Below are 1,153,433 nucleotides of genomic sequence, written 5' to 3'. Positions count from 1 at the left end.
CACAATTTCTTAAGGAAATATTAACAAATAGAACTTAAAAATAATTATACAGGGTGGAGCAAAAGTAATTTTACAGTTCTGTGTATGTGAAACACAGAGTTAGTTGTTGTATTATTTATTAATATATTTTTTCCAAATGAATAACTATAAACTTATTTTTCCTCAATCCTATATGTCATGACCAAGTAGGCTTTATTTCAGAATGCAAGGCTGCTTCAATATTTGAAAATAAATCAATATATGCCATCATATTAACAGACTAAAGGAAAAACCACATCATCATATAATTCAGATAAGATCGGGCATGTTCAGGGTGGTATGGCCGTAGACTCATCATCATCATATAATTCAATTCAGAAAAAAAATTGATGAAATTTAGCATTCACTTATGCTAAAATCTCTCAAAAAGTAATTAAAAGGGAGAACTCCCTCAACTTGATAAAAGAATATCTATAAAACTCCTATAGCTAAAATTATACTTAATGAATACTTCCTTCTTAGTTTAAGAACAAAACAAGAATATCTGTTCTTTCCACTTCTATAGCATGTATAGGAATTTTAGCCAATGTGATAAAAAAATTAAAAGAATAGAGATTTTTTTCTTAAAGAAAACTGTCCCAAGTTACAGGTGCCATGATAGTCTACATAGATAATTAAGAGAACTTTTAAACAAACCAAAAACAATTCTGGCAATATCACAGGATGTAAGGTAAATCTACAACAATCAATTTTATTTCTAAATATTAGCAATTAACACATGGATAACATTACTAAGAAAGAGTGACAGGTGTAAATCTAACAAAATATGTAGAGGACTTGTGTGATGAAAATGACACATGCTGATAAAAAATCATATAATTTAAATATAGGAATCTACATAAATAGAGAAATATATTGTCTTAATGGATTGGAAGTTTCACATAGTAAGGATGTCAATTCTCTATAAAATGATATATAGATTTAATGTAATATTTATTGAAATCCCATCAGAATATTTTGTAGAAATAGACATGATTATTCTAAATTTATATAAAGAGGGAAAGGAACTAAAACAGGTGAGTCAATTTTATGAAAGGTGAATAAAGAGGAAAAAATCCACCTACCAGACTTTAAGAATTATTATATAGTCCCAGTAAAAAAGGTCAACATGAGGATCTTTATAGTGATGGACATTTTTTGTATCTTCATGGTATCAATGTCAATATCTTAGTTGAGATATGATGCTATTGTTTTGCAAAAATACTTCCATTTGGGAAAGTTGAACAGTACAGAGTACCTCTCTATTGTGTTTCATACAACTGCATGGGAATCCACCATTATCTCAAAATCGAAAGTTTGATTTAAAAATTTCCATGTATTCTGTCACATTTTCTGTGGGCTAGACATCCAGGCTAGCTTAACTGGGTCCTCTACATGACTGCAATCAAGGTGCCAGGCAGGATTGGGCTCTCACCTAAAACCCTGCCTTGGGATGAATCTGCTTTCAAACTCAGGGATCTACTGGCAGCATTCATTTTTTGTGGATTGTTGGACTGAAAGCTTCAATTTCTTGCTGGAAGTTAGTCAAAGGGCACCTTCAATTTCTTGCTATGTGGCTTTCTCAACATGACCACTTGCTTCATCAAAGTCAGTAAGGGAGAGACACTCTTAGCTAGACAGCTGTCATAATCTTATGTAAGATAATCATAAAAGTGACATCTTGCCTTGGCTGGTGTGGCTCAGTGGATTGAGCAGTGGCCTGTGAACCAGAGGATCACTGGTTTGGTTCCCAGTCAGGGCAAATACCTACGTTGCAGGCCAGGCCCCCAGTGGGGGGCACATGAAAGGCAACTACACATTGATGTTTCTCTCCCTCTCTTTCTCCTTCTCTTCCCCTCTTTCTAAAAGTGAATAAATAAAATCTTTTAGAAAACTGACATCCCATCATATTGCCATTTCTATTGGTTAGAAACAAGTCAATGGCTCATCACATGCAAGGGGAGGGAATTTTATAAGGTCATGAGTACTACGAGACAGGGATGATTGGGGCTATCTTAGAGTTTCTTTCTCCTGCACATACATTTATACACATTCCTTTCAAAAATCATTAGTTTTGATTTAATTGGGAAAGTGTTCACTACTTTCTTAAATACTTGGCAGCTGTACAATATGATTTGAAGTATTGCCAGCTGTGTCCTACATTTATAGATCTTAGAACTTGAAGGAGTCTAGAACATTTTTATCATAGGAAATAAGATGTATTCAAGCACGTTGGGAAACATCATATCATATTTACATTAGATATTTTTAGACCATGTGTTAAATCTATTAGACTTCTAAAGAACTTGTTATATTGCTATGATTGTAATTTAGTAATCTAAAGAGGTAAATGCACTATTCCAAAAAACAACATTATTATTTGGGAAAAGTTTATCCTTTGAAAGAAACTATTGCTACTACATCTTACCTCTGGAAAAATTCTTTTCAGAAAACTTCTCAATTGCTTTAAAAAGCTTAGAAATATTTTCAAAATAGAAAAAATATCCCATATGACATTTTTTTGTAGACTGAATTCATTCAAGTTTCTAGTGACCTACTAAATATATTCAAAGAAAAATTCATCAATTAAGTAATATATCTTAGATTCTTGTGAAGATTTATATCACTCACCTGTCTTTACTAGAAACTAAAATATTCCCTTTTTAGACAGTTACAATGTGACACTTTCATTCTTCTTGTAGTTCCTTTGTGTGCCAAAACTTCTTAAATATGCCTTATGGTACCTCTGAGAATAATTTTCAAATATTTTATAATGCTCAAATAATGTAGATCGTTTGGAAATAATAATGATAAAACCACCATCATCATTATCATAACATGAATACTTCACAAAAAATGATACGTACTGTCAGAGTAGCTCTCATCTCTGTAACAGTTTATGTGAGATCAGAAATAAACACCTCCCTTTGCTCTCTCCTTCCTATAAAAAGAAAAGAAAAGAAAGAAAAACAAGATTCCTCTTCTTTTTCTGGAAAGAGATCTGCCTCACCCATGATGAGTCACTCCCCATATGTCCCTTCCTTCTGTGTGTTGCCTGAGGTAACTCTGCACTGCATGCTCAGGTCTCTTTTATACCCTGCCCCACGGAACCACTAAAAGAAGACCACTGATGGGAAACACCTTCCACTAAAATTTTAGGAGGTAATAAAGGGGTTATGGCACAGTACTGAACAAAGAACAATGCATATTTATTGTTATCATCAGGATCCTTGAAAGTCTCTTAGCTTTCTCTAAGCTGGAGAATATACCATATATCATTGACCAGTACTGTTATCTGGCCTCTGCCCTTTGTCATGATGCTGGGCCTCTACTCCCAAAGCCTTGTCCTTGTTCACAAAATCTGCTACTGTTTCCAGATGTGTTTCTTTATTATGCAGAGCACTCTACTGTCCTCCTAGATCACATAAATCAGGCCTTAGCTTTCAGAATTCTGAAAGCATCTAGCTTGATATTTTCTACATATTTTTCTATGTATAAGTATCATTCTTTGCCTAAAAAATAATTCTGATATATTCCCAAGAATCTAACACAAACTCTTGGTAGCTATAAAAGGAACAACTTTTCTTACACCTTTATAATAATCACCACTACCATTCACTGAGCATAAAATACTCATACTTATCATTTACTGAGCTCTTCCATCATGCTGTGGACCATTCTGTGTGTTTGGCACATTACATATTTTTAGTCATTTAATTCTTAAAATAACTTCATTATTATTCCATTTTATAATATAGTAATTATGAGAAAAAGCTATATGCTTTTAAAGTCTATTCCAACAATACTACTAGATAAAAACTCTAATTTTCCCCAGGTTTCAAGATTAGGGAGCTTGAATGATTTTCCTAGTAAGTGGGAGAGCCAGAGGCTTCTGAGTCCAGAATCTTCCAAATTAATCATAAGACCTCATTATATACAAACCTGGATTGCTTTGAAGAATGATGTATACTGTTATAATATTATCTTTTTTGGTACCTAGAATAATGCCCCTCCTCAGATGTTCATATCCTGATTTCAGGAATCTATGAATATATTGGATTATGTAACAAAGGGAAATTAAGATCATAGACAGAATTAAGGTTGATAATCAACTGATCTTAAAATAGGGAGATTATTCCTGATTCTTCAGTGGGCCCAGTGTAATTACAAGGGTGTTTTAGAATGGGGTAGAGGGAGAGAAGGGAGACCATGTCAGAGCGATTCTGCATAAACAAGACTTGACTGGCCATTGTCAGCTTTAAAGCTGAAGGGAGAACAGGAGCCAAAGAATGCAGGTGGCCTCACGCAGGTGAAAAAGTCAAGAAAATAGTTTTCCCTGGCCTCCAGAAAGAAACACAGCCGGCCCTGCTGACATCTTGATTTAGCCCAGTGGGACCCATTTTTGGACTTTGGACCTCCATAGAACTGTAAGATGATACATTTGCATTGCTTGAAGCCACTAAATTTAAGGTAATTTGTTACAGCAATGGTAGGAAACTAATATGCCCTTTCCTTCAGTTGGAAAATTGTGATGCTTGATTGATGTGTCAGTTGACACATGGCATTGGCACTATCTCTTTTCACAATTTTCCCTTCCTTTGACACTTCCAAGTAGTGGAACTTGTATTTTTGTTTCTTCTTTATTTGTCATTAAAAACAGCAGTCTTTTCTGGAACACAGGCTTCCAAAGTTTATTTTAGCCAAAGGAAATAGAAGGTATGGCAACAAAGAATTCTTTTTGTGGCATAAACCTTGGAGGAGGTGAAACGTAAAAATTGAGTGTTTTAGGTGGCAGTTGTCTAGGTAAGAGGGGGGAGTGACAGGCAGCCTCAATGACAAGGCCCAGTGCACAGAGCGCTCCAAGTCAAAGAGCGCTGGAACAGACAGTGTAAATGCAGTGTGTATGAGAGGTGGACTTGGAAAGGGCCATAAGCCAGTTTGTAAAGGGTGTGATTGCCCTTCTACAAAATTTGAATTTTTACCTTGGAGGATGTGGGGAATCTAGGGAAGATTCCCAAGAAAATTCTCAAGAAGAACTTGATCATAGTTGAGTTTGGAAAGTAAATGGTGGAGACAACACAGTGAACGGAAATGTGTAGCAAGCCTAGAGGCTGGGAAATAAGTTAAGAAGCTCTTTAGTCCAATAGGGAAAAGATGACAGTAGTTACAACAAATATATAGCTGTGGTCCTGGGAGTGGAGAGAAATGGAGAAATTCAAAAGCTATCAAGGAGACAGAATTGGTAATACCCATGGACTAAATATGGACTGTGAGAAAGCAAAGGAAGTCATGTTGCTGGCGTGCACAGGGGGATGTATAGTATGTCCACCCATCTGGGAAATATAGCAGATCAGAGATAGAAGATGTGGTGTATGGTTTTGGTTAACTTTGAGTTACTCTGAGTCATTCTGTTGGAAATGTGAATCAGTACTCACTTTCTCCGGGATTTTTGCTTTATGTTCCTATTGCAGCCTGATAAACATTCTAAGTCTTTCTTTGGTGTGTCTTGTGCCAGCCTCTGCCCAGTAATCTGTGATCTTTTGCAGACCTCTTTTATTAATTCAGTCCACTCTTGTGATGTGTTAGAAAATGAACAAAATAATTCAACATTGAAGCATCATGAAGACATAGTGGGGAATCACATGGAGATCTGATATTTAATAAAGAAGTAGTGGTGAGAGAGACGGGTGGGGTGGGGAGAGAGAAGACAAAGAAGAAACAAAAGCAGTGGTACAAATGAAAGCTTAGGAAATGATATGGCTGAAACAAATACAACAGACAATGGCATCACAAAGCCTGTAAGAGGTCAATATGACATTTGGGACAATTGGTGAAAAGGTTTTATTGACTGCTTCAATATTGTAGTTTGGCTCTAATAAAAATCTGTGAATGATTTAATAATGTCAGATCAATGAAAATAGAACCTGTTAATATAATCTAGTATTCTGTTTATTGAACTGACTGAGGCTATTATTTGCACCTCACAGAGTAAGAATAAATTGTAATCGGACTTGTTCTAGTATTAAAGGCTATTGTTAGCTATTAAAGGCTAAAGTATTTGTTGAGGATTACCTCCTAACATAATACTTTGTGCTAAATGTGGTGGGGGCATTAAGGAAATACAAGATAGGATCTCTGTCACCCGGAAGCTTACATATCTTTTAGGACATGCAAGGTTAACAAGAGCAGGAAACCATTAAAATTAAAAAATAACAACAACAACAAAAAAACACAAAAACCAAAACCCCACCACACCCCAAATCAATTATCTATGTATCTTATACATGAGGAACTCAATAAATGTTAGTTAAATTCACCTAGAATATTTTTATTTATTTTGAAAATTCTAGAGAGCAAAATATTATTTACATTATGGAAATGGTACAACTATTTGTAAAAAATATGGAAGTTTCCAAATGGTAAAGGCTATTGGCTGTTCAGCTAATCAACCAAAGTATCAACAAGACACATCTACTAATTACTGATTGTTAGAATTCTAGCATGTAACTTTTGTGTAATTCAAAAATACCATGTAATAAATGAGAGTATGTACTTAAGCCAGCATGATCTTAATTGAGTCTTTGGGGCCTTTAAACATTTGCTTCTATCAACAGTCCTTGAAACAGTGACTTCTTGCAAGTGGAAAAAAACAGTTAAAGATTTTGGGGAGCCTGTCTAGTACATTATTCCCTACTTTGCAGAGCAAATCCTTTGCATGCCTTAGAAAAGATTGAGTTTTGATGTTAAGGCACATTTAATCATAGCTTTGGAAATCTGAAAAGTGTAAGGCTTTGCTTCTCAGTGGATTGGAAATCTATCAATATGTAGCCAAGAGGTCACTGAATAGCAGAAATGAGGCTTTTCAAGTGTTCTGATGCAAAATTTGATGGAACATACCAAAGAACTGTGTTTCTAAAAGTGTAGTACTGAAGCTCTTCTAACAGAAATAAGACTAACAAAATATATTCTCTTTCGCATATTGCTGTGGTCATTGTTCCTCCATGTTGTAGTAAGTTAATTAGCCTTGCAGACATTTTAAAAAATATGTGAACTTATAAAAACATTACCATGTAGAAAATTTTCATGGCATTGGCCATCATATTCACTGATTCTGTGTTCTTTCTAACCCATCATAAAACAAAGCATGTGCTTAATTGTCTATCATTTAGTTAAGCTTTATTCTGCACTTTATAGTGTATTGATAAGCAGTCTTCATAATGACAGGGTAATTCTTTTTCTATCTTCTCTCATTTGGTTTGATACTGCTAATCCCTAATGTGTTCTTCCTACTTTTTAATCCCATTTCCCTCCATTTCCCACTCAGCCACACAGTGAATGCTTTAAAATGCAAACCATAAAATCCATCAACCATCACTATCACCAAAACGTTGTTACCAACACCAGAGCAGTAAACGAGCTAGGGCAAACCAGTTGGAAAGGCCGGAAGTGTGCATACACCAGCTGCCCTGCTGGTCTCCACACTGGCCTGCCCCTCTCCCCAAGGAGATGTGGTGCAACCAACAAATTGGAATGCTGATTTGAGGATGACCATCTCTAAAGTGAATTTTTTAAAACTATGAGTCCAGATTATGCTGATTAGTTTTATAAACATGCCCTCTATTCAAACTTTTGCTCTATTTGTTAGTTTTATATCTCATATAATTAGACTATATTGATAATTGCTACTCTAACTCAAGAAGAGTTAAGTTTGCTTATGATATATTTTACAAAGAACTGTTAAAACGAAGACAAAAAGAAAGATTAGAAACCTTGCATAAGAGAGAGTATATTATTTCAGTTACTTGTTTGTCGTGTACCCTGATTCTTCCCTGTTTCTCCAATCCTGGAGATTAACATGAATGTTACGAATGGCATTTTTTTTCTTTTCATTTCCCCTCATTTTTATGTCCAGAATGGGTATCCTTTTGTACTAAATTATTTCTTTTTATTTCTAATGTCCTCAATGCTAACTCCTTCCTTTCAAAACTTGGGGTCCACATTCTTCTATGAATGCGTAAATAAGTCTCATTAATCTCCACAGATACCATGTCACTTGAGTTTCCTTCTTCTCAAAGTCACTAAAACTCACACTATCAAAAAAAGAGTTCAGTATTTTCAAGGAAGAACTGAGGGACTTTAATAAAATTTATGCACTCAATAGCACTTTCTTCACTCCCTTGAAGACACCACCTACCTTCTCAGGAAGATTTAAATCCTTTCCTCACTGATTTCAACATTTGTTTCACAGTCCTTATTTCTATCCTATATTTTGAATTTGTATCAGAGACTGCCAATTATCTCACAATTATGCAGGATCCCAATATGCAATCTTTATCTCTTCTTTTTAATAAAGAGCCCTGTTACATTGATCAGAATATAGTCAACCAGCAAGAGACTGTCTATCTCAACCTCCCTTGAAACTATTCCTTTCTTTCATCTTTCTTACATGTGCTATTTGACTAAGCTGTGGCCAGTGGGCTGTGAGCCTAAGAGCAGCACCACTTCCAGAGCAGCTGCTTGCCTTAGACTTCCCCTTTGCTCTTCATGTAGATCACTTTGTATATGCGGTGCTGGAATGAGTTGGGACTACTTAGATGTGAAGAACACTCGAGGAGATGGAGGAGGTACAGTGTAAAGATGACCTTGATTCCTGGATTACTAGATGGATCTGAACAGTCACAATGCCTGCCTACATTTAGGCAGTAACATAAGAGAGAAATAGAGGTATTTAAATGAGTATATTTTGGGGTGTGTTGTAGCTTGCACACAGCCTAAGAAAGCCTCCTGGTGATACTTCTAAAATCTCTGAGAGCATATTCCCTCTGTACTCCAAGAAATCAAATACCAAAATCCTCTCTCTGTGTTATAATTTTCTAAGCACATTAATCTTTGTATACTTTAACCATCTTCTAAGCATAATAATTCTAGGCCTGAAAAGTAAACACTTGACTGCTCATGAGGAACTTTCAGTTGCATGAAGAAGTTTGAGCTTTATCAGAAGGACAAAGAGAAACAAATCATGAATTATAGGATTTATTCAAAGGAGTGAAATGATTTAAAAAATGGCACTTTAGAAAAGATTATTCTAGTTGCAATTTGGAGAATGACTTGGAGGAATAAGAGATTGGATGCTTGGAACATTAAAGAAGGCTATTCCAGTAATCTAGAAGGGAAGTAATTATGCCCAAAGCTATGTGGTAGCTCTGGGGATAGAGAGAATTGAAGCATCCAAGAGATGTCATGGAGGAAGAATTTCATCTAAATGGAGATTCTGTCAGCAGTTAAGTATATGAGTCTGGAGCTCAGAAAGGATATCTAAGAAGTAGATCAAAATTTGACAGTCATAAGCATGTGTGATAAATATTAACTGCAGCCATGGGGCTGCATGGATAAGCTACCCAAGGAGATTGTGGAGAATAGAAGCTCTAAGATAAAATCCCCAGGAGTGTCAACACTTACAGATTTAAGACAGTGATTCGCAAGGCACAGGGAAGAGTGGAGGTGGTGAGGTCAGGGATTCCCAGGATAAGAGAATGCCCAGAGAAGGACTAGTAAATGTATAGCTTTAAACAAATAACATAATTCCTTTGATTTGGTTTCTTTCTATTCACATTTCATTTCTTAAATATTTTTGAAATTGAAATAACATTAGTATTAAAAATAATAACAAGGAAAAAAAAAGCCCTGGCTGGTGTAGCTCAGTGGATTGAGCATGGGCTGCGAACCAAAACATTGCAGGTTCGATTCCCAGTCAGGGTACATACCTGGGTTGTAGGCCACAGCCCCCAGCAACCACACACTGATGTTTCTCTCTCTCTTTCTCTGTCTCCCTCCCTTCCCTCTCTAAAAACAAATAAATAAAATCTTTAAAAAATTAAAACAAAATAATAATAACAAGGAGTGAAAGATTTAGGCTAATTTTAGGAGCTAGGTAGGTTTTTAAGAGTTGAATAGTGGCAATTTTTTATTGGATATATCTCCCCAGGCAAGGGAAACAAAGGAAAAAATAAACAAATGGGACTACTAAAAAGTTTTTGCACAGCAAAGGAAATCATCAACAAAATAAAAAGACAACCCACAGAATGTGAGAACATATTTGCAGGTATATCTGATAAGGGTTAATATCCAAAATTCCTAAAGTACTTATAAAACTCAACACCAAAAAAACAACTGAATTAAGAGGACAAAGGATTTGGATAGACACTTCTCCAAGGAGGACATACAGATAGCCAATAGACATGAAAAGATGCTCAATGTCACTAATCATCAGAGAAATGCAAATTAAAACCACAATGAAATACCATCTCACACCTGTTTAAATGGATATTATCAATAAATCAACAAACAACAAGTGCAGGTAAGGATGTGGAGAAAGGGGAATTCTTTCGCACTGTTGATGGAAATGCAGATTGGTGCAGCCACTGTGGAAAACAGTATGAAGATATCTCAAAAAATTAAATATGGATCTGTCTTTTGACCCAGCGATCCCACTTCTGGGATTATATTCAAAGGAACCCAAAACACCAATTTGAAAGAACATAAGCACCCCTATGTTCACTGCAGCATTATTTAAAGTAACCAAAATATGGAAGCATCCTAAGTGTCCATCAATAGATGAGTGGATAAAACAACTATGGGACATATATACAATGGAATACTACTTGTCAGTAAAATAGAAAAAGCTTTTACCCTTTGTGACAGTAGGGATGGACCTGTAGAACATTATGCTAAGTAAAATAAGCCAGTCAAAGAAAGACGAATATCATATGATCTCACACATATATGAAACCTAAAGAACAAACTAACAAGTAAAATGGGGAATGACAGATAGATGGAGAGCAGGATGACAGCTATTGGTTGTGGGGAGATGAGGGGATGGCTGGATTGAGCAACAAGAAAAAGGATTCATGGACATGGACAACAGTATGTCAATTGCTTGGGGGGAGGGGTTATGAAGGGAATAAATGGTAATGGGAAAAAATACAATAAAGATTAAATTTTAAAAACTTGAATAGTTTTTTTCAAGAGAAGCCAGAGAAGTTTACACCAGAGAATAGTAGGATTGACTAGTCAGTGGGAGATAAAAAAATGTTTGAGGGCAGAGTTTGGCTGTGAAAAGAAGGAAGTGATTATGAGGTAGCTGAAAGGAGAGAGCATTACATAGGAGAGTTCATTCTTAAGTTATACATTCCCAAGAATTCAGTAGGTGAAGAGAAGAGAAGAATTCAGTAGATGGAAGTAAGTTACAACCCATTAAAGAAGTCACTAGAAAGAATAATAGGGGTGTCCCAGCACACATAAGCATTGTCCTTAGACAAAAATTGTGCCACTTCATCAATTGTAACAGGAGGGAAGAAAGAATCATTAAGTTATATGTGGGTTTTAGGTTTGGGACACGTTTAGAATTATATTTTGCTCTTCCATTTTATCTTAGATATTCTGCCTCTTATAGAGAAATTTAAATAATTTTTATTATTTCCAAATGTTCTCAACTTTATTAGAGTATGTATGTGTATATACAGGGGTCTATCCAGAAAGTATCCAGCCATGTGATATGAAAAATAAAGACATTAATTGAAGAAGATACAAGGTACAAGAAACATTGTTCATAGGACAATGGCACCTCAGTCCCCTTTAAAGTAGGCACCTTGGGACCTCACACAGTTCTCCCAGCTTCAGCATGATGTTCCTTCTGCTCTGGTAGAAGAAGCTGCCATGGAGAGAATTTTGCCACTAACATGTTTCATGCCAATGTCTGTGTCAAAATCTCAGACATAGTAGTTTTTGGAATCCACAGATCAGCTCCTAGTTCTCACACTGTCAGTTGCCAATCTTTGTTGATTGACGCTATACATGTTGCAGGACTTCCAGAACATGGATCACTTTCAACAGATTATTGACCATCTTTGAAGCATTTGTGCCATACTTTATTTGCACTGCACTCATTGCATCATCCCCAAAAGCTTTCTGAATCATCCAGATAGTTTCAAGGGAGAAATGTGCAAGTTTAACACAAAATTTGATGCAGATTTGTTGTTCTGCTTGCTCAGTCGTTTTGAATGCAATGGCAACAATGTACCCATGCTCACTCAGCAGTGTCTACTGCCTCCACTGACTAGTACAGTGAAGTCATCATTTTCATGCATGTATATTCCAGTCCACTGTCCTTGGCTGCCAGTTTACATCAATGTCATGAAAACCGTTCTCATTATATTAACAATGGTTGGACTTTTTCCAAATAGATATATTTTTATGTTTATATATGCATGAATATGTGTCTGTGTGAACATAGGTATTTATGAATGTGTGCATGAATATACATACATATATATAAATAATAGCACATACATGTATGCAAGTGGTAAAAATATATATTTTGTTTGCATTTGTGAATGTGTGCAGGTTCCAAGCAGCATAGTTTAGAAATTAGGAGTAAAGACTCTGACTGAGACCATGTGTTTCTCATCCTGGCCTCACTATTTATTAGTTGTGTGACCTTAGGCAAGTTACTTTTCTTTCTCAAACTTTACTTTTCCATCTGTGATGATAAAAATAATAGTATATATTTCTTAAGGAAATTTTGAGGATTAAATGAGGTAAACCACACACAGAAGGCAAGACATGTAATAATATAATCAGTATATTATAGGTGTTAATATTTTTAATTTTTACCCTTTCTGTATTCTTCATTTTGATGCTTGCACTTATTTATTTTTGTTTCTTTTTAATATTTTATTTGCTTTATGAAGACATTTGTTTTCTATATTGTGCATTATTTTGATAACAGTATCTTATTTCTAATCCAGATTTTAAAAATAATCTTAATTCTATCTATCTATCTATCTATCTATAGATCTATCTATCATCTATCTATCATCTTATTTTCCACATTGAATAAATATTCTTTGGTGCTTTGGGATATAAGAAATTTAAAGCTTCTGTTTTCTTCTCCACCAGCTCCTGCCTGGTTTCAGGTGATGTGCCCACCTTTAAAAAGTGCTACAAGTCTCTTTCAGCCCTGACTAATGTGGCTCAGTTGGTTGGGCATAATCCTGCAAAGCAAAAGGTCATCAGTTCAATTCCCAGTTAGGGCAACCACCTGCGTTCAGTCCCCAGTCAGTGTGTGTGAAAGAGGCAACTAGATGTTTCTCACTTCAATATTTCTCTCTCTTTCTTTCTCCCCCCCTTCATTGCTCTCTAAAATAAATAAAATCTTTAAAAATATCTCTTTGAATAAAAATCATGCATGTGTAATATTTTGCAAAAACATTTCCCACACTTTTAATTATTTCTACATATTTTCTGTCTGTTTAGCTCTTCAATGCCCATCACTAGCTTTTCCTCTCTCCATTTACCATTCTTGCTCTTGTTTATTTCATATGTTATATGAATCTTAGAGAAACTTTTTCAAAAATAATGTTTTATTTTATGAGACCTTGTCCAGCTGTTGCTTCACATTTGAACAGCAGCTCAGCAGAATACAGAAATTCTGGGTCATAATCTTTCCCTCCGACACCTAGGGTTATCGTTTCCTCGTGCGCTGACATTTGGTGTTTGAAAAGAGTGTTGAGCCATTTTTTGCATCTGCTTCTTCTGTATTTAAAATGTTCTCTATGCTTAGAATTTTCCAGCATCACCAAGGTATTTTTTGTTGTGTGGATTTTATTAATTTTCTTGGAACATGAGTAGTCTCTCAATGTCCAAATACAGATTATTTTTAAAAACTGTATGATTTTTTCTAATTCCTTTTTGATGATTATTTATGCTCTACATATTCTGATTTCTTTTTGAAAATCACTCTTATATAAGCTGTATTTTCTGTTGGTTTGCCTTTTTCCCCTCATTTTCTGTGATGGTACACTCTCTTTGCCCTTTTACTCTGAATCCCTCAGTTTCTTCTCAGTGTTGTCCTGTAAATCACTAATTAAATTTTCTGTGATGTCAAGTCTGCTAATTATTGATTCAGGCTAAAGTGTTTTTGTTTTTCATTTAATACGTGGGCTGCTTATCAACAGGTTTCCCTCACCTTTGTCGGCTGTTTCTGTTACATAGGGGCAGTGTTTCACTGATTTGCTTTTCTGGCTTCTGTTCCTTAAGGAGAATGTGAATCTATCGAGTCAGGCACCATTCTCCTTTTCTTGTACTGAAATCCCTTCTTATATACTCTTTGGGGTTCTTTTTTTGTTAATTATCTTTCTTACAAAATAAATATATATTTCATATATTTTACAAAGATAAACTGCTCTGTATTTTGTCACAAAATGTCACAATTCTCTATCTAAATCTTTCATTGAGGTTCTCACCAAGTTGTCCGTGCTTTATTTACTCTTCCTCCTGAAAATCTTAATAGAGCATCCCACTTTTCACATGCAATTAACATGTCCAAATTAGACTACAAATAGTCTTCTTCCCCTTCTGAACACCCACAGCAGCCACACTATCATTCTGCCAGTCATCCAGAATTAGAGTATCATTTACTCATCTTCATTTTGACCCATCCTTAAAGACAGAGTTCCTAGTTTCACAATGATTCATTGGTGTTCCCTTCACATTTGTGCTCTTCCTTCTCGTGTTACATATGTGTTACTTTAATTACTTGGTCTTATTCTATTTCAAAAGAACACTGTGTAACGTTGTCAGATTATTTCTTTTAAAGCTTAACTACAATAATGCATTTCTTCAGAAGCTTTCAGTAACTTTCACTTACTGAATTAAGTACACATTCCTGCCTATGGCATTCAAGATTTCCCCGAATATTATCCAATATTGATCCAGTATACACTAAAGCCTTATCTTCTACCACTCGATGCATACTACAGTTTAGATGGACCCACTGGTCTGCAGGAATGTGCAGCCCACCTATATTCTTCTCTAAAGTGTTCCCTTATTAGTTCATTTTAATTATGCAAATATATATTGAACTTCTATTACAATGTAAGAACAGATTTCAGATTTTAAAATATAAATATAAGGTATCTTCTTAACTAACAGATAACTCTAACATCTACAGCTCATAATACAAGGTGATAATGTGCTGCCCCAAATCAATAAAGTGCAATGGGAACACAAAATAGAAAGCAGTAGATTCTATCCAAGGGATTCAGGGTAGGTTCTACATAGAAGGTGATTTTAGACTAGTAATAGCAAAGATAAATTTGAGTTTATTATCCAGACAAGAGTGAAATGGTATTCCATAAAGCAGGAACACCATGAGAAGAGACAGGGAAAAAGATATAACAATCTGTGATATATTTGGGAAAAGAAAAATACTCTGGCATATATTTGTCTCTATACTTTGAAAGTATAGAACACAGCCTGGGATGTAGTATGTGCTTAATAGGTATATTTTTTGATAAATGAATGAAAGACTCTGAGACCTAGAAGTATTAAAGGTGCATAATGGAAGACAAGATTGGAAAGCAAGCATGAAGCTGTATAGTAAATGTGCAGATGTTAACTCAGAAGGTTAGATTTTATCTTATGAGCAATTGGGAAACATATAAAATTTTGCTTATAGAACTGGATATTTAAATGGAGGTTTCAGCCAATGTTTTTAAAGGTGCTTTTCCTTCACTTCAAGTCAAAAAGGGGGCTAAGACTATGCCAATGATTTAATAGATACCTTTTGAGATTTGGGGAGGACAGAGTAGGCAGATAGTTGACTCCTACATTTAAGATTCTAAAAGCAGAAAAATGACTAAAAAGCTATTTTAATAGCTAGAACAAAGGAGAAGCTGTTTTTGTTGTAGCAAAGAATGATTATTCTTTCAGGGTTTCCTTGGGCCACAGATAGGTCAGGAATGAAAGGAAGTCTATGGGTATGATGTAGGTCCTGTGTAAAGGGCTGCCTGCAGGAGCAGACAGATATCAGTTTCTGAGATCTGGATGATGTGGACTGTGGAAGGAGTAATTGAGCACTCAGAACAGAGATGCTTTTGTTTAGATTTATGAAACCACAGACAAGAGATCATCAGTGATTGAGCAGTCTTCTGAGACCACTGATGAGGGAAGAGTGTGCCCTACACAGCTGCCAGGACCACTGAATGCATCTCAGTGAGGTGTGTCCTGCCCTCCATTCTACTCTGCCACTCCTGGGCTCTGCTCTGCAGTGGTCAGAAGCTGGTGTTTTCAAGCTGCAAAGAGGAAAAAAGCATGTATTATACTTTAAGTATTAATCCGATGCTTGGAATGCATCAAGGGATAAAGCATAAAAATCTCTATTTACGTGGGATTTGCATTCTAACTGGCAGAGATGAACAATAAACAACACCGTGACACCTGAGAAACTGTCACAATATGCTAGCAGATAGCAGAGTTTGCAATCCCCAAAACACAAGGTATGCCTTTTGGGATATCAGTTATTTTAAACTGGTTATTTTTAAGAAACAAAAGACTTAGGAGGAAACTTTGACTTCCCCTGTAACCGCCGAAAGAATGTAGATGGAGGGTCTGTCCCAGGGTGGGAGACTGCACACAGACAACTGTAGTGTATTATGGACCAGTGTGCCAGACAGGGAGGGACCTCGCCAGGCTCCTTTGATCAAAGTCCTCTGTGTGTCCCTTTGTTAGAGATAGCCCAGCAAACATTTATTTATCAAACATTAGCTTTTCTGTCTCCATATGAATTGGCTTGGCTTCCTTACCTTTGAAGTCCCTAACCACTATGCCCTTCTCCTTAGCTCAACATGGCAGATAAGCCTCAACTCAGGTCTCATATTTTTATGGAACTCCGTATATATGTAATAAATTTGGTTATTTTCTCCTGTTAATCTGCCTTATGTTAATTTCATTATTAGGTAGTCCAGCCAGAGGAACTTAAAAGGGTGGCAGAAAGATTATTTTTCAGCCCCCACAACAGTAAGTACAACAAAATTTTTTTAAAAAACAGTAGAGTAGGGTAAAGAAATTTGAAAAAAAAAATGAATTGGTCATAGTACCTCAGTTTTTATGAAGGGAGTCATGGGGCCGCTTATAGAAGGTAAGTTTTGAGCCAAGTCTTGAGGGAGGTGAAAGAGGTAGCCGGTAGCTGTCGGGAGGAAAAGAGCAGTTTCTGAGCCTAAGGGCAGATGGTGCACAGCGATTTCTGAAACTGCAAGCAGTCCTGTGTGGCTGAACACAGTGAGCTAGCCAGAATAGTAATAGGAGATGAGGTCAAAGATGTAATAGCAGCCAAATTGTGTATGGCCTTGAAGCTCATTGCAAGGACTTTGACATTTATATTGAGTGAGGCAGGAAGCCATTAGAAGAACTGAGCAGAAGAGTGACATAATTTGACTTCATGTTGTAAAAGAATTATTCTTTGATCTTCTGTAGCTGTTTTTCTTTTAATGTTCCTATGACATTTACCATAGCTGATTTTTTGTAATGTAGTTATTTGTGGGTAAGTCTCCTCTTCTGAATTATGAATTCACGAATGAAACATTCCAGGTCTTATTCAGCTTTGTATCCCTTACAATGAGTAACCAGGACTTTGTATATAAATGATAATCAACCCTCATTTGTCAGAAGATTGTTTTATATCCCTGTCGATGTAAGAATATCCAACCCTGTAGAGAATTTTTATAGTAATTTATTTGAGCAGAGGATATGCCTGGAAGAAGGATCGCAACAGACTGAAAAAAATGCTTATATGAAATGAATTTGCAGCTTCTTTTATGCATTTAGAATGAAGGGAGGGGATTTAGGAAGATTACACAAAGGTGGGAGAAAGCAAGGTGGGGATCAGATTACAGGATAGTTAACAAGATGATGTGCTCTTAAGGGTGGTTATTCTTTAGGAGGAGTGGTCTGAAACGGTGGTTAAGCTTTGAGAAGGAAAGGTCTGAAAAGAGGCATTTCCGAGTTGTATTGACCTAATGAACAGGGTTAAACAATTAACCTAAACAATGCTTTCTTAAGGCAAAGATTGATTAAGGCAAACAATGCTTTCTTACTAAGGGCTTATCTAAAATTAAGCAAATGAAGTTTCTGTGTGGTTCCAAAAGGAAGAGAAGCAAGAAAGAAGGAAGAAAGTAAACAAAGGAGAAAGAGAGGGAGGTGAAGGGAAGTAGAATATGCTACTTGAAAACATTCCTCTTCGACATGAAGATTATTATGACCTGGTTATTTTTTAAAAACAGCAGACTTGGGAGAATCTCTGAAAACCAAATATGCTTTTATAAGAGATGTTTATATTTATATGGGAAACCTTTATGTGTGAAATTTTTATATGGGAAATTTTACTTATTAGATAAATAAACATTTATCTTTATTTGTAAAATCTTTATTTTACATGTAAAATCTTCATTTGTAAAGGGTATCTCCTTCTCTATACCAGGAAAAAAAGGGTAGTTAAAATGGTAGAAACTTATCAGTGGGGCAGCCCACAGCCTAGATCTGCATAACAATCATACCCTCTTTTACAGTGCTTTGCCCAGATAACCTTCCATAACTGGATCCCTCCACCCCATCATTGTTTTGAATATTTTGTCTTTAGTTAAAGATGGGGTTTAAGGTGATGGCTTGGGCTGTTTTGGGGAATTATTCAGTTTTTTTTAGGTATATCCCATGAATACATAAAATTAACTTTTCCATTTGCTTTTCTCCCCTTAATCTGTCTTTGGTTAGATGATTGTCTCAGTGAAGAACCTAGAAAAGTAGATAAAAAGTTCTTTTTTCTTCCCTTACAGAGAAAAGAAGGGAGAAAAGAAGGAATAGAAATTGCTCATTGCTGCTTGTTAGGGTGATCAGTGACGCCAGCTGTGAAAGAATTCACAGAAGAAAGTGTAGAGAGTAAAGTTTTTATTCATTCTCCAAAGAAAGGAGAGGGGCATGGTGGGAAGAGATACATCAGTGTTGAGGGGTGGGGGCTTGAGCTTTTACTGGATTGTAATTGGGTTAAAAAGGTGTGGGGGTGCTGTTGTGAGGCTTTTGGGCTGTTGTGGCATTTTAACAGGGGGCTGCAGTTTGCTCCAATATTATCTTCTGCCTGTGGCTATAGGGAATGGTTAGTCACACTCGGTTTTTGCTTCCAGTAATTTCCAGTCCTGGGACATAAGCGCAGAGGAGTAAAATGGCAGTCATGTTCAACAAGGTCATAGAGCTGCTCAGCAAACAGTACCAGGATAGACAATGGCTCTGATTTTATCCTTTCACTGCTGGGGCCTCTTTTCTTCCCACATCATTTTAAGTTGCCTGCCTTATCCTTTGCAGACAATTTGTTCCATATTTCTTTGCACCTCACCATTTTTAATTTTTAAGCAATGAAAGGTACATTATGAAATAATGCTTTCTGTCTTGCTTGACATTGACTGATCAAAAAAATTCATTTCTCAGTGGAATTTTTATTTCATAATAAAGAATAAAAATCTATAGCTGCTTGTGAAGGAACTAGTAAGATTTACTTCACCTCTTTCACGTATTAGGCAGCAGTCTTGCAGCACACAGCAGCCAGGAATCTAGTGATCAATGTAGCTGACTGGAAATCAACTCCAGTGATCTCACTTCATTGTAGAATGATTCTAGGCCAGAACTTAATAGGCCCTTCCTGTGCTTTCATCCAGTCAGCCTGCTGTGTGCGAGATAAATGCAGGTTCAGATAGATTCATTTTATCATCTGGAATGTTCTGATCCAGAGAAGTCCAACTTTAAGATTTGACAATTCAGGTTCATATGAATGTAGTAGAGATAGTCAGAGATGGTAAGGCACTATTTCTAGGGAGATTAAAAAAAAAGCAGACTTCATGAAATCAGGTATTCTAGGTTTCTGACCATTAAAACTTCTTACGTAAAGGAAGGCACCATGACCATTATTTCAGTGACAATGGAAAATGAACAGTTTCCAAAAAACACAGAACTGAAATCTTACCCTACGAACAGCTCACACCATCTTGTAAGGTGTCAAAAACATGTTATCTGTGGTTCTTTTCAAAATCTTGCAGGATAAATATAGCATCAGCTTTGTCTAGGAGGTAAGGAAGGAAACCTGCAACAAAGCATAAGAGACATGGGCAGAAACAGAGAGGTCAACACAACTGCTTTTCCTTCGCAAAACGTGTAATTCAGACTTCACGAACTGAGTTATCATGCACTGATGATTTGCTCTGTTATGTATGCATTAAAATTAAAAAGAAAAAATAATAATGAGCATTTTACTGAGATCTCATCAACAAAATGTTGACATGAATCCATTTCTTTTCATGATGTAGGGGAGGAAAAATAATTTTCCTTCTATCCTTCTAAATTCTTTGGCTGGTCTAATCATCAAATTGACATGAGACAGGGTAACAGGAGGAAATAACCAAGTTTATTATGTATTGGATGTGGGAAGAATACGGGACCCAAGAACAAACTGGGCAGTTACAGTGGAGCTAAGGAGAAAAACTGGGTGGGTAGTGATCTGGGACTTCAAAGGGGAGGAAGACAATTCACGTGGGGATAGAAAAGCAAATGTTTTGTAAATAAATGTTGGCTGAGCCATCCTTAACAATAGGATACAGAGTGGACTTTGATCATATGGGCCTGGCAAAGTTCCTCCCTATCACATTTAGTTCATATTAAACTATAATTATCTATGATAATAGCTCCCTTCCTAGAGCAGGTCCTCTATCTAAATTCTTTTAGGTAGTTAGGGGGAAGGTTAAAGTTTTCATCAATAACCAGCTTAAACTAGTCAGTTACTCAAAAGGCATATTTGGGGTAACAACATCTGCACCCCCCCTCAGTACTGTCCAGTTACTGCAAAAAAATTTTTTTTAATGTTTTCTGTCTGTGTTGCATAAACTCTATTATGGATGTCACTTATCCAACCTTATTGTATTTATTAAGACACCAACTTTTAAAAATGTCATGTCTTTGTATCATATGCTGCAGAGAAAATTTCTCTTAGGTTAGAGCAGCAACATTCAACCTTTATATCTCATGGCATACATAAACTAATTACTAAAATTCTGTGGCACACTAAAAAAATATATTTGCTGATCTGACCCCCTCCCCAAAAAGATATAGTTTGGATTCATTCACACCAGATGGCTATTGTTATGTTGGCTGTTGTCTTTTTTTTTGTATTTGGCAATCTAAGGAAAAAGAGGTCAGTGCCCTGACTAAATAGTCAGGTGTTGCATGTTTTAAAAGTTATTGCAGCACACTGGTAGAGAATTGCTGGGTGAGAGCACTTGTCTGGGAATCAGGCAACCTGGGTTCCAAGGATGAGTTAATGTCCTAACATCTTCCCTTGGTTTGATTTTATTAAGCCATTAATTGCTCTTCAGCTGTGTGGTCTGTAAATTGACAATAAGGGTAACACTATTTTTAATAGATGTTATAAATATTGAAGAGAAAATTGATGTGAACCTTTTTAAAACTATTTAAATAACTACATATAGCTATGTGGCCAAACCTTAAGCTAATATTATTTGTGATTTCGTTACATAGCTTGCCAAAACTAAGTGAGCAGACTGGGGCCCGCCCAGGTAGCACCTTGGTGAAAGACCTGACAATGCTGGAAGGAGCAGATCTTTATTTACAACATTCCAACCTTTGGGGGTGTTCAGAGCACCTCAGCTGAAAGCCTACCTTTCCCATGACACCCAGCACTTCCCATGCTCCCCACCAGGCTACTGGCCAAAAGTTCCCCATTTTCTTATTTGTGTAGGATCTGGAATACGTTGCTGTCAGCCTTCATATAATAGTCCAAAAAAGCATGTTCTGTGTTATTCTGGATAATGGTAAAACTCAGGAAAGGCACAAGTCTTAATAGTCTAGGTAAAATCCTGGTGTAGCAGGACAGGATCTTGCAAGGAAGTCGTTTGCAGCTCCCCAGGCCACATGGCCTCCTTCCTCACTATAAACTATATCCTCCTTTCCTTCTCCTTTCTAAGCTTCGTGGCAGAGAGAGAGAGAGAGAGAGACTCTCATCGCTCTCCTACTCTCCTTCCAAGCCACATGGCCAGAGGCCCCACATGGCTGCTGTGCTTGAGTTTAAATCCTCACCCTGCTCTTCCTCCATAACCCCATTTCTGACTCCTCCCACAATTGGCTATCTCTGCCAGCTCTCATGTATCTTCTTCCTTTCATGGCAGCCATTGTTAGTCTAGGCAGGGATGACCCAGTAACATAGGGGAACCACCTCCTAGCTTCATCACCAGTTAAAGTCATGCCCATTTCCCTGGCCCTGAACTTTGCAAGCAAACTATTTAGTATGACTATAAAGCTAGCCCACTGTTACTGTTATGCAAAGTAACTCTCAGTGGTTGTTCTCTGTTTCTCCCTCCCCCAGGCTAGGTTAGTGGGGGGATTTCCCTGCTTTGGGGACCTACATATTCCCTGTTACAATTGTATGGAAGTTACCACTTTTTTTTTCTTTCTTTTAAAACAGATCATTGCTATGATGGGTTGACTAAGGCCCCTAAAACATACATGGCCAAATCCTAATCCCTGGAATTTGTGAATGTGACCTAATTTGGAAAGGGGTCTTTTTAAATGTGTAATTACAGATCTTGAGGTAAAATCATCTTGGATTTGGGTTGGGCTGTACATCCAATGACAAGTGTTCTAATAAGAGAAGGATAGAGTGGGATCGGAGATACAGAGATACGCAAGGTGAAATGTGTAGGCCAATATTGAAGTTCTGTAGATCCGAACCCAGAAACACCAAGGATTATAGACAGCCACCATGCACTGGAAGAGAAAGATGGTACGGATTTTTCTTCAGAGCCTCAGAAGGAACTAACTCTGTATTCACCGTGATTTTAAACTGGCACCCAGAATTGTGAGACAATAAGTTTCTGTTGTTTTTTGTTTGTTTGTTTTTAAATATTTTATTTATTTATCTTTAGAGAGGGGAAGGGAGGGAGAAAGAGAGGGAAGGAAACATCAGTGTGTGGTTGCCTCTCATGCACCACCCACTGGGGACCCAGGCATGTGCCCTGACCGGGAATTGAACCAGTGACCCATTGGTTCACAGTCTGGTGCTCAATCCACTGAACCACAGCAGCCAGGGCAAGTTTCTATTGTTTTAAGCTATCCATTCACTCATCCAGAGTAGATAATTCATATGTTTATACTTTCATTTTTGCATGCATAGATATTTTAAACATTGTAATGGTTTTATTTACTTGAAAATATATTATTTGCAAAAATAATTTTGAAAAATACATTCTTCAGATCTCATCTTCATATAGGCTTAACTACTAAATATAATTTATTATAGATTTAACATTTAATTTTTTAAATATCTGATACATATGAATGAGTAAAATATATGACCTACTAATATTTATATTAAAATATTCATACTTTATATTGTCTCATAAAATGAAAGAGAAAAGTACTTTTTATATTTTCATAATAATCCATGCTCCTGATTCTTTTTTTACTATGGGTAAAAACTAATAAATTAGGTAGAAAAAATAAAAGGGAATTCGCTCTTTCACAAATTATAGTTTCTTTCCTTCCTTCCTTCCTTTTCCTTTTCTTTCTTTTTATATTAAAGTATTTTTATTGATTATGCTATTATAGTATTCCCAATTTTCCCCCTGTATCCCTCCTCTGCCCTACCCCCACAACTCTCCAGCATTCCCCCCTTCTTAGTCATGTCCATGGGTTACACATATAACTTCTTTGAGTTCTCTGTTTCCTATACCATTTTTATCTCTCTCCATCTATTTTATGCCTACTAATTATGCTTCTTCTTCCCTGTACCTCTTCCCCCCTATTCCTCCCTTCTCCCTCCCCACTGAAATCCCTCCATGTAATGTCCATTTCTCTGATTCAGCTCCTGTACTAGTTCTTTGCTTAGTTTTTGGTTTTGTTGTTTTTCTTTTCTTTTAGGCTCATTTGTTGATAGTTGTGAGTTCATTGTCATTTTATTGTTCATATTTATTTATTTATTTGTTTGTTTGTTTAAAGTTTTCTGGCTTTCCCCCTCCCCCTCCCTACCACCCCAGCCCTTCCCACCTCCCTCCCCTGTTTCCACCCCGCCCCTTGTTATTGTCCATGTGTCCTTTATAATTGTTCCTGCAAACCCTTCACCCTTTTACCTTATAATCCCCTCTCTTCTTCCCTCTGGTCATTGTCAGCCTATTTTCAATTTCAGTGTCTTTGGTTATATTTTGCTTGCTTGTTCATTTTGTTGATTAGGTTCCTGTTAAGGGTGAGATCATATGGTATTTGTCCCTCACCACCTGGCTTATTTCACTTAGCATGATGCTCTCCAGTTCTCTCCACACTGTTGCAAAGGGTAGGAGCTCCTTCTTTCTCTCTGCTGCATAGTATTCCACTGTATAAATGTACCATAGTTTTTTGATCCACTCATTTACTGTTGGGCACTTAGGTTGCTTCCAGAACTTGGGTATTGTAAATTGTGGTGCTATGAACATTGGGGTGCATATGTTCTTTTGGATTGGTGTTTCAGGGTTCTTAGGATATAATCCTAGCAGTAGAATTGCTGGGTCAAAAGGCAGTTCTATTTTTAGTTTTTTCAGGAAATCCCATACTGTTTTCCATAGTGATTGTACCAGTCTGCATTCCCACCAACAGTGCACTAGGGTGCCCTTTTCTTGGTGCCCTCTCTAACACTTGTTTGTTTCTTTGTTTATGATGGTCATTCTCAATGGTGTGAGCATATTTTTTATCTTCTTTTTCTTAGATAAGTCCCTTTAACATTTCATATAATAATGACTTGGTAATGATGAACTCCTTTAATTTTACTTTGTCTGGGAAGCTCTTTATCTGCCCTTCCATTCTAAATGATAGCTTTGCTGGATAGAATAATCTTGGATGTAGGTCCTTGCCTTTCATGACTTCAAATACTTCTTTACATCCCCTTCTTGCCTGCAAGGTTTCTTTTGAGAAATCAGCTGACAGTCTAATGGGAACTCCTTTGTAGATAACTGTCTCCTTTCCTCTTGCTTCTTTTAGGATTCTCTCTTTATCTTTAATCTTGGGTAACTTAATGATGATATGCCTTGGTGTGTTCCTCTTTGGGTCCAACTGCTTTGTGCCTCTCTGGGCTTCCTGAACATCCTAGAAGTCTATTTCCTTTGCCAGAATGGGAAAGTTTTTCTTCATTATTTGTTCAAATAAGTTTTCAATTTCTTGCTTTTGTTCTTCTCCTTCTGGCACCCCTATAATTTGGATATTGCAACATTTCAGGTTGTCCCAGAGGTTCCTAAGTCTCTCTTCACTTTTTTGAATTCTTGTTTCTTCATTCTGTTCCAGTTGAATGTTTATTTTTTCCTTTTGTTCCAAATCATTGCTTGAGTCCTGGTTTCCTTCCCTCATTGTTGGTTCCCTGAATATTTTGCTTTATTTCATTTTGGGTACCTTTCATTTTTTTTTTTTTTTCATTTCTCCACTAAGCTCAAGCAGTTCCATGAGCATTTTGATTACCAGGGCTTTAAATTCTCCATCAGATAGGTTGGCTATCTCGTCATCACTTAGCTCTCTTTCTGTAGTTTTGCTCTGTTCCTTTATTTGGGCTATATTTCTTTGTTGTGGTACATAGGTCTGTTTGTTCTAGTTAATTTTTTCTTTAACTCCTTGGTTGTCAGAGTTCCATGAAGTTTGATTTTCTGGTGCTTCTTGTTGTTTATGGACTTTAGATTAGTTGTTATCCTCATTTTGGTTGTGTGAGGAAATGAGAGGTTTCTATCTATGCCTCCATCTTGTCTAGAACTCTTTCTTTCTTCCTTCTTTTTTTCCTCCCTCCCTCCCTCCTTCCCTCTCTTTCTCTCTTTCCTTCTCTCTTTCTTTTTTTTCTTCTTTCTTTCATAGAAAGCTTTTGCCAACTGACCTGTATTTTTAGCTCCTTACTAAATAGGGAGGGTAGGGATAGGAGAGGTCCATAAAGATAGTACAAAGACATTCCACAAAATCACTACAAAAGTTCTCTTGCTATTTTTCTGGATAAGAAGAGGAATTATGAGTAAAACTAAAGTAAGAAAGATTCTCAAAGTTTCCTGAAAATGGACCTGTTTGAATCTTACCTACTCAGAGGAGCTCTATAGATGGTGCCCAGGCCTGTCCTGGGGCCTGTCCTTTTTCTGTGGTTACCGACAAGGATTAGGGCAGGTTTTTAACCTTTTTGTGCCATTTTCCCCTTTAGCACCCTGAAGAGACATATGGATTGCTACTCTGAATTATGCTCTTTTTTTGTTTATTTGTCCGTTTTTACTTTTCCATTTGAAAATTATTATAGACGCACAAGAAGTTGCAAAAATACTTCATAGTCTGTTAATTTTTCATCCAGTTTTCTTCAATGGTGACAACATATATATCTGTACTACAACATCAAACTCAGGAAACTGGTATGTGCGCAAAAATGTTGATGAGGTTACAGAACAATTATTCAGCTATTATAGGGTTTTACATACAGTAATTTGTATATGTGTATCTAGTGTATATCACTATTTTTCAGCATTGTTGAGATTGTTGACTTTGAATGTATTATCTCACACTACATTTCTCAGACCAGATTGATATTTTTCATGCTGCTATGTCTTACACCTTTTTATCCTAATATCTTTTAATATAATTTCTATACTTGTTTGCTAAAACACTCATAAAATTTACTGATGATAAAATAATAGGAAAAAGTAAAATGTGGATTAAATCTTTAGCCCACCAATCGTTGTGGAATGGTTGGTAGTTAAGAAAGGTTTTGTTTGTTTGTTTGTTTGTTTGCTAGGACCTGGGAGATTTTTTCCAAAGAAGCAAAATTCAGCTTTTATGGCAAAAACCATTCAATATAATCCACCAAAAAGAAAAGGAGAGTATCATAAGTTTACTGTAAGAATCATTCATTTTTTAAACAATGCTTAGAAGTATAGAAGTCAAAGAATATTGTTCTGATTGAAGACTTAAATTCAAGACCCCATTTGGCTCTCTCTCCTGAGGTAAATCATTTCACCTCTTAGAGTCTTGGCTTATATAGCTGCCAGAGGGGAAACCAGATGATCTAAAAATACTATGAATACCAAATAGTTCTTTTCACAGGTTGTGACAGGTGTGTATTAAGCAAAACTATAAAATAAGATACTTTCTCTTTCTGGTTCCGTGTCCCTTTGCATTGTACCACTTTGAATTAGGTTTCTCACTGGGTTCCTTGCTGTTCCTACATCCCTCCTTCTAAATGGCCCACATTCTACTCTATTGTCTAGGTTGCCTTTTCTTAGCATGATATGCTCTTGACAGATATTTGCCCATCTATTTGACTATAGACCTTTGTACCCTTTTCACCAAAAACTGTTAATGATCCACTTTGGAACACTTTTCTCAGCCTTTAGCATCAGAATATTCCTATTTTATGTATCTATCCTACTAGACCTCTTTTTAGAAGATATTGATAATCCTATTTATTTTATTCTGATATAGGGGTTTGGGGACTAATGTTTATACATACAGTTAATATATTAGAATTTTTTAATATCATAAATTAAAAAATTTTAAATCTCTAAATAATAGAGAAAACTTGTTTTCGATGATTGATATTCTATGGAATACCAGCCTACAGGATTTTGATTAAATGGGCATTAACTTCTCTTACATTATGCAAGACAGTCTAAATATTACTGTCTACATATTGATCTATTTTTTATATGTAGTTACTGGTATAATCTTACAAAACATTTCACTCTCATTTTTGAGATTAAAAATATTTATTTTCAGTCAATTATTTCAGCTAACAAAAACCTATTTTCTAGCCTGAGCAGGGACAGAAAAAGTCAAATCAGACATCTCCATAATAGCAAATATTCTCTTTCTTAGCTTTCCTAGGAGTTAGCACGGTCCCTTAACATTGGTGACATGCTTGACTTGGGATTGAGCTTCTCCTCCCACAATGTGCATGCCACTTCTGAGTTTTCCATCTTAGAGGTTCATCTGACATCTACCATGGTGGCTTCCAGTCAACATCTCTACTACATTATTATTGTATAACTCTTGCATACACTTTATATCCTATTATTTTCACAGCTATAATGATCTGGAATTTTGACTTTTTAGCCTTAGCATAGACTCTCTGGCTCCTGATAAAAAGGACTAACTGTTGTGACAACCAGAGTGTACACAAGATCGTCATCAACTCTTTAGTGATAAGACGCCCAATATTGATCTGACACTTATTCCTTCTTTCATTATTTCCCCAGTTTCTCACACCATTCTGAGAGTTACACATGGCAGGTAACATTATTCTTTACAAACTCTTGGAGGCACAGAGAGATTAAATGACTCTCCCATAACTCAGGTACTCGTTGGTTCTCCTGTGTTTATAGTACTCCGTCTCATATGAGACAAGTCATGCTTCATATAGGAAAATAAATTTCAACTTCTAAAACACTCACGCCTTCTCAAAGCAATATGCTCCACAGCTCCAACACCACTATACACTATATGCATCTATTCAAAACCTGTCAGTGGGTCCACATTGTTTTCTCAAATTATTTCTCTAAATCCTTACATGATCTGTTCCCTTCTCCCTTAATTCATGCATTGCCTGCTACTGTTACCCACACTGAATCTGTGCCTACCCCCAATTATCATGGCCTCCATGATAGTTTCCAAATATGCCAGGCATGTTCCAACCTCAGGGCTACTGAACTCACTGTTCCCTCTGCCTGAAACATTCATCTTCAGGATATTAACCCCTCACATAATCTAATGTTTTCTTCTCAGTGAGGCCTAATTTTTGGCAATTTCTTTTAAAATTATAACCCCCACTTTAATCCTTCTTACCTTGCTTAATTTTGTCCATTGCACTGATAATCTCTAATATGCTGTGTTATTTACTTATTTGATATTCTCACTGTCTGTTATCTGCCTCCCTCAACTATAAGGTACTCTTCAATAGTAGGAATTTTTGTCTGTTCTGTTTACCAATGTATACACAGCACTTAGTAGGGCTCAGTAAATATTGGTTGAATTAATGAACACACACTCTGCCAGGTTCTCTCTGTTTGCAGTGCTAACTCCCCTTAGACTTGGCCTTGGGGTATTGTCAGTGTTTCCTAAGGTAGAGGGTTAATAACCTTGGGGCGGCCTCAGAGGAGATTGTGGCAGAACAACAAGCTCCCTTTTGCAGCTTGAGGGAAATCCAATTTAAAAAGCTGCCATGTTCTATAATAGAATATAGTTTGATAAAAGGTTTTGAAAATAATGTAAAAGCTTCCTGGTCAGCATTACTTTTATCAGCTGATATATCTCTATACTGTAGCTCTTCTTTTCAGCTTTGGTATTGTAAAATTCTTTTATTCCTGAATACGGGTCTGAGAGAAACAGTACCTCAGTGCTATTTCTCAAGATAGAGTGAGTAAGCTACAGAGAAACTTACCTGCAGCATTCTAATTTTTACATTTATCACTAACTGATTGCATTAACTCTGGGAACTGTCTTGCAAATATTGAGCTTTTTCTAGTTAAACATACTGTATGTGTGTAAATGCCTTTGGTTTGTGTGGGTTCACGTATAGGTATGTATGAGGGGTGACTCCCCAAAACAGAATTATCTTCTGGAGAGCAGGCCCCTTGTAGTACAGGCTTCCCCTGCTGGGTCAGTGTTCTAGGAGCCATCTCTATCAGTGTACCAAGTGGCATTGTTGTGAGAGACTACGTTTAGCTTCAGTGGAGTTTTTTGGAGACTCTCTCAGTGCTGATATACAAGCATACCAGCCCACAGTGTGCTGAGTATTTAGCAGTTTTTAACCAAAAAATGGCATGACCCCCATGTCTCACCTGACCTATTCACCTGATCTCACCCCAAGCCACTTTTTTTTGTTTCTCCAGATCAAAAAAGTCCTCAAAGGGATATGTTTGCTGATGTGGAAGAGGTGATACAGAAAAATGGCAGAAGCACTAAAAGGCATCAAAATTGATGAGTTCAAAAACTGTTTTGAGCAGTAGAGAAAATACCTCGATAAGTGTACTACATCAAATGAAGAGTACTTTGAAGGTGACTGAAGCTTAAACATGTTAGAATAAGTAAACACTTTTTATAAATAAATTTCATTTTTTTAGGGATCCCCCTCGTATATATTTGATTAAATTGTCACTGAGGACTTCAGTACTTGTTTCAGTGCCTGGGGGAATGTTTTAGTTGTTTTCATCCTGAAGGGGTACAAGTTCTGTTTAGAGAGGTGTTCCTTACTTCTCACACAGGGGGCAGTCTTCAAGGTCTAACATCACAGAGTGGCATTTTCTATCTATCTGGGCAGTGATCACTTAAAAAAAAATTGGAAATATTTTAGACTTTGTTTTTAAGAGTTAGATGGGAGAAAAGAGAAGGGCATTTAGTTATTATCCTAATAATTCCAATTCAAAAGATTTCTCTCCCTTTCATCAATTGACACCTTGCTTTCCTTAAGATGTCACCTGGAGACAAAGTGAATTTCTTTTTAGCAATTGCCTGGAGGAGATGTTAATTGAGGGCAATGGTGTTTGTTGTGTAGCAATTCACTGGCTCTGTCACCGATTCAAATTTGTTGATTTACTTGGAAAATGAGAAATGTAAAAAGGTGTGTTTGTGGATAAGCACTTACACTTTTCTGAATTTGTGCTGGGACTGAAAATGGAGGTGAGAAAGTCAGAGAATAATAATAAGAAAAAAATACAAAAAGCACAGGCACATCTCAGGAGGACTATCTGGTATAATAAGTAACATGCTAATTGTCTGAGTGTTACATTTTTATTCTCTGAAGTTTATCATTAAGTAAATGAAACAGCACCTTATTCCAGTGTTTCATGGAGCCTAAGAACAAATATGTCTCCCTCTCTCTCTCTCTGTTTTAGCAAAGCTAAAAAGATTATTGACTTTATTTCACAATGTGTATCAAGTGGAGTACACTGTCTGGGACAAGCATTAGGTGCTCTTTAAAGCTATTTCACAGCATAGCCCATTTTCATGAAGTCAGGTTAAATTAATTAAATAATGATAAGGAGAATGCCTTCAGTTTTAACTTCAGTTACAGTGATTCCGAAGCAGTCTTACAAGTATAGTAAATTAGGAGAGTGTTGGATTTAGCCCCCTAATGTAACACATGACATTATTTTGGAGAATAAGGCTGACATAGTAAGCTAACAAAGTCACCTTCCCATGTGAGCATCTGAATAAGTGATGAGTGACCTTACACTCATGAGGTTGGGGTGTGGGTTGAGGCAGCTGGAGGAGTTTTGGGGACAGCAATCCTCTCTCATAGTGCATGAGTGTAAAGATAATCCTTTGCTTTTGAGTAAGAGTTGACATACCTTTTCCACAGAGGGTTGGAGAATAGAGATTTTAGGCTTTGCTGGCCATAGGGTCTCTTACAATTACTCAACTCTATCAAAGCTATATGGCAGAGGTTGTGTTCCAATAGAACACTATTTATGGGCATCAGAGCTTGTATTTTATATAATTCTTATGTGTCATGAAATATTCTCCCTTTTTTATTTTCTTCAGCCATGCAAAATGTACAAACCATTTTTTAACTCATGGGTTGTATAAAACCTAGGATTTAGACCATGAGCTAGGGCATCAACATATTTTTAAACTTACCTGGGCATCTGTCAAGGTTTGCTCTTTTTGTTTTTATTTTTGAGTTTTTTAAATAGTCAGTTCAGCGTGGGCAGTCTATGTCACTGCTAGTCAATCAGGCAAAGGTTAAAACTTTCAGTGGCCCAATAAAAATAACAGCAAAAACCAAAATTCTTTCCTTTTATGGATAAAGTAGTCCATGAAAGGCAAGATGTCCATGAAATTATCTCTTAATATACAGAGGAATGCTCCTCCTCAACACAAGTCAGAACTTTCAGCTCCACTTTCTTCTTACAGGAAATAATTACATTCAGTCTCTTGTATTCAATGCCATTCATTTAAGATACACACATAAGTTCCTTCTCCACCTCTGTAATTACAGTTGTCATTGTGATTTAGTGCTTACGATGTGCTGGGTACTGTGGTAAACACTTCAGAGCTGGAATCTTGCTCAATCCTCACAGCAATCCTTTAGGGATGGTTTTACATTTTCACTCTAGAGATGATGGAGCTGAGTCTCACATGGGTTACTTATGATCGGCTCAAAGCCACACTGCTGTCGAGGGGTGAATCTGGTTCAGAAAAAAAGGCCTTTCCACTTCTCCAACCCAAATGTATGCTATATTTCTCCCTCCAGACATCAGCTCAATATTAACATATCTATAGATCTCTAGGGCCTCTGAATGTCCTCAGACTGTGAAAGTCTAAAGACACATCTCATTTTAAAGAATGATTGACTATATGTTTTAATTAAAATGTTTGATTTCTACCATGTAATAGGGCTAGGGCTAGACAGATCAATGAATATGAGTCCTGTCTCAAAGGGTTTATCCATCTAGTACGAAAGACAGATACCTAAACAGTTAATTATAATTTGCCACTCGAGCAAAGACAGGTATAGAAAGTAGATGTAGAAACTTAGATTCTAGTGATCAATTTAACTGAGAGGAACAGAGGGCTCTGGGGATGCTTCACAGAGTTAATGAGATTGAGCAGGACCTTGTACGACTGGAGCATGAGAGGGCGATTTCTACCCACTAGATTGATTTGTTTATAGCTGTAGTTTCTAAAATTCCATAGTTAAGGCAGTACTTGGAGCTGTAATATTTGTTTCAGTTCTTCTGTGAAAATTGAATTGTTTTCTGGGTATGCGTTTTAGAAGATAACCTAATTTTTTTCCTGCCCCCAAAAGATAAAATACCAAAAGCTTTCCAAACCAGATCAGATATTAACTCCCTTTGACAGAAATCAATTAGAACATCAAATGAGTAATAACTTACACTTCTGAAAAGCACCATAAACTATAATGGAAAGAACAAGAAGGCTAAAAAAATAAAATTTTAGAGAGAGTTTCTCCATCCATTTGACCATTTATTCAGCCAAGTACTTACCATGGTAAGTTCCTGTTGGGCGCCAGTGACAGCTTTGGGTGGTGGAGATACAGTGGGGATGAACACAGCCCCTGATTAATAGAGCTTACCATCGAGGGTATGGCAGATAATAAATGTAAGCACAAAATAAGAATTTAAAGAATAAAAAGTACCCTGAAAATTTTTTGAATTAGCTAATGTTATGGGTTAGAGAGTGAACTGGAAGGAGAGCAGCACATTTGATTGGACAGCCAGAGAAGGCTGTTCTGAGAACAGGATATTTCAGTTGACATTCCAATGGATAGAAATCAGCTATGGGAATGGCTGGAGCCAAAGAATTCTGAGCCAAGGGTATAACAAATACAGGGGCAGGAGCTTGGCCATGTCTTCCAGAACCAGGAAGAAGACCTGCTTAGTGGAATATACATACTCAAAAAGAGGGAGATGGTGATAAACTGAGGGAGATTGGTAGTATAATACTGATCTTTAAAATTATGTTAAGTAGTTTTGATTTTATTCTAAATCCATTAGAAAGTTATTGACAGGTTTCATGCAGTGAAGCGACATCCGATTTATAATTTATAAACTCTGCTCTTGTGCAGAATATGAAATATAGTTGAGCAAGGTAGAAGTCGAATGCATATGACTATTAATTCCCATTATGTAAGAAATACTGTGTACCCATGTCTGAAGTAAGAGTGGCAATAAGTTCTGTGTTTCTAAATCAGTCTATATGTTTTCTTGAATTTGGGGGTTGAGAAAAGGGGCCAATTGGCAAACAAATTTTCCAATTGTCAAGTGAACCAATTTGCACACAAGTGCTCTTAACATTATAAGAAGAGGGACCTACATGTGTATCATATCTGAAACTTCACTGAAATGTTTATTTGAAGCCTATCACCAGTCAAAATCTTATTTTAAAATGTCCATTGGATGTCTTCTTTATGCCAGTCACTTTGTTTAGGTCAGAAAGAACGTGAAACTGCTTGAGACATGACAATCTCATCATTAAAAGTGGTGTGCTGTTCAGGGGGCCAGCGTTAAAGAAGCACATTGTCACAGAACTTATGCAGCCCATCTGAAGTGCTGCTTTTGTCCCCGTTGTTGCCACATCCCCCGGTTCCTTTCTTGGTAAAGGAAACATTTAGCTGGCCAGTTCTGAGTAATGGTCCATTTCCAATAACATCTTTTGCTGTGTTAAGTGCCACTTTAATGTACTTTCTTAACCCTTCTCTTGCGTTAAAATTGTTTTGACAGCTCATTATTGCCACAATTTAGGTTTCTTTATAAGTCCTGGTCTTACAGTCTTAGCTGAGTGCCTGGTGCATAGTTGGTCATCAGTAAGAATGAATCAATTCCAGAGGTCAAGAAAAAACAGCTAATGTGTATTGTATGCTTATTAAAAGTCTGACACTGTCCTAAATGCTTTTGCAGGTCTTATATTTTTTACAGACAAAGAAACTGAGGCATAGATCACATAAATAACTTTCCCAAGGTCTCACAAGTAATGAACTAATGGAGCAGATATGGAACCCTGGCAGACTGACCCAACAGTCTGCACAGACCTGGCTCCTCTGTCTGTTGTCTCTACAGACCTGAATTGGGAAGATTTTTTAAAAAATTATTTTGTTGTTCTATTACAATTGTCTGCATTTCCCCCCATCACTCTCCCCACCCCTTCCAAACCCACCTCCCTCCCTGCCTTCCACCCTCCCCCTTGGTTTTGTCCACCTGTACTTTATAGTAGTTCTTGAAAACCCTTTTCCCCACTGTCCCCTCCCCCCTCCCCTCTGGCTATTGTTAGATTGTTCTTAATTTCAATGTCTCTGGTTATATTTTGTTTGCTTTTTTCTTTTGTTGATTATGTTCCAGTTAGAGGTGAGATCATATGGTCTAGGAAGATTTTCTTTCCTCTGAATTACTAAGACAAAGGGAAACTGCCCTTGGCTACCTCTCAGGCCACACTGTGTTCCAGGCTCCCTCATAGTTCCCAGAACACAACTCTTACTCATGCTTTTGTGCATTAGATGCAGGGCATGCTGCATGAGCATGCAGTCTGTGCAGTCACGAGGTCACACACAAACTAGGTCCCCATGCTTGATTGAATACTGCTATAGTCTGAAAAGTTGTGATAATATTATCTTTGAACATGAGTTTCATTGATGAAGTTCAAAGGTGCAAAGGAGTGTGAACATGAGCAGAGTGAATGTATGTCCAACTTTGATTGTTGCTGTGTTTGCCCATGGGTTCAACATGCCCCATAAATATAGGATTCTGGTAGACCCACAATGTGCTAAAGTTCAGTGCAACTTGAAGGAAAGTACAATACATGTATTGTCTACAATTGAGTCAGCAGGGGCACAGACAGCCACTTTTCCTATTAAATCTGAACTTGCTTCAAATGCAAAACAAAAACAACAAACAAACAAAAAAAGACAACAGCATCGTAATAAACTTGGAATATCAAGAAATATTATCATGTCATCTGTTACTTGTGCTAATTCCCCCTAACAGACAACTGCTTATGCTGAAAATGATGATACAGAAGGAAAGGGAGAGACAACCCACAGTTTCTTTCTCTTCATTCTTTCCTGTCTCTTCAGTAAGCCTGAGAGCAGAGAGTGTAAGAACAAAATGCGTATACACACATGAGCTACAAAATACAGATTTTGTGATTGATTCCACACACAAGTTAAATGCACTTGTGTTTTCATTTAAAACTGATATTGCAAAAAACAAAGATGAAAGGCACAATAAATGCTCATAATTTAAAAGTTTATTTTTTTTACTTCAAATGACATTGAATAATACATATTAAACAATGATGACGAGGGGAAGAAAGATCATGGAAGAAAGGAAATGCTTCATATGTTAGTACCTTTAGCAACACTTCCCCCACACTTTTGAACAATGTACCTGACCCCACATATCGTTGTCCATGGGGCCCCACAAGTTGTGTAGCTCTGCTTAGCCCATATTGTTCCTATAGACAGTAAGCCAGCCTTCCGTGCTCCACCTGGCACATAGCGAGACAACTTCAGATCTGTCTTAGAGGACACCTGCTTAGTGATTCTCCCCCTCTCTTTGGAAAGATTGTTTCATTTACTGTGAATTCTAAATATTAGTGTCTCCTTACCCATTCATAGGCATTGATTCCACAAATATTTGTTAAATACTACATGCCTGGCACTGTTCTGGGAGCCTTTTATACCTTCTTAAATGGTACTGTCTTCTTAGTGGGTTTGCCTTCCTATATTTCCTGCTAAATATAATGTCCTTGGAGAGAAATACTGTGTTTTCCATCACTGATCTGTTTATTCATTTGAAAACACTGGTGAGTGCCTGCTCCGTGTCAGCTACTGTACTTCATTTATATTTTTCTAATCCCCTGGCACAAGCGGTGTGTTAAGATAAATTGATAATAGATTTTTCATAGACAACCCAATGGATGAAATAAATAGGAGCCATAAATGTAACTGAGTAGAACCCAGTCATCATTGTGGGCTTGAGTGCAAAGAATAAACCTAAAGTAATGAAATACATTTATCCATAATAGTTTTATCAGTTATCTTTCATCTACATTTCTTAGTTCACTGTCAGGGACTTCAGATAGGCTTCTGAATGAGTTATATGAGTTACCTCCAGCATGTCATCAAGCAGCAAACCTGGAACAGTAATGGCAGGGTCCCAGATGACAGTGCCTACCAGCTGAGAGGCCAGCCTTGCCGGCCTTTAACTTCACTGACCTAGATATGTCACCAGCAAGATACCCAAAAGTAAATACATAGGGAGGGAAAGTCATTTTAAATTAAAAAAAAAATCTCCTGAGGACATTCTGGACCACAACTTAAGGCAGTAAAGCATAGCTGTGCTGTTTGGCGAGGAGAACAGCAGTGTGCACAGTAAGCCAATATATGTGATCAGAACGAGAGCAAGTTTTTGTTGATTAGAGTGTCCAGCGATGGATGAAAAATGGCACAACCACAGGCATGGAGTTGCTTTGAATTTAGGCCCTGTAATTAAACCCAAAAGGATTTCTTGCAGTCCTGGAAAAAACTATCATAGAAAGAAGAAAAGCAAAGTGAAGTGAAATATAGAGGGGATGGATAATGGAAGGGAGTCTGAACAGTTATATGGATGTCGGACTGTAGACCCTCTTATATGGTATACCACATAAGATTTATTATGACTATCATAATATTTATTATGAATAATAAAATATCCATGTGCATTCTGAAATCAGGGAAGGGATTAGCAAGCTTTAAATAGCAACATTAAGTGTTTATGTTAGTGAAAGGACAGAGCGATGGAGTTCTGTTTTAGAGCTGAATGAGCTGGAGTGAGCCACATAGATATTTTGGGAATGGCATTTTAAGCAGGGGGAACAGTAAGTAGAGTTTAGAAACTGCATGGGGGTGGGGTGAAGTGATTAAAGTGGAGTAACTGAAGGGGGTGTTTGTAAGAGATAAAGATCATGGGGGTCATTCAGAGGGACCAGACCATAAAAGAGCTCATAAATTTCTGTTGGGACTTTGGTTTTTATTCTAACTGCAAGGGGAAACCATAGGTGTGCTTTGAGTGGGAGAACGATGTATCTGGGCACATTGGCTGTTCTGCATAGACTCAAAAGTGGATGGAACAGGGTGGTGAGATGGTGAGACACAATAATGGCTGGTGTCAAGGTTTGTATCACAGAAAGTGGTGATAAGTAGTAACATTCTAGATCTATTTTGAAAGTAAACCTAACAGTGTATATTGATAATTAAAATTGGAAAAAGAAAAAGTGGGGGTAGGTACAACTCTGAAGCTGTGAGCAGCTGGGTGAGTGTTGGAGCTGGAAACACTGGAGCAGCGGGGTGGGCCGCCGCATGGAGGGGCCAATGCTGCTTTTCCCACGTTGTGTCTGCAACGCTCATTAGGCCACCCAGAAGAGATGTCAGCTGGGCAGTTGTATGTGATTCAAATTGAAAATGAAACTATAGGCAAAGCAGATCAATTAGAGAATGTTATGGGAGAAGACCACACACACACACACACACACACCAGAAAGATCGTGTGTCTTAAGTATTAGGTATACTTAGGTATACCTAATTAGGTATATTACGTATGAGAATAGACTCCGTATAAATTACAAGACTTAATTCCATTATAGCCCTCTAGGGGAAAGCAGTATCCCCCTGTTACAGACAGGGAAACTGAGATGCAGGGTGACTCCCTACTATGAAGTGGTAGATTGTTATTCTAAAATCTGTGTTTCTGTCATGGCACAAACTGACCTTAACAATGAAGGAAAGCAGCCATTGTGCCGTAGCTGGGAGTAAAGTGAAACGTGTCCACCAAAAAGAACAAACGTTTTAAGTTTTGGGAAATCTCGCCCATTCTCATGGGTATGTACTCAGAGTATGAGTCTTTCAGGGGTATGTCGAATACAGGTGGCTCATTCCTGGATTTTTCCTCTAAATAGTCTCCCTGACTAAAGTCAATACTTTTCAACTTCTTAATGGCCCTTTACGTTCCAGAAAAGAACAACAATCATTGTAGAAAAAACAAAATTGAAAGGCATAGCATGGATTATGTGGCTACAAATTAGGCTCTTTATCTCTTCACAGAGGTCTCTCTGTTTTATAATGAGATATTTGTGATATTATTTGATTAATTCCTGCTTCTTTCACCAGAACTTAAGTTGCCTGAGGGTAGGGTCTTTTTCTACTTTAATCACAATAATAGCCCCAGCCTGCAACATAGCATCCGATCTATTGTAATCATTTATGTGATGTTCATTGAATGAACTAGTGAGAAAACAAAAGACTGTGGCAAAATTCAGTTAGGTTTCATGGGGCAACATGACTCTGCCTCTCTCATCTTGTCCTTCTTTTGAAGGAGCTCCATACAGCACACACTTTCCAGTATCCTATTAGGTTTAAGTCAGTGACCAGAAGGAAACTGAGAGTAAATTTTCATTTGGGGACTATGAATGATGGTCTTTCTAGAAACAAATTTAATAATCTCTTTATGCATATTCTTTTATTTTTTCTTTAAATAAACGTTCAACTAGCACCATGAGCTTGACTTCTTCCTTTCTTTTGACCCTTCTCTAAAAGAGGGATTGGTCTGAGTCTCATAGGATAGTCATTTGTTAAATGAGGGAGTAAATCCTGGTAGGATTATGTACTGCTTTAAAGCTCTGAAAAGCACAAAAGCTGCAAAAGAATAACAGGTTAAATAACACAGCTTCTATCATAGGGCATATGTTAGCTTTTATATAGTTCTTTGCCTTAGCACTTCGATATTCAGGTGCTTTTTTAGACCTGTCTGAACCTTCTTTTTTGATGTGTGAAATTCTTCTAGCCATTAAGTAAATCAAAAGTTTGAATGTAAGTTATTCAAAGAAAAAATGTAACTGTGATAGGACAGCATGGGCCTTGCAGATTTTTTTTTTGGTAAAGTGAAAAAAGGCATTTCAAAGCTCATCAGTTGCTACTATGTATTTGACCCCTGGTTTCAGTCTGCAATTTCAGATGTTGTGCAAACTCTGATAGAATATAACATCACCAAAAGAACGGTGTTCTCTTCCTGAACCTTGCCTCTTGCTGATAGAATGTAAAGTGTAATAGCAAAGAAAATTTTAGGGTAAGCCTTTAGCTTCAAAAGACAAAACATGTGGGTTGTTTCTTAGCAGGAGTGAAACATACATTTCAATGGGAAAATGGAAAGTCAGAGGTCACAGTTGCTGTGAAACGCATCTTAAGGTAGAATCAATACCAAAATGATCACTAAAGGTACCATGGAGGGCACAGGGGCCAGAGCAATAATGCTCCAGGAGGCTGAAAGGAAAGTGGGAGGAAAAGCTTTTTGTCTGTCACATAAATGTGTTCTTATTTTTTAAAATTTTCTATCCTCAAAATATAAAGCAGTGTACTCTTAACAGCCGTAAAAACATTTTTAAGTTAAAAATTGCTAAAAGGGGTATATAAATACACATATTGTCTTATCAAGTAATATTGCCCCAACAAGTATTCATTAGGGAGTAGTCTGTTTTGGAAAAACAACTTTCATGAGTGATGAAGTTGATTTTATGTGGGGTATTGGAGGGTAAGGAAGAGGAGTTAATTATGTCAGGCCAGATTCTGACTTGGGTAACTGGTTGATTAGTGAGGCCATTCCCTGAATTAGGAAAGATAGGAAAATGAATTGATTCTGGTAAAAGATGATGCCTTTTTTTAACATGTTCAGATCGGTGTATCTATTTTTCTTTCACTACGAAATAACCAATGCTTAGCAGAGATCTGGCATCTAGCAGTTGACAAATGAATATTTGTTGAATGAATGGCATAAATGAAACTGTTAAAAATTAAGCTGGAAAGATTTGAGTTGGTGAAGGTTTGGTAATCATCAGTACCTGGGTGGTAATTCACGGGAATTTAAAAAGAAGGTGCTTAGAGAGAGGTTAAAGGAATGAATGACAGGCTTTTGAACTAACCTATGATTCTTACGGGCTATAATTATTTATCTATGATAAGTTATTTAACTATGAATATATTATCTGTAATTTATCTGCCCTGGAGCTTGCCCTCATCCAAGTATAGGACTTCCTGGAAGTGGTGCTAGTGAGATCAAGAGGACGTGCTTGGAGGCAGTTGTGTGCATTGAGGGAAGGCCCAGCAATAGGAAGAAGCAGGAGAACAAGATATGTATCTTGAGCTCCTGTTGATATTATGCTGTTATAGTTTCCACAGACATCTCATTTAATCCCCATCTCAACTTTGTGGGGGGAAGAAGGTAAGATACTAATCAGGCATTCTCCATCTATGCCTGATCTAAGTGTCACGGTTCATTGCTGAGTGGTTAGAACTTGTGCCTTAGTAATTGCTATATTGAATATCATCTTGGGAGGTTGGCATTATACTCATGCCCCGCTTAACAAAGCGGATATGTTCTGAGAAGTGCGTTGTTAGGTGAATTTATTATTGTGCATCATGGAGTACACTTACACAAACCTGCGTGGTATAGCTTAGTACACACATAGGCTCTGTGGTGTAGCCTATGACTCCTGGAATATAAGCCTGTATAGGATGCTACTGTACAAACCAACACAAGGGTAAATAAAGCACAAGAGAAATGAAGCAACCAAGGAATAGGGTAAACACAAGATATATGAATCTGCTGCCTGCATAACACAATATACTGTTTTACAAAAAAACCTGATTTTTGTAAGTAGAAAGAAGACACTCTAAGATAACAATGAAAAGTATAGTATGGTAAATACAGAAACTGGTAACATAGTTGTTTATTATCATTATCAAGTATTATGCATTGTGCATAATTGTACATGCTGTATTTTATACATCTGGCAACCAGCACCACAGACATGAGTAGTGAGTTGTGCTATGGTGTCCCTAGGTGATAGGAGTTTTTCAGTTCCATTACAATCCCATATGACATAAATTCTTGTTAACCTGAACATGTTACATGCCATGTGACTGTGTTGGCCCCATTTAACAAATAAGGAAAATGAGGCTCAGAGACAGAAAGGTTAAGTCAGCCAAGATGTGAACCTGCCATCAAAACTGGAGCTTCCACCTTCCCATTTATTCCAACCCCAAAGGCAGGGAGAGAAGACACCTGAGCACCAAGGGCCAGGAACTCTGTGTGTATACAGACTGTGGCCTCATCATGCTGACCTCCTGGACGAATGGCGACCCAATAGGACAGTGGTTGTTTCTAGTTGGAAGTCCCAAGAAAACCCCAGGGGCATCGCCTGTTTCCATGCAGGTTTGTGGAGTTTTTGTGCATCCTGGCAAGTCTGCCTTCTTACTTTAGCTTTTAATTCAGTGAATCTGAAGAATGTGACTGAAACCCATCTCCTGTCTTAGGGCTTGTTTTGCCTCCTTATAGTTGCCCTCAAACCAACATAAAACACATTTTAAACAAGTTTCCTCATGAGAGGAATATATTTTATGTAACAAATAATAAAAAGCAGATGTGTTTTCTCTGCTCTTTGAATGAAGTCTAGAAGTGGTAAGTTTTAAGTGTGTAAACAGTCCTACAGTGGTGTGTCAGTAAAATACTGAATCGAGTAGTTAAATGGGATCTGAAATTGCTCTGACAGGGCATGTTTGGGTACAGATGATGGCTACTTAAAAGGGTTCATTTAGGTGATTTAAATTGCTTGCATATTATACATAAAACATTCTATCTTTTTAAATAATGAGCAACAAGTTGAAGGACTAATGGAGTAGGTAAGATTGAAAAAATTCCATTTCTGATGAATCCTTTGATAAACTGCATCTAAAATTCATATTTTTTTTAGTATTCTCAAGAGCATACAAGCAGGTAGAGTTTTTGAATTAGTTTTGTTCTAACAATTCCAATTTGCTTAAAATATCTTTGCTGAAACTTCTTTCCGATTGTAATTAAGGATATTTTTTAACGGTGAAAATCAAATAATAGAAACACCTTAGATTTAGAGTCATTTTTTCTTTTAAGGGACCTGTAGAACTATCTTTTTAAAAAGGCTCTGCTGAAAAATCAGCTATCAGGCAATAACAGTATCACAAACTCACCATTTTAATTAACATTGCATTAATTAGCAGCACATACATTAAAATCCAAGAAAATGTGTGCCTATGTGTTTCTGTGAGGGTGTATGAGTGCAAGATTCTTGATGTTTTCATAGTTTTAATTACTTCACAGAGATTTAGCATTTACTCATTTGGGTCTTATGAGCAAAGAGACTCTGGAGAAAGTGTGAGTTATATCCTGAAAATATCTCTAACATCAGGCCCAGTTGTGCATATAAATGATGGTTTTAACTGCAGTGAAAGAAAAACACCAGAGCTAGCGTCAACTCTCTGTCTCTCCTCCCTTCCACACCCAATCACACAGAGGCCCAACAGATTCCACTAAATAAATGATTTCATATTTTATATCTCCTCTTGAACTCTATCAGTTTAATTCAGGCTATCTTGTATTTTAACTCTGCTATCAGTCTCCCCTCAGCCCCATTCAGTCTAAAACTTCTGTTGTATTAATATATGTGTTTGTTTCTGACTCTCAGCCTTCAATTGTCCATGCTTTGGCCTTTCAGTGAAGGCACCAAATTCCTCTAACTATAGGATTGTTTTAGATTGGTGTTCTTCCAGCCCTGACCAGTCGGCCTCTCCATGCCACCCCCAGCCAGTCCCAGCACACTGCTTTGTTCAGGGATGGGACTCTAGACCAAGTTGGTACAATCGGATTGAATCTTGGAATGTGTAGTATAGCTAGTAAGAAGAGAAACTCTTGTTTAGAGTAGTGCCTGGGAGAATGTGGTGCTGAAGTGGTTTGTAGCTGTCTGGCCACTTGAAAGAAACTTGAGTTTCAAGAGAGCTATGGAAAATTGACACTGTTTTCTTTTGGATTAGTTCTTGGAAAGAAATACAGTTCTAAGGCTCTGACAACGTTCTTGCCACCAGGTGGAGCCTGAAATAAAAGCAGCAAAGAGGAAAGCAGAGCCAGTGGGCGTCAGTCCTGGGGGAACAGTTGGAACTCCTGGTTCCACCAGCTACTACAGCTACCCCCATGAAAGATGCATTTGACGTTTTGGCCCCTGGCTGCCCAGCAGACCCTAACTGGTCCCCTTTTACACTTAAGGTATAAACGGCTTAGCAGGGCATTCAAGTCCCTTCACAGCAAGGCTTCACTCCTGACTTGTTAGAGTCATTTCTCTGTTCTCTCTGATCTATAGCTCTGCTGTCCACTGCCCAGATAGGCTGTACTTTTCATCATTTTCCGCCTGTTAGTAGTATTTGTTTCTGTGTATTTGGTAAACTGCTCATCCTTTGACCACTTCAAATATCACCTTTTCCCACTAACATTTCCCTAGTTCCCCAAGGAGGAATTAGCTCTTCTCTCTCTCTTTCTCTCCCTCTCTCCTCCCTCTCTCTCCTCTCTCTCTCTCTCTCTCTCTCATTCCTACAGGTCTTTGCTCATGATAATTTCATTGTGGTGATTAAAATTCATCTATTCCTTATTATTTTTCCCTATTTACAGTCCCATTATTCCAAAAGCAACACCTTATTCATTTTCATATCTCCACTGACTAGTATAAAAACTAGGAAAGCTCAATATGGTACTCCATAGGTGTCTGATGAATAAATAAATAAGATGTCCAAAATATCCAAAATAATCATCTTACTTTTGAAATTTTGCCATTGAATGCCCTGTTAAAATGTAAATGAGCCCTGTCTGGTGTGGGTCAGTGGATTGAGTGCTGGCCTGTGATCTGGAAGGTCACTGGTTCAGTTCCCAGTCAGGGCACATGCCTGGTTGTGGGTCAGATCCCTGATTGGGGGCATGCAGGAGGCAGCCCGTCATTTCTCTCACATGATGTTTCTCTCCAATTCTCCTTGCCTTCCCCTCTTTCTAAAGATAAATAAATAAAATCTTTAAAAGAAGATGTAAATGAGATCTGGAAAAATACAAATTGAGCAATTAATAGCCCTGTGGATTTATTGTTTAAAATTTGTCAACTATCTCAACTGGTTGACTATAACTTTGGTCTTCCCCAAATTTGGTTATTAGAATAACTGGGGAAAATTATTCAAACACTGGTCTTTATTCTTAGCCATTTGGGTTCAGTTCATCTAGGGTTGTACCCACATATGTGTATATTTATTTATCTTTATTTCATATTGTTAACACTATTATACATGGCTCCTGCTCACTCCCCCACCCCTTTGACCCCTTCACCAAGCCCCACCCCCAGCCCGCCTTTCACCACATTGGTGCCTGTGTCCAAGGGCTTTGCATATGTGCATATATGTTCCTAATCTCTTCCAGTTCTCCCCGCCCACCTCCTCTCTGAGATCTATCAGTCTGTTCCATGTATACATGCTTCTGATTTTATTTTGTTTTCCAGATATGTGTAAATTTAAAAAAGATGCCTAGATGATTCTGATTCTCAGACATGTTTGGGGAAATACCATACCAACATATTTAGAAAGTGGCACTTCAAATTGGGAAGCTTAGGTGGTTGAGCAGAGGGGGTTGAGAAAATCTTGAGACAGATTGATTTGGAGGAGTGGGGGAGGTTTGCAGAGAATCATCACTTGGAGGAAAAGAAGAAGCAGTGAGGAACAAGGGGGAAGCAAAATGGAATTGGTGTCAAAGACAGAGTTACGTCTCATTTTCCCCTATGAAATTGCTTTTGATTTTGCCAAGAATAATAATATTTCATAAAATTAGCAAAACATGACATAATTATCCTGTGTTTGGGGTTAGAGAAGTACCTTATAATACCTTATAGTACCTTATTTTACTTGCTTACCAATGTTTTCTATATAAATATTATAAAGTAAGCTGATCACATATTTGATCAATAGAGTGTGTGATGTTTTTTTTGTTTTTGCTGTGTACTGTATTTGTAAACTGGAATCTGTGTTATAAAAGATACTGGTGGTTTCAATAATACTATCAGAGTAGCGGGAAGAAAAGTCACTGAGTCTCTAATTATGTATTGATAGCTTCAAACTTGAGAACTCTTCGTGAATTACGTTAAATGTGCTAACATTTGGAAGAAACTGGAGGATTAACTTTTAAGCTCATTAGCTCTGCAGAGCTAAGAAATAATGCCCAGCTGCTAAAAATAGATCAATTTCTTTTTTCCTAAAGTCTTCAAATGGCTTTATGTCTGCACTTAGAATTTTTCTTCCTTTGATTTTCATTTATGTTTATCTGGTTTTCTTTTGCCTTTTTAAAGGATTTCTGAAACTGAACACAACTTTGATATAGAAATATTCGCAAAAGCAAATATGAACTCTTACATCTGCAATTCCTCGCCTTTGAAAGCAACATTAAAATAGTACTTATGGTTGACTTAGTTACCTTTGGGGGGAAAAAGAAGTATTCTTCCCAAATTCATAAAATTTTTCTGTGACTAAGAGTTTGGATGAATTAAAAGACAAAATTCTAAACAATCAATTTGTACTGTTCATTATGAATGGCAATAGAGTGGTGTGTTAAGACTTAAGAAGTTCACAATTGATAATAAAGGGTCGTGTTAAATAAACATACTGAGAAAAATATAGGCCATTAATGGAAATAGATGCCATACACAAGCCTTTTCCATTTATACTAATACCCACTTAAATAATTTTTAATCAGTAATTGATTATAAAAGTGTTAGAATATTTAAAAACTACTTATCTCACAAGATTGTTGCATAATACTTTCTGAAGCTAGAATTATTGATTTATGACATATATTTCAGTAGTAAGAAAACCTCTACGCTTCAGGTTAAGCCAGTTTTACCTCTTGTCCCAAATCATAGTTGTTTGCTAGAACTCCCCCCTTTTACTGAGATATAGTTGACATATAAACATTGTGCAGGTTTAAGGTATACAACATGATGATGTGAGATGCATGTACATGTATTGTGAAATAATTACCACAATGATTTTAGCTACACCTATCATTTCACATAATTTTGTGTGTATGATGAGAATAGTTTAGATTTACTGTTAGCAGATTCCAAGTATGCAAGGCAGGTTGTTAGCTACAGTCACCAGGCTATACGTTAGCCCCTCAGGACTCATTTGTCTGCAACTGAAAGTTTATACTCTTTGACTAACATTTCTCCATTTTCCCTACTCCTTAGCTCCTGGAAACCACCAATCTGTCTTTGTTTCCATGAGTTGGCCTTATTAGATTATACACATTAGGCAAGATCATACAGTTTTTGTCTTTTTCTGTCTCACTTATTGCACTTAGCATAATGCCCTTAAGGTCCATCCATGTTTGTTGCAAATGGCAAAATTTTCTTCCTTGTTAAAACAAACTAAATATATATACATTTATGTATATATTTAAATATATGGGTATATCTGTACACCACATTTTATTTATCCATTCATCTACTCAACATTTAGTTTTTGTGTCTCGGCTGTTGTGAGGAATGCTGCAGTGAACGTGGGGGTGCAGGTATTTCTTCAGTACAGTGATTTCATTTCCCTTGGATATATACCCAGCAGTGGAGTTGATATATGGTAGTTCTGTTTATAATTTTATGAGAAACGTCTATGCCTTTTTCCATTATAGCTGTATCAATTTACATTCCCATCTGTAGTACACAAGTGTTTCCTTTTCTCCAGATCCTTGCCAACATTTGTTATATCTTGTGTCCTTAATAGCCATTCCAACAGGTGTGACATATAGGTCACTGTGGTTTTGATATGCATTTCTCTGATGATTAGTGACATTCAACCCCTTTTCATGTACCTGTTGGCCATTTGTATGTCTTCTTAGGAAAACTGTCTATTGAGAGCCTTTGCCCATTTTCTAATTAGATTATTTAAGTTTTTTCCCTATTGAGTTTTAGGATGTCTTTATATATTTTGAATATTAACCCCTTATCAGATATTTGTTTAGCAAAGAATCTTTGTAGTATCATTGTAATGTCTCTTCTTTCATTTTTCATTTTGTTTATTTGAGTCCTCTTTTTATTGTTAGTCTTGGTTCTTCTAGCTAATGTTTTGTCAATTTTGTTTAGCTTTTCAAAAAAACCATCTCTTGGTTTCATTGTTTTTTTCCTATTCCCTTTCTAGTCTCTATTTCATCTATTTTGCTCTGATGTTTATCATTTTTTTTCTTTTACTATCTTTGGGCTTAGTTTATTCTTTTTGTAGTTCCCTGCAGCATAAAGTTATGTTGTTTGAGATCTTTCATTGTTTTTTAATGTAGGCATTCATCACTATAACCTACATTTTAAACCTGCTTTCCTGCATTCCACAAATTTTGTTATGTTGTGTTTCCATTTTTTTATGTCTTACTATACTTTTAGATTTCTTTTTCTGACTCATTGATTGTTTAGGAATGTATTGTTTAGTTTCAATGTATTGTGAAATTTCCAACTTTCCTCCTAATCTTGGATCTAGTTTCGTTTAATTGTGTTCAGAAAAGATACTTGATATGAAGTCAATTTTAAACTTGTTAAGACTTTCTTTGTGGCCCAACAGATGCTCTGTCCCAGAGACAGTTCCACGTGTCTTGAGAAGAATGTGCATTCTGGGGCTGTTGAGTGGAATGTTTTGTATATGTCTGTTAGGTTGATTTGATCTATAGTGTTATTTGGGTTTACTGTTTCCTTATTGATTTTCTGTCTGGAGAATCTATCCAATGTTAAAAGTGAGATAATGAATTCCCCTATTATTATTGTATTGCTATTTATTTCATCCCTCAGTTCTCCCTTTAGTTAATATCTGCTTTAAACAAAGCTGTTGTTGAGTCTGCAGTGGGATCAGCAGTTGGCAGGCTTGTTACTGGGGGCTCAAGCTTTCATGTAGCATGTCTGGTCCTAGGTATAAGGGACAGCCTCCAGGACCTTATTCAGTAGGGTGGTTCAGGGACAAGGATCCACTGCAGGGTGTGTGGTTAGGTCTTCAGACATATGTGGCTCCTGTCAGGTCACTGCATGTGTCCCTGGATGGGCAGGACTGGATCCATACTATGGTGGAGAGGGGCAGAAACTGAGTCTCAGGGCTACTTTGGGTCCTCCGTCAGGGTTGAGGTCTGCAGACACTGCCCTCCAGGCATGGATGCACTTGTCTGTCTCCTGCCAGGCCCTTGGACGGGCAGGACTATTTCCTGGCCAAGGGGCCGGGAGGGGCAGGAGTTGAATTAGATGGCCCTTCCAGGATTTACAGTCAGACTGATGTTGGCAGGCTTACCTCTAGGGGCATAGGTGGGTATGTCTTCTGGTGGGCCTCTGGGTGGGCCAAACTGCTTGTGAACCCCAGTTGAGAGAGACTGAAGACAACGCAGGTCCATTTAGGATCACTTTTGGGCTGGGGTCGGCTGGCCTGCCACCTGGAGCATTGTCAGGCATGCCTCCCAGCGAGACCCTGGGTCAGCAAGACTGTTCAGAAACTGGGACTGGGAGAGACTGGAGCAGAGTACAGTGCCCTTTCAGTCTCGCTAGGGGCCCAGAGGCAATGTCTTCTGCCAGGTTTCTGTGAAAACAGGACTGCTCATGGACTGTGGATGTTTAGTATAACTTCCAACCATATTCTCTGTTTCCATAAAATAACATTTCACTAGACTAAATATGGCATTAATGAAATCATATTTGACTCTACTTGCTATAAGTTTGACTTGAGAGCCGGTAACAAAATGAGATTCCCTTCTCCTCCCTTGCTCCCTCCCTGTCTTTTCTCTACACATTCACTGTGCCATACCCAAGCCAGTATAATCCTGTTTAGTTTGAAGGATGAACATATATCTTTACTTTTAGTTCAATGGATGGCATTTCTGGTTGAGTGCATGGATAAATCAGCGCAGAAATGCACGAATGAGATGAATGTTACACAACAGTGGTGGATGTATTGCTGGATCCCATTTTTTGTCGGGCAATACAAGGACTGCAGTACTGATCAAGGAGATCTTGAATTGCTCTTTCAGTATGGGAGGATTTTAACCCAACTGCTGAAAGCCTGGCTGAAGATGCATCACTTGGACCCCACCCTGCCTTTGATATCAAGCTCACTTGACCCACATGATGAATTTACACTGATTGAATCTAAGATGGTATGTGTTAAATCATGGAAACTGGCTTTCAGAGAATATGAAATTATTTTAAGAATAGAAATCAGATTATTAGAGTGAGAGAGAGAATGTTTCACTTGAGGAAAGGCCTTTGGAAAATGTATATTAAGAAAAAAGTGTATCTAAGGTTTGTGGCCATAGTAGTAGCTATAGCTATATTTCAAATAAGTTTATTTTGTTTCTTTTGGTTTTGGATTTGATAGATTTTCTATGTTTTTCTTTTACAATTAGTGAAAAGTAAAGTTGAATAAAAGTACTTTGAATCAAAAATATCTGCTGTTTTGAAAATAGTTAATAAAGGCCTGATGGTTAACAAGTCTTGTTCCGTATTCAGAACACTTTCTCTTTTAACTTTAGCAACAAAAATGACAATAGACAGGCATAGCAAGGAAAAAATATTATCTGGGGCATTTTACCTGAAGAATGATTGAGTACCCTGTACTCATAATATACATTAAATATAAATAGCTAAGGTATTTCTCCCTTAGTTATGACTCTAGGAAATAAAAGTTTAGGGGGATATTTCCTAAACTATGTTGAATGCAACATTAATATCCTCAAAATATGCTAGTAGGCATTCCTTAGAAGGGTTTATAATCAAATGAGTTTGGGAAACTTGAAATTAAATGAAATTAAACATTTATTTTACAGCTGGTTTCCCAGAACTATTTCATGTAATAATGAGCCTTGTGATTCTACAGGATGAGATACAATGTGAAATGTTTCCTAAATGTTCACTGATAATTCCCACTAACACATGGCATAATACAGTTTGGGAAACATAATGGAAGATTTCTTCTGCTACTTTCAAGGACAAAATATTCTGCAGTGGTTGGTTTTTGCTGATTTTACTTTTACATTGTTTTGGTTCACCTTTTAAAATTTATGTCCTCAAACATAAAATTACCTTCTACTGTTTTGTTTTGTTTTTGTGGGGTTAAACCAGTATATCCTTTTTGCAAGAAAGATAAACTGTTACAAACTATATTCTTTCACAATAAGAAATACACAGAGCATTTACTTATTTATTAGTTTGTTTTTATTATAAAATTTCCAGGTATGTAAAGAGGCATAAAAATGACATCATGAATGCTTGTGGAAATAATAGCTTTAAGAAATAAAACAGCACAATAAAGCTGAATTTCCCTGGTGTCCTCTCACTCCTCGGCAACTGGATCTAAGAAGTAGCATCTCTTGAATTTCAGTGTTTCATATACTGGCCTTTCGCTGCGTAAGTCTCTTGTGTGAATAGTATGATGCTGCATATGTCCATCTGAACTCTTTTCTTCCCCCCTTGATATTGCATTTGTGAGTTACATGTTAATGCTTTCAAGGAAACCATAATTGAAAAAAAAAACTTGGGGTGAGTGGAAAACTCACACTTCCTGGGAGTCTTTTATTGTTAAGGCTTAATTTATGGCCTAATATGTGATCAGTTATCGTAAACATCTCATTTGTTCCTGAAACATGTCTGTTCTCCAATTTTTCAATGTTGTTCTTTATATGTGTATGATTTATGGGCATATATTTTTATCCTACTGGTTTTATCTTCTATAAATTCACACACTTGTTTTGTCTAATGATCTCTCAATTCCTAAAAAAGATGTTTTAATATTTTCTGCATCCAAGTCCATACAACTTTCTTAATTTAACTTAATTTTGTCAATTTCTTTTACTTTTTGCTTTATGTCTAGTTTGTTTTGTTGTTAGGTGCAAAGTAATTTAGAATTGTGTCTTCCTGGTGAATTAAACAGTTAAATTATTATACATATTCCATTTTAGCAATGTTTTTCTCTTTTTTTAACATTTAACGTCCATTTTGTTTGATAGTAATACAGCTAAATCTAATTTTAATAAACTGAGTTTTAAATATATTTCTGAGTTCTTATGTTTTAGACATGTCTCTTTAAACAATATAGGCAGAATGTTTTAACACAATCTGAAAATACCTTTAACTGACAAATTATTTATATTTTGAATGCACTTGTACTTTTTTCTAATAGATACTTTTAGCATTCAATTTATCATGCTTTTTCTTTTTTTAATGTTAGAGTGATTTCTTTTAGAATGATTGAGATATTTTTACATTATATGTTTTCTATACTGATTTGGAAGTTATACCTTGTTCTAATATTAACAGTAACTCTTAAACATTTAACATGCATATTTAACAAATTCTGAAGTTAATCAATATCTCTGTATTCCTTTTGAACAATTCAGTATGCTTTGATTTCCATTATTTGCTTCAAATTTCCAACTTACAGAGTGTTGTTTTCCAGTATTTTAGTTCCACAGAGCAATCTTAGTTTTTACTTCCCAAATTTATTACTATTACCATTGTATTATACAGTTACCATTTGCACATATTCACTCACATATTTATGACTTTCTTGGTCACTATTTTTTCCTTTTTGGTTTAGTTTCATTTCAGAACTTTCTTTATTAAAGGTCTATTAGTAGTAAATACTCAGCTTCCCCCCCCCCAAAAAAAAATGTCCTTATTTCATCTCCTTTCCAGATTAAAGTTTGTATTAGTACATAATTCTAGATTAAAAGGTATTCTCATTCAGACCCATGTAGCAGTATCCCACTGTCTTCTGGATTCTAGAGTCTGCCTTGGTCTGCTTGTTTTTATGACTCAACTGGATGGTGACAGAGAAAATTAACTGTCAGGTCCTCATTCACCTCTCTCTCGAGAAGCTGCAACTCAATGCCCAATTCTCTATCCATTACAGACAAGTCAATACTACCTCATTGCCCTGAAAACCCATGGACTTCAAAGTGACTTAATCCTTCCAGTACTGAAAAATTTAGTTAGTACCCTTCGCAGCTTTAGCTCCACTTCTTGCCTCCCACACCACCCCCCTTTATAGACACTGAGAAAATTGAAGGAACTTTAGATCAGAAAACTCAGAGCAGTCCAGGTGTCGTCTCTCCATTGGACATTAGAGTGGGAGTGAATGCCCCTCCAAAATGTGACAGTCAGGCCACAAAGATGCCTTGGCCCTTTGGCTACTAAAGAAGCCTGGAAAATAACCTGTCTTTTCATTTAGGACATGATTCACCAGCTGCATTAAGAGTATTAAGCTAGACTAGAAGGACCCTTCAGCTATTTAGAAGAGCTAGATAAGCAACCTGGAGGTTTGGGAATGAGATAAAGGAACTAACTGGGCTTCCCTAGATGTAGTATATAGACAACGTAAGCATTTACATTCTGAACCATTAGGGCATGTTAGGTTCTGTGTAGGTGGAAACTCACTAATGCTGCCATTTCTCATGACTGCTGATTCGGGGGAAGAATACATACTTAAATTAATAACAAGATTAGTTTGAATCTGGATTCCTTAAAATTCTTCCTTTTGTTTCCAAAACAATCTATATAAAGTGGTGGGGGGTGGAGTGAGATGGGGTGCATGGAGATTATTTGGAATGTCTCACAATTTTCATCTTCTTTCTGTCTGTTATGATCTTTGGCTCTCAAGTGGCTAAATTGATGCTTCCTGTCTTTTCTCAATAACTGATGTGCCATCCAGGGACTTCATGTTGCTTCTAAGAAATTCTTTGTTGAGTATCAGAATTCACTGCCTGAAATATATAGGTGCTATTTTTATTATTTCAACTACACACAGGTCCAAGCTAACACTGTGTCATAGAGAATCCTCTCCTCCTTGGAAGAGGATTTGGACATCAGAGTGAAGCTCAACTAACTGCAAACTTTATGTCAGTTGGAGGAGTCTCTTTCCTACTGCAGCAATTAACCTCATATGTCTCTTCCCTATGGAAGGGGTAGTTCTGGTCCAACTTGCTGCCCATCCATCATGCCATCCTAAAACCTTTCCTCAGCATCATCCATCCCTGGCCAACCACAGTCTCTTACATGTCTTTTCTCCTCCCCTCAGTGGCACAAAAGACCCCTGCTTTATCTTTCTGGACCCTTCACCTATCTCTTGGGTTCCAATGAGTGTTGCTTCTCTTGTATTTGAGCATTTGCCTTAACTGAGCCACCAATTTGTTCTCATTATCTGGATCAGATTTGATCATTTATTCACAGGTGTCTTCTTCACTTCCAGAACACCTGTCATATTCACCTGTCCAGTCAGGACTATTCAACTTCCTTGGCTTATTTTAAAAAATAATTTGGCTTTGTTTATTTGTTTATCTGTTGCTTAGGGAGAGGGAATAAGGAAGGGTTCAATAATTTCTATAATCAAAATTTTTGGTTATCCATGATGTTTATCATTTGTATTATTGTTACATGAAACACATGAGTTTTTACATTTTTCAGGCAACTTGAATAAACAACACCATTCTGAGTGAAAGACTTCTTTAACACTAAGCTGGAAGAAATGATATTGAAAAATGACCTGTCATGTCTCTGAGTAGGGCAAAATGCATGCAAGTTTTATTCTGAACATCAAGAAAGAATGAAATTCAGTTAAATCAGGGTCAAAGATAGTCAACCAAAGCAATCAACTAAATGGAGGCATTTTATAGGACCTGTAACAATAAATAAAGTAGATACTGGTATACATTTAAGAGATGTGAAATGGAATGCTTTAAAAATTAAAAATACCTCTTGAAGCATTTTTTTTCTCTCTGGCTAATGAGCACCCAACTGGAATTTTTGTGGCACATTTGCAAAGTAAAAATGGAATTCCATGAATTATGTACAATGTTCCTAATGGCATATAGTCTCTGCCACTGGAACAATTGTCACCCACCCCCACATCTCATCTCTCCATCCAAAAATGAGAATATCTGTGCTGTTAGACATGTCATATTGAATTACAGGGAAGAAATATGCAGAATATCCAACTCCCTACATCCAAAACTGAGGCACAAAAATTGCACATTGAATGTGTTCTTTAGATGAAAAACACTAAATTCCCTTTGATTTTTACAATAGTTTATGCTGTCTGGAAAGTATGGGCTGACATTTCAAAGTAGTATTTTAGAAGAGGAAAGTGGATGTTTTAGAAGAATATTTCTTTTGGCATATACTATGTCAGAATGGATTTGTTTTTCAAAGGGTGGAAATCCTTATATGGCTGCATTCTGTCTTTGAAGGCAGAAGAGAAAGGATGGAAAATATGATGTGACTTAAATGCATCTTTTGGTATCTTAAATCCCAATTGTTTCTTTAAGAATGGCCTCAGAAAGATTGATTTTACTGCTACTGAAAACTGTCTGAAGATGAGAAGCCACTTCAGAAAGAAAAGCAGAGGGTAAACAAAGCTAGGATACCAAAAGCGAATGCCACAAATTCTGAATAGAATCCAACATGCTCCACTTCATTAGTTTACACTGAAGTTGGAGACGTTTGTAGGACTCTGCTTTATGTGGAGGTCAAAGTTGTATGTGTTTTTATCAAAATAAATTCTAATTATTCAGAACTGTGAAAGTGAATAATGGCAATATAGCAGAGTGGATAGAAGAGTGGGAGCTTTGTGGTCAGACTGAACTGCCTTCAAATCCCAACTGTGCCATTCACTAGTTAAGTGCACGCAGGTTACTTAATCTAAGTGTTATTTCCCACCTCTGTCTATTTCACAGGGAAATTGTTTATTATTATATGAAGAATAAGAAGTAAATAAATTACCATAAAAATTAAGTAAAATGAAAGCACTCAGCACAATGCCTGGCATGCATATATTAAGTTCTTATTTTTATTTATCATTATTATAAGACAAAAAAGTTACCATATAAGAAACAGCCAAATTCTGATTTTATATCTTTCTAAATTTTTACTAAATAGTAAATTAATACTATTTACTAATAGTAATATTTCACAGGTGGAAGTTATAACTTTGGGCAACTATAGAAAAAATTATTTTAAAACTTTGTATTTATTTATTTATTTATTTTTAGAAAGGGAAGGGAGGGAGAAAGAGAGAGAGAGAGAAACATCAATGTGCAGTTGCTGGGGGTCATGGCCTGCAACCCAGGCATGTACCCTGACTGGGAATCGAACCTGTGACACTTTGGTTCACTGCCCACGCTCAATCCACTGAGCTATACCAGCCAGGGGCTAAACATTTTTATATTATACACTACCAACTCTGTTTTATCCACTTCCCTGATTATTCATAATCTTTGAACACTTCTTCCAAAAGTATTTGCCAGTCCTCCTAATGGCCTCCAAGGGGAGAGATATCAAGAAATTCATTTGGAGCCTATTTTGGTTTTAAGCCTGCTGAGCCTGTCCAATTTGACACTCAGTGGAAGCAATACATGGTGATCCAATCATCAAGAAATCAGATCCACCCCTCAAAAAATCCCAGTGAATAATTCCTCTTACATTTCTGTGTGAAGAGATTTATACTAAGAATGTGTGTGTGTGCGCGTGTGTGTACACTCAGGATGCCAAGCCTGGATCTTTTAGTGATCTGAAGAGGAATCTTCTCATGAAGTAGTCTTGGGCTAGTGCAATTGAATTAACCTTATCATTTGATCAAACATAATGTATTTAATCTATGTTCTACTACCTCAAACAAATCCAGCACTTTTCCTTGTTTGATTATGTATGAATATGGAGAGACTTATCTGAAGGGCATATCTTTAATTGCATATAAAGTTGTACCATACTAGATTTTCAGTTTCCCCTAAGTTGGTCATGACTCTTGACTATAAGTAAGTAAGTAAGTAAGAGAAATCAACTTCAACAACACTAAGAATAGAGGAAATTTCTTATATTAAAATATAAGACAGATACTTTATGCACTCAAAGATAGGAAAACACTTGTCTCAAAAATAAGGATTGCCATAAGAAATTGGCTGAACTTTAGAAATCTTGTAGCTTACCTCTATATACCTTTTATATTATTTTACCCTTAGAAGTTGATCACTTCTGTTTCTTGGCCTATATATTTTGTGGAAGATAGCTGGCTTACATCTGCTTGTTCATTGTTAGGGAATTTTTTTAAATTGGCTTAATTTAAACTAGAATTCTTTATTTGATTTTATAGTTAGAGGGGAGAGAAATTCAGGAGAGAGAAGCTTGGGTCAAGAATACAACAAATTGAATAAAATTTGGATATAGAGGTAATAGGTACTGTAAACATGATTGCCTAGTTATTTCCCTTTCAGGCTTTTGAAGGAGTTAATTTAAAGGGTCATAATGAGTTAGGCTGATGCCATAAAGGAAATTTACTACTCTTCCTCTCCATCCCAATGTCTAAACATGAGCTCTGCACCTCCAAATATCACAGGAGATGCAAATATGTTTCACATCCACTTCAAATCCTCCTTCAAGTTGTCTTTCCTATATTTGTGCCTTAATCTTTTGTCATAGTTATTCCTTCTGAAAAATAAGCTGATTTTTTTAATGCAACCCCTTCCAGAATTAACTGGAGTTATTTTAAATCTCATTTCTGCATTCTCTTGATAGTATATTTATACCTGAATGTGTGTGAGTCATAATTTCAGTAAGATATTCCTTCTGATATCTATGACATTCTTAAATAACATCCCTAGCTTAGCTTTTAGACTATTACTCAATATATTGTCCTGTATAGGTGTGCATATACATAGCTATAACTCACCAGGTGGTACATTTTAAACTTATTAAACAAAAGCCATGATATAATAAAATCAGTGGGGTATGTGTTTTTGTGTGTATGTTTGTTGGGAGATTAATGAGGCACAGTGTTTGGGGGAAGCTGTCAAACATTGAAGAAATATAGTCTCATTCTTCAAATATATGTACTTCTGATAGAAATAGGGAAAAATATTTCCCTTCCTTTTGTGCTTTCCCTCTTCTTTTCTCACACTTTTGCTCTTTGGTTCATTTCTTTTTCCCTTTATTCTCACTCTTGATTTCCAGTACCTCCTAGAATTATTGTTGACAAAAACCCAGCCCCCTTAATGATGAGAAGATCAATGTGTTTTCAAGCAGAATCGCTAAAGTTTAGATGTCCTAAAAATACTCTAAATATGTGTCATCTCATCAGTGGTACATCTGTGGTCTTTGAATATTTCCTATATGCTCCTGGATGTGATCCTATTAAATATTTGTAGGAGTCAAGTTGTAGAGTCATCAAGTTACAAATTTGCCACCATCAGGTTCCTGGGAATGGATGGGATGAATATTTCATGTTAATGTTAAGAGGCATGTGCCTGAGTAGCAGCATGACCCTGGATCCTGGGCAGAGGAACTGGGACACTCACACCTTGTCCCACGAGTCTCTGTTTGGGTTTCTCCTCTTTCAGACTGTTGGGAATGGGCTGATGAAGCACCTGGCCTTATGTTTTATTTTTTCTTGTATCTATGGCAAGGACACATAGGCTGGATGAGGTTGATGTTGACTTAGGTTTGGCCTGTGTGGCCTATCTGAGGACATCATATTGAAAAAAAATTTTTTTTTAATTTTATTTATTTTTTTTTTTACAGAGGGAAGGGAAAGAGAGAGAGAGGGAGAGAAACCTTAATGTGTGGTTGCTGGGGGCCGTGGCCTGCAACCTAGGCATGTGCCCTGACTGGGAATCAAACCTGCGATGCCTGGTTCGTAGCCCGTGCTCAATCCACTGAGCTACGCCAGCCAGGGTGAAAAAAATTTTTTAAAGAAAAAAAAGAAACAGGAAAAAATACAACCTGTGCCCACATTTCTTAGGATCTTGAGGATCTTGCATAGGTTTAAAACATAAGAATCAGCTGATATGAATATAATTGTGTATTGCAATGTCTATTTGAGCACAGTTTTACAAGTTTAATATTTCATTCCTAGACTTCTATTAATTTGCTTGGCACATTATTTCCCTAGACTATGAAAAGGTTCGTACTGTCTACTTCAATCAGCTCCCTATCTAACAAGAGTTGGCAGTCAACACACAGCTTGAGCTAGTGAGACTCCCAAGAGGACTCTAAACAACATCTGTTGCTAATCTCCACTTCCTCAATAACCCAGACTCAAACCCCTTCCCCACTTGTTTTACTCTTAGCAAATGATTTTACTTTCAGCTTCCTGAGATTAAGCTCATCTAACATGGATGGCATTATTTTGTATCTGTATTCTTGTTTTTATCATTTTCTACATATTCTGAGACAGTACTTTATCAAGTTGTCTATCCTTCAATCTTTTTCCTTTTGCCTAATAACATGAATAAAACCTTCTACTTTAAAAGAGATTCCCATTTAATCCCTGAACTTACTACCCTGTCTTTTTTCCTCCCCTCTCCATCAAACATTTTAACATAAATATCTATATTTCCCCTACTTCCTCATTACCAAAAAGCCTTTACAATCCAACTTCTACTTCTCTTAATTGTTTTTAGCAGGTGACTAACAACAGCCATAATTTTCCAATCTTCAGGAAATTTATAAGATGCATCCCATTTGACAAGAATTTCATTTTACAAGTAGTAACTGGTTTCCATGAAAGTGATTTTTAAATTTGCTTGGAATAAAATTATTATCTTATCAATTTAATTATATTTTAAAATTAAAATCAACAAGAAATCAAAACTTCTGCCTAAATTGTAATAGTCTATTGTAATGAACAACTAAAAATAAGTAAAAACAGATAATGGAAGCAATGACTATCCATCCTTAAGAGGGTTCTAATACACACACTGGAAGAGACCTGGAGGATCATGTCCCTTGCATGCCTTTGGTAACTGCTGTGGTTCCTCCAACATCCTCTTGAACTTGACCTTTGCCCCTAACTATTCCTTCCACCTTCTTGATAAATCAGATTGCCAAACCCATTACTATTCAACTGTAAGAACAATTCCTTCCTCTGTGAAAGCCAATTTTACCAGCTGTTTCTGAAACTAGCTGAACTTCAGACTACTCTCTGGATAAGGACTTATGAATTCTTTTCTTCCTAACAACAGCCCCTGGCCTTCTGAATAAAGAAAGGCTTATAGTTTAATGGGGATCTGTTTGATTTTTTCCCCACAAACTGTAATGATGTAATTATTTTATAATATGGCTTACAGCCAGGAGAGATCAGAGGAAGGCTGGGAACATCAATATTACAAAGTAATACAGAGGAAGACAAACCTGGACAGGAGAATCATGGGAGCAGGAGGGAAGTGGTATCCTGAAAGCTGCAGAGAAAGGAGTTTCAGAAAGGAGGAAGTGGTTGACTATTGTATGCTGTAGAAGAGTCAAGTAAAAGAGGAATAAAGAAGTATCATTTTGATACATACATGTATTAATGCATCCTAAATACACAATAACATTGTGAATGTCAAATTGGTGTTCATTAGAGTCTTGGAAGCATAAAATGCTAGGGAACCATAGGAATTATCTCTTTCCTTTTTTTTTTTTTTTTTTAAATCCTTACTCAAGGACATGCTTACTGATTTTAGAGAGAGGGGAAAGGAGGGAAAGAGAGGGGGAGAGAAATATGGATGTGAGAGAGAAACATTGATTGGTTGCCTATGTCATAAACATATCTATCTCCTCCAAAAGATTTCTCCTACCTCCTTTATTATCTTTTATTGGAACATGGTGTAGGGTATCCTCTTAGAAAATTTTTAAGTATATAATACAGTATTGTTAACTATGGGTTCTTCACTGATTAGGTAGATCTCTAGGATTTCTTCATGTTGTATAAGTGAAACTTTGTATTCTTTACTTGTATCTCTCCATTTCCACCCACCTCCAACATCTAGCAACCACCGTTCTACTCTGCTTCTATGAGTATGACTATTTTAGATTCCTCACATAAAGGGTATCATGTACTATTTGTCCTTGTATGTCTGGCTTATTTCACTCAGCATAATGGCCTTCAGGTTCATCTATGTTGTAACATATGACTAGATTTTCTTCTTTTTTAAGGCTGAGTAATATTTCACTGTATATTAATACCATATTTTCTTTATCCATTCACTTGTTGGTGGGCGTTTAGGCTGCTCCCATGTTTTGGCCATTGTTAATTATACTCAGCACACATGGGAGTGCAGGTATCTCTTTAAGTTCATCACTTCAATTCCCTTTGATATATACTTGGAAGTGGAGTTGCTAGATCACATGGTAGTTCTATTTTTAATGTTTTCAGGAACCTCCAAACTGCTTTCCATAATAGCTTCCTCAATTTACATTCCTGACCAGAGTGTATAAAACTTTCATTTTTCCCCATTCTTGATAATACTTACCTTACTTTTAAAATAATAGCTATCCTAACAGGTGTGAGGTGCTATCTCATGGTGGTTTTAATTTGCATTTCTCTGATCATTAATGGTGTTGAGCACCTTTTCGAATACCTGTTGGCTATTTAAATGTCTTTTAAAAAAGACAGGTATTTGATCAGTTTATTTCACCACTTTATAATGGGGTTATTATTATCATCATTATTTATTATTGAGTTATATGAATTCCTATATAGTTTGGATATTAATTGTCAGATATAGGGTTTGCAATTTTTTTTTCTATTCCATAGATTGCCTTTTCATTTTGTACATTGTTATCTTTGCTGTGCTAAAGACTTTTATTTTGAAATATTTCACTTGTTTATTTTTACTTTTGTTGCCTGTATTCTTGGTGTTATATCCAAGAAATCATTGCCCAAACTAATATTTAGAAGCTTTTCTCCTATGTTTTCTTTTTGGAGTTTTATGGTTACAAGTCTTACATTTAATTTTTTAATACATTTTGAGTTGATGCCTTTGTATGATTTACACAAAGGATCCGATTTCATTCTTTTGGTTGTGGATATCCAGATTTCCTAACACAATTTATTAGAGACTATTCTTTCTCATTTGTATCCTTGGTACCCTTGTTAAAGTTCCAGTGATTGTATTACATGGGTTTCTTTCTGGGATTTCTATTCCATTCTACTGGTCTATATATGTTTGAATGCCAGTACCATACTGTCTTGATTACTTTTGCTTTGGAATTTATTTTGAAATCAGGAACTGTAAGTATGATGCCTCCACTTTTGTTCTTCTTGCTCAAAAGTGGTTAAGCTATCTGGGATCTTTTGTGATTCCATATGAATTTTAGGATTTTGTTATTTTTATTTTTTATTAAATATTTTATTGTTATTTTATTACAGTTACCCAAATTTTACCCCCCTGGGGATTTTTTGTTTTTGTAAACAGGATACATTGGGATCTTGGTAACAATCACATTAAATCTTTACACTGCTTTGGGTAGTATGGATATTTAAAAAACATTATTTCTTCCAATTTATGAACATGGAATATCCTTCCATTTATTTGTGTCTGCTTTATTTTCTTTTATCCATTTTTTATAGTTCTTAGTGTACAAGTGTTTCATCTTGTTAGTTAATTTGTTCCTAAGTATTTTATTTTATTTATTGTTTAGGTCAAATATTATTACTTCTTAATTCTTTATGGTTATAATGCATGGGAGGTTATCATCCTGAACACAAGAGGACAGGGAAGCAGTGACTTATCCCATATTAACCTGGGCACTTTTATCACAGTAACTCAAGTTTCACTTATTTCTCTCAACCTTATTAAGGGCCACAGAATAAATGCCACTCTAAGTATTTTACTTTTTGATGTTTTTGGAAATGTAATTGTTTTCTTAAATTCCTTTTTGAATAGTTTATTGTTAGTATATAGAAAACATGACTGATTATTGTATTCTGATTTTGTATCCTGAAGCTTTTTTGAATTCAGTTATTAGTTTTCAACATGTAAAATAATGTCAGAGATAAATTAACGTCTTTCTTTCTGATATGGATGTCCATTATTTCTATTTCTGGACAGATTGCTCTAACTAGAACTTCTCGTGTTGATAAAGAAATAGTAAAAGTAGGTAGGCATACTTGCTTTGTTGTAGATTTCATAGGAAAAGCTCTGTTTTTGAACAATGAGAACTGTGGACTTATTGTATTTATTGTGTTGAAGTCAGTTTCTTCTATACATAATTTAAATTTTTATCACAAAAGGGTGTTGTATTGTGTCAAATGCTTTTTTGGCATCTGTTGGGATAGCAAGTGATTTTGCTGATGTGCCATAGGTCACTGATTGATTTGCATGTGTTGAACCATTCTTGCATTTCAGGATTAAATACCACTTGATCATGGTGTGTTCTCTTTTTAATTGCTGTTGAATTCAGTCTTCTAATGTTTTGTTGAAGATTTTTACATCCATGTTCACCAGTGATATTGATCTGTAGTTGTATTTTCTTGGATTGACATTGTCTAATTTTGGTGGTCAGTGTGATACTGGCCTCATAAAATGAGTTTGGATGTGATCCCTCTTCATTTTTTTTCTTTTTGGCAGAGTTTAATAAGAATTGGTATTACTTTTCTTTAAATGCTTAGTGGAATTTACCTGTGATGCTGCCTGGCCCTGGGATTTTCTTTTTGGGGAGTCTTTTGATTACTGATTCATTCTTCTGATTTGGTATTAGTCCATTCAAGTTTTTTTGTTTTGTTGATTTGGTTTTGATAGGTTTATGTTTCTTGAAATTTATTCATTTCTCCCAGGTTTTTGGTATATGATTATCAACAATAGTGCTTTATAATCTCTTAAAAAATTTCTGGGACATTGGTTGTATTGTATTTTCTTCCATCTCTGATATTGTTTATTTGAAACTTCTCTCCCTTTTTTAACATTATTCTACAGTTTGTTGGTTTTTTTATTTTTTAAGAAATAGCTCTTTTAATTTTTTTCATTTTTCTATTTTTCTTTTGATTTATTTATGCTCTAATGTATATTATTTCCTCCCTTGGCTAAGTTTGAGTTTATTTTGTTCTTTTCAATGTTCTTCGGGGTATAAAGATATTGTTTATTTGAGATCTTCTTTCTTTTAATGTAAGCATTTATCATTAAAAACTTCATTCTTAGTACTGCTTTTGTTATACTCCATAACATATAGTATATTTTGTTTTCGTTTTCATTTGTTTTGCAATATTTTCTAATTTCCCTTAGGGTTTTTCCTTTGACCTAGTTGTTGTCCGAGAATGTGCTGTTTAATTCCTATGTATTTGATTTTTTTTTCATTTTCTTTTTAGCTACTTATTTCTAATTTTATTCTATTTTGGTCAAAAAAGATACTTGAAATAATTTCAATCCTCTTAAATTTGGTGAGAGTATTCTATGACCTAGCATGTGGTCTACCCTGGAGAATGTTCTGTGTGTACTTGAAAAGACCTTTCAGTGGATATTTCTGTATATGTTGGTTAGGTCCAAATGGTCTGCAGTGTTGTTAAAGTCTGTTGTTTTCTTACTGATTTTTCTATTTGGATGATCAATCCATTATTAAAAGTGAAGTATTGGAGTCTCCTACTGTTACTGTGTTCCAATATATTTTCTTTTTAGATCTGTCAATATTTTACATATTTAGGTGCTCTGAGGTTGAGTGCACATCGATTTATAATTATATCTTTCTATTGAATTGACCCTTTTATTATTATATAATGACTGACTTTTTCTTTTTTCTTTTTCTTAAGATTTTATTTATTTATTTTTAGAGAGGGAGGGGAGGGAGAAAGAGAGAGAGAAACATCAATGTGCGGTTGCTGAGGGCCATGGCCTGCAACCCAGGCATGTGCCCTGACTGGGAATTGAACCTTCGATGCTTTGGTTTGCAGCCCGCGCTCAAGCCATTGAGCTATACCAGCCAGGGCTTGAATTTTTCTTTTGTGACAGTTTTGACTTAAAATTCTCTTTTGTTTGATACAAGTGTAGCCACCTGTACTCTCCTTTGGTTATTATTTACATTGACTATTTTTTTTTCATTTCTTTCCTTTCAGCCTATTAGTTGTCCTTAAATCTAAAGTGAGTCTTGTAATCTGTATATAGTTTGATCTGATTTTTTTAAACTCCATTCACCCATTCTAAATCTTTCAATTGGTGAGTCTAATACATTTATATTTAGAGTGGTCATTGATAGGTAAGGACCTACTGTTGCCATTTGGTTGTTTTCTGCTTTATAGTTCTTTGTTCTTTTCTTCCTCTCTTGCCATCTTCCTTTGTGATTTGATGATTGTTTGGTAGTGATATATATTTTCTTTCTCCCTGTCTTTTTGTGTCCACTATAGGGTTTGGTGTGTGTGTGTATGTGTTTACCATGAGGCTGCATTAGAACCTCATTACAATCTATTTTAAGCGGATAACTTCAACTGCATACAAAAACACCACACTTCTAATATTTTTCCACATTTTATGTTATTGATGTCAGAATATCGTTCTTTTTATATTGTGTATTCATAACCACAATATGAATTTTTGTGGGTATAGTTATTCCTAATACCTTTGTCTTTTAACTTTTATACCAGGGTTAAAACTGATTTATGCAATATCATTACAATATTACATTTTTGTTTGTTTAATATTTATCTTTACTAGTGAAACTTATCTTTTTATACTTTTGTGTTGCTTTTTAATATTGTTTTATTTCTAAAAAGCTTCTGCACAGCTAAAGAAAACAGTATCAAAATAAAAAGAGAACCAACTGTATGGGAAAACATATTTGCCAATGATACCTCAGACAAGGGTTGAATCTCCAAAATATATAAAGAACTTGATTCCACTCTAAGAAGACAAGCAACCGAGTTAAAAAATGGGCGAAGGATTTGAACAGACACTTCTCCAAGGAGGACATACAGAGGATCCAAAGACACATGAAATGATGTTCAATATTGCTAGCTATCAGAGAGATACAAATTAAAACCACAATGAGATACCACTTCACACCAGTCAGGATGGCCATCATAAACAAAGCAACAAACAACAAGTGTTGTAGAGGTTGTGGAGAAAAGGGGATCCTAGTGCACTGTTGGTGGGACTGCAGACTGGTACAACCACTATGGAAAACAGTATGGAACTTCCTCAGAAAACTGAAAATGGATCTGCCTTTTGACCCAGCAATTCCACTGCTGGGACTCTATCCTAAGAACCCTAAAACACCAATCCAAAAGAATCTTTGCACCCCAATGTTCATAGCAGCACAATTTACAATAGCTAAGTGCTGGAAGCAACCTAGATGCCCATCAGTAAATGAATGGATCAAAAACCTATGGTACATTTACACAATGGAATTCTATGAAGCCGAAAGAAAGAAGGAGCTCTTACCCTTTGCAACAGCATGGATGGAGCTGGAAAGCATTATGCTAAGTGAAATAAGCCAGGCAGTGAAAGACAAATACCATATGATCCCACCTTTAACAGGAACCTAAACAACAAAACAAAGAAACAAGCAAAATATAGTCAAAGACACTGAAATAGAGGACAGGCTGACAGTGACCAGAGGGGAGAGAAGAGGTAATTTCAGGGGAAAATGGGAAGGGTTTACAGGAACAAACTTAATGGACACATGGACAAGGGGAGGGTGGTAATGGGAGGGAAGTGGGGAGGGATGGGCGGGCGGGCTGGAATGGGAGTAAAAGGGAGAAAACTGTACTTGAACAATGATTAAAATAAAATTTGAAAAAAAATATTGTTTTATTTCTAACCAAAGAACTACCTTTAGCATATCTTGTAAGGTGCATTTGGTGGTAAAAAAAAATCCTTCAGTTGAAGGAATTCTTAGTCTGACTGAATTCATTTCATTTTTTTTTAATGCAACAACTCTGTCTATCAAAGCATTTGAACAACTCATTATTTCTCTTGGCATCCAGAAGGCTTCCTTCAAATTCGTGTTTCTAAAGTGTTCTGAAAAATAGTAACCTCGTGAGCCAGTGGCATAAAGTATGTATTGGAATAAGGTCTTGCCCCAACTTATTTTTAATGAAGTTTTTAAGAGATTTTCCTTGTATCCCCAAAGAACCCAGAGAAATGTTTTGGGGTATGTGTGTGTGTGGTGATAAAATGAAATGCTGTCCCCTGTACACTATAGGGAACAATAACATGTTTTTCACCAAATATAGTTTCTCTTCCTTCATTTTAATTTAACTTCTTTGTTGGTTTTCATTATACTTATGTTTGATTTTGGGGGGATTTCTTTCTGAGCCTATTTTCACACAATTATAGCTTTACAAGAAAATTAATTCCAATACAAGTAACTTTAAAATACATTTTTGTACTCTGTAAAATTATTTTTATTGCAGTTTCTCAAATCCAATTTGATAACATAAATATTTTATCCAGGTAACTGAAAAAAATGTCTTTAATAATGGTTGTCAGTCCACACTATGGGGAACAATATTGGTAATGTCTTTATTCCACTGTTAACCTTGGCTGTTTATCAGGTAGGGCAGTAATAACATTTGGGCAGATCCTGTAGCCCCAACAACTATTGAAGACGGAGGAAAGGAAATAAAAAAGCCATAAAATTTCTGACTTCCATTTTTCTCTTTTAACACTTTCTAACACTTAACTATAATTATCTCTTCCTAAAATTAAAGGTGAGAATAAAAAGGCCTTAACTACTATCAGGAAGTTCATCTATCCTCCAACTAATTGTTTTGCTTTGTTTTCTTTTAGATAGTATGTGCACTTTGCAGATACTAAGTAAATAAATGTCAATTTCATTTTGAGAGAGTTGAACTTATTTATTATATCCTCCATTTATTCTTAAAATTATATGAGAAAAGAGTTAGAGGCTTCCTTCTTTTGCTTCCTGAAATAGTCTATCTTCTTATCTTGAAGCATTGGGTCAACTGCCTGAAGTTCACTCTTGCTTTCTTATCTCTTGAGGCAGAACCATACATTTTTGTCATGGTTTCTTTGTAATTTCAAAAGAAGAAGCTCTCTTCCCAACCCACTTATACCATAATTAAAGAAACAACTCAAGAAGGTAAAATTAAGGTGACTTTTAAACATTGAATTCCATAGAGCCTCTATTCCAAGACTTGCTTCCAAATTTAAAAACTATGTGTTTCACTTGGATCTGCTGAGAATAATTATTTCATATGAATCATCCATATACTTCAGACAAGACATGGAACAGCTTGTTTTTCTTAGTAGAGAACTTCACAAAGTTTTTGTTTCTCCAACAGTAAAGAAAGAAGCCATTACAATTTTCATAATAAATTGGTTCAATTTAATTGATTAATATTGTTTACAAGTTAACTTCTATCCTAGTTGTATTAATCATAAAGCTCTTAATAAACTCCACAAAGGAACAATATAAATTTTAATATTTATATGAAACATGACCTTAATAAAAAAAGAATTCAGCTTTTCTGCACCCAAGTAATAATTTTCCTAATGTAAATAAATGACAATCAGGTCTATAGATGTTAAAGAGAAAAAGTCACTACAAAGTAATCCCTGATATGAAATTTTCTAAGCTGCTTCCCTAAAATATTTTCCACATAGGGATCTTTCTTTCTTTCACATCCTAGTTTCAGGTTAAAACCAACATAATTTCCTTTTGAAATAAAAGCAAGTATTTCTTAGAAATTTGGAGAATTATTAAGATGAATATACTATTGATGTAGGTGAAACTATGAGCAACTTTATATGATTATATAAAGAAAGTATTATATTAGACTTTAACATTATGCACAAATTAGTTGGCTTTTAACTATATATATATTGTTAAAAATTACATATATATATAAAGTAACAGGAGTTCGTTGAGTGAAAATTGTCAGCTTGACTGTGTGGTAGCGGTTGTAACTGAAGGGGAAATGAAACAAGGCATATGTACAAAGGTTTACATTTAATGTACGAGAAGGAGAAGATTCCTTCCTTTTCTTTTTTTTTTTAAAGATTTTATTTTTTTTTATTTATTTTTAGGGAGGGAAGGAAGGGAGAGAGAGAGAGAGAGAGAGGGAGAGAGAGAGAGAGAGAGAGAGAGAGAGACATCAATGTGCAGTTGCTGGGGGTTATGGCCTGCAACCCAGGAATGTACCCTGGCTGGGAATCGAACCTGGGACACTTTGGTTCCTAGCCCGCGTTCAATCCACTGAGCTACGCCAGCCAGGGCTGATTCCTTCCTTTTCAACACATAAATATGTGGCCCTTGTCAAGGCAAGAGAATGAAACACCTGGTCTTCTTCCTCATAAACAAAGGCCTTGCTCTTTCACCTTTATAGCAGTTTTCTGAGCTACACTATTACTGTTTTTGAAATAGAAAAAGAAGGGTTTCTGGTATATTCCTGAAAGCAAGTGTTTTTTTTTTTACTACAAGCATAGTATATTACCAATTTGGTGTGAGGCTTGGGGAAACTGAAGTATGTCACTTCTTCTTTGTGCAGAAGGGAGCAAGTTCCCCTAAGTCTGCACAAACAACTGTTGTTTTCATTATTTATAGAGCTACAAATAATTCATAAATCTGCAGGAAATGTTTGAATCAAGAATGCTTATTTTATCTTTCTTTATTTTGTTATACTAGATGGATATTTTTAGAACATTTCATGTTATTAACACTCTATAAAATGATTGTCCTTATGAAGACTTCCTCAAACAGAAACATCATTTTGTTTTTGTTTTTTATTCAGTCAATGAGGGTTTATCCCAGCTAATCAGCAAGCAAATTTGGGGTGTCTGTTCTGTACCAGTTTAACTCAAAGTGTGATTCTTAAACAATAAAAATTTTATATATATGGGAGACAATATAAAAGAGCCTGAAGAGATTGACACAAAAGTCAGGAGTATATGCAAATTATGCAATTTTTATTTATTTTCAAATGTTGTATTGTGCAATACAAATGTATGAGTATATGTTACAAAAGCAAAATCAGAATCTGTGTTCCAATAAATCATTTTTTGTTTCATTACTGGGTATGAGAAACTGGGAATGGTAATTTAAGTGCTTCAGTAATGGAATTTTCAGGAATTTTAATGGACATTTTAATAGTTTAATGGTGCAGCAAATGGATATTTGAAATTAGATTTGTCCCCCAAAACCTGAGATATAAATGTACTTTCAAAATTCAAATATAACAGATAATAATGAAATCCAGAACCCTCCTACTCAGGCCTTTATATTCATGGACAGACGTGTAAGATTTTTTCTCATTTGCCCTTAATATTAGTGAAAAATTTATGATGCATCTACATTTGAGAAACTGGTGTTGAAGTAATTCGGTATGACTTTACAGATACAAAAGCTGGATTTATGAAGCAAATTGGATTTTGATAAACAGAGGAAGGAGCAAAAGGTATTTTGGTTCAGGGAATAAAATCTTTGAGGAAACTGAATCCAGGAAGAATCTAGTATATTTGTAGAACTATGATGAAGGCATTTAAATAAAACATACATAATATTGATTAGTGGACATGAGGAATCATCAGCAAAATGAAGCCAGGATTATGGAAGTCTAGGAAAATCAGACAGTCTAGGCATAATGGATTATCTGAATTTTTTACACACTCCTATTGCTGTATGGAATGGAGTCAAATATAGGGCAATTATGATGACTTTCTTTAAAAATGACAGATTGGCATATTTCATAATGACTACTTTTTTCTAAAATTTGAGTTCCTTTTTTTCTAATCATTTAAAACACATAGAACCAACTTCTCCTCCTCTTCTTTCTTCTCCTCCTCATCATCCTCTTCTGTCTTTCTTTATCTAAACACACACATGTGTATACATACACATATATGCTCATCAGTTAATGAATGACTATAAGGAACTCAATTTATTACTTTTGTAATGCTTCTTTTATTTTCCCTATGATACTGTAATTTTCCCCCTTGCTCTTATGTTCAAAAAGGTTTTTGGAATAATAGAACAAAAACAAATCTGACCCTAATTATTTGAGGTGGTGAAACTTACTACATATTAAGTGAAAACTACTTGATAGTCAGTGATCTGGATTCCTTGCATGCACACATCCACTGAATCTTCTAAGAAACAATAGGAAGAAAAGATTATCTCCACATTACAGTTGGGAATATTGCAAATCAAAGACGTTAACCCTCTTGCCCAACAACACACTATAGGTAAAGAGCAGGGACTGCATTTGAACTGAGGTCTATCTGGCTCCAAAACCCTTTTCACTCCTCTGTACAACTGTTTACATAAATACTATGAACATAGAGTCAGTGGGCTAGAAGATTAAAATTGAATTGACCTTTTCAATACATTTGTTTGAGATTATTCAGTGAATTGTGTTTCTTTTTACCATTCAATTATGGACCATGAAACAGTCACTTGTTGATTATTGGATAATGGCTAAAAAAACCCCACAACTGATTAATGTCTTTATTTGTTCACAAGAAGCCATAAGCTATGTCAGGAAACATGGATCTTACAACTACTCTTTGTAGTCCACAGAGGAAATAAACTACAGACCATTTTCTTGATAATAAATGAAAGCAATGATTCTTGCAGAAAAAAGTTAGCCAAAAGGAACTGGCCCTTTTTTCCTTTGTCACTCTCAGCTATCCTCATTCTTACTTCTAATTCTGTCTTAGTATCTGAATAGTGAAAGGGATAAACAGAAATCACAACCTAATCACGTGCTAATCTTAAAACATGCTGCCCTTACCAGTGAATTTTCTGAATTAAAAATGCTTCCCTTGTCTACCTTGCCTCTACGTTATCAGCCATTCCTAACTACCTAATAGTTTATTGAGGAAAAGAGAAAGCTCAGCTTTTCAAAGCTCTTTTGTGCTATTCAGTAATTATCATTTTTGTCTTATTCACCTACCCCAGTTACTTCTATTGCTTTTGTTAGAGAAATAATATCAGCTAGCGTTTGTTCAGCCCTTACTACCTGTGAAGCCCTGCTTGAGCATATTATAAATGATGACTGACTTATTTCTCATACTTCACAGGGTGAGGCCTGTTCTCTTATCCCTGCCTTTCAGCTGTAGAACCTGAGGAATAAGCTGGTTGTATGGGGGGAATTTGAACGCAGGCAGTCTGACTACAGAGGCTAAGCACTTAAGCCCCACATTGTACCACTCAATGTCATAAGGAATTTAAAATGTACTAACTCTCATTTTCATTATTGGTAATATGTGGATAATATTTTCTAACTTTCAGAATTGTCAAGATTAAATTAGATAATTTATTGAAATGATTAGCATAGTGCCTGACACAAAGCATTTTCTCAATAGAGTAGTTGCTATTAATATGTGTTTTATTTAATTATATGTTAAGCTTTGTTATATATTTACCTATATGAAATATGAATTATATATTACCACTACCTTCATTTTTATTGTGACATAATAGTCTCCTTCTATGATAGGTGAAGGACAGGATTTGTTATTTACTTATGTACTCAAGGTGCATAGTATATAGTGTCTAAAAATTAGCAGCTAGTTAATGCATATTTATTGAACCAAATAGAAATGCACAAATTGCTTAAGTATTGTCATGTGTTTTGAGAACTCCATATTACAGCTAAACCATTGTAGAATGGAAGAATTTCATGCCCCCTAAAATTCCTTCAGATAAGGCCCTGGCTGGTGTGGCTCAGTGGATTGAGAGAGCAGGCCTGCAAACCAAAGAGTTGCCAGTTTAGTTCCCACTCAGGGTACATGCCTGGGTTGTGGGTCAGGTCCCTAGTTGGGGCAACAGGAGAGGCAACCTCACATTGATGCTTCTCTTCCTCTCTTTCTCCCTCATTTCCCCTCTTTCTGAAAATAAAAAAATCTTTTAAAAAATTCCTTAAGATAGGATATACCAACGATATTTTACAAAAGATATTTGGAATAATTTTAGTACTCTGAACAAAATAGCGTAAGGTATACACATCTTTCTTAAAAGTGTACTCCAAAAACCTACTGAAATCTGTGCCACATACCCAGAAATGCAATTTCATAGCTAATGAGTACATATTTATATTTAGTCACTTCTTTTAAGGAAGGGGATTCTTTGTAATGGGGGGATGAAGAACGGTAAATTTGGATTATTAAATTAATTGAGGAATGCTAAAAATTGATGAATATATTAAAATGTTCCTGGTGCTGTTTTCTACAACAGATCTACCGAACAGTACAGCATTCAAAAACTTACAGAAATAAAGCCTAGATATTTATTTTATGATGGTTGCAAGGAAAGATCTGTTTGTCCAATTATAGCATAAACATTAGTAATGAGATTCCTAAGAGTATTGTCTTTAAGGTCAAGTATTCCATACTGGAAATTGCATTTATTTATTTTTTTGTACAGTCATTTAACAAACATTTATTGACTGCCCACTAAGTGGATGGATTTTGGCATGAGACATTAATGGGTTCAATTCCTGTGACCACATAGCAGCTGTGTGATTTTTTTTCTAATTATCACTTCCTAGTCTGTATACTGGATATAGTGATACCAAATCCCCAAGGTTGTAAGAAATAAAATATTGTGAAGAAGGCCACTTGAAATCAGTCTTGGAGATAAGCAGAAAATACACAAATAAACAAATATAAAGGTAAGAATGCATTCTATAAACAGTACAACACAATACAGTATTTGCTGTAAAAGAAGTAGGGGTATCTATCTATTTTCCAGGGATGTATAACATTTGCTACTCCAAACTACTGTTGACAGTCTGGGTCAGAGATTGCTTTAAGTAAGGAAGTGAGAATTTTAAGAACTAGAATTAAGGAGCAAATTTGCTTGGGGGAAATTAAGGTATTTACAATAATCTGGTATGTAAAGCAGGATTTAGGTAAAGCGACATTGTGGAATATACAAACAAATCTCTTACACCAATGGAATTCAAGTGAAAATAGCATTCTAGTTCCTATAGAATGTGTTCCTATATTTCCATTTTACAGTCTCATGGTTCCTATTAATTTAATTCAACTAATTCAGTTCATATTAATGGGGACTAGTGTGAAAGTTGGACTCCAGCAGGATTACAATGAGGACATGAGGGAAATGGTAGTTTTGTTTGTTAAGTAGATGGGAACATCAAGGAATGGATGAACTCAACAAATTTAAGAGATGATTGTTGATTTACCTTAAAGTGTAAAACAATATCCAGTGTCCATTTCCAAATGGGCCTAACAGACGCCTCTTTTGTAAAAAACAAGGATAAATATGCCTCTCGCTCTTTCCTGTCTCACCTTTCTGCCTTTTTCCCTTCTCTTTCAGATACTCTGGCATGAACACAGGCATGTACAACAATATTTTACAAAAGATATTCGGAATAATTTTAGTACTCTGAACAAAATAGCATAAGGTATACTCATCTTTCTTAAAAGTGTACTCCAAAAACCTACTGAAATCCATGACACATACCCAGAGATGCAATTTCACAGCTAATGAGTACATATTTATGTTTAGTCACTTCTTTTAAGGCAAATTGTTTTATTTGCCTGAAGGCACCAGAACCTATCAAAAAGAGCCTACCAATATATCCTGATGCCCTGAAAAAATCTCATATTTTTCTTTTCTTCCAAAGTTGTATTCAGATTGACCATACAAATTTGATCATGAATCCTTAGCATGCCTTTTTACCAATAGGGATGGCATCTTTGGATATGGAGAAATATACTTTTTAAGAACATATCATGGAGTAGATACCACAAAAAATAGAGTCAGGAACAGGGGAGGAAATTATATCTCTGGAACATGACTGGATTTTATTGTTTCTAGTGCAAGGACTGATTTTCATGCACAATTTAGGCCAAGGTTGTCAAACTCATTTTCACTGGGGGCCACATCAGCCTTGAGGTTGCCTTCAAGGGGCTGAATTTAATTTTAGGACTGAATAAATGTAACTACTCCTTAACTAGCTGCAAGGAGCTTAGTGCTGCTGCCGGGTAGAAACAAGGTGCTGGGCAGATAAAACAAGGTGGAGGGCCGGATTCAGCCCATGGGCCTTGTGTTTGCCAGCTGTGATTGAGGCTTTTCAAAGAATGAAGTATAAAAATTCTAGATGACCCACAGATCAAATGGCTTAATATGAACATGGAAGACACTGCCTTCAGAGAGATAACAAGAACAGATCTTATTTAGAAAGATCTGGAAACATCAAGAAAGGGGTGAAGGAAGGAGTGGGAACAAACTGCCATATTTTAGCAGGCCTGACAGTAGTGTTACCTATTAGTCTTCCTGCCTTCTCTTGAGTTAAGAAAGCCCCCTTTGCACTTTATGCCACTTGCTGCATAGGGCTTACCTACACATCCTTGTGATCAGAGTCAACACAAATAAAATGGTTGACAGTAAAAGCCTGAAGAACAGCTAGAAAAGTTCCACTGACTTAAATAACCACTTACGGAATTCTGTCTTCAGAGATTCAGTTACAGAAGGAGAAGGAAAGGAGGAAGGGAAAGAAAATTTGAGTTTGATCAATTGTCAGGAAGAAAAGGAGATTTAGAGATGATAAAAAGATTTTCGACATAGTGGTTTTTGAAAAATATTCAGCATGCTCCGTCTTCTCTTTTTTTTGAAATTCAAGTCACAGTGATAGAAATCGCAGAAAAGTTTATGAAGTTCACAGAATTAAACAGACTACCTGGCTTCCCAACCTGTAAACTCAGGAGACAACAACTCTTGCAGTACAACACATGAAAAATAGGGGTATTCCTGAAAAATAGGAAAATCCAGGCTGATGGAAGACTGACACATTCCCATACTCCCATAGTGTGGAGTCTTTAAAAGTAGAGCAAAAATAGTGGAGGATCAAGACAAAAACAATGTGACCACAAGCCATACTGAAACAACATAATAACAGTAGTTATGTAATGATACTGAGCAGAAGAGGTGAATTGTACTTTGAATGGAAACCAGGAAATTCAGGTGCCAGAATCTGGATCAGATTTCCCCTGCAATTGTGGCCCCTACAAAGACGACCAAGTTGCCTTTACTTAGCACAATTAAATTTTCCATAGTAGTTTGTAAATAGAGGGATTCAGGAGTTATATTTAGCTCAATGAATTGAACCACTATATTAAAATTAATAAAAAGTATCAAATGGCTTATTCAATGCCAAAACACTAAAAACAGTTTTCAATACATTCAGCAAAAAGACAAGGATGTTTACCATCACTAAAATTACTCAGTATTGTTCTAGAAGTTCTGTATAATGCTATAAAAGATGATATAGAAGTTAGGCCTCCCATTATTATTAAGATCAAATGATTGTTTTCATAAGAAACCAAAATGATCAACTAAAAAGGTGTTGGAAATAGTAAAACAGACCCTAACCTGGCTGGTTTCAAAGTACACCTAGAAAAATCAATGTGTGTCACACTATTCAAAAGAACGTAATTAAAGACCTAAATATAAATAACAAAGCTAAAAATATTAGATAAAATAATTGGAGAAAATCTTTATGACTCTGAGTAGAGAATTCCTGATATAAAACTATATGTGTCTTTAAACATTTATTATGTTTTTATTTAATCATACATAGTATTTTAGCCATATATATATATATCAATCTATCTATTTATGTATGTCCATTTTAGACTAAACATAATTAAATAAAAGTAGACACATAATTAGTGGATTGATATAGGACAAAAACATAAATGATGTTCAAAGAAATATACTGGAAGAAAATATTTATGAGATACATAAAAGGTATTAATATACATAATACATAAAGGACTTTGCCTGTAATATAGTAATTAAATGCACAAACTCGGGAGCTCTCTCCCCACCCTCTGGTGGAACTTGAACCCCAGTTCAGATCTTTCCCAGCGAGCTGGTGGCCATGGGAAAGTGCTTCAGTCTCTCTACGCTGTCAGTGCTCTCAGTGATACCAGTGCATCAGTATGTGAAGAGCTCCCAAATACTTAATAATGTATTCAAATAGATTTTTGAAACTCACCTAGTATGGAGACAAACCAAGTTTCACCAGAATGAAGCTGGAGGTGGTAAAAGACATATTTATAGTTCACTAAGATGGTTAGGACTTCGGATCATATGAATAATAAAAATTAACCTTCAGGGAAAGTGATATCTTGTTTCCTAAGAGTTTCACTTTATTTTTTCTTTTATGTTTTCAGAAAACCCTGAACAGTAGTTGTTCATCTGTTTCATGGCTGATTTCTTTTGACCAAAAAGAATCATATTTATTTAGTTTGTTATTTAGTAATTTGTATTTTAGAAAAGAAGATGGTTAAATCCAGTTTCTTTTTTCTAATCAATTATCTATTAATTACCAGACAGGGTGTTGTAGTATTTAGTGTTGCTGGTAGAAATATAATTAAATTTCCTCACTTTGGGGCAATTTAATTGGAAACTTAACAAAACAAGTGCAGCTATTCATCACTGCTGTCTTGAGCTGTTTTGTGTGTGTGTGTGTGTGTGTGTGTGTGTGTGTGTGGTTAACAGGTAAACAATGCTACAAATATCACATTAAAACATGGCATTTTAATGCCTAATCTTCAAGAGCAGATGATTATGAAATTAATGTTATACATGGCCAAAAATTCATTACCAGACTGAGATCAAAGAAGACCATGTAATTGGAAAGGTTTGAAGTCCCCAAAGCAAAGGCCACTTCAGCTATTTCATGAACCAGTCTGTTCAAAGGGTAAAATGAAAAGGACAAGTCAGTAGATGCAACTGATTGTGTCCTCTGGGCATTTTCAAATGCTTCTGACTGCTGTGTCAGCTTCAAAAGACACAGAAGTCACTGCAGATATGCTTCCCTCTGCATGTTCTCCATTGCTTGACAAGGACAAAGTTATTTCCCCCCAAAGAAAGCAACTAAGGAAAAGACTCACTTTTTATTCATTAATAATTCAGCACACTTGGTTTAAATCCCTGCTAGCTGCTAGGTATTCTCTGGGATTTCTCCAGGTGCAGTACCCAGTAGGTCAGGGCCTTGTGTCCACTCCACCTTAGAATCTTTCACACTTGGCTGCTGAGACTGGTGACCAGGGCAGCCATGGGGAAAGTGCATCTGCCTCCGGGCCTCACAGAGAAGCTGGACATGTCCCCTGAGGACATGGGCCACATCCAGGAAGGATCTCGGTGGCTCCAGTACTGGCTTTGGGTAGGCTCTGGCCTCCTGGACTGCAGTGGGGCAGGTGTCAAAGCTCCCTCAGAGCCAGTGGCCAGGCAGGGTGAAGCCTGGCAGATGGAACCTCAGTGGTCTGAGTCAGACCCCTCATGGAGGTCCAGCAGGTGGCAAACACCTGCTACTCACAGCTGTAGGCCCCAGGTGCTAGGAAGTCATGAAGGGATTGACCAATCATTGAGGCCCTACCCCTTGCCCTTTGATCTCTCAACATCCATTGAAATTTGCATGTAGGCATCAGAATATCCTGGCTGAAGTCAGTTCAGTGTGTGCTAGAACTCCAGAGGAGTAGGGAGTCAAGGAGAAACTCTCCCTGTTTCCACTCTATTCTCAGTTCGTTTGGCACAGAACTGGCTCTACACAGGCAATTTCCTTTCTAAGTTTTGTCTATTATTCTGCCACTGTTGCTTGCATGGTGGCCGTATCCAGTAGTTTTCCCTATTCTCTATGATTATGCCCCACCAGGCTGGGACCACCCCAATGCTCCTGTACCTGCTGTGGGCCCTTTTTGCCCACTATTTCTTCTGGGTCATGCACCTGGAGCATCTGGCTTTCACATTGCACCAAGAAAGCGGTGTGCTCTCCCACAGACTATGTGCTTCCCTTTTGGGGCCCTCCCCTCAGTGAACTGGAATGAACCTCTGAAGATGCCCGTGCTGTCTGCTTGGACATCCAGGATGCTTGGACCCTCAAGAATGGTCTATATTCCTCCTCTGGGGCTCATATTTTCTCTCCTGGGTTCACCACCTGAGCAGGTAGGTGAGGCTGAGAAGCTGGGACCATCTAGTACCATCCCACTTCCTTGCCCAAAGGAGATGGTGGTGAAGGTCTGAGAAGAGTCTCCAGAAGGGGTGGCAGAGAGCAAAGACAGGTTCAGAACAATGGAAAGACTCATTGGGACAGCCTCCATAGCAGCAGAGATCTACCCAGGTTCACTGACTGTGAGGAGAAGGATGCTGAAAAGTCATCAAGGAGCAAATCTCCCCTGGCCTCTGCCAGCAGGAAGCCCCGTAAACGAAAACTTTCCATGTCACTTTTGCTGCTGCTGCCACCACTGCTGTGGGATCAAGGTGAGCTGCCCCCATCTCCTAAGTTGCCTTGCCTTACTGTGGACAAAAGCCTGGACACCTTGGAGAACACCGAGTGCCCGAGTAAAAAGACCATCGAGGACAAAACAGAGGTCACTCATCCTGCCCCTTCTTTCTCTCCACCTGTCTCAGTGACTGCAGACACCCTGCCACTGGCCACTCAGACTAAGCAAGTCCCTGCTACCAACACTGCCATCTACAGATTTGACCTCTTGGTTGACTTTAGATGATGATGACATCAAAATGCAGACCGTGCTCCCTTGCTGTGCTACCACAAGCATATCATCTCCAGACTGTGATGGAAGATTCATGCTAGTTACCCAAGTCCAGTACAGCATGGAACACAGGTGCCCTGCCATTGGCCCTTCTGGTGCTGATTCCTGAGTGGGTGGGCATGTGTATGTTCTAGGACCCCAAGGGTCTCTTCAACGAACTCTCCTATGAGGCTGGGATTTTCTCCTGCTGCTTCTACCCCCACACGATTTTTAAGTCAGAGGATTAGAGGCTTTATTTCCCTTCAATGAAACCCTGGGTTGTGTGGTCTCTTTCACTCCCCAGTTGTTCCTCCCAGTTTATCTGCACTAAAATGTAGGATGGCCCACTCTGCCAGCTGCTGCCTGGGTTGGTCAGCCAGCCACCACCTTGCCCTCCCCAGTCTTCTAGCCACTGCCTTGCCACGAGTCCCCTCTGCCCAGATGCTCATCTCTGCCCCCCCCACCAGTCTGAATGAATGTTTATTCTTTAATTCCTTGGTTGTTGGACTTCCATATAGTGCAATTTTCTGTCAGTTCTGCTTGTTTTTTTGTTTTTAAATTTGCCACTGTCCTTTTTTTTGGTTGTACTAGGAGGCACAGTGTATCTACCTATGCCTCCATCTTGGCTGGAAGTGCTGTTTGTTTAATTTTTAGACAAAAGCATCTTGAACTGATGCATAAAACATTTTTAAAACCTGTAAAATTGTATAAAGGAGTATATTACTCCTTTTGATGCTATATTTCTTTTAATATATAGTTTTTATGGAAAATGTCCTATGATGTGAGAATATTTTTAAGTAAAATCTTTAAATAACCTCTTTAAGTTTTAATGAAATGTACCATAATATGTGGTTTTATTGATAGTAATTACATTTGCAAATACACACTTATAAATTTTTCTCATGAAAGTCAAATTTTGAATGTTATAAATTGATACAGTTTGATTAGTCTCTTTGGGCCCTAGGCAGTATATTATGAAGCTTAGGCCATGCTGGGAAAGGAGGTCTTTCAGGGGAGAAAATTAGTTTGATTCATATAGGAAATTTCATAAAGAAGGACTTGTTACTCAAATGAAGATTTTGTTTAGAAGCAGTGCTTCATAAAACCAGGGGGAGTGTTATTTACCAAGAAATGAAATTTTAGGAGCTAGTTTAATATGTTTATGAGTAAACAAAGATGTACTTTTTTTCATTTTTCTTTCTCTTTTTACCATTTTATCATGTTATCTGATTTTCTGTTGGTTCTTTTTTGCCTTTAAAATTTTTTTATCATTATTCTGTTATAGTTGTCCCAATTTTTCCCCTTTTGCTCTCCTCTGCCCAGCGCATCTCCTGCTCCCACAGTCAGTCCCCACTCTGTTGCCCATGTCCATGGGTCACTCATACATGTTCTTTGACTAGTCCCTTCCCCTCCTTCCATCATTATCCTCCTCCCCACTCCCCTCTGTTCAGTGTCAGACTGTTCCATGTTTCCATGCCTCTGGTTCTATTGTGCTTGTTAGTTTGTTTTGTTCATTAGGTTCCCTTACATGTGAAATCATATGGTATTTGTCTTCCATGGACTGGCTTATTTCACTTTGTATAATAATCTCTAGTTCCATCCATGCTGTTGTGAATAGTAGGCGTTCCTTCTTTTATTCCTGCTGTGTAGTATTCCATTGTGTAAGTGTTTCAGAGTTTGTTAATCTACTCATTTACTGATGGGCACTTAGGCTGTTTCTAGCACTTGGCTGTTATAAATGGCACTGCTACGAGCATTGGGGTGTATAGGTTCTTTTGAATTGCTGTTTCAGGATTCTTAGTGTATAGTTCCAACAGTGGAATCACTGGATCAAAAGGCTGTTCCATTTTTAGTTTTTTGAGGAAAGTCCATACTGTTTTCCACATTGTCTGCACCAGTCTGCATTCCCACCAACACACAGCATCCTTGGCAGCACTTGTTGTTTGTTGATTTATTTATGATAGCCATTCTGACAATTGTGAGGTGATATCTCATTGTGGTTTTAATTTGCATTTCTCTGATGGCTAGTGATGCTGAGCATCTTTTCAAATGCCTATAGGTCATCTGTATGTCCTTGGAGAAGTATCTGTTGAGGTCCTTTGTCCATTTTTTAATTGGATTGTTTTTTCCCCAGTGTCGAGTTGTATGAGTTCTTTATATATTTTGGAGATCAAACCCTTGTTAAATTGTATCATTGGCAAATATGTTCCCCCAAACGGTTGGTTCCCTTTTCATTTTGATGATGGTTTCTTTAGCTATGCAGAAGCTTTTTAATTTGATGTATTTGATTTAATTTGATTTTCCCTTAGCTGTATCTTTAGTGTGTCAGTGCAGTGCAGGTCAAACAACAGCAGCTGTAAAGCCGGATTTTTTGTAAGTGTCCCATTTACTAGGTACATGGACTTAGGCAATTCTCAAAGACTGAGTTTTCTCAGTTAGCAATAATACCTGTCTCTCAGGGCTGTGATGAAGATGAGTCAAAATGGCATATGTAAAAGGACATGTATAAAGTACCTAACATAATTTGACTCATAGTGATATTCAATAAATGTACTTATATGCTTTTTTCCACTTCCTTTCCCTCCCTCAAATTTATGAAGTCCTTATTAAAATAAATTATATTAATTATCAGTATTCTGTACTAGGCTTAAAAGTTTGTTGATGTGTTCTCCATCTCCTTCAGATGCATATTTTCTTCTGTGTTGAAAGAGGAAAGAACCCTGGTCCAATCGTGAATCATGTTAAAAGAAAATGTTTCCTGTGTATGTGAGTGAGGAGAAATTCATAAACTTTCTCAAATTGCATGTTTCATTTTTGAGCATAATTTTAAATATTTATTAGCTTTCCAGTTTCAATTAATTTAATTTAGTAAAGGATTCCTAGTTGTTTTTATGTTGATGCACTTCAAATTTTTCCCTGCCATTTCTTTTGATATAACAGTGGACTTGTCTCAATATCTTTATCTGTAATACTTTATAGTGCTATTTTAATGATAAGACATTTTTATACAGACTATTGTTAGGTAAGTATGATGACATTCCTGAAAATGTCTGTATAAAAGCAAAGTATTTTGATAGAGTAAAAAAGGCTAATATTACAGATTTTCCTCCCACTAATGCAAATCAGAGAGGAAAGAGAAATCTCCTTATTTCTCATTTAAGACTCAGTTGTTCTCAGTTCCTGTGCTCACCTAAACTGAAGAATCTGGGAAGAAGAAGAAGAAGCAGAAAGAAGAAAGAAGAAAGAAGAAAGAAGAAGGAGAAGAAGAGACAAAATACATTCTCAGTTCCTGGGCTCACTTAAACTGAAGAATCTGGAGGAAAAAAAGAAAATGAGGAAACTAGGACACTTCTATTCAAACAGCAATAGAACCCATATCTCCACAGATCCTCTAGAAGCAAAAGATGAATTCATATATCCCTTGTTAACTCATTCGCTTAAAAATGCTTAATGAACCCCAACTATGTGCCTGATATTTTGGGGACACTTAAGATATATCAATGTCCTGAACAGACAATCTCTGGCCCTATAGAGCTTACATTTTACAAGAAGATTTCATTAGACTTCAATACGTATAAAACATAATAAATAAATAAAATATATACTTTGTTTAAAATTGATAAATGCTTTGAAAAAGAAAGAAAAACAGGTAAGAGGACACTCAAATATTATGAAAGAGGGTGGTTGTTTTTGACCCATGGATAATTATGTTAAGACTATACTAAACAATGGACTAAGGTCAGAACATAAGATCAGAAATAGGAGAACATTGTATTCAAATACAATGAGAAGATGGTTGCTTAGTGTTTTAGTCATGTTCTTAGGTGAAAACAGAGTGGAAATTTATTAAAGTTATTTAGGTGGTTCAAGGTATCTTCCAGGGAACCAAAGATTAGCCAGAAAAGAAATCCCCAACTATGCCATGTCAACTGTTGTAGAAAAGAGGTCACTGTCATCCCCAACCTACACAGGTAGTGTACTGTCTCAAGTCAATACACACACTCCCCTCATCGCCACCCTCAAAGGGCCTTACTCCTTTACCATGTTACTTACTGCAAGGTGGATTCTGCCCATGCCCACTTTTTGTTTTTCTACTTATCTCGTAAAGATTCCTCTTGTTCTTTCTAGCTCCATGACACAGATGTTGTCCACCCGGTAGAGTCTAAGTCACCTGTTTATGCCCTAGTTGGCACTCTGCATCCTTGGGATTGGCTTTGGAAGGATAGGATTCACAGTGTGGGAAATCCCCAAATACGCAAAAGGCATGATTTAGGAAAAACCAAACATGGCAGCTGTACATTACAGCAAAGAATCATTGATTAGTTTCTGAGCTGCATAACCTTATTTTTTATGTTATACATTACTCTTAATTATTGTTTTTTCTCAGATTTGTAAGAGTAAAGCTCTGTATCTTTCCTTTTTAAAAATTATATTGTATTGATTATGCTATTAGAGTTGTCCCAGTTTTCCCCCACTAGCTCCCCTCTACCCAGAATCCCCCACCCTCAGGCAATCCCCATATCTTTGTTCATGTCCATTGGTCATGCATATAAGTTCTTTGGTTACTTATTCCTCTATTGCACCTTACATCCCTATGGTTATTCTGTAGCTACCAATTTGTATATCTTAATCCTCTCCCCTCTTCACCCAGTCCCCCAAGGTCCCTTCCCACCTGGTGATCATTAAAACACTCTCATATCCACAATTCTGTCTCCATTCTTTTTGTTGGCTTAGTTTGTTTTTCAGGTTGAATTGTGATAGATAAGTATCTATTGCCATTTCATAGTTTTTATCTTTTTTTAAGTAAGTCCCTTTAACATTTCATATAATAATGGTTTGGTGATGATGAACTCCTTTAGTTTTTTTTCTTGTCTGGGAAGCTGTTTATCTGCCCTTCCATTCTAAATGGTAGCTTTGCAGGGTTAGAGCAATCTTGCCTGTAGGTCCCTGAATTTCATGACTTTGTATATTTCTTGCCAATCCCTTCTAGCCTGCAGACTTTCTTTTGAGAAATCCACTAATGGTCCTATCAGAACTCCTTTGTAGGTAATTGTCTGCTTTTTCTTGCTGCTTCTAAGGTTCTCTCTTTATCTTTAACCATTGGCATTTTAATGATGATGTGTCTTGGAGAGGGCCTCTTTGCATCCATCTTGTTTGGGACTTTCTGTGCTTCCTGAAATTGCATGTCTATTTCCTTCACCAAATTAGGAAGGTTTTCTTTTCATATTTTTTTCAAATAGATTTTCAATTTGCTCTTTCTCTTCTCCTTTTGGAAACCCTATGAAGTGAATGTTGGAATGTTTGAAGCTGTCCCAGAATCTCCTTATACTATCCTCATTTTTTAAATTCTTTTTTCTTATGTTCTGATTAGTTGTTTTTTGCTTCCTTATGTTCCAAATCATTGATTTGATTATTGACTTCATCCACTCTACTGTTGCTTCCCTGCAAATTGTTCTTTATTTCAATTAGTGTATTCTTTGTTTTTGACTGGATCTTTTTTATGCTGTTGAGGTTCTCACTGAGTTCCTTGAGCATCCTTACAACCAGTGTTTTGAACTCTGCATCCTTACAACCAGTGTTTTGAACTGCTTATCTCCATTTTGTTCAGTTCTTTTTCTGGAGTTTTGATCTATTCTTTCATTTGGGCCATGTTTCTTTGTCTGTTCTTTTGGACAGCCTCCCTGTCTTTGTTTCTATGTGTTAGGTAGAGCTTCTATGACTCTCTGTTTTGGTAGCATGGCCTAAAATGTAGTAGGTATCCTATAGGGTCCAGTGGCACAGCCTCCCCTATCCCCCAAGCTGAGTATTTGAGGTGTGCCTTTTGTGTGGGCTGAGTACACCCTCCTCTTGTAGTTGAGCCTTGATTGCTGTTGGCAAGTCAGTGTGAGGGATTTACCCAGGCCAGACAGTTGCAATGATGGCTGTGACCACTGACCACCAACATGCACCCTCTGTGGAGGATAAATGGTGCAGGGGCAGGGTGGTGGTGCTCTGACATGCTCTAAAACTGTCCACTGGGTGCACAGGCACTGGGCTTTCCTGGGTGGTGCAGGCCAAGGTCATCCCACCTCTGTTTTCTGACCCAGGGCCACACTGCATGAGCTATAAAGCAATCTGCAGATGGGTACTAATTTTGCTGGGCTTGGAGGTTCCCAGACAAACTTCAGCTGTGAATCTAAGGTGGCTGCTGCTAGTGCCAGTCCTGGGGCCACTTAGCTAGAGGTATGGGGACTGGGAGCTTACTGAGGTCAGCTGTTGCTTGTTTGAAAGGATTTAGGAAGTTGTAGGGTGTGAGCCAAGACCAGCCTTTCATATGGAAAAACCACTGTTAACAGCTTTGGTGGGCCTATACGCTGGGTGGGGTGGAGTCTCAGGGGGTGGACCCTCCAGGGAGGGGCCAACAGTGTTAGCCAAGGTAAAGGAGTCTCAGATACAGCTCCTGTCTGTGGGCTCTGTGGTTCTGTGGCTCTGTGGAGGGAGAGTTCAGAAAAGGAACAAATGCCTCTGCCTGCCTTTCTGTCTGGGAGGAAACTGTCCCCTAACTTTTGCCTTGATTCCAGGCACTCCCTGATTCCTGTTCCTTCCTGTGTATGCCACAGGTGCCTTTCAAGCTGCTACTCCAGTGCTGGAACTCAGAGGAAGTGAGTCTGAGTAAGTCTGTGTGTGGGTTCTTTAAGAGGAACTGCTCAGGACTCCAGAAATGTCTTCCATTGACTCAATCTGCACTGGTGTTTGGAGCCACAGGTTATGGGGACTTATCTTCCAAGTCCAGCACTGGAAACCTGGGCTGGGGGGCCTAGTGCAGAACTGGGATTCCTCACTTCCAAGATATCTCTCCTCGGTTTTTATCCACCACACATGGGTGTGGGACCAGCTTGTTAATATCTCTGCATCTTCACCCCTCCTACCAGTCTGGATGGATGGGGTTTCTTGAATTCCATGCTGTGGGACTCCCATTGAACTTGATTTCTGATTGTTCCGAGTAATGGCTGTTCTATAATTTATTTGTAATTTTGATGTAGTTGTGCAAGGAGGTGTTTACCTACATCTCCATCTTGACAAGAAACTAATGTATTCCTGGCTCTGTGTCTTTCAAGGGCAGGATTTTGGAACATTTTAGTATTTCAAGCACCATGGCTTTTTTTCACATATGGTGAAGACAGAATATTCATTATTTTTGACAATGATGGTTTTATGGTGGTTATGTTTGAATATCTAGTAAATAGAGTTTTCCTAAAGATTATAAACCAGTTATAGTTTTAAACACAAATTTTGATATACTATGGGAAGAAGTATACTCTAATTTAGCAATCTTTCTTTAAATATACTTATTCCTTACTAGAAAAAGATTAAAAATATACTTCTGTCTCTTTTATAACTGGTAAGATTAGTTGATGAGTGGATGAAATATTGTAAAAAGTATATGCAACCTTGTGAAAAATCACAATTATAGAGTTACATACTATAAACATCAATGTAGGCATTTTAGTTATGAGGTATGAACTGTATATTTTTATTTATGATAATATTTTTGATTAGCTTTTCTCTCTTAACTTGAAGCTAATTTTAATAGCTTTAATCTATAAAGTATCTACCAAGAAGTCTTAAATATATACATTATTCATTTAAATACTTACATATCTTTACAAAGAATTCAGTCCCATATAAATAATTGGTTGTTTTATAAAATTTTTTGCCTCATTTAAGTAAAATAGAACTGAGCAAAATGCTCTGAATAGAGTTTTCATTATTTAGGTCATCATTAAAGAAGGGAGGAAGTGAGGCTGCAATCCTGAGTCAGAATTAGAAGGGGTGGTATGTGTGAATATTGGAAGAACTGCAGGTAAATTGTACTGGAGGAAGGAAGATCATTAAAGAAAAGTCTTTAGCATAAAGTGAAGATGCTGAAGGAAGAGGTCCATGTTTATTGGAGACAAAGTCTTCCTTCATTATAATTTTCAGGCAATATAATAAGGGTCTGCTAATGTCAACCATAGAGTCAGCCCTTTACTCTCTGGGTTATTCAGTGCATACACCTGCCTGTGCAGGAAGGAAAAATCCTAACCAAGACCTTTGTGAGACTGTAAAGCAAATGTTACTTCCATGGGTATATTACTGGGTGTTTCTATGCAAGGCTGGCAGAAAATTGGGCCATGCATGGGTTCCTTTTGAATTAGTCAGCCAGGCTGTAACTTACCACGATTGAAAAGACTTTGTAACAGTTGCCAAGGATGTTTGGACAAGCTGGATTTCCACAGCTTCCCACAGGGGAATCTTGACACATTTGTCACTTCCTGAATCAATCAGTGGCCTTGTTGTTTTGCTAACTTTACCAATGGTAGGTCTACTTTCCCTAGAGATTGTGGGAGCCTGGCCGAGGGGGCTGGGCAGTCTGCAGGGATATGTACCACAGCCAGGAACGTCGAGTTGCACAGATTTCTCCCTTGAGCTAAGGAATTTCAAACTCTATCATCATGAAATTGTTTGGACTATAAGCTAAGTAATTTTTCTGAATAAAGCATCTTTTTATGCTTGGCAGTGTGATAGATACAACGTACAGAGAGATTAATCTGATCATTATGCAAACAATAGAACAGAAGGGAGAGCCAGGCCTGGCACACCTTTAACTATGTCAAACACAAAAACAAAATAAAACAACAGCAATCTATTTGCAACATACATCATCCTTTTCAGTGCTTTCTCACATGTATTAGCTCATTTGACTATAACAACCTTGCACGTCTTGGGACAATGGCCAATATGGCTGAGCACAGGATTGGGAAGCCTGAAATGTGCATCCAAGCTACAATTAAATCTGTGTCATTAGCATCTGAGTGGTATTGTGTGCAAGACAATGTGAGGATAAATGAGACAATGAATGAGCATGTGCTTTGTAAAAGGCTCTGTAGATATAAAGCAATGATATTATCACTGAAGAGGACAATATCAAGTAAGCAGGGTTATATACCCTTATTTATCTGCCCTAGGGCGTCTGTGAAAAGCCCCAGAAATGTATGAAATAGGAAACCCAGTGAAAAACCAGAGTCCTGTGGACAAGCAGGGTGAGAATTTTGACTATCTTTATTTGGGCTTTAAAGGAAAAGATCACCCCTGAAACCTAAGAAATCTGGGACATCTGGGTTATATAAGCAACTGTTTGAAATGCAGCTATTATTTTTGGTCAGATAACACCAGAGGGAAGTTTTCATGATTCTGTTGTATGTGGAACAAACAGTACCTGTTCAGGTACTGGAAATTGAATGATGCTGCTTATTTGTAGAAGCAGCAGCTATCAGGTAGCAGTTGTGACATGACTAAGAATCTATGGAAGAGAGAGGGAGAGAAAGAGAGAAAGAGAGATTATTATCCAACAGACAAGAGACAATAATTTTATTTTCTGACTCTGGAGCAGCTTAGTCTCAGTCCCCCATGAAAGATTAAATGTGTGTGCATATGCATCACACGTGCAAAGAAAATGCTTACTATAGGGCAAGGCTCAGGAATTTGGATGCAATTGTGAACAGCACTATTGAAGTTGCTCTAATTTTAAATTTCCTCTTGCAGCTGCAGCATTCTGCCCTATTCTCTATGAACACAACACATTGATTTAAATAAAAATAGTTATCTGCATCACGCTTCCCTTTACCAGCTGCAGAGCTATCATAAGCTTTTGATTTACTCTATGTTAGAGGTATAGAAATAAGTATTTAAGATTTAAAATAGTAATGTCCCTAGATCCTGTCAAGTTTGACCTAAAGTCAATTAATATGACTGGTTTTATATTTAACAAAGTAATAAATCTGGTCCTTTCTGTGAAGTAAGAAGGGAAACTTTTTGAACAATGGCCTTTTTCTCTGCTCACAGATTCTGTCCTACAGTCATTGTATAGTTGACGATCTTTATAACAGTTTCTGAGCACCCCCTGGGCTTTCTCTCATCCTTACAAAGCTTCTCCCTCTTTCTCCTATTCATCACGGAAAAGTCTTAACAATATTTTTTTCCTCTTACCTGCTCTTCACATAGATAGTGCACAGAGAAAGAAATCACTTTAATGCTCCTCCTTTGTGTTTCCAAAGCACGATAAGCCTCTCTCTAGCACTGTGTTTCATCGGAGCCTAAGCACAGACCGTATCTGTATTTCCCCATCATGGTATCTGTAGCACAGATCACATAGTAGATTCTTAATAAAAATTAATGGAACAGATGGAAGGCAGGAATGGGTTTCTTGCCTGTATTCTTACTTGTCTCTTCTAATGCCTAATACTCTGGTTAGCACAAAGGTGCATAATAAGAAATGTACGTTGAAGAAGTAAATCCTATATATTACAGTGATCTCTACTTGTCTGTGTTGACCATAAGAGGAAGAGAATAATAAAGGCAGGAGAGGAGTTATTTCCTTCATTGTTCTCATTGTTCCTAGAATAAATGTAACAGTACCCATGTGGTTAAAACCCATCTTGCTTCAAACCTTGCTGCTCACACATTCCACTTCATCTCTTGCCTCTTACCAAACTCGTCCTTTCTACCCAACACTGCAGTCCACTGCATAACTGCAGATCTAATGCAGCCAGCTCTGTCATTGCCAGACAGTCGCATGCTTTCCTTCCTAACACAAATATCCTTCATATTTCTTCACCTGGCTTCTTCAGCCTTCAGGGCTTGAGATTGACATCACTTTCTCAGAAGACCCTTTTCTGGTATGTCAGGTTGACACTGGGTGAGTTTTTAATGTGTTGTCTTGCATATTGAACATTCTCTGCTTTAACAGCCATATTTTGTTGTAAGTTATGAGGTTTCTGGTTCTTTTAAAGACCTCTCTGTAAGATTCAAAAGGTCATTTCATTTGAGATAAAGCCCTAGATTCTTAAATATGGAACACAAACAACCAGGCAATCAAACCACTATTTGCCATTCCAGCATCATCTCAGCCTTAGGATCTTTGGCCATAATGTTTATCTAGTTGACAAATTCTTCTACTTTCCCTGAAAATTCCTTCTCATCTTTCAATCCTCTCTAAGCACAGAGCCTTTTCTATAAACCCAATAACCAGTTAATCCCTGGTTGGGAATATTTGTTGCACAGATTAATGAACTATCACTGTGCAGCTATCACGTGCTGACCATAATGATGAACACAAAATGTAAGCACATTACAGTTTAGTTAAATCTGTAATGCTTTTACAAAGTATTCAGTAGTTATGTGCTTTAGAAAAAAAAGGTCTAAAACTCCAAAGATGCTTCATAAATTCATGTGCATGGTATATTACTTCTCTCTTCTTTTTCATTAGGCTGTAACATTTAAGACCTAGAGGTTTGTTGTGTTCTTGTCTCCTTGTGTCAATTAAATCGTTCAACAAGAATATAAAGGTAGTATTTAAAAGGGAAAATATTGCCTAGGCCACTACAGTTGAGAGTGCATAAGTTTAATGCTCACATCAATAAATAATCAATGTAAGGTTATATTATTCACCTGGACAAATTATATAAATAAGTAGTCATTGTTTTAGTTAAGCTCCAGAGCTATGCCAATTAAGATAGCTGTAGAAAGATATGAAGGAAGAGAAAATGAAAGTAGGGCATTTAAGTGTCTGAGCAAAAAAAAAAAAGATGGGGAAACTCAACAATCAATCCTGTATTATACAATGAAGTCAATTTGAGAAGTCAAATTGCAGGAACTGGTTTTCTCAATTTTCTATATAGCATCAGGCATACTGTTTGTCTTAATGAACTGAGTACTCCTTGTGCCCAGGGAACCTATATAACAAGAGCTAAGGCTGCCTGGTAAGCCTGCTATGCAGATACATGAAATGTTAGGGACAGAAATTAAAATGTTACACAGAAGGCACTGGTGAGTCAGTGAAGGGATTTAAAAGAAGAAATGAATAATGCGTGATTATTTCATTTGAGGTGTAAGCTGATTGAAGTTTGGGGTAATTAATGCCTCAAAAAAGATTTAGAAATATCATATTCTCTTTCTCCTATTGATGTAGAAAATTGATAATATTAAATGTTCAGATCAACTATTATATTAAAATCTTACTTTATGTTGATTGTTCAACTACAAGCTTTCTGAATTTTATCTCTAAGCTTCCCATAACTGTAGGAGATTTAGGTTGTTATTGTTATTGCTGTTTCAAAGGTGAGGAGGTCAGTAACTGCCCTTTGTCACATCCACATTAGGTGTCTGAGCTAGAATCCAAACCCAGGCCTGTTGTGCCCCAAACACAAGGCAATTTCCTAGCCACTTGGCACATATTTATTCTAAAGCTAATTCTGTTGAGACACTGTCATTACCCTTGTTTTATAGATGAGAAAATAAAAACCCAGAAAAATAACTAACATAAGGCCATAACCCAGTCAATAGTAGAGCTGGGATTAGAACCCTGGCCTTTTTTTCTACTAGATTTACTTTGATGTGTTAATACTATGTCATACTTGGGTAACTTTGTGAATGAGGAAGCAAAGCATCATTTCGTTTTATATAATTATGAGAGTTATTTTCAAATGGGTAAGTAAACAAGGTACTTGGAATTTGTGGCCACATATTATGGGGATTTCTTCAAACCAAGCTTAGAAAGGCTTACATTTCAATATGATTTTGCTGTTTGAAAATTATTTCCACTTAATATCTATACATTTAGAATAAGTTGTCACTGAGGACTATTTGATCAAGTTGCTGGAATTCTAAATTGATTTGTTAATTGATTAATTTATTTTAGCAAAACCTAGTCTATCCTGACTTTAAAAATCTGCCTTCTTCCCAGCTATGCCACTTTCTAGTTAGGTAACACTGGCAAGTTCTTCAATCTTTTCGAACTTCAGCATCCTTTTCTGCAAAAGGTGGGTAATGATAATGCCAATCTTATAGGAGGATTGTAGAATTAAACTAATTAATATATATTATTTATGAATCTTACACCATGTCAGTACAAAGTAAAAACTCTTCTTTAGCTTCAATCCCCCATTATCTTGGATGCTTGCAGGTGAAAAAAAAAAAAGACAAAACACTTTATATAGTATAAGAAGTTAGCCATGCTCTTCAAAGTAGTTATTTCAAAGCTTCTGTTGAATTTTTAGACTTGTAAAGGGGGGAGCCTGGACCTGAGTTGACAGAGGGGCCATGGAGAGCTGAACTGCTTTGCTTTAGGAAATAGAGACAGTGTTTAAGTGTCATTATTGGGTTCATGTTTGAATGGTCTTACTTTTATCAGGAAAGAAAGAAAAAGGAAGAATAAATTATATAGAATGACTAAATCTCATAGTTGACCAAGGATAAGAAATAATAATAATATTATTAATAATATTAATAATAAATTTTAAGATATTTTCCCCCTCTGAGAGAAAACCATATTCATCTCCCCCAAACTTTTAGTTACATAAAACCTTAATAAAGATTGTTTTCATTGCTTCTTTGTTTTTGTGTTTGCCTTTGGCATTTATTTTATGGGTACAGTTATTTCTTGGAAGTCAAAACATGGTGTTGAGGACAATGACATAGTGGAGATAAAGAAACATAAATGGTAGAGACAGAAATAGGAGCCAGAGAAAAATGTTGTGGAATATTGTCAGTGGCCTAACTACAATATATTCATAGTCAATTCTAATGTTAGCCACTAACACCCCAGCCTATCAGTATCAGAAACTAAGTTTGTTTGTTGGATGAGAGATGGAAGGAAGGAAGGAAGGAAGGAAGGAAGGAAGGAAGGAAGATAGGAAGGAAGGTTGGTTACCAGGGACTTCAAACCCATAGAATCTTTATTTCTCCATCCTTTGCCCCAGAGTGGAAGCCTCTCATAGGTCTGGCATGCTCCTGCTAGGGATAGATGGAGCTTCTAGGCCATACCTCAGTCTTAGAAGTTTCCATCTTTCTACTCTGGAGATAGCAGACTCTCAGTAAATCATAATTATGGAATGAATGTACGGTCAGCTCCCAAAGTTCCTGACTGTGATCACTCAGCGTTTTTATTGACCTCTACTTCCCACCTTCAACATAAACATCACCTCACTTTCCTTCTACCAGAAGATAATGCATTCTTCTTAGGCTGGTTTGTTTTTTTTTAAACAAAAGACTAATGTCTTACTGGTTTATGTGCTCCTCAGTTCTGACACAAGAGGGGGTATCTGACATCTATGGTTCAACATTTTTATTGTCTTATGTAAAGAAATAAGTTTGTTGAAATAAAATATTTATCTAGTTGGGCTGCTTGATTATAAATGGATTTTTTTAAATTCACAAAACATTTCACCCAAAGAGTGGTGCATATTAATATGCCAGTTACTTATTCTAAGAGGAGGAAAGTCATATGCAAAAGAAAATTTACATGCTCAGTGTTCAACATGCATTTCCCCTTTTAGAGGAATATTAGATAATAGAAAGTATAACTTCAGTAAATATCTTCTTTGATGATGTTCACATACCTTATCTTTTTTCCTCTCCCCCATTGGTCCAAATTTAGTACACATATTGGTATAAGTATGTGTACTAAAATTGGGGAATCACTAACAAAGGATGGATGAAGCCATGGGAACTGATAATCTTTCTTCAAGTAGTATACAAAATGAAAAGGTCATCCAGATGTTCACCAGGTAGTTCCAAATGATGGGAGCAAAACCATCAGTATTCAGTGTCACTGAAGCCAAGTGAAAATAAAGTTTAAAAAGGAAAAAGGATGGATAGCATTGTTTTAAATGAAGTCAAGAGAACAAGTATAATCTATGATAAAGTAGAATTATGCCCAAGGGAAAGTAAATTATTAACATATTTTAGAAAGGACTAGAAGAGTTACTTTATATGTAGATATGTTTTAATTTCCATATAAGATTGAAATTTTTGTCTAATGCACAAAAAATAATATCCATAAAACTAGATATGGTATAAGACAAGGCTGCTATACTGAAAACTTAAATCATCTTAATAGTTTACTATCTTTACCTAAGGCCAGATGTAAATAAGAAACCATTCCCAAAATGACACTTCAGTTGTTGGGTCATAAAACATTAAAAGAAATTTTCTATGTTCTGTCACTAATATTTTCATCAAATTTCTGAACCATCAAGTTATTTCAGCCAAACATCATGGTATTGCTATGGTGAAATACACTGTAAAGACAATGAAATATAAAAGAATTAAAAGTCATATAATATATCAAGGGATAATGAAGAAATTCTTGGCAATATATATCAGTACATTTGAATTCAAGAGTAAAATATAAATATGAAGGTGATAAGTAAAAAAGCAGATCTAGAGATGATATTAAGTAATGAGTAAGATTTGATTAAAATACATAATTTAACTATGGAAAATATCTCCAAAATGAGAGTAAATATTCTTAAATTACAACAGATGAGATTTTGATAATACAATTTATAAAAGTAACTTCTCAACCATTCCAATTTTAGCCATAAACTGAAATTGTCTCCCAAGAAATATTTAAAAGAGAACATGTTTCTGACTTAGGAATAGAAAGCATCCATTGTAAGCTCTAAAGTATTTTCCAATCATATTTATCAGCTATCTAATAGCATAATTTTAAAATAATTATATTCTTCCCCATTTCTAAATATTCTTATTTCCAGAGTACACAAATATAAATTTAAATCTAAGAAAAAAATTGTTTGTGTTCTTTCCCAAAGAAATTCATAGCTTACATTGTATTTAGTTTCTCTTAGATTTCTCCACTTGGATATTCTGCCTAACCCTCAGACTTAGTATATATCAAACTCAATTCTCTTTCCTCAACTCTTTTCATTTTTCTGGCCTCCTTAATTGTATTACTAATTCTGGGATGAAGTCATCTTTAACACTTTCCTCTCTTTACCTTCAATTTGTAATAGGTGACTTCTGGCCAAGATGGAGGCATAGGTAGACACACTGTGCCTCCTCGCACAACCAAAATAAGGACAACAACAATTTAGAAACAAAATAACAACCAGAACTGATAGAAAATTTAACTGTATGGAAGTCTGACAACCAAGGAGTTAAAATAGACACATTCATCCAGACCAGTAGGTGGGGTGAAGTTGGACAGCTGGGTAGAGAGGGGTCACAGCACAAAAAGCAGTGGCACCAGGTGTGCAAGATGGCAGTGGGTGGACCCTGAGCATGCAGGCAGAGGCTGGCAGACCCTGGGTGTGGGGTGGCAATTGTGAAGTGAGGCACTGTGCATGAGGTGGCTGGCTGACTGGGCACTCCACATTCACTCACAGATAAACCAGGCGAAACCGGGAAGTGAGACAGACTGAGCAGCCCAGGGTTCCAGCACCAGGAAATAAGGCCTCAAAACACTGATTGAAAATACCTGTGGGGGTTGAGGCGCAGGGAGAGACTCCCAGCCTTATGGGAGTGTTCGGTGGAGAGACCCATGGGGTCCTGGAATGTACCCAGGCTCACCCACATGGGAATTGGCACCAGAAGGGCCCAGCTTGCTTGCGGGAAGCAGTGGAAGGGACTGGGACCTGACAGAGAGCATAGTGGCCACCATTGTTCCCTCTTGGACCCCACCCCCACATACAGCATCACAACCCAGTGACTGGGTTGCCCTGCCCTGGCAAACACCTAAGGCTCCACCCCTCATATGTAACAGGCTCAACAAAACAAACAAACAAAAAATGACTCAAAAGAAAGAACAGATCAAAGCTCCACAGCAAATACAACTAAGTGACTAAGAGACAGCCAACCTATCAGATGCACAGTTCAAAGCACTGGTGATCAGGATGCTGACAGAATTGGTTGATTTTGGTTGCAAATTAGATGAACAAATGAAGGCTATTGCTAAATGAAATGAAGGAAAATACAGAGGGAACCAATAGTGATGGGAAGAAAACTGGGACTCAAATCAATGGAGCGGACCAGAAGGAAGAAAGAAACAAGCAAACAGCAAGAAATGAAGAAACAAGAATTCAAAAAAAATGAGGAGAGGCCTAGGAACCTCCAGGACATCTTTAAATGTTCCAGCAACTGAATTATAGGGGTACTTGAAGGGAAGAGGAAGAGCAACAAGTGGAAAAGTTATTTGAAGAAATAATGAGGGAAAACTTCCCCAATCTGGTGAAGGAAATAGCTTCCAGGAAGTTCAGGAAGCTCAAAGAGTCCCAAAGAAGTTGGACAAGGAAGCACACACCAAGGCACATCATAATTACATTAGCCAAGATAAAAATAAAGGAGAGAATCCTAGAAGCAGCAAGAGAAAAGGAGACAGTCACCTACAAAGGAGTTCCCATCAGACTGTCAGCTGATTTCTCAAAAGAGACCTTGCAGGCAAGAAGGGGCTAGAAAGAAGTATTCCAAGTCATGAAAAGCAAGGGCATACACCCAAGATTGCTCTATCCAGCAAAGCTTTCATTTAGAATGGAAGGGCAGATAAAGTGCTTCCCAGATAAGGTCAAGTTAAAGGAGTTCATCATCACCAAGCCCTTATTTTATGAAATGTTAAAGGGACTTATCTAAGAAAAAGAAGATAAAAAACATGTATAGTAAAATGACAGCAAACTCACAATTATTAACAACCATACCTAAAACAAAACCAAAAACAAACTAAGCAAACAACTAGAACAGGAACAGAACCACAGAAATGGAGATCACATGGAGGGTTATCAACAGAGGAGTGGGAAGAGGAGAGGGGCAGAAAAGGTACATAGAACAAGTAGCATAGATAGCAGGTAGAAAATAAAGGCAAGAATAGTATGGGAAATATAGAAGCTAAAGAACTTATGACACATGGACATGAACTAAAGGGGGGAATGTGGGTGGGAGAGGGTGTGCAGGGTGGAGGGGAATGAAGGGGGGAAAATGAGACAACTGTAATAGCATAATCAATAAAATATATTTAAAAAAAATTTGTAATAGGTGGCCAAGTCCTATTGACTCTCATTTTATTCCTCATTTTCTTCTCAAATCCTTATTCAGATTCTTTTTAGCTTTCCCTCAAAATGTTGTCCTAGTTTCCTAACTTGTCCTATTTGGACTCTCCCCATTCCATTCAACTCTAGACCTTATTTTAGATTAATATTATGGAAGTTCAATTCTCACTATGTAAGTACTTTGTTTAAAATCTTCAATGGCTCTCCATTGAATACTGAACAAATCCAAATGTCTTCACTTGGTAGTCAATATTTTTCCATTTTTTGTAGCTAAAGAGAAACTTTGGAAACCAAGAATTGTAGATGTCACTCATAGCTACATTATCTACTGGCTGTGGCTGTATGGCCTCAAGTCTCCTTAGCTGTAATGATCAAATAAGGTAAGTATTAATACTTAGTATACTAAAGTAAGAGAAATTACTACTACTCCAAAGGTTGTTCTGAAGGTCAAATGAGATAATTATCAAATAAAGTAAGGATTATATAATTGGGGCTTAATTAACAGGAAGTTACCACTGTAAGAGTTACTACAGCAGTAATATAGACATAGGTCTGGGTTAAGATCCTAGTTCTGTCCTCATTAGCTTGTGATTAAAAAAAAAAGAAAACCTAAACCCACCTTAATCTTCAGTTTCATCATCTATACAGGCTCCTTGTAAAGCTTAAATTAAATAATGCATACTTCATACACTTATCAATTTCCTCTTGAATGTTAAGTGAAATTTGCAAGAAATCCCATACTATGCCCTATGAACAATCTGTTGTATCATAGATCGTACTTGTTTTCTTGACATCATTTAAAACAATGCTGTCCATCCTTTTTCTTTTTTAAACTTTATTTTCACTTGACTTTAGTGGCATTGAATATCAATGAGATAACTGAGTTATCTTGACTTTTTTAGGGCAAATTCAACTCCTCTCCCCCTAGCATATGTACTCTTTATTTATGAGTGTACCTTCAGCTTCTTTTCTGTATTTCTTTTTCTCATCATCTTCCATGTTCCTAAAACATACTTCTACTCACACTCTACTTACAGATTCTTACCAATTATTAAAGGTTTGGCACAAGTATCACCTCCTATAGTTTTCCTTGATTCCTCTGTCAGATTCACTTTTTATCTTCATTTGAGTTTTCATGACCTACTACCTGTGTATATACCTCTCTTATAAAATTAATTTTGCTGTACTAGAAGGAATTGTTTTTGTACCTGGCTGCTTTTAAAAGACTGAGAGCTTCCCACAGGTAGATGTGTGTATTTCCCTATGTCCCCGATGCCAAACATCATACCAGAAATTAGCAGGCTCCCAATAATTGTTTGAATCACTATTTTATCACATTGAAAGGAAAAGGAAACTATTTCAAGGAGGAAATGGATGAACAGATCCAAAAGGATTAGAAACTATTGAACTTATTTTTTTCTTATAGAAGTATTACTATAGTCAAGACAAATGTCACTGGCAGGGGACAGAGAGTGAAAAGGCAGCCCTCCTGGAGTGCAAGCTGCACTTGGGGAGGTGGTTTCATTGCTACGTGGCTGGTAAAATGGGCTTGATGAACAGCTACCCAGACTGGACTGATGAGGGGAGGAGTGAAAGCAGTACATGAGTGTTAGCTACAGTAGTATTAACTACAGGTACCTAGGTTAAGAGTCTAGAAATAAAACAGCTTTACCTACAGGACATATAGACTTCCCCTGGGTACCTACTGAATAAGATAAAGCCTCTTTGTACTCACACATCTCCCTTCCCTATAATATGTCTAATTTTATTTCTTTGTTGTCCTTTCTTTTTTATTTACATTCTTCTTCCAGGTATACACAGACACGGAGTGAAGAGAGAGTAAGATTAAGGACAACAACTAATAAGAAATAATTTCTTGAGCTTTATATGTGTTGGTCTCAGATGCATGCATGTTCTATATTAGAGAAAGAACTGCTAACAATACAACCAGGTAAATTCCAAAGTCTCAGTGATTGAATACAATGAAGTCTCCTTTTGGCACACATAGATCGGCAGTTTGTGTGTTGGAGGTGAGGTTGAGACAAGTGTGTGATGGGTTTGGGGGAGGATAAGTGTGGACAGTATGTGCTATAGAGGGGATTTCTGCTCTAGGGGGTCACTCAGGATTCTATGCTGATAGAGACCTGACTCTGTTCTGCATAAATCTCAATCAAATGGACATTTCTAACGTGAGGTAGTCTGAAATACACCCTAGGCAGAGACCCAGGAGAAAATGGGCTTATTAAACAATAAGCCCATTTCTGCCACATAAAGTACAAGTGATGCTGCCTAGAGGTGGCAAGAAGACAGTTTTAGCTGTTATACTTATATTCATAGGTATATATACAAATGTGTGTGTGCACATACAAAGCTATGAAAGAAATTCTGGTATAATATTATTTTAAAGCATAACAATAGCTAATCACATACTTTTCAAATACTCCATATGACATCAATAGGCTCTGCTTTAGTAAATTCATTCTGTAGTTTGGAAGCATTGACATATATCATGACTAACTAACTATAATATTGCATATATATATATTGTTTTTGCTCATTTTTCTAAGTAAAGAACAGTGAGAACTTTAAATCACACTTGTCTAAGGTTCAAAAGTAAAGAGATTTGTGGGTGGAAGTGATTTACAGTCGTATAAATAACCTTATTTCTGTTTTGAGGCAACTGGCAGCAGCATAGAAAAGCAATGCATTCTGCTGAGTGACTGCTGTGGGCACATGCATTGCTGGAGAGCTGAAGAGGAAATAGCATAGCTTTGCTTGATGTTTGTACAGTTTGGGCTGTACTTCCTACCCTAATGAGATATGTTACAGGAAAATAAGTTAAATTTCAAAATAAAAAAAATATAGCTTTGTCTAAGTTGGATGAATAATATGTCAACTTAATTCATTTCTGTCTGTGTACAAAGCATTTGCAAATACAACATTTCACACCATCCTCGTAATTATTAATCTTGAAAACTCTGGGCAACAAACTCTAGTAAAAGGAGCCTGCATCCTTTGTAGTTGATCAAATTACAGGCTTGAAATTATTTTATGTTTCTTAGGGTTTTAATTAATGGCAAATAAGGCCTTACTTGCTTTTTAAGTATGGTCCTAGGATTAACAGTTAGTTTAAGCAATTAGTTAGTTAGTTAGTTTGAAGTGGCATATTTTCAATATTAGATATTGTCATAAACATGGTATACCTCTTTATTTAGGTCTTCAATTAAATTTTATAATTATATTTACAGAGATAGAGTATATATTTACAGATATATTCACAGATGTTTTGCATTTCTGATTATATTATAAATGGTATCTTTAAAAACTTCATATTCAGCCCTGGCTGGTGTGGCTCAGTGGACTGAGTGCTGACCTATGAACCAAAGGGTCACTATTTCGATTCCTAGTCAGGGCACGTGTCTGGGTTGGAGGCCAGATCTAGGGGGTGCACAAGAGGCAACCACACATTGATGTTTCTCTCCCTTTCTCCCTCCCTTCCCTCTCTCTAAAAATAAATAAATAAAGTCTTTAAAAAAACCCTTCATGTTCAAAGTAGTTGTTGATGACTTATACAAAAGCAATACATGTTTATATTTCTATTTTCCTGTAGTCAATCTGCTAACCTCTTATTAATTCTAATAACTTGCCCGTATGGTCTTTAGATAATACAAATCACAATCACAAAATCCAGATACCATCACCAAACAATACGAGTTCTGCATTTTTCACTTAATCTTTAGTCTATTTATTTATTATTTTTGCCCTAGTGTGCGGTGAGGAGCTCCAGGTAAATGTTGAATGGAAATGTTGCTGACAGAATTCATTCATCATATAAAGAGAAAGCTTTCAATATTTTACTGTTTAATATTTGCTTTAATTATAATGAAGATACTATTTAAAAAGTTAAGGGAGGTCTATTCTTTTCAATTTTGCTAATCATGAGTTAAAATTTATTCAATAAATTTTATTAACTTTTCTGTTTGTAAGTCCACAAAAGAATCTTGGTATCATCCTTTCTGCTCTTTTTCTCGGATTCTTACAACCAGTTTTTCTGATGGTTTTTACCTTCCAAAAAGAAATTTGACTACTTTTCACTATCCGTAGTACTACTACCCTGGCTGATATCATCAATATCTACCACCCAGTTATTCAAAAAATCTGCAACCTAATTGGACTTGCTACATCCACCTTTCTGCATTGAGGGCAAAATTTTTATCATATGAATTAATCAAAACCACACAGCTTTTCTTTATATGTATATAACTTATTTTTATTTTATATATTTATTATATTGATCTGAGAGAGATTGAGAGAGGGAATGACAGTCTAACTGACTAGGTTACCTGGGCAGGGCCACACAAGTTTTCAATTCAAATCCCTCTACTACTATCCCACTCAACTCAGGATAAAAGTCAGGGTCCTCACAAGGACAGTCAAGATGCTTCAAGACCTCTTTCCCCCTGCCCTGCCCCATACATAACACTCTTACAACCTTCTCTTATAGTCTTCTCTGGCTCTCTAGACTCCAGCACAGAAGTGTTTTTATCCTGTTCCATGGATATGCCAGCACTTTGTACTCATTAATCTACTACAAGACTTAGCATGTTCTTTTATCTATCTGCATGCCTGACATTCTCATTTCCTTGGAGTTGTAAAAGTCACACTTTTATTGCTCTCTTCTCTAAACACTATAACTAAAATTATATATGATACCCATTCATACCTTCATTCCTTATTTCATAGCACTTATCAACATGCATCATACCATAAATCTGATATATTTTTGAGTTTTCTACAAACTGGAATGGAAGCTCCACAAGGACAGAGCTTTCTGTTTGTTTTATTCTACTGTATTCTCAGAGCACAGCACAATGCCGGCACTGCCCCCACCACGGAATACATTAGTTAATTATTACCTTTTTAATTTCTGAAAGTCTACATTTTAAAAAATAAGCAATGTCATTTTGTATAGTTTCTCTTCCCTGTGCATACTTTCACACTTGTATTTTATTGATTCAATTCTATTAAGCATACTTACAGTATAATCTATGTCTGATAATTCTAACATCTATAGTCTTTTCTAGACTCTTTTAGCTCCTTCATTTTTATTGGTTTTCAAAGTCATTGTCACTTCCTCGTGTACTTAGTTTTGGTTGTAAGTTCCACCAGAAGACATTTGCATTCTCTTCTGACAAGCTCTTATGACGCAATTTCACTAAACTTTATTAAACTTAGTGTACAGTGTGAGAGTTTACTTGGAGTATATAGTGCTATGACCTTGTTATAGAGATCCATGGAGCACCATCTGAGGAACATTTCTCCCTTCTGCTCTGCTTGGAGGCCAGGTGATTTTTATGCAGTCTCCTGGGGAGTGACAGAGGAGAGGGGAGGTTTATTTATGGTTTGTTCTTTCACTGGACTGTAGACATTTAGAGTTTCAGGCTTCTCTTCATTGGACTCTCAAGGTTAGCCAGTGATTGTGTTTGATTTTGGTTCCCACGCTCTAACAGACCATCATCAGGAAAACTAGAACTAGATTTTGCTAGTCTGATGATTGCTCAAAGCAGGTGAGGCTTCACTGATATATTCATCTCACTGGGTTCCTACCTTCCCTTTCATTTACTATCTTGTCACATTTTTTACAGCATAAGAAAAGATTTTACAGACAATGTTAAAAGCATTTTAATCATTTTCCAAAGAAGGGATAGTCCAAAAAGCTTCACTCATTATATTAATAGAAGTAGGATTGAAACATTTTTTTCAATCATATTGTAAAAATTGCATAGAAAAGTAATGAAAAATTTAGAAATTTAAGTAAAGGAGAAAAATCACCTAATGATGTACCATACTAATATAAATCCTATTAGTCTTTCAATTTGTGTTATATAATTTTAAATTCACATTAATGACTGTAAAACTTTATGCATGATTTTGCATTGGTTTTTTTAAAGATTTTATTAATTTATTTTCAGAGGGGGAAGGGAGGGAGATAGATAGAGAGAGAGAAACATCAATGTGCGGTTGCTGGGGGTCATGGCCTGCAACCCGTGCATGCACCCTGACTGGGAATCGAACCTGCAACACTTTGGTTTGCAACCCACGTTCAATCCACTGAGCTATGCCAGCCAGGGCGATTTTGCATTGTTTTTATTATTCAGTGCCTTATCAGAAGTAGTGAACCTTGGTGCAGCTTTAATACGTAATTTTTATATTGTAAGGTTAATTAAGAACTCCATGCATGGACTACAGTAAGCCATTTAAATTCTCTTTCTTAGTTTTCTCATCTCTAACACTGGTCTTTCTCTCAGAGATGCCATGAGGAAATTACATGAAAGGAGTGATACATGTGAATAACTTAGAACAATACAGTCACAATAAATGTCTATTCTTATAATCATTTTTATATTTCAATGGTTATATTTAATCTACTATGCACTGTGATAACAACCAAGTTATTTATAATTATTTTTAGTACTAGTTTATTTTGGATCACTTTATATTGCTTTAACATAAATAATACTATGATGGATATCATTAAATATCACTTTTCTCCATATTTAGATTATTTTCTTAGAAAAATGTCAAAACAGATTTATTATCCTCCTACATGTTTATATTTTTTGTTTTGGTACATAATGCCAAATACAAATTCAAAAGGATTATACCACTGTACAATGAAGGCTCTTCCCAGTTTAAATTTTAAAATGTTTATTGCTACTAGACAAATATGATCTTTTGTGGTTATTTTAATTTGTGCCTAATTACTTATAAGAATGAATATTTTCTCATATGTTCATTATTATTTGTAATTGTGCTTTTTGAAATTACCTGGGATTTTTTCCCATGGTAATTTTCCCACTTCTTTTTTGATATAAACTTTATCTATTGATTTTACTAGCTCTTTTATATAATAAAGATATTAACATTCGGTCTATCATATTTTTGCCACTATTTTTCTTATTCTGGCTTTTAGTTCTAGTTTTTGTTATTGTATGCAGAAATTTACCTTTTTTATATCTTTGAATCTGTTGACATTTTTCCTTTGGGATTTCTCTACTCGCTTCTAGATTAGAAATTTCTTGGCCTAAAGATATTTAACAGACAATATTTTTTTCTTGTTTGTCTAAAGTTTAGTGTTTACGTTTGGCTACTTAGTTAAAATTTATTTGGTATGCGATGCTATATAAAGAACCAAATGGAATCTTTTCTAGATTGCTTACTATATATTGTAAATCCATTTATTAAATAACTGACCCTTCATTGATCTGAGATGCCTCTTTTATATTTATTAATTTATTAACTGTTAAAATTTTAAAAGTGATTTTTAAATTTTTCTCTTTGATATAAACAAATACATTTATGATACTGGACTATCTTTATAGCAAGATATATCATATTTTGAGATAGAAAAGGAGTTGCCTTTAAATAAATTTACAATGAACACATTCTGAGGTTTATCAGCACCTTTGTGCTGAAGGGTAGGTATCTTGATTCTTTAATAGCTGCCAAATGGAAAGGGGATCAAGTCACTTAGTTTGTCTCTAAAATTACAGTAAGTAGGATTGAAACATAATGAAGAGCTCTCACAATTAGAGGTTTTCAAGTGGAACCGACCATCTTAAGAAGCAATGACTTCCCCTTCACCAATTGCAGTTAAAGAAAGTAGTTAAATTAGAGCTCATTACCAACTAGAGGATTTTCATAAAGAGTTCTTATTGTTTTTACCTGATGATTCTGCTTTAAGATTTCATGTATTTTTTTAAATTGTGAATACATTATTTCCACACTGTAAGATTTAAGGGGTTAGAATATTTTTGTTAACTTTTAAGTTGTTCCTAAAGCACAAAGCAAATCAATTATTTCATTTAATTCTATTTGAAAAACCAAATTTGCATAGATTCTCATCAAGTTTAATGTCTACACTAACTCTACTCTTAACAGTAGATAACAGAGTCCTAAGGAATAGGTTCATTCCTAAGAGAAACACAAAGCTTATTTCAAAATTCTCCAGGTAATTTTAGGAGTTGAATAATACAATTAACTGGACTTACCCAACAGGAGCTTTGTGCCATTATTGAGAGAGTATATAGAAATTATCTCATTTTAAGGAGTATGATGAATTTATAAAATCATATGTAAATTACATTGAAGGCAAAGTTATGTCTCAACTGTTTAGATAACTGAGGAAAAAATTAATATTGAATTATAAGATATTTAAAATAAAAATATACAAAGCAATAAGTAAAAAATTTAATAAAATATAGCCCTGGTAGAAGAAAAATAAATAATTATATAATATAGGTATTACATTTAAGTGGATGTATTTAGGAGTAAAATGTTTTATTTCTCTCATAGTTAGAAAAGTATTGATGGAATTCTAATCTATTAATATGCCTATTAATCTCTATTCTGTGATAATCTACACATTTTTATCTGAACACTAATAAAAAATTAATAAATTTAATAAGTAGGTGAGTCTACTTAATCAAAATGTAATATACTAAGACATTTCCTGTAAAGCAAAGGGAATGCCATAGAAATCTACATCACAAAAGAGGTAAGAATCTAGGACTCTTCAGATAACTCTCAGGAGTTAATAAAATTTACACAGTGAATGACATTTCCACATTTCCTGACTCCAAGAAACTCTGCAGAGAGATTATGACATATCGCACACTTCGGCATTTCCTCTGTGGCTGTCTGTCTACCAACATGACCTGAATTGCTTGTATGGTACAGCTGATTTACAGCTCCTGGAACAATCACAGAGGAATTTGCAATGTATGACCATAATTTCAAAAATTTTGCATTTATTTTCTGTTGTGAATCATTTAGTATAATGTGCCTACTGAAGATTATTTTCATTGTAAAGCACACCAACGCATACACATACATACAGTGGTTTTATACATTTAAAAGAACACATTCTTGGTTTCATAAATAAATTGGTGTCAGAGTGTAGGTTAAAAATAAAAATAATAAATAGTGTTTTAACATGACTAAGTGCTTTACAAGGAACAAGATGAAGATTTTGCTGTGTTTCAGTTTATCAAACTATTCAATTAGAATGATAATAGTACCCACTTCATTTGGGTATAGAAAGATTAATTGTCATATTTTGCCATGTATGTTGCACACTTCTTGCCCAAATTTTTGAGGGAAAAATAAGGATGGGCATTATACATGGATAGTGCTAATTCCCTATCTATATAAATGTTTTTAATTATTTTATTTGTGCTTATGTATTAAAAATGTAACTCTAGAAAGCAATAATGATACCCATATGCAAAATAATACCGTAGAATACTATAATAGGTTTGGTTTCTAAAGATAAATAAATACAAAATTGAATTAAAAACTTAAAATGAAAGATTTTTTATGAAATTTTGAGCCAAACACATGGGTGCACATTATACATAGGAGCTCATTGTACATGGCAAAATATGGTAATAAATATAAACTGGAAGTGCTACATTACATAATACATGTTTATTATTTGTTTGGTTTAATTAAATAATATACACTTATGTTCAGCTTGATATAGTTTATAAACTTGTGCTAAGTATAACAGAGAGGACAGGGTGGATAAGATTGTGTACATCAAGAGAATGCTGTGGGTTCACCAGTTATGGGATTGACTGTGATGTTAGAAAAAATTTGACTGGGAGGATGGGGGGATGGTTGAGGAAGGCAAGCTGGGGGATAGCTTTAAGCAGTTATCTGTGTTTCAAAAACGCCAATCCCCTGACCAGGAATTTTCCTGATACACATAAACCAAACTTTCCCATTGTGTTTTTTCAAGTAGCCCCCTATTGTCTACCACTAGAGACACCCTTAGTTAATTAAGTTCAGAGGCTTTTAAAACGTACTTACTTTCCAACCATCTTCTGAATATGTTATGCCCTTTCATATCTCTAGGCCTCTGAAAATGCAGTCTTTGCCTGGAATGCATTTTCTCTCCCTCCCTGCCCTCAAAAAGGTTATCTGCCAAACTTGTTCTCACCCTCCAAAGCCCAGCTGAAAGTTACTTTTCCCTGTGGAGATTTCTTCCAACCCTCCCATAGGGTGAGTTCCCCTTCCCTTAGCATTTTTGGTGCTTTGCTTTGTGTCTTGTAATGCACTTATCATGTGTCATAATTTGTATATACTGCCTGGAACCAGTTTCTGAGGTGCTTAAAACAGAGTTGGGCTACTCGCAGACAAGAACTGTATCTGGCCCATATTGGACTTCCTAAAATCTAGCAGGTACTGTGTCTCTAACAGATATTTTTTCTTGAATTGGGATATAATAATATTCATATCATAACTTGCTAAAAAATAACATAGAGACAGAAATATGACTGAGAGAGTAAGAGAGGGCAGTCAGAGCTAATGAGAAATCTTTAGGAATGCTAGTTCTAGGAAGGCTCCAGTAACTTCCAGATGAGAGGAAAGGATTCCAGGTGACAGAAGTGGCTGCAAACTTTGAGACAAAATTAAAAAAAAAATGGCCCTCAAATTCAAATTGCTGTTCCTTTGGATTGTACCCCTTCCAAAAAACTATCAAAAACACATTGTAATAGACCTTATTAAATTGTACTATTTGTCTTTTTTACTCTTTTTCACTCTTCAGAAGTTTAATTAATGTGCTAAATTTAGTCTTAAGGTTTCCTGTTTTTTACAGTGCATTTTCCATTCCAGGGAAATTTTGTTTAAAAAAAAAACTTCTTTACAAATTTTAAAGCAAAAAACTTATATTTCTCACTGTTAGTTCAAAAAAAACCATGTATTTCCTCAAATCTGAACTTTGTGTTTTTTTTCACATTTTTTTTATTGTTCAACTACAGTTGTCTCCATTTTCCCCCTACCCCAGCCATCTCCACCTCCCACCCTTGATCCTACCCACTTTTGGTTTTGTCCATATGTACCAGATCAGTGCTAAGCTAAGTGTGCCTGTGAAGGGGGAAGAATCATTCAAAAATGTCAAAATATGGTGTCTGATCCCAAGGAGCTCACAGGATAGTAACCTACTTATAACATTTTATGGGTTAAAAGAATGTTTCATATGTTGAGCCTTATTTCACCTTCCTTCTAAAACTTACTTATTATCATTATCCTTTACTTTTTAACAGATGAGGAAACTGAAGTTAAGATATTAAATGACAGTCAAGGTCACAGACCTCTTAAGTGGGAGAGCATGGACTTGAAAATGGGTTATCTGACTACAGACCACATATCCTTTGAATGCACCCTACTTTGTTCTTTTGCAAGACTCATACCCCAGTTCAGTAGGCCTGATGTCAGGAAGCACAGTTTAACATTGGAGACACACACATTTCCAGTGTTTATACAAAATTGAATATAATACACACACACACACACACACACACACACACACACACACATATCCATCCCCCAAAGGGATGAGCTATAGCATTGGGGAGTAAATGAGAAGAAAACTTCCTGAAATAATTGATTCTTAGACTGAGTTTTGAGGAACAAGTCAGTGCTAGATTGAGAAAATTTGGAGAGATTGCCCTCATGTAGAGAAGACCAAGTACATACCTGTATGGAAGTAGGAAGAGACAGGATGCATTTGGGGAATTAGAAGGACAGCAGAGAATGAAACAGAGAATGAAGGAGTGCAAGGAGCTCAGCTAGAGAGCTCAGCTAACACAGATGTTAGCTCCTGAAGATGTTGACAGGCTCTGAAAATAAATCTAGTTTCTGTTTTTCAGGGAGTAAGGACCCCACCAAAGTGTGGCATGACCTAATTTGTAACATGAGAAGTTCCTTCAGTGAGCACAGCAGATGATTGTTTGGAAGGAGAACAAGATTGTTTGGGGGCACTGATACAGGGGAGCCCCCAAGTCACCCAGGGGAGAGGGAAAGAAAGTTTAAAACACAAGAAAAACAGTACAAATGGAAAGGCAGGGACTGAGAGATCAGGCAGGTTACTGTGAGAGCTTGACAAGTGGTTTTAGGTTGAGTGGAAAAGTTGCAGGATCAGTGGTAATTCTTGGGGTTGTGGCTCGGAAAACAAAAATGGGTGATATTGCTATTTAGGGAGAGAGACATTCTGGGCAGGTCTGAAGAAAGACCATGAGTTCAGGCTGGTATAGACTGGATGTGATGTATCTTTGGGGCGCTCAAGGGTAGGAGTCTAGGAACCATTTGTTGTGAAGAAAGCAGTAGAACCCAGGATTTAGGATCACAGTCTGTGAAGCTAAAGTGACTTACATTCCAAGCCTTGCTTACCACCTTTCAGCTACATGACCTTAGGCAAATTATTTATTTAATATCTTAAAATATTTAAAAATGGGCTTAAAATAACTAGCTTAAATTTTGTTTTGAAGATTAAACATAAGTGTTCATGTAATTATTCATGGTCTACCTTCCCAACTCAATTGTCTGCTCTTTGAAAATAGGGACTGTATCACTTTTGTTTGATTGTGTGTCTTAGTACCTAGGACTGTGCCTGGAACATAGTAGCTACTCAGTAAATACAGAGTCATTTGAACACATTGTGACCAAATGTGTAGTAGGTACTCAGAGTAAATAGCAGTGTGAGTGTCCTATATGGAGTTGGAGCTTAGCAAAGAGGGTTGGGAAAGAGAGCGCAGTGTGTTTGCCTCTAGGGATGAGTTCCAAGTAGGTTGGCCACACTGTGGAGTATGTACACAAAACATGTCCCTGAGGAAAGGACATTTTAAGGAGCAACTGAGGGAAAAGGAATCTATGCTGCCATTACACTCAACTATGCCCAACTGTTTTTTCCCCCTAAGGTCATTAAATCTTATATTCTTAACATTAGAGCTGCTTCCTGGAGACAAAATTTTATTTGTTAACACCAGGTTCAGCGTGGTGAATTCTCCCATGATATGCATTAGTTGATTGAGACGTGTAACTGGAGATCCTCCAGGTGGCCTATCGCCCACTGCCTTCAGAGTTGCAGAGTTCCGCTGGCAGCATTCAGGGCTGCCATGGGCTCTGGGGCCATTTAGAGCATGGGCACAAACAGCTGCTCCTTCCATGCACTCCTGTATATAGCAAGGTGTAGGTGTCCCTGCTGTCTGGACACATCTCACAACTCCTGTGCTGCTGCTGTTAAAACATGAGACAACTGTGGCGTCTTTGGATGGGAAATCAAATTTGTTTCATGCTATTCTGGATTTAAGTTCTAATTAGACTCGGGAAGGTGACAACATTGTGGGTGTCTGAAATTGCCTTCCTGCCAGCTGAGTGTTTCTCCTTTTTGCTTGTGTGCTTTGCTTTGTTAACACTGCACGACAGATGCTTTCTCAGGCTCTCTGTCAACAGCTGGCCGTTTGATGTACACTCAACTGTTCTTCAATCAGATGACAGAAATGTCTTAGGGTGATTCTCTGATCACAACCAAAACAACCAAAATAGTTTTTCTAAGTGATAGGCACAATAACAATCATTTACCCAATTTCTATTCCATTCCAGAACACAAGGAAGGCAAGGAGGGTGAGGATGAGTGTGTGTTAAGGGGCTGCTTGTTGTGATTGAAATACCAGGCGACAGTGGCTTGAACTAAAATGGGACAGTGGAATTAGAGGGACATGAAGGGATTTAAATGTAGAGGGAGCTATGAATTATGGGACTTGATGCTAGACTGTAGGGTAATGAGCAAGAGGGAGAATCAGTGATGACTCACTCCCGCCTCCAATAATTTTAAGCACCTATTTACATGCCTGATGCATCTTTCCTTTTGTAACAGTCCTAACATCCATTATTTCTAATTAAGTTTTATTCTTCACTATTGGGTAGAACCTGAAGGCAGAGGCACCCCTGTTTTTGTATCACAGTATCTTTAGCAGCTGCTAGAGTGAACAAATGCCATTCACCAAGATGTGGAGCACAGAAGCAGCGGCAGATTGGAGCTGGGTGAAGAAAGTGATAGTTATGAGCACATACAAAACATTCAGATGCAGCTGTGTCGTAACAAGTCTGAGACCGCCTTCTGGAATGAGGAGAGTCCTTTGCTGGGCATTTAGCTGAGGGAGCCATCAACATTGAGATAGTCACTGAAACTATTAGAGGCTTTGTAATCTATGGAGATTTTTAGGGTGAGAGAAGACATGTAAGAACCCCGGGAACACTGGAGATTAAGGATAGAGAAAAACCCACTTCTCTTTAAAGAAGTTAAGGAAACTGAAGAATTAAAAGCAGCCTTTGATTTTAGTACCAAACTTTTATTGATTACCTCATGAAGTGTAGATTTGATGGGGTGTTAGCAATGCAAACAAGTTTGTGACAAGTAATCTGGTCTCTGCCGCTGTCTGTTTTGGAATGGCTATTTCCTTTTGTGGGAATTTAGAATATTTGTCTTTCTTTCTCCACAATTCCTGTTTACTCTTTCAGTACAGAACTTGCATCATTTGTATTGCAAAGAGATAAACTTTACTCCAGGAGAAATATTTTCAACTGCTGACTAAATTTTTGCCTGTGACTTTTTTCTACTGCTCTGCGCCTTTCCTCTCTGTCAGTTCATTTTAACTTGTGTGAGTCACTATAATAGTGAGACAGGTTTTCTGTAAGTTTCTAATAAGTTTGGTAAAAGAGAGAAGCATTCAAGCCAAACTACAAATGACTTGCGTAGTTGTTATAAAAGTTTGGGTTACAATATCAGAGATAGCCTTGGTTTTAGAAGCTCAGCAATTTTCTATCTAAATTTTCATGCTCCCATAGATGAAGGCCATACAAATCCATCACAAATTGATTAGGCTAGAGGCAGAGAAATGGACAGAGGTAATAATGCACCACTGTGCCAGTCACACCTGAACTGAAACAAAACATGTCTTCAGTAATCCTGAACTGACCTTTCAGACATCTCCACAACCAAATTCAAAATAAACATATCACCGAGTGTTGTGTGCATGCAGCTGGAGGAACTGGTGCAGGCAGTAATGAGGTCCACATCAAAGGGCTAACTGAGCATGGCAGAGGAGGCCGGGCACAGTTCTGCAGGCAGCAATCTCTGAACAGCAATAATCTTTGCTTTGATACACAGCAGGTGTGCACATTGGACAGGAATTAAGTCATCATCTGATATGCCAGCAAAAGGCCTGGTCCCTCCACTCCTATAAGGGAGCGCTGACCTCCCTCAGCTCCCTGGAATATTGCTAAATTGAATCCTGACTGCCATTGTAGCAGATAAAGCCTGAATTATTTGTAGGACTTCAGTTATCATGGGCATACCGTTGGGGTTGAGGAATAGATTATTTGACTTCTAATGTTGTAAATTTAATTTGCTTCTGAACACCTGCTAAAGGACTGACTAAATCATTTACCAGTCTGAAATACATCACCGAAAGATGATAGTGGCTGTATTTATTCTCATGGAGCCATATTTCCCAAGAAGTCAGCCTTATTCTGTAGAACCAGAAATGAATTTCTTAAGGAAGGTTTTATAACAGTTGAATATTTCCAGGCTAAAATGATTTGTTGAGTATTTGCAGGTTATGCAGTAGTCAGAGTATTGATTAAAATGTAGAAATACTTTAGATTGTTTTTTTTATGGTATATTTATTTCACATTTTAAATCTCTTCATTGTTGTGAAACTCATGTGCATTTGCCATACATTTACCCAAAGAAGTTCTGATTGCATTCTTGCTGGCAGTCTCCACAGACACGTCTAGTAATTAATAAGTAAGAAACCAAGCTATCTTCCTACCACTAAAAGTGGGATTAGGGCATACATGGTTTTCTAAAGAAATCTAGGAACTTTATTTTGTTTTTGGAAAGAAAAATAAAATGTCTACCTTGCATCTCCTTGTTACTTTTCTAAAATAAAAAGAAAAGAGCTACTGAGGTGAGCATTGGAGATATAAATTAATAATATGTACATTAATTAATATTTGCATTAATTCTGTAAATATTCCTGCTAACAATAGGACATACCTATTATATTTCCAAAGTATCATATCCACTATGGCCCAAGTGGCTAACACAAAAAATCTCCCCCTTCCATCGCCATTTCTTAAAAAAAAAAAAAAAAAAAGATCCAAACTCCATATTACAAAGGGTAAGTCAAACCTAACTCAAGGTATATCTGAGTCATCATCACTTTTTGAGTATTCTGCCGTAACTCAATAGGACACCAGTATAGGACCTCTGCGTGGCAGTGGTTTGGAAATTACAGCAGTATAGCAGTGACTGTGGGAGATCTCCCTGCCATGACACCAGGGAAGCTGAGGGCAGGGGAAGTATTGGCAAGAGCATAATTCCAGTCAGTAGAGGGAAATGCGGCAGAGCTCTGATGATGCTCCTAGTTTGGGCTCTCAGTATTTACAAATGAAGAAGAGATACGATCGCTGTTGCCTACAGGTAGATGAGGCTGGTGCACAGAGAGACAGAGGCAGGGGATAAAAGTACCTCAAAAGATTTAAAAATAATGTGCTGTAGAACATAAAGATAACTTGGAAAGAAGTGTTTAAGGATAGCATTTGAATGGAATTATTTTTTAATTGGAATCATTTTCAGACTTGCACAAGTGCTTCACCATCCACCTGGAAGTGTAACTCTCAATATGTTATTTAAATAATGGTGCCCTTATCTTTTAAGATCAAAATGCTTATGTTTTTATGCTTATCGTGGCTGGATTCTAAATTCTCTGCATATTCAAGTTTGGAATTCTCTATAAGGTATCATAGAATACATGACTCCCAGGCCCAACAGAGTTTTTCACATTTGTTATGCCATTGGGATAAAATATGAGGGCATCCTCTGCATCTGGTGAGCTCTGTTTCCTTCACATCCTCAAAATTTAGGGTGTTTGAGATACCAAGGTTCTGCGTATTTTACTAAATACATACCCCGTACAATACTACAATAGGCCGAACTAAGAAGAATTAGTTCTACATTAGGTAACTTCTTTTTGACCTTTGTTCTCTTCCTTAATTAACTGTGTGTATGTCTGTCTTCACTACTAGATTTTAAGTGTTTGTACCATGTTTCATTGAAATTTATACCCACCATATAACTTAGGACAGTGTTTTGTATTTGATCATTTTTATTTTTAAAGTTATGTGGATATAAGGACAAAGCACAAAGAGGAAGAGAAATGTGGGAAGGTAGGGTCACAGCCTAGAGTTCAACACAGGCTCTTTTCTGAGGCAACCCAAAGAAGCATTGGGGATTGTTTTCCTGAAAGAGCTGTGCTATTTGTAGTTGCTCCTGTGAGTTTAAGAAGGGGAGGGAGCTCTTAGGAGATGCCCTAAAATTATTGCAGTGAAGTGACTGGAAACTACCTTATAAGGTGACTCTGCTATAGCGGAGGGTAAGACTGTAGTAAATGGAACAATGACCAAAATTAATTATTGTTAACATGAGGACCAGTAATCAATAGGGGCTGATGAGCTGAGAATGTACGTGCTAGAGGGAGAGGGCAATGAAACTGCTGGTGTACACAGAGTTGAACAAAACTGGGAGCTACTAGACAGGTGTGGAGTAGTCCCCCGCCGCCATCTGGTTAGAGTTTTTCATGCTGTGAAGGCTGTGCTAACAAACAGGTAGGACCATGAATTCTTTATGTTTTAAGTATCTTGAGGCAGAAAGCAGAGATGATTTAAAATATTCATGCAAAACAAGAATTAAAAACACTTACTAAAAGGGTCAAGTAGCATTGACATTGAAATATGACCAGTTCTTCAGTTTTCAGGTGGAGAAAGAAAAGGGAACTTCTACAGGAAAACATTTGGAGTTGCAGGGGTGTCAAGCTCATTTTCACCAGGGGCCACATTGGCCTTGCAGTTGCCTTCAAAGGACCGAATGTAGTTTTAGGACCATATAAATGTAACTACTCCTTAAGTAGGTGCATGAAGATCACTCTGGGTAAAAACAAGGTGCAGGGCCGGATTCAGCCTGAGGGCCTTGTGTTTGCCACCTGTGGAGTACAGAAACAAAAACACAACTCTTTTTTAGAAATGTTTGCTAATGAAGTGCTAGACTTTAGTCTTTGTAGTTTGTCCTCTGACTCCTTAATGAAATTAAAGTATTTAGTGGGTTTCAATATTTATTTTTAATTGCATTTCCTTTTATTTTATATTTTAAAAAATAGAAAATATTGTTATTTCCTTGCTCTGTTTTCAAAGCCACTAAACTTAGTTCTCTTTAAATAAGAAAAAATAATGTAGAAAATAGCTGAGCTTGTATTAGTTTTCTTATCTCTGCTAAAGCAGATTGAACACGAATTTTGAAGTTGTTCACAAGCAACTCAATATCCCATCCTTTGTGAAGTGCTAGCTTTGGTTATTTAATTTTGTTGCAGGCATTTACACTTATTCTGTAGGCAGAGCACCATGGCACAAGTAGTTCACATGTGCAGTTTCAAGAATACCCTACCCTCAATCCATGTTATAAGACCATTGAAAATATGAGCTTTTTCCCATTAATGATCATTTTCTTTGCTTTTCCTTTTGCTTACCTCTCTGGAATCTTTGCTAATGTAAACCTAAATAACTGGTAGTTCTCCCCATGAACACTGAATGAATAGTTATGTCTGCAAATGTCATTGTTTCTTAAGCTTTCAGTTTCCAATACATCCCTGAGTTCCTCACCCTCTACCCTTGAAACATTCTCTCGCTTTCCGTTTATGTCAACAGCTCACCCTGCCTAATCAATCTCTCTTGTCTGTTCGTTGCAGGAACTGCCGTGGCTGAATTTGAGCTTTAATTTCCAATTCCATATGCTCTTTGACCACGTCCTAAGGAAGCTGTGAGCTTTTGGTGTCCCATTTTTTAAGCAAGCATTTGTTGTAAATATGTCTGGCAGATGGCCACAACACCTGGGACAATTAAGCCCTAGGGATGGATGAATAGTTTCTAAGGTGAGCAGAATTTTTCCATCTGCTCAAATAGTGCATTGGGGATTTAGCAAGCCAGTGTTGGCTGCCGGGGTGTGTACCTGACATAAGATTACTTTTTGGCCCTCCAGATACTTTTTGGTCATTCCTCAAAAATATGGAAAAGCCAGAAAAGAAATATTTACTCTATTTTACAGCTATCTGGCTGCTGTAAATGGATAATTTAGCTCCTTTGGGTTTATCTTTAAGAAACAAAATCACTTTTCATAAAATTCCACTCACATTTTAAATGCATGACTTATTTTGGTTTATTCTGTTGTAGAATATTCCAAACCCAGAATTACATGCTAATGGGTAAATTAGCCCATTTAAAAGATATTGGTGTACCACGTAACAGATTGGGGCTACCAATATTCTGTCAGGCCCTCCTCTCCAAATGCCCCATCATCCCTACATCCATACAAGCTACTCATTAAATGCTGTATGATGAAATCTTACCAAATCACATCAGGAATATGTTGTTTGGAACCTAGCTTATTATTTTGAAGGTTTGTTTCTTTCCATAAAGCCACAGGAAATCTTTTGCAAATTGGGTGAGGTTTTAATTTGTTTATTTGTTTTCTGTTTGAGAATGTACAATAAATTGGCTAGTACAAGGATGCTCTTACATGCCTCCAAAATTTAGTCACATCACCATGTGAAGTCATTGCCAAGTTTTCAAAAACGAATCTGGACTGCTATTCCAATTTACCACTGTTCCTCTTCTGTGGCAGATGGCATTCGCTTATGCAGGCGACACAGCTGAAACTGCGCGGTGGAGGTGTCATCCCACTGCTAAGATTCGGATTTTGTTGCTCTGAAGAACTTGTATGCCAGAGTAATGGCTCTCAGTCCTCTTCACCAGCCATCACTGGTTGGTGATCCCCTTTCTACCCATTTCCTCTAGACCGTCCTCTCCCCAGCATCATTCCTAGAACACCACTGTTACCTTTTTGATTTTTTTTGTAAACATATTGACTTATATGCTTTGCTGCTAATTCCTGAATAGGCATTGTTAACTTTGAATCTTAGTACCTTTCTGGCTTAAATATGTGGGCAATCTATGGCACTACTTAGAGAATCCTCTAAATGTGAGACTCAACCTGTCAAAAAGTTGAAGTGCCACGAAGGACTAAAAGAGCATGGCTCTTAATTCAGACAGACCAAACTGGGACTTCCCTGTGCCACTTGTTTTCAGTGCCATATTAGGGTGTAGGGTGTGTACTTGGCCTATGCTACTTATAAAATGGAAATGATAATTACTTAGAAACCTCATAGAGTTTGGGAAATTAAATGAAATTGAATCTGTTTTAAAAATATATTTTATTGATTATACTATTAGAATTGTCCCATTTTTTTCTCCCTTCTATTCCCCTCCACCCTGTACCCACCCTCCCACCATCATTCCGCCACCTTAGTTCACGTCCCTGGGTCGTACATATAAGTTCTTTGGCTTCTCCATTTCCTATACTATTTTTAACCTCCCCCTGTGCATTTTGTACCTACCATTTATACTTCTTGTTCCCTGTACCTTTTCCCCCATTCTTCCCCTCCCCCACCCCACAAATAACCCTCCAAGTGATCTCTATTTCTGTGAATCTGTTCCTGTTCTGGTTATTTGCTTAGTTTGTTTTTGTTTTTGTTTTATTAGAATGGACTGTTAATAGTTGTTAAGTTTGTGTCATTTTACTGTTCATATTTTTTATCTTCTTTTTCTTAGGTAAGTCCCTTTAACATTTCATATAATAAGGGCTTGGTGATGATGAACTCCTTTAACTTGACCTTATCTGAAAAGCACTTTATCTTTCCTTCCATTCTAAATGAGAGCTTTGCTGGATAGAGTAATCTTAAATATAGGTCCTTGCCTTTCATGACTTGGAATACTTCTTTCCAGCCCCTCCTTCCCTGCAAGGTTTCTTTTGAGAAATCAGCTGATAGTCTTTTGGGAACTCCTTTGTAGATAACTATCTCCTTTCCTCTTTCTGCTTTTAAGAGTCTCTCCTTATCTTTCATCTTGGGTCATGTAATTAAGATGTGCCTTGGTGTGTGCTTCCTTGAATCCAAATTCTTTGGGACTCTCTGAGTTTCCTGGACTTCCTGGAAGTCTATTTTCTTTGCCAGATTGAGGAAGTTCTCCTTCATTATGTTTTCAAATATGTTTTCAATTTCTTGCTCTCCCTCTTCTCCTTCTGGCACCCCTATGATCCAGATGTTGGAACATTTAAAGTTATCCTGGGGGTTCCTAAGCCTTTCCTCATTTTTTTGAATTCTTTTTTCTTCATTTTTTTCTGGTTGAATGTTTATTTCTTCCTTCTGGTCCAAACTGTTGATTTGAGTCCTAGTTTCTGTCCCATTACTGTTTGTTCCCTGTACATTTTCCTTTATTTCACTTTTCATAGCCTTCATTTTTCCCTCTATTTTGCAACCATACTCAACCATTTCGGTGACCATTGTGATTACCAGTGTTTTGAACTAACTCTGCATCTGATAGGTTGGCTATCTCTTCATTGCTTAGTTGCATTTTTTCTGGAGCTTTGATTTGTTCTTTCATTTGAGCCATATTTTTTTGTCTCGGTGTGCCTGTTACATAGTAAGGGGTGAAGTCTTAGGTATTCATCAGGGCAGAGCAATCCAGGATGCTGCGTTGTGATGTGATATGTGAGGAAGGGGTCTGAGAGGGAACAGTGCCTCTTGCTCAGCTCTGGGCCAGCTTTCAGTCACTTCCCCCACTACCCAGAAGCAAATTGGACCCTTCTGTTGCTGATTCCCAGGTGGGTGGATTTGTGTACATTCTAGTTCCCTGTGGGTCTCTCCAAGGAACTCTCCTGGGAGGCTGGGAGTTTCTCCTGCCACCTCCACACCCATAGGTTTTTTCAGTCAGAGGTTTTGAGGCTTTATTTCCCTGGGTAACCCTAGGGTTGCATGGTCTGTCTCACTTCCCATTTGATCCTCTTGGTTTATCAGCATGCAAATGTGGAACCGCCTGTTCTGTCAGCCACCACCTTGTCTGGTCCACCAGCTGCTGCCTTGCTGCACATCCTGCCTGCCCTGGCTGCCTCTCCCTGCCCTTCCTACTGGTCTGGATCAATGTTTCTTCTTTAACTCCTTGGTTGTCAGACTTCCATACAGTTTGATTTTCTGGCAGTTCTGGTTATTTTTTATTTTAAATTTGTTGTTGTCCTTCTTTTGGCTGTGCAAGGAGGCACAGTGTGTCTACCTACACCTCCATCTTGGCTGGAAGTCCCCTGAAATTGAATCTTTTTGTTTAACGTAATACATAAAAAACTACTGTGTTTTTCTCACTGCCAACTTCCTAATAGTAGTAATCTTTCAACGTTGGAATTAGCTTTAATTTTTTTACTCCTTTACTTTCTGAATCAAATCTATTATCATGTTCTATAAATTAGACTACTCCTCTTTTTCTGTGTCCATAGCCACATTAAAGTTTTTTTCCTAAATTTCTCTTATAGTTGACAAATAGTATTACATTAATTTTAGGTGTGCAACATAGTGACTAGACATTTATATAACTTATCAAAGTGATCTCCCTGGTAAGTTTACTACCCATCTGACACCATGGTTTATTGCAATATTATTGTAATATATTGTATTTTGTAATACATCTGGCCTATGCTGTACATGGTTACATATTTTATTAATTCAGATCATGATTGCAAAACAGGAGTGCTGCTGTATTTTACATTCAAATTTCTTCACCTTTTTTGTTATTCGATTTCATATTATTAAATTTTCTTTCAATTTAGCAAATTTAGATTTGCTAAACTTAGATTCAAGTTTAGATTTGAACCTAATGCATATTGTAAAGATTGCTAGGCCATGTCATAAATGGGGATGCTACACTCCTTTGTAAGTCCCTGTGAGTCAAGGCTTGGTCTCTGGAGCCAGATGGTTGGGTTCAAATTTTAGCTGAACAATTTATTGGCTATGAAACTTTGGACAACTTACTTAATATCTCTTTATCTCAGCTTCCTCATCTCTGATAAGGATATAATAATAGTATCTTATGTCAGAATACTTTTTATAAGACATAAAGAAGATAATGCATCTAAATATGCCTAACATATAGAAGGTACTCATAATTGTTCATTTTTATTATTAATCACCTTCAAATATTTTTTAGCATTAGCCTCTATTTTTGAACACCTACAATGACCACCTCTTCATTTTATATAAAATTTAAGCTTCTTTATTTCAGTTCTCTATTAACTTCCTTTAAATAAATTCACAGCAAATTCTTGATACTTGCTAAATGCATGCATTCTGCCTGCATATACACTAATTTATTTTCTCTCCTGTGTCATTCCTAGACCTTCAATCACCAACATGATTTTTCTACAATATAAGCTCAGGCAAACTATTCCACTTATCCATATTTGTTCATTTTGATTTGAGGTACTGATCCGATGACTCATTAAACTTACCTATGTCATTCCTGTGTTCCCCCCCCCCCTTTTTTTTTTTTTGCTAATTGTAGACATTCTGCTTAGAACTCAACTTTGCAAGACTCTTTCCCTTACTAAGTGCTCCTAAACTAACTACTTTGTATATTGTGCCTTTAGAACAACTAGGTTCTGTTTGTGCTATGGTCACTCTATTACTCCATAAGCCTGCTTAAATCTTTCCGGTCCAGCCCCATTGGTTTCCTGCTACTCCTGAGGCATGCCATGCATTCATCCATTTTAGGACCATTGCATTAGCTTTTCCCTTTAACTGAAAATAATGTGTTTTTTTTGTAGACATCTGTATGGCTATGCTCTTACTTTCTTCAGGTCTCTGCTCCAATACCACCACCACAGAGAATCATCCCATCATCTTTACATGGTTTGATTTTTTCTTCGTAGCATTTTAAACAGATAGTTCTGATGCTTGCTTACTGTCTTCTTTTCCACACTGGGTGGCAGGGCCATTTTCTGTTTTGTTCCCTGTTCTGACCCCAGCTTCTAGCAGTGTCCTGTACGTAGTAGATTCTCAATTAATATTTATTGGATGGATGAATCAATAAGTTGTAACCTGGCATCCTCCACCAAAAATAATTCTAAGTACTTAAAATATTGGGACAATATCTTTGATGTTATAATGTATCAATCACTATGTATTGTGACATAGAGGAAAACATGCCTAAAACATTCCAGTACATGACAAAACTGGCCCAAATCCCCAAATTCTTAATTTTTGTCTGAGTGAATCCCAATAAATATCTCTCTGAGCTTCAACATCTTAATGTATAAAATATAGCAATATCCACTGTGATGATTAACTTTATGTCATCTTGCCTGAAGTAAAGAGCCTTGATGTTTGGGAAAATACCAGTTCAGACTCTGCTGCAAAGTCATTTTACAGATGTGGTTAACATTTAAGTAAGTATTTGAATAAAGCAGATTACCTCCCATAATGTGGGTGAACTTCATCCAATCAGTTGAATGCCTTATAGGGAATAACTGTGGTTTCCTAAAGGAGAAAGAATTCTGCCCCAAGACTGCAACACAGAAACCTTGCCTGGGTTTCTAGGGGGCAGAGTTTAGACTCGAGATTGCAACATCAACCCTTTCCTGGATTTCCAGCCTGCTGGCCTACTCTAAAGACTTCATATTTATCAGCCCCACAACTATGTGAGCCAGTTTGCTAAAATATCATATTCTTTTCCCTTTTCTCTCTGTCATATCCTCTTTCCATATGTGTATATATGTGTGTACCTATATACATACATACCATATCATCTTGTTTTTTTTTCTCTGGAGAACTGTGACTGATAAACCTATCTAGCCTGGCTATAGTTAGGGTTAAATGAAATAATATGTTTATGGTGTTCAATATGATGAATGAATGAATAAATGAATATAAGAAATTGGGTGCCCTCTGAATAACTATTATTCCAGATGGCTGTAAAAACACATATGATTTAGTCACCTATTAATAACCTCTGAATAATTTTTGAGGCTGAATGTACAGCACATTGCATTCCCAGTGAAGGCCTAAGGAAGCCTACTCATTGGCAACATCAGTCACTGGAAAGGAGTCAGTATTTCTTTTATGATGGCAAAAGTATTGTTTGAGTAAAAGGAAGTCATATGCCAAATCACTCCATGAATCTTGCAGCAGCTTTGAGATAAACCTTCTTTTCTACATGTGAAAACACTTTCTGAGAGTGTTTTGACTACTAGTTAGCTAACTGAGGCAATGTTCTTTGAAAAAAGTATGTACATATTATATAAATGTTAACTATTTTAGTTCAGATGGAATTCCAAGGTGGTAAAGCACTTTTAAAGCTTTTGAGCTTCTGGAAATTACACAAATTTTAAGAATATATAAATTCAGGTGGTGTTCTAGGAAAAATGTATTATGTTCCAAAGAGCTGAAAAGATTGAAATAGTCACTATAGAAATTTAACAGATTTACATGTGTTGAAAAGGTATTCTGCAATATATGGACTTGGAGGCTTATCAGATGCGCTCATATTGGGATGTCTTTGAAGGTATCACTTAGAAGAATAAAATGTAGACCCATGTATCATGGAAAGCAGAGCAAACACCAGGACAATGGTAGAAGAATTTAGTGACAAGCATGCTCACCAAAGCCTAGGCTTTAGGGAGAGATGAGAGGAGGATAAAACGATGAAGAGATCCAAAATGATATGCTAGAAATCAAGTTGTCTATCCCCAGTTTTGCTTAGCTTCCTGACCAGAGCCCTTGAACAGAAAATGATATTTTTAAGCTCCATTGACATTCTTACTGTATTGGATATATCCTGAAATTCAGCAGCAAGTCTCCAATGCTATGCTACTGCCACTTTCTTTTCAAAGCCTCCTGATTTGCTGGCTGAGGATAAATGCCCTAAGGAGAATGGTTTGCTAATTAGGGTAGGAATTTGTCTAAAATAGGAAAATATATCTACTACTTTAAATATGCCTGTGTGGTAAACCTACTGACTGGAATCAGCAGCTCCTCAGACATCATTAAATACTTATTTTTAAAATTAGTTATAGGGGAGAGAAGATGGCAGCCAAGTAGGTAGAAGCTGAGTCCACTTGCTCTTGTCCCCAACTCAGATACTTAGTGATCTTCCGAAAAATAAGCTGAACATTCAATGGAATCTTAGCTGATATAAAGTTTGGAAGCCAAGCAGTACAGAGACACTTCACAATGGGCAGTAGGGAGGTTTTAGAGGTCGAAGGGGAAATATGCATGGGGTCTGCAGCCATGGAGAGCCTAGTCAGAAATTGTAGCTTTGTGGCTCCTGCTTTCCCGAGGAAGAGAACCCCCAGATCCAGTCTGGGATTGGCTTGGATACACAAAGTAGGGGAGATCTGGACTACACACACACACACACACACACACACACACACACACACACACACACAATGAGCACCACTCCTATAGCTGCAACAGCAAATGCCAACTGAGAAGGTGCCAGGGAGAGAGGGATTCTATCTGTACTTGGTTTGGGCAGAGGAGACAGGTTGCAGCCATCTGAGACTGTGAGAGATTTTTGGCTTTTTGGTGAGGTGATGTGTATGGAAAGCCAGACAGTGACTCAGCGCTGCAGTAGCAGTGCCCGCAGAGACTTTTTAAAAGGGGAGCTGAGGCATGCAGGCCAGGGACCGATGTGCAGCTGCCCTTCCAGCCAGGGGAAGGGATTGAAGTTGTGGTTTGCTCCCACTGAGTGCAGCTGGGCAGAGATCAGAAAGGTGCACAACGAGGAGATTTCTAAGCCCCAGCCCTGCCCAGCTGGCAGGGCAGAGGCAGCACAGAGTGAAATGTTTGGGACTGTGTCTGCTGCCAGGGTAGTGGGCTGGGAACTGGATGGGTGGGAGGTGAGCACCTGAGATTATTTACAGCCAGGCAGAATTCTCTTCCCTGGCAGAGATGGAACCTCTGGGAAGGGAAGGACACACCCAGTCCCCGCCTCCTGCAGGAATGCAAGCATTGCCAATGAGGAAGCTCTGGAAAGCAGGCAGGACAGACTTAAGAACCCCTTGCAGGGTGTCTTTCCACAAGAGAAAGACAGAAAAGGCCTAAGGGAATGCCTAAGGGAACAATTTTTAATTTCTCCCAGGGAGACAAAATACACTGGTTCACAGGGCTCTATTCCACTGAGGCCAGCAAAACAGGGAGATCAGAGATTGGGCAGCAAGGGGGAACCAGGGCCTCACCCAGCCTCTCCTAGCACACAAAGCTGCCATCAGCACCAAGCAGGAAAGAGCAGATCCTCTTATACAGATTGGCCTCTCCCTTGAAATAGACAGCTAATTCATCAGAAACTACACATTATTGGAAATAAGCTGGAACAGAACAAGATGGGTGGTTCAGGGGCAGGGGGAACACACCCACAATTTTCCCAGGAGACTGCAGTGCTTCCCTGGGGAAACACAAGGGTCCCCTATTCCCGACTGCAACAGGAGCGCCTTCTAGAGGCAGGTGAAAGTGATACAGGTGGTGCTGCCAGAAGTTGGACAACCCAGCCCAGGGCCTTGAGCTAAAAAAAACCAGAGGTGGATGCAGAAAGAGAAGACAGAAGGCAAATCAAACTCTGTTGAGATGAATTCCACCTTGTTCTTCAAAATTTGCATTATTTTTTTCTTTCACATAGCCTTTTAATATTTCTTCTTTTGCTTCAATTGTATTTCAATTAATTTACTATTCTTTGTCTTTTATTTTTATTTAGATTTTTATATTATTTTAATTTTATTTTTATTTCAAATCTCCCATTGTATCTTTCCCTTAACTTACTCCATTTTGCCTTCATCTTGACCTTTCTTATTTTTGTTGTAAATTTTTTTGTCAAACTATTCCAAAAAATTCAAGAAGAGGGAAGATTTCCAAACTCTTTTAATGAGGCCAACATCATCCTAATTCCAAAACCAGGTAGATACAACAAAGAAAGAAAACTACAGGCCAATAACTCTGATGAACATAGATGCTAAAATCCTCAAGAAAATATTGGCAATCTGGATTCAGAAATACGTTTAAAAAAATCATACACCATGATCAAGTAGAATTCATCCCAAGGATGCAAGGATGGTACAATATTTGCATATCAATAAACATACCACACAAATAAACAAAGGACAAAAATTACATGATCATATCAATAGATGCGGAAAAAGCATTTGATAAAATCCAGCATCCATTTATGAAAAAAACACTCAGCAAACTGGGAATAGAGGGACTATACCTCAACATAATAAAAACGATATACAAGAAACGTACAGCCAACGTTATACTCAATGGGCAAAAAATAAAAGCTTTCCTCTTAAGATCAGGAACAAGACAAGGGTGTCCATTTTCACCACTCTTATTCAACATAGTTCTGGAAGCTCTAGCTGCAGCAATCAGACAAGAAAATTAAATAAAAAACATCCAAATTGGAAAGAAGGAAGTAAAACTGTCATTATTCAGACAACATGATAGTATACTTAGAAAACCCTATAGTCTCCACCAAAAAACTACTCAACCTAATAAATGAATTTGGCAAAATATAGAATACAAAGTCAATATTCATCAAAGGCATTTTTGTACACCAACAATGAAATGTCAGAAAGAGAAACTTGGAAAAAATTCCATTTACTATAACAATGAGAAAAGTAAAGTACCTAGGAATAAATTTAACCAAGGAGGTAAAAGACCTGTACTTGGAAAACTATAGGACACTGAAGAAAGAAATTAAAAAAGATACAAGAAAATGGAAACATATACTGTGTTCATGGATTGGAAGAATTATCATCATTAAAATGTCCCTACTACCCAAAGAAATGTATAGATTCAATGCAATTCCTATTAAAATACCAATGGCATTTTTCACAGATCTACAACAAATATTTCAAAATTTTATATGGAATCAAAAAAGATCACAAATAACCTCAGCAATCTTAAGAAAGAAGAAGTAGGAAGAATCACAATACCTGGTATCAAACTCTGCTACAAGGCCACTGTAATCAAAACAGTCTGGTACTGGCATAAAAACAGATCAATGGAACAGAACAGAGACCCAGATATAAACCCAAGTCTCTATGGTCAATTAATATTTGAAAAAGGGGGCACGAGTATACAGTGGAGTATAAAACCTCTTCAATAAATGGTGTTGGGAGAACTGGACTGGTACATGCAAAAAAAAAAAAATGAAAGTAGAGCACCATTTTACACCATATACCAAAATATTCTCAAAATGGATTAAAGACTTAAATATAAGTCATAACACAATAAAAGTCCTAGAGGAAAACATAGGCAGTAAAATTTCAGACATCCCATGTAGCAATATTTTTGCTGATATATCTCTTAGGTCAAGGGAAATAAAGGAAAAAATAAACAAATAGGACTACATCAAACTAAAAAGCTCCTGCATGGCTAAAGAAATCATCATCAAAATGAAAACAGAACCAACTGTATGGAAGAACATGTAACAGACTGCAAATGACCAGAGGAGACAAGGGAGGGGAATAACGGTGGAAAGAAGGGAAGAGACTAGACAAAGGACATGGATGAATGTCCCATGGACATGGACAACAGTGTGGGAATTGACTGTGGGAGTTGGGGTGTGGGATGGACAGAAGAGGACAAAGGGGGGGAAATTGGGACAGATTTAATAGAATAACAATTTAAAAAATGTTTTTAAAAGAGAGCTTTTTTATGGCCTTTCTGCATCTTTGCTTAGAGAACAACATGAAATGTTTTACTAGCCCATTACTTGGTTTGGACTACCTAAATATGACTTACAATTAAATATTTAAAACCATAAAAATAAAAGTCAGTTTCATACTTTTATATTTTATCAAATTCTGTTTATTTCAACAGATGCTGAAGTAATCCTACCAGTTCAATGGGAATTTAAACAAGATGAGGGAAAAAGATTTTAGTTTTTTCTCAGTATTTGAATTTAAAAAGTAAAAAATTTTTGAGTGAAAATTACACAGATATTGGAGATCTTTGAAGGAAAGAAAGAATGCATTAAAGGGATCAAAATGAGTTCATGGACTTTCCCACTGGAATCCTAGGGTGGGGGGGATTGTGGCTGTGTGTGGCTGCATGTTGCTAAGTAAATGACATTTTTGACATCAGTTGAATTCCTTGTTTTAAAGAGAGATTTGTCTTAGAGCATTGAGCTTGCAAAAATGAAGTACTATAAGCTGAACTGTATTCGAAATTTATACTAACTTTTGTGTCCCATACCATAAGCACTCAGGAGTTTTCTACCACATTGTCTCTTTGTCCCCAACATTGTCTTTGGTGTTGTCTTGCTCTTTTGATTTGTAGTGAGCAGATGGCTGGGAGGCACCAGTCAAGAGCACACCACTTGGGAAGCAAAGGGAGGTAGCAGTAGCAGGGTAATAACAAGAGTGGCCTTGATGGGGAAGGGCCTGAAAGGGGACTGAGAGAGCCACATGCTGACATATGCTACAATATGAGGAAGGGGTCAGGGTGACCTAGGAAGAGCCACTGAGGGTTCTGTTATAATCCAAGTGATCTGTAAAATTTGAAGGTTCCAGTCTCTGGATGTACTTGCCTAACTCATCGTTTTTCTCTAAGTAAAATGTAATTTGTCACAAATCACTGTTCTGTTGATATGCACAGTTCGGAATTGACTTCAATCTGATAACATTATTAATAACCTGTGAGACACTGCAAACCCTGTGCGTTTTGGAATAAAAATTAAAATAGTTGCCACCAAAGCTTTCAACAGCGGGAAAGAACCTTCTCCTCACCCCCATCTCTTCAGGTTTTGCAAGCTCCATTTTACCTTGTTCTGAGCACAGCTGTTTCATGGGCCTTTTCAGAAAGTCATGTCACCAAAGTTAAAAAATATCTGCCAGTTTGGATTTTAAGAACAATCCTTGTCTTTACTAATTTTTTGGGCTTGTTTTCATTTTTGCTAAATTGCAGATACATCATTCTCTGCACATTCTCTGCACACTGTCCTCTTTCAAATATATTCCCCCTCTCAGAAATTTAAAAAAATATATATATACACATATATTTGCCAAATTATCTTTCATCCAAACACACACAAAAAGTCATTTCATTGACTTACTATGCTTCAAGGTGACAGATCTAACTTACAGAAACCTATCACAAAAGGGCTAGATAAGACAGTATTGTTTCCGACAGGCAGCCAAGATTTTGACCACAGGTTTTATTGTCCAAATCTGCTCAGTGAAACCCCATATCAACAGTGGTCATTATGCAATAAGGCCACAGATATTGTCAAAGAATCTAGAGACCATAAAATCTGCATATTATATACATAAATTTGCATATGGAAATAAAGAGGTCTTAACTCCAAGTGGGAAAACTAAGTGATTTTCTGAACTTAATGCTTTTATGTTTCATCTCAGTGGTCATGTCTGGACATTTGAAATTTACAACTGGTTGTGTCATGATGCTTGGGAAGAGTAGAGTGGGAGTGCGCATGTTCCTAGCTAATAGCAGAGAATCAAGCACAAATGGATAGACAAGGTCTCTGGTCTTTTGTCTCCTTTTTCTATAGGGTAAGTGAGGTTAAAACTTTAATTTTACATTTTTATTCATCTGGTACCCACAGTTCACTAGCTAGTGACAGGGAAAGAACTGGACAAATCTTTTTGACTTGTATTATTTTAATACTTCTCTTCTATGATATTGTCTTGATATAATGAACCATAGCTACAATAAAGAATTTGGAGACAACTTACATCCTTTTACATGTACTTAGTAAATCTTTCCTTGTCTAACCCCACATGAGCTATCTGAGAGGTGTTCATGGAAGCTGAATATAGCCAGTGACTTGTTACTCATATAAGTCCACTTCTGAGAAAAATACATTAAGAAAAGGCTTGTTCTGGCTTTTGTAGCATGCAAACTCAATCATATCATTTCAACATACAAAAAAATTTAATAAAACTCTTAAAGATTCACAGGAATGTAAAGCACAGCATAAGGAGTATAGTCACTGCAGCCTTACTGTGTAATGGCCACTGTTGATACTGGCTCAAGGTTATATCTGTGTAGAATTGTTGCATTAAAGGTTTTTCCATCATATTACTGATTTTCAGTCATTTTTCACTTAACCAAACCAAGTAATATTGACTAAATATAACTCTTAATCATTAGGATTGTTATAAATAACATATTGACAACTTTTGTAAATAGAGATTTGCATTCCTTTTTATTTTATAATTATAAAAATTTTATTAATTTAACATACACTTACTGAAAATGAACTGTGCTTGAAGCATTGTGAAAATCTTTGAGAATGTAAAGATAAATAACTGACTCCTTTCCATAAGTAGTTTAAAAAGTCTCAGTGCTTAAAAGAGATCGCAGAGAGCTTTTAACCCAGTCTATTAACAATATTTTTTATGAAAAGGTTAGTGGCAAGAGCCCACGTAGGAAAATCAGGGGACCTGAGTTAGCATCCTGGCTCTGTCATCTGCTTGCTGAGTAGCCTTGGGTAAGTTAATAAAGAGTGAAACTCTTTTTAAAAAAATAAATAATTACAGTTGACATTCAATATTATTGTATATTTGTTTCAGGTGTACAGCATAATGTTTAGACATTCATATAATTTAAGAAGTGATACCCTAATAATCATAGTAACCACCTGGCACCACACATAGTTATTACAGCATTATTGACTATATTCCTTATGCTGTACTTTCTATCCCCGTGACTATTCTGTAATTACCAATTTGTACCTCTCAATCCCTTCCTCTTTTTTTTTTTACCAGCCCCCAAACCCCGTCCCATCTGGCAACCATCAGTTTGTTTCTTGGATCTGTGAGTCTGTTTCTGTTTTGTTTATTTATTTTGCTATTCAGATTCTACATGTAAACAAAATCATATGGTATTTGTCTTTTTCTCTGATTTATTTCACTTAGCATAATACCCTCTAGGTCCATCCATGATGTCCCAAATGGTAAGACTGTATTCTCTTTATATGGCCAAGTAGTATTACATTGCATATATGTATTACATTTTCTTTTTCCAATTGTCTACTGATGGGCATTTAGGCTGCTTCCGTATCTTGGCTGTGGTAAATAATGCTGCAGTGAACATAGGGGTACATATATATATCTTTTCAAACTAGTGTTTGGATTTCTTTGGATCAATACTCAGACTCTTAAGCTTGTGTCCTAATTTACAAAATAGGAATGTAATAATACCTATCACTTAGGGTTGTTATAAAAATGAAATAAATTGATACTCATGTCAAGTGCCTAATATAATGACTTGCATAGGTTCTGTATTATAAATAGTAGCTGTTTTCAAGGAATCAACATACAAATAAAGCAGCTCATTCTGTTTTTCAACAGCTCTGATTGTCACAAAATCCTGAAATCTGCCTCCCTGCAAATTCCAGCCACTGGAACTCATTGTGCTCACTGGAGCAGATAAGTGTGGTTCTTTCTTCCACATGAACACCCTTAAGATATCGGAACAGAGTTTCCACCCATCTTTATTTTTTCCAGTTGAGCAGTAAACATTTTTTGTTACCTATTTTTTCTTAAGTATAATATATATATATATAAACACTTTCAAAAAACATTTTTGCTAGAGTGGAGATCAGTATAGGATGTAACATTTTTTACTAACTTAAATCTGCTTAGTAATTTGAATTAGAAAATAATCTGTCCTCCAAGTTTTACTTATGAGATGAAACTCCGTGAACTTTCACCAAAGTGCTCATTTCCTAGCCTTTTTCAGCCTGCTTACTAAGTTGTGTTCCAGATGCAAATCTATTTTTATTCATTGCCATGAATAAAACCTCAGCTAACTTAGTATAGTGGTTTGCAAACTATTTGATCTCCTGACCCCTTTACACCCTTATAATTTATTAATGACCGCCAAAATCTTTTGTTTATGTAGGTTAAATCCACGAGTATTTACTGTTCTAGAAACTAAAGCTGGGAGAAGTATTTACTAATTCATTTAAGATAATGGCTCTATGGTATATTAATACAAATAATATATTTATATGAATAGTAATACATTTCTAAAACAAAAAGAAATGGTGGACAGTGACATTGTTTAAAATTCTTAGAAATAAATGTTCAATGTTTAGCTTTATAAAAAACAACCGATTTTTTATATCTGCTCCTGCATTCAATCTGTTGTTATATGTTGTTTTGATTGAAATATGTGACAAAAACATAAGTCACAGAGATGTACACTTGGAAAGTAGAATATTTTAATAGTATTTTTCAGGTCATTGTGAATATTCTTCTTTGATACTATACCAAATCTCTACAAATGGTAGTTCCGTACAAGGTAGTTGAAATATCTGTTCTGAAATGATATTAATGACCTTTGTTACCTGTTAAATTAAAGTCTAACTTGAACTTTAAAAGGAACTTTTACCCCTGAATGATTTTGTAATGTCTATCATGTTCTGGTTATATGGAAAATATTGGTTCACTGAGTTGTACAGTATTCCAAAGATTGATGCATTTTACTATATACTATCAAAAAATCATATTCATTGATACACCCCAAATCTCATAAAAAATATTAACTATGAGAAAGCTGTCAAGCTTATGGTGGCAGATACAAGTTTACCAAAATTTTAATTTTCTCTAAAACTTGAATTTTGTCATTGGCAATAAATAGTGTCAGTTGCTTACCTTATACTGACAAATTCACTTCATTCATTTTCAACAAAATGTCTGCCTTAGTAATAATAAAATTTGTTTGGACATTATGGAATACCTGATATCATCTCAAGGACCATGGGGTCCCCAGATCACACTTTGAGAATTACTCTCTTAGCCTTTAATAAGGTTCAGTAGTGTTGCACCCTGCCTTCCTCCCCAGGCATATCTACCATATAATCTGCTCTGACCTGCCCCTACCTGCTCTCTAAAAATCCTGAACTCTCCTTAGTTTCCTGAATATCCTGGGTTTCCCTCATACTTCTCCTCTACCTGTTACACCTTGCTAAAAACTCCTTTTTACCCAAGATTCATGAAAGCTTTCCTGAATTATTTCATTTATTATTGTGATATTAACTACTGCTTCCATGAGTCTTTACTGTATATACCTTATACTTCCTTTTAGCATTGACCTCACATAGTTTCATGTGTTTATATACCTATCTTTTACTTTTATACAGTTAACTCTAGTATTGTGACTCTACCTTAGTATTATCTATATCTGAATGGGTATCCTAACTCTAGCAATTATTAACTTGAACAAGTTATTTAACTACTCTGTCTCTGATTTCTCATCTGTGAAATGGAGTACTCTTACTTTTCCCAGAAAACTACTGTGAGGACTCAATGAGAAAATGCATATATTGGCTTAGAATATATGCCATTTTTGGAGCAATTACCCCATGGACGACATAATTATGTTTCAATTTCAAAATGATTAGTTAGAATTGAATCTATAAAACTGAGTTTATAAGGGTTTCTTGTCTTGTTTTTTGTTTTTTTTTTTTTATGTAGGGCCTAAATCCTAGACAATAATTTATTTGGGTAAGTTTTGTTCCTTTGTGAACCCCTTTTTGGTAAGCAAACATTTTCAGATATCATATTCCTGTCAGTGTTTATTCCATGAAGCTCCATTTTTTAAGCACATGCCTGTGTTTCAGGCTCTCACTGATGGAGTCAGTCTACATTCTGTCCTTTGTCCGATCAAGAAATCCATTACTTACATACTGCTGGCTCTCATGAAATTCTTCAGCTCTTATTCCTACGGCTCCCATTTCATTTTAGATCCTATCCCTTCTCACCTGGACTATTCTGAATAGTTTCCAGTCTCTCTTATTCACAATTTAATCTCCATTCTGATTCCAGAGAGATCTTCATAAAATGCAAATGTAACTAAAACCTCTATTTGCTACCTGTCAGTCACCAAATGAAGTCAGAAGTCTTTTGCAAGTCACACTAAGGTTCTGTATGCTCTCACCTCTTTGTTCCTTGCCAGGTGAACTTCCCTCTGCCCCACCCTCTCATGCACTTGATGTACTGAGCAATTGCAGTTTCTAGAATGTGAAATATCTATATTTTAGGACTCCATTTTTTTTCTATTCCTGGCTGCCTTTCTGAACACTACCACTAAGCTTTCCAGAGTAAGCTCTGACATCTGCTCTGATGTCATTCTGCCATGACTTTCTCCTCTCCAAATTGTTTATTTAAGCTCTGTGTCCTATAATGATTTATGTCATAGCTCAAGCACTTTATCTATTTGTGTTTATATCTGTCCTCCTTCATATACTAAGGCATATTTACAGAGCCCACCAGTCATAAACAGTTTCCAAAGGAAACTGTTCTCCCTCTATCCTTGCTGTGTGAAGATCCACAACTTGCACCACAGAATTCTATTCTCCTAGCAAGGTCTCCTGACCAGTAATGTTTAACTGACAAGAATGCAGATAAACCAAAGGAGGCTCAGTAACCTATGACCTTTGACCAGTGGCATACTTAGCATGAATATTTAAGTTAGGCTGATCAGATTCTGTTTGGAGAATGGAGTTGAAAAGAATTAAGTCGTAACCTGAATGTGAAAGAACTTCTAGGAGTACTGTCACTAGTCCCTACCTCTGTGTCTACTCACCTGCCTACACCTGTGCCTGTACCCTCTGCCTCCCCACCTTTACCACAGATATATTGTACTTCCTCACCATACTTACTTAAGGCCAACGCCTCCACTGTACACCCAATCCTCGCCTCTCTTATTTGTTCAAGAACTTCAGTCCAGCAATTTTCTTTTCTCTTTCTCCTAGATATCCTTTCCTTCTTCTAATAGACCATTCTTGTCAACAAGCAAATATTATGTAATTTCTTCTATTTAAGAAACAGTTCTCTTAACTCCACATTCACCTCTCGTTAATGTCTTTTTTTCTCTTGTTTTTTCCATGACAAAATTTCTGGAATAAAATTAACTATAATACATGTCATAATGAAGTCCTTTAATTCCCTGAATTTGTTTTCATTAAGCTTTAACTTCACCATGGCAGAGAGTTTTATCTTCCTCCTCCTTTGCAAATCAAAGGTTTTACCCTGGTTCTCAAGCCCTCGCCCTTAAATCACTTTCTCTACGCTAAGGAATTTCCTTTAGGAAATCCCACTCATCAGGGTTTCCCTCTACCTGATTGGCCTTCCTTTGGAAATTCCTTAGCTGTTTCCCCCTCATTTTCATACATTAAGGCACTTCTTTTTTTCTGTGTAGACTGGTCCTATTTGGATATTCATCTAGTTAGTTGGTTTTGTATAACACCTATATATCGAAGGGTCACGGATTTTAATACCAGTTCACACCACCCCCTCAACTTCATATTCCAAATGTGCCCCAGATATTTGCACCTGTATGTCTCCCAGCTTCTTCATTTACCCATCCCAACAACACTTCTAGTAATGCTGTAGCTAGAGTAATTTTTTAATAAGGTTAGTCAGGGGATATTACTCTTCTGCTGTAGCCTTATAATACAAAAAGAAGTCAGAGACCTTGCTGTGATGTGAAGACCCCTACCTGATCCGGTCCAACCCCTCCCTTTTCTCTCCTGGACTTATCTCTTGCCACCCTTCTCTTTGGTCTTGGGGCTCCCATTAAGCATCCTCCTGACTCAGAGGTTTTATACTTATTCTTATGTCTGCCTGGAATTCTCTTCCCTTAAATATTTCCTTGGCTTAATCTTATGCCTTTTAGAACTTTGCTCAGAAGTCCATGCCAGCATTCTACTTTTCTTTCTAACTGTAATACTCACTGAATCAGATATACTTTTCTGTTTGTTTACTTGAACTTTATTTGTTTATATTTTACTATTATAGGCCCATAGAATATAAGCTTCATGAGGGCAGGGATTTTTGTCTAATTGCTTTTTTTTTGCCTGCTGTATCTCTGACCAATAGAGCTTTAATAATGCCCCTTAGCTTGGTTCAACTGTAGACCAGTTTACTTAACTATAGGCCCCTGATCTCTGTTCTTTGAGAGCATTTAGTGTAGAAAACTTTGAATTCTTTCTCTGCCCCTTTGAGATGTAAATTATCTCCCAGCCTCTTACAAGGTTTATAACCCAGGGATGTCTTTCTCACAGATCTGGGAAGCATCCCTTTGAAATGTAAGCATCATGGAAAAAAAAAAAAGGATGATTTCCTAGTCTCAGTAGGAAGGTAGGAGTTTAACTTCAATAAGTACCAATTAGCAAACACAGATGGACTAATCACATTGACCAGCTTTCCCCATAACTTCCTCTAATACTTTTCCACTAGCTCACTCCAGTACTTAAAACTCTCCTGCTTTCTGTTTCAATGACATTGAATTCGGTTCTCTATTGAAGTCCTCTCCACTACTGCAGTAACTTGAATAATCTGTCTTGCCATTTTTAATGTCAGTGCAAATTGTCTTTATCATTCCTGTAATTTCTCTTTAACATCCCATACACTGTACCTGCACACAGTATGTACTGAAGAAATGTTTGTAGAGTGAATAAATGGATTCAAAGACTCATAAAAGCTATAACTTTGGGAGGGTAGGAAAGACATGGTAGAAGATGAAGACTCTAGTAGGCAGAGGGAGAATAAAAGAATATATGTTTAGAGAGTAGAGAGGCAGAAAGAAAGAGAGGAGGCAGAGGGCAAAGCAGAGTGCACCTCTGGGCTACCTCTGTTAGTTCCTCATATATAATTATATACATAATATATATATAGTTCCTAATAAATATATATAACTTTCATACATATGAAAGTATTAGAGTATATATGTATAAATATATATTACTGTTGTTATAAGAAAGCACTGAAGTTTATATAATACATAATAAGGATATAATAAGTATATCCTCACAACAAACCTGCTTTTTAAAAATTGAGTTGAGTGATTTTCCTGAATCATTGATCCTTGTTATTAGATGAGGCCAATTAGAACTCTCCATTAGACCATGATTTCTTATGTAAGATCTCATCCTTGACTCTGGGGTGCCTGCCATTGTACCTACTGTATCAGGCATTCACTGGAAAGATTTTGAACAAAAATATAAATATATCCATATCTTAGTGTTCCACCCTCCTCATAAGTACTAATAGTTTTTGAAGCAATTATGGGCAAAATATATTCTATGTGGTGAGGATTGAAAGGGAGTTATATAACTGTATTATTTTTGGGATAGAAATAATCACTTTGAATACCAGCAGAAGGATATCAAGTTCTTTAGGAGTTAGTAATTGTTTCTTGATGCCCTCACACATTTCTGGTTGTTAGAAATCAGACTTAAGGCAATTTGGTAAACCTTGAGACCTACTAAGAAAAAACATGTATTTAGATTTTAAGCTCTGATTTAATTATCACTTGTATACATTTTGCCAGCAGAGGGTGCCTGGTTTTACTGGAAAACCCAATTGAAACTCTCAGGAAAAACAGCAAATAAATGTGTAGTATAGAGCCACATTTGTATAATTTCATTTGTATAAATCACCTACCTTTTCAATTCTAATCTCTCAGTCAAACACATTCTTGGACAAACTGTCTTACCTTGCTATTTTCTTCATAAGGCAGCAGACCTTGTTCCCTTTTCATATATATTTTCAATCTAGGAGGCAGAGAGGTGTTCTGCCTAGCTTCCCAGAGTCATCTTTGCCAGTTGACTTTGATGAACTCTGTGTTGACCCACCACGAACACATATTCCTCAGAATATGATAGTTTTTCATATGCTTAGACCTCTTTCTTGACCTCTAAAGCAAAACAAAAAGTATCTGAAGGATTATTATATCCTCTGTGCTAATTATTTTAGCAATCTGGTTGAAGAGGAAGCATATTATGCCTCTATTTATCAATTTATTTCAACTGAACAAGCTTTTATGTGAAATAATTTTTTGAAGCAGTTAAGTGAGATGTGAGGAATGCATCTGTTTTTTATGTAATTCAGGGTGTTTCTTTAGGACCAGGTCTAAAAGAATGTGAATGATTCATGATTAGACTAAAGATACGGAATTTGGTTCTTTTTCTAAGGTCCAAATGTCAAAGCCAAATCGAAGTTCTTAAGGCAGTCTTCTGTCATAGGGCTCTTAAAAACAATACTCTCTATCCAATTCTCTACAGGTTAGACCTGCCCTTGCTAAATGTTAAATACAAGCCAAGCACAGACTATACATGAAGAGGAGCCTGAGGGGATATGTTGTTCTGTAAAGGGTCAAGTGCATAGTTCAAATCAGTCTCACAGCGTCCTGGTTTCTTAGAACAGGCAAGTATCTGTATTGAGTGCAATGGATAGTCCAGTGAGACTAAAATATGTTTTATTCTGCAGCTATTATGTAAAAGGATTCAAGGAAGGTTGGAAAGAAAATATGATATACACCACCCACATGGGTGCGTGTACACACATTCATTTAATCATTCAATGATCTTTCATTTGACAAAAGCAAAACTATTCAAATAACCTCACAGGAGACAAGCTTTGGAACATCATTTATTACCATCACAGCGAGATGCTCAAGTATCTCATGTTTTTCATGCTTTATGGGAATGTGATCAGATGGTAAAAATTAAAAAATGGGATTATCCGGATTCTCACTACAAACTCATAGTTTTGTTTTGCTTTAGTTTTTAATTATATTTAACACTTATTACATATTCACAGTTAGGTAGGACCTCCAACCTACTGAGACATATTACATCTGCCCTTTCTGAGGAGGATTTCATCGGATATTTCAAGTGAATTTAGAAGATTTTCACTTTTTAATCTGGGGATTAATTATGGAAAGTCTAATTCATTGTGGCTTGATTGAAGGTTTGGGTAAACAGAATGTCTCCTAGAAAATATGGCTTGCTTAGAAAGTTTAAAAGGTGTTATTTATTATTATTACTTTTAGAAGGAATTGAACTATAGTAACTACTGTTTAATAATTATTGTTATAAGCTATACTATCCTGGAAAATATGGTAATCAGGCTTAGAATATTTATTTGTGGTCCTGATTAGCACTCTGGAAATTACTAAGGAGTCTAAAAACCAACATGCCGAGAAGTTTTAGAACCATATGGCTGAGAAGTAAAAATATTACCAGTCATTTAAATATTTTTACATTAGACATTATACATGAAAGTATTGATTTCTTTGTTCTTCATGCTGATGGCATGTCACATTGGTGCAGAAAATATAAAGTCTGCTACATTCCCTATGGAAGTCATTTTCCTCAGTGATAACACTTGACATTTATCTGGTAGTTGATGCAATTATTTATTCATTCATTTAAAAAATGTTGTAATAGAGATCCTACTGTACACCAAGCAGCATATCAGACCTTAGGATTTAAAGATAGGTAAGACAGCTAAAAGGAGCTTAGGCTTGCTAAGGAAGGTGGAATATGTTTTTGAAATTATACAACTATGTTATTAGTACTGAGATAAGTAAACAGTGATCAGAGAAAGGAGAGCTCTCTCAAACAGATTTAAGGGTTTCCCATTGCATTTAGAATAGTCAAAACTCTTTAACATGGCCTTTCTCTCACAAATAGTTTCCTATACCTTTCTTTTTTGGCCACTTGACTGCAACTGCATGGGTCTTTCAGGTTTTTGATCATTTCAAGACTTGTCTTAACTTAAGGATTCTGATTAGTCTTGTCTGTCTGCCTGGGCCACTCCTGCCCAGCTCTCTGCAAAGCACTCTCACCCTTTAGCCCCAGAGGAAATAGCATGGCCACACTGTGGTTTTCCTTGACCACCTTACCTAAGCAGGATTTCCTTGTGTGATCCTATTTTTTTCTTCATGTATTAGTTTTATGAACATAATTAATGATCCTATGCTTGCTTATTTATTTACCTATTTATTCATTTTAATTTTTTTTATTCTAAATTATAAACTTGATGAAATCCACTATGTAATATATTAGAATAAAAGAAGGTACAAAAATGCATTTTTTACTCCCAATGAGTTCTTGTTGATCAATGCTTGATGAGTTGGCAGGTAAGAAAGTTCATTTCTCAGATTAGTAGGTCCGCAGATTAGACAGAAATAAACACCAAGTGTTCCAAATCACAATGTTTCCTGTTTTGGACCACAGGGAGTTTCCACGTCCAGAAACTCCATACCTGATGATAATTGGAAACTTCAGCTTGGCAGTATGCAGAAAAACATGTGGAATATTGATTTGAAAAAATATGTAGATATCTAGGCATTATTTAGCCTAAATCTCTATTTAAACTATATAGAAATAGTACTTTAATTCAATTTATTAATTAGATTCCACATGAGTGAAATCATATGGTATTTGTCTTTCTCTGATTGGCTTATCTCACTTAGCATGATACTCCCCAGGTCCATCCATACTGTTGCAAAGGGTAAAATTTTCTTCTTTTTTTATGGCTGAGTAGAATTCCATTGTGGAATCTAATGAACAAACTGAGCTAACAAGCACAACAGAGACAGACACATAGATGGAAAGCAGGATGACAGACAATTCGGAGGGATGGGGAGAAGGTTGAACAAAAAGGAACAAGGACTCATGGACATGGACAACAGTGTGGTGATTGTTGGGGGGATTGTTTAGTAATTTTCCATTACTAAATAGTAATGGAAAAAATACAATAAAGGTTAAATTAAAAAAGAGTACTTTAGAATGTTTTTCTCTGATGAAATATTTATAAATGTATAATATCTTCATACCTTTTAAAAGTGATCAGAAACTTCAGAAAACATTAAAGGTTGTGAAGATTGCATATCCTAGTTATATAGGGTATGGTTTTGGCATTTTTGTATACATTTAGTTTATTACTTCATTGTCCTGTATATTGCATTATATAAACGTAAATTACAATTTCTTTATGCTCCTATTTTTTCTCTTTTATGATAAATGACTTTATAGTTCTTTGTAAAAATCCAATCATCTCACGTGTCCATATAAACCATTTTCTCAAGAGAGGCTATTTTGCTTTGAGAGGTCCCATCATTCTTGAAAAATTCTGCTTGTTTCTTCCTTGAAGTTAAGACAAACTATTGTACCTCTTGGAAAACAAAACTACTGAAATCCTACCTTGCAGGTCAAATAGCAGGACACAATGACTCTCCAACCTGAATGATAATTTTAGCATAGCTGATTTCATTGCGTATATAGCATCTGGATAATTGAAATAAAGCCCTAAATAACAAAGCAGCCTGTTTTTACATTTATAACATAGAAGAATGGTGTTAACTGTAAACTAAAAATGAGTCATAATGCTAGTTTTAAAATCAGCATGTTATGGGATATGAAAACAATTATATAATTTCTAGAAGCCACAAAATATTTATCAGGACCTTTGATTCCTGAACTGGTTTTTTAGAATTAAGAAGTATGAGTGTTTAGGAATCTCTTTGCTTATGTTTGTTTTAAAATATGCTATTTATAAATAAATTTACAATTGCACAAAAGAGGTTAAAAATAGATTTTATGAGTTAGATTATACTATGATTTTCAGGGCTGCAATGGGGGAGGTGGTGGATACACAATGCAGATTATCTATGGAAAATGTGAAACCTGGTATCAAGGATTTTGCTAAAAGTGGTAGGTTGCCATGGTAGCAAGAAGTAAATGTAGATACTAATGAGGGCAAATGCTACGTAGTGATATCAGACAGGATCAGAATGGCAAGAGAGACTTTGATATTCTTCTAATTTGGAAGGAAAACAACAACAACAACAGGATGAAGACTGAGGTCGGCTAGGACAATTAAGTACCTCATCCAAGGCCAAGCCTCCAGTATGTGGAAAAAACAGGACTTCTGCTGAGGTCAATGCCAAGGCTCCAAATGCTTTGCTCTCCTGATGCTGCCACTGGGTTCTCTTGGTGGTCCTTCTATATATTAGTTTCCTATTTCTTCTATAACATATTACCACAAACTTAGTGGCTCAAAACATCCCAAATATATTGTCTTAGAGTTTTGGAGGTCAGAAGTCCAAACTGGATCTCACTGGGCAAAAATTCAAGGTGTCAACAAGGTTTTCTTCCTTTCTGGAAGCTCTGGGGTCATACACCCAGAAACATATGAAATGTTTTGCCATTTCAGAAAAGTCACATTGTCAAGGAATATACTTAGGCTTTCAAATTTTGTTTCTGTAATAATATAAATCAAAGACATAATTTCCCAAGTGTGTGTGTGTGTGTGTGTGTGTGTGTGTGTGTGCACGCGTTTGGTTGGGGGGTGGGAGTGCCATCCAAGAATATGTTACCAATCCTAATGATCACTCATCAGTGAAAATCAAATGAAACAGAAAATATGCTGTGAATATACTATCAGTTATATAGGGTAGACTTTATTTTAAGAACCTGAATGAAGAACAAAAAAATAAGAATTAAAGAACGTGAGTAATAATGTAAAAAAGGCTTGAGGGTCTTCCCTAACTCAGTTTTACTCTCTACCTAAATATAGCACTGGTTAGCAAAGAGTAGCAGGATTCTGAATAATTTTTGTTTATTAATTCAAATTTTGGAGGGTATGTTTTCCAAAGTTTAGACAATAAATGTGTATTATCTTTACATTTTTGCTATGGCCTAAATGATTATGTTCTCCCAAATTGATGTGCTGGAGCCCTCACATACAAGGTGATGGTGTTGGGAAGTGGGACCTTTGGAAAGGAATTAGGTTTAGATGAGGCCCCTGGTGTGCTGGAGTTGGGTGGCATCAGTGCATATGAGCTGGCTGTTGGGATGTATTCCTGACCTAACTCTGGGTTCAGTGGCATCATGTTGTCGGGTCTTGAAATCAACCATGTGGAAGTAAAAGTCAGCAAATCCATTCTAATCAGGATATTCCCTCTGACCAGAGAGCCAGTGATTAACCCATGATTTAAACCAATGATTTTAACAAAATTCAAGCTTGTAAAATGTTGCCATTCACATATTTATCTAACATTTGGGCTTGAATGAAATGTATGTCTTTTGCATATATAAAATAAAGTCTTTTCCTATGACCAGATTAAGACACTTTGAAGTGCTAAACCCTGAAAAGATTACAACACCCAACAATACTAAATCATGAAAATATGTGTGAGGAAATCCAGCTGAGGTCTGTCTCATCTCCATACATAAGAAAACACTTTGATACTTTTTCAAAGTAATCATTTTTTTAAAAAATGTGTCTTTGCCTTGTTAGTGACTAAAATATCTGGTTATGAAACTGGAAAAGTCAGCGTTCGTGATGCCTGTCACTACCAGAACAAATAAGTAGAGATAAGGATTGAATATTTATGGTTGCTTTATTCAGATGCTGGTGATCTGAATAAAAAACTGTCTTAAAATCTCATCTCAAGCTAACCTTTTTATAAGGGGAAGAAAGGTAGATAAGGGATTTGAAAAAATGATTAATTGGTTAAGAGTTTCGCTGATTTTGCTGGTACTTATTTATCTATTGATCAACAATTCTTTATCTGCCTCAGGGCGTTCCCTCCTTGGAACACAATGAATGCCCCCAGAGCACAAAGGGTGAATTGCTTTTAACCTCCTGGAGTCACTTGGTCCTGCATTCTAGTTCTTGGGAAACAGCTTTCCATATGCATTAAAATCATTTAAGCCTATCAACTATGATAGGCTTAAATCTTTACAGAATCTTTAGCTTGACAGAAGCTAAAATCTTTAACTCCTGAGTTCCTCTGTCAATTGGTTTGCATTTTGAATTATCCATCTAGGCCTTCTCTTTATGTGCTCACTTTATTGCATGCTATTCATTACTGTACACTAACAATTAAAGGTGTATTTAGAAAGGGAATACTGGCTCAGCATTTTTTTCCCACCATACATCATGGTTAGATAGGTATTGTGTCTTTCAATTTCATTTTAAAAATAACATTCTAGGAAGGGTGTTATGCTCTCCATTTTTATATTCAAAGACAGAGACTCAAAGAGCTTAAGTAAATTATCATTATGTGTTTGCAGCTTCAATTTTTATTCCATTTGATTGAATGCAACTCCTGTTATTTCTTGAACACATACTACATGGGGTGTAGTCCCTTATAATCTCTTATAACTGGAAGAATATGGTGACTGACTAGTACACAGAATAAGTTAAAGCTGAATTGGCAAACTGACATAGCATCATAATTAATTTTTATGACATTTTATATACACATGTGGCACAAAAAGCCTGGAATACAGGCACATTTCTTTATTCATTATTGTTTGGCCCATTCTCTGTTCTAGCTCTCACCCTATTTATGATATCTAGAAATATTCAGAGTGAATTTGTTAATATTCAGAGTGTAATGAATGGAAAATTAATAGTGTTCTATTTCCTTTCAATGATTACTTTATAATAACACTGTTTCTTATTTACTATCTGTAGATATATGAAGCAAATCCACATATACTACCTCATTTTACTCTCAGAACTGAGTAGAGTTGATTCAACTCACTGACGGAGGACAAATATTTTGTTTAAGTTCACTTAAGTAGGAGAAATATTCATTCAAATTGTTAATAGCAGGGACACAATTATAGAGCCAGATGACTTCTCTGTCATGTTCTACACATGCACTTTTAATTAGATAACCCATGAACAAATTCTTTTGAAATTTTATTAAAACTTGAATATATACTTTTACATCAAAAGTATTACTTTAGGTAATTAATAAAAGGAGTAGCATTTTATTAACGCTTCATTTTAATGAACTCAGATATGCCTATATGCTTAATTTCCTCAATTAATGCAATGATAGTTTAAAAGTTAAATGAAAATAAGCACAAATCTAAAAGTTGGAAAAGTATTCTTTTCTTCCCCCATTTTATATCAGTCTTATTTTGAATTGGGTCATAAAATTTTCAAGATGAAATTTGATTACACTCAATTCTAGATTATCTGCAAATGTTTTTATTTTTAAAATTACATACAGCCCCTTTCCTTTCACTCCCAAGCCTGGTGACAGGACCTGGGGTCCAGACCTGGTAACAGGAGATCTATTTTGGAAGATCAAGACAAGGCACAGAAGTGTTTAAAAATGAGCACCTGGGCAAATGCTCTATTAAATCAATGTCTCAAAAATCTATTAAAAATTAAAATATTATAATTCTATAAAATCAGAAGTATGCAAGTTTGGTTGAATAAATAATGGTGCATTTACAACAAAGAATATTATGTAGCGATTTAAAATAATGAAGCTGACTCAATGACCTGAAGTGATTTGCAATTCTTACATCCTACAAGATCTGTCCAGAAAGTATCCAGCCACAAAATGTGAAAAATAGAGGCATTTATTAAAAATGAAAGATACCTGAAACATTGTACATAGGACAATGACACCTCAATCTCCTATAAAGTAGGCACCTTGGGACCTCACACAGTTCTGATCACCATCAGCTACCTTGGCGTATTTTCTTGAATCTCATCAGTAGTCTGAAATCTCTTCCCTTTCAAAGGTGATTTTAGTTTTGGGAAAAGCCAGAAGTCACAGGGCAACAAATCTGGGCTGAAGGGCAGCTTGAGTCACCTGGGTGATTTGATGTTTTGCCAACAAACTCTGCAGGATATCTGATGCATGAGTGGGCACATTGTCCTCATGAGCCTGCCGGTCACCAGTTGCCCATAGCTGTGGCCTTCTGAATCATGTGAACAGTTTCCATGCAGGAATGTTCAAGCTTAATGCAAAATTTGATGTACATTTGTTGCTGCACTTGTTCAGTCATTTAGAATGCAATGGCCACACCATCTACTGCTCCCACCAACTACTACAGTGAAGTCACCATTGTTTACACATGGGCATTCCAGTCCTCTCTCCTTGGCTGCCAGGTTACATTGATGTTGTATAAACTTTTCTTGTTGTATTAACAATGGTTGGACTTTTTCTAGTCAGACCTTGTACTTCTGATTGAAAGTAACACACAGAGATGTGAGATAATTATTTTGAGTATATCCTTGTAAATAACAAAATATCTCACACAAGTTCATCTGTGTGTATAGGCCACTTAGAGTGTGAAAAATACATATTTTTATGCTCAGATGATTTAGATCCATTACTTAGGGCTCTGGTTACAATGGTGGTGAAGTGGAGATATAGTGGGGTATGGGTGGGGATGGAATGGAGAGAAACAGTAAGGAAGAGGCAACTACATAAAAGAAAATAGCACCAAAATTGTATATAGATCACATTTATGTAAAATTTTATGTGTTTGTGTATCAGTATGTATGTGCATTAAAGGTAATAGAGGTACAAAAAGAGTTAAATAAACAAGTTAGGTTTATATCTACTGACTAGTAAGTAAACAGATTGAGAATATTAGCATATGAGAATATTTAACAATGGTTGTCTCACAGTTCTATGAGAATGGAAATAAGGGATGTATGTGTGAGGTAATATTTAGCCTTGTCTTTGTATCATTTAATGTATATTATTTAAATGAAGATATTTAAATATGATAGAAGGTGAAGGCAGTCAAAAGATAAAAGGAAAAAAATTCTTATACATACATCATTTATACAATCACAAGAGAAGCTGGGTATAATTATTTTTTCTAAGCAATTTTTCATGCATAGGGTACATAAACTTAGGACTAATTACATCTTGATATACTCTTATTTTTGAAATCAAAGAAATTATATTTATATCATAAAATACCCATTAATACATGAATATTATCTGTATCACCTATAATCTTTATTAGGTTTTGATAGTTTCGGTTTGGTTGGATGTACTTTTTGAAGAAACTAATTGGTAACACATTCTTTACCAAGTTTTGAAATGATTATCTAAGGGAAGAACATGAATATTAGTCATAAAATATTAGTTTTATGTTATTGAATATACTCTAATTATCTCTATGTTCATTTCTTTGCTGGGAATCAGTACTTGTTTTTAGGGGAAGAGGCTCCATGGTGCAGTGAAATGAGTACAGGCTTAAAGATCAAAGTACCTTGTTAACACTCATTTAAGGGCAAGGCACTTGATCAAGTTTCATAATCTGATTCAGTAGCATTTATTTTTTTTTGCTTGCCTGCAAAATGGGAACAAATAATATCTACCTCACATGGTTGTTAGGACTATTAAACACTGTAATGTATCTGCACAAAAAACCTGTTATTTCTCCATCTTAACTAAGCTCTTTCTTTACTGTACTTCCACTTCTACAACATCCCCATTAGACAGCAGCTCCCAGAAAGAGATTTCTATAGTTGGAATGTCCAATTACTCTCCATTTTCTCTGAAATTCCTTCCATTAAGGCTTGCACCCCTCCACAGGACCTATTTCTGTCCTATCTGCAGCAATGGCCACATTGCTCAAATCTCCATGGTGTCACAGTCAGCATGTCCTTGTTCTGGAAATACTTTTATTTATGTTCCTTCCATGACACCAAGTTCTCATGACTTCCTTCCTTTATTACAGGCTTCTTCTTCTTAATATCTTTTGCTATTTCTTTTTATCTCCCCAAATTCTTAATTTTGAAATGCCTCCAGGCTCAGTTCTTGGATCTTTCCTTCATTCCCCTAACCACTTGATGACCACGCCCAAAGACATAGGTTTAAATATGGTTTGTAAGTTCACAATTTCCAAGTATTTTCATTCTAGTCTTTATACCCTCCTGAACACTCCAGACTTGTTCTGTATTTCCATTGCTGTTTGGACATCTCTAGTATGCATTTACTGCATAACTTAATCAGGCCAAAATGAACTCCCAATCTTCCCTTCCATGCCTTCTTATCTAGCATTTCCCCTTAGTTACTGGCCACAACAGCTGTCCAGCTCTTCAGGCCCCAAAGCTTGAAGTGATCACTGATATATTCAATCATTTGAACATCCATTCAACTTTAAAAATAGCCAAATTAGTCAAATCAGTACTTGCGCTGCTATCAGTCTAGTCCAAGTTACCAACTTTCCCTCTTGGATTATTGCTGTATCTGCCCAATTGGTTTTTCTGTTCCTACCTTATCCTCCTATATTTCTTCTCAATTCAGACATTCAGACAATTTAGTAGTATTAAAACAAACAAGCAAATGAAAAACTATGACAGATGATGTTTGATCTGCTCTGATCCCTCCAATGACTTCCATGTCACTCAGAGTAAAAAGTAGTTCTTGAAATGGTCTTCAGTCCTACATTATCTGGCACTAATTTTTGGACTTAATCTTTGCAGCCACTTTTCCCCTTTTCATTTGTCTCCAGTTACATTGGTTTTCTTGCTGTTTCAAGAATATCTCTAGCATGTTGCTACCTAAGACCTTTGTAATCTTGTTTTTATTCTCTGGAATGCTTTTCTTCCAGATGCCAGTGTAGCTTGCTTCTTTGTCTCCTTTACATATTTCCCCCTGACTTTCCTCTTTAAAATGCAAATCTCAACATGTCTTTTGTTTCTTTCCCTACTTGATTTATTTTGGTTGCACCCCTCACCTTGTTATACACTGCATTATTTACTTCCCCAAGGAGAATGAAACTCTAAACTCCATCAGGACAAGGATCCTAGTCTATTTTGTTCACTGCTGTATTCACAGAACAGTATCTGCCATATAATAAATGATCAATAAATATTAATCAATGAATGAATAAATGCATAAGAAAGCACTTTGTGAAATATAAAGCACTACACACACAGAGGTGACTATGTTTTTCCTGGTAATAGAGGAAATGATATTAAAATAACTAGGCATCCATCTAACTAAGTGGAGCAGTTAGCTCTAGAGGATACATAGGTGTCAGGGATGAAACTATTTTTGTCTACGACATTTATACTCGATTATTATGAATAATTATGTGTAGTATACATATTACATATTTTGTATACTATACTGGCACTCAGTTATTATCAGTCTGCCTGTTATTAAACTATAAGCATTTTGGATGCAAAGAAAGACTGAAAAACAGGCCAGGTCAGTGTTATGAGACTGTGTCATTAGGATCTAGCTGCTGCGCCCCACTGAATAGGATATATTAACAAAAATGCTCAGAAATTAAAAAATGATTAGAAGAATCAAACTAAAACTTGCAGTAGGTTTAGAGGAAGGCATGGGTGAATTTCCTTAAAAGTCTGACTTAAATTGTTTTTTTATGAAAACTAAACCCTTTGGAGAGAAACAGCACTTTTTACTACAGAGGGTTTGTGTAGCCATTGTACTCTGCATAAGAATGAAAGTCCCCAGGGTGAATGAAAAAAAGGGGGTTCTATGGAAAGTAACCTCACAGGGTGATCTGATCATAATTTCCTAACTGGGCAGGTTGTAGTGGGTAGTCACGTCCCAAGCATGTACAATTCAGTACAAGGTTTATCTTTGCCTGAAGAAAGCCTGTCCATTGTTTCTGTGCATCTAGGCTAAGATACCTTTGAAAAAATCCATAACTACCTTCAAGAAAGCACGTAATCTTGTTAACTCTCCTGTAATCCAATCCCTACCTTTTTCACACCTTCATGTAATCTCCTTTATGTTCCCTCCTTAATATCAAACACATAAAGAAGCTGCAAACTGTTATTCTCTGGAGCATTTGAAATCTTTCTCCCTGGCATATATCATCAGTTTGGCTCAAATAAACTCATAAAAATTCTCTACAGGCTTGGCTGTTACTGAATGATGACACCAGCAACCACATTCAGATTTTTGACTATTTCTTTTTTATTTAACATTTTTTAAGTTTTAAATTTATTGAGTGATATTTAAAGAGAGAGGAAGAGAGAGAGAGAAAACAAAAAACATCGATTTGTTGTTCCATTTATTTATGCATTCAGTGGTTGATTCTTGTATATGCCCTGACCAGGGATTGAACCTGCAACCTTGGCATATTAGAACAACACTAACCAACTGAGCTACCTGGCCAAGGATGACTATTTCTCATCTGCTGTTACATAGCTCCAAACTTGCCTATCAGACGTTATAAGGGGGGACACAAAGACATCTCAGACCTATCTTCTGGAGGACAAGCCCCTTAGAGTATAGTCCTGACCCACTATATAAGTATTCTAGGAACCCACCTCTATCAGTATACCAGCTGGTGTTGTTGTGAGAGGCTGCATTTGGTTCCAGTGAATTTTTTTTTAAGATTCTGTCAACACATTTGCCCATTTCATGATGAGTGATTTAGGAGCACACCTGCCCACACTGACTGTTCAGCAGGTTTTGGTCACGGCATGATCCCTATGCCCCCTCTCCAGTCACCCAATCTCACCCTGAGCAACTTTTTTTGTTTGTTTGTTTCCCTGTTGAAAAAACTCCTCAAAGGGAAATGTTTTGCTGTTGTAAAAAAGGTGAAACAAAGAAAAGGCAGACACATTAAAAGGCAATAGAATCGATGAGTTCAAAAGCTGTTTTGAACAGTGGAAAAAATGTTTTGATAGGTGTATTGCATCAAGTGGAGAGTACTTTGAAGGCGACTGGAGTTTAAACATGTAAGAATAAATACATACTTTTTTATAAATAAATCCTGGAGTTTTGGAGTCTCCCTCATATTTATGGAATCTTAAACATCTTGGATGAGAGCAGGGAGTAAGTTTCGACAACAGGCTTCCATTTATGTCTTAGATTTACTTTGACAATTTGAAAAGAAAACTTTCCTGGTGGAAGTTTGGCTGTAACACAATATTCTGAAATACAGTGTGATAAAATTACTGTTTTAAGAACGAGAGAGAAAAGATCCACAGTATATTCATTCTCCTTTTCCACTGTAACCACAGCAACTCAATAGTGACTTTGTATTTGAAGCCTTTCATAAACCACTTACCCTTTGCATGCGGAAAAGGGAAAGGGGAAAGCAGACATAGTAGCATTCTCTGTCTCCATCTCCACACTTAGTGTTTTTGTTCTGCACTCATATTTATGGAGATTTGTCACGATCTGCTGATTCCAGGCTCATTCTTCCCATCCTCCAGGATGCTGTCAGAGTATTGTTCTTAACACATGAATCTGAGTTTGTTTTCCTCTGCTTTAAATCTTTAAATATCTCCTATATAGAGAATCAGTATGGAACACGAGTCCTTCCAGGAGCCTACTTTCCCAGTAAGATGATGATAATAATGATGATGACAATGATGAGAATGAGGAGAATAGCTATCATTTATTGAGCATCTATTTACCTAGACAATATGAAGATATTTCAGATTCCTGTTGTATTTAACCTTCTAGAATCCTAACAAGGTAATTATTATTCTCTCCTTTTAATAAATGAGACTCAGATGAGTTATTTAATATGTTCAAAGTCACACATCTACTTAGGAGTGGCTCAGGGCTATGAGCTTGTCTGACTTCAAAGTTAACGTTCCTTCCTCTGTGATCATAACTTACATAACTTACAGCTTATCCAGATGAATCTACTTCGAGTTCCCAGATGATTCTCCAGGTTTGTATACTACTATGTCTTTGCGCAGTTTGCTCTCACTGTCTGAAATAATCTCTCCCCCTTGATCACTTGCAAAAGCATTATCCATTCATCAAACAACTAAGGCGCTCCTTTTTCTCTGAAGTCCTCCCTGCTTCCCTTCCTGCCTAGAGGCATTTAGGTAATCATCTCCCTCTTCTGCTTTCAGTGAATCCTGTGTGTAACTCTATTACAATGCCTAGGTTATCTCATTAATGATTAAGGTTTGCATATCAGACTCAGTTTTTGGACTGTAATTTCACTTAGGGAAAGTATCAAATTATTTATTGTGCATTTTATGAGTAATTTTAAGTAATTCTAAAATATTATAATCAATGTATAAGAAAAATACTTTGGAAACAATTGCATTTTGTATGTTTTGTGCATTGCACCACCTGCTGTTGAGAGATATTTATCTCTATTTAGTCATGCAAACACCTATTTATTTTTTGTAATTGACTCAATTGGTATCTATGAATTGAATTCTCTGAGGCTCCATTTCCCACCGTTTTAAGCTCACCACAGTGTTTCCTTTGCGTCATTACATGTTCCTACTTTGAGTCCTGTGGCTAATGACAGGCCCGAGATCCGAGGTCTCCTGGGGTACTGAGGATCATGGGTAAGTCTGGGTTTATGGAGGGGAGAAGCAGGATAAAGAGGATGGTACCAATTCAGTTAGCATAGACATTTCTATAAAAGTTGGGAGAATGAGTAGCCATTATTGGAGGTAGCAGTTGCCCATGTGAATATCTTTCAGATGGTCCAGGCAGAAATGAAATGTTGACTGTCTCTGCTCAGTTACGTTGTCATCTGCTGCTTGTCTAATAAAAGGATAGTGATTTTAGAAGGCATCGTACTGGTTCTTCTTTTTCTGACCTCCTTGACCTTCCTTGGTTTAGCTTACCCTAAATTTGTATTTCCATTGCTTCTATTTTGCCAAAAAGAATTTTCAGATCCCTAATATCTAAATTGTCTTGCCCCTGTGATTTGAAGCAGGAGGGAATAGATTGAGTTACTAGGGAGACCACCCCCTATGATTAGCAAATATAGCCTATGATCTCTCTCTTTTTTTGCCTCAAGTTTAAAAACTCACTGTACAGCTGCTGGGCAAAGATAATATATTTAATGCAGAAATGAGACTTGCATTTTAACCCCTACTTTACAAAAGTAAAAAGAAAACTCAACTTTGAACTTTAGTATCATTGGATACTACTTGAGGATTAAATAGACAGGCATTTGTAGTGTTAGATATGACGCATGTATTCAAGAAAAAATTATAATACTTTAGGAGTACTTATAAGCCTACTAAAATAAATAAGATTAATTTATTCCCTCAACAATGTTTGGATTCTAGTTGAGGAAGCAGACACTCACAGATAATTATAATACAATGTACAGACAATTGAAGTATACTACTTACTATAATACAGATTAGTGCTTCCAGAACAATCTTTAAAAAAAACCCAGCCATATTACATTCTAGTATTAAACCCTTGAATATATTCATCTAATGCATAATAGTCACACTCATCAGGAGATCTCCTGTGATCTAGCCCTTGAATACTTTTCTAAACTTATTCATAATATTTTAACAGTCCATGCTTTAGTCAAATCAAGATATTATGCTTGCAATAATATTCTTTTCTCTAAATGTAGTTTTGTACAAAATTATTTGATATAATCAGAATATATATATGTATATATAATGTGTATATGATTTTTGAATCCCCAACTAGATCTTAAATGCTCAGAAAAATAAAATCTATGACTTAGATTAATTCTTTGCCCTGACCCAAGAGATAATAATGCTAAATCAGTATGAACTTGCATGATGCACATATTAGACAGTGAAGAACAAAAGGAAGGAAAGAGAAAGGAAGGACAAGTTAGTAGAGAACAAAGGTGAGAGGGTGAGAGGATGGTGTTTGGCTCAAAAGACCAACATGAAACTGCTACAGCTGCATGTGCTGGACTCTCCAGTTGCCACTAGACACATGTGGCTACTTAAATACAGATTTAATTAAATAATTAAGTAATTCAGTTCCTCAGCCAACCTAGCCACACTCTATGCCCTTGCTCTCTATATGCGACTAGTGGCTGCAGTGCTGGAAAATACAGACCGTTACCATCATTGGAAATAATGCTATTGAACAGCACTGAGACGTGATATATAATGAATGCTGCTCTTAAGTTTAGATATATCCCCCAACTTTTAGAAATGTTCAGATATTTTAAAAGTATATAATATTAGAGTTTCAAGAGTGTCATAAAGGAATCATATACAGAAGAGAAGTTATTGTGTGCTGATTAACCCTATATTTGTGGTAATTACTGACCTTTCTTTAATATGGAAAGCCACATTTTATTAACACAGACCTACTATGTAGTCAGTTACATATCTCTTAAGCACATACCTACTTTGACTGGTTAAACAAGACCTTAGGGCCAAAGGAGGGTTGTTAGTCAATGTCAATCATCTCTAACCTTTCACTGTTTAACAGGTTATTGACTATATGGAATTTAATACCCCTGACATACAAAGTTAATGTTAAGGTAACAGATTTTTTATATATACAGCAAGTTTCATATTCATTCTATTAAAATGGATATTTAACCCATCAGATAATCTGTCTGTAAACAAATGAAAAGTAATAAGTTGAAAGTCTTATTAAGGTAACAAGATGATTGTGATTTCAAATAGAAAAGAGATAAAATATAAATCTTGTAAGAACTTTGTAAAAAGCATTTATATACATTTAGGTGGGTATTCACTAAACCAATATTTTTATTTCCTGATATATTTAAAACTGATACCATATTTAATAGTGGGCATGATTTATAGAAACCAAATCAGTTAACAGGAATTGTTTTGTTAAGAATGATTCCAATCTTGGATGATAGCAAATGTGCAAACATGTCCAAAGGATTCTCATCTTACTGAGAAAATGTGATTTGGACACACAAGGTCTGTCCAGAAGGTATCCAGCCATGTAATATGAAAAATAGAGACATTTATTGAAGAAGATACAAGATACAAGAAACATTGTACATAGGACAGTGATGCCCCAGTTCCCTTCAAAGTAGGCACTTTGGGACCTCACACAGTTCTCCCGGTCACCATGAGCTGCACCATTGCATTTTCCTGAATCTCATCAACGTTCTGAAATCTCTTCCCTTTCAAAGGTGATTTTAGTTTTGTGAAAAGCCAGAAGTCACAGGGCACCAAACCAGGGTTGTAGGGAGACGGAGTCACTTGGTTGATTTGACCAAAATACTCTGCATTAGACATGATGCATGAGCAGGTGTGTTGTGAGGAAGCTGCTAATCACCAGTTGCCCATAGCTGGCAGCCTTCTGAATGCAAATAGTTTCCTCAGAGAAATGTTCAAGCTTAACACAAAATTTGATGCAGATTTATTGCTGTACTCATTCAGTCATTCTGATGGGACGGCCACATAGTAGACATGCTCAGTCAACGGCATCTACGGCCTTCCACTGACTAGTATAGTGAAGTCATCATTGTTCATGCAGGTGCATTCCTGTCCACTCTCATTGACTGCCAGGTTGTATCAATGTCATGCAAACTGTTCTCGTTGTATCAACAATGGCTGGACTTTTTCTGGGTAGAACTCGTATATTAATAAAGTATTCATATTCAGCCCATTAGATGATTGAAGTGCTCATTCTTCTTTGCAGGGAGTTTTTGTAGAGCAAGTTAAAGCAATATTGATCCTATGTTATTTAGATGAATATCATTTTGAGGATCACTAGTAGACAAATGACAGATTTGGGGTTTTCATAAATATAGTTCTGCTTACTCTGATGGTTTTAAAATCTGCAGTAGCTATTAATGTGATCATCCTAAATCAGATACCATTTTTAATGTTGAATGCAGCTCTTATAATTTGTGTGTACTATATTACACATTAGAAAAACTAAAAGGCTAAATGTGCATATATTTTAAACATCTAGGATGAGTATCTAGAATTTTTAAGGTGTTTTTTATTTCATATTAAAATTTTATGAACCTTTTGTTTTTCTCTAGAAAAATGTATTCCAAGGTAAAATTAAAAAAAAAATAATTGTGGGTATTCTTCAGGCTATTGTACAATTTTTATAACATTTTAAAAGTATTCACTATAATCTAGTCTCCTGTACTAGATTCCCTGTCTCTGAATTAGAAGTAATGTTGGACCTATTTTTTTCCTTCCTTCCTCACTTTTTTCTTCCTTCTTTTTACTGAAGATTTAGTGGACACCTACTCTTTGCCACAAACTGTGGCATCACAGTAAACCAGAGTTGTTCTTTACCTTCTGGGAACTTACAGCATGGAAGAGACAAATTAAACTTTATGATGCAATTCAGGTATAATTCGCAAGTTATATTATATTATAGAGGCAAATTACTGTTGCAATTAATATAAGTTACAGCTGCCAGGATAATCCACCGATACTTTCTAAGTTGGATTCTCTATTTTTATCACTTAGTTTGCTACTATTTACAACTAAGAAAACATTTGAGTCAATCTGTTTTAAAAATACAGGGTTCCACTACCTTCACAATAAAATGTCCAAAAGGCAGGTGTGATCCTATCAAAGCTCTTAACTCCGCCTCTCCCCTCTCTGGCATCCTTCATGCTGCAGCTATGCTGGCTCAGAGCAACATGTCAGCCAGCAGAGAAGACGGCAGTGTTTTCAGACACCCAGAGCCATTTTTGTAATTCTCATCAGTCTGAATTATGTCAAATACTTGCCAAGTATTGTGTCAATTCCAATAAAATGAAGGGCACCACAGCAAAGAAAGGAAGTTCCTTGAAGTTAACAGGGGTACACTTGGCAGTAAGAGGAACCAATGAAAGCTGGGGAGGCAACCAAGACCCTTTCCCTTCAGCACCCCTTACACAACACTAAACATCAGGTCATACAGGCTGGGCTAACTCTGAGGGTGAGGAAATAAAAGGTAGTGCTTTTTATGACTTGGTTTTATAGTCCTTCTTTTACAGGAAAAAAAAGTATAAAATGTTATATGCTATTCAGAAAATTGTTTACCATTTTTATAACTCCCCTCCCCACCGAGTTCGCAGGCAGGTATTGTATGTACAGAAACTCTAATTTACCCAAATTCAAAACCAGCTGATCCTAGTATTTTTAATGAGTTCATATTTTGCAATATGTTTCAAAATCTCATGGCCACATTCAGACTGAAAATGAGGATATACAGCCAGTGCTTCACATATGGTAGGAAACGACATACATTGGCTGCTGCTGACAACAGTTGTTGTTCTTTTTTGGCCATTCAGTTGCTGCCTGACCTGACTAATTTACATAATAACTATGTGCCTCAATTTCTTAATCTCAAAAATGAGGCTTCTGAGGCTGTGTTATGTAACTGAAAACATTGCGATGGGCATAAATCAGGATAATGTATATCAAGTCACATGAACAAATATACAAGTATGAAGTAATAATATTATGTATTGATTAATAGTACAGAGCTGTCATTCTTGGTTAGCAAACATGGAGACATATGTTTTTCATATATGAAAGACTATATATTATAATGGAAGAGTTGACAAAAGTGGTTAACACATAGATGCCTTAACTTTCTCTCTTATCTGGAAACTTTTCCCATCAATCTGACTCTCAAAGTATTCACTTGGTAGCTTTAGATGTTTAAGCCTGAGTGATATTTAGTATTTTTTCAATGCAAAATATTCCATTCAAGGAGCACGAAGACACCCCTTTCCTACAGACCAGGAAGAGCAACAGGAGGTCAGTGCTCTGTGATGAAGTGGGCCAAGGGGTAATTCTAGCTGAAAGCTTGTTCCTAGGTCACATGCCATATGGGCCTTCTGACATGTGAAAATGTAGCTTCCCCCCTACCCCACACACACAGCTTGTTTTTATTTTTATTTTTCTGGCATGGAAGGGTTATATTCATTTCCCTAAAGAAGCAACAAGGAAATGAACTGTAACAAATACGGTTTATTTCTGGAATGAACCCCTCAGGTCCTAGAGAATGGTCTGGGATTAGACCATTCCTGTTTGATTTTTGATTTTAAGAGTACATTCATTAAAGCTGGGGACAGTGAAACAAGGAAGAGCTTAGGATAGAAGAGGCAACAAGAGAGAGACTAAGTGGGTATGCTTTGTCCTCTAAAATATTATAAGAAAGAAATGAGGCTAGGTGGGCCTTGTGTTGTCTCATTGAGAAGTCAGAAAAAGGGATCTTGGAGACAAGTTCAGGGGGTGAACCCAGGATGAGCTGCTGCTACCCATTATTGCCCTGGTTGCAAGTGTCATTGGGACCCTTAGAGTTTAGGAGATGTGTGCCTTTGGAGTAAAAGATGTGGAGGGGAAAGACCCAGGTGTGCTTCTGAGAGGGAAAGCACGCAGGAATCACCGATATTCTTAAAAGTCCTCATCATCTTCTGGTCAAGATGGCAGCATAGGTAAACATGGCTAACCTGCTTGCACAACCACATCAAAATTACAACTAAACTATAGAACAACCATCACTCAGAACCATCAGAAATCAAGTTGAATGGAAGTCTGATAACTATGAAATTAAAGAAACCTCATCCATCCAGGCTGGTAGGAGAGTTGGAGACACCGAACACACTGGTCCCACATCCACATGTGGTGGATAAAAATTTGGGAGAGATATATTGGGAGCAAGGAGATCCAGGCCCACACCAGTTGCCTCAGCCAATGGTTCCAATGCCTGGAAGATAAGTCCCCATAACTTCTGGCTGCAAAAACCAGTGGATATTAAGTCAGTGGAAGAAATCTCTGAAGTCCCAAGCCATTCCTCTTAAAGAACCCACACACAGACTTACTCAGATTTACTGCCTCTGAGCTCCAGCACCAGGGTAGCAACTTGAAAGGCACCAGTGATGTACAGGGAAGAACTAAAGTGTCTGACATCAAGGACGGTTTCTCCCAGACAGAAAGGCGGACAGAGGCCACTGTCCCTTTTCTGAACCCACCCCCTACAGAGCCAAAGAGCTGGCAGGTAGATCCGTATCTGAGACTCCAGAAACCTTGCTAACACTGTTTTCCCTCTCTGTCCCTGAGACTCCACCCCACCAATTTATGGGCCCACCCAAGCTTTTAACAATGGCTTTTCCATATGAATGGCTGGTCTTGGTTTATACTTTACAACTTCCTAACTCCTTTCAAATAAGCAACAGCTGGCCTCAGTGAGCCCCTAGCCCCCATATTTCTTACCAAGTGGCCCAAGGCCCAGCACTAGAAGCAGCCAGCCTAGATTCACAGCTGAGCTTGGCCTGGGAATCTCCAAACCCAGTACAAGTAGTAACCATCTTCAGATAGCTTTATAGCTCAGGCAGGGTGGCCCTGGGCAAAACACAGAGGGGGCTGACCAGGTATGTATCAGGAACCCCCAGAGCCTGCACACCCAGTGGACAGCTACAGATCACACTGGAGCACAACCACCCTGTCTCTGTACAGTTGATCATCCACGGAGGGCAGAGGTTGATGGTCACTGGTCACAGCCAGTTCCTGCAGCTGACTGGCCTGAGTAAATCCCTCCCATTGAGCTGCCAACAGCAGCCAAGACTCAAATACAAGAGGAGGGTGTACTCAGCCCACACAGAAGACACATCTCTAGTACCCAGCTTGGGTGATAGGGGAGGCCATGCCACTGGACCCATCAGGACTGTGTTACATTAGGCCATGCTACCAAAACAGGGAGTCATAGCAGCTCTACCTAATACATAGAAAGAAACACAGGGAGGCTGCCAAAATGAGCAGATAAAGCAACATGGCCCAAATGAAAGAACAGATCAAAACTCCAGGAAAAAAATCTAAACAAAATGGAGATAAGCAATCTGTCAGATCCATAATTCAAAACACTGGTTATAAGGATACTCAAGGAACTTAGTGAGGACCTCAGCCACATGAAAAAGATCCAGTCAGAAGCGAAGGATACACTAGTTGACATAAACAACTATCTACAAGGAAACAACAGTAGCTGAGATCAAATGAGTGATTTGGTTCATAGCGAAGCACAAAACAACCAATCAGAACAACAAGAAGGAAAAAAAATCCAAAAGAAGATAATATAAGCATCCTCTGGGACAACTTCAAACATTCTAGCATTGGCATAATAGGGATGCTGGGTAGAAAGCAGCAAAAGGAGAAAAATTGGGACAACAGTAATAGTATAATCAATAAAATAGAATTTAAAAAAAGATATTTCTCCACTGAACAAAAATTCAGGAAGTGTGACAGATACTGAAAACAATTATGATTTAATATATAATTGCCTTTTTTAATAGGCTTGAGTTCTTTACAGAAGTAACTCACAAGTTTTGACTAAATAAATCCATAGAGATAAATGTAGTTCTAAAAATACTAAATGAAAGATCTGAGAAAAGGCTAATTTCATTTTCCTCAGATGACAGCTTTTAGTCAGGTGCTTAATATTTTTAATTGATCTTTGATGAGAACTCCAAGGCATAAATCCAATTAAAATTTACATATGGATGTATGCATAGAAGTCAAATAAATTTACTCTATATTTTATCAGAATGAGAATCTTCTGGAATATAAATATACAGAAATTATTATCTTTACATTACCCAATTATGAATTGCTTAAAATAACTTAGTAATAACACTATTGCTTGCCACATGTACAGAATGCTAGCATATCTGGTTGTAAATAGTTCAATTATAATTTAAAAAGTATTCTACTAAAAATTCATTGTGAAGATGATATGCCCAAGATAGTCCCCATTTTCTTGCATATTTTTTGTTGATAGTTGAATTATTTTCCCCTTCTAGTATGAGTACAATATTATTCAATAATTCATTGTTAAGGAAGTAGCTTTTTTAATAGCAAGAGATAAAGGAAGTTAAGGCTCACAGCTGAAGTACCTGACCTAATTTAATCAGCTAGTAAATATCATAACCAGGACTAGTTATTTGTATGGTTGTTAAATACTCTTCTCAAGCACATGTTATAATACATAGAATGGGCCTAGAAATAATTTAGAACAACCTTTCACCCAATATATGAATCCAGAATATAGTAGCTTTGGCACACCATAACCCATTTCATTTTTAGGCAGTTGTAAGTTAAGTTCTTTTAATAGTAAGCTGTCCTTTTGCACAACTTTCCTTCATTGCTTCTGCATTTGTGATGCAGTATAAAAAAAACATACTTTTCTCAAAAGGTAACATTCAGCTCTTTTAACATCTCCACCCTCAACTGTACAATTCCATTAATCATTCTCTATGCATTGAATGCAGTAGGTGTTCAAAGAAAGTCAATTGAGATGAATTTATATGAACTGGTTTTTTTATGGAGTTTTCACCATGATTTCTTAAATATAATTCTTTAATGGCCCAATGAAATTTTGCATCTAAAACAACAACCAGAAATAGCCTGCAAAAAACACACATAAAAACAAACAAAATTCTAATACAGTTTGACCACTAAAAAGGATAGTGAGAGTTTAAATGAACTTATCATAGTTTTGTATTATTGTTTATAAATTGTTCTTGTCTCATATCTTTGGGGCCATTAATGTACATTTATCAGATGACTTGTGTTTACAGGGATGGTCTTTTGGCAAAGGACAGAGAAGGTTCGGCTGAGAAGTCTCTCTTAAATTCATCAGCTAAATTACATCTGATACCTTTCAATGTTTATTACAGTAAAAATCAACAGTTGAAGACCATTCTAAGAGGCATGAGCCACTGGGGTTTGTTTGTCTCTTTGTGCTTCTGTGAATTCTCTCTCCTATGAGCTAACATTAGAATGTGGACAGCTTGCTTGACTCAAGCTTCTTCCCCAATTCACCCTCCATATTGATAACAGGGTTAAGTTTAAAATATATACCATCTTATATTTTTGTTATAGGTAGAACTTTAGTTAGGCTTACATAAAAAATGAAATTTAGAAAACTGATATTATTATATAGGGCTTTGCATATATGGTCAAAATGTGAGAAAAGTCATATACATAATGGAAAGTCATTAAAAGTTCTAGAAGAGGAAATAAAACTAATAAAAATTTTGACCTAAAAAGATTATTCTAGCAGTGCCTGGCAGAAAAACAAAATTCATGAAATGTAAACTGGGAGTAAATCAAATGGAAAATTTTCACTTTGCTTTTTGCTCTGTTATGACAAGCTGGGGCAAATAATATAAAAGTTTAACCCTCTTCTTGCTAGCCTATGAATAGGTGATCCCACTATTTTATGAAAAACAAACATATGAATTTATGTGATATTTTAAAATGTTATACCTCTAAAGGAAAGATAAAATAACAAAAATTATGGTGAAAGGACATTATCTGTAATATTATATAAGTATACACAGGTAGTACTTTCAACATTATAGCTTCTCAAATACTCTTAAAGTTGAAAATAATAAAAACATAAAAATGATGTCCATATTAGTACATCAATTAAGATATGTGATGTTTAACAGGCCTAACCTATTGTTTTGTTGATGGTAATTGGAGTTGGGACGTTACAGGTTCTGTATGTGAGCATAATAGATAGAAAATAACCAAGATAATGAAACCTCAGCATGACAACTTTTATAGGCATTCAGTTATTAATCTCTGTTGAATTTAAATCAATACACAACACAGTAACCACACCAATTCATGGTTACCATTGTAAATTCAAACACATAGAGAAAGCCAGCTGTGAATCACTATGCCAAACATTCAATTATTAACTCAATCAGCTTTGGTTAAAGAACAAACTACTGTATTACACAGGCAGTTAATAGCTACCATAGAATAGCCAAGTGTTTTGCCTACTGTCTCATTACTCTGTGTCAGGAAATACTTTGAATAGTATTATCCATACAACATCACCCACCCCAGGGTCACCAGAACTGCAAGGAATTTCTTAGGCAAGAGTAGCGAAATATTTGAATTTATAATATAAAGTAAAAATTAAAAAAATAATAACCTATTATCTTTTAAGTATATTTTACATAAAGAATTATAGTAATTCACAAATAATTATAGTGATTTACAAAAATTACTATTCTCTTGTCTTAGTCACAGTGAGTACTAGTATGTATAAACAAATCCATCAGTAGTGCTGAATAACAGTAGTAATTCAAATTTTATGACTAATTAGTAAAAACTGCTTTTCTCAATCAATAGAAATGTATTGATTTTCTTTACTTAAGTGTGCCAATATCAACATGGCCGAGAGTTCAGTCCATACCCCACCCACTGTGTGCACACACGTGCCCACATGCATGTGTGTGTGTCTGTGGGTTCAGAGCAGAAGAGAGAAGGCAGACATTGAGCATCGTTAGAGAATAAATACTTTGAAGGTAGAGGATTCTGTTCACTTTGATCACTGTATTTATTCCCAATGAGACACAGAGGAGATTTATACAAAAATGAGCTCAGCAAATTAAAAAAAATGGTATCCTATCAAAGAAATGTATTTCTGGAAGAAGTAATAGTGTTGGTTCCTTTTGAGGTTTGAGGTTTTATCAACAAAAATAATTTTAAAAGGGGAATTCCATAGATGTTTTAAGCAAAATAATCTGGTTGCACACTTTGGAAAATCAATATCATTTGGATATGTAGGCTCTCACAAGTGCATTTTGTAAAATTCAGGTCTCAGTTATATTTGCACATTTAGTTTGTAAAGTCCAGAGTTTAAATAGGAATACAGTCATACTCGGTACTCGTTGGCTTCAGAACTCATCAAACCCTGTACTTGTTGCATTTTGGTGAGAAAAAAATGTTTCAGCACTCAGCACTTGCTTGGTAGTCATCAAACTTGTTAGAACTTGTGTGAGTCACGCTGCCTCCCCATAAGAGAAAATGCTTCATCACTGGTTGCCTGCTCGGTCCTTGTCAGTTTCAGCACTCACCATGAGTTCTGGAATGAATTAACAATGAATACCAAGGTACCACTGTATTTTAAATCCCTTACAAGGGAATAGAAGTGATCTGGCAACAAAAAATGAGATTACCTACTCAAAGTCCAGGTGTTCAAAACTATTCTTCTGGTTTCTTTGATTTATTTGTACATAAAGCATCAAGTAAGTAAACCAATATCTATTCTTAAAGTTACATGTCTGAATTGTAGTCAAGATTTTATTGTTCAGGAAAGGTAAAATCCCTTTCAGAATGCCTTTACAGCCAGAATTTTTGGGCTAGTTTCTCAATTTATTTCATCAGTGTATGAATACTTGTCAAAGTTTTCTTATTTATAAGAAAAATAAGTTGACTAACTATGGGTTTTGCCCTCATTTCTAATGATTTGGGAATTTGTTCATTCTTTGTTTATTTAATGAACAGGTATAGATCACCTCTTCTGTAGCATCACTCAGCTAGATGGTACATATTTAAGATGAGTGAGATCTCATGTTATATGGTTATATGGTTTGGTTATATTTTGCTTGTTTCTTTGTTTTGTTGTTTAGGTTCCTGTTAAAGGTGAGATCATATGGTACTTGTCTTTCACTGCCTGGCTTATTTCACTTAGCATAATGCTTTCCAGTTCCATCCATGCTGTTGCAAAGGGTAGGAGCTCCTTCTTTCTTTCTGCTGCATAGAATTCCATTGTGTAAATGTATCATAGTTTATTGATCCATTCATTTACTGATGGGCATCTAGCTTGCTTCCAGCACTTAGATATTGTAAATTGTGCTGCTATGAACATTGGGGTTCAAAGGTTCTTTTGTATTGGTGTTTTAGGGTTCTTAGGATATAGTCCCAGCAGTGGAATTGCTGGGTCAAAAGGCAGATCCATTTTTAGTTTTCTGAGGAAGTTCCATACGGTTTTCCATAGTGGTTGTACCAGTCTGCAGTCCCACCAACAGTGCACTAGGATCTCCTTTTGTCCACAACCTCTCCAACACTTGTTGTTTGTTGCTTTGTTTATGATAGCTATTCTGACTGGTGTGAAGTGGTATCTCATTGTGGTTTTAATTTGCATCTCTCTGATAACTAGTGATATTGAACCTCATTTCATGTGTCTTTGGATCCTCTGTATGTCCTCCTTGGAGAAGTGTCTGTTCAAGTTCTTTGCCCATTTTTTAATTGGGTTGCTTGTCTTCTTAGAGTGGAGTCGTGTAAGTTCTTTAGAGAATCTTTGGAGATTCAACCCTTGTCTGAGGTATCATTGGCAAATATCTTTTCCCATACAGTTGGTTCTCTTTTTATTTTGATACTGTTTTTTTTAGCTGTGCAGAAGTTTTTTATTTTGATGAGGTCCCATTTGTTTATTCTTTCTTTTATGTCACCTGCTTTAGGGGACATGTCAGTAAAAAAGTTTCTGCGTGAAATATCTGAGATTTTGCTACCTACATTCTCCTCTAGGACTTTAATGGTGTCACGTTTTATATTTAAGTCTTTTATCCACGTTGAATTTATTTTTGTATAAGGTGTAAATTGGTGCTCTAGTTTCATTTTTTTGCACATAGCTGTCTAGTTCTCCCAATGCCATTTGTTAAAGAGGCTACTCCATTTTATGTTGCTGCCCCCTATGTCAAATATTAATTGACTGTAGAGACTTGGGTTTATTTCTGGGCTCTCTGTTCTATTCCATTGGTCCATGTGCCTGTTTTTATGCCAGTACCAGGCTGTTTTGATTACAGTGGCCTTGTAGTATAATTTAGTGTCAGGTATTGTGATCCCTCCTACTTTACTCTTCTTTCTCAAAATTGCAGCAGCTATTCAGGGTTGTTTATGGTTCCATATAAATTTTTAAAGTGTTTGTTCTATGTCTGTGAAATAAGCCATTGGTACTTTAATAGGTATTGTATTGAATGTGTAAATTGCTTTGGGTAGTATGGACATTTTGATGATATTAATTCTTCCAATCCATGAACACGGTATATGTTTCCATTTGTTTGTGTCTCTAGAAGCATATTCTTATAGATAAGCCAAACAAGGATGAAAACCTGACTTATGTAGATGTAGTGGAAATGCAGAAAAAAAGATAACCAAGAGAACTGATAAACGGATACAATACACAGTAGTTGTTCATCATTGGAGATTGGTGACAAGGAAGAGTCAGAAAGGAATATGAAATAACTGGAAGACTGGATGAATAACAATAATTGTCACTAAAAAAGGGAAAACAGAAGAGAAATTAAGGTTTGGAGAAAAAATATCTACTTTGGACACTAGATTTAAGTTGCCAAATTGCAAGTAAAAAATTTCAGGATGCAGATAAATGTATAGCTTTGGAATTTAAGGAAAGTCTGGGCTACAGATAACATTTGAAAATGGTCATCATAAATATTAAGCAAAGCTATGGATATATGAAGTTATACTGGGAGAATAATGAAAAATCATTCATATCTTTGTTTTTGTGGAAAAAAGCCAGGGAAAATCATGTAGAAGTCACACTTTAAGAAAGTTGTGTGCCTCAAATGTTAGGAGTGCTCAAGCAAATGATTGAAAAAGTCTGTGTGAATCATAAGTGGTTTTGGTTTACAGAGAAATTGTTAAAAGATATTTGTGCACAAAATGGCATGCAGTTGACTTAGCCCATTCTTCAGGTTCCCTCCTTACTATCTTACTACAGTATCATGTTAAAGAGAAACTCTATATATGCACAAGCACTTTGGCTTCAAGTTGGAAATGGATTTATAAAGTTAAAATGTTTAAGACAATTATTTATGTTTTATATTTGCTTAAATTATAATCTTAATTCTCTGCACAAATTATGAGTTAGTACTCTTTTAGCTGCAATGAATAGAAAACTGAAGTCAAAGTAGTTTAAACAATACAAAAAAGTATTGACTTACATCACAGTACTAGTGGTGGGGAAGGCTTATTGATCCAATGATGTAGTGACATCACTGAGGACCATGTGTCTCCATTGTTGGGAACAAGGAAATTAAGAACTAAATTTAACCTTAAGAGACAAGAACCACATTGTAGCTAAAAAGAAATGATAAAAGAGACAAAGTGCAGTTAAGCAAACATCCTGTGTCTAGCAGATGCTCTCCCCTGGGTAGGCTAGATAAGCAATGCTTTGTAGTTTTAATGAGAAAATAAGAACCTAGCTAGCTAGAGCCAGGAGATTACTAGGTTAATGAACAAACATCCTGCCTTCCCGCCTTATGAAAGAATGCTTGGTTTGATATTCCCACGTGCCGTCTTTGTAAGCGAATTGCTAACTGCCACGTCTGCTTCTGTATAACGCTTGCTTGCCCGCCCATATATAAGAATATAGTTGTAAGTGCTCAGCGCGTCTCTCGTTTGCAGCTCCTTGTGGGCACTGTGTCGCTGGACACTTTGAGAGTTCGCCCTTGTGCAGGTTAAACTTGGCCAATAAAGTAACATCTTTGATACCCTGAAAGTCTCCGATATTGGTTCTCGCATGTGCTGGATGCTACATCCATCAGTAGACTTTGTGCTTGGCTTCATCCTGAGGTTGTTTCTGGAATGACGTATGTGGTAGAATGGCTTCTAGTAGCAAAGTTACATGTGTTCATGCTCACATCAGTGGTGTAAAGAGAGGCTTTCTATCTTTTTTTTTTTTTTTAATGAATGAGAAAGATCAGTCTCAGAAGCCTCCAGCTAACCTCTGAGTAGAGGTTACTATCAGTGGCCAGCATTGGACAATTTGATGGGAATTAATCCAACACAAATCAAATATACTCTTAAAGTTTACGGGTGAAGTCAGGTTTCCTCAGACATATAGATTTTTGTGGGAGAGGGTAGAAATGTATACAAAATTGAGTTCAGAAAGCATGAAGTTGTTGTCTAGGGGGGTCAGTGTCAGCAACGTGTGCTGCGAGGTGCTTTAGCTCTGTATTATTATATTCAGAATGCTAATAGTTTTAGAGAAATGTATCTAGAAAAGTGCTGGGCACTTTATATGAATTATCATATAAAATTGTCCTAGTACTACTTAGGTGACATGATCATTTACATTTTGCAACTGAAGAAATGGAAGTTTCTAGAGATTATGTAATTTATTTGTAGTCTAACAAATTTGTAGTGTAACAAAGTAGAGTTTTGTTGCCTCCCTAGGTATTTACAATAGCATTTCATTTAATCTCAAGGACAATTCTTTATCTTTCTGCCTCATTTCCCTTTTGCTGATGAAGATATTGTTTCTTTCCAAACAATTTACTGAGGGTGACTTGGTGACCTCAATCATCAGGTTTCTGAGAAATGTTGCTCATATAAGAAATCCCCCATTTCTTATTGTGACCCTCTTCCATCCTAGAGGTCCAGGAGAATATCATGAAGTCACATGCTCAAAAACCAATGTTATTCCTGAAGTCTCTTGTATAGTACAAGATATACACAGCAGTTATGCTAAGAAGCAGGCATGAAAATAATCCTCTCACAGCTCCTGCTTTATAGAGGTGCTCAGAAAGAGGAACAAAGCTAAAGCTTTCTGTTGGAAATCAATTCATTTTACAAATTAGAACCAGCAAACTGGATCAGAATTTAAACTTATGCTGTTTCATGAAAGAAAGTCTTCTAATTTAGCAAAGCTGCTTGGGGAGGCCAGTCTTGTAAATGTCATGAGATAGCAGCAAAATGTTATTTTTCTTCACTGGCTATAATACACTAGGTAACATGAAGAACATCCCTTTTATATCTGATCTGGATAATGTGGGTGTAGGTACAGAGTTTCTTTTGTGAAACATGTGTCTCCATTAATAATTTTCCCTACTAGATGCAAGACACCTAAGAAATAAAAAAAAATAATGCTGACTAGCAAAGCCTTCATTTTAAGATGCTTGTTATGTTCTAATTTAATTAAGGGTTCATTTTTTTCCTTGATATTATTTAATCAAAAGTCCATATATCAAGAATTTGGATTAAACAGTCTTGGTTTTGATTATAATTTTAATTGCATTTATTGGATAATATAGGAAGTCATAATTAGAAAGTTATAATTACTAAGCATATATATAATTCCTGATTAGGAAAAAAGTAAAATCCAACATAAACCAATGTTAGAGAGGAATATAATAAATTATTTTCTCTTTTGAGAAGCTATTTAAATATAAATGCTTTTTCTAATGGAAACTATGCTTATTCATTTATTTAAAATATATATTTAATGCACTCAAGAACTGTTCATAGAATAAGGTGTGAATCCTGCCATAAAGTAGCTAGCTGAGTTTGGAATAGGGAAATATGATTTGTATTTAAATAGATATAAAATGTAAGTACTATCAAAAGTGATGGTATTGCCAATGGAAAAAAAATACTACATTTAATTAAATAATCAGGGAAGATTTGGTTGTCAGATACTTCTTGAGCTGAATTTGAGGAGTTTGACTTGCTGGTAAGGAAATGAAGGAAAGTAGGAGCTCCTACAGAAAGTAGGAGCATCACAATGATCAAAATGAGAAAGCAGAAAATATGAATATCTATGAGCTTGTAGATTAATTTAAATGAAGGAGGATTCTGCAGGTCAGTGCCTGGGTCCTTGTTTCTTTTTGGAAAAGAAGCCTGACCCTACCCAAGAGTAAAATTTTTTTCATCTGGGGTTTAAGAACTGATGGATAGCTTTCCAGTCTTGAGAGTTCCCTCCCTCAGACACAGGAACAAAACCAACATAGCCTTTTTGTCTGAAGCATGAAAGGAATGCTGGGAGTGGCAGTGAGGCTGAGCCGTGTCCAGCTGAAAGTGAGACTGGGCCCAGTTATTTTATTGTGGGGGTAGGGGGGAAAGAGGGACAAAGAAGAGGAAGTGAGAGAGTGTGGTGGGAGTGGGGAAGAGACCTGGCATGGTGTTTCTGAAAGCCTGTATATCTGTCTTATAGAGGATTGTTTGTTCTATTTTACTAATATTTTCAAATGTTGAATTTGAAAATAAAGGTCATTTGAATAAAAAAAAAAAGGCTGCGTAGCTGCATGAAGGGACCTTAAATATCCTTAGAAAGAGTTGGTACTATTTAGGAAGAAATCAGTTAAGTGTTAAATGTTCTAGGATATTATACTGTGTGTTTACCATTTTTGATATGCTGTAGAATTGTATACCTGAAACCTACATAATTTTGTCAACCAATGTCCCACCAATAAATTGAATAAAAATAAAAAACTAAAAATAATAAAATATAAATATGAGTATATATTTGTGTATACATATGTATATATATATGTGTGTGTGTATATGTGTGTATATATATATATATTCATTCTGGGAAAAGGGATTGAACATGTTTGGATTTCTGAAAAGTTAGGATTTATGATTCATTTGCCTTTAATTCTTTAGTATTTAAGCATAGCCTTGCAAAAATTGAATGCTTACTAAAAGTTTTTATTTTTAATTGACAGGCATATCAATGGACAAGATGAAGTGAATGGGAAAAAACTAGTGACTGGAAAAAATGATTTAGATGGGTTTCAAGAGACCAGCAGTGAATCTAATTGGCCTTGGCTAAGGCAGTATTGTTGGCAATAGGGAGAGACTGTGAACAGGAAATATTTCAAAGATAGAACTGACCAGATTTGCAGATTGATAGGCTAATTAGAATCAAGGAAGAGATCAAAGTTGATTTTCTAGTTTTGAACCTGGTGGTTGTAAATTTGGTAGTGAAAAGAACCTACTTATAGAAGGAAAACAAAAGGAACATTTTGATATAAGATGCAAAGTTTAGTGTTGAACATATGTTTAAGGTGACAGATATGTTAGAAGCTCAATAATTAGTTAGCCAAGTCTGACTTTTGTGTGAGATAATGGCAAGAGTTAAATGCCATGGAAGCATTTGAATCTTGGTGATTGAGAAAGAAGAGACTCAATAGACGATGAGATCCAAGGGCATGTTATGAGGAAATCTTCATTTAAGGAAGTTCGAGGAAAACCTGGAGATGTTTTTATTGACATGATTTCAATAAGGTATTTTGTTTAATCATAGTATTAGAAATTAATGAGATAATAGGAAGCAGAAGTGCCAGGACTATACTTGAACTCCTTGCAGAGAAAGAAAAATCCAAATTCAAGCTTAAGCTCCAGTATGCAAGTCCACAACAGAGTCATGTTGGGTTGTTTACCACTCTTTATTCAGTATGGTGGACATAGTAGTTGTTCAACAAATATATAAAGATATTTGAATTAAATAGAATAAATAGGTCAAAGCTCAGTTAACTTATTGTGGGATAATTACTGTGGTTTTTTTTGGATTTTCCCTTTATAATTATAGGTAAATATATGCTTATTATTAAAAAATTAAACAAAAGTAAATATTAAAAAGTAAATTGTAAATTACTATGAATGTTTTATATGTATATTTTAGACATTTTGTATGAAACAAAAAATATACATATATATTTATTCATATTGGAATTTGCTTTTTACCTTTCACAATACTATATATTATGAGAAATTTATCATTTTAATACATGTACCTCTATCTTATTGTTATTATTTTTTATGTTTAACAAATCTTTTTTATTGAATTTATTGGGATGACATTGGCTCATAAAACTATACAGGTTTCAAGTACACAACTCAACACATCATAATCTGCTCACAGTATCATGTGCCCATTGTCCCAAGCAAAATCTCTTTCTGTCCCCATTTTCCCCTGCTTTGCTGACATCTACCTAGCCCACACCTTTCCCTCTGGCTATCACCATACTATTGTCTATGTGTATATGTTGTATGTGTGTGTGTGTTTAATGTATATATGATTTTTTGCTTAATCCCCTCACCTTCTTTCATCCAACTCCCCCTCCTCTGATAGCTGTCAGTCTGTTCCATTTGTCCATGTCTCTGTTTCTATTTTATTCATCAGTTCTTTTTTTTTTCATTGGATTCCACATATAAGTGAGATCATGTGGTATTTGTCTTTCTCTGACTGGCTCATTTCACTTAGCAAAATAATCTTTGGGTTTATCCATGCTGTTGGAAAAGGTAAGATTTTTTTCTTATTTATAGCTAAGTAGCATTCCATTGTGTAGATGTACCACAGCTTTTTATCTACTTATTTACTGATGGACATTAAAGTTGTTTCCAGATCTTGGGTTTTGTAAATAATGCTGCAATGGCCAAGGGGGTGCATATAGCCTTTCAAATTAGAATTTTGGGTCTCCTTGGATATATTTCCAGAAGTGGAATTGCTGGGTCAAAAAGCAGTCTCATTTATTTTTTAAAGGTTTTACTTATTTATTTTTAGAGAGAAGGGAAGGGAGGGAGTAAGAGAGGGAGAGAAACATCAGTGTGTGGTTGCCTCTCATGTGGCCCCCACTGGGGACCTGGCCTAAAACCCAGGCATGTGCCCTGACTGGGAATCGAACCGGTGACCCTTTGGTTTGTAGCCTGCGCTCAACCCACTGAGCTGCACCAGCCAGGGCTCATTTTTAATTTTCTGAGAAAACCACATACTGTTTTCCACAGTGGATACACCAATCTGTATTCCCACCAACAGTGCACTAGGGTTCCCTTTTCTCCACATCATCTCAAACACTTGTTTTTTGTTGATTTATTGATGATAGCAATTCTGACAGGAATAAGGTGATATCTCATTGTGGTATTAATTTGTGTCTCTCTGATGATTTATGTCATTACTTTTAACAGCTGTGTATAATGTTATATAATACAATATACAATGATTATTTTTACCATACAACTATTAATGGGCATTTAAGTTGTATATAATTGTTTTTTTCATATTTAATGATGATGATACATTGCACATTTTTATACAAATACATTTGTGCATAGGTGTGAGCAATTTTACAAGACAGATTATTTTAAATTTTGTTAGCTATTACCAAATTGTTGTTTAAACAGGCAGTATCAATATAACTCTACAAATATACAAACAAATATATAAAGCAAATATATAAACCACAGCTTCTTTGCTCATTGCTACTTGGACAATAAGAATTTAAATTCCAAACATAATTTTTATTTTAAATATTAAAAATATTTGCTTGGTGAAATCTGCAGCAATGAATAAGTATTTCCTGCAGTGAAAATATGCCAGACTATTCTCCTCCTGCAGTCCCCATCTCCCGATTCCACTGCAACATCCATGTTCACTGGAAGTGTTGGGCTGATTGCAGTTGAGTTGTAGAGTGTGGGTAGGGTAATGCTAACAGGAACAACAGCCGCTCTAAGTCCAGGGGACAGTCAGGTCATAAAAATATGTGAAGTTGTCCATGTTTGATACAATCGGTATTCTGAACAGGAAAGAGTTGTACCTAACAGAGCAGGGACATTTCAATTTTATTTTGTTTTGTTTTGTTTTATTTTATAGTAATTTTCATATTAATATTCCAAATTCAATGTTATTTAATATATGTTTTTAATTTATTCACACCCAACATAGCTCATCTGTGGGTTAGATTCTATCAGAATGATGCTAGTTTTGATTCAGTTCCTAATGGCGGTGCTGGGAGCCCCAGTTGGGCCTGAATGGATGATTCACACCCTGTTCCAATACCTGTGATCTGGAAGAGCCTTGGCTACTAGAGAGGAGGGAGGTTCTAGAGAACTTATTTCATGTCTGCAAAAGGGCAATGGATTCCTCTCTGAATACCTAATCCTTGTGCTACATATCTTCTATGTATAAAACAGTTTTATTGAAAAATATGTAAATCTATTACTTAAATTGCATAACCCCTCCATAAGTTATTGTCAATCTTTTATAGATTGATAATTGAAGAAGCCCAGGGAAGTAACTTGTTCCACATTTATATACAAGTAAATGGCATATTAAAACTCTAATTTAAATTTAACTGCAGATCTAGTGCTCTTTCAAAGATACCACAGTTATTCCTGTGAGTACCTGAACTGATTTCTAGAGTGAAATTCTTTGGAGAATCCAAGACCATATCTCCATCTGCTCTGAGTTGTAGATTTAGGCATTGGATGATTAAAAGGTCTAAGCGGTTCCGTCCTGTCGCATTAGGGGCACATAGGACTGACAAATAATCTTTCAGGGTAATTCATTGCCTCAGTGTGGGCACTGGAATGTTATGCAACATTACCAACTAGAAAGAACAAGCTATGAATAGTAAGGGCTCAACATTTAAACTGTGTATTCCTGTGGAAAGTGAGAAATAACAACCAAGTTAGTAAGAATACAAGTGACCATGTATATCTGAGAATGTCACAGTCCTTTGAAAGGGCAGTGGTAAAATTTTGTGGAAGTCACTAGAGACTAGTATTTTTATGGGTAATAAAAAGAACATAAATTCTAACTAGCTCAATAACGGCGACCAAATCTTAAATTGTAAACATTTAAATAACTTAAAACATATGTTGAAGCTCTTATTTATATCATCTCAACAAATGTGCTACATCTGTTTATTCTAGTTTTATAAGTAATTCTAAACTGTTGGTTACCCAACATCTACAAAATCAGCATCATTTCTTGCTGATGCACTCATGTCACCCTGTCTTCTTATTCATCCATGTGCTCCTCATATCTTCCCATATCATTGAAATAAGAAGCAGCAGCAAAAACTTGAAGTGAATTAGAAAAGTAGAATAAAAATTTATTTCATTTCTTAGTCTTGCTATGTAATTCTCTTTAATGACAAACTCATTTATTTTTAAATACACTCATTTACAATTAGGTACACATGACATAGGTAATTTAGTCACCATATGCTAACTGCTATTACAAACCATTCCAAAATCTCAATGACAGTACAATATGGTGGTGTTTCTTTCTTGTGTCACAGACTATTAGTTGGGAGAGGAGAGGCGATGCTCAATACAATCATTTAGCCTTCTGGGCTCTTTGCATCTATGGCCTCATGATCCTCTGAGGCATACAAGTCCTCCAGAAGTTGCATGAAATCCAGGCAGCAGAACGGGAAAGAGCACAGAGGGTCACAACAGGAGATGCTGGGGGACCAGGCATGAGGATGGTTTGTACTGCTTTAATTTGTGGCAATCCATTAGCCACCAAACCTAATCATGTGGCTTCACTTAAAACTTAGAGAATATTTAGAAATATAATTTTAAAGTATATCAAGGAGGAAACTAGAACCATTGACCTAAGTTTGTGCTAGCAATCTTCACCACACATATTACCTGGCAAATGTTTCTCAAATATCTGTCTCATGTATGCTTTACTTTTAACCAGCACTAACAAATATTCTACAGATTCACTGAGAAAGAATAAAGAACTCTACAAAAAAATATGTAGCTATTTTTCTATATCTGTTGTAAAACAACGGCTAGTTTCTCTAAATATGAAAAGCAATCTCCTTTGTATTATTTTGTTTTTTTTAAATTACATTAGTGAATAACATAAATTAAATATTAAGTAAAAGTTTTTAAATAAATAGGAGAGTGGTTATATAAATTATAATTTATTCATGTGGTAATATATTACACAAGATTTGGAAAATATTTAACAAGATGGAAAATTTTTCCTAGTATATTTTGAACAGTTGTATTGGGGTATAACTGGTATACAATATACCACATATATTTAAAAGGTACAGATTGATAAATGTTGACATATGTATGTATCTAAGAAGCCATCACTAAAATCAAGAAAATAGACAAATTGAAAACCCTGTAATATTTTTTCTTACTCATTTATAATCTTTGTCCTCTGCTGCCCATGTCCAAGCAATTGCTCATTAGCTTTTATCACTGTGGTTCTCACTTCATATGGTTTTATATAAATGAAATTATACAGTTGTGTGCTCTTTACTTCCTTTCACTCAATACACTTAACTTATTCTTAGATGAATCCATATCTTAGTAGGTATCAGTTCATTCTTTTTAAATGCTGAGTAGTATCCCATCATATGGATATACAGCAGTCAATTTTTCTGTTCATTGATTGATGGACATGTGGGTAGTTTCAAGTTTTGGACTATAACAAATGAAAATGCTAGCCCTGGCTGGTGTACCTCAGTGAATTGAGTGCTGGCCCATGAATCAAAAAGTCACTGGTTCGATTCCCAGTCAGGGCACATGCCTGGGTTGTGGGCCAGGTCCCCAGTAGGGGGTGTGCAAGAGGCAACCACATGATGATGTTTCTCTCCCTCCCTTCCCCTCTCTCTAAAAATACATTTTAAAAATCTTTTTAAAACTGCTATCAATATTTATGTACAAGTCCTTGTATGGACCTATGCTTTTTATTCTCTTGAGTAAATATATAGGAGTGGAAGAGCTGGATCGTATGATAGCTGTTATGTGTAACTCTTTAAATGAAACTTGACTAATGGCTTTTCAAAGTGGTTACAGCATTTTATATTCCCACTAGCAGTTTATGAATTTCTAGCATATTCGCATTCTCACCAACTTTTTGTGTGGTCAATCTTTTTCATTTCAGCCATGCTAGTAATTTCATAGTGGTACTTCATTTTGGACATATACTTGCATAGGCTGGTAATTTTCTAAATCATCCAGTTCTTGTTCTTTTTCAATGTATCTCTTTTCTCTCACTTTTACCATAAGCAGTAAGAAGCAACTGGGCTGCATCTTTAACACTTTGATGGGAAATCTCCTCAGCTAATTATCTAAGTTCATCACTTAAAAGTTCCACTTTTCACCCAACAACAGAAAATAATTCAGCCACAATTTTTGCCACTTTTCAAAAGAATATATATCTTTCTATGTCTTAAATATAGGTATTTGGTACATAAATGTAATCATAATGTACATAAATTTATCATACTTTTCCTTTGCCAGGGCATTTCAAATATTATTATGATACTTATATACATACATAAACATGCACACATATATTTTTTAATGTTTAGATGTTATTTTTATAATATTTAGTTTTATGTTCTCCATTTCTTAATAGTTGTATTAAGTCAAAATACTTAATTTTTTTTACTACTCTAGTATCCTTATAAAAAAACCTGATGCTGATAAAATTTTTACCTCTTAGACTGATTATAAGAATTGAGTTATAACCCATGTGAAGCTCTTAGAACAATATCTGGCAGATAGTGAGCACTAAATAATTGTTACCTGTTATTATTATTTTTTCTAAGATTTCATGCTAATTCTTATACATGTGACCAGAACTCCCAGACATAAACACTTCTTTTCAGCAATGTTAAGAGTGAGGTATTCCTTCTACAAATAGTCTCTCTGTTCTTGTTAAGTTCTCATTTAGCCAATATTTTAGCCAGTCACTCGGGTGATCATAAAGTTTACAACTGACAATGTGGAAAAGCAGTCACAGTCCGGATTACATGACTGTCAGTTTTCAATGTCCTAGTGGCTTCTCTTCATCCAGCGCCTGACAGGCCCCACTCCACAGGGAGAACACTCTGAAGCTGATGGCCTCTGACACATGGCCCAGAAGCATCTTGCTGTGACGTAGCTATGCCACTTCTCAGTGTCCCTAAGATTCAACCTTGTCCTATGATACCCCAGAAAGTGTACATCCTCAAGGCAGCAGTGTTTTTTTAAGTTCCAAAGAATTTTTAAATTCAGTTTATTATTATTAGTAGTAGTAGTAATAGTAGTAGTAGAGAAGGAGAAAAATATTGACATGAGATCAAAGAGTGCTAGGTTGGAACAATCCCAGAAGGCCACAGCATAGGATGAAATGTACTCTCATTTAAAATTTATTAGTAAGTATTTGATTAACCATTAAATTCATGAATGTGATGCATCAACTTTGAACAAAATAGATTGCCAGTCAAGTGGAACTATATGAATCACAATCTGATAACTTAATCTACAATCCAGGTGTGAATTTCTTAAAGTGTCCCCAGTCCAAATTCTCCAGTAAGATTAGAGCATGGACAGGTATGAGGAATAACTTGATATGGGTTAAACTTTAGTCTCCATCCGTAAAATCACGATGGTGTTTAAGTCTGTGACATACATTTCAGGAAAACTGAATTCTGGGAGTCTTCTCTTCATTGTATTTGTTATGCTTTTAAGAAAGAAGATGAGCTTTGGCTGTATTTTTGAAACTGGTACAAGCTGACTCAAGGTTAAAGATGCAGCATGCTCCTTGGGCTTTGGGACAGTTTTTTTAGAGAACTTTGTGTTTGAGAACGGGCTGTGTGAGAGTGTCTCCCCTTGCCCCGCGGCAGCAGTTAAAAATCCACCCGGAGGTTTTAAGCAAAGTTCACTTGATGATAGGTCAGTACTCAGTGGATAAATCTCAAAATTGCTTCAAATAATGTACGTGATTTGCTTTCTCCCTGCTGAGGAGAAGCTCTAGACTGAGAAAGCATGAAGTAAGAATGGTTTCCTCACCCCTAAGGTTAATGTCCCTGTCACAGCTCAAGTCACTGTCAAGGAAATACGGAGCAGTAGCTTAAAATGCAACTGTTTCCATCAATCTGCCACAGGCAGCAGAAAACAAATGGTTGTGCTTCCTGTTTAGCCAGTGGCAGGGCATTTGTTAAACCACAAGGATAAGACAAGAGAAAGGAAAAAGAAATCCTTTGGCAAAGGGTGGGAATGAAACATGCCACAAAAGTGCAGGGCCTTAAGAGTCTCTTGCAATTAGGGAGGCCTGTAGGGTAGCAAAGTGTAATGTTTTGGTGAGTATGGTAGATTTGGAAATGTTCCCCTTTATAGTATTAGGCTATTGACCCCCTGCTTCCAGCATAATCTTTTTCAAGCACCATTTTCATCATGTTCTTCCTACTCAAGGACGCTTAGGCAAGGACACCCTGGTGTCTACCTTGTGAAATCCAAACCCTTCAGCCTGGTGTCCCCAGTGGTCCTCTCCAGCTGATCCTTGCCTCTATTGTACCAGCACACGGGCTCTCTTCAGTCCATTTAAATAGACTGGCTTGCTTTTCTCTGTATAATTGTTTTTTTTCTAGAAACCAGATTTAAGATTTTGCTCCTCATTCCCCCCTAGTCTTGAATGTCTTTTTCATCCCCAGAGCTAGACCTTCTCACATCTACTTCTATCCCATGCCTGTTGGATTCTCTAAGAAGAGCTTTGAGACTTCCCTCAGGAAGTCTTCCCTGACTAACCATAATCCTACTGTATTAATTTTGATCCAGTTTCCCTATGTTCAATTTATATTTTGTACTACTTTTAAATATATATTCTTCACTGTGATTTCACTTCTATTAGTTTTTACTTCTATTAGTTTTGACCCAAACTAGGGTCAAAATATAACAATAATAGCATGGTTTATTTTGTTTGTTTTCCCACTGACTTGATTATGATTCATTATTTTTTTCAATAAATGTCTATTACTTAATTACTATATGTTGGGAACATTGCTAAATTCTGAGTCCACAAGTGGACAATAAAGTATTCCAGTTTGGGGAGTACCTAAATTCTAGTTGATTAAAGAACAAAGTGCTGTGTGAGTACAAAGTTCAGGTAAAGTTTTCCAAAAGAGGCAGCCTCATCTCAAGCAATTGTATGTGTGATTATAGTAGGGGTCAACTTGGAATTTCTGGGAAGGAGAAAACATGATTGAGAATCTCATTAAGATAAAGTAATAAAAGATTGTGGTAGTTAGAATATAAACATGGTTCTTAAAAACCTCAACTTTAACTTCATGCTAGCATGGTCATTTTTTTCTCCATCATGGGCAGTTATACTGAATGTAAGTTTATTTCATAAATTTGATTCCTTTAAATAAATGCCATGCTAAGTATTGCATATTACAGAATTATTTATAATTTACCCGGTGGTCTCCAAAACTAAATAATTATTGTGATCCTCCATAGGTCATAAAATTTAGACATATAATCACCCACAATGACCTTTATTTATTATCCTTAACCTTTCAATGCCATTTGTCATTATTAATCGCTTCGTCATTAAACTCTCTCTTGCTCCAATGCACAATGTTTCTTGTTCATCCCTTACCTCCCTGGGAAGATTATGTCTTTCCCGCCCTCCTCATCATTCCTTGTGAATATGGTAAATTTTCCTGTTTAGTACTTGCTCATTGCTTTCCTATGTATATTCTCACCCATGCATGTACCATAGAAGAGGGCACTCTTTCTTTTCCTAGCTCATCTTCAAGAGAGGAGAAACTGTTTCATGTAACTGATAAGAATTTGGGGTATTAACTGGGGTACCCTATGTGCTGCTTTCTCTTTTGCACTGCCAACTGCCAGCCTGAGTGGGATGGGAGCATGGAGAGGCCTGGACTTTGAGGGCAGATATCCATCCTTGCACATTGCTACCTCTACCTCTTCTGCGAATGGAAAAGGATGGATAAATTAATCCAACATCCACTGTTCAGATCTAGCCATCTTGCTTCCCCGTGCTTCTGTGACCTTTATCTTCATCATCACCTAGATTCCTGCCAATGCTATCATCAACTGCAGGAGGTCTTTGCCTCTCTTGTCTCTTGTTCTGCATGGCATACTGACAAGGCCAGATTAGTACCAGGTTCCTAGGCCAGGTAATACATCATTTAATACTGATGTGCAACTGCTATTAGTACCATATTATTGAAAAAATATTTCAGACAAGAAAAGTGTTATGTTGAAAAGTCAGAGTTTCAGTAGTCTTTATGGATGGATAGACTTATTTTAATTAAATAGTTTGATTCTTGTAATATTTTCCCCCTTAATTTGTTTTGTCATTGTCAGTCTAACTTTTAAAATAGTTAAGTCTCATATGAGCTACAGAGTATAAATATATGAAAACTTTGGCTTACAAGTTAGTTATAGATATTTAAGTTGATGGCCCCATCTTGGAAGCTATATCAATATTGGCCAGAGTTCTCCAGAGAACCAGAATCAGGAGATCCAGTAGACGTGTGTGTATGTGTGTGTCCAAAATCTACGTGGTGGTCTAGGAGGCTGGAGGCCCAGGGAATAACTAATATAAAGCTTAAATCCTAAGGTAGCCTGCTGGAAGAATACCTCACTTGGGGGGAGATCAGTCTTCATTCTGTTACAGTTTTCAACTGATTGGGTGGGTCCCATTTGTACAATAAAGGGCAATCTGCTTTATTCAGAGTCACCACTTTACATGTTAATCTCATTTTTAAAAAAAAACAGTCTCACAGAAACATCTAGAATAATTTTTGACCAAATATCTGGGCACTGTGGTCCTGTCAAGGGGACACAAATTAGTCATCACAGAAGCCAAAAGTTTCTATCTTTGTCTTACTTTAGACCTCATCAAAAGTTAAGGAGGGCCTTCACTGGTATGACTCAGTGGATTGAGTGTTGGCTTGAAAACCAAAGTGCCTGTGGTTTGATTCCCAGTCAGGGAACATGCTTGGGTTCCTGGCGAGGTCCCCAGTAGGAGGCGTGCAAGAGGCAACCACACAATGATGTTTCTCTCTCTCTCTCCCACCGTTCCCTTCTGTCTAAAAATAAATAAAGTCTTTAAAAAAAAGTTAAGGAGGGAACTGTCTAAGGCTCACCTTTTGAAATCACATGAGTTAACTATGAACTCATAAAAAACAATCTCCCTATCACTGCCACCCCATCACAACTACCATATACTCTACCATGGGCTATGTATTCATCACTGATGTTTTATTAATCAATAAGCAGAACAATTGATGGACAAGTGGATAAAGAAAATTTTGGGTGAAAAAGAATGAAATCTTGCCATTTGTGACAATGTAATGGACCTTGAAGGTATTATGCTAAGTAAAACAAGTCAGACAAAGAAAGTCAAATACCTTATGATCTCTCTCATATATGGAATCTTAAAAAAAGAAAAAAGATGAACTCAAAGATACAGAGAAGAGATTGGTGGTTGCTAGAGGAGAGGGGAGGTGAAATGGGTAAAGGTGGTCCAAGGTGCAAATTTTCAGTTATAAAAAATGGAACCTGAGAATATAATGTACAACATGATAACTATAGTAATAATAATTCATTGTACATTTGAAAGTGGCTGAAAGATCAGATCATAAAATTTTTGATTATAAGAAGAAAATTCTACCTGTGTGTTGTGATGGATGTTAACTAGACTTAATAGTGATAATTTTATAATATACACATGCATTGACTCATGTATACTTAAAACTAATGTGTTAAAAATCAGTTATATCTCAAGAAATGACAACAATAACTAATATATATTGAGTGCTTATTAGATTTTATGCACTATTCCACATACTGGCCATAGCCTATTTTTGTGGATCATACATCCTATTGAGGACCATAGACAACGATAAATAAATAAGAGGACATAATACAAAATAAACTAGTAACAGCTACTAAGAAGAAAATTACAGCAGGGTAGCCCTGGCTAGTGTGGCTCAGCTGGTTGGAGCATTGGTACATAACTGAAATGTCCTGGGTTTGACTCCCAGTTGGGGCACATACTTAGGTTGAGGGTTTGATTCCCAGTCCAGATGCTTATGATCCCCAGTCTGGGTGTGTCTGGGAGCCAAACAACAGATGTTTCTCTCTCACATTGATAGTTCTCTCTCTTTCCTTTCCTCCCTCTGTAAAAGCAATGAAAAAAATGTTCTTGGGTGAGGATTTTTAAAAAAGCAGGGTATTAGAATAGAGAATACTAAAGAGATTTATTTATTTGAAAATTTTTACTTTCCTTGCCTCAGATTTGCCTCAAGAAAAGTAATTCTATATTGTACTCTACTACTTATAAGTAGGTTTAACTGAGAAGTATTACTTTATGGTCTTTTGCCTATAAATATGAAAATAAAGACAACAATGTAATGGTCATGTTTCTCTTCAAGGCAACCCCTCTGACTGCATTTTTGGCAGTTGAGGAGTGGGCAAGCATCTCGTGCCTCCGTGGTGTTTCTCAAGCTCTAACAGAGATGTTTTCTGTAGCTGGTTTTTCACATTTACCAAGATTCTGTTTCCTCTTAACATTCAACACGTTTAACAGAAGTCTTGTAATAGTTCCAAAAATAATAAAATTGGTCCCAAGCATAAAAATGATACATATTCAGAACATTGGTTTTTCGTTGTGGCTTTGGCTTAATTATGTTCTTTTAAATAATTACTATTGTCGCCCTGGCTGGCGTAGCTCAGTGGATTGAGCGCGGGCTGGGAACCAAAGTGTCCCAGGTTCGATTCCCAGCCAGGGTACATTCCTGGGTTGTAGGCCATAACCCCCAGCAACCGCACATAGATGTCTCTGTCTCTGTCTGTCTGTCTCTCTCTCTCTCCCCCTTCCTTCCCTCCCTAAAAATAAATAAATAAAATCTTTAAAAAAAATAAAAAAAATAATTACTATTGTCAAATCCTGTGGTAGAAATAAAAAGTTTTTCTTTACGGTAAGAAAACCCACTGAAGAAATGCAGTTGATGACTGTGCAGTGGGTGGGAATTATCTTCATAGAGGTCAGCCCAGGAGAGTATGTCCATCTCCATGTCTTGTCCGTGCTAAATGGAAGGTTGGATTAAGGTCAGTGCTGTATCTGCAGAAGGTCCAAGGCTTATTCAAGTATATGCTCCCTATATAGTATCTGTAAGGTTGTTCTTAATCTGATGAAATGCACTTTTATTTTTTCAAACAAAAATAATCTTTATTCCTTGGAAACACATTTGTAAAATATATCAATGAGATTAAAAGCTTCAGAACACATGTGTTTGTAGACAGCAGATACAGTGAGTATCAGGACATATGCTAAAATGTGTTGTAACTGTAAACAAATCTCTTCTGGGAATTTATATGTGATGCAGATTCCACCGTGCAGGGTGGGCAGGTGACTCTTTCCTTCTGGATAGATTTTTGGGGTAACCAAAAAAAGATCAGATTTTAGCAATAAAATATCTCAAGAGATGTCAGTACACATTGCTAAATATTAACATGAAAAAGCAATGCTAGTTTATGTTTTATCCAACCATCACATTACTCCTGAGACAGGTTAAAATGTCCCAACTTCCCAACCATCAATTTCTCAGCTTTAATAATTAGATGTTTTACAAGTGAAAACACTTAGACTTCCTCTTTAGTTATTTAATGCAAATATTATTAATATTATTTTGCTATTATAATTATTATGATGATTAAAGCATATTTTATCTTTTTTATTTAAATAATTTTATATTTTTCAATTACAGTTAACATATAATATCAGTTTTAGCTGTACAGCCCAGTGATTAGAGATTGTATGATTTACTACTAAATGATCACCCTGATAAATCTAGTACCCATCTGACACTATATATAATTATTTCAATATCATTGACCAAATTTCCTATGCTGTACTCTACATCCCGATAACTTCCAATCTGTACTCCCTAATCCCTTCACCTTTTTCACCCATTCCGCCAACCCCACCCCATTTTCAAGAAGACCCTTTAACATTTTTTGTAATTATGGTTTGGTGGTGATGAACCCTAGCTTTTTCTTGTCTCAGAAACTCTTTATCTGCCCTTCAACCCTAAGTGATAGCTTTGCTGAGTGGAGTAACCTTGGTTGTAGGTCCTTGCTTTTCACCACTTTGAATATTTCTTGCCAGTCCCTTCTAGCCTGCAAAGTTCCTGTTGGAAAATCAACTGGATGTCTTATCAGAACTCCTTTGTAGATAAATAACTGCTTTTCTCTTGCTGCTTTTAATATTCTCTTTGTCTTTAACCTTTGGCATTTTAATTATGATGTGTTTTTGTGTGGGCCTTTTTGGGTTAATCTTGTTTGGGACTCTCTGTGCCTCCTGGTCTTGTATGTCCATTTTCTTCCCCAGATTAACTAAATTTTACATCATTATTTTTTTTCACATAATTTTTCAACTCCTTGCTCTCTCTTCACATTCTGGCATCCCCATGATGTGAATGGTGGTATGCTTGAAGTTGTCCCAGACGTTCCTTACACTGTCCTCATTTTTTTTGTTTCCTTTTTTCTTTTTGCTGTTCTGATTGGGTGTTTTCTGCTTCCTTATCTTCCAAATCTCTACTTTGATCCTCTGCTTCATCTACTCCACTGTTGATTCCCTTTAATTTATGTCAGTTGGTATATCCTTTATTTATTATTGGTTCTTTTTTATGTTTTCTTTCTCAGTGTTTATGTTTCCATTCTCTCTGTTGAAGTTTTCCCTAAGTTCTTTGACATACTTATAACCAGTGTTTTGAATTCTGCATCTAGTAGATTGCTTTCCATTTTGTTTAGTTCTTTTTATGGAGTTTTATTCTGTTCCTTCATTTGAGAAATATTCTCTGTCTCATTTGAGTTGCCTCCCTATATTTGTTTCTATGTAATTTGTACAGCTATTACATCTCCCAGTCTTGCTAAAGTGGCTTTATGTAGTAGATGTCCTGTAGAGGCCAGTGGCACAGCCTCCTGAGTCACCTAAACTGGGAACTCCAGGTATGCCACCCCCTTACTACCCCCTGTGAGCCATGTTCACCGTTCTGTTGTTGAGCTATGATTGCTGTTGACACGTCAGTGGGGAGAAGTTACCTCAGGCAAATCAGCTGTGAGGACTGGTTGCAACCACCTACTCTGGAGGATCAGCTACGCAGGGGCTGACTCCATGGAGTCAAGGTGGAGCTGCTTCTGTCTCACTGAGAAGTCATAAAATGGGGCCTTGGAGACATGTTCAGGGGGCTATTCCGGTAAGAGCTGCCACTGCCCATTGTTCCTCTGGCTGCAAGTTTCATGCAGGCCCTTAGACTAGGAGATGTATGCCTGTGGGTGAAGAAGAGAAGGAGGGGAACGACATGGGCATGCTTCTGAGAGGGAGAACATCTCAGAATCACATGATATTCTTTAAAAATCTCATCTCTCCACTGAACCAAAACCAAGAAAATATAATAGCTACTGAAAACAAATATGATTTTAATATAACATTGCCTTTTTGAACTAGTTTGAGTTCTTTATGGAGGTAACACATGAATTTTGACTAAATAAATCCAGAGGTAAATGTAGTTCTAAATATTAAATGAAGGACCTGAGAAGAAGACTAGTTTCATATTTGTTTCTATATATTCCATATATATCCTGGCCTTGGTAGAGTGGCCTTATATAGTAGGTGTCCTGTAGGGTCCAGTGACACATCAGAGCTGTGCATTCCAGGTGTCACCCGCATGTGGGCTGTGTCTACCATAATGATGTAGTTGAGCCTTGATTGCTATTGGTACTGAAATGAGAGTGATTTACCTTCAGACTGATTAAATACAAGGAATGACTATGACCACTGTGGAGGATCAGTGGTGCAGGGGCTGACTCCATGGAACAGGACTTACTTCACCGGGGCTCTGTTGCCTGCTGATTCCACCCCTTGAGTATATACTTTGTAGAGGAGGTTGGGTGGTGCTTCAGCAGTCTGAAGCTAACCAATGGGTGTACTTGCTCCTGTACCCAGGAGGTACAGACCAAGGTCAGCCACTATCAGTACCCTACCCAGGACCACCTGGCATGAGCTACAAAGTGATCTGCAGATGGCTGCTTACTTGTGCTGGGCTTGGAGGTGCCCAGGAGAGGACAACCTTGAACCAAGGCCAGCTGCCACTAGTGTCAGCCCTGGGAACTCTTGGTGAGTTTTGCAGAGCTTGCTGAGGCCAGATGCTGCTTTCTGAGGGATTTTAGGAATGTCCAAAACATGAATGAAGGCAGGCTATTTGTATGGAAGAGCCTCTGGAAACAGCTTGGCTGGGCCCATAATTTGGGTGCAGAATCACCAGGGTGGGGCAAAAAGTGTGAGCCAGGTTGATGGAGTCTCAGATATGGTGTGTGCCTGCCAGCTCTGTGGAGGGATGACCCAGAAAAGGAACAATGGCCTCTGCCAGCACTTCTGTCTGGGAATAACCTGTCCCTCCAGCTCTTGCTCTGATGACAGACAACTCAATTTTTCCCCATATATCCCTGGTGTCTTCTGAGCTGCTCCCCACCCTGTGGAACTCTGAGTGAGTCCAGGTAAGTCCATGTAAAGGCCCTTTAAGAAGAATTCTTCCTTCTTAAAGACACCCTATTTCTCACTCAGCCACATTCCAGGCTGGTTTTTAAACCCAGAAGTTATGGGGACTTCTCTTCCCAGCACTGGAACCCTGGGCTTGGTGGCCTGGAGTGGGGATGGGACCCCTTCCTCCTCAGGGGAAATCTCCTCAGCTGAGATGTCTCTCCTGATTTTTGTCTGCCATATGTGGGTATGGGACCAGACTGGTTAAAGTCTCTGTCCCTCCTACCAGTCTTGACATGGATTTTTGTTTTTATGTCCTTAGCTACAGGACTTCTATTTAATTAGACTTCAGGCAGTTCTTAATGATGGTGGTTCTGTAGTTTAGTTGTAATTTTGACGTGGTTGTAGGAGGACGTTGAGTACAGCCTTTACATATACTGCCATCTTGACTGGGTCCACTGAGAGAACTATATTAAACAGGGTGGTTAGAAGCTTCTCTGTGAAAGTGTTGCTTCTGTTTCAGCATGAACCTAAAGAGGTGTGGGGAAAAAAAAGAAGTGTTGGAGCAAACTAGGTATATGTTTGAGAGAAACATGTTCTATTCAAAGGGACTAGCATTTCAGAAGTCCTGAGATGGTTCTCACATTCTGTGTTCAAGGAACAGCAGAGGCCAATGTGGAAAGAGCTGTGTGAAAAACAGAAGAGAGCTAAGAAATAAGCCCAGGTGTAGCAGGAGCAGATTCTTGGCAGGGATTTCAGGAATCGACGCTATGTATTTATGTACATTGTGATGGTGACCTTATTAGTGAATAGAGAGAAAAGTACTTTTGGATCTTACTTTATAGGACCAAGTTTTCAAAATAAGTGCATAGCTGGGCTAGCCTCACAAGGAAAATGTGTGAGACGTGCTGGTGGAAACTCTGGTGACCTGGAAGGTAAAGGTCTTGTCAAAGGGGGTTACAGGTACCAGGCTCTGGCCAGTCATCATCATTAATGGAATTCAGCTTACAAATTATAAATTTGAGACTTCGGACAAAATGGTTTGGTATATTGATCATTATGTGCCTTAGGGAAAGGATCATGCATGTATTACCTCTCTTCTCTATGCTAGGGTTTTCAGAAATAGTTTTCACACATATTATGTCATAGGTACTTTTCCAAGAAGAATATAGCCACATTAGAAGGCAGTTTCTTTTTAAAAAATATTTTATTTATTTATTTTTAGAGAGAGGAGAAGGGAAGGAGAAAGAGGGAAAGAAACATCAATGTGTAGTTGCCTCTCATACACCCCTTTCTGGGGACTTGGCCTGCAACCCAGGCATGTGTCCTGACTGGGAATCAAACCAATGACTGTTTGGTTCATAGGCCAGCACTCAATCCACTGAGCTACACCAACCAGGGCCAGAAGGCAGTTTCTGACTTACAAGATCACCAGCAACCATGGCACTAACTCGGAGGTCCAAACTGATGCATGTCTTGCCACACAGGTAGGCAGTGAAACGCTGTGTATAAATGAGACTCACCCAGTTTTTCTCAGCCACCATAGTTTGATAGCTGTCATTTTCCAGAAACAGATCATTATATATAAGTTTAAAAATTGTTTCCCCAGAACTCATTAAATATGCCTCACTCCTCACATGTACCAAGGTTATAAAATAATTGAGAGTAAGAGTTCTTTTTTTGGCAGTGAGGGTGGTGGTAAGGGAATAAGGATTTCCTTCTTGTAAGCTATGCTATGAGTCCAATTCCTGGAAGGGTAAGGGGTAAGGCTATATTGGCCTGTCAACTGAAAGCCTAGGAGGAAAGAACAGCTTCTATAAGATTAAATCAGGAAACATTTGTCTCCTGAATCCCATTTTGAAAAATTCAAAAGCCAGAGGTGGCTGAGGTGATAGCAGAAGCTATGTAGAAGTTGCTGCTGCATTATTATCAGGTTGCTGAAAGTAAGACACAGACCAATTGTAGTTATATAAATGAGCACAGCATCATAGACTATATATGCATCTGGACAAAGAGGAAGAAACATAACTATACTAGATATCTACTGACTATAGAAGCACTAAAAAATGAGCTGACAGAATGTCACTTATATCAAGAGAAATTCAGAGAAGATGGCCCCAGCAAAGGGGCATTTCTGAATTACATATACAAATGTTTCATATGAAAAGTCATTTCACCCTGGCTGGTGTGGCTCAGTGGATTGAGTGCTGGCCTATGAACCAAAGGGTTGCTGGCTCGATTTCTAGTCAGGACACATGCCTGGGTTATGGGCCAGGTCCTCAGTAAGAGGTGCATGAGAGGCAACCACACATTGATGTTTATCTCTCTCTCCTTCCCTTCCCCTCTTGAAAAAAATTAATAAAAAATTTTTTTAAGTTGCTTAAAAAAAGAAAAGTCATTTTAAACACTGGTCCAGATCATAAAACTCCACACCAGCTATAATATTAGCAGTCAACTAAGAATTTCACTGACAGCTCTCCTTTCTATTTCCCAACGTGGAAAAGGGCAAACTTCCCTCATGACCGTAATGTTGATGGATAGAACACACAAAATTGATTTTTTGTTTTGTTTTTGTTTGTTTGTTTTTGTTGAGAGAAACTAAAACATCAGTTTGTTGTTCCACTTGTTTATTCATTTATTGGTGATTCTTGTATGTGTCCTGATTAGGAATAGAACTTGTGACCTTGGTGTATCAGGATGATGCTCTAACCAACTGAGCTACCTGGCCAGAACAAACTGTGTGTGTGTGTGTGTGTGTGTGTGTGTGTGTGTGTTTAAAATCAGTAACAACTTCAAAAAATTTTAATGGCTAACTAGTCACTCTGAAGGCAACCAGCACAATTTGAGTCCTTCATACATAACTTATTTTTGCCTGAAGGTAAAAATTCTCCCACGCTCTTCCATAGTCATTTTTTTTTTAAAGCTAGAAGTTGGCAAATGTTTTTCTGTAGAGGGTTAAATAATAACTATTTTACACTTTGCAAGCCAGATGGTCTCTGTCACATCTTTTCAACTTCGCCATTTTTAGTATGAATGCCTCAAGAGACAATACCTGAATGAGTGGGAGTGGCTATTTTCCAACAAACCTTTACTTACAAAAACAGGCAGCAATTTGAATTTGTCTCATGAGCCATAGTTTGTCAGTGCAAACTATGGAAACAACTTTATTCCTCAAGTTTATGAGTATTCTCATTATATTATACTTGAAACAGTGAGTAGTCCAATTGCTGAGACAACCAAAAGTCATTACTACTTACTTTAGTGATAACTAAAGCCTTAGTTCTACTTGTCTTAACTGCATTTTTTGACTCATTATTTCAAGATTTCAAACTTTCTGTAATTATGTTGCCTTTTAAATATTTTAAATATTTTGGTGGCTCATGCTGATTTCTATAGTTTTATTTACTTGACTTTACTAAATGATTGTGTTTCCTCCAATAAAATAAATTTCCATTTGAATCAATAATACACCTCTAGATCAATGGACCTTTAGATTTCCAACATAAACAATCCTAGTGGATCAGTTGATAAGTCAAATATCTCTATGCACGTTTAGGATCTGGTAAATAGATGGAAGGCTGGGATATATCACTGTGAATTTTACTGGAAAAAACCCTGGCTGGCGTAGCTCAGTGGAATGAGCACGGGCTGCAAACCAAAGTATCACAGGTTCGATTCCCAGTCAGGGAACATGGCTGGGTTGCAGGCCACGGCCCCCAGCAACGGCACATTGATGTTTCTCTCTTTCTCTCTCTCTTTCTCTCTGTCTGTCTTTCTCCCTCCCTTCCCTCTCTAAAAATAAATAAATAAAATCTTAAAAAATTAAAAAAAATTTTACTGGAAAAAATACTGTAAGTTTTACTATCCAGTAAAATCTTTTCATGCCTAGAGATTGGAAGTTTCACTTCAAGCACTTTGTCACATTGAATGAAGTGCCTGAAACCAAAGACAAAAACAGTAGTTGTACCAGTGGTCTTTAAAAATATTAGTATAAGAAATAAATTTAATGTGCATATCTGTAACATTGTTTGTCTTAGCTTATTAGATATTAGGTATAAAAATCTAATGAGGCATTCGATTAATTGATTTTCAAGGTGTGACTCAAATCTACATATCACATACCTTGGTGGATGCAAAATTATCTCAGAAATATGGCAAGCAGCTTAAAGCAATTGAAGAATCAATTGTTGATATGATGTGTAAGCAAACTATCAGAGAAGGTTATTTCCTTAGAAAGTAAATTTATAATGTGATAATAGTAACTTATCTTGATTCCAGAGAGCTAAAAATAGGTAATAAAGCAAATGTAAGGAATTGAAAAGTTATTTATGTCTTTGTTTAAAGAGCACAGAACTTGTCAGGCTGGAAGTTTTGTGGGTTTTGTTTTTACTGGTTTGTTATTACTAAGGTTTAAGTTAGAGTGAAAAAAATGCCTTTATTCTTATAAGTTGATGTTAGGTCTAAAGCTCACATTCTGATAACTTTAAAAGAGAGATTTTTTTCTATAGTGCTGTGGCAGTCTAAAAACAAATTCTTCCCTTCATAAAATATTATTTAGAAAGATACTCTAAAAGATAACAAACAATCTTTCGGATGCACAGCTGACTTAACATGAATGTAAAGGAAAATATCCAGGATTCAAAATGAGAGAAAAGTCAGGAAACCAGACTCAGCAGTGGGATGGAATCTGTGTCTGCCCCACGCGGGCCTTTATGTCATAAATCTCAGAATCCAAGAACCCTGTGCTGTGAAAGCAATTTAGAATTAAAAAAAAAAAAAGCCTCAAGATTATGCAAGGAGTTCAAAGAACTAAGGTCCCCAAACAAACCCAGGAGGCTTGTTAGACTACAGCTATAGTGAAAGGAAGATTGAAGAAGAATATATATGAAAAAACTACTTATTACCCTAAGGAGGTGGGAAGGAAACAAGTGTGTATTGATTTATAATATGGAAAAAAATTCCTGAATATTAATGTCTATAGTAATGGTCTTCTGGAAGTTTGAGTTATGCATTTGTGTTGCCTGAAAAGTACAGAAAATGAGAAAAAGTGAATATATTTCAGTGTTCACAGTTGCTAGCCTCCAGAGATATGCTGCAGTAGTTAAAGTGAATTCTTTCTCATGAGGCACCATTTATGAAAATCATCAGAAGCAACAGACAGGATAATTAAACTTAAAATAATCATATAATTAGAAAAATCAGAAAAATAATATAAAACATGGATTAAATATACACTGAAAGAAGAAACTGCAAATGTATGCAAAGTGGACAAAAGAGAATTTATACCAATGAAAATTGAAATTCTTAAAATGAAAACTCAAGGGATGAATTAAAATACATGAGACCCAACTGAATAAAATTAGTGAAATGTAAAAATTAATCTGAAAAAATTGCACAGAATATAACAAAATAAAATGAAACATATTTTACAATTAAAAAAATAAATTCTTTCCAGTACTCATGAAACGGTACAAAACTATTACTTATTCTCTGAACAGAATGTAGCAATTTAGATGCCAACAGCAAAAAATAAAAAGAGCAACTTGAGCATTATGCTAAGTGAAATGAGCCAGGTGGTGAAAGACAAATACCATATGATCTCACCTATAAGTGGAACCTAATCAACAAAACAAGCAAGGGAGCAAAATAGAACCAGACGCATGGAAATAAAGAACCAACTGACAATGACCAGAAGGGAGGGGGCAGGGGGATAATGGCAGGGGGGCAGGGAGAAGAAGGGGAAGGGTCATCAAGGAATACTATGGAGGACCCATGGGCAAAGAGGACTGGGAGCAGGGCGGGGACTGAATGTGGGAGTTGGAGTTAGGTAGGGCAGGGAGAGAATAATGGGGAAAAATGGAAACAACTGTGATTGAACAACAATAAAAAATAAAATAAAGAAAGCAGAAATAAATAAAGTAAAATACCACTATATTAAAAAAAAGCAACTTGGAATTTAAAAACACACTACCAAAAAAAGCGTATTATAAAAATTACAGAATAATTTGAATTCTACAGCATTATGTATCAAATCTATAAAAAATAGCTGAATTAGTGCATGGAAGAAAACAGACACCTAATCACTTGTGTTATATAAAACATCAAGCTAAGCATCCAAAGAAATAACTTAGAAATAAAACAACAAAATAAATCCAAATAAAATGGAAGAACTAGAAAAATAAAGATAAAAGAAAATATTAGAAAAAATCAATAAAGCCATAAGTTGATTTAAAAATAAAAAGTCTGGCCCTGGCCAGGTTGCTCAGTTGGTTGGAGCTTTGTCCCCTACATCAAAAGGTTGCAGGTTTGATCCCCTGTCTGGGTGCTTATGGGAGGCAACCAATTGATAGTTCTCTCTCACATGGATGTTTCTCTCCTTCTCCCTGTCTCTCTCTCTCTGACCCCCCTCTCTTGCCCTCTGCCTTCCTCCCTCCCCCTCTAAAATCAATAAACATATCCTTATGTGAGGATTAAAATTAATAATAATAATAATAGATAAATGTGGACAAGAATGATTAAGGAAAAGAGAGAAAAGATGTGAGTAAATGTTACTAAAAATAAAAAGGAAAATAGTCTAGAGATAGAATACAAAGTAAAAATACTAAAGCAAACATTAGGAAAGACTCTAAGCCATTAAATTTAAAAACATATGAAATGATGAATTTCCTAAAAAAAAATAGGAACTGCCCTGGCTGGTGTGGCTCAGTAGATTTGGGCACCAAACTACAAACCGCAAGGTCACTGGTTTTATTCTGGTCAGGGTACATGCCTGGGTTGTGGGCCAGGTCCCTAAATGAGGACATGTGAGAGGTAACCAATTGATGTTTCTCTCACTCATCAATGTTTCTCTCTTTCTCCCACCCTTCCCTTCTCTCTGAAAATAAATAAAATAAAAAGTAAAAGTTTTTTTTAACAAAAGGAACTTTTATAATAATGACTCCAAAATCCTTAATAAAATTTTTGGATTTTTTTATTAAGAAAATTTAATCAGATTAATCAGTAACTATAATCTTCACATCGAATACTATAATTATTAAACTACTTAGCCTGTATGGTTTTACAAATGAATTCTAAAAAATGTCCAAAATGCAGAGAGGCCTACTAGTACAGATTAAATAAAGAGAAGTAACATTCCTAAGTTCTTCTTAGGAAACCAGTGTGATTTTGATGACTTAAGCAGCCAAGAACATAAGAATAAAATGATAAGTAAATCTAATTTGTAAAAACATAAAAATCTGAAATCAGTTATATTAAATTTATTCTAACAATATAAAAAGTAGATTAATGTATCAAACAAAGCAAAAAGTGCTTTAACATTCAAAAATCTGTTAATATAATTTTCCACATTGATATTGACCAAATAACCATATGGCATGTTCAATGAACTGATGAAAGGCATTCGATAAAATTCACTAGTTAATACTTATCATTAATGATAAAAGTAATAAAATTCTTTAAAACTGGGAAGAGATGATAAATTTCTTACTGTGATAAAGGAAAACAACTTAAAATTAAAGTTCACTGGCAAACTTGATAAGCATTACCTCTAAAGTCCACAGCAGGGCAATGAGGTTTGTTGTTGCTACTTTAATTCTACCTGGGACTGAAAGCTCTAGTGAGCACAAAAATAAAGGTGCATTCAAGAGGGGGAATAATAATTATAAGTGAAAAAAAATGTAATCATCTACAAATTATTTGTTATTCACATGAAAGGTTCAAAGCAACCTAGAAAGAGTTTTGGAAAAATAGGAATACAGCATGGTAGCGGGATATAAGGCTGTTGATGAAGAATCAATGGCTTTTCTAGACAATTTTTTAGAAAATATATTTTTTAAGGATCACTTCAAAAATTAACAAAAATATAATTATTTACAAATGCAAATGATGCTTGAGATCTGTATGTAAAAAGTAATACTTGATTTAAAATCATTAATAATAACTTCAAAAAGTAGAGATATATCACATTAGTGATTAGCAGAACTCATTATCTTAGAGATGACAATTATTTCCTCACTGCATTACATATAATCTTGAGTTGGTTTTTCATGACCTTGGTAAGCTAAATTTTTAAAATATATTTTATTGATTATGCTATTACAGTTGTCCCAATTTTTCCCCTTTTGCCCCCCTCCACTCGGTAACCCCCATTCCCTCCGACAATTCCCCCATTAGTTCATGTTCATGGGTCATGCATATAAGTTCTTTGACTACTCCATTACCTATACCGTTCTTAACATGCCCCTGTCCATTCTGTAACTGCCAATTTGTACTTCTTAATTCCTGCACCTTTTCCCCCATGCTTCACCTTCCTCCTTCCAATTGATAACCCTCCAAATAATCTCAATATCTATGATTCTATTTCTATTCTGCTTGTTTACTTAGCTTGTATTTTAGATAGAGTTGTTGACAGTTGTGAATTTATTGCCATTTTAATTTTCATAGTCTTATTCTTTTTCTTAAATAAGACCTTTTAACATTTCATATAATAATGGGTTGGTAATAATGAACTCCTTCAGCTTTACTTTGGGAAGCACTTTATCTGCCGTTACATTCTAAATGATAACTTTGCTGGATAGAGTAATCTAAGTTGTGGGTCCTTGCTTTTCATCACTTTGAATACTTCTTGCCAGTCCCTTGTAGCCTGCAAAGTTTCTTTTTAGAAAACAATGGTCAGTCTTATGAGAACTCCTTTGTAGGTAACTCTCTGATTTTTTCTTGCTGCTTTTAAGATTCTCTCTTTATATATTACCTTCACATTTTAATTATGATGTGTCTTGGTGTTGTCCTCTTTGTGTCCATTTTGTTTGGGATTTTCTGTACTTCCTGGATTTGTATGTCTATTTCCTTCGCCAAATTAGGGAAGTTATCTTTCATTATTTTTTCAAACAAGTTTTAAATTTCTTGGTCTTTTTCTTCTCCTTTTGGCACCTATATGACTTGAATGTTGATACATTTGAAGTTGTCCCAGTGGCTCCTTAGCCTTGTCCTTTTTTTTTTTTCTTTTTTTGATTCTTTTTTCTCCTTGCTGTTCTGGTTGAATGTTTTTTTCTTCCTTATGTTCCAAATTATTGATTGGATTCTGAGCTTCATCCACTCCACTGTTAATTCCATGTACATTTTTCTTTATTTCACTTAGTATAAACTTCATTTCTGCCTGGGTCCTTTTTATGCTGTTGAAATACCCAGTGTGTTCCCTGAGTATCTTAATAACCAATGTTTTGAATTCTGTATCTGATAGATTGCTTAACTGCATTTTGTTTACTTCTTTTTCTGGAGTTCTGTTCTTTCATTTGTGCCACATTTCTTTGTCTACTCATTTTGGCAGCCTCCCTATGTTTGCTTCTATGTTTAAGGTAGAGCTTCTTTGACTCTCTGTCTTAGTAGCATGGCGTACTGTAGAAAAGTGCACTGGTAAGGTGGATTGAATGCAACCTTAGGTAATCAGCAGAGTGGAGCAACCCGTATAAACCAGGTTGATGACATCTCCAATGTGATGGTGTTGTTCTGTGGCTCTGTATGGGGGAGGGTTCAGAAAGGGGACAATGCTGCTGCATGGCCACTGGTTTTTTGTCTGGGAAGAAACTATTCCCTGGCACTTGTCTTGATGCCAGAACTTCAGTTTCTCCCTATATGCCATTGGTGCCCTTCCAGCTTCTGCCCTCGTGCTGAAGCCCAGAGAGAATGAGTCTGCATAAGTCCTAATTCCACTGTGGTCCCTTTAAGTGGAGATTCCTGAGAATCCTGAAGTTTCTTCCACCGCCCCAAACTCACCTTGGTTTTTACAGCCCCAAGTTATGGGGTCCTACCTTCCTGGCACTGCAACCCTGGACTGTGTGGTCTGGTGTGGGATGAGATCCCTTGCTCCCAAGGTATCCCTCCTGATTTTTATCTACCACATATGGGTATGGGACCACCTATTCCACATCTTGGCATCTCCTCTTGTCTCCATGTATCTCCATATCTCTTCACCCTTCCTACTCATCTGTATGAATATAACTTCTTTAATTCTTTGGTTGTTGTACTTCCAAACAGCTCAATTTTCTGACAATTCTGGGTGATCATGTGTTGTAGTTTAGTTGTAATTTTTGCTGTGGTTGTGCAAGGAGGTGAGCCGTGTTTACCTGTGCCTTCATTTTGACTGGAAGTCTGCTAAATTAAAAAAAAATTTTCTTTGGGATGAGTAGAAGGCCAAGAATACACAATTCAATCTTGGAAAGAATAAAACAAAATGAGTTTCCAGTTACCAAGTTTACTACTATATATTTATTATAAGATATGAAAATTTATTTTAAGTATAAATTATAGTTGCATCAGCCTTGACTAAACTAAAAGAATCCCAATGACAAAAATCTATAACATCTATTTACCTCCAGAGAAAATGAGAAAATAATTTTTGAGACGTCATTACTCAAATTTTTTAAATTATAAAATGATGTGATATTTTAAATGGTCATTGTAACTATCTTTTAAAATCTATTAAATGCTCACAAAATAAAAGGGTTTATTATAAGTAAATCATAGCCATGCATCTATGAAAGTTTGATAAATGACCGCAGACACACTACAAGTTAAGGAGAAAGGATGAACTCTCCAGGAAAAAGGGTGGTTAGTCCACTGCTTCATCAGATAGGAAATAAGAGCGAGTTGCTTCCTACCTGAAAAATGCTCACACGTATGCATGCACACGTGCACGCACGATGCAGATTGAGTAAATATATAAATAAGAAAACCAAAATTTGTAGAAGTATATCGCAATGACTTTTGTTAGGAAAAAGTTTTTTAGGAAACAAAAAGCAGTAACCAGAAAAGACAATTAAATTTTCTTGCATTAAAAGTAAAAACTTATGTTCATGAAATGTAACAAATGCAAGGTAAACAGGAAAAAAATGTCATAATGCCTATAACTGATAAAAGATTAGTGCATAAACTATATGAAAACCATTTTGAAATTAATATCAAAAAGACAAACTCTAGTGGAAATGTGGACAAAAGACCTACTTTGATGTAAGAGATGACCCCAAACCCCCCAAATAGTAGGGAAAGATTATTAATTGTACCAATAATAAAGGAATCCAACATGAAACCACAATTACATATAATTTCACACCAAACTGAACCCCCCAATACTAGTCTAATGATTCAAAAAGGGAGAAAAATGAACACTACGTGATGACAGGAATATATTTAGCATAGCTTTCTTTGAGAGACTATATATGTCCTGGTAAATAAAAAAATGAATATAGAATATGAAATGTCACTTCCAGGTATATAGTTTAGAGCAGCAATTTTCAACTTGGTGTGCCACATGAATTTTTAAAATAGGTAATACCTGACTAGGTATTGCATGATTACATTTTCTTCACTTAAGATCTTTATTCTCCTTCTTGAATCCACCTTTATTTTTGTTTTTATTAGAGCTTTCTTTCCCAGGTAGAACTATAGTGACAACAGACCTCACTGCCCTCTTTTCCCTTAGATTGTCAAAGAAAAAAAAATGACAACAGCTACCCCAACAATAGATGTCCAGTGTGAGTAAGTAAAAATTATACCTATTTTTTTGTCAGATAAGGAAAAAAAAATATTTTTTGGTGTGCCACAGAATTTTAGTAACTAGTATAAGTGAACCATGAGATGAAAACTGTTGAACATTGCTGGTTCAGAGAAACCCTTTGCACAAGGAGGCATGCATAGTAGCAATGTTATGATGACCAAAAATAAGTGTAGCATATAATATTATGTAGTAGTATATATCTGTGCCAATAAATGACCTACAGCCACATATATTAACATGGATGAATTTCACAAACTATTGAATAAAACCATTGTTACTTAAGAATCATGGGAGAATAAAGAGTGCCTGAGAATGACAAATAAAAAATTTAGGTCTGTTTTCCTTCTGAAGGAGAAAGGAGTATGCAGTATACTTAAACTAGCTGGAATGTTCAGTCTGTTGCTTACATCTTTTGTCCAAAAATGTTCAGAATAAAATGTATTAAAAAAAAAAAACAGGAAAAACTGCTTAAACATTTTAGTCTCCTGTTCTTTATTATGACATGGCCTCCAGTCTAAGACACCGTTTGTTTTTAATCCCCCCAAATCTCTGGTCACCGTTTCTGGGCAGTTGCTCCACGACATGGATATCTGTCTCTCTCTTTAGTTTCTAATTCTTATGTCATCGGAGAGTCACAATACGTCTTAAACAAATTAGTGTGGAGGAGAAAGTATAGCATTTGCTGTACAATAAAATAAACAGCACTATTAAAATATTTCAGTTATGTTACATCAGTTTCAAAAAGTGTTTGATATCAAGAAACGTCTGAGCCCGCAGCTGTGGAAGCAATTTGGCTGTTCTGAGGAATATTCCAAAGCCCAGTACTCCATGAACACAGAATGGGTGAAGGCCTGCCTAATCTTTCTCTGATTTTTAAGTAAACTAAAGCATGTGTGTACCACTGCCCTATTTAACTGAGGGCAATAAGTATTTCCAGTGCTGTAAGCAAGGAATGAAACTTGGTCAGTGCAGAGGTTTAGGAAATGTGATATTATTTCTTTATAAAATATGTATGTAAAAATTCAAGCAACCACAAACCATAAAAGTGGGAATAAGACATATATAGGCTAAACTCAGAAATTTGGCATTGGTATTTTTACTAGTAAAAAGGGCAGTAAATGTTGCCACATAAGAAAATTGATTTATTGTTACAAAAAAAAAACACTAGAAAGAAAAAATCTTAAACCAGTGTCTTGGACGAATAGGGCATCAAACTGAAGATGTAATGAGGATGAAATTATCTGTAGTGTGTGACTCTTAGGTGGTGTTGATGAAATTTTCCTTTGAAACCCAACATTCAAAGGAATTGTGAGTCTTGTGTGCAATAAAATAGTAAAATAGGACTCAACCTGGGGTTAGAGAGTGAGTGTGTAATCACTGCATTGGTACTTGGTACAACTCAACTATGCAGTGTGTGTATAGGAGCTAGATTGTCATAAAATTGTCAAACAGCTGTGACATATGAGATCTGTCTGGGGAAAGTCCAGCCATTGTTAATATAATGAGAAAGGTTTGCACAACATCAGTGTAGCCTGGTAGCCAATAAGAGATGGGAATGCGCATGCATGAACAATGTTAACTTCACTGTACTAGTCAGTGGGGTTGTAGATGCCATGGAATGAGCATGTGTACTGTGTGGCCATTGCATTCAAAATGACTGAGTGAGTAGAGCTATGAATCTGCATCAACTTTTAAGCTTGATGCAGAACATCAAGCTTGAACATTCCTCCACAGAAACTATTTGCATGATTCAGAAGACGGCCAGCTATGGGCAACTGGTGGTTGGCAACTTCATCAAAACAATGTGCCCATTCCTGCATCACGTCTCATACAGAGTTTTTCGGTGAAACATCAAATCACTCAGGTGACTTGCTCCCCTACAGCCCAGATTTGGTGCCCTGTGACTTCTGGCTTTTCCCCCAGAACTAAAATCACCTTTGAAAGGGAAGAGATTTCAGACCATTGGTGTGATTCAGGAAACTATGAAGGGGCAGCTGAGGGCGATTGAGAAAACTGTGTGAGGACCCAAGGTGCTTACTTGGAAAGGGACTGAGGCGTCATTGTCCTATGTACAATGATTCCTGTAACTTCTTCAATAAATGTCTCCATTTTTTTATATTACATGGCTGGATACCTTTCTGGACAGACCTCATATGAAGAAGTGATACATATTCTCACTTGGGAAGCAGAAGCAAAGAAAGGGTAAAGCAGGTTGTGGCACGTGGTAGCATGATGCGGCAGAGTCTCAGGGTAACTAAAAAGGGCAAACCTACCAGTTTGCTTCTAGTAATACAAAATGAAGTCTCCCCATTAGGGGACAAAGAGACAAAGATATAAGTACTGATAGGTTCCATAAACCAGAGGCAGCTGTGACCCATGTCCACTCTTAATAAATTGTTGCAAAGGAATATTTCTTAAGCATTTTAACTTGGGGACAAGAAATTGTGGGAGAGCTTTGCCCACAGAGCCCCCTGTCTACCATGGATGAGAATAAGTCTACCAAGACACGATCTGCTCAGGGAGGAAAGGTGGCCGATCTCTCAGAGGAGAAGGGCCAAGAGCCTTTTCCTCAATGGCTTTTATTGGGTTCATTTACACAGGAATTCAGGTAAAGCTCATTAATCATTACTAGGAAGTAAGGATCAAACAATAGATAACAAGGAACTCTGAGGGCCTATTTTGAGTCAGGCTTAGATAGCTAAAGAGCCGTAAAACTTTGCAGAACAAACTTACTTCTTGTTTGGACTCTTATCATTTAATTGAGAGCATTCTAAACAAAGCAGGTTTCACAGGGTTTTACATATTCTTTCTAAGGTCTGATCACCTGGGGAACCCGCCCTTTCCAGCACAGGGCTGCACCACCCTCCATCATTGTTTCAGGCTTAGGTGGAGCAAGGGAAGTAAGGCAGCCAAGAGATTAGGAGATTTTCTTGCAGACAATGAGGACTCAGGCTATGTCAAAGCCGAGGGGCAAGGGTCCATCACCCCCTTTTGCTGTAGCCCCCAAAGTCCTTCCTTGGGGGCCTCCCACGTGATTGTGCCTGTCTTAGATCGTTCCCCCCTTGGGGAATCTTACCCGTCATTGGTTAACCAACCAAACATTGCAGTCCAGGCAGGGTGAAATAAAAGGAGCAGAAGTGGTGACCCTGCCAGGGAGATAAGCTTTTGTCTCCTTGCTGGCTTGTGGTCCAAGGTCACTCCCTCAGCCTTAGCCTTGGTGGGGGTTACAGCTTCTGATACCAGGCAGGGCGGGTTCCCAAAAAGAAATCATGCAGTATCCTAATCCCAAGGGAGGCCTCCATGGAAGTTACTTGAGCTGGGTCCTGAATGAAGTGAGGGAACAATCTTGAGCAAAGAACATTCTGGGAAATGGTACAAAGGCCCTGAGCCAGATGCATTCCTGGTGTTGAGAGTCACTGCACACAACAGCGTATTAAAAGTCCTGACAAATGCTGTTTTAAAGAATCTTTTTTAAAAAGTTGGTAGTATTTCTCCATTTTTTTTTTAATTTCCAAATGTGTTTGTTATTGCTGGGGCTGTTTTCCTTAGTCACTTACTGATGTAGTATGTTAGAGATTTTACGTCAAAGTCCCAATCATTTTGCAGGTTTTATCTTGTTTTCTAAGATAATACATGTGAATGCAAGTACAAATGTCACTGCTTAGCATATTCCCTAGCTCATAATAGTAAGTTGGCGTTAAGTAATTGAAATGCCAGGTGTTATAGTTCCTTTAGACTAAGTCAGTGATGCATATTTTTCAGTACCGCTGGCATTGCCACCACACCATTTCAATCATTCTCAACGCATCTTGGAACCACCTTTCCAATCAGTCTTACTGTCTTTCTGCCACCTTCTGGGTTCACAACTTTATACAAACCCAGCTTGAATAATTACCTTGAAAAGCAGTTTCATCTAGTCACATCTCCAATCAATAACTGGTTACAGAATAAAGTTAAAGCTTTCTTATCTGATATTCAAGGCTCTTTCCAATTTCACCCCAGTCTACTTTTGAAATTCATATCTCCATCATTAGCCCAGCTTGAAATTTCCTACCCATTACCCATGCTCAGTGTTCTGTACTACTCAAAATAATATTCCCCTCCCCTGAATATAAATCTAATCTATGTTACTCATATTTCAAAGTTCATCTCGAACCCTATTTTTATGGGCTTTTTATCATCATCATACAGCTTGTCCTTCTTTCTCTTTCCTCCCAATTCAGTGACATTTGTTGTCTGTAGTACTAATGTAATGTATACATGCATTAAAATTATATCATGAGTTTCTGAAAGGCAAGAATGAATTTACTTTTTTTATTTTTATTAATACCAGAATGGTTGTCATCTCATAGCAAGTACTCAACGTATATGTTGATTGATTAAACACGTACATGTAAATTACTATAAACAAATGCAATTCACGAATTCTCTAATATAGTGGCTCTTATTCTGTCATTAGCTAGTTTGTCTTGTTTCATAATACTTTTCCATTTTCCCCTCTTATCCCACACATACTTTGTAAAATGTGGTCTCTATATGTTTGCTTTTTCTCCCTGTGTACATATACATATATACACATACACATCTGCACATATTTATAATACATATGTACATAGCACATATGCAGATTATTTCCCTATATAACATATCATATATGAAATACCTGTGACACAGTGTTGGTTTGACAACATAAAGTAACATTTACTACTGCGTAGGTTATCATTAACTTTTGTTTCTGAAAATTAAATAAACCAAGAGTTGGCAAATCTGCCATTACTTACTTCTGTAAATAAAGTTCATTGGACCATACCCACACCCCATTGTTTATGTGTCACCTATAGTTATTCTCCCCCTAAAAGGAAAGTTGAGTAGTTTCAACATGGAGCACATGGCCCAGGAAGCCTATTACATTTACAGCAGCCCTTTACAAAAAAATGTTTGCTGACACCTGATATGAGACAAAAAATGTAATGCTGTTTGTTTGCATAGTTCTTCAGACCTGACTGTCGTAGATGGACTGATCTTCTTCTTTTTGACTTCTCCCTTTATTTATTCACTTATCATAAATAGGAGTCTGATACCAGACCCATTCATCCAAAGGGACATTATTTGCAAATCATCCTGTTGTTGTTTGAGACATTCTGTTTCAGGTATACTGGTCTTGAAAAATGTGAAAAGTGTTATAAGGAGATCTCAGAAGGTATAGAAGTTGAGCTTAATCTAGGATTATTTTCTTCCAAAGTTCCTTTGATTATGCAAGGCCTAATTAACAACCTAAATCATAACATGAAGAATGTGTTTGGTTTGCAAAATCAAATCAATTGCACAATTTATGTTCCCTGCAGCTGCTACTGCTCATTTTTAAAGAAGCATGTTTATTCCAGCTGTGAAGATGTGTAGCTCTGCTTTATAGATAGTGGAGATGTTTCATATTGATCAATACAGATGCCAACAATCAAAGCTTTTAGGCAAATTTCTCTTTTTTTAAAGAGGCCAGTATTTTGGAACTGAAATTTGACTATAATTTAATATATTATACATGTTTAGCAAGCCTGTGGAAATAAAGTGATATGCACTATTTCATAGTAACATTAATTTCAAGGTTTATTTTATTAACAGGATTTGAATGATATTAATATATTTATATATCCCAACCTGACAGATTAAATTACTAATTTATAACAAATTCTAAAAATATAACATTGAAAAAAATATTTTTATTCCTGAATAACATAACCTTAAACAAATAAAAGAGAGGATATACTGCATTTTAAAGAGACAACCATGTCTTGTTAATGAGTTAATAAGTGAACTCATTTGATTCTAAACAAGGTTCACTGACCTTCTCACTTTCAAGCATACATCTGTGCAATCCCTAAGGTGTGGGCCTTGACTCAACCTTTTCTTATTATCAGCGTCTGTTTTGCATAATGAATCTATGGCAATTAGTTATATTCTTATTTTTTTTAGTTTTATCAACCATTTCATTGTATTAGTATGCCATTCACTATGGAATATAGCAGAAACAGTGATATTAAACAACCTCAGAATTATAAGATTATGACTTTTTTCCAAGCAAAATCATTATACAGAAACTACATGTAGTGAAGTGTAAGTGGAATCACACCATAGCTTGGATAATAAGTGTAATGCATCTCTGTTCACAGAGCAAGACTGTGAAATTGCTCTTATTCACATTTCCTGTATGTTGAGAAGTTAGATGAAAGCTGAGTTTTAGCCAAAATTATTTTTCATACACTGGCACAAAAACATTCTGCCTTTTTATTGTTATAAATTTACTAATTGGTACTTCACATTTTAAATTTCTACTTTTACTACGATATGGGTATACTTTAAGGATATCACAGATTGACTCTGAAAAGGAAAAAGGAATAAAAGAACATAAGTCACTATAACAACAAGTCATATTATTTGAAAGCCTAAGAGATTTGGAATTTGTACATAGTGTAACATTTTTATTTGTGCATGTGGCAATTACTTTTGAGCCCACACATTCATTTAAAATTTAATTTAAGAAAGAATATTCATGGGACACATCTTATAATACCATTAGCACCAGTTGAGAAGATGTTCCTGAGTGTCTCTCTGTATCAGAGTCATGCAGGAAGAGCTGTCCATATGAGTAAGAGAAATATTTAATAAAGATATCTCAGAGTATGGAAAATTCAATGGCATTGATTCATATTTTATACAGTGCATTTCTACAGAGGGCAGGGGGAGAATAAATTCTGTTGTGGAAGAAAGAGGTAGAAGGAGGCCACAGTTTTACAGAGTAGGTGATGTTTACTCTGAAATAATTTAACAATAAATAAAATAATTGAATAGAAATACTTCACTGCATTAACAATGGATTAGGAAAGCTATTGCCTATCTCAGAGCCAAATCATTCAGGCAGGTCAGCAACCACCGAGAAGAACCCTGTCGGATCACTGTACCATCTATGTCTAGCTTTGGGCATGAGTAGTAACAGCCGCTGGTTTGGTCATTCAGCAAAATTTTTGAAATATTACTATGTCCAAGGCATACTTGTTAAGTACTAGGCCTACAGTTGTGAATATGACAGAAGTGTCAGGTTCTTCATATTCTAACAGTATAATGCAAAATGCTTTCCAAGCATTTTACAAATGAATATAGACAAAATGCTATCTGATTTGATGAGTCACTTTATTGTTTGTGAAGAGTTACTATGCTTAGGGTGGTGAACAAGACATTCTCGTCACTGTCCTCAGGAATTTACAGTCACAGATAGACATAAAATTATTTTTTAGTTTTCATTCAGGACATTTTTCCATTGCTTTTAGAGAGAGAGGACGGGAGAGAGAGAATCATCGATGGGAGAGAGAGACATAGATTGGTTGCTGCCCATACTTGTCCAGACCAGGGATCATACACTCCCAGACCAGGGACTGAACCCACAACGCAGGTATGTGCCCTGATCAGGAATGGAACCACACAACCTTTCAGTTATGGGATGACACTCCAACCAATGGAGCCACACTGACCAGGGCGTGGATGGACTTTGGCGAAGCTCTGATTCTAGTTGTGTGTGTATACATGTATGTGTGTGTACATGTGCATGTTTACAAACACACACACACACACACACACACACACACACATATATATATATATATATATATATATATATATATATATGTTTGCCTCATTGTAAAATAATCTAACAGTGAGTCTAAGTTGCTTTACAGGAAATGCTTCAGCCCCCAGACTGAAAGATGGGTCACTGTAAATGTTCAATACATGTTATTCATGTGAACCCACACACTCATGCATTACAAGGTCTCTGGTTGATATCTCTAGTTTGCTCACTCTTGGAGAGTTTTTCTCAATGCACCTGAGGAAGTTCCATACTGCTTCCCATAGTGGTTGTACCAGTCTGCAGTCCCACCAATAGCGCACTAGGATCCCCTTTTCTCCACAACCTCTCTAACACTTGTTGTTTGTTGCTTTGTTTATGATGACCATTCTGACTGGTGTGAAGTGGTATCTCATTGTGGTTTTAATTTGCATCTCTCTGATAACTAGCGATATTGAACATCATTTCATATGTCTTTGGTTCCTCTGTATGTCCTCCTTGGAGAAGTATCTGTTCAAGTCCTTTGCTGATTTTTTAATTGGGTTGCTTGTCTTCTTAGAGTGGAGTCGTGTAAGTTCTTTATATATTTTGGAGATTCAACTCTTGTCTGAGGTATCATTGGCAAATATGTTTTCCCATACAGTTGGTTCTCTTTTTATTTTTATACTGTTTTCTTTAGCTGTGCAGAAGTTTCTTATTTTGATGAGGTCCCATTTGTTTATTCTTTCCTTTATGTCACTTGCTTTAGGGGACATGTCAGTAAAAAAGCTTCTGCGTGAAATATCTGAGATTTTCCTACCTACATTCTCCTCTAGGACTTTAATGGTGTCATGTTTTATATTTAAGTCTTTTATCCACATTGAATTTATTTTTGTATAAGGTGTAAGTTGGTGCTCTAGTTTCATTTTTTTGTACATAGCTGTCTAGTTCTCCCAACACCACTGGTTGAAGAGGCTATTTTTACTCCATTTTATGTTGCTGCCTCCTTTGTCAAATATTAATTGACTATAGAGACTTGGGTTTATTTCTGGGCTCTCTGTTCTGTTCCATTGGTCCATGTGCCTGTTTTTATGCCAGCACTAGGCTGTTTCAATTACAGTGGCCTTGTAGTATAGTTTAGTGTCAGGCATTGTGATCCCTCCTATTTTACTCTTCTTTCTCAAAATTGCAGCAGCTATTCAGGGTTGTTTATGGTTCCATATAAATCTTTGACATGTTTGTTCTATGTCTGTGAAATAAGCCATTGGTACTTTAATAGGAATTGTATTGAATGTGTAAATTGCTTTGGGTAGTATGGACATTTTGATGGTATTAATTCTTCCAATCCATGAACACAGTATGTGCTTCCATTTGTTTGTGTCTTCCTTGATTTCTTTCCTGAGTGTTATGTAGTTTTCTAAATACAGGTCTTTTACCTCTTTGGTTAGGTTTATTCCTAGGTATTTCGTTTTTTTTTTTGCTATTTCAAATGGGATTTTTTTCTTGATTTCTGCTTCTGCTGTTTCATTGTTGGTGTACAGAAATGCCTTTGATTTCTGGATATTGACTTTGTATCCCGCTGTTTTGCCAAATTCATTTATTAGGTCAAGCAGTTTTTTGGTGGAGTCTATAGGATTTTCTATGTACACTATCATGTCATCTGCAAACAGTGACAATTTTGTTTCCTCCTTTCCAATTTGGATGTCTTTTATTTCTTTTTCTTGTCTGATCCCTGTGGCTAAAACTTCCAGTACTATATTGAATAGAAGTGGTGAAAGTGGACAGGCTTATCTTGTTCCTGATCTTAGTGGAAAAGATTTTAATTTTTGCCCATTGAGTATGATGTTGGCTGTAGGTGTCTCATATATGGCCTTTATATTGTTGAGGAATACTCCCTCTATTCCCACTTTACTGAGTATTTTTATCATAAATGGGTGCTGTACCTTATCAAATGCTTTTTCTGCATCTATTGTTATGATCATGTGATTTTTGTCTTTGCTTTTGTTTATGTGATGTATTACATTTACTGATTTGTGAATATTGTACCATCCTTGCATCCCTGGAATGAATTCCATTTGGTCATGGTGTATGATCTTTTTAATGTATTGTTGGATGCGGTTTGCCAGTATTTTGTTGAGGATTTTAGCGTCAATGTTCATCAGTGATATTGTCCTCAAGTTTTCTTTCTTTGTCGTGTCTTTATCTGGTTTTGAAATTAGGATGATGTTGGCCTCATAAAAAGAGTTTGGGAGTCTCCCATCTTTTTGGATTTTTTGGAATAGTCTGTGAAGGATAGGGGTTAGTTCTTCCTTAAATGCTTTGTAGAATTCTCCTGTGAAACCATCTGGTCCAGGGCTTTTGTGTGTTGGGAGTTTTTTGATGACTGCCTCAATTTCTTTTGCTGTTATTGATTTGTTCAGGCTTTCTGCTTCTTTTTCATTGAGTTTTGGAAGATTATATTTTTCTAGAAATTTGTCCATTTCACCAAGGTTTTCAAATTTCTTGGCATGCAGTTCTTTGTAGTAATTTCTTACAATCCTTTGTACCTCTGTGGTGTCTGTTGTAATCTCTCCTCTTTCATTTGTGATTGTGTTTATTTGGGTTTTCTCTCTTTTTTTTCTTTAGGAGTCTGCTTAAAGGCTTGTCGATTTTGTTTATCTTTTCAAAGAATCAGCTCTTGGATTCATTGATCCTTAGAATTGTGCTTTTAGTCTCTATGTCATTTAATTCTGCTCTGATTTTTGTTATTTCCTTCCTTCTCCTTGCTCTGGGCTGTCTTTGTTGTTGTTCCTCGAGTTCTTGTAGATGTAGGGTTAGGTTGTTTGTTTGGAATGTTTCTAACCTTTTTAGGTGGGCCTGTATTGCTATGAGCTTCCCTCTCAGGACTGCCTTCACTGTGTCCCATAAGTTTTGGGTTGTTGTGAGTTCGTTTTCATTTGTTTCCAGAAACCTTTTGATTTCTTCCCTAATATCATTCTTGACCCATTCATTGTTTAATAGCATGCCAATAAATCCCCATGATCTTGAGTGTTTTTGGTTTTTTTCCTTCAGGTTGGTTTCTAGCTTCAGTCCCTTGTGGTCTGAGAAAATGCTTGGCATGATTTCAATTTTTTTGAAATTGTTGAGGCTTGTTTTGTGTCCTATCATGTGGCCAATCTTTGAAAATGTTCCATGTACATTTGAAAAGAATGTGTATTTAGCTTCTTTGGGATGGAGGGCTCTGTATATATCAGTAAAGTCCATTTCCAGTTCATTGTTGATATTTTGTTTGGAAGATCTATTTTTTGATAGTGGGGTGTTAAAATCCCCCACTATAATTGTGTTGCTGTCAATATCTTCCTTGAAGTCCTCTAAGATTTTCTTTATGTATTTGGGTGCTCCTCTGTTGGGTATATATATATTTACAATATTTATGTCTTCTTGGTGGATTCTTCCTTTGAATATTATGAAGTAACCTTCTGGGTCTCTCTTTATGGCCCTTTTTTGGAAGTCTATTTTGTCTGATATGAGTATTGCTACCCCGGCTTTTTTTTCCTGTCCATTTGCTTGGAAAATTTGTTTCTAGCCCTTCACTTTCAGCCTGTGCAGTTCTTTTATCCTGAGGTGGGTGTCTTGTAGGCAGCATATGAGTGGGTCATTTTGTCTTATCCATTCAGTTATTCTATGTCTTTTGATTAGAGCATTTAATCCATTTACGTTTAAAGTTATTATTGACAGGTATTCATTGTCTTTTATGTACGTATGTTCCTCTCTCTCTTTTCCTTCCTTTCTTTAAAGCAGTCCCTTTAGAATCTCTTACAGAGCTGGTTTGGTGGAGGTGTATTCTTTTAAACTTCTTTTTCTGGGAAGCTTCTTATTTGGCATTCTATCTTGATTGAGAGCCTTGCTGGGTAAAGTAGCCTTGGTTGCAGACCTCTGGTTCTCATTACTTGCCATTTCTTGCCATATTGGAATATTTCTTGCCATTCTCTTCTGGCTTGGAGTGTTTCCATTGAGAAGTCAGCCGTTAGCCTTATTGGGGTTCCCTTGTATGTCACTTCCTGTTTTTCCCTTGCTGACTTTAATATTCTCTCTTTGTCTTGAAATTTTGCCATTTTAATTATGATGTGTCTTGAGGTGGGTCTCTTTGGGTTCCTCTTGATTGGGACTCTCTGGGTTTCCTGGATTTGTGTGACTTTTTCTCTCATCAAATTAGGGAAGTTCTCCTTCATTACTTTTTCAACTAGGTTTTCGATCCCTTGCTCTTCTTCTTCTCCTTCTGGTATCCCTGTTATATAGATATTATTACCTTTCATATTGTGTTGCATTTCTCTTAATCCCTCTTTATTCTTTCTGAGCCTCTTTTCCTTTTCTTGCCCTTTCTTGGTGTTGTTTTCTACTTTGTCCTCTAGCTCGCTAATCTGATCTTCTGCTTCATCAATCCTGCTTTTCATTCCTTCTACTGTGTTCCTCAGTTCAGAAATGGCATTCTTCATTTCCTCTTGGCCCTTGTTGAGAGTTTCTATTTACTTTTTCATGTTTATATAGTTTGCAGTGAGATCATTGTAGCTTCCCTCTAGTTTCTTGTAGCTCATTGTGAGTTCATTGAGCTTCCTGATAATCATTTTTTTGAACTCAATATCTGATAGTTGAGTTGCTTCTATTTCATTTAGTATTTTTTTCTGAGGCTTCCTCTTTTCCCTTCATTTGGGGATTGTTTCTTTGTTTTCTCATTGTTCGTGGAATTCTTCTTGTTAGCCTCTGATTCTTAAATTGATCTCTTTTGGTTCCCTGTGATTATGCTGTGAACTTCTGTGGTAGAATACCTGTGAGATTCAGTGGTGCAGTCTCCTTCATGTATCCTGGTGTTCACAACTTCCCCCTACTCTTTTTTGTGATCAGTTGGAGGAGTAAGGCAAAATGGTTTAAAACAGCCAGACAGTATACTACGATATTTACATTAGCAGCCAGTAAAGAAGAGATGGGATATCCTTTGGTTACTTATAGTGCTAACTGTGATCCTCCACCCCACTAGCCACATTTTAGAAAGGACAGAAAGAAGGTAAGACTCTTACTGGGGATGAAAGGATTGTTAGTTGGATCTAGAAAGCTGTGAGGCTGTGGGAGGTCAGATTCTGAGGTAGGGTTGGAATAAAGAAGGTAAATAGGAATAATGTGTAAAAGAATAGAGACAACCCCCACAATAATAGTGTTCAGGAAATTGCGAAGTGGGCTGAGATCAGGGAGGGGTGTTGAGTAGTATTTACAATTGTATGAACTAGGTCTTATTTACAGTAATATTAAAGCAACAATCTTGTGGCAGAATCTATAAGATCTAGATAACAAGAATAAGGAGTATAGAACCTTGAGAGGTGTACTAATGGAACACAGATGAAGGATAGTAAATTATCAACACACTGTGACTGAGATAACAGGGGGAATGTATCAAATGACAGTATAATCAGCCAAGCAAAGAAGATTATACAGACGGAAAAAGAATACCAAAATACTATTAAAATTAAAAATGTCAGAAAAGTGAGAAAAAGATAATACAAATTTGCAGTAACTTGCAAGCTCAAAAAAAAGGGCGGGGAAGCAGAAGATGGAGTGCAGGAGAGATAAATTTGGAGTGGAAGGAATAATACTAGGATGAATGGAAGAGAAACATAAGAGATGAGAGATATAAAAATAAGAATTGAAAAATAAAAAGTCACTTAAAACACAAGATAAAATCAATCAACTAACAACAGCCAAAAAAACCAAACCAAACCAAACCAAACCAAAACAAAACAAAACAACCTCTTGTTGGTTTCTAACTAGCCAGACCAGTTTTTCTGGTCTTGCTGCCTTCAGCAGGCTGAGGGGTGTTTGAAATGCTTATCACTCTTCCCAGTCAAATCTCAGTAAGTCTCTCAGGTACTATCCCCAGGGCCAGCAGGGTGCTCTCCCCAGAACCAATCTGACTTTCCCCTACAGGACCCTGGGTGCTCCTGAGCACACTCTCCGGAGCTCACTGCCATGGTCTCCCAGGCTCCGGGGCCCCACAGGGCTTCTGTGTCTTTTCAGTTTCATGATGCAAGCTCTGGGGATCGCAAAGAGATGCACCCTTTCCCCAAATTTCACCGTGGCAGGCACTTTGTTCTTGGGAAGCACCTGTGACTTTTCTGGATTCATGGTGCAATCTCTGGGGATCGTAAAAGGGCATGCCCATCCACCAAATTTTTCAGTTTCAGGCTCTAGAAACGCTCTAAGCCCTGCGTCCCTTCTGGGTTCACAGTGTGAGAGTCAGGATTCCCGAGGGGGTGTACGTTTCTACAGTTCACCACCGCAGGCTCCAGAAACCTGAGAATGCCCACGCCCTTTCCTTGTTCTGGGTTGTGAGGTCTGGGTTTTCCACTGATCCACAATCCCACCGGAATGGGGGTGCAGGCGCACTTCCAGGCCGTCCCTGGTCGTGCTGGCTGGAGGCACCCACTTCTCCCAGGGCTATGGGTGGGTGCTTGCAGCTCCTGCGTGATTATCTCCCAGTCCAACTCCCCTCTCTGTGCCTTCAAGCCACAAGGTCTCCTCTGGTGTTGCTGAATCCCCGTAGTCCGGCGAGGGAGCAGTGACTCCACTCTCCCAGGTGCCCTGAGGAAGACCTGGGAGCACCAGGCCTGGGGACTGCAACCCCCCTGGTCCCCGAGCTGATCCCTGGGTCCTTACCATCTGGTTTTTCAATGTCCGCTATAATGTTTGATGTCCTGTTTTCAAAAATGTTTCAGTAACCTAGGCCACTTGCTCTGTTCCTCTGTGGATCCTCGAGTTTCCCTCCCCTGCACAGAAGCTGAGAATCACTCTCCCTGGAGCAAAGCCTCCATCTTTCCTCCTGGACTTGTGATATAATTTTTAATAACACATTTTACTCTCTGCTTCTTTCATAAGTAAAATCTGGATACATATGAGGTAAATGCAGCCTTTGCTGGTAAGCTGTGCATATTTAAATAAGGTAATATTTTAAATGAAGCACTTGTCTTTATCAGTACTATAGCATTTATCAGTACTATATATAATATCTATTTATCTATACTTGTTACATATCTCAGTAATATTCATATGGAAAAGCCTGGAAAAAATTAAATACAGAATAAACACACAGTCTTTCTTAGAATGAAACACTTTATTTCCCCTAGAAGTAGAGACAGTTCAAAATGAATCTGTAAGATTGATTACATTTTGTCAAAATTCATCTTATAAACTTTGACTCATTCATTTCTTGGTTCTTAACATGATGAAACTTCTCTGGGAGTTCCATTGCTGCTGCATAATTACATGCTCTCTAAGTTGTGGGGAATCTTACTCTTAAAGGTTACAGAAACATGTTGCCATATGGCACAATGCATGCTCTTGGATAGCAGAAGCATCCGGTGCAGGTGTTAACAAGTGTAGATCACACATCATCTCATGCCAAGTTCTTAGCAGCAAATAAGGCTGGCCAGTCGGCCCTTCCTTCTCCCACTTCCACTTCCACACTTCCGTGTAACCAGAAATCAGAAATCTTTTCTTACCTTTTTGATGAAAAGAGAATTTACTTTTATAATTTTAAAAAAATATATTATAGTTTACATCAATATTATTTTGTATTAGTTTCAGGTGTACATCATAATGGTTAGACAATCATATACTTTGCAAAGTTCCCCCTAATATTTCCAGCACCCACCTAGCACCACACATAGTTATTATAATTATTATTGAATATACATATATAAAAATATATTCTCTATGCTGTACCTTACATCCCCATGACTATTTTGTAACTACCAATCTGTACTTCTCAATCCCTTTCAAAGCCCAAGCTCATCCTCAAGTGTTTCATCCTCAGTTGGTTGGGCATCATCCTGCAAACCAAAGGGTTGCCAATTTGAATCCTGGTCAGGACACATGCCTGGCTTGTGGGTTCCAACCCCAGTTGGGGCACATGCAAGAGGCAACTGATTGGTAATTTCTCTCTCACATCGATATTTCTCTGCCTCTATTTTCCCCTCCCTTCCCCTTTCTCTAAAATCAATAAAAGAAAAACAATTACAAAATAAAACAGCTCAAAATAGCTGTTTTGGCATTCAAACATTACTGTTCCACTAGTAGGAGTGTATCTGATACATCTTGATTTACTTTACTTTACTTTATATTTTAGTGGAAACAATGAAGGCAACAGTCTACAATGAATAATCTAAGTGGGAATACTGGGATGAAGTAATTTACCACAAGATGGAGTCACTGAAAATAAAGGAAGGGAATGTGTTAAAAATTTGCATGACATTGTATACTTTCAAGCATTTACAGCTCTTGGTACTCTGTAAACATACACAACCCACATTGTATGCATGGGAAATGCAGAGCTTATTGTGCCTGAGCAGTTGGAGACAGTTTTGCCAGACTACAGACTTAATCTTCTCAAAAAATCTGCTTCCTCACCTTTGTGCTTTTTTTACATTAATTTACTTTTGTTACTTGTTTCACAAAGTAGTGACCATCCTCTCCAGCTCCTTTCATCACATCCTTCAGACAGTTTTCTTAGAGATGAAGGATTTGTCCTGAACACCTGAGACATAGCTCCAGAGCAGCTGTTTCTTGTTAGATCTCTTGTTTCCTGATGGTTAAATTTCAAAGTTAAAAATTGCCCATTGAACCTATAAGCAATATTTGGGTAAAACATTCACAAGCACATACGCAGAACTGTAGACTCCCGTTTCCGCCAGGCTTCTAACTCATCTGTTTTAGTGCTCACTGTGATCTCAACCCGGGCCACTGCAGAGAGGTTCATAACACTTAGCTGTATACTTCTGGGTCCCTCAGGGGAAGTGACTACATCATTTTGAAATTTATAGTAGCAAAAAGATAGCTAGAAATGTGCCTTAAACTTTAGCAATAAAATATCTTGACAACAGTTTTCATAATTCTTTTGCCTGGATAATTCTAAAAGAAATACAGTTCAAGAAGTATCAAATGATCAAAATATGAAATTTTGACTCTTATAATTACAAATATTTCCAATGAGTAAGAACTGGACAATTACCCCAACAAACTAAAATGAAATTCACATATAAATTAAGATTTTCAAATAGATGTGTACAAACAAGTTAGTATATATAGAATAGTGGTTCAGACCTGCAGTGGTCAAACGGTTTGAACATTCTCACCATCTCTGTAACATTGAGCAAGCTATGTAAGCAATCTAACATCTGTTTCCTCATCTGTAAATGGGAATAAGAATATTTACCTATCTCAAAGGGTTTTGAGATAGGTAAATCTCAAAATTTAGTAGTCAATATTTAGTTTTTAAAAATCTGCCTTATCTTTGTGACGTCACATGATTCATCAGAAAGAACTAGAACTGTTAACAAAAGAAGATAAATATAAAATTTAACATGAATAAAATTAGGAAAATTAAAGCATCCAAATGGTGAAGTTTAGAAAAATATCTTAAAGAAAATAAAAGGTCTGTAACCATACATCCTACAGGTAATTGTTCAAGTCTCACCTTCCCAGGAAGGCCTTTCCTTCCCACCGGATTTAAGATTTTGAGTTCCCACCCTTATCCCCACACTCCCTATTTCACTACCCTTCTTATTTTTTTTCTGTCAAGCAGTAAGACCAGTTCTTGCCCCATGGTAGGTGCTAGCATTTGTTGAATGAATGAATTATAGATTAAGTACAACAAAGATGAAATAAATGCATTGCTTAGGGAATGTGATATAAATTTAACTGATAACAGAATAAAAGCACGCTATTTATCTTTACATTCATCTTCTTCTATAATGGGAATCTTTCCCAAATAAAAGGGAACAAGCACATATTAAAAAGGAAATAATCTTTTCAAATCAGGACAGTCCAACCTATGCCGGAGTCAAAACAAAGCCCACAATTGTGTAGTCCACTGTGGGTCTGGTGCTCTCCTTGGAAGGAGACAGTTTTATAGAATCTTTCTGCCTTATGCTATGATATCTTAACTACTTGGTGCCTAAGTTCACTGCAGAAAGGAAAAGAGAATTATACAAGGGTTTTATGGCTAGAGTTGTAAGATACAGGTAGGTAGGTGGGTAGGTAGGTAAATAGATAGATAGATATCCCTCTACATCTTACTGGTCAAAACTCAGTCAATGGTTCAAACATAACTGCAAAGGAGGTTGGGAAATGTCCTCCAGTATGCAAGAGGAATTGGTTTGGGGAGAACATTAGATGGTCTTTGACATAACACTTGAAATAGACACTTTAAGTGAATTCAAGTCCCCAGCCCAAATTAATTGATTACCATATGTAAGGAATTTCATGTTTAATTGTAGAATAAGTAAAAGTAACTATAGTTAAGTTTTGAAAAAAATAAAAGTGATGCAAAAAATCAAGTTGGGAAATGTTTTTTTTTTAATTTTGTTTTCAACATGGTGAAAGGGACAAATTCTAAAAGAATCACACTGGCAAACATATAAATTATCTGTAAAACACTAGAAGAGATGATTAAACAGATGGTTTATGAAGCCCCAAAAGCAAGTAGTGATAGCTAGGAGCAAAATGAATTCATTAGTAAGTTAGTGTAGTTGGCATAACTATCAAATAAGTTCATGACCTAAGAAGGCTGAGGTAGACAGAAATGTAGTAGATAAAATTACTAAGCTTGAAGAATCTTTTAATAAGCTGGAACAAGGAGATAAAATCATTACCTGATATGCATATGAGGAGAAAATAGGGATGTTGGTAGACTCTAAACTCAATGTAAGTCAACAATGTAAAAAATATAATAAAGGACTTAATCTATTCTTAGACTATACAGTGATAGTAGATTAAATTCAAGAGTAATTAGTTGTGACCAAGGCCTGTCATATCAAAGTGTGATTCTACTTATTTTTTAACACTCAAGAAAATTCAAATGAACTGAATTTATTTTCTTCCCCTTATAGCCAATTGCTTCTATAATCTCTAGCCTGATTAATGATTCCACTATAGGAGTTGTTCTTGATTCATTCCTCTGTTTCATTTTCTGTATTTTATCAGAGATTTATATAAACCTATCTTGTATATTTTATCTTCCATATTTTATATTTTTATTTATTCTATATTTTATCATTGTGGGGTTTTTTTTGGTTATTATATTTCCTGTTTCCTGCTCCCCATGCTTTATTGCCCCTACAGTATTACAATAGTCCCTTAAGTAGGGTGTTACTGCCAGTGCCAGCTCTCTCCAATTTAATCTCCACACTGTTGGGACGAGGTTCCTAAAATATATAATCTGAGTAGGTTATTACCATAATAAAAGTCTTTTCTTTATTGCAATGCTTTCTTAGCACCATCTATGACTGGCAGTGTCCGGTAGTATTGGGGGCACTGTTTTCCTGTGTCACTCAGCTTTTACTGCACAACAAGCAATAATCTCAGTGGCATCCAAGCAAAGCATTTGTTTCTCACTCATGCATTACATGCTAACTGGGACTCATCTGGTCTGGGTCCCAGGCCATGTGTCATGTTTAGGTCTTTTCCACGTGGCTCACATTTTTCTGGGACAGTGGGATACCTGGTACATGCACATCCTACACACATTCCAAACCTCTGCTATATCATGCCCACTAACATCCCACTGGACACAGCAAGTCACATGGCTAAGCCCAAAGTGTATTTTAGGAAATATATTTTCTTTTTTAACCAAGAGGCCATGGCAAGTGTGTGAATGTACAATGTAATTATGAGGGAATAGAAGAGTGAGAGCATAATACAGTCTGCCACATGACCTAAGCACATTTTTTTAATTCATTAATTGCACTTTTTCCATTACCATTTAGTTCCCTTATACCCTCCCACCCTCACCCCCAGAATCACCACACTGAGCACACAGTTCTATGGCTGAGTCTTGGTTGAGCCTTAACTCGTTTTGTTTCTGGTGGAGAATGTTTCTCCAGTCTTCCTGTTGATTTGGTGGAGCTGCAGGAACACTTCAGCAGTGACACCTCCATTTACATGACATCATGTGGGCATTTAGGAGAGCATTTGGGTGCAAAGATGTCCTCACAGGACATCAGGAGGCGACCACCTACCCTAGGACTTCGTAAACCCAAATGCTGATTCATAAATCTTTTCCATGTTACACTCTCCTATCAAGTATTTTGTTATAGGAAACATTGGTCATTGTAAGGATATGACTTTTTGAGACATAATTTAAAAATAATACATATCATCTTTATTAGGATATGCTATTTCAGTTATTTTCATTACAAATTCCTGGTTTATAATATTCTTTAAATCAAGATTTTCACCAAAATATTCATGTTCAGAAATATCAGTTAGAAGTAATGACATCTATTATTTCTAATTGCTTTTTTTCCCTATCAGAAACCAAATTTTGCATGGGAGGGGCACTGGTATCTCCAAATATTTACATAAAAATGAAATAATTGAATTTCAGTCAGCCATAATTATTTTTTCTACAAATGTAATTTTTATCTGGATTACTAAATATTTAACTGGTACTTAATTAATATTACTATTAATCAGCATTAAAGCTTAATATTTAAGAGTATTTCTTTACTTGAGAGCAGACAACATATATTAGACATCGAAAGAATGCTAGTTAACAATGAAATATGAAAACTGAGGCTGGGAATGAAGAAAATTTCCATTATGTGAAAGAAAAACAAGTAAGCCTGATGATCAGTCAGTGTGAATTATTCTCAGGGCTCTCCCTTATGGTTGGAAATTTAAGCATGCAGAGTAATGCACCTGCACATCTGTGACTGCTTGAGGGAACTGAGTGAAAGCACTACTGTCTATCCAAAAAGAAAATAGCATTTTAAAATACCTGGTAATGCAAGATAATGAGCTGATATGATTACAAGCTAATACTCCATTATGTACATAATACCACTCTGGGGTCAGTTTGCTATTCCTCTTCTCTCACTCCAGATGCCACTCTGGTACTATTTTCTCTCCTCTTTACTGTTAGCATGCAGATTCACTACTACTTTGTATGTTTAATTTGTTCTAGAAGGAAGAAAACTTGGTGAATGCTGGTCTAAATTGGTATCAGGTATCTGAAAAGTAAGGAAAAAATCAATGCTTTGTAAACTCCAGCAAAGAGTATCGACTAAGTCATAAGGAAATGCATCACTGTGAGACACAGTCAGTGGACTACCCTCATGTCACCATTTGCAACAGAATGGGACAGCTTCTGCAAACTGTGATTCTTTTTCCTTAAAGGAGTAATTCCTTGTGGCAAGTTATATGTGCCATTGAAGCTGTGTCAGTTAGTTTATCTGTTGAATCTAGCTGACTGTAACAGAAAATCTAAATATAGCAGACTTTAAAAGGTGGATTTTTTTTTTTTGGTCAGGAAAGACAGGTTGGGGAATAGACCCTCTCGAGTTTCACTCTCATTATCAGAGTTCCCATTGTACAGAATTCGGCCACCTGGCCAGTGTTACTGCAAGCATTATTTTTTTTAACTGGAAATATGGCCACACCCAACTACATAGTAAAGAAGAAAGATAAAGGATACATATAGTAGGAAAGTAGCACACTTCATCACATATCTAATCCAGTAATAAGAATCCTGAAAACTAATGGTAAGAGAATACCTCATATTAAGAAAGACAAATACAACTAGGAACTAGAATATAAATTTCATTTAAGAACAGTGCAGTACTCCAGGTGACTATGGGAGTAGAGTATTTTGAACTTTCAAGGAATAATTATACCATACAAACAGGCAAGAAAGAATTTATTCAGGAGAATTGCAGTAGGAGGAAGAAATAGAACGAAACTTGGCTGAAACAAAAGGTGAAACAGGTTTTAAGCACTGCATGAACTAATGGGAAAGCACTGGAAGGCACTGATTTGAGAGGAGCTTGGTCAATGTGATTATGCCATCTGTGTTTGCCAATTGGCATTTAGTAAGTTTAGGCTCCTCCCTTCCTACAAGACTGGAAGATACGAGCCTGTCTTTCTTGACGATTGCATTTGAAAGTCATGACTCCTAAGTTCTCCAGAAAGACATTTCTGGGTTGTAAAAATGACAAGTGGCTAAGAGAAGATTTATACCTCAAAGAGGAGAAACTCCAAAAAAATAGAGTTCAGGGGCCTATAGCCAGGAGGAAACTTGTGTAAAGTTCAGTCAAGCTGAGGGGAACATTAAGGGCCTCTTGGTCATTCTCAGTGATGTTGTTTAGAAAGACTATTCTCTACAGTGATGATAAAAACAGTTACATTTAAGTTCATTTTGAAAAATGGATTTTAAAATAGAACCAGAGACATTGAAATAAAGAACAAACTGACGGGTGGGAAGGGAGAGGGATAATGGGGGAAAATAGGGGAAGGGCCATCAAGGAACATGTATAAAGGACACATGGACAAAGCCAAAGGGGTGTAGGTTTGAGAATGGGGGGTGGGGAGGGGGGAGAAATGGAGACAACTATACTTCAACAATAACAAAAAATAAACAAGTAAATTCTCTAGAGTCAATATACCCTCTATTGCAGGCACTTCAGGGCAGACTGCTCCCACAACCCACTCTATCCTACCGCAGGTGAGATTGAGTTCATGGACTAGTTAACAGCAGCTTCAAATGTGTGCTTAATATTCTGAAAGACACATATGAAGTCATAGTTGTCATTAAGATCAACAAGAAATTACAACACAAAAGTATATAGAAATGAAACAAGAATAAGTATATATGAAAAAGCAGTAAGATATTGAAAATGAAAATTGTATTCACTGAAATAAATATTCCATCAGACTCAGTACCAGAGAATTAGTGAAGAGTTGTAGTACCAAAGGGACAGAAAACTGAAGTGGTTTGAAAAGTAGCTTGAGATGCTAGTCCAAGATGGAGGAATAGGTGGACGTACCGTACCTCCTCGTACAACCAAGATTAGAAAACCAATAATTTACAACAATAATTTACTATCAGAATAACACCCAGATCCGGCAGAGGATTTATCTGAATGGAAGTCGGGCAGCCAAGAAATTGAAGTAGACGCGTTCATCCGGACTGGTAGGAGAAGACGAGCCAGCGGGCGCAGGGCTGGCTCGCAGCGCGCAGAGGTCGGGGGAAGGTTTGGCGCGAAATCAGCGCAAAAGCCATCGGGCGCGTAAGAAGGCAGCGGTGATCCCTGAGTACGCAAGATGCGGCTGGCAGACCCAGAGGGGCAGCGATTGTGGACCAGGGCAGAACTCGTGGCCCGGAAGCCCAGACAAGGGTCTGAGTCCAGGGGAATGGAACTACCGCCATTGTTTTCTCCCGCCCCGCTCCCGCTCCCACCCCGCCCCCACATATAACGTCACAATCTAGCGACCGGGGTGCCCAGCCCCGGTGAGCACCTAAGGCTCCGCCCCCCACCGTAACAAGAGCAACCAGACCGGAAAAAAAAAAAAAAAAGGAGAGACGGGGGAAAAAAAAAAACCATGTTTTCAACAGAGCAAATCAGTCCCCCAGGACTCATCCTTTTGAGCGACCAAGAATTAGCCAATCTATCAGATGCGCAGTTCAAAACACTGGTGATCAGAAGGCTCACGGAACTGGTGGATTTTGGACGAAATTTAGATGAAAGAATGCAGAGTACCATAAAACAGATGCAGGAAGACACACGGAGGAGAGCCAATAGTGAAAGGAAGGAATCTGAGTCTCAAAACAATACAGTGGACCAGAAGGAAGATAGAATCAACCAAGCAGGAAAGCATGATGAAATAAGAATTCAAAAAATTGAGGAAAAGATTAAGAGCATCCAAGACACCTTTAAACGTTCCAATATCCGAATTATAGGGGTACCAGAATCGGAAGGGGAAAAGCAACAGATTGAGCACGTATTTGAACAAATAATAAAGGAGAACTTCCCCAATCTGGCAAAGGGAACAGTCTTCCAAGAAATCCAAGAAGCTCAGAGAGCCCCAAAGAAGTTGGACCCAAGAAGAAACACACCAAGGCACATCATAATTACATTAGCCAAGGTCAAAATGAAGGAGAGAATCCTAGAAGCAGCAAGAGGTAAGGGGACAGTAACCTACAAAGGAGTTCCCATCAGACTGTCAGCTGATTTCTCCAAAGAGACCTTACAGGCAAGAAGGGGCTGGAAAGAAATATTCCAAGTCATAAAAGACAAGGACCTACATCCCAGATTGCTCTATCCAGCAAAGCTCTCATTTAGAATGGAAGGGCAGATAAAGTGCTTCTCAGATAAGGTCAAGTTAAAGGAGTTCATCATCACCAAGCCCTTATTTTATGAAATGCTAAAGGGACTTATCTAAGAAAAGAAGATAAAGAAAAGACATGTATAGTAAAAGGACAGCAAACTCACAAATATCAACAACCACACCTAAAGCAAAACCAAAAGAAATGAAGTAAACAATTAGAACAGGAACAGAACCACAGAAATGGAGGGCACATGGAGGGTTAGCAGCAGGGGGGTGGGAGGAGGAGAGAGGGGGAAAAGGTATAGAGAATAAGTAGCATAGAATGTAGGTTGAAAATAGATAGGGGGAGGGCAAAAATAGTACGGGAAATGTAGAAACTAAAGAACTCATAAGTATGACACATGGACATGAACTAAAGGGGGAAATGTGGGTGGGAGGGGGGTACAGGGGGAGGGGAGAGAAGGGGGGAAATGGGACAACTGTAATAGCATAATCAATAAAATATATTAAAAAAAAAAAAGTAGCTTGAAAAGCTCAGACAAATAGTTAATAGGAATTCCTGAATCAAAGAATGGAGGACAATAAAGAAGCAATATTTAAGTGGCTAAATACTGTAAATTTTTCCAAATGAGATACAGTTTCTCAGATATAAAGATTTGCTGTATGTAAGTACCAAGCAGGACAAGTAAAGATAGAGATAAAACCACATCTAGCCCTGCCATACTGAACCCTGAGAACGTCAGCAGTTCAGAGACAAAGCTTAGAAAGGTAACAGAGTAAGTTTAAATTACCAGCAAATAAGAAGTACTAGACAGTAAATAGGTATCTCATCAGAGGCAAAAATGAAACATTATATTAAAGGAGTGAAGGGCAATAATTGTGGAACAAAAATATTGTAGCATTAAACCTATTTGTTAGATTAAATTAAAATTCAGCTGTACTTAAATTGTGTTCATACAAAATCCAGAATTTATATAAATATTAAAAGTATATTAAAGCTTAGCAAGATATTTTTAGATGGAAAAATTATAACAGAACATAAAAATTAATGATTTTGTCCATATGTTAACAAAGGTCAAATTGGAAAATATAATTGAAAAATACTGTTCACAAAATATGTAGAAATAAATCTCATAATATTTGCAAGATCATAATGGTAAAATTTTTAAATTATAGAACTAAAAAACTACCTAGTAAGTAGAAATTATAAATAAAGTATTTATAAGTAAAAGACTCGGTACCTTGAATATGTCAAATTGCCCTCAATTAACTATACATTCATAGCAATTCTAATAAAAATTCTAAGGGTTTTCATGGAACAGGACAAGCTGACATAAAAAACGCATAGACATGTACAAAAAATAACTAAGGTTATTTTGAAAAATGACAAAATATTTGCTATTTCTGGAAAAGAGCAAATAATACTATCATCATGTCACAGTTGTTAGGACATTTTGGTTTACAGAAACATAATGAAGGAACACAAAATTGAGCCCTGAAACAGACTCCCAAATACTATATATGAAAATTCAAAGCATGAATAAAATACAGTTCAGTTTGGAAAGAATGGATCACTCAAAAACAGCACCACATTAATTGATTATCCAGATGGGAAAATCATTAAAATGGATTGAGAACTTGTAACACACACTTTCTAATTGAATTAAAAACTTTGAAAAACTTGAACATTTTAGGAAAAAAACACATTTATGATTTCAATGCAAAGCTTTCTATTTTTAGAAAATACTCCAATAGTACACATAATTTTTAAAGCTGTACACATTACTTCATTAAAATGACTTTTGTACCACATACGCACACAAACACAAACAGGAATAAAGAATTTAAAAAGCCATAAAAGTTAGAAGATATTTCAAATGCAAAAAGCTAGTAAAACAATAATATCCAGAATGAATATAGAACACAAATTATAACCACCTGAATATATTTTAAAAACATAGAACAAATGACAGATGGTACAATATGATTAGTATGATGTAACATCTATATGAAAATTAAGAATATGCCAAAGAAATAGATCTTGTTTATGGATCCATTCATATGTAAAATAATATAAAATGCTGGAGAAGATTTTAAAAAATTCAGGTAGAAGGGGAAAACATCATTCAAGAAAGATTAAAACTTTTCAAGGATATTTGTCATTGTTATGGATTTCATTTTGTTACCCCCAAATTTATATGTTGAAGTCCTAACCCCCTAGTACCCCCAAATGTGACTTTATTTGGAAATGGGCTTGCTGAAAAGGTAATTGGTTAAATTAAAATGAGGTCTTACTGGATGAGTAGTGCTTTATCCAATATAACTAGAGTCCTTGGCGAAAGGGAAGAATTGGACACAATGACAGACACACAACAAGAACACGCTGTAAAGACCACAGTTGTGCTGCCATGAGCCAAGGAAATAGCAGGAGGTAGGAGGCTGGGAGCAACTCCTCCCCTAGCACCTTCAGAAGGGAGTATGGCTCTGCTGACACATTCTGTCCTCCAGAACTGTGAGAAGACAAATTTCTATTGTTTAAGTCACTCAGTTTGTGCTGTTTGTGAGGCAGCCCTTGCAAACTAATTCAGTCATTTTTGTTTTTCCTTAAAATTATCTACAGTAATTACTGCAAAAATTTTAAAACTGATAAAACTGAATGATAATTATATGTAGGTTGTCATGTTCTTCCCTGTGTTACCTCCAAAGTTGAAAATGTCATGATTTAAAAAAAAAAATTCTGATCATCAAAGACATAATAAAATAGAAAAGGTATTCAACTAAGGAAGCTTGAGTGTGCATATTTAAAAAAAAATGAGCCTCATGAACAAGAAAAAGAAAGCCCCAAACAATAGTTAAACACTTATTAGTACACTAAAATTTAGAACAATTGAGATAATTATTCTTTAAACTTAAAACACAAAACTGAAAAATCCAATTAAGAATAAAGATTTATGAGTAGAACATATGTAAAGACATGTATTATTTCAACATATAGAGATCATTTTTAAAAGAATAATGATACAATTAACAAAGTTACATACTAATCTATTTAAATTTCTTGAGAAAAAGAATGATTTGTTTTAAGAACTATAAATCACCAGATACACATGTAGGAGAAAATTTTAATGTCTCACTCTATAAATGTGGAAAGTATATTTCAATTTATAAAGAGGAAATATATAACAAAAATAATCACAGTTATATATCACATCAATTAAAGGTAAATAATGAAATATATTGTCATCTACCAGTCTTTGCTTCAAAGGAACCCAAATCTGTCTAGACATGGAGAGTTTACGTATTGCAGTCAGATGCACCACTGTATGGAAATAAGAGATGACAGAGCATTCTGATGCTCAAAAAATAGAAACATCACTAAAAAAGTCCTCTGGACATTGCACTTTGTTTCATGTATATCTCTTTACTTGTCTCTCCTACTAATCTTGAAAGCAAGGATTTGGGGGTTTTATGCTTTTATATTCCTCAGCACTTAAGAAGAAAATAAACTCATATATATGAGAATGCATAATGCTTACAAAGTTGAAGGTAAAAAGTAAATTTGTTACCCATTTTGGAAAATGGGCATTGGAAAAACTCTGAGGAAAATGATCTTACAATATTTATCAAAAACCTTTACTTTCTTATTATTGCAATCAATCCACTTCTTGAAATCCAGTCTAAAGAAATAGAAATTCAAACAAAAGTTTTTGTCAAATATTGTCATTACCTATCATTGTAAAAACTTAGAAACCACCCACTGGAAATCCAACAACTGGAAAATTACTATGTAAATTATGGTACAGCATATTATATGATCTTTTAAATAAACTTATTTTAAAATAAATTTATGTACCCTGGCTGGCATAGCTCAGTGGGTTGAGCGTGGGCTGCGAACCAAAGTGTCGCAGGTTGGATTCCCAGTCAGGGCACATGCCTGGGTTGCAGGCCACAGCCCCCAGCAACTGCACATTGATGTTTCTCTCTGTCTCTCTCCCCCGCTTCCCTCTCTAAAAATAAATAAATACAATATTTTTTTAAAAATTAAAAAATAAATAAATAAATTTATGAATAATGCTGCTATGAACAGTCACATACACGTTTTGCTGTGCACATATGTATTTATTTCTCTTGTCTATGTACCTAAGAGTGGAATAACCATTTTACATTCCTATTGGCAATGTTTGAGGATTTCAATTTCTCCACCTTCTCACCAAACCTTTGCTTTTTGATTATAGCCATCCTGGAGGGCATCTCACTGGGATTTTGATTGGCATTTCCTTAAAGACTAGTGATATTGAACATCTTTTTCATGTGCTTACTGGCCATTTGCTTATCTATGAGGAAAAGTCTATTTCAAATACTTTGCCCATTTTAAAATTGAGTTTTTATTTTAATTGATGAATTGCAGTAGTTCTTTATATGGTCTTCATACTAGACCCTTTCTTCCACTCTGAGTTGTTCTCTCATATTCTTAAGTGTCTTTGTGAAGCCCAAAGTTTTTTTACTTAAGTACATTTTATCCATTTTTTCTTTGATTGCTGTGGAGTTGGTGTCATATTTAAGAAATTGTCTAATTCAAAGTTATGGATATTTACACCTAAGTTTCCCTCTAAGAGTGTTATATATTTAGTTTTTACACATAGACAGGTATACTTAAGTATTTGAAGTAGACTTGACATACTGGATGTAGGCACTCACTTAATTCACCTCTTGCCAGTACCGTACTCCTACCCTTAGCTGTGCCTGACTCTCCCTCACTGAAGAGTATCTGTTTTGCTCCCTTTAGAGAAATTTTGCTGCCTCTACCAGGATTGGAGAGGGAAAGTCATCAAGCTGCAGGAAGTAGGGGATGAGCTTGAGGCACTAACAGATCCTTGAGCAATTTTTAACAAATGATCCTCTTTGTAGCCTCACCTTCACTGCGACCTCACAGGTACCAGGTGCTACCAATACTTAATTACGAGCATCAGGTGTCCATGTCTATGAATTGGGCTGTTTCTGAGTTTTCCCTGCAGTTGCAACTGCTTTGTGATTCAGCGACTTAAGGTCTGGTAAGTTGGCTCTTTTCTATTTACGTTTCAGTTTTTAAATTGTGCTGCTGTTGTATTCTTGTCTTCCTTTTGGCCTTCAGTCTTAAATAAAACCCATCCTGTAGTTTCAGTAAGAATTCAGAAGGGAGCAAAAGTAAATGCCTGTTTGTATCCTTATCCAGAAGTTGGAAGAAGAGTCATTTATCAAGTTATCTGAATCTTATGTCAAAAATCCAGAAATAGAAACATTTAAGCCACCAAATTAATAAACAGTATTTATTTATTTTGCATTTTGGTTTATTGCATATAACAGCAGTTTGTGAACTGGGAATCTAGGAAAATAAAAACTGACATGACACCCAGGGGCATGAAGTTACAAAATGGATCGTAAAGTGAAAATGAGGACGCTGTTTAATATTGAAAATGGTTGGTTATTATAATGGCAATTTCATGACAGTAGGGGATTGGTTAAAAGTGATGGTTATGTTCATAGAATAAGCTTGATTTAGTTTTGCTTACATGGCTTAAATGGTTTTATCTGCTCAGAGAATTCTCAAGTGTGGTCTGCATTTTGTATTTAATTTTAAATCTTGAAGCAAAGTCAAGCCTGTGCTGTGAGTTTTTTCTACTTTAGTTCTATCTACTTAAAAATTAATGTTATTTCCTCTCACATACTGTAATGTTTTCTGACAGACTTGGTTTTCAAAGTTGTGAAATTTAAAAACAAATTCTCTTGATCCATATCTTACTAATAGATTGAGAGAAGTTGTATTAGGATCTTCTAGTTAGAGACCATTTTGAATTAGAAACCTAATGTTTTTAGAAAATGTGTGACATGACTCGATAAAAAACTAGAATTGGGGATGCTGACTTTTGATATTTTATTTCTTAAGAGAAAAAAAGAAGCCTTTTACCACATTTCAAAAATGGCTTTTCTCATCTCCTGAGGTCTATTTCGTTTGGCGAGTCATCACACATCGCAGGCCTTCAGTGAGTGTGGGGTTGGCTGCTACTCTTCTGCTAGCTTCTCTTACAGCAAAACTCCTTAGAAGAGCCGTCTGTACCCACTTTATCATGCTCGCTCGCTGGGTAACATCATCTAATTTCATGACTCTAAAATGCTATCAGTAAGATGATGGGTTCAAACTCACAACTGTCTCTGACCATCCATCATAAAGCCTGAACTCATTTAACTGACTACCACTTAGACGCCTAGTGGACATCTTAAACAAGTCTTAATTACAGCCTTCTGCCTATTTCTTCCCACGTTGTTTCTGTCTCAGCTAACGACTCTAACACTTACCCTGTTGCTCAAAACCAAATCCTAAGAAAAATGTATTTTTAAATTGAGGTATAATTGACATATTATATTCATTTCAGGTATATAACAGAATAATTGAATGTTTGTATATGTTGTGAAATGATCACCTCAGTAAATCTAGTTAACACCCATCACCATTCATAGAAAATGAGCCTCTTCATATGAAATCTGGGTACTTTTCAAATGGCTGCTTCTGCCCTGGGCCCTGGACTGAGTGAGTCTACCAGTAAGCATCTTAGAGCCTTTTCTCAGTTCCTCACAGCCCGCGGGTCTGTTGGGTGTGATCCCATTGGTTTCAACCTAGATACTTTAGGAGCTTATCTCTTAGGAGCAGGTCTTAAAAGTTGGAGTGCTTAATGTGGGTGGGATATAGACCCTTAGCTTCTCAGGGAGAAGTTGTGGGTGTTGACTTTTCTCTCAATCGTGGATCACTGTGCTGGCGATGGAGGGGGCTGTTAATGGCATGACTGTGTCTCAGCCTTTTCTAGCTGCTTGGATGTAGTTTCATTCTCATTTGTTCAATATAAATGAGCTGCTTTAATAGTGTTTGCCCTGCACACCCCCTCCCGCAATGAGGAAATTGTTCTTATGTAATGGTAGATTCAGTGTTTCCTTGGGAAGAGGTGAGTTTGGGATCTTTCTATGTCACCATCTTAAAGTGGAATCAAAGGCAATCATTTTAAAAAGAAAATCTGATGGTTTCCTATCATGTGTGTTTGCTGCTTGAGAATGGGACTCTCCTATGATTATATGTGATCTACTTTCAAAACTGCATACTAATTTTGTGTATTTGTATGGGTAAAAGTTAACAATGATGATCCTTAAATTCATCTCTTCCTATATAACTTTATTAATCATCGTCACCCCAATAAACTTAATTAAAAAATACATCTCCGGTAAAATGGTTTACAATTACATACAAATTTTACCAAATAATTTACAAATATTTGGTAAATTTAATTTCTATATAAATCAAATTAAATGGCAGCTATGTTATTTTAATCTGAAAAAAATTCTGATTATTTAAAAAGTATCATTTTCACCATTTTTCCATCTGTGCCTTTGTTCTAGATGAACTGATGAGTATTTTATCCTCACAAATTAATATCCAATTGAAAGCTGCTCCTGGGAATGTGCTGATAATTTTAATCAGGGACAATGAAATAGTTGATTTCACTTAGTATTTGAGCGTGGTAGAATTTCATAAACTCTCAAATATACCTTTTTAAAAAACTTAACAAAAAACAACTGCATATGTTACTTCCAAGATAACTCAAGCAGAAATATCTTCTCTATGCACATTTTCATGCCAACCCTGAAAATTAAATGCCTAGATCTTTTCTAATGGAATAGACATTCTGGTCTATTTCTTTCTTATATTTTACAGAAGACTGTATCATTTTAAAAAAAGAAATACACTGAAAAACTGTAAGATTAGAGTGTTTAAAAAACAAAAAAAAATACAGTGGAAAAGTCAATTCCATACCTAGAGACTGCACAACTCAGAATATGTGCCAAAGTTTTTAAAATAATAAATGTATAAAAAGACAAATGTAGAGAAAATTTTCTTTTGAACTGTGCCATATGTTCATCCCCAGTTGTATGGCAAATTGTCTTAGGCTGGAAGCTGCTTTCTACAGGCACAAAGACTCCTGCTTAAATGCCAAAAGGCTCTGCCTGTCTCCCCACAGTGGTGCCCTGAGCTGACAGACAGATGTTGAACAAAGCTCTCTCACCCTGTGACTTCCTGTTGATGTGCTTCATAAACACCTTTCTTCCTAAAACAAAATGCAGAGAATAACCTGGAAGACTGCAATTCAAATATGATAATGATGCCAGAACTACCCAGCTCCTTCAGTGTATTTGTCTTTCAACTATCAAACTATACAATACACTATTTAATTTCAGTTCTTTTGCTTCCACACATGCAAGTCACTGGTGATTCAGTAAATTAGATAATTCCCTATATTTTGAGAGAAATTATAGAAACATAAACTAAAAATTTCTATAGCAAGATCATATTTGAAAAATGTTTGAGAAATAAGGCAAAAATAATCCTCATCAATGATTTTAATTACACCTCTAACCATCTATTTGTTTTCTTTTATACTTAAAAAATTTAGATTTACATTATTTAAATTTATTGGGGTGGCATTGCTAAGTACAATTATATAGTTTTCTAGTGTACAATTCTATGATGCATAATCTGTATGTTACATTGTGTGCCCACCACCCAAAGTCAAACTCCTAACATCATCGTGTTTTTGAACCTCTTCATCCCTTATTACTCTCCAGGCCCCTTCCTTCGGCTAACCACCATACTGTTGTCTGTGTCTGGGTTTTGTTTGCAACAATGTGGCTAGATCCTAAGAATATCCTGCTAAGTGATATAAGTCAGAAAAAAGACAAGAACCATATGATTTCACTCATATGTGGAATATAAAATGAAAAGCAGCCAAAAGTACAAACAAGAGAAACAAAAACAAAAACCCATCTATTTATTCTCATTGTTAGGTGAAGTGACAGATGCCTGGAGGTAGAAACTCTTTAAGATTTTATTTATTTTTTAGAGAGAGGGTAAAGAAGGGAGAAAAAATGAGAGAAACATTGATGTGTGAGAGAAATATCAATTAGTTACCTCTCGTATGCCCCCAACCTGGGACCTGGCCTGCAACCTAGGCTTTTGTGGTGACCCAGAATCCAACCAGCAACCTCTCAGTTTGCAGGCCTCTGCTCAACCCACTGAGCCACACTAGCCAGGGCAAAAACTGTTTTTTTTTTTTAAATGAGGTATAATTTACATATAATATCATATTCTTTTCAGGGATGCAACATGGTAGATGTTTGTATACATCGAGAAATGATCACCATAATAAATCCAGTTAACATCCATAAGCAAACATAGTTAAAAGGCTTTTTTCTTGTGATAAGAACTTTTAAGATTTATTCATTTAGTGATTTTCAAATATGCAACACAGTATTATGAACCATTACATTGCCATGAGTTAATTTGTTTTATAACTAGAAGTTTGTACCTTTGATCTCCTTTATCCATTTTACCTGCCCCCTTCCCTATGCCTCTGGCAACCACCAATCTGCTCTCTGCATCCATGAGCTCAGATTGTTTGTTTGTGTTTTACATTTCACATGTAAGTGAGATCATGTGATATTTTGTCTTCCTGTCTGACTTACTATACTTAGCATAATGCCCTCAAGGTCCATCTATGGTGTCACAAATGGCAAAATTTTATACTTTTTGTCACTAAAGACCATCCCATTGTACATATATATACAAGATTTTCTTTATCTGTTCATCTGGATACCTAGGTTGTTTCCATATCTTGGCTATTGTAAACAGTGCTACAATAAACACACAGGTGCATGTATTTTTTTTTCATACAAACACATTTATTGTAACTAATTTTTCTTTTTTTACATTTTTAAAAATGTTTCCAATTACAGTTTACATTCAATATTACTTTGTATTAGTTTCAGGTGTACAGCATAATGCATATATATTTTTAAATGGTTTTATTTTCTTCAAATACCCAGAAATGGAATTACTGGATCATATGGTAATTCTATATTTAAGTTTTTGAGCAACTTCCATACTGTTTTTCATAATGGTTGCACCAATTTACATTCACACAGAGAGTGTATGAGGGTTCCCATTTGTTCATATCCTTACCAGAACCTGTTATTTCTTGTCTTTTTGATAAGTTGTTCTAAACAGGTATAACATCATATCTCATTATTATTTTGATTTGCATTTCCCTGATTATTAGTGCTATTGAGCATCTTTTCATGTATTTGTTGGCCATCTGGATATATTCTTATTTTTTCATATTTTTTAATTGTTCAAGTATAGTTATCTCCACTTTCCTCCCACCACTTCCCCTCACCAGCCATCCCTACTTCCCACCCTTGATCCTACCTGCCTTTGCCTTTGTCCATGTGTCATTTATAGCTGTTCCTGAAAACACTTCCCCTTTTTGCCCCCATTATCCCCAGCCGCCTCCCCTCTGGTTACTGTCAGTTTGTTCTTAATTTCAATGTCTCTGGTTATATTTTGCTTGCTTGTTTGTTTTGATGATTAGGTTCCACTTATAGGTGAGATCATATGGTATTTGTCTTTCACCACCTGGCCTATTTCACTGAGCATAATGCTTTCCAGTTCCATCCATGCTGTCACAAAAGGTAGAAGATCATTCTTTCTTTCTGCTGTGTAGTATTCCATCGTGTAAATGCACCATAGTGTTTTGATCCATTCATTTACTGATGGGCACTTAGGTTGCTTCCAGCACTTGGCTATTGTAAACTGTATGGCTGTGAATATTGAGGTGCTTAGGCTTTTTTGAATTGGTATTTCAGGGTTTTTAGGATATAGTCCCAGCAGTGTAATTGCTGGGTTAAAAGGGAGTTCCATTTTTAGTTTTCTGATGAAATCCCATACTGTTTTCCATAGTAACTGCACTAGTCTGCATTCCCACCAACAGTATACTAGGGTTCCCTTTTCTCCACAACCTCACCAGCATTTTGTTGTTTGTTGATTTGGTTATGATGGCCATTCTCACCGGTGTGAAGTGGTACCTCATTGTGGTTTTAATTTGCATCTCTCTGATGGCTAGTGATGCTGAGCAGCCTTTCATGTATCTCTGGGCCCTCTGTATGTCCTCCTTGGAGAAGTGCCTGTTCAAGTGAGTCCTTTGCCCATTTTTTAATTGGAATGTTTGTCTTCCTGGAGTGGAGTTATGTGAGTTCTTTATATATTTTGGAGATCAAACCCTTGTCATCTGGATATTTTCTTTGGAGAAATGTCTATTCAGATTCTCTGCCCATTATTTTAATTAGATTTTTCTCCCATAGTTGTATGAGTTCTTCATATGTCAAAAACTGTACTTGTAAGTACTGTGGCTACAAGATTTCTGAGACATCCCCATGAACTCTGCTCTGTGCTGGTAGCTTCAGCTTCCCAGCACAACTGGTCCTCTTAGGAATATTCAATTTACTCCATGTTCAGTGGGTCCCTGATGCAGACACTAGCCTGCAGTGTCTGCATAATTATGGATGAAATGAGACATTCTCATGGACTACTGAGTCTAGTGGAGGAAAAGGGACAGCATGGCTTTTCTCTCAAGGGGAGCAAAAGCCTTGGCCCTTGCCATGACCAGCTTTTATTGGGTTTCTCAGCATATTACATGATGGTCCTCATTTACTATGCACAGGTTCGCTTTAGGTGGTTACCTTTTATAGAAAACAAAGGAGCCAATGCTGCTAATCACATCACAGAAGAGGGATATTTGCAAATGGAAAGGCAAAAGTAGTTAAACCAGTTACACTCATCCTTGGAAGCTTTAGCATGGATTTTAGGAAGTTACTTTATATTAAATGTCCTCAATTCAGAGTGAGGGAGTTTTTTAGCAAGAGTAAGACTCAAAGTGGCCTGGGCACATTGCAGACCTGATTTCCCACAGGAGAATCTATCCATGGGTGTGTGTCCTGTGCATCTCTGAGTGGAAGCTGGGCCCACGTCATGCAGAATGGTCTCCTACAGGCCTCTGCTTTGAAAGTGATGTCACAGGAGAGCCAAGGAACTATCTCCATCACACCTTAACGTGGAGAGGTAATGTTCTCCATGTAGGTAATGTTCTCCAGTAGAGGTAATGTTCTATAACAAATTCTACTTTTAGTCAAGTGCAAAGGATAAGTTATTCCCCTCTACTTCACAAGGAAGCCAACCAGATTGTGGGAGGGAGGAGGGAATCTATGCTGGCTCCCTTATGGGGCTTGGAGCCCAGTGCATTGAGGCTTCTAAGAAGATTCCTGATGTTTCACACACCTCCCACACATTCCCAAATGTTTGCTTTATTTCTTTAATTTACATACCGACGTTTTTCATTTTTAATTTCCAAGAAATGAATTTTTAAAGGTCAACTATGTTGGAGAGAATATAAGGGTTCTTGGGTAGTTGCTTTTTGCTAGAAGAAAAGCAATCTAGTATTTTTCATCTAGTATTGAAAATATATTTCTTTGATTTCTCTTAAATCTTTTACTCATACCTCTCACAGCTGCTTGACTTCTCAGCAAACTTAAAGCTAATAGGAGTTAAGTTAGTTAATATTAGACCTTGTGAAATACTTTTCTTTCCTTTATTTTATATTACTGATTTTATTAGCAAATACCCTAAACTTCTAATAGAGGGAAAAAAAAAATCCTATAAAATTCCCTAAATGGTAAAAGATATGCTGGTATAATTTCTTTTTGAAAAATTGGGGTTGGGGAGCTAAGAACTTAAAAACCAATAAAATGTTTCAGTAAAGTCAGAGGCATTGCATTCCATAACTATGGGAAGAAGGATTTAGACGAATGGAGTTGCAGCACTGTATATAATAGCCAAGTGTTGGAAATAGCATAAGTGCCCATCAGTAGATGAATGAGTTAAAAAACTGTGGTATATTTACACAATGGAATACTATGCAGCAAAAAGAAACAAGGAATTCCTATCTTTTGCAACAGCATGGATGGAACTGGAGAGTATTATGCTAAGTGAAATAGGCTAGTGAGTGAAAGACAAATACCATATGATCTCACTTAACAGGAATTTGAGGAACAAAATAAACTAACAGGCAAGCAAAACAGAACACAGGCATGGAAACATGAAACAGATTCTGTGATGGGGGGACATTAGAGGGAGAATGGTGGAGAGAAGGGGAAGGGACTAGTCAAAGAACATGTATGAGTGACCCATGGACATGGACAGCAGTGTAGGGACTGACTTGGGGAGTAGGGGATGTGGTGGGCTGGGCAGAGGAGGTCAAAGACAGGGGGATTGGGACAACGTAGTAGAATAAACAAGAATAAAAAAACTGGAGTTGAGGTTGAAATAATTAATCTATATTTTTGAGTTATCACTACGAATATTTACCAAATATCTTAACATCCCAAAAGATACGTTGACTTTTTTCCTCAAGGAAACTTCAGATCATCTCATTACCAAGAAGACTGAAATGACAAGCTCACAGTAGTGCAAAGACCAGGCTATTCTCCTTTCATTAACTACCCCAAATCTTAAATGATTAACTGTGCTTACGGCAGTCACTATCTGCTTAGCCTCAAGTTCTCCTTATAACTTTATAACCTGGACTTCTCTGCTTCTATGAGAGCTACAAGGACCCTGCTTTATACAATTTAGCAATGCCTTCCTAAATTGTCCATTCAGAGCCTCACCCTAGAAAAAACAAAACTTCAAGGATCAAAGCAGATTTACAGTCCCCACAGAAGGTAAAGGGGAAGTGGAGAATCTAAGTCAGTTAAGGCAACTTGAGAGGAGCAGCCCATCCCATCCTTTTTGTACAGCCTCAAAAAAAAAAAAAAAAGCAGTCATCACTATGAACCAAGGTCTTGAAATTTTATTAGCAGTTATGCTAACTGGTTGAGCCGTGTGCACAATGGGGTTAAAAGTCTTGTGCATATGAGGGTGATCTCTCTTCTGTCTTCTCTAGTACAACTGCTAAACAGTTGGTGGAGAAATAAAATGAGGATAGGGGGTGTTGATTCACCTTTGATAAGTCTAGCTATTTTGTTGTTTATCTCTTTTTTCTCCTTTGACTCCCCTACTACCTCCAAAATAGAATGGTTCTTAGAAGTTTCCCCTAAGCCTTGGGAAGGACTGTTCTGTCTAATTAACAAGTTCACTTGGGCAAGTCTGTTTCATTAGGAATTGCTTTGAAATTTGAACATAGAGCCTCAGCTTGGAATAAACACCATGCTGTGCATGCTTTCTCATGAGTGTTTTCCCTTGGGAACCTCATGTAGATGTGTGGGTGACCTAAAACAAATATATATAGTATAACTTAATTTTAATTTTAGCTCTCACAGGATGATATTTGTACTTGACACTCATTTTGAGCTATCTTTAATGTGCTATTGTTCATAAGTCCTATTCCAATATATCAACATTGTTTGACTCATATGAGCAAAATACTGAAGTAGATTCTGAAAGACAATAAAATAGTCCTTCCTATAATGAAATTACAATCTACTTGGGCAGATTAAACATACAGATAAATAAATAAAAGTAAAATAGTATTAATAAATAGCTAAGCCTAGAAAACAAAACCTAAAAACTTACTATCTCTCTGAGGAGATATTTTTCCCTTTTCTAGTTATTAAGGAACTTTTCCTAGAAAACTCGAAACAGCATCTTGATAAATTATTAATGGTTATTCTTTGTGCTAAGAATGACTGAGGAAAGGCAGGAAGAATTGAAAATGATGAGCATACTAAAAAACTGGAATCTTAAGTTTGTCTGAGAATATTCAATACAATGGTAGGAATTATAACTCAAAGCTTGAAATGGGATCGGATCATGAAGGACATAATACTAACCTGAGGTCTCTGCAATTTAATATGAAGGAAATGAGGATCAACTAATGGTTTCAAAACAGGGAACCAGTTAAGGAAGGAGAATGGTTCATTTGATAATGGTAAGCTTGCTGCTTCTTCCCAGACCAAACCCACATCTTTTCTGTCCATTGAAAGAGCTATCTTGCTTGCCCTTAAATCTGCTTATTCAACTTCCAGAGTAATTGCAACCTGACACACAATGGACCTTGACTTGTCCTAACCCTTCAATAGCCCTTCAGTGCTGTGGGATAAAGGAGACATGATTTCATGTGACTTCCCAGACCCTCCATGCCTGAGAGTCTGCCTCCTCTTCAGTGTAAAGCTCTATCATTTGCCACAGGGAAAGTAAATGATATATATCCATGAGAATTTGAAAAGTATTTTAAAATGTGAAAATTGATTTAAGTTAATGTAATATAAGTAAGGGCTATTGCATTTGACTTTATCCTCATATCCTCAGTGACTCATAAAATGATGGTAATCATTTAAAAAACTAAATAAGAAGAAAGACAGGTGGATTAGTTAGAAAAGAGAGAGAATTGTTTTGCATTTCTTCTTGTTGAGTATGAGGAACTTTTACAATTATCTGGTAAAAACTTCCTACATGCAGTTGATAGATGGGACCCAGAACTGAGCTGCAAGTAAAAGTAGATCTAGAAATTCAACTCTCACACTTTTAGCCATAATCCTGATAGTGGAAGCCATAAACATTATTGAAACTGACAAGGAAATTATATGAAAAGAAAGATGGCAAAGATCCATTGAACTTTTATAGTGTGCACAGTTAGTAGGTGGGTGTAAAAGGCACCAAAGAAGAGAGACATCTTACCAGAGACCATCCCTCTAATGTGTATAATATGTCTCCCTCATGAGAGCAGAGATTTTATTTCATTTTTACTATGTTTCTGCTCCAAGAATAGTGTTTGGCACGCGGAAGGATTTTAATGGATCTTTGTTCAAATAGATGAATTCAAATGAAGGCATAAACCCACATGATAATGAGACATTTTCTAGCAAAACTGAGCATTTCAGCATTTGGGAATAGAGAAAACAAATAATTCACTTAGGGTCACTCAGGATTCTAGATAAAGGAAATCTTAGGAGCTATCGCAACCATTGTTGAAAAGAAAGGTCAAGAAACTCAGCTAAGAGGCAAGTAAGGCTAGAGTGGATTATAGGCTTAGGAAAAAAAGGAGAGTATACATCAATGTTTTGCAAGCATAAAGAAATAAAGAGGAGGCATTGTGGAAGTTGTAGTAAGAGACAAGAAATGTTAAATTCATAATCCTGCATTAGCTCATTTTTCTCTCTCCTTCAATAACTTATTTTTTATCCACTCTTATGACTTCAGTTGTTATCTGAGTGAAATATATTGAGAGGCTCTAAAGAATATAATGAAAGTTAGCTATCATATTTTTTGTATTATTATTTGCTTCCATACAAAGACCTCCTACACAAGTTTCTGACTTCCCTACATGGTCCTAGATTTATTATTCCAATGCTGACTTCAAGAATCTCAGATTTAACCCATTCAAAATAGAATTTATTAATTCTTTATCAGAAAAGGCCTTTTTCTTTTCCTATGCCACAGTAAATTACTTCATAGACTCAGTCTTGTAGGTTAAAACAGAATAATCAATTACCATTTCTTTTCGGTCACAGTCACATTCAGTCACTATATCCTGCCAATTTCCATTTACAAATGTCTCTAAAACATGATCTTCAATCATCCCAGTTGCAGCCTCTCTAGTTTAGACACCCACCATTACTCTCCTTACCTACCAATGCAGCCTTTGGTTCCACTTGTCAGCTGTTTAGTCATCTAGGCCATCCTCCACACTATTGTCACAGCTATTTTTCTAAAACTGTAATCATGTCACCAACATTCAAGATATCTGATGGCTCCTAATTAATCACAGGGTAAAACCATTCATTTATTCATTATGCACTACTCATTGTGCCAGATTCCCAGGGTACAATGCTGAACAAGGCAGTTGTGATTACCCTTCTTATCTTGGCTTCCTCTTATTTCTTCATACTCATCTACATGCATTTCCTTGCCAAGCACTCTCTTTCCTCCACTTGGGTTATTAGTATCCAAGAGTGTTCTGGCCCTTTCACAATGTATTCTCTTTGTACATGCTGACCCCACTATGTAGAACATACTACCTACCAACACCCACACCAGAAACTTCTCAATGCCATTCCTTCTATGAAATGTGTATCTGTCCATGGCCAGAATGTTTCCTCTTACCTGTCCTAGGACTCTATTTATGGTTCTATTATAATACATATCATGTTTATCTTTCTCTTTTCCCTTTCTTGTGACTTCCTGGAAAAATTTCTGTACCTAAAGCATAATACAGTGCCTGACATGTCATATACACTGAGTGAATGGGAAGGAGTACTGGAAACACTCGAGTACTCTGGAGACAGGGTACAGTCAAGAGAAGGGTACAAGCACACATTTTGTAGGGAAACACTTAATTTGAATTAAGTCATTAGTTTTTTGTTGCAGAACTTGAACAAGTCATTTAATATTCTTTATTATAAATTTTCAAGTATATACAAAATCAAAGAGAATAGAATCATGAACCCTCTCATACAGCTGTCACACATTGCCAGTTATTATCAATATATGTCTGATCTTGTTGAATCTTTATCCTGTGTACCTTTTTCCTCTCCTTCTGAACTGCTTTGAAGCAAATCCCAAACTTTGTCACTTAAATCCATAAATATGTTATCATTTATCTTTAAAAGACTTGGACTCTATTTTTCTAAGCCCTTATAACATCTCAAAAATTAATAACTCCTTAATATCAAATATCCCATTCAAATTTTCTCAGTTACCTGTAGCTGAATAACCATGTATATTGTCTGAACAGCTAGTTTGTACAAATCAGTATCCTAATAATTTCCACTTATCATGTGTTTATAAGTGTATTTTAATGTTTCCTCTTTCTCTTTTTTATTTCCTCCCTGCTTTTTGCTGTTGAAGAAACCAATTTTCTGTTGCTTGTAGAGTAGTGCTCCTGAAATATTAATGAACCTATGAATCACCTGAAAATCTTGTTTAAATTGCAGATTCTAGGTACAGTTAGTTAGTATTGGTTGAGGCCTGAAAGCCTGCATTTCTAATAAGTTCCCACCTAATGTCAAAGCTGCTGGTCTATGGGTCACACTTTAGAAACAAAAGTGGGACTTCCAGCAAGATGGAGGTGTAGGTGGATACACCGTACCTCCACACGCAACCAAGATTAGAACAACAACAACAATTTAGAGCCAGAATAACACCCAGAACTGATAGAATTTATCTGAATGGAAGTCGGACAGCCAAGAAATTGAAGTAGACCCGTTCATCCAGACTGGTAGGAGAGGCTGAGAGGAGGAGCGGGTGTGTTGTGGGTCTCAGCATGCAGAGATTGGGGAGAACTGGGCGTGTAAGGCAACCGAGCGTGTAAGCATTCCGGGATGCAGCGGTGGACCCTGAGTAAGCGGCAGCTGGCGGACCCAGTGAGGTGGCATTGTGGACCAGGGCAGAGTGAGCAACCCAGGATCCCAGAGAAGGGACTGAGATCCCAGGAGAATGGAGCTACCACCATTGTTCCCTCCCGCTCCCACCCCTACCCCCACATACGTCACAATCTAGTGACTGGGGTGCCCAGCCCAGGTGAACACCTAAGGTTCCACCCCTCACTGTAATAAGAGTGACCAGACTGGGAAAAAAAAGGGGGGGAGAGAGTGAGAGAGAGACAGACAGACAGACAGACAGACATGTCTCTAACAGAAGAACAGATCAGTCCCCCGGGACTCATCCTTTTGAGCAACCAAGAAATAGCCAATCTATCAGATGCACAGTTCAAAACACTGGTGATCAGGAAGCTCATGAAATTGGTTGATTTTGGGCACAAATTACATGAAAAAATGCAGGTTACCAGAAAAGAAATGAAGGAAGATGCATGGAAAACCATTAGTGAAAGGAAGGAAACTGGGACTCAAAACAATAGAGTGGACCAGAAGGAAGAAAAAAAACAACCAAGCAGGAAAGAATGAAGAAATAAGAATTTTAAAAAATGAGGAGAAGCTTAGGAACCTCCAGGACATTTTTAAACGTTCCAACATCCGAATTATAGGGGTACCAGAAGGGGAAGAGGTAGACCAACAGATTGAGCACGTATTTGAACAAATAATAAAGGAGAACTTCCCCACTCTAGCAAAGGAAATAGACTTCCAAGAAATCCAGGAAGCTCAGAGAGCCCCAAAGAAGTTGGACCCAAGAAGAAACACACCAAGGCACATCATAATTATATTAGCCAAGGTAAAAATGAAGGAGAGAATCCTAGAAGCAGCAAGAGATAAGGGAAGAGTCACCTACAAAGGAGTTCCCATCAGACTGTCACCTGATTTCTCCAAAGAGACCTTACAGGCAAGAAGGGGCTGGAAAGAAATATTCCAAGTCATGAAAGACAAGGACCTACATCCCAGTTTGCTCTATCCAGCAAAGCTCTCATTTAGAATGGAAGGGCAGATAAAGTCCTTCTCAGATAAGGTCGAGTTAAAGGAGTTCATCATCACTCAGCCCTTATTTTATGAAATGTTAAAGGGACTTATCTAAGAAAAGAAGATAGGCCCTGGCTGGCATAGCTCAGTGGACTGAGCGTGGGCTGCGAACCAAAGTGTCACAGGTTCCATTCCCAGTCAGGGTACATGCCTGGGTTGCAGGCCATGACCCCCAGCAACCACACATTGATGTTTCTCTATCTCCCTCCATTCCATCTCTAAAAAATAAATAAATAAAATCTTAAAAAAAAAGAAAAGATAAAGAAAAAACATGTATAGTAAAAGGACAGCAAACTCACAATTATTAACAACCACAACTAAAGCAAAACCAAAAGAAACTAAGCGAACAACTAGAACGGGAACAGAACCACAGAAATGGAGACCACATGGAGGGTTAGCAACAGTGGAGTGGGAGGAGGAGAGAGGGGGAAAAGGTACAGAGAATAAGTAGCATAGAATGTAGGTTGAAAATAGATAGGGGGAGGGTAAGAATAGTATGGGAAATGTAGAAGCTAAAGAACTTATAAGTATGACACATGGACATGACTAAAGAGGGGGATATGGGTGGAAGAGGGTGTACAGGGTGGAGGGGAGTGAAGAGGGGAAAATGGGACAACTGTAATAGCATAATCAATAAAATATATATTAAAAAAAAAACAAAAAACAAAAGTGGTGTACCTCACATTCCGGATTTGCTAAAATTTCATTTTCATAATGTCATCTGTCATGTTCCTCTGTATTTTGTGATATTCTGTAAACCAATTGTTACATTAATATCTAGAATTAATATCTACATCCTCATAATGTTATCTGCCATGTTCCTCTGTATTTCATGATATTCTGCAAACTGATAGTTACAGTAATATCTAGAATTAATAAGGTATAGGCAGCCTTGCCTATACCATAGCATCACCAAGTAACTTCATAAAATCCTCAGGTCTGATCCATACTCCAGACAAGATTTTCAGGATAAAGACCTCAATTCTTTCCTTTTATTTACCACTTTTTAAAATGAGTTATTTCTCTAGCATCTTCTGACAGATTTTATTTAAATGCACTTACCTAAATATATTAATATATTTTTATCTATTTACCTATCTAGCCACACATATAAAATAACCTGGATTATTAACAGAAAAGGAATTCTATATTTTGCAATGTATGTATTGATGAACCAGCTAAATGTCAAAAGAGGTTGCTCTATTTGGTGGTGGTAGTGGATTTTTTCTTCTTTCTCTTTGCCTTTCTTCCTGTTCCGTGTCATTTTAGGAGTTATGAAAGCACAAGAACCTCAGTGAAAATGTGCCATCATCAGCAGTAAGTACACCTTGACACTTGGCACTGCCATCTCAGCCAAGGCATGGCCTTCTGCCTTTCCAGCTGCAAGTGCCTGTCCCCTGTGCACCCTGGGAGCTCCAGGGCAGTGTCACAGCAGGAGTGAAGGATGAGGAAATTCTTTCTTATGTGCTTGTAGCTTCCCATGCTCCTCTCCCTAGGCTGAATATACACTTTTATCAGGGAAAGGGTGATTCTTTGTCTTCTGTAACAGTTGATCTCAGCTCTACAAAATCCCTCAAGGTAAGGAGATCTTGGGCCTTTGTCACTGATTGGAAATAGAGAGGAGGAAAAAATGTGGAGAACAAAAGCTAAAAAAAATCTTTCCTCTTGCTTATAGTTGTCATTGAGAGGACTCCCTAGTCTACTTTCTCACTTTCTTAATATAGCTTCAAAGAGAACCTTTACATTAAAAACCCAGGGTTAAACTTATAGGAACATAACTAGAAATTTTATGAGTGCAGATAGTTATATATATATAGGCCACTGAAAATTTATAGTTAATCTGAAAATTTTCAGAAAGTGTTTTCTTATATGTATTTGTCTATAAAGGGTTAAGAATTTTAATCTGCATTCTGTCTAGTAATCAGGTTATATTTAAGCAGTGAGCTTCCCTGCTTAAATAAAAATAAACCCCTTGAATATAATCAATTTCAAGTGTGTTTTCTTGTTTTGTGGTTTACAATGGGATTTTAAAAATAAAACATACAGTATCAGAGTATTTTTCAAACACTTGTGTAAACTAGCTCTAATTTTTCAAACCCAGAGGCTTAAAATATGATGAAAACTAAAAATATTGCCAGAAAGTAAACCAAACTATATAGTTGGGTAGAGGCTAATTTTTTTTCAAAGACTCCTGATGTTTTAATTCTGGTATTCTCTCACCATAATATCATACAATATTTTGAGCAGTGGGTGCTTTAAAAGTTTAAGTGGTAACATGGTTATTATGAATAGCATAATACTTCATAAATTATGAAATACAGTGAATGTATGTATGCTTATACACCAACTCAAAAGCCATTCAATCCTTCAGCACCCCCATGACACAGGCACCACTGCAATATTTTATTGAGGTGGGAATTGAGTCTCAGAAGAATGAAGGCCCATAGACAGAAATGAATCTATTGGAAACTAGAACTCAGTTTTTCTGATTACAGATCCTTGTGTGCTGTTTTTTAATGCATAGATTACGTCCAGATAAAATCTGGTATTAGAGGCATAATTATGTTTAGGACTAGTCATATCTGTAATTAAATAATCAAAGAAAATGATTTTCTAACATACTAAATAACTGCATTTGTATATCAACATTAAAAACTTAAAATAGCTTTACTGTTTTATTCTCACTTTAGCTTTCTAAGAAGATTATGAGTTAATATTTCAGCATTTAACTGACAAGTGAATAAACAGAAGTTTAGTAAAGTTACAGCACTCATCTAAAATTATTAATTGGTATTGTGACAAACCCAGAAAGTATTTTGTCCTTCTGATTCCCCAAAGTGACCCTTTCCACTAGAACCAATTCAGTTATAAATATGTACCTAGTCCTGACTGGTATAGCTCAGTGGATTGAGCATGGGCTGCAAACCAAAGGGTCGCTGGTTCAATTCCCAGTCTGGGCACGTGTCCAGGCTGCAGGCCAGGTCCCCAGTATGGGGTGTGCAAGAGGCAACCATACATTGATATTTCTCTCCCTCTCTTTCTCCTTCTCTTTCCCTCTTCCTGAAAATTAATAAATAAAATTTTTAAAAACAAATAATAAATAAATAAATATGTACCTAGCCTAAAACTTACCAACAAAATCAGATTTAGTGACCTGTACCCATTTTAGGACTACAAAGCTATTTAAACTTCTGTGTGGAGAAATATGCATATGAGAAAGTGATTTTTTTTAAGAAAAATCCCAGCTATGTTAGTGATTTGTAATTATACAAATGTTCTAGACTGTTTTATATGTCATGCTACTAACCTTTACCCTATTCATTGGTTTAATCCTTTAGCCCAATGTTTAGGCATAAAGCAAATTATAAAGTAAACATTTGGTACAAATGAGGACAGACATATTTTGTTTCCAAAGGTAAAGATATTGACCTGCTTACAAATTACCCTCAGAGAAGAATCCTACATCATTAAGATTTTGACTGTTATGAACATTATACTTTCAGAATTTTCTGTCTCTAAGATGAACTTTGTTACAGAGAAACTGAACATATTGTACAGTGGAGTCCCTGGGGCCTTGCAAGCCACACAGCGATGAAAAGCTCTTCTCTTGCCATGAGTCGGGCTGAAGCAGAAAGGTCTATTTAAGCTGGTATATGAGATGATTCAGGAGGGATGTTGTGTTCAGGCTGATTACCACCAGCTGACTTAGGAAATCTGTCTTGATACTTTTATCTGAAGAATATTTGGATATCTGATACTTTATGGAAATTGAAGAAGTGGCTCTGATAGTTAAAAAGCAAAATATTCACCTGTCTCACACTAAAATTTTAGGTTTTTCTGATGGAAGAAGAAAGTGACTCCAATGCTTATAGTGACACCGAAGATTCAGTGTGACTCAAATGTATTTTGATGATTCTGAAAGTCTGCTGGGAGTTTCAGACAGCGCATCAGCAAGCTAGGTGTGTGACTAACCAGAGGTGACTTCAGAACTCCCAGGTTCCCAAGCAAGGAAGCTTTCCAAAGAGCCATATGCCGTTAGAAATGTGTTGGCCACAGTTTAGCATCTGAACCTAATGGTTGCTTTCCAGAAGAAACAAATGGTTCAGCTTCCTAATGTAATTCTTTTTTGCATTCAGTTAAATGATGTTATTTAGTGGCCAGAGGGTACAATGACTAGTTACAAATATAAAAAATTGTGAGTCACTAGGAACCAGATCCTAAACTTCAGAAGCAAGAAACATTGTGAAAACATGACAGTGTTGTGGTACTCAACACTGCTCTAAACCTTCCCAGCCCCTTCAGGGTCTTGATCCTGAATGAGGAAAGCCAGGCAAAAGAAAGGTACTGAAAATATCGTGCATGCAGTTATGATATAAATACGTTTATGCTTCCAGGGCTTTTGCATGTTAATGGAGACCAAGAAACCTTAAGTAAAAATAATGACACTCTAGGGAATTACCTTCAGGCACCAGCGAGCAGGAGGGAGAAGTGTTTTTCAGGGCATTGGTCCTTGTTCAGCATCTTAAAAAAGTCATACAACATGAACAGATGATGTACTGCGGCTAAATGTAAGTTTGGTCCCAAAACTGAGACTGCATTGGGTTGGTTTCCCTATAAAGCAACAATTTCCTTCATCCCACTAGTAAAAAACAATAAAATATTATGAATATGCACATTAGTTACTAATATATTATTTTGTTCTTAACAACCTTGAATTATGCAAAGCACTTATTTTTCCACCCTTTTCAGAAAAGGAAAGGCAGACTCAGGGGATCCAGGTTACTGAATGGAAAATGAGAACAGCAGCCATAGGTACACTGGGCAATGCTAAGAGCCTGACATGCAGGGAAAAGCAAGTCCAGAGACTGTGGGGTGAATATCGAAATAAAAGGAATTAATAAAATTAAAGGAAGTAATGAAAGGGGTGAAAAATAAATGAAAGGAAACAATACAAATGTCCCCAGCAATTCTAATATGTCTCTATTGTTAGAAAAGTAGAGGAATTAAATGATTTTTATATTTAAAAATGTTTCCTGACCCAATATCAATGAGATACAAACTTTAAATTGTGAAAATTACTAGAGTCTTCAAAAAAAAACCCCTATATTCTTCACCAAAACACCTTTTAAGCTGTTGCCAAATGATGAGATGAGGCAGAGACACACAGAGACAGACAGACAGATAGAGTCATCCCCAAAGCAGTTTTCTCCTTGGGCGCAGTAAGTTTCTGCTTAAGGATCCAGCCTATTAATCCGATTACATTACCCCATTTTATAATATACTCTGATATTGTCCATCACTGAGACATCCACCTCTTCAAATGATACTGGGGGAAGAAAGGAATATTCCAGAGAGTGAGACAAAGCACTTGTAGCAAGAACTAGAAATAGAATATTGAGCAGGGTCAATTAAGGGGTATTCAAAGGTCTTTCTATATTTTTTGATATAGAAACTTCCTAACTAATAAGGTGCTATGTTCCTAAATTCATATTCAATATCTCCTCCATATTTAAATGTAAAATATTAAAATAAGTCATATTTTAAGTCTTGGTAATGATGTGATATTGCAGAGGAGAGATATTGAGACACTGGAGGCTCCCATTCTATTGTTCCAATGTGGTTTTAGAAGAGCTTGAGTATGCAAAATCACTGGGGTTTATAGCAATATGCTTCATGAAGATCGAACAAAATCTATCTAGACATGGGGAAAAAGATACATTTGGGAATTGTATCATATTAAGAAGAGATCCTTCAGTATTACCTCCACACATATGTAAGAGTTTGAGTAAACTTTAGGCCTCCATTAAATGATAACCAAATTGGTTAACACAATTATTGATATTGCTCATGTTCTGTTGCTCATGCTAGACTCTTAAGGGAGTAAGATTAGTTTAAGACAGAAAAATAAAAGGAGTTCTGAAGGTTAATGAAAGCAAGGATAGCAAAGAAGGAAGATGTTAGTTCTGGCACACCAGCTGTGTATTTCAAGTACAAGAGCATCTGTCTCCTGTCTGATAGCCTATTGCTATTAAATTTGTCAAAGCAGCAGCACCTACTGGAGCTTAATTTTTTTCTGCAGTGGAAGGGCATTTCTTTGACAAAGTTGAAAGAGGATTCTTTAGTTCACAGGAAACTTTTACTTTAAAAAAACCTAGTTCCCTTTATACATTCTGACTGTATACTTTATTGCCTTCATCATATCTGACCACACAATCAAAGATTGTGAGAAAAAAAACCTCAGTACAGATGTCCAAGGCAAACCCATTGAGAGCGCCGTCTGTAAGGAACTGCTCAGATAGAGAAGGGGTAGGAGCCCAACATGAACAAACTCTAAGGCTACCGAGGATTGATGAAACAGCATAGCCACAGGGAGAATCTCAATCACAGGCAGTGAGGAAACCAAATATTCTGGCCACAGAGGAAGAACTGAGCATCAGGAACCAGGTACCTGGGTAGCCTTCGCAACATGGAAACAAGCCTCCATTGACACTGGAACACAATTGGAGTAGAGTAGTTTCTGAGGAGCAACTCTCCAGGCAAGAGCTTTATTTTAAGCAACATGGAATTTAAACAGAAGGTATCTGACTGACTTCTGACCAATAGAATATTGGTAGAAGAAACTTATTACAGGACTGAGCCTATCCCTTAAAAAGCAAACAAACAATCTTCCTCACATGTGCAAAGTACCCTCCATCTTCCCTCCTCAACAGCTTGTCAAGGTCCAGGGGAAATGGAAACCATGTATGGTGGAAAACTTTTCTCAGCTGAATTTCTGATTAAGTGGAGTAGAAATCCCCACCTCAGCCACTCTTAGGATTTGAAATTTATGAAGTTGATAAACTGGCCAATTCCTGATGCACTGCTTTTGTCTAATGCTTGCTAAACTCTACCTATAGAAACTCCTAAGATTCTGTTTCCATTATCTTTTCTAAGAGCTACAGACAAGGGGTAGTCCTCCTCCCAAACTGTGTGTGACAATTTAACCCAACGAGTTGTCATTACCTAGCGTTCCAAATGCCAGTATCAGTTATCTTGTAACCCACAGCCCAACTGCAAAGCCAATGCATGTATTTTAGTTTAGTTCTTTTTAATGACACCACACTACTTCTGATGTCAACTTCTTTATCAGTATAAACAAACAGTAGCAGTGTAACAGATAAATCCTGGAGTCTTAAGGTTAAGACAATAATATGGTTTCTCACCCAAACAAAAGCCAGTGGCAGTAGAGAAGGAGAGAGTTATAAACAAAATAAATTAGCCTTCCTATATTGTTAGGAAAAAATGTCATTTCATTTTACTGATACAAATTTAAATAAAAATATTTTGGATAGTAATTCTTTTCACCTGGTCATTTTTAGGAAGTTTTTCTAAACCAGAAAATTTAAGCATAGAACAATCACTAAGTACATGATGTTTTCTAGCTTTATTTATATAAATGAAAGATAGAAGAAAACAAATGTTTAGAGATACCAAAAGGATAAACATCCTCTTACTGTAATATCATACACTATAAAAATTGATTTTCATATCCATTCAAAATACTGTAATATAATATAATAAAATTTAATTTGTCATGCTTATGTTGCTATGACAAATAAACATAGTACACTATATTTTATAGAATATAAACATAACTCTTTATATAACAAATTAATGCCAAAATATAATATAGAAAACCAGGCTATTCATCAAATATTAATTGTGGAAATTGATTGGAAATTGTTGCTTTGACTTTACTTCTTTAATTGGGTTGTTTCTTTTCCTCACAACCTCTTGCATGGATGAAGTTCATAATAAAATAAAAATATCTGACCTTTTATTTTAATGAGTGCAGCAGAGAATTATATTTGTAGAAGTAAGAGTGATTAATGCAATTATCATCTGCAATCAGCACTCTGGGTGTTACACTTTCCCTGACCTACTCAATAAATGCACAATCATGAATGTCTATGATATGCTAAATAGTTCCCTCAACCCCATCAAAATATGTAGTTCTATGTATTTCACTTACAACTAGTTCTGTTACTTGTTCCTATATAGAAAACTAGTGTTCTGAGCTTTTAAATGATTATAGAAAGACATCATCATTACCATCATCATCGCCCTTGTTGTCATGATCTCATTTTAGATATTTAACATGCTCAGAATATCTATGTATGCTGTTCCAGACTAGCCTCCTGATAAGTTCAAAGACTTCTGATATGTTTTTATATTTGATGAACTATTGATAATTTTTGCTTAGCAGTCTCATCCAAATCTTTGGCTAACTTATTTTAAAGGGAGGGCAGAATATTATGTTTTATAGCAAAGTATGTGCCTATTCAAAGGACTGCAGCACCATTACTCATTATAATAATTCTTACCCCATGAGCTACTGTGCATTTACATCTGTTTTTGTTACTGTATAGCTATTAACTACCAAGTCCATCCTGGAAAAGCCTTGATAAGAGAGGCTAATTTCAAAGTATGCTATAAGATCCTAACCATTTGGCCCCAATATTTTCCATTTCCACCATCTCTTAAATAAATTATTATAGATCATGTTTCTAATTCACATCTTGTTTTAGTCAAACCCTTTTTGTGCAGTCCTGTTGTCAACAGAAGAGCAAGACCGATTCTCTCTATTAATGGAATTATATTGTTATTTGGTATAACAAAAGTTGAACTATGACCTTTTCTACTGTTAACAGAGGTTTAATTCACTTATCTATTAAAAATGTACATATATTTAATTGTGTTTTTCCATAAACCAAATTTCTCAAGTGCTGCTTATGGAAGTCTTTTTTGACCCTGCAGGTGAGGTTAGCTGTCCCTTGTCTGTGTCCTTGTGACCCCCAACCACTCCTCCCAGTCAGGGAGAAACTCCACCAGAATGATAATTTAGCAAATGATTAAAATACTGTCCACCCAACATGGCTTCTGCCTAAACCATTGTTGACCAGACATAAGTCACATACAAAAGAAAGGGGCCATTACTTTAGATTCATGAAAGCCTCAGTATCTAAGATCATATCTAGCTATATGATCTGAAAAATGTTACTGTGGCTAAAACCACATAACTAATTTCTCATGCCTGTCCTCACTGAGAAAGCAATCAATCCCAGGGCCTTTAAGCTTTAAATGTCTGGTATGCAATGGCATATTTCCATTATTTCCTCATTAAGCTTGTCAAACATGACTAATCACTTCTATACATGGAAACCACATAGTCCTAATCTCAGGCCATATCAATATATATATAAAACATACAAACCATAGCATCGTGGAATGTGAGACAATTGCTGGAATGAAAAAGATTAAGACTCAAATTCAAGCTTGATTGGTTCCTTTGTCCTTTGTTGAACTTAACTATTATTGGGTCTCCAGTCCACTGCCTTCTCTGTTCCAAGGAGCTCTTCTAGGAGAGGAAGGTCCTTAGGCTAAATTCTAGCTTCAGTTCCATGAAAGAGAGGTCCTCAGGGGGATGCAGTGGCCAATGAGAAAAGGCTGGATAAACATCCACTCTTCAGACTTTTGCATTTCTATGAATTTTAACAATGTAATAACCACAATCAAGGGCTGCATTCTCTGGGCTTGTTTATCAGAATTATTAAGGAACTAACCCTGAAAATATTCCATCTGGCACCAAAGATAGTAAAATTCCTTTAACATGAAGTATATCACAGAGAAGACAGGCCCACTGAGTCATCCAGGCACTCGGAGGAGCCTTTCAGTGTTCCCTAATGCTTCTCCCAGGGAGCTAGCCAGAACATTGCATTTCTGTCAGCATCTCTAACCCACTTAGCGCTGTGTGTCCAGGCCTGGCCTTTTGTTTGTTTGCCTTAAGCCCGGACTGATTTAGTTAGACAAGCAGCCCCTGCCAGATTCTTGTCATTCAAAATAACTTCCTGACTCTTTATTTTATTAATATCACTAGTCTGCTCATGACACCCTGGAAAGACTGTCAATTATCATGTTCTTCATACATAAACATTTACATTTCAAAATAAGTTTAAATAAGCCACTTCTAATTGGATTTATAATATTCAAATACATTGAAAGCTCACATGACAAGCTTGCAATTTAAAAGAAATGCTTGGAGAGAGTCCTTTTGTAAGACAAAGAAGCCTGAAGGAAAAGAGGAAGGAGTGGGTGTTGGAATAAGCATTGGGCTGGGAGTTAAGGAGGCCAGGTCCCCACTCTCACGAAGGCCTGTTGTGAGATCTCAGGCAAGTAAATCATCTAGCCTTTCCATTTTGATTTCTTGTCCTTCCCAGCTGATCTCCGTGTTCTCATTAGCTTTAAAATTTCACTAAATTACATTTTAAACCACCACCAGCATTATGAGCACCCAGCCTCTACATAATTGTCAACACAAATGACCCATTACATACAGCAGTCTCCAATTCTACCGGTGAGCTATACCTCTCACCACACATGCCACCTACACAAAAGTCATAGGCTCTTGCTCTGAATGGAGACAATTGTAGCTCATGTCTAATTAAACATTGATTAGCTTTCCAGTCTTCTGTTTTACACACATTCCTCATCTTTAAAAGGTAGGATAATTGTGTCTTTTTTTTCTTCACAGAGTTTTTATAACTATTCAATAGTTAGATAATATATATTCTGGTGCTAGTATTTCTGGGGAGAAGAATATGAGTGTGATTTTGACATTTAGCTAAAATTGTCTATAAACCATTAGCTATTCTGGTCTAAGACATGAGAGACATTTAACTAGGTATCAAATTGTTGTTAGTCAAACAATTTCTGTCTTCTTCATTTCCCCCCTTCTTTCCACTATCCCCAGTGAGGCTGGAAGTTAATCTGCAGCAGAGCCCATGCTCGTAATTGATTTCATGTAATATCCATGTGCTTGGCATGGTGTTTAGCACATTGTAGGCCTTCATATTTACTGGAAGTCATGGGGTTTTGGGAATACCCAAGAAGGAATAGGTTCAGAAAAAATCAGAACAGCCAGTTAGAAGGCTATTATAGTAATACAGTAGAAGTGTTTATAACATAGAAAATATTAACAGGAATATAGGATGATGTGGATGCACTTACAAGGTAGAATCAGCAATACTAGGTGATTAAGTGTATGTGTGACTGGAAGGGAAAGAGAGGAATCTGCCAGATTTTTATCTTGAATTAGGCAGAAGATGGTGTCATTTACAGAGTGAATAGAGGTTTTGTACATATTAAATCTGCGATGACTGTGAGCTATCAAAATGTCAAACAGATGGTTGGATATAAGAATCTTAAAACCAGAAGCAATGTGAGAACTCTAGAAAGACAGCATTCAGATTATAAGGGAGGTGGTGGAACTGCATGCCATTTCCTAGATGAAAGAATACAGAATGAGAAGAGAATCTAGAAAAGGATCCTGGCATTTTCTAACATATAATGGGGTAGTTCAGAAAGGAGAACCAATAGCAAGGCCAATGAATAGATGACAGAGATACTGAAACAAAATCTGGAGAGATAGTCTCATGAGAGCTAAGGGCAGAAAGCATTTCTAGTAAAAAGGAGTGATCTGCTGTATCAAATGCAGCTCAGCCATGGAAAGGACAAGTCCTTAGAGATACCATTTGATTTAGTAACAGGGTGCTCATTGGTGTATTCAATAAGAACAGTTCCTGTGGAATGGGAGGGGAAACTGAATTAGCACCTAGAGAAAAGTAAGGATGCTGAGATGCCAAGCACTAACAAATTTTTTTGGATTATTGCCAAATTTGACTCTTCATGAAAATATAGAGCAGTGAGTGAAAAAGATCATGTGATAAATAAGGGTTATTTTTTGTCTGTTTATTTGTTTTCAAATATAAGCAAAATGTGATATAATTGGAAGTAGCTGGTAGAAAAATCAAGTTTAAAAATATAAGAAAAAGGTGAGTGAAACAGCAAAATTTTTGAGAGGACAAACCAATGGGATTCCGAATAAAGGGAGTTCTTATTTCTCCCATTTTAAGTAGAAAGAGGTAGAGAAATTATAACTATAGTTAAAAGGGAGAAATTATAACTATAGTTAAAAGGGGGTTTAATAAGCACAAGTTGTGGTGTAGTTCCCATTCAGTGGCAACAGCTGAGACAAAGGGTGAAGAGGGGAATTCAGAGATTTGAGGAGAACAGAGAAATACAGAATAATCATTGGGCAGAATAAGAATATTGCTGGAAAAAAGGGGGAAAAAAAAACAAAGCAAAAACAGAAACAACAAAAAATTAAGAGTGGAAAGCAAAGCAAAGCAGACAGACCAGGTCAGTGCATAGAAACAAAGCACAGATCACTCTGTGCATCTCCCCAAATGTCGCACCTTTAACAGGTCATGGAATTTCCGCAGGGGAGTTTTCCACAGGTACCCCTCCTCCATCTCTTCTAACTTCTCCAGTTTCGGCCAGAAAAATACTCTTTCTTTGTTCCATTGATGTGCTTTTTCTTTAGTTATGGTTTGTGAGCAGCACATCATGCTAGTAAAAGTTCCCACTTCAAGGAAGACTACAAGCACGTATTTTGAAATGAAATGGGCGCACTAAGTCACGAGTGTGCACCAGTTCCAAGTGGAGTACAGCCTCAGTCTCCCAGCGACCCTGCTACATTTTTACTTGAGTCTGCTTTATTATAGTGTCAGAATTTTAAAACTTTAAAAATATTTATAACATTTTCTTATATATTTTGAGATTAACCCCTTGTTAGATATCTGGTTTATATATTTTTTTTTCATTCTGTACATATTAGCACCCTCATGTTCACTGAGGTACTATTCACAATAGCCAAGATGTGGAAACAACCTGAATGTCCACTGTCAAGAGAGTGGATGAGAAATTCGGTACATGCATGCAATGGAATACTGTTCAACCTTTATAGATAATGAAAGGCTGCAATATGGGACAACAGGGGTGACCCTTGAGGACATTCTGTTAAGTGAAATAAGCCAGTCACAGAAAGACAAATACTGCATGTTTCCACTGACATGAGGTATCTAAAATAGTCAAATTCATAGAGCCAAGGAGTGGAATGGTGGTGGTTAGGGCTAGGGGGAAATGGAAAATTACTAATCAATGGGCAGGCATAAAGTTTCAGTTCAGGAAAATGAATAACCTCGTGAGATCTGCTGTTCAACATTGTATTAGAATTAACAATAATGTGTTGTATACATAAGAATTTAGCAGGGTAGTTCTCATGTTCAGTATTTTTAAGAAGAATAAATTCCAATAGTAAAGTAAAATTTTTTAATATTCTATTTTTATATTAACAATATAACTAATCTGCAAACTACTGAAAATAAAAAGGAAAATAAAAATCACTCATGGTCCCATCACTCTGAGATAATCCCAAATGACTTGCTACCTAGTGTTGCCTACTGGTGTTTGTTTGGGAGCACATCCTGATATTTTAAATACCACAGTGTGGTTTGTTTTGTTTGTTTTTTCCTTAAACATAATGTTACTACAGCTATATTTGCCATAAAATTACATCAATCATTATAAATTTGTTTTAGACACTGTCAATACAAAGGCATATATATAAAACAAATTGATAAGGTATGATGCGAAAAATAAGAGATATGAATAAAATAATGGGAAAACAAATGATTAATTCAGAAAAAGCATCACATTGGGAAAGTATCCTTCTGAGGTCTTCACAGGAACAACAATCCTGTGAAAGAAGCCTAATTATTTCCCTAATTTTATAGATAATTAAACTGAGACAGAGATGATTAATAACTTGTCTGAAGTCACACAGCTAATATGTGATGTGCCCAGGATTTAAAGCCCAGCAGCCTGATGGCAAAGCCTGTGCTCTTTTAATCATCAGGGGAAGCTACTTCCTTTCACCAGCAGGCTTTATTTAACAGAAGGCGTGAACAGAGGCAGGGCGATAAAAGTCCATGATACTCAAGGAAGAGTCAGATATTTTCTCTAGTTGGAGTAGAGGATTAATGCCCGGCAATGAAAGTGTAGTTTGCGTATAGATGATAAAAAGCATTTAATGTCATGCGAAGGAATTTACATCTTATTCTTTAGGCAATAGGGAGCCACCGAAGGATTTAAGCAGGAGGAAGACATGGTTTCTATGTAGACTTCCAATTGGCATCGCCAATTTTAAAGTTAGAAATAACTGGTTAATTTTTTTTTCACATCGTATTTTTAACTTGCTTTCAGAATGACAAAGATACCAAGAACAGTTGCAGTAATAATAACTTAGATGGAGCATGAAAATCTGATCTTAATTCCACGGGGAGTTAGGAAAATGTTAGAAAGCATCTTTGTCAAGATATAATGGCTTCAGAGATTTTGCCACCAGCTGGAAGGGCCATCTTCTTCCTGTCTCTTGTGTTTCCCAGGTAGCGTTGATCATATTGGAGAAACTGAAGAAGGCACACAAGGAGACACTGGCTTTAAAGATTTAAGTGGATATAGCTGATTAAGTGTAGGAATGTAAATTTACTATTGGAGATAATACCTCTGATGAAGGACTTTCTTTTCTGGTTACCGTGCCATAGTTATTTTTCTACTCCTTTGTGAGTATGAATAGAATGCATTCTTTGACTTCATCTTCACTTCTTAAGGAATACACAATGATTTTACTAGAAAATATAATAGAATTTCAAATCAAGAATATAATTGGTCATTTCTAAAACCTGAAAAATAGTGTTTATCTACCTGGAAATCTGTCTTTTGGTTTTTCCTCATATTAACTATCATCTATAACAAACATTTTTTGGAGATGTATCACAGTCTTACTTATTTTCAAGTGATATTGCACACCTACCTTAAAAAGAAAACAAAACAAAATCCTTTTCCTAGACCTATGAAGTGATAAAAAGACTTGGTTGAAACTTCAGACCTTGCTTTTCTTTTTCCTTTTTTCCCTCTTTCCAATTAAGAGTGCCAGAGAAAAACCAAAATGACTAAAAGATGTGAAGAAAAAAAGCATAAAGGATAGAGCTGAGTCATTTCAGAACACTGGTGCTAATAGGATTTGTTCGTGCTCTATTTTAGCAGATACACATTAAAGGGACAGATCCTGTTTTCTTATTTAGCAAATTAGACGATTTTCTTTCTTAGTTAACTATTAACAACCAGCCAAACTTTATGAGCTTCCTTTTATCTGCAGCTGAAATTTGTAGAGCTATGGACGCTGCTCTTGTGCTTCCTAGAGACCAAAGGGAATTAGTCACCGTTTGCCAAAATCCGGTCTCCAAAGCAGAATATTGAATTAAGGTGAATAAACATGTCCACCCCCTGCCCCCTAGTCAGGAAACCTAAGCAGCAGAACAAATCTTACAAAGGGAAAGAAGTTTTGCCCTCTTGGGTAGACTAGATTAAGAGCTAGAATTGAGGCCTGAATTCTGGGGCAGAGCTCTGCCACTCCCTTCTAATCTGTTTATGAGAAACTCTGTTTAGGCCATAAATGCCCTAGGCGAACATCTCACCTTATTTATCTCTTCATTTTATCCCTCTCCTGCATGTGTTTGTTCTACACATCACCAGCTGCCTCTTTTTAATCTAATTCCCATGAAGGTAAAGTGAGTTGATATTTCTGAGTGATGTCTGGAACAAACTAGCTTACCCTAAAGTAGCGGGTCTCCAATGATGAACTTCAGGCAGCGGTGTAACACCCTAATGAGAACACTTTTTTTTTACTTTTAAATTACAGTTGGCATACTATATTAGTTTCAGGTGTACAACATAGTGATTCAACATTTATGTACCTTAGATAAGTCTGTCACAGTACATAGTTATTATAGTATATTCCCCATACTGTTTTGAAACAAATGAGTATAGTTGGTTCTCTTTGGTCTCACTGAATCCTAATTCTGCAGAATGACTTTGCTCTTCAGAGTATAATCACTGGATCTAGACTGCCTGAACGTGAATCCCAGGTTCACTGCCTGTTGGGTTGGCCAGAAAGTTCTTTTGATTTTTTCCATACAATGGCTCTAGTAGTGCTTAGTTGCCTTGAACTTCATTCAGAATGAATTTTGTTAGACCATATCATGACAGCTGTCATATCAGTGTGCATTTTTTTAAAAGCATAAAAATTGGTGCATTTTTATGCAGCCATTTTAATAATGAAGATGGAAGAAGATATACAACACTTTTGGTGTATTATGTTTTCTTATTTCAAGAAAGGTAAAAACACAACTGAAACACAAAAAAAGATTTGTGCAGTGTATGCAGAAGCTGCTATGACTGATTGAATGTGTCAAAAGTGGTTTGTGAAGTTCCTTTCTGAATTTTAGGTACTGTTGGCATTTTGGCCAAATAATTCTTTGCTGTGGGTCTGTCTTAGGCATTGGAAGATGTTTAGCAGCACCTCTGGCCTCTATACACTAGAAGCCAATAGCAGGAGATAGCCAACATACTCAAAATATCCAAATCAATGAAGATATTGGTGAAAATGAAAAATGTGTCTTTTATTTTATGGAAAAAAAAACATAACCGACCTTTTGGTGCACCCATACTGGGGCACAGTACTTCATTTCTGGTTTTAGTTTCCTCATCTCAACAGCTGAAATGATAGTAATAATGCCTACCTGATAGCATCATTGGGGGATTAAAGAATTTACAGCCTGTGAAGTACTTAAAACTATTTTGACCACAGCAAGTATTCAGTAATTTTTAGCTGTTATTTATTTATATATTTTCTCTTTGTAAAGAAAAAAGAAAAATGTGTGGCATTAATTTTTGTATCAGTTTCCAAGGCTTATTATTAACATGAAGCAAGAATATATGTTGAAGTTTTTATTTATGATTTGTGGGTTTGGTTATTTGTGATTTCATCTGCTTTACTGTTGATAGAGGCAGGAGAGATGCTATGTCAGGATATAGTAGAAAAAGGCTTGGACTTGCAAGACTTACTTGAAATCCTTGTGCTGCCACTTAAATTTCTCTTAGTATAACTTAGTCATCTGTGAAATGGAGGTAAGAATTGCCAATTTTGCTGGATCATGGTTGGTTATAGAGGATAACACTTATCCATACTTAACAAAATGGAATATTAAAGAATGAGAAAGAAGAAGGTTTGTGGTGGGATATAAGTTCAGCCATGGTAAGAATTATGCATATCTCCATTTCTGCTTCCTACAAATAGCAGTTCCTAACAAGTGATCCATTAATGTCAGTCATTGCTTCCTAACGTCCCTTGCTAAAGCCAATCAGCCAGTGTGAAACGATTGACGAATGTTCCCTGCATGTTTTTCTCTTGGATTTGATAAAATTTCTGATTTTCTTCCTACTTTATTGGCTGTGCCTTTTAGGGTAGGCCTTGTGGACTTACCTCTTTTTAACTCCTCCATTTAAAAGTCCACCTTATTTAGTGTTCTTTCCATGTCCTTCTGCTGTTCATACACTATATTCCTCTTGGATGATCTTAGTAGCATCAGCTACCATTTTACAAGCTGGCTACCCTCAATGCACACCTATCTCCAGGTCAGCCCTCTCTGCTATACTTCAGTCTAAGTACTTGTGTCAACCTCCATGGAATATCCCACAAACATCTGAAACTCAATAGTCCAGTGCTGAACACTGACACCAGATAAGAAATGTTTTCATAGATTCTTAAAAAATATCAGTGGTATCCACCCAGTCTTTCAAACCAGAAACCTGAGAAACAATTTAGAAAATTGCTTTGTATATAACCTCCATTCTCACCTCTTGTATAAAATATATTCTTCTCCCTTAGTATTTCTCACTTCTCCATACTTCTCTCTTGTTTTAGCCTACGGCTTCTTGATTGAGCAGAATAGTCTTAAAGTGGTCTCCCTACATATAATGTCTTATTCTCAAGTCTTTCCTCAAATTGTGACCATAGTGATTTCTCTTAAGGCAAAACTGAACTTGTATTTGCTCTGCTTAAAAATGACAATTAATAATGGCCTTGGTCCCCCTCTCCACCATCCCAGTTATAATGGCCTCTCACCGCTTTTAGGATAAAATTTAAAATAGATAGGCTTGTACATGGGCATTTCATACTCTGCCTTTGTCTCTTTGTCTCATCATTGGAATGTGCATGGTGCATTCACATTTATCACCCTCAGGTTACAGCAACAGTTACAGTTTCTGGCAGAGATTTCAAGAACTGCAGTGGGATTCAGGCAGTACAAAGAATTGCCTTTGGGACACTTCTTCTATCACACAAAATTACTTTCAGAAACAAAGGAACAAAGTAGAACTGGCTTGCCATCATTTGGGAGTTTTTGATTATGGATCCAGGAGATTTGGTGACACACTGTTTAAATAATGTTAGGTGGAATCTGCAATCTGGTTTGAGCTGGGTGAGTAGAGGGTATCTCAGTTAACTAATGGTGTGTTTTTTAAACTTTATACTCTGGTGTAGGAATCATATGTTAATGGACTTTCTATACCTTGTGTTTAATATAATACCCAGCACATATTAAGTGCTAATTAAATGATCATATAGGGAATACAAAGAAAAGCATGGGGGAAGACGTTATGAGCATGTATTTGACCCTGCATTCATTTTATGTCCTTTATGATAGTGTTCAGTATGTTGGAAGATGAAAAGAAAAGGGAATATTAACCAGAAATTTAAAATAGTCTATTGAGGTAGAATTTACATACAGTCAATTCACTTTTCTTAACTGTATAGTGTGTGTTTTGATGAATATAGACACCAATAAACATTGTCCCAATCATGATACAGAAAATGTCCATCATCCTAGTTTTTCACACTCTTGCAGACAATCCCCCACTCCCATCTCAACAACCACTTGCTTATTATTTCCAACACCATGAATTAGTTTTCTTGTCTTTGAGCTTTTGTAAGTGGAATCACATAATGTATACATTTTTGAGTTTGGCTTCTTTTGCTCATCATGTTTTTAAGACTCATGGAATAGCATTCCATTGGATAAATATAAACATACCAACTTTTATTTATACATTTACTTGTCAATGGACATTTCTCCTCTCCCACTGCTACATTTTTGACTATTATAAATAAAGCTACTGTGAAAATTCTCTTACAAATCTTTCCGGGGGTATGTCTTTTATTTCTCTTGGGTAGAAACCCGAGTGGATGGCTTGCTCAAACAGTAAGTATATATTTGAGTTTATAAGAAGTTGCCAAAATGTTTTCTAAAATAGTCGTAAGATTTTATACTTCTAACAGCAGTATGTGAGAGTTATAGTTTCCATTTTCATAACACTTGGAATTGATGGTGTTATAATTTTGCCCTCTTTAGTGAGTTTTAATTAATGGTTTTAATTTGATTTTCCCTGGTTACTAGTGATGATGAGCACCTTTCTAGGTGCTTATTTCCATTATAAAACTTTTTTGTGAAGTGTCTGTTCAAATATTTTGCCCATTTCTTTGAGTTGTTTGTAACTTTAATGAGTTATGTCAGACAACTATTCTTATATAATTCTATAGTAAATATATATAGACATATATATTTTTTCTGAGTTTGTGGCTTATGTTTTTATTTCTTTCATATTATCTTTTGAAGAGTAGAAGTTTTTAAATTTTGATGAAATCTAATTTATTACTATTTTGTATTCTGTTTATTGCCTTTTTTGTTCTAAGAAATCTTTGCCTGGCCAAGATCATGAATGCATTTTTCTATTGATTTTGAGTTTTGCACATATATGAGATGTGAGTTAGGATTCATCAATTTCCATGTGGATATCCAGTTTTCCAGATAATTTGTTGAAAATTTCCTTTCCCCATTGAATTGATTTATCACTTTGTAAAACATCCATTAGCCAGCCCTGGCTGGTATGGCTTAGTGGTTGAGTGCTGGCCTGCAAACCAAAGAGTTGCTGGTTCAATTCCCAGTCTAGGACACATGCCTGGGTTGCAGGCCAGGTCCCCAGTAGAGGTCTCATGAGAGGCAACTGCATGTTGATATCTCTCTCCCTCTCTTTCTCCCTCCTTTCCCCCTCTAAAATTAAATGAATAAATAAATTTATTTTTAAAAAATCCACTAACCATACATTTGTCTATTTCTAATGCTTTGTTTCACTGATATATTATTCATCCTTATACATGTGATACCCTTTTGATTGCCATAGCTTAATAGTAATTTGTAAAATTAGTGTCTGTTCTTCAAAGACTATTTTAGTTATTCAATGTCCTTTACATTTAATAATTATATATGTATATATTTTAGAATCATCTTATTTTTACTAAAGAAAGAAAAGAGGGAAGGGGAAGGAGGAGGAAGAAGGAGATTTTTGGGATTTTGACTGGAATTGATTTATTTTGGTAGAGTTAACATCTTAATAAGGTTTAACCATCAAATAAATACACTGGCATATTTCTCAATTTAATTTTTCTTTAGTTTCTCTCAGCAGTATTTTATCATTTTCCAGTGTAGAAATCTTAAATAATTTTTACTAAATATATCCTCTTTTTTATGGTATTATAAATGATCTTGGTTTCTAATTTTTAAAATCCAACTGTTCCTAGTTTATAAAAATGTAATTGATTTTTATATATTGTCCTTGTGAACTGCAGCCTGGAGAAGTAGCTTAGTAATTCTACCATTTTGCTTCTTTTTGGAGGGAGGTAGATTTTTAAAATTTACTATGAAAAAAGTTATGTTGTCCATGAAAAAACATTTCACATTTCCTTTCAATCTTTACTATTTTTATTTATTTTACTTGTTTTATGGCATGGATAGAAACTCCATTACAGTATCATTAGAAGTGGTGAGAATTGATAAGCTTGCCTGACTGTCTTAGAAAGGAAAGTATTCGATCATTAAGTATGAAGCTAACTGTAGATATTTTCTCATAGATGACCCTTATCAGATTGAAGAATTTTCTTTATACCTCTGTTTTGTTGAGAATTTTTGTTCTTATTGTAAATGGGCCTGGAACCTGATCAGGTGCTATTTTTTTATCTACTGAAATCTCTATGCATATTCTTACATGTTTCATAGACTTCACCAGTGAAGTCATTTGGGCCAAATGTTTTATTTGTAGAAAAGTTTGAAATTATGAATTAAAGTTATTTAATTGGTTTACGGCTATTTAATATTTCTGTTTGTTATTGGATTCATTTTGATACCTTGTGTCTTTAAAGGAATTTGTCTATATTTTGAGTTGTCAAATTTATTGGCATAAAATTGTTGATACTATTTTCTTATAACTCACTGAATGCCTATAGTAATTCTCCCTTTTTATTTCTGATATTGACTATTGGCATTTTGTTTCTTTTGCTGTTGCTGCTCTTTATCATAGCTAGAGCTTTATCACTTTTTGTTTCTCTTTTCCAAAGACCAGTTTTTCATTTCCTTGATTTTTTTCTATTTTCTATTTTCTCCTTAATAATTTTACATTCTCATTTTTAAATTTTATAATTTTATCTCTTCTCACTTTAGGTTTGTTTGTTTGTTTTAGCTTCTAATGGTGGACACTAGGATTAAAGATTTTAGATATTTTCCTAAATCAATATATTTTCTCTAGGAATTGTGTAGAAGCTGTTACTACCCTCCTCACTTATGAAAGGTGATTTCTCCTTGGGATTTTGTTTTTTTTAAAAGATTTTATTTATTTATTTTTAGAGAGGGAAGGGAGGGAGAAAGAGAGAGAGAGAGAAAGAGAGAGAGAGAGAGAAACATCAATGTGCTGGGGGCCATGGCCTGCAACCCAGGCATATGCCCTGACTGGGAATCGAACTTGCAATGCTTTGGTTTGCAGCCCATGCTCAATCCACTGAACTATGCCAGCCAGGGCTGGGATTTCATTTTTTAAGGAAATGCTACTTTTTCCTAATCCAATAAAGAAGTATGATTTTCATTGCATTTTGATTTAATGGGAGAAAAAGTCTTTCAAACCCTCTGGACCTTATTTGGTAGTGGAAGCCTATTTAATGGCTTATTAGAATAAATATCCTGAACTTACTGAGGTTCTGCTAATGTTCAGTACAAAAAATATTCATATGTTTTTAGCATCTTTCTCCGTTTTCCTATATTACTCCTAAGGAAAGTCCTGGCATACTAATTCTGAAAAATTTCAAAAAAAATTACTTTAAAAAGCAAACTGGTAAATATGAGAGATTTAGCATTTACAAACAAGAAAACAACTATCTAACCATTTTAATTATTTTCTTTAAATGAGTTGCTAAATTGTTAAATTCCAAGGAAGGTTATACTATATCTCCTTCACATTTTTTAAATTTCTGCTTAAAAAAGTTTTTAAATTTTGCTTTAAAAGATTGAAGAATGAAGGAACATTTTATTCTATACTAAGATTTATTTATCAGCTATTACATCTTTTAGGTTAAAAAATCTTTTCATGGATATCAGCTATTACTTCTAGAATATGTATATTTCGATACTGAACAAATTGCTGTGGACTCCCAAAGGGCCACCTTTATTACTATAGATTAAGCATGTCAGGTTATCCTGCTACAAGAAGCTAAAGCCATGCCCACTTGACGATTTTATTTCAATAGATTTCATTTTCTCTTTCTGACTGCCACTTTACTCCCTAGCTGCATTAGAAAGGCATGGTAAGAGACTCCCACTGTGAAGAGAACCAGGTAAAAGCTTTGCTGCTAGGCAAGAACTAATTCACTGTTCTGTAGGGACTGATACTCATCTCTCCTTCAATAAAAGATAATGGCTCAATAGGCCCAGTGCACTCAGCTATTCAAGAAAGAAGTTGATGCTTAGGAACTAGGATTCAATCAAGGATCAATCATAGGTGTTATTACTGTGTAGAAAAATATACTTGTACTACTTGATATAAAATATTAAATTAAAAAAAACTAATCAATTGGCTTTGGGCTTGTCAATATCACATAGATATTTGAAAATGTGATAGTTTTTGGATGAGGTGTCACTGAATATCACTTCGGGCATTACAGCAGATGATGACATCTAATAAAAAGAAGAGAAATAAGTCTCTGACCTGGAAATCATCCTTGTATTCCCAAATTTCTATGGAGGATTAGAAATAGTTAAGTGGTGTCATTTAAGTAACTCAATGAGTACTCTTGACTGTTTCGTATTCAGACATCCTTATAAAAGGAAATACACTTTCCCATATAAGATGTTTTTGCCAAAAATTGCCTTTTTACACGAGTAGTGTGTTAGCTAAAGACACTGCCATGCTATGTACATCAAGTCGTGCAAGCAGAGGGAGTATCATGAGTAGAGAAAGAAAGAAAATGAGAGAAGTAGCAGCATAAAATTAGGGATAATTGAAGTTCTTGTTAGAGGTAAAGAGCATGGTGGCTCTGGTGAGATTCAATGTGTCAGTTGGGGGTAGCATGCTGTCGGTGTGAGTAATGAGTGATCAGTGCAAAAAAAAGCCCCTAAAACACCTCTCTTCACTTAATTACATACTATTTCTTTAGGTGATCCATTTTAGTTAGTTAAAACAGAAATCAGAATGTTAGATTGCTTGCAATTGCATGAAAATATAGAAGTTTGAAAATAATTTTGATTTGCCAAATACTCTTAATATAAAAATCATATGCTACTGTTTTTATCATTTCCACCCAACAGTATCCGCTTTCAGTGGGATGATGTTCTGAATCTAAATGAAAAAGTTAATTTGTCAAGCTGATGAACTGTCTTCATGATGTGTTAAATGTAACCACATTTATGTGTAAGCATGTGAGGTTTTAAGTAAACTCGTGAATTCAATAGATATGTATTCACTTAACATCCTATTCCTGATTATCTGAGTACTACCTAGCATTTGAGTTTTTTTATATATGTTGAATTTTTAACAGTCTACTTGTGCTGAATCAATTTTAGCTTTGGACTAAGCAAATAGAAAGTGCATCACTATGTTTTTCTTCTTTTAAATCATCTGAGTTGTATTACATATTAAACGCCCTTCATGAAAATTCTTTACCAGGGCTTCAGTTTGATCAAGAGAAAAATGAAGGGTATAACCTACATGGTCTCTTATACCTCTGATAGATTTAATATTCTGTGATTGTGTGATTGTAGTCATTGTTCATTACAAAATGTAGAAGTAGGCATAGTTTCTTTATCTAAAAAAGGTCTCTCCAGAAGTCCTCAGTTTTGCTGGTTTTGTCTCTAGGCAGTTGTAATCTCTGAGAGATTTTGGAGAATCAAGAACAATTTTATTTTTAAAGGCTAAAATGCATTACTCATTCCTTGCAAAGAATGAATTTTGACATTCTCTATAGGATTATTCATTTGAAAAGAGAATCTGAAACCAAGTGATTTGAAAATGGTTGCTATTAGGCTTAGAGACACATCTTTACTTATTTGTGAATCCAAGAATAAAGCTAAGCAATTTCAGAACTGATTAACAATATCTGATATTGATTGAGCACTAAATATGTGCCAGGAATTTTAAATGTATTAATATATGAGCTTTGAGGCAGGTATTATTATTTTACACCCATTTTATAGATGACTCACAAGAAATTAAGTAAGTTGTACAAGGAAATAGTAAGAGGTTAAGCTGAGGATTCAACCCATGTGTTATGGCTCCACAGCCTGCATTTATAAACACTATAGTGTTTTTATGGAATTGAACATGTTGAATTGAACACACGGTCAACAATAGTTCAAGGTCATTGGCTTTATTTTTTACCACCAAATTGAGTAACTTGGATTATTTTGGTGGTCTGTGGTAGCTGAGTTCTCCTGCTTAGAAGGTCCTTAGATATAATTATCAGGGTATTTCCTTTCTAGATCCTGATTTATTTATGTACGTATTCAGCTATTGACTTCCTGTAATGGGCCACTGGCTTAGTGGATTTGGGCTGCTATAACAAAATGCTGTAGACTTGATGGCTTAAACAACAGACATTTATTTTTCACAGTTCTGGAGGTTAGAAGTCTAAAATGAAAGTGCCGGAGTGGTTGTGTGTGGTGAGAGTCTTCTTCTGACTTGCAGATGGCTGCCTTCTAACTGTAGCTTCATGTGGCAAAGAGATGAAGTTTTGGTGCATCTTCCCTGCTTATAAGAGCACTAATCCCATCATGGGGGCTCCAACCTCCTGACCTCATCTAAACTTAATTAATTCCCAAAGGCCTCAACTCCTAATACCATCACATTGAGGTGAAGGACTTCAACATAATGAATTTGGAGGGACTCAAACAGTCCACCCATAACAGCCAGACAGTGCTCTAGTCCCTGGGGAAACAGCAGTGAACCAAGCAAATAAAAAGCCTTGTGCCCATGGAATTTATAGTCTCATGGAGAAGATTGATAATAAGCAATATAAAAAGAGTAAAATAAATCAATAGTAAGTACTAAGGGAGATAAAATACAGGGAAGAAAGCTAGAATGTATAGGGTGTTGACATTTTGGATAGGGTGGCTGAGAATGTCTTCTGAGAAGTTGATGCTTTATCTTAACATCCCAGCTTGGGCGAAGAGCCAGTGCAAAGGGATTGAGGTGGAGCATAGTTGGCTTGTGCAAAACAGCAAAGCAGGGAGCCTCAGCTTGAGTGAATCCAGGAGAAGATGTGAAAGATGAGGTTAGAGAAGTAAAGGGTGCCCAGTTCATGAACATCCTTATAACCTCAGATTTTATTTGGAATGAGATGAAAACTATTGGAGGGTTTTGAAGTGGAAAAGTGACATGATCTGACTTTCATTTTAACAGAATAATTCTGGCTGCTCTGCTGAAAATAAACTGAAGAGAGGAATAAGAGCTGAAGCAGAGAGACCAGTGAGGAGGTTATTACCTGTCAAATTATTAAAAGAGATTAGGCAAATGGGTGCTAATCAGGTCTCATCTGAATTGATCAAATGTTTTGTTTGCTGCACTGGGAAAAACTGAATGTGATTTTAATGCTAATTTTGGAAGACTTCCAAGAATGTTGGCAAATGCACAATGCATTAATCTCTTTCAAACTCTTTCAAAGAAGAAAAACAACCCAAATTGGATAAAATTATAAATATACCTAAACTAAACAGTGGCAACAAGGCCATACTTCAAATTTTAAAAGTTATTTATTCAATAATGTACAATTTATGTCCAAAGGAAGCACTCCTCAACTCAAATAATATTACCTATTATCCTAATATGATCGAGTTTAGAAGGTAGTTGGGAACAGTCTCGAGAACTAATAAATTCTCTAGCTTAGGGGTTAATAATGGGTGATGTCTGTGGACTCAGCATCATTGCATAGAACAGGAAGGGATCTTATCAACACAAAAAATAACCATGATCTGTAGTTTAACAAGAAAGAGGGCAGGTTGTAGCTATAGGTGGGTCAAAGAAGAAACAAGGGAACAATACTGTAGAAACATTTGAGGTCAACAAAGACATTCTATGTCTAGGTTTAATAGCAAAATCCTATGAGCCACAGAAAGTCACATGAGGTGAAACTTTTTAAGGTGGTGTTTGCTTCTGGAAGCCTAGAAATAGAGATCTCATTATGACCTTATATCTATTTACCTAGACATGTCAAGAGGAAAAGGAAATCAATGAATCTGCAGGAAAAGTTGACAAGAAATTGGCTGCCTAATGCCCTGTTTCCCTTTGTAACCACCCCTTCAAACAGCTGAATGAGCTGAACAATTGGACAAAGGATAAAGTCCTTAACAACATTGAGCCTTTCAATTTAACACATTGAAGCAAGGCCATGATAGGAGGTAACAAAGTCAAAGAGAATCTCTGCACAATATTTAGGGGAAAATATTGGCCTCAGTAAGACTATTTATATTGAAAGCAAAATTAAAAATAAATGCAGCACTAAACTGATGCACAAGCACTCCACCAAAATGGAAGATGATGATAAAGTTCTGCGCAAAGCCTACGTAAGTATGGGCTTTGGAATGTTCAGAAAGAATTGCTTAACACTCTCAGGTAAAGACATCAAAGGTAAGATGCAAAATATGAAATTATCATTTGAAAAAAGAGCTACCAGAATTAATAAAATAGATAATTTCCAAAACCTGTTAAAAAAGTGCAAAATTAAATTATTAGAATTCATTCCATGGCATGCCAGACAGACTTGAGGAGTGTGAGTAAGTACTGAGAAAAAGAGAGAAGAAATGAAGAATATTGTCAAAGCAAAAACTGTATTAGACAAACAGGACTTTATTAAAGGCTGTAACCATGGGGAAGAAAGAGCAAAATGAAGTCTGAACTCAACTCCACTGAAAAAAGGGGTCAGGAGAGTTTTTAAATGTTGGCGTGTGAGGGATCATAAAACTTCTTTCTCATATCTTTATGACAAGAGGTAGTTTTACGTCTAGGCGTGAGGCAAGTATGGCTCCTCCCCTCTCACGGAAGCTAAGAGATAGGGTATTCTCTCCCTTGATGATTAAGTTTGGAAGGGATGACTCCCGGGTCCTGGAGAAAAACAGTCCTAGCTTATAAACCAGCAAAAAGATTTAAATGCAAATGAAAAGAGAAACAATTTATGTTGACAAGTTTTCTAAAATAAGTGCTCTAGGGAAAAGGAGGGGAGGGACCTCTGTGGTGAGGCCGTTTGGATTTTGTAAGGCAGGTAAGAGGGAGGTCAGAGCAGCAAGAAGCCTGCCTGAAGTTTAGTCAGGCTGAGGAAAACATTAAGGTTGTCTTGGTCAATGTAGATGATAATATAGTTCAGGAGTGTCAAACTCATTTCCACTGGGGGCCACATCAGCCTCATGGTTGCCTGCAAAGGGCCCAATGTAATTTTAGGACTGTATAAATGCAACTACTCCTTAACTAGGAGCTCGGCACTGCCACCAGGTACAAACAAGGTGCCAGGCCAAATAAAACACAGTGGAGGGTTGGATTCGGCTCGTGGGCCTTGTGTTTGCCACCTGTGATATAGTTGATAGAGAAGGCCAGACAATGAAGATCCAATCCACAGGGTAGGGCAAAAGTCAGTTTACAGTTGTCTGTATGGAAAATAATACAATAAATAATAAGTAATAATTCAAGAATAAAATGTTTTTCATACTCACAACTGTAAACCTTCTTTTGCCCCACCAAATATAGAAATTACTTTCAAAGACATAATAAAAGAAAAAAACAAAGGATAACTTCTGAAATAAATCAACACCTGAATTGTTCAGATCATTTTCTAGGATAATTTAACACCTAGGCTTATCTTGATAAAATAAATGAATTTTGAAGACTAAAAAATAATATCATAAATTCCAGGGGAGTAAAACCTAATACAATTCCAAAGAGGAAGAGATATTTAGTCAAACCACCTTTAGACCTCAGAGATGAGCAGCAAATGTGATCCAATGTCATTTGAGTATTTTCAGAGACTGGTCAGATTGCAGAAAGCAATGCATTTTAAGCTAAGATAGTTTATCTTTATTTTAGTTATTCTTTTACAGCTTATTGAGATAAAACTGATATCCAAAAGGCTGTACATATTGATATGCGATAAACTTTTATCCACAAAACCATTACCACAGTTAAAATCACACACATTTCTGCAAAATCCTAAGGTTCCCTAGCGCTCTTCTGTAATCTGGCTCTTCCATCACCCCATATACAAACAACCACTGACCTGCCTTCTCTCATTATATGTTAATTTGCATTTTCTAGAATTTTATATACTTTATACACACTTGAATGGGGGACAAGAATGTGGGGTTTTTTCCACTTAATATATTTCCTTTGAAAACTTACATGAATCAATAGTTCTTTTTTTATGGAGAAATATCCCATTGTATTATGTCACAATTTGATTTATCTGTTCCTTGTCATTTGGGTTGTTTCTAGCTTTTTGTTAAAAAAAAGCCTTCTAGCCTTTAATAAAGAATCCAAAACAAAGAAGTCTCCTATGAACATTTGTGTACAAGCAAGTCTTTGTGTGGAAAGATTTTAATTTCTTTAGAGTAAATACTTAAAATGGAAATGCCCTGTCATAAGGTAGTTGTATGTTTAACTTTGTAAAACTGTCAGCACCAGCAGTCTCTGAGAGGTCCAGTTGCTCCACATCCACATGTACAGACTCTTATTACAGCTAGTCTTCTTAATTTTAGCAATTCAAGAGGATGTTTTATGGTATCACATTGTGTTGGAATTTGCACTTCACTGATGACTGATGATCTTGAACATTTTTTTTTTGTGCTTACTTGCCATTCATAAGATTTCTTTGGTGAAGTGTCTGTTCAAGTCTTCTGTTTATTTTTAAAATTGGGATGTATGTCTATTTATTGAGCTGTAGGAGTTCTTTTTATCTTCTGGATTCAAATTCTTCATCAGTTATGTGTTTGCCAATATTGCCCCATTGTCTGTAAATTACCTCTTACTTGCCTTAACAATGGGTGTGGAAGAGGTAGAAGTTTGTAATTTTTATCAAGTCCCATTTTTCAATTGCTTATGGCTTATTTTAGTGTTTTTTTCTAAGAAAACTTTTTGTAATATAAAACCACAAAATTTTCCTCCACCTTTTCCCAATAAAAGTGTTATAATGTTAACCTTTATATTTAGATCTATGTATGATCCATTTCAAGTAAGTTATTGCATGTGGTATAAAGTAAGGACCCAGATTTATTATTTTGTATATAGATAATCAGTTGTTCAATGTATAATTTTTGAAAAGATTATTCTTTCTCTATTGAAAATTGTCTTTGCACTTTTGTCAAAATCAATTGGCAAGATATATAGATGGATCTTTTTCTAAATTCTCCATTCTGTTTTGTTGCTTTCTTCATCTATTTTATGTACCAATACTATATTGTCTAGATTGCTGTAGTTTAATAGAAAGTCTTGAAAACTTGTAATATAACTCCTCCAACACTGTTCTTCTTTCTGAAAACTGTTTCATAAAACAGTCACATAATGTGCATTGTCACATAAATTTTAGAATCATCCTGTCAATTTCTATCCTTCTGAGATTCTGACAGGGATTGTGTTGAAATGTATGTGAAATGGTGGAGAATCAACCTTGCAAAAAATAATGAGTCTTTCTGGGATCATGGTATATGTCTGCATTTTTTTTAGTATTTTAAATTCTCTCAGCAATGTTTTATACTTTATTATAAAAGAAATGCAAAATGTTATCAAATTTATCACTATTTGATTTTAATGCTATTTTATATTTTAAATGCTAGTTATATTTTAACTGCATTAGTTTTAAAATTTGTCAAGTTACTAATATATAAAGAAAACAAACTTTTTATATTGAACTTATAACGTCATAATTTTTCTTTTTCATAAATTTCTTTTGCTTTCCTTTTTCTAGCTTTAGTGGAGTATAGTGGACAACTAAAAACTGTATACATTTAAGGAATATAACTTTATAATTTGATATATGTGTACATTTTGAAAGAGTCGCCACAATCTGCCTTTATTTTATGACAGCTTGTGCTAACTGGATATTCTAAACTCAATGCCACATTGTCTTTCACTCCTACTTTGAAGATTCATTTGATGTGTTAGCACCTTCAAATATTAAGAAGTTTCACACAAAGGTATAGCTTTTAAAACATTTTCCATATATGTTTGACTTCAAAAACTTATTTGAGGAACACTTTTCATGTTGCCCAAACTATAGTAACAGTCCCTAAAATTACTGGCTTAAGTCATTTGATCAAAAGTTTGGCATCGACAAATAGATGCTTGGGGGAGATTAACACAGCTGCGGTGAACAGAATGAATTGGAAGCCAGGAGAGCTTACCAACTAGAAGGCCATTGAGATAGCTATTGCAAGTGAGCCAGGCAGGAGGAGATGAGAGCCCAGAGAGTTGTAAAGAAAGGATTGATGAAATGCCTTGCTGACTTCCCTTGGCCTGAAATGCCTTCTTCTCTCCTTTCCAACATGGATTCTAAAGAATTGCTTTTGTTTAAATAACTACAATCGCAAGGAGAACATGGTGGTTGCATTTACCACTAGATAAACTATAATCACTATTTTCCCCTTTGTTTCTGCAATCTTCTCACCTTCCTTATTGGGGTTGACATGCAGCTTATTACCAGCAGATTAGTTAAAAATGGGTATATTAGTTTATTAATATTGAAAATCAGTGTTGTAGGCTTCACTTCCATATGACATCCCTAAAAATGATTAGTTTGTTTTATAACTTAAGTCTAATCCTACTCCTCACAAATAATTCATAAACCATGCTCTCATGTATTAACTCTCTCAGTTAATTTGGAATTGTTTTACTATATTCCTCTATATCTTATCTTAATTATAGAATGATTTACCTAAAATCATTAGCAATGGAATATATCTTAATTTGTCATATATGTATATATATTCATTTATTCTTCCCACTAGTCTATATTGTAACCATATCGCATAGAAGCAATCTTCTCTTAGGTGAGGGCTCAGCATGCCCTCAGCACCACCTATGGACCTATGGCACCAGGAACAATATAACTAGTAATTGATTACATTTTAGTGTTCTACTTTCCTTGATTTTCTATTCAATAAATAAGCTATAAACTTTTAATACAATGTTTTGTGTATATTGGAAATAAATGGAATGGAATAGAATACTTTCTCATGAAAAGGTAAATTTTTTAGTGTCTAAAAATGTAAACTTTAAAAGGAACATGTAAACTTTAAAGGGAATATAATTTCTCAGTAGGAAATTGTATTTGTGAACATCTTTTAAATTTATTGTATCTTATGTCAAATAAGATAACAGAAAATAGCCCTAGCTGGGTGGCTCAGTTGGTTGGAGCATCACCTCAAACACCAAAAGGCTATGGATTCATCAGAGCACATGCCTAGTTTGCAGGTTTGGTCCCCAGTCAGGGCATGTACAGGAGGCAACCGATCAATCTTTCTGTCTCACATCAGTAATGTTTTTCTCTCTCCCCCCTCCCTCCCTCTCTCCCTCTTTCTCTAAGCTCAATAAACATATCCTTGTGTGAAAATTAAAAAAAGATCTCTGAGAAAATAGCCAAAACTATTCAGCAATAGAGTATGTTTGGAGGTGAAAGGTTTATATACTTCATTTTTTTCAAGCAGGCAGAAGTCAATTCAAACCAAGCATTAAAGTTGCCTACCTACCCGTTAAAAAAATCAGTTTCTATGGGAAAAGTACAGGTCCTAATTGCATTTTATTGGATTTTTGCTTATGAAGAGTAGGAGGTTGAAATGAAAATATCGCAGGTGATTCAGGGATGGAGTATTAGGTCTGGAGTCGATGGAGTCAGTGAAACTTGGTTTGAATCACAGCTTTTGTTTTGCTAATCACTTTAGACAAATCATATCCATCATTTGTCCATCAATATCTTCATTTTCAAAAATAATAGCATTTTCTCAAGAGGATTGCCCTGAGGCCTATGAGAGAACAGTTGTAAGTCATTGTAAACACTGCAAATAGGTTCCATTTTTATTTTTGTATAATTCATTGTAAGGTATTGGGGGATAACTTAATCAAAAGTAGTTTAAGTAAAATTACTTTTGGTAAGCAGAAATAGAACATCTAAATTAATTTCAGGACCATTAGTTTGGGATATATTTAAGACAATAAAATTTCAACTTCCCTGAATTGTTTACTCCATGTTGAGAGCAAATATCACAGGCCCCATAACAATTTTAATTGAATTTTCGGGGGGGGGGGAAGTGTTTGCATAGTCCAAAGCCATGAAGTTTTCTTCCTATTTTTTTTCTAGAAATTTTATAGTTTTAGGTTTTACATTTAGGTCTATGTTCCATCCTGAGTTAATTTCTCCCTAGATACAAAGTGTGGATTGAAATTCATTCTTTTGTACATGAATAATCAGCTGTTTTGGTGTGATTTATTGAAACAACAATCTTGAGTCCACTGAATTGTTTTTGTATCTTTGTTAACAACCAATGGTCCATATATATGAGGGGCTATTTCTGACCTTCCATTTTGTTTCATGGATCTATTTGTCTATCTTTACACAAATATTACATTGTCTGTCTATTATAGTTTTATAAAAAGTTAGGTAGGGTTAGTACTCCAAATATTCCAAAATTGCCTACTATTCTATGTTCTTTGTGTTTGTATATAACTTTTGAAATTATATATAATTTTATAAATTTGAATCCAAAAGTTACCTCTTCAGTTTTGATTAGGATTGAGATCAATTTAGGGAGAACTAACATCTTTAAAGTACTGAATCTTTTCTTAAATTAAATGTATTAGTGTGACATTGGTTAATAAAATTATATAGGTTTCAAGTATATATTACTATGATACATGACCTGTATATTGCATTGTGTACCCACCGACTAAAGTTGAATCATCTTCCGTCACCATGTATTTGGCCCCCTTTACCATTTACTAACCCCTCCCCCCACCTTCCCTATGATAATCGCTATACTGTTGTCAGTGTCTATGAGTTTCAGTTTTCTATCCCACATATGGGTGAAATCAGATGGTTCTTAGCTTTTTCTCATTAACTTATTCCTGTTAGCATGATATTCTTAAGGCCCATCCATTTTATCACAATTGACACTATTTCATCTTTTCTTATGGCTGAGTAGTATTCCATAGTGTATGTGTACTATATATTCTTTATCCAACCCTTTAGCAAAGGACACTCGGTTGTTCCCATGTCTTGGCCACCATGAATGATGCTGATGAACACAGAAGTGCATATATCTTTGTGAATAAATGTTTTCAAGTTTTTCATGTAGATACTCAGTGGAGGTGTTTCTGGGTCACATGGTAAGTCCAGTCTGGATTTTTTGAGGAGCCTCCCTTCTGTTTTCCATAGTGGCTGTACCAGCCTACACTCCCACCAACAGTGACTGAGGATTCCTTTTTCTCCACAACCTCTCCAGCACTTCTTATTACTTGTCTTGTTGATAAAAACATACTAACAAGTATCAGGTGGTATGCCATTATAGTTTTGATTTGCATTTCCTTTATAGCTAGTGAAGTTGAACATCTTTTCATCTATCTGTTGGCCATTTATATGTCTTGGGAGAAGTGTCTGTCCAGGTCATATGCCCATATTTTAATTTGGTTGTTTGTTTGATGTTGAGTAATATGGGATCTTTATATATTATCAATAGTAACCTCTTGTCAGAGCTGTTGTTTGCAAATATTCTACCTCTTTTCCTGGGGTTCTGCTGAGATGGCAAATTAAATGAATAAGTAACATCCGTGATCTCATTATCAAATGATAAAGCCACATCCTAGGTTTCCACTTCAGAACATAGTTTCTCCTGGAAAATTTTTCAACCTTCAAGTTCCTATTCCTTTTTACTTAAAAATTTCTTCCATTTATCTCTCTTCTTTCACATTTTACTATGTGCAGGAGAGAAATCAGGCTGTACTTTAACACTGTACTTAGAAATATCCTCAGCTACATATCCAAGAAGTTAAAAGTATATCATGTGTATCACCTTTAACTCCTTTTCACAAAACACTGAACATAATTCAGCCCAGTACTTTGCTACTTTTAAACAAGAATTGGTTTTCCTCCAGTGTCTGATAACTTGTTCCTCATTTTCATCTGAGACATCACATATTCCTACCAATAATCTCTTTAACTCAATGTAGGATTTTTTTCAACATGTACTTCAAAACTCTCCCAACCTCTGCTGATTACCCAGTTCCAAAGTCCCATTCATATTTTTAGATATTTTTTCCAGCAGTGCCCCACTGTTTGTTACTCAAAGCTATATTAATCAGGGTTTTCATGTGTGTGAGTGTGTGTGTGAATGTGTGTGTGTGTGTAAGTGTATGAAGAGATTTAGTGTAAGGAATTAATTCATGTTGTTATAGAAACTAGAAAGTCAAAACTCTGCACTTAAGCTGATAGGCTCACTCAAGCTGCAAGAAAACAAATGGTGGAGATGAAGTCTGAAGGCAGCCTGCTGAATTCAGTCTTGCTCAGGGACCCTAGTCTTTTTGTTCTTTTGAAAGCTTTCAACTGATTGGACGAGACCCACCTACATTATAGAGAACAATCTGCTTTACCTAAATTTGACCAATTTAAACATTAATCTCATCCCAAACCTCCTCAGTTTGACACACAAAATTACCATCTCAAGGTTAGATTAGTTCAGTGTCTTGATTGTGGTGATAGTGTCATGGGTATATACAAATGTCATAACTTACCAAATGGTATGTGTTAAGTAGTTGCAGTTTATTTCATGTCAGATATACTAGATAAGGCTATTAAAATGTTACTGAGAAACAAATGGTAAGACTACTTTTCTATGCATATGTGACAACCATTATATAATGTATTGATCAAGACCTATTTCAGGTGATTTTTTTTTTAGGAAATCAATAAAATACACTGATGACAAGCAAAATTAATCAGAAACAGGTGTATAATAAGTTTCTACATCATGAGTCGCCTAATGAGTAGGAGCTGCCACAAGAGAAAGTCAGCAAGTTTGCACCTAGCTTTGCATTTACTTTTTGTCAAATGGCATGTGTTATCAAAAGAAACATCTGAAATCCAACCAACAAAATTAAGAAATGGCAAACTCTTAGCTGATAGCTATAGGTCTATTTTCATTAAATTTGTGTGTTCATTTACTATGCTAACCCAAAGCCCTGAAAAACTCTGTTTTGTGTCTAAAAGTTTATATTTAGTGAGCACAACTGTGATTGTACATACTCACTTTCTAACAAGGGCAGAAAAATCAAACTGGAGAGAAGCTAATGTCAAGTACCACAGGTCAAAATGCAGTGCAAAGTAGAGTCAGTGAATCTTTGAGAACATAGTTGTTAAATTCTGTAATATTTTAAAAATTCACAAAAAGTGTTTTTCCCAAACTGTTTACATAGGAGCTTGTCCTGTGGTTTATCACTCAAATTAACAATATACTTCCCGACTGTTAGTAAGCCTTTGATTTTACTCAGATGGTTGGTCAGAATTATAGTGCAGCAATTAATCAGTATGTACTGACATATTCTTAAGGATTCAATTAATAAATAAGTTTAGAAAATAATTCATAATTTGGGGAGCTCTTTGCATGACTCCAAACAATGAACATGATATCTTATACATACTCTAATTTTTTGTTGAATAGTCTATTTTTAGACCTAAGGTAGGACTGTAAACTTGTTAGTCACACACCTTCCTGGTTAGGGAAATAAGGGATTACACTGCTCTATATAAACAGAAGCTGTCATTCATATAGAAAAGCAAAAAATTATGTGAAAGAGATCCAAGACATTTTCTTAATAAATACAGCACAAAACACTTCTTCTCTTCTTCTCTTGTAGACTCTACCTACTTTGCTGTTAAAATGTCATCTGTATTTATCAGACCACATGGTTCTTGACATTTAAGGGTTGTTTTTTTTTTTAAGCAAATTGTAATTGAAGCTTTGACAACAGGAACTAATTCTCAAGGAACTGAACAGTAACTATTTTTTTTTCAAGCAGCAGGCCACAGTAAAAAGTGTGAATTATTGGTTATTTGTGATATTCTGTAGCTAAGAACTTTTATCATTATGTAGTTAAGTCCTTCTTAAAGCACTGATTAGTTCTTAGAAATTTCCAGGGAAAGTTTCAGGAATTAAGCTAAATTTATTAGACAAGTTATTCTGTTTTTCTCTTTCCAAGTCATCTTTGTACATTGTGTTGAGAAATCATTTAAAAAATCTTTTATAAAACAAAAAGCCCCTAGGGTGCCTGCATCTGGATGTTTCATCCCTGATAGTGGTGGCCGCCTTGCTTTCTGATGGAGGCTTGGGGTTGGCGGCTGAGCCCCTGGGCTGGGGTGAACCACGCTCTTGGTGGAGGCAGCGAAGCCTAGCGAGAGTCATGGCTGTTACATTTTGCAAGCCATGAGGCATATGGAGCCTCAAGACAAGCAAGTTTTTCAAAGTCCACCAAAATTTGCCTTCAGTGTTGGCTATGAAAAAGGTGGGTTTGAATCCAAAATGACAGAACAAGGAGCAGCATTAATACTAGGTCCCTACTGCCAACAAAGGAAAAATAAAGAGATTCTCATTGATGAATTACACTTCTAAATCACAAAGACAAGAAAGGATCTTCTTATAAAGCAGACAAAACCAATGAAGCTAAAGACTTAGTAGAAGGTCAAGTTAAAAAAATGAAGTAATTGTATGATGAATTTTAAGTTCTTATTATTTATATATGCAAGTACCATCTTTTTATAAAATGTCCCAAACCTCAAAGCCTTGGCATGTGTGTTTAAGTTTGTGAATTTAGGCCAGATTATAGACTATTTGGAGATAACTGCTCAGTAATTATGGATAAATGCATACCATTTGAATAGAAATATTATTTGTTGCTCATTTAGCAAATACTTTGGTACTTCAAAGCAAAGTGAACATGACAGTATCTATTCTCAAGGAACCCCAATCTAATGGGAGGCTGATAAACTGGTAATTAAAATACAACGTAATAGCCCTGACCGGTGTAGCTCAGCTGGTTGGGCATGGTCTCACAAACTGAAAGGTCACTGGTTGGATTCCAATTCAGGGCATGTGCCTGTGTTGTGGGCCAGACCCCTGGCTGGGGGCATGGGAGAGGCAACTGGCCGATGTTCTCTCGCACATTGAGGTTTCACTCCCTCTCTTTCTCCCTCCCCGTCTCTGAAAATAAATAAATAAATTTTTTTAAAAAATACCATGTGATAAATATTATGATGGAATTGGCATAGGTTGCTAGAGCAGACTCATCGCATCAGGAAGAAAGGCTGTCAAGGTTCAGAGCACTGACTCTGCTGCTTGGAACTATGAATGTAGGTGAGTTTAGCCACAACTTTGACCTAAAACATTGATGTAGGTGTATATATATATATATATTTGACAGAAGTCAGATTTCACATTTTAAAAACTTGATTAAAAAACTTGACAATAAGTACTTAATGGAGATAATTATTTCCTCATAAAAAGTACATTCAACAAAATGTTACATCTGTCTCTGATCCTTCAAATTAACCTTTTAGAGCCCCATTTTATAGTATATTAATAACTGCTCAACATTTTATAAACTTTAAAATTTCTAGTAATGTTTATAAATTAGTAGTTATTAATATATTTGTAAATTATCTAATAATTTAATATGATAATTACTTTCATGCCCTTAAACCAATCATGATAATATATATGTAATGCAATGTATGTTAAGAAAGCTCAGGGACCACTAGGGCTAAAGAATATTTACTAGAAAACTTTTAATAAAAATAGTGGATTTATCAAGAATTATGAAGAATCTGAGATTTTGCCCTCCTTCAAGATAACAAGTTAGCCGACCACAGTTTTATAAACACGTAGAAGCCACAAGACAGTTTACTTTCATAACAATAGCAGTAGACAGAGTATAACTCCCACTCTGGTCACCTAAGCCTTGGTGTTCACTGAGCAACATGAGGAGGGTTGACACCTGTGTGTATAATGGGTTGAGTGACAGGAGAGGAGCTGTGAGCCTAGGGGACTTGGATACTGTGTGATGGGCAGTAAGCGTGCCTGACCTTTGCTCTGCAAGGAGACCCTATCTTTATCTTTTAAGGTTGTTCATCACTCAAGAAAAGATAGTCCAAGAAAGGGTGGCAGTGCCTCTGATCTCAAGACGTGCAAAAACATGAAAACGTGGACAGTTGTCTTCCAGCAGTATTTCTTATGCATGTATCTTTAAATAGTAAACTCCTCTCATGGGTATTGATCATATGGCTTACATTAACACTTTTTAAAAGACTCAGTTTATAGAGGTCTATGAAATTAAACTAATTCATTTACCACGATTTAAGCATTTTATGTAAAAACCTTCTTATTTCTACATCAAGGGAAAGTCTATTGGTCTGAACAGTATATAAACCAGTGATATTTCTTTAATAATTCTGGTTTCTATTACAAAGTTTCCTTCTTAAGAAATCCAGTTAAATTTGTTCTTATTGAAGCTCTTATTAATGCACATTTTTGTGTTGGGATGCGGAGACTCTATGATTAAAAGTGGTTAGCTATAGTTAAAACAATGTACGGAAAAGCATCCATTCAGTAATCTATAACCATTTATCCCTCTGTTGGTGAACTACACTTCTTTTTTTTTAAAAAAAAAAAAAAAGAATTTATTTATTTTCAGAGAGAGGAGAATGGAGGGGTAAAGGGAGGGAGAGAAATATTGATGTGACAGAGAAACATCAGTTGCCTGCCTCTCATGTGACCCCAAGCAGGGACCTGGCCCACAGCCCAGGAATGTGCACTGACTGGGAATCGAACCAGTGACCTTTTGGTTCACAGGCCAGTGCTCAATCCACTGAGCCACATCAGCCAGGAAAATGAACTATACTTCTTAAAGGATCTTCTAAAATTCTTTAAGCAGATTAAGGTATCTTAAAAGTAGATCTTCAGTAGAATACTTTATTAATTTTATAATAAAGCTGAGCAGTGGCTATATACACTAAGAAAATATGTAAAGAAAAAAGGATGATAGTAAAATCAAGCATATTTTAATATACAGTAACCACTCCCACTTATCTGCAGGGTATATGTTCCAAGATCACGGGTGAATGCCTGAAGTTGTGGATAGTACAAACCCTGTATGTATTAAGTTGTCTCCTGTACATACATACCTATGATAAAATTTAACTTATAAGTTAGGAATGGTAAGAGATTAATGATAGAAACTAATAACAAAATAGAACAATTATGGTAGTATACTGTAATAAAAGTTATGTGAATGGCTTTGAGTCCAGGGGTGACGTGAACACAAGCATGGCAATGCCAGGACAGTCATTTGCTTAATGGAGACCGCTGCTGCCTGACTGACAGGCGGGTAGCCGAACAACGCAGAAATGCTGCACAAAGGGGTGAGCCACTTCCCTGGGTGGAAGACAGTGGGACAGCATGATATTTCATTACACCTCTCAGGAATGGCAAGCGATTTAAAACTTATCAATTGTTTATTTCTGCAACTTTTCACTTAATATTTTTGGACTGCTATTAACTGTGTATAACAGAAACCATGGAAAGTGAAACCGTGAATAAGGAGGGCTACTGTAAATACAAATAAAAATGGTGTGAATAAAAGCTAAAATAGACAAAAGGTGAAAACGACAGCCAATATTTAGTATTTGGGGGCATTCACAGAGTGTGCTTTAACGTTGTACTGAGGATGAGGCAGTTAGCCTTTGTTTTAGATAGCTACAGAATCTCTCCCTGGCTTCTAAACTATGAATAGATGTGGTTCTTTTCCTGAGTTTTATGTTCTACTATTCAGTGTCATCCTACTTTAGTCTTGCCCATGAAAAATGGGATGAGTCAGTAAGATTCATCTGGAATTTTAGCTCTAAGATGTAAAGGCATCATTAGGGAGTGGTATCCAAGGCAAGCACAGTGATGGGTATGTGGGCATCAGGGGAAACAACTTCCTATGGGATGCTTGTTCAAAGCCTCTGCCCAGTTAGCACAGTCTTCACTGGATGGGCTTGAGTGACTCAGTTGCATATGCTCTTGTGATTTTCAAATGAGATACACACAAATATTTAAAAATGGGATGCTTGGCTCTGAGGGGAATGAACATGATTTGGTCATTTGAGTTGTATTTAGCTTGAATCACAGTAAAGACATTTTATTTCTATTCTCCTGAGGCCAGGAGACATGCAAGTCATGGAAACTGCAGTGGCATCCTGTGACCATGCAGCTGCTAAAGTGGCTTTCCACACTGGCTTGCTTCTCTGTGCATCGATGCCATAAACACTCACTACCTAAAATAAAATGAGTGAAAATCTTCCTTCCAAGGAAAAAGTTTCCCCAATAAACAAAGCATTAATTACAACTGAAGTAAATAGTTTAATAGATGGTTAGTTTAATGACAATTATACACAAAATTGCACGTACTATACAATGTAAGTCTATTGCAATTTCCCATCCTTCCTTTGTAGGAGCTATATGAAATTGTTACTTATGTGTGGCAAAGATAAACTGTGTCCCTATTGGTCAAGTACTTTTAGCATCCAGGTTTTCTTGTGTATCTATGTCATTTCTCTAGAAAAACATTTAATATCAATTTGAGGGGATTTGTATCTTGATCTGAAGTTACTCAAAGTCTAATTTCAATGAGAGAACGAACCATTATAGATTCAGTTTATGTAAGCCTGGGTAAGTCTGACTCTAATTATGTTCTTAATTGCCCAAAAGGTAAGAATGGCTTTTCCCCTATTTATATTGTTTTCAAATGTCAGTATCAATTTGCCCTGCCCAACCCCCCACACCAAAAGTTTTGTTGGACATTTCACAGGACACTATACCCTTCTGCTCTTATTCTCTCTAGGAATACTTTGCTTATATTTACAAAATAATTGCAGCAGATCTCTTTTTTCATATTTGTGAATATATTTATAATAAAGCATTGTTTAAAAAAGTTAAACCACAAATAGATGTATCTGTGGGAGATGACATGGCACTGAGAGTGTTTTAGCATGCCACAAATGCGTAGTCATTTGATTCTGAAGCACAGCCTGCTTTCTAGCATGTTGAATTTTTTAAATAGTTCATTTTAATTGTATTTTTCTACTATTATTTATCCCCCTATACCCTCTTCCACCTCCAACCATACCCCTCTACCCAGTCACCACACTGTTGTCTGTGTCCATGAGTTTTTTTTCTTTTTGCTTGATCATTCCACCCTCCACCCCAGAGCTGTCATCTGCTTTCTATGAGTTTGTCCCTGTTTTGCTTGTTAGTTCAGTCTGTCCATTAGATTCCACATATGACTGAAATCATATGGTATTTGTCTTTCTATGATTAGCTTATTTCACTTAGCATAATGTTCTCCAGGTCTATCCATGCTGTTGCAAAAGGTAAAATTTTTCTTCTTTTTATGGCTAAGTAATATTCCATTGGGTAAGTGTACCATAGCTGTTTTATCCACTCATCTACTGATGGACACTTGGTTTGCTTCCATATCTTGGCAATTGTAAATAATACTGCAATGAACATAGGGTGCATATACCCTTTCAAATTAGTATTTCAGGTTTCTTTGGATAAATTCCCAGAAGTAATATCCAGATATCAGTTGCATTTTTACATGCCAATAGTGAACTATCAGAAAGTGAAATTAAGACAACAATCCTGTTCACAATTGCTTCAAAAAGAGTAAAATACTTAGGCACAAATATAACCAAGAATGTAAAAGACCTGTACTTGTAAAATTATAAGGCACTGAGGAAGATACAAATAAGGGAAAGCACATACTTAATGTTCATAGGTAGGAAGAATTAAATCATTAAAATATCCATACTACCCAAAGCAATCTATAGATTCAATGCAATCTCTATTAAGATACCAATGATACATTTCACAGAATTAGAATGAATACACCAAAAATTTGTAGGGAAACACAAAAGACCCTGAATAACCAGAGAAATCTTGAGAAAGAAGAATAAAGTTGGAGGAATTATGCTACCTAATATCAAATTATACTATAAAACCATAGTAATCAAAACAGCCTGGTACTGGCATAAAAACAGACACATGATCAATGGAACAGAAAAGAGAGCCCTGAAATAAACCCATGCCTTTATAGTCAATTAATATTTGACAGAGGAGGCAAAAACGTACCATGGGCTAAAGAAAGTTTATTCAATAAATGGTGTTGGGAAAATTGGACAGGTATTTGCAAAAAAAAAAAAGAAGAAGCGAAAGTAGACCACCTTCTTATACCACACACATGAATAAATTCAAAATGGTTTAAAGACTTAAATGTTGGGGATGGCTGGGATCAGGTGGGGGAAATGGTAGGAAAAAAATAACAAAATAAGGTAATAGATGTTTAACTAGATTTACTGTGATGATCCTTTTATAATATATACAAATACCAAATCATTATGTTGTATATCTGAAACTAATATAATATGTTAATTATACCTCAATAAAAATAATAAAATAAATTTTAAAGTTTAAATACAAGTAAATAAAACATCTATTTTCCCATAAAGACAGACAGAAAGAAAGAAAGAAAGACGGACTTAAATGTTGGACTTAAAACCATAAAAAATCCTAGAAAAACACATAGGCAGTAAAATCTCAGACATTTCTCTTAGCAATATTTTTTCTGATATATCTTCTCAAGCAAGGGAAACAAAACTATAAATAAATGGGACTATGTCAAACTGAAAAGATTTTGCACAGTAAAGGAGACCATGAACAAAATGAAAAGACAACCCAATGAATGGGAGAACACATTTGTTGATACATCTGATCAGGCTTAATATCCAAAATTGATATAGAACTTTTAAACTTCAATAGCGAAAGTCAAACAATGCAATTAAAAAATGGGCAAAGGACCTGAATAGACACTTCTCCAAAGAGAGCATACAGATGGCCATTGGATGTATATGATGCAGACAATGGCCTGCAGTGTCCACGTCATTATGGATGAAATGAGACATTCACAGGGACTACTGAGTCTAGTGGAGGAAAAGGGACAGCATGGCTTTTCTCTCAAAGGGATCAAGAGCCTTGGCACTTGCGGTGACCAGCCTTTATTGGGTTTCTTAGCACATTACATGATGGTCCTCATTTACTATGCACAGTTTCGCTTTAGGTGGTTACTTTTTACAGAAAACAAAGGAGCCAATGCTGCTAATCACATCACAGAAGAGGGATATTTGCAAATGGAAAGGCAAAAGTAGTTGAACCGGTTACACTCATCCTTGGAAGCTTTAGCATGGATTTTAGGAAGTTACTTTATAGTAAATGTCCTCAATTCAGGGTGAGGGAGTTTTTTAGCAAGAGCAAGACTCAAAGCAGCCTGGGCACATTGCAGACCTGATTCCCCACAGGAGAACCTATCCATAGGCGTGGGTCCCGTGCATTTCCGAGTAGGAGCTGGGCCCATGTAACACAGAATGGTCTCCTACATGTATAAAAAGATTTCAATGTCACTAATTATCAGAGAAATGCAAATAAAAACCAAAAGGAGATATCACCTCACACCTGTCAGAATGGCTACCATAAATAAATCAACAAACAAGTGCTGGGGAGAATGTAGAGAAAGGGGTACCTGTTTGCATTGTTTGTGGGAATGCAGTCTGGTGCAGCCACTGTGGAAAGCAGTATGAAGTTATCTAAAAGAATTACAAATGGAGCAGCAGATCTTGCCCTCTAAATTTGTAATCTACTTATGCTGCAGCAATCCACACCAGGTGGGGGAGGGGTGTAGAGGTGGGATGGTGGGGTTTTCTTCTCTAGATATTTTTAAGGAGGAGAGATAATCTCACTGAGTACCAACTTGAAAATTCTCACCATGTGCACAAAACTTTGATTTTCTGTGTATCACTTTTACATTTCTTCTGATTTTAGCAATGTCTCTTCACCTTCATAACACTGGTTGTATTGTTTAATTATTTCAAGGTGTCTGGTGTGTAGGCTATAAGGGGTTTTTTTTAGTTATTTTATTAAGGTAAAATTTTAGCCATAAAACTGCTCTGCAGATGTCTGGGAAAAAGGGAGAAATCAGAACAAATGTGCCAGTGGTAGGAATTACTTTGCTATATTTAAGATGAAAGTGAAGGTGTGATTTTAACATTAGCGCCCTATGTACTTGATACTTCTCAGCTGCAGATTACCTAATGCAAATTTCTTACCTGTGACCTGATTTGTTAGTTTTTAATCTTTTTCTAATCATTTCTTTTACAATTAGAAGAGAAATGATGTATTTTAATGGAAACTGTGTGGGTTCAGGAATTAGACAAATAGAAACTTAAACTATGGTTCTTTTACTTGTGTGTATAAACTTGAGAAAGTCGTCATGCACACTTCAGGGCTCAGTTTCATCATCAGTAATTTAGGACTAAAAATACCTCGTTTGTAGAGGCTTTTGAGATGTATGCTATTATGTGTGAAAAATACTAGGTCATTGTTTGCTCTCAATAAATACTTTAAACATTAACTTTGATAAAAGAATGGGATACTTGTCAATATCATGCATATTGTGCATTTTTTCTGTTGACATTTGCTGATCAGTCTCTTACTATCTCAAGTTAGCTTTGGTATAAATAATGGAATAATATCACTATTTGCACCCAGGGTTTTTTTCCCTCCAACATGTTAATATTATTCATGCTCCCTTTAAGTTTCCATAATAATAATTTGCTGGGTGAATCTGTCTGTGCACACACATACAATATCTGGATAAAAGACACAGCAGATGATAAAATTTGCTTTCTCTAGGAAATAGCACAGCAGCAGGGAGAAGGGATGCAGGTATTTAATTGTATTTATTTTGGACAGTATGTGTTTTCATCATATGGCATACTAAAAGAGTATATCATACTGTATTATTAAAATTATATTCAAGCTAACAAAAATACTAGTTTTACTTGTCTTTTACTTCTTGATTTTAAAACTAGTAAATTTCTCAATTCCAACTGTCTTTAAATTCATGCAATGATCTTTGCTGTCCTCCAAAACCTCTACACTGTTTATCTGTCTAACTCAGGGCACAAATCATGTGACATTATTTTAAGTTATTATGTTATGCCTCTTTACATTTCAACTGGAGTATTGATTTTACACCTCACACCAGGAAGATTGTTATTAAAAAAAAGAAAACATGATATTCAGTCTGTAGTGGATAATGAAGCTTATCACAGTAGTAACAAGTTTTATATAACAATGATTTTTTCTTTATTTAGATCGCATGTGGTCATAAACAAATAATTGATCCCACACTAACCTGCTTGTAATTCCTATGATAGCAAAGAAAGGGACATTGTAAACCAGCTACTATGAAAAAAAGGATTTAAGGTGCAATCTGTCTCTCATAACATTGCAGTTTTGTGATCTCTAAGAGCCTTTAAAAAATAGATTTTTTTCATGGCAAGCGTACCTATCTCAAGTAGGTCACATGCAATATTTTTTATTACTGTTTCCTTCTTCCTCCTTTTCAGTGCTTTCAAAAGCAGCAGAACTTGACTTCACAAAACAGTGTATTATTACTCTTTATTATGATGATTATTTTATAAATAAGCACATTTTGTGACTAAAGAATATGTGCTCAAAATAAGACTGCTATCAGCCCAGATGCACAATTTTCAAGCACTCAAACATACCAGAGTTCCAGATATTCAAATATAGGAATCTTTCTGATCTGTTTTTTTAAAAAAAGCAAAAAGAACACCTCTGCCTAAATAAAAGTTATCCTTCAATCTACTAAAATAAGTCATTCTGCAAAATACTGTATTCATTATCAAATGACCTTTTCTAAAAAAGTAAAATGTACTAATGGTATAGTATTGCAATAATGTTATTACAATTCAGTCTTCAACATTGCCCTCATTCTCTACTGCTCCTTAAAAGAAGTGAAAGTATTTTGTGAATTGTTTGCATTTCACAATCAAAATTACTACTTACATAATGCCATGTAAAACATATAATTCCTTGATTCCCTACAGCATTCTTTAACAGTAGCTATCATTATTTCCATTTTATAGATAAGGAAACAGATTATCACAAAGGCTAAGTAACTTTTCTGACATTACAGGACTAATAACTTACATAGATAGATCCCAAAATCCACACTCAGATTATTAAACCATTGGTAAACTTGTTCAGTGAATAAAATACCCAGTATGAGATTCGAGTGGGAAGATCTATGGTGGCTCTGCTTCATTATACTTTCATAATCTTAAGCTGCATTTTGTATGATTATTTTAAAACCTGAAGCTCCTTTTTTGCCCCCAAATGAACTCTTCTGTGCAACTATATATTTAAGTAGCTATAGAAGGTGTTTATTAATATAACCATATTTTGTATTTTGTACTTTTAGTAATATATTTACTAAATATATTAGTAAATATATAGTCTATAATTTTTAGACTCAATTAGCTGAGGGGTAATGGGAACCAGTTACATTCATCAGCCTTAACATCAAATCATTTTTCTTATGTTGTCTTGCATTCACAAGAAAAACCATGTTGCACCTTTTTAAGTTTTGAGTGTGAGAATAATTTAAAGTAGATTTTATAATCTCAGGATAGTCTTTCATTAAACTGATCCAAAACTTGGAAGGGGAGCAGAATATTTTAGTTTTAAAGTAAAAAAAAACAAACAAATAATCACATTTAAGATAGATAACATTCCTGTTTTGATAGGTTTCAAATAAGAAATACCCACAAATTACAAAAACAATTTTAAATTAACATTACTAATAAGTTAAATATATTCAATATCAAACAACTCCTTTGTAAAATTGCGACAATTCATCTGATCCTTACTTCGCATGTAACTGTCTCTACATCTATAGTTATTTATCTATCTTGCCTGGCTTTATTTTCCATACTCTCCTTAGTCATTTCCACAATTCTCATTTGCCTCCACATTTCTGAGTACCTAATGGTGATCTATTCTAGCTAATATGCTTTTCTGTCTTTGGAATAATCTTGACAACTGAGGGATTTCTGATGATGCTGAAAATAATTCATCTCTCTGTGATAAATATAAGATTTAATTAGAAGCCAGAGAATACATCTAAAGGGAAAAGATTTGACTGTCAAGATGAAAATTATTATTTTTTCTGATTCTCAGGCTTATGTATTTTTGTCTAGTTTTTAAAAATCCCAGAAACAATACAATGAGAGATGCAGTGTGTTATACAAATGAATCTACCATTTGATTTGATTTTGATTTCCAAACAGAAAAGAATTAAATCAAGTAATTAAATCAAACCTAAATCCACTGTTTGAGCTGATCCTCTAATGCTGCATATTCTCTACTAATACCCAGCATTGTACACCTATTTTTGTTATGGGAGGTAAAACTACATGATTTCTTCTCTAGCTTAATGCAAATATTTAGTACATCATTTATGAATGATAATTATTCATGGAAACAGACCACCTTGTGAAACAGAGCAGCTTCCCAAATTGAGACTATTAATTGTTATTTCAGAACAACTCATCTCCAACAAGTTTATCAGTTTGCAACTGTCTAATTTTCCCAATAAGTTTTGCTGGTACAATCACTGAAATTTCTGGAATATTTTGCTTTTTGAAGATAAAACATTATCTCAATTGTCACAGGTCAGCTTTATGCCAAGGCAGTAAAATGCTAAAATTAAAAACAATTCTCATATTAAACAATTGAAAAGAAATAGCCAGCTCTTACTGAGTAAATTAAACAAAAGGTTTTGACATCAGGGATCACTGGGAAAAATGCCTGAACAAAAGCATGTGCAATGGTAATCAGTAAATCCTTCTAAAGCCCTGACCGAAGACCAATCATCTTGTAGTATTTTAATACACAATGGGATTTTTTTCAATTTACATAAAATGGATTAAAAAGGGTTTGAAGTGTAGGTGTCTTTATTCAATACCTTATCTATAAAAACAACCAATAGAAGGCTTGTATATCTTTGTAAAACTTACCTTTTTACACACCTTCAAAATGGTACACATTCAGGCTACCTAAACAGATTATACAGCACAGATTTGGCTTGGCTGCACTACGGAGGAGTTATTGCTGTAGCTCATCAAACAATCCTTCTTGGCTTGGCTAGCAATGGTGTGCCCATGGCAATGCAATTAGCACAGAGCCCTTTGAGATTAGGGACTGAGAAACAGGCTATGTTGCTTTATTATTCTTTGCATTAGGCAGTCTCTCTATAATCTCATATTTGAGAATGGATGGGTAGAGTTAAGTGATCAAATAATTTATAATTACACTAGTTTCATTAATCAGTCCTGACAGGTGTTTAATCTCAAACTCAGTGGTACTACACTTTAGGTCAAAAGAATGGATTTGGGAGAAACAGACTAAGAAACATGCTATCATTTGTTCCCTAAATTCTCAACATTTATCCTCATAGTAAATGAAGTCTTTAGGAGTAATTTGTTTTATTTTGGTCTATGAAGGGTATAAAAATGGCCCATGATATAAAGTTTTCATTTCTGGCATTCTTTATAGATCATCCTTTTTATTTTTTGAGAGCATTGTCCAATAATTTGGTCACTGTTCTTAGAGACAGGACCGAATAGCAGAAATTTCAGTGAAATGCAAAATAAGAAAGTTTAGATTGTCTTGGCTTTGATACATACAAGTGTTATAATTTTGTACAAGGCACCTAATCCCCTTGGGACTCTGTTATCTCATTTGGAAAATACCGGGTTGGACCAGGTGGATTCTACCCCTTTTCCTAGCTCCAAATCTTTGTGGCTTTCTAATTACATTCTCTCAGATACAAGGTGATAGTGTATGTCTGTCATTTACCTATTGTCTCTCAGCTGCACACCCACCTCTCTATACCCTTGCTTTGTTTTGCTCAGCACTGGGGATCTGCAAACCACAGTTCTCTTTTGCCACCTGATTTCCTGTTAGATTCTGGCCATAGAAAGCATTCAGGTATGTCCAATCTGTGGCCTGCAGGTGGTTCAGGATGGCTAAGAATGTGGCCCAACACAAAATTGTAAATTTACTTAAAACATCATGAGATTTTTTGTGATTACTGTACATGTCACAATGTATTTAATGTGTGGCCCAAGACAACTCTTCTTCCAGTGTGGCCCAGAGATGCTAAAAAGTGGGACACCCCTGCGGGAGGACTGAAAAGCAGAAGGAGTGACATGGGACTGACCCAGTCTGGGTTTTTTCGTTATTGGTGTTCCATGAGCAATGGCAGCAATCATACTTTGACCAAGCAGTTGGTTCTGGATTCTTTCAAAACTCTCATTTTTTCAGCCCTCTATGTATAGCTCTTTCCCTCTATTAAATTCCTTACTGTAATTTCCAATGTTTTGACTGTACTTAGACTGGTATTTAGAGCACAGTATGACAGATAGAGCCATTAAGTATCAAGATGGCAGGAGCCTTCTCAATCTTTTTTGCATTATTCACTGCTGCATTCAAGAGTAAACTCTCAATATACATAGTGACTGAGTGAGTATGAGCTTTTAGAAACAGGTGATGTTGATTTGAGTTATAGCCTTACCACTTAAAGGTTCTGTGATCCTGGGAAAATATTCTAATATTTCTGATCCTCAATTAATTAGTTTAAGAAGAAAAAAGTAGAAATTGTTTTTAGTTTACTGTTTACTTGTACAAAAAGGCTCAAAGGACTAAGTTTTTCTTTTATACCTCAGTGTACCCAGTATCCAGCAGATTGTCTGGCTTAAAGAACGATGAGTAAAGTACACATGTAATAAAAAAAAAAGGAATTTTTATAATTAACCAGACCTGGTAGGTATTTGAAAATTTTGACTATACCATCTTACTACTTTTTTTAAGTCAGAATTACCCCATAGAATAGAAAGTATGTGGCTAGGCACCACATTTTTCATAGCTCTTTCCACATGTAGCATAGCACCGGGTATACTGATATTTTGAGTAGCTGAATGAAGCATGTTGCTAATAGTGTTCACTAGAGTAAGTGCCCCATCGCGCTCCTGGTTACAGTCATCTCCAGTACTTATTACCCTCCCTGCCCTGTGTATGGACAAGGTAAACTTGAATTTATGAGATTCGGCTGCTGGCGTTCAAAAACTATTTCAACAGATTACTGACAGTTAACCTCTCTGTTCCACAGCTTTCTCATATGTAAATTGAGATCATAAGAGTACTTATTTCATAGAGCTGTTTTGAGGATTAAATAATTTATTACATCAAAAGCTGTATGGTCCTTCAGAGTTCTCTCATTTAAAGATTTCTCCACCATGTTGCTGGGCGACTTCACCTAGACACAAAGCTCCCTATCTGATCACGATGTTCCCTGAGATTTTGCTTGTTTTTTCCCCCTAGATGGTGGCCCCCTGGTGTTCATGAGCTTCTGGGCGGTCTCTTGCAGCAAGGGACTTTCTGCCTCCTGCAACTCTGTCCAAGCACCATTCTGTAAACCTTGTCATGTTACTGTATCTCACAATTGTATTTTTCTTGATTAGCCCCTGAATCTTTTTTCTTGTCTTTTTTTTCTTTTTTTAACTTCTCTGAGATCCACCCTGCATTTTGCACCCTGGCCGCAATTGCTGTGGTTCAAGACTCATCAACTTTAGGCTCAACTTTTAAAATAGGCTTGTAGCTGGTCTCTCCACCTTCAGCTTTCCCTTCCACACAGTTGTCAGAATGACCTTCTCAAACATAAACATGATCGTATTATGTGCTGCTCAATATCTTTCATGAGTCCAAGTATAACACTGTGGCTTTCCTGAATTTAAGTGGGCAATGTGAATACCTGATTCTAAAATTTTAAAGTAAGTAACCTCTATGTATAGATATGAATAAAAAAATTAAAATATAGTAAATGGTAAATTATGTGAGAAAAGGACTATGCTAAATAGGGGTAAATTATTAATTACTAGACTGTGTCATGTAGAAAGACTTCCAAAGAAATCTTCAAAGATGTGTTTAAACATTTCATTAGATTTAAAATTGTTTAAAGTATATTACAGAGATTCCTAAATAGGCCTGTATTATTCTCATGTTCATAAGAAATCCTGTCACTCACACAAAAGGCACAGGATTTTAAAGGTAGTAGAAAAGAACAAAAACAGCAGTCGATCTTCCAATTGTGCAAATTTATATGCCCACTCTAGTGAAATTTGTTTGAGTTAGGTCAGATTCATTTGTCATTTAAGAATTCATAAGTCAATCCCAGAAAAAAAATCTAGAAAAGTTCTTTTATGAAATTCTTAATCTTTTTTTTTTTTTTACCATGCAGCTTTCTAATATCTGGAATGTTTCATGTTTTATGTTTTATAAAGGTCAAATGCCAAAGCTGCCCTCCAATATTTGTTGACTTATTTAACATTGAGCATTTGAGTCTTTGTTATCTATCAGAGTGTGTGCTTGGCACTCATACAAAAAGAAATAAAAAATATCCCTGACCTATTATATTGTTGTACTGGAAAAAATATAAATAATTCTATGATAAAACTGGCTACAAGAGTTTTGTTTATACAAGATACAGGTATGGTTTAAAGGAGTTGTAATTAGCCCCATTTAGGTGAGTTGAGCAAGTGTTTGCAAAAAATAAACCTTAGGTTGAAATCTTCAAAAAAAAGAGGAGTTTTATTTGATTTTTAATTGAATGTATTGGGGCAACATTGGTTAATAAAATTATGTAGGTTTCAGGTGTATAATTCTGTGATACATCATCTCTATGTTGTATTGTGTTTACCACCCTAAGTCTCCCTCCATCACCATTTATCTCTCATTTTTCTTCTTCTACCTTCCCCCACCCTCCTTTCCCTGTAATTCCCCCCTTTCTCCTGTAATCACCATATTATAGTGTTCCTCTACGAAGTTTTTTTTGATTATGTGTTTGTTTGCTTGCTTAATCCCTTTACCCCAACCCCCCTCTGCCAGCTGTCAGTCTGCTCAAAGATAAGTTCCTTAAAAGACAAAGAAGCTGATTGGCAGATCACTGCAAACTAGGGACTAGCCCTTTGCAGGACTCTAACTCTTAAATAACCTGATATATAGTATCAATGTTATTTTAAAGCAATACATTCCATGTAATAACATTTCTCTGGCATAAGCTTTCAAATTTAGCTAAGTCTATCACTAGAAGTTTAAAATTTTTTTAAAAAGAAGACAAATATATCTAGTCATTTTACCTATATATTAGTCTTTGGGAAAGTGTTCTTAAAGTTATCTCAAATAGGTTTTTGGTGCTGTAATTCACCATAAAATGGTATGTAAAATTTTCACAGTTTACAGTTTAAAGGAGAAAATTTATGCACTGTACAGATTAAATATCATAGAAAATGAGTCATTTGTGCCTCAGTTTCTTCATCTGTAGAATATGAATATAAAAACCACATACTGAATAGGGTTATGGAAAGGATAATTATCCATGTAAAGTACTTATAAGAGTACCTGTCACACAGTAAATCTAGAGAAATATTTGTCATCACAATATACTAAACGCTCATATATATTTTTTCAGTGACTCTTTAAATGAGAATAGACTGATAGTATTTTTCATGTTATGTTACTTTTATTACATTTCTTATATTATTAATATAGAAGTAATAGTTATTCACCATAGATAGTTGATAAGTTGATCTGTAACATATTACTTATGGGTTAATATAAGGTGACCTGAGATGCATTATAACTAACCTATTACATCTGTGTGAAGAGCCCAAGGCGTCAGATAAAAATGGTTCCTGTGACTTGGAGCCCAGGTGGTATGTGGAGAGTAGAGGAGAATATGGATTGAAAGGGACTAATCAGTGAAAAGTCCTAATTGTACAGTTTATGCATGAAAGAAAGATGAAAAATATTTCCCAAATTAGAAGGTGATTCTAAAAATCTATATGATATTGCCAGTTATGGATTATATATCTAAAATAATTGTTTCTGGACTATCAATAAAGAGATTCAATCTATTCTTGTAGAACTAATTTTTGCTTATTATCTCTATAGAAAATGATTTATGAAATTACTATTATAGGAAAATGCAATCAAGAAACTTGCAGCCAACATTTGTAGAAAAGCATTATAAAAAGAATATAAATATATAAATATTCATTTATAAATGAATATAAATATGCTTTATTTTCTCATTTTTGTGATATTTGTGGTCTCAATTGGCTTTTAATAAGTTACTCTTTATTTCAATTTCTTGTTCTCTATAAACAACCATTCTGCACCAATTTTTACTCTCAAGTTTGTATTATTTTTCAAACAGTGCCCCTGAAATCATTTTAGTTTAGGGCCTTTCCTTGCATACTGTTGTTATATCTGATTTATAGCAGAGAAAACTGAGCCACAAGGCCAGAAGTCACACAGCTAGTGTATGAGAGCAGGATCCCTGTGGTAGCGGTGATGAGAAAAGCAAGGGTTATAACTATGCATAAGGAATCCAGGGAAAACAGATCAAATGTCCAATCTGATCCAAGGAGAAAAGTAAAAGCAAAATAAATTATACATATATGCAACCCAGAGTCATGTCTTTGTGTATAGAGGAGGTTGAGGGGTAGGAGGAGGACATCAGAAGGGAAGAGATTAGTGAGGAGATGCTCTGGGAACAGCTTTCAGAGGAGTGGGTGGGAGTTAATCCAGGAAAGGGAGAAGAGACGAGGGAATAGAGAAGGATGAGGACAAAGGGAGAGAAAGAGTGAGGAAAAAAAAATAAAGCATTTGGTTTGACTGAATAAGCTGTTAGGGTTCTGCCTCCAAAGAAAAGACGCCCACTTGAAAGTTTGTTTTTGAGTAACATTGTGTGAAGAACATATGTCAAGTATCTAGTGAAAATTTATTACTTGGCTCCCATAATGTTAGCTTACAGTAAAAAAAAAAAAAGAAAAAAAGTGAATACAAAGAAGGATGAGAAGGATGAAATAAAAATAATGGTTGTTCCAGGTCTAAGTAAAAATCATGTATGATTATTCAAAACTTCATAATATGCAATGAAATAGCAGCATTATAGCCTAATGGAAGTTTAAATTAAAACTCACAAGTTTTATAGAAACTGTTTACATTAAGATAATTAAAAATAGGTTAAGTAGTGAAAAGTATTCTAATCAGTTATATTGCTACATGGCACCACCAAAACAAAGATAATCTGATGACATAAAATATATTATCTAGATTGTTTAAATATGTGTTCAATAGTTTCTGTTATTTTTTTCATGCTAAATGAGTTAATATAAAATATCTATCTTAGTCAAAGGCTGAGCCATGAGCCAGAAATTGAATATTATTGAATATTGAAAATTATTCCTTCATTTAATTACTCATTCATTAAAAAAATATTCAATACCAACTTCTGGTCATGATGGAGGTATAGGTAGACACACTTGTCCTCCTCATATAACCATAGAAGGAATTACAGCTAGATTTCAAAAATAAATAACACCCAGAACTATAAAAAAAAAATTGAGCTGCATGGAAATCCAACAGCCAAGGATTGAAAGAAGTCACATTCATCTAGACAGGTAGGAGCAGTGAAGTCATGGTGCTGGGTGGAGAGGACACAGTACAGCACAGAGAGGTGGTACCTTCAGCAGAGGCAGAATAGATGGTCCCACTTTCACATGTGGTGAATAAAATTTAGGAAGGACACCTTGGGAGCAAGCAATCCCAGCCCCAGGCCATACTGTATAGTCTGGAGTTCCAGCACCAGAAGATAAAGTCCCACTACTGCTGCCTGTAAAAAAAACAGTGGAGTTTGGAACTACAGAAGAAACTGCTGGATTTTCACTGCTTAAAGGGTCTGCATGTGCTTAGAATGTACACAAACCCCCAGTAGCTAGAAGAGTGCTAATCACATACAGGATATGGCTGAGGTGACTGGAGGTAGGGCAAGTAACTGACAGGACTCCAGAAACCAGGCAGCAGCATTGACCCCTCTCCAAGCCCAACACTGCCACAAAGCAGTAAAGCAAGTTGCCCCACACTGGTGATTACCAAAGACTTTGCTCCACACAATTTACAAGTGCCTTTCCTACCTTGGCCACACTACTAAGGTAGGGAGTCAAAGTGGCGCTACCTAATACACAGAAACAAACACAGGGAGGCTGCCAAATTGAGGAAGCAAAGAAATATGGCCCAAATGAAAGAACAGAGCAAAATCCCAGAAAAAGAACTAAACAAAATGGAGATAGCCAGCCTATCAGATTCAGAGTTCAAAACACTGGTGACCAGGGTGCTCAGAGAACTTATCGAGTATGGTAAAAAAAAAAAATAAAGGAAGAAGTAAAGTTTACATTAAGTGAAATAAAGAAAAATATACAGGAAACCAATAGTGAAGGGAAGGAAGCTGGGGTACAAATCACCAATTTGGAACAAAAGGGAGAAATAAACATTCAACTAGAACAGAAAGAAAAAACAATTCAAAAAAAAAAAAAAAGAGGAGAGGCTTAGGAACCTATGAAACAGCTTTAAATGTCCTAACATCCAAATCATTGGGGTGCCAGAAGGAGAAGACCAAGAAATTGAAAACTTACATGAAAAAAAAACAGTGAAAGAAAACATCCCCAATCTGGCAAAGGAAATAGACTTCGAGGAAGTCCAGAAAGCCCAGAGAGTCCCGGAGAAGTTGGACCCAAGAAAGAACACACCAAGGCACATCATCATTAAGTTACCCAAGATGAAAGGTAAGGAGAGAATCTTAGAAGCAGCAAGAGAAAAGGAGACAGTTAACGACAAAGGAGTGCTCTTAAGACTATCAGCTGATTTCTCAAAAGAAACCTTACAGGCAAGAAGGGCTGGAAAGTATTCCAAGTCATGAAAGGCAAGGACCTGTACCCAAGATTGCTCTATCCAGAAAAGCTATCATTTAGAATGGAAGTGCAGATAAAGTGTTTCCCAGACAAGATAAAGCTAAGGAATTCATCATCACCAAGCCCTTATTACATGAAATGTTAAAGAGATTTATTTAAGAAAAAAAAATCAAAGCTATGAACATTAAAATGACAATAAACTCACAACTATCAACAACTGAATGTAAATAACAAAAACAAAAACACATTTAAACAAGCAATAAGGACAGGAACAGAATCATAGATATGGAGATTATTTGGAGGGTTATCAACTGGGAAGGGGAAAGAGGAAGGGGAATCGGTACAGAGAATAAGAAGCATAAACGGTATGTACAAAATAGATGGGGATGTTAAGAATTGTATAAGAAATGGAGAAGCCAAAGAACTTACATGCATGACCCACAGACATGAACTCAGTGAGGAGAATGCTGGAGGGAAGGGGGTACTAGGCAGAGAGGGGCAAAGAGGGAGAAATTGGGACAACTAATAGCATAATCAATAAAATATACTAAAAAAAACTTAGTACGTGTTGCGTTCCAAGCACTGTGCTTTATGCTGGACAAACAATGGCTAGCAAAACCAGGCACGGTGACTGTTGGGAGAAATGGACATTTATCAAATATTATAATTACATAAATGAATATATGAATACATATAAGATAAATAGTATAAAGAGAAGTTATAGAATGGAAAGACATTCCTGGAAAGGTATCTATGTGGAGCACAAGTGATGGAAAGAATATTTTAGTAGAGGGAATCAGTCATTTAAGGTCACTGTACCTTAGCCTAAGAACAAAGAAAGTAATTGAAAGATAGAGAATGGTTTGAAGAGGGAAAAGTATCATTGAAGAAAAACGAGTTATAGGTGATGAGTAAAGCAGGGCAGAAGACACATAGTCAGTTTGGGTTAGGTGGTAGTGTTGGAGATTGGTAGAATTGGGAGTATTTAAGAAATATTTAAGAGATGAAATATAAAAGATTAGGTGTAAATTGGATATCGGAGGGAGGGTAAAAGGAAGAGCGGTGTCAGTAATCATTTAGATTTTCATTTACTTAGTAAATGTTTCCATTTACCAACATGCAAAACACCAGGAAGGTGGGGGAGAAGGATGGTGAAGATGAGGGACATTGTCTTATGAGGATTATACTGGACTGTTCCAAAGATTCACTGTTAATGCAACATTATTCTAGGACTTAAATCACTATGCTAAGCCACAAATACACCTAATGGTAAATGGGCCTATAACCATATCACTTAATAGTGAGCAATATTTCATCGTCTTCACAGATAATTCTATAATAAACTGAGGAAGTATGACAGAACAGATTACATTCTATTCTTTAATTAGATGGTTTCTTCTGGCTCATATAATTGTTAATTTGGTAGCAGAATGGAAACAGAATGTGTAAATATGTGTGCAAGAACAGAGATGGCCTTTTAAAAATCTATGCTAAATGTGTTTTTCTTTACATTCTTCCTAAGTAGCCTTCCTGGAAAATGTAGTCAGCTGACTATTATCAGTTTCTTGATATCATCTCCCAACATAATTTTAACCAGAGTAAGATATTTCCACTTAACAAAAAAACTAAAATCAGTCCTCATATTTTGCTACAAATTTCTTTCTTCCTACAGAGAACCATGATAGCTCTGGCCAGGTTGCTCAGTTGGTTGGAGCATCCTCTTGTACACCAAAAGGTTGCAGGTTCAACTGCTAGTCAGAGTACATACCTAGGTCGCCGGTTAGGTCCCCAGTCGGGGTGTGTACAGGAGGCAACTGATCCATGTTTCTCTCTCACATCAATGTCTCTCTCTCTCTCCCCCGCTCTCTTTCCACCTCTCTCCTTCTTTCCCCCATTTTTCCTCCTCCCTTCCTCTCCCTCTCTCTAAAATCTCTCTAAAATCAGTGAACATATCCTCAGGTGAGGACAAACAAACAAACAAAGAGGACCATGAAAAGAAAAATATCCTGCATATCCCAGACTGTGTTTCTGTACAATTCTCATTTTTCTTTGTTTTTGATGATTAATGATATATAACATAGATGAGAATTATTTTTTCATTCAATATTCGATAGATTTCAGCTTCTGTCAGAAGATAATGCATTTGTTAATATGTTCTTCTCAATATAATGCTATTATAGCCCCATATCTTTCCAAATTTATTTTAGTTCTTTAGGTGTGGATTCTAAGAACAGATGTTGAAAACATGCCAGATTTTGATTCAATCATCTTATCCCCCACAGTGTTAAAAATGCAATAGCTCATGAAATTTTAAAAATTAGAGCTAATTTAGATGAGAAAATCAATGCCCAGAGAGCTGAAGGCAGACTTGCCCGATCATGGAGGAAGTTCCTGAGCAGAGCAGAGAACAGGCCACCCCTACGAGGTCCTGGCCAGTGTTTCTGCTCCTGCTCTGCACACTGCTTTGCTTCTAATGCTGGCTCCTAAAGCCTCTGTATTTAGCACTTCCTAGATACTCCATAAATTCCTTGATAGTATTTGCAGTGTTCAGTCACCTCTTATCATCTCACTCTTCCAGACGAAGAACCTGAGGCATAGTTAATACTTCACCCCAGGAAAGGGTAGACCTGTATACCAACATATGAAGTTTGACTTCTGCTTCAGTGCAATTAACCAATACACTATGCAGCCTCTTTAGAGTCTCTCAAAACAGCTGAGCCTGATAATGCTGTCCTCTTTCTAATGATTTATATTTATTTTCATTAATTTTATTTCATATAAAATATTAAAATATGCATACTTTATTTCATTCATGAGATAATTTATGTCAAACATTTTCTAGGATATTTTTCTTGTTAAAGTATAAGAAATTATCAAGAAACTTTAGTCATAACATTCCCAAATGTAATATATTTACCTCTAAATAGGCTAACATTTTTGATGTTTTTCAGAGGAATTCTCATTGCTATGACTATAGAGCCAACAGTAAAGTCAGCAAAGAATTCCCTAAAAGCTTTTAGAAGTAAAATAATTTAATAACAGTCCCAGTCTGGTTATTTTCCTTTTTTTAATAGTGAGAAAGTGATAAAGTAATACAGTCCCAAATGGCTTTATTACAAGCTTATCATAATATACTTTTTTTTGAACCACAATCTGCCCTTTTTTTAGCCTTTCATTTAAACATCATTTTTATTGCTGCAGATGTGCATAGAAAAGAATATTGAATGAACTGAATTAAAAGTAGTTGATGTTTTATGATATTTCCTACCATGATATTCTCTACAGACATTGAAGCTTTTCTAGAGCTATGAAGGGGTGGGGTAAAGGAGGAGAAACATTGAGGTGCTAAGTATTTGCATATCAATTAACATTTATATCACAGCTCAAAGATATGTATATATATTTTTTTATTTTACAAATAAGGAAATTAAGGCACAAGGAGGCAAAACTTTATGCACAACACACTGGCAATGACAGGCAAATTCAAGACCCACATCTAGAATACCTGTTTGATGGCTGAAACTGTCCTTACTGCTTTGCACCAAGTAGTCTGCAAGTGTTGCATAGCATCTAATAATTTCAAAGGAGAGAGAAGCCAAGTGGGGATTTTTGTTTAAGAAATCAGCAGCATTTTACAGGGGTTCTGTAGAAGGGGAAGTGGTGATGTGGAGAATAGTATGAGTGGAAGAGAAGAGAAGAGGGGTATAGGCAGAGAGAGGAGACCTTACAGTGGGGAATGTGGAGAGTGTGAAGAGGATAGATTAGGGTACCAGAAGGAGAAGAGAGAAAAAACTGTTTTCTTGGGGTTACTGAATGGGATAGGTGAGAGCTACAAGTAAAGAGAGAATATCAAATGATGATGTGCTAAAAAAATGTCATCACAATTGACTTTTGAATCTTTTTAAAGCCTGAGCAAAGTTTTAATTTTTTTCTGATGGAATGTTATTGTTTAATGTAATTCTGCATAATCTCTGGACCATGTGGGACCTCAATTTTATTAGTGTACATTTTAATGATCTATACTGATAATAAATTTATTCATAGATATTCCTTCATATTACCTCCTCTGTTTTCCCTTTGTTTCTTTTTACTATGAGGGAAAGGCAGAGAAGAAAATGAAAGACTATCTTAGACTTGGAAATGTGTATATGAACTTTTTTACACTATAGGAATCAATGCAAATACAATGTATTATCATTTTGGCTGAATTAAAGAATGTTGAGTTTTAGACTATTTGAATTGTATAATTTAAGCAGTTATAACCAAAAGTATATTAGCTATTACTGTGCACCTAGATGGACATGGAAAATATGAGGCCTTTCAGGAAAAAGTCCAACCATTATTAATATAATCAGAATGGTTAGTGTGACATCGATGTAACCTGGCATCCAAGAAGAGTGGACAGGAATGTGCATACATGAACAATGATGACTTCACTGTACTAGTCAATGGGGTAGGTAGATGCCATTGAGTGAGCATGTGTACTCAATGTGGCCATCATATTCAAAATGACTGAATGAGCAGAGCAATGAATCTGCATCCAATTTTGCATTAAGCTTGACCATTCCTCTGTGGAAATTATTTGCATGATTCAAAGGCCACAGCCACGGGCAATTGGTGATCCCTCCTACTTTGTTCTTCTTTCTCAAGATTGTTGAGGCTATTTGGGGTCCTTTTCAGTTCCATATAAATTTTTGAAATATTTCTTCTAGATTTGTGAAATATGCTATTGGTATTTTAATAGGAATTGCACTGAATCTATGAATTGCTTTGGGTACTATGGACATTTTTATGATGTTAATTCTTCCAATTCATGAATATAGTATATGCTTCCACACCAGGAAGTCAAACAATCCAATTAAATGGACAAAGGACCTGAACAGACACTTCTCCAAGGAGGACATACAGAGGGCCCAGAGACATATGAAAGGATGCTCAACATCACTACCCATCAGAGAAATGCAAATTAAGACTGCAAATCATTATCACCTCACACCTGTCAGAATGGCCATCATTAATAAGTGCACAGACAACAAGAGCTGAAAAGGGAACCCCAGTGCACTATTGGTGGGAATGCAGGCTGGTGCAGCTGCTGTGGAAAACAGTATGGAATTTCCTCAAAAATCTTAAAATGAAACTGCCTTTGACCTGGTGATTCCACTACTGGTAATATACCCTAAAAATCCTGAAGCCCCAATTCAAAAAAACTTATACACCTCTATGTTTATAGCAGCACTATTTACAATAGCTGAGTGTTGAAAACAGCCTAAGTGCCCATCTGTAAATAAGTGGATCAAAAAACTGTGGTACATTTACACAATGGAATATTATGCAGCACAGAAAAATGAAACTCCTACCCTTCATGGCAGCATGGATGGAAGTGCAAAGTATCACACTAGGTGAAATAAGCCATTTGGTAAAAGACAAATACCATATGCTCTAACCTATAAGAGAAAATTAATGAACAAAATAAACTAATAAGCAAAGTAGAACTGGAGCCATGGAAACAAGGAACAGACTGACAGTAACCAGATGGGAGGGGGGAGGGTGATAAGGGTAGAATGAAGAAGAAGCAACTAGTCAAAGAACATGCATGAGTGATCCATGGACATGGATAATGGTGTAGGGATTCACTCTGGGAGAGGTGGTATGGGTTAGGTGGAAGAGAGCAAAGAAGAAAAAATTGGGACAACTCTAATAGGATAACAATAAAATATTTTGTAAAAAAGACATAGTATAATGAAAGAGGATACACTTTAGAGTTAGGTCAATTTGGATTCTAATTTTTTATGACACTTAGATTCATGATGATAATACTTTACCGCAATGGTATATCTGTTAAATAAAATATTGATCTAAAACACTGGCATTGAGCCTAACACATAGTCAGCACTTAATAAATGCAAATTATAGCATAGATACCATCTTTGCCTAACTAGCATCTCCCTATAGTTTTTGAAAAGTGGTTTATCCCATGTTCATACACTGTTTTGCATTACTGCCCCAGGACAATTCCTTTTTTACATGTACCCTGATTTCACTAGTAGCACATTGAAAACAACCGTGTGAATTATCATAGGAATATCATATTTGCTAACATATGTGTTTGTCTTTTCAATACCATAGAATCCTCTGTTACAGAAAGTTCTTCCTTTTCTTGCAGTTCCAGCCAATGAAAGTGGGAATGTTCCTTGCCATTCAAAGACAAGTTGTGGATAAACTACAAACAAAATCCCATTTAATTTGAACTTTTTCAGTCTGATCAGAGGAAGTCTTTCCATGTAACCCACATCTTCTGACCTTCCATGAAGTAAGGGAACTATATCCATTCCTAAGTGTTATTTAACAGCAAAGTTCTATTTACACTGAATCCTTTTGAAGAATTTCCGTTTTGACCTTGACTGACTCTTGTATGATTCCTACACTGTCCTTGGTTGATCACAGAGGAAAGTAGGTTGGGTATGGAAAAATGAAAGATGAAGTAGTACTAAGAGAACATTTCAGCCCAATTTTTACTTACACTTCTGTTTCAAAAATGGAGTGAAAAATGTGACATTCTAGTGATTCATTTTTTAATAGATTTTAATGGAATTAGGAAAGCATTGTGTGGTAATTTTTTATGAAGATGTAAAGGAAGTAAACTTGAATACTAAGAGTGATACAGAGTGGCCCCTTATAAGCTCTTTTAGTTGTCTCTCTCCCTATGAGGTTTGCAGGAGAGAAAAAAATAGGGTATTTTTTATATTTGATGTTGAGATGCTCTGTTTCATTTCATTCTAGACTCAGTTTTGCTTTACAATTGAAAATACAGCTTAGCTTCCTAGTGAGTGTATTTCTTCCAAAAGCAGTATACTGAAACAATATCACAGAATTGATTCATTCTACACAGTGGATAGTGTGGTTGTATAATTAGAAGAACTGTGGAGAAAGCTTTCACACCTCTGCCCTGGTTGAAGAAGTAAACAGCTCCATTCATGCAGCCCCTGATAATTTGGGTCACATTTATCATTTACTTATGTAGAATGATACTTGAGTGAACAGTCCCTTCCTTGGAGAAAGGTAGATTGACTTACTAAAGTCAATAGGTTAGATTGACTTACTATAGCTGATAGGAAAAGTTGATGAATTCTAAAAACAACAGTTCTTAAAATGTAGTATATATGTAAATCACCTGGAGATCTTTTTAAATTTATATTCCCAGGCCCATGCCCTGATGATGTTCAGTTTTAATAGGCAAGATTTGGGTCAAGGAATGTGTATTCCGAATAAATCTCCAGGTTATTTTGTTACGGTTGGTCTTATGACCACATTTTGAGAAACATTGGCTGGACTACAACAGTCTTCCTATTAATCCATTCAAGGAAAAGGTGTACATCAGTAACTGGCCTATAATGGGCATAAATCTTTGTCTTTACATTACCAAAGACAACGTGTAAATCCACCTAGATTTAAAAGACACTTACAATGAAATATAGTAAACAACCCCTCAAATAATGAGACATTTTGCTTATATATTTGTTTTTTGTTGTTCTTTTAAGTACTGGGAACAATCTGATGAGAGGCCATTGAGCACGTAAAATTATTTCATCAACACTGAGAATTGATGCCTTAATCAGAAACCCAGGGAACATGAAATAAGGAGCTAACAAGAGAAAAGAAAAGTTGACACAGCGTCTGCTATTTCTATGTCTAGAAATTTTCAAGGTGAATTAGACATATTTCTGTTTTTTTAAATAGGTCAGTCTAATGAGAAAGACAATAAAAATTTAAATATACTTTGACAGAATGTGTACAAAGCACTATGGAACCACAGGGTAAATCACCTAGGCTAAAGGCCAAAGAGTATTCTTGTTACATGCCTTTTCTGACCCTTAAGACAAAGTTTGAGCAGGCATTTAGGGTCCAGAAGCAGGCAGGAAGAATATAAGAGGTGAGGGCAAACACTGCAGAAGAATATGAATGAGAAAAGAATTCAAACAGAATGTGCAGGGAGGTATGTGCATTTACTTCGGGAGAAGGCAGGAATGTTAGGAGGCGAAACAGGATAGCAGTGTTGTGGAACTTTAATTTTTTTACTATGAGGATAGTACAGGGATTTTAAGATGGAAAAAGATGCAGTCAGATTTAGAAGTAAGAAATTTAGCCTTCTCATTGAGAATTGTGAGGCCTCAGAAGTCAAGATTTTTCTTCACCAGACATGCATTGATTTTAGTCCTTGGAGAAATCCAGAGTGTAGGGGTAAAGAAATAAATTCTTGACATCACAACAATGCCAAGAAGAAATACCAAGGGCTCAAGAAAAATTGAATACAGTAAGAGTTATTTAGTAATTTTTTCTTCCTTTTTTATAAAAAAGTTGGGACTGTGAATTCTGAATTCTGAGGCTGGTCTTTAGAAATATATATTTTAAATACTGGAACATTGAAGGAGCGAGAGAATCTTTCCAACAGGTTGTCATGTATAAGAGGAGCTATTTTGTATAGCCTGCCTAATCTGATCCTGATCACTTAAGCAGTCACAAGGAAAGGATAGTGATAATTGAAATTAACCTTTTGGTTTCTTCTCTTTAAAATGTGCCTTTTATTTGGCATTATAAAATAATGCATGAAATAATACAAGAAAGCACCTTCTTTTGATGTTGCTACTGTGATCACAGGAAAATATAACTTTCCTCTTCTCGAACTAAATGAAGCAAATTACAGTGAGGGCTGCAAAGAAGAAAATTACATGTTGTCATCAATTTAGGCAATAGAGTAATAATTTTAATAAAAAGTTTCCCCATTAATTTTGTCAGTCACTTACCTTCTGTGGGTTCCTATTGGATGACTAACCACCCCAAAGATCTTGACAGGCTCACATTAAAAGTTTTATCCTTGGGCAAAAGTTTTCTAAGAGCTCACATAGTATTTAATGTTCTGACTCATTTGCCAAAATGTATAATGAAAGTGACACATAATAAATTCAAAGTTGTTGGGAAGAGACATAATTTCACAAATCTGTCAGGGCCCTGGATCTCAGATTTGGTGTGTCACAGAATCTCCTATTAAGGTAGTTTAACATAAAACTGTTCCAGGCTCCAACGCTGTGGGTCTCAAGAGGGAAGGAAGTATCCACACTTTTAACAACCTCCCCAGACACTTCTGGTGCACCCAAAGGCTGAGAACCAGGGTTTGCAAATACCAGAAAACTTCCTGCACCATATGGAAAACTGACTTTAAAATTAGGTAGCAAGAACAAGAATGCCTCTTTGCTGCATGCTTAAACATATAAAGTTCTAAAATGTTAAATTCTCTGTTCAAGTACACAAGTCATCTAGAAGATGGGGTTTTACAAAGATGAACAGATAGCAAGTAAGATATTTAAAAGATACTTTTACAGTATCTTTTTAAAAGATATTTAAAAGATACTTACTACAGTAAGAGTGGAGCTAATGAAAAGTAAAAATGACCATTGTCTTATATGAGAATGCCAAGTGCACACCAAAGTATGCTTGTTGTGAGGGAAATGAGACAATAGCTGTGCAAATGCTCTGAATAGTTAAGTTTATATAAAAAAGAAGTATGTATATATTGAAGTAATATATTCAGCCAGTTTGCAAAAAGAAAAGGTATCAAAAATAATGTGAGCAGAAAAACAAAGAAAACCCTGAAAATTGCTTCTAAAAACCAGACTTCAATTTTTTGGAACCATCAGTATATTCTCTTTTTCTTTAAATATGTATAACATGAAAGAAACAAATCTGCCTAAAACAAGCACATACTTCAAGTTTTTGGATGTTGGTGAAAAAAAAAACCTCAGTGTCTGTACAATATAGACATTTCACATTGATTGCATATGTAATCCAGTGTTTATGGAAAGTGTTCTATCCCTTTATTTAAAATTTTCTTGAACATGCTGTGAAATTTTCACTTGTCTCCTCAGAAATCATCCACAAAATTAAATAACTACAAGGATTTATTTTGAGGAAAGTATGCATTAACTTATGACAGATGGTTTGCTTAAGGACCCCATAACTGCCATGAGCCTATCACTTTGAACTCATGAGCTTCATATCATCCTAGGTGAACCTTCAGGGCATTGCAGAATAGAAGGGGGCTAAGGACTAGAAGGCAAGAGTTCCACACTTAACTACTGCTCAGCTTCAGAAGTCAGTCTCTTGTTACACTTTTGTAGATCTGTACCTCCCTGGGGCTATCTCCTAGCCTCTGCTCTTTTGATTCAGTTGTGCAACTCTCAAACATATACAGTGGATAACTTTTTTGAGGGCACAGAAACAAAATATGGAGTCTGAAACTTTGCGAAAATCTAAAAATGTCAAACTGATTTCCCCAAGGCCTCCAAATTCTATCACTCTGTGTTTTAGGGAAATGCAGCCAGCCCTATTTCTACATTGGAGTGCCCAGTAGGAAAATTCACTGGATGGTGTCCTTGACACTGCTAAGAGAGGAAGCACAGTGGGTTAAGCACTAATTCAATGCTAGAAAGTGTTCAATTTCTGACTCTAATGGTCATTCTCTATGTGACCTTAGTTACTGTCTCCAAGCCTTTTTCCTCATCTGAAATGGCAATGATATGTATCCTGATGGATTCTTGTGATAATTATTGTAATTCACACAACATACCTGAAAACTGTAGAGGAACAGTGTCTATGAGTAAAACAATATGTAGCCAGCATCAGTCATTCCAGATATATTCACTGATCTTCTCCTTTGTGTAGTAGGGGTGGCAGATTATGTCAAAATTGTTCGTGGGCACCTGTAAACACTTGGGAAGCACTTTAGAGGGACCCAGAGAGCCTGTCATTTGTGTTAGATATAGTTGAGTATCAAAGGATGGGAAAGGGAGCCAAACTGTTTCCTGTGCCAAGATTTCCAAGTAATTTTGAGGGACTATAAATTTTACAGGAGCAAAAGATAACACAATTAAGTCACTTTCTCATTGTACTGAGAATCCCAAAGAAAACAGATATGATAGAATGTTAGAATTCTTCAGAATTAGAGTATTGTTTGATTTGTTTTTCCATGAAGGTATGAAATATCAAAATAAGCCAGGTCATCGGTGCTGTTGCAAGAGTATAGTTGAGGTCATACACACACATACACAAACTTTAGAGAGCAAAATATTAGAGTTTACAATTTGAAGGTAGAACTATTGAGGAAAGTGAACAATTTTCAATATTTGACCATGGGTGCAGATGACTTCAATAAAGAGAAGTTCCAAGGGAAATCAAGAAGCCTAGGCATTTATCCACATAGACATCCAAGTTACTTAGGATTGGGCTGAGGCTGGAGGTTGAGGGACACCCTCTGAGTCAGCCTACCGCAGCCATGAATGGCTGTAGATTTAACCAGGTTGGTAAATAATGGTATCAAACAGAGATAGCAAGGTTATAATGGATATATATTGTTAACAGTGAAGAAAAGATACTGTAATAAGTAAACTGAAACAGTTATGTAGGAAAGTTTGTTCACCATGAGAGGACTATTCCAGAAGGAAGAGTTAACAGGAAAGGGAACAGTAAAAAAAAATGGAATTAGAGAGAGGCTGCACAGAAGAGAAGGGGAGAAGGTCACAAGAGAAGATAGGCATCAGGAAAGGAGGCACTTGACATCCAGTGATGAAGTATGGCTATGGTTGGATGCATTGATCTCCAAAATCCCAAAAGAATTCTGGTTTAATTTTTATTTCAGTGTTTCTGAAGTTCTAGTGGTTCAAGTGGCTTACTTTTTGGAAAGAAGTACAGTGTATTAGATGCATGGATTATGGAGTCAAATCACTTAGTTACAGATCTTATTGCAGTGCTTACTAGCTGTTCAACTTTAATGACTCACTTAATCTTCCTAAGACTTGGTTTCATCATCTATGAGATGGTCAATGTGATATATCCATCAGGAAGTTGTAGGATTGAATGAGATAATGTATAAAGAATTGAGATTTGGACATGGTGCAAAATAAGCATTCATTAAATGTGTATTGCTCTTATTACTATTTAGTATGTATAAGAAGATGATGGCTTTTATTTAAAGTTTAAAACAGAGCATTTAGTAAAAAGTTCTAATTTCTCTAAATTGAGTTCTAATTTCTCACTATAATTTCTCATGGAAGAACTGGGGGATCGCACAGAGTGAGAGGTTGCAGGCCCTTTGCACAGCCCTTCTTAGTGCAGACTAGCCACATGTGCCTAGGAGAGCAACTTGGCGAGGGTCAGGGAATTGGTGCAAAGGAGAATTATGAGTTTCCAAGACTGTTCCTTTTATCTATTGTTGTGAAACAAACCACCCTAAATGTAGTGACATTAAAATCAATGCCTTTAAACATATTTTCACTCACAGTTCTCTCTCAGGCTTCTCTCCTGAGGGTCCCTCAAGTGACTGAAGTCAGACTGTGACTGGAACTGGTGTCATCTCAAAGGCTATTTTTTTAATTCATTTTTTGTTTCGTTAGTTTTTAGATGTACAAAATTTCTACAAAGATAGTAGAAAGTTTCTGTATACCTCATCCTTAGTTTCTACAATTATTAACATCTTACATTAGTATGGTACATTTGTCACAATAAATGAGCCAATATTGGTATAAATTATTAACTAAAATGCATAATTTATTCAAATGTTCTCATTTTTACCCTAATGTCCTTTTTTTACCTTTTGTTCCAGGATTTTATCCTGTATAACATTAGACTGTCGATATGGTCATGTCTCAAACTCTTCTTGGCTGCAAGTTTCTCAAACCTTCTTTGCTTTTGATGACCTGGTCGGCTTTAAAGATTGTTGGTCAGGTGTTTTGTGTAATGTGCCTCATCTGGGGTTTGTTTGATGTCTTTCTCATGATTAGATTGGGATAATGTATTTCTGGGGGAAGACCACAAACAAGATGTCACTCTTGTCACAAAATGTCAGATACATATTATCAATATGACTTATTATTGATGTCACCTGTATTCATTTTTACAATATTAGGGATGCAACAAATTTTCATAAACTTAGGAGTTTAAACAGCAAAAATTTATCTCACTTTCTGTAGGTTACAAATCCAACATGGGCCTCTCTAGGCTACAACTGAGCTATCAGAGGAACTGGGCTCTTTTCCAGGGCTCTACAGCAGCACCTGTTTTCTTGCCTTTCCAGCTTCTACAGGCTGCCCACATTCCTTGACTCCTGGTTCCTTTTCTCCAACTTCAAAGTCAGTAATGTTACATCTCTCTGTGCCTTTCTTCCATAGTCACATCTCCTGCTGACTTTTCTGTTTGCCTCTTTCATTATTAAGGACCCTTGTAATTACATTAGGCCCATCAGACTAATACAGGATAATCTGCCTATCTTAAGGTCAACAGGCTAGCAAACTTAATTTCATCTGCAACTTTAATTCCCCTTTGCTATGTAACATAATGTATTCACATGTTCCAGGGACTGGGACATGGGCATTTATTGAGGTGATTATTCTGCTTATCATATTAACCTTGATCACTGGCTTAAGTTACTAAATTTTATTTTTCTTTCCATAATATACTCTCTGGAAAGAGTATATTACTATGCACAGTCCACATTTAAGGAGTACAAAATAATATTATAACTTTATAGGGCATAGTATCTACATAGGTTATTTGGAAGTTTTTATTTTCTCCCATTTATTATTCATCATTATTTATCACTGTGGATTTATGATATTTATTTTATACTTTGAATTATAACCCTATACTACTTAGTTTGTTTCTCAAGTTTTCCAGCTTGGCTATTAGGAGCTTTTCCAGGTGATTCCTATTTCCCTTTGACATTTCCTCCTAAGTGTGTGCATTTATTTATTTGTTTGCTTATGTGTTTATGTGTGTATTTATTTATTTACAGCACTTTCTTACTTTCTGGCAATACATGATGCTTCAGGCTTGTTTTATACACAGATGGGCACAAGTAGTTCATCTGGATAATACAATAGTTAATAAATAACAATACAAGAATAAACTCACATACAACTATAAACCAACTTTTGCCCACCCCATATACTTCCTGCTCCATTCCAACAATCAGCCATTTCTCTAAGGAGCTCTTGTTTCTTTTGTTGAAGTTCAGAATCTGGGTGCTGGGTGTGCATGTTGTCATTAGGGTATCATTGCTTCTAGGACCCCCCCGGTGACAGAGCATGGAGATATATAAGTGTAAGCTAATCTGTGTATATACATGTGTTTACAAATATTTTTATATTTAACAACCTATATCTATATTAAGCTGAGTTGATACTGATGTCTCCTAGTCTAATCAGTTACAACATGGTTTGATCATTCTAGTTTCCCACTTCAACATTGAGAAACCTTACTCATACCAGCCCCTTCCATTTCCTTAGCTGTTTAATTCCAGTAGTCCATATAAAGTGGGTTCAGAATTGTTAATCCATGTGACATGGGAAATAACTTCATCAGCTATAGTATGGAGCTTGTGTACAGTTCTATTTCTTCTAGTCCACTCTGTTCATTTCCAAAGTTACTTGGGTCAGTAACTTGCTCTCCCACCCCATTCAGTGTGGTGGTTTTATTTATTTGTAATACAGTTAGACTTTTTGGTCAGATTTAACATTCTATCCTGTGATTATACTGAACCCCTGAATAATTTTATGAACATTTATATGTATGGAGGTTCACTGTCTGTGCTTTAAAGTTCTTTGTGTATTGACAAATGTTTACTGTCCTGTATTCACATCACAGAGTCACACACAATGCTTGCACACCATAAAAAAAGACCCCGTGCTTCACCTATTCTAACCCCTACCCTTGAACTCCTAACAACCAATGATATGTTTACTCTCTCTAGTTTTGCCTTTTCATAATGTTATATAATTGACTTATATGGTTTGACAGTTCATTTATTTTTATTGATAAATAATATTTTATTGTATAGAGGTACCACAGTTTATCTATTCACCTATTGTAGGACATCTTGGCTCCTTCCAGTTTTGGAAATTATGAATAAATCTACTATAAACATTAATCTTTAGGTTTTTTGTAGGCATAAGTCTTCAAATCAAGTGGGTCAATACACAGTGGTACAACTGCAGGATTGCATGCCATGACTGTGTGCACCTTTATGAGAAACTGTCAAACCATCTTCTAAATTCATTATACTGTTTTATATCCCCACCAATAATAAATGAGAGTTCCTGTTGTTCTATGTCTTTGCAAGTATTGGTGTTGTCAATGGTTTTAGATTGTGGCCATTCGAATAGACATTCTGTAGTATTATCTCACTACTATTCTAATTTGTGGCTCCCGATGGCAAATGATGTTAAGCCTGTTTTTAATATGTTTACATTTTAATATCTTCTTTGATGAAGTGTCTGTTCAGACTTTTGCCCAGTTTTTTAAAATTGAATCATCTGTTTTCCTATTTTTGAGTTTTTATAGCTCTTTGTATTAAAATATACAAGTCCTTTGCCAGATATATGTTTTGCAAATATTTTCTTCCAGTCTGTGGCTTGTCTTTTCATTCTGTTCAAAGTGTCATTAGCAGAGAAGTTTGTTTTTTTATTGTAATGAAGTACAATATTTTATTTCATGGTTCATGCTATTGGTATTATATTTAGAAATCTATTGCCAATGTAAATTTCAGTTCATGTTTCCATCAGAAATTTCATTGCTCATAATTTCACATTTAGGTCTGTGATCCACTTTGAATTTGTGTAAGGTGTAATGTCTGTGTTTAAGTAAAATATTTTGTATATGGATTTTCATTTGTTCAAGCACCATTTGTTGAGTAAGACCATTAAACTCCATTGAATTGTATTTGCACCTTTATCAAAGATCAATTGACTATATCTGTGTGTCATTTTCAGAGGCCTCCATCTGGTCCATTGATCTGTATGTCTTTGTTCTTATAAAACCATGCCATCTTGATTACCATAGCTTTATAATATGTCTTGAAACTGAATAGTGCTAATCCTTCAGCTTTGTTCTTCTTTAGTATTGCATCAGCTAATCTAGGTCCTTTTCCTTTTTCTATAAACTTTAGAATAAGTTTGTTGCTCTCTAAGATACTGCATGCTGGGAATTTAACTGGGATTGCATTGAATCTACACATAAAGTTGTGAATAAATGATGTCTTAACCATCTACATTACCTAGTAATTCTAGTAATCCAGGGGTGAAAGAAAACATCCTTGCATTGTTTCAGTCCTAGGGGGACAATGTTCAGTCTCTTACCAATAAATAAGATGTTAACTAGGGTTTTTATGTACATTCATTATGTAAGGAATATAAATAAGGGAGTTTTATTCTGTTGTATTTATAGTTTGTAACAGGCTTTTTTAAAATGTGTCTTCTGGTTGGTAATTGTTGGTTGAGATCTCATCTAGGGACTGTCAAAGGAGCCCATGCATCTGACCTCTCCATGTGGCTTTGGCTTTCTCACATTTCGGTAGCTAGTTTATAAGAACAATGTCCCTAAACCGGATAGCCTGGTGGAAGCTCTCTCAACCTTTAGACTTAGCCTGATAAGGCATGCAATGTTACCTCCCTGCATTCAGCTTATTAGAAGCAAGTGACTAAAATCAGTTTATAACCAAGAAAAAAAGGGATTAAACTCCATCTGTTGATATAAAAGCTTCAAAGAATTTGAGAAAATGTTTTAAAAATCTCCACAATGACCCACACCTACTCATACTCTACCCACTCATTTGTTTTCATTGCGGTAAAAACTTATATATGTGAAATGAGAAGTCTTAAAAGTGCAATCCTCTGCATTTTAACCAGTATAGAACCATGTGACAAGTACCACAATCAGTGTGTGCAATATTTCCATCATCTTGATTGGGTCACTGTTATTACCCTTCCAGTAAATGTCTCTGTATATTCTGAATTTTGCCAAAAGAGATAATATCACCTATTCTTATATTTGATATAAATGGTATATAGTGAGTATATTTTCACATCTGGTTTCTTTTACCCAAATATTGTTTTTGAGATACATATATGTTGCATGCAGTAGCTCAGATTTTTTATTGATGAAAAGCATTTTATTTCATGAATATCAATATTTTTATCTATTATTCTGATAAGGGATTTTTGAGTTATTTCCAAGTTGTGGCTATTAACAGTTATTTCTGTTATATAATTTTACCCTTTTATTTACAATATATAAGTGCTCCCTTGTTCCACATCCATGCCAACTTTTGATATTGGTAGTCATTTTATTTTAATGATGATATTAAACATATAACAAAATTTACCATGAGAGGCATTTAGTCCATTAACAGTGTCATGCAACCATCACTTCCAGAATATGGTTCCAGAATATTCTCATCATTCCTAAAGGAAGTCCTAATCCTATGGAGCAGTCACTTCCCCTTCTTTGCCTCCCCACAAAGTACCCTTTTTTTCTGGACTCCAAGTACATCATGATAGACTGCCTGATGTTTTCTTAAAAACCACTGAGGCTGTATATCTGTTTTCAGTCTTTATTTTTTGGATCTTCTGAGAGAATTATTTTTAATAATTTCTATAAGATCCTTTATTATTTAGTCTCTAATCTTCTGTTAAGCTAATTTGGTACTTAAAAATTTTTCATATATTATAATGATAAGTACTTGGATTTTCATGTGATTCTTATTTATATTATTCCTCAGCTGAGGTTTCCTATCTATTTACTGATTATATCTGTTTTTTGATACTTAAGTTCTTGAATATGTATATTAGTTATATTAGAGACTTCGCCTGCTAATTCCCATATATAGGTCATCTTGAAAATCTGTTTTCTGTAAATTGCTTTTATCTTTATTTTTGGTTCTTTACAATTATAATATTTTCAAATTATATTCAGGTCATTATGGTTGATGCTCTAGGGATTCTGAATGTTGTCTTCCTTGAAGCATATCAGATTTTGTTTAGTAAGGCAGATCAATTACTCCCAGATAATTAATTTTAACTCAACAGAATATGTGTGTGTGTGAGTTGTTTTTACATGTCTGTACATAGGTTCTACAGCTGTTAGCCAGGGATACTTGGGGAACCTCTATGGTGAGTTATGTGTCTGCCTCTCTGTCCTGCATGGTGCCCTGCAGCATCTCTGGGCTCTACCTATTCAGCTTAGCAAGATGTGGGTGCTCTTCTGGGACTCCATCTTTTTGTAGCATAGTCCAGAAAGAGACCAAGGCAGAAGACAAGGGTAAATGTGCAGTTCACTTGGCCTATCTCCCTTCTCTTGAGAATCAGTTAAGTACTGCCTGTGTCTGACACTATAACAGTTTCCTCAAATAGTCAGTTGAGTTTAATAGTTGTTTGCAGAGGAAGGACAAGTTTAGTATTAGTTACACATAATAAGTAAAAGAAGTCTTGATTAGGAGCCTTCTATCATTTAATAATTGCACTGTATTGTAAAATGGTAATTGATGTTTATAAAAATATTGTTTTCTTTATCCTTGCAATATTTTTGTTCAAGTGTGATACATATGCATTTTAAGCTTTGTTGTGTAATTTTCATATTTTTTTCTATTCAGCATGGTGCTGGTTAAAAATCAATTTAGAAACTAACATAGAAACCCCTTGAAGGGTAGTAATTATATTCGGTAGCAATGAAATCATAAAGATATTAAATATTGGAGCGATAAGTTAAGAAATGGATGATCACAGCAGAAGTAATATCAAGGGAAATGATACAAAGAAAACCCACTGAGGGAGTATTAAAGTGTGGAGGCTACTGCAAGGTCTAAATAGCATAATGACATGGGAATAGAGAGAGTTAGAGGGTAAGAGACACGAAGGCTCTGCTGGCTCAGTGCATTTATTTGTTTACTTACTACACTTCACTTCAGAAGCCTCTTTTACATAAGGGTTATAGACATGTGAACACTGGCATAGAATAAAAATAGACCACTAACTCAAGAATACAGAAAAATAAAGGGAGGTCAAAACAGTGAAAATCTAAGACTGTTAAAGGAGCGACAGATTTGACTGTGAGATTCCTAGTAAACAAGGGAAAGAAGAAAATTGAACATAGATTTGTTATGCTGAAAGAACAAACAGACTTTTAGGAAAACACTATTAGTTAACCAGTTAGTGAATATTTTGGTCCCAACAGTAAAAAGATGTCTCTGATGGATCCTCACAGAGACAGTGCATGTTCTCTGACAGCACCATGATGTTAAAAACGAGGGCACAGTTGCAAGTAACATCATTCCATCCCTTGGTGTTCAGGTATCATTTCCCGCCCTTTATACCACTCATTCATTATAACAAATATGTTGACAGATATGTTTAATTATAAAAAGAGTCAGTGTTTTGTCTTAAGATTACCTATTAATACCCTTCAGACTGTTTTGCATGTTCAGCCATATTCACGCTTGTCCCTGCGTTTGTATATCATGAAGCTATGTGACTGGTTGGCTGACTGACTGGAAGGGTGGATAGTTTAGGAGGAAGAAAAACACCCAAATCTTAAACATGAACTTCCTGTGTTGGGTAAAAATCTATTTCTGGCAATGACAAATATTCACTTACAAGTGTTCCAATTGGCCAAATGGGAGATTTAAGAGCAGTTACCTTCCAGAAAAATACTGTCTCAAGGCTTATAACTGACCTTTTTGATATTTATTATAGTTCAGTATTCTTGCTTCCTAGCTTTCTTTATACTCTGAAATGTTGGGACTATGCTAATCTCAACAGGAACTTTATAGGTTTAGCCTTCCTAGGTATGAGAGCATATTTGCATAGCATGAACTTTATAGTGGATCTTATAATTCCTCAGATGTCTTTGATACATTTAAAAGTGAATAAAATCCATCTCATAAAACTGAGATGGCAAATAAAAGAAAAATTTGATTTTCACTACTTCTAAGCTTAAAAAGGATCATATTGTTAGAGCAAGAAAAGTTTTAAAACTTCTTATTCACGTATTTCTTGATCATGCTCCCTAAGTGGGTAATCTTACATTGGGAAATAGTAATGAATATTGATTTTAATTATTTTATTTGTCCATGCATATCCTTATGTTTTCTACCATCTATCAAATGTGAGTAAAAGTTAGTATAGATTATGGGGGGAAATTAAATGACAAACTGAGTTAGACACACTATAAAGAAATCAGGTGGAAACGAAATGGAAAATTGTTTTTGTTTTTATCCTTATCCAAGGACATCTTTGTTGATTTTAAAGAGAGAGGGGAGAAGGGGAGAAAGAGAGGGAGAGAAACATCAGTGTGTGAGAGAAACATCAGTTGGTTGCCTTTTGTATGCACCCCAACTAGGAACCACAACTTAGGCACATGCCCTGACCAGGATTCAAACCTGTGACTTAGACCACGGGACAATGCCCAATCAACTGAGACAACTGACCAAAGTGAAAATGGAGGATTTTAGTAACTGAAGAAAAGTTTTAATCATGATTTTTATATACAACTTTCTATCTAAATGCACTTCAAATGATCTCATGCTTTTATTTCTAGAAAATAGATGTAACCTTTATCAAAACTATTGATGTGGCCAAAAAGTTCCTTTGCTTTTTATCATAAGATGGCTTTAGTAGTGCCTGGCTGTCTTTAACTTCATTTGAAACAATTTTGTTAGATTGTGTTGTGACAGCTGACATATCCACGTGCATTAAAGAAAAGCTTATCAGGGCTAAGATGGACACATAAGTAGATACACTGTTCCTCCTCGAACAACCAAAAGGACATAAATGAATTAAAAAAACAAAACACTACCACAACTGACAGAAAATCGATATATATGGAAGTCTGAACAAATAAGAAATTGAAGAAGAAACATTTATCCAGTCTAGGAAGAGGGGTGGACAGGAAGCCAGGCAGAGAGGATTCATGGCAAGGCAGTGGCTGGCAGACCAGGTGGACCAAAATTTGCATGCAGATAAACCAGGAGGAACAACTGGAGAGTAAGACAGACCATGTAAGCTAGGGTTCCAGAGTGGGGGAAAAAGCCTCAAAACCACTGACTAAAAAATCTGTGGGGGTTAAGGCAGCAGGAGATACTCTCAGCACCACAGCAGAGTTCCTTGGAGAGAACCTCAGGGTGCTAGAATGTACACAAACCCATCCATCCAGGAATCAGCACCAGAAGGGCCCAATTTGCTTGTGGGTAGCAGGGGAAGTAACTGAAAGGTGGCAGAGAGTGGAGCAAGTGGCATTGTCCCCTCTCTGACCCCTGCCCCACATACAGTGCCACAACAGAGGTTGCCCCACCCTTGTGAATACCTAAGACTCTGCCCCTTACTATATATCAGACATATCAAGACAAAGAAAAAATAATAACATGGCCCAAATGAAAGAACACATCAAAGCTCCAGAAAAAATAAAACTAAGCAATGAAGAGATAGCTAACCTATCAGATGCACAGTTCAAAACACTGGTGATCAGGGTGCTCCCAGAATTTGTTGAGTAAGGTCAGAAAATAGTGGAAAAACTGAAGGCTATGAAAAGTGAAATAAAGGAAATGTACAGGGAACCAACAGTGAAGGGAAGGAAACTGGGACTCATATCCACAGTTTGGAGCAGAAGGAAGAAATAAACAGTCAACCAGAACAGAATGAAGAAACAATTCAAAAATATGAGGAGAGTCTTAGGAACCTCTGGGACAACTTTAAACGTTCCAACATCCAAATCATAGGGGTACCAGAATGAGAAGAGGAAGAGCAAGAAATTGAAAACTTATTTGAAAACATAATGAAGGAGAACTTTCCCAATATAGAAAAGGAAATAGACTTCCAGAAAGTCCAGGAACCTCAGAAAGTCCCAAATAAATTGGACCCAAGGGAGCACAAACCAAGGCACATCATTAACTACATTACCCAAGATGAAAGATAAGGAGAGAATCTTAAAAGCAGCAACAGAAAAGGAGACAGTTACCTACAAAGCAGTGCCCATAAGACTATCAGCTGATTTCTGAAAAGAAAACTTACAGGCAGGAAGGAGCTGGAAATGAAATATTCAAAGTCATGAAAGACAAGGACCTACATCCAAGATTACTCTATCAGAAAAGCTATCATTTAAAATGGAAGAACAGATAAAGTGCTTCCCAGATAAAGTCAAGTTAAAGAAGTTCATCATTACTAAGATCTTATTATATGAAATGTTAAAGGAACTTATCTAAGAAAAAGAAGATAAAAATATTAACAGTAAAATGATAACAAACTCACAACTATCAACAACTGAACCTAAAACAACAACAATAAAAAATGAACTAAGCAAACAACCAGAACAGAAACAGAATCACAGAAATAGAGATCGCATGGAGGGTTATCAGTAGGGAAAGGGAGGAAGGGAATGGGGGAAAAGGTACAGGGAACAAGTAGCATAAATGGTAGGCAGAAAATAGACAGGGAAATTTTAAGAGTAGTATAGGAAATGGAAAAACCAAAGAACTTAGGTACAACCCATGGGCATGAACTAAGGTTAGGGAGAGTGTGGGTGTGAGGGGGTGTGCAGGGTGGAGGGGAATAAAGGGGGGGAATGGCACAACTGTAATGCCATAATCAATAAAAAATATTTTTAAAAAACTTACCAAAGTTGGTAAATTTTTGTATAGCCATATTAATATTTAAAATGGAAGAAAATATGCAACATTTTTGGTATATTGTGTTTTATTATTTCAAGAAAAGTAAAAACACAACTGAAATGCAAGAAGAAATTTATGCAGCACATGGAGAAGGTGCTGTGACTCATCAAATGTGTCAAAAGTGATTTGGGAAGTTTCATGCTGCAGATTTCTTGCCAGATGATGCTCCATGGTCAGGTAGACCAGTTGAAGTTGATAATGATCAAATCAAGACCTCAGTTAAGAACAATCAATGTTATCCCATGCAGGAGATAGCTGACACATTCAAAATATCCAAATCAATAGCTATTGGTGAAAATGAAAAATGTGTCTTGTATTTTACAGGAAAAAAACATATGGACATTTTGGCCAACCCAATACAAAGCAGTCATGGTAAAGTGACTACACAAGAAACCTGGGTGAGAAAGAGGAGTGATAATCTGACATCACAGTTGATATTGTTCCTGGTTGGATTAACTAAATGTGATTGTTGCACCATTTTTTCTCTGACTTATTGATGGTGATTTATATGATTACATTTCATCAGACATAAGCAATATTTGAGTGTATGATAAATAACCCTTGTCAATGATTATTTTTTTTACTGTACTCCTGGATATGTATTTACTATTGGATATCTCTAAAAAGACAAATAGACTTTAGACTCTTGATAGATTTTTATATCACTGGTAAGCAAGATTCCTAAAATTAACTGGGGAATAGCCTATATTTTCTATTTCCTGGAATATTTTATGTACTTTCATTTTAAAATCATTTTAAAAAGTTATTAAGTGATCAGTGGACATTGCCTACTTTGTAATTAACATACTGTTAATTTATTCCATTATTATTGGTTAATTTTGTTTTGTTTCTTATTTGTTTTATCATTTATGTTTTTTTCTAGAAAATTACCAATTCAATACATTTTTAAGTGTATATCAGCACAAATAGTATTCATAAAAATTAGTTTTTAAAGATACTGAATTCAGGAATTAACTGATAGGCTAAGAAATAAATGTCTTCCTTAATAAAGTCATTTAGCATATTATAACAAGTTAATTAAAAGTCAGCAATAGGTATTAATCTATCTTCTCTTCTGAAAAATTCTAGCATAAAAATATCTCCTTATTTTTGTGTAACCTTATATTTCCCCAAACCTACTCAAACAGTCACCCTTCTACCACCACACAAAAACTGGCCTCTAAGTATACCATTGAACACTGCTTTGTGGCACAATGGTTTGGAAACACTAGCATACAGATATGAAAAGTAATCACATTATTCATCTCTGTATTTCTTTACATACATATTGCTTTTGTAATTACAAAACAATGAATAGACATTGCAAAATATATATAAATATAAAAGTGAATAAATTTGTGAAAGTCTTCATTTCTCTCTCTGCATTTGTGCTTCCTTTTAATGGAAGAATTATTCAGTTTTTTTATCTTAATTATAAGTAATGCATTAATTCAAATATACCAATTAGCTCCTAATTGCAGAATTTACTGCATCATTTGTCATTTTTATTTACAATTTTTTCAAATTCTTTGTTGTGATTTCCTATTTGAAACAACAATAATTTGGTACTATTTCTTTTCTTAATTGAATAGTGAATGGAGATTTTTCAAATATTTTCATTAATATCCAGTTTGGTGCACTATAACTAAGGATGATACTTGTATAAATCTAACAGTTGAAGATTACTGAAGTATTCTATGTAACCAGGTTTGTAAATGTTTGCAAAAACATACCTTCTTTTCTTGTCAAGTAAAATATTCAATGTGAATCAGTTTATTATATTAATAGTTTGTTCACTGCACAATATTCATACAACATTCATCCAAAAAAGCATATAAAAATATCAAGATTATAGTTGTTCCAGGTTAGTATATTTAAAAAGAGAGTCATTCAAGAATTAAAGAATTTGCAGAAGAATATCATCATTGTTAACAATTACATTATTTTAAACTTTCTTTGACTTATATGTATTTTGCCTGATTGGTCTGCCTAAGTTTGAATGTTTATTTTAATCAATTTAACTGCAGTCACTTTTCCTTTAATTTTGGTTGAATTTATAATGATTTTTACTTTAGATTGAGTCGTTCACTCAACAAATGTTTAGTATTATATATCTTGCATTTTTATGCGCTCTGTGGATATATTAGTTAATTAAAAGAAAAACAAACACAGGCCTGACTGCTCTGGTTCAGTTGGTTGGGCATAGTCCCACAAAGCTAAAGGTGCCCAGTTCCATTCCCAGTCACAACACATGCCTGGGTTGCAGGTTCTGTCCCCAGTCCAGGTGCATATGAAAGACACAACTGATTGATGTTTCTTTCTCTCTTTTTCTCCTTCCCTGCTCCTTCTAAAAATAAGTAAAATATAACATACACAATCCAAAATTCCCTGCCCTTATTGAGTTCATTTTCTAGTATCTCGGTACTGTCTTTGAGGCTCTGATATTTGACACTCAAAGATAATGAAAGATATGCATGAATTGGTGGCTCATCCATTTATTAGTAACCTATTAAGGATAAGTTGTCAACTTTTAATTTTTGCACTTCTTCCCTAAGGTATACCGCTTAGCAAATTTTTACTTTGATTTTTTATGTCTTTCTCCCATTTCTCTTTTTGTTTATCTCATTTGTAGAGAATATGGCATTATTTTATACTCCCAGATGTTATTTGTTCTATTTTTATGTTTATTCTGTTCAGTAACTATTTATTGGTACAGAGCCTGGGGGAGGCAGTTTTCTAATTTGTGGGGATAGAGTCTTGTGGAACATATCCAAGGTTCCCACTTCCCTGGAATTTGCCTTCAAGTGCGGAGAGACAGATCCCATTTTACCTATTACTAAGTGCTAAGCAATACAGCAATCAAGTGAGATAAGGGGGTTTTGAGATATTCTAGATAAATAAGCAGGGAATGTTTGTCCTAGTAGGTGGTATTCACTAATTTCTAAACGAAGTCCAGTCATGGAAGGATTTAAGAAAACAGTGTTCTAGGGAGAAGAAAGAACATGTGCATGAAGTATAGGAATTGAAAAATAATACAGATGAACTGTATTTTTTGGACTATAAGACTCATTCCCCCCAAATTTGCATCTTATAGTCTGAATGTTGCTTACCTGGCTCACTGGGGTCAGGGAGGGCAGCAGTAGACTGGGGTCAGAGGTTATTAAATATTTTACTACATTTTTTGCCTCAAAATTTTTTTTCCTATTTTCCTCCTCTGAAACCTAGGTGCATCTTATAGTCCTAAAAATATGGTATTGCATGGAGCAAGTGAGAATCAGATTAGAGGGTATGCAGTACCCAGGCTTTTCATTTGTAGAGTGAGTACGTAACAGAATTTTAAAGTAAGACTGCTCCATTGTCAAGTCTGCTCCCATTGTCAAGTCTCCCCCAAAATCCAGGAATGACCAGTGTCATTCTAGGTAATAGAACTTTCATGCAGGATATGCAAAGTTAACCAAACTGGTTCTGCCATGGTTAACCCATCCCCCACCACAATATTATCTGAACAAAAGCTAAGAACTTCTGAGAGCAATTTGTATGAAGGGAATAAGGGAGTTTATGAAGAGAGTGCTGGGTTCCTCTTCCCTCCTCATAGGCATGGACTTGTCTCTCCCTCCCAGGCCTGAGAAAAAGCTTACAACCACATGTTCATGTTCAGAAAGATTGACAAGTATGCTGGGGTTGGAAAGGCACTGCAACTGGTGCTGGTATCCAGTCTGAAAAGTACCTGAAGGCCAGAGGCTGGCTGGAGGGACCTGGCATGGAAGAGGTGAGAGAAAGGCACTGGGAACACAAAAGGTTCAGACTTGGGCAGGTAAGGAAATGGGGGCGGTGGGGCAGGGCGGGGGGTTGCTGTGGAATACACCTGAGGAAGGTAGCTCTGTGAGTCAATCTGATGAGGAACTGCTCAGCTGATTAGGTCTGTGTGGCAAGGACCTCCTGAAGGCAGGACAGAGGGAGGGCCAACATGGTCACCAGAGGAATTACTACCAGTGCAGGGATATGCAGTGAGAGACTCCTGTGGCAGGGCACCCCCAATGAGCTATACAAGTACCTCACAGGTGGAAACAGCAAAGTGATAGTTAAATATCTGAAATGGAAATGGTTCTTGTTGCTGGACTACAATAGCACCTGCCATGTAAGGTTGAGCACTCTGGTAATTTGTTACTCCTGCTGTGGCTGCTGTGGTTTGAGGGAGGGGAGGGAGGGGGCAGAACTTGGAACCCATCCCCTTCCCACTTGGTGGGTGGTGCCAGGCAGCAATGAGGGAAGAAGCAAAGAAGCTTTGAAAGGAAAGACAAAGTCAGCTTGTATTTCAGATCAAAGTTTATAAATTTGGACTTGATAAATTAGAAAATTAGGATTTTAGTCAATATCTGAGGGTGACCAAAAATTATGAATTCTAGATTGTATGAAAAAAGTCTATTTTAGTAATGGCATTCCTATAAGTTTATTTTGTTCAATAAACTGACTGCCAGAACTTTAATATACATACATGTATTTTTAAATCTAGATCCATTTATTTTAATAAGTGCCAGATTTGAAGTTAATTTCTGCATATATTTAGTCTCTATTTTTGTTGATGTTATCTGAGAAGTACATCATGTTCTTACTTGTAAATTTACCTTCCTATTAAGAATAATGTTTAATGTTAAATTCCCTATAGCCACGGGAATTAATTTTTAAATTGAATGATTCTATGTCTCAAATTCTTTTAAAATCATGATCTCTTTGTTCTCCCTTTCTTCATGTCATATATCTCTTAGTTATCTCTGATTAGAGTATCCCTTTGGTTAATATTTTAAAGAAAGCATATTGGCCTCCAAGTTCGAGAATGACTTCATTGCTTTTGTTCAGGCTTACAACTTAGTTGGATAAATATTTTCTGATTGTTCAGTTGTTTTACCTTTAAATCTTTTTTTCCCCTCATACTCAGTATTGCACAGATGTCTGCTGCAAATCTAATTTTGGTTCTAGGGATATTTGTACAGTTTTGCTTTATTTTTCTTCATCATTTCTATCACCAGACTTTGTCTGGAATTAGGTCTCTTTTCCTTAGTTAAAATTGCTTTAGAACTTTTCTTTTTATGTCAAAATGTTTTCTGCTTCCATTTATTCGATCACTGCTTCTAATTCATCCATTCTGTTTCACTTTCCAAGAGCTGTATTATATTCAAGTTTAAACCCTTTATATCTTATATGAGCTGGTCCTGTGATGTTACCAGTATCTTTCCTACTTGCATTTCACTCTTGTGTAAGAGACTCGTTCTGCCTGCATGCTAACTAACAGATTCATCAAAGCTTTAACAGGCTGATGACTCCTTTTCTAGTGTTCAGCACTCATGCAGGTTTTCCCACCACTGTTTCTTCTTTTTGGCCATTTCTGTGAAAATCTGGGACAGAGTTATATCCATCTGTATTCTAATAACATGCTTATCCAGACATCCAAAACACTTACTGTAAGCAGTGTTATATGTTACACTCTTATGGAAATGTCTATATTCATGGTGCTGAATATAATGTCTAAGATAAATTCATATAAGTAGAATTATGGACCCCAAATTATGAACAGTGAAATCTTTTGATACATATTATTGATGTGTTTTCCAAAAATGTACTGTCAACTGATAAGTTCTATATTAATAGGTGACATCTCTCTTTCCTTTTCCATTGTGATAGGCCACAAAGCATATCTCAAGCAAATATTTGCATCAATTTGAGTTTTCTTCCAATGGGGTTGAACATGATTTGATAAAATATCTTGGTATTTTTTAATTCTCTTTCCGGTTCTTTGATTTTTTAAAAAAGTGATTTACAATAGGTCATTCATAATCTGAAATAGTTCTTTGTATATTAAGTATTCTAATGTGAGATTATATTACTTACAGTAACTAATGGAGTTACTGTATTAATAATACACATTAACTAATATTTGTGACAGGCTCACCTTTGTAATGAATAGACTCTTAAAAGAATACTCTCTTATTCCAATGCTGGTTTTTATTTTACAAAATTGAAATTATTTTATATATGACATTAACAACAGTCAATCCAGGAATATTTACAGATTTTATCTTTGTCAAGGATTCCCTTTTTGGAGAGGACAAATAATATGACTTTTGTTTAGCATTTTTTTCAGGACAATAATGTTAAGTAGTTTTACAGAATATGAAAGAAATTTCATATAATTTGTAGGATTAAGGATGTAGTTCAAAAATTACTTTTTCCCTTAGAAAGAATAAAAATTCAGGACCAAAGTTTATCCAATCCACATGAGGAAATCTTAACAAATCACATGGATTCCCAAAGTCATGAATGATACTCTGTTAAAACTTAAAAAAAATTAGAGTGCAATTTTTTTAAAAGTTTATTTTTTTAGTGTGCAAGTTATTTTTATTAGGTTATGATTTTTCTTGCAGTTTTTCCTCTATAAAGTTCCATGAAGACAGGGTATATTCTCTTTCAATCACCAATTTATCCCAATTTTTGTGGAATATCTGACTCATAATATTAAAATATTTCTTAAATATGTAACAAAACTTAAAGTTTTATGTGAGTATATGCTGTGTGTTTATATTTGTATAAATATAAAAATATAAATAATGTGGGAAGATAAAAATATTAGTGAAACATTACTTTAGTGAAAATCATGTCAGCTAACTTCATATAGTTATTTGTAGGTAAATTTAAAAGCATGAATGACACATATAACTTTATTAAAAGCTATAATTATCAAAATGATACCTGTGGGAGCAAAAATTGAAACAGAACAATATCATAGGAAACATTGAGAAAGTAATGAAAGAACTGCTTTGCAAACAACGAAACAACATTAGCAATTAAACAACAACAAAATAAGACTGGCAAATCATGTCCCAGGGTATGTCTGCTAGAACTTTAAAATATCTATTCATCTCAATGTTACTTACACATTATAGAGAACAGGGAAAGGAATATCATAAAATCTAAACCTCATATTGATTGCATAAGTTGAAAAGAAAAAAAAAAACAAATCTTATTTATAAAAACTGGTGGTAAAATCTTAAAATATCAATAAATAAAATCCATAGCACATCAATAAAATAATAAGTCCTGCTCTGGCTGGTGTGGCTCAGTGGACTGAGTGCTGGCCTGTGAACCAAATGGTCACAGGTTTGATTCCCAGTCAGGGCCATGCCTGGGTTGTGGGCCAGGTTCCCAGTTGGGGACACATGAGAGGCAACCACACATTGATGTTTCTCTCCCTCTCTTTCTCCCACTTGTCCCCTCTCTCTAAAATATAAATAAATAAAATCTTTAAAAAATAAAAAGTCCTGATGAAATGTGATTCAGTTCAAGAATGCATGAATTATTCTAGAACAGAGATGAATATAATTAATTATATTATTCATATATTATGTTAATATTTTAAAATTATGTTTTTTATGCATATGCCCAAATATGTATTATACAAAATTCAAAATTCAGTATGATTAATTTGTTTTCAATAAAACAGTTGATGGATACATTTTTAGGATAGTTATGGTACACTTTTTTTTAACAATTCTTTTTTCCCCCCCAGAGCAAGATTTGCCTATGAAATGTGTATACTCCTCTTTTCCATTGATTTGAGATTTGACCATACAACTTGGTTTGACCACTGAAATAAGGTTAGAAAACACAATTTTCCATTCTAAGCAGATGCTTCAAAAAAGACATTACATGTTTACACTCTTCCTCCTTGAGCTCCTAACCTGTATGATGAAAACACTGTGTTTCCAAATAGTGATTTTTTCTTTAGCCTGGATTCTCACATGAGAAGACACATGAACAGACCTGAACTCAACTTACTGCCTAGAGCTAAGCCAAGCTGAGACCAGAGGAGTCCAGCAAAGCGACAGTCAATCCATCAATCTGAGAGAGAAAAAATAATGTTTATGATGAAGGCCATTTAATTTTGTGGTTATTTGTAGAAAAAGTTGACTAATATATTGAAAAACTAATGCATTGTGAATGTATAAGGCATTTATTCGAAGTCTGAGACAAGTATGTCACTATTATTGTTATTTAACATAATATTGAGCTGTTAGACAATACAATCATATAAAAGAATGCAGTTTGAGTAAATAAAATTAAAAATTGAAAATACTTTTACAGATGAAGTGATTTTATACCTGGAAACCCAAAAGAATTAGTGGGAAAACTACTACACACAATAAAAGACTATGTACAGAAATAAACACACAGAAACCAATACAATGTGTAACCAGTTGAAAGATAAATCACAGGAAGTCCTGTTTCCCATAGTGACAATAATAACAACAGCAACAACAACAATAAAAAAGAAACAGGAAAAATACCTAGGCAAAACTTGTTAAAGTTGTGCAAAAACTATATGAGGAAAAATTTAAACTCACAAAAGGACCCATGAATAAATGAAAGACATATGTAAGCATATGAAAAACAAAAACATATACTGGTCTTGAATATGAAAACTCAATATCCTAAAAATGCAACAACTCCAAAAGTTAAATTTGCATGATTTTTATACAGATATCAACTCATTCATTGTAAATTCCTTACAGAAAAAAATAAATGAGAATTAACAAGAAACCCCACTAAATAACCCTACCAGGTACTTAAATATTTTTAAAGCTTTACAATTACAACCATTTATTATTGGCACAGAACTGCCAGTGGAACAGGTTCCAGAGTCCATGAGTGGATACAAATGCATGTGAAAATGCAGCCTATGAGGAAGGAGACATCTCAATAGTAAAGAGTTAACTTTTGCTAAAGATTGTTGTGACATCATTTGAAAGTGATAAAACTGGACCTATGTCTTGCACTATACTGACTAATAAATCTGCATAGTACTTAAAGAAAGCATGGGTAAATTGTTTTATAACAGGGAAAATAAAAAACTTAACTATAACTTGTTAAATATAAGCTCTTCTTAACTATAACTCAGAACATTACTAGATTGGAATACATTAAACATTGCGTTTATGAAACACTGTAAAAATAAAATTATAATTACATACTGACTGAGAAATAACATTTAGACATGTAATACAAAAGACTATTTGTTCTAAGAACAGACTGTTCAAGGACGAAGAAGTGAAAATGGCCCGTAAATATATGAAGAGAGTCAACCTACCTGATAATAATGAATATAGAAACAGATAATAAATATTTTAATATATAATAATTTGAATTTTTAATAATAAAATAGATACCTGTAAGATAGAGGGCTTGGTGAGAAAAAGTCATATAATATAGTTACTATTCAAAAAATTACTTTTGCTACAAATCTCACATTTCTGGACTAAGTATAAGGTCACTACAGAAAATAAGCAAAAAGCACCTATACTATCTTTAAGGTGAAAATGTTCACATCCTTTTTAGGTCATGGCACCAATTTGTAATCGAAATTTTATTGGCTTTGTCATTATTAGAAATTCTTCACACACTCTGATAGTAGATTGACTATGAGTCTTTTTTCATTGGTAATTATATTTTTAGCCCTTTAGGCATCTTAAAGAAAAAAAAATGGAGAAGCTGTATATTATACTGTGACAAAAATCTACACACTAATTAAATTATAAAATCTTAATTATTTTATCTTTCTGATATATTTCTGACTTCTCACAAGATATTCCTGTTCCCATTTTGTAATGGTTAGGCCAACCCTTTTTATCTGTTTCATTTAGTTAATATTTCAAGTCATGATACTAAATTAGAAACCTTTTCTCATTTGAAATTTTACTTATAGTTGCTTAAGCCCATAATTATTAGAGAATATGTTGGCAATTTACATTTTTTATTCCCATGTACAGTCTCATGGTACTCCACTTACTAAGGTTTCTCTCATATAGTTCAATATGTTTTCATAGTTTTAAAATAGTTTCTTCATATTTATGGTTAAACTCTTCTGAATATTTGTTTTTTTTTTACTAGTTGTTATATAGGATCGCTGTTTATTTTGCTATATTTATTTTATACCCAGGCACTCTGCTTCCTTGTTAGTTCTAATAGAAAAGCAGTTGTCTGCAGGTATTTACAACTATGATTTCAGGTTTCCAAAAGTTCTAATCAGTATATCTGATTTGTGGCTTACTGACTTACTATAGTATCAGACTGGTAATTCCCCTTTCTTAAACCAAGTTATGATGAGAATGTTTTCAGATTTACATTAAAACATAAACTGTTATTTAGAGTAGGTAGCCTATCTATCCTTAGTTTATCATAGGGGATTTTCTCTGATATCCTGTTATTAGTACACACTTTAAAGAGTGGGAATTCGTACATATCTCTTAAAACCCATTCCAATAATTAATAACCCTCTTTATCAGGAAAATATCTTTAGACCTCACTTGAATCCCTAGTGCTTCAGTTCATATCAACTACTTATATTATCCCCCATGGGTTGTGGTAGTTCATTATCAACATTTTCTTAAAGGTCTGTGTTCATTTTTCTTCTATAAAAAGTATTACTTCTGTTTCAATTATTCTCATATATGCTTCAAATATTCAATGACTTTTATGATCTGAACAAATATATCAGGAGATAAATTTCAATTACTGTTATTACTTCCAATTGCCTTTTATGACTATATTTATCAAGCCTGAAAAGGTTTCAAGTGGCCCTTGGCCTGATACTCTCAATTATTTAGTCATAACTGCTAACTTTATTATGCAGAAAAAAGCTAATCAACAGATTATTCTCATTCTATTCTAAACAATTACTAGGTAAAAAGAAGTTCTTAGGAAATTAGATTTTTGATAAAAGTAAATATCCTTAGAAAAGTGGTTTAAATATATAGAATCATTTTTTAAGCATTCTGCAGTGAAGATTTTCTTTCCCAACCATCAGTTTTTATGGAATTTAGATAACTATTAGGTGATTAGTGAAAGGTGAATATGAATACTGGAAAGTATATATGAATCAAAGGCACTGTGTCAAATATATAATGTCAGCAGTGAAATGCATAGCAAGGCAATGAAAACGCCAGTTTAAAATGTAAAAGACCTTTCAACTTACATTCAATGCTATATGGTTTGAATATTTGACTTCAGATAATAAAAGAAAAAGTTTTTGTTTAAATTGTAAAACATAATTTTTCTAGACAAAAATTAGGTAGCCCAAGGGATATTAAAAATGAGGACTATATTGATGTTATTATAGATACATACTTGGAACATTGCTTTTAGAAACCATTCTCGAGACTTGAGATAAATATGTACTTTGTTTTAATTGATTGCCAGGTTTACTGTGTTACAGTAGATTCTAAATAAAAGTTTGTTAAATTAAAGAATGAATGCATCGCGTTATTAAAATCAGCTGAGTATTTTTATGAGAAATTTCTGAAGCAAACAATGAAATGTTTAGTTTCAAATTAATTTATTATTTATTTCAAAATTGATTTGTTTTTTGAAGAACTACAGATCGTGAATGTCTGGATCATATAATCTAACTATAATTTTCAGTTACATTCAGTAGAAATGAAAATGACTTTTTCTTTTGATAGTCTTCCAGCTATGTCCATTTTGCTTCAAGAACTGTCTGTATTGGTGCACATATGAACTCTCATCCTGTACTGACACAGCTCTTCCCTGGGTGTTGGTCCGTGAAGGACAACTATTTCTTCACAGATTGCCAATTGCCTGAGGTTTTGAACTTCCAAATACTGAGTCTACTGTGATTACCCATCATGATTAAAATCAGAAGTCTTTCAAGTGTCACTAATTTAAATGGGGCTTTTGTTATTCTATAAAATCCAATGGGCTATTCAGAATGGCTGCGTTAACTTTTCCCCTTACCATTGTAGCAATGGTTATTATAAAAGGGTTCTCTCTATGTTCCTGTGGCCTAAGCAAAACTGAGTTGAAATATAAGCGGTAATATGGATATCGTTGGTAGAAAACAGAAAGAGATATTTTATTCATTATTTTTGCTTTTTATTCTTCTAATTAACTTGGCCTGTTCAACAAAAATGGATAGTAACACCGTTGTTAGTGAGTCTGGTATGCAGTGTTATTGGGAAATGCAGTTTGATTGACAGCTGACTGTGCTTTGAGATTCAAAAGCATGTCCACTAATACGGTGCCACTTCCTTTCTGGAACAAGCAAGTAAGGCAGTAAAGATATTTATGAGTAATGAAATTTGATAATCAGAGAAGAGAAATTTAACATGATTTTTCTGATTCTCAAAACAGAAGGCTTTATTCTCTAAGCCTTACCTACTTCTGGCAATAGAAGGAAAGAAAGAGGTGAATGACTTTTATCTGGTACACATAAATTCTATACAGGCTCTGTATATTCATTTGTTCAATACAAATGTATCGAGTTCCTATTATATAGTAACTCCTGATGATAGGCTCAGGATACAGAGATGACTGACAACAATAAACTCCTTGCTCACATTGGGACTTATCTCCTAGAGGAAGACAGAAAATTAGCAAACATTTAAACTAGGAAAAGTGCTATGGAGATAGACTTCTAAATTTGGCTTAAAATTTGACTTAAAAATGCCTGTAACAGAAAAATGATCTACCAGAAAATAAAAAGAGAAGCCTTTTTCAAAAGATGTTTAAATGATTATAGGCATTGGAGAACTACTGAGAACTTGGACATATCCATGAGAAAAAGTGGTTGTTAGGTGTAAGTATCCCAACACTTTAAAACTACCTTCCCCCCTGGGGATTCTAAACACAGGGAAGGAGACCGATGAACAGAACATGGACCCAGGGAAAAGGCCCCTATTTAGAGAAGAACAGGATAGCTTTAGGCAGCTATGGGGATAGAAAGACAAAATATAAAAACATAAGGGACCAGAATTATAGCTAAGATAGTACAGGGAACTGATATCAATATCATGTCAGTTTTACTGAAGATATTTGCTGCATTTTAAGTGTGCATAGTTAATAAACTAGGCACTAACTCTGGAAAAAAAATCAAAGAAACTTTATCAGTAGTCTTCACAGGTTGAGACCACGATCATGGTTCAGAACTCACTGGTGAACACCCCAGTTGTAGCTGGAGGGCCACAGCCAAATATGATGGGCAAACCAAAAGTAGACAAAGCATTAATAATCCTGACATCCAGACTTAAACAGAGCTCTGACCAAATTATCATAACAATCCACACTCCATGTATAGTCTAGCAGTGGAAAGATTAAATACTTTTCGGGGAACCTCCAAATTCTTCATAATTTTTCATTATGCATTAAAAAACAACTCCAGCCAATCCAAAGAGAAAAGTTAGGTAATAAAAACAGGCCAATGAAAGACATTGATTTTGGGGTTGGCCAACAGGACATAAAATAGAAGAAAATAGAGGAAATGTTTGAAAAATTTTTCTTGATTCCCTTCTGCCCTGCACCCCAAAGGGAAGGAAATGGGACAAACGTAATAGTGTAATCAATAAAATATACTTTAAAAACTTTTAATGAGATTTTTGGAATTTATAGAACTAAATTAAAGTGAAATTCCAGAACTGAAAAATAGGGCATGAATTGATGCTGCCAAAGTAGGCATTAATTGAATTGGTTGTTCTTTTTAAGAATGACCAGTAACTCCATTGTGAACTATTTAAGTTGGTGGGATTTTCTTGTTGCTATTGTTTCTATTTGCTTTTGCTAGACACACATGAAGTCAAAAAATCATGCTGTGTGACATTTTATTCTACATCAAGCAGATATACATATAGATGTACCTAGATTGATATCCAAGGAAGGAAAACACAGGAAGAAGACAAACAGAAGATGAAAGGAAATGAATCCCATACAGGCCCCTGCAACCAAAGAATAAGGGATCAAGATAATGAAGGCTACAAGGCACTGGGCTCCTCTTTTTGCATTTCAGAAATGTGAAGATCTTTTGCAAAATTTCTTCTGGTCATTTTATTATTAATTTTTGAAATATGACATATTAGTTTCAGGTATATAATGTACTTATAATATTTTTAAAAGATTTTATTTATTTTCAGAGAGAGGGGAAGGGAAGGAGAGAGGGAAAAGAACACCAATGTGTGGGTGCCTTTCATGCGCCCCCTACTGGGGACCTGGTCCACAACCCAGCCATGTGCCTTAACTGGTAATTGAACTGGCAACCCTTTGGTTCACAGGCCTGTGTTCAATCCACTGAACTTACAGTCAGGACTAATAATTGTATATATTGTGAAATGATTGCCATAAGTCTACTTAACATCCTTCACTATAGAGTTACAAAATTTTCTTCTGATATGAACTTTTAAGATTGACTCTCTTAGCAACTTTCAAATATACAATTGAGTATTTTTAACCGTAGTCACCATGCTATATACTACATCCCCATGACTTACTACTTTAATGGAGATTTCTCCATTATCTCTATTAAAAGACATCTCCATATCTTTTGACCCCCTTGACCCATTTTATCCTTCCATCTCCACCCCACTCACTGCTTCTGGTGGCCACTAATCTGTTGTGTGCCTCTATATGCTTGGGGGGTGTTTAGTTTTATTGTAGATTACATATGTAAATTAGATTATGCAGTATTTGTCTTTCTGACTAATTTTAGTTAGCATAACATCCTCAAGGTTACCCACATTGCTGTAAAAGTCAAGATTTTATTATTTTTTAATGACTAAATATTTCAGTGCATGTGTATGTAGGGTGTGTGGGGTGTGTGTCTGTGTGTCTCACATTTTCTTAATCTATTCATCCATCAGTGGACACTTAGGCTTTTTCCATGTTTTGGCTATGATAAATAATCCTGCATTGACCATGAGGGTGCACATATCTTTTTAAGATAATGTGTTTTTTTTTTTCTTTAAACAGATACACAGAAGTGGAATTGCTGGAATATATGGTAGTTTATTTTTAATATTTTGAGGAACCTCCATACTATTTTTCATAGTGGATACAACAATTAATTCCCACCAGTAATGCACAGTGGTTCCCTTTTCTGTCCATCCTTGCCAACACTTATTTCTTATCTTTTTTGAGAGTAGCCATATTAATAGGTATGAGGTGATATGTCTTTGCGGTTTTGATTCTTATTTCCCTGATGATTAGTGCTGTCAAGAACATTATTATGTAGTTATTGGCCACTTTTATGTTGTCTTTTTTTTTTAATCCTCACTAGAGGATATGTCCACTGATTTAGAGGGGGAAAAAGAGAGAGGCGGGGAGGGGGAGAGGGAGAGAGAGTGAGAGGAAGAGAGGGAAAGACAGACACAGAGAGAGACAGAGACATGGATATAAGAGAAACATCCTGCAGGAGGCGCCCAGATGAGGGGTTGAATGTACAACCTGGGTATGTGCCCTAACCAGGGATTGAACCCACAGCCTTTTTGTATATAGGATGATGCTCCAACCTACAGAGCCACCAAGCCAGGGCTTTTTGTTTTTTTGAAAAACTGTCTATTCAGATCCTCTGCCCTTTTTTAAAAATCGATTGTTTGGTTTTTCTCACTATTGAGTTATGGGTGTTCTTTTTAATTTAACCTTTTATAATCTTTATCATTTTTTTCCATTACCATTTAGTCCCCTTATACCCCTCTCCCCCCAGCAATCCTCATACTGTTTTCCATGTCCATGAATCCTTTTTCCTTTTTGCTCTATGCCTCCAGATTCTAAACTGTTCCCCCACCCCACTAGCTGTCATGTTCTCCATCTATGAGTCTGTGCGTTTTGCTTGTTGAGTTTGTTCATTAGATTCCACATACGAGTTAAATCATATGGTATTTGTCTTCCTCTGACTGGCTTATTTCTCTTACCATAATGGTCTCCAGGTGGATCCATGCTGTTGCAAAGGGTAAAATTTTCCTTTTACAACCAAGTAGTATTCCATTGTGTAAATGTCCCATAGTTGTTTTATCCACTCATCTACTGATGGACACTTGAGCGGCTTCCATTTCTTACTGATTGTAAATAATGCTGTAGTCATCATAGGGATACTTACGTTCTTTCAAATGAGTGTTTTGGGTTCCTTCAGATATATTCCCAGAAGTGGAATTGCTGGGTCAAAAGGCAGATCCATTTTAATTTTTTTTGAGATCCCCATACGGCTTTCCACAGTGGCTACACTACTATGCATTCCCACCAATAGTGCACTAGGGTTCCCCTTTCTCCACGTCCTCGCCAGCACTTGTTTTTTGTTGATTTATTGATAATAGCCACCCTGACAGGTGTGAGATGATATCTCATTGTGGTTTTAATTTGGATTTCTCTGATGATTAGTGACATTGAACATCTTTTCATATGTCTATTGGCCATTTTATGTCCTCGTTGGAGAAGTGCCTTTTTGTCTTTTGAAAAAAATGTCTATTCAGATCCTCCACCCTTTTATTTAATCAATTGTTTCCCACTATTGAGTTATTTGTGTTTTTATATATATTTTTGATGGATTTTTTAGTTTGATATAGTTTCACTTCTTTATTTTTGTTTTTTATTGCCTTTTATTCTGGTGCCAAATACAAAAAAATCATCACCAAGGCTGATGTCAAGGAGCCTACCATCTAAGACTTTCTTCTAGGAGTTTTATGGCTCCAGATCTTACATTCAAGCCTTTAATCAATTTTTATTTCATTTTTTTGTATGGTGTAAGGTAGTGGTCCAGTTTTGTTCTTTTAAACATGGCTGTCTATTTTTCCCAATACCATTTTTTAAAGAGAATCTGTCTCCCATTGTATATTCTTGGCTTCTTTGTCATAAATTAATTGACTCTATATGCATGACTTTATTTCTGGGCTCTCTGTTCCATTGTATTGATCTATGTGTCTGTTTTTTTTCTTTTTTCCAATACCATAAGGTTTAAATTACTATAGCTTTGTAATACAGTTTGAAATGAGGGAACATGATGCCTTCAGTTTTGTGTATTTTTCAAGATTGTTTTTTTTTTCCAGGCTTTTTGTAGTTCCATACAAATTTTAGGATTTTTTTGTTTATTTCTGTGAATAGTACCATTGGAATTTCAAAAGTAATTGTGTTGAATCTGTAGGCTGCCTTGAATTGGTTCTTAGAACCAGATCACATTGGTTTTAGACAAACAAAACAATGACATTCACTTTATTTGACTATTATAGAGCAAATTCATATTCATTAGAAAAACATTGAATTATTATATGTTCCAGAAAAACTACTATACATTTTTTACTTCAATTATGTCATTTAATCTTCTTGAAAATCTTCTAAGAGGCAGCAACAGGGTTGAAATTCAGGTCTGCTTAACTATGGAGCACAGAGAATTTTGTCAGATAAAATATTATGAAGGATTGCGTAGGTGGTTACCCCCATAGGACATGAGGTGGATCCCAAGAAAACATTAAGTTCTGTTTTGTTTATCTAAGGGAAAGGGTGGAAGAAACCTTGTTAAATGCCAAAATGTATTCATAAAAAGTTGCAAACATATTTCCATTTTGTGGAGGATAAATATAATAGTAAGTTAGCCGAAGTCACATGGTTTTTAAGAGGTAGATTCAAAATTCATACCCAGGTTTTTATTGCCCAGTGCAAATATTAGGTGTAGAAGATGAACTTGCCGTATTGTTTTTTTAAAATATATTTTATTGATTATGCTATTACAGTTGTCCCATTTGTTCCCCCCCTTTCCCCCCTCCACCCTGCAGCCCTCCTCCACCAGCATTCCCCTACCTTAGTTCATGTCCAGAGGACATACGTATAAATTTTTTGGCTTCTCCATTCCACATACTATTCTTAACCTCCCCCTGTCTATTTTGTATCTACCATTTATGCTACTTATTCCCTGTACCTTTTTCCCTTCATTCTTCCCCTCCCCCTCTGGTAACCCTCCATGTGATCTCTATTCCTAGGATTCTGTTCCTGTTCTTATTGTTTCCTGAATTTGTTTTTTGTTTGTTTGTTTTTTAGGTTCAGTTGTTGATAGTTGTGAGTTTGGTGTCATTTTATTCATATATTTGATCATCTTTTTCTTAGATAAATCCCTTTAATATTTCATATAATAAGGGCTTGGTGATGATGAACTCCTTTAACTTGACCTTATCTGGGAAGCACTTTATCTGTCCTCCCATTCTAAATGATAGCTTTGCTGGATAGAGTCATCTTGGATGTAGGTCCTTGCCTTTCATGACTGTGAATACTTCTTTCCAGCTCCTTCTTGCCTATAAGATTTTTTTGAGAAATCAGCCAATAGTCTTATGGGCACTGCTTTGTAGGTAACTGTCTCCTTTTCTCTTGCTGCTTTTAAGATTTTCTCCTTGTCTTTAATCTTGGTTAATATAATTATGATGTGTCTCAGTGTGTGCTCCCTTGGGTCTGACTTCTTTGAAACTCTCTGAACTTCCTGGAAGTTTATTTCCTTTTCCAGATTAGTGAAGTTCCCCTTCGTTATTTTTTTCAAATCAGCTTTCAATTTCTTGCTCTTTCTCTTCTCCTTCTGGCACTCCTATGATTTGGATGTTGGAATGTTTAATGTTGTCCTGGAGGTTCCTAAGCCTCTCCTCATATTTTTGAATTCTTGTTTCTTCATTCTGTTGTGGTTGAATGTTTATGTTCCTTCCAGTCCAAATCATTGATTTGAGTCCCAGTTTCTTTCCTGTCATTGTTGATTCCCTGTACATTTTCCTTTATTTCACCTTTCATAGCCTACACATTTCCCTCCATTTTGTGACCATATTCAACCATTTTTTGTGAGCATCCTGATCACCAGTGTTTTGAATTCTGAATCTGATAGGTTGTCTATCTCTTTGTGGCTTAGTTCTATTTTTGGAGCTTTGATCTGTTCTTTCATTTGGATCGTATTTTTTGTGTTGTTCACCTGATATGTAGTAAAGGGTGGAGCCTTAGGTATTCGCAGGGTGGGGCAACACACATTGCTGCATTACAGTGCTGTATGTGGGGGAGGGGTCCAAGGGGGAACAATGCTGCTTGGTTGGCTGTCCACTGGCTTTTGATTACTTCTGCCACTACCCACAAGCAAATTGGATCCTTCTGGTACTGATTCTCGGATGGGTGGGTTTATATATGTTCTAGGACCCTGTAGGTATCTCCAAGGAACTCTCCTGTGAAGCTGGGAGTTTTCTTCTGCTGCCTCAACTCTCACAGGTTTTTTCAGTCAGAGGTTTGAGACTTTATTTCTCTGAGGTGGAACCCTGGGTTGTGCACTTGTTCCTCCTGGTGTATCTGCATGAGAATGTGGGACCACCTGGTTCTCCAGCCACCTCCTTGCCCCCCTGTTCCTGCAGCCACGGCCTTGCTATGAGTCCTCTCCATCCCCCCCCCGCCCCCACCGCCTGTCTCCACTCCTACTACTGGCCTGAATGAATGTTTCTTCTTTAACTCCTTGGTTGTCAGACTTCCATACCATTTGGTATTCTGGCAGTTCTGGTTATATTTTGTTTTTAAAATTGTAGTTGTCCTTCTTTTGGTTGTGTGAGGAAGGAAGCAAAGTGTATGTACCTATGCCTCCATCTTGGCTGGAAATTCCCTGGACTTGCTATATTGTTAAAATTCAGGTTTTGAGCTCTGAGAGTAACTGAGATTCTTTGTTTCTAAAGTCCCAGGAGATACAGTTGTTACTAATTATGTTCCACAGTTTGAGTAGCAAGATCCAAAAATCTGAATATGAGATATTGAAAGAGTGATAAATGCAAGATTAGCCTGTTTAAAGACTTGAAATCATTAAAAAGAGATTATTAAGCTGTGATTTTTCTTTTCCACTATACCAAGTTTTATATGCATCAAATACCTTTATTACACATCTCCTAATGCAATCACTGGTGAAGAAAAGGGAAAATAAAAACAATCAACCATACCATATTGTATGCCAAGCGGGAAAGCTGTTCGGTTGCCACAGGCTTTTGCATGTGGGTACTGTAAGAATTCAAGTAGGTTTGGCTATGCCTTTTCCCCACCAAGATGCCATACTGGTTACTGATGAAAAAGGAATATAAATACCAAAGAAATGTAAATTTTCTTATTTCCTAAAAAAAAAAAAACTGACTACGATTCAGTAGATTCCCCTCAATCATGCTGAAGTTTGAATGCTTTCAATATTCAGCTAGATATTACTCCCTGAGCCATATATATCTGCCTGGTAAGTATCAACTGGGTGCTTATGAGGAAAGATAGATCATATATGAACAAAATAAATAATTTACTTTCCTCTATAGATCTGAGATATTCTGTGAGATAATTTTTGTAACTATAGTGTATAAACATCTGGAATATAACCCATTCATGACATACTACTTGTGCTTTAAAATTTTTGTCAAATTATTTTTGCTTAATTTGAAGGATATTCACTTGATAATAGCTAGTGATACAGTATTTTAGCATGTTCTTTAGAACAAGTCACTACTAATTTTATGAGAGCTTCTACATTAATATTGGCACTTTAGTAAACCTAGCTTCTAAACATTGTGTTCAGTTGCTTTCAGTGATTTGTTAACAATGAACATAATTAAGGGTTTTAAGAAGCATATATACATTTGAAAAATAATTTGTAAGGAAAGAAACTGAAAAATAGAGTTTGGATTTTTTTAAAAAAAATTAAAGACTTTATTTATAGCTGTTCTGATTGAGTTATTCACATACAATTGAAAAATCAAATTTTATTTCCTTTACTGGTTATTACAGTCAAAACCACAAAGACATTATTTTATTTTTAATCATAATCTCTTCAGTTTTCTGCATTCTATTTCTTATGAAATATATACAGTTCACTATGTCAGTTTTCACCCCAGGGTGACAGTCTCATTTTCTGAAACTTCTCAAAAGTCATGAACCATACTTCCTCATGAGTTTTTGAAACATAATTTCCTTTTGACCTGTCATGTGAAAATATTGGAAGTTAGTAATAATAATAAGCCCATTTCTATGGAAATGGTCTAGATATTATTTAATCAGTCTTGCTAGATGCTGAACAATTCATGGACTGCTTGTTGAATTTCAACAAGCAGTTCATGAATACTTGAATTGAGAGATTCTGGGGGTTTTTTTGAAAAAATCAAAAACTGTTAAGTTCCATCAGTAACAAATGCTATCCCATCAAATTCAAACTGGTTTTGAAAGATCTCAGTTTTGAAACTCACCCTGAATAGACAAGCTGTGACCACAAGGCAACACAATTCATTTCCTTGAGTGGTTTGTCATGCGTGCTCTCTGAACCCAGTTCCAGAGGAATTCCAAATGGAACTCCTGGGAGTTCCAGGAAATATGGAAATGTGTCAAGCCCTGGTAGCATCACCCAGTCTCCCGAGGTCTCCCAGGGCAATTCCTGGGAAGGTCAACACTCTTTTTGTGGGATTTGTTCCTTGCTGTTTTATTGTCATACCTTTTAAGTTGGCATAAGGTACATTACAACTGAAAGAACACCTTTCTTTTTAAAATTCTTATTGAACTTATTGGGGTCACGTTGGTTAATTAAATGATATAGGTTTCAGGTGTAGGATTGTATAATACATTGTTTGAAGGCCCTTGGAGAGGAAGCAAGGAGCTTTTTTCCTATCTGAAGAGTGTTGGGAAAGAAAAGAAATCACATCCCTTGTTCTCTCAGTGTACACTCTTATCCTACCACGAATACATTTTTAATTGCTCTCCTTGAAAGCTTTATCCAGAAGACTTGGATGTAAACAGCTCTTTACCATTATCCTGTTATAAGTGAACAGCATCTCAATCCTGTCCTGATTTTCAGAACGGGAAAAAAAAAGCATTTAGAAATCAATCTGTAATATAGTTTCTACCAACGTTTTCCTATGGGTGATCTCACTAACCTATTAAACATTTGTAATCACACAGAGCTTAAAATATGGAGCTGTAAGCATGTTAGCACAGTGTGTAGTCTCAGTGCTCAGAAGGTACCCAGCACTCACAGTGAGCTTATTTCCAGAACTGTGGCAGCACCAGCTCTCCAGGGAGCTGGAGCTGCCAGCCTGCCGCCCATCTCCCTTGGAGGAGAATAGGTGGCAGCAACAATCCTTGTGGGCGGAAACTGAGGAAAAAAGGAAAGGAGAGGAGGAGGGGAAGGTGGCACACAAGGTGGCGATGGGATAAATGACACAGCTTAAGTTCTATGGGGCTTCTGTTTCTGTCTCTACACTGATGATGTGTGCAGCTTCCCCCCTCCTTTTTTAAATTAGCAAACATAATCCTTAGTAAGCACCTGGCTGCCTTGCTCTTGGGCCACATCCGTGTCTGTCTCCTTTCATCTGTCATTTTAATGCAAAATATGAATGCAGTTTCACTGCTCTAAGAGATTCACTGGGAGCCTACTGATATTCTTCCAAGGACAAGAACACTTAAAAACACATCTTTTCATTAGAATTTCAAGCACTGGGATAAGAAAGGAGTGATGACAAGAATAAGCACAGGTTTTCAGGAAAATCAATCTACTTTCTCAAAATAATAGTATTAATAACTGTATTGCTAGCACAGGTCATGATTAAATTATTAAATAATTAAAAGGAAATGATAGATTATCGTAACTAAGTGTTATGCTTTCACTTTTTCTCTTTCTTTGTCCAAAGGTGGGGGAAGATATAGGTTGCAGCACGATTTTTTTTGAGGTCACATGAACAGCCCAATTACACATATATTTTTTCTGTTGGTTTGGGTCAGTATTGAAATTTTTGTTATGTCTATATGTCAGCATGCCCCCTTATTTCCCCCCAACGATACAGATGTTTAAATTTCCTGTGGCTTCTCATGTGAATTCAACCTACCCTCAGTTCTGTGCCTGGTTGCAATTAGCCATAAACACACAACTCCCAAGGTAGACTATATAAGGCTGAGTGGAAAGGCTGTCCTTAGTATTTCTAAGACACAGAGAGGTTATTGCTTATACCAAGGACTACATGCCCTCCCACACAGGAATGTACACAGCAGCACTAATTTCTGACTCTAGCTATGTTCCTTGTAGGGTAGTCTATTGTTCTTTGTCATTAAGTGGAGTCTATACATGAAGTGAGATGAGAAGATGCGAAACCTAAAAGGTTCTAGCTCTTCTGGGACCTGAAGACAGTGTCAGAGTGGTAGCTTGGCAAGGGCTGTCTATGGCCCATATCATGAGTCAGAACCAGGATTTCATGTGCCCACTTCCACTTTGGTGTATATGAAGGCATTAATGTATACATACACATACACATGTATATGTATGTACATGTGTATGTATATATGCATGTGTGTGTATATCTCCAGTTTTGTCATGTATAATGTACTCCCCCCAAAATTTTCGAGAGAAAATTAAGGATGCATGTTATACATTGTAATTAGTACTAAAACAGGGGTGCACATTATACATGGAAGAGTATTATACATGGCAAAATACAGTGTGTGTGTGTGTGTGTGTGTGTGTGTGTGTCTGTGTATGGGCAATACTCATGGGCAATAACTATATAGAAAAGAGGTCATAAAAATATAAATGTAAAAAATAGTTAAGTTGAATACCTACCTATCTTAGGCTTCCAGAATACTTTGCTATGGAAAAAAAATATTCAGAGTGTGAAATTGATGTAATTAAAACTAATTATTTATGGGAGAAAATGTCCAACTATGTGGACATTTCAAAATGCTTTTGGGGATTCTCCATTACACATGTGGGTATAGACAGCACTGTATTTCAGTTTTGCTAAATGTCTTTACAAGTTCCACATTTCAAGTGTGTTCCAAAGTCTTTGCTACAGACTTAGTGTGAAAATAGCCTAATTCTAAAATTATACTTCTGTTGCTATAACTGCATGTATCTACTTTTGAAAATAAATTAGACTACTTAATATCTTATGTTGAGAAATCTCATGAATAAAACATTCATCAGGACTTCCATTTGACAATATGTGAGTTAATGGATCACAGGACTATATTTATGTTATAAAATTGTAGTTTCACATTCGGCAAGGAATTTTCCAAGTACAACTAAAGAACTTTGGCATACCTCATTATTTTAACTGTGTTGGCTATCACAAAGTTATCATAGCTTCTGACAAAAGGTGACTGAGTTAAAGATCTGGCTCTTAGAATAAAGATTGTAGTTGATCTAAACTCTCAAAAACTCTTGATGGATTACCTCAGATTGACAAAGAAATATATTTTGGTTTTCAGAGAAATTTGGAATTTCAGAGGCAATCTAAGCATTTTCTCCAATTTTGTTAAGTAGAGATTTTGTGAAGTAAGCACACATACTGCTGGTTAATATCCTGGAGTATGGATGTCGGCTGACCTGAGTTGAATGCTGCTTTTTGCACCTGGAAATACCTTATAAAGTCCAAAAATCTTGGTTTTTGAAATTTATTATATGAAGATGACAAAAATTTATCATTGTGCTACATTGGGAAATAGCATATGCTTCTTTATGACCTGCACCCAAATTTTTAGAGTGGCCAAGAATCACCATTAGTAAACCTTGAAGGCACAGATTTAGCTGACAATTAAATGGCTTGAACTACCATATTTTGCCATGTATAATGCACTCCCATGTATAATGTACACCTAGGTTGTTGGCCCAAACTTTCATGAAAAAAAAATCTTTCATTTTCAGGAGTCGGAGGGTGGGGAAAAAAAAATCTTTCATTTTAATTCTTTAATTCAATTTTTTATTGTATTTAGAAACAGAAACCAATGATCATATTCTAGAGTATTATTTTGCATACAGATATTGTTATTGCTTTCTAGAGTTACACTTTTAATGCATAAGCATAAATTAAAGAATTAAAAACATTTAGATAGATATGGAATTATCCATACCCATAAATAATGGGTATGGCCCATTATTTTTCCCTAAAAAATTTGGGAAAATGTGCATCATACGTGGCAACACATATGGCAATTGTTCTCTAGTTCAACGGTGGTATTGACATAAAATCAGGAAGTTAGCCAGTTTATATTTAAAACAGAAATTAAGGCAATTTAAGATAAAAAAAAATGAGAAAAAATAATCTTATTTTCATGAATGAAAATAAAAATGTCACAGGTATTTGAACAGTCTTACCAATCAAAAAAGTAAAGAGATAAAGCAAAAAGGAGAGATGAGGTATTACATGATTCAGCAATTCATATTGAAAGTTTTCATTCTTCAGGTCAATAGGTCAACTATGATCTCAGGCAGTACAAAAGACTCTAAATATACTGGTTGTTTCTTCTGTGGGAAAGAGTGTAATTAAGCCCTCATCCCACCCAGGTTCACACCAGACTCAGACAGCTCACCCAGGAATGAATGAGTCACAGCTCTGATGCAATGATTGCCCTGGGCAGAGCTAAAGCAATGATTAAATAGCTCAAAGCTTTGGAGTTGGAGGGAACCTCTGCATTAATTCTCCTTCGTGCTTAAATTAAGGCTGATTCTGGAGGATATCCGGTGATTGCTGGGGATTTAGGAGGATGGTCTTCTACAAACCCCCCACAGGAACTGAAGCCAACAGGCTCTCCACTGAGCAGATGAAGTACAGGCAGGGGAGCTCTTGAGCTAATTTGTTTTTCGTATATGATGAATGTTTTCAAATATAAATTATTAATTGTACTTTAAAAGTTGACTCAATAAAATGAATTTTCAGTTAACTTACACTCTGAAAGGTCTGCAACAAATGAGCACCTAAGGATACAAAGACATTTCTTTTCTTAGATGACTAAGTTATTCCTTTGAATAAAACACTTTTTTTTCTGGAATCTATGTTTTGAGACATAACTCTTATTTTGTCACATGGGAAGACTTTATTATATGATCCCAAAGGACCATTTCTAACTGCTCAAGGCAATACATGTTAACTGTCCCAGAAGACATAGTGGATGCTGGTTAGTTTCACTGGTTGACCATGATGATGCTGCCAGAGTAACTAGCTGAAGTTTTGTGCATAAGGTTGTCTATAGATGATCCAAGCATTGTGTTTCCAGGTTATCCACACATGCCCATGCATTCCATCTGCAGCTGTACATGGAGAAGTATTCAGTATCATACTCACAGTTTTTATACAGTTTCACAACTGTTATTCATTTTGAAGTATCTACCATATGGTATATGTGTGAAGGATTTTAGGAAACCTCTCACCACTGTTCATTGCTCAAGAAAAATGTTTGGAGAAGTTATGAGGACAAAATGAATTTCTGTATGAAGTGACTCACATACATAGATTTGATTGTGCTTAAAGCTAAGCCATAGATCAAACTGACAGATATGCAGAGTATATATTACTATTATTCATGGGTAATGAGTTCATTAAAATGTGTTTGAAGAAGTTGAAATTTATTTTTAGTTATAAGGTAACTGGAAATGCTTTTCTAGTGGAAAGATGAGCACAGTAAGAAAAAACAGTTTATCATACTTGAAATCTCCCGCTCTGAGGCTCTCCTTCTCTCTTACATGCGTGGTGTCTCTTTCTCCATTCTGATTCAAGGGGCCTTGAACAGTGAACTCAATAGTGAAAGTTGTGGATTTGAATTCAGATTTCATTCATACTCTGAAATTTACATTTTAATAGTCTAATTTGGGACAAATGTTTAACTCCTCTGAGACTTGTTTTTTGTTTTTTTTTTTAATTTGGTAAATCAGCTTGTAAACCTAAGTTTAAAAGGTATTTCAAAAAAGAAATTAGAAGTATTCCCTGAATTCCCTAATTAAGCCTAGCTAAGTCCAAGATACCAAGTGAGTACTGTTCAGAAAGCCACATTATTATTTTTCTTTTTTATTGAGGTATAATTGGCCTATAATATTGTTAGTTTCAAGTGTACAAAATACTGACTCGGTGTTTGTATATGTTGCCAAATGATCACCATAATAAAAGTCTAGTTAACATCTTGTCATCTTGCATGGTTACAAAAAATATTCTTGAGATTTATTTTCTTGGCAATTTTCAAATATACAATACAGTCTTACCAGCTATATTCCTTGTGCTGCATATTACATTCCCATGACTGACTTATGTAATAACTAGAAATTTGTACCCTTTGACCTCCTTCAACCTTCTTGCCCATCCCACACACCCTGCCTCAGGCAGCCACTAATCTGCTCTCTATATCTATGAGTTTGGGTTTGTTTGTTTAGATTTCACATATAAGTGAGATCCTAAGATATCTGTCTTTCTATGTCTGACTTATTTCCCTTAGCATAATGCCTGCAGGGTTGATCCATATTGTCTAGGGGTATACGAATCTTTTCAAGTTGTGTTTTCAATTTCTTCAAATAAATAACAAGAAGTGGGATCACTAGACCATATGATAGACCTATTTTTAATATTTTTGAGGAACCTCCATACCTGTTTTTCATAGTCACTCTATTCACATCCCCACCAACAGTGTACAATGTTCCTCTTTTCTCCACATCCTTTGCCAGCCAGCACCTGTTATTTCTTGTCTTTTTGATAATAGCTATTCTAACATGTGTGAAGGGATATCTCATTGTGGTTTTGATTTATATTTCCTTTTTGATTAGTGATATTGAGATATTTTAGTATGGATCTGTTGGCCAAATGTATGTCTTTTTTTGAAAAGATGCCTATTCATACCTTCTGTTTATTTTTTAATTGGATTGATTGTTCTTTTGTTATTGAACTGTATGAGGTTCTTATCTATTTTTTGATATTAGCTCCCAGTCAGATATATGATTTGTAACTATTTTCTTCCATCTCCTTTGTTGTACAGAAGCTTTTTAGTTTGATGTAGTTTCACTTTTTTATTTTTGCTTTTTGTAGCCTTTGCTTTTGGTGTCAAATACAAAAAAAAAATTGAAAAATTGTTCCCAAGAATGATGTCAAGGAGCTTACCACCTATGATTTCTTCTAGGAGTTTTATGGTTTTAGTTTTTACATTCAAGTCTTTAACCCATTTTGATTTGACTTTTGTATATGGTGTAAGATAGTGGTCCAGTTTTATTTTTGGCATGTGGCTGTCCAATTTTCACAACACCATTTATTGAAGAGACTGTTTCCTAGTGTATATTCTTGGCTGCTTTGTCATAAACCAATTGCCCATAAATGCATGACTTTATTTCTGTCTTCTCTATTCTGCTGCATTGATCTATGAGGCCTGTCTGGAAAAAGTCCAGCCACTGTTAATATAATGAGAATGGATTGGGTGACATCATTGTAACCTGGCAGCCAAGGAGAGTGGACTAGAATGCACATGTGTGAACAATGGCCACTTCACTGTACTAGTCAGTGGGGGCAGTAGACACCACTGAGTGAACATGTGTACTATGTGGACATCACATTCAAAATGACTAAGCAACTAGAGCAACAAATCTGCAACAAATTTTTCATTAAGCTTGAACATTCCTCTGCAGAAACTATGCTGATGATTCAGAAGGACACAACTAAGGTCAGCTGGTGACTGGCAACTTCATCATCACAATGTGCCCACTCATGTGTCATGTCTCATGCAGAATTTTTGGGTGAAACATCACATCACCCAGGTGATTCATCCCCCCTACAGCCCAGGGTTGGCACCCTACAGCTTCTGGCTTTTCCCAAAACTAAAGTAACCTTTGAAAGGAAGGAGATTTCAGACTGTTGATAAGATTCAGGAAAATATGACAGGGCAGCTGATGGCGATCAGCAGAACTGTGTGAGGTCCCAGGGTGCCTACTTTGAAGGGCACTGAGGCATCCTTTTCCTATGTACAGTGTTTCTTGTATCTTGTATCTTCTTCAGTAAATGTCTCTATTTTTCATATTATATGGCTGGATATCTTCTGAGCAGACATTGTGTATATCTGTTTTTATGCCAGTGCCATACTATTTTGATTACTTGCTTTGTAACATAGTTGAAATCAGGGATCATGATTTCCAGCTTTGTTCTTTCTTTAGATTGCTTTGAGGTCTTTTGTGCTTCCTTACAAATTTTATGATTCTTTGTTCTATGAAAAGTGCCATTGAAATTTTTGTAGGGATTGCAGTGAACATTATTATTGCTTTAGATAGTATGGACATTTTAACAATATTAAACTTCCTACTCATTAGCACAAAATATCTTCATTTATTTTTATCTCATTGAATTTCTTTTTTTTATTTTTAAGTATATTTTATTGATTATGCTATTTCAGTTTTCCCACTTGTTTTCTCCCTTTTATCCCCCTCTGCCCTGTACACCCCCACTCCCCAGCATTCCCCACCCCCTTAGTTCATGTCCATGGGTTGTACATATAAGTTCTCTGGCTTTTCTGTTTCCTATACTATTCTTAATCTCTCCCCATCTATTTTATGCCTAACAATTATGCTTCTTATTCCCTCTACCTTATCCTTCCCATTCTTCCCCTCCCTTCCCCTGCTGAAAGCCCTCCATGTGATGTCCATTTCTCTGATTCTGTTCCTGTTCTGGTTGTTTGCTTAGTTTTTGTTTTTGTTGTTTTAGGCTCAGTTGTTGATAGTTGTGAGTTTGTTGTCATTTTGCTATTCATAGTTTTTTATCTTCTTCTATTTCTTAGATAAGTCTCTTTAACATTTCATATAATAAGACTTGGTAATGATGAACTCATTTAGCTTGACCTTATCTGGGAAGCACTTTATCTGCCCTTCCATTCTAAATGATAGTTTTGCTGGATACAGTCATCTTGCATGTAGGTCCTTTCCTTTCATGACTGTGAACACTTCTTTGCAGCTCCTTCTTGCCTGCAAGGTTTCTTTTGAGAAATCAGCTGATAGTTTTATGGGAACTGCTTTGTAGGTAACTGTCTCCTTTCCTCTTGCTGCTTTTAAGATTCTCTCTTTATCCTTAAACTTGGGTAACTTAATGATGGTGTGCATTGGTGCATTCCTCCTTGGGTCCAATTTCTTTGGGACTCTCTGGACTTCCTGAAAGTTTATTTCCTTCACCATATTGGGGAATTTTTCCTTCATAATTTGTTCAAAGAAGTTTCTAATGTCTTGCTCTTCCTCTTCTCCTTCTGGCACCCCTATGATTCTGATGTTAGAGTACTTAAAGTTGTCCCATAGATTTCCTAAGCCTCTCCCCACTTTTTCTGAATTCTTGTTTCTTCATTCTGTTCTGGTTGGATGTTTATTTCTTCCTTTTGTTCCAAACATTGATTTGAGTCCTGGTTTCCTTCCCTTCATGGTTCGTTCCCTATATACTTTGCTTTATTTCACTTCATGTAGCCTTCATTTCTGCCTTTATTTTGTGACTGAGCATGATCAGTTCTGTGAGCATCCTGATTACCATTGTTCTGAACTCTGCATCAGATAGGTTGTCTATCTCCTCATTACTTAGCTATTTTTCTGTAGTTTTGATCTCTTCTTTCATTTGGACCACATTTGTTTGTGTCGGTAAACCTGTTATGCTGTAAGGGGGTGGAGCCTTAGGTATTCACAGGGTGGGGAAACCCTCTTTGCTGCATTATTGCGGTGCTATCTGCAGGGGAGGTGTCCAAGAGGAAACAATGCTGCCTGCTTGCTGTGTTCTAGCCCCACTTTTTAGTGAACTGCCCTGTGAGACTGGGAGTTTCTTCCACTGTTGCAGCCCCCACAGTATATTACAGCTAGCTTTGAGTCTTTAGTTTCCCTATCAGCCAACCCTGCCTCTCTGCTAGGTCTGCAGCCTTGCCTTGCATCCTCTCTGCTCAGCTAGGCTGCCCATTACCCATGCTACCAGTCTGGGTGAATTTTTCTTTAACTCCATGGTTGTTGGAGTTCCATTCAGTTTGATTTTCTGGCACTTCGTGTTGTTTATATTTTTTAAATTGGTTATGATCCTTCTTTTGGTTGTTCAAGTAAGTGAAACATTTCTACCTATGCCTCCATCTTAGCCAGAGCTCTCTGTTTTTATCTTACTGAATTTCTTTCATTAATGTCTTACAATTTTCAATGTATAAGTCTTTCACCTTGATGATCAATTTTATTCCTGATGCAATTACAAATGGGATACTTTTCTTAACTCATGTTTTTGATTGTTATTAGTGTATAGAAATGCAAAGGATTTTTAAATTGATTTTGTATGCTGCAACTTTACTGAATTTGTTGATTACCAGGGATTTTTTTTGTGTATGTGTGTGAAGTCTTTAAGATTTTCTATATCTGGTATCAGGACATATGCATATATCTGGTATTGTTCCTTTTTAAGTAGTATGCCTGTTATTTCTTTTTCTTGCCTAATTGCTCTAGCAAGGACTTCCATGGTCTTCATTATGTTAAGACATGTTGAGGTATGTTCCTTCCATACTCACTTTGTCAAGAGTTTTTATCATAAATGAGTGTTAAATTTTGTCATGTGCTTTTTCTACATCTATTCAGGTGGTCATATTATTTTATTCTTCATTTTGTTAATGTGATATATCACATTGATTAATTTGGGAATCAGAGACCTTGGCCTATAGTTTTCCTTTTTGGTGATGTACTTGTCTGGTATTTGTATCAGGGTAATGATGGCCTTGTAAAATGAATTTTGAAGTGTTCCCTCCTCTTTTATTTTTTGGAAGACTTTGAAAAGTGCTGGTATTAAGTTTTTTTGGATTTTTTGGTAGAATTCACCAAGGAAATCATCTGGTCCAGTACTTTTATTTTTGGAGAGGTTTTCGATTACTAATTCAATCTCCTTACTAGTGTGCCTATTGAAATTTTCTATTACTTTATAATCAGTCTTGGTAGGTTTTATGTTTCTAGGAGTTTATCCATTTCTTCCAGGTTGTCCGATTTTTGTGGATACTTGTTCATAGTGCTCTCTTATGATCCTTTGTGTCTCTATGGTATCAGTTGAAATTTCTCCTCTTTCATTTCTGATTTTATCTATCTGAGCCCTCTCATTCCTTTATCTTGGTGAATCTAGATAATGGTTGCTAAATTTTGTTTATCTTTTCATCATCTGTTTCATGATCTTATCTATTGTCTTTTTATTTTATTTCTTTCTACTCTGATCTTTATAATTTTTTTTTCTTTTACTAACTTTGGCTTTCTTTGCTCTTCTTTCTTTAGTTATTGGAAGTATAAAGTTTGAGATTTTTCTTATCTCTTGAGGTAGGCATTTATGCTATGAACTTCCTTTTTAGACTTGCTTTGCTGCATCCATAAATTGTGTTATATTGTATTTTCATTTTCATTTGCCTTAAGATATAATTCTCTTTATTTTTCTTTAATTGTTCCTTTTTTGATGACCCATTGGTTGTTCACTAACACATAGTTTAATGATCTATTTGTGAATTTTCCACTTTTCTTCTTGTAATCTTCTTTCATTCTATTGTTTGGGAAAGGTACTTGACATGATTCCAGTCTTCTTAAATATATTCAGATCTGTTTGGTGGCCTTACATATGATCTATTCTGGAGAATGTTCTGTGTGCACTTGTGAATAATGTGTGCCATGCCACTTTCAGATAAAATGTTCCATATGTATCTGTTAAAGCTGTCAGATATGTGCCACTTAAAGCCGATGTTTCCTTTTTGACTTTCTGTTAGATTGTTAATCCATAGATGTAAGTGGGGTTATTTATTTTTGCTATATTCAGCTAACTATTTAAATGTTAAAAGTAGCTTGTCTGCCTGTGGTTTCCTTTAAAAAATCAAGTGTATGTTAAATAACTGGCTAATGTGAAGTGTACAGGATATAATAATATTGGTAAAAAGGCTTAAATGAGTGCAAAAGGGCTAGTGGAAATTATGGAATTTATTTCATCTGGTGTATTCATATGAGGCTTTTAAAATTTTATAAATACTAGTATCACATTTGTGATCAATGTATTTACAACAACAAAACCTAAAAATTAAGAATTAACATGCAAGGAAGTTGTCAATAAGATTCACTAACAGGTTTTCTTCTCTACTATTTATGTCATTCAGTATCAGGTTAATTTCTTCTCCATCGCATGCAGCTACATTGCAAATGAATTTTATGAGTGAATTTGAGTCCTTTAGATCTAATACTAGTTCTTTCTCCTTACATTATTTAACTGAGAAGGCAATGTTAATTGGTAGAAGTATATTTAATAAAAGAATTTAAAATTATTTTTCCTAAAATTTTTACCTTTTAATGACAGCTACAAATTAGGAAAGAGAATTTTTCTATTTATGTCTAACTAGATAGTAGAATGTATAAATAATGTTATTTTGCACACTACATCTGGAATGTAATGTAAATTGCATACCCAAATGTAAGATTTATCATTTAAATTAAAATATACTATTAACTAAAATACTATAGCTATGTGTCTGTGGCTTACACAGAAAATCATTTAGTTTGGGACACAAAAAGAATACAAAAAATGAACTTCAATTCAGTAAAATAACATGATATTGGTGCATTAATACCTTAAATTTGGGATTTTTTAATTTATTTTTGTATTCACTATTGATTTGTATTGTTTGTTTTTATATTATATTTCATCTTTATCTCTTCAGCAGTATGACTCTTCAACAAAATCCATGTCTTCCTCAACTGGTGTTTCCATTTAGCACATTATTCTGTGATTTACATAGTGCAAGAGAATCATGTTTATAAAAATAAATTGAATTTAAATAATACTATAGATATACCATAGACTATTATGTAAATATTAAATAACATAACAAAATATATTTTAAGTAATCCAAAAGACCAACATCAGGATACATAATTTATTTAATCATAATTTCAATTTTATAAGGAAATACATATACACACACATAGAAGGGTCCTGGGGGGTTAATAAAAAAAAATTTCAATATGCTGAAGGTATTGGGAGTTAGAATGTAAGGTTAGAAATAATATTATTTTACATCCTTTTGTATATTTATTTTTTAAAATTTCTACAGTGAATACATATTTTATAATTAATATGCATTTAATCAGTTTTAAATATATTTTTTGAATAATAGATTTTTTTAGAAAAAAACTAAGATTTAGTGTAAAAATTTGAAGGTCACTGTTTTTTACCATAATTCATATCCAGTCTGATTTTTTTTCCAGAGACAATAATGTCTTTCATTATTCTACCATGGAGGGAAAGTTCAGCTCAGTTCCTTGTTTACTATTACAAATTGAGGAACAATTAATTACTCTATCCTTTTTTATTAATCTCCAATTTAAAAATAATGTATACTGAATAGAAAAAATATATAGAAAAAAAAAAGACTAGCCTGTCAATTTCAGAGTATTGCAATATGATAAGAACATCAATAAAAGTTTATCTTAGAGTTACTGGTTTCCAGTTCTCCAGCCAGGAAAAAAAGTAGTGTTTTTGTTGTTGATTTATACAGGGCTGAGAGGGCACAAGATAAAACAGCATTTTGCTTTTGTTTTTTGAACTTTAGTGTGGGCTTTAATTCAGTGCAAGGAATGTTTTCAATTTTTATATATATTTCTTTCTTTGTGAAAGTTATAAATGTTGAAGGGTTCTGTAAAATACAAGTGTCGCTTGATACGTTGATAACACAAAGCCACAAAGAGCATATCACACAGACAAGACCCAATTGAGTGTGAGCTTAAACTGTAATCTTAGCTGACATTAATCTAAAATAGTCTCCTACTTTGTCATTACACTATTACAGGTACAAGTATGAGTGGCCCATAAATCAGAGGTTCTCTAATTCTGTCTCAAAAATCAAAACTGATTTATTCAAATTTATCTGAAATCCCAAGGCCATTAGAAAATGGATTATTAAAGAGAGATGTATGGCTTTGTGCAAGGCAGCCGACATTGCTCTATGGTCTATAAAAGCACTATACTTGCTCTAATCTTTTAACATATCATGGTTCTCTATTTCAAAACAGAAGTATAAAAATTATCTTCACTTTATTGAAAAGCTTCAACTATCCTGTTTCACTCCTGTAAAATTTCTCTTCAACTGGCCTCAAAGAGATTTCTTAGAGAATGATAACTATTTTTTTAATGAAATCTTTCATTCAAAATTTCTACTCTGGAGGTTTAGAGACAATTTTATCTTTGTAGTGTACATGGAATTTCTAAATATTTAGGGACAATCTGTAGTCCATTTTGTGAATTAGTGCCAGATTCCTGTTTTCCAGTTTACCACTATGATAGTGTTTACTCCTTCACTATGCATGGATGTAAGAATAAAATGACATATATTTACATATATTAAATTACTGCCATCCCTTATTATATTTATACCTCTAAGTGTTTAATTTTTGAAACAAAGAATTTAAATCCTTTAAATAGCATAAAAAATTATCACAGAATACTAATTTTTTTCTTAAGAATCCAAGAACAAATCTGATATTGAAGAACTATATGGTTTTATGCCAATTTTAAATTTTGATCCAAATTTAAAATTGTTTGTTACACAAACTTTTTTAATCCTCATCTGAGGATATGTTTACTGATTTTTGAGAGAGAGAGAGAGAGACATTGATTGGTTGCCTCCATACACATCTGCCAACCAAGGGTTGAACCGGAAACCTAGGTATATGTCCTGGCCAGAAATCCAACCCACAACCTTTTGGTGTAGGGGACAATATGCCAACCAATTGAGCCAAGGCTTGTTACACAAACTTTTATATGAGTAAATGCAGTTGCCATACAGTTGCCTTGCAGTTCATTTAGTGCCTTGGTAAAACAAAATTTGACTTTAAAGTCTCCAGAAAGCAGTGTTTTTTTTCTACCTTTAATTGTACTTTTAAAAATTCAGTGCATGAATTATTCTTTTGAGGGAAAATCAGTTTAAAACTTGTTTACCAAAATTCCCAATGAAAGTGCATATGTTGGTGAAATAAACATTTTTTTTTATTTGAAATCTCTGAAAGGAGATATTTTTAAAATTTATAAGATTTGCCTCTATAGTGAATTTCTTTTTTTTTAAGGAACAGGTTTTTTATTTTATTTTATTTTATTTATTTTTAGGGAGGGAGATAGAGAGAGAGAGAGAGAAATATCAGTGTGCGGTTGCTGGGGGTCATGGCCTGCAACCCAGGCATGTACCCTGGCTGGGAATCAAACCTGGGACACTTTGGTTCCCAGCCCGCACTCAATCCACTGAGCTACACCAGCCAGGGCAGTGAATTTCTTTTATTAAACTAAATCCTAATAAATTGTTCTTAAGCAAGATTCAAAATTATGTTAGTTGCTGGAATCCTTCATAAATGTTACAGGGACTTAATGTCTTCACTTTGTAAGAGCACTATTTTAGTGCTTACACTTTGGTTGGTTCTTTCCTGAAAGATTAATATGGGGTATTTAATAGAAAACAACCGTAAGTGTGAAAATCACACAAAGCCTCTGGGGTTCTGTTTTGAACTAGTTTGTTCATTTTGTGTCAGAGGGTTGGATGAGAGGACAGGAAATAGAATTTTTGTCTTGGGACAAGGTGATGCTGCAGAATGATAAAACTTAAAACAATAGCAACAAACCCTTGAGATTGTGTTCTTCTTTCTTCCTGCCATCATGGTGGGGCAAACAGCCCACAGGACCCTGGCAGTGATTTAGAGCACTGGTCAGGGATTTGTCAGGAATAAAATCTGAAGCCATATTCATTTAAGAATCTGATTAAAATAGGTAGAAATCACTTAAATTTTGGCAGTGATTCTCCTCCTATTTCTTTCCAAATTTACTGTGTTGACAAATTTTAATCTAAAGTGGGTCTCCTCCTAATGTTGTTTTATTGGAGAGAGGGTGAGGATAAAGCCTTTTCTGATTCTTTGTAATAAAGAGTAAACTGTCATGGCTTTCTGGTGATTCTGTGTCTTCATCCTAAGACTCATTTGCTCTCTGTTCCTTCAGGTCTTGGGTGCTGTCATGGTCTTTTCACATTGTCTGATAAGTAACTCATATACTAAGAGCAGATTAGTTTACTGGGTTATATAAAATAAAAAATAAATTTCCCTCAATACACCATTTATTAAATGAACTTTCCTTCATTCTGAAAAAGGTAATTTTGAACTAAACAAACTAAATAACCCAAACTCTTATATCTTCCATCCAGAGCATAATCTATTATTGCTGGTCCAGAAAACTATTATAACATTTATCAACAACAGTAAAAGGAGTTCATCATTCATAAAAAGCTACACTAAGAAGAAAAGGTAAAGTAAAATGTAACTTTTCAGCCAAAGAAATACTTTAAATCATGAAGCAAAGAAAAACTAGTATATAAAATCAGTATAAATTAAACTTAATTAAATAATTATTGCAAATAAAGTAGACCACATAATTTAGAAATTTAAAAGCTGAAAATAGTAATGGAAAACATCATGATTCAGAAAATATATTTAAAAATATAAAATCAACTCAGAAATAATTAAAATAAAAATGCCAAAGGTAGAACAAATATGACTGAAGGCACAATGATAAATACAGAGAATACAAATTAAAAAAGTAAAAGGAACAAAAATAAGTAGATTAAATATGATAAAAAATACAAAAGACAGGCACAGGAGATCCAACATGCATACAATTGGGATTGGAAGAACAAAACAAAACAACATAACTAAATATTTTAAATTTCTGAAATAAAAGCAGACCTGATTTTTCTGTTCAAAGTGTCTATCTTTGATTCTAGAAAAATTAACATGAATGGGTCAAGGCCAAAATATATCAAAGTAAAATTATTAGAAAATCAGCTCTTCCAGAACAAAAAAAAAAGAAAAAAGAAAGAAAACCTCCACTACCACCACCACCAACAAAAAATGCCTAAGTCATTTATATAAGGAAGACATGGGTATGAATCAGACATCTTCTATGAAGTATCTTCAGAACTTTTTCTATTGTTTAAAGTAGAGTGGTTCTCTTATTGAGTTATGAGTCCTTTGTATATTCTATGTTAAAGTGTTCTGTCAGATATGTTTTCAAATATTTTCTTCTATATTATAGCTTACATTTTCATATGTGACAATCACTTGAAATATTGCAGATACAACTAGGGAATTGAAATTTAAAATATTATTTAAGTTTAATTTAAGTTTAAATGCAAATAAATAAAAGAAGATATATAATTGACCAATCAGCACATAAAAAAGTGTTCAAAACCATTGATCATTCGAGAAATGCAAATTAATCTACATTTAGATACCACTATGAACACACTAGTATGGCTAAAATTAAAGAAACTGCAAATATTAAGTGTTTGTGAGAATGTAGAGTAATGAAATTTCATATATTGCTGGTATGAATTTCACATTAGAATATACTTCAGCAGTTTCTTATGACCCAGTGATTCCACTTCTGGGTACATATCTGAGAAACCCAAAACACTAATTTAAAAGAATGAATGCACCACTATGTTCATTACAGTGTTATTCACCATAGCCAAGATATGGAAGCAGCCCAAGTGCCTATCAACAGACAAATAGATAAAAAAAGTGTGGTGCACATATTCAAGGAAATATTACTTGGCTATAAAAACTATCAAAATCTAATCATTTACAATAGCATAGATAGACCTAAACTATATTATGCTAAATGAAATAAGTCAGTCAGAGAACAAGAAATACCATATGATTTCACAAATATGTGGAATTTAAAGAACAATGTAAATGAACAAACAAAAGAGAAACACACTCATAGATACAGAGGACAGACTGATGGTTGCCAGAGAGGACAGTTGAGGGACTCGGTGAAGTGGTAAAGAGATTGAGAAGTGCAGGTTGGTAGTTATAAAGTAGTCATGAGGCTGTAAATGAAGTGCAACATAGGAAATATAGTCAATAATATTGTAATAACTATGTACAGTGCCAGGTGTATACTAGAAATATCAGGAGGAACACTGATCGTATATAATTTCTAACCACTATGCTGTATACCTGAAACTAATACAAAGTATTAAATATAAACTGTACTTGAAGTAAATTTTAAAAATAAAATGTTTAAAAGTGGAATATATTTTGGCAGTTTCTTATGAAGGTAATTGCCACTTACCACATGACTCAGCTGTCTCACTTTCAGATGTTGACCCTGAAGAAGACTTGTGTCTACTCAATGACTTGTGCATGATTACTTACATTTTATTCATGTTGATAAACTGTAAGCAAGCCAAATCCATCAAATGGTGAATGGGTAAACAATGTGGCAAATCTATAACAAAGGAACAAATTGCTTATTCACATCAATAAGGATAAATGTTAATAGTATTATGTTAAGTAAAACATAAGAAGCCTAAAACTAAAATATTATACTACTTAATTTCATTTATATAAAATTCCACAAAGGGGATTTTAATAATAATCATCATTGTTGTACTGGCTGTGTTGCAGGGATTTATGGTAAAAGGACATGATATAACTTTTGGGAGTGATGGAAATGGTCTTTATTTTGATTGTGATGGTACATGATATGAATATATACATTTGTCTTAAAACATGTCTTGCAGTTTACTTAAAATTGATGAGTTTTACTGTATGCATAGTGTACCTTAATTAAGCTGATTATAATGTTCCTAGAAATGAGTGATTATGAAAATAGTATTTAGAAAACCTGTAGTATTCAGCAAAACCCATGCCTTATTTTTGTGGGTATCTTAAAGCCTTTAGTATTTATGTGAGAAAGGTAGGCAGTATCAAAATGAACAAGCTCAACATGCACCTAAAATTGTTAAAAATCACTATGCAAGGTACTCAAAAGAAGTGGAACACAGAGATAATAAAGGTAAAACAAAAATCAGATCCAAAAACAAATATAAGATATTAAAACAGTCAAAAACGTAACATAGACAAACTTGGTAATACAAATCAGGTTTTCAGAGGTGAATTTGTTGGTGCTTAGTACATTATCAAATTAATTAAAATTATCTAATAAGTAAACAAAAGTTTGCAAATACTGACAATGATGACTATGTCCAATGAACAGGATTTATTATTTGTGTAACTCTGTGCATCTGCCTTGATGCTTTTCCTTAACAAACTCAAATAATAATAATTATCTAATATTAATTTTTACATATGTATGTATTCAAGATGATATTACATATTTGAATTTTCTTTTTTAAACATTCCATCTTTTACATTTTCAAGAGAATAAATTTTAGGGAAATGTTAAAATTAATAATATTTAATTTAAACACTCATTGAATTTTTGAAATACGAATATGAAAAACATGATGTTTTGGTTTGGCCAACAAGTGCATTTATTTTTTTCCCATAAAATAAAACACACACTTTTCATTTTCACCAATAATTTTATTGATTTGGATATTTTGAACATGTCAGCTGTCTCCCATGTGGTATAATGTTTGGTTATTCTCAGTTAATATCTCAATTTGATTGCTATCAATTTTAACTGGTCTACCTGACCAGGGAGCATCATCCAGAGAGAAATCTTCAGCATGAAACTTGGGAAACCACTTTGACACCTTTGATCACTCACAGCACCTTTGCCATACACTGCACAAATCTTTTGTGTGTGTGTTTCAGTTGTGTTTTTACCTTTGTTGAAATAATAAAGCATATTCTGCCATAAATGTTGCTGATTTTCTTCCATCTTCAATATTACCATAGCTACACTGAAATCCACCAGTTTTTGTCAGTTATTTTTTTAATGCATGCTGATATGACAACTGTCACAACACAAATTGATCAAATTGTTTCAAATGAAATTAATGGCAACCAAGTACTATTAGAGCCACCTTACAAACAACAACAACAACAACAACAACAAACAAACAAGCTTTTTGGCCAACCCAATATATTTGTGTAGGATTACAAATAAGTACTGTGAAATATTTCTGCTCACAGAAGTGACTTGTAGCATATAAACATATTTACGTAGTTAAATATGTAAATATGTTTCTACATGTGTTATATTTTGTGCTATATGTACTATAATATATTGTATATAAATGTACATATTTATTTTTATAAATTCAATGCTCAGTGTAATAGAAAATAAATTTTACAAGTGACTGATATGAGTACTCATCTCTATAACTGTTGAAAAATGTGGCATATACAGACTTGATACAGTTTATGAAGAAACATAGACTAAAGTGTTAAGAAGTATTACTGGAGTATCACTGGAGAACATCAGTGTTAGCCCATTTGTTTTTCTTTTTCTCAACTCATGTGATTACAAAACCAGAAACATAATCTTATTGCCTCCTTTATTCTTTGAGAAATGTGATTAAAACTCTTCTTTTATTGGCACACATATATCGACAGTTTCATAAGAGTTGACAAGAGCCAAACAAAACAAAACAACAATAAAAAGTAAACTTCACAATCCTTTACTGGCTGGCACTTCTTACATAGAAATTATGCTTTAAGACTTCTTTGATATCAATTAGTCATGGAGTAGCAAATTTGACTGAACAGAACTATCTTCATACTTAAAGTTACATTTTTGTCCCCACTTTTTAAATGAAAATCAGTCTTTTCTCTCATCTAGCCTCTTTCTAAAAACACACCTGCATGAATTTCCATTGGAATAGTCACTTTGAGTGCTTAATTATTCAGATTCCAAGAATAAGAATACCAAATGAGATGTAATGCAAAGTAGCAGAAACAGATCCATCAAGAGTATTTTAGTGACTCAAAGTTAAGAGAAGTTCATTTCTTGTTTGCTTATCAAATCAAGAGGTAAATCCCAATCTTGGGGCTGCTCTTCCTGAAGTCCTAATTAGGAGACCCAAGATCATGTAAAATGGCCCTACTATACTGTAAATTCTGATTATCATTTGATTCAGCCATTGGAAAAGAAACAAAAAGGCTAGAAATGGTCCATCCATCTTTTTAACCCTTCTTCTGATATGGCACATAGCACTTCCGATATGGCTAAAACTCAACTATATATTCACGCCTAACTGCAAGAAAGGCTAAGGCACATGGCCAATTTGTGCACCCAGAAGAAGAGCAGATAGAGTTCACTAAATAACAGTCTCTGATATAGAAATTAATTCTATGTTGTATGTGTATTATCATCTGAATGCTGATATATAAAAAAGTGGCATTCCTATCATTGAAAATATATAGCATACTGTCATGGAGAGGAAATGAATTTAGAATCATTATACTTGGGCATTATGCTGTCTCACCTTTAACAACTGAGCAAATCAAATCACTAAGCCTCAGTGAAATTCCATTTTGAGGAGTTTTGTGACTGGATTATCTCTAAGATTAGCTACAGCTCCAAAATGCTATAATTATACTTTGACAGTTTCTTATGAGTTGAGTGAGACTTAAATGTATGAAATTCTAGGAGATTAAAAGAAGGTGAAGAATACTTTCTGAAATGAATATTAAGGTTCATATGGATTAGAGTTAAGCTATTTTTCTAAAAATTAATGTGAAACTCAGTAACTATATTCCATACCAATTGCTTTTAGTCATTTTTTTACAAATTGCATATTTTTTCACTATTGTGTGCTGATACCATTATTTCTGATACATTGGCGGATCTCACTTTGTGCTGAATTCATACATGTGTGAATAAATGAATGACATAAATTAAAATAAAATTTGACTCTTATAGCCTGAAATGGCATCAAAATATTTCTTACTCTATAGATCATTTCCATGGTTTGTTGAAATAAATAAAGTATACATGAGAAAAGACTTCTGTAACACTTCATATTATACTTAAATGCAATGTTCTGATTTTCTTCAGAGCATATTATAAATGAAATTTGGATTGGTCTAATATTTAAACTAGTAAGTGCATTGATACTATGTTTTTCAAATGGAAAAGATTCCATTTTCCATAACAAGTTATAAACCAGAATTGGTATTTTGGAAGGAGCTTCATAAGGGAAAGAACTAGAGAAGGGGTGTAATAAAGGAAGCATGAAAGGACTTAGATTTTTCTTTTTGACTTACATTCTGAAGCTGGCAGAAAGCTTCAAAACACTGGAATAATTGACATATTTGGTCCTTTCATATTGTTGAATACAATGATCATCCCACTGCCCCACCAATTTAGAGGAGAATTTTCCTTTTTCCAGTGCTTATGGGAGAGAAAATTTTCTTTATATTCAGATAAATGCTACATTTTCTTTATCCATTCATTTGTCAGTGAATGTAGGTCATTTCCATATCTTCCTTATTGCAAATAATGTTCCAGTGAATGTGAGAGTACAGATACTTTTTCAAGTTAGTATTTTTGTTTTCTTCAAATAAATATCCAGGAGTGGGATTGCTGGGTCATATGGTAGTTCTATTTTTAATTTTTAAAAATATTTTATTTATTTATTTTTAGAGGGGGGAAGGGAGGGAGAGAAACATCAATGTGTGGTTGCCTCTCACATGCCTACTGGGGACCTGGCCTACAACCCAGGAATATACCCTGACTGGGAATCAAACCAGCACCCTTTGGTTCACAGGGTGGTGCTCAGTCCACTGAGCTACACCCACCAGGGCTATTTTTAATTTTTGAGAAAACTTTATGTTGTTTCCCATAGTGGTTGCACAAACTTACATTCCCACCAACAGTGCTTAAGGGTTCCCCTTTCTCCACATTTTCTCCAGTACTTGCAATTTATATCTTTTTGGTGAGTTGGATGAGGTGTTTTTTTTTTTAATGGAAGCCTCTGATCATATATATGATTTGCATATTTCTTCTGTCATTCAGTAGGTTTCCTTTTTGTTTATTGAGTATTTTCTTTGCTGTGTAGAAGCTTTTTAGTTTGATGAAGTCTCACTTGTTTATTATTCTATTGCTTTTTGCTTTGTTGTCGAATACAAAAAAAAAAAAATCATTGCCAAGACCTATGTCAAGGAGATTACCATCTATGTGTTCTTCTAGAAACTTTATGGCTTTAGGTCTTATGGTCATCTTTTCAAATTATATTTTATTGGTTATGCTATCATAGTTGTCTCAGTTTTCAAATCTTAAATCTGTTTTGAGTTAGTTTTTGTGCATGGTATAAGACAGTGGTTCAGTTTCATTCTTTTGGATGTGGCTTTCCAGTTTTTCCAACACAATTGATTTAAGAAACTGTCTTTTCCCCATTGTATATTTTTGGCTGCTTTGTTGTAAGTTAACTGACCATATACATGGGTTTATTTCTGCACTCCCTCATCTGTTTCATTGATCTATGTATCTGTTTTTATGCCAGTGCCATACAGTTTTGATTATTATGGCTTTGTAATATATATAGTTTGAAACATGGGAGTGTGATGGCTCCAGCATTGTTCTTCTTTCTTTAGATTGCTCTGGCTATTTGAATTTTTCATCTTCAACAAATATTTATCAAGTATTCTCATGGGAAATCATAGCTGTAAGTCTCTGTATATACTAGTGAGATAAAAACACTGAAGGCCTGCCCTCATGCAATGTATAATCCCTCAAAATAAATCCCACATTTACAACATTGGATTGAGTAGGAGGAGTAAATACTTTGGTGTTCATTAATTATAGAAAGGCAAAACAGTAGAAAACTTAAATTGTTGTAAAGAGATTAGTTTCATGTAAAAAGTAAAAGAGGTAATAGAGATTTAAACCCCATTTTCTCTGCCTTTTAGTGTCCAAAATGCTGTGGATATACTAGAAAACACAATTACTGACACAAAAATAGGAAAAAAACCCTGGCTGATGTGGCTCAGTGGACTGAGTACCAGCCTGCAAACTGAAGGATTGCCAGATTGCTTCCAGGTCAGGGCACATGCCTGGGTTGTGGGCCTGGTCTCCAGTAGGGGGCATGTGAGAGGCAATTTATTCATGTTTCCTTCTCTCTCCCTCCCCCTCTCTAAAAATAAATAAATAAATACATCTTTTAAAAGTAAAAAATAATTGAAAAATAGAAAATAAAGCTAATTTGTTAGATCTTGTGAACTCCATTTATTTACTTTGCAAATATTTATTGAGTTCCTACTATGGGTACAACATACAAAGATAATAAGATATTCTCTAGATAAGAAATAAGTAATTACAATACATAGAACTATAAAAAGTATCACAATGCTATAAAGAATATATAAGGGCTCAGTGGATTGAGCGTGGGCTGGGAACTAAAGTGTCCCAGGTTCGATTCCCAGCCAGGGTACATTCCTGGGTTGCAGGCCATAACCCCCAGCAACCGCACATTGATGTTTCTCCCTCTCTCTCCCTCTCTCTCTCTCTCTCTCTCTCTCTCTCTCTCTCTCTCTCTCTCTCTCTCCCTTCCCTCTCTAAAAATAAATAAATAAAATCTTTAAAAAAAAGAATATATAAGGGCGAGTTAATACAGGTGAGCATATATCCTAATTGAAGAGAACCTACACATATAAGAGGAAATTTCCAGGAGTTCATTGTCTAAAACAGAATGGTATAGAAGAGGGTCATGTTTTAAAAGAAGACTCAAACCTGGCAGCTCACTGTGTGAATTTGGCCACATGACATCAACTCTCTTATCCTCAATTGCCTCATACATGTCAAAGATTATTGTAAAGATTTAAAATATGGGCAAAAGATCTGGTTCACAGAAACTCTTCTATAAATGAAACTAGTATTAGGATTATTTATGGAGTCTTAAATTCAATAAGAGTAGTCATGGATGTTCCAGAGAAATAAAAGCTCAAGTAGCATAGGCTAGTATAGAAGAATGACTTTGTATTAGGTCTCCAGGTAACACTTCAGGAGCTGGTAGGAAGTGAACTGAATAGTGAAAAGGTTAGCAGAGAATGACTCCAGAGAGGTAAAGTGATAGAAGTAAGGCAATGAAGTTGTATGATATAGTAAGAAATGATAATATAATCAGATCTTTGTTACAGGAGAATATTCTGGTGGCAACCAGAGGGCAAATTGGAGATGGAGTAATATTGCAGTTGGAGAGATCATATACAAAGCAGGTAGAGGCATGCCTCCATCCCTGCTATGTACCGAACACAGTGATAGGTAATAGTGATATGTAGATGAAGAGATACCTACTTTTAAATCCAGGACAGAATTATGAGGCTTGAAATAGTGGAAGCAGAGGGAGTGAGTGAACAGTAGTTTTGGGAAGATTCGGGAGTTATAACTGAAAAGAATATGTGACCAAATGGGTGTAGGTTATGAGAGACAGAGAAGAGTCTGGATGACTCGCAGGTTTCTGACTGAAGGCTAGAGGCAGAGGCAGGCTAGAGGCAGAGGCAGGCTAGAGGCAGAGGCAGGCTAGAGGCAGAGGCAGGCTAGAGGCAGGACAGCACTGGGTGGAGAGCCTGGTGTCTGGAGAAAGGGCTGCCTGGGTTCACATCCAAGCTTCATTGTGTAGCTGACATAACGAGTTAGTAGCAACTTCACTTACTAGCAGAATGCAAGCAGTAGAACAGCGGAGACCGGAAGCTCAATGAAGCGGAGAAATATTCCTAGAGTAAAACTTGGTATAATATATTAAAAGCTTGAGGTTGAGGTATAAACGGTGTATGTGATTAATTATGTGGCTGCTGTACTGCCAGTGTAGTAGCCACAAACTACTGTACATATGTCTATTTATGTATAAATTAAAGTTTAAAAACTAGGTCTTTAGTTATATTTCTTTTAAGTGCCCTGTAGTTCCATGTGTCCAGTGGCCACCATGTCAGAAAATAATTGTATATTTTCATTATCACAGAAAGATCAATTGGACAGTGCTGAACTCCTTCAAGGCTTTAGGAGAGGCTTGGGGGAAGAAAGATGTTTCTGGACCTTTTAGAGTAGGCCTAGAGTAAAGTAATACCTTTGTCCTATGTGAGTGATTAACAAAAGCCCCTCTTTGCTGAAGAGAAACTTAATCAAGGGCACCAGGTCACTTGGTATTTGTATGTTATTCAGGTTCATTCTAGTCACCTGTTTATCCTATGGCTCACTAAACAAAGTGGTCATTTGATAGGAACAATCTTCATCAGTTCAACACCCCAGTCCTCCACTCAGGCAGTGCTGACCTTGCTCTACCACACACAAGAAACAATTTTTCAGTGACAACAACCATCCCTGAGTCTCCAACTTAAGAAAACAGCACAGAGGGTGCAGCTCCCTAGATACCTGGTATTAGGCTGATGGCATTGGATACCGTTATGGAAGACATAAAATTGAGATTTAGATTTATTTTCTCCACTCTTAATTTTATAGCAGCACAAATATTCATGGACTTGTTAAAGGCCTTATCCACCTTCCTGGGATGATAATATCATTGCTTCAAAGAAAACGTGGAAAAAGTAAAATTCAAAATTGATTCATTGGCCTTATCAGTCAACTGATCATTAAAAAGGAGCTGGTATTATAGAATGATAATATTTCTGTTAAAATTAATATATCCAGCACAAGAAGTCAAGTAATTTTTAGGTTTGGATATTTTTTTATACCTAGAGGACATGGTAAATGGCCGCTATATGTAGTCTTTCTCGCACAGGCAGCACTTACATCAGGTCTCCTGGTGCAGAGTCCGACATGGTGCCTGCCCTTAGGAAACCAAATTATCCATTGAAAAAAAAATGTAACTGAACAACAGCTACACCAATTAAAAAGTGGTACAGCTACTTGGCCATTTATGGTTCTTCATGAATAAGAAGAGTTAGTGAACAATCCCAAACTGAAGACTACAGGGTGGCCGTGGGCCATGAACCTATTTTAAGGAATCCTGGGTTATAATGTCTCCACCCCAGGAATTCCAACCATCCTTATGCTACTCTACATATTCTCTCTTTCACACTCCCTGTGTTCTGTAACATACACTTCTTTATGTTTAATGTTTTTATTATATATTACTTCATGCTTGAATGTAAGTGACTCAAGGGCAAAGATATTTATTTTGTTCACCAATGTATCCCAGTGCATGGAAGAGTGCCTAGAACACAGGGTCCAGCACAAATAACACCCCCTTTTTTATTACAAGATCTTTTATTACAAAATCATAAGCATGTAATTCTGTAACATAACAATATCACATTCAAGTATACCATATGATATTTTAGGTGAAATGTTCAAGTTAAAACTATAAATTATTACACCCATATTATTATCATACCAACCACACTCAAGCAGGCTTTACTTCTGTCGGGCCCTGTAGATCATTTAATTAATGAATATATGTTGGGTGACTTGAAGCATGAATAGAACCAGAGACTTCCCCCAATATTGCCTGGTCAGTGATTGGAGATAATAGAAGACTATTACAAGTAGAATGACCATATGGCTCAGATCCCACAAGAATATTCTGAGACATCCTTCCAAGTTGGAACAAACAAAGCAAACATAGTCAAGGTTCTGGCTGAAAACCAAAGTAATAATAAGTTGGCAATAAAGTTCAAAGTCATAAATAGCAACTATGGCTTCAAGACAAAAGGGGACTATCCCTGAAGAAAAAGAGGACAATTGTTTGTGCTTATATTTTTACCCTTTTTTCCCTCTTTCTTCCACTGTCATTTATAGATCATTTATTTATATTAGACATAAGGAAATAAAAGGCGTCACCTCGAAGTCTTAGGCAGCCTCTTGCAGCCTCTTGCAGCTATCTGGATCAACTATGAAGATTTTGGATGTTTGCATTTGTTAAGGAAATTAGATATGTTTGCAGTTGTAAGGTTGATTATGCTATTATGGTAGAATATAACTTTTAGGAATGTGGTATAGATAAGTAGAATGATATGAGGAAATCATAGGCATCCAAAGGAGTAATTGTCTCAACATTTTATGGTTTGGGGTCCTATTAACCTTGAACCCTCCTTCCACTGGTAAGAGAGGAAACAACAGGTACAATATTTGTTCCATTTCTCACTATGGCAACTGAGAGAAATGGTACCTAATGGCAGCAAAGGTACATTCAAGCATCAAAAGCTCAGCCTTGAGTGTTGTATCTGAAATGAGTGATGTAAAGACAATAAGATTGTTGGTATATACTAAAGTTAGCTCTGACTGTGTCCAGACAAAGAAATACCCTGGCTATTTATTTTATTGTTTAAAAAGAACACATATAGGTCTTATTATGTGCCAACTCCATCCCTAAGTGTTTTACAAATATTAATTCATTCAGAAACTTCCATTAGTCATTGATGCTCTTTGCCAAATATTCTGGACTTATAGCAGGGTTGCACTCCCTGATGTCCTTCTGGTTGGTGTAATCAAGTGATGAGTTTTGGCCAGTGAGTCGTACGTAGAAGTCATTCATGTCACTTTTAGTCCTACTGAGTAGTTGCCGATACGATGCCCTTTGGCCCTTTTTCACCTTTGTAATAGCCATTGACGATACTCTGGAGAATGGGCCCCCCTTCAGCCTGGATGTATGGGTGAGCATGACAACAATGTAGAGCTGTTATTCAGCGAATCCACAGGGAACATGTACCATAAGCATAAGATGAACCTATATTTTAAAGGTAGCAAGATTTGGGGAATTGTTTGTTGCTAGACCATAGCTACCCCTAATCTATAATACAAACCCTTATGAAGTAGGTATGTTATTCCCATTTACAAAGGAATCTGAGCCACAGAGATGTTAAGTAACTTACACAAGGTTACATAGCAGAAGCAGCAAACCAAGGATTCAAAACCACTTAATTTGACTCCACAGTTCATACTCATAACTGATAGGCTATATGCCTCTATAGACTGTCACTAAAAAAGGATGATTTCTCCTGGCTGGTGTGGCTCAGTGGATTGAGCACCGGCTTGTGAACCAAAGGGTCGCCAGTTCGATTCCTGGTCAGGGCACATGCTTGGGTTGTGGGCCAGGTGCCCAGTGGGGGGTGCACAGAAGGCAAACCCCGATGTTTGATGTTTCTCTACCTCTGTTTCTCCCTCCACCCTGTCTAAAAATAAATAAAAATTTAAAATTAAAAAGATTTATTAAAAAAGGGCTATATCTGTCCTTTTTTTTTTTTTGTGCTTCCAGACTTGCCATTCCTATGTGTTTTCCAAGATTTTCCATTAACTACCCATTGTTAGTGTGGGCCATCCAATAAAATAGCCAGAATTGTTTTGGTACTTATAACTAAGAACCCCAAGGGAAACATATATAAATGCATATATAATTTTTTATCTTAAAAGCAATAGGTATTCACTAAAGTAGTTTAGGCAAAGGAATTATATGATCTAATTGTGTTAAAATGTCAACTAGCTTTTATTCTTTTGTACAAAATTGGAAGTATACTTTATAAATTATAAATATATTCAAACAAAATTATTAAAATAGGTATATTCATAGAATGTCTTTAAATGACTTGAGTCATAAATCTCAAAATTATAAATATTAGAAAATGCAATAAAATTATATTGTAATCTCATTATGATGCTAACCTCAAATAAATCCCAACTCAGCTACAATACACTCTTCTCAATCCTTAGAAATAACTTCCATAATGGTATGACAAAGGAAATATATTCTGAAAGTCTGACAGAATTACTTTTCTATTCAGTATTGATTTTAAAGTGTTTAAAAAATTCTGGTTAAATGTTTAGAACTATATATTTTTAAAATTTTTTAATATTGTATTTATTTTTATTTTTTTATTGTTGTTCAAGTACAGTTGTCTCCATTTTTACCCCACCATAGCTTCCCGCCCCACCCATCCCCACCTCCCACCCTCATACCACCTTTGGCTTTGTCCATGTGTCCTTATACATGTTCCTTGATGGCCCTTCCTCCTTTTCCCTCCATTATCCCTCTCTCCCCTCCCCTCTGGTTACTGTCAGTTTGTTCTTTATTTCAGTGTTTCTGGTTCTATTTTGCCTGCTTATTTGTTTTATTGATTAGATTCCAGTTATAGGTGAGATCATATGATATTTGTCTTAAAGGTAATATAAGAAGCTCTGAAAAACTAAGCTTGGATTTAATGTTTAATAAAATTTCCAATTGCTTTTCAATTTGCTAGTCAAAAAATATTTAGACAGTAAATTGAAAAATTTTATACCCATCATTGGAAAGTGATATTTGCCTCCAGAATATCTAAGATGATAATATGTGGTCACTCAGAGGCCTAACAACATTTTTATTTACAATGGCTAAAATTCAATACCCATTGCCTAGAAGCGAGATAATACATATTGCCAATTTTATCCTTCATTATTTCTATAGTTTCCATGCTCAACTAAAATTTAAAAAATCGGAAAAAATCAAAGAAAAATAACAATTTCACGCATTAAATTTGAAAATTGCAGAGGAATTTTCTCATTATTTATATACATTGTGCCCCCTTCCTGAAGAATATTGGACTACATGTTATCATACAAAACCAACTATAATTTTTAGGTTTTTAGGCTCAAAAGATAAAAAAGAAAGATTAATAGAATTCCAAAAAGGTAATTTTTAGACCATGTTAAAGACAGAGCTTATTTCATCTTTTCATCCCACTTTTTTATAGAAGAGTTGGGTATATTCACTTATATGTGTGTGCTTGTTGTGATTGGCCAATATAGATTTTTAAAAAATAATCCCAATTGCAATGATTTCTCCTTTCTAGATGAACACAAAATATTAATAAATGTAGGGCCATTGTTTTTAAGTAAGGGTTGCCAGAAGGTCAATGCGTTCATTTCTGTAAAAATACCTATGCAAATCCTATGACTTAAAAAAATTAGATCTTGCTGCATGACCTTATTGTCTTAATCTTCTTAAAGTGAAGTTTGTTCCTTTGCTTAAGGTCTAATAAGTTTTCTAAGCAAGGACCTTAGCCTCGCAAGTACTGTTGGGAATAAAATCCAGGGATGCTGTGAATAAATTTTTGTTCTTAACATGACCTAGCATCACCTAGTCATGCTCTAAACTTTTATCATAATCTCTCTCTAGTGATGACAAAGAATGTTCTGAAATTTGCCTGCTTAAGTAAAACCGTAGGCTAGAGACTACCTTAGTTTGTTCCAGCATGAAACTGGCCTGACAGCTTAGACGCCCAGGACCATGTAAACCTAATGAGTCAACTGCCAGACAGGGTCACAAAAGTCATCACGGAAGAGCTAAGTATTGACTGGATATTACTCTTAGTACAATATGAAGTGGGGTTGGTCTGACTCAAAGAACAGAATCCTGTCAGATTTGGAGGCCCCAAAACAATGAAATGAAAGTGTCCATTCAGAACCTGGGTAAAAGCACCTGAAATATGATAAGTTAGGATGATTCGAATAAATGTATATAATATTTTTCCAATAGTGAATATGAAAGACTAGGCTTTTCTTGTTTGTTTTCTGAATTTGATTCTTATTAATCTCATTATCTGTCTAAATATTTGGGATTGTTATCTGGCCAAGAATGTAACAATGAAAATAATACACATTAATTCTAAAGGAACTTCATCTTTGAAGTCAGTTGAACATTTTGTTAGTCCCTACATGAAGAGAGAGTATGACTTATAACCATACTACTTATTTACCTGAAAGAACAGGAAGATCTAAACATATGGTTCAAAATCAAAATCAGCTAGCTCCTTGCAGAGAGCTCAGTAACCCATGATAATTTGACACAAAATGACATTTGGCTAAGCCTGTGACAAGGAAAAAGCAAATGTCCTTTGGAAAATAAGTGAATAATCTCCTAGGATCCTGAAACTGAGAAAAATAGGAAGTGCAGGCTAAAATTTAAGACTTTCTGCCTGAATATGAGCCCTTTACTTTCTCCACATTTTCGTCAAGCCCATAATTCACACTGGCCCCTTAGATTCCGTTCTTTTTGCCCTGTGCACTTGTTTATTTTTTTTGAAAACTCCCCAGTGACTGCAGACATTTTTCTTAACAGGTAATTTTTCAATGAAATGTCATTTTGGCTTTGTGAGTAGCCTTAGTGGCATGTACCAAATGACTCATTCCATTTGTGACCAGTGCCAAATTCAAATCTAATTTTCCAGGGGAGACAAGTTAATGTTTAACCTATTGTGCCACCTGGCATCCTAAATTAAATTTCCTGAACTGTTTTCACTGAGGACAGGATCAGGTATATTGTTTTGTAAAGACATTTTCAACTGTCAGCTGTGACTTCAATCATTTTTATAGTTATATAATTAGCCCATTAGTTATAACTAATAACTAATAAATATCCAGGATTCTCAATTTTGAAAGTGGTGATTGGATTATTTGGTTCTATGGCACTGCAATAGTGTATACTCTGAACATTAAGGACTATTAAAACCTCTTACTTGAACATCCATTACACATCATATACTGGTTATCAGGTCCTGTGAATACTAGTATAGAGTGAAATGTTGATTTGCAATTCAAACCCACACCAATTCAATTTTGAAGTACATGTTTTTCCTACCACATGATGGTAGAGTTACAGATGTTTTATAAATTTTTATGGAAAGCATGAATATTATAAACTTAAATATAGAAAGAATTTTCAGTCCACTTCCAAATGGCATCTAGATACAAAGCTCTAACATTATTATATATATAAAAGTAAGACTTAATAAGGCTTCTGTATATACAGATTTCTGAGTTATTAAGGTCAATTTCTGTCCAAAGTATTCTATCATGTCACCAAAATGTTATAATTATAATATGTGTTCCTGTAACTCACCAATTTACATCCTAGCAGAAACTTGCCCATTTATGTTGAAATATTCAGGATTACTCTCTATATTTGAATAATCCCAAAGTGAGCCTCATTAAATAGTAAACAACACATTTTATACTATTTTGTTTAAAAAAATACGAATTTATGGATGGAATTGTATTTTCTCCCTTATTCTTAGTTCAGAAACAGTTTTTCTCTTTCTCATTTTAAATCAGAAGTTAAGAGTACAGACCTTGAATCAGACAAGGCTTCAGATTTCAGGTCCACTACGCCTTAGCTGGCTACTTTGGGAAGTAGTGTGACCTCTTTGAGCTATATCTACATGACGGGAATAATAATAATAATAATAATAATAATAATGGCCTCATTTAGGGATTTGGGAAGTTATATAATTTAATTTATATAAAGTACCTCAAACAATACCTGCACAGTTAAGTACTCAAAAACATCATGTACTATTATTTATTATTAAAGTCTTCATATTTATAGTATATATTCAGCATCATGATAGCTGACCTCTCTATAATAATCACTACTGTTTCATTTTTTCTTGCCTGTAGCATCATTTCTTCCGAACACAGATATTAAACAATAATTGTAAAATATTTAGGAACAAAGAAAATACATGTTTCCACCCAAGCACCACGTGGACTATAAATATTTGGGGGTATTTTTTCAGCCTTTTTTCCTTTAGACACACACACACACACATATACATACATACATACATATAGTGTGTATATGAGTACATATATACTATAGGTATATGTGTATAGATATAGGTATATGTACCTATAATATATATATACACACATACATATTCTATATATAGTATCTATTATTATATGCATATAATGCCATAATGACATATAGGTACATATCACACATACACACACACACACCCCTATATACTATAATGCTCATACTGCATATGTAATTCTAGGTCTTGCTTAATTCACATAATGTTACAACAAAAAATCTATTTACTACAAGATAGACATCATTTTAATAGTTTAAGTTACAAATATTTACTGTTATTCAACTACCTTTCTATTGTGAATCATTGAGTTTACTTTCATTTCTCTCTTTTTTTAATCATTATAGCTAGTGCTATGATTTATTAATTCACCAGGTAAGAGTCTGGCCAGAGGCTGCAGTAGGGAACAAGAGAGGCAGAATCCCTACCTTTGTGGAGCTAATGTACTAGCTGGGAAGGAGCAGCCAACAAATAATGTCTACATACATATAAGGAAATGATGTGCCATAAAGAACCCTAAGGCAAGATATGGGTATAAAAGGTGATAGGGAAGCTCTTTCAGACCAGCTAGATTTGGGGAGACTCTCTGAGGAGAAGAGTTTTGAACAAACACCCCAATAAAATGATTAAATTGTACAATTTTATTGGATAGAGCTTATTACAAATCTTTTTGAATATTTCTATGTCTAGAGATGGATGAAAATTAGTAAATGCAAAAAGCCTAAACAATTTTGTGTCATGTTATAAAGTGACTCCCCAGCAAGCATTTAGCATTTAAAACTAACATTATACCTTATTAACAATAGCAAAATAATCCTATTTGACTTGCTGGGTGATATTTGAGGATTTTACAATATGGCTTACATGATTACTCAGGCCAATTTTTCTGTCTGGTGGCTTGGAGGTCATGGTTCTGAAAACTAACTATGGTATGGTTTTACACGTACTAGAAAAATCCTTAACCTCTGTCTGTAAAATAAAATATAATCAACATCTATGGATATGATTTGAACAGGTTCATCTCTTTGGGTTCAAATTATTGACATCAGCATACCTATGTATTTTATACTTTTTTAAAACATTTCAAAATTTCCTGTGTAATCCCAGTAGACAGAGACCTGTTATATTTGGCAATCATAACCTGCAAAGGACTTTTGATAGTTACAGTGGATGACAGAGGTTGCCTTTGCCTAGAAGTTTACATAATCATTTACAGCCAGCCTTCCTGGAGAAATTCCCACATTCAGCATCACAGCCCTTTGATCATAATGCAGTAGGACAAACAGGAAACACTTTCCCATAAAGTGAAATAATTTTAAAGAATTTTTAACCCTGAAATGACTGTAAATATTGCCATCATGGAAATTTCACTCATGTGTATATTTTCAGCTTCTGTAAGAAGAACAGTGAGCAACAACTAGATAGTAGTGGTGCTTGTAATTGAGGACAAGAACAAATCCTACTTATTAGATTCTCACATAGAACAAGCTGATCAGTTTGGTCTGTTTGCCACAGTAAAATCATGACACAATGACCTTGAAGCATTTGAGGGTTGTTTAATTTTCTTTGACTAAAAGAAAAAATGAAATGGATTTCAGTCAGTTGTCTTGATGAGAAAAAAATTATACAATATTTATATACTTTTCCTTTATCATATATTTATATATTAAGAGATAAAAGAGAATTTTTCTTTTGTTTTCTTTTTTATGGTATAGTACTATAGGTTTCTGCCTCACATAGATTGGAAGTTGCAGAATTTTAAAAACCTAAACAAAGAATTAGGTGCATGTTCAAGAGCTAAATTAGAGATGCATTAAATTTAAGAATGAAAATAATGAATAAAAAAAGAGCAAAACAGATCTAGAAATTATAGGGGAGAATTCCATTAAGAATTGGTCAGGTCAAATGTACAGGTCAAACTTACCATGAGGAGGAAAAGGCAGATGGAGAAGTAGAAAAAGACACATAAAGCCTGGATAGAAATAAAGACACCAAAAAAGAAAGGAAAATAAAATGTCAGAGAGGATTATGTCAGGACTCAGAGACGGAGAGATGGAACAGAATGGCAGAAGAATAGTGAAGAAAATATAGAGAAAGAGTCAAAAGAAAGAAATTCCAAGTCAAGATTCTTATGACTAGAAGTTAAAGAATCCCACCACAACTAGGTTGCAATTAATTAATTAAGAAGAAAATATTTTATGAGGACACACTAGTATCTCAGAGACTCAGCCATGGAAGTTCAACTGTCTTTGCAAGGACTAGCACTAGGACCTGGAAAGCTGACAGTGTCTAAGGCTCTTTTTCTAGTCTTAATACATTTAGTCTTCTCCTTTTGTAGCCTGGCTTACCTGGTTGGAAGTTTGTTTGTTTTTTACCATTGCCAGTTTTTCATCTACTTAGCACAGTCCATATGAGAGACTGACCAGGATTTCTGAACTTTAATCACAAATTATCAAAGAGGTTCGTTTGATCCAGTTGGATAAAGGATTCACCCATGGTAATGGGTTTAATGAGCCTTCACCAGGGAGTGATAATTAAGATTAGTCTTTGACCTATGAATTGTTCTCAGGGACAGTTCTCAGGGAAGGAAGTCATGGAATAGGGAGAAAGTAAACAAGTAAAGATTCATTAATGAGAATAATGAAATAAGAATACCTGTAGGGGAGTAAAATGAAAAGATTGTGGAAGTAGGGAGGAAAAATAAAAGCAAGCACAGTAGAATAAATGGTATGTTAAAGAGGAATGTACCCACTTTCAACATCATGCTTCATGTTGATATCTGTGCTTATAAGAGTTCCATAGCACCACAGAAATTGGTTTCTAGCTCTACATTTTTAGGGAGAATGAGATATCTGCTCATGCACTTATATAAACTTAATCCTCTACAACTGACATCTCTTAGGCCAAAGATTGAGTGTGTGTGTATGTGTCTGAAGGACAATTAACATAAGATCTACCCTCTTAACAGATTTTTATAAGTACAGTACAGCTCTATTAACCATGGGCACATTGTTGTACAGTGTTCTCTAGAACTTATGTTTCTTGAATAACTGAAATTATATGCCTCTTGATTAGCAGCTGCCAATTCTTCTTCCCATCAGCCCCTGGAAGCCACAATTCTACTCTGTTTTTATAAGTTTGACTATTTTAGATACTCATACAAATGGAGCCATGCAGTATTTGTCCTGTGACTGGTTTATTTCATTTACCATGATGTCCTCAAGGATTACCTATGGTGTTACATATTGCAGGAATTAAGGCTGAATATTACATTGTATGTATTCACACCATATTTTCTTACCTATTCATACACAATGGGCATTTAGGTTGTTTCCGTATGTTGGCTTTTATAAATAGTGCTTCAATAAACATGGGATTGTTCACGTCTCTTCAAGATTCTGATTTCAATTATTTTAGAATAATACCCAAAGGTATAATTGCTGTATCATATGGTAGTTTTATTTTTAAGTTTCTGAGGAACTCCCATACTGTTTTCTATAGAGGCTACACCAACTGAATTCCTATCCACATTGTAGAAGGATTCTAATTTCTCTCCATCCTCATCAGCATTTGTTCATTTGTTGTCTTTTCATTTTTGATAGTAGCCATTCCAATGTGTGTGAGATAGTATCTCATCATGATTTTGATTTACATTTTCCTGATAATTAGTGATGATGAAAATCTTTTTTATATTCCTGTTGGCCATTTGTATGCCTTCTATGGAGAAGTGTCTATTTAAGTCCTGGCCTATTTTTTAAATCAGGTTATTAGGGGTTATTTTGCTATTGAGTTATAGGAGGCCATTACATTTTGGAAATGGACCCCTTATCAAATACATGGTTTGTATATATATTTTCTCCTATTCTATAGGTGGCCTTTATTTGTTGTTAATTATTTCATTTGCCCTGCAAGTGCTTTTTAGTTTGATATAGTCCCAATTGTTTATTTTGCTTTTGTTGCCTATACTTTTGGTGTCCTATCAAAGAAATCATTGCCAAAACCAATGTCATGAAGGTTTTCTTCTATGGCTTCTTCTAGGAATTTCATAGTTTCAGGTCTTATATACATGTTTGAGTTTATTTTTGTGTAGGGTGTAAGATATAAGTACAGTTTCATTCTTTTGCATGTAGCTATTCAGTTTTCCTAATAACATTTACTGAAGACTGTCCTTTTCCATTTTGTATTTTTGGTACCCTTGTCAAAGATCAGTTTACTGTATACATGTGGATTTATTTCTGGGATCTATATTTGCTTCTATTAATCTTTACACTTGTTTTTATGCCAGCACTGTACCAATTAGTTATGGTGGCTTTGAATTATAAATTAAAATCAGTAAGTGAGATGCTTTCAGATTTGTTCTGCATTCTCAAGGATGTTTTAGCCATTGGGTTTCCTAGTGATTGCATATGAGCATAATATGTTATTTTCTATTTCTATTTTTAAAAAGTCATTAGGATTTTGATAGGGGTTGCATTGAATCTGAATATCCCTTTGAGTAGTATGGACATTTTAAAAAGATTAAGTCTTCCAATCCATTAACACAAGAGGTCTTTCCATTTGTCTGTATCTTCTCTAATTTCTTTAATCAATGTTTTATAGTTTTCAGTATTTGTCTTTCACCTCCTTAGTTGATTTCTAAGTATTGTATTTTTGATACAATTGTAAATGATACTGTTTTTCTAATTTTCTTTTCAAATAGTTCCTCATTAGTGTGTGGAAACACAGCTTATCTTTTTATGTTGATTTTATATCCTGTAACTATACTAAATACATTTATTATTTCTAAGAAATTTTCTGTGATGTCTAGGATTTTAATATATAAGATCATATCATCTGCAAATAAAAACAATTTTACTTTTTCCTATCTATGTATGATGTCTTTTATTTCCTCTTCTTGCCTAATTGCTCTGGATAGGACTTCTAGTACTATGTTCAATAGAAGGGTTTAGAGTGGCACACTTGCCTTATGCCTGATTTTGGAGGAAAGTCTTTGTTTTCACCACTGAGTATAATATTCTATGTGAGCCATTTTTTTTTTTTAAGAGACAGGAGAAAGAAGGGGGAAAGATAGGTAGAGAAACATTGATGTGCTAGAGAAACATCCATCGATTGCCTCTTGCATGCCCCAAATGAGGGACCTGGCCCACAACACAAACATGTGCCCTGTCTGGGAATTGAACCAGTGACCCCTTTTGTTTGCAGAATGATGCCCAATGCTCTGAGCCACACCAATCAGGGCAGTGTAGGTTTTTTATATATGATCTTTATTATGTTGAGGTCATATCATACTATCCCCAGTTTGTTGAGCTTTTTATGATGAAAGAGTGTTGAATGATATCAAAGTTTTCTGCATCTATAGGTATGACCATGTAATTTTGTGCTTCTTTCCATTATTATGGTATGTAGTATTAATTAGTATTTATATGTAGAACCACCCATGGATTTTGCATATGGTGTGATTATATCTCTTGCTCCCTTGCATTTTGTGTATAGTCATGGTATTCCTCGGTCACGATGTATGGAACTTTTAAAGTTCTGTTCTTAAATTTCGATTGCTGCAATTTTGTTGAGGATTTTACTTGTATATTCATCAGGGAGATTACCCTGTAGTTCTGTTTTCTTGTGGTGTCTTTATCTGACTTTTGGTATCAAGTAATGCTTGCCTCAGAATATGGGTTTGGAAATGTTCTGGCTTTTTAAATTTTTTTTTGTAAAAGTTTGAGAAGTATTAGCATTAATTCTATTTTAATGATAGAATTCACCAAGGAAATTATCCAGACTTGGGCTTTTCTTGTTGGGAGGTTTCTAATAGCTGATTCAATCTCCTTGCTACTTATAGGTCTGTTTATACTTTCTATTTCTTCATGGTAAGTTTTCATACATTGTATTTTTCTAGAAATTTATGTGTTTCTTCTAAGTTATCCAATTTATTGGTGTTTTACTACTCATAGTAATCCATAACCCTTTTTATTTCTATAAATGTGTTCTGTTTCTCCTGTTTAATTTCTGATTTTATTTTTTATGTCTCCTTTCTTTTTCCTTGGATAGTACAGCTAAATTTTGTCAGTTTTATCTTTTTAAAAAATCAGTTCAATTTCATTGATTCTTTTCTACTTTTGTTTAGTCTGTATTTTTTTATTCCTGCTCTAATCTTTATTATTTCCTTCCTTCTGCTAATTTTGGGCTTAGTTTGTTTTTTTTCTTTGCTAGTTTCTTGAGGTATAAAGTTTGAATATTTATTTGAAATTTTTATTTTTTATTTTTGTTCTTTTTTAAATGTTTATTACTAAAACCTTCCCTCTAGTACTCTTTTGCTACATCCCATAAATTTTAATATATTATAATTTCACTTTCATTTCTTCAAGGTATTTTCTAATACACCTTTTATTTATTGTTTGACTTCTTGGTTGTTCAAAATGTGTTGTTTAATTTTTGCTTGTATTTTAACTTATTTTTTCTGGTATTAACTACTAGTTTTATTTCATTATGTTTGAAAAAATACTTGGTATGATTTTAATCTTCTTAAATTTGATGAGACTTGTGACATAATGTGTGATCTATCTTGCAGAATGTACCACGTGTGCCTGAGAAGATTGTTATTTGACTGCTTTCAGTGGAATGTCATGTATATATCTGTTAAGTTAATTTGATCCGTAATGTTGTTCAAGGCTGCTATTTCTGTTATTCAGGTCTGCTGTTTCTCTTATATATTTTATTTTCTTTTTTAATTGTATGTTTTCCATTACCATTTATTTTCCTTGTGCCCTCATCCCTTCCCTCTAGCAATCACCACACTGTTGTCCATGTCCATGAATCCTTTTTGCCTTATTGCTCAATCCCTCCACTTCCCTAACCCCAGTGCCAGAGCTATAATCCTGTTGTCTATGAGTCTGTCTCTGTTTTGCTTGTTAGTTCACAGTGTGTTCATTAGATTCCATGTATGAGTGAAATCATATGGTATTTGTCTTTCTCTGACTAGCTAATGTCACTTAGCATAATGTTCCCCAGGTCCATTCATACTGTCACAAAGGGTAAAATTTTCTCTTTTACAAATGAGAGGTATTCCATTTTGTAAATGCCCCATAGTTGTTTTATCCACTCATCTACTGATAGACACTTAGGTTGCTTCCATGTCTTGGTGATCATAAATAATGCTGCAATGAAAATAACAGTGTGTATGTTCCTTTGAATTAGTGTTTTGGGTTCCTTTGGATGTACTCCCAGAAGTGGAATTGCTGGGTCAAAAGGCAGATTCGTTATTAATTTCTTGAGGTATCTTCAAACTGCTTTCCACAGTGGCTACACCAATCTGCATTCCCAACAGTGCAAAAGCATTCCCCTATCCCCAAATTCTTATCAACACTTATTTGTTGCTTTATTGATAATAGCCATTCCTACTGATGTGAGGTGATATCTCGTCGTTTTAATTTGCATTTCTCTGATGATTAGTAACATTGAGCATCTTTTCATATGCCTATTGGCTATCTGTGTGTCTTCTTTGGAGAAGTGTCTATTCAGGTCATTTGCCCATGTTTTAATTTGATTGGTGGTTTTTTCTGGTGTTGAGTTTTCTAAGTTCTTCATAAATTTTTGATATTAACCCCTTATCAGATATATTAGTGAATACGTCCTCCCATTCCATGGGTTGTCTTTTTATTTTGTTAATGGTTTCCTCAAGTCTGCTACTTCTTTATTGATTTTCTTTATAGTTGTTCTATCCATTCTTGAAAGTACAATATTGAATTCTACTATTTCTGTATTGTACTGTATCTCTCCCTTTAATTCTGTCAGTGTTTGCTTTATATACAGGGTTAGCAAAAGTAGGTTTACAATTGTTCTATGGAAAATAACACAATAATTAATAAATAACAACACAAGAATAAACTCTTGTGTTTCACATACTCACAGCTATAAACCTACTTTTGCCCCACCCGTATTTAGGTGCTCTAATGTTAGGCATATTATATTTATACTCATTATATCATCCTGCTGAATTACCCCTTTTACCATTATTTAATATACTTCTTTGTCTCTTATGATGGTTTTGACTAAAGTCTGTTTTGTGTGTTATAAGTGTAGCCACTTCTGCTCTTTTAGGTACCCTTGCATGGAATATTTTTTTCTACCCTTTCACTTTTAGTTTATATGTGTTCATAAACCTAAAGTGAGTCTCTTGCAGCTAGCATGTTGTTGCATGCTTGACTACTTTATGTCTTTTGATGGGAGAGTGTAATTCATTTACATCTAAGTAATCTTTGATAAGAAAGTAAAGCAATTTAAAATTGCCATTTTAATTGTATTCTGTCTTATCGTTCTTTTGTCATTACTTTCTTCTCTTACTGTCTTTGTGTTTCATTGATACTTTTATATTAATATATTTTCTCTTGTTTAAATTCTATAGGTATTTTATTTGTGTTAGCCATGGGACTCACATAAAATATCCTATAACAATATGTATTACTGAGAACAACTTCAATCTTATACAAAAACTCTATACTTGTATTTTTCCCCATGTAAACTTTTTTAGTGATATTATAATTTATATCTTGATATTGTGTATCTGTTCATGTATTTTAGTTATAGCTACTTAATACTTTTAACTTTTATACTGGTATTTAAAATATTCTACTCATTTCCATTAAAATAGTATAGTATTCCACATTTGTCTACATAATTATCTTTACCAGTGAGTTCTATACTTTGTTATTGTGTTGCTGTTTAGCTTTTTTATTTCTTTCAACTTGAAGAATCCCTCATAGCATTTCATGTAAGGTAGACTAGGTAGAAATGAACTCCTTTAGCATTTGTTCATCTGATAAAGTCTTTATCTTTCCTTTATTTTTGATGGACAGTTTTGCCAGTATAGTATTTTGGGTTGGAAATCATATTTTTTCTAGCACTTTGAAAAAAGTCATTCCATACCCTTCTGCCCTACAAGATTTCTGCATAAAAATCTGTTGTTAATTTTATGGGAATGCCCTTGCATATGACAAGCCATTTTTCTCTTGCTGCTTTGAAAATTCTTTGTCTTTAGCTTTTGATAATTTGATTATAGAGATGCCCTCAGCTCATATTACAGGTTACATTTTGATAAACCCATCACTAGTTGAATATAAGTCAAATGTATTTAATATACATTATTAAATATACTTTATTAATACACTTTATTTAACATAGTATATTATAGAGCATCAGTTGTCTAGTCTTATGTTTGCATGTTTGGTTTGGAGCTGTGACTCACTGCTACCATCCAGCATCATGGAAGAGTATTATACAGCATTTTGCTAGCCCAGGGAAAGATAAAAATTCACAGTACAGGTTGTACAAAATACATATCACATTTGCACCATCGTAAAGTAGAAAAATATGAGTTATAGTTGAACCATTATAAATCAGGGACCATCTGTAATGTGTCTCTGTGGAATTCACTGGGTTCATCTTTTTTGGTATCCCTTGGGTTTCCTGGATCTAGATGTCCATTTCCTTTTCTAGATTTGGGAACTTTAACTCATCATTTCTTTGAATATTCTTTTGGTTCTTTCTCTGTTTATTCTTCTTCTAGGACTCCCATAATGTATATATTGGTATTTTTGTTGATATCCCATTAAGTCCCTTAAACATTTTGTAACTCCTTTTCATTCTATCAATATTTTCCTTTTGTCTTCTGACTGGATAATTTCAGATTTATTTGTCTTTGTGTCTTTGTGCCCCACCCTCACTTGCTGTAACCTTCTATTGAACTCCTTTTTAAATTATTTAGTTCAGTTATTTTATCCTGTAACTCCATATTAGTATTTATTTCTTTTTTAAGAATTTATATTTCTGTTGATATTCTCACTTTGTTCATGCATTACTCTCCTAAGCATACTCAGAACTTTTATGTTACTTTTAATTTTTCTATTCTTTTTTATTTTTGTTTTTTTAATTTTATTGGATTTTTTCCATTACCATTTATCGCCTTTCTACTCCCCTCCCCCCTGCAACTACCACACTGTTGTCCATGTCCGTGATAATTTTCTTTTAGGTAATTTATTTATCTCTATTTTATTAGGGTCAGTTTCTGGAGTTTTATTTCTTTCTTTAGATCATGTTTCCATGATTCTTCATTTTCTTGACTCCTTATGTTAATATCTATGCATTTTTTAAAATTCCACACCTCAGTCTTCAAAGATTAGCCTTAAAAAGGAGATGAAATTCATCAATCAAACTAGCCAAACTTCTTTAGTCCTTCCAAACATTATTGCTAGTCTAAACCACTATTTTTATTCTTAGTGTCCCCTAATCATGAGAGACAGATGCATATATTTTGGGTATCAACATTAATGTGCAGTCCATCTCTTTTCCTCCCCAGGGAAATGCTTGGAGCTGAAGTTTTTCACTTGCTTATTCTTTGCTAGACTGGAAGGAAGAGATATAGTGAGTGTGTGATAGCTCAAACTACTTTTTGCATTCTCAGTAGCCCCCAGTATCTAAAATATGCCAGGTCCTCTCAGTGCTCTGATTCAGGCAGGATAGACTAATCTGGAGCAATCCCCAGAATTTGAATGTACAGTTCAATTAATTCCAACCCTCAACAAAAGCTGTGAGCTGGGTTTTTTAGCTTGGTTGTTCCATGGTGAACCAAAGGGATGAGCTGTAGCAAGTAGCCACACACTAATCTGATCCATTGCCTTTGTTTTCTGTAATTCCCTGGGGTCTCGCATATGCTCAGTACTCTGAGACAAGATAAAAGCCAACCCCTCAGGTTGCTTTCAGAGAATTTATAGTAATTCCAATTTGTTGTATTCTTTCATTTCCCCTCAATTCTCCATAGTATATGATTTCATTTAGAAAATATGAAATTAATGCATATAAAAGTCTTAATATATTGGTAAACATGTACATAAATATGAGTGAAATCTGAGGGTACATAAATCTGAGGGAAAAGAAACACACCTATATAAATATATGTAAATGGTTATTAACTAAAATATTAACAGTGTTAATATTTAAGTGCTTGATTACAAGGACAATCTTCCTAAATTTCTTTTTATCTTTATATATATATATATTCAATTTTTAAAATAACAATTTATATAACAATGAAAATATAATGAAAATTGAAAAATGTGGTACAATTTGCTTTGCACTGAATTCTCAGTCTTTATGATCAATGGCGGCCACAGGGTGGAAATATAATGTAAGCCTTCCTATCACTACAACAATGGAAACTGTGTAAGTAGTGTCCAGTTAATCTAAAGATGAAATAGTCAGTTCTCCCAGAGTAAGCACTTTTTCGTTCTGTTACCACCAGTGCAAAAAGGACAACTCTCACAGACATTGTGTTACAATATGTCCTAGTAGAATCTCAGCATTCAGCATAGTAGATTTCTTTATAGACACAAATCAGGTTAAATTTGTGAGGTTTACCTGCACTCACTAGTTCAAGGAGTCTTGATGTGTATTTCCACAAACCAAATAGAAAAAGCAACCCACCAAAAATAAAGATTTAAAGAATTCAGAGAAAGTGCCATTTGGAAATTAAGTTAAACCCATTATTTACCTTTGTAGGTGATCTCAATACATGGCCCTTAGACATTAAGTCTATGATACAGATAGATGCCCCATCTATTACTCTTTTAATTCCACATCAAATCCCATGCCTTCAATCTATATTTTATTTTACTAAAAGAAATCAGAGAGGTGGAGAATCACAGGGAAATAAAATAAAATTTTAGATTAGCTAAATTAACAGTTAATTTTTAAAAAACTCATTAAATCCAGCCTAGAATATGTTCATTTGCCACTGTTCTTGCTAACAGTAGAGAATACAAAGTCCAGAAAGTATCTAGCCAATACTATGGAAAATAAGGACATTTATTGAATAATATACAAGAAACATTGTACATAGGACAATGATACCTCAGTCCCCTTCAAAGTAGGCACCTTGGGACCTCACACAGTCCTCCCAGTCTGTATCAGCTCCCCATCATATTTTTCTGAATCTTATCGATGATCTGAAATCTCTTTCTTTTCAAAAGTAATTTAGTTTTGGGAAAAGCCAAAAGTCACAGTGAGCCAAATCTGGGCTATAGTGGGACTGAGTCACCTAGGTGATTTGTTGTTTCACCAAAAAATTCTGCATGAGACATGAGGAGGCAGATTGTTGTGATCAGGTTGCCAGTCACCAGTTGCCTATAGCTGTGGCCTTCTGATACATCCGCATAGTTTCCATGGAGGAATGTTCAAGCTTAACACAAAATTGCATGCAGACTCTTTGCTCTGCTTGCTCAGTCATTTTGAATGTGATGGCCACACAGTACACATGCTCACTCAACGGCATCTACTACCCCCACTGACTGGTACAGTGAAGTCATCATTGTTCATGCATGCGAGTTCCAGTTCACTCTCCTTGGCTGCCAGGTTACATCAATGTCACGCAAACTATTCTCATCATACTAACAGTGGCTGGACTTTTTCCAGATAGACCTCATAGACATTTTTCTATTTAAAAACTTTTAAATGACATTTATTATGATTATAAAGAAAACTATAAACAAACAAAAAAGTGTCAGGACACCTTGATATCAACAGATGCTATTACTTAAACTTACAATGAAGGAAAAAAGACTTGTCCAATTTGTCACTTTTTTGTTTGCATTTTGTTATTCATTATAGTTTCTTCTAAGTCTTTGTATTTCTGTAGTAACAGTTATAAGGTGTTCTCTTTCATTTCTGATTTTATTTATTTCAGTACTTTTTCTTTTTTGTTGGTGCATGTGGTTAAAGATTTTCTTATTTTGTTTATCTTGTTAAAATAAAACAGTTCTTAGTTTCATTGATCTTTTCTATTTACAAGTTCAAGTCTTGTTATTCTGTTATATTTATTTCCACTGATATTTATGTCCTCCCTATTATTAGCTTTGGATTTTGTTCTTCTTATTCTAGTTCCTTGAGGTGTGAAGCTATATAGTTTACTTAAGATCTTTTCTAATTTTTTAATCTTTCTTACTTTTTAAGTTGTAAAGCTTCATAGTTTATTTGAGACATTTCTTAAGTTTTTTATGTAGGTATTTATTGCCCCTCTTAGAACTGCTTTAGCTGCCTCTAATAAGTTTTGGTATATTTTTATTTCAAGTTTCTTTACTCTCAAGGGACTTCTTTTGATGTCTTCATTGACCCACTAATTGTTTAGTAGTACGTTGTTCAATCTCCACATATTTGTACATTTTCCAGTTTTAATTTTGTGACATTTCTAGTTTCATACTGTTGTGTTCAGAAAAAATGTTTAACATAATTGTAGTCTTATATATTATGAACTAACATTTTATTTATCTTATTACTTATTTTAATTCCAGATCATTTTAGAAAATTATTATTTCTGCATTGTGACTTTTTTCTGTATTACCTCAAAAAATTATCAAACTTAATAAAAGGCACAATATTGAGTCCAGAACTATATTCCTGAAAATTAACATCTTATTATGTTAATATGGCCTGAAAGTTTTACTGACATTCAAGAGCCTTAATTTTAGCTCCTTTTAGGATTGCCCTTATGACCACAGGAATGGTTTTCATCATCTACAAGTGAATTCTTTATACAGTGAAACAAGTCTTGATTTCCGAGGAATTCTCTTGTTTGAAGATTTCTACAATTCCTAAATGATGAAGCAGTCTAAATAGCTTTTCTTAAATTGTTTCAAAAAAAAAAAACAACAAATGTTATATCAGAAAAATTAGTTATTCCAATCACTATATGGAGTTAGTAATTTTTTGTTTCCCCACATCATTGTGTTCATTTATCTTTTATTGAAATGCTAAGAGGCCTATATTAACCTTAAAACCTAAAATTTGACTAAAATAATTCTGCTAGTACTCTTTTTCTTGAAAAGGTTTTTAAAGGTTTTTTTCCCATTTCAATACCTCACTGCTTTGTCCATTTTGCTTACAATTTAACCAGTATCTCTTCTCTTAAACAGAATAGCATGTGTATCAATTGTTTTTTAAGCTGTCACACTGCAGATGTTTCCAATTAATACCAATTCCTTAAATTTACATATTTTTTCAAATATAAGGGAATAGTTTTCCAAATTCAGGTAAAAGCATGTATTCAAAGATCATGGCTTTATTACTCTATTTTTTATAATTACTAAGAAGTTATGTGTACCAATATATTCCATTTTAGGTCATACTGGTATTTAATTTTATAAGATATATAGAAATAAAAAGAAAGCATTTTATAATATTTTATTAAGTGAAATAAAGTATTAAATGTGCATAGTTTTATCACTTAAGATGCTCATTAAATCATAATTTGACTCTTGCTTCTAGATGATCAAATAGTGGAGTTTTTTTTTTTTAATTTGGGATCCTAAAATTAAAAATGCAGTTTCAAGTATTATAATCATGCATAATTTCATATTTTTTGAATGAGAAGGAAATATAAATTAATTATATCATTTATATCACTTTTAAACTCTGAAAAATATAGGAAAGGCTTTTTTATATGACATATACAGTAAAGAAATGAAATGAAAACTATTCATGTTTTTAACAACTGAAGGTTTTTTAATATATAAAACTAAACTTGTTAAAGAACATGCCTGAAGATCTTACAGTAGAAAATGCTTTCATATTCATTTTGAATCAATAAAAAAAAACACTTCCCATAATCCACTGGATTAAAAGCAAAAGAACTGAACTTCTGCAGTGTTTTATGTTTGAGAGCAATGAAATCTCTTCAGTACAGGCATTAATATGCATTTTGAAAGACTGTCTAAGAGCATGGTATTGGCATGCTTTAAAAAGGAGCTTGTTACACAGCAAAATCGGCATATGTGTGCTGCTCCATCTTTCCCTGCATCTCACCTAATATAAAATACCCCAAATGTATAATCCTGGAAAGCTGCAACATGTAAATCCAGACTGTGGTAATTGTTTGGGTTAAAAATAACATTTAAATTGCCCAGAAGTGAACGTTCTAAACTCTGACTTGGATTTAAGCTACTTAGTTATAGTCAGAGCTGGCACAGTTGATAGACATTACAATTTTTAAAGCACAGAAAGTTTAGAGGTCTCGTGATGATTAAAGGATTATAAGAGGAGGCTAAAGGAACAGCCTTAAAATGTTAGGAAGGAAAAGAAAGGGAAGGGAAGAGGAGGGGAGGGGAGGGGAGGGGAGGGGAGGGGAGGGGAGGGGAGGGGAGGGGAGGGGAGGGGAGGGGAGGGGAGGGGAGGGAAGGGGCAAAGAAAAGATGGTAAGTAAAAAGTAAAACCCCAGATTAAAAATGATCTTGTAGCTCTTCCTCAGACTTGATCTGTCCAATGTTGTGGAAACTGAGGGACTAGACAGATATGTTATCAAGCACGGGCATCTGTATTGTGTGTTCTGAAAACAATTCAGATTTAACTAGGGGGTCAGAGAAGTTAGATTCAGCATAAAAATGGTTCAGTAAATTTCACGTACAGATGCTGGACTGTAAACAGCTCCCTTAAAGAAGAAACTTCAATCTAGCTCCTCATCAACATTCTATCAGAGTACATATTCCAATAGTCTCAAAACTATTCCTTTGATCTCTTTTAGCCATACTACATATGGCCATCAAAATTGATATTCTTAACATGCAAAACATATAATGTCATTCCATTGTCCCACTCTTGCCTTTTGGGAACATAGTTTACTAAATTTCCTTTTGGGATTGTTAATTGATAATGTATAAACATACTAGTAATATTTGTGTCTTGATCTTGTAGCTATTTTGAAATTTTTTTCTCTAATAGTCATACTGTAAATGCTTCAGGACTTTACATATATAAAATCCTGTCATCTAAAAATAAATACTGTTTTACATTTTCTATTCCAATTAAGAGACCTTTTGTATCTTTCCCTTTTCTTTTCTTGAATATTTTTTACCATGACATGGTGTTGGATTTTGTGAAATGCTTCACTACAAATGTTCTAGTGAAATTATCATTTTTTGGTACCTTTATTCCTTAATGTGGAAAATTTTATTGATTTTTATATGTTTAACCACTCTTACATTTCTGCAATAAATCCCACTTGGTCACGGTGTGTACTTCTTTTATTTTTAATTGTTGTTCACTTACAGTTGTTGTCCCAATTCCCCTCTTTTTATTCTCCCCTCCCTTCCCACCCCCACTCCACAGTCAATTCCCACCCTGTTGTCCATGTCCATGATGTTCCTTGACTTGCCCCTTCTCCTTTGTTCCCCATTATCCTCCTCCCCGCCTCTTCACTGGGGAGGTCACTGTCAGTTTTTTCCTTATTTCTGTATCTCAGGTTCTATTTTGCTCGCTTGTTTGTTTTGTTGATTAGTTTTTACTTATAGATGAGATCATATGGTATTTCTCTTTCACCACCTGACTTACTTCACTTAGCATAATGCTTTTCAGTTCTATCCATGCTGTCCTGAAGGGTAGGAGCTTGTTCTTTCTCTCTGCTGTGTAGTATTCCATTGTGTAAATGTACCACAGTTTTTTGTTTAATTCTTTAAATACATCATGACATTTAGTTTGCATCTGTTTTTAAGGATATTGGTGCATAGTTTTTTTGTGATGTGTTTGGCTTATCAGGGGATCCTCATAGTGTGAAGAAAGTGATTCCTCCTCTTCTAGTTTTCTAAAGAGTTTGAGGAGGATTTGAGTTAATTATTTTGCAAAAGCTTGGCAGAATTAATCAGTAAAGGCATCTGCTCTTTCATTTTCTCTTTCTTGAGAGGTTTTGCAAGGGTATTTCGTGTGGTTTTGATTTGCAATTTTTAAACACTGATGGTTTAAGCACTTCTTCATGTATTTACTAGCCATTCCTACATTTTCTTACCTGAAGTGTCTCTTGGAACTCTCCCTAATTTTTAATTGTTTAGCTGTCTTTCTATTATTGGGTTGCAGGAATTGTTCATCTATCTTGGATATTGTTCTCGCTAGCCTTGAGCTAATTTCCAGACCTAAGTATCGCTTATCTGTCATCACCACGTCTCCTTTCCATAGGTGGCTTAAACTATAAACCCCACAGTAAACTCAAACACTTTTACAAGTATACTTTTTCTATATTTGCTCTCTTACTTAATGACTCTAATAATTATTCAATTAACCAACTGTAAAATCTCGTATTCTGCCTAGATTTCTCCTTCTCCATTACCCCTGACCTCAAACCTGGAAAAATTTTCAATATATCTTTTAAATATCTCCCACATGTGTTATCTCAAGCATTTTGTTGTTACTGACTTCATTCAGGCCCACATACTTGCCTAAACCAGGAGTCAGTAAACTTTCTTTGTAGAGACTCCCTAGCAAATATTTGAAGCTAAGTAGGTCACACAACCTGGATAAGTACCAACTGCTAATCTCTGCTATTGTAATGTGAAATCAGCATGTACAAAGGAAAAACAAGGGCGTGGCTGGGTTCCAATAACATTTATTTACAAAAACATGCAGTCAGACCTTAGGTTGTTGATAAAGATAAACCTTAAAAAGAACAAATTGGATCTAAAAGAATTGAATCTGCATGCCAAAATAAAATTCAGAACACTTTAAAAGAAGACAATATTCAGACATTTAGCAATGTAATATTGAGAATGTCCTGTTTCATTAAAAAGAAAACAATAGATAGAAGCAAGGGATTAAGCTAAAACAAACAAACAAAAAAATAAAACTTCATAGACAAAGACAACAGTATGGTGATTACCAGAGGGAAAGGAGGCTGAGGGAGGTAGAAAAGGGTAAAGGGGAGAATAAATGGTGATAGAAGGAGACTTGACTTGGGGTGGTGAACACAAAATACAGTGTACAGATGATGTGCTGTGGAATTGTACACCTGAAACCTACATGATTTTATTAATCAATGTCACTCCAATAAATTCAATAAAGAATGAAAAGGCAGGAAATTTTGGCACATAATTAGGAATAAAATCAATCAACTGAACAAAAAACAAATAAGAGATAATAGAATTAACAAACAGATTTCAAAAGAGATATTATAAATTCAAATGTTTAAAGGGAACTATAAACATAACAGAGGGAGAAACAGAAGATACAAAACAAATGAACATTCTGAAGGTGAAAGCACAATATTCAAAATGAAAATTGAGAGCATAAAGAACAGATGAGGCACAGAAGGAAAGAGCAGCGTATCAGTACAGGAGGAGACAGGAGTAAGGCAGAGGGGAACACCCTGTATTATGAATACCTGTGGAGCAACAGTAAGCAGTCTAACATCTGTAAAAGTGAAATCCTGGAAAAAAAGGAGAGAAATTAGAATAAGCAGAAGAAATGTTTTAAAGATTATTGGTCAGAATATTTCCAAATTTGATCAAAACTCTAAATCCACAGATTAATTAAGCATGAAATGACCCCAAGCATGAAAAACACAAAGAAAATTACCTCTAAACAAATCAATAAAAATGTTAAAAAACAAACAATAAATAGAAATCCTAAAAGCATCTAGAGAAAATGAACACATTTTATATAGGCTGAGAAAGAGAAGTTATCACTCAATTATCATCAAAACCAATCCAAACTACAAGATCCTAAGATGGAGTTTATAAGTCCTACAAAAAACACACATATTCTCAGCCTAGAATGCTATGTTCAATGAAAATAGCCTTCAAAACTTAAAGACATTTTTAAACAAACTAAAGCTCTGATAACTTGTGAATAGCGAATTTATACTATAGTAAATATGTTTTTTAGGCTAAAGGAAATAAAGAAAAAACTAGAACTGCAAGAAACAAGGAAGAACAGAAGTTTGTGGATAAAGATAGAAGAATATTGCACCAAACTCATAATGTAGATTTAAAATATTTGGGTAATTAAAATGAATTGCCAGAGTTATACTAATGATTAAGTTAAGTGTCCCTAACTTACAGCATTACTGACATAGTGGTGAAGATAATAATGTGAATTTGACTGTAGTAAGTAAAAGTTGTATGTTTTGTAAAGCAATCACCAAAAAATAGTGAAAATAATGCATTTAACTAACTAGATATCCATATGGAAAAAATGAATCTTGACCCCCAACCTAACATCATACATACAAATCAATTCCAGATAGATTACCTATTTAAATGTTAAAAGTAACAAGCAAAGCTTGTAGATTAAAACATAAGAAATTGTAATTATAACTTTGGAGTAAGCAAATATTTCTTTTATGGGACATCAACCTAGTTATCCCTATGGGAAAGATGTAAAAAGTTATGCTACACAGAGAAAAGAACAAAAGACCAATACATATTATTTGGTGGTACAGTAACCTTGATATCAAAACCAGTAAGTACAGCTCAAGAGGAAATTTATAGTAGTTAGTCAACAATAGGAATGCATTGAACTGAATCCAGCAATTTATTTTTAAAAGTACATTATGTTAGAGTTAATTTATATGAAAAGTACAAGGTTAATTTAATATTGAAAAATATATCATTATAAATCACCACATTAACAAATTAAGAGAAAATTTCCCTTAGTAGAAGCAGAAAAATAAATAAAAACCATAGAAAAATTTAATATCCATACCTGATTAAAAATTAAAATTAAAAAATTAAAAAAAAACAGAAATAAGAGCTCACTTCCTTGCGCTAATAAAGGTGTTTGTCCCAAACTCTACAATAAACAATATACTTATTGGTGACGTATTAAAGTGTTTTTTAAAGTAAAAATAGTAAGGATTTTTACTCTAAATAGATGTTCTATCCAAGGTAAAAATGAAGCAAAAAAAAAAAAATGGAGATGATAGCTGATGGGAAAAGTAAGTCATTATTCATACTTTATGTGTTTGTCTCCAGAGAAAATATAAATAGTCTGTAAGTTATCGTTATTAATCAAATAGTTTAGCAGGATTGCTGCAAAAGTTAATTTCATTTTTACGAGGAAATGTGAACTTTAAAGTGGTAGAAATTACCTCAACAATAAAAACTGGTACTTAAATCTAAAGAATAATCTACAATGGCTTTGTAGAGTCAAAATCATAGTAATGCCAATTTTGGAATCCCAAAATTAATTTAAAAAATATAATAAATATCAATAATATTAACAGAGATTTTGCTCAAAATATACAAGGAGATTCAAAATTCTACATGAGCATGTGAAAGATTAACAGATATTTGGGGAGTATCTTCTGGAGGAAGAAGCAGTGTAGGAGGAGTGTGGAATGCCTTTCCATATATTAAAATCTATTATAAAGTTGCATAATTAAGACAGTATACTGTTGAAGCAGAGATAGATAAAGAGGCCAGTGGAATACAATGGAGACTTCAGAAAAAGATGCCTGTATACATGAAAAGTGACCTGGACAGAGCTAGCATTGCAGGAAAAAGGACAGGCTCTCAGTAACTATGCTAGAACAACTGGTTATCTGTGCAGAAAAAAAAGGGAACTAAATTCTATCTCAAAGTATGCATAAACACAAAAATAATTTTAGATTAAGGGCTCAAATGTAATAGGATAAATTTTATTAATTTTATAAACATTTGGAATACAAAGTAAAAGATGATAGGTTTGAGCTACACTGAAATTGTGCATTTTTTCCATAAAAAAGAAAACAAAAAATTAAAACATGAGCCATAAGCTAAGAGAAAACATCTGTAATACATATAGCCAACAAAGAACTAAGATAATAAATAAAGAGAGAACTCCACTGAATCAAAAATAAATAACATATGGGCAAAAGATTTGTGAAAAGGCAGTTCACAGAAAAGGAAACATAAATAGCCAATAAACATATGGTGTTATTCTAAAATTTTTCAGTAATCAGAAAAATACAAATTAAAAACAAAAATACATAACTGATATCTAACAATCTAAGAAAAATTATTAAAATTTTATTATTAAAATTTGTTAGGAAGTCTTTCCTTACTCTAAAAATATATACACTTCCATCCCTAATCTGGGCTACTTTATAGAAATAAGATTCTTAAATCATAAAAACTTTCCATCTACAAAGCCCAGATATATTTCTTACCCTAGATGTATACTCAAGAGAAACTTATGCACATGCAGAAAAAACCATGTGTGAGAGTGATCATAGCAGTGCTGTATGTAATAGCCAACAATCAAAAGCAATGCAAATTACCTGCAGACAGAAGAATGGGTAAAATCAATGATATATTTATACAATTGAATATAAGTTTTAATGAATAAACTTCAGCCACATGGATAAATCACAGAGCTGCTTAAACTAAGGAAGTGAATTGGAAAATACATATTATAGCACAAGTATATTTATAAAAACTTCAAAAACAGGAAAAGCTGAAAATAATATTTTAAGAGACATATACATATGTCATAAAACTATAAAGAATAGCAAGATAATGGTAAACTCAAAAAAACAGAATAGTGGTTACCTTGGTGGTACAAGTAAGAAGGTATATCAGATTGGAGACAGCAAATGGGTGATGACAAAGATAATTTTTAATACTTAATTTTTAAGCTGGGTGATGGCTCTTTTTGTGGCTTTATTAGTGGCTTTTAAACCATTCGTACTATTTTATAATGAAAAGTTCTAAAAGCTCTAAAGTTGACAACTAAAATTCAGTAACCTCATTCATTAAGGAGAGTGTCTGGCAAAATAACCCTGTTCTGGTTTCATATATTTCCCTTGGTGATGATGAGACAATTATATGAAAATTAATATTGTCAACACTGGGAGTTCAGACAAGAAAGGTGAAGTATTTACCTGCTGTATGAACTTGAAGTTGTTTGACATTGCTGTCTGTTTCTCAGAAATGTTCGTTATTACTTACATACCATTTACTTCCTGGAGCCCAATCTAATCTATCTCTGCTTAAGATAGGTAACATGGGAACACACATAAAGGGCAATACTGGCCTAGAAGATGTCATCATTATATCCACAATCTGCTACAAATACCTGGAGCAGAAGCATGCTCACAGACCAAGAGACCAATCACTCAGGCCCCTGCCACGTATGTCAGAAATCTTGAATATACAAAAGGGAAGCATGAGATCCAAGAGAGACTTCTACACTGGGATTAGAAGTAGAGAACCTGATATCCTTGTCTTTCCTTTTGGTTCAGTATCCAATAACCAAACTTCTTTCTTTTAGAAGCCTAATGTCTGATGCTTGATTTAATATTAGGTGAGTCAGAGACAAGTGGACCAGGATGCACATACATTATTGCAGCAAACACGTGTAATCCATTCTGCAAAAAGCCTTCCAGGAATGCCCTAGTATGAATCAGACCTAGCTGTCTTTTTTCTTGCCCACAATCAGGACAATAAGGACCATTCCAGAATCAAATTTTGAAGTAGTAGTCTTGAGTGTCTGCCATGTCTTTTTCCAAACAGTATTATTAGAACATTTTAGCTCCTTGAAAACAGAAACTATTCTTCCTCCCCATCCCACTCTACCTTAACTATCTCTGCACCTTTCAGTAAGTGAACTAATCTCTCTGGAAACACTGTTTTTCACATGCATTGAATGAAGCAGTTGAACTATGGTTCTCTGTATGTTCAGTTAAATAGAAATCGCCCCTCTGATTTTAAAGGAAATTAACATAAAATTTAATGTTGTGCCTGCTTTATTAGGAGACATGTTTTACCATGGTATATTCCTTGTACAATAGGGTATTTGAAAGATATATCATTTGTTTTCTTTCTAAGACCTTTGGCCAACATTAGCTCAAACTACTTTTATTTTGCCCTTGAGATAGATTCACCTAAATAATATTTTCCTTGCTAACCTCAACTGCCTGGCACAGTATATTACTTTTTGAGTCACTGCCCTCCTTTTCATTTCCAATATTTTCTTAGCTATAACTTTAAGAAAAGGCTTTTTGTAAAGCCACACTGAATACTGCTAGCTCTTTATTTTCTTTTCTTTGAAAACAGTGAAGTATTATAGTTCAATTATGGGGCTCTTACTCTCTGCCCCAGAGACTTGACTCCCATATGTAGTCATTGTCTTTTTTCTTCCTCTCTCAATTCTACATTCTCTTTAGTTTCTAGTATGCGTATTCCGTTTAAAAGTTCATGTGGTTAGTTCTCTTTATCTGATACCGAGAGCCCTGATTTTTTTTTTCCTTATCAGTGGGCTATAAAATGATTAGCAGCACTGCCAGGCCAAATAATCTTGAGAGAAAGAAACGTAAGGGAAACCAAATGCATGGCCGCACTGTTTTTAAGTGTCTTTAAAGCAAGTGGAAGGCTCCACTTGTTAGCTAGAAAACAAAAATATCAGTGTTCATGACTTTTTAGCACCAGAATTAGATTTTTCTTAATGGTAAAAAGTAATAGAAACTAAATTTTAATGGAAAAATAATATTTAAGTGTAAATTCTCTAAAAAATCAAACTATTCATCTAGAAGATGACAGTCTAAGACCAACACATGCAAGATAGATGACTACTGGCCTTTTATGTATAAACAAGTTCTTATAACATGGATTAATTTCTCTTCTAATTTCACTGCTCATAGGTTAAGAATATGTTGTGATTATATCTCAATATTAGCTTAAATAGACTAGATGATAGGAAGAAATGCAATTCCCTAGAAATCTGAAAAAAATATTAGCTGTAGCAGCAGCAGTTATGAGGACAAAATAATAATGGTTAATATTCCTTGTTATGTACTTAGAAGTAGCACAGCTTAACCTAATCCTCACACACACACACACACACACACACATACACAAGAACAACAACAAAAAAAACTCCTAAGGATATATGTTGTGTCCCTATGTATTTAGTACAGACGGGAAAAACTGGAGGGGTACCACACACTTTTCAATATCACATAGACATTTAGTGGTGATGCTAGAGTTTTACCCAAATTTTTGCCCCAGAAAACAATCAATCCTCTGCCTGTTCAAAGGCTGTATCTTAAAAAGCAATGGCAGAAAATATATAGATATTTTTTTAAAAAGCCATGAATCTATACAAACAATAAGCAAAATTTAGAAAATATCATTATTGTTTTTATTTTTTATAGCCCTAGCAAGGACACTTAAGAATAGATTTTACTGGATAACTAGAGAGGTTATGAAAGACATAAAGTTTAGTGATGTATGAGAGTCTTGGTTAAATGGAACTGTCTAGTACCCTGATCAACTTGAACATGCAAGCTTTTTCACCAACACAGAGAATTTTCTTGGTGCCTCTCTCATGTATGCTTTCTGTGGTCTACAGAAAACCTTGGCTAAATTTGCACTTAATGAATTTCTTGTTTCTAAAGTCTCTAATTCCCACTCTTGCCATAGCACACACTTTTCTCCTCAGTGTCCCAATCCAATTTAGTTTCTATTCTGATCCTGTAGCCTAAAATAGATGGCAAAGGGAACATTAAAGTTGTAAATAGATGATTCCATTGAAAAAGGAATAAAGAAAACGATGACAATGGGGCCTCAATCAGCAAAAATGTGACTGAAAAAAATACCAAATGTGTTTTTGAAGCAAAAAATGAGGAAACAAAACATTAAACAAACAAAAAAAGATGAAAATAGTCTGGAAATACCAAGTAATCTTTTAAAAATACCACACAACCAAGGAATGAGTTAAATCTTTATAGGATGAGACATAGAGATTGTAGATTAAAAGTATTTGAGAAATGAGATAAAGGGAGACAAAAGACAGTTGACCTGATCTTTCTTTTAATGGAGGTGAGTCTGCTATCAAGGGCAGAGAGGTGATATATATTCTTTAAAACATAGAAGTATGATATATCAACCCAGTAGGACTAGGTGGAGATCTTCAGCCCATTCCTTGAACTTGGGGAGCACATAGCATAGAAGATAACGATGTTAGTTCTGTAAAAACTAGAGGGTATCTGCATCCAGTGTGTAAGTAGAATCTTCTTAATATCTGTGAAATGAAATGTAAAACACATTTCTTATGTTAGCCAGACATCTCACTTAAGTAACTTTGGGATATGAACATCTAACACCATTCATGTTGTCTAAGATTCTCACCACTGAGAGAGAATGATTGTTGGGTAGGAGGTAAAATAGACAGGAAAAGAAATTCGACAAAATATTGACTATAGGGTCATCATCTGAACAGAGATAACTATTCTGGATTCATATTCTATGTATTTCTTTTAAAATAAGTTACTTGTTTCTATATGCCGCCACTGGATGTAGTTGTTAAAAACATGCATTTTTTAATTATTGGAATTCAGAGAGTATACTAGAAGTATATTTAGAATAAATATATCTATTAGGTGGATATTACAATAATCTTCTCATACAAAAACACTTATTGGAAAACAACATTAGAGAGGTAATTGATTCTCCTGCTTCACCTCCTCTCTTCCTTTTTCTTCATCAAATACTTAAAACTGATTTTTAAACTAACATCTCTTATCTCCTTTCTCCAACCATGAAACCATTCTAAAATAACATTTGAAGAATATTTTAGGAAATGAAAGATATTTACAGAAAGTTACACTTTTGGTGAATACACAATTATTTGTCATTAAACGGATTAATTTATAGCCAGGTTGTCTTTTCCCCTATAGTTAGAATAAGGATCTTAATCTTAAACATTACATAAATAGGAGAGATTTAATTAAAACTTGAAGAAATGTGTTACTGTTAATTGAATTCTTGCCACAGTTACCTTTGCAAACCAGTGTTAATGAAACTCCAGTTCAAAGTGGATGGTTTGGGGAATTGAGATAGCTATTTATTTCCTTACCTGAGGTGCCATGATAATCTTCTCAATAAAATAAAGAACCCAATTAAGAGAGTTCTCATTTGTAGCTATTGGTCAAGTTTACACTAACTGCTAAGATTTCTAAGCAAAACCAAATCAGAGGTCCAAAAGCCGTTAAACAAGGCCAGTGAATGAGAAAGGGAAATACTTTGTTGCATTTCAAAAGCCTTTCACCTGTGGAGCGGAGAATGGACTTGCTGCTCCCGGAGCTACGTTCTGCTCAGGGAGCTAGGTTCCGCTCCGCCCCTGCCTAGCTCGCAGTCCCTGCCCCCACTGGTTGAACCTCGTAGTTTGGTATCTTTCCCTATTACCAAGCTATAAATTGCCCTAGAGCTTAGAGACAATCAGGTCAGCGCCGCTCTCAGAAGGGAAAAGCTTCTTACTTCCCAGCAGAATCGTTCAGGCGAAAGAGGGGAAGGAGGAGGGAACCCACGCTTTAGTCGTCACTGTGCAGGCAGTGCTTGGAGAGAGATGGGGCGGGGGACTGGGGTGGAGGAGGAGGGAGGCTGTCAGAAACTGCGTCCCCAACAATCTCGCACTTAACCCAAGTCTACAAAGTTATTGGTCGCTGCAGTGGAAACTCCCAGTGTACTCCCTGCTGCCTGGCAGCCTCCGCTACTGGGTGGAGTCGCGCTCCCCGGCCCCACCTATGGGACGCAGCATCCCCTGCATCTCTGGTCCACAGCACCCTTCACAAAAAGTCTCCAGGCATCTAGCAATTAATCTACCCTCGCCCCCAATCCCCGAACCCCGACAGAATTATATTATTAATCTCCAATAGCCCAGAGGGCCACTCCCTGTGGCTCAGTTTGTGGACACTCGTGTGGAATCCTGTCATATCCCCGCCCTGCTCTGCTTTCAGAACTCCGTTGGGTCAAACGGCCAAAGACAAACTTCTGCCTCTTCCCTGATCTCACCTTTTCAAAAACCCACAGCCGGAGAACCCACACACGTCGGAACTCCTAGGGCGCTGTTGCAGTCTGGGCATGCTCAGTATCAGGGCAGGTTTTGATTGAAAGTAAAGAGAAAAAGAAAAGAAAGAAAAATAGCTCTGTATTATGCTGTCTCCTCCTGTGCTTAGGGCTTGCTGAACAGGTTGCGGGGCATCCCTGCGTACCCAAAAGGTTTATCGGATGCCCTTGATTGCGTCTCCTTGGGATCTGTCCCCCTCCTAGTTACCGCCCTCCCCCAACCCTCCTCAACCCCCCTCTTCAGGTCCCTGTCCGCTATGGGGATGGAGAGACACTAACAGAACTGGGATGGGCGATGTTGGCTGAGCGGATCCACCTATTATTAGGGAGCTTGGATTGGCTCCCTGGCTCAGCGTACCCGAGGTGGAACCAATCAGGTGGCCGGGGCTGGGAGATGATGGGCGGCCGCCTCCTCACTGGAGGGATTCCTGGAGAAGCTGCAGTGTTGGGGATGCTCTAGACCGAGTACTGCCCCCAGTGTCTTTCCACCTCCTCCTTCTGCAGCGGCAGCGGCCAGCAGTACTTAGCAGTGGCAACTTGAGGCTGCAGCCGGGCAAGCCCCTACAGGGTGGTGCTCAGCTGAGAGGGGGGCTCAGCGCCCCAAAGGGGTGTGTGTAGGGTGGGGGCGGCCAGCTGGGACCAGCTGGTGGCCCTGGAAAACCTCCCACACACCCACACCCACACACCCCTTTTGTGTTGCAGGCTGCCCCTCCAAGAACAGAGGCGGCAAGAGGACGTGTGAGCCTTCGAGCGGGTCCACCCGGGGAGAGCACTGGGGACGGAAACCGGCACCACCTTCTGGTCTTCCCTGCAGGTAGGGCAGCGGGACTGGCGGTGCTGCCACCTCGGTGGTGCCTATTTGCTTGAATCCCTCTCCAAGATTTTGTTCTTGGTACCTTTGGGTGTTGATGGTGGGCGATGAGACTTGGGGAGGGAGCCCCGGGTGGCCTATTGTGAGAAATATAATGAAACCACATGTGCATCTCCTGGAAAAGCACTTTGCACAGCGTCCGTGATTTAGAGCCTGGAGTTGATGCTGGGCATCCCCCATCTTCTTGTTCTCTCTTTCCTTATCTCATTCTCTCTCCTCCATCCCCCACCTCAATCTCAATCTCTCACCTCCACCCGCCCCTTTCTCAGTTTCTTCTTCATCTTCACTCTCCTGCCATCCTAAGCACCAACAGGGTTTCTTTCTCCTCCTGGAGAGGACTGCCTGTTCTCAGAGGAAAGAAGGGGATACTGAAGGAAGGAAAGATTTCTTTTTGCAGGGGTAAAGGGGCGAGATGGAATACAACCTCTGTGAAAATTAAAGTACAGAAAGCAATTAAACTGAATAAAACGAGTAGACAAGCCGTGCAGCCCCGGCTGTCAGAGAGAGGAAGCATCAAGTTTGACTCGACCTCCTCTTTGCAAGAGGCTGTGTCTCTCACTTGATTCGTTCCAATGGAACAAAAATAGAGCACTGATCCAACCCACATTCAGTGCTTAATTGATGTTGTTTTTAAGTGCTAACCATCTGACTTTTCCTGTTTCCATCTGTCCCATAGGGCTATTTGGTATTTGCCCATCAGTGGTAATGTCTGAACTTTGAGGTGTTTCTTTTGCAAAGAAAAATAATCAAAAAAGATTATTATTACTTTCATGAGGTTCTCTGGTATGGCCTTTATGTTGGAGGGGGGCAAAATATGTAAAGTTTCAAATATTCATGACGCCAGTGTTATCAGGAGGCTTGGATTTCTGCTTTGAGAAAGCTAATCTAGTTCACTTTGCATAAATGCTGATTTTCACTTTTTTGAATAGTAACCTTTTGTGAAATAAAGCAACCGTTTAACTTTTCTGTTAAAGCTACATTTGTGTATGGATTGCCATTTCATTCTACCTTTCTATTATCTCCTTGCATTTCATTGCCTGAATATCAAATTCGTGCATTGCCTTATTTTCTTATAATAAGAGTATTTAATAGATGTAAACATGATGGTTATAAAATTTCAGTGCTCCAGTTAAAAGGCATATGGAAACTTGGTTGGCCAAGAATCCTCTTGTACTGGAACAAAGTTGAGAAAGTAATGGTAGGAAGATAGCTTCAAATGGTAAAAAAATTTAGAGAGGAAATGTTTTGTTCTTGAGAAAGAGAAAGATATCAAAACAACTCTGTGCCCTGGTTGCCTGCATAATGGGTCAAGTGAAAGGTACTTGTTGAACAGACGTTGACAGCAGCTTCGTCAATTTCTAATTCCATCATCAGTGATATAAGTTTCCTTTTCCTGTTACGGATCAGAGGCAGCTAAGTGACTTCTGTCAGATGGGAGGAGGTAGAAGTGCCTAGCTGCATGTAATAGGAAAGCGTTCCAAGTGGGTCCTCCATGAGTGCAGAGAAGCAAGCAGATGCTAGTGTCCAGATAAAGGCTTTCCTTTGATTTTTCAGGGGAAATGCTAAGTCTTAACATTTTTTTCTACATGTCCACTTGGGATAAGAAAAAGGAACCTTCTTTCTCAACTCTGCCTGATCTTTCACACTAATCTATGCACCCCAGAAAGTGTTTTTGTCACCACATATCTTAGTGTATAAGTTTACACACCAACTTAGTTCATTTACCGCCAATGCAATGAATAGTATTTTCTAAGCAATTTTTTTGTTTCAGACATTTATCTCTTTTGTCTAAGTAGAGTTACCACAGTCACAAAAACAAAATCTTCTTTCTAGGGCTTTGACACAAATGCCTTTTTTCCTTTTTAATGTAGTATTTCTGCTGAAAGCTAACTAAATTTTAGAGGTGCCACCTTTTGGTTACAAGGACAAAAGGACAATTGCTTAGTTGCCTCATGTGTATACAATTGAATTAACAAGTTTAGACATGAAAGGTATATAAAGCAGAAGCCAACTGTTTTCCATGTGAGCAAAGGAAGATTTTGTTTGCTTATTTCCCCACTAAAGAAAGGTAAAAGTTCAGGCTTCTTGGTTTGTGACATTTTTTAATGACTCTTTATAAATGTTAATTATGGCAATAACGTGTAAAGGAGATGCATCTGAATATTTAGTTTTTAACGTACTTCTGAAAAACTAAGTCTTTATAGATACTGGAAGTCAGAACTATTTCCAGTGTGTAGTGAGTGGATTGAGGAGAGACTTTAAATTATTAACCTGTCATTCCGTAAAATGTTCTAATATAACAATTTCATACAATCTTCATCTTTTTTGTTCAAAATAATATTTTTAAATCTTATTAATATTTCACAGCAAATATGGTAATTAGATTTTAAGACATTTTTATCAAAAAAATATTGCTAATATACAAGAGAAATCCTAAAATACTAATTCCAGAAAATACCATGCAGTAAAGAGTTGTTCCAGACTAGCTTGAAACTTCATTTCATAATGAAGAATATTTGTTATTCTCTCAAGTTAAACTATCAAATAGTGCTAATCAAGAAATATGAATATGGGTAACATGGTGTTCACCTTATAAGATATGCATATAAGATGGTGCTAGGTTAAAACAAAACTAGGATACAGTAGCTTGTCTTAATTATATTTGCAAAATAAACTGGAAGATTAATAGATGCAGAATGTGTTATAAATGTAATGTGAACTTCCCGTTAGCTGGATGACACCATGGACATGATATCACTCATTTCCTTTGAGGTCAGTATATTAAATCATTTAGAGTGAATCCTCCAAACAGGTTTTTGGAGCCATCTGATCTTAAAGAGTGCACACTTAAGACAGACATTTATGAGTCTGCAATACTTGTAGCTCTTATGATTTCCAGTTTGTGGAGCAGCAGGAAGAGATATCATTAATTCCAAACTGAAACACAGTATTTCTGTTCCTAATGGTAGTGATTAAATAATCTGGGGGCGGGAAAGTAAATATAAAACAGTTTGATTACATAACGGAGCAACTACAATCCAATGTTACAGAAAACCAAGACCAAAGTTCGACTTTCTGACATTGAGTAATGTTGGTGTGGGTCTTGCAAACATTTTGCTAAATAAATAATGATTTTAAAAACTAAATATCTAATCCACCTGTGATAGAAAAAAAAATGAATGATTTGCTTGTCATAAACTAATCGGCATCAAAAATTTAAAATGTTATGAGATGCTTTCTAGCTGAATTTGTTTTCCATAGAAATTCACCAAAGCTATTTAAACAGGGATTAAATATGTGGCAGTGTAAACACATAATTTTTCAACTAACATTTAAGGATATATACATATGTGGATATATATGTATATATAAGGATATATACATTAAAATTCTGAAAATTTTCTAAAAGGATTATAGACTAATAGACAGTAGTATATAATGTGCTGAAACTAAGGAGTACTCCTATTAAAAAATACTATTCAAAGAATGATGGTGGTATCTAGGGGTTACTTTTAGTAGTTTTTGGTTGAAAGGCTAGGAATACCCAGAAGCAAAATTGATGGGTATCTAGTTCTTTCCCTTTAAATAGCCCTTCTATGGCTTCAGGAAGAAGTAATTTTTATTTGAATCATGGATGAGAAAACCTCTCAGTCACAGAAAATGCACTTGTATATACTAGTAACAAATAAGATGAATATTATTTTGACATGTTTTGAACCTAAGGGAATGATAAATTTCCTGTCTTTCTAAAGCTTTTATCAGGTGTTTCTTTCAATGTTTGCATAAAGCTAAACTTGTTCTTAATTATGTACATAATTGAATGATATAATTTCCATTGCTTTTTGAGGTAAGAGGTTGTGGATTGGTGTCTTTAATAATTCCTCTAGGAATGGTTAATATTTTTACATAATATTTTGGTAAACTTTATTGAAACTTCTTCATTAAGTGTGGCTACTTTTTTCAGAGCAGGAATTTAATATTTCCTATTTGAAGAAGACAAGGTTCCGTTCAACGTCTCTGTCGTTTTGAGAGAGTCTGACGAGCTACGTTTCTAGTGACGATAAGATAAACTGCGGTAGCAGGGTGTGTGAACGTCATTCTAGTCATATGTGATAGTAACAGAAAAATAAACTTATTTTAAAATATATTATCAATACATTCATGCTATCTATTGCCAGTAAGACACAGGTTGTCCTTTCTCATATATGTGAATAAAAATTTAACATTTGCTGTTTTATTTAAAACAAAAACTTTTAAAGTATGCAGCAAAGAATATGGCTATGTTGTAGAAAGAGTAAACAACCAGAGATGCTGTTCCTGTTGTTTTAAATATAATTTTAGAAGTCCTATTGCAAAAGTAATCTTTTAAAATACCTGTTTCCTTAGTTCAAAAACAATATTTAAGAGAATTTTAAAATAAAACCTAACTTAGAATAAAAGAACACTTTTATGATAGTGTTAGAAATAATTTTCTGCCATGTTTTGATAAAGGCAAAGCAGATTTTTAAAATTTTCTGTAATTTTTATAATTTTAATATTTAGTTATACCACAAGTTCTAATTGTTTAGAACTAGTTCTAAGTCTCTTTGGGTTTGTTTCACCTCTACAACTGTACTCAATGCTTGGAAGATATGTGGCACATTGGTTTCCATTATTTGCCAGTAATGCAAATAACGGGAGGTCAAAGTTCATCTTTTTTTGGTTACTGCTATTGTGGAGATACAAAGAAAAAATCTGGTGATTTCTGTATCTGTCTCACATACAGTATGTTGAAATAGGGAGACATTTTGTTAAAGAGGAGCTCTGGAAAATTATAAAGCAGATGAAGATAATAAGCATTTCTGTTTCTTAGTTATTTGTATAAAATGGGAGCTGGAAAATTTTCATGTAGAATGAGAATGGATTTTTTCAGGTAGTATAAAAATCTGGTGAAACTATTTGGTTAAGAAATAATTTCCTAACAACCCTGTCAAATAACATTTAATCAAACATTCCAGAATGCATCCCTGCTACAGCAACCCCAAATACTGTGCCCAAGACGGCTAAGTGTCTCCATCAGGAATTAACTTTTGGTTGAAACAGCTAGTTAATCAAATTTAGGTATGGTACTAGAATTTGGTCTTACCTTATTCCAGTGAACCTGCTTCTCCATTTGTGCAATGTAGCTTTGCTTACAACTCTAATGTACTTGGAGTTTATATAATTATTTTTTTTTGCCAAAGGGTATTACATAGAGTAACAGGAGTTGTGTGTTGTTTTCTATAATAGATAAATGTATTTTTTCCTAAATAATTCAAAGATAAAGGATAAAATGTACATAGGCACTTAAACACAAATAGAATCAGAGGGTTATTTGCATGTGAAACTTTATTATACTGCAGTTTCTTAAATGAGACATATTATCTCTTATCCTCTTACATCCTCCCAGATTTCAACCATCTTTTTAGTCATGTAGGAACAGAGGGAAAATCAGGCAAACTCACCTCACATGTCAGTTGAGAGTTGCCTGGGTGTGTCCTCCAGGGAACCACAGTCTTCTGTTTTACCTGAGGCCTGTTGCTTTTTGGGTCAGCCTCCTTGCTTGTCACCCTAGGCCTCACTCCAGCTTGGAAGCAGATAATTAGGTTTACTAATTGCTACAGTTGAGACTTACTGGCATATTTGCATCACCAATAAGGCAAAAAGCACATGAAAATACTCAGACAAAATGTACGCACTATACCTAACTTAGTACTAATACAAAATGGGTCATTGAATCTTATGTAAGTTTTAGGATAATTGATAAAATGACTTTTCTTTCATGTAAAATTTTTTGATTACTCACAAGTGATCCAGGAAAACTGAAGGTTGTTCAGCCATGAATCAGTATAACTTTTTTTTTAAACTAATTTACACCAGTGGATAAAACTGAACTAAGTGTTAAAGAGAATCTCAAAGCTTTGGATTGTCTTTAGTGCCTTCCCAAAGCCACCTGTGTCTTGTTATGAAGATCTTACATATTCACATTCCACATCCTTGTCCTCACGGATCACTGAGAACTGGTTTGTTTTTGTGTGGAATCTCTGGATGTCATTGTGAAGCATCGCAAAAGGTTGCTCTTAGGGTGGATTATTAACAGTCTATTTTCAAACATAATTTTATGTGAGAATCACTGTATGTATAAAGAACAACATAGCATCACAGCAGCAGGCTACATTCACTAAAATGTTGATTTAGAATCATTTGCTTTTTCCTGAGAAGGAGAAATAGCCAGATGAGTGCATTTTTTCCTCATGATGTCCTGCACCTCGGTATTCTATGCAGTATAACCAGTGGGTAGGTCCTTGTTCACCACCTAGTAAATATGGAAATTGCTTACTTATGAGGAAAAAATCACCAACAAATTTTTCTAGACAGCTCAATAGCCTTTGAAACAAGGACAGTGTTATAATAGGTTATGAAGGCCTAGCTGAGCATCTATCTCTAGCAATCACGCTTTGAGTTAGCAAGATTATGAAGAAGAAAAGTTGACACAGTTCCTCAGGAAATAGACAAGGTAGCAGAGCATTGGCTCCGTTTCTAACTTGGAGTATGTGCCAGACTCTGGTTTACCAGCTGGCGTTCTGCCTAATCCGTGGCATTTTTATAAGATTTGAGGAATGAAGAAAGTGTGAACTGTTGAACACTTGAGACTTTTTCTAGAGTACCAGAATCTCTTCTATAAATACAATAACATCACCGTCCTATTGTCATCAATATCCAAAACCCAAGGCCATAGGTTTTATATTCAAATACATTAATATGTAAACCAGATCATCATGTGCCTAAAAGTGAGTGAGATTTTTCTGTCTGTGTTTAGGAAATTTTTGTGTTAAAAGCTTAGATAACAATGTGATGTTACAAGTAACACATCTATCTATTTTTAGTGTTTTTATTAAATTATAATATTAATTTAAAAAGCCAAGCAATCACCTTGAGAATCATCTGAGTTTTAATAATTCAAGGAAGTGACATTTCAACAAAAAGCTAACCTACTCCTAAAATAACCAAAACTGCTCTGCTTTTAAATTGTTGGGGGGCGGGGGGGACAAACAAACAAAAAAGTACTTAATGCACAAATTTTCAAGTATTTTTTTCCCAAGGGAATCATAGATACTTTCTGAAACATTCCTAGACACTGCAAAATGAATATTGATGATAGGAGAGAGCCAACTCATTCAGGAAAAAATGGAGGAGACAAGGTCTGTTACACCTTTGAGAACTGTTTCATCATTTATATATTGAATACAATGTAACAGTGCTATTTCTCGTGACTTCTGGACTTTCAGACCTGTATGCATTGAAGCATGTGACTACTCACTCCTAGAGCAGATTTGTTCAGCTCTCCTGCAATAGAGAATATAGTAATTTTCTTCCTTTCCAACCTTTTCCTATTCTTCCTTCTGTTCCTTTCCTATTTTTTTAATTAATAAATTATCTTCTTCTAATCACTAACTGGGTGCTTAGTACTCTAGGCCCTATACTAATCTCTACTGGCTGGATTATTATTTTTTTTGTCAACAACCAAGAAATTTCATTCTTAGTTTGTATATATTTTAGGTGTTTTACAAAACACATGTATAAATAAATAAGGAAGCAGCCTCCTAATATGTTTATGTAATTGGTACACTTAAAGGGAACGTGGCATGATTTAAATGTTTTTGAGTTTTTAATATAAAGACTGGCCCACTGGTCATTTCTAAAACAAAATTGATTGCAATGAATTAGTACATTAAGGTTTAAAAGTCCAAGTAAATGACATGTACTATTAGGTACCTTTTTTTTTCTTTCTATTTTGCTTTCCCAATGATATTTAAATCATTTTCATGGCAGTTATATAGTACTATATATTTTTATAAAAATAAATTTCTTATTTGATTTTGAAAATGAAGAGATTCTCTATTTTACAGGTGCAATAAAGGAGATAGCAGTTCAGTTATCTGCCTGCAATTATGCACTTAGGAAGCCTTTTATAATTTTCACCTGCAGAATCATAGTGCCTCAGCATTTAATAATTGGTAAAAAAAAGTATATCTTTTAATTTTTTTAATATATAAGAGCTAGCTTGCTATTTCTTACCAAAATAAAAAATAAAAATCTAACATCATCACAGAATATCGAATATATACCTTTATTCTTCTCATTGAAAAAAGAAAATTTAAAAATACTGTCATTACTTCTGTTACTCTTTGAAATAAATTATATTTTTATTTTAAAATTATTCAAGAAACTGTTTTCAAATCTATAAAAGAAGCCACTGAGCCTGACTCACGAGTTCAGTTGCCCTTCAATCATTGCTACATCACTGTAACATTAGATGCCATCTCCTTGGTTTCCTTATTTATCAGCTACGTGGTCCTAAGTCACTTCCTTGAGTATACAGAGCTCTGATTGGATTAATATATGTTGTAGCTTCACCACATTATTTTTCTCATTGGTGTTCACACACAAAATTTCTCACTGTTTTCCGAACCTAACAGTAATGGAAGTTGTTGAGTCTACTGATGCTTTTTCTCTTCTATTCCAAGGTAGAAAGTGTATGTAGGGAATATATCCAAGCTGCAAATATTCAGCCCTAATGTGTGAAGTCCATCAATTGACAATTCTTTGTGTTAAGATTCAAACACAGTTGGGAGTGATTGCCAACAGTCATACACATTGCAATGTGGATTAACTCAATTGACTTTCTAGCTGATCTTATATAAGGAAATAGGAGTTTTAATTGGGAAAGGCTTATAGAGAGAATGCAAGATTAATTAGAGCACAGGCTAGGTATTTATGGTGATTTTGGACAAACACAGCGCGCATCATATTCTTGTGTTCTCACTACATGTCAGGGACCATTCTGTGCACTTTCCATGCTCCCTTCCATTAGTACAGTCAACAACCTTATCCAACTGGTACTAATTTACCTATAATTTTTAAATGAGAAAATCAGAGAAAAGAAGTAACTTGCCAGGGTCACACAAGTATTATGTAGTTGGATGTGGTTTGAAACCCAAGCAGTCTGTATTTATAAAGCCAATACACAACTGTAAATAATAATGTTAAGCTAGTCACTGGCAGGAGAAGAGGTAGCACTGAAGAGGTAGGGATGACCTAAAGAGATTGTAGAGTCATAGGCAAACTTTATCTACTTCATAGTCTGAGTCAGTATGACTATCATGGCAATGTGAGCAAAACCTTAAACTTGGAATCTTATAGACCCGAGTATAAATTCCTACTGTTATGTTAAGCTTCAGTAAGATAGTTTGCTACTGAAAGTCTCATTTCACCAGGAACAGAAATGTAGTAATATTTGCAAATTGTCTGGTACTCGGTTATGAAACGGCAGGTCTTACCACTCTTGCCTCCCACTTTTTTATCAGTCAGAAACTCTTTCACTTGTAAAAATGTCACCTACTTCAAAATGGTTTAAGGAAAAAGAAGGGACGTTAGAGGCCAGGTTACCATGAAGTTCAGGAATATTTTGTATTTGGTCATAGCTGGAAATGGGAAATCAAACCATCCGATTAAAACCAGGCCTATTGTTTCCTATGTCATCCCCACCTCCTATTGGTTTCTATTCCTCTATCAGTGACGAGCTTAGTGGTTATAGGGTTACTTGTGGTTGAACATTGGCTTTGTAAATATAGACTGCTTGGGTTTGAATCCACATACTACCACAACTTAGTTCTGCTTTTCCATACCATTGCTTTATTTAGAGTCACGTTCTTTCTTTACGGTGGTGAGAATGTTTCCAGTGATGATAGGCTTATATAAGAAATCATGTAGAGTGAATATCTCCCCCGCCCCCAAATTTCCAGGATAAGTTTGACTGTAACAACTTGGATCACTTGCCCTGGACCCATCACTCTGGTGGGGGCTATGAAATGATATTTTTCTAAGCCAGGCCTTCTGTAGTCTCTGGATTTGAAAGTTGGGCATAGCATTAGTGAACTGTATGGAAAGAAAGTTCTACTGTTACAAGAAGGAAAACAATTAGATTTAGGATAGACAGAAATAGCGAATGCCTACAAGTTTGTAAGGAGTGAGCACTGACCCATCAGGAAGGATGCCAGAGCATTAACGCCAGAGCAGGATGACTCAGGGGAATTTCAGGGAATTCTACAGAAAGGTCCATATGCTTGGGGATGTGGAGAAAAGTATCACTCTGATGTCCTGAAGCAGTGGCTATTTACAAGCAGGTGTGGAAGCATTCAATAATTGAACAATTGATATGACTATACCAGTGTGAAAAGGCTGAATACCAGCATGAGGTTCAAGTTGAGTGTTATTTAATTCTAGTTGGGTCCTTGCCTTATTGCTTTGGCTTCTTTTTTTTTTTAATACAGAGGGAAGATACTTTGAGGGCTTGAGGACTTTCAGATTCTCAGCTCAGTAGAGCTGAGAGAAGCCAACTGAAGATATGTACAGGGACACCCATGTATGTGTCAGCACTTCAAATTCTTGTTAGTTTTGTGTAGGGAGTGTTATTTCAAGGAGTTTAGAAAGTTTTATTTTATAATTGCCCAAACTACATATACATTGCTATAGACACAACAGAATACATTTGTGCAAAAACACCATATATTTTCCCTTTGTTATACCCCAACCTGAAAAAGAATGTTTAGGAATAATGTATTTCTTCAGTAAGTGCCGTGATGTGCCTGTTATATGACAGGCACTGTTCCTAATGCTGGGAATACAGAAGCAAATGTAGCAGAAAAGTTCATTGCTTTTTATGGAGCTTGTTTTCTTGGAGAGGAGACAGATAATTAAAAACAACAACAAAACCTGACTAAGGCAATGTCAAACTCTGAGATATCCTATAAAATAACAAAACAGGGTAATAAATAAAACAAAGAAATACTAGAACTCTGGTCAACCAATAATATATAAGTCGAGACCTAAAAGGAAAAGAAGCCAGCCCTGTGTAAATATCAGGGGAAAGCATCAGAGACAAGGGAACCCTCCCTCATGGAAACTGCAGTGGGAGTAAGTTTGGTCAACAGTGGTTCCTCTCCCAATCCATGGTTTTGCTTTGCATGGTTTCAATTACTAAAGATCAGTTGCAGTCCTAAAACTCTAACTGTTAAAATTGCAGACATGAACAATTCATAAGTTTTAAGTTGCATGCCATTCTGTGTAGCATAGTGAAATCTCATGCTGTCCCACTTCCTCTCACCCAGGACGTGAATCAGCCCCTTGTCCAGCATATCCATACTGTGTACAATCTCTGCCTGTGAATGACTTAGTAGCCATCTAAGTTATCAGATCCATTGTTGAGGTATCGCAATGCTTGTATTCAAGTAACCATTATTTTACTTAATGATGGCCCCAAAGCACAAGAGTGGTGACGCTGGCAATTCAAACATGCCAAAGAGAAGCCATAAAGTGCTCCCTTTAAGTAAAAATGTGTGTATGTGTAGGAAAAATGTAGTATATATTGGATTTGGTGCTATCCATGGTTTTAGGCTTCCACTGGGTGGTGTGAAAATGTGTCCCCCGCATTGATGAGGGAGGACTACTGTACTTACAGAAGAGACAGGAAAAATATAGCTGAGTGTAAAGATACTGATTTTGTGAGTTTAACCCTGCTTTAATATATTAATTAAAAACATTCTACAAACATTATTAAAGAAAATTTCAAAACAATATGATCATATATAACCTCAGCATTATTTAAATATATATGGTGTCTCATTTCTGCATAATACATTTTCAGATTGTTCATATGCTTACATTTCCTTATGGTTGCAATTATGGAACACATACTATTTCTACCCTGACTTTCAAAATGTGTATCCTTGGGTACCTAGATGTGTATATTTTCATCTTCCATTTTCATCTTTAGAAGAGCAATTCCTTTTCTTTTACGGTACATATTCCATAGACATTTATTATATACCTTTTTTTAAACCTTAATAACCTTTCTCCTCTTATCCTCATTTCTAAGAGAGTGGACCACACCACCTACCCCCAATTTTATTATTTCTCTGAATTAAGTGAGCACCTTGGCTTTTTATCACAGTAATGATTTTTTCAGTGTAATTTCCTTTTGAGCATATATTTGATAATATCCTACAAAACTCTAATTTAGATTTTGAAACAAAAGTAAATAAACACTGAAAACATAATGAAACAAATCATTTTGTGTCGATTATCATTTAGACAACACAGGTCTTAGAGCATTAACCGGAAATTATTTTTCCTCTATCTAGTTTCATATCCTGGTTTCAAGAACTTAATAACCCAAGTCTACCGAGGTCGCTCTGTGATAGTAAACCAGGTGCTGACAGAGGCGTATGCACTTTTGTGAGACTGCAGGACCACTCGGTATGCTGCAGCAGTAATGAAGCAATAATTAAAGCGTCAATCTTGAATGGCCCTCTTTTTTTACCCCAAGAATTGTATAGACATTATAACCTGATGATAACATATTTTGAAAATGGAGTTTTCTTTGCTGAGTTTCACACAAAACCACCTACATGTGGACACAGCAAAAGTGTAATACTGGACTATTTTGGTCAATAGTGATATGCTCCATATTTTCCTTATCTGTGGAACCAAGACTCTTTTCTATCCTAAATAGCTTATGTTTTAGGACATATATACATATATCTGCATATATAGCATATTTGAATTTTTTAATGTATCTGATCACTTCAATAAATGAAAGTTTTCAGGATTTTGCAATGCTATTTTTTATCATCTCTGACTCGCCAGTGGTTGACAGGTAGTAGGAAGAGAGCATTCCATAGCATGTTTATTGAATGAGAGAATGAATACACTAAATCTATGTTTTCTAATGTTTTTCAATGACATCCAGATGCAATACACAGTCAAACACACATACACACAAGAACAAAAGTTCTATAAAATATTTCTTACTATTGTTGTATCTTGATATTAGTTTTTACAATTCTCCTGTTTTCTAATTCATTAAAACATACTGGTTATGACCAACCAAGTTAATATAACAACCTATTAATGGGTAACAATATGTTTTTTTTAAAATACCTCCTAAAAAGTATTATCAGTTTTCAAAGATTTGCAGTACATTTAAAATCCCATGTAAGTATAACTCAGTTCACATACAGGAACTTATAGTGGCTTATTTTAAATATGAGTTATTATCTATATATAAATGCATGAAATTAAATAGAATTTATATACCAAAATTATAATGTTCATGCTATATTTACATATAATTGATTTGGTGTGAATTTGCACTGGTTTTTTTCTTTAAAGCCCACAGTGAATCTGGGACCAATACTGTTATTGGTGATTCCCAACCAAGTGAAATCATGCTGGTCTGCTCCTGTCTGAGGAATCCAGCTGATAGCTATTAGTTATAATAGCTACCAGTTAAAAGATGTTACATTTTCTTTTTGTTGTGATGTCAATACATTGCACTTCTTTTTTGGTTATGAGTAAACTTTCTTCTGGAGTAGAGAAATATACACAGATATAATAGATTATTTGTCAACCTTTAAAGTAGTAAGTCTATGGAATCCACAGACAATGAAGACTGAGTATTTAGGGTTTTGTGTTCAAATTAAAAAACAAATAAAATGAAATCTCCCAACCTGTCACTAACTTCATGATGTGGAGATTTTATTAGATGACATCTCTGACACCATTCTGTATTAACATGTGAAGAACTGTAACTGACCGTGGCATTTTCCTGAAAGATAAATTGGACATACAAGTCCCAGCACAGAAACACTGTTGACTTCCCCACTGTCCATGTGGGTTTTCTCACAATGGTGGACAAGGTTGGAGATTATGTCTTCAATTTTTCAATCATTCATTAATCTGCTAAAAAATATTTAAAGTGTGAAACTCCTAGACATTATTAACCACCTATAAAAGAATAAAGTATAGTTCAGTTAAAAGAGACACTGTAAACAAATAATAGTATACCCACATGTGAGCGGTGAAATAGGATAAGACAGGATATGCTGTGGTAACAAACAGTACAAAAGACTCAGTGGATTCAACACCTAAGCCTTATCTCTTTCTCATACTAAATAATCATTGTGGATTATTGTGTGTGCATGTGGGGGTAGGGAGAGTTCTGATTTACAGAGCTATTCAGGGACCCAGACTGATGAGGGCTTCAAGGACTTATAACACTGTCATCTCAACATAATGTTTGAGGGTTCATTGCTGTAGGAAGGAAAACGCTGGAAGTTTTCTCACCAACAGTGAACTGCTTTGATCCTGATCACAGACCATTAATCAGACCCTGTGACTACAAGGGCATAGGAAGTTTAACACCCTTCTCCCCAAACACAGCCTTGGAAGGAGAGGATGTACCAGGTTCTTAAAGCCTCTGCTGTAAGTTGCGATAGGAAAGTGCAAAGGTTTTTGAAAACACGTGAGTGTGAATTATCAACAAGTCAAGACAGTGATGGCTTCACAGAGGAGGTGATTCAAGAGCGGCACTCTGAGAGACCGTTGTCTTAGTATAAGTAATGCTTAGTTCAGTTTCTGATGAAAGCCTCTCTTTTCCTTTACCTGAATCTTAAATAATGTGTATGTATTTGATTAGGAGTGCCAGCACTCCTGGCAAATTTAGAGGGTGAACTAAGTCATTTGTGTTTTACTAGGAATGCTAACATGCAATACAACTGCCAATGTAATGGATCTATTTAGATGTCTTAGAGATACTTCAAATTTGTTACATCCAAAACTGAACTCATTCTCTTTACCAACAAATGGAGTTATTCCCCAATATCTTTGATACTAATGAATGGTTCTACCATTCATCACATTGTGTAATTTAGAATCCTAGGAGTCATCTTTGTCTTCACATTTCTAATCCTTAACCACAAATTCAAAATATGTAATGTCATAATCATTTTTTGCTCTTAAATATCTTTTAAATGCCTGTTTTGCCTACCTCTATTACCATACCATAATTAAACCAACTTGCCTTGTTATTTCTTAATTTGACACTCAAGTCTATGCAATATTGGCTCCTCCTATTCAGCAGCCTAATTTCTCATTGGTCCTCTCATTCTTATATTCTGGCCACACTGCCCTTCTTTCGAGTTTTTGATATTCCAAACATCTTCCTGCCTCAGGGCTCTAGCACAATCTGCTCCCTATGCTTTGTGGGCCATGGACTATAATCACTATTGGCCGGCACTGACATTGTAAATTCAGTAATGTGATATGGCTGGCTGTTTAAAAAGAAATTTTTATTATTTATTTCCTTAGAGTAAATGCTCAATTTCTCCATGCAATAGGAGTATGAATATTCACTTTTGAATTTCTCCAGAACTGTCAAGAATTAGCAAACCATGTGTACTGGGGAGGGATTTGAAGAGTAATTGAAACATTTTTTTTTTATATTTTGGGAAACCCTAAGCAGAATTTAAGTTTGAAAATGTTGACTTAACTATTTTTAGAGAAGAAATTTATGCATAAATTCATAACTTACTGTTGAGAATAATGGTGAAGCTAAATTGAAGGAAATCTTAAGAGGGATATAGAGCAGTGCTTCAACTATATAGTGCTGGATTTCTTGACCTTAAGATTTTTTCCAATTATTTTCACAATGTGTTTTCTCAGAATCATGGTATCATAGATTTTAGTTGTTTCTTTTCCTTGTAATGGGAACACTCTGTGATCCTACATCCTCTGGGTGTAAAAACAACATTTTCAAAAAATGTCGGAAAAAAATGCCATGAAAAATACATCTAGCTAAAGTTAAAATAGTGAGACTGTAATAGAGATACAGATTGATATTTTTTAAAATCTCTGATGACTAGCTACTAACTTGAGAATAACTGCATCAAAAAACCTCTGAGATTGATATTTTTATGCTTCAAATAATATGCATTAAATTATAAAATTACAGCAATGAAGAATTAATGTTTATGTTGAAAAAAATCAAATTACACTTAAGTGCTCCATGAGTGCAGGAATCATTTCTGTATTGTTTCCAATTACATCCTCAGAGTGGACTGACCTGGTAATGCTGAGCACTTACTAAGCTAGCTCTTAAAAATCTTTAGTGGATATTGCTGGATGAATCATCCTTAGTTGTTTTTTTGTTTATTTCTCTCTCACTTCTGTTTTCCTTCAAACTAATGTAGTGACTTCATGTGTGGCCTTGGTAATGAGCCTTCATGAATTGGAATTAGTTATGGTTGACTTACATTTTTTACACAAGGTAAAATATGACTTGCTTTCTTTTATCACTCTTCACTTCCATAGAATAAATTGGTCAAGTAGCTCACTACTAATTTCCAAATGAATGTGTGCTAACTTAAATGTTCTTTTTGTGACAGATAATTAAAAGTAAAAACATGTTATGTACCAACATATTCCAACCACTTTGTAAGACCACTGTTTTGTATTATGTGGGTCAGTTCTCACTAGCTTTAAAATAGATAATCCTTCTTTTAAATTACCCTTGCTCTTTCACCTACTTTTCACCTTTTTTCTTTCTTCTCTGTTTTTAACTTTTTCCTCAATTATGTCATAAATCTCTATTGCATTCAAAGCACAGAAGTGTTTCATTACTAAAAAATAAAGATAATCCCTCTGTATAGATTTGATTTTCATATATGTTTAATATTCTACATTGGAAACTGATAGTTTTAAGAAAAATATGGTTTATTGCTATAAAGAGTGGTCTTTTTTTTAAGATTTTATTTATTTTTAGAGAGGGAAGGGAGGGAGAGGGGGAGAGAGAGAGAGAGAGAGAGAGAGAAACATCAATGTGCGGTTGCTGGGGGTTATGGCCTACAACCCAGGAATGTACCCTGGCTGGGAATCGAACCTGGGACACTTTGGTTCCCAGCCCGCGCTCAATCCACTGAGCTATGCCAGCCAGGGCAAGAGTGGTCTTTTTAAAGAAGTATTTTAACTATTTTTATGAAATACATTTGCATTAAAAAATATGTATTTTATGAAAATGTATTTCATAAAAATAGTTAAAATACTCAGATAATCCAAATATATGTGCATCTGGATATATATTTTGTGCATTGGATAATGCATGTATATATGTGTGCATTTGGATATAAGTCAAGTATCAGGCCCCTTGTTATATTCCCAGAGGCAACTACTCTTAACAGCCTCTAATACCCTCAAACAGAAATATTATAGGCATATGCAGAGATGTATCACATGTAAAGTTACTCCATTAGATGTATAATATCCTGCATGTTTTAAGGTATTAGATGATTTGATATATATTGAATAAGTTATTGTGTAAAAATATAATTATTTTGTAATGTATATATTTTTATTAGGAAGAATTATATCTATTTTAGTTAACATCATGAAATAATTTTATAAAACATATTAATTGCAAGCAATTCAGTTTACTTTAACTTTTAACTAATTTTAGTTTTATGATTTTTAGTATTTTTCATGTATAACTTGTGATTATGATAATATACATAAGATATACTTAATTACTTTATTGATTTGAGCATATATAAGGATTTTTTAATAAAGTTTCACTTTATATTGCATTCTCTTATTAACAGAGATTATTATAGTATCTTATTTAAAATATTTTCATCAACAATTATTATTAGAGATCATAATACTTTGTGGTATTTTTAATGTTTGAGTTCCTATGTAAGTTCAGACACAATTATAAATAAAAATTAATAATCATATTTAATATGTATTTGGGTTGGACTATAATATATTAATTTTAAGGATTTTAAAGTATTTCAAAATGTAAAATTGTTAAGAATAATCTTGCACATTTTAGCTACATAATTTTATTTTTATCACCATCCGAGGTTATGCTTATCGATTTTATAGAGGAGGAAAGGGGGAGAGAGAGAGAGAGAGAGAGAGAGAAGTAGAGAGGGAGGGAGAGAAACATTGATAAACGGTTACCTCCTGTGCATGCCCCAGCTGAGACAGAACCTGCAGCCCAGGGATGTGCCCTGGCTGGGAATCAAACTCTTGATTCTTCAGTTTACAGGGTGATACTCCAACCACTGAATCACACCAACCAGGGATACATTATAAATATTTTAAAACTAAAGTAAAGGATATGGAAGATGTGTGAAGAATATGAAGTTATAGGGTCTTTATGAAATTTATTAATAACAGCTTACATGTAGAGAGCTTTAATTACATGTCAGGTGGGATTCTAAGTATTTTTGTGCATTACTCATTTAATTACTTCAGGTTCTCTGGAAGGTTTGTATCGTGCTCATTTTTGGAAACAAAACTAACAGGGAAATGGTGCTATTTGCTCACAGTTGTATAGTTGTTCAGTGTTACAAATTATCTCAGTGCAGAGGCTGGGGAGGGTGAGTGGGGTTGACTGGTTTTAGAGCTAATAGGATCTAGAACACTTATTATTTCATAATTCAAAAACTGAGCATTAATCCAAAATGACTCATCATCAATAACTTCCAGACCTCAAAGAACTTTCCTTTTAGTGGGAATAATAGAGGAGTAGAAAAAAGGAGAAAAGGAAGGAGGGAGAGGGGGAGGTAGGGAGGAAGGGGAAGAGACTTTTCTGATAGTATGTTTTTATCTTGGCAAGTGCTATCAAAAAAAGTCAAAATTAAAAAAAAAAAAAAAAAAACAAGGAAAGGGAGTATAAAGTTCTAGGTTGGAGGGGGCCAGAATGAATGTAGAGGGCATTTTTAAATAAGGGGGTTCAGTGAAGATCACACCTGACTGAATACAGATTTGAAGGTGGTGAGAAGTTAAGCTTTGGCGAGAGTGATTTGAGGAAATCACTTTGGTGTGAGAGATTTGAGATTTGGTGCCTGGTGATTTCAGGGAAGTAAAGAAGCCCTTATGGACTGGTGAAGGGGCGGAGAAAACACCAAAAGCTTTTCCAGAGCAATATCACAAGAGCAAATGGTGTAGGGCACTGGGATGAATTTGGCTTTTATTCTGAATGAGATGGAAAACCATTGGAGTGTTTTGAGCAAGAGGGTAACATGTTCTACCTTAGAGTTTCTGAAGGGTCATTTTAAGTAGAATGTTCTTGTTGGAATAGACGGAGAGAGGCTAGGGTGGAAATAAGAAAAATGTTGCTCTTTGTAGGTTTAGATTAAACAAACCTCTCTCTGTGTTTCCTAGATTTTTGTGGCCTCTTTGTACATTAAGAGGGCAGTGGAAAGCTCAGGAATACGTTACCAAAGGATGTTTATTAAAAAAAAAAAGTTTAACTTCCACCATACAAGCTACAGCTTATCATAACACTGATTTTATTTTATATTTTCAGCATTTATTTCCCAGCCACCTTGCCAGGTAATGCATTGTCTTGGAGCAAGTAGATAAAAGTTGGGCTAACTTCAAGGCATCTGGGAAAGCGGCAGAGAAAATTTTCCTTTTTTCTTTCTATGCTTGAAAGACTTACTAATGCACTCCCAAATGTCAGAGGGAAAGAAGCATTAAGGTTCATGAATATAGAGTGAGTACAATTGGTTCTAAAAGACATCCTCCATAAAATGCCTGGATTGGCATTGTTTTTCAAGAAAATTGTTTTAAAACAAAATGCTTTTACTTTTCAGTATTTTACTCATAACTGCATTTTAAACAAAAATATATCAGTGTCAACATTCCAAATGATACCCCCCACTCCATTGAAGGTTGATTTTGAAAATTACAAAACGTGTTGCAATTCCTTAAAATTAACTATTACCTTCAATGGTCATAGCCAAATGCATAGTAACAATTTAAGAATTAAAAGATATTATAGCTCTTATAGCTATGATAATCAATATTTTAGTTCGTATATATGCCTGATGTTCTAAGGGCCCACTCAGCAAATATTTTTCTATTACTTACTCTGAGATGAGCACTCAGATAGCCTAGATTTTTTAAAAGGCATTGTTTTCCCAAAAAGGAATATACTATAGTTGAAGAGTTAAGAAAGGCCCACAAAATACTTTCAATGAAAAGTATAAGACAGTGTATTGTTTATTGCTAAAGTAAAGAAAATGGATATTTAAATAAAAGACTGGTTGGATACACAGATATAAGCTCTTTAAGGTTAAGTTTTTCAGTAAGTTTTATGTCCTATAACTGCTGTTGAGTCACGTGACCTGGGAGCCTCGCAAGTCTGGAGGGTGGAGTGCCAGTCAGTGGAACTGAGATGATTTCCTGTGACGCTTGCACTTTCTTCCTTAGAATACAGTTGTTTGTGTATATTGTTTACCTTCCCTATTACAATGTGAGCTCCTTGAGAGTCGGGAGGATGTCTCAGTTGTCTTCATAACCCATGTAGTTGATATTCAATAAATAGGTACTGATTGAATGGCATATGTGCTTTCTCCTATGATGGAAAAATATGATTTCATCATCTAGACCTTTCATTAGGAGAAATAGATTATTACTACTTGCTTGAGAGTACTGGTTGTCTTTCTTAAATGTGATATTCCTCTCTTTATTAAAAGAAAGATTAACTCATCAAAGTAGAAATATTTAAAACTAACTAAACTTTATTTCCAAAAAGGATTGCTCAAGTTTTGTACCTGAAACTATTATTAATGCCTTTAAACTAAGTTATATTGAGACTATAGTAAGCAAATTTATTACATAATAAAAATGATATGTTCATTAGTATCTTTAAAGATAATTATAAAAAAGTATAAATTAGCAGAACCTCAGATATAAAAGTATGTTTTCAGTCATTTTTAAAATATTTTTTGTTTTCAACTTTTGTGGGTTGGCAACATTAAATATTATCCTTGCATCTAAAAGACTGAATATTTGACTATGTAACAGGTGTAAGTAGATTGTTCATTTCCTGTTTAGTGTATCCCCTCCTGGATACACTGTGTACAATTCCTTGGGTAGATGGATGGACTCATCTCTGTTTTTTAAGCTTTACTGAAATATATTGAAACTGTTGAGATTAAAAAAGTATATTCAACCTACTGAGAGACAGTGCATGTAAAATGATTAGTATAGGCTTGACACAGAAAAGTTTAATACATAATAATTATGTCTGTTATTTTTTAAAAGATTTTACTTATTTATTTATTTATTTGTTTGTTTAAAGATTTTATTTATTTATTTTTAGAGAGGGAAGGGAGGGAGAAAGAGAGAGAGAGAGAGAAACATCAACGTGTGGTTGCTGGGGGCCATATCCTGCAACCCAGGCATGTGCCCTGCCTGGGAATCAAACCTGGGATGCTTTGGTTCACAGCCCGTGCTCAATCCACTGAGCTACGCCAGCCAGGGCATACTTATTTATTTTTAAACAGAGGGGAAGGGAGGGAGAAAGAGAGGGAGAGAAACATCAGTGTTGTGGTTGCCTCTCACACGGCCTGCACTGGGGACCCAGCCCACAACCCAGGCATGTTCTCTGACTGGGAATTGATCCAGCGACCACTTGGTTTACAGGTCAGTGCTTAATCCACTGAGCCATGCCAGCCAGGGCTAATTATGTCTGTTATTATTCTTGGCAATCTTGTTGGAGCTGTTGATTTTTTGAAATGCATCAGAGATTACTTTGCATCAGAGATTACTTCTTCCAGGTACCTTGTGAGCTCTACTTTATACGGTTCAGCACACCTCTGCCTGGGATTGGTTAGTATCTTTGGTGACTTCTGAGTCATACTTCATCAGGAAACCAAGGGTGTGATTTGCATTCCAGCATATCTTCCTCCTTCCTCCTGCTCACTGTCACCTTCTATTTTTATTTTGGAGCCCAAGGTTCTTTAAGGCATCTTGTATTTGGAGGCTTCCTGCATCCACAGATTTACTACCTGCTTTTCTATAAGAAATGTGTACTTGATAGCCAATCTTGACTAGAAAAAGGCAGCTATAGCTAGATTAATACCTAAGGCCAAAGCTTTTATTTTCTCCTAAATCCCCTACTCTTTGTCCTCCTTGGACTCTTATCAATTTTCTGTTCTAGTTCTCTCAGAGTGCTTGATCCAATTTAAACAGTTTAAAAATAATCTGAGTAACTATTATTAATTTATTGACAAGCATGTATTGAATTCCTACTTTATTCAAGGATATTTGTTAAACACTAATGGAGAACATTTTCCCCTGGTATCCATGTTGTTTCAAATGGTATGGGTATATTTTGTTGGAAATTATATGCCAAATGGGGTATGTATATTTGCATGTGCATTTTCTGGGGAATGAGCTCATAGTTTCCATTACATTGTCAAAAGGTGAACACTCCAAAGAGACTTGGGAGACAAAAAATGCATAAAATATATTCTTCTCATTGAGGATATTGGAATATCAGTGAGATTGACACAGTAAATGGTAGTATAAAAATAAGGGTGAAGTGATGTACTATACAATAGGTAAGAAGAACAAGATCACTTAGTAATAAACTGAAGGGAAGAACTGGGACTTGATCTGGGTTTAAAAATAAGTTACTTATTAAAGTTTCATGGGACTTCCATCCTTTGGGGAAAAGAGGATGAGCAAGGTCTTGGAACTAGAATTGATTGAAGTGTTTGGGAGGATAACAAAGAGGCTATGTCTTGAATGAATCTGGCTTATTAAAAAAGTTATTGAGTACATAAGATATTAATAAAGTTCATGGCTTATAATGTTGAATAGTAAAAAGGTGCATGGTAGATGATCTTTTAGCTGAACTTCCTTAGATGTAAAGGTATTTAGGTTCTGAAAAACTTAATAACTCTTTAAGAATTTTTTTGTAAAATAACTCATTAGCAATGATCAGTATGCTATTTCATTCATTAAGAAGGATACTGTGGTTCATTTCACAAAGACATGAAGTACAGTTCTTCAATAGTTGGTTACATCATAGCAGTTTATGCTGACCCAGACTGGATATTTACATTTGAATTTTCTTAGATATATCAGCACATTTTATTCCTGAGTTTCTGTTTGTTCAATTAGGCAGAAAAAATGTTCAAATTTCATGGCTTAAGAGAGCAGACATGAATACACTTGATATTATAGTATATTCATAAAATTAATGTATCTTAAACCGGACTGTTTATGACCCTCTTCTCTTTTCTACTATTTTACCTTCCTTTTCTTCTTTTCTGAGCTTCATAGTTTCTATCAGTTGCAATCATTCATTCTTTCTCCAATTTAATTTTTTTTAAATTGACCCCTTCTTCCCAGAAATATTTCATCTTCTCCTTATACCATAATTTTTAGTCTTTATTCATCACTTAACCTGCACTTCCATTACTCTGATCTCCTGTCCACAGTCAGACACACCTTCCTTTCCATCAATTTAAATACTGCCCTACCTTTAAGCTTAGCTGAAAAACCATCAGCTACAGCATTATCTAAATAGGAACAAAATAATAGTAATCATGCTGTAAACACGAATACTTCTAGGTTTTTAGGAATATACATAGTACCCTATATTGTACTATTTTTTTGTTATGGATTTCTTTAGAATTGATCCTACTGATTTTTTCATGTCCTACCTGCAGGATAAAGTCTCTTACTGTTGGTTTTCATTTGCTTTGTTATGTTCATATCCAGCAGATTAAGCACAAAATGGGCTCTTGGTATGTAGTTGTTTGTTAAAACACTGGCAAGCTGTTAGGAGGCAAATGACACAAAATCAATACTCACATACATTTTAATTTACAGTGTACAAAGCGTTTTAACATACCTCTTCTTAGTCACCATTCCTAACAATGCTATTTTCTATCTGTCCTTTTATTTTGCAGATAAGGTAAGAGTCAAGAATAGAAAAGTAGTAAATGGCTAAACTGAACATTGATCTCTTACTTTTCCCCCACACCCAGCTTTCCATGGTATCATCGCTGCCTTCTAAGGTTGCGTAAGAAAGCTAAAGACTACACGTATCTAACATCTGTTTGATCAAAGGGAAACGGATCTGGAACAAATTTGTCAAGATAGCTAACAAAAGTTCTAGATGTTACTGAATTTTAAAGTACCTACCGTGAAATGACAGTCAGTTGGTGCTTGTATTTGGAAAAAGGCCTTTTCAGCAGTTTTGTAAAGTGCAAAAAAAAGTCACAGTAGAGCTTTCTTATCTACAGTTTCACTTTCTGCAGTTACACGTGGTCAGCCATAGTCTGAAAATACTAAGTGGAAATTTCCAGAAATAAAAAGTTCAATAAACAATTCATAAGTTTTAAATTGCACACCCTTCTAAGGAGTATGACAAAATACACAATAGAATACAAAGATGATGTATTGTAGAGTGGTACATCTGATGCCTATATAATTTTATTAACAAATGCCACCCCAATAAATTCAATTAAAGTTAAATAAATAAATAAATAAATAAATAAGAAATCTCGCACTGTCTCATTCTGTCCCTGTACACTGTCCTCATCCATTAGTCACTTAATAGCTGTCTGGATTGTCAGATCCACTGTCACTGCACCACAGTGCTTATGTTCAAGTAATCTTTATTTTACTTATTGATCGCCCCAAAGCCCAAGAGCAATAATGCTGGCAGTTCAGATATGCCAAAGAGAAGCCTTAAAGTGCTTCCTTTAATTGAAAAGCTGACATTTCTAGACTTAATAAGGAAAGACAAAAATTGTATGCTGAGGTTGCTGAGATCTGTATAGTAAGAATGAATCTTCTATCCATGAAATTCTAAAGAAAAAAACATGTTAGTGTTGCTATCACACCTCAACCTGTGAAAATTATGGCCACCATGCCTGGAAAACACTTAGTTAAGATGAAAAGGACATTACATTTGTGGGTGGAAGACAGGAACAGAAAGTGAGTTCGAATTGTGGGCAACATGTTGTGCCAGAAAGTGTCGAGCCTGCAGGAACACTTCAGCAAGCGATCCCCTGAAATTTGCTTTAGTTACTATTCTTAACCTCTTATTGTACCTAATTTATAAATTAAACTTTATGTATATGTAGGAAAAAGACATAGTCTATGGAGGAGTCAGTACTATCGGTGGGTTCAGGCACCTGCTTGGGGTCTAGGAGCACATCCCACCCGGAAAGGGGGGAATTCTGTGCATCAAAACACGTAGAATGGAAGGAAACTTGGTCAGAAATATCCCTAAAAGCCTATGACAATTTAAGTTGTGCTCAGGAGGAAGGTTACAAATCACTGCTTTAGTGACATCCATTAAGCAAAGTTTCCTGTCTTTAAAGGCTAAGGATTATGTACCAAAATAAACGGACCTCAAAATGACATGCGTCTCCTGTCATGTGTGTCTCCTTAGAGCCACAAAGCCAGTGCTGTTAAGCTTATGTGCTAAGAATTATCCAAATCTACTATGTGTGACAAATTTTCAAGAGATGATAGATCTAACACAACTATGAATAAGTTATCACAATTTTATATATTAGTTTTTTATTCTGTTCCTCATGATGTATATTATTTTTGTCTTAGTGCTTATGAATGAAGGGTTGAGGTCTGTCAGGTACTTGTCCTTACCTTGTGTGATGGGCCTGAGCTCTAGAGCTTGTGAATCTTCACTGAGCTTGAACTATGCTAAGTGGGTTAAATGGGACAGTACTTTGCATGGTTTGATACAAACCAGGTGGGTTCCTTAACTTCTTGATTTAATTAATATAGAAAATACCACCTTTCAGGGTTTTTTAAAACAGGAAAACAACCTTCCTACTGCTTAAAACTAATTTTAAAAATAATAACTTTATAATTTCTCAAATTATATTACATTTTTGTGTTGCACACATATTTCTCAGAGGTTACTGACACACAAGGGATCAGTAACTGCCATTAAAAATGTTGAAAAAAGGTTTTAAACTGATCTTCAATAATATAAAAATAGGGAAAATATCTTAGTAATACAAAAAATCACCAGCATGAACCCCTCTCGCTACCTTCCTGCACACATACTTCAAGTGGCAAAAAACTTTTCAGATTTCAATAGAAGACATAGATCTGCCATAGAAAATAGCACTTATGTAGCTACTATAGTGTTGCTGACTGTATTCCCAGTGTTGTACTTTATATTCCCCCGATTGTCTTAATAATAGGCAAATGTTCATTACAGTATCATTTACAATAGCCAAAATATGGAAGCAACCTAAGTTTCTTTGATGTGGTAACATATACACGATGTAATACTACTCAGGAATCTAGAAAACAAAATAAATGTGCAGATATGTATTTGATTTAGCAATATATTTTATCTCCCCAAAATTTCTCTCCCCAAAGAGTTGGATGACAAATGTTAATAAGGGGAAGTTATTTTTGAGAATTTTACAATATTTTAGAGATCAGTAGATATAAATCCTAGTTTGAGAAGAGTTACCTTAGCAGGAGAAATAAAGGTAAACATAAGCCAGATTCTAAAACTGAAAAATTGCATGTGTAAGTTTTATTATAATGGTCTTATTATTTGTGTTCATTAATGACCAAATGTCCCAACTAAGTTGATCTGCTGATGACCTTTGTCATCAAAAGTGTTTCCCAAGCTCTGCTAGGATTGTGCAGACAAATAGACACCTGTCGCCATTGCAGTCAGTACAAATGCACTGAGCAAGAACATACAATGAAAAACGATTCCAGATTATTTGTGGGAAATTGCAACGTGAAAGCAAGAGTGATTAATGATAGTGACAAGTTACTTCTTCCAATCTCCTAACAATGATTCTTGCCTTAATTTCTTTTGAGGGAGTTTTCTACTGGCTTTTTTAAAATCAGAATATGTGTTGGGCAAAAGTAGGTTTGCAATTGTGAGCATGCAAAACACAGAATTTATTCTTGTTATTCCATACACCTGTAAACCCTACTTTTGCCATATGCTGCATATAGATTTTAACACTGTATTGTACATCTAGACCAATATTTTTTCTAAATGTAAAATACATATTTCTAAAGCAAACTTTTTTAGAGCCTGCAGTATTTGATTTCAATGCTAAGTACAGTTTTCAAATCAGCTCATCCATTTCTTTCCATCTTTATTGAAGGAGAAGAAATTCTAAGTAGCAACATTTATTGAGTACTCAAAAAATAAAATGTCCAAAAACTCACACTCATGAAATCTAAGCTATAAAGAGGTATTATGGAAAAGTTGAGTCAAAGATATTAAGCCTACTACTTGAATAAAATTTAACATACTATGAGCTCTGCCAAAACTAGGCCAGAGTATGATATGTTACTGAAAGCAAAACTTAAGTTAAAATAAAACCTAAGCTTAAAGGTACATTAAAGACAGATTTATCTCATGCTATAGAGATAACTAAATCAATAATGAAACCATGATGCATTAAGTTTATAAATTAGATATGAGTTTAATGCACACAGTTTATACATACATTCCTTACATCCCAAAAGCAAGTATATAAATCTTAATAAATTGTCTTCTATGTTTCTCCTGAGGACCTTAATGTTCATGGCTCTTTATGCATATTGGCCCTTTCGAGTTCCTGGAGGAACAGAGGGGCTAGTATGGATATGTTCTTTTTTTCTTTTTTTGGGGGGGAGGGGTAACTAAAGTCTTCAAAAATAAGATATCCTAATCATAATTAGTGAGATAACTGAATTCTTTCCATGAATACAGTGAGATAATTGTATTCATATTGCTTTTGTTATTTTTCTCTTCTAAAGGGCCCTCACAATTGCACAAGTGTCAGGATACTTAACACCTAGAACTGTTCTGATGTCCTCCCTCTGCCTAGATCTCTCTCCCCTCCATCCTTGAGTGTTAAAATGCTACCTGATGTTCAAGGCATATCCCACATAACACTTCTTCTACACAGGGGTTCTGATTTGTTTATAGCACTTTGATTGTATCTATGTTCAGTGTTAATCTTACTCAGTGATAATTTATGGTATATGGTTTTCCTTGTTCCTCGCCACCATCATGACCTACTAACAGTTGGCTCCAGCCTCCTTAGACTCACAGAGAATCCCTCCCAAGCTTCACAGCTCCCTGCTTGTGTGACATCAGGCAAGTCACTTACTCTCTCATCCCCTCTGAGCCTCATTCCCTCACTGTCGAATGGGCATCAGGATAATAGGACTTCCTGTACAGACTTGTTGTCAGGAATAAATGAGGTGATGTATTAGTATTAAGTGCTTATGAGAGTGTTTGGACAATAGTAAGAACTTGTGAGTTCTGAAAATTATGATGATTTAAGTCAGAATTTATGATGTACCTTCCTTTTAGGTTTCAATAATATGCTGTAAAATACCTTGAAAATAAATATGTACCAAAATGAATTATTCATGAGGGAATTGATTATTTCAAGACAGGATTATTTTGAAATGCAAAATGAGAAAAGAAAAAAAACTCACTTCCTTATAAAACTAATTCATGACATTTAGGATTATAGGATTAAGTAATCAACAGTTAAAAGAATGAAAAATACTTTAGCATAATATTCTCTTAAATGCTTAATGTAAAATAATATTTGTTTTCACAATTATGAAAGAGTTGGCATTTATGTACTTCCCACATAATAAATAGACTCTAAAAAAACACATTTGGTAGCTTGAACTATATGGCATTTTCATCTGAAGAACAAAATATGTTATCATAGAAATCTAATTTTTCTGTAACTAAGATTTATTTAAAAATATTTTTGAAGGCATTATATAAAAACATCCCTTTTGTTGCTGCTGGTCCATGTTTTTATTTTGTAAAGCCAAATATTTTAAGTAAGCATATATATTTAGGGTCAAAGGACACAATAATGAATGACTGTAATATGTGCAAAGTATTTGAATAATAAAAAATAATTCTAGTCTACTAAGGACAATAAAAGATGCAAGAGTAACAGTAACAGTAACAGTGACAAATGCTTTCTGAAGTTTGTTCAGTATGTGGATCTTTGGGTGACATTGCAGTTTATAGCCTCTTTAACTATTCAGAGTTGCAACCTAGAGAAATCTGGCCTCCCACTGTACCAGGGACCTCAGGAAAATTATAATGGTGTGGGAGAAAGAAAATGCACAAAGTAACAAGGACAGGAGGCAAGCTCAGCTGCTTAGTTACCATGCAGTAGGCAGTTACTTTACCTTTGAGCTTTTCCTCAAGTGTAAAATGGAAGTTATGCATATACCGATTTCAAAGGTAGGTGGTGCATAAGGCACCTAGATCCATTTCTGGCATGTAGTCTGTGATTAGCTATGCGAATAAATGAATAAAGCCATTTGTTTCTAGAAATCCAATTCTATGTATCATAAAATCCCTTTATTATTCTCTTTTTTTCCCTAAGCATTTAGTTTAAAGTTAGAACTGCATTTATTCTTTCCTACTAACTTAAATTGCTATGCCATATTTGAATAAAGAACTGGCTATTGCTATAGTCGTGCTAAACAATGAGTAGTGTCTTCACAGGAATTATAAGAAAATACATTGGAAAATATACTTGATATAAAGGAGGTATGGAAATGTATGATAAAGAAATAGGAAAATGCCTTAGGGTCAATTATGAAGGAAAACAATTTAGCTACCCTTTTCTGCTGAACAAACAAGAAAATTTTGTCAGTGGAACAAGTATAAATCTCTCAGAAAAAGAAATTTACTGAGAAACCCCAAATTTTATCTGAAACTGGTTCTTGATATGAGAGGGAAGAAACATTCTGAACATAGACAAAATGAACTAATTTGAAATGAACAGCAACCTCCCTGTAAACAGGAGCATCCTCATGTAAGCAGACTTTGCAGTAATTTAGGAGTCAGTGGTATTTCTATTAATTGCTTATAATATAAATATCAAAGCCATTTAATTCTGTTTAGTTAAACAATGAAGTATATAATATACACAAGATGCTAAAATTTTCTGAAAAGAAACCATGTTTGAACAAGCTTTATTTTTCTTGAGGAATACCAAAAGATAAAAATAAGTAATTGTATGTATTTTACAAAGGCATAAATTTTAAAGTTCAACTCCTAAAAAATGATTTTCTACAGAAAACTGGATCAGTTTCAACAAACAGATAAGAATAGCAGAAAATTTACCTTCAGTATCAGAACCCCACAATATCTCGTGTAGGTGCCTCTCACCTGTGTGAAGGGTCTAAGTGGACTCAAGACAGTGGCAGCAGCCAACTAAAGGACAGCATGTTCAAAATCTCCTCATATTTTTATGTACTTTTCTTATAGTTTTACATACATGCTGACTATATGGTAGTTAACTGCATTTAAATATATAATGCCTTCATATTGATTAAAATAAAATGAGCATTAGAGTAGCTTTTATACTTTGTTTTTCAAAATATCATTTGAAAAATATTCAAGCTAATTTTAAGATATATAAAATATACATAGTTATATGTTACATTAAATTATATAAGTAATCAGATGCCTAATATTAGTATATAATTTGTAATTTCTGAGTTTGACAGGAAAGCTACCTTTTTTTCTCTGTAGTTCAATGGTTTCAACACAGAAATATTACTCAATAATGTGTCCTTAGAGTGCTTTGGATAGGACTAAATATTTGCTGACCAGAAGTTAACTGTTTTGTTTTGTTTTGTTTTTTAGTTAGACCAGGGTTTGGACGCTGTCCAGATCCTGGAGGTGAAGAATCATTGCTGCATACAGTTCTGGGAGCCCGAACCATGGCGGTCCAAGACTGTTGTGATGGGATGTATGCAGCAGTTGTCCTGATCCTTCAAAAGGAGTGGACAGATGAGGCTTTGGCACGGATTCAAATTAGATCCATCTATTGACATGCTCTATGCAGCTACTAAGGATTTATATAATTTATTAAATGCCATGGGGCAGAGCCCTGTGCTAGGGCTCTCATGAAGGTCATACTTGACCTGTTGATACTAAAATATTTTTAATTTAGCAGAGGTGAGGGTAATTTTTCTTCCCAATGGTTTTGGACTGTTATCTTGATCAGGCACTGTCATGCCAAGGCTCTGGCATTCTCGATGGTTTTCATTTGATGGAGTGAGTCCACATACAATTTTGGCCTGTGCAGAGCTGAAATTCCCATTAGGAAATGAACCAAATATAAAGGCCTATTTGGAAATTGTGCTGAGGTAGCCTTCCTTAAGTTCCAAAAGGGATAGAACAGCCTAGACCAGCAATTTTCAAAGTTTTTCACCTCGCGGCACACAAAAACTAATTACCAAAATTCTGTGGCACACCCAAAATTATGTTTTTGCCAATCTGACTAAAACGTAGGTGTAATTTTGATTCATTCACACTGGATGTCTAGTGTTGTGTTGGCGTATTTGGTAATCTAAAGGAAATAAGGTCAGTGCCCCTGACTATTTATAGTCAGGTATTTCGTGTTTCAAAAATTTCACACACCTGTATGCATGGCACACAAGTTGAAAATTGCTGTCTTAGACCAAAAAAATCCTACTAACCCAAACTTCTAACCTTACTAACCAAAAATTTCTTAAGATATTCATGAATGCTTGAACATCAGTGATTATGGTTTCTAAGTCTTTCACCATTATCTTATGGCTGGATTATCTGGAATCAGATTCTTACACTGACACTGCACTTAATAACTGTACAACCCTGAGCAAATTATTTCACCTTGCTGTCTCATATTTACATATTTCTTTACATAAAATTGATATAAATATAGTACTACCTCATAGACTTGTTTGGATGATTTAAGTGACTTAATAAATGCCAATGATCTTGGAACAATGTCAGAGGAAAGCTAACAATGAATGGGTGTCGCCATTGTTATTGAGGGTTTTTTGGTATATTTTTCACATATAAGTTATTCTTATACCATGTCAACACAACTCAGTCAACTTGAGAAAGGAAATATTAGTCAAAATAATGAGCTGGTGCCAGAACATTTACTTACCTGTTAGGTTGTTTTATCATTGTGGTAAAGACCCACAAACAGCAGAACCTCTGTTCTCAAAATTTTCTCAGCCCTGTCATCTTCCCAGAGTCCGAGAGAGTGGGATTTCATTGGCTTTCATCTAGTTTGTCTTAGTAATACATCCACAGTCCATCAAGAAACAAATGCCATTCTATGGCCCTAGTTAAACAGAATTCATGATTGTTTTTCCCCCAGGACTGCATTGCAACCACAGATGACAGTGGCAGGCTGCCAGCAGGCCCTGCCAGCTGGCTCTCCACCGCACTCTGGGTTTCAGAAAACAGAAGCTCAGATATTTTTGATCCTGTAGGCCAATTCAAGCACAATTTACAATGAGGAAGAAAGCATTTAACAGTGATTTCACATATAGTGAAGTTATGTCTTTAAATAACATTTTAAAAAATGCAATTTTTTTAACATATACACACACAAAATGGATACTGGCAAATTGTCAGCTAAAATGGATGTTGATAAAAAAGCATATTTTATAATAGTTAATTACATGTCCACTAATGATAAAAATGATATAACTTTTCATAATATGTTTTGTTTATCTGTTCTTTTATTTGTCTCTTAGTAGACAGTGTCTTAGCACACAGTGTCTACTAATGTGCCCAGCACTTAGCACAAGATTTCATTCACTTCCCACCAATAAATGGCTATGAGCTGGCAAATTCTGCTGTGGTGTTGTTACTTATCCTAGGCAAATATTGAGAAATAATGCTCACTAAATATCACAGTTTTTAAATAAAATTTGGGATAAGTTCTCATTTAGCATTCTTTGAGGTTATTGATGAATTCTTCATGAGTATCTCTAGTGGAAGACTTTGCCTTCACCTCCAATGTATGTCTGGTGTTAGAACAGCCTGGCACAAGTTAGAAAGTACAATGCAATAAATAATTGAATGAATAAATATGGAAATCTAAATAATATAGAATGTCAATTAGGGAAATTAAGCAATGAAGAAAAGCAGCAAACCCTGGAAAAATGTTTTTATTTTAAAAGCTATGTGATATTCTCCAGATATATTTTTATATAATATAATATATATATTATATATATATTATATATAATATATTATATTATATATAATATAATATATTTTAAAATATATTTCATTCATTAAACATATATTAATGTATTATATGGTGAAAGATATGTCTGTAAGTGTGAATAGATATAATATACTATTTAAATTTTTAAAAGTACACTTGTGAAGTATTAACATTTTCCCCAAAGTGAGATTTTTTTATTTTGCTTCTTATTCAAGATTTTTCTCTTTGAAATTTAATTTAACTCCTAAAACTGTTCCGTTCTCTGTTTAATCTGCAAGCTTAAAATGATTGGTTGTTTTAGGTTGGCTCTTAAAATACTATGAATAGTTTTTTTCTAATATATTTAATTCAATATACTTCATAATTTTTATCAATGCTTTTTAATGAAACTCCAAAATAATTTTATAGCTAGATTTTTATAGGTAAGACAGAATATTTTTCCAATATGAAGACCTTTCTGAAGGAAGTCATTAATTTTGTTATATAATTGAATTTATCTCCCAGTTTTTATCTAAAGATATCTTAAGAAACACAAATTATGAAAATCATATGAATAGGTAAAATCCTTATCTAAATTAAAAATATTATCTTGTAATTGTAGTATAGTAAGACCAAACACAAATGTGACAAAACAAGTTAATCGAATAAATGGTCATTGCAAGTTGCTAAAAGACCCGTTGATGGTGATTAAGAGAGTCAGTGGACAAAGATAGCTACATTTCTGTAGTTTTCTGGTAAACTAACTGTTTTTGATGGGAAGACAGTTACTAAAAAGATGTTTATTTACTTTATTCTTTCATTTAACCAATATTAATTTGCACATTTTGTCAGGCACACTCCTATTTCTTGTTAGGGCTACATTGGTGAACAAGCTATACACCATACTGATCGCATGGAACTGACATTCAGAAGGAGAAGACCGATTAATAAGTATATAAGCAAATAAGTATGATGAAGTCAGATGGATGTAATTGTGAAAAGAAAAGAAAATAGCCTAGAGAGTAACTGTGGAGAGATATGACCAATTTTGATTGGAAGTCGAGTTTGAACTGAGACTTAAATGACAAAAATATACCAGCCATTGGGAGATCTGTATCTGATACTTGTCTAGACACAGAGCTAAAGGCCCCAAGGGAGACAGTTGAGCCTGTTGTGTTTGAGAGACAGCAAAAAGACACATTCGACTGGAGCTTGTAGAACTAGGGAAAGGAGGGGAGAGATAGTGTAAATAACACCTGTAGAATCTGGTTGTCCATGATAACAGTTGGACTGTATTCCAAGTGCAGTGAAGGATTGTAAAGATCACAGTGTCAGGCTCTTATTTATAATTTAAGAAGAAGTCTCTTATGTGACAGAATATTTTTTCTGTACATGGGTTAGGGTCCCTGTTGGTGATACACTCTTGTTTCTTAGTATAAATACTCAACAATGGCGAAATGCATGCAATTTTTTTAAAGATTTTATTTATTTTTAGAGAGAGAGGAAGGCAAGGAGAAAGAGAGGGAGAAGAACCTCAATGTGTGGTGCTCTTGCACGCACCCCTACTGGGAACCTGGCCTGCAACCTAGGCATATGCCATGACTGGGAATTGAACCGGTGACCCTTTGGTTCATAGGCTCACACTCAGTCCACTGAGCTACACCACCCAGGGCAAAATGCATACAATTTTTAACATAATGCCATTTGTCAGAACACTAGAAGGCAGTTAAAACCATTTAGCATATTTTCCTTTTCATGTATTCGCACAAGTGTGTTTTTCAGTTCTTTACAATGAGATATTTCAAGCAACCCATATTCAGTCCATTTGCTTAGTTACAGTATCTTTCCTACATGAAATCTTCACACATTATTTTTAAAGGTGTATGTATATTATCTGGCTGATTTTATACTAATCCATTGCTTCTCTAACTAGAAAGAATAGTGATGAAAATGTTTTTCAGTCCAATTACTTAACCACCAACATTTTTTTCATGAAGATAAAATTACATATTTTCCAGAAACATAAACTTTGAATTGACTTTGATAATTTTAAAATAATTTTTCTAAAAAGAGATGGACTTCTTCCTTGATTAATGAAGGTTAGAGTTGGTTATGTGTGTTTGCAATTTTATTTTCGAGTAGTGTTTCTCCTTTTTTCATATTTTCTAGACATGAATATCTGCCAAGCAATAAGTGCTATATTTAAACCCCTGAGAAGTTCAAAAGGTTTTGGAGACAACAAAAGGAATTCTTTTATATTTCAATATCCGCTATAATTAACATTTCTGTCTCAGTATTAAAGCTTTTGCCTGCTTTAGATTTTCATTTTAGTGGTTGAGGCCATTATTATTGTGCTAAAGGACAATCTAGCTGTTAAAAGTAACATAAGTGAAAATCATGGAGTAATTGGAAGAGATAATTTTCCATTATTAACCATGTCCAAATATTTGTTCTTGTAGTTGTCGACAAAGGTGATCGGCAGGCCAAACCAATGCTTCTTGCAGGCATCACTGGCTGCTGTAGAGTGTTTGGTCTCCACAACCATCATGTGATTGTACCCCTTCATACATGCTTGAGATGGCATCTTTAATAGGGAGGATATTTTTTTTTAATTTTATTTATTTATTTTTAGAGAGGGAAGAGAGGGAGATAGAGAGAGAGAAACATCAATGTGCAGTTGCTGGGGGTTATGGCCTGCAACCCAGGCATGTACCCTGGCTGGGAATCGAACCTGGGACACTTTGGTTCCCAACCTGCGCTCAATTCACTGAGCTACGCCAGCCAGGGCTGGGGGGATATTCTTAATGTAAGAAATGTGGATGCTGCTTCTTTACCTCTATGTCTTAAAGAGTATTCTAGCTATATGCTGTAACCGATTAACTCTAATCACATAAAGTTGCTTAATCTTAACATTAAGTGTGTAACTGTGCCCATTGTCTCTTGGAAAAAGAAATTTATTTTCTTATATAGCATTTTACAGCCCTAACTGAAGGCCCATTTGACCTTTAACAGTAATCACAACATAAGGGGTACGTTATGGACATCTCTGCACCCTCTATGTCAGGCAAATAGTTTATAAGACTTCATATAAAGCCATCTTCCAGAGTATTATTTATTTATATACTATGAAGCAAAATGGCATAAATAATATAAGCTGACAGACAAACTGAAGTTATGGAATATTATTAGTTATAATACTGTTACTTATTGAAGTTTAGGCATTTTATTAATGAATGTTGATATTTTTTCTAAGCAATTTTCTGGTCTTTTAGATGGCAGAAGATTGTGAGCTTATTAACAACCAAATAAACATCATTAGATATATATATTGAAAAATATAAAATTTAAATTCATTTCTCATTTATGTGGGTACATACGCCTCATCCATAAAGAAATGTCATAGTTGATTGTTTCATTTGTAATTATTTGTTTTGCTTGATCTTGACTCTTCAAGAAAGTGATATTCTTCCCTCTGATGGTCATGAATATCATAACCTGCTCTGAAAAACTCCTATCATAAGACTCTATTGACAATTTGAAGTCTCAAATAAACATTAGATGTGACCAGATATATAATATTTGGTGTATCCAATTTCCTAAAAGTAATTTGTGGGATTATGCCATAAAATAAGGAACTTGAAATTCAGATTTTACTATTCAAACCCTAGTAACATTTTCTGGGAGGCAAATGGGTATTAAAATAATCAGTCAACTGGATTTAGCCAGAACTGTACAGAAATCCATTTTAAACTCAGAGAACTGACAACAGTCATTTACATTATACCTACTATTAAAGTACTATGGGGGTCAGGGCAGGAAGTAATATGTAAAATTGTTAAGTCTTAAATTTATCTTTCAAGGCAAACATGGATATATCTTTTGATTTTATAAAAAAAAGAAGGAAACATTTCAAACATAGTATTATATATAAAATATAGTGTGTATAAAATATAGTAGATTTTTAATATAAAATATAAAAAGTAGATTTTTATTTGAATATATATATAAATTACAGCAGAATTTCAATTCTTTCTACACATGTTAAATGTTTATATTGGTTAAAGGCATACACATATACAACAATTTCAGAAATTGCTGAGTGAAAATGGTATTTTGTGATATTCTGAATACTTAGATTATAGGTATATGTTTATGTATATACATTTTTCATAATCTTGAATGATCATTCAATTAAAAATGCATAACATAAATAATACATAAATTTATATATAAGTATGTCAAAAATTTTTCTGAATCTCCTAACCATATTTTATAAACTAATTCTGTGCACGTTTCAAGGCAATAATGGCACCCTCTTTATCTTTTTTCCTGTAAAAGAATCACAAAATATGTTATATTTTTTGAATCTGTATGACATAAAACTTGATCTATCTGAATAATAGAATCAAGTACCTATTGTAGTCAGTAAAAAATAATTTAAATAGCTAAGTATGAGTATCAGAATTCCAATTAATTAAACTTTTGTTTTAAATCAAATTTATAAATATTTATTTTCATAATTACAGTTTGAAAAGGAAACTGTAAATACCCATGTATATTAAGTCTTAATCTGAGAGAAATTTTCCTATAAATATTGTTAAGATTTTAAATCAGTATGTGACTGAGTTCTTAAGGTAATTATGTATTCATTTGCATTGGTGATTCATCTTCTAGAAAGTGAATGCAAAACTGAAATGCACTGTAGCCCTGGACAGTGTGGCTCAATTAGCTGGAGCATCATCCAGTAGACCAAAAGGTCATAGGTTCGATTCCTGGTGAGGGCACATACCTCAGTTGTGGTTTAGGTACCTGTTTGGGTCACATGTGAGAGGTAACCTATCAGTGTTTCTCTCTCAGATTGATGTTTCTCTCCTTTTCTCTCTTCCTCCCTTCCCCTTCTCTCTAAAATCAATAGGCTTGCCCTTGGATGAGGATGTTTTAAAAAATGATTATAGAGAGCCACCATTAATTCCATAAAAATACAAAATTTTAATTGTTTAGTAAGTATTTAATGCACATCTGTTCAGGGCACATCAATATATTGCGTCTATGGTAAAGAGAATCAATGACTCTACTAACCATTGGCGTGCTATAGTTATTTAACCATATACATTATTCTACAGATATGTGATGGAAAGAGGTAGTAGATGTTTGTAATCTTATAAACAACTAAAAATATTCCATTTTAATTCTCATATTAAAAGCTTATAGATTTCTATAAATATTTTTGGGGTGATGACAGAAGAAAGAAGTTCTGACTGTAATAAAACTGTAGTTTAACTATTTTCTATTTGTTTTAACTTACACAATAAAAATAATGAGTATTTAAAAATTATTTACCGTTTTAAACTTGGAAGGATTAATAAATCATTTTTTCATCTTTCTGTAAGTTCTTTGGGTACTAATGAAATCTTGCAAAGTATGGTATATGAGGTCTATCTGGAAAAAGTCCAATCATTATTAATATAACAAGAATGGTTTGCGTGACATCAATGTAACCTGACAGCCAAGGAGCATGGACTAAAATGTGCAGGTGTGAACAATGATGACTTCACTGTACTAGTCAGTGGGGGCAGTAGATGCCAGTTGAGTGAGCATGTGCATTGTGTGGCTGTCACATTCAAAATGACTAAGCAAGTAGAGCAATGAAGCAGCATCCAATTTTGAGTTAAGATTGAGCATTCGTCCACAGAAACTATTCAGATGATTCAGAAGGCCACAGCTATGGGCAACTGGTGATTGGCAGCTTCATCAGAACACTGTGTCTCCTCAGATGTTATGTCTGATGCAGAGATTTTTGGTGAAACATCATCTCAGGTGACTCAGCCCAGATTTGGTACCCTGTGACTTTTGGCTTTTCCCAAAACGAAAATCACCTTTAAAAGGGAAGAGATTTCAGACGTTCTATGAAAAATTGAGAAAAATATGACAGGAAGCTAATGGAAATTGGGAGAACTGTGTGAGTTCCCAACATGCCTACTTTGAAAGAAACTGAGGTGTCATTGTCCTGTGTACAATATTCCTTGTATCTTGTATCTTCTTCAGTATAGGACTCTATTTTTCATATTACATGGCTGTATACCGTCTGTACAGACCTCACTTGTATAGTATATTGTTAAGAGGAGATGACAGTGACCACAGGGGAGAGGAAAGGGAATTTCAGGGGAAAAGGGGAAAGGTTTACAGGAACAAGTATGGAGGACATGTGGACAAAAACTAGGAGGGGGGTAGAAATGGGAGGGAAGTGGGGAGGGCTGGGGGGTGTGCTGGGATGGGAGTAAAAGGCAGAAAACTGTACTTGAACAACAATTAATATAAAAATAAAATAAAAAGAGATGACAAAGTTATTCAGATTTTATATTATTAAAATTAATAATTAATGGATCAATTTTTAAAATATATTTAATTGATTATGGTATTACAAGTGTCCCAATTTTCCCCCTTTGTCCCTTCTGTCCAGTACCTCCATTCCCTCCAGCAATACTCCCCCTTAGCTCATGTCCATGGATCATGCATATAAGTTCTTTGGCTATTCCCTTTTCTGTACTGTTCTTAACATCCCCCTGTCTATTTTAAACTCACCAATTTGTACTTCTTAAGTCCCTGCATCTTTCCCCTCATTTTCCCACTTCCCCCTCCCAGATGATAACTCTCCAAATGATCTCCATATCTATGATTCCTCCTGTGTTGCTTATATGCTTAGTTTGTTTTTTAGATTCCATTGTTGATAGCTGTGAGTTTGTTGCCATTTTAATGTTCATAGTTTTGGAATTCTTCTTCTTATTTCCCTTCATTATTTCATATAATAATAACTTGGTGTTGGTGAAGTCCTTTAGTTTTTCCTTGTCTGGGAAGCACTTTATCTGCTTCCATTCTAAATGATAGCTTTGCTGAATAGAGCAATCTAGGTTGTAGGTCCTTGCTTTTCATCACTTTGAATACTTCTTGCCAGTCCCTTCTAGCCTTTAAAGTTTCTTTTGAGAAATCAGCTAACAATCTTATGGGGACACCTTTGTAGGTAACTCTCTGCTTTTCTCTTGCTGCTTTAAGATTCTTTGTCTTTAACCTTTGATATTTTAATTATGTGTCTTGGTATGCTCCTCATTGGGTCCAATTTGTTTGTAACTCTCTGTGCTTCCTTGACTTATATGTCTATTTCCTTCACCAAATTAGGAAAGTTTTCTTTCATTATTTTTTCAAGTAACTTTTTCAAGTAAAAGTTTCAAGAAACTTTTCAATTTCTGACTCTTCCTTTTCTCTTTCTGGCACCCCTATGATTTGGATGTTAGTGTGTTTGGAGATACCCCAGAGGCTCCTTATTTTATCCTCATTTTTTAAAATTCTTTTTTCTTCTTGCTGTTCTTATTTGATGTTTTTTCTTCTTTATGTTCCAAATTGTTGATTTGATTTTAGGCTTCATCCCCTCCACTGTTGGTGGCTCTGTGTGGGGGAGGACTCAGAGATGGGTCAATGCCATTGCCTGGCCTCTGCAGATTTGCATGGGAGGAAGCTGTTTCCTGGCACTCCCCCTGTTGCCAGTCACATCACTTTCTCCCCATATGCCACTCGTGCCCTTCCAGCTGTTGCCCTGCTGCTGAATCCTACAGGGGTTGTGTCTGCATAAGTCCTAAGACCTTTGCTGGCTTTTAAGAGGAGTCTCCTATGAATCTTGCAATTTCTTCCATCACCCCAACCCCTACTGGTTTTTACAGCCAGAAGTTATGGGGACTTATCTTGCTGGTGCTGGAACCCTGTAGTGGGTGGTCTGGTCTGAGGCTGGGATCTCTCACTCCTGAGGTATCCCCCCAATTTTTATCCACCACAGGTAAATGTAGGACAACCCATTCTACTGCCTTTCTGCACCTCTCTGTGTCTCTGACCCTCCTAGTCTTTGGGTAAATGTCGCTTCTTGAAATCCTTGATTGTCAGAATTCCGTACAGCTTGAGTTTCTGATGAATCTGGGTGATATTTGTTTTGTAGTCTAGTTGTAAATTTTGCTGTAGTTGTGTGAGGAGACAAAGCATGTTTATTTACGTACACCTCCATTTTTGACCAGAAGTCTGGATCAATTTTTATTTTTCTAAAAACCCTTGAATCCTAATGAGATATCACATAATACAGTAAGCAACATAGTGAAATGAAGTTAAAAATCATAGAAAAGCAAGAGTAATTTTCTTATTTCTTTGCAAAGTGATTATTTTAAGAACTATAATACAGGGGAAAACTACTGTCTATTTTCAATTATAAAACAGACTAAATAAACAATGTTAATTATAGGAATAATAAAATTATTAAAACTGCTTTGAGTTCTTAAAGATATACCATAAGGGGCATTTTCAAAGAAATGTGATATCACTGACTTGTGATCTGGGATTAGCATGACCTTAAATCTATTAGCTAGATACAAAATTTTTTTCTGTCTTTTGAACTCCATGAGAACTTTAAGCTTTAGTGCATGTAAAACATGAACTATAGTTTTCTCAAAGACAATTACTCTTTAAGTATCCCAAATAGTTACTTAGTTTCTCTTTGGTAACTGGAGTCATCATTCAGGGTCCCCTGCTTCTCGTAATTAAAAAAAAAAAAAGTAAAATTTTAGCTGATGAAGTTAACAGTGTTAGGTGCATTGTGTTTTAACATAAAATATTGCACAAGCAATTTTTATGAGGTAATAAATTCTGTAACCATCATATGGCTTCTGAAAAACTGCTCAGCAGATCAGCTTTTAACTTCTTTTTTGAAAGTCAGCTTCCTTGAAATTAAAATTGACACAAAATAAATTATATCCATGTTATTAGTTTTATTACTTAAGAAAATGCATGCCTTGGCTGAGTGGCTCAGTTGGTTGGAGTGTCATTCTGTACACCAAAAGGTTGTGGCTTCAATTCCTGTCAGGTCACATACCTAGTTACAGGTTTGATCCTAGGTCAGGACGCTTGCTGGAGGCAACTGATTGATATCTCTCTCTTCCCGACTCTCTCTCTCTCCCTCCCTCCCTCTCTCCCTCCTTCTTTTCTTCTCTCCCTAAAATCAATAAACATATCCTCATGTGAGGAATTTAAAAAATGCAAGAAAATCTACCATGTTTGCTTAAAACCTGCTTTTTGAGTAGCACAGGATAAACTTCATATATAATTGCTTTGTTCTTTTTTTAATTTACTGGGTGACATTGGTTAATAAAATTATATAGGTTTCATGCATACAGTTCTATAATACGTCATCTGTATATTGTAAAGTGTTCACCACCCCAAGTCAAGTCTCCTTCCATCATCATTATCCCCTCCCCCTTTTCTAATCTCCCAACCCCTTTTCCCTCTGGTTATCACCATACTGCTGTCTCTCTCTATGAGTTTTTTGTTTTAGTTAGTTTGTTTGTTTGTTTGTTTGTTTGTTTTTTGCTTAATCCCTTCACCTTTGCCACCTAGCCCTGCAACACCCCTCCCCTCCAACAACTGTCAATCTGTTCTCTGTTTATGGGTTTTCTATGTTGTTTGTTTACTTCATTAGATTCCACGTATGAGTGAAATCATATGATACTTGTCTTTGACTGGCTTATTTCACTTAGCATAATGTTCTCCAGGGACATTCATGCTGTCATAAAGGGCAGATTTCCTTCTTTTTTACAAAGAAGTAGTATTCCATTGTGTAAATGTATCACAACTTTTTTATCCATTCATCCACTGATAGGCAATTGGGATGCTTCCAAATCTTGGCAACTGTAAAGAACACTGCAATGAATAAAGGGGTACTTACGTTCTTTTGAATTAGTGTTTCAAGTTTCTTCTGATAAATTCCCAGAAGTGGAGCCACTGGGACATAGGCAGTTCAATTTTTAATTTTTTTAACTATCTCCATACTGTTTTCCTCAGTAGCTGCACCAGTCTGCATTCACACCAACAGTACACTAGGGTCCCCCTTTCTCCACATCCTCCCGAACACTGTTTGTTGTTGATTTATTGATGACAGCTGTTCTGACATCTGTGAGATAGTATCTATCTCATTGTGGCTTTAATTTGGACTTCTCTAATGATTAGTGACGTTGAACATCTTTTCATATTGCTATTGGCCATCTATAGGTCCTTTTTGGAGAAGTGTCTATTCAGATCCTTTGCCCATTTTTAAAATTGGATTGTTTGGTTTTTTGGTGTTGAGTTTTGTAAGTTCTTCAGAAATTTTGGATATTAACCCATAATCAATAATCATATCATTGGCAAATATCTTCTCCCTTTTAGTAGGTTGACTTTTTGCTTTGTTGATGGTTTCCTTTGCTGTGCAAAAACTTTTTAGTTTAGTGTAGTCCTACTGGTGTTTTTTTTTTTTCTTTTGTTTTCCTTGCCTGAGGAGATATATCAGAAAAAATATTGCTATAAGAAATGTCTGAGATTTTACTGATTATGTTTTCCTCTAGAATTTTTATGGCTTTGGGACTAACACTTAAGTCTTTAAGCCATTTTCAGCTTATTTTTGTGTGTGGTATAAGAAGGTGATTGGTTTTCTTTTCTTTTTTCTTTTTTTGCACGTATCTCTGCAATTTTTCCAACATGATTTATTATATAGACTATCTTCATTTCATTGCATGTTTTTGCCTCCTTTGTCAAATATTGACTGTAAAGGTGTAGATTTATTTCTGACCTCTCTATTCTGTTCTATTTACCTATGTGTGTATTTTCATGTCAATACCATGCTGTTTTGATTACTAAGGCCTTGTAGTGTAGTTTGGTTTAGGTAGTGTGCTCCCTCCAACTTTGTTTCTCTTTCTCAAGATTGTTGTGGCTATTCAGGGTCTTTTGTAGTTCCATACCAATTTTTCTAATCTTTGTTCTAGTTCTGTGAAATACATCTTTGGTTTCTTATAGTTTTTATTATTTATACCTACTTCCACAGGTGACATTTTTGTCTGGAATGAAATCTAGTAAGTAAGTAATCTAGAAAGTAAGTTAACCTGTTTGTTAAGTTAACTTTTACAAAGCCTACAGTTTGTTTTCAGGAAGAATTTGTTTAATTCAAAACATAAAGCCTAAATTGCCATTGTCTTGGAGTAGATGCCTTTGCTCCAGAAGAACAGTCTTGGAAGCAATAGAGTAGGGTTAGGAGGTGGAATGTCTCTGATGGCAGATTAATTGTGGGGTCCCAAAGTGAACCTGCTGTGCCCACAGAAAAATGTGTTTCTAAGTGAACCTAAAATCCTTTAAAAGAACAACTTCTCCAGGGCAGGGAATTTAGTTAGACTGATGGCATCTGTAAAATATCAATCAAGAGCAACTACAAAATTAGGAATCTATCCTGGAGACATAAAAGTTGAAGAGATAATACATATTTAGAAAGTGATTTAAGATCATAAGGAGTGGCTAGACACACTATTCACTTCCATCCCAATTATTGAGGAGAGATCCAAAGAAAATAATTTTTGGACAAATGAAGAAATTATATTTTCGATAAGCAAGTGGTTAAGCTCTCATATTGTTCTAACACTCAAAAAGACTGAAAGTATACATTGGACTTCAAAGATTTGTATTTCAAATGGGCTATTAAACTATAGTCACTGTGCTATATATTCCATCTTCAGAACTTATTTATTTTATATCTGGAAATTTCTACCTTTTGGCCCCTTTACCCATTTCACCCACCCCCACCCTCTGGCAACAACCAAACTGTTCTCTGTATCCATGAGTTCAGTAATTGTAGATTGCACATAGAAGTGAGATTATATGCTATTTCTTTTTCTTCATATTTTTGGACCATAAGACGCACGTAAGTTTTAGAAGAGGAAAATAGGGAAAAAATTTAAATAAAAAATGTGGTAAAATATGTAGTAACATAAATAACATAATATTTCACCAATGTAAATGTAAACAGAACTCGACAGCAGCAGTAACAATCATTATTCCTCCCAAATTTGGGGGGAGGTGCATTTTATAATCTGAAAAATATGGTAATTTCCTTGACTATAATGCCCTCAAGGTCCATCTGTGCTGTCACAATAGCAGTATCTCTTTCATTTTTATGACTGAATAATATCCCATTGTGTATGTGTTTGAGTGTGTGTATATACATGTTTTTACCATTCACCCATCAATGGTCACTTAGGTTGTTTCCATGTCTTGGCAATTGTCAGTAGATCTGCAGTGATCATGGGGGTATAGATACCTTTTTTTTATTGAGGTACAATTGACATCAACATTATATAAGTTACAGATGAAAAACAGTGATTCAATATTTTCACATACTGTGAAATGATCCCCCACAGCAAATCTAATTAACATCCATCAACATACATAGCTACAATTTTTTACTTGTGATGAGGACTTTTAGTATCTACTCTCTTAGCCACTTTTAAATATGCAGCGCACTATTAGTCCCTGTAGTCACCATGCTGTGTATTATATTCCTGTCTTATTTACCTTGTAATTGAAGGTTTGTACCTTTTGACCCCCTTGACCCATTTCACCCATTCTCACTTCTTCCTAGCCTTTGGAAGCCACCCATCTACCAATCTGTTCTCTGTATCTTTGACCTTGTTTTTTAAAATTTAAAAACATTTTTCATATATTTTTTCAGATTTTACATATGTGAGATCATACAGTATTTGTCTTTTCCTGGTATCTTTTACCTAGAATAATGCCATCAAGATCCATGAATATTGTCTCAAATAACAACACTTTTGTGGCTTAATACAATTCATTTGTGTGTGCACAGAGGCGCATACCATTGACGAACACTTAGGTGGTTTTACATTTTGGCTATTGTAAATAATGCTGCAATGAACATGGGGTTGCATGTCTCTTTTTCTGCCAGTGTTTTGGGGGTTTTTTAGATAAATATCCAGAAGTGGAATTGCTAGATCATGTGGTAGTTCGATTTTTAATTTTTTTTGAGGAATCTCCATACTGTTTTTCATAGTGGCTACACTAATTTACATCTGACCAACAGTGCATGAGGGTTCCCTCTTCTCCACATTCTTGCTGACAATTATTATTCCTTGTCTTTTTAATAATAGCCATTCTAATAGATATGAGGTGATATCTCATCATGGTTTTCATTGGCATTCTTTGATGATTAATAAACTTCTCATCTTTTAATATATGTCTTCTACAATGCATTAGATTTTGCTTTGCTTACTACTACTTTAACTTTAAATTCAGTTTCAGTAAAATAAACAGAAATACCAGAACACTGGAGTACCATTCTTTTCATGAGAAATGACCTTGGAAAAGGAAAAATAGATTTCTTTACCTATTTAAACAACTTAAAAATCACAGCTATTAAAAATATTGTAAATAATATAAAACTTAGTTATATCTCTAGTAGTTTCAATTATATGTGATGTAACATCATGAAAGGTTTTCTTCAGAGAGGTTTCTCATTATTTTATAGACACTGATAGATTCATTTTTCTTGATGTAAGATAAAAATATTTGTAATTTAGGAGTGTTCTTCCTTGTTATATATTTCAAAAATTCTGAGGAAATCAAAAGACTATTTTTAGCATACTTCCAATCAAGCCAGTGAATAAAAATATGAACTAAAGGAATTTATATTTTTAGTAAGTGTAATTATAGATATTTATTTTAATAAAAGAAGAAGACTAAATTATTTTCAATAACATTAAGAAAATCATTTAAAATCTAGAAACAAACAAACAATTGTCATATCAAGTGCTAATGACTGATTTTATTCTATAGGCATTTAGGCATATATCCAAAAAATAGGAATAAGTTACAAAAATGTATTTCCTCATGATAAGTGAAGTTCATTCAAACATTCAACAAAGAGCTATGAGTACTTACCAAGGGCTGGACTGCTAGAAGTGCATACGATAAAGCAGTGAAAAGAAGAGATAAAAAGGTCTACCCTCTTAAAGTTTATATTTTAATGGGGGGGAGGCACATAGACGAAAAAGTAAAATATTTAGCTTTTCAGGTGGTAAAAGTGCAATAGAGAAAGAGGGGAATGGGCAGGCCAGAAGCAGGAGTGTGAGTTTCCCCAGGCCACTCATCAGTACAGTGATGAGCATCAAAGAAGAATGATTTAAAGAAAGAAAAGCGAGAGCAGCCTACACGATGCAGGTGCTGACCAGACTGGGAGTGCTCCAGCCCACGAACTGGCGAGAGCCCTGCCAGGACAGTGCAGTGCTCTGGGCTCCGTCTTCACCCTGCTGGAGCACGCAGTGTCCCCAGGTTACATTTTGTTTCATCTCCTCACTCAAACACCAGTTTTAGTGCTGACTGTGCCAGGCATTATGCTAGGTCCTCTGAATACAAAGATGATTACAACTTTATAACTGTACATGAAAAGTTTAAATTCTGGCATTTTAATAATACCTACTGGGATAATTCTTTGATGAAACTATTTAAAGATTAGATTTTCATGTTTTGATTCATTAAAGCATACGTTATGGTAAAGTGATAGCAGAAAGGGAATCTACATTTATTTAGGACCTTCTTTTATTTAGGTTCGGGGTAGGGCCTGCATATACATTACTTCATAAAATCAATAAAATATTCCTAGGACTTGGGTATTATGATCCTTATTTTATGATAAGAGAAAAAAGGTTTCCCAGTCCATGGAGTAGGTAAGTGACATGACAGACAATTAAATCCAATGTCTTTTTTTTTTTCAGACAAAACATGATGTATACAAAAAGTACCACATGAAAGAAATTCATTATGTAGCTTGATGACACAATCATTATTGCATAGACAATATGGAAAAATCAGTTAAATTATATGCAAATATGTTAATAAAAGATAATAAATATATACACATACAAGTATGTATGTAAACAAAGAGATGAGAAAAACAAAAAAATACAAATAAGACTATAATGTGGACTATATGTGTGTTCAGAAAAATTCTTCTCTGATGAAGGACTAAGGGCTCAGGCTCCTGCAAGCAAACTAATCAAGTTTAGGTGATGTGCTCAGAGATTTACATCCTCAAAGCAGTTCTTCCTTTCAAGAGTTTCATACTTACTAGAGCATTAACTAATAAATTCTCCTTTTATGTACTGACGCAAGTCTTGAAAGATGAGCTGTCTGAAGCCAAAATATAAAATGCAATGTGCAGTTAGGTCAAACAGTCTGATCTGCCTCCCAGTTATTACTGTCACAAAACTACTTTTTATTTTGTCAAATGAAATAAAAATGTGATTGTATGCCTCACAACTAGAAAAGCACCATCAAACCCACAAGTTCTTAGGACTGAACAGAAGCAAAATGATCAAGATGGCTGCTTATATGAAACATGGGTCCAAACTCTGCTTTATGGTTTAAAGGAGAGGGGTAATTTAAATTACATGTTAGGCATGGAGGGAAGAAAGTCTTTCCCCAGCCATTTTCTAGAGTCCATGCTATCTGCAGTTGCTTAGTCAACAGCCATGTTGCAGCATGGAAACCATGCAGATCACACTTGATATCCAAAAGGTATAAATAATTAGGTTTATTAGAAACAGAAAATTTCAGATAACACTGTAGTCTATTTGTTTTTTTGTTTTTCTCCTCTCCTTGCTCATTCAAACACATACTTTTGTACCTCACTCTCTCTCTCGTGCATATATGAAGTAACTATATGAAGTAACTGTGCCCCTGGCGAATGCTAGAAAGAAGGAATTTTCAGAAACTGATGGAAGAGAATCTGTCAAAGATTCTCTGAACTTAACAACTAAGCTGGAGTAAATCACTTCAACACAGCCTGTTTCCTCATATTTACAATCTCTAAAGTTCTATAAAAATTCTGTTTTACATTCAACTAATATTCATGGAATTTATAATTTCCAGGTCCATGAGATCTTTCTTATTTCATTATTCTAGCTGAAATACAATATTTAAATTTGTAGAGCCTGACACCTGATGAGGTAGGGTTTTTTTTCTAGTACAAGTAAATATAATTTCTAAATATAATACTACCTGAAGGGTACATGGTACAACTTCAGATACCACAAACTTGGACAGTTTTGATAATTATATAACTCAACAATATAAAACTGAACAGGACTCAACAATTCACTCTTGGACCAGAATCATTTCCAATTATTCTGCTCTATTGACCAGAAGCCACGGTATTTCCCCCTAATCACTAAGGCACAGTTGTAACATGTTCCTGTAGTTCTTTGATAATGTTTCTAGTTTACCTTGTGTTGTAATACTCCTTATTTCTATAAATAGGTTCAGGAAAATGTTGCAGTTAAAGTGGGTAAAGATGGACACATGGACAGGCTGAGGGCTGAGACCACTATCTTGGCCTTTTGAAGAATTTCTACTTTTCCCTGCTGAACCTCTTACCTGGCATTTCCAAAAAATCAGTATCATTACTTATGATGATCGGGTTCTGGGACACTTATCTGTAGTATACATTTTCACAAATAATTGATTTAAAAATGAGAACATAATTCATTAGTGTATAATTAAGGCCATTTCAGTCAACCAAAAGATTTATTATCTCTGCAGTACAATGAGGACCTTTCATGACACACCCCATGTTCCTTTGTGGACCTTGTGGACACAGAGTGATTGTTTCCGTCTACAAACATTATCTTATTGCTATAACACTCAATAAATACATATGCATTTCATTTTATTTATCTTCTATGCAGATTTCGTGATCTTATTCTCATTTTCATTAACTCGTAAATACTTCCAAAGTGAGTGATGATTTTATATAAACATGTGATTGGTTTAGTGACTTTCTAGGATTAGAATATATGCCATTATTTCTTATCAGCTACTCATTTATAAAGCATTTCTCAGCATGAGTTACTTCTAAATTGTTTTGCTTCATCTATTTGTTTCCTCATTTTTCAAGTAGAAAAGATTTTTTTCCCGATATTGTCTTTAAATTTTTCCAGGATATGTAATTGCTTTCTACTGTTAAGATTCTAATTAACCTCTGACTGAGACAAAAATCACAAATATAAGAGCTTAGGTTTTGTACATAGGAAAAAACATCAGGGATAAAAAAATTCAGGGATATCTATCTATCTATTATCTCTATCTCTATATATATCTCTATATATCTATATATCTACATATACCTATATAAAGATATATATAGAGAGAGATGATGATATGGATACAGACACAGATACAGATAGATAGGTTTAGATAGATTTGGTGTTCATTGTCCTCCATGAGGGAAAAATAGAGATAATAACTGTAATGAATATATTTGTTTTCTTAAATATTGTCATCAACAAATTGGCAATTAAGTAACTAACCCCTACTTCAATATAATTCATTTTACTTCTGATTCTTCTATAACCTGATATTATGTCATTCTAACTTAGTAGTATTCAAAGTGTCAAATACCACATACAATAGTTTGTTATTTTAGTTTTCAACAAATTTGTTCTCTCTTCAAACCATAGTCATTCCTAAAGTCACTAAGCACTACTGAAGCTAAGACTGTCTCTAGTGTCATTTGGTTGAGCCCCCCTTTTCTCTGCTGTTCACGTACTGCAGCCAGAGATCATCAGCCTCGACTCAGTCATTTTCTGCTTTTGTCATGTGGATCTCTGATCATTGCCATTCAGATCTAGAAATAGATGACAAGCTCCCTTTTCACCACTAGGTGGTCCTCAGAGCCATTTATCTACTAGATTGAAAGCTTCTTAAGGACAAGCTTCATATTATCTTTGTAGTCATAATGCTTAATATAGTCCACAGTGCATAGTAGGTACTTAATCCATGTCTTTTTTAAAGTAAATGGGTGAATAACTTATTGAATAAGCAAAGCATTGACCTCTCTCTCTAGTGCATGCTAGTTCCTTCAGAGTCTCAATTCCCAAACATCCACTCTCAGCATAAAGCCTTACATTAAGCCTGGATAAATTTTCTTAGACTCTAGATGTCAAATAGTAACTAACTCCCCAAGGATTTTTTTTTCTGTCCCTCTTATTCATTCCTAATCCCAATTTAAATCCCTGAATATTTACTCCCATGCAGTTTAGGCTACAAACATTCATTTGTTCATTCATTCAATTGGCGTTTATCGATTTCCTCCTATGTGCTGGGCATTTTAGATACAAAGAGGAGAAAAAAAGTACAACCTTTGCCTTCATGAAAACAAGAGTCTAGAAAAACAGAGAGGGGGTAATGATCATGATTACAAAAAGTGTAGTTATAATTCTGTAAACTGCTACAAAAGAGAGTAACATGTACAGTGTTCTGAGAGCTCCTAGTAAGGAAATTTTACCTCACTGGGTAAGCTAGGCTTTCCTCAATAAGATATGAGCTGATATCTGAAGGACAAACTAGAAATTACATGATGAGTATGGAGGAGAGATTCCAGGCAAATTCTTGAACAGACAAAAGACTGAAAAGATCACTATGCTAAAGTACAGGGAAGGCAGAAAAGTGTGCTATGAGGAAAAAATTTAAGAATAGGGACAGTCAGATCATGTACAGTTTTAGGTCATGTCAAGACTTGCCTAAGGGTGATGAGAGGTCACCAAACACTGTTGAACAAGGGAGGGAAGTGATCAGATTTTCACAAGTGATCATCAAAACTTCAGCATTATGAGTGAACTAAAGGGGCACTAAGGTGGATGTGGATAGATTAGTTTGCCATCAAGATGAGTTTTCTGGCTTGTACAACTAGATGGATGTGGGTGTTATTCATTGAGATAGAAAACATGCTGAGCGTGTGGGAAGATCATGAATTTGATTTTGGACATGAATGTGTGTTTGGAAATAAATCCTATGAGAGATGTCTTATAGGAAACTGAATATTTTAGCTTAGGGCTCAGAAGAAATCATTTGTGTTTAGATAATAATTCAAGCTGTGGATGTGGAAAAGAATACCGAATAAAAAGAGAGAAAGCCTAAGTATGAACTTTGAGGGACTCCACTGCTCATTGTTGGTGTACATAAGAATGAGCCTGCCAGTGACAAAGAGCTGGCACAGAGGAAGGAGAATATAATACAGCAAGTGTGCGACAGAAGACAGGGAAGAATATGTTTTGAGCAGAGAAGACATTGTGTTAAAAAAAGAAGTACAGGGATATCACCTGAAATCTGAAAAATATGTATTAGATTTAGTCACATGGAAATCATTAGGAATTGCAACAAGAGCTGTTTTAAATAGACTAATGAGACCAGAAACCAAAATAATGAGGAAAGAGTGAGTGGAAGTTAAAATGAAGATAAATGTAGACAACTCTAGCCTCTCTAAGGCTCTGTCATTATGATGTTGGTGACTCCCTGAGGAAGTGAAGTGACTTAATTCCTGGGAAATCCTTTGGCCATCACCTCATTTCTTGTTCTTTCTACATTCTGAACAACCTAGTAACAGAGTCCTAGAGTCTCTCTTCACTGGCACTGGGCACATTGTTAAATCACTAAACCTGATAAAATATTTGCTCACTATGCTGCCTACTTGTATTAATGGAATCATAAAGTCTTCAATAAGGCTCAAGGTACAAGGTAATTGATGATATCTGTCTGACTTCCTATTGCTATGACTTTCTGGGTGGGTTTCTATGGGTTTCTATAAGTTTCCTCTGTAGCATTTATGAAATAGAATTTAAAGTTGGGGTACATAAGAAAGGTAACATCAGGGAAGGAATATTAGGTATGAGGGAGTTGTGATAGCTCAGGAAATGAAAGTGGATTTATTATTATACCTTCAGTCCCTTTCTTTCCTCCCTTTCACCTTCCCTGCCTCCCTTCCTTCCTTCTTCCCTTTAAGAAATGAATACCTAATAATTATTCTGTACTATACAAGTTACTAGCTGATTAATAAAAAGGTAAGTGAAGAGATAATGATAAGTACAGTTAAATTGCTAAAACAAAGTCGATGTCAATATAAATGAAGATGAATAAAAAAGGTTGAAGAGAATGAGTGTGGTAGGCATTTTTGATGTAAAGCTACATGCAATGTGGTGGTGAATGGAGCACTATCAGGAAATAATTTAACAAAGACTGCCCTAGAAGTCTTGCACATGTCTGAAGACAGAGACATTGGTTATTGTAACAATCTAGAGTTCAGTTTGGGGGACTGAGTATAAATAAGAGGCATTAAGTAATAGAAGTATTCTCAAGACAGTAACTATTGGGAACATGTCAAAGTGAAAGAGTCAAAAGAAGATTTCTATGCAAGATACTTTTAAAAGGAGATAATTTAATAAGTTAAAGTAATATTTTTGGTTTTTAAGCCTCATGTGTTGGTAGAACATCTATGCCTACATGTACAGAGGCAATAGAAAATTCAAAAACGTTTAGATTACAGAGCAGTTCTCTGTACATTTTCTCAAATTCTTCCTGGGAAGGTGCCTTCAGTAACCAGCATTTTCTAACATATGCCCTAGATTGATAAAGACAAGTGAGGAAATGCGTTGATTGAAAATATGTTACAAATCTATTTATATTTACTTACATCAGACTAGAGAGTTAATTTTACTATTAATTGTAGGTAAAATCATTTTAAGTTTATGAATTTCTAGTATGTTATAGTGTCTTTTGTTTTTGTTTATAGTGTCATCTTTGTCTTAAGAAAATGTATACAATATTTTTTATTTCTCATATAAAGCTCTTCTGAAGAAGGCCAATTTATAAGGAACCACATTTTATTTTTTATCTTTTAAAGATGTTTTATATCTTTATTACTTGCCTTTTTAAAAGGTATTTTTAAGAGTATTTATTTTGGATCAATCTACACTTACTAAAAGATCTAACAATGACCAAAAATCATTACATAATTTTAAAGTAAGCCAAGTACATTCTTTTCATACACATTGAGTAAATACTTCTTGAGTAGAACCTTAAACTTTGAAGAATAATATTTCTTAAAAAATTATTAAATTTCTATTTAACATAATATTAGATACTTTACTGATATTTAAGGAACTTTACATATTTTTCTTTAGATCTCATAATGATTTAAAATTTATACATGCTTGAAAAATGTCTTATAATGATCATTTTCTGGATTGTTTATCTGAAAAATATCCTCAGATGATAGCAGTTATGATGTCTATAAAATGCAGAATTTCTTCTTCATTCCTCACTTTGAACAACTCTTTAAGTATATTTTCTTAAAATACAAGTTGTTAGGTTTCTTTTGTTGTTGTTTGGTTTAGTTCTTTTTTAATTTTATTTGATCTAGTAAAATGTATGATTCACTTGACTCATAATGATGTATACAGGAAATGATTAAACTCAAGAATTGAAGTGTAATTATTAACCAGTGATCTAGAAGATGAACAAATTAGCCTTATGCTTCACTAGTTGCATATATGAGGAGATTGAAAGGGTGTAATGGTATCTTCCTCTCTAAAATATTGATTGTGTCTGTCGGAGTCCCCCCACACAGTATCTTTGGGTAAATCATGTACTTTGGAAAGGGCACTGAATGGACCTGCCTTGGGAAAATCAATTAATCTTACTTAGTTTTTTCATTTGCAAAATCCATGTAGTTTTTACTTATCACACAGATACTCTTTTTTTAACCCCTCCTGCCTGCAATCACCACACTATTGTTCATGTCCATATCCATGAGTCCTTCTTCCTTTTTGCTCCATCCCTCCACTCCCTAACCTCCCCACTCTTTAGCTGCCAGCCTGGTCTCTATCTATGAGCTTGTCTCTATTTTCCTTGTTAGTTCAGTTTGATCATTAGATTCCATATATGGGTGAAATCATATGGTATTTGTCTTCCTCTGACTGGCATATTTTATTTAGCATGGTGTTCTCCAGGTCTATCTATATTGTCACAAATAATAAAATGTTCTTTTTTACTGTGGAGTAGTATTCCATTATGTAAATGTCCCATAGTTGTTTTATCCAATCATCTACTGATGGACACTTGGGCTGCGTCCATATGGCAATTGTAAATAATGCTGCAATGAACATAGGGGCACTTATGTACTTTTGAATTGGTGTTTTGGGTTTCTTCAGATATGTTCCAAAGAAGTAAGATAATATATGTGACTCTTTGAACTAGTAAGATGGCATTAATCTTTAGTTAATTATTCTTTTGATCACCTATCAAATTCATCCCTTATTAAAATTCAAAGGAAATAGCTATACAAAATTAAGTTTTCAAAGGGGCTTTGGGAAAATGATTGTGAGACTTTGACACTGGAGAAACTGGGACTATGATAAAGATGCCTGGAAAATATTTCTGTGGGTGGAAAGAAGAGGAAAATTGTGCTAACACTGAAGAGTGGGTTGTATAACTGGGATGCTCAAAAAACAATGAAAAGAAACTTCTGTTTCTTGGTTTTGCCCCTGGAATCTTTTCTGATAATAGCCTATGACCTTTGGCAGCAGATGTTTTCACATCTTAACCATTGAGCACTGTAATGAGTTACGCCTACTTTAACAGCAACAAATTATGGAGTAATTTGTTTTCTTTTATTGATGCACATGCTATATATACATTTCCACTTTAATGTTCTCATTTACATAAGTTTAAATAGGCATATGAATTACAGCTCTGAGGCTGATGTGCACTGGTTTATGGGTCCCTATACTTTGTGATGTCTGCTTAGAGACACACAGAGCTCAAATGCTGTATTAGAAGCATTTCCTATTTATCTCCTTATAAAAATCTCTGAATTTAACTATGAATTAAGAATGCTATTTTGTTCCTATGTCTTTTTGTATTAACTTATACAAATTAATACCTACTTTCATGAGATATGATATAGTATGCAGTTTGATTTGTACCTATCCTCAATTTGCATGCAAACAAATGCAAAAATGAAACATGCACACAAATTTATAATGCTCTTTGAAGGTTTTTAAGTACCACATGGTTAATACAAGAGCGTATGTGGTCCAACTTGAGGAGTGACAACTGTTGTCACAGGGAGTGAAATTTGGTGTCTTAGAAGGAGTGTCTTTTGAGCTCTACCCTAAAAGACAACTAGTAATCTCTATTTTAATTTTAAAAATATTTTTTAAAATTACAGTTTACATTTACATTTACATTAACATTATGTTGTGTTAGTTTTAGGTGTACAACATAGTAGTTAGCCACATACTTTACAAAGTGTTCCCCCTGGTATTTCCAGTACCCAACTACCACCATACATAGTTATTATAATATTATTGACTGGAGAAAAATTATGCACGATTGAAAATTTTAGAACCGAAAAGCAGTATCATTAGAGAGAAGCTTTTTTTTTATTTTTATTCATTGTTCAAGTACAGTTTTCTCCCCCCTACTCCCATTCCAGCCCACCCACCCAACCCTCCCCCCTTCCCCCCCATTACCCCCCACCCCTAGTTTTTGTCCATGTGTCCTCCAAATTTGTTCCTGTAAACCCTACCCATTCCCCCTTGAAATTCCCTCTTCTCTCCCCTCTGGCCACTGTCAGACTATCCCCTATTTCAGTGTCTTTGGTTATATTTTGCTAGTTTTTTTTTGTTTTGTTGTTTAGATTCCTGTTAAAGGTGATATCATGTGGTATTTGTCTTTCACTGCCTGGCTTGTTTCGCTTAGCATAATGCTTTCCAGCTCCATCCATGCTGTTGCAAAGGGTATGAGCTCCTTCTTTCTTTCTGCTGCATATAATTCCATTGTGTAAATGTACCATAGTTTTTTGATCCATTCATTTACTGATGGGCATCTAGGTTGCTTCCAGCACCTAGCTATTGTAAATTGTGCTGCTATGAACATCGGGGTGAAAATGTTCTTTTGTATTGGTGTTTTAGTATTCTTAGGATAGAGTCCCAGCAGTGGAATTGCTGGGTCAAAAGGCAGTTCCATTTTTAGTTTTCTGAGGAAGTTCCAAACTGCTTTCCATAGTGGTTGTACCAGTCTGCAGTCCCACCAACAGTGCACTAGGGACCCCCTTTCTCCACAGCCTCTCCAACACTTGTTGTTTGTTGCTTTGTTTATGATGGCCATTCTGACTGGTGTGAAGTGGTATCTCATTGTGGTTTTAATCTGCATCTTAGAGAGAAGCTTTAAAAAGACAGAAGTGGTGGCTTGAGCCAGATTGATTGGAAAGCAAGGGATGATTCTGCAGATAAAAATGCATTTAGGGTACTATCTTTATAATAGGTCAGTGGTTCCCAAGCACTAAGCCCCCTGCTACAGCAGCGCCTGCAGAGATATTTTTGAACAACAAATGTCCAGGTTCTTCCTGAGACTCTGAGTCAGTGGGTCTTAGGTAGGGACACAGGAATCCTATTGAAAACCCTCCAAGTGATTTTGATTTTTAGCCAAGGTTGTAATAATGAAACACAGGTTGCAATAATAGAGCTTCTGGCCTCATTAGTAGAAATTGGAATTAGGATAAGATAATGGGGTAATAAAGAAAAAACATAGGAATGACAGAAGGTTATTATAGTTGCTGTTAATTGCCCAAAGGCAAAATGACAATTTTTCCTATTTGCATTCAGCAAAATGCACTTATGAAAAGTTTTTTGTCTTGTTTTATTGCTATATTAATAGTGTGTTTAATCTCTGTTTTCCTGCCATTTTTATCATTTGTCATCATAACAAATTTTGTCAAAATAAGTTTCCAAAGTGTTTTTCTCTTCTGTTGAGTCTACTCTATCTACTAATACAGATTGCTGATTATAATTCTGAAGTTATTTTAAGATGCCAAGACCTTTCACAATTATATTGAATATTTAAAATTACTATCATAGTTTTCTTAAGGAAGAATAGTATCGACTGATTATGAAAGAAAGCCATTATGTGTGAAACAGGTTTTCAGCTTCATTACTAACTTTGCATCCCAAATTCTATGTATTTTTATTAAGATTCCCAAAGGCATAAGGATAAAAACTGTGGTATATTTCTGTTTATGTTTATTGTTGATACTACAATAGATGCTCCCATCCCCCCCTTTATCCCTCTCTCTCCACCCTGCCCCTTCCCTCTGGCCATCACCACACTGTTGTCTGTGTCTATTGGTTTTGCATGTATGCTTTTCAGTTAATCCCTACCCCTTCTTTGATCCAGCCTCCCACCCCCTCCACTCTGACAGCTGTCAGTCTGTTCCATGTATCCGTGCCTCTGTTTTAGGATAGAAACTATTATTTATTTTTAAATGTACCTTTAACATATTGGTATTTAATTATGCTATGTTTACAGGGATGCTGTATTCTAGAGTTTAATCAGATGTTTTGGGGTATAAATAAAATCCAGTATTATTTTAAATAAATGATAAACCATGCTAAAAATATTTAAAAAAGAGAGAAAAAAAGGAACCCTGGTAGAAGACTCAGGTCTCAGTTTTTTTATTTTGTAAATGTCAAGTAACTGAGCTTCCTGCCTGAGCTAGCCAGACCAGATGTGAAATCATGTATAGGACTCAGCTTTCAGCCAGGATTTTCTCTTAATTTTATTGAAATGTCTGAATGAGTCACTTAGCCAAAAGTACGTTTTTCTATTAAATATTATTAGAATTGTGGCAGAACCAAAATTCTTATATGATAGAAATGATAATAAAGGGAATATCAAATAAGGTTATTCAAACCTTCTTTTTTTAATAAAGAATATTTGAGAAGATCTCAGACTTGCTTGTTGAAATCAACATTCCTTTTATGACATTTTCTCTTTTTTTTTAATCTGAAGTTCAGCCTGGCCAAATCCATTCATTTCCCTTTTATTTAACTGTCTGTTTATTGGCAACTAACTATATTTAATTTATTGCTTACTATTGATCTGTTCTCTTGAACTATTAAGTTTTATTTTTCTATCGATGTACATAGAAAATGAGCATATTATTTTTTATAAGGACCTGGGTTAGTTGTACCAATAAAACTATGAAAACCCCTTTTTAATTACATTTAAAACTCTTTTCTCTGTCCAGGTCTCTGGGCTTAATATTTAGGAAACTATGGTTTTCAGTAACTGTTTTGCTACCCCATTTCTTTTCAAGAAATATAAACTTGAAAATCTTTCTTTTTACAGTCTCAGTATAAATTCTCAAAGTATTTACAACTGACCCTGAGCTTTATTAGAAAGTTCTTTCCTATATTGAGTTGAAATGCTATCTTATATTTCCACATATAGCTCAGTCCCTTGTGGCTATACAGAACAAATCTTATTCCACACAATGGCCTTTTAGGTATTTGAAGGTGGTTGTATTCATACTCCTGCATTATCTCTGCTCTGGGCAGTTTTCCATGAGTCATGGCTTTGATTTCTTTACCATCCTGTCTTCTGGGTATAATTCCAATTAGTCTACATACCCAGAATGTGCTGCAGAACCGTCTGAACAACACAGAATAAAACAGGACCCACACTCACCTTGTTTGTAAGCGTATATTTCCAATAACACTCCCTTGCTGCCCAGCCACACATAGCTACCCTGCTTAGACTAGCTTTTAAGATGATTGCTTCATAATGTTGGCTTATTTTAAATTCAGAGTTAGCTAGAATTTTAGCCTGAGATAGAACTCAAGCATCTGTAGTTGGATATAACAACAAAAAAAAGTTAAATCTTAAGAATGCATGTTTATATTGAACAAGTCTTTTAGGAATTTTAAAAGCTATGTATTGTTGAGAGTTTTAGGTCTTTTGTAAGGTTTTTAAGTACTCTCATCTCATATCCTATATAAAATAATCGAGCCCAGAAATGCACAAGTAATAGTAACACAAATTACTGTTTCTTAAATAGATAGTGTACCCATGCATGATCTGATTGGGCTTGATTCCTGCAAAGGAGAGACCAGGAAAGCATTGATGTGAGAAGAGCCTTTCCCTTGCTTTTTTCTCCATTCCAAGCAGGTTGTCTGCCAAAGCCTCATCCCTACCTTTAAAACTGCCAACATCATTTCGGCAGCATGCACATGTAATTTGCTTTGCTGGGAGCTATATTAGGCCAGGGTGACTGATTGAGAGAGTTGAAAGCTACAGACTCTGGGACAAAAGGGCTGCCCTGTGGGCATATGAGCTAGTTATATTCTGGTCCTTTTTCAAGCTAGGAAGGTAAAACTCTTGGTGAGTATAGAAAAAGCTGTACTGGCTACACTGCCAGTGCTGTCCGAGCAGCACAAATGACCCTCATCACAGGCTCACCATTCACTCAGCAGCTTTCATTCGAGCACCACCTTGACAAAACAGACAAATAAACAAAGAAAGAATATAGAGAGATCAATTGGATTCAAATTATATAGAAAGGATAATCCTCAAAAATTATTTATAAAGATAAGAAAAAAGCACATAATCTTAATGATCTGCAATTATAGCATTAATTGTAGTACAACCATATAAGAGAACATGTCCATGTATGATGATGCTAAAGATAAATCTTCAGTATTTCCATAAACTAGTGATGAGATACTCAATAAAAAATCAAATTTCAATGTAATATGACTAGTGGTATCTCATTGTTAAAACACATAAGTAATACATTTGGAGAAAGAGAGATAGTAATCGAGGCTGTGATGCAGAGACAGGAGAAATGAAAGATTACATACAAACAAAATTTTAAAAGATTTATTGCTAGATGGTACAGTTATTGATGACTTGTTATTTTAATTTCTGCATCTGTGCTTATATGTGTTATGTAAACATTATATAGACAATAAAGTTACTACTTCTGTAATGAAAGCATATATAATTAAAACTTTTAAAACAATGATGGTAAGTTCAAAAGTAGTGTTTCCAGGGTGTAAACAACAGAAACAGTAGTTGGAAACTGAGCAAAAAGAAGTCTGTGTTGGAAAGCTATTAAATAACTCCCCAAATCTGCCGGATCCAAGCTTGCGAAAGAGGTCAAGGGAAGCTGGATTTTAAGGAAGCCAGGATAGTGAAAGGGACTGGATCAGGCAGAAGGGATTGGGCTGCTTAAAATTTCCACTGGGACCTGTGTCACTGGACAGTTGATCTGTGCCCTTATCACTTGACATCTCTACTCTCATGCCCAGAATAATCACTTGCCCTCCTTAATCTTTGCTTCACTTTGAGATACAAAAGTCCAAGGTGGGGTGGTATGTATTATTGGCCCATAACCCATAGCATATGTCCACACCCATGCTTCCAGGGCTCTGCATGACTAGTCTCTGCTTCCCTTGGCTTCAGATGGAGGCACACCTATTTTGAGATTTCTATCATCTCTCTTCAGTGGGAAGGATGCAGAATGCTAAATCATGGCAAATGTCTGTACAGCAAAGGTTGGAATGGAATAGTAACATATCGTGTTAAAACTTCTCTAAAGATACTTATTCAGGAACCTTAAAATAATTTTTTTCTGTACAAGAAACCCTAATTGTGTATGCCACAATTTCTCAAACTCTGGAATATTTTAATGTTGTGTATTGTGTAGCTCAGACAATAGAAATTCACTCTCCTGGAGACCAGTACCTGAACTGATGTAGGCATGCATTCCAGCCTCACACCCATATTTAGTATCACTATATTCTAGAGCAGCAATTTTCAACCCTTTTCATCTCATGGCACACTTAAACTATTTACCTAAACTAATTACTAAAAAAGTACATATATATTTGGGTGGTCCACCCCAAAATATACATTTTTGGCATTCTAACAAAAAATAGGTATAGTTTTGATTTATTCACACCAGATGGCTACTGTTATATAAGCTGTTGTCCTTTTTTATTTTACACTCAAAGGCAAAAGAGGTCAGTGTCCCTGACTAAATAGTCCAATATTGCATGTTTTAAAAAATTCTTATGGCACACTGCTTGAAAATTGCTGTTCTAGAGTATTATGAGGATGAATTACCAAACTAGCTGCTGAAATTCAAATTTAAAAAATATTTTTATTTTTTGAATGATACGTAAGAACCTGTCTTCTTTTTAATAGATCTGAAAGAAAAAGGTAAGATAAATTAAAGTCATGGGGATCTATGATTAGGTGAATAACATAGTGGCAAATCCTTCCTAGCAAAACAATGACATTTAATGTGAGTGTCCTCTGCACTTCTGTAAGATGGTTTACAAGAGCATATAAAAGATTGTAGATGTAGTACTGCCACTGAGTTGTTTTAAGAGCTAATGGATGACATTCAACAAATGAAAATAAAAAGACATATTACACATTATAGATAAGTATGTATCTACATTATTTATGGATATGTGCTAAGGGATATCGGAAGGATTTTTAACACATTGAGGCTCATTTTATACATATTCACGGAGCAATTGAGTTTTCAGTTCACACGTTTTCATTTCTTGATTTTATCCAGTCAGATGCAAGTTTGTAACATTTTGCAACCAAAAGATCGCTAAATAAGCATTTTTTATTAAAAATCTCCCATGTCTACATTGAGAATATATTTTCATAAAGAAAGAGGGGAGAGAGCCCTTTAAATATTATTTCACTTTTTATAAATTAAGTCTCAACTGGTATTCCAAAGCCTTCTATAATTTGTTCTGTTGAAATTAATTCTCTTCCTTCCCCTCCATGTTGCCCTTGAATTTTACTTTTTCCCTGTATTACCTCACTCAAGTTCACATCATATAATGATATTAATGATGATAATAATGAACACTTACTAATTAGGATATCAAAGTTAAGACAGATTAGCTAATTTGTCCAAGGTCATGCAGCTTATAAATAAAGTACTAAGATTCCATCTTGAGCAATTTGACTCTAAAGCCCATATTTTTAATCCCTAAACTAGTAATAGATTATATCTTTTCTCCTCTGGATCATTAATTTTTAGAGGTAAAGACATCCATTTGATTCAGTAATATAACTCGCATAATACTTAAGACTACGATGACATCAAAATCAACAAAATTAAAAGGAAATAAACAAAAACGATCAGTATTGTTTTTCTATAGTGTGAAAATAGGTAATTAATTTCATAATTTTACTATTTTAATATGTTTTCTTAATGCTCATAATGAATAGAAGTCAGAATAGGGAATAGTTGAGAGTATGGTTAAACATACCTATTTTCAAATTAATTCTCCCTTACTTTTTGACTATAATAGGTTATCTATAGCTTCAGTTATCAAATCCATAAAATAGGAATATTATAAAGGAAATTATATTTAGGATTGTTACAACAATAAAAGATATACTTTTTAATGTATCTGGTAGAAGTTAATCAATAGATGTTAGCTAATATTTTTAATCTAATATTTAAGGAGAGGATGCTAGTAGCAAATAATTAATAAAAAGGAGCATCCTTTTGTAATTTCATAACTGTCCAGAGTCATAGCAGAATAGCTCAATAGATTTCCTGAGAGGAAGCAAGAAGTCCATGTCTGTCCTGTCCAATATGACAGTTAGTAGGCACATTTAGCTTTTGAGCACCTGATATGTGGCCAGTGTGACTGATAAACCAACTTTTTAATGTTAATGATTTAAATTTAAATAGGTACAAGTGGTTAGTGGCCACATAGTGTCCATTCTTTGAACAGTGCAGTTTTAGGGTCTAGATCAGTGCTTCTCAATTTTTCCCTAGGTGTATTGACAGTTGGCATTTATATGTGAGACTGCCTCCCATAGATGGAGACCAACAAGGCAGAACAAAACAACGACTGAGAGTGCAGGGGCTGAAATTAAACAGACTTAAGCTCAAATCTTGGCTGTGATACTTAGTGTATGACTGAGTATGAAGTTGACTTGCCCATAAATTAAGATAATAATTGAATTACGTTGCAGAGCTTTCATAATACTTTTTATTTGACATAATTTCAGAGTCGAAGAAAACATGCGAGAATAGAACATAGAATTCTTGTATACACTTCACTTGGAATCCCCAAAGGTTCTCTTTCCCTTGATCTCTCTGTATTTCTGTGTGTGCTGTGATCATTTTCTTGAACCATTGAGAATAGGTTATATGTATGATTTCCTTTCCCTTTACTAAGTACTTAAGTATATGCTTTTTAAAAATAATGACATTATTTGGTGGAAACAGGGGAAGAGGTAGGGAGGGGTGGGGGGAAAGGACAGAAAACTGCACTTGAACAACAATAAAAATGTTAAAAAATAAAATAAAGACGTCGTCTAACATAAGTCAGGTAATTCCCTGCTTTACATTTACTAGTCATAATACTATTATCTATTCTACAGACCTTTTACAGATGTCAGCATTTGTCCCAATAATGTCTTTTATATCCAAATGCTTTGCATTTGATTTTCATATCTCTTTAGTCTCCTTTATTCTGAAACAATTCCTCAATCTTGATTTTGTTTCATGACATAGATATTTTTTAAATGATATAGGCCAATTAGTTTGCAGACTAAGTTTCTCAATTGTTTCCTCATAATTATGTTTACTTGTACACTTCTAGTAGGAATAACAGAGTGATGATATGTCCTCTTTTCCTCATAATTAGATTTATTTTATATACTTTTAGTAGGACTCACAAGGTATTGATGTGTTCTTTGCAAAGTGTTATATCAAGAGGCACATGGTGTCTATTTGCCCCACTATGATGACATTATCTTTGATCACTTAAGAACTTTAAGATACTATCAGTAGTTGAGCTTCTATAATTAGTTATTGTGATGCCCAAAATGTCCCAAATCTGGGTAGAGGGAACCCCTTCAGACTGGCCACTCTATCTTTTTAACACGATTCCATCATTATTACAAGTATGTCCCTGATTTCTGGCACAAGAAGTGGTTTTAAATTCATTTTTTACTTTCCCTGACTAGCCCTGTACCAATAATTCCATCAGAATGCCTAGATTTCTTTTTGTGAAATGAAGGTATTTTGAAAGCAAGAACTTGGAGCCAGTTACACCTCTTACTATGACCGAAAGTCGGCACTTCTAAAGTAGGAATGTGGTTCCAGCATGTGGGATAAGCATAATTTTACTGCTGGAGTAGTACAGAAATCATACCAAAGTCGGATGTCATTTCAATGGCACTTTAAATGGGAAAAGTACCTGTGATTCTGTGTAAAGGTTATACTTGTTAGATTGGAGTGAAACACGTAAGAGTCCTGAGGAGTGTCTGGAGAACTGAGTGGATTACGTGCTTAAGTAATTCTGAGAGACAAGGTTTCTAGATTAAGTCATGTTCCACAAAGTGGGCGGGGAGGGGGGAAGGTTACACTGTTAGAATTGCTTTCATTTTAGTGTATTCTTTCACAAGAAAGCTTTGTTTCTGGAAACATCTAATATTGCTGCGTATTCCTCATGAATTTTCCTGTGCATACTTAACTAGTGACTAAAACGTGTATACTTTACTAGTGATAGTCAATGAATATGTCAGAGAACAGATTTCTTCTCATGGTTAAATGTTTGCAATAACGTTAATGGGCCACATTTAGGCATTTCTTTCATTGGGTGAAACATGTATATGTAATAGGATCCTTTTACTTCTTTTTGGTCATGTGTAAAAGTTATTGAATTCCATTAAAAAATTTGAAAACATTTAATTTTACAATAACATCAGAACTAAGCAGCGGAAGAAACAAAAAAGAAAAGTGTATTTAGAGATAACTCAAAATGACAAAATAGCTGTAAATCTTAATCTTAAACATTTATTAGATGCAAATAGAGGTGACATATTAGGATTAAAAATGTAATAACCATGTGGGTGTCAGCAACATAACAATCTGCCTGAGATGGTTATTCTTAAAAATACCTTCTATGTTCATGATAGTGTATAGAAATATATTTTCTTGTCCACACCTTAACAGCAGCATGAACTTAGATGTGAAAGTACAAGTTGCACACCTTCACAGTTAGTTATAATACAATTTTACTCAATTTACAATTGAGTAAATATTGTAGCTCAATTTGATGGAAAAATTTAAGACAGGATCCTATAGCACAGATATGTTAGAAAATGCTTACTCATATATAGAGAAACTTGAATGTATTGCCAGTTTCACCAGGAATTTTTAGTACTCATCTTCCAAACGAGATAAATACGATAGCCCTCCCCTCACAGCCCCCAGAGCCCACATCTTCTCCGTGCCATGGCGGGGTCTTCCAAAACCTACCATCCCTCCTGAAGATTTCTTTCCTTTTCAACCTCTGATGCATCCTTTATATGCCCACCTCCATCATTTCTGCTTGTGAGGTAAGCAGACTTTCCAACTCTCGCCAGCAGGATGCGCTGGGATTCTAGCTGCATATTGAATCCCAGAACTTCACTGGGATGCTTTGGGAGCACAATTTTTATTGTAAGGTTATTTTTATGAGAAATTGAGTTAAGTGTTCAAAGCAATACAACTAAAAATTTTACTGTAAGACTACTGTGGGTCATGATTTTTTAAAATTTGTTATCTCCCATCTATGGTGTAATATCTCTGATTTTATAATTCTGACTGCAGGATTATGCCTACATTTCCGTGGCACTTTTTTTTTTTTTACAAGTTTCTTTTTTTTTTTAAAGATTTTTAATTTATTATTTATTTATTTTTTAGGGAGGGAAGGGGGGGAGAGAGAGAGAGAGAGAGAGAGAGAGACATTAATGTGCGGTTGCTGGGGGTTATGGCCTGCAACCCAGGAATGTACCCTGGCTGGGAATCGAACCTGGGACACTTTGGTTCCCAGCCCGTGCTCAATCCACTGAGCTACGCCAGCCAGGGCTCCGTGGCACTTTTGAAATGGTTTTCCCAAATGTTTAGAACATGTTTCTAACTGGTTACTATTTTTCCCCTTGTTATTGGTCTGAATTAAGCATTTAAGTGAAATTATCCTAATAACTTTATTTTCTTTCTCCAGTGAACTTGTCAGCATGGCAAGGAATAATATTTGTTAGCCTTTCCACTTTTATTGCAATAAGATTTCTTATAGGTATCATAAAAAAATCAAAGCCACCACTGCTACAGAAGCTTACCTTTTTGTCACCTGATGCTGTTGTAATTATCATTAGGAGTAGAGCCTCGGTAACCTCCAACCAACCTGGCATCTGTAGCACAGCACATCCCCCTTAACAGGGTGCTCTGTGTGCATCTCTGTTTGTTCTGATGCTCTTCTTTATGAATCTATGGATTCCTCAATACCTTATTTTTCAGTATTTCACCCCATTTTTCTCCTGCTGGAATTTGAAAGCATGCATTTAAACTTGAATAAAATAATACTAATTGACACAAAGTTTTGCAAAATATTCTATTATAAGATGAGGGTAAAGTGATACCTTAAAAAGATGTTACTTACAATAGCAATAAAGAGTTTTTGGACATTTTCTTTTCTCAGATGATCTCATTAGTAAGTACTAGGGCCATCTGATACTCCATTTTAAAGGATAAATACTTGACTCATATTCAAATAGGAAAAATTTATGCAAGATATATCATGCAGTATTTTACTTGTGGGCATAAATCATTATCTCTACATTTAATCATTTGTAAAAGATGGTATAATGTAAGAATATAGATGATTTACATTTATTTCCAGGCCTATTTTACCCTTAAATCTATTAAATAATTTAATGTCCTTACCACTTAATACAGCTTTTTAAAAAGTAAAATAATGGTCAAAGAAAAACTATGACCTTAGAAGAGTTTGTGATTTCAAAAAAACACAAATGATGATAATAATAATATAAACATAAGTTTCAAAAAACTCTGAATTTGTGAGACAGCAATGATACAACAAATAGGGCAACCTCAGGAAATCTAAGCACGCCCTAAGAGATGTCATATTGTTGTCGATAGTGATGCTAGCGTACATAGTGAATTCTGACACATTCTGAGCCATGGCCCCAATCACACAGGGTTATCTAATAAGAATTATCTTAATCTAGCACACATTTCCATTTTGAGAACATTGAATATATAAAATCTAGTGTTTAATTTCTCTTGTGAGTATCTGGAAATATGGTGAATAGTTTTAATCTGAAATTTCCTATTTAAGAAGGGACTAAAATGCAAAGAATAATAATGAAGCTAAAGACCAAACACTATCAGCATAAGGCAGGAACCCAAAATGAAACAGAGGATGTCCATCAGAACCCCAGAGCTATTGATACCTGAACTTCAGGGAAAAGAACCTGAAATTGTTGTCATTTGAGCTTTGTCCAATAATCTGGTGTTATTTTAGCATAATAGTTCTAATTGAACTTTCCATGATCTGAACATTGTAGCTTCACTGTGACACTGCCTTTTATGCCCACATAAAAGGGGCCAACAGAAATTGACCATTTGGTATTTTATCCCAACCTAGCTCTAATTCAATTCTACACTGAACACGAGTTAAGTGAGTATCTGGTAGTTACAAGGTTGTTTTAAGGTGGAACTTAGATTGTTAACTAAAAAAATTGCAGAAATTATATATTTTATCCTATGTCTGAAACAATTATAATAAATCAGGGGATTCATTATTAGCAATTATAGGAAAGTTATTAACAATTATTCAGGGGGTGATAAGAATATTCAGTAATTTTAGTTTCTAATTTAACAACATTGTGGTGTTTGAGTGATTATTAAGCAGTTATTACCTATCTGATTAGGAAAAGATTATTTTTCAAAAGATAGATTTTATATGTAATGCTGTAAGGTAAAGTCATAGAACTTACTGTCAGCAAACATGGTGACTCTCTAGTCATGTGACTTGGAAGACATCATGTATTCTTTCTGAACCTCGGTATTATCTGTAAAAGATGATTGATAATAAAATTACCAAGCTAAGAGGTTGGTGAGAAGATCAATATGCAATAAATGAGAAATACTTTATAAGCTGAAAATAGCAAAATGCACTTGATAGTAATATACATACAATTTTATACTAACTTATAGGTATGCTTTGATAATTCAGAAAGAAAAAGAGAGATTGGATAGACCTATTTTTTTTAAAGAGTAAAGTCCTATACAGAAAGCTGACAAAGACAAACTAAAGGCAGAGGTGGAATGAAAAATAAACTGGAAATATATCAGAACACATTTTCAAATAAGACATAATAGCTATGCAACACTGGGAGTAGGGAGGAGAAAAACTAAAGAAAAATTAACATGGTAAACAACAAAGTCAGAAATTGGGGGGAAAGTAGGGCTAATGATGTAAGAGACTTGGAACAGCCAAGTTGTGAAGCCTAAAAATGGCCATTAGAGTTGTGAAGGGTGGTTGTGGTTACTTGCTGACAATGACTAAACAAGAAGAAAATGTTTTCTGAGATTGTCAATGTGTGTGCTCTGTAGCTAGAGGCTGGAGAGTGGTCAGACCTTAAACATAATTAAGTATTTAACCAAAATTTGAGCTACTGAACACAGTTTATCTCTTCAGTGACTGCAGGTTAAAATGAGCAACAGCTAAAGCCAGGGCATACATTTTAGAGTGACATAGACTGAAGCTTGGGTTTCTATTCTACCACTTCCATAGCTATAGAACCTTGTGCAAATTACTTAGCTTCTTTGATTCTCATTTTCTCATCTGTTAAATGAAGGTAAAAGTAACATCTATTTTATAAGGCTGTCGGGGAAAAATGTGTTGCAATACTTCATACTGCATAGAAGCTTATTAAATGGTCAAGAAGTTAAGTATTCAGAGACCTGCTTCTTCCCATAAAACTGAGACATCAATTCACATCCTGAGAATTCAAATTGGTTACTTAGAAATGAGTGAGCACGTGTGTGAGCGTGATGTAGGTCTGTTTTTCTCTTAGGGGTTACTTTCACAATTTTCTGTTAAGATGTCTAACAGACTTTCTGTACCTTTCCAACCAGCTTCAATTGTTCTGTGCCTCTTGCTGGCAACTACATTCTGTCAATAGAGATGGGACAATTATTTGATGTTGCCTCTGTAAGAGAGAGAGGCCCTTTGGGTGTAGTGTGCCTGTCATGCAGATGACTTCCCTCATCTAATGAGGGAGAGAACTGAGCAGTCAGGAGGAAGAGTAGTGTTGGTTAAATCAGGGTCTATTTTCCATCCACACCTCTCCCATCCCTGTAGGAATAGCTAGCGCCAGAGCCACGTTCTATGAGAATTCCTAATATTTGACCTGACTTGTGAAGGAGGCCTCTCACGCCCGTCATCATGTCTGAGTCTATGCATGGCTAAGGTGTCGGTGTGTTTGGACAGCCGCTTTCTCTCACTGTGAGGTATGTTTCCTTTTGTTTTCAGTGGTAGTTTGCCTTGTGAAATCTGCCTTTGTGAAATTATGAGAGGCTAAATTTGGTTCTTCCTTTAAATCTGTATCTTCAGAACACAATCTGAATATACAAATTTAGGTTTTGGTTTGGTCTTGTTTCCTCATTCACTCATTACCACAATGGGTTCCCTAAAGAGAAAGTATTGCTGCTTATCCACTACTGTCCTGCTAGTGGCAAGTAGGAGAATGTATGCCTGCCGCTTTAACGTGTCCTGTGCCTCCACTCCCTCATATATGTATATTAGTAAGAGTTATGTCAGTATTTTTTATGTGTCTCATAGGATTACACTGAATGTCAATTATGTTATCTTTAAAATGTGTACAAGGCTATTTGTTTCTCCAAAATTATCTCATTTTGTGAAAGTACTAATATTAAAAGAATCCCTATGGTAATAAGATTTAGTTAGATTTTAGTGAGTTTAAAATATTTTGATTTTAATTTTTTAGAAAAGCAAAATCCACTTCAGTTTAAGTTAATTTGTGAGTTTTTTAAAATTTGTGTAAATATTACCATCACATAGAAATCATATTTTGTTCCATTTTATGGCCAGCATTTATTTTTTATCTGACCTTGTAATTTTCATTTCAGTTGCCTTTAGGGAATAATATGAGAACTCTTCTAGAGCTAATTTAACTCCTATCAATTCTTACCAATAAAAGTCAAACATTATAAAAATTCATATAAACATTATATCTACTCAGATAAGAGGCAGTCCGTTCAATTGCTAAATCGGTTCTTATATTAAAACAATTATTCATTTTATTTCATCACTTTAATTATAGGCTAATAAACTCTTACTTCCTTCTGAAACACAAAAACTCAGAAAGTCTTATTCATCTAAGACTTACTTTCTCAGTATAAGAAACATTTTAAAAATCCTGCATAAAGCAAATCTCTTTTACATCAGGATGTCCCAAATTATAATGGTGTCAGGCATCACTTTTGGTATCCTCAGAAATTTTGTTTGATTTTGAGAAAAGCCTCTAAACAGTCAAGTTGAGTCATATTTTTAATTTCATTCCTCTGCTTTAAAGGAGTATACCTGTAAAGAAATATCTAGGTCACAGATAACATCTCTCCCATCTTGTTTTTTATTCTGTGGGTTGGGATGAATGTGGTGAGATGAATTTGTGTGACTAATATTAGAGCAATCTTGACCCCAGTATATCGACTTCTATGAGCCTAGCTATTCTCAAAAGAAATTTGTTGGCTAAGGTATTGAGTCTCCAAGAAACCCTAACTTGAAAGATTAAAGTGAACAGGTAAAAAAAAATAAATACCTGTAACTTGCTAAGGAAATATTTTGTCATGTATTATCAAGAGTAGTCCAAGAAAACCACTCTTGTGACTTCTAAGTTCTTAACCAGCAACATAAAAACTTTAAATTTTGATATTAATTTAAATGCCCTGTTTCTTACATTTCCTTCCAACCAAAACTACTTGTCGAGTTTAGACCCTGAGAAAGAATACTAGCATTTTTGTAATGTTTTGGGCTTCTGTGGAGACAATCCACTTTACGAATGGTTTAATATTTTCTGAATTATTGTAATAAACTTCTATAATGGATATTAACAAAAAAATCTGCAGGGAAAATGTTCTTCATATATCCTTGTTTTGCCTCTTCAAGAGAGGAAAGGAAAGAGAGAGAGAGAAGAGAAATGGAGTAGAATCCTGTAAGATTTAGATTTAATGAAACATGCCTGGTGTGTGTGTTTGGTTCTTTCCAGAAAGATAAGAAATGTATTAGATATTGAAGTGAAAATCTAAAGAGCTAAATATGTGGATTAAAATTAAATATGAGCTGTTTTAGAAAAAAGAAAACACTGAAACTTACTACAGAAAGAAGCTGATATACAACCCGAATCTTTAGAGAACAGCGTGAGCACAGGGGAGCAGCTGCAGGGCCCTCAGAGTCTCTGGCAGGAAATAGCTTCTTCAGTCTGGATTCAAACACGTCAGCCTCTTGCATGTGGGTAACTGCAGTGTGATAAACTGAAGGACCAGGCTCTGGCTTGTCCTCCAAGGAGAGCATGCCTTGCTTTGCCTAGGAAGTTTAGATTTGGTTGGATTCATTTCCAGTGAATGAAGGTCAGAAGCCTAAGAAAGACTAAAAGTGAATCTCAGATAATTTAAAAAATTTAAGTTCTAAAATGGTACTTTCTAGGCCTGGATAGTTTGGAGTCTGCCTTTGAACAGAAGGGCAACCACGGGGAACAATTAGGCCTCTTGTGATGACATCAAAGTTATTCCATCCCCTGGGGGCACTGGTTGCATTTCTCCGAAGCCGACTCTGCTAATAAGGTTGTGAAAGGCAAGTTTTGGGTCTCGATGATTTACTGAATTATTTATTCAATTAATAGATTTCTGAACTCTTGCCATGAGCCAGTCGGAATGTTAGGACATGCAGCTGCAGCAGAGGTGTGGCTCATGTTTCGTGCAACCTCAATTTTACTTGCTCTGGTAAAGGTAACATCACTCGAGAGGAATGCTAAATGTTACAGAAAACACAGTGCAGAAGTAGGACCTCTCCATAAAAGGAGGCAAATACACAAGAATGGAAACTGAAGTGTAGTTTCAGGTTGGATAAATTAAAATACATGATTAATTGCTCTTATGTGAAGAACTAAGATGGAAGGGAACCTCCATAGTGTGAATCCTTTCCAAGACCAACGTGCTTGGGTACTGTTTCCAGTTTGTCAGTTGCCAGTGAGTGCTTTTAGATAGCAGTTAAGAGAAATCTGTATAAGTCATAATAAAAAGAGGCAATCCTTCCCATTATACCAAATTATGAGAGCTAAGAACTAAGAAATTTACTCTAAAGTCATGTAAGGGGGTGTACTTATCTATAACCACTTTAGCTATATGTATCTCAGAGCAGAGTAAATCCATCTTGATTTTATCACCTGGCAAACACTATTTTGGTAGCTTCATAAAATATTTTGAAGTATAGAGACTCAAATTTTCTTTGAAGTGGTTAAAGAAAGATATAGGAAGTAGTCAAAAAAAGTTGGAAGAAAAATGTTATAAGAAAATAATTTCATTATATCAAAATCAATTATTGAGTTCAACTGTATCTATATCACTTCTTTTAGAGTGGTATAGTTAGAAAATTTCATCTTTGTCTTCAAAGAATCTACAAATTATAATAAAAGGAAAATTTCAACATAGAAAAATAATGAGTAAAACATGTCCTATCCTGAAATGCTTTTAGGTAAGGATATAGTATTTGAGTTTCCTTATGTGTAATGATAGTTGAATCAGCACTATCTCTAAGTTTGCTGGTAACTTGAACACTATGATTTGAACTTAAACCCTAAGGAATCAAGTTCAGATCATGACTTGTATGCCTATTGTTACATAATTGGAAAGTTAGACCTTGGCTATTTGTGATTTCTTAAATCATTACACATGTGTTACACCTTTTAAACAGCTGTCAGTATGCTTCTTATGAGTTGGCTTTGTATCTATGCCTGTTTTTTTACTTTTTCTCTCTATTTAAATAGAGTATTTATAGCTAGCTTTAGAAGATGTTTAATTATAATTTTTGTCTTATAAAGAAGCCAAACTTTCATGTTCATAGAGTATGTAGAAGAATAATTTTCTCTGACTGCAATTTTGCACAAACAAGCAAGGAGGTCTTGATTTAAGGTTTCCATAACAGGAGAGAGAGGCCAGAACTCAGTCTGTTAACGATGGACAGGAGACTTTTAATCTACTCTCCTGAAACGACGGACAGGAGAGTTTTAAGAGGTGGAGAGGACTGCTTTCATGCCATCTGTTTGCTAACTGGCTTTACTCAGAGGAAAAGGAAACTTCCTCATATCTTCAAGACTAGAAATAGTTTTACCATTTAAAACAAGTAACTTTGATGTACCCATCAAAGTTAGTCTCCTAGGCTTACACAGACATTGAAAGATAGGGGTGCAACCGTCCATGATGTTTGTATGTCAAAGGGGCAGCTCCCAGGTCCTTGAGAAGAAGACATTTTTGGGTTGTAAAACTGGCAAGAAGGTTTTTAAAAGATTTACATTTCAAAGGAACAAAGAAAGATTTTACAATTAACAAGTTTTCTAAAGTAAATGCTGTAAGAAAAGAGAGTAAGGGACTAGAGTTGGGAAGAAGACTGGGAGTTTAGTTGAGGAGTATGGTCTTCATAAATCTATTAGGTTGTAACTACTTTGTAATTTGTCAAGGTTCTTTGACTATGGACTTCTGGCATTGGGGGAAGTGATGACTCATTAGGACCTTTGAAAAGGAGGACAAATATTGCTGGCTGGTTTGGCTCAGTGGATTGACTGCCAGCCTATGAACCAAAGAGTCACTGGTTCAATTCTTAGTGAGGGTACATGCCTAGGTTGCAGGCCAGGTCTGCAGTAGAGGGAACCACATGTTGATGTTTCTCTCCTTCTCTTTCTCCCTCCTTTCCCCTCTCTCTAAAAATAAATAAATAATTTTAAAAAATAAAATAAAAAGGGAGACAAACAATAGGGATAATGTTTTTGGTGTTCTTTATTCTCTGTTGCCTACTATGTGTTTCTTGGGAAGCTGCCTTTGTGAACTTTAAATCCTATAAGTTGAAAAGAAATTAGATATTTATCCCAGTAACAAACAAAAAATGAAATTTTCTCTTAAGTTTTTAGAGTTTCACAGAAGAGGATTATCATAGAAATACAATTAGTACTAGTATTTTTAGTACTTTTATGGAATGCATTCATCATGATACATAAAAAGGGGTGTGGTTTTATGATAAAGATAAATTAAGTCATGCTGAACAATTATTTAAGTAGATGCTCATATTTTTATACTAGCAGCTTTCTACATTCAAACTTCAATTTTAAAAAGTGTCTATATGTCATCTTTTTAAGGAGACAGCAGTAATTAAAAATTCTCTTCCTCTTTAGGAATCTGTTGAACAAAAGACCCTTACTTTCTGGAAAATTGTGTAGCACTATAATGCTGAAACATTATTCAAAATGCAATAGCTAATAAAAATGTTGGTGAGACATACCCAGATAATTCTTTATCTCTGAAAGCCTCTATTATCTTTTTTGTTTTTAATGTTGTTTAGGGTAATTAAACATTGTTTTCCAGTTACTTGGGGAAGAACAGATATGACTGGGATTCCTGAGATCACAGTTTCATGTGCTAATATGATGCTGACTGTATGAGGGAATATATTAACAGTCGATTTAAAGATTTGGTACCAGGGATTTTTATATTTGAGAGATTTATAGCAAGGGCTAACATTAATTTTATTTTTACATTCCTCTTTTTCTTCTTTCTTTGTTTCTTTCCACCATATCTATACAGCTGAATTCTTGGGTTCGCTCCATCCCCTCTCTCTTTCCAACCTTTCCTTCTATTTTTTCTCCTTTAACACTGCTCTTCTCTAGGAAAATAGGACACTGAAAACATATATAATTTCAATCAGCCATTGGGGAGTAAGTCTTAATCATTCCCGTACTCAGTAAGCCATGTCTGAAGACTCAGCCTTTCCTCTGGGTTTAATAGGATAAAGCGAGTGGTGGAATAGGAACGGAGAAATGTGGCTGTACTGATAAGGACAGCTTCCCAGAAAGTCTGAATTAGCAGCAGTTCACCAGATTTACTTCTGGAGTGTTTCATTGCTATTATAGTGCCTGTTTTATCCTCTGGTTTCTATGGATGTATCACCTAGGATAATGACCCTCCATCTATTTGCACAGGTGCAAGAAAAGGCCCTAAAATGTACACACAGACTCACACATACACATAAGCATGCCAGGCATACTGAATTACAGAAAAGAATCATTCATCAATAAAGTAAATGTTATGAAGTCCTATGACTCATCATTCACAATTTACTCATTGCACAAATTAAAAGGTAATTTTGAAGCAAGTTGACAGATTGGACCGGAGGCATAAATCTGAACCATCCTGGAAGTGTAGCTCTGCACGATAACATTATGGGAACAGCTGCTCTCTGGGTGTCCCTCACACATAGGTTGCCTTTATAGACACTAATGATGACAAAACTAATTAGCAGGTTAGGAATTGCCAGAAATCAGGGGTACCTTGCTTAAGAATCACTAAAAATGAGTAGTATTGGGGATAATGATATTCTTTGTTCACCCAAGGATTTACAGAATAAGAGTGCTTTGCGTGTAAACATCTGCTGTTTTAGGAGAGTACCATCACTCAGTTGCCAAGTGACACAGGCAGTGGGGCACTTTGTGCCTCCGGGAAGACTTTTAAGATCTGTGGTACTGCTGAATTTCCAACTGCGGACTAAAACTGTTAATCAGGTTTTTCTTTTCTTTTAAGTAAAATAAACCTGGTTCATAAAATGAATTATAGAATAGTTTAACGTAAAAGAAAGCCTTTCAAATGATATTTTACTTAAATGTAAATGTGGACTATGAGTTATGAAAGAGAATGTGGCTTTCCACATTCTTGTTTTTCTAATACCGGGGATCAGAGTCACCTTTGAACTTGCAAAGTAAGCTTCTAAACTTCAATTTTACTTTTGGGATTTAAGTTCTTTATTTTCACTGCTAGAAGACAAATGCTACCTTAAGCTTTATCTGCAGCATAATTTTCCTGTAAAGACAGGTGCACTGAATTAAAAGAGGAAAGAGGTGGACTCTGGAACATTTATGTCATGGCTTTTGAATCAGAACTCTCAGCAGTTTCATGCTTTGTGGATAATTAAAATTGATACAAAATAATTATATAGTTAGAAGGATCTCCAGATACTTAATCCAGTCCCTTGCATCCAAGAGAAACTTGCTCTACTCTAAACTAACCTCTTCAAGAGCACCCAGGTTATATAAAAGAAATGGGAACCCTAGATTGGCTGTCTGCACTAAGAACTTTGCCTGCCAATGTGTTTTGGTAACTAACAGCTGTTCGGAAAAAGATGATTGTTTTTATAATCATGATGTAAACATCATGCAGTGGTCTTCCACTTTCCCAAAATTAGCAGTGAGAGGCAGTGATGGCCAAAATGGCATTCATTTTTCATATTACTTTGACAGGGCTTTTAGGATTTCTGACGATGTCCTATCTGCTAAGTGGTTTTGTCATCTTAAGATATGTCATATCTCAAAAGACCATATCAAGTGCAACTTCCTCTATGAAACCTTATTAATTTCAGTACACATTAATTATTTTATTTTTGGTTCCTTTATGTAGTAAGGCTTTAGGATATATACACAACTCTATACTAATAGATATAAACTACCATATAAAGTAGCATTTGCCTTCTTTCTACTTTGAGAAGTCCCTGGAGCCCATCCAACACTTTCTACTTAGTCATTAATCAGCAAGTGTTAGTTCACAATTTTTTTTCTAAATATGGTTGAAACTAATTTTCATTATTGTTCTGTCTGAAAGAGAGATGAGGACTATCATGAGAAGTATTGAGTTTCCTGGCTGATTTCTATTCCAACATTTTTTATATTTTTAAAGTATATTTTATTGATTATGCTATTACAATTTTCCCAATTTTTCCTCCTTTATCCCCTGTCTGCCCTGTTCCCCCAACCCTCTAGCATTCCCCTCCCCATGTCCATGGTTATACATATAAGTTCTTTGAGTCCTCTATTTCCCATACCATTTTTTTATCTCTCCCCAACTATTTTATGCCTACTAATTATGCTTCTTCTTCCTTGTACCTTTTCCCCCCTATTCCTCCCTCCCCCTCCCCCCCGAACTCCCTCCATGTGATGTCCATTTCTCTGATTCTGTTCCTATTCTGGTTGTTTGCTTAGTTTTTGTTTTCATTGTTTTTCTTTTCTTTTAGGTTCATTTGTTGATAGTTGTGAGTTTGTTGTCATTTACTGTTCATATTTTTATCTTCTTTTTCTTAGATAAGTCCTTTTAACATTTCATGTAATAAGGGCTTGATGATGATGAACTCCTTGAACTTGACCTTATCTGGGAAGTACTTTATCTGCCCTTCCATTCTAAATGATACCTTTGCTGGGTGGAGTAACCTTGGTTGCAGGCCCTTGCCTTTCCTGACTTGGAATACTTCTTTCCAGCCCCTTCTTGCCTGCAAGGTTTCTTTTGAGAAATCAGCTGCTAGTCTTATGGGCACTCCTTTGCAGGTAACTGTCTCCTTTTCTCTCACTGCTTTTAGGATTCTCCCTTTATCTTTAATCTTGGATAACTTGATTATGATGTGCCTTAGTATGTGCTTCCTTGGGTCCAACTTCTTTGGGACTCTCTGAGCTTCCTGGACTTCTGGAAGTCTATTTCCTTTGCCAGATTGGGGAAGTTCTCCTTTGTTATTTGTTCAAATAAATTTTCAACTTCTGCTGTTGTTCTTTTCCTTGTGGCACCCCTCTCATTCAGATATTGGAACATTTCAGATTGTCCCAGAGGTTTGTAAGACTCTTTACTTTTTTGAATTTTTGTTTCTTCATTTTGTTTTGCTTGGATGTTTATTTTTTCCTTTTGTTCCAAATCATTGCTTTGAGTCCTGGTTTCCTACTTGTCACTGTTGGTTCCCTGAACATTCTGCTTTATTTCACTTTGGGTATACTTCATTTGTTTTTTCATTTTTCAACCAAGCTCAATCAGTTCTGTGAGCATTTTGATTACCAGGGTTTTAAATTCTCCATCAGATAGGTTGTCTATTTCCTCATCACTTAGCTCTCTTTTTGAGGTTTTGCTCTGTTCTTTCATTTGGGCCCTATTTCTTTGTCTTGGCACAGCTGATAAGTTGTAAGTGGGTGGGGCCTTAGGTATTCACCCAGGCAGGGCAACCCTCCTTGCTGTACTGCCTGTGGGGGAGGGGCCAGGGAGAGAACAATGTAGTTTGCCTGCTGGGCTATAGAGTACTTTCCAGTGGATTCTGTGTGAGACTAGGAGTTTCTCCCACGGCAGCAACTGCAGTAGCCCACAGCCAGTTCTGAGTCTCAGTTTTGCCTTCAGCCAGCCCCACCCATGTGGTCTGCCAATTTGCCTCAGTTTTTCTGAGTCAGCCCATGCAGTCCACTGCCTTACCAATCTGGTTGTTCTGATTGACTTTTTCTTTAATTCCTTGGTTGTTGGAGTTCCATGCAGTTCGATTTTCTGGAACTTTTGGTTGTTTATTGATTTTAGATTGGTTGTTATTCTCCTTTTGGTTGTGTGAAGAAGTAAAGGGTTTTAATCTACACCTCCATCTTGGCTGGAACTCTGTATTTTTCTTGATGTATTCTATTTTAAGGCTCCTTTTTATTTTGTAGAGGTCAAATATTATAAGAAAAAGTAAAATATTTCTGAGATCCACTAATGTTCCACTTTCTTCAAGTACAATTTAATATGATAAAATAAGTATGCAACAAAAGATTTTGGGTGGTCCATTGGAATTCAATTTCACTTTTTAGGAACAATTTTTCTAAAGAAAATGGCAATGAGTTTTTTAAGCTTTTGTAAAGCAGTAGAATTCAAAAACCCTAAAGTAATGTGTTAAGTTACATTGGTGGATTAATCCAAGGATATTTGGAAGTTTTAGGCAAACTTTATTTGAAAAGAAGAGAGAACTCTTAATCAACATTCAACATTGGGCTACCACACGTAACTGCATTCTATTCAGACCCATAATGTTTTCTTTAATCCTATTGTCTGTGACTACTAGTTAAATGCCAGATTTCTATTAGAGGACACACTTTCAATTGAATATTATCTACAACTGACTGCCTTCACAATCTCTTTTCTACATTCTGTAATGTGCATCCTATGTTTCTTTCAAAACGATTCCTTCTTTCTCCCTGAGCTAATAAACACCTGGTTGCTTCACTTGACGAGAAACAGAGGCAACCCAAATGGATGATGTTCACTCCATTATACCTGTATGGGAGGGGCACTGGGGAAGGCATGGCTGCCAGCGGGGGTGACATGCTAAATTCCCATTGCCACTTGAAATCCATCACTTTCTTCTCATATAAAACTCTTCCTCTGCACACACATCTGATCACAGTCTTCTAATTATTGAAGACACTGGAATCTGGCTAATTATTCAAGCATCTATTTGTACAACTTCAGCCTCTTCATAGAGGACCCATCATTTATCCTGACACCCTTCACCGAACTTCCACTCAACAAACATCATCAAAGCTGAGGTCCAAAGGAAACAATCTCCATTTGAGTCCTTGTTAGAATCTCTGTCCTTTCAGTGTTCATGCTCTTCAATCCTATAATTATTAATTTGATCTTCCCCAAACATGGTATGACCTTGTATAGTCATGATTCCCATTGTTACATATCCAGTCTTCTGATCCTGGTTTTCAAAGACCTTCAATATTGGTTCTTAATCTATGTCTCTAGACATTTTGTATTACTTGTACAAGATTATAATGAATCTAACAGTTCTCCAAATAGGCCTAATTTTCCAGACACTCTCATGGCCTCCCTTCTCCCCTCTCCATCCCAAACACTCTCCTTTAGGAGTTAAGTTATTAGATATTCTGTGACCTCTAACTATGGAAGTGTCTGTGTTCATCTCAGAAGTTACACAGAATTACAACTATTTGAAACCATCTCTTTGTTTTGTGGTTAACTGTATATTTTATCAAAGTCCCCTTAACTAGTTAATAGATGGAACCAGCTTACTGGTAATAAATTAGGATATTATTAGTTCAGGGTCTGTCTCTAATTAGCTCTAGCTTTTTACTCTGCAGAACTGCAGTTATGTAATATGTAATATGAGAATGTCAGTTAAAGTGCTGCCTTAAATTTTGCATGCATTCTATAAAATTATCAGAAAATCTGACTGGGACTATCTACATTTATTTTTTCCACATTATTCTTTGTGTAGTGGCCTAAAAATAGTAGATATTCAGTAAGTATTCATTAATATTCATTGGCTAAGAAGGAGGTGAAAACTTACTAAATATTTCAGAAAGGATTTACTCTTTTGTACAGAGCGCAGTGATTTTTAAGGAGTTAATAATCCACGTAACTCATAGGTTGTAACTCATGTGACCTAACGTAAGGTCATAGTTCTCAGTCATCTTCCACTTTTTTTCATTGTATCTGTGATTGGCTTCCCCAATGAGCTCTATCTTCCAGGTCACATTTTTAGCCTGTGGCAAATATTGAAACTGGCATAAAAAGCATGACATGCCAGGTTTGGAAAAACAGTCTTTAAATTTTAGAGATAAGTTGTACAATGTTACAATGCAACAGTTTCTTTAAAAGGATTTTGCAAAACCCCTCAATTACATCATTATGGTTCTTACCTTCCTGGATATTCTTTAACATAACTGTGTAAAATTGACCTGGTATTTCACCAATAACAAAGCCCCATCACATGGTTCATCCTATTTGAACCTCATAGTAAAGCAGACATTATACTTCATCCTGTAGAATTGGTTGCCTATAGAATTGAATAAGTAAATAGATTTTTCTTCAAATGATGGTGTCTTATAAACATGGTAAGTTATGTCTTGTAGAAGCCTCTATCTTTTTGGGTTTATGCATTAATAAGAAACATTTAAAAACATAGTTTATTTTTATAGAGATGTAATAATTTTAAGAATTTCTGAAAAATAATATGTCATTATATGGATATTGGATATCCATATATCTATATATCTATAGATATATATCTCTACATATCTATCTAGATATATGGATATCCAATATCCATATAGTAATATACATATGTATTTATACATACCTAACATATATATTATATGTATGTTTTCCTTCTTCATAGGATTGCACAATTTCTGTTTATTCAGAGATGTACTTAGGCAAATGTTACCAAGCCAAACCTCTCCTCTGCTCAGGAAATGAGATCAGCAGTGCTTATGTGAAACACCCATGGAGTCATCTGTCTTTGGTGCTAATATAGTCACATTAGCGTTGTGCTTCACTAATAATGTGGGTTTGGGCAGTGTAAGTCGAATAACACAAATCTAACAATATTAATGGCAAATCACTTTGGTTTAGTATAGAGAGAGTAAAGGGTGGGTAATTGTGTTCCGCCTGCCCTTGTTTAGTCCTCTGCCCATTCTTTCACAGACAGCTGCCTCCCCAGTCCTACCTAACACTGAAAGCAGCACTCCTTGGGTTTATTATTGTACTTTTCTTAATATTCCTTAGCCCCATAGAAAAAAATCTGAGGAAGAATAAAAGAAGTTCTAAATATGCAGTTTCCTCTTTAGTGTCACTATCTCCTTAACACTGTTCAGAGAAAAAATTCATACCCTTTTTTCTGAATAGTAAGAGCCATTAAAAAGTTTAGGCTATAACTCAGGTAGATAATGTTACAGCAGATTTACATGTATATAGTAAAAGGATTCTATATATTTATATGTTAGAGAATGCTAACATTAAAATCCTTTCATTTTTACTTCAGTAAAAAGTTCTTTTAAAAATATTTAAAATCTGAAAAAAATTTTTTCCAAGATCATCTCTCTTACAAGGAGGGAACAAATTTATTCATTCTATAGGAACTCTCTGGGTATCTGGTATATGCCAAGGCATCTCCTAACTGGAGATACAACAGGAAACAAGAAAGGCACAGTTTCTGTCCTCAAGAGCTTATAATCCAGTAATACTTAATGGATAAAAGCATGTATTTATCAAACCAGGAACTACTCAAAACCACTAGACTCAGTAGCTCTGTAGTGCACATAACATCTTACATTGAACATGTATAAATACTTATTAGATGATACATTTTGTCACCAAATTGGAAGATCAGTGAAGATAACTTTACCTAAAATATCTCAGCTTTGGAGTGAACAAAAGCACGGGATTTAATCCTAATGCAGCATAGAAATATTTGTTATAAGTCTGTCTCTCAGTATAAAGGATGTAAGAATTATTTTACATCTATATAAAAAAACAACTTTACAAGTTTTGTTTTCGAAGATTTTTAATAACATTTCTTATTAAATAAGAATGATTTGTTCATGTATTGATGGAGTCCCTGCCTGAGGCCTTTTGGATTCCATTTTACTTCTTCCCAAAAGACTTGCAGCTACTCTCCTCCCCGAGCATCTTTGCCTGCCCTGGAGCCCCCGTGTCCTGGCAAACGGGCAGACTCTTGTGGATTTAGGAATTAACCTTCATGATGGTGCTGTAGTTGGTGGCATCCTTTTGTCCTGACGACTTCTTTAGCCTCTTGTTGGTCACAACTGGGCCAAGTGAAAATAGGCCAAAAGATAGAAAGAGGGAAGGTATATTTGCATTGGAAAATTTTCACTGGTGAAGCCCTTTTCTTGAAAGAGACATCACTCACATTTAGGCCAGGTCACACATCATCACCTGGAACTGGAAACCCAGTGGCTGGTGAATTGGGGCTTTTCTGAGAAAGAAGCCCAACAATTGAAGTTCAGAGTCATGGACTCTTCACACAGGCTATCAGATTCAACCAGACGAAGCAGTGCCTGATAGAAGTTTGCATCTAGGAAAGAAAAGTAGATTCCCTTAGGAGAAATGGTTGATGAGAGATCTTTAAAAATTAAATATGTACTAAAACCGCCATTTTCGTGTTCATATTCTCATGCTGACACACCACGAAAGGCTGGAAATAGCTAGTGTAGCTTTGGAGGATAACAGGCATTTTGTTTGTTTGGCTATGTTTCTATGGTTTATTCAAATTATTGCTGTTCTTTACAGAACTGCTTGGGTTGTTTTGTTGGTTTAGAAAAGCCTGAGTCTGTTATAAGGGGTACTCATCTAAAGGAATGATGGGATTTAAAGAAGTCGAGTCTCTGTAATAATGGAGGTGGGATGGGTCTTTTATATAAACACATCTCTTACAATTGTTAAGAAATACTTTATTTTATTCTAATAAAATGCCCCATAGTCCAGTAGTTTTAAAATATCAGCTCTAAATTTTCCAGTTTATTTTTTCCAGAGTTTTTAAAGAACCATAAAAATAGTATATGTAAAAATTGGATAAATTTAATTGTGGTGATAGAAAATGACACAAATAAAATACCTAAAATGTCCCATATATTGTTTTAACTATTTAATTAAAAATACAGAGAGTACCATTTCCCAGATGATATTTTAAAGTCAATATTAGTATAAATCACTATATTAAAAGCTCTCAAATGAGAGAATTAGTCATGGAATAACATTTTCTACAATTAATGACATTCAATTTTCTTATTTAGTCATATATCTATCTTTACTCCTAATCAAAATATAATTTAGAAAATGTATTACTTCATCTAAAAATTAACAGCTGGTTTGTAAGAAACACTTGTGTCAGGTTAATTACTGCTTTTTGAATTTGATAGTATACTGGAACAGAAAGTTAATGATGCTCATGGCATTTAGCATAGTTCATAACCTATATTTTAATGAGAATATACTGTTATGAATGATACATATTCTACAGAGATACACCAATTTCTGGCCATTTTATGTCTGTTTATATAATTCTAAAAAGTAAAGCCAGATTCATTCTATTTATTAATGTAGACATCAAGGAGTAAAATATGCAGTCACTATATTCATGTGTATATAGGATTATATATATGAATTTAATTAACCCAAGGTATGACAAGTGGCATTTGACTTACAGTTTCTCAAGATTCTAATCTGGTCAAGAATTCATTTTCCTTTCCTCTTATGACAGATACATGAACATCTTTAATTAGATTAAACATGTTTGCATTTTAAGCAGTATCCATGCCCTTCCTGTTCTCTGTGCCAGAAGTGAGATGAATACTTGCATGTTATCCTTGGAACGATACTAGCAGGGCATGCACTGATATTAATGTGTAATGCCTCCAGTTCTGCATCTCAAATATAAGTTTGTTACACAAACTACGTTAAAATCCCTTTCTACTGTAGTAAAAAGCATATTTGCTTACATTATATTATCTTTTATCTGGTATAAAATCCCAAATTCTCAAACAGGGCCACCTCTTCCTTTCCTCGGTCCCGTTGAATTCAGCACTTGGGCTTCAGTAGTGCAATTGGTTAGTGTGCGGTATGTACGGCAGTACATGCCAAACAATGCCGGGGTTGTGCATTCAGTGCTCATCTTTATGGCAGTGGCTAGTGATGGGCTACAGGACTTCTCCAAACCACAGACTGCATAATGGGAAAGACATGGTATATCCCTGGGGTAACACTGAAACGGATATTTTTGGAAACGTAGATATAAAATACTAAAAAGATTGTCATAATAGTTTTATTATAGAAGCTAGTTTTGGAAATATGAAATTGCTATAGAATAGTTTCAGGAATATTGATAAATGTTAGATAAATATTATTCATATAGCAATATGAATAGCCAAGGTGTCAGCATTAATAACATGAATAAAGTTTATTATTTTATAAAGTAATACCAAGTAATATCTATAGAACTATGATAATGAGTAAAATGTATCCACTGGTGTCAAGATGGTTCTGTGTTTAGGAGGTAAAAGGTATCACAAATTAATGTAGCTGAGTTCTAAAAACCTTAAAGAATATCCAGTTTGAGAAACTTCAATCACAACACCATTTCATTTCTAAAATTCTTTTAAGTGTCTGTGTTCTAGAGATTGATTGACAGCAGTGGGTGTTTCTGAGTCATTGCTAGAGAAAATATCTGAGATAGTATATAGCAGAAAGAGTTCCTCTGAAGGAAGAGAATTAATAGAAGCCAGCTTTGAAAATTCATTTCTGAGTGAGAAAATACAACAGACTTCCAAGTCTCACTTTTTGGCATATGCCTTACATTGAAAAGGAAGCACGTGAGAAAAACAGAAGAGCCAGAGAGAATAAAAGGGTATTTTCCTTTCACTGGCCCAAAGGACAAAGGTGAAACTGGGCAACCTACATTACATTGAATTATCCAAACTATAAAAACCCTTGGGATATGAATTTGCCTCTAATTGAACAGGAACACAGTAGATGTAAACTAATATTATAATCCATGCTTGTACATAGCAGCAAAATAATATTTTTCTTCAAAAGTTACAAATGTTTTAGCATTTTTCTGTTACATCATAATTCTTTAAAAACATTCAAAAATGAAGAAAGTAAGAGCCTCCCTGTAATTATACCCCCTAAAATGAACTGTAATATCAGTTTGTTGTGACTCCTTTCAGACTGTTGATAGTATTTAAATACATACTTTCACATTAATGGGTTTTCCTGTAATACCATTCTAAAGATTATGTTTTTATTCAATCATATAAAATGTAAAATAATATATCAGTATATATGAATCTACTTCATAGTTTTGTTACTATATTGTTTCATTAAATGGCTGTATTATAACTCTTTTAAGCAATTCCTTCCTGAAGTATAATCTTAATACGATAATATAAACAATCACAATGCACATGTAATACACATATTTCTAGTGGAATTTACATTTTGACGGTTTCTGATAAGCTCCAGTGATGAGAAGGGACTAATCTCACTGGCGTATACTCGTGTATTTACAAAGTGCCAGACACTTGTTAACAGAGTAGTCACAGTTACATTTGGAAGTAGAAATTGTGGACATCCTTTTACAGCATAGGCTAATGTGTTTCAGAGAGGTTAAAGTGTTCATTGTAAGCACATAGCTAGTAAATGACAAAGCTCATTCAAAACCAGTGATGTTTAAATGATTCCTTGTTCTTTTCCTGCCAACCAACTGTGAGAAAGGCACTTCAAGTGTTTGCATGGTTTAATTAGAACTGCCCTCTTAGTCTTATGGTTTGCCTCTCAAATGGTTTTCTTCTAAAAACTCCTGATTTCATTTTTAAGAGAATTATTATTTTTAAAAGATTTTATTTATTTATTTTTATAGAGAGGGAAAGGGACCTGGCCCACAGCCTGGACATGTGCCCCCGCCAGGAGTCAAACCAGTGACCGTTTGGTTCACAGTGGATTGGCCAGTGCTCAATCCACTCAGCCACACCAGCTAGGGCCATTTTTAAGAGAATTATTGAACAAACTTGTGCCATTCTATATTTCCTATAACTTCCATAACAGGAAACCTGGTTGTTCAGACCAGAATAGAGTAGCCATGGTACTATTACCAGAGTACCAACTTACAAATAGTTTCAGGAAGAATAATGGGTTTCCATATCTTTACATTTTAAATACAAACCAGTATCATACCCATGGATAGCAACAGATAACATTTTATGTCCAATACAATTTTATATTATTTTAGAGGTGTTAGGTTTATGTGGGGAAATGAGGTAATTCTCTGTGTAAAAGGACAATATGTTTCCTCCAGTATAAGAGTTAAGTCCAATCTCTTAGTATATGGATTCACTCCTTCCCCTAGTTCAGCATAATCCCATTGCTTTTATAATAAATCCTCATATCTGCCTTTGCACAAACCAGAGGTTTTTATTTTGGATAAAAAGTTTTCATTGTCTCCTAATTACCTGTGTGTCAATCTATTACAGGATCAGGAGCTTCATTCATTTATTTATTAAGCAAAAATTTATTAAAAATGATTATTTACTGGATTTATACTGAAGTCTAGTGATATAAAAACAAATTAGTTATAGGATCTATGTCCTCGAGTAGCTACCAATGTAGCAGTAGGAAAGGTACATGCGCAGGGAATTGATAGAAAATATGATACAAGGTTAAAATGACAGCCCAGTGATAATTTTGTGTTTTAACTGGAAAGACATGAGAAATGCTGTTGTTTAGATTTTCAGGACAACAATAATGTGGGATTTAATAATATACAATTTTTAAAGTAATTATGATACTCTAGAGGAGAGAAATGCTAGTTGAAAATGTATTGTTTAATAGGTGATAACAGTTTATAACTATTTAAACAAATAAAACATACAGTTAACATTAAAAAAAGACTCAGTCTGCCCAAATCAGTGCAGTGATTAAGTTAGTCAACCTACCATTCAGCATCATGTTTTAAAGGCCAGATGAATGAGCAGATTGTTGTTCACCTGAGTGGATACTCTGCTGTAGCCTAGTCACAACCACCATGCAGCTCCTAGAGAGTACTTTACTGAAGCTTATGTGTCATTCAGGATGTCTCTAGCCTCCACACTTCTGTCTGTTCTAATGACCACACTCAGCAAGCCCCAGCTTTCGAAGGAGACTCCACTAATTAGCTTAGTCGACACAGCATCTGGTAACTGGTTGGTGGGATAAACAAAAAAGACTCCTGAAGTGAAGGATGGAAAAATGAATTCTCTAGGCCACAGAGACCAAAATGAAATTACCAGCATATAACCCAAAGCCACGAGAAGCCTCATCATTTACATTAGCCGTGTCTTTAACATTGCCTGGCACCGAACCCTGGGCCCAAATGCAGATAATTGGAATTACATAATGCTCAGTGCTTCAGTTTGGCATGAGTTTCATAATATAATAAAATTTATGATTTGTAAGCCCGTCTGATTTTTTTTTTTAAAAGACCAAGAACAATTTGATCTGTCTCGCTACAGCAGGCTTGGATGCAGGTGGTTTAAAAACAAAGCATTTAATCAGGCAGGGTTTTACTTACACTACTTGATGATTCATCATCCAGCCTCTGCTCATTGTCACTTGCGCTTCTCTGAGCTATTCTTTATAGAATATTTAAAGAGCTTGGGCTACATGTGCCTCTGTCTTGGGTTCTATTGTACTATAAATTATTGCTGCAATTTGTTTTAAATTCAGCATGGATTGTCAGGGTGCCATGACTCATGCTCTGTTCAGATGAATACTGTGTAGTAATTATACCAAAAAGCACTGTTGTCACTACTAATTTATTGGTAATTCTGGAATATTCCTAGACTACAGTTTTGTCAGGTTTCAGTACCATAAATTCATACTCCTACATTTTCTTATGTTCTTTTTTAAACAGGGTAAATTCAGTGAATGGCTTAATAAACACTGTAGATTCTGGTCTCCTAAAACACCCCTTGCTGTCCAAGATTGCTCAGGATGACGCAACCCTTTCTCCATCATGAAAAAAGACCAACCTATGGTATTCCATAAGGAGAAACTACATGTATTCTTATATCACATTCTATATTCTGAGGTATTTTTTTAATCTGATTACTAAAAGCAAGGCAAATCATAATTGGATTAAAGAAGAAAAAGTTTACCTCAAATGACAAAACCATGAGGACAGAACTTTTTCACTTATCATGCTTAGCACTTATTAATTACAATTAAATATATATTTAATTTAATATATAGGCTTCCTGAAAGCAGAATAGTCTGTCCTCATCCCTGTACCATTAGCATTTCACTATGCAGTAGCAGGGAAACCAATCTTTAGACTGTAGCAGGAATTGATGTATATGCATGAATGAATGACTCTGGAAGACAGCTTATGTGGCTAGGTGGTCTGAAGGCTGGAAACAGTCAGAAAAACTAGTAAAGTATGAGCATTGGACTGACCAATACAGAGACAAGCTGAAAAGGTTATAGGTGTATTCAGCCTAAGATTCCACCTCTGTCTTAGTCTATTTGGGCTGCTACCACAAATCGATAACAAATCACCAGATGGACAGCCTTCTCGCTCTGTCCTCACATGCTGGATGGGCCAGGAAACTCTCTGGGGTCTTCTTCATAAGGGAACAGATCTCACTGGTATGGGTTCCACTTTCATGACCTAAGCCGCTATCCAAAGGCCCTACCTCCTAATATTACCACCTTGGTGGTTAGGTATTCAAAATATGAGTTTGGGGGGCACAAACATTCACTCTATAGCAACTTTAAAATGAGCATCTTCTCAAAGCACATATTGCTTATATGCTGCTATTGCACCCAGCACATTTATTTGTTACAGCTCCTAGGGGTGCTTAGATGGGATTTGTTCTTTTCATTTCCAGCACAGAGTGTGGTACATTAATAAGTATCCAGAGAGCATTTATAGATGGACTGAACCAGTGCATACGCATTATCATCATCATTAAATCCTAAAGTCTTGTCTGTTTTAAAAGACAGTTGAGGTGTTGTGTTGAGAATTTACACAAATTGTGTAATTCAACCAGAAGAAATGTCTCAAGGAATTTAGACATCCAGCAAACAAACTAATAAAGTTGAAAATTCAAACCACAGTATGAGGTTAAGAAAATACAAATGTACTTTGCCACAGGGAGAAGGTTTTGAATTGTTTTTTTAAAAAAAATTAGAATAGAATGGGACTTGGAGAGGGAGAGTAAGAAGTAGGAATATGGGGGAGGGACTGGAAAGAGTGAAGACAATGTATCAGATTTTATATTAGCTTAGCCTGGTTTGCTCTAGGCTCCTAGCCAGGAATGATTTTTAACTATTCAAATTTCAAAAACAATCCTTAAGACATTTTAATGCCCTCTAATATTTTAGACAGTTATATTTTAGGGTCAGTAATATGCAGGAGAATTATTCAGATGTGTACAGTGAAGTAAGGCATTTAAGAGAATTTTTCAACTCTGTAAAGAATCAGAGAGAGGCTTTCTCTAGCTACTTCATTTGTGGCTTTAGAGAAATAATGCATTAATCTGCAATTAGATCATGTCATCTTTCAGGCTGTTTAGCTAAGGTGAAACGTGTAATTAGACATTTTAAATTGCGTGTCACCTCCACCCACAGGGCTGACACATGTTGTTTTCTCTTTGGTACAGTTCTGTGTAAGGATTCACTCAGTAAATCTGGAAGTCACCTTGACCATGAAAATAAGGCTGTTGCAAATGACAGCTTCAGAATTAAATCAAACCCTGTCTTCCATCATTTGTGTACTCTAACATGAATGCATTTGATAGAGTTTTTTCTTTTCTTAACATAAACTTAACATATACTTAAAGATACCATCTTTTAATAATATTGAATTATTGAAATAACTAGCAGATAATGGATTCTATATGTAACCTGTGCACCCTTCATTATGGTAGGAATATAAATGGAAATAGATAATAGGCAGACAGACAGAGATAGTATATATAAAAAAATATTCTTAATATTGAACCCAATTTAGTTTCATCAGTTTGTTGTACATGTAAATTTTTGCCTAGAGCATTTTTTCAATGATGGCATGTTTGTTATTATAAGTAATTTTAAATATGTATTTTTCATTGGGGATTTTATTAAATATTAGTATGTGAGGGGAAAATAAAATATGTAACTTCCTATGTGTGTGTAGTAATAAGATTTATTTGCTAAAATGCACTTAAATTGATCCAATATTGCCTGAATTATATTTCTCCACTTTTCACTGCAGTGTTAATCAGGAATTTAAATTCTATTTTGGGCATGGTATCCTGAGTACTATATGAAAAAGAAGTGATGATGGAATTTTTATTTTAGCGTTAACAGTTTTCAAGGGAGCTAATTAAAATCTTTATCTGAACCTTGAAGATGGGAAAACTGTGTGAATGCATGTGCTGAGTTCATAGGCCTTTTGAGATTTTTCTTTTCAATTTTATAATTTTACATTTCTAGTTTTTTATCCATTTTCCTATAAAAGCTGTATTTCTTGATAACTTTAAATGGTACTTCAATTTAAAGTGACAGTTAAACAGTTTCTAAGATATTTTGAAATAGCTTAAGAAGGAAAAATATTTTTGAGGGTTTAACAATAATTTAAATGTTCTATTTAGTCTTGTCCAGCTGCTATATGGCATGTCATTTTAAGGTGGCATCTGATTATCAGCAGAATCAGAATTCAAAAGATGAGAAAAGTGTGTTTGATTAATTCCCAAACGCACTATTTTGTGTTTGTCAGTATATCTAGAGTGGGGTAATACTGGTTAGACAGCAGGGAGTAATAGTGTTTATTTGTCACACAGGTGTTTAGTTGGTCTCATTGGCAGCCTTAGTGTGCTTGAACTACACCTTTATAACGACCCAGAAGAAAATAATCTTTCCTTACCCTTTGCCTAACAATTTTATAGGACTATATATTTTATTTTCTGCCAAGATAGTATGATATTGTGTGTACATATATAGATAAAAATAGGGAGTGTGTGTGTGTCTGTGTGTGAGAGAGAGAGAGAGACTCACATATAGTGTCTATTTGCTATGGTCATCTATCAGATCAATGGCATTTTCTTGTTCAAGATTTCAAGGTCAAACATATTTTCTTTGAAAATAAATGAGTTTTTTAATGTAGAATGGGGTGATGAAAGGTAAAGGTGTGTGGATAAGGATGGAGACTTCCATAATATTAGAAATTACAATAAAATAAGGTTGCTTTTCTCTGTATTGAACTGAGGTATTATTTTTATAAATAAAAATGTGTATAGTGCCTTGGGAGGGAGTACCTTAGTAATTATAGATTACTAACATTGCTAGAATGAGAGGTATTGTATTTATTAAATATATCACTGATGTGAAATAACATTCTGAGAAACAAAAAATTTAACATAATATATTAATGCAAAGTCCACAGAGAAACTGGAGGCACACCACCTGAGTCTGAATTCTGATTCCTCTGCCTGTTATATCCATGACGGGAAATTTATTTAACCTCCTCGTGTCTCAGTTTCCCTGTCTATAGAATTTGAGATAATAATGGCATCTTCATCATTGAATCATTTTGAGGACGAAGTGAGTAAATATCCTTCTCCATTCCTCTGTTAGAAAAGAAACTTCAGAAAGTTTTTTTGTTGTTTTAAAGGATGTATCCTAAATCCCTAAAACAGTGGTGGCAATCAATGAAAACACTCATCTAAATTAAGAAAATTATTTCTTATCATAATTAACTACTGACAAGAATGTTATATGTGGGTTCTGTGTTTTGGTAGCAGTTTACTCCAAGATTACTCTGTTATTTATTGGGATTTAACCTTCTATATAGTTGAAAAATTAATCAGGAAAGAATAATTACAGATTATCATCCTAATTAAAGTTTGCCTATTATGGTGAATTCCCTTTTGCTTTCATAGAGAAAATGTTAATTTTTGAAAATGGAGTTGGAACACTATCTTAGCATCACAGTTTACTGGTTAAGAAAGTTGGAGAGTTTTTCTTTTTTTGTTTTTTTTTAATGATAGACAAAAGATTTTGTTGTTCAAGACCATGAAATCCATTATAGTACAAAGTTAATCATTTCTTGAATAATGTTTTGCTAAATTCTAATATCAATTTAAGTAAGCTTAATAGGCAACCCTATTCACCATTGACTGTGTAACATTTGAAGTCATTACTTTCCTGCGAATAGTAAATTATTTTGTTCTTTGTATCTCTTGTATTTCCTCAATCAAATTCTGTCTTTGCTCTCTTGTCATCTGCTTGTAGACAAGCAGGGGATCTTTCTTCATAGCTATACCTTCAAACTAGCACAGTGCCTGGCATGCAGTAGGCCCTCAATAAACAGTATCTGAATGAACATGATAATGAATTAAAATATTAGTGCATTTTAATTTGTGTATACTGTATTGTGCTTAGTTAATTTTAAGTAATAATGAAGTTAATACTAAGACTCTTTCATGGACGGATCAGTGGTGGGAAACCTGGGAGCTGCAGTGTGGTTGAAGGGTTGGGAGGTGATTGAGGACCGCCAGCACTTAGCCATGGCCCAGCTCTGTGGAAATGGGCCACTGTTGCAGAGAATTCATCATTTGTTTATGCATGGCAGGTATGATTTCAAATTAATCACCAATCCTGTTTTTATCCTGCTCAAATCACTGCTGACTGACTTCATTTATAGTTAAATTAGGAAACTGAAAGAGCAGGTGGAAAAACTTAGCTAAAGTTAGATAACTAAAAGTGTAATTGAAATAAGTGAAAAGTGAGAAAAAACTCACATTTTGCAGTAGACTATGTATGAGATAACTATATATTTGAAGATACATTGAATTTCTACTTAAGATTGTACCACATTTCATTGACAAATAAGAGTCTTCTGTTGATGACTTTGGGTGTTCAGATGTAAGAATCCCAGAATTATGGAGTTATTCGGAAATCCATTCTGCACATCAAATTTTACTCTTGACAACTGTGTCCCTTCTCCTATCTGCATGACCTGCCTCTATTCTCAGGATATCTGATGGCTTTTTAGTCAAGTATGTTAGCAGGCCTGCCTTCTCTGGAACACATTTAGCCCATTTTTTAAAACATGTCTGAAAACCCATCTGAGCCCCAAAGCCTTTCCTAGCTAGAAAGAGAAAAATCAAGTAAGAGACCCAGATCAGTGATTCTCAGTGAAAATGTTAGAGTCAACATGGATTCTGCCCTTGGGCCACTGTATCAGAGGACAGGAGAGAGAATGGTAATGCCAGAAAAGACTTGCTACTGAAGTTTGCCTACGCTCAGTTCCACCCAGTAGCCACTGATTGAGGGAAACCAATGAATAAACATTTACTTACTTTGTCTATCACTTGCTAATTTAATGGAGAATGTATTTGTGTACCTTGATTATTGGGAAGAATACCTAATAAGTATTGATGGGTTTTTCTTCTCTATTTTACTTTTTTTTTTAAAACCATCACCCAAGAACATTTTTTCAGTGTTTTTAGAGAGAGAGGAAGCAAAGGATGGGGGTGAGGGGAGAGAGAGAGAGAGAGAGAAATCAATATGAGAGAGAAACGTGGATTGGTACATCAGTTGGTTGCCTCTTGGGGGTTGAACTTCCAACCTAGGTATGTGGCTTGACCAGGGTTACCAGCAACCTTTTGGTTTAGGGAAGGATGGAATGCTCCAACCAATGGGGCCACGATGGCCAGGGCTCTTTTCTATTTAAATGAAAATGTCTTCTAACGATCCCAGAGCAAACTCTTACTTGCTGAAGAGCACTTACTATATTCAAGTATTGAGCTTTACTCTTATTTCAGTAAATGAGAAAACTCTCTGGGGATGATTTTATTGATTGTATTTTGCAACTAAAAGGGACTCACAAAGACTTTATTCATGGTCATATAGCCAGGAGATGGGTAGAACCAGAATTGGATGCTGTATAGTTCTAAATGAACGGCTTGTTTTTGTTTTTTTGCTTTTCTTTGGGAGTCAAAATACTAGACCTAAGGCACTACACATTTTCTTTGACTAAAATGAACTTGCAGGGTCATGTGTTCATTAAAAAAAAATAACAAAACGCCAAAGATCTTAATCTTATAAGCTATCATCAAATAGTACTCCCCAAATAAACAAATATAAGAACCCTGCAAAATGTGGAAAAGCAGTGACATTATAGCATATTATTTGGTTAAGAAATCATTTATGATTCTAAAATGAATTTACTAAACCTGAATTTTTATTTACATTCTAGCATCCAGGTAATTTTTAAACATCATTAGAAACAACTTAGACATTTTATTTTCCTCAATTTCCTCTCTTATCTCCTAAATCCTAAATCCTCACATAGCTTCATTTGAGATCATAGCCTCTTCCATTCTGTTTAAATTGTAATTTTTAAGGAAAATAAAGGCAATTTTAAGTGCACTTCTCATCTTTCCTTGTGAAGAAAGTTTTAGCTAGAGATGAAGTTTTATCTCCCTTCTTGAAGTGCCCTTTAATAAATGAGTTATGTATGCTTCAAGGCCCAGTTGGTTCCAAACTACAACAAAAATGCTGCACATCAGGTCTGTTACTTAGATGCCAAAGAATAAATAGATACTTCAAATTTCTCTTTTTAATTTATTTCACAAATCCAAACACGGAAGTTTCTTGATCACCTCCTGCCATGTTGTTCCCCCACCCTACCCCACCCTGATTATATATTCTGCTGGTAGAATTCTTACCTAGGCCCTACCAGGTAAGTTTAGGCACATACCAAAGATCATTCAGAAGAGTATGTATTATTCTTTCTAGTGATTGATTTTTAGTATTTGCAGCTACAGTTTAAACAAAGGAAAGTGCACTATGCTTTGAGCTCACTCTGTATTACTTGTGCAAGGGTTAAAAACATTCAAGATCCATTTAATATCAATTTAGAAGAACATTTATAGGGCTTAAGAGTCTGTTGTATATAATATACATGAAACAACTTTGTAAATACTGATTTTTATAGTGTGCCAATTTTAAACTGTATTCTCTCAACTTTTCCAGCAAATATTTATTCAGTTATCTTTTTAATAAACTGATAGAAAACCATATATATTAACTAGTATAAGCTCTATTTTGTGGGACTTAGGCAGTGTTCCAGAGTATTGAATCAGCTGTAAGAAAGATTTCTCGTTAAATACATTATAAATTTAGTTAGAATAAAATTATATATAACTTCAAATGCAATATTTTAAGATGTCTGCTTAGAGTTATTAGAATTATAATCTTATTTAAGAGTAATTATAATCAAGAAGCTTCATTTCATAAAATACTGGTTTTATTTTTTCTATTGTTTCAAATGACCTCTACCCAGTAACAGCTGGGTATGTCTGTACCCAGCTGTTACTACAAACACGTTCTTTATGAATTGATGCTGCTACCTTAAAATGGAAATGAAAATGAGGTGTATTCCACTAGAGAGACTTTTCTATGTAAACCCAAAAGCAATGCAATAATTCTGATGGATGATTCTTACAAGAGGCACCTAAGAAGAAACAGTCCGTCAAATATATACGTTTAATTCCTATTATGGAACAATAAATATCAGGGCTTCTTAAGAAAATATGTGCCCATCACAGAATGCTGCTGAGTTCTACCCTGTTTCAACTAATGAAAATGTGCTCGCACTGCCAGCTTTCCTAACTAGGGAGAAACTCAGTGGAAAAGTGAGATAACAGTTGGAAATGCTTTCATGTCCTTTGGAAGATTAACTGTATTTGAATACTGTGCCGTGATCAAGGAGGCCACATAAAGTGCTTTTATTTCTGAGGAATGTAGTTCTAAAGAGTTTGAACTATGAGATTTAAAAACAAAGAAACACCACTGGTGATGCTAAACAACAATCTAAAGCCCAAGTTAGTAAGAACGGCTTTCCAAATCAGTTGTAAAAGTCACATGATTTCAAAGTAATTTAATTAAAGTAACTATAAAACTCTTGTATATACTTTATTTTACAGTCTAATAGTCAATATATTAATAAAGAAACAATAAAAATAGCAACTTTACCACCTGCATGTTTTGTTGGGAGTTTTGCTTAGAAGGTAAAAAAGGAAATCTTAATGGATTTATGTTTTAACCCAGTTTTCAAATCCATTCCTTTAGATTTCTTTCTAACCATTAGCCTTTCCAGATTTTCTCTTTTAAGTAATGACATTGTAAGTAATGGCATGAATTTTAGGAATATAAAAAATATTTTCTGTTATATTTTAAATATATACAGAATCTGGAAGCATAATGTTTTGCAAAGTCAATGCTCATTTCTTAAATAAGCCAATATAATTAATAGCATGGAAAATATTATAGAAACATCTTTCCGAGTCAGTTTTTCTCACTTAGTTCTCCATCAGAAAAAGAAGAAGTGAGTTCCTATAGCAATAAATTCAATCATCTGATGAGCTGGGCACATAATAATAGACACATGCTCCCTGCCTCTGGGGCCTCACAGCCTATTGGAAAATAACAGAAGAGGCCTGTAGTGTTAGTGTCACTTTAATAGAGGAGCCTGGAATGCTCTGGGGTACAAAGCAATGATCCTCACTCAGATGAAGGGCTTGGGATGGCTTCTGGGAGATGTGAACTGCAATGAGGGACACTTTTAAAGAATTTCAATGTATAAGAAGCAGTCTAACTAAAATTTTTAAAGAAGGACCTGCCACAGAGCTAACAAAGTATTACTTTATAATTGAACTATGGAATACAAAATATAAAAAAACTCTGAGGGAAGTGTGCTACATTTTATTTAAGGTTTGTGAGTTTAATGTGCCAGCTGGTCATCTATAAGGAGATAGCCATCAGCAGGAAATTGGAGGCTAAAGTATAGTAAAGAGGCCAGTGTTAAAGATGCAGTGTTAGGAATAATCTGTATAGCAGTGATACTGACACTGTTCAAGTATATGGAAGAATATAGAAATGGGGAGCTGAGGATAAAATCTTGGGGTTCAAATTCAGATATGATAAAGGAAAAACCATCAGAAAAAGATACTAAAGTAAAATACAAAACTACAAAAACCGTGAAGTGTATGTATTGACACACAACCAAAGTTCTGAGACAGTGGAAGGTGCTTAACAAGCACACAAATGTAGAGAAGTTGAAAATTGTGTTTTAGGTGTTGGGTTTGACAGACCTGAGGTTCATGATAACTTTAATAGAAAGATTTAATGCCTGTATTGAAGTAAATGCAGAAAAGCTTGCTACGAAAGTTTCATAGTAAGAAGGAAAAAGATCAGTATAGGTTAAAAGGATAAGTGATGTGGAATGAATATTTTGGCCTAGTATGGAAAAAATCGAACTTGTTTGTAAACTGTTAGAGAACAGAAATAGAAAAGGAAAAGAGTAAGGATTCTTAATCAAGGTTCATAGTGTAGGAGTCTATTTTGAGTTTCAGGTTGTTTTTGATCTCTTAAAGGCATAAACGATATATTTATTGTATGTGAATTTTGATTGAGAGAGTCATGGGATTCTCATAAAGATCCATACTCTTCCCTGCAATTCCCAATAAAAGAAAGTTTAGAATCTCTGAAATATACAAAGGGAACATTTTATGGGCAATCACCCAGGAAACAGAATGAAATTAACTTGAGAGGCTATGTATTTTACAGCATTTCATTGAAAAGTTAATCTGTGGATCTTAACATGTTACATGGGTATTAATAAAAAAGTTGAAAAGAACAATTCATATCATCTCTTAGTTTACTCTTAATTCTGAGGATAAATAGACCTAAATGGATCTTCACTTCATGAATAATTCAATACATGATTACTGAATACTTGCCCAATCTGTGCCTGGCATGGTGCAAGGTCCTCAGACGATTAAGCGGAACACTTAGTGCAGACCTTAAAGGAATTACGTCAGTGTGATTCTAATAATGGAACTTGTTACATACTTAAGTATTTTAGGGAAATTAATCTGAGTCTAGTGTGTAGGATGGATTAGAGGTAGAAGATTTCTCCAGAGGTTGTTGCTTTAATTTAGGTATAAAGTGATAAAGACCTGAGTAGTAGTCTCAATGCATCAATGGTGGAAATAGAGAAAAAAGGACAAGTTGCTGCTAGATACATTAAAAAGAAATGATAGGATTGTTCCTGATTACACAAAGAGGCAAGGAAGCAAAGATGATTTCATATGACGTTCACAACTAAAGTAACTATTATTTGTATTTGTGTTTAGTCCATTGTAAACCTCCAATAAGCCTAATCACATGAGTAAATAAATGAACACCACAACCAAATGAGAAAGAGAGGGAACAACGTGGTGGTGGCAGCAGGAGGGTGAGGAGGTAGTTCTAGGCATTTCTGAGCTTAAAAAGAAAGTGCGCAGATCTTTGCGTAAATGAAAACAAATCATCAGCACACTCTGCCTACTTCACATCCTATACTATCTTAGCAGTATTACAGAAGCAGGTGAATTTTGTTAGGTTCACCGATCCTGTAGCCACACACTAAGAAATACAATGGAATGTTATGCAAATGAGTGTGAGTGAGACTGAAAGACTGGTAGTTGAGGTTCAAATCTCAGCTTAACTTTCACTACCAGTGTGACCTTGAGTTTGATGTAAACTGTAAAATGGAGATGATAGTATCATTCATTCTCCTCATAGGGGACTATGGATTTCATCAATGATCTACTGAACACTAGCCTTGGAAGAAACACTAGAAATATGAGGTTTGCAGATAGAAGACATCACTAGATAAGATCCAAAATTCTCTACTAGGAGACACTGATTATTTATCTCTTTGTACAAGACAGTTTGCTGAGTATGATGGGTTTAGTCTGAAATAAGTATATTCTAATATAGTAGGTTTAGAAAAACTTTCTTACCTTGAGGGGCCTAACATTCTAAGAGTGTTCAAAGTAAACATATTTTAATCATTTATATATACATTTTTTTAAATGTGAAAATGATTAAAGTAGCTTGATTTTTAAAAGATTTACATATTCTAAAATTCTTCTGTATATTCAGTCATTAATTTGGCTTGATTTTAAACTTCATAAAATTTCAAACTTCTTTTTTTAGTTTACAATGCTTTTAGAAATATAAAATAATCCTACGGACAAAAAATAAATATCCTAGTGTCCCTTTCTCCAATATAATTAATGGACTCAAAATGTTAGTAATTCTTCAGTAGCTTTAATCATTGTAAATTAAGTGCATTTATATCTAATGTAAGAAACAGGTAAATGTTTAATTACTCAATTGAGATCAATACAATTGTATTATACTTATATTCTTATTGCCCAAATAAATACATAGAAGATGTGTCATTTTAAAAAATAGGTAGTTTATGTAGTTTAAAAGTTCATGGTCACTATTACATGAACAAGCCATTTCAATAGAGGATTCCTTTTTATATTGGATTGTACCTGTTATTATCTGAGTTTTCTCATATCTGGGTTTTTCTGACATGGGCAGTGTGACATAAAAATGTAGGATGTGCTAAATATTTTGTTCAAGATAAGCTTATACCATAAAGTAAATGTTAAAAATGTTTATAACTTACTATATTTATTTCTTTATTGGTATGTTCCTTTCTTATCAAAGTGCATAATCCCTCCCTGTAAAGGATAAACATTTTTATTGTGGCTTAACTTTAATCTTGTTTATTATTTGTTTACATGAAAATGTAACTATATTTACTTGATAATAATACATTGCCATTCAACCAATGTCAGTATACTGACTTTATTATCATAGTTAATTTTTCATGACTTTATTGTCTTTTTATGAAAGTTGATATCTTTTATAATTTCTTGCATTTTAAATATACTTCAAAAATATTTATTATGCATATATCTGTTCATGTCTTTATTTTTGTATTTGTTACTTAATCATTGGCATAGGCATTGAATTTAGCAAACAGTAAGAGCATTTTCATTGAATTTTACAAAAACTTAAGCAACATGAAGACAATGGCTTTGTCTTGTTTGCCCCTGTAACTTCAGACCTATGAAAGTGCCTGCCATCTAGTTGCTCAATAAATATGTGTTGCTATAGAAGGAGAGAAGAAAGGAAAGGTAGAAGTAAAGAAAAAAGGCAAGACAAATTAGTATGGAATTTCTGGCCCTCAAATACATGGAGGAAAGATAAGGAAATATGACATGTGCATAAAAAACTATGAATAACAGTTCAGTGATGTGATGTACACTCCAATATACCATAAATATATGTGCTTTCAGCATTTAAGAATGGGAACCTCTACGCTATAGTGTTTTTTAATTTGAATTGGTGTTAACTTTATATTAAAAAATAATTATATCAACAATAGTAGCACTAACAATAGGCAACACAATAGGGCTTATTGTGTACTATCATTGTAATTGAATTAATTTATCCAGTATTCACCACAGCACTATTAGAGAATTATAACATTCAGGTTTGTTTGTTTTTGTTATAGATGAGGGAATTAAGGATTATAGCTAGGAAGTGCTGGAGTCTGGATTTGAACTTAGGCTGTCTGAAGACAGAACACAGTGACAACCAAAACATATATCTTTGAAAGATCAATTCAGTTCTTTACTATAAATTCACTCAAAAAAATTTGTATACTAGTTTCCATTCATTTTTTCTTAAATTGGGTCTGAAGTAAAAGTATAATAGTTATATATAATCATAATATAAATTTTAAACTATTTAAAAGTTTAAATATATTAAATAGCATGAATATTAATAGATTTCCTTATTAAAAAGTTATTAGAAGAGTATATTTAGAAACAAGCAACTAAAAAAAAATAATTCCATAAAATTACTTACTTTGGCTTTCGTGTCCCAAAATGCAATATATATGCTTATGTGATTTGCCTAAATCTATGCTCCCAATAATTTTCACTTGCACTTCAGGTCAGAATTCACATAAATTCTCACTGTGGTTAACTGTTGCTAGTACAGCTTTTATCTGTTATCTAGTAATTAATCTACCAGTAACGGTGGTCAATAGATACTGTACATAAAAATAGATCATATGCATTATAATGGTCAATAGGTTGTGTGTATGATAGCAAGGTTTAGCAAATATCTAGACCAGATGTCTTTCCTAACTATATTTATTTCATAAAGAAGTCTAACCCTCTTTTGAATAACTTAAAATTAAACTAAAAAATAAATTTACAAAAGAAAAAAAATATATTCATTTGTCCTAAAAAGGAATAGAGAAACTGAAGACAATCAGTTGAACAAAAACAGGCTGTTAAAATTCACAGTGTGTTCTATGCTGAGATTTTAGAAATAAAACAAAAATGATGAAAGTGGATGCTTTGTTTTGTGGATTAAATCAGACAAGGGAGTCAAGCTTTTCAAATTCACTTCTTCTACTCAATTCACAAAGAGAAATTATGTGCAATTCCCATGGCTCTTATTGCACATTGACTAACTGTAGTAAAGGATTTCTCCCTGACATGGTTTTAAAAATCCAAGCTAATTGTATTCAAATAATGAAATAAAAACTTGATTTTCTGAGTATTTTATGACATTTTAATATTGTATTCTTAGAAGTGAAGGGCTGTGTTGTTGTGACTTGGACCTTGCATTATAGCAAGGAGTTAGGAAGCCTGTGATGGAAATGGAACTTTTCACTCACTGGATAGAGAATCAAAAGATATGAATGTTAGAACTTGGGCAAGTGAGTTTTCATTTATGAATATTTTATCAAGGAAGGAATTATGGATTCCTTTTGAGGATCTGGTGAAGATGCATAAGTACATAAGTGCACATAATTCTATATAATATTTCAGGGACTATGCATACTTCTTGGAGCTACAGTTCCTACTAATAGGTAATGAAACCAAAAACTAGATAATTCCTAAAGGACTTTTTCATTCTATGCTTATAATACAATTTGGAAACACTGTCCTAAATTATTCTTTTAACTGTGAAAAACATTTTTGAATGTTGCAAGTAAAAGTCTAGCTCTACTACTTACTCCCCTACTTTTTGCCTTTACCCATTGCAAACATGATTCTCCTTATGCAAATGTCCTTCAGGGCTCTTTGGCACAAGAAATGTTCTAATGTAATTACTCTTTAAATATTCATGTCTTGGTTAATTTGCTGTTATATCATCTGATTTGCTTATACATAAGGTCAAAAACCTGAGGTAATTCATCATAAACTAATCATTTATATTTTCTTTAGCAAGGTTCACTGGATCTTTTAACCTACATTGATTACTATAAAGTTAGTTTTCCACATTTGAGCAATACTCAAATTAGCCTTTTAAAAATCACACAATAAAAAATGAAGATACATAAACAAAAATGCATACAGCATCATAAGCAAATAACCTTTGGCAGTATTTTCTTGGAAAACCATATCATAAGCACATCCCTCTAGATTACTTAAGCTGTTTGATATATCAAAATAATTTATATATAACCCAATAATATTATAGTATATATGTTCAATGGAAAAAAACAATTGATGAATTAGATACATCTCACTCTGAGGAAACAGTACAATAAAGATTCTTACATATTTTTTGTCTGTAAGCTTTTATGAATTTATGTATGTGCCACAAAAATCATCTTTTAATATTACAAAATTTGAAGTACATATGCTTGGTCTTGATATATTCCTGTAAGTTCCCCACCAAACAAAGGGTCCTAGAGAGTCCTGTGCCTGCATCCAACCCTAAATTGTAATAACAAAAGGACCTAGAATTTATGTAAAATATCAAGAGTATTTGCTGTCAAATGACTGTATTTTATTCTATAATGATTGAGCCCAAATTCTAAGAGAAGTACATTAGTTAGGACAAAATATATTTTGCATTCATCTTTTTATTTTTTATACATTTGCATTGCCCACATTGGTTTAGTTATGCCTTCTCCATAAGCTACAACTCTAAATACTATTTTTCATGACAAATCAGCAAGAACACATTTAATTAGTCTGGTATGCTATATTTTACCATGCAAAGTTAATCTCTCATGAGAGTAACTTAGGGGGCAGAATAACATTAAATGATTGCTACCATCCAGGAAACCACTTTTTAAATTATCCATTCATGTATATTCTTAAGATGCATTTGTTGAGCTACTACTGTTCTGTGCCAAATAATGTTATAGGCCCTCTATTTAAGCATCAGTGAATCAAATGGAAAAAACTTTAGCTCTTAGAGGTGTTTGAAGAGGTGTCACTAGGGAGAAGAAGAAACAAGCATAAATATAGAACAATGATGAGCTCTATGAAGAAAGGTGCAGTGTACTTGTAAGTCATATCAACTGTGACTAAACATCAGGGGCCAGAACATTGATTTATAAGTCAATACGATAATTTTTACTCCTAAGAAATAGGTAAGATAATTTTTTTTGGAATCATGGTAAATGTCCCCACCCACCTCAACCCCAATCCATCATTCAAAGAGTAAGCAAAGGGACTGGATCCTTCAGTGGCTTCTCATGGTTCTGTCACTTAGAACCCTCAGCAGCAACAAACTCGGGCCTGCCTCCAGCCTTAATATGCCCCGTGTTTCTGCATACTCACCATATCACAACCACATAGACCATTGCTGTTGCTGTTTCTCAAACATGTAAACCTCCTTTTGGCCTCAGGACTTCACACACATAGTGTCCCACCTCAAATCTATCCCTGTACCCACCCCAGCATCCAACACACCTCTAAACCCAGCTAATTTGTAAATGTGATTTCTACATGGAGGCCAGTTCTGGATGAGGGCCCCTGCTCTTGCTTTCCTAGCATCTTTACCTGTTGTTTTTGGAACTTTTACAATTTAAATTATATAATTACATGTGCTCTTTGTGTGTGTATTTATCTGTCTCTATCTGTCATTAGCCTACAGGCTCCTTGGGGTGAAGCGAGGGGGTGCTGAGGTAGCTGCTGCTTTCCTCTGCAAATGAACTTGCAGTGTCTCACACCCTGCCTGACACAAAATAAGCATTTAGAAAATTGTTTCTGAGAGAAACAATGAATTTGCATCAAAAAATGTCTTCAGTTTACAACATGTGCTTTTATGTAACTCATGGCAAAGAGGGTTCTGGTGGGAGCTGGTAATAGCCTTTAAACCACGTGACTGAGCAAATGGGTCTAGTTGAATCTTGTGTTTTTAAATCTGTGTTACACACTGTTCCTGCCCCAGACTCTGCTGGAAGTCTGCTGCCTGCTTGTGGGCTCATAGTCCCAATGACAGATGGTTTTTAATCTGCGCTGTTTGGCTTCCAGAATGGGAGAATATTTCTCATGTATTCTTTCCAACATGTAGAAAATGGCTCTGGTTGGCTGTGCTTTCTCAGTAATCAAAGACTTTTTGGGACCTGTAGCCATGGGAAAATGTTTTAAATGCTTTCTGGCGGGAAAAGCCACTTTATACATGGAATCCTTGAAAAAAAAGTCCAATTGTGAAAGACCACAATTGTGTAAACCACTCAGTAATTTCAGGACTTTACTGTTTAATCACCTCAGGCCCAGTACTCTGAAGGACATACACACGCATGCTTAAGCACACAGTGTCAGTGATGTCTTCTTCTTCTTTCCAAATGAGAAAATACAATTCTTCTTGTGGAGAGGAAGACTCTTTCTTCAGTGCATAGTATATCCTAAAACTCTACCGTGGTACTTATCAATTTTTAGTTTTCTAAATTCCATAATCAATATTCCATTTTATTTCTATATCTGACTCCCCTGCTTGTTTTTTCAGAAGCAAGAAACTACCTTTCTCTTTTTTGTTCCCAAGAGCTAGCCAAAAAAAAGGAAAAATAGGTCCATATAGACACTCAACTAATGTTCATTGACAGGATCACAGGTAGTAAATGTTTTTGAGTAAATGAGTACTTGTAATGGAGACAGCCTGTGCTGAAGCCAGCCACTCCATGTCTATATCAGCCAGGCCAAATGGACCTCAGGAGCCACTTGGGGAACAATGATCTCTTATGTAGCACCTATTTCTTTAAACCAAGTATGGGTTTTTTGAAAACTAGTAAACCCTCAGACTTTCCTACATGGATTTATGCTGTAATGATTCTGGTCCATTAGTTGGCAAATAGGACTCCTTAATAACTGCAGAAAACTGTAAAATTCTACTCGGAATATAATGAAAGCTGCAGGAGATTGTGTGTGCATTTATCTCATAGTAGGAAAGCTTGAATCCTCCGATCACAGGGTGTTGCTATGTCATACTTCTCAGGAGACTGGAAACTGAAACTGTAAAAGGGCAGAATGGTCTGATTAGTGTGAGAGCCACTAGAAGATGTAGGGCCTCCATTCTTAATTGGGACTACAAGGTTCAGCTGATAACATAAATCCCCCTACTTATGTTTCCACATTTGTGAATGAATCATGCCACTGTGCTTAGAGTTTTGGGATTTTATGTTCTAAAATCATTATTTAAAACTGCAAATATAAGAAAGCACATTGCTCTGTATCAAAGAGTAGATAAATGCAATAAGGAGTGCATTAAAGAAAATGAAATTAAAAGAAGAAGGAAAGAAAATAATGGATAAAAGAGGAGAGAGGAGGAAAGGACAGAGAAGCAAGCAAGGAAGGGAACTATCACAATATCTGATAGAGTCCCTCCACAACTTGGGCCTTTTGTATGGGCCATATTTCCAAGTCCTCCTCAGGTAAATGTTTGGCAATACCTTTCATTTTTATTGGCACTGCGCTGCCTGCTAAGGGATTCACAAGTCAAAATAGACTCAGTTAGCTTTTCAATAATTCTAAAAGGTGGGAGAACATTGGCAGAGGAGGATAGCATTTCAGTATCCTAACAAGGAGTCTTGTTAGCAAAACAAAGTGTGAATTGCTTAGAGATAATTCCCCATGGTGGGCAATTCCACTGGGTGCCTTCTGAGGCAGCACATGCTATTTCTTCTCTGTAGACCAACGCCATTGAGCAGGGTATGTCAGAAGAAACGTGAAAAACTCACTTTTTTGAAACATTTTTTTCTTCTAGATTTTTCCTTATGCCAGCATGATTTGCATGTATTGATTATTAGCCTGAAGCACCTTAGCACACCAGGAATTAAGGAGGCTAGAGCAGGATGTGAATAATGAATGGGCTGCATACACAGAACTCTCTATGCCCAGTTAGTAGTAAAGTCAAGTGCAGAGAGAATAGCAGACTAGCATTGTAATGGATTATTTCTTTTATTGTCTGTCAGAGGAAAACGAGAACTAACAAGAATTTGAGTGACAAACACCTGGATTCAGATCAGAAGACTCTTCATTTGCCTCTCACTGCATTCCTGGAAATTGTGTCACCGACCTTCTGATTAAGGTATTTGGAAAAAAAACAGAAACTTTGATAGGTTTTGTTGGTGATCATTCCCCCATCCTTAAACGTATTTTGTAATATGCGGAGTGGGGGAAGCATTTGTACAGAAGATTGTAGGTTTGTATCTCTTACTTTAAAAGTGGTTTTATGATATTAAAATAAGTATCTTTTGCAATTATCACTAGTATTAATGCCCTTGAAGTGCTCGTTTAGTTGATGGGGCACTGGTCATTTATATAGCATTTTTGCCTTCTCCTACTTTCATTTGGTACTTCATCACATCCAAAGTTGTCATGGCTCATTATCTGTAGATGGTCTTGAGCAGCCTTGCATTCTAAAAGAATATGCCATGACATCTGCCTCTGTGCTTTTGTGCCCTGTTGTACAGACAATATTAGGGTGAGGAGGTGGGAGTGCAGGCAGGATTTGTCTCAGGCCGATGTTTCTTTGCACCATACTATGTCTTACTCTCAAATATGCCTGATTCAACAATGAAGTACATATATCACATTGTGACTATTACATATGTTAGAGTCCATAATTGGGGTTGTAAAGTATCTGCTTGAGTGTCTTGACTAATGATTTCCATCAAGTTTAATTATCATTCTTAGACTCTTCATTAGCCAATCAAATTTCTTCTTCACTACAAGTCATTTCTAACATACTTTCACTAGACATAAACAATATTCTATCAAGTACATTGGAGGTTATTAAATTATCTCACTGATCATTATTTGGAGTCAAGTGGTATTAAAATCTTGGATTTCTAAAGAACTGCCTGTCACGTGATGTTCATTGTACAAGGAGAAATAAGTTACAGTGTCAGGCTGTGTCTGGAAGACTTTGTTTCACTATTTGAATCTTAGGGTTTTCTTTTTTTCCTGAGGAAGTTGGCTACAGTTGGTCTCCAATGCTAAAATCATTTAGAAATAAACCAACTATACAGCTATAAATTCACCAATTTATTAAATAAATCTGTCAAGTCAGCCTGTGTTATAGTGTAACTCTCCCCCTTTTGGGAGTGGGCTCTAGAAGCAGCATTTTACATTTGTGCATCAAGTGATTCCAATATATTTCAAGTTTAAGAGCCATTACTCTATGAAAGCAAGGGAGCACCTAAGAGGAAAACATTGTAAAATTATAGACGTATAGTTGATATTCAACATAAAAATATTAAAATTAAATTTGGCCCTGGCTGGCGTAGCTCAGTGGATTGAGCTCGGGCTGCGAACCAAAGTGTCGCAGGTTCGATTCCCAGTCAGGATACATGCCTGGGTTGCAGGCCATGACCCCCAGCAACTGCACATTAATGGTTCTCTCTCTCTTTCTCCCTCCCTTCCCTCTCTAAAAATAAATAAATAAAATCTTTAAAAAAAATTAAATTTGGATTTTTCCTACATAATTTCTCAGAACTGTACAAAGCATTTTAGACTGTTTATTTTATTTCTGCTTTGATGTTAAATATTTTGAAATTAAAAAGTCAATATAAGGATGTCAAGAATATGAATGTCTATTAAATTAAAAGTTTCCCAAAGTTGCCAAAAATATAAATGGTGCCTAGCATAGTAAAAGGCATTAAATTCATAGTTTGTACACTTAATTATTACTTTCACATTCGCATCTTTAGTTTTATGAAGGTTTCTAAGCAATAAGTCATTCTTTCCACATTAGATATACCTAAGAAGCACCACTTCTTTAAGAATTCCAGCTTGCACTTTGGTTATGGTTTTCATTGAGACAGCTCCTATGGGTATTGATTTTTCAAAAGATAGTTTCTTGATACAAATAAGTTCACCCTTTGGGGATCATGGTTTTCCATTTATTCATAAATGAATAATTTCATGCTATCTAATTAAGGATGAAATTATCTAATTTAAGGATGAATATTTTCTCATAGCTTTATTTTTAGTGCAAACAAGTTATACATTGTTTACCAACTTAATATGGAACATTCTAAATTAAGTATACATTTAAGTGAGAGTCAGGAAACAAAGAACTGTCTTCTGAACTGTGAAAAGAATGATGTGATTACCTTTGTCATCAGATGAGAGCAAAAAGCAACATTAGATCTAGTGGGAAAACTACAGAGAATGTAGAACTACGTGAGCCCATAAATTTAATTCTTGCTTCCTACAAGGTAGACTCCACTGAGACAGGAGCTAAAAAGGAAAAAAAAAACCCAAAAATATTTAGGTTTTCAGGTACTTACTTTATGAAATACCTATGTCCTGAAATGATTAGAGTAATTTAAATTGTTTTTCAAATCCATAAAAATTCTTTTATCAATTATAAAGTCCTTGATTTTCAGCTAGTTTTAAAGATCACATTTATAATATTATATTATAAGGAACAAATACATAATTAGTTATACCCATAAAAAATATTGACCATCCCATAACTCTAATCACATTCTCCTCTAACTTTTTTTCCTCCAAATCTTATTTAGTCAGTGATCCTACTCTTCATTTTTATCTCATTGATTATTACCGTTGTCAACCTTGTACTAAAATCAATCTGATCCACTTATTTTAACTTTTTTTTTAAGGCTTTCCATCTTCTTAAATGGAAAGGACAAGGCATGCATAAATTTACATATTAGATAAGGTTGAACTGCCTGTGAAATCTAATCCATATAGCTAGGCCTAAGTAATGGAGTGGTGGGGATGGGAGGGGGGATGGAGAGTACACTATGGCTATTACAGAATCAAATACCCACAGGCCAGGCCTCAAAAGACATCTTTTCTGCCCCTGAGTTTTTTTTCTTAATTTTTTTTTTCTTAATTACATTTTCCAGTGACTGAAGGTCCTATTCTGGGACATGTCAGAATAAATCTTGTTTTGTTGCTTTGCCTTTCTGGCAAAACAACTCTGGTATGAATTAGTTGGATTAGCACTCCTAAATTCAAAAAGGTTTGTATGTATCTAGTCAAGATAAAGAAAACAATCATTGTGGTAATAGGGAGGAAATTATGTCACTGAAGATACTGGCTATAAAGCACAAAATAGATGATAAGAAAAAAATATATAGCAACTAAAAGTTTATTTAGTGTTGATTGATTTTTTTTATTTAAATTTGTTTTTTGCAATTGTTAGGCACTTAAAAGATTCTTCATTTCCATGCATTTATCCCTTTAAGTTTTATGTAGCTAAATATATATTGAACATGTACCCAGGAGAATAATAAGGTTCACATGAACAAAGGAAGAGAACTTGATATAATCCTATAGAGAAACAGAGACAAAATAGAAAAATAGATAAAATAAATGAAAGAATGTTTAAGAAAAACAGTAAGAATGTGAGACAACAAAGGGATAGGTTGATGGACAGAACATTGTTTCCATTGCTGTAGTAATGAACTCGGAAAGCTATCCCTTTTCCTAATATTGTAAAGTTCACATTGAGCTACTTGAAATTTCATCTAAACTCACTGTCTGCATCTAAGTTAGTCACTAATTACTAATTGGTATCATATCAACAATTCTGGTGGACTAAGAAGAAGCACTCGAACACTTCCCATTTGTGTGTGTATTTGTGTATATATCTACATCTATCTCTATACCTATACCTATCTCTATTGTAGTAATGTTATTATAATTATTTCTAAATATATAGATCGGAAACAAATAAAAATGGAAAATACTCAAGGTTCAAAAAAGAACTCAAAAGCAGAAGAGAAAGACTCAGAGCTGATGTCATGACTGCACAGAAGAGGCCAATCTCTAATCAAGTCTCTCATGGCTGAAGGACTTGAGTCAAATCAGGTTAGAGATCTGGAACTGGAAATCTCACATAAATTCAAGACCCTGGAAAAGCTGCTTCCTCCTTGATGAAGCAGCAAGAAAATTGCACCCACTGATCCAGCGGAGTTACTAGAGCTTGTCTTTCTAGGAATCTAGGTGAAATGGGGAAAAAAATAGCTCTACTGTAATAATTCAAAATTCTAGACCTTGGCAAATAGCAGTATGGGCCTTGAATTTATATTACCCACAGTACATGAATATCCCAAAATGTAATTTATGTAAACCAATGGAAACCTACCATTCTTGCAGAAACATGTCTTAGCCAGGGCACACAGAACCCTTGAAGAAAAAAAGAAAAGTCTGAAAATGAATTTTCAGTTAAATAATGCTAAACTCCCACACAAGAATTAACTAACATAATAAAGAATAAGCAAGCAGGATGATTAAGATCCTAAAATTATGAGGTAGCTTAACAATATGGAAAAAGCATAAACTAACCACATTTAAGAAAAAAAGGAATGTAAACCAGCAATAGACACTATGAAAACAGATTAGCATATTAGATGAAAAAGAATCAAATAATCTCAGGAGAATGTAGTATACACACTTAAGAATTCAATAAAAACTTTTAGGATGAAAGGGGAAATGGCCTCAGAGAATATCAATGGAGTATGAGTTATACCTGTAGAAATTGTACAGAATGAGCACAGAGTGTCACAAGATGGAAAATGTAAGCGACGTGGAAGAATAAAATGAGAAATTACACCAAATGTCTACCAAGAATTCCAGATAGGTTGAGGTAAAAGATAATAGCTGGAAATTTTCCATATTTGAAGAAAGGTGTGAGTAGCATAGAGAAAATCATTCCCATCCACAAACCAGCCAAGTAAAACAAACTGGGATACATAGACATTGTAACAAAGCCACAGAACTCCAAAAGTGATGCAAAGATCTTAGTAATCAGAGACAACAGATAACACATTATATAAAAAAACAAGTAAAAAGATATTTTGTCACCTAAAATTGACAAGATAACAAATGGAAAAAAATAATTTCAGGTGTTGAAAGAAAATAACTAGCAAACTCAATTCCCATACTTACATAAACAACTTTTTTCAAGAATAAGAGTAAAATAAATGCATTTTTTTTTCAGAAATGACAAAAGAAGTTCAGTGTTCAAAAATAGTTTTGAGCAACAAAATATATATCCTCAGGGGTTCCATGAAACCCTCGCTGTAAATGTTTTTCAGCCTCAGAAACTTGGTTATTCTAGGATTCACTAAACTAAAAATGCATTATCATCAACAGAGTGTTGTTGAAGACCTATCTTTATATATCAAATGTTTGAAATTTTAAAGGCGTCAGAGAGGCACCCTTTGACAGCTAGAAGAGTGGCCTGAGGAGAAACTGCACTGTCCTGATCCTTGACTTACTCAATTCTGAGAGCGTTGTAACCTGTAACATTGCCATTCTTCTGAACAGCAGCTTTAAATATGAAATATTTATTTTCTTGTAAGATCATCCCCCCTGTTCTTGAGCCATCAGTGAGAAGATGTAGCCTATTGCATTTCAGAATGTACATCCAGATGCCTAGATGTGTGGAACATGTAAATGCCTATCATGCTCAAATACTCTGGAATAATGTGAAAATGCATAAATAATTTAGTGGCCAAACCTTTGTACTGTTTGAATACCATGCACACTTAGGAAATAGAGAATAGCTAAAGATACAGGAAAAGGAAGAGGTTGTTGGGGTGATTGGAGTAAGTTCTTGCCAGACAACTTAGGTTCATTAACAACTTCTCCATACTGAGAAGTGACTCTGGGCAGAGCAGAAGGGCACCAGTAAATGCTAATATAGGCACAGACCTACTGATGACTGAGTGGCTTAGCAAGCCTGTGCCTTTACATCAGACAGAAACTTAATAGCTGCTAGAGATAGACCAATTACTAAGAAAATGGTTCCCTGTCAAGATGTCAGTTAAGTACAGAGAATGACCAGATTAATCCTTTGGGTTTAGTTGTTGTTTGATATAGAAGGAGAATTAATATTGAAGGCATTCAAGAAAGCACTCATCTAGGGACAGAATAGAGTTCCTTGCTTCCTGTCTGTCACAAACTCCCTCCCTATGAACGGGCACATCCTAGGTAGACCACATGATGACAAACTCTATGTGTTTTGTAGGATTTATAATTATAAACATATTGAAGGGTTTTATCTATGTCATTTATTTCTGAGTATAAATGTAAGGGGATTCTGTTTCATAATTGAATCTCTTGAATAAGATTTTATAAACTGATTTAAGGTCAGCACGCTTCAAGTTTATTTTGGGTACAAAAACATCTTATACAATCTACTGAAATCAATAAAGGGGATAATTTCAAAAAGTATTCATCCAGTAAAAATTGTTAAGAGTTAGGAAATTTACATTTAACTGTATTTATTTACCAACATCCTTGTCCTTTTCTTTATAAAAGCACTTTGGAGGAGGGAGGAAAATTAAGAGAAAACAAAAGAGAGAAAAATTATATACAACTTTAAAATTATATTTAGTTTTGCCTGCTTTTCATGTAGCACGGTGTACAATACTTACCTGGTCTGCTCCGAGTCCATGTTGTAAACGGGCAGGGTGGGGTTTTCCCATTTGTTTTTTTCATATGGGCAAGAGTTTTCAAACCAAAATTCTACATTTTTTTTTAAGTGAAAGAAATATTCCTCTCTGGTGAATAGCAAAGATGATTTATCTACATATACCTACCTGATCTTATAAAAATCTCTGTTCATCATAAAGTTGAATTTACATTACTTTCAGTCATTACAGTTTTTTGTATATCTCTAACATACCACTTAGTTTTAGATCTCTAATACCTTACATATAACAGTTTAAATAAATAAATCTATTGTTTTCCAAAAACAGTTTTTAGTTGGTACTTTTACTTCTTCATTTAATGAAACAGAAACAATTTCTCCCATGTTTATAACAATTTATGCATAGTTTTAAGTAATATAATGCAATGACTGAAAATCACTGTATTATCTAGGAAATAAAAGCTATATATTAACAATTATATCTGTAGAGTAAAGGTTATTTGGTTTCTTATACTAACAATTCCTGTTTCTATGTAATAAAATACAGATTTCTTCTAGCAGGGAAATAATTATTCTTCCACATTATAAAAACCTTTTCACTCATACCTTGAAACTATATTTTTAGCTTCTGGAATATAAATTATCCATTCATTCCACATGGACAGTGAAATTTAGTTCATGAAACAGAATATATATCTGTTTATATGTCTCTCTATAATAGGAATTTGGACTGAGATGAGTAGTTTTCCATATACACATGGAAGATTAGATATATATTTTTTTCTTTCAAAAAATATCATCAGTATTGTCAGTCTCTGAATATAAGTAGAAAATTATCAGTGTTTCTGATATTTTTTGTTAAAACATAGTCACAATGCAGAACGGAGAAATACTAAAATTTTATGAAGCATGACCATGAAGTAACCAAACTCCCTTAAAAAAAAAAGCTCATATACTGAACTTATATCCAATCAGTGTTGCCCTTCACTGTGTTCACCTTGGATTTTCAGAAGTGCTGCCATTGCTCAAAATATTTTAACACGTTTTGGAATTGTCTTTAGAGCCATTTTATATACTAGAAAGCACTTCTCAACAAACACCAGGAAGACTCTGCACGGTTACAACAAGTGAAAATGTGCAGGTAGCCTTTTTGAGACTTTTTCTCTTAATGAATTTATATTTTCAAATGATGTAGGTGTCCATCAAGTATATTTTTATTCTGCATAGTACTGTTTTTCCTAGACAGAAAGGTATGTCTGTCACAAAAAAGGAGGGTTCCTAGGCTGATGGGCTCATGAGGTCACATGGTGAGTAAAGGACTTTACAGAGTATGCCCAGAATATTGCATTAGACTCTATCAAGATTGTTTAAAAGCAAAACAGGAAACACAAAGTTTCAGGCTGGATCAATGAGTGTTGGTATACTGTGTGAGTCACCTTACCAGACCCGTAAAACTATGCATGACCTGCCCTATGCGTGACCTGCCCCTGCTGTTTTTTACAGTCTCTTACAGAAGCTGGAGGAAGAGGAAATGCTCTCTGACTGATTTTATGAGGCCAAAATTATCCAAATACAAAAACTCAACAAAGGTTTTTCAAGAAATCTGCAGTTCAGTAGGTCTCAGTAACAGATGCAAAAATCCTCCACAAGAGGCAGACCAGAAGCTAGCAGGCCAAGTGAAAAAGGCAATGGTGCTGTGGAGGGATGTTCTGCCTTCTATCAACTGCTCATTTTTTTCGCTCAACATTCACCATTTTGAGCAGTATTCTATGTCAAAAGGTTAGATACTCATTTAGTCAGTCACTTATTAATTAAGCCATCCAACAAATATTTCTTGAATGTGTATAATGTTTCAGGCATTATACCTGGGACTGGGGAATAGAGCAGTGAACAAAGCAGGCCAAATACCTGCCCTTGTGGAAATTATATTTTAATGGGAAACAGACAATAAAGAATATATACATGTAAAATATATAACATCTTAGTGATATGCTGAGAAGGAAATAAAATTTAATGTGGACTTGGGGGTGAAAGTTACCTAGGTTCTTCAGAGGTGGCTTCCTTAAATAGCTACATTATGTAAAACCCTAAGACATATGGAAGATAGGGTATTTTTTTAATTTTTATTTTAATTGTTCTTTGAGTACAGTTTTCTGCCTTTTACCCCCATCCCAGCCCTCCCCACCTCCCTCCTGTTTTCACCCTCCCTGCTTTGTTACTGTCCATGTGTCCTTTATACTTGTTTCTTCAAATCCTTCACCCTTTTCCCCTGAAATTCCCTCCCCTCTCCCCTCTGGTCACTGTCAGCCTGTTCTCTATTTCAGTGTCTTTGGTTATATTTTGCTTGTTTGTTTTGTTGATTCGGTTCTTGTTAAAGGTGAGATCATATAGTATTTGTCTTTTACCGCCTGGCTTATTTCGCTTAGCATAATGCTCTCCAGTTCCATCCATGCTGTTGCAAAGGGTAGGAGCTCCTTCTTTCTTTCTGCTGCATAGAATTTCGTTGTGTAAATGTACTACAGTTTTTTTGATCCATTCATTTACTGATGGGCACCTAGGCTGCTTCCAACACTTGGCTATTGTAAATTGTGCTGCTATGAACATTGCAGTGCATAGGTTCTTTTGGATTGGTGTTTCAGGGTTCTTAGGATATAGTCCCAGCAGTGGAATTGCTGGGTCAAATTTTAGTTTTCTGAGGAAATTCCATACTGTTTTCCATAGTGGTTGCACCTGTTTGCATTCCTACCAACAGGGCACTAGGGTCCCCTTTTCTCCACAGTCTCTCCAACAATCTCTCTCTCTTGTTTGTTGCTTTGTTTATGATGGCCATTCTGACTGGTGTGAGGTGGAATCTCATTGTGGTTTTAATTTGCATCTGTCTGATAGCTAGTGATACTGAGCATCTTTTCATGTGTCTCTGGATCCTCTGTATGTCCTCGTTGGAGAAGTATCTGTTCAATTCCTTTGCCCATTTTTTTATTGGGTTGCTTTTCTTCTTAGAGTGGAGTCATGTGAGTTCTTTTTTTTAAGATTTTATTTATTTACTTTTAGAGAGGGAAGGGATGGAGAAGGAGAGAGAGAGAAACATCAATGTGCAGTTTCTGGGGGCCATGGCCTGCAACCCAGGCATGTGCCCTGACTGGGAATCGAACCTGTGGGCTTTGGTTCGCAGCCCACACTCAATCCACTGAGCTATGCCAGCCAGGGCCATGTGAATTCTTTATATGGAGATTAAACTCTTGTCTGAGGTATCATTGGCAAAAAAAATCTTCTGCACGGCTAAAGAAAACAGTATTAAAATAAAAAGGATGGGGTTTTAATGGTGCCTACTGAGAAAGAGGAGGGAGAAGGAACAAGCAGACACCATACCCAGAAGGCCAGTGACAAGTGAAAAGAGGGGAGTGCTTGGAGATAAAGCTGACTAGTGAGGTGGCAAGCAGATCATGCAGGGCCTTAAGGACAATGGTAATGAGTTTAGATTTTCTACTAGTATAATAGAAAGCCACTGGAGGATTTTCAACAGGGGAAGTGCCATAAAATGATTGGCATGAAAATTCATTCTAGTTTCTGTGGAGGAGATATATTTAAGTGTCAAAAGAACAGACAAAGAGATCAGGAGAGAGTACAGCAATGAGGGAAGGCTGGTAACTTTGATGAAGTTCAAGGTGGTATAATGGTGAGAAGTAAAGAGACGTGAGACTTGAAAATACAACCTGTATGACCTGTAAATGGATTAGTCATGGGAAATAAGCAAAAAAAAATCAAGAATTATCCTAGGTTTTGCCTTAAACGACTTGGTAAAGCCAGGTACTGTGTTATGGAAGACTCAAGCAGGAATAGGTAAAAGAGGAAAAAACAACTTTTGTTTCCTGCATAGTAGGTTTGAGATTTTGACTGGACTTCCAAGAGATGTGAAATGGGCAGTTAGATATAGGAGGCTGGACCCCACCTTACTAAGGTTCCTTAAATATTGGCGACATTTGTTATGTCACTTTATTATGTCTATATGTAATAAGTCTAACTTTACAGAGTACCAGGGTTCATTCCACAGATAATTGATATAGAGAACCCAAGCCAGCCTCTCTGGGAGTCTGTCGACCCGCCACACGGGTTGGTAGTGTTGCTGAGTTGTCCAAGTACCACGTCCTCATGTCCCAACATGGCACCCCAGAAAGCAAGGCAGCTGACAGGAGTGTGTGTAACAGAAAGGGGCTTCTTCTTTTTAAATTAGCTCTGTCTTCTGAGCAGAAAGCAAAATCTTTTCCAGAAAATTACTAACAGACTTCTCCAATGTGTTCTTGTCCAAAGCAGTATCAAATGCTCATCCTTATACCATCCTTTACAAAAGGAAAGAGTATTATCTAAATTTGAGAAGACAAGTATGAGTCATTTCTTATGGCAGAGGTCCCATCACTGGTGAAAAGGCTCAGGTGTATTGGGAAGCTGGCCATCCATGTCTGCTACAGGAGGCATTGGCTTTTGGATGGCATTTAAAATCAGGACAGGAGGGTGACCCCCCCAAATATATCCACTATACTCTCAAAACATCTTCACTGTCTCTCTATAGTGCCCATTTTATATGGCCACTGGAAGAACAAAGATTTATATTCACCTAGTCCAGAGTATCACTTACTAGTTGCTTGCTTCTAGAAGTAAAAGAAAACCGTAACCCAATATACTAAGCTGCCAATAAAAAGGATTGTCTCTCTCTTTCTCTCTCTCTGTTTCTCTCTTTCTCTCCTTGATTTCTGGTAACTTCATGTTTTTAAGGTGGCTGATGGAAGAACCCAGCCTAGAATATCATAATCTGAAATAAATTTATTGTGAACTTAAATTCAGCAGATCTGTATAATTGTCATTTTATCTTTAGAAGCCACAGTTTTTCCATCTTCAAAATGCCTCAGGGCTTTAACCCTTGCTGTGCATTCTGCCTGGAATTCCCTTCTCTTAGATCATCACAGGGTCACCCAGATCTTTTTGGTTGGGTCTTACCTTAAATATTATTTTCTTGGAGCTGCTTACCTTGACTACTTTACTTGCAGTAGCCATACCTGTATCAAGTCACTCTCTACTTTATACTTATTTAAATTACCACTTTTGTTGCATAGAAGTTATCACTGACTAAAAATTGTACGTATTTTTGCTTAGACCTACACATTGTGTCCTTCCCACTCTCACTTAGCACGTGGACTTCTGTGTTCTCCTCGTGGGCTCCCAGCACCCATGACAGCACGTGCTATGTAGTAGGTAGTCAATATTTATGCACTCTTCCATAAATAGATTCTGAAAGAACAGGACTGTGCCATTTGTCAGAATATTTCCAGCACTTAAATTATGTGATTACTGGTGTTTTTTTTAATGACATTTGTTGTTTTTTTCTGATTGGGAAAATAAATTACATGTGGAATCATTCCTACATCACTATTTCAGACTTAGCTGTGCTCCCTTACTTAAGAGAACTTTTTCCTTTAGAATCCACATTTTCTACTTCAAAACATAGAATGAATAATAAAACTACATGACTATGCTTTTCTAGCCAAAGTAATTGGTCTAAAGATGGGCACTGAATGCAAGCCAACCCTGTTATGAAACTTTTGTCGTGTGGTTATATGATTTCATGTGCACGTGTATTTTTATATTTGTGGGCTCTTAACCTGTGTCTTCCACTGCCTCTTAATTTAGAAATGGAGTGATAGGGCAATGGCCTGCAGTTTTATACTGTGTTTTTATAACTGAAATTAATCATTTGCCTGTGAACCAAAATATAAATTCAAATCTTTCTTGCGAACAATATATTTCTGGGCTGATGGGTCTAAAGGATATAAATTGGAATCTGGAAAGGAAATGTAGCTAATATCACAAGGATTCTAACTAGTCCCTCAATTTGCCTGTCTACAAAACATTCTTTTGTATTTGTTAATTCCAATACCCTTATTAAAAATATTTACAATCATAGAATATATACATCATTTGCCTATTGACCATATTAAGGAAAGAATAGTTGATTTAGTTATTTGAGATGCATTTGCTAAGTGACAGGAACTGAATTAGATATCAGTTTCTCAAAGGAATAAAACATGATGAGTACATCTGAGTGTTCCGAAGTCCAGCTGAAGACTGTAGGTAGTGTGTGGGATGAAATAAACAGAAAAGGGGAACTAGAAGTACCTTGGATAAATGCGATGCAGAGAAAGATTTCTGAGAAAGGAAAAAGAGTTCAGAGGTAAACACATCTGATCTGGGGACAGTGCTGGAAAGCTAATGACATCAGTGAGAAACAGAGAGATTATATTAGCCTGAAAGTAGGGAGGTGAGGATGGTGTGTGTGGATAGACAGACCTGTTAAGAATCCAAAATGGCACAATAAGAAATAATACAATGAGAACTTAGGGAATTCATGGGAGAATGGATGAAGCTAAATTTCAGAAAGTAAGTTTCTGAGTTTGTGCAACTTTAGTAGAAGGGTCACAGGATTTGAACGTGAGCTTGTGTATGGGACTGTGTCAGGTGGCCTGTGATGTTGCCGTATGTGGGCAATCTCTGGGAGTATTAACTATTTGTTTCCTGAAAATCTACCCTATGCCAAGTAATGTAGCAGAAGCAAATAAGAGAGAGAGGCCTCTGTCCTCAAAAAGGTTGTAATTTCTGATGAGAAGAGAATAAGCAATGTGATAAAATGTATTTGCCACAGCTCTCCTACTTTTGCAATTTTTCTTGTTTTAAAAACTAAGCCACCCTGGCTGGCGTAGCTCAGTGGATTGAGCGCAGGCTGCAAACCCAAGTGTCGCAGGTTCGAATCCCAGTCAGCTACATGCCTGGGTTGCAGGTCATGGCCCCCAGGCACCGCACATTGATGTTTCTCTGTCTCTCTGTCTCCCTCCCTTCCCTCTCTAAAAATAAATAAATAAAATCTTTTAAAAAATACTAAGCCAAGCCACCCACTGGCATTTAAATCATGGCTCTCTGGTTTACTGCTGTCCTTCCATTCAGCTACTTTGTTCTCTTTGCTCTATTGTAGAGAAAACAATGGGAGTTGATATCTGCATATGTTTTTAAGTACAAATTCTTATCTGTGTCTGCCACATCACACTGTATTGTGAGAAGTCCAAAATTTAGGTTCTTTCTTAAAGTTAATTATCTGGTATTTTTTTCTACAACAGTGTGTTGCCTGTTGGCATGTCAGATCTCATTTTTTTCACATATCTTTTGTGTGTGTCTCCTCGATGATGATAACAGTGACTGGTGTGAGAGCTTATCTGCTTTGACTCTGAAAATGTACTAAAGAAAAATACAAAGTAGCAGCCCCACATACTAGTTATTCGAGCACCCATTCAGCTCCTGTGTCAGCGTTGGGGGAATACAGTATGTAACTGCCACTCAGACTAAATGGTATCAAAGACAAACACCAGTGGGAAGAGATAGCACTTCTTTGACAAACACATAAGGAACAAGTTGTTGAAACAAAATAAGCTTTGTTTTATGTGTAAGGTACAATAATTTCATTAATTGGCTCATTGTATTTTATTACTCGTTTTGGTTTTTTTTTTTACCTTGGAACAGTACCACTCTTTTTCTTGCCTAACATTTATAAATAAAAACAGCATGAAAATTAGGAGAGATTTTACTCTTTACTTTTGTTTTAGCTCCCTTTACTCCATTTGAATCGAGATATTTGAGAGAAAAAATTAATATTCAAGAAGTTCCAATAAATTATGTAGTTCTTGACTAACCTTGGCAGATTTTAAATTTGTAAAGGCCTTCTAAAAAGGGAAACTTACAATATATGTTATAGAAATTCTTTCATAGGTCTAACACAATTTCTTAATACTCTATATTAACCATGGGATTTTTTTATTAGTGTTGCGCGTGGGTCACCGGCCAGCAGTGACCACGGAAGGCTGTGGGTGGCTCGCCGAAAAACACGCGAGAAAAACATACACAGAGACAACCAGGTCCTGTGGGGAAGTAGGGACAGAATGGCCACCCCCCCTAGTGGGGAGGGCCCTGATTTACCATCCATACATACTTTTATTGGGCTCATTTTGCATAATAATTCAGGTAAAGTACAGTACTTATCAGGGGGAAATAAGGAACTATAGAAAACAAGGAACTCTGCTGGTCTATTGAGTTGGGGTCAAAGAGCTGTAAGACTTTGAGGAACAAACTTCCTCCTTGGACCCCTCTCATTCAACTGAGAGCATTCTAAACAAAGCAGGTTTCACAGTAATTTACATGTTCTTTATTAGGCCTGATCACCCAGGGAATCTGCCCTTTCAGCACAGAGCTATACCACCCTGTCATTGTTTCAGGCTTAGTTGGGAATTAAGGCAATAAGGAGATTTTCTCCCAGACAATGAGAACTCAGGCTATGTCAAAGCCGAGGAGCGAGGGTCTGTCACCCTCTTCTGCTGCAGCCCCCAAAGTCCTTCTTTTGGGGGGCCTCCCAAAGTGATCGTGCCTGCCTTAGGTCGTTCCCCCCGTGGGGAATCTTACCCGTCTTTGGCTAACCGACCAAGCTTTTTGGGGTTCAGTTATGAATAAAGCAGCAGAAGCAGCATTCCTGCCAGAGAGACAAGCCCTTGTCTCCTTGCTGGCTTACGGTTTCAAGGGCGTTCCCTTAGCCTTAGCCTAGGCGGGGGTTTCAGCTTCTGATACCAGTCAGGGTGGTTCCCAACATCTTAGAAAAATTGTAATAGACTGTTCAGCATATAGTCAATGCCAAAAACATTACAAGTAATTGATAGAGACATTTAAAAATAGTAGGGCCCCACCCTGGCTGGTGTGGCTCACTTGGTTGGAGTATAGTACTGCACTATAGTACTGCACTATGGAGTACAGGACGAATGGTCACAGATTCAATTCCTGGTCAGGGCACATACCCAGGTTGCATATTTAATCCCTGGTGGAGGTGTGTATAAGGAAACCAATCAATGGATATTTCTCTCTCTCTTCCTTTCTTCTCTCTTTAAAATGCAATGAAAAAAATGTCCTCAGGTGAAGACAAATAATAAAACTGTAGGCCCCAAGATCATTTTGTTTCCTTCAGACTCCACAAGTGAAAGTAAAATTTTATTTGTAATTAAAAGAAGGGAAGAAGTAGTCACATGGAATCATTTTATATAAAAAATGATTTTTCACCATTGATTTAAAACCAGAAATCAGACATTTTTACCCCCCAAATTCTACAGGAATAATTTTGATTTCCAAATGCAATTAGAAAAATGGAGACAGTCAGCCTTGCCCTACGAACTCTTTCTTATTTTTTTTAAGATTTTATTTATTTATTTTTAGAGAGGGAAGGGAGAGAGACAGGGAGAGAAAGAGAGAAACATCAATGTGTGGTTGCTGGGGGTCATGGCCTGCAACCCAGGCATGTACCCTGACTGGGAATCGAACCTGTGACACTTTAGTTCACAGCCCGAGCTCAATCCACTGAGCTATGCCAGCCAGGGCTCGAACTCTTTCTTAGATTCACAGGTTTTCTTGATCTCATCACTTTTAATGGTATTTATAAAATTTAGAGTTGCATATAAGCACAGACTTTATTTATAGATATTTTAAACTCATGGTGAGTTGTTCTGTGGATAAGTATGCTTGTGGCCAAGATAATCTGGTTCTGTATTTGATTTGTGTGGATTACTGTTTGAGAAAACAAGATGATAATTTTGTAGTGATGGTCATTACATGAAGAACCATTATTTCCTGGAATCTTTATTTTGGGGCCACAGAATGTAGCCTGGAGACCCTGGGAAAGTTGAGGGTGTGGCTATTTACCAAGATCATTGTTCATATCATTACTCTTTCCCCAACTCAGAGTCAACCTGGTAGATTCATTCATGGGGGAAAAAGGCAGGGGGTGGGGGATGGCTTGTAACTCCTTCTTAAATTATTCCCTGAGAGCCACAAACAACAAAAGTGACCTGGAAGTCACCTTGGAAGAATGGAATATTCACGAGTTTTGAAAATTGTTCTGCCTGAACTTGAATTCTGTCTCTACCAGCACCCCGTGTGTGACTCTGGGAAAGGTGACTGACCTCTTCAGCATTTTGGCTAGTTTAAAACGGCCCTCCCAATATTGCCTCAAAGACAAGAAGTGACGGTAGATTTGGTTTTCAAAACTATTTTGACTTCTAATGTATCAGTGGCATGAGGTTCTGTTCAGATATAATTTAAAATAGTGCTTGTTAAAAAATAGTAGATAGTTACCTACTAATGTGTCATGTAATCAAACTAGTTGTTTATGACTAGCATTTTAAAATGGAATAGAATAGAATTACATTTTTAGAAACACAAAATTAAGAGAGGATTAGTATTGCTTTGTAAAACTTTTGTTTGCATTGTGTATATTTAGTTGTGTTACTGATGTTATTACATCAGTAAATTAGCTAAATTACTTTGTTACTGTATAAGTATTATGTAGAAATTCACCATGTCCCTTCAGTTGGACACTTGCAGCAGGAACAAAGCAAACAATGCATCCTTATGTGGTTTATTTAAGAGCTGCCTTTAGGCATCTTTCCTCAAAATCCATATGCTAAGGGGGTTCTAGCCAAGATGGAGGCACAGGCAGAAACACTTCACCTTCTTGCACAACCAAAAGAATGACAACAACAAATTTAAAAACAAAGAACAACCAGAACTGCCAGAAAATCATTTGCATGGAAGTCTGACAACCAAGAAGTTAAAGAAACATTCATCCAGGCTGGTAGCAGGGGCAGAGATGGGCAGCCGGGCAGAGGGAATAGATGGCAAGGCAGCAACTGGCCAACCACGAGGGTGATCGCACTTTCTCATGCACATAAGCTGGGAGGAACAATGGGGTAGCGAGACAGACTGTGAAACCAGGGTTTCAGTGTGGGAAAATAAAGACTCAAAACCCCTGGCTGTAAAAAAAATCTGTGGGGGTTGTGGTGGTGGGGGAAACTCCAGCCTCACAGGAGAGTTCACAATCTGCTTGTAGGAAATGAGGAAAATGACAGAAAGTGGGACGAGAGTAGAGCAAGAGGCTTTCTTTCCTTTCTGACCACTTTCCCACAGCCAGTGCCACATCACAGCAAAGAGGGTTGCCCTGCCCTGGCGAATACCTAAGGCCCCACCCCTTACCATGTAACAGGCATGCCAAAACATAGAAATATGGCCCAAATGAAAGAATATATCAAAACTCCAGAAAAAGAAATAAGTGATGAGGAGATAGACAACCTATCTGATGCAGAGTTCAAAACACTGGTAATCAGGATACTCACAGAACTGATTGAGCTGGGTCACAGAATAAAGGAAAAAATAAAGACTACACAAAGTGAAATAAAGGAAAATATACAGGGAACCAACAGTGAAAGAAAGCAAACCAGGACTCAAATCAATGATTTGGAACAAAAGTAAGAAAGAAGCATCCAACCAGAACAGAATGAAGAAATAAGAATTCAGAAAAATAAGAGGCTTAGGAACCTATGGGACAACTTTAAGCATTCCAATATCTGAATCACAGGGTGTTCGAAGGAAAAGAGGAAGAGCAAGATATTGAAAACTTATTTGAACAAATAATGAAGGAAAAATTCCCCAGTCCAGGAAGCCCAGAGAGTCCCAAAGAAGTTGGACTCAAAGAAGCATACATCAAGGCACATCATAATCAAGTTACCCAAGAGTAAAGATAAGAAAAGAATCTTAAAAGCAGCAAGAGGGAAGGAGAGAACTATCTGCAAAGGAGTTCCCATAAGACTAGTGGCTGATTTCTCAAAAGAAATCTTACAGGCAAGAAGGGGCTGGAAAGAAGTATTTGAAGTCATGAAAGGGAAGGACATACATCCAAGATTACTGTATCCAGCAAAGGTATCATTTAGAATGGAAGGAAAGATAAAGTGCTTCCCAGAATAAGGTCAAGTTCAAGGAGTTCCTCATCACCAAGCCCTTATTATATGAAATGTTAAAGGGACTTACCTAAGAAAAAGAAGATAAAAAATGTGAACAGTAAAGTGACAACAAATTCACAACTATCAACAAGTGAACCTAAAAGAAAAGAAAAACAATGAAAACAAAAATTAAGTAAACAACCAGAACAGGAACAGAATCAGAGAAATGGACATCACACTGAGGGATTTCAGTGGAGAGGGGGAAGGGAGGAATAGAGGGGGAAATGTAGAGAGAAGAAGAAGCCTAATTAATAGGCATAAAACAGATGGGGAGAGATAAAAATGGTATAAGAAACAGAGGACTCAAAGAACTTGTATGTACAACCCATGGACATAAACTAAGTGTGGGGTGGAGGGGTTTGATGCATGGCAGATAGGGAGAAAGGGAAGAAAAAAATGGGGAAACTGTAATAGCATAATCAATAAAATATACTTTAAAAAATTCATACCCTAAGACTACTGCAGAGAAAATTCTCTATTCATTTCCTCTACACACGTTGATGTTTGTTCTGTGACATTTTTTGTGAGGAATAAGATGGCTACTTTATGCAAATAAAATCCTTGTGGCTCAACCCACAACTTATCGATTCTGATAGCTCTATATCTAATGACTCAAAGCCTGTATTCTGTTTCTCAGTTTTCTCCAACAGATTATGAAACTGCCAGGCTTAAACTATCCTGAACCCCAGTCTCTGAAAGGACACATAATCATAGGAAAAAATACATTCCTTATCAGAACAAGCAGATGTGCTCAAAATATTGACTGAGCTGCATAATCTTTTGGGCATAATGCTGTGAGGCAGTACAGTAGTGTTCCAATACTTGTCTTTATATTTTCTGTGAGTTTGGTATTTTCCCTTCAGAATAATCACTTTCCACATTCTTCTTGAAAGCAGGTTGATGCATCAAATCAGCCGTCTTTGAATATGTGAAGCCTTTGACGTTGGGTCCTGTGCTCCTGTTTTACATATTGCTTACTGGTGTGGGTGCCCACTCAGAAACCCAGCCATTCCACTGGGACCCACTTTTCTTTTTCTAAGAGCAGTTGTACATCCAGCACATCCAGCTTCTAGAAAAAAAAGCAATAAACAGAAATTAATATTTCAAATATTTATTAACTCTAAGAAATATTTCAAAATAAACAGAATGTGCTTATATGCTGTAAACCAAATTTTTTAAAAAGAAACAATTTAAAGAGCATATATGTTGAACCATATGAAATTGCTATTTGATTCCTTTTGACCTAGAAAGGTGGCAGTTTCAGATAGTTCAATTTATTACTACTTTTGAAGAAAACAGTGTCCTATATTCAATATGCATTTCCTTTCAAATACCCAGACTACCTGAGTTCTGCCAGGATTAGATGTGATCTAATGCTTTTCTTCATTCTTGTATTTAATAAATATTTGCTTAGTTCCCCCTTTGTTCAGAGCACTAGGCATGTGGGAAAGACAAAGATAAGGCAAAAGACACTTAAGAATCATGTAATATTTTTTTCTGATTGATAGTAGGCTGGTGGAAAAAAAGGAAGTTAAATGCTTCTTTTCACTTACAAAGTGACACAAAACTTGATAACCTATTAAATTTTTTTCTTAAATATTGCCTTGTTTTGCTATTATCATCATCAAATTTCTTCCTATGCTTTCCCTATGTATACTTCCTCCTGTGTAGATACTCTACAATCAGCCTGCTGGTGTAATTTAGTCTCTCCCAAGTATTGATCCCCAATCCCTAATATTGGTGACCTACTGTAAGAGTGCAGCCACCTAATGTCTCCCTGTGTCTTGAAGCATTGACGAAGCACCATGCTAAGTTTTTAACATTTTAATTCCACCAGTTACAATCTGTAAGATAATGTAGTTGTTTATGTGTTATTGTTTGTTCATGTTTGAGGAGAGAATAGAGTGGATGTCTATGTAGTTTGTCGCTTCATAAGATCATCACTGAATGGCCTCTCTGCGGCTATTTCTAGCTCTTTCACATTTACTTTAAAAGTTGCATCGTTTCTGTTTTGTTTTGTTTGCAGGGAGTCCTGTTTCCTGTGGTTGATATTTTTGAAACTAATGCTCCCAACCATCAGTATCCACTGCTTCAGGCTCCTGTTTTCTTCAGAGAGCCCTCATTCTGTTTCTTCCAACTGACCATCCTGCCTGCAGCTGTGGCCCTAATGCTGCCCAGACTGCAGACTGAATGCACCAGGGCAAGGCAATTAAGCCAGTGATTCTCAGCCTCGGCCTCCCATGAGAATCACCAGCGGAGAAGAAATCCTAATGCCTGGGTTCTGCTCCTGAGATTCTGATTTAATGGGTCTGAACTGAAGCCTGGGCATTAAGAATTTCAACTCCCCCAGAGTGACTCTTATGCACAGTGAAGTCTGGGAACCACTGATGGAACTTTTAACAAGAATTCCCAGGCCTTTAGCTGTGCGTTTTTGGTCTCAGAGGAGCCAGATCCAACATTGGGATAGGCTAAAAGCTAATGTCTATATCCACAATAGCAACCCATTAAGGTGATTAGCTGGCTACTATTTATAAAGTTCTTGCCATTTGCCTTAAATTCATCAGAGTGAAATTCAGATCTCAACATGGGTGAGAAACAATAGCCATAATAGCCCTTCAGTCACTTTTTGGTATGCCCTGCAAGATTATTCTACTCACCTGACAGTTTGGGCAGCTTTCTCCTGAGAATAATAATTCACATCTTTGTGAAGATGTAACCCCTGGAGCAGCTAGGTAAGCAGGAGCCACCTGAGGGGCTTTAGTTTCTAGCAGCAAAGAAATTGTATTACAGCAGCATTTTTCCCACATACCTTAGAGCATCCATGCAATCAGTATTAGAATGAAGCTTTGTAAGAGTGAATAACAGAAAGAGATTAATTTCTATTAAACATCTCTATCTATTGATTCTCCAAAGTAGATTAGGCTGGGAAAGGCTAATGCAGTATTTTACTCAATCACCTTTGACTCTGGGCACGATTCCTGCAGTTGCTGCTGAGGTTCACGGAAAGAAGAAAAAAAAAAGTAAGAAGTAGCCCTAAACATGTAACCAATCCCCAAATTAAGTGCTATTTGAATGAACTGTGTTGTTATTTGGGTTCAGTCTTAATCTACATTGACAATCACATTCTTCAGTCTGGAAAGAAAGATTTCTTTTACTATGTAACATTATATACTTTTATAGTCAAACACTTGCCTGAAGTCTCTGAACTGAACTTACTGTTATTTTCTATGTCAGTTTCACTAATCATCCAGGTTTATCTGCATTCATTATTGTTACAGAAAAGTCTACAAATATAATTATCGGTATAATTTTATCTCTTTCCTTTTACCTTCATGTCATTTATTTTAAGAAAATTGAAAGATCTTTGTCAGCTTTTGCTGTAACTTTAGTCTCAGTGCCTCAGTGCATCCATTAAATTAGAAAAATAGGCATTAAGAGTAATTTTCAATTAATATAATAACATTTTTGTATCATATCAAAGTTCAGCTGCTCTCAAGAAACCCCTTGATCACTGGGACTTCTGGCCATGATGGAGGCCTAGGTAGACACACTGTGCCTCCTCCCACAACCAAAAGAGGGACAACTACAAGTTTAAAAACAAAAAGCAACCAGAACTGACAGAAAATTGAATTGTATGGAAGTCTGACAACAAAGGAGGTAAAGAAGAAACATTCGTCCAGACCACCAGGAGGGGCAGACATGGGCAACTGGGTGGAGAGGACTCTGGTTGGTGGACAGCGTGAGTTGGCAGCTGGAGGACCAGGTGGTCCCACATCTGCTTGCAGATAAACCAGTAGGAACAACTGGGGAGCAAGACAGACCTCGGAACCCAGGGCCCCAGCCAAGGAAATAAAGCCCCAAAACCTCCAACTGAAAACACCTGTGGGGGTTGAGGTGGCAGTGGGAGAAACTCCAAGCCTCACAGGAGAGTTAGTTAGAGAGACCCTCAGGGTCCTAGAATTCATACAAACCCACCTACCTGGTAATCAGCACTAGAAGGGCCCAGTTTGCTTGTGGGAAGCAAGGAAAGTGACTGAAAGGTGGCAGAGAGTGGAGCAAGTAGCAATGTTCCCTCTCAGACCCCTCCCTCACATATAGCATCACGACACAGTAGTAGCTGCCCCACATAGCGAACACCTAGGGCTCTGCCCCTTACTATATTACAGTCACACTGAGACAAAAAAATATGGCCCAAATAAAAAAACAGATCAAAGGTCCAGAAAAAATACAACTAAGCAATGAAGAGATAGCCAGCCTATCAGATGCAGAGTTCAAAACACTGGTAATCAGGATGCTCACAAAATTGGTTGAGTATGGTCACAAACTAGTAGAAAAAGTAAAGGCTATAAAAAGTGAAATAAAGGAAAATGTACAGGGAACCAATGGTGATGGGAAGGAAACCGGGACTCAAATCAACGGTTTGGAGAAGAAGGAAGAAATAAATGTTCAACTGAGACAGAATGAAGAAACAAGAATTCAAAAAAATGAGCAGAGGCTTAGGAACCTCCAGGACAACTTTAAACATTCCAACATCCAAATCATAGGGGTACCAGAAGGAGAAGAGGAAGAGCAAGAAATTGAAACTTATTTGAAAAAAAACAGTGGAGGAGAGCTTCCCCAATCTGGCAAAGGAAATAGATTTCCAGAAGTCCAGGAAGCTCAGGGAGCCCCAAAGAAGTTGGACTCAAGGACGCATACATCAAGGCACATCATAATTACATTAACCAAGATTGAAGATAAGGAGAGAATCTTAAAAGCAGCAAGAGGAAAGAAGACAGTTACCTACAAAGGAGTTCCCATAAGACTGTCAGCTGATTTCTCAAAAGAAACCCTACAGGGAAGAAGAAGCTGGAAAGAAGTATTCCAAGTCATGAAAGGCAAGGACCTACAAAAGTGTCATTTAGAATGGAAGGGCAGATAAAGTACTTCCCAGATAAGGCAAGCTGAAGGAGTTAATCCCCAGCAAGTCCTTATTACAGGAAATGTTAAAGGGACTTCTCTAAAAAAAGAAGATAAAAAATGTAAACAGTAAAATGACAACAAACTCACAACTATCAACAACTGAACCTAAAAAAAAAACCTAACTAACAAACAACCAGAACAAGAACAGAATTACAGAAACGGAGATCACATGGAGGGTTATCAGTGGGGAAGGGTTTGGGAAGGGAATGGAAGAAAAGATACCGGGAATAAGTAGCATAAATGGTAGGTAGAAAGCAGACAGGGGGAGGTTAAGAATAGTATAGGAAATTGAGAAACCAAAGAACTTATATGTATGACCCATGGACATGAACTAACAGGTGGGGATGCTGGAGGGTAATAAAGGGGGGGGATGGGACAGCTGTAATAGCATAATTAATAAAATGTGTTTAAAAAGAAAAGGAAATGAAATCACTTGATCACCTATATAGCCATGATTTTGGCTTAGAAAAATGTTACTAAGCACTGATTTTCAACTAAGGAGAAGGATTATTCCAGGATTTTATAGGCAAATGTTTCAGAAACACCTCTCTCTTTAACTAAAAACTGCATTTTATTGACACCAATTAAAAGGAAAGCCTGAAATGGGAGCTCTTCTAGGTTTCTGAAAGTTCTGTTTTACTGAAACTTGGTTAAAGCCCTGGGGAAGGGCTTTAAACTTCCCTCAGTGGTTATTTTTTATGCTTATAGCAAAAGATATTCTGGGAGGTCCTTAGAAGTCAGAAAGACCACATTGACACTCAGATGGTCAAGACATTGGTTTTTAAATACTACGTTACATTAAGGAGCACATGTAAGGGTGACCCCAAATTACACTAAGATTTGAGGATGCTGTACAGTCCTATATCATACCCTACAACCTCATCTACCTCCTTTACCCGCCCAAATCCAGTTTGGCAAAATACAGAAAATGGATAAATTAATCAGAAAGATAAAGAATAAACATGAACTCACAAAAGTGGCCTTGGAACAGCAATCCTTCAAAGAAACTCAGAGAAATAGGAAATGGATTATTCACAGAACAAACAGAGGCCTGGTCACTGTGGTAAGTAAGGCCCTTGGAATGGCAGGTTATAGAAACTGTTCCAGTGACATTATCAAAAATTTCAGTGATATTATCAGAAAGGCAGTGGCAGGGAATCCAAGGAAGGTTTAAACTTTCACCCCTCATGGAGAGTGGGATCCAATGTACCAGCAGAGGTCTTAGAGACAGGAATGTATTCTTCAGGCTTCTAGAAGTCTCCTAGAGGGCCAACAACTTAACTCCCCATATCTCCTAGTTGAAATTCCAAAGTAGCAGTAAAGTAATTTGATTTTCCCATTTAGGGCGAAGGGACCACCTCATATTAATTAGAAATAGCCAGACTCACAGCTGTTAGGGGGCAGGAATTGGGGGGCTGGGTGAAAAGGGGTAAGAGATTAAGCAAAATAAACAAACAACCATAAAAACACTCCTAGACAGACAACAGTATGGTGATTACCAGAGGCAAAGCAAGTGGGGGGAGGTGGAAGAGGGTACAGGGGGGATAAATGGTGATGGAAGGAGACTTGACATGAAGTGGTGAACACAGAGTACAATATACAGGTGATGTGTTATAGAATTGTATACCTGGAAACTATAGAATTTTATTAACCAATGTCACCCCAATAAATCCAATAAAAATAAATTTAAAAACAGAAAAGAAAGAAAGAAGTAACCAGGAAATCTGTTGTTGGAACAATCACATGACCCTTTGGGGGTCACTCCTCTGGACAGTGTGGCAGTCCTCTCAATTAGGAAGATGCTGACAGATAATACAATCAGACTCCATGATGAATATTTTCACAGGGTTCTGAAAATGAAAAGGCGGCATAACCAAAATACAGACACGTTTATGGATAGTGCTATTCCCAAATCCTCTGGCCTTTCTGTTTTGCCTAAAATGTCATATTCTTAACTGCTGGCTGTTAAGTAATTGTGCATTGAGAGAAGGTGGTAATAAATATTTTGCTTCTTAAACAAAGGGGTATGAGCAATCTTGAGACTGGCAGCTGTTCCTTTCCTAAAGAAAGAAGCAAGGGTTTGGAGGGCTCTCAGATTCTGTTGCTGAGTGAGCATTAGAGGGGGAGCGTGCACTGAGGTGCTCCCCTTCCTTCCCAGAAACTAACTTTCACCCTAAATCTGTCTCTTCCCACTTGCCATTTTCCCCTTTCCCTGTGGGGGAATAAAAGGAGAGAAGAAAAACAAGCGGTGTTAGAGTGATTTGGAAGAATAAAAGAATGGGGACAGAAGAAAGAATGAGGAAGAAATGTATGGAGGAAAAGAGAGTGTCTTTCAGGAAACACTATGTTCAAACAGCGTATTCCCTGACTCAGTAACCTGGGGGAAAGTTAGAGGGAGTAGCCGCTTCAAGGAATAATTATGGACAATTGAGGCTGGCCCTTGCAGTCGCCTCTTCGCCTCTGTCCTGCTGTCTGTGCCCCTAATGCCTCAGGTGACTTTCCAGGAGCTTGGAGCCCCTACTAAGGAAGGACCAAGGTGATTTAAATTCAAAACAAGCTTGAAATGGACTCATATGACATCTTTGGCCAGGACCCAAGTTTCTATAGTCTTGGAGAGAAACAGAACAGAAGAATGAATTATAATATCCCAAAAGGTAAAAGGGGAAAGAAGAGCATCTTAGAGCCCTCATACCCAAAATCCTTCTTCTCTTCAGTTTCCCTGGTACTATCCTTGATGAGAAGTCACTTTATTTCATTTGCCTATGAAAAATAAAAATACTTAAGACCAAGCATGAAGATAATTACTGTAGATATTGATTTCAAATTAGCTGATGGGAGAGTTAGGAGGGCAAGAGCACAGGGGTCAGGATTTTACTAAGAAATTTCATTCACTCTCCTTGGAAGGCAACCCTAAATGTGTGAATTCAGGGCAACCCTCATCCTTTTTCCAAAGTCACATCTTTTCACAGGGAAACGTCCGCTTGCTTTGTCCACGCCCCTGGGCTGTAATGTAAACTCCACAGGGAGAGCCACTGCGTCTTCTGTGTAAAAACTGAATACACAGCGCCTAGCGCACGGCCTGCACTTGGAGGCACTGAATAACATTTGCTGAAAGGATATTAAATCACAAAGCAGAGTCTAAACAACAACATGACCTTTAGGAAATGTGAGGAGGCGGTATGGAATTGGCCCAGTGTTGAGGAGTGTAGACCCTCGGTTAGACTGAATTGATTGAAACCATGACTGCCATTTTCAGCTTTGCGATCTCTGAACTTGGTTTTCTTCTCTGCAAAATTAGGGTAATGATATGAACTTCCTCATGAAGTAGTTCTTAAAAATAAATCAGCTTCCGGACATGAAGCATTTAGCATATCTCCTGCCACACAGTGAACACACAGAAAGAAATATTAAACATAACAAGTTGTCATGCAGTGTTACAAGCAAAATTCAACCAAAATTTGTAAATGCATTGTGTTTTAGTACTGGTAGAAATTTTCACTCTGTGATATATCAAGGAGTTGACAGAGTGAGGGTGGTAAAAAGCCCTGTTTTTGTGCAATAACACTGTAGTTCCAGAGCAGCGATACTCTGTGACTGTGTGACTGAACAGGCTGATTAGAGTTCTCTGTTCTGTCCACTAACCAAAACATAAATTATGAAAGATCTGTGTAGGAAGCTCTTATCTACTCAGTATGTTTGGAAATTCATATATGCTGTTTTTCTTCAGACAAGAGCATGACTCGTAACATTAGTGTTGTGTTTGGGGTCGTCATCTGTAACACCCTCTCTCAGAAGGGCAGCCAGTGACTTGGAGGCAATGTGACAGTGTGATCACTGAAGAGATTCTTTTGTGTACCTACAGTTTCATTTTGTGGGGGTTATTTTTTAGAAGTCCAGATCTTTGATTGTTTTTATTTGTTTTTGTCTAAAAATGGGAGATTAATGATGTTGATGAAACCAGGATAGCCACGGTGTACACCGCGCTGACAGCCCTCTAACGACAGGTGCAGTTCTGAATGCCAATGCCCTTCCCTTTCTCATCCTTCTGCCTGGCAGGGGCAGCTTATCTTGGATGAAATTTACATCGGACCATATATACACTTAATAGCAACTGGATTTAAGATATTCCCATACTCAAAATACGAACATGTTACAGAGAGGAAAGATAATGTGTAATGTAGGGTCCAGTGCATTACTTTTCTCCACTGAAATTAGATTTAATTCAGAAATCTGTCACTGTCAGCAGATAATGCATTCAATGTTAGTGGGGTGAGTTCATCAGTGAAATGTAGGAGCTACAAAGAGTTCATTAACTTCAGCAAGATGTGATTTGAGAGAAAAGGCCCTAATCACCACACACACATTTTAAATAAGCACTTACACAAATAGGTGCCAGGGTTTTGATTATACAGCTGGGTATTTCATACTGAGAAATGCTGACTATTCTAAGTGTACCAGTGAGGTTAGTGGAAACATACCAAATGTTCAGAATGTGAAATAAATGCATTACCGCTGTTAGATAAGATCGTATTAAATTGGATTAGGATATGTTAAAATATAGGACAAAGTGTATTTCAAAAGTAATTTAAGTCTAATTCACCATTGCTAAAATATGATTCAGATGCAAGCAAAATGGAAGATAAAGTGCTATTTTTATTTTTCAGGTAAGCAGTGGAAAGAGTAAAAATGTAAACTTACTCCTTAGAAATAAAATATCTTCCTTGCTTTTAAACATTAATGATAGAAATAATCTCTTTTTAGAACTACCTTAACCACTTCATTTTGAATACATAAAGCTCTCTATCCTTAAAGGAAAATTATATATTTTCTCTCTAAAATTGAAACTATCAAGGATGACATTGGAGCTATATATCCTGGGGCCAAAAGACTTGAATCAGTATTTTGTTTTCCAGATAACTGTTTTATTATCTTTTTTCATAAACGAATATTGTGGATGGACCAAGCGGTTTACCCATTCAGATCAGTCTGCCCTGGCCAAATGTCCATATACCGAGACACTCCAAGAAATGCCAACTTAAATTCCCAAAGATGTCTTTATGTGAAAATAATAAGCAAACAGAAAACAATCTTGGCCAAATTGTCAACATGAATTGTTTCAAATGAATTAAATGAATAATTGAATATTAGTTTTTAAATAATTCTGGAAGTTCAAACTTCCCATGTATTTTTGCCCATGGGATACTTTTTCTGTAAGTAGAGTACTTCCATTGTACTCATTTCACATGCTGTTCTAGTGTAAAAATCCAAGTAGATGTAAGGGGCTCTAGGGTAATTTCTATCTCACCTTTGCAGTAGCTAAAAGCTGCCAGTATGATCATCAGTTCCTCTATTCCACATGTTATATTTGATAGACTAAAATGGTGATATTTTATAATTTTCTGCACATTGTAAAGTTCACTTCAGTTAAAGAAAAAAAAGTCATGTCCCCAGTCTCACCGAGGAAGCCACCCCTGGAGTAACGTTGAACATTGCAGAGTTTCATTACTTACAGGTGAGTTAGAGGACATCAACTGTAGGTCCTGATTAATTGGATTAAAAAATCAATGCTTAGGGGGTTTTAACTAGTAAAAATTTTAACTCTAAGCTATCTTATAAGTTAGAAGACAGTCCAAATGCATTATTTACAGGGATAGTGTGTTCAGGCTTGAGACACAATGTGACACTGCTCTCCCGACAGCCAGTGTGGTGGTTGGCAAGACTGTATGCTGTCAGAGGCTACATGAGGCGAGCACACCATAATTATCTGGCTAATTGCTTTGTGAAGTGCTTTTAGAAAAAGTGGAACTGAAAGACACTACCAATTCATGGTCTATTCTTACTGTCACTGATGCCCAAGATAAACAGCACATGGTAAAGTATGTTTTCCAGATGAAAATATTTTTTAACAAAGTGGTGTGGACTTTAACACACTCTCTTACTGAAAGGTGCAAAGTGATCATCTATCTGCTTGTCATAGCATGAAGTTCATTGTCTGAGTGTTTACTTTCACCGCCCCTTTCTTTCTTCTTCCAAAGAAACTTCCTCTGGGGAGGACACTTGCTTCAAATTTAAAAGATGAACAGAGTAGACAGAGTAATTTCAGTGATTGGATCAATTGAGAGGTTTCACTTTTGGTAACTTCAAGGTTTTTTATTCTTTTCTAAGAGTGTTCTCTGCTTTAATCATATGCAACGGAAAATGAGTGAAACACTGAGGGGGCAAACCACTGTCGCTGGATGCACAGAAATGCTCATATTCCTTTTAAAAAATAAAACATCCCTGTTGTTTCTCATACAATTTCAAAAAAATGAAAACGATTGTGCTATAAATTTTATTATAATCTCTTGCTGGTTAAAAAGCATGGCAGAATTGCACAGATAAAGTAAATACAAGGGAGGGTGAGGCACATCAGTGCAGGGTGCTCCCTCGCTGGTCAGAGTAGATGAAGACTCACCATGTCATATACTCACTGCTCATTTATCACAATTTTCATATATGAACAACTTACTTTTAGCTCAGATTTTCTTGGTAAGAGGAACAACAATGCCTCTGTGACTATGACGAAATATTCATTGTTTGGCTTTTTTCCTCATTGTTATGTTATTTTTAATTGTGAGGAGGACTTTTGCATAGAATAATACTGTCTCATCATTTCACAATTTTAAAAGTTTTTTTGAATTTGGATTTTAAACTGCAAGTTTGGCACCCAGGTAGCAAGGAAGCTTCACAGAGAGTGTTTTCATGCTGTTTTTACTGAGGCGCCCTGAACTCTTGCCCCCAGCTTGTTTCATTTATATTCATTCCATATCTGTTCAAACTGCAGGTTTAGTTTGGCATCGCTAATACATTGACTATCTGTGCTTAGTCACTGTGTATTCCTTGAATCTCAAATTCACTCCCTGAGTCACTCCTTTGGGATCCTTCTATTATTGTTAAACTAGGCAAGGAGGTAAAGTAAGGCAAAATGAGGAGCTTGTACTCCTTTTCACTTTATTTGGCAATTTGGCAAATGATTTTATGAAACCTATAGTATTGGGCTTTAAAATATATACATAGTTAAATATATATATACATACATGCGCACATATGCACATAAATATATATCTGTTCTGCAATGATCAGTATGTAGCTTTCATTTAAAATGAGTAGTAGGAGCTTACATTTATGCACTAACTTTTACTCCCTTAAGGAGTGAGTTGCAAACTATATAAAGAGCAGAGAAATCACTTTGCCCACCAATGGAGTGGAACACAGCAGTTGTTTAATAGAGCACAATAATACTGCAAAATCATTTTAAAAGAGGAATTGAATGAGAGTACAGTCTCCAAAAGAAACAACAGGGGGCAGTTAAGAAAAGCAGGCTACAGTCTCACAACTTGGAGTTTGGCCAGGACTTTCGAGCCAAATAGTACACTCCATTTCAATTTTTCCCTTAACCATGACAGTGCCTTTGACCCAATGATCGGTATCTTCACATTTTAGTGTTTCTACCTCATGCCATCTTCTGGACCTAGTCCCTTGACAATTACTGGCCTAGAACTGACCCAGAAAGAAAAATTCCATTTAATGATTTTCATTTTTCACTCTTGTAATGCACCTGGGTTCCCACCTTCGTGCCTCCTTGCCCACGGACACCAGTTCTACTCGATATTATTAATGTTGCAATGCAGATGTTATTTAAAATCCAAAAGGGCAAAGTATGAGGTTATAAGATAGGTGTTCCTAATTTCTTATAATTATGAAAAGACACATGCTTAAGATATCACTGAAAAATTAGAAAGATTTTGAGAAATTCAATGAAGTCAAGTGAAGAATGTACTAGGAAAGTGGGTGTGATACATGTCATTGAAAGATTATTGCTTCTTTGTTTCTGTCTGCTTTAATTTGCATTATACTATAGATCTTTCCAAAGTCCGGAATGACAGTGATTATTCTACAGGCAAATTTATTTTAAAAATATGTATATTTCATTTTTCTTGTGAAGAAACATTAAACATTTTCAAAATTTTTATGACATACTTGCATTTAATTTTTTGTGATAACAGCCTATTTTCTCAATCCATAGGCATCTTGGGCAGTTCTCTTTCATTTTTCATAATTCTGTAGTGACTCTTTCTACAAAGAAAATGGTAGGCTTTGAAGTCAGATCAGAGCTCCCTCTTTTTTTTTTTCATCTTGCAGGTTTGAATCATCGCTCCCTCTAAAAGGATTAATTTCTTTTGTTCCAATTTTAAAGTTATAGTTGCTTGCATCTTGAAAAGCTTCATTATGTGGAAAACTGCCATGAGCAGAAACCATGATAAAATAGTTAACCTTCATCTTTAGAGTAAGTCTGACACTACTAAGAATTCAGTTTTCTCTGTTTTCAAATATTGAATAAGCCTACCTTTTTTTAAGCCTAATACTCTGATCAAGAAAAGATAGTTACTTGTAGTTTATGTAGTTAATTTTCAAAGGAGAATCCCCCAAAATGGAATTTTTAATTAAAAAATTGTATATTTATTCATACATGTTTAAACTTAAGTCACATTTAAAGTACTCCCCATGTGATGTAATACACCTATTGAAACTTTTCTACTGCTCAAACCAGTTTTGAATTCATTGATTTTGATGCCTTTTAGTGCTTCTGCCATTTTTTGTTTTACTTCTTCCACATTAGCAAAACATTTTCCTTTAAGGACCTTTTTCATCTGGGGAAACAGGAAAAAGTTGCTGACGTGAGGTGACTGGGGAGGGTAGTGCACTGGGGTCATGCCATTTCGGGTCAAAAACTGCTAAACACTCAGCATGGTTTGTGCAGATGCACTCACTCGTATTACCTGTTGTGAAATGGGCAGATGCCTTGAAAGAGTCTTCAAAAAAAGTTCACTGAAGCTTCTGGAACTAAGCCTCTCACGACAAGGCCAGCTGGTGCACTGATACAGCTGGGTTCCTAGAACACTTGCCTAGCTGAGAAAGCCTGTACTACAAGGGGCCTGCCCTCCAGAAGATAATTCTGGGTTTTGGGGGGTTCCCCCTTACATATATACAAAATGAAGAAAACATTTATATCTATTAAATTTTTGTTTGATTTATAGTTAGTGGTAAAAGTTACCAGTTAACCAAATTTCATAAAGTAATATATTTTGACATTTAAAATTGTACATTTTTACTGAAAACAAATAAATTGCATCATAAATACAAAGTAATGACAATGGTAACTTCTCTCAAATAATTATGGCATGTAACTAATTCAGCTAATGCTTACTGACTCATCTTAGGTGCCTAATAAATTCATGATTTGGATTTAATGTCCTTAGATCAGTGCTGGGATATATTGAGCCCCATATAAGTTTTACCATTATTGTTTTCAGTTAGCTTAAGTAGTTGTATTTCAATAAAATTTTAATAGTATCTTATGTTTAATTCATTTTGTTGGCTTGGGGCTAAAGGTGAGGATACTCAGTATTGCTGTTGGTTTGGGGTATTTCAATAGTGTAGTTTTAGTTGTTAACACATACTGGGCAAAAATAAAAACACAATTTGGATACAATGTGGGAATTTCTCAAGTATGTAGTATGTCCCAATGTCCTTTAAGCTCCTTATCTCGTTTTATTTCACAACAACATTATGAGGGAAATATTACTATTTTCATGTTTGTATAAAGAAAATGTAGCAGAAAGAGGCTCAGTAATTTAGGCCACATGGTTGTAAGTGGTAGATAAATGAAGCTGACTCTCAAACCCTTTCCACTCAACAGTGACGCTGGTTTGGTGAGTAATATGTTCATATAACTTCAGACTCTCAAAGGGGAACTTGCACAGAAACATGAAGCTTAACTCAACAGGTATAATACCTCCATGAAAAGAAATATTCCCAGGAACATAACTTGAAAACCCCGAAAGATGACATCTCAGAAAGAGTCTGGGAATTCATATTGTGGGGGCACAACAAAACTTTCTGGTAACTCTCTGTATCTTAGCAAATACCAAGCATCCTATATGACTATTCTAATGTTGCTCACCTTAGGAAAGTCCCCAGTGAGGTCAGCTGCAGAATACCATGTTTCAAGGGCACAACCATCACTGTGCATTAGAGGCCAGCTATACACTTTTGAAAGGAAATGTGGATAAACTCAGTTATGTCCAAACCCACTTAATAATAATGTTCAACATGCCCATATTTTATTCCTACCATAAAACCTATTAAACAAATGGTTATTAATAGATACAATGTCCCCTGGAGATAAAGAACATGGACTTTAAGGTTACACAAACCTAGACTGCGATCCCAGTTTTCCTTTTACTGGCTCTCTATTTAGGGCAAGTCATTCCAACTCACTGATGCTCTGTTTCTGTCCAGCAAAAATACGGCTAATGAAGTGTCTCTCTCATAGGGCTGTTTTACATCAATCATGTATTAAATGAGATATATAAAACAGAGGGTATCTGACCTATAGAAGCACTTCAGAAATCATTATTTTGTTTATATACTGGTATTATTATTATTAAAATATCAGATAACATACAAGATCTTCAAGAGCAAATGGACACGGCCCCTACATAGTCATAGAGGTTATGAACTGGAAAGATAGGCAGTAAAACAAGCATGGTCATTCAGTTTACTAATTGCTTTGTAGAAGAGGATTAAAATCATAAAGAGTTCCACAGGGGATATAGTCAATAATATTGTGATAACTATTATGGCATCAGATGGTACTAGACTAGACTAGAGGGTGATCACTTTGCGAGTTATATAAATGTCAAAGCACTTTGTTGTACACCTAAAACTGATACAATATTGTATAGCAACTGCAATTGAAAAATTAAAAATTATTTTTAAAAAGAGTTCCAAAAGCTCTCACTTAGGTTAAAAAGCCATTTCAAATTGAGAACTGGTTCTACTGAAGGTATGCACTTTATGCTCCCGATCCAATCCCACTGTCAGATTGTCCCGACCACCAGGACATGCCTGAGCTCTCATGGATGAGTAACAGATACCCAGGGGAGGGCTGTAGTGTGGATGGTACTCAGCACGTCTACCTTTCTTTTCTAATTGGTCTGCACTGCAGGGTAGTGGTATGCCTTTGGGGATGCCAGAAGGCCCGAGTTTCAGTTCTGTGGGTAAAAAACCTAGAAGTGTTTTTTGACTCAAGATTCTCTTTCAAAGACCAAAATCTTGAAATGACTGGAAATACCCATTTCCATTTTAGCGTGGGGAGGAAGTGATGACATTTCACTACTTTCGGATTGTCTATTTTGGACAGGTCTGCTTGTGACCATGTATGAAAATCACTTATGTAAGGCATGGGAATTAAAGTATTAGATTTTGTGTCAGCAGGGAATACTTGGTTATGAATGGCCAAGGAAACAGTATGCCAACAGCCAGCCCCTGTATGACCAAAGTTGCCAAGGCCAAAGGGTGGCTGTTAGGCAAGGAGTGGAATTTGTAGTAGATTGTGCTATGAGGGGAAAGGGAAGGCGGTGGCATGAAAGAGCTCCAGGCAACAGGGGCTCTGCTTGGAAAACTAGTCCTGTTACTAGAATAATGACATTGCAGATTTTGATATTTGGCTTTTTTGGTCTTTTTGCCATCAGTAGGGATGACTATTTGGTGCCATCTTCTGAGAGTCCTTGAGAGGACCTCTGCCCTACCTGTTTTATTTGTGTGATTTTTCCCTTTTTGTTTTGTTTTTGATTATCTAAAATGTATAATGTAGGATTATTAGATAGTCACAGAAAGGCATTCTCAGAAAGCTTCAGAGCTTCACTTAGTTTGATTATCGTGGAGGGTAAGAGGGGGCTCCTGCAACACGCTTCCCACTTTCTCCATGAGGAGCCATGGGAAAGCCCATGGCAAAACACATTATTATCTGGATTAATTTCTCTGAAGTACAGTTTATTTGCAAGTGATGAAGATGATCTGCATTGGTTATTGATTTCAATTAATATATACCTTCTCCTTTTTTGTTGTTGTTGTTGTTGTTTTGTACATTTGTAAAGCTGCTAGGAAAAAATCTAAAAGAAAATATTTGCATCCATACAAATATACTCCTAAGGTGCTCTGCCCATTAACATTTCAGTTTGTGGAAGTTTTAAGCCTCAAATGATTCACAGTTACTTTGTTGGCCATTTTTTCAGCAAAAGGACTGCTGTATTGACAGCTGTGGCAGCTAGCCAGGAGAAAGTGGACAGAGAGAAGATGCAAACTTCCCCTCAGAATTAGGTGAAAGGAAATTATGTGACCAAGTATAGCAGCTATTTAAATCCAACCCTAATTCAAGGCCCGTCTCAAGTTCCTCCTCTTCCTCCATAATTTTTCTTTAATTACCCCAGGCCACAATGACCTTCCTGTCCTCTGGACTTCTACAGCTCCCTGTTTATCCAGGAAGTTTTAAAATTAAGGTGTATTTTGTAAGCTTAAGTGTAAGTTAGTCATTTGGCACATGAAACTATATTTTCCCAAAGAGGGGAAAACATATTTTATGTGGTATTTTATATATGTAATTATTTTAGTCGGCTTTATTACCATTATTGGAGGACATTATTGCCTGGATCTGTTCCCAGAGCCACTATCCATCACACAGCAGTGACAATAGTGTTGGAACTCGATGTCCTAAGGAGTGCTGTGCCCCAATACCTAAAGTTCTCTTCCTCGGAAATTGATAGATCCTCTGAACTAAAAAGGTAAAGGAAGGTCAGGTAGGGAGTGGAGGGGAGAAACTAGATAATACTTATACACTCGTGTTAGCATATGTCAACTTTCATTTCCTAGGAGGTTTCAGGGGGAAAGGCTTTGGGAGCAAAAAGTGAATAGAAGATTTAGGGTCTCGGTCTTATTAGAAACGTAATGAAAGATTTTAAGTGCATAATCTTATTAACGACTAGAATTCCAGGAGTAGGTAGCTTTAGAGATAGGAAATGTATCTGGATGAGAGAGGTATGGGTAAGCACTTGTTAGAGGAGTTCAGCATTCCTCTAACAAGTGCTTACTAGGTGTCAGGCACTGGTTTTAGGAGGTACTTTAGGATACAGCAATAAATATGTTAACCAGGATCCGTGCAGTCAAGGAATTTACACTCTAGTGGAATAAAAAGAAAATAAACCCACATACATATAGTTATACTATGGCAGGAGGAAAAAAACTGTAAAGACATAAATGGAATAATGAGTAAAGAGTTAAGAGTAGAAGGTCGTAGGCCTCTTTGAGACAGTAAATTTTGTGTTGAAACCTAAAGAGTAACAACCATCCTGGAATATCCAGAGGAAGAAGTTTCCAAACAGACAGTTCAGCATTTGCAAGAGTCCTGACATGGGAATGGCCTTGGTTTGTTCTAGGGGCAGAGAGAAGAGCATGAGTTTGGTGCAAGGCAAAGGAGGGTGTTAGATCACATAGATGGGTGCAAACCATGTAGGTTCTATAAGCCATGAAAATGGTTAGATTTAATTCTAATTGTGATGGGGAGCTACTTAAATATTTTTTAAGGTTTTATTTATTTTTAGAGAGAGATGAAGAGAGGTGAGAAAGAGAGAGAGAGAATCATTGATATGCGAGAGAAATACCAATTGGTTGCCTCTCACACTCCCCCAGTCAGGGACCTGGCCCACAACCCAGGTCTGTGCCCTGACTAGGGTTTGAACCCATGACCTTTCAGTTTGCAGGCCAGTGCTCAACCCACTGACCCACACCAGCCAGGGCCACTGATATGTTTTAAGCACAGAAATACTATGACCAAATTTATATTTGAAGAGCTCACTCCAGCTATTGGTAGAACACTGTAAGTAGGAAAGAATGGAGTTATAAGAATAAGGCATTGATCCAAGGAAAAGATGGTGTTTTGGACTGTGATACCGACTGTGGGATCAGTGAGTGGTGGTCAGAGTTTTGGGAGGTAGAATATTCTTCCTCCATTTTGTGGAGGTAGAACATGTAGGTTTTGATAGTATAGAGATTCAGAGAATGAAAGGAATCCCATGATTCCCAGGATCCTGGTCTCAGCAGCAGGTTGGATATTTAAGGTGCTTGAAACTATTCCTGCATCACCTCTTACTGTTCACTATTGTTTGGGGGGGGTTTAAAGTCTTATTTCTGCAAACAATGTCTTCATGGACAAGTGCTCCAGTGTTTTCTGAGTCCATAGTGTCTATCGCAGTACTGAGTACACAGCGAGGGTTCTGTAAAAAGTCCATCGACTTATTTTTTTCTTCTGTTCAAACAAGAAAATTCATGAATAATTTTTCCCAAAGGAAAAAACACTTCAGTGAAATTTTTAGAAACTTCCACTTTTCTGTAAATATGTTTATGCTTCCAAGATTACCTAGAACATTATTACTCTATTTAGAAGCTTTGCATTAAATTTTACATCTGAGTTGTTTCCATTAAATGTTACCCTGAACAAAGATAACTCTTTTTGTAACCATGTCAGAGCTTATATTGTAATTGTTGTGAAATATAAGATGGTATTTTAAAGCTCTATAAGTTTTTTGTACTTTCCATAAGAAAAAATCTCTATCAATATTTGTATATTCCTATATCAATGTTTTGAATCTTAGTGGCTTTATCATTTAGATAATGATTACTTTGGTTATCTTTTTTTAAAAGATTTTATTTATTTATTTTTAGAGAGGGAAGGAAGAGAGAAAGAGAGAGAGAGAAACATCAATGTGCGGTTCCTGGGGGTCATGCCCTGCAACCCAGGCATGTGCCCTGACTGGGAATCGAACCTGCAACACTTTGGTTCGAAGCCTGTGCTCAATCCACTGAGCTATGCCAGCCAGGGCAGTTATCTTTTTCTTTTCTTTCTCTTTGTTTTGTTTTGTTTTGGGCTTCCAACTCTTCATGCAAGGGTGGTCACTCCATGGATGGTCTCCCACAACAGGCAACCCTCCTTTCAGTTCAGCCCTGACACTCAGAATAACCTCTGGTTGTCTTTACATGTTATTATTGATGAATATTAGCAAAAGGCATCAAAGCAATCACAGCTATTAATGCTAAATTACATGTATGGAGTTCTTACTTGCTTTCTGGTGCCATGATGAACACTTACATGTTCTTGTTCATTTAATCCATGTAAATACCCTATGAAGAACATAGAGTATTTACCTCCATTTTACTGATAAAGACTGAGACTTAGAAAGGTTAAGGCTGTGCCTAAGATCACCTAACTGTCACTGTCAATTGGAAGAACTGAAATAAATATAAATCTGCAACTCAACCATAAGGTAAATTGCTTATGACTTTAGAAAGTCAACCCAGCTAATACTTTGGTTATTTTAAAAATTGGTTAATGTTAAGTATTTAGACTTTTCAACATTATGAATTTCCATGTGCTTTAGTCTGTGGTGTTTCTTTGTTTTCCCACAAATAGCAATTCTGCCTCTCATCAGCCTCTTAAGTCCTTTCTTTCACTCACATCTTTCTCCCTAATCCAGACTTGGCATTTCACTCTGTAGGCACTTAAAACTCAGCCCAGAGAAGGCATTCTCTATATTTCATGATATTTTCCCCTCATTGCTGTTGCAGTCCTTTCTCCTGGATTCACAGTACTGAGCTCTGTTAATATTTCCAAGATTTTTGAACTTCCTTTTCAGTGCCTATGAATGAAATGTTGCTGTGTGGAGTCTGTGGTCTGTACTTCAGTTGTATGGGTTTCTTTTTATTGCTAAATATTATGGCATTCCTGTTACTGTAGGTTAATGATTTTTTATCCTATTATTTTAATATTTTTCTAGTATAATAGAGAAAGAGATTGAAAAAGCAATAGAATTAGGGTCGAAAAGAGACTGTGACAAGATGACAATTGGACAGAAACTGAATTATTTTCTCACCAGTTTAAGTTCAAGGTTAGATTATATGTCTCTAGCTTTTCTCAGAAAATAAAAGGGAGGGAATATCACACGTAGTCACTTTATATCCCGTCTTCACTTTGGTTTCCATCCATGGAATCCTCCATTTGATTCTGAACAAATTTTCTTCTCAAAATGATGTCTCCTTATATGCTCAGAATAGGGACCAAGCTGTCTGTAAGAACATGCTTTCCACTGCCTTCTTTCATTAACATCATACCTCGTGCTACTCTTCTTGATATGAAAGTGAGGAGGGGAGGCATTCATGTCTGAACCCCCATTTCCCAAGCCAACTACATTGTTTTTTATTATACAAACTTTCTTATTAAGTCTGGATTCTTGATTGACTACTTCAGGGTCTCTTACAATGCCTCCGGATACCCAGACCCTGATCTTTTTTACTTTCACTCGCACTTCCTCTATCCCTGTGCTGTAGACTCAGGAAGTCCTGTTTTGCTGACAGTTTTTAGGTCATCCCTGTGAATGCTCAGATTTTTTTCTGGACCTTATCCTAACCATTTTATCTTTTTATCTATATTTTCATTTTTTATTTCAATTTTGAAGACAACTTTTTTCTCAAGCTAGATCTTCTAAATAAACTTTTTATTTCATACCTATAAGCAATCTTGCTCTGATGAGGTTGACTTCATTTTTCAAGTCTATTTTGAAAATGAATATTTTCCACCCATCCAGGGAAGGGTGCACATTTTGGACTAGGACCAGGGCTGCAAAGACAGTGAGAGGTGGCCAGACTTGGGCCATTATGCCAGTCATTGTTGAGAATTTTGACCAGAATTTGATGTCTATTTCTTAATAGTTGCCTAAAAGTCACTTTAGGATTTAATAAGATACCTTAAATGAAATAATCCTTTTCACTGGTGAACAAGCAGTTAAGATAGATCATAGTTTTCAAGTAATAGAAATACTTGTTTAATATATACTGCATATTTTTTCATTCAGTAAGCATTTATTAAATGCCAGGTATTCTGCTAGATACTAACAATTCTACTGAACACAAAATAAATGACATGTCCCAGAATTTACAGCTATCCCAGAAGAAAGATAATTTGTCAGTTTATTTCAAAGAAACATGAAGAGTGATCTGGGAAATTACAGAGAGATATGTGTGTCTATAGCGGGAGTATCCCATCTAATCTGCAAGGAAATGACATTTCATTGGACATCCAAAGAATGGCAAGAGTTAACCCTGTCCTAGTGCTGAGGAAGTAAAATTGAAAAATACAGTGCCCTTGACCTCAGAGAGCTTACAGTGCAGGGGTGCATGTGCTTCCTGAGAGATCTTACTAGAAATAGTTCGGATAAACTGGGAAGAACATTTAAATCAGTGACTCTTTGTACTTAGAAGTCACCTGAGCCTACAAAAAAAAATCCTATGCTTAGGTATTTACTACAAATCTCCTGAATTAAAATTTCTGGTTGTGGACACCCCTGGGAGTCTGTATTTTATAAGATCCCCAGTAACTTCTATATATTACATGTGAGTGCTTGGGAATCATTGCCTAAGATTTAGACATAGGTTTTGCTTGAGAATCACCTATGGATGTTTTACTTCTGCAGGTTCTCAGGGCATGCCTTTGAACCCAAAAGGTCTAGAACTAAGAGACCCAGAATCTTCATTTGTAGGAATCAGTCCAATCGATTCTGGGTCACGGTTAAGCAGACCACAAATGGATAAGATGTTCTCTCAAGTTTTACAACTATGTTTCTATTAGAGAAGATGACTATGGTCTAGACATTGATGAAGATTTAGAGGAAGATTAGATCCAGTCACCTGGATGATGTCTTACTTCCTGGCCACATTAGCTAAAGCCATCCTCCACTCAAATATAACTGAGCAGGTACTACTCCAACGTAAAAATGGCAAACGACCTTCCTTTGTTCATAAAAATGCAAGCATATGCAGAGCTTTCTATATGAAAGGAGAGCACTTGGGCTTTTCCAATTCCCTTATTTTTTTGCGACACATCTGAGATCTATATGATCAGCCACTATTATATAGATCTTGCTTTCAGAAACAGCTGAGAAAAAACATTTTGAATAATATCCCCTGGTTCTTTGTGAAGTATCTAGGCAACAACTGACAACTTTCTATAGACAAGTCTTCCATTCTTCTAAGAATAGCATAGCACACCTTATAGCTGCTCCCCATGTCTTCTCCCAGACTATGTGAGCCCTGCAGCCAGAAGGGTAATGTTCCTTCAGTGGTTCCTCATTATTCTTTATGATGAAGTCCTCTCCTTAATGAGGCCACCACGCTTCATACATAGTATGTGCCCCAACTCACCTCCAGATGCCATGTCCCTCTCTCTTTGCTTCATTAAATAAGTCACGTGTCCTTTTTGTTCCAGAGCCCCTCTTTCCATGCCCTTTCCTCTACATGGTGATCTTTGTCATCTTTGCTTGCTTGCACATAATATTGACTAACACCCACCTTTCACGTGTCAGCTCAGAAGTAACTTACTTAGAGAATCTTGTCGTGATTCCTAGTCAAGGTCAGTTCAGTTAACATTATTTCTGTCTTTTAGAGTACTTTCTGAGTGTTATTATATACTTTTTTATGAGTTTGTGTAATGTCTCCCTAAGTAGACTGAAAGCAGACTATATGTTTTTTTATGTACCATATTGTCTACACATAGTAAGTACTTAATAAATATTTGTTGAAGAAGGGAATGAAGACTTTAAAACACCATAGAAGAGTCAGGTCTATGATTTCAATCCACTTGACAGGTTCATCAAATATTTACTCAATATTTGCTATGTGCTGAACCCAGTAATAGGCACTGGGGATACAGAGATAAATTCACTCTTTGAAGCTGTAAACAATGTGCACTCTCAGTTTTAGCCACTTACCTACAAATAGATGTGGTCCTATCACCCACTTGTATAAGTGGCAGCCCTTTCTCACTAATTCATCTTCCCAATTTATCTGCAAGCAATTCGGGCATATTTTTCACACACGACACATAGCTCAGTTCTAGGAGATCTAAAAAACTATCCAATCAAGCCTAATTCTAGAAAACAAACCAAAATCTTAGATCAATTTTTGATTTAGTACACAAAAAGTGTTGTTTCCCTAGACAATTATAGAACATTTTGGCAAAAATATTAGGAGATTAAATAGTCCATTTCTAATAAGCAAGCAAAATATAACCAGAGCCATTGAAATAAAGAACAAAATGACAGTAACCAGAGGGGAGGTTGGAGGGAATAATGGGGGGAAAAGGGGAAGGGTCATCAAGGAATGTGTGTAAAGGACAAATGGACAGAGCTAAAGGGGGTTAGCACTGAGGGTGGGAGGTGGGGATGGGTAGATTTGGGGGAGTGGTGGGAGGAAAATGGAGATAACTGTACTCAAACAATAAAAATAGCCAGTTTCTTCTTCAATAAGAATAAAATTCCACCATTATATCAATATTGTTAAAAAATTAATCTAGGGTATTTTTGACACCTTCTGTGGAAAAAAATTCAAATACTTTCATCAGTAATGACTGTCATAGTAAGTACAACTTATTTTTTCTTAAATCTAAAAAGAAATCTACATTCAAATGTGATTACATTGCTTTTCAAATACTTGATACCATTTAGAATAGTGTTTAAAAATTACCTGTCATTTAAAAATCCCATATCATGTCTATTTGGTATAAATATTTTTTCTCCTTGAAAGCATATTCCAACATCTTTATAGCAAATTTAAGTTAAAAGCTTCACAGCTGAAGTTATACTTTAATCTAAGCTTATGTTACACAGATTTGACTCCATTTTAAATGTTGTAATATTGTCGCTGTGTTTTGAATAACCATAAGTAATCAGCTTTTCATTTGATTTTTCCTCTTTTTGGTTTAACTGACCTCAACTGACCTCAACTCACACCACCAGATGCTGCCTGTTTTGGCAGTTTCTCCAACTGATTATCATTCTTGCTGCCTCTCTCACTTACTACCTGGCTATAATGGTTTGGCCTACAAGAGTCAAAGCCTACACAGGCAAAAGAAGAAAAGTGTATGCGTTAAATAAACTTAGTCAATTAAGATTATGTTATTCTAGTATTATGCAGCCATCAGACTTATGTCTAGCAGGCCAAAGTAACTATCATGGCACCAGTTTGTTTAAATGAGTTCAAAGAGAGAGTTGTTAGAGACACTCTGTTCTATGTGAAAGCAATTTGTTCAAAGACTTGCCAGAGACATGATAATAATCTTATTCCACCTCAGATCATATCGATAATTGTCCACGTTCATTCCTACTGAATATATGGTGCAGTGTTTACTTTTGCCAAGTGAGATGGGCCAAGATTAGCTATGCTTTACAAATGAAAGGAGATAAGGAGAGGTTAAATGACTTTGCCAAGGTCGCACAGCGAGTACACAGCAGGTCTAAGATGAAAACGAGCTGCACTGAGCCATGGTGTCTCCCTTCCCAGGAAACCATTTATCAAGCACTTATCCCAAATCAAGATTAATTGGGTCAGATGACAGCTCTTCCTTCACTAAAGCACATCCAACTAATATAACTGAGATCTGTTATTTGTGTGCTACCTTCTAAATAGAGAAAAAGAGCTGCTGTTTTTAACTTTTTTTTTCATTACATACTCTAATTGACATCAAAGATTTCATTTCCTTTCTGTGAAGTTGGGCATTTATCATCTATTTTTTCACCTATTATGTCCAGATAAAAGCTAAAAAGAATGGTTTATGGCTCTTTGATGCTGTAATCTCCTATTTGTTCTTTCTAGAATTAAGGCTGCATCACATGTGTTTCCATAGTATTATGTTTTCCTTTTGACTCACACTGTTTCTATTTAAACAGCTGCCTTCAATTCTACTGCTGTCATATTGGTTGTAATTATATTTCAACTAAAAACTATTGTTGCCTTTTTATTTATACCTTGGCAAAGGAGAGCAACCTACACTACATAGTGGTCATTTTTTCAGAACTGGGATCAAGTGAATTACTTACTAAGTGCACCAGTGTCAGACATATTATCCTGTGGTATAGTTATAAATTTAAAAGAGAAAATCTTGATTACAAAATCTATGTGCATTAAATGGGTAGCAATGTTTCCTGCAACTTAATTTAAAATGGAGATTGAAACAAAGGAAAAGTTGTTTTTAATCATGCCGTGGGGGAGGTGGTGATTATGTTGTTCCTGTGTATGCTTAGGATTTAAATTTGTATTTGATATTTTATTCAGTTTTTAACAGCTTAATAAATAATTCACAACTGGACATAATTTGAAAAAATATTAATTTTTATTAGAAGGATAATGTGATGGATAAAGGCCACCATAGATCCAAATTTCACCATATACTAGGTAAAATCACTTTGGACGTTTGAAGAGACAAAGCATTGGTCTATAATCATCTACTCCCAGATATGGACAAAGGGCTTATTGTGTTTATATCAGTCTGCTTATTTCTATCACCCACCTAGTTCTGAAGATTTGCTGACCTATTGGAACTGGGGGAAAGTTTAGAAACTAACATTCCATACGATGTCCAAAGGAGCTGTTAAAGAAGACAACCTCAAAACAGCTGGCTGAGACCTAGGAAGTGGTATGCTTTATCAAAGTAGATATTGACATTTAAGGAAAATACAATTTTAGATCAAGAAAGAAGATTATTAGAGATAGCAGTATGCATATTTTACAATTATTTCTGTTTAGGCACTTACTTTGTGCCAGGCACTGTGCTAACCGTTAAGAAGAGGGAAATGACTAATCATAGCCCTTGTCTTCAATGAGCTCACAATCTAAGGAAGTAATCTGACATGTGAGTAAGTAACCACGATGGAGCAGTAGAGTCTCTAACTGAGGCATGTCAATATGCCAAGAGGCATCAAGTAGGATAGTTTTAAAAAAATAGTAAAAGTTTCACTAAAGAGATAATGATTTAATGGTTTTTCAAAGTGTTTTTTTTTTTTTAATTATAGAACTGATAGTTGAACAGGGGTTGTGAGCGGGGAATATAAAAGAGCACAAGCCCTGACCTGACCAGTGCAGCCCAGTTGGTGGGAGCGCTGTCCTGTAATGGAAATGGTGCAGGTTTAATTCTGGGTCAGGGCACATGCCTCATTTGGGGGTTTGGTCCCCAGTCCGAGCATGTATGGGAGGCAACCAATTGATGCTTCCTTCTCGCATTGATGTTTCTCTTTCCCCCTGCCTCCCTCTCCAAAAAGTAATGAAAAACTCCTTGGGTGAGGATTTAAAAAAAAAAGCAGAAGAGTGTGACCTGCTGTGTGTGAGTAGGGGACTTCAACATAGAACATGTTGGGAGAGTAGGGAGCCGATGTTGGAAGAAGAGGTTCAAAATGTGAAAAGAGATTAGGTTACTAAAGGCCTTGTAAGCTCTGCTAATGATTTTCAGATTCTTGAAAAATGTTTAACCTGAAATTGACATGATTAAATTGTCCTTTGATAAATAACTGTCAGCAAAGTAATAAATGGAGAGAAAGAGTAACGTGAGGCATTAGAAGGTAGTAGTAGGGGTCTAGTCAGGAAGCCATGGTGACAATGGTCCAGGCAGAGGTGTAAAGAGGTGTGTGGGAATGGTTAAAGAGTAACTGATGTGGAAGAAGACTGATTTTATCAAAAGGGTACTGTAGCAATGGTGGCTATGGATAATGAGGGAAGGAGAGGTTTAGGGCAAAATATATGGCTTTTCAAGTTTTACGTATCCATTAAATCCTTCATTTCATATGACAGAAATTGTGAGTGAAAGCCAAGTGCTAGAGGTGAAAGAAGTACTAGACATAGATTTCCGTTGTTGGGTAGGGCCAGCGAAAGTCATATAAAGGCCTAGAGAAGACACATACTGTTTGGGAGTGGGGAATGTCCAGAGCAGGGCAGGAGGACTATTCTGAAAGACAAGCTGTTGCTTATGGGTAACATCATTTAGGCTCAATAAGCAAGACCCAACACTGGGTTCTTGGATAGTTGAAGCCTTTCTTTAGAATAATTTGAAAAAGATACATGTTGATCCTAGTTCCACAAATTAGTAGATATATGACCTTACGTGAGCCTCTTCGACTCTTCTTGACACTTACTCAGTTTTATTATCCTTAAAATGGGAGATTAATACTTGCTTCATAAAGTATTTCAAGGATTAAATATAAGTAAGGTGTTTTATATTTTCCTTGGCCCATAAGAGGCACTTTGTAAATGGTAGCTATTTGTCAAACCCCTATTGAAAGTAGGACATATATCAGTTAGATTAAGGAATCCTATATCTCAATTTTAAATTCCTTTAAATCTTGTTTCACTTCTTCATTCAGAAAGTAGTTTTTGAGCAACTTGCCCATATCTACAGCATGTGGGTATACACAATGGCTGGTTATGGTCTGATAGTCTAATGGGAAGAGAAATTCAATCAAATGGCAGTCCAATATGATCTTGAGTATATTCTGTTAATCTCCTCAAAATAATTTACTTTGCCGGGGGGGCAGTTCTTAAAAACTATTGAAGAAGTTTGAAGCCCAATTGAATTATAATAATAACAATTATCATCATAATATCATAATTATTATCAGCAGTCCTAGAATTACACTTCAAAACTTACAGAGGATATAGCTACATAAATCAATCAATACAGTGATGATTAGTGGTATAATTATAATAAACACAAATATTATAACTTGAAATGTCTAACATAGTTGGTAACTGTATAGATGAAATGATCAAGACTAGCCAATATGAGAGACATTTTTTTCCATGACTCATCTGCCAGGTTGGTACAATGCTACATAGTTGCTTTTAACTTTGCTAGGCAAAATGCCATTTTGGTTTTTTGTTTGTTAGTTTTCAGAAGTGAGGAAAACAACCTATAACATTTTTTCCTACTAAACTCTTTCCGTGTCAAGGAAAAACTGTTAGCCAGAGAAACCAGAAGCAAAATTTGCAAGTCAAACAGAATACTAATCAATTCTTGTAATATGTATTAAAATGCTTTCACTTCTATATCCCATTTAACAAGTAGGTGTTCCTGTGATGCAAAAGTACATTAACTTTCTTCTTTCAACACTGTTCCATTACAAATTGCCTGTGTGTAATATACTGCACCATAGGATACCTACCCTGAGAACTGATGCAAAGCCTTATTTTGAAAAGCAAAAGCAGTGTCAATTTATATGGCAAGAGAATGAATGCTACATTCCAAGTTGATACAGGATCTAATGCTTTAAATCTAAAATAAATTATTTGGAAAACCCACTATCTCTTTTCCCTGACCTTGTATTAACAGCGTTTGTGACCTTGAATGCAAAATGAAGTGCAATATTGAGGATGTTCTTCATCAGTATGAATTAGCAGTTTTTTTAATGCATGCTTCTGCAATCATCAGTTTATTTCCCAATGTGTAATTTCCATCTTCCTAAATCAATTTAACTAGTAGCATGTTGTGAATGTGACTCATTTTATCTATGCCTGTGGTTTGCATTATTTTGCTGCAATAAGACCACTGGAAAGAGTTTGAGCCTCAGAAGTTGTCCATTTCAATTAACAGGACACCCAGGACATTTCCGTTAGGATAATAAAAGTGTGCTCTAATTTGCCTCCTCTCTTAAAAAAGAAGAAAATATTACGTACTGCTAATATCAAGTAGTCTCTTTTTTCTTTCGGGATACAACACAAAGTCTTAGCAGGAAATGAGTACTTAGAAATGGAATGTATCACATATATGCTGGAACTCAGAGAAGTGTGATTTCTTTCCTTTTTTCCAGATTATAGTGCATGTTTCAGGAATGCCTTTGCTAATTTTGTCACTCCTGGATAAACATAGATGGACACATTCATGGCTTTATATTACTGATGTTAACTGCCTTTTCCTGTGCATTGGGAAGGAAAAAGTTTGAAGAAAATGTGTCATTCTAAAATTTAAAAATTGTTTACTCTCTGAACGTTTTGAAGAAACCTGCAGTGTTTAATTCCTCCTAGGTCAGTGCTAAGCAAAGCTGCCTAATGGGTGGCAAAGTAAAAACACAGTGTGATGAGGACTCCAAATGGTTTGATGAAGAACTGATGCAGCTTTTCAGTAAGACTTTAAAGAGATTAGAACTCTGACATTGTTTGGTATTTAGTTAACATTGGCGTATGCTGAACTTTCAGTGTAATTGCACAAGTAAACTCTAGCTTTTGTTGTCCAATCCAATATGTTCTGTTCTTGATGTATCTTTGCCTGTTAGTTTTTATAAGCCTTCATCAGAGAAGAAAAAAGAAAACAAACAGAAGCAAAGTATCTTTCAACTATAAAAACATCCCTGCAATAAATGCTGGCAATTTTTAGCTACACTGTTTTGTATGGCTAAGCTCCACAAACTCGTCTCTGCAGCAGGCTTCCATTTAGCTAGGAGACAACTGAGTTATAAAATTGGTTTTGGACTATTGAGAAAAGAAATGGAGCTAAAGGATAGAGATTCTATCATGAGCCCATAAAATAGGAACTTTTCTTTTCTGGTAAATTTCTCTTCTTAATACTGATTGATTTGCCTTTATATAGAGAACAGTCATTGTCCAAATACCTCATACTTTTCCTCTATGTACAGTGACTGGTAATTAAAAATGTGCGTGTATATGTAGCACTGATGGGAGCCTAACATCTTGCAAAAAGCCTTTCCTTAAAATAATGCAATGGTTGCCTTACAGTAAAGGAATAATAGCATTACACAATGTGGGAGCTGAAAGATGAGTACCAAAAAGTCATTTCAAACATGAACACTACTGACCAAAGAGGTTGATTTGCTCCAAATCAGAAAGTTAGCTAGCGATAGAAGAACAGCATGCCCCTTCTGCCCTGAGCACATGTGACCCTTCAGTGGCTGTATAACCTGACAGTAGAATCAAGGATTTAGAAAATTCGGAATGCCCAAACCTAGGCTTTTAATGAAATAATTTACCATAACTCATATTTTAACTTATCTTTCAAAGAGTTGAATTTCATCTCTAAGTAGCTAATATTTGTGAACATTTTTATTGTTGTCAAAATAAGTGCACTTCTTATATATTAATGTCCCTCTTACTTTTTCAAACTATCTTAAAATGTATTTCATCAGCACAGCTAGCCTACGAGGAAGCTATTCATTTCTCTTTTCTTTTGGGGTTTCCCCCTCACTGAGGACACTGGGAAAAAAGTAGGCAAAATATAACCATACCAAATTCACAAAGCAATTCATACAGACTTCAATAATATATGTAATTATGGGTACCAATGAATTTGCAAAAGGGAAGGAGGGAAAACTTACTTCTTCCAGCTATTGACAGACTTGTGTTCAACTATTGGGAGAAGTTGTATATAGTTACTTAATTTAATTCTCTATGAAGAAGCATTACCTTAATTTCCTCAATGATATAATGCATCTCAGACAGCATAACTACTTTAGCAGAGGCCTTCAAACCATTTAGAGGCCACACTAGATTTTAAACTCAAGATTGTCACACCCCCCCAAACAAATGCTGAGTCTTCTTGATTTGTGGTTCTTTTTTTTCTCTCTTTTTAAATTGCTTTCTACTACAGTTGTCTCCACGTACAGTCTGGGGACTCCTGCAAGCCCAAAGACCTTTCCAAGAAGTCTATGAGGCTCAAACCATTTTCATAATACTTTTTAAAAAAATATTTCATTGTCTAACAACTGTACAATGGAGTTTTCCAGAAGTTACATGATGCATGGTAACACCACAAATTGACTAAAGAAGCAGAAATGAGAGTTGAGCTACCTTCTATTAAATCAGACATTTAAAAATATTTGCAAATAGGCTAAACAATGACACTCCCCTCACTGATTTTTTTTGGTGGGGATATAGTTATTTTTATAACATGCTAATGACGTTAACATGTTATAGGTTCATTGTTCATTGTTATTTTAATAAATTAGTAATATTTTACTTTTGTTATTTTTAATTTCAAACAGGTTATATATCTGCAGATGAATTCACATACATACAAGTTCTCTTGAAATTCTCAATTAAACGTGTAAAGGAGTTCTAAGGCCAAAACCCTTGGAGAACCACTATGTTAAATGAAGCTTCCTCACTGAGTAAAGCTGGAAACTACAATATACAGCAAAACAGCCAGGACCTATCTGTCAGACGACAAGAATCTCTATGTGTACATCAGTCTTAGTGCTAGAAATGACCTTTAGATAAAAATCTTACAGCCACCTTGTTTGCTTTTTTAAAATTTAATTTATCCTAGAAAGAAATCAGTAATTATTCTTTTTTTGAAGGTCATGAGTTATGGATTGTCACTATACCTAGGTAACTCTAACTCTTTTGGCTTAGTTTCAACAAGGATTTCAAGGACCAAGAAAGAAATGCTAAATGATAAAACCCACACATTCCAAAGTATGGGGTTGGAATTATATAGATCTTTCAAAGTCAATTTTTAAAATTAGTTCAATAACACTGCTCTTATTTGGATGAAATGAAATAAAAGGGTAGAAGTAGGAGAAGCCAGGTTGTTAGAAATTGAATAATGTCTTTAAGTATGCTTGTCAGTATGCTCTGAGTCTTTAAGAGGGAGGGATGAAGAAAGCTTCCCTCTTGAATGAAACCTAGAGCACAGGGCTTTAGAGAAAACCCTCTAGAAATCCTCATCTGTGACACAGAGTCTCCAGGGCCCCACCACTGATGTCTGACCCAAAGCAGGAAAAACCAAACAGCAGGGTATCGGGACTGGCTCAGCGCTCAGCTCAAGGAGCACGAAAATGAGGCTTCTCTGAGAGCAGTCTGGGCTCAGAGTGGTCGGGTCGACAGGGCCAGGTGTTGGGTGAGCGTTTTCTCTGGGGTCAGATATTGAAGAAGTGGCCCACAGTTATTATTCTTTTTAGTAACTCTTAATTTTTCTATTTTATAATTCATAATACTACATTTACTTTTACATAATTATGTTTTTGTTCATACAGAAAAGTTACAGTGTAGGATAGTGAAAAGAACTCCCATATACTTTTTGCCAAGATTCATCAATTATTTGTATGTTGTGCCATATGCTCTATCATTCCTTTTCTCTATCTCCATCTCTCTCTCTCTCTCTCTCTCTCTCTCTCTCTCTCTCTCTCCCTCTCCCTCTCCATAAATACATGCTTTTTTCCCTGCACCATTTGCCTGTGGGTTGGAGGTGTCACGTCTCTCTACCCCTGAATATTTCACTGTGTATTTCCTACCAGTAAGTGCAGCCATCAACATCAGGACATTTTTTTATTGGTACTGTAGTATTACCTATTGTAGCCTGAATTATTTGAAACTCTTCCCAAGAAGACTTTCTGTAAGGGCATCCTAACCCCATGTAGGGGGAAAACTACTGACTTTCCAAAGATGGAGAAAGGAAGTATGTGGGGCGAACAGATGAAAACATGGAAGTCTCTAACCCAGTCTTAGGTAACTAGCAAGGATTCTAGGAAATTGGTGTTGGGCACGGAAATGACTCACTTGCTAAAGAACAATTTAGGAACTTATTTGCTGGGAACTGGGTTTAAAAGTATGCTGCCAGCAAGGCAAACTCAAGGATGGATTGGAAAGCACCTACTGCAGGCTCCTGTTTGTGCCTCTGCCCAGTACCACAATCAATTGCAGCACCCAGGGCTGTGCTGCTTCAACAAGCAGAGATCATTCATGCCAAGATTAGCTGCTGTATTATTATCCAAAGACAGAGTTTGGCTTGACAGTATGTTAATGTAATTTGTAAGGTATCTTTATCATTCTTGAGCCGTAGAGTCATGTATTCACTTAATAATCAAATATTAACTAAATGTCTACATGGAAAGTCCTAGACTAGGAGTACATTCTTGAGAAGTCTCTTCATTCATTCATTCATTCACTCACTCAATATTTACTAAGAAGTCTAATGAACCATACTTTCTAGGTGCTTAAGAGAACAGAATTTGACTAAAATGAGCAAGATCTCTGCTCTCCTGGAAGTTACTTTCTAGGGTACATTCTGTTGGTCTTGTTGACCTTGACTATGATCTGTGCAAAGGGGATGCTGCAGTGATGTTTTGTTATGTTAGGTGTTATGTTATGTTATGTATACTTGTTATGCGGTAGTGATTAAAGAAGGATTTGGATCAGAAAATGAAGCTAAAGTAGAATTTAGTCCAGCTTTGTTCCCTGTAATGATTTATTGTCTTCTTGAAGTCTTTCATGGTAGCTACATATTTTATTTTTTATTAGCTCCAGGATAAGGGGTACATAATTCTATATTTATTGTGACCTTTTGAAAGTCAGCTGCAAAGCAGAACACACTTATTTACAATATGCTTATAAAATGCTTCCTTAGGCAGATAGAATTCATACAGTCAGAAGCTAAAGCCCACATGTGTGTACACTAATTAATTAGTATGAATACCAAATGTGAGTATTGATTTTCTGTCTAAAGTTCTATGCATAGTTTACCATTTAGGTAGCTCTGATTTGTTTAGAAGTATTTTGACATGATGTATGTATTAAACACCCAAGGCTGAATCAGAGTAATTTTCTCCTAGAGGCAAAAAAATTATCTGAACCATCACTTTTACTTCAATGTGAATCATGAGCCTCATCACCATGATTCCATTTCCTCTCAGTTGAATTTAAAAACTCTTAAACTCAAAGCCAAAATTTAATGACATTTGCTCAATAAGCTTTATAGAAGCATTGGGAAGCCTAGAAATGATGCTTAAATTATATTGAACCTTGGAGTTTCTAATATCTATTTTTAAAATCACCAGAAACTAAGTTGAATAGCTTGCTATGGGAATGTTGTTCTAGACTGACAAATCTAGAGAGAAAAATGAGAAGGACACCTTGCATGGGCATTCTCACTGCTATTTTACATTGCGGAATACAAGTGTGGCTTGATTCTTGCTTTCTTAGTCATAAATATGCATATATGTATGTATTTGTACATACATGCATAGATATGCATTACATACATGTGGATAGGCTTGTATTTTATTCAGTATATACACTCTACATATACATGTTTGCATGAATGTGTGTGCATGTGTGTGCGATTGCTACTTAGTGGTAGTAAGTGATGAAGACTGCCTGTCTGACTCCAGGGCTTTGTCTGTTCAGTTGTTTATTTAGTACAACACACTATATTTGTATAACTGACCTTCAAAAATGTTTTTAATGTTGATGCACATACACATGCTGGGAAATTTACTTTGATTTTGCTAAAGAGAAGTAGCTTATGTCTTTCTATGACTGTATACTAATTTCAAAATGAATCTGCCCCTCAGTGCTAGATGTGGGGCACTGAGAATGGATATTTAAAAAGACCCTTGAAATACAAATGCCTTTAAACTATTTTAGTGAAAAATTACATTTTAATGCTTCATTGGTTAATTTAATGCATCATTTATTTTAGTTTCTCATGATTTTTTATGGAAATATTATTATTCAAATGTTTCAGATGGCTGCCTTTTTTTAAAAAAAAATATTTTTATAGAGAGGGGAAGGAAAGAAGAGAGGGAGAGAAACATCAATGTGTGGTTGTGTCTTGCACATCCCCTACTGGGGACCTGGCCCACAACCCGGGCATGTGCCTGACTGGGAATCGAACCAGCAACCCTTTGGTTTGCAGGCCACACTCAATCCACTGAGCTACACCAATCAGGGCTGCCTTTTCTAATTCTAAGTTAATATATTGGCTACAGCATTTGATACTTCTGTTTTAAGATTTTCAAGAAAAAAGTAAGTTATGAATCCATTGATGATGAGAATTATATGTATTCCATAAATATATTCCAAGTACACAGAGTTATTATTGTCTCCCAACTAAAGTTGCTGGTTATAGAAATAAGTGAAGACTCAAATGTGTGGTTGTATCCTGTAGGTGTTTCATGGATTTGTGTGTTGATTACTGAAAAAAATTGTCCATTCTCATCTATATAACATGTTCTTTCCTAAAAAGAAAATACCATTCTACAATAAGGAAAAACAAAAATACATATTAAATAAACCACTGTGATTTTATTGAATAGGTTGGTTTATTTGCTTGCTTATTTCTTTTTTTTAATTTTATTTTAATCATTGTTCAAGTACAGTTTTCTCCCTTTTACTCCCATTCCAGCCCACCCACTCAACCCTCCCCACCTCCCTCCTATTACCACCCTCCCCCTAGCTTTTGTCCATGTGTCCTTTAAATTTCAGGGAAGAATGGGAAGGGTTTACAGGAACACATTTATTTCTTTTTAGCTATTAGAATACATTTAGAGCTGTTTGAAAATCCACACAGCATTAAATACTGATTTTTTCTTTTTACACATTTTTATAGACCCCTTGAAATTATTGACAAAGTAATTTAACCTTAATATTTAAGAAATGCTTTACTGTGTTAAAGGAACTTACTCGTATATTCCTGCTGTTTTGCTATTTCCTGAGCAAAGCCAGCTTCCCCTGCCTCAGGCTATTGAGCTTCCAGTTCTCTCTGCCTGGGAGACCCTTACATAGCTGTCTTCCTTGGTTTCCTCTGATCTCTACTTTCCAGAGTGGCCTTTCCTGACCGTCCAACCTAAAACCTCTCCTGCCTGCTTTCTGCTTAATTCTCTTAAGCCTTACCTATCTATATTTTTTCTTTATAGCCTTTATTACTTACTACCTGCAGTTTTTCATCAATTCCATGAGGATAAGGACCTTGTAAGCTATATTCATCTCTGTTAACAGTGCCTATCCTATTGGAGATGCTCAAATTTTTTTAAGTAAAATAAAAAAAATAGATGATAGGTAGCTACAGAGATAGATATATATATTCATATGTACAGATAATATATACCTATAGGTACAAATACAGCTATGTAGATATATTGAGCTTCTGTTGAATGAATGCAGGAGGCAAGTTGAAAACCAAAAGATTTAGGCATCTGACAACCCCACCCACTTGAAGCCAACTAATGATAAAATAATATCACACCATGCTTCTAAACAAATAAATGTCTTTTTTTTCTCAGAAGTAGTCAAACTAAAGTATAATATGCTATAGATATTTTAGCTTGGAACAATAAAAATAAGTTATTTAAAACCATAAATAGTAAACTTTAAGATAAATTCTATTTGCAACAAATAATTTAAGGGCATAGCCTCATGCCGATATTTGAATTTGCTTTAAATAAATAGAGACCAGGTTGGCAAGGGAATTCACATGAACCGTTTGCTGAGTTTTATTGGTCAGCTACTCATCAGCAGACAAATACATTCAGTCCCCAGACATTTGAACTTGCTCATTTCTTTGTGTAGACATGGTATGAATTGATAAAGATCTCCTTATTGCATCAGGATAAAGGAACAAAAGAGGCATATTGAATATCACCAAATTCGTAAGGTGAAATTATTGCTTCCTTGTTCAAGTACTATTGCAGAAATACATGGTTACTTTTGTCATCTCAAATATGTCTCCATGAAAAAATGTGTCAGAAACCTGCAGAAAAACAACACACTCTTTGTTGACAAGCCACTGAATTTCTTTTCTGTGAAGTTATTAGTGTTCTGCTAGCCCTGTCAGAGCTTATCATATAGTTCTTAACTCTAATAGAAAAATATACTTTAAACATAATTTTCTCATATTATTGTTCTTCTTCTACAATTTTAAGTATAAATGCTGTAATATAATGTATGTTTCTAGCCAGCCAAATGCTTTAGAGGTTCAAAATCCAAATACACAGAATTAAACTAATATGGACAGAACTGACAGCTATTCAGAGTTTTTCCAGAGAAAAAAATTAGAGCATACAAGTTTATTTTGGATATTTTAAGCTCCATGAGAGTAAAATCCATGTGTGTACTGTGAGCCTTTCTATCCATAGCAGATAGAAGTGGTACATAATAGAATCAATACATCTTTATTACATTAAAAATACTGCTATATTAAGGATCTCCCCTCAAAAAATAAAAGAATTTTAATGCAGTGTTAGATATTTAGGTATCGTTACTGAATGGTTAATGGTGCAGTCTTATTTTTGGTCAAAAATGTGCTTGATTTTCTTAATATGGTATTGGAAGGCAATGAAATATAGACGCATGATAATTGTGTAGTTGGGTGAAGATTTTATGCTTTCCTTTAAGTAAAAACTACTTTACCTCTGACCTTGTCTCAAGAGCAATAGAGTAGTTGAAATGGGAATAAGAAATAAAAAAATGTATGTAGGGGTTCCTGCCATTCAGCATGAAATAATAACAGTAATAGACTTTTCTAAGATTGTTATTTCAGAAGACTCATTTATATTAACAATAGCCACACAAATATTTCCTTTTGCTCTCTGTTGTAGTTGGAATACTACTTTCTTATTCAGGAAGCTGCACAAGATATATTTGGCTTCTGAAGTCCTACATGGTAGTAGAATACTCTCTCATTTCTAGGTAATTTCTACTAATGCAAATATCAATTATGCTTTCAAACCTTTCAATATCTCACCCATGTGTGTTATGGGCAGTGCAGATTGGTTTTGTTTTATAGCCTTTGTTAATGCATTTGCAGATTGCATTGAAAAAGTCTGAGAAAATTACTCCATACATCAGCATCGACAGTGCAAATTGTTTTTGTTCTTTTCTAATCTATACACAGTGCTAGTCTACTATATTGTACAAATCAGGATAAAAAGTGACTAATGTTGTTTCTGGAAAGTTGTAGAATAGGAACAAATATATTTTTTGAATGCTTCTCAAAACTGAGCAAGAAAAAGAGTAAATAAAATGGAATATGAAACCAGACATACACTGCCCTCTTCCTACCATCCAAATTCAGGAACATCTGCAACTTCTGACTTGATTAATTCAGTGTCACTTGTAAAATTAGTGAAATTAAAATACTTTCCATGCATGTAATGCTATTCTCTAGCTAATGGACCTTGAATGAAGTTTTATTTATGTAGATGTACTAAGTGTAAACATTGAAGATTATAGGGTAATTGCGGGTTGGTTAATTAATTATAGCTATAATATATTTCTTTAAAAAGTACTAAGGTAACATTTTGCAAGTAAAAATAATTTTATAGCCAACTGTGTTATCCAAATAATGCTCTTCCTCTATACTCAGCCATGTGCAAAACAGTAACCTTAACTGGACATTACAAGGTTTCTAACCATTGTTTAGTATAAATTCTAATACATGCAGTGCCATTGCATTTAGCATTCACGTCAAGCCTGCTTTCACAGCCTACATTTACTTTTCTTTTTCCTCTTGGGTCTAGCTTGTCAGTGCCATACAGAACAAACTACAGGAAACTTTGATTTTAAATCAGGCAATGTCTTTCTCTTCAATCTGTTATGAATTTCAATATTAAAAACACTTCCATGAAAGAAGCAAAAAAAGTTATAATTTAATATACTTTTAAAAATGTGCCTTAGCATATTTTGTTAGACTTTATCCCAATATTTTGCAGTGCCAAGTGAAATAGAACATTACCTAGTTACAGGAACATTACCAAAGTGCTTCACTATATTGATCTGTGCTCAGTGTGTGAGGTCTTTCACATTAACTGGTTTTCATGGCACTTGCTGCTTTTTAATAAAGGAATGTGAAGGCTATGTGACATAGAAACAGCCTCTTAAGGTCATGGGTAATCTGCTAGAGTTTATCAGAACATTCTGGGGAATTGTATATTTTTGGCTTCAATATCCCTAATTCACCAAGTCAGTCAGCTCTTTCTCCCTGTTAAGTGGCCATCGTGTTAGTTCCCTGTCATATACTTTCATGTTAAACATATCACATGATTAATTAACCATGGCTCTTTCCCTTAAAACATGAAAGTGAATGAGTCATAATGGGTAAGAGTCTAAGGTATGAGGGGTACCAGTTCTCCACCCGGGGGAAAGAAAAAGTGGGATATTATAGAATAAGAATAATCTGCTATTGGAATCCTGCCCTAGTCTGTGCCCATACATGGCAAGTATGTTCTGTACCCCTTTCCTTTCTATTGAGGGTCACAATATTTATATAATTATGTAAGTTTCATATAAAGCTTTATGAAAATAGGTTAGAAATCTAAATAAATGTCATGGGAAATAATTGAAAATTATTTCCATGTCCTATATATTAACTAAACACCTTATAGGATTCAAGTAATATTTTCATATGCACATAAAAACAAGGAGCACAGATAGTTAGCATTAAGTCTGTCTATGAGTAATTGTAGCTCCCTCATTCAACTGTACCACAAGATTTGGAAGGTAGACTTTTAGTGACACATGTACAGAAAGGAGACTGACTGGGTTCTTCAAGAGTTTAATTCAACAAACATTTGTTTAAAATCCCATATACTAGGCAGTGTACTAGGTTCTGTGAGTCTCTTGGAGACCTTCCATTTTCATGGGGTTAAACAACAAAAACAGACTTTAACACAATGTACTAAGTGTTGTGATAGAGGTATGAATTAGAATTTTATGGTCAGGAACCTTTACTTCTACTTCTTTTTATTCCACACATTTTCAAGAAGAGTACTATAAAAACTGAAAACATTTGTTGAGATTTGCATGATGAGAGAGATGGAACTGTGGTTTCACTTGGGGCCACCTCTATTGTATTGACAATAAGACTGTGATTTGTATTCAGTTAGACAAAGGACTGTGCTTTCCATCAACTTCTCTCATCAAGTTCACTACTCTTAACATAGTTAGCATTGAAATGATTTCATTATGTTGACATTATAGTTCATGTTATGATTGTTAGTAAAATTAGAAATCCATATGGTAGATATTACGCAGTCTCCATTAAAGTCTGTTAAAGTGAATGATTATATGACTTTTCTGATTTTCCCCTCTACCAAGGATATAGAAGTGACTATAATAAAAAAGTTTCTTTTCAAAGATGACATGACCTTAAACTATAACTAAAGAGGCAATTACAATGTAGGGGATTTTATGGCAAATAATTCAATAATACCACTAAGAAATCATAAAAATTAACTTGCTATACCATGTAATTTCAAAAGAACTTTACTTTCAAATTAAAGGTTGGTTTTCTCAGTTGACCTTTCTATCACAAGGCCAAAAACTTCAGCCCTTTATAGCCCCTGCCTCCAAGGCAGGAATCATAGATTCCTACCTCCAAGGAAATTTGTTCTAAAGAATTAGTCCCAAGGAATCAATCTTGATTGTATTCTTTTTGTCAGTGAAAATTAGTTGCCATTCGCATTAAACACTTAAAGGATCAAAGAACAGAACACTGAAAAAAATAGCTCACACCTGTTATTGCCCCATTTAAGCTGCTGATATTCTATTCATTGTATCATTTCATGGGTGAAATGAGAGTCAATTTCAAACACAGGTAAAAGGGTGTCAAATTTTTTAATGAAGTTTTATTGAAATCTCTCCCAAATCTCTTAAGCTAGAGTACCCAACTACTTTCTCTACTGAAAAATTCAGTATGGCAGCTATACATTCCCATATAATTTGATTGATATTCTCCATTTCATTCAAATATATTTAAGTTTTTAAAACATCTTTGAATTGTTTGCAAAAACTGTTAATTTAGAATTTTATAGGATTACATTTATGGTCACTTTAAGAAAAGGAATTATTTTTTTCAGAATTAGGTGGCTGTTCCTTACTTATGGCAAGCATCTTTTAGTAGCCTTTCCTCTGTGGTCTTTCCTATTTGTTCTTTTGTTTTCATCCACTGATGGGAGAATCTAGAGACTAGCATTCTGAAACTATGACTTTGTACATGTTCACCTTCAGAATGAAAATCACATTCTGTTCTTTGAAATTCTTACCATTTCCATCCCCCATGCTCCTAAATCTAAGAAGGAACTTTTAAAATATGTTTTCTCCAAAGCAGTTTGCTTTTACTTCTAGAACTTTTAGAATAAAAGAAGTGCTGTCCATTTAAAGAGTTAAGAGCAGGCTGTTTGAATTAACATGGACGTCTGTGTTTTGAAGTCATCACATAGCATCTTTTGGGCATCCCCCTGAGATGACTGTTTTCACTTAGATATTCACTGAAATTTTGTTGACTTTAATTAAGAAAAAATGAATCTCAGCCCTGGCTGGCGTAGCTCAGTGGATTGAGCACGGGCTGGGAACCAAAGTGTCCCAGGTTCGATTCCCAGCCAGGGTACATTCCTGGGTTGCAGGCCATAACCCCCAGCAACCACACATTGATGTTTCTCTCCGTCTCTCTCTCTCTCTCTCTCTCTCTCTCTATCTATCTATCTCCCTCCCTTCCCTCCCTAAAAAAAAATAAATAAAATCTTAAAAAAAAAAAAAAAAAGAAAAAATGAATCTCCAGACTTCCATGGCCGTACAATTGTCTTTTCAGCCTAATATAATTTTACATGAACTATGTAGATGTTTGGACTTAAAAATAGCATGACAGATGTTTTATGCTTCTTATAAATATATCCTGAAGGTAATCCCAGAATAGTAAATCCTCTTGTATAGATGATACTATTATGCTGATTTGGGAATATTTGCTTAATATAGGAATAATGACATTCTTTTAAAAGTTCCAGGAATACTGATGAATTTTTAAAAGGTTGCATGTTGAACATTCCTTGAGAAGGCTTCTAATTTTAAGCTTTTTTGTTCCTTGAAGATTAGATATATTAAATTACTCTTAGAAATCAAAGATACCTCAGTAAATATGTTCTTTTCCCTTAGGTTAGTATTGTTACCCCATTTACATATAAAGCAATTAAGATGCACAAAACTTATTTGAATTTCTTTAGGTGATACAAACCTACAAAGTAGTAGAAGAATGTCTAGAAAATAGGTATTCTACCTTATTAAACTCAGTTCAAACAACAGAGACTTTGTTACACAGGTAAAACAGGGTTCAGACACAGACACAGCTGAATCTAGATCCCAGTTTCAACATTTACAATATTAACTCTGAAGAAATTGAGAACTGAGTTCACTTATATGTAAATAGAGATTAAACACCTACATCACTACATCCTCATGAAGTTGAATGCGATAAATATATGCAATCTGCTGAATTCAGTTTATTAAGGAGCAGTTCTAATTTTTTTAAATCATGCTGCCGCTTCAAAACCAGGCATTTAATTCCCCATAGTGAGTCTTGGAAGAGGACAGTTTTTATGTGAATGTGAAGGTCCGGTACCCCTATGTACAAGTCAGTGTTGATCTTTGTATCTGTATACTCTTTTTATTTACCAGTAAGAAAGAGAGATAATGTCTTGAGAATAAAGATAACATAAGAAATTTCTTAGTTTCTATTTTATCTCTACATTGTTCCATAAATAGATGTTAAATAGAGGAAACTGGAGGCCACTTTTTCTAGGCTGTTTTGGTCTGGCCCTGAGCTTCCAGCTGGATACCTTCCCATGGTGCTAAACTGAACAAAATGCAGCAAGGCACTAACAGTGAACCAATCAGCATAGAACTATAAAGATCTCATGCCATATTCCAACGTCCCACTTACTTGTTCAGTGACACTTTGCTGGGCTTGAATTTGCAGCTAAACAAGGCATAAATAATTTTCTCTTCTTGCTTCCCCACTCTCTCTACCCAGCCAAAAAAAAAACCTGGGAAAGCTGAGTCAGCTTATTTTCATTTCTTGTCATTTTTACCAACAACCTCTGTCCTGTTAGGAAATGTACAGTTTCTACTGCTACCTTGGAGCCCCTTTAAATGTATTAGTTTGGCTTCTCCTTTCTATAAACTCAGAAATTATTCAAGTATCTGTTATCCAAATATTGTCCATAGTCTCTAATTGTTGGAGTACTGGAATCTATATAGAAATCAAAACCCTTTGAAAATAGTCTGGTCTTTAGTGCTCTATCTTTGTGTGCCCTCCTTTTTGTTTCTTAACCTTTGCTGCCCACCGAGACACTAATTCTACCACCACTCACACTCCAATATTCTCATAGGAATATTATCACACATAGTCTTGATTTGAACACAGAATTATAAGAAACATTGCGCTCTGTTCTGACAAAGCTAGAAAAAGTGGTCCCTGCTCACCTCTGCAATAAATCAGACTGAAATGGCAAGCTTACTTTAGGTTACAGTTTCAGATGCCTTTACGGATGAATGACTAGAACTTCCTAGGTTTCAACAACAACATCAACAACAACAACAACAAAGTGGTTTATGCTTAGGGAAATCGGATGATGAGAAGTAAAGCAGGGGCTTCACAGGAGTCCCTGGATCATCCAACCATGCTTGATGGCCAGAAAGTCATTTTGGATAGCTGCCAATCAATACTCCCTTTGTTTTCCTGAGCTAAAAGTATATTCTGCCCATCTCCATGGACAGATGAGCACATTCGAAGTACTGTCTATTGTGGGAAAACACAAATTACAGAGCACAGCCTCCTCTAGTTGTCAATTTAAAATCATCATAGATGTATCCAGGAAACATAATGAGATCATGCTAAGTGAGGGCTAAATCATGTGTTATGGGACATAAGTACTAGACCACCTTGTAGGAGAGCAAACACATGAGGAAGCCAGCGTTGATGGCCATGGACTTTATGGAGGTGTCAGCAACTATGCCTGGTGGGTCCAAATTAAATTCCATGAACTCAGTTCATGGCACCTATATGGATTCTGTGAGTTTCTTCAACTTTCTCTTCTCTAAGATGGGAAGTGCTCATTCTCTAACATTGTAGTAAGAGAACATTTACATAAATTTCTGACATTTTATGGCTTCTTTTGAGTGCTCTTCAGTATTGTTCACTTGGGGACGCCAGATGTAGATGCAGGGAGTGTGTACAGTCATTTTGATAGTAATAAGAAGAACAGATAAAGATTTCTACAACTGAAAGCCTGTATCAGTAGTACACATAATTGTCACTTTTTACATACCAAAACCATAAATCACCATTTGCATTCTCTCTTCTATATTAATGTTCCTTTCAATGGGATTTATTTTTCATTACTTGAATCAATGCATTGCTCTTTTATTCATCTTTTCTGTTTTTTCCCATTTCTCTTCATTTAAAATTCATATCAGGCTATTCTCTTCTATAATAATGTTCACAGTTGCCCATTTTAATAAACAGAACCATTACAGAAATACTAAGAGCTGGAAGGCACCTTAGAGACTCAACTGTTCCCAGTCTCTCATTTCACAGCTGACAAATTGAGGTCAAAATAGATTAAATGATTTGCCTAAAGTCATATGCTTTATAGAGGCACAGGCCTATTTAGGATTATATGACACTAAATTTTACTTTTGTCAATATATAATATTATTCACTCAATATTCATTTGCATGGCAGGCACTATTCTAGGGGCTGGAGGCTAGTAAGAGGCCTCTATAGGCACAACATCGCCTCTGTCATGAATGTCTCTGTAGGGTTCTTCTCTTTCAGGTGCGCTCACTGTGACTTTCTGTTATACCTTTTTATTTTAATAGTTTTATTTTTCACGCTTTGATAGTGTCCTTATCTTCACTTAGTCCCAATTAACTTCCTCAAGCTTTTCATTTAATTCCCTTCAGCCTTTTCAAGGTACAAACTGGTACTCCTGATTTAGTGCTATTCTGTCTCAATAACTGCCACCCCATTCTAAAAAAATTATTTCGAGTATAATGAAAGTGTTAAACATGGTTGAACCCAATATGTGATTATTGTAACACCAACTGTTCACAAATGTTTTAATATGTTTTGACTTGGATAAGAAAGTGTCAAAACAGAAAAATGAGTATACCCTTCCTTCATTCTGTCCCCTTTTTCTTCCATCTTGGTTGGTAAATATTTGCTTCTATCCTAGTGAGGACAGGCCAGAGGACTTACACCTCCTAAATGGCTGTCAATGGTTATACACAAAAGAGAAAAAATAGAAGAAAATTTTGCCTTAATTATGAGGCACAATCTTCTGGCCTTCCACCTTTCTATCAGGAAATTCTATATTCTGTATTACTGCCTTTCTGCCAGCACCAGCACAAGTACCTGCAGTGATGGCATTGATTCATGGAACATTTGTTTGTTTATTCTGTTACTTGATTAATCATTTTTCTTTTACTGCCTGATACTCTCCCATAGTCTTCCAGATAAATGTCATTATCTTTTATAGTTATAGGCAGAATGAAACAATCTTGTGCTTAATGAACAAAATAAAAATAGCCACAGTTCAATCTAATGTTTTGTAGAGATACTAAAAAATGGCAGTTTATTTTTAATTAAAAAATAATTTTATAGTCTCTTTTTTGGTAATGTTTGTTTTGCTATTTCAAACTCATAAAAAGTTGCAAATTAATATGTTTTTATATGCCCTTTACCTAGATTAACCAATAGTTTACATTTTGTCCTATATCATTCTCTCTCTCATGAAATATATATATAATGTATTACAAAATACACATAATATACGTTATGTATTATGTATTAAGTATATTATATATATGTGTGTGTATACACAATTCATGTATTTTCCCAAACCATTTGAGAATAAGTTGGTGACATGATGTGCCGTATCCTAAATACTTTACAAAGTACGGTTATCAAACACAGGGGATTTACCATAGATATATTACCATTTTATAATTCATAGTCCCTAATCAAATTTCATGTATTATCACAATACTCTCATTAATGGCTAATTATTTCTTCCTATTGGTCCAGGATCTAATCTACAATCATGGGATGCATTTAGTTACCATGCAATGCTTTATTATTTTTGTTTAAAAGCTTACATTCAGTCACTAATGACCTACATAGTGTCTCATTTTAGTATAACCTCTGCTTGCTGACTTCTCTTCCAAGAATAAGAATGTAAGCCAAAAGCTGTCTAAAAAAATCCCTTAGGATTAGTGATTTCTGTGCTAAGAAAATGGCACGTCAATTTTGTAACTATGTTCTAACCACAAGTTTTGGCATTTCAGTAGGAGGAAGTATAGGAAAGAAGAACCTGGCATTTATCCACACTTTGTAGTTTTGAAATTTAAAATTTGGAAGAGGGACTCTGTGGCCATTTCAGTCTGCTGAGGCTAACAGAATAGTGTCTACAAAGAGGCATGTTGCAAGGATTCACAGTGCACAATTTAAATCCAACCCTAAAGAAATGTTTCCCCCGCAAAAAATGACAAGAAAAGTCAGATTTGTAGTGTGCCGTGTTTTGTTTATTCTGTAAACAGAATTATGATCAGGACTACGAGCTCGCAGCAGTTCGATTTCTGGGCACTGCTGAGCAGCAGTGAGCCTTCAGTCTCGGCCACTCGTCTTTCTTCTCCATGTCAGGTCTTCTTCTAAAACTGGATTAAAAGAATGTGAAACAGTCATCAGCTTTATTGACTATGAATGCATAGGATTTGTTTTGTGAAAAATACACAAACCTACCTAAACAGGCTCATTAAAAAAATAATTATATAAACATGCAGAGTACCAAGTCTCAATACCAGGACTTTGCCTGAGTCAGACCTACCAATACCCATTACATTACTGAAAAGCCAGAGAGATGATGGAAGGTGCGGAGTCATGCTGTGCTATTTTCACTTTTTTCTTCTAAAATAAAGAGAGATGTCTATATGCGCAAGAAACAGAAATAAGCTACCAGGAAAACACTAGACACATCTATATTCAACACATAGATTAAAAATAAAATCATTGTTTGTGCCCTACAGAGCAGGCTTGCTCATTCATCCTTGTGATAGATATGCATGCAAAACCAAATTGAAATCAAATCCCTGCAGACGGCTCATAAGTCACAAAAACTGTTTAATCCTTTCACTGCATCCCTTAGGGAAGCCGGCCCCTTGGTAAGTAATAACATACCATATACAGAATGTCAAGGGTTCTCTTAGTTTTTTAGTAGAACGCCTTCATTTTCTCTAATGGGTTTTTCCCCCATAGTTCTCATAAAGAGCTCTCTGTCACTCTGTTACCTTAATATCTACATCTACAGAATTTCATCATAGTTTTTGTGTTTGTTTTAAATGTCAATAGAGTGAAACTATATTAAAAATCTTACCTAAAATTGATTGGGGCTCAAAGTCCTGTTTTAAAAGGCAGCCAGACAAATCTAAGTACCTTTTTACATTGCTCTTCCTAATGAATTTTACTAGAAAACAGTTGTGTTTCAAGCAAAAATTAAAGTGAAAGCAGACCTTGGAGGCATAACCATTGAACAGATGCAGTACACACAGCTTTGGAACTACCGCTGTCACTTCAGATCTTTTCCGCTGAGTACCTATATAAGCCAATTGCCGGAGCTGCTGGCAGATAGTATTTTTGTTGTTCTGTTAAAGACAGACATTGTAAGAACTCTTAAAACAGAGTAACATGCCCATTATGAATCTATTTTTATATATTTCATTCCTTCTTGGTTTTCATTCTTCCTAAATTTTTGAAGAGTAAAAATAATGAGAATTTATATAAAAAGGTACTTGTCTCTAACACTGAAATTTTCTATTTGTGAGTTGCTGACTTGTCAAGCCAAATCAGAAATCCTTGACATCTTTATTATATTAAAGCAATTCCTGATATGGACTCTTGAAGAGGACTTAATTTTCTTATCCTATAAACTGAACATTGTATTATTTCTACAATAATGTGAGATTTTCTCCTTACCCCTGATGGGCTTATTCTATATAGTATATACAATATATACAGTATAATCTACTATCTGCCTAGATTGATCAATTAATCTATCTAGCTATTCTGGCTATCTATATGCTAACTAGTATAGGATTGTATCAGAACACTGATTTGACTCTGAAAATAGGCAAATATGTATAATATATAGAAGTGATCCTAACTTTAGTGAAAACATATAATCAAAAGTAACATGATATGTATAATGTTGATTTAAATAATCATACTGAATCTCAATATAGCACCAGGCATTACACTAATAATTGTATGATTCTTCTTTAATGAATATGATAATACAATATGTTGCGCGTGGGTCACCGGCCAGCAGTGACCACGGAAGGCTGTGGGTGGCTCGCCGAAAAACACACGAGAAACAAACACACATGCACAGAGACAAACTAGTTTCTGTGGGGAAGTAGGGACGAAATGGCCACCCCCCCTAGTGGGGGGCGCCCTGATTTACTGTCCATACCTGCTTTTATTGGGCTCATTTTGCATAATAATTCAGGTAAAGTACAGTACTTATCAGGGGGAAGTAAGGAACTATAGAAAACAAGGAACTCTGCTGGTCTGTTGAGTGGGGGTCAAAGAGCTGTAAGACTTTGAGGAACCAACTTCCTCCTTGGACCCTTCTCATTCAACTGAGAGCATTCTAAACAAAGCAGGTTTCACAGTAATTTACATTTTCTTTCTTAGGCCTGATCACCCAGGGAATCCGCTCTTTTCAGCACAGAGCTGCACCACCCTGTCATTGTTTCAGGCTTAGCATGGGAACTAAGGCAATAAGGAGATTTCTCCCAGACATGAGAACTCAGGCTTTGTCAAAGCCGAGGAGTGAGGGTCCGTCACCCTCTTTTGCTGCAGCCTCCCAAATCCTTCTTTTGGGGGGCCTCCCAAAGTGATCGTGCCTGGCTTAGGTCGTTCCCCTCTTGGGGAATCTTACCCGTCTTTGGCTAACCGACCAAGCTTTTTGGGGTTCAGCAGCAGAAGCAGCATTCCTGCCAGGGAGATAAGCTTTTGTCTCCTTGCGGGCTTACGGTTCCAAGGGCGTTCCCTTGGCCTTAGCCTAGGCAGGGGTTTCAGCTTCTGATACCAGTCAGGGCGGTTCCCAACAATATTCTCTAACAATGTCTGCCTAGGTTATTATCACTTGTTTTCAAACTGAAAAACTAGTGTCGAAGCATAATTAACTTTTCAGAAAATCAGTGTATAAACTCACAGAATCTTGATCTCTAGCTCTTCAACATTAAATTCCTATCTATCTATGTATCATGTTGTATTATATTTGGATATATGCATTGCAAGACTTTCAAGAGTAGAAATATTAAATCATAAACTTTATTATAGATGACAGTCTGAAATACTTGATTCTGAACTATGTGTATTGTATGTTTCCTTTTTAGAAAATAAAAAGAATCTGAGAGAAAACAGAGACCAAAATACCCCAGAATTTCTGACATAACAGTAAGTACTTTAATGACATAATAATTATACAATTAAAAGAGCTTACAAAATTCTTTTACAGGAAAGTTTACCTTTCTACTTTCTAAGATAATAAATTAACATACTAAGCAATACAGCCTTCTACACCTCATTTCAATTTACTGGAGTAAACTGAAAATCACTTTGGCTATAATCCTCTTAGACAAGAGCTAAGGTAATCCTTATGATACATCTATGTGGCAGAAAACATTTGTGTCGATTCTATCATGTCTTTTAACTAGTATCACATCATTTTAAGTTCTAAAGAAGAAAAAATATAATAAAAGTTAATCAGAGGGCCACACATTTTTTGTATGTGGTACAGAATTTATTCATTTTGAACAAAATGTCAAACAGAATCAATATGCTTGATGTGTTTATAGGCATGAACCAAGACTTATAAAACAAAGGCAACTAGCTACAGGCTTATAGTTTACAGCGACATCTCATCAGTACATTTCCTTCCATCTCCTCACAACTAACTCGGACATCTTTTATAACATAGTTATTACTTGATAGCAATAATTATTTCCCTAAATATGTTGTTATTGAACAAAATTAAATGCATTCTTGATATCCTTTTTATGGTAAAATTGGTAATATTATAATAATTTCCTAGATGTAAACATTATATATTTTGAATATGTGAACACCAAAATAACTTTTGAAAAGGTGGAAAAGCGAAATCCACATTGATGACCCATTTTATATCACATTTAATGCCATGGTTATTTTGAAATGAGTTTGCGAATGCAATTCTCCAAAATTTAAAACAAATGTTAATAATATAAAATGTAGTGAGTTAACAAAATGATATATGTAAATGGAAAGGATTGTGATATAAAAAATTCATAATTTTTCTAGAATATATACACTTACATAATAAAATTTTCTAGCTTCCAAAAAACTTTAATGTATAAATCACAATTTAATTTAAAGAAACATAATTGATCAAGGTTATAATGTCACAATTTCATTTCAGTAATTAAACATAACTAATTGAGGTTATAAAGATATAAATATAATTCACCTTACATCCATCATTTTTACATTTGAGAGGAGCTGTAAGAGAAGGCTGTTTCTTCACTTCCCTGCATAAGGACTGATCATGTCCAGCTTCATGTTGCATGAAGCACTCCACCTCACTCTGCACTGTGGTTATGATGGCCACACACTTTACATCTGAGATTTATGAGGTCCAAAATTTTCAAAAGGTCTTTCTTCATTTGAAAAGTAAACTCCAAGTATGTGAAACACTGTTTTGAAGTGACAGAGCGGGTTATGAAATGAGTTTACATAGTTCTGGGTGTAAGAAAGATAATTTAAGAATCAGATTTTTTCTATGATAAAAAGAAACTCTGCCAATTTAAATAAATTGCAAAATATGAAATAAATGAGCAATATTTTACTGACCAGAGACAGTCAAGTAAGTCATTCCAGCAAAGCATAAACATTTGCTTTACTGGAACACCTAGCAATTGTCCCACAAGAAGACAAGACTCTCTGAAGTTTTGTTTTTCTATACATAATTCCACATTTAAACATAATTCCAGTTCTTTACATTACTCATAAAAAGGTTTATTTTTTTAATAACAGAATATTAAACTCTTTATACAAGAGCCAAATAATACCTATACTACCACCTCATAATTCCTTAGTATCTTATTATATTTCACTGTGAAAAGCCATCAGTGACTATTTTTCTGATCTAATTTATCTTATTTGGTCTATTATTCAGATATGACGCATAAGTTATGTGACTCAAATTGTAATTTTCATAATTATATAGGAATTTTATTTAGTATGGAAAACTTTGTAGGGAACTCATTCCAGCAATAAGATCTGCTCCTGAAAATAATAGTAGAGAAAATAATGTGCATGTTTTCCATAAAGAAATCATGGCTTTTCTTGGTACATTTGTGGTTTTTCCTTTCAGGTTTTGTCTTTCATTTAAGAACTACATACTAAATCACACATAAATAACTGTAAGGCAAAATGACTCCTAATTCAAGCCCAAATAATAAAAAGTATAATTTATTCTTTAAAACTTTTATAAACTGTTTATGAATAGAAATACACTTTTATAAACTGTTTATGAATAGAAATACTCTGAATTAAAATGATACTGTCAACATATGTGTCATTAGATATGTCTTGACCATCAAAGAGTTCATAGGTTCGAGGTGTCAGTATGTAGAATAAAGCATAATATAAGGTGAACACATTGGGTAATATAGTGACTTTTTTCTAGTCTTACTATAGAAAATGTTCCTGTGTTGTATGCCCATAAATAATAAATGAGTTTTTACTATTTGTATTTGAATCAAACTTATAAATGAAAGATTTTTAATATAAAAAGCCAGAAAAATATCTATAATTTTCTCTCAAAGTGTGTAGCTTATAAATGATTGGGTAATTGATTAAAATATTACCAAAGATCTTTAACACACATTGAACTTATTTCACAAAAAGTTTTGTGCTTAAGAAAAGAAAAACAACTATATGAAATTATATTTTAAAATAATTTTTCTCTCAATTGCTGAACACTCAGTGGAACTTTCAAGAACTCCATTGGGTTGTCTCTCTATAGACTCTGAATACAATAGGTAATAATTACAAAAAGGATGCATTAAAAAAATATTCAGAAGCTCAGTCATGCTTCTTGGAAACTATTCATATTATCCTAGATTTACTAAACTTCTTTAAATACTGATGGAGGTTGATGTTCTCACTCAAAGCATGATTAGTATTAACAATCTTGCTTTCCCGGCACACCAAATAGAACAAGAATTATTCAAATAAGAAAGGTCCTAATGGAAAGTGGATTTTAACTAAGAAACCATTGTGTGGTTTATTAGGGAATAAATATTATTTTCAAATTCCCATCAGAAGTTTAATTTAGGAACTATAACTTCTGGCCAAGATGGAGGCATAGGTAGATACACTTTGCCTCCTTACATAACCAAAAGAAGGACAACAACAAATTTAAAAACAAAAAACAACCAGTACTGACAGAAATTTGAACTGTATCGAAGTCCAGCAACTAAGGAGTCAAAGAAGAAACATTCATCCAGATAGGTAGGAGGGACAGAGACAGACAGTTGGGGCGGAGAGGACTCGAGGTAAAGCAGGGGCTGGAGGATGGGGTGGTCCTACATTTGCATACAGATAAACCAGGAGGAACAACTGGGAATGAGATAGGCTGCACCACCCAGGGTTCCAGCACAGGGAAATAAAGCCTCAAAATCTCTGTCCAGAAGAATCTGGGGGGGGTGGGGGGGAGGTGCCAGGAGGAACTCCCAGCCTCACAGGAAAGTTTATTGGAGAGACCCATAGAGTCTTAGAACGTACACAAACCTGCCCACCCTGGAATCAGCACCAGAAGGGCCCAGTTTGCTTTTAGGTACTGGAGGAAGTAACTAAAAGCCACCCAAGAGCTGAACAAGAGGTTTTGTTCCCTCTCAGACCCCTCCCCCACATATGGCACCACAAAGCAGTGATGTTGGTTGCCTCGCCCTGGTGAATCCCTAAGGCTCTGCCCCTTACTATGCAACAGGTGAGCCGAGACCAAAAAAAAAATATGGCCCAAATGAAAAGACAAACCAAAGCTCCAGAAAAAATACAACTAAGCAATGAAAAAATAGCCAACCCAGCAGATGCAGAATTCAAAACAGTGGTAATCAGGATGCTCACAGAAAATAGTTGAATATGGTCACAAAATAGAGGAAAAGGTGAAACATGAAAAGTGAAGTAAAGGTAAATTTACACAGAACCAAGAGTGAAGGGAAGGAAACCAGGACTCAGATCAGTGGTTTGGAGCAGAAGGAAGAAATAAACATTCAACCAGAAGAGAATGAAGAAACAAGAATTCAAAAATATGAGGAGAAGCTTAGGAAAGTCCAGGACAGCTTTCAACATTTCAGGATCTGAATCATAGGGGTGCCAGAAGGAGAAGAGCAAGAAATTGAAAATTTATTTGAACAAATAATGAAGGAAAACTTCCCTAAGCTGGCAAAGGAAATAGACTTCCAGGAAGTCCAGGAAGCTGAGAGAGTCCCAAAGAAATTGGACTCAAGGATGCATACATCAAGGCACATCATAATTACATTAACCAAGATTAAAGATAAGGAGAGACTCTTAAAAGCAGCAAGAGAAAAGGAGACAGTTACCTACAAAGAATTTCCCATAAGACTAGCAGCTGATTTCTCAAAAGAAACCTTGCAGGCAAGAAGGGGATGGAAAAGAGTATTTGAAGGCATGAAAGGCAAGGACCTACATCCAAGATGACTCTATCCAGCAAAAGTGTCATTTAGAATGGAAGGGCAGATAAAGAGCTTCCCAGATAAGGTCAAGTTAAAGGAGTTCATCATCACCAAGCCCTTATTAAATGAAATGTTAAAGGGACTTATCTAAGAAAAAGATGATCAAAGATATGAACAGTACAATGACAACAAACTCAACTATCAACAACTGAACCTAAAGAAACAAAAACAAACTAAGCAAACAACTAGAACAGGAACAGATTCATAGAAATAAAGATCACATGGAGTGTTACCAGCAGGTAGGGAGTGGGGAAAGAGTCAGGGAAAAGGTACAGGGAATAAGAAGCACAAATGGAATGTACAAAATAGACAGGGAAGGTTAAGAATAGTGTGGGAAATGGAGAAGCCAAAGCACTTATATGTATGACCCATGGACATGAACTAAAGTGGGAGAAGGATAGTGGGAGGGGGATACAGGGTGGAGAGGAAAAAATGGGACAATGGTAACAGCATAATCAATCAAATATATTTAAAATGGAGAAGTGTAAAAATAAGAAGTTTAATTTAATCAATAAGTCTTTGTAATTTAAATGTAAAGTTGTGTGTATGTGCAATAGTAGCATACAGCTAGGAAAAATATAGCTATCTTGTCTAATAGTCTCATTTTACAGACGTTACTTCCTTTAATATCCTTTTTCGTAGGACACATAAGTCATTTCTTCCAGCTCAATAGCTGGTGGCGAAATAAAAAAAATTCTGAGTTAATTATCTATTGTCTATTTGTGCTATCTGCCATGTTAACTGAAAGTGCTTATATAAAAAAATAAGTGTCTGGAAATTGGTTCAAGACACCTCTTAAAATTTGAACTTCCTATATTATTATGGTTTTATAGATGATGAAAATGAGAACTGAAAGCTTTATAAAGTTAGCCTAATTGGTAAATGGCAAAGCTACCACTTGACTTCAGCTCTGTTTGATGAGCCCTTCCTTTCTAAGTAATCACTCTTAACTAAACCCACTACATCTGGTGAAGGCAAGGGATAGATCATTCTCCTGTATGGATGATGGCATGGTGGGAGAAGATGGACATAATGAATATATCACTTTTAAAATGTAATTGGTCTATGCAAACTACTTGTGACATACATATAATGTTTTCTTTATTGCTTACCATCAATAAACACTAGACTGCATCATGTGTTTGTCCTTCAAAGGCTAAAATATTAAACTACAATAGGATAATTTAATTATTAAAGATAGCTATCTTTAGATAGAATAAGTAGAATCAAAGTTGAAATGAATGATAGCCACAAGTATAAAAGGGCACCTAAGGGGGGAAAACTATATTTATTTTGTTTATAAGGTAATAACAATAAAATGGATGCTCACAATATTTTCTTAGATACCTATGCTTATTACCTTATCTGGCCTTACTCCCTTTAAAATATTTGGTACAACTCTGGAAATTCATTCTTTATTCAATAGTTGCTATCTACTGAGTAAAGTGCCTACTGTATACATTGTCCCAGGTGTTGGAGATGTAAGAGTGAATAAAGCACAGCTTCTCTTATTGTGGCTTACAATTAGAGTAATTAGCAATACTGGAATATACACTTTATAAAAACAATAGTACTACTTAGACTTACAGTAATAGATATCTTTTTAAGATGTGCATCTGATTTATATTATAGTCACAATCGCTTTATGTTTTTATTTACCAAGTGGTAGAAAACTTTGTCACTTTCTGTAGTACATTAGGTTAAGATGTGTTTCTCACAGTCGTTATCATTCACGATAAAGCTAATGCTACTACTTCATGACTTAGGGGAGTTGTTTAGAAGACTAAAGAAGGAACCTTCTCTAATCTTGGCTCTGGCTTTGGAAACTCACTCTCTGTGTTCAAATTCCAGCTCCACTACTTATTAGACCTGTGGGACATAGGGCAGTTTAGTAGACCTCCATTTGTTTTAATTTCTTCATTGAGTAATTGTAATAATCAAATGAGTTAAAGATATACAATGATTTTATTTATTTATATAACAGTATCAAGTTGATAGTAGGTGTTATGCTGAATTTAGCTATTATAATTATTCAATAAAATTTAGTCCATTACTTCTAAAAACAATAATCTTTGATTTGGATGCTCTCATTGATATTAGTTTTTACTTTATTTAAAAAACTTTATCATCTTTCATAACTGAAATATAACATATGGTTATAGAAGGAATGAAATGGAAACGCTTTAAAATCACTAAGATTGTTTTGAAGATATCACATAAAGTTTAAAATTAATAAGATTTTAAAACAATTGATTCATCTATCTGACCAATTAATACTAATTTTGATCTACTCTAACATTCTGATTTACTTACTTATCTGTCTTTACCAGAGCATTATTTGGGGTTGTATTATTTGTTTTATAATTAAGACCATCGTCAATGGACAAATGAGCTGTGTTTGGGTCCTATTTCAGCCACTTACTTTCTGTGTGACCTCAGAGAGACAATTTAACCTCTTTATCTTAATATCTCATCTATAAAAATGAAGATAATTAATCCTGTGTAAAGGTCTCATATGAGAATTCCAATACAGCTGACCCTTGAAAAACATTTGAATTGTATGGGTCCACTTATATATAGATTTTTTTCAATGAACATGCAGTTGACCCTTTTTATCCCTGAATTTAACCTTCATGGATTTAGCCATCTGCAGGCCAACTGTACGTGTTTATTGTGTTTATTACAGAGGTTAATAAAATAACATCAACAAAATAGAAATTCTGTTGCTATATTTGCCAAAGGAGTTACATTAAAGATAACTCCTTTGTGATATTAAAGGGGCATTCTTTAAAAATTTTAAAACAGATACAAGTCTGCAAGGAATAAAGAGGAAGGAAAATGTGAAGGAAGAAAAAAGTGGAGGATGGTCAGAAATCTTGAGTTAAAGATGAAATTTGATTTTGATACAAGAGGGAGGCCTCCACCATGAGCTCTCTCCTTGAAGGTTTCCTCCTCAAAGCAAATACTGAAATTAGACAAGGTAGATAGTATGACTCCTTCTCAGAGAGGTCAAAAGTAAGACTTGACCAATCATCTATCAAAGGATACTTTGGTCATTTCCATGTCTTGGCTACTATGAATAATGCTGCAATATCTTTGCAAATAAATGTTTTCAAATTTTTCAGGTAGCTACCCAGAAGAGTATTGCTGGGTCATATGGTAACTGTCTTCTTAATTTTTTGAGGAACCTCCATACTGGTTTCCACAGTGGCTGCACCAGTTTGCATTCTTGCTAGCAGTGAATGAGGGTTTCTCCACAACCTTGCCAACACATGTTATTACTACTCTTGTTGAGAACAGCCATTCTAATAGGTGTGAGGTGGTATCTCATTGAAGTTTTAATTTGTGTTTCCCTAATAGCCAGTGAAGTTGAGCATTTTTTCATATAACTGTCGGCCATTTGTATGTTTTTGGAGAAGTGACTGTTTATATCCTCCGATGGTTGGTTAAAGAGGATGTGCTGTGTGTGTGTGTGTGTGTGTGTGTGTGTATTTATAATATATGAATACTACTGAGCCATAAAAAGAGATGAAATACTGCCATGTCTAAAAACATGGATAGATCTTGAGAATATCATGTTAAGTGAAATAGACAGAAAAAGACAAGAACTATATGGTTTCACTCATATGTTGGATTTAAAACTGAAAGTAACAAATGGATCACCAAACAAAAGCTCACTGACACAGACAACAGTATGGTAGTTACCAGAGAAAGGGACATAGGAGAACAGTAAAGAACAAAGTGGTCTAACATATGGTGATGGAAGGAGATAGTATTTTGGGTGGTAAAAACACAATGCAATATATAGATATGTATCATAGAATTGATTACTTGAAACTTATATAATTTTATTAATCAATTATGCTCCATAAATTTGATTAAAATTTTTTCAAAGAAAGACTTGACATATTGATATGAAAGGTACCAAAAAAGGCTTTATACCCTACCAGAAAATACTTCCTTTGGAGTCAAAAATGGAGTTATTTTCTTCAGAGAAAAGCAACCTAACTACATTGCAAATTTTCAGAAATAAATTACATTCAAGACATGGAATTACATGGACCATTTTAAAGGACAGTTTTATATTAGTGCATAACAAAATTATTCATTTTCCTTTAAAAATTAAATAAAATTTAGTGTGATATCTGACATTAAAATAACAAAATTATTTTCTTACTAAGGAAATTTCAAACAACAAAAATTGTTTAATTTGCTGCTTTTTCCCTCATGAGAAATAATGTTTTGATTTTTCTCATTTTAGTACTTTATTTTCCATCACTAAATTTTATATCCATCATTTTCATTTAGCTTCATTGTTTGGGTTCTTCTTTACAAATACTTTAAAAAATATCTTTATAATACTGAGGTGGAATAGCAATATTAATGCCATTCCCCATTTTAATGTCAAATCTTGTTTTGCCTCTAAGTAGCAGTATATAAAATTAATCTGCAGAAATCAACTGCATTTTTATATGCCAATTACAAACTTAGAGAAAGGGAAAATAAGAAAACAATCCCATTCACAATTTCTACAAGAAGAATAAAATACCTAGAAATAAACCTAACCAAGGATGTAAAGTACCTATACTTGGTAAATTATACGACACTGAAGAAAGAAACAGAAGATTGCTTTTGGGTTTTTGGATACCCAAAGCAATCTAGAGACTCAATGTAATTCCTATCAAGATTCTAATGACATATTTCACAGAACTAGAACAAATATTTCACAAATTTATATGGAACCACAAAAGGTCCCACATAGCAACAGGGATCCTAAGAAACAGAAACAAGTTGGAGAAACAAAATAATATAGTTTTATATTATTAGCTACTAATAATATCTAACTATACTATAAGGCCATAGTAATCAAAACAGGATGGTACTGGCATAAAATAGACACATAGATCAATGGAACAGAATAGAGGGCCCAGAAATAAACCCACACCTTTATAGTCAATAAATATTTGATAGAGGAAGCAAATGCATACAATGGGCTAAAGATAGTTATTCAATAAAGTGCATTGGGAAAATTGGACAGATACCTGCAGAAAAATGAAAGTAGACCACCTTCTTATACCACACAGAAGAATAAACATTCAAAATGGATCAAATACTTAAATGTTAGACCCAAAACCATAAAAACCATAGAAGAAAACATAGGCAGCAAAATCTCAGACATTGCTCATAGCAATGTTTTATCAGATATATCTCCCCAGGCAAAGGAAACAAAACAAAAAAAACAAACGAATGGGACTACATCAAACTAAAAGGTTTTTGCACAGCAAAGGAAAACATCAACAAAATTAAAAGACAGCTCACAGAGTGGGAGAACATATTCACTGACACACCTGACAAGGGGTTAATATCCAAAATATATTAAGAACTTCAAAAACCCAACACATGTGCACACAAAAACAAAATAATGGGATAAAAAGTGGGCAAAGGACCTACATAGACACTTCTCCAAAGAGGACATACAAATGACCAATAAACACATGAAAAGATCCTCAACATCACTAATCATCAGCGAAATACAAATTAAAGACTCAATGAGGGATCACCTCACACCTGTCAGAATGACTATCATCAATAAACAACAAACAACAAGCGCTGGTGAGGATGTGGAGAAAGGGAACCCTTTTGCACTTGCACTGTTGGTGGGAATGTAGACTGGTGAAGCCACAGTAGAAGGCAATATGGAGATACCTCAAAAAATTAAAAGTGTATCTGCCTTTTGACCCTGTGATCCCACTTCTAGGAATATATTTGAAGGAACCACCAAAACACTAATTTAAATGAACATAAACACCTCTATATTCATTGCAGAATTATTTACACTCACCAAGATATGGAAGCAGCCCAAGTGTCCATCTGTAGATAAATGAATAAAAGAATTATGGGACATTTACACAATGGAATACTACTCGACTGTAAAAAAGAAGAAAATTTTACCCTTTGCAACAGCATGGATGGACCTGGAGAACATAATGCTAAGTGAACTAAGCCAGGCAAAGAAAGACAAATACCATATGATTCCACCCATATGTGGAATCCAATGAACAAACTGGACTAACAAGAAAAACAGAGACAGACTCATAGATGGAGAACAGATGACCACTAGTGGGGCATGGAGGGGGTGGGGGGACTGAACAAAAAGGAAAAAGGACTCAACAGAGTGGTGATTGCTAGGGAAAGAGGGGGCTTAAGGGGACTAAATGGTAATGGAAGAGAAACAATAAAAAAGAACATTACTGTACTTTTAAAGACAAAAAAAACAAAGATAAGCATGTCCTAATCTTAGTAATAACTATTCCTAAATCATCAAAATATAATTTATGGTATAAAGCATTTTACTTCTTTTCTCAAAATTTAACCCTTACATAACTACAATGTTCTTTTGTATCTAAAATATGAAAAATCTGTTTCAGCATATGCTCCATTGTACATTTAAGCAATTTATGTTCCCTATTATGATTAATGGGAATTGCTTCACCCTGCTATTGTTTTTTTTTTCCATTTTCAAAAGAATCCTGGCAAAGCCTATGTTTATGAACTGGTACAAAATGTTTGAGGGTGAGGAAATAATCCCTCTAAACAAATTATCAAACTGCATTGATTTGCTAATTCAATGACCCCCAGAGTGAAGTTATATAAATTTTCAATAGTATGAAATGTTTTTTAAGAACTAATTCTTAGTGGCAGTTTGGTAAGTTGCTCAGGGTTTTTGCTTATCCATTTATGTTTTGAGTTTAGCGTTGGCACAATTTGCTATAATATCTCCTGGGAACTTACTTATTTTTATTAGGTATGTAATATCTGAACTATGAAGGATTTAGTCTTGGATTTTCCTTTCCTTTTGGACTTCAAACTATTTTTTTCTTTTTCAGAGAAGATTTTCTCAATGCCACTAAGTTGTGTCTTAGAGCATTACATATGTAATAGTATTTATAATACCATTGTATTATAGAATACAAGGTTTTTTCCTTTATCTAAATTATGCCTATTAGCATAATTCTAAAAGAAGTTATTTGCATAACTGGTTAATTAATATATCCATTGTTTTCAATCATGATGAGATTTAAACAATTAATCATTTCACAAAAGGCAAAGCCAAATTTGTCATTAAGTGAAACAACTGAAATAATGGAAAAAATACAAGGTCATCAAACTAGGAAAAAGTTGTATACAAAAGTTCATTTAAGATTTTTTTTCCATTTCATAAGATAGATATTTACTCAGCATAGCTGCACAAATAAACCTGTGAAAATCCACAGCCCACATCAAACCACAATGTTTACAGCATTGCGAACGGGGACTGGGGGTGAGAGGGGGACAGGAGCGAGCGTTTGTCCGTTTCCCTGACACTCAGTCAACCAGCCCAGAATCTGAAAACTGAGTAAAGCTGACTTTCCACAGTGCACTCTCCCTTTCTAAGCCTTGTCTTTTCCTGATGTAATTCTGCTTCCCATCTGATATTCTTGAGCTCCTGCCTCTTTAAAGTGGTTTTGGCTTCAGGTTTCCTAACCCCGCTTTTCTCTTCTGGATCAAAAGGCCTCAGTGCAGCTGGTCTGAGAAAATGTCTAGGGAAAAAGGTTCTGCGTCAAGTGTTCACACCAGCCTTGCATTTTCTCTGCTCCTCCACCTGCTATGCACACAATTGTTGACCCAGATAAGCCAATGGCAAGGCTTCTAGGCCTGGTGAGGTCCTGAAGTGATGGGCTGGAGTAGTGTGTGTGAAGATGTTCGGGGAACAGGAACCACAGGCCCTGGACGCAGCTTCCCCGCACTGCTTTTGAGGTGTTAGATTTCCTTCCAATCATCTACTTAAAAGCCCAGAATTTCTCCAACACCTACAAGTTTTCCCGGTGGTTCTAGTGAGGCTTGTGATAGAAGCTGTGTCGGTGAGATACATATCCCTACATGGCATATGAGAGCACAAGAGCACAAGAGCAAAAAAAGCACAAGAGAACTCTCTGAGGTCTTGTTTTATAGAGACACTAATCCTAACGGCTCTACTCTCATAACCTAATCATCTCCCCAAAGCCCCACCTCCTAATACCATCACATTGAGTGTTAGGATTTCACTCAATGTTAGACTGAAACCCCAACACTCGCTGGGGTGGGAGTGTGGGAGGAACAAACACTCAGTCCACTGCAGCTACCTACACCACTCATTCTATTAGCTCGGATCAAGGAAATCTGCAAACCTTAGTTTCAATTTTTATCATAACTCTGGATGTAAATATAATTAATACGTTTTCAACAACAACCCTGCTACTGATAATCTAACAAGCACTATGCTCTTCCTGTGCTGCCATCAACAGATAAGGGAGCAGCACAGTGAGACCAGGCCAGCCCACTGCAACTCTGTCGCAGGCATTGTCGGGGGACCACCACCAGCCTCTGCCTCTGCCCCAGGTCTTAGAGCAATGACAGTAGCCGCCATTAACTAAGAAATTACTTCCTCCTGAGAACTTCACTTGTAATTTCCCCAGGAATTTTCTACTTATATTTACATGGTATAAATGAGGAGACTGAGATTCTGAGAGGCAAAATAACTTTCTCAGTATAACAAAGCTTGTGATTTTTTAGCCTAATGCTGACCCAGGTCAAAATAACACTAAAACCGGTACTTGTAGATACACAGATTTCACAGACTTACACTAAAATGATGTTTGCAGAGTTTCTGCCTGCACGAGGGGGTGGGCTCCCTGAATGCAGTTGACAAATGCTCTTCGTGTTCCAGAATCTGGCATGGAGTAGGTGTTCAGTGCAAGCTGAATGGGAGTGATGTTTCCTACTCAGACCTATCTTAGTGATGGATCCACACAGTTCTCTTTTCTCTTACTTTTCCACACTAAAACTAGAGTAATTCATATCCCCAAACACCCCATTACAATAAACTTTTATTTTTCAAGGGCTATATATTTAGCCTTATACAAACCTACAATTTATTTTGACCTTTTTAAAATTGTGGTAAAATATACATAACATAAAATTTATTGTTTTAACCATTTTAAGAGATATTAATATATTTGTATAGTTGTACAACCATCACCATATCTGCCTCCAGAACTTTTCCATCTTCCCACACTGAAACTCCATACCCATTAAACAATAACTCCCCACTTCCTCTTCCCACAGGCCGGGAAAACCACCATTCCCTTTCAGTCCACTAGAACATCTTGGGTACCTCATATAATTGGACACTTTGGGTCCTTCTGTGTCTGCTTTATTTCACTCAGCATAATGTCTTCAAGGTTTACCTATTTTGCAGCATGTCAGAATGTCCATCCTCTTTAAGGCTGAATAATATTCCACGTATTCCAATGAATACTACATTTTGTTTATCCATTTATCCTGTAACTGAATGAGTAAGTTAGTTGTTGGGAGTGGAATCTTTTTGCTAGTTCATAAATAAAGATGCAAATATAGAAATGTAATGAATTTGTGATTTTGAGGATATGTATCTTTTTATACCATGAACCCTAAAATTAATCCCAGAAAACTAGTTTTGTGTGGGCAATCAGTAGGAGAAATAGATTAGTTTAAAGTAACTTAGGGTTTCTAAGTAATAATTATGCCACATTTTAATTGTTCAGAGTAGAATCAGCCAGTCTTTATTTGATTATCTGATGTTTTCATACACTATTTCTTAGAAAATTTACAGTTAGGGAAATTTTTAAGTTGCTGCTTCTCTAAAAATAAATAGAATGATAGGGAAGGTGTTGATTCAAAATAGGAATGGAAATTTGTAGTATTCAACTTTTCTACTACTATGATTTAACTTCTATGTATTATGAAATATTATTGAAGAATTATCAGATAAACCTTAAATAAGAAAATAATATATATTCCATGTTTTCAACAAATATTACTTATATGCTTACTAATAATTTTATAGCTAGCATATTTAATGCAAGATACACACACATACATACATATATATATCTGTATATATTTTGTAATAGGCCAGGTTTATCTCTCTATTAGAGATGAGGACACTGAGGATCAGAAATTGGGTTGCACAGTTAGTAAGTGACTGAGTTGGAATTTGAGATCAGGAATTCTAGATGCAGGGCCATTGCTCCTTGCTGTCTCACACTGCCCTCCACATGCCATGCATGCTGTTATTGATACTGACTGTCTCTACCTTGGGATAATTTACAGTCTAGTGGAATGGATGAACATGCTAAAGTTAATATAATAGCATGAGGATAAGAAGTACTTAGAAACTAGCAAATAGACATGACTTAACACTGCCTGAAACTTTATAAAGAAAAGGCATTCCATTCTGATGTTACATAACTTCCACATTGGTTTTCTATTTATTTTGATTGTGAATGAATTAACACAAGCACATAGTACAGCTGACTAGGGTTGAAGCTATAATGATATTATGAAGGTCAAGTTAAAGTATTTGAGGTTTATCTCTATCCAATGGAAAACCATTGTTTTAATGTTTTTGTTATTTTTTGCTGCTTAATGTCTCATTCTGTAGGATCCTTAGTAATGGAATAAGAGTAATAACTGAAAAATAAGTTTGATATCCTCAAATCCTTTTGTTAGCTTGTTGTTTTTTTGATGTTCTTGCATTATAGAAATGAGGGACGATTTCAGTATATCACTTTGCCTCTTGTTCAGAACCGTCATGTCTTTTCATGTGATCCTCAATAATGTGATGCATAATAACACTTGTTGTTATTTTCTTACTTGTTGGGAGAGACACTAAAGCCTGCTTCTCAAGGTCTGTGTAGTGTTAAGTTACTGAAGTGAGGAAAATTCACAGTGCTGTTATGCCTTCGGTTAATACAGTTGTGTGTTTTGTTTGGGGAAGACAATTCTGATAGTGTCCTATTGATTCAGATGTTTTCTGACAGTAGCGCCTATGAAGTTTGCCTCCATTGACTTTTCAATGTTCTGCTACAAATAAGTTGCATGTACAATTTGATATTGAAGGACACAGAAGGTTCCCCACTGAGCATGAAGTTGGAGCAACCCTGAGCTATGGGCTGCTGAGCGCTTATTATCATTCTGAAAATCATCCTCTTGTCCTGAGATGTTTTCTCAGTATTTTTCTCTTTGTTTTATTCTGCCACACATTCCAAATGCACCTCTTATTCTTATGAATCCCTCATGCTGACTAAAGTTTGCAATACAAAGTCGTAGGAATTTTCTTATTTTTTTTAACATCTGGAATCTAAGATAGTCTGTGTTTTGTTAGTACAATTTAAAAGAAATCATTTCTTTGATTTTTGTAAAATTTGGGATGATTAGAAATGCTCATTATAATGATAAAAAAACCATCATTTATTGAATGCCTACCATTTGCCACACTGTGCATTAGCAATTTTCACATGTTATCTATAATTTTGACAACTCTACAAGGAAGGGATCATACCATTTTATAGATGAGGAAATTCTGAGAGGTCAGATCACTTGCCCAAGATAATGACAATTATTTCTAGTTTTCTAATCATGTTTGATTTTTAGCTATCTAAACTGATAATAATATCATTGAGATTTGCAAAGCACTTCACAGTTTGCATAGCAGTTTCACATATGGTACCTCTCTAACCTCACAAAATTGGTATCTATACTTTGCATCCACCTTATTCCTTGAAAGACCATCTTGAGACTCTATATTAAAAAATAATAGAGTATGAATTTCCCTGTGCTATTACCCTTTGTTAAGTTAGCATCAGTTGTAATAATGGATTTATTTTTACTACTGCTAGTTTATGTCTATATTTTATGAGGGGAGAAGGCGTCTGGAGAACTTGACTATGGATGCACTTGAAAAATTTGGGGATTATGATTACCTAGGCAATAGCTGCCTAAAGTGGAAGCATAATAATGTCTTGAGACTATATTTCTATGCCCCAGAAAACTATGTAGAAAATACATACACAGCTATTATTTCCTGCTGTCTCTTACCAGGGTCCCAGGATTCCTTACCCTTTGAAGACTTTCCAGTCTGTGCAGTCTATTCCCATATCTCCATATAAATAAAAGTATCTTATTCTTCATTATACATGAATAAACATGGAGAGGGGGAAGACAGTCACAGAGAGACAGAAAGGATGCCTCACAGTATTACACAAAGATGAGGTAACATGAAAATGTGTAGTAAGTATATGTTTGTCTCGTTACTTATGATTAGCTCCTGAACTCAAGGATATTGGATTTCCCAAAATAATTTATAGATGGAAGTACCAATTGGTTAACGGGAACAACGAATGAAAGCAGTGGAAGAATAAGTGGAGAAAGAAATAAAACAGATAAAGTCCCATAAATCCTACCCTTCAACCTCCATGAGAACATAAAGCCACCCTACTCACTATTTCACAAAATACCATGTTCTTTCAAACACCAAAGCTTTGATTCAAGAGATTGACCCCACTTTTCCTGACCTAACCTCCTTGTAGGTTGAGTTAGTTTCTTTCTCTCTTCTACATTCCCGGAGCATCTAGGACACATCCACACTGTAGCACCCTGTAGATATGCTGGATATGAGCAAAATCAGTCAGCAGTTGGTTCACCTAGCCACCCCCACCACTCCAGAGAGCAACCCAGCACTTTCAGCACGATGCCTAGCACACAGCAGATAATTCTATTCAGCTATTCAGTGGTACGAGATCCTGTGCTAGTGCTGAGGGCTATACTCAAAGAATATTTGAAGAAAGGAGGAAAGAAGAAAGGAAAGGAAGAAGGTAGAGAAAAATGAAAGAGACATAAGACAAGGGGAGGAGAGGGCAAGGAAGAAAAGGAAGCTAAGAAAGTAGGAAAGGAAAAAGGGAAGAAAGGAAGGCCAAAGTTGTAAGTAAAAATATGATTTAATTTATTGCATAGTAGTTCATATGAAACATTTATTGTTTTCTTTTAGTAAATAAACTTATTATTAAAATACTTCAGAGTCGCTTTAGAATTCACAGTGGATACCAGGGAAATGAGTTTTATGTAAAACAACTAAATTATCCAATCGGGGGTAAATGGATAAATGGAATATTATTCAGCCTTAAAGAGGATGGAAATTCTGACATGCTGAAAAATAGATAACCTTCAAGATATTATGCTGAGTGAAATAAGTCAGACACAGAAGGACAAGTGCTGCATCATTCCACTTACATGAGGTACTTAACGTGTTCAAGTAGACTAAAAGCAGGATGGTGGTTCCCAGCATCTGCGGGCAAACGGTGTTTCAAACAGGGCTGCTATTTTATGTTTCTTCCCATCTCTTTGCCAATGCAAAAGAAATCTCTCAATAACAATAACGAGCAGTTACTAAAGGCAACAAGATAATCAATCTTGAGAAATGAAATCCAGGATGCTTTTAAAATATTTATTTTACAGTTGACCCTTGAACAATGTGGGGATTATGAGCACTGCCCCCAACCCCTGCCATGCAAAAACCCATGTGTAATTTCAACTCCCCCAAAACTGAACCATCAATAGCCTACTATTGACTGGAAGCCTTACCAATAACAAACATCTTTTAACACATAGTTGATATGTTATATGTATAATATACTGAAATCTTGCAATAAAGTTAGAAAAAATGTTAAGAAAATCATAAGAGAACATACATTTACAGTACTGTACTAATATTTGTCAGTACAGGAAGCTCATATCATCTGTTTATAAGGTGAGTCATCTGTCAGTACCTACATAATTACTATATGATATAAAACACTGCATATATTATACATGTTAGTAACACAAGACATCAAAGGGAGAAAGATAACGTGAAAAAGAAATAGAAAATACAGGGTCTGGTACAAATAATGCCCCTTTTTTATTGCAAAATCATAAGCATGTAATTCTGTAACATAACAATATCACACTCAAGCACACCATATAACATTTCTGGTGAAATGTTCAAATTCAAACTATAAATTATTACACCCATGTTATTACCCTTTCAACTGTACTCAAGCAGGCCTTACTTTTGCCTGACCCTGTATTATGCTAAGTGAAATTCATCTAGAAAAGCTAACAACTATATGATTTCACTCATATGTGGGATGCAAAACTGAAATTCATAGACACAGACAACATGGTGGTTACCAGTGGGAGGAGGTATAGGGGAAATAAAGAGTAAAGGGAACCTAATATAGGGTGATGGGAGATGATTTGATTTTGGGTAGTGGACACACAGTGCAATATACCAATGATGTATCATAGAAGTGTACACTTGAAATCTGTATGATCTTATTAGCCAATGTCACAATAAATTTAATAAATCTAATAAATTTATATTTATTTACATGTGTAATGAATCATGCATTGATAATGATGAAGCAACAATATGATTTAGTAAGCTACTGTAATCAATATGATTGCTTCATGGTAGTAAGATCCCCAAAAAGTTTCTAATATATTTATTGAAAAATTTACACATGTGTGAACCCATGAAGTTCAATCCTGTGTTGCAGGTTCAGTTGTAGCACTTCGAAATTCATCATAATTACTGCCCAGTGTCGGAATGAAATCTGACCATTATCTGTTGAAGTCTATAGGCAGGCAAATTGTATGAGAAAGGAATATTTATTAGTCCTTGTGTGTTTATATGCACAGAAGATTCTGTGTTTATTCATTCCAATTTTCCTTTTCATTACCTTACAATTTAATTGACAATAAGCATAAAATTGAAAAAATATAGAAAAATAGGAGAGGGGAAGAAGGAAAAATTAGTGCTCTGGATAAAGGGCTGCAAAAATTACAAAAGGGCCAAGTAATTATTCACAAGATAGCAAAAGAGATATTAAAAAAATGAATTGGATTATGGATTGGAAGGGAAAGACCACACACAGGCACACCCATATACATGTACTGATCACACACACATATATAAGAAGATGTGCACTGATTCCACCACACACACATCATACACACACACAGACAAGCACAGACTACTCACTTGCTCATACACTCACAAACACACACGGACACATCAAAGTTATCTACCCAACTTAATTAACCTAAGGATACAACATTTTATTGGAAGTGAGGTAGCCTACAGTAGCTCCTCTCGACCAGCAGTGACCAGGGCAGGCTCACAGCTGCCTGTGACTGGACAGGCAACCAGACCTGCAAAGCTCACTTACTTCTTGTGTATTAGTATGCAATATCATTCTAGAAAATCCTAAATTTACAATCTGTGTTCTTCACATTAACAGGAAGTGTAACATATTTTATGTTCTTAAACCACACTCAGTGACATCTCAAACTGAGCTCAGTGGCATTTAGGCTCTGCATCATCTGGGGAGGGAGAATAGACTCAGCGCTTTGCAGCCACGAGCAGCACTGTACTTCAAGGCATCGAGTATCTGGGGTTACATTTAGCTTAACATTGAACTTGCACAGTGGGAATGATAACCCTTGCCTGATGAGGAATCAATTAAATGATGTTTGTAACACCCTTCGTACAGCGGTACATACAAGAAGCTCAAAAATGTAGTGGAAAAGGGTGAGGCATAATTTTACCCCTTTGTTAAAATTGATGATTTCCAACCCCTCTAGGTTTGGTTGACTTCCCTCACGTAAGCCAATAATTCTGATCCTAAATAAGCAATTGCACTTTCCAATTTGACCTCCTTTTAATATCTTAGGAAATATTAATAAAGGTCACTAAATTTACATTGTCTCTGAAATCTGAATAAAATCTTAAAGCTTTCAAAGATAGATCAGATACTCATTATGTAAGTTTTACTTATCTTGTTTCCTCAAGGCAGTCAGTAGAATGCGCTTTTAGATGATCCATTCATTCACAGAAACCTTCCTTCTATGACAAGCCACTTGAGTTGTGATTCACCCCAATTTATAAAAATAAACACTTTTTTAAAGAACAGATTTTTAAAACTGGAAATGTGAAGAAGAGCACAACATGATAGATGTTGGTGAATGTACTTATGTTATGAAAATCATTTAGCTTGTGCTTATCCATTCTTTCAGGTGTTTCTTGTATAAAAAATTACAGTCCTTATATGTATTGAATTTTTGCAGTTGACTTTAAATTCTGCTTCCTGTATTAAGCAGAAAAATAGATTTATGGAACTGTGGAACTGGGCTTTAAAGATATGCACTTCAATCCCATTTAAATATTAAAAGTATTAGGATACTATGTTGATATACAGCCATTTTCGAGAGTCAGTTCTAGGTCTTTTTTTTTATTTTAAACTTTAAGCTGCTTTACTTGGAGTCCTATCAAGAGAAATTTCTTATAAAGCTAACATATAAAAACCATTGCTTTCCCAATGTCTCTGTATGAACTTCGGAACAAATACCTCCTAAGATAAGAACCCATGCAAGGCTGTGGATGATTCTCTCTAGCAGTTAGTTTGTAAAGAGACCTTGTATTACAGACTCACTGGGGTTTCCAGGTAGAACATGGAAACCAACTGCACTTTCACACTCAGTATGTAGAAAGGCGGAGGAGAGAAGTCAGGATATGGCCCTATGTCAACTTTAAATATGTATGTATTTATTTATTTATTTATTTATTTATTTATTTATTTATTTATTTATTTATTTATTTTAGAGAGAGGGAAAGGGAGGGGGAAACGGTGGGAAAGAAATACCAATGAAAGAGACAAACATCAATTGGTTGCCTCTCAAATGGACCCCCACCAGGGATGAAACCAGGAACCCAGGCATATGCCCTGACAGGCAATAACACCGGCGACTTTCAGCTTTGTGTGACGATGCCCAACCAACTGAGCCACACAGGTCAGGGCCACCACATCAACTTTAGAGGTTCACTTAAACTTCCCCAGTTCTCTCTCCTAGCATACAACCTCTCCTACGATCAAACTGCCCCAGGCTGCAAACAGAGACGCAGAGAATATAGCTGTTCAAGGCCACACACACCAAGCAGGAACTGGTGTAGCATGTGATAAACCTGCACATTTCAGAGTTGAGTGTAATCATTTGTCTGTACCATGTCCACGCTTTTCACTTCCACAAGTGCACACCCATGCAACAAGCCTGAAGGAGGAAGGCAGAGCTCCTGACATGCTTTGGATTTCGTTCTTATTAATTTGGGTTGTACTTTCAAAAAAGCCAGGCCAGAAATGACCTTTGATTATTTTATGAAACCCAAACATGCTTGTCAAACCCAGCCATGCAAAGCAGCACAAATTAAGTCAACTTTTACTCTGGTTTGTGCCAATTGGAATGAAGCCTCTCGTGGGCTGGACAGCTCTATTTCCTACTTTCAATTTCAGAGAGTCCAATTAGTAAATCAAACTTTAAAAAGCTGTCTGAAACAATTAATTAGGTCATAATCACTCAGAAGCATATTTTATCGTGTACTCTAATCTAGTATCCCGTCTAAATGCCTAAAAGGGTATCAGTTTCATTATTAAAGAATTAATTCTAATTGGGCCTAATCCTTGGGAGATTGGGGTTGAAAAAATACTCTAGGGATAAACTGTTCACATATGTGAAGTAGATAAATTCTTTCAGAGCTCAAGAGTGTTACTGGTGTTGTGGAATGTTTTTATGCTTATAATATTATTTCTTTTTAAAAAACTGTGTAAACATCACCCAAACAAATGCCTCATAGGATAAAGTGGTCCTCTGTCTGAGTATGTTTATCACATATGGGCAACTGTTATTCCTTCTACTCTATCCCCAACATTTTCAAAAACTGGTGTGCTGGTACAATAGAAGACAAGGAGAATGCACGTGTTGTATCAGCCACTACATTAAGGGGTTTTACCCACATTATCCATTTAGTCGAATAATATAGAACATTTACAGAAGGAGGAGCAGAGGTACAGGGAGACTGAATGATTTTTTGAGTTAATAAAGGTGAGACCTAGGAATTTAATTCAGGCCTATCTAATTCCAAATATCACCTTGTTTTTACTATTTCAGCGTTTGTCACCTTGCAGGCCCTAGCAGCACATTTTCTTGAGAGTTCATGAGTACCAAGAGATAGTTTTCAAAAACTCTGGCCTTTCATTTCAATGACAGTCTAAAAGTGCATATATTTTTCCATCTGTAAATACAAAATAGCTCCTTGGCAGGGATCATTCAAAAATGATAAACATTTCAGTAGAAAACAAATTCCCAAACCCTCCCTCAAGACCTCTGAGTGATCCTTCAAAGATTTCTTGAAGGATGCCTGTGTATGACTTGTGCTTATACAATTGTTTTCTGTACAGCCATAGAATATTCTTTATAGACTCCTGAGTATTTTTAACTAATCCTTCAAGTTCTAGTTTGCATTTATTTATTCTCACAAGCACTAAAGTTCTTCAAGGCCCAAATGCTATGATGTCAACAGGTATAAAGAAGCACCTAGTCACAAACTCTGAAGCTTGAGTTGTGTCATTGCTCATTATGGGAAATTTTATTTGACCAACTACTAGGAGACACTAAGGCATCTGAAACAAGAGCAGTTATTTTATCAAATGATTCTCAGAGACGAGAATTCTTGTAGTTTTTTTGCATTTAATAATATTACTACTTAATTTTAACCAGACCACTGAGCTCTCTTTTATGTATTGTTTGCTCCTGGTTTATATACATTGCAGTGATTTCCATGGAGCCTGGTGTGATAATATCTATCTCCCTTTCATATGCTGGGATAGCATGCTTTTATCTGATGAACAGCTTTCTTTGATGGACATATTAATGCCACATTCACAAGAAAATCAAGCAGAAATGCTAAATATAATTTGTTTAGTCAGAGAGGTGGAGTTTTAAAAAGGTTTTCATTATAAAAGCTATTCAAAAGGGATAATATATGAAAAATTGGAAAATATAACTACCTCATATCCTAATATTTACAAAAGATAATACAACTTCTTACCAATTGCAAGTAGAAAAATCTCTCTTCTTTAAAGACAACCTTATGTCATCTCTAGAAACTAATTCTCAATTTTATAGAAATCTTGTCTGCAAATTAACTTAAAATTTCTCACTTGGAGTATTAGCTTTGTGCGTGAATTTTGTTCCTAAATATTACTGTCTGTAATATAAAGGCTCTCAAGTTACATGAAGACTAATTTCTCAAATTTTCTCTTTCATTGACTATGAAGAAGAATGTCAGAGGGAAAATATTACTTTTTGTAAAGTTCCTTATTTTGAATGCTTCTTTTAGGATATAGCAAATCAAATAAAAACTCAACTTATCATCAATAGTACTAACACCTGAGATCCATATAGCTTACTTGTACCCATTTACGTCAGAGAAAATATATAGATGTGGGCCATTTCAAAATGTTTCCTGCACATTTAGGTCAAAGGGGATTGCGGAACCCAAGCTAGAGTTCAATAGATCAAAGGCAGGTAACAATTACAGCTTTACGGGTAGATTGTTACAGTGAATTAACATGTTTCTCAGAGATGGCAGACGCTCATCTGTAAATGGCAATGAGTAACAGGAAGCCAAGAGAACAGGTAATTGACCTGATAAGGGTTTCACAACAAAAAAAACTGTTAGATCTACAAGTAGACAAGTAATCAAGAACATCTTTCAAGCACTGTTTCTCCTACTACATTTTTGGGCTTCACAAAACAATCTACGTACGTAACTGAAGCCCATAATGTTGGTTTAAGTTCTGATTTGAAATGTAATTTTGAAAAATCATTAAGAAATTTTTCATTTTTCCCACATAATTCCTTTTATATTTGTTTTCACACATTTCTGTTTTTTCCACAATTGTGTTTGAGTGTTAAGGCTCTGATATTTTCCTAATATTGTATTTATGGCTATTATAACATTAATTTTATAATTATTAGAGATTAACATTAAAATATAAAAGGATTCCAAGAATTCCTGTCATATAGAATGATGGCTATTAAATACCACTTGTCTGTGACTTGACATTGACAGAAAAACAATGAGGGACGCCTGGCGATGACACACGGGCAAGACAAACCTCGGATGCAGTCAGATACTGACATTCTGTTTTGGAGCTCCATCTTCCTGGCTTACCTCAGTATTATGTGACTCTTTATATTTTAACTGAGGACAATCATTTGGGTATATAATAATTTTTACTTTCATCTCTTCCAAAAAGAGATACTGTTGTTCTGAGATACAAAATGGCAAAATCGAATATAATTAAATTAAATACCTCATTTCCTGACAGATTCAATAAATAATAAATAAGAAAAATAAATATAAAGGGATGCTTAAATGTAACCTGGAAACATGATGCTTTGCAGGGTTGTAAGAATTTTCAAAATGCCTTCCATTTTCACCTTTTTTAATTTTTCAAAAGCCACTTAAGATGTCATATAAATTTATGCCTCCATTATAACTACAGCCTATCTTTGGAAAGCTGTTTCTCACAACTCATGCTATTTTGTATAATGGACCTATCCATATACAGAATGAGTGATATGCAAACTGACCTGGACAAACTTAGGAACCTAAGTACAGAACTGCGAAAGAACAGCAGTCTGTCTAGTTTTAGGATTTCTGGCTCCAAGTTGCTGTATAGGCCTCAAGAAATTCTAATGATAGCACGGGGAGGGAGGGTAACTTGCTGTTATTGACAACTTATGACAAAGAAACTGATGGCTAACTAACTTGCCCAAAGCCAAAGAAAGTCCCATTAAAGTTTTCAGCCTCAAGTTTTTAAGTCGAGTTGATTACTGGAATTGCACTAACATTTTTTTCTTTTAGGAATGTGGCATCATTTGTTATTGCAAAACCATACTCGTGGCTATACTTACACTTGAGATTACACTTCTATTTTAAATTCCTATTTCTGTCACTAACAGCTTTTTAAAAGTTTTCATTCTCTATTTTTCAAGCTTGATTTTATTCCAAAAAAAACTAAACTAGAAAGTTGCATTAAAAATTGCCCAGTAGTTTTTTTAATTAGCCAAAATGACAAAAATATAACAGCTGCAAATATCAAACCTAGGTTCCCCTCAAAGCACGATCTGAATGTAGAGAGTTTTGCATTTCAAAACTGAGGATGTATGGAAAAAGAGAACAAGTTACTTGACCCTCCCTTTTTGAAGAAACTGTGTCTGAATCCTAACTAGAAGAAACAACATAAAAATAGTCCTGACTTCTGTGGCTCAGCTGGTTGGGCGTCATTCTGCAAGGCAAAATGTTGCTGGTTCAATTCCCAAGTCAGAGCACATGCCTGGGTTGCAGGCTTGGTCCCTGGTTGGAGCAAGAGCAATCCATGTTTCTCTCCCACATCGATGTTTTTTTCCTTCTCTTTCTCCCTCCCCCACTCTCTAAAAACAAATAAATAAAATCTTTTTAAAAAATATAGGGAATTCAGCCTATATTCAACTGTGCTGGTGTTTGAAAACAACAGACTCTTCATATTCAGTATGTTATTGGGCTACAGTGTAGAGAACCCTTTGTAAATCAATACCAGTTTATTTTTAAAATCATTTATTGATTCATTCTCAACATTTTGTTTACTATCTTCTATACTAGACAATATTATAAGCACTGAAGTTACAATAATAAATGACATAAACCTTGCATTTAAAAGCTCAATCTGAGAGAAAAGAGAAGGGAAAAGAAAAACAAACCTCTAATAAATTTGTGCTAAAAGAATACAAATGGTCCTGGCTGGTGTGGCTCAGTTGATTGAGTGTCAGCCTGAGAACCAAAGGGTCTTCAGGGCACATGCCTGGGTTGTAGGCCAGGTCCCCAGTAGGGGGCGTGTGAGAGGCAACCACACATTAATGTTTCCCTCCCTCTCTTTCTCCTTCCCGTCCCCTCTCTCTAAAAAATAAATAAGTGAAATCTTAAAAAAAAAAAAATGAAGAAATAATCCCTTTTGTGGATGGTAAATATTTTAGATTAGAAAATTGAATCCCAAAGAATGAATGTTTATTAACTGCCTACTGGATTTCTTTCCTAGGACTGCTGTAAGAAATTATCACAGACTTGGATGGCTTAAAACAACAGAAACTTATTCTGTCGGTTCTAGAGGCTAGAAATCCAAAGTCAAAGTGTCAGTTAGGCCACACTCCCTCTGAAGCCTTAGATAATGATCCTCCCTTGCCCTTTCACCTTCTGGTAGCCCTGGACATTCCTTGCTTTGTGGCAGCGTAACTCTATCTATGCCTCTGCCTGGATTCACATGGGCTGTCTTCTCTCTGTGTCTGTGTCTATTCTCCTCTTACAAGTTCCCCAGTCATATTGGATTTGGAGCCTATCTCTCCAGTACGGCCTCATCAACTTAATTATGTCTGTAAAGCTGCTGTTCCCAAATAAGGTCACGTTCACAGGTGCCAGGGGTCAGGACTTCAATATATCTTTCTAGGGGACACAATGCAACACACACCATTAAAACGCAAGATTTCTGACCTCCTTAGTTTAGAAGGTAATAGTGAATTAATTTAAACATCAGACAACAAAATAATTCAACTCTTCTTGCTCTTCACAGCTCTATACACAGGCTTTTATATATACAATTCTCAGTACTTTATTAACCATAGCATTTATTATCCTGTTTATAAATATGAAAAGGATTATCTTCTCTGAATAAGATAAAAAGGTAAACTAGATTTAATTAGCGATTAAAGATAGGGAGGAAAAGGAGCAGTGACCACTTCAAATAGACTAATCATGGATATTGTGGAAACACTCTCTGGTGATTTGTTTGAAGAGGTAAATTAATGAAATGGATGATGAAATCTTGCCCATGAATAAGAAAAAGTTTTAAAGTGACCTCCTGGAGTAACTTCAATGGAAGTAATTTGTATATAATAAAATTTGAAATTTTTTAAAAGAACATGACACATAGCAGGAATGTTTATGTAAGACTGACATATTTATCCATAATAGGTATTTAAATTTATAATGCCTGTCCAAACTGAAAATATTCTTTTTTTTTAAATTTGAGGTTTTATAGTTCTTAAGATCGCAGAAATGGTACATAAAAACATTTTCAATTTTTTAAATTGAATGTTACACATTTATTGTATTTAGCAAATTTCAAACTATGTGCTAGACCCTGCAGAGAAACAAGACATTCCCATGAGGTCAGAAATATATTATTACTGCTATTGCTATATTTGTATAAACATGGGCCATAAGAGATTTCACCAGGAAAATGGAATAATTCTTTTTTTCATTCAAGTATTGTATATTGAGGGCCTGTTATGTGCCAGACACTCACCAAGACACTTTACAGTCAGCAGGGAGCACACTGTTCTGAGCCCCTGCCCTCAAGTGGCTTAAATTCTGTAGGGTTGGGAGAGGGGGCCAGGGAGGTGTTGCCAAGTAAAACACGGGATGCCCCGTCACATTTGAATCACAGGACAGAACAACAAATACATTTTTACTATGTTTAACACAATATTTGGAATGCTCTGAATATTTATACAAGGAATAAGTTTTCAGTATACTTAATGACAAGTAACAGTAGTGTAATATGTCTGATGTGATATTTAGGACAGTCATACTAGAAAGTGTTTTGTTATTAATGTGAAATTCAAGAACTGGGTGTCCTGTATTTTTATTTGCTAAATCCGACAATTCTAAGGTAGGGGGGTAAAAAAATAGACATGCACACAAAATGCAGTATGCCTATGGTAGTAATTGCTATGATGAAAAATAAAGTAGGGTTAAAAGAGCTGGGGATGCTGAGAGAGTGGGGTCACCGTGGCATACGTCAGAGGGAGGAGCTCTCTGATAGGGGCCTGTGAGCACAGGCCTGAGAGTGTAAGAGTGTGATCCCCACCACCATCTGCGGGAAAAACTTTCTTGGCTAAGGAGACAAGTGAAGGTCCCCAAGGCATGAAAATTGTAAGGCTTTAAGGGAACAAAGAGAGTCCAGAGTGTAGGAGCAGAGAGTCAGGCAAATTTTTATGGCCCTTTCAGAATTTGTCATTAGGTAAAAATAATCCTCAGCATTACTCAGAATATGATCTTCAGTTGTATGCCTGTTGTCTGTCTGCCTCTCTTAGTCTTTCTCTTTATCTCCGCCACTCGTCGAAAGCATGTATGTGTATATATCTTATTTATAGACTAAATACAAAGTAATATTTGCTGTAGGAGAAAATAATGAGCAACTTAATTAATCTGGGCTTCATTTATACTTGTGTTGTCAATTTCAATCATTTGCTTATTTAACTGAAATTTTCTGCTTTCATTACAGTCATTAGCTCCCATCTATAAATAATAGTGTGTTTGCATCCTGTAAGTGTGTTAGAGCTCCACACAGTTTGTGGTGTGCAGCAGGGACCAAGACACAGGGAGTATTTTTATTTCATGAAGCCATTAATCAGATCCCTTGGCTTAACTAGCAATTGTTTAACCTTCAAAATAACACCAGATATCAGGACTCTAATTCCTGAACTTGTTAGTCTCGTTCTTTGTTTTGGATATCCGCCACCATTTGATATTGAGTCAGGCCCAGCTCCTGCCCTTGCAGCCCTTTTCTCCATATGGCTGTGGTCGGTGTGGCCCCAATGTGTGAGTGCAGCACTGCCTCCTGTCTCAAACATTGGAGATGTAAGTAGCTCTAGACCCAAATGTGTCTAGGGACACTGGACAGCATTTGTGTTTGGACTCTGCCTCCATCCTGGCGCTTGAATCACTGCCCTGGTAGCTTCCCAGAACTACAGTCCCTAGACTTGGAACTCTACCATTCTCTTACTAACTATTCTAAAAAAAACCCTTGTTCACTAATCTCTGGACAAGTTGTTGAGATAATTTTGCCTACTGATTAAATTTTATGAATTAAATGTTAGAGTATTAGTCAGTCTTTGTCCCTAAGTTTTACTCATTCCTGAGCTGGGACATCCCAAATCAGTTTCTCAAATTCCCATTCTTAACTCTTCACTTAGACCTGTGCCCCCCTCCCCCACCCATGGCCACGCTCCTCGACATTAGTCATGGCACATTTGGTAGAGTGCACTTCCTTTGAGCATCAGTGTATGGACCTACTCTTAGTGTGCACTCAAGCTTACTTCATGGATGTGATTCCAGATTCCACTCTCCTTCTCTTCCCTCCATGGATTTGGCAGGCCCAGGCCACTTAGGCACAGGGTTAGATCCTCCCTTGTTCCCAGTGGTGGGACTGGTTGGATATTGCTACTCACTTCTTATTTTCTAAACAGTGAGGATAAAACCAAAATTACTGTGCCCTTTATGCTGAACCCCCAAATCAAAAATACCATTATAAATATCCTACATCTCAAGGATCTCTAATCCAAGGCACCGTACACATATTGTTACAGACTTCCAGAACCAGGCATTAGAAGGGCCCTTATTTGTTTAAAACATTTCTAGTCTCTTCACTGTTGTATACTTTTGCAAAAGAGATAACAACACGATTTCCTTCCTCTTGATGTATCCAACCCCTTGCTTCCAAGCCACAGTCATCAAGTCCTCTGAATTTCATAGTGTCTTTCCATTTTTGGTCCATTGACCTACTCTCCAACTTTGTTATATCTCTTCTGAGTTTTTCACCTTGTGCCTGCTAGAGCTTCTCCTTCCTGTGCCAGTCTGGGCAGCCTTTTCTGTGAGCTCTGGCAGACATTAGCTTTTTCTTCTCAACAAGTATCTGTCTCTGAAGACTGATGCAGAGTTTAGCCAAAGAATCCTTTCCCAGTGTAAGTAAACAGATGCATGATTGACTAGCCCTCAAGATGAAACATAATTGTCCTTTTTGCTGTGGGGAAGTGCTTCTGAGGCTTTAATATTTATGTTCTAGATCTAAAATTTCTACTATTAGCTGTGTGAACTTAATCCCTAAGTCTTTCTCATTTGTAAAAGAAGGATATTGGCTATTTGATCTCCAAGGTCACCCGCACCTCTGCAGTCTGTGATGCAACTATTCATCACATTTGGCAGTTCGTCTCCTCTTTATAAAACTCAAGAGCATGGAATCAGAGAGAATGAAAATGGTCCCAGGCATAATTATGTTCTATGAGGATTTCTCTCTTCCTAGTCATGTACTCACTTAAAAGAACATAAGAGGTAATGATGGAAATTAGAGATAAAAATATATTAGATGATTATAAATCACAAGTTATATCAATTTTAAGACTAGACAGAATATTACTGAAATTTCCTAAAAGAAAGTTCTCTGGCATTTTATATGTTGTTAGCTTTCAACTTTGAGTTAATTCTTTACTGCCTTATGTGGAGGTGAATACATACATAGTTTTAAATTTTTCAGAATCAAGCAGCTCAGATGAAACACAATTGTGATTCCTGTTTCTCTGTCTTCAATTTTCGTAGTGGATGTTTCAAGTGTAAAACATTTTGTGTGTGTTCCTTTATAAGAATATTAAGTGTAAGGAATTATTGTATCATATAGCTCATACTCCTGGATTAGCTATAAATTAATATTTAAAGAACATATTTGAAAATGACTCAGCTAGTCACATTATCCAGGAGATCCCAAATAATCAGAATGAAATTTTTAATTTAGGGGATGACTTCTTAATTAGCTGGATAAATGTGCACAGATCACCAGTGGGTCTTTATCTCTATGCTCTTCCTTGCTGAATCCGCCACGTCAATTCCTCAGTCAATCCCAGCGAAGTTCAAATGCTTTTATTAAAAGACTTTTATATTTTTTATTATTTTATGTCATACTAATAAATTGCCTTTTAAATGTAGAACCCATAATCCTGACCAGGTGGCTCAGTTGGCCGAGCGTTGTCCAGCAAAGTGAAAGGTCACTGGTTCGATTCCCTGCTCGGGGCGCACGATGCCCGGGTGCAGGCCAGGTGCCCCGTTTGGGGCATGTCCCAGAGGCTACCAATGGACGTTACTTTCTCACATCAGTGTTTCTCTCCCTCTGTCTCCCTCCCTTCCCTTCTCCCTAAAAACAAATAAAATCTTTAAAAAAATGCACAAATGTAGAACCCATGTCTACTTTCTGAGGTACAAAATATCCTGTAAGATTCTATTTAATGCCAGAATCAGTTTTTTCAAAATTTTATATATATGTCATAGCCATTATATATTTATATATTATATACTTAGATGAGTTATATATAATTGAATGATTATATGTGATATATAAAATAGCTATGCATGCACAGAGTGATGCTAAACAAATCCTTAACCCACATGCTGCAACTTCATGGAGAGTCAGTGGCACTCAATACGTGATTATTTCTATTAAAATTCAAAAGTCACCTGAATTAAAAAGAATGCACCTGATCCATCTACAAATTCTTTTCTAACATGGAACTGAATTAGACTGTGACCCAGAATCCCCACACATTCAGCCCTTCTGAGTAAGGACAATTTGGAATATCCTACAAAATCTGAAAATAAAGAATAAATAGAAAATATTTAACATACAACCACTGTGAAACAAAGATAATACCAATATAGAAGCTATTATCACAAGCTGTGAAGAACATAAGAAGTGTTCCAACTGATTTTAACATCTCCCTATAGCAGAGATTAGTAGAGTAGTAATTTTCAATTTAATGTGTAATCTGTATTAAATACAGTAACTTTAAAGTATCTTCTGATGTATCAGGTAGAAGATACATCAAAGGCCCCTGAGCCCAGGCTATAAAAACCTTAGACCTTTATAAGAAAATTATCATGTGCATGTGGAATTATTTTTTTAAATGTAGAATAATAAGTTTTATCTAGCTAAACTGAAATTTTACCTATTAATACCTATTAATATCCATTAATACCTATTATTTAAATTAATATATACATGTTGTTATTTGAGTTGACTACCGATTTTATACATAGATACATCAAATGAAATTAATATAGCAGAACATGATGGTTTAAATGATCTTTTAAGGTAGTTTAATAACTTCGTTTTTTTCTTTTTTAATCTTAGCAATGTTCTCTATCAGTCACAGAAACTGTGGAATATCTGTTATATTAGAAACATAAAAATACATAATCCTATTCCTTTGAAAGGCCAGAATAATTTCAAAGAACCACTGGCAGACATACACTAACATAAAATACACTGAAGTGATAAAACAGACTTTGGGTCTAAAGGTTGCCGTGGTTGTTATTAGCATTGAGCAGATCCAAAGACATGAAAAATGGGCCATCTGTCCTTTTTGCTGACTCAAGGAGAATATTTTACAAACAAGATCATTACTTTCAGATGGTGGCTGACTGTTACGGATGAAAAGAACCTTAAAATCACAGTACAATATTTTTTATTCCTCATATGTGGGTCCCTGTTGGAGAGAAAAACTTTCACTTCTGCAAAAATAAATCTCTTTCAATGAGATCAAGCATTTCAGTGATACTCATTTTGAATTTAATATTACATTGTTGGGTCCTATAGGAAAACAGACTGAGGATTTAATGTGTAAACATTTACATACATTTAGCATGTAAACATTCCAGAGCACCACGTCCATCTTCCACCCACCATTCCCCTGCCATCAGCTCAGCTTCAGCGAGTACAGCAGGTACCACAGTGATCACAGTGTTGGGGATCATTTTAATCCTAGACATCTTATATAACATCATTGTATGTGTGTGTACATATATGTATATACATATTATACATAATATGTATGAAACTATGTAAAATCACTGTATCTGGACATCATTGTATATGGGAAAAAGCATCATTTAGAAGACATCATGTATTTCCACAAAATAAATGAGAATTATGCAGATTGCTTATTTCTTTTTACATTACACCAAACATCTGGCTATCATGGGACATCTGGATGTTTGACAACCACCAATCTCAGTATGATTAACTGAGCAATTCATTTTTTATCTAAATGATCTGGCACCAAGAAAAAATAGATTTAATGATTATTAATTAACCTTCAGATCCAAAGAGAGTTGGAAAATTTTCTATTGTGAAACAGAAAGAGAAGCCATTTACTACACTAAAACTGTGCACCTAAATCTGAAACTAGAGGAAATCACAGTTGATGCTGATGTCTCATATAAATACATTTTTTTAATCTTGAAGACAAAATAAATCACAAAAAGATGGCAGGATGGAATAATTAGGTTATATAACAAGTGAAAGTTGATGAGAAAGATTTACATATAAATGAGCAGGGAGGACACCAGGCAGTATTTAGACTATTATCTTAAAGGCACTGGGGTCTGCACAGTGCCACTCAGGCTTTCTGTTTGGATGCCACAACCCCAGAGGGGCAAGCTAGCAGCTACACAGATGCTGTTGGACTAATGGAGTTGGTCACTTCCACTGTCAATATCTCATTAAATATTTAAGATGGCAGGTGGGTCAGGGAATTTAGGAGTCCTGACAATGGGCATGAGACTAGAGAGTGTGTAGGGACAAGCTGTGGCTTTACAATAAGAGCAGGTTGAAGGGAAAGCTATTATGATGAAATGAGGGTTTAAAATCATGCTGCTAAGTTATTTTGATGGTATAGAGCTATATATTGGGGCAGTGAGGAAGCTGAATGTGGTGGGAATGCATCTCTAATGAACCTGATTTGGACTAAACATATTTAAATAATGAGAGAGAGATTAGGAAAGCTATTATGTGAAAAGCAATTGTGTATATGCATGTGTGTGTATTTGTACAATTCTGTACATATAAGTGATTGGATCTTCCTTAACTCCCTAATTTCTTCTCCCCTTCTACATTTTACCTATACAATGCAAGACAGACATTGTATTCCACACATCCACTTTTTGTTCAAGTTATGCTTGAGGACTGCTTACTTTTCTGTAGTAATTGGTCCTGATTTCTCTCTTTATTCCAGTTTATTCTCCCTGTCAAATTATAAATTATTTTCTAGAATTCATTTTTCTAATATTCTCTGCCAATACAAGTACCCCTGCCAGTTTTCCTTGGGAGCTTCTGAGACCTCAGTGATGGCTTTACCATTGAATTCATTCTGCTATTGAGGAATATTTCTCATTATAAACTTTTATTGTGTTACACAATAGCTGAACAATTACGTGACCTAAAACCTTAGTTTCTTTGAATCTCAGTTTTCTCCACAAAATTGAAGTAGCACATACAATGGCATTAAATTTTTTCCTGTTAACATTATTGTGGCCAAAATCAATAGTATAGTAAGTTGGGCCTCCATCATTGATCTATTGGAATACAGGTGCAGATTCAACATAGATTTTGAGGAGAAATTTTTGACCCTTCTATAGACACCACCTAAGACAGGAAGTTGTGTGGCCATTTATCCAGACATGTGTTCTTCTAATTAATCTGTTTTCAAAAAGGCTTAAACACCCGTCTCCAGCTCAGTCTGCAAGAATTGGCCTCAGATTGCATTACAGGTTAGCAACTCTGCAGGTATAGTGAGGAGAAGCCATCATTCACCTAGGAATTATTTAACATAAAGTTTTGTATACCTACTATATCCCAGGCAGCATGCTAACCACTGGAGTATAACTGTGAACAGATAATGATGTCTTTTCTCAAGGAACTGGCAGGAGAGAGCAGAAGTCATACAATAAATGAGTAAAAAATAACAAATGCACTATAAGAGAATGCTATTTCTGCAGTAACAGAGATCACTACTAGGGAATTCTGGGAAGACAAGTAAAAAATAATAATCATATAAACACATACCTCATAATTAGTTCAGTAAAGGAAATTGAACAGTGATAGTAACAATCAGGGAATTTTGGCAAGATGATGGCTTGACTATATCTCTGCTACCGTGTCAGACCCGAGCAGCTGCTGAGGTTTCATGTGCTGCTGGGAAGACCATGTGCAGGAATGTTTGCTCCCAGAGCTAAGGCAGAGGCAGGGACCAGTGGGGGAGAGGACTATAGAGAGGCCCCAGTCAGTGTGGTAGATCCTGGCAAAACTCTGGCCTGAGGAGTGGATGAGTAAAACCTGCCCTTAGAGGGGGAAAAAACAAAGGAATAGCCAACATTAAGAAAATATATTTGTAAAAAAAAAAGTCTAGAATAAAAGTGGGCAAAACAGTACACATATTATTGAGGAAAAAATTAGAATGCCAATTAATACAGGGTGGGGTAAATGTAGGTTTACAGTTGTTTGCATAAAAAATAATACAATAATAAGTAATAATACAAGAATAAACTCTGTTTCATGTACTCACAGCTATAAACCTACTTTTGCCCCTCTCTGTATATTAAAAGATGGTAAAGCTCACTACATTACTGGTTGAAGTACAAATCAGTACCACCCCAAAGGAGAGCACCTTCAGAGTCCCTGGTAAATTTGAACATGCTCACGAGCTATGACTCAGCAATTTTACAAGTTGATGAATTCTCGTGAAACTCTAGCATGTTTCCATAAGGAGCTGTGTACAAGGATGCTGAAGTTGCCACCTTTTGTAAGTGTGAAACACACCAACACCTAATTATGCTTTATAGGGACATTGATAAACTGTGTTTACACAGTCAGAAAGGGAACCAAAATTAAAACAAGTAAACTGTATGTGCACGTGTTGACCTGAATAAATTATAATAGCTTGGTGATTTGGTCAAGAGCAAGTTCAAAAAAGAAGGTATTAAATGATTTAAAGTTGTGAAAATGTATTAAATGTAAAAAATGCATTTATAAAAATTTATTAAAAAATCTAAACCTAGAAAATATTATATATTTTTTACAAAGATATCTGATGTACTCTACAAAATGTAAAATTATGCATGGGTATAAATATATGCCAACTTCAGGAAGGCAATAACCTCTGAGAAGAGAGGGTGGGGAAGGGGACGGGTGAGGCTCCAGCTGTACGTGTAACAGTTGACTCTCAGAGCACAGCCAGAGTGCGTGCCTGGAGATGCCAACATGACAGTGTCTGCTTACTCATGGCAGTGGATATCCTTTATAATGTCATTTTTGTATTAGGCAAAATTACAATTACAGTGGGAGATTTCACACTTATACACACTCCTTAACAAGAACAAAAGCCACAGTGTGTCAGGGAATGAGGTCGGGTTGAGGGAGACTGATGTCACAGAGATGTAGATGGGTGGTATCTGTACAGCATGATACTATACAACATGAGAGAAAATCAAACACAAGAGGAAATGATACAACCATGAGATGCACTAAACAGACACCACTAATCAGACACATGAGGCCGCGGTTGGCATAATACAACACACTGTTTTACAGCAAACCTCTTTGTACTCTGTCCCTAGTAACTTACTATTCACTCTTAGAGTAAAAAGAGCACTCTCAAAAATAACTATAAAAAGAATAGTAAACATGTAGGACAGGGACATAGTCATTTATTATCATTATCAAGTATTATATACTCTACAAAATTGCATGTGCTACACTTTTATACGTCTGGCAGTCAGTAGGTGTGCTTCACCACCACAAACACGTGAGTAATGCATTGTGCTAGATGGCTCTGTCACTACCAAATAGGAATGTGCCAGCTGTGTCATGATCTTATGGAACCAGTATTGTCCATGCAGGCCATCACCGACCAAAATGTCGTTATGTAGCACATGACTCTATATTTATTTATTTATTTAAAGCTCCATCATTTTTCTTATGCCAAGATATGCACTGTATATCAGGCACTAGAAATATAAAATACTATTAGATTAGATTAAAAAGTAATAAGGAGTTAAGTAGCAATCTCAAAGCACAGTGATTAAAAAAAAGTTATTTTCTGCAGTTCAAAATAAACATTGAGCTAGTGGTATTTTTGTTAGAAATGTTCCTCCATCACCAGTCATTTACTATCTGCTTTTCTGGGTATGAGTGGTTGAAACATTCTTGGCTACACAAGAATGTGAAGTTCCTTAAAAGAAGCATCCTAGTCACTGCCTTATAAAGATGATTCTTACAGCCTAGTTCTTTTTTTATTGACTATATTGGGGTGACATTGGTTCACAAAACCATACAGGTCTCAAGTGTTCAATTCAATAAAATATCACATGCACACTGCATTGAGTACCCATCACCCCAAGCAAAGTCTCTTTCTACCCCTGTTTATCCCCACTTTGCCCACCTCCACTATCCCTACCCTCCTTTCCCTCTGGCTGTTACCACACTGTTGTCTGTGTATGTTATGTATACAAGGCCTGATCGGAAAAGTTCCAGCCATTGTTAATATAATGAGTTCAGTTTCCATGACATCAGTGTAACCTGGCAGCCAAGGACTGGAATGCATGTGTGAACAATGACAACTTCACTGTACTAGTCAGTGGGGGCAGTAGATGCCATTGAGTGAGCATGTGTACCACGTGCCTATCACATTCAAAACGACTGAACAAATAGCAATGAACCTGCGTCAAATTTTGCAATAAACTTGAACATTCATCGGCAGAAACTAGTTGGATGATTCGGAAGGTTTTCAAGGATGATGCAGTGAGTGCAGCACAAACAAAAGTGTGGCACATATACTCAAAGATGGTCAAGAACCTGTTGAAAGTGACCCATGTTCTGGAAGGCCTGCGACAGGCAGAACACCTGAGAATGTGGAACATGTACGGGCTGCAGTCAAGGAAGATCAGCAAGTGTCAATGAGAGAACTAGGGGCTGATGTGGGGATTCCAAAAACTCCTGTGTCTGAGATTTTGATGCGGGATCTTGGCACGAAACATATCATGGCAAAATTTCTTCCACAGCTTCTGCTGCCAGAGCAGAAGAAACATTATGCTGCAGTTGCTAATGATTTGATTCAAACCGCTATCAACGAACCAGATTTGGTGCCCTGCAACTTCTGGCTTTTCCCAAAACAAAAATCACCTCTGAAAGGGAAAGAGTTCAGAGCATAAATGAGATTCAGGAAAATATGATGGGGCAGCTGATGGTGATTCCACCACAGGATTTAGCAGAGTGTTTTGAACAGTGGAAGAAACACTGGGGGAAGTGTGTGAGGTCCCAAGGTGCCTGCTTTGAAGGGGACTGAGGTGTCATTGTCCTATGTACAATGTTTCTTGTGTTTTGTATCTTCTTCAGTAAATGCCTCTATTTTTCATAGCACATGGATGGATACTTTCTGGACAGATTTTTGTGTGTCTTAAAAATTTCTTTCACCTTCATTCACCCAGTCCCCCAACCCTCCTCCTCTCTGACAGCTGTCAGTCTGTTCCATGTATCCATGCCTGTGTTTCTATTTTGTTTGTCAGTTTATTTTGTTCATTAGATTTCACACATGAGTTCATATGGTATTGGTCTTTCTCTGACTGTGACAACCTAGTTCTTTATGAACTATTTGTGTGCTGGCTTACCCTTTGGTCAAGTTAGCCACTTAAGCAGAAAAATCACCTCCAGTGTTGTCAAATATCATTGGTGCAATGTGCCTCTCTATGTGCCTGGCTGAGCAGCTTCCAGTGACATTCGACTGGGGTTTTCTCCCAAGGCCATGGCATGCTGCGTGCATCAGAATCCACACTGAAAGATCAGTGCATGGCCGGGGTTCTCAGCAGGCCTCCAGGCACTGCACATTCATTTATGAAATGCCTTCTTTCTACTTCAAATTAATCTCACAATAGCCATTGTGAGTTCTTTCCAATAGCCATTGTGATACTCTTTTGACTTTGTATTCTGACAAGTTTGAAATAGGATAGCCTGATAGGATTGAACTGACGTATAAAAAAAAACAGAGTTACAACAGTCAGAAATAAATGAAAAACCAATAAACAAGTTTACAGAGTTACCTTCACAGCTGTGTTAGTGCGCAATTCAGGCTCTTTCTACTTTTATGCCTCTAAATTATGTCTTTGTTTTGAATTAAATTGTGGGAATTGTGTTTACAAAGCAGTTAATCCATCTCCAAAATTTGTAATCCTCCCAGTCGTTCTCAGACTTTATTGCAAATGGAATTCAGTGTCTGGTTGATGGGAGAGCCACAAAACAACAGAAGGAGGGTTATTACAAGTGTCTTCATGGAAGACATTAGCTTGTGATAATTAATCTGAATAGGGCATATTTTAACCCATCTAAGCAAATAAAATTAAACTTTTTCTCCCTGGATATATAGTTTAATGCCCATTTAGATTCAAATATCATATTTGTTTCCATCATTAGTCTCAGTGTGTGTTGTTGGGTTATCCATCCATTGAGTAATCATGTATTTGGCACCTCCTATGTTCCTGGCTTGGAATCTGGAGGTGAATGGGGCAATATTACTGCTCTCAGTCAGTTCCTAGTTTGGTGGAGGAGGAAGAGAAGCAGACGAGAAGCAGACGAGAAGCATGTGAGGTGTGTCAAGCACAGAGGTAGTAACATGTCTTGGTCACAGGGGCAACAGGAGAGAATGGGAGTTCAAGGACAGCTCCCTGGAGAAAGTGGTATTTGAGCTGGACAAAAGTGGGGTAGAATGATGGTCAGTGATTGGAAGTCAGTTTTATCTTGTCAACCCAAAATGTCCAAGTAAAAAAGAATTAAAATTTTCTCTAGCATTGGCCATGGAACAATTTGTATGGGGCCTTATATATAAATAAATATATATTAAATACATATTTAATATATTTATGTATTTACCTACTCATTCCTTCTTTCCTTTTATAAAAATCCCTTTAAATATGCAAACTTATCTCTCTCTAATATTTCAAGTTAGGGAACTGTCTCTCAACAGTCACACTCAGTGACTATTATTTAAATGAGATAACTCAATACACACTGATTGAGTGCAATCTACCTCTTGTGCCTCAATTCTTTTTGTGCAAAATTAGCATAATAATCATATCTCAGGAATAAACAAGATGATACATGATATTAACATAGGATACTATAGGACCCAAAATCAGTGTTACATAAGCCAGTTATTATTAATAATAGTGGTATGCCAGGTATTATTTTAAGCACTTATTGTGAGCCAATGAAAGTTGGCTTTCATGGAGTTTACCAGTGTAGCCGGAGTGAGTGATAGAGGATAGAAAGTAAAAGGAAGCAATATTTGAAGTATCTGCTAGAGGGAGAAGAGGCACATATTACATAGAAACTTATAACCATTCTAAGAATTTAAAATTTTAAGCAAAAAAAAAAAAGAACATGATCTAACTTACGGTTTGAAAGAATTACTTACACACTGAATGGATTGAAGAAGGACAGAGATGAAGCAAGCAGACCAGGGAGAAGGTTATTCAGACCATTGTGGCTTTGGGCCAAAATGGAGGGAGGGAAGGAGAAGGGCAGAGAAAAGTGGTCAAAATCTGGCTATATTTTGAAGGCTTAACAGGCAGAATTCACTGATGGGTTGGGTGCGTGATATTCAAGAAGAGAGGTTCCAGAATTCTGGTTTAAGCAGTCAGATTGAAGCAGCCATTTCTTGAGATGGGGTAAGAGTTATGAGAAAGAAAATTGGTAGAAGAAATCAAAATTTCTATTTCAGACAAGTTAATAATCAATAAACTGATGAATAGTGTATAGTGTTACCAAAAAAACAAGGAATTGACTTGGGTTAGTAGAGATGGGTAGAAATGAAAGGAAGAAGATACTGCAGGTTGAAGATCAAAAATGAGAGATGGGGAGACAGATGACAAGGCTCGCAAAAAAGACACATTGTTTGGATCCAGATGGGAAGAACCAAAGGGAACAGGAGTGAGAATTAAAACTAGAAATCAGCGATCAGGGCTTGGAAAGTGAGGATGAACAGTTTGAGCTACATTTACTATTTGGTTGGCAACAGCTAAAATTTTCAAAGACAAGCTGATTTTAGCTAAGGATCTTAGCATTTATCACCCTACATTAAGTGATTTGTTTCTGTGCTTTGCTCCCCCACTAAACTACAAATCCCCCTTCATTTATTCACTCTTGTACTAGCACAGTGCCTGGAACATGGTCTGTACTCAATGACCGTGGAACTAAATTGAAGAGAAACGTCTTGGGCCCAAACAGGAACTCTAATTGAGATTGTCGGCTCCCTTCTTCTGCCCTAGTCTAAATTCAAACCACTCAGGCTTGCAGAACATTCCGGGTGCTGCGAAAGTTCCAGATGACCTGTTTTAGCACCACAAAGCAGGGCACCACTTCCCACAGCCTGAAAAACAACAGTTAGCACCCTGCTACTACCTTGTTTTGCCTCATATGACAGTCCAGAGCAAAGTTTTAATATTTCTCTTTCTCTTACATTCAATTTGCTAAATATCAAGTCAAAGTGATCCCTGGTTACTTGAAGAAATACAGAGATGGAGTTTCTCCTTCCCTTTGCAGGTTCATTTGTCTCTAATTCAGTGAAAACTCAGAGGAAAACACATCTGTATTGAAACATTTGTATGGCATTGATTGCTCCCCATGCGATTATTCCAACAACTATGTAACAACGTTAGGGTGAAAATAATCTCTGTAGCTAGTCTTGTGTGGGCTAACCCCCTGCCAAGTTGGACAAATAACCTGGGCTGTGTCTCCCCTTTCTCTGAGACTCATCTTTTCAGTAAGCGCTTATTTGCTGTGCCTCCTACTAGCTTTAGTGAGTGATATATTTCTTGAAAATAGAACAAATTGTCTTTTCACTTGAAAACACAATTTTTATTGTAGTAAAACTATCCCATTAAAAAGTTTTTAGAGATGTGAGAATAAATGTCATTTTAAGTTGGTACAAACTGTTCAAATTTTGATAATAAATCAGACTAAAGTTGCAGGACACGTTATTTTTTTCCCCCTCCAGAGCCACTTACGGCCAAGTGCATGGCATTCCCAAATATTTTCCTCCATCTTATTTCTTACTCCTTCTCTCCCCCTTGCATTATGTTTGCCCATAGCACCTCTGCACTTACTCTTGCCTTACCTATCGGTCAACTCAGTGCTCCCTCATAAAGGAATAGTTGAGACCACTGGAGAACCCTAAGCATCATTGGAGCTTTGACAATCATATTTTCTAGGTGCCAGTGAGTTGGTCAGGCAGAAGGTGCTGCTCATGAGGATCTGCCAGTCTGCTGAGAGACAGGACATGCACATGCTTCGCTGCAGTGGGTGCTGCCCAAAGGAGGGGCTATAACTCTAGTTCATCAAGGACTATTCCACTGCAAAGATGTTGTTTAGTTGAATCTTAAAAAATAAGTAGGAGTTTACCAAAAAGGGGAGGCATTTTAGGAAATAAATACATAAATACATATACACATACATACATAATTTCAAAAAGAAGTATGTTAAAGAAACAGGAATTCAATGATACAACCCAGTAGGAGACAAGAACATTCGATGTGACTGGGAAGAAGGGTCCAGATGCTGGCTGGGTGGATATTAAAGGATTTTGAACCTCTGCTCAGAATGTCAGTGTGGAAGATGAGTAAACTTAAGGTACAAAGTTCAGGTAAAAGACTATTGCCATATTTGTAATGAGGTGAGACAGAGTCAATGGGACTGAGAGGCTGGGACAGAATGCAGAGGTTTTCGGGAATCAGAATCCACATCAGGTAATGACAGAATGCAGTAGGGCAAAATGAGGGAGCAGAGGGGAGTCATGCATAATTCCCAGGTGCCAGTGACCGAAGTAGAGAATTTGAGAGGTATTGTCTGGGGTGGGGAAGGTAACATATCTGATTTTGAAAGTGTTGAGTATAACAAACAATCCTGTGATATGAGCTGAGTTATATGGTTGGGAGTCTTTACATAGACAGAAAGGCCGAATCATAGGTGTGGATGCAGATATTCAAGGTAGAACATGCAGAGTACAAAGGGACATGGGATGAAGCAAACACAACATTTGAGTCTGTCCCAATAGCCCAGGTTTATTCCTTTACTGCTGTAGTCACGTTCAAGAGACCCTGACTCAGCCTGGTCTCTAAATTAGTGTAAGGGATATCAGCCATTCTTCTGGGAACTCTCAAGTATATATCCACTGATTTGAAAAACTAAAATGAAATATTCTCATTCTCTAACGATCATCTGAAGGTCAGAATGATCCATTAACCAGAAGACATTTGATAATGTCTTTCCATAGGGTTTAAACTGCTGAAGACTTAGCAGTTTTTAGAAGAGCTATAGAAACAAATTTCTCCCTTTTCTTATGAATACCCACAGGAACTGGTATCACTATCTATAAGACGCTATGTAATCTTTCAGAGTCCCTCTGGAAAATCCAAACACTCATAATTAAAGTTAGGATCTTATCAAACAAGTCCTTACCCAGCCCTATTCAAGGAAAGAAGCAATGCTTTGATCTCTGAAAAATGACTTGCCTTCTCCTCTAAGGAATAGTAGAAAAACTATCACAACTATACTTGTATATTTAATAATGATAGAAATTTTTAACTTTCAAGGATCTTGCTGAGAAATTGATAAAACAGGACTTCCAAAGTTACACTGCTAGTTACTTCCTAGAGAAGACCCTTTTCTTCCCTACCTCCTTCAGGGTAAGACCAGAAGGCTTGTCACTTAAGTGTGTGTGCACACATGTGTGTAAAAGTGTGTACACACATGCTTAGCTGACATCCAATAGGCATTCCACAACCTTTTGAAATTTGTTTTGCTATCCTACCAAATTTTTTCACTTATGTTTTTATTTAACCTCTCTGGGTTAATGTTCCATCTTAGCTACCATTAATGAGTGTCTATGCTGTGTCAAACCATAGGAATTTCACATTCTTTATTTCATTTCTACTTCTAATACTTATGTGAATCAGACATTAACCTCCAGTTTTCCAGGTAAATCTGAATTTGTGGAAGTCTAAACAGCTTACCAAGGTCAGGCATCTACAAAGAAGCACAGCCAGTGTCTGAAGCAAAGCCCCCACTGCTCCTAATCACTGCCACCTCCAAATGAGGTGAGTAAAAGGCAGTCCCTACTAATTCTAAGTTACCTTGAGTCTCTTAATTCCAGAACTCAACATGTAATTGCAAAATTTTGACATTCCAGTAAAAAAAAAAAAAACAACAATAGGAAATCCCAAAGTATTGGCAATGAGAGTACGATAGACATAAAACACCCTGCAATAGGGATTCCATTAATATTGGCTGGGTCCAGACTTGTCTCAGTGGAACAATATCATTGATGTTACCCCTTCTCAAAGGATATACTAGAAATTCAGGTTATGAAAATGTGGTTTCACATAAGCATATTCAAATAATCTTCAAAAAGAAATTATGTTCCACAGAGTCCCATTTAACATGAGTGAAATCTTTTGAGGTCCTGGCAGGTGCCAACCCATAGTAATGCTATCTGGGGCCCTTGGCCACACCTTCACCATGAGGTACTCCGCGATGGAGCTGGAGGAGAGAATCACACTGCAGCAGAGCCATCTGTCAGCACCAGTTAAGGGGCTGAGTATCTTTGTGAATCCCTAAGCAGCTCCTAAAACGAATCTGATTTAAGCAGAACATGATCTCCAAATTGTTGCCTCTCCACATGTTATTTCAGAACACTGAACAGTGCACTAAATAAATTAGCTGAAGAGTAATTTTGGCTGGTCCAATGTATGAGTATTGATTTTTTTGTCCTTCAGAGCTTTGCTGTAGCCACTCAAGGACAGACGAGATAATACCGTTTTTTAATGTAGTAAATGGTAACTTTCTACATTGTGAATGCAGCAAAGTGGAAATAAAAGAAGAGATGAATGCTGTACCTGAGTGCTGTCCCTTAGTATCTCTGTCCAATCTCGGCAATGACAAACTTTATAATATATGAACTTCTCAAATAAGGGCAATGTAGCCAGGAGGTCAATTTTTTCCTTCTTGGCTCACAGTCCATTATGTTACTGCTCATGGGACACATGTTAATTCCTCTACAATGCCACTTAATCCTTCTCACCAATAAAAAATACTTTAATTCAAAAAAACATCTTTTTCCCACAAAAGAGATGCTCTAGCACAATAATGCTCTTTCTATCTAAACACTATTCATCCTTTGCAACTAGGAGTTTCAGAACAATGCAATTTGGAATAAACATATGCTTGGTTACTATTATCCTTTGGAGAGGAACAAAAATTAATAATTCAAAGCCATATAGTTGTTAGGCACCTGGTTTGATAGAAATGTGCCCTTGGTACAAAAGAGTGAAGACTTACTCAAAGATCAGAAATATTAAAGAAATCCCAGCCTCTTGAATGGTTGATGTGACCCTCTGTAAACACAAAGTAAGACTTCAAAACGTATGTAGGTTGTCATTTCTAATAATGTGAACAAAAGTGTTGATACTGAGAATTTTTTTTTAAATCAGTGTCTCTATGAACAGCATTCAGAAACTTTAAAACATCAGTTTTGCTCTGTGTGGCTTTATTCAGGTGGTATAGACACTGTCTCTGATTATGACAGTGGCTTGCTTACTGAGCTCAGTTGGAGATGAGCATCGAGTTAAGTGTTTTCTTACCCCAGATCCTCCTAGTCAGAATCTCTGGGAATACATTTTCATTCAATGCCCCAGTGATTCTTATACATGCTAAAATTTTAGAATCACAGTAATTCATATAGTACTATAAAAATTTCCCAGGTGTTCTCAAATTATTAAATAATTTATATGATTTTCCAGCTTTAAGATACTAATATATTATCTAAATGTGATATAGACAAGAATTCAAAGAATGGATTTGTGTTAAATAATATAACCAACCCTTGAAGTGTTTCTTGGGTGGTGGCAGGTATCATTTTAAGTAATAATTCACTCATATTAATTTATTGAGTATTCACAAACACTGTATGAAGTATGATATTTATCTCCCTTCTAGGATAAGGAAAAAAGGCACAGAGAGTTTGAATAATTTACCTAAGGTCACACAGCTAGCAAGTGGCAGAGCTAGCTTTGACCTCATGGAATCTGCCTCCCAAAGCCTCGTCTTAACTACCAGGTCACACTATGTCTTAAATGTTTGTCACTGAAAACCGGACTGCCTAGAGATTCATAATAATGGGGCAGAAATGTTCTCAACAAATTGTTGTATAGGATGAGAAGGAGGAGGTAGAGTCAGGTATTTTGCAAACATTCATGAAAATATGCCCAGGAAAATAGAGACTGAAAAGGTAGAAACCAAAATACCTATTATCTGGTAATGGGGTTGAAGGCATTTATTCAGTTTGCTCTATTTTCTGAATTTCCTGTAATAAGGTAATGAAAGAAAATGAATCACTCATAATTAGAAAACAAAAATTGAGTCACTTTACAGAATGATTACATATAATAATGATTGGCCTACTTCATGAAAATAGCAAATGATTTAGATTTTTAATTACACTATTTTAATATTTAATTTAGCTACTTTTAGAACTACACAAATATATATCCATATTGTAGCTGGGTTTGGTTTTTGTTTGAAGAATAGTTTAATCATTACACACAAATCTCACATTTTTGTATTATTTTTAGCTGTTCTTCAAAAAATTCAAAACACATCATGGCACTAAAAATAAATATGCTGCTTCTATATCACTGCAATGGAAAAGTTAATCAGATTTTGTTCTCCCAATTATTATGTTCATCCAGGAATAAATTAGGTTATTTGTCTGTAGGTATATTTTTTATTGCCAACAGTATTTATTTTAATGTTAGAATCTAGGAAAATAAATTATATTTTAAAACAAAAGGAAAAAGATAGATAAATGTACACTCATCTTCATAGCACCATTATTCACAATAACCAAAAGGGAAAAGCATCCCAAGTGTCCATCAATGGGAAAGTGGATAAGCAAACGATGGTATGTACATATAATGGAATATTTTTCAGCCTTAAAGCAGAAGAAAATTCAGACACATGCTACAACACGGATGAACCTTGAAGACATTATGCAAGGTGAAATAAGCCAGTTATAAAAGGACAAATATATGATTCTGCTTTTTTGAGGTATCTAGAGTAGTCAAATTCACAGAGTAAGAAAATAGAATGATGGTTGACAGGGGCTGGAGGAAGGACAGAATGGTAGGTTAGTGTTTTACATGTCCACAGGAGGAACGGTGGGCTAGTGTTTTACCATACATAGTGTCATTAGGGAAGACAAAAGTGTTGAGAAAATGGATGGTGGTAGTGTTTGCACAACAATGTAAATGTACTTACTGCTACAAAACTGAACACTTAAAGTTGATCAAAATGATAAATTTTATATTATGTATAATTTACCACAATAAAGAAATGGAAAGATGTTAAATATTATATCTTCCATTTATTATTGCCCTCAAGAAAGTCACATTCTGAAAATCTTGAAATGACCAGTTTACACATATACTCATAAAATTCTTTGACATTGACATCTTTTTAGAAATAGTTGTCTTGAATTTGTTTCTACTGAATCGGTCTTTGATCATAATGTATGTCTGCTTTCTTGAACTTTTTTATGGCTTTTGTTCTCATTACAAATAAAATTCAAATTCTGTAAAAGACTATTCATAATATAAGTCCCTATGCATACAAACCCAGGGTGGGGCAAAAGTAGGTTAACAGTTATGAGTACATGAAACAGTTTATCCTTATATTATTATTTATTAATTATGGTATTATTTTCCAAATGAGTAATGGAAACCTACTTTTGCCCCACACTGTATACATACATGCATATTCCTCCTCTCTTTCTCTTTCCCACCTCCCCCTCTGCCTATTTCTCTTTCTTTCTCACTTTATCTCTCTCCCTCTCCTTTCCCAAGTGTTTGTACAAATACGTTCAAAATCTCACCTTGGCTGTTACTTGTATTTTTGATAGAGACAAAATGGGGATAGGATTTGCAGTAGTAAGATGAGCCATTTCTGAGTCACGGCACTGTTGAGTTAGTGGTCCTTGTTCCCTGACTCAATCTTTATCTGCAGTGATAAATAATTCAGTGTGGACATTTGTCATGTATATTCTTAAGTCCTTTATATTGGTAGCATTTCATCCTCACAACACTATGGGGTAAATTTTATTGTTATTTTTCCCATTTTATAGATGTGAAAACCAAGGTACAGAGAGCAATTTACCCAAAGTAAAGTAAGTATCTGAATGACGTTCCAATATCAGCAACAAATCTAGAGCCAATGCCTGTAAGCAGCACTGAATACGACTTTCCCTGAACACGAACACCTGTTTTATTTGCCATGGCACTTATTTTTTCTTATTTCTGATTACATGAAATATGTGCTCATTCAAAAAACTGTAGACATAAAATTTCAAATAAAAACATAAAAATCATTCCTAATCCTCTATCTAGATATTACTTTTAAAATAAATTGTTTTTTTCTTCTCATAGACAATTTAAAATACTCAAAGTGAAGGGAATAAAAATAGTAAACTTATAAAATTCCAGAGTAAGAAAACTTCTAAAACATCCATTTTACTTATCAATTCCTTTCTTTACAGAAATAATCTGAAGTTAGGAATGGAAAATTGTTGTCAATAGATTTCATTTAAAAACTGATAGTCAGTAGGTATATATATTTTTATAAGTACATATAAAGTTATTTAAGAGTTACTCCAAGTTTTCAAATGATATAGCATAATATTCATTTCATCTACAATTTTTAAGAGATATACAAAGTAGTTATTAATGCCAGGATCATAGAGTCTCCTATTATCTTTAGGGAAGTGAGAATGATGTGCCTATGAGTGTGCAACTTAGCTCTCCTGGCTCACATGCATCTGTGATCACTGACTATATTTAGACAGAGTCTACTTCATTCGGGCAATTTTCCATATAGGTGAACAGGAGTTAAGATATTTAACAGATAATACAAATTTCCCAGAGGATGGAAATATCTTAAAAACACTGCCTATCCACAGTAGTAGTGCACTCTTATGCCTGGATCTATAAATTTAACTTGAAAGTTATTTCAGATGCATATCCCAGAAATCTGAGGCAGGAAACCTGTAGTTTACAGAAAGCACATAAATAAGGAATTTATGGCACTGCAAAACAGAATGGGAGACTATACTTCCCTTCATGGAACTTTCAAACCAGCAGAGTGTGATTTTAAAAGACATACTATACAATAGTTACAATGTCTAAATGACATGGCCCCTATAGTTATAAAAAGCTAAAGCAATTCAGAGAAAAGAATAATCATAACCAGTAAGATTGGGGAAGGAGCATGATGCAGCAATAACTGTTTTCTAAGTGTGGCTTTAATTTAAATCCTGAAGGATGAGTAGGCTTTTAATAGCTAAAGATCTCTTTATTCATTAACAAATATTAATTTAGCATTCTACTATGTACTTTTTCAAGGATTAGGCAAAGTGGCTGACTAGACTCCAATTTTCATTCATTCTAATCAAATAAATGAATTAGGTAAATTCAGATATTGATAAGCTCTTTACAACACTAAAATAGGATAATATCACAGTGAGTGATTTGGCTAAAATAAAGGAGAAAGGGCTCTTTTGGAAGGTAGGACTTTCTGAAAATATGGTATCTAAATAACTGTTAAATAATTAAATTGAAGAAATATTAAATTTTAACAAATATTGAATAGTTAAATTTGAATACATATAAATATATAAAATAAGTAAAATGCAATAAATATAAAGTTAAAATAAATATTAAAAGTCAGTCTTTAAAATATCCAGGGCCTAGAGCATTCCAGAAAGAGCAAATAGCAGGCTTGAATGTCCTCAGGTTGGAACAATGTCTTGAGTTCAAGAAACAGGAAGGCCAGTGGGCTGGAGCGGAGTAAACTGGGTGGTGTGGCATGAGGTCAGATCATGAAGGGTCAGGAAGGACAGCTGTTCCAGCAAGAACAGAGGAACCCAGAAAGAATTTGGGAACACAGTGACATAATGGTTGAACACACATGGGCACTGGAAGCAAGTGGCTTGGCCTCAAGTTCTAGCTCTTCTGCTTCCCAATTGTTTAGCATTTGCCAGAGTTACCTAGTTCTTCAAGCCTCAGCTTCCACATCTTTATGCAAAAAGAACAATGATGTCTATCTTGAAGTTCGTGATGAGTACTTATCCATATAATGCATGTAAAGGGGCTTAACCAAGTGTCTAATACTAATGAAAGTGACCATTTTAGAGCATTTGGGGAATGCAATTTAATTCAGCTTGACTGTTACCTATCAGGAAGAGTATGGAAGGTGAGTTTACAAATACAAGTGGAACCAAAATCAACAGAATATGGAACACCAGACTATTCCATGAGCAGGAGAGAATCACAAACATTTTCTGTCAAGGAAGCAATATATTTCTGCTAGGCTTTGGAAAGATTAATATAGCAGTTGTTTACGAAATATTTTGGTTACTGGAGATACAGAAGTAGAAAAATGAATAAGAAAGCAATTTAATTTGTACTACAGTAGGAACCAAAAAGAGGAAATGGATTGCAGCCATTTTGGAGGTTAAATTGACAGGACTTTGTGACTATGTGAATAAGGACAGGCCTCAAATCTGGAGGCTGGAGACGATAACTGAAATAGAGACGGTGATAGAAGAACCTGGCTTGAATCAGGAGAAAATGACTCAGCTGTGGGGACGTGCTGGTTTGAGGTTCCATCAAGGTATCCAGCCAGCAGTAGAGAATGTAGAACTAGAATAGGAGAAAAGTACCGGTTGGCAATGTAGGTTAGAGTATCATCAACATTCAGGTTATAGCCAAAGCCCTGATTGTTGGTGGGATGTTGTTGCCAAGAAAGAATGCAGATAAAAGAAAAGAACGCTTAGGGCATAGTCTCAATGTCCAAATACACTTCACCGACAAGATCGGAAGAGTGAGTCTGGGAAGGGAGTGGTCCTAGTGATCAAGACAGCCGGAAGAACATAATGAACAGAGTCTATATGTCAATTGCTGTAAGAAAATCACTAAGTATAAATAAAAATGATATATGCTTTTCATTTCACTAGTTGTTTGGCCCCATACCTCATTTGTTTCTGTTGACCCAAATTCTGGTATATACAGATAAAAAAAGGTTTTTCAGATTAACAGAAAAAAAGTTTTTCTGCTGCAAATAAGTAGACTTATTTATATATATAACATTATGAAGATTATAAAAGTAGTACTACTTATATAAAACATTGAAATACCATGACAAAGTACATATTAATTAGCTTAAAAATAAATACCTAGAAAATGATCAATGATGGTCAGAAACGACAGTCTGGCACAAGAAGTAGAGATGTAGGTCAACTTTGTTCTCAATTGGAAAAAATAAGTGGGCTGACCAATATTTACTCTTGGGTTTTCTCTGTAATAATGTACAGTGAGGAATAAAATTAACCTGAGAAAAAGAGTCAGCTTTCTGCAGTTCCATAATTATTGATATCAGAAGTTTGCATCATTGAATAATAAAACAGATTTTTAATTTATAAATGTTAATACTTGATCCAGCAGTCTGGTTTAACCAACATTTTTAAATGCTTATTTAAATGTTTATTCACCCCAATTTATTGGGGTGAAATTGGTTAGATTACATAGGTTTCAGGGGTATAGTTCTATAATACATCATCTATGTATTGTGTTGTATATTCATCACCCCAAGTCAAATCTCCTTCCATCACCATTTATCCCCTTTTTACTCTCTTCTACCTCCTCCTTTTCCTTCTGGTAATCACCATAATGTTGTTTGTGTCTGAGTATTTTTTTTCTTTGCCTTTTGCACCCATCCCCAGCATCTCCCCTCTGACAGCTGTCAACCTGTTCTCTAGCTGTGAGTCTGTTTTTATTTTGTTTGTTAGCTTATTTTGTTCATTAGAGTCCACAAATACAGTATTTCACCATGTATAATGGATACTTTTTTGCCCAATTTTTGAGGGAAAAATTGGGTGTGCATTGTACATGAATGATGCTAATTCCATATCCATATAAATGTTTTTAATTCTTATTTATGCTTATGTGTTAAAAGCATAACTCTAGAAAGCAATAATGATATCCATATGCTCAAAAGTAAATGCTAAAATTCCTTTATAATACAAAAAACAGGTATCTAAATATAAATAAATACAAATTGAATTAAAAATTTAAATAAAAGATTTTTTTCCTGAAAGTTAGGGCCCAAAACATGGGTGCACATTATACGTGGCAAAATACGGTAAGTGAAATCTCTTGGTACTTGTCTTTCTTTGATGGGCTTATTTCACTTCGCAACCAAGTCCATCCATGTTGTCAAAAAAGGTAAGAGTTTCTTCTTTTTTCTAGCTGAGTAGTATTCCACTGTGTAAATGTACCACACACACAAAAATCAGCTAGTCCAGCCAGAGTTCTAATTAAATGAGTATAGCCTTGAAATTAAAGTATAAATAAAAGTGTGCAGAAAAAAATTGCATCTTATTGGTTCTTATAATAAAGGTTAACAATTGATGAACTCTTCCCAACTGCCAGATGATGTACTTAGTTATCACCTGTATTACTTTAATGTTCACAATACTTTTATAATTAAGTACCACTGTTATTTTAATTTCAACTGATTGTTTGATTTGCCCAAAGACATGCAACAATGCAGTAATGAAGTTGAACTGTGCACCCACTGGTCTAACTCTACAAACATTTCTCCTCACAGTGCACTCTGGGTAACTTCAACTTTCTTAGGGTTCAAAATGTTCACTATATATAGTAGAGCAATAACATATGAAGGATGTTCTACCTCTAAATCATCCTCACTCACAATGTAAAAAAACATCCAGTTTCAGTGCAAAAAAAAAAAAAAAGTCCATATCTGTCTTCATGACCTAGAGTGACCTAGAGTAGTATTCCTAACAGTTTGGGACAAAAGGCAGTAGAACAGAAACAGGAAAACCTTTGAGGGTTTTTAGCATCGAAGAGGGGAATTTTTATACTACACCTACCCTACCTCCCAGTTCCAGAATTTCTCACCATTCTTTCTCATGCTTTACATACCATTTTAAACTCATCCTCTCCCTGGAATACCCTTTCTGCCTCTAGCCCACTGGGGGGCTAAGATTATTCTACAGGCCTCCACTCTCATGCTCCCTTCCCCAGACAGTCTTTCTATCCCTCACTTCACCTTTAGGTACCTTTCTTCATTTTGCTGTTAACACTCTGCCCTCCTTCCTATCACAGCATACCACAAACACAGTTTCCTAGTTGTCTGTTTATAGTTTGGTCTCTACTAGACTATCAGATCTTTCCAGAGACAATAAGTTTTTCATTCATATTAATGTAGTAAAAATTATAAAACTAGTTATGAAAATTATTTTACATTGTTATTAAACTTATAAAAATAAAAAATGAGTATTATTTAAAAAAAATACTTGCTGAATGAGCATATTTCAATATAGGTCATGGTTTGCAATGTATTTTCGCATATGTTATATTATCTAATTTTTCATATTAAGCTTGTATGGTTAATATAATGTTCTTATGTTTAAATAATGAGAAACCTAAGACACAGAAAAGTTAAGAAACTTATCCAAGGTCACAAGTGCCACAACCACCATGCCCCCCCCAAAAATAAAAACAACTGAGACTCAAACTCCTATCTTTGGACTCTTTCAGTGTCACACTCAAATGACAAGTTGGTTTAGTAAACTGCAAGATGTTCCTCCAGTGTACCAGATTTCATGCTCTGAAAATCTGTACTCCATTGAAGTGGTAGCATGCCACAGAAATTTTTTAACATCCCATTTCAAGTTAAATGGACAAGAGTGTTTTTCAATTCAGTAACTGTTTATTGCAGAGCATACTGGTAGCAAATAATGTATACAGTCTTTGCCCTTGAGAGAACTTAAAGTTTAGTAGAAAGGATCAGAGAAAAACACAAATAACGTTAACTCAAGGCAAGAAAGAGAGGCTACAAAGAGTTGATAGTTTATTGGGCAAATCTTTAGTAAATAATTAATTCTATGTGCCAAGCTTGGTGTGACGTGCTAGATATATGAGGATAAACAATGGGTTGTGAGCTCCCAAAAGAAAGAGATGTCCTCCACAGAGCTGAATTAAAAACACTCATGAAGTGGCAGAATCTGAGAGGAAGTTTAAAGAGTTGGTTAACTTTCAAATGACAAGGATAAGGGGGTCGTTCTGGGAAGATACTGAGACATTAAACAAAAGCTACAAGGTAGAAATGAGGGGCATGTTTTGGAGAGAACCAGGTTAATTAGAGTGGTAAGGGAAAATGGGTAAGTAAGAATGAAATGTTAGGACTTTAAATGTCAGCCTGAGGAGTTAATTCATAATTTGAAAAGCAATGGGAAGCATTGAGGTTCGAGAAGCAGAATGATGTTAAGGCAGCTGGGATCTGTAAATGCGTGTCTATTGGGCACATAGGATGCAGTAAGAAACAAGTTTCCAAAGCTAACTCTGATAAAGTAGCATCATTTAAGTACACCGTTTTATTACAGAAAATATTTAGGTGATCTAAACACATTTTTTATTTTTCCCCTAAAATAGATAAAACAATTTTAAGAGAGTCCCCACTGGTGAGTTTTCATACTAAACAAAATGCCTTTCAGGGTGAGAGATTACAACTCAGTACAGTTAAATTAGATTTTCTATTTCTTGGAACTAAAATCCCTTTGGCAGTTGTAGAGAACTTCTATTGTAGATTAGAAAAGAAAAAGAAGAACATGAAGTACACAGCAGTTTTTCATAGTTATTCCAGGTGACATTGAAACTGTCAGAGTGCAGACAAAGGAAAGGCATATAATAAATTAGACAAATTCCTTTAGACTGATCCTGAAAGACAAACGGAAGTATGTAAAGAGATAATGAACTTGTCTAGGGTGGCTGCTGCTGAATGAGCAAACCCAGATGTGTTTCAATTCCAATACATAAAGGTCAAGTCACATTGGATTGCTCTTTCCAAAAGGAGTCATATTTAGAATTGCATTCCACATGTAAATTAGCCAAAACATTTTACATATGTATTGGTTTTAATTGTATTGATACTAAGTATATACTACTACATATTATTTTAACAATTGATATCCCTACATGTCTTAGAGATTAGCTTCAGCTATATAACTTGATGTTTTTGTTTTTAATCAAATGAAATAAGAAGATACTTGTCATAGTGCTATACAATTGAATCTGGCACTTATGGGCATTGAATAAATATTTCTTTAATGGTAGACATGTTATATTAAAGAAATATGGCTTTCAAACTATAGTACATTAGGTGGCAAAAAAAACTCTGGATTATAAATTCCACGAGATGATCTACAAAAGAAAATTTCTACTGTCAATTAAATTGTGGAAATTTTCATGTCTCTTTCCTTTGGAAATACCTATTGCATATTAGCATAATATGTCTGATATGTTCTGCCTTAAAAAAGAACTATTTAACTTTATTCAACCCAGTGCTTTTCAAACTTATCTGTTATCTGTTTAGTTTCTTTTAATATGTATTCATATTCCATTCTGCCTTTAGGAAATATTACCAGAGAATTAGGAGGATGGCATTAGATACCAGGGAAATGTTGATTTTTAACAAAAGGACCTACCCACCACTAACCCCACTTCCCAATAAAACTGCTACTGAGTCAACCCATGGGGTGCTCAAATTTGACATAGATATTCATGGGATTTCCATAGTCTTACTTAGCTCTGCATCAGGAGTGAAAAATATCTGATTATTTTGTCTCCCCATCTCTGCTGCCTCCATCCACTCATTCAGTTAATTTTTTGTGTGTGTGCCCTGACTCTGTGAGTAGCCATGATCTATTCTGGAGATAAATAGTGGGCAGAATCCCATGGTCCTCACCTTCACTGAACAAGTAGTGTAGTGGAAAAAAAAAGACAAGAAGAAAGCCTGATGTTTTTTTGCTAAGGAAGATACCTCACACTGTGGAAACACAGATCAGGAGCACGCATACTCCTTGGTGGATTAAGGTCATCCTACACAGATCAGGAGCACGCATACTCCTTGGTGGATTAAGGTCATCCTGTGAATAACTAAAATCTGAAGAATTGGTAGGTGAAATTAAAACAAAACAAAACAAAACAAAAAACCAACAGCTCAGGCCAGGCCTTGGTGTGGTAGGATATGGCTTTAGGGGAAAAGGAAGTGCAGTAATTCATTCCATCCATGTAATCTGACCCCCCAAAGGAAAAGCATTTCCTTACCTTTGCATTTCCCTTCTCAGGAATGCCTGGAAGCCCTATCCAAACCCTCCCACCCATAATTCACAGGGGAGGAGAGGTGACTGTGCCTCTTAAAAGCCTGACCCTGTCTTCCTTGATTAGGTAGCTGTTATTACCTCAAGGTAAGGGGCTGAGGCTTCACTCTCTCCTGTTCCCCGTGATTTAAATCCGGAGCTACAAAGGACAACAGCTAACTTGCACCTCCTCCTCCAGTGCTTTCTCTGCAGTTCTAGCCAACCCGAGAGAAGGTCCTTTCTGCAGCATTGGACTCTATGATTGCAACCATAAGTCAAAGCCAGAAACACTGCTTCACGGAGACAGAATATAGCTATTTGAAGTATGTTCACAAAATATGAGACATGTTAGGATACTGATGGCCAAGCAGATGTGGATCTGTTAACTTCTTGTCAAAACATCGATTTGTCCTTGTGGAGACGGTCCACTGGACTGTTAAATCAATGTGTATGTCACATATAAGCAAAAATAAAGAGTTTCTAAAATTGAAAATGTCAGCATTATTCATAGAAACTCAAAAACACTAAATTGGCAACATTCTAATAGAATGAAGATTAAAATGTTTTTAAAAAATGAAAAACTGGAATAAGCTATTACATGCAATGTTTCTATATTTTTTAGAAGGAAACATTCACAGAAGAATGTGAATAATTTATCATCCTGACCAGGCCACTCCCACTCTTTTCTCTTTGAAGTCAACAATGGTGCAATGATTATATTAGGCTTCCTAAAAGAGTAAATTATCTCTAATTTTTGTAAATTCATAGTAGCAGTAAAATACTTATGTAGAACAACACACTCTCTATGGTCATCTTGAAATGTATTACACTACTATAAAATTATAACTCTGAAAAGAGTTTCAAAAACATGCCTAGCTCATTTTTCTTGCCTCTAGGCATGACTGAGTTGCAAATAATTCTGCAAAAATAACTATCTAAAGAGAAGACACAGCAATTATTCTTGTTAGCTACAGGGTTCAATTACATTTATATAGAGACAAATATTTTTCCCATATGGCACATTTCTTAATGTTTCCTTATGTTCATAATCAACTAAATTCTCAAGAAAATTATTTTATGACTTTATGAACTTTTGAAAAATCCTTTCATTTATTTGCCTTGGTATTCCTATTTTTGTCTCAGAGACAGCACTGCCCAGACAAAATTTTAATCACCTCCAGGTGAAATATCAAAAGAAAGTTTTAAGAGTGGTAGGGTAATCTAGCTCTGTACTAAAACATTCTGCTCTTTCCACAGAAATCCAGAAATAAAGCAAGCATGGCTTCTTCCACTGTCATAAGAGTAATATTTTTAAATTTTAATGACCAACTTTGGTGGGAATCTGGCAGACACCAGATATCCTCTGCAAAGTTTTCACACAGGTTAATTCGCTCCTTTTATTACTGTATGTACCCTCTAAGCTCCTTTCCAAATCCGGCCCTCCTACCACTAAGGGCTGCCTTGAGGGGTTCTGGAAGAGTTCTGGCATCACACACTGGTTTGCCAACCAAACATGTATTAAGCTCCTCAGAGTTTCTCTCTTCCCCACACTCAGAAAGCTACCAGGGAGAGGACTAGAGTTGAGTGGCATGAAAGGATCGCATACAACCTTTGAAGTTAAAAAAGGCCTCTGTTTGACACATAGTTCTGAAAATGTCATTTATCTCTTCTGTTTTCAGGTCCCTTGTCACTTAAATGGAATAATGATGCCTTCGTCATAGGACATGATAAGAGTTAAGTGAGATAACGTATAGAAAACACATACTATATGCCCAGATTGTCCCTCAGTCCATGTTTGACGTTACTGTTTCTATTATTGTTGATGTTCTTGTTGTTAGTAGTAGTGCCATTTCTATTGGGAATTGCAAAGTATGGAAGCCCCAAAAGCCCAATGAAGAAGTTTAGGATTAGTATTAGTAGTCACTGGGAGAAGTGTTGGAGTTTTATGCTGGCAGGGACATACACAATGTTCAATAGAATCAAAGTGATATGGCTATTAAGACAAAATATTTCTTTGCTCTGGCTGGTGTGTATCAGTGGATTGAGCACCAGCCTGCGAAACAAAGGGTCACTGGTTCAATTCCCAATCAGGGCATATGCCTGGGTTGCAGGCCAGGTCCCCAGCAGGAGGCACTCAAGAAGCAATCATACACTGAGGCTTCTCTCCCTCTCTTTCTCCCTCCCTTTCCCTCTCTAAAAATAAATAAATAAAATAGTTTTTAAAAAGACAAGATATTTCTTTTATGGAGAGATGAGGTATTGATTTAGGATGCACACACAATCTCTGATAAAGCAAGAAACCCTCTTATTAGTATCCCACTTTATACATGAAGAACAGAAGGCTTTCAGTATTATTGTTAAGTTCCCAGCATGATTGAGCTAGGATATCTGAGCCCCAAGTCAATGCTTTATCCACTTATACCATTCTATACTCTCTGCTTTTAGGACAGCAGTCCTTCCCTTGTTCTTCCCCAGCCAGCCAACCCCTTATGCATTGCCTATTTTGAATTCCCATTCCATATTATATTCACTTTATTCTAGTATAGTTATTTATTGTATTCTATCTCTTCTATTAAATTGTAAGCACTAGGAGGTCAAAGAGAATTTCTTATTCACTTTGTATCTCAAGGCCTTACTCGTTCTGAGTGCCACCTCTAAAGGGCTGAGTGGCCCAGTGAGGAGGGCCATCGGGGTCCTAGCTGGACTTCTCTGGAATCCACAAGCACCTCTGCAAATGAGGAAGCTTCCATCTAGAGATTGGTGAATAATAAAGATTAATGAAGAATCCAGGGTACAAAATTTAAAGCCTTTCAGATCTAGACTAAGGATAAATTCTTGAGCTTAGGTATTGCTCCTTGAAAGTTCTGTTATTGGAGAGATTAATCTGCCACAGTGAATTTCAACCAGTGTGTCTCAAGAAGCACATGGTTGTGCTGCAAGGATTTTTAAAACATGCAGTACCTGACTAATTAGTCAGGGGCACTGACCTCTTTACCTTAGACTGTCAGCTAAAATAATGCCAACAGCCACATAACAATGGTCGTCCAGTGTGAATCAAAATTATATCTATTTTTGTAAGATTGGCAAAAAATGTATTTTTTGGTGTGCCACAAATTTTAGTGATTATTGTGCCATGAGATGACAAAAGTTGAAAATCACTCACCTACCAGCAATATGTAAGGACAGATTAGCAAGAGATGAAGGTTCCAATAAAATCATTCATTGGCTAATTAAATTCCCTCTTCACTCGGTTTTACTATAATTAAAATACAAAAGGTCTGCTTACATTTTGGATGCCTTGATATACATTGAGAAATACAATTTCTGAGTGGGCTTTCCCTTCACTTTTTTCTGCTTTGATATCATGCAGTCATTATCCGTGAGGGCCCACAGTGCTCCATGTTAAATTCACCAACTGCTGTTCTGCACATTCCCTCAGCCAATTTATTTCAATTTGAGAAGGAGCAACCGCTCCACAGTGGCTGACTGCTGACTGCAGTTCCACACCATCACTCTTCAGGACTAAACTTGTTTCAAGCAAAAAGCTTCCACATGTGCGCATGGATGTGGTCGGTCCCCTGGCGACGGCACCTTCAGGCCCAGTTTCTAGCACAAGATTGGATTTTTATGCTAAAAAAAATAACTGGAGAAACTGTAAGGGCAAAGAAATAGATTGCACAGACATTTTCAAACCAGTCATTATCTCATTTAAGAGTTAGGTCTTATTCACAACATAGTTGATGGTGGCCAGATATCATAAATGCTTACGTTTGCTCTTGGAAAAAAATTATAGAATTCTTAAGGTAACAACTTAAAACTCATAATTTTTATGGTTAGGAAGTCTGAATGTTCAGAGAATTTTTCTCAAATGGCTATCATCAACTTAAAATAGCTAGTGCACATATACTAAATAAATTTGTACTAAGCTAGACACATAAGGTAGAAAATCTGTAGCATGGAGCCCATAAAAGTGTCCCTTAGTCCATCCAACCTCCCTGATCTTGTCTCTGATTATATCACATGAATTCATATTTTACAGAAATGATCTAGCCTTTTATTCGTCAAGATCCTTTATTCTCGAATGACACTATCATTTATCCCTTTACCTTGTGCTCATGAATAGCATATCAGAATAAGGCACGTTGCTCTAGAGAACAGGCTGACAGTGTTCAGATGGGAAAGGGGAGGGAATTTCAGGGGAATTTCAGGGGAAAGGGGGAAGGGTTTACAGGAACAAGTATAAAGGACACATGGACAAAAACTAGGGGCAGGTGGAAATGGGAGGGAGGTGGGGAGGGCTTGGTGGGTGGGCTGGGATGGGAGTAAAACATAAAAATTGTACTTGAACAATAATTAAAATAAAATTAAAAATAGAAAAAAATTAGGAAATAAAGGTATAGTCATGAAGAAAATAAAAAAAATAAAATGTGTACTCAGGAATTATTGGTTATGTTTTGTCACACTCTAGCTAAAATAGTGACTGTATCCTAACTAATTCTAGAAATGTATGCACAATAGGCTGTTGGAGTAGGTTTTCCAAATCTGAGTGGTACCTTATCACAAGAGTAAACATTTCTCAAGTGTAAAACGCAAAACTTTTTCATGTAATTTGAACAGAGAAACCATTTCAGTTGGGTCAACATGCAATTTTCATGTGCTACTATTTGTGCAGAAATAAACAGCATCCAGCATTTCTTCTCTTGTTTAAAATGATAACCAAGTTTATCATCTTCACTAGGCAACAAGCAAACAGCACTAGTATAGAACTTAGGAAAGAAAAAGAACGCTTAGTGAACTTCAAAGATGAGTGAAACACTGGACATGTGTTATCTCCTCAGAGTTTCACAACACAGAAATGAAGTAGTTATTATCTGAGTTTCAGGGGTATTAAGTAATTTACCAAATGCATCCGGCCAGCTCTTTAAATAATGTAACTCTGCAGGCGTCTGTCCTGAGCACTCTGTTTTTCTACAGTACATAATTTCCTGGGTGCTCTCCCCTCTTTATATGGTCTCGGTTGCTACGTATGCAATTTGATCACTCTTAAATCCATTATTTCTCACTATAACCTTTCTCCTAAACCTCAGACCCATGTACCCAACTGCCTACTACATACCTCCCCTTCCTTGTCCCTAATCAGTTCCTTCTCCAAATATTCATTATTGATTTCCTTGTTCTCTCTAGTGTGTCTTCTTTATTCTTGAGTGTTTGCTGGTACCACCATCCAGCTAGGGTAGGTGAGGACTGGTCATCTCATTTTTCTCTATTACCACTGACATCCTCTTATAGATTTTACCTCCTCAATATCTTGTTAGCTCAACCAAAGAATCTACATCTGTCCTCTCTACTCTCACTAACTTCCCCTTATTATGTCTGTTATCGTCTCATGCCTGGACTCCTAACAGGTTCTCCTGCCTGCAGTTTTCACACTCTCAACACTGCTCAAGAATCTATATAAATAATGCAAATATGCCATTTCCCTTCTTAAAAACTTTGTGTCTCTCCATTTCTTGTAGGAAACAGGTCGAGCCCCCTAAGAAGACCTTCCTTGCTCTGGTTCATATTTTTTTCCCTTAAAGCTTCATCCTCTTCATCCTTAACCCTTACTTTATTCTCCAGAAACACAGACACCTTACATTTTTTTCTCACGTAGCATGATTTTTCTTTGGTCATAATATTCCTTTACCCTAGAAGTTCCTTCTTTTCGACACCATCAGTTTTTCTAGCTGACTCCTCTTTACTCTTCAAGATTCAGTAAATGTCACTATCACCAGAAATCCTTCTCTGATCCAGTCTAACAGAAATCAAGATGGTGGGCTTACACTTGAAAGTCGTTAACTGACTGTCTACAGAGTTGCATTGGCATCACTGGTGCTTGAGCTTAGAGAGCAGCAATGTATGCTTGCAAATGAACTCGGAAAGCCTAAACCTTGCTGAAACAAACAAAAATGAACACTTTAAATAATTGTGGAAGATTCCTTTACTTCCTGAATTAACTTGTAAGATCTTTTCTCTAAGCTAAATTACTTAAATAGTTTTATTCTCCCCTAGAGTAGTGATGGAAACTAATTAAGCATCCTCCAAGGCACAGATGGGGAAAATATCATCCTCCCTCCTCTTTTCGTAATCCCTAGTATGACCAGATGTAGTGAAAATCCAAGCTGCCTCTTTAAGGCCTACTGGGGAGCAGTAGGATCCAAGAGACTGGACCAGTCAACCAAGCTTAACATTTGCATCCAAAGACCCCCCAGAAGCAATGAACTCAGCTCCCCATTTTACTGCTTGTGGGAAATATTACCACACAAAGAAGTAGGCCTGTGCTTAGGGGAGAAAGACATTTACCCCCTCAGAACATCCTTGTGTCTAATGAAGTGATGTAAACCCAGGCAATTCAGGAGAACAGAACGATTAATTTATGTATTTTTAAAATACAAATTGCAAAATTTGAGAGAGAGCTGCTTACAACAGCTTTACAGTACCTATGCTTCTTGGATTTCAGTTCAGCAGTCAGAGTATTATGGCCACAGTATCTAACTTGTCCAAAATAACCTACCACATCATATATCGTATGATATATGCTTAGGCGCAGTATCTTCTAAGCCACTATGTCCCTCCACATACATTAGATGAGTGAAAAAATGGACTCTGTATGAAAAATTTGTTTGTCAAAAAGTTACATGTTTCATCTGATTAAATATGTGATTAAATTCTACGAGAATTTCTTAAACGGTCGTTCTTGCAGCTCAGGTGTAGGCAGTGCAGTCATCACCTAAGCCGGGTTCCATGCTCTGCAGCTGAGCGTGGAGAGCATGCAGCACGTCTGCAACTCACTGATGACTCTGCTGGGCAATGTTGGCCTTGACCCCAAGTCCCCTGACTGCGGAGGAAGTTCCACGACACCTTGAAAACACCCCTTTTTTTTTCAAAACATAATTATTTACAAAGGTGAGCCAGTATTCAGGGTAGTGAGCTAAAATGTCCCAAACCAGTGAAATCAGCTGTGTGCAATCACTAATTATCCTTTATAGAACAGTGGTGCCTTGGTCCACAATATCACCTTGTCTCCCACAATGCCCCATGGTCGGGCTCTGCTTCTCTTCCCTGAAATTACTCCCAGCCTGTCTTTTCCTTTCCTTCTCCTCTGGCAAACCCGTTTCCCAATCACGAAGATCCCATAGTTCACACTCGCATTGCCCTTTGCCCCGCCCCTGACTCCCAGAACAAGGGGGCGGTGGGAGGAGGACAGCGGACAGCGGGGGGGGTCAGGGACTGAGTTGAGCTACTCTGAGACAGAGGTTTACAGCCGCCTCTTCCCAGGCATTTCTGGCCTTGTGATATGAACATTTGTGGTCCGTAGTCTCAGGCAGCCTCCTAGGCTAATTGAAGGTGAAAGCTTTCTTTGTCTTTTGGGTTTTTCTAACATCCTAGAACAATCTGGAATAAAACAGAGTACACTTTCAAGTGGCATCAAATAGACCTAAAAGGAAAGAGAGAGTGCATTTGATATTGGTAACCTCTCATTGATGTCAGAAGCAGGGCCTCTGTAACAGCGCCTTCAATTTCACCCTTCCCCCTTTTCCCCACTCAGAGCTCATTAGCTAGATAGTCACCACCCCCACCTCCACCAACACCCACAAGCTACTCCAGTGCTCATCTCCGGCTGTGGATGTTTCAGGTTAGGTGTAAGGTCAGACTACTGACAAGCAGTGAGCCTGTTTACCTTGCATAGTGAGCCACCTGAGATACAACTAGAAAAAATTTCTTTTTAATTGGCTGCTTTCAAAAACAAATTCTGCTCAAGTAGTGTTTTTAATACCCCAAGGACAGACCTTGTGTATAGGAAAACCTTGCTTTTGCTCGATTATCAATAACTTGTCAAGGTACTGAATACACACAACATAGTCTGTGCCAGTCGAGTCAAGTAGCATTTACTGAATTCCTAACACAGGCAAGCCAGACACATACTAAGCTGAGAAGTCCTGCCCCCGCTGGGAGAAGGGAATGAAAAAGCTGCATTTAAGCACACATTTTAATGAAACTGCTCCCCTTCTTCAGTGCTTTTCAGCACTTTCTAAAGTAGATATCTTCCATCCTGTTTCCTGGGAAGATTTGTAAGAGCCCCCAAATTACAGAACTATAGTGCATGTCTTAAGCACACTCTTTTTTCAAACTCATCATCACTCATATAATTAGAGATAAAAGACTGTAAAAATCATATGAAATTCCTTTGAAAAAGGTAAAACAAATTCACACTCCAAATAAGTGTGTGAATTTTTAACTAGTTATTAAATGTGTTCCATAAATTGAGCTCTTATTGAACTTGAATATATCTAATTCGAATTCCAAATGTGATAAGAAAAGCAAATTTTTCTAGTCATATAAGTTCCATTCATTTTATTGCCTATAAATTAGGTCTGGTAAGCTTGAGTGAGGGATATGAGAATATTTGAAGTATGATGACACTTAAGGTGATGGTTTATTTCAATCATATTGCTCAAGCCTCAAAGTTAAAATTCTAACTATTAATGCAACTTGATTTATATTTTTAATAAATGATACCTTCTAAATAAGATGATCATTAATATCTATCCCCTTTAAAAGCATTTGGACTGAAAATGAAGAATTTTGTTGAGAGAAGAGCTTGGTTTTACAAAAGAGATTCTACCCTTCCTTGTGGAGACAAGTTCTGCAGCCAGTCACACAAATGTGTTTAATTCAGTTATGATGGAAAGTATAAAATATCTTTCAAAAGCTTCAAATTACTTTGCCTTTTAATCCACATATTTCTAATAGGCTATAACACTAAGCAATATAGAAGCTTGTGGATTCTAGGCAAAACTTACCTTAGGTTTCCATCTATCAAAACTGTGTCTTATGTTGGCTGCCTCAGCATTGCAATCCTGGCCATTAAGTTCAATCCTTTGGGTCCCCTTGTTGTTTCTAACTCAAAGCACTGTGGGTATGGGTGTGTGTGCATGTGTGTGGGGAGTAGTTGCAGAGAGAAAATAGAAAAGGACAAGTATCCCATTAACATTTGTAGAAGTGATTTTTAGGTTCTTTAGCTGTCACTTCAGAAATCATGAAGAAAGAGAATCCTAGTGAAAACAAGATAGGGATTTACGTTACAAATAATAACACCTAACGTTTATTTCATTTGATTCTCTAGATCAGTGACTTTCAACCAGTGTGTTGCAAGAATTTTTAAAACATGTGATATTGAGTCAGGGGCACTGACCTCTATTCTCTTATTGTCAAATTAAAAAAATGACTACAGCCAATACAACAATAGCCATCTGTGAAGAATGAATCAAAATTATACACATTTTTTGTCAGATGGGCAAAAAGTATATTTTTTAGTGTGCTGCAGTATTTTTGCAATTAGTTTATGTGTGCCATGAGAAACAAAAGGCATACCTTGAAGAAACTGAGGGTTTGGTTCCAGACCACCACCGTAAAGTGAGCATCTCAGTACCACGAGTCATAATGGAGAACCTTGTCTTCAACATGTGAGAAATGCAACACCAGCAGCTGTGGAATGCAACAAAGTGTAGCACAATTAAATGAGACATGCCTGTACTAACATCATTCCTATTCTATAGATAAGAAAACTGAGGCTCATCGGGATTGAGTGACTTGTTCAAGCCTGTGCTTGTAACTAGATCACTGCATTATTATATAGCAAACATTTTACTTACTGACATTTGAAAAACTCATCTACTACATACATCCAGCTCTTCTGTGCATATACCTTTTCCCCTCTGGCTAAAACAAAATTGAAGCGCTTTACATTGCCTTAATTGCCAGCAGGTGTCTGAAGGTTTAACTTTCCATTTATGGTGTCAGAACTCAGTGACCTCCAATTAGTGATTTTGGTATACCTGAAACAAACATGCTTGCTTTTAGAACATTAACAAGTTTTTACAAAAAAAAATTTTACCAGTAAATTAACAAAAATGGAGGTAAAAACTCCAGAATAGCTTTCATCTTCCCTTTAAGTGAAGAGGAGACTAATTAAGCACTCTTTTGAACACCAGTGGGAGAAATGTCTTTCCTTCCCCTGCTTGTTTTGTTGTGTCTCTTGTCATATTTTAGCTTACGTTTACCAAACACATAGCATGTGCCAGACTGTGTGACAAGAACTGTAACTATGTATTCAATGCTTGTCAACACTCCATGAGGCTTCCATGGACCAGGTCAGAGTTAGGTTGTCAGGATCTGCTCTCTAAAAGCCAGTCTCTAATTCGCATGTTGACTCTGCCCTAAGCAAAGGTGGAAGTATACTGCCTTTCATAGTTCTGTCACTTGCCTCCAGGAAGAATTCTGCAGCACCATTACGTAATAGAAATAGCCTAGACACTCAATATTGGACTACTTTTTTTGCAATTCTCCTTTTATGTGATCTTGGAGACAAGTACCTAACCTCTTCTCAAGGCTTCCACTCTCTCACCTGAAAAAGGATACCAAACCCAAGAGATTATCATAAAGAATTTAGATAATTTATTGATAACCTGTAAATAAGAGATATAATAAAGTAATATTGTTTTCATCATTACCTTCATCATCTTTATTAAATGGTACGTTCTCAGATGCTTTGGGAAAAAATGAGTAGGAAATGAACAGAAAATGTGAACTCTTGATGTAGTCATTGTATACTTTGTATATATACAACTATATATTATTGTCATTTTTTATGTGAGTAGAATTTAAATAGGGAGCAGTCTGAATGAAACTAAACTTCTTAATTCATTTCAAATGAAGCTGGAAGTGGGGAAAAGAAGATTAGAGATTATCCCAAGAAAGAAAATATCACTGAGAGGAAAAAAGAAAAGAAAATATGCTAGGCATTTTTTCTCCATTCTCTGCCCTGGTGTGATTTTTTTCCCCAGAGAATGTAACATTCACATATGCACACTTGATCCTTGTTACTTCTGGTGATGATAATTCATCCCCTCACTGATGTGTGTCAGGGCTTAGCAGATATCTATTTCAGAGAGTTAAACCACAGAACCCTAAAAAATGGATAAAAACTATTGAAAACTGCATAAGTATAAGCTTAAATTTTCTTCTTAGCCCAGAACTACATATTTTCTTTGACAGACATTGTAAAGTAACAAAAATGTTTAGAGTTGTTGGCTTATGTATGCAATATTTAAAATATGAAAAATGTATATTGTCCTCTCCTCTGCTAAATCGGTGTGTCACATTCCTGAATGAGGGACAGTCACTCCTCCTGCAACAGGAAGCCTCCAGGCCCCTCTGACCTCTGATCAAAGTCCAACTTCTCAAAGCTGCTTTCCCTAACTTCCTCAGGGACAGGGAATCCCACATCCCATCATGCCTCCCCCCCCCCCCCGCCACCTCCTTGTCCAGCTTTTTCTATATTTTCTTCAGAGCATCACCTATTCTTCTGTCACTTTGTGATATCTGTCTGTTTAGTGTCATTCTTACCCCATTAGAATGTAAGCTCCTGGAGACCAAAGACTTCTTCTGTTCTCCACTGTATGGCATGAAGGAGGAGTCAGTAATTATTAGTTAAATGCATGTGAGTTGAAGAACTAGATATTTTAGAAAAACAAAGCCCTGATTTGTTCTCAGAACTGGCAAAAATTAGTATCAGCACAGTTGAAATGAACAGCTTGTATCTTTTTTTCTCTTATGTAATCCTGTGTATATGTGTGTGTTTGTGTGTGTGGAGAGAGAGAAGGGGAGAAAGTGTGGGAGGGGAAAAATAGAGAATAGAACAGTATTAAAAGTGTTTCACAATATTCTAGAACTGTCATTTAAGTAACTCCAGTGAAACACTTCTGGGGAATTTGCTAAGGTTCATCAGGAGTCCCTGGGTATGCAGTCATGGCCACCAAGGAAGAATTTTTATGATCATTTAGAAAGGATACTTTTTCAAAAATTGAGTTTTTTCAAAGTGAACTGTAATTAGGTGACCATATAATTTAGACACTAAAGAGAGACATTTTTGAGAGTTAGAGGAGATGCGAGAACAAACTAACAGGTTTCAGTGGATCTGCACCAGGCTCTGCCATGGGCACGTTGGAACACCTGGTTATACTAGCGGTAACAGCCATGACCTGTGTATCATTCATCACCCCATGCTTTGTATCGCCCACCATCTCTAACAGAGATGCATCTTCATAGTGCTCGGACACAGTTCGTAAGTGTCATGTTCCTGCACATCTTGTTTGTATGGCAAACAGCTTTGGAAGCTACAATCTACAGCCAAAGGCAGGCTTTTTGCTTGCAATCCATTGTAAAATATTTGGGTTTTCAAAGCTTCGGATTTCTCAGCTATGACCCAGACCTGCTCTGTGTGCACATATTACCCAACCAGGCCATCTCACATAACACTCGTGAGACTGGGTATCGATGGGGGGAAGTAGCAGAAGTATAAACCTCATGTTTCTTGCTGTGCCATGAATAAAATTCCTTTGTCTTTGGACCAGGAGCCTCATGTCTTCCGCCAGAATCCATGAATTTATAGCAGGCTAACTTGTTAACTTGTAAGTAGGGCAAAATACCAGCCTCTTCATGGCTGTTAACGCGTATGCATAAGGCAAGGGTGGAACTAATAACCATAGTGATAATGATATTTAATCCAGCTGAGTCCTACAAAGGGCACTGGACCAGAGTCTAGGGATAAGTTGTAATTCCCCTGGATGACAACATTGTCAGTGACTCTAAGCAAATTACTTCAAAAATTACTCTGGTCCTCAATTTTTTCATCCATATACTAGTCAGGGGAGACAGGTAGACTTCTGATTATAAATTATTTGATTTGTGACTCTTTCAGTATGTCTCATGTCTCTCTCTTTCTGCATGTGGCAACTTAAAAATCACAGAGTACTAAAAGTGCAGAAACTCTTTGGAGATGATCTAGAGATTTAGATAACTATCTAAATGGTGATAAATCCCACCATTCTTCAAAGATTTAAGAACTCAAAAATGCTTGATTGATTTAATTTTCACATAAATCTTAACTAAAATAATATTTCATAGTTTAAAATAAAAAAAATAGCCCTGGCTGGTGTGGCTCAGTGGATTGAGTGCCAGCCTGCAAACTGAAGGGTCAGTCCCTGATTCAATTCTTAGTCAGGGCACATGCCTGAGTTGTGGGCCAGATCCCCAGTAGGGGGCACACAAGAGACAACCACATATTGATGTTTCTCTCCCTCTCTTTCTCTGTCCCTTCACCTCTGCTTAAAATAAATAAATAAAAAATCTTAAAAAGAACAATAGTATGACATACAAATGTGTTATAAGCCAAAAGTGCTGACACAAAGAAGACCAACAAGCTAACATATCTTCATTACAAAATGCAAATGCCATACAACCCAGTTTCTAAAATAAACCTACACTGATAAAATCATTCTCTCAATTATTATTTAGATGGGGAGCTAAAAACAACAAATCACTTTGAAAAGGCTGCTTTTATCAATCAGAGATATGAAACATTGATGTATTGCAGGAATAGTAGTCTGATGAAAGGGAAAATAATGAATGGGGTGAAAAAAAGAAGAAACTAGCTGAAGGAAGCTAAGTATATATGTATGAATTATTGAGGCGTTTTTTTTTCCTTCTGAGTTGAGGACCCATCTTGTTTCTTTTGCAGTCAGGTAGTTGAATGCCGCATAACTTGGAATGGCTTTGTTTCTATTAGAAAATCATTATAATAGGCTTCCCTGAACAAGCAGTGGTCTTTTGTTTTTGCCTTGGCATTGTTGTGCCCATGGATGAGATGATGGACCCAAACTCTGAAGGAGCCAGCCAGAATGGAAAAGAGACACATATAAAAGGCAATGTGGGAGAAGAAACGCCAAATTCAATGGCTGATTGATGTACAGAAAAATTGCTCTTGCATCTAAGTGATTGGGAAAATGATGGCAACTTTGACAGAAATAGGGAAGTTGCAGTTTTGAATGAAAAAATTATGAGCACAATTTTAGAAAGCTGGAGTTTGAAGAGACAGCAGGCCATCTGGTATAAGTCCCCAATGAACAGACCAGAACTGAGGAGAGAGGCCTAGCTAGAATTATGGATTTGGTAGTCATCCGTGTCTGTAGATTGCAGGCTTCAGATATCACAAATTATCTGTTATTCTTGAATCTGGAAGTGCCAGTCATGCTGGCAATTTTCTGCCACTCTTTGCAATAAAAAGTTCACATTCTGATTTCACTCTGACTCAGTAAATTGCCTCAAATCTCATACAACATTTTCCTTGTTGCAAGTGACAAACCTGAATCTACCTCCACTTCAAATATAAAAGTTTAAAAACAGTGTTGGGTATGTGTAAACTGAATAATTACATCTTCCTTTACTTGAGTAATATGGAAGAGTGAATTAAATAATAATAAATCATTTTCACCAGTAAATGCAAATAATTCGGGTTCACAAAGACATATTTAGATTACTGTAAAAGGAAAGGAGACCTGAGATTTGTTTGACTGTGGGATGTATAGCATAAACAAAATGACAAGGTAAATGCTGGGGAGCATTTTTCTGAATGTTGGGAAAATTGGGTATTCAGTAGAAGCTAAATGAAAATGTCAGAGTAATGGTGAAGATTTTGCACTTTTGCACACTCTAGTGATTGGAACATAGCAAGATTTGATTGTGATTTCATGAAAGTAGGAAATTGAACTTTCAAAGACCACCTAAACTACAATATACTAGAATGCTTTTTTATTTTGCATTCCAGGTTTTTTAAATGTGCACTTTTTAAATAATAATGTTACTTGGTTAATGTAACATATGGCTCACTCGTCACACATCACCCCTTGAATCGGCAGATTTACACAAAATTATTCAAAGCTTCTCTCAGATTCTAATAAATAAGTGACAAGGGTTCTATGAGTACCTTGTACCTACCACGAGCATGGGCATCATGGAAGTTTAAGCTAAAGAAATTACAATCTATTAGGGAGGCAAGATTATATACTCATAAACTAATATTAAACATTTCATTCTGTGATAAGGAGGAGAAAGAGTTGTGGGGGAAAACCCGCTTGATTGACATGAGCACCTTGTTTTTGAATGAGAAAGGCAGTTGTGAGGACGTCAGCTGGTCCAACACCATGCCCTCACTTTTAGGGCCGCAAGAGGTGGTGGTAAGTAGATGCCTATCCTCTTGGTAGAGGTAGAGGATTGAGGAATTCAGGTGTCCTTTGGCACGGTTGAGATCCTAAACAAATGAGATCCTAGCAAGAGTAATTAAAATAAGCTGTTAATTAAAAGCTTTTGATTTCAGAACTGGGGGGCGGGGACAAATCAAAGTGGCAAGCTTTCACAAATCATGTTATTGCTCTGAAGCCCAGAAGAGTAGCCTGAGACAACGTTGCCTGGAAATTTCCTGAATGCTTGAAAGGAGTTGGGTTGAGTTTCGCTTAGTCTAGAAAATATGTCTCTAGACATACTGTGAATCTCTAAATTTAATAGATAATCATTCAATTGTTCATTATTATAAAAATAAATGGTGAATGTGGGGCAGAGGAAGGGGAGCATAAGGGGAATAAACAGTGATGGAAAAATACAGTAAAAATTTTAAAAATGAAAAAACAATACAAATAAAAATAAATGCTCCATCGTACTTAGTAGACATCCTTTCAGCTTTTATCTACTGAGCTCATTCTAACAGCCAGACATCTGTTAACTGCAGAATCTGAGTGAAACCTGATACAATATCTTGAGGTTGGTACTTTAATTACCCCATTTTACAAAAAGACAAAGAGACATGGAAAAGTGAAGTAACTTGTCCAGATTCATCAGCTCACGAGAGGTGAGGCTGTAATTGAAGATGCTGAAACTGAAGTCGCCCAGTTAACCACCGCCCTGTGTTACAGCCTTGACCAGCGGTGCCCTGCACGTGCTACCTGTGAGTGTGCTGGGCAAACAGCTCCTGACTGCAAATGGACTTCTATTTTCCAAATAATTTTTCTGCCACACTTTACTGTTATGTTATTTTCTATACCTACTAATCATATATTAAACCCCAATAATGATGATTATTACTGAAGTTCACTAGTGCATCTCTGTAATTTTCATTTTTAACATGTTATCTAATGCATATTTTTTGCTTAGACATTTCTTCTTAGCCAATAATTTATTGCTTTTCATTAAACCAAGAGAAAATTCTAATCTATTAAATGATCTTATTACAGATAAATAGTAAATCTCTTATAGAGAAAAAAATCATGTTCTTTTGTGAGTTTTTCATTCATTATAATGGCAACTGATCAATTTTAAATATGGGTTTCTTCTGTATTTTAAAATTGATTTCCCTCTCCATTTTTAATTCTGCAGATATTATTTATCTGAGAAACAAGGAAAATTATCAATTACTTTTGTTATTCCATGTGTGCAAGTTATGGATAGTAATTTCTGTAGGTCATATCAAATATTTTTCCAAAATATTATTCCTTTGCATCTGAAAACATCAATAGTAACAGTTAGGTCTACCATTTCTTTTTTTTAAAAGATTTTATTTATTTATTTTTAGAGAGGGAAGGGAGGCAGAAAGAGAGAGAGAGAGAAACATCAATGTGCGGTTGCTGGGGGTCATGGCCTGCGACCCAGGCATGTACCCTGACTGGGAATCGAACCTGAGACACTTTGGTTCACAGCCCGAGCTCAGACCACTGAGCTACGCCAGCCAGGGCCAGGTCTACCATTTCTTAATTGGCTGATATGTTTCAGGTAGTATACATGGAACACTTCTGTACTTGGCACTTTGTATTCATTATATCATTATTATCCATAACTATCCCATAAAGAAGCTTTCTTTACTCACCCTTGCATAAAAGCAGTGTAGCTCACAGAAGTTGAATAACTGTCCCAATTCATAAATTAGAAGTGAGAAAAAGCTGTTTCTAAAACCAGGATCACCTATCTCCTCACACTAACTCTTTACCTTATCATCAAGCTGCCTCCAAGTTGCATTTGTAAGTATTGAAAATTAAACTATCAGTGTAAAAATAAGATCTTGAGCTCATTTAATTTTTGGTTTGTACTTCATAAACACTTAACACATATTCTTTGATCTTAGGCAGTAAAAATTAAATTTAGCTACCGTTCTATAATTTGTTTCTTTGGATATTTAGTATCATGTCAACCTTTCGTTAGCACTGCTGACCTTTCCCAGCACTGGTATTTCATATATATTACACTGCTTTTGCATTGACTAAGGATATTTCTTTCCTTATCTCTGTACAAATCTCTCTGCTGAATGTTGTTAGCAGATGTTTATTCTACTCTACAAGCAGTGATGCATAAAATATAATCTTAGATATACACGTCCTTTCTCAAGCCCAGCACGTGCTGGTTTAGCCATCCTGACATTCATAGGTATTTATTTCATTGTGACCAGAAGAGTGACATAAATAATTAATATTGATTTTCCCCATCTTGCTTCTAAGCCATACAGCTTTCATGAGTTTTGATTGATAGAGAAATATTTTATCTCTGAAGCTCTCTGACATTTAAATGTTTAGTTTCCATTTCATAGTGCACTAAATATTGCTGGGGTACACAAAAAGAACTGCTAAAAGAAGCAGTAATTTAAACTACAAACTTGAGAAATCAAATGAAACCAAAACATCTATAAGATTTTGAAAATATATCATTAGAAACTTATATTCTCATCAATTTTATATTTTCAGTTTCAATGCGTGTATGATATTTTATTTCCCAAATGCAGTAATACCAGTAACTAGTAATCTATTGATACTTATGACAGTCTCTTCATGTATGAGCAGCTCATTCTCTCTGACTTCCATTCACCTCCCTCTTTTGACCCTAGCCCTGTAACTTTGGACGAGTTCATGAACCTCTCCAAGCTTCTTTCCTCACCTTTAACATGTAAACTAAAGATGAACAGATTAAATGAGAATATGTATCATACTATTGACCTACACATAAGCGAATGTATATCATGTGCTATATAATATATCAGCAGATACATATGTACAGAAATATATATAAAGCAAACAATGTCTGGTATATATGTAGTAGTCTCAATAAGTATAAGTTCTCTCCTTTTCATAAATATATCACATACTTTGTACATATCTGTTAAATGCATTATACTTTATCCCATACTGTTCAGTATATACATACTGTAAAGTATAATGTATAAGTATACATTGCACTTGATCACATACTTTATCACCTCTGTATCACATGCTATGTGTCTGTGTGTTAAACACAATATACTTTGCAAGGTTTTTCCTCAGGATGGGATCAGTATGAGGCAAGCGCACAAAATTTAAGATTTGGGGACAAGAAAAAAAAAAACCTCAGTAATCAAGTCAATGTTTTAAGGCAATGTTTTAAAAGTCAGAATTCATCCAAAATCCCATGATGAACAAAATATCAAAATATTTTAAAAAGCAAGCTCTGGCCCTGGCTGGTGTGGCTCAGTGGCTTGAGTGCCGACCTGCAAACCAAACGGTCGCCTGCTAGATTCTCAGTCAGGGCACATGCCTCGATTATGGGCTAGGTCCCCAGTGGGGGGCATGTGAGAGGCAGCCACACATTGATGTTTCTCACTCTTTCTCCTTCCCTTCCCCTCTCTCTAAAAATAAATTAATTAATTTTTATAAGCAAGATCTGAAAGCAAGAAAGCAAGATCTTCATTACTGGTTTTCCCTCCCGCCAGGCTCTGAGATGGCTCGTTCCTGCACTGCTTTCCGCAGAATGTTGTGAGCATGTTTCGCACTCAGAGCCTCTGTGCAGAAACACTACCCAACATATCTGCATCCTTAGTCCTGGGCCCCTTGCCTGAGGTGGCTCACAGACTCATCCTCTTTCCCAGTCTGAGGCTGAAAGGTCTAAGGCTTGACGCTGGAGAGAGGAACAAAGGCTGAAGTAAGAGCTGGGAACTTGAGAAGGCAAAAATAGGCATACCCAGGGAGCCACAGTGCTCTAGTGATGGGACAGCTTCCGTAGTAGAACTTGCCAGGGTTGAAAGGCCACAAACACTGTCTTTGCCCATTTTACTTCAATTTCCTCATCTAAGAATTATTTCTGACCATGACAATGAATAAATTTCCATGTTTTTGTAATGACTTTGAGAGGTACAAAATGAATTTCTGAATCCTCTTAGCTCTATAAGTATAGCATGCATAAGCAAATATATATTATGTCCTATATATCAGCAATTATATGCATATGGATATAAATACACATGCATATTGAATATATATACAACAAATAATACCTGGCATATAAGCTCTCAATAGTTCTTTTTCTTTCAATTGGACTTGAAAAAAGGCCCTGATAATTAATAGTTATCTAAGTACTTAGCATATGTAGGTATGGAATTGATTTTAATAGTGTAACTGAGAAATTGGAATAATTACATTCTCTTTTTATAATATTTTCCTATTATTTCATGTTGCATCTACTCCCAAATATTTAAATAAGTCTCTGCTAGAAGCAAATCATACACCAACTTAGAGTGCTTGATGTTACTTGATTTTGGTTGGTTTTCTCACTGAGGCAAGACACACTGCCTTCTTTCGTTACCCCAGGAGCAAGAATTGTGTCAGCCGCAGGTTAACCCAAGTAAACAGAACTGCCAGGCAGTGGAGCAGAAAGAGTGGGTGGCAGGGCTTCAGGTACCAAATGAAGCACAAAACGTATCTGCCATCAGTGTTGCCATGTATGCAGCAGATCAGGTAGGCTGTGGATTGGCAAGAAAATACCATAGGAACCTACAGAAAGTCCCTGATTTATTTAAAAGTATGCTGAAATTAATGGAAACACGATGGCTCCCTGCAGCAGGAAGAGATAGGCAGCTCACAGCTTTCTTCCTGCCCCTGGATTCCCTGGGGGGCACACAGCTGCCAGGGCTCACTCCATCTAGGGAAGGCCCTGCTAGCATTGAAAATAGAGCCAAGTTTTTGCTATGCCACAGTCTTTTGAAATGAGGCGTGCAACTCCAGGCCAGAGGTTAATAACCTCTGTGTTTCCATTAGGGGAACATTTCCATACTTCAGACACTACAGGTTCTTCTACAAACACTCACCACAAAGCCAGCATCTTACTCTGGTACAGAAAGCAGAGTCAGGTTTCCCTTTACAGTATATCTGCCTCTAGAATTCTGGTGTCTCCAAAAACCATTTTCTTCTAGCAGAATACCCATTGATCTGGATTTAGTAAACTGTTACCAGGTGGTTTCAATACACAGTTTGGTCTAGAGATAACAAAAAATCAACTTCTATGTAATACATTCAGTTCTTACTACATGCAAAGCTAAGTGCGTGTTGATTTCTCAGAGCAAAGGAATGGGTTTGAACCCAGGCCCATCTGACTTATAAAACAGTGTGCCTCATTACCGTGCATCACAGTCATCTGGTATGTTTATCAAATGCACAGTTTCTGGGCATCTCCCTACACTCACTACTAAATCATAACCTTAGGGGATGGAGCCCAGGATAGTGGTGTTTACAAGCTTCAGTTGACTCATGCACGTTAAGCTTGCACATCACTGATTTGCACCCTTGCTGCATTGATTCCTTTAGGATTGGAGGTTCTGGTTGTCTGAGGGGAAGATGCACAAAGGTAAACACTGTGACAACTGCCCTTCGCCCCCCTCAAAAACACCACATGGTTGCTTAGCCTGAGTGTACTCTGCCCACTCTTCCAACCTGAGCTCAGCCTGCCTGCGTCAGAACGGACTGGCAGTCAGGGCCACACATAGTCAAGGGGGTAAACTTCCCAGGTGGTCATCATGAAAAAATAGGCCAGCTTTTCTCTTATCTTGAATTCTGTTAAAACAAAGGCTATTTTTTATCTGTGGAACTAAGCATGCATACCATCTGTTTCCTTTCAGATATCAGAGTTCTATGTTTCTCCTTTAGCAGCTTAGGATGTTTATTCATCCTCATCTTCCCTTCCATCAGTTTTATCTGATCACATGTAATCTATACATTCATACACTAATCTATTCTCTATGTTTCTTTTTATTCTCAATTTAGGCCTAAGGAATTTAATATTTTAATAGCTTGTGATATTCTCCAGATTCCTTATTTCTTTGAAAATATACAGATATTATATATTTGTGTCCTTGCTGCATCTTAATTTTATTATTTAAGAACATGAAACATTACATATGATATTTAAAAGTCATGTTAGAATGGATGATTTAACTAAAACAAGAAATTTGTTTGCTGCCATTAATACTGTTATGGTTATATAGGTTAACACATGAAAAACTTGAATAGATGCTAGTTAAATTATTTGGATTTTATAGCACCAGACAGGTAAAACACTGTTCCATTTTGTTACTGAAAAAACATCATTGTGTACTTGGGGCAAAAGTTAAAAATATTCAGATTAATAATGATTATTTGGATGTGGAAGGCTAGACATTATCTATTTAAAAAATACATGTGAACCTAAAACTGCTATAAAATAACAGTGTCTTAAAATATACATAAGTGACTGTTTTTCAGAAATAGTTTATTTGATATAATTAAGTTGAGCCCCGGATGTGACATGCATTGCTTCTACTGCTTTCATGATCTTCTGTAGTTTATTGATCCCATACTTTCTAAGGAGTATCGTGGGGGACATAATAAGTACACAGTGCTTTAGGATGCCTAATTCATTGTGTTAAACCGCGTATGTCATCACATGGGTTTCTTCGGGGGACTCCCAAAGTACATCAGGACCCAGCTTAGCTAGCAGCAATTCAAGATGCAGAATTAGCACATGGTTTCTCAGGGAACGCCCTTCAATGCCCCTGCATAGCTGTCTTGTGTAAGGCCTGAGCAGAATTGCTGAGAGCCAGAGAGGAAGCAAGGTTTCAGGCACCATGCAGTAATCCTGTGTGCATCTGCGTCGTTTGGTATGTCAGGAAAGGGCCTCGGGAAATGTCAGGATCATTGTTGAGTGATTAACACACACACAGTGCAGGTCATCGATGCACCAGGGGATTCAACTCACGATACAGAACCTCTGTACAGAATTCCAAAGTGGCCCCTGTGGTGCCAGGTAAGCACCTCACCTTTAATTCTAAATAGTTTGAAGTTACTATGAAAAATAATTGAGAATTTAAGACCCTTCTCTACTATTACTTGAAAATTTACATTACTCACCTTTTTATGAGGGGATTTAAATATATGCATTTTCTGGAAGTGACTAAAGATGGAAATAAATACATTGCTGGCTGGGATAAGTAAACTGAAAATGTGGACAGAAAAAAAATCACCCTTCATATAGACCAACCATGATAGACTTAGCAATGATACTTTTTCTTATCTCGCATGCCAGGAAACCATCACTTACTAAGATAGATGGAATGGAATATTTTCATTTGGCAAAATGCTCAGAGGTTGAGAAAAATTTAATCAATCACATGAGAACATTAGTAAAATGAGGAGAATAAGACACCATAAGGGTATCACAATTTTCTCTGAACTTTCATTTGTCTTTTGCACAGAAGAGCAAGATGGCTGTCCCTGCTTTCAGTAACTTGACAACCAGAGTTCTTTTCAGAGTTCTAGCCCTTATTATTGTGTACACCTGTGTCTGAGTCCCTGCTCCTTTATTTGATCACTGTTAGCCTATGAGAGCTGGAGGAATATCACATTTGCTTACAGAGAACTAAAATAGATATAGTATGATATATTCCTACACCTCAAGGCCATTTTAAGACAGGTCAAACTCAAGTTGTCCTTGGACAAGTGAGAAGCAGAAATAATGAAACTTCAAACCCTAGATTGTTTTCATGTAACCACGTAGGTGTGTGGTTCTGAAAAAATCCTACGTTAAAAAAAAAGATGGATGATTAGGTATAGAGAGTAATATACAGTTTTCTCTGATGATACTCCAAAAGTGGATTCTTAAGAGCAGATCCTGTTAAGATCTTTTCATGTTGCTAGGAGAACTGTTACCATAGGAACAATGGTACTAGTAAGCATCACTTCCACACACATAGCACATAACCTGCAAAGTAATTGAATTAAAATATCTTTAAAATGTTATATTGTTGTCTTTTGCAGCATTTATATGTATCATACAACTCATTAAGCCCTCTTAGGCAAATGTGTAAATTTGCGCATAGCTAGCTTTTATCAGTTTAAAGCCTCATTCATTTTGTTACATTGAAGCTTTCTATTTCTTCAGCATATAGGGAGAAAATATTCAGAGATAAACTCTCATTTTTAGGGGAACACTGAGTCACGGTCGTGGTGTGCGCCCAGTGTTTGCAGCCTGCCATGGCCAAATGAGAAAATCAGGGAACACTGGTGCTGGTGCACATTCAAGCTGGCTTCACCCAGAGCCTCATCATTCTATCCTGAGTGTTATTTGAAAACACAAAATCACAACAAGCAGCCACCCTGAAATTCCTTGAAACATCATGCATCTTCTGATTTTTCACTAAAAATCACAAAGTGATCAAATGGTACACAGTTCAACTCAAGCTAAATACTTTGGAAAATTGTCCTCTACTTTTCCCCTTAGAAAAATAGTCAGTAAAACCACACAACACAAGAACTAATTACAGGCCCACGGAATACTGTTCAAGGAATATGCTAGCTCAGAGTGCAGATTGCTCTAAAACCCAAATCTTGAAGTCTGATTTCACCTTCTACACACCCTGGCTGATTTTGTTTTGAGAATCCTGTCTCCCAAGAAATAAGCCATGGGATAAGCTTGCAGTGAGCTTTCATTTTAAATGAACAATTCTGTTTCCTATTTCCAGGGTGCAAATAGCCTTGTATCTATCTGCACCACCCAAAATCAAAAACCTGTTCTATCTCATTTAATTCTAACCTGAAGGCCCTGGCTAAATTTTGTATTGTGTCAGTCCTCCACATCACATTCAGGGCTCGGTACCCTCAGTAACCAAGTGTGCCAGAGTCTGACCTTGTCCCGGACAACTTGCTCTCCCTACAGTCATCACAGAAAGAAATCCATCATAGGAATATTGGCATCAGCAATTCTTTCAGTCTGATTCCATATATAGAAAGCGAAGAGCATAATCTTACTTTACAGTATTGAAGTATGAATGAGGATTAAACTAAATAATGCATATAAAGGTACATATCATAGTATTTGGAGTAGAATAACTCTTGAATGAATAAGAGATTCTACTCTTACATTATCTGTAGAGCTAGTTAAGAAGGAAATTGCACTAATATCCCTAATGTGATCAGTTTTACTTGGGTTTATTTTACAATTCACTGCTCTTGTAACAATCATTCATAGATCTTTTACTTTGAAATCTAAAATTATTTCAAGCTCCAGGCTGGTGTTTTCCAATCTTGATTAAAAAAAAATGTCAGTGAGACAGCAAATATATTGGTAAAAAAATACTACTATAAGAGGCAGTGATAACATTTGTTAGTTATAATTGAAGCAATTCAATGTAGTACAGTCATGAAGTCATAGAAACCAGAAATTTAAAAAGCCTAACAATTTATCAATTCTGCTTACCCACTCTCTGGGTTCTTATCTAGTCTCCATTTCTAATGTCCCAAGTGATGAAGCTGCTCCTATTTCCCTTTAAAAATTCTCATAATAATATTACTGTCAAATGACTTTATTGATACACCCACTAAATTTTATATTTTCATTCATACAATTTTATTTTTAGTTAAAACCCAAGCTTCGTAATTCTGCCTCTGAGACATCCATATAATGAACTACCAATCTAGTCATTTTTTTGTCTTTATGATTTCCTAAGGATTTTCTCTCACTTAGTTTTCTCTTTGATTAAAACACCAGTGCTCATTTACATCTTTTGTAAGGTAATGTTGCAATTCTTACTGTTTATTAACATAAGGTTTTGCAAATCATACTTTTCATTAGATTGTCTCAAAAACAGTTTAAGTCAACCTTATCCCTTTCATTATGTTGGTACCTCTTTATTTTACCTATCTTCCATAATTCTCAATTGCACTGACACCTTTTTAGATCCTCATAGATATGTACAAAATGACTCTTGAGCACAAATGTACCCACACATTACACCCTGTGTCAAAACTCCTTTGGAGTAGAAACCATATCATGTAAGTCAATTTTGTGCATAAAATCACAGAGCTAAGTGTTTTGCACATACTAGTTGCTCAATAAATGTTACGTTGTCTTCTCATACAGCAACATAGCAAATTGAAATAGAAGTAATAACTTTCTTGGGACTTGAAGGCAAATGAGTAAATTTTACTAACTTAGGAAGAATATAATAAAGAAAGACTATTTTAGAAAAATTTCTTAAATCAAAAAATTATCTGAGATGCCCTAACCCATGTGGCTTAGTTTGTTGGGCATCATCCCACAAAGCAAAAGGTTGCAGATTTGATTCCCAGTCAAGGCACATGCCTAGGTTGTGGGCCCAGTCCCCAGTTGGGGTGCCGGAGGTAACCAATCAATTCTTCTCTCACACATTGATGTTCCTTGCCCTCTCTTTCTCCTTCCATTCCCCTCTAGAATAAATAAATAAAATCTTTTAAAAAATGTATCTGAGACAATGAACAAGTGAGGTTCAATTGAAGTCCACTTTTAGGTTGATATACAAAAGCCATCCATAAAATTAAAAGCAACAGAACAACCTAAGTTCCCACAGGATCACCAGAAGTTACTTTAATCACATCTGAAAGAAACATTTCTATAAGCCATGACACAGAGATTATTCTTTTGTCGGTGTTTATTTCTCCATTTCAATGACCCTTCCTTTCTCTCACTCCCTTCCTTACCTTCTTGAAACCTCTTGTCAGTCACAACCAGTCCTGTGAGTGCCCTGGCACTTCAGTATTTCTCCCCATGGAAACTTTCAGATAAATGTTTTAGACCTTTAAATAAACCACTTAATGATTACTTCTATTAATTATTTTGCATGGATTTCATCCCTTTTAATATTTTAATAAGACCGTGTAGTTTTTCTTCCTATTATCTATTACAAAGGTAATTATGCAGTAATTTAATTGTTTGTTTAATGTATGAGTCAAGCTGCATTTCGGGCCCTATGAAGGGAGTAGTAGCTATATCTGCCTTGTTCGCAACTTTATCTCAGCTCACTACTGTGTGTCTAGCATAATGTCTGGCATTCACTACTTATATAACAAGCACGTTGAATTAGTGAAGAGCTGAATGAAGGTGCGAATATAATTTTATTCTAACAAAATATCCATTACCTTAAGCATTTGGTGAATCTATATACATCTTTAATTTGTAGTATTCCTAGGTTGGTTATGAAGTATCTAGGAATATAAATATGAATTTACCTTCAGTTCATCTATGTATAAAAATAGCTAGTGATATTTCCCATCATACCCTCAACAAAGATATTGGTGGGACAGAATCTATTGTATTTTCTGCTGAGTCATTTCTCACTGTTGTACTCCATTCTCCTAAAGGAGAAATACCCAGCAGGGAAATAGAAGCTGCTGGGGTGACTTACATTGTGCCCCAAGAAGGGAACTCTCAGCAGCTTGGCATTGAGAAATAAGAGCCAGACCATTTCTATAATAATAATTAAACTACAGGTCAGTTAACCTAAGTATCAGTCGTTTTGGTTGTACATTGTTGCAGTTTTTGATGTACAGAGGACAGAAAACTGACTGATTTAATTCCTTACGTTTTAAGTTTCATAAAAGATTTCTTAATTAAAATCTAGTCCTAGTCACTATCCAGTAAACACATAGAATGTTTACTGTGCAACTTGTCACATGTCTTTGTTTAGCTTAAAAATAGTGCCTAAACTGTAACAAATTCAGCACTAAAAGCAACTGTGCTATTCTTTATGCCTTTTTCCAGTGCTCAAGTTGCTTGTGGCTTCTGCACTATGGATTTTTGGAAGTTCTTTCCTCAACATTTACTTCATCAATTTACTAATCATTGATATCAGACTTTCTGGAACAATCTCCTCAGTAAAATATCTCAAGACCTTATCTGTCCATTTTTTCCTACCTCTAATGTTTTAAATGGTGACAAATTCACTTAGTATTCTAGAATGTGTGCTATGCATGCCTATGCATGCCAAATAATACATTACCCACTTTTCTAAATCTATAAAGCTTTGACCCATCCTCATTAAAAATCTGTTTTTCACATATATTTAGAATGTTAACATTTTAAGAATATGATTTAGAATACTTTATAATTTTGTTATAAATTTTAAAGATTACAGTCTCATGTAACTCATAAATATACCTAAATTAATGTTTATTTATCTAATTCATTAATACTTTTAAACAAAATCACTTTGTTTATAGCAAGAACCATTTATCCATAGTGAACATAAATCATTCAAAAATCATTCAAGATGCTGTCTTAATATTTTTATGTATTAAAATTTACTCCTCATAACAAAACCCCAAGGAGATTGGCAGCATCATCAGCAGATCTATTTTGCAGATGAATGAAGAAGCACGAAAGATTTGAGTAACTTCCCCAGCATCATACAGCCAATTATTTAAATTCAAATATAGGATAGGGCAAAAGTAGGTTTACTGTTGTGAGTATGCAAAACAGAGTTTATTCTTGTATTATTATTTATTAATTACTGTGTTATTTTCCATATGAACAGCTGTGAACCCACTTTTGCCCCATCCTGTATCTGGACCCCAGATCCCAAGCTCTAAACAATTACACTATCTACACTGCCTCTCTTTATACATATAAAGAAGGAAAATTGTAAAAACAAATTAAAAAGCAAATCACCACAGCAAAACAAAAACTGCTTCAGGCCTCAAAGAGCTTTTAATCATGAGAGAATATATAGCCCAATATATTAACCACCTTCCTGGCCCTAAACATATTCCAACAGACAGAGTGCACATTTGCATACCCACATCCACAACACTTTATACACATGCCCCTATACACTCTGTAAGGTAGAAAGCAAGTTCCCAGAGAATGTAAACTAACCTTTGTGTAGGAAACCTCGTTAGAAGGAACAGAACTAACATACTGTATAGAGGTTGTACATTATACTCCAGGCCTTTTCCCTACACTATCTCATGCAACCCTCATCACTTTACAGAAGATAAAACCGAGGCTTGAATAATTTGCTGAGGACCATACAGACGATATAAAAGAGCTGAAATTTAAACCAAGTTCTGAGTCTAAGCCTGAGACACCTCTACACCACAGTACAGAAAAGACAAGGTTTTGAGTAGTATGAAATGCGAGTATCCTCCAGAGACGCACCACAGAACCCAGTAGGAGATACTAATAATAATAAACAGTGTCTCTACTTTAGCAACTATGGAAAGTAATAAACTTTAAAATGTGATCCTATGCAGTAATGTAGAAGAATGAACAGAGACTGTTGAAATTCAGCAGAGAAAATTTTCTGTGAGTTTTTAGAGCTGACCTGAGCTTTAGAAAAAAAAAATTGTGATATATGTCTACAAAGTAGAAAAACTAAATAGCATATATCTACTTTAAAAAATATATCAATCTCCAGATATAAATTTTGTTCATAAAATGAATCTTTACAATTATCACCAAAAAATACTATTTAAATTGCCTATTTGGTGACCTTGTGTACCTCTCTTAGCTAATATCATACTTATTCTTAACAATTATCTATCTTCTTTATTTCCAAAATACATAAAAAGGAAAAGAAGGCCTTCAGCAAATATACTTTTACCATTCCCCCTAATTGCAGATTTCCATGAAAAGTAAGAAACAAAGAAAGGAGCTGATTTGTATATACTTTAAATTCTATATCCGCTTTATTCTCATAAACTGATTTTTCTTATATCATTTTAAGTACTGAAAGTAGGAAAATAGTTTATTATAATGTTCACTGCAATAACTATACCACAGTTTTGGGCAATTTTAAATGGGCTTTGTGAAATTAAACAACATTGAAAGACCCTCAATTTAAAGGTATGTCAACTAATAACTGTGTTTCTTACAAAATACATTTCAATGCCATATTCTAGTCACTACAGCATTTAACTTGAATAGCCCCATCTCAGCCATTTCAACAATGCCAAATGAAACAAAGGGACAGTTATACCTAGTGAATTCATGAAAATCTGTGAGTTGATATAAAATGTTAATCCTAGGAATTTTGAAGTTTTAGTATTCGTGAGTCAGGACAAGAGTACAAATCCTTCAAGGATGCCTAAGGGAATATTTATTTGGCGAGGCTGCAATGAATTCCAGCACTAATATGTAATTGGCTTGAAATAGGAACTTCTGATGCCACATCTGGAGAACAGAATAATACAAGCCACTACAGGTAGTAATTACTGAAGGTAATTGTAATGCAGCTTGAGTGGTAAACATTAATGAAAAAGCAGATTTCTAAGCAAATAAAATCTCAAGCATCAAAAAGACAAAAATTTTGTGACAAATGGTTCATTTAGCATGCAGTGCTGTGTGGGCAAAATTGGATTGCAATCATAGCCATTTCAAAAAATGAAAACATTAGGAGAAAAGAAAATTGGACAGAAATGGCATGGAAATTACAGCCTTTGATCCATTCTGAAGAACGTTGGTTTTGTTTTGTTTTGTTTTTTTCTTTTTCTTTTTTTTGAAGCATCATCATGAGTGGGCAGTAAACTCCTTCCACTCCTTTCTGAAAGCCTGGAGACCCTGAGAGAGAAATAATCAATTCCGAACTGACAATGGAAATATTTTTCAGTGATGATCTTTTTTTTCCATGAAACTATGCAAAATTAATTCTAGTGTTAAATTGCTATCTGATTTTCCTATTGACACTTTTAATTTCAGGAGAAAGTTTTTCCTGAATCATCCTTGACCCTTCCAACTAAAGATCAGTTAATAAGTACATTTCCTGTTAACTAATAGAGAATGATGACAAAATTTCATGAAAATAAAGAGTATTTTACCATTCTCAGTGTTATATCATTGAGAATATCGTGGAGTCATTCTCTTGAGAATACCTTGGAGTCTAAGAGTCATTCTCTGAATAACAGTGCACACCTTGGGACATAAGTGGACATCATTCTACCAAAACAGATCTTTGGCTGTTATAAGTGAGTCACTGTAGTTTCCAAAGACATGCAGTGTTAGGTCTGTACTTGTAGAAACTTATATTAATTCCCACAGTTTTGAAACAATAATGATCATGGACTTGTTCAATCACTATTAAAATGTCTGTAATTTGATTGTAAGACATTAATATTGTAATTACTCATTGGCTTTCCTTATTAAATACCAGTAATTACTCATTTAATAAGGTTTTTTTAACCTATGTTGTTAAATCCAGGTTTTTAAATTAGCTACCCAGTAATCATTTAAATTAGTTTTTACATATGAAATCATTTTAGATAATTATCTTTGAGAGACTGTTACATCCTGATGTTAAAAAGGAACATTATTGGTAAATAAGTATAAGAACATTACTCTTCCCGTTTTAGTAAATAGCAGCTCCAATCTTCCAAAAAGGCAGCTTAAATCAGATTTGCAATGCCTGGAGCAACATCTTGGTTTATTTTCTTATTTTATTTGACTTTGCATTGTGCTTTCATTAACATTTTCCATTTGACCTTTTGAGTTATATACCCCTTCTAACCTCAAAAGATGTTATTATGAAAGAAAAAATGTGTCTGTTAGTTTTATATCTTTGAAAGTGAATATTGGTTTTATTGCTGTTGAATGTATTGCTTAAAAGGTAGAGGTGCGAAATTCAAATGAAATGACTAAAGTAAATTCTTTTCTGTCAAAGGTTTTTAATTCAATTATGAATGAAGTAGTTTCTTACTAAGATTTGTTAGTCATATATAAATTCTGTGTGTAAAATGGCCCATTTTTATGACACTTTTAAGGCTTTCATAATAAGTTTTTATGAAATAACTTTATTAAAGTTAAGTAGCATAAAATAATTTTCTAAATAGACTTTCTTTTAAATCACTGCAACATACATGTTCTTTTAAACTTGTAAGATATGAAAATCCATGTCCTGGCCCTTAGAGAACCCACAATCTAATGAAAAACATGAACAAATAGCAAATCAACAAATAATATGATGAGTGAGGTAAAGGAGGTACTTAAACATCCCTGCCTCAGAGACTGCTAAATTAAGTTACATCCCCTTATAACACAAGGTCTGTCCAGAATGTATCCAGCCACATAATGTGAAAAATAGAGATATTACTGAAGAAGATACAAGACACAAGAAACATTGCATACAGGACAATCATGCCTCAGTCCCCTTCAAAGTAAGCATGTTGGGACCTCACACAGTTCTCCCAGTCCTCATCAGTTACCCCATTGTGTTTTGCTAAATTTCATCCACAGTCTGAAATCTCTTCCCTTGCAAAGGTGATTTTAGTTTTGGGAAAAGTCAGAAGTCTCAGGGCACTAAATCTGGGCTGTAAGGGGGGCTGAGTCACCTGGGTGCCTTGATGTTTCACCAAAAACTCTTCACATGACATGATGCATGAGCAGGCGCATTGCAGTGATGAAACTTCCATACCAGTTGCCCATAGTTGTGGCCTTTTGAATCACCCATATAGTTTCCACTATTGCCCAAGCTTAATGCAAAATTTGATGCAGTTTCATTGCTCTACTCACTCAATCATTTTAAATGTTATGGCCACATGGTATACATGCTAATTCAATGGCATCTACCACCTCTACTGACTAGTACAATGAGGTCATCATTGTTCACACATGTGCATTCCAGTCCACTCTCCTTGGCTGACAGGTTACATGGATGTCATGCAAACCATTCTAATTATATTAACAACAACTTTTTCCAGACAGACCTTGTATACTGCCTTAGCACACTGAACAACCCCTGTTAAAATATTCCATATCCTGTATGGCAATTACCTTTTCAAATCTGTCCTCCTGATAGACCATGAACTTTATAAGGACTTTTGTTTACCATAGTAACTTCTCCCTTGTTCACCATAGTATCGTCAGTGCCAGAACCATTTCTGATATAGTTGCTTTATGCATTTTTGTTGAATAAATTAATGAATGAGAGTGAATGAATGAATGGGATGTTCTGTTACATAACCCAGGCCAGACTATTTTTAAGTGAGAGCTCAGGTATACCATAAAGGAAAGTCCAAGGAATGTGGTGAGGAAGGGCATGAAAGACAAGATACAGCACATGCAAAGGTACATGAGAAAGAGCAGGGAGCAGGTAAGATCAATAGCAAGTAATCTAGAATGGCTAGAACATACATAGAAGTTGTGAAACAACAGTGATACAGAATATTTGCTGAGATGTTTTATTTTCCTCCATGTAAGCAAGTAACTGGTTCTTTGCCTAGAGGGATTTTCTCTCCAGGGAAGAAAAGAGAAATAGCCAGAAGTCAATGGCAACTTAACTGATTTTGATAAGATTTTTATCTTATCTGACAGATAGGCACTTTATGAACCCTGAAACCAAATCAACAAACAAAATGAGTGCTTCACCAAAGAGACTGAAATTTTAAAAAAGAACTAAGTAGAAATTCTGGAGATGAAGAACTCAGAAGGAAGAAGAGAGAGCGACTTAAGCATAAAAAAATAATGAAAAACTCTATGACAATTATTTGAGTCCATCAAAAAGAGCAACCAGCTGAAGACATACCAGCTGAAGAGAAGCTATAATAAGAGAGTGTATACAAACAAATAGTTGATGAGAACTTCCCAAATCTATGGAAAGAGCCAGATCCTCAAATCCAAAAAGGAAACAAAACACCTAATTACCTCAATCCAAAAAGGCCTTCTCCAAGGCACATTGTATTAAAACTGTCAAAGAGTAATGAAAAAGAAAGAATTCTCAATGCAACCATGGAAAAAAGGAGAATAACCTACAAAGGAAAGCCCATTAGGTTATCACCAGACTTCTCAGCAGAAACTCTATAAGTTGGAAGAAAATGGAACCAAATATTCAAACTACTGAAAGAAAAAATTACTAGCTAAGAATAATATATCCTATAAGGATCCTTTAAATATGAAGAAGAAATAAATACTTTCCAGGCATACAGAAGCTGAAGGAATTTATCACCAGAAAACCTCCAATGCAGGAAATATTCAAGGGAGTTATTCTAACTGAAACAAAGAACAGGAGGATATAAAACTGAGTAAGATCACCAACTAACTCACAGCATAAATAGGGATAATTTGTGACAACAAAAACATGAAAGGGAAAGGGATAAAGTTCTGAATTTGCAAAGGGATGGACATTAGATGCTTCCAAAAGAAAAAGGACTACTGTATATATGAAAGTTTCTTTTTCCTAACCCTAATGGTAACCCCCACCACCACCAGACACACACACACACTCCAAAACAGAAACACATAATATATAAAAAAGGAAACAGGGAAAAAGTATAGAATACCACTAAACAAAAACAACAGGCAGAAACACAAAGGAAAATAACCAATGGGGGCACAGAGTTCCCAAAAAAACAAAAGATAAAATGGCTATAGACAATCTCTACATATCAATAATTACCCTAAATGTAAATGGACTGAATTCACCAATAACAAGGCACAGAATAGCATATTGAATGAAAAAGAAAAACCCAACCTGTGCTGCCTTCAGGAGACACATCAAAGCTGCAAAGACCAAAGGTAGGCTCAAAGAGAAAAGGTGGAAAACAATTCTCCAAGCAAACAGCATCCACAGAAAAGCAGGTATAGCCATACTTATATCTGATAAAATGGATTTCAAAATAAAAAAGGTGACAAAAGCCAAAGATGGATATTTTGTAATGACAAAGGGAACACTACATGAAGAAATCATATATTTCTCAGTATGTATGCATTGAATCAGGGAGCAATAAAATATATAATGCAACTACTAACAAAACTAAAGGGAGAAACTGACAAAATCACAACCATAGTAGGGAACCTAAATACTCTATTGACAGTTTTAGATAGATCATCCAAACAGAACATCAGTAAAGAAATATTGACCTTAAATGACACATTAAATCAAATAGACATAACTAACAGAGTCATTCATCCCAGAACATCAGATTATACATTTTTCTCCAGTGCTCATAGAACATTCTCAAGACTAGACCAAATGTTGGGTCACAAAACTAGAGTTAGCAAATTCAAGAAGACTGAAATGACACCAAGCATATTCTCTGACCACAGTGCTTTGAAATTTGAAATCAGCTGCAAAAAAGGGAAGTAAAGAAATCCACAAATGTGGAGATTACATAACATACTACTACAGAATGACTAGGTCAAAGAAGAAATAAAAGGTGAGATCAAAAGATACAGAGAGACAAATGACAGAGAATGACAGTATGACACATCAAGACTTCAGGGATGCAGTGAAAGCAGTAATGAGAGAGAAGTTCGTATTTCAGGTCTATCTCAGAAAACCAGAAAAATCTGAAGTAAACAATCTAACATTACATCTTAAAAAACTACAGAAAGAAGAACAAAAGCAACCGAAATTCCACAGAAGAAAAAAATAATAAAAATTAGAACAGAATTGAGTGAAATGGAGAACAAAAATACTACACAAAAAAATCAATACAAATAAGAGCCGGTTCTTTGAAAATATTAATTAAATTGACAAAACTGTGGCTAGAGTCACTAAGGAAAAAATAGTCATATAAACAAAATCAGAAATGAAAGAGGAGAAGTAACCAGACATCACAGATATGCAAGGAATTATACTAGAATAATATGAAAGACTGTGGCCACCAAATTCAATAACCTAGAAGAAATTGGTAAGTTCCTACAAACATACAATCTTCCTAGACTGACTCATGAAAAGCTGGGAAATCTAAATAGACCGATCAACAGTGAGACAATGAAACCAATGATCAAAAACCTCCCCAAAACTAAAAGTCCAGGACCAGATGGCTTCCTTAGCGAATTCTACCAACACTCAAAAAAACCTTGACTCCTATCCTTCTCAAACTCTTCCAAAAAACTGGAGAAGAAGCAATACTTTCTAACATTTTATGAGGCCAACATAACCCCTGATACCAAAACCTGCCAAAGATTGCACAAAAGAAAACTATCAACCACTATCTCTGCTAAATATAGATGCAAAAATAAACAAAATACTAGCAAATTAAATACAACAAAACATTCAAAAAATAATACAGCATGATCGAGTGGGGTTTATTCCAGGGACACAAGGATGGTTCCGTATATGCGTATAAATCAATGTAATACACCACATTAACAAAGTAAAGGGTAACAGATATATGACTTTGTCCATATGCAGAGAAATCATTTGACAAAATACAGCATCCGTTTATGATTAAAATAATAAAATAGGTATAGAAGGAAAGTGTCCTCAAGATAATAAAGGCCATATATGACAACCTCAGCTGATATCATACTCAATAGTGGAAAACTAAAAGCTTTTCCTCTAAAGTCAGGAACAAGACAAGGATGTCTGCTCTCATCATTCTCATTCAACAGAGTGCTGGGAGTTTTAACCAGAGCAATCAGGCAAGGGAAAGAAATAAAAAGTATCCAAACTGGGAAGAAAGCAGTAAAAGTGTCACTTTTTGCAGATGACATGATTATTTATACAGAAAACCCTTCCACCAGAAAGCTGTTACAAACAATAAATGAATACAGTAAAGTTGTAGGATAGAAAATCAATGTACAAATTTTCCCTGCATTCCTAAATACTAACAATGAAGTTTTAGAAAAAGAAATTAAAAAAACAATTCCTTTTACAATTGCAACAAAAAGAATAAAATACCTAGGAATAAACATAACAAAACATGTGAAGGACCTATATCCTAAAAACTACAAAGCATCATTAAAACAGTTTGAAATAGATACAATGAAATTGAAAGACATTCTTTGTTCATGGATTGGAAGAATCAACATAGTTAAAATGTGCATTTTACCCAAAACAGCATACAGATTTAATGCAATCCCCATCAAAACCTAAGTGATTTTTTTTAAAGAAATAGAACAAAAGATCATCAGATCCTTAAGGAACCACAAAAGACCCCAAATAGCCAAAGCAATCCTGTGAAAAAAGAACAAAGCCAGTGGTGTGACACTACCTGACTTCAAATTACATTACAGAGCAATAGTAATCAAAACAGCATAGTATTGGCACAGAAAGAGATGCACAGACCAATGGAACAGAACTGTGAGTCCAGAAATATAACCAGATGTATATGGGCAAATAATTTATGATAAAGGAATAAAAAACATACATTAGAGAAAAGAAAGCCTCTTTAATAAATGGTGCTGGGATATTAGAAAGCAACATGAAAAAGAACAAAACTAGACTATGGTTTGTCCCCATGTACAAAAATTAATTCAAAACTAACAAATACCTAAATATAAGAACAGAAACAATAAATTGCTTGGAACAAAACATAGACTAAACTTTTGGACCTTGGTTTTAGAGAATATTTTATGAATTTGACCCCAAAAGCAAGGGAAGTAAAGGCAAAAATAAATGAATGGGAGTATATCAGACTAAAAAGCTCTTCACAGCAAAAGAAACTGCCAAAAAAAAAAAAAAGTAACCGACTGATTGGGAGAAGATATTTGAAAGCAACAGCTCCAACAAGGGGTTAATATCCAAAATATATAAATATCTCATACAACTCGACATCAAACAACCCAATCAAAACATGGGCAGACAAATTGAACAGAAACTTCTCCCAAAAAAAACATACAAATGGGCAACAGATATATGAAAAGGTGATCGACTTTACTAGCCTACTAGCTATTATGGAAATGCAATCAAAATTACAGCAAGCTATTACCTCACGCCCGTTAGAATGGCCATTATTAACAAGACAAGTGATAACAAGTGCTGGAGAGGTTGTGGAGTAAAAGGAGCCCTCATTCACTGCTGGTGAGAATGTAAGCAGGTACAGCCACTATGGAAAACAGTATGGAAATTCCACAAAAAAGTAATAATAGTGTTACCATATGATGCAGCAATCATCTTATGGGTATCTATCTGAAAAATTGAAAACATTTATTTGCAAAAATATATGAACCCCTATGTTCACTGCAGCATTATTCATGGTGGCCAAGACATGGAACCGACCAAAGAGTCCTTTAATACATGACTGGATAAAGAAAACATACTTATATACAATGGAATGCTACTCAGCCATAAGAAAAGATGAAATACTGCCATTTGCAACAACATGGATAGACCTTAAGAGTATCGCCAAGACTGGTGTGGGTCAGTGGATTCAGCGCCAGCCTGCAAACTGAAATTCAGTTGCCAGTTTGATTCCTGGTCAGGGCACATGCCTGGGTTGCGGGCCAGTTCCCTGGGTGGGTACATGCCGGAGTCAACTGATCAATGTTTCTCTCTCATATGGATGTTTCTCTCTCTCCCTCTCTTTCTCCCTCCCTACCCCTCTTTCAAAAAATAAGTAACATCTTAAAAAAAAAAAGAGTATCATACTAAGTGAAATAATTCAGTCAGAAAAAGCTAAGAACCATATGATTTCATTCAAATGTGAGATATAAAATGGAAACTCAAAGACACAAACAACCATATGTTGGTTACCAGAGGGAAGCAGGATGTAGTGGTGGTAAAAGGAACAGGGGGCCAAATATATGGTAATGGAAGATGATTTGACTTTGGGTGGTGAGCACACAATGCAATGTACAGATCGTGTGTCCTAGAAGTATATACTTGAAACCTATAATCTTATTAACTAATGTCACCCCATTACATCTCATTTTTCTTAAATGTGCAACCCAGGCATGCACCCTGACCAGGAATCAAACCAGTGACCTTTCGCTTTGTGGTACAGTGCCCAAACAACCAAGCCACACCCATCAGGGCCCTAATAAATTTAATTTTAAAAAAGATATTAAAAATAGAAAACACTATTGTTCATTGGCAGTAAAACTTTGCCATCTTAAAATAAAATCTTGTTTCATAAAAATAAAAAAGAAATGCAATATTTCTTTTCATTTGCATTTTTAACTTTGGATTTATGTGTTTTACCTAATCAAAAAGATTAGGTTAGAGCCACTTTACTGAAGGACATCAGATACCAAGCTAATAAGTTCAAACTTGATTCTGAAGACAGTCAGCCATTTGTGGTTTTCTACAGAGGAATTACAGATTTAGATAAAAATTTTATAAATATAACCCTAATGGCAATAGAAGTTTGGAATGGAGAGCAAAAAAAGACTAATGGAAAGTCGACCAGGTGTGGACAACTATGCAGTGAGGAGATGATGAGCTAACCCTAAGAGTATAAGGATAGAAAGGAACTAATGAGTTGAAAGATGTTTAGGGTATAAAATCATCCTGACTGGATGTGCATAGCATAAGAAAAAGGAATCTCAGATGACTCCCAGGTTTCTGGTAGCCTGGGGCCAGTGAGGAGGGACGCTGCAGGGAGGAGGTATAATGTTACCATTTGCACAAAAATGACTTCAGTGGGGTGTGGTGCAGAGAGAAGGGAGAAGGTAACCTTAAGTCCAGACAGAGGAATATGCAGACTCACAGTAAAGTTGAAGATTGAGACATTTATATGAGACCTGGCCCAGGGAGTGCACAGAGGAAATGGGCTGAGACAGATGACTGAGGAAGAGCGAGTAGAGAGCTGGAGCAGTAGAGAATGATCTCACGGAAGAAATTAAAGGGAAAAAAATCAGGAAGCAGAGAAACACTAACAGGCTTAGACGTTATAAAAGGCCAAGAAAATACAATAAATTTTGAAAAATTTCAACCAAAATACTTGGCAACGAAAATAAATTTTGGAAAATACTGAATATGAGATCTTATATGACCTCTGGGAAAGGCTGTGGAAGCAGACTTCAATGAATCAAGAAGCAAATTCTAGGTGATAATATAGATACATAATGAAATTTAACCAGAGGAAATATTGACCAGAGCGAAGTGGGGAGGGTGTAATGGGGAAAGAAAGGGAAGGGTCAAGTCAAGGGTCATGTACAAAGGACCCATGGAAAAAAAACAAAGGGGGAAGAATTGAATAAGCGGGTTAGGGAAGGGGAGAATAATGGGGGGAAATAGGGACAACTGTAACTGAACAATTAAAAATTGTTTAAAAATAAAAATAGTAATAATAAATAAATTTGATCAGAGAAGAGATAGACATGCAAGACTATGGGTTTTACAATGGATCAAGGAAGCTGGGTAATCTTGTTTTTGTTGCTGCCTCACGGGTGGGGGATTTGTACAGTTCATATGGTGAAGGGCTGGGAGGGAAAGTAGAGGAAAAGAGTTTGAAGAGAAAAGAAAGATATAGGAATGGTATCCAGTGGCAGTAAAAAGTCAGAAAGGGACACAATACAGATAGATATGGAAGAGAAGGAAGTTAGAATCCTTATGAAATCAGAATCATTTTATGTCTTTACAGGAAGAAGTGGATGGTAAGTGCAAAATGTCAATGAAATTATTGTCTGCTTGCATCTATTTTTCTCAGAGAAAATAGATGAAATTGTCTATTATGTGAAAACTATTATGTGAAAAATTATCTATTTCCATATAATCTCATATTATCTAAATATCTATTATGCCTACTCTATGGGGAATTCTCTAGAGAAAGCTCTATGAGGAATTGTCTGATGAGAGTGAGGACACAGTTTGGAAGACTGAGAGTTTCTAAGTGAGCATAGTAAATATTTGAAGAACAGTGTGGGAGGGGCAGCTGACTGGGGATAAGTGGAATGATTATAGTAATTTTTGCTTAGAGCAAAAGCTTTCCTTTGGACCTAGACTATGAAAGTGAATTTACTGATGGTGGTTTATTTAAAAGAAGAAAGGGGGGGGGGGGGGAGAGAGGGAGGGAGAGAGAGAGAGAGAAAGAAAGAAAGAAAGAAAAGAAAGAAAGAAAGAAAGAAGAAGAAAGAGAGAGAAAGGAAAGAAGAAAGAAAGAAAGAAAGAAAGAAAGAAAGAAGAAGAAAGAAAGAAAGAAAGAAGAAAGAAAGAAAAAGAAAGAGAAAGAAAGAAAGAGAAGAAAGAAAGAAAGAAAGAAGGAAGGAAAGAAGGAGAGAGAAAGAAAGAAAAAAAATGCAAAAAGAAATAAGGCCAGTTTAAACCCAGGAGAAACCTTAGACTTCATGCAGCCATGTTCCTTTCCTCATTCATATATAAGGGAACTCGAGACCTGACAGGTAAAGTAACTTAGCCAAAGCTCAGGAGCTGCACAGCACTCCAGCCCCCTCACTGCCATACCAGCAGACAGTCACTGCTGAAGCTGCCTCTTGGTAGCCAGCCTTCACCTACACCTGAGAAGGATTTACCAGAGGGCCTGCTCTGCAAGATCAGCAGAGCACACAGAGCCTGGCAGCCAGGTGCACAAACCTTTAAATCCATCATTTTCTCCAAATCGTTACCTCCCGTTCAGTTTTCATGAACTGGAACCTGTTGGTGGCTTTAAGCACCCTAGCTAGTAAGCATACAGATGCAAATACAGAGACACTTAGATTTTACTCTCATGAAATCTCATGACTTAGTCATTGGTAAAAAAAAGAAAAAAGAAAAGAAAAGAAAAGAGAAGAGAAAAGAAAAGAAAAAAGAGAAGAGAAGAGAAAAGAAAAAAGAAAAGAAAAAAAAGAAAAAAGAAAAAAGAAAAGAAAAGACATTCCTCAGTAAGCACAACCTGGGGAGTTTTTTACTCCAGTAATTATTTTGTTTTTAACAAATACAGGAGTCATTTCAGGAACAGCTTATCTAGCTCCTATGCTATGATGTCACTGCCTTCTGAATACTATGGACTATATTTTCTCAGGGACAATTTGGCCTGAACAACAGCTTCCTCATTTAATTTCTGCCATGAAATTAATGTCCCAAATTGAGTTACATGTTTGTTTGTTTGTGCTTTTATTTTTTCTAGTGATTATAAAATGCCTTTCCTTATCCCTAGCCTTTCCTATAAATACTCTTGGTGCGTACAATTTTTAAAACCTTCTAAAAGACAAAAATGTTCCCAATTTTAGGTGAAATATTTATAAAATATTGCATTTTTTAAAGATTCTATTTATTTATTTTTACAGAGAGGGGAAGGGAGAGAGAAAAGGAGGGAGAGAAACATGGATGTGTGGTAGCCTCTCATGCACCCCCTACAGGGGACCGGGCCTGCAACCCAGGCATGCAGCCTGGCTGTGAATCTGATCAGGGACCCTTTGGTTCACAGGCTAGCACTCAACCCACTGAACCACACCAACTGTGGCTAAAAAAAGAAATCACATTTTATATATATGAAGTTTAAAAGAATATCAGTGTGTTTTCTAGTTTACACTTGATTTAGATCTGAAGGGAAAACTCAGGATTTTAGAAATACTGAGGAAGCTCCAATAATTCAAAACAGGGAAACCCACAAAAAGCTTGCATGTAGGGAAGAGAAATGGATCAACTTCATGGGATTGTTAATTATAAAAGAAAAATCAAGTCTTTTTAATGATTGAGCAAGCACTTAGCTCCATCTAGACTTACTACTTTCTTTACATATATGGAAATTCAAGACTTGAAAGGTCTTGAACCACAAACACTTATTGCCCCAGTCCTGATCTATGTTTCAACACAACACATGGATCATCATGCATCAAATGCAAAAGGCAGCCTACAAGGGGAGGTTGAAGAGGCTGGGCTGGGTTCCATCCTGGGGATTAGCCATAGTACTTAACTTCCCAGGTTTCTCAGTTTTTCTCATCTGGACAAATGGGAAATTTAAACTAGAGACCGTCTATGATCCCTGCCACCAGCAGGATACCAATCAGCTTAAACTCCCCTGGACTCAAATGTAATAAGCCTGAGCTTTTGGTTAATTTTCTACAGAAATTATGGGTGGGGGAAAATCCATTGAACATACAGGAAAATTCTGTCCTGTTTTACTGTCTAAAAGAAAAATTGACCTATAATTTTTAATCATTTATAGGCTACCCTAATGCATCTATGTTATAGAATGGCTATGATTAAAAACTCAATTTATGAATAATAGAGACACATTAATTATGGCTACAAAAACAAACATAAGAAAAGATATATATATTTTATATATAAATTATCCTGCCATAAGAGAGGGTTGATTCAACATGTGTAGCACTGGTAATCCTTCTTTTACCAAAATGGTGTCATTTTCAAATGCCTTTACTTCACTGGGTGAACTTCACAGAAGATAAGCTCCCTGTCATCAAAAAATATCTCATTGTTACCATAATTTCCTAGGGAATTTGCAAATCCAGGGGTCTTTATTTAAAATGAGTGAGCATGATGGTGCTTATTTGACTCTAGTCTGTCTACCTGTGTATTCAATTAGATATTAGAAGTTCCAAAACCAAGTTGAATGTGTATCAATTGAATCTAAAAGATGTACCACCTATAAATCACTGTTGCTAAAAATATTGTCTCCATTGTAGCATCAGGAAAACTGATGTTCAGAAAAAGTGAAGAATTTAGGAAGCCAAGCAGATTTTAAATGGCAAGTCTCAGCATTGAGCCCCAGACATTATAAACTTCAAGTCCAGCGATGCCCTCACCATATGCTGTATAACCTTCTGTTAACCATTTATAGGAAGCTTGACTGAGAGTTATGAGCTATGTTAATGCTAATCTGATTCATGGTTAAATTTCAGTGGTGTAAATCAGAGTTAAAATATTCAGAGGCATGTTCTGGAGTCCCTGAAGAACTATGATTTGAGAAATAACCCCCCAAAAAACTTTTATTTTAGATTACTTCAAAATTACCTTAAATAATAAATACTTGAGTGCTTATCACATTATTCTGAGAATTTTATAAGTAGGAATTTATTTAATCCTCAAAATAACTCTATGGCATGGGTACATTTTTCTCAGTTTTTATGTAATCGAGGAATCTTCAGGGTGGAGAAGGGAAATACAAGGTTATGTAGCTAATATATTTTGGAGCTAGTCTATGGCGCTAAGGGGTCAGACTCCAGATTCCATGTTCTGTGCACTCTCAGGTAGGGGAAAGGGGAAAGATCATAACATTTTATCCAATGAGTGCTAACCCTTTGATGGAAGGCAGGAGAAATTCTGGAGAGTGAAGCACTGAGAAAGTATGCTGTTGGAGCATGGTGACCACAGAGTGGCAATAGGGAGAGCATCTGAAACACTGACACCATGGCAGAGGGAGAAAATTACCGCTGCTGTGCCCCTGAAGGTACACGCCTGCTTAGGGGTGCTCCTGACTGCATCCACCTACCAAGAAACTTACGAAGAAGCCAGGAAGTTCTCTCCACTCCCACATAAAACAGCCATATGGCCATGGTACTACCCTTCCACTCCTCTCAGTGCTTACACTCGGGATCTGATGAACAAGAGAAAGTAAAGGTAAATATTTGACTAAATTCATGAACAAAGTTTAGAAATTCAAAGTATGCAAACTTTAAGTTCATGGAAAAAGGAGATTGCTCTACTGAAAAGTATATGACTTCTTGCTGAGGGACATACTAAAGAACTATATCCATTGCCACAGAAGACTAAAGAAATGCAGGAGAGATGAAAATAGAGATTGTAAATTTCCATAGAAGAATTGTTTTATCAAAAAGATAATAAAATATTGGAATGGGCTGTCAAGAGGAATTGTATATCCTCTGTTTCTGAATATGAGAAGTGAGGCTGTTCATCCTTGTTCATTAAAAATTCAGATGTCTAAAAGGAGGGACTCCCTAGATTATCACTGTTTAATATAGAAATTCATATTCAGCAGTAATCATTGTTTCTGAGGTATCAACAAACCAAATAATGTCTGAATTTCTTTACTGACCTTATATTCTTTTGTAGTAGAATAAAATTATTTTCATTTAGGCACTGAATTGACTGTACACATTTTGTTTAAAAATCTGTGAATAATTCAGTAGTATCCTAGATATACAGGGTGTTGGCTCTAAATAATGCAAAATATTTTTAAATGTACTTTATCAGAAAAGAGCCAGAGTTATGATTCCCTAATGTACTCTTTTGAAAAATTAGAATACCAAGTTTGAGTTTTAAAATGGGTATTAATATGGAATAAACTTTTCTCTGTCAAACATTCAGTGGTGAATCCTTTTCAGAAAAGAAAGGAATTCTTTCATTGCTTTCAGGCCCCTTTTGAGTACTCTGTCTTTACAGAGTAGAATTTTATGAGTAGTTTTACTAACATTCTATGGGAATTTCATAAAAATCATGTAACTTCAGTATCTGATCTGCTTGCCTAATCACCATTGTTATATATATGGAGCAGATTACTTAGTCATATACTCAGTCTCTAACCAATATTCCTAGAGGAACAACATTTTAAAATTCATTTGGGTCTACCATTTGGTCATTGTACATCTACATCAAGTACTAAGTGCCAATTGTGTTACATATCTGACCTTGTACTAAGAACAACCTTGGGCAAGATAGGTACTATTCTTACTCCTCTTTAAAATGACAAAAACCATTGTGGGGAGGGAATTTCAGGGGAATTTCAGGGGAAAAGGGGAAGGGTTTACAGGAACAAGTATAAAGGACACATGAACAAAAACTAGGGGTGGTTGGAAATGGGAGGGAGGTAGGAAGGGCTGGGCGGGTGGGCTGGGATGGGAGTAAAAGAAAATTGTACTTGAACAATAATTAAAATAAAATTATTAAAAATAAATAAGTAAATAAAATGACAAAAACCAAGACTCCATAGGGTCTTACAAAATGAAATAGCATAAATTTCAGGCTAATTCAAGTAGGTCCATCTGACATAAGCCCACGATCAGTGTACAAGGTCATGCAGCCTCGTTTTTACTAGGGAAAATCAGTAGGTCCTCATTTGATACAGTTTGCTCTTACAAGGCTAATTATTTGTGTGTGTGTTTAATATTTTGCATATTTGATCTTTAGGGGCTATGCTTATCCCAAACTGCATGAAAAATACAGGCTGCTCAGATTTTTAAGTGTATTTGTACACTGGATTAGATGCAGTTAGCGACACCAGTCAGAGAAGGATCCTTCTTGACAAGCATTTCTGCCAATTGCACAAGCAAACACTTCTAGGCCACCTGGCCCCTCACTAAGACAGGCAGGAGGTATCCAAAGTGTCACCTCCTGGATGGGCTCAGGCAGGAGAGACAGGTGAATGGAGAGGAAGAAAAGGGAGTGGTGTGAGAGGAAAGACCTGACGAAAGGAAGAAGCAGCATTCAGGTAGGATCACTGGTCTGATCATGGGGTTTAGTCTTTCTCTTCTTGCTATCTGTGTGCCCCAGTGTGCTTAGGACCCTGTCATTTCCACTTCCAGGCAAGCTTGTTCTATAAAACAAAGTGAACCTCTTGCAGTTTATTGCAAGGGAACATTTTAGCTGTGACTTTTAAAAGCACAATATTCTGTAGGCTTGCATGCCTGTCATTCACCCTTTGCATTGACGTGGCAGATTGGAGTTACCACACCAAGTTATGTTCCCTGGGCAATTAAAAACTCAAAAGACAGACTGGCATGAGGTGAAAAAACTGAAATAGCTACTTCACACACAGTGTCAGGCCCACCACTATTTTAAGACTTCCTGTTCAAAGTTGTAGGTGACAAAAAAAAAAAACCCCTCTACTAAAAATGAAGTCCTAAACATGTTTATCTTTTTGTGTATAGAGAACCTAACAAAAATAACTCACCCATTGGGCCATATGTGATAGATTTTCACTTCTATTCAATGTTTATCTAATACATCATTCAGTAAGTACACTTACAGATTGTGGACATATGTCAGAAACTAGGTTGGGATTTGTATTGTCTCTCTCAGGGACAGACTTGCTCTTTAAATGGGGAGGCAAGCTATTTTAGGGAATTATACCAAAAAACTGCATCTTTATTATGCATCTGGGACTTTCCTAAGTGATTTAAATGTGTTAGCTCATATAAATCTTTCAACAACCTTTCAGGTTGTTGCTATTATTATCCTCACTTTACTGTTGGAGAAAATGGGGCAAAGAGAGGTTAAGTGATTAATGTATCAAGTTAGTAAGTGCTGCTGCTGGGACTCAAACTCATGTAGTCCGAGTCCAGAGTTCCTGATTTTAGCCACCTTGCTATAAAACACAGAAAAATAGAGAGTGTCTTTCAGGGAGATCCAGGATATATGTCTGAGAGATGATGTTAGAACTGAACTCTATAGGGTAAGTTGAATTTAGTCAAAGTCTTTCAAGACAAAACATATAGCACATACTGAGGCATCACAGTTTATTCAAGGAACAGTGATAAAGTCTGTGAAAATGGTATTTAAAGTGTTTGGGAGAAATGAAGAAAGACATAGAAATTATATTAGGAACAGTTGGGGAAGGGCCTTTTATGTTATGCTGAGGAAGTTTGGATTTTTATTCTGCAAACAGAAGAGTAACAACAAAGATCTCCCAAGCAGGTAAGGAGAGATAAACACTAAGTTAGAGTATAGGCTGGTGGACTCTGAAATAAAGGTGGAAAAAGTAAAATGTGGACATTAGGCTAGCTTAGGGATAATGCAAACATATCACATTCAGCATTTTGTTTTCTACCACTTGTTCTCACTACTAACAAAATAAAACCACTGGGGAATGATGGTACATTGAGGAGACAAGGCATGGAGGGTGGAAAGTATTCAGAAAATCATTAGCACGTTTCATTAAATTCAGGGTACCACCTATTGTAAAGCTCGTGATGTTAAGAAGCACTAAGAAGTAAAAATGCTCCAAATTAAACCCCATCTATGATAAAATGCATTGCAGTTTCATAGATGTAAAAATGTAGAAGTGAGTACATCTTAGAATTTATGATATATGGTATAATAACTCAAGCAAAAATAGATTTAATTACTGGTCCCAGTCACTGGGTAAATTAGAACATAAATTAATTGAAGATATTGAATGTTGGTATATAGAAAAATAATAGAGATGTTGAGAATAAATGGCAGTAGTGCCTGAGAATTGATAATGAATATAAAATATTTTGAAAACACAATTGTTGATTGTTGTTGTGCTATTGAATGCAGATGGCAAGGGAGAGAGCTTTAAGGATAAACTTTAAATGTCTAAGATGACTGCCAAGGTAACACCTTCTAGACCAAAAGCAAAAAAAGAAAAGTATATTGGGCTGTGACATCATGAGCTTGGCTTAAGAAATGTCAAGGAGAAAATGAAGGTAGGACTTAGATGTGCAAATGTCAGCAGGTAGTTGGATAAGTGCCAGGTGCCTGATCAGAAAGGAGGACAGGGCTAGCAGCAATTGATTGAGGAAGTTTCCAAGTGATGTGGTCAATGAAACCATGCAAGTGGATTGAGACACCTACAACAAGAAATCTGGGCAAGAGGACATGTTGGCTTGAATCAGGGGAAAACATTAGGAATAAAGGAAAGGAGAAGGATTTGAGACATACAGTAAAGATAAAATTTCTCACTCTTGATGTTGATGGAGGAAGAAAATGTCACCTCCAAATGTGCTGTGCCAAAAGTACGGCCAGGGTATGCAGGTAAAAATGACCTGAGTCACTCATTGATTAATATTTCTAGTTCCTCCTAGCACTACTTGAATTACAAAACTGTGCTCTCCTTTGAAGAGAATCCATTCTGTCAGTGTCCCACTTAAATTATGAAAACTAGAGGTAAACATTATGCAGCTTCTCCCTGACCCTTTCACAATTCAGTGGTTTTATTACTGTCTGTGTCCCAGAAGTGTAGATTCATGCAATCGAGTACTGCATGAGCTTTTTTTCTTGGTATTTACATCATTTTATTGTTGCCTAATGAGTTTCAGTTAATAAAAACCCATAGTTATTTTTGCCTTAGCTTTCAAGATAAATTTTACACATCTGATACTTGCAGTAATTTTGTTTTGAAATTAAATGCAAGACTTTATGGTCTCTATTAAATTTTATTTTATTTGGGGGAGCCCGTTATCTAGATTTTAGGGACCGTTTTCTTTTTTTTTTTTTAAGATTTTATTCATTTATTTTTAGAGAGGGAAGGGAGGGAGAAAGAGAGAGAGAGAGAGAGAAACATCAATGTGCGGTTGCTGGGAGTTATGGCCTGCAACCCAGGCATGTGCCCTTGCTGGGAATCGAACCTGCAACACTTTGGTTCGCAGCCCGCGCTCAATCCACTGAGCTACGCCAGCCAGGGCTTTTAGGGACCGTTTTCCATCATCTATCTCTTTCCACAGCTTCAAGTAGAAAGACCTGCAGTTTACTCCATGGACTATTCTCAGACACATGAGAAATCTTGTCCATTAAGAACATTTCAAAGGTTCCAAAGCATGATTGATCCATAATTAGAACATGACCTTGAAGGCCCTGTCCATGCAATTTCCTACAAATAACCATAATATTACTTGCATTTGCCTGAATTACTTCCAGACAGCACACACATTGACCTACTGCTTACACATAGGGTAAGATTTCAGTGATTTTAGCTATTTAATTTTTTTCTTCCATTATCTAGAACTCTACCTTGTAAATTATCTTCTGTTATTTGTCATGATTTAAAAATTCCTTGATGATAACTGCAAATGTACCTTTGATCATACATTAAAGAACATTTTCTACTTGGATTCAGGGCCTCCATAATACCAAAATTCACAGATGCTCAAGTCCTTTGTGTAAAATGGTGTAGAGCAATGCATACAGTCAGCCCTCCACATCCACAGATTCCCAACCACAGGTGGAAATACTGTTTTCAGTTAGCAGTTGGTTGTATCTATGTTTGTGAAATCTGCAGGCACAGAGACCCAATTCTTCTCGTGTGCCAGGACACTGCTGTGGAGAACCACTTAGCTTCATATTTTCCACAGAGAATTTAGTGTGTCCTTTTTTTTCTCTTTTGGCTTTCTGTTTTCCAACTATTGATTCATCTAAACTAAACCATCCTTTCGGACTTCATTTTTCCATTTCTTTTACAAAAACATCAAGATACAACATACACAAAAACATACACAAGAATTTGTGTAAAATGCCTCATTAAATTACAAATTGTGTAGGTATAAAATATTCACAAAATAGTCCACCCACATCATGGTTAGCTTCATAAACTAGACAAGAATAGTGGGAAGGAACCGTGTCTGCTTACTGGCTTTGAAGCATGCCCAGAGAAACATAATGCAAAGAGAAATCCTTCATAATGACTTTTCTCAGTGGCTGCAATCTCTGTTGAGTACCTTTGGTTTTGTCTTTGGAAATTTCATATTTAACCATTTTTAATATGTCAAAATATTAGTTTCTCATGAGAGGGTATGCAGTAACTGGCATTGTTTGCTTTGCAAAGTTTTTATATTTAATAAACAAAAATGCCAATAAACAAAGGAAAATGGTAATACAGTCAGAACCCTCTTGGATACCTACATTCCTTACAAGTTTCAGTAAGAAGTAGGGAATGAGGAATCTTGTACCTGAATCCATGTATAAATAGGAGAAAATATTAATAGAGGGTTTTTTCATCTTCAAAATTTATGCTTAATGATATCCCACTTGTGTTTAGAAATATAATTTTCCTTAGATAAATATAATTTAAAATTATTTAAGACAATTTTTTCTGGATGACTTTTGTTGCATTTATCTCTAGAAATTATTTTTATGTCATCTGTGGTTGTAAATTATAACTGAAAAGGTAGGAAAAAGCCCTGTTGATTAATTATATAGCTTACATGGTATTTATAAGTAACCATATTTATTACATATTTGTATCTGGAAAGGATTCTTCACAAAGAAAAGTTTTTTTTGTGGGCTGGGCACAATCCCAATTCAGATTTAGAATAGTGTTAGAAAGGTTTTGTTCACTAAACTTATTCCAAAATTTCTGATGTTCTATATTTGTTAGGGAAGATATGGTTGCTGATTTTATATGGTGGTTGTGCTGTGAAGACTCTTCTAACTCTTCTATTAATGTGTTTCGATGAAAATTTATCCTTTGAGCAGATGCCTAAGAAATTTATCTTGATTGCAGTGAAAGATAGCAATTGGGAACAATTATTTATCCTTATAATAACTCAAGAGCTTTCATCATGAACCACTTGCTATTTGAAGACCTGACTAAATAAGTGAATATTAATCCACTTGTTTTAAATCCTTGTAATACAACTTAATCTTTTGCTGGCCTATTCTATGAGCTAATGAATACATATTAAATGGGAATTGAATTTTCAACCTTCTCCATAGGTTATAAACATATATATTAAATATACATAATAGGTGATTTTTTAAAATAATCATATAATAGAAAACTTTCCTTAGCTATTCAGGATAAAATCCAAAAACTGACTAAATATTCACCACTAAATTCATCAAGTTTTCCTTATCTTTTCTCACTTTGTCTACCTGACTTCTTACACAAAAACACATTACTGTTTACAAGAAATCATTATTCTTTCCTTTCAAATGGACATCAACACCATTAGCAAGTAATTATAATTAAATATTATCCTGGATTTGTCAACTACAGAGTTCCAAGATTTGATTATACAAAATAAGGAAGAGTCCCTAGAGAAATAAATGTTTTACCTTTTCTGTCATCTGTAACTTAATGCTATGAGATCTGCCTTTGCAAAACATTTGAATTTTTCAGAATTAAAATTTTGAAATATATGCCAGTTATCAGAGGCTGTAAAAAGTTCTGCTGGTAATTAATATTTTAAAATTCAATTCTAACACAATAATTGCAATACAATACATTAATAGTGAACATAAGTTAAATTCAATACATAGAATAGAATTCAATAGGTGATTTTAATAGTGGTCACTAAATATTTTATGCAGGAAATACCACACTCTGTCCTGATGCATCAACTGCATAGAGTAACTAGGAGACAAAGATAATATCCTAAAGAAGAATATTTTCAGAAAAAAATAAAGTATTGGACATCTATCTTGGACACCTGTTTAGTCCCAAATATTATTTAGTTTTATTTTTGTGAGGCCTCATAATTGTTCAGTAGATGACAAGCAGTCCCTAACCCTAGTTGGTAACTGTTTTCCCTCCCTCAGTCTTGTGAGGATCAAATGAGATAACATACAAGAAAGCCCTATAGATGCTATAAAAGGGAAGGTTTTTTCGAGACAGCTTGGGCACGGAGGAGGAGGTACACTTGGACTTAGTGTTTGGAAATCTTAGTTTTGCTATCTGTGTGTTCTCCTGAGCAAACCATTTAATCTCTCTGAGTCTTATTTTTCTATATGTAAAGCAAGTACCATAATTTCTACGACAGTGCTGTTTTATAAATCACCTCAAACAAAATGAGATCTATAATAAAAGTGATTTGTAAACGCTGAAGCACAATATTAATATAACATTGTTATTAGAGTGTTTATGAAATGTAGTATAGTTAAAGGAGTGGAATTTATAACAACATAACTATAATTGCTTAATTAAAATATCTATTTATAAAGGCTAGGCAATTGAAGTGAGTTCTTAATGTTGAGTCCTTATGCACTAACCATCTCAGTCTCCCTATGGTGAAAGCAAAGAAATGGTGGACAGGTTCTGGCCCTCAATATCTTACCATTTCAAGGAAAGGTAGGTCATACTTTGGGTATCTAGAGGATATAAAAAAATAAACAAAAATGTGTTCTTGTTATGTCACTTCAATGGTTAAATTTGTCACCCAGCATCAATAATGCTTGGTTGAGAATTAACTGTGTACAAAACACTGTCCTATGCCCTGAATCATGCCTGCAGGTGCATGTGTGTGTGCGACAGGGTGGAATAAGGTGAAATACAGGGTTTGGCACAAATAGCACCACTTTTTATTACAAAATCTTTTATTACAAAATCATAGGCATGTAATTCTGTAACAAAGCATTACCACAGTCAAGTACACCACATGACATTTTAGGTGAAATGTTCAAACTTCTGTCCCTCTTGTGCAAGACATTCACATACCCTACCAACCATACTCAAGCAGGCCTTACTTCTGCCAGACCCTGTATATACTATACTAGAGTATAAATATGTTTCCTTTCTTTCTTTCAATGAGCTTATACACTTATAAACTTACAAAATTTTATGACATGAAGAAGCATAAAATGTATTTGCATAAGGATGTATAATTGAAACTTACTGAGCCTTCTTTGTAAAAGCTTGTCTTCATTTTTATGAAAAATAAATATTAAAAGACTAAAATGTCAGGGACCAAATATCTGTAGCTGTACTTTCCCCAAAGTCCAGTAAGTTAGAATTAAAACAAAGAATTAAAAATACATTATGTATTCTTAAGGTATAACACACATGTATATACTTAACTACTTAGCCTTTTAGCAATTTGTTGAGACATGTGAAGAGACAGGGAGCTTAACAGAGTCAACCGAAGCTAGTGTAAAGTTTTATTTGAGTGATAGTTGTCAAATTGCCTCACCAAGCCTCAGTTTCCTTCTCTATAAATAAGAAAAGTTCTAACTCAGTGGGTTTTGGTGTGGATTCAGCATTATAATGAACAAAGGTGACCATAACTGAGCCAGGCAAATGTATGGAGCTCAATAAGCAAGCAATTATATTCATTCAATAAGTGGGGAATCTTATTGAAATAACAATTTCCCAAATTCCTTTCCAATGAAAAAATTGTTTCAAACTACAGCTTTGTCCTCAAAAATGTTTTAGCTTGGGTATAGCATAATGTTTTTGAGGTTAAGAATGTGATTTTTTAAGTCACAACTAGCTATTGTTTACTAAAATGTGTAATGTAAAGTAAGAGACTATTATCTATCAGGTTGCCTCAATTAGCAGATAGTATTTTCTAATTTAACTAGGCCTCACTGACAGTCATCAACAGTCAAGTTTCTAAACAGCTTCCTCATTTCCTTTTGAGTCATCGGTTCCCTCATCTGTAAGGTTTTCAATATTCTTTTCAAGGCGTCTTGAATACTTGAGCAGCAATTTTCCCTGTTTGCAGGAATCACCAGTTGAATGCTTTTGTGAATGGGAAATTAAATGGATTTTCAACAATGTAGATACTTTTAAATGAGAGTCCCAAGGAAATTATGGACAAATCAAAGGACAGCAGGAAGTCTGTGATTCTCTGCATTGGCGAATGTCTTTCTTAAAAAAATGCCATTCTTAGAACTACAAATATTAGCCTCCTTGAATTTTTAGATAATTCTTATTCTCTCTTATTTTTAAGGCTTTAAAAATACACACAAAAACAGTTTAGAAAAGTAGCCAACTACACTTATCCAGGTGTATAAAGAGCACTAAATACACCACCAATCAACAAAGGACTCCTGCAAAATATTATTTTCACTAACTCCTAGAGAAGTCTGAAGTATAAATGATAGTTTTAAAAAATGTTTTAAAATCTCAGTAGAATATAAGAACTTACATAGGTAAAAATATAAATACAGGGTTGGGTAAAAGTAGGTTAATAACAAATAATGCAATAATTAATAAGTAATGATATAAGAATAAACTCTTACATACTCATAACTGTAAACCTACTTTTGCCCATTCCTGTATATGTAATCTTATTTTTTAATCTTTTTTAATTGTATATTTTTACATTACCTTTTAGTTCCCTTATAACCCCCTTCCACCCAGTAATCACCACACCCATGTCCATGAGCCTTTTTCCTTTTTGCTCAATCCCTCCACACCCTAAACATCCTCCACTAGCTGTCATCTGTTCTCCATTTATGAGTCTGTCTCTGTTTTGCTTGTTAGTTGAGTTTGTTCATTAGATTGCACATATGAGTGAAATTATATGGTATTTGTCTTTGACTGGCTCATTTTCACTTAGCATAACATCCTTCAGGTCCACGTTGCAAAAGGCAAAATTTTTTTATGGCCGAGCAGTATTCCATTGTGTAAATGTCCCATAGCTGTTTTATCCATTCATCTACCTATGGACACTTGGACTGCTTCCATTTCTTCATGATTATAAATTAACACTACAATGAACATAGGGGTGCTTATGTTCTTTGGAATGAGTGCTTTTAGTTCCCTCAGATATATTCCCAGAACTGGGATTGCTGAGTCAAAAGGCAGATCCATTTTTAATTTTTTGAGGAATCTCCATACTGCTTTTCACAGTGGTTGTACCAATTTGCATTATCACAAAGAGTACAAAAGGGTTCCCCTTTCTCCACATCCTCGCCAGCAGTTGTTTGTTGATTTATTGATGATAGCCATTCTAACAGGTGTTAGATGGTATATCATTATGGTTTTAATTTGTATTTATCTGATATTAGTGATGTTGAGCATCTTTTCATATGTCTAGTAGCCATCTTTGGAGAAATGTCTGTTCAAGTCTTTTGCCCATTTTTTAATTGGGTTGTTTGTATAAAATCTTATTTAGCTACCTGTCTATTAACAAGTGAATTGGTCAACAGAATGATTTAGAGGTTTACTGGATATTATGAAACAATTTTAAATCCCTTTCTGCAAGAAGATGAAATCAACTGAAGTTCAAAAGTGGGGGGAAATTCACCTGCAAAGGCTGTAACAGATTTGACCTATTAGTGGTTTAAGATAAAGCAGGTGTCTTTGAAAGGAGACTATTGGAATGTGCCATATATGCTTCTGAGAAGAAGTGTGGCACGAGGAGAAAAGTGTTTAAAGAAAATCATTCTTTTTGTTACTAGATAACCAGAAAAGAGGAAGAAGCATTCCACCTCCATATTAGTCATGGTGTCATATATACATAGGTCTTTCAAATGTCTTATATAAAAACAGGACTTGGTAATTGGAAAAGATTAGTTAGATCTTTTTTGTGAGTTTTTTCCTGTTATGTTGCTTTTATTTAATTTGTTTTTCTTTTTCTGTTCTTAGAATTTTTTTTAGAGAATGGGGTTAGCTATGTATGGAAAATCTCATACAATGGTATTTATAATGCTCTGAGTTAAATTTATGAGCTAAAAAATACTATTTATCCCATTTAGGATTTGTCAATTTTCTAGTGAATTACAGTTCTTCATTTTAATCAGTTTTCATTCTGGAACTTCAATGATTTATTTTGCAATTTCACATATTTTTACAGAGGTAAGACACTTTCTCTTAAGCTTTCAGCAGAAGCATCCCCCCTGGGAAATACTATAATCATTTGATAACAATACAGGGTTTCAAACTCTAGATTCCTTTCTCCCATTGACAGCAGGGTTCAAGTCAATGAGTACATGTTAAGGTTCTACTGCATACAATACAGATCAGTAAAAGTTCCTAACTTCAAAAAGGAGTTTTGCATCTAATAAAAGAGATACTCAAGGAATAAAACAATGTGGCACAAAAAGTATACAAGTCTTGGGATTTTAGCAGACTGATGAATAGTATTCCTCTTTTTCTTCCAAAGTCCAAACCATATGAAAGTTTGACTGAGGAATCAAGCTGCTGCAGATCAAAATAACTTTATGGAGCATTTATAGCTATTTCCCTCACCCTCAGGAGATACATTCCAACCAACCCCCCCCCCACAGTGAATGCCTGAAAACATGGATAGTACTGAGCCCTCTATAGATGGGTTTTTTTCTATATATACATACCTATGATAAAGTTTAATTTATAAATTAAGGAGAGTAGGAGATTAACAATAATAACTAATAATAAAATATAGCCACACTAATAATATGCTAGAATAAAAGTTATGTGAATATGCTCTTTCTGAAAATATTGTACTGTACTTAAAAGAAGAACTTCATGGTTTCTCTTTAGCATATCCAAAATGCCAACATCATTACTACCTGAATACAGGACTGTGATACTATGACAGTTGATCTGGTAACTGATAATCTACTAATTGACTAATGGGTGGAAGTGTATATTGCATGGAAGTGTGTACAAAGGGATGATTCACATCATGGGTGGGAAAAAGTGGTGTGGCATGAGATTCTAACTGCCCAGTTTAAAACGTATGGATTGTTTATTCCTCAATTCTCCATTTAATATTTTTGGACCATGATTGACCATGGGTAACTCAAACCACAGAAAGCAAAACCAAGGATAAGGGAGTGACTAAAGTAATTGTGTTATATGGCCTCAGTTTTATTTTTTAAATTGAGTTTACAATTCGAGTCTGGAGTACACCTGAAAAATGCAGAGTGTAGCCCTGTAAGTTCCCTGCACATCTAGGAGCATGTCCCCTCTCTGTGGGCAGGATGATGGACAGTAATAACCTCAGATGCCCTGGGCCAAATACACACAATACCTTTCCCCACATCCCCCAGTTAGACCAGGCATTTCTCCCCTGGGGAGGGTAAATGGAGGCAGGGGACTGAAAAATGGAGTTGTCACTACCTATTCCTTATTATCCCCTTTAGGAAATGCAGTGGAAATTTCCCCTGCTTGGTGGGCATTGAGAAGTTAAAATAAATGTTCTTGTCCAAAATGAGAGATAACACACAGGGAGTCCTAAGAAGAAAGAGTCCAGATGGTTGGAATGATGAGGAAATATTTCAGAAAGTCAACAGAATCTGAGTTAGGCTTAAAAGAGGAATATAATTCAGACAAGAGAAAAGGACAGGTCTGCCATGAGAGGTCCAACCCATGGCCCAGGATGGCTATGGATGTGGCCCAACACAAAATCATAAATTTACTTAAAACCTTTTTCTAGCTCATCATTTTTTGTTAGTATGTTTGTATTTAATGTGTGGCCCAAGACAACTCTTCTTCTTCTAGTGTGGCCCAGGGACGCCAAAAATTTGGATACCCCTGGGCCTGAGAAAAAGTCCAGAAAAAATAACTAGAGGAATTTCCTAACATCAATGGGTACCCACTTAACACTAAAGTGAATTTTAGTGAACACAGAATGAATTGATATATTCTTTATTAATATTTAGGAGGCAAGGAATAGTCAGGTTGTAAGGTGTTTAAGATTAGCAAGCACATGTGGTATAGATTTAAGTGGATATGACATTCTGTGGAAATAGTGTATTAATAAAGCATGGGAAATAGGGATGGCTGGGGTGAGGGAGTAGGGGTAAACTGGAGACAACTGTACTTGAACAATTAAAAGAAATTAAAAATCAATCAATCAATCAATCAATAAATAAATAGATGTTGTGAGGCTCACACTCATTAGCTGGACAAATAAAGCTGGTGTCCGTGATGCAGACTAGAAGGGGTAGAAATTGGGGAAAATAATGAACAGATTTATAGGAAAAAGAAAAACACAAAAGGCTATCATGAAAGAGAGAAATTTTACAATATGTGGTGTGGAAAGTAAAGCAATAACCAGAAATGAAACCCAAACTCTCATTATGAATATTATTAGAATCAAAGGAAGAAAGGAATTTAGAGGGCTAAATTGCAGAGGGTCATCAGTGGCTGTTGAAATCACTAAGGATGCCTCCAAGAATGTTGGCAGAATACAGTCCAAGCCAGTGACAGAAGATGGACACCCATCCTGTAAGTTGTGGGCTGATACTGATGAAGAATTAAATAGAATAAGCACAGAAAGTATAAGTGGTTTAAGCAAGTGCTTGCTGGTGATCTGGAAATAGTATTGAGGAACAAATACTGACCTGTTCTCTGGACCTTACAGGAAAATAAGAGGCTAGGAGAATCAGGGCAAAAATCAGTTTGTAGTTAATAAAAGGTAAAAAGAGTTAAGAAGAAAGACTTGAGGATTTATTACCAGATGCAATAAAATGCAGGCAGTCAATACATACTATACAAGATACACATAAAAGAATGGGTCAGAATATAAGTGACCTGGGAAAGAAAGGCAATCAATATAGGAAAAGGGATGTGAGAATTACCAATAGCAAGGAAACATTGATTTAAGAGAGAAGCTCCAAGGGACTGTTGACAGTACAGAAGGTGGCATAATTTAATCTTTTTCAGTCCTTTGGAATGGTTTGCCAAGTCACTTTGGGATGTAGAAAGATTATATTCCTTCAACACTTTATAATTATGAACAGGGATTGGTGTCATCCTAACGGAGCTTGCTGCTGCTAATGATGTAGAGTTTTCTGAGACAAATACTTGCCAACATATTCTAATGTAGTCACCATGCCATCCAGTGGTTATTTTGGTTGTTCTTACAGGAATTTCCTATAGCTCTTTAAGAATATATTCTATTTTATAATATCTATTCATCTGAGTTTCAGCTAGCTTCTATGATAACCATTTTACTGTATATTTAAAAACCACATGGAAGGGATTTGATTTGCTATTCACTTCTGAGCTAATGGAGTTATTACATCCAGCTTGTTTTCTATGTGTGTTATGCTCTAGGAAACATGATTTAGCCTGTCTTCCATTGAAATTAATATGATAAGGAACCATGAAATAATGGGCCTTACACTGTATTCAATTTTAGTCCTAATAGAAACACAATGGAAAATAACATCTGCGACATGGGCCTGGTAGATCATAGGAAAGTGATGGATCTTTTCTGCCGTGATTTTACTGGTGCCGTGAGCTTTATCCTTCATGGTGTACTCGTCAGGGCAGTAATGTCACAAATGCTTTGACTTGACTCGTATTTAGTGTCAGTTTGTCTGTAAGGTCACATGGGTAAATTTAGCTGGGAAACTTTAATTTGGCTGCTGACAAAGTAGGATAAATCAAGATGCCATTAGAAGGAATCCTTCTCAAAATTTTATAAAAGTACAGCTTTCAAATTTATGGCAGATCTCTTTAAAAATATATTTAACAGTAAATTTTAGAGACCTCACATTTGGGATATTCAAACCTTTGGCAATGAAATTCTCCATTTCCAGGAAAATTCATTATTTGAATCTCCATGGTAAATTAACTTTATGAGGTAGCTACTTTATTTTTCTATGAAGCAAAGGCAAGAGCAGAAATAATTTCATCATCTTTACCACTGTTTGTGTCTGGAATCACCAAAGAGTTCGCCCATAGAGAACCTATGAAGGCCTTCTGGTTTACTCCTTTGCCATCAGGCATAAACATATGTAAATTGCCCTAGAAAAATATACGTCAATGTCTAATATTGTTTCATAAGACATAGAGGGATAGTGTCACCCCAGTCAACTATGTTAAACTGATGAAACTTTATTTTATTTTTTTAAATTTATTTTATTTATTTTTATTGAATTTATTGGGATGACATTAGTTAATAAAATTATATACGTTTCAGGTGTGCAATGCTATAATATATCACCTGCATATTTGTATTCGCCACCCAAAGTCAAGTATCCTTCCATCCCCATTTATCCCCTTTATCCTCTCCTACCTTCCGCATCCCCCCTTACCTCTTGTAATCACCATGCTATTGTCTGTCTACACACATGCTCATTCCCTCACATCCTAAAGACAGCTTCTTTCATTTTCTAATCTTACTACATTTTTACTGCAAAATTCTGGCAGTCATTATTCTAAAATCACAGCTTCTGTTTACTCTCTTAAATTCTTATAATCTGGCTTCCACTTCATAAAATCTGCTCTCATAAAAGTTCCCAGTAACCTCTAAACTCCAATACCACTAGTCTCTTACTGGTCTCCTTTCTCCTTAAGCTCACAGTGGTGTTTGACACTGTTGATTGGTTTCTTCTTTAAACTCCCTTTCTGTGACTGACTTTGTTGTCACAATTTTTCTCCTGAACATTCCTTCTCTCTTGTTCGCTAGTTTGTCCCAACTCATGTTTCCTGAAAGTTCATCCATAAGCCCTATTTGAGTAGTTCACCAGGTGAACAAGTTGGAAGACCTAATGTAAGGACATTTGTCCTGGATTGTGAAAATAGCATAACGCATATTGGGGAGCTTATTGTATAATGCCTAAGAGTAACAGGTACATACATATGTTTGGATTACATGGTGACAGATAGTAGATAAGTAGATAAGTAGATACAGATAGGTTTACATTATATGTCATGTTGTTCTAGGCATTCATTTCTTGGGCCAATTCATACCACAATATTTATAAGCCAGTATTTCTTGTGTGTGTATGTGTGTGTATATATATATATATATATATATATGCAACATATGCATATATATGTAACATATACATATATATGTGTGTTTGTATATATGTATAATAGCAACCGTTTTTAAGTGACTGAAATCAAAGGTCTGAACTAAGATAAATGTTAATTATATTTTAGCATTTCTTCCAAGATTTTCTTTTAATCTAATACTCCCCAAAATTTACATCATATTACAAAATTTTAACTTAGTTATGGCATTAATAGTCATCCATTATTTGTATTAGAAATCAGCTCTATTTGTCCATTTGTAATAGCCTAACTAGTTTAAGTATTTAAATATTTTTATGATAATATTGTTATAGCTTCAATTGATATAGGTCAATTTATGATGTGGTCTGGTCTTTATAGTAATCATTCAGAATAAGAACCAAATGTATTATGTTTTTTCAGTCAGGAAATTAATCAATAGTTAATCACATATCCTTTGCCTAAATTATAGCAAGTAGTTATTTTGCATCAATTATATGCAAGTCACTATTCTGGGCACTAGGGATTCAAGCTAGACAAAATCTTTGTCTGCAAAGCATATACTTTGCATCTAAATAAATTAGACTGGCTTACGTAAAATGGTATATATATGTATCTGTCCCTCACCTCAGTGAATGGTGCTGTATAGGGTATCCCAGCTATTAGTGAACACACTGAATTAGACTAGTAGGAAGGTATTTGTCTTCTATAAAGAGGAACTGTTCAACTCATAGATACAGAGGACAAACTAAGCTTGCCAGGTGAGAGTGGGGTTGGAAGTCTAGGTGAAAAGGTGAAGGAATTAAGAAATATAAGCTAATAGTTACTAAATAGTCAAGGGAATATAGTACAGCATAGCAAATTCAGTCAATACTGTAATATTGTAATAACTATGCATGGTGCCAGGTGGGTACTAGAATTATCATGGGGGGGCACTTTATAAATCATGGAATTCTCTGGCTACTATGCTGTACACCTGAAACTAATATAAAATAATATTAATGTCAACTCTAAGTGAAAAATAAAAATATATAAAAATAAAAATGAGCAAACATGAGAAGACATAAAGGGTTAACAGATACATACACAGGTGCTCAACATTAGTAAAGGGAAATACAAATCAAAACCATGATGAGAAATCACATCACAATTGTTAGGATGGTTATTATAAATAATAATGATAATAATAAAATGTGTTGGCCAAAAAAAAATATCTTGGCCAGTGGCTATAAACTAGGAGTGATCCTGTCCCAGGGAGTTTTCAGCAACACTTGGAAATTTTTGGTGGCTGCAGCTTGCAGCAAGTGGTTCTCCGGTCTGGCATCTGGCAATGCTGGTACACATCCTACAATGCACGAAACAGCCCCCCAAACGAAGAATTATTTGGTCTAAAATGTCAACAGTGCCAAGTCTAAGAAACCCTGCTATAGGCTAATGGGCCCATGTGGGTTGTGTTCTCTTTCAGAAGAACATATACCATGTTATCCCACAACCTCTCTTCTCCTCTGACCATATTCAGATCCCTTCAAGTTCATTTCTCTAATCTTTTTTGTTCCATGTGTAAGTATATAATGTTCAGCTGAGATCTGTGCCTTCTATTTGTTTTCTGGGCTGTTCTCAAGGGTCAATCAATGCTTACTAAAGTTTTTGGGCAAGCACTAAAGTAGTGAGTTCTGTGCCTGCTGGGCATAATTATAGGAAACAACTTCATTTTTAAAATCTCATAACAAGAAGCACAAGCACAATCCACAAATTACAGTTCCATTCGAGTGTGTTTGTGCTCTCAGCAGCTCACAGCAGGCCCAAACGGCAGTCTCCTCCAGCCACCATTTTTCTAGCCACCTTCCTGAAATATCAGAAGTAACAAACCTCCCAGGATGAAGAGACCTTCTGCAGTTTTGCCTGTTTAGACCAGTATTTTCCCCACATGGTAGTTATATTGCTACAAAATAGTCAATAAATTATTATTTAATTAATTAATAGAAGGAGGAAGTTAGCCGTGTTAATCATTATTAGTATTATTATATTCAAGTGGTAGAAAACTCACAAGGGTCTTAATTATTAGTCCAAAATTCACTTGTATTTTCCCTTTCTTTTAAAAACTATCTAAATATTTTAGGCTATAATCACACCATGTACCTCTATAACTAACTCTATGGTGGGATATGAACTAAGTCACTTAAAGACAGTCTAGCTCCAGGTGGAATTTATCCCTTTACTACTTATGTGACATGAGTTAACTCATTGAACCTTTCAAGAGCTGAATTCAGTAATGCCTTATGTAAATGGGTTAGGATCTGGCAGGAGAGTTCTGGGTTTGAATTCCACATCACTGGTTGCTGGCCCTGTGACCATCAGCAAGTCACCCCAGTATCCAGAGATTACAATGAGATGAGATTGATTTGAGCACTACATTGCTGTTGTCACTACCAGGTGATTATCTTCCTAGTTCTACAGATACAACTCATTACCTAAACTGTATCTAAGAGATGATATCCAGTATTCAGGATATTTAAACTGGCTGAAACTAGCTAGACTTTTAAACTCTATCTTTCCCCAGTAAAATAATTATACTCTCTGTATCTAGGAATAAAAGTATAGGAGTAGAAATTTAGCATGCACTCCAATGTTCCCAAAAGTCAATGACTAATAACCTACTACTAATAATCTATTGCTAATAATTAACTACTAATAATAAACTACTATAAGGAAACTACTAATAATCTAGAAATTGAATACTTCTCATTAGACTATTAAAGGTTGAACATTTTCTCTGAAAACTCTCCTATCTCAGAATTTCTCTTCCTCCTGACATAAAACTGCATGAGTTCTTACAGCAAGAACATCTTCACTAACAAATCAAAATGTCACCCAGCAAAAAGGGGGTATCAAGAGTCAGGTCCTCTTTGCTATAAACTGACATTTTGGTCAAGAGCGCTAGTTACACTCAGCAGCGAACCTCAGACATCATTGCCACATTCTGTGAATATCTAATTACCTGTGCTCCCAAGTGTCAATCACCATTACTTAAAAGAGTCACCTATTAGAATGAGAAGTAACTAGCTGCTGAGGGAATATTAAAAATGAAATTAAATGCCATTTCATTTACACTTTACCTATCTACCTCCATTTCAATTTATCCCGACCATTTTTCTAAGCTATCTTGTAGGACACGGCAACGTCTCCACCTCCATCAGGCACTTTTGAAATTGGGTGCACATTGAAGTGATTATAGTGTGATATCTTACAGAACGACCATTCCACCTTTCAAATAGCCCTTTTGTGCTAAATTTCTTCAGAGTAACCAGATAAGTGGGCACACGACCTCTTGTGAAACAGGTTTGCAAGGCCTCAACAACTTTATTGGAGCTAAAAGACAAAAACATTAAAAAAATAACTCATCCAAAAAATTAAAACTATGGTGATTTATAGTAAATCATCATAGTAATAGCTGTTTTCAAACAGTATAAACTAAAGATTTTTTTAAATTTGTATATAGAAAAAATGGTATGAAAATCCAGTCTACCTCATCAAGTAATTTATTAGTTACTGATTAGCGATATTATAGATAAGTTAGCTATGCGCGTGTTTTCTACAGAGCACATCTTATGTTTTCATTAGTTTCCATTAGAAAATCTAAGAGATGTTCTAATTTTTTATAATCTTCAAAATTTGGGGGTGACACCCTACAATCTGTCAGTAATTGAAGTGTTATATCTAATATTTTAGTCCTCAAAAAGAGTTCACTTTACTATTACACTATTTTGTGTATCATCTTTGTATAGTAAGCTCCTTCCATCTCCTTTTCCTTGAAAACAACAGAATTTTCTTGGGACTCAAGGATTCACACATATTCACATCTTCTAAAACTTTTCATTTCTTCCTTTGCCTATAATTTTCTAATATCCCCTGGTTTTTACACATTAAATATAAACTAATTATAAATGATGACATAAAATATAGTTACTCACTTTATCAATTATGCACATTCAAACTTCCTATTACTGATTGTATGTTCCATGCATGATACCTATATTTTGCATTTTATTTATATTTGTTGCACATAGTCCATTGCTTGTAAAAACTATCCTTACAGTATAATGGGGAGACTGTAGGAGACTTTGGTTTTAGACCAGCAGATCTTGGCACTTTCTTTTCCCAAGTGAAGAATGGGAATATTGGAATTAATTGCATTCCTTTTCCCATAACATATTATGATGTATATGCTTATTTTTATGTGCCTTTGATTTTCTTACTCTTCCTGGGCCTATAAAAGAAATTGAAATTTTAGAATTTTTTCTTTGGGAGAAAGGAAGTAATTTTATTGATGAAGTCTATTCCAGTTAGCAAAGCTTCCCTAGAGACTGATTCCCCTAAGATTAAATGCTCAGTAAGTGGTGAAGTCAGAAGCAGACTCCCAGCCTCCAGATTCCCCACACTGCAAACTATCTGTGGGATATACTTCCTCCTACCAGATTGCTCCTGAAATCATAATTTGTCACTCTCTAAGTAGTGAGTGATTATGCTGAGATTCACTTTGATTGTAAATGAAATTAGTGGGTGCCAATTCCATATTCCCTCAGTCCATGCAAAAGACAAATATAGTCGTGGTAAATTCTTAACAGGCTCTGTATGAACCAGTGATCATACACCAATACTTGGTGGTGATAAATTTAAATATTATTATTGTTTTCTTCTTTAAAAGATCATCTAATCTGGTCTTATTTAAAAGTTTACTTAACATTTGTCCTCTTCAAGGAGTGTTTTGCTAATTAGATACAAGAAATAGTCACCACTTCTAAACATTATTTTATTTACTCTTGTCTTTATGATTTTCATTGTTTCTTTTTTTTCTACATCCCCTTATAGCACAAGGTATCTCAAATCCCAAGCCACTACCATCTGGCTTGTTTTACATAACTCTCTAAGTCCAGTCAAGTGACAATATACCTGTGAAGAATAAAAAATATATGTTGGATCAATCTCAGGAACTGCACCCAAAATAGCTTTTTAAAAGCCATTGAGCATAACAGTGGGGATAATAAGGAGGTCGCAGCAGCTGCTGTTTGGGGAGTGCTGGAATAATTCTCCCATCATCATGCTGCAGGTAGAGTCCAGGAAACAATGCTCTTAGCACCTCCACTTCCCCCCTTAGTGTTTATGCCTCTCTAACACTCACAGCTCAGCAACTGACAAGCACCTGGGATTTAATTCATGCTGGATTTCATAAATTCACATTAATTTTAATAATTTCTCAATTGTAACAGTGAGAACCTTCTCCCACATTGGATGAGCAGCTTTACTATTTCTTCATATATTCATGTATCACCCCATGTTATTTTTACTTTTTTCTCCTGTTCCTTTTTTATTTTTATTGAATTTATTAAGATGACATTGGTTAATAAAATTATATAGGTTTCAAGTGAATAAGTCTACAAAGCTCATTTGTATATTGCATTGTGTGTCCACCACACAAAGTCAAGTCTTTCTCTGTCACCAGTTATCCTCCCTTTACTCTCTTCTACCTCCCCCTGCTCCCCTTTCCCTCTGATGACTACCATACTGTTGTTTGTGTCTATGAAGTGTTTTTTCTTGCTTAATTCCTTCATGTTTTTCAACCAGCCCCCCAACCCTCTCCCTTCTAACAACTGTCAGTCTGTTTTCTGTACCTGAGTCTGTTTCCATTTTGTTCATTAACTTACTTTGTTTATTAGATTCCACGTATAAGTGAAATCATACAGTACTTGTCTTTCTCTGACTAGCTTACTTCACGTAGCATAATACTCTCCAAATCTATCCATGCTGTTGCAAAAAGTAAGATTTCTTTTTTTTATGGCTGAGTAGTATTTGATTGCATAAATGTATTACAGCTTTTTTGTCCACTCATCTATTTATGGGCATTTGAGCTGCTTCCAAATCTTGGTATTATAAGCAATGCTGCAGCACACACAGGGGTGCATATACTCTTTCAAATTAGCATTTCGGGTTTCTTCAGATATGTTCCAAGAAGCAGAATCACTGGGTCATAAGGCAGTTCCATTTTTAATTTTTTGAGGTAACTCCCTACTGCTTTACATAGTAACTGCATCAATTTGCATTCCCAACAACAGAGCAAAAGGGTTCCCTCTTCTCCACAACCTTGCCAACACTTGTTTGTTGATTTATTGATGACAGCCATTCTGACAGGAATGAGGTAATACTGTGGTTTTAATTTGCATTTCTCTGATTAGTGACATTGAACATCTTTTCATATGTCTATTGGCCATCTGTATGTCCTCTCTGGAGAAGTGTCTATTCAGGTCCTTTGCGCATTCTTAATTGGATTGGTTTTTTGATATTGAATTGTACAAGTTCTTTATATATTTTGGAATATTAATCCCTTATTGGAAGTATCATTGGCAAATATGTTCTCCCATTCAGTGGGCTGTCATTTCATTTTGTTGATGGTTTCCTTTGCTGTGCAAAAAAGACCAGACGTGGTTTCATAGAAAATTGGTAGGAGCCCTGCAAATAGCTTTCTTGTTGTTCTTGTAGGTTGTTTTTCCTTTTCCTGAAAGGGAAGACAATTCCCTTCAAAGAAGGTATATTTGGTAGGGAACAACAAGGAAACTTCCTACTACCACTAAGAATCTCCTTGACATGTGAGAATATCTAATTGGTTCCACCAATAGAGACTACCACAATGCCTCTGTTCAGCTATTATAAGGCATCAGCTTATCTTCACATTTTATCTCTTTCCCAATTTTTCCCTTTTGCATTATTTAAAGAATATGTCGTGTTTCATCATTTCTGCACTTCTTTCAATGAGAGATCAAGACCCCATTGGGAGAGATTTTTTTTTAAAGAAACGCCTACATATACAACAACATTTTACTCCTTTTCAATTGCAAATAATTTATTCACACCGTATTGGTGTCTTGCAACTTTTATATTTTATTATGTTGTTCTTAAAATAATTTTGTATTCCATTTTCCTTATTCATCCAGAGATTTTTTTAATTGTGTAGCATGCAATATAGTGAGAAGCCCAAAATACCAGAAAATATTTTTAGAATGGAGACATTCTACAAATGACAGACTTCTTTCCATTTTAGCCCTTATGAAAAATGGATTTGAAACTTATAAAATATGTATCTGGAACATCTGAGTACAAGATTTTTTTATTGGATTTTAGAATTCAGATCTATGATTTAAAGCAATTTTTTCTTCCCTGAAAGTGGCCATGCCGAATTGACTTTTAAGGAGAAAGAAAGGGTGTAATTTGGATTTTAAACCCTTTCCTAGGGATTTATATTCTTTTCACTTGTGTTGACTTTCTTTATTCCAATTGCAGCCTCATGGAGTAGGGGAAGTCCAACTCTTTCACAAGGGTTGACCTCAGGCAGAGCTGTAATTAAGGCTTCATTTTCCTTTGTTTTATTTTGCCTTTTTAGTTTCACATCTCCTATTACAGATTCAGTGTGCTTTCTAGGTAGCACTCTTTTTCTATATCTTACAGGAAGGATCCTATTATCTTATGTCATCACTCAGAGAGAATGTTTTTCTCACAAAGAGTGAAGAGAGAAAATAACCCAAATGAATGATTCTTTAATGGTTGACTTCCAAGTAAAAACTCTAATGAATGTGAGAGAGATATGTCAAAGATAGAAATGAAATTTTGTCAAGTATATAAAAATGCATAGAGGACTAGGGTGAATCCCACTTTATTATTCTTACAAAATCCAAACATCTGAGTATTAAATGACTAACCCAGTTTTTAAAATCTTGATTTTCAAATCTGAGAGTAGTTCTCTCTCAGACTTCTTCTATAATGGTTACATAAATTTCCGCTAATTCTTAGTGCAGATAATGGAGTAAAAATCTAATGGAATAAAAAGATAACTAGATTGGAATCAAAATTCCAAGTTTAATCTGATTATCTGCTGTCTAGCTTTCTGACTTTTGAAGCAACTGTGCCTTTATGAATGTTATTTTCCTCCACTAAAATTAGGGAGCTAAAGTGTATTTTTAAACAAGGAGTATGTATAAAGGACAAAGAGAATGTGGGGGGAGGAATCAGACTGAATGTGGGAGGTGGGGGTGGGTGGGAGAGTAATGGTGGGATAATAGGAACAACTGTAATTGAACAACAATTTTTTTAAAAATGGTTCTAATAACTATTCTCTTTGGAGAATATTCTCTTTTTAAATTAGAACTGTACCACTCCACTAGCTGTGTGGTCTTACACAAACTATTTAATTTGTCCACACTTTACTTTTCTCATCTATAAAATGAGGGTCATTGTAGTATCTACCTTGGAAAAAGTAATTATATCAAGTGGGTAAGTGCTTAGTTAGGTTCTAATAATTTTTTGGATATATTTGATTCAAGAGCTCTGTTCAGGTTATCACAAATACATTAAACAACTGGCATAACTGAAAAAATGTAACAATATAATTTTAAGTATTTGCGTATAGGCCTATTATGTGCCAAACATTGTGTAAGTCCTTCATTTGAAAATCACATTTAATCCTCTCAGTAACACAGTGTAGAAGATACAATTATCCTTTGCCTACCCATGAGAAAACTTAAGCTTAGTTAATTACATAGTCACATAAGTAAAAAGGTGCTTAAGTGGTGATAAGCAGTTTTCTCCCCAGAATCTGCTCTTTTAATCACTGTGCTATATATACTGCCTTCCATCCTAGAATCTTCTGCCTTTGGTCTAGATAACTAAGTTCTTTTTTTTTTAAGATTTTATTTATTTATTTTTAGAGAGGGGAAGGGAGGGAGAAAGGGAAACGTCAATGTGTGGTTGCCTGTCATACATCCCCTACTAGGGACTTGGCCTGCAGCCTAAGCATGTGTCCTGTGCTGGGAGTTAAACCAGAGAGCCTTTGGTTCACAGGCTCTCGCTCAATCCACTGAGCTGCACCAGCTAGAGCTAGATGACTAATTTCTAATTAAACACAGCACTAGATCCTAATAAAAATTAGACTTTCCATCTAAAATCATTTTTATGAACTATGCCAGAATTACATTAATTATTTTCCAAACTTGCCAGTGAGCTTGGAACATGATAGCTGCATATTCTTTGAGCATGCAAATCCATAAAATCAGAGTGTTTTCACACCACCACTTCTCCTTCGAGTCCTTTCCTTTCCTTTCCTTTCCTTTCCTTTCCTTTCCTTATCACATGTGGAGGGTCAAGTTTCCTGGGAAGCTCAGAGACTTGTTTATAGTTAGCCTTGAATTCACCTAAAACTAGATAAAATTAATGTTGACTGGCCTGTAAGAGCCTCATAGAAGAAACTACTGCATGATGTACATCCATACACCCCTTTATTTCAAATATAAGAAGTCAGTTTTAAGACCATTGTTTTTCACATATGGTGGAAATTATAACATTTGAAATTAATATATTTCAATTACCCAGTTCTCAAGGAGCAGTGCTTCACTGCACTGGGAGAAAATGTTTTTTTCATTCTGCAGGTTAAATCTCTTCTTTCAGAGAAATGATTTTCAGCTATTTAATAGTATATGTTCTTCACTTGGAAAGCAATTTATGTTAATGAACTCACAGCCATCATTCACTAATATCATGGATTGATGGACTTTAAAAGCCTGAATTTTCATTAGTTCTGTTTGCAAGGCTAAGTTTTATAGTATTTGATCCTTTTAGTTCAAGTTGCTCCTTTCCCCAGGATGTTGCATCCAATCATTCTTTTGATAATCTATTATATGTTTCTATCTATAAGGTGTCTCTATGCTCCTACTAATGAGAGCAGGTTTTTGCAAAAGCCAAAGGATTCATGTATCTTGTGCTCATTATGCCCAAAAAGTTCTCCAATGAGATCATTAGAATCTGTGTCTCAGAACAAGAACTAGTTGCTTGTGTAACATGTATATTATTGGTCTCCTAATTTGCACCAAATGGATGTAAACTCTTTGTTTCTCAAATATCCTATTATTTGTTTTTTAATAAGGAGTTTGAATTTTATTCTAGGGCTAATGGAAACCATCAAAAAGTTTTTTAAAGGGGAGTGGCATGACCTCTATTATATATGAGAATGACTTCAACAGTCTATGTCTAGTACCTTATAGTCCTGCAGTTTATTAGTCCTATAGCAAAATATTTGTTAACAATGTTAAAAGTATTTCCCCTTATAGAATTTGTATGTATTCCAAAGTTATATCAAAATCCTCAATCAGGAATGTTTGAACCATGTATTTTCTTGGCAGTGTTTTCAGTCTAGCTAAATTAGGTTAATAGCCAAGAACTTTCTACAACTTAGCTGACAATGTCACCTATTCAAAAGGTGGTTGAACAGAGAGAAGTAAACAGGTCTTTGAACAACCCGACATGCTCAGTGCAAAAGCTCAAATTTTTAACTCACAGGATTTTTTTGTTGGACCCTCATTCAACCCTCTATACACAATTTTAGAGATCCCATAATATTATTTGCTCATCTAGTCCACAGATTAGAAACAGGAAATCAGAATAGAGAGATGTTTGCAAAGGAAGGGAAACAGGCAAACAATACGAAAATCAGAGTATCTTAGAATCATGCAGAACAACTTGTTCTTTAAGAGTTCTATCTAACTGAATTGCTTCTTTACAAATTAAAATTTTCCTTTAAAATATATAACTTACAAATTTAGTCCATGTTCATCATTTCATAACTACAACAGTAAGTCTGGGATTGGACAGACAAGTACTCTTTCACTGTTATCATTGCTAAATTCACATTAGTCACAGGATATGTCAATGTAAAATCACTATGCCTTCCCCCAAAGCCAACAATGAAAGTAAGGAATGACTTTGATGATGGATATGGATATAGATAGATATATGTATATTTCTGATCTCTAAGTCCACATGCATAACACATTTTTTCTTATTAAATTTTACTTTGCTCTTCAAATTGAAAAATGTCTGCATGAAATATTCTTTTATCCAGTAAATTCTAGTACATGAGAAGTCTTGGGAATAAAGACTTCCTTGTACTAAAGATTTTTACTAATTGACTGTAGAGATCCTCCCTAAGGAGTGAGGGGTCCCGGCTTCACATCAGGCACCCCCAGACCATGTTTCCAATGTCAGACAGAGAAGTCCCCTTAACTTCTGGCTGTGAAAACCAGTAGGGATTATGGCTGAGTGAGACAGGGGGCTGATGGAATCCTAGGCATTCCTCTTAAAGGACCCATGCACAGACTTAATTGGACTCACAGAACCTAGCCGACAACATATCTGAGTCTCCATGAAACTGGCTAACACACTTTGCCCTGCTCTGGTGATTCCCTGAGATACTACCCCACCCAGCTTGGGGTCCTACCCAAGCCCTTTCCAGTGCCTTTTCCACATAAATGGACTGCCTTAGCTCAATGCTACAGACTTTCTTAAAATTCCTCAAAGGTTCACAAAACCAAAACAAGCAGAATCTGGCCTCAGCATGCCCTATACCTCTTGCTAAGTAGCCCCAGGCATGGTCCTAGGGGCAGCCATTTACAGATTGCTTTGTAGTTCATGCTGGGTGGCCCCAGGCAGGGCATAGACAGCTGACATCAGTCTACACATCCTGGGAGGCCCCAGAGCCAATGGACCTGGTAGTCTGCTTCAGACAGTACAGAAAAATCACCCAACCACCTTCAAGATTGATATACTCAAGGGGTGGGCTCAGCAGGCACAGGAGCCCTGCTGAAGCCCTGCACTGTGGGGCCAGTGCCTGCACAGCAGATCCTCTGCTGTGGTCACTGCCAGTACTAATAGACTGTTGTCCTGGGGGTAAATCCCACTATTGCCAGCAATCAAGGCTCAACTACAACAGGAAGCCATATACAGCCACATAGGGGTGGGGAAACACACCTGAGTGCGCAGGTTGTGGTACTGAAGAGGCTGTGCCACTGGGTCCTACAGGACACTTACTCCATAAGGCCATTCGACTAAAACCAGAAGATGTTGCAGCTCTACATAATGCATAGAAACAAACAAAGGGAGGCAGCCAAAATTAGGAGACAAAGAAACATGTCCCAAATGAAAGAACAGAACAAAATTCCAGAAAAAGAACTAAACAAAATGGAGCCTTGACCAGTGTAGCTCACTTAGTTGGAGTGTCATCCTATAAACTGAAGGGTCGCAGGTTCAATTCCCAATAGGGCACATGCCTGGGTTTTGGGTTTTGTTTCTGGTTGGGGTATGTATGAGAGGACTCTGGTCAGGTTGGTATGAAAGACAGTCAATGTTTGTCTTTCACATTGATGTTTCTCCCCCTCCCTTCCCCTCTCTCTAAATTCAGCGGGCATGTCCTCAGGTGAAGGTTTAAAAAAAATGGAGATAAGCAATATAGCAGATGTCAAGTTCAAAACACTAGTCATAAGGATGCTCAATGAGCAGAGGGGAACAGTAAATTAACTTAGTGAGAACTTCAACAAAGAAATAGGAAACAAAAATGGAAATCAAAACACACAAAAAAAACTAGTCAGAAATGAAGAATACGCTAACTGAAATGAAGAATACATTACACAGAATCAACAGTACAGCAGGTGAAGCAGAGGGTCAAGCCAGCAATTTAGAAGATAAGAAAGCAGAAAACACCAATCAGAATAGCAGAGCAAAAAGAATCCAAAAACTTGAGGATAGTATAAGGAGCCTCTGGGATAACTTCAAATATATCAACATTCACATTAAGAGGATGCCAGAAGAAGAGAGAGAACAAGGAACTAAAATCTATTTGAAGAAATAATGACTGAAAACTTCCCTAACCTTGCAAAGGAAGTACACATACAAATTTGGGAAGCACTGAGAGTCCCAAACAAGATGAGTCCAAAAAGGCTCACACCAAGGCACATCATAATTAAAATGCCAAAGTTTAAAGACAGAGAATCTTAAAGCAGCAAGAAAAAAGTAGTTACTTACAAGAGAGCTCTCATAAGATCATTAGCTGATTTCTCAAAAGAAACATTGCAAAACAGAAGAGACAGGCAAGAAATATTCAAAGATAAAAAGCAAGGACCTACAAACAAGATTACTTTACCCAGCAAAGCTATCATTTATAATAGAATCAAAGGACAAGTAGAAAAATCTAAAGGTGTTCATTACCACCAAACCAGTGCTGCAAGAAATATTAAAGGATCTTCTTTAAGAAGAAGGAGAAAAAGATTAAAATTATAAATAATAAAATGTTCACTGCAGTATTTTTTGCAATAGCCAAGATATAAAAGAATCTAAGTGTCCATTAATAGATGAATGGATAAATAAATAGTGCATACAGACAATGGAATATGACTCAAAAAAATGAAATCTTGCCATCTGCAACAACATTGATGAATCTAGAGGATATTGTGCTGACTGAAATAAGTAGTCAGAAAAAGACAAATGCCATATGATTTCAATTAAATAGGAATCTAAGAAACAAAATAAAGCAGAACAGAAACAGACTCATAAATACAGAAAACATTTTGACTGCTGTCAGATGGGAGAGGGGTTGGGGAATGAGTGAAAAAGGTGAAGGGATTAAAAAGTACAAATTCATGGTTACAGAATACTCACAGGGGATGTAAAGTACAGCACAGGGAATATTATAATAACTGCATACAGTGTCAGATCAGTACTAGATTTAGAGGAATGATCACTCCTTAAGTTACATAAATGTCTAATCAGTAGAGTATACACCTGAAACTAATAATATGTACATCAACTGTAACTGAAAAATAAAAAATAAAAACAAACAAAAAGCATAAACAGTAACATGAAAAACATTTCTGAAAAAAAATGAGTGATAAGTAATTTGTTTCTTATTGTCAACAAACTTATACCAGGCATTACTGTGTCCCAGGAATTTTATACCTACATAAGATCTCATTTAATCCTCACAACAACTGGTGGGGTACTTCCATCTGATCTCGTATGGAAGGTGGGGCATATACCTGGATAACCACATGTAAGACATAAACAGATGACTGTCGTAAGCAAGGTACAGAGATACATGATAACTATACAAAAGAAAAAAATTCTTTCTACCTGAAAATTTTTTTAAAAGCTCAAATAATAAGTAACATGAGGGTTAGATCTGGATGAGGGGAGGTATTTCTAATTCCACTCCAAATCCTATGACTCCTCTTCCCTTTAGTTGTATATTACCAGTGTTGTTCCTGAGTTAAATAAACAAGAAAAGGGTGATGCCTTGGCAAATGTAATATGAAGATAAGGGTGCAAGAAAAACAGGGAGAGATAGAAGGACAGAGAATATGTTGAATACCTAGCAAGGACTATGAGTGAAAAAGAATAGTGTGATAGTGTGGGCATTTTTTGTGAAAAAAGATTATGAAAGGTGAAAAGAACCACGATCTTATTCCTAATGACTAAAAAATAAGATTGGGGGTGTAGAAAAGTTATTGTCTAATGCACCAACTGAGACCATCAAGGTAGTATAGTTTATTTGTTGCCTGAGTTGACCTAACTAGTATCTTGGGTAATCTGTCTTCTAATCACATGTCCTCAAATCAAAGGACATTTGAGGCTTAGATGCTGATTACTTAAGAAATAATTATGAGCCCTGGCTGGTGTGGCTCAGTGGACTGAGCACCAGACTGTGAAGCAAAGGGTCACCAGTTCGATTTCCAGTCAGGGCACATACCTAGGCTGCTGGCTAGGTCTCTAGTTGGGGGAGCACGAGAAGCAACCACACATCGATGTTTCTCTTCTCTCTTTCTCCTTCCCTTCCTCTCTCTAAAAATAAATAAATAAAATCTTTTTTTTTTAAAGAAAGAATTATGAGGATAAAGTAAGAAGTGCTTCATCTGCGGATAGTTTGGATGAGGCAGGGTGACCTTTTGATGGTGGCAAGGTGATCTTTCCTCCACAGCCACACTAAGAGACCTTGTCTGTAAGTGAAGTACTTTGTGAAATCATTCTGGCTTGAACAGAGGCCATCCTGTTGACTTTCACCATTCCTGGAGGGACAATGTAAATTTCCCCAACACCAGCCCCCAGCGTGCAAGCGTTGATTAATGTGAATATATTCACTATTTATTACTTATTCAAATAATAAGACTGACCTCTAATAGAATCAAAATAAGCATACGTTCTCCTTTCTTTCCAGAAAGTTGATATCAATATCTCTGCTTCTTATAAATGGATTTTCTATGATCAGGTGTTTCCTTTCAAACTAGCAAATCATGTCTGAACTAAGGTCAGTTCAATATATTAAAGTGACCTTATGTTCCTTTCTTCACAAAGCCATAATCAGTCAACAGTTGTTCATTTGTTGGGGGTTTTTTTTATCCTCACTTGAGGACATTTTTTCCATTGCTTTTAGAGAGGAAAGAAGGGAGAGAAGAAGAGGGAGAAACATAGATTGGTTATTTCCTGTCCATGCATGGACCAGTGATTGAACCCCCAACCTAGGTGCGTGTCCTGACTGGTAGTAGAACCTGTAACCTTTCTGTTATGAGACAAGGCTCCAACCAGCTGAGCCGTGCTAGGGCAGTTGACAATTTTTCAATACCCTGAAATAGTTCCTATAACTCTCCAACAAACTTCAGGATAAACACAACAGGATAATGAAGTAAGTTCCAAAAATGACTTTTTAAATTCTCTTTATACCAGAGATTGTTCTAGACCTAAGGAGATGCAATAATACCACTAACAGACTCTCAAGAAGTTTACAGTCTAGCCTAGAAATATATGTGTAAAAAATAAATGTCATGCCAGGCAGTAGGACATAAGAGACATAGTAGGGAAATAAATTCTGACTTGCTGGCTCAGGGAAGAAAGAAACAGTTGGCATTGAACTAGAAGCATTAAAAAGATTGTAATAGTAAAGAATTAGGTGAGGGCAGAGCTTGTATAGAAAGTTTGCCGGGACTGTGGGAAATTGGGCTCCTATTGATATGGTGAATTACTTGATAGAGTAGAAATTCAAGGATAAGTTTACATTAATAATTTATTTTAAATTCTCTTTATTTACTTTACAAATTTTACTTTAAATTATTTATTTCCATATTTTCAGTTTTTACTATTAAGATCCATCAAGACATCATGACCAAAATATGTCTTATGAAAAATGGATGAAGCTAACTTTAAATAATTTTTGTGTTCATTTCTTCATCAAATTTTATAATTTTGCTTTTTTGATTTATTTCATTTTTGTTTTATTTTCCCCTACATCTTATTTATTTTTAAATCCCAATATGTTCTAATTAATAACTATCATAAACTATATTAGAATTATCAGATCCTTCAGATTAGTTTTAAAATAGGAAATTAAGTAAAAATATAATGGGCTTTAAAATTTATACTCTTATCGTGGTAATCATCTAACTTCTGTTTAACCCCAAACTTCAGATTCCTGCTATGCACTGAAACTTGTTTAAATTTATTCAGAATAGTTGTAAGATATGCAGGGTGAGCAGCTGAAGCAAAATATAAATCTGTAGTATATAAAGCTATAGTCCAGAGATTTCCTGTCTCTGGGTAAATCGAGCACAACACTGAAAGTGCTAACGACTCTTAGTGTGACATCTAAATAAAATAATCCCCTTGAGTGAAAATCCATGTTGTCATTGCTACTTTTATTATTTCTCTGAGCGGGAATATTTGATATTCCCTATGTTTAAATAAAGACAATTGCAGTGGTTCTCAAAGATGAGCATGCGTCAGAATCACCTGGAAGTCTTATTAGGGCCAACAGCAGAATTCTACCCTCAGGGCTGGAGTGGAGCATGAGAATGTCCATTTCCAACAAGACACCATAATGCTGATGCTGCTGGTCCAGGGCTCTCACTTAAACAATGTGCATATATGTATCTACATATCTAGATATATACACACATACATATATGCACTCATACATACAATAAATATATATATATATACACTATATATATACATACACACACATATCCACATAAATATGTACTTTTAAAAGAAATACTTGGCTATGAAGAGTGCTTTTATAAAGATACCTGTGTGCATGTGTTCCATTCAACCATCTTTAATCTACAGTCCTTTTGTAGTTTTTTTGTTGTTGTTGTATTTATAACCTCTTCTATCCCATAGTGCTGTTTTGATGTGCAAAGCTGGCAAAACCAATTCTCAGCTACAGGGAGGTTTAAATGCTAAAGTCAAACTGTCAACAGGACTCTGACTGGGTGGATTTAATGCCAGGAAGGTAGATGTACAATTGGCATTTCAATAAGCTACTTTGCTAAGCTTTAATAACACAAATTCTATTAATCTTGGAGTCCTGATTAAAATACAAATAAGTGAGGAAATTGCTAATGTTAACTAAGCCCATTTTGCATATTTATTGCTATCCCTTTTAATTTGTAAGGGCATGGCAGACTGTGTAATGAAATCTATTCTCTACTGCCAGGGCTTTGATGCTGCCTTTCCCACACAGTTTCATGAGATGCAAATGCCTGATGTGACTTTCACAGCAGCTTACCTTCCTTTGCAGAAAATGTAAACAATTTTTAAAAGTGCAGCCTTTCTGTAATTTTTATCTTTCTAATGTTTTCCTGTATTGTTTACAACTGTTTTTGGAGTCCAAACATTTTAACCTTTTTTTTTTTTACTCCACCAAAGTGAAAATCATATCTACGTTTATTTAACTTTTAGTTTTAAAAAGAAATGCTCTATTTTGTTGGGTTAACTAGTACATTCCAGTTTTTTTAACTATTTTAACTCAAAATCATCCCTCGCACAGTTATATATCTAAATTAAAAAGATGACCCCGAAAAAAAGAAAACAATATAAACAAGCGAGGAGTGTGAGAATGTAGAACTTCAGAGACATGGGGACTACTTACCAACCCAGGAGATGATCAGGCTCTGAGTGACTGCGGGAGGCAAGGGCGTGCCTAAAGCAAGAGACGGAAAAGCTGAAGCAGAGATATAGATATAACAGACTAAAATTCCCAATTTCATCACATGATCTTCCTTGAAGTGGAACTTAAGATAAACTAGGGCAGATAATACATAAATATAAAATATAATATAAAAATCAAATCACATACTTTTCCCCTTTTATAAGATTATGTAAATTTATAGAAGGCAAGGTTAAAACTATATATCTCACTTTAATTGCTATAACTGTGGAATTCTTGCACAGAACTCCTTCCTGTGGCATGAATAATCTAAAACTGCTTGTAGTGTTTGTACTTGAACACTATAAATTCTATTCATTCATTCAACAATATTTATTAAGCAACTTCTATGTGCCAAGTTACATGAAGGAAATACAGTTGTGAACACACATCCCTTGCTCAGCCTGGTGGTTAAAATATATTAATATAATAAATACCACATAGCAGTGATACATATTGACTAGGGAAAAAGGAGAAGCCATGGAATTATGATAACAAGGATGTACCAGAGAGTCTTAGGCACAGTCATAGCATGCTCCTGTAAAACTTAAAAACCCTGATTTAGAATTTAATTTGAATTATAAGTAAAAAAAAACTCAGTCTCATATATATATCTTTTCCTTTAGCAACACTTGCAGAGAAGAAATATGTTCCTTTAACCTTTGAAGAGGTTATTTTCCCTTTCGACAGAAGGGGGGAAGCTTCAGATCAGAACTAATTGTTCTGTGATTGATTAATACTTTCCCTCCCGTTGCTACATACAGCCGGGATGACATGCATTGTACACACAACAGGAGGTAAGAGAGTCAATCAATTAAGGGAACAATTAGTTCCAGTTTCCACAATTTATTTGAGCTTGTAGATGAAATTGCCTGAAAATATTAAGAACATTAAAGATCAGTGATGAAACCTAAAGAAATAAATTTATATTCAAACTTTAGAGGCAGATGCTTAGTTGACACTGCTCCTCCGCAGATAGGCAATGCTAATGCAATAACAATTACAGTTTGGCAGCAGTTCATAAATAGAATGTCAAGACCAGTCAAGTCGTGTTCATGGTTTTGGAAGGCTGCCGATTTTAACTTTGACGTGCTGTGGCTGAGTGTTCCTGAAAAGCTCAAATTATTAATTAATTTAGAGGATGTCATTCTGTGAGTCTTAGGCCAGAAATATTCAGTGCTACCTGGCATCTTCTTAATTTACCTGGGGTCCATATTTAATTTATAATTGTACTTAGAAAAATGCAATATGTAGGAATATTCAAAGACTTGTAAAGTTTATAAACTTACAACCAAATAAGAATGAGTCACTTTGAAGTAATAGATTTTGATGGGATCCTCAGGCCACATCAAATTCTAGATTGAGTTTATGTTGCAATACCACAGTAAAACTCAGGTGGGGCTGGAAATCAGGGTAACCCACGAGCAATGGCCTAGTTCTAGGTGAACTCAAAGTCACATCTCATATGGAATGATTTGGAGGTCTAAGCAGGCAAGTCATTGAGGTCCCTGGCATCCAGGCAGTGAGAACACAGAGAGAAATAAAAATGATCAAGAACATTTCATTTAAAACAGTGAAAAAAGCAAAATGTTAAAAAACTTTAATACAAATTCTATTTCTTTGAAAGCAAAACATAAAAAGGAGTTCTAAACTTGGAGGTTAGCCTATCTTTACTTAATAATAATCAAAGTTACTTCAGCCCTGGCTGGCGTAGCTCAGTGGATTGAGCGCGGGCTGCGAACCAAAGTGTCACAGGTTCGATTCCCAGCCAGGGTTCATGCCTGGGTTGCAGGCCATGACCCCCCGCAACCACACATTGATGTTTCTCTCTCTCTATCTCCCTCCCTTCCCTCTCTAAAAAAAATAAATAAAATCTTTAAAAAAAAAAGTTATTTCAGCCCAGAATATAAATCCCCAGTCAGTTTCACATTATCTACTAGTTTGTCCAGATTTCAGTAAAGAAATAAAATATTAATATTAACATGTATTTTATTGCCTAAAACAATACCTAGTGAAAAACAGAACTCAATAAAAATTTAGCTGAAAAATGAGTGAGGAGGAGATTATGCTGAGAAAAGAATGGGAGGAGGTTTAGGGGGGAAAAAATCCTTCATCCAGTGTAAATTTAGTATTAATCTTGGGTAATAGCCTCAGGAACTTATGATTTAGTTGAGGAGGTAGTAAGGCTTGTACACAAATGCCAGGTGACAATGGATGTGCTATAGGAACGGGGAAGGCAGAAAGTGTCTTACTGGATGTAAGGTTTCCAAGAGGTTGCTGCCTTTTCCTCTTATTGATGATTTCCTTTACTGTGCAAAAAACTTTTTTAGTGCTTGATGTAGTCACATTTATTTATTTTTGCTTTTGTTACTCTTGCCTGAGGAAACTGACCCAAAGAAAATATTGCTAAGACTGATATCAAAGAGCGTACTGCTTATGTTTTCTTCTAGGAACTTTATGGTCTCACGTATAATATTCAAATATTTAACCTGTTCTGAATTTATTTTCATATATCATTTGAGACAGTGGTCTAGTTTTATTCTTTTGTATGTAGCTGTCCACTTTTTCCAACATAATTAAAAAATTGTTTTTAAATATGTGTACTGATTTTAGAGAGAAAGTAGGAAAGTGAGTGAGAGAGAGAGAGAGAGAGAGAAACATTAATGTGAGAGGGAAACATTGATTGGTTGCCTTTGTTGCCTCCTATACACCTCCCTGACTGGGGATTGAACCTGCATCCTACATATGTGCTCTGACCATGTATCAAACCTACAACATTTTCAGTGCCCAAGACTATGCTCCAACCAACCAAGCCATCAGGCCAGGGCTGTTAGTTTGATGAAAAAATAATTTCCTGCTAAAATTTTTTTTCTATTGGATATCAAATAAGACAGCTAAAGATAAGGAAGGAAAATAAAACATCACTGTTACCCATAAAAACAAGGTAATACTAACAGAGAAAATTATTTCTAAATATTAAATTTACTTCTAGACTGAAACAGAAAGAATTTATCTCACACAAGTTTTCCTAGCCTTTAAATAAAAACCTTGTACAAATTTGTTACAAAATTCCATTTTGTAATTTAATTCTAGCAATTAACTATGAGGAAAAGCAAACTGATATTCTCAGCTCTTGTCTATGGTGTATTAGTACTTATATCAACTTTCAAGCTCTAATTGATTTTACTAATCCCTTTAGTTAATGAATAAGTAAATGAGAACTGCGAAGGTGGGGGGGTGTGCGGTGGATCTGTCAATTGCAGGAGCAGTGGTATAATATTGTCAATGCAGAAGTGACCCCATGCTATCAAAGTGATCTTGTCAACACTGCTTTGCTATCTTGTTAATATTGTAATTTCTGTTTTATTGTTCTTCATAGAGTAAAAATGTCTCGCAGTTAATCTCTATACGACTGTTGTTTCTAAACTCTCTAAAAGACATTGACTTGGCAATAGCCAAATATTTGAATATAAATTGATTTAATGCAATACACAGGAAACAAGTATTTTATTTATATAAATGATTTCTTTGTGGAATTACACTAACATTATTTTGAAACAGCATGATCCCTCTCTGGACAGTATTAGAATTTCATGCTTAAATCAGTTGAACATTAATTTTTTATGTGATTTTTATGGCTTAAGCAATAGTGTAAATATCTACCTTTGGAAGTGTCAAGGAGTAGAGGTGTAGATAAAAGCTTTGAAAACAAGATGTAAGTGTGAAAGATGACAGAATGATCATGAGGAAAATAATTGCTATATCTTTTCTCCCTTTCATCTCTATTCAAAAAGAAAATACTTAAACCTAAGGACAGTCATTTTCTTTTAATCTGCTTGATAAGAGAAGACTTGACCTAAATTACATATGTAACCCAGTAAATGCCCAGACATCATGAAGATGGGCCTTTTTAAGAAGGGGGAATCTTGCATGAATTTTTAGAACTACAGACCTTGTAGAGTGGCATTCTGAAGTCCATTGACATTCTGATACTGATTTCCAGACTTCCTTCACCAAGGACAGGCTTGAAATCTTTAACCAGCATGACCAAAAGAAGAGGCTCAAGGGCAGTAGAGACTCCAAAGATTGTTGTTGTCTAAGTTCTTTTGATCCACTTTGATGCCACAGTATTCTTACATCATCTGAAATGCTGTTTCCTCATTCAGAACCATATTCAGTCTCTGATGACGGACTTTTTCAAAGTGCCATCTTAATGAGCTGGTTTCTAAAAGACTTTTCTTTTAACACCCTCTGCAAAATGCAAGCTGGATCCTTTACTTGCTTTGAATAATAGCATAATTTTGCAGCAACATGTTCCTCTCTTTGAACACTGAGTGCTCTGTATTCGTTCTCTCCCTAGCAGCTGCCTTCTCTCTCTTCACCATCAGCATTTGGGGATAAAAAAGATTTAGTAACAATGTGTGCCCAATGCTGTGCAGGCTTTAGGTTCACTCAGGGTTTCAAATGAGCCTGCATTTTACACTTGAAATGCCCTTTCCAAATACCCATTGTCCCCAAAATTGAACTTAATCTGATGTAACATGCATAACTTGGAAATGCATCCAGAACCTACTCATGACATCAAAGAAAATGAAGAATCATCGGCAAATTCACCTAAGTTGTTATGTTTCACTCTGTCATACAGAGAAATGCAATATTTATTGATACAAATAATTATGAATATATTATCTTAAACTATCAAATTCCTATCATGCTGTGATAGGGACTGAGATGCTATGTTGAGTATTGCAAATATAAGTATGACTAACACTTTATCCCAAAACTCAAGGGGCTCAGAGGCCGGTGGGCAAAATAGATATATAAGCAGGTAATTGTGATATAATTCTGGAAATGCAGTAAAAATTCATAAAAGTCCTCATCTTTTCCCTTTTCCAACATAAGGGAAAGGAGTCTTTTTATACATTAAAGAAAAGAGGGCATGACATGTTTTCCTTGGAAGTACATATAGATGGGCTTTTGTTCTCGGTGGCTTCTTAACCACAGAGATTATTTTTGCTTCCTTCCAAAAGCTATTTGAAGTACTAGAAAAGACTTGAAAAGAAATATGTTCAGCACATAAAACCCTGAGCAAGATGAAGGTAACTTAATGAGAAATTTGAAAAATTTCCAAAGGATAGAAAGCACTTTATAATAACTGATAAAGAAACCAGAACTGAGAAAACTGATCCAGATGTTCTTGGCAAAAAATGTACTGCCGAGAGGAAACATTTTCCACAGCTGGACCTAGACATTCTAACAAATTGATCAGGGATTTTGCCTGGAGAGTAATTGCATTGAAAAAAACATGTTAATGGAGAACTACCTACTTACAGCTGGGCAACTAGCTCCAATTTATACCAAGGTACTAAATATACTGACTAAGAAAGAGCCACTCTGAGAGCCTTCTGTGTAATGTGGGGAGGATTCTGGGAAGCAATTTAGGACCAAAAGAGAAGCAAAACAGGGTATTCTGGATCCTAGAGGAGTAAGAAAACAAGAATAGCCCCTCTGCCAGAAAGAAAATACAGTCCATTGCCAGAGAAATGTTTCTCTACCTTGATAATCGAGATAATATCTAGCCTACTTATTGCTACCTGCCCAGGCATCTTAGAGGCACATCTGCTCATACACTCTAGGCAGGTACCTCAAGTCCCCAGTCAAGCCCTTCATTCATAGAAGAGGCTGGTGAAGGAAGACGACTTGTTCAGTTTAGAGGACATTCACATCAGTCACTAATATTTATCAACATGAGATTCAAACACAGATCGCTTCAGAGCCCCTGCTTTTTTCTAGTATGTAAATGTTCTAAACATGCATTGGCCCAGTCCCCATAACTTACAAACCAGCCTTCCAACCTATGTCATATTTGCATTATTTTTTTAAGATTTTATTTATTTTTAGACAGGGGAGGGGAGGAAGAAAGGGAGGGAGAGAAACAGCAATGTGTGGTTTCCTCTCACAACCCCCTCCCCCACTGGGGACCTGGCCTGAAACCCAGGCATGTGCCCTGACGGGGAATCTAGCAGGCAACTGGTTCACAGGCCAGCACTCAAGCCACTGAGCCACACCAGCCAGGGCAATATTTGCATTATTAAAGAAGATTCTTTTTGTAAGTCAAAAAAATATCCAAATGGTGAACCATCTGCCTGGGCAAATGGTGAAAAGTTAAAAAATCAGGGAAATGTATTTTGGAACCAAGGCATTGCCACATGGGTCAGCCAGCCATTCCATGAAGTCACCCTTAGATCTGTCACTGGCTCTCTGATTCTCAGAACGTGTTCTTTTCTGAAGCCATAGGGCCTCTAGAAACCTCACAGATTTTGGGCTGATGTTCTTACCGCTTGAGTGGAACCACTAACTGTAGGAAAGGGAAGTCCCACGTAGGTACCACCTGGAAGTAGGGCTCCTACATGGCTAACTACCTCTGAGTGTCCTGCAAAGCCTTGCCAGAGCCAAAGAGCTTCATAACTTCTAGCCTGTTTCACAGGGCATCCTGAACAATTTCTTTGGTAACAGCTTTCATTTTATTTAAAATTTGATAAATCTGAAAATATACTTAGGTCCTATTCCATAGAAAAAGATAAACAACTTCCATCAAGAAACAGAATTTTTTCATTTCTTTGAGTCTAATTAACATTGCTCTGAGACCAGGAGAGAGCAAGGTAGAGAGGTAGACAAAAAAGTTGGCCATATTCCAGGATCTGGCCTTCAAAGTGAGAGGCTCAGAAAATTGTTTTGCAAGTCATCTTTTGATATGACTAATGCTAACCAACTTGAAAGAGACTAATGTATAAACAAGGTCAGTATATGTTTAGGGACTGGACATAGCATCTCTCACCCAGGCATCCTCTCTTAGTAGAGAAATCTACATTTTAAATAATACATTATTAACCTCCACAAATCAGAGTCAGAGGAGCTCCTTGCATCTAGCTCTGTAGCAGGGATATATTTGCTACAGAATAAGACGTTGTTGTTGTTGTTGTTGTTGTTGTTGTTGTTATTAACATTGCATTAAAACAATCATCAGCTACCATTGCATGCCTGCTGTGTGCTTATTAACATTATCTAACTTTATGATAAATGTATAAGCTGAATATTATTATATATTTTTTAAATGAGAAAACACTGGCTCAGAATGCAAATACTGTGCTCTTCTTTTCATAGCTAAGACAAGAGTCAGAACTGAGATGTCTCTCGAGCTGGCAATCCTAGAACATATGCATGCTCAGCAAGGGCCTCCCTCCCTGTCCCACTCACACCATGTGACAGTCTCCCATCCCCTTGATGGGTTTGATCTTTTTTACACCCTACTTCCTGTATTTCATTATAAAGTATCCTTCTTTTAAGTATGTTATTATTTTCATCTTTGCAGCTTTAAACTCTCTAGTAGAGCTATATTTTGTCTCTTTTTAAAGAATTGTAGCCTTAAAAATTCTGTGATTTAAGTAATCTTTCATACTTCAGTTGGATTTTATCATTTTACTTCATTAAATTTATTGATTCTTTGCTAGTATTTCTGCTTTTTCTTTCTTTTTTTCATGAAATTTTGACACAATCTTTTGATTTGGGCTTTTTTTCCCCCCTATTGATTTAATCTTTGATTGCAAATGCCCCTCACTGGTTTCTAAAAACAAAATCTCCAGTAAACAACTAGAACTGTATTAAGCCATATCTATTTCATTCTGTATTCTACCTTCTATAATCAGGGGGATTTTTCAGTTGATTGAAATCATCACTCATATTTTATTCCTGCTATCAGTATCTTTTTTCTTAGTAAAAAATGATAGCTTATCTATAATATTCAGCTATGAATTTATAATAGTGTACCCTCACTCTGAGATGTCTCCTTAGCTAGTTGGATATTAATTGAAATTTATTCACTGATATTGCCTGTCTTAAGGAAAAGCAGTTGCCTATCAAGGGGGCATGGAAGAAAAAAATTAGATAAATATAACCATTTTATCCCAACAAATGCTTTATAGTTTATAACCAGACTAATGAAACAAATTTGAGGTTCTAATTATTAATGATCTTGACCTACACAGTAGGGAACACTGCCAATCTTCCCTGTGGATGCTGCTTTGCAAAAGGATAGAGGTATTAAGCCCAACTGTTGGCTAAAAAAGGAAAAAGGACTCATGGACATGGACAAACAGTGTAGTGAGGGAGTACTAAATGGTAATGGAAGAAAATACAATAACAATTACATCAAAAATTAAAATAGGAAATAAAAATAAATTAAAAGGTTATACATAGTATTTTTTTATTGAAGTCATTTTTTTTCTGGTGCCCCATCCCCAGAAGTACTGCAATACTGGGTCAATGTGCAGAGTGGACAGAGCAAGCTCCTGTTCCATCTCCCAGCTCCAAAAACCCTCATATTTTTTGTAATAATGCTTAAATGTGAGATGGTGACTCAGTATAAGAAACCTGTTAAGTTCACTTTCTTAAGTGGTGTAAACTGGATTTGTTGAGAGGAAAGAGACAAAAATTCTTCATAGATGTATCCCTAACTTCATCAAAGATCAATTTGTTGGAGACAGAGAAAATAAACTTTCTTATTAAGAAACAGAAGAAAAGGAGGAAGAGAAGAAGCATAAGAAACACTTGGAGATTATAAATCATAATAGAAATAATAGGTTCCTTCCAATACTTGAATCCTCCTAATTTACTCCTAAAGCACTCCAACTGGATCAAGGCATAGTTGTACTCTGTCCCCTCATTCAACACTTTGATTAATCATGGGCACATGAGAAGGTAGGGCATTCAATTTGAATATTAGGTACAAAGCTGGAACCTTACCTAACCTTTCAAATGTTTCAAATTAGATGAAACCAATCAAAAACTAAATTTATTTTATTTCAAGTCATATTTATCTAGCACCATAGGATGCGGGACAATGAACTTCACCATAATTCATGGATATAAGGAAGATACAGTGCTGTCCTAAATAGGAGAAAATGTAATGAGTGTCTCTTAGACTTACTAAGAATAAAAAACTAGGGGTCCAAGGCACACAGAGGTAAAGGATATCAACAAGAAGCCAGGTTGGCATAGCATAGAAAATAATCCCATTAGATAAAGTAAAAATGTTCTTGTTACTATGGAAATCAGATGATGAAGTATTTGCATGTGTTAAGCCTAGGCTGCAGACAACAGCAAATGCAACATAAGATGGATTAAACCATAAGACAAATGTATTTTTCCCACTACAAAAAGTTCCAAAGTGTGGTGTTCACAATGTTGGTTAATATGGCAGCTTAATGTCACCATGTGAGTCCTGAAACATCAAACTTGGGGTTTTGTCATCCATGAAGTATCAGCCTTCTGTTTCACTGGCTTCTCTCATTCTGTCACCATGACCACAAGCAGCTCCAAGTACCACATGCAACCACCACCACCAGCAGAAGAGACATGACTTCCTGTATGTACATTTTTAAGAGTTAGGAAAACTTTCCCAAAAGTTGCCCAAATAGACTTCCTCTTATATCACAACAGGCCCAAAATAGATCTTGCTTTTGCCTGAACCAACCATTAGCAAAAAGAGTGGGGTTACCATGACTAGCATATAGACTAAGAAAAATACCTATGTGTAGGGGGAAAGGAGCCATATTGCCTGGGGGGAAAAGATAGGCTTTATCTTAAAAGGAAGGAACAGCTGTTCGGTAAGCAACACGATTTTGTTTTTTATTTTGTAAATTGTGGATATTGTTCATTAATGTCCCATGCCCCCAAATTAATTCATTAGCACACAATATAGGGCAGAATTCAAGAAGAATAAGCCAAATACCACTCTTTATGTATCATATCTGATTATATTTAGTTTATAAATTTAGACTTTAGGCCCAAATATATTCAGGTATTTTAAATATGAATGGTTTTCTAGGTCTAGCCCCTGTGGCTCAGGGGTTAGAGTGTCATCCCTTAACTGAAAGACTGTGGGTTCAATTCCTGGTCAGGACACATGCCTAGATTGCGAGTTGTCTCCGGTCCCAGCACGTACGATCTGCAATCTGCACAAGTATGATCCCAGTCGGGGCTTGTATGGGAGGCAACTGATCAACACTTCTCTCACATCAGTATTTTTCTCTCTTCCTTCTCTCTCTAAAAAGCAATGAAAAATGTCCTCAAGTGAGGATATAAATAAGTAAATAAGTAAATCTATCTCAGTGGTTTTCTACACAGTGTATTACCTCAGAACAACCTCCCATAATCATTTATACTAGAGCATATATCCCTGTGCAGCAAATGATGAATAAACTACTTGAAATTTACCCAAAGCACCAAGTAACATGTTGGATACATTGTAGGCACACAATTTATTCATTCATTCAACATTTATCTATTCATTTCTTAGCAAGGCAGAATTCCATGGTCCCTGGAGCTATCCTGTCTCAGCTCAAACCCTCATTCCAGCACTTACTAGCTGTGTAACCTTTGGCAAGTTTTCTCATCTAGAATAGAAAGATAATAGTATTGCCTGCCTCATGGGGTTTATTTTGTGAACATTTAATGATCTTGCATGTTTAAAGTTCTTATAAAACTGTCTGCCTAATAGTATGTGCTTATTAAATGTTAACTCTTTTTATTTATTAATATGCTTTTTAACTGTATACTGCAGAATTTTTCATCATATTTACCACAATCTGAACTATGTATGGATCGATTTAAAAGCTTTGCTTCTCTGTGTGAAAAAAACAATAACAGTTTGAATAGTGTGATGAAAAGGGGGCTTCGAATCACAAGCTTAGATTTTTATCTCAAGTGCCTGCAGTTCAGAAACAGCAAGAGTTCAGAGCTGAGTTTCTGCAATAATGGAGAATGAAAATTCTAAAGTATTTGTCTGTTGCTTCTATGGAAAACATTTTGAGAGCCAATTGGCTTGATTCAGCTAAGCTGTATCTCATTAGTAACTGTCAAAAGCATCCAGTTTCATCTTACAAAAGTTAAAGAGAAGTAACTTCACTTAGTATGTACTCAATGAGCACTATTATGAAAACTTGTTAAATTGATCTACGCCAGATTTTGATTCCATCTCTGGGTTTCTGTGTCTACCTTTTCTATCAAAAAAGAAGAAGGAGAAGAAGAAGAAAAGACTGACTCTTCCTGTGCCAGTTCTAAAACACCACAAAATGTACTTGAAGTCTTTATAATAAATTTGAGAAGGCTATTTTTATATCTTTTCTCGATCCTGACCCTGCTGTTCTTACTAAAATCTTGGGAGGCCCTTTAAAGCCAGAAAAGTTCTTTGTTGAGAGGTGCTTTTAAAATAAGTGTCAATTTTGAAGCTGCAGTGGTAAAATAGACCATTAATAGAAAAGTGAATGCACAATAAATGAGTTAGAAACAGGTAAAATTGTGAATTTATTATTAAATGCTTTTAGAAATAGCTCTCATAATTTTCAAGATTCATTTTGCAATTGTAGGTAGAAATTTTTCAATTTTGTATAAGACCTCTTGTTTTTTTCTGTATCATTTTTATAGTAAATAATCACCTAGGTTTTGATTTGGATATGGTTTATTTCTTGCCATTCTTTTATTCTCTGTAGTATAGGTCTGAGGGGGGAAATAAGGTAGCAAAGCATAATTTTCATTTGGCTCATGGATTTTTATTCTAGTTATTCCTTCTGAAATTTATATTGACTACAATTGTTAAATATGATTGTCATTGATCTTCTGAGAATGAAAAACTGTTTAAAATTTTGTAACATTTATTACTTCATGACCCATTATTCATAAACAGTGCTCATGTTTTCTCTTCATTCTTTAGGAAATCTGTTTCATGTACTCTATGAAACCATTAACTATAATAAGATGCACCAGTATTTTATATGCCACTATGTCAAAAGTGGTTTAATAGTACTTGAATTTTTATTTTGTATTTATTGAAAGATCCTTTAAAGTTATTTAAACAGATTTCATTTTTATCGCTCTTGTACATTAAGAAGAAAACAAAAGCAAAGCAGATTGGTTAATTAATTACTAAGATTTCTAAATCTGTTCTCAACTCAGAGTTAATGATGCCTATCTTTCTTATAAATACCAATTATTTTCCCTTGTGCCATCCAGATTGTTGGATAAAGCACTTCTTTAAATATTGCTCCACTATTGCCTCCAAAACCTTTCAAACTACTTGACTCTCATTCTGCTCATTTTGATTGTACAAGCTTACAACAGGAAGCTTCAGACCACAGCCAGGATTTAGATCCCCTCCTCAAATGGTCCCTAAGGGATTGTTGACTGGAACATCAATGGGAATAACAAGCAAGTTGAGCGTGCACAGGGCTGGCAGAAATGATAGTAAGATGTCATAGATGATAAGGAAAATTCCCATTTCAGAAATGTAAAAACATGGGAAAGTAACACATTTGAAAGAAAATTATCCAGTTGAATGTTTTGATCACTCAACTATCAATTAGTCTCCATGACATTTTTCTAAGCCCACCCAGTGGGAGTCCCACATGACCCTATAACATCACTTCTGTCACTCTTCCATGTACATGTAGATATGAATGCAGAGCAGACTTAGTAATAGAATCCACTACTACTGGCTATAAATTCAAATATTCCATAAACTATGAAGCCTAGGGAACCTGCACAGGTTTAATTTCTCATTATGCTTTCTTGATCATAAGGTACAGATACTCAGAATAGTATCAATGCAGCACTTTCAGAATACTACAACTCAGATCTGAAAACCAGGCCAAAGACAACATAGCACTCAGAGGACTGGCATTGCACAGTGGTCACAGATGTGAGCCCTGAGATCCACTGTGCTGGGAGCCCTGCTGGCTCCAGCCTCAGCTCCGTGACACAAGCATGCTTCCTCTCTATGCCTCAGTTCCTTTGGAGTATGCCATGGCTTAAATTCCCAAAGGAGAGAATCTTACTGGCCTCACTCACCTTTTCATGCCCTACAGTGTCACTGGTCTCAGGCCAGCATCTGAGTGAGCTGTCCCTGAATCAGGTGTTCATCCCTTTTTACATGTGCTGTGACTATGGCTATAGGAGGTGGCCATGCAATCCACACAGACTTTCTTATCATTAGAGTCTGTGAGGAGGACAGTTTCACTGAAAAGGAGCTGTGGCTGGGTAAGCACTGGGGTTCACATCTCAGTTGTATCTCCCACCCACCATCTGCAGGATCCAAAGTCAGATCCATCTCACCTCAGGGAAAAAAAAAGTGTTAAAAAAAAGATATAAAGACTTTGAACAAGCTGGGCCACCTTGGTAATAATGATACTTTTTGACACAGGGCATTATTCTTTTTAAAAAGTAATGAAAGTTAGCATGAGATGGGAAAATAAACTCTTATTATAAGCAGTGTCCTTCTACCTTGAAGGAGATGAATCTTGAGAAACTGTTTTGGCTTGTCTTGGGGAAACAGGGATGGATGGGGATGAACACTGGAGAATCAGAAAGAGATGAGAAGTAATTCACATTAAAAATATGAAAACTGGAAGTTGGTAACCCAAAGTTTTCCTACCTCTAGTGAGTAGCTTGCTAATTTAAAAGTTAAATCTCTGGTTTTTGACACAAATATTTGCCTTTTAAACTATTCTGCTGTTTTAAATACCTCACATCTGTACCTCACTCTGCTTATTCCCTTGGACTCAAATTTCCTTTATCCTGGTCCTGTCTGTTACTTCTTATTCATGATTTCCCATCTGCTTCCTGGTGACCGGAGTTGTGTTCCCAGTTGTCTAACCACATCAAGAAAATACCTGTGAGTTGTTATTTACCATCATTCATGTCAACAGATGCCATCCTGGGGCATATACTGGCAGGAAGAGGCAGCCAGGAGAAACTCACAGGCAGCCTTGACAATGTGGCTCTGACCCCACACAGAGCACAGGGCTCAGCGAGCGCACATGACATGCATCAGGTACCCAGTACATCATAAAGGAGAGCTCACAATAAATGAGTATCATCTACTCTTTTGGAGGAAATTTAAATTTTAAAAAATCTATGAAGAAAGAAAAGATAGTGATAAGGAGAACAGGGGAATTTTGATCAGCAAAAAAGACAAAGAGGGGAAAAAGATAGAAGGAAACTCAACATGGCTATAGGAGGCTTTCCCAGAGACAGGATTAAAAGGAAGAGAAAAGATGTATAGCACCTTCTAAAGAGCCAGGAACTGGAGATTGTGGTGATGGTTTCAGGAGTGTACACTTATTTCCAAACTCATCAAGTTGTATACATGAAATATGTACAGCTTTTGGAATGTCAGTCATACCTACCTACATACATACATACATACATACATACATACATAAGGGATTCTTAGAAATATTGGATACTGTTGGGGAGTGTCCAATATTTCCTCCCTCAACACATTCTTCCAAAGATGCATCAGCATAATAATCTATACATCTCTTCAATATATATAGTGAAGTATTTGTAGGATTGGGGGGAATGTTGATTCTTTACTCAAAGCAAATTTAAGCAGCCTCTTTTGTATTCAATTTGCACAGGCATTAATGAGAGATACTGAGTGAGAACCACACTCCTAAGTAACATTCTCCCTGTACCTCTTAGGAGCCTTTTGTGACTAGATCAATGGGTAATATCTAGAGGTACTTGGATCTATTTTAAAAAAGAAGAAACCCAGGAGGCTGTGCATTGTGCGGTTTTGTGAACATAGGGTGAATGCTTTGCTTCCAGTTGCGTCAAGGTCTGAAAAAACACATTTCATCTCTTGCCATTTTATTGGCTCCATTCCTCAAAAGTCAGCTCTTTTCCACCGTTACTGTATAATCTCTGGATTTCCTCTTACTGCTTTCAAGAAAAAAGTATCTAAACTGAGGAGAAGATAAACCTCAAGCCTGACATTCAAACATCTGCCAACTTGTGGAAGATTTTGATAATGCCGCTACACTTATTGCATAAGCAGCCTTTGGTTTGGAAAGAATTTGAATGAAACTTTTGATGGTGGCTCATTTTTGTTCAAAAGTCTTTCAGGGAGGGTGTCATACATCAGATTCCCTGGGAAGCTGCCCAGAGTGACAGGTAGCTTACTAAGGAGTGTTTTCCATGTAAGTGAGTGGAGAGGGAGTAGGTCTGGGCAAAGGGAGTTGCAGAACTGAGCTGCAGTTACCACAGACCTTAGCTGATTTAACAAGGACCTTCAGAAATGAACCAAATTTTGGGAGGGGGGCTGGCCTTTATACCAGTATCTCCCAGTCATTGGATGTGGGCTGTCCTTGGAGATAGTTTAACCTTGAACAAGGCAGCTCCCGTTAGCCAAGGATGATTCTTTAGGGGAGACTCCTCAGCTATGAGATGCCAGCACGCCATAAAACTAAGGGCCTCATTCCTGAAAGGGAGGGATGCACATGGGATCTTATGGTTTTCACCTACACCTACAGAAGATCAAGGGAAATTCTAATGGAATAAAATCACTACGTTCTGCCTTCCCACCTCAAAAATGCTATCTAGCCCCTGGCCAGAGTGGCTCGGTTGGTTGGACATGTCCCACAAACTGAAATGTCACCGGTTCAATTCCTGGTCAGAGCACATGCCTAGGTTGTAGGTTCTGTCCCAGGTCAGGCATATACAAAAGGCACACAATCGAGATTTCTCTCTCACATTGATGTTTCTCTCCCTTTCTCCCTCCCTTTCCCTCTCTCTGAAAAAAAAATCCATTGTAACACAATCTGTAATACTTCCCAGCCTCTATAATATCTATTCCAAGAGTTACTTATAGTTTGGAGCATTTCTGCATTATTTTAGTAGCAATATTTTTAATATTTTTTACCTTCTTCTCCTGTTTGCTCTTTAATTTTACAATGTTATTATTACAAAATACAATACTTAAATAGAGATAGAAATAGTGCTTTCTCCAGAAATTATTATGTTTATGCAGTGTGGTAGGCTAAGTCACTATAGAATCTGGAAAATCTTTATCAATTTGTAGACCTCAAGGTAGACATAATTAAAGTACTACTAAGTAGAATAAATATCAGGGGCAGAAGGAAGTGTCATGGCAACCAAAAATCCTGATGGTCCTCATTTTATACCACAAAAGTATTAACCTTTAAAATGCCTTAATATTTTTTCTATATTTTATTTTAACCAGTGGTGATTCTGCATATTATGCTTGCTAAATATGTAGCTAAATCATTTTCTTGCACTTTAGCTTTTTAATTTTCTTTAGATAACAACTTCCAGAACTGTTCATGTAAAATTCGATTTTGTTTGGGGATTGAATCAATGGTTTATTTTCATAAATATTGATTTTTCTTTTTATTATCTTTATTGTTCGAATACAGCTGTCTCCATTTTCCCACTACCACTTTCCCCATCCTACACCCCCCTCAATCCTACGAGCATTTGGCTTTGTCCATGGGTCCCTTATATGTATTTCTTAATGATCCTTTCCTTTCCTCCCTCTGCCCGTTATCTCCCTTCCACACCCCTCTAGTTGCTGCTAGTTCTTAATTTCAATGTCTCTGGTTATATTTTGCTTACTTGTTTTCACTTATAGGTGAGATCATATGGTATTTGTCTTTCACCACCTGGCTTACTTCACTTAGCATAATGCTTTCCAGTTCCATCCATGCTGTTGCAAAGGGTAGGAGCTCCTTCTTTCTTTCTGCTCTGTAGTATTCCACTGTGTAAATGGACCACAGTTTCTTGATCTACTCATTTACTGAGGGCACTTAGGTTGCTTCCAGCACTTGCCTATTGTAAATTGTGCTTCTGTGAACATTGGGGTGCATAAGTTCTTTTAAATTGGTGTTTCAGGATTCTTAGGGTACAATCCCAGCAGTGGAATTGCTGGATCAAAAGGCAGTTCCATTTTTAGTTTTTTTGAGGAAATTCCATACTGTTTTCCACAGTGGCTGCACCAGTCTGCATTCCCACCAACAGTACACTAGGGTTCCCTCTTCTCCACATCCTGGCCAGCACTTGTTTGTTGATTTGTTAATGATGGCCATTCTGACCAGTATGAAGTGGTATGTCATTGTGGTTTTAATTTGCATCTCTCTGATGGCTAGTGATGTTGAGTATTTTTCATATGTCTCTGCGCACTCTGTATGTCCTCCTTGAGAACTGCCTGTTCAAGTCCTTTGCCCATTTCTAATTGGATTGTTTATCTTCCTGGAGTGGAGCTGTGTGAGTTCTTTATATATTTTAGAGATCAAACCATTGTCCGATATATCATTTGCAAATATATTTTCCCATACAGTTGCTTCCCTTTTCATTTTGCTGTTTTCATCAGCTGTGCAGAAGCTTTTTATTTTTATGAAGTCCCATGTATTCTTTCCTTTATGTCTCTTACTCTAAGGGACATATCAGTGAAAATATTGCTGTGTGCAATATCTGAGATTTTCCTGCCTATGATCTCCTCTAGGACTTTTATGGTATCATGACTTATATTTAAGTCTTTTATCCATCTTGAGTTTATTTTTGTGTATGGTGTAAGTTGGTGATCAAGTTTCATTTTTTTACATGTAGCTGTCCAGACCTCCCAACACCATTTGTTTAAGAGGCTATTTTTCATCCATTTTATGTTGCTGTTCTCTTTGTCAAATATTAATTGTCCATAGAGACTTGGGTTTATTTCTGGGCTCTCTATTCTGTTCCATTGGTCCATGAGTCTGTTCTTATGCTAGTACCAGACTGTTTTGATTACAGTAATACAGTTTGATATCAGGTATGGTGATTCCTCCTATTTTGTTCTTCTTTCTCAAAATTGCTGCAGCTATTTGGTGTCATTTATGTTCCATATAAATTTTTGAAATATTTGTTCCATATCTGTGAAATATGTCATTGGTATCTTAATAGGGATTGTGTTGAATCTGTAAATTCCTTTGGGTAGTATGGACATTTTGATCATGTTGAGTCTTCCAATCCATGAACATGGTATATGCTTCCATTTGTTTGTGTCTTCCTTAATTTCTTTCTTCAGTGTTGTGTAATTTTCTGAGTACGGTTCTTTTACCTCCTTGGTTAGGTTATTCCTAGGTACTTTATTTTTCTTGTTGCTATAACAATTTGGGTTTTGTCCTGATTTCTTTTTCTGATATTTTATTGTTGGTATACAAAAATGCCTTCAATCTCTGAATATTGACTTTGTATCCCACTGTTTTGCCAAATTCATTTATTAGGTTGAGCAGCTTTTTAGTGGAGTCTATAGGATTTTCTCTGTACACTATGTCATCTGCAAACAATGACAGTTTTGCTTCCTCCTTTCCAATTCAGCTGCCTTTTATTTCTTCTTCTTGTCTAATCACTCTGGCTAGGACTTCCAATACTATGTTGAATAGAAGTGATGAAAGCAGAGATCCTTGCCTTGTTCCTGATCTTAGTGGGAAAGATTTTAGTTTTTGCCTGTTGAGTATAAAATTGGCTGTAGGTTTTTCATATATGGCCTCTATTTTTTTTGAGGTATGCTCCCTCTATTCTCACTTTGCTGAGTGTTTTGTCATAAATGGACACTGTACTTTATCAAATGCTTTTTCCACATCTATTGCTATGATCATGTGATTTTTGTCTTTTCTCTTGTTTATGTGATGTATTACACTTATTGATTTGTGAATATTGTACCACCCTTGCATTGCTGGGATAAATCCCACTTAGTCATGGTGTATAATCTTTTTGATGCATTGCTGGATATGGTTTGCCAATATTTTGTTGAGGATTCTAGCATCTATGTTTATCACCAATATGGGCCTATAGTATTCTTTCTTTCTTGTGTCTCTGTCTGGTTTGGAAATTAGGATGATGCCAGACTCAAAAAAACAGTTTGGTAGCCTTCTCTCTTCTTGGATTTTTTGGAATAGTTTGAGAATGATAGGGATTAGCTCTTCTTTAAATGTTTTGTAAAATTCTTTTGGGAAAGCATCCAGTCCAGGGCTTTCGTGTGATGGGAGTTTTTGGATTACTGCTTCAATTTCACTGGCTGTTAACGGTCAATTTAGGCTTTCTGCTTCTTCTTGATTCAGTTTTGGAAGATTGTATTTTTCTAGAAATTTGTCCATTTCACCCAGGTTTTCAAATTTCTTGGCATATAGTTGTTTGTAGTAATTTCTCTACAGTCTTTTGTATTTCTGTGGTATCGGTTATAATTTGTCCTCTTTCATTTCTGATTTTATTTATTTGGATCCTCTTTTTTTCTTGATGAATCTGATTAAAGGCTGGTTGATTTTGTTGATCTTTTCAAAGAATGAGCTCCTGGATTTATTGATCCTTAGAATTGTTCTTTTAGTCTCTATGTCAGTTAATTCTGCTCTGATCTTGATTACTTCCTTCCTTCTATTCACTCTGGGCTTTGTTTGTTTTTCCTCCAGTTCTTGTAGATGTAGGGTTAGGTTGTTTATTGGAAATGGTTTTTTGTTTTGTTTTTTTTTAGGTAAGCTTGTATTGCTATGAACTTCCTTCTCAAGACTGCCTTCTGTGTGTCCCATAAGTTTTGGACTGTTGCATGTTCATTTTCATTTGTTTCCAGAATCGTTTTTTATTTCTTCCTTGGTCTCAGTCTTAACCTATTCATTGCTTAATAGCATGCTATTCAGTCTCTATGAGTTTGAATATTTTTTATTTTTTTCCTTGAGGTTGGTTTCTAGTTTCAGTCCCTTGTGGTCCGAGAAAATGCTTGCTATGATTTCAGTTTTCAGGAATTTGTTGAGGCTTGTTCTGTGTCTTAGCAGGTGGTCTATCTTTGAAAATGTTCCAAATGCATTTGAAAAGAATGTGTGCTTTGCTTCTTTGGAATGAAAGGTTCTCTCTCTCTCTCTCTCTCTCTCTCTCTCTCTCTCTCTATATATATATATATATATATATATATATATATTAAGTCCATTGATCTAATGCATCATTCAGTTTCACAATATCCTTATTGAAATTTTGTTTGAAAGATCTATCCATTGTTGACAGTGGAGTGTTAAAACCCCCACTATAATTGTGTTGCTGTCAATATTCTTGAGGTCCTCCAAGAATTTCCTTATATATTTGGGTTCTGCTATGTTAGGTGCTTATATGTTTATAATAGTTATGTCTTCTTGATGGATTTTTCTCTTGAGTGTTATGAAGCATCCTTCTGTGTCTCCTTTTATGGTCTTTATTTTGAAGTCTATTTTGTCAGATATAAGTATTGCTACTCCAGCTTTTTTTTCCTGTCGGTTTGCTTGGAATATTTTTTGCAAGCCCTTCACTTTCAGTCTGTGTAGGTCTTTTGTTCTGAGGTGGGTCTCTTGTAGGCAGCGTATGTTGTACTTTAGCTTTTTATACATTATATATATTTTAATTATTATTGAATCTATTGGGATGATATTAATTATATAGGCTTCAGGTGTACAATTCTATAGTACACCATGTGTATATTCTGTGTTCACCACCACAAGTCTCCTTCCCTCACCATTTATCCCCCCTTTACCCTCTTCTACCTCCCCCAACTCCCTTTTTCCTCTAGTAATCACCGTATTGTTGTCTGTTTCTATGAGTTTTTTTTCTTTGCGTAATCCTTAATCTTTTTCACCCAGCCTTGCAAACCCCTCCCCTATGATAGCTGCCAATCTGTTCTCTGTGTCTGTAAGTCTGTTTCTATTTTGTTAATTTTTATTAAAGTATTTTTTAATCTTCCATTAGGAAATTAAACTCTTCTGTAAGATCTAATTTTCTCAGGAGAAACAGTTATAACATTTTTTTGTTTGTGTAATTTTAAATAATTCAGGTTTAGAATATATTGGCAATGTAAACATATGGGAAGCAAAAGTAAATATTCTACTACAAAATTAGCATTTTAAAATATATCTTTCCAATCTTTCTATACAAAATATTTTATTTAGACAATCTGGACATACTTTATATAATGTTTCATACCTTGTATTATTCATCTAACACTCCACTGTATTTCCTGGCTTGTAAATATTCTCCTTTAATATAATTTTAATAACATTATTTTATGGATTACCATTATTTAAGAAATCCATTAGGTAGTTTCTGGTCTTCTAATATTATAAATAAGTTACTACAAACATCTTTATATTAAATGGTTTATACACCTAAGGTTAGCTTTTTATCATGAATTCCTAGACAAAGAATGATCACTTCTACAGCTTTTGATTTGTTCTGTTACTTTACTTTGGCCTCTATAAAGTATTTTTCTAATCTATTGTCTTCCTCAATTGCCCAGTTTTTTGTGCACTCACTTTCATGTTTATATTTAGTCACATTTACAAATTAATATGTACTATCTCATTGTTACTTTGACTTTGAGTTCTTTAACTAATTGTGAAATTAAACTTTCTTTTGGTGAGGAGGGATTTGTATCTTTGTATTCCTTTCATTAAGTATTTCTTGCTCATGTCCTTGTACTGAACTTTCTTCTAGAAGGAAATTTACTTTTCTATTCAATAATAATCTTCTTGACATATTCCTGGATGGTAAATTCTATTTCAACAAACAAAATGGCTATACTTCTAAAATTCAGCAATCTGTTTCCTATTAGTAAGATGATTTTTGTTTTTCATTTACTGGTAAACCAATTTAAAGAGAATCATAAATACCTTCCCAGCACTGATTAAATTGTTTATAATACTTAAATGTTATTATTAGAGCAGACTAATGGAAAGAACAAGCTAGTTCTCTGTAGGACAAACCACTTAACCTATCCACATCCCAATTTCTTCTATAAAATAAAGCTGAGCTACTTTTCAGAGTTGTAAATGAGAACTGAGAATATTATAGTTAAATATCGGTGATAGTATTTTGGTGCACAGTAGCTTCCTAATAAATGGTATCTTAAGGTTTTATTAGCCTCATTTAGTGTTACTGTATCTTAACATGTCTCCTATTATTGTGGCTTTCCAAACTTTAGGTATCAAGCCATTAGTGGATTGTGAAATTTATGTACACAATTTTTCAGACACAACTAGAATTTTAGTGAAAAAGAACAGTACAGAATTGAATACATCAGAATATTTCACACATTGTAAAAGCAAGTGTTTTTATGTGGTACTTTTATTCAGTACATAGCACAGGTAGAGGAAGTGTGTATATTGGAGAACAATGTAAAATATACTTCTTATTATGGGTTGTAGTAAAAAAAACTCTGTAAAAAACACAATTTTATTAGATACTGATCACACAGTATGTAAGTCCCCTATATTGTTGTGGTTAAGACACCTAGATTTAAATCCCAACTACACTAAGTACTACCATATGGCTTTGAACCACCTGTATAACTTCTGTATGCCTTAGTTTCCTTGCCTGTAAAATGGATGACAATTATTCTTATCTCATATGGGTAGTGTGAGAACTATATGATTTCATACATCTAAGCCACTTAGAAGGTACTCAATAACTGTTGGCTGTTATTTTACCAAGACTTGAGTAACAATTTTTTTCTGAATAAGCAAGTAATGCCAAATGCTGTAAAGTGCATGAGAATATAAACTCGTCACATTAGTCAGGATTGAAAAATTAGCAAACTTTTCATCTACAAATTGATGCATCTTAATAAATCCACATGTATGAATTTTCAAGAGCCATGCAACTATTCATAGTTTTGCTATTGAAAAACAGTATTATCTTTCAAAATATGAAGAAATAAAAATAAAATAGTAAGCAATCAAGTAGTCTTTCTTTATCAATACATTAGATCCTTAGTTGCCCATTACATTTTTGTATTTTATAAAAGACTTTTAAAAAAAGTTCACAGTGGCATAAAGTAAAAGAAACATACCTATATTTCTTTTAATCTTCACTTTATTAAAAAATTAAAAGGTAGGGATAATATCTAGTAAGATTTAGCTAGTAATAATTGAGTTTATAACTTTTTTCTTTTTGATGAAACACCTTCCAAGTATACATTATGTCTAAAAGGATTGTTTTGTGAAGTTACAGAAACATTCTTTTCTCTCAAAATAAAATACTGAGTAAACTTCAAGTGCATTTACTAAATGCGGACTCTATTTAACAAAAGTCTTGCTTTTCCTATAGTCTTTTAGAACATTCAACTTATATATAGAAATGTTTTATATTTTATTATAGGATGAGGTAATATGAAAATATTTAACAACCAAAGCGGCAAAGGACCCAAACATCTGTAACAAAAAATCTGTAAACAAGTGCACAGTCACTTAGAAGTGGCAACTGAACATCAGTCTGGATGACCAGCAACAATGTTCCACTTCGAGAATATGACAAAAATTGAGCTGAAACACAGTTGGATGATATGCCTTTAATTTAATGATGGCACTGTGGTATTTAACTATTTGTGTCTAACATATCATTTCCTTTAGATCCCACATTAGACCATAATTCCTCAATTATCCTCAACTATCCTGTGGAATTAAGTAATAATGCCTGTCATATCTGTTGATGCTTATGTCAGAGGAACAAATTCATTTTTGAATACATACATACTAGTATTTCATGCATATGTATGGGTTTGTGTGTATAGTTCTAGTCTTGCTGACTCACATGAAATATACAGGTTAAGGTATCAATATCAATAGTTTCACATAAATCATGCCAGCAGTGTGGCCGGTACTCTGCATGTTTCCCAGGAGAGAAGAGCTCAAGCTAAACAGAATCAGAAAATCAGGAAAAGTTTCTGGAAAGTGACCTTGAGCTGGAAAAAATAAATTTTGTTCACAGTCTGGAAAATTCTGGGCTGCCAAGTGTTGTTAGGGAGGGAGGAAAGGAATAATTGATTGATTGATTGATCACCAGATGCTACAAACTTACATGCTAGATATTGTACTAAGATATTTCCATAGATTATCTCATTTCATACACATTAAAACCTTATTTATTTGGCACGATTATTCTCATTTACAAATGAAGAAACTGAAGAAAAGATCTGAACCCATATCTGTCTAATTCTACCCTTTAGGGTTATATTAGTAGCTACCAGTGGAAAAATTAAAAGCTTAAAAGAGAGAAATAATCTATTATAAAATACAAGTTGATTATCTATGTATCTGTGTCAGCTTCAGGCACCTCGTCCTTCCAGGAGATCTAAAATCTCTGGGTTTTGTTTAAGATTTTAATAATAACCCTGTACATTTGAGATGATTCTTCTTTCCATTGTACTTGCATTAAATACATAAGTATGCACAATTAATTCACCAAAGCTTGAATTCTACAAAAATCTCTCATCTGTTTGCTGGTTATCTCCATTTCCTTGCAAATCAAAAAAAAGAACTTCACGGTTCCACAAACTGTCCTGCCGAGCCTGCAAAGTTACTCAAGCCCAGGCCTGTTTGTGTTTATTTCTGCCCAAAGTCATGTCCACGATCACCAGCACAGCCTGAAATTTCAAGTCACACAGAAAAATTATTAAAGTCCAGAACATGTTTAGATTGGAAAACATGTCTTCACTTCAACCCCTTGAGTATACCCTCCTTATTTAGAATATAAATGTATATTTATATTATGTGTACTACGAAAAATCTAGGCAGGGCAGGTTTTACTTTATATTTCAAAAGGCAGATGGACTGAGGTCAAATGCCTTGTTAAAATTCATTTAGCTAGTGAGGAGGACTAGAACTGACACCTTCCATATTTAAAGCTAAGATTTTTTTCATGGGCTACCTGAGGGATTAATTTTTTTAATGTTTTGAAGATAAAAACATGTACAATAATTGAATGAATTAATATAATAGAATAATTCAGTAACATTCAAACTAAATAAACTGAAATAGACAAGTCATGTTTCACCATCAGTGCCTTGGTATATATAGTCAGTCATGACATGTGTACAGTGGCTTCAAATACACAACCAGCAAAGCAAGTAAATTATTGATGAGAGTGTTGTTTACAATAAATGTCAAAAAATGACTGGGAGGGAAATACACCATCAACAAATGAGATTCAGGAACTAATTTCTGTATAACATTCATGACATCTTAGAGTATCAATGTTACAATAGCATTCTTCATAACCATTTTAAAATTCACTAACATTTTGAATGTATGCTATCACTTGTCAACATTTCCAATGTAAATATTTCATCTCTCTTTTCCCTTTAGAAAATACAAGATGTTTTGAGTATGGAGCATGTATGTTGCAAGCAATTGTTTCACACACATTTCAGTAAGAGATGGGTTACAAAGTTAAAAGCTACACAGCAAACAATCGCCTATATAAATAACTAATAGATTGAGAGTTTACATAGCATTGTTGGGAGTGAATGCTTTCAGTAACTGTGTCTGGTCTTACCTTCTGGTGGAGACTCTCCACTGTGGCTCTATAAATATTTCATGAACCAACATAAAGTAATATGCTAATGACAGGCCATTAACTCAGTGAGCAGGTGCACCCTGTGATGTTTTTCATCTCTGGTACACCTTTGATGTGGGGTCAGTTAAGCCATTTTGAATAATTCTTTTTCACTTCCCTCCCCTCACAGTCACACCTGAACCTAACATGGTGAGCGAGAGTCTTCATGAGGCCCTGGCAGCAGCCCCGCCTGTCACCACTGTTGCGACTGTTACACCAAATAATGCCACCGAGCCAGCCAGTCCCGGAGAAGGAAAGGAAGATGCCTTTTCTAAGCTGAAGGAGAAGTTCATGAATGAGTTACATAAAATTCCACGTGAGTATTGTGCATTGTTACTTCAGTAAAAACAAACAGTTGAAAAATCACCTTACTCATCAGCTAGAAAGCAGAACTCCTTGTCACATTCTATAAACATATATTTGATTTTTTTCTTATTAGAACAGGAGTAGTCTTAAAAATCTGTATTTGTACTTAATATAAGTGAATTCCTCTTTATTCTTCTTTAATATCCATTTTTCTCAAGGATATTAATGTTTATGAGTGTGTTATATTTAGATCTATATTTATGAAATTATTCTACTGTAAAGAGTATTTCTAAACAATAGCTAAAATGCACTGACCCAATTGTGAGTCTGATTTTATTTTATTTATATGTTAATATTTCAAAATCTTTTGTGTAGGTTTTTAAATTTTTCTTTGTTGTCATTAGGAAACACGTAACTTCTACCCATTTATTTGTATGAGTAAAGCACTAAGTCCAATCAGTGGCATTTAATTTAAATTTTAAACTACAGGCTTATATTTTCCTCAGGTTTGAACACTAACTATGCACTAAACACTTTTCTGGGTCTTGGGAAAACAGGTTTCATCCCTCACACAGCTTATATTCGAGTGGGGAAAAGAAGTAATAAATCAATACAGAAATACATAATGCATCATTTAGTAATAAATAATGTAAAGAAAACTAAAGAATAGTAAGTGAAATAGGAAAGGGAATAGAGAGGAAAAGACTGTTGTTATTTAGGACTGTGAGAGATGGTTTGTAAGGAAACAAACCTGAAGGAATTAGGGAAGAAAGTTATAATTACCTGGGAAACACAGACAAAGAGCCATAGACGAGAATCTGCCTGGCACAGCGAGGAGCCCTGTGTGCTTTAAGTACAGGGTAGAGAGCAACAGAAGATGAAGCTGGGTTGTAGCAGAGGCCATATCATGTGGGGCCTTGTAAATTGTTCTAAGGAATTCGGATTTTACTCTGAGTGAAATAAAACACCTTTGGATGGTTTTGAGCTAAGGTGTCCTGGGATCTGACCTAGGTTTTTCTTAAAAATGACTCTTGCTATTGTGTTGAAAATGTGTTGAAAGGGGGCAAGGGCAGAAGATAAAGTAGGCTGTTGCAATAATCCAGATGAGAGATTTATAAAATTTCTAAGAGCACTATTCTATAAGGACATTGAGAAACTAAATGGAAAAAAAATACAAGGAATCAACTTCTTATCCCTTAAGTAATTAACAACATGATCTGTCTGTCCTCTTTTAACAAGTTCATCTGAGAGGCACTCTTAGCACAATTGTTAGTAATTACTATTCTTGGTAAAAAGGCACATAACCCAGTGGGGATGAAGATGGTCCAATAGGTAGAACCTGCAGTGGGAAACACAGGCTCCCAGTTCTCCTCCTTGCTCTGCTGCTGAGCTGATGGGCTGACCCAGGTACTTTTGATAAACCTTGGAGCACACAAATACATGGCAGAAGCCAAATATGTACATCATAGAAGCAGATTCTCACTCAAATATTATATCGAAATGTTTGTTCTGAAAGAAATATGTCATAGGGCAGCAGAGAAAGCAATGAATACCCAACTCAAATATGTATTCTGCCGTGACTTCAATACTGTCTCCTTCTCTGGAAGAGTAAACGATACAAGAGGTTGGTAACTATGGGGATAAGTGTTTCTCATGCATCAACATAACTCATTCTCTCATTTCCTTTAGTCCTTGCCCAAATGTCATCTTCCTAGTTAGAACTTCCCCCAACATGTTATTTAAAATTATGACCCATTTATCCCACCCTGTCTTTTCCAGCATTCCCTGTTCTTCCCCTTGCTTTTTTTATTTCTCACCATATTGCTTAGCACCATTTGCAATGCAATATATTTTATTATTTGTTTTAAAATTATTTTGGCTTCCTCCAAAATAATGTAAGCTCTATGAGGACAAAATTTGGGTCTGTTCTATGTAAAGTTATATCCCCAGAGGTACCTGCCATAGATGAGGCACTTATATCTGTTTTTTGGAAGGAAGGAAGGAAGGAATTTCAATTTAACTTATATCCTGATACTCCTCTTAGACTTTAAGGATATAAGACACTGAAAATGTAAAACATATTAAAATTTTTTAATTTATAGTACTAAAGAAAACATCATTTCAGTGCTTGGCTATGCCATTCACATTTGAAAAGCAAGCTGTTTCCACTTTTATAGTGACAACCATTTTTTAGCCTTTCCCACTTTGAGATGAATATTACTTTACATTTTCCTCCCTCTTCATTAGTAGGAAAATAACCAGCTGGAAAATAATTCTCTATGAAACTTCCCCTTCTTTCTTCCCTTTCCCTTGGCCAACCACATTTGGTTCCTTCCCAAACCATTGCCCCATTCCTGTGTCCCTTTCATGGGCACTGGAGATCAGGCCAGGTAATTAGTCTCTTTGCCCCCCACGAGATGTGCCTGTGACCACAACCTAAAATAACAGGCTGTTGGAGGACTGAGGTGACACCGACAGAGACATGATGGAGCTGGCCTTCTCCTTGATTTAACAGGAAAAGCAAATGAAATATTAAAATTTTACATGGTGTAGTAAGTAAGTGTTAGAAAACCTATATTATAAATAGAGATATGCAGTTTTATTAAAAATATGTAACTGCATATTTCACACTTTCATTTCAATCCATTATAATTTTACTGGCGATATAATTGAAATTTCTAATAGGATTTATACAGGGGAACAACACTAAAGAAAAATAAACCATATCCCTACAATCAAATTCCTTGAGGAGCATGTGTTATATACAGGTTGTCGCTTTGACTTGGCCTAATACGGTGTGACACTAATGACAGGGAACAAATTAGAATATTAATCGATTTTGGTCTCCAAACTGAATCTTGGCTATCTGGCAGATGTGTTTTTTGCAAAATTGATAACAAACAGCTTTAGTCTGTCACTGGAAATTCCCACTTGTGAGAAGAGCCGTGTCACAATGGCCAGGAGTGTACATGTCATTAGTTGGGTAATCTGCGTGGTCCAGCCTAGAACATATTCAAACCAAATGGCCTGATGATATTATCCATAACAACACAGGGTTTAAATGTTTTTTTTTTAAGGAAGAGGAAATGGTAAATGCTGAGCATTTTTATCTTTCAATTCATTGTGCACACTGTTATCTAAATGAAGCAGACAAGGTTTCTCTGAATGTATCTTTATTTTGCAACTTTGATTTTTAATATGACAAGGGCTATGGTTGGTTTATAAAGCATGAACTCATGTCATCCAAAGAGCTGTGATTAAGATTTTGACATTAATGAGCTTCTTGAAGTACAGGGAACCTTTCCTTAAGCACAACAACAACAGAAAAAAACAGGGCCCCATAACCTGACTCTGAGGCCAGAATAAGAGCAAGTGGACTAGAGGTAGTTACGTAATTCATGCAGAAACACTTCCAGAGAGACTGTTTAACACAGGGATTAAAACCACAAATTTAGGCACAGGCTGCCGGTGTTCAAATCTTAGGTCCACTCCCTACTAGCTCTGTGACCTCAGGAATTCAACTTAAGTTTTTGTGTATCAGTTTCTTCCTGTATAAAATAGGGGCAAAAATATCTCCACATGAGATGTGTTGTGCAAAGACATCAATGCATGTCAAGTGCTTAGCAGAGTGTCTGGCACAGAATAAGCATTTTATAAATGTTAGCTATTATTAAATTCAAGCTGTCATTTTTAACAAGTCTATTTCTATTTTATAAAAGTCCTCTATTTAGGTCAGACACCCAAATTGAGAAAATTCCAGAAACTTTGCCGCCAAATATATAAGCATTGCATTGTTTAAACCCATTCCAACGAGGCCTGTTCCCTCTCAGCATTTTTGCTGCCCATCATTTCCTCTATTTTCCCTTAAAAAACAACAACAACAAAAAAGAAACTCCTATAATTTCATTGTCTTACTCATTCCTTTGAGCCCATACACATGCCCAATGTTCACATATCTGAAAGTGCCTAACAAAATTTCACACACTAAATGCCTCCACAATGTCACTTTTTCTCTTTCATTCTCTAAACCTTTTACCTTACCTCCTGTCAACTTCCATTCTCTCCTTCCTCCTTCATATCTACACCAAACTCATGACAAACATAACCCAGATCCTGACATGTTTCTTCAACTCCCATTAACAACTCAGCTCCTTCCATTCTGACTTCCATCCTGCATGTACTATTAAAAGTGTTTTAAGGCCCTGGCTGGCATCGCTCAGTGGATTGAGCACGGGCTGCGAACCAGGCATCACAGGTTCGGTTCCCAGTCAGGGCACATGCCTGGGTTGCAGGCCATGGCCCCCAGCAACCGCACATTGATGTTTCTCTCTCTCTCTCTTTCTCCCTCCCTTCCCTCTCTAAGAATAAATAAATAAAATCTTTTTTTTAAAAAAGTGTTTTAACTAAATCACCAGGTGCTTCTTGAGGCACAGTTATGAGGGTTATTGTCGACCTTCATTCATTCAGATATTTCTGCATCATTATCACTGTCAGCTGCCATCATCTAAAAACTCTTGACTTCTAGGACTCTCCCCTCATTTCCTCCTCTTCTTTCCTTTCCTCCTTATTCTCTCTTTCATTGGCAGGAAGTACAATAAAAGATTGTATGCCTTTTCCTTTGTCTCTGTCTCCTTTTTCATTGTCTTTCTTTCCCTTAAGTGGTTGAGATCCTTGTTTACCACGTGCTCTCCCTGGGAGCTCTCATTCACCAGTCATACAAATGAGAACGCTCGCTATTATCCTGGTCTCCCTCATGTATTTCATCTCCAGTTCTATACCTGCACTCATTTAAGTCTTGTTGATTTTCCTCCTGGAAAACCTTTCAAAAACAGCTGGCACTTTCACACTCCCATGCCTTCTCTCATGCTTTTCTCTCTTTCTGGACTCCTTTTCCCATTAACCCTGACACATTCTATTTTTACAAATTTAAGAAACAGCCCTGACTGGTGTGGCTCAGTGTGTTGGGCATCATATACAAACCTAAAGGTTGCTGGTTCAATTTCTGGTCAAGGTACATGCCGGAGTTACAGGGTTGGTACCCAGTTGGGGGCATACCAAAGGCAATTGATCTATGTTTCTTTCGTACGTTAATGTTTCTCTCCCTCTCTTTTTTCCTCCCTTCCCTTCTGTCTAAAAATGAACAAATAAAATTTATGAACAACATCAATGTGTGGTTGCCTCTCACATGCCCCCTACTAGGAACCTGGCCGATAACCCAGGCATGTGCCCTGACTAGGTAGGAATTGAACCAGAGACACTTTGCTTCTCAAGCCAGCTCTGAATCCACTGAGCCACACCAGCCAGGAAAATAAAATTTTTTAACAGAAAAAAATTAAGAAAATAGTTCAAATGTTCACTCAGCTGGGAAGTTCTATCATTTCACAAAGTAGAATTATTTGAATCTTCCTCCAACCTTTTAAAGCTCTTCATTAAATATGTTGAAATCTTATTTCAGTTTGGTTTGTCTTGTTTTGCCTGTCTTTCTCACTGAAATACAAATTTCTCAGAGGCAGAACAATTTCTATACATATCGGTATCCTTCATATTTGAAAGTGTCTAACATCATGCTAGAAACAACTGTATGTATATCACCATATTACAAATATGAACATTATACCAAACACTGTATTTCTTGTGCCATGCTTGGAGAAAGTGATCTACAAATCTTTTTAGTCAAAGATCTCTTTGTCCAAATGGAAAACATTTTATATATATAAAGCTACTGTGGTGAGTTAAAGATTTCTTTCATACCCACTCTTCCAAGATACTCCCATCAGCAACTCTAAAGGCACCCAACTGTATGCAACACAATTTGAAAGCAGTGGCCTGAAGGAATAGTATGTATATCAGTGTTCTCTCTCACAGCAACTGCCAATGAAACTCAACAAACTGTAGTAATATAGTTGGTTAAATATAGCACAGACAACATTCATTGATGAGGAAAAATGTAATCCAGTCACTTTGTTTTCCCTCATGTGGCTGCAGAATGAACATAAGTCATTATCATATGCCAGGAACCACATGAAGAGAACCCTTAGGAACACACAATAACCCATAGCATGTAAGCAACAATAATTATCATAATAAGACCCAATGTTGGTGAATCATTTAGCATGGAAGTATGCACTGTGCAATCCTGGCAATCAACCTCAATTCTGCCTTATAAAAACTGTAATAGATGAGAACAATTATTATTCCTGTTTTACAGATAAGAAGGCTGAGGTTTAGTGAGGTAAGTGACTTGTCCAAGGAAGTTATAGATGATTCAGGTAGTAGGTATAAGGGTATGTCAGGAAAAAATTTTGCAGTTTTTTTATTATACCATCTCAGAGGCTGCAAATGACCTCCACCATTCCTTGTCACACCTGATTGAAACTATTCAAGTCCTATGTGTCTGCTCAGAGTATTGGTTGATACTTGATATTCATCTTTGATTTTAAGTGACTGAATACTTAGAACACAAGTTTACTATAGATTGGGAGTTTGCCGTTGCATTATCTGGCTTTAAAGACAAGTGCATATTTATTTACTTCATATGTATTTCTGCACTTATTTTGTTGCACTTGCTCTGTTAGACTGGCATGTGGAACAGTCCATAACTACTCAAGCACTGACAGTCACATTTTGTTCCGTTACATAAGCTCTGTATGCAACTCAGCTTCTGCTATCACCTGTTGATTCAATTCTTCTCACTTCATAGAAGCACTGGCTAAAATGTTAAGTAACATTATTCACTGTTAACCTCTACTAAGTTGAAATATCTTTAAGGAAAAGTTGCAGTAAAGATAAGTGTTATTTTCAGAGCAAGTGCCTTGCAGTATTGAGTGATTTCATCAGTCAGATGCTGAAAGAACCTGTTTGGGATAAGGACACTTAGACCTAAGAGTGCAGTTCATTACAGCACAATGTAGTAATTCATGCTTATGTTCAATAAAAATATTTTAGTTTATTTATTTCACCTTTTCAAATTTTATTCTGATATGAAATATAGGAAATATGTATGTGTGTGTATGTGAATACTGTACATATGTGTTTGTGTTAAGAGTTATCATTGAAAACTTAATTCTACAGCAGAAATTCAGTTTGTTTCTTCAGAGTTGACACTGCCCCCTCCAGTATGTTGTGGATATTTGTTGGACTATTTTTAGTGTGCTAAAATAATGGCATAAGGGGCAGCTACTGGCAGTTGGAAGTCACAGGCCCAGGGACCTACACATCTTTCAGCATGTGAGACAGTTTCACACTATGAAAAATTGTCCCATGTTCTGCATGGATTTCAAAATCTCCATAGAACATGCATATAGAAAGAAACCTGTTAATAATTATTTGAACCTAAAACTATGTCATATAAACAAAAGTGTATTTGCATGGTTCTAATATAAACTGAAAATTCTAGCTTTGTCACTGATGTTTAGCTAATCTCTGATCTTTCATTTTCTCCTTACTTTTTGAAAATCTTCTGATTATCTTTAAATCCAAACATCCCTTTAAGCAGTTGCAAGCATTTGATTACTTCATTGTCTTCAGGAAAGTTGTGCCTAAAGATTTTTATGCTGAAATGAAAGTAGTTTCATTATAAATCACCTCCTTATTTCTTCTATATTACAGTTAGCACTTTTTATTTATTGTAAAACCTATATGTGTAGGTATGTTGACTTATCTGTTATTTATACTCTGAGAGAGTAAAGGAATATTATAATGTATTTATTATAAACTGGGGCACTGTGGATAATACTGATGTTAAAGAACAGGTGTGCACAGACCCTATAACATCCTATATAAAATATGAAAACCTAACAGAAAATATATGTTACTGATGTTGGATTTCAAGAAGATTGTTTAAATGTGTCCTTGAATTTTGTTTCCCTTGGAACCCTGTTATTCAGAAAATTCCCCCAAGAAATTCGGGACTGTAAAATGAACTGGTGTTGAGAGATTCTATAAACTTCGAAAGCATTGGTAATACAGAGTAATGGTAAACACATAAAACCACCAAGTGAGTTAAGATCTCAGGGAAGTTTCTAAACCTTATTTAGCTGCATCCATTAGCATTTCAAAGATATTAAGGAAATACACCTGAGAAAAATACAGGAGTGAACCATATTTTGGACATATATTTAAAAAGAGCTGAGGAATTACCTTGCTGAAATACAATACAGATATACAAATATATTTTAAAGTAGTTTTAAACCACTCTCCCTTACCACATAGCAGCTGTAGGTCAAAATGCAGGGTACATTTTCACTAAGGGAGGCCTGAGTACAAATGCAAATCTATAAAGAAAACAGAATGAAAGAAGCTGTGAGACTGCTGTTTTCTCCTCGCTCTAATGACCTTGTAGATCTTTCACTGCATTGCTGCCTTGTCGGGTTTGTGCCAGTTTCTATTAAATCAGATAAAGAATTCAGAAGCAGAAACCAGAGGGAAATTTGTGATGTACTACTACATTTTTAGCACTTGGTTTTATTTTTCTTTGTTTTGATTTTCATTTATGAGAATTTTATAACAAAGGGATTGAACTTGATACCTTCCAAATCCACACGCCTCCTCAGTCTGCCTTTTAAGTGAACTTAGACAGCTTTGGAATAAAGATTAAGAAGATAGTGGCCCATTTAAAGGTTTCCGTACCAAGCAATGCTTTTTGAAACGGCTCTCCTGGAGGAATTTCAAAACTACTTAAACCTTTTCCCTTTCCTTTTCTTTTTCAAGCTTTTTACACATATAAGTTAAAACAAAAAAGGAGGCAATGGTACTACAAATAATAGAAATATATTTGACTGTTAAACATGCCATTTGACTGCAAGTACTGTGTACATGTTCACAAAAACTTAGAAATAATCCAAGATCTCAGGGTAATAAACTTTATAATTTTTCTTATAAGGACTTGGATAAGATTCTTTAAAATCAATAAACTATTCTAGTGGATGAAAAACATTAATGCTATAATGATATAAATATTGTTCCCAAAATTCCTCAGTACACTTCAATAGCCCTGTACTTTGTCCAGAATGCTATATTAATCACTCTTGCCATCAATATTGTGTGACCTTGGGGAAATCACTTAATCTCTCTGTAAAACAAGGATCAATAGTAGCACTCTACCTCTGCAAAGGTACAAGCAGTAAAGTATTACTACACATAGAGTGCCTAGAACAATGTCTGGAATATAATGTTGGTCATATTCAAAGTTCAAGCTTCCAATGCGTATGTATTTAGCACCTACTATATGCTGGGCTGTGAGTGCCATGCTTAAGAATTAAACCAAAGCACACAGTTTAAACTTGCTTCTGGGCCTAAATAGCATTGCAGACTTCAGATTTTTCTGCCAAAGGAAACTTTCCATTAAAATATGTTAGCAAGGCACTAATGACTATTAAGAGATTAGTTGGTATAGTTCTTATATAAGTTTCAGCTTCACCTGCAACTGTTTGCCCTCCCACAGTCTACTTCAGCAGGACAGAAACTCTAAAAGTTCTGAATTTATTACCCAAAATGCTTCTAGGTCTTTCTACAAAATCTCTCCCCTGCCTAAAATTTCTCACTTCCCATGGCTGGTCTAGCCAGACCATCTCTGGTTATCCTTCAGAACTCCCCTCTTAACTGGTGTTCCTGTCCTCGTGTGGTATACCAACCTCCTAATCTAGTAATCAACAATCCTCCCTCTATAGTAAGTCTGTGCTTAACACATGTTTGTAGTGTTTAACTTTTTATTTTACTTAGATGTTTGTGTTTTCTCTCTTAATACCAACCAATCTATATGAGATCAGAACACAGTGTTTCATCTCCATGTCTCCAGCTCCAGCACAAAATCTGGCTCAGAGTAGACAGAATAATAACTCTGCTTTTGCTCAAAAAATCTTAATAATCATATCAGCAAGAAAAGGCTTCCACTCATAGATCCATAGAACAGATTGGTGGTTGCTGGAAGCAGGGGCGGGGGAGATGGAATGGGGGAAGGGGCCATAAGGTGCAAACTTCCAGTTATAAAATAAAATAAGTCAGTCCTGGGGCTGTAACCTATAGCATGGTGATGATCATTAATATAGTACTGCATGAACATTGCTAAGAGAGTAGATATTAGAAGTTCTCACCACAAGAAAAAAATATTTTAACTATGTGAGGTGATGGATGTTAACTGGACTTACTCTGATGACCATTTTGCAATATATACAAATATCAAATCATTATATTACATACCTGAAACTAATATACAGAGGGCAGCAAAAGTAGGTTTATAGTTATGACTACACGAAACACATAGTATTCTTGTATTATTACTTATTATTGCATTATTTTCCATAAAAAAAAACTGTAACCCTACTTTTGCTCACCCCTGTAGTTATATGACAATTATATCTCAATTAAAAAAAAAGAAATGGCTTCCAGAAGAGTCTTCCTGGAAATGGGTGACAGTAGCAATCAAAGGCAAGTTCGGCATCACCCTGGACTCAAAGTGGACACTTTCCATACCATTCTCCTCTCCCTCAGCCACTCAGGATTTTACAACCAACATTTTCTCTTTCTCCTTCTCCTTCTCCTTTCACTTTTTTTGTTCTCAGGCTTGCTCTTGACCTTTGTTTAACCTTGTCATCTTCTGTTCTGTTTCTTTCCTCATTGTCTGTGCTGAATAAAAATTTTCTTTGTGCTATTCTTTTTGGCCTGGCACTGAGATACAAGCAGCCACCAAATTGGCCCTCAGGGTAAAAAGTTCTCCCCACAAGCATTTTATTCAAGAGAATAAAGCTGGGACTTAGCACCAGTTTCATCTTTTAGTTTAAAAAAATATATTGTATTACAATGCCCAGGAAACTAGATGAACTCATTTTTATGACACTTGCTATGTCACACGGTATGTTTCCTGTGCTGTCACTGAGAGAGTTCAAAGACACCTGGACACACGGTGTTACAGCAGCTTTTCTGCAATGGGCCCTCTTATGAGGTTTTTGTTAGTTAGAATTTGTGTATAGGCCATGTGTATGAATTTCTCTGTTCTACCTTATCAGCCACACAAAGCACAACAGTTTAGTCCTTCATATACTACTGTTGCCGATAACGCCACAACTGTGGCTATCATTTGCAGTGGTGCTTCAAAATAGCCTGGCCAGCCACCTGCTGCCCACACTAAATGGAACTGTGTCCACAGCTGCCCTCATGCATATATCTTTCTTTTCCACAAATGCGAATGTGGCTGTAATGGGATTTACCTGGCTGCCTCCCAGTTCTTCATCAGTAGAGATCTGTTTTGCTATTTTGCGTCGCACAGTCTTCAGCTGAAACAGCAATGCTGCTGATGTGGAAGTCCAGTTACTTTCATAGGATCTCGAGTTTAACAATCTGAGAGTTTAACATTGCCATGATTTTACCAGACTTCAGTATAGGAAACATGTACAGGGGTGTCCACCCTGCAGCCTGTGGGACACATGTGGCCCAGGATGGCTATGAATGAACACAGGCCCAACACAAAATCATAAATTTACTTCAAACATTATGAGATTTTCTTGTGACAATGTTACATGTTAAAATGTATTTAATGTGTGGCCCAAGACAACTCTTCGTCTTCCAGTGTGGCCCTGTGACGCCAAAAGGTTGGGCACCTCTTATTGTAGACAGTTTCCCAAAGTCTGTTCAACTGCTTTTATCTTCCATTGGAAGCTTATGCACCTTTGCTTCTATCTGAATTACTTGGTTTGGCCATTCTTTCAGCCAGGGACAGTTGGACCTATATGTACAAGGCACCCAATGCCTTATTTATTAATACTCTCCTCTCCCTTGGCTTCTGATACTTTGGACTCTAATTATCTTCCTTTCTTTCTGAGTGTTCTCTTTGCCTTCTTCAATCGCTTACAGGTAGGTATTTTCTAAGGATGTGCTTCTGGCATTCTTCTACCTCCATGACTTCTTTATAATTTCAGGACTTCCCATGTTGTCTTTATGTAAAACATACTGAAAACTTAATGTCTAGTCTCAATTTCTTTATTAAGTTCCCCATTTTGTTAAATTTATCAGAAATGGTTTGTATACAATAAGATGCACCCATTGTACATGTATACTTCTGTGTATTTTGACAAATATATATATACAATCATCACTCCAAAATATTGCCTCTCATTCCTTTCCATCAATTCCTGCACAGTTCTTGGCAATGACTGATTTGCTTTCTGTCACTATAAATTACTGATGACTGTCCCCTAGCATTTCATAAACATGGAATCATGCATGTAGTATCTTTTGTGTCTGGTTTCTTTCATTCAGCATAATGTCTTTGAGATCATCCATGTTCTAATGTGTATCGATAGCCCATTCCATTTTATAGCTAAATAATATTCCATTGCATGGATATTCACTATGGGTTTATCTGTTGGACAGTTAGGTTGTCAGTTTGAGGCTGTTAAGAATTAAGCTGCTATATTTTTTATGCAAGTTGTTGAGTGGATAAATATTTATGTTTTTATTTCTCTTGTGAAGTGCCCAAGTGTAGAATTGCTAGGTAATTTTTTGTAATTTTATATTTAAAAACTGTCAAACTGTTTTTCTACAGGATTCCTGTTATTTACATGCCACCAGCAATGTCTGAGACTTCTAGTTGTTCCATTTTCCTACCAAGTTAAAACTATAAGCCTTCTAGAAGGAAACACAGGAGATAATTTCATTAACTTAATATAGGCAAAGGTTTTCTTAAAAGGATACCAAAGGAATTAACTATAAAGGGAAAAGTTGGTATATTAGACTTCTTCAAAAGTAAAGACTTATGTTTTCAAAATGCTACAGAGGTGAGAGGGGAAAGGGGATAATGGAGGAAAGCAGGGGGAGGGTCAAGTCAAGGAACATGTACAAAAGACCCGTGGACAAGGACAATGAGGTAGGGATTGTTCTTTGGGAGCAGGGGTTGGACAGAGCAGGGAGAGTAAGGGGGGGATGGGGACAAATCTAACTGAACAACAATAAAAAAAAAGAAAAGAAAAATGCAATGCATGGACTGGGAGAGGATATATGTAATACATATATTTGACAAACAAGTTATTTCCAGAATATCTATATATAAAACATCTTACAAACAGGTACAAAAATGAGCAAAAGATTTTAACAGACACTTAATAAAAGAACATACATAAATCTGATAAGTTCATGTAAAGATGTTCCAACATTTTTAGTCATTAGGGAAATGCAAATTTCCCTACAATGAATTCCATTGTTTAAGTTCTCTTTAGGATCCCTTCATCTGTATATGTCATTTGTGATTGAAATTCCACATATCCAAACCTAAACTCACCCTTTCCCCCTAAACACAAACACACATACACATGTCTACTCTTAAACTCGACACCCTAGTATAATCTTTGATTCTTCCCAATTTTTGCCCCATTATCCAACTAGTTAACAAGTACTAGTTTAGTACTCCACTCTTGGTCCACTTTCTCCTTTTCATTCCCAGTGCCACTGCTCTGTTTGGGCCCTGATCCATATCACAAATACCAGACCCTTCTCAGAGACCCTCCCACAGCCATTTTCCTCTGTTGGCCACTCCATCGTACATAAATCATCCAGAAGATTCTTCCCGGAGCCCAGCTCTGAACACACAAATCCCTTGCTCAAAAACCTTCAGTACTACACCTCAGCTGACTTTTAAACTCCTTTATTTGTTACCCCACACCATCTATACTCTAGCCCCAATCCCTTTCCTACCTCACTTCCACTTCTCTGAAGTGAACTATTCACTGTTCCACAGAGACATCTATTTCCTCCCTTATACTTTAGTCCATGGTTTTCCTATATCTGAAATGGTATTCTTCCATCTCTTTATATTCAAGCCTCCCTATCCTAAATAACTAAGGACCAACTCAAATGATAGATCTTCTATAACACTCTTCCTGAATATCCATATTACTCCTTTAAAAATTATGTTTATCTTCTACCATGTCATATTATGAGGCCCATATCTTAATTTTCTGTACTAGATTTTAAGGTCTTAGAGCAGGGGTGTCAAACTCATTTTCACTGGGGGCCACATCAGCCTCATGGTCACCTTCAAAGGGCCAAAATAATTTTAGGACTGTATAAATGTAGCTACTCCTTAACTGTTAAGGAGTTGAAATTATGTTCGGCCCTTTGAAGGCAGCTGAGAGGCTGATGTGGCCCCCAGTGAAAATGAGTTTGACGCCTGTGTCTTAGAAGATAGCAGTGGAGTTTGACCCCTTATTTCATACTGTAGATACATGCTACATGCCTTACAAAGAGTGGGCAGTCAATAAATGTGTTTGGTGTGGATTAATGGCTGAGTGGAAGAATACAAAATAGAATAGGTTATCATCTTATAATCTAATAGGAGAGATGAGGTATGCAGAGAAACAATAATAATATAAGACAGTGATGCATGCTGAAACTTATATAGAGGAGTTATCAAAGAGGAGACTGGAAAAGTAATTTGGAATTAGGTTATAGAGGGCCATCGATATCAAGCTAAGGAGTCTAGACTTATTTAATAGTTAAAGAGGCGCCAGAAACCATTCAAAATATTTAAGCACGGAAGTAACATAATTATAGTTTTGTTTTAGGATCATCAGTCTGGCAGCAGTGTATGGTAGGATAGATTGCATGGGGAGAGCCAGGAGTGAAGGACGAAGCCTGAAAGAGGTAACTGAAAGAACTCTAGAGATAATAAAAGCCTAAATTTCTGTCAAAAGGCACAGATGTGACAGACTCCGTGAACAGACAGTTGACAAGCACTCAACTGGATCTAAGGATCTTTAGGAAAAAGAATAAAAAATAATTCCAGAGAAGCTGGGTAACCATTTCAGTGTTATGCCTTATGGGGAATGAGGAATGCAAAAGAAAGTTCACCTTCAGAATGTGAGGTTTGGGAATTGACCACATATAAATCTAGTTTGTGAAAGTGGATAATTGCCATTAATAAGAATGTATGGGTGGGGGGGGGATAGATCATCAATGGTAAATTCTTAAATATAACTCATGAAGGAGTAGAGAAATGAATGGAAAGATAAATGAGCTGTCAGGGAACAGCAGGTAAAGCAGAAGGGCAGTGTCGTTGAAGCTAAGTAAAAAAGTGTCTGAGAAACAGTAGCCAATTTGATTCAAAAAACATATCGAATGTACTGTTTGAAGTTTGGGACAAACAATATTTAAAGTGTACAATCTGTCCTAAGGGTATTTTCAGTCTAAAAAGGGAGAGGGGGAGATATTGTCACCATCATCACCATTACCAATATTTTCTGAGTGACTAGTACTGTATATTGAATTATGATTTGATGAATTACTCTGCATAACAACCCTGTTAAATATGCATTTATGACCCCAATTTTATAGGTCTCAAAGACGTTAAGCAAAACATACTTTAGTACAAGACATAATGAAATAAGTATTAAAAAGAGGTACAAGTAAGCAAAGCACAAAGGGCACAAAAATGAATTACAGAAAGAGTTAAGAAACAGGTGACCTTGAATTATGTTTTAAACCAGAGACATATTTGCTTAACCAAAAAAATTAATAGGAAGGCCTTCTTCCATTCTGAATAATACAAGTTGTTCAACATGAATTGTGAATGCCACCCCAGTTTTATGGTTAACAGTTTGGTTGGTGTGATTGGATTGTAGTTTCCACAGAATGATATTGTTAGAAGAGAAAGCATGCTACCCCATTTTGAGGAACATTTAATGCTTTGCTAAGCAGGTCATACTTCATTCAGCAAAACATAATAAGCTTTTATGGGATTTAAGAAACAGAGTGTGATCCAGCTACTTTTTTCTTCTTTTTTTGACCCATGAGAAGAAATAATTAGAGATATAAGCATCCAGGCATGGCCGGTGCTGCAAGTAGATCATAGAATTTTATGCCTGAGAAAGGACCAGTGAATTTAGAGCTCTTTATTGACCTTGGAAATCCTTGCTTCATTAGAGAGCTGGCATCAGAAGCCCGCTTACAGGGTGTGAGGCGAGGCCTTAAGTGAGAAGGTGAAAGCAGGGAGTGTTAACTGTTCTCTCCCATGAGAATGCAAACAGAATTACAGCTCCTGCACTTCACAGGATGAAGGGAAATTAGATAAGTGTTGAGGTAGTTACAGAATGAGATGAAAGGGAAATAGGTTGTCATTACCATAGGCAAAGCTGACTCTTTCCTGGCTACTTCTGAATGTCCCCTCATATCCACACCTCTGGCATTATTGCAGATTTCTCCTATATTTTACCACAGAGCTGACTTGTGAACCTGGGACAGAGAAGTTGGTGACAGCCCACTGAGAGCTTGAACATTAGGAACTCTTTCAGATATATTCAAAGGACTCATTCACTTTGACTATAACCATTGCTGAGACCACACACCAACACATCTGGCCTATTTTTCCTACTTCCCCGATCAGCCTCCCTGTCCTTGGACTTTGTTTCCAGAGAGAACTGGAACCAGAAGCTCTCATGCTCCCAGCACTGGTCCATTTTATGTTAGAGCTATTTGTCTCATTCTTCCAAGTTAGCCTAAATTATTTGGCAACAGAGATGAACATTCCCATATATAGTGCTGCTACAGGGCAGACACTAAATAAGGACCTATTGAATTAATTTTGGAGACTATGTTTCCTTATTATAAATATACTCCAAAAATTGGTTTGTGGAGACACATTAGTTTTCTACTGCTGCACGGAAGTTTACAACAAACTTAGTGACTCTAAACGATATACATTTGTCATCTCAGTTTGTGTGTGTCAAGAATCCAGACACAGTTTAACTAAGTCCCCTGGTCAGGGACTCAAAAGACTGCACTCACTGTGTCAACTGAACTAAGGGAGGGACTCAGGACCCTGTTCCAAGGTCCCTCTGATTTTTGGCAGACATTCAGTTCCTTGCAGTTGTAGGACCAAGATCCTCAGTTCCTAGCAGCACCCCTTTTGTCAGGAGTTTTCAACAACATGGCAGTCTGCTTCTTCACGGTAAATGGGAGAATCTTTTTTCACCTCAGGAAGGGCCCCCTTGGAGGGCTTTTACCTGATTAAGTCAAACATGCCCAGAATAATCTCCCTTTTGATTAATTCAAAATCAACTGTTTTGGGACCTTTCATACATTGTCAAGATCCCTTTGCCATATAAAGTACCTTTATCACAGGTTTTGCCCATACTCAAGGACAGGGGCTTATAAAGGATGTATCCACAAGGGATGCTGAGGAGGCTGGGGAAATCCTGGGAGCCATCTAGAACTCTGCCCACCTGGACATGGAGAGAGAGAGAAAGCTGGTGGGAGACAGCCAAAGAATTCTTACTTAAAAGGCAATAGAGATTTTCTTTTCTCTAATACCAATTTGTACTATGTACAATTATATTTTTGACAAAGTAAGAGCATTTTTATAGGAAAGCATCATTCATTCTCATTTTGTTCTTCTCTTATTTTTGATGGCACTTCATCATAACCACTAATATAGTATATTTTCACAGGGTTAGCAGTGCCATTTTAGTGGTGAGATATTACAGTACAGGCTCTTTGATGTCTGAACAATGTCAAAGAGAGTGTGAAAGCTAAAGCCAGTTGTTATTCATAACTCTCAGTCCAGCAAATCCTTCAAAGGTTATATCTTAGTCATGGTAATTAATTCAGATCAACAGGATTCAGGATGTCTATGAAAACACCATAGAACCTGGGTTGGAGATACTGTTCGAGTTTCAAACTTCAAAAAAACAATGGTTAAGAAGTAGTGTAAACTGTTCTTAGTATAAACTCACTAAGTATAAGAAGTAGTCTGTTCTTAATGTAAACTCACATACAGCAGTTGGAATTGTGACCTACTATAAGCTATACTAAATATGATTAGAAATTATAAATTTGACACATCATGTTTTAAATGATATCTCCTTTATAAGAAGTATGCATAGGAAAGAGAATACTTTAAAATGGGGGCTGAGCGGAATATATTGATGAAGACCTCTAAAAGTATTAGTTTAGATTTTTGGTATACCTCGCATTTCAAAACTGTTTCAAGCACATGTACGGTAAGCCTCTCCTCTTTTGTGAAACTGACATCTCTCCGGCTAAGGTGAATTTTCAAAACTATTCAGAATCTTACTATAAAAAAGTAAATTATCTTTAAAATCCCAACAATAAAAGCTTTATTTTAGTCATGAATTTAGAAGTAAAACTCATTATTTACTTGTTGTAAAAACAAATTTAATTCTAAATTACAATTAATGTCAGCCAAATAAATAAGGTTTATACACTGATATACAGTAGCCATGTCTACTACATGCTTCATGCTCCTATAAGGAGTTTAGGTTTTTCCTACTGCTGATTGGTATGAAAATTCTTGTGAGGAAAGATTCTAGGTGGAAGAAAATTGCTTAATGAAGATTTTTTTCACAATGGCAAAAACAAACAAACAAAAATAATTCATTTCCAAACATGAAAATCTATGTTTTCAGAAAGCTGAAGAAAATAACAAATAGAAAATAAGTGATCGTGGTTGAAAGCAAAATTAATGTATCTACATAAAGTATTAGATGTTTTATCTAATACATGTTTTAAATGCAAAAGTACAAAGCAAGTATTATGAACTGAATTGTATCTCTCAAAAAGATAAGTTTAAGTCCTAACTCCTGGTACTTGTGACTATCACCTTATTTGGAAATGAGGTCTTCAAGTATCTAATCAAGTTAACATAATGGCATGCTGGAGTAGGATAGTGCTTAATCCAATGTGACTGATGTCCTTATAAGAAGGGGAGACACAGAGACAGAGACACACTGGGAAAACATCATGTGGCAACAGAGGCAGAGATTAGAGTGACATATGTATAAACCCAGAAACACCAGAAGCTAAAAAAAAAAAGGGGGGGGGGGGGGCCTGCAACAGATTCTTTCCCAGAGTCTTCAGCAAGAGTATGCCTCTGCCAACACCTTCATTTTGGACTTTTAGCCTCCAGAACAGAGAGACTAAATCTCTAACGTGTGAAGCCACCCAGTATGGTAATTTGTTTCAGCAGCTCTTGGAAATAAATATAGTAAGCAAGTCACATGAGAATCACCTGGGTCCTTGTGAATGCATGCTTAGATCACTTTTCCTTTCTGTGCCCAAAGTCACTCCTAGTCACCTCTCTCAAAAAGAGAGTCTCACTTGACAAAGAGACTGCTGAGAGGCTCAGGAAGCCAGGGACTTCCTGTGCTTCATCATCTAGTCTCAGTGTGTGCCCAAGTCAAGGGTAATCAGGCATGTTTGTATAGCTATATGACCAATATATCCTCATTTGTTCCATCTAGCAGTATTTTTGGTGTTTTAACCAGCACACTGCTGGCTGTGAACTAGCAACTTATGAAGTACAACTTATGAGCTAGGAATGGCTTATCTCATAATTGGATTTTACAATATTGTTTTTAAACATTCTTGGTGTAGAACTAACTTATCAATACTGGGATATAGAGAGTATAATGAAAAGTAGAACAAGTTGAATCAATGATTCACAACTCTTTTCTGTGACACATATTTCTTAGAACGCATCCCTGTCATAAGCAGGACACTACTGTGCACGAGGAAACATAAGACTTTGACCAGAGGCTGTTTTGCCCAGCGGGACCTCCCCTATGTGCTAAATTTATAGGAATACTGCTTTATGCACTGTGGCTTAATTATCATCATAGCCACCACTCACAGACTGTGTTGTACCCAGTATCCCACAAGCAGTGTGCATGATCTCATCCATTCCTTAGAAGAGTCCTATGAAGTAAATGCTGGGATTACCCCCCAGTTTACAGATCAGCCAGTGAAGTCAGGGAAATTTAGTAACCAGTGCCATTCAACTGCTAAGTAGCAGCTGAAGATTCAAACCTAAGCCTGGTGGTCTCAAATCCATATAGGCTCTTTACTACCCCAAGTTGCGCTCTCCTCCCAAAATATCCACAGGCAGGCTATGTGTTGTCCTTATTTGCAACTTGTATGTAAGGGTGCTATAGACTGAATGCCTGTGTCTTCCCACATAGATATGCTAAAACCTAATCCCAGTGTGACAGTATTTGGAGGTGAGGCCTCTGGGAAGTGATTAGGTGATGAGGGTGGAGGGCACATGAGGGAGATTAAGTGTCCTTATAAAAGGCCCCAGAGAGCTCCTTGCGTCTCTGCCATGTAAGGACACAGCGAAGACAGTTGCCCATGAACCAGGAAGGAGGCTCTCACCAGACACAGAATCTGTCCATGCCTTGATCTTGCTTCCAGAACTGTAAGAAATAAACTTCCATTGTGTGTAAGTCACCCAGTCTATGGTAATTTTTGTTACAGCAATACGAACTAAATCAGGGTATTTGCTACTTTTCTGCTGAAATTGTCTCCAAAATTCCAAAACAAGTTATTTTTCCATCTCTTCATTTTTCCGTGACTTATTTTTTCTTAAGTACAATTTCTTAAATTGCTCAAGTATAACTACATGCTTTCTCAAATTTCAGTATCAAGTGAAACATCAGGCAGAGGACTTTTTCTGAAAAGACACAACTTTGTGCTAAATTAGATAAGAATACTAGTTAGATTCTTCTGTCTCTATTTATTAAAATATTCTGAAACAAAATGTGTTCAGAAAGAATGAATTTGAGAACCTTACATAGGATCGCTAATGTTGGGGATACATTGCAAAATATCTCATCCATTTCCCATTTCCCAAGCTCAAGGGTCATGAATCTTCATCACTGGTGCCAGGTTTCTGAAGCTAAAACCATTCCAGAGTGGCATGAACTGTGGTTTGTGATGATTGCCCTTAATAAAAATGTTAATTATCAAAAAAATAAAAACTAGTTTCTCAAAGTACTAGGTATCCTTCAGAAATGATAAATGAAGTTAACAAGGCCATCAAGGATGGGGCAAGGCAACATTACAAATTTGGTTAGCCTGGAAAGAAGAAGGGAAGAAGGGTAGAGGAGAAGAAAATGCAGGGGTCTGGCGGCGGAGTATAAAATTACACCTAATAAAGTTTAAGAACCTGGTATAAATTGTATAAATAAAAGTAAATGCTACATACTCTACCATAAAGTGAAAAGAATTGTTGGGTTGGCCAAAAAATTAGTTTGGTCTTTTTCATAAGATGGCTGTAATAGCACTTAGTTGTCTTTAACTTCATTCAAAACAATTTTGTTAGATTTTATTGTGACAGCTGTCATATCAGCGTGCATTTAAAAACAACTTATCAAAGTGGGTGAATTTTTGTGCAGCTATTTTAATATTGAAGATGGAAGAAAATACACATTTCAAGCATATTATATATTATTTCAGAAAGGTAAAAACACAACTGAAATTAAAAGAAAAAGATATGTTCAGTGTATGGAGAGGGTGCTGTGACTGATCAAACATGTCAAAAGTGGTTTGTGAAGTTTCATGTCAGAGATTTCTTGCTAGATGATGCTCCATGGTCAGTTAGAGCAGTTGAAGTTGATCAAGATCAAATTGAGACATTAATTGACAAGAATCAGCATTCTACCACTCAGGAGATAGCTGACATACTCAAAATATCCAATCAATACAGTTATTGGTGAAAATGAAAAATATGTCTTTTATTTTACAGAAAAAAATAAGCTTTTTGGTCAACCCAATAGTCACCCATTTTTACCATTTTCACAGTGGACCCTTACTTACATCACATTTTCAAAGGTGTTAGAACAATTGATCAATTCATTTAAATTCCATTCTGGTTACTTTAAAGAAATACAGTGAAGGATTTCATACTAATAATTACCAGTGTTCTCTGCTCTTTTCCTGGCCTAAAATTAAGGTGCCTTTGTTACTACCTGCACTACTATCATCTGCTTTGCACATTGCCATGCCTTCATTATCTTTACAATTTGCTAAAACTTTTTTTTCTGCTTGATAACCTTGCTCCTCAAGAACTTTCCATATGATTTCCATCACAACCCTTTTACATGTCTTTCTCTCATAGAAACTTTCATTTCCTATACACTGATGCATAAAATGCTAATATTTGATCATAAAACTAAAAAGATCTGTGCTGTATTAACCTTCCCCCTAAGATTTTACTCATGTCCCTTTAGTACTTGTTGAGCTAGCAAAACTGGGCTTCTCATTTCACTTTAAATAGACTTTTTTCTAAACTGAGCTTTCTCTTTTTTGTTCCTTCAGTAACGAAAAAGGAAAAGGAACTTTAAAAGTCATGCTACAACTTGGTCTGATGAAGTAGGTGGCAGTCTTAGCAAGTGAATGCAATTCCTAGAAATTGTGTCCATTGAGTGACAGCTATTATGACGGCAAACCTGGTATGAGCAATGAGCTTTTGCATCAAAGTAATGACGCTGAAATTGTTATGTCTGTGTGGGAGCCATGCTTTAAAAAATATCACCTCACTCATTCCTTGAAAACTCAGATATAAATACATAACTTTTAACCTTTCTTTGACTTCTTAAGCAGAACATTATATTTTTGTGCAGAATTTTATGAGGCATAATGTTTATGGGAAGACATAAACAACTTCAAAGAATTGTGGCAAAAGAAGAAAATAATTCTCTAAATGATAAAAATCTTTTGCAATTTAGTTAATTCTTATCAAGACTAAGACAAGCTTTTGTGAGGAGAAATTTAGGAGAAAACCTTGAACCACTCTCCAGTTTCACTAAAAATAAGATTTTATAGAAATGATGCAGAAGACTTAATAGAGCACTGATTCTGAAAAGCAGGCACTGTGTTAGTAGTCAGTTCCTAAAAATGAGCGTCCTCTGAGGGTAGTGAGTACAATAGATATTTTAGGACATGGGGACTGTTTTGAGCACAGAAATGAAAGATGAAATGAGAATCAAATATCATTACAATGGTAAGCCTAGGGAAAGTTGGGAGAATGGCAGAGAAATTATAAAAACTGGAAAGGTAAGTCTGTAAAAATGAGTGAAGCCCAATCATGAATGACCTGGAGTGCCAGGCCTCCTTGGGGACCACTGAAGTATTGTGAGCAGGGAAGCATCCTGACCAGAGCTTATGAGAATTACTGTGGGCATATATTTCAGAATGAGTTAGGGAAGGGGGGAGCTGGGGAAGGGATCAGTAGAGGTAATCCAAATATTCTAGGTGAGAGGTAATAAGAGACTGACTTGATAGTGGAAATAGAAACTCAACAGAGAAAACTATGTAAAAGCATTCTTCCCTTTTCCAGTCTGGTACATATTTTTGCCTTCATTCTTTTGTTCACATTGCCTGTCATACCTCCATCAGCTCTACATGTGTGAATCCTGTGCATCTTTTATGATACTACTTTCACGAGGCCATTTCCAATTACTCTGTTCTTTTCCTGAATTTTCCCATTTTTTTACCTTTGCCTCTAAGGCAATTATTTTTAATTGTACCTTGTATCATAGCCATTTATGTTCACCTCCTACCTCATGCACTCTAAATTTCTGAAGATTAAGATGATGCTTTAGTTTCTTTCTATCACTTTTTCCCAGCCCAGTGGCTAGAACATAGCGTTCAGTATAAGGGTGATGTAGTGCTCATTCATGGAGGGTGTTACAGGGATAAAGTGACAGTGAGCAATGTATTGTAGCTGCAGAGTCAAAGAATACTAGTAAGAGTTTCAAAGGAGGAGATTTTATTTAATTAAAAATCTAAATCTCTAATTCCTTGTGTCATTGGGGTCAGGGAAAGTAAAGAAAATTGAATTTAGTGATTATTGTATCACCTGTGACCTTCCAGTGTATAGTTTTTATAGAGAAGCTATTAAGACTTCAGGGAGGGTATTTCAAAGTCAAGTGCAATTGGGCATCTTTGTATAGCTATTTAACAAATGCATTCCCATTTCTTCTGCTGTCAGGTACTCATTACCATTAACCTAGTAATTGAGTAATTTTTCAGAATCATCTCATTTAATTCTGATACAATTCTATAAGGTGTCACCATTATTTCCATTTTAGAGAGACTAAATTGTCTAAAGTTATATGGCTAGTATGTAGCCATGAGGACACAAAATCCTTAAGTGTGTGACTGAAAGATACAAATTGTATGAATAAAAAGAGGATTCAGGACAAGAGCAAACTTGTTACAACAACCCACATTCTAGCACTCCTTTCAGGAAAGAGAAGGCCACTGCTGAGTATTTCTGTCTTTCAGGGTAATTTACCTCCCCATGTAATAGAGCTTTTAGCTCTTGTTCTTATAATACTTTTATTACTAAGTAAAATCCCAGTATGCAAATATATTCCTACTACTCCCATCAAGGACTTCCCTGGAATACTCACAAGCCTGAAGCACTCTCACTCTCAGATATGTCAACCCCTTTGAGTCATTTAAGATACTTTAGATGTGAATGTAATTCTCATATATAACTGCGATATATCTCCAGAGGTGTTTTTACTGGTGCAGTATAGTACCTAATAAAATATTTATGAATGAAATTTTTAAGTCAGTGACTTAAGGTAGTACAATTTTGGTCATTGTTATAAAAACCCAGAGCTAGAAGAGTCTTCACTCTTCTAGCCGATATATCCATCAGTGTTCTTTTGGTGAATCCCAACTCCAATTCATGTGACTAAGTGAATTTTTTAGTTCTTGGAACTAACAAATAACTTCCTGCTCTGGCTTCTGCAGATCTGTGTTCTAGGCCTCAAAAATTATGTCATCAGAACTCAGTCTTTTTCCTCTTCTCAACTGTTAGCTTAGATTTCTGCTGTGTTCACTTCTTGCTCAGGTGGGTATTCTCCACCTGGTGGCTGAATGGAAGTTGAAGGACAACATTCAACCATCATAGCAAACTCACTCAACAAATACATGTTGAGAGCCTACTGTGTACAGCATTGCTCTAATAGAGAGATATATCAGTGAAAAAGATAAGAATATCTCTGCCCTTCTGTTGCCATTTCTAGATCTAGCATTTTCACAGTAGTCCCAAGTCTGACCACTATTACGCTGACTTGAATCATGTGCCCACTTATGGACCAATCAGTATGCCCTGGGGAGAGGGAATGTCCTCATTCTCCAGACCTGAGACTTGTGTCCATGCTTAAAGAAGGGAAGACAGGATTGATAACACAAAATCACCTTGATTAAGGATGACAAAACAGTAGTCTTTCAAAGAGCAATTGAGGTACTTTTACCAAACAACAGATGTGAACCTAGGAGGGGAATTTTTCTGTTAAAACTCCAAAACCCAAACTCAGAGAGTTTAGATGAGGAAATCTCTACAGAAAACAAATAGAACTTGCTCAGGTAAGAGGAAATGAATATGAGTTAAATAAGCTTTCAGAATCACCAAGTCTAAGCTCCTGTCACTTAGTCAGTGAACATTGGTAGGAAAATAGTCTTCCAATGCAGAATATGTTGGGTATAGTTGTACTACAGATAATAGCTATCTGCAGTCGTTGTCTGAATACATGGTTTACTTATGTATAGAATTTAACACTTACCAAGTGAATAGCTCTAGGCTATATGTACTTCCTTCTTTCCATGGATAGTGAAAGGTATGTTCAATTTTGTCTCACTCCAGGTGAGCAGAGCTCAAACTATTAGTGATTGAGGCCTCAGCCTGATAATTTATAAAATGTACTTTGATCTTCTGTGACATAGATGAAAAATTCCCCTTTACGCTTTGAAAAAATTGATTCAAAATTTGTTTGTTGAATAATATGCTGACTCCAGCTTACTGCATAGGAACTAATAAGCATTTTCTAAACAAGTTTTCTTTTTTTTTCAACAACCATGTTATAGTTATTGTCCATGTGTTTTTTTTCTAACTTTGATAAACTGACCAACAGATATACAGACAGACATACAAACAGTAGATAGACCAAAGACTGACAATATATAGATAATAGATAGGTGTGTGTGTTATATAGTTGAAAAACAAAATTATTAGAGATTAATGATATGGTAGTTAAGAATGTAGATGTGGCAATAAACTGGCTAGGTTAACATCATGAGCCTGACATTTTTCTATTAAATGATCTTGAGCAAGGACTTCTCTGAGACATAGCTTTTCATCCAACAATAAGAATAATAGTATGCACATTGTAAGATTTTTTTGTACATATGAAATACATTAATAGATATCAAAACTGAAAAAATGGCTGATATATAATTACCATTTAATAATTGTAATTATCATCATTATACTTCTGCTGCATGTAACATCATAAGTTGATATAATGATCATTAGAATTGATCATTATAAAGCATTTGTTTCACATAAAATGAAATCTTGGCTATACAGTTCCAGAGCTAGTTTACAGTTCCAAGCCAGTAAATGAGCTTCCTTTGACCTTCTCTGCATGAGTGAAATATAATAATAGCTTTGGCCTCTCTAAATATCATATACAGGGAGGGGGGAAAGTAGGTTTATAATTGTTTGGATGGGAAATAGTAATTAATAAATAATAATACAAGAATAAACTCTGTTTTGTGTATTCACAACTATAAACCTACTTTTGTGACACCCTGTATATAACTATCCAATCAGGTAGTGGGGTGGTGGGAAGAAAAGGCAAAAGGGTCTTCCTCTCAGTGCTCTTTCATCAGGGAAATATATATATATTTTTCCCCGGGGAAATATATATATTCCCAGTGGTCTCCTGCAGATTTCTCTGGACAGTATTGGTTTTTATGTCCAAACCATGACCAATCAGTGACAAAAGGAAAGGAATTACAAAACAGACTTAATTCGATCATCATTCATCTAATAGATTTGGGGAAGAGGCCTCTTAACTTTTTTAGTATACTATCCCCAGTGTGATACCTGAACAAATCAGTGTCCTCTTAGCAAAGAGTAAGAAAGAAGAATGGTTGTTTGTCTAAGCAATCAAGAGGGTCTTTTATGAGAATAATGGCCTTCTACACGAGTTATTGTAGAATTGAAAGGGGACTTGTAAAAATGAGGTACCTATGTAATTCTACTATATGCAGTTGTCCCAGGAGAGGATTTTTGGTCCACTGAGAAGACACTGAGATATACTAGTAATTCTCTCTGCTGGTGTTTTACAGTCAATAATGTGGATTTCTAAATAGATTTGCCCAGCCTCATAGTTAAACAGACACTTAATAATTTAGTGTACACTTAAGTATGTTAATAGGAAGAATGTGTTTTGTGAATTAATAGCTTAGATTACAACTATCCAAACTTTAAGCAGTTCTTGAACTAAAATATCTGTCTAGAATACAAAATGAACAGTGGCTTACTCCGCTTCAAAGTGAGAGATGTGGGAGGAGTTTACGGGAGAAAGATTGTTATCTACTCTGTAGCACCCTTATGGCTGGAAAAGATAACACAATTTGTAGTTTGAAAGCATGGATTTCCATTAAAAGCTAAAAGGAGATGGCTGCCATGTCTTCCCATAACGTGCAGAATGGTGAGAGAAACAGCAAAACAAATTCTACCTTGTGGTACACATTTTCCTTACTAATATTTGCAGTTCCCACTTTTAACAGCATGGGTACATTCAGTTGTCTATAAATATTGGAATGCAAACCATTTACTGTTGAAAATAGGAACCCAAAAAGGATTCTCGGGCTTTGTTAGCCTGAAAATCCTATAGCTGCAGATTGGTTTTAAATTATACAGGGAATTGTTGTTTTTAAATTCTTTGCCATTGTACTTGCTTTAGACTGGCATTTAAATTATCAAACCATTACCCTCTCAAACCAACACTTTTGATTTCTGAGTTATGTGTGCTAAAATAACAAGACTTCAACTGAACATTTTGATCAAATCTAGTGACAGAAATATATAATTTTTTCATGCTATACTTCTAAGATCTTTAAAAGACATTGGTCAATATGCCCAAACCATTTTTTAGTCAAAATATGACAGTGGGCATCCTTTCAAAGGTTTACTAACAGTATGTATGCTTCCAAAAATTAGACAGTGGGCATCCTTTCAAAGGTTTACTAACAGTATGTATGCTTCCAAAAATTTAATGCTGTTGCAAAGAAAAAATGATGCCCCCCCAAAGTTATTGGTCCATGTTGCTCTTTTATCCTACAGTTGAATTTTGTCTGAGTAGCAATATTACAAAACTTATTTGTACAATATGAAGATATCGTATTTTCTCTGTGTACATTCTGTGTATATTTCTTTAAATTAAGAAATCTCAAATGAAAGTTTGCTAATAAACTTTAATTCCCTTTCCAGTGGAGACTATTTTACCAACAAAAATAGCCCTACCAACTTGCTAAGGGAGTCTCTCTGTGTCCACGGACAAGATAAATGACCCTGCAGTTTAAGAACAACAAAGACATTTTGTTGAATTTCACCTTAACAGATTATTTAGCAGCATGTTTCAAAATTCAATTTTATCTGCAACTGAAGAAAATGTATTAGAATAAGATAATAACTCACTTTTAACCTTGTAATCAAAGGTATATTAATTAAGATGTGAAAAAATAGTCAACCTGTATTCTTCTAAAAACTGTAGAGCAGCATTTTTGATAGCTGGAAGCTTGATTTTAATGATTAGCAGTCATGTGTTGAGGTTAAATGATGTGTTTATCTCATGGCTGATACTAACTAAATCTATTTGTCATCTTGGCAGTGGTTACCGCAATAGGGTCACATTTTTGGTGCAGAACAAACAGAGACCAGGAATCTATCCTCATCATCCCACTGGAACATTACTGTTAAGTGAACCAAGAAAGAAAAAGCATCTCATTCTTATTGCCAAGTACTTTTGGAAATGGATGTTGGCATCCATATCCCCTCTGACACAGCACTAGGTTATGTCTGGCCTTGGAAGTGAAAATCCCTTGCTGTACCTAGCAAGTAAAAGAGGAGGAAAAAAACTAACTCAAAAGTCTTAAGATACATCACAATGACATCTCAATCTTTTCCTCTGATGTTAACATTTTATTTCCCTAAGGGCAAGGTACTAAAAGGAGAACAAGATCAACTTGTTAGATGGGGAAGCAAATTAGGCAGTTAATGTAAAAAGAGATTAGTTTGTTTTGCTCTGAAAATAAACAAGATATCTCATTCTCAGGAGAAGACTAACTTAAAGTACATCTTTATTTTACATATGCCTGTGGATTGCACATTTAAGAACACAAAAAATAATGATTCTGATTTATTTGGCTTCAAAGTGATCATGACATTAGAAGTCAGGGTTTTATGTGCCTTTTCTTGTTTTTCTAACTGAGCATCTGTCTGACTGTCAAACATTCCAAATGAGATGAGATGCCAAGTAGACAAGGCAAGAAGGTGGGAGGCTGCCTGAACCATCCTTCCATGGCCAAGTGTGACCACTGAACTCCATGGAGCATGCATGGCAGGATTTCTGGGCATGTGGGATGTCTTTGGGTAATTTGAGAGACAAATCATGTGTGGTACATTTACTACTCTGCTGTGGTTTTGAAGTTAGGCTATTTTGATCCCAACACATAAAAATTCACAGAGCTGTTAAGATTTTGCTGTGATGTGTGCCGCAGTTCTCTTAGGAATAAAAAGTTAGGTGTAAAAAGATGCTAAGAAGACAGTTATGTAAAAGCATAAAGAACTGTGCAGGAATGAAAACACTTGGCTTCATGTAGTGGTTTCCTCCTGGAAACAGAGAGTAGAATGAAATCCTAAGTAGCCTCAGCAGTGCCCAGAACCTTTCAGTTCTTCAGTTTGGTAAGAGTAAATGGATACCACCCTTTATTCCTTTTTTCTTGATTTACCTTTTAATAATAATGTTCGAAAGAATTAAAGCTGTCCATGTAATAACATGAAAAGTTCATGATAAAAAAAGCTAAATGCAAAATCACATGTGCTGTGAAGGCAACTCCCTCTGTGGACAGATGAGGACAAGAAATGAAAATGTTAAGATGTGACATGTTAAAGGGGCTGAACTATGACAGCTTTGGACAGAAATTTTCCAGAGAGGTGATTTGGAGTTTGGTGATCAAAACAGAGAAAGTATAACCTGAGGAAAATTTAAGCTTCTTTCACATAAAGCAAAGGAAATGTTCAATATAAATCAATTTAAATATTCTGTAGATAACCAGTTTGAACCTCTGCTTTTTCTTCCTCCTCTCCTCTGTACTCACCAAAGCATTTGATATTCTTCTAATTAAAGAAAAACACATCCTTGAATATCTAGAGTTAATATTCATAACCTTACAAGCAAATATAATTCAGAGCTCTAAATTTAAAACAAGGTAAAAGTACATTCATAGTTTTTAAATATTACAAAAATTAAATGGCACAAAATTGAATTTCCTACTTAGTGTGTATTCTGAATTTAAAGCTTAAATTAGACATGAAAAAAAGACAATGAGTAAATAAGGAGAATTTTTCATTTTTACTATAACTGTGCCATTAAAAAAACAAAGCTTTTTCTAAAAGGACTTGATTATGGGGAGACATATGAGGCAAAGGGCAAATGCACCTCAGAAAAATTTAGAAAACCTGTTTCCTACAGAGAGTCGTGGTCAAAAGGAGCAAAACTTACTGAGTCTAATTCGCAAAAAGATTTGATATCACTGTTCTTTATTTCCCATGACCTTGGATAAATTCAAATACAGCACTTTCCTGATAAAATTCAGAGTAGAACTTCTAATTTATCTACAATTGTTTGGTTAGATTTACTTTACTTTGATCAATTTCAGTCAAGTTCTCCTGGTTCCTTTGAAATTGAAACTTCTTTGAATAACTATCTTGTCAAGATTGGTTGAAATGAATACACAGTGAAAAATCTATTTTATTGAACTTCAAAGAAAAAATTTTAAGACTTTTTTTTTGTTCTCTGGTCCTTAATAATGCCGACAGCCATAATATTACAGAAATATTTTGTCTGAGAACATTTTTTCTGTGGCTTACTTTATGTATACGCATACCAAAATGCCTTCAGAAGCTGATATACAAGGTGCTTCCTAAGAGAACCACAAATACCATAAAACTTTCGTTTTGATGTACTGCTACTTGCACAAGAAATTCAGATTTATATAATCAGAATGACTATAATAAGTATTTTTCAAATCATCCCTAATACCCAGAAAGTGACAGCAACTCTGCAGGCTTTATTAACTCTGGGCCAGTTAAAGGGAGCTGTAAGATCAAATTCTGTTGTGTTCTAGTAATCCCGTCACTTGGAACTAAGACTGTGTCTCGTTCCTAGGATGTGATAAACAATGAGGATCTCATCTTTCCCAGCTTTGAACTTTCTCATGTGGCTGAGGTCCTTCCAGAAGCTCCTATGTCTAATTTTATTTTTCTCAACTCCACAGTTCTCATGCAATGATCAATCTATTTAAAAATTGCAATTAAGAATCCCATCAGTTTATATCAGTGTTAGATTATTTTCCTAAGAGAAAATTTACAATTCTGTCCTTATAGAAATATTTCATATTTTTTTCCAAATACCTGGGCCTCAAGCCATTCTGTTAAAGGGAAAGAGGGGTAATTTTATTATATTACAACATCCGACCATATCAGAAGATCAAAGGATAGACTCATCTTGCAGATCATATAGTGATTCCCTCTGCCTATAGAAACTCTGCATACCTAAACCATAGTGAACTTCCGAGGTTGACCCAGGGGACACCTCACTGTTGGGACCTGAGCCATCTCCAGTCCAGTCTCTCCCCGACCTGCCATTGTTCTCTTAGTGCATAGTAGTCTCACACTAAGATGCAGGTTTCTCAAACAGGACTTGTCAATAGTTTACTTTGGAGCCATAGGCTTAAAGCCCAGTAAGACACTGAGTGATCGATTGCCAAGTACTAAAATCAAAGCTGCTTGCCAACTTTAACTGTCTATAAGACTTAATGATGTATGCCAGATCTACTCTTTTTAAAATTCCTTCGGTATGTATCAATTCTTGAAGTTAAGAGATTTGACTTCTCTGTCCTCATTTTCATTCTTTTCTGCTACAGTATGTTCATTTCCTTTCACTCTCCATTCTCAGGAAATAGAGAATAGCCTTTAACTCCCTTATAAATCTAGAAGATCTCATTGTCTAAGACATAAATGTCTTTGTAACTTTATGCCATATTAACCCCAATTTATCTATATTTCCTCAAGTTGTAGAAATTACATTGGACCAACTTTTTCTTCCTTTGATTTTTGAGAGAGGCCAGTAGATGGAATCAGGTCTCTGGAGGAAACACAGTAGGTTTCCTATCATTTTGTTGTTTGAAGCTAATCATTTTAAATATGTTAGAAAGAAATACTTTTAGAATATTAAATTTTAGAAGAGAATCTGATGTATGATTCTTAGCACTTAAAATGAGAAAGAGAATTAGCATATTAAACTCCATCTCTGTGCCAGTTGTTCAGACGTTCCAGCTCATGTCATTCTCCTAATTATCATCACAGCGTTCTTATTATTCCCACTTTTCATGTAGAGAAATAAAGGCTCAAGGAAGACAAAGATTCACTGAGTTAGAAAACCAGGGATCTTTGACTCCAAACCTCTAGTACCTGCGAATATAGCATGATGAATTTAAGTAGTAATAGTATAACTGATTTCCTATGATTTTACTATTTTCATTAAGTTCCACATTTATTAAAATTCATAAACATTCATTCTAGCTAAAAATCAAATTGTATTAACATCATGACAAAATACCTTCTCCATGAGGCCAGGTCATCTAACTCTACCCTGACTGACACAAGCAAAACCCACGTGTGTTGCTTTATAACAATAACAAAACAATCACTAAATTTCAGAGATTAGGCTGAATCCTGTTTTCCACACTGCATGTCGATTCTGAGTCTGGTCAATTGGGCTAACAAGACTTTTTCTTCCCATACTTTGCTTTCTTCCAAGTGAAGCCTATTTTGTTTCATAGCATACTTGGAACTTGGCCTAGAAAATTACAAAATCACTCAAACAATATTTATCCCAACTTTCTGAAGAAATAGAAACTTCTCCTATCTAATCCCAACCTCATGACTCTTCTCGGATATTTTCCCAACCGTAGGTGTTAGCATCTGCTGTTGTAAAATCTTTGGTTTCGACTGGGGGGACTGGGGTGAGGACTACAGCCAAGATAGCTTTTTACATTAAAGATTATATAATTATGCCACATGTCCAGCTTTACAGATTGCTGACATTTTCTGAAAGAATGTACATATTTGAGCTCATTAAATCCTTTTTTACATTTGTATTTTTTGAAGTTATACCAGAGATTCTCACCCATTACCCCTTGGGGGAAAAAAAACTGACACCCTTCTCACCAGATAAAGACAGGGAGGTGCCAACTGCTTTCCCTGCCACCTCCTCAGCACTGCTGATGCTGAGTGAGTTCTTCAGTTCTCCCAGAAATGTACTGCAACTCTCCTACCATTTGCCACCTTTCCTCCCCATTTCACAAATTAGATGGCTATTCATAAACAATCTAGAAAAAGTGCCAAAGAGCAAAAGAGCTCCAAATAGTTTCTCTCAATTCCATACTCCATTCTCTCCTCTCTTGACTCTATCACATATTGAACAGGCATGGAGCAGCCCACAGAGGAGGTAGAGTAAGTGGAAAAGAGAGAACCCAGGCATGAGGCAGCACTGTGTGCTTCAGGAAGGACCGAGAGTGAAGTTCAGAAGGGAGGATTCAAGGAGAGAGCTGACCCAGGGTCACATACTCACAGGGTCACTTACTGCCCCTTTTGCAGTGCCCATAGAATACATTCCTCTGTTTCCTTCCATTTGTCTCAAACTCATAAGACTTCAAAGAGCACTGATTAAACAAATGATTTAGTGCAATCAATCACCACTTGCAAGTCAATGAGCTTTCCTTCTGAGGTCAGGGCTATGCTTTTTTTTTTCCTCTCCTCCAACCCACACCCCCACACCCCCACACCCCCTCCTTATGCTTGTTCAATAGGAGAGAGCACTCTCCATTTAGTTCTTTGTTGTTTTTTCTCCAGATCATTCTCATAATTTGTTTTGTCAAATGTTCTACTAAACTTTCTTTCTGTCCCTCAAAAGTTAAAGTAAACATCCTGAGAGATAATAGTTTGACCCTTAGTCAAAAAGATTTACCCACTTCAATCCAATGAATTCTCCATTTTTTTATTCTTTCACTTAAACGCATTAAGATGAACTTCAAATATAAAATTTTACAATGCTTAAAAAGCATGTGCTTAAATGCTTAGTAGATACATTACTTAATAATGCAGCTGTTCAATGAATCTTAAGAGACTACTAATATAATAAGATAACTATATTTGTTCCAAGCAATATCTGAATTTAGTGATCCTAAAGAAACACAATAAGCATTAAAATACTTGCAGTGACCAGATTCTTGACTTTGACAGTTACATATAAGTAAAATCCTGAAGAAAAACAAAAAAATCACAGCTATTTTTCCATTAAGTTTTTATAACTTTTAATAAAGAAAATTCTTTAGCTCTTTCATTATTTCACTAAATTATTAAAATATAAATTTTAGTTAGCATTACAATTCTAGTCAAAACCACTGAAAGAAAACTATAGGCTCTTTATTTTCTTGAAAATTATGAGCAGACACAGCAAAAAATTAATGAATGACATGTTAGATAAATAGCATGGGAACAATTTAAATAGTAAAGGACCAAAAATTGTGATCCTAGGTAAGTTTAAATCCTATCATCATTGCTTGATTTATAATAAGAATTACCAAGACTGGATTAACATTGAGTTAGATGGTTCAAAAGACTGAGCTTGAGATTGGGCCATGATTTTTCCCTAACATCTTTGGACAGTCATACTTTTGATACCTTAACTTTACCATCTATGAATGGAGGTAACATTACTTACATGAAATACAAAACCCAACTATTTTATAAATTATTCAGTGGAAACATATGTAATAAAGTCAAAGTGGTTCTTAAGTAAAAGATGATCATTATAAATTAAATGTGTGTGCAAATAATCATTGAATAGTAAATCCTGGATTCAAGGTAGCTTATTTAGTCACTTTAAAAAACTTGACCAACATTGAAAGGCCAAAAAAAAAAAAAGCATCCAAGAGCATATTGTTGTTAATGCATAAGTACTGTAGAATTGAGTTCATGTTAAAAAAAACCTACTATTTTGCCAATACAAAGAGAGTGAAAATCTTAGCACTAATATGTTTAGTGCTGTGTTAAAACATTTACCTCAGGTAGTTTTAGCTAGGCTAATTATTGAAAATAAAAAGTAGTGCATATTATATTTATTTCTATTAGAAAAAATTTAATATTATTCTAACACTACTTGCATTATTTGAATAACAAACAATTTTTGGTTGTTGTGATCTTAAAGGACAATTATTTATTCTCCCCCAAATTTTGATTTATTCATTCTATTTTTTACACATGAATAGCTTGAGCACCACCAAAATGCTTTGCCTTTCAGTTTTCCAATAGCAGTCTATTTTAGAATGTTACCCTGACATTCTGATGCATTGTTAAGGCAGAAGAACATGTTGAGTATATTTGGAGGCGTATTATACATCAAAATTACAGGCATTTTATCTTTTATCTACATGATTTTTAGAGTTTGTTTTTTCAGTCAAGTTTTAAGCATTTTCAAGTTATGAAATTTAACAGAAATTTCTGGTAATAACTGGCACTTAAAACACTCCTTCTTTGTTATCCACCATACTGAATACTTTGCCTAGTACATATTTACATATCACAAATCACAGAGTTTATATCATTATCTCCTCTCTTCACCCACCTCCTTTGTTACAGATGAAGAAACTGAGGCCCAGAAAATTTAAATAACTTGATTAAATTTTCTTTTTTATTTACTTATTTTTTTATATTTTATTAAGCTATTAAGGTTGTCCCATCTATTTTATCCCCTTTATTCCCCTCTGCCCTGCACCCTGCTTCCCACCAGCATTCTCCTTCCTTAGTTCATGTCCATGGGTCCTACATATAACTTCTTTGGCTTCTATATTTCCTATACTATTCTTAACCTCCCCCTATTTTGTGTCTACCATTTATGCTTCTTATTCCCTGTATTTTTCCCCTATTCTTCACCCTCCCCCTCCCTACTGATAACCCTCCATGTGATCTCTATTTCTGTGAATTTGTTCCCATTCTAGGTTCTAGTTGTTTGCTTAGTTCATTTTTGTTCTTGTTTTTTTTAGGTTCAGTTGTTGATAGATGTGAGTTTGTTGTCATTTTACTGTTCTTATTTTTTATCTTTTTCTTAGATAAAACCCTTTAACATTTCATTTAATAAGGGCTTGGTGATGATGAACTCCTTTAAATTGACCTTATCTAGGAAGCACTTTATCTGCTCTTCCATTCTAAATGAGAACTTTGCTGGATAGAGTCCTCTTGGATGTAGGTCCTTGCCTTTCATGACTTGGAATATTTATTTCCAGCACCTTCTTGCCTGCAAGGTTTCTTTTGAGAAATCAGCTGACAGTCTTATGGGCACTCCTTTGGAGGTAACTGTCTCCTTTTCTCCTGCTGCTTTTAAGATTCTCTCCTTATGTTTAATCTTGGCTAATGTAATTATGATGTGCCTTGGTGTGTGCTTCCTTGGGTCCAACTTCTTTAGGACTCTTTGAGCTTCCTCAACTTCCTAGAAGTCTATTTCTTTCACCAGATTGGGGAAGTTTTCCTTCATTATTTATTCAAATAAGTTTTCAATTTCTTGCTCTTCCTTTTCTCCTTCTGGCACCCCTATAATTCGAATGTTGGAATGTTTAAAGTTGTCCTGCAGGTTCCTAAGCCTCTCTTCAATTTTTTCTAATACTTGTTTCTTCATTCTGTTCTGGTTGAGTGTTTATTTCTTCCTTCTCCTCCAAATCATTGACTTGAGTCTCAGTTTCCCTCCTGTCACTGTTGGTACCCTGTCTATTTTTCTTTACTTCACTTTGCATAGCCTTTACTTCTTCCTTTATTTTGTGACCATATCCAACCATTTCTGTGAGCATCTGATTACCAGTGTTTTGAACTCTGCATCTGACAGGGTGTCTATCTCTTCATTGCTTATTTTTATTTTTGGAACTTTGATCTGTTCTTTCATTTGGGCCACATTTTTTTGTCTCAATGCAACTGTTACATTATAAGGGCAGAGCCTTAGGTATTTGCCAAAATAAGGCAACCCACGTCACTGCATGGTGGCACATTCTGAATGATTGTTCCTTCTTTAACTCCTTAGTTGTCAGACTTCCATACAGTTCGATTTTCTGGCAGTTCTGGTTATTTTTTGTTTTTAAATTTGTTGTTGTCCTTCTTTTGGTTGTAGGAGTAGGCAAAGTATATCTACCTACGCCTCCATCTTGACCTTTTTCTTGACCTTTATCTTTTTGTTAGATAAATCCCTTTAACATTTCATTTAATAAGGGCTTGGTGATGATGAACTCCTTTAAATTGACCTCTTGATCAAATTTTCTTAAGTGGCAGAACTTGGAGGCAAGATTCACAATCTATCTTATATCTGATAGTGCCCTGTGACTGTGCTTTTTATCAATCTTTTTAAAAAAAATAATTTTATTGTTTTGGAATAAACAGTTAAAAATTACTTCAGTTAAAAGAAGCCTGATAGGAATATACAAATATGTTCATGAAACTAAACTCTTCTTAGCAGTAATATGATTAGTGAATATTCACTCAAATTTGTGTTGACATAAAAGAAAGCCAGAATATGTTAATACAAAGAACCCCAAAGACTGATCCTATCTCCAAAGGGAATCACATTACAGAAGGCACATTCAAATCCTCTATGTTCTAGTCTATCAATTGGAGACTATAATATTTATCTTTGCTACTCTACAATTTGGCTTTTAGGGTCAAATCAGAATGTGAAGGGGTATCAAAGTCAAAAAACTATATAAATGAGACACAGAATTAGTAAATACAGTAGTCCCCCCATCTGTGGTTTCACTTTCTGTATTTCAGTTTTCTGTGCTCAAAAGTAGTCCAAAATTATTAAATGGAAAATTCCAGAAATAAATAATTCATAAGTTTTCAATTGTGCAACATTCTGAGGAGAATGCCATCCCACTCTGTCCTGCCAGGGACATGAATCTTCCCTTTGTCCATAATTTCCACTCTATTAGTCACTATAGTATCACAGTGCTTGTGCTAAGTCACCCTTATTTTACTTACTAACGGCCCCAAGACACAACAGTAGTGATGCTGGCAATTTAGATACGCCAAAGAGAATCCATGAAGTGCTTCCTTTAAGTGAAAGTTCTCTATTTCATAAGCAAAAAGAAAAAATGCACAGTAAGGTTGCTAAGATCTACAGTAAGAACACATCTTCTATCCACAAAATTGTGAAGAAGGAAAAAGAAATTCTTGCTAGTTTTGCTGTCATACCTGAGACAGCAAGAGTTAGGCCATGGTACATGATAAGTGCTTAATTAATTAATATGGAAAAACCATTAAATGTGTGGGCAGCAGACACAAACAGAAAATATGTTCAGATTAACAGTAACATGTTGCCCCAGAAAGCATGGAGCCTATAGGCAGACTTCTACCAAGGGTCCCCAGACACAAGTGACACCAAGCTATTTACTGCAAGTAAGGGATTGTAAAAATGACTGGAAAGAAAGAGAGATACCGCATTCACATAATTTTTACTACAATACAATGTTGTAATTGTTCTTAGTTACAGTTGTTAATCTCTTACTGTGCCTAATTTATAGACTGAAGTTTATTATAAGTTATGTATGTATAGGAAAAATCATAGTACATATTGGGTTTCAAGCTATTCACAGTTTTAGGCATCAACTGTGGGTCTTGGAAATGTATTCCCCTGGGAATGAGGGCAACTACTGTATTGAAGGTGCTGGATATAAGGAAGGGAAAACCATGTTAGCATTACTAATGCAATTTTAAGAGAATTTTTTCAAGAGAATATATAACAAGAATTAGGAAAAACAATTGATAGGAAAAAATAATGAGCCAACTGCTTCTTACATGGTATATCTGGAATAAAAAGTAAAGAATACTTGCACAGATTTTCTAAATGATCTGGACAGTTGCTGTACTGCTAAAGTTTTATCAGGATTTGATCAGTAGTGTTACCAAAAAGTGTATCATTCACTTTTAACAAGATATTCAATAAGGTCATGTCTTTGTTATGTGTGAACAATATTTGAAGAATGCTTTATCTGCCTCCAGTTATAACTTCATTTATCCAGTAAGCATTTGCTTAAGACTTACTATGTACCCAACCCAACTGAGACTTCATGGGAAAGAGGCAAAGAAAAAGAAGATAACGGTATTCCTCTCCAGGTAGCTTCCCCATGTTGAAGAGGCAAATCACAAACCTACTAGAAGACAAGGACCTGTAAGATTATACAAGTGAGAAAGCATAAATAACTGTGGATGACAGACAAATTGAAGGGCTGATATGTGTTATTCCTCAGGTAGACATTTAGAGGAAGTATACTGGAATGTTTTAAAGGAAGAAATGACTACGTTTGACAAACAAATGAGAACAAAGCAAATTCTACATTCTAAGTGCAGATATGTTAGAATCTACAAAAACAAACATTCATGCAGGACCTTAAGGTCATATGTTCACAGTTGCAGTGCTTAGAAGTACGGACTCTAAACAGAGAGGAATAAGATTTAGAGGAAAAAAGAAAAGAAAAGAAGAAAGGACAAGAAAAGAGAAAAGAAAAAAAGAGGGAGGGAAGGAAGGAAGGAAGGAAGGAAGGAAGGAAGGAAGGAAGGACACTATATTCAAGATTGACTGGCATAGGGAAGCCCCTTCAAAAGCAGGAATAGAAAAAGAATCAAGGATCATGGGAGCTGTACAAATATAAAGATGAAAGCTCAAATCCAAGAACCAGGATACAGAAGGAAGAAATGGTGCTACAAATTGGGAATTGGACAGATAAAAGTGCCATTGAGAGAAACAGAAAACAACAGTTGGTGAAGAATATTAATGTTGGGTCTATAGCCGCAGGAATCCATTGGATAATCAAGGAAAAATGTACTGTGGATAGCTAGACAAACAAGGGTCTTTGTTTTTGCTGTTGTCTACCTGTCACTTTGTATAGTAATGAAATTAATGAGCCAGACTCTTTCCTTTTATAACTGGAAAGACTCAGACACCCTGTTCTTTTTTGCTCATGCATAGCAACCACCTAGTTCTGTCAGTACAATCAAATCTCCCCAAGTTACGGGGAATTCTAAAAATGTGTCACCTGCTTCTAGAATAATGAAGAGAGAGTATGGGGGAAAAATATCTTTCAAAAAGCAGGTTATGAGGCTAAGCAATGTTTTTGTTTGTTTATTTCCTACAGCTGTTGGCCAGAGGCTGTAACCCAGCACAGGGAAACACGGACTGTTATCTGCCCCTTCTACTCATAGTCTTTCATCGTAATTTGATTTAATCATAGTAGCATTAAATTGCTTAGCAAAGAAATAAATAGATTCTCAAATATTAAATTAAATTATCCAAAAGTCATCAACAGGTGATTTTTTTTTTAATTCTTAGAAGAGATTTTATTTTCCCTTGGGCATCTTTGATAGCAAATAGATGAAAGAAATTGCTAAATTGCTAAGCAAATTCAAAGCATTGTAATGAAACCAAATACTAATTGTCTCAGAATCCAAAGATGATTATTTTGAAGATTTCTAACACAGACATTAAACCTTAAGTATAATTCTTTTTAATTTTGAACTTTGAAGTCAGAACTCAAGAGAGGCATACTGCAAATTTTACAGGATAAATGGATTTGCCTTTAACCACAAAATTGTGTTGTCCACAGCATGATTGAAAACTGTTACTAACTTCTAAAGGCTTCAGAAGTGTTCAGCCTGTGAATAGCCTTCACCTCTGCCAACTTACCTGGCATCCCTTTGTGTTTACCAATACACTTTCCTGAGCCCGCAGACAGCAAGCCCCTGGGCGGACTATGTATGGAGCCTTATCTAAATCCTCTGGAAGTTATGCTGGGGCTTATCTCTGCCTGGAGACTCAACATCATTTTCCGTGTCAAATTTCAGACATTCCAATATTGTGAAGATATGGATGGCTTTGCCTTATCATTGAAAGCAGGCTATTACAGATATTTTATAAAGTTAATTATGTGACTAATACCTGAGCAAATAAAATGGCCCTCAGTCAACTGAATTTTATTATCAAAACTAATCATTGCATTCAGCAAAATACATCAATAACTTTAGTGAGTTATGCAGCAGGGGCTGTGGATTTCTTCAATAGAACAATTCATATTAAAATCAGGTCAACAGAGGTTCTAATAAAAATTTATATATAGGTTGTGATTGTGTATGTATCAAAGCAATATAATGTATTTTATTGAAGTTTTCTGTGTGTTAACAGTTCAAGAGTTTATGGGCACAGGGGGACAGAATTCCCATTTTATTAAACTTTAAAGTTTTTAAAAATAATTCTAAACAAGAGTTCATTTGACAAGGAAAAGAAGAATTCTGACTACATAGTAGAATCAGAATCTAGCAAAAGACCCCATTTAATTTGGCATTTAAGATGCTTTATGGTTTGGTTCACAATTTGCTCCATGCATATTCATTAAATCTGCCCACATAGACTATAAACTGTTTAAGTAAGTAAATTATTTCAAACTTGTTCACTGCTTCTCCAATGTGCTGAGCATTAATGTATTAAACAGAAACTCAAATGAATGACTAAATAAGGGACTGAATGAGCCTCTCTCCTACCTTGTTGTTTACACAATCCATCTGCCTTAAAAAGCCACAGGTAGCTGACTCAAGTCAATAGCTTGGATCTTTTTACAGCATATTTATACAGAAACATCTTCCAGTTTGTTTTTTGTCAGAGGCACATATTGAAAAGCTAAACAGAACTATGTGAAAGGAAAATGTTCAATGCATTCTGAAGAGGGTGATTTTGAAAATTATTTTGAGAAGGTTACATATGTTTACTATGAGGAAATGACTTTTCATTCAATTTGATAAAAATCAAAGATTCTTTTTAAGTCTGTGCTTTATCGAAACCTTTAACAAGGTAGTTACTGGTTGATAAGTTTGATCAGAAGGAGTCTATAAACCACAGGAAATATGGGAAGAAAGGAGAAAGGAAGAAAGAGAAGAAGGGGGAAGGGAAGGAGAGACAGACAGGAGGAGGGAGGTGGTCAGGAGGAAAAGGAGGGAGGAAAAGCAGTAGAGTCCCCAAAATGCTATTTTCACGGTATTAACAAGCAAGGCTTTGAAGCTCACCACTTCCACAAAGTCTTCCTGGAACTCTAGGAGCCTCTACTTTGTCCTCCTCTAACCTGCTACCTACGCACTTAACCCCCTCCACTGAATTTTGCACTCAGTTCTGTATGCCTCCTGTTTGTTTCTAGTTTTTAATCCTGAGAGTTAGTCTTCATAAGCTTCTAAAGAAAGACCCATCTTCTCTGTACTGTTTCCCCACAACCTCCAGCACAATATGAGCACACAGCAGACTGCCAAGAAAAAAGTAAATGAAAGATTAAATGAACAAATATAGGAGTAAGTTTTTCCTAATTCAGTAACCTTGGTGAACTTGACCTTGATGCTCTGGGAAAGGGATTTTTAATTTGGAGTCCAATGGCGTCCTAGACCTAGGGAATTATAATCTCTATAAGGGTAATAATACACAGTCCCAACTGTGTGGACATTTAAACACATATGTGACACACACTGCACACAAACATACAGATTTCCCACAGTTCATAACATGTCCTTTGTTAAAGGGGACATGTAATTTGGAGGAGGCTTAGAACTACTATTCTAAAGAGTGAGGAAAAGGTGAGTTTGTTTAATAGTCAGGAGCCAGGAATTCAGTCCTTGAGGCCATTTTTATCTATAATGAGAAATTCTTTTTTTTTATAATGATAAATTCTTCAAACTGACCTTGAAGTGGTTGGTTTCATCTTAAATCATATTCTGTATGACTTTGTATTGTTTCAGATCTTGCCTTTCATGTTCTGTCTCCAATAGGGGTTAATAAGTATATTAATCCACATATCTCCAAAGCACTTTTTCCTATTTGCATTCTGTAATTTAGACAATCCTTTATAATACAAGGCTTAATTTTTAACCAACTCTTAAAAAATGATTGTCCTCATGGTTTTTTAAAAATTATTAATAAATAGTCAAAAAACAAAACTGAAATGTAGATTATTTTTCCTACTGGTTAATAGAAAGATTCTTTTCATATTGTATTTGGCATCTTGGGTGAATGTGTGGTGATCTAGAGAGCTGGTGGATTGTTTTGGCTAAAACTAGAAGTAGGCAAGAAGCTTCCATAAATATAAGAATGTAGCATATGGAGATCATTCATGAAACGAGTAGCAAACATTGGTGCAGTAGTGAGGCATTCCTCTGACAATCCAGAGATATGTCAAAGGTAGAAAATGCTTCACATCGTTGCTGAATTTTTGTAGTGGCCATAGCAACAGTTTATTACCTGTGTCATCTCAAGTCTCTCGGCTGAAATATCTAGGACAGATGTAAATGAACAAGCTTATATTTTTCAGAAAGGAAATTACAGCTTGTCTTATGTAAGAGACACGGATTTAAGGTTGTTTCATAATATGATGAATGGTAATGGAAGAGACAGATAATGCAGAAAGCTGCCCTTGAAGGTGAAATCTAGGCAGGCAGTATTAAGCCAGTAAGTTCTGCCATGAATTAAACCTTGAACCCAATGAATAAATCCACCCACAGGTTGCCAGGCTAGGAGACTGCAGTAGAGGACTGTGAATGGAAATGAGGCAGGAAAGAATCAGAGCTAAGGAAGTGAGTTTCAGAGCAGGCCTAAGGAAAACTCACTGAGATGGTGGTGTACCTCAGAGACTGTCCACTCTACTTCCACTTGACCTTGAGAATGTAGTTTTGTGGGTTTCTTTTGAGCCACCTAACATTCACTGAGCATTGTTAAGCTGATAGTAATCAGTCAGGCATTTCAGAACATAGAAGTGAGAGCCCAGAAACAGGAGGACTAGAGCAGGTCTCCCCACAAGCCATAAGGCACTTTGCATAAATTTTTTTTTAAAAAACTCCTCTCCTCAACTGCTCACTCAGTAGGTAGGTGTGGGTACAATGCCTGATTGATGAGTACACTTTGAATTTGAGAACATAACTTGACACATGGGGCTGCTATTTAGTAATAGCTAAAATTTCTGCTTTATGAATGCACAAATATCCTTGCTCTTTGTGACACTTTTATCTTGGATTTCACAATGCTCTATTAAAGAGAGGATATTTGAAGTATCTACTTTTTTTAAAAAGTATGTCAGATCCCCTAAAGTCAATAATTTTTAAAAATTTGCTTGGTGCCAAGATTCCTTAGGAGAAAGAAATAATGATGTTTTTCCATCTGAGTCTTCATTTTTATTATAGAAAGAATATTTAGCAGCTGATTTCATCAGTAACTGTACCCCTGGAGCACTAAATTTGTACACAAGAGCATATTAAGCCCTGTAGTTTCCATTTGAAAATGCACTATATTATGTTCTGAGTACTGAATTTGGCAAATATAAGAAATGTACTTCTTTTTAAAAGAGTAAAAAAGAGTAATTAAGACTCAGATTGTGACACATGGGAAGTAAACAGTAAGCCTCACAATATACAAACACGCTTAGCGCTGCATTACGGCCCTGAGAAAATGCCTGGCACGTAGATATTTAATAAATGTATTTGATTAAATAATCACTTTTTTAACTGTTCAGTTTATGCCTACTTCCCATGAAAAAATGACCTCTCTTAATGAGGGGAATAGTTGTTTGGGATTTTTTCCCCCAACAGAAGACCTGATAATGCAAATTTATTTCTAAATCGTTCCTAATTATTTTATTGTGTTTTCCTTAACTATAAGTTCTTCATGTCATGAATAATCTAGTAAAGCTGAGTTTTGAGTTAGTAAGAAGTGAATTTTGTACATAGGAAGAGTACATTAATATACTTATTATACATTTGTATCAGTTTGTTGGTTTATTTTAAAACAATACATCAGTTTACACCCAGAGTGTTGTATCACAAAGTAAATGCAAACTTTACGTTGGGTAGAGGGAAATTTTAGCAAACATATGTAATCTATTTATTTTTTGAAATATTTTATTGTTTATGCTATTACAGTTGTCTCACATTTTCCCCCTCCACCCAACCCACCCCCCCACTTCCATAATCAGTCCCCTTTTAAAAATCAGTCCACATTAAGTGAGACCTGTGTGGAGCCTCAAAAAGTAAACATCATTTAAATGGCTGAAGAGGAGGAAGAATACCATTAAAAAAAAAGGAAGACCCTTGAAAAAACAGGGTAGAATTAAGCAAAGAACAGACCATGTGGTCTGACAAGACTAGAGGTGAGTGTAGGGAACAGTGAGAGGAAAGGGATGGACACGTAGGTGCTACAAGTGACAGACTCTAAAAGCTGTGTACAAAATAATTAAAAATTATGTATTAGAAAGTTGTGTCCAATGACCATGGATGGGTAAAATGAAGAGAACAGCTAAATTATTGGAAGGGAGATTATGTGAGAGGTAATTTTAGGTCAACCACTTATAAGTGGAAATAGATGTAAAAGAAATATAAAATGCATCAAAGAAGAAATAGCATGACATGACCATTAGATTCAGAAACAAAAGATTTCCACATGATTTCAATGTCTAAGAGGCAGCAAATAATAGAAGAGCAAGGAATAGGCATACAGTTGTTTTGCAGAACTGTTTTGAGAAGGTAAAGGATTCATACAAAACATTCTGTAGGCAGTACAGGATACAGTTCAAGTGACTGGAAGCAGGAATAAAATAGAATAATGAACCTAAAAGATTAAGATGTGGGAAATGGTGTGCCCAACAATGAGTGAATGCCAAGATGAGCAAAGGACTAAGAACTTTAAATTAACTCCATTCAAGACTTGGGAATGGGAAGCAAAGAGAAAAAAAAGTCAGAGGCTTAGCAGGAGATGCTGAGAAGGGCAATAGAAACAAAAGCAGAAGAAAGTTTCAAGAAGGAAGATATAATCAAGATTTTCCCATACCACAGACAATGTTGTTTGGGTTTCTCCAAAAGAAAACCATCAGTTACCCTTGAGAGAATCTTTGGTACAAAGTTAGAATTATGAGAATGGTTGCAGAAGGGATAGGTAAAAGGACAGGTAAGAAGGAAGGTCATAGAACATATAGAAATAGCTCACATTCATATTCCAATTGTATAACCGTCTACATGCAGCATATATTACAAACTTCCCAAGCTCTGCTTTGTATCCTCTTGAGTTTCCTAGTGCTGCTATAATGAATTACTACAAATTTACAGGCATTTATTAGCAAATTTAGTATTTTCTAGTCTGGAAGTCAAAAGTCCAAATGGTTTTACTGAGCTAAAATCATAGTCAGCAGGACTGATTCCCCCTTTTTAAAACATTAATATGTAATAAATAACATTGTGTAAATTTAAGGTATATAATGAGACGACGTAAAATATGTACTTGAAGTTTACTAAGGCAGTATATCCTAAATGTTCTCACCACACACATACACATACACACCACATATCCGTCACCTCACATGCCTTTGTACCAGCCTCTAGTAACCATTCTTCTCTTTGTTTCTTGGGTCCATCTGGATAATACCCCTATGTCAAGATTCTTAATCACATTTGCAAAGTCCTTTTGCCATGTAAGGTAACATATTAACAGTCTCCAGGGAATGAAGTATAGACATTTTTGAGGTATCATTCTTCCTACCACCATGTCTAAGTCCAAGCATCAGAAGCAATTTTGATTTGACTTTGCCTTAACTTTTATGCATCAGTTTACCATTGGGTTACATAATATGTGAGATTAATTCATTAACTAGAAAATAAAAACTATTTTAACAAAGAATTTTTACACTAGTCTATTATTTTCTACTACAAGTTTTTTAAGTTAAATGCTAAAATTCTTAAATTCTATTTAATAATAGTTGGTAGCAATAACAATAAGCTGATAGATTTCTTCCAGTAGCAATATTTTGATGAGATTTTTATTGAAGCTACATTTTATATTATAGAAATCACTCTTGGCAACATCTCATGCTGTTATTTGCTTCACATTTTTTAATATAAAATATTCTATTCAAGAGGCTTCAAGGATCGATAAGGATTTTTTCTATTGTATACATTTAAAATATATACATTTTACCCTAATAATGTAAAGACATATTTGAATTCCTCAAACTATTCAATTCATAGTTTTCTCTCTGTATATAGTTTTTTCTGTACAAAATTGAAGGGATGCTGGACAAAATTGTAGTGAAGGTTAAATTAGATGATGTATGTACAGCAGTAGCACAGTTGCTGGCCAGTAATAAATAGGTCTTCAATAATATTTTAGCCTAAATCCAAAATATATTCCATGAGATTTAACCACTAACATTCAAACATATTTCTATAATAGCTACAAGTGAATAATAATGTAGACGGTGTTTCTTTTTTAAACCCATCACATTTTAAATGTCTGGTTGCTTTACACAGTAAAATTAATTTTTTAACATGAGAATTCAATTTAAATAACTTCATTTAATTAAAAATGGTGATTTATATGATAATTAACTATTCAGTCAGATTTCCATGAGTATATGGAATTACATTGTCTTTTAAATTATGAGGAAATTTTTGTTAATTTCATATACTCAGTACAGCATATGCAAAGTTAAAATTATTCGGAAGAGCAACCAAAAGGAAATCCAAAAGACAGCAACGCTTTAAGAAAGTCATGAAGTAAGTTTTTCAGTGGTTGTGATTTACCTTCAAGTGGCACTATTTCAGATTTCTTGCTGTAATCCTGTTTCTATTCCTTTAACTTCTTTTGATTAAATGTGTCTGTTTTCACTGTCTATTTTATTTTTTGTGAAGTTGTCAAATGATCTTTGTCTCGTCCTATGTAATTTAAGAGACTTTTATATCACTCTATGAGAGGCCATCATACAAGTCCAACTAGGAGAATAATTTACAAGTTTGAAAATGAACAGCCATTGTTAAAATATGGTCTCACCTGCAATGAACACACAGGCTCTCCTGTTCATGCTTGGCAGGGTTTGAACTAGACCAAAAGAGGCAAGAAGCCTTTAACTGAGGCACTCTGAATGATATCATTGGTTTCATAAACTTACTTTAATTTACATTTTTTAAAAAATATGACTTGAATGAGATTAGCAAATGATAAAATGTCTTTGAGTGTAAACTTATCTATAACTTTCACATAAATATTTGTCTGAAAACCAATTTTGGAAGTTGTAATTTTTTATGTCTTTAGGTTAACCTCTAATAGTCAATCATAAACTAGAATAATATGCACAGTACATATTCTACTCTATGAAGCTAAAGAGAGGGGGCTTTCTCGGTTTGGAAGAGAAGCTAACATTTTTGTTACTATTTTATTAAGTGTTTCTGCCTTGTCTCCTGCAGTCATTGGATCTAATAATGTTTTTGTAGCTAGAAGAAAATAGAGCTTTTCCTACCATCTCAGAGCACAATGTCTTTTCTGATTACAACAGGCAAATCTAATTACTTCTTCTGATTAATCTCAATAGTTGAATAATTTCTTTCAGGCAAAGTAAAATTCTAAATATTTCCACAAGAACTAATTTTTGATAAGCACATGTGTAGGGGGTACCAAATAAGAAAATAGATTGACTTTCAGTAGATGGGCAACTTGTAATAAAAATATTTGAGTATACTTGCTTATACATGCTTTAGTATTTTAAACAGAGCCTGCAGATCTGAAGCTCTCACCTAAAAACATCTCTTCCCCCTCTCAATCGTACTTGCATATCCACTGAACTCTTCTCAGTGTATTCATCTCTTTCTTTTTATATATTTATTGGTGTGCATGTTACACGTCACCACATATACTCTGAGTTCTATCCATAATACTTAGCTCCATGTCTTCAATATAAAGAAACAGCTAACATTGAGTTCTTGCTATACGCTGGATGCCATTCTACACTTTCTAGTTTAACTCCTTTCATTTTCAAAAGAGATGAAATAGGTACCACTATTACCTTCAGAAACTCAGAACAGTTCAACAACCTGGCCAGAGTTACACAGCCTATAAATGTCCAAGCCTGTATTCACCTGCAGTTCAGAGCCACTGAACACATCACTGCCTCTGGAGATCCTGAGTGGGTAAATTTCCCCAGCACTGACTCCCAGAGCACCGAGCACTCCTTCCTAACCTTCATTGCTACTATGGTATTATACTCATTTTATGTCAGCCCTTCCCATTGTACCCAGACATAACACAGTCCTAGTATTTAACTCATGAGTAATAATAGTGAATATTTACTAAACTTTTACCATGTGCTAGGCACTGCATCTTATTTTAAACTTCAAAAAAACTATGAGATACCTACCAATTTACCACACTTTAAAGATGAAGAAACTGAGGCAGAAAGAAGTTAAACAACTTGCTCAAGGTCACACAGCTAGTAAAAGGTGGAGCCAGGGTTTAAACTCAAAGGTCAAACTGAAGAGCTATACTCTGAATGAAGGAAGGAATGGAGTATCGAAAATACAGCTTGGCAGGGCAGGGAAAGCAATAGGGAGGAAATGATATTTGACATATCTGGAGGGGGGAACTCAAAAAAAAATACGAGCACTCTAGGCAGGAGAAACAGCTTGGATAAAGTAATGCAGAACAGAGCGCCTGGAGCTGAACAGGCGCTCAGTCGATAGGAATGGAAGGGTGACTACCTAACAGTTTTGCATATGTGTTACTTACACTAACAATGTGCTCTGCATGTTTTTTTCTTTCAGTGCCACCGTGGGCCTTAATTGCCATAGCCATAGTTGCAGTCCTTTTAGTCCTGACCTGCTGCTTTTGTATCTGTAAGAAATGTTTGTTCAAAAAGAAAAATAAGAAGAAGGGGAAGGAAAAGGGAGGGAAGAATGCCATTAACATGAAAGATGTGAAAGACTTGGGGAAGACCATGAAAGATCAGGTAATATATTCATTCCATATTTCCTCTTAGATTTTACTGAAAATTAACAAATGGTTTATTATTTTATGCCAGATAAGTATAGCACTAAACAACTTCTGGACACCTGTCATTGTTGTGAAGGTGGTTGGCAATCCTTTCAGTCATTATTCAATATCCCACGGTGCAGTGGAAACACTTGATAGGGTTTTAGAGTTCCCTAAGCATGTAAACCAGAGAAGGGCATCCAGGGCCATCTCGATGGGTCCAGCATATGCGAATGTGCCTGAATGTTCTGAATATATCTATTAGCTCACCTGTGTTGTGTTTAGAGCTTGCAAAGTATATTAAAGAATATCTGAGTGTCTTCCCTCTTGGGAAGGTCACCTTTCTAGCATTGTTACTGCTCTTATTCAGTTAAACAGCTGAATCTAAAAGGCGTTTATCAGACTTGGTGAAAGCTACTCATGGTATGTATTCATCCGGCTCAATAATAAGTGCTCTGGAATGAGTTATACAAGGAAAGGAGAAAAATATGAGCGTGTCCCAAAGAAGAGGGCAGAATTTGAAGGCAAAATTCTTTATAGTTACATAACAACAGTTAAAACCATAATGCAGATTATAAACTCTCTCTGGCTGGATTATTTTCCCAGTCCTAAGGAAGCTGTTTGAATGGTCTTTATATTGTCTATTTTTGCTAAATTAACTGAATGATTTGGTTCAGAATAGTTTACTATTGATTATAATAATTAAATGCCTCTTCAGTTTTTTTAATCATATTCATATTGGATATTTTTAAATAACATTTAATTTACATTAAAAATACAAAAAGACTTTTCAAAAAAATAACACTTTTAATTATCAATGTCTTCCTTCATATAATTCAAAACTTCTATTTACTCCCAAATAACATATATAGTCAGTTCCACAAATTCCTCTGATAATATTAATTACTATTAATTAAACTCTTAAATATATGACTCTTAGGAACAATGTAACCAACAGAGCTATTTTAGGACATTTGTATGGTTTCCCAATTAACCACCCACTCAGGAAATAACCCCACTCCCCAGCCTGAGTTTTAAACACTTTTTCTCAAAGACACAGTAATGTCTATTGAAAACAATCACACAAAGGCTCATTTTTTCACAAGTTGAGCTTTTGTTTGGTTTCAGAGCTAAAGAGGGGCTGGAAGGTTAGTGCTCACCTCAGAGAGCTGTGTCCTGAGCTCAGAGTGAGAAGGGTTACATTTTTCTGTAAGTTTCTAATCACAGCCACAGAAGCCAATGCACAGACATTCAACTGTCTATTAAGGACTGTTCTCTTTGGTTAATCTATTACATAGAAACTGAAATTTTAAATCATGTCTTGCCTTATTTCAACATTTCTCTAGCAAGCAGGATTTGATACAGATTACTTTAAACAACTTATTGGAATAAATGTAGAAATAATCTTCTAGATGGACATGAAATGAGTAAGTTTTACATGAATTTCAGCTATATATGTTAAACAATAAGTTGAAAATACAGTACTATCATTTTCATAACTATAATATTTAAATTCCAGTATCCTATAATTAAAAACTAAAAGCACCAAATAATATTAAATACCTACAGTGTTTCTTTCTAAGACAAGCAATTTGTATTTTTCATTATAAGATTTGTTTTGTATTGTGTAAGTCTGTAGTTTATAGAATAGTAGTGATGTTTATTACCCCCAGTATGACCTGGATAAATGACCGAGATCTCAAAAGTAATAAACACAGAGAACTGATTGTGGTTAATTTGTCATTGGTCACCTAATCCTTTAAATGGGAGGGGAAGAGAAAATGAGTCAAATAAGGAAATAATAAAGAAGTCAGTGACAGTTTACAGTAATCTGTCACAGCATGGCATTTAGGATTTCAACCCTCAAAAACGGTGTTTTTAATTATTTTAAGTAGACCAATTTATGTAGGATTTTATAGATCTTATTTTTATTTATGAACAATTAAATGTTAAGTGATTTACAAACAATTAAATTGTGTTTGGACAACTGAAAGTAGGCCCCATGAGTGAACAATTATATAGCAGTAGCTTATGATACTTTCGAGACTGACAAAGTAGCTGAAAACAGGTTCTATCATTTTATGAAGAGGAAGGAAGAAAAAGTAAAATATAATTCAAAGATTTTAAGATGTCCTATTATATTTGATCATCAAAATTCAGATATCATTTAATTCATATAAATTCAAAACAGCCTTACCACAAAGTAAAATTATTTTTTAAATATTTATATTTTTAGATGGTTTTAAACAGAATATTAATATGAACATGGGGAAGACAATGTGCCTATCACTTTAAAACAGATGTGAGAGGCATTTTACATATTTCTTAAAATACCTAGGCTCTGAGAAAATGAAACAGTTTTTACTGTTTCAATCCATAAAAAAACTCACAGAAATTAAATTTCAACATTCATGGCTACATGTCTCTATGGTAACATTTTATACCCAAGGAGGAATTTTTAAATATTCTGTGATGGCAACAGAAAAAATTAACTACAAATACTATATTTCTACAGCAAAAGATATTATCTTTTTTTAGTGCCTTAAAACTTGAGAACATTAAAAATACAGAAGAAAAATATCAACTTAGAAAGTCCTAGGTCTGGAAAGGTCATTTCTCCATCATTTTTACTAATGTGTATGGATACTTTAATTTCTATTTCCTTCTATGTCCTCCTTATCTGTGTTGTGTCTCATGACTGTTCTGGACTGTCCCTTGCGGTAGGTTTCCTCTGTTACTTAGACACTCCTACGTCAGCGCTCGGACACGCTCAGTGGCCTGGCAGCTGGGGCTCCACCTCCGAGGGCACACCATTCTGACACACATCAAGAGGCTGAACTAAATTGGTTTTGTAAAGATGAAGGGTTCTCACATTAAATATTACTAACTGGTGAAACAGAGTGTTATTAGAAAGCTCGAGTTTTTAATTGATGGGCACAAAATTCAGCCCTTTGTTGCTGTCTTTTTACTGTGCCTTATCAAATCCAAACCCGGACCATTTAACTGAGAATGAGCCAGTGCTCCTTTCAATGGTTGTGAACTAAGCACCTTCTGAATGTGGAAGCAAACCAGAAGCATATGCACTAAATCTCTGAAATTTAAAACAGGGTCAATGTTCCCAACACAGTTTTTCTACAGCAATTTATCAAACTCTCAGAGCTTCTGGGTTTACAAGCTTTTCCTCTGCATTTTGTTCCTTTGTGGGGGAGGTATTGCTCTCAAGATATTACAATGGCTACTGATTTAATAGGCCTGAATTTAATGTGATAGTACAGAAAATGTCTTGGTTAAACTCAGCCTTTGGGACAAGAATAGACTTAATCACTTCAGTGATGAACAGTGGCACTGAGAAATTATCAAAAATTTAGACCTATTTCATTCAGAATAATTGCAGAGATGGCCCTGTACCTTTTATTAGGGCAGCCCACTTAGGGAGAAGGAGATTTAATATATCAGCTATTTCAAATTGCACTGGGCTGAAACATGATATGTAAATTGTCAGTTCTGAGCATTTTGAAAAAGTATTTTAATCCATGAAATTTTTTTATTATGGTGGAGTAATGTGCAGATTTTTCAGACAGAATTATGCATTAGTTTGCTATTATTTTTAAAAGCAGAAAATGTTACAGGGGGGCAAATTACCTAGGCTAAAATTTCCTCAGCACATCTTCTTTGACAGTAAAGACTTGCACACAGCTAAGGTGTTGAAAGGGCAATGTGATTTCACAGCCTCAAGCCCTATAATTAAACCCAATTGTCTCTTCTTGTTACTTTACCACCTTATTCCCTTTAGTGACCCCTCCCCCAAGTTAAAAGGTTAATATAAATTTTTAAAAAATTATGTTGTTTCTTGCCTTTGGCTATCAGTAAATCAACACTTTACTATTCAAGGAAACATCCAAGTATAATTTAAGGTTTCCACATTAAATAGTATATGGCTAACCAGATTTTTAAAAGTTTATTCACTGATATATTGATGGTAATTTTTAATTTTCCCTACACTTTGTAGGCTCCTGAGAATATTCAAGAACCACAAAAGGGAAGCATCTCTGACTACAGTGCAACTCTGTCTGATCTTCCCACCTAAATAAATTATGTTAATATGGTGCCACCACGCTTCAGTTGGAGGGAATCAAATTGGAGTTCCCTGGGTAGAGCCAAATTGGAAAACTTTGTCAATTAAGGAACTGAGGGTGTCATTTTGAAGCATCATTGAGGGTATCTGTGTTCATGGATGAGTCAACAGAAAAGTCTTCTCTCAGCAGAAAAAAAAATACCATGTGGTCTGAGAGTTGGGGTCAGTGGAAAAGGTTGGGTAGTCTGATGATTCTGGTGCCATTCTGAAGCCTGGTTTTGCTTCTTGCGTTCAAATTCTACAAGAATGCTCAGATTTAATTTGATTGCTGAGAGGAGTTAAGATTTCCTTACTTTGTCAGAGATATAAAGCAGTCTACCACCTACGTGTCTTAACTTGATTTCTGTGAGGTTCTACAGTAACACACACACAGCAATGAAAATGCTACAACCAAAAACTAGGAGAAAATATTCCCTATATATAATAACAGAAAGGTTGAAACCACTGAAGTACACAGCCTCTACAAACCAATAAGAGGCAAACAACACAAAGAAAAATGAGCTATAGCTATATAATGGCAGTCTCCAGAAGAAAAACAATAAATATGGTTAATGTAAGATTTAAAATTTTTGTTAACCTCACTAGTGGTTAGGGATATGTAACACTATCATTTTTAATCAACAGTAATAATTATGCATTTATTTCTAATTCTTTTTTAAAATCCTTTAAGGCAATAAGAATGCACATCTCCAGAAACAAAGCTTTCAATTTTTATAATTTTTATAATGTTTGGTTACTTAGCAAAATTTTGGTACTTATTGAGAAAATATTTTTCTTTTTTTAAAGAGGAGCATTTAATGTATTTTGTGAAATAATGAGCTTTCTAGTATTTCAATTTATATTACACTTAAGTTTTAGGTTATACAACATATTCAGCTGATACAAACTGAGCTTTGTGAGTTCAATCCCATTATTTTTGTTCATTAACACAAAATAAATTTTTATACCAATATCAGCTTGACAAAATTGCAAATATAACTCCTTTTATTGTTTTGGTATCAAATGGACCCATAAAAATCAATTTAATTCAGCCTAGCTTTCTGTGGAGCTGTTATGAAAATAAAATGGTAAACGTAAACTGGAAATGGAGTCGATTTCTCTCTAAACATGCATTTGCTGGTAGCATGTTTTTTCTCTTTTTCCATAACCATTATAAATGTAGATGTGAAACAGGAAATTAAAACTTTCTGAGAATCACTTACTCAACTATTTTTTCATAGGAAACAAGGCAAGGAAAGGCCACACATTTCACATGAATTACCCCGCTGCATGTAACAATGGTGTTTTACATGACAGTCAGCTCAACTCGCTTTAACCTGCGTGAATGTGAACCCTGGCCTGGTTAAAAGCATGTTTATCATACCTCTGAAATGAGCAGTTTCAGCAGAGTCAAACATAATGCCAAGTGGACATCTTCTCTGCAACAACTTTACATTTTTTGCTTGCAATATTCTTAAGGGCTTCTTCCATTGCTTCCATGTTGCTTGCTGATTGGGGGAAAAATTCCGTGCATAAATGGAATTTTAAAAAATACGTAAGCAGCAAATGTGAATGTGTGTCAGACCAACTGAGATTTCCGGCATCTTAGTGCTTGCTTTTGACAGCTTGGAAGTATAACCACAGGCCCAGTTTAATTTGGATTTTGATGCAAATGCACTTGAATTCACATATGATCCATTTCCCTAATCACAGGCCCTTAAGGATGATGATGCTGAAACTGGATTGACTGATGGAGAAGAAAAAGAAGAACCCAAAGAAGAGGAGAAACTGGGAAAACTTCAATATTCACTGGATTATGATTTCCAGAACAACCAGGTCTGAGGGGGAAAATGTTTTCTAATTCCATTACGTTTTCTGAAATTACCAAGTAGAAATTGAAGCATGATACTTCTTAAAACATTCCGTTGGCTGCAAGGGGAAAATGCAATTATCAAAGCTATTGATGAAATAATTTCTAAGTACAGGCAGTCCCCTACTTGCTAATTTAACTTCTGGTAATTGGAATTCACAGTATTCAACCGATTACATCTAACTTATAGCACTTACAATAGGCAGGCAGAATACAGATTAACTCGAAGCAGTCAGACTGATTCTGAGAGCTCCCAGCCACAATCTGGCTGTACCAGCCCTCAGCGCAAGCTGGAGTAATCTTCCTTGCACTGCATGGATGTAGATCTGAACAGGGTGAGTGGCCTTTGAGTAACACCATCATTCAAGCCAAAGTTGGAAACACAATGTAACAGTTTGGTAAGGGATCAGAGATGGAAAGGATCAAATTGTAGTCCATGAATTTCAAAGGTAGGAATACCTTATATAATATCATGATAATTAGGTCAAATTCCTGATGCTAATGATAACAGTTCTAGAAGAGCAGAAGGACCAGAAAACTTCATTTCTAGGGCCTATGACTACTGCCAAAAAGGTGCCAAAACACACTAAAAGAGGTAGCAAAACAGTCATTTCTGCTTCGGTTTCTCAAATAACCATGAAATGTCAACTAGATTAACAATAATCTTAGCTCCCCTTTATTGACTGACGTTATGGAGATAGCACCTTGCGCGCGCGCGCGCGCACACACACACACACACAAGCACACACAAGCACACACAAAGATAGCTGTTAGAAATCCCTCCACATAAAAAGATTCTATGACATTGATGAATATACTCCTTTATCTACTGAATTGTTCAAGAAATTAAAAGCTAGTCAAGAATCAGTGGAACTGGCTGAGTTAGAGATCTGACTCTCACGAACCCTCAGGACATGACCCTTCTCTAAAGAGGAGAGTTGTCAAACCTTCCACTTGTTTGGCTTCACTCATCGTTTTGGAGGAGGAAAAACTGATAAATGTGAAGTAAATACAGTTACTGCTAGTGCAGCCGGTGTTAATTATTTCCAGTTTGATGAGGAATGGAACACATCAGTCAAACCGCAAGGTTCCACCTTGACAACTGCCGTCCGAAGGCAGCAGAGCTGTGAGGACCCTGCATGGTCGCACAGACGCTGGGCTTCCTTCAGAAACTGACAGCTCAGACCCTGGCTCTGCTCTCTGGAGTCTCCAGAGGATATCGCATGAAGAATGTGTTGATATGTTCTATCATATTAAAAATAATTTTACTTGATCACCTTCATTATAGTCCTGGCTAGTGATTTCATAATACATTTTAGAAAGCTGTGTGTTGGTTACAGATACAGGTTTACAGGTATGGATTTATACAGATTTATAGGTATACCTTTTATAGTTAATTAACTGGAGCATTTGAAGTCATTTCTATCACCTATCCCAAAATTTGATCATCAGAACTTAGTTGAAAGCAAAACTTTTTTTTAATATCCCTGGGAAGGTCAATATCAAGTTATATTATCTTGACATATACCATGTTTTCTAGAAATTTGACCTGCCTTTTATATGTATCCTATATTTTTCTCCTAGTTTATTTTACTTTCATATTTTTCAGTAGAAATCTGGTGTTATCTCATCCTGGTTAGTCATAACTTTGAAAGTTCTAACTTGGCTTTGAGTACCAAAAATATCATTTTATAAATAATATTTTTAAGAAAATAGCACTGATTTTTTTCACTGAAATATGAGTATATACACTGCTCCTTTTCTAGTAAACATCAAATTTAAACAGGCATCTCATTCTGATGATCTAGAAGAGTCTACCTGATGAAACTTTTAATATTATTATTCAATGATTTTCCAAATGGTCTTAAGTTATATGATTTACAAAATGATTCCTTTGAGTCATAGAAGATAAAGTCTGAGGACCTTTCCAGAGAAGGCATTAATCAAATATACATATTTGTTACTGAAATTAAAAGACAACCCTAAAGTCTACAGAGATGCTTTCGTGAGGGGAATGTGATGTTTCTCTATCAAGTGGTTACGTCAGAGGAGGCTTGGAAGAAGGAATTCCACCCCTTACCAACAAATATCCAAAAGTCTTTAAAATACACATGATCTTGTTTTAAAGAGTTTAGGTATATTTCTAGAGCTTTACTTCCCCAGAAGAAAAAAATTTTTGCAAGGAGAAAATAAAATCTTGCTTATTCACATGCAGTCTAAAGGCAGACAATAAAAACCAATGTGGCCTACCAAGAGACAAGCTCTTTGATTTACTAAATATGTCTTTATCATCTAATGCCTATTTTAGCTATTCTTTGATAATCTCTGTGTTTTGCATACCTACAATCTTGACAATTTTCATTGCTTTTGTGGTATGATGATATCACACAGATATTGAAACTTTAAAATGAAAACATAATCAAGCAGGGTACTAATCCAGCTTAAAAACTGAGTCAGCTAACCAAACTGTACTCACAAACATGGTGAGTCACTTTGGTGGAAAACAGCTGTGACCTTTTTTTTGGGGGGGTGGGGACAGTGAATTGCTTTTCCACTACATTGGCTAAGACGTCTCAAACCCAAGCTTTCAGGATCTGGTGTAAAAAGCTATGGTGTGACTGCATTTACTGAATAGTATATACTTTGAACAACAATAAGAGAGTCTACTTTTGTTTCTCATATGGATCTAGAGCAGCCTGTTGACACAATGGTCTGGTGGCAGAGCATCTAGGATAGCCCACTCACAGTTTTTGTTTCTTTGCAAAGATAATTAAAAATGCCAGCCTATGCTCTTGTTCACAGGAAGACAGAGCAATATGTCATTAAGAAAAGAGACAAAATGCCTGTCTTTCTGCTATGTTGGAAAAAAACCAGAAACGTAGTCACACTTAACAGTGACAACCATCTCTCTAATATTCCCTTCCTTTACATGAGGCTGAAATTATACTTCCTTGACTCTGTGTCTTAAATTTAAACACAGAATTTAATATATAATGATCATTTTACTGTCATTTAAACCAAAAGTAGTCAGCACACAAGTAAAAGTCAAATATGATAAAAACTTGACGATCTTGTTATCCCAAAATGGTACCTAATTTCTAAGAATTTCTGTTCAGTTGGTCTGAGGCTTTGATTCAGAATAAAAATTTCCTACTTTATAATTACACACTTGTGATTGTTCAACAATTTATTTCCACTTACAAATCATGCCCTAGCTAGGAAAATAATGCACAAGGGCTTTTAGCAACTGGAAAGTTATTTGATTGCAACTCCTTTGCAAATATGAATTCTATAGTTAACTGTAATCAGCAACCTTTTGAAAGCCTCTTATGTGCTTAAAATCAGGCTTCCTAGAGCCTGCATCTGTCATAATTGGGTTTCTGAAGTCTATATAGCTCACTTCATTTGCCTTCTGTGTTCAGATTCACAAGAGAAAAATAGTGTTTATTAAAAGCAAAGAGGAAGAGGGAGAAATCACAATATGCAGCAATGTGAACAAATAAATCTTTTCCAAAATGTCCACCAATGTTTGTGCTTGCTGTATTCTGTTGTTTATTTCAGCTGCTGGTGGGGATCATCCAGGCGGCCGAGCTGCCCGCCCTGGACATGGGGGGCACATCTGATCCCTATGTGAAAGTATTCCTGCTGCCTGATAAGAAGAAGAAATTTGAGACAAAAGTCCACCGAAAGACCCTTAATCCTGTCTTCAATGAACAATTTACTTTCAAGGTATTGTTTTATGCTTACTAATAATTTTTCCTTCATTGTTTCTGATGAAAGACTGATCCTATCCTGCCACATACATAGATGCCACATGACTGCTTGTTCAGAGATCAAAATTATTCTAATCAAAATATTTAAAATTCTTATTTTCCATCCAGGGAGGATTTTACATTGCATTTAGATTTAGCCAAAGTCAGGATTCAGCTCAGCCATCTCAGAACAGAATACAGACTAGAATTTTTTTTTTTTTTAAGATTTTATTTATTTATTTTTAGGGAGGGAAGGGAGGGAGGGAGAGAGAGAGAGAGAGAGAGAGAGAGAAACATCAATGTGTGGTTGCTGGGGGTTATGACCTGCAACCCAGGAATGTACCCTAGCTGGGAATCGAACCTGGGACACTTTGGTTCCCAGCCCGCGCTCAATCCACTGAGCCATGCCAGCCAGGGCAGACTAGAATTTGACTAAGATGTTATATTCACATCGAAAAAATGAGGTCGGCTTCAAATGTGCACCAACAGGCTTGAGTACTTTTCCCTCTATAAAGCCAAAGAATTAGTGAATTAGTTTTTTAAGTTTAAAAGTTCCTGTTGCAGTCACAGAATGAGATAAGCCCTGCCCATTGTTTACACAGTACAAAGCAATGTTATTCTCATTGCAAATGTCTGTGTGCACACTGGCTAGCTGAGCCCTCCGAAACCCTTCTTCTTCTTAACCTATCAGTACACAGAAGGGAAACACACTGTTTTTATGTATTTGCAGCATTTCCCCTTTACTCTAGGCTCTTCCCTGGTGTTCTTCATCTTGTTGAAACACCTCAGTTGGCAAACAATGACAGAGGCATTCTGGCCATATAGTAACTCAGCAGGGAAATGCGCCCTTCAGGCCTGGGACATCTCTGCATACCCGAGTTCTGTGGCTCTTGTCTATAAGTCATGCATAAAAATAGTTCTTTCATGGGTATATTAATATGTGAAAAAAATTAATGCATTACTTACAACAATACATTTCTGAGAAATGAGATGTGACTGTGCCAGTAGGCTGACTCAGAATCACCTGTCGGTCAGCCAGCCATAGAGAAAGCTTGGGCCTCACGTTAGCCAACATTCTGGTGTAAAAGAAACGGGCAAGACTGAGGCCATGAGTCATTGTTTAGAACTTTGTTCCCAATTTTACAGAAGAGCAGTGTCTTATCACTTTGAAACTTTTGAGTTTTTAAGACAGAATTCCCTAATGTAAATAATCCTATTAAAAATCTAGTTTTCTATACTGAGGATAGTTAATGTACAATAGCAGTAAAAACATTCCAGAAATACTTAACTTATAAAGAGTTAATCACTATGGTCAACATACCACAGGACATAAAATAAAAATAAAACAAAAAATATTGCAAGTTATATTTACAATCATTTTATTTGATCTATGAATCTTAATTTAGGTTAGTTATTTCTAACCACAATAATAGGCAGATTCTTACATTATTTGAAATATTAGGGGAGCTCTGTTGTTGTTTTGAGTGACCTATATGTTATTTCTTTAAAAATATATATGATAATAAGTTTATTAGTAATTTCCCTGATGTCAAGAAGGTTGACCAAATCAAAATCCATCCAAAGTACAATGTATTTTGATACACTCAAGAAATATGCCACTGTGTCTAAAGAATTGGTTAATTTATCCATTAGGCATCATAGATGATGCATCTTGAAATGCCAGTAGGTAATACAATACAGAAATAGAAGAATAGAGTTTGAAGAGGATAGGCTTTAAAGAGTGAGTTCACATCCACTTGACAGGAACTCTGCATGTCCCACATAAATGCTGCTTCTTTTCCCCAAAACTCCCCCTGAAGTGCTAACTCATCATTCAAGTGATAAATAGTAGGTGCCTACCATATGCCAACAGTGTGCTAAATACCTTACATGTTCATTCAGCCTCCACAGCCCATGATTTAGGCACTGTTATTATCACTACTTGATAGGTGAAGAGGCTGAGGTTTATCTACTTGCCTCAGTCCCTTCAGCTGAAAGGTGGGGAAACCCAGGCCCAGCCCCCTTTGACCCTAAACCCAGGCTTTTGACTGCTGCTACATCAGTACAATCACACAAAAAAAAATATAAATAGATTTCACAAAGCAGATGAAATTTTCAAGAGTTTATCTCTACTCTAAAATTTCTTATTTCTTCCTTTGAAATTCAACTCTTTGAAAGGGTTTTTTTTTTTCCTTATAAAATGGAAAAGGCATCATGACTAGGTCTTAACTGTAGTATTTTCATCAGATTCCAAATAGATAATGAATGACAGAAAATAAAAAATCTTTGGAGAAACTAAAATTTCTTATACATATATGATCAAATAATCTTCCTTCTCCTTTCCTTCTTAATATATAGAGCTAATTGTGAAATGATTGCTAGAGCATAAGAGAACCATTTACACTGATAAAATAATAGAAAGTGTATGAAAATTGATCAAACCTTTAATACAAGTCTAAACAATTTCTTAATTTGGCATTTCTATCTAGTTACTGAAATGGAGCTCACTCAGATTTCACAGCTTTCCCTGAATATTAAAAATGTCACTAATACACCTTTCAACCCATAGCATCTGTCCCAGACACACTTGAACAGCTGGAGAATTCATCAGTTCTTGGCCTTTTGCCACCACTCATCCTAAAGAATGTCACACCTAAGAATGAACTTCAAGATCTATATTATAATGTGTCCCTGAAATTCAAAACATCAATTTTCTAGTCAGCTCTTGTCAATCGGTAAATTATTTTAGGGAGTAGGTGAGGCATCCTGTGAATTTAATTTAAATCCTTTCAGACTGCTAGAATAGCTTTTAATAAGTTACTGCTGTGTTAAAATATGGCATCCAAGAGGCTTGAAAGTCATCTACCCCTGAATAAGAAGTCACATACTGGCAATGGAACGAATAGCAACAATGACATAGTCTACAAGAAAAACTTATTTTGTTTTGTTTTGTCAAATCAATTGGCTTGGTTTATTCTGGTATGACTCTTGAAGTGTTTATAGCATATCTAATAGTAGAATCCATTACAAATAATGCTAACAGCTTCCAGAACCTTGGGATCAAGTGATAAATTACTAAGGGAAGTCCCCATTTTTTCCCAAGTAATTTAAGCTGAAAGCAGTTAGTCAAATGATCCAATTTGAGAAAATATCAAAAGCATAATTATCTCTCTGATCTGTTTACCCAACATAAATATCAAAATTAAATACTGTAACCAATTAACACATTCTAAGCATTTTTGTGACCACACGTTTATCCTCATCTCTTTTCCTTTAGGTGCCGTACTCAGAATTGGGAGGCAAAACCCTGGTGATGGCTGTGTATGATTTTGATCGTTTCTCCAAGCATGACATCATCGGGGAATTTAAAGTCCCCATGAACACAGTGGATTTTGGTCACGTAACTGAGGAGTGGCGCGATCTGCAAAGTGCCGAGAAGGAAGAGGTAAGAAAAACAATAGCATTTCTAATGTGACACAGTGTAGTGTACTTGCCAGTTCTACTCACATAACAGCCCATTGTGAGATGCTCTTTCCAAAGAGTGATGTGGGTGCCCAGCTGCTGACAGCTGGCAAAATAGGGTCAGAAGATTGCATAACCTCATTAAAAAGTATACAGGTCTTCTGGGCGTGATTTGAGAGAAAGGAGAAAAGTTTGTGTACAAGGTCTATGGACAGCTCCCTGAAGAGACACAGACACACACACACACATGCATTTGTGAAATGCCCTTCACACACCTACTTCCTTAAATAGACAGTAAAATATCATCCTATTATTTGTATTTTGCCACAATCATTCTCTATTTCTACGCAGATTAGGCTGTTATTAGATAGGAATAAAATGGCGCCTTTCCCTTGATTATTTCTGTACAGCACACACTTCACCATTTCTCCTGAAGATATCAGAGTGTGATGGGTGAAACATCGAGTATAGCTCACAAAGGCTGATATTAAATCCATTTTTTAAATGACTCACATTTTTATAGTAGTCTTCACATTGTTCTCTCTCAGTTTGAATAATTTAACCCAGGATTTTTCTGTGATTTAAAAAGGGAAGTTCAATATCCTTAGTGCATTTAAACTGTGTAATAATCAATTCTATTTGATTATGCTATGCCTGCCTGGCACTAGCATTTTTCTGTGAGAATGTCTCAATAGGCCAGTACCAGAAAAGCAAACAACTCTTAGCTTCTCTGAACTCTTAAAGCAATGCCTTTTGCAGCCTTTTAAGATTCCTAGGGTTCCGTAGATGTGGTCCCTTCAGGGCCAACAGGAACATGAGGGAGTGGCCCAAGCCTTCAGAGACTGGGCCGAGCCCATCACCTGGGAATCCTCTCAGCCTGAGCTTTTCTGTGACCAGTATAATGACATGAGCTTTTAGAACATACTTGTGATTGCTATACTGAAGCTGAATTCTGTTAGTGCTCTAAAGTTACTTGGTTGTACAAAAGGAATCAAAATTATTGGAGTTAAGCTCTGCTTTCTTTTTGTGAAGTGTGTGTGTGTGTGTGTGTGTGTGTGTATATATATATATTATATATATAAAACTTAACCAAACAAGTTAGCCAAAATTAGATTCTGGGATACTGAGACAGATTTAGCCTACTGTGGACCTTCTAGAACAACCCAAGGATAATACTGAGTTTTTAAATTTTTTTAAAGATTTTATTTATTTATATTTATTTTGAGAGAGGGAAGGGAGGGAGATAGAGAGAGAGAGAGAAACATCAATGTGCGGTTGCTGGGGGTTATGGCCTGCAACCCAGGAATGTACCCTGGCTGGGAATCAAACCTGGGACACTTTGATTCCCAGCCCACGCTCAATCCACTGAGCTACGCCAGCCAGGGAGTTTTTAAATTTTATGATTTTGATAAGCATTTCTTCCCTATGAGTAAACGAATATCAACTTTAAATCAAGCATCTGTATGAAAAGAAAAACATGCAATCATTCAATCATAATGTTTCTAATTGTTTAACAAAGCAGTGAGCTGTTTCATTGAGCATTTATATTTTACTGAAATGTTTGGCTCTGTAAATTCTTAACAGCTTGGCAGGAAGGGGGAGGGGAAGGGAGAGGAGGGGCAGAAGGAATTGGTGTAAAGTGGGACCTCAACAAATATTTATTAGCTAATCAATATTTATTGACTAGTTTTTGGTTGGCTTCTTTGAATATCAGAATACAACCTACTTGTGTTTCACACTGCCCACACAGCCAGCCTGCACAGCCCACACTACTGACCCACACTTAGTAACTACCAAGTGGCCTGGAATTCCAACATCACACCCCCAAGTTCCTGAGTGTAGGGGGTGTATGCCATCAAGCAGTTTTCTTCTTTCAAAAGTTCTTTGAATATAGGCAGAGTTTGAGGCTTGACACTAAGCTGACAGGTTTAGTTGGATTCTAGAACCTAGAAGTTTAGGCTGATTGCCAAAAGAATCAAAAAAAGTAGAATGAGTCAACACTACTTCTGTTTTGTGGAATTTAATGTGGTCTCATTTTTCTCCCTCACTCCAATCTTTGCCTTGCTTTTTGCCAGCTAGGCTGATTTCTGGAAAAAGTTCTGTGTTTAAAAATGAACACTCCTGCCCTGGCCAGTGTGGGCCAGTTGGTTGGAGCATCATCCCATAGGCCAAAGCATTGTGGGTTTGATTCCCAGTCAGCATACATACCCAAGTTGTGGGTTCAGTCCCCAGTAGGGACATATACGAAAAGGCAACCAATCAATGTCTGTGTCTTTCTCTTTCTCTCTTTCTTTCTCTCTTTCTCGCTCTCTCCCTCTCTCTCTCCCTCTCTCTCCCTCTCTCTCTAAAAGAAATGAAAAAAATTTCCTCAGGTAAGGATTAAAGATAATAAAATTTCAAAACTAAAACACTTCTGGCTTTCAATCATGACCAATCCATTTACTAGCTCAGAGACATTGGATAAGTCAGTTTAGCCCTCTAAAACTCCATTTTTTAAAATCTAGAAAGTGCCTAAAATTACCTACTCCTTATTTTACAGATTAGGTGTACTAGAGTATTATGTTCTAGTATATAATGAGTGCTCAGTAAACAAGAGCTCTCTTACTCTTTCTTCTTGACCAATCTTACTGTTCTCTTTCTGTTTTCTCATCTCCCTATTCATGCTCTTATTTCCCCTTTATATATCTGTATCTACTTCTCTGTTCTTTTTCTTATCACCTTTGTGCTTATTGAATGTCTCAGTTTTTAATGGGAAATAATTCTACAATCACATTTTTAAATGCTGTAGTTTTTCCTCTTTGCTATCTACTTGGGGATAGTAATTTTTGGTTTTCAGCTGAGTGACTATTTCCTTTTATCATGATTGAGAAAACTTCATGAAATAGATGTCTAGGTTACAAAGTATCATTGGATGACTAGGGCCAGGTATAAACTTTCTCATAATAAATGAAGTAGGATTCCAATTATATTTTGGGCATTCCTTACCTGAAAGCATGCTTATTGATTTTAAAGAGAGGGGAAGGGAGGGAGGAGAGAGAAACGTCAATGTGAGAGAGAAACATCGATCAGTTGCCTCTCACACGCACCCCAACAAGGGACAAAACCCACACACAACCCAGGCACATGCCCTGACTGGGAATCAAACCCACGACCTCTCAGTTTACAGGTCAATGCTCCAAACAGTGGAGTCACACCAATGAGGGTTCCAATTACATTTTATAGCTAAAGAATACATATACGTTCACTGATATGTGCTCTACCTTTCCATACTACCATTTACTGCAGAAAATCATAGTTGTGTGAATAAAGTCTTAGATTGACTTTAGTTCTCATGATTTTAAAGAAATTATTTTTCATTTTACATGTATAATTCTGTTCATGACTTTAGTTTTCTTCTATCTAACAGTGCTAAATTTTATTTTTAATGTCCAGAATTCAAGAAACAGCTTTGGAATCTAGAAACTGAACCACTATTGTAGTCTACTCAGGTAGAAATTTGGACTTGAACTGGTTAAATCCAATGCACTAAATCCAAACCTGTGATTGTAAAAGAATGGGTTAGGGTTCTGTTGCCAGAAAGTTGAAAAATATGAAAGTTATAAGATGATGAAGCAGTTATGCAGGTGAAAGAACTGTGTATCATTTCAATGATCACTTAAATGTGCAAGCAATTTAGGAAAAGACGGGAGGGAGCCTTTTCTGAAAGTGACTAAGCATACATGTAAAACAGGGTATTGAAGAGATAAGCTATACCAGGAAGAATATTAACAAGCACACAGCTCCCACTGTCAGATTCTAGCTCCTGGTGAGAACATCTCTGCTGAGGTTTCCATTCTGACTTAATCACCTTTCTGTATACAACATAATCAAAGCCACCTCACCAGCTAGGGTTCACTGGCCATTTTTATGTTGCTTGACCAGCCACTTTTTCTGCTTCTACCTCCCCACCTCTCAACAGACAAATGTGGAATTTGACCTTGCAGGTAACTGAGAGACAGTTACATATAAAATTGTTTTATTAATATTGTCCTTCTCAGTTTAGGGCCTCAAATCATTCTTTATAATCAGTATATATAGTTCTTTCATTGTGCCACCCACAAGTTGAACCTGAAACCAACCTTCAGACTTCTCATATAATTCATTCATTTAATGTTTACTTAATTTCTTCAAATGTTACAATCAATAGCTATGCCTCCATCTTCTTTTTTTGTAAACTGTCTGTGTCCTGTACCTGAGTCAAGTACCTCTTCAAAGCATTTAGTATTTTGTCTCTATTTTTTATCCCCCACCTTCCAATACTACTTCTTATATTACTATTTTTATCTTAGTATTTTGTTCTTTTTTTAGTATTTTGTTCCTATTTTAGGGGCTTTTTTTATTTTACTATTTTGTTCCTATCTTGGTATTTTGCTCCTATTTTTTATCCCCATGTCTTTCAGTACCACTTCCTATTTCAAAAAAAACCCAAAAAACAAAAAAGCAACATAAGGAACAGATACCACCAGAATACAACTTGAGTCCTTTTATAAAAATTTTTCTTAGCAAGTCTATCTCATAACTTGACCAATACTGTTTTGTCTCCATGAGAGAACAGAGACAATTCTGCTTTGTATAGAATTCATTAAAGACTGGTTTTTAAATGAGATTCTATAATCCAGCGCAAATGGGAAAAAAATTGATTGCTGAATTAAAACAAGTTGGGGCATATTTAATTAGTATCCAAGCACAAGGGAAGAGAAGCTACTATAGTGCCTTAAAAGAAAATCAATTTTGTAAGAAATTTTCACATTTTTAAGCCTAATTAGAAAAACATTTGCTTCACAGAAAAACATTTGGAGAATGCATACTCAATCAAATGGCAAAAGTTTTTTAGCTTCCAATGGTCAATTACCTGATGCTTCTTTGGAATAAGTTAAACTCATTATTCCTCATTGCATTACTTTGTGCAAAGACCATGAAAGAACTGATGCCATTTCTCAGTACACTCAGCAGTCGGATGGTAGCTTATGCCCTCCAAGAACAAGCATACAACAAATCAACACCCTGAATGGAAATTCTTATAAAAGGTTAACTGTTGGAACATTAAACATGGGTACAAGTGAGAACCTTCCTCATCATTTACAATCTATCATATTAGAGAAATGCAACAAAGACACTGATTTCAATCAACAACATTCCAGGAAGGCTCCATCTGGCAGGGATGTTTCTCACTAAGAGATCAAGCTTGATCACAGAGGCAAACACACAACAGGCAAAAATACATTTGAATGAATAAATTAATGGATGAATGAATGAAGAGAGGTGATTGTTACCCTGGGAGAGATGTTTCAAAACATACTTTTTAAAATTCATGTTAATAATAGTGATCACGTTGTTTTACAAATGAAGTCTCAAATATTCCAAAAGCCTGTGAATAAGAATATCTTAGCACCCAACAATGAAAATGGTTTAGTACCTTTTTGATTTTTTGGTTTGTTTCTTTAAAAAGAGAAGCAGTATAGATGCTTAACAAAATCATTCTTATTGTTTTTGTTGACAGTCATGAATATGATGATAGTTTTTCCTTCTTTCTTTTTTTTAATTATAAAGGGTTATTCAGTATCTCCTCTCTCTAACCCATCTTCCATCCTGTTTCCGTGATGCACAGAAACTTGGGACTTAGCTTAATTTAACTTTTATTTAAAGTTAAGATTTAGTTAAAGCTATGATGTAATTCTCTGCTTACATCATGGAAATGTACCCGGAGGGAAATACAGAAGAAATCAATTACAAGGACATTTCAGATAATCTGAACAAAATCTAAGTTTATCATACCTAGTCAGATTTATAATAATATAGTAGGTAAGATATAATAATACTAAATTGTTTTAAAGTATATGAAGACCATGACTTATTTTTGCATACTTAAGATTTTTATGTCCATTTTGTGGAACTGGAACATAATGATTTTCAACTATTACAGAAGTTGCATTTGATTTTTTTGATATGTCTTTGGCTATAACTATAATTTACTTGATTCCGAGTGACTGGAATTTTAATCATCAATTATAACTATTGTTATGCATAGTAAGTACTGTCTGCTTCATGATGTGGTTGCTAAGAACATCACAGGAAAAAGGAATATTTTAAATTATTCTTAAAATATCCTTCTAGGGGCATCTAACCCACCTCCCACAGGCTGCATGTGGTCCAGCATAACTATGAATGCAGCCCAACAAAAAATTGTAAATTTATTTAAAACCTTTTTTTGTCCATCAGTTTTTGTTAGTGTTTGTATATTTAATGTGTAGCCCAAGACAACTCTTCTTCTTCTTGTGTAGCCCAGAGACACCAGAAGGTTGGACACCCCTGCTAGGGTGTAGGACTGTAATTTGATTGCCTTTCTAGTTAAAAAGACTTTTCAGGAACAGATGAATTAAACCAAATTCTTACTTCAATTAGTTTCTAAGTGAAAACTTAATATCCTCTTATTTTTATTGTGAATTCCCCAAAAAGTAATATAAATTTAGACTCTAATTTAAAGAATTAAGTGATAGGAGAGGGATGAGTGGGTGGGCTGGAATGGGAGTAAAAGGCAGAAAACTGTACTTGAACAATGATTAAAATAAAATTTAAAGAAATTAATTCAAGTAATTTAAAACATGACATTCTAACTATAAAAAAAAAAAGAATTAAGTGATAGGAGAGACACTGGGCATTTTCTGAATGCCCTTTGATAAATATTCCATTGTTCCCTGTTGTCATACCTTAACCTGCTATAATACCTTTCCCTTCACAACTTTGACCACCCAAAGGCCTGTGTTTCCAGCCCTGCTTCCTTGTTTCCAAACCTCATTTTCATTAAAGTTTTCCTTAGCTTTTCCACCTAAGCTATAAACACAAATAAAAGCTACCATTTACTGAGAGTCCACTGGGTGCCAAACAAAAGTAATTCTCATGACATCCTTTAAAACTGTCATGGTTAAATCTGCTTTACAGAATGAAGGGAAACAGACCTGAAGTGCAGGAGAGTCTAAGTAATTTGTCCAAGTTTATACAACCAATGCCAGAGCTGAAATTCAAATACAGATCTGAAGCCCACAGTCTATTTCATCATAACATCTTCCTGAAAAGCAGTGTTTCTGTCTTTCAGCAAAGGAAGGAAGGAAGGAAGGAAGGAAGGAAGGAAGGAAGGAAGGAAGGAAGGAAGGAAGGAAGGAAGGAGAAGGGAAGGGAAGGGAAGGGAAGGGAAGGGAAGGGAAGGGAAGGGAAGGGAAGGGAAGGGAGGGGAAGGGAGGGAAAAAACTGAGAGCATACTGAGACAAAAAAAATGGCTTAAATGAAAGAACAGATCAAAGCTCCAGAAAAAATACAACTAAGCAACAAAGAGATAGCCAACCTATCAGATGCACAGTTCAAAACACTGATTTTCAAGAAACTCACAGAAATAGTTGAGTATGGTCACAAATAAGAGGAAAAAAATGAAGGCTATGCTAAATGAACTAAAGGAAAATATACAAGGAACCAACAGTGATGGGAAGGAAACCATGACTCAAATCAATGGTGTGGACCATAAGGAAGAAAGAAACATTTAACCAGAACACAATGAAGAAACAAGAATTCAAAAAAATGAGGAGCGACTTAGGAACCTCTGGGACAACTTTAAGTGTTCCAACATCCAAATCATAGGAGTGCCAGAAGGAGAAGAGGAAGAGCAAGAAATTGAAAACTTATTTCAACAAATAATGAAGGAGAACTTTCCCAATCTGGCAAAGGAAATAGACTTCCAGGAAGTTCAAGAAGCTCAGAGAGTCCCAAAGAAGTTGACCCAAGGAGGAACACACCAAGGCACATCATAATTACATTAGCCAAGATTAAACATAAGGAGAGAATCTGAAAAGCAGCAAGAGAAGAGGAGACAGTTACCTACAAAGGAGTTCCTGTAAGACTGTCAGCTGATTTCTCAAAAGAAACCTTACAGGAAAGAAGGGGCTGGAAAGAAGAATTACAAGTCATGAAAGGCAAAGACCTACATCCAAGATGACTCTATCCAGCAAAGCTTTCATTTAGAATGGAAGGGCAGATAAAGTGCTTCCCAGATAAGTTAAAGGAATTCATCATCACCAACCCCTTATTATGTGAATGTAGAAAGAACTTATCTAAGAAAAAAAGATAAAAAATATGAACAGTAAAATGACAATGGTTATTAACAACTGAACCTAAAATAAAAACAAAAACAAAAATGAACTAAGCAAACAACTGGAACAGGAACAGAATCACAGAAATGGAGATCACCTGGAGGGTTATCAGCAGGGGAGTGGGAAGGGGAGGGAGGAAGAAAAGGTACAGAGAATAAGTAGCATAAATAGTAGGTAGAAAATAGGGGAGAGTTAAGAATAGTATAGGAAATGTAGAAGCCAAAGAACTTATATTTATGACCCATGGTCATGAGCTAAAGGGGAGGAATGTGGGTGGTGGGGGTGGTGAGCAGGATGGAGGGGAATAAAGTGGAGAAAACTAAGAAAAAAAAAAAGAAAAGAAAACACTGAGGCAAACTAGTTTTTCATTAGTTTTTGGCTTTTTTTTTTTTGATTGGGGTGGGAATCTTAACATTTAGTCAGTTTTCTTAGACAACCTACAACTGGTTAACCTCTACATATATATTCTTCCTTTCAAATATAACATACAGCAAACACATACAACATAGCAAAAAAAGCAGTACTACCTGTAGCATTTTTATTTCTTCTTAATAATATTTCATAAATACTCAGGATGAATTTCTGTCCAGGATACAAAACCCTAAAATTCAAAGATACTCATTAACACAACCATGTTGTTCACTCATAAGTACTGAGGGATTTAATGAAGGAGAGTGATTTTGCTTTCCATTAAAAAAAACTTCATTAAATAGAATATAAATTTCCTTCACTTATTCAAGGCATATATTGATTATCTGTGAAATTAGCACTGTAAAATGTACAAAATAGATTAGGATTCACATGTGGGAAATGGTTATTAAATGCAGCACTGTTTTACAATGTAAAACATTATATTTGAAACATAGGTTTGTCTGATGGCAAATGAAATCCTCTTTTTTGGGTGGGGCTGGGGCTTTAGGAAGAAACCCACCATTTCCAATACTACTTAATAGTTTCAGGAGTGTTTTTCCTCTCACTGCAGGGCCAGTGATGGTCTTGGCACATGTCTTTCATTCACTACTGTCCACCCTTTCCAGGTTTCAAGTGCCTGAAGGCAAAGTGGAATAGCACCTAAGCTTTTGGGAAAGTTGACAGGAATCCTCTGTCAATCTGCTTCACCCAAAACAACCTCTGGCACTGCAGCCTCCTGCTAGCCTTTTTTCCTTCCTCTCCTCTTTATCTCTCTTCAGAGCTATGGAACAAATAAACTGTTTAGCTTACTTTTTTTGCTTCACATTAAATGTCCCCCCAGGTTGCTAATAACATGCAAATGTTTTCTCCCTGAGATGGACCACAGAGAGACTGTGTGCCAAGGGTGTACAGCTGGGTGCTCACTGGAGAGTCCTGTGGGCTCCAGGAGCTGGCAGACTCTTGGCCTTGGAAAACGCATGAGAACAGTGGGCAGTTGGCAACCCCGAACCCAGCAAAGTCAGCCTTGGGCAAACCGTCCACTTACACCTTTCACATGCTTAGAGGGCAATGTCCGTAAAGGTGATGGAGTTCACCCAAGAATGACCTCTGCTTTCAACAGCCTATCTGAAAGTACTTCTAAATCGGTGTTTTTCTTTTCTTGTGGAACATAATTGGTTTACATGCAAGAACGAGTTGCGGACTTGGGATAAAACTAGAATGTTAAAGATGAGCATTTCTGAGGGAAATGGAAGGGCCCACAGACAATTGCATAAGAGAAAAAAAAATTTAAATATTTCAAGTCTTCTCATTCTCTAAGCTGCACAATGCTCTGGAATGTGGTGAGAGGTTGTTGTTTACCAAAGTGAACCAACTGCTCTTCAGTTTAAGATGTTATTTCCACATGAATAAATCAATATTCTGAAAGGCCCTCCCCGGAATTATCACTTTCTGCTAGTATTTAAAGAGAAGAGTTGGAGGGACGTGCCTTTCCAGGAACCAGCACGATCTCAGGAATAGTTTGCTCTTAATTGTATCTCAGTGTCAAAAAATAAAAATAGAGTGAGGTTAGAATATTAAAATAGGTCAAGAGCCTGGAGTTTTTGTTTTTATTTTAGAATATATTTTTGGATAGCCTAGGTCATGTAAAGGGAGAGCAGACAGCCTTTAAAATGCTTGCCTGATGTAAAATCAACAGAAATGTTTAACTTAGACTCTGAGAAGAAATGTTTGCTTCTTTTTGAGGTCATTGACCTTCCAAGCACTATCATACCAACACTTTGTTTATATTGAGGCCAAGTTTCAAAATGACAGATTATGGAACCTGAGTGTCACAGTAAGATTGCCTACTTTTAGGAAAAAGATGCCACTTTTGTTTCTTTTTGGTAGATAATTTCCAAAATAATATTAACTGAAAAAATCAAGTAGGGCACAAACTTGCCTTTAACCTTATGTGAACTCATGTCCATTAAGTATTTGTATGAGCCTCACACTGTGCTAGTATGGAAGCTCCTTTGTTCCTCACAACACCACTCTGGGAAGACAGAACTAACATGAGGCCACATAGCTAATGGGAGGGCTAAAACTTAGACTTTGGTCTGACTCTAAAGGCACAGCCATCACTGTAGAGTCCTCTGAAAAACAGGTTATAGGGCCTTGCACACACTGTGCACATGCCCCACAGTTTGTTTCCCTTACTCCCAATTCTTGCAACTCCAAGGCCTCCACACGGTGCACCACACAATGCACCACACGGTGCAAAGAGAGGGCTGCAACACCCTGCCTTGATCTGATACCTCCCCCTCTTCCCAAGTCTCCTTGCTGCTCCCAAGCTTTTTGGGTCTGTCTCTCTATAACATAGACATATCTAAGAAGAATCTTAAATAGAATTCACGTGTTTCTGTTTCCAATTCTCTGTATTCACCATCCTCTGATTTGTCCCATCAATTATACTGCAAGTTCCTGGAAGGAGGAAATAATTGTTTCTATCTCTCTCATCACATTTCCTTATATCAGGTATGATGATGAACATGGAGTAGGACATCCACCTGTGTAATTATACCTAAAACACCAAAGATCCATAAAATATTAAAATATACTCCAGACAATGTTTAGTTAGGTATACTTAAACATAAGAGAAGTTTCTTTGCAAAACAAAATATCTTTGCATGCTTAGAGTTTTCTGAGCACCTATGTTTCATAAAACAATAGAAACTCCTTATTAGCACCCTATATGGAACATAAGATACTGAGCCCTGCAGAATTGTTCCATTTTTGTCATTACTAAAATAATTTTTAAAAAAACAATAAATCTGCCAAAAACACATGATTCCCTTCTAAAGTACTACAGTTTGAAATATGGCAAGGGCCTTCCTCCTAGACTTCCATTCCAAAACTCTACTTCTTACAAGTAAAAGAGACTCCCAGCCAAGAGGGAAGTGTAGGTGGATACATTTTGCCTCCTTGCACAACCAAAAGGTGGCCAACAAATTTAAAAACAAAAAACCAGAACTTCCAGAAAATTAAACTGCATGGCAGTCTGACAATGAAGGAGTAAAAGAAGAAATATTCATCCAGACTTGTAGGAGGGATGGAGATGGGCAACTGGGATGGCAAGGACTTGGGGCAAGGTGGCAGCTGGTGGACCCAGCAGGTAAGGCCTCAACTGGCAGTCCCACATTTGCCTGCGAATAAACCAGTGGAGTGAGATAGACCACATAACCCAGGGTTCCAGCATGGGAAAAGAAAACCTCAAAACATCTGGCTGTAAAAACCTATGGGGGTTGCAGTGACAGGAGAAACTGCCAGTCACTCAGGAGAATTTGTTGGAGAGACCCACAGGGTCTTGTGTACACTAGAATGTACACAAAATCACGATCCCAGGAATCAGCACCAGAAGGACCCAATTTGCTTGGGGGTAGTAGAGGATGTGACTGAAAGCTGGCCAAGAGGTAAGCAAGCACCATTGTTCCCTCTCAGACCCCTCCTCCACATACAGCACCACAAAGAAGCCAAGTGAGTTGCCCCACCTTGGCAAATACCTAAGGGTCCACCCTTGACAACATAACAGGTACACCAAGACAAAGAAATATGGCCCAAATGAAAGAAGAGATCAAAACTCCTGAAAAAGAACTAGGTGATAAAGAGATAGATAACCTGTCAGATGCAGAGTTCAAAACACTGGTAGCCAGGAAACTCACAGAAATAGTTGAGTATGGTCACAAAGCAGAGGAAAAAGAGAAGGCTATGCAAAATGAAATAAAGAAAAATACACAGGGAACCAAAAGTGAAGGGAAGGAAACTGGAACTCAAATCAATGGTGTGGACCAGAAGGACGAAATAAAGATTCAACTAAAACAGAATGAAGAAACAAGAATTCAAAAAAAATGAGGAGAGACTTAGGAACCTCTGGGACAACTTAAAGTGTTCCAACATCCAAATCATAGGGATTCCAGAAGGAGAAGAGCAAGAAATTGAAAACTTATTTCAACAAATAATGGAGAACTTCCCCAATCTGGCAAAGGAAATAGACTTCCAGGAAGTCCAGGAAGCTCAGAGAGTCCCAAAGAAGTTGACCCAAGGAGGAACACACCAAGGCACATCATAATTACATTAGCCAAGATTAAAGATAAGGAGAGAATCTGAAAAGCAGCAAGAGAAAAGGAGACAGTTACCTACAAAGGAGTTCCCATGAGACCTTCAGCTGATTTCTCAAAAGAAACTTTGCAGGCAAGAAGGGGCTGGAAAGAGGTATTCCAACTCATGAAAGGCAATGACCTACATCCAGGATTGCTCTACCCAGCAAAGTTTTCACTTAGAATGGAAGGGCAGATAAAGTGCTTCTCAGATAAGGTAAAGCTAAAGGAGTTCATCATCACCAAGCCCTTATTACATGAAATGTTAAAGGGATTTATCAAGGAAAAAGAAGATCAAAACTATGAACAGTAAAATGACAACAAATTCACAACTATCAACAACTGAACCTAAAGAAACAAAAACAAACAAAAAAAAAAAACTAAGCAAACAGAACGGGAACAGAATCACAGAAATGGAGATCACATGGAGAGTTATCATCAGGGAAGGGGAACAGGGAGAATGGGGCAAAGGTACAGAGGATAAGAAACACAAATGGTGGGTACAAAACAGACATGGGGAGGTTAAATCTAGTATGGGAAATGGAGAACCCAAAGAACTTATATGTACAACCCATGGACATGAACTAAGGGAGGAGAATGCTGGTGGGAGGAGGGATGCATGTCAGAGGGGGGTAAAGGGGAGGAAAAAAAATGTGACAACTGTAATAACATGACCAATAAAATATACATAAAAAATAAAGAAAAAGAAAAAGAGATAAAGAAGGGGGGGGAAACGCATGAGCTACATCTTACAAAACCAGAGTGACAACTCTGGTTAGTTAGTGACAACTAACACATGTTGCCTGGTCCTCAACTTACCTTTTTTTCAAATCCAAACATTTAATATTTTCTTTTCTTTTTTTTTAAAGATTTTATTTATTTATTTTTAGAGAGCGAAGGGAGGGAGAAAGAGAGAAAGAGAAACATCAATGTGTGGTTGCTGGGGGTTATGGCCTGCAACCCAAGCATATGCCCTGGCTGGGAATCGAACCTGCGGCACTTTGATTAATATTTTCAATAAATTGTAGAGCTCCCACCTAGTGATTTTTTCATTTCACCTTTTTATTAATATCTCAACCAATTCCACACACAACTTAGCCAAAGTCTTAAACACTTTTTACGCCAGGTCTGAACTATAGCAGATAACTAGCCTTTATTAAATGAGCAGTTGTAGTTGTCAATTAGGACTTTCAAAGCCTTGGATTGGTGGGTGCTAGACCTGGTTTCCCACATTGGCAACATCTCTACCTGGTGATTCCAAGAGACCTTCATTCTCACCGTGCCCCCCACAAAGCAACCTTCTTCAACCTGCTGGTTATGTTCCCTCTTCAAAAATGTCCTAACCTTGTAATTCTAATCATTGGTCCATTCTCTCAGGAGGAGAAATTTTTTGCAAATTTTATTTAAACCTGAAATAATTAAATACACCAGCTCAATTAAATATCACAAGCTGTGTTATAGATGTTATTAAGCCAAATTTACAAATGAGGAAACTGAGGTGCACAGAGGCTAAGAAATATGTCTAAAATTACATAACTGGGAAGAAATAACCAGACATTTAAATCAACGGTTTGCTTCATTCCAAAGTCCATGTTAATTACTATCTTTAAATTCCCTTACAGCAGGGACTTGACATCAAATTCCTAGCAATTGTTAGGAATTGTTCAAGAAAAGTATAGAAGACTCTCATAATTTACTTTTGAAAAAAAATGTACCATGTGATTATGGTGACCTTTTAACAAATGGATTGGGGTTTTTCCTGAGGAAGTAATTGGGATCAGAAAGATGTCTGTTATAATAGCATACTTGCAGTCTGAATTCTTGTTCTTCCTCTGTTGGTGTGGTGGAAGAGAGGAAGCCATTTATGCCAGTGACTGCCACTCCATATGCAACAGTGCTGAATTTGAAGACAGAAAAGAGGCAGACATAGCCGAAATTTCACAAGGGTGGTTTAGGCCAGCACTGCTGTTCAGGGGCATCTGGTTTGAGTCTCAGAGAAGTACGTACCAGGAAGTGTTGTACAAGTCACCAGGAGTGATTTCACAGAGGAACCCAGTACATGACAGCAAGGATCACACTTCCTTTCAGATCCTCATGTTCAGCATATGATGAATTCAGCATCCTGGGCTAGAATTTAAGTAACTGGGAGTGAAAACCAGGTCATCATGTGTAATTTCTACAGGAGAATAATGCTTGAGACACCAGGTGATCTCCTCTAAGTGGAACACAGAGCCACTTGCCCAGCCATTAGTCTGAGTGCCTGGATGAAAGGTGGGAAGCAGAGGTAGGGAGCGTACCAGGGGGAGGGAAGTGAACTATTTCTGTCCTGGCCCTGATGTGGCAACTAGCCACTTCCCACCGCCTTGCCCAGGCTCAGTACATCAGCCCCACCAGTGTTCTCTGAGAAAGTGCTTCAGGATGCCTCCTTTCCAGGTAAAATCACACATGCTTGACCTCAGAACTGAGAATGGAAATGATTCATTTCCTAAGTGCAAGTTCTTGTGTAGCCAAATAAAGATTTGTAAATGATAAGATAAAATGTCCCAAAGAATTTAAGACATCAGTTATTCAAACATATTCTGAGATTGTGAAAATTAAGAACCAATGTATCCTCATATGGAAACTACTAACTGACATCCTCCAGGCCTCATCTTTCCTATTAAAAAACTTCAGAGATTACTTACTTTCTTTCTTAAAAGGCTCAGTTTGGATTATTTTTCATGTCCCATTGATTTCAACTTTTGTTAATTCATATTTATCCCCCAAAATGTAGATCATTAACCAAGTGACCAGTTCAAGATTTACATTACTGTCCGTGTGGGTGAGCCAGAACATTGTTAACATGGCCTCATATGTGCAGGACACTTTCCTGTGCCCAGGGGCCCTCGGCTTCTACACCACCTCTCTCTTCCCTCAAAGCTCAGGCCTGTGGCAGGGCCGTTGCCAATCTGATTTGGGTTCTCATGATAGAAAAACCAGAATCTCTTTGTCTGAATGAGAAACCTGAGTAATGAATTTCATTAATTGGGGGCAAAATATCCATTTGAGTCAGCCTAGAGTGACCCTCTAAAGTCACTGAGGTCCAAATAAATAGAAAGGTGTTCAAACTGGGCCTGGAAGCCAAAGATGACCTTCCTGTCAGCGTTAAATGTTGAAACAGATATCTAAAAGAGCCTACCTCTCTGGAGAGTTTTTAAAAATAAGAATTGGGGCATGGATTTGTAGTCCTGCTTCAAGGTAAGGGAAGAGACAAGGTGATCTCTCCTAGGATCTAGGAGCCCTGTGATTTATCAAAGGTGTTTAAAAAGCAAAGCCATGAAAGAAAAAGAGCTGCAGCATCAATCTAAGTCAAGGCTTACATGTACTTTCTCATTTTTTTAACTTCTAATCTCTCCCTGCATTTTCATAGAACCTATCACAGTAGGATGTACTTTCTACAATTACTTTGACAAACAACAGTATCAGTGCTTTGGTTTTTTGTCTCTTTCAAAGTGATCAATTTTTGACAGTGAAAAAATAGCAGAAACGGATTCCTAAAGCTCTGGACTACAGTGATAGATTCGAGGAGCTCATTTAGCTGAGGGGGTTTCCATACATCAGCCAGCAGCTAACCTTCCTAAGCAAGTGCCCACAGGCTGCACACTCTCAGTGGAAACTTAGATCAATGTAATAAAACAATAGTCACCTCATGTTGACTTTCCTACCAGGTACCTTGTAAAAAGATACTGGGTTTAAAGGCAAAATCTCTTCTCTTATTTTTAATGAGGATTTCTTACAGCAAAAAAAAAAAAAAAATTCTATCCAGACATGTGAAATTTCACATTGTGAAGAGTTCTTGCAAACAGAAGCACTAACAAGGTGAGCCTCTGGCCTTCATATCTAAACTACACAGATATTCGTATTCACGGGTACCAACTTGCTCTAACATTTTCACACGTTACAATGAGCTCCATGTCCAATAATAAGAAAATGATTACATATATTACCACTTAGGGTAATACTGGACAGCCACTAAACATAATTATATGGAAAATGCTTCTATATGTTAAGCAGAAAAAGCAAAATATAATAATTTCTACATACACATGTTTTATTTTAGGTTTTAAAATATCTGCATATAAAGATAACTTGGGAGTTTATAAAAATTAGAATATTGTCTTAAGATGCTAAGATGATATTTTTCTCCCATTTTTAATATATATGTATAAATATAAATACACACACATATGCATTTGACATAACAAATGACCACTTTTTCAAACTTCAGCCTAGTATTTTCTGGTTTCAAAATAGGTTTGCTTTTTTAACTTCTCTACCATGAGTTTAAGAAAATGGGGGTAAACCCACATGATCCCTTCCTCATTCCCTCCTCCATTCCTAAGGTCTCTGCCAGCAATAATACACACTGAATGGGTTTCCATTTTAACTTATATTCAGCTGAGTTTTTCATTTCCTTTTCCCAGAATAGTTTGCCCTAGAAATTTTTCCACATATTTATTCCAGAAAGTAATTTAGCATTTTCCTTTAAGAAAGTAAAAAATAGGAAGTTCAAAATAGATTAATGTCCAAAAAGATGACCTAGAGCAGCCCGGTTGTGCTTGTGTGGGGTGGAGATGTGCAGCTTCACAGGTGTCTTACGTCACTGGGAAGGTGAGACCTCTGAACGGCTAAGAACAGCTGTGTGGCTGAATTAAGATCTTGACTGGCAAAGAGAAGTTTTTGTGCTAAATGTTTTTATGTCTTACAAAGGCTTGGGGCAATATAAAAAAATAAAGACTTATACCTTGGATTAATGCAGCAGAAAATACACTGTTGAAAGGTTTTCAACACCTTTGAGATACCATCACACGATCATATTGATCCAAGTAATTCCTTGAAGCACGGATTTTAAAACACTTGCATTTTTAATGCCAGATGAGTTCTGTTAGAAGTAGCCTTCAAATTTCCATTCCCCTCTCCTGGCCACTGCAGGAAACTCTTTGGCGGTTGGCAGCTTTGCTCCACTGAAATAAAACCTAGTAACCTTCGGCTATTCTGCTGGAATATCTGCATCTCACTAAAGTGTCTTCAGAGGGGAATCATGAGGCCTTGGGGAGACCAAACTATCTATTAATTTCTGCTAGACCTTTGGCCTGCTTCTGACAACCAAGGAGATGACTTCGTGGCTGGCTTACCAGAAGCGCAGGAACCGAGACCTGACAGTATTTCCTGTGTCGCTTTCTAAATCATAGTTCCTGCCTGTGACAGAGTATACTTACATGGTGGGGAAATACCATGTTATGGCAGAAAAGAAGAAAGCATATAACCTCCTTCTTGGTAGGTGTGGAAAAATAAACCACCAGGTACCGAACAAGAAAAATAAATACTGCTATGCATCTAATTTTATACTCCCCCAAACAGAACTTCTTATGAGCTTGCTATTGCCTTTTCAGTGCCAAGTTCAGGTCTATTTGTAAATGCCCACTTTGAATAATTAAAAAATATATGTAAAATCATTTTCATAAAACTTATAGCTTATGAAAAGCAGAGAAAAGGTTGCTGCTCATTTCATGCAAGGCCCATGACTTCCACATTGCATACTGATTTAGCGTGGCTGCAGAGAGGACTCGTGGAACAAGAAAGGTCTCCGTAGGCAGGCTGGTCTTGTTCAAATTGCCTCTGCCCTTCATGAACTGTGCAAACTTGGGGAAGTCAGCTATCCTCACATTGCTTTAATTTCCTTATGCAGAAAATGGAGAATACAAAGCCTCATCACACTGTTTATTACACCTCAATTAAATAAAAATCCTCATCATATTATAATGCCATGCAGTATGTGAAAATATTCAGAACTAGTAAGCATACAACAAATACTAGCTTTTCTCTTTTTCATTCCTCTACACACAATAACTAATTAATTGCATTAAATTTTCTACCACCTCTTTAAAATAGTAAGACCATAGTTATTCGTAAAGAAAGAAAACACATAAATCTTAAATCAATGTGCCATAATATATTTTCTTACAGGGTAGTCTAACCAAATGGGATAGAGATTTACTTGCCATTCATAGACAGTTCATTTTAGCATAATCGTTGAAAAACTCAACTACCTTGACTGTTTACAATGTCTGGCAGTCCAAACAACCTTTAGATCATACTGCTTTATCTCTGCATGCTGCAGTTGGGCTATTTAGTCTGTGAGGCCTATGACAAGCTACAGTTAATAAGTTTTCTGTGGTGTCAGAAGTAATAATATTAACATGCCGTTGTGAGTTAAATCCATTTTGTTTGGTGCACTGGCCTGCAAAAATGTGAGTGACATTCCGAAATAGGATGAGGCAGCAGCTGAGGACGAGCCAAATGGCCAGGCAGAATGAGATGCACTCACTAGTGCAGGGCAAGCATTTGGGGGCACAGGAAACATGGTGGAGGGGGGTTGTTTTACTTCATTTTGCCCTTTTAAAAATTATGAAGAGAGATTCTGTCTTGAGAGAACTAGAGATGTTTGACATCCTGGCTCCCTGTTTGGAAATGAAAGAGCATCTCCCTGCTAATCTCTGATTTCAAGTGTCTTCAACCCACAGATTTTTTCCTCTGCCCACAAGAGGCAGCTGATTGGTAATAGCTTTTAAGTGGATAACTGTCAAGTGGCATTTTAAAGTCCTAATGGTTGTAGGGTTTTTTTTTTCTCCAGAAACTGCTTCAGAATCCCCCACACACCCTGCCAATGGCACAGATAAATGTGCTATCTGTATACAACTAAAAGATGCATTTTGGACCCAGAAGAGAATATCTTAAGATATACCAGCAACTTTGGTGACTGGTATAATATCTTGTCTTTTTCCACTGGGGCTCTAATATTTCAACTGATGCAACCAGAAATCAAATTATGAGGCAAATGAAGATTTCCCTATTAAGGCGGTCACTATAGACAGGAACCATAGAATAGTTTATATTATATAGAACTTTTATACTACACTGTAGTATATAGACAGGAACTATATAGTAGTTTAATTAGGCTGTGTACATCCTCATACTATAAGTTTGACCATATAGTCCAAGCCACATCCTATAGTAATAAGTCCCTGCATGTAGTTATTAAGTTTTTTTTTCCATTCAGAAGGACTGTTGATATACCGCCCAATTTTTAAACTTGAATATAAAAGTTTCTCTATTGTAATAAAATTAAGAGCACTCTATTCTGGGCCGTGCATATTGTTTACTACCCACAGCCACCTCACACAACATATAAGTACTGTTATCCTCATATCACAAAGGCACGTGAGTGTTAAGTTACAGCCTCTACAAGTATTTTAACTCAGGTCCATCTGACCTCAAAGCCTCTGCTCCAGCTGACACAATCCCAAAGGCCATTGCTCTCTTTCTTTCAGCAGTCAATCTATTATATGTACTAATTGCTCATATAAGTTGCTTTAAGTTCTGTATGTTCTATTTATAATTGTCTAAAATGACAACATGCCAGCAAAGGAATGGCTCCTTTGTGGAAAATTTTTTGTTAATCTGATGATTCAATTCAACAAACATACAACTACAAATGACTCTATGTTGGGCCCTGGAGCTATAAAGAGGAATTAGACATTGTTGCTCCATTTCAGGAGGTCAGAGCTGATGAGAAGGAGATAATGCTGCATGGAAATAGGAAGTTTGAAAGAGATGATCAGAATGTGAGTCTGTAGCAGATTTGTGAAGGATGGTTAGAAATTCAACAGGTTGATCACAAGAACTTCCAAGTAGAGGGTGAGCCTTTGGAATTTAGGGAACAACAAGGTATCCAGACCTGGCTAGGGTCTAGTACATGTCCGTGGAGCATGACGGGGCAGGAAAACAAATAAGGGCAGTATTTAGGGCCTTGTGTGCAGACACACCGTTGGGAGCCCCAAGGATATTGCAGCTGCTGGCAACAGCATCAGTTGTATGGTTTAGAAGGCCGGTGCTTTGGCAGAACAAGGACGGACTGCAGGCCATCGCTTCCATTTCGGACGGTGTTACAGAGTCTGTGAAACTACAGGGCGGTGAAAATAAGCACTCAAATTTGGAAAAGATTTTAGGAAGCAAAGCTATAGAATTTTATTATTAATTAGCTAGAGGGGAAAGGGGTAGAGAACCCCTGGAAATTATTCCAATTCTAGTTTGGTTGACTGAGAAGTGAGCATACAGGGCAATAAATGAAATTACAGAAAGAGCCATTAATTTTAAGGAAAAAAACATAGTAAGTTCTATTTTGGACATGTTGAGCAAAACAGAGTTCCTTTTCATTTAAAATCATATTTACACCCTCTTTTTCCCTACAACTTGTTTAATTTAAATGCTTTATATGTAATATTTAATGTTCTAAATAGTACCTACCATACCCACAATCATCTAGCATGGCTTAATTTTTTTGATTCCACTATCTCCTTACTAGTCTAGTATTTTCCTAAATTGTTCATAAGTAAAGTCAAAAGCCATATACTTAAAAAATACTCAAAGGAAAAAATGTCCTGAAGAACAGAAAAATAGCCTTTATCCTTGCAGTTTAGGCTGGTATATTTCCTGGCTTCCTAATGAACATCCTGATTTCCATTTCAACTCCTCCCAGTTAGCAGCCAGGTATAATAAACCACTGCAACCCTGATCCAAGCTCAAGGACATGAGTGGTTAAGTAGGGAACAAGATCCAAACTATGTTTATGCAAGGGTAGGATTCAGTGGATCTCAAATCTGAGAGAGCCCCTGTATGAGGATACCCCAAATCTCCCTGCAGAAGGAGAACCTAGGACTGGGTCTGTGTGTGCGGTGAGATACACATCTCCACACAGACATCTTACTGGGCCCACTCCTGGCTCTTCATGGGCTCTTCTGTATGTCCAAGAACAAACCAGTAAGAAGACTAACTTAAAGCAAAGTGACTATATGAACATTTACATGGCATCATCCTTCCATTAATTCACACAACAAAAATATGAGTGTCTGTTATGTGCCAGGCACTATACCCGGCACTAGCCAGTAGGGAATGCACAAAGATGGATATGGTACTATTCTGTAAAAAGAATCATTCTTAATCGTTTATAGACAGAAATACTACTATGCTTAGAATAACCAAATAAGTAGCATCTTGTGCACTTACCATATTCTAGGCACTGTTCAAAGCACTTTTTATAGCTCACCTCATTTAATTCTCACAACTAGTTGAGATCGGTATTATCATTATTGCCCATGTTAAACTGAGGTTGGGGGGATGAAACAATCTGCTCCAAGTCACCTAGCTAGTAAGTGGCAAACTGGGGTTTCCAATCTAGATCTCTGACTTTCTGGCATTTATCCCCTCATTTACAGAAAGCTTCCCGTTCTGTTTTTCCTTATTTAACCTGACTCAATCCCTAAGAGGAGAGAGGGAGACATTTTATTATCCCTTTTGATTCAAAGCGATGTAATACATCTCCTTTTAGTCCATGTATTTAACTCAGGCAACCTCAGGAACATAAAAAAATAAAAATCGGGAGCTTCTGTTTGGATATGCTCTGCCCCTCTGAGAAACGCTTTTCAACTCAACAGTCTGCAGATACCCGTGGAAGACCTTGAGACAGTCATTCAGGGATTGTAGCTCGCTGATTCCTGTGCATTCAGGAAGACATGAAAGCAATTACAAGTTGCTTAACAGATGATGCATAATATTAGAGATGAAGAGTCTGGCTGTGAACTCATACACCAGGGAAATCCTGCTGCATGATTTTTTTTCCAGTTCAGCACCTTGTGCTAAGATCTCACTGACATGGTGCTAAATACTACTGAATAATGATCCAACAGAAAAAGAAAGTTAAAATTTCAGAAGTTTCACCACGTAGAAGGAAGAACAATGGACCTTGATACCTAACATACCTATGTTCTAGGTTAGAATAACCATGAATCCTTAAGAAAATTACATCACGAGACAGAGCCTCAATTTGTCTATTGATGAAACGAAGATAATAATAACCTATACTTCATGTCTATGAAGGTGTCAAATAAATTATATGAAGTATTCATAAATGATAGCCTATAATCAACTAATATTTACTGAGCACTTACTATTTGCCAGGTTCTGTTGTATACACTTCATATATGTTAGCTTTGTAATCCTCACAACAGTCTTCTAATTTAGATTTATTTGTTATCATTCCCAGTTTACCCATGAGGATACAAAGTCCCACAAAGGTTAAGAATATTCCCAGATCAAATATAGTCAACAATATTGTAGTAACTATTATGGTGCAAGGTGGATACTTGAAATATCAGGGGAACACACTGTAAAGTATATGATTGTCTAACCACTATGCTGTACACCTGAAACTAATACAAAATAATGTTGAATGTAAACTGTAATTGAAAAATTTGTAGGGAAAGTTATGCATAAAGAATATTCCCAGATCACACTGCTAGAAAGTAATAAGCCAGGATTTGAATGCAGCAGTCTAACTGCAGCCTGAACCATGGCATTAACTCTCCCTAAAGTCATTTTTTGAAAATCTGATATCTTTTATGAATACAAATTTAACATTCAGTTCATTTTTTCTTTCCTGATGTACCTTATCTGTAAGCATAGGAAACTTTTTCAATAACTCCAGGGGCAAATCGCGCCAACTTACTTCTGTAAGCCATTCAATTTTCTCCTCACACACAACTGAGGAGTATTCTTAATTTACAATAAAACAGCCTCTTTCAGAAAGCTATTCCACCTAACTCTCTACCATTCTAAACTATAAGCAATATCACTGGCTCATTTCTCAACCTCTATCACTCTAGTCAAATGGGAACCAATCTTTTCCAAGAGTATGAATTTTCTTTATATTTTTATATGTTCCCATAAATTTAAACCTACAAGATTCCTCTGTCTTAGCACCTCACAAAGGTTTTCATATGTATCTGTGATTTATATGTCCTTCAGCCAAATGTTTTTAAGTATTCAAGGACTCCACTGCCTAATTGTTTTGGTAATAATTTTATACTTATTCTTTTCAGCTTCAAATTCAAAATGTTGTCACTCAGCATTCACATGTTCTTCCTAGTTGGAAACATTTTAAGGAGTTCATCTGAAATTCGTATGATATTTTTAAGTTTCTGGGGTTTTTTAATTTATTTGCCAAGAATTCATATGCATTTCAAGGTAATGAAAATAAAGATTACTTCAGGCTCTTAACTTGTCCACTTGCAGAATTTATTGAACAACAGTTACTAGTTTTCTGAGGTAAATTTCTGTGGAAATCTGCACAATATTTTTATGTGCAGTGTTGTAAACATGCTTTTATGGACTTCACATGTGAAAACATCTCTTTTAAAACATTTTTAGCATTGATCTCCATTAATAGGATGTCACATAGTAAAATCATAGACAATGATGATGTTAAAGGCCGTCGTGCTACGGAACAAAAGTGGGGTTTGGCTGCCCATTGCCAGCCATAGGGAAATTCTGGAGGCAGAGGTTTGGTGAGAGAAGGAAAGAGGTCTTTTATTCTAAAGCTGCACAATCTGGGAGCATAGGAGTCTCTAGCCTCAACACCCAACTCCTCTGGAAAACCCAAAGGAAAACTGCCACCCTCTGCCAGACCAGCCCAAGGCTGCACCCAGAGTTCCTTCTCCATTTAAAAATACTGTCCCTCAGCAATTGCAGGAGGCCGCTGGTGATAGTCCAATTGACCTAGCTTGTTCCAAGTTGCAGTCCAGCTTTAGGCTTCTTCCTGGGGCCTGCATATGGGGATGGCACCCATCAGCCATGTGGCTTCCTGGGGCCAGAAAAGGTCCCACAAGCCCCTGCCAGCACATCCATGCCACAGGTACCAGAGGAAGAGCCCACCTCTCCCTTCTCTCAGTTTAAATATCCCGGCCCAAATTTACAATCGGGCCAGGAGCGTCCAGCCCCACCCCAGCCAATCCCATCCCTTTCGGAGGCTTGATTTACAGGACAGTAACACTCCTCCCCCTACCTTGCCATGTTGACCTTCTACAGTCACATGTATCACCCAGTAATACACAGTCTCACCATCACCCAGGGACCTAAAGGGTGTAGGAGGACTTTTCCCTTAGCCAGTCACCTCACTAGCTTTCCTCATGCTCAGTGCAATGACTTCCTCCAGCGCCGCATCTTTGCTGGAAGACCAGGGGAGAATCTGTTCTTACACATTGTGCTAGCCTGGTTACCCAGGGAACACGGCCTCACCGGCTGCCACCGTCTGGTGGTTCCCTGCATCCCTTCCCTCGCCCTGGGGTCCGTCCAGGTCTGTCCAGGCCTATCTTTGTCAATCCAGCAATGCTGACGAGAAATTTATGGATCAGTTCTCATTTACATTTTCGAGAAACTACATTTTCTTCATAAAAATATGATGCTCAAAAGTGGAAAGCTAGAATGTCACAGATAAAGAGGACTATTATCTTAGTTTAAAATACCTTGAGTTACAATTGCATAACACGTGCTTTTAAAAAAACATTTTAGTAGGTATTTCTCAAAAATCTGTGATGTACTTTACATAATTCAAAATTTTCTGACATCTTAGCATGGTCACTCCAGCTGTCAATGGGGCACACGCAAAATGAAGCAAAAGACATACCTATGTCTTGCTTTGCTTTGTCTGAAGAGAATGGCTTCCATTCAAATTCATTCACATCCTACTCATTTGCAGATAAACTGTATTTTTGTACTATGTGATTCAGTGACATCCACATTTCCTTGCAAAGGACCATTAAATTCCCTAATGATATGATTTTCTTAACAATGAACACCAGTGAACTCTCCCCTAGGCGAACCAGATGGAAACGAAATTGTTTCTGTGAAATGAACAATTTCTGAAATCTTGGCAAACTGAATTCCCAGTATATTTAGAGATGATCTTAACTTCCTCTGTAACTGTGCCACAACATGTAATATGTTTAAGGCCTACATGAGAAATACACTAATTAGTTGCATAACCTCTCTGTAGAAATGAATGAGAACAGAAGATCATCATGGAAGAGATAAAAGTCAAAAACTCTGAAAAAGAACTAACATGCAAGTGGGACAGCTTCACTAAGAAATGGAGAGTGATGTAAATGTTGTTAGATGCCTTCCCTTATCACTTTGAATTGGTGATCTATTTTGTGCAGGAGGTAGCTTATAAAGTTAAGCAAATTTCTTCATATTGCTTCAAGTCAGTTATGTAACCAAGATGAATCTCTAAATTCAAATTCCTAATCCAGATGCCTATAATTTGCCTCTCTATATGCTCTCCTCTATATCAGAAAACCAATTAAATGGACTGTGCATGAGAAAGATTGTTCATAATACCACAGTGTGATTATATTATTTTCACAGTGACACCATGAAACTATCAAGTCAATGTAACATGTTTGTGGCACAAAAGATGGACTGTACTTTTTTTATTCCAAGCAAAGAATTCTTACAATTCTCCTAGCATCCCATCTATAGAGGGTTATAATTCCCCTGTAAAGGACTAAAATGGCCATAGTTGAGATTTATATCTATTCAGAAATTCAAATATTCTACCTCAGCTTATGCCATCAAGTAATGAGGGTTCTTTTGCATCTTTACAAGATCCAGCAATATCTAAATCTAAATTTAAAGAGAATTTGTTTGCATCTTTACAAAATCCAGACACTCAGATGTCTAAAGGAAAAATAATGAAGCAGAGGAAGTAGGGGAAACTCAGTTTTAAAATGGTTATTCTGCTGATATTAAACTAGCAAGAAAAATATTAGTACCTTTCATTCACAGAACAGGTTTCATACTGCAAAACTCTTCCCTGTCTTTGATTTCACTTTATTCTTACCAGTTCTTTATTATAAAAGGTAGCTGCATTATTATATATAAATCTAGATTCAATTTATGTCCAACCATAAAACTAGTCAAATTCCCAATGTTACTCAAATCATTTTTAAAATCTCCTCAGTCCTCCCAAATTGTGATTGTTTTGTCTTTGCCTCTTTTATATTTTTATCCTGTCTAGTATTCTCCCAGTGATCTTTACACATTGTCCTTGCCATGCTTACTCTCACAGAAAGCTTGGTCCCCAAATTTCCACTTGCCTTTTTTTTATTATTATTTATTTATTTATTTATTTGCTTTTAATATGAAACTCAAGCCCTGGCTGGCGTAGCCCAGTGGATTGAACGCAGGCTGCGAACCAGAGCATCACAGGTTCGATTCCCAGTCAGGGCACATGCCTGGGTTGCAGGCCATGGCCCCTAGCAACCACACATTGATGTTTCTCTCTCTTTCTCCCTCCCTTCCCTCTCTAAAAAATAATAAATAAAATCTTGAAAAAAATAAGAAACTCAAATGATATTTCCAAATGCCTTTTTATTTAAATAACTTTTTAAAAATTATCAACTCTATGCTAGACACAGTTCAATTTTTTTACATCACTTGTCCATGTAATGTACTTTTTATTTGCTTTTCCTCATAGACTTTCCTCCCCTCTGCATTGTAGGGTTGCTTTGTGGCATGAGAGGCAGGAGCTATTGAAGAATCAGGGACCTCCTCCTTTACTCTGCTGGGAGCCTCTCAGAAGGCAGAACTTGTGATTTCTGTTATGTAACCCACATTCCCCATCACAGCAGATGACTTTTCCACATAATTTTAACCAACCAATTCCAAACTTTTCTTATATAGCACAAAAACTCAGAATTGCCATTTTCTTCTGTCCTATGCCTTTTGTACAGTAAGATATAGTCTCTCTTGATATGTAACTTTTTGTTGACCTTTGGCTATATAGAGACCCAGGGTTAGGCAAAACTGATCAAAATATAGTTCCTGCTTAATGAAAGGGTCAGATAGGTGAACAGATGTCTACAGTATTACATTGCAAATGCTGTACCCAGAGTTTGGAAAGCTGTCATGGAAACAAAGAGGGAAGAAGGGTCAAACTCACGAGAATGGTCAGGGGAAAATCTCAGTTGAAGATTTGAAGCCACAGTAGAACATGGTCCAATAAAGGGCCATACGAGTAGTATAAGTAGTAGTAGCAGTTCTTGTTCTACTTGTTCCAACTCCAAATATAGTTGCTTTCATGTAGTAATGTTTCTGCTGTATAAATGTGTATCTCCTTTGATAGTTCTTTGTATAATGCTTTCCCCATTTTCCTGTTCTTGTCCATGGTCTTTATGCTATACTCTGGGATCATCTTCATAGAGCACCCTTTATATGTTGTAACATCTTTGAAAGTGATACCACCCTTTTCCAAAAACATCCATCAAAAGGGCAGTTATGTTTAAGCTGGATCCTCCCATTTCTGCTGTCTTAATTCTTCTTGCTCATAAAGATTAGAGGAGCCAGGAACATTTACAAAGCTGGTCTTTTTTCTTCCTACTCACAACCTAACCCAGGTTCTCCCTCTCCAACAGCCCACTATTCAGTGTGCTCTTCTTCCCCTGGTGATGAGTTTCAAGAACCCTCAAGTCAATTCCTTCAGGAGTAAATTTGCTCTTACTTTTTTGTAAAGTACTGGTATTCTACTGTAAAATTTTGCTGTGCTTCTAAACTTTGGCACTCTGGATATATTATATAGTCCTACTTGCAAGCAATGCTTTCTCTATACCCGTGTGGGTCTTTTTAGGCCTCCATATCTCATTAGCCACTTTTGTTTTCCTGTTTTATTGAGACATAACTGACAATCTGCTTTCTTTCTGTGCTCTTCCATCCTCTTACCTCAGACTCTATCATATTCTTTTTCTGGAGCTTGGGTTGCATCACAGAAAACCTGTTATTTTCTTTTATTTTTTAAAACTTTTCTTGAATCAGGCCCTGGCTGGCGTAGCTCAGTGGATTGAGCGCAGGCTGTGAACCAAAGCATCACAGGTTTGATTCCCAGTCAGGGTACATGCCTGGGTTGCAGGCCACGGCCCCCAGCAACTGCACATTAATGTTTCTCTCTCCCTCTCTCCCCCTCCCTTCCCTCTCTAAAAATAAATAATACATAAAATATTTTTAAAAAAACTTTTCTTGAATCAAATTCACTCGGGCCCCTTCTCTTGCATAGTGGTTTTCTTTCCTCAGCAAAAGCCACCTTCTCCAGTCATTTTTATCTTCGCTCTTCCACTTTCTGACAAGCTTACCTAAATTTCTCCTGTACCTTCAAGTCCATTTCTAAAGAACTATACATAATATGTAACACAGATAATATTTTCTTCCATCAATCAATAATCATGTTCTTGATCTCCCCCAAGGGTACTCCATGGCAACCTTTTTAAGGGGCTACCTACCCAAAACCACATATGGTCCTTCCTTGCTAAACTCCACATGCTACCTAGCCCTTATGTAAGATCTTTTTCTTCAGGCACTTTTTTTGCACACATGATTTGTTGATGCATGTTCTAACAACAGCCAGAAGGCCTCTCTTTTCTGGATTAAAAGCACACAGAATGTACAGTGCCCATGTTCCTCTCAACATCTTTTTAGTTCATCCTTTTCTACTTCCCCATTCTAATGCCAAATGTCTATGCTGCCGGTAATGGACTTCAACATTATGGTACTTTTTTCAACAAAATTTCCATATGACCTCTATCCCATTTCAATCCTCAGTGAATGAAGGCTTAAGCTTTAGCTTGGGGAAATCACCACAGTGCCTCATGCTTTTCCTACAGACACAGCCTACAAGATGTACCATTTTCTGTCATCAGAGGTTCATGTTGAACTCTTTATTTCTGTGGATTTGAATTACCATAGATAAGTCTCCTGGGTTCTTCCCAATGGAACTAACAATTAGGGTCCCCTTGTCAGGCACAGCTCTCATCCCTTATGAAGTGAATTCACATAAAATCTTCTTTCAAAATCCTCCCACTGCTGTCCTCATCGTTCCAAGTTGTTTGATTTTCCTTGTCTTCTTGCTTCCGTCTGCCCTCTTTCTAATGGAAGATAAAATAGACAAATTGGCATTTCCTTTACTGTCCTCATTTTTTCCTCCCTTTTCTTCTTTCTCCTGTTTTCCCACTGCCTCACCTTCCCCACCCCAACTCAGTTCTTTGGGGCCTTTTTTTTGTTCTGTCTTTTCTCTTTTTTAAAGGCTCCCATTTGCAATGGACACACCCCATGGCCAACTGAAGCTGGAAGTGGACAAGCTGAGTTTGGCCCCTCTGACATCTCTAACCTTGCTTTTCAGTAGCTTTTCCTTTCTCACCAGCTTCTGTGTAACTTGCCAGAGTCTCTTTATTGCCTTCTTTTGGTCTTTCTCTCCATGATTTTGAGCTCCCCTTGGCTTACAGATGGATCTCGTATAACCCTCACCTAAAGATAAAGCAGGTATTATTTATTTCCAATAGTGTACTGGTGCAGGAAGAATTTTCTCAGAGCATGCCCTGAGCTGGTTAGTGGTGAAGCTCAGGTCTGCTGTGCATTCACTCTGTCCTCTTCTATCCAGCCCTCCTGAGGGGAAGGAAAACTTTCCTCGGCCAATGGCATGTCCTGTTGCATGACATTGCCATTCCTTCTGGATTCCCTTGTAAGCACCATCACCCCAGAACTGAAAAAGGAAAAGTATTCTCTGGCTACAACACATTGGCTCCTGAGCTTTCTCTGTCGAGACCCTATTCCCACCTAGTTTTAAGTTAGGATGCAGAGCGACAGGTCAGGATATAAATTCTCCAGTTGTTTTACATAAGAAAATGTTTTATTCTGCTCTATCAGTAAGCCTATGTATAAATCACTCAGATGCATATCTCTGGCACTAGAGATGACATGTCTAAGGGTTAAAAGTACCAGACAGTGCCTTCCAAGGATTACTTGGCATTGTCAGTCATGAATGCTCCAGGATCAGTGGCCCATGTCTGGCATAATACTTCTTTACAATGTATCCTTCATAACTGTAGAGGTCAAATCCACATTTTTATTTAGAAATATATATCACCCATGTTTCAAAATTACTTGGTATCCACATTTGCATTTTAAAAGAAAACACTGGTTTCCCCTAACCCAAATAACTGTTTGGAAGAGTCCACTTTACCTCAGAACCTCCAAGTCACATGAAGGCAAGAAAATAGAATATTTAAAATTGGACCTCATCACTTCTTGGCCCTTTGGCTAAGATCAAGTGCAAAATTTGACCTGACCCAGAATAGTCAAGGACATGTAGTTAACACTGGAAGAATATTAACGGAACAAGGCAACTTGGTAAAGGTGTGTCTTTGGATATCTTCCCCAAACTGTTCTCCACTATTTCCCTTCCCCTTCATATGTCTTCATAAGAGGGCTCACTTCCCAGGATCCCACTGAGGCCCTCTATTAACTAAAGCAGGATCCCAGGGTATGGGGGCAAACCCATTATTTCCCCCTTTTTTGCCCATCTCCTTTCATTTAGATGAAACTTTCATAACTCAAGAAACTATCAGCTAAAATTGAATATCACAGTGGATTGCTGTGCTGTCCACTAGGGGGCAAAACAGTATTTCCTATTATTTTAAAGGTCTCCTAGAGATCTAGAGCTTTAGTGAAAGGGAATGAAGAGTGAAATGGCAGGCCCCAAAGCACATGACAGCATGAAGAGTATTGACAGGGTCATTTCTGGGACTCACTTTCCAGTACTCATTCTGTTCACATTCCCCTACCCTCCACTCAAAATTTACATATATGAAATTATGCACAACAAATTTTTCTACCTTCTCCATAGTGGTCATTCATAATACACGTTTCTATAATGGCACTTAACCATTTTATGTTGAACTTTTGTTTTTATGCCTGTTATCCCCAGCACAGAATAAGTTTCTTAAGGGCAAGAACAAGTTTTAAACATCCTTTGTTCCCAGTACCTTGCATCATGACTGACATATTGAAAACACAAAATAAGGGTTTGGTAAACTGAGTTAATGAAGTATAAGACTAAGTGTTGCTACAAACTCTGCAACATAAAATGGATCACTAATTATACTTCTGACACCATCATTTAGAACGCATTCACTTATTTGTATTAATTATGTCAGGCTATTGACAGTAACAAATAGGTCTAATTGTGAGTGGTTCAGTAACAGAAATTTATTTCTTGCTCACTCAGTAGTACAAGGCAGTTCCACACTGGTAGGCAGGACTCTGCTGTTCTTCAGGAACCATTCAGGGGTCCTGGGTGATTAAATCTCTGTTGTCTCCAGCATGTGGCTTTCAAGATGGCTCTAAGGTCATTATCTCAGTCATAGGAGAGAGAAAAGATCATAGGTAGGAGTTTGGGTGATTGAATCTGAAAGTGGTACACATCACTCCTCTAGTAGTTTCTCCCAGAGTTGAGCATTCTTTGGCTCTATGAAAGTGTACTAATCATCTCTTTTGTGCCAGCTACTATGCATATAAAGGTATATACAGATGATCAAGTTCATGGAAGTGAGCTATAATCCAACAGTCACAAAAATAAATACATGCTTGCTGTGCATGATTACAATTATTGTACATGATTACAGTATATTATTACTATAATCAATATTTCAAAAGAAGAGTACAGAGTCTACTAAAGAATATCCAAGGACTTTATTTAGTCTGATGATTCAGGTAAGGGTTCACTACACAAATAATCTTTGAGATGAGGCATGAAAGATGAGTAGAGTTAACATGACGTATTTAATAACGTGAAGAAAACTGATGTGGCCAGAGCAGAGAGGGGAAAGTGGCATGAAATGAGGCTGAGAAGTAAGCTGGAACCATCCCTTGAAAAATATTATAACTGATGGTTAAAGACATGGATCTTTACCCCAAGAGAGACAGAAGACCTACTTAAGGATTGTAGGTAGATTTGTTATTTAGAAGGTGACTGCCCACTGTATTTCAAGAGTAAATTTAAGGAAACCAACTAAGAACTTTTGAAATAGTAAGATGACAGATTACTGAATTAGGGTGGTGAATATTCTAACATTGGAATATCAGAGATTTATTGGATAGGGATGGAAACAAGTAAACCCATTGGAGAGATTCTAATAGATTAAATCAGAGCTCCAAGGAGGTCAGAGGTAAAAAATTCCCCACTTTCTGGCTGAAGCACTAGCTGGAGGCTGGTGCCAACCACTGCAACAGAAAGAACTAGGGTTTTGAGGAAGATAGTGAACTTAGCTTTTGGCATTTGAGTCTAAGGTGTGTATGAAATATTGTAATGTGGAAATGACAAGTAGGCAGTTAGATCTATGAGACTGGACCACAGATAAAAGATATAAACTCAAGATATAAAATTGGGAATCCCTTCTAAATTGTAACTAAAGCCATAGACTGAGATGATATTAGTTTATGAAGAAAAGAAATGGGCTAGGACTAAACCTTGAGAAAGGAGATCAAGAATGAGTGGCCAGAGGCAGATAAATCAAGAACGCATTGTATTACAGAATCCAAAAAAGGAGAGGAAGTCAGCGAACTCTGGTGAGAGTTCAGGTCAATGAGATCTGAAAAATATTTGGCTTACTAATACAGATGACACTGGAAACTACCATTTCAATAAAATGATGCAGAGAAAAGTCAGTGGAGCATACATAATAGGGACAATGATTAAAGCCAGCTCATTCAAGCAGTTTGGCTGTGAAAAAGAGCACAGGAATCTGTAACTGTCTAGAGAAGATGGTGGTTCAAATAGGAGTTTTGTTATAATAATAGCAAATGTTCATAGAGTATATTTTATGTGCCAGGCACTCTCCTAACTACCTTATTTTTAACAACTTCCAACTACTTTATTTTAACTACTTCTAACCACTCTAAGTAAACTACTTATAGTTTACTATGTATATTTTATTCATTGATTTTTGCATGATTTGTTGTATCCCAGTGGCTAGAACAGTGCCTGGCACATAAGAAATGCCCCATAAATAACTATTTGTTAACGAACAAATAGTGAGTTAGTGCCCATGTCTCTTTCCAGTGCTCTGCCCACCACTCTGTTCTGCACTTGACTGTTCCTTTTAATAGGCATTTTGACTTTGCTTTCACTGTTATTTTGATCATTTCAGAATGTGCACTTTTCTGATGCTAACTATTATTTCTAATATGAATAGAATGTATCCTTTAATCAAAATAGAAGTTAAGGATATCATGAAGAAATGTTGAAGATATAAATCATAAATAGAAATTCATGTTTAATTTAATCACATGATGTGACACTTACAGAAGACTAACTTGGTCTCAGCTCGTGAGGATTTGCACATGCATCACTGTGCCTGAACATTGTTGCTCTCTTCTTCACCGGGCTCACATTGATTACACAGTGTGATTACCAGACCCTGCAAAATTTCAAAACTCCTCTTCCTGGCACCCATAATGTAGCATTTGTGCCACCACTACAGTGCGGTTACCATGTTATGTTGTTATTCTCTCTCTAAGTCTGCCTCTCCACTATTTTCTGGATATCTTAAAGCCATCTCATTCACCTAGGTGAAATGGAGTCTAGAGCCTGAAAGAACCCGTGGTGGAACTCAACAGTTGTTTAATATGAAATGAATGAAAAATTGAACAAATACAAAGTTAATAGATTATGTAGTAAAAATAAGTATTCAAGACATAATTTACTGCCTCATTCACCTGAGCAATTTACTGTACATTTGTGCACTAGTCAGTCTTTTTAGCCTGGGTACATCTGCAGCAATGTTTCACACTGTGACCATCTGGACCATTGCATGTAAATACCGATTTGGCAGACACTTCAGGGCTATTCAAGGAGTTATGGGAATAAAATAAATTTGAAAGATAATGCCACACAAAGGACATACTTAAAGCCACCCATTTTGTTATTAAAATTAAAAACCTGACATTGTCCTTCTTATAAATAAATAACATCTTAGTATTTTTAAAAATGGAGAATATGCATAGTCTCAATTTTCATTTTGAGAGATTATGGGACATTCATTTAGTACTTGTCCTCTCCAAATAGATTCCTCACTGCATAGGAAAATACTCTACACAGAGAATCTATCACCAACTTAATGGAAAAATCCTAATAGTAATATAAACAGAACATGTCTTTTTTAAAATGTCACAGCATTAAGTCAATCCAGGTACCTTTTTAAAACTCATTCAAAAGTACAGCATTTCCAACAAACATGTGAAATTAGCCCCATTTGCAAAGGCCAGTAAGTACCTCTTTTTACATATAAAATGATGCATGATGTTATAGAAGCCATCAAATAAATATTCATTTTAAATCAAACTTTTTATTTATCCATTAGATATGACCTCTGTTCTAGTATCTGTAATGCTTTTCGAAAAAGGAAAGCTATTGCTGTGGTTGTCTATTAAATCATTAATTTGTGTCGGCTCTATTAAGTGACTGCTCTAAAAAAATAATGGAATTGTCAAGCAGCTCAGAATAAAGGTGTTCTGACTGTCAGCTCCACATTCTAAAAGAGCAGGTTAATTTCTCTAAATCTCACAGTTGGATCTTTCTAACACTGACTGGTGGTTTCCACCTAGTGATCAAGGCAAATTGACTAAAATAAATTATACATAAAGCTGAAATTCCTAATAGTAATAAGGCCTCTTCATGAGATAATCACAGCAGCAAAAGCACTCATCTGTTGGCTGCAACACTACAGGGTCTTGAAATTATCTTACAAAAACTATACTTCCAGAAATGTTATTTCTAGTTTTAGGATAGGGCTAAAATGCCAGGGAGAATGAAATATGCAATGGGTGGTCAGTCAGAATACTGGTTTGTCACTCCAGATGGCGATGTGATAGTAAAGACAACTCATGACTTTGAGTTAAAGGACCTTGCTTCAGCACTGCACTGAGGCACCTATGTACCCTCAGTCTCAGGCTTTCATTTATAAAGTGGACATAACAATACCTACCTCACAGGGCTGTTGTGGAAAAAACTAGACAGAACTGGCAAGGAGCATTAAGGATCTGAGATGTAGGTTTGGGTATCATCTTTCTACATAAGTTTTCCAAGAAGCATGTTTGTCTTTTTTTGAAATCCTCACCTGAGGATATGTTTATTGATTTTAGAGAGCGAGGAAGGGAGGGAGTGGAGAGAGGGAGAGAAACAGAGAGAGAGAGACATTGATGTGAGAAGGAAACATTGATCAGTGTCCTCCTATACGTGCCCTGTTCGGGGTTCGAACCCCAGGCCTCACTATGTGCCCTGACCAGGAATCAAACCTGCAACATTTTGGTGTACGGGGTGAGGGTGGAGTCAATGCTTCAGACAACTGAGCCACCCAGGCAAGGTAAGAACCACTTTTGTTCCACTTTTGTTTAAAAAATGTTTAGGAAAACATTTTTAAAATTTAGAAATTTTCAGTTTCTAGAACTTTAGATAAAATGTTTAATATTAAATCTTTACATGTCACTACCTAATCATCTTTCTTCCAAAGTGGCATGTGAAAACTCTGATATAAGAGCTTGATATGAAAATGTCCACATAAAGCTCGCAGATTGCCTCAGTTGGGTGGAACATGCTCCCTTAACCCACGGGTTGCAGGTTCAATTCCAGGTTAGGGCACATACTTAAGGGGTGGAATCAGTCCCTGGTCCAGGCATGCAAGATCCTAGTGTCAGTGTGTGTGGTCCCCGGTCAGGGTGTGTATGGGAGGCAACTGATCAATGCTTCTCTCTTGCATTGATGTTTCTGTCTCTCCCTCCTTTCTCCCTTCCTCTCTCTCTAAAAGCAATGAAAAAATATCATTGAGTGAAGATAAAAAAAAACTGTCAGATCATTCCAATCCTTTCATGTAGATGAGGAGATACAGTGAAGCCTTCACATGCTAGAACCAGACCCCAGGGACAGGAGTTCATTGCCATCTAATTAAATGTCCTAAATCAATTAAGCAAGAATAAAATCAGAATGTAATAGAAGACAATTGCCCCCATTCTCAAAGTTGTCATTTTAGAGAATTATTAAAGCTGATTTTTAAACATTTAGAAAAAGCATATATTTATACCTCAGATAGCTACAACTCAGAAAATGTAATGAACAAAATAAAGGTTTGTACAAATTGGGTATTTTCCTCGCCTCTTTCTAGAGAATGAGTTTTTCTCTATCAATTTGCTTGGTGCCCCAAGGGACATGACTTCCAGAATAAACAGTGACTCTCTTTCAAATGGCTTATAAAACCAAAAACTAATAAGGTTTTAAAACACTGGGAAGTAACTTCAATTGATTAATATAAAAATATGTTTAATTTGGAATACTGAGTATGATAATTTTATATCTGAATGAAATTTTACATGTTCAAGTCCCTAAATTAGTTAAATGTAGATCTGTAAAGGTGCTAAAATAAGTACTTTTCCTTATTACTTTCTCCCCAAGTTTCCATTTTGATATTTTCTTTCTTTTAAACACTCATTCTTTCTCCATCCCATAGCTTTAAAATTAAAGAAAACTTTACATATTTCTCCTACTTGAGGAGTGGTTTTTCACATTTTATAACTCCTCTCTTCTAAAATATTATGTAAAATCTTTAAAATTCCCTATATATTATGAGTGAATAATGAAAAGATACTGGAAGATAGGCAAGTTGTGAGTTTCTTTGTTTGAAACCATTGAGATGCTCATAAATTAAGTGATGGGCCACAAAGAGAGGTGTCACTTAAAAGAATAGTCATGTCTAAACTGCCAGTTACAGCTGTTACTGTGACCTGCTTCTGCCACCGAGTGAGTTCCCCAGGGAGGGTACTGCAGCAAAAAGACAGAACCCGGCAAAAAGAACCCTCCTCCTAATGAGCACTTTTAAACAGCAATTTTGTTCATTTACATTTCTCTTCTCTCATGAGGTTCGGATGAATCCACCTACACTTCGTATTGATTTTTATGATATTAACTCTCATTCTTGCATTCTGTATTTTCAGACTATGAAAAGTAATTTATTCCACTAGGTTCTCCTGATGTGTAAATTAATTTGTAGAGGTGCCTGGGCACTTAGGGTGAATTTAACACACTAAAAGTAACTATTTCCTACACTAATGGAAATGAGCTATGACCTAGATAACTCTAAATGGGAGGTATTATCTAAAATTGCCATTTATTTCCCTTTGGAGATGTGTGGGAAATGATAATTCACGTGAGGACCCTGTCTTCAAGGAGTTTACAGTCTTGTGGGGAAACTTAGATGCATGCACAATAAGACAAAAATAAAACATATGTTGATATTTTTAATAAAAGTCTTACTCACACAGAAAGAGCACCACTTCTCACACACACTGAATATATCACTTCTCAACTATAGACAGATCATAGAACAGGGAGGTATGCTTTTCTCTTGTAAAGGTGGATATAATGAGTACTCTATACAGTGATTACATTTCCTTAAATTGTTAACATATCTAGGCAGTTATTTCCACCCTGGAGACTCTGGCTGATTCAATGTGCATGACGTTGCAGATAAAGCCAAATATACACTCATAATAAGAGCATAACATGAGAGGACCTGAGGATATGGCCTTCTCTACCACATCCCTGTGTTGAAGTACATGTGCAGATGTCCGACACAACCATTTCTTTCTTTGGAATCAGGATTCACTTTTTTGGCAGGAAGGAGAAATAAGAAATCAACCCTCATTTGCCATATACATAATTCCCCACATCAGAAAGCAGTCTAGAGCCTCCAGCAACTCCCACCCCACCTCTCTCATGCTTGTAAATATGACTGCAAAAGTTCTAATACCATGGTTCTTAATTATTTATACCAAAGAATAAGACACTTAGGGTGGGAGAACACACAGTAGTCCTTTCTGGGGAAAAAATTTATATATATTCATTCTATATACAATCATCTTGAACTCTGACTCCTTGGTTCAGAAATGCCTGAGAACAGGATTGTCAAACGTGCTTTGGGTCTAAAATACAGTATCAATGAAATAACATGAAGGGCTATGAGATGCTTTGTTTAGTGTCACTATGTACCGTATTTTTCAGACTATAACATGCACCCCACCCCCAAATTTGGAAGGAAAATGGGGATGCATCTTATAGTCCAAATGTAGCTTTACATTTACATGGGTGAAATATGTTATTTATGTTATTAAATATTTTATCACTTTTCCTTCAAAATTTTTTTATTTTCCTCCTCTAAAACCTAGATGTGACTTATGGTCTGGAAAATACAGTATTTGTTTTCCAACCTGCCACTTAGATTTTTTACAAATATTAGGATAAGGAAAAGTGAAAGTTAGACCTCACTTGAAATAAATAAAAGGAAAAGTTCGAAAACTTACTTTAGTGACTTTCAGCTACTAGAAAGTCAGAATTTCTCACCAACAGATAAAATTTAGTGGATCATAAACAAAAGTCTTTTCCCCCAAAATCTAAATACAAAGTATTGGACACAATCCTGTCTGAGGTGTAAAGAGACCCGAATTTAGGTAGGGGAGATATGACTAAAGAAATGTTGGCTCTTTTCAGAGGTATTTAGTAAAGCTATGAAAGTTCGCCAACAGTGTTGCAGCGCTATGCGGAGTGGAGTCTCTAAAAGTCATCTTGGTCTCCTTTCCTGAGCCTCTGAATTATGGATCTAGTTTGATGGATGTCAAAGTATAAATGAGCTGTTTAAAAACCGGAACGGGCGGCAGTCACTGTTGATGATTCCTTAGTGAATGAAAGACCACTGGGTAAATGCCCGTGAACCTAAGAGTTTTCTGATTCTAATTGTCATAATCCTCCTCCTGAGGAATTTACAATATATATGTACAAAGTATATTCATCTTTATCTGGTTTTTGTAGCAAGAGAAACTGGGCGATATCTGCTTCTCCCTGCGCTATGTCCCTACTGCTGGCAAACTGACTGTTGTCATTCTGGAGGCAAAGAACCTGAAGAAGATGGACGTGGGCGGCTTATCTGGTAAGTCTGTGATGTGTATGTTTTTAAATGTTGTTTCATCCTGGTTACCAAGAGCATGGCACATGTGCTGTGACTCCCCAATCCTTAAGTAACCAGTGTTTATCTTCCAGGGAGGCTGGAAACAGCCTCAGAATTCATCCCAACACAGTGCCCCAGGAAGCCAACTTAACGAAATTGGCACAGAAGATGAAATCTATTTTCCTGCTTCATAGCAAAAGCATCCACTGTCAGTTCTATACCATTTAAAGCTGAAAATGGCTGCTTCCTCTAAAAGGCAATGCCAATGGCCATTATAGTTTTGTGGGGTTTGGGGGTTTTTTTTTTTTTTTGGTCAAAATTCATGTATCATATGAAAATGGCCTTTTATCTGAGACTTATTAGAGTATTTGATGGCCTAGCACAAGTTTAAAGATACTGTTTTATTAGAGATTCTACATTCCGAATGCATGTGAACAATAAAATCTGTTTAAGGGAGACTCACATGATAACATATTTATTTGCTATAGCTTATACCGGGCATGGGAAAGACTTTTGGATTTAAAGTTCTATAAAAATCAACCTTAGGTTTTTTTCCAAGGTGAATAAAGTAGTATGCTCTTGATCAAAAGCAAAGTCAACTCCAGGAGTTTGTCATTTTCAAAGGTGAATGTAATTTTTTTCTTCTCTCTGCGATTAAATCAATTATATTTAATTTTCCAGTAAATTACTGTAGTGTGAGAAATGTTCTTGATATGCCACAAGGTCATCACACATAGACTATAGTTGTCATTGTTTGTGGCTGTGACAGCAGCACTAACATTACTGGTTATTCAGTGCTTCCTCTAATACAAATACTGCATACTTCAAAAGGTCACCCTAATGCAGCCTGGTGATTTTATATTCTAAATCAGTGATCTTCAACTGGTGTGCCAGCAGACTTTTAAAAAACATGCAATACCTGATTGTTTAGTTAGGGGCACTGACCTCTCTTCCTTGAGATTGTCAAGTAAAAAAAAATGACAACAGCCAACACAACAGCCATCTGGTGTGAATGAATCAAAATTATACCTATTTTTTTGGTCAGAACAGCAAGAAATATATATATTTTTCGTGGGCCACAGAACCTTAGTAATTAGTTTATGTGTGCCATGAGATGAAAAAGGTTGAAAATTGTTGTTCTAAAGTATAACAGCTTTAAAAAAGTGCTAAAGCTGAGTTTCTACTTACTGAACCACTAATTTGTTAATGAAATTCTCCTGGTGCTTCTTTATAAGTCAGTCGCCTGAGGAAGCTGCACTAATTCTTTCATGTCACTAAGACCTCATTTAATAACTTACTGCTTCCATTGCCTAATAGCATAACAGAGCAGACCGAAAGCAATGAGAACAGTTTCCTCTAAAAATAAAGAGTACTTAATGTGCCTAATGATGAAAAATATATGCATATATATATATATATATACACACACACATATACACACACTTACACACTTATACCTTTCCTGGCTCTGCTCACTGAAAAGGCCTAGAAACAAGTGATCAAGTAACCATGAGCATCCCTAGCACCAGATATTGTTTGAAGATATGATTTCTCACTAAAAGAACCTGGGGCATACAAAAGAAATGAAAGATTCCACGTGTGACACACGAAGTACTGAAGACAAGCCTAGACCATCTCGTCATACCAGAAATGGGGAGCAGTTCTCAGTGGGGTAGTCAGAGAAAGCCTCCTGAGTAGGTAGCAACAACCTGTAAAGAGGTGAAAAAGCGAGCCTGTCTGGGATAGGGGACATTTTAGGTGGAGGGATTCCATGACGCCTTTCTGATTCATCCCAACAGAACAAATCTTTCCCTTTGTCTGAATGCCAATAGCAGTTGGTTTGTATACCTTTCAACCATCGTGCTTCTCTCTCACTACAATGCACTCTGCATTTATATCTCCCACGATGCCCTCACTGACTACTAGCACTGAGCATAGCTGCCGAGTGAATAATGAATTATTTACAAAGGAACTGTGTGGCCTGAAAAAACAAGTCTTGCATTTCAAATTTGTTTAACCTACTTACCATTCAACTAACTTTACACTTGGATGGTCTGTGTCAAAGTAAGTTTTCCTATGTGTGTCCAATGAAACCAAAATTATATAATGAGATCATTCCAGGTAACTCAAATGCCAAACTACATTTTCTGGAAATGGCTCATTAATTGGAACCAAAGTGGGTTGTTTTGCCAGGGTTTAAATCCCACTCTGCCACCACTAGTGACTCGACATTGGACAAGTTATTTTAAGCTTCCTAAACCTCAGTTGCCTTATTTATAAAGTGGAAGTAATAAGAGAACCTTATTAATAAGGTTCTCATGAGAAATAAATAAAAGTACTGGGTCCGTCACACCTAAGTGCTCCCTAAATATTACTGGCATTTTTTCTATTAGTAACTTTATCAAATCTTGGATTAAATTGCAAAATGTGAAAGTTTAACCAATTGTTTGATTCAATGGAAAAAGAGAGTACATCAGTTTGTTTGATGGGATTGCCTCATCAATTCAACCAAATGGTTTCAGTAGACCAGGTTTTGCATAGACCCAATAGTGAGTTAAGACAAGGTATGGAATTAATCAACAAACAAAACTGAAGGAAATAAGAAATGGAAAACATTCAAGAAAGTAGTAAGAAATGCTTTTTCTTACTACTCTCCAACAGGGTCTTTTTATTTCTTTCCTACTATGTTAACTCAAGATGTACTGCACAAATATTTTGCTTCTATCATATACCCTTGTAGCAAACCCTGCAAATTCCAATCCTTCTTACTTTACAATTTAGAAATCCTTTTCTAACTTGGTTTATTCATGGGGTTCTCATTATAGAAATGTGAGGTAGTTTTTCAAGGTAATAGCCTCAGAGAACTGCAGTTTAGATCCATTAGATAATGTACATAAATCATCTTGCTCCACACCTGGCACATAAGTGTTCAGTACTGGCTATTGCTTTTGTCACTGGTATTAACAGTCAAAGTCACCTGATTTGTAGGTGCTACAGCTGAGACTGAAGCCCAGTGCAGAATACTTTCCAACAAACCATTCAGCCTTCCCCGTACCCACAGCACCTTCAAGATGGGAGAATAGGGATTCCCCAGCTCTAACATAGTAAAGGGGCCTCCCCTGCCTGGAGCTGAAACACCAAGATGAAGTCCTCGGTGTTAATAAGGCTAGAAATGAAGGCTTCGAGGGTTTCTTGAGGGCAGTGGAAATTTCCATGTGTATAAATCTCTATCAATGCTCCCAGAATCACAAAATTGGTACTTCATGTGGGACTTCCGGCAGATTTCTCTTCTTGCATGACCCAGTGTGAAACAGAATACAATCTCATAAACCATTCCATTTCCCTCTTTCCCTGAAGCTAGCACAAACTCCTTTTAAATGTTTCTCAGTGTTCATTATGCGAGGAACCACAGCAAGTCAACAAGGGTAAAAAGTTTGTAGCCCTGCTGCCTAAACTGTAAAGAGAACAACAAAAGCATTGTCAACCATGGTGGTAAAAGGGTGCTGGAAAAACACATAAGAAACTGAAGTTATAAGGCCCTGGCCAGGTAGCTCACTTTATTAGAGGGCCACCCAATATTCCAAGGTTGCAGGTCCAATCCTCTGTGGAATCTGTACTATAGAGAGCAAAGGGAAGGACTATAGGAGAGGCCCCCCCAAAGCATCTAAATCTCAAAAAAGGGGGGCAATGACATTCAGAAACAGCAGCAACAATTTGAGGGAGATGATAGATGAAGAAAAAAGGGGAGTCACTGTAGTAAAGGAGTCACCACCGTCTGAATATGTCAGACTCCCAGTGTGTGGACTGGCCACTGAGACCTACAACAGTAAGATGGGCCTTGCCCAGCCACCCACCCCCACCCACCCCACACACACGTTCTCTCCCTTCAGCCATGCCCGTACCCACTGCACCTTCAAGATGGGAGAATAGGGATTCCCCAGCTCTAACATACTAAAGGGGCCTCCCCTGCCTAGAGCTGAAACACCAAGATGAAGTCCTCGGTGACATGCAATTTTTAAAAATTGTTCATGGGTTTGTCTTTTCTCAATTTTATTGTCATGGAAATATTTAACTTGGGAAATATAGCCAATTTAAATATTTGAAGTGATCTAGGAAAGAGCAACACAGCCAGCCTTAGGGAATCACTAGATTCTACATAGAAACCATGAATCAGCAGAGACAGAGCATTCTTTAGGACAGTATTTATTAAATGTGATACTCTACCTCCATTGGAGTCACCTGGGTCCATGTTAAAATTTAACATTTCAAGGACTACCTCAGCCTAAGTTGTAACTGAATATCTCAGGATGGGCACCTAGATATTACAATTTGAAAATCCTCCTATCTTATTCTTACGCACCTCAAGTTTGAAAACTATACTTTACAGAGCATATAGAGAGTGTTATCTTAGTCTATGGTGGTAATCATATCACAATATATAAATTTATCAAATCACATTTTATTCCTTAATCTCACACAATGTTATATGTCAATTATATATTTTTTGTTTTATTCTAATTTTTATTTATATTTTATTGATTATGCTATTACAATTGTCCCGAATTTCCTCCCTTTGTCCCCCTCCAAGCACCCCCACTCCTGCAGGCAATCCCCACATCATTGTTCATGTCCATGTGTCATGCCATGCATATAAGTCCTTTGGCTACTCCATTTCCTATATTGTACTTTACATCATCCTGGCTATTCTTTAACTACCTATTTGTACTTCTTAATCCCCTCACCTCTTCATCCTTTCCCTCAAACCCCCTGCCATGTGGCTACCATCAAAGCCCTCTCCATATCCATGATTCTCTTCCTGTTATAGTTTGCTTAGTTTGTTTTTTAGATTCAATTGTTGACAGATATGAATTTATTGCCATTTTATTGTTTATAGCTTTGATCTTATTTTTCTTAAATAAGTTCCTTTAATACTTCATATAATAGTGGTTTAGTGAAGATGAACTCCTTTAGTGTTTTCTTCTCTGGGAAAGTCTTTACCTGCCCTTTGATTCTAAATGATAGCTTTGCTGGGTGGAGCAATCTTGGCAGTAGATCCTTGTTTTTCATGACTGAATATTTCTTGTGAGTTCCTTCTTGCCTGCAAAGTTTCTTCTGAGAAATCAGCTGATGGTTTTATAGAAATTCCACTGTAGGTAACTAACTGCTTTTCTCTTGCTGCTTTTAATTCTCTCTTTATCTTTAACCTTTAGCAGTTTAATTATGATGTGTCTTAGAGTGGACCTCTTTGCATCCATATTGTGTGGACTCTCTGTGCTTCCCAGACTTAAATGTCTATTTCCTTTACCAAATTAGGGAAGTTTTCTTTCATGATATTTTCAAATAGATTTCCAGTTTCTTGCTCTTTCATTTCTTTCTGGCACCCCTGTGATGCAAATATTGTACCACTTGAAGTTGTCCCAGAGGCTGCTTACACTAGCCTTATTTTTTTTCTTTGTTCTTCTTCTTGTTCTGATTGGTTGTTTTTTCCTTATGTTCCAAATCATTTATTTGATTCTCAGTTTCATTCACTCTACTGTTGTTTCCCTATAAATTGTTCTTTATTTCAATTAGCATATCCTTCATTTCTGCTTTTTTATGCTACTGAGGTACTCACTAAGTTCCTTGTGCATCTTTATTACTAGAGTTTTGAACTCTGCATCTCATAAATTGCTTGTTTCTGTTTAGTTCTTTTTCTGGAGTTTTGATCCGCTCTTTCATTTGGGATATCTTTCTTTGTCTCCCCATTTTGGCAGCCTCCCTGTGTTTGTTTTTATGTATTAGTAGACCTGTTATGACTCCCTGTCCTGGTAGCATGGTCTAATGCATTAGTTATCCTGTAGGGTCCATTGGCACAGCCTCTCCTATCAACCCAGTTGGGTACTCAAAGTGTACCCTTTGTGTGGGCTGACTACACCCTCCTCTTGGAGTTAAGCCTCAATTGCTGTTGGCAGGTCAATGGGAGGGATTTAACCCTTTCCAGTCACCTGCAAGGATAGGCTGTGACCACTGACCAAAAACTTCCACCCTTCATGCAGGATCAGTTGCACAGGGGAAGGGTGGTAGTGCTCTGACATGGTCTGTAGCTGTCTATTGGGTATGCAGGCCCTAGGGTTTCCTAGGTGGCACAGGTCAAGGTCAGTCCCCACCTGTGTTTTCAGCCCAGCCACCCTCCCTGGGCTATGAAGCAATCTGAGATGGCTGCTACTTGTGCTAGGCTTGGAGATTCCCAGGCAAAGCCCAGCTGTGAATCTAGACTGACTGCTGCTAGTGCTGAGCCTGGGGCCACTTAGCAAGTAGTACTGGGGGTGGGGGCTCACTGATACCAGTTGTTGCTTGTCTGAGAGAATTTAGGAAGTTATGAAGCATGAGGCAAGACTGGACATTCATATGGAAAACTCTCTGTTAACAGCTTGGGTGGTCCCATAAGTTTGGTGCAATGGAGTCTCAGGGTATCTTCAAGGCAGGGCAAACAGTGTTAACCAGGTTGCTGGAGTCTCAGATATGGCACCTACCTGTTGGCTCTGTGGCTGTAGGAGGAGGGTTCAGAAAAGGGACAAAGGCCTTTGCCCACCTTTCTGTCTGGAAGAAAGCTGTCCCCAGCTCTTGTCTTGATGCCAGGCACTTCATTTCCTCCCTGCGTGCCACTGGTACCTTTCAAGCTGCTACCCCGATACTGGAGCTCAGAGAAAGTGTGTCTGAATAAGTCCATGTGTGGGTTCTTTAAGAGGAACTGCTTGGGATACCAGAAGTTTCTTCCACCAACTCAACCTCTGCTGAGTTTTGCCACCAGAATTATGGGGATTTATTTTCTTGGCACTGGAACCCTGGACTGGGTGGCCTGGTATGGGTCTGGGACTCTTCACACCTGAGATGTCCCTCCCAAACTTTTATCCACAACACATGGATGTGGGACCAGCTTGTTCCATATCTCCACCCATTCTACCAGTCTGGATGGATGTGGTTTAATTCCATAGTTGTCATGCTTCCATTCAACTCGATTTCTGATGGCTTGAGTGATGGTTGTTCTATAATTTAATTGTAATTTTGATGTGATTGTGCAACTAGGCAAACCATGTTTACCTATGCCACCATCTAGATCAGAAATCAATTATATGTTATTTAAAAATTTTTTAAAAAACACAACACTCAGATGCTTAAATGCTATCTCTTAATTTAGCTGAGGTCCAGGTCAACTAAATACCAACTTAGAATATTTTTTGGTCAGTGAAGTAAATACATTGCTTTGCTTTATATACTGGAATTTTCTGAAATAACAAGTTCTATTTCTTTCATCAGCCCAATATCCTCATTCCTGAAAATTACCTTTTCCCCATGTCTAAATTATTGTCTTTGTTCTTCCATCAGTTCCACCAAAAGAGAAGATAAAAGCAATAGATGGTTCCTTTATAGATTCATGACCACCACCCACCCTTATCTGTCCTCCCATTGGTGCTGAAAGCATGACAAAGAAAACCACTCCAAATTCAATCGATTTGAGCTAAAAGCCACTAGTCTGGGAGTTGGGCCAACAAATAAAGTGGCAAAAAAACTTATATGAGTCGATTAGGTATGGATATGCAAATTAATTGGCTGTGATATCAGGGTCAAGCAATAACCTGCAAATAAACTGGCATCTTATTGAGCTAAGAGACAGGAATATGCACAATAATTTGTCTGTGATGTCAGAAGCCTTCATCACAATTTTAGGCTTGAATGTTAGAATATATAATTCTGTGACATTTCAAAGTGTTTAATTACAATACTGATAAAATAATCTGAATCCCTTAGATGTGAATAAATTGATCTAAAAATAAATGGCAAATTTTTAAACTGGATCCTCCTAGAAAGTAAGTTACTAAGAAGGGTTATAGCCAAGCCCACTGCAAGGTGCGACCACAGAATGGATAGAACGCAATGCCTGAAAAACTAATAGTGGTTTTAAGAAAATGAAAAGAGCAGGTGTGGGGTGTGGGCTATATTTGAAATCAAGAGACATGAGCGATAGGCTGAAACGTACTAGTTAGAACAGTTAACACAAAAACTCCTAAAATAAGCCCCTTAGTTGGCAGGTTCCTGTCCCGTCATTCAGCAAACACCATTTGAATACACACTCTGAGCCAGGCACTATGCCAGTCCTTGGGTATTCAGGTAAAAGTCACAGCAGACACTTGCACAGCACAGCATGAGCCAGAACACTGATCCAAATGCCTTACATATGTTAAATGATTTAATCCCCAGTACACCCCTACAAGGTAGATACTATTTTTAATGCTATTTTATTAATGGGACTAAAGCACATAGAGGTAAATAATTTCCCAAGGTCACAGAATTAGTATGGGCAGAGTTAGGATGTCAACCCAGTCTGTCTTCAGACTCAATGAATAAAACATGACTTCTAAGTCCTCATCCTTTCTCAGCAGGTTCAACCTGGAGAGCAGATGGCTAGCTACATGTTAACAGTTTGAGAGATGGCCAAAAATTCTACCCTGTTCCACAATTCCTTTACACCCAAACTAAAATTCGATCATGGAAGCCATAATATAAATTAGTTTGTTGATTGTTTAATTACTTTTTAGCTACTTAGACAGCAAAGACAGGATCAATGAGTCCATAAGATCAGACATCAAATGTTATTAGATTCCTAGGCTAAAAGGACCACCTCAGTTTCTCCCTTGTGTATAGAGTGGTATGCTATTTTAGTGATTGATTGATTGTACACTAAAAAGGTTGAGACACAAAACAGTTTAGTGATATCAGTGATAAAGGTGAAGAGATGTTGCCAGAACATTTTGACAGAAAGTCCAAGTCTAAGGGATTTGAGTGCCTACTAGGGGGTAGAGAAAGAACTAAGGGAAAGCTTACCTACTGCACAATTTCATCGGGGACCAATTCTGGAAGACAGTGTGTGATATTGTGGGCTGGGCAGTAGCTGTCATAGCACAAAAGCTTCCCACCCCTCTTAAGTGCTAAGGGAGTCTATGGTCAAAGTTAGATATTTAAATACTAAAATAGAAGTAATTGGAATTGCAATAGACAACTTACCAGGAAAATAAAATTCAGCTGGAAAGTGTTAACAAGAGAAATCCACAGAAAGAGAAGTGAAATGCCGAAGAGGTCTGTGCTAAGGCATTTTTACTGTTCACCATGAAGTTCCCAATTTTGAAGGTGACAAATGCTTTCAGCCATTGAAATGCCAAATTCAGTGAATAAATGAAAAAATCCTGCTAGGCTGAGTAAGCCGAAATGTGGTAGATGAGCTCTACTGTGGGCAAGCTTAGAAATGATACATTAAAAGAGAAAAAACTAGAGGATAATAGAGTCAATTATAAACCAAGAAAAAGCTCACACAGAACCATCCACTGAGGACATTTACCAAGTGTGCTGCTGTAACCAAACAGGCTTGGTGTTGTCATAGAAGACCTCATAAACATGTACAAGAGGGAAAAATGCCCTCCCCTTGTCCTAGACTGACTCATCCATGTGTAGAGTGCCCATAGCTATGGTTACGCACCTCAGGAAAGATACAGTAAGGGTAGATGACCAAAGGGATGTGGGTAACAGAGATGAAGGTACTGTGTGTGAGGACAGGCTAAGATTGGGACTTTGTAGTCTGAAAAAAGAAAGCTGAGCAGACAGATGATTAAAGTTTGAAAATCATGAAAAGCAGAGCCAGAGAAATACCTATCTGTTTATCACATCCCACAATATTAGAACTGGGAAGTGACCTTGATGTTTGAATGAGCACAGATAAAAGGGAGGGTCATTCAGATTGATCTCAAAGGCACCTTTCTACTCACATATTCTCTTTCAAATTTTCTTTGCTACTTTACAGTTGGGTAAGTAAAAACTTATTAATCCAAAAGATAGAACAGGTAGAGATAAATAGATGAGTCTGTTTTGAGTTATAGGATTAAAAGGGGACAGATCTCTAAACCTTTGCTTTGTGTTGTATTGTGGGACCCCCAAGCCTTTCCACGGGTGACTGTCAGAACAGGCTCCACAGCTGCATCTCTCACAACTCCAGCGCAGAGCAGCCCATTCCCATCCTCGCTGTGACCATTGTGTCCTTTGCTTCCATTCAGTATAAGGGAAAGTCAGATTTTCTAAGAGGTAATTGTGTTGGCAGGATTCAAGCCTCAAAATATTCCTGTTTTAAAAACTGAATTTGATAAGGAGATTTTTCTAATAAAACTATTATAAATAGCCCTGGCCAGGTAGCTCAATTGGTTAAAGTGCCATCCTAATATGCCAAGATTGTGTGTTCAACTCCTGGTCTGGGCCCATTAAAAAATCAACCAATGAATGCATGAGTAGGTGGAGCAATGAACAGACATCTGTCTTTCTCTCTCAAAAAGTAAAATAATTTTAAATTTAAAGCTATTAAAAGTATATAGCAAATGTATATGCCATCTTTCTCTCTCTTTTATGAAATTACGAGATTCCTGTTAGGCCTCCCACAGATGGCAACTATGGAATTACTGAGTCTCAAACACTGTAAAGATGCTCAGAAAAAATGGAAACATCAAAAATGATCTTTTAAGAAATTTATACTTTATTATAGTCACTTCCACTTTCAAAAGGATATTCGGGTTGTATTTGGTCCGTTAATCCCTTATTCCTAATGTCTGTTACAAATGTGTCACTCTTTTACCCTTTGCCCACAGTCTCGCCACCCACTACACATGGTCTTCTTTGAGAGCAGGGAGGGTGTCTACTTAGGTGTGTATTCTCAGAGCCCCTAGCACATATGTTGGGGAACAGACCTCAACGTTTCTTGACTAAGCAACCAGTTACAAATTTTAAAATTCTGCCAGTCTAACTGGTTATCTTGTCTTCATCTTCCAACTGATCTGACTTAATTTTTCCACTGAATGAAATTTTTGGCATCATATACTAACCTTATTATAATAGAATTAGCAGCTACAAAAAAGTTAAATCAAAGCAACATAAATGTAACTCTTGAAATTAATTGATCATTTAGCTGTCATCTTCAGAGTTTTCTTCCTTCCTTTTTCCCCCTCATTCCCCTTAGCAGTGAGACAAACAAACAAAAACAAAACCAAAAAAAACCAAAAGACTGTCTCCAGGAAACAAAGGAGGAAACCCAGAAATGTATACATTACCCTGGTTACTCCTCAGTGACAACCATAAAGACATTTTTCAGTGACAAACGAAAGAGAAATCATCCCTGGTCACACCTTTTGCCCAGCATGAAGAGATAAGGCAATGATTCAGCATCCTATTCATTCACTGCTTCACAGACTAACTCCTTATAAAAGGAAGTCAAGAAACCATTGCAGCTGCTTGCTGTTCTGAGTTACTAATGACCTAACTTTTGCTATTCATCACCTGCACAATTCCTGGAAAACTAGGAGGCTTCCTATAATTTTTTCTACAAATTAATGGCTTTAATAATGACAAATTAAATAACAAATACACTTTAAGTGTATGCTTAGGAAATAAACTTTTTAACTTAAAGATGTGAAATAAACACATATTTTATATTCTCAGGAGCACAAAACTGCTTTGACCCCAAATGAAAGCAATATGGTTGATTGACAAGAAATTTATATTTAAAATTACTAATTTCAGCTAATAATATGATAGGGTAATTAATTGTTCCCCCTGTGAACCAAAAATTGCTGAATGCATACTTAGTGACAGTGTACCTGCAAAACTAATATGTATAGAAGTAATGCATATGGAGGTGAGATTTCAGTAATCTACTGATCTTAAAGCTGAAATTTGTGCATATTATGGGCTTTCATTTGTTTGAGGAAAAACAAATGCTTTTGCAATATTCCCCCAGATTTTTAGTTTTAACATTTTAGAAAAGCTTAAGTAAAAAAGCTAAAATAAACTATAACCTCATTTGTTTTAACATGTAAAGTAAAAATTAAGTCCCCAAACTAGTTCCTCTAATCCCTTCCCATTTAAAGATAGTGAATTTGGTTCTCAAGGAACCAATTTGAAATTTCATATCCAGATTTTCTTTTCTGCTTTATATGAATTAAACACACACAAATACACATATATGCACTTTATAAAAATAACATCATATCAAACACATTATCCTGTAAAATTTTTTCACCTAACAGTTAAAAACAGAGACCCTTCCAGGCCAGTACATATTGAGGTGCCATTACTTTTGTACTCACGGCATAGCATCCCTTTGTTTGCAGGTATCACAACATGCTTAGTAAGTCCTTTGTAAATGTGTAACTCTGAGGACAACTCACTGCACCTAAAGACTTACTACAGCAAGGCCTAAACAAACAGAATAATGTGCTCCTGGATAGGAATATAATATAGTAAAGGTATCCATTCCTCCCAAATTAATAGTAAATATTATAAATAAAGTTAAAAGATACATATCAGATTGGAAGAAAGTGGATAAATCATTAATGTCCCTACAATATGAAGACTTCCTACTTATTAGTAACAGAAAGAAAAACAATGGAGGAAAGTTCCCATTTTTTTAATGTTCCTAAGAGTTTCTTGCTGTTGCTTCTACTGCTGGCTCCTGTTGATGAGACAATTTATTCAGTCACATCATGCCTCTAAACAAGAAAGGATTTTAAAGTAAGATGCAATTACCCTAAGTTCAAAACCTAAAAATATGTTGCTTTAAAAAGACAACTGCAATTGATTGCAAAGAGTACAAAAAAAAAAGAACAGGTCATTAGTTTGTAGATTTTCATCAGCTGTATTTGCAGGAGTTTGAATCCATTAAAACACTCAATGCAGCAGCATCGATTTGATGGCAAGTTGAAGATATCTGTGACAGTCCCTAAGAGTCCATGTGAAAATATATACCCTTACAAAAGTAAAAACCAGCATTTTAAAGAGCATTTCTCAATTTCTACACTTTATAGAACTACTGAAACATTTGAAAGCTGCTGATACTAAAAGTTGTCAATTGAAATTGTTCATCAGAAAAATATGTTGGAGTGCCACATAGTTCCTTCTTTACATGCAGGGCAAACATCAAACATGGAACTAGCCTGAAGACCTATGTTACAGTGAAGCCTCAGTTTACTATAATCAGAAACCTATTTTAAACTTAACTGGAAAGATGTGTTCATGTTTTACATAAGATTTGTACTAAAAAACTTTTGAAATAGTTTAGTGGCAGAGGTTTTGGAAGAGGCTGCTTATGAATTATGTAAGTGTGAACTTTCATTTTAATAACTTCATTAAAATATAAAAACCTTAAAAGCCTCTCAACAGGAATTTAACTTTACAGAAATGCTTTATATATGCCCGACCTTGCCGAAAGGTATGCCTAAGGCACGATTTAACCACTATTACAGGACAAAGCCTAATAATAAACACCTATCTGAAAATGCCAGCATTTGTCCCTACCTCCTATGCCTCCAGTGGAGTTGCAACTCAACCATAAACAGACCCTCTCCTGAGAGACAGCAGGGCACATCGGAAAAGCAGCAGCAATTGGCATTGGAAAACCTGGATCTGACGCCTTTAACCTTTCTGATCCTCAGTCTGTTCACCTATGTAATTGGGGCATTGATGACATCATCATTGTTGGGTTAGCAAATGAAGTACAGCAGGTCCTCAAATAACGCCATTTCCATTGTAAAGTTAATAAGATGCTGCAGGTACTTAACTGGTTTGTAACAATTCGCCTATAGTAAAACTGGTGTCATTGTACTTTGTTTTGCTTAAAGTCACAAAGCCTATCGACAACATTCAGTAAGGACTTACCTGTAATGTCGGATGGAAACTGTAAGATTAACAGCACTATAGAAATGATTTTTTCTAAGCAAAGGATAGCTCTTGGCTAACTCTGTTTTTCTCACCATATCCTAGTTACCAGAAATTATGTTCCTACATGGCTAATATAAATATTGCACATATGTATGTGTGTGCTTAAATAAATCAGTTCCATTATCTGGAAGAGAGCCACCTGCTTAGATTGAACTATCCTGGGAGAACATGCTAAGGTTCACCAGCAAATTCCGCTCTCCTCCTCTGTTACTATTAGGCCACAACATTCGGTGCATCTTATAAAGAATAAGACCAGCAGTCTACTCCTCAAGTACTATATTTCTACTACCGTCAACTCTTTATTTGAACTTTCTAAGGTACCAGACAACAAGCCCAAAACAAAACAGTTAAGTGAACCAACAAATAAGGGTAAAGAGGACTAGAGCCTCTATCATCCTAATTATCAAGTTGGTGCCCCGCTGCTAGACAAACTGTCCCTCTCTCTAAAACAAAACACTGTGAGATGGAAGAACCTACTGCTGCTATGTTCATTTGACTAGAAGTGGCAGGGCCTGGTCCCAAAGCAGCCACCATTCATCTCTCCAAACAATGGGGCCCCAGCAAAGGAACATCTAATTGGACACAATGTGAGCCGGCATTCATTGCCCATTGTAGGTGCATAATTGAGTGCTCAAAATTCCAACTTTCATTTAATTCTCAAATCTTTACAAATACTAACACCAAAATAAGAGAGGTACCTATGTAAACGCTCACATTCTTGCAGAATTTAGATTCTCTTCACCTTGTTTTACTCTTTGGTTTCCTTTTCTTTCTCTTTTTTTTTTTTTTTTTTTTTGCTTTTTATTGAATTTATTGGGGTGACACTGGTTAACAAAATGTTAGAGGTTTTCGGTGCACAATTTTACATTACATTGGTTTCCTTTCCTGTATCAAATATATTCCCAGGCTGTGCCTACCCTGGAATTTTGTTGGGTTTTGTTTTTTGTTTTTCTTTAATGAAACAGCTCTGGCTGGATTATGCATCTATTCTAACTCTTTCATCTTAAATCAAATGGATTGCTCCATTTGCCAACAGGAAAAGCAGCTCAGTCAAAATACTTACTAGAAACTAGGTGAGAAATATGAAAAATTGTTGTGTACTAGTTCTACAGCTCAGATGATTCCTCTATGCCACTTTGATTTGTTACTTAACTAATCCTAAATTTTCTCCCATCAGTAATGCTGAACTGAGCCTCTCGCAGATAACTAGCCAGTCTGACCCAAGGTTAAACCAATTGCTTAGCAAACATTTTCTGTGAAGCTATGAACCCGAAAACTATCTATATGCCAAACTCTAGGAATAAAAGTGTCAGAGCTTCATAGGATGCTAAGGGAGATATAAACATGAAATTTGTAGGTATGTTGCAGCCCAATCCTCAAGTTTTAATGAAACTCTTCACAAATATACTCACATATTGCAGTCAGGACTTTTATTCTTAATAAAATATCTTCACTATTACTTCAATAGAATTCAAGGAAATAGAATTAAAGTACTATGTATGTTTAGCTCAGAGTGAAAGGGAAAGAAAGATACTATCTTCAAGCCAAAGTATATAGATAGGTAGATTTTTTTTTCATCAAATTTTGATTTTTATAACTGACACTTGAATTTTTTTAAAAGTCTAAAGTAGTCCAGCCATCCTTAATGCTATAAAAGGTATTAGTTAGTAAAGCTACTACAACATATTTCCTTGTAAGCAAGATACAGGAATGGGATTTTTTTCATCTTGGGTGAATCAATGAACAAAAACATTTTTTTCTATGTTTGACTGCTATTGGTACAGGTAGTTCTTGTCATTGCCTCTCTAATTTTCCATTTAAATTTCAAAATGATTTAATCTGAAATATAAATCAGCAGTACAATCTTATTAACCAACTGAGATTATTCATTTCAAAGATAAGACCACCAACAGAGCTTCTATACTCTATACTGAGAAGTCTGGACAATATATTCTTTTCTGGAAACACACATAAGAGACATTAACTTTCTAAAGCAAATCCAGAAGGAAATCAGGGTCATGCAGAGGGCAAATTCTCAGCTGAGTAACTGTTCAAGGAATTGGAGATGTTAAAGCTGCAAAAGAAAAGACAAAGAGAGGACACGATAAATGCCTCCAACTACGTGAGAAAATAATTGAGCTTACATTTGTTAATTATAAAGATATGAACTGGGATCAATGAGTGTAAGCAATGAAGACTCATTCTTGGTTATTTCCATTTCAGTAACTAAGCAAAGGCTAGAGGTGAGCTTAGCAGAAATACTGTGTAGGGATGATGTCCTTCCCACCTCCATGGGTTAGGGAGTCAATTTGTTAAATCCCTCCTGTCTCCCAAAACTGTCTCATTCTGAGTGAGAACTGAAGCTCTAAAGCATTATAACCAACCTAAAGATAGTGTTAACCCATGAAAGAAAACCCCTATTAAAGACAAAATTTACCGCCACCAAGAGCCAGTATTTTTCCTTGAAAAAATAAGAGACTACTAAGTGATGATGATAATAATAATAATAAATAGTCTAAGTGAGTCAATGCTTTTGGTCTTCTTTAATCCTAATCACAGTACTTTGAGGTTGATGTTACCCCATACACAAATGAGGCCTGGTAAAGTAAAGTGACTTGCTCAAGGTCATAGAGCGAGTAAATGCCACATCCCAGCTCCTCACCCCAGCTGTGTCTGTGACTTACGCCTGTCTGCTTACCCGCTACATTCCACCGTCTAGACTGTGCACGCTCTAATTCCAATTGGCCACAATCCCCAAACCATAGAAACCTCAACCCTAGAAGATAATAAATGCTTCTGAGCTGCAAAATGATCATCCGTTGACTCACAATTAATACCCTCTATAGATTATTTTGACAAAGTGGCAACATCCAGCTGTGCCTGCAAATGCCAACACATGCAAATCTGACTTCATAGCTAAACAGCAAATGCTCTAATGAGCACACAAAAAAAATCTCCTTATTCATTTTTTTTCTGTGTGTTTCTCATTTCTGCTGGAAAATAATGTCCAGAAGGAATCTGTGTTCTTTTCAACAACTATAAAAAAGGAGGTTAGTTTTTACAAGTTTATGTAATGCAAAAAAGAGCAGGCATGAGACAATGAGCTGGGGCTGCCAGCGGGAGGACTGTCCTGTGTAGCCAGTGAGTTCCTGGGCAGTTCTCATTTACTTTTCATCATTTCAGAAGCCACGCCTCAGAGGTACGAGCTGAAAACTTCATAGAATTGTGCTTTTTATTTTCTTTCTTGCCCCTCCTTTTTCAGTTTGGCAAAAAGTCCTAAAACAAAACAAACAAAAAAAAAAACTGGGAAAAACCAATATAAGTATTTGCTTTTCTTGGAAACTTTAGGTGTCCTAGCCCCATCTTCATTATTCTTTACCTCTTACTATCCACATATTTCACCTGATCACAGACTTGCCTTTGACTGCGTCCTATAAATGCCTTTTCTCATTCATGAGGCTGTGAAGTTCTTCCATCACCCGGGTGGCCGAGCACCCTGTGTGTTACCATGTTCTGTGTTTCCATGGCACACTGGAGCTGTCCCTTCCTGCGACCTGTTTGTCACACGCTACAAGTATCCATGGCTTTCTCTCTGTGCATTTCTTTTGCCAGAGGCCTTACTGAATTCATTTTTATATGGCCATCAGCTAACATTACCTGGCATATAATTAGGTTCCCACAAGGGCTGAAATTTAAATGAAAATGAGAACATTTTATCCCCCGTGTTAGGCTTATACTATGAACAGAATTGAATCAGAACAAATCAGATTGAACTGAATTGAATGTATTAAAACATTACTATGTCACAATAAAATTATCTAGATTATATTTATAGACAAATTGATTAGCACAGCCTAGCTAGGATGTGATTCCAATGACTAATTCTTCAAGAATTACCTATTATGTTACCATAGACAGGACAGTAACCTTTAAACATAATATTGTAGTTAGTTCTTAAATGGAGGCCAAAATGGTAGACACAATCTAAATCACTGTGTATTTAAAGAGTAGTTAGGAAATGTGGAACAAACCTCTGGGAGGTTGACAATATTTCACAAAAGACAAATGATGTATAAAGTAACATGGACTGACACTGTTATTTGAGAGGATCCCTAAAACAACTAGGTCTTACATTTTATTTCCCAGGCTAAGTGGCTAAGTCACCTTCGTGGCCCAAGGTGTGCTGTTATCACACACAGAAAGGAATCCAATTACCATCCACTCCTCAACCCTGCCCTGCTCTTCCTATTAGCTCTGGCTTCCGAAAACCAGTCAATTGGCGAGTCAATCACCACCTGGGCTGAGCCCAGAGTTAGGTACTTGAGATTCAGTAAATAAGATAGACATTGGCCTTGGCCACGTGGCTCAATTGATTAGAGCACCATCCCATACACCAAAAGGTTGTGGGGGTGATCCCAGGTCAGGGTACATAGCTAGGTTTCAGGTTCAATCCCTGGTCAGTATATATACTAGAGGCAACCAATTGATGTTTCTCTCACATTATTTCTCTCTCTCTCTCTCTCTCTCTCTCTCTGCCCCTCTTCCTCTCTCACCAAAAATCAGTAAGCATGTCCTCAGGTGAGGTTTGAAAAAAGGAATGAATAAGATGCCATTCTCCCTCTACTTATGGAGCCTATAGTCTCAAAAAGCTTACATCCAACAATACACAAGTACAAAAATAATTACAAATCCTACATTTAAGAAAATCAGAGTGTGAAATGAAGAAATGAAAAGAGGTTTCCCTCACCCAATAGATGTAGTAAACTGATTTAGGAGTTATAGGCAATTCTATTCTCAAAATTATGTTCCTTTTCATCAAAAAAGTATCTATAAACCAGATAAACACTTTATAAAAATCAAAGTGATGGCTCTGGCTGGCATAGCTCAATGGGTTGAGCGTGAGCTGCGAACCAGGCATCGCAGGTTCGATTACCAGTCAGGGCACATGCCTGGGTTGCAGGCCACAGCCCCCAGCAACCGCACATTAATGTTTCTCTCTCTCTCTTTCTTTCTTCCTTCCTTCCCTCTCTAAAAATAAATGAATCTTAAAAAAAAATCAAAGTGATGGTCAGTGGGGGGTAGGGTCGGCATCTGAAATATCCCTTCTTTATTATCTCTACTTAAAGCAATATAGAGTTGTCTAATGATAAGATCAGATGTCTTCAATTTTGATGATGTTTAACTATCAGTTAGTAGAGGTTCATAAATTTTGTACATTTACTATTGTAATAATATAAAATGGGCATTTTGAAGTTACTTAAAAGTAGAAAATATAAAGGTTAAAACAAATATAAAATACTTATTTTATCATTACTTTATTTTATAAATGATAAAAATGTTATTCTCCCTATAAAGTTATTAACATTTCTATTGTTAGCAAATGTGCCACACATTTTAAGACATAGTTTTGACTTTCTGATATAAGAATTCACAAATATTTGATTCTGCTTTTCATTTTGCTTTAGAGTGTCGATCTGCAAAAATGCCTCACAAAGGCACAGTATTAATATTTAATAAAGGACTAAGTTTGAGATTCATAGTAAGTATAAATCAGTATATCATATTGACTAGAGTTTTTGATGTTTTTTAAACAATTTAGCCAACCTCTCACCTGAAATAAGTCGTTTTTTTAACCTCTAATCACGCCCATCACACCCCACTCTAGAAGTCGAAGAACTGCCAGCTCTGTTTCATTCTTGTTTTTCACTCATGAGAAATACATTTGCATTATTACATTTTCAAGCTGCCATTGTTGTTTTTCCGGAATCACTTTAAGCAACACTCATTTTGTGAGGATTAGTTTGTTACAGTCAAAAAGTATAACCCATAATTAGTATAACTTGGCTCACATGGACTGAGTACAGAGCAAGACACCAAAAGCAAATGAACAGGTGAGAGTGGCCGCCCAGCACACCCCCACTGTGCCACTTTCCTTCTCCCTCAAGAACCCTTGAGTGCTGCGCGTCACTCATGCCCGAACAGGGGGCCTCTGTGGGTCTGCACTTCAAATCTTAGTAAATCTGTTATCCTTTATTATTTTCAAGACAAAAACAATATATAAAGTAGAAATTCAAATATGTTCTATCTCCATGGGGAACAATTAATTCCTCACTGGAGACTACAAAAAACTAAAGGTTTCTACTTTATAAACCAAAAATCTGCCAGAAGTATACTATATTTTTCTTTTCTCTTCCTTCAGGAGAAAAATGTTGTTTCAATTTTTCTTCCTTTAAAAATCAATCAGTCATTAACCAAGAAGAACAGTGCATTATAGTTTATCAGTGCAATATGTAATTTTGTGTAAAAATGGTACACATTAAGATAAATGGTAAGCTCTTCATAAATTTCAGAGATAACATCATAATCTAAAAATCACACACACACATATAAAGAGGCACTAAGCCAGATTAGCTTCAGGACTTTCAATGTCACACAAGGAATAGGAATGCCTGGGTGTACAGCCTGTGAAACAGAGGACTAGGTGGGTAGCAGGATGGCTGATCACCAGTATTTGAAGCATTGTCCTAGGGACAAAAGTATGAAATCATGTGTTTGGATACATATTAAACACCTCCCTGCTAAGTACCACAATGGGCTGGGAGCTAGACATATAAAGACAAATAAAATTCAACACCTGCCTTCAAGCTCTGAGCTCTCTCAGAGAAAGCTACTTGGAAAGAAGTGTGGGAAATTTGGACTAGGAGTCTAAAAACTTTTCCTGTAAATGACCAGATAGTAAATATTTTAGGTTTTGCAGGCCATGTGGTCTCTTGCAACTATTTAACTCTGCCCTTATAATACAAAAAACAGCCATAGACCCCTGACTGGTGTGGCTCAGTGGGTTGGACGTTGGATTACAAAGGGAAAGTTCGCTGGTTGGGTTCCCAGTCTCCGCACATGCCTGGGCTGCCGGCCAGGTCCCACGCTAGGGCCATGCTAGAGGCAACTGATCCATGTTTCTCTCACACATCAAGGTTTCTCTCCCTGCTTTCTTCCTTTCCCCTCTAAATATAAATAAATTAAAAAAAAATAAACTTAGAAATAAAATGACAAGGGGTCCATTTCATGAATGATCCACAAATGTGTGTCATCCCTCCTTGTGTAAATTGCCAAATACCTTCATATTTTACAACCCAGTATCACATCACATTATAAGTTGGGCATACATGATTTATCTAATCACAAGGTTTCTAGGACTCTTGTTCCTAGGCAAGCTAGAAATTCACAGTTGAGTTTTACATGCAGTTATTCCATATTACTCGTTTATTGATTCCTTCAGTACATGTCTGTTGAGCAACTACTGTGTGCCATGCACTGGTAAGTCTCTCTCTCTATAGATACTCATGGCATGTGTCCACACGTCTACTTTGTTAGCAGCTTAACTCTTAACCAATTTATTTTTCCTATTATATGTATGGGTGGTAATGGCCTACTTGGAAAAACCCTAACAATTCTAGAGAAAAGAAAACATGAAAATCCATAAGACTATTTAAATCATGCAGATTTTTAAAAGCACTGTCTTCAGTTTCTGTGGTCCTTCTATTTTCCAAGAAATTATGTCTGCATTCTGAAAACTAATCTTGTTCACATAGGAAAGACTTGGTTTTGAAAATTTACACTTTGGCCATATTGCCATTGTTATATAAACAACTTAATCCCCTTTCTCCCTTTCAGTTGTACAGTCCTTTAGGAGTGATTAGAAATTGAGAATATCCTGGACGCTCATGTGAAACACACTTTTTTCAAAATACCAAATCTGTAATGTAGAAAAATGCTTGTTTTCTATGGAGGGCTTTATTCCAACACATATTTGTCATCATGCCAGTCTTGAATAAAATTAAATAGGAGATAGTGTGCATGAGAAACAGCTTAATTATATTTCTGTAAATGAGGTCTTTATAAGAAAACTGTGTAGATGTGATGAGATACCTGGGATGTTTTTAAATTTCAAATGTTTATCTCTTTATTAAGTGTATTGGGGTGACACTGGTTAACAAAATTATACTGGTTTCAGGTGTACAAGTCTACAACACATCACCTGTATTGTGAATTGTGTGTTCACCACCCCAAGTCAAGTCTCAATTCATCACCATTTAAATAAATAGTAATATAAATTTAATATTCCATTACTAATTTATTAATCAAAGTGAGGAAATGTGTACTCATTGTGTCATAAATATATATTCTATGAATACATGTATTTATAGATGTGTTAAATGATACATATATGTATTCTGGCATTATTATTTTATTGAAAATCCCAAGGACAACTTGGGATTTTAGTGAAATATATACAATATACACAAAATTTAAAGGCTTAATATTCAAGTAGGCACATAGTAAGTACCCCAAAATAGCTGTTGAATCCATTAAAAGTAGATCTAATTTTAGATCTAAAAGTAGATTAAAAGTAGATCTAAACAAAAAAGTATTTGTTTCCCCTTCCTCTTCTTCTCCAATAGTTTTATTTACTCAGTAATTAAAAAAAGATAACACACCTACTATGTGCTACGCAGTGCTGGAGGCTAAGTATACAGCAGTGAATAAAACAGGCAGTCCTCCCTCATGAGGCCAACATTCTAGATGGGGAAAAAACACTAAACATGAACAGTAAGGAAATTAAAAAGTGTGTTAGTTAGGTAAGTGTTTAGAACAAAAATGAAGGAGGCCATGCTTATGAAAAATTGTCAAATTTTGAATATGTTTTGAAGGAAGAGCCAAGAGAATTTGCTTCTGACTATGAATGAGAGTGAAGAGCCAAGGGTGGGTATATTGATTTTGGCCAGAGTAACTGGAAGAATGGAGCTGCCCAGCCCTGCAATGGGGAAACCAACAATAGACCAGGTTCAGGGAGAGTAGATAGGATGAGTTTTTTTTGGAACACGTTTAACTTATGATATCAGTTAGAAGAACAAATGGTGATATCTAGTATACAGTTAAACTTCAGTGGTTTTCACATCAAGTATATTTGAAAGCTACAGTATTTCTCTCATTTATTCTTCATATTATCTAATTTTAAAAGCCATTAACTATATAAAACATAGGTCATACACCATGGAACTCATCCTCATCCTCACATTTAATCTTCACCTTGGTTATGCATTTCTTATTTATGCCACACACCATGCCAAAAATACTTGTCTCTCAGATGATCAAAGTCAAATTTCCCTTCCCTAATAAGTCTTTTCCCCACTAACTTGAAGATTCTCAAGGCTTACTCTATGAAATCTTTCCAATTTCATGGAGTGCATGCATTTCTACAGAACAGAGCAAGAACCCTTTAGAAATTTCACAAGTATGACCTATTTGGGAGAATCTTCTTTTTGTTATGTAATCATGACAAATACCAACTCTTAACACTCAAAAAAAATAGCCTATTTTGGTTCTCCTTACTATTCAACAGGCTGGATTACATAGTCTTCTGAGTCACTTTGCAGGAATAAATTTGTAAAGAAAATAATTGTTTTTAAAAAATCAACTGATGAGAGGTGTAGTAGCCTCATACATTTCATTAAAAGCAAGTCTGATAGCATGGTGATTACCAAAAGGAAAGGGGGTTGGGGAAGGTAGGAGAGAGTAATGAGGAAACAAATGCTGATAAAAGGAGACTTGACTTGGGGTGGTAAACACACAATACAACATACAGATCACTATTATAGAATTGTACAACTAAAATCTACATGATTTTATTAACCAATGTCACCCCAATAAATTCAATTTGAAAATAAATAAAAAGCAATTCTGGGTTCTAATTTGTGATGATTTTCATACCACTCTGATCTAAGAACCATTTGTGGAGGTCAAAAGCATGATTTACCAAGCCCATTGGCTATAAAAACAAATAAAACATGACCCACAGTTAGGCAAATGCTTTGGATCAGACAGTAGCATTAAATCATGAACTGATGCTAAGGACACAAGTAGGAAGATTGGAATCCAGATTGAAAGTGGTTATTAAACCAAGGAACACGCTGGAATGCCCACACACAGATCCAACCTAAGACCCCCCTTAGATGGATTTACAGCCCAAACTGGGAAAGCTCTTCTATCCATGACTTGCATAAAGAGCCTAGAATATTTGTGGAAGTCATCACAAAATGAGTGTACACTTGAATGCAGGGCTTGGGTCAAAGTGTTTCTATTCAAAACGGGTGTAGGAATCAGAGATTTATTACTTTCTATTTCCATGGTATTCTCCTCCTGAGAAAAGAAATGCATTTAATTCTAGAGTTCCTGTCATGTTTCTGACAATTTACACACTCATTTTCAGTTCTGCAATTACAATTTAGTAAATGGTTCTCAAACCCAATAACCATATCAGCAGAGAATTTTTTAGCAAGTTAATCAAAACGCAGGCAAGACAAAAGGATAGGCTTGAAATAACAAATCACTTGATTGCTTAATTAGGTTAGGAAGATTGCCACAGAATAAAACCCTGTCATTTTTAAAACCTCAGTTGAAAGTATTTCCAGGTAATGACATGTATGTTTTCAAGACATAAAGAAAATTGGCCTATTGAAGGTCACCAAAGGTGCCAGCCATGCACCATTCCAAGTAGTCTTCTGAGGACCCTGAAAACACATAAGGATGTTGTTAATCATCTTAAAATCTCAAAGAGCAGTCTAAGCTACACAATAAAATAGTTCTCCCCTTCTCTGAGGTCTTGCTTTCTGAGATTTGAGCTACCTGTGGTCAACAGTCTAAAGATATTAAGTAGAAAAATCCAGAAATAATTCATAAATTTTATATCGCAACATTCAGAGTAGCCTAAAATCTCACACTGTCCCACTCTGTCCTGCCCAGAATGCGACTCACCCCTTTTTGTCCAGAGTCTCCACATTGTGTATGCTACTCGCACATTAATCACTCAGTCGCCATCTCAGTTAACAGATCTGCTGTCCCAGCATTGCAGTGCTTGTGGTCAAGTAACTCTTACTTAATGGCCCTAAAGTGCAAGGGTAGTAATGCTGGCAATTCAGGTATGCCAGAGAGAACCTGTAAAGTTCTTTCTTTAAGTGAAAACAGTATGTAAGTATAGAAAAAACCATAGTATATATAGGGTTTGGTACTGTGTGTGGCTTCAGGAATCCATTGGGAGTCTTGGAATATATCCTCTTATATAAGGGAGATTATATAATACACTAAATCCACATAAAAATTCCTGGTGTTTTAGGGAAAGTCCTCATTAGCCCAAACTTCTGGATTGGTTGAACTGTTTATTTCCAAGCTCAGTAGCAAACTCATGGAAAACTGATTTCTAATAAACCTCTCTGCTGTGTCTTTTGCCTCTTAATATAGTAATCATAGGTATGTTTGTATACTGAAACATCATCTAATAGGACTCCAACTTTGATAAACATGTTTACTAAGAGGATTTTAAAATTACCCAAAAGGAAATATAAAAAATAACAATAGCTATTACTGAGGATTTCTATCTTCCATTCATTGTGCTTAATACTTTGCATGTATTATGGCATCTTATTGTCACAACAAATCTGAGATGGGTATCATTTACCCGACTGGGTAAATGGATGGGGAAACAGACTGGAAGTAGCTAAAAAACTTGCCAAGTTCATACCAGAGAGTAAATGATTGCACCAATAACCCATATCTTGTCTTCTCAGTCCACTAGGATCATGTTTTCTGATTTGAGAACATAAAAGCCCTTTCCAGAAACATTGTGACCTCTTTGGAAAACTTCTTTAAGAACTGACCTATTTTACTTAAGAAGATTCTATTTGTTCTGAATGTTAATCTAAGATTTTTAACTCAAATCTTGGCCTTCAACACTCCCTCAACTCCCCCTAAAAAAGGAAGTAACACACTTGTCATTTAGATATTTTGAGAAAATATTAATAGCAGGAACTAATTAGCATACTCTGAAAGACAGGCTTGGGAGTTCAGAGAGACCTTTTGTCAAAGATCCAATTTGAAGTGTGTTCCTGGAACATATTTATTCACATTTATACCTTATCCAGTCAGCCAACCAGCAAAAATCTACAAGTACCATCTCCCTGCCTGTGCCTGGGGTTAAGCAAGTGCTTCCCTAAAAATGGAACCGGCTTGGTGGCAGATTAGAAGTTCTCCTTGAAATTCCCCAAGGGGGATTTTGTAAAAGACTCTCCCTTCTACTTCATTTTCTCCTAGAAACACCTACTAGTGCCTTGTTTCTTCTTGAAACCCCAAATTCCCTAGTCCTGCTTGAACAACCCTATAATGTAGCATCCCAAAGATAGGGTGTAGTGTGTGTCCCAGAACGCCAAACGCACAGAAGAGGACTAGCACCAATGTGTAATGTTATACAGTAGAAGTAACTGCTACCTTACTCAGGTGCTGGGCTCTGTGATAAATACTTGACAAGTTTTACTTCGGTTAATTCCTATGCCACTGCTAGAAAATGTATCTCTCAATATCATGCTTTTCAGTTGCGATAACTATGGCTTACGGACCTAAGGAGTCTGAAGCCCCTGCCCTTAGCTACTATGTTTTCTCTCAGGATTTAATAGTCGTTGTTTCTTGAAAAATTAAAGATCTGTGGCTTACACTGAGCTACAACACTGTTCCTCTGAATTCTCTAATTTTAACTTTAAAATACAGCAGTTTCTACATTTTGGATTATACTTACATTTCCTGTGCTCTCCCCAAAGGAAACTATTCTGTTCAAAGGTAAAACTGTGTACCTAAACTTTGTAAAACTCTGTAGTTGAGGCTCTCTCAAGTTCCCATGGAATCAGATAATTCTTATCGAATCTCCTTGAAGATAAAAGGACCACACGGTTACAAAGTGCAAGTAACAGCACTGCATTGAAACGCAGGGGTACTTCTATGTACCGACTCTCTATCTTAGCACTCAACATGGCAGGGGGTTGGAAGGATTTGAATTCTGAATTCCTGTTAGAATAACATCTACCAAGAACAAGCCCTGATTGTACTACTTGTTCCTGTAGAGAAAAATGAGGAGCTTATCATGCAGGTCTTTGTCAAGATAATACCTACACCTGTTGTCGGGCTAAAGCTTTAGACACTTCTGGATGAAATTCGGTCTGCTGTGTGCAGGTTAGGGAGCAAGGTTGAGCTACAAATTGCTTGGAAGCAAGCTGATTTAACGTTGCCATGGCAAAGCAAAGCTGACAATGAGAAGCTTTTACATTAATATTTTCTAAGTCCTGTTATGATAGGATTGTTCAGCCAAGGGACATTTTTTTGTACTTCCACTGACATGTCCAGATAAAATAATAAACACTAATTACAGAGTATTATAATGATTTCTGGGCTTTGCCTCAGAGGGGCGTATATCTGGCAAGGTAATTACTTCTCTGACAGATAGGTGTTTACAAGAGAATTGAGGATGATGAGTCTAGTTTATTGCCTGCTGATGAGACCACAGGGGAGGAAGGTCACGAGGAATGCTTATTAAGACCATTTTAGTCAACTGTTTTTCAATCAAAATCAAGATTCCCACCCCCGGTTTCAGTTTTAAGAAGTACTTCAAATGGAAATGACACACTGATTCTTAGTGGTGGGAGCCTGTTACTTCAGGGAAGTGACTAAGTGATAAGAATCTGTTCTCGGGTTGAAATGGAAGTTTGCATTTTTAAAAATATGACTTTACCTACAGTGCTCTAAAGTTCATTCCTAGTACAAAAAAGAGGGCCAGATATTTTTACTACACTTACATTCCTTGAGAGATTATTTTTCCCTTAACTAATTTATATTCAAGTTCCTACATGATTCTGGACAATAGAAGTTACTCTGACCCCAGGGAATTATTTTCAGTAGCATTTTTTAAATATTTTTTTATTTTCAAATTACAGCTGATGTGCACTATTAGTTTCAGGTATATAACTCCATGATTAGACATTTTTATAACCTATGAAGTGATTGCTTCAATAAATCTAATATCCATCTGACACCATATATAGCTATTACAATATTATTGACTATATTTCCTAGGATGCACTTCACATGCCCATGAGTACCCTGTAACTACCAATTTTTACTACTTTTTTAAACAACTTTTTAATTGTATTTTTCCCATTGCCATTTATCCCCCCATACTCCCTCCCCACCCCTGCACACCCTCCTCCTCCCCTCCCACAATCACCACATTGCTGTCCCCTCCCTTTTTTGACCCAGGGAATTTATTCTCAAAAGTAAGAGCACCTGTGCTGTATCCTCTGGAGGAATGCATCCCCTTCCCCACTTCCTAGTTGACTTTGCCCAGAAGAGGGGGTGGTAATTCTCTCCCTTTGTTGTTTATTTGTAGATAGTAAGAGATATATTGAAGGGGGGGGAATAGAGGGGGAATGCAAATCAGAGACTTCAGAGCAAAGGGTTGGTGGGTAAAAGCTAGCTAAATAAAGCTCTCTCAAAAATTTGAAAATGTACACGCGCACTGCCCTTCTGGAAATGTCCTGCCTTATTAAAATGGTATGCTTTCAATATCACCCCTTATATTCAATTTTCAAAAAATGACATGGTGTCAGCACTTCCCCCTGAGCCCCACTACAAGTATAAAGATTCAGAGATTAAAAAATAGGTTTATATCTTTTAAACTATGGCAAATTATCGTATTCCAAATCCTGAGTAGTGATCCCTGGGTTTTGATGAAATATAAATGTCATGGTAAAGTTTCCTCTTCAGGTTACTAAACAAATTCAGATACTGTTCATAAAATAAGATTCTCCCCAAGGAGTCTGTGTGGTGTTTGGTACTATAGATAATCTAGGATCACTTCCCATGTCTTCTAAAAATGCTCTAAGGGAAATTTATCCACGCCAAATATAGGTATTGGAACATTCACTTCTGGCATGATAGACGTCCTTATATGCTTTGCAGAGCAGACTATATTTCCATTTCCCCCCTAACTATAGATACTTTTATCCTGTTCAATATGGTATAATAACAAAATTAATTCATATAGTACTGATGTTTATTTAAGATACAGGGGGTTTTTTTCAGTGTTTCTCAAACCACCATCCCTCTCCAAAAAAATGTCTGCTTCTCTACCTTTTACATCAGGTTTGCTGTTTCCCTTGTAGAATTTACCGAGTTAAACTAAACACACAGTGGAATGATCAGAATTTAATTAGGTTTATTTGTTGTTCAGTTTCTTCCCTCTTATGAAGGAGTGATCCCTAGATTACTCAGAGACATGTGAAAATTAAAAAAACTACGGAGAGGAATTTTTGTTAATCATATAAAGCACCTGTGCTTTTCCAAAAGCCACAAATCATTCCTTGTCTTTATTATGATGAGTTAACAAGATGAATTCATCTCTAGAACTCTATAAAACCTAAAGTGTGATAAATGGCCCCAAGAATATAACCTCCCCTGGATCATACTTGTTATTTAGAAATTCTCTGGGGAAATTCTCTGGGGAAACTAGAATCTTACAGAGGTATTATTTGCACCCTGCTTATTCAACTAGAGGATTTAGTCTCCTCAGGAGAACTGAATACTGAGGGTAGGCTGTGAGCTGATCGTTTTAATCTGGAAGATTTTTCATAAACAAAGGAAATTGAGTTTTAGTAATTGAAGCAGATTTTCCATGTGTATCATGTTTTTGCATTTCAATAAGTGCTGAATTGTACAGTAAACACAGCAACTAGAGAAAAGTTCCTAGTTTTAAAAATACCCACTGGACTTAAGAATTGTCATTTACCCTAATGAACTCTTAAGCATATGTTCATTGCAATTAATATAAAAGATTTTGTGTAAAGGTATCTAAAACATATTTTTATACAAAAAATATAAACCAAATTTTATATGATTATATCTTTAATTTTTCAGTGACAGCTTAACATACAATATTAGTTTCAGATGTACAGCACGGTGACTGGACATTTGCATACCTTACAAAATAATCACCCTGTAATTCCAACAGTATCCATCTGACACCACACATAGTTATTACAGTATTATTGACTATATTCCTTATGCTGCACTTTACAATCCCCTACTATTATAACTGGCAATTAGCACATTTTAATCATTTTCACCTTATTCACTCTTCCCCCAATCCAAAATCATCTTCTATAATTCTGTAACACTTGGATATCAACCAAGACTTATTTAGCATTTTCATATTAAAATAAGTTTAAATTTATCATCTATAGGTACCCATAACTAAAGTACCCTATATCTGAACTGGCTATAAGAATGTTTAATATTCACCTTAGTATTGGCATGTAAAATCTGTGAGTTCAACAGAAAAATTTTTCAGTCTCTTTACACTTCCTAACCATAAGGACTATAGACAAAAATACTATGGCACTGAGGTGAATGACTATTTTGACAAACATTTTTGACACTATCCTGGGAGATCTGAAACACCGTATATTTAGAGCTGTGATAATGATTTTAATTTATAGTTCCATCATTTCAAGTTTCAAATAGAAGCACATCAGCAAACAAGAACGAAAGTTGATTCAGTATTGTTGGCAGATGTGAGAAAACATCGTCACTCATATGAAAGCCTTCGTTGGCTTTCTCTTGAATCACACAGACATTATGTTCCTCATCTGTTTAAAAATGGGTGTTTAATACCCAAATCTTTGAGCTATTGTTGATTGTTTTCTCTTTTCTGGTAACATTCCCACCAAGCAATTTGTAAGAATAAGCAGATGTAGGGGTGTCGGGTGAGATATTATTTGGTTTCCATGAGGGAAACTGAGAAAAGGGTTTTCTGAACTCTACAAAGACTATGAAATCAGTCATTACAAATGAATTCTCAAGATTGGGTATTTCATATATTTTTTATTTTCTATCTATTTGTGGATACCCAATCAAGGTTTATATATATTCATTGATTTTTCAAGTCTGATTAGCTTTAAAAAACAACTTGAATCTTTATGCTCATTCCCCCAAAAATGTTACCCACAATTAACATTAAAGTCATGATACCAAAATTACTAGTGGCAGAGCCAGATTTACAAGTCAAATACTATCAGAGCAAAACTATAAACTCGACTGCACATGCAGGTATGATGGGTTTCAGGATACACTGGTGCATTAGGCCAAAGTTAACCATTTGAGGGGGACATCAATCAACTGCAGGTGTAAATATGATTACCTGTTTTTTAATTCAGGAAACTGTGTTGTTATGTGAACATAGTAAATGGAGGAAATAAAGCCATGTAAGAACGTGCCACCAGTGTCAGGTGAAAACACACACAGCGATACATAACTCTCCAAAGATTACTTCTTTTTCCTGCTTTTGACAGTTAGCCGGATAAAGTGGTCTATCATTAAGTGGACAAGCTAGAAAAATCCTTTAGTCAAAAGGAAGACTTTGTTATGGGAAATGCAGGTTAGCTCAAGATTAAGGTAGTACGGGTGAAAGTCATTGCCTATGGTCTCTAACCCTGTTCTCTTGGAGTCAAAACTACTATGATACATGACAGTATCAAATCCTGGGCCTTGGATGAACCCCTAAGGGTTGTATAGTCCATCACCTTGCTGTTAGATACGATTGCTTTAGACCATTCCCCAAGGAAGGTACAAAATTCCTCTGCAGAAAAGAAATTGAATTCTTGACAAACAAAACCAAGTATTTATATTTGTTATACACATATACTTTTATTATACACATATACTGCTATTATAGATATTTGATATATGTATAACACATGACAGGTATATTTGGAAATAATAAATTACCAACCAAAAAAAGTTCACAAATGTAAGATCAAGTATGTCTTCAGGGTTTTTTTTCCTTCCCATTTTATTCTTTTGCTTTCTACTGTATGAATTATCTTTCATCCCCATTGTGCTTTTATTAAAAATGTTAATACCATTCCTGGAATTTCCCAGTGTTTGGGTCTTTAAATATCTATTACAAGCATAATCTCTGTAACCTACTAATGATTCACAAAAATTCTCAGGTTAGCAGTTTCCAGACATCCATGCCAAGAGTCTCACACGCCCCTGGGCCTGCAGGCAGTCCTGCAACATGCTCACACCTGCCTCGGTGCCCCCATCACTCCCTACCTCACTTCTCCTGCTGCCTTGCACACAGTCAGCGTTTCCACAGTTCTGCACCCTTCCTATCCTTCCTGCTTTCCCTCCCAGCACCAACCTCCCATGTGTGAAAGACATTCTACTGGAAGAATGACGTACTGCAGCATCTTACAAAGTCATTTTAAACACATTTGACATAAAGATGTCTGCCCAGTCACCTGCCCATAGCAGGTAAAGGAAATTAGTTTGAGATCAAAGACATACATATTATTGCAAGCCCTGATCATGGCTAAGTTCTTAACCTGTCTGTCTCACATCCATTTTCAGCGCTTCTGCTGTCTTCACTCTCCTACCCTCCTTGTAAATATTTGAATATTTTATTTAATAGGTATCCCTCACAAAAGGAATAGTTTTGCCCATATTACATACTTTTTCTTGAAGACACAGTAATTTTTAGGGACAGCAGTGGCCTAGAGAAGCAACTGGGAATCTAGTGGTAATTCATAAGTAAAGATCTGCCTTTTTTTTTCTGCATCAGATAAGTTTGCTGGAGAGGTACTAAACTGGGTTCTAGTTGCAACTGCACCATAATCCAAACCATAACCATGGGCAAATCACATAATTTGTCCAGGCATCCATCCAATGAAAAAAATTAAACTATTTTGACATCTAAGGCCTCTTTCTTCCTTAAAAAAAAATGATTCTATTACTTTTTTTAATTAAGTAAGATTTATAAGGCTGGCCTATCAAAGGAAATCGCTGTAAAAATTAAAAATTATAGTGAAATATTTTAACCATGAAGCTGTTTAAATGTCAGAAATGTGGCTATTTGGAGAATATTTCTAGCCAGTCATAATCACTGCATTCTTATTTTTTCTATGTGCGTTTGATTAAAGATGATACATCGGTAAAATTCTTTTCTTATATGTATTCCATTGGTGACACCAGTTAAAATTTAAATTGCTTATTTTAAAAGTTGTTTATAATGTCAATGCATTCTTAACAAATGCCTAAATGATAGTTGCTAGGAGAGAGGCAAAAATGCCAATAAATGGTCTTAGAAATTTCTGTAATATCTAATTATGTATAGATTCAGACTATTCATGCTTGGCATAGAAGTAACTGCTGAAAATTAGAATGGTCTGACCAATACATGCAATGAAGTGGACAATTTTAACCCTTTTCTTAGGAAACAGTTTTTTATTATGAGCATTTTTAAGCGATACATTTAATCCAAAATCTTTGACACTTTCTGAAAACCACTAAGTTCTCAAACACTTAATTTCATTGTTATAGTAACACAAAAGAACCTCTACATTCTTTGTCACTAATTTTTCTCGCACTGCATTGTAGGAAGATTTAAACGTGTGTGTGCACGTACGTGCGTGCACGCGTGTGTGTGTGTGTGCAGAGCTGTGGAAGCAGTCGATGGGGCTGTGTGAGAAAATGCCAGCCGGGGCCACGTACTGTTTCTCCTGTTCCTTGGTCGCTGTTTCTCAACACCAGTACCTCGACCTGTGTCCTTTCTCTCTTCAGCACATACACATGCACACTTAGTCATGCTTCTTTCAGAACAAAAAGAAAGAAAACCTGATGATTTCAGGGAAGGATTATATACTTGAAACAGTATGAATTTTGTAGTAGTAGAAACTTTTAAAAAGTGTTTTCATGTTCTAGTCACAGGAAAATTTATGGAAGAAGCAGGTATTTAAATCCCAATTTCCGGAATATAGTATAAAAACTGTTATACAAGGATATGATCCATACATACTTGATCTCAGCCCTCTTTTGCTAAGTCTGTGATGCATCTAAATACTATTGCTTAACAAACTCCAAGAGAACTCATCTTAGAATGCCATTAAGGATATGTATCTACAATGCTAAAACCTGATTATCCTATAGTGTTCAGAAAAATATTCTTCATAAGTAGATTTACCCTATTTCTTCATTACTCTCCATGTCTATCTGCTTCCAACAGAATTGTATATAATCAAGTTATTTCCATTCACATTTATAAACCCTGATAAAAAAAATGTAGCAATATTAGTTTTCTGACTCAAAGCACATTTTGAATAGACTGTAGAATATCTTACTAATCAAATCTTTTAGCAACACAAATGTTAGCCATAGTTTTTGTATAAAGGCATTGAATTCATCACATTGTTAAATTCTAACACAAGCTACCTATATTTTTCCCAGTATTGTGTCCTACAATAGACCTAATAAACTGTAAATTAAATAAGACAGCCAATGAGAACTATGAACATTTGTTAACGTAAGGTGATTTAAATCACTGCCATTAGCTAAGTGCTTGATGTATCAGGCACTAAGTGCCCATCTCACCCTCTGAGGTAGGTATTGTAATTATCACCATTTTGCAGATAAGGAAACTGAAACATTAAGAGCTTAAATAATTGTCCATAAATTCTAGTTCCACCTCTATAATGAAGTCATTTGTCTGGTTCTGAATCAATGTCCTACACCACACTCTGGCAGTATACTTATATTTGGGTATTCTTTGCTTTGTTGCCATGAAAATGCAGCCATGCATTTTTAATCATTGAAAATGCAGCCATGCAATCTTAATCATTGAAAAGATTTGACTCCAAGTTCTAGCACATATAATACCATGCAATTTTCAGCGTAACTCTGGAAGTATCCAAGAATATTTTTCTCAATTTCCAAGCTCTTCAAGTTGCATTCAAGCTCTTGAATGTGCTCCACTTCCACCCCTCAGTGCAGATTGTGTCACTGAGGCAAGACGATAATCATTACTTTCAACATCAGTCACCGTCACTAGGCCCCATGGTTAAACGGTTGTTCTCAGTCCCTGGAGTGCATTAGAAATTCCTGGGATACTTATTAAAAATGCATGTGCCTGGTCTGCCCCAGTATCTCTGCCATAGGGATTCAGGTTTCTGCATAGTGACAATCCTTGGTTATTCTGATGCAAAATCCTTGAGAAAACACCCTCTGGGATACAGCTTAAAGATGCACAAGAAAAACGAAAGGCAATGGTGGTTGCTGAACACACAGTAAGAGTTTTCAAAAATTCCTTCCCAGTTCTGAACTGTATATACTTAGCAATTCCAGAATCATGCTTAAAAATTTTCAAACATCCCCTGGGAATGAAAAAACCTAATGTAATAAAGAATGACACAGCCCATAGGTCATTAACTCCAAAGCATGTATTAGGGAGATGACCAAGAGCTAACGTGGCCCATTTTTATTGTTTCCTCAATGTGGAAGAGATGCTGCCGAGAGCAGAGAGGACGTTCTCTCTCGTACTCACAGAGACAGAGTCTGTAGCTGTTCCCTCACTAGTTATGAGTAGATGGTAAGAATTACACATGATTACACCACTTAGGAAAGTGAGAGTAAGAAACATATGGGTTGTCTTTATTCAGGATGGTTGATTTGCTGTGATCAGAAACCAGAGAATTTAAAAACACCAGGCAGTACAAACCTGCAAGAGAGGTGTGGGAGACAATGAACAGCATGCTAGATGTCACCACTGAAAACGAGGCCATCCAGCATGGCCAGGTCTGCAAGCCGTGCAGAGAACACCGACCCGCTGTGGGAAGCTTTCCAAGTTGTATACATATATCTCAAACTCTTACTCAGAATGTGCCACATCCACACCGCAGGAAGAGCACACGTCCCCACTAAACACATGCTCTGTGAGGAGTGGGTATCAGCAGATGCGTGAGACACGGCAACCTGCTATGAATGCTTGTCTCTCTAAGGAAGGACCATTTGGGTATTAGTTTGTGAAAGTATCTCTGTGGCTGCCGCATTTTCAATCTTTTAAAATATATGTTTAAAATACCCTACATAGTGAAGTTTCCATGGGATCACTTTGGACTATTTGAAAATAATCCCAAACTATCTTCCTAAAAATGTTTTCATTTCCTAGCATACCTACAAAAACCACATCCACTTTTTACATTGTGAAAAACTACAATAAGAAAAACAAGTAATATACATAGATGTCATAATCTATAATAAAACTCTTAGCTGTACAAAGATTTATATAAGAATGTGACAAATAGTACAGATTGCTGATACATAAGTGAGAATATACACTGGTTTACAGCAAATGAGAACAGGAAGATGGAGGATAATTCTTCATTCCCACCTGACCCCACCTATGGCATATACTTTACTTGGAGTATAAGAGACAAAAAATATAGAAGGAACATCAGGAGGAAAACCAATTTAAGCTGATGCAAAATTTTAAAAGAAATATATGTCTGGTATACATAAAATAGGGATGACTCAGTCAGTTTAATCAAGATTAATGCAGTTCAGTTAATAAAGAAATCTGAGTAAATCTATTCTAACCATGTCTAGATAGGCAGTTGTGAAAGCATATTTTTAGACATCTCTGCCAGCCTCCTTCCAACTTCCCCCTCCCTATCCCTTTCCAACTTCCTCTGACCTTTGGGGCAGGAACAGACTGAGCAAATTCACCAATATTTACCACTCTCCAAATTCAGGTATCTCTATGCTGTTCCATTCTGGGAGAGTGAGGACCAGAAACAGCTGCCATTTCCATGTATACCTGGTTTCAGACTAACCTGGAACTATTGCAGGAACTGCACTGAACAGGCAATGTTATTTGGCTGCTATCTGCTCTAATGCTTTAGCATCTGGTCACATATATTATTTAAAATCAGACAAATACATAAATTGTTCATGCAGCTCAGATAGCTGGGTGATAAGCACCTGGTAAACACTAGGGGAATATAGCTAGGTATTTATTTGAATTGCAACAGACCAACAAATATGAATATGATTTGGGATATCATAGAATCAGTTGTCAAAATGGAAATAATATTGCTTTTACTGGGAAGGAAAAATTGAAAACAGTGAAAATGCACCTAGGAAAAATTGCAGGGAGAAACTCAGTGTGTCACGTTTCACCTGTGTAGGCAATTGATACACACTGATAAAGATAGATCCCTATGACAGTATAAAAACAGTCTGCAGGATGACTCACGATCAAATGAGCCCATTTGAACTCATAATGATCAATACCAATCAGAAGCTGATGACATACAATCCACCCTTTATTCTCATGTCTCATCCTAGAGGTTGACATTTATTTCAGAATTCATACATTTTTAAAGATGCTTGACTATTGGGATAGAAACTGATCTATTTGACTTACTTTATGTTGAAAAACGGACTTGTTTCAGCCCACATGAATAAACTAATACCTAACCAGAATTCATCAAAACAGGTTTCCACTGCATCATTTCATAAAAACAGATGATATGTTCTCCCTCTCATTCAAATGGTAAAACATCTGGACCATAAATTTAATCTTACCATTGACATATCTACACAAAATTGTTTTGCAATGGACTATATTTAGTTACTAAATGGATTAGCCTGTGTACATAAAATTACCTTCATAATTATCAATAGAATTAAGGTTAAATAGATGACTATCATGAGAATCCTAATATTTGAAAACTATTTTTTTACACGCCACACACACAACTTTATATCATTTTTAAATGCCAAGATGATTTTAAAGGACCTGCTACATAATAGGCATTAAATGCATGTGCCAAATAAATAGGAGAAAAGGAAGGAAAAGGAGGTAGAGAAGGAGACTGATTGGTTATAGAAGAAACATTAATCAGTCATGTCAGCCTTATGAAAAATTCCTGAGTGATTTAATTGTAGATTCATTAGCAAAATAGAGAGCTCAACATTTATTATAGACCTCAGAGGTAAGCTTTGATTCATGCAATAAAGGTGTTTCTCCTCCTGGTGTGTGTGTTGTATATACTTTACTAAAAGTGTGTAATGAAAGGAGGAGGAGAGTGCAGGAACGATAATCAAGGGGGAGAAAAAAACAATTCAAGTGGATGCATTATCACAGCAAAAATCAAGTAACTTATAGTAAACTTAAAATGCCATCATTCCACACTCAGTGAAGAAAACGAATATTCAGAGTCTCCTAAATTACTCCTCAGCAAGAAATTCAGGAAGACTTATTTTTATAATCCACAAGATAGCCATTAACTATTTTTGGTATATTATGTCTGCAAAATACTCAACCCTTTGTACACTAAATTAGTTATTGCACCTAAGAACATAATGTTTAATGTTCAAATATGAAGTTATCTATAACCACTTCTAAACCTAATGTTTTAATACTTTAGAAACTGAGGTATTTATTACATTGACCGTCTCAGGGTTCAGAATATGATAACAGATTTCAAGTTAACTGTAAGTGAGTTCCCTAATGATGGCTGGTTTTCCTCTGAGATCCCCTCACTACAGAAAGATTGATGTGGTTTCTGCACTTAAATGACACTTCGTATTTCACTTGAATACATATTAGGAGAATATAATTGATAATTTTGCAGTATATTTAAAGTAAATATTATGTCAGAGTCACCTTATGAGATTTTAAAAACACAGATGCCCAGCCTCTAACCCAAGAGAGACAGATGGTTAGAGGTCAAAAGAAGCAATTATTTTTAAAAATTTTCTCCGGTAAGGGTTTCACACTTGCAGATGCAGAGCTGCAGCACAGTTGCAATGCCCATGGAAGCCAAAGCCTCACCTCCTATGTGGCCCCTCCAGCTAGCAGGGCACCTCAGAGGAGAGCTGCACCCAGGCCAGCACCAGCAGCTCAGCCACCAGCGCCAGCTCCACCATCTGCTGTGGGTTCACCTGCTGCTACCTGCTAGCAGCCAGGTCTCATAGCTCAGATGGCAACCACTGCAGCTGGGGTGGCTCTGGGCTCTGCTGTGGGCCACGGCCACATGCTAGGTCATGCCATCACATGGGACTTCAGTGGAGGAAGTCATGCTGAGACCTCAAGGCCTGACATCACTTACCAGGAGCCTCAGGGGATTCAGCCTGCACATCATCATCATCAGCAGCAGCAGCAGTTTGGCCCTTGCCACTGAGATGAAACAGTTTTTGGAGTGTACACAGAACCAGAGTGACCTTAAACTTTGTGAGGGTCTCAGCGAGGTGCTGGAACAGTGCAGACTTGCAAATGGATTAGCCAAATCAGGAAATTCATATTGAAGAAATGGAAAATCATCCCTCATGACCAAGTTAATTTAGTAGAAAGATATAATTGATAGTGGAAGTATGAAACCACTAGTCAAACCTCTCCTATCATCAATAGTCTCCTTGCCTCAAAACTGCAATGGAAGAAAGTGTTCTTACTATACAGAAGTTTGCTGAGGTACTATTGAGTCTGGGCTGGGCAAATGTTTGTGTGGCCTCCTGAAACCAGCTTTTGTGATGTTACTGTTTGTGAATCGATTAGAATAAAGTGATTTTCTTCCCCAAAAATAAATAAGATAAAACTTTCTCAGGTGATACTAATCTAATACAAAACTAGGTTTAAGGAAGTTGTCATTCTTTTTATGATTAAAAAGTAAAAATAGAGCTCACAGAATAGAAGTTTTATAAATTTTATATCCAGACTAAGGGACATAATCGCAGGTTACATGGAGCTAACTATGGCTCAAAAACTTTGTGTGGAACTGTCTGAGAATGAGCTTTTTCAGTCTGTCAACCAATACTGGAGCGTTTATTTAGTGCCAGGCACTATCATATAAATACTGGGAATAGAGAGCTTAACATAATCTTAACAAATTTATATTATGGTGGGGAGAGAGATCATAAGAATTTTTTTATAACAAAAACCTAAAAACAGGAAAAGTTTGCAATCACCTTGTTACCAACAAGCACTATGAAGATGACAAATGGAATAAATATATTGTAAAAGGTGAATGCAAAGATGTGACTTAGCCCTGATGACCAGAGCTATTTGAAAACCTGGAGGGAAGTGTTTCAAGCAACAGGAAGCTAGTGCCAAGGTCCTAAGACGGGAAGAAAGTGTGTGTCAGAGGAACATCTAAAATGGTGTCACGGAGACCTTGGGGCACCACTGGGAGCATGGAGGGTATTCAGTCTGAGAGGCAGATAGGCCGGCGTCAGCTCCTGCAGGGCCTTGCAGGTTGTGGGAAGGAGTGTGCATTCCAGCTGCACTGGGGAGCTAGCCATAGGACAGTTTTAAATGATGAGGAGCGGGTCCACCTACCCTTGGAAGTGCTGCGCTGGTTGCTGGATAGAAAGTATCCTGGGGAGGGGGTCAAAACCAGAGGCGGGCCCCCCAAGGCAGCAAGATGACAGTGGTGTGGTGCTGGGATTCTAACTGGCCATCTACATGGCACAAATAGGGATTTTTCTTCATCATTCTTTCAGGACAAAAACTCGAAACTGCAAGTCTTAAAGATGAGGTGGGGTGGGATGGTGCGATTCATAGATCACTTTTATAAGTGTACCTGATGTTCCAATCCCAACAGCTTCCAATCTAGGAAAAGCTTATACAGCGGTTTCTGCTAGCAATGGTAAATTTTCTATCACTATGTAAAGTTGAAATCTCTGAAGTTTTTGAGGCTTAGAAATTTTGGTGAATTTTTAGTCCTGTAACTGAATGAGGTTAGGTTATGTTAACACTACAAACATTAGATTCTGAATTGCTGTTTGAAGCTGAAAGTTGACCTTCTAAATTGAATTAATTTCTAAATACAAAGTATTTCTCCTGTTACTACCAATTACATTCCGTTTGTCATTTATTTGGAAAGCAATCAGTATGCAGGGGCGTCTGACCCACAGAACAAAGAGAAGGCATGTTGGGCTGGGAGGGCCCTGGCTTCCACATAGGCTGCGCTCCTCTGAACAGCCTGGGGAGATCTGCTCAGACGCCACTGAAGGGATTTTACCCTTTAGGGAGATCAAATACCAAGTTCTAAGCTCTGAGTTCATGGCAGTCGCTATCTGGTATTCAATAATTGATTTTGTTTTTAAGCGAATGTTGTCAAAAACATCTTTTGAATTCTTGTGTTCAGTTCTTAACTTCTGGCTGCATATTGTCAGCAAACTTATTTTTGCTGATGAATGGGGACCAGGTGTTACATATGGCTCATGTGTCTTAATGCATGTTAGGTTGGGAAATACGTCATAGAAGTCAGTAAATCCCTGCTGAACAAATGAATGTTTAATAGAATATGGCCCCACGACTCCAGAGGCCAAGAATAAAATAAAATAAAAAAATAAAATAAAATAGGCTTTAAAATATTATTGAACTAATGTTAATGCATACAAATCACACAAAATGTACAATATTTTGTCAACAACAGAGACATATGAAACAACAACAGAAACATTTGCAAACAAGATTTATTAATGAGGAAAATTTTCTGGGAGAACTCATCTAAAATACTATTTCAAAAAAAAAAGGTTTAAGTATATGAAATGGGCATGTTTTATAAACAATGAAGTTTGAAAAGAAAGGAGAACCTGATATTAGGAAACAAAAAACCACAATTCCTTCTGTTTCACAGTGATGATTTCAACAGTATTTTTGTCACAGCCCTTCTAGCCGACCTGTCCCCACCTCCACTCCAAATCACTGCCTAGCTCAAGACAGCCAGACAAAGAACCAGCCCAGTAGATCACATCATGAAATTTCAGAAAGTCCCCTCTGTATCTCTGTCTATTTAGTCAATGTTGGCAACCCTAACACAGAGTCCAGTATTGCTGTTCCTGGTCTCCTCCGAAATTCTGGAATCTTAGAATCCTATTATTTCAAAGATAGAGAATTGGAATAAGGCATGAATAAGAGGAAATGTTGATTCTTTCCTTGGTTTTTTCAAGTTTTAGAAGTTTTTTTCATATTGTTATATTTAAGTGCAGATGGCTATATAACATTGTAACAAGTCAGCTGTGGTATTTTGAATGGGTTTTTCTTGGAGGGTGGCTTTTAAAATGTCAAGCATTGCCTTCAGTAGATAATTTGGTAAAAGATAAAGTAAAAAATCATGTGATGTTATTTAGAAGTTATATTTAATTTTCTCTAGAGGTCAATTAAAGTGTTAAATATATTGCCAAAAAGAAAAAGTCAGACCTCCATTGGCTTTATTTATACCAGGAAGAGCCCACATTATTACTAATGTATCAAAGAGAAAGCAGAATAATTCTTATCAAGTACCTTTGATGATTGCTGATGAGTTTGTTTTCCATTTTCACACATAAATGAGTAAACAGATTGAAATTCTCACATAGTAGATATGGCAGAGTAAACAAGGTGGCTCTCAAGTCTCAGAACCATTGGTAGTTCTGGTTAAAATGAAGGCGCTGGCCCCACCTGGGGTGGGGCCCAAGAATCTACATTCCTCGCAAGTCCTCAGTGGATGCTGGAGTTGATGGTACAGAGGACCACAGGAATGCTTAGCCATCCCGCTTTTCTTGAGCACTAATTTTTTTTAATTTGTTATATCCACAAGAACAATGTCTTGAGAAAAGCTTTTATCAACCTTTAACCACATTCCTGTGTGGCTCTGCTAGGCAAACCGAACTGACTTGAATGTAAGCAAAGCATTTATCTGAGCCTCTTTCTCTCTAAAGCCAAGAAGACTAGAACATACCCAATCCTACCTTTTCTTCTGTTCTTGGACCTCCACTTTTCCTCCAGGTATACTAGCTATCCTCTCACCCCACCCTACATGCCTAACTTAACCTTTATCTATTTGCAGACATAGTGTGACAACATAGAGAGAAGTAGGCAGAGGGATGCAAGGCAAGTTACTGAATTGAGCCACAATTTCCCTCCCAAAACAAAGACAATAGCTACTTCTCCCAGCTACCGTTACTCATTAGATGAAATGCTGTGTGTGTGGCATCAAGCATAATGCCCAGCACACAGGACGCCTCCTCTCCCACTGCCTGCAAAATGAGCTTCCATCCTTCTAGGACTTCCAACCTCTACATACCATTACATGAGTCTCCCCATCAACTGCACTTAGTGACACTCTCCCCAAACACCCCAGAGTGTCCTGGGCAGAGAGTGAGAGAATGAAGGTGCCAGGAGGGGCTCTCATGTCTTCAGAGGGCAGAGGGACACAAGGGGGATGGACGGGTGCTTGCCTGAGTGACAGGCGAGGGCCAGAGGTCAGAGCTGTAGAGCTTTGTAGCCACTGTCGTCCCCTCGGGCTAAACAGGTTTTGCTGCAGGTAGTGGTGCCATCTGACAGAACACACCAGGGGGATGAAGGATACATTGCTAAAAGGCAGGCTTTACTTTGCTGACCTATTTGTAAGTTAGTTGTCTGTGCTGATGCTGTGCATCCACAGGACATGCCAGCATATTCAGTTTCCATGAAGTCCATGCATGAGCCCCAAATAGTCACACCTCCAATCCAAAAGGGGAATAAATACATTTCTTAGATTTTCATTCACCCTTGAGACAGTATCACAATAATCTATGGATTCAAGTAATCGGCCCAGCAAGTTTGATGAGCACTACAGTGGCAGTTAGGGAATGTCGCCCAGGTGCCATCTCTAATCAACAACATGGCCTTGAATAGACTTCAGCAGTTTCTTGTGCCTGTTATCCTCATTGGTGAGGTAGGCATGATACCACATGGCTCATCTACATTTCATCATTATTACAATATATGACAAATGCTTCAAAAAGTTAAACAAGGGCAAGTATAATGCTGGCAGTAAAGTTGAACCAAGTATTATTACCTAGAATGGAGTCAATTCTCAGCTCCCACGTATACCATATACCAAGAATGTGCTATTATATTCCCATAACACCTTCACTTAGCATTCACAAGGCTAGTGACATAAACCCCCCTGCTAACATAGCCTGTGACAAAAAAACAGGTTTGCCACTTCTTCCACTGTGTTCTAAATGTTTTTTTCTGAGTACTTTTCTTACTAGCCTATTTGCGTAAAAAATAATAATTACTTTTCAACTTATTTCATATGTCAGTAGGAGATTACCACATGGTAGATATTAAAATAATTAAATATTAAACTTTTTAGGAAGAAAGAGAGTAAGAAGGTGGACTTCCTGAGATTTTGCCACAGCACTACCTGCAGAATCAGCAAGTTAGCTCTCTCAGAACTGTGGAGCCCTTCCAGGACCTTCTGACGTTGGGGTTGACCCTCCATCTTGAGTCAACCTACTCTCCACCCCTCGCAGGTCCACATAATAAGAATTCTTCCCACAAAAAGTTTCCATACGCTATACACAAACCCCTGGGAATAGCTCCTCTCTTGCCTGGAAGTGGAGCTCCAGTGTCTCACTGTGTGAAGCTGCAATATCGTACTTGACCAGTAGGGGCTGCCATCCAAACATGGGTGATTTTCCTTCCAGTCTGAATGGAAGTTCAAGGTCTCAAGCTTTGGGAGATAAAATCTGGGTTTCAAGTTTGATAAAGCCTTTCACAGCGGTTATCTAGGATTGATCAGTTCTGAAGGCTCTAATTTCTGTTCAAGCTAACTTGAAACAACAAGGCGGCCTGAGAAGCACCAGCTTTGGTTGGGCAGCTTGCAAAGCAGATTTTCACAGGTGTTTCCTCTGTGCAGCAAACCTAAACAGCTCCCTAGTGTAACCACATCTATGCCAGAGGCACACAAAAACTGCAACCAAAGACGAAAAGGGAGCAAACTCGGTGAAGCTCATGGCTCCCCCAGGGCTGTTTTGATGTAAAGATGTCTGTGAATGCTCATCACATCCTCAGTGTGTGAGGTAGGACTTCAGACAAAGTTGAAGATGAAGGTAATAAGACACCATATCTACTCATACTGACATATTTGTAAAGCATTCAAAACACTTGCAGGAAATTCCATGTGACCCCCAGCATACTAAGAGACTGAAATAGCTCTTCCAGATAAACCACAGTCCAGATAAACAGTACACACTTGGACAGTACAGTTAGTTTTATTAGGATACTGACCACTAACAAAACCATTAAAAAAGCAACTCAAAGAATGGTCCCCATGATGGAGAGCCAGTGAGGTTCTGTTCAAGAGCATTACCCCATGAATATGCAATAAAACAGAATAAATTATAAAAGGCAGTAAATGATGGGTGTATAAGAGGAAAACCAATAAGATTTGTATTCCCGGTAGTTTATTTACTGGAAAATAGTCTCAAGGTTCATCCTCAGGCTTCAGCCAGTTACTGAATGGAAATGAGACCTTGTATGATTAGGGCTCTCCAGAGAAACAGAGCCAATAGAATGTACATGCATATGGAGAGAGAGAGAGAGAGATTTTAAGCCATGGACTCACAAATCTGTAGAGGTTGGCAAGTCCAAAAGAGGTCAGTCGGGCAGGAGGCTGGAGACCCAGGAAAGAGCTGATCTTGCTGGTTGAGCCCAAGGACAGTCTGCTGGCAACACTCCATCCAGCTCTTCAGAGGTCAGCCTTTTTATATTGAGGCCTTCAGTTGGCTGAGACCCACCTCATTTTAAGTTAATTACCTACTTAAGGATGTATCTCCAAGTACAGCCACATTCCTGTGTACTGGGGCTTAGGACTTCAACACATGAACTGGGGGGGAGGGAGACACAATTCAGCCCATTACAGACCTGAATGGATATTATGATGATCAAGACTTAAAAAGAGAAAGAAAGAGATGGGAGAGGTTGGTGAAAACATGAGTTCCTTGGCGCAGTGATTCTCCGAGTGTGGTCTCGGGCATCAGCACCACCCGGGAAGCTGTTAGAAATGCAAATTTTCAGACTCCACCTGAGATCTACTGCATCTGTGAGTGGGCTCAGCTTCGGGGCTTTTTTTTGTATTTAATTGTTGTTCAAGTACAGCCTCAGTTTTAACAAGCCCTCCAGGTGATCCCAAAGGAGGCTGAAGTTTGAGAACAACTCCCTTAGAAATTGGTTGATTACAAGAACAAGGCCACGTGAGAAATTTTCCAGCCGACGTGTATCTAAACATTGTTTAATCTCTGTGTTTTCTTTAAAGGTATAAACTGAATCATATTTTATTAATGGGCCTTGGAATCCATTTTGCTCTTACAAATTGAAACAGAAGCGAGAGCTCCAAGGATAAGCATGATAACAGCACTGCCAAGGAGCCTGGCCTCTGAGCACAGATTTCCAGCAGGGTAAAAGTGAAACTGTGGGTTCCCAATAAAATTAATTTATCAAATACCAGGGCAGTTTAATTGCTGTGTCTGGTCGGAGGCCTCAATTACTTTATACAATTCCCATGAATGGCAAGCTAAATTATAATGGTTGAACTTAGTAAAATGCATGCTATGCTCCTTCTTAAAAATGAAAAACTAGAAATAGAACTGTTAAGTGGTCACTTTTGAGCAAGAATCAAATTTTTGCTCCACTTGGCCCCAAACACCTGTTACAGCCTCACAGCATTAGCAAATACACTAGCCCACAAAGCCCTGGCCATGCCTCCCACCATACCCTTGGAGAAGCTACACTAAGCATCAGGAGCAAAATGATTGACTTCACCTGTGAGTTATTTCCAAGCCTCAGTGGACAGTGAGACCTACAAATAATGACACACACGACCTGAAGAAGGCAGTTTTCTCTGAGGCATATGTGCTATGTGGAGGCCAGGTACATGCCTCTAAAGGTGAAGATTGTGTCCAGGAAGCTTTCCTGCCTTTTCTAGCACAGTCCTCAGAACAAAGATTCAGATGATGCATCACAGTGCATAGTACAACCAGATCCAACACTCGTAACTATTTGTATGTTATGGGGCAAGAATTGCCCAAGCCTTCAGGAAAAATGATTACTGGTGAAGCCTAACTCTTTATATTGGCTATCAAGAAAAAGGTTTCGAGTGGTCCTTTTGATTGGCCTTGGATCTAGATATACTTTCTTTGTGACACTCTGCTACAGAATAACTGTAATCTTAATATATTTGGGCAGGGCCAATGGGAGTAAGCTTCAGGACTACTTAGAAGTCATAGTGTTTCACTGTATCCAGATGGAATAGAAAGCATTTTCATGCTGAGCAATTATATCAAGTTTATTGATGGAGAAGTTGATGTTTGTCTGGTGCCACAAAAATGAGAGCAGTCCCTCAGCTGGAAGCTCATGTTCTACACAAACGGTCGGGCAATCCATATCCTTTTTCACTCCTCCATGACTCACTCTTCTCCGGGTTTATCACTAGAACTCCCCCTGGGGTGATTTGTTACCTGTGACTACTCATACTGTGTGGGCCTCTCCCATTAATAATAAGTGAAATCAACTTAAATTTAGCATCAGGAACTATCTTGAAAGGAAAATAGGTTTATAAGAGGAGTCTAAAAAAATGCATAGGAACAGGCAACAGTACAGTGATTACCAGAGGTAAAGGGGGGTGGGGGGAGGTAGCAGTGGGGAAAAGGGGAATGCATGGCGATGGAAGGAGACTTGACTTGAAGTGGTGAACACACAATACAATGTATCAATGATGTACTATATGTAGAATTGTGCACCTGAAATCTATAGAATTTATTAAACGATGTCACCTGAATAAATTCCAATGATGATGATGATGATAATAATAACCTCATGGTTTTGAGAAGAGAGGCCATGTCACAATGTAATAAGGAGTGACAATGAGGGAGGGAGGACCCTGCCACCTGTCATGACTCTTTAGCGTGAGGTATTATTAGCACAGTTACCGTACAGCTACTTGGGTTCTACTGCTCGCTGCCAATAAACTCCAGAGGCAGAGGTTTCATGGAAAAGGAAAGGGGTTGTTTATTTAAGGCTATACAATTTTGGAAGAATAATGGGCTTCTTCCTCAAAGCTTATTTCCTTTAAAACACCCAAAGGCAAATAACCCCTCCATCCTCCTTGGCCAGCTCAATTCAAGGCTGTGCCTGGAATCTCTTCTACCATTTAAAAATATACCATCTTTTGCAACAGTCGGGTGGCTTCCGCAGCAGTGTCAAACTCATTTTCACCAGGGGCCACACCAGCCTCGCAGTTGCCTTCAAAGGGCCGAATATAATTTTAGAACTGTATAAATGTAACTACTCCTTAAGTAGGGGCAAGGAGCTCCACCCTGCCACCAGATAGAAACAAGGTGGAGGGCCGGATTTGGTCCAGGGGCCTTGTGTTTGCCACCTGTAGAGTGGGTTCCGGGTCACCAGCTCCAGGCATCTTGTGGAGTCCAACACACCAGCATCCTTGAGCCTCACCCTCCTTTACTGCAGTTGCTGCCTGCCAGCCCAGCACTTGCGTTATGACCCTCAAGGCCTTTGGTTCACCAGTGCCTCTGTGACCTGGTTGAGCAGGGCCTCCCAGATATGGCTGCTTTCTGTGTAAGAGGGGCATGGGACTTAGTGCCTGGCCACGTGGTCTCCAGGGCTCATGTCCCGGGAACCTCTGGCCCCCAACCCCTGACCAGACTCGTGAGGAGAAGGAAAGAGTTGGGGCTTCCACCTGCCTTCAGTTTTTAAAGTCCCAGCCCAAAATTCTCTGCATGCGATAGCCTGTAGGAGGGTCTTTTTCCTTTGTTTATTTTACTATACGGGCCTATGCGCTGTTCATCCAGGCCAGCATCCATCACACTCATCTGTCTGCATCTCTGCCCTTCCTCCACCACCTAGATCCCGAAGGTGGGTGGTTTCTAGCTTCACGCAGGGACGCTGTGTCTTTGCCCCCAACGGAGCATCACCTTTTTATACACGTGTTGTGACACTTTTAGCCCCACATAGACTGTGCAAGCTGCCTCCACTATGCCGCGCAGTGCTGCTCGTTTGCTGCACTGCAGGGTGACGTACATGGGCGCTAGGCTACCTTGTTTACTGTTTCCTCTGGCAGCCTCCTCTTACGCCCCTCCCATCTCCGGGGAAGGCAGGCCGTCACACCACTTCCAGGGTGCCCCTCCCTGCCCCCCAGCAATCTGGCCAGACTCCCCTGTTACAGCACTACTACCTTTCCGTTCCACCTCCCCTCCCACAGCCCAGCCACCTAGCTTCTCCCTAGAGCTGCTTGCCAACCAGTAGTTGGGAAACCATGATAGAAAGAGAGGCTTGTATCCTGGAGTACTTATCTCCATTTGCTGCACCACTGGGATGGCTCTGATTGCCACGCTCTCAGAAATGCAAAGCCTCAGCTCTGAGAAGAGCCTGAGTCCTCTTTGTGTACACTGCTATCCCGACTCCTGGCCTCACTTCTAGGTGGGATGTGTGTACAGAACAGCCTGTGATTGTGAGGTACGCCGCAGCTCCTTTGAGGGCCCCTCCTTAAGTCAGAAGAGGATCAGGTTTTCTACATTCCTTCAGCTCTTCTTGTGCACGGCCCATGCAGAGGTTTTGGTTTCAGAGTGGGAGAGTTTGTCCTTCATCCAGTATACTCAGAGTACATCGCTATCTTCTTTTCTCCATCTTTGATCACATCTCCACCTCCTAGAGAGCTCTTCTTCCCAGCTCCCTCCTCCTACTCCTAGATTAAGTCTTCACACCTTAATCCTGTTCACACTGTCTCCTAACACTGCCCACTGCCCAAAGATGTGGCTTCCAGAACAGGTCGAGTGGGGAACCTCAAATACATGGGGAATGTTCCCGACTCACTTGGAATCAGCTTGGCCTGGGTATTACACTTGAATTTAAAGCAAATACATGTGAAGGCAGTTCTGGGTGAGCCACTCTGAACAGGAGATGGCAGTAGCAACCAAGGCATTTGGGCACCCTCTTCCAGTTCTTCTAACAAAGGGCATTTCCTATCTGCTGTGTGTCAATTCTGGGCATAATTTTGCCTCAGCAAAGCTGAAGTGGCTAAATAATGTGCCCAAGGTTCCAAACTTTGTGGATTTCCACAGCTATTGAAAAAACTAGAAATTGCTCAAATTGAAGACTGAACAACCAAATGAACACAACAGGGGAGCCATTACTAAGCCTCACTACAAAAGCAAGGAGGAGTCCTCCAGAAAGCACAAACACCCTTCTGAGATTGGCATCAGTGGGGTTTTTGGGAAACACGGGATTAAAGATCTAATGCACATTCTTACTGAGACTCTGAGCACGCTTTTTAAGAGAGGTGACTCAGCCCTTGCCTAGATGTGGATTAAGGGGGTAAAGAAGTCTCCATAAAAGGTCAAATAATATCATACCCAGGAAAACTTTGTAAACCATAGCATGCTACAAACATACATGAAAGGCTTTTTTATTTTTTTGGTTTGCCTCTGCACCTAAAAATGTCCTAGACCACTTTTGTTTTCTTTTTTCTTTTTCCTCCCCTCAAGTAATATAGCCAGAAGCAGTTTGGCTGTGCACGGGTCTGTTATTTCTCTGATAATTATGATTTCCCAGAGAGTTATGGCACACAAATTACTCTGCGATAGCTCTATATTCTTCACTTCATCCTGAGTCTACAATTATGCTCTCACGCAGACTCCTGTCATCTGCTGTCTTGATTTATGAAGCCTTCTGTTCTCTGATCTCCTCATTTCTCACCTCTGCCTCCTTTAAAACTTTCGAAATGTGGCTGCAAGGTCAAATTCCTCATCGCTACAGCATTGCATTCCCAGGTGTAATCATTACTGTCTTGACAACGCTGGCAGTTGCACAACAGCCAGTTTAACCCACCGGATAATTGCTCAGCCTTTGCTATTCAACCCCTATCCCGTCCCTTTTGCTAGGACTCCAGAACCACAGTGTTGTGGTTACAAACATCTATTAATTTGGTTCACGTATTAATTAAAATATTATTTCTAGTCAAGTATGTGATGGATCAAGTGCGGCATATAAATAAGGAAACTGTAACTAATCGTAACCAATCTCCCAGAAAGTTTTCTGGTAACTACCATCGACTTACAGGCTCTTTGCAAAAGTGAGAAAAACTCTAAAATTTAAAGTATTGCAGGATCACTTTGGTATTATGGTAGAAGATTTATGAGGCATGCAACCACGTAAAATTATTGATGTAGTTAATAAGGCCGAGACGTTATTTCACTCGGCCCCACTTGGACCCAGAGTGAATTATATCCACGGTAAAATCAGACCTAACTAGACTCTGGGGCCTGAATAGCCAACAGGTATAGAAATTTCCAGCACAGCTTTATTAGTGAGTGGGATATAAGTAGCTCATAATCTAAAGCCAGTCCTGTTCTATTATTTATTTTGCTGTCTTGATAATTTTTCTGCACTCATTTGGCTTGAAGGCACAGACATTCCCTGTTGATTATCTTGACTTGGCAGAGGGTTTCTGCTACACATTTCGATTCCTAATATGGTAGCAGGAGAGGGTTTTGTAAGAGTTCCAGCAAGTTTCTCCAGGCTTGTGGAATGCAGTGAGGGAAGAATCCTACAGAGATGAAAACACGAACATTTGCATTGATGAGGAGAAAAATAAAAGGGAAAAAGGAAAAAGGGATGTCTCTCTGGAAAAATTTTTCCCCTTTCTTTCCTGTCACTGCTTTTTTATTGCTAATAAGGTCTTCCAGTTGGGGGGCAGATAAAGAAATTAATGTCGTGTTCTTTAATCTCCTATATTTTCATGACCACTCCAAAAATCATTTTGAAATGCCTGAGTGTTTTCTGCAGAAGCAACACTAACAAAATACACTTTTCATCATCATCAAGGTTTAAATCCTTGAAGCACCCACTCACACGACTCTGTAAATTAGCCGTGTAATGATGACATCTGAGAAAATACATGTCATGTCCCCCAAAGAGAGTAACAGACCATGCCGTCTACTCAGGATACAAATTATACTGTTCCTCTTCGTTTTTGTTACAGTGTGAATTAATGCTAAAGAATCCATGTATTGATTGTTTCAGAGTTCAATGCAATTTTTCTCTCAAAGTAATGAGTTAGTTCACAGCAATATTTATCTGGTAAAAAACTTTTGAACAACACATACCAAACTTATTTTTAGTAATGGGCTCATTTTCCCCAAGTATATTTGTAAAAGGCCTCTATACTTTAATAAGCCACATTTTCACTGGTGTAAAAATGTCATATTTTCATCATTAACATCCATATATTGCTTCTTTTACTCCCTTTATATAATTAAGAATTACATTTGGCAGCTATTGCCTCCAAATAGGCTACATCAGCATTCAAGGTCGTGTCTGGATAGGCGTATCTGCTACATCAAAGAACAAACAAACAAAAAATCACTAAAGAGACAGTCACCTAAAAGCCAATAAATTCAACATGGTAGTGTAGATACTTGTGAAAGTTTGGTTTTTATGATGCTTCAATATCTTCTTTTTCTGGATAACTAATTCTAAGAAGCCCTTCAGTAAATAGTTCTGATCAGTTGGCAACAACCACAAACATAATTAGTCCTGGTATTTAATTAGGCCAAGGAACAGCTATAAATACCTGAAAACCCCAATAACAGGGGTTTCTATGAAATATATAGAAATGTATATTTCTTTTTAAGTATATTTTATTGATTATGGTATTACAGTTGTCCCAATTTTTTTCTCCCTTTTATCCCCACTCTGCCCTACAACCCCCCTCCCACCAGCATTCTCTCCTCCTTTAGTTCAGGTCCATGGGGCATACATATAAGTTCTTTGGCTTCTCTATTTCCTATATTATTGTTAACCTCCCCTGTGTCCACTTTATACCTACCAATTATGTTTTCTTATTCCATGTACCTTTCCTCCCATTCTTCCCTTCGCCCTCCCCACTGAAAACCCGCCATGCGATCTTCATTTCTGTGATTCTCTTCCTGTTCTAGTTGTTTGCTTACTTTTTGTTTTGTTTTTTGTTCAGTTGTTGATAGTTGTGAGTCCGTTGTGATTTTACTGTTCACAGTTTTCTTATATAATTTCCCTTAACATTTGATATAATAAGGGCTTAGTGACAATGAACTCCTTTAACTTGACCTTATCTGGGAGGCACTTTATCTGCCCTTCCATTCTAAATGAGAACTTTGCTGGATAGAGAAATCTTGTATGTAGGTCCTTGCCTTTCATTACTTGGAATACTGCTTTCCAGCCCCTTCTTGCCTGCAAGGTTTCTTTTGAGAAATCAGCTGATAGCCTTATGGGGACTCCTTTGGAGGTAACTGTCTCCTTTCCTCTTGCTGCTTTTCAGATTCTCTCCTTATCTTTAATCTCAGGTAACTTTATTATGGTGTGCCTTGGTGTGTTCCTTCTTGGGTCCAACTTCTTTGGGACTTTCTGAGCTTCCTGGACTTTCTGGAAGTCTTTTTCCTTTGCCAGATTGGGGAAGTTTTCCTTCATTATTTGTTCAAATAGGTTTTCAAATTTTTGCTGATCCTCTTCTCCTTCTGGAACCCCTATGATTCAGATATTGGAGTGCATAAAGTTGTCCCAGATGTTCCTAAGTCTCTCCTCATTTTCTTATTCTTCATTCTGTTCTGGTTGAATGTTTATTTCTTCCTTATGCTCCAAATCATTGATTTGAGTCCCAGTTTCCTTCCCTTCACTGGTGGTTCCCTGTATATTTTGCTTTATTTCACTTAGTGTAGCCTTCATTTCTTCCTTCATTTTGTGACTGAGCTCAACCATTTCTGTGAGCATCCTGATTCCCAGTATTTTGAACTCTGCTTCAGATAGGTTGACTATCTCCTTGTCACTTAACTCTTTTTCTCTAGTTTTGATCTGTTCTTTCATTTAGGTCATATTTCTTTGTCTCTGTGCACCTGTTATGTCATAAGGGGGCAGAGCCTTAGGTATTTGCCAGATTGGGGCAACCCTCTTTGGTGGTGGTGTTCTGTCTGTGGGGGAAGGGTCAGAGAGGGAACAATGCAGCTTGATTGCTCCATTCTAGCTTCACTTTCCAACCAACTCTCCTGTGAGACTGGGAGTTTCCCTTGCCACAACCCCCACAGTATTTTGCAGCTAAAGGTTTTGAGTCTTTAGTCTCCTGTTCAGCCAGCCTTGCCTCACCTCGCCCGCACGGCCCGCTGCCTTGCTGTGGGTCCTCTCTGCCCCCAACACCCTGTCTGCCTGTCTCCGCCCCCCACAGGGCTGGATGAATGTTTCTTTAACTCCCTGATTGTCAGAGTTCCACACAGTTTGTTGTTCTGGTAGTTCTGATTGTTTGTTGTTTTTAAATTTGTTGTTATCCTTCTTTTGGTTGTGCGAGGAAGTGAAATGTTTCTACCTATGCCTCTGTCCTGGTCAGGAAATCTATATTTCTATAATATAAAACAGTGTGAAGGTAAGCAGTCCAAAGCTGACATGGAGCCTCCATCTATCACAAGGAACCTAGACTGCTACCAGTCTCTTCTGCCACATGCTGCATGTGGCTTCCATGTCATGGGCCAGTATGGCAACCAATACTCCTATGTGAGAAGAAAAAGTTAAAATAAGGGCAAATAAATCCCTTGTGAAAGTTCTTAAAGTCCCACACAGTACTTCCACTTACATCTGCTCTCTTGAGCAGAATCTAGTCTTGACCACCTTACATGTGAGAAAAGCAGGGAAATGTAGCCTTTCCTTGTAGGTGGTGATGTGCCCAGTTAAAACTGGGGTGCTCAAACTAAGGGAAATGGGTGAAACAGGCACTGAAGTAGGCACCACACAGCCCCCACCACAGCTGGGCTCACAGGCTTCCTGACCTGCTGCCATTGTCAGGATCACACAGTGATTTGGCTTCCTCATGTATATTCAAACTTACTTACTTAAATTAGAAGTAGTTCTTTTTTGTTTCACTAACATAAATATATATAAATTATAGAAAATTTGAAAATTCAGACAATTAGAAAAAGAATAAACAACCTTAAATTTTACCATTCAGAAATAACTGGGGTTAATTTTTTCTGGTACATACTTCTAGGCTGATCTTTATGCACACATGTGTATTTATATACTTTCCATAATAAAGTTGGAATATGCAAAGCATTCTAATTTTAGCCTTTTTAAGCAACATAATATTATGAACACCTTTCTGCATCAAGAATTTTTCAACATTGTTTTAAACAGCTATAAATGATCTCCTATGGTCATACCCAAATGTATTTAATGTCCAGCTGTTGAGCACTTCAGTTATTTCAAGTTTTTCTATAGTATAAACCACTGAAATTAACACCTTTGTTGCTAAATCTTTGCTCATATCTTCAATTATGGATATAATTATATAATTACTAATCTACCTTAGAAGGTGGATTTTTTGATCAAAGAATATACAAACATTATAGCCAAATTCAACCTAAATTCCCCTCTAGAAAGACTGTTAACATTTTACATTATTATACCCCCATCTGAGTATACCCCAGTACCCTCCAACCAACGAGGGTTATATACTTTTTTAAGTCTTTGCAAATTTGGAGGCTCAATTTATTTGTATGTCTTTGATTATTACTGAAGTTGAGCATTTCTCCTTGCTTTAGATTTAGCCTCCTTTATTGTTTTGAAAAGATACATCAGGAGAGAAAGAGGTTCATGGGCTCATATTTGGAAATACTAACTCCAGACAAGAAGGAACCAGCAGTCCCTGTCACAGATGCTGACTCATGAATGGCAACATGAAAGAAGGGGTTATCCTTTCATTTCACATGGCACTAAATGAAGATGCCACCTGATCACTTCAAGTACCATACCCCAATTTGCTCCTTCATTGTTTAAAAAAGAAGCTACTGCAATCTTTGTTCAAGTTGTGCTGAGCTTGAAAGACAATGCTTCGTATGTGATTTATGGGGTTTTTCCCAGCCCATTTATTCCACTAAGTTGACTGTCAAGCTCTTGTCTCATCAGAGTGGCAAAATATTTAGAGGGGCTCAAATTTAATTCAGGTGGTCTGTGAACCACAAGATCTGTCTACTCAACTACTTTCATACCAAGTGGTGTATCTTCTATCTAAATTTGTAACTGAGCTGAAAACAACTTTGTGCCTTTAAATATCTAATGATGGGTCACATTTCACTTCACCTGAAGCCAGGGTGATATAGGCTAAGCAGCCAGATCACAATTTTCCAAACAGTTGTTTGTATCATGTCCTGAGGTTGGCTAAGTGGAGAACTTCCGATACCTTAGGCACATGCTATCTGTGATGGGATTGATATATTTTCTTGTTTGTGTATTGAATAAATTACTCTGAAATGGTTTACCTCTGTAGCTTTTTAATCCTTCCCTTGTACTCAAAAGCCAATTAGTAAATCAAGAGTAAATGTAAGAGATAGTTTGAACACGACAGTCCAATTGGACTAAAGGACAAAACTCCAGATAACTGAATGCCTAAATACTGAGGGGTAACTAAAAATAGGAGGAATAGAAACAAAGTTCATCCTCTACCAGCAAAACCAAAAATTGAACAATGAGCCACGATTATCTCTTTTTTCTCTTTAGGCCTAAGAATCCTTTTCCATATATGTAAGAAAGGCAAAAATGCATTGTTTAACATTTAGATTGAGCCTTGTACAGTGACTCATGTGGAGTGCTCCCCAGTGAAAATGTATTGCACAATAACATGGAACAATACAGGCCCACAGGAATGTAAGACACTATTGGGGTTTTCCCCTCCTCCAACTTGTCTTGCTCTAGTCTCTTTTTTTCCCCTCTGTGGGAGAAGCTATTTAGAGTCAAGCATCATTAAATCAGAATGCAAAGAAAGGAGAAAATGAAGACGGGTTCATTGCATTCCGGATGCCACTGAACCACACACAGTTGGTACAAATTGTTATTGTGGTATAAAAATTCATTGTGCATTCCAGGAAGACAAATAATTGGTGTAGCTGGAATACGGGTGTGTACCAAGAAGTGGCCTCAGATGAGGACTGTGTGTGTGTGTGTGTTGGCAGGGTGAGGACATATGTAGATCCTTATAGTTTATGCAAAGAAGTTGGAATTTTGTCCTAAAGTGCAAATTTCCCAAAAGACTTGCAGCTACTCTTTCATTATATGCAATTTGGCACATTCTGTGTGATGTTCTCCCCTTTGCTATACAAAGTGGCCCCACACCTGCAACCTTGGGAGAGAAGTAAAGCCTTTTTCCTATTCAGCAGATCTACAGGGTAAGCAAAGGGAACACTATGATGGGAACAGCTATAACTGAGCTGAAGACCCCTCCCCACCATCAACTGCCAGAAGATAAAAGAAACACAATCAAGACAAGGCAGAGAGGCACCAACCTCTATAGCAATGAATTTTTTGTAATACCAGTGGAAAGAAGGCAGAGAGCAATGAGGGTTGCAGGAATCACAGAAGGCTCCTGGAGGAGGTGATGTCTCCTACCCCTGTCAGATGGAAGGCACAACCTTTAGGGTCCTGATGAATCAAATGGCAGTAGGCCTTAGGGGAACTGTTTCTTCAGTAGGGATGCACAAGCTAGATGTCTCTGGTCTCATGGGCCCCACAGAACACACAGGGGCCTGTATCTTTTGCAGGGCCCTATACCCAGTGTCTGCACCCAAAGAACTTAAATATCTGCCTCTTTTCATTGACCTTTAATTTTATTTTATTTTATTTACTGATTTGTATAAAATTATTTGTTTAAAAGTTATTTTTTAATTATAAAAATATGGCAAAGTAGTAAGAACAAAAGTATAAAGTCTCTTGTTCCCCCCCCATACCCAACCCTTTCCTCCAGAGATAACCACTGTTTTAGGTACAACCTTCCAGAAGTGTTCCGTGTGTGTGTGTGTGTGTGTGTGTGTGTGTGTGCAAACACTGTATACTACGTATACATATTACCATAACATTTTACCTTTTTACATGTAACTGTACTATAATGATAGATCTATAAGTTTGATATAAGAGGCACTTGGCAACAGCAATCTGGCCTGTAAAATCTGAAGCTCCATTGTAATACCCTTTACAAAACTAGAATATCAACTGTCTATATCAGAAAAGGGGTTCCTGGGAAGCAAAGAACATTAGTACCCCTCCAAGAGCCATAAATGGTTGCCTACCATTGCACTGTGTGAATGGGCCATTTTTTAACCATTCCCCAGTGGTAAATATATGGATTGTATGTAGGGCTCTTCCTTCATGAGCAATACTCCTCTGAATCATCTTGTACATTTATCTTTGGATACTTGGACAAGGGAACCTATAGCATAAATGCCTCCAAGTAGAATCCCTGTGTGGAAGAGAATATGCATTTAAGTGTTAAAATGCTGCCAAATTTCTCTCCCAAGACCTTGTGTCAACTAACACTCAATGGCAGAGACACATTCACATTCAGGTTTTCCCTGTGGAAGGTGTGAGCTATGCTGCTACAGAACTAGTTCTGCAAGTGTGAAAGTCAAAATCGACCTACCTATTTGCATCTAGGATCCCAGCCACGTGTGTCAGTTTAGCTTTCTTCAAGCTTATTATGCCTCAGAGCAGTTTGCATTAGTGGTGCAGCTGAACTATGGAGTGGCATAGTCCCAGCCACATTAGGAATCATTTTTATTTTAGCTTTCTAAAGTATAAATAGCTATTAGACTGTTTCTTTCCAAACCCAAGGAACATTCTACTGAGAAAGCAAACATAAGAGTGAGGAAGTCATGAAGGCCAAGTCTGAGCTGCTGTTGTCAGGAAGGCAGCACCTTCCCAACACTGTGTTAGTTTCTTCCTAAACAAGGCATAGAGACAAGTGCAGGAACTTGAATAAGGGGCTACGTGACAGTCACACGGCCACTTTGGTCTCACAAAAGAAAAGGTACAGAAGATACTGCCTGAAAGCCCCTTGCGGGGGCGGGCAGCAGGCTGAATGGCAAAGACTCAGTGTTCATCTCCCTGGCTATCTTCACCTCATGTTCAAATGCTTTTCAGAAACATATGACTTCATCTTTCTTACCATTTTGATGTTTAGATATATATAAGTCCTCTTCTAAGTAGAATTTGGGTTTTTATTCATGCTTTTGTGGTAAAATAACAGATGATCACTATGTTTTTCAAAGATACAAAAATATGACAGAAAAATGACAGCATTGGTAATTCAATTTCAGGTTTTTGTCAAATATCATTTTTAAATGCACTTAATAATATACTAAGCCTTCTCATACATAATTTATGTTATTAAAATCTAAAAGTAGAATAGAAAGATGGAATTTTTTTTGCTAAGAGAATGAGCAAAAAATAATCAGCCATGTCAGTATTTCAAATAGCAAACTATTAGAAATTTATTTCTACTCTTTAAAAAAGTTTGGGATAAATAAGTTCTGTTATACATGTGCTACTCATAAATAACAGAGGTATAAAAAGTACAGTGTGCTCTAGAAAATGATCACACCTTTAATGAAGTACTAAAAGAATACCTCCTTTGATGGTAAGAAAACCATGTGTGAAACCTCCTGTAGTCGCAAATGGCAAAAACACAACAAAATTCCTAATACATTTGTGTATTCTTCAAACTTCCTATATGATGCAAACTTCCTATATGATGGCTTTAACGTAATCTAAATTGCAAATCATGTATCAGTTGTCAGTCTCCAAGAGTGTCTGTTTAGTACAACTTGAGGCCGCACAGAAACAATGGGGAACCACTACCGTTTTCATCCAGCCTTTCCTGCTTCTACAATTTGTCACCAATACCCACCTGTGTTTTCCTCCCAGTCATGTTTTCTAACATTTTACTTTGACTGGGGACTAGGTATTTGAACATTTGGGAGTATTTTTGTTTATTTATGTGTTGGTTTTCTTCTTTTAACATATTTCTAAAAGGATTTTAAAGGAAATGAGAATTGTCTTGTTTTAATAAGTCCTGTTGCTCAGACCCCCTGACTAATTCCCTGTCTCCATCTCTGCCTCTTTTTTTTAATTTTTAATTTTTTAAATATTTTATTTATTCATTTTTAGAGGGAGGGGAAGGGAGGGAAAGAAACATTGATTGGTTTCCTCTCACATGTGCCTGACCCAGGTTTGAACTCATAATCCAGGCATGTGCCCTGACCAGGAATTGAACCCACAACCTTTCACTTTGCAGGGTGACACCCAACCAACTGAGCTACACCAGTCACAGCGTCTCTCTGCCTCTTTTCCCAGGCTGGCTGGGGTTGAGTCATCACCACTTCTCCAGGGTGGGCACCAGCCTCCCAAAGCCAGACCCCGAGGCGCCTGCCCTGAGCTTCCATGCTCCATGCTATGCCCCTGGCGTCTTCCTAAAGCAAAAATCTCCCTGTACCACTCTTCTTTTGAAAATCCTTGATTGACTTTAATCAGCTTCTCACCTTTTTCATGATGAAATCCAAATTCCTTAGAATGCACTACAAACCTCTTCGTGACAAGCATCACTGCACCAGACCTGCACCTCCAAATGGCATCACTGGTCTTTATTTGCCTTGTGCTTCAGCCACTGTGACACCACCTCATCTCACATATGGCAGCTTTGGCTGGTGTCACTCGGCTTGGTTGGACAAATTGGTGCTTCTCAGGCCTTCACATCCATATGAATCTACTGGAGACCGTGTTCAAATGAAGATTCTGCTCCTGTAGGGCTAGGATATGCCAGAGGTGCTGCGTGTCTGACAAGTTCCCCGGTAATGCTGAGGCAACCCCAAAGCACATGATAGCAACAGGGCTCTAAAACATCATTGTCGTCTCTGTGTTGGTGAAAAACTTCTTCGGTACAAAGCTGACCTACACAAAGCTTCCTCTTTCCTAATCTCATAATGTGTTACACAAAATGCACCTACTGTCTTACATGTCGCACTCTATTGTCATTACTTGGCTACACATCTGTCCCTCTAACCACCTCTGGATCCTCTGAGGGCTTCTTCCTTGCATTCCCAATACATCAAGCCACATGTGTAGGCATTTTGAACAAGTATTTTGAACAGAAATAAGCAAAGATATTTATTTATTTACTTATTTTTCAGATTTTATGTATTTATTTTTAGAGAGAGGGGAAGGGAAGGAGGGGAAACATTAATGTAAGGTAAAATCAATCAGTTGCTTCCCAGACCAGGGACTGAACCTGCAGCTCAGGCATGTGCCCTGACCAGGAATCCAACCAGCAACCTTTCACTTTGTGAGACAATGCCCAGCCCACTGAGCCACACCAGTTGGGGCTTGAACAGATAGATATAAGCACAGATTGTTAAAGCGATGCCTGAATGACCATCTGACGAGGTGTTGTTAAAGATGCAGGATTAAAAGAGTCAACCAAATTCTTAACTTTCACATTATCACAGATGTTTTATGTTACCACCATTATTATCTCCAGGGGAGTGGAGGGGTGGAAGAAGGGGAGGTCCAGAACTGTAGTAAGTCCTCACCTAGTTGTCAACAGGATCTTGTAAACCGCAACTTGAAGTGAAACAAAGTATAAGGAAGACAGTTTTACTATGGGCTAACTGCTATAAACAAGAGTTAAGTTCCTACCACATATTTCTGGTCACAAAAATAACACCAAAATTCTAAATAAAGGCCCCAAACACTTCTAATATTAAACACAGAGATGGACTGTTTAATATATACATTGTTATACATATATTTAAGAAAGATGAATAAGAACAGAATTGTTTTCCAACCTGCTCATTGCAGTTCAGGCTGCAGGGTGGCCCGAGTCTCTCCAGAAAGCGTGAGGGACAAGGCGAGGCCCACCCTGCACGGACGCCCCTCCATCGCAGGGCACATCACACACACCCACAGTCACACTGGACAATGTAGACACGCCAGTTCATCTCACGGGCCCAGCTGTGGGGTGTGGGGGGAACCCAGCCAGACCTGGGGACATGCACCTACTCCACACAGATAGTGGCGCTGGCCAGAAATAGATTTTTTTCCTCGTCAATGTTAGTGCAAAAAGACGTTGAACAAAACGATGTTATTTGAGGATTTGCTGTACTTGATTTCTCTTCCTTGAACTAGCATGTTAAGTCTAGAGGCTGGTTCAGAGTCTGAACAGCCCAGACAGTAGAACAAATTGCTGTCTCTGTGGCCTTGGGAGTGACTGCATCACTCCCACCTGCCGACCTCTGCTGCTTTGCACAGCCCTGACTGTTTTCAAACCCTTGGCCTTGCACAAAAGAGCACAGGAAAGCCAGGGCACAGCGCACGAGCTCCAGCAGAGAGTCTGGGTGGGAAGTGGGACATCAAAGACCTTTGCAGGTCTGAGTAGAGAGAGAGTTAGTGAAAACAAACACCTTTCCCAGGTTTCTTTCATCATGTCACAAATATAACAGGACAGCAATAACTGTTCCTACCGTGGTCCACAGTAGTGTATCTGGGCTATAAAACAGCATTTGCAGCACTGTGGTTCTCAGTGTCAAATGTATGTCAGAATCACCTGGGAAGTGATATTTATAAAATATGAACACCTGAAGCCCTTCCCCAGACCATCTTCATCAGGATCTCTGGGGGTGAGGCCAAGGGGTCAGTAGCTTACCATTCTCCAGGTGATTATCAGGTAAAGCCAGCACTGACAACCACTGACAGCAAGTACCACCTCACTGGATACGTGAAGTCCCCTATGGTTGGCCTCCAAAGTCAGTGTCCAGCGTCTACTTAGCCCCCAACTAACTGGCCTATTAGCCCTATCCATTATAGGCCAAATAAAATCAATCCAGAACATTTTACCCTTTTCCTCATGCAGCACACACTAATGAGCTATAACCAAGAATGTCTGTATTTGCACCCGTATCTCCCATCACAGTTTCTGTTAAGAAATTGAAAAGAAAAAAAAAAAAGAAATTGGTAAGCTGATAGAGATGTGAGCCATAGAAAAGAGGAAGCTGAATTCATTTGAAAATAAAATGGCAGGTCAGTTTGATTCCTTTTCTTGTAAGTCTTAACCTACCTTGCTTTCTCATTCTCCCTCCACCGGCACCCTGTCTCCATGAGTCCATCAGGCACAGTGGTGAGCCCACAGAGTCCAGGAACTGGATCTGAAGTTTCCAGATAATGGGATTCAGTTATATATTAAGCACAGACCCCTCCAGAGCTGGCTATCATTCTGCCAAATGTGAAGACACTTGCTAAATACATGGCAGGAGATCATTGTTGTTGTTGTTGTTGTTGTTGTTGTTGTTGAATGTGAAGCAGAACTCCTTATTTTTTAAATGAACTATATCAGGCCTTACAATAATAAGTCTAATATAATCAATACTCATGTGCTCAGTACACAAAAGAAATTAAATGTTATTTATGTATATATAACTGAAGCTCCCTCTGTATCCTTCTCTATCCCTTTGCTCTTGTTCTCTCTTCACAGGTAACTGTTACCTTAAACTTGAACTTTTGATTCTCAGGACAATTTCAAGTTTTATGTTTACCATTCCTATGCATTCATTTACCACATACACACAGAGTTTTATTTTTGCATGTTTTCAGTTATATAAATAGTATTATACTCTATGTAAGTTATTTTTTCAAACTTTATATAAATACAAGGGAGAACCAAACAAAACTGGAATTATCTTCTGGAGGGCGGGCCCTTTATAACAGGGGCCCCCCACTAGATGAGTGTTCTAGGAACCCATCTGTATCAGTGTACCAGCTGGTGTTGTTGTGAGAGGCTGCATTTGGCTTCAGTGGATTTTTTTGAAGACTCTTCCAATGCCATTTGCCCATTTCATGTGGGTGATTTATGAGTGCACCTGCCCACACCACAGTGAGTGTTCATCAGTTTTTGACCCAAAAAGGCATGACCCCCATGCCCCGCCCTCTCTAGTCACCTGATCTCACACCAAGTGGCTTTTTTCTGTTTCCTCAATGAAAAAAAGTCCTCAAAAGAAAACATTCTGCCAATGTGGAAGAGGTGAGACAAAATACAGCAGAAGCACTAAAAGGGGTCAAGATCAACAAGTTCAAAAACTGTTCTGAGCAGTGGAAAAAACATCTTGATATGTGTACTGCATCAAATGGAGAGTACTTTGAAGGTGACTAAAGTTTAAACATGTACAGATTAATACACAATTTTTTATAAATAAATTCCTTATTTTGGGGGGCAGTCTCCCCTCATAGTATCATATTATGTGTCCTTATGTAGTTTGTCTGTCCATATTATATTCTTGAGGTACACTCATGTTGATGAATATAAAGTTGTCCCTTTTTAATTGCTGTATAGTGTTCCATTGTTGGAATACAACCCAACTGAGGTTTACATTTTTCTGTTGATGGATATGTGGGTTGTTTTCAATTTCTTGCCATCGTGAAGAATGCAACATTCCAATCCATGTCTCCATGTGCCATTGTGGGAGAGTGTCTGTCGGATGTTCACAGGAGAGCGGCATGTCTAGGTTGTAGTGAATGAGCATTTTCAGCTTTTCTAGATACTACTGAACCCCCAGCCAGAAGACTATGAGTTTTGGATCACTCACACCCTTGTCAACACTGATATTGTTAACTATCAAGTTGAGCCAATTTTAACTGGTATATTTTTCCCTAAAAATCCTGTAGAGGGCACCATATCCTGTGATTACAGTTCCTTTCAAAATATATTCCAGTTTATGGTTCCCTTCCTTCTTTACTCTTTGAAACCCTTTGACCTTCTATAAGTCAGTTACTCCTCAGCCCACTCTCCTATCTCAGTCGGCTCCCTGGCAGTGTCCAACAAGGACAAATACAACACTGTCTGCCAGCTGAAAGCTCCCTCCCACATCCACTCCACATTTCTGACATACTTCTGTCTTCCGATGGGACAAGAGAAGAATAGAGACAAGTCAGTGTGGAATTAAAATGCTTTTTCCAGTTCATAGTAGCATAAGAGAGGATGTGAGTAGACAGCAAAGTCTTCCACTGTTCTGAAGCACTGGTGTGTAACCTAATTAGAAAGCATTGCACATTGTAAGAAACTGCTTATGTAAATGGAGATGTGGGGAAAGGTATTGCAAAGCTGTGGTGGCTTTGTTTTCCTTCTGGAATAGAATATACTTATTCCTTTGCCTTCTTAGTTACATTGTTCCTGGTTCCCTAAAGAAGAAAAACAGTGTTCAGTTTCAATATACCTCCTCAAATTTCCCTCATTCTGTACTGAGCTGAAGTCCTGTCACATCCTGACCTCTGTGGTGGGAAGGCAGCCTTCAAAGATGCTTTCCTTTCCACAAAGCCGATGTGAAACTCAGATTTGCTTAAAGATTTAAAATGGCTGCTTTAGCCCTGACCGGTATGGCTCAGTGGTCAGGGCATTGTCTGGCAGACGGAAAGGTTATGGGTTCAATTCCTGGTCCTGGCACAGGTAGGCGAGGTTCCCAGTTGGGAATGTTGCAATAGCCACAATGTTTATTTCCCTCAGTTTCTCCCTGCCATCCCCTCTCTCTAAAAATAAAAATAAATAACATCTTTAAAAATAGCTGCTTTAAAAATAAAAAACAGGCTCATAGAGAGAGAGAGAGCAGGGTGATGGTTATGGGGGGAGGTGGTTAGGGGTGGAGGGACTGAGCAAAAAAAAGGGATTCACGGACACAGACAACAGTGTGGTGATTGTCGGGTAAGAAGGGTTAACGGATAAATTGTAGTGGAAAAAATACAATTAAAAATAAATAAAATTTTTAAAAATGGCTGCTTTAGGAGCAAGTTTATTATTACGACTTTCAAAGTGGCCCTACAGACACCACAGGGCTAGGCGTATGTTTTTCCTAGCTAAACTGGATTTTAAGATTTTAAGATTTAAAAATGAATTAATGAATGATAAAATTCTACTGTTGTTCTTGAGGGGAAGTAGACAAACACGATTTACTTTTGGATTGATTACTGTGTTGAGATATTAAATCTTTTCTCCCCTCTTATCATAGATCAAACTTTCTCCAAATAAACCTGTCAAACATTCATTCCACAAGATGGTAAGAGATATTCTAGGGAGTAAAATTCATTTCAGTGAAAATGTTGGGTTAATGAACATTTTTTAAAAGAAAATCATGTTTCTCTATTGTAAAATGTCTTCAAGGCATTTACATGCTGATACGTATTATAAATCTCTGAGGTGAAGACTTCTAGAGATTCTGTGTTTCTAAGTGGTTGACCTTTTTCATGAATCATCTGACAGGATTACAGTTCAGAAGACACATGTTGGAACGTGCTGAGATAGAGATCCTAAGGTCGGTTATGCTGTCATCCCTAATCACAGAGACCTGAAATTCATAAGGCCCAATTACATATCAGCCATCAACTCTGATTCTTTCATGATGGGGTGACTGTCCTGCATGTTTATTGGTGGACACACAGCTTCTGTGTGGGATGTCACTATGGAGATACCAAGGCCAGCCTAATTTTTGCTCCCTTGCCAGTGACCTTTTTTCCACCTCAGTGCCAGAGGAATGTCTATATTCTTGAATTTCAATGATTCTATCAGGGATATATTTGGAGTGTTGAGCATTCCATTGTCAATATTCCCTGGAACATGGTAAACTCTTTCAACCTGTAGATGTGGCTATTCTTTGCCTTTAGTGAATTTCTTTGCATGACATTTATGAATGTTTTTCCTGTTCCATTTATTGGATCCTCTTCTTCAGAGACATTAATTTTGCTTATCTTAAGTGCTTTGGAACTGCAATCTATCATAATCTAATTCCTTTACTCCTCTTGTATATATAAGCCTTTCCTCTAGGTCAGTCATTTTATTTGCAGCCATGTTTATTTTATTCCCTGCTATGTCACCTTTATTTGTTCTATAATATTGTTTTCATCCTGAAACTCCTTAATTCTATAATCTTCCTGTTGTATCTTCTTATCTTTGAGCTCATATTTTTCTAAGTTCATGTTCTCGTTAGTTTGATTCGTAGTACAAGGCACTTCTGAGGACTTTTATTTTGTCCTTTGGATTATGTTTTCTTTAAGAGTGGAGGTTTTATCGTTCTTCTGCAGTTATGTTCCTGTCTTTCAAGGGTTGAGTGTTTTGTCTGTTTTGATCTGAGAGCACCGCCTTAGCATGTTCAGACATTTGTTACTGTTCTCTCCCCCGCATCTCGTCATCCTCTGAATAGCTGTATCCAGACCTTCTCCTGTTTGATCGAGCGTAGATGACTTAGCCTTGACTCCATTCCTATGGACTCTAACTTGTTGCCCCCAGTACGGTTTGAGAGCTTGGTAATGAATACCACCCACTTCCCTGCAGAGTGGTGGAGGGGGATGGAAGGAAAGGGAGAAGGTCTTTGGAAGCTGTGTGACATTTGTGTGAATTAGGACTCCTGGTTCTGCTCTCTCCTCTGGGATTTATTGGTGTTTTGAAATAAGTTTTAACCCCTTCCTTCATCAAGACTCACATATACCCTGTAAAGGAACACTCTGGAATTATTTTCCCCAATCATTCAACAAATTTTTATTGAGTACCTATTCTCTGGCAGGCACTATTCTAATCAAGGAACTGGGAATACAGCTGTGTGAACAAATGAGACAAAAATCCCCTTTCTTATGAATTTGTAGTCATTATGGTTGGTATCTTTACTGATACAATGTGGTATCACAAAAAGAATCAGCCCACTTCTGCCTAATAACCATTCCACCACCCCTCAGTTAAAAAAGGGGGAAAAATAAGGATAGCCATTCAGTTTGAGTATCTCTAGAACTGAGGGCAGTAGTGAAGTGTTAAGATTCGTCAGTTCACCAAACTGCTTCCCAGGGGCAGGGAAGGAGGTCAGAGGTCGGGATGAGGAGCTGCACTGTGTCCTACCAGAATCTTTTCTTCCCTGGGCTAGCAGTTTGCACATATGTGTGTAAGTATGCATGTTGTGGGCTGTTTTGTTGTCATGTCCATATTATTCAGCTATCCCCCTTACCCCTTGCCTTATTTGGTGGTTGATTTATTGCTGGGGAGGAGGAAGCTTGTGTTCCTTATTGTTGCCATTCACTTTTTTAGTTGTGCAAGAGAAAAAGGAAGATTCTATGGTCCGTTGTCACTTTATCCCCTTGAGCTGCAGGCCTCAACTAGTTCTCTTAGCTAATTCTTTTAACACCCTACCTATGGACTCCAATACAAGATCATCATGAAATAGTTCCTTTCTTGAAATTATTCAAGTACTTTAAGATACTGATTACCCCCAAAAAAGCATAAAGCTGAAGTGGTTTGGTTGGGTTGTGGACCAGCTTCTAATGGTTAAAAGTCATTTCATGGACTTGCCCTTTTGAGTACTTGTAACAAATTGGTTCATCTTATCCCTGGACACTGAAAAAAGCACTTCCTCATATCTACAAAACACATTTATCAGAAGAGTTCTTCAATTTCATGATACCTTATGCTCCAGATTGTTCTTGTATGATCTTCCTGAATACATCAAACCTAAACAGATCATGGCAGACAGAGACAGGAAGTGAGAATAAATACCTATCCCTAGACTTCTACCAATGTATGAGCTCTGTGTTAGCATTAGACACCTCAAGCACCTAGATCCATTTGCTTAACTGAAATAGTAAAAGGAGTAATCAAACCCTTGAGTCTTTTATTGCAAACCTTAAGAGACTTAGCGTTACCTACAAATGTCTCCCAGATAAATCACACTTAATGCAGAGTATGAAGAGAATATTTGATAAATGCTGTACTAATAAGGGAATTTGAATGGCACTAGATTGCATCTTCTTGTGTCACTATCGTGCCTCTAATGTAATTTCCCTCATCCAGAAATGTAATCCTCAGCCAGCTGCCTTGAAAGCTGGTTACTGTGGAGATGATTATCAGTATTACGATGACCTATTTAGAGGAATTTCTGCATTGCCAGAAAACAAATAGCCATAGAGAGAGCCTTGCAAGTGAATGATGCTCTTTCCCTGAAAGTGCCTTTGCAAACAAATGCCATAGATGTGGGGTGTGTGTGTGTGTGTAGATTTGTTCATAATTAGGACTTGCACATGTTTCCGTGAAATGACAATTGTCCTCATGCACTCCAAGAGTAAAGAAGGTAGTACAGACAACAGTAGGTATACGCATGTAGAAATCTTTCCTCTTTCTACAATTTGAAATGCACAGCCAAGGTTGCATTGACTTCTCAGCAGTGTTAATGTACAACAGTTCCTTTTTCTTGCTTGCTAGCCTCTATTCTCTGAGGATGCCCTAGGCATGCTGGAGTATAGTTGACATGTAGTTGGTTAGTATTGATGTTTACAAACCAATTAATTGGCCATTAATGGTTCCTGTATAAAACTGTGACTATTCTGATGACTGCTTTGAGTTCCTCAGAATTATGTTACAAAGTCTTTAACCTCTATCTGGTCTCCCATTCTTCTGTGAAATTTGTGTTAGTGATTATATGCAGATCTGGCTTTAGTTTTTAAGTTTAAATGATTTTCATTAACCATTGCATTATCTCCACTGATACTTCAGCTGCTCCCTCTTTTTTTTTTTTGAGAAAATTTTGGTACTATTCTAATACATAAATTTCTGTAAAAATTCCAGTGATAATTATTAAACCTTTATTATGATCATAGAAGCAGTAACAACACAAGCTAAGCATCGCCCCAAATAGGAAAATAGACCTAATATCCTCCTTGTAACCCAATGCCATGTTTTATGTCATTTTTATATTTGTTCTAATGTTCTCAGGAGAATTCCTTTTTCTACTCTCATCTCTCACTGTACCTTCTTCCAAGGTAATAGCCAGGGGTCCATATTTTCTGCCATTTTCTCATATCATCTCTAAAAGTGCTGACATATAATGAATGTTCAATAATTCTGACTTGACACATAATCTTTCCTCTAAGAACCTTTAAAACCCCTTTAGCCATGTTTTTCAACTCAATTTTCATCTGTTCATGATCATGGTGGTCTTCCAGCAAGATTATGCAAGAATCACCCTTTTAAAAACCATGTACAGGCTTCTGGCCAGGATGGAGGCATTGGTAGATATGCTTCACTTCCTTACACAACCACAAGAAGGATAACAACAAATTTAAAAAAAAACAGAATTGCAAGAAAATCTAACTGTATGAAAGTCCAACAACCAAGGAGTTAAAGAAGAAACATTCACTCACACTGGTAGGAGGGGCAGAGATAGGCAGCCAGGGTGGAGAGGATGACTGGTGAAGCAGTTACCAGAGGACTGGGTGGTCCCACGTCTGTGTGCAGATAAACCATGAGGAAAAAGTATGTGTGTGGGGGGGGGGGGGTGAGACACACTGTGCAACCCAGGGTTCCAGTGAGGGAAAAGAAAGTTTCAAAAACCTCTGGCTGTAAAATCCTGTGGAGGTTGTGGTGGCAGGAGAGACTCCAAGTCTCACAAGAAAGTCCATCAGAGGACTCTCCAGGACCCCAGAATGTACACAAGCCCACCCACCTGGGAATCAGCACCAGGGCAGTGCGGTGCCTGAAAGGGCACAATTCACTTGTGGGAAGCAGAGGAAGTAACCAAAAGTGAGATGAGGGCTGAGCAAGCAGCACTATATCCCCTCCCCCACATATAGCACCACAGCACAGTGAAGTGGGTTGTCCCACCCTGAATACCTTAGCATCTGCCTCTTATACATAACAGTTGCACCAAGACAAAGAAATATGGTCCAAATGAAAGAACAGATCAAAACGTCAGACAAAGAACTAAGCATCAAGGAGATAGCCAACCTATCAGATGCAGAGTTCAAAACACTGGTAATCAGGATGCTTACAGAAATGATTTAGTATAGATGAAAATAAAGGAAGTAGTGAAGACTATACAAAGTGAAATAAAGAAAAATATACAGAGAACCAACAATGAAGGGAAGGAAATCAGGATTCAAATCAACAATTTGGAACAGAAGGAAGAAATAAACATTCAACCAGAACAGAATGAAGAAACAAGAATTTAAAAAAATGAGAAGAGGTTTAGGAACATCTGGGACAACTTTAAACATTATAACATCTGAATCATAGGGGCACGAGAAGGAGAAGAGGAAGGGTAAGAAGTTGAAAACTTATTTGAACAAACAATGAAAGAGAACTTCCCCAATCTGGCCAAGGAAATAGACTTCCAGGAAGTCCAGGAAGCTCAGAGAGTCCCAAAGAAATTGGACCCAAGGAAGCACACACCAAGGCACATCATCGTTAAGTTACCCAAGATCAAAGATTAGGAGAGAATTTCAAAAGCAGCAAGAAGAAAAGAGAGAGTTACCTACAAAAAAGTGCCCATAAGACTGTCAGCTGATTTCTCAAAAGAAACCTTGCAGGCAAGAAGGGGCTGGAAAGAAGTATTCAAAGTCATGAAAAGCAAGGACCTACATCCAAGATGACTCTATCCAGCAAAGTTTTCATTTAGAATAGAAGGGCAGATAAAGAGCTTCCCAGATAAGGTCAAGTTAAAGGAGTTTATCATCACAAAGCCCTTATTACATGAAATGTTAAAGGGACTTGTCTAAGAAAAAGAAGATCAAAACTATGAACAGTAAAATGACAACAAACTCACAATCAACAACTGAACCCCCCCCCCCCCAAAAAAAAAAAACTAAGCAAACAACTAAAACAGGAACAGAATCACAGAAATGGAGGTCACATGGAGGGCAATCAGCAGGGAGGGTGAAAGGGAGAATCGGGGAAAAGGTACATGGAATAAAAAGCATAAAGGGTAGGTACAAAATAAACAGGGGGAGGTTTAGAATAGTACAGGAAATGGAGAAGCCAAAGAACTTACATGTACAACCTATGAACATGAACTAAGTGAGGTGGTGGGGGGGGGGGGGGAATCCTGGAGGGAATGCAGGTACCTGGAGGAGAGGAATAAATGGGAGAAAAATGGGACAACTGTATTCACGTAATAAAATGTACTTAACAATAAAGTCTTTAAAAAAATAAAAACCATGTACAGTGAGTTTTTCACAGAGCATCTTGAATCAAGGTCAGTTAATTCATTTGGGCTCTATTTCCAATTTCTGTACTACAGACCTGTCCTTATGCCTGAAGTCATATTGCTCTGAACTGAAGGCAAATATCAAGTTCATATTAGTTACCTAACTTCTTTCATCTTGCTGCCTTGGTCTTACTGCCATGTTGAAAGTGCTATTGTAAGAAAATTTTCTTTCATTTGACTGAATATAGATCTTTCTCTTTCAGCATTTTTGAGAAGGAACTACTGATATTTTAATTAACAATTTAGTAGCTGAATTTTAATTCTAGAATGTCTCACACAAACTAATCTTGTAAAATGTTGACTTCTCTCCATCTAACAGAAGTGTATAGGAGCAGTATTACCTAAAAAGCATTGATACTGCTTACTGGTGTATGGCCTTTCACTCATTCAGACTATTTCCTAAAAGAGGCATTAAAAACACAGAGAGCTTTTCACTTAATTCAGAGCCCATAAAAGGTAGCTTCCCTTAGAACATAATGTCTGCCCTCTGATTCATTTGTTCACTAAAGACATTTAACTGTCTCTTTAAAACGGCCTCCAGATTAAGTAACAAGTTGTGAGGCTTTTGAAGTATATTCACATCTAGACTGCTTGTTGAGAATTAACCCTTTTGAAACTACACTTGGAATCCTAACCATCCAGAATATTTTCAGCACAATTCAAAACCAGACCTCCGACTTTGCCCAATAATTCCACTAAATTAATTCACTCTGCATTCTCTTGGATGAATTTTCGAGACAAATTATGAGCTTGCTTTAGAATATCTCCTCCCTGTCTAAATTTCACTCTGAGAGATGACAGCCTTGAGCATTTAGCACTAACAGCCCTTCCCACCCTGGAGCTAAACTGGGAAGAATGAGAACAGAGTGTTCTAACCTCATCCACACCACAAGCAGTTATTCAAAGGAAAAAAAACCTATTTCAGAGCCTTTTGCTAGGTGAACTTGCTTTATAAATAGGGTACAATTTTCTGAAGAATGATGTGGAATAGCTTTACCCCAAAAAGGTCCCATGTCTTGATTCCCTCTGCTCTAAGAAAGCTCACGTCCTTAACTGCTAGGAATCCAATGCAAATTATTATTATTTATTATTATTATTATATATTAACTCACTACAACTATTCCAGCTGGTAATTTCTGTTGAGTTCTATTCGCTCTGGCACAGCACCTGTTAAGGGAAGGATTGTTGGGTAAATCAGCTATTTTCACTGAGTCCCACTCCTTTTCGTGGAGTACAACCATCTTTATGAGGATTGTAAAAGGAGAAATTGCCTTAAAACAGAGACTCAGAGTTTCCATGAAGAAGTGGTATTGGAGCTGAGCTTAAAGAGGTGTGAAGTAGGGGCATGAAGAGGAGGCCTTCTGGGCATGAAACTCCAAAATGGGATGAACACAGTATATTCAAGGTGCTGACAGAACAGGTGGCTAGAGCTGAGACAGCTAGGCGCAGTGTCCTCAGAGGAGAAACTGGAGGGATAAGTCTGAGCCAGGTCATCCAGGTCTTGTAGTCTAATTAAGAAGCGTGAACATTTGCATGGTGGTTACCAGAGGGAAGGGCGGTCGGGGGAGGTAACAGAGAAGATAGGGGGATAAATGGTGATGGAAGGAGACTTGACTTGGGGTGGTGAACACACAGTACAATATACAGATGATGTAATGTAGAATTGTACCCCTGAGACCTATATAATTTTATTAACCAATGTTGCCCCAATAAATTCAGTTTTAAAAAAAAGGAATTAACAGCCCTGGCTGGTATAGCTCAGTGGATTGAGTGCAGGCTTGTGAACCAATGGGCTGCCAGTTCAATTCCCAGTCTAGGGCATGTGCCTAGGTTGCAGGCCAGGTCCCCAGGAGGGGGCATGTGAGAGGCAAAAGTACACTGATGTTTCTCTCCCTCTCTTTCTCCTTCCCTTCCCCTCTCTCTAAAAATAAATAGATAAAATCTTTTTTAAAAAAGGAGTTAACAATAAAAAGATGGTAAAATTTTAAAAAAATTAAGAAAAGAAATGTGAACATTTAACTTACAGTATAATTATTGGACTGAAAATAATATAAGTACTTACAGCATGTTTTAATCATCCCTTCTTATATAATGTATATAGACTAAAATTGATAAAGTTTATGAATGCTGAATTGGAATAAATATTCAAAGTCATGGAGCCTCTATCGTAACAAATATTAACTGTATGACTATGCACTGGTTAATCTCAGGTCCTCAGGTGGAAGGTAGAGGTAATAGTATCTTCCTCCCAGATGGTCATGAGGAACAAATGAGATAAACTCTAGAGAGTGAATGGCGTGGTGCCTGCTAAGCTCCTCTTAAAAAGTGTAACCAATATGCAGTTGCAGCCCTTGGATGAGGGCAAGAAGAGACCCTGCCCTGGTGCCCACTCTGGTCCTCTTCCAGCTATACACCCAGGGGCTGGATGGTCCACAAGACCAACAGAGCCTCTCCTCTGGAGGCTGAGCCTCACTGCCTTCTGGGCACCTGGGACCTCAGGTTCCCCACCAAAATGGCCCCAAGTTGATCCACAAAGTCTTTGAAGATCTTTTTCTTAAGTGTGACCACCTGAGGGCAGGTGCATACCCCATGGCTGAGGGGTAGGTAAGGAGTAGCCTGTGGGACTGGTGAATGAAGCTCAGACATACAAGCTGGGTCACCCCCATATGTATATGTGTACCTCTTTACCATGCGCATTGGCACTGATGGCAAGAAGGAAAGGGGGACAAGGGAGGCCTGGGAGCAAACTCTCCCCACTGCCAGTTTCCACTGCGGAACCTCAAGGGGTCTGAGAATTCTCAGTTTAAAACTGGATTTCCTAGTTATCATGATCATCTGTTCATCACGATATGAGACTAAATGAAATTCTATTTCATTTAAAGGATCTTAAGATGCTTACATCACCCATTTATGAAAGTCACCTTAGGGTAACCATGAAATTCCATTATGCATAGGAAAACTGGAAAGGACAAAGGAAGAAACAAGTTCAAAGACAATCCATTTGCTGACCTCTTTCCCTCTCTACATAAGCCCAATATCACTACCTTTATGTTTTATAAAACTGTACATCTATATATGGAGGTGGGTAGAGAAGAGACACTTGTTTGGACTCCCTAAATACAGGGCCTTGAATTCAAACCAGGCATTTCCTACTGAGTGAAAGGTATCTGTCTGCTTGGAATTTTGCTCACAGCCGCTGCCACACAAATCATTCTGCAAGAAAACATATGCTGCCTCATGCTATCTTTCCTACTAAAAAAATATGTGGTTTAATTTAAACTTAACTTTTAAGAATTTGTCTTCTCTTCTCAGCTGAAGTATAAGCTCTTTGAAGAACAAACTGGTTTCTATAGTTATCTGTATCTCCTCATTCTCTTCTCCAAAAGTTGCTTGATAGATATTTATATGTCACTGATTCATTCAGTCATTTAGCAAATATTTACTGGAAGCCTACCCTGTGCTAGGCTCTGTGTCAAGCATGGAGAGACAGGACTGAACATGACACTGGCTGGAAGATAAATACCGGGCACATAATAGGGAGTCAGTAAATGTGTGATTAAGTGGATGGGTGAGTGGGAGGGTGGGTGAATGCAAGGATGGATGCAAGGATGGATGGATGGATGGATGGATGGATGGATGGATGGGTGGATGGATAAATTCTGTACCTTAGAACTGAGGATTAATATCAAAAAAGGTGAAATAACCATATAAGTTACCTTGGACTAAAAGTCATCAAGGTGAAAAAGATGTCAGCCTGTAGAATGTCTGTGGTTCAAGAAAGCAAAAATGTGGGAACAATAGGACCAGCCCTAATCTGTACCTCTGGGTCAGTTAGCATGTGGCTATAGAATTTTACAAAGAATTAAACCAACTCATAGAAACTAAATTTCCTATATAAAGAATTTGTCTAGCCCTGGCTGGCGTAGCTCAGTGGATTGAGCACGGGCTGGGAACCAAAGTGTCCCAGGTTCGATTCCCAGCCAGGGTACATTCCTGGGTTGCAGGCCATAACCCCCAGCAACCGCACATTGATGTTTCTCTCTCTCTCTCTCTCTCTCTATCTCCCTCCCTTCCCTCTCTAAAAAATAAATAAATAAATAAATTTAAAAAAAAAAAGAATTTGTCTAACTCTAATACCCTGACTCTCACTTCTCCTAAATTTAGAGAAGATGTATGTCAGGCAATGTCAATTCCAAAGAACTCAGTGTACACAATAACATTACTGTGAGTTTTTACTGAGATCTGAAATACCCGTATGTGGTGATTGACTAATCACAAATTCACTTCATAAAAAGTCATGAAACTGCTAGAGTATTATTCCATGTCATTTTCTTATATGCAGTATAATATAGAAGCCATTGTTTATTTTTATCTTCTCCTTGCAATATTGTAAGAAAACCAAATTACCAAGCTTGATGTTGATCTCGCCTCCAAAGCTACTTATATTCTTGACATGCGGAGCAGTGGCTGATTTCAAACAGAGTCTCACGGCTTTATGAAACAGAACCGTATTTGGCCATCAATGAATTAAAATGAACTATCTCCCTGGAAGGATAAGGGAAATCAACATTCAAATAAAGAAACTTAATAACAAGCCACCCACAGTGCTCAAAGTTTTTCCTTTAAACAGGACATACATTATTCATACTGTAAAATCTCAAGCCAAAGGTAGGGAGTAGGGGTTATTCACTATATTATATTTAATATCACTATCACTTTTTCCAAAGGGGAAATGAAAGCTGATTCATTCACCTTCTTCTAGGTCTTCAGACTCACCAATGTCATGTACAGGCAGGAAGAGAGACAGCAAAGAGAAAAAAACCCTCCTGAAAACATTAAAGGATTTTCTTTTTCAAGCAGAAAGGGAAGCATGGGGACATTTCCAGCTAAGAAAACTGAGGGGCCATTCCCTCACCCACTAGGAGATATATCCAGACCCTTGACAAGTTCTAGAAACAATTCAAAATGAGAACATGGAGAAGGATTCCTCCAGTCTGTCTGGAAATATTTCAAATCTCTATCAATTATCCTGAGACAGTTTCATTCCATAAACTTTCTAATGCTTAGCTGTCAAGTTCTTTGCAAGACACAGAGACATTTTAAATCAACTACCTGCTAGGAATGGGGGTTCGTGAGAGTAAAATGGATTCTGGCTAAACCAACAAGAGAGCTGGGTGAGCCCAGGGTGACCCCGTGGCAGAGCACTAAAGGACTAGCCATGTTCTGTGTAACAGCCTCTCTACTTGCATGTTGCTTTCAACTAAAGTTGAATTACCTGGAAACCATCTATATGTATTAAGGAGCAGCATCCATTTTTTATATTACATGTGTTTAAAAATCCTAGCAATGTTACCAAGTTCCAATGTTAATTCATTTAGCGGAAATGTCTCATGGTACTGTAAAAAAAAAAAGAAAAGAAAAAAATATCTTTCTAGTGATCCTTCATGTGGCATAAATAAAAGGCTAATGCCAAATCTCCAGGAAAAAAAAAATGTCAAAACCTGTCATTTGCAATTTTGTTTGCTCTACTGAATCCTTTGACTGTTTTTGTTTTTGCTGACCAGTTCATGCGAACAGTTTACGCTTGGTTGCTCCCCCAAACTCTTCGTAGTCATCAGGAAAGAATCACACTTAGTAGCTGCCACCTTCTGCCTTCACGTGTTTGCCCTTCCCGAAAGATGTTCCAAAGTACAGGAAACAAGACTGAATTACAGACAAAGAATGTCATCTTGAAAACTGAACAGAAAAAATTTGGATTTTGCAAACATGAAGTGTTCCTTCATCTACTAAGTGTGGAGCTCAGCCCTCACACTGCTCTTTTACCTGCCTGAAGGGCGCCGTGTCTGTGAACTCTTCCTCTGCTGCCTCCCTGTTCCCTGGTTGTGCACATGCATTCTTTCCTTTCTAGTCAAAAGGCCGCAGTCACACCCAGCCCTTTGGCTACATTAGAAATGAGCACTGGAATTCAGTGGCTTCCACCCCACAACCAAAAATGCTTTCCATTTAATTCATAATAATAGCATTTTACATTTATGTTTTTGTCTCCTCAAAGCATTCTGCCACCATTAATGAACTAATTCAGCCTTTGCTATTTTATGATCTGTCTCATTAAATGAGGCTGATTTTCTCTGTGGCAGTCACTTATGTAATGCTGTTTTCTTTCAGCAAACACTGCACTTAACTAATGTAAATTCACTTTTAAATTGTGTGCTCACATAGAAAATTTCCCCAGAATATAGTTTTAATGCGGCACCCTTACTATTACATTACGGGAAGCATTTCAAACAATAAAGACACATATACTCTGCTACGTGGTCTTCTCTAAACACTTGTAAATTACTATTTTGTTAAAAACTCTCAAGTAAATATGTTGTGACTGCCAATGATGGAAATGGAAACTGTTTGCTCTGTGAACCCTGTTACTATTTCATTATTTGTATACTGTTAAATGACTGGCTTTCTGATGAAAAAGACTTACTCAATAAGTGCCTAAGAAAACGCTGCCATGGGCAAAGGAACTCGGAATCCTAAACCTGCCGTGGTTTAATTCCACTCTCTTTGTTACTGCTGGACCACTTTACACAAGGGTGTGGTGGCTCACTACGAGAAATTCGATCTCAAGTGGGAAGGAATGCCTCTCCACAAATAAGTGTATGCACACTTCCAAGTTTAGGCAGAGATGGGGTCCTAGAGACTCTAGGTTGAGAAACTCTATACACATTGGTTGGTTGCCTCCCAATTTCTATTCCCCATTCTCTAATTCCTGTTTAAGGAACCACCATATTGCATTCTTAGCCTTTGCACTGAATAGAGTTGAGCCTACTCCCAACCCCAAAGGTAGGACCCCTGGCCTCCTGATCAGTTTGGGGATGGACATGTGTCCCAGGACTAAGCCAAGCTAGCCCATCATATTCTCTTCACCACAGGGATTACTACAGACACATTTCATCTATTTTGGTCCAGTCAGACTGAACATGGGCCCTTCCTGGGAATTCTTATGTAGATTCTCTTTCCCCTCGGATGGTACAGGGTGGTGATAGGAGACTTGTAGCTATGCAGTCATTTACAACCTTAAGAGGAACGTTTAGGATGTCCTGGGGTGGCCACCATGTAGGATTTGAGGAGGACCCCATAGAAAACAGAGCAGAGGCAAAGGCAAACCTGGGAACTTGCTGCAATGGTTGAATCTGTACTAGACAGGGAACAGACTGAACTGCTGTAACAAAGAGACTCCAAAACAGTGTGGCGTGAAAAGATAGAATGTCTGTGTGAAACTCTTTATCACCCTCATGTCTGTAAGAAGGTGGATGGGCGAGCAACACTGGCAGGCAGTGGCACTGTGAGGCCATCAGGGATACACGGTCTTCCTATCTTGTTGTTCTGTCCCCTAGAGCAGCAGTTTTCAACCTTTTCTTCCATCTCATGGCACACATAAACTAATTGCTAACATTCTGCAGCACACCAAAAAATATACTATATTTTTTGCAGATCTGACCAAAAAAATAGGTATAATTTTGATTCATTTGCACTGGATAGCTACTGTCGTTTGGCTGTAGTCATTTTTTTATTTGACAGTCTAAGGAAAAAGAGGTCAGTTATTGTGTTCTTCAAAAATCCTTACAGCACACCAGTTGAGAATCGCTGCCCTAGAGTCTTGTCTTCATGTTGCAAGGTAAAGGCTGGGTCATCTATGTTCCAGCTGCAAGAGAGAAGACAGGAAGAGTAGAGGGCATAAAGCTTATTTTAAGGCAGAGTTTATCAATTTCAGCTCTATGGACATTTTGGGCCTGAAAAGTCTTTACTGTTGAGGGCTGTCCTATACAGTGTAGGGTGTTTAGCAGAATCCCTGGCTGTCACCCCCTGAATGCCCGTGTCACTCCCCTCCAAGTTATGCCAACCAAAAGTGTTTCCAGACATTGCCAAATGCTGCATGGGGGGTGCAAAACAGCACACGCAGCATTCACTGAAAACCACTGCTTTAAGGATATGCTGCAGAGTTTACAGACATCACTTCCATTCACATCCAATAGCCAGAACTTAGTCGGCTGGCTATACTGAGTCATAACAGAGGCTGGGAGAAATACTCCCAGCTGGTGCCCTGGTGAAAATCCAGGAGTTTCACTGCGAAAAAAAAGAAGGGAAAAATCAATTTTAGAGGACAATAATCTTTTTCACATAGTCTTTATTCTGGACTTTTCTGTCTTATAAGCCAATATGTTACCTTTACGATTTATACCATTTTGAAATGGGTTTTCAGTCACTCAGGGTTCAGAACCCTAATTGATAAAAGTATTGCTTTCCTCATCTGACACTATAAGCTGGAATTTAGTGAACTATATACAAAGGAAAGCAGGATGAAAGAAATAATAATACCTGCAGTTTCTCAGAAGCTGGGTATTGGCTCAGCAGAACTGAACAAAACAGCTGAAATGGGGCTATTGTGTATCAAGGGAAGTCTTTGGTTGAAATGGAAAGGCCATGGTTACAAGGGCCCCCGGTCATCATGCTAGTTAAGAAAGAAGACGGTATAATTATGCAAAATTGTCGAAATGAAAACTGCAGGCATCTTGCATTATCTGGCTTTGAACTGCTGCTTTCTAGTTCTCATCGTAAATACAAAAAGTCTTTAGTGACTCCTTTATATCTCACACAAAAGGATCATTGCTTACAGCCAGCTGTTTTGCAATTATATTTCTATGAAGTTAGCATAATGTGACATCAGAGCGGCCTGCCGGGAAAAGGGGGTGACAGCGTGCTAGGGCATCAGAGTGCGGAATAGGAAGGGAAGAAGCTCACATGTTGCAGTGGACAGTCCTCCCAAAATTCATTTAGAAGCCAATAGTTCTGAATTCAAAACGCTTTCCCATAGGAAGACTGTTTTTATGTTATTAGATCACCACAAAAGTTCTCCGATACCAAAGATAAAGATATGTACTTTGCAGTGGTACAGAAGAAAATGCTGCAGGCCAGAGAAAGGCTTGTCTCCCATCCCAAACCTTCCCCCACAAAAGAGAAAGTCTCTGACAGGAAATCATCAGTAAAATCTTTAGGGAAGAAGTGATTTTTAAACCAAACATAGCCCTGGCTGGCGTAGCTCAGTGGATTGAGCGCGGGCTGGGAACCAAAGTGTCCCAGGTTCGATTCCCAGCCAGGGCACATGCCTGGGTTGCAGACCATAACCCCCAGCAACCACACATTGATGTTTCTCTCTCTCTCTCTCTCCCTCCCTCCCTTCCCTCTCTAAAAATAAGTAAATAAAATCTTAAAAAAAAAAAAAAAAAACATAACATGAGAAAAGAAAGAAATGGCACTTCAGGCTAAAGGTCGTGGCGTTTTCAGCTCTCTGTGAGGGACAGGCTGTGGAGGAGCTGGCCAGCTTTGGGCCTGGTTGTTCTAGTGACACATTCCCATTGGTCACACACTCACCGGCCTCTGGGTGTGCCTGCCTGCTCTTCTTTTCCTTCAAAGGGGCCAGTAATGTTCCAGACTTCCTGGTTCCTTTAGAGAGATATGAATCGATATAGGTGCTGGATAATAAAATGGTTATGATTCTTTTTAAAAAAGTAAATAAAAATAAAAAGATAAATTCGCTGTGAGGAACAGTGAGTACTGACCGGGACTGGAGCACAGGATGGGGCTGTGAATAGCACAGTACAGTTTGGACTTTCTTAGTTGGACACCAGTACAGGTTTTTAATGAGGGGACTGCTGTGGTCAGTATAGTTTTAACAATTATATGAAGAGCAGTTTGAGGGCATAGTCACAAGAGAGGCTGAATTTCTGATCTCAAGATGTGACAATGGGTTAGAAAGAGGGAGCCAACCAAACACAACACGAAGGTAAATTGGAAGAATGTGGTGGCCATACAGGAGATAGAGAAGAAGAAATCAGCAATAGCTCCAAATTTTCTAACTTTTTGGTCCAGGAGTCTGAAATCATAGCACAAAACCAGGCTTAAAAGGGGAAGGGGTGATGAGCACAGTAGGTTTCTCATCTAAAGGAGAAGAAAGAGCCGAGGTGGTTATGACCATGTAGTACAGCACATGGGTTGCACTTACACTTCTGCAAAGCTTGCCCATTGTGTTTCTATAATTGAAGGAAAACCACTTACTGAGTGAGTTCCAAAATCTTCCTCTAAGTCCACTCTCTAGGTTTGAAGGGGAGAATGCATCGCCACATGCAAAAGCCATGCCACGGACGTCAGTGCCGGCAAAGACATTGCCTTCCAGGGCCGGACTCCATGGCCAGAGACTTTGCTGAAGAGAAGTAGCAATGACATAGGAAGCACAGTTTTGCATCGTAGGATGTCTGAGAAAAGTAGTATAGAGAAAAACCCTATTAAGTGTGTTTTAAAATAATATAAATGTGGTTAAGCTCATAAAATATATCTTTGGGAGTCTTGAGGCAAAAAAAGGGAAAGGAGGGGGAAAAGGCCAGCTCCCGCTCAGAGAGAAAAAGAGGAAACAAGGGACAGTTTGGCAGGAACGGTGCTGTCCCGGCTGCTCGGGCTGCTGTGAGAGATGGCCAGAGGCTGGCAGCCTAAACCACAAATGCCTGTTTCTCACAGCTCTGGAGGCTGGAAGCATGAGATCAAGTTGCCAGCGTGGTTGGGTTCTCGGTGAAGGCTCTCTTGCTGGTTTACAACTCTCTTCTCGTTGTAGCCTTACACAGTGACCGAACTCCTTCCCAAAGACCCTACTTACCTTCCAATGCCATCATGTTGGGGTGTAGGATTTTAACATATATGTTTGGGAGGACACAAACATTCGCTCTATAATAAGTGGACAATGCCAACTAAGGTGGTGTCAACAACTATCCAGAAGACAGACAACTTCTGGGGTTTCTTTTGCCTGCCATACCCCACCTGCCCATAGACAAAGTCATCAAATCAACTAAGCTTCAGTACAGCATGGAAGGTGGCAGACAAGGATGCTCATTGAAATGACAGAAAAATGACAGGGCCATAAATATGTCATCACCCTTCTTACTCCCTGACCGAAAGAGGACGACAGAGTCAGTGTATGGAAGGAATATCAGACACAGGCGAGTGGGGTGGGGCGTAATGTCTGAAGGAGTATGTACGGGTGATAGCTGTCTCTGCCCAGAGCAAATATGGGGCACCAGGGCCAGGCCAGCATGCTAGGGATTGGCCATGGGAAGAAACCCTTCAGAAAGGAAACTCTTACAGATTATAATAGAAGATTTATATGAGAGACCTTCCACTTAAAACTAATGCCTGAATAGGGACAAAATAAACAAAAATACTGGCAGCAGATCATAGGTTATTCACTCCATGAATTATATTCAGAAGGGGCTGCCCAGCTGGCAGGGCTACACAATTGCTCTTCCGTCTTCAAAGCTGTTCATAAGCTAGAGCTGACCGAGCAATTATTCTCACCATTTTAGGTTGTTGGAGCTATGACACAAAGAGGTTAAATAACTTGCCCAGGACCACACAGCTAGTGGCAGAGCCAAGATTCAAGTCATCTGGCTCCAGAGTCTACACTTGTAAACACTGTACTAAACTGTTCCCCCAACATACCATAAACAACAACAGATTCAGAGTCAGAAGTCCCTGGGGGAAGCAGGCCTTTCTGAGCCTGTCTCCTCACTTGGCTTGTTGTAAAGATTAAGGGAAATGATATAATTTTAAAAAGTATATATAACCTTGAAGTACTCTACCAATATAAAGGAACATTATTATATTAAACCTTGTAACATGTCTTATTTTGAAAATTATTCTCAGCTAACATTTCGTCTCATTTTACTAATTTTACCATGGATTCTGAAACATCTATATGTAACTATTATCTTCTGATTGTATGTTCCAGTTAACTTTTTTATTTAAAAAAAGATGAACTTTTTGAAGGTTTTTATTTTAGAGAACAGAGTAATTTTTTAAAAGGTTAAAAAGAATATAAATTGTTTCCAAAATCATTGTCTAGACCTATTTCAATTGAACTCTCAAACCTTGCTATGTAAGCAGACCTTCTCTTTACCTTCAGCTGCACTGTCAGATTTCTGGTGCTGCCACGGTAAACTACCATGAGCTTAGTTTTTAAAACAGCACCTGTTCATCCCCTTATATGAAGTTCCAAAGCTTAGAACTTTGACAGAGGTCTCGTTGGGCGGACATCGAGGTGTCAGCAGGGTTGTATTTGGCCTGGAGGCTCCAGGTGAGAATGTATTTCCTTGCCTTCTCCAACTTCTGAGGCCTCCCGCACTCTGTGGTGCCCTCCTCCATCCTCACAGCCAGCGATGTCGCATCTCTAACCCTTCTTCTAGTGTCACATCTCTTCTTAACCACAGCCAGGAACAGTTTTCTGTTTTTAAGGCTCATGTGATTAGATCAGTCCCTCTTTGATGATCTAGGATGAAATTCTCCTCTTGAGATCCTTAACCTTAGTCACGTTTGTAAAGCTGTTTCTGCCATATAGGGTAACATTCCCAGGTTCTGAGGATGAGAAAGTGGGTATCTTTCAGGAGAGCTATTATTCTCCCTACCGTAATTGTGAACATTAGAAACAAAACCCCCAATTTTGTATATTAAAAAGGCTTGTCAATATATAAAGGTTTAAGGGAAATTTTATTACAATGTCCTGAAAAACTTCCAAGTCATAATAGCTATTATGACAGAAAGGGGAGCTGTCCAGTTGAGCTGATTTCAGATACAAAGAAAGCCTGACAAGCAGTGAGTGGAGAGTAGCAGTGCCACCTTGATAACAAAACCAAATGTCATACCTGAAAAGCATCGAAAACGAGGCAAGGAATCTGTCCTCATTGTACCTGCACTTTATTACTGGGCATGGGGAACCTTCTATCTGAATCCGGTCCATCATTTTCCATCATCAGTCGCACTCTATTAGAGACTACATGAGCATCAGGAAAGAGACCTTCCTTTTAACAAAGTCAGAAAAATCAAAAAGGTCCTACCCTTTTTAAAGACAAATTAAACACATAAAAGAAGCAAAGTATCCCAAGTCTTGCACTTGTTTCAGGGGCAACAGAAACTATCTGTGGTGTGAACAAAGTTGTCAGTACTTCAATGATGAAGAGCAATTCAGCCATAGAGATAAAATCCATGAGGACGGTACCCCAGTTTTGTAGTTTGCATCTTTCCTCATGCTATTTCCATGTTTACAAAACTAAAAGAAGTTTAAATGCCACATATGGTGTCCAGCAGTTGTGCTCAGGAAGAGTAAAAGCAACATTAATGAGTCTCATTACAGCCTGTTCTATTATTTCCATGAAATTATGTCCAGTTATGCAATGACCAGGACTTCTACACCACCAAGAAACTCTGAATTGACAAAGATTTGGTTTGTGGAATAGCCCCTAAAGCAGAACAAGTTTGATTGTACAGACTCCTGCTTTGCAGAAGAGATGGTCCTCCCTGTGAAATGTGTGTCGTTAAATCATGGGCATGACTCATAGGCAGTGGGTGTGTTTCCATTTGGAAGGCTCTGCCATAGTTAGGGAGACAGGAGCCAGGTTCAGATCCCACAAGAAGTTACTAATGAACTAACCAAAAGATTAGGGCCATCTCCAAAGGGACCAGAATTCAGGACAAGACATCAGTGCAATGAAGGAACCAGAGGACACTTAAGAAATCAAGGCAACCAAGGAGTGGATCAAAATATAAAACTGGAGAAGGTGGAGAAGCAATCAAATACCTCAGACACCTAGACAAAGAAAATATGTAAATGCACCCACCTTGGAGCATAAAAAAAAAGAAAGAAAAGAAAGGGGGAAAATAAAACTAAATAATTCAATTTTAAAAAATAGGCAGAGGATCTGAATAGATACTTTTCCTGAGAAGACATATCAATGGCCAACAAACACATGAAAAGATGCTCAAAATCACCAGGGAAATGCAAATCAAAGCCATAAGAGATATCACCTCACACCTGTCAGAATGGCTATCATCAAAAAGATAAGAGATAATGAGTACTTGCAAGGGTGTGGAGAAAAGGGAACTCTTGTGCACTATTGGTAGGAATGTAAATTGCTACAGCCACTAGGGAAGACAGTACAGAGGTTCCTTAAAAATTAAAAAAAGAACTACCATGTTATCCAGCAATTCCACTTCTGGGTATACAAGGCCTGTCTAGAAGGTATCCAGCCATGTAATATGAAAAACAGAGACATTGAAGAAGACTCAAGATACAAGAAACATTGTACATAGGACAATGATACTCGGTTCCCTTCAAAATAGGCACGTTGGGACCTCACACAGTTCTCCCAATTGCCATCAGCTGCCCCCTCATATTTTCCTGAATCTCATCGATGGTATGAAATCTCTACCCTTTCAAATGTGATTTTAGTTTAGGGAAAAGCCATAAGTCACAGAGCATCAAATCTGGGCTGTAGGGTGGCCGAGTCACTTGGGTGATTTGATGTTTCACCAAAAAACTCTGCACAAGACATGATACATAAGCAGGCGCATTATTGTGGTGAAGCTGCCAATCACCTTGCCCATAGCTGCAGCCTCTGAATCATCCATATAGTTTCCATGAAGGCATTTTCAAGCCTAATGAAAAATTTGATGCAGATGCATTGTTCTACTCACTCTGTCATTTTGAATGTGAGGGCCACACAGTACACATGCTCACTCAATGGCATCTGCTGCCCCCACTAACTAGCACAATAAAATTGTCATTGTTCATGCACATACATTTCAGCCCACTCTCCTTGGCTGCCAGGTTACATTGATATTGCACAAACTGTTCTCATTATATTAACAATGGCAGGAATTTTTCCAGACAGACCTCATATATCTGAAGGAAATGAAATTACTATCTTAAAAGATATATGGAGTTCTGGCCAAGATGGAGGCACAGGTAGAAATGCTTCACTTCCTCACACAACCAAAAGAAGAATAACAACCAATTTAAAAAACAGAAAACAACCAGAACTGCCAGAAAATCAAACCGCATGGAAGTCTGACAACCAAGGAGTTAATGAAGAAACATTCATCCAGACTGCACCACAACACAGCAAAGTAGGTTGCCCCACCCTGGTGAATACCTAAGGCTCCACCCATTACAATGTAACAAGTGTGCCAAGACAAAGAAATGATCCAAATGAAAGGACAGATCAAAACTTCAGAAAAAAAAACTAAGCAATGAAAAGATAGCCAACCTATCAGATGCACAGTTCAAAACACAGAAATTATTGAGATTGCTCACAAAATGAAGGAAGAAATGAAGGCTACTCAAAGTGAAATAAAGCAAAATATACAGAGGACCAACCGTGAAGGGAAGGAAACGAAGCTCAAATCAACAATTTGGGGGGGGAAAAGGAAGAAATAAACATTCAACCAGAACACAATGAAGAAACAGGAATTCAAAAAAATGAGGAGAGGCTGAGGAACCTCTGGGACAACTTTCAGCATTCCCACATCTGAGTCGTAGAGGTGCCAGAAGGAGAAGAGGAAGAGCAAGAAATTGAAAACTTATTTGAATAAATAATGAAGGGGAAATTTCCCCAATCCGGTAAAGGAAATAGACTTCCAGGGAGTACAGGAAGCTCAGAGAGTCCCAAAGAAACTGGACCCAAAGAGGAATACACCAAGGCACATCATTGTTAAGTTACCCAAGATCAAAGATAAGAAGAGAATTTTAAAAGCAACAAGAGGAAAGGAGAGAATTGCCTACAAAAAAAGTGCCCATAAGACTATCAGCTGATTTCTCAAAAGAAACCTTGCAGGCAAGAAGGGGCTGGAAAGAAGTATTCCAAGTCATGAAAGGCAAGGACCTACATTCAAGATTACTCTATTCAGCAAAGCTATCATTTAGAATGGAAGGGCAGATAAAGTGCTTCCCAGATAAGATCAAGTTAAAGGAATTCATCATCACCAAGCCCTTATTATATTAAATGTTAAAGGAAATTATATAAGAAAGAGAAGATCAAAAACTATGAACAGTAAAATGACAACAAACTCACAGCTATTAACAGCTGAACCTAAAAAAAACAAAAACAAAAACAAAAATGAACTAAGCAAACAACTAGAATGGGAACAGATTCACAGAAATAGAGATCACACCACATGGAGGGTTATCAGCAGAGTGGAGAGGGTGAATGAGGGGAGGGTAATAAGGGAATAAGAAGCATAAATGGTAGGTACAGAATAGACAGGGGGAGGTTAATAATAGCATAGGAAATGGAGAAGCCAAAGAACTTGTATATACAACCCATGGACACTAAGTAAGTGAGATGCTGGAGGGAAGGGAATGCAAGACAGAGGGGGTTAAAGGGACAAAAAAATATGGGACAATTGCAATAACATAACCAATAAAATATAGTTTAAAAATATATCTGCATCACAATGTTTATTGCATTATTATTCACAATAGCCAAGACAGAAAAAACCTCTGTGTCCATCAACAACTAAATGGATAAAGAAAATGTGATATATGTATACACACACATATACACCATAGTATATTATTCAGACACAAAAGATAAGGAAATCTTGCCAGTTGGAACCACATGAATAGACATCAAGAGCTTCATGTTGAGTGAAATAAGTCAGAGAGAAACAATACTGTATTATCTCACTTATGTGCAGAATGTATAAAAAAAAGCCAAACTCACAGAGAGAGTAGAATGGTGGTTGCTAAAAGCTGTGGGGAGTGAGGGAAATGAGGACATGTTGGTCACAAAGTATGACTTCCAGCTATAAGATGAGTAAGGTCTGGGCATCTAATGCACAGCATGGTGACTACACTTGGCAATGCTGTATTCTATACTTGAAAGCTACTGAGAGTAGATTCTGATGAAAATCTTCTTCATGGATGTAGTATTAAAAACAACAAACCAATGAAAAAACCCAGGTAATGTTGGCTTTGGGACAATAGGAAGAAGACAGGACGGAGAGTAAAGAAACCCAGATTCTGAGGTCCTAAAGAAGTCCCATTAATTTATTCAACAAAAACAGAGGCGTGCCAGGTACTGTTTAGTAAATTCAGTTAGTGAATATGGTGGACCAAGTGTCTGTCCAGTAGTTATGTTCTACTGGAGCTAGGAAGAGGGAGACAAGGACAAGATTTTTTGGTCTGCATTTTTTCTTCTAAAAATATGTGGGTAGACTAGATTATCTGTAAAGTCCCTCCCAGCTGTACATGTTTTGAAAGAAAGGAAAGAAATCTTGGAAGGCTTAGCAGTGATTAGGGGAATAAAACCATGGGTGATTTAAGTTTCCCTTTTTTTTACCATTGTTTTCTGATATATTTTTTCTATAATTAGCATGTGTGACACATGAAGTAAAAAAATGAAGAGTAGATTCTATTATCAAACATTCTTGGTGACTTGAAGGTATGTCATTTAACCATTAATAATGAGAACTCTAAACAGAGACTGTCTCACCCCTTCAGTGACTTACTTTGTACTTTATCTAATGAGGCCTTTGGGAAATTGCTAAGGGACTCTTTCTGCTCCTTTTTTCATTACTTCTGTGCGTTCTGGGTTATTCTCTTTTCCCTGAACCCTTGAAGCTCTTCTCTTCTCTTCTCTTCTCTTCTCTCTCTCTCTCTCTCTCTCTCTCTCTCGCTCTCTCTCTCTCTCTCTCTCTCGCTCTCTCTCTCTCGCTCTCTCTCTCTCTCTCTCTCACACACACACACACACAGAGCCTCTTCTCACCCTTCAAGCTTCCTATCTCAGTTTAAATGTCACCTCCCAGAGGGGCCTTACTAGAGTGAACTAAGAATTTCATTCCTACCTCAGACTCACCATACTAACAAACCCTGGTAGTCCCTGTCATATCTCTACTCTATTCTTTTCCTCCAGAGCACTCTTCTCAACTTGTAATTTCCTATGCATTTCTTTTCCTTACAAGCCTGCTATGTATGTCCACCACAAGTCTGAAGTTCCCTCATGAGAACAGGATGGTCTGTTTTGTTCACTACTCTATCCCTAAGGCCTCACCCACTTTGGTTGAGTAAATAATTGAATAAATGAAACGGTTCCTTTGTTTTCTGTCAAAAGTTAATCCCATATTAACTTTTGGTATAAGTTAATTATACCAAATAATTGGTATAATTATTGAGTGGTATACTGCAATGAGTTCTGGGCCAGCTCACAGAACCCAATTTTAAAATATTCAGAAATTTAGGTGTTAAATTGTTCATACCTTGAAACCAGCTATGCTGAGAGTATTTATACCATGGACATCAGCAAATGCTATGTGCCTTTTTTTTTCTGAACTGCTGGTTTACACCACCACTCTCATCTCTGAAGTCCAACTATAAATATTGGTGACATAATGGGGGGAAAAATGTGGCCCATATGTTACTTAAAATCTTTAAATAAAAATGAAATTTTTAAAAATACTAAACATGTACAATATAATTATCTTCCTGTTGGGAATACTTGGTATTTTTATTAGCTAAATTGTAATCTAAAATATGCGTCTCCGACCTGCTAAACTTTTTGTTTCTGTTTTTCAGATCCTTATGTGAAGATTCATCTGATGCAAAATGGCAAGAGGCTGAAGAAGAAAAAGACAACAATTAAAAAGAATACACTCAACCCCTACTACAATGAGTCATTCAGCTTTGAAGTACCCTTTGAGCAAATCCAGGTAATGTCAAACATAATTTTGTTTCCCATTTGATTTTCATTGTTTCAGACCACACCAGTTAAACACACAGATGTTGTAAATCTTCAGTGCACATGCCTTCATTAGAACTGCTGTTCTTATTCCCATGCATATTTGATACTCAAGCTACATCAAGAGAGGAAGGATAACATATAGAGCACAGGATGTGTCGACTCAGCCAAAAACAGCTCGCATTCTGTTAAGCGGCAATAAAGTGGGAACAAGAACGCCAACAGAACAACTCTTCTAGCCCATAAAGTCCATCTGGAAAGATTAAAAGACCAAGAACAAATGAGCTTCCACTATTTACTCCCAGGCCATAATATGTAATTCTTCTCATCACATCTTTAAAGCAAAAAAATAGAGTTAAGAGAAGTATATTGGTGATGCTGACTGTGCAGCATCTTTAAGCTTTATTATTCAAAGGGAATTAACAATAGAAACATTAGGGTAAGTTGTGTTTTTAATTGTTTAAATTTAGCTTCTTGTTTCTGAGTGGAATGGATGGGTATTTTTGTAAAAAAATGGACCCTTAATTTGCCAGACAATAATTGTTATCATAGAAAGTACGCTAGTAGAAAACTTTGTGGTTAATATAGTCAAAATAGGATGCTAGATGTAGTCAAAATGGTAGTACATGATCTTATTATTTAGCAATTTTTAAATAAGATTTAACCTTAATTTTTATTTTAGGTTTTCTCACTTGATATCCATAGTTAGACTTTTCTAAGCCAAACTTCACATCCAATAATTATGGGTTATTTCTTGCTAATTCTTAAGGAATATCAAAGAGTTGAAATGCTTAAAGAAATACTACTTTTTATCAAATAATTGATATGGGTCCATCTGTTCATAATATAAAAGTTCGCCCATAATTTGAAAGAGAAATGAAGGGTGGGCATCAAAACAACTTGGAACCATCTATAAGTCCAGAATAACAAGTCAGCAAATATTCTTCAGATGTATATTTTTACTTTTAAGCTATTCTTAGAAAGCAGAATTTTATGAATGAATCACAATTCTATTCTATGAAGAAAACTAAGAAAATAGCTACATTTATTGTACATTTATTTAGTGCTTAGGCCCAAATTAAGCACTTCATATGTATAATCTCATTTCATCCTTACAGTAACCTTATGAGAGATTCCAGTATTTTCCCAATTTTATATATAAGGAAATTGAGGTTTAGAATGTCCTCATATGCACAATAGGAGTAATAACAGAATCCACATCAAAGTAAGATTATGCATATAAAAGCCCTTGGAACAATGCCAAGTAGATAAGAAGGCTGAGTAAATAGTTCCCATCATCATTATTCACAATACTACTGTTGTCTTTCTTGAATTAACATTTTATTGGAATGGATCTAACAATAAGGGTAAGGCAATACATGAATCAGCACTGTCCGACAGAACTCTCTGCGAGGATGGGAATATTTTATCACCTGTGCTGTTCAGTATGGTGGCCACCAGCCACAGGTGGTCCGTGAGCGCCTCTGTCACTAGTGTGATCAAGGAACTTTATTTAATTTTAATTTATTTAAGTTTAAATAGCTACATGTGGCTAGTAACTAATGTATTATATAGGGCAGTTTTTAAAAATCAATAATCCCACCGCCCTCACATGGGTTCGTGTTTTTTATAACCTTTCTCATATACATTTTCACATGGCAGCAAATTGCACATATAATTTAATTTTAACAGCTGTTATATAAGTAAATGGCATCATAAGGGACTCTGATTCCCGGCCCCAATTCCTTGTTCACCGGCCTGAACCAGTGAGCTCTCCGCTTTGGACCCCCCTGGCAAACTCCCAAGACATCCAATTTTCTCCAACAATGTATTTTGCAATATTCATTCAGTGAACTCTTCTGAGTTCTAAGACCTTCTTCCTATGGAGAGTCACACCTCCTGGCATTTTCCTTTTTAATTCCACAAAACAACATAAAACACAGCACCAAAATGAAAATCCTATTGTAATCCTTCCCCTGTGAGATACAATTCTATACCTGTTTAAAAATAAATAAATGTCTCTTTTCAACTATAAAAACAAATTGCATGAGAAAACATATGCTGGGTTCTGGGGCAGCGTTTTGGAGGAAATCACATTTCACCAGGACAGGGAGAGCCTGAGCCCCATAGAGAGGACATCAGGCACAGGAACGATGAGCACCTGCGACTGTCTCCCTCCTCCTCTGCTCCTTAAGTCAGTGTATTCATTTCTTTTCTTTTTGCCTCCTAGGAGGCTGCTTTCCTAGTCTTTGCATTTCCTTAGAGAAAGTAATTGAGCATTTCACATGCTATACTAGGACTTCAAGTTCCCTTTATCCTGAAGTTATAAGGTTATCTTCCTGTCTTTATTTCTGTGAAAATATACTATGAGAGAAGCAAATATGGTGATTTCCAAATGTACATGAAAATGTTGCATTCCTCCCCTCACCTCCTGAAAAAAATGTATAAACGGTACATGCAGCTGGAAAAAATTAACCTAAGGCCTTCATAGGGATCTTTTGTTTTGAGTGTTATTAATTAATACATCCCTAGATGAGTAATCAAACTCATTCCAACCTCTCACTCCAAGCTCCGAAACCCTTGTCACCTTTGTGCACAATGTCCCCAGTGCCCCGCCCCCTTCCCTGCAGTATGACTGTGTCCTGATGAATTTGGATGGACGAAGTCCTCAGAACCAAGCCCAGTTCCAAACACCATCCAGTGGATAGGCAACTCCCCTGATGATGGAAACAATCCAAGGCTGCACAGGGGAAGGCAGCAGTTTGTTCCCTTTATTGCCAATGCTGCCTTCCCAATGTGTTTCATTACACATTCTAAGTTTCACTTTGAGAAGCAATCATTTTCTCTGATCCGAAGCTGTACCTGGGCACCCCCTCCCACACACTGGTGCAAGAATGCAGTCCCTCAGAGTACTACTAAAGGACCAGAAATCCCCTGGAGCTCTGTCCGCCTCTGGCTTCTATCACTACGTTTCCAGCTCTTTGTAACTCTGGCCACCAAATGCTATGCTTTCTACTGTACTCTAAAGGCCTTCCTTTATCTTCACACTCAGTTTCTAGATTGGAGCTATTGCATATTTTGATTAAGCAAATTCATTCCTTAGGAAACGGAACTCAAATGTGCTTCTAAAAAGTAGTTCTTTCATATGATAATGGCATGCATGTGCTATCATCAGTTCAGTCAGTTCAAAAAGTAAGTTATTAATGGAACCTAACGGAATCACCAAAGCAAATCATATGTGGCCTAAGAAGGTTATCTCCGTTTGATGTCAGTGCCAGATGCATAGAGGCAGTCACTCAACCAATGTTTATCAAGAGCATGTATGAATGGAAAAAATTATCTTTACTTGGTTTCTACTTTTGAAAGACTTTCACTCTACTGTCACATTTTATATTCACCACAAATTCATGATTAGCTGAAATGTTATATTAGTTTTATGTAAAATGTTGGCTCTTCTTCATCCCACAAAATGGGACTGCAGTCCATGGGTGCTTTGGGAGCTGCAACCACAGAAAGAAAGGTCTGAGTGCCAATATCACACATTCCCCCAGGAGGCAATGCGAACAGAAGGGTTCAGAGAGGAGTATATGCAGGAGCATAATGCAGGCAGCAGAGCACGTAGTGTACAGAATGGACCCTGGAAACTGAAAGATTCACTACTTATATGACCTCAGGCAGGTGTTTTAACTTCTCTGAGCTTCATCATCTTGTCTATATAATGGCAATATTAATAGTATCTACTGTGAGAAGTAACTGAGCAGTTTATGTAAAATACAGAACAGCACCAAATTTGTAATAAAAATTAACATTTACTGAGTATTTTGACAAGAATGATAATGGTGGTGATGATGTAATAACGGCAAAATAGGGATAACATGTTTTCATATTCAGGTCATTTTCACCCTTGTCCTGGTGTTTGGCAATTGATTCTTATTTTAGATCTCAAGGAAACTTTGTAACAGGGAGGCATCTCTAGACCTGAATGATGACTGCTTATTTTGTGTCCTCTTTCAGAAAGTGCAAGTGGTGGTAACTGTTTTGGACTATGACAAGATCGGCAAGAACGATGCCATCGGCAAAGTCTTCGTGGGCTACAACAGCACCGGGGCGGAGCTGCGACACTGGTCAGACATGCTGGCCAACCCCAGGCGACCCATCGCCCAGTGGCACACCCTGCAGGTGGAGGAGGAAGTCGATGCCATGCTGGCGGTCAAGAAGTAAAGGGAAGAAGCCTTTCTGCATTTGCCCACATAGTGCTCTTTAGCCAGTATCTGTAAATACCTCAGTAATATGGGTCCTTTCATTTTTCCAGCCATGCGTTCCTAACAGAATTCAGTGGTACTTCAAATCCTGTTTTAATTTGCACACAAATTGAAATGTAGAGAGCCCCTGAGTCCTTCCTCATGCCACTGCCCTCCAAATCTACTCTTCTTTTAAGCAATATGATGTGTAGATAGAGCATGACTGAAATTATTTATTGTATCACACAGTTGTATATACCAGTATGCTGAAGATTTATTTCTAGTTTGTGTATTTGTATGTTGTAAGCATTTCCTAATCTGTGTATATCTAGATGTTTTTAATAAGATGTTCTATTTTAAACTATGTAAATTGACTGAGATATAGGAGAGCTGAAATATATTATATGGTAAATATAGTATCGTCTGCATTCCAGCAAAAATATCAACTTGTAAGGCACTAGTACAGTGAAACTGACATCTTAAAGGACAACTTAAACCTGAGCTTTCTATTGAATCACTTGAGTACCAAGATACACTTACACCACATATTTGGTGGGCAAAGCCAATTTTGTAGAATTTCTTCACAGGCAAATTAGCATGATCTGAGCAGCATGCAAGCTGCTCTCCAGGAAGCACAGCCACAACCCAGAACAGCATCCGTCTGCACACACCGACAGAGCTTGAGTCAGAGCTTCGCTCTGGCGTTTGAAGGAGCAACTGAACAGGAGCCCATGACCTCACACAACTGCAGACGGAGTAACCACTTGGTGGTGTCCTGTGTGCATCTGTTTGCACTCTCATATGCATGCCTGTGTGTGTGCATTTGTTTAGGGATGGGGTGGGTGGAAAGAAGCAGAGGGGAGAAGTCAGCATTTCTGAAATATTGCCTGACTATTTAAAAAGAAAAAAGTAGCTCTCCATGATCACCTTTATACACAATGTGCATCCTGTGAATTCTGTTCCAGATTTAACACCTCTAACAATTCCAGAACATTTGCACACTAGACTTTGTAACAAAATATTTTATTACACGAAACCAGATTAGAAGGAATGCAGAAGAATATTTTTAACATAGTAATCTGTGCTTATTGCACAAAATTACTTTGTGGTCAACAGACAGTATTGTAATCCCATCAAAAGATGAAAAGCAAACAATTAGCCATAGTTCTGAATGCACTTCAATTAAGCCAAAACAGACAGCTAGTGATCTTTTTATATGCTGTTTTTACTTCAGTAAGTTTTAATTTGTCCTTTAAAAAGAGGTGAAACAAAACCAAGAACAAGTTCTAGAAAACTGAAGCAACCTCTTATGTATTCTAGATGCTTGACTTAGGAAGAGTTTTTAATGTTTTCAATGTTATTATGTAGTAAATGGCACTATTATGAAGCTACTAGTCATTCCATAAGAGTCTTCAAGGACTGCTCTGTGTAACACTGTGACTGCCGTGTGTGCTTAGACACGTAGTTCCCTCAGTGGATAGCACTCAGTTTATTCCGTAGTGATATTGTAAACAATACTGCCATTCCCTTCTAATGCACTGCCCAAGGTATGTGTAGCACAAACAGTTCTCATTACAAAGGACCAATTCAGAACTGAAAAGCTATGCATAGGACAAGGAAGATACATAGGATGGGGTGGAGCACACAGCATTTTGTCAAGCACTGTGCACTCTTCCATACTTTCCCCACTAGGGCAGACAGCCACTCTGTGGAAGGGCAGCCTGTTACCATACTGCATCCAGTCTTTCCTCCCTGCCCCTTCTGTGGCCCACTTCCACTCCCAGGCCGCAGGAAGTAGTGAAGCTCTGAGGTGGAAGCTGATCTTCACAGATACCAAAACCAAATGGAGGAAAACTAAGCATTAGCCTCGTGTTCAGACTTGAGGGTATCATGCCACATTTTTTCTAACAACTCAAAGAGAATTCACAAAGGGCTGGTGGGAGGCTTTGAACATGAGGTTAGCCATTTCCTGATAAAACTAGAATTCCTGTCATTATTCCTTCCTCATCAGACAAGAGGTGTGCCCTTTGACCTTTCAGCCCAGTGACAGCAAACTCTAGAACTGGGACTGACAAAAAGGACAAAAGAGTAACATCTCCCTCTTCCATGGATGGTCCATACTTAAAAAAAAAAGATATTAGAAAATGCACAAGTCATGACATCAGATTAGGTATCAGTTTGAACACAAGAGTCAAATGAGAATCTTTGCATTGAAAAGGACCAAGCCATATAATAGAGAGGGAGTTGATTGACTTGTAAAAATTCCTGAAGTACCAGAAACTGACATTTAATTTTTCTGTAGTCAGCTTTAAGTTTACACTGAAACAACACTTTAAACAAGCAGGTTTGAGCTGTGGAAGACACGTTATTTCTTGCATTAAAGTACTACTAATGCATTCTCTTGCAACACTGCCAGACATGGGATATTGTCACCATAGGATTAGTCGGTACTACACCATCTCTCATGAGTCAGTGACTGAACCTGCTTGAAGACCAAGTCTCATCCTCAGACAAGCCACTTGTACCTTTCTGACAAAGCTGTGTAAAGTATTAGCATTTGATGCTCTAGAAAGATCCTAGTTGCCTTTGTGTATATTTACTGCCTGCTTGAGTGTTTCTATGTGTGGGTTTTCTCTGTATCTTGTAGAAATGTTGGGGTGTTTCCTTCTGCCATATGACTCGTGACCCGCGAGCCAACTACTTTAGCTGTATTTTACCTTCATTTTTGATGAGGTGGTTTAAATTTTGTTTCACTTCGTGTAGTGAATTCCACAGTAGTTTTGATTGTTGTTAAAATAATATTACACGGATATTCAATAAAAATGTTTTATTTCCTGTTGATGTTGCCACGTTTCAACTCTTTTTCTAGCCTGACTCTGGTGGTAGGTCAGCAGCCTGCTGACGGTGGGGAGGCAGAGGCATCCAGGCAGAAGCTGGAATGAATGGCGGCCCCCGATGCTGTCCATGAACACACAGTGGCTGACTCAAGAACAGAGCTGAGGGCCCGTGTGGCCATCGCTGCCCAATGGTCCTGGGCGGAGTCCTTCTCAACATCTTCCTCGGTTCCTGTTTATGATCAATTCATCCGGCACATTTTCAGGCCTTCCGCTTTGCCCAAAAAGTGTCCTCTGGGGTTTTCACTCTAGAGCCAAAGTCACAATGCCCCTCCACAATGGGGCTTAAAATTAGATTTTAAACCCCATTTTGGAGGGGCAGCAGGACATTAAATTCCTTACCTGCTGCAATTACTAGAGACACAAGTAAGCACCTTTCCTCCACTAAATTCAACATTTATCGACTGACTGCCTGCTGTGTACCATGCTTTTATTGGACGCTGGAGCTACAAACAATGATGTAATAAGGCGTGCCTGGGCCCAGAGCCCACACGTCTCAGAGAGACGTGTAAACGCACTATCACGATCCACTACCATGCACACCCTGGATCCCTGAGAACTTTCCCTAGACTGACCATAGTGGACATTACGGTGTGCCACCCCCATGCCCCTTTCGCACCGAGGCACTCCCCCTGCAGCTGCTGGAAGCCTTGCCTGCTGACAGCTCACTGCCCTGTCCTTCTGACCTTTCCTAAGAAAGCTGCCACACGTCAGAAATCATGTGCCCTCCCCTTTTGGCAGCTGGCATCCCAGGGCCCTTTCTGGCTTTCCCTAAAGTGCTATGTCAGTTTTGCAGCCCCAGGGTTAGTTGAGAATGCTTGTGCAGCTGCACTGCAGTTCAAATTCTTCCTCTGTCCTAACAGTTTTCCTTGCTCCTTCTCTGCTGTTATTCCCAAGAGCAGTCCCAGTAAAACCCCCTTATCCTAGAATCTGCATCCTGGGGAGCCCAGCCCATAAAACATTCTTTGGGGCAAGGTATAGGTATCAAGAAAAGTTTTCTAGAGAAGATGATACCAGAGGGATGTCCCAAAGGAACTGGGGGAGTTATCCCAGCCAGTAGGCATGACTGTGACAAAATCGTCCTCACTTAACAAGGCTTCAAGTTTACCTTGGTTGAGGTCTGTGACAGCTGTCTACATCATCCTCCCTTCAGCCAGCCCTTTGAAGGCACTGCCAAAAATAAAGGTAGGGACTAAGCTAAAGCTGCACAGACAGCCGGGGAAGGACCACCTCATCACTGTGCACTCTGGGGAAACAACTGGTAGAGCTCTCATTGTATGCTGAGAAAGGGAGTCTAGGGTTAGTTGCCAAAAACAAAAACAGAAATTCACATTATAAATACATGTGTTTGGTTTTTAAGAGTGAGTATTTTATTTTTCTTAAATAGCTCTTAGCATTATGTATAAAACTAGAATATTTCTTAATGAATCATCAAAATATAAATATAAATAATAATATAAATATAAATAATAATATAAATATAGATAAATATCATCCCATCCTTTTGTTAATGTCTGTTTTCCCAAAAGGCTTTTAGGTCTAAGACACTTAGGATATTTATTAGGTTTGTTAGTTAGGAAAACAAAACCACTCCAGGTGTTTCAAAGAGGGAGTTTTATAAGAAATTGGCCACAAAGAGAGGGCTGAGGAAGCACAGTAGAGACAGCGGGTTAACCCAGAGATTAATAGATACCACCTGACATTGAATGCTAGGGCTACCTGAACGAAATACCATGGACTGGGTGGCTTAAACAACAAAAACTTGTTTTCTCACCATTCAGGAGGTCAGACTCTGAGGTCAAGGTGTTGGCAGGGCTGGTTTCTGCTGCGGCCTCTCCTGACTGGTAGGCAGAATTCCCTCCATGCCGGTGCCTTAGCCTCCTCTTCACATTAAGGACACAAGTCGCATTGGATTAGAGTCTACCCTAAAGGCCCCATTTTAACTTAATTAACTCTTAAGGACTCGATCTCTAAATACAGTCACATTCTGAGGTTTTGGGGGTTAGGGCTCCAGTGTACGACAGGGTGAGTGGGTGAGGAGCACAGGTCAGCCCTGACACCACTGCATAGCCTGGGAAAACAAATAGAGCAGCATTAACGTGGCCCAGAACTTCAGAGGAGGGGCTGGCGCCTGTGGGAGCTCCATTGTTCTGGGACCACTCAGGGTCTGTGGTGCTAGTGGGGGGACCAACAGACAGGCTTCACCTTCAAGGTTTGGGAACTGCTGGAAGGCCCTGAGCCAGTAGCAGCCCACCATGGCTAGTGGAAACCTGGCACAAGCTGGAAACAGGACTCAAGTCCCTTCTCCTCCTAACCCAACTCAGCCAGTGCCTGGATTTGGCAGAACCTAATCAGAGTCAGCTGGTACGAAGTCTGGCAAACAGCCTGCTGGGTCCTAGAGCCCACCCCAGCACCAGCGGAGCGCAGACTGGTGGGGAGGAGGGCTGCAAACAAGTGGGCAGTGGCCAATCCACTAGGTGTCCGAGTCCTTGCCGGCTGCTCTAACAAAAACATGACAGACAGGATGGTTTCAACACATACATGTACTTACTTCTCACAATTCTGGAAGCTGGGAAGTTCAAGATCAAGGCACCAGCAGATTCACTCTCTGATCAGGGGCACGTGGGGGCAGGGGTGGGGCGCAGTCTACTTCTTGCTGTGTCCTCCTCACAAGGTGAAAGGGGCAAGAGAGCTCCCTGGGGTGCCTTTAATCAGGGCGCTAATCCCATTCATGAGGGCTTCACCCTCATTACCTAATCACCTCTCAAAGGCCTCGCCTTTGAATGAGAGTGTTGGGATTTTGACACTCTTATTAAAAAATGTGGGTGTCATGAACCTTTCAGCAGCTGCACTGACTTTCTGAATACCTTTGTTTCTTCCTCAGAGGGGCCAGGTATATCTGGGCCACGCTAGGCATGGGAACAGATGCACAGACACCACATTCTCATTCCTTCCATGCAGAGGGTTTACTATTACAGATGTGGGAATTCCAACCATGGCTGTAGTTACCCCCTCACTGCAACACATCTTTATTTCGTATGCACCGGGCTCTTTGATGTTTAGCAACTGATTTAAGCTGCTCACAAATCTTTACCGTTAAACAGTCAGAAAGCAACTTTGGAATAAAAAGGTAAAGAACTGGGAAAGTAAAAATGAGAAATAGCCTAATATTAAATGTAAAAAGAAATTTTCCAAAGCCTACAGAGTAATAATTATTCAGAAGAAGCCATCAAGAAGGAACTGCAATAAAAACACCATGCAAGCCTGCTGATGATTTGTGTGATCTCACTCCGAGGCTGGCTGAAGGTTACCTGCATCTGAAAATCTGTATTTCAGCAATACTGATGACTCCACCCTCCCATGCCCCCCAACAGTACACATGCCCCAAGTTCCCACACTCATCCTTCTTCTCAGACAGTAGCCCCGCTGCCAACAAAACTTCCCCTGTGCCAAATGTTCTTGCCCCTGCCAGGGTGCAAACAAGATTCCACAGGATCTTGTGCTGACTGCGTCAGGAACTTCTCCGCTCTCCACTTTCCTCTGTCACTTACCTGCCTCCTCAGGACTGGCAGAGCCGCACAGTGTTGTCCTTTATAGAAGGGATTGTTTGAGTTGTCTGTGAAAGGAAACCAATTCAAGCTGAATTAGGAAAACAGAGAGGAGAGAAAAGGAAGTGTGGGTAAGGAAGAGAGAGAGAGGGGAACAAACTATTGGCTCATCTTAGCAGGAAGGTCCGGGTAGGATTACATTTTCAAACAGCTTGGCCAAGGACCTCATACAACACACCATTCCCACTCATTCTTTCTCTCTCTCTCCCCCTTCCCTCCATTGTCTCCATGTGGCAGCACAGATGGGCCCTAGCACCTCCAAACTTGCATTGTTCCAGCTTAGCATGCTTGCAGAACACACTACTTTCACAATTATGTCACCCAAATACCCAGACCTAATACATATGCCTTCCTCAAAGTAATCACTATGGCTAGATGATGCAATGTTCACTTTGGCCAAGCCTAGGTCATGACCCCAGTCCCAGAGCCACAGAAATGAGGTAAAAATAGTTCCTCAAAGGAAACTAGAAATGTTACCAAGGAAGAAGAGTGGATACTGGGCAAACAAAAACAACAAGTGTCTAGCTCTGGCCAGGCAGCTCAGTTGGTTGGAGTGTCATCTCAATGGGCCAGTGTTTGGGGTTTGATCCCTGTTTGGGGCACATGCAGGAATCAGCCAATGAATGCATAAATGAGTGGAACAACAGATCGATCTCGATCTCTCTCTCCCACCTTTCCCTCCCTTTCTCTCTCTCATCCTCTCCCTCTAAAATCAATTTAAAAAAAAAAACAGGTTCTACTATTCTGCCCCCTGTATGTCTTGGCCCTGACAGAAAGGCCATTGAAAGCACAAACTCCCACCGCAGTGGTAGGCTGGCCATTCTTCCCCTTGACCAAATGCACTATGGGAAAAGCAACATTAAATGTGTGCCCCACCTTTCAATTATCAAAAGCATCCATTCACCTTTCTATTTATTTCCAAGAAAACCAATTCATCTGTTATATATTTTATGTAGCCTTTATTCAAAAGCACTGAGACATTAAACAGTTTTTGATTCCTGAATTCATAAAAATTAATATTATACAAACTTAAAAGGAAGTAATGAAAAATGAGAGGAAAAAGATCACTTTACACACTCTTTTCATTTTGCTGTTTAGGCCACAGTCTCGGTCCACACACAATCACCTGTTTTGTGGGCCCTTTAACCTCTTTCAAAAATTATAGTTGATGCACAATATTGTATTAGTTTCAGGTGTGCGACACTATGATGAGACATTTATATAACTCACAAAGGAAAAGCCTTTTTTTCGGTTGCCACATAGTCTTTATAATTTTAATTTTTCATGGCCATCTGATTTTTTTTTCAGGAAAGTAAAAACTTATTCAACCATTGCCCTAATTTCAAATTTTTAAGTTATTACTAACCTATTTCTTATGTAAATAACGTTGCTTATAAATACTTTAGTGGAATTTTTATTTATTATTGTATTAATCTATTATTAAATAGATTTTATCTTTTTTCTGAAGATAAGTTTCCAGACTTTTCCAATTTGGCTTCTTGGAAGGTATAGATGGTATGTGTCCTGGTTCTCCCACAGCCTCCCCAACTGTGGGCATCATGCTTTCAATGTCCACCAGGTGTAGAGGGCCACGGGCCTCAGTAATGAAAGGCAGAGCTGGAACATGAGGCTCTCCATTCTACTGTCCTCTTCACTACACCAGGCAGCTTGGTTAAAAAGTAAATGACGTGAGCAAAGCATGGCAGAGAGCCTGAGGAGAGAGTGCAGCAGGGGAGAATCTCAAGGAGGTGAATGTCCAGGAAGAGTGTCAGATGAGACAATTTGCTCTCCTTCACATCAAGACCTATAGACTGAGAGTTGCTCAGGCCCCTCCCTGCTGTCTAGTACTTGATGCCTTTAGTGGCACAGAAGCATCACAACCACCTCCCAATACCCAGGCTCATTGTTTAGAGCTCACAGAGCTGTAACTTAAGAGCTGGCAGCCTGTGTTCAAATCCTAGTTCATTCACTTCACCGTATAGCCCTGGACAAGTTAAGTGCCTTAATTTTGCACATTAAGATAATGGATAGTAAAACCTAGTATAAAATAAGCATTCAATAAATGGTAGATTTATTGCCTTCTAAATCTAACCCAGGGTCAGCAAACTTTATCCATCAGGTGAAATATTTGGGGCTTTGTTGACAATACATTTTCTCTCACATCTTTTCTTCTTCCTACATCTGACAACCATCCATCTGTCCTTTCTTACTAAGCCTTTAAAAATGTAAAAACTACCCTGGCCAGTGTGGTTTAATTGGTTGGAGCACCATCCTGTAAACCGAAAGGAAAGTCACGGGTTCAACTCAGGAGTACATGCCTAGGTTGTGGGTTTGATCCCCAGTCAGGGCACGTGCAGGAAGCAACTGATCGATGTTTATCTCTCTCTTTCTCTCTCCCCTCCCCTCTTCCCCCTTTCTCTCTAAAATCAATAAGGATGTCCTCAGGTGAAGATTAGAAAATAAAATAAAAATGTAAAAACCTTTGTGCTCATGTCAGCAGCACATTCACTAAAGATGAAAACCCTTTTGTAGCTCATGGGCCATACAAACACTGGCAGCTACAGTTTGTGGACTAGATTCAAGTCATGTCACTCTGGTTCTTCAAAACCCCCCATGTTTCCTCCTCCTTACAAATTAATGTGGAAATTCTTTTTTTTAAGATTTTATTTTTTATTTTTAGAGAGGGAAGGGAGGGAGAAAGAGAGAGAGAGAAACATCAATGTGCAGTTGCTGGGGGCCGTGGCCTGAAACCCAGGCATGTGCCCTGACTGGGAATCGAACCTGCAACACTTTGGTTCGAAGCCCGTGCTCAATCCACTGAGCTACACCAGCCAGGCCTAATGTGGAAATTCTTTAGCATCACTTCTAGCAGTCTCCCCAGATATCGAGCTCCTGCCCTACTCTCCTTGTGTGCTCACATTTCTATGCTTTCACGAATGTTGTCCCCTCCCCCTGAAATTTCCTGACGAAATCCCACAGGTGGGTGAATGAAGTCGGAATGGGAGAAAGTGTGTGGAGACACTCAGGCAATTCAAGGAAAGAGAGAAATGTGACATTTATTTCCAAAAGCACTGCATTGTCTCTCTCTCCCTGAAGCACAGTCTAAACTCTCTGGCTTAGTTCATAACGGCTCTGTCCTTCTGTCTCCTGATGCTCTGACAGTCGGGCAGACAGCAATGCTTTTTACAGTAAGAATGCCAGACTCACCACTTTCCTTGAGCATAGTGAAGAATTTTTATTTAATTCATAAGAAAATGAACATATATCAGAATATGTAAGCACTGTGTCCTCCAGCAAATGTGAGATAGTCAGGTGGTCTATAAATCATAAAAGGAACTGGAAGACAGGTTCCTGACTAATTTCCTGTCAGTATCACAGTTGCCTCATCTTTTCACATTTCCCTAAAATATATGCTGCTGGGCTTCTCACAGCAAGGACCCCGACCCAGGTGACTCAAGTTAGGAAGGCTGGGACAATAATTTATGGGCTGAGTGACTCATTAACTTCTGCTTTGCCTCTAGCCAGGAGGGTCATTGTTGTGTCCGAAGGCTAGGAAGGAACCAGGGGGTCTCCTTTGCCTCCCCATCCCCAGAACCCACTGTGACTTCAGAGCCCCCCAGGCCTGCATTCTACCCTGACATATGTCCTACTTCATCAAGAGTCCTTCAAAACCCCATCTCTACATATTTACTCAATGCTTACAATGGACTAAGTATTGCACTAACTCTTCAGTTAGGAGTCTGTGAGTCAGAGTGAAGTGGGCTCACTTTATGGGCTAAATTGTGTCTCCCCCAAATTCCTATGTGGAAACCCTGACTCCTAAAACCTCAGCATATGCCTCTTTCAGGAGATAAAGCCTTTAAAGGTGTGAATTAATTAAAATGAGCTTCTTAGGGCAGCAGGGCCCTAGTCCGATCTAAGAAGAGGAGACTGGGATAAACCCAAACACACCAGGGGTGCACACACAGAGGAAAAATGTGAAGAGGCAGCAAGGAGGACTATTTGCAAACCAAAGAGCGAGGTCTCAGAGGAAACAAATTCTGTTAGCACCTTGATCTTGGACTTCTAGCCCCCTCAAAATGTGAGAAAATAAATTTCCACTGTTTGAGCCACCCAGCCTGTGGTAGGTATTTTACTATGGCAGCCTGCCAGACTGATACAGAGCCCATCCCTTCTGCCCTTGACAGAAATCAAAATGCTTCAACCTGAGTGAAACCAGCCTTCCCAGCACTGCAGGTCTGACCTCTCTGATTCTCTCTCTGACTTGAAAGAGAATATGCTCTCTCTTCCCAAGTCTGTCCCAACACAGACCCATCCCTCAGCCTCCCCTTTGCTCGCCTCCCTTGGCAGTGAGGCACCGCTGCTTCCACCTCACTTGCCCACTTCCAGTTCACTCTTTCTCTCCCAGAGTGATTATTGTTCTACAAAACTGCAGACTCTGGATGCAGGGAGAGGAGGAGGTTTAAGCATGATGGGTATCTTTCCTTTGCCCCTGATGCATGCTATAATAGGGTTCTCCAGAGAAATGGGAGAACCCTACACAGGATGTGTAGAGAGATTTATTTCAAGGAATTGTTTCACATGATTGTGGAAATTCAAGGGAGATTTGCAGTTTGAGTCCAAAGGCAGTCTGCTGGCAGAATTCCTTCTTGCTCAGGGGAAGTCAGTTTTTATTCTATTAAAAACTTCAACTGACTGGCTAAGGCCCACCTGCATTATGGAGGGCATTTTTTTTTACCCATAGGCTACTGATTTAAATATGAACCTCACCCAAAAAACCACTTTCACGAAACAGAAAATTCTGGAATAATGTTTGACAAACTATCTGTGAACCACAACCCAGCCATGGTGACACATAAAATCAACCTTCAGGCACGTCTTCCTTGTACTAAACAGTAAACAGCTTCGCCTTGTCCCCACCGCACTAGTGAGAAGAGCTGTGTCCAAAATAATAGCCACTGGCCACATAAGGCTAGTCCAAGTTGAGATGTGCTGTACCTGTAAAACTACATATCAAGTTTCAAAGACTAAGTATAATAAAAGAATGTAAAATTCCTTACTAGTTTTTATGCTGACTTCACCTGGAAGTACTCATTTTGAGGGTATATTGAGTATATTACTTTCCTATTAGCTGCCATACAAGTTGTTACAAACTTTGTGGCTTAAAACAACACATATTTATTTTCTTACATTTCTGTAGTTCAAAAGCCTGGTCCAGGTCTCAATGGGCCAAAATAAAGGTTGTGACAGGGCTCTGTTCCTTCTGGGGGCTCCAGGTGAGGGTCTGCATCCTCACCTTTCCAGCTTCTGGAGGTTGCCCACATTCCTTGGCTAGTGGCCTCCTTGGTCCGCCTTCAAAGCCAGCAGTATCTTCTCTCTCATCCTTTGTCCTTCCTCACAGCTCTCTGACCACAGCCTGGGAAAGACTCTCCATTTTTAAGAATTCATGTGATTAGACTGGGCCCATCTGAGTAATTCAGCATCCTCTGATCTCAAGGTCCCTAACTTTTATCACTTCTACAAAGTCCCTTGGCCACGTAAGAAACCTACTTACACTTTAGGGATCTTGGACATCTTTGGATCCTATAGACTGCCTATCACATTGTGTTAAATAAATATCATTAAAATTAATTCCACTTTTCTTTTTTACTTTCCTTAATGGGCTTACTGAAAAATTTAAACTACATATATGGCTTTCATTTTTGGCTCACATAGTTTTACTCTTCAATATTGTATTAGAAATTGAGAAGCACAGAGATCCAGGGGCTTGTCAAAAGTTATAGATCCAGTCAATGATGATGCCAAGACCTGTGAAGGGCCTCAGGGCTCAGACCTCTTCTCTTCCCACACTCATCCTGGGTGACCTCATCCTGTCTAATGACTTTAATGCTATTTATGTGCTGATGACTACAAACTCTATCTCGAGCCCAGACCTCACCCTTTAGCTCATATATCCACCTGCCTACTTAGTGTTTCCATTTGGATATATAATAGACATCTCAAATGTAATATGTCTCAGACTGAACCCTTGCTCTTCCCCAGCTCCAGTCCATTTTCTATGACAACCTATTTCTCATATAGTTTCCCCATCTCAGTAAGAGCCCAAACCTCCAAGGTCACCTTGACTACTCCTTCCTTTCTGACACATATCCAATATATCAGCAAGTTCTGTCAGTTCTGCCTTTGAAATACATCCAGTACCTAATTATTCTCAACATCCTATTGATTTAACCTGTTCCAAGACACCACTGCACATCACCTTGGTAAACTCAACAGCCCATAACTGGCCTCTGTGCTTTAATCCTTCTCCCTTCCAGTGTGCTTTCAGTAGAGCAGTCAAAGCTATAATGTTAAAACATGTAGTCATATCATTCCTCATCTTAAACTTCTCCCACAGTTCTCCATCTCACTCAAAAGAAACACTGGATTCCTTACCAAGTTCTCTAAGACCTTCTTCCATGGCCTTGCCTCTAGCAACTGCTTGGCCTCATCACTCAGCACTCCCCCCTTGGCCTAGTCTGCTCATCTGTATTTACTACATTAATGTTCCTCATATATGCCAAACGTGCACCCCACCTTTGCACCTGCTGTTCCCTCTCCTTCAACAGTCATTCTCCAGAGAGCTCCTTATCTCATTTCTTCATTTTCTTTTGGTCCTTAATTAAATATCAACTTTCGGTATCTCCATGCCCTCACTCTATATTCCCCCTACCCTGCCTTATTTTTCTTCGTAAAATATCACTCTCAGACATATTGTTTTCTTGTTTATCTATTTATTGGCTATTTCTACTCAATAAAATGTATCTATAAGAACTGAGCTTTTCATCTCCTTTGTTCAGTCCTTTACCTCCAGCATCTAGAACAGTGCCTGGCATATAGTAGCTACTCAATAAGTGCTGATAAATAAATATATAAAATAAATGACTCAGGAAGGATTAGTAATGTTTTGCTGAATAATTAAGAATAAGCTGGAGTTCCAGCCAAGATAGAGGTATAGGTAGAAACCCTTCACCTCCTCACACAACCAAAAGGATGATAACAACCAATCTAAACTCAATAAACAACCAGAAGTTCCAGAAAATCAAACTGCATGGAATTCTGACAATCAAGGAATTAAAGAAGCAGTCAACCAGACCAACCAAACCAGTAAGACAGGCAGACAGAGAGAACTCGTGGCAAGGCAGCAGACCATGTGGGACACAGCTGACTGAACAGGAAACTGAGACTCAGAGCTGACTGCGGGCTACAGTGGGGGTTGCCTCAGCGGAAGAAATTCCCATTCTTACACAAGAGTTCGTTGGAAAGTGGAGCTAGAGCTGAGCAGGTGAGCTGCATTGTTCCCTCTCTGGCCCCTCCCCCACAGGCAGCACCACAGCACAGCAAGGAGGGTTGCCCTGCCTGGGTGAATCCCTGACGCCTTGCCCCATTACAACTTAACAAGTGCACCTAGACAAAGAAATATGGCCCAAATGAAAGAACAGATCAAAATTCCATAAAGAGAGCTAAGTGATGAGCAGATAGCCAACCTATCTGATGGAGAGTTCAAAGCCCTGGTGATCAGGATGTTCACAGAACTGAATGAGCTTTGGCTTGGTCACAAAATGAAAGAACAAATGAAAGATACCCAAAGTGAAATAAAGCAAAATATTCAGGGAACCAGCAGTGACAGGAAGGAAACCAGGACTCAAATCAATGATTTGGAACAAAAAGAAGAAATAAACATCCAACCAGAACAGAATGAAAAAATAAGAATTCAAAAAAATGAAGAGAGGCTTAGGAACCTCTGGAACAACTTTAAATATTCCAGTATCTGGATTATAGGGGTACCAGGAGGAGAAGAGGAAGAGCAAGAAATTGAAAACTTATTTCAAAAAACAATGGAGAACTTCCCCAACCTGGCAAAGGAAATAGACTTCCATGAAGTCCAGGAAGCCCAGAGAGTGCCAAAGAAGTTGGACCCAAGAAGAAACACACCAAGGCATATCATCATTAAGTTACCTGAGACTAAAGATACAGAGAGACTCTTAAAAGGAAAGGAAACAGTTACCTACAAAGGAGTTCCCATAAGACTATCAGCTGATTTCTCAAAAGAAACTTTGCAGGCATGAAGGGGCTGGAATGACATATTCAAGGTCATGAAAGGGAAAGACCTACATCCAAGATTACTCTATCCAGCAAAGCTATTATTTAAAATGAAAGGGCAGATAAAGTGCTTCCCAGATAAGGTCAAGTAAAAGGAGTTCATCACCAAGCCATTATTATATGAAATGTTAAAGGGACCTATCTAAGAAATTGAAGAAGATCCTGCCCTGGCTGGCGTAGCTCAGTGGATTGAGCGCGGGCTGGGAACCAAAGTGTCCCAGGTTCGATTCCCAGCCAGGGTACATTCCTAGGTTGCAGGCCATAACCCCCAGCAACCGCACATTGATGTTTTTCTCTCTCTCTCTGTCTCTCTCTGTCTCTCTCTCTCTCTCCCCCTCTCCCTTCCTCCCTCCCTCCCTTCCCTCTCTAAAAAAAAAATAAAAAAAAAGAAAAGAAAAAAAAAAAAAAAGAAATTGAAGAAGATCAAAAACTATGAACAGTGAACTGACAACAAACTCACAACTATCCACAAATGAACCTAAAAAAAGAAAAACAATGAAAACAAAAACTAAGCCAACAACTAGAACAGAAACAGAATCAGAGAAACGGACATCACATGGAGGGTTTTCAGTGTGGAGGGGGAAGGGAAGGATATGGGGGAAAATGTACAAGGAATGAGAAGCATAATTGGCAGGCATAAAATAGATGGGGGGAGGTAAAAAATGGTATAGGAAACAGAGAATTCAAAGAACTTATATGTACAACTCATGGACATGAACTAATGGAGAGGAATGTTGGAGGTTTGGGGGGTGCAGGGCAGAGAGGGGATAAAGGGGGAAAACTTGGGAAAACTGTAATAGCATAATCAATTAAATATACTTTAAAACAACAATCAAAATTGGTGAATTTTTGTGCAGCCATTTTAATATTGAAGATGGGAGAAAATACATAACATTTTGGCATAGTATACTTTATTATTTCAAGAAAGGTAAAAACACAACTGCAACACACACACACACACAAAGATCTGTGCAGTGTATGAAGAAGGGGCTGTGACTGATTAAATGTGTCAAAAGTGGTTTGTGAAGTTCCTTGGTACCACTGACATTTGGCCAAATAATTCTTTGCTGTAGGGCCATCTTCTGCATTGGAAAATGTTTAACAGCACCCCTGCCCTCTACCCACTAAAAGCCAATAGCAGGAAATGGCCAACATACTCAAAATATCCAAATCAATAAAGTTATTGTTGATGATGGAAAAAAAAGAATAAGATGGAAAACTGTGTACTCAATGTAATTTTTTTCAGACCTGTATTATTTCGCTCTAGCAGATCTTTAAAGGCATTTTTTTCAAGACTTAACCACATTAGCCAGTTTTCAGATGAGAATCTTATCATTCAAAGACCAAGTGGTTTCAAATCCTATTGCCCTTTTGCCATTATAAATTAGTTTTTATAACACAGATAATTGTTCAAATCTAGCCTTTAGAACTAGCAGGAAAAAAGTGCAGATACTTGCTGTTACAATACATGAAAAAGCAGCAAAAATTACCGATATCTTCAGTCTATTTAACCCCTAATCAACTGTCAAGCAAAACATCCTTCCCAACTGACAGCTTCAGTTAGCAAACTAAAGGGACTGCTTTTCTCAGTTCCTATCACATCAATCATCTCAGAGAGCAAACTAACTGGTTATCACTTAAGCAGAAAGAGAACAGAGACATTATATTTTGTTATTACTCCACAATTAATTTCCCTATTTGTTAATGCCTTTGGTGCTGTTGATCTTAACTTCAAATTGCATTTTTTTCTCAACCCATAAAGAAAGCAACTATTTATGACTTTGAAGTAAATTGTTCCTTTGCTTTATTTTTCTTAAAATCACACTGCCTTTGAAATTGTCTACATGCAACACTGTTGTCTTTTAAAGAAACTTCCAGAACACCAACAGTTTTCATCTTATTTCCATAAAACCTTGAGGTAATATCTACATTGCCCCCAATCTTTACCAAACTCATGACCCTTAAAAGGTAGAAAAGGTTGTTCATGACCCTTAAAAAGTAAAAAAGGTAATTTAAAAATTACTAGGAAATTGGACCTAAGAAGAGTAGTATAAAGTTGAAAAGATATATCATAATTCGTAAGTTGAGGGCAATAGGAATGCTTGCCTTACACAGATACAACAATGGAATAGAATAGAAAGTCCAGAAAGAGACCAAAATGTGTGTAAGAATTTTGTATATGAGAAAGCAGTTGTTTCAATAGTTTTTAAAAATAGAATGTCTTCTAACTGTCCAATCATTTGGAATACAGCTTTAAATTCTGTATCAGTTACGCACTCTGGGTATAAGCAACAAGACAAGAACAGAATTGAGACTTAAAAAACAAGGATATTGAGGTCTACATAGCATGAAGCCCCAAGGAGACAGTCTCAGGACTGGTTCAGTATGTTATGGATGTTTTTAAGTGCCCAGACTCTTTTTCAGCTTTCCTCTTCACCATCCTCGGTGGGGTGGCGTTTCGTCCTTGGACATGTTACCTCATGATCTAAGACAGCCATCATCAAGTGCTCACATACCAAATGCAAGAGGTAATGCAGGCCAGGCTAAGGAGAGAGCTCTCCTTTAGTGTTTCTCTCCTTTTACCAGGAAGTTAGATTGTCTGCAGAAACCTCAGAAGAATTTCTCTTCTGTATCCTTGGCTAGGCTAGGTCCAGAACTGGTCGTTGTTGTACAGGATGTACAACAGTATTTGATTTTTCAGTCTCTGCAATTGGGAGGTAGATAAGGGAAATATGGGTTAGAAATGGATATGGAGCAGCCAATCAGACCCTCCATAATGCATATCAAATACATGCTTTTGGTCATCATGGGAGTAAATGATACTGGTCTAGTGATTCCCTAATATACAACTATGAAGTAACTGTTATCAGATGTTAGACAACGGGATAAAGAGAACTAAGTTCACTGAGGAAGGGAAACAAATGAAGTGAACCTCATGCCCATCCTGGCTTTCTCCTGGGGAAACTTCCAGACAGAAGAAAAAAGGGTAGCCCATACCAGGTATGGTGGTTTTGCTGAGTGAGGAAACAGATCAAAACACATAGCTACTGAGGTGGCTGGAATCTGCAGAGCAAGGTACCAGAAAAGAGGGAGATGTACAGAGGAGGAGCTCCAAAATCTGCATAGAAATTCCCTTGAATTTTGGGCCAAATACTCACCTATGTGTGTACAAAAAGACTCCATGAGGATAGGCCATAAAGAACTATCAGGCAAGGGACTTCTGGCCAAGCTGGAGGCATAGGTAGATACACTTTTCCTCCTCACACAAACAAAAGTAGGACAACAACAAATTTAAAAACAAAAAACAACCAGAACTACCAGAAAGTCGAACTGTATGGAAGTCTGAAAACCAAGGAGTTAAAGAAGAAGCATTCATCCAGACTGGTGGGGGTTGGAGACAGGCAGCCAGGGCACAGAGGATGCATGGCAAGGCAGTGGCTGGTGGACTGGGCAGCCCCACATCTGCAAGTGGATAAACCTGGAGGAATAACTGTGGAGCAAGACAGACCACATAACCTAGGGTACCAGTGTGGGAAAAGCAAGACTCAAAAAACTCTGCCTATAAAAACCTGTGGAGGTTGCAGCAGCAGGAGAAACTCCCAGCCTCACAGGAGAGTTCACTGGAGAGACCCACAGGGTCTTAGAATGTACACAACCCCACCCGCCTCGGATTCAGCACCAAAAAGGTCCAATTTTCCTGTGGGTAGCAGTGGGGGGTGACTGAAAGCTGGCCAAGAGCCAAGCAAGCAGCATTGTTTCCACTGAGACTCCTCCCCTATATACAATGCCACAATGCAGCGACATTGGTTGCCCCACCCTGGCAAATATCTAAGGCTCTGCTGCTTAAAATGTAACAGGCCCATTTAGACAAGAAATATGGCCTAAATGAAAGAGCAGATCAAAGCTCCAAAAATAGAACCAAGCAATGAAGAGATAGCCAACCCAGCAGATGCACAGTTCAAAACACTGGTAATCAGGATGCTCACAGAAATAGTTGAGTATGGTCACAAAATGGAAGAAAAAGTGAAGGCTATGCAAAGTGAAATAAAGAAAAATATACAGAGAACCAACAGTAAAGAAAAGGAAAACATGACTCAATCAATGATTTGGAAAAAAGGGAAGAAATAAACATTTGAACAGAACAGAATGAAGAAACAAGAATTCAGAAAAATGAGGAGAGGCTTAGGAACCTCCAGGACAACTTTAAACATTCTAACATCCAAATTATAGAGGTGCCAGAAGGAGAAGAGGAAGACCAAGAAATTGAAAACTTATTTGAACAAATAATGAAGGGGAAATTTCCCAATCTGGCCAAGGAAATAGACTTCCAGGAAGTCCAGGAAGCTCAGCAAGTCCCAAAGAAGTTGGGCCCAAGGAAGCACACACCAAGGAACATCATACTCAAGTTATCCAAGGTTAAAGGTGAAGAGAGAATCTTAAAAGCAACAAGAGAAAAGGAGAGAATTACCTACAAAAAAAGTGCCCATAAGACTATCAGCTGATTTCTCAAGAGAAAGCTTGCAGGCAAGAAGGTGCTGGAAAGAAGTATTCCAAGTCATGAAAGGCAAGTAATCCAAGATTACTCTATCCAGCAAAACTATCATTTAGAATGGAAGGGCAGATAAAGTGCTTCCCAGATAAGGTGAAGTAAAAGGAGTTCATCACCAAGCCCTTATTATATGAAATGGTAAAGGGACTTATCCAAGAAATAGATCAAAAACTATGAACAGTAAAATGACAACAAACTCACAACTATTAACAACTGAACCTAAAAAAAAAAAAAAACTGAAATGAACTAAGCAAACAACTAGAATGGGAACAGATTCACAGAAATAGAGATGACACCACATGGAGGGTTATCAGAGGAAATGGGAAGGAGGGAGAACGGGGAAAAGAAGCATAAATGGCAGGTACAAATAAAATGATTTCTAAATTTAATTACCTATGAATTTAAAAAACCTGTAAATCAACAGCAAAAGACTTCATGAACTGAGTTAAAATAAGCAAAAAACTGTATGAATGAAACTTCTGTGGAAAATGGATAAAATTATTAATATAGAGAGGCTTTTCAGAGTGAAAAGAAAAAAGAATGATGCAAGTTTTTAAAAAAAGTGATGGTTATAAAATACTGATGGTTGCCCTGGCTAGCGTAGCTCAGTGGATTGAGCGCGGGCTGTGAACCAAAGTGTCGCAGGTTCGATTCCCAGTCGGGGCACATGCCTGGGTTGCGGGCCATGACCCCCAGCAACCGCACATTGATGTTTCTCTTTCTCTCTTTCTCCCTCCCTTCCCTCTCTGGAAATAAATAAATAAAATCTTTAAAAAAATACTGATGGTCAATAAACATAAAAATGTTCATCTTCATTAATAATAAAATAAAATGTGATTAAGTACCAAAAACCTATTTCACATAATAAAGCGGTGATGCTCACTCAAATGGTATAATACCTTGATAACAAGAGTAAAGGAAAATTTGACACACCACTAATGGAGAAGAGGGTGTGGATCCATAAAGAAAGGTTAATTTGGCAACATTTGTTAACAGCTAAAAAATTTTTATAATGTCCAATCTGCAATTCTACTTCTAGGAATACAACATAAGAATATCCATTTAGGCTCTGTAACTAGACAAGAACCCAGGAAATTATGTAAAGACGTGCATCACAGGATGGTTTATAGCAAGCAGTGGCTTCCAGGGACAAAATGGCAGCAGACACTTGAACACTCAGTGACCGCCACCTTGGAAGGACCCATGAGTATCTTTCATGTGACAAAAATCACATGCTGACCTCTGCTGCTCTGAAGTTGACCTTTCTGCCTGGCACTGCTCTCGACCTTCATGGTTCTGCACAGGAGCAGCAAGCTCCTTCCTCCAAGTGCAACGTTCAGTTAGGGTCGGCCTCAAGAAGGGTTTCTAGGGCCCTTAAGTATGGCAGAATTAAGTGAGAGTGTCCTTTACTCTTCTTAAAAAGTTATTTATTTTTAGAGAGAGGGGAAGGGAGGAAGAAAGAGGAGAGAAACAACAGTTCGAGAGAGACATCCACTGGTTGCCCCCTGCATGTGCCCTGACTGGGACTTGAACCTGCAACCTGGGCATGTAACCTAACTCAGGGAAACGAGCCCACAAACTTTTGCTTTGTGGGATGATGCCCAACCAACTGAGCCACACCGGTCAGGGCAGAGTGTTTTCACAGAAGACATGCAGATGGCCAACAGGCACACAAAAAGGTGCTCGACATCACTCAACATCAGGAAAAGGCAAATCCAAATGACAATGAGCTATCACCTCACACTTGTGGGAATGGCCATTATCTTTGGTCATTTGAAATATTTTTGTTCACTCTTTTTATTCATTTCCATTAATATTGTTATTGTTTTATTTTAAGTATATTTTCTTGATTATGCTATTACAATTGTCCAAGTTATTTTCTCCCCTTTATCCCCATCCTGCCCCCTCCTTAGTCTCCCCCCAACATTCCCCCACCTTAGTTCATGTCCATGGGTCATATATGTAGTTCTTTGGCTTTTCCATTTCCTATACTATTCTTAACCTCCCCCTATCTATTTTATACCTACATATTATGCTTCTATTTTAAATATTTTTCTAAAAGCAACTTAGACATAGATTTTAGATGTTTATCTTTAAAATCAGTTACTGTGGCAAATATTAGTTAGATTTTTATATTCATTTCCCCCTTCTAACCTTTAGAAAACAAAACAAACCTCTTGTTCAACTTCCAATGTGCTCAGCTAACACCACTCACCTAATGTGCATCACTGTTGGACTTGTGACCAAATTTTAGCAAACGACATCTAAGCGGAAGGAAAACTGTTTAAGAAGTACAAACTCTGCTGCTGTGCCCATTAGCCCTTCACCTCTGCCCTTTACCCTGCCTGTAACACAGTCAGGACACCTGACGTTCCCTGGCTGGTGTGGCTCAGTGGATTGAGCGTGGGCCTGCGAAACAAAGGGTTGCTGGTCGATTCCCAGTCAGGACACATGCCTGCCTGGGTTGTGGGCCAGGTCCCCAGGTGGGGACATGTGAGTGGCAAACACACATTGATATTTCTCTCCCTCTCTTTCTCCTTCCCTTTCCTTCTCTATAAATAAATAAATTAAATCTTAAAAAAAAGACACCTGACGTGAAGGCAGCATCTTGCAACCATGACATTGAAGCCCCACTCTAAGGAGAGTGGAGCAGGAACATGGGAGCAACCAGGGTCCCTGGTGGACGTCATGGGCTGCCCTGGGCTCCATCACTTCTCTTTGCTTCAGAAAAATTAACTTTTTTCTTGTTTAAACTATTATCTGTCACATTTTCTTTGAATTTTAACCAGACACATTCCTAACCAAGATTCACATTTATAGTCACAATTCCCATAATTATCTTGCAATGAGTTGTGTTTCAGGCTATCATTCTTGTACCTTTATTGTAATTCACCTCAAACCCTATCTGACAGTAGGTATCGTGTATATGAATCAATAAAATTACATGTGTTTATAACTATTGCAAATTCCGCATTGCAAACTTGTGTAGGTCGGCAATAAAGACATAAATGGTCCGCAAAGACTTTTTTAAACCTGAATATTGATCAAAGAATCTAAAACCATTAGTTTTGTTTAATTTCAGAGTAATCACCTCCTGTAAATTGTTTGTAATATAATTCTATTCATCAGAAAGGAACTGAAAATACATTTTGTGATGAGAATTTTATTTCATCTTTTGTAAAAATTATAAATGTCCTTAAGTATTATTATCCGGGCTGAGATGCCAGGGTTCAGACACATATCTTCAATTTCACTTTGTTCTCTTTGCATGAAGAAAATCTGACTTCATCTCAGCTTCCAGCACAACTGGACTTCAGAATGCTGGAAAGTGAATAACTCTCAAGCACGTGGGGACAATGAATGGGACATAAATTGCTGAGGATTATCATCATCTTGATGGCACTGCAGGTTTTTTCTCTTCTTTAGATACATACTCAGCGACTGGAAAGAGAGACACAATGAACTCAGTAACTCTACCCAAGAATGGAAGGGCATAACCTAAGCCACTCTCACTGTTCTATTGAAGATGGGCTGCTCTGCCCTTATTGCAAATTCCTGCAATTTTCAAAGGTGTCTATAGAGACTTGAAATTCTTATCTGTGAAAGAGTGATGAGACAGAATCGAGGCTCATTTAGGAGGTTTCACCTGATTGCAAAAGGGCCAAAGGAATTAAGCCTACTTCGGGAAATTTCCATGTATATTAGTTCTTCATTATTCCAAATGGAATTCTATGAAGTTCTGAGGCTGTCACTTAAACCTTCTAAATAACCTGCCATAAAAGAGAGATATCAAGGAGGGACAATACTTCATCTGTGGCAGGAGCTGAGATATATTACAGAGAAAAATGCCTCTTGCCTTCGCATACAAAAAAAAATTCCATTAGGTAAGTAATTCATTAACCTAAAAAATATCCTGAGCAATAGATACATTTAACAAACCTTATCTAGGGCCTATCATTAATTAGCACTGAGATTTATACTGAGGATACAAAAAGCATTTATATGGCAAAAGTACATAACCTTAAAAGGTTTACAACTGAACAGGAAACGTAAGACATATATAAGAGCAAAAAAATAATGATACAAAGACTGAGTACGCTGCACAGAACTGACATGGTCAAGGGACCACAGGACTTCCAAGGAGTGAATCCAGTGTCATGTTTTAAGGGGCTTTGTAACCTGGCAAAATGGGTTTGAGTCCCTGTTCATCACACCACTACTTGCTGGCTCTGGGCATGTTGTGAAACCTCATCTGTAAACCTCAGTTTCCTCACCTGTAAAATGGATTTTTATAATCTGTACCTACCACACAAGGTTGTGTTAAGGATTAAATATAACATGTAAAATGCTAAGTATAAAGTCTAGCAAAAATAAATATTAGCCATTATAAATACATATGGAAGGAATGATGACTGAAGACTGGGTCTGTAGCTGAACTAAGTCTTTCTAGAAATGTCATGAAGGACCCAACTTAAACCAACAGACGACAGAGGAGAGGAGCGACTCAGAGCATGGGCCAATGAGGCTGAAGACCGGGAAACAGGCGTGCACTGGGAATGTTTGGGAATCAGTAAACTTGAATGCAGCTTAACACTACTACTTAACTTCTAAAAAATAAATATTGCAATAAATAAAGAACAAAGGACATGAGCAGTGAATTCACAAATTAGGAAATAATTAGTAAACAAACATATTGGAAAATATTCAGGCTCACCAGGAATCAAAATAAAATGCAAATAACAGTCAGACCTCAGCACTTACCAGCTCCAGAACTCACCAAACCCTGTACTCATTGCATTTTGATGAGAAAAAAAGGTTTCAGCACACGGCACTTGCTCAGGACTCATCAGTTTTGGCACTCAGCACAAGATCCAGAATGAATTAAGGGCAAGTACCAAGGTGCCACCATAAAACAACCAGAGGAATGCTGACTCAGGACGGTGGATTAAGTGCACCAATCTAATCACTCACTGCACCTAAATCCCTTGACGGGAGTGATGTAAAGAGAACACAGTGCCGTCAGCAGACTAGAAGTGCTGTAACATTCTTGAACTTATAAACCACACTGTAGTAAACGGATGGAACAAACCCAAAAGAGTGCAAAAAGAGGATCACCACAGTGACACTAGCCATTCTGGAGGTTAGCCAAGTTCACAGGTGATTAAAACATTAATTGGGGAAATAATTGGGTAGCTGCTGTAACAGAAACATCCTGAAATCTCACTGATAAAACACAAGAGAAGCTCATTTGCCTCTCTCACCATGTGCCATCAGCAGCAGGGATGGGAGTGGGAGCTCAGGGGAGGGGGCCGCTGCAATCTGTCCTTCAGGCTGATAGAAGCTTTCCCATCTTCCACCTACAACTTTAGATATTTCCCTGGGATAAGAAAGAGGGTGGATGTGATCATTCCCTTAGACTGGAGGCAAGTGTCCTGTATCGTGCCCCTCAGGGATCCCTGTGCTTTAGAGAATTTTCCTTCAAATTTTCTAAGTCTGTTGCCTGGAACTGCTCAGAAGCAGCTGTGTCATCCCCCAGAGCACAAGTCTGGACCTGGTGTAACATGGGTCATGGTCACCAAAAGCCCCTCTCTGAAATATTTTCCAAGCTTCCTCCAGTGACTGGGAATGGCTAGGCTCTGTGAACATTTTTTGCTACTCTTCTCCTCTGGGAGTGCAATTACCCATAGATAAGGCTGCTTGATACTGTCCCATGGAGCATGGTGCTGTATTTAGGGGTGGTTTTTTTTTTAGGCTTCTTACTCTCTGTGCTTTCTTTCGGATAGTTTCTGTTACTGCCTTGAAGTACACTGATCTTGTCTTCTCCGGTGCCTAATCTGCTGTAAATCCCACCCAGTATGTTTTTCATCACACATATGGTATGTTTCATCTTTAAAAGTTATTCCGATATATGAAATCTGTCTGGAAAAAGCCCAGCCACTGTTAATACAATGAGAACAGTTTGTGTGACATTGACGTAACCTAGCAGCCAAGGAGGGTGGACTAGAATGCACATGCATGAACAATGACGACTTCACTGTACTAGTCAGTGGGGGCAGTAGACCCTGTTGTGTGAGCATGTGTACTGTGCGGCCATCTAATTCAAAATGACTGAGCAAGTACAGCAACAAATCTGCATCCAATTTTGCATTAAGCTTGAACATTCCTCCATGGAAACTATTCAGGTGATTCAGAGGGCTTTCAGAGATGATTTAATGAGTGCAGCAGAAATAAAAGTGTGGCACAAATGCTTCAAAGATGGTTGAGAATCTGTTGAAAGTGATCCGTGTTCTGGGAGGCCTGCAACAAGCAGAACACCTGAGAATGTTGAATGTGTACAGGCTGCAGTCAACAAAGATCAGCAACCAACAGTATGAGAACTAGAAGATGATCTGGAGATTCAAAAAATTCCTGTGTCTGAGATTTTGACACAGGATCTTGGCATGAAATGTGTCATAGCAAAATTTGTTCCTTGACTTCTGCTACCACAGCAGAAGGAATGTTGTGACAACATGCTGCAGTTGCTAATGACTTTATTCAAACCTCTACCAATGGACCAGATTTCCTCAAGAAAGTCACAACCACAGATGAATGATGGATCCGTGGCTATGATCTGGAAACAAAAGCCCAATTGTCCCAATGGAAGCTGCCTGGTTCTCCATGCTCAAAGAAGGTACAGCAAAGTTGCAGCAACATCAGGACAATGTTAACTGTGCTTTTTGATGTGGAAGGCATTGTCCAGCATGAGTACGCTCCTCCAGGCCAAACAACTAATAAGGAGTACTACCTCAATGTTCTCTGTCCATTGAGAGATGCAATATGCCAAAATCAGCCACAGCTATGGGCAACTGGTGATTGGCAACTTCATCATGAGGACATGCCCATTCGTGTATTACAGCTGGTGCAGAGTTTTTTGGTGAAACATCAAATCACCCAGGTGATTCAGCCCCCTTACAGCCCAGATTTGGCACCCACAACTTTGGGCTTTTCCCATAACTAAAATCACCTTTGAAAAGAAAGAGATTTTAGACCATCAATGAGATTCAGGAAAATAAGATGGGGCAGCTGATGGTAACTGGGAGAACTGTGTGAGGTTTCAAGGTGCCTACTTTGAAAGGGATTGAGGCATCACTGTCTTATGTACAATGTTCCTTGTATTTTGTATCTTTTTCACTAAATGTCTCGATTTTTCATATTACATGGCAGGATACCTTCTGGACAGAACACACACACACATATATACATATATATAGTATATATACATATACAGTATATGTATATGTGTGTGTTCTATATGTGTGTGTATATATATTGTATATATAGTATATATATACTATATGTGTATATATACTTATATGCATCCCGTTTCTTTTCTTAACATTTTTACATTTTCTTCTATACCTTCATGAACATATAGAGTATATTTATAGTAGATGCCTTCATTTTTGCTGGTTCTATCACTTCTGGAGTTTGTTGTACTCATTTAAATATGATTAGATTTTTGGTACACAGGTAAGTTACTTGGAGTGAGTAGAATACTTTCAACACTAACTTTAGAGCATTTTTCTAGGGCATTCAGAGGAGTCATGAGCCAAGAGCTGATTGAGTTCCAGTCTGAGTCTTACACTAGGGCAACATTCTTCGGCGGTTTCTACCCATTGTGTTTTACACAATGAGGTCTTTTCACTGTGGCTGGTGAGATCATGAACTATTAACCAGGCTTGTCTGAATTTCAATAATTGTTCACCCTACTGCATTCTGGTGGTTGTTCTTCCATTCTCAGAGTTTTCCCCTCGCCACGCATAGACCTGTACTAGGCCAGAAACTCAGGCGTGTACTTGACAGCTTGCTCACAAGCTCTCTCTCCTTCCTCTCAAAATTTTGAGAAATGCTCTACAAAAATGGTGCTATAAATTTATATTTCACCAAGAGTTTTTGAGAATGCCTATTTTCCTGAACTCATGCAAATTCTAATGATTGCCAATCCTAAAGCATTCACTAGGGTTTGTCAGTAATCAGAATAGGAAAGACAAATGCCTCTAAACATATAAAGATATGCTCAATCCTGTATAGAGCATAGAGATCCAAACAAAAAAGAAAAAAGAAAAAAACAATTTAGTAGAAACAGAGACCATGCAAAACGAGAAAACATTAAACAATGTAATTAGAGAAGATATTGCGTTCATTTCTAAAAATTCCTATTTTTAAATGGATTTTCAGAGAATAAAAAAATGCTCATGTAAGTTTAAAATGTGTTCAGAAAGGTTAAAAAACAATAGGAGGGTTGAGGAAATTTTCCATAGGTGTCACACTCACACATAAAAAAAACAAAAACAAAAATATTGGAAATAAGAGAAAAACATACGAAAAATAAAAGAACCAATCTGGGAAATCCAATGCCTAAGTAGTATGGGCTCCAGAAACAGAGAAACTAAGAGGAAGAAATAATCAGCAAAATAATTGAGTAACATTCCCCAAAACTGAGATGCTAGATTGAAAGGGTCCACCAAGTGCCCAGTACAGTAGATTGAAATAAACCTAAAATGAGGCACATTATTGTGAAATTTTAAAACAGTGGAGCAAAGAAAAAAGTTTGATAAATTTTGAGAGAGAGAGAAGATAACAGTGGAGAAATAGCTTCAAATGATATCAATCTAGAGATCTATACTCAACACAACTATCAGTCAAATGTGAAAATGGAATATAAACATTTTAAGATATTTATGACCTTAAAAATCTATTTCTCATTAACTTATTATTTACTAAACCCGATTCATAATGTTCCATCAAAATGAAGAAGTAAACCAAGAAAGAGAAAAGCCACTGGATTTAGGAAAACAGGAGGCACAATGCTAAGGAAAGCAAGTGGAACATCCAAGAGAAAAGTGAAAAAAAGATGGTGAAATGGTAGTCACAAGTCAAGTATACAGAGGACCAGAACAGGGTTACCCAAAGGACACTGAGGGCCACCATTAGCCTCTTTGTCATCATTTTAATCAGAGGATAGATGCTCGAGTGAAGTCAAGCCCAGGTTTGCAGATGCACTGGGCTTGTTTGAACCACGTGACAATGATGAACTTTTTCCACTTCACACACTGACTCTTGGATCACCTGAGAAGACTCGTTTCTTTCTCAACTTCCTCAAAAGGGGCTTCTGAAAACTGTGAGGAAAGCTGAGTCCAGGCCACAACCCACCGACTCTGTGAGGGTGTGTCTTCTGTTTCGTCTAACAGAGGCAACGTTGCTTCTTCCGTACACAGCTAAGCTGTGCTTGCTGCTTGGTTTTCCAAAATTAAGCAATATATTATTGCAGGATACATACATAGGTAATAAAGCTGGAAAGAGCAACACAATGAACACAGAGCTAGTACAGCAGCTCCTCTAGAAGGGTAAAATGAGGGCACATCACATAGGAACACCGGGCCATCCTAAAGTGTTGGTAATGTCTGATCTAGGTGTATTCGCAACTTTTCATTTTATAGTTATTCCTTAAAATGTACATATTCATTTTTGCATACATTCTTCTATGTATGTGATATACACTTCACAACAAAAAAATATAGCAAGGTAATAATGTTCATAACTGGGAAAATAGGCCATAGAATTAAATGCCTGCTATAATCACCCCTATGTGCATTATGTGCTGGTGGGAGGGGGACACAGCGTGGGGGAGAGGGAAGGCAGTTACAGCCAAGCGAGAACAGTAAATTATAGTGAAAAGATTATGCATGATTCCTCACAAGCCCAACAGTTTTCAAGTGACTTCAAATGCATTATCCCATTTAGTACTCCCTATTCTGTGAAGCAAAGGTTTTCACCACCCTGATACTGCAAATGGAGAAGCAGAGGCTTACCTTGTTTAACAAAGCCTGCCCATCACCTCACAGTCAAGAAATAAGTGGGCTTAGGACTCAAACCTCTATGTCACACAACCTCTCTACACCACCCTCTTCTCTAACCTTAGGCAAGTGACAATCCCACTAAACTGCAGCTTCTTCATTTGTAATATAATAATAGCGATGATAGGGCTTTACTTAAAGAGTTCTCAGGATTAAGCGAAATAAAGCAGGGAAAGCACTTTGTTATACCCCCTAGCACGTTGTAAGTACTCAATAACTATTATGTATCAATAAGAGTAATGTTAATATTCAGGGTCAATTTGATAGTTGAGTGCAGTACTATCCAACTAGGCATTAGGCATATGAGAATGGATATGCACTCACTGTCCAGTGGGAACACACAATTAAGGTCAGGGACCCAGGGACAAGGTGGAGGCACGTATGTGCACACCTGCAATGCTACAGGAACAGAAAGGGAGAACGCGTGGACTGGGCCTGGCGAGGTGGGGGCAGCTGGGGGAGGCTTCCCCAGGGAACTGCTACTCGGAGATATATAGTTGCATTGGGAAGGAATCTGAGATACAGCCAGACGATGTCCTTAACCCTCACCTGAGAAAAGAAAAAATGAGGAATGTGAAACTAAGGCAGGGCTATCTCTGTCCCCTGAGTTTGACACCACCCTGCTGAAAAGTTCGGCAGCGACTGTCAAATCAAAGGAATAAAGGTACAAGGCCCTTGATTCTGGTAGTTAAAAGAGAACTAGTTTTAGGAAAACTTAAATATGTACTGGGAGTTAGATGATATCACGGAATTGCTCATTTTGTTAGGTATGATATGATGGTTATGTATATTTTTAAAGTCTTTTTTCTCTCTTGGAGATGCAGAGTTCAATTTCCATAGTAGTTCATCTCACACAACTGGCCTACGATAGGAATGGGATGGGGCGGCAGGGAGTAGTGACAAAATTATAAAAGAAAGTGTCACAAGAAAGAAATCACCAGGAATTCAATAAGAATAATCTTTTCCCTACTGTTATGTACATTTGACATTTTCCATAATGAAATTTCTAAATTAAAAAGAGGCCCTAGTGACCTGAAGAAAGCTGTTTCAGACCAGTGCTGTGGGCAGACGACAGACTGGGCAGGACCGAGGGCACCGTGGGCGTGACACACGAAGGCCGTGAGCAGAGCTTGACTCGAGAACGCCGGCCCGGCTGGCGGAGTGCCAGGCAGAGAAAATGGGGATAAGATAGAGATGAGCGCATAGATATAAACGTGGTTTGGCTAAGTATAAGGGCAATCTAACCCCATTTGTGGTTCTAAATGAAGAAGCCACTGGAGGAAGAAAGACTGAAAAAGTAAAAGAGAAGAGATGAGAGATTAAAATCCCAGGGAGCAGGCATGAGTCCTAGGAGGAGAAGTGATTGAGCCCTCCATAAGAGCAAGGGAAACTACTTTCACATCCATGTCTGTTGGGGCAAAACCTCTAGTTCTCCCACAGGCACGGACTCCCCTTGCATCAGGAAGACAGCTGTTATAGCTGGGGTGGTGCTATCCTGATGCAGAACAGCATCAGGATATGACCCTCAAGGGCACAAGCTACGAACAAAAAGGAGGCAAAGGTACCCTGACCCGGTGTGGCTCAGTTGGTTTGGGCCTCTTCCCAGAAAGACAAAGGTCACCAGTTCGATTCCTAGTCACTAGGAATTCAATAAGAATAATTGCATCACATCACGAGCCTGGGTTGCCCTTCAGTCCCCAGCTGGGGTGTGTAGGAGAGGCAACCAATTAATATTTCCTCTTTCACACCAATACTTCTCTCCCTCTGTTTCTCACTTCCTTCCGCTCTCTCTAAAAATAAACAAATAAAATCTTTTGTTGTTTTAAAAAGAAGTCAAAGGCAGGTGAATAAACAGCTACAAAGAACAAGCAAGACAAAGCTGAGACTGGAAAGAATCTGGCATGGGGTGAGTCATACCATTCACCCACAGCTCCGCTTCTCAACCACTAACTCCAATCGGGTTCCAGCAAACATTCTACCCACAGTCTGAGGTCTCCTGTTTAGATGTGGCTCAGGTTGGGGTTAGTCATCTGAGGGTTAATATGGTCTCAGCCTGAAGGAAAGGCAGAAAATATGTGTGTGTGGCGGGGGGGGGGGGGGGGGGGGGGGGGGGGCAGGCAGGAGGAGACGGGGAGGAGCTGTGTCCAAGTTATAAGACCCAGATTCAAGAGGCCCTGAACCTCAAGGGTCGGTTCAATCCTGAGCCAAACTTTTTGGTTTGAACAGCAGCAGGCTGCTTAAATGGCTGCTCATTAACAGAACCCAAGATATCATCCAATACTAAACTTAATGATGAGGAATTTTGACTCACCACTTTTCTTCAATTTAATTTCTACAGTTGGTCTTCAGTTGGCTCACGGCGGGAGAAAACTATTCCAAAATAATTATCATTAAAAAAGATTCAGTGAGAGGAATAAAATTACTCCTCTCCTCCATGCAAACCAAAAAAAAAAAATTCCTACCTTTTCTCTTACATCCATCCAAAAAGGTACCTAAATCAGTGGTCCTTTGAGAAAACCAACAATAATCGCCATTTGTTAAGGAACTAGAATTCCACCAGAACAAGTCATTAACAATGGTGGCTCAGGAACTGTGAACTCTTTGTTACACTGTTTAGTTGCCTTAATGGAACATCATTAAAATTCCTTCTTCCACTCACTACTTGAGAGGCAAAGCCAGGGAAATGGTCCACTAGGCGCAAGTACAGATATTCTAATTAGCAACATTGTAACCAGGGTTTCTGCCCACAGATATGCTAAATCATGTGAATTGCATGAATAGTGAAACAGAGTGGCAAGTCTTTCCCATCTGCCTTCTGAGCTGAATCCATATTCTGCTTCTAATTAGAACTACAAAGATTTCCCATATAAAACTCACATTTCTAACTCTCTGTCCATTACTGACTCTTCCATGGAGCCACCTCACTCACAGTACCACAGCAATACTCACTCCTGTGTGTTTTTTCCTCCCTGGGACACAATCCATTTCCCCTCACCAGGAATTCTCACTGACAATACCTGGAGAGCAGAGTTATTCTCAGAGAACAGCTTGCCTAGTGGCTGGCTTCATTTGTCTTTCCCCCTGGGTCATTTATCACAGGGAGGTGGCCTGTTGAGGTAAATCCTAATTGAAAGTCTGTGTGGTCTCTGGTGTGCAACCTGGATGCCAGCACCAACCAAAATGAATTACTTTGCACCCTGCATACACATGCACCATGTCAGAATTGGGCAAAGTCCTACAAGCCAGCAATAACATGCCTATCACTGTCTTTGGGAGAAAGATTCTTCCAATTCTTAAAGGAAAGTAATCATATAGTATTGCAATTTACATATGCAATCCGAGATTTCTCCCATGCCAAAGGCTTTGTTTCTGCAGTATATTTAACTACCTTACTACCAGAACCCAACACGAGAAGGTTGGTTCTACATCTGGGTAGGTTTCTACCTCCATTTCTTCACCTAGTCCCTACATTACAGGTAGAATCCATTCATAAAAACCTCAGGCACATTCATTCATTCAGCAAACACTAGTTCCTGTGATCCACCAGGCAGAGTGGTAGGCACAGTCGAATCACCGGAAGATAGAATTTAGATTTTAAAAAGGAATTGCATACACGATTAATTTTTGATTTTCAATATTTAGAGTTAATCTATGCATAAAATGTAGAGTACTTAAAAATGCAGAGCAGAAAGTGAAAGGTGGCAAAGGTGATGATGTAAAAGCACAGACAACAAATGTTGGGAAGTGAAAGGGAAGGAAGGCTGCTGAGGGGAAGGGCTAAGGACTCAAGAGATACTTCATAGAGTCTGTGGAAGAATAAACAGAAGTATAATGAGCTAATGCTGGTGAGCTGATTACAGTGAACCTTCCTGGGCCCTCACCTACAGTCACCTGCCCTTTCTCTCCCCTCCCCCAGCCTTTACTGGTCAGCAGAGGCCAGATTGTGTTTCCTCGTCCACATTATTCTTTGGAATCACGTGCTCAGGAATGACCGGGGTACATCGTAATTAATCTAAATTGTGGTCACTCCAGGCTCCTTGTCAGTCATTAGTGGTAGGTTTGTCATTGCTTTTAGCCAAAGAGACATGGGGAGGAACCTGCACCGGGCTCCTGGGAGAGAGGGAAAGGGAGAGCAGTCTCCCACATTTTTAAGACATTATCTGAATAAATTAACCTTATAGCTGACCTATCTTGGGACATGTTATTGTGGGGAAATACATTTTCCTTACTGCTTAAATATTTGGAATTCTTTTCTCACTAGAAGTGAAAGCAACCTAACACACAATTACCCATTAAGGAATTAAAAATGATGATTTAACTGTACTGGATGGAAGGAAAAAAGAAGGGAGGAGGAAGTATAAGTGAAGTAAGTTCTCACATATGATAGCAGATCAATAGAAAAGATACATACAATTAGTTTTTAAAAAAGAAAAGAAGTGGCAGCATAAGAATTCTATTTGGAGAGCTGGAGGCAGTCAGTCATCCAAGGAAACAAGTTAAAAATTCGAGCAAAGCTGGGCAGGGGAGGGGAGGGGAGGGGAGGGGAGGGATTACTTTCCATTAGAAGTCCATTTTCACTATTTTATTTTAAAATATGTGCATGCAAAAAAAAAATGTGCAAAAGTTTTAAAATTTACATAAAAAAGAAAATGAATTCAAAACTAGAAATTAACTTCCTCTTCTGGAGACACTAAGGAAGAAAACTGGACTTTTTCTTGGAGACAAATTGGCAAGTTTGTAGGAGCACTTTTAATCCCCAGCAAGAGTCCTGAGGGCCCTGGCGCGTTTCCCTCTGCAGTCACTGCAGGAGTGTCCTCTCTGCAGATGTGGGTTAGCTCTCAGCAGTGAAAGCATCTGAAACAGGAGGAGGTGAGAGAGCAAAGAGGGCAAAGAAAGAGAAAAACCCTCCAGTGGCAGTGCAGCCAGCTCTCTGCTTCTGGCTTCCCCAGACAACACAAACGATGCAGATGTGAAGATTCCATCCTGATAAAAGAGGTGGCAGCTATAGGAGCTGGATGACTGAGCATGCTGAATTTCTCCCACAAAGTAAGACAAGTTTTCTCCAAGCTGATCTCACTCTTCAAAGTACATGAGGAAATTGCCCTGGTTATCTTGACAGTCTCCTCAGGGATAGGAACAAAGATCACACCTCCAGCCGCCTTCTCCCACACGTCTTTGACACTGTTGACTAAAAGGTACTAATGACCTACGTTGAGCCACCAGCGTAGCTTTAAATCCCATCCCTTTTCAACAAATCCCAAAGCTTCAAAGCTGCAATTTTATTCCCAGGGCGTAAGAATTAGTAAAACAAATTCTATGAAGACAACAGTCCTCTAAACTTCCAGAGTCCAGGAGAAATAAACATTAATTTCCAACCTTATTCACTTAATGTCTCACTGAACTGATGGACATTTTATAAACTGTTTTCAGTAATGCAAGCCATACATATTGGTTTGAAGTCAGTTAAAATAAATCCTAACTTGAGTCTACTAAGGTCTTCTCAAACTAATCTACTATAGTATTAAATATGCATTCACCTAGCCAAGCATATTCCTAGGACTCTATCCTGCAGAAATAACACATGTAAGGTTGTGCATTGCAGCATCATTTATTATGGCTAGAAATAAACAAATACATACAATCTAAAGGTCAAACAGCAGGAGATGGATTAAACAAATAATGCCATATCCATACTATGGAATTTCATCTAGCTATTAAAGCAAAAATAAAATAAAAATTAAATAGAACTCTGTGGTTTTTCACAGAAAATGACTGGGATACATTGTTATGTGAAAAGGCAAGTTCCAGAAATATATGTACAGCACAATGCCATATTTACAAAAACGTGTGTGTGTGTGTGTGTGTGTGTCTCTTTTCCCATGTACCTAGGGAAAGATATGAAAGGGTATACATCAAACTCTTCATGGGGATCCCTTTGGAGCATGGAATTAGGGCAGAGGAGAGTTTTATTTCATGTACTAGTGAATATTTTAAATTATTGTATCAACATTCTTTTGTATTGAGGGAAAAAAATAAATGATATTTGTTGCGAATGCGGGGAAGGTTATCAAATTCCCTTTTCCAGGACCACACCTAACATGACAATTTAATGAAAATCTCTCCAGTTTTTCAATATCTTCAGGATATAAACACTTTGCAACCTTCTTCTATAACTTTGTCATAATAATCGTTTTCATTTATTGAAAGTCAAGGTGTACCCGACACAGTGGTAAGCACTCCACACACAGCTGTGAAATCCCTCAGGGACGACACAGGACTTGTCGGACCCACTCCACAGGCGAGGAAATAAAATGACTCATCACGGGCACGTGAATCCAACAAGCAGCCGAGGCAGGGCCCCAGAGCAGATCCGTCTGTGTTCTTCCTAGGACCATTTCAACTTTATGAAGCACATGCATCTAAGTAGTTGCCCTTTACCCACAGTTTTGCTTTCAGCAGTTTCAGTTACATGCAGTTAGTGATGGCTGGAAAATATTAAATGGAAAATTCCAGAAATGAACAATTCATATGTTTTAAATTACACCCTATTTTTAGGTTGTAAAATAGAGTGATGAAATCTCACGAGTCCTGCTCTGACCCGACTGGGGCGCAAATCGTCCCTTTGCCCAGCTCTATGCTGTGTGTGTCACCCTCCCCTTAGTCACTTGGTAGCCGCCTGTGTCATCAGATTAACAAGGTATTGACCACGGTGCTTGTGTTCGAGTCACCCTTACTTTACCACATGGCCCCAATGCACAAGAGTAGTGACGCTGGCAACTCGGACACAGCAAAGCTGCAAAATGCTTCATTGAGGTGAAAAGGTAAAAGTCCTCAATGAGGAAAGAAAAAAAATCATATTCTAAGGTTGCTAACATCTATAATGAGAGCAAATCTATCTGTGGAATTGCCTAATTTATCGATTTAACTTTATCATAGGTGTGTTTGTATGAGCAGAAACACACCACAGTCACCTGGAAAGGGGGAAAGGCTCACCGCACTTTCAGGAAAACACAGGCAGAAATCTGTCCAGAAACTCATCTTACTCCGGGACCAAGCCCTTCTAATTGCTGTTACGTATTCGGGTGGTCCCCAACAGCAGACTTGATATTAAGTTCTTCTGAAATTATTTATGGGAAGCCATTTCAGGCTAGGATGGGGTCCAAAAAGCCAGATTTAGAACAAGAAGTGTATGTTAAAAATTATGTGAAGCAATTAAGTCAAACATTGTTAATCATGAAACTACTCAGATTAGAAAGCTTGTATTTCAAAATCAAATGGCTTTAGGTATCCTGACTCCATCTCAAGGAGGAATTGTGCTCTCATTCACTCTGACCATGGTGTTTATATTCCAGAGTACCACCACGACATAACTTCAGCCCTGGGCCAGGTGACTGCACAGAGACAAGACACTGAGAAACTTGCACAAGACCTTCTGACAGCTTGGTTTCGCCCACTACTGACAGTGGGGATTCATAGAGGAAATAGAAATATCCTCTTCAGGGCCAGCTGTGTTTTTTCCCCATTATAGTCTTAGATGACCGCTAACGGAATATGTAACCAATTAATTAAGTATATATGTTTAACCTTATGTTCTGGTTGAGATTTTGTTGCAGTTCACAGTTGATCAGGAAGGAACAAAGTGACTTTTAACCCAGCCCTGAACCTACACGTCCCATCACCAGGAATGCGGAGGCTGATCGATCGACTGTGTCCGGGAAACCCCCAGGAACACCGGGCTGACCCGCACCAGACCACGGCCTGACCGGCCTTGAGATAGCTTTGAGATCCCTATCAGAATGCTGACATCCTGCTCCATTCATCAAGACCAAACCCCCCTCAAGGACTCAAATTCCAAGACTGCATGTCACCAGAACGCCCGTGTGCTCCTTTCCGAGTTCCCTCCCCATGCTCCCCCTGTGTGAACCTGCCCTGACAAGCCTAAGGGAAGGTGGATATTAGTGATGTTCCTCGCCGCCTTCTCTGGTTGCCTGCATCTGATATTAATATTAAAAACACAATTATAATTAAAAAAAAGGAAAAACACCACAGTGTACAGGGTTTGGCAAAAGTAGGTTTACAGTTGTGAGTACATGAAACACAGATTATTCTTCAAGTATTATTTATTATTGTATTATTTTCCATACAAACAACTGTAAACCTACTTTTGACCCACCCCGTGTATAGGGTTTGGTATTGTCCACCATTGCAGCATCCAGTGGGGTCTTGAAACGTATCCCCCAAGGACAAGAGGAACTACTGTATATTATGGGAGTCTAAAATCCTACCTCTCAGAGTTATCAGAAAAGAACCAAAGGAGATAAGCCCCAGTGATTCTCTTCTAAAGCAAACTGGTTCACAGGCCGCCTTGTCTTCTGGGAGTCGAAGCTATACCCTCCCAGCCCTATCTTCTATCTTTAACCTATTTTTCAAAAATTCTCTCAATGAAGTCTCTCCAAATTCTCCAGGTTTCTCTAGGACTGCAATCTGAACAGGTATCTTCAATGCTGAAGATGATCTTACAGCTTCTAAAAGCTAAGATTTTATTCATAAATCCCCATAACCTGCAGGCTTGCTTGGTGTTGTGTTTTGTACATTAACAAAAAGAAAGTATTGAGAACTCATAATCATTTGACTCTTACATGCTTTTCAGCTTCACTTGCACATGGGTTGTTGTTCCTGGCGTTGAATTGGTAATATCTGTTAGCAGCTCTGTGGGAAGGACAGTGGTCAACAATTTTTAGAGGGAAATGTTCATTAGAGTCAAAGAGAAAAACTCAGTAGGATTCGGGTAATGCAAGGCATAGTAAATAAGAAACGGGAAAATACAATAGACATTGGAGAGGCAGTAGCTCTATTTCTTATCGTGTACCCTGAGACACGACTGATTTATTGCTGACTCTGTATTCTCACCCAGTTGCAGTGACCAGAAAGTCCTTTCTTCCCATTGCTGGCTGATCCAAAGAGCATACTCCCCAGGGACCTAGCACTTCATAACAGTGACTCATTATTTATTCTAGCCCCAGGACATTTCAAATGAGTGTTTCAAACCACTGCTGTTTATTATATTGGATTTAACTCTACTGATGTGTTCACTGACACCACAGGAACCACCGAAATGCGGGGTCTCGCAGCTCTTTGAAAGCTGCATCTTTATTTGATTTTTTTCATGAATCCTGAAACCTACCATAGTCTTTTCTACAATAACTAATCAAAGTAAGTGTATTTGCTGAATGAATTAATAAATGAACTTTAAACAAACTGGCAGAGTAAAAAATTAATGCTTTTAAAGTTTTAAGGAATTAATTTTTTCTTAATGAGCACACCAAATATTTTCCAAGCCTGCACCAAAATGAGGGCGGGCGCTGTACCTGGCACGGCCGGGCCTCCTGAGGCGCTCAGTACAAACGTGCTGAGGAAATGCATGACAAGTTGGATTGCCACAAGTTATTCCCATTCAGTTTCCTGATGTCTCATTCTCTTCCTGATGATGTTATACAAGTTCTGTGGAGTACAAATGGCAAATCTATATCTGCTCCCTTCTTTATCAACTTTTGACTTCTCTGCCTGGGCCTACTGCTCCCTGAGTCATGGCATCTGTATATCCCACAAATAGAGAGATACATAACCCACTGGAGAGAAAATTAAGTAAGCTGCTGCCAAGACATTTCAAAAACAAACAAACAAACAAAACCTCTTCAGAATCAGCAACAGAATAAAAGGAAACAAAACAAAGCAAAACAAACAAACAAAAATATGACATCACCTATAAGAGGAACCTAATCAACAAAACAAATAAGTGAGCAAAATAGAACCAGAGACATGAAAATAAAGAACAAACTGACAGTGACCAGAGGGGAGGGGGGAGGACATAATGGGAGAAAGAAGGGGAAGGGTCAAGTCAAGGAACTTGTATAAAGGACCCACGGACAAAGACAGTGGGTAGGGGGAGAATTGAATGTGAGAGGTGGGGGGTGGGTAGGGTAGGGGAGAGTAATGTGAGGAAAATGGGACAACTGTAACTGAATAATAAAAAAACTTTTAAAAATTACAATTAAATTTTTAAAATATAGCATCCCTGCAGTATAGATACAGTTAATTTTCAAAGAATTGTTTAAACCACGGCAGGAAATCTCACTTGAATTCTACTATAAGTCTTCACAGTTGCAAAGGTAATGATCTCTACCCAGCACACTTCATCCACTTGATTTCATAAGAAAGGTTTAGAGGAAAGAAAAGAAGAGGCTGCCGAGGTAAAAGGTCAACCACACACTTTGTTGGTGTGTCCTTGAATTGAAAATACCTTAGGTGATGGCATATAATACAGCATTTGCATGATGATGACATTAAAAAGCTACTAGTATTAACTGTTTTGGTAAATTTCTTACTCTGATCTAGAAGCATTTGCTTATGAAATTTCAAGAAGGCACATATTATGAATCTGTCTTTCCTACAAGTCACTGAGCACATTAATGGTGGCTAAGTAACAAGCTTATGTGTACGGAGGAGCCTGGGCAGGAGGGCCTAGAGCTGGGGGACAAGGGAAGGGGCCCCTGTTCATTCACTTTCATTTCCACACCGCTGCTTTCTGACACGCACAGCCAGGCCAAGGCACCCCACACAGGAACACATCAGTGACTCCCCATTGCCCTCAAGACACCTCCCTGTACAAGGTATATGCCCCCTTTGAGGATCTGGCCCAAAATCCTCCATTTAGGATCTAATTAAATGAAACTGGTTGCTATTACTCATTTTAACAATAAAAGGGATTAATGATAATTGCCAGTAAATAAAAAGTATTTGTAGCCAAACGGCGTCTAGGATAAAGCTTAGAACACAGTAGATGCTGGTTGACTGATGGGTGACAGTAAATGAAAGAAGGAACAAACGAACACAGGAGACATAATTCTTACAAGACTCTCCCCAGTTGTTTTAATGGTGAGTGTTCCTGCTGTCTTATACTCATGGTGGGGTGTGGTCCAGGGGAGATGGGGGTGGCAGGGGTAGATAGATGGATTTTTTCCTGTAAATACTGGCATACATATGTATATGTGTGTTACGTATACAGCCAAGCCTCGGTTCCCAAACGTCTTGGTTCTCAAATAATTTGGTTCTCAACCAAGTTGTTGATGGAAAAAATGTCTCCCTTTCCCTAACAAAACTTTGGTTCTCAGCTCTTGACCCAGCAACACTTCCATGCTAACACCTGTGTGATCAGTCATTTGTCTCTTGGGTGACAAACAAAGGGGATTCCATTTTCGAACACATGGCTTCTTGAACAGTGTTCTGGAGCAAATTAAGTTCAAAAATCAAGGTTCCACTGTATCTGGATGCTATATATATGCCAATACTCACAGAAATAAAAGGTCTCTCTTACTCTACATACGCACACATATATACATACGTATACACAGTCAGGGCGTGGTGAAAGTAGGTTTACACTTGTTAGTATGGAAAATAATACAATAATGAACAAATAACAATACAAGAATAAACTCATACACTCACAACTGTAAACCTACTTTTGCCATACCCTGTATACACACATATACATAATTTGCACATGGGTATATGTGCACAAATATATGTATGCATATATTATGTGCACACATATGTACACATATACATGCATGTGTACACACATATATACAATATATGTGATAGCTCAATAAAATCAGGCATTTTAGAGAAACATGCTCTCTTTAGTGGAGGTTTGTTGATTCCCCAGAAAGTGAGGGATTTGCTTGTGTTTACTTTCTCATCCTCAAGGCTAATTTTTATCACTCAGTTAACATTCCAAAAGTTCATGAAGCCAATAAGCAAACCATTTGATTGAAAACAAAAGTGTAACTTGGTTCTCTATTGCCTGGAAAATTCATTAAAATACCAAGTCACTTCCTTGGTACCATTTTAGTCTGGAGGAAAAACCCAACTAAAGAAGTCACATGTTACTCATATTAGCACTTCACCCGGCCCACAAACTACAGGCCACTGAGTACTGGGAAACATGCTGCCACCTGAAAGCATCCCCCAGAGACATCACCAGCTAGAAGTATTACTGCAGCTTCCTAATGACATCCACAGAGCCGGTGGTACAGAATGACCGATCCCTTTACACAAACCTGAAAGGAACTCTACAGAGAATCTCATTTGCTCCGTCCAGTCCCACCCTCTCCAACACCAGAGGCCTTAGTCAACAGCACCAGCATTTACTCATTGCTCAGGTGAAAATGCAGTAACCACCCCTAATCCTTCTGTCTCATACTCTACATCCAGTCCTGACTGCTCTGGCGACTGTAAGGAGCTCTGCAGTGACCTTTTGCCCCTGAGTAGCACCACCCTAGTCTCCGCCCACTCACAGGTCCCATTGGTCCGTCCCCTGCAGCAACCGAGTTAATCTTCCAATTACATCAGCCCACGTTCTTTTGCTGATGAAACACACAATGACCTCTCAGTACAACATGCGTGAACTCAAAAACTCCTAACAGCGACCCACGAAGCCTGCCTCTCCCTGCTCCTCTCCCTTCTGCTTGCCCACTAATTCCCAGTCCACGTGCTGAGCTCAGCCCCTACTCCCTCAAAATTGTCAAACAGCTGCTTTCTTCCCTGCCCCCACCCCCCTCCCCCACCCCTTCAGACCTCAATTCAGATGTCACTCCTCAGAAAGATCTTTCCTGACCAATTTAGATCATTCTCTAATCCTTCACCTTGTATTTCTTTCCTGGTTAGACTTCCCTTACATCTCCTTCCTTTCAAATGGAAGCTCCTTAAGGACAGAGACTCATCTGGTCTGGTCTCTGCTCTATCCTCAAGGACCAGAACAATTCCTGGCACCAAGTGTGCATAACAAATATTTGCCAACCGAATGAGTGCCACAGAAAAAGATAGTCTTTTCCACATACCAGGTGCCAGTGTTCTGCCAGAATTAGCACACCTGGAAAGCACTGCTGTTTGAAAAACAAACAACTTTGAAAGGGCTATTTCAGACCACTGTGAGTTAGAGTCGTATCTCAGAGTAAAGAAGTGACTTGTCATGAGCAGACACTAGAGGTAAACTCATCTTTCATTCTCATTGGATTAAGATCTAAAAGTCCGATTTCAACAGCCTAAGATCTCTAAACAAAACCTGATGAGTTATTTCTTCTCGCCTGTCAATAGATAAACAGAAACTTCTGGTCATTCCCACTGACATGTACTCAATCTTTGATCTCTGGGATTCTGTTTGCTTCCTCTTAGTGCAGTTACAGCTCCTCTCTGTGGAAACGCAGGGGGACAGGCAGTGAGTGCAGCACTGGTGTGGTGCCCGAGTGGCCCCGGAGCAAACTCGGGATACTGTGAAGAGATACTACTGTGCGTAAAAGCATGCACAAAATATCAGAATGATGAGGTATATTCAATTCTTATTTAGATTGGATATAATCTCTAGAAATTAAATATGAATCACAAGGCTATTGATGTCTGATGATTCACTTTCTCTTTCCCATCTTCCCCCTTTTTCTTTTCATAGTAGGCTAGAAACTGCTTGCAATTTTCTCTTTGAAGCAATGCATCTGAGTCCATAGACACTGTGACATGTGAAAATACGCGACCACAAAACACAAACTTTATTCTGGTCAGAGGGAGAAATGAGATGACTAAAAGCAGATTTCCTGTACCTAGATGCAGAGAGATGCAGCCATGGAAACGAGCAGGCACAGCACTGCCTGTTGTCAGAATGCAGACTGTTCAAACAAGTGCTGGTGAGGATGTGCAGAAAGAGGAATACTTTTGCATTATTGGGAATGCAGACTGGTGCAGCCACTGTGGAAAGCAGTATGGAGATCCTCAAAAAGTGATAAATGGGTCTGCCTTTTGACCCAGTGATCCCACTTCTGGGAATATATCCAAAGGAACCCAAAACACTGACTCAATAGGACATAAGCACCCCTATGTTCACTGCAGCGTTATATACAATTGCCAAGATAGAGAAGCAGACCAAGTGTCCATCAGTGGATGAGCGGATAAAACAATTACGGGACATTTACACAATGGAATTCTACTTGGCTGTAAAAGAAGAAGACAATTTTATTCTTTGCAACAATATGGATGGACCTGGAGAACATCATGCTAAGTGAAATAAGCCAGTCATAGAAAGACAAATACCATATGATTTTACTCATATGTGGAATCTAATGAACAAACTGAACTAACAAGCGAAACAGACAGACTCATAAATGGAGAACAGATGACAGCTAGTGCAGGGGTTACAGTTAGGGGGTGGAGGGATAGAGCACTAAGGAAAAAAGACTAAAGGACATGCACAACAGTGTGGTGATTGCTGGGGGGCGGGGTATAAGGGTACTGCATGATAATGGAAAAGAAATACAATAAAGATTAAATTTAAAAAGATACAAATAAAATAAAATTGTGTACACTGACTCTGCTACTGTGATGGTAGAATGAACCTCCCTGGTTGGGTAGCTCAGTTGGTTAAAGCAAGGTTGTGAGTTCACTCCCCAATCAGGGCATTTACAAGAACAGACAATGAATACATAAATAGGTGGAACAACAAATTGATATTTCTCTCTCTCTCCCTCTCTCTCTCTCTCTCCCTTTCTCAAGTCAATAAATGAAAATATTTTTAAATAAAAAAAATTTAAAAAGAAAAATGTTATTCACCAACTAGTATCCCTTGTTCCTTGCCTAGGAAAAAGATCTTTCAGGAGGCTGCCAAGAGTTACGAGCAGCATAGAATCAAGACCAAATCAATGTCCCACTGACTCAGCTTTTATGAGATCAGGCACAGAACTGAGTTAATGATGTCTCCTAGAAAAAAAAACACAGAAATATTTTAACATTTCTTAGTATTTAAGACACTGCAATTTGGGGTCTCCCATCAAAGCACAGCCTGATAAATAGTCACACAGCAACACTCAACACAAGAGTGACTCCCAGCCCACTGCTTTACCATCTAAAATTTAAAAACCATTTTAGACCCAGTTTCAACATATGACAGATGTGTATAGTGTGAATCTTCTCTAGCCTCAGTGAATCAGATTTAAGCTTCACGGTAACTGGTTTCTCACTGGGCTGACTCATTAGAAGGCTTCGAGACTTGGTAAAATTAGAAACTAGGCAAGCTTTATCTTTGGTGACTTAAAATAAACACTTCATCTCCACTTTCCCCAAGCTCCTATTCCTCTTTGTTTCTTTCCCCATTAGAACAGCCTCTAAGGAAGAGATCTGAATTCCTCAGCACTAAAATAAACCTCTGCTAGAAGCTTCAAGGATGACCTTTCTCAAGGTGCTAAGGGAATAAATAGGAATCCGAGCTTTGACTTACACTATGTTTCCACAACTAAGAGAACAGGAGGGTAGACTAGAGAGTTTCCCTGAACCCATGAAATGGTACCACACAGCAGCTGTCTGCTTTGCAGATCTGGGGAGTTCTAAAGAGAGACTACAACATGTAGTTAAATCAATTTCAGTTTAAAAATTCAAAAACAGGCCCTTCCTTCAATTAGTTCATAGCGAACAAACATGCATTTTAAAATGATTCATTTTAATCCATGAAATAATTACAAGAATATTTAAAGGATAGAATTATACACAAAATGAAAAGTTTCCCGGTGACTGAGCTTGGTTCTCAAGGATGAAGGAGAATTTGTCAGCAAAGTTAAAGGATGGTTAAGCCATGAGATGAGAATGAGCAAGTTAAGGCGGGGTGGAAGCGTTACAGCAGGAGTGCCATTTCCAATTCACCTCTCTCCCGCCTCCAGAAGATCTGACTTTGGGGATTGCGCACTCTGCTTACAAGCATCAGTGCTGAGTCGCAGAAAAAGATATGTGCTGAGAATATCACTGATGGATGTTCACCATGTGGAATATAATGATGAGCGAGACACTGACCAACAGCCAAGCAATTCACAGTATCGTGGGTTTCGATAGAAATGTGTGCATATGACATAAGAGAATAAAGACCGACCAGGAGGAAGTGAGAATGAAGGGTGAACTGGATCTAAAGTCAGGTAGCCATAAAAAGTTCACCAGCCACGGGAGGGAGTCACGGTGCAGAGATCATTAAAACCCCATCGGGTGGTGAGGTCAGCGTCACAGACCCCTGCCGAGTGAGAGAAGGGGTTGGTGGAAGTGGCTGCCGTCGGCCCCACCCTCCTGTTTCCAGTTTGGTGGAGAAACCCAACCCCCAAGGATCAAGTTATCCTGGCTTGGGACAGAGACTCGGGGTTCTGCATTTTCTGAGTATACTAATCATGGAGGAATTCCTGATCACAGGAGAATTCACTCACAGCCAGTGTCATGTGGGAGAATTCTCAGTGACAAGGGTGACCACTTCCTCGTTTGCTCTAACCACAAAAGCCATTTATTTGAGAAAAGAGACAAAACCTCAACATCCTGCTGATCCATCAAAACCCTGCCTCCGCTGCTAAAGGCTGCACATCCCTGTCCTCTGTCGGCCTGGGACACATCACCTCTCGGCCTCATCTCCTTGATGTGGGACTGAATCTTGGATGATCCAAAATGAAGTTTGGGAAATCCCTCCGAGTACGGTTCTCCATATGGCTGCCAGACACTCTGCTGAGGCTAGTGTTCACTCAGCCAGCTGTGCGCAGGCCAGTCAGAGCAAGGAGCCATTTCTGAAGGCAGCTTCAGAAACGCTGACCAACGCCCCTCCACCTGTGGCTGGGTCAGCCTGCCCTGGTCCTCCATGCTGAGAGTCTGATGTCGTGAGGGAGCCTCTGATCCCTTTTGGCAGACAGCCAGCTGATTGTTTTGGACAATCAGGAATTGGGTAAATATTTTCCTAAGGCTGAACATTTTTAACAGTTTAAGCGAATGCTCTCCAAATCTTCAGGTGGTGGGTCAACAGCACTTTTGCTTTAGAGAAAAAGTCTCACCTCTTTTTACTTTTAAAGTAGATGGGCAATATTTGAGCTAGTTGCCATTTTTTGTTCTTTTCTTGAGTGTTGAAGACCCATGTCGAGAGAGTCTTTCCTCCTGAGAAAGCGTCTCAAGTCCAAGTACATGCCTTCAGATTCCCACCTAATGATCTGAGCCCTCGAGGTAAAATGAATGCATTGACAGGGAGTAAAAGCAATCTCAGTAAACATTGAGATTTCTGTTATATGGGAAACAATATGAATAGCATATCCAGTAGTTTAGAGTTGCAGAAGTGTGTAGTCAAAGAGACCTCAGAGACCATCTCACCTCTCATTTTATGATTCAGGGAATTCATTCTCATTCATTCATTCATTCAAAACTGGACAGGACTGATCCCAGGCACCATCAAAGTGTGGTTCCAAGTGCAGCAGTAGCAGCATCACCTGGGCCCTCTAAAAATGAAATTCTTGCCTGGCCAGGTGGCTCAGTTGGTTAGAACGCCATCCTGTATACCAAATGTTTGCAGGTTCAATTCTCAGTCAGGCCACATACCTAGGTTGTGGGTTTGGGAGGCAACTGATCAATGCTTCTCTCTGAAATTGATGTTTCTCTCTTTCTCTCCCTCTCCCTCCCTCCCTCCCATCCTGTCTAAATCAACAAACATCCTTGAGTGAGGGTTAACAATAAATAAATAAATAAATAAATAAAACAAAAATGAAATTCTTGAGTCCTGTCACAGATGCCCTGCATCAGAAACTGTGGGGTAGGGCCCAGCAATCTGTCTTTTAACCAGTCTTCCAGGTCGTTCTAATGTACGCAGAAGTTTAAAGGTCATTCCCCTCTACCTGGTAAGTGGAATGTATGAGTCAAAGCTATTTATTTTAACTGCATTCAACAAAAAAGGGAATCTGTTAGTCCATGCAACTGAAAAAGTTCAGGAAGTAATACTTCCTCTGAAATTATCTGTGAAAACATCCTGTTTTGCTTTCCTTCAATGGCTACAAATTTCATTCTCTGGCAATTGCATACTCCTCTGTTAGGGCTGTCTGTCCAAATGGTGATCCCAAACCATCGAACTGCTACCTCCTACTGCTCTTCAGCAGGCCCCTCCCTAGTCAGTGTGGTCTGCTCCCTGTGTCCTCACCACACCACGCCATTCCCACATTCTGAGTACATCCCTCAAGTCCCCCTTGACTGAGACACTCCCATTTTCTCTGCCGATCCAAACTCCTGCCCAGACGTTAAGAGCAAACTCAAGGTCTACCACTTCCATGAAAACATCTTTGTCTCTTCCAGTCCTCTTATGGACTTTCTTGTGAGTGCCTCCAGCATTCAGTGTCTGATCCGTACAGTACAGCCCTTGATTACAAGTCAGCATCGGGGACCACTCTGTCGTGACAGAAGCCACCCGTGCTCATTTAAATAAACAGAGAGTTGTGAGGATTCTCGGGGATAAACACAAGCCAACTGCAGCACAGTTGGCTGGACCTCGGCGGGTTTGAAAGGTCGCAGTGTCAGAAAAGAAAGCTCATCGTTCACGTTTCAGAGTGGATGGACATACCCTCGCCCACCGTTACCCTGGCCTCTCCCACTACACCTCAATCAATTAAGATTACTTATTAGTGAATTTGGAAGAAGAAATTTCACTAATTCCCTTCTGTTGGGAACACTGAAGGGCAGGCGCCCCTGGCAGGGAAAACAGGTGGGAAGGTGAGCAACTTCTCGGTTCTCTAACTCTGCCTTTGACTGGGAGTGAAGTTAGTGAGCCCCTTGCTACTTACTGCAGGGTGGAAGTTTTCCTCCCAACAGCAGAATCAGCAATAAAGTTGACACTTTTACCTCCATCTGCCTGACTTATTTATCTGCCCCTCAGTTAGTTCCAACTCAGGAGAGAATGAAGGAGGAGTATCATTAGTCACCCCGAATTTAAATAATTGGCAGCTGGCCTCTCTTTCTCTACTGAAGCTGCATATTTATCATCCTGCTGTAAATCCACTCAAAGTCTTCTCACTCTGAAAACTAACTTCTTTTTAATTTGAGCTTCTGCTTCTTCATTAACTTGCGCGTTTATGTGGAACTGGGTTCACCTTTAGTTACAGAGACTAATAATTTTTCCCCAAATGTATTTCTCTCTTCATTTTTAGTGACAGAACACCCAGATGTAGTTGTGTACATGGAAGCCCAGAATAAAAAATGTATTTCCCAAGTAGATGTGGTCATGTGATGGAGTTCTGACCAATGGGATTTAAGTGGCTGTATACAACTTCTAGAAAACATCCTAAAAGGGGAGAAGTTTGCTGTTCTCTTTTGATTTCTCCCTTCCTATTAGCTGAAATGCAATTCTAATGTCTGGAGCTGGGGCAGCTACCTTGGGCCATGAGGTAGAAAAGCGGTATGCTAGATAGTGCTGGCTCATGAAGGCTCAGAAGAGCAGACTGTTAAACGTCCCAAGAATATTACAAGCTGGTTATTAAACCATTGGTAGCTTGAAATCAGCCATAATGGGAATATTTCCACCATAGGAATCAGGCAAATGCTACAAATCAAGCCTTTATTCCCCCTGAGTTGTTCACCAGTCTAGCCCTGAATAGAAGGAGGACATGTGGAGGGTGGCAGAGCAGTGAGACATCGGATGCCCTGAAGCAGCTTGCTGTGCAAACCCTGCCCTCCTAGGTTTACATGAGTTTCTGGTTTGTTTAGGCATCATGCTTTTTACTCTATATTTCTTGAAGCCAAACCTGATCCTAACTAACACCCTATTGGGTCACTGGGCCTAACTCCACATCACATGACTATGGTTTTGGGGTCATTAGAAAACTAAGAAAATCCATTTTGGCATAGGTTTCCATGTCCCTGGCACAATCGGTGGGGGACAGGGTTACCTGTGTGGGTTCCATGGTATAAACCTGGTCACCGAAATCCATCCTTTTAGCAGACACTGCGAGTTTACACCCAAGAAAAGCAGTATGAGCAGAGCAGGCACCCCAAACTAGCTCACCATGTTGCCATTCCTTATATTAGCACACAGAGACCTTTAAAAATGTCATTCCATGGGGCATCTATTCCTTTTAAGAGTATTTGTCCAAATAATTTTCCAAAAGCACTTTATACATGTACTTTCCCTATAATTGGTAGATGTGTTTCCCCCTCTGCCTGAGTGCATCAGAGTACCCTCGGCTCTCACAGCCACCGAGAGCGCTTCCATGCTACCCTGAGAGAAGTGTCTTGTTTATGCCAATGTGGTCTCTCTCCATTTGTTTTGTGTTCTGGTAAACAGCTCTGATCGATGATGCCTGACAAAGGCTGTTCAAATGATGGTGCTGTACCTGCCAAAGGGAACAAGAAGGAGTATCACAGGAAACCTTCAAAAGTCTGTTTTCTTGCTGCTCTAGGCACCTTCAAGGAAACAGAGAATAAAGTTCCTTAGGCAATAAGAGACTCAGAAGTCCTTTGATTTTATAAAAAGCCTCATAAGCATTACTGCATCTGGAGCAGACTGACCAACCATCGAAGATGCAGCTGGACTTCAGGGATCTAAAGAGACTGAAAAAGCTATTGATAATCTACTGAGTGGAAATGCATCTCTGGTGGCCTCTGCTAGAATGCAGATTCAGTTCAGGCACCCAAACCAAAGAACACAACCATCCCACTAAGTGTAATGTGCATCTACTTAAAATGTGTATGTGTGTGTTTGTTTCATTTGTGGGTTAATATCATATTGCTAATCAGATTATAAACTGCTGAAGGGCATAGAGAGAAAAATATAAATAAGACAAGATCCTTGACCTATTAGGAAAAAAACAGACAAGTGAAGAGAACACTAGAAAATGTGAGAGAAGTTCTATGGGAGAGAGAGCAGAATGTAAAGCTCTCGGTGGTTGACTCTCTGATATTCATGCTACTCTATATAAACAATCTACTCCACCAATGAAAACCGTTGACCTCACAGGTCATTGGTTTTAAATGGACATATGACCAATAGGCTCTGGACACTATTTTAACAGGTGAAAAAGAAGGCCCAGAAAGAAAAAAAACTAGATGTCTGAGTAGAGAACCTTCACATTATCGTGTTCCCCACATACCATCTCTCTGTACTGAGTAGGGGAAAGTAGCTGTTTGCAGAAATCCTGTTCTATCCCGACTCTCTGTGTTGTGGGGCAAGGGCCATGTCTCAACTAAGGCCTCACACAGTGCCTTGTGCAGCCCAACCCGCAATGTTAAGAAAAGTTCAAGAGCGAAAATGCCAATGAGTCTTCTTCAAGGAGTGAGAATGGTGGGTATTTCATTGTGAGAAAAACAAAAAGAAAAATGGAGGGAGGGAATAGAACTATTTCAGAATCCTCTCCCCAAATTCTTCATCCCTCAAACCACTCATACAGAAGCCAGCTTTCTCTGGTTGCATCTTGAGAGCCAAGTTTTTCTACACTAACCTGTCTCTCACTTTAGAATTACTTCTAAACACTGTCCCTTTAGGGTGCATTCTGTCCTCCACTAGTCACGTAAAGTTCTTAACCCTCATGTGCATCCAAATCACTAGAAGATTTCTTTCTTTTAACTACAAAGACCCAGGTCCTACTTCCAGACTGACTGAACTGAACATGAAGCCAGGGCTGAAAACCATGACATTGCTGCAAAATATACTTTTGTTGGTGCTAAGTGCCAAGAACTGTTAAGGCCTATGGCTAAGAACAAAGCTCCACAATCTCTGTCTGGAGAAGGCACAGATGTAGGAGCCAGACACCTTCATGCAGGACTTGAAGACAGTCAACATTTAAGCAGATTCACTTCTTTCATGAAACAGGAAGGATGGGAGGAAGGGCTTCCATCCTGGGGGCAAAGCATTCTGCAGAGTGGTAACTCTCCCTCCCACCGCCCCTCGCTGTTTAGGTTAGAATTTGAGCAGGGCCCTACGCAAGACTGAAGGGGATAAATGGTGATGGAAGGAAACTTGACTGGGGTGGGAACACACAATGCAGTGCACAGATGACGTGCTATGGAATTGTGCACCTGAAACCTGTATAATTTTGTTAACCAGTATCACCCCAAAAAATTCAATAAAAAGGAAAAAAACCTAAAACTGAAATGCTGCTTCCCACCACTGTGCTATACTGAGGAGCAGAGATTAACTCTGGCTGGAAAGTCAGCAAATCGCTGACCTGGCACCACACCTGACTCTGGGGAGAGTGAGAGGAAGAGGAGAGATGCTGAAGCTGACAGGAGCGCTAGAAGGCAGGCTGCACAGCTGCTCTTCGGAGTAAAGAACACAGGGCCATCACCCAGCTCTGACGGACTCCAAGGAGGGTAGCAGGGCCCAAGCCATCATGCTTTCCCGCCAAGTGATGTGCAGCATGATGGAAAGGAGAATATTGCACCTGAGAGGTCTCCACCTGGAGCCCAGCCTGCAAAGCTCACAGATGAACCAGCACATGTGCCCCAAGAAAGACACCGCATTTAGATTCCTTCCACACAGAATTAAAGCAAAAGACAGACTTGCCAATAAGCAGCCACAGCCGAAAGAATGGAGCATAAGACACTGCTGTTAGAAACAGGCAGGTAGGAGTCAGTGTCGGCGCAGCTCCTGCACACAGTGGTCCTCATGAGAAGGGAGCTGGAATGTGAGGGAAACTTCAAGGCCCCCATCCCACGCTCCAGAACCTGAGACTACTATCTCTCTGGGGATGGGCAAGAGAAGGAAGAAGACATTTGAACAGAAAATGATTTCTAAACTAAAACAGACACAACTGCAGGCAAACAAGAGGCAGCACACTGAACCCAACAAGCTCTGGGGAGGCTGCGCAATAAGCCTAACAAACTCAGAGATGTAACGTAACCCCTGAGGACCATCTGAACACAAACAATGAACTAAAGCTGAGTCACGGCGCCAGTCAAGTCTTAGGTCAGTAACTTCGACAAAGGTCAGTCTTTAAGTGAACTTGGCTGTTGCCTTTTTGCATCTAAGATAACATACCTTTGGAATATCAAAGTAATCCCCCTTTTTCCCAGACCCCTCAGGGCACAATCTCCCACTAGAGGAGGAGACCACAGAACCTTTCATTGTCATCTTGTTCCCCACATACCATCTCTATGTGCTGTAGATGTTAACTCTCCTGTCCCCACCAACGTACAAGTATGTGTCTCTCCGTCTCACCTTTCGCCCAGTCTCAGAGATTTCCCCGAGTTGCTTTCTCCCCACTCCCAGTGCTACCACCATGGATTTCATGGAAGCTCTTACCTCTTCCCCTTTGATTCTAGTGTCTACGAGAGGCTGTCACTTTGCTTACCAGCAATTGTCGTCAGTTTGGCTCAAATAAACTCTTATTCTTCTTAGTCTGCATATTCTTTTGTCAACACTGAGTCTTAAGGTTTTAGTGGCACCATTTCAACAAACTGGAAGTGACACGGCTATGTTATTGGGCTGAGACACCATTAAGGGAGCTTACTACCAGCAGGCAAAGAGAGGTTTGACAGCACACAATTAGTAGTAACTATGGGAAAAATAAAACCCTTTCATGTTTATACTCCTAACACAAGGAGAATCTCATAAAACCGATTACACACATGCTAATGCTTGCACTCCTCCAATGCAGGCAGAAGTGTCGCCTGTCCTAAGTAACACATTTATGTTTCCAAGGAGGTGTTTATGGAAACAGAGGTGGAGCAGGTGGTGGTGTGAGATTGCTGCAGTGTCTGAGGGTAACACCAAAGCTTCATCAAGGGCCAGACATTCCTCAGGATAATAGATAAACAAAGAGTTCAAAGCAGGAGCCTCACAAAGAGTTCGAAACAGGAACCTTGAACCCATCCAACCACGTCCCCCTTGCGAGATTCTTCTAATTGTCATGGAGTTTGATGGGGGTGGAGGTGGATGGTGGTTTGGTGACCATCCCTACAATCTTGTGAGTTAAATGCAGAAATTTAAAAATAACAAAATGAAAAAGTTAAGGTGTCTAGAAAGCCAGAGAGACTCTTGCGATAGTTCTGAGACAAGTTCTCACCATTTCCCCCTCCTTTCCTGTAATGAAATAAGACTCAGCAAACTCCGGGGTATAGCAAACCCAGCAAACCCAGGAATGGCACAGCCCAACAAAACCCTGCACCAACGTAAGAAACGCTTGAACGTGTACAGAATTTTTATGAGTTTATTTGAGCCAAACTGACAACAACTATCGGGAAGCAAAATGTCAAAAGAGTGAGAAAATGCTGCAGAAAATGACAGTTTTGCCAGTTATTTGTACATCAGAATCAAGGGGGAATATGTAAGGGAGTTACATGTAATTCATTGGTAATAAGTTAGGGAGGTGAGAGAGCAGAGAAATCTCTGGGATGGGATAAAAAGTAAAATAAAGAGACACATACAATGAATAACAATAATAATAAGGGGATTTGTGGTCTCGGAAACTACCCTGACATCCCAAAGGTATATTATCCTAGATGCAAAAAGACACTAGACAGGGTCAGTGAAGGTCATGATTGACCTTGGTCAGAGAAGTTTCCAGCCTAAGACAAGACAACCTACCATGACTTCCTTTTAGTTAGAAAGTTTTCATTTCAGACCATCCAGCATGGTGACGTTGAGTTTGTAAATCTGCCATGCAGACCTCTCCTGAGCTGGTCAGCTTTAGTATATGGCCCCTTTTTCTTCCACACCTGAAAGGACTGACAGCTACAAAATCGCCTCACTTTGCCAATTAGGTTGAACACAACTAAAACATTACAGCAAATAACTCACAGTTTGCTTATCTATAGTTTGTAGCACAGCAACCACCTTTCCCAGAGGCCTCACCGTCCTCAGGTCAGATAAGGACGACCAGATGAGACTGACTTCAGGGCCAGCTCCCCCATAGCTAGAGGTAACTGTGATCTGAGGTGTTTTGAAGGCCCTCCCCTCCCCTGGGCCAAAATTCTCTCCCAGGGGTCTGGGAAGTAGTGCCTGAAATTCTCAGCATTCCTGTCATTCCCTCGGGGCTCCAGCAGCTCTCTAAACATTCTTGACCACAGGCACCTGAGGAATTAGGCCGGGAGTTCTTAATAGGAAGGCTGCAGAAAGTAAAGTGCAAAGGGCAGCAAGGGGATTTGGGAAGGTAACAGAAAGGTCTCAGGGGAACACAGAAAATGTGGAGGTGCAAGAAAAGCTTGCAACAGATGGTTCCCCACTCAGCACTGTTAGTGACTTACCTTGAAATGGAATGTGGGCTGGGGAAGCTGGTACAAAGCTTTGTACAAACCCTGCATAAAGACTTTTAGCTAAAGATTTCATTTGCTAAATCCTTGGGGTGGGGGTGGGGTGGGGGAGCGATCTTTTCACTGAGGCCCTAACTGGATCTCAGAAGCCCTGTCCCTACTGCCTCTGAGTCGCCTAGATGGGCTACAATGGCAAGAATCCTCCTCCCTTTGTCTTTCCCACAGTCTGGCAGTTGGTATCTTTTGTGGAGAACAGGGACCCACCTGCAGTTCATTCATTCAAGCCTCAAACCACTAGAGGGCAGTGTCATCACTAGTCTCATAAACAGGTTTCCTCCGGCTTCCGTGTTCAGGCAGGCCCACCTGCACGTTAAGTGACAGGATGTTTCATAATTTTTCCTTCAGTTCTGGTTGTAAATAAACAAACCCAGGGTGGATACATCCAGAATCGACCAGGCCTAAGTTTCTGGTATAACACTCTTGCTCAATTTTGTAGCACAGTTCAGGATCCAGAGTTTAAACTTTCAGTTTTGTCATAAATTTCTGCCTGAATTTTAGAATTCCTCTCATGTTATGCTGAACAGCTAAAGGAACTTTTCAAAGAGTTAAATAAGCTAGCATAGCCATTTGTACAAGATGGTGTTTTGATTCCATATTCAAGTTACTGGTGGTTTTGGCTTGCTCAAAAGCAGAGTGGCCCAGCCGGTCAAGAGCTATCAGTCCATCACATTTGGGAACATGGAAAACGACGGCCCAGGCCAGCGTCTCTCTCTGCTAGAGGCAGGAAGAGTGTAAACTGGGGCCCAGTGAATTTGGTCCTCGTCAGTGTGCTAAGAACACAGTTACTAGAAGCCTCGGGTTTTGGGGGGCAGAATTCCCCTTCCTGTGAGTCTAACCAATGCTCCTAGGCTTTGACCTTGCACCCTGGCTCAGGGGCAGGCTGCTACGTGATTTCTCTGCAATGAACATTTTAAGAGGCTGTGCAAACTCACCACTGACAGAAGACCTGGGTGAAACCAGAAACCAGGGAGTATTAAAGAATCAGGTGAACGACAGAACATGGACTGCATGTCACGGCCCCAGCAACACTGGTGCTGCACTTTTTCAAACCACGGACACCTGCTGACCCAGCCTCACCCTCCGTTTATCAGCAGAGGCAGATGAGGGGAGGGAAACATCTGCTGCCAAAGACTTCTGGAATTTTCCTACAGAGCTGAAAGAGCACCCAGAGTTCAAGGGGGGCATATTTGGACAAAGATTGCTGTGTTTTTTTTCCTATCTTTTGTATTTTCACTGCTATGTAATAACCCTCACACTTTACACAAGGTCAGTACTATTTACCTAACACTTTCCCAAAAGTCTCTCTCTCCTCCATCCCTTTCCTCTCCCCACAAAGGATGAGGGGTACAAACTATGCTTTTGAGGGGAAAGGTAGACTAGAGGGAAGAGTTTACTGAGATTAGTCAGGTGGTGATTGTAACTCAGCAAATCCCTATTTCATTTCAACACAAGGCTCCCAGGGCTGGCCCAATACTGTTTCACAGCAGGTGGAGAGAGAAAAAAAGGACAGAAAAACAAAGACAGAAAATTTATACTCCTGACTGAGCAAAACCTGACTGGGTGGAATGTTGACAAAGGGTGGAGATGGATTCGAGAGCTTTGCAGGTGGCACCTGTGGCCCTCCACCCGCTCTGAGCCCCGAGCACCAAGGAGACAGACACCCAGGCCCCTTCTTCCCCGGCACCTGCTCTACAGGGCTGTGCCCCCAGGTGGTCAGGGAGTAAGAACCTCTTTGCTCCCAGCTCACCTTCACAAGCCCAAGCTTTTGGCACACTGGGGAAGATAAAAACAGACAGCTAGGAAAGGATAAATAGTATTAAATAGACGAGATAGATCCCAGCTGTAACTTAGCTAAACAGAGTGGTTTCAGAACATGACAACTTGGCTTCATCCGTATTATTCTGAATGTCTAATCCATGTGAACTGTCTGTTTCCAGTAAAGGACCTTTTGTTTTGCTTTTTTCCCGTCTCCACTTTCATTCTGAATGGATGGCTTTCTCATTAGGCGATGTTCACATGCCCTGAGAAAATGTGTTTGGAGTAGAAAGACTCCCCGGAATCACAGATTAGAATGTCCGAGGAGGTGAGTGAGGCCTTCCCCATTCTGAGCTGCTTAAACGAGAGCTCACGCCATTCTCCACACAGGGAACTTCTCAGGTAGGACTATTAAACCTTGGAGCCATCCACTCAGTGTGGTTATTAAAATCCTGTGGCACTCTGGTGAATGGTGTGCACTGGCAGCCAGAATGCCTGGTCACATTCCGGATGCTTCCTGGATTGACAGCGGCAAAGCAAATAGGAAAGATGAGGTCTTCTCACCCAGTTCACAGATACTACTGAAGCACCTACTCCATGTACCTGGCTGGCCCTGGAGTACAATAATGAACAAGACCTAGCAAAGTCTTTGCCTTCACTGAGCTTGGTGCCATGAGGGAAACAAGCCAGTTATAAGACAATTACGACCTCCCATCTGCTAGATGGTTATCATAAAAATGACTCGGGAAAGGAACGAGGGATGGCAAGGACGCGGGGACATCAGACCCCTCATGCACTGCTGGTGGGATTGGAAGTGGTACAGCTGCTGTGGAAAATAGTTACCATATGACCCAGCAACTTCACTCATGGGTACACATCCAAGAGAATCAGAAAGACATAATTATACTAGAGCTTGCACACAAATGTTTAGAGAAGCATTACTCATAGTAGCCAGAGAAGAACTAATAACTCAAATGTCCATCCACAGATGCCTGGATGAACAAACGGTGCCGACAGCCCACCCACACGACTGACTACCAGGAGCTGCAGAAGGAATCGGGCTGCTCACACGTTATAACATGGATAAACCTTGAAAACATGATACGTAAAGAAGCCAGACACAAAACAATAGTGTATGATTCCATTTATTTTATTTAATCTTTATTGTATTTTTGCATTAGCATTCAGTCGCCTTATACCCCCTCCCCCCAGCAATCTCCACACTGTTGTCCATGTCCATGAGTCCTTTTTCCTTAATCCCTCCACCCCTTAAACCTCCCCCACCCCTTAGCTGTCATCCTGCTCTCCATCTATGAGTCTGTCCCCATTTTCTGTGTTAGTTCAGTTCGTTCATTAGACTCCACATGACTGGAATCATGGTATTTGTATGATTCCACTTACATGAAATGCCTAGAAGAGGCAAATCCAGAGAGGCAGAAATTAAAGCCATTGTCAGTAGACAGGGGAAGAGAGGAATGGGCTATCAATGCGTGTGTGGTTTTTTCTGGGGCTGGGGGTGATGAAATATTCCGAAATTATGTAGTGATAATGGCTGCATAGCCTTGTGAATATACTAAAAACCACTGAACTGTACACTTTAAAGGGGTGGATTTTATGGTGTGCGAGTTGTATCTTGATAAAATGAAGAATCACAACGCAGTGGTACAAGTGCCACTTTAGAACTGAGGGCTGTCTGACACAGCTGGAGTGGAGCTGGATGGAGAAGAGGTTCAGAAAGGCTTTCCAAACCAAGTGACTTTGAAGCAGAGACCATAAAACACAAGTTACGAGTCAGAGGGACAGAGGAGGAAGAACGCTCAGCACTGGGACAGCAGAACACACCCAGTGCTGAGGGGGAACACCCGCTACAGCTACAGCTGGGGGACCAGTGCGGCACCCCGCTGAGCGGAAGCACGGAGTCTGCGGGGGCGGGGCTGTGACCACACCCGAGGCTGGGGCTGTAAGGGGCCAACACGCTGTGCTGAAGAATTTGGACTTTACCCCAATTTTAACAGGAAGCCCTTGAAAGAGTTAACACCCAGAAACAACAAGATCTGATTTATTCTTCAGAAAGGTGTCCAAACGCAGCACGAAGATGGATTGGAGGTGGATCAAGAACTGCACTAATATGCCCTGGTCCCCCAGTGTGGCTCAGCTGGTTGGGTGTTGTCCTGCAAACCAAAATGTGTCAGTTCAAATCCTGGTTAGGGGACATGCCTGGGTTACAGGTTCGGTGTACGAGACACAATCGGCTGATGTTTCTCTCACATCAGTGTTTCTCTCTCTCTCTTTCTACCTCCCCTTCCACCTCTCCCCCTCTCAAAATTTACAATAAAAAAAAAAACTGCACAAATCAACTCCGAACTGTCCAAATAGGGAGGACTAATTAGGCACTACAGAAGAGAGGGCTTCCAAGCTCCTTGTAATGCTCTGCCAACCCTGCTGGGCTCTGCCCTGTAGTGGGTGCTCAATAAATGTGACCTCTGTACCTCTCAAGCCCTCGGAGGTTGTAAGTCTCTGGTTAAAAGCCACAGTCACAGTCCTTCGCTGCCAGCACACCACCAAGCTAAGTAAGTACGCCTCACACCTCCTACTGTCAACATTGTAGCAAGCTGGGAAAGAGGCTCCACCATCCCTGGCAAGCGGCTCCTGAAAGTCAAATGTATTTAAACTAATTCCTAAAAAGAGAGATGCAAGGGCTGCTCAGACAAGTCGTCAAATCAAGCCTGCTTCTGCTCAGGCAGAAAGGCCCGAGTTCCAGGTAAAGGCTCTGCTTGCCAGAGGTCTCATAGCTCCAGGGCAGCGGACCAGAGAATCGGTTGCAGGCCCTGAACCAACGGAATGTTGTCTGGAATGACAATGTGGAAAGAGAAAACCAGTTCATGAAAACACAGCGGGCAACTTAATTTAAAGAAATACACTTAACAAGCCACCTACAGCTTTCTAGGCACAAGTGTCTGGTTGAGGTTTTTAAAGCAGAAAAGACTGCATTTAAAGAAAACAGGCAAGGAGAGAAAGTATCAAAATGTTTTAAATCCTTACTTCAGGAGCTAATTGTTATCAGCACTAAAACCAAGGTCTTTCTCTCCCCTTTCACCAGGTTGCAAGTCCTAATGATAAGACGTAATTTTAATATTAATGTAGTCTAGTAAATACGGTATCCCCCAAACCTTTGGAAAGATTTCTCTCCCTCTTTATCTCCCCCCACCCATACACATGGTCCATGGATCTCCTTCTCGCCCTCCTCTTACTTACACTTAGGAGAATTTCTCTTCAAAGGAAATGAACCTCTGGAAGGACTTCCCGTCCTCCTCACTCACTGCAGTGGGCTCAGGAAGCACAAGGGGGCAGAAGCACACTGGAGATGAGACTGAAACACTCTGGGACAGCCTGGGAACTGCAGGGACAACCGATCTTGTACGAGAATAAAGGACATGTTTCCATCATGAGAACAGTACGCTTAATGAAGTGAAGGAAATATTCCCCACAGATACGGGAAATGTTTAATTTTCTTCCTTCTGTGATTACCGGTTGTGACAGTACTGGACTGCAACTCTATATCCTCCCTTTTAAATCTTCACAAGTTGAGAGCACTACCAAGCCATTTTCTCCTCCCAAAATGTACATTATTTATACACACATCTCCATCTTTCGAAAGATTTAAGGCATCTGCATGTGTCTGTGGTTTTATACACCCTTTAAAAAGATTATTTCTTGGAATGTGGCTTATTTTTTCCATTTTCCCTTTATCAACAGTTAGATTAGGTGAAACATTACCAATGGTGCCTGAGGCAGTAAATTTACATTGTAAAAATGCTATTTCCAAAAACAAAACAGCCAGTTTTCGAAAAGAATCAGAACTGAATAAATGAAATGGTAACCACTGTTCTCCCCTAATACAGCATGAAATGAGGACATCCTTTCCGTTCGAACAGCACTCACTCTAAGACCTTTGGGACCCCAGTAAAAAAATACAGATTATTCCTTGAGCTGCCCTGTAGGTACTGGGATCTTCATTTTCTTATTTTTCAAACCTATACCTACAGTATATATAATATGCAGTACATGTGTTTGTATATAAACTTGTATACATGTGTTTAATGTTATATGTAGAAAATACTGCATAACAAATAATTTTTAAACACTTAAGTATTGCTGAAGCAGGCAAAAGTCATTTATATTTTTAGAATATTACAACTAACTAGATTTGTCCCTGGAAAATTAACCAAAGCCAAAACTCATTTGTTGCTTTGGAATTATTAATCTGAATGCTAAAAAGAACTGTATAAAATTATCTGGTCCACTCATCTGCTTTTAGAGAGATGAAGAACTATTATTATGCCCCTCTGTGCAGGCGAGTGAAGCCTTCAGGAACATCAGGGAGACCAAGGGGGAAGACCAAGGGGACTCAGGGCCTTGAAGCAAGTGCTGGAAAAATGCCATATTCTCTCCCCATGTTTCAGAACCTTAATTCATGCCTTGTATCCACAGGTCAACTATGAGAAATCAGAAATAATAATGACTCTTCCTCTTTTTTTTTTAAATGAAAAACTTATTTTGCTCGGTAAGGAAAAAATACAATAAAGTTTAAATTTAAAAAAGCTATGAAAAATATATATAAAATTTCAAAAATTTAAAAAAGAAGGGAAACTGGATTCACAAAGAGACAAGAATGTGCTTGCGAAGGTGGTAAAAAGGTAGTCATCAACAAACCAAGCAGAGAGGCCTCCAAATGAAACCAAACCTGCCAACACCTTGGTCTTGGACTTGCAGCCCCCAGAACGGTGAGAAAATATTGCCCTGGCTGGTGTGGCTCAGTGGACTGAGCGCCGGCCTATAAACCAAAGGGTTGCTGGTTCCATTCCCAGTCAGAGCACATGCCTGGGTTACAGGCCAGGTCCTCAAGAGGGGGCGCTAAAGAAGCATGCACACATTGATGTTTCTGTCCCTCTTTTTCTCCCTCCCTTCCCCTGTCTAAAAATAAATAAGTACATGAATAAAAAATCTTTAAATGTCTATATTGTTTAATAGTATTACATTCCAAAAACTCCTAGGTGGTTAAGTCTTGGTTGGCTCTCTCCTCAGTAAGAACAACTTACTGGCAATCACATGAAATTCTCTTCAAGGAACAATCCCCTTCACAACTCCCTGAGCCCCAATCAAAACTCCAAACGGAAAGGCTCCCACTCTGATGGTTTCACTGGATCCTTTGTGGCCTCCCCCTTCCCAGGCAGCTTTCAAGAAATTGCCCATTTTATTCCAATGCTCTCAGCCAATTCAAAGAGGGGTTTCCTGAACTCTGAGCACCAAAGTTAAGTCTTCAGTGGTCCAATACATTGCAAATTGGAAATAACTGAGTGGGGGTGGGGGTGGGAATCAACTTAAAGAAATTACTAGTGAGTGAACTTACTGCACTTTCTCAACATTTCCTCTCCTTAAGACATCGTAAGAAACTCAGGACTGGGTCTAGATGACTATGCACTCAGTCTCAGAAACTTGTTTTTGCCTCCCTAGTTGCTGAGGTTTCCCAAAGATGGGGTTTATCCATTTCCAGAACCCTGGAGACTAAAAAGCATGATCTCTGTGAAGTCACAAGCTTGTCTGTGGAGAGTCCACATTTTAAAAGCCGAGAGATTCTGCCTTGGGAAAGCTAGAAAAGTAAACAGCAACTATGATGACTGGGGAAGTTCATCTTTCCTTTGCTGTTTTGTCCCCAAACTTCTATAAAAATAATTTAGGGTTTGGCCCTTAGAACTATTTTTTACAGAAAATACTTATCATTTTAAAAGAACAGTTTCCCCTATTTTTTGTTTATTTGTTTTTCCTCTATTTCTATCCTTTCCCACATAGATTAAACCAAAATAAGATTAACCAGACCTAATTTGATTCCAATCCAAGCCACCCACCCTATGTATTCCATTCCAAATCAAGTTTAATTTACTGACTTCCTTGGGCCCCAACGGAATGACCTACTGGAATTCATGAAAGAGGTCACAGAATAACACTGCAGGTCAAAACAAGAATGTGGAAAACACAAACAAGCTTGGAAACCGATTGGCCCAAAGACACGGCTTGGTTAAGATGTTTCTTGTGGAATTCAAATGATAAAAGATCCAGTCTTCCAACTGGACGAGCAGCCAGCAGAGAAGTGGACGCATTCATGTTTACTCGCCATTTGTTCACTCATTCATTCAGCGAGCACTTACCGAGCAGCTGCTACTCAGTCAGTCCTGGCAGACCTGGAAGGAACCTCATGACCCGGGCGAACTTCGGGAGAGTGTTTGCTTTTCTGGTTCCCCGTCTGCAGGGCACCCTGTCTACCCTTTGCCTCCAGTACTTTTTTCTGCATATTGTGAAATGTGTGCACATAAGCTTTACTACCATATTTTGCCATGTATGATGGTGCACCGATGTTTTGGCCCAAACTTTCAGAAAAAAAAAATTTTAATTTTTTAATTCAATTTTTTGTTTATTCATATTTAGATACTTCTTTTTTGTATTATAAAGGAATTTTAGCATTTATTTTTGAACATATGGTAAAAGAAATTTTATGTAGCAAATTACAAAACACAAGTGTAGATACAAGGTATACCAGGTATGACTCATGTATAATGTGCACCCTTATTTCTCCCTCATAAGAACAAAAATGTTCACTTCATATAGCATGCTATTTTGGTGAACAGAACAACTATTTTAGTCCTCATTTCAGCATTATTTAGTTAGTTAAACTTGGACAAGTCCCTCAAATTCTGTGGCACAGTTTTACACAGTTAAATGGGTAGAAAAATGGTCTTAAATTTTACAATCACTAGAAACTCATTAATTCTAAAATATTTTGTGTAGTACTTCATGCTACTGATACACAAATTCAGAAAAGAGAGAAAACAAAACCATTTCCATTTTCACCTCATGAAGCCTCTTAAGAGACAAGGTACATATTTTTGAGGTTTCTGGTTTAGTTTCTAGAATATTGTGTTCACATTCAATGAATTCTTTAAATTCCTTTACTGACACCCCTTTGGGCCATGAATATAAAATTATGTAGGCATTTTCCCTATCACATGAGTAGACGGATTGGTTTGTACAAGTACACAGAAAGTTAGTGGCAGCATCAAAGGTCAAAATCTCTGATCAATATCCTCACTGTGCCAGAACGATTAGGTTACACCTCTGCTAACAAGAGAGAATTCTAACACCCACTCTAATATTAACAGAACTCTCAGCTGAGACTTACTTTAGCCATTAGTTTCTTTCAGTTCCCATGCTAAATCTCTTTACCAGATTTGTTTCTTTCTCTTTCTCTATTCATGCCTAACAAGGAAAGAAACAGATAAAAGAAAGCAGTAAGTGCAAAGAATCTGAATAATCCACAAGCCAGGAAAACCTGAGCGTTCACTGAATGGATTTCTTTTCTAGGTTTGGAAAGTGAATTTTCTAAATCATATAATGAGTCTCAGGATATACAGCAGGGTACAGTGTAAGTTCGCAATAAAATTTCATTTTCATGAAGATATTTTCATAAGAGTCATAAAATGGAAATGAGAAAACCGAAAAATTGATTTGCAAAAAGAGAAAGAACACATCTGTTGAAATCTGCCACCAGAACAAAACAGTGAAAATCAGAAAAGGTAATCTAGTCACCCAAAGAAATTCATAAATTGACTGGAGAAATCTATGAAAAATGTGGACACAGTCCTTACAGATTAGGGAGCAATGTCTGGAGTGGGCAGAGTGTGTGGAAATAACAATACTAACATTTCCCATGTGACACACACTGATCTAGGCATTTAAAAAATCTTAATCCTTACAAACGCTGATCCTTACAGTTTCACCAGTCCTTTAAGGGAATTAATCACTCCTTCCTCTGTGCTTGTTCACATCATATCTACCCTTCAAAGACATGTAAACTTATCCAAGACAGAGACAGTCTGACTTACTTTATTACTGTCTTGGGCATCTACCATAACATCTTGCCCAATAAATAATAGTTTATTATTTTAAAAATTTTCTTTAATGTTAATAGTTGTCCCCATCTTCCCCCATTGTTCTCCCCTGCCCTGCTGACCACCGCCCCCCGCCAGTCAATCCTCGGGCCTCCTGCCCATTGTCCTTCTTCATGGGTCCTTTATGTACATGTTCCTTGAGAGTTTGAATGAGTGGTTTTGAATTTTGGGTGCATTAAGATTCACCAGCAAATTCTGCAAAAGGGCAATCCAAGACCCCAGCAAATTGGACTCCATATATCTGAATTGGAACCAGTGATTAATTCAGATATTCAATATATATTAAGTACTGTTATGTGGTAGGTGCTTCTAAATAGACAAGGAAACAGAGCCATAGGTAAAGTAGCTTGCTAAGGTAACAAAGCTTATAATAAGGGTTAGGGTTAGGCCAAAGTAGCAACTTAATGTCTCTCATTCACTTATCCATTCATTCTTATATTCAACATGTATTTAAAAACCTCCTATGGGCTTTCAAAAGGAAGTGCACAGAGACACCAAATGCCAATTATTCTGTATCATCAGCTGTCAGTTCTTGAAAAGCTTCCCCAACCGATGTGGTCCTGAAGTGGCCACCATAAAGGGTGGAAATCGAGAAAAGGGATGCCCTAGTTCCATTTCTAGAGATAGCATTTCACTAGTTTAGGAATAACTCTTTTCTTTGTATACTAAACATTTTTAAATGGGGAATATATTTTAAAGGGTACTTTTAAAATCTTCCTCTCTGTTTAGTGGCTCAGTTTGCCATCTTTTACATCTTCAGAAAATCCAGCTATCTCTTTAAATCTGTATTACTTTTGGTAACCCCCACCAATTTAAATTGAAGTCCCAAATGTTAGCTGAAGAGTCTATTGCCTACTTTATTTTTTCTCATCAATCTCACTCATGGGAGAAAAAAAGTTGCTCCTATTTCTGAATGTATTTAAAATAAAGATTAAATTTTCTTATATTTCACATAATGACAAGTTAATCACCCATGTTTAAGCTGGTATGTAAGGTCAAGAATGGACAAGTATATGATCCACCACAATATCTGAGAACATACAACAAAAGGAATTAGATTGTATAACTTCAATACATATAATTGAACAAATAAAATGTCCACATTCCAGTTCAGATGTTTTTCCTAGGTCCTAAGACAAACATGACTTTCAAACCTGTGCAATCTGGGAGGAAAAATGTTTTATTCCAGCCCTTTCAAGTGCCACTGCCCCCAGTACCAACACCAATAACTGTCATCCTCTGTTTTGCTGCCTTGCAGTATCCAAATCAACAAAAACCGCTTCTTGTTACACAGGAGCAGGTCAGCAAACAACCTCTTGCTTTGATACGCTTCCTGTTCTCGGCTATCAGGACTTACGGGTCACTAGTAATCAGGTACACTGAAAAAACAAATGGAGAAGCAGAGAAAGAACTTGACTTGTTGCCAGCCTTCGTGAATTCAAGCTGATTCACCCTGTTTGTTTAGTTCCCGTATCACCTTGGTCAGTGATACTGCCATGGAATATATTTGTTCAGGCGTCTGGGCTCAGACATTTCTCAGCAAGAAAACAGGCCCAGGTTGAGCCTGCAGATTTGAAAGCAAGAGAGACTAGCTGGTAAGCATTTTGAGCTTCTCAAGTAAACTTAACTCAAACTCTTTCTTTGATGTTTTCCTTTACCCAAAACTTTGTTCAATGTTCCTTGGGCAGCCACAATTTACCAGGGCCTATAGAGATGACCTGACATTTGTCATCAACACATAACCATGTTCTATTTCAGAACAGAGTTCTGATTCACTTCTGTTGGACTTCTAAGGACAGACAGCCTCCCTAGAAAAGCAGAGCTGTAAGAGGAGGTGGCAGTGTTACTATGTATATACAGCTTCCTGATAACCTTTTGGGGGGGGGGGGGCGGGGGGAACTTCAGGGAAGAAAGACAATCATTATAATCTCAACTTCTTCATTGGTACAAACCATACTATAAAAGGTGCATCTTTTTATTTTTTTAAGAAGATTGTATTGATTTACTTTTGGGGGTGGGGAGAGGAGAAAGAGACAGAGAAACAGCAACGTGAAATACAACAATCAACTGCCTCTTGCATGCCTCCAACTGGGGACCTGGCCCACAACCCTGGTATGTGCCCTGACTGGGAACTGAACCAGTGTCATTTTGGTTTGCAGGCCTGCACTCAATCCACTGAGCCACACCAGCAAAAGCTGAAAGGAGCATCTTTTTAATTCTCCCATCATAGCTATAAACCAGCACTGTCACGTTTCGTGTATCATTCTCCCCAATAACCATGTTAAGCAGTATTTTGTCCTTGTTGCAGAAGAGGAAATTATAAAGTAACCTGTCTATGGTCACACAGCTTATGGTGAGGGGCACAACAAAGATCCAAATTCAAGTAGGTCTAACTTGGAAATTAGTGCTCAAGTGGGTCTAATGTGGACGCCACCACCTCACTGGGTTGTGGTGCGTAGGAAGAGCCTTGCAGCCCTCAGGTGTAATGCCCCCGTTCCTCAGATGGTGAGTATATTTTTCTAAATATTCCTGACTATGACTAATACCATCCCTTTCCCCGCAGTTCCTTCAAAGTTTGCCTAAGAGGCTAGGTTCTAAAGAGTCTCTCCTTCCACCCTTTAAGAAATTAATCTCTCCCTCCTTTTTGTGCACATTCTGTCTATTCTTTAACCATATGTATGCTTTTTGGGAACAGAGACAGCTTGATTCATCTGAGCATGCCTGCGGATCGCAGGTGATTCTGAAATAAGGGTGCAGGGACTATTCGAGTCCCTTAAAGAAACACTGCCGCCAACCCTAACACTGAATTGAAACATGTTCTAAAGAGGCAAGAATGAAAAGTCCATGTCTACTCTCCATTCAAAAAATAATTTTGTATCTTCCTATATCTCATAATTTTTATGGTATTTTGTAATCTCTAACCTTCCCTCTAATCAGACCTGTTGAAGACCAATCTTATTGGAGGCCGGGCACCCCAATTTTCAGGTACTGTCAAGATTGTCCGACTTTGTTTGATATCATCAGATGACCTCAGAGTGAACAAAACCCTGCTCTCAGTCTCATTCCCAATCTACACAGAGACAGTCAACTTGTTAAAGTCAGTCAGGAAGATGTCATAAACCCATTTGAGACCAAGTAAGAGAAGCTTCTCGAGTACCCTGGGGAGAAACAGCTCTTACCAATTTATCTTTAAGAGGCTTTTTGTTCTTGTATTTATAATGTGTTTCATTTTACTGTACAAGTTATCTGAACTAAAGGTAGCAAAATAACATTTAATCTTGGTGGGAGTTTGAAGACAACTATTATTTTACTTTTGAATGTTGAGTTTTTTTTTAAAACAAAGTATAAAAGACTAAATGCTACTCTAAGTTTCTAAGGGGTAAATCCTCACTCAAAACTGGCTCTAGTTCCTCTATATATGTCCTCCCCAAACAAAATAAATCTTTAGGCAAGAATCACAGGGAAGGAATAAAGTATCCTGACCACTCAATTACAAAAAACAAAGTTAAATGGATGATGATCTCACCACAGGAGGAGTGTTGCTCAAGTAACCAGACACCAAAAGCTTGTAAGCACACTGCACTTAGTTCCACCTCAACTGCAGACTCAGAAGGAAGGAAAAACACAGGAAGAAGTTTTATTTAACCATGGGTGCCTGGGAATTTTATGAGCAACGGAAACACGGATATTTGGAAATCTATACAATTAATAAGCATAGCAACTGTGGATACTCACAAATGCTTCAGGTGATCAGAATATACTAGAAAATGTGGGGGACCAGAGCCCCACTGAGGACTTAGTAGCACTGGCCATTAAGAACATATTTTGGGACAAAAAATTAATATAACACATTAATAAAATATAAATTTATGTTCTAAATCCCCAATCACTCCTCCTTTCTCAAGATTAGGAAAATGAATGTCTTTTCCAAAACATTAGACATATCAGCATGATTTTTTATAACATGAACTATAGGCTATGACATGTATTGAGGCTACTATGTCAAAACATAAGTGGATTTCAGTTCTCATCCTTTGGAAAGGTCCAAAGCAGTCTGAGAAGCTACCAGTCCTCAACCCCACTTCAATACCCTTTTACTGAGCAACAAAGAATGAAATGGTGTAGTACAGGATCTTCTTTGTTCACTGCTATGTCCCTAGTACCTAGAACAAAGCCTAGCTCAAAGTAGTATGTAATAAATATTTGCAAACCAATGTAAGATACAAAACATAAGAATCCTAAACTAAAGCTGGTTTTCATATTCTGGAGGGAAAGAGCTGGTCCTCTGGATGCAGGGACTGGCAGGAGTAGAGGAAAGGCTTTGCCAGCACCGGGGCTTTGCTCTGACCACTGCAAGAACTCTTAGTGGTTCCATCAGTCACAGGGCAACTCTACAAGTGCCTCAAGCTCCCATCCAACACTCCTCCTCCCAACCAGGACTGTGAGGACTCCAGGACTGCCCTGCAGTCTGCTGCGAAAACCTGGCAATGGCTGGCCCCCCACCGCCACCCCACACAGACACTCATTCAGATGTGACTAAGGAAGGAAATGTGTCTCATCCTAATTAAAACCCACACTGTGAGTTTGGGTCAAATTTTAATGGGTGGGGCAGAGATGATAATTTGGGCACCTCTTTTATTATGAATTTAGCTTAATTAACTTATTACATGAGTTCTGATGTCTTTTCACATCCAACTCAATAATAGCTATGCATTTTCACAGTTACATGGCTGTATTCTAATTTGAACACCACTTTAAAGTGATTTAACTACTCAAAAAAAATCTTGACTTTTATAACCAACCCCTTGCGTTTCTCAACAGGCATAAATAGATTTAATTTTTCAAAAATAAGAGGATATATGCAAACTCTGCCTAACATTTGCAGAGAAAATGAGTGAGAAAATAAATGAGAAATGGCATAGAAACAAGCAGATTTCTGTCATCTTAAAATTTTCTAGTAAAGGCAGTAGTTGGAAAATGTTAGCTTTCACAGTTGTGAAGAGATCATAAATGCCCTCTGGATTTTATAGCATCTGATAATTTAGATGGTTATCAAAGTTTTCACTTTCTACAAAGAAAGGTAGCTCTTGATTCTAGGTCCTGAAAAAGAAATGGACAAGATGAGACTGGAACACCCTATGGCAGAAAACAAGCAAGCTATCGATGACCCAAAGGACACAGGAGCCAACCTGGAAGGGCCTTCCACTCGCCAAACCTGGGACAATTTGAACACAGAAAATAATGACTGCAATAGATGAAAACAAATTAAACACATAAAACAAACATGACTTACCTTTGGAGGTTGCTTGGGCTCTGGTCCATTACTGCAGAATTAATAAATAAAGGGAAAGGGTCAATATGATCTCCCCTTTCTTGTATCTTGGGGAAACCAAGCAAATGTGAAGAAAAGCTTCCCTTTAAAGAATTCCAATTACTAATGTAAATAGAATGACAGAATTGGAAAACCATCACTTTCAATACCTGACAATATATTGGATCTGGGCAATAATTACCAATGTTTCCTAAAACCATTACATAAATGGTTGACAGGGATTTTTACAACAGAGTCATCAAGCTAATAGCATCCAAACCTGTTCACCGATCTGAGCATCATTAAAAGTGAGGCAACCAGACATTATGTACCTTCTGATGTGATTCAACTGGAAGTACTGGGTTGGTCAAAAAGTTTGGTTTTTATTCTGTAGGATGGCTCTGGTAGCACTTAGTTGTCTTTAACTTCATTCAAAACAATTTTGTTTGATTGTACTGTGACAGCTGTCATATCAGCACGTATTTTTTTAAAAAAACATCACAGTGAGTTTTTTGTGTAGTCATTTTAATATTGAAGATGGAAGAAAATAAGCAACATTTTTGGCACATTATGCTTTATTATTTCAAGAAAGGTAAAATACCAACTGAAATGCAAAAAAAGGTTTGCACAGTATATGGAGAAGGTGCTGTGATAGACTGAAAGTGTCAAAAGTGTTTTGCCAAGTTTCTAGTGCTGGAGATTTCTTGTTGGACGATGCTCCACAGTTGGGTAGACTGGTTGAAGTTGATAGTGATCAAATCCAGACATTAACTGAAAACAATCAACCCTATACCATGTGGGAGATAGCCGGCATACTCAAAATATGCAAATCAATAAAGTTATTGGTGAAAATGAAAAACATGTCTTTTACGGAAAAACTGAATGGACCTTCTGGCCAACCCAATACAAACCATCTATATAATAGGGAATCTAATAAAGCCTCTATGTCTATTTAACAATTTGCAGAAAATGGGTGGGAAGGGTTGAGCGATAAGTTAAACCTTAAAGATACAATCAGTCAAATGCAAAACATAGAAAATTCTACAGAGCAAATAATCTAATTTCAATTAGAAAAAAATGGCATAAAAACAAGGGTGTGTATCATTTATAGGTTAAAAAAACTAAGATATAATAACTAAATGTAATGAGTGATTTGCATTTGGATCTTTATTTAAATAAGAGTAAAAGGGCATTTGGGGGGTATCTGGGGGAAATTTGGACACAAAGTGTTACATGCTGTGGCAGCCATGAAAGTGAGCCTATCCAGTCTCCTACGGTGTTTATTTAACAAAGGAACAGAGCAGGTATACAATGGCAAGCACATTCCTGCAAGATGTGGGTCTCTTGAGAAACAGTACTTTTGTCTTGAGGACTTTGATAGCCTTGTTAAAACTTTCTTTGAAATGTTCTGTGGATGAAGACTTTTCTGCTCAACGCACCCTCCCTCTCCTCTTCGCATTGAGGCAGACCTGTACTGAGGTCTCCCTGCATCCCCAGTGCCTGCCCCATTTTCTTCACCAGTGTTTTCTCTTAATAAATCTCTTGCATTCCTGCCTCTCAGGAAGAACTGAGCAGATATAAAAAAATTACATTTGTTAGGTATAATAAGACCGTGGTTATTTTTAAGTCCTTATCTATTAGAGATACATACTCTAATATTTACAGGTTAAATGGTAGTATGCTTGGAATTTACCTTTAAAATATCTAGCCTTAAAAAAGGAGAGATAAAATAATATTGGCAAGATAGGGTTATTTTCTCTACTCTTGTGCACATCTGAAAATGTTCACAGTAAGAAGTGAAAACTATGTGATTAGTAATCTTCAAAACTGTCAAGGTCATCCAAACTGAGGAACATCTGAGACACTGTCACAACTAAGAGGAGAGTAAAGAGACAAGAGGACTAAATGTAATGCGGTGTCCTGGGACCCTGGAACAAAGAAAGGACAGCAGGGAAAAAACAGAGGGATATGAATCAAGTACAGACTTCAGTAAAAAATAAGCAATCAATATTAGTTCGCTAATTTTGACAAATGTACCATTCTAATGTAAGACATTAATAATAGCTATTATTATTCTTCAGAGTACTCTGAACTATCTTCATAATAATTCTGTAATCTAAAACTGCTCTAAAGTTTTTAAAAACTAAAAAGTAGCTTATGTAACTATCTCATTGTATTTAAAAATTATTTTTCAAACTATATTTTTTCTGTACTCACTGGGATTCATTATTGTGGACTTCTCCCCACTGATCAATTAGCTAGAAAATGTTATTGATTTTCTGAGTTCACAGAGAGTAAACTGAAAATTCAGTCTCCCATGGACCACCCAACAGTGTCTGTATGTGCAAAAATAAACAAACAAAACTACAACTCCGGTGAAACACACATTTATTTGTTTCAATAAAGTTTTAAAATTTAACAAAAATGCATTATTATTACCAAAAACCTTCAGGAAATAACAGAGATTGACCTTAACAAAAATACAAAGATTTCATTCCACAGTCTCTGGGACTTAAGAATTCATCTGAGTTCCAGAGATAATACTAAACTAATGGGTTATGTCAAACTGCCAACATCCATGCTGAAGCTTTTCCTGATATGATCTTTTGCAATGTAAGCAACAGTATAAAGATTTTTTTACAAGTGCATGTTATATTATTTATGTGATGTTGAAAAAAGAAAACCCAAAAGTCTTTGCTTAAAAATAAACATGCATAATGCAAATTTGCAAGCTTTGACCTGCATCAGAATCACTGAAAGGGCTTGTTTAAACATGGATTGCTAGGTCTCACACCTCATTCAGGTGTTGGGTGGGGCCCAAGATTTTGTATTTCTAACAGGTTTCTAAGCCAAGCCAATGCTACTTGTATGGGGACCACACTTTGAGAACCACTGGCAAAATATTTAGTAAAACAATGATTATGCCATAAAAAGGAGTATGTTATAGTATAAGGCACAACAATGCATTGCTTTGTGACCCTGTGCCAATCACCCTTCCCAATCTGTACCTTGCATAAGTTCTAAAGAATCAAATGAAACGTATTTATAGCACTTAACACAATGCCTGGTACTACGCAATGTTTTTATGCCATACCAGAGCACGGTTAATGCTACCCTCAAACTGTTAACTGAGTTGCTATGTTTAGCTAGGTGCACCTCTTAAGGAAGTGTTACCAAAAGTAAGAGGCACTTTTCCACCTCCCAAGATCACCCATTAGCATTTCTGAAGTGTCCGTTTACTCGTCCCATTACAATCTATACTGACTGACCCATTTACTTTACATAGTAAATAATACAGCCAATATAAAAATTACTGGCATAATTTTACCATAAACTAGTGATGTTGGTCACTGTCCTAAACCATCTGAACATGAAACTTTCAATGTGCTATGGAAGGCCAGTAACTGTTCAACTTTTTTTAAACACTTTATCAAATGAATGTATTCTTACCAACAGTGTTTTGAAGGTTCTTCAAATGGAATTTTCTGGGTCTAATAGCTTTGTTTATACTTTTGCATTAAAAATAATGAAAACAAATTATAGATATCTTTCCATTAATTTTTCTTAATTTGATTCTATAAAACTAAAATGTCTACTGATGATATATCATCAACCTTTGTTTAACCATAGCAAATAGTTCACATTTTAAAGGGAATACGAATATTTTTCTGCATAAAAGCCTGTAACACAATACACAGACTGTGAATTTCGTGGTCCATGGTCTATCTAAACAAGGATAGCGACTGATCATATATGAATTAAGACTATAATTTATACTTCATAATGTTGCACATTTTAATGTGAAAAACATACTTAGCAGTCAAAAGTCTTACTTCGTTTTTCTTTTATGTATGTAAAGCCAAAGTCCAATCTTTTCCTATTTGGCTCATCTTAATTTATTTCATATTGCTCAACTATCTTACACAAAATAGAGAGCTTTTTCCTTTTAAAATCATCTTCACTCAGTAAAAATAATTTTTTGAAAGCGAGTAAAATTGTACATTTGGTCCAGTATTGAGGGAAGTTTCACTTTCTATCTTCCTTTTTAACCTTATCTGGTTAGGCAACAAAATAAAATGGATTGTAAAAGATACAATATCTTTTTATCTATCTCTTTATTATGAAGAACTTACATAAATTCTTTCCCCAGGAAGTTGATGAGGAATAAAATGTAACCTCTTATAGAAGTGAAGAGCAACCAGGAGCATGAGATTGAGAAAACATGTGGGTGTTTCACAGCTACTGATAGAACAGTGTGCACACACAGAGTGAATCTAGAATTTTTAAAAAGATATTTGATGACGTCTAAGATAAATGACTCCTGTTTCAATTAAGACTAAGAGACCTTATGAGTTCTTTCAACAGGCTTGCTCCAATAGTGGAGTACATTCTTATAAAAGGACTTGAGACATTATCTAAACATTCTGACTGAATGGTGCTTGTTCACTTGTTAGACATGTGCAACATTACTGAAAATATTAATTCAGAGTTCTAGAAGACTGATTAGCTTGTGCAGGTGTATGAAGAATGGCACATTAACAAAAAGTTATGTAAGCCATTTACTAAAAAAACAAAGACTGGATTTTTACATTCTCAGACTTCTTATCTTTTTCAAACTATGAAGGACCTGAAATTCTTTAAACACCATCAGATTTGGTTGATAACAGTTCCTTCCAATTTTGAATTAAATTACTCATGTAGTTTTAAAACACAAAGATAATTAAAATTTTCAGTCAGGCTGAACATAGGTATTCAAGAAGCCTCCTTACTTATTCAAGAAGCCTCATCATTAATGTATTCGGATCTTATCCACACTGCATTTTTGATTTTTAAACATTATTCCTTCTACAATATACTAAATAGATTTTAATATATTGCATACTGCTGCTTCACTAAGAGGCACCTAAGTTATTTGGAATATTAGCATTTAATTTCAAAAGCAAAACTTATGGTTAGCATTTTAGTGACAGTACAGAAAGGAAATAATTAACCAATGTTAAAAATAAATTTCATTTATTTTTATTGAGTATTTATTTTACATGAAAGCATACTAAAATGAATCAAGCTGACTACTCCACAATGAAAACCTATACAATGAGAATGATGAAAGATACCTACACAATACTAATGTGATCAATAAATTATCCAGATGTTTTCTACAAATATTTGGATTACCTAAGTTAGCTGATTTTTCAACAGTAAAGTTTAGCTTTCACATGGTCCTTGCTGGTAGCAGGAGCCATTTGATACTTAAACTTAGAAGAAATACATAACAATATAAAACCCTGAAGAATACAGCCAAATAATTCAAGAAAAAAGTTCAACCAAAAAATAATTAAAAAATAATAATATACACATATAAGGTATCCAGAGGGGGAGAGAAAACAGGCGTGTAAGGAAAGCTCATCAAGTGATCATCACTAACATTCTATCATTACCAAAGTGACCGCCCAGATGTAAACTGTTTCTTAGACTTAAACACCTAAAACAAAACAGCAATCAATAATACATAAACTAACTTAAAATCATGGTTGAATACATCAACAGTTCATGGTTGAATATGTAAAAGAAATATGGTACAGTGATTCCTGATAGGCACCAGGTCTTTCACTCCAACATTCAGTAAATGCTGCGGCACATCAAATGTCACCTATCATCTAGACCTAAAAGACAATGGCTGAATAATACATAAAAAGATACTCTGAATGAACTATTCAGATTAGACTGGTTAATGCTACTTATGATTGCACTTTGTGTTACTGACTCATACTACATAGATTGTACGCTGCCAGATGGAAGGGCTGGTCCATGTCCATTTTTTAAAAACTTCTGTAATATCTGTAACTGAATGCCCAGTTGATTAATAAGTACTTGGTGACTCTCTTGTCCATATTCTTCTTACACACTCACATGTAATTATTTTGGGGATGAGGATATGGCTTTAACATGATATGAGATTCTAGCTAAGTAAAGAACAATGGGGCTTCGGTTTTCTTGGGTAATGATTCAAGTCTTTACAATGACAATAAAACCACCAACTCTGTTACGCCACTAAAAAACATATTAGCATGGGGGAAGTGCCTTTGTTGAGGCACCTGGTGAGCAAAATGTTCATTGTTTATTAGTATGGTTTCAGTTTAATGGACCAAAAGCAAGTGTCATTAAATTCTAAGTAATATAAATTTACAATCCTAGTTGATGGGATGCCCTTTATTTATGAGAGCAAGCATAATTCCAATACAAAAGAACCTTACTGTTACATACTAGGAATGGTTCAGATACAATAAGAGAATGTTTAGCAGTGCTTCTAACATGTTATTTTTGATTGCTAGTTCTTTCCCACATAATATGCTCCCCACAATGAAAAGCGTTGGTGCATTTGGTTTCTTATGTTGCAAGATGAAAATATATGCCTGAATTTTTTAACAGATTATTAACAAAAGCATTTAAGTGCCAACACTGCATGGAACTTACCAGGCATGGACTCAAGATCATAAAACCACAAGAAGATGAAAGATGACTATCACTGTACCTGTGAGTATTGTCTTGGACATCAGATCAATTATCAAAGGCAAGGTCTTTCCTATTTTGTCTTATGGTGATGAATATATGGACATGACTAATATACTGACTTGTATTATATTCAATTAAGTATTAGTGAATGCAAAATATTGCATTTTAATTTCTAATTATCAAAATCCAGATTAATCTAGAAAACATAAAACATGTGTAACTGAGGTAGGTTTCTGACCTTAAGAATACATTGTTTATACCACAATTTATTTTTAAAAAGAATACATTGCATCATGTATCTACCCAACACTTAATTTTTTTTGTTTTAAATTACTTGATCAAGTGTGACAGTGTGAATCTATGACATGTAGTAAATTCCCTTAGAAATACACACCCTAATACCTTCCTTTTCCTCTCTAAAGGTAACTGCAGTGCAATAAAATTAATAACAAGTCTAGCAAAATAACAAGTCTAGGTTATTTCATCAATTCTCAAAGTTAATGCACATCAAAAATAAGGGAGGCAAGTCATGTCCATTTGAAAGTTAATAACCTTATTGTTTTAAAAATAATATCCAACACATTATAACTTTGGATATGCTTTATTATGACACAAATTCCCAGGAAATATAAGAAATATTATTTCGGAACTGGACTAATAATTTCACAAATACTAACACTTTGACAATAGCCAAGTTTTCTAAGGTGGTGCACATGTATTCAAGCTACCTTTTCAAAAATCTCAATATTTTTTATAAATTTAAAGGGATATCATAGTAGATCCTACTTTATTTTTTAACATTCACTCTAAAAATCTATAGGTGAAAAAATTCATACTTTAAGGAAGAACTGCCTATGAAAGCTTTGCCTAAATTCCCAGGTACTGCATCTGCACTAGGTACTATTATATAAATGTAAGATCAGTGTGGGAAATGTTCCCAACAAACTGAAGAAAAGGAAAAAAATTAAAACAGCTCAGTCTTTAAAAGTATTAATAACTGATATAATTTTAAAAGGGGAAATTGAATATTTATTTACTTACATGTAGATTAAATAGAAAATTTAAGATACTTTTTACTGAAAACCAAAGCACTAACATTTTAAGGCTAGATATTGACAGCATTCTCACAACATCCAAAGCATGGATGGGAAACTAGGCAATATCGGTATTTTTACCTAAGGGCAACTAGAAGGAGATGAGTACCTCTCAGCCAAAGGTAGTAACTGGGCCCGGCAACAACTTGACATGTGGGTAGCAGATCACCTATCCCGTGCTAGGTAATAGTCTCCAAAAAGGATGTATTTATGCACAATTTCTGCAACTGTATCAAGTTTGGTAATCTAACATTGAACTTGGTAAATATATATGAACAAATGAAAACATTCCTCAAATACCAGGTTATTAAATAATCTAAAAGAGGGAAAATGCTGGTAGCTAGCATTTTGTTAATTCCAGAGTCTCCAATGGAAGGTATAAAAGGAAGGAGGTAATGGCAGCTGTTTACAAACTTATGTTATGATCAGAATCATCAGATGGTGAGCTTTAAAAATTCTGTCCAGGGTCTCAATCTAAACCCATCTAGAAACTACAGCCAGGAAATTCTTGTTAAGTAACATGAGTGATTCTGATGATCAGCCAAGCTGAAACTTCTAAAGTGGAAAGTGGTGGGGACGTGGGGGACGCAATCCAAGTCACTGCAGAGAGTTTCAGAATTCAATATCTGATTTTTATCATTTACTGTACATTTTATCCAATTGTGTCACCCTTCCTATTTTTCTAACAGTGGATAATGAAGGGGCTTGGCAAATGAAGAAAACAGAATCAGTGGCGTACCCAAAATGGATTTACTATGTTCAAGCCACTTGAGTATATTAACTGGATAAATGGGTATCAGTATACTGTTTGAGATCAAACTATCAGGCAGACATGTTATTTTAAAGGAGGGGGTTTCCTTACTCAATATAAAACAACTCTAAACACTAATGGTAATTAATAGAAAAGAAAATGTATATAATTCTTCAAAACAACTGTTTTTTAAAAATCCAATGTTAAGAAGAAAATCTCCTAAATTTGAGGTAGGGCAATAATTCTCTTATGAGAACAACTATGTCAGTGTTATTCTCCAAGTTAGAAATTAAGCAAAGTATTTCAGTACTAGTACTGTTTATGTACTCTTTGTAATATAAGTATAAATGTTTTAAGTGTGCATAAATATTGTGGTTTTGATTTTAATGCATATGGTAATTAAAAATGTGAATTTTTTTTCTTCTACACTAAAATCGTACATTCTCTCCAGGCTTGATGACTAAAATGACTTTTTAAATATCCCATGCTCACTTAAAACCTACAAAAGGTAGTACCTACATAAGAAATTTTATATTAAAATTACAAATCTATGTTCTTCAGAAGTTAAATTTCCATTTTTTCAATATTCAAATACAAAATAGTACATTTTTATTTCCTATAGCACAATTCAAGTAATCTCTTAAATTTTATGTTTAGCCAACTAGAACATGATATTAAGTGACTTTATAATAGCTTTCCATTTTAAAGACAGCTGTTTTACAAAATAATGAGAGTCTATATTACTCTAAATTGCTTAGATTAAGTTGAAAGAACAAATGACAGCAGACAAAAACCTTTATGAGTAAATCACAACTACACATAAAAGGTTGCACATTTCAGTAATAAGGCATTTACAGGTAACTCCCAAAAGTACTTGAATTCATGTAAACCAAGACTATGTATATTCCTTTAGGGAGAAAATGCATTATATATCTCAGCACCATAGCTGAAATAAATTCAAATGATTGTGACTTTAAACCGTATATTATTTGAATACCACAAAAAAACAGAGGCATAACCTATCATTTTTAAAACTGAAAGATGTTACTTATTTGTGAAACCAAAAGTAGATACTTTTGAAACTAATGATGAAAAGGAAATGTTTTCAAAATAAACACCCACTGTTTTCCAGAAATAAATATACATACTTAATGTATTGCAGCACAGGAATATTGCCCTAGCATTAATCATAACATTCGATCAGTAGTTTTAAAATATTACTTTCCATACTGAACCTTGAATCTTCTACCTTGTTAGCTGACCAACAACTTTCAAAAGAGTTTTATTCTCCTGCTTTAGTTGTTCGTTTTCATCTTCTATGTCATCTAGGTCCTTAAGGAACAAAAAGGAAGGTAATATGTTAGTTTTTAAAATACTTTAAACATGATTAACACACTTGAAAAAATACACATTCAGAGTTAATTCATGCAAGCAATTAATTTGGAGGTGAGGACAAGTTCTGAAAACAAGTTTAGATAGAATATACCCCTCTAAAGGGAGCATCCTCTACTCACCACCTTCTCATTGTTACCATGGTAACACAAGCCAACCCTTGCCAAATCTTTCAGTTTCTCAAGAGAACCCAGAAATCAGAATTCTTTAATTGTGAATCTTCCAATTTTTTATTATAACTAACTTAATATTTTTTTAAACAACAAATTCCTCTTTTCTCAAAATCATACATATGGGGGCAATAAGAGGTTGAGGGACTCAGATTGTAATCTTGTACCTAATTAGCAATCAAAAAGATCCAGGTACAAATTCTGGACATACTCCTACCACCCTGTGTGATCTTTCCTAAGTGCGTATTGTGGGGTAAGAATCTGAGGAGCTGATAAAAAACTGAGGCATACAGAAAAGGAGATCCGGAGCATGGAGTTGATCTAGTTCAATTTACATCTTAGGCTTCTCTGTGACATTTTAAGCAAATGGTTTTAGAGCTTCACAAAATTGAAAGCCACTAAGCTAGGTAATCATGCTCCAACTTTAAAGCTATGTCATTCTAGCTCTATATTCCCTCTATTAGTCCTAGTACCTTATACACAGTTATTCGGTAAATACAAAGACCATCTACCCCAAGCTTTAGAAGAAACATCATTTCTAGGCAAACTATTTACTGATGGTTGAAAAGCAGACATTTATGGATTTATCCTTGCAATTCAAAATACTAACCAGAGCAATCAATGCATTACGTGTGGTATTGTATAGCAGCATTCTGATATAGTTAGTATACTGTCTTTGGACAATTAGGTACATGATTTAAAAATGTAAAAACGCAGAATTTCCATTTACAAGCTAAATGAATGATGTTGAAAAACTAATCTGTCGAAAACAACAATGAAGATGCATGATTTCCAAAATTACTATAACTGAGATTTACCTAAGATTTACAATTAAATAAAAGAATACATCATATATCATTACTAGATTATAAACTCTGTAAGCACAGGTGTTTTATTATTCTCTTTAATGTACATAGTGCCTAAGGCCAGCATCAACACCACAAATAGTTGCAGATTTTATCATAGTCCAGAGCCAATAGATAATGCCTGTGTTCTGAAACAAGATGAAAGAACTTATTTAGAATGAAGATTCCCGAATACCTGAGGTCAAATAACAGCTCAGTTGATGAATATGTGATTCCTGCATATGACCCTGAGCAAGTTAAACTCTTGAGTTTCAATGTCCTCATCTATAACTTGTCGTTAATGCCTTACATCTTTATCATTCTACATGTAATGAAGGCTATTTTCTCTTCTTTCACAGAGTTAAGATTCGATTAGAAATCTGTTCCTTTTTTACCTGAAGCAAACATTTCCTTCCTCTGTCTTATCTAAAGTCAAGTCTCCTAGAAAGCAAAACTATGGATTCTCTTCTCATCACCTTTACCTAAGCAGGGTCTATCATTATTAAGATCTACTTCTTAAGCAGGCAGTAAATTCAAGGACTAAAAGCAAAAAAGCAAAGCAGCAAACAAACAAACAAACAAAACCTACAAGTAATCATTAGAAAGGCCTTGGGAAAGTTGAGGATGCGTATAGACAATTGAAAAAAGTGTGAAGATACACACAAAGAATGTGCAATTTCCAATGGCAGGAGGTAGCTGTGTAGTTCTTCACTGAGCAAATTTTGTGCTCTTTATGTGTAGTGATGACCAAGCTGCCCCTCACCTCCAGACTAACAAAACACAAAGTAAATCCATTTATCAGTCCATTCCAAAAAGAACAATATCAAGTGAATACAACTGATAAATGGATAGAGGAAATCAATTACAGAATAAAATGATGGTTCTTACTACCACAAATTACTATCTCATTAAAAAAATTAAATAATGAAATTAAATAATTTCTTCATATTTATATATTTTCATCCAATCATCAGGAAAGAAAAAGGAACCAGGAAACTGAAATGTGTAAATACTCACTCTATTTAACAAATCAATTTCTTCTTTGAGTTTTCCGATCATTTCCTCTTTATCTTGCATTAGTCTCACAAGTCTTAAGTTTTCTTGCCTTTCTCTTAATACTTCCTGGTAAATATAATTACAAAGTTTATTAAGTGAAAAGTAATTGGTGATCTATAATCTTAAGCGGCATACATCTGCCAAATTTGGTGAAGTATGTTAAATATATGAAGGTTTCCAATGAATTATCTTATGTTATTTAATGAGAGAAGGAAATATCCATCCCAGAAAAGAACCAAAGATGGAGAGGAACACAGAGTTGTAAGGTACTATGTTTCTGATTACATCTGTGTTTATACAAGTCTTTAACAAATACTAATACTCAGTGGAGTCCCCTTCTAAGCTTATCAGCACTATTAATCCTAAGATATTTTTAATGGATAATATCTGTTGGAGAAAATTCAAATTTATTGAACGTACAAGAAGTTTAACCAATGTACTTTGGTGTACACCTGAAACTAATATAATAATGTATGTCAACCGTAACTGCAAAGTAAATTAATTTCTAAACTCAATAAGCAAATAAATAATTTTTTACACAAAAGAAAAAAGGAGAAAGCTCTATGGAAAAGTCTAAACAGAAAAATAATGGCTCTCAGTTTTATCTCCAGCTCTGCTAGTTAACTGACAATGGATAAAACAAAGGAAATGAAATAGATTGCTGGTTTTTAAGCTTTTTCTTTTTTTTAAAAGATGCAGCCCTTTTTTTTTCAAAGAAATCTTACTTAAAATCCTTGGGCTTGGTCAGCCACCTTGGGGGCAAAACAGAAGCAGAACTGAAAAGGTCTTGCCCAGAACTTGGCTTCTTTCCTGCCAACCCCCACAGACAGCAAGCAAGCTGGCTTCATTCATCAACTGCTGTTGATCCAAACCCGTGTGGAACTTCAAAAGCCTTCCTGAAGAATCCCCTTGAAACTCCTGAACTATGTATTCCTTAAAGTTTTAATTTAGAATTAAAAAAAATTAAATTATAGAAACTATTCTGAAAGCTCAGATCAGAACTAAAAGTAATGATAATGCTATAAAAAGAAATGACTTTAAAAATTAAATCTCTACTAAAAATCTTTATACACAGGTAATAATTTTTAAAATATATATTATTGATTATGCTATTACAGTTGTCCCATTTCCCCCCTTCACTCCCCTCCACCCTGTATACCCTCTCCCACCCACATTCCCTTTAGTCCATGTCCTTGTGTCATAAGTTCTTTAGCTTCTACATTTCTCATATTATTCTGACCCTCCCCTCGTCTATTTTCTACCTACAATCTATGCTACTTATTCTCTGTACCTTTTTTCCCTCTCTTCTCCTCCCACTCCCCTGTTGCTAACCCTCCATGTGATCTCCATTTCTGTGGTTCTGTTCCTCTTCTAGTTGTTTGCTTAGTTTGTTTTGGTTTTGTTTTGGGTGCGGTTGTTAATAATTGTGAGTTTGCTGTCATTTTATTATACATGTTTTTTTTATCTTCACAGGTAATAATTTTAATTCAGCAAAACAATAGATTTTCAACAAAGCAATTCAATACCATTATCAATTTTAGAGGCTGAATGTCTATAAAACAAACCTGATGAATTTATGCCAATATCCATGAGCTTTTCTCAGACATTACTAAACAGGTTTACTTTTAAAATGGTTTAAAACATGATTTGTACATTGCACTGTGCTTATTAGCCAATGTCACCCCAATAAATTTAATTTAAAAATTAAAGAAAATTGCGTCAAACACCAAACGTGGCTCTGGGCTCTAACTCAAAAACCAGAGAAAGTCTACAAATGACAATCTATACAGATAACACACACACAGTGTGTTAGAAGTCTGCCAGCACAGACTTCCAACCATTTCAAAAGCAAAGGCTATTTTGAATATATTAAAGATAGCACATGGAAGAATGGGAGTAGCCATTAAATACTAAAGAATACAAGAACTGGCTCTACTTCTAAAGGTTTTAACATCAACAGAACTGGATACAGGAAAACACTAAGGAAATCAGAAAATGCCTAGTCACTATGCATCTAGACAACAGACTTAAGACAGTGATTCAAAGCTGCTATTTGAATATATTTGGAAATACCGATTACCACTAATGGTATCTCTCCCATTAGTGCCCTCATTCTTTCCCCTTTTTTGGCATTGTCTCTCCACTACAAATTTCAACTTATTTTCTTTCTGAGCTGCTATGTAAGCAAAAAAAGGAATCCAAATGGTATATTAATTCTATATATCTTAAATAATTTATATTTCATACCTTTTCAAGGTCTTCAATTTTCTTTTCCAGTGTGTTACTTGAGGCCAAATTACCTGAAGCATTTGCATCCCTATTATATCTGCTGAGCCCACTTCTATCTGTTCGGGGATATCTACTTGAGATTTCTTCTTCAGAGGCAGTAGTTGTGCTATGGAAATAAAAATACATATATGTGTGTATATATACATTTAATATACTCAGCAAGAAGAACATCAAAAATATTTTTATTCACCATAAACAATTACCATTCACCTGAGGACACATGGTTATAGTAATTAACTTATTCATAACTACAGAAGTTAAATTATTCCAACACAATAAAAAATATTTCACTCAGAAAACAAAAAGCACTCGTTAATTCTTTGACCAATATCTACCGGGTAGCTGCTAAGTACCTGACACTGTTCTGGGTACTAAAAATATAAAAGCAAACATTAAGACATGTTCTCTGCCCTTCAATATAATAGAGACTATAACCCATTATAACAAAGCAACACAATCCCAATAACATAAATGTAGGGTAATATGACAGGGACCTAATGTAAACTATCTGTGGTAAAGAATCACTTCTCTTTTCTCTTTAAAAAAAAATCCAATGCATCATGAACCAACTTTTATAAGATCAAATAAAAATTAAAAAGGTGATACAAAATACAAGTCTAAATATTTTATTAGATTCAGACCCATATGTCAATAATATACTTAGAAAAAAAATTACATGAAATTGCATAATTTTCATTGGAAGTATGCATATAGGCAACAACAGGCTATCGCACTAAAATCATCTGAAGGCTTGAAGGCTTGCTTGACTGGCCTGAAGGTTTGCCTGTAAGCTCACTCACAAGTCAGATGGCAAAGAACCTCAGTTTCTCACTGGCTGCTGGCCAGAAGTCTCATTTCCTCAGTATGTGGGCCTCTCCATTAGGCTGTTCACCATACGGCAGCTGTCTCCCAGAGAGAAAGCAGCATTGCAACCAACACAGACGCTGCAGTATCTGTTCTGACCTAATCTCAGAAACGACATACTATCACATCAGCCTGCTTTGTAATGTGGAAGGGGATTACATACAAGGTGTGTAAATACCAGGACGGCTGTCTTGTTAATTTACCTACACTAGCTTGGACTGTTGATTACACTGCTCACAAGGGATAAGGTATATCTAAACTACATATGTTTTGTTTAAACAGCATTCATAACAGAGAAACCAGTTTCACAGATCTAAGTTGATGGGAATAGATTTTAAAGCAATTTCAGCAAGCTCAAGATATTGATTTTCAACTTTTATCACAAATACAGAAAATGATGATTTTCAAAATGCCTTCAATCCTTCATTGGTAGTTAGTTCCAATCATTTACCTTTGTCTTGTCATTTGTGTGTAGTTTTTAAATGTTAGCAAACTGAAGTGAGACTTTAAAAGAAGTTCACATTACCATTTAGTCCCCTTTATACCCCCCCTCCCCACAGCAATCACACTGTTATCCATTCCCATGACTCCTTTTTCCTTTTTGCTCAATCCCTCTAAAGGAATTTGTTACTAACAAAAATTTTTAAGAGAAATTTACAAAGCACTAATCACATGAAATCCTGAAGATCTGCTTCTGTTAGATTTTTAACTGTGAAGTTCCTTCTTTCAAATAATGCTTTTTTGGTATATTTATGTCATGCCTATTATAATTGCCACTTCAATTTTGATGATTTTAGTGTTTAAGTGACAGTACATCACTGCCAATAACTGACATCATTTTAACATTTCCCCACCAAGCATGGCTAAAAATTGAACTCAAACTAGGAGGGATAATGTTTCCCAATAAAACCAGCACAAACTTTTGTTCTGTATTTCTTTGAAATTACTTTCATCATCATCACTTGGTTTACTGTTACTGTCACATTCAGAAAAGGCACACCTTTACTTACCAAAAAATGTCTATTAAAGTTTGTTTGTTTTATCTTAGGATAAAAAGTAAAAAATATAAACTTACACTCTCGGTTTAGAAAATACTATTAACAAAAGCAGAAGTTGAAAATAAAGTATTTTTACCTTTTATTTGCTTGTTTTATTTATTATATATTTATTTTAAAATTATTCATGAAACAGGAATAAGTCAAATTAAATCTAACACAAGATTTTTGAGGTGATAAATCTTTACATTTTCTTCAATTCTTAAACACTTTGAGTTACAAATGACTAACATAAAAATAACATGTACAGCTGAATACACGTTCTTTTCAAGTTCACATGGTACATTCACCAAGACAGACCATATTCTGTGCCATGAAACATGTCTTCACAAATTTTAAAGAATAGAAATCATACAATGTCTGCTCTCAGACCATAATAGAGTTAAACCAGAAATCAGTAACAGAAAGATAACTGGGAAATCTTAAGATAACGTAGAGATTAAACAACACACTTCTAAAGTCCATGTGGATAAAAGAAGAATCTCAAGAGAAATTTAAAAATATTTTGAACTAAACGAAAATGAACCCACAACTTAAAATGTGTGAGATGCAGTAAAAGTAGGACTTAGAGGAAAATTTATAGCACAGAATGCATGTATTAGGAAAAAAAATATCTAAAATCAATATTCTTAGTTTCTACCTTTGAAAACTAGAAAAGAGCACATTAAATCCAAATTAAGCAGAAAAAATAATAATTACAGCAGAAATTAATGAAAATAGAAAACCAATATACAGAACATCAATGAAACCAAAAGCTACTTCTTTAAAAAGCTGAAGAAAATCAATAGGTGCCTACCCAAGTTAACTAAGAAAAGGAGAGGACACAGATCTCAACTACATGACATGGTAGAAAAAGCAAAACTATGGAGTGAGTAAAAAAGATCAGTAGTTGCCAGAGGTTAGAAGAGAGGTAATTGGTGGCGGTTGCGGGGGGATAAACAGGTGACACACAGAGGACTTTTAAGGCAGTTACACTACGCTGTATGATACTAAAAAATGATGGATATATGTCATTATACATTTGTCTAATTGTATAGATCATACAACACCAAGAGTGAGTTGACAGTCTTATGGGCACTCCTTTGTAGGTAACTGTCTCCTTTTCTCTGGCTGCTTTTAAAATTCTTTCCTTATCTTTCATCTTGGATAATGTACCTTGTGATGTGCCTTGGTGCGTTCTTCCTTGGGTCCAACTTCTTTGGGACTCTGTGAGCTTCCTGGACTTCCTGGAAGTCTATTTCCTTTGCCAGAATGGGGGAGTTCGCCTTTATTATTTGTTCTAATAAGTTTTCCACTTGTTGCTCTTCCTCTTCCCCTTCTGGTACCACTATAATTCGGATGTTAGAACGTTTAAAGATGTCCTGGAGGTTCCTGAGCCTCTCCTCATTTTTTTTGAATTCTTGTTTCTTCATTCTTTTCTGATTGGATGTTTCTTTCTTCCTTCTGGTCCACTCCATTGATTTGAGTCCCAGTTTCCTTCCCATCACTACTGGTTCCCTGTACATTTTCCTTTTTTTTCACTTAGTGTAGCCTTCATTTTTCCATCTAATTTGTGACCAAATTCAACCAATTCTATGAGCATCCTGATCACCAGTGTTTTGAACTGTGCATCTGATAGGTTGGCTGTCTTTTTGTTGCTCAGTTGTATTTGTTCTGGAGCTCTGATCTGTTCTTTAATTTGGGCCATCTTTTTTTCTATTGATGTGCCTGTCTTGTAGTGAGGGGCAGAGCCTTAGGTGTTCACCAGGGTGAGGCAACCCAGTAGCTGGGTTGTGACACTGTGTAAACTATATAATGTAAACTATGGACTTTGGGTTATGATGTGGCAATGTACAACCATCAATTGTAAAAAATGTGCTTCTCTGGTGGGGGATGTTGATGATGGGGAAGGTTATACATGCGTGGGGCAAGGGGTATGTGGGAAATCTTTACACCTTCCCCTCAGTTTTGTGTGAGCCTTAAATGGCTCTAAAAATTAAATTTTTAAAAACTGCACATGGACCATGGCACTTGTAGTTGGACTAGTCAATATCCTGTTAGAAGAGAGTCCACTGATCATGCAGTTAGATGTGACGATAACAACATCAAAATATAATTCAAACTTCTAAATATTTACTTTTGAGTTCTTACCTAGTTATGGATTGGTAATGACTAAATAGTTCAAGGACCACACATTGAGCACCGATGTTTGAGAATGTTTAAACTCAGAAGAGAAATAAGAATGTGTAAATATCTAAAAATAAAGAATATGTGGCCCATTTGAGAAACAGAAGTTATATGACATGACACTGAAAATTAAGCAGGAAACCCAAAAGTTATTTTATGAAAGAATTTAAACTGATGGTCTCCAAAATTTATTCATCACATCTCCATGTTGTGTGTTTATTCTTACATGATTTGCAATATTAACCATATTATATATAGTTATATATTGCATAATATATACATTATTATACAATATATACATAGTATACATTATATACAAATCAATGATTTATAATATAATATTAAAATAATAAACATTCTCTGTACCATAAAAAACAGAACATAAAGAGGCGAAAAGAATTTAAAGTTTGTTTTAATTATTTATGGCACAAAATTTTTGTTTTCACAAAAAATTGACTGTAACATTTTGTTTTTAATTTTTATTTATTGATTTTAGAGAGAGAAAAAGGAAAGGAGGAAGGAAAGGAGAGAGGAGGAGACAGAGAGAGAGAAGGAGAGAAACCATCAATTTTGTTGTTCCACTTACTCATGCACTCATTAGTTAATTCTTGTATGTGGTCTGACTGGGGAATGGAACATGCACATTTGAAATATCAGGTCCACACTCGAACCAACTGAGCTACCAACCCAGGACTGAATATAACATTTTTAATGAAAGTATAACAGAATATGCTTCATCATTTTTTAGGATTTTAATACTTTGTCACAGAGATTCAAAGAGCTAGTTCTAAGATCAATTTGCATATTTGATTTTTTTTAACCCTCACCCAAGGACAATTTCCCACTGCTTTTGGAGAGGGAGGAAGAGAGGGAGGAAGGGACAGAGAGAAACACTGATGTGAGAGAGAAGTATCGACTAGTTGCCTTCCCATATGTGCCCGGACTGAAGGTCAAACCCCCAACCTAGGTATATGCCCTGACCAGGCAGAGAACCTGACCTTTTGGTTATAAGACAGCACTCCAACCAACTAAGCCATACTGGCCAGGGTTACATATTTAGTTTTTATGGCTATGCTAGCAGAAAGAGATGCCTCACAATAAGAATTTAATCTTTTTGAAGTTTCACTAAAAATTCCAAAATAAGCACAAAAATTTTCTGCTAATTTTTAAGGACAGATCTGATTTTGTGTATCTTGCCAGCTGAACAACCATGTGATCACCTTTGTCCTTATATACTTGGTTTGATAGTCTCCTTAAATTCCCCCCAAACTTACTAATTTTCTGAATATTACACTAGATAATTCATAAATCTATTTAAACATTCAAATAGATCACAGTACTGTGCAACATTCAGAAAGAGAACAAAGCATGCTTCTCCCAGGACACCTCCTGAACCAAACGGCCACCTGACATACAGAGCAATGTAATGAGTAGCTACTTGGTACACAGTACTAGCGATTAAGTATAAATGTCTTAGTGGTCTTTTTTAGATTAAATGGTAAATATAAATAGAAATTTTATACATGATAAATGTATTTCTAAGTAGAAGCTTTATACATTATCTTGTGCATTATCCTACCTTGGAGACTAGTGCAGATACTATTTAAAGGTCAGGGGAAGCCATTAAAGCAAGAAAAGTGATAATCATTTTAACAAAATGCACTGGAGATGAGCAAACTGGAGACAGGAAGGCCAATTTGGAGGCTACTGTATCACCTGTGTGAGAAATGATGGTGTCTTGGATTGGTGTGTTGGCACTGGAGATACACAGGAGGTACACTCAACAAATCGGGGTAAATGACTAGATGTGCAGTAATGGGAAAAAAGGGGGTCATAACCAACATCCACATTTCTGGCTTCAGCAAGAGTGGATATTTGAATACCAACTAATGAAATACACCAAGTTTCACAAGTGTACTTTTGAATATGCTGAGTTTAGGATACCTCTGTGATATCTAAAAGTAGATATTTAAAAGTTGTTAGTTATACAGGAATACAGCTAATGATTTGAAACCACCAGCATATTTATAGATAGTAACTGAAGTCACTGTAGTGAGGGACAGTTCTGGCAGAAATACACAGAACAAAAAGAGAATAAATTCATTTTACTTGTTTCCAACAACAAAACTGGTCAATATTGAAGGTATCCTTAAGAAATACTCAAGACTGTGTACAATTATTGAGCAATAAAGATATTAAAGTATTTTAAATAAAAAACTGAAAAAATCTACATGTGTAATACAAATGGACTATTCAATAAATTTTGGTACTCAATGATATGCTATGCTACTATTAAACAATGTAAAAACCTAATGAAAATGTAATGTACAAACCTATACAAACGAGAATAAAGTCTAAGACAGCTAACACCAACATCAAGAACAAGTACAGGAAAGGAACAACTACAAGTAGGACTGGGAAATTCCAACAAAATAGTAGGAAGAAAATCCAGAGGTTAATGTATCACTGAAACTACATCACATAAGAGCATTAAAATCATTTTAAATGATCTCTTTTCACTTAAAAAAAAAAGAATCCTATTACATGCACCAACCCCAAGGTTATTCAAATAGAAAACTACCATGCTGATAAGGGCAAACAACAAAACCCCAGAAATATGGCTCTCTCTTAAGAGCACTGTATCTGCTTGATGTACAAGTTTAAAACGGTATTTTTAAAAGTTTAACCTATTAACAATTCTTAAAATACTTCACATTAAGGTTGTTGATACATTAATGATATATTATACAAATTAAAAACAAAGTTAATTATTGAAAAGCAAAATCAGTACTTTATTCTCACTCATATTAGGTTTGAAAGGAATGCTGTCAGACTTGTGAATGATTGTGTTACTTCATCTTATTGCTAAATTGCCAAATTTAGCTTTGTTTATTCTAGAAAAAGAAATGTTTTTAACCTATTTTGAGGGTCACATATGTACAATACAAAATAGTGAGAATAAAAAATTGTTTCATTAACTCCAAATAGTTTGTAACATTCTACTCAGGAATGTTAACACAAATCTGTAATATGATTCCAAAAACAATGTCCCCTCTGCCTTTAGCTACAAAAAATATTAACCATGAAGTTCAGAAAGGGGAAAAGAATAAATAGTAACATTAAAGATAAATACTACCATTTACTGAAAGTATTTCCCCTGGGAATTTTCACATCTTCTGTGGAAAGACCAGGAGGTGCTGTGGGGGAATGAAACACTATTCTAAAACTATCATGAGAACAAGATTGGCAGCATTATGAGATTACAGCTAGAGGAATTTTCCACTAAAATAGATATTTTAAAGCTTAGCAATTAGAAGAAATACAAGATTCATGAGTAAAATCCTACTTTTAGAATGAATATCAAATATTTAGAAGTGTTAGATGAAGCATGAAATTCCTAAGTAACAAGTCCATGACTGGCCTTCATATTTCTAATGTTTCCCTGCCTTCCTCCCCACCACCACTCCTCAAAACAGACCTTCCTCAGCTCAGGTCTTCTCCCCACCGCCCCCTGCCACATACACGCACAGAGCAACAACCAAAGATCAAAATCAACCCTTGGAATCTTTATTAAAATTGTGATATATGTTTAATATGAAAAACAAAAAAATATAAATCAGTATTCTCTAGTAATTCCACCAACCTAGAGATAACCGCCAATATATTTTACTATAAAATATCAGTTCTTTAACTTTTCGGGTCACATATTCCTTTGAAAATCTGATTAAAAATACAGCTCTTCTTCCAGATGAACATTATATATTATTTGACATAGAATTTTCACAGTTCATCAATAGATTTCAAGTTAAGAACACTTTATATATGTTATGTGAGACTCTGCTTTAATGTCGTATTTTTGGTAATATGCTTTCCCTCTCCCCATTTAGCATTAATAGGTAATAATTTTCCTATATAATTAATGACTTTCTACAGCACCAGTTTAATGTCTGCATTGTAAATGTTTATACTAATGTTATAGCTTAAAACATATCTCACTAAAATTTCAGCTTTTCCGGTTAGGGTCTATCATACTGATTATGATACCTGTATCATACAGGTTGTGGCTTGTATATTAAATACAGTGAATTGTTATCCTAAAGAGATCAAATATGATAGTTATCTCATCAAATATACCTAGTTGCTCAAATTTCACTACTTGAGACCTAAACAAAACAAATTCAGAGAAAAAAAAATTCTTTCAGATTTAGGCCAGTGTATTTGGTAAGAAGAGCTAAAATTACACACTCCTCATTATTATCTTAACATGCATCTTCCAGTAGCCAAACCATCCCTGTACCTCCAAACTATTCAATAAATATTTAACATGAAACATACATTTTGCTTCTTCAGAAAAACCTTCAACTAAGCAATATGAAAAATAGGGATCACACAAAAATTTACACATCAATGTTCGTAACTTATTGTTATGTATTCTAGTATAATAACTCATATTAACCAAAAGATGGAAACAACCGAATGTCCATCAAAATGATTTGTTTAATCATTCATTGTGGTATGCCCACAATGCATGCTGCAATAACGGATAAATCTTAAAAACATTACGCTAAGTGAAAGAAGCCAGATCAAAGGCCACAAATTGTATGATTCCATTTATAGAAATTATCCAACACAGGCAAACATATGAAGACAGAGTAACAGTTTCAAAGAGCTGAGAAGGGAGGGGGTGGTTATAGAACCGGATAGTGGTGACAGTTGTACAATACTGTCAGTTATTATAAACTGGTAAATTGTGTACTTTTAAAGAATTAATGTTCTGATATTTGAATTACATCTCAATAAAGTTCTTTAAAAAGAGAGAATATAGAATAGCATGTTCAGATAAATTGCTGATTTCCAAGGAAACATAATACATAAAATTCACTTAAAAATAATTATGCCAAATATTATCAACATAAATTATTTCATGATTACAAAGATACTTAGATTTTGTTATATTTCAAGACCACAAGAATACAAATTGTTGTCTGACACTGCATTGTAGCTAAAAAGAAGTAAAAATAGCTGTATAGACTCTATGAAATCTATGGTCACATACATAAAAGTTATTTAAAAAACCCATGTTAAACAAAAATAAAATCCTATTACTGGTACCTTCCAGTCACTTGAAATCAAACTAAGTTAAATCAAACAGTAAACCAAATACTCTACATTCTACCCATAACAGGCAAATTAATATTACTATGAGGAAAAGCAACATATGCTGACAAAATAAACCAATCAGTAATGTCTGTCTGATCTCACACAAGTCATTAAACTTTACTGTCTTGGTTTCCTCATCTGTAAAATAGAGATGATAAAACATTTCCCTCCTGAGATTATTCAATAATGACTGAATTAACACATATGGTTAAGTACTTTGAATACTGTCTGGTACATGATAAGTACTATAAATCTTAGCTGTTATTTCCAACATAGAACAAAATTTATAATACACCAGAGAAAAATTCATTCCACAAAATGTACCAGCATCTCAGTTACTCACAAATTATCGTTTTGTGACTTTTACATCCATTTGTGAAATCTGTTAACCAGAAGAGCCACAGCTATAGTAAGCATTTGGTAAAATACAGAATGTGCTAATATAGACATAAAAGATCTTGAGAAGAAACAGATTTCTTTAGAAAAGGTCACATACAGCCCATAAAACTGGGAGATTTTAAAGACCATTTGGTCTTTAGTCTGAAATTTCTTTTCTTTCTTTTTTTTTTATATAAATGTAGAGTTGATTTTTTTTAAAAGATTTTATTTATTTATTTTTAGAGAGGGAAGGGAGGGGGAGAGAGAGAGACAGACAGACAGACAGACAGACATCAATGTGTGGTTGCTGGGGGTTATGGCCTGCAACCCAGGCATGTACCCTGGCTGGGAATCGAACCTGGGACACTTTGGTTCCCAGCCCGCACTCAATCCACTGAGCTACGCCAGCCAGGGCTTAGTCTGAAATTTCTTAACCTTTCAAGGATTTGGATGGTTTTTTTTTTTTTTTTTTTTTGGTTTGACCCCTGATCTGCAAACCAAGACAGTTTCTTGTGCATAAGTGGTTTTCTAAACACACATGCAAACAGGAACTACTGGTCTGAAAATGGTGGTTATATAAAAAACTTCCATTTAGAAAAAAATTAACGTGTTACATCTTATATCTTTGTATGTTATGTTTCTAAGCTAATTATTCATTTTCCAAACTTAAATAGGGTCCATTCAATTTCCCATGAAAGCATATTAAGAATCAAGTGACAGGACTTCCGGCAAGATGGAGGCATAGGTGGACGCATCGTACCTCCAGGCACAACCAAGATTGGAACAACGACAATTTAGAGGCAGAATAACACCCAGAACTGACAGAAAATTTATCTGAATGGAAGTCAGACAGCCAAGTTGTTGAAATAGACCCGTTTATCCAGACCGGTAGGAGGGGCAGAGAGGAGCAGCCAGGCGCAGGGTGCGGCACGCAGAGAACAGGGAGAATTGGGTGCTTAAGGCAACTGGGAGCGCGTAAGGCATCTGGGGCGCGCAAGATCGCAGCGGGTGGACCCTGAGTATGCAAGCGGCAGCTGGTGGACCCAGTGAGGCCGCGATTGTGGAGCAGGGCAGAGCACGCCGCCCAGGATTCCAGGGAGGGGACTGAGGTCCCACCAAGAACGGAGCTACAGCCATTGTTCCCTCTCGACCTCACCCTCACCTACAATGCCACAATCTAGTGACTGGGGTGCCCAGCCTTGGTGAACACTTAAGGCTCCGCCCCTCACCATAACAGGAGCAACCAGGCCAAAAAAAAAAAAAAGAGAGAGAGAGAGAGAGATGGCTCAAACAGAAGCAGAAATCAGTGCCCCAGAACTCATCCTTTTGAGTGACCAAGAGATAGCTAACCTATCAGATGCACAGTTCAAAACACTGGTGATCAGGAAGCTCACAGAATTGGTTGATTTTGATTGCAAATTAGATGAAAAAATGCAGGTTACCATAAAAGAAATGAAGGAAAATGCACAGGGAACCAATAGTGATGGGAAGGAAACTGGGACTCAAATCAATGGAGTGGACCAGAAGGAAGAAAGAAACATCCAATCAGAAAAGAATGAAGAAACAAGAATTCAAAAAAAATGAGGAGAGGCTCAGGAACCTCCAGGACATCTTTAAACGTTCTAACATCCGAATTATAGGGGTACCAGAAGGGGAAGAGGTAGACCAACAGATTGAAAACCTATTGAACAAATAATAAAGGAGAAATTCCCCATTCTGGCAAAGGAAATAGACTTCCAGGAAGTCCAGGAAGCTCACAGAGTCCCAAAGAAGTTGGATCCAAGAAGAAACACACCAAGGCACATCATAATTACATTAGCCAAGGTAAAAATGAAGGAGAGAATCCTAGAAGCAGCAAAAGATAAGGGGACAGTAACCTACAAAGGAGTTCCCATCAGACTGTCAGCTGATTTCTCAAAAAGAGACCTTACAGGCAAGAAGGGGCTGGAAAGAAGTACTCCAAGTCATGAAAAACAAGGACCTATATCCCAGATTACTCTATCCAGCAAAGCTTTCATATAGAATGGAAGGGCAGATAAATTGCTTCCCAGATAAGGTCAAGTTAAAGGAGTTCATCATCACCAAGCCCTTATTTTACGAAACGTTAAAGGGACTGATTTAAGAAAAGAAGATAAAGAAAAGACATCTATAGTAAAAGGACAGCAAACTCACAAATATTAACAACCACACCTAAAGCAAAACCAAAAGAAACTAAGCAAACTAGAACAGGAACAGAACCACAGAAATGGAGATCACATGGAGGGTTAGCAACAGGGGAGTGGGAGGAGGAGAGAGGGGGAAAAGGTACAGAGGATAAGGACCATAGATTGTAGGTAGGAAATAGACAGGGGGAGGGTAAGAATAGTATGAGAAATGTAGAAATTGAAGAACTTGTAAGTATGACACATGGACTAAAGGGGGGAATGTGGGTGGGAGAGGGTATACAGGGTGGAGGGGAGTGAAGGGGGAAATGGGACAACTGTAATAGCATAATCAATAAAATATATTTTAAAAAAAGAATCAAGTGACAGTCAAAGATCTGAAATCTCTCTGTATATTAGTACAAAAACAAGAGATCTGACATATTTCAAGATATACAGCATCTTTTAAAACTGATGCTTCTCATTTTTTACACACTAAGTAAAGTATGAGAAGGAGGGTTATCTGAAATCAGAGGGGAAGTTCTTCTAACAGCACACGTGGGCAGCTGTTGGCTCACACTAAGGTAAGCTGCTAGATGTCTCAAGTGTGTATTTTATGTGTTTCTGTGTGGCTTGACTGAGCTAGGTACGGTTTTCTGGGTGTATCTACTGTTTCTCATGAACAAAAATTGTGCATTACCAAAATTAAAATCTGTGTTATGGTCAAATTATTCCCTAGTATATCAACTGAGACAAATTCAAGTTATCAAAACAAATATTTTAGCAAAATTGTCTGTCAAAATGAATGCTGATTCTTAGGGGGAACAGAGTCATTGTCACATTTTATTCAAATAAAGAATTAAAAAACTATGAAAAAACAAAAAAATTACAGGTCCCCTAAAAGAGTTATAGTGAAGGTCTCTGGTATATTTATGCTGTCCTTCACTGCAAAGGAGAAAAGCAGAGATTGCTCAGTTGATACTAGACATTCTCTACACAACTTAAAAGTTGAAGATACTTGTCTTACATTATTAAGTAAGGAGCAAAACAGAATGCAAAATTGTATGTGCATTATGCACAGTTACACAAATAGAAAGCCTACAAAAATAAATTAGAAATAAAAAATAAAAATGTTATAGTGATTGATTTCGATGCAAGAGTCATGGCTAGGTTTTTCTTTTTTGTTTTAAATATATTTTTTAATCTTCATCTGAGGGTATGTCCATTGATAGTAGAGAGAGAGAGAGAAAAAGAAACATTGATAGGCCTCCTCCCATCCACGCCCTGACCGGGGATCAAACCTGCAACCTAGGTATGTGCCCTGACCAGGAATCAAACCAGCAACCTTTTGGTATATGGGATGATACTCCAATTCACTGAGCCACTGAGCCACAGGGCCAGGGCATGAGTTGGTTTTTCTATTCAGTGGTAAGAGTTGCTTTTAAAATGAACAATTTTTAAGTTGCATAAAAATTCTGCCCTGGTCATTTTTAGTAATTCCAAAAAAATTATAAGAGAAGAAAAGCCCTGATAAAGCTACCTGAATTATAGTTTTAGAACCACAATGATAACATAAAACATTATGGATATGAAATAGAATTCTGCACCTACATTTTAGCTAAATAATAATACTTTCTAATCTTCCTATCCTGGTGTGTCCAGTGGTCTTTGTATACAAACAAAAATTTCCCTCTCTTGTAACTTAACTAATTTCTGTTCACAGGGACTGTGGTATAATAAAGAATTCATGGGACGGAAATGTTTTCCCTCATTTTGGGAAGATGCCTGTGCACTGCCTGATGAAGCTATTGTTGGGTAAGTTACAAGGTGCTTGCTCTATGTATCATTAAAAGTTACATAAATGTAACTTATTAATGTTATTGGAGGGAAGGCCCTTGCTTCTAAGCACCCTTATGACTTTGCATAAATGTTAACTTAATAAAGTAATTAATACTGTATTAAAAACATTAGTGAAAACAAAAGGACCAGTTAATTACTATGTGAGAATGATAAAACTTAGTATCTGTCTTAACTTGCTTCCCCTGTTTTTTAATCAGTGCCATTCCTAACAGTTAAATTACATGCTTAAGTAAGAATGGTAAATTATATACTCTGGTTAATTCTGCCCTTTGCAAGTCATTCAGACTGTTTCTTTTTCTTTTTTTTTTTTTTTTTAATGTATGTTTTACTTAGATATCAACATCAAGCAGGAAATCCATAGGCACACATTGAACAATCTGTCTTGGCCTTTAAAAAATATTTTAACCAATGCACTACAAATGTAACCAGGTAAACATTGTATTAAGAAAATTACACATTGGAAAAAACCTACAAATACATGACACCAATCCATGTTTCTTAAGCCCCAAGTTTAGGAAATTTCATCATTCCTACATTTCCAAATACAGGCAGCCTTCCACATTCAAGGGTTCCACATCCACAAATTCAACCAACCTTAGAGGGGAGATACTCAGATAAAAATGTTATGTTGTTGCTGATGTGTATTATGTAGTTTGGCCCACAATGGCTGCATCTACACTGAACACATACAGACTTCCTTGTCATTACTCCCTAAACACCACAGAGTAACAACTTCTTTTAAAGATTTTATTTATTTATTTTTTAGAGAGAGGGGAAGGAGAAAGAGAGGGAGAGAAACAACATGTGGTTGCCTCTTGCACACCCCCTACTGGGGACCTGGCCCACAACCCAGCCATGTGCCCTGACTAGGAAGCGAACCAGCTACCCTTTGGTTCACAGGCCCATGCTCAATCCACAGAGCCACACCATCCAGGGCCAGCATTAACAACTCTTTACACAGTATTTACATTACATTAGGTGTTAAATATAATCTCTAGTATTTAAAGTATTCAGGAGAATGTGCATAGGTTTATATAGGGAACTTGAGCATCCTCAAATTTTGGTATCTTAGTATGATCCAGTAACCAATCCCCCAAGTATACCAAGTGATGACTACTGTTTCTCAGCTATTTAAATATATTTTTAAAAGGGAGTCAGGAATATGTTAGAAATGTTCTAGATAAGAGTCAATTCAGTAAAATACAGTATCTCCCCCTGACCAACCATTTCACTTTCCAACTTTAGCTACCCATAGTCAACTATGTTCTAAAAGTGTTAAACCGAAAATTCTAGAAGTAAACATTCATGAGTTTTAAATTATGAGCCATTCTAAGTGGTGTGATGAAATCTTGCACCATCTATGAGAGACTCATCCCCTGGTCCAGTGCATCCACTCTATATACACTACCTGCCCAAGGCACGTAATAGCCATCTCACTTACTAGACTGACTGTTGAAGTATCACAGAGCCTGTGTGTAAGTAACTTATTTAACCAAAGTGTAAAGTGAATGTTACAAATCATCAGAAGGTCAATGGCAACCTAATGCTATGTCACAGTATCATTCACCTCATGTCATCTCATCATGCAGACACTGTGTAATCTCACATTTCTACAGAGGAGGATGAGTACCATATTAGAAGATACTTTGAGAGAGACTGTATTACGTAATTTTTATTATAGTATATTAATTGTTGTATTTTATTATTAATTATTCTTATTAATCTCTTACTGGGCCTAATTTATACACTTTATCATGGGTATGTAAATATAGGAGGAAACATAGTATACACAAGATTCAGTATCCATGGTTTCAAGTACCCACTAGGGGTCCTGGAATACATACAACTATACAGCATAACTACAGTGAGTGCTTAACAGAATCAATTCTCAGAAAGCACACTCTTGATATTCGTAAAAAAATTAAATACTTAGCCATAATTTATAGGAGCACGCATATAAACTAGTCTTATGGGTGCCTGTACCCTTCTAATGACTTTTATTTAAGAGCTTGTTATTTGGTTTACTAAAAATGTTTTCTAACATAGTGTCCAATTTCTATCCTTTAACCCATTCATTTTTAAATTTCTTTTTTAATCCTCACCCAATATATCCATTGATTTCAAAGAGAGAAAAAGGGGAAGACAGGGAGAGAAGATGAGAGACAGAGCTATCAGCTGCCACCCACACATGCCCAAACAGGGAATCGAACCTGTGACCCATCAGTTTAAGGGACAATGTTCCAACCAACTGAGCTGCACAGCCAGGGCCCGTTTCTCCTCTTTTTGATCATCAGTCAGCACATACGCTCACCAAGAAACATCCATGCTTTAGTCGTTCATACAACATGCTGACAGATTGATAAAAATAATAAACTGTTGATATACAATATAACAAATTCTTCTAGATAAGGAATTGATCATTCCAGATATAGATTCTAAGGTTTGTTTCAGTATTTTTTCCCCTTTATTCCAACTATAAGTTGCTGTGAGCCATGTTGATAATGACTACAAATTTTAAAAAATTGTTTTTTTGTTTTATAACAATATTAAACATGGTTAAACCTTTGAAAGCTGAAAAGTAACAAACCACACAATCTAGGCTATGAAAATAAAAGTACAAATATATGAACAAGTCACAAGTAAAATAATGGTCTTTAAAGAAACTTAAAAATAAAAACATATACCAACTAGAAACCAATTTTCTTCCTCATTTAACTTTCTGATATGTAAAGTTTCTAGTGAGCATTTACAAGAAAACTATTCCCGTATTGATTCTAACTGAATACAAATCGGATGTATGGTATATGAATGTCTAACCACTACATTATACACTGAAATTAATATGTTGTTATATGTTAACTATAATTGAAAAATGTTTATAAAAATAACACATATCTGGAAAGTGCCAATCATGATTAAATACGAACTAAATATGTATATAATTCATACAACAAATTTGACAAGTTACTGAAGCTTATCTTTACTCCCCAAATCAAAACTGATAAAAACGTTTTGGTTTGAGAATGTGGCTGCAAAATAGGATAAATCAAAGCTATCTGGCAATGATTTTATGCAAAAGAAAAAAAGAAGATTCTTTCCAGTTTTAAAAAATGACAAAGCAATGCATAAATATTAGAATTTTAAAGGCATCCCAGGATTCATTATACCTAAATCAAAATTATATCAAAATGAAAGTAAAAGCAGTAACAGTAGCAGTAGCAAACATATTAATGGTTCAATGGAAATGGTTTCAGACCTGCTCATTTAACTGTTGATTATCTTGGCCTTATCTCTTTCTTCCACTAGCAGACATTATGGCCCATGGTAAAAATTCAAAATTAAATTTTATTTATATATAACTGAGTATTAAATTAGAGCTCTTCTTAATCTATGTTTTATTTTAGATGGAATAACCAAAACTTTTAACCAAACACTTTAAGCTTTAACATACAAGTAGAGGAAAACAAAAGCTTTATATGTATAAATCTAGGGAAATCGTCTTGTGTAAGCACGTGGGTTCTGGAGTCAGGTTGCTTCAGTTTAAATCTGATTCTGCTGTTGACTAGCTTTGTAACCCAGCAAAATTATTCCACCTCTTTAACTATAGAACTGCCAGAAACTGAGCTGAATGAACTCTGAACTCAGAACTGCCAGAAACTGAGCTGAATGAACTCTGACAACCATGGAATTAAAGAAACCATACCCATCCAGACTGGTAGGCAGGGCAGAGACACAGAGACACCACTCATCTATGAAATGAAATATTGTACTTTATAAGATAACTATGAGACTTGAATGGGACCTCTATGTAAAGCACATGATAAGATTTACAATTTTTCTATAATTATTAGCACAAGTATGATGATATCTTCTACAACCTTTATGGCTTCAACAGGGAAGAAGGAAGTGAGTATCTCAGGCATCTCTATTAAACAACTTCTCATACCTAATTTTGACTGCCTTCCTACACACTCAAACACACTCAAATACACTTTCCAGAAAAAACATTACTCATTGTGCAAAGGTGCTGCTATCGACTTGCTATGGTCTGAGTGTCTGTGCGCCACCCCTCCCCACAAACTCTTATGTCAAATCCTAATGCCCAATGTGATGGTATTAGGAGGTGGGGTCTTTGGGAGGTGCTTAGGTTACAAATGTGGAGTCCTCATGAATAGTACAGGAACTCTACTACACTACAGAGAGCTCCCCTTTCCACCATGTGAGGACAGAGCAAGAAGTTGTCAGTCAGCAAAATGAAGAGGGCCTTGACCAGAACCTCACCAAGATGGCACTCTGATCTCTGACTTCCAGTGTCCAGAACTGTAAGAAATAAATTTCTGTTGTCTATAAGCTACCCAGTCTATGCTACTTGGAATAAAATTGATATGCTGTGGCCCTACCACCCTGTGTAATGATGTATTTGAAAAAAGACCCTTTGGAAGGTAATTAGGTTCAGGTGCGGACATGAGAGTAGGGCTGTAACAATGGGATTAGCATCTTTATAAAAAGAAGCATGTCAGAAGCCAACCTCTCTCCAACATTCGAGGACACAGCAAGAAGGCAATCATCTATCTGTAAGTTAGGAAGAGAACCCTCATCAGAACCTGACCATAGGGGCAAACTGATCTTGGACATTAAAGCCCTCCAGGCCTACAAGAAAATAAATTTGTTTATGCAATGCTGTCTATGGTATTTTTGTTATGGTAGCCAAAGCTGACTAAGACAGGTGATATTTTCAATGTTCAAAAGCAGAAGAGGGACCTCCAGTCAATATGGCAACACAGGCAAACATGGCTACCTTCCTTGCACAACCACATCAAAACTACAACTAAATTATAGAACAACCATCACTCAGAACTGCCAGAAATTGAGCTGAATGAACTCTGACAACCATGGAATTAAAGAAACCATACCCATCCAGACTGGTAGGCAGGGCAGAGACACAGAACAGGCTGGTCACACACCCATGGGTGGGGGATAAAAATTCAGGAGGGATCTCTCAGGAGCAAGGAATCCCAGCCCCACACCAGGCCCCCCAACCCAGGGTTACAGTTCCAGGAAGATAAGTCCCATAACTCTAGCTGCAAAAATCAGCGGGGACTCAGTTGGTGGAACAAACTTATAGAATCCCAAGTAGTTCTTATAAAGAACCCACACACAGTCCTACTCAAGGCTTCCTCTAAGCTCCAGCACCAGAGTAGCAGCTTGAAAGGCACCAGTGGCATACAGGGAAGAAATGAAGTGTCTGACATCAAGGCAAGAGCTCAGGAAAGCTTTCTCCCAGACAGAAAGGTGGGCAGATGCCATTGTCCCTTTTATGAACCTTCTCCCCAAGAGCCACAGAAGCAGTAGGCAGGTGCCATATCTGAGACTTCATCAATCTGGCTAACATTGTTTTCCCTGCCCTGGAGATCTCTTGAGGCTCTGCCCCACCCAACGTACAGCTGTTAACAGTAGCTTACCCATGTAGAAATTGGCTGGTCTGGCTCATGCTTCACAACTTCCTAAATTCTCTCAGACAAGCAACAGTTAGCCTCAGTGAGTCCCCAGCCCCTATACCTCTTGCTACATGGCCCCAGGCTCAGCACTAGCGGAAGCCAGCCTAGATTCACAATTTGGCTTTGTCTGGAAATCTCCAAGCCCAGTACAACTAGCAGCCATCTCAGATTGCTGTATAGCTCAGGCAAGGTGGCCCTAGGAAAAACACAGAGGGGGCTGACCTTGGCTTGCACCAACTGGGAAACCCCTGGGCCTACTCACCCAGTAGACAGCTATAGACCATCCTGGAGCATCATCACCCTGCCTCTGATCCTCCAGGGAGGGTGGAGGTTGGTGATCAGTGGTCACAGCCAGTCCTTGCTGCTGACTGGCCTGAGTAAATCCCTCCCACTGACCTGCCAACAGCAATCAAGGCTCAACTATAAGAGGAAGGTATACTCAGCCCACACGAAGAGTACACCTTGAGTACCCAGCTTGGGTGATGGGGAGGCTGTGCCACTGGACCCTACAGGACACCTACCACATCAGGCCATGCTATAAAGATAGTCAAAGCAGCTCTACCTAACACACAGAAACAAACACAGGGAGGCTGTCAAAACGAGGAGACAAAGAAACATGGCCCAAATGAAAGAACGGATCAAAACTCCAGAAAAAAGCCACACATGAAGAGTTCAAAACACCGGTTATAAGGATGCTCAAGTAACTTAGCGAACCTCAACAGCATAAAAAAGATCCAGTCAGAAACTAAGGATACACTAATTGAAATAAAGAACAACAGTAGAGTGGATGCAGCCAAGAATCAAATCAATGATTTGGAATATAAGGAAGGAAAAACAACCAATCAGAACAAGGAGAGAAAGAATCCAAAAAAAATGAGGATAGTGTAAGCAGCCTCTGGGACAACTTCAAGCACTCCCATATATGCAACACAGGGGTGCCAGAAGGAGAAGAGAAAGAGCAAGAAACTGGAAATCTATTTGAAAAAATAGTGAAAGAAAACTTCCCTAATTTGGTGAAGGAAATAGACAAGTCTAGGAAGCACTGAGAGTCCCAAATAAGATGGATGCAAAGAGGCCCACACCAAGCCACACCATAATTAAAATGCCAAAGATTAAAGATAAAGCGAGAATCTCAAAAGCAGTAAGAGTAAGGCAGTTAGCTACCTAAGGGGGAGTTCCCATAAGACTGTCAGCTAATTTCTCAAAGGAAACTTTGCAGGCTAGAAGGAACTGGCAAGAAATATTCAAAAGTCATGAAAAGCAGAGACCGATAGCCAAGATTGCTCTATCCAGCAAGGATATCATTTAGAATCAAAGTGCAGATAGCTTCCAAGACAAGGAAAAAACTAAAGGAGTTCATCATCACCAAACCATTAGTATATGCAATGTTAAAGGTAGTTGTTGAAGAAGTAGAAGTAGAAGAAGAAATGGAAGAAAACTATGAACAACAAAATGGCAATAAAGACATATCTATCACCAACTGAATCTAAAAAACAAACTAAGAAAACAAAAAAGAGAGAATTATGGATATGGAGAGCATTTTGATGGTTGTCAGATGGGAGAGTGTTATGGGGGGATAGGTGAAGAGGTAAGGCAATTAAGAAGTACAAATAGGTAGTTACAGAATAGCCATTGGGATGTAAAGTACAGTATAAGGAATGGAGTAGCCAAAGAACCTACACACACAACTCACATGGATGTGAACAATGGTGTGGCGAGCTGGGTAGATGGGAGCAAAGGGGAGAAAATTGGGACAACTGTAATAGCATAATCAATAAAATATAATTAAAAATAAGTAAATACACCAGGAAAACGATTCTAAGTTTTTATTTTGCTAAGTTCATCAGGCCCACAGAAACTCACCGTATACAGTAATTTCAAAGACTGCAAGGGATGCCAGAATATGTCTTGTTTAGACAGACATTACACTCCTGCCTACAGTGTAATTTCTTTTTAAGAGCACAATATAAAGGGTTTGTTTTTTTTTCAAAAAGCTCCTTGAAACAGTTCTAGTTAGTTAAGCCATGGTGAGACAGACATTACACTCATGTCTACAATATGTTGCAAGTCATAACTTAAAGGTTCTTACCTTTTGTATCTGCCTGAAACTGTTCTAGAAGGCTCCTGTGAAGTAAAAATAATAACGTATCAGTTTGGGTGTATGTACAAGCACATAATTTCAGATCATATAAAACAATTGACAGACATCTAATGTTGAAAGAAAATAATTTGAAGCAATTACCATTACTTTTAAAAATCTGCACTGATTGTCAAACAAAACAAGACTATGCGTATCAAATAAAACTAATCTTTTTTAAAAATTGCATTTTTAAAATATTTTAAAAGCTAAGAAAATAGACAAAGGAAGCATTGTTCAGCAACCAACAGCTTTATTTTTTGAAAGTGAATGAACATGAAAATATACAAAAATTATGATCCCTTTTGTTTTATGCCCTCAGTTTTTAAAATATGTACAATTCACCAACATATATATGTAGTAAGCATTGTGTATTTTTACATACAGCTAAAAATAGAAGTGAAAAAGTATTTTTCATGCCAATTCTAAAGTAGCAACAAAAATTGCTATAAGTAAACATAACCCAATGTTGAAGCAGGAAAATTATCTTACAACTAACCAGAGAGTAATTTCTCTATTCAGTCTTTTATAGCCCAGGCTCTCCCAATATTTTTACAGTATCATTTTAACAAACCCAGGCAAAATTAAATGGTGAGTCTTTTTAAGCACTAATAACTCTTTTTTCTAATTAACCATTAAAAGTCTCCAAGAGAGACCCTACAATGAAAGAGTTTCTGATATGACTGATCTCAGAGAATAATCTCCCTTTATAAAATGGGCAGGTTCCAGACTGAAACAGCAAATATGGACTTGACTGCATGGTGCAATAAAGGACATAATGGGGAAACAGTACAGTAAACCACACGGTTAAGAGTAGGATTTGGCCAAGTCCCAGTATTAAGAATAAGTTATTCAACTTCTGTCAGTCTCAGTTTCCTCATTTTCAAAAAGGAATAACAACGTCTATTTTTACATGCTAGTGAAAATTAAATGACATAAATGAGTGAAACAAATGAGCACAACTCCTTTGTCATTAACCAATTACCGGAAGTAACCAGGTGACAAGATCCCAGAAGTACCCTTGTGTTTGGGCTCGACAACTTAACAGGATTACCTGTGGGACAGCCATGCTCTAACAGTGGGTTCAAAGACATTTTACCCTCCCCTAGGTGTCAACTGTTCTTACAGCAGGGACAGTAACAAAAGCCCACCAAGTAAACTTTCAACCAACAATTTCCAACAGGTGTGCTGGTAGAATTTTTAAAACATGCAATACCTGACTATTTAGTCAGGGACACTGGCTTCTTTTCCCTTAGACTGTCAAATTAAAAAATGACCACAATCGACACAACAATAGCCATCAGTTGTGAATGAATCAAAATTATATTTTTGTCAGATCAGCAAAAATATACTTTTTTTGGTGTGCTGCAGAATTTTAGTAATTAGATTGTGTGTGCCATGAAATAAAAGAGGTTGAAAATCACTGCTTTAGAAGTTCTTAATCTGCCTGTCATTAATGGGGCAGCCCCTAAAGATAAGGCACTGAATCTTGGTACTTTGTACACCAAACACGTGAAACAGATCTCCTATTTATAAAAACATGAAATCTCTAGTGAATACCAACAAAGTAGATACTTTATAAAATTTAGTTTTTATTTTTGAAACCATAATGACTAGATTAAATGTTTAATCACTGGTTATTCAGATAAAGCAGAAAAGTATTAAGCTTATATGTATCCACTCAAAATACATTTTATTGAAATCTGATAATGGTTTCATATAAAACTTAATCCCATAAGGTTGTACAAAAGTAGTTTAACTACTTTTTCAACTACTACTAACATTTTATAAAGGTTCTCTTTTATAAAATTCCCTAGTCATATTCAATATGAACTAAAACTAAAGCTTATACCCTAAATGATACCTGTCTAAATATGCATTAGAAAAAAGTGCTAATGTCCTAAGTTCCAAAACTTCTTATCTCTTGTTTCATTATAACTTAAATATTTCAAAACATGACATCAACTTGATTACCCAGACCACCTTTTACTGAAATGGAGCAAGCAGAATTACTGATGAAAATTGCCCTTACTGGATTTACTGATTTGTGGGTTACTGATGTACAGACTGAAATGGTATAAAATACCCAACGCTTAATGAGCATTCTCCTTAAAGTGGTAAAGCTTCAACAAATACAGTTTTAGAGTAGAATGTTAAAAAACACAGAAATGTGAAATGGAGGATATTGTCAGCAACACTAACTGATAGTAACATTATACTAAACTTTTACTTTAGCCCAATTATAAATGAAAGTCAGCATCAGGCAAGTTCCCTGTCAAGTATACTAATAGAAAACTAAGTAATACCAGTTTTCTACATTTCCTACAGCTTTAAAACAAAACTGGTCAAAATGGAGGCGTAGGTAGATATATTCTGCCTCCTCACACAAACAAAAGAAGGACAACAAAAAATTTAAAAACAAAAAATAACCAGAATTGCCAGAAAAATCAAACTATATGGAAGTCCAGCAACCAAGGAGTTAAAGAAGAAACACTCATAATGACCAGTAGGAGGGGCAGAAAGGACTCTGGGCAAGGCCATGGATGGAGGACCAGGCAAGTGAGGCTGCAGCAGGCAGACTAGGCAAGGTGGCGACTGGCAGAGCGGGTGGTCCCACATTTGTATGTGGATAAACCAGGAGGAACAACTGGGGAGCAAGACAGACCACACAACCTAGGGTTCCAGTGCTTGGAATTGAAGCCTGAAAGCCTCTGACTAAAAAAACCTGCCAGGGATGAGGTGGCAGGAGAAACTCCCAGGCTCACAGGAGTCTTCACTGGTGAGACCCACAGGGTGCTAGAACATATATAAACCCACCCACCTGGGAATCAGAACCAGAAGGGTCCAATCTGATTGTGGATTGGGGGGGGGGGGGGGGTGCCTGAAAGCCAGCCGAAAGCTAAGCAAGAGGTATTGTTCCCTCTCACACCCCTCCCCCACATACAGCACCATAACACATCAACCTAGGTTGCCCTGCCCTGGCAAATACCTAAGGCTCTATCACTTACAATGTAACAGGCATGCTGAGACAAAAAAATATGGCCCAAATGAAAGAATAGATCAAAGCTCCAGAACAAATACAACTAAGCAACAAAGAGATAGCCAAGCACAGTTCAAAACACTGATAATCAGGATGCTCACAGAATTGGTTGAGTATGGTTGCAAAATAGAGGAAACAGTGAAGACTATGAACAGTGAAATAAAGGAAAATGCACAGGAAACCAACAGTGAAGGAAACAGGACTCAAATCAACGATTATGAGCAGAAGGAAGAAATAAACATTCAACCAGAACAGAATGAAAGAACAAGAATTCAAAGAAATGAGAGGCTTAGGAATCTCCAGGATACCTTTAAACCTTCCAACATCCAAATCATAGGGGTGCCGGAAGAAGATGATCAGCACAAAATTAAAAACATAATGAAGGAGAACTTCCCTAATCTGGCAACGGAAATAAGACTCCCAGGAAGTCCAGGAAGCTAAGAGTCCAAAGAAGTTGGACCCAAGGAAGCATACACCAATGCACATCATAATTACATTAATCAAAATCAAAGATAAAGATAGAATCTTAAAAGCAGCAAGAGGAAAGGAGATAGTTACCTATAAAGGAGTTCCCATAAGACGATCAGCTGATATCTCAAAAGAAACCTTGCAAGCAAGAAGGAGCTGCAAAGAAGTACTCCAAGTCATGAAAGGCAAGGACCTACATCCAAGATTACTCTATCCAGCAAAGCTATCATTTAGAATGGAAGGGCAGATAAAGTGCTTCTCCAGTAAGGTCAAGTTAAAGGAGTCCATCATCACCAAGTTCATATTATATGAAATGTTAAAGGGACTTATCTAAGAAAAAGAAGAAGATCAAAACTATGAACAGTAAAATGACAACAAACAACTATCAACAACTGAACCTAAAAAAACAAGAAAACAAACAACTAGAACAGGAACAGATTCACAGAAATAGAGATCATATGGAGGGTTATCAGCAGGGAGCGGGTCGGGGGAGAGTAAGAGGAAAAGGTATAGGGAATAAGAAGCATAAATGGTAGGTACAAAATAGATGGGGGGAGGTTAAGAATAGTACAGAAATGGAGAGGCCAAAGAACTTGTATATATGATTCATGGACATGAACTAAGGGAAGGGTGGTGGGAGGGGAGGGACAGGGCAGAGGGGGGAAAAAGGGAGAAAAAAATGGGACAATTGTAACAGCATAATCAATAAAATACACTTTAAAATTTTTTTTTAATTTAAAAATTGGGCCCTTAAAACTTAACTAAATGTTAATACAGTATTTTCTGTAGAGTTAGAAGTTAAACAACTCACATGCTTGATAAAATCACTCCATGCTTTATGTCCAAGATGTGTAAAACAATTGGAATTTAAACTGATTTCTACGTAACTAATACTTCAGTAGTCAAAGTGCTGACACAGGCAAACACTTAACTTTATTCTTTATTGGTAGATTTGAATATGGTCTTTTATGAAATTATCCATTTTGCAGCTAAATGTTACTTCACAGTGAATCTGGTAATCAAATTACACTTCCTAATGGAATGTCCCCCAAGTTAGATAGATTATCTTAGTAGCAATCTAAAGGGGGGGTAGTTTATCAATCTAAAGGGGGTGTGTTTTCAAAATCAACAATTACAGGAGTTTAAAGTGATCTCTATAACCTTTCAAAAAGAGAAAATTGAACACATCTTGATAAGAAATGTTAGACAGAAAAGACAAAATCAACCTATACAGTGTAGTGAAGGAGTCTCTTAAAATTTTAAGGGAAATATTATGTTTCTAAACATCAAAATAAATTCTATACAAATATAAACTCCACCTCCAGTTTTTTTAACTAGAAGCCTCTTACTTCTGTGGCCACAAAGATTTCTAAGCAAAAGGTAAAAACTCAATAATTACTGTTAATTAAATTCTAAATGTGGGGATAGGAGAGTAGGAATACCAGCATCACTGAAACTCCTTGTAAAAAATACAACTAAGACTGATATTGGTCTTAAAATTTTGTTTCAAAAACTATGTAATTAGACTTCAAATTACCCCAAAGCCTGTTATACAACTGATTTAAAATATACTTTTCCTGAAATAATCTCCCTTGCATTAGGATGGTTTATATTACTAAAGGGAGGGGGGAAAGACCTATGTAGAGCTTAGAAAATGTTGGCAACACACAAACTGCTTTGTCTAAGTTTAAACAAAACATTCCGCCATATTCATGCTGAGAATAAGGAAATCCTATAAACGCTGCCTTTACAGGTGCAATGGCTGATCAAAACTAGTCAAGTGTCAACAAAAATAAAAGCACATGTGATATAAGATCAGACAAATACAGGCCCAACAGAATGTAGCAAAATAATACTTAAGTTATTAAAGTCAACTAATTATCAACAAAGCCATACCCACTCAGTAAAATCATGGCATAATATGCTAACTGGTTCTTAAGACTAACTTAAAATACCTATACTGGTATACATAATATAGCAAGACAGATTGTAGGAGATGAATACAAAACAAAATATCTGTAATGTGTATAACTGATAAAGTGAAAAGGAAAACAAGAAGTTTATCAAATTAACAAAGATTAAAAAATGAGAAACTCAGAAGTTCCCCTTCGTTTCCTGAGCAATTGAATCCTACAGCCATTAGGTGAAGCAGAGCAAGGTGGGGAATAAACAGAGATCCAAACCTAGGTAGTGGAATACTGAAACCCCTACGTGAAGGAGAGCTGCTTGGCTTAGAGAATCAGAGTCCAAGGAAATTGCAGAGTATCCATGTAACAAAGGGATGGGGCAGGGAACTTGCCTGGCCTGAGAAATCAGAAGCTGAGCAAAACGAGGAGGGTGTCTACAAGGAAAAGGAAAGGCAGGTTATCAGCCCTGAGGCAAGGTCAGAAAGGGAGTTACATGAAGGGGCATTAAGAACCCCAAGCAGAGTGTAACGGTCATCCATTTAGGAAGGTGGCCCAGAATCAGGTTTTAGAGTCCCAGAAGGGTACCCTCAAAGAGGTAGTCTGGTGGGGCATTCACAGGCCTTGAGGGTTTGGAGAATGCCTCTGCAGAGGGATGACCAGAGGCGATGTACCAGAGCCCAACCATGATGAAGAGAGTGTCCAGGGTGGCATCCTGGCCTAGAGGTGTCAAAACCCAATCAGGTGGACAAGGAGTCCCTATAAGAGAGCAATCCAGCATGAGGTCTCAGAGTCCAAGAAAGAACCAAGACCCTAGCAGCCTGTCACAGGAAAGAAGAAAGCTTTGCAGGGAAAGGAGGGAATCCCCAGAGAGGGTGACCTAACGTGAGGAGTCACAAATCAAGCAGGGCAAGGAGAGCATCCTGCAGACTCACATGGGATGCCCGACCTGAAGGGAATGAGCAAAGTGTTCCAGGGAAAGCCAACATGGGGTGTCAGAACCCACTTGCAGTGAGGAGGGCATAAGTGTGGGGAAGGAGTGGCAATGGAATAGAGCCTACATACAGGGGAATTGAACAAATAAGAAAACAGTAAGAAAAATAGGAAACAGATTTCTCAATGTCACAAAAGGGAGACACAAATCCTAGAAAAAACTCTATTGTATTAGATTAGAATTGGAGGTATTGGTAATAAATTAATTCCAATATCTATATAGACAGATGGCTGTAGCTAGGTATGTGTGTAGACAGTCAGGCATATGTGTGTGTGCATATGTACATATAGTCACACACATATTTTGTATAGACAAGAGCTAGAAATAGTGACATCCTGATAACATGTTACCTACTGCCCATAACTTGGCTTCAAAATATTTTCCAGTGAAAGGAATCAAGCCTCCTTAGAGAAATGGCTGCTTCCAAAGCTGGAGGTAGGAAAGTTAAAGATGAGCCTGTAACATCTTATTATCCTAGAAAACAAACAAGTATTGCAAGAATGAGGGAGATATGACAAAGAATACAAAAGCTTAAAGGGGTTCCCACTGGCCAAATCTGGGATAACTTAAATAGCAAAGTAAATAATAACAGTGTGGTGGTAGGCAAAATAATGACCCTCAAAGATGTCCACATCATAATCCCTAAAACCTCCCCACATACTAGGTTACAAGGCAAAGGGAAATTAGGGTTGTAATCAACAACCCTAAATAGGGAGATTATCCTGGATTATTTCATGGGCCCAATGTAATTATAAGGGTCATCAAAAGTGGAAGAGAGATTAAAAAAAAATCAGAGGAACCTGTGACTAAGATGGTCAGAATGATGTTAAAAGGACTCAACTCACAATTGCTGGCCATGGAGAAGGAAGGAAACAATTTGGCAAATATGTGTAGCCACTGAAAGCTGGAAAGGACACTGATTCTCCCCTAGCCTCCAAAAAGAAATTCAGCCCTGATTTTAGCCTCTGTTTCAGTCCCTGATTTTAGCCCAATGAGGCCCACGTAGGACTTCCAACTTACAGAACTGTAAGATGATAAATTTATGTTGTTTAAGACACCTAGCTTGTGGTAATTTGTTATAGCAGCAATAAAAAACTAATACAGATGGTAACAGGGTATAACCCATCACACAAACCAGGTAATGGTGACTTGATAAAGATATATAGATATTAATATATATACATATTGATAGATATATAGATATTAATATATAGATATATAATAGATAACTGGGTATTAATAGATCTATACTAGATAAATGAAAAGATAATCTGATGAGGATTAAATATCTACATGGTTAAAAAAATACTTATCTGTTTTTTTCCTTTCAATTTTATTTTGTATTGTTTCAGGTGTACAGCTTAGTGGTCAGATGATCATATACTTTACATGGTATTCCCCCTGATAGTTCTAGTGCCCCAACTGGCACCGTACATAGTTATCACAGTATTACTGACCACATTCCCTATGTTTTTCCTACATCTCCATTGTCTCTTTTCTAACTACCAATTTGTACTTTTTTAAAAATACCTTCACCTTTTTCACCCAGTCCTCCAACCCCTCTCAACTCTGGCAACCAACAGTTCATTCTCTGTGTCTATGAGTCTGTTTCAATTTTGTTTTACTTTGTTCTTTAGTTAAATCATATGGCATTTCTCTGTTTATTTCACTGAACATCATACCCTGTAGGTCCATCCATGCTGTGGCAAATGGTTAAAAAACAAAATCTCACCCTTTTTCATGACCAAGCAATATCCATTTGTACTCATGTGTGTGTACCACCACTTTTTTATCCAATATTCTATTGATGGGTACTGGGGTTACTTCCATTATCTTAACTACTGTAAATAATGCTGCAGTGAACAAATGGATACATATATTATCTCTAATCAGTGTTTTGGGTTGCTTTGGATAAATCCCCAGAAGTGTTAGAATAACTAGGTCATAAGGAAGATACTTTTTTTTTTAGTCCTAACCAGAAGATATTTTTTCATTGCTTTTAGAGAGAGGAAGGGGGAAAGAGAAACACTGATGGGAAGAGAAACATGGATCATTTGCCTCCCAGACATACCCGAATCAGGGGTTGAATGTACTCCACCAGGGATGGGACTGCGACACAGGCATGTGCCCTGACTGAGAACTGAACCAGCAACCTTTTGGTTACGGGACAACAATCCAACCAAATGAGCCATACCAGCCAGGATAAGGCAGATCCATTTTTAGTTTCACAAAATACGTATTAAGAAGAGGAAGTAGAGGCTAGTAAATATCAGCTTAATCACATGACCAAGGCAATCAGCAGCAGCAGCAATGGGACAAATTAAATCAAGTGTCACCTGATAGGACAAGCAATTAGAAGAACACAACATTAATTTTGACATTAGTGACAAATATAATCTGAGTCTAATTACAAGTAAACCTTAGATAATCCAAACAGAAGAACATATCACAAAATAACTGACCTGTAATCTTTGAAAGCGTTAAGATTAAGAAAGTTAAGGGAAGACTATGTAGCTGTTTCACATGTAAAGAAACTAAAGAGATATGGCAACTAAATGCAACACATGATCTTGAATTAGATCCTTTGTTATAATTTATGACATGATTGGGAAAACTGGCAGAACTTGAATCAGGTCTGAATATTAAATGGTAAGAATGTATCAGTTTTAATTTCCTATTTTTAAGAACTGTGTTGTGGCTATGCAGGAGATCTTGTTTGTAGAAAACACACAGTAAAGTATGGGGGTAACAGGGCAACAGGTTAGCAACTTATTCTCAAAATTCTAGGGGGAAAAGTTCTCTGTGTAGTGCTTGCAACTTTTCAGTAAACTTGAGATTGTTTTAGAGAAGGAATATAAAACTCACAAATGCTCTCTCACAAAATGACATTGATTATAGAAAACTGACAAACTTTTTTCATAAGCCATTTAAGCGATATGTATCAGAAATTTTTTAAACCTTATAATGCTTTGTTTTTTGGCTCAGTAAGTTCATCTCTGGAAACCTGGCCAAAGAAAATGATTCAAGCACAAAATATTTAATCTATATGGATGTTAATTCCAGTATTATTTATAATAGTAAAAAACCTTAACCACTGAGAATTTCCATTAACTGAAAATTTGTGTAAACTATTATTCACATTAAAAAAGAAAACTTGCCCTGCCTGGCATGGTTCAGTAGGTTGAGCACCAGCCTGCAAATCAAAGTGTCACTGGTTTGATTCCCAGTCAAAGGCACATGCCTGGGGCTGCAGGTCAGGTCCCCTACAGGGGGTGCACAAGAGGCAACCACACATTCGTGTTTCTCTTCCTCTCTTACTCTCTCCCCTCCTCTTTCTCTAAAAGTAAATAATAAAATCTTTAAAAAATAAATTAAAAAAGAAAATTCTATGCCACTGAAAATAATACAAAAAGAGTTTTGAATAACCTGAAAACAAAGTTCATGCTGCAACACCTACAAAGAACATTCTGGAAATACCAAAATTATAAATGTACATTCCTTTTCACCCAGAAATTTCAGCACTTGAATTTTATTCTACTGACTCACATAATTATATGCAAAATAATGTATTTAAAGTTTTTCACTACCATATTATTTGTAAGAGTAAAAGATTGTATGACCATCAACAGATGTTAGAATATTATGGTGCATTTATAAAAAAGAACGTGGCTCACTGGCAAAAAAGAGTAAAGGCCTTTGTGTACTATTATGGAGGTCACTATACAATATTAAGTGAAAAAGAGCAAGATGCAAAATAGTGTGCTTAAAATCAGAAATATGTATAGGTATAGAGATACCTCTGGAAGGCTATACAAGAAAAGAAAGCACTAGTTGCCTCTAGGGAAGATAACCAGGTAGCTACAGTAGAGTTTTTATCATGTACCCTTTTATATTTTTTCCACTTTTTAACTGTGACTGTTACTTTTTTAAATAAACATAAAGCTTAAAATTTAATAGTCATTAAAATATAGAGTACAGAAAAAGTTTAAAATTTAATAGTTCATAAAAATAGAGTAAAGAAATAGTTGAAACTAATTAATTTCCCCTTTCTTTACATTTTAATTGTTTTTCAAATTTTCCATTGATTATGTATTACTTAATTAAAGAATACATTACTTTAAAAACTGGCATGATTATCTAGAAGAAAACATGATTAAGTATTTGTATAAATCACAGCTAAAACTCTAAGAAAGCTTTCTAAATTATTTTTATTACCACTATTCCACATTATCTGAAAATTATCAAATATAATCTTAAAATACTCTAACCTTTCCAGAAACATAGTGTTATGTTAAATTCATATTCCTATTTTATTTTTCATGTTTGAGATTTGTTACACTAAATGGTTTGGACTCATAGATAATGCTAAGAAACAGCCTCTCTGTCCTTTTCACACAGCAATATTTTGCCAGTATATCCTCTAAGGCAAGGGAAATAAAGGAAAGACTAAAATGGGACTATACCAAATTTAAAACCTCCTGCAAAGCTAAAGAAAACATCATCAAAATGAAAAGGGAACCAACTGTATGGGAAAATATATTTGCTAATGGTACCTCTGATAAGAGTTTGATCTCCAAAATATATAAAGAGCTCACACCATGCCACACCAGGAAAACAAACAATCCAATTAAAAAATGGGCAAAGGACCTGTACAGACAGTTCTCAAGGAGGGCATACAGAGGGTCCAGAGACATATGAAAAATGCTCAACATCACTAGCCATTAGAGAGATGCAAATTAAAACCACAATGAGATACTACCTCACACTGGTTAGAATGGCCATCATAAACAAATCAACAAACAACAAGTATTGGAGAGGATGTGGAGAAAAGGGAACCCTAAAACACTGTTGGTAGAAATGCAGACTGGAGCAGCCACTATGGAAAACAGTATGGAATTTCCTCAAAAAAATAAAAATGGAACTGCCTTTTAATCCAGCAATTCCACTGCTGGGATTGTGCCCTAAGAGCCTTGAAATGCCAATTCAAAAGAACTTATGCACCCCTATGTTCATAGCAGCACAATTTACAATAGCAAGTGCTAGAAGCAACCTAAGTGCCCATCAGTAAATGAGTCGATCAAAAACCTGTGGTACATTTACACAATGGAATTGTATGCAGCAGAAAGAAAGAAGGAGCTCCTATATTTTGAGACAGCATGGATGGAAAATGCTGTCCATCCATGGTGGACAGCATTCGATGGTGCTCTCCAGTTGGAACTGGAGAGCATTCTGCTAAGTGAAATGAGCCAGGTGGTGAAAAACAAATACCATATGATCTCATCTATAAGTGGAGCCTAATGAACAAAACAAATAAATGAGACAAGAAACAGACTGACAGCGACCAGAGGGGAGGGAGTTGGGGATAAGGGGAAAAGAAGGGTAAGGGTCTAATCAACAAACAGGCACATATCCATAGTCATGGACATGGACAACAGTGTGGGGACTGACTGTGGAGGGTTGGCGGGGGGCAGAAGAGAGCAACAGGAAAATTGGGACAACTGTAACAGAACAACAATTTTTTTTAAAAGCCTTAAATCAACCAATGATGCTAAAATTTTCTGGTTTTTGTTTTTTGAAGTTAGAGATGCAAGTAACTATCTATCCTACGTAAGTAGTGGAATATGTAAGTTTAGGCAGTAACTCAGAGAGAGGTCAACTACATAGACAGAGGAGTACCTATTCCCACTCCTCTTGAATGTGGCAATCGGACACCCATGCAAGACAGCTCCGTTTTCATACTAGGCACAGAGCTTGGCAAAACGCACACTTGGAACCAAGGTAAAAAAATGAGTCATATCCTAACTGCTAATGAAGCAAAGCAAAATGAAACAAATAGAGTGGGCCTGGAAAGAAATTAGAAAAATTACAGGAGAAAAGATAAACTGTTTGAGGCAGAAAGCTCCTCAGAAAGCTCCAATTAGCTGAGACTGTTCCATATCTGGGTACTTATTTGGGAATAACTATGTGTTCTAACACAAGTCACCCCAGCTTTGACTGGGAAAGGGCTTTTTATCATAGAAAGAAATCAACTCTATTTCTAAAAGTCGCTGCCTGGAGTTACTGAGTATGTTAGAGTAAGTGGCATGATCAAGAATTGAAACCAGGTTTTAAGATGCTACATTGTCTCTATCCCCAATAAATTAAGCTAATATCTTCATCACCGGGAATAGGCCCAGTTTTTTTTTTCTTATTTTTCTTTGCAGATTAGGATTTTCATCCTCATGTTTAATGTATTTTGCCATCACTACTCCATTCCAAAAAAGGGGGAGAGTGGGAGTAAAGGTCTTTGAGAAAAAGAAAAAATAATCAAGAGAAATTAAGCACTGTTCATGTATTTTCCATACATGCACCAGGGCTCATGGAAAAAATGCCTTTTTTGTTCTTTTACACCCTTTTTTCAATTGAATCCATTGGGATTATATTGGGTAATAAAATGATATAGATTTCAAGTGCATAATTCTATAATACATCATCTGTGTATTGTGTGTTCACTTCCAAAGTTATCTCTTTCCTTCATTATTTATCCCCTCTTTACCCTCCCTCTTCTACCTCCCCCACACCCCTTTGGCAATCACCATACTGTTGTCTGTGTCTCAGTTTCTTTGTTTGTTTGGGTTTTTTTGCTTAAGCCCTTCGCAGTTTCCACCCATCTAACCATCTCCCCTCCCCTCTGACTGTTGCCAGTTTGTTTTCTGTATCTTTGAGTCTGTTTCTATTTTGTTTATTTATTTTGTTCATTAGATTCACATATAAGTGAGATCATATGGTACTTGTCTTTCTCTGACTGGCTTATTTCACTTAGAATAATAATCTCCAGGTGGAATAGGTCTAGATTTAATTTCATTTTTGTTAGACAAAGATACAGAGATATTTTAGATTATGAACAGTTACACAGATGCTGAAACACTGCTTGTTAGCTCACACCATGTGTTTATAATAGGTACTACGTGTCCCAGTAGTGGCAATTTGGGTACAGAGAAACAGACCTGTATCATTCTACGATTCTTCGTATCAACATATCTGACCCAAAGAGCAGAGGAGAAAAGTTTTGGATCCGAATTCCAAACCACTTCAAAATATTTTGCCTCTCTCTCTGCTAAATGCCTATTTATAATTACCTTGCAAAGTAACAGACATGTTATATTTCATTTTTTATCAGTAAAATAGGGAATTTGTGTCGGAAACTCCTTTTAAAGTGGTATCTTAATAAAATTTAAAAAGTCAAAACTGGACCTCTGAAAAGACAACACAGTAACTTAAGATCTCAAAATGTCATCAAATTAATTTAAGATTAGATTATGTCAAAATCATTCACAAATTAGTTTATATTAAATTATTTTGCAAAGTGATTTACTTTATACTGAAGCATCCCAATACAATCAACTCCCCATTTTCTGTGCCATAATTAAAAATAACAGCTAATTTAAAACTGAGTTGAATGTTATGATTATGCAGAAATATAGATGTTTCTAGCAATTCATGATTTTGTTATCTTTAGACATTTGACTTTATAGAAATTTGCTGTTTGAGTCTTTATTTGCTATGCAATTCTAAAACAAATATGGAACTAGAAAAGGCCTGTACACTCAAACTTACTAATTCTTACTTTTAGATAACTGCCATTCTTGGTTGTTTTTACCACTGATAGTGTTTATACCTGCTTATTAGTCAGTCAATCAGCAAATATTCATTGATTATGAAATAAAGACCAAAGACTGCTTAAGTCAAAAGTATTTGAATATTTGTATATAAAGAAAATTGGTTAAATCCACTGAAAATATTTCAGTGGAACTGATGCAACCAAAATGAAACTAGAAATAACAGTAACTTACAAATTATTGTTAAACTAGCTAGTGACATCCTATTTATTACTTTAAATACTCACTTGCAGCAGATAGGAACTGCCTGGATCTAACAAGTTGACAGCTTCATTCTGCATTGTATTCTGTTGTGTAACTGCATCTTCTCGTTTTCTCTCTTTCTGGCCCGCTTCATCATCTTCATATTCATCTAGGCACTGAAAGAGAAAGACAGTTTCCATTTTATTTTACATAGTATTAACAGAAAGAACACTTTGATGATATGTGAAGATACACTTGATAGTAATAAAAGAAATGTTTGTACACTCAGAAACTGATTTACATAATAAAGGTGTTCCTTTCAGCAAGATATGTATTTAATGCCTGTAAATTAAATTACTTTCTTAAAACCCAAACCTCCACATTCACACCCCTGCCAACATCTTTTCTCAAGGTTTGCTTAAAGGTAGGATTCACTCATCCATTCAACAAGTAAACAAACTGTGTCTACCTTAAACAAGGCATTTTACAGAGGGTAACAAAATATACACCATGGATATAGAATTTAGAGTATACAGGAAAGATAAGACATACATATAAAACTTAATGAGAAAGGCCATTTCTAGCTTATGAGTACCGGTGAGTACATACAAGAAGAGTTTTGTTTTGTTTTTTAAACCTACAGAGTAAATGTTCTACACAAAGAATCTGTGAAAGAGCTTATAATTTAAAGGTAGGGTGTAATTGGGAGCTGCAAACATATTGTATAAAAAGAGAATTTCACATGGTAGGAACAGCACATGGAAGAACTTACAGGACAGAGTGTCGCTAAAAAATTGAATCAACATATCTATCTCCAGACTTTTTACATGTTAAAAAAAACAACAACCCATAATCAGAAACAAACTCTATTCATTAAAGTGGGTTATCTGTTCCTACAACTGAACACACACTAACCAATGTACTGCCCTAAAAGGTTCTGTCAGAAACAAAAAATAAATAACATCCCTGCAGGCACTCTGCAAACACTAAGACACAGACCAAAGTACAGAACAGCAGGAAAAATAAGAGATCTTACAAATTATCCAAAGAGAAAAAAAGACTGAGGCCACTGTGCAAACCAAGAATAATCACTGGCGTGTCTGGAATAGGAGGAACTTAGTACATAAGCAGTACCTTCAAAGACACAAGATCCACAAGGGGGGATATGGAAGTTAAGATGGAGTTGCAAATTAGGATGATGTGGGGACAAAACTGTGGAAGAGACTGGAAGAGGTGAATTAAAGAAACAAGCAGGCTGAGATTCCAGAGAATGTTCAGGGTCCTCTCCTGTAATGAAACTGTGCGACTGGTGTCACCTGGCCCTAGTCATGCAACCCTGTGGGCACTGGGGCTTGGATAACTGGCACAAGGAAAATGTTGATACTGAGGCTTCTACAATCGCTATGAGTGATAACCTGTCCTTGACTCTGACCCAGTGGACTAGTGTCTTCTACCAGGACCCATAAACTATGGTAGGCTCACATATAAGCCTGCAAGCAGGATAAGATTTCAGAGCTGTCACAGTTCTTGACAAAGGTGAAGGCTGGAAAGGCATATGCTGTGATCACAAAGAAAAATAAATAACATAAATAGCCCGAGAAGTCTGAACCTTTCACTATGTAACATGGAAGGTGAAATAATTCCCTGGAATATAAGTAAAACATGATCAAACTGATTTTGAAAAAAGAACTTGTATACAGCAATTCACAGTACAGATGAACAGAGACGAGATCAAAAGTGGAGAGGCTAGTCAAACAGTGTATTCCTCAGGGGAAAACAGAATCAGAACAAGAAACTTAGTAAAAGCTATTGACAGTTTAAAAAAATTAGTCCTGATTAGAAAAAGAAACTCTCTCACGACTTTTAAAAAACATTCTCAAGCCAACAGAGGACCATGTTTAATGGTAAAATAACGACAAAATTTAAAAGCAGAATCAGAGTTAAGGTATTAATGTCCGCTATCACCACAGTTGTTAACATCAGATAGTTGGAAGGACTATCTGATACAACTAGGTAAGAAAAATAAGAGATTTCAGCATCAGAAAAAGGCAAAACTCCATCACTTCAGATGACACAATTCTGTTAAGAATATAACCTAAAAATATTTTAGAATTATTAAGTTTCTTGAGATGGTTTTTTAATAAGTAAACAAAAATAGCTCCAAAAGTAAAATCAATAGCCAATTAGATTATGTAATTTTGAAAGTAACCATAAAAATCTAAAATACACTATAAAACTTTACTGAGGTATACAAATTAAAAACTCTTCTTAAATTGAGAAAAACTTAATATTGTGAAGGTGTCAAAAATCTGTAAACCAATGTATAAACTGAATTAAAATATCACTCAAAATACTAAGGGAATTTATTTGGAAAGTAGGATGATTCATCTGAATGCACAAATATCTAAGACATTCAGAAGAATTACTTTGAGAAAAATAGTTATTACAGAACATTAAAATGCATAAAACCATCAACGAAAACTATTATAGGGGTCCTAGAACAGCAAGGGAAATTAAGTAAAGAAATTCTTCAGTATACAGTACTAAAATAAAAGTCAACTATTTAACATACCACGGGGGCTGAGAACCAAGAGAACAGACCTGTAAAGAATAAAGAGGCCTCATCTTCTAGTCTTCTACTCTACAAAAGCAATCACCCTTCTTTCTCCAGTACCTGGATTGCAAAACTCCCTGACTGGAGGATCCAATGTCAGTAGCATAATGCTCAAATTCTGAAATCATAGACTAGTACAGATAAAAAGTAAAAGTTGAGGCTAGTAGCCGCACTTTTCATGAACTTCCTGAGCACTGGGATGTTGTTTATCTTTGTTTTCATTTCTGAGATCCAGCCCTTCAACACTAACCTTTCCTCCCCTCACTCTCGATAAATGTAAATTCCCTTACTAGCGCCTTAAAAGACAGAAGCTGCTCACTCAATGTTTGATAAATGAGTGAATGAGTTACCAAGATGAGACAAATCAGGGAGATGGACTGTGGCACCCTAGGTTAAAATTCTGAATGTTCTTTTCCATGACATTGCACACAGACCTGGGAACCTATTCATCATACATACTATCTCTATGGAGAGTGCATCTCACATTCCAGGCCACTTTCAGAATAGGGATTACCTGATGACTCACAACTTCCCTCCAAAGTTCTTCTAGCAGCCAGCAGAGTTCTGATAGTAACAAGCATCCTAAAATTCTTTAGGCTATCTTATATAATTGGAATAAATATACCTAAATAACTTAGTAAAAATGGTGAGAAATTTAAAAAAAAGGAATGAAAGTAAAAAAGAAGGGAGTTAATGGACAAAGGTGAACAAAGACATTTTCTACTTCAGTTCCTTGCAAAGATTAATAATTCTCTAAACATAAGGCTGACCGGTATCCTTAGGGGAGAGGGAGTTCTTTTTAAATAAGTACTAGCTGCCCTGATGAGTGTGGTCCACTTGTGTGGGTGTCTTCTTGCGAAGCAAAGGGTTGTCACTGCTCAGGGCACATGCCTGGGTTGTGGGTTCGGCTCCTGGTAAGACCATAAGCAAGAGTCAACTGATCTCAATGTTTCTCTCTCACACTGATGTTTCGCTCCCTCTCTTTCTCCCACCCTCTAAAAATAAATAGATGTTAAAAAGAACTAGAAAAAAGAGAACCAAAGAGAAACCTAAATATTTTTTAAGTTTCTTTCTATAAATTATAAGCTTTTTATATCTAAAGGGAATAAATGAAAAGATAGTGATTTTATGTTATACTTCTATGAAGTACGTGGGACTGAATTCCCTATCTCTCTTCCCAGCTCTCATTTCTAAATGAAAACGTGAAAGTTATTCTCTCCTCTTACATGGATTAGGGAGAAAACTGCATGAGAGCTGGGTTAACATGTATCTGAAACAAATATACAGTCAGATTTTCTAAATTAGTATTTCTAAACATAGATAAAAATAAGCATTACTACTTTCATCAAGTTCTGCTCTTCCCCAAATTGCAATTTAGAGTGCTAATATTTTAACAAATAAAACCCCTGAACAACAACAAAAAGAATGTATGATTTTCACTGCTAATAACTAATGTTGAAAAAAGAGAAGTTATAACATGTTCTAAAAATATTATTCAGATTACTGATACAGGTCTGACAAACTCACCAAATAAATAGGAGATTAGGATATCTTTGAAGTCCTATTAGCCAGGACTCAAAAAACTGTAATTCATAGGAACAGGATAAAAAAATGAGAAATAGAGACTTCCGCCCAAGATGGAGGCGTAGGTAGACAACACTGTGCCTCCTCACACAAACAAAATAAGGACAACAACAATTTAGAAACAAAAACAACCAGTACTGACAGAAAATTGAACTGTATGGAAGTCCGACAACCAAGGAGTTCAAGTACACACATTCATCCAGACCAGTAGGAGGGGTGGAGACAGGCAGCCAGGTAGAGAAGGGTCATGGCAAAGCAGTGGCTGGCGGAGGCCTACAAACCATGCACCCAGGAATCACCACCAGAAGGGCCCAATTTGCTTGTGGGAAGTGGGGGAAGTGACTGAAATCCGGCGGAGAGCAAAGTAAGCACCATTGTTCCCTCTCAGACCCCTCCCCCACAAACAGTGTCACAACACAGCTACTGGGTTGCCCCACCCTGGTGAACACCTAAGGCTCTGTCCCTCACTACAAGACAGGCACATCAATAGAAAAAAAAATGGCCCAAATTAAAGAACAGATCAAAGCTCCAGAACAAATACAACTCAGCAACAAAGAGACAGCCAATCTATAAGATGCACAGTTCAAAACACTGGTGATTAGGATGCTCACAGAATTGGTTGAATTTGGTCACAAATTAGATGAAAAAATGAAGGCTACACTAAGTGAAAAAGAAAATGTACAGGGAACCAATAGTGATGGGAAGGAAACTGGGACTCAAATCAGTGGAGTGGACCAGAAGGAAGAAAGAAACATCCATTCAGAAAAGAATGAAGAAACAAGAATTCAAAAAAATGAGGAGAGGCTTAGGAATCTCCAGGACATCTTTAAACATTCCAACATCTGAATTATAGTGGTACCAGAAGGGGAAGAGGAAGAGCAACAAGTGGAAAACTTATTAGAACAAATAATAAAGGTGAATTTCCCCATTCTGGCAAAGGAAATAGACTTCCAGGAAGTCCAGTAAGCTCAGGGAGTCCCAAAGAAGTTGGACCCAAGGAGGAACACACCAAGGCACATCATAATTACATTAGCGAAGATAAAAATGAAGGAGAGAATCCTAGAAGCAGCAAGAAAAGATAAAGAGACAGTAACCTACAAAGGGGTTCCCATACACTGTCAGCTGATTTCTCAAAAGAGACCTTACAGGCAAGAAGGGGCTAGAAAGAAGTATTCCAAGTCATGTAAGGCAAGGACCTACATCCAAGATTGTTCTATCCAGCAAAGCTCTCATTTAGAATGGAAGGGCAGATAAAGTGCTTCCCAGATAAGGTCAAGTTAAAGGAGCTCATCATCACCAAGCCCTTATTTTGTGAAATGTTAAAGAGGCTTATTTAAGAAAAATAAGATAAAAAAGATGTACAGTAAAATTACCACAAACTCACAATTATTAACAACCACACCTAAAATAAAAAACAAAAACAAACCAAGCAAACAACTAGAACAGGAACAGAACCACAGAAATGGAGATCACATGGAGGGTTAGCAAGAGGGGAGTGGGAGGAGGAGAGAGGTGGAAAAGGTACAGAGAATAAGCAGCATGGATGGTAGGTAGAAAATAGACAGGGGAGGGTAAGAATAGCATAGGAAATGTAGAAGAACTTGTAACTATGACACATGGACATGACCTCAAGGGGGGGAATGTGGGTGGGAGCGGGGTGCAGGGTGAAGAAGAGTGAAGGGGGAAAATGGGACAACTGGAATAGCATAATCAATAAAATATATGAAAAAAATTAGAAATAGATTCAAATAATTAGACAAACTGAGTTTACAATAAAAGTGGAAACTCACACCAGGGAAAAAGATGGACTTTTTAATATGTAATTTGGGAGAACTGAATAGCTGTATTAAAAGTGACACTGAATTTATTCCAGATACCATATATACCAGGATAAATTTCAGTGCATCATTAAAAATAAGCAAAAATTTGAAGACAATCCACTGAAGAAAATTCAGGGATGGCCAAATAACACAAGAAGAGGCCCAATATCATTAATTAGGGAATACACATTAAAATCATAATGAGCTATCAGTATACACACACTGGAATACCAAATAACAGTGAGGATTTGACAGGACTGAGTATCTCCTATATTGCTGTTGGGAACTAAAAATGGTACAGCCATGTAGGAAAAACAGTTTGGCTGCCCTGGTGGTGTGACTCAGTGGAGTGAGCACAGGCCTGCGAACCAAAAGGTCACCCATTCAACACCCTGCCATGGCACATGCCTGGGTTGTGGGCCAGGTCCCCAGTTGGAGGTGTGTGGGAGGCAACTGATCGATGTTTCTCACACATCGATGTATTTCTTCATCTTTCTCCCTCCCTTTTCTCTCTAAAAATAAAAATAAATAACATATTTGAGGGGGAAAAAGTTTGGCAGTTTCTTACCATATGACCCAGCAATTTTACTCCTACTTATTAACAAGAGAAATGAAAACATGTACACAGAAAACTTGTTTAAAAAAATCCACTTTTCCCATAATAGCCCCAACCTAGAAATAGTCCAAATGTCCATCAGCTGGTGAACAGATTAACAAACCCTAGTATGTACAGCCATGTAGTGAAATACTACTCAGAAACAAAATAATCTCAAAAGTGTTATGCTGTAAGAAAACTCCAGAAAATGAAGACTATCTACAGTCGGAGTCCACTTACATAAAATTCTAAAGGAAGTGAAATCATAGTGACAGAAAGCAGATCAGTGGTTCTCAGGAGCTCGGTGTGAGGTGGGTTGCCTGGAAGGGGAAGAAGGAGTGATGGAAATGTTCTACATCCCAATTCTCATGGTGGCTTCCCAAGTTGTGCACATTTGTCAAATTCATCATATTACACTCTAAAAAAAAAAGGTAGCTAAGCAGTCGAACCACAAAACTCTAAATGCAATTTTCCAAATGCCTGGTATAACCTATTCATCAGTCATGAAACCCATTTAGCAAACTGAAATTTTTTTCAACCAGAATTTACATTGAATACCATTCCACATCAGTTTCAGATATACAGTTAATTGTTCAGAAAACCATGCACTCTGCAGAGTAGTCCCCCAACTGCCCCAAGCACCAGCCTGGCCCCATACCTTGTTATCTCAACATTATTGACCAGATTCTCCATGTTGCAATCCCCATCTCTGTGGCTATTCTGCAACTACGAATTTGTACTGCTTAATCCCTTTACCTTTTTCACCAAGCCCTTCCACCCCTCTCCCCTCACAGTTGTCAGACTGTTACCTGTCCACTTCTACTTTTATGTTGTTTACTAGATTCCACATATAAGTAAAATCATATGGCATCTGTCTTTCTCTGACTGCCTTATTTCACTTAGCATGCCCTGTAGGTCCAGCCATGCTGTTGCAAAAGATTTCCTTCAGTTTTACAGCTGAGTAGCATTCCATTGTGTAAATGTACTACAGCTTCTTTATCCCCTCTTCTAGTGATGGCGACGTGGATGGCTTCCAAATCTTGGCTATTGTAAATAACACTGCAATGAATATAGGGGTGCATACCATATTGTTTTGGACCATAAGACACGCCTAGGTTTTAGAGGAAGAAAACATGAAAAAAATTTTGAAGCAAAAAATGTGGTAAAATATTTAATAACATAAATAACATAATATTTCATCAATGTAAATGTAAACAGAATTCAACAGCAGCATTAACAACCATTATTCCTCCCAAATTTGGGAGCGGGGGAAATGCATCTTACAGTCCGAAAAATACGGTATATTCTTTTGAATTAGTGTTTCAGGTTTTTTCTGATATATTCCCAGAAGTGTAATTGCTGAATCATAAGGCAACTACCCTGTAAATCCAGGGAATATAATAGTTTGGTTGTTAGTAATTATATATTTTTAAAAAATACTCAACATTTTGTAGGATGTCACTAATAGTAAAATTATTCATGGTATTTGAGTACTCTTTTATCAGTCCAAAAAAAAAGTTTGAAATCCACTAAACTATGTTTTTATAGCTTTAAGACCTTGCTTGAGTCAGCAGACTGCACATTACCACAGCAATATTACCACAGTGTAACATACTTTTACTACAAAACATGGCCTCTACAGTCCATATTCAATAAATGTTTGCTGAAGTAAATACTAGAGGGCATGCAATGGAGAGACTAGACCACAAAGGACACTGAGGCTAAGAAGAAGTTGGGACTTAAAGTCTTTTAAAAACAAAGAAAACAGCTAATCATATAATTTCTTGAACAAATGAGAGACACAATATACTGCTTTTGAAAGGCTAGGCTTTAGGGTGATAAGTATGTAAAATATGCAAATAAACTTGATTTGGAAATCATAAGGTATTAGTTTCCTACCACTAAAATTTCTATTACAACTCAGGTCTTTACTATATCAAAAATTTAACAAGTTTACAAATGATAAATTTATTAATAACTGTAATAACTAAAAAGGATCCATTCAATGATTGTTTTTCCCTGTCAATTTTATAAAGAATTCCTCAAAACTCAGTTCAGTAAAAGCAATCAACATACCATCTGCCTACTTTCAACACAATTTGTATTAACATATTTTTTAATGCTTCCAATGTATAAGTGTATGTTATTAGAATTCATTATACAAATTCTTTTACAGTAGGGGTATATTCAATAAAAATAGACAATAATGACAACTATTATTTATCTAAAATGATAAATAATACTGAACTAAACAAGAAAATACAATTTAAAACCCTCTCTAGGTTTCATATCCCAGGGTTCTGAGCAACCCAGCTCCTCATCACCAATGCAAAATGTTATCATTATTATACATCTTTTTTTTAATATTTTTATTTTTATTTTATTTTTATTTTTTTAAATATTTTATTTATTTATTTTTAGAGAGGGAAGGGAGGGAGATAGAGAGAGAGAGAAACGTCAATGTGCGGTTGCTGGGGGTTATGGCCTGCAACCCAGGCATGTACCCTGGCTGGGAATCGAACCTGGGACACTTTGGTTCAAAGTCCATGCTCAATCCACTGAGCTATGCCAGCCAGGGCCATTATACATCTTCATATATGGCTATGTTCTTAGCTTCCTGTTCCACTCATCTATATTAATAGCCAAGTCATATTATTTTTATCATTATAAATAGTGTATCTAGTAATATCTACAGTTCCCTTCATTATTATTCTTTTGGTAAAATAATTATGTCAAAACTTTAAATTAATGTGTAAATTATTTGAAAACTACTGACATTTATTAGTTGTATGACCTTGCAAATGGGCCAAAAGCAGTAACCACATAACTGAGTTGTTGCTATAAAGTGAGCAGTGAGTGAGTTAGAACTACAGAAATGAAAGCTGACAAGGACTGTGGCTGGACAACAAACAGGTGGCATCTGACTGGATTGGGGAAAGCCAAAAGCAGCAGAAAGGTAGCAGCAGGTATAGGATAATTCCTAGTTTTCTAGCTCATGGTGTATTTCACATACACAGACAATTTTAAAAAAGTACAGTCCTGGCTGGTGTGGCTCAGTGAATTAAGCGCCTGCCTGTGAACAAAAGTGTCTCCAGTTCAATCCTCAGGCAGGGCACATGCCTGGGTTGAGGGCCAGGTCCCGGGTTGGAGGGTATGTGAGAGGCAACCAACTGATGTTTTTCTCCTCTTTCTTCCCCCCTTTCCCTCTAAATAACAAATAAATAAAATCTAAAAAAAAATTAAGAAGAGGGGAAATGATGAGGAATCTGGTGTTAAGCATTTGAAATATTTGTGAGATATACTAGAGGAAAGAAGGAACCAAGATAGAGATCAAAGGCTAAATCTCTTTTCCTAACACTGTAGGGGGGCTCTTAAGATGGATCTAAATGCAGGTAAGTTAGACAAAGGGTGGGGCACAAGTCGATTTACAGTAGTTCATATGGAAAATAATACAATAATTAATAAATACAAGAATAAACTGCGAAAGAATAAACTTTCCCATACTCACTGTAAACCTACTTTTGCCCTACCTTGTACAGGCAAACAGAAATTGAGAGAGTTCTGAGGGTTCTGTAGTTTCTCTGAGAAATAACTGTTCTCTTCTGCTAACAATCATGGGTAGAAATTTAGGATGAGGTCATGAGGGTAAGGCAGATTAAAAGTTTCAAGTACATACTGTAGGAAATATGAAAGTTAGTGAAATATAAAGGATTTCCAGACAAGTGCTAAGTGACAAGGTCTTGGTAAGAATAAAGACCCGAAGACTTCAAAATAACACCAATCTGCATTATCAGCTGCTACTAATTTAAAGCTCATTATTGCTGAATACAATTCTACTACACAAAATAATTCATTAATATTTTCAGCAAACTGTCTTAATTATTTTTGGAATGATTGTGGAGAGAGGTCTTCCCATATCCTTTAATTGTTCAAACAGGTAACTGAGAAGCAAGTCTTGACCAGCAGGATATTAATTGCACAATTATTCCTGAACATAATAATTTTGCTAATGTTATTTTCCATCTGGATTTTTCTGAAGTTACTAAACTTAATAAGGAAGACTCCAGGATCATACTACGTTTACACGAAAATTCTTTCCACAGAATATACTCTGTTATGTACAACCCAGCTTTCAACTAATTAGACTTGTTTTTATGCTTAGCAATTGGGAGTAGAAGGCCTGGTATTTACAACATAAAAATTCCTCTAGATGAGTCACACAAGTTATATGAGGGAAACAAACTAAGCACTAGTATACCGGAAGAGGCTATCTTCAGAAAGAACTACCAGAACGGACAAATAAACTATATTCTATCTTCAATGTATCAATGGATGGCTCTTCAGCGTAAGTACGGAGGTTAGAATTATACTCCTAGAGAAGCAATAATATAAATGATCAATGAAAACAACACCAAATATCTGTATTTAATAGCTTTCAACTATTATCATATTTAAACAACCCAGTATTTATAGCCTTTCTAATGATACAATCTAATCTCATGATAGTTATTCTTCAAATTCCTAGATGTCTGGGCAATATATTTAACCACTCTACACTTCAGTTTTTCTCTTTTGTATAATGGGGATAAGAACAATAGTTATGCCCCATAAAATTCTAAGAGTTAAGTTAGAAAGCACTTAGTAAATGCGTGTAACTCCCATCAAAGAATATCCAGACAAACATATAAATATACTATTAGTTTTTACCAGACTATGCACTAGGTGTTATTCTAATACTTTGTTTGGATTACTTCATTTAATCTTCACACATAGGCACTACTATAGATTATTCAGTCAATTTTATTTCAACTGCAATTACCTTCTTACTTCTCTATGCTAATCCAAACACAAGTATCCAATTCTTTCACACAGTGGCCTCTTAGTATTTATTGAATATTTACTGAGTGAAACTTTGATTATTTTGAAGGTAAAAATTAATTATAAACCCTCAATTCCTTAATTTTTAACTCATTTTAGCTTTTATGTAATATGCAGCATTGTTTCCTTCTTTCATGTTTGCAAATTCCATTTACTTAATTAGATATTAATGTTCCCAAAGACAGAAACCTCATCCAGGGATTTATTTATCATTTTGGTTTTTTATTAGTAATACCTACACAATGCAAAGTTAATAAATACAAATACACGCTCCCTAATTTAATATGTCCTAAAACTGTAAAAATTTTAACATCATATTTATTCACTTACTCAAAAACATTCCTTCTGCTTAAAAATACAATCTGAAAAATCCTCATGTATACAGAAATAACTTCTGGTAACTCCTACCTCCTGTTTTATCCCAGTCAATTTCGTTACAGATTCTAAATGAGAAACACAGGATTTCTAAGAACTCTCATCAGCATCTTGTTTTCAGAAACACTATACAAATGCAGTAAAGCCTTGTTTCATCACTGAACAAGCAAAACTTTCCTATGGCTTAAGTAATATGGATGATCCTCCATCTCAAATCCCTCCACCCAAATAATGAAAAGCAGTGTTAACAAATTCAGAAAATATGAAATTAAGTCTACAAAGATTGTAGGCAGAAGCCCTGAAACTTTTAAAATAAGTTATGTCTTACCAGTTTTTGTGGGAATGTTTAAAAAACACAGAATTTCCTACAGTCAAACTACGTACTGAGATTTGAGGTGGCAGAGAGAGGGAAGACTAGAACTGAAGGCAATCTATATTAATGTTGAAACTTCTCCAGTGCTATGTATTTTTTTCTGAGAATCAGAAATATTTGGATAAACACAATGACAGAATACTCTGTATACATAGTTGAACAAAAGTAATGACACCACTGAATCCTTTGGAACTGAGAAATTATTCTGGAATCTCTTTTGTGCTTGGAGAAACAAAACCACCAAACAGCTTCCATCTCCTCTGGCAAGAATTTTCAATAGAGAACATCACCATTTGGTCACTGATACTAAAAAGAAAGTACTAAATAAGGGAGGGTTACAGGAAACGGGATCCTAGAGCAGAACAGGTTGAGGGTCACAGTTCTGCTAAGGTTTCTACAAGCACAGCACAAAGGTCAGTAGAGGTTCCACAGAGGACCTACCTTTTTTGGTTTTAGTGTCTTTAAAGTTCATCTTCAGTCCCCCTCCCCCTTAAGAACATTCATCTAGCTTCTCTCAAGAAGTTTGACATTTCTATTTAAATGTTTTATACCCTCTGCACATCCTTTCAACCTCATAAAGTCATTTTGAAAATAATTAATTTGAATATATCATAAAAATCACTCATACTAACATATATTTTCATTTTTCAAGTAACTTACTTTATTTAAATTATACATTATGTTATTACAGATGTCCCAGGTTTCCCCCCTTTGCTCTCCTCCACCTAGATCCCCCCCTCCCAATCACTGAGGCAATCCCCAACTGTGTCCATGCCCATGGGTCATGCATGTATGTTCTTTGGCTACTCTATTCCCTATGTTGTACTTTATATCCCCATGGCTACTCTGTAACTACCAATTTGTACTTCTTTATCCCTACACCTTTTTCATCTGCCCTCTGAACCCCTCCCACCTGACAATCATCAAAATGTTCTCTGTATCTATGATTCTGTTTCTGTTCGGACTGAATCCGAAATAATGAACAAGCATAATTTCATTTTTAAGAACAGTCCCTCTAACAAAAAATAGTTTATATGTACATAAAACGAACTTATTGACCTTGAATGTAAGCTCTTCCTTGAATGTAAGCAGTTAGCAGAGGCTGACACGCTAAAGGTACTTAAATATTAAGAAAATGAATGAACTTAACAAGTAAATGAATTAATCTATTTTAGCCTAGCATGCCCCACTCACCAAGTATCTTTCCTTAAGTGTCATTCTTAGTCCTAAATCCTCCACTTCTCAGTCCCCAAACTCCACGACACATTCCCACATACCCATGGCCTGTTTCATAGTGTGACCCAAGTAGGCAATCCAACCTGTATGACCAAGAGACAGACAACTGTCTTCTCAAGCTTTCAAATACCTTAGACACACACATCTCAAGTATGAAAAAGAGAATCTAGGAAAAAACTGGTTAGTTGAGAGCACAGGGATGCGGCATAAAGGAACCCATGCTAGAATAGTTTGATGGGAAGGAATCTTAGCTAAGAGCTTATGAGTATGTATGTGCATATCTGAGAGTCTGAGGTTAAGAGAAATAAGTAAATTTGCACTGGCAGTGGCTAGAGAGGAAAGAAAGTCAAAAGAGAACTAAAAATGTAATCTCCATTCTGTCTACTATGTAACAACCATCATTAAATGGTATATTTTACTTTAAATTTATTAGGTAACATTAAATGATATTTTCACACCTAGGGTTCTCAGGGTTCTTTTAATTATACAAAGGTACCATATTTTGCTGTGTCTAATGCACTCCTATGTATAACGCACACCCACGTTTTTGGCTTGAGCTTTCATTTTAATTTTTAAATTCATCCATTCATTCATTCATTCATTTATATTTGGAAAGAAAACCAATTACTGTAGTCCAGGTTATTATTTTGCATATGGATATCACTACTGCTTTCTAGAGTTACACTTTTAATGCATAAGCATAAATAAAATTAAAAACATTTATATAGATATAGAATCAGTACCCATGTATAATGAGCATTCTTATTTTTTCCCTCAAAATTTTGAGTAAAAATGTGTCTACTATACACAGCAAAATATGGATAGTTAACTGATATTTCAAAAAAAAATTTGCCCTGGCTGGTGTAGCTAAGTGGATTGAGCACCAGCTCATGAACCAAAGGGTTGCTAGTTTGATTCCCAATCAGGGCATATGCCTGGGTTGTGGGCCAGGTCTCTAGTAGGGGGCATGTGAGAGGCAACCATACACTGATGTTTTTCTCCCTCTTTTTCTCCCTCCCTTCCTCTTATCTAAAAATAAATAAATAAAATTTAAACCAAGCACTACTCATATTAGCCTAAATATAGTAATACAATAACAGCTAAAAATTTTATAGTATTTCTGTCCCAGGCACCATAACTTCACAATAACCCTATGAGATTGGTATCATTATTATCTCTACTTTACAAACTTGGAAACAGTTAAGCAACCTGCCTAATGTCACACAGCTAACAAGTGATGGAACTATGATCTGAATTCAGACAATCTGGTTTTAAGGACCAATGTAGAACCACTAGTCTGTAGTGACTAGTTTGTTCTCTCCTTTTGCTGATCTTAAAAATGGTCTTGAATAGAGTAAATGTTTCATACAACATTTAGTAATAGGTTTAAGAAAGTCTAATTATTTGGCCTGGCTGGTGTAGCTCAATGGATTGAGCTCGGACTGCAAACCAAAGGATGGTTGGTTCGATTCCCAGTCAGGGCACGTGCCTGGGTTGCAGACCAGGTCCCCCAATGGGGGATGCGTGAGAAGCAACCACACAATGATGCTTCTCTCCCTCTCTTTCTCCTTCCCTTCTCTTCTAATAAAATAAATAAAATCTTTTTTTAAAAAAAGAGAAAGAAAGAAAGTCTAATGATTTAACAAGGGAAAATACTTATTATTACCCCCTTCCCTAAGGATTTTGAAGAATTGTAAATACTTATTTATCCAAGATGCTGAAAGGCAAATTGGGCAGGGGAGGGGATATGGGAAAATGTATTTCACTGAATCTAAGATGCCACTGATGGAAAACAGCATTATTTTGTGTGCCATTGAGCAAGAAAATACTGCCAAACTATAATACACTATTATTTTAAAATGTAATAAGAAAAAAATGAACAGAAGTACAACGAAGTCAATAAAATACAGTCACTTATCAAAGACTCCTTCAATATATGGTTGCTTAATAGATGAAACCAAGTAAAAGAAAATTAACCTTTCTTGAAATTTGCTGTGTAACTCTGAGAATCTATATATTTGGAGGTAATTAAAGACTTGAGAACATCCTAAGACTGGGGTTTAAAACTGTGGTTCTAAAGAACTTCAATACAGCATGAGAAACTGGTTCCCCAAACACACACCTAGGTGAGGGCACACACTTTCATTTACTGGGGCTGCTTATCACAAACACCATGACCGGGTGGCTTAAACAACAGAAATTTATTTTTTCACAGTTCTGAAGGCTTGAAGTCCAAGACCAAGGTGTCAGCATGTCTGGATTTCACTGAGGACTCTCTCCCTGATTTGCAGGCTGCTGTCCCTCACTGTGTCCTCACACGGCCTCTTCTCCAGGTATGCACATCCCCCGTGTCCTTCTCTTCTTGTAAGTCCAGGCATATTGGACTAGCACCTGGCTCTTAGGATATCATTTAATTTTAACTATCTACTGTTATTAACTAAAAAAATAGTATTTTTAGTTCACTCTTAAACAATCACAGTTACTTCCTGATGGAAGGTGTGTTTCTTCTGGGCACTGTACAACTTCTCAGGCTGGCCACCACTCCCTAAGAAAAAGGCACCCCCAATGTGCCTTTTTCACATTGATTTTTGCATTGTTTTTGCTTCCTTTTTTTTTCTTTCTTCTTTTGTTAAATTTATTGAGATGACATCAATTAAGAAAATTATATAGGTTTCAGGGGTACGATTCCATAATACCTCATCTGGATATTGTATTATGTGTTCACCATGCCAAGTCAAGTGTACTTCCATCACCGTCTATCCCCCCTTGCCTCCTTCTACCTCTCCCGACCCCCTTTTCCCTCTGGTAATCACCACACTGTCAACTGTGTCTATGAGTATTTTTTTTCTTTTTTGCTTAATTCCTTCACCTTTTTCACCCAGTCCTCCAACTGGCTCCCCTGTAACAGCTGTCAGTCTGTTTTCTATCTACTGCTTCTAGTTTATTTGTTACTTTATTTTGTTCATCAGATTCCACATATGAATGAAACCATATGGTACTTCTCTTTCTCTGACTGGCTTATTTCATTTAGCATAATGTTTAAATATCTCCTTAAAGGTCCTATCTCCAAACACCGTTATATGCAAGGAGGGAGGGGCGCAATGCAAAATTCAGTACATAACATATAATAGCTGATCTTACTAGACCCATTCCTGGAATACAAAACATCGTATCTATTATAGTAAGCTACTGTTGAGTTAATGGTATTCAATACAAAGTCATCTCTACATTAGGGTCAACACCTCAAAAAAAAAAAGAAGTGTCTTCTTTCATTTTAGTGTCTTCATGTGACACTAAAATGAAATTATGGAATTTTTAAAAGTCATTTAAGGCTCAAGAAAGTCCTTATTTTTAGTTCTTGCTAAATTCTTAAATTAGAACCAATTCTCACTTTATATTACAAAGGCAAATCTTGAGTTCAGGCCATTTTTGCACATTATTCTCTATTTTACTTAAGAATGAGAATCACTAGCATCTCTCAAGTGCCTAGCATATAGTAGCTGCTCCATAAATATAAGAGGGAGAAAGACTAGAGAGAGAGAAGGAAGAAAATAAGTTAGATATTTACCAATTTAGGGGATAGCATTCTTAATTCTTACCTGCTTTTAGTTTGATGCCCTGCAGATTACTTGAACCAAAATACTTAATATTCAAAGAATGTATAAAGCTACACGCAGCAAGTTTAAGAACTAACACAGACTTTGGCTAGTTCTTAGCTTCATGTCATAGCACGTAAAAGAAGAAAGCCAGAAGATCTTACGAACAATATATCCAGCTCTCCTGAATAAGCATTTAATGCTATTTGAAAGCAGAAAACAGACCTAGTTTTAAAAACTTGTCAAAGCTTATGGGGCCTATATCATTTCCAGGAAGTCTAGTTGTTCAAAGGCTGGTTTTGGAAGCCAGCTGATTCTGCTGTTTAAACAAGAAATTTTCACAAAATTTTATCTCCTTCCTCCCCAGAAGAAACCTTCATAAAGAAAAAAAAAAACACATTTACACAGAATACCTACTCTAAACCCTAGATATTAAAAACCATCTGAGTAGTCAGCTCATTCAGGGTTTATCATCTTTGTGGCTCCAATCTACAAAAAGTGGAAGCAGAGTAAGCCAATATATTTTTAAAAAGTATTCTTAAATGGTTACCTGCTTTTTTCAACTGTCAGGAATATCAGAATGTACACAGCAAAATTAAAGCAGTAGCTAAGTGTTTGGCTGGGATTTTAACCATATGAAAACTATTTCAATGGCACTGTACTGCTAAACAGTACAAGAACAAAAGGGGACAATTTTTGGTCTACTATTTGATTTGTGTTCATGCCTCCCTATAAATTGAGACAATTTAGTATGAGAGCAAATGGTAGGATAAGAACACTTTGACACACCTGAATCAGCGAACATTAACCCAAAATAGTTATTTAGAAAGGAAAACATTCCTTCAGTACAAATGTTTATCATGTGTTTTTCTTTGTGATTGAAACTTAAGATTTGTTGAAATTTCAACAATCCCATATTACTGAGTTTTAGTTTATTTTAAAATCCAAAGTTCTTGGTCTCATGTGTTATAAAAACTAAAGAAGACTTTCAGAATGGAGAAAACAAAGTATCTACAGAAAATTGCAAATTAATTTTGTCTTAATTCTGACATTTACTAAAAAGTGCTCTCGTATAGCATACTTTTCAAAGCTTTTTAAAGAATGATAATAATATGCCTTTCCGATTACATAGCTCAGATCAAATTATATGCCTAACAATTACAAACACAAAGCATTCCTTTACACACCTTCCTTCACTGTTCAGAACAAGTTTACTATTGACCAATTCATTTAGGTGAAAGATTTAAATAGTACACTAAGTAACAAAAATTCCATTTTCCATACCTTAGTTGTTTTTCTATTTCCTTTATCAAATAACTGGCATTTAAACAGTGCCTTTCTTCAGCAAGTTTAAAAAAAGAACTTTTACTTATATCAATGATTCACTTTTTTTAAAAGTCTGTGAGCTTACAGATGAGCTTCCTTCCAAGAAAGGAAGCTTTGTATTTTTGTTATTTTATTTGTAAAAATATTGTCACTTTAAAATTAAAAATTAGTAAAAAAAACAATTTATTTGAAGTCTAAATTAAAACTACAATTAAAATTCTCTTAGACTGCAAATAGATTGAGTATACTCATTATACCCCTAATAATTCTAAAATAAGGATAACGGTTCCCAAAAAATTCACCAAAGTGCAGTGAACTCAAAGGCTCCTCTCCAAGGGAAACAAGTAACTTTGTACACCTGGGGAACGCTGCATAAACCACTAGCTCAAAGAACAATAGTTCAGTTTCAAAATTAGATTCTGATGCATTCTTTTTTACACCATATCTTTGCAAAACTAAGTCTCTATAATTTTTTTATAGAAGGCCAAAAAAATCAATGTAATATATGAAATGACAGTACATGTTCTAATCTGATTCCAAGGTTTAAGAAGTTGTATAGTATTCAAGAGATGCACATAGCCTATTAGAAAAAAAATGTTACTTAAGAACAAAATATTTGTTCAAAGGAAAATAATCAAAGAATTCATAGGCATCATTTATTCAAGTTATTTTAGCATAAATACTTGAGTTATTTGGCCCTAACTTCTAATAAAATGGAATTATTTGGCTTCTTTGGAACTAAGAGTTATGAAAAAATTACTGACACACTAAGGGCCTGGTAAATTGAGAAATTTGGGGAACCTTCTGATAAGAGTATAAACTGAAATATCAAAGGGGCTGTCACTAAACTTAGTAAAATATTAACTGATCACTTAAGTTTACATTATCAACAAGACTATATAAAAAAGTTGCTGTGTAAGGTCTAAAATACTCTATATACAAATATCAAAATCCTCACTTTTGCAGAGAACATTCTCCACCCCTCCTCCCTTCTGCTTTAACTGAAGTCCAGCCCTTGTCTAAAGAGTGTAGCTCCTGGGCAGCTCTCTTCAGGAGAAAATGCTCCTCTGTCCTTATTTGGGCTCGCAGAAATTCATTTTTGTCTTCTGGAACTTCAATAAAGCAACTAGTATCCTTATCATAAAGACCAGAATTCTTCAACAAATTAACATAGGTCTTAGTAATAACATTAATATTAATTATACAGAACTTTTCCAAAATATTTCAGAGCATACTCTGAAATATCAATATCCTCACTCTCTCACCTATAGTGTTTCACTGTACAGTTTGAAGGCCCACGGAGTCAGCTCAATGTTAATCTTGTTTTAACAGCAATTCAGAGGCAGCAGCTTTCAGTGCCAAGCCCATGATCTCAGTAAGAATGCGTGGGTTGCAGTCAGATTCTGTAAGGAAGTCCCTCTACCTCCTGAGTCCCAGTTACCTCAACCATAACAAGGGTCATTTTAATATAACCACATTTAGTGATGTTCAAATGAATTATGTTACTTACACAAATAACTTAATGGATACATCCTTCAAATATCCTTTAAATATTTATACCAAGACACTGTGTTATTAGCAAATAGGGAATGGAGCCATAAACAAGACAGACATAATCTCTCCCCTCATGGAACTTCAGTTCTAGATAGAGAAATAATTAATATTTAATCTCAGTTCCCTTCCACTAAAATAAATATTAAGAAATTGTAAAAAGAAATTAGCACATAATGACAAAAATAACTGAGATGTCAGAATAGGAAATGACAGCTAAATCTTGAAATACAGGAAGCAGATGGACAACTGCTCATTTAGCAGAGAGTTGAAATCTACATGTTAACCAAAAAAAGAAGGAAAAAAGTGTACCAAGAAACTGGAGGAAAGGCTTAGGATCTGGGAATTTCAGAAGCCCCTAAAGGCAAGGGGCAAAAACAGGAGGAATGGTGAAAATTTATATAGGAGGAAGTTATAATACCTGACTCCCTACCCTCCTAAGTCAGGCAACTATTTTATACCCACAGACCAGGTTTATTCTCTACAAATGATGAACCAAAGAGGTAAGTGCCTGAATCTGAGGCATCATTAGCTGTCAAGGGTGGAGGTAAGGAACGAATCACACTGAAACAAGGAGTGCAAGTAAGCATTAAAAAAATAGTGGTATTTTCAGTCTCCTTACCCTCTATGATCAAAACATTAAAATGAAAAAGATTATAAGTAACTATTGTCCATATTTTGAGACATCAATTTGCTACATATAAATATTTATAATAGTTTCCATTCACCAAGAAGCCAAATTTCAATATTAAAAAAAAAGATATGTTCAAGTTTACATAGAAAGGGAGAGAAAGGAGAAAGAAGGGGAATTATTTTTAGAAGCTCGGCGATCATCCTGTCAGGGATGCTTTAGGCACCCCTGCAATTCATTGCAATTTTAAATAGTATACAAAATGGTTATGTAGCTATTTTAATATACATTTAAAAATATAGCTAGTTTGTTACATGTGTAATTTCACAGATCTATTGCTTACCCAAAGCTAAGTTTAAAAAAAATTAAGTATTTACATAGGCACTTTGCTGAAATGGCAGTAGTATGTGAAAGTCTAAACTTTCAGGCACACTACTGCAGAAACAATAACTAAACTGGGTGATATAGTTAAGGCCAAATAAATTAAAATTCTTTCAAATTTCAAGGATTTCATCAAATCTGATTCTAGCAACATTTTAATAGATATATTTTAGACAGCAATGTTTTCTAGATATATACTGACATAATGTAGATTGACCAAAGAGACGCTTTTTTAGAGACATCTTCCAAAGATAGGAGGTAATATTAGATAAAATTTATTCTTTGAGCTACAGCACTTTAAGTTCTAGAAACAGAGTAATAGATTACATGAAGAAATAAGTAAGCACTTAGATGAAGTAGAGAAAAGGAGAATTAGAAGTTATACTAATAAAAACTACCATAAATCAAGCTTCCACTCTGCAGTAGGCACTGAGTTAGACAATCAAAATAGGCAGACTTTACATAACTCCCTTTTACAGATTAAAAATCTAATACTCTGAAGTTAAGTAATTGACTTGTGGTGCCTGCTGGGGGGAGAGAGAAGCTTAAGGGGGAAAAGTGTGACATAAGGGAAAAAATCTTTGATAACTAAATATCACAAATTATCAATATAATTTTTTAGCATTCTTAACATTTGAAAGCCTTACAAAAATCCATAAAGTAAATCACTAAAGACTAATAGGTAGATAAATGGCTAATAAATCAAATTTACTCCACTTAGCATTCCAAGGAAGTACTACACCCAGAAAAACCTTCAGTCTGATAGAATATATTTATAATGTTCATCTTTGCCTAGCTGAGGGCTTAATTACATTGCTGGTTCAGCCAATAAAGAATAGCAAAAACAATGCCCAAAACTTCCTAGTCACATTTCCACATTTCTTTTGAATAAAGTCAGAAGTTACTAAGCAGCCCAATAAAACAAGAAAAAACTTATCATATACTTTCTCCTTCTATGATTTGTGTCCTTAAAATGTCAAAGGATGTTTAGTAGTTAAACTTAAATTCTCTACATTTCAGAAATCCTCTGTATTTACATGATTATAAAAAGTAGTAATTTTGTGCAACTGAAGGAAGACTGCTATTCATGCTTTTAAAATGTGCTTTTAATTTTTCTGACTACTAAAGGCTATAATAATGTCACTTGGACAACAGAAGGCTGAGTGAGCATCTGAGGGTAAAAAGGAATGTTTTCACAGGCACAGTTGGTAAATACCACTGGCTCTTAGATGAACATTCTTCCTTAACTGGAAGCCAATCACAATTTAACTTTAAAAATCCCCTTGTTACATAGAGCAATGAGAGATTGTTATCTCAATTATCCCTTCACATAAAATTCAAGGGTTGAACTGATAATTTAAACATTATCAACATCAGATCCTTTTTACTGTGTTTCCAACTGAGTCCACACCCAGATTTAAGTTTTAGCTGAACTAGTCAACAGGCTTAGATGTTAGTTCTCCAGCTTGAGTACTACAAAAAGCTAGTTTTTATACTTGATGTGAAGAATAACATTTGAGGCACAATTCAAAACTTTAATCTCATAGTATCTTTCACTGCATTACAGCACAGCAATGTGAATAAGGCCCACACAATGGAAAGGAGTAATTCTACACAAACACATTATATAGTTATATATCTGCAATCAGTCTATCGATTTGGATGCTGGACTAAATGATCCTGAACAAAAAGAACTACGTAACTGGGAAATCCATAAAGATAATCAGATGAAATAAATACAAATTTTAAATAAAGCAAAATATTACATTTCTGAAACTTAACATTATTTTTCTCCGCACTTAAATTTTTACTTTAAGTGACTGACTACACAGTATACACATAAGTAGGAAATTCAGAAGACAAATATAAATACCAAGTGTAAATATGCACAATCTCTAAGAAAAGCAAATTACAACAAAAAGAAAGAATTGGTTAGATTTTATGGCACATAATTTTCATTTAAAGCTTTCCCTTACAAGCCTGAATCCTGGATCCCAAATTATAGTCTCCCATAATTTGGCTCCATCTGTTAATATAGTTGCTTCATGTGGTGTCTCAGTGTAGATCTGACCTGAGGATCAGGCTAGTCTCATAGTCCAAAGGCTGGACTAGCAAAACAAAGGGACAGGTAACAATGAGAAAAGAAAAAAGAAAAGGAATAGTCCCAAGGCTCAAATCCCTCACTCCCTTCTATAGTGGATTTCTGAACCATTCATAAAACACTAGAAGGTACTGATACGATCAGTATTTAAAATTTATTCCTGAAAAGGAAGCAACCAAGTGTCATTTGACTAATGAATGGATAAACAACAAGGGTGTGTGTGTACACACAATGGAATAGTAATCAACCCTGTTGAGGAAATTCTGTCAAGCTACCAACGTGGATGAACCTTTGAAGACATTATGCTAAATGAAATAAGACAATAACAAAAGGACAAACAGCAGTACAATTCCACTTCTTTAAGTACCTGAAATAGTCTAAAGTTCAAAGAGACAGAAACTAGAATAATGGTAGCTTGGCATGGGGAGTAGGGAGTTACTCTTTAATGGTGTTTCAGTTTACTAAGATGAAAAAGTGGCTACACAATATACTTACTGCCACTGAACTGTACACTTTAAGATAATTAAAATGGTAAATTTTATGTATACTTCAGCACAATAAAACAAAGGGTAAAGGGAAAAATGAAAAACAAGCTCACAACTGCAAAGACCCTAAAAGATTTTCAACAGCATTCATGGAATTTAAATTTTAACTTACTAAGTAATACAAAGATATTTGTTGTCTCAATATGCTTCATAATGTAGACCACAATCTCATGAATGTGATGAGGATTTCAGCTGATTAAAGAACAGCTTTCAATACAAGTCACTTTAAAGCTTTTATATAAAAAAGTTTCAGGTTTATGATGCTGTAGAGAATGCCTTCTCAAAAGCTCTTTGGAAAGATCTCAATCATAACATCAGATAAAAATATGAACAATCATGCACTTCATTTCCAACCTCTACGTTAACCCATTCCTAACATGTATTTACAAAGAATGCACATTCTGCAGCAAATCTTTTCATCAATCACCATGTGAAAACCTTTGGCAAGGACACTGTGCATTCTTGGGAGGATTTAAATTAGTTTGTGAGGGACTGAAACCTGGCTTAAAAGCAAAGCATTGAATTTAGGATTTGACAAAGAGTTCTTTTCTGAAGAACTTAAACTATTCTATCATGAGTTTTCACATTTATGTTCTCCATCTAAGAAATAAAATATAAAATTAAAATGATCTTTTGGTATTTTTCTACACATTATTTTTTGTGCTAGCTTTTAATGTCTAGTATTTGAAAGAATATTTTTATTTTAAGCAAGAAAAAAAACCCCTAAATCAAATATTCCAACTGCAGGAAGTCCTGTTCAATTGCATCATTTAAAAACTCTTAAATGATCTACTTTTGAAGAACAGGAGTTCTCTACTGGAAAACAGGATAATTTTTTTAATTGATGAAATTTCAATCTCCTTAAACACTTTTCACTTGAATATATCAGTGTTTATTAAAAATAAATTCACACTCCAAATTTCACTTGTTTCTTTCAAAAACATCAGTTTGACAAATTATTTTAATTATAGACAATAGCCACCCAGTTAATTCTGCAAGTTTTAGTTTAGACCTAAAAACTCAAATTGCTCTAAATGGTCATTATTTGTAGTGTGGTAAATTATGAAAAATCAAGTGCTCCTACAAGTACTATCTGAATGATCTGAAATCCTCCTTTAAAAACCAAATTGTCAGATCAGTTTAATTTAAGTATCCAAACATGTTAAAACAGTTCCTGTAAACCTGAGAAAATGAGATGAAAAGATTAAAAAAAATAAACTGACAGTTCTTAAAGGATAGGGGGAAATCCAAAAAGATCCTTGTGGTAATACAGGAAGAATATTCCAGTCCTATGACTCAAGAAAATAGCATCCTTACTGGCAAAACAAAACTGATCAGAATAATGGATTAAAGTCTACTCACATTAACAGCACCCACCATTTGCATAAAATAGTTGGTTAAATATGACTGTTATCTTAATTACAAATACTGTTCCACTAAAGCACCAACAAAATGTGTGTGTATAGGGGAAAAGGCATGGACTAATCAATCCAATGGTTATAATATGACCTATAATATCATTATAACATAGTACCCTGTGTTCAATATATTGAAAAGAGGGGGTACATTTCCATGTAAAAAAGTTTTGCATTAATTCTAAAACATTTGCTCTAAAGATGGACCTCTTGTCCCTCTGCCATAGTTGCTATGGTATTAGTTGCGTATTTCTCCTTCCCATAAATCAATCCACCAAGGAAGGTTCTGGGAGAGTCTGCTTTCCCTCTTAACTTGGAAAGCTGCTCAAAAAGCCTAATTCTGGTGGTGTTTTACTACCTCTTCGGAGAACAGTTACCACTTGGGAACTGGAGACTGCCAGCACTAAAATGCCCTCTCTTTTTGTTCAGTAACAATCAAGAAATCTTTGTTTCTGAAGTCTTGCTACCGCATGTACCCTAAGAAAAATATAAAGGAAGTAGAAGTACAGTTTTGTTTTTATTAAAGTCACTTAACACCTCCATTAATTTTCTAATGCATTCAAGCTTAGTAAAATGCAGAAGCCCAGGCCTCTCCCTAATTCTTTCAACAAAATCTGCTTTACAAAATTGCCAGGTGATTTGTATGCACATTAAAGTCTAAGATGTAGAGGCTGTGACCACACCTGCCAACCTGACAGTCCTAATTAGCACCAGGCCTCATTACCTATCACCAATGTCCAGACATTTTTAACCTTCAGAATGGAATTGTGAAAGCAGCTCAAAATCCAAATGTGAACTGATACTTTCTCCAATATCAGACTAAAGTGAGAGAGGACTTGAACAGAAAACTATAGGGTTCGTATTCCTGGCTCTCCTTGGATTTTGAAGGGAGTGTTACAAAAATATTGATGCCCAGGACTCACACCACAGGACTAAGCACTGAACATCAGGTTTCTATGTTACTTAACATGAAGGTAAAAAACATAACCAATGAACTAGAGCTTGGCTTCTCACATTTTAATACACCCATATACCACCTGTGGATCTGTGAAAATGCAGATTCTAATTAGTAGGTCTGAACTGAGGCCTGAGATACTGCATTTCTAAAATGTTCCTGGGAAGGAACAGCTCAGCCTCAGTCCATGTGACCTAACAACTCAGGAACAAGTTGTCAAAAGCAGATTTTGAGTTTTGCTCTTGACTTTTTTTCTCAATAGTCAAATGTGAAACAGTCTCCAATTCAGAATATTCACATGTATGAGACTTTTTTGAGATGCCAATTCAAATATTAACAAAATATGTAAAATTCCTACCTTCATGGAGCATATCATCTAATATGTCAAAGAAACAAATAATTAAAATAGAACGCTAATGGGAATATCTAAACCCAGATCTGGTATGGAGGAAGATTTCTCAAGTGACATATAAAAGAGATGAGCACATTTGGGGTGGAATTCCTTCAGGGTCATAGGGCAATAATACATGTGAAGGTCTGAAGATGAAGAAGAGCATGTCACAATCAAGGAACCCAGTATTCACTAGAGATGCTCTTCAACCTGGGATGGGAGAATGTTCCAATAAATCCATCACAAATTGAAGACATCATAAATCAACAATGCATTTAATACACCTAACCTACCAAACATCAGAGCTTAACCTAGCCTACTTTAAATATGCTCAGAACACAAGATCCAGAAACACTGGCAGCACAGTGCACTGTAAAGTATGGACAGTTCACCCTGGGATGGCTCACTACCGCTGCTCACAATCACATGAGAGTGTTATACTGAATATTGTTAGCCCAGGAAAAGAACCAAATTCAAAATTCAAAGTACAGTTTCTATTCAATGTATATCCTTTTGCATCACTGCAAATTCAAAAAATCATAAGTCAAAACATTGTTAAGTCAGGGACTGTTTGTATTTTTGAAGTCCACTGGATCTGAGAGATGAGATTGAATGGAGGCAGTGTTAGCAAAGGCCAAAATATAAAGAAATCTTATAAACTACCTTAAAGAGTTTGGACTTTACCTAACTTTTTTTTCCAAGAGGAAAATTGTATGAATCAGTTTTTGTTTTGAAATCTATCTCTGACTACAAGGTGGAGGACATATTGGAAGCAGATAAATTAATTAGGAGCCCAAGTGGGCATTATTGGGGGCCTGAACTAGTGTAGTAATAATGAGGATGGGAGAGAAGTAGATGAATCTGAGCAATATCTAGGAAGTAAAGCTGATAACATGTGGTTAATGAATAGATGCAATACGCAGGTGAGGCAGGGAAAGATAGAAGATACTCATGTTAATTCAGAACATACATTCCCACCAATAACTTGGAAAAACTTAAGTTGTACTACTCATAAGTTAGGGAACAAAAGACCAATCAAGTTTGGTAAAAAAAATCACAATTTTTAGGAAAAGAAAGCAGAAATGATCAGTAGGCAGTCTGGCACACAACCCTCAAGATCAAGAGGAAAATAAGCACTGGAAATACAGATTCATGAATTAACAGTTAATGACATCCACTTAAGGACAACTGCCATACTAGGGACAAGATTTGCCTTCTTGCCTGAAACAGTAAGAAAAAAAATAGATCAAATATATTAAATAAATGGTTTTCAGAAAATGAATATAAAGCAGCACACAATAATGACCCAAGAGACAAAAGTAAAAGTAAGTTCTATGATTACTGCCTAGAGAGACTTTCCAGACTGCAGAACAGTAAGAAAGAACCTTGGCAGCGCCCAGCAATCTCTGTGAATTGAAAAAAATGGATGTGGAAATCCAGGAAGGCCACAGTAGCTAAAGTTTGCAGGGCAGAATTCTGAAGAGAGAACTGCACAGAGATCCTCAAAGCTGTGAAAGGGACCCTTCTCTAGATTTAAACTAAGTATCACTAGTGCCTGCACATGAAGAAGCACTCCAAAGATGGGGAGAGGGCCATTTGAAAGGATTACAGTAAACAAATCTAAACAAAGTTGATTTAAACAACACAGCTGTGCTGAATGAAGTCAGATTTTAAAGACTCTGTACAATATGATTACATTTATATGAAATTTCAGAAAATACCAATCATCTATTGTGATAGAAATAGTGGCCGCCTTGAATAGGGATGAAATTACAAAGGAGAACACAGGTAAACTTTTTGGGGTGATGAACATGTTCAATGTCTTGATTGTAGTGATGGTTTCATGGGTGTATACATGTCAAATTGTACACTTCAAATTTATGCAGTTAATTATATGTCAATTATATCTCAATAAAATAAACTATTAGCATACACAGGAAAACAAACTACAGGAGTGGTTGAGACTGCTGAGTAATCATATATGGAATCAGAAGAAGGCCCAGGACAGGACCATAAAGAATATCAACATTTAAAGAAGGTATAAAGCAAAGATATTTTGAAGATGTGTCCAAAGAACTAGAGAAGAAACCTGGAGAGTGTGTCATTATTGATGCAAATGAAAAAGTTTTCTTTCAAAGAGTCTTTCAAGGAATGAGTAATCTACATTGTCAAATGTAAGATGAAGCCTAAAACATGTTCAATGTACAAAAGAGGAAGATTATGAGGCAGGCAATATGTTATAGGAGAAAGAGCACAAAAACAGTCATTCTTTATCTAATAAGTTGTGTCATCTTTAATCATAAAGACTAAAATACAATAAAATTTTTATTTTAGATTTGACAGTTGTGAAAAAACATTAATCCTATCTAAATGCCAACATATACTTGCATCTGCATTGGCACTCTAATAAGCTATATTCAACATAAAAGGCAATACTTAATTGTCCTAAATTAAGTCTTTAAAGGAAATTAAACTAAAATCAAGCTAAGAATTAATTCATATACATACTCAATAAACATGAGGAAAACTCCAATTTGAAGGTCTATTTTCCCATATAATTTTAATAGGAAACAATACTTGAACTTCTTCCAGTTTTTCTTTTTAAATGAGAAATAGGGTTATTTATGTTCTTTCCACCAGCAAATGAAACAGGATAAATTATTTCTGCCTCATGTTATAAAAAAGGTGTGTTTACATATAGAGGCACATCATCAGTAATATAAAAATTTAATTCAGCAAATTAAATTTAGTGAACAACCTTCAAAACAAATGTAGATTTATCTGTTCCATAACACTAAAATTCCAAAAGAAAAAAACCAGCCATCTTTCAAAACAAATATTAATACCAAAAAGCACTTATATTTAATTATCTACAGAGACTCAGCTAATTAAATATTTCAATTTTTTTAAAGTTATGAAATAGACTTTATTTAAGTATCTTGAATCAAAATACATCACATTTATAAAAATATATCTAAACTTAAGCTAAATATCTTGTAATCCTTTATAGCAGCAGCATTGTAGATATTGGATAAAGTAAACCAATATACAGCCATATACACTCACAAACACACACAAGTTTTCTTTGTTCTTGTCATTAAAAACACTGCCCTCACTTCTAGTCAAGGTGGAAGGCATAGGTAAGCACGGGTCACCTCCTCCCACAACCACAGCAAAATTACAACTGGACTACAAATGTCACCCAGAATCATTATAAAATCAAGCTGTATAGGAGTCTGACAACCAAGGAATTAAAGAAGTCACATCGATCCAGATGGGTAGGAGGGGCAGAGATGTGGGGACACCAAGCAGGCAGTCCCATACCCACATGTGGTAGAGAAGTATCAGGAGGGACACCTCAGGAACAAGGATCCCAGCCCTACACCAGACCAACCAGCCCAGGGGTCCAGTGCCCGGAAGGTAAGACCCCATAATTTCTGGCTGTAAAAACCAGTGGGAGTTGGGACAGTGGAAGAAACTGGGATTCTCAGGAGTCTTGTCTTAAAGGGCTTGCAATGGACTTAACAACATACAGACTCATTCCCTCTGGGCTTAAGCCAGCTGCTGAAAGGGCACCAGTGGCATATGGGGAGAAATTGAAGTGTCTGACATCAGAGTGAGTACCAGGGGACAGCTTCTTCCAGACAAAACTCGAGAGGCCAGGCAGCAGCACTGTCCCCTTTCTGAGCCCTCCCCCACACAGAGCCACAGAGAAGCAACACCTTATCTGAGACTCCATCAACCTGGTTCACATGAGTTGCCCTCCCCCAGCCTCCAGCAATTACCTAAGGCTCCACCCCATCCAACTTACCAGGACACTTTTCCACAACAGGCCACACTACTAAGACAGGGAGTCAAAGGAGCTTTACCTAATACACAGAAACAATCACATCTGCCAAAATGAGGAAACAGAAATATGGCTCAAGTGAAAGAACAGAACTATAGGAAAAAAAACTAAACAAAATGGACATAAGCAATCTATCAGATGCATAGTTTATAACACTTGTTATCAGGATGCTCAAAGAACTCATGGGGTACTGCAACAACATAAAAAAGACCCAGGAAGATATGAAGTTTACATTAAGTGAAATAAAGAAAAATCTACAGGGAACCAGCAGTGGAGGGGATGAAGCCAAGAATCAAATCAATGATCTGGAACATAAGGGAGAAATAAAACATTCAATTGGAACAAGAAGAAAAAAGAATTCAAACAAACAAAGACAGGCTAAGGAGCCTCAGGGACAACTTCAATTGTACCAACATTTGAATCATAAGGGTGCCCAAAGAAGACAAAGAACAAGAAATGGAAAAGTCATTTGAAAAAATAATGAAAGAAAACTCCCCTAATTTGGCGAGGGAAATAGACAATAAACCCAGGAAGCACTGAGTCCCAAACAAGATGGACACAAAGAGGGCAAGGCCAAGACACATCATAATTAAAATGCCAAAGGTTAAACACAAAGAGAGAATCTTAAAAGTAGTAAAAGAAGAGCAGTTACCTACAAAGGAGTGTCCACAAGACTGTCAGCTGATTTCTCAAAAGAAACTTCGCAGGCAAGAAGGGACTGGCAAGAAATATTTCAAGTGATGAAAAGCAAGGACCTACCTACATTACTCTATCCAGCAAAGCTATCATTTAGAATGGAAGGACAGATAAAGTGCTTCCCAGATAAGGTAAAGTTAAGGAGTTCATCATAACCAAGCCCTTATTTAAGAAAAAGATCAAAACTATGAACATAAAATGGCAATGAATTTACAACTATCAACAACAAAATCTAAAAAGCAAACTAAGCAAACAAATGGAAGAGGAACAGAATCATAGATGTGGAGATCATTTGGAGGGTTATCAGCTGCAAGGGAGAAGGAGGAAAATGGGGAAAAAGGTGCAGGGATTAAGAAGTACAAATAGGTAGTTACAGAATAGGCAGGGGTATGTTAAGAACAGTATAGGAAATGGAGTAGCCAAAGAACTTATGTGCATGACATGGACATGGATATGGACTAAAGGGGGGCAGGGCGGGTTGCAAGAGGAAATGGGGGAGTACCAGGTAGAGAGGGACAAAGCCGAAAAATTGGGACAACTGTAATATTCATAAAAATATATTTAAAAAATAAAAATTCAAAACAAAATACTGCCCTCAACTTATTAGCCTCATCTCCAACACATCTTTATGCTACAATAATAAGACATAACTGGAGAAAGCACAGCAGTGCACATATTGTCCAGACCAACCGATTCCTAAGTAAAACTAAAGTAAATCCCATTTTACAATTTTGCGTATTTTCTGTCTGCAATCACTCAGAATATTTTCCTCTTATATACCTTAAGAGGAAAATAAGGTATTACGGCTTGAGACTAAACACAAAATGAAAATTTATCGGACTTCCGGCAAGATGGAGGCATAGGTGGACGCACAGTACCTCCACGCACAACCAAGATTAGAACAACAACAATTTAGAGCCAGAATAACACCCAGAACTGACAGAGAATTTATCTGAATGAAAGTCAGACAGCCAAGAAGTTGAAGTAGATCCGTTCATCCAGACTGGTAGGAGGGCCAGAGAGGTGGAGCGGGCGCAGGTCGAGGCGCGAGGAGATCAGGGAGAAGTGGGCACATAAGGCAACCAAGCACGTAAGCCTTCCAGGATGCGCAAGATTGCAGTGCGGCGGTGGACCCTCAGTACACAAGCGGCGGCTGGCGGACCCAGTGAGGTGGCATTGTGGACCAGGGCAGAGCGCGTAACCCAGGATCCCAGGGGGTTACTGATGCCCCAGGAGAGCGGAACTACCACCACTGTTCCTTCCCACCCCCACATACAACGTCACAATATAGCGACTGGGGTGCCAGCCCCGGTGAACACCTAAGGCTCCGCCCCTCAAAGTAACAGGAGCGACCAGACCGAAAAAAAAAAAAAAAAAAAAAGGAGAGAGACCTGTGTCCAACAGAAGAACAGCAATCCCCCAGGACTCATCCTTTTGAGCGACCAAGAGACAGCCAATCTACCAGATGCACAGTTCAAAACACTGGTGATCAGGAAGCTCATGAAATTGGTTGATTTTGGGCACAAATTACATGAAAAAATGCAGGTTATCATAAAAGAGATGAAGGAAGATGCACGAAGAACCAATAGAGAAGGGAAGGAAACTGGGACTCAAAACAATAGAGTGGACCAGAAGGAAGAAAAAAACATCCAAGCAGGAAAGAATGAAGAAATAAGAATTCAAAAAAATGAGGAGAAGCTTAGGAACCTCCAGGACATCTTTAAACGTTCCAACATCCAAATTATAGGGGTACCAGAAGGGGAAGACGTAGACCAACAGATTGAAAACATATTTGAACAAGTAATAAAGGAGAACTTCCCCATTCTGGCAAAGGAAACAGACTTCCAGGAAGTCCAGGAAGCTCAGAGAGCCCCAAAGAAGTTGGACCCAAGGAGGAACACACCAAGGCACATCATAATTACATTACCCAAGGTAAAAATGAAGGAGAGAATCCTAGAAGCAGCAAGAGATAAGGGGACAGTAACCTACAAAGGAGTTCCCATCAGACTGTCAGCTGATTTCTCAAAAGAGAGCTTGCAGGCAAGAAGGAGTTGGAAAGAAATATTCCAAGTCATGAAAGACAAGGACCTACATCCAAGATCGCTCTATCCAGCAAAGCTCTCATTTAGAATGGAAGGGCAGATAAAGTGCTTCTCGGATAAGGTCAAGTTAAAGGAGTTCATCATCACCAAGCCCTTATTTTATGAAATGTTAAAGGGACTGATCTAAGAAAAGAAGATAAAGAAAAACATGTATAGTAAAAGGACAGCAAACTCACAATTATGAACAACCACACCTAAAGCAAAACCAAAAGAAACTAAGCATACAACTAGAACAGTAGCAGAACCACAGAAATGGAGATCACATGGAGGGTTAGCAACAGGGGAGTGGGAGGAGGACAGAGGGGGAAAAGGTACAGAGAATAAGTAGCATAGAATGTAGGTTGAAAACAGATAGGGGGAGAGTAAGAATAGTATGGGAAATGTAGAAGCTAAAGAACTTAAAAGTATGACACATGGACATGACTAAAGGGGGGGATATGGGTGGGAGACCATGTACAGGGTGGAGTGGAGTGAAGGGGGGAAAACAGGACAACTGTAATAGCATAATCAATAAAATATATTTTAAAAAAGAAAATTTATCAATGATAAATACAGAACATCAAAAGTTTTTAAAAGTCATTTGCTGTGACACTTAGGATTTTGTCTGTGGCCCATCCTGTTTCCATCTTTTCTTTTCTGTCATTTAACAAATGAAAATATTTGGGTTTAAAAAACTACACACTCCCTAAAAGCAGCTTTACAAATTGTTCAAAAGAAGGAACATTAAAGTTGGAGAGGGTGGATGGGGGTGAGACATGGAAAAAAAAGATCTACTTTTCTTAACCAACTAGTTTATTAGACAAAGCTGCAAGAAACAAAAGTAAAAAAAATGCTGAGAACAATATATTCCTCATTAAATTTAGTGCTAAGTCCATGTTAACAGTTTGGGAGACATAACTAGTCTTTAAAAGGCATCAAAAGCAAATATATCTATCACAGACACAGTACGTTATATATGCAAGTACAGTACTTGCAACTCTGCAGTTAGCTACAGTTAGCAGCCCAAGTCTCCAATGAATTTACCCTGGTCAGTCAGTAGTAGCCAGGGGAAATGAAATGAGGTAAATAGGAAACAACTCAGATTAAATGTTTATTCCTAGGGTAAACGTCAAAGTAGCTTTGCCAGGAATCTGCTCTTTTACTGATCAACTGAACATGTTAGGAGACAGAGAACAAAAGTAGTTATTAAATACCACAGGACAATTCAAGATGAAAGAGGTAGAAACAAGCTATAGAAGTGCTAGAATGAAGCATCGAGAAAAGAAGAGAGAGAGAATGAAAGAAAGCAGAGCTTAAGAAACACTTCCTGGGATAACCTTCATACACACACACCAAAACCACCACCACCATCTCCACACACGACAAAAATACTTTCCTGTTATATACTTTTATAACAGCCTATACCAAAGGTTCTCAAGCTCTAGCACGCATCCAACATTACCTGGAGAACTTGCTGAAACAGTAGTTCAGGGGGGATGCCATGATTTTGCACTTCTAATAAGGTCCTAGGTGACAGTGCTGTTAAACCCATAACCACACTTTAAGAAGCACTGCTCAATACTTACCCCTTCTGTAACATTCATCCCACTCATGACCACTTACATTAATATCTGTTGTCTGGGAGGGGAGAGAACTCTGTTAAATCCTAAATCCATTCCTGTATGCCTATCACCTAGCACAATTCCTAATATATTATAGTCTCCAAGTAGTTACTGAAAAAAGACCACTGAAAAAAATGGAATGTACACAGAACACAAGTGAATGTGGGGAAGGTAGGGGAGGGACCCCCAAAACAAAAGATAAATAGAAGTACAAAGACAAAACAAAAGTAAAATATAAATTTAGAAGTATTTAAAAAAAAATGCCCAGGTCTTTATGAGAATGACAGTAACTGGACACTAATTTCACAAGATCATAAGCCAGGCAAATGTGTGTGAAGATGAGGTAGAAAAAGCAAAAGGGTTATAAATAAAAGAAAAAATATTTATATCATTGAAAAAGATATTTTTAAAATAGAAAGTATGGTAAATTCACAGGGAGAAGAGAATTTGTTATGAATACGCTGCCGTTAGATAGCATGCCAATCATCATCATCACTATACTTCATGAACTATCTATGCGTTAGACACTACATTAAGCAGTTACATTTAATCAGCCACTCCAGATAGCTGTTCTCTACATTTTATATATAAGTAAACTAGGCTGTAAGTGCTGAAGTCATTTGCCTCTAGAGTCAGATGGATGTAGGCCTGAATCCTAATTGTTCCTACCTCATCTCCTAGTAGAATGACCTTGAGCAAATATTTTAGCCTTTTAACCTCTTGCTTAACTATTACTCTTTCCAGTAAGTCAGTCTTTTTGTTATAATCATTTTGTTTGGTGTTTATTTTTAACCTAACATTTAATGAGTACCCTGTGTGCTAAATGACATGGTAGAAAAGGGCATTTAAGGTAAACTCCATGAATACAACAGTGCACAGGTCTGAATTCCAGATAAAGTCAATTTATTCATTTAGAAAACAAGATTAATAATAATACCAAGCACACAGGGCTTAGAGGAGTGTCTACATAATAAAACTTAGCTTCTGTTATAATTATCATCAGTACTACTACTAACCCATATATATCAACATGGAGGTGAATATTAGTGCCATTTGACAAGTGAGGACATTGAGGCTAAAAGAGATTAGCACCTGGAACCTGTGATTAACTAATCTATTCAAGTATTTGTTGAATTTGATTGTCTATACTCTAAGTTCTGTGCATTAAAATTCTGCCTTTAAAAGTGGCAACTTATAAACCTTAGAGTATCGAGTCTTCTCATTTAGAAGAGAAGACTGTGTATGTGATAGCAGAGAGGGAAAGAGTCATTGTGCAACAGAACCTCCAAAAGAATAGTTAGAGAGAAAGTGTAAACGACTGAAGAAAGCAGAGGGCAACACCTTCTCCTGTTATGTCCAGAACTCATGAAATAGGCCCTCAAGATATACTTGCTCTAGACCCAACTGTTAATTTTTTTCTTTTTTTCTCTTGCTATGAGAAATATGCAATATTTTACTGCCTAAGTTTTCTTCTAGGATTTTTATGGTTTCAAGTCTTTTAAATCTTTAATCCATTTTGAGTTTATTCTTGTGTATATTGTGTAAGAAGGTGGTCTAATTTCATTTTTTTCCCACATATTGTCCAATTTTCCAAAAATCATTTATTGAGCAGACTGTCATTACACCACTAACTGTTCTTGCCTCCTTTGTCAAGTGTTAATTGACCATAAGGCATGGGTTTATCAAACTAAAAATTTGTGCACATCAAAGGAAACCATCAACAAAATGAAAACCTACTAAATGGGAGAACACATTCACCAATGATACAAGGTTATTTTTTGACAGTTTTTAAAAGCCATTTTTATTAAATAGTGGATGTACACAAAAGAATATTTGTTGATAAGGGGTTAATATCCAAAATTTATGAAGAAGTTATACAACTGAACACCAAAAAATAAACAATCTAATTTTTAAAAGGGCAAACTGAAAAACGAACCAAAAAACAGTCTAAATTAAAAATGGGCAAAAAACCTGAAAAGACACTTCTCGAAAGAGGATATACAGATGGCCAATAGACATATAAAAAGGTACTCAATGTCACTAATCATCAGAGAAATGCAAATTAAAACCATAATGAGATATCACCTCATACTTGTCAGAATGGCCATCATAAATAATCATCAAACAATTGTTGGTGAGGATGTGGAAAAAAGGGAACCCTCATGCACTGTTGGTAGGAATGCAGACTGGTACAGCCACTATGGAAAACAGTATACTGAGTTTCCTCAAAAACTTAAAAATGAAACTGCCTTATAGCCCAGTGATTCCACTTCTGGGAATATATCTGAAGAAACTTTAAACACTAATTTGAAAGACTATACACACCCCCATGTTCACTGCAGCATTATTTACAATAGCCAAGATTTGGAAGCAGCCCAAGTGCCCATGTAAATAAGTGGATAAAAAAAAGTTGTGGTACATTTACACAATGGAATCCTCATTGGCCATTAAAAAGAAGGAAATCTTATGTTTTGCAACAGTATGGATGGACCTGGATAGTATCATGCTAAGTGAAATAAGCTAGTCAGAGAAAAGACACACACCATATGATTTCACTCATGTGGAATCTGATGAACAAACTGAACTAACATGCAAATTAGAGACAGACTCATAGATAACAGAGAACAGACTAGCAGCTGTTAGAGGGGAGGGGTTGTGGGGCTGGGTGAAAAGGTGAGGGATTGAGAAAAAAACTCATAGACACAGACAACAATATGGTGATTACCAGATGGAAGGGGGTGGGGTAAAAGGGATATAGAAGAGGGTAAAAGGGGAATAAATGGTAATGGAAGGAGACTTGACTTTGGGTAGTTAACACACAATACAATATACAGATGATGTATTAGAGAATTATATACCTCAAACCTATATACATTTATCATCTAATGTCACCCCAATAAATTCAGTACAAATTTTTTTTAAAAGATATATACTTGATTGGCCCTGGCTGGTGTAGCTCAGTGGATTGAGCACAGGCCTGTGAACCAAAGGTCACTGGTTCGATTCCCGGTCAGGGCACATGTCTGGGTTGCAGGCCAGGTCCCCAGTAGGGGTTCACAGAAGCAACCACACATTGATGTTTCATTCCCTCTCTTTCTCCTACCCTTCTCCTCTCTCTAAAAATAGATAAAATCTTTTAAAAACATATATGTTTTTAAAAAGATATACTTGATCTGATAAATTTCCACTTTCTTTAAAGCTGTACTTCTCAGTTTGGCATACATATCCCCTTCATGGAAATACAGCTTTACACCTGGCAGGCAGAGGCATAGTACACATATGACCTATTCCTAGAGTGCAAAATGTACTCAAAGATGGACAGGAGGGTAGCAGTGATGACAGAAAGGAGACTTCGAAGTAGAAAGAGGCTGTGGTAGAGACAGTTCCATTTCCAGGTTGGCCAGGGGAGGTGGGTGACATCTCTACTGTAACCCCTTCCTTGTAGCCCTCAAGGCATGCACACAGAACTTTTCTTTAAAACATATAATCCTTTTTCTTAGTAACTTTTTAAATCCTTTCCGTGTTTGTGTAGGTTCTGAAACTTCCAAGGAAGTGATATAAAAGATTTTCCAAATTTATCTAATGATATGAGCTTTTCTCCTCCCCCTGGCCAGGACCTCACCCCACCCCAAGCCCCCATTAACTAAATGTGCTCATCCCTCAGAACTGTTCTTTTACATCCAAGCTATCTTCCCTAGATGATATACCTACTTGCACATGGTTTTAGTAGCACAGATCATTAGTTCTCAAAATGTGGCCCCTAGAGTAGCACCAGCATCCCTTGGCAACAAGTTAGAAATGCAAATTCTTAAACACTAACCTAGACCTAGTGAGTCATAAGCTGGGTGAACCCAAAGCAATGTGTGCTATAAAAAGCACTCCAGGTGATGGCGATGTGTGCTCAAGTCTGAGAACCCACTGCCATACAGGGGGACTAGCTCCAAGTTGTTATGTCTAGGCCAGACCTTTTCCCTAAAATCCAGACTCAACCTGTTTAGTAGGGTGGCCAAAAAAAGCATTTTATTGTATTGTAAAAAAAGGTAAAATCAAACAACAAAAGAATTAACGTAAATAGTAAATATGTACTTAAACTTAATGTTTAAGAATTTACACTTTAAACTCTTAATCATAATATTTCAAAGTAGAAAACGCTAGACTAAGAAAAGATTTCAAATTCATTATAGTGTTCATTTTCAGCCTTGAAAGACTCTTAAGGGATATCTATACATATTCGTTGGTAAAAGTAGAGAATACCTCTGAAAGTACACAAGAAAATAACACTGGTTGCCTTCACCGATTTTATCATGGGCCTGTTATTCTATTAGTATATCACATTTAATGTAATATTAGACTTAAAATAATATTTTAGTTATAGTTATAAGGTAGTTTTCTCATTTACTGTCTATAATTTTATTTTAGTAACACTAATTTAAAGCCCTATTAAAACTAGAAAATTTACCAACTACAAAGCTTGATTCTGCCTTTGCATAATTATGTAAGTTAACCCAAAGCCCCTCTCCCACCACCATATTCCCTTTATCCCCATAAACACTTACTATCATAAACATCTATGAAAATCCCATGCATCATAGTAAAAGTTAATATGGTCACTTAGTTCCACACCTTAAGAAGGGTTCAGAGACTGAGGTTCAGGGAATTATAATATAGGAGGGTCACAGCCTGTTTAATCACATTCAGAAAAGTAAAATGGAAAAAAACAGTAAAAGTAAAAATAAATAAAAGCACTTCAAACAACCCAATGTTGCCACCTGAAGTAATACAAGACAGATTCTCAAAAAAGCCCTATTGAAATGCAGGAAATGTTACCTGAATTACAGAAAAATCTTCATCAGTAAGTAAAGTTTAAAAGATCCAGACACTGACGACAGGAAACAGTGGTAAAAATCATTTGTCGGGATACTGATTTACATTTGACAACATAGTTTTATTTTTTAAGATTTTATTTATTTATTTTCAGAGAGAGGGAAAGGGAGGGAGAAAGAGAAGGAGAGACACATCAAGGTGTGGGAGAAACATCAGTCAGTTGCCTCTCACACGCCCCCTACTAGGGACCTGCCCACAACCCAAGCATGTGCCCTGACTGGAAATCAAACCAGTGACCTTTCAGTTGGCAAACTAGCACTCAATCCACTGAGCCACATCAGCCAGGGTGACAACACAGTTTTTAAACATAACTTCTCATTTGATTCTCATGACAACCCTGTAAATAGGCTGTAAATATTAGAATAACCAGGTTATGGTATATCCTAACAAGTAAATAAATCAAAGATCAAAAAAGTCCTTAGCCTATGTCTCAGTATGGGGAAATACAGCCAGCCTGTTAAAGATTTTGTATCTCTGTATGAGGAAATCTAGACAGCCTGTTAAAGATTTTGCTTACATTGGTTCAGTCATCAATTCTACTCAAGATGAACTAAGAAACACACAAAAGTTTAAACCAAGTCACATAAAGTCCATTTACACATCTATAGACTCTAAGTCATAAAATGGCACCCCTTTCCATCAAGTCTATTCCTAAAGGGCAAGAATGTAAGATACATATATAAACAGTTCCAGAATATGTAAAGCAACACTTAAAGCCATAAGACAAATAAAAAAGTGGGCAGGGCACCAACAAGAATCTCAGAATATTTCCATACCCCCCATGAAAAGTATAGTAAATACAGAGTAAGTGACTCTGGGTTCCATGGACACCTATCCCTCCTCACTTGCCCATTACACAAATTATTGTTAATTTAATGTTAATTAAGGATTATTCATTCCAATTTTTATCCTTTATATTATTAGTAATTATTGACTATTGTTAATTATTAATGATGTGAATTATGAAGAAGGATGGATTTGGGAGAAAGATAAACAGGTATTTCAATCTCAGCATCATTAGCTATTAGTTGTGTAAAATTGAGCAGGTGCACAGGTTTTTCATTAGTAAAATTGAGATTCACTCACCTATCTTTAGATTCAGAATTAAATAAATTAAAAGTGCTTATTCAAGTTATCTGGCATGTAAGATTTATCAGAAAAGTGGTAGGTGTTTTTACTTACAATGATAACATAGTATCATTTCCATTAGTTCCTGATTAGTTATTTGCATTTTTTAAATAGCATTTTCTAACGCTTCCTTCTTCCACCCTTCACATGCCAAATACCACGAGTTTAATAATTCTAAGAAATCTAAGAGAAAATAAAATTTTCAAAATCAGGGTCAAGAAAAGTAAACCAGACTTGTAAATCCAACTACAAAGCATACACAAAACACATATTCCAGGAAAAGTACTATGCATTGGCAAATATGGAATTGTTAACTGGAGCAATAGCTTATGGCTTAATCCCCTTGGGTTGCTGTAACAAAATACCATAAATTATGTGGCTTGTAAACAACAAGAATTTATTTCTCACAGTTTTGGAGACTAGAAGTCCAAGATCAAGGCACGGACAGATTGGGTATCTGGTGAACCTGCTTCCTGGTTCACTGATGCTCTCCTCACATGGTGGAAGGAGCAAGGATATCTTTTATAACACACTAGTCTCATTCCTGAAGTCTCCACTTTCACCGAGTAATTACATCCTAAAGACTCGACTCCTCTCCTCTCCAAATACCATCACACTGGGGATCGGATTTCAACATACACTCTACAGCAGCTTATAATAAAGAAATTTATTTTATGTTCTAAACAAAAAGTTGCCCATTAGAAATAACTGGACCTACTAAACAATTCAGAACTATTTACCTACTTTTCATAAACAATTATTTTCTTAAGAGCTATTATACAAAGCAAATCTTAAAAAAACTACTGGAGACCACCACTTCGATGGTTGGGGACTTCAACTACTGACGTTTCTTTAATTCTTTTTTTTTTTTTTTTGAGTTTTCATTACTCAAAAGAATTTGGAGATTAAAAAAAAAAGGATGATCAGAATGATCCTCTTCTTTCACTATACCTCTGCAAAACTCTCCCTCAATTAAAAAAAATGTGATAAATTAAGCAATTAAAAAAAGGTTTCTTTACTATCCTAGAATCTTCTCTAAATTTTGACCCCTTAGGATATTTTTTAAATAAAAACATGTGCTTTTATATTAATTACCATAAACTATAATTACCAACTTTTTATACAAAATCTGTATTTACTGGAACATTCCCTGAAAGTATATGTTTGTTTATGTTTTTAAATCAATGGCATTAACTTGGTCATATATTATTTTTTGGAAACTCAATGTATTTAAATGTAACATTAAAAAGGAAGTCCTAATGTAATACCAAATTATTTCAATGTCAAAGTAAACAATTTTTTCTTAAAGCTCCAAAATTTATACTTAAAAAAAAAGGGAACAGAAAACATACTGATAATTGTGTAAACACAGTCAGTCTGATACTGAAATAAACCAAAAAATCATTTAACTTTGTAGTGAATATTCCGTCATTACATTCATCATTTACAAGTATACAATTCCTCTTCAATTTCAAAGAAGAAGTGACAGTTAAACAAATTTTCAAAAAAAAATCAACGACACTCATATTCTAGGGTTTAACTGTGAAGTCTTGATATACACCCTAAATAAATAGGGGGGAAAATAGATTAAAACAGTGAAAGAAAAGATTTAATTTACTTTTGAAACTAAGATACGTCTCCATGGAATGATGATGGTTATTTGTAAGATTCCCCTGAAATATAATATTTTTAAAAGAAATTGTACAAGTGCAAAAATTTAAATTTTTATTGTTCTTATAGTCTACAAATTCAAAACTAAAAGATACCTTCAAACCATAGCTATGCTATTAAATTCTAGTCTCCAAAATAATTTTCATCAAGTCCAAAAACAATAAGAGATTAAATCTAATTGGAAAAGATTTATTTTGCTGACAGATTATTCTACTTGGTTCAGCTTCCTTCTACCCCTCAACTCACATCCTTCTCACTTCTAACTCACATTAAATGACTATTTAAACTGTCAAATATTTAAGATCTATAGATAGCTGGCTCAATAAACTTGTCTCAACATATTTCTATTGTGTCATAAAAATTCCAAAAGTCGATTAAAATAAAAACTCTTACGTACAGGAAAATGGCACATCTCATCTCAAGTGTACACAGGTAAGGAATTAAGACAACCATTCTACTTGTGTTTAAGAACAAGACTTGAAATTTTATTATGCCTAATTAATCCACTGCTTACACTGCTCTGACACACATCTTCTCTCTCCAGACTTCATTCCATTCCAAGTTTTAGTCTCTGGGTTTTATCATTTATGACAGCTAACAACTCCCAGTCTTGCTTCAAGAGTACTCAAATTTGGAAGCAATTCTGGAAGCAGATTAGACAGCTGAGTCTTCTAAAATCAAACTTCAGCAAAACTTAAAAACCCATAACAGATCCTATATTTCTCCCTTCTATGGAGTTAACAAAAATATATCTCACAATATAAAAGAGCTTTAGACTACTCACAGGCATTATCTTGTTAATCTTCACAAAGTTTCTATAAGGAAACAGTAAAAGCATCCAATGGGAAGCTTCCAATCCTTTTTAAACTCAACAATTTCTTAAAGAGATTGTAATGTTATTTGATATACCATTAAAGTAAGCAACCTGTAAGATACAAACTGCATCTTAATAATTTAAGAAGGCAACTCAAATGTATTAGCAGAGAGCTTCATTTCCTTTGTAGGAGTCTCTAACAGGAAGTGGTTTCAGTTCGTACAAAGAAGGCTTCCTGGTCCTCTCTCACAGTTAGAACAAATACAATAAAGCTTCTATCTTCCTAAAAAGAAAGAATCAAGCCCTTAGCCTACAAACCATATCGCAGGGTAAATATATAGCTGATAAAAAGAAATGTTCTCCTTATAAAATACTCTATTAATAAATTACAGGATAATGACAGATTTAGAGTATCACCATTTTGAAAATTAATAAAATGGTAGTTTTACAATTTTATCACCAAATCATGGTCCAGGCACCCATGTGAGTCCCCCAAAACCCTGTCAAAGAATCTGCAAAATCAAAGCTATTTTACAATAATATAAAGACATTACCTGCTTTTTATTCCCCTCTCATGCTTTCATGAAGGTACACTAAGTTTTCAGAGGCTACATGATATGTAATATTGCAACAAACTGAATGATAATACAGGTGTGAGAATCCAGCCATCTTCTTTTAAGCTGGACAACATGGAAATTTTAAAAACATAAAACAGCTCTGGCTGACATGGCTCAGTTGTTTGGGCAGCATTCTGCAAAGCAAAAGGTCATTGGTTCAATTCCCAGTCAGGGCATGTGCCCAGGGTTGCAGGCCAGGTCCCCAAATGGGGGCATGTGAGAGGCAACTCATAGATGTTTCTCTGGTACATTGATGTTTCTCTCTTTCTCCCTTCCCTTCCCTTCTGTCTAAAAATAAATACATAAATAAAATCTTTAAAAACCGAAAATTTTAAAAAGCATAAAAGAGTGTAACCTTATCACTAAGTTATTGCTTCAGAAAAAAGTTTTCACAAAAATGTCACTTATGTAAATATGCAACGGGTTTATTATTATTTTCAAATAAATAACATGCTTCTAAAATGTGTTAGTTTTAATTTTTAATAAGATAAACACCAACAGGTATAATAATACTAAAAAGTTTGGGAACAGCTGATCTAAGCAATTCATTAGTACCTGCTATTAACATCATAGAAAGAGAGCCTTCTAGACATTTCTTTCTCCTGGTGCAAGTATTCCTTCCAGTTAAGTATTCTTGCCCCCTCCAACTGAAGATTAATCTGACCAAACTTCTAGTTTAAACCAAATTCTATCAATTTACAGGAAATAGAAGGTTCAGAGGATTACATTAACCACAGCTGGGATGCAGTCAGCAAAATCTAGACTATAGGTAAACACTACAGGACAAACAATCAGCTTTATTCAACAAATAAACTGCAAAAGAATTAAAGAAAAAATGTAAAAATCAAAAGAAAGTTAAGAGACACAAGAACCAACTGCAGTGAACAGACCTTATTTGGGCTTAACAGAAAAAAACACATATGAGACAAACATGAAAATGTGAACACTGGATATTTGACATTAAGGAATTATCCTTTATACGTAATAGTGGTATTGTAGTTATCATTAAAGGTTATCTTTTATAAATTTTTACTATTTACAAATAAAATGATGATTCTAGGACTGCCTCAAAATAATGGGCGTTAGGGGAATAAATTAAATAAGATTGGTCACAGATGATAATTATTGAACATGGGTAATACACAGGGTTCATTATACTATCTTGTTTACCTTTGTTCTTTTCACTTTTCTGTAACAGAAGTTGTTTTTAATGTTTCAAATTAGGAGAAAATTTATTTCCGTATAACACCAAAGGGCATTATAACCATGTTTCCTTCAATTAAGCTGCCTCATGATGTGTAGTTTCTGCTTCGCAAGGCAGCCTGGAGCAGTTCATCTTTGCTGAGCCCAGCATCTTCTGACTCTTCACTACCAATATTAAAACAAAAGCAAAAGGAAAAGCAAAACATAACTGGTAAGAAAGGAAGATTATATAAACGCATGGACAAACGGAACAGAATGACAGCTGTCAGAGGGGATGGGGTGGGAGGACTGGATGAAAGAAGGTGAAGGGATTAGCCAAAGAACACACTGCATAACCAACCTAGACAAACAACAGTGTGCTGATGGCCAGAGGGAAGGCAAGAGGGGACTGGATGGAGGTAGGAAAGAAAGGAAAAATGGGACCTACAATGATGCCAATAATAAAAATAAAGTGGAAAAAAAAGGAGGTTTTAGAAAAGCCAAATATAAACAGAGAAACCAGGACGAGCTGGGGATTCACACTAGAAGGACACAGCTCCCTCCCGATAGAACAAACACCAGCATGCTTACACACACGCGCACTTCTGACTGTGCTCTGGCCCAGACCATGAAATAAAGGAAAAGTTCAAACCAGAGTCAAGAGAATGGAAGAATGAGTGCGCTTTAAAATTTTACTCCTGTCTTTTTCTATTTCAGATACATCAAAGACTGTGGTCTTCACTTTTTGGGTTGAAAGTCTTAAATCCAGGAGATGTTGAAAGACTAGCCCCAGAAGTTACTGGCATGGGCTTTCTATCCTACAGGATTCCCCATTCAATGGAGGCTATCTAAAGATTAAGGATGTAAAACCAATTATCTTCAATTGAAAATTTCTTGCACAATGATCTTAATAGAATTTTAAAATCAACTGCATAAGAGATTTATGAATCACAGAGGTCTCAGAACTTTCCCTGCATGACAGGAAAGGGTATACCATACAACAGAGTAGGGCCATGATTATTATCCCAGATCAACTATATTTTAAATATCTTATTATTGGTTTGGGAAATACAGTCATCATATCCACAGAACATAAGTAACTAAGAATCATATTTAAATAATATCCTCCCATTCAATATTCATCTTAAATTACGCTTCATTTTCAAGTCCTCCAAAAGGAGCAAGTCTAACAAATAAATACCTTGATAATCTATACTTAGTTGAATAACTCTCAAGTGTTCTTTATTAAAAAATCAAATGGAAAAATACAGTGAAGCTATTAAATAAGTTATTCTACATAGATAGTAGTTATTCTTTATATTTAATGAATTACTTTTTTAAGGGAAAAAAGTCACTATTTTAAAAATATATTTTACTGATTATGTTATTAGTTGTCACATTTTCCCCCTTCACTCTCCTCCATCTTGCACACCCTCTCCCACCCACATTCCCCCCTTTAGTTCATGTCCATGTGTCATACTTGTAACTTCTTTAGCTTCTACATTTCCCATACTATTCTTGCCCTCCCCAATCTATTTTCAGCCTACCATTTATGCTACTTATTCTCCATACCTTTACCCCCTCTCTCCTCCTCCCACCCCCCTGTTGCTAACCATCCATGTGGTCTCCATTTCTGTGGTTCTGTTCCTGTTCTAGTTGTTTGCTTAGTTTGTTTTTGTTTTAGGTGGGGTTGTTAATAATTGTGAGTTTGCTGTCCTTTTACTATACATGGTTTTTCTTTATCTTCTTTTCTAGATAAGTCCCTTTAACATTTCATAAAATAAGGGCTTGGTGATGATGAACTCCTTTAACTTGACCTTATCTGGGAAGCACTGTATCTGCCCTTCCATTCTAAATGAAAGCTTTGCTGGATAGAGCAATCTTGGATGTAGGTCCTTGTCTTTCATGACTTGGAATATTTCTTTCCAACTCCTTCTTGCCTGCAAGCTCTCTTTTGAGAAATCAGCTGACAGTCTGATGGGAACTCCTTTGTAGGTTACTGTCGGCTTATCTCTTCCTGCTTCTAGGATTCTCTCCTTCATTTTAATCTTGGGTAATGTAATTATGATGTGCCTTGGTGTGTTCCTCCTTGGGTCCAACTTCTTTGGGACTCTCTGAGCTTCCTGGACTTCCTGGAAGTCTATTTCCTTTGCCAGATTGGGGAACTTCTCCTTTATTATTTGTTCAAATAAGTTTTCCACTTGTTGCTCTTCCTCTTCCCCTTCTGGTACCCCTATAATTTGGATGTTGGAACGTTTAAAGATGTCTTGGAGGTTCCTAAACCTCTCCTCATTTTTTTGAATTCTTGTTTCTTCATTCTTTTCTGTTTGGATGTTTCTTTCTTCCTTCTAGTCCACTCCATTAATTTGAGTCCCAGTTTCCTTCCCATTACTATTGGTTCCCTGTGCGTTTTCCTTCATTTCACTTAGCGTAGCCTTCATTTTTTCACCTACTTTGTGACCAAATTCAACCAATTCTGTGAGCATACTAATCACCAGTGCTTTGAGCTGTGCATCTGATGGGTTGGCTATCTCTTGGTCGCTTAGCTGTATTTTTTTCTGGAGCTTTGATCTCTTCTTTAATTTGGGCCATTATTTTTTTTTCATCTTGATGCACCTGTTATGTAGTGAGGGGCAAAGCCCTAGGTATTCACCAGGGACAACCCACGCCGCTGTGTTGTGACACTGTTTGTGGGGGAGGGGTCTGAGAGGGAACAATGGTGCTGACTTCACTCTCTGCCAGATTTCAGTCACTTCCACCGCTTCCCCCAAGCAAACTGGGCCCTCTTGGTGCTGATTTCCATGTGGATGGGCTTGTGTACATTCTAGGACCCTGTGGGTCTCTCCACCAAACTCTCCTTTGAGGTTAGGAGTCTCTCCTGGCACCTCAAACCCCAAAGGTGATTTCAATAGGTGTTTTGAGGCTTTATTTCCCTGTGCTGGGATCCTGGGTTGTGTGGTCTGTCTCACTCCCCAGTTTCACCTGGTTTATTTGTGTGTGAATGTGGGACCTCCCAGTCTGCCAGCCGCCTCATGCGCTGCACCCCTCCACTACGCGCTGCCTCACTGGGTTCACCTGTTGCCACCCCGAGCCCAGGGTCCACCAGCCACCACTTTTTTTTTGCTGCAGCCCCTCTCTGCTCAGCCACCCGACTCCGCCCCTCCTACCAGTCTAGATGAATGTGTCTATTTTAACTCCTTGGTTGTCAGACTTCCATACAGTTCAATTTTGTCAGTACTGGTTGTTTGTTTCTAAATTTTTGATGTCTTTATTTTGTTTGTGTGAGGAGGCACAGTGTGTCTACCTATGCCTCCATCTTGGCCGGAAGTCAAAAACGTCAGTATTTTTAACCTACAGGTGGCACACAGAAAACTACAGATGGGCATTTGTTCAAAATAGGAAACAAATAAGATTGTTAATCATACCTTTTCATTCCCTGTACCACAGCAAATTTTTATTATTTTTCCCCATTTTAACAATGTACACAGTTTTAATAACAAAATGTTTTAAAGAACTAAGCAAAAAGAAAAATGCAGGAAAGTTACTAAATTAGAAAGGGTCTTTGGTTTGAAAACTATATTCTCAAAGATTTCCATGGAATCAGGTACTTAAAACCTAAAACTAATGTCCTAATTAATACAGTAAGAAAAGTAAATAAAATGTACACAGATTTAGAAGGAAAAAATAAAACTGTCTTTGTTCACAGATGACATGATTTATGTAGAAAACCTAAAAGAATCAACAAAAAAACCCTTCTAGAACTAATGAACGACTACAGCAAAGTTGCAGAATACATGATCAATACCAAAAAAAATCAAATCATTATACCTATATACCACAATAAACAAGTGGAATTTGAAATTAAAAACAAAATATATTTATATTACTACCCCCCAAAATTAAATATTTAATTATAAATCTAACAAAACATGCAAAACATCAATGTGAGGAAAATATAAAATCTAAAGATATCAAAGAAGAATTAAATAAATGGAAAGATATTCCCTGTTCGTGGCTAAGAAGACTCTCTGTCAAGATGTCAGTTCCCAACTTGACCGATGGATTCAAGGAAAGCCCAAATGAAATCCTCGCAAGTTGTTTTGTGGATATCGACAAGCTGATTCTAAAATATACATGGAGAGGTAAGAGACCCAGAATAGCAAGCACTATATTGAAGAAGAACATAGTCTGAAGACTGACATTACCCAAGCTCAAGACTTACTATAAAACTACAATACTCAAGACAAAAAGCACTGGCCTATGAGCCCTACCTTTGATTACTGACTTGTCACGGAGAAGCCTTAAAGATCTGTCCATTAACATAAAGGTAGACATATTAGATGATCAGTAAAAAGCTGTTGCATTGTATGATGTGAAAAATCATGTATTTGAAAAAAACTTTAAAATTGTCTTATTTACTACTTCCATCGTATTTTTATTCTCTTTGCAATAATTGTGCATATTTACTTCAGAAAAGAACAAGGTCTCAGACCTTAGTTTCTCTGGGTTAACATATTTTCAAATGTATAACCATTATTAAGTCACAAGTTTTTGAAGAGTCTTAGAACAGACTAAGATATGGCACTCTTACGACACAAAGAGTGAATCCTAATGTAAACTATGTACTTGTGTGATAATAATGTGTCAATGGAAGTTCACCACTTCAGGTCACTGGTTCGATTCCCAGTTAGGTACCTGGGTTGTGGGCCAAGTTGGGGACTTGCAAGAGGCAGCCAATCCATGTTTCTCTCACACATTGATGTTTCACCCCCTCTTTCTTCCTCCCTTCACCTCTCTCTAAAAAAATAAATTAAAAAAAATTTTAAGACACTGTGGTACTGATTTCCCATTGTGAAGTTAAAAGCATAGGAAAAAACTCAAAGGGCAAGATTGGCAACTAGTTCCTCAAATCAGAAATTTAATATAGTGTATCCTTTCTGTGGCTAACCTTCTCATATGTGAAGTAGGAAGAATACCAACTTCCTTGGTTTTTCTAAAATGTTAATGCATCAATACCCATAAAGATTTTAGAAGAGTGCCAGGCCTATTAAACACACAAATGTTATCTATTTATCAATATGGCTTGCTTATCCTAAAAGACAAATAAATACTCTTTCTCACCCATAATCAAAATAATAAAATACTCGATAAGCCAACTTGTGGTATAAGTGATTACTGGTGTTTGAAATTATCATGCCACCCAGATACTAAGATCAATACCCTAAGCATTTCAACTGAGGACACCAATAGTCAATTAAACAAGACATAAAACTGAACACATGCTAATGAACTACATTCTACTACAGTGTTCTAAGAACTTCACATACAATACCTCCCCAACTGGTGTGTGACGACCTCCCAACTTGTCTCTTTGCCTCTGTTCTCTCCTTCCTGTAACCTATTCTGCATGCCACTAACCAATAGCTGATCTTGCTAAAATCCTGATTTCACAAATATGAATGTATCCTGCTCGAGTTCTCCTATATTTAGGCTAACACACGAAGCCTACCATCTTCAACCTGGTTTTTAAAGTCTTTCACAATACTGCTCCCCAATTTCACCTATTATAATTATGTCCTAATACAAATCCTCTATTCCAATCAGGTTGCTAATTCCCATCTTTGTATCACTGCCCACTGTGCTCAGTTTGAAACACAACTCTCCTTTTCATCTGTCCATTTCTTAGTAGTCTTTCAAGGTCAGCTCAACTCTCACGCTCTCTCCATGAAACTTCCTGGACCATTGAGTACTCCAGGGACCTCTCATTTCTCTGTACTAACAGTATGACATAACACTGAACACATTATTATATACTTATTAACATTTTAAACCTGTCTTATACAACCTTATCTCTCCAAATTAGAGTATAAGTTGCTCAAAGACATGAATTAGAGTTTGTCCAAATCCTGACAGTGCTGGTAACAGAAGAGATATAGCAACTCAAATACCCAAAAGGTGTCTAACATGTACTAAGAAGCTAGTAAATGTAACATTATTAGAACATTCAAATTATGACTATTCTATAGTCATTAAGAACAACACAATTATACATTTACTGATATATAAAGAAAGATGTTCGTAAGATACTGACAGCAAAACCTTCATACTATCTGTAAGATGATTAAATTTCTGGATGTATAAATATATTTCTTCTCTGTGTAAAATATCCTCAAGAATTGTATACCAAAACTATAAAGTAATAGTTATCATTGGATAGTGATAATTATGTTCATGAAATAAAAATATTGCCCTGGCTGGTGTGACTCTGTGGATTGAGCACAGCTGTGCGAACCAAAGGGTCATCTGTTCAATTCCCAGTTGGGACACATGCATGGTTTGCAGGCCATGTCCCCAGTAGGGGGCACATGAGAGGCAACCACACATTGACATTTCTCTCACTCTTTCTCCCTTCCTTCCCCTCTCTCTAAAAATAAGTTAGGCAAATCTTAATTAATTAATTAATTAAAATATGCAGCTGACAACAGCTCTGCTTTCAAAAAACTTTTAAAGGAAATAATATTTGATATAATATTAAGTTTAAAGGTAGGTTACAAAAATGTACAACAAATATAATCCCAATGCGTAAAAATAAAAATGGAAGACTGTATTCCAACTGAGAACAATCTATAGCTGATCTCCGCACAATCCTGTTTTTGTTGTTTGTTTCAAATTTTCTACAATAAGAAACAGGCATTACCTTTGTATCATCAAATATAAGCAAACACTATTTCTAAAACATGGCTTGGAGAAGCATTTGACTTCCCCTAACGGAGGACAGAGGGAAGGAACATCAGAAGTTAAACATGCGGAAAATAATTCAAAGACAATGCCCTGTACTGCTACAATGCCCTGTAACACCTGTATTCCAGGATGAAGTGGAAGAATCTGGGAGTGGAATAAATACCTGCTTTTATATCAACTACAGGAAAAAGTCTAAACTCATATATAATATTAAGCTACAGACTTCTCATGGTTATAGTCTGAACAGAATCTGGCAATTTAATGTCACCAGAGAAGCCATTTCCATTCTATCCTGCTCCTCCAAAAAAGTCATTTCCAAATTTATCTTCAGTACAAAATTATTTGTGATAAAAAGAATCATTTGGTACAACTTCATTTAGAGCTTATTCTCTCATTTGATTTTAACCCATATGTAAGTTTGGATTTACTTATTCTATTATATTTTGTGTTATTTATTATTCTTAAATAGATACGTGTCTCTGAACAAGAAAATCCTCTTAATGATTTCAAGTTAGGCAGGCAAAACTTTTTCCATCCCAGAAGCTGTCAAAGTTATTGTATAAACAGGTACGGACAGAGGAAGGAAATGCACAGCCAACAATACTAACAAAGAACAGCAAAATAAAGTCTGAATTTCTTGGCATAACATTTAGATTCATCACAACTGATCTGTATCATTTCTCTTTAGCTGTCCTCCATTCATTCCCCATTATAAAGTCTCCGCACATCAAAGTTTCCTCTGTTACAATATATCCCTCCGTCTTTCCAACAATAACCAATGCGTAGGCACCAATTGGCAGCCACCCAAATGTGGCGTCAAATGCAAGATCTGCCAGTATGGCTTTTGGGGAAGTAACACATTCTTTGAGGCTCAACTTCCTCATCCTATAAAACAAGAATGGTAAAAATAAAAAATAAAGAAATCTACCTTGTGAATTAATGTGAAGATTAGAGATGAGGCTTGAAAAGCCCCCAGCACAAATGCTCAGCATAGAGTTGGCATGCAATCGGAGGCTATTATTTGCCGGCTCTGCGCCTTCACACATACTATTTGTTCTACCTAGGATGTTAGTATGTCCCCTCTCCACTTGGGAAATACTCATCATTCTCATCAGTCAGGACTCAGACTTAATACTTCATCTTATATAAAACCTTCCTTGACTCTCTTATGTAATTGGTGGCTTCCTTTTCTGAGTTAGTTCAGTACTTTGCTCTTTTCTCCATCATAGTTCTTACTACACCAAATTCTAATTATTTGTTATTCATCACTGACTGAATACTTATGTCTCCCTAAGCCCCTATGTGATAGTATTGGAAGGGTGGGCCTTTGGGAGGAGATCAGGTCATATGGGTGGAACCATCATGAATGGGATAGTGCCATGATAAATGAGACCCAAGAAACTTCTTCCACCGCTTCTGCCATGTGAGGGAAGCAAACTCTCCCCAAACACCAATTCTGCTGCTATCTTCAACTTTTTAGCTTCTAGAATTGTGAGAAATAAATTTGTTTCTTATAAACCACCCAGTCTATGGTGTTCTTGTTAGAGCAACTTGAACTAAGACATTATCTTTTTCTCTGAATGAAGACTGGAAGTTCCTTAAAGACTGGTGGGTTTGGGCCCTGGCTGGTGTGGCACAGTTGGTTGGAGCACTGTCCCATAACCAAAAGGTTGAGGGTTCAATTCCTGGTCAGGGGACATATCTGATATGCAGGCTGAATCCCTGGCCCAGGTGCATACAGAAGGTGACTAATCAATGCTTCTATCTCACATCAATGTTTCTCTCCTTCCCCTCTCTCTAAAAGCAATAAAAAAAAGGTCCTAGGGTGAGGATTAAAAAAAACATACTGGTGGGTTTGTATTTCATCTTTGTATAATCTAACACTGAGTGTGGAGTACTCAAATGTTTCTGAATAAAACCTAACAAAGCCCTGGCTGGTGTGGCTCAGTTGGTTGGGCATCATCCCCCAAACTGAAAAGTCCCCAGTTCAATTCCAGGACAGGGCAAATGCCTGAGTTGCAGGTTCAGTCCCCATACAGAAGGCAGCCAAGTGATGTGTCTCTCTCTCTCCTTCTCTCTCCCTTTCCCTCTATCTAAAATCAATTTTTTTAAAAAAGAAGAATCTAACAAAAATATTATAGCATCCAAGGGAGAGAAGTATGGGCAAATGGTACACAGTTCAAAATAAGAAGAAAATACAAAAGATGCTGTCATATTTGGCAATTAGGAAGTAAAAAGCAACCTTTGAAGAAATCAATTTCAGTATAGTAGGAACTCAGCAGTGAAAAGGGAGTTAGCAAGTTAAAACAATGCCTTTAAATTGAGCAATTAAGGAAAAAAGTAAGCTAATGGTAAAGCAGAATTAAGGGAACATTTCTTCATGGCAAGACGAACCAAGAGGGAAAGGCCGAGTATTTAAGAAAGAAGCAATAAAATAAGCAAGATTCCCAGTAAAAATCATGGTAGTCAGCAGGACTGAGGAGGAGTACATTTAGCTAGAGGTAAGAAAGTTGAAGGTGATATACAACTTAAATTTTGAGATAGAAGTAGTCTGGGAAAACCAAGTTAGTACTCTTTTATAATGGACTAGATGTTCTCTAAAAACTCTTATGGCTTAAAATATCCAGTTATGTAATCTAATACCAATGAAATACCTCTCGAATCCATCCATTCCCTTCCTTTTCTACTGCCACTGGCCTAGCAATCAGTATTAGTATAGTCTTAAATAAATACTATTTTCACCTCTAGTCACTGCCTGTTTCATAGCCCTTTTTCCATTACTTGAATTAATCTTTCCCAAACCACTGTTTTGCATATTTTGGATGTGCATATAGATAAATGTGTATGTGTAGGTATACATTTGTAACACTGTTTAGAAAACTGGATTTGTTACAGTGCAACCAACATGTTAGGGAGCACACAGAGCATAGGACAAATTTCATATTTGCTCATGCACAACTGCAAACAACACTAGGTAAGCACAGAAAATGCAACCCAGCTACACAGAAATACACAAAATGCACACATCTCAAACATCTACCAGGTAGCTCAGTTCACTGTTTGTATTATGAGCCATACCCACCCACACCTGGTGCTACAATTTCAGTTGAATTTCAGATAACCCTTCCTCCACCATTTCACAAGTTGCAGTCCTTCTGACACCCATGTCTACCAGAGAACATTATGTCTTTTTTGAGGTCAACTGTCGTATTTATTATGACATGTTAAATTCTTCACAATTTAACATGTGTAAAATTGTGCTGATCCTCATTAGACTTTTGTCTTTTTACATGTCACTAGAGTTTTTTAGCATTATGCCCCTAAACTCAAACTCCATTTTTTCCATATTCTCTGGTTTTATTGTGTGATTTTGCATATAATGGTTAGTTTTAGGAACTGGTATGTTGAGTTATAGCTTACCCTATTATTGCAGCTCTGATGATCAATTTTCCACCAAAATCACAGGTATAAAACAAGTTAAAAAAAACTCAATTATCTGAAGGTCCTAGTACAATACCTGTAAGATATTCTCAATGACCCTAACACTCTTCTTGAAGAATGCTTCTGAATACACAATGTACGAAGGGGAAAAAAACTGTCTTACAAAACCTCACTTATCTGCCAATCAGAAAGCTACATAATAGGGTAGAGAAGCAGTTGATCCTTTCCCAATCAAGTCATACTTAAATATTTCAATATCAAATAACACAAACATATCCATCCCTAAAAACAGAAAGTATAATGGTGGTTGTCAGGGGCTGCTGGAATGGCAAAATGGGAAATTACTGTTTAATAGATATCAAGTTTCAGTTTTGTAAGTTAAATGTGATTAAGATTTTATGTTATGGATATTTTACCACATACAAATAAAGCCTAATCCTATTTTTGAAGTAAGACTATCATAAAGGTAACCATAATGAACACACAAATCTGTATAATGTTATTCCATTGTTATGTAGATATACAGAAAAAGAATTAGAACAGACATTATTATGTGTAAGATAATAGATGACACTTATCTTTTCTGGTATTTTCACAAGGGAACTATAATGAACACATTACTTTTTTAAAAAAAACACATTACTTTTTCAAGCAGAATAAAATTAACATTATAAAAAATTGGTTTGCATTTACTTTTGTTTGCATTACAGAATACCTAAAAGTGTGTTCAAGAATTATAACCTAAAGTAACTTCTTTGACTGTTTTGGCTAATATAAACTTACTTCTAATTTATATACCTCAAGTATACCATCTTCTGAATGTTAATTTTATTCTTGATAACTGAAATTTCCATTCTTTTTGAATACTATGAAAACTATTCTGCAAAAAACATCCAAAATAGAAAATCATTCCATACTCTATATAACCTGAAAATTTCTCAAAAAAATTAAAACTAAGTAGTTCACCTATTTCCCATAGATCAGCAATTTTCAACCTTTTTCATCTCATAGCACACATAAATGAATTACTAAAATCCTGTAGCACACCAAAAAATATATTACATTTTTTTTGCCAATCTGACAAAAAAAAGGTATAATTTTGATTCATTCACACCAGATGGTTACTGTTGTATTGGCTATTGTCATTGTTTTATTGACAATCTAAATAAAAAGAGTCAGTGCCTCTGACTAAATAGTTAGGTATTACATGTCTTAAAAATTCTTATAGCACACCAGTTGAAAATCACTACTATAGATAAATAATATTAAAAGGTATCTTTTGAAGTTTTATTACAAAAGATATTTTCATTATGTTTCAAACTGTACTTTAATATTGTTATTTGTCTTATGACTTGCTCCCCTAGAATTTACCTAAAGAGATGGTAAAATTTTTGCTGTCACAGAATTGTAATCCTACAACATAAATTCTCTGTTCTGCTCATTTCAGCAAAACCCTAACAAGATGCTTACTTTCATAATACAACAGCCTTATTTCTTTAAATTCAACAGGAGTTAAAACAAATGAGACTTTCTACTGAAAACTGCATCGTGCACAACAACCTGCGGCCTTCTGGACAAGATAGCAGAGTAGATCAACTTTGTGCTAACCACTTCCCACAAACACTTCAAAATTACAACTAAATTATAGAACAGCCATCACTGAAAGAGAGCTGAAGACTAGGTGAAAAAAATTCTTGTAACTGAGGATAAAAAAACAAGCTATGTGGAGAGTGGTAGGAGGAGCAGAGACGCAGAATCAACAGGTCCCAGAGGTGGCAACTAAGAATCAGAAGGGCAGCCCAGGCTGATGTGGCTCAGTGGATGGAGCACCAGCCTGTGAACTGAAAGGTCACCAGCTGGATTCCCAGTCAGGCCATGAACCTGGGTTTTGAGCCAGGTCCTCAGATGGGGACATGGGAGAGGCAACTGATCGATCTTTCTACTACATCAATGTTCCTCTCCCTCTATGCCTCCCTCCCTTGCCTTCTCTCTAAAAGGAAATAAATAAAATCTTCAAAAAAAAAAAAAGAATCATGAGGATGGTCCAGTTGGTTGGAGCGTTGCCTCATGCACTGAAAGGTCCCGGGTTCGATTTCCAGTCAGGGATCACATACCTAGTTTGGGGATTTGGTACCTGCCAGGGTGGGTATACAGGAGGCAACCGACTAATGTTTCTCTCTTTCTCCCCACATCTCTGAAGTCAATAAACATCCTCGGGTGAGGATTAAAAAAAGAAGAATCAGGAGGGATACCTCAGCTGCAGAGGTCCTAACTGAGGAATGTGGGGTCCCAGGCACACACCAGGCTCCCCAACCCAGGAATCAGTGCAGAGGAGTCACCATAAGATCTGGCTGTGAAAAACAGCAAGGGTTGTGTCACAGAGATCCAAAAGACTGCAGCAGACTGAACCACTGCAAGTCTTAAAGGGTCCAGGCACAGACTTGCTCGCTCACAATTTGACTCACTATAAGCTCCAGTGAAAAAAATCTATGCAGATCAAAAATCTGCCAGGGACATACAGGCAGACTCTAAACTGACTAACTTCAGGAGGAGTACTGAATGGGAAGAGGTCAGAGTAACATTCTCCAGGGACGGAAGTGTTGGTATGCACCATTACTCCTTTGTTGAACTCTCCTCCTAGCCAGCCACCCCTACCAGGTAGGCACCAAATCTGTGCTCTTCATTAACCTGGCTAACACCATTACCCCTGTCCTGGTGATTCCCTGAGGCCACCCACCCCTCCACAGAAGTAGCCTGCTTCAGCTCAAGCTGAGGACTGTCCCAAAAATATCTCAAAGGTCCTCAAACCCCAAACAAGCAGAGGCAGGCCTTCACATGCCTGGTAGCTCTTACTAAGTGGCCCCAAGTCTGGCATAAGCGACATCCAGTACTGACCTGGAATATGGCTTCCACTAAGCAGGCATAAACCCAGCAAAAGAGATAGAGATGGTGTCAGCCAATATTGTGGCACACAGCAAGGGACCCAAGCCCAGGACAACTGGCAGCCAGACAAGCACCTCCAAGCCCAGCACAAGTGACAACTGCAGATCACGTTGCAGTTACTAACAAGAAGCCCCAAGCCCAGGCATGGAAGACCATGGCCTCCAACAATCCCTTTCCAAGAGGCCCCAGACCCAACACGTTTAATGGCTGGCTTCAGAAAACACTGGAGTACCACCTAACCAACAATAGTAATATACCCAAAGGACCCACTCACTTGGCACCACAGCCCCACTACAGCAATTCCTGCTCCATGCAGTCCAACTCAGGCAAAACAGTTCACCCACCTGTAGTCACAGTCAGCCCTCACAACTAGTCAGCCTGAGAGTCAACCCCATTCACTGACATACCAACAGCAATCAACACTCAACTACAACAAGAGGACAAAACAACACACACAAGGGACACCCCTGTAGCACCCAGCACAGGAGCCATGGAAGACTGCGCCACTGAGTCCCACGGAACATCTTCTATACAATGTCCCTCTACCTAAACCGGGAGATGTAACAAATCTACCTAATACATAGAAACAGGGAGAGTCAGCAAAAGTGAAGAGACAAAGACAACTCCCAAATAAAAGAATGAGACAAAACTCCAGAAAAAAGAACTAAACGAAATGGAGACAAGATATCTACCAGATACCAGTTCAAAACACTGGTTATAAGGACACACAATAAGCTTAGGAGAGGAATAGAGAGACTCAGTTACAACTTCAACAAGGAGATAGAAAATATAAAAAAAGAGTCAGAAATGAAAAATAACTGAAATGAATAATAAATTAGAAGGAATACACAACAAATTAGATAAAGCAGAGGACTGAATCAGAGAACTGGAAGGCAAGGTATCAGAAAACACCTAATTGGAACAACAGAAGAAAAAAAATGTTTAAAACAAGGATAGCTCAAGGGACCTCTGGGACAGTATCAAGGGTAACGACATTCACATCACAAGGGTACCAAAAGGAGAAAAAAAGAGAGCAAGGGATTAAAAACCTATTTGAAGAAACAGTGGCTGAAAACTCCCCTCACCTGATGACAAAAACAGATATACAAGTGCAGAGAATACTGAACAAGTTGGCCCACACCAAGATACATCATAATTAAAATGCCAAAGGTTAAAGATGAAGAGAGAATTTTGAAAGCAGCAAGAAAAAAGCAGTTACACACAAAAGAGTTCCCATAAGACTATGGGCTGACTTTTCAACAGAAACTTTGTAGACCAGAAAAGATTGGGAAGAAATGTTAAAAGTGATGAAAGGCAAAGAACTACAACCAAGACTGCTCTACCAAGCAAGGCTATAATTAAAATCTAAGGAGAGATAAAAAGTTTCCCAGACAAGGAAAAGCTAAAAGAGGTCATCACCACTAAACCAGTACTACAAGAAATGTTGAAGAGACTTCTTTATGAAGAAAACATTAAAAATATAAATAATATATAGGAAAGCAAAAAATGCTCATTTGACAAAGGCAAAAAGTAAAAACACTAGATCAACCAACTATAAAGCTAGTACAAAGCTTAAAAGACAAAGTAGGAAGATGATGTGTAATTACAACAATAAATTAAGGGATACCACATACACAGACAAAAATGTAAACAATAAAGATAAAACCATAAATGTGGAAAGGGTGATTAAAAACTGTAGTGTATTTATTTTTTTTTAATTTTTAATTTTTTTTATTTTAATCATTGTTCAAGTACAGTTTTCTCCCTTTTACTCCCATTCCAGCCCACCCACCCAACCCTCCCCACTTCCCTCCCAATACCACCCTCCCCCTAGTTTTTGTCCATGTGTCCTTTAAATTTGTTCCTGTAAACCCTACCCATTCTCCCCTGAAATTCCCTCTTCTCTCCCCTCTGGTCACTGTCAGTCTGTCCTCTATTTCAGTGTCTTTGGTTATATTTTGCTTGTTTCTTTGTTTTGTTGTTTAGGTTCCTGTTAAAGGTTTTTAGAATGTGTTCAAACCTAAGCAACCATCAACTTAAAATTGACTATTAGAAATACAGTTTAGTATATATGAAGCACAATATGTAAAAAACCAAAAACCTATAGGAGATACACAAGAAATAAAGAGAATGGAATCCAAATATAACAACACAGAAAATCATCAACATACAAAAGAAAGGAAGAGAATAAGGAACAGAAAAGAACTACAAAATTAATCAGAAACAATTAGTAAAATGGCAGTACAAACTGATCAATAACTACTTTAAAAGTAAATGAACTAAATTCTTCAATCAAAAGACAAGTCATGGCTAAGTTAATTTAAAAAAAAAAACAAGACCTGCATTTATGCTACCTACAAGAAGTCCACTTCAGATCAAAAAACACAAGCACACTGAAAGTAAAGGGATGGAAAAAGACATTTCAAGCAAAGGAAAACAAAAAAAAAACTGGAGTAGCAATATTTACACCACACAAAATAGTTAAAAACTGTAACAAGAAACAAAGACAGGTATTTCATAATGGTAAAGTTATTACTACAACAAGAGGATATAGATATAACTCTTGCAAACATCTATATACTCAATGTAGGAACACCAAAATATCTAAAATATTGACAGGCATAAAGGAACACAGTGATAGCAACACACTAATGATAGTAAAGGACTTTAACACCCAACTGACATCAACAAGACAGAAAATCAGTAAGAAAACAATGGCTATAAATGACTCATTAGACACGATGAACTTAACTGACATTTTTAGGACATCTCACTCAAAAGCGGAATATATATTCTTTTCTAGTGTACATGGAAAATTAATTATCCAGGACAGACCCCACTATGCAACAAAACAAATCTCAATAAATTTGAAAAGACTGAAACATTTAAAATCACATCTTCTCCAATCATAATGGTATAAAGCTAGAAATCAATTCCAAGAAGAAACCTGAAAAACACACAAATAATTGGAGGCTAAATAATGTGCTACTAAACAATGAATAAGTTAACAACCAGATCAAGGAAGAAATCAAGAATCCTGGTTGGCGTGGCTCAGTTGGTTGGAATGTCATCCTACATACTGAAAGGACAGGGATTCAATTCCTGGCCGGGGCACATGCCTGTGTTGCAGGTTTGGTCCCAAGATGGGGCATATACATGAGGCAACCAATAGATGTTTCTCTCCCTCCCTTTCTCTCTAATATTAATGATGAGCATGTCCTCAGTTGAGGGTCTGAAAAAAAGAAATTCAAAAGATAACTTGAGACAAATAAAAACACAATGACCCAAAATCTACGGGACAGAGCCAAAGCAGTTCTAAGAGGTACATTTATTGCAATACAAAAACAAGAAAAACCTCAATTAAACAACCTAACCTTAGACCTACAAGAACTAGAAAAAGAACAAAGCCCAAAATGAATAGAAAAAAGAAAGTAATAAAAAGCAGGGCAGAAATAAGTGAGAGTCTAAAAAATACAAAAGATCAATAAATCAGGAGCTGAATCTTTGAAAAGAAACGAAATCGATAAACTGTTAACCAAACTCATCCAAAAAAAAAGAGAGAGAGAGTGACAAAGAAAAGATTAAACAAAATCAGAAATGGAGGAGAAGAGGTAAACACCATAGAAATACAAAGGATTTCAAGAAAATACTATGAACAATGATATGCCAACAAACTGAACAACCTGGAAGAAATGGAAAAATTCCTAGAAACATACAAGCTTCAAGGACTAAATCAGGAAGAAGCAAAATCTGAGCAGACTGCTAACTAACAAAATTGAGTCAGTTATAAAATTTCTCCCAACAAACAAACATCCTGGATGAGACACCTTCGAAGGCCAATTTTACCAAGCATTCAAAGAATATCCTTCTTATACTATTCCAAAAATTGAAGCACTCCCAACGTCATTTTTATGGGGTCAGCATTACCTTGATACTGAAACCAGAAAAAGTCACTACAAAAAAAAAAGACAGAGAAAATTGTAGACCAGTATCTCTGATGAACACTGATGCAAAAATCCTAAACAACATATTAGCAAATTGAAGTTGGCAAAACATTTAAAAGGTCCTAACACCATAATCAAATGGAACCTATTCCTGGGAGGCAAGATTTGTCCAATCTCCACAAATCAATTAATGTGTAAATCATATAAACAAAATGAAGGATGAAAATAATTTGATGAATTTTGTTTTAGATTTTATTTATGCTTAGAGAGAGGGGAAGGGAAGGAGAAAGAGAGAGAGAGAGAAACATCAATAGGTGGTTGCCTCTCACGAGTCCCCCACTGGGGACCTAGCATGCAACCCAAGCATGTGCCCTGAGAATCGAACTGGCAACCCTTTGGTTCACAGGCCAGCGCTCAATCCACTGAGCCACACCAGCCAGGAAAATACTGAGAATATTTTGATGGTTGCCAGATGAGAGGGAAGTTGGGAAGAGAAGTGAAAGGGGGGAAAAGTTAAGATATACAAATTGCCAGTTATAAAAATAGTCACAGGGATGTAAAATACAGCATAGAGAATATAGTTAATAATACTGTAGTAACTATGTACGGTGTCAGATAAGTACTAGACTTACTGGGGGATCACTTCATAAGTTATACAAATGTCTAATCACTATGTTGCACACCTGAAACTAATATAATATTGTATGCCAACTATAATTAAAAAATTAAAAAAATTCTTTTTAAAAAAATGTACACTGTGACCAATAAAAATTTAGTAAAGAAAATTTCTAAAAACTATCACAGAATAAATATTTATTAGCTAACTCACATACTAAGTTTTGAACTTATTGGAGCTGTTTCTATTTTGGAAGTAAATATTCTTGCTGCTTTTAGAAATTAAATATTCTTATAATTTCATTAATACATGTCACCTAGTGAATTTTTAAGTAACATAAAGAGAATGTCATGGATGCCTGAGGTTTTATTCTATACCAACAGGTATACAGCTATCAGCACAGATGCCTTGGATTAGAACTGAAAGTTGCCTCAGCAATAACCAAACTCTTTTTTTTTTTAGTAGAGAGTGAGGGGAAGAGAGAGAGAAACACTGACTCCTTATTCCAACCTTTTATGGACTCACTGGTTGTTTCTTGTATGTACCCTAACTGGATGGAGACTGAACCTAACCTTGGCATATAGGGACAATGCTGTAACCAACTGAGCTACCCAGTCAGGGCACAAACATGTTAAGAATCAATTGGCTAGTGAAGGACACCTATAGGCCTAATGTGTGGAAGTAGTAAACAAAAGGAAAAAAACCTTGCACTTCAAAACACATATTCTGATAAGATAGACAAAACCTGTCTTAAGAGTTTAACTGCTAATTAGTAAATATATTTATAAATGTAATTATATACTTTCCCTTAAAGATATATAAAAATGAAAATGAGTGAAAATAAAGTTCAAAATTATACAGTAAGTGTCAGAGGCTTAGTTTAGTAGTCTAAGTTTCCAACAAATTCTGAACAAGAAGCAAGGCAGGTAACATTTCATATTAAATATATGAATTACATAAATGTTTATAAGGTATTTTGAATTTCCAAGTAGCTCATACTGTCTATTAATATTATCTATAAAGTAGCCCTGGCTGGCGTAGCTCAGCGGATTGAGCACGGGCTGCGAACCAAAGCATCACAGGTTCGATTCCCAGTCAGGTCACATGCCTGGGTTGCAGGCCACAGCCCCCAGCAACCACACATTGATGTTTCTCTCTCTCTCTCTTTCTCCCTCCCTTCCCTCTCTAAAAATAAATAAATAAAATCATCTTTAAAAAAAATTATCTATAAAGTTTAACTAAAAGGTAAAAATGAGAATGCTTAACATCCCAATAAGAAATTTCCATTAGACATCAACAACCAGTTATCAATGTAACCTAATACACTAACTACAATTTATCACTTGGTCATTTTTTTTAATCCTCACCTGAGGATACATTTATTGATTTTAGAGAGCAGAAGGGCAAGAGAAAGATAACAGACATAAAAACAAACAAAAAAAACAAACAAAAAAAAAGAAAAACAAAAAAAGATAGCAACAGAAACATCAATCTGAGAAAGAAGCATCAATTTGTTGCCTCCCATATACACCCAGATCAGGGATCGAACCCACAACCTAGGTATGTGCCCTGACCAGGGATAAAATCCACAACCTTTTGGTGCACAAAACGACACTCCAACCAACTGAACTTCCCAGCCAGGGCTATCATTTGGTCATTTTTAGAATGTTTTACAAATATTTTGTTTGATTCATGTAACAATCCTGTTGGATAATCAGTATCCATTTCATTTGAGATGTCAGTAAACCAGTACAAGGCACATCAATTCCTCCCAAAATTTAGTGTTTAAAAGAATTACTCAAGAATATGTTAAAATGCAATCTCAGGTAACCCTTACCCATCCCCAGACTGAGATGAAATCTCAGACATGAGCATTTTATGTAAACAATCAGTATTTAATAAATACTGGTACAGGTGGTACCTGCCCCACCCAGACACCGCTTTTAGGACACTGATCTAAGTAACATACATAACATACTAATACTGTTAGTGGTCTAAAATTCCATCTGTACTCTGAATCAAAGTTCCCAAACATTTAGAACAGCGATTTTCAACCAGAGTGCAGCAAGAATTTTTACAACATGCAACACCTGACCATTTAGTTGGGGGCACTGACCTCTTTTCCCTTAGACTGGCAAATAACAATAGTGTAACAGCCAACACAACAACAGCACTGCAGTATGAATACAGTCTTGATCCACATACACAGGGCATATAACAGAGTTGTATCTTATTGGTCACCTCACATAAGAAGGTTGCATCTGATTGGTTAATTCTGGGTACCACAAATCCTTATATACAAGTATAGGCACCTGTTTCTTAAAAAGTCACTTTGGAGCAAAAAGGGTAAATAATTACTACCACTATTATTTTTCAGTAACTCAATCAAAACTTTACCTACTTTTTGTTAGATCAGCAAAAAATATATTTTTGGTGTGTCACAGAATTTTAGTAATTAATGTGTGCCATGAGATAAAAAAGGCTGGAAATCGCTGGTTGAGACAGCAAAACTTTGTGGATCTCCATGAAAGATATGTACAATTTTAAATAAATTGAAATATTACATCCAGTTAAATTAAATACCTTATACTAAACTCCAGTACAAACCAGTAGGTGACCAAGTTTTAAGAATCTTAAAACTAAGTAGATTCTACCATTAATTTCATTTTCTCTGTGAAATAAAGGAAAAACTGATTAAATTATTTTAATTTACTAGCTTCTCATGGTTTGAAAACTGTTGCTCTTTATTGAGAGGGGAACTAAAACTTAGGTACCTCAGGTTCTAGGAACATAATGAAAAATTGAAATGAAACTATAAAAGCACTTAAGAGCACAACTTTGTGAATGTACTAAAAACCTTCAAACACTTTAAAAGGGTGAATTTTATGATATGTGATTATCTCATTCTTTATTTTATTTTCTAAAGATTTTATTTATTTTTAGAGAGAGGGTAAAGGAGAGAGAGAAACATCCATGTGTGGTTGCCTGTTGCACACCCCCTACTGGGGACCTGGCCCACAACCCAAACATGTGCCTTGACTGGGAATCAACCAGCAACCCTTTGGTTCTCAGGCCAGCACTCAGCCACTGAGCCACACCAGCCCGGGTTACATCTTTTTTAAAAAGAAAAAAAACACGTAGAAACTTCCAAACTCTAATATTTTCCAACAATTTTAAACTTACAAGATATCATATCAGCCCTGGCTGGTGTGGCTCAGTGGCTAAGTGTCAGCCTGCAAAGGGTCGCAGGTTTGATTCCCAGTTTATGGCACATGTCTGGGTTGCAGGCCAGATCCCCAGTAGGGGGCACACAAGAGGCAACTACACACTGAAGTTTCTCTTCCCTTTTTCCCACTCTAAAAAAATAAATAAAATCTTTTTTTAAAAAGATATATCAGCATTAAGTAGCATAATTATTTTCTGGCCTACATCACAGATGCTAAAAACCAATGTAGAAATAATGAAGAGTATAAATCAGGCCACTGGTTTAATAATGATTTTAAATAAGAATTTTAATGCCAATGTTTATGTTTATTTGCTCAAATTTTTCCAATAAATCCTACTTCATCTGTCTTTTATAAGAGCTATTTTTAAATTCTATAACAATATATTCATATTTTTTACTTTACTAAGATAATCTTTATATTTCTTTTTTTTTAAGATTTTATTTGTTCTTAGAGAGGGAAGGGAGGGAGAAAGAGAGACAGTGAGAAACATCAATGTGCAGTTGCTGGGGAGTCATGGCCTGCAACCCAGGCATGTACCCTGAGTGGGAATCGAACCTGCGACACTTTGGTTCGCAGCTGCGCTCAATCCACTGAGCTACGCCAGCCAGGTGTATTTCTTAATTAAGTATACAGTATATAATACACTAAAATATAGTAAGATGGCTATTAAGCATCAGGCTTTGAAGGCAGACTATCTCTTCTCTGCTTCTTACCATATACATGACCTCAGGCAAGTAAGTAACTTACCCTTTCTGCCCCATTTTCCCATAGGGTTGTTGCACCAACGTATGTCAAGTGCTTAGAACAGTGCCTAGTACTAAATAAGCATACCATAAATGTCATCTACTTTAATTACATAATTATTATTTTTATGGGAAAAAGCACCTCACCTTAAACAACTCATTACAAATCAATGTAATATTAAAATTCAATTTACTTCATCAATGAACTCAAACATCTAGGAGAGTCTAGCTTAATATCATATTAAGCAGCCTCATTTTTTGTTGTATCTATCCTACTCACAAGTTCAATTTTCCCAACTCTGAGTCATTATTAGTCCTTCCCCTGACTCATCACATAGAAAGGTAAACAGTCTACTATATAAGAGACATACCAAAAGGCAGTTCTTTATCTAATCTACTTGGATTTATAAGGTTTACTAAGTAGAACTTGTCCTACATAACGTTCAAAAATATGCTGAATGATTATGACAAATTTTGTTCACTTAAAAATGCATTCTATATATCAAATGCTCCTTCAAACAATGGAGTGAGTGTTAAAACCCCACCTTGACAGCCCTAGCCTGTGTGGATCTGGTTCATCCATGAACCGAAAAGTTGCACAGGTTCAATTCCTGGTCAGGGTGCACTTTGAAGGCAACCAGTGTTTTCTCTCTCTCTTTCCCTAAAATCAATAAAATCCATCCCCAGTAGAGAATTAAAAAATAAATTAAAACCCCACCTTGACAGAGAAGCAACATGTCACTTAAGTGAAAATCAAACAGCCACATTTTCTGACTGCTAGCCAAAAACAGGTTTCTATTTTGCTGATGGTCTGGTATTCAAATTTTTCCCAAGCAAACTGTAGAGGGTCAGAAGCAATTACTGAACTTACAAATTTGACCTAAAGTTCTTTTCAATTCCCTACTTGCACTGTTTTCCCCATTTAGATGTTTAAATGGTTTAAGATAACCTCTAAAAAAAAAGTTATTTAAAAAGTCTAGGGAAATAAGCTAAATAATGTAAAGCAGGTTAATTCTTTAAAACTCCCCATTCCCTAGATACACACACACACACACACACACACACCAACACTGCTCTATCCTTTACTCACATTCCATGTGCTTGAGTCATTTGAACTCTCTAGGCCTCCATTTTCTCCTCCGGAAATGGGGATAAAAAGAGTAATGTAACTACCACATTGGATTACTTGTGAACATTAATTAGGACAACACATAAAATACTTCAGTCAACCAATAGGAAATCAATGAGATTCAATGTTAACTTTTCTAGTTGAATCAAAATCTCGGTGTCATTTGAGTCCTACCTATTAAAAGTTTATTTTCTATGGTAACTATCTCCATTAACCCATTCATGCAAACCTAATAAATAGCAGTAACTTTTAGAAGCACTCTATAAACAGGGTTATATAACCACCTAGCAAGCCTTCCTCAACTATCACCCTCCTCCCTGAGTTAGGTACCCTGATCAAGAAATAGGCAGTACTTTACAATGTACTTAGCATAACTGCCTATATTATTTGAGAGCCCCTTGTAGAAGGCCTATGTCCTCTTCATTTCTGTACCCCAGACAGCAGCCCAGTAGTTCTTAACCCTGACTCACCTCAGAATCACATGGAGAGCTTATCAAAATATCATTGCTTGGGATCCATCCCAGACAGGCTAAATCATAAGGGGGTCAGGAAGGAAGAGGGGAGTATTTTTTTAAGATCCTCGCACGATATTAATGTTCAGCAACAGTTAAGAACCCTGAACTCTGGCATTTAAAATACTATATTCATACAAACAGCTATGTATGTGTATATGCGTGAATACATAGGTTAAAGAAATATAATCCTGAGCTCCAGACCTTCATCCTCAGTAGCCTCTCAGCCCAATCATCTTGTCCCCTTTAAACACACAATATTTCTAATAAACAATTACTTATAAGCATTAAGATGGCTTTTAGACTGTTAACTTAGCCTTCTTCCTGGATATACTCTTGCTCATTACTCTCCTTATTTTCTCCACAGAAAACAAGTACCTTGTTTTACAATAGTACCATGAAGACAAACATGTAGTAAACAACTGACTGATTTAATAAGCATATGCAATAATTATTGGCAGGAATTATGTCACATCCAATATCCAATCCAGGCTATTCCCTCAAAAAAAATTAAAATGTTTTAAAAAGTTTTGAAAATATCTCTAACTTTGTAAATGAGAACTAAAGTTTATCTCATCTACATATTTTCACTTTTTATTACAGTCACCACATGCAGTATCAACTCAGTATTTTACCCCCATTCACCACTTTCAGGTTTTGACCTGCTTCCTTCCTAAAACTACCTCATAGCTGCTTTTGGGTCCTTTAGCTGTTCTCAGGTACCTTTATAATAGTTTTATAGTAGTCAGTAATTAGTAAAATAAGTTAATGAAAGTCACAATGCATGTGCCACACACATTTAATAAATACTTCTTGAAGGAACTTACTGTTCATTAACCACTATAATAAACACACAATTTACATGCTAATCTACTATAAACTTGGTCAGGAATAGGGTCTAAGAATAAGTCTTACTCAACATTAAAAATAATACAAGTCTACTTTTGAAAATTGACAGGTTGGTGATGTTCTGCTTTTACAGTATTTTCGTACCTGAAAATTCTATAAATATTATATGACTTTTTAAAACAGGAGTGATACAAGTAGTATTACACAAGAAGCTCCACAGCAATGGGCCTTGTGAATATTGAAACTAACAGAAATGAATGGCACACAATTCTAAAAAGAAAAAGATATAGCAAAAGGTTCACTTTCAAAGTTTTGAGCCATCTATTCTACCACTACTAAAATAATCTGGCTTAAGTCGTTTAAAAAAAAACCCTGAAAATATGGGGAGGAGGCACTCAAGAAGCACGCCTGCTAATTAGATACAATGGTAAAACATGACCATGTTTTGTTGGGTCCTACATCATGAAACAGAGCCATAGTAACCACAAAAAGCAAGCAGTCCTCAATTCCCTATTCAATAAAAAAGGTTCAAATTCCACAGACAAAAAAATGGTAACCTGGGTTGTTTGTTTTTAAGGAAGATTAAATTTAGGAGTTGCCAACACCCAAATGAAAAACATTCCAGAGTATTACACTCAATTGTAGTGGGGAGTCATCTACATTCTCAGCACTATGTTCCCTACCCAAAGCAGAAATGTTAAACAAAGGATGTTTCTTAGGATCTCACAAAATACACCATACTTATTTCCCCTAGTAAACATTACCCTTGTTAAAAAACAAAAACAAAAAGGTATTTAAGAAATAACAATGTTAGCACAAGCAGCCAAATACTGAAGTTTAACATCTGCCAATATATTTCCCAAAATAAGACTCCTGTCACATGAATAATGAGCAAAAGATTAAAAATGACAAATTCCTTTATTTGGACCCTCAGCTACTTTTAAAAATAAAGTTGAGGAATGAAGTTTTTCCAAAGCCTTGTCTTCAGTTTCCCCTTAATCTTCATATTTTTAACTAAACAAATAAAAATAACCTTAGAAATTTGATTACCACACTTATGAATTCCTTCTAAAGCAATTTAATGAATAACAGATCTTTTGTGCAAGTAGCAAACCACAGTGGACAGTTTTTGCTGGCTGATAAAAATCTCTCTGAAACACTCATAAAAATATACTCTTCAAAGAAAAACTGATTTTCCAGGTACAGAAATTATATTAAGACTTAAAAACTGGGTATGTCTGCCAATGCTTTTACTTGAACCACAATTAAAGTTAGTAAATTCTTATTATTTTCTTGGTGTCACAGTGAAGCAACTGAAGACCAGAAGTTAAAAAAAAAAAAAGGTAGTAAAACAATGAGCCAATGAGAAAAAGATGGAAAAACTACTTTGGATGAAACAAGGTTGTGGAATCACTTCCCAAAACTGGTGAGCTACTATTAAAGTAACCAAAACTTGTTTAAGATCGTTTTGTTGAGGGTAAAGTGTGGTGCAGCCATACACTAAGTAAAAATCTTTCACCAGTCACTCTAATAGGAAGGTGCTATTGCCTGCAGAAATGTTTTGACACTGCTCAAAAACAAACAAACAAAACCCAACCCTACCACAAATGTTTTCTAGAATACACAGAGCCAAATACTTAAATAAAGGAGAGGTCATCTCATCAAAAATTTTGAGTTCCTACAGCGTTCCTACTGTCCTAAATACCACTCAGGAAAAAAGTCTGTGTGCGCATTGAAGAACAGTATTTCCAGTCTAGGTTACACATGAAATAGATGAAATAGGGCATATATTTATGTGGATATACTCATCTTGGGTTCAATGAAAAATAAAGGTGTCTCGGATAATGCTTAGGCCACGTTTCCTTTACAGGTGCTATTAAACACTGTTGAGAAGAGGAGATAAACAATCTGATAATTTGAGACACACACGTGGGAAACTAGAGTATGTCATCATCGCCATTAATCAATTTTTCTAACTGATCAAGCATTAAAAAAAGAGGTCTAAGTGAGCAAGTTCTGGAGCCAGTAGTTGTCTTTCCACCACTGTAAAAATGTATCCTGGGTCTGAGACCTTAGCCTGAAAAGCACGTGCCCTGCTTTGGGTTCTGGGAACTTCCCAAGAAGCATTTGTTCAGAGTAAAACTCCATCACCCTCTGCCACCCTTAAAGGGTAAGTGGTACGAGCTACAGTGGGAAAACTCGGAACCCAGGAGACCCGAGAGCTCCCAGGAGGAAACACAAGGAGACAGCAGCCTCCACCTCCACCTCCAGGTGAGGCTGCAGTCCTCGCCCGGCTCACCTCTGCCGCGGGGATGTTGACCACGCCGGTGGAGCGCCGCTTCTCCCGCAGCTTCCTCTTCTCGATCTGCCCCTTGCCTTTCCGGGCACTGGGACCCGAGCTCTTGCCTTTCTCCCGGGCGCCGTCCCCCTCCTCCTCGTCGCCCCCGGCCGGCGGTGCTCCAGAGGAGGTGCAGGCGGCGCCGGCGGGGGTCTCGTCCTCGGGCCGCCGCGGGCCCGGGGCCGCCCGGGACAGCACCGCGGGGGCCACCGTGTAGTTCACACCCCCGGGGGTGGCAGGTGCGGCCGCGCTGCCCGGGAGGTTGTTGTTGAGCTCATTGGCCGTGGCGGCCCCCGAGGTGCCCAGAGACCCCGGCGGGGGCTTTCCGGCAGTTTCGCAAGTGCCCACGCCCTGGGCGGCCGGGCCCGGGGTGTTCTGCTTGGCGCGGAGCTTCTCGCGCTTCGCCTTCCACTCCTCCAGGAAGTCTGTGGTGCTGCCGCCGCCACCGCCGCCGCCGCTGCTGCTGCTGGTCCGGTAGCCACCGGTCGCCATATTCCCACCGGGGCCGGCCGGGCTCACACCTCAGGACGCCCACCCCGGCTCAGGCCGCCGCCGCCTCTTCCTTCCCGCGGCCCCGAGGGTACGCGCGAACGACCCCCAGGCGCGGAGCGGCCGCGACTCCCCCAGCAGCTCTGGGTCTGAATGGAAACACAAAAGGGGGCGGGGAAGGGAAGCGTATGGTCCTCACGCGGCCCGAGGGACTGCCCCGCGGCTGCGCCCCTCCGGGCCCCCGGACCCAACGTGCGCCCACTTGTCCCCGCAGGCGAGTGGCGGCCGAGTCCCCGACTTGCAAAGTTTCCCCGACGCACCTCCACGGCGGGCCGGGACGCTAGCCGCCCCTCCAGGGGAGGAGAAAGGGATGGCCCTCGCCCCAACCGCACCGGGGTCCCGGCCTGCGGTGGTCTGTAGACCCGGGCCAGACCCCGCCACCTGTCGGCCCGTCTCCTCTCCAGCCCCTCGGTCCGGACACTGCCCGTCCGGGGTCGCCGCCGATAGCCCATTCCTTGGGAACGGCTCTCGGAGGAAAGGGGACGCTTAGACACAAGCTGTCCAGTCAATTCGGAAAGGAACCGGTGCGCGTGTGACAACCCCTTACCTGGGAGAAGTTTGGGGGACGAGGCGCGGGGCTAGAACCGGCGCCCAGGTGAGCCGAAGAGGCGCGCTAAAGGCGCCGCAGCCAACTCGCCGCCTGGAGGTCCCAGCTCTCTACCGGGCTAGCTGGGAGAGGGGGAGGAGGGAGGGAGGCAGCGAGGGGCGGGAGGGGAGCCGAGAGACGCCGAAGCGCGGGCGGAAAGGGCCGAGACGGCGCGGAGGGGCGCGGCGCTAGGTGGGAGGGGGGTCTTGCCCGTCTCCGCCCCGCCCCCGGCGCTCAGGTGCGCGGCGCCGGGGCCAGCCCGCTGCCCGGATGGCACATTCCTGGGCTCGCAGCCTCGCGGTGTCTGGCCTCCTGGGCGCCTCCGACTGGGGCGGGAACGGCCCTCCGCGCCCTTCACCCCGTTTCTCTTCTCCGCCTCTCCCTTCTCCCACCACTCTTCCTTTTAAGTACAAGACAAATCTTTGAGGGAAAGTCTCGAATGCTGCTGGCTGAGGGGGAAAGTGCAATCAACTTGGGATGATTCAGGGCCTGGCTAGCCAGAACGGGAAAACATGCTTGCGTCCCGGTTCCTCTTCGCTGCCCCTTTTCAGATATGCTTAGGATGGCAGGTAGAGAACAGAAAGAACTGAAACCCAGCACTCTCCTTGTAAGAAAAGTTTGTAGTCTTCCGGTAAAAGGGTTACCTAAAAGGAAGGGCTTAAATTGACAGCGAATTATCAAGGATTTACGATTATCTTACGCTTACTAGAGAAAATTAAAAACATTTCGACCATGTGGGCTATCTTAATCATATTTGGAGTTTTCTTCTTAACCCTGTCTCTACACCTCCTCTTTCCAGATAGTGAATTTAGCAGCAAAAGCACCCTACCAAAGTACGAACGCTGCATTGAAGTTCATTTAATATGAGCTGGGGTCGTGATTGTCTTTTATTTTTCTTAACGCGCCCCAGAGTAAATCTTATCCTCAGGTGCAAATCAGCTTAGATTTCTGGATCAGGGAGGGCTGCAGCTGACAGGGACCTGAGGAGCCTGAGCTCACTGTATCCAAGGAATGCTAGGGCACATCACAGTCTTAGGATACAAATGTAAGGTCACCATTTTGTGAAAAGCAGGTGAGCACTGAGTCACACTCTTACCTAACATCAATCTTTCTTCCTATTCAGTATGCCTCTTTTGCCCAGGTGACACATGGTGGGTGGGCAGTCAGTGTGCGCCTGCCACAGGAATGAGAACAGGAGAAGGTGATTCACTTGCTATTTATTTCTCACAGGGAAAGACACACAGATTCAGGCTTTGGTCTGGCTGTTGGGGTGAATATATGAGGAACCAGGAGGGAGCTCTGGAAAAATCCTTAGAAAATTAGAGGACTTCCTTGGGAATGGATATAAAAGGCTGAGCCTGGCTGGTACCAACCTTGGTGCACCCCCTGAAATTTTTCATTACAGATTCATTAATTTGCTTTCTGAGTTTTAGGAGAGGAGACTAAGGGTTGGGCATTAACCAGATTCACAGTAATATGCTTGGAGGGGCTGCAGGATACAGTGGAAAGAGAATATAGTGTGCCTGGATACAAACATAAGTAGCTGAAAGGTCTCAGGCATGTTGTTTAAATTCTCTGAAACTTTCTTTACTATAAAAATCAGCAATAACAGCATATATTTTTAAAGCTGTTATAAGAATGGACAAGGTGTGTTAAGTGTGCTTGATTTAAGAAAGGCACTCAGTCCCCTGGCTGGTGTGGCTCAGTGAACCAAGTGCTGGCCTCTGAACCAAGGGGTCACTGGCTCAATTCCCAGTCAGGGCACATGCCTGGGTTGTGGGCCAGTGGGGGGCACACAAGAGGCAACCACACATTGATGTTTCTCTCCTTCTCTTTCTCCCTCCTTTCACCTCTCTTTAAAAATAAATAAAATCTTAAAAAAAAAAAAAAGAAAGGCACTCAGTAACTAAAGTCCCTTTTATTATCAAGCAGTTAGAGTCCTGGGTCTTTAAGATGTTGGGGGGTTTGGAGGGACTTAGGCAAAAACATAAGGTACTGAATATGAAATATAAACTTGAAACCAATTGGCTAAATGAACTAGGATAATACTTATGCCACATTAATTTGTTACTGCATCGCTTAGACCAGTTCTCTTAATATTAATAGGCTCTGTGTCAAGAATGCTGGATATTATTGACTTGCGTGGCTTTGAGTGAGTTGCTTAACATTTGTGCCTCTGTTTACTTGCATATAAAATGGGGATAATAATACTTCCTACGTTGTGAGAGTGTTGTGAAAGTGCTTGAGATCCTTAGATAAAAGGTAATACGTTAGTACCAAAGTAGTTATTACTAGTCTATAAAGTATCCTAGGAACCATGGATGAAAGAGATTATTGAGGTACAAAGCACTGTATATTATTATTGTTATCATGTATTATACCTTTGTCTTTACCTTACCATTCTCAACATCCCCAAACATGTATTTCACAGCCAGACTGCTTCCAACATTGCACCAAGATATATAGCTGAGTCAGTCCTAAATTGCAAAATGTTTGCATATCATCAATCTTTAAGTATATAGTGTTCTGATGAAATAATCTTCAGAGACTCAGAGCTTGGTTTCTCAACCACATCACTATTGATATTAGGGACTGGATAATTCTTCATTTGGGGAGTTGTCCATTGTAAGATGTTTAGCAGCATCCTTAACTTCTATGTATTAGATGCCGATATCTGCCCCTCAGCCCTGGTTGTAACTTTGCCAAATGTTCAGGGGGTACAGGGAGGGGGGCAAAACATTTCCCAGTTGAGAAGCCCTGAGCTAGCCTAAAATAACTAATTTTGATGACTCACTTGCCTTAATAATAAAGGGAAATATGATGCTAACAAAACAAATATATTCCTTTTAATATGTCACAGTGAAATTTATTCTAAATGTTAAATCTTAACTTAATGTTCTACCAGGATTATAGCAAAAGACAGCAACCTACCCTTTCCGCTTGTATAGATCTTCATATTTATTTTAATGTCCTTAACTAGTATCTACTTATTCATTTTACTATTTTTAGACATCTTTAGTGAGCTCCTAATACAGAAGAAATTTTAGCTCTTTTACCCTAACCACACATACACTTTCCTTACTGCTAAACTCTGATATATCATGATTTTTATTAAATAAACAGTAAATGTTCGTAGTGTTATGATGATTTAAATATTGTTCACAGCTGAGCCATGCAATGTACTATAACTGCATTTCTTTTGGTTTTTAACATCTATTTTCTTGTTGTACAGCTATCTATTTTTTCCACAATTAAAACTTGCATTTTTTTTGTATTGTTGGCTTGTTTTTCTATATACCAGTCACATATTTACACTCAGACTTTTCTCCTCTCAACAACCTCCTTGCTACTGAGCCTTGAAGAACAAATTCAAGAATCTAATTTTTCCTTAGGTTGATTTTCAACTAGTTCAGTTTTCACCCCCAACCTTTGCTCCCTTTCAGAAGTATGTGCTATCGCCTCCAATATCTGAACTTTCTTTTTAGGGTTCCTCAAGGTAAAAAGAATTACCTGTTTTCATTTTGCCTCCTGCAGGTGGTTAGAATTCACCTTTCTCTGCTCTGCTGAAGTCTACCTATTTTCCATCTTTCATCGTCCAAAATTTTCTTCTCATCTCCCACCCTCTTTGTTGTTATTGGTTTATCACTTTACTTTTGTTTTAGTGAAGTTACTTGAGGGAGTAGAGATAAAATGTGTTCTTGTCTGTAAAGTTTAACAGGAGTCCAATCCATCAGTTTTGCGGATTTCCAAATACTTTGAAATCTAATCTGTGATGAAGCCAGATTAGTAGCAACCACTACATCTTATTTTCCTTCTCATTGAATGAAATCCTAAGCCCCTTATTAATTGGCACTATTAGAAAGAGCTCTATGAAATGTATTTTCTGTAGACTGTTTTGAAGATGTGGACTATTATATTACATAATGTTCCTATTATTAAAAATCTAGGAACATTAATATTAAAAATAGCTCTATTTCTCTTTTGTTACTGGAGGGTTTTTTTTTTTAAGATTTTACTTATTTTAGAGAGAGAGGAAGGGAGGGAGCAAGAGAGGGAGAGAAACATCAATGTGAGAGAGAAATATTAATTGGTTGCCTGTCCTTCACGCCCCAACCTGGCACTGACTGCAACCTAGGCATGTGCCCTGACTGGGAATCGAACCAGTGACATGTTTTCTGTGTGGGATGACACCCAACCAACTGAACCACACCAGTCAGGGCACTTTTTTTTAAACCACAGCAAAACTATGTGTTATTTAGCCTGTGAGTTTTCCCTTTTTCATTTGATTGCTGGTAATCTTTGCCAGATTAATAGCCTATCAAGTAAAGGATGTAGGTTTTGTGATGCCCAACACCTATACAATCTTCCTTAAGAAAAAGAACAGGTAAGAAAATAAATATTTATAATAAAAATTTATTTTTATTTTTATTTTTTAATTTTTTTTGTTTGTTTTTAGAGAGAGGAGAAGGAATGGGGAAAGAGATGGAGAGACACATCAATCGGTTGCCTCTCTCATGTGCCCAACCAGGAACCTGGCCCACAACCCAGGCATGTGACCTTACTAGGAATCCAACTGGTGACCTTTCTGTTCACAGGCTAGCACTCAGTGCAATGCATCACATCAGCCAGAGCTAATCAAAATTTTTTTTCAATTATAAATGTTAACAAATTGAAATATGCCGTAAGCATTATAAAAATTCCTAAGGTGACTGTACCCACCTTCCTATATCTGGACCTACTCTCTGCCTTCTTACTTTGAAAGTTCCCTGCTCCTCTCAAAGGCAGTCCTGCCGCCTATTCTGTTTCCTCTGTGAAGGGCTTTGCTCTCCTCTCATTCATAATCAATTTCTTCTCCAGGAAATCATTCCTTTCAACATACAAATGAACTCTTATAATCCCCTCTGTATTAGTTTTCTATTTATTACTGTAACAAATTTCCACAGACTTAGTGTCTTAAACAATACCACTTTATCATCTTACAGTTCTGTTGATAGAAGTCCAACACCAATCACCCTGAGCTAAAATCAAGGGGCCAGCAGGGCTGCAGCATTCCTTTCTAAAAGCCCTCGGGAAGAATCCATTTCTTTGCCTTTTCCAGCCTCTAGAAGCCACCCACACTCCTCAGCTCATGGTCTTCTTGCCTCGTTTTCAAAGCAAGCAATGCCCCATCTCTTTGTCCTCACTGTACCTTTCTTCCATAATCACAAATCCCTATGATTCTCTCTTCTGCCTCCCTTTTCCACTTTTAAATATCCTTGTGATAACTGTTAAATTCGAGTGAGCACATTTGAAGATATATTTGGCTCTATTAAGCGATTCCTAAATCATGGAGCATCCCATCTAGCAACCAGAAGGGTGTTTTGGGGCTTTGTACAAAATTTAAGGTTTCTATAGAAAAGAAGGGTGGGGCAAGGAAGCTATTAGCAAAAGAAAGGGTTATTTTTAGGCCAGGATATTTTCTTTGGTCCAGGAGAACAGGAAGAAGGATTTTATCTCGAAGTTTGCCTCTGGTTTTGGGGAATGTAGATGGCCCTTGTGACAGATAACGTCATCCAGCTGACCAGAGAATTCCAGAGGAGTTAAGATTACATTTCTGGCAAAGGTCAACACTGCAATTAGGGTAAGTGTTAAATCCAAGTTTGGGATCATGGGCTTTCAGTACAAGTGATGACATTTTGGGCCTGTGGTTTTTCTTTTGTATTACCTTGGGACCACCTGAAAATCCAGGATAATCTATTTTAAAGTCAACTGATTAGCAACCTTAATTCCATCTTCAACCTTAATTCTCCTTTTCATGTAATTTAATATATTCACAATTCCCAGGAATTAGGGCCTGGAACTCTATGAAGGCCATTACTCTGACTGCTACACCCTCTTAGGAAAACAAAATAAAACAAAACAAAACTACCCTTGACTTTAGAATCTAGTCTGGTCAATGTCCTATTTCTTTGTTTGTGTTCACTATCAAAATTCTTGAAAGAGTTATCTTTAGCCCCTGTTGCAACCTTGTGGGACTCAGCCTTGACTCCCTGAGGCCTCTTCTAACCCCGGGTGCTTACTGTCGTCATTGAATGGTAGGTATCCAGTCCCCGGGTCCTGAGAGTGGGAAAACTGGTTGGAGCAGGAGCTGCCCACCTCTCGACATTTAGTGTCACAGTGTTGAAAGCAGGGGAGGGGCAGTGTTTCTCTTTTTACCTGAAGGAGAATTTACCTGCAAAAGGTTAGGTTGAAGATGTGATTCCCTGGTAAGCCAGCAACTGCAGTCTTAGGTATCTACCTTACTGGAACTCTGACATGTACACAGGGACACATGGAAATGAATGTGTATTGCAGCACAGATTGATTTTTAATAATTTTTTCTAATTCTACTTGATGTACATTATCATATTAGTTTCACATGTACAACCCAGTGATTAGACATTTATATAATTTATGAAATGATCACCCTGATAAATCTAGTACCCATCTGACACCATACATAGTTATTGCAATATTATTGACTATATTCCCTATACTGTACTTTCCACCCCCATGCCTGTTCTGTAACTACCAATCTGTACTTCTTAATCCCTTCAACTTTTTCTACCGTCCTCCCAAACCCTTCTCATCTGGCGACAGTCAAAATGTTCTCTGTATCTGTAAGTCTCTGTCTATTCTGCTTGTTCATTTATTTTGTTTTTTAGATTCTATCAATAAGTGAAATTATATGGCATTTGTCTTTATCTTATTTCCTGCAGCATAATACCCTGTAGGTACAGCTACACAGCACTAATTTTAATAGTGAAATAATGAAAAAACTACCTGTAGTTAGCAGCAGTGGATATATAAATTATAGCTTATTAGTACAATGGAACATTTACCGCATCTCAGAAACATCATTAAAACAGTTCAAATAGATATGTAAAATGTGAGATTCATATCGTTTTCTAAAATGTACAATATATTTTTTCACAAATACATACTTTTCTAACATAAAGACAAACATGCCAAATTCATCTTATTCGTTATTTCTAAGAACAATGAAGAAAAGATAAAGGAGCTGTAATGTTGCTGTTATTTATGTTTTATTTCTTTAAAAAGAAAGAGATCTAAGGAAAATGTTGCAAAATATTTAACATTTGTTAAATCTCAGGTGGGGGATACCTGTGCTATTTGTCATATTATTTTCTGGAATTTTGCATGTTTAAAATATGCTAGAATTTAAAAATTACTTTTAAGGAATGGCTGGACTTATATAAATTATTTCATAAGAAAAGACTTGATTTTAAAAGGCTGCAACTTTTAGACTGTGCTTTCAGGGATCATTTCTATAGTTCGTTAAAAGGCTACAACTTTAGCAAAACTGGACTTGCCCAGCACATCTTGGGGCAACCTTAAAGAGTAGCTATCTTTTTTTTTTTTGTGAAGCAAAAAAGGACAAAAATTGTAGAAAAATTAGTGAACCCATGTACCTTGGAAATACTTGACTGATTTATGACTTGGGGCAAAGGAAGAAAACTGCAGCCATGCAGATTTCAAAGGCACCATCCCCTTCAGTATCACTGGTCTGTCTTCTAATGTCTGGAAACAGGTCCCTAAACTGGCTGCTAGACCACCTTCCTTCAACAGGCAAAGAGTTAGAGAAAACAGGTGATGCCTTTCATTGTAACTAGCTCTTCATTATCATTCTTTATTTGTACTCTGGAGCCATTTAAAAATACTCAAATTTTTCTGACTCCCTTTTGGAGATTCGACAAGCCATTGTCATTTTCCAAATAGTGAAAAAATGTCTTTGTCAAGGAAAATTTCATGTAGACAGAAAGTTTTGGTTTTCTGGGCACAGATGGAGCACCTCAGAAGTTTGGTAACATATTTGGTTGGACTGCTTTGCCGAAAGTGTCCCACACATTGTCATGACTTGTTGTTCTCAGCATCAATGGGCATTGATTGGTCTGTGCCAGAAATATTCAAAGGAATCTTGTCCACTGTTGTGAAGGTCATTAACTGTATCAGAGCCTAGTCTGACCTCAACCTTTTCAAGAAATTTTGACTGGAAAAAACCTTGTCTATTCGCAGAGTCCACTGACTTTCCAAAGAACAAATTCTTTAACAATTTTTTTATTGTTCAATTACAGTTGACATTCAATATTCCATTAGTTTCAGGTGCACAGCATAGTGGTTATACATTTGTATAACTTACAAGTGATTCCCCGATAAGTACTGCACCTCCCTGACACCATGTATGGTTATTACAATACTGTTGACAATTTTTTCTAAGGTGTACTTTACATCCCCATGACTGTTCTGTAGTTACCAATTTGTACTTCTTAACCTCTTCACCTTTTTCACCCAATGCCCCAACCACCCACCCATTTGGCAACCATCAGTTTGTTCTGTGTATCTATGGGTTTCTTTGTTTTTGTGTTTGTTTATTTTGTTCCACAAATGTGAACATAAATGTGAAATCATATGGTATGTTCCCTTCTCTGTCTAACTTATATCACTTAGCATAATAGCCTGTGGGTCTGTCCTTGTTGTTACAAATGGTAGTATTTCCATCTTCTTATGGCTAATATTCCATTGTATTTATGTACCACAGCTTCTTTATCCATTTGTCTTCTGATTGGAGCATTTAATCCATTTACATTTAAAGCAATTATTGATAAGTACATAGTTATTGCCATTTTATTATTTGTTTTCTGATTGTTTTTCTAATTCCTCTTTCCTTTTTCCTCTTCCTTTTTTTTCCTGTTCCTTTTTTCCTGTTCCTTTTTTTTTGTTCTCTTGCTCTCTTCTCTTATATGTTGATGATTTTCTGTAGTGTTGTGTTTGGATTTCTTTTTCTTTATTTTATCTGTTATCTCCTATAGATTTTTGGTTTGTGGTTACCATGTGCTTCATGTATACAAAACTATGTTTATAGCAGTCTAATTTAAGTTGGTGGTAACTTAAGTTCAAACACATTCTAAAGTCACTACAATTTTTACTCAACCCTCCGTATTTATGTTTTTGCCATTGTTTTTTACTTCTTTTGGGCATGTGTGTATCCCTTAATTACTGTTGTAATTACATGTGATATTTTTACATTTGCCTTTTAACCTTTGTATTAGCTTTAGTGTTAGTTCACATACTACTTTTATTATATGTTGACCTTTGTCAGTGATCATTTTTTTTCTTTGCAATATTTTCTTATTCAAAAAATTTTAAATGTTTTTCTTCTTCTTAGAGAAGTCCCTTTAACATTTCTTGTAATACTGGTTTGGTGGTGATGAATTCCTTCAGCTTTTTTTTTTCTGGGAACCAAAGAACAAATGTTAAATTATATGATTGAACTACATGCATAAGTTGTATGTGTGCTCAAAAGGGATAGAGTCAGAGATTGAGAGTGAGAGAGGGAGAAAAAGAAGCTTTCTCAGAGCAATTTAACTGGGAAGAATTCATTATCAGTTTTGTTACATCATAGATATTTTTCACGATGATACTAGGTAAATCTTTTGACTGAAGGTCCTACACAGAGCATTATGGATGCTGCTAAAAGAAACCCACCAACTCTTGCAGCTCAGCCACCATTTCAGGAAGTGAAGATGAAATGCAAGCGACATTGCCAACTTTCCAATGAGGAGGAAGAATTTTCTGTGGTCCAAGGCCTACTGAAAAAGTTTTATTAGTTTCTCTGAAAGCAGAAATCTTCAATATTCCCCAAACAGCTTAGAATTCTTTTGAATTTTTCTTCTGCTCAGATGACTTTGAAATTAAAACATGAGACTTCTAGTCAAGATGGAGGTGTAGGTAAACATGCTTCACCTCCTCATGCAACCACAGCAAAATCACACCTAGACTACAAAACAAATATCACCCATATTCATCAGAAAATCATGCTTCATGGAAGTCTGACAACTAAGGTTTTAAAGAAGCCACATTCATCCGGGTGTATAGGAGGCTGGAGACATGGATTGGCATGGAGAGGTGCAGGGAGGCAAGGAGTCGCAGAGAGGTGGTGGACTGGGTGGTCCCACATTCATGTGTGGCATATAAAAATTGGGAGGCATACCATGGGAGAGAGGGATCCTAGACTCAGACCAGACCACCCAAAATTTCCAGCACCAACAAGGTAATACCCCATAACTTCTAGCTGTAAAAGCCAGTGGAGGGCCCAGCTGGTATGGCTCAGTGGGTTGAGTGCCGGCCTGTGAACCAAAAAGTCGTTGGTTCAACTCCCAGTCAGAACACATGCCAGGGTTGTAGGCCAGGTCCCCAGTTAGGAGCATGAGAAAGGCAACCTATCAATATATCTATTGCACATCAATGTTTCTCTCCCTCTCTTTCTCCCTCCCTTCCTCTCTCTAAAAAGAAATAAAATCTTTAAAAAGTGGAAAAAAATAGTGGGGGTTGTGGCAACAGAAGAAAGTGCAGGGATTCTCAGGAGACTCCTATTAAAGGGCCCACAAAGGTTTTAGGACTTACTCAGACTCGCCACCTCTGGGATTCGGCATGAGGGCAACGGCTGGAATGGTCCAACTGGCATAAAGAGAGTGAAGTGACTGGCAACAGGACAAGTACTGGGGAACAGCTTCCTTCCTGACAAATCTCCAGAGGTCAGGCAGCAGCATTATCCCCTCTCCAAACCCTCCCCCGACACAGAGCCACAAAATGATGAATTGATGAAATGGGTTGCCCCTTCCTGGTGATTACCTAAGGCTCTGCCCCACACAATTTACAGGTGCCTTTTCTAAGACAGAGAGCTAAAGCAGCTCTACTTAATACAAAGAAACAAACACAGGGAGGCTGCTGAATTGAAGAGACAAAGAAATATGGACCAAATGAAAGAAAAAACAAAACTCCAGAAAAAAAAATTAAATGAAATCGAGATGAGCAACCTATCATATCAATGCAGAGTTCAAAACACTGGTTATCAAGATGCTCAAAGAACTCATTGATACTGTAACAGCATAAAAAAGACCAGGCAGAAATGAAGGTTACATTAAGTGGAAGAAAAATCGCGGGCTGCGAACCAAAGCATCGCAGGTTTGATTCTCAGTCAGGGCACATGTCTGGGTTGCAGGCCACAGCCCCCAGCAACCACACATTGATGTCTCTCTCTCTCTCTCTCTCTCTCTTTCTCCCTCCCTTCCCTCTCTAAAAATAAATAAATAAAATCTTTTTTAAAAAGTGAAAGAAAAATCTATAGGGAATCAACAGTGGAGGAAATGAAATTGAGAATCAAGTCAACAATTAAAACATAAGGAAGAAAAAGCAGCATTCAATCAGAATAGCAAGAAGAAAAAAGAATTAAAAAAGATGAGGATGGGCTAAGGAGCTTCTGGGACATCTCCAAACATACCAACATCTGAATCATAGGGGTGCCAGAAGGAGAAGAGGAAAAGCAAGTAATTGAAAACTCATTTGAAAAAATAATGAAAGAAAACTTATTTAATTTGGTGAAGGAAACAAACACACAAGTCCAGGAAGCACAGAGTCCCAAACAAGTTGCACCCAAAGAGGACAACACCAAGACACATCATGCCAAAGGTTGTAGGTAAAGAGACAATCTTAAAAGGAGCAAGAGAAAAACAGACAGTTACCTACAAAGGAGTTACCATAAGACTCTCAGCTGATTTCTCAAAAGAAACCTTGCAGGTGAGAAGGGACTGGCAAAAAGTATTCAAAGTGATGAAAAGAAAGGACCTACAACCTAGATTACTCTACAGAAAAACTATCATTTAGAATTGAAAGGCAGATAAAGTGCTTCCCAGGCAAGGTAAAGCTAAAGGAGTTCATAATCACCAATCCATTATTATATGAAATGTTTTTTTTGTTTGTTTGTTTGTTTGTTTTTAAGACACCAGCGTTCAGGCTGCCTGTCGCTACCATATCCAATTAAGCAATGACAGTGATTGAATCTTTTTTTTTAAGATTTTATTTATTTATTTTTAGAGAGGGGAGGGAGGGAGGGAGGGAGGGAGGGAGGGAGGGAGAGGAAGAGAAACATCAATGTGCGGTTGCTGGGGATTATGGCCTGCAACCCAGGAATGTACCCTGGCTGGGAATTGACCTGGGACACTTTGGTTCCCAGCCCACGCTCAACCCACTGAGCTATGCCAGCCAGGGCATTATATGAAATGTTAAAGGGAACTATATAAGAAAAGAAGATCAAAACTATGAACATTAAAATGGTAACAAATTCACAAAAATCAACAATGGAATCTAAAAACAAACTAAGCAAACAAGCAGAACAAGAACAGAATCATACATATGGAGATCATTTGGAGGGTTATCAGCTGGGAGAGGGAAGGGGGACAATGGGGGGAAAGTACAGGGATTAAGAAGTACAAGTTGGTAGGTACAAAATATACAGGCAGATGTTAAGAGCAGTATAGGGAATGGAGAAGCCAAAGAACTTATGTGCATGACCCATGGACATGAACTAGGGAGAATTGCTGGAGGGAATGGGTATACTGGATAGAGGGGGTAAAGGGAAAAATTGGGACAACTGTAATAGCATAATCAATAAAATATATTCTTAAAAATTTAAAACATGAATTCATTATTTGGGCCCATAGAACGCTTCAATGATGTATACCTCACCAAAGATGGTTCCATTAATTTACAGTGATAATGACACATAAATTCATCTAAGTCTTGGAGTATGTTCTTTGACCTATATGAACCAATGTTTTCAGCACTTCTTGACTTTTAAAAAATATTGAAATCAAATGGATGACATAAACCAATTTCTTATGCAAATAGAAAGTAGCCTTTCATTGGAATTTACTATGGAGTAACGTTAAGGTTGCCCTTTATTTCATTGACATTTGGATTTAATTCAAATTTTGAAGGTAATATTTTGCATAGTAATATTTATAGCAGTAATTTATTGCTTGTCACAAGTGAGGAACTACTGTGCTGTCACTTCACATACAAGGCCTTACTTTACCCTTTACACAGTCTGATAAGGATAGCACTAATATTACTTCCCTTCCAGAGATCAGAACATTAGAGCAGAGCCCTGGCCCAGTAGCTCAGTTGCTTAGAGCATTGTCTCCTATATGCCAAGGTTGCAAGTTCAATCCCCAGTCAGGGCACCTACTGGAATAAACCAATGAATACATAAATAAGTGGAACAACAAATCAGTGTGTTTCTCCCTCTCTATCGCTATCTCTATCTCTCTCCCTATCTATCTCTTCACCCCTTCCTCTCTCTCTCTAAAAATCAATAAAATTTTTTTAAAAAAAGGAAATTGAGTCATGGAGACAGATTAAGTAACTTGTCTGATGTTACATGGCTAGTAAATGATAAAGCCAATAGTTTTGTCAAAGAATTTTCAATGTAATAAAATAAATGGAAGGTAAACAGCTCAGTTTCTGTGCATTTTTCTGTGAAAGATTTGTTTTGATTTCATCAAAATTTTAGAGCTTCCTCATCAGCGATTCTTAGGACTAAGAACAACTGGACAAGACAAGCCACATAACTTGGACTCCATGAGGAAACCCTTCAGTCTCTGGCTTTGCATCATAGTGTCTGGCTTACAGCAGGTACTCTGTGTATGAATATCTGTCAGATGGCACACAGGCAGGATGGGTGTCCTAAAACTGTCTCCCAGGGCTTTACTTGGGAGGTGGGGGCAGTTCGGCATGGGGAAGTGTTCCTTGCTTGGTGTTTGTGCTATAGCCCGCCTTTGATCCTCAGCTTTGTGGACTCAGAACTCCGATTTCATCAGCAATTGAAGAGCATATTAATATCTGAGGGACACAGTCACATTAATGTAGGCCACTTGCCTGATGTTTAAGATCCAAAAAGTCATTGGTTTATAATGAAAAATATCAAGGTCAGAAACATGGGAATGTTGAAGTCATGACCAATGTGCATTCTCCAAGAAGGCCAACCTTCATAGGAGAGAAGGCATAACTGGAAATTCAGTTGGTAAGTATGAAAAGTGAACAGGAGGGGTGTCTTAGAGGAATCCAGTGTTTATTGGCCTCTGCTAAGAGAGGCAGACATTCATCTCCACAAATAAGGGCAGTTCTACCAAACTGAACAGAATGGAATGGTTCTCCTGAGGACCTTTGCATTCTGACTCTGGTTTGTTGAGGAGACTGCTAACTCTGCTACTGATGGACATTCTTTCTTTATATATGCCAATGATTTTAATCTAGTTATGTTCATGTTTTATTGGTCAGACCTCTATCTGGGGAATTTGCATATGTCTGCGAATTTCATGCATTGAATTTTTAAAAAGTCTAATTCCCCAAGGCAATTTTATTGATGGGAGTTCTACTATAACTGCAGTATACTAATGACTACCATATTCTAAGGCCACTCAGCAGAGGTGTAGTCCCTTGACCTTCCAAAAGAAATTCTAATTAAAAAAATTTTTTTATAGATTTATTCTTTTTTTTTTAAACGATTTTATTTACTTTTAGGGAGGGAAGGGAGGGAGATAGATAGAGAGAGAGAGAGAGAGAGAAACATCAATGTGTGGTTGCTGGGGGTTATGGCCTGCAACCCAGGAATGTACCCTGGCTGGGAATCGAACCTGGGACACTTTGGTTCCCAGCCCGTGCTCAATCCACTGAGCTACGCCAACTAGAGCTAAAAAAAAATTTTTTGAAAGATGTATGCTCTAACCAACTGAGCTACCAGCCAGGGTTCTCCTAATTTTAAAGTCAATATATAAACTATATGAAGAAAAGGATTACAGTATTCACTCACTGAACGTTGGGGCACTCGCTTACTGCATGCCAGGCTTCTTCCATTCAAGTTACTGTTGAAGCAATGGAGTGCAAAGATAAATGACATCTCCTGCCCTCCAGGAGCTTGCAGGCGTGTAAACACAGAGGGACGGGGCTATCCAGGCCTTCAGGGCCGAAGACACAACAGACCCTTCCCACCTCCCTGAAGCCCCTTCCCTCGGACCTGTGGAATGCCCGGCCCTCCATGTTTGCCTCTTGAGCCACCAGCTATTATTTCTGTGTCTCTTTCAAGAAGTTTCTGCTTCTTTCAGGTCATTCCTTAAATCAACAATTTTAAAAAATATATTTTTGAGTACATAATGCATGTTTGTAGAAAAATATTTTAAAAGTATAAGGGCAAAGTCTGAAAAACCAGGTTTCCCTCCCATCTATGGTGGCCAGCTGTACAATTCTGCTCTCCCACTCTCAGGGACGACCACTCATACCAGCTTACTGCAGATCCTTCAGGAGATTCTCTGGTTCAGCAAGTGTACATGCTCATACACGCACATGCGTCGCATATGGGTATGCATGCGAATGGGTGTGTCTATGTATGTATATGTATGTAAGTATATAATTTTTTACCCAAAAACTAGAATACTATTGTATCTTGCCTTCTTCACTTAAAAATGTTTTGGATATTTTTAATATTTATTAATAACCTTTTAATATTTATTCATTTTTATTCATTCATTTGACAAGTCCTTATGTAGTGTCTACCATGTGCCACGCACTCTTAGGTGATGAAGATAGTGATAAAATAGGCAAAACATCTGATTTCATAGAACTTGCATTCTAGTTGAAGGGGACGGGAAAGACAGACAAAAGTCAAATAAGCAATGAAATGCACATATTATGCCAGACGGTCACAAATGCTATGGAGAAGAATAAAGTGGAATGCTGAGAGGGTAAAAGTTGAAGAGTGGCTGCAAAGATCTAAAGGAGGGTGGGAGGAGAGACAGACAGGCAGAGAGACAGATATTGAGGCCTCCTTCCTCACTGGTCCAGGAGCATTCTGTCAGATGAACATACCATAATTTCTTTAATCAGTCCCCTACCAACAGGCATTTACATTGTTTCTAATGTGTTGCTGCTACAGTGATGCAATTCTTGCACATGTCATTTGACACACCTAAGAGAACCTCTGTAGGTTAAATTCCTAGAGGTAAAATGGCCATTTCAAAGGGTCTGTGTGGTTTTAATTTAATTAATTGATTAATTTATGTATGTATATATGTATGTATGTATTTACTTTTAGAGACAGGAAGGGAGGAGGAGAGAGAGAATCATCGATGTGAGAGAGAAACATCGTTCATTTGCCTCCTGCACACACCCTGAGCAGGGATGGAACCCACAACATTTTGGTGCACCAGACGATGCTCCAACCAACTGAGCCACACCAGCCAGAGCTGTGAGGTTTAATTTTAACAGAAATTGCCAAATTACTCTATAAAGAGTACCAATTTACAGACTTTCAGCAATGTGAATGCTAGGGCCACATCACCATCAGAGTGTGTTGTCAGAATTTGTGATGTTTGTCTACCTGAGGAGTAAACCATGAAATGTTATTATAAGTCTAATTTGCATTTCACTTTTTATGCTTGGAGTGTCTCCTCACATGTTTAAAGGCCATTTTTTTCTGTTTCCTTTGCCAAATTTTCTATTACGTGTGTGTGGGGGATGGTTTTGTTTTATTTCATTTCTGATTTTTAGAAACCCTTCTTAATAGAGAATTTACTTGATGGGTGTCAAACTCATTTTCACTAGGGGTCAAATCAGCTTCACAGTTGCTTTCAAAAAGGGCCAAATTTAATTTTAGGACTGTATAAATGGAACTACTCCTTAACTGTTAAGGAGTTGAAATGACATTCAGCCCTTTGAAGGCAACTCTTTGGGATGTGAGTAACAAGTATTTTTTCCAATTCATCAGTTCTCTTTTGACTGTGTTTATAATGAATGGATTTAAGAAGCAGGCAATTTTTTTTTAGATTTTATTTAATTGTTTTTAAAGAGAGAAAGGAGGGCAAAAGAGAGGGAGAGAAATATTGATGTGTGAGAGAAACATTGATTGGTTGCCTCGCACATGCCCCCAACTGGGGACCTAGCCTGAAACCCAGGTGTGTGCCCTGACCAGGAATAGAACCAGTGACCTTTTGGTTTTCGGGACTACGTCCAATCCAACTCATTGAGCCTCACCAGTGAGGGTGGAAATTTTTATTTTTATATAATCCAGTTAAACCATCTTTTTATGATTCCAGAAATTATTTTTTAAAACTCCCTGTGTTTTCTTCTGACACATGCTCTTAAAACATTTAAGCATTTAAATATTTTACTTATTTGGAACTCATTCTATGTAATATGTCAGACATCACTCTAGTTTTTTCCCAACTAGTTACTCAGTTATCCCAACAACATTTATTGAATAATTCCTCTTTTCTCCCTGATTTTTTAAAAAGTATTTTATTTATTTATTTTTAGAGGGAGTGGAAGGAAGGTGGGAGAAAGAGAGAGAGAAACATTAGTTGCCTCTTGCCTGGGAATTGAACCTGCAACCTTTTGGTTTTCAGGATGACACCCAACCCACTGAGGCACACTAGTCAGGGCTCTCCATGAGTTTTAAATACCACTTTCTTCATGAGTTTTAATGCCATGTGTGTGCAATTTGGTTTTTCTACCAAATCCATCGATTCATTCTACAAATGTGCGTTACATGTGCCATTACCTCTTCTGCATATGCATCTGCACCACATTTTAAAATGTTTAGCTTAGATGTTTTACTATCTAGAACAAAAAACAATGCTTATCATTTTTCTTATTTTTAAGACTTCCTCTGACTCTTTTTATTTGCTCGTTTTCCAGTTGAACTTTAGAGTCTGTCTAGTTGCAAAATAAATCATTGTGGTGTTTTTATTGGGATTACACTAAAATTATAGATTAATTTAGGGAGAATCAATCTCTGTCATGTTGAAATTTCCAGTTTCCTGAACAAGAGTATGGTGTCATTTGGTATATATTTTTTGTATTTAGTAGTGTTTTTGTTTTCTTCATATAAATCTTTCACATATCTATATATCTTCTTTTTCAGTTTTTTGTTCTACAAGGTTATATAAAAGCCTTTAGTTTCCATATATGAATTTTAAATTCTCTTATTGTTTCTAATAGTTTTTCATTTGATTCTCTTGCATTTTCTGCCTAAAAAATCATATGATCAGCAAATAATGATAATGTTGCTTACTTTGGCCATTTTTATTTGTTTCTGTTTTTATTTTGGCTAAAAGTGATGATAAGGAAGCCCCTTTATTCCTGATGTTAATGGAAATGCTACTCTAATACTAGCTTCTTGGTCAAAATTAGAAGCAAGAAGCAAGTCTCCTTTCAGAAGTTGTTAATCATAAAATTTTGGGGGGCTCACCAGAGATCAAACTTTGGAAAGTGAAGAGGTTTATGCATTGGTTCTTTGTAGTGGTGGAGATTTATCATAAGGATATTTGGAAAAGTGAGGGAGACAAGGATGGCAGTGTTGTTGCTAATTACTCTGTCTCATTTTTTTTTTCCTATCCTACCACTATGCTAACACTTCTATATACAGAATGGGACTAGGGTAGGTTTACAGTTGTTTGTATGGAAAATAATGCAACCATTAATAAATAATAACCCAAGAATAAACTCCATCTTTCATGTACTCACAACTGTAAACCTACTTTGCCTTGCCCTGTATATGAGGTGGTCTGAAATCAATCCCAGCAAGAGCTATAATACAGCAGCAAAATGCCCCAGAAGGAAACTTAATTGCAGTGTCTTGCTCTGAAACTGCTCATTCTTTAATGGATATACCAGAGGAGGATAAAATTGCCCAACAGAAAGAATAGGAAGGGAGTATGAGATCCAAATAACCTAGTAGTATGCCTCTAATTAGCCAAAACTTGGCCTTAAGGACTATTTCTTTTCTCACACAGAAAAATTTGGCCCCTGCTTATCTAATTTACAGTATCAAAACTCAAGTTTTCCTGTCTAGAAAAATTGCTTTGAGGTTGTGCAAAAGTTTACATCCTTACGCTCCACAATGCCATAAATATACCAGGTATTAAAAAAAAAAGAACCTGTTGAATGAGTGTGTTAGGTAATTAGTGCGCCCGGTGTGGTTTATGTTAGCGTGTGTTGCAATGCCTGTTGCACAAAGGAGAGGCTTTAGTGAGTCTGATGCATGCGCCAGCTCTGAAAAAGACGATGAGTGTAGATTGTTTTAAAATATCGTATTACTATACAAATATGTTTATGGATTGCTAATAATTGGATTTGTACAGAGACTTTATCAATCAATCATTATAGCTAAGTTTTACTCTGTCTTCTGCTACTTTACTTTTAATTTTCCTTTCAAAATGCCCCAAAGGCACTTGTAACCCTCTAAATCTGTTACTCATTAACAGCTTGTAGGATGAGGTAAGGACATTTCCAAAGTCCCAAATTGCTGAATTTTAGAGGTTTTAGTCTCTGATTTTTTTCAAGTAGCAGTGGTGAAAGTATAGAGTTGAAAAATTTATGTACTACTTTACATGTGTTAAAGACAAAACTAGGAAAAGAGTTTTAAACTGGAAGAATTTTAATAGTCTGGAAAAGGTTTGTCCAAACAACCCCTTTGGTTTAATTCTCTAAACCATATTTAGAAGAGCTGATTGATTCAATTGTCACAATCAAGTATCACTTTCCTCCCCGGGTTAATTCTCACTTCAAGTTCCTGGCTGTCCTGCAGATGAGAAGCTTTAAAACATTTTGACCATAATCCACAGTAATAAATCTATTTTTACATTGTGATCTTATGCATACATGCATAGTTTCTTAAAATAAAACTTAAGCAATCTACATGATTTACACTCTAATATTTTGTTCTTAATCTAACGTAACCTATTTCATCTGCTTTTAAAAATTGCTAGTTGTGACTTGCTAAACCGATTTCATAAGCCTGCCATTAGAAAAACAAAGCTGTAGATCAGTGCTTCTCCAATGCTGATGCTCACACAGATCATGCAGGGGATGTTGACACTGCTGATCTGGGGACTACACTGAAGAAGTAAGCCTGAAGCTATTTGCCTTTGGTTCCTGCGGCCTAATCTCTGGTTTAATCAGCTGAGGTAAAGGTCTTAGAATCTTAATATGAAGCACAGAGATCTCTACACAAGGATTTTTGTTAACTTTTTTTGAGAGAGAGTCATGGCCACAGTAAGCATCAAGAGCAACACTGTGTCTTACCTGGAACAGCTCCATTTAGACTAAGCATCTGGCTCATGAGCACTTATTTCTTTTACATTTCCCAGGCGCCAGGCCCAATTCCAGGAGAAGATAAAGTTCTTTTTGTATTTTGCATATTATTGGGGCGAACAATTAAATCAATGCTTTCAGGTCATCGTAAGTGCGATGGAGAGAAAGGAAGCAGGCTGAAGGGAAAGATCCTGGCAGTGGGGGGCATTGTGTGCTTTAGGGTACGTGTGTAGGCAGCGCCTACCTGGGTCAGTGACATCTGACAGGACCCGAATGAAGGGAGGAAACTGCGGGAAGATCCAGAGAAAGGACAGTTCAGGCAGAGATAACAAGGACACAGGTTCTGAGGTGGGGAAATAATTGGCAGAGTTTCGGGGTTCAGCTTGAAGACAGGTCTGACTGCAGGGGTATGAGGGAGAGAGGAAAAGATCAAGTCAGAGCTGATGGTGTAGGATCTTACAGGCTGAGGTAAATTTGGATTTTATTCTGAGGGTGGTGGGAAACCTGGGGAGTTTTGAGCAGGGAAATGATGTGAGATCTCAGTTTTAGATGACCACACTGGGGGACAAGTGGTGAACATACCACAGGAGGACACAGGGGCCAGTATGGAGGCCGCTTAGGGCATGGCAGCAGTGGACCCTGTGGACTGCTCTTTCCACGGGTGGGGCTGCACCCACTCATCTTTTAGAGCAGGGGATAAATTAAAATATTTTGCACTGCTGAAGTGCTATAAGGTTGAAAATATGAAGATATCCATTTATAGGAAGAGCTTTTGTTGATAATCAACATCTAACAATGCAGGATGCCCAATTTAATGAAAGATAAGTTGGTGACAAATGTAACAGTTGCCCCTATCCTTCCAGAAATCCAGAGTTCCAGGTGAGCTTTCCAGCACCAGCCTGGCCTCCACCCCACCATGTCCAGATTCCAGAGTTGAACATTTCATCTGCCTGGATTAGCAAGCACCCCACGTGCAGCAGGGCAGGAAGGCAGGCCTCTGGTTTTGCTTTAAATAATAAAGCAAGGTATGATGGTGAAAAGCAGCATTCCCCTCGCCTGTCAGAGGTGATGACTCTCTCCCACTCAGCCCTCCTGCCCAAATCTGATCTGCCGGTTGTATTCTGACCTTATTTCTTGTGTTATAAGAAATCTAAGATGCCATATGTGGTGAGGCACCATTATTTATTATATTACTGAGAAAGAAAATAGAAACCGCTTATAATATTTACTAGATACACCATCAAATATAAGATGGGTCTCACTTTCAGCAATGTTTAAATGTGGAAAAATGTGCTCATTAAAATATGAATGAAATATGTACTGCTTTCACCATCCACCCAGTCAGAAGCCTGGAGGTCCTGTAGGTTACCCTCTCTCAACTCCCACAGTAAACCAGCCCCTGGAGCTTCCACCTCCAAAATCTCTTAAATTCCTGCTCTATCTCCCATTTTGGAAAACTCTGATCTATTCTAGCCTGGATGACTTCCTTTAACCACTAAGTGATTCTCTGCAATAAAAAATATAATCTGATGATTACACTATTTGATTAGATTAAAATCTTTTTTTCCCTCTAGTTTGCTTCAGGATAAAATCTAATCTCCTTAGCACAATGTAAGCATACTTTGGAATCTTGTCTCTATCCCATTTTCAAGTAGGTTCAAGTACATAGAAACAAACCAACCTATAAAAACTATTCTCTCCAACTGTAGTGGCTTCCTGGCTCCCTTTTCTGCTTTGAAAACACCTACTTATTTTTCATGAATCAGCTCAAATGTCACCTCCTCAGTGAACTCCCTTCGATGCCCCCTGTGCCCACTCTCAATGGAGCTAAGCGCTTCTTCTCTATAGCAGTTGACTCACAGATCCCTACTTTATCCTTTGTCATATTTTATCATTGTGCTTCTCGATTGTGAGCACTTCAAGGTAAAAAACTATTTTATCAATTTTCTTGTCCTCACCACATAGCATTGGTCCTGGCACACAAAAAGGCTCTTAGCAAATGTTTGCCAAATGAATAAATAAATAATGTGAAACTGCAAAAGAACAACCCTTAATAAATAATATGAGATCTGAAAGTTATGAAATACCCATCACTCCAACTTTGAAGAGGGAGTCAGAGCCAAAGGAAAGGCTTGGCCTCTCTTCCTCTCCTCAGGCCCCAGGGCAAAGCCCACTGGGGTGGTGTGGGGCCCCAGAGCAATACGGAACCCGATCTCGGGACCCTTTGTGCCTCCAGCGTTCTCTGAAACCAGGCCACCTGGGTGACCAGAGAACTTAGAGTGCTTTTTTTTGTCAGCCACGCTGCATTCAAGAAAAGGAATCAAGGTTTCTAATCAGTTGATACATATAGCTCATCATTAGAACTTTATTTTGTGAACTATCAATCACCATTTCAAAAAATTATAATTGGTCATTTGCAACATTAGTCAGCAATTAGGTGAGAGAATAATAGTCCCTGGAAGATTTTTCTGTGTAACTTCCACTTAAGGACATTTCTCAGAAATCAGGAAATGGCCAAAAATATATGCATAGATACAAACATACATACATACATACATACAGCTTAATAGTTATGTAGATAAGCTGTCCTTTAAATACTTCTAGGGCCCAGATTAAAAAAAATTTCCCCCATTTTACATCTTTCTAACAGAGTGCCTCATAGAGGGCCACGTGCCAGTACCTTGTGGGGACTTAATACAGGTTAACTGAAAAATGTTGAAAGGAGAAACTTACTTTGAAAAAATTTTCCAACTTTACTTTTGCCTTGGCCTTGTTTCTTTCAAACTTAAATAAATAACAGGAAAAAACATACTCATCAGTCTCTAAATCACAAACATCATGACCAGTAACCCTAATGCCCTATGTTACTACAACAGAAATGCACAATAAATGTACAAAGCAGTGTGCCAAAGGTGGCCATCAGCGGGCTATAGGCCTGCATTATAAGGAAGGTGGGGCCCACATTCCTTATTCTTGTATGGCATTCTAGTTGTATGACCTACAGAGTTGTGAAAGGATTGAACAGTAACAGAGAAAATAATGGTATTCAAGAGTTAAGGAAGGAAACAGTTATATTGAGAATGACAAGTTTTTTTAAAAAAAACTATGTTTATATGAAATTACCATTTTGTAAATGGTCAAATATCATCAATTTCATATGGCTCAACCTAATAGCAAAAGGAAGGAAAATTATTTCTAAAAGTGAAAAGATACATTTGTTACTTGTTAATACTTTGAAGGACCCCACAAAAATGAAGGCACCCTTCAGTATCAGAATCAGCCAAGGGTGTAGCATATTGGTTAAGCTATGAATTTCAAGGCCAGACTCCCTTTAATTGAATCGCTTGCTTATACAACTTACTGTGTAATCTTGGTCAAGTCACTTCTGCCTCGGGTTCTTTACCTATAAAAGGGAGAGATAAGTAGATCGGTCTTTCAGATAAAAAGGATCTAGGTTATCTTTGGAGGAATTTATTTACCTTTTCTAAGCATCATCTTTTTCATTGGTAAAATGGGTAAAAGATTATACCTAATTCAGGTGACTTTTGGTCAAGATGGAGGTGTAGGTACACGTGCTTTGCCTCCTTGCACAACCACAGAGAGAATTACAACAATTTCTCAAAACAAATAACAACCAGAACCATCAGAATATCAAGCTATATGGAAGTCTGACAACTCAGGTTTTAAAGAAGTAGCATTCATCCAGACTACTAGGAGGAGCAGAGCTGTGGAGATGGGTGGAGAGGCAGGGATACACGATGTGGTGCAGTGGGGAGAGGGGACGGCAGCAGCTGTGGTGGCAGCTCGGGCTGTCCCAGACTCACATGTGGTGGGTAAAGATCAGGAGGGATACCTTCGGAGCAAGCAATCCCAGCACTACTCCAGACTGCACAGCCCAAGGTTCCAGCACTGGGAAGATAAATTCCCATAACTTCTGGCTGTAAAAAGAAGAGGGGCTTGGGGCAGCAGAAGAAACTGCCAGATTTTCAGGAGAGTTCATTTAAAGGGCCTGCATAGATTTAAACTGCGCACAAACCTACCCACTCTGGGATTCACCATCAGGGCAACAGCTGGAAGGATGCCAGTCACATAGGGGAAGTGGGGCAAGTGGCTGGAAGTATGGTGAGTGCCAGGCTAACTTCCAGAATCCAGGCAGCAGCATTGTCCCTTCTCTGAGCTCTCCCCACACACAGAGCCCAAAACAGGTTGCCCCACCCTGAAAATTACCTAAGGCTCCACCCCACACAATTTACAGGTGTCTTTTCTAAGACCAGGAGTCAAAACAGTCCTATCTAACACACAGAAACAAGCACAGAGAGGCTGCAGAATTGAAGAGACAAAGAAATATGGCCCAATTGAAAGAACAGAGTAAAATCCCAGAAAAAGGACTAAATGAAATGGAGATAACCAACCTATCAGATGCAGAGTTCAAAGCACTGGTAATCAGGATGCTCAAAGAACTCATCAAGTACAGCAAAAACATGAGGGAAGAAATAAAGTTTACAGTAAGTGAAATAAAGAGAAATCTATAGAAAGCCAATAGTGGAGAGGATGAAGTTGAGAATCAAATCAATAATTTGAAACACAAGGAAGGAAAAAGCATTCAGCAAGAAGAAAAAAAAATCCAAAAAATGAGGAGAGGCTTTGAAACCTCTGGGACAACTTTAAACATTCCAACATCTGAATCATAGGGGTGCCAGAAGGAAGAGAGGAAGAACAAGAAACTGAAAAATTATTTGAAAAAATAATTGAAAAAAAATGAAAGAAAACTTAATTTGGCAAAGGAAATAGACATACAAGTCCAAGAAGCACAGAGTCCCGAACAAGTTGGACCCAGGAGGACCACACCAAGGTACATCATAATTAAAATGCCAAAGTTTAAAGGTAAAGACAGAATCATAAAAACAGTAACTTACAAGGGAGTTCCTATAAGATTATCAGCTGACTTCTCAAAAGAAACTTTGCAGGCAAGAGGGGCTGGCAAGGAGTATTCAAAGTGATGAAAAGAAAGGACCTAAAACCTAGATTACTCTGTCCAGCAAAGCTATCATTTAGAATGGAAGGGCAGAAAAAGTGCTTCCCAGACAAGGTAAAGCTAAAGGAGTTCATCATCACCAAGCCATTATTACATGAAATGTTAAAGGGACTTATTTAAGAAAAGGAAGATCAAAACTATGAACATTAAAAGTGCAATATATTCACAACTATCAACAACTGAATCTAAAAAAAGAAACTAGGCAAACAAGTGGAACAGGAACAGAATCATAGATATAGAGATCATTTGGAGGTTTATCAGCTGGGAGAGGGAAGTGGGAGAATGGGGGGAAAGGCACAGAGATTAAGAAGCATAAATTGTAGGTACAAAATAGACAAGGGGCTGTCAAGAATAGGAATGGAGAAGCCAAAGAACTTATATGCAGGACCCATGGACATGGAGTAAGGGGCGGGGAGTTGCTGGAGAGAAGGGAGGCACCAGGCGGAGGTGTGCAAAGGTGGAAGAACTGAGACAACTGTAATAGCATAATCAATAAAAAATATTTTTAAAAGATGGTACTTAATTCATATGGCTGTGAAAAGTAAATAAAATCATTTACATAAAATCCTCAACAAAGAAATAATTAAGTACTTAATAAGTTGTAGCTATTACTATTAATAAAAATTAACAACATTGATTGGCATGTTACACAATATACCTTCTTTTTTTTTAAATATATATTTTATTGATTATGTTATTACAGTTGTCCCATTTCCCCCCTTCTCTCCCCTCCACCCTGTACCCCCCTCCCACCCACATTTCCCCCTTTAGTTCATGTCCATGTGTCATACTTATGAGTTCTTTAGCTTCTACATTTCCCATACTATTCTTGCCCTCCCCCTATCTATTTTCAACCTACATTCTATGCTACTTATTCTCTATACCTTTTCCCCCTCTCTCCTCCTCCCACCCCCCTGCTGCTAACCCTCCATGTGCCCTCCATTTCTGTGGTTCTGTTCCTGTTCTAATTGTTTACTTAGTTTCTTTTGGTTTTGCTTTAGGTGTGGTTGTTAATATTTGTGAGTTTGCTGTCCTTTTACTATACATGTCTTTTCTTTATCTTCTTTTCTTAGATAAGTCCCTTTAGCATTTCATAAAATAAGGGCTTGGTGATGATGAACTCCTTTAACTTGACCTTATCTGAGAAGCACTTTATCTGCCCTTCCATTCTAAATGAGAGCTTTGCTGGATAGAGCAATCTGGGATGTAGGTCCTTGTCTTTCATGACTTGGAATATTTCTTTCCAGCCCCTTCTTGCCTGTAAGGTCTCTTTTGAGAAATCAGCTGACAGTCTGATGGGAACTCCTTTGTAGGTTACCATCCCCTTAGGTCTTGCTGCTTCTAGGATTCTCTCTTCCGTTTTTACCTTGGCTAATGTAATTATGATGTGCCTTGGTGTGTTTCTTCTTGGATCCAACTTCTTTGGGGCTCTCTGAGCTTCTTGGATTTCTTGGAAGACTGTTCCCTTTGCCAGATTGGGGAAGTTCTCCTTTATTATTTGTTCAAATATGTGCTCAATCTGTTGCTTTTCCCCTTCCGATTCTGGTACCCCTATAATTCGGATATTGGAACGTTTAAAGGTGTCTTGGATGCTCTTAATCTTTTCCTCAATTTTTTGAATTCTTATTTCATCATGCTTTCCTGCTTGGTTGATTCTATCTTCCTTCTGGTCCACTGTATTGTTTTGAGACTCATATTCCTTCCTTTCACTATTGGCTCTCCTCCGCGTGTCTTCCTGCATCTGTTTTATGGTAATCTGCATTCTTTCATCTAAATTTTGTCCAAAATCAACCAGTTCCGTGAGCTTTCTGATCACCAGTGTTTTGAACTGCGCATCTGATAGATTGGCTAATTCTTGGTCGCTCAAAAGGATGAGTCCTGGGGGACTGATCTGCTCTGTTGAAAACATTTTTTTTTCCGTCTCTCCTTTTTTTTTTCCCCGGTCTGGTTGCTCTGGTGGGGGGCAGAGTCTTAGGTGCTCACCGGGGCTGGGCACCCCAGTCGCTAGATTGTGACGTTATATGTGGGGGCAGGGCGTGAGCGGAGCAGGGTGGGAGAAAACAATGGCGGTAGTTCCGTTCTCCTGGACTCAGACCCTTGTCTGGGCTTCTGGGCCGCGAGTTCTGCCCTGGTCCACAATCGCTGCCCCTCTGGGTCTGCCAGCCGCAGCTTGCTACTCAGGGATCGCCGCTGCCTTCTTGCGCGCCGGATGGCTTTTGCGCCGATTTCGCGCCAAACCTTCTCCCGACCTCCGCGTGCCGCCAACCAGAGCCAGCCCCGCGCCCGCCCGGCTGGTCTTCTCCTACCAGTCCGGATGAACGCGTCTACTTCAACTTCTTAGCTGCCCGACTTCCATTCAGATAAATCCTCTGCTGGCTCTGGGTGTTATTCTGATAGTAAATTATTGTTGTAAATTATTGGTTTTCTCATCTTAGTTGTACGAGGAGGTACGCTGCGTCCACCTATTCCTCCATCTTGCCGGAAGTCCACAATATACCTTCTTACAGTTTCCTAAAATTAACCAATTCAATGAAGACATTAAAACATTTATTTCAAACTTATCCTTGAAAACTCTGTAATAGTCAGTGTTTAGTTAATTTTTTAAGAAATGAATTTTGAATTAAAAAATCCATGTGTGTGTGTATATATATATATATATACACTCAGTTTATATAATTTAAATGTATAACAATATTATTTCAAGGTGAATATTATGTAAAAACAATTAAAAATATTAATGTAGCATAAAATCATAGTTATAAAGTCTACATAACAAAAATATTAAAAAAAAAAACTATTTGGTCTTTTGGTAAACAAAGGCATATTTTGTTGATCTCTGCAATGAAGGAAAAGCAACAAAACATTGTTGGAAGCCCGGTACAGAGGGCACAGTCCATCTGCAGAGGCAGCTCATGATCCATCACCCTTTCTGAAATCTCTATAGAGCTCTCACAAAGTGGTGTGATTCATGGCCTTCAACTCAATGGAGATGTTCTTCCAACCAGAATGTGCTTATAAGTGACATCATTTAAAAGGTAAGGAAGAAAGACCAAGAATACTTATTGAAATAGACTCAGAAAATTTGGGAGGCAAGCAGAATATGAACAAGAAAAGATCAGCTTGGACTGAGTCTTTTTCGTAATTGTTGTAAAAATACCATTGTCTCCATTTCCCCCCCCCCACCCCCCCCCCCCCGCCCCCCCATCCCCACTGTCCATCCTCAAACCCACGGCCTTTGGCTTTGTCCATATGTCCTTCATATATGTTCCTTGATCTTCAAATAATTATGAGAGGTGTTTGTTTAGAAATATACTCCTAGGGATCCATATGTTCAAAGAGAAAAAGAATGAATTTGAAGATGATATCATTGCAATGCATTTGATTAATGAAAAGGACAACTTTAATGGTTATAGGAAAAGTGCTTTTATATAACTTGAAAAGGTAGAATTAATACACAACCTCGTAATACCTCATTGACCAGGAATGTACTTTGCCCTGAGGGTCAGGAGCTTTAAAGCCACATAAAATATTTCATTGTCTTGTGATTCATAATGCTGGCACATCTTACATCACATCCACTTAAAGAATAGGGCTCATTTCCCTACATCATCTCCTCACAGAGAAACTGAGGAACACAGTTTCTGGCATGTCACTTCTGGCAAGTGACATTGCCAGAAGTAAAATCTTCACCTCTACCTGAAATATTTATGTCCATTTCTTATTCAGAATCTCCATACCATACCTGAAAGTGTCTGCTTCCAATATTACTGTGTGTTCATCTATTTTTTTATATTTATCATCCTGCAACAGTTGGTTTTGTTTTCAGCTAGGCAGATGATGTCTGGAGGTCTTTCCTACATGCCTTTGTTTTGACTTTGAGGGGAACAAGTCAGTCTGGCAGAGTGGTTAAAGTTTAGTATTTGGTTTCACATAGATCTAGTTCAAACGCAAGACCTGTCTTATTTCCTTCGAATCTCTAAGCCTCACTTCCCTCAGCTGTGGGATAGAGAGTTGCAATAATGCTTACTGCATTTGGTTGTTGAGCACTAATTGCATGTAAGACAACCAACAGTGTCTGGCGCATGGTAAAAGCTGAAGGTACTATAATTATTTTTGAGCTTTTTATTAGATAATGTTTGAAGAATTATAGGACTTATATGATGGCATTTACTTATTAGGATGGGAACTCAAGTCTTTCTTCCTTCATGAAGTGTCCTTAAGCTGTAACAATCTCTTTGGCATTTGACACTAATTGCACACTTTAAGGTGTCTTTCTATGGCAGGGTTGGCAGGGTAGCGATTATTGCCTCAAAGTGTGAGATGAAAAGATCATAAATGAGACTTCTATAACACTTCTGGGAAGAGGCAGTAAATATACTTTTTCCCACTTCTCTCACTAAATATAACTTAAAACTGTGCCCATTATCCATAAAACAAACGTAAGTAGACTCTGAAAGGTGGAGAGAAGGCAGACCACCTGGGGACCTGGGGATCCAAGGAGTGCCATGGTTTTTATTATTTATTTACTTATTTATTTACTTCACACATCCTGGAATGGGTTCTGGAGAAGCCTTCAACCTACAAACACCAACAGGCACACACAAAAACAAATGAACATCCCTGCTTTCTCTAACCAAAGGGCCAAGAAAGGGCAGCCTGGCAGGAGAGAAAACTTTGAGACAATAAGCACTCTACTCCAGCCAAACAGCATAGACAAAAACTCGTCCCACCTTGACCCACACCAGGTGAGGCCAAATGGGGAGCCTAGGCTTCAATCCTCTCCATGCTGAAATGAAACATGGCAACTGCCCCTCTGTGTGGGGTCAGCTGGAACTTCTCCTCACCCACCTCCTCCCTACCCCCACCGTTAGGCAGGGATGAGCTCTCACCCCCATACTCCGCAGTGACTGAGAAACCATCTGAGGAGCCCAGGCCCCCCTTCCATCAGGCAGTCATGCAGATTCCTTTCTACGCCCTTTGCAGTGGTGTTGGGCCAGCCTTGCGGAAAGACAGGACTTTCACCACCACCCAGTGATACAAGGGTACAAGGATACAAGTGTTACAAGGCCATTCTCCCCACCACCTTGGTGTGAACAGAAGTCACTTGGAGAGCAGTACTGAGGCACTCCCACCTATCCCTGCCGAGGCGATAGCAGTTCACGTCTAGAGGAGAGCTACAATCCCCAGCCCCGCCCAGCTGTATCAAGGAGCCTGCACATAAGCTGCCAGTAGAGGCTGAGCACTGGACTTTGACTTGGGCGGGAAATACTAGACTGCTTTCCCATTCACCTCTTCCCCATCAGAGGAAGCAAGCTAAAACAGAAGGTTTGAATAAGATTGCATGTCATAACATAATACCTAACGTGTCTCCATTTCAAATGAAACTCAGACACCATACCAAGAACCAGGAAAATCTCAAACTGAATGAAAATGAAATAGGTACCAACTACTAGAAGAACGAGCACCAATTATACATCAGCTCTTATCTCTTACAGAAAATAGGAGTACTTCCTAATTAATTTTATGAAACTGCTATTACACTGATACCCACCAGACAAAGGCAGTGCAAAAAAAAGGAAACCACAAACTAATATCCTTCATTAATACAGATGCAAAGATCCTTAACAAAATATTACCAAATACAATTCAAACATCCATATGTACACATACATACTCATACAACGTACATACATAAAGAATTATACACCATACCAGTGGAGTTTATTCCAGGGATGCACTCTTGGGGTAGCATTTGAACATCAATCCATGTACTCGCTTTTAATGGGCTAAAAATTTAAAAATCACATGGTTATATCAATTGATGCACAAAAAGTATTTCATAAAATTCAACACATGATAAAAATGTTGAGAAAAATAGGGAAAGAGAACTTCCTCAATTTGATCAGGAGCCTCTATAAAAAAACATACAGGTAACATATTTAATGATGAAAAATAATGCTTTTCTTTGAAGATCAGGAACAAGGAAAGAATGTCTAGTTCAACAACTCTTAATCACCACAGTGCTAAAAGTTCCAGCCAGGCAATAGTGCAAGAGGAGGAAGTATTAATAGAAAGGCATATAGATCAAGAAGGAAGAAATAAAAACTGTTCTTATTTGCAGATGACATACTTGCCTACATAGAAAATCCCAAGGGATCTACAAAAAACCTCTACAACTAATAAGTGAGTTCATCAAGGCCACAGGATAAAAAGTAAGCATATTAAAACCAATTATGTTTCTATGTACTAGCAATTAATATGTCAACACCAACATTAAAAACAATACCACTTGTAATCACTCAAAACAATGAAATACCTAGTTGTAAATATCACAAAAACAGGTACTGGACTTCTATACCAAAAATTACAAAACACTGGTAAAATAAACAAAAGATCTAAATAAATGGAGGGACATACCATATTCATTGATTAGAAGACTCAGTGTATTGTAGTAAAGATGTCAATTTTTCCCTGATCTGATATATAAGTTTAATGCAATTCCTATGAAAATCCCAGCATCATTTTTGTAGATATAAATAAGATCGTTCTAAAATTCATGTGAAAAAGCAAAGAAAGTAGAATAGTTAAAACAATTTTGAAAAAGAAGAATGAGGTGGGAGGAATCAGTCTACCCAATTTCAAGATTTTTTATATAGTTCATTAATCAAGACAGTGTGTTATGAGTGGGAGCTGGGTGGAGAGGGCAAGGGGGGCCAATTGGGAACATCTATAACAGTGTAAACAGTAAACAATAAAAAAGACAGTGTGTTATTAGTGGAGAGATAGACACATTAAACAATAGAATAGGGGAAAAAAGAGCCCAGAAACATAACTACATAAACGCCTATCAGATTTTTGACAAGTTTACAAATGCAATACAATGGAAGAAAAATAGCCTTTTTAAAGAATGGTGCTACAGCAATCAGAGAAAATTTATTTAAAAAAAAACAGAATTTCAACCTAAAACTAACTCAAAGTAGATCCAAAATTTTATCCAAAAACTAACTCAAAATAGATCAACTACATAAGTATAAAGTATAAAATTTTTAGAAAAACACACAGTAAAAAAAATTCTTGAAATCTAGAATAGACAAAGAGTTCCTAGACTTGACACCAAAAACAATGATCCATAAAAAGGAAAATTGATCAACTGTATCTCATTAAAATTAAAAACTTATGCTTTGTGAAAGATCCAGTTAGGAGATGAAAAGACAAAGCCTGGTGTTTAAATATATAAAGAACTCTCAAAACTCAACCATACAAAAAAATATTCAGTTAGAAAATGAACAACTTGAACAATGATTGAAATTAAAAAAAAAAGAAAAGAAAAAAAAAGTTCATACAAACAAACAAAAAAAAAAGAAAGAAAATGAACAAAAGACATGAAGAGACATTTCACCAAAAAGAACAAAGGGAGAGCAAATAAGCACATTAAAAGATGATCACCATCATTAGCCATTAGGTGAATACAAATTAAAACCAGTGACTTATCCCTACACACCTGTCAGAATGGCTAAAATAAAAGAAGTGGCAAAAACACCCACTTCCATATCACTCTGACATTGCTGGTGAGAATGTAAGATAGTATACCTGTTCTGCAAAATAGTTTAGCAGTGTCTTTAAAAACTAAATGTGCAACTACATAATCATTCCACAATAGCACTCCTGGGCATTTACCCTGGAGAAATGAAAACATGTTCACATAAAAACATGTACACAAATGCTATAGCAGCTTTACTTGTAAGAGCCAAAAAGTGAAAATAACCCCGATAGTCTTCACTGAGTTAATGGTTAAAAATCTGTGGTCCATCCATGTCATGGAATATTCTTCAGCAATAAAATGGAATGGATGTTTGATGCATGGAACACTCTGATAAATCTACAGAGAATTATGATGAGTGAGAATGTAAATCCTAAAAGGTTACATACTGTATGATTCCATTTATATCATATTCTTGAAATGATAAAATCAAGGAACTGAGAACAAATAAGTGGTTCCCAGCAGGAGGTTGCTAGAGAGGAGTAGGGGCAGGAGGGAAGTGTGTGTAGCTGTAAAAGCACAATATGGGGACACCAGTGGTGGTGTAATTGTTCTGTATTATCTTAATGTCAATATTCTGGTTGTGATATTGTTCTATAATTTTACAAATGTTACCATTGGGGGAACCTGTGTATGTG

The 1,153,433-nt window shown here is 36.6% G+C and overlaps 2 protein-coding genes, 2 long non-coding RNA genes and 2 pseudogenes across 8 annotated transcripts; 4 read left to right on the top strand and 2 right to left on the bottom strand.

The window, feature by feature from the left end:
- The first annotated feature begins 275,194 nt into the window (after nucleotides 1–275,194).
- On the top strand, nucleotides 275,195–275,571 carry LOC114513973 (annotated as a pseudogene).
- A 122,384-nt stretch (nucleotides 275,572–397,955) lies between these two features.
- Nucleotides 397,956–930,976, top strand: SYT1 (synaptotagmin 1). 5 transcript variants are annotated; one of them, XM_028532565.2, is made up of 11 exons: nucleotides 398,101–398,513; nucleotides 505,192–505,307; nucleotides 573,209–573,269; nucleotides 732,210–732,395; nucleotides 781,953–782,137; nucleotides 787,988–788,110; nucleotides 791,706–791,873; nucleotides 795,174–795,341; nucleotides 834,691–834,808; nucleotides 924,435–924,568; nucleotides 928,612–930,976. In XM_028532565.2, the coding sequence occupies exons 4-11, from the start codon at nucleotides 732,227–732,229 to the stop codon at nucleotides 928,816–928,818; spliced, it is 1,272 nt and encodes a 423-aa protein (XP_028388366.1). In that variant the 5' UTR covers nucleotides 398,101–398,513; nucleotides 505,192–505,307; nucleotides 573,209–573,269; nucleotides 732,210–732,226; the 3' UTR covers nucleotides 928,819–930,976. The 5 variants fall into 5 exon arrangements, with proteins under 5 accessions (XP_028388373.1, XP_028388366.1, XP_028388372.1 ...); XM_028532571.2 differs by having other exon boundaries at nucleotides 398,110–398,513; nucleotides 787,997–788,110; XM_028532572.2 differs by lacking the exon at nucleotides 505,192–505,307 and having other exon boundaries at nucleotides 397,956–398,513; nucleotides 787,997–788,110.
- LOC118499003 lies at nucleotides 873,031–873,698 on the top strand (annotated as a pseudogene).
- LOC118499004 lies at nucleotides 904,617–921,455 on the bottom strand. The gene is made up of 3 exons (XR_004901506.1): nucleotides 921,153–921,455; nucleotides 920,844–920,846; nucleotides 904,617–904,770 (listed from the first exon to the last, which is right to left on the bottom strand). It is a non-coding gene; the product is annotated as an uncharacterized LOC118499004 (long non-coding RNA).
- A 74,234-nt stretch (nucleotides 930,977–1,005,210) lies between the features above and the next one.
- Nucleotides 1,005,211–1,120,586, bottom strand: PAWR (pro-apoptotic WT1 regulator). The gene is made up of 7 exons (XM_028532312.2): nucleotides 1,120,217–1,120,586; nucleotides 1,119,082–1,119,758; nucleotides 1,047,773–1,047,904; nucleotides 1,033,434–1,033,468; nucleotides 1,012,181–1,012,328; nucleotides 1,009,895–1,009,999; nucleotides 1,005,211–1,007,802 (listed from the first exon to the last, which is right to left on the bottom strand). The coding sequence occupies exons 2-7, from the start codon at nucleotides 1,119,610–1,119,612 to the stop codon at nucleotides 1,007,716–1,007,718; spliced, it is 1,038 nt and encodes a 345-aa protein (XP_028388113.1). The 5' UTR covers nucleotides 1,119,613–1,119,758; nucleotides 1,120,217–1,120,586; the 3' UTR covers nucleotides 1,005,211–1,007,715.
- On the top strand, nucleotides 1,107,053–1,108,081 carry LOC118499002. The gene is made up of 2 exons (XR_004901505.1): nucleotides 1,107,053–1,107,462; nucleotides 1,107,762–1,108,081. It is a non-coding gene; the product is annotated as an uncharacterized LOC118499002 (long non-coding RNA).
- Nucleotides 1,120,587–1,153,433: the final 32,847 nt, after the last annotated feature.

The sequence above is a fragment of the Phyllostomus discolor genome, chromosome 2 (assembly GCF_004126475.2).
Source record: "Phyllostomus discolor isolate MPI-MPIP mPhyDis1 chromosome 2, mPhyDis1.pri.v3, whole genome shotgun sequence".
Lineage (NCBI taxonomy): Eukaryota > Metazoa > Chordata > Mammalia > Chiroptera > Phyllostomidae > Phyllostomus > Phyllostomus discolor.
Note: the sequence above shows the minus strand (reverse complement) of the source record. Positions and strands in the feature narration are given on the sequence as shown.

Bases quoted from the DNA above. Each gene is read 5' to 3' on its own strand.
- PAWR (XM_028532312.2), bottom strand. From the start codon at position 1,119,612: ATGGCGACCGGTGGCTACCGGACCAGCAGCAGCAGCGGCGGCGGCGGT. The intron at 1,012,329-1,033,433 runs GTAAGAACCTTT...TTATTTCCATAG, and splicing joins GTTTCAGGCAGATACAAAAG to CACAACTACTGCCTCTGAAG. The intron at 1,007,803-1,009,894 runs GTGAGTATTTAC...TTGTTCCTTAAG, and splicing joins AAATTGATTTGTTAAATAGA to GACCTAGATGACATAGAAGA.
- SYT1 (XM_028532565.2), top strand. From the start codon at position 732,227: ATGGTGAGCGAGAGTCTTCATGAGGCCCTGGCAGCAGCCCCGCCTGTC. The intron at 732,396-781,952 runs GTGAGTATTGTG...TTTTTCTTTCAG, and splicing joins TGAGTTACATAAAATTCCAC to TGCCACCGTGGGCCTTAATT. The intron at 788,111-791,705 runs GTCTGAGGGGGA...TGTTTATTTCAG, and splicing joins ATGATTTCCAGAACAACCAG to CTGCTGGTGGGGATCATCCA.